General features: G+C 27.4%; 39 protein-coding genes, 7 long non-coding RNA genes, 2 other non-coding genes and 1 pseudogene across 87 annotated transcripts; 26 read left to right on the plus strand and 23 right to left on the minus strand.

The window, feature by feature from the left end:
* The first annotated feature begins 4006 nt into the window (after positions 1-4006).
* Positions 4007-13421, plus strand: LOC114130137 (uncharacterized). Of its 3 annotated transcripts, none has more exons than XM_050200717.1 (12): positions 4007-4815; positions 5600-5912; positions 6596-6696; positions 7124-9127; positions 9194-9283; positions 9609-9696; positions 9749-10059; positions 10569-10702; positions 11049-11201; positions 11919-12061; positions 12124-12333; positions 12909-13421. In XM_050200717.1, the coding sequence occupies exons 2-12, from the start codon at positions 5620-5622 to the stop codon at positions 12922-12924; spliced, it is 3543 nt and encodes a 1180-aa protein (XP_050056674.1). In that variant the 5' UTR covers positions 4007-4815; positions 5600-5619; the 3' UTR covers positions 12925-13421. The 3 variants fall into 3 exon arrangements, with proteins under 3 accessions (XP_050056674.1, XP_050056672.1, XP_050056673.1); XM_050200715.1 differs by having other exon boundaries at positions 4008-4815; positions 7121-9127; XM_050200716.1 differs by lacking the exon at positions 4007-4815 and adding an exon at positions 4885-5156 and having other exon boundaries at positions 7121-9127.
* Positions 13422-16929: 3508 nt separating this feature from the next.
* Positions 16930-22727, plus strand: LOC126550007 (uncharacterized). The gene is made up of 3 exons (XM_050200718.1): positions 16930-17148; positions 18428-18724; positions 22464-22727. The coding sequence occupies exons 1-3, from the start codon at positions 17113-17115 to the stop codon at positions 22533-22535; spliced, it is 405 nt and encodes a 134-aa protein (XP_050056675.1). The 5' UTR covers positions 16930-17112; the 3' UTR covers positions 22536-22727.
* An 8097-nt stretch (positions 22728-30824) lies between these two features.
* On the minus strand, positions 30825-60184 carry LOC114132645 (uncharacterized). Its single transcript, XM_050199109.1, has 5 exons — positions 60028-60184; positions 44159-44283; positions 43390-43931; positions 34047-34138; positions 30825-32375 (listed from the first exon to the last, which is right to left on the minus strand). The coding sequence occupies exons 3-5, from the start codon at positions 43408-43410 to the stop codon at positions 32258-32260; spliced, it is 231 nt and encodes a 76-aa protein (XP_050055066.1). The 5' UTR covers positions 43411-43931; positions 44159-44283; positions 60028-60184; the 3' UTR covers positions 30825-32257.
* Positions 60185-61093: 909 nt separating this feature from the next.
* LOC114127602 (uncharacterized) lies at positions 61094-75513 on the minus strand. 3 transcript variants are annotated; one of them, XM_050199106.1, is made up of 5 exons: positions 75395-75513; positions 75253-75303; positions 72196-72284; positions 71743-71837; positions 61094-64167 (listed from the first exon to the last, which is right to left on the minus strand). In XM_050199106.1, the coding sequence occupies exons 3-5, from the start codon at positions 72203-72205 to the stop codon at positions 63787-63789; spliced, it is 486 nt and encodes a 161-aa protein (XP_050055063.1). In that variant the 5' UTR covers positions 72206-72284; positions 75253-75303; positions 75395-75513; the 3' UTR covers positions 61094-63786. The 3 variants fall into 3 exon arrangements, with proteins under 3 accessions (XP_050055063.1, XP_050055064.1, XP_050055065.1); XM_050199107.1 differs by lacking the exon at positions 72196-72284 and having other exon boundaries at positions 75395-75511; XM_050199108.1 differs by lacking the exons at positions 71743-71837; positions 72196-72284; positions 75253-75303; positions 75395-75513 and adding an exon at positions 70830-71030.
* On the plus strand, positions 71146-82101 carry LOC126549572 (uncharacterized). The gene is made up of 4 exons (XR_007603675.1): positions 71146-71648; positions 72174-72253; positions 75397-75711; positions 81555-82101. It is a non-coding gene; the product is annotated as an uncharacterized LOC126549572 (long non-coding RNA).
* Positions 82102-86117: 4016 nt separating this feature from the next.
* Positions 86118-92230, minus strand: LOC126550443 (uncharacterized). The gene is made up of 2 exons (XM_050202032.1): positions 92016-92230; positions 86118-86514 (listed from the first exon to the last, which is right to left on the minus strand). The coding sequence occupies exons 1-2, from the start codon at positions 92149-92151 to the stop codon at positions 86249-86251; spliced, it is 402 nt and encodes a 133-aa protein (XP_050057989.1). The 5' UTR covers positions 92152-92230; the 3' UTR covers positions 86118-86248.
* A 1034-nt stretch (positions 92231-93264) lies between these two features.
* Positions 93265-104659, minus strand: LOC114131552 (uncharacterized). Of its 2 annotated transcripts, XM_050202031.1 has the most exons (6): positions 103943-104656; positions 97283-97372; positions 94709-94834; positions 94480-94598; positions 94188-94356; positions 93265-94092 (listed from the first exon to the last, which is right to left on the minus strand). In XM_050202031.1, the coding sequence occupies exons 1-6, from the start codon at positions 104126-104128 to the stop codon at positions 93733-93735; spliced, it is 1050 nt and encodes a 349-aa protein (XP_050057988.1). In that variant the 5' UTR covers positions 104129-104656; the 3' UTR covers positions 93265-93732. The 2 variants fall into 2 exon arrangements, with proteins under 2 accessions (XP_050057988.1, XP_027852602.1); XM_027996801.2 differs by lacking the exon at positions 97283-97372 and having other exon boundaries at positions 103943-104659.
* A 151-nt stretch (positions 104660-104810) lies between these two features.
* Positions 104811-110515, plus strand: LOC114131551 (xenotropic and polytropic retrovirus receptor 1-like). Its single transcript, XM_027996800.2, has 10 exons — positions 104811-105300; positions 105396-105549; positions 105634-105881; positions 108060-108321; positions 108388-108752; positions 108838-108985; positions 109059-109253; positions 109332-109501; positions 109646-109779; positions 109863-110515. The coding sequence occupies exons 1-10, from the start codon at positions 105232-105234 to the stop codon at positions 110116-110118; spliced, it is 2001 nt and encodes a 666-aa protein (XP_027852601.1). The 5' UTR covers positions 104811-105231; the 3' UTR covers positions 110119-110515.
* A 44609-nt stretch (positions 110516-155124) lies between these two features.
* Positions 155125-201193, plus strand: LOC114127397 (UNC93-like protein). Of its 2 annotated transcripts, none has more exons than XM_050202028.1 (7): positions 155125-155969; positions 166608-167470; positions 170379-170604; positions 182039-182201; positions 184345-184612; positions 199459-199785; positions 200368-201193. In XM_050202028.1, the coding sequence occupies exons 2-6, from the start codon at positions 166690-166692 to the stop codon at positions 199776-199778; spliced, it is 1758 nt and encodes a 585-aa protein (XP_050057985.1). In that variant the 5' UTR covers positions 155125-155969; positions 166608-166689; the 3' UTR covers positions 199779-199785; positions 200368-201193. The 2 variants fall into 2 exon arrangements, with proteins under 2 accessions (XP_050057985.1, XP_050057987.1); XM_050202030.1 differs by lacking the exon at positions 155125-155969 and adding an exon at positions 165952-166100.
* LOC126550444 (uncharacterized) lies at positions 181309-183299 on the minus strand. Of its 3 annotated transcripts, none has more exons than XR_007604529.1 (4): positions 183206-183299; positions 182593-182712; positions 181702-181833; positions 181309-181629 (listed from the first exon to the last, which is right to left on the minus strand). It is a non-coding gene; the product is annotated as an uncharacterized LOC126550444 (long non-coding RNA). The 3 variants fall into 3 exon arrangements; XR_007604530.1 differs by lacking the exon at positions 183206-183299 and adding an exon at positions 182799-182888; XR_007604528.1 differs by lacking the exon at positions 183206-183299 and having other exon boundaries at positions 182593-182939.
* Positions 183875-214956, minus strand: LOC114127398 (uncharacterized). Its single transcript, XR_007604527.1, has 3 exons — positions 214779-214956; positions 184323-184657; positions 183875-184255 (listed from the first exon to the last, which is right to left on the minus strand). It is a non-coding gene; the product is annotated as an uncharacterized LOC114127398 (long non-coding RNA).
* Positions 212956-213422, plus strand: LOC126550445 (uncharacterized). Its single transcript, XR_007604531.1, has 3 exons — positions 212956-213043; positions 213112-213231; positions 213308-213422. It is a non-coding gene; the product is annotated as an uncharacterized LOC126550445 (long non-coding RNA).
* A 10082-nt stretch (positions 214957-225038) lies between the features above and the next one.
* On the minus strand, positions 225039-267123 carry LOC114127416 (LON peptidase N-terminal domain and RING finger protein 3). Of its 2 annotated transcripts, none has more exons than XM_050200013.1 (10): positions 266785-267123; positions 257028-257872; positions 237324-237442; positions 236985-237260; positions 236814-236919; positions 234923-235128; positions 233834-234108; positions 232897-233081; positions 232525-232721; positions 225039-226747 (listed from the first exon to the last, which is right to left on the minus strand). In XM_050200013.1, the coding sequence occupies exons 2-10, from the start codon at positions 257866-257868 to the stop codon at positions 226634-226636; spliced, it is 2319 nt and encodes a 772-aa protein (XP_050055970.1). In that variant the 5' UTR covers positions 257869-257872; positions 266785-267123; the 3' UTR covers positions 225039-226633. The 2 variants fall into 2 exon arrangements, with proteins under 2 accessions (XP_050055970.1, XP_027847443.2); XM_027991642.2 differs by having other exon boundaries at positions 236982-237260; positions 266785-267122.
* A 17491-nt stretch (positions 267124-284614) lies between these two features.
* On the minus strand, positions 284615-288456 carry LOC114127435 (PP2C-like domain-containing protein CG9801). Its single transcript, XM_027991668.2, is given in 7 exon segments — positions 284615-285430; positions 285433-285639; positions 285718-286108; positions 286520-286812; positions 286879-286971; positions 287055-287266; positions 288111-288456. Coding segments are annotated over 7 exon segments (1428 nt in total). The 5' UTR covers positions 288224-288456; the 3' UTR covers positions 284615-285311.
* Positions 288457-289788: 1332 nt separating this feature from the next.
* LOC114127423 (U6 snRNA-associated Sm-like protein LSm8) lies at positions 289789-292923 on the minus strand. Of its 4 annotated transcripts, none has more exons than XM_027991653.2 (5): positions 292722-292923; positions 292492-292561; positions 291482-291522; positions 291283-291410; positions 289789-290037 (listed from the first exon to the last, which is right to left on the minus strand). In XM_027991653.2, the coding sequence occupies exons 2-5, from the start codon at positions 292520-292522 to the stop codon at positions 289947-289949; spliced, it is 291 nt and encodes a 96-aa protein (XP_027847454.1). In that variant the 5' UTR covers positions 292523-292561; positions 292722-292923; the 3' UTR covers positions 289789-289946. The 4 variants fall into 4 exon arrangements, with proteins under 4 accessions (XP_027847454.1, XP_050057653.1, XP_027847453.1 ...); XM_050201696.1 differs by having other exon boundaries at positions 292492-292564; positions 292718-292923; XM_027991652.2 differs by having other exon boundaries at positions 292492-292564; positions 292691-292923.
* Positions 292924-297091: 4168 nt separating this feature from the next.
* On the minus strand, positions 297092-300218 carry LOC114127453 (ubiquinone biosynthesis monooxygenase COQ6, mitochondrial). 3 transcript variants are annotated; one of them, XM_027991696.2, is made up of 11 exons: positions 300004-300218; positions 299716-299917; positions 299429-299646; positions 299109-299360; positions 298919-299035; positions 298787-298855; positions 298575-298685; positions 298281-298510; positions 298089-298204; positions 297546-297727; positions 297092-297293 (listed from the first exon to the last, which is right to left on the minus strand). In XM_027991696.2, exons 2-11 carry the CDS (start codon positions 299852-299854, stop codon positions 297255-297257), a joined length of 1473 nt encoding a protein of 490 aa, XP_027847497.2. In that variant the 5' UTR covers positions 299855-299917; positions 300004-300218; the 3' UTR covers positions 297092-297254. The 3 variants fall into 3 exon arrangements, with proteins under 3 accessions (XP_027847497.2, XP_027847496.2, XP_050057648.1); XM_027991695.2 differs by having other exon boundaries at positions 299716-299946; positions 300004-300194; XM_050201691.1 differs by lacking the exon at positions 300004-300218 and having other exon boundaries at positions 299716-299985.
* A 604-nt stretch (positions 300219-300822) lies between these two features.
* LOC114127451 (engulfment and cell motility protein 1) lies at positions 300823-304996 on the plus strand. The gene is made up of 9 exons (XM_027991693.2): positions 300823-301112; positions 301351-301828; positions 301904-302448; positions 302520-302729; positions 302789-303034; positions 303136-303414; positions 303488-303663; positions 303748-303878; positions 304325-304996. Exons 2-9 carry the CDS (start codon positions 301384-301386, stop codon positions 304492-304494), a joined length of 2202 nt encoding a protein of 733 aa, XP_027847494.2. The 5' UTR covers positions 300823-301112; positions 301351-301383; the 3' UTR covers positions 304495-304996.
* A 2491-nt stretch (positions 304997-307487) lies between these two features.
* LOC114127450 (uncharacterized) lies at positions 307488-308815 on the plus strand. The gene is made up of 3 exons (XR_007604408.1): positions 307488-307651; positions 307740-307911; positions 308677-308815. It is a non-coding gene; the product is annotated as an uncharacterized LOC114127450 (long non-coding RNA).
* Positions 308816-310129: 1314 nt separating this feature from the next.
* Positions 310130-317711, plus strand: LOC114127408 (vacuolar protein sorting-associated protein 16 homolog). Its single transcript, XM_050201690.1, has 16 exons — positions 310130-310366; positions 310774-310966; positions 311612-311740; positions 311806-311950; positions 312386-312501; positions 312561-312760; positions 312823-313075; positions 313139-313264; positions 314355-314482; positions 314595-314739; positions 314806-314940; positions 316022-316183; positions 316298-316447; positions 316536-316783; positions 317262-317358; positions 317432-317711. Exons 1-16 carry the CDS (start codon positions 310314-310316, stop codon positions 317546-317548), a joined length of 2397 nt encoding a protein of 798 aa, XP_050057647.1. The 5' UTR covers positions 310130-310313; the 3' UTR covers positions 317549-317711.
* An 8728-nt stretch (positions 317712-326439) lies between these two features.
* LOC114127419 (endocuticle structural glycoprotein SgAbd-9-like) lies at positions 326440-328705 on the minus strand. The gene is made up of 4 exons (XM_027991647.2): positions 328537-328705; positions 328042-328367; positions 327806-327924; positions 326440-326685 (listed from the first exon to the last, which is right to left on the minus strand). The coding sequence occupies exons 1-4, from the start codon at positions 328552-328554 to the stop codon at positions 326543-326545; spliced, it is 606 nt and encodes a 201-aa protein (XP_027847448.1). The 5' UTR covers positions 328555-328705; the 3' UTR covers positions 326440-326542.
* Positions 328706-338692: 9987 nt separating this feature from the next.
* Positions 338693-340757, plus strand: LOC114127422 (uncharacterized). 2 transcript variants are annotated; one of them, XM_050201693.1, is made up of 4 exons: positions 338693-339384; positions 339457-339516; positions 339768-339895; positions 340384-340757. In XM_050201693.1, exons 1-4 carry the CDS (start codon positions 339126-339128, stop codon positions 340630-340632), a joined length of 696 nt encoding a protein of 231 aa, XP_050057650.1. In that variant the 5' UTR covers positions 338693-339125; the 3' UTR covers positions 340633-340757. The 2 variants fall into 2 exon arrangements, with proteins under 2 accessions (XP_050057650.1, XP_027847450.2); XM_027991649.2 differs by having other exon boundaries at positions 338700-339384; positions 339457-339513.
* Positions 340758-340884: 127 nt separating this feature from the next.
* On the minus strand, positions 340885-346362 carry LOC114127421 (uncharacterized). The gene is made up of 6 exons (XM_027991648.2): positions 345952-346362; positions 342228-343044; positions 341862-342148; positions 341680-341775; positions 341493-341611; positions 340885-341421 (listed from the first exon to the last, which is right to left on the minus strand). Exons 1-6 carry the CDS (start codon positions 346133-346135, stop codon positions 341248-341250), a joined length of 1677 nt encoding a protein of 558 aa, XP_027847449.1. The 5' UTR covers positions 346136-346362; the 3' UTR covers positions 340885-341247.
* Positions 346363-349953: 3591 nt separating this feature from the next.
* LOC114127440 (zinc finger CCHC domain-containing protein 9-like) lies at positions 349954-352059 on the minus strand. The gene is made up of 3 exons (XM_027991676.2): positions 351444-352059; positions 351144-351302; positions 349954-350210 (listed from the first exon to the last, which is right to left on the minus strand). The coding sequence occupies exons 1-3, from the start codon at positions 351872-351874 to the stop codon at positions 350012-350014; spliced, it is 789 nt and encodes a 262-aa protein (XP_027847477.1). The 5' UTR covers positions 351875-352059; the 3' UTR covers positions 349954-350011.
* Positions 352060-352517: 458 nt separating this feature from the next.
* Positions 352518-355767, minus strand: LOC114127414 (DNA repair protein XRCC1). The gene is made up of 9 exons (XM_027991640.2): positions 355454-355767; positions 355193-355384; positions 354557-355124; positions 353830-354064; positions 353609-353728; positions 353432-353548; positions 353109-353357; positions 352969-353029; positions 352518-352909 (listed from the first exon to the last, which is right to left on the minus strand). Exons 1-9 carry the CDS (start codon positions 355502-355504, stop codon positions 352838-352840), a joined length of 1665 nt encoding a protein of 554 aa, XP_027847441.2. The 5' UTR covers positions 355505-355767; the 3' UTR covers positions 352518-352837.
* Positions 355768-355773: 6 nt separating this feature from the next.
* LOC114127415 (ubiquitin-related modifier 1) lies at positions 355774-356566 on the plus strand. 2 transcript variants are annotated; one of them, XM_027991641.2, is made up of 3 exons: positions 355774-355915; positions 356071-356139; positions 356225-356566. In XM_027991641.2, exon 3 carries the CDS (start codon positions 356231-356233, stop codon positions 356540-356542), a length of 312 nt encoding a protein of 103 aa, XP_027847442.1. In that variant the 5' UTR covers positions 355774-355915; positions 356071-356139; positions 356225-356230; the 3' UTR covers positions 356543-356566. The 2 variants fall into 2 exon arrangements, with proteins under 2 accessions (XP_027847442.1, XP_050057652.1); XM_050201695.1 differs by lacking the exon at positions 355774-355915 and having other exon boundaries at positions 355950-356139.
* LOC114127413 (nuclear pore complex protein Nup50) lies at positions 356560-362026 on the minus strand. Its single transcript, XM_027991638.2, has 3 exons — positions 361569-362026; positions 359528-360106; positions 356560-357711 (listed from the first exon to the last, which is right to left on the minus strand). Exons 2-3 carry the CDS (start codon positions 360084-360086, stop codon positions 356720-356722), a joined length of 1551 nt encoding a protein of 516 aa, XP_027847439.1. The 5' UTR covers positions 360087-360106; positions 361569-362026; the 3' UTR covers positions 356560-356719.
* Positions 362027-362659: 633 nt separating this feature from the next.
* LOC114127439 (intermembrane lipid transfer protein Vps13) lies at positions 362660-392659 on the plus strand. Of its 4 annotated transcripts, none has more exons than XM_027991671.2 (61): positions 362661-362815; positions 362894-363050; positions 364669-364755; positions 364838-365038; positions 365912-366147; positions 367283-367421; positions 367516-367635; positions 367716-367842; positions 370179-370413; positions 370781-370895; positions 370959-371208; positions 371273-371587; positions 371752-371904; positions 371974-372154; positions 372226-372412; positions 372932-373014; positions 373135-373288; positions 373386-373621; positions 373681-373966; positions 374037-374260; positions 375000-375158; positions 375303-375425; positions 375489-375658; positions 375726-375879; positions 375949-376078; positions 376158-376282; positions 378127-378385; positions 378451-378590; positions 378656-378787; positions 378851-378976; positions 379043-379145; positions 379211-379360; positions 379434-379621; positions 380512-380649; positions 380721-380804; positions 380876-381058; positions 381119-381265; positions 381335-381505; positions 381568-381719; positions 381784-381901; positions 381977-382201; positions 383330-383554; positions 383619-383822; positions 383890-384027; positions 384110-384268; positions 384378-384535; positions 384792-384897; positions 385420-385655; positions 385957-386119; positions 386184-386397; positions 387442-387617; positions 387681-387800; positions 387908-388023; positions 388179-388374; positions 389441-389558; positions 389637-389758; positions 389843-390012; positions 390461-390575; positions 391231-391371; positions 391435-391602; positions 391674-392659. In XM_027991671.2, exons 2-61 carry the CDS (start codon positions 362951-362953, stop codon positions 391773-391775), a joined length of 9753 nt encoding a protein of 3250 aa, XP_027847472.2. In that variant the 5' UTR covers positions 362661-362815; positions 362894-362950; the 3' UTR covers positions 391776-392659. The 4 variants fall into 4 exon arrangements, with proteins under 4 accessions (XP_027847476.2, XP_050057640.1, XP_027847472.2 ...); XM_027991672.2 differs by having other exon boundaries at positions 362684-362811; XM_027991675.2 differs by lacking the exons at positions 391231-391371; positions 391435-391602; positions 391674-392659 and adding an exon at positions 390663-391021 and having other exon boundaries at positions 362660-362815.
* A 7456-nt stretch (positions 392660-400115) lies between these two features.
* Positions 400116-400188, plus strand: Trnar-ucu (transfer RNA arginine (anticodon UCU)). Its single transcript has one exon. It is a non-coding gene; the product is annotated as a tRNA-Arg (tRNA).
* Positions 400189-403089: 2901 nt separating this feature from the next.
* On the plus strand, positions 403090-403162 carry Trnar-ucu (transfer RNA arginine (anticodon UCU)). The gene has a single exon. It is a non-coding gene; the product is annotated as a tRNA-Arg (tRNA).
* A 16030-nt stretch (positions 403163-419192) lies between these two features.
* LOC114127433 (proton-coupled folate transporter-like) lies at positions 419193-433309 on the plus strand. Of its 2 annotated transcripts, none has more exons than XM_027991666.2 (7): positions 419193-419518; positions 427899-428767; positions 430173-430274; positions 430337-430474; positions 432027-432110; positions 432335-432491; positions 432588-433309. In XM_027991666.2, exons 2-7 carry the CDS (start codon positions 427927-427929, stop codon positions 432739-432741), a joined length of 1476 nt encoding a protein of 491 aa, XP_027847467.2. In that variant the 5' UTR covers positions 419193-419518; positions 427899-427926; the 3' UTR covers positions 432742-433309. The 2 variants fall into 2 exon arrangements, with proteins under 2 accessions (XP_027847467.2, XP_027847466.2); XM_027991665.2 differs by having other exon boundaries at positions 419194-419518; positions 427892-428767.
* An 8974-nt stretch (positions 433310-442283) lies between these two features.
* On the plus strand, positions 442284-451058 carry LOC114127426 (E3 ubiquitin-protein ligase RNF13). Of its 3 annotated transcripts, none has more exons than XM_027991659.2 (10): positions 442284-442682; positions 443013-443102; positions 446215-446407; positions 446478-446658; positions 446865-446967; positions 447956-448037; positions 448535-448709; positions 448785-448999; positions 449055-449247; positions 449357-451058. In XM_027991659.2, exons 3-10 carry the CDS (start codon positions 446249-446251, stop codon positions 449434-449436), a joined length of 1188 nt encoding a protein of 395 aa, XP_027847460.1. In that variant the 5' UTR covers positions 442284-442682; positions 443013-443102; positions 446215-446248; the 3' UTR covers positions 449437-451058. The 3 variants fall into 3 exon arrangements, with proteins under 3 accessions (XP_027847460.1, XP_027847458.1, XP_027847459.1); XM_027991657.2 differs by having other exon boundaries at positions 442287-442682; positions 447956-448067; XM_027991658.2 differs by lacking the exon at positions 442284-442682 and adding an exon at positions 442763-442934 and having other exon boundaries at positions 447956-448067.
* Positions 451059-454794: 3736 nt separating this feature from the next.
* On the plus strand, positions 454795-494924 carry LOC114127441 (protogenin B-like). The gene is made up of 18 exons (XM_027991677.2): positions 454795-455971; positions 480081-480298; positions 483742-483841; positions 485845-485998; positions 486069-486137; positions 486207-486454; positions 486523-486668; positions 486764-486923; positions 486988-487368; positions 487500-487655; positions 487724-487915; positions 489151-489311; positions 489452-489593; positions 490062-490320; positions 490387-490517; positions 490592-490779; positions 490851-491378; positions 491461-494924. The coding sequence occupies exons 1-18, from the start codon at positions 455899-455901 to the stop codon at positions 491629-491631; spliced, it is 3477 nt and encodes a 1158-aa protein (XP_027847478.2). The 5' UTR covers positions 454795-455898; the 3' UTR covers positions 491632-494924.
* LOC114127434 (uncharacterized) lies at positions 485867-777040 on the plus strand (annotated as a pseudogene).
* Positions 498417-501601, plus strand: LOC114127445 (myosin light chain alkali). Of its 2 annotated transcripts, XR_003592680.2 has the most exons (7): positions 498471-498626; positions 499666-499690; positions 499780-499917; positions 500018-500185; positions 500314-500400; positions 500584-500701; positions 501449-501601. XR_003592680.2 is itself a non-coding variant. In XM_027991685.2 (6 exons), the coding sequence occupies exons 1-6, from the start codon at positions 498624-498626 to the stop codon at positions 501508-501510; spliced, it is 483 nt and encodes a 160-aa protein (XP_027847486.1). In that variant the 5' UTR covers positions 498417-498623; the 3' UTR covers positions 501511-501601. The 2 variants fall into 2 exon arrangements, 1 of the variants encoding a protein (XP_027847486.1); XM_027991685.2 differs by lacking the exon at positions 500584-500701 and having other exon boundaries at positions 498417-498626.
* Positions 517907-528999, plus strand: LOC114127442 (microtubule-associated protein 2). Of its 7 annotated transcripts, XM_050201686.1 has the most exons (10): positions 517907-518291; positions 519334-519695; positions 520407-522087; positions 523185-523219; positions 523430-523553; positions 523656-523861; positions 524399-524584; positions 526211-526249; positions 527261-527419; positions 528671-528999. In XM_050201686.1, exons 2-10 carry the CDS (start codon positions 519615-519617, stop codon positions 528902-528904), a joined length of 2745 nt encoding a protein of 914 aa, XP_050057643.1. In that variant the 5' UTR covers positions 517907-518291; positions 519334-519614; the 3' UTR covers positions 528905-528999. The 7 variants fall into 7 exon arrangements, with proteins under 7 accessions (XP_050057643.1, XP_050057645.1, XP_027847482.2 ...); XM_050201688.1 differs by lacking the exon at positions 519334-519695 and having other exon boundaries at positions 517913-518291; XM_027991681.2 differs by lacking the exons at positions 517907-518291; positions 528671-528999 and adding an exon at positions 528279-528573 and having other exon boundaries at positions 518592-519695.
* On the minus strand, positions 528602-532803 carry LOC114127444 (cyclin-dependent kinase 2-like). Of its 2 annotated transcripts, XM_027991684.2 has the most exons (7): positions 532497-532803; positions 532180-532352; positions 531792-531999; positions 530809-531084; positions 530486-530692; positions 529511-529646; positions 528602-528734 (listed from the first exon to the last, which is right to left on the minus strand). In XM_027991684.2, exons 1-6 carry the CDS (start codon positions 532500-532502, stop codon positions 529542-529544), a joined length of 975 nt encoding a protein of 324 aa, XP_027847485.1. In that variant the 5' UTR covers positions 532503-532803; the 3' UTR covers positions 528602-528734; positions 529511-529541. The 2 variants fall into 2 exon arrangements, with proteins under 2 accessions (XP_027847485.1, XP_027847484.1); XM_027991683.2 differs by lacking the exon at positions 528602-528734 and having other exon boundaries at positions 529139-529646.
* LOC114127424 (uncharacterized) lies at positions 551889-555850 on the minus strand. Its single transcript, XM_027991654.2, has 6 exons — positions 554596-555850; positions 553170-553271; positions 552761-552898; positions 552611-552694; positions 552356-552512; positions 551889-552135 (listed from the first exon to the last, which is right to left on the minus strand). Exons 1-6 carry the CDS (start codon positions 555419-555421, stop codon positions 551997-551999), a joined length of 1446 nt encoding a protein of 481 aa, XP_027847455.2. The 5' UTR covers positions 555422-555850; the 3' UTR covers positions 551889-551996.
* LOC114127425 (hippocampus abundant transcript 1 protein-like) lies at positions 561602-571913 on the minus strand. The gene is made up of 7 exons (XM_050201692.1): positions 571805-571913; positions 565738-567272; positions 563037-563138; positions 562632-562769; positions 562482-562565; positions 562234-562390; positions 561602-562024 (listed from the first exon to the last, which is right to left on the minus strand). Exons 2-7 carry the CDS (start codon positions 566588-566590, stop codon positions 561901-561903), a joined length of 1458 nt encoding a protein of 485 aa, XP_050057649.1. The 5' UTR covers positions 566591-567272; positions 571805-571913; the 3' UTR covers positions 561602-561900.
* Positions 574747-953212, plus strand: LOC114127405 (neuroligin-1-like). Of its 2 annotated transcripts, XM_050201685.1 has the most exons (11): positions 574747-575258; positions 620285-620383; positions 642422-642570; positions 674047-675033; positions 896078-896227; positions 907779-907979; positions 916846-917285; positions 919052-919372; positions 935697-935851; positions 945688-945800; positions 949792-953212. In XM_050201685.1, exons 4-11 carry the CDS (start codon positions 674556-674558, stop codon positions 950961-950963), a joined length of 3030 nt encoding a protein of 1009 aa, XP_050057642.1. In that variant the 5' UTR covers positions 574747-575258; positions 620285-620383; positions 642422-642570; positions 674047-674555; the 3' UTR covers positions 950964-953212. The 2 variants fall into 2 exon arrangements, with proteins under 2 accessions (XP_050057642.1, XP_050057641.1); XM_050201684.1 differs by lacking the exon at positions 642422-642570.
* On the minus strand, positions 599063-649661 carry LOC114127432 (uncharacterized). Of its 5 annotated transcripts, none has more exons than XR_007604410.1 (4): positions 649456-649661; positions 648169-648623; positions 628733-628865; positions 599063-599223 (listed from the first exon to the last, which is right to left on the minus strand). It is a non-coding gene; the product is annotated as an uncharacterized LOC114127432 (long non-coding RNA). The 5 variants fall into 5 exon arrangements; XR_007604409.1 differs by lacking the exon at positions 599063-599223 and adding an exon at positions 621411-621758; XR_007604413.1 differs by lacking the exon at positions 599063-599223 and adding an exon at positions 622125-622418.
* On the plus strand, positions 782739-793095 carry LOC114127430 (uncharacterized). 4 transcript variants are annotated; one of them, XM_050201694.1, is made up of 6 exons: positions 782739-782909; positions 783053-783160; positions 788533-788607; positions 789083-789265; positions 792296-792568; positions 792673-793095. In XM_050201694.1, exons 2-6 carry the CDS (start codon positions 783089-783091, stop codon positions 792712-792714), a joined length of 645 nt encoding a protein of 214 aa, XP_050057651.1. In that variant the 5' UTR covers positions 782739-782909; positions 783053-783088; the 3' UTR covers positions 792715-793095. The 4 variants fall into 4 exon arrangements, with proteins under 4 accessions (XP_050057651.1, XP_027847462.2, XP_027847463.2 ...); XM_027991661.2 differs by having other exon boundaries at positions 782740-782909; positions 792670-793095; XM_027991662.2 differs by having other exon boundaries at positions 782773-782909; positions 783019-783160; positions 792670-793095.
* Positions 835401-841645, minus strand: LOC114127429 (uncharacterized). Its single transcript, XR_003592676.2, has 3 exons — positions 841552-841645; positions 838307-838496; positions 835401-835850 (listed from the first exon to the last, which is right to left on the minus strand). It is a non-coding gene; the product is annotated as an uncharacterized LOC114127429 (long non-coding RNA).
* LOC114127436 (uncharacterized) lies at positions 849699-850976 on the plus strand. Its single transcript, XM_027991669.2, has 4 exons — positions 849699-849884; positions 850112-850294; positions 850440-850706; positions 850791-850976. The coding sequence occupies exons 1-4, from the start codon at positions 849828-849830 to the stop codon at positions 850818-850820; spliced, it is 537 nt and encodes a 178-aa protein (XP_027847470.2). The 5' UTR covers positions 849699-849827; the 3' UTR covers positions 850821-850976.
* Positions 953213-957516: 4304 nt separating the features above from the next.
* On the minus strand, positions 957517-971987 carry LOC114127427 (uncharacterized). Its single transcript, XM_050198993.1, has 18 exons — positions 971160-971987; positions 969054-969249; positions 967882-968000; positions 966522-966707; positions 964524-964798; positions 963928-964082; positions 963710-963872; positions 963001-963090; positions 962824-962913; positions 961216-961450; positions 960921-961116; positions 960105-960223; positions 959275-959460; positions 958824-959098; positions 958169-958323; positions 957951-958113; positions 957765-957854; positions 957517-957669 (listed from the first exon to the last, which is right to left on the minus strand). Exons 1-18 carry the CDS (start codon positions 971308-971310, stop codon positions 957553-957555), a joined length of 2961 nt encoding a protein of 986 aa, XP_050054950.1. The 5' UTR covers positions 971311-971987; the 3' UTR covers positions 957517-957552.
* Positions 971988-974362: 2375 nt separating this feature from the next.
* Positions 974363-977436, plus strand: LOC114127447 (exosome complex component MTR3-like). The gene is made up of 4 exons (XM_027991688.2): positions 974363-974613; positions 974676-974929; positions 975137-975283; positions 976723-977436. Exons 1-4 carry the CDS (start codon positions 974454-974456, stop codon positions 977002-977004), a joined length of 843 nt encoding a protein of 280 aa, XP_027847489.1. The 5' UTR covers positions 974363-974453; the 3' UTR covers positions 977005-977436.
* A 1240-nt stretch (positions 977437-978676) lies between these two features.
* LOC114127412 (splicing factor 3B subunit 5) lies at positions 978677-982353 on the minus strand. 2 transcript variants are annotated; one of them, XM_027991636.2, is made up of 2 exons: positions 982076-982353; positions 978677-981975 (listed from the first exon to the last, which is right to left on the minus strand). In XM_027991636.2, exon 2 carries the CDS (start codon positions 981966-981968, stop codon positions 979104-979106), a length of 2865 nt encoding a protein of 954 aa, XP_027847437.2. In that variant the 5' UTR covers positions 981969-981975; positions 982076-982353; the 3' UTR covers positions 978677-979103. The 2 variants fall into 2 exon arrangements, with proteins under 2 accessions (XP_027847437.2, XP_027847438.2); XM_027991637.2 differs by having other exon boundaries at positions 978677-979054; positions 982076-982244.
* A 748-nt stretch (positions 982354-983101) lies between these two features.
* Positions 983102-985501, plus strand: LOC126549543 (zinc finger BED domain-containing protein 4-like). Its single transcript, XM_050198994.1, has 4 exons — positions 983102-983149; positions 983479-984187; positions 984238-985176; positions 985497-985501. The coding sequence occupies exons 1-4, from the start codon at positions 983102-983104 to the stop codon at positions 985499-985501; spliced, it is 1701 nt and encodes a 566-aa protein (XP_050054951.1).
* A 433-nt stretch (positions 985502-985934) lies between these two features.
* LOC114127403 (DNA-directed RNA polymerase II subunit RPB1-like) lies at positions 985935-997948 on the plus strand. Its single transcript, XM_050201783.1, has 27 exons — positions 985935-986189; positions 989317-989449; positions 989515-989651; positions 989738-989893; positions 989979-990272; positions 990335-990495; positions 991091-991312; positions 991404-991661; positions 991732-991942; positions 992175-992384; positions 992733-992901; positions 992966-993264; positions 993332-993554; positions 993616-994077; positions 994150-994355; positions 994419-994553; positions 994610-994901; positions 994973-995208; positions 995284-995487; positions 995563-995747; positions 995837-995955; positions 996060-996245; positions 996313-996700; positions 996759-996863; positions 996997-997080; positions 997261-997584; positions 997665-997948. Exons 1-27 carry the CDS (start codon positions 986112-986114, stop codon positions 997777-997779), a joined length of 5592 nt encoding a protein of 1863 aa, XP_050057740.1. The 5' UTR covers positions 985935-986111; the 3' UTR covers positions 997780-997948.
* A 246-nt stretch (positions 997949-998194) lies between these two features.
* Positions 998195-1029699, minus strand: LOC114127402 (patched domain-containing protein 3). Its single transcript, XM_027991627.2, has 10 exons — positions 1029388-1029699; positions 1016397-1016675; positions 1014882-1015281; positions 1013579-1013922; positions 1009698-1009898; positions 1009329-1009460; positions 1003190-1003503; positions 1000998-1001210; positions 1000488-1000697; positions 998195-999795 (listed from the first exon to the last, which is right to left on the minus strand). The coding sequence occupies exons 2-10, from the start codon at positions 1016671-1016673 to the stop codon at positions 998761-998763; spliced, it is 3126 nt and encodes a 1041-aa protein (XP_027847428.2). The 5' UTR covers positions 1016674-1016675; positions 1029388-1029699; the 3' UTR covers positions 998195-998760.
* Between the last annotated feature and the right edge of the window lie 13594 nt (positions 1029700-1043293).

Below are 1043293 nucleotides of genomic sequence, written 5' to 3' on the forward strand. Positions count from 1 at the left end.
CTGATTAATATATTTACTATTTTATATTAACACAGGATTTATTATTTATTAATATGGTACGACTGTACGAACTACGAGAACTTCTTCAAAAACCATTTATAAAGAACAATTATTATGGGTACCTTTTAAAATAACTATAATTCATTTGGACAAGATTTTCGGTAAGTAGTAAGTACCATTCTATTTGTATATTAACATGTGTTTTGTGTTTTAAATCCTTTTTCAAATCAACAAAATTATAATTACTGAGAATATTATAGGCTAAACTATATAAAAAGTGAGTAGATGACATTATATTATATTATATTATATTATTATTTATTACCTAACTTATATGATAGAGATTATACGTTTTCTCAGTGGCAATACTTTTTTTTGGAGGCAAATTGTGTAACTATGTATTATTATACATAATATATTAAGTACTATAGTCGACTTTCGATGACTCGACATTCGAACCTTGATAACTCGAATAAATAAAATTCTCCTTCAAATAATAATAACATTTAATGTTAAAATAATCTTGTCAACTCGAAAATTAATTAAACAAGATTTGGATGTCTCGAATTTTCTTATCTTAATTTAGAACTAAATAGATACATGTAGAAAAAAAATAGCAACTGTGTTATACTCATAGACCTTATAATAAGGTCTATAGTTATACTATGTATAACACGATATCGTCTCCAATATATTGGACAATGAGAAAGAAACCGACGACCCGTAAATAGAACCTTAGTAAAAAAAGCGACACACTTGCTTCAGAAAAATAACGTAAATATATTGAGACCATGAAGGTATGGGAAATTTATTTAAACCATTTGATTATTTAGAAAATAGAATAAAGAACAGTGTTTAAATAAAAAATAAACAATAACCTTTTCACCAATTCTATAAAAATAATATGTAGGTATATTTATTTATTTAATTTACATTAAATACTGCTAAATTAATTTATTTAAAAAAAAAAAAAAGGTTTTTGATAACTCGAAATCGTTAAAACTTAGTAATAGTTACCGAGTTGACACTGTATTAATGATGATAATTTAGAAAATTACTACATTTCCTTTGGAATGCTTAAAATGTCTTGAATTGTTAACCAACAACTTATATTTAAATGTAAGTATCGTTAATTACAACATTTCTTGATTTAATTGTTATTATTAAAGTGTAAACATAACTTAGGAATTATGTAAATAATTGTTGCATGAATTATTAATAAATGTACACTTGACATTTTTACTGAATATTTATATTTTTGTTTTCTTGACAAGAAATAACGTGTATCTTTTTAAGCTATATAAAGACATTTAAAATTTTTTTTTTCGATTTATTTTTCAAATAAATAATGTCAATTAACACATTAAAACACAGTATGTGCATGACTATTGCACATTTTGCGTTGTTGATATACATTTAATCAGGCACGGCACTAGAATTTTTTTCCAGGGGAGGCAGAGTGGGGCAAATATTTTTTTTACGTGGGCTAAAATTTTTCAACAAATACTGAGGTTATTTTAATGAAATATAAATATTTTCGTATCATATAACAACATAATACAATGATTTGGGATACGTTTATTTGTTCATTTTCATCTAGTAATTAGTACTCAATAAAGGTAATAAAAAATAAATAAAAGATTTTTTCTTATTTTACAAATTTCAAAACACATTTTATTGAAATTGTAGTAAATTTTTTCCTTATTAAACAAATAATAAATTTATTTATTCTTCAATTTGTTTAGTTGTGACAAATATATTATATAAGCTAAATATTGATATTTTACACAATATCTATCGTATATATTTTTTAGTGGGGGGGCTGGCGAAGGGGCTGATCTGTTTTCTGGGGGGGCTAGAGCCCCACCTTGCCTCCCCTTGGCGCCGTGCCTGCATTTAATTATATTATAAATATTTTACTCATTTTACAGTATAATACACAAAAAAAAAAATATTATGACTAATTAGTTTACATCCATTTGGTTTTATTATACTTTGAAAGAATGTAAGCTCACTATTAGTTTTCTCTCTGACCTTGTCATTGAGTAATACTTTATGCTCCACGTGCAATTTATCAAATTTGTGTCCAGCAAAATTAAAGTTTTATATTTAATATTAAAACTTTAATATTAGAGTGAACTAACCTATCATCAAACTTGAAGTTTAAAACATTGGGCATATTCATATGTTAATCCTTTTATAATATTTCAATTTTGATGCAGTCTACGAGTACCAAATATTATAATTAAAAAATAAATAAATTAATAAATAATATAATAAAATATATTATATTATTATACTATATATTACAATATGATAATTTAAAAAGACTCATAGGTATCTATATTTCACAGATGATACTTAAAGCTTATTTAAGTTGAATTAATTACACGCTAATATAGTAAAGTTGATTCTACTGAGCGCAACTAACACTATAAACTACATAAATTCAAAACTACCTAGTTTTAATATTTTATTTCAACGTGGCGTTTTCTTTTTTGTTTATGGTGTTTAGTTAATGTAAATATCTTTCTATCATAATATCTAATGAATATTAAAATACAATCCATAATATATTATTTTAATGTTATTGATTTGCTGTCCTCATACATTTCGATGCCTTCAAAAAAATGACATCTCTTTTAGGACTATTTAAAACCTATTTCATTATTAACAGACATTAGAAATATTGGTACTTTGTTTTTGTTTAGCGTTCTCTTTGGCTTTTTCTTTTTGCCATGTTTTTAAGAATTATAGCATCATAGTAAAGAGATTTATGTTATCATGATGTTAATTAGCTAGTCAATAACCTTTCTAAAAATTTAGCTGTTGAATACAAAAAATAAAAATATTAAATAGTTTTCATATTCGGTAGCTCCAGAGATAAGCACGTTTAAATAAAAAACATACAAACTTTTCAGCTTTATTATATTGTATTTGTATAGTATTACTCTGTACTCAGTTTTAGTAGGAAATGTATGGTACTTTTTTCCCCAATATTACTTGGATTATCCAAGTTGGATGTAGCGTATTGACACTACGATATAATACTATAGGTATTTGTATTTCACATTTTCATGATCCATTGCTCGACTAAATCATGTTTAGACCGTTGTGGTTTATAGTCTAAACCTACTTACCCAGCTGTGAAATTATTATTATTTTAATTTTTCCAAAGTATCTTGAGAGTCAGCTTTCACATTCAATTGGTTTACCAGGAAATACGTAGCTTATTAAATACCCTATCCGCCACTACAGCCTATACCTAGGTACTATTTTATGTTCATGGTTTAAAGTTTAAACCGATATAAGCATATTATTATATAATCATTAGGTACCTGTCATTCTAAATCACGTTTGATCAGTAATAACCATGGATTAGCACGATATTTATTTTAAATATGATTTTAATATAATAAAAATGAATTAAAAGTTATTTTTTTTTACCATTAAAAAAAAAATGCGGGAAATAGTTCATAAATAATACACAGCATGAGAAGGCTTGTTGCTTATGCTTCATTTATCATTTTCCTCGAATTTCCAATTTTATTATATTATTCCTATATTTTTAGACCATGGCTATAAATAAATATGGGTACTGGTCTGTTATCGCCCCGCCACGGGAACGAAAATTTTTATTGCCCCGCCAATTACGAACGCGGCGATTACCTATCGCTTTGTTTTATTAGTTTAGATAATTTTACGGTACTTATCGCGACTACCTAACAAAAAATGTAACCGCCCGAAGAAATATTAAAAATTCAGAAAAAAGTCAAAAATGTGACTGCGCGTGTTTCAGTACTCGTCGCTACGCTCCGCACAAATCCCAGTCACAGGGTAAATTATGTCGTAGTATATGGGCAGTGATTACCCTGTGACCTACTTGAGGTGGCGTCGCATAGCAAGTCGAGGGATATTTTCGATTTGTGCGGAGCGTAGCGACGAGTGCCGAAACACGCGCAGTCATATTTTTTGTTAGGTATTCGCGATAACCGATAAGTACCGTAAAATTACCTAAACTAATAAAACCTAAAGCGATAGGTAATTGTTGTAGGTATGAATAAAATAATATGTTCGAAATCGCCGCATTCGTAATTGGCGGGGCGATAACAGACCAGTACCTAATGATTAATAAAATTGATGAAATTGTGGTAGTAGTCGTACCAAAGAACAAACGTCGTACTCATGGCTAAAATATATATTTAGCTATGGTCATACTTATTTGACACAACTCAAGTGCTACTATCATAGTCCATTGTACATGTCTTGGTTTTAGTATTATTCTATTCTGTGGTATTATACATCTAAAATCATATAAATTATTAATAAATGTTACACTACATAATTTTATCCAAATACATGTTAAAATTATAATAATTAATAATAATAATATGTAATGTGGAATATTATGATACTTGGCCACACGATAGCGCCACTAGACGACGCTTCACTTCCGAGGATTTCAATATAGTAGTCCGTGATAGTAGCTAAATACCATAAACCGAGGTGTAATTTTTTTATTTTCAGTTATCACTTATCAGTGTCCGTTGAAAATTGAGTTTTGAATTAATATTTGAAGTTTGAACGTTTCGTATCTTGCATCTTCTGCTTCTAGATTTCAGTCCGCAATTTTTCTTTTATTTAATTCTCTTTGAAAATTCTTCTTATTACTGTTTTGTGACAGTCGACAGGTTCTAACGTCATCAAATGCGCTAGTTAATCATTATATTGTAAAGTCTTGATCGCAGGATGCAGGCACTCGGCGAATTGGATTCGAATTATGATAATATTATTTTTCCGAAATTTGATTAATCGGTAAGTTTAAGTCTGTAATATTTAATCGTATGCTTTTTAAACTAATATGTGTAATATCACTATTTATTGACTTGTGTGATGTTTTTAATTTTTATGGTTGTTATTGAGATTAATTTTTTGCTAAAATATAGTTTCCTTTATCTTTATGTGATACAATAGAACGGCACTGCATTTTTGTGTAAAAAATGTGTAAAACGTTCCAAATCAAACTGTAAAAAATGTGTAAAACGTTCCAAATCAAACTTTTGGTGTAATAAGAATTACAAAACCATTTTTTTAATGTGCCTATGTATTAAAGTTTTTATTTTCATTACCAAGGCTCAGAACTCAATGTGATAAAAGTAGGTAACCAAGTATGTGCATTAAAAACATCATAATGATAAAAATTATGTAATACATTTTATTTTATATAGGTACCTATCATGTATTTATTATTTTAACATATTTAATCTAATAGCTCTTAAGTAGACATTTTATTCATTAATTTAAGGTAAATAATTGTATTAATGAAATAACAATATTGCCTATCTTCAATTTCCTCTATCTGATGTTATTCTTATATGAGACAAGGTAGGTATACAGTACCTACCACCAAATTTCTCTTGTTTCCCATATAACTCACTGTTTCAGGTCCTTCATATCGTTTAAAAAAAAAAAAAATTGTTTTAAAAATTTAACAACACATAAATTTATTATACTTGATATTAATGTATATATTATGATCTACTACCTAATGAACAATAATCGTCAACAATATATATGTATATCCATTTTTGTTTTATAGCAATTTAAGAAACTAATAAAATGGATCAGGGATTAAATAATTCTAAATTTGTGAAGACTTATGGGAAACCTAGACGCACCCAACTTATTGGACAAAATTCATTGTGGAATGATGATTTTGACAAATGTTTGGGTATTGAGGATATTCCACAAACAACATTTATTTCACCTGAATCAGTTAGTACGGTTTCTATCTATATGCCATCTGAACATAAAAAAAAAAATGAAAAAAAAAAGAATTCGATTAGTGGATGGTCAATGAAATTACATTGTACTTTGGATAGTCATAAAAATAATTCTGGTACAAAAAAGAGGTAAGTTATGTTTTATTTATATATAAAATTAAAAATATGTTTTGAAACTATTAAGACTATTTTATTGAATAAGTCAATATAATATTACTAAGATGTATACAAGTCTTGTATACATCTTAGTAATATTACAATAAATCATGTTTATTATCTATTTAATCTATTGATTATACCAGGGGTGGCCAATTATTTGAACACTACATGCCAAAGATTACCTTTTTTTGTTTCTGAGCGTACCATGAATTTTTTTTATGTATTATATACCAGGGGTAGTCAACTTGTGGTTCACGATGAAATTATCGTAAATTTATTATATAATTAATGTATTAATATAAAAAAGTAAAAGAATTTATATCTAATAATAAAAATAATATATATATGGTAACATAATTGAGAGTAAGTAACGTTCGCTCCCAATACATATATGTAATAGTAATATTTTAACTATTTGCCGGCCCGAGATGGTATGCATCACACATGCCATGGATTTACTCATTGGTTATTTTAATTGTTTTATAATGAAACGAGGCAATTATATGGTTGTATGGTTGGTAATTGGTATAATAAATTGTATTTTTTATATTGTTATTGTCAGTTGCATTTAAAATAATAATAATAATTAGGTTGAATTATTTGTACAAAGGTATTTACCATTAAATATAACTATATTTCAATTTGTGTTTTAGGTATACAGAACACAATTTAGATAGTAAATATAACAAGCAAAATATGTTGTTGAAAAGTACTCAAAAAAAGAAAAAATTAAATATTACGAATAGTTCAAAAGGTATGAAATACAATATACTTGAATACAATTGAAATAAACTATACAGTTATTTTATAAGCACTTAAAAAATTTGATTATAGTTTATTTATCTTATAGCATACTAGTTAAAGTAACTGACTATAATACCTCACACGTGATATTCATCAAATTAAAGTGTTGTTCTTTATAGAATATAGATATTTTACTTTTATTATTATACCCGTATAAGTTCTCATAAATTATGATATAGTATTAAATGTTTGATTTTGCATTAATTGCTTAAGTTTGATTTTATTTTGGTAAGAAAATAGATAAATAGATAAATATTTATTTTAATATCTTATTAATTTATTTTCAACATGTATTTATGAGAACAAAGTGATACAGTATTTATAAATTTTGAAAATTTTAATGATTTTAATAAACTTAATTATTATATTTCTAGCAGGAGTTACACCAGTTTCAATCAAAAAATTAAAAACCAAACGTATTTTACCCCAAGAACAATGTTCTACACCATTACAAAAATCTATGATGTTAGCCTATGGTAACAAATTCAATAGTATTTCTTCAAAGAAAAGAAAAAAAATTAAATCAAAGAGAAATCTGGTACATGCTGTTAATACTCTTAATTCTTCAGAACTTTTCTTGAATCAAGAAAATTCACGTGTAAATAGTTCTAATATTTTAATGAACATAAATGATGAATATAACAACCCGTTTGATCAGTCTGTTCAAATATCTAGTTGGAAATATCCATCATTAAACAAATATTCACAAAATAGTATATCTAACAACCAGCTTTTAAACAATTCTAGCAGTTTGTTTAAAATTAAAAAAAAAAAAAATCCTTCTCCAAAAGAAGAAAATTCAAATTGGTATCATAAAGTAATGAATATTTTTGGTGATGAAGAAACTATTACTTTAGAAAAATCAAGAAATCAAGATACTTTAATTTTAGAGGAACACATAGAGAGTAGTAGTGATTTAGAACCAGTTTTAACATATGAAACTAAACAACTGAAGCCATTAGAACAACAGAAGCAATCATTACCATTATCCGATTTAAATAACATATCATTTAAATCTTTAAAACATTTCAATAAGAGTTCATCTGGAAAAGAAAATCGTAGTGTTTTGTCTTTAAATCGTTCTAAACCATATGCAAAGAATAGCATTATAACTATTGACAATATAAAGGACAGAACTATCGAGGAGTCTCAACAAAATCAATCATATGTGTTATGTGATAAATATGTGTCTAAACACTCTGAATCTGTAAATGATTTGTGTGAATCATATAGTGTGCTTGATGAAAGTAAAGAAAATGAGAACTGTAGGTTACCAAATGTTGATGATGTATCTGTAAATAGTTTAAATGATAAACCTTCCATCAATAAACCCAAAAATGAAGATGATAAATTATTTCAACTAAATCAATATGAAACACCATCTTCATGTATGAATACAACCCCCATAGTACAGAATAAGGTAAAATCAATTTTGAATAATTCATACAGTTTAAGCCAGGACTATTCAAAAATGTCATCTGCAGACCCCCTTGATTTTAGATTGTTAGAAGTATTTGACAGAATAGACAATAATAAGCATAGTTCATACCCTCAAAATAATAAAACTTCATTAATATCATTTAATGAGAACATTGGACATCCATCTGATGATTATCAAATTGTATGTTGTTCACCAAATTCTGAATCTCAGGAATTATTAGATGTTACAAGCAAGTTTTCAGATATTATAATTGATACAATTGAGCAGTACGATAAATCTATTAAAGAGGAAAATTTATCTGAAGAATTTGATCATACAATATGTATGTCTCATGATACATCAAACCACAAACATGATATATCAAATAATTCTTCTTCTATTTTGCAAAGTTCATCTAGTTTGGAACAAGATACTGTTATTTATAAACAAAATTGTACAGATGTGGTTTGTAATAAAGAGAATGCTGATAATGATTTATTATTGAATGACAATAGTATTGAATTGAAAACATCCAGTGTATGTTATTCTAAAGAAGATATTTCAAAATATAATGACGAGTTATGTAGGCATACAAATTTATCCAATAACAAATGTATTGATTCAGAAAAAACCGATACTAAAAATCAGATAAATATTTCTAATAGTGTATCAAATGACTTATTAGAAAACAATGAATCAAATTTGTCTGTCATTATGCCGCGGCGGAGATATGCTACTCGGTTTCAAAATTTGGATACTATTGTAGAATCCACTCAATTAGAGACCATTTTGCCAGAACAAAATACAACAGTTTTTCATTTAGAACCTGGTAAAAAGTGGCGCCGTTCTATTTCCATTGTTCGAAGTTTTATGGATAGAAATATGGACCAATCTATAAATTTAACCAAAGGTCGAAAATGGGCTAATACAGTCGATGACATATTACGACAACAATACATAAGTAATTTTCATGAGGTTAAATTAGTTTTTCAATGCTATAAACTCTAATATATTTTGTTATTTGCAGATACTAGTATTCATCAAAATTTAGATCAAAGCAATGTTTTAAAAAATTCAATGAGCAGTACCAATCAAAACTTGCATAAAACTTCTGTTGGTAATTATTAATATGTTTATTTTAGTTGTATTTATGTTAAGTATAATTTATAAAATTATGTGTGGTTAACAAGATTACTTTCTATAAGCTAATTCCAATGTAGTTTGCTAACATTTTAATGTTAAACTGTAAACCATTAAGAAAAATAAAATGAATATTATAATTAATTAATTATCCAATTTAATTTTTACTATTTATAAAATTTAGAATTAAACTTGATTATTTGTAATCATAATAATCATGTGTTTTCAAAACTTATGTATAATAAATAGTTAAAATGTCAAGTAATGTGAGTTTAAAAATTAAACGTTAATTTTTGTTATAGATCTTGAAAATCAAAAAGCCAAAAATTATATTTTCGAAGCGTGCAATCAACAAGAATTAATATCTTTTGAATCGTGGTTAAATCCAAAGTATGTATGATGTTAGTCTTTTAGTATATTATTATAGCATTTTTATGTTAAGGTGTTCAAATAAGTGGAAAAAAGTTGGAGAAGGTGTATATGGTGAAGTATTTAGTTATTCAAATGGATATCGATGTACTATTGTCAAAATCATTCCTGTAGAAGGTGAAGTGAATATTAATGGCGAGGAACAGAAGAAAATGTTTGAAGTCTACAGTGAAATTGTAATAGCTGTAGAGTTGAATAAGTTGTGGAATAAAAGTAATTTGAATCAAACCAGTTCATTTTGTAAACTCAAGCGTGTTTCTTGTGTTCAAGGAAAATATCCTAATAGTTTGATTAATCATTGGCAACAATATGATAATGATAAAGGTAATTTTTAATAATCATTGAAATTTATTAATTTATGTTGAGAAATCAGTTAATGTTAATATAATATAATTTTTGGTTTATTCAATGGAATAACTAACTATATTTGTTGTTGGGAGGTAGCAAACATATGAAGACCAATTGAAACAAAAAATAAAAAAAAAATGTTTGTCATATACCATAAACACCAGGAGGTTTTCAACTTTTTTCAGTCCACGGCTCTTCTAATTTTGAAAACAATTTAAACGACTTCTATAACAATAATAATAATAATAAAAATAAAAAAAACAAATTTTTATTTTCTATGAGAACATTGTTCCTTTAATAATTGGCAACATTCAGAGATTCTTAACACATAAATTGAAAACCCCTGCTTTCTATCCAATATTAATTTTATCACTAAATATGTTTTATAAATTAAAAAATATATTTGTCATATTGCTCAAAAATAATTATTAATATCATTAAAGTATCTATATTTAATAATATATTAATTTTGTGTTATAAATCAGGTTCTGATAATGATAATCCTAACATATTGCCAAAGGATCAAATTTTCATGATTTTGGAAATGGAAAATGGTGGTATTGATGTAGAAAATTTTATTTTCAACTCTGCAGATCAATCATTATTTGCATTTCTACAGGTATGCTATAATAAACATGTTATTGTTCATTAACTTCATTTAAATTAAAAATAATTACATATTTTAAAATCTCTTTATTATTGTATAATATTATATAATAAAATGCTGTGTATTATAATTTTCTTGATAGTCGAAATTATAATAGTTACAATTATTCTAATATAAATAGCTTTTAAACAAAACATCCATTAACATTTATCTAGCAGTGTGCTTTACTTATGTAACATAACATGAATAATATGTTTAAGATAATTAATTATTCATTTTTCAGGCCATTTCGTATAATATCCAATTTCAATTTATGATTTATAGAATTATTTTAACTTATATGGTTATTCTTTTTTAGATTGTTTTTGGGTTAGCTGTAGCGGAGGAAGTATACAAGTTTGAACACCGTGATTTACACATTGGTAACATTTTAATAAAAAAATGTTCAAACAAGAATATATCTTACAAATTGGATGGGGAATATTACAATGTACCGTCACGGGGAATTAAGGTATATAACTAGTTATTTTACAAAAAATAAAAGGGATTGCATGGCTACCTTACATAAATATATTCTTAGTGTAGAATGCATATTGAATTAAAGTTTTACTCATGATGAAAATAGTCTAGTTGATAATAAGTTAATTTTACAGACATGTCTCGTGCATTGGACAGTGATTATTCTTTTAGAGCAGGGCTTAAACTTTCAAACCTAAATTTGAAATATCCCTAGTGATTGACATTTAGGTTGATAAGCAAAAAAATAAAAGACGGGTCTACAATGAATAATTATTTATTGTTTTCATAATGATAATAACAATTAAAATATTGATATAATAATAATACAGGAAAAAATTTTAATTTATCAATGTGATAAGTAGCATTGGTTTTCTGCAAGTTCCATATTCATAAAAAGATTGACCAGTCAATCGTGATCGACTGTATGTACCCCTGTTTTAGAGTAATAGCCATAGAGTAATATTCTATGGTGACAATGTGGAAACTGATAGGCTTTCAAATTTATATAAGTTTGAAGTAAATACAGTCTATTAAATTGAGAGCTTGTGAATTTGTTTGAATTTTGAATGATTTCTTCAATTTATTTTTATTGTGTATTTTATGTTTAGTATTCAAAATTGTTGAATGGCTTACAAAAATTGCTTTACTTACTCCTAAAAATTAAAAACCCCTGATTACAATAAAATAAACTATACATTTATTTTGGCAGATAACAATAATTGATTTTACCTTAAGTAGAATGACATACAATTCTAAACATGTATACAATGATCTTGCTAAAGATACAGAATTATTTACTTCGGTTGGTGACTATCAATTTGATATTTATCGTATGATGAGAAAAGAAACTAAGTAAGCATTATATTTATACTTTATTATCTAAATTAATTACATTTTAAATTATTTTCATGTAGTGATCGATGGGAATCTTTCAAACCAGCTACAAACATATATTGGCTGCATTATGTGTTAGATAAAATGCTTTTATCAGTATTTTATAAAAAGACTGACACAGTTCTACATAATAACGGCCTTTCAAAACTGGAACAGTTGAAAGATGTAATATTATCTTTTAATAGTGCCAAAAGTTTTGCTGAAAGTGATTTAATATTGAATTTAATAAGGTAAAAACAATTTTCTTCACTAAACTATTTTAATGTTTTTGTCAAGTAAATTTTCTTTATAGGATATTGTTAATGTATTGGAATGTATCATTTTTTATTATGCTTTTGTATAATTTATATTATTAAAGCGCCATTTAGTACCACCCTCTATATGAACAATAATTTAATTATTATTTTAAAATCTATAAAAGTCCCGTTATTAGATATTTAATATGTTTTTAGTTAAATCATAGTATTTTAAAATGTTACATTTATATTTACTAACTTAAATAAAAATAATTATCATAATTATGGACTATGGTAATCAAATGTTAATTAAGATTTGAGTTTCAACTATAATATAATTAGTATTCATTCATAAATTCAAATTCGTTAAAATCAATTTTGATAAGTTTGAAAAATGTCTATTCATATTAGTATGTAATAATATATGATTTGTATTTTTTTTTAAAAAATAGGTTTAACAGCAGAGTTTTTTGTTTCAATTATTATAATAATTTAATGTTTTTTTATTATTTTATTAAATTTTATCAGTAATATAATATAAAAATGCCCTAATGTTTTTTTTTTTTTAGGCATAAAAAGCAATGAACATATTTTGCTTACTTGGCAATATGACATAATTTGTTGAATCGTTGAAGTACAAATACTTCTGGTTTCTTCTTATTTAATTGAGAGTTTTGGAATTTCAAGTGCCACAAACTTTGTCCTAGTTAAACAGCAGTCCAGACAAGATAATAGCAATATTGGAAATTGCAACATCTTTCAAGTGGAATTAGGTTCAGACTAGACACATTGGAAGACAGTCAACTGTACTAATGTAGTATGGAATTAATATTGTTATTCAAATTATTTATTTTTCGTTTTATAGTTCAATAATATCAGTTTGAAATATTATAAAATTTTATTATATTCATTGATTTATATTAATAATTATTTATGGCAAGATATTTTTACTTAATTGATATTAATTATTATTTTATTTTTTAAATTATTTTGTGTTATCTCCTATTTTTTTTTAACTGAATACTACCAAAGAAAAATAAAAAAGTATAAATTTGTCGTATAATATATTTTTTAATTTGTAATATGATTTTAGATTTTGAGTGTAATGAAAAATGTATTGGTTTTATAAAGTTAAGTGTTTACTTCGGGAGTTGATACTTTGTTTGAAATAGTTAAAAATAGAAAAATCAGTAATTTTCTCAATAATTGAGAACAAACTAACGAAAAGCAGTGGGAAAATGTTGAACCAGTTTTTGATTTTGTTTTTATGTTGTGATTTAGAAAAGAATAACCATAAGTTTTGTACATCGAAGTAGTTAGGTAGGTATTCCAAAAAATATTCTACTTTTGAATAAGCAATTAAAAATGCATGTTGTTGTAATTAATGAAAAATAAAAAAAAAACACTTAAATTTATTTTAAAAATAGGTACTTACCTATTGTTTATAATGACCTAAAACTATTTAAGATTTATACTTACAAAAATATTAGTTTTTTGAAATAATGATGAGTGTTTTACGTAAAGTGAACCATCCATACAGCATATTTAGATAGTAATCTATTAAGATTTGAGAAACGCATTGAGTAAAATTTAAAAATTATTATTATTGAAAGTTAGTACATAGTTAAAATTAAAAATTGTGTTTGTATCTGTACAGGAGGCCACATAATGATGAGAAAAATATTGAAGGTTGGCAAACAAACTTCTAAAACTTAATTAAAAATTCCGCAGAAGTCATAATTGAAATTGATTTGATTTGATTGCAGGTATGTAGTAAGTATACAGTGAATAATATGGACTATGGATTATAATTTTAAAGTTTTTTTTTTATTTATTAAAATAATTGTTTCAACAGATTTTTATTTTGTAATGGTTTTAAAATGTGCAAGTTAAGTCTTAAACATATAATATATTTGATATATTAGGTATATAATTATATTTTAGAGTATCTATGTGTGACAAACATGAGTGAGCGGTTACTATAATTCAGATAATGATGATTGACGATTGTGGAAGGAAATTTGATAGTATTACTGGGTAATAAAAGGAGTTGATGATTGATAAAAATTATATTAAAAGAATTTATCGAAAATGTAAGTACCTAATTGTTAAACATAACTAGGTATCATAATAGTTATTAAGTAGTTCATTCGGAAAAACTAATCATTTTTTTTAACTTTTATGATAATTATTAGGTAACTTAAAATATTATATTTTTGTAGGTACTTAAAAATAGTTGTTTTGTAACAGTTTGGGGGAAAAAAATAAAAACCTTAATTCTACTTTTAATTTTTTGTAACTAGTTACTATTATATACCCATGACTATGCAAGAAAACCTGGCAGGTATTGAATATCGAGGCACGAACAAATCGTTTCTATATACCTAATAATCTCGTGTCACAACATGTAGTTAAACAGTAGTAATATGACTCATTTCAGCCGTGTAAATGTAAATACCTATACTACCTGTACTACCTATATAGATCGGCAAACGTATAATAAATTTGGAATTTTTCTGTATGCTATAGAAATATCTAATAGTTATTAGATGATATAAAATATATATTATATATATATATAGGTAATAAAATAATAATCGGATAAAAACCGGAATAAAAAAACTAACAGTTAACACCTATGAAATAATATTAAGTATATATATATTTATTTTCTCTAATTATGATTATGATCTCGAAAATATTTAAATATATTATTAGATGAATGGAAAATTATTATTTCTATACCATATTCATAAATTGAAATTAGTAATTACATAACGTTCTAAAAAACTTAGAACACTGTCAACCGCTGCCATGTATTTCATAATACCTACATAAGTGCCCATGTTTCATTAACGATCATTATAATATAATATAGGTGTCCGCAATGCCTTTATAATAAGCCGTAAAGTAGAACTAATTGCAATTATTTTGGTTAAAATACATAGTGTGGTCCGCCAGGATTTCTCGTTTTTCATTAAACTATAACACGACGGATATAGGAAAACGGGAAATTACGGAGGATCAAACTGCAGTATATACTATATATATAATATTCTTAGGTTATAGGTATGAAACAGGTCAACTATGCAGTTACTTAAACCGATCATATATATTTGTTTATTAGGTATCTATAGATTGTCCGGTTTCGTGTTCAAGTACTTAAATGCGCATGTAATAAACTATATATATATATATAGGTATAGTCATAAACTCATAACAAAATAATATAATAGGAGAAAATTTTTAAAATGATATACTCCAAAAACCTTATATTGGGTTATTCGCTAACAACTATAAGGACCATCAATGACATTGCTGAGTTTCTATATTTCCTCCCACTATATTATTTTAAACTACGTATAGGTAGTCGTATTAGACACCTAATTTAGAATTCTTAAATTTCCCTTTATTTTCGTCACATAACAGTTTTGTATATATTATAATATTATGTATCTCGAATTAATGTATAAAAAACAAAATCATCCTTTTTTGCCACGTTTTAAATTACTCATACTGCGCATATACTTTCATTTCACATTTGAAATTATTTTTATCTGCTATAGGTAATAGGTATCTACTAATAAAATTATTAATTATAATAACATTCTATTACGCAATATTACAAAAATACGTACCCATACATTTTCAATTACAGTTTTTAATTACATTAATTTTTTTTAATTTTAGTTACACGTTTTTGATAAATGTGACGTGTGAACGTGTGATTATATAGGCGGGAAGTGATTTAATATTTGTTTCCTTATAAAATGCGCGAATGATAGTATTATGATTGTAATCGTTTAGGAAGTACTTATTGCCATCATCTATTACTATTTTTGAATATGTTTTCGTTTCAAGGAACAATTTAGTTTCGAGGACGTCGACGACACTGTATGGCGAATTTCGAATGTATAGCGGAGCTAAACTTTTGCATTTAATGGAAATACGAGTTGCGTTAGGTTAGTATTGTTGTATCGAATGCGTATTTACCACTCGCCCCGACATCATCGACATGCGAAACAACCCCCAATCGACACACTAGTGTACCGAAATTGCATACCCGACACGCCGACTTTGTACCTATTTATAAATTCGTCATCGTTGGATTATATATTATAATATGTAATGTTATTATTATTATACATCGTTTATGTACGTAATATCGTAATATGGTATATTGCGTAAGTAGGTATATATATCCAAAATGTCAGACGTGTACGATGTTAGCTGTCTAAAATATATATCTATTTTTAAACGCCTACAACTACTGTATAATATAGAGAGGAATAAATTGTAAAAAAAAAAAATTGCCTTGCCGAAAGTAGGTAGGTATAATATAATATTATACAGTTATTCTTATATGTATTTTTCGTCGATCACGTCCCACGTCATAGTTTATATTGTGGTGTTCATACAACGAATAATTATTTTAAATTATAATAATGCACATATTATACTGTATTGTATGTTTTTATGTTACGTTATAATTATTCGTATGAGACGGTTTATCGTAATAATTAATCGCATGCGTTAAAAGTATACTATATAAACAAGGTTGCGTAAACGATTTATAATACCGTTAACGCACATAATGATGATGATGATGTTACGAGGAAGAAAAGAAAATACGGAGAGAGAAATTCAAACCACTTTCACTGAAGTTTATGTATATTATATTAGTACCTATGGTAAGCTAAACGGGAATCGGAAGGTGTGGGAAATACACTTTTTACGATTCCTGCACACAGTCCAGTGCGATCTTCTGCACATATGTCAGGAACCATGCAGATCACAAGTTTATTATCGGTAAGTTGGATATTAATAATAACTTATATTAATGATAATTATTATTTGTTGAAAAAAAAAACAATAATAAATCACAGTTTTAGTTTCTATAGTGAGTAGAAAACGTATAAAAAAAGTTTATGTTTCCATTTTTTCGATATTGGTACCTATTTATAAGTATAATAGTCAATGAATAGTACCAAATAATACTGCAATTTACGTTGTTCTATAATATATTATATTTTTGTTAGGTATTTCATTATTATTAAAAAAAAAAAAAAATTAGTTCAGTAGAACCAAGATTACTAATGTGTTATTATAGTTTTGATATTATAGTGAATTTATCAATTACCAAAATTTAAATTAAGAATGTTATCTATGATTTTACTTATAGGATTTTTTTTTTTAATTATACTTCAATTTTTATAAAAGTATTAATGAATATGTAACTTTTACAATTTAAAAATGAAATTCAGTAAAAATAAATGTAGCTATTATTATTTTAATAAAAGGATATAACTAAATATATATAATAATCTCGGTATCCAAGAATTTATAATAAATGTTCAAAACTTTAAAATCTTAAATATTTTATTCAATAATTTATATTTGAAACACAAAAAAAATCAACCCTTTTATTTTGTTTAATGTATTATTATTTTTTATAAATTCGTTTAGTTAATTTAATGAAAATATTTTGTGTTTTATGTGTATATACAAATATGTTATTATAATTAAAAAAAAAAAAGGTCGTTCAGCTGTATAGATAATTTGAATTGTACCTGGTCATTGTAATAGACGTGTTAATACAGTTAAGAATTCTACATCATTCCATGCAAAGGTAAAACAATTCTGAATAAAGTCGGCTTGTCAGCCTATATTTAAAATATTTTTATATAATATTTATACTGAAATTAGTAATTAATTTGTCTATAAGAAATACGGTAGATTGAATTTTGAATTTTTGACAAAAACATATATATTTAACATATATTATTACATTATATGCCTGAATATTTTTATTATATTATTGAGTACATAATATGTAACAACATTTTAATAATTTATAAATCAATACCACGCAATGGTGCGTGCGTAGATCAGGATGGATATAGCTTAAAATCAATATAAATATTTGAGAAATGTTCGATCTGGTACAATAATCATCATAATATGTGAGGAGAGTAGGAAAAAAGATAACACGAGATTACTTGTTTAAGAAGTTACCCAGTACAGTAACACTTATCAGCGTGGAGTTAGTAATAATATAATAATATCAACTATTTATAATATTTCGCAGACATTGCTGCAGACGACGGTCGCCGTGTTAATGATGTGCCAGAGCGGTACAGAAGCGGCACCAGCCGAAGGGCTCACGCCTTTTGGTTTCCTCATGGCCAGGGCTTACGGACAACCGGCTGTAAATCCTGTGATGCGTCACATAGCGTTCAAGCCCAGTGACGGGGCCAAATTTCGAGAATCGTTCGAAAAAAAACACGGACCCCGTGGACGGGATCTGATCGACAGCTTGGGACGGGGTTCCTACAAGACTGGCGAGGCGACAGCGGTGAACCAATTGCAGAACACGGACATCACGGTGAGCTAACATTGTTATAATCATTATCATAATTTATTGATTATCATCTTTATTGTAATGTGTTACGTAATGATAAATTTGCAACGATATAGCGACAATGGTATATTATCTCCATAGTATGTAAAGTTTGATGAAACGTTTGAGCAGGTTAAAGATGTAAATATTGCAATATTATACACTACTGATTTAGGCAATGAGTATATATTATACTGAAGTTGACGTAGGCGTACGAATACTTGACGATCGAGTTTTACTCGTGCACTCAATACTTTATATAATATATATTTACATAGTACTTGTATAATTTTAACAGCAGTGAATATAGTACTCGACATTATTCAGCTCAATTTTTGTCGTTTTGAAGTAGGTAAATCTAATTTCTAATAATGGTGATTTATTAGATTTTTTTTAATGATAATGTTCGTTTTAGATTTTATTATCTGAATATTAATCTAAATATGTATCTATATTATAAAGCAAAATGTTTTTTTTTTATTAAAAAGTATATGGCGCAATCGCTGGGACCAATTGTGTACTTAGACTTGATTTTTTTTCTGGAAGATTAATTTTTAAAATAACGAATTAGATGACTTGAACTAAACAAAGTATTTGTAAATAATAACCTTAATCAAAACATCGTTTAATTATTGTAGTTGTTCACATACATTGATTTTTATTTTTTAGCGATATTGATTTATTGGCGTCGTATATATTCAGAATAGCATATTGTGAGCAAACACAAAAACATTTCGAACCGTATGTGTTTTAGAATTTTAATTGTCGTGTCATTGACATTATTAGTATGTTGTAGAACATAATAATTTTTCTATATAGTATATAGTATATTAGCATATTGTAACAATCAGAATAGTTAATGCAGCTGAAACTAAAAATTTGAACGAAATTAATTACTGTATCAAATGAAATGATAATGAACTAATAGCATGGTGAATTTATAAATGTACACTTCTTTAATGTCTTATTAAACTTAAAAGATTAACAGAAATATGACATCAAAATACAGAATAATTAGCAAAATTGTGTAATATATTTTCTCTGTCTATCACTTACATAATAAAGTAACAAAGATATTTCATATTTTTACGATTACGACTCTCTGATTTAGTTTAGAGTAAAGGCACTTATTATATATTTTTTAAAGAAGAATGTTTCTTTTTTGCATTGGCCGAATAGATTTTTAAATTTACATATTTTTAAGTATAAACATGCTTTAATTAAAAAAAATTTTGATTATTTTTAATACCATTTATAACTTATTCAAAAATGTAAATAGGTATTAAAAATCTATCCTATCAATGCATAGAAAATACTCTTCTGTATAAAGTATGTATGTGCCTTTGCCCTAAATTGACTAGAAAGTCATTATCATGAAAATACGGAATATATTAGTTCCTATATTATGTGGGAGATAGACAGAGAAAAAAATGTCGGTGTGACGGCCACATAAGGTATTGTATAAATTACAATTGCAATTGTCTTTTGTTAATTTTAATGATATTTTTAAATTTTATTAGAAATATTACAATCTATACCCAAAGTCATAATAATAATATGTGCTAAAGTAATTTAAAAAACATGAATAGGGCGAGGGAAGAAACCATCCAGTGATCGCATTTTTGCTCAAATATGTATAATATATTTTATTTTATTATTATTATTTTTTCGTTAATCGTTAAGAAGATCTCTCTACCAGTTTTTTTTTTTTTTAGTCGCCGTGGTAGGTTTCCAGGAATTGCACGAGTGGCTAGACCGGATATAAGAGGATTTGGGTGGGAAGGCAGTTTAAAAAATATAAAATTAGAGATATATGATGGGGCATTGGTGATGAAACGTAGGATTTTTTTTTTGAATGGTTTGTATTTTGTTGAGATTGGGTTTTTTAGCATTACCCCACAGTTGAAGGCCATATGTCCGCATAGGCTTAATTAAGGATTTATACATGTGCAATTTGATTTTTAAATCAATATGTTAATTTGTTAGTAATATTCTAAGCAATCATAGTCGCACATTTAGGGCGAGTTAATAAAAATATAACCATAAAAAATCCACGTTACTAATGATTAGTTTTTAAAGTATTAACGAGTATTTAAATCTAATTTTTATGAAAAAAATAATAGTTATGTACTATCTTTTTAAATTAGAAATGTATATTATTGTTACTTACTAGATATTTTTCCAAAATGTGTTCACTTAAGTAAATTTATTTTGACTTAATTGTGATTATAGTTGTGATTTTGGATTTTAAAATGTTTTTTGTCAATATTTGTTTTTAATTAACGTTCTTTAATACAACCGTGAATAGTTTATCTATGAAAACAATAAATGTATAATCAATATATTAATTTTGTGAATAAGTATTATCAAAAATAATATCTTCTATATAGTTTTATAATTAGATTATATACTCAATTGTAAGTTGTTTGTGCTGTCAAAACTGTACACAGAAAGGTTGTGTAATTAGTCCATTGGTAAAATCTATAATAAATTTAATTTTAATTTAAGGAGAGAGGTCAACTTATGAAATAACAGACTATATAATATATATACATATACATGAATATCGAATTTATGTATTATCTATACATAACATATACATACTTTAAGCCTTGAAATATTAATTTTTAATTTTTTTTTTTATGTTTGTTTACCGTCAGCTGACAATAACGTGAATTTCGAACAATTCATTTACGAATAACTTTCCACCGTATGTACTGTATAGTTTTGTATCGCAATTTTCAGACAAATGTTTAACGATCACACAAACAATAATGCATAATGATAAGTAAATTAAATTTAAAAGTAGGTATTATTAATGCATATTCTGTAGGTATAACATACAAACGAATGGGTAAATATAATATAATATAATATTTCTGTACAAACATAAAATACCTATAATACGTATTTGAGAATAAAAGTTTAAAATGCTTAATTAAAACATGTATGTATATGTATAGTGAAATCAGTGCCTAATTAAATGCATATATTTCGATTTCTTATTTCCTTGAGTTTTCATAAATTATATATGTATATTGTGTATATTATATAACAATAATGAAATAAAATATTGATTTAGCTGTATTTGCTGATGCATAAAGTTCATGATACATGTGTGTTATCATTGTTATGTCTGTAAAATTCATTGACGTAAATAATTATGAATATTTTATAAATACCTAGATATAAGTACCTCTTATATTACAGTGACCGCATAATATTTTTAATGAATATAGGTTAAATGAAAGGAGTAGAAATATACAAAACTATAATTCTGATAGTATATACTATCATAAGACGATACCTAACATGTGTAATAACTAGAGTGAACAACCCCCCTCATTAAATAAGGTTAAAATTGACGTTCAACAGGTGAAAACAGGGTAACATATGGCGAGTTTAAGTTGTTGTTTGTCACGAATCCCGTTATTATTATTACAATAAAAGTTTATTCTCACCTCTTTTTCAAACACATATTATGTTTTTCGACTAAAAACACCTGCAAAGACTTAGTACATTCTATTCACGATACTTTAGTCATGTATGTAAAAAAGAAACTTACATTTTTTTATATACGTGAGAAGACATGAAATAGGAAAAAAATGAGTTGCGATCATACAACTTGTTGACACGAGTATACGAGCATATTATTATACTGCGTTATGTGTCAATAAAACTTACAATTTTATTGTAAACGGTTTTTTTTTCTTTTCTGTTACAGATTTCAGGAGAAGCTTCCAATAAATCTTTAGTAATCAAGAAGTCTTTAGAACCCCTACGTACAAAACAATGATTTCAACAAAACGAATTTTGCTCCTGTAAATTCAAGTGAATATTGTTTTAAATACATCGTGATCGTGTACAAATCCTTCCATTGTGAAAACTAACCGTATAATGGTCTTGATGAAGATTGATTGTTCAAAACCAATGTAGATTGGTTAGTGATAAAATTAATTTAGATAAAACCTTTTGCTGTTAACCTATATATATATATTTGTTATTTTATTAGTGAAAAATAATTTTTGTAAATATTCGATAATATTGATAACGTCGAGTCATACTACTCGTACGGGCATACTTATAATATATTAATGATATTAAGAATTTTGTTACGAATAAAAAGCGAGATTATGATAAATACTAATTAGGTATAATATATATTATAATATAATTATTATTCAATAATTTTGTTATGTTAAACTTAAACGTATATCCAATATAATGTATAATTGTTTAATTTGGAATACAATTATTTAATATACCTAGGTGTATTTGTATTGATTTTAAAAGAATAATAATTAGTGTGATTGGTATTTTATAACTCTGTTAATAATCGTGTGAAAAATTGTGTTTAAGTCAACTTATTACACATTTTTACGCAATTAACGTAATTTATGCCATTCATCCTGGTTATTTGATTAAATAAAAAAAAAAAATACAAATGTGTTATATCAACTCTTTATTTATTTATTTTTAGTTTAGTTTAAGGTAAATTAAATTAGGAAATTTTTCAATTCAGTGTAATATCATTTCACTTCTCATAACTAAGCAATACTAAAAAGAGTGGCATCATTATAATCTTTAATACATACAGCATACAACAAGAGCAAAACTACAGTTTATTTCACTTGTACCACTTGTACCGCAATGTACGAGTATTTGTGTATTTGCGAGTAGGTGTGTGGAGGGATTGTGCGGCGTGTATGGGCGATAATAACCGACTTAAGAAGATTTACGTTGACGGGATGTCGACGTATACCTACGTGTGCTCATCTTAAATTACACTGTCGGCTATTGCTATAGCTATAAGAGCTGTTGGCATCGAGGTGGGAATTATACGAGTTTGGAATATTGCGAATAATTCCTATCATTTATTTAATAATTATAGGTACACACACTCACACAGCGTACTTATAAATATATAATATTTTCTGTGTGTTTAAATCTTGCTAAATGTCTGTATAGTCTATATACTTACGCTATGGCAGGTATTACTACGCTCGTACTTATCGTCTTACATTATGATCGAGATTAAATAGTTCATTTTTAATAAAAATATGTAATTGACCTTTAAGAAGATTACATAAAACTTAAGAGTGATTATTCCACATTTTCACCTAAATATTTGGAATAAGTATTAATGTTTTTCCTTCAGTTACTTATACTAATATTTGCGTGTGAGTAAAAACATATTATATTATTATTGCAAGTAAAGTTATAATATAGATAACTGTAAATTGAATGTAATTATTGATAAGTTTTAGGTATAATAAAATTCATATGTGAGCCTACAGTGAAGATTATAATTGTTAAAAAATGTTGCAGTTGATAATGATATTATATGAGCTTATTATATCTACTAGTCATTTAAAATTTGTCTGAAATTTTCTGGAGAGCAACTAGAGAAAAACTAATAAGCAAAATCAAAATCAAAAATGTGTTAAGTTTATTCTGTTCAATGTAAGTATTACTCACATAGAATTCTGTTAATATATATTTTTTAAATCTAACGAAGCGTTGTTTGGGTTGTCTTTTCAATTTAGAAATTAATATATTTGAATTAGTCTTTAAACGTGTTGTGTACGCGTAAGTGCTGTAAGTATATATATATATATATATATATAATAAAAATAATAATTAATATAAGTTTATATGTATTTTGTTTATATACATCAAATTGTTTAGAAATGCATATTTCATTTCGGATTATGCAATTAAAAATATATTTAGGTTTGTTAAAAAATTAAAAGTAATATTTTTTTTTTTTGGGGGGGGGGAGGATGTGATCCTATATAAATGTAGTATAAAAAATAGCATAACATATATAATATACAAATACAACATGTATTAAGTTTTTTTCCGAGTGTCATTTTTTGACACCTATAATTATAAACATTTTTGTCCTTAATCAGTTTTGGGACAACTGACATATTTTATTCGTATGTTATGTGAGAACGAAGCTGCATTATAATATTAAAGTTAACATGACTGTATACTAAATTTATTGTTTGTATTGCGGCTACATCATGGTGTTCATTTGAAACGAAAAACATTTCTTTAAAATTTAAATAAGTATATACCATAACATTTACATGTATGTATATTGTATATATAATATATATAATATTATCTATGATGTTTGTTGAAATAATAAAATATAATATATATGTTTTTTTTATTTCCCGTAGGTAACAGATACCATTTTCACGAGTGTAACTGTATAAAAATCGTCTGAAGTAGTCGTCCTATAGTTCTAAAATCGAAAAAAGGATATCCACCTTAAAATAATAGAATAAAATATATCCATCGTTTTCGTCATTAATAGCAAATGGACCGCCATGTTATCTTAATAAATACATAGGTACATATTTTATAATAATATACCTGTATATTTCTCTCAGAAAAAAATAATATCTATATAGTTCTAATAAAATATTCATATACTAAACAATGTGAAATAATATCCTTAGTAAATAAAATATGTATCCATTGTGTATCACTTGGGTATTTTCTTGTATTATTCAGGGCCGTGATGGTAAAAGTATGCACGTGTACCCTGATCAGTCAACGGCGTCAACTGCTCTTCTTGTGGTAGGTTATATTATTACATTATTATTATTAGGTTTAGATTATATCGATAGTTTCACTTCCGGAAAAACAACTCGATGCTCTCCAGCCTTCGTGAATCCTGGAGTTTGATCGCAAAATGACGACCAAAATAATAACAATGTATAGTAAGGATTCTTATACACAGCGACAATATACTATATTATTATAACGAGCTATAAAAGAAATAACGCGGAAGTTTGAAAACAAAAATCACGGCACCGCACTACTACCCCTTCGTCACTCGATACACAACGACGTCGCTGGTTACATTATTATATTCGCCGGGAGGAAAAACAGACGTTTCCGATGGTCCGTATATAGTGCAAACACGACGGCGACGTCGTCGTTATATAAATTATTATTAGACGAATATTATCGATTGGTCGGTGGCGTACACTATTAACGCGTTTTTCGTATTAAATTCTCGCAACGTTTATGTGACAATATATAAACGAAACGTAGTTATAAAAGTGTCGACTTCGTGCGCAATTGGGGTTCAAATAATATAATATATTGGATTTATGGATATAGAGTGTATAACACCCCCGTAGGCCACGAGACTGTCAAGTATAATAAAAAAAAAAATTGATTACACTAGGTTTCACGATGAAAAACACAATATGGTGAGTGCGAGAATGGTTACGGTGGATTTTCTAAGGGGACTCATGCCCTTTACAGGGTGATCTACGATGTGTTTTCTTTTTTCGTTTAACTAACACGCTTTAATATAGATGGAAAATAACTGTGGCACTCCAATGTAAGATGATTAATTATTAAACACGATCATCCTAATTTTTTACTTTGATAATAATTCATTTTTGAAATTATTAAATAGAAGTAGCTGCTTAAAAACCGGCTTTTTAAACTCTTGAGAATTTTCAGTAATACTTATGAAACGTCCTGTGGTGTTACAATATGTAACTATATTTTCCGAACTAGAACCCCCATTCTTACTGTATACTATTTAATGGATAATTATTTGAATATTTGTATGTACCTAATTCAAAATTCGAACGAAAAGTTTCTTAGTATAATTAAAACGTTTATATTAAGAATAATATTCATTAAAAAAAATGGTTTAACTAACATATAAATTTTATGTAAAATTTTATCTAGTGTTCATTATTATATGAGGTGCTCATTTTGACTACTTAAATTAGTTACTTTAATTTACTGGGACCATTTTTACAAATCATAAATGTTGTTGAAGTTTGTAGGCAGTAACAATACTAATTTAATAGGTATAGCTAGTATAGTCGTTTTAATATTACACTGGACATATTTTTACAACAAATGTCTTATTTATTCTAATATACGATTTTTTTTTTTACTATAGGTTTAACTTTTATTTTCAACGACAATCGCGCAAAAATGTACTTTCAATTTCATATAATTTGAAGCAAAATATTTGTACGGAGATACGTTGAATTAGTAAGTATTATTTATATAGACATTTATTATGTTGATATATGCGTTAGGTAAGTGAATAAGTGGCCGAACTACTCCACTCGCCCGAATTTATATAATTAAAAAAAAAACTATAAATTCAGTATACGTTTATTTACTAATATAACGAAAAAAATATAATCACAAAATTTAAAATTATGTATTTAAATTATACCTAGTTGCTTGAATATTTTTTTAAATATTTAAATATGATGGATGATATTTGTTATAAAAGAGTTTCAAGCCTATACATCAAACTTGTATTATTGAAAATAATTTATTATAATTTTTACGGTAGTATTTCAGCTTTCAAGTATACTTTCGATACGCATTCATCGACAAGTAGGTACCTTAAATACTGTTTAAGTAATTATTCGGCATTATTACATTTAATAACGAACTAAAAAAAAAATAATATTTTGTATAAAAACACGAAACCCACGCCAGTATAGTGATAAAAAGTTATTATGACCCTCTTTGAAAAAAACATTCTTTTAGAGGGGGTTATGGATTAAAATGTTAATCAATTCATATTTTATATTACAGATTCTACGTGAAACAAAAAATGCAGATATCGATACTTGATATAGTGATTATTTTAATTATTTATATATATATTAATATTATAATAACGTTTTTTTTTTCGACCATTTTTTTATTGTGTGACTTATAAGTACACAATATTATATCTGATGTCCCTTTTATAATAGAGTATTATACTTCGAGGTTGGTGAACTTTTTTTAGCTCACGTACCGACATTTGATTATTCCAGAATTTTAAGACGTGTGCCATTAAATGTGTATACACGTTGTTGTTAATTATAAAAAATAATTCTTCTTGGTGATACACAATATATACTCACTACTCTCTAATACATTTTTTCTAAAGTAATTACCTAAACAACACCATGATATTAATTTTTATTGCATCGTTTCACGATATTATAACAATATATTTATGAAATAAAATAAAAAGTGATTTCGTAAATTCTCTATTAAGACTTAAGAGTTATTTTTTAATTAAATACTCTAATGTTATAGAAGTATATTATAACTATTACTCGAACAAGTTGAATGTATTTTATTACTTAAATACCGTTTTCGAAACTTTTATTCTATTCGACGTGCAGTATTGCGTATATAGGGTGGGTTGTGGCGTTTTTTTTTTTTTGGTTTTTGGTGTGCTGTCAGCTGTAATATTTGTATCATTATATATAGAGAGTAAGAGAGCCTTCATTATGATACTATAATATTAGGTACAGAAAAATATTTTTTCTGAACAGCTTTATAAACACAATAAGAAGGGATATTATAATATTCCATTATTCCAAACACCGATTTCTGCGTTGTCAATAATTTAATATATAAAATATATATAATAAATAAAAAAAATATGTGCGTACACGATACACTATAACATATTCATAATTGGCAAATAGTTCCTATGTGTGTGGGTGTATAAATACAGAATTTATTTAAACTTTATAGTAAACTGGTAAATTGATATCCTGAGATTGAACTTAAGCAATTAGCTGAATAACGATAGGGAACACACACACACATAATTGCAGTGCCATACACATTGTACATAATATACGGCATTTGCACATATTGCGTATCAACGTCATGTTTTTTTCATTCAGCAGTTTTTTTTTTCAATGTATATGACACATTTAAAACGAATAAAAGAAAAAAATCACGAAAATCCCTAACTGCTTAAATTATAATGTACCTACCATTCCATTATATTATTGTTTTCAACGCGAACTTTTGGATCAACTCCAATACATATACATTTATATAATTATGTGATGCGTGCTAATAACAATTTGAACTTTTCTTTGGACATTATGAATTCTGTGTTAAAAGCCACAGATATTATAAATAACGCTTTAAGGTTCCGTGAATATTACAATATGCATGGTACATTTTACCAATATAATTCACCAAACATGATCATTTTCTCGCGTTCTCTTACAATCCTAATTTTTTAATATTATAAGTACCTAGAGAAGACTATATTATTTTAAAATACTCTTCAAATAAATATTTTTTATATTTTGTCGGTCTCTTTTTAATCCTTATTGTAAAGATAAATGCCTAATAAGTAATAAGCATCATTGAATTGAAAGCTTTTAAATTATAAAAATTATACATAAATACGTAGGTTGGCATTATATTACTGCAGCTATGATAATTAAGCTGATATTTAAAAATATTTGACTGTTTTATTAAAAGAATCTTCAACGTTATGTGGCTTTAGAATCTTGTTGTACATTAATATAATAACATTATTGTATGACCAATTTCATTTCTGTGTACGATCTTAATTTCGGTTTTACAACATTTTGTTTGTTATGGACACATTATTGTGTGAAATTGTATGACATATGTATTTAGAAATAGGAAACTTTGTCGATACTATAAATGGGATACTATAAGGATAATATACTTTGAAAGTCATTTTTTTGTTTTCTTGTTTTAGTTTTAACGCATTCGCGGGTATTTGATGGAAACGTTATGCTTACAGGATTTCGAAGCTAGTTTTTGATTGCGATGATTTTTATAGTTATTCATGTCTTATAGAATCTAAAATTGTAATTTAATAATGAGTACAACCTTTGATCAAGTTTGGTGTACATTATCCACCATTTTTTAATGTATTATTATTGTGTATCGTTGTATTTGAGAGACGCAATTTATGAAAGATTAATAATTATATAGCTTTTTTATACATTTAACATTTTACTCTCATCGCATACGATTATTGTACATTTTATGTTGTATGTTATAGTCTACTAGCTGTCACCCACATGCTCCACCCCCGTGAAAAGTTGTTTGCAAGTTGTGCGGCTGTTTCTTCGTCTTATAGTTATTTCGATCATGTGATGCTGTAAAGTTTACATACCTTATATACCTACGCAAAATAATAATTTGAATTTTAAGGTGTTTATAAATAAATTCTCATAAATATCCTAATTATAGATAATAAAAGTAATTTTTTTCTCACATTAATATTATTATTCTCATATCCGGGAAATATATTATATAATAATATTATAACGTCGTTAAATGAATAACAATAATAATGATTATTAAACAACAACAATGGGGATGGCATTTTGTGGGGTTTCTCATCATACAGCCAATCAGCGCGCTACTGATTACTATACTACTTTTCTATTGGTTATTATTAATATTATACGTGTTTCAGCCTATCTTAACCATTTGAGTCTCAAGATTAAGCACTTCAGTCGTAGTCAGAACGCTTTAGTGGTCTATACTTCAAACTGTTCAAACCTCGCAAGACCGTTCAAAGCACCGAGCCGTTGTCACATATCATATACGTCGACAATAATAATTGATTCATCGTCGAGATTCTATATACACATTCTGAGGTGGGTCGTGGGCGATTGCTTGACTATAGGTAAGCTTTAAACAATTATTTTAAAATAGTTAATATATATAATACATATACGTCGAAATTAAAATTTTAAGAGAGACACAAAACTTATTTTGTGTACCTTATTATGTTCTCTTTTCGAAATAAATGAAACAAACTAACACGTAGATATGTCTCGTTTTCACACCAAATAGTGTGTTTATAGATACAAATAACATATTTCTATAAAAATCTGAAAATGTCAAAATATTGGATATATTCCCTGACAAAATTCGTATTAAAACCTCCATAAAACTGTCAGGTATAACAGTAAAAACTTTGGTTAGGTATTAATAAACTAACGTATTATCGTTTAACGGTGTGGATTTATATGCGTGACAAAAAACCGGAACTCGCTTTTAAAGTATAGATACTAAACTTTTGAATAATAATATAGTAATAAAAAAAAATTCATATGATACATATGTTATATATGTAATGCATTGTTGCTTGTTATTTACTCATTACGATCTTAAACGATTTTATTTTTATATAATAGTATTATACCTACCTACCTACAGGCCACAACATATTAATAATTGTATTAATGGATATATGGATATATGGGTGATAAATATTAAATAATTTTCCATTTGAGTTTTACAGTCCATTTATTTATCAAAAGTTACTTTCATAGTTTTATTATTGTATTTTATAAGCATATAATAATATAATATGATGGTAGTATCAGTTAAGTTATAATAGTATTCGACTTATCAATATTAAATTGAAATAAAAACATCATTTTTTTTTTTTTTTTGTAAACTGCAACAAATTGTATATTATATAATATATTTATATATTTTTACACAAACATTTTTTTCTTAGAATAATTACAATAATATAACACGCAATGCAACTATTCATAGAATAAATTGATAGGTTTAACAACGTTTAATTATTTTTTCTTATTTCAAGAAAACTGAAAAATAAAATAAAAAACATTTTCTTTTTTAATATTAATAAAATTAACAATTGACATTTTACCTCATATACATAATATTACATATTTTATATTATTTTTGTGATCAAGTTTAGAACAATAATAATATTATCATAAGTGTGTGTAGTGTGGGCATGTATAGTGTATGACTGCGTGTGGGGTTGCGTTGTGGCGGTATTTTTGATTTCGAAGCCGTTTAGACGTCTCTCGGTGAATTATACACATTTTATTTACTGCTAACATAGTATATTATATAGGTATTTAAAATGATCTCTTACAAAATCTCTTAAGCTAACATTTTAATAGTATCGACGTATATATACCGCATGTATATAGTATATTTATATATAATATGTACGCGTTAAGACTGTTAAGAGATAAACATATGTATAGGTATATTTAAGTTTTAAAATTATTCATACATATAGGTATTTATATTTATTAAAATATAAAGGGAGAGTACATTATAATATAGATAAAAAAAAAAAACGAAAACGAAAACCGATAATTTACGATAATCGTCGTTTTATTTATTTTGCTTAAAATTTAACATATTTTACGATTCTACTTATTAAGTTATAACCGGACAGCAGACCGTTATTTTTTCTATTAGGCTATTCGTTTACGAATTTCTAAAATCGATGTTTGCGATATTTTTTAAAACCTTTCGCATCGACTTTTTTTTTTATAGTTATATTAAATTCGTAAAAGAATGCAAACGCGTCTGCCGCCAGTTTTTGGTAACATTCGAACCACCAGCGAGCCTCATCAGAGGATTTCTCTTAGTTATAATATTCTAATTTTATATAATCCGACATTATTATTATTATTAATAAATTAAATTTAAAAGGATTTTTTTTTTTAATTTGTTTTTTTTTTAAATTTAGTTTAAAAAAATACTATTCTTTGTCTAATGATATTGTGTGTTTACAAAAATGTACACGCTTATTATTAAAACACCGAAAACTACTGGGACACGTCTGAACGGCGGGTGAAACGAAAAGACCGCCATCACTGTGCCGTGGTGATGACTGTGACGGTGACGGCGCAGTGGTGAGTTGATTCAATGCAGGTGTCAATGAATGCCCTCCAACGGCGAATAGGATTTGTATTGGTACAAGTCCGGTCCACCGTAACCGTACAAAAGCCGGCCTCGGCCATGTTCATCGTAATACGGATATCTATACTTAGGTCTGAAAAATCAAAAAAACACACAATTATACAACGATGTTATTGACTTATGATATTATTAGTATTATAATTTATTTTATTCGTTTATATAATATATATTTATGCACAATTTCAGGAATATAGAGCTGCAGTGCCGTGGTTCTGAGGGATTTTCATATATTTGTCAAGGGATAAGCCATATACATATACATATACGTTGTGAGGATGTGCTTAGCCTTCTCTCCCGCAATATAATAAGCTTACTACATTCACACAGATATTGTCGGATTCTGATTTCGAAGTAAGAATTATGCGTACACACTTTTTACATTATCTAATTATATTTCTAAAATCTCAGATTAAACTTAATTATATAATAATATCAATAGACTTTATGTCGGCAGTTGGCATTCGATATTTAAAAATGTAGTCAGTAATTTTAATAAGTACTACCCGCACCTATTTTTTCAAATTTTTTTTTTTAAAATCGTCCCTGTTGTAGTCATCACTCTCTTTTATCCGTGACTGTAAAGCTGAAAGATAATCATCAGCTCACGAATAGCACTTAAATACTATCTTGGATTTTTTATACTCCTGAAAGTCAAAAGTAAAGAAACAAAACGATTTTTGGAGATTAGGAGGTTATTGAATGCTTATTCCATTTTTTTATTTTATTATGTTGATCTGTGGGGACCAATGATGTAAAAATAATACCGTTTATAGTATATAAATAGTATTGTATAGATATTCATAGGCGTGCGCACGGGTGTTGCAGGGTATGCTATAGCAACACCTGTGGGCTGCAAACACTCACAATTTTTATTTTTTCTAACTAAAAATAGTTAGTAACGTAGTAGTTAAAATTTACAAAATAAGAAACATTACAAAAGACGTCTAGCATTGTAATAATAATAATTATATGTAATGACGTATTGTATAAAATAAATGACATTTTTGTATTAATCAAATAAATAATATGTATTGACTTATTAAATATAATTTTTAGCAACACCACCAAGTCCTGCGCACGCCTATGAGTATATTTGCGTATAATGCAGTATTTTATAAAAATCGTATTGTGTTTACATAATATTGTTATATATAGCTACATACCCAACTATAGTAAGATTAAAAATATTGCAGTTTATCGATGAATAATACATTATACATATTTAAATATTTAAATGATTGTTAGGTAATAGTAAATAGATAAAAGTATTGTTTTTAAGTTTTGAACATTAGGTTTTAATATTTACAGTGATTGGAATAATTAGTATATAATTATTTTAAATAACTTATTTAATTTGTGAGTGTTTTTCACAAATAACAAGTAAGTCTCACCCCAAACACAATAGGTACCTAGTTAATAAATTCGCATTTTTAACGAAAAAAAAAATTGTCTTCACTATGTCAGCAAACCATATATCACTTTTTTTTTTTATAAATATATAATTAAGTTAAACCATGTTTTATATTTTATTATTTTTTTTATACATAACGTATATATTACGTTTATATATACTATATAATATTATATATAATTTGTATTATACAATTTGCATCATTGCAGGCGGAAAATATACGAAGAAATTATGAGTTCTGTGGATATACAGCCATAAAGGTACATGATTTCAGGATATTTACGTATTATTTACAATTTATTATTCATAACGTATTATTGTAAATTGCTGTACCTTTCGAAGTATTGAAAGTTTGGAGCTCTGGGCGTCAATGTCGCGCCGACCGCGGAGGCGACCAACGCTATCGACGCGAGCGCCAGCAAAATCTGAAAAAAAAAACGGTAAGTTTATCATTATATATCATCATTATTATAATATTCATCACATGGCTATCTATCGTAAATATAACGTTTATGCACGCCTTGTGTAATACGTCGGTTAAAATTATCTTTTAGGGGTGCGGGTAAATAACGCGCGACGTATTATATACATGTATTTTATGGTATTATTAATTATCGTTATAAGATATGCGGCGCAGGCCGTCTCGAAAGAGTTCGTACAGCTGTCACCACTCGTTTGGCTCATCGTGCCGGGTCAATTATTAATACAACGGCGCGTGTTACAATATATAGCTGCCGTGGCCTGTATAGTTTATAATATCATATCATATTATTGTTAGGTATTAAAGCCAGCCGGGCTCGTAAACGAAAAAACGCGTTCAAATGCAAATGCAAAAAAATAAAAATAAAAAAAACGTTTTATCGTTAATAAACAAAATATTGTAGATTTATCGTTCTATAATGTCACTATAAAACTACTGTTGGTCATAGATCATTATAAAAATCACTTTGAAACATTTTTTTTTTTTGGAAAACATTATGGTGGGGGGTACATATTGTATATTATGTGCAGTATATTTATGACATACACGTGCCCGATTATAATGATGTGTGTATTTATATACATACATATAATACGCGTGTTATATATAATATATGATTTTAAATATTACATCGCAATCGTATAATTTTGTATTATATTGTCGTCGTGTACGACGGCAGTTATGACGGTTTAGCTGACACATAATCCAAAATGTTAAGCCTTTTCAAGTGCACAGCTTGATTAGAGTTAATAAATAATAATATCTATACTAAGTACATCGATGGTTAAGAATTGAATTGCCGTGTACACGTGGCGATCGATAAAAACACATTACCAACTTTGAAAATATAGTTAGTGTAATAGTGTTTAAAATTCTCAAATGTGGGACGATTTTTGTGTTTGTCATACGCGTATTTCACGTCTTATAATAATCGATCACTGACAAGTTCGTATTACTGAGATACTTGAATTATTATTTTCAAAAGCAAACGAGCATTCGACTAATAATTATTGCAGCACCGTACAAACCGCAACAGTCTTTAACCATAATATACTATTTATAAATGCTATACATAAATCTTTATAACTACATATATGTCGTACAATAAACACATGAGACGCGTGTAACGTACAAATCGATAAGGTTTGATTATTTACATTTACGAGTTCGATATTGTTAATTAATATTAATGATAACATAATATAAATGCCTATTACGTATATTATAATACAATAATAATAATTACTATTTTACAGATTAGGTTTTTTAATATTTTAATGTTTACGGACATATTATATTACGTTATACGTATACCTACTTGTACATCATGATAGGCGTGCGTTAAGCGATATGGGAAGAGAATTAAATCGATCGAAATATAATGATATTATGTATTCTTTAATCGCTAATAAAAATGAAGAAATAAAAATCGCGTATTCGAAATTTTTTACAAATAGGTATTTCAATAATCCGTTTTTCTTATTAATTTTTTTGCCTAATCGACCAGTATGTATAGGCGTGCAGCTCTTTCCACACTTGACATCACAAATCGTTATCGTGTCATCTGTGACTAAACACTCGTTAACGATTATAATATAGTTCTCGTTGTATACATAAATAAAATATTCGAATGGTGCGAACGGCACCCGTTCAAACCGAATAATACGCACATTTGGACGAACGGACGGCTGGCCCGTGACCCGTATAATGTACGACATCACCCATTTCGTATATTTTAATATTTTCTCTGTGTATTCTGAGTTGGTATATATTATACAGAGTGCATGTCCTGTCAATCATAACTTTTTTTTTACGGCTATAATATACGCTCACTGATATTGGGCCACGTGTGTGCTCACTGATATTTTTTTTCTGCGCCGTATTTACATATACGTTTTTGCAGATGGCCAATTTGTTTATATTACACTAAAGTTCACGAAAAATATGTAAAAGTCGTGTTGTTTGTTCTCGTCGACCGGATGTATAACCGTTTAGACTATCACGTCGTATACCATATATAGTCATACTACACACAAGTGATATGGTTTGGTATATGCATAACAATAATAATGTAGTTTTGTGTTTGGAACGTAAAACTGTTTAGAACCGTGTGACTTTGTGCCTTGTACATATATTATAATATAATATTATATTTATATGCACGAATACCAAATATATGTATAGTAATAATTGAAGAAAATTATAATAATACAAGTTATTCTTTTATAGTCGACGGTCCCGAAGTCTAAAATCATTGTTACGTACCTAGTGATTTTTATTATTATTTTTAACAGTTCGAAGTTTAATGACGAGATGCAATTTGCAAAAATAAAATCTACGGTAAAAGTTATTCATAGTGGGGTGGAAGGACAATAAGACGGACTGTTATAGCTAAATGACGATAGGTGTAGAAAATTATATTGTCTATATAATTTCATAGGAACGAAATATAAATTACGAACCGAGAAGAGAAAAAATAATTTGACAAATTAATTGTAAATTTCGTCGACTACTGTCGATAGTTAGGGTTTGAGTGATAATATATATATGTTTATAAACTATATACTATTTAACATGTAAATAATAGAGCCATCGCTGGCTGCCGGAGAAAGTGAAATTAACAAAGAAATATAGTAATATATATATATTATGTATATGAGGTGTAAAATAAATGTTTCAAATCTATATACGATATTGAGTAGAAACACTCCATATAGTATTGCGGTTTTATTTTAGAACATATTATTATTTTTGTCTAAATATGTTCTTATAAATGTATATTTGCATATTATTATATTTGTGAGTTATTCAAGTATATATTTTTCGTGTATACGTTTTACGGTTTCTAAGTTCTAATCCATCGACGATCTGTCATTTAAAAAAATAAAAATTGAACGGGTTTAATGGTATACATGTTTCTTGTTCCTCGCGCTGACTCCCACCAATACGAACATTGATAAATGATTATATTTGTATTATAACGTACGGCACAGTCGTGCAGCATTGTTTTATACAACCGAATGTATAATATAAATATATGTATATAATATTACATTTATAGGCTGACCAAATACGAACAGATAGAAAATACCTATATACATTATTTCGTTTCCTGTGTTTGCCCACAATCTAATAGTATTATCGCAATAGGTGCATACGACGTACTTGTTTATTACAATATATTATAATATTATAATAATATATGTTTCTAAATAGTATACGATTATTTCACTAATAAAATATTTTTGCTGTTGTATAGAAACGCGTGATAAATGCCGTTTTAAAAAATTAAAATTGACCCAACTATGAAAATTATACTCGGTTGACAAATTTTCTATCACGCGGCGATATCGCGAAGTTAATTATAACAATGGCATAAGAATATTTTAAATATAGTGCATTTTTTTAACACGAAGCGATCAATTAGCAACAGGTCGCGTATCGCGAGTATACGACCCACCCGCGCTTGCGTGTTAGGAGTATTACGAGGATAAAACGTAAACCTATGTATTATATACCTGTCCCCGCGGCCCTTGACGAAACGTTCTAACCACAATATCGTGTACGGTATTATCATATAATATATGAGTAATAATTATTTTCATACCTACCATACCGATCGTATTAACGTGCGAAACACGCAGTACGAATGTAGCTTAGAAATCAGTCAATTTTTAAGAAATAAACAAAATTCGAAAAATACGATTCTACTAATTATATTTAAACGAATATTCATTGTCGTTCTAGCGTGGATTTGTTATTATTTTTCTTGAAAATTTAGCAGTTCGTACGTTTACACGAGCGGTGGTTTCACATATTTTAACGGTGAATTTAATAATTATGCCGTCTATGTGTATGTACATGACGTTTATTTATTATATAGAAATATTGATTATACATTTTTTCCATGTATTTACCTACACACAAAATATAATGTCAACTATTTGCCGGTTGTGTAAATACAACCGTATAGATTCCATATTGTCTAGTGAATAAACCGATGAAAGGTAACGATTACTGCTACACCACGTTTAAAATGTTTACGTATGTACCGAGTTATACGTACGCTGAGTATGTATATTGCATAAAATCTAAGAAAAAAGTTTATGAAGAACGTTCTCAAAATAGCGGCGATTGAAAACCGTAATGGCATCAATAAATATATAGCGTTCGAAAATCTATTATATTCATGTAAAAGTGCAGCGAGAATGCAAATTGATTATTTTAAAGAGTATTATATTATAATCCGGATCTAAGAATTTTTCCATCTACAAATCGAATTTCAATGAATGAGCACAGTTAGTTATAAGTATTGGAAGTTTTGATGGACGGCGGCATTGGTGGCACCGAAGTATCACTCTAAATGTTATAGTCCAACGCTATACTTATCTAAACTTTTAATTGCTAAACTAATAACTATAATACTTGAGTTATAAGTTATAATCAATTAACTACTATTATAGATCTCTAAAAAATAAATTTTAATGTATACGAATTCTTAGAAAAAATATTTGCTAAAGATTGTGACATTAATATAGCGATTATAATGTGTGTTGTAATAAAAAAAAAAAAATTAAACTATGATAACATAAAAAATCGCATTCTGTGTAATGACGACGAATAAATATAATTCTCAAAAACAGTCATAATTTTCAAATGAACGAATGTTCACTATTAAAATAATTATTCAGTATACAAACTTCATCGACTATAAAATCTAAAAATTAGAATTTATTTATTCTGCGGATGACAAGTAAATAATTTGACTGTAAATCACTGTATTACACTAAAATCGTATAACACTTTAAAATAATGCAATTTTGTTGGTACGTGTTGCAATTATATGTATTATACATAATGCAATACATTAATAGTATGTGCAAATTATAATAATTGCTTTTGCGATTTCATTTGTATAGTAGTGCACTTCGAGTAATGAGTAAATTATTAATTACTATGGTATGAAAATCATCGAAACAGAAATACAATATATGATGGTGTTAAACTTACTGTTGACAATACGTTTATATTATCATACAATATTTATAAACGTTGTGAAATATTCAAATATGCGTTGGAAAACAAAATATTATATTGTATATTTATGTATGTCGAAAGTATTAACAGCGATTTGCGTTTAATCTAAAAACACGATAAAAATTTAAGTCTCTACTCAGTCTACTGTCTTCTTTACCATATCATTGGTTTTATTGATGCACACTTATGAGCTAGAATAATTTAAAACGTTAAACTTATATTAATTGTAAATAAATTATAATATACTCGTACGTCATTTAGCGGGAAACTATTTTGTACTTATTATAATGGTCGTTGAAAGTATTTACATTCAAGAATTGATATTCGTATGATGCATAACACCTACCTATATAATGAAATACATCTATAAGTGACCCCCTTTTTACAGGTCAGGTCGATTTTTTCGTAAACCGTGTTATGAAAGAAAAAGTAGAACGCGGCCTTTACATTTGGTGTAGACGGCTATTATCGTATATACATTTTTAAATCGATACCAATAATTGTATAATATATATTGTGATATAATAATAATTATATGGGTTTGCAGTCGGACGGTGATTTAATCGACACGGAAAAAATTCCGGAGTGAACACTCGGTAGACACTACACATACATGGATATATCACTCGGTATCAGCGTATGTGCAGTGTTATATGATTGCATTCGATAACGAGCCGGTTGGTCGTCGAACTGGTAAAAAAATAGATAAACAAATTACAAACCCGCAAATGACACTTGAAAACGCGTACTGCATGTACACTCGCAACGTTATAATTACGGTCAATTATTTTGCGAGCGTTTCCGGGTCGGATTTCCGAAAACTATTATTCCACCAGCGCGTACTTATATACGTGTACCCGCTGTACCTATAGGTATAAAAATCCGTCGTATAATATAATATACATTGTACTAACTATAAAGTCGGACCACGTACGGGGTTGTGTTTACGAGCTGTAAAGTATACTATTATATTAAAATATATATACATATAATACACGGGACTCGAGCATATCGAGGGCGCAGAAACGGAAAGGTATAAAAGAGAAAAAAAAACGAACACAATCGGAAACTCACCATCCGCCCCGTGCGCGCGCGAATTATTTGACCTACTTATTTTCGCGACCAGCGTCGAGTTTTCACATTATCACATATATATATATGTATACACACAATACGTATCCTTTGCCGCGGCGGCGCGACGGTTGCTTACGAAGGGACCGCCGCCGCCGACGACGACCTTGACGGACGACCCGCTCCTCCGCGATGACCTACAAACGGGCGCGAAAACTTTGGGCGGAAAAAGAATAGCCAAACCGTCGGGAAATAAAGAAAATCTCGTCAGAAAAAAAAAAAAAAATTAAAACCGTTGTACGAAACTCGTCGTAGGCGGTAAGTATAGTATTATAGGCGTATTATTATATTAATCGTAAATATAAATCACACTAAAAAAAAAAAAAAACACTTACTGTCGTGTGTGCTGTGGCGGCGACGAGACGTCTCACGTAACCATTGTTGCGAAATTATTTTATTTTTTCGCGCGCGCTCCGCGGGATCGCCCGGGAGCGATCGGGCGACTTGACAGGCCGGCGTCAAGTCGCTCACTCGGTGGCAGCGGCGGCGGCGGCGGCGAGTCCGTAACAAAAGTAGGTCACCCGCCGCCGCGCAGAACATGCACACGCGCGCTATCGCGACGTCCGACACACACACACACGCGCGCACACACGAATAATGTGCAGCGCTTCTATATGGCAGTGGCGGCGGCCGATCACTTTCACTGAGCCGCCGCCCGTGTGACATGTTTTACACGGCATAATAATTTAATATTTTATATAAAATACAATATATATAAACGTGCTCGTACGTGTGCCACGAGTATATTAGGTATATATTATATTGCAGTACGCGGGTACTTAAATGTGAGCGCGAGTACGACGACAGAGTATTACACCGTAGGCGGGAAAAGCTCTAGCGCGTAAAGGCTGTTGGAAATTCGCCCGGAACGAGAAAAAAAAAAAATTTGCATTCACCGCCGGCCGAGCGTATATTGCGGGGGTCGCAACTTTCCGGTCTACCCTCGCGCGCATATAGAGGAGGAGCCGTGCGAGTTAACGTTATATATATATATATTTTATAGTCTTACCGCCGTTTCACGCCGCAACAGGTTATATTATTATATTGTTAGATATTATTATTATTGTTGTTGTTATAATAAATTCAGGACGCGCGGAATCGAATTGATGATACGCACTTATAATAATAATTCACGATGGTTGTATACTGCAGGAGGAAAACGACACATCCCAACGGAACGGAATCCGATCGAATTAATCGCATATTATCGAACAATATATTACCTATATATACTTAGAATGATTTCGAAACGTTTGTTGCTGAAGCGCACACGGTCGATAAAGCTCGTGTTTCTAAAATGCGATCGAACCTTCTGCTATTACGATTTTCCGTGTACCATACGCGTATTATACAAAAATATTATTTATTCCATTAAATGTTTATAAAAATAGCTCTAAAATACACCGAGACTGCTGCCGAAATATATAACAACTCGCAACTAAAACAACCTTAAATAAATAAACATAATAAAACGTAAAACTTGGGCTATAATTTTTGATAGTGTAATTCTGAATTATTATCAATAATATGAGTATAAATTTTTTTTCGATTATGGTGCGGTTCGTGTTTCGTTTTTAACCGTAATGTGATATACATGATGCGGCTTATCATATACAACAGACAGCATCACGATTCAATGTTTTTGTACATCGCGATTAACATAGATTGATCGGTTTTACGATAGCCGAATTCAATATAATATAGGGTTCGGCCAACCGTTCGTGTAATACTGTAATAGTCGTTTAAGTTAATTTCTTGCAGAGAAATTCTATGGGGCTTCTAAAACCTGCACTGCGGAGGTCCCAAATACACCATTTAGAATAGTGATTAACAATGCGGGTGGGAACTCCCCCCCCCCCGTGTGGGCTTTTTTTAGCTTTGAGGGGGGGCGTTTTACTTAAAGGGCGCTAAGAGGGGGATTCAACTGTGACTTTCATTTTTATTATTCATATCTTATTACGATGAAATGTATAAGTAACCGCATATAATTGAAAGGAATTTAAAATAATGTACCGTAATAGTAATATATACCGAGCTATTGGGTATGTATAATAAATACACACTATAAGAATTTATTATATAAAAATAAAAATAACTTATAGTTTTGTTTTTTACTTTTATATTAAACTGTTGATTATTAAAATTAAACTATAATTTTTTTAAATTTATTGTGATAGAGGGGGAGTGGAGTGTAATTTCTGAAAACCTAAAGGAGAGTGTCGTGTAAAAAAAGGTTGGGAAACGCTGTTCTTAACTATATATTAAAAATTATAATAGATGTACCTACGTTATCGTTGTTAAGCGCGGGGGTACATCCGGTCGAAGAGAAGTCAAGTCCACGAAAAGAACAAAAAGAAGATTAAAGAATGTCTACTTAAATCGTTATGCACACAGGCGTATAAATAATACTGATGAGATAAATCGATCGCCAGCGCCTATCATATTATACGACCTACCACAATCTAGTTTATAAACCGAAAATGCGAAACGCGATCATATTTTGGTCCTGAAAACGATCACACCATAGTCCTATATACATACACGTATAATGCCTGTATATCATATATTTACGTGTATATATAGTGAGGGTGGCTGACTTGCAGTTTTCGTCATGGTCAAACGTGCCCGGCGCCGTCTTATTTATAAAATCAAAATTTACTTATTATTTAACGTTATGAATTTTAATTTTTTTTTAATTTATGCAAATTAGATAATATTAAAAATGTATATTTACAAACGTTTTGGCTCTAGCGGGCGTAATATCGTATTCGTTCACGTGCCTCTCGAACACGTTCATGACGCCCACCCCCTGGCGGATACGGGTACGAAAATATATTTTAAAGTCTTAAACCCGACGAACGATCGTCATGACGCGTGTTATACCAAAATAATATTATATCGTTTCGACTCGCGCGGTTTCTACACCGCATATCTTATACACTTCGCAGACTAGTAGGCATATTATTATATTGTATTGTAATATTGTGTTAATTTAACGTTATAAAAATGTCGTGTTCGGGTACTTACCAATCGGTTCAAAGACGGCATGTCGGGAAGCGGCTTGTTGGCATGATCGCTGTCCGGTGGCTACTGAACCGTCGTCGCGCCAGTCGGTTCTGCGAGCGCGCGTGCGGGGGACACCCGGAGACGTGTGAAAGTGACTTTCACTCGGTCTCGGCTGTCCGGTTCGAGGGCATCCGAAATTGTTGTTTCCGAAACCGCGGCCGAACGAAATAACGAAGACGTGTACAACGAATATCGCGCATCGGGTAATATATGCCCGTCCGCACACGCTGTAGCTATACAGTGCGTTATATATTATTATTATTATATATATAGCTAGCAGACGTCGTAGTGGATATATATGAGCGTTAAGGTACCGCCGTCTGTACGGTGATTCATCGTACGCGGTATCTGGTCGGCAATTTTTGTTTTTGGTCTCCTCGCGACTCCCGCCCACTGCAGAGTCGTAGTCCGAGATCGTTCCCCCGTTATCAGCGCGCACTCCGGCCACGTGTCGAGTGTCGACGTATTATCGTGATCTGCCAGTTCGAGACTGAAGTGTTGGACTGTAAAATATAGTTGAAAAAATTAAAAATAAAAGCCCAGGAAAAATCGTTATCTCTTAAAAAACAAAAAATTCAATTTTTATCTCGGGAATAACTTCTCCTCATATATCTGTATGTGGCGTTGCGCCGTCGTCGGCTAATATTACATGTATGATACACAGTGTTATTATTATATGAAAAAAAAAAAGAACGTTTAAATCGTGATATAATATATTGTGATATTGTACCTAATGCAGGAATGAATCATCCGATGCTTTGCACATGGCTTCTCAGGTCATCTGATCTTACAACATACGACCCCCGCTTCTTCGCCATTATAGATTTCATTATCGTCATCGACCATACAGAATAACTAAAAATTAACAAAATCAATATAGATAAATGTATAGATATTATCCTGCAAGTCACATACGACATTTATACAGGTGTCATCGTTTGATAAATTTGAAATATCATTCTTCTATTTAATGCACATCGTATTATACATGGTATATACCAGAAAACTACAATTATACGAGTACTTATTCGAAATCAGACGAGTGATACTCACTCTGCTTTGTTGTTTACCGTGGCGGTAAAAAACGTTATATTCAATTATAATTATATTGATGTTCCCACGCGCTGCGGTATGGCTCGGAGAAAGTGCCATTTCGCGACATTGAGAGTAAAAGTGAAACGGTACATAACGGGTTAGTTTATACCGTTAGATTTTGTGTAACGATAATAGTGCGCACGAACGGACCGTGCGAGTTTTCTATTTCGGCGGGAGACGTGCAACTGGTACTCTTACCACCCCTTCCCGCGAAAAAAAAATACGTATTTTTAAAATATAAAAAAAAAAACCAAAATAAAACGGCGTTCCGAGGGAAATCGCCGTAGTTGTATTGTGCGGGGCGATTAAGAGCGAATTCTGTACTATACTTACTTATATCATGGTTGTTCTCGTTATTTTTTATGCTCGAAATAATTCATACGACTTGCGGCGGGACTTTGAAACTATTTGGAATGATGTTTACACCGTATAGCGTGCAGACTACCCTGTAAACAACTTTTTTTAATTTTGTAGCTTTTATTAAATTTTTTGTTTTTTATATACCCGCTCAATTATTTTACAAGACACAATTATCATTTATTCACTTTCTAAGCGCGGCGCGTTCAGTTCTCGTACAAAAGGTGCGGGACATCGGTGCATACATTATTTATATGGTATAGTATTCATTGTATGACCGTATGCAATACGCACGACAACCATTTATTACAATATAATATAATATTGTAATATCATTAATCTCAGATAATATATAAGATATAACTATGTGTTAATTACATTTTTTTTTATCTAGACAAAAAAGTATACGATGGGTTTATATTTATTTCCTCTATCGTTTGGCCGTTAATTTATTTAAAACCTCTTAAAGCCACTAAATTAAGTTAAAAATAACTTGATTTGTGTCTAATGTCTATTGTATATTATATTTACATCGCATCCTAATATTACTAAAAACTTTCTATCGTTATGTTACCTAAGTGATTTGTTTATTCCATTAATGTCGTAGGTATATCATCTATATTTTTCCGAAAGTGGTCGATTATTTGTAAATCATTACAATAAAACGTCGAAAAACTAATATTTATTAAAAGGTAAACACCATCATAAATAACACAAAAGAATATGTACATTTGTATTCATAAATTAGCTTATCCATCAATCTAAAATGTTACGTTTATGCACGTGTATTTGAGTAAATAACAGAAATTATTTTCAAATATAGTTTCAATCGCATATGCAAATTTTAAGTATACACAAAATAATGTGAATACCAACAATAGTACTATATTATTGTATTATACTCTCACGTGTGCTCCAAAGAGGTCTTAGAAGTGGGCAGTGGCTAAGCATAAGTTGAAACAAAATATCTATTTTAAAAATGTATAATATAATTGTTATCCCACGTGAAGAGAAAATTTTACTATAATATGTTGTATATCAACGACAAAAGGTGAGACATTATCGTACTACACTAATAAAATTGATATTAAATGAACTTTATTTATGGACCATAGATTATATACATTTATAGGGTTTTGAACTCGTGTAGGTATTTAATATATATTATATTACATACATTCAAAACTTTCTAAAATAACTTTACGGTTTTAATTACTTAAAAAAAAAGACAAAAAATAATTATCTATTTTAAATTTATAAAATTAAATTTGATAAGTTGCTGCATTATTGATTCGATTTCAGAATAATTATTTAAATTATTTTTTTTTTAAATAAGTTTTTTCGTAATTTGTTTTTAATAAGTTTATTAAAAAATGTGACAACTAAATAAAGCAGCAGGCTCATATTCTAATGGATTTTTTAAAACTTTCTACCTAACTATTTAATTTTATAAAACGTGTAAAATCTCTTATGTCTAAAGTATAATTAATTTAATGTTTGGACTTTTTTTTAAATTCCAATTCAAATTATTTTACAATTTGACTTGAGACTTAATTCAATTATTATTTAATAACTTTTATTGAACAGAGATGTAGTTAGGTATAAATTTACTTGTATGAACAAGTTAAGTGTTTTAAGATGTGTAAAACCTTTAAATATTCGAGTACATAATATATACTATCATATACGCCCATAAAAAGTAATTTTTAAAAAATAAATTTAAGACTCTAAGCAGCGATCACTATCTGAATAATTTATATACATTAATAACACTAAAAATTATCTTTATACTATAAACCTGGGCTATAAATTATTTAAAAATAAAAATTGCAATTTTACAATAGTATGCTTCAATATTCGTGTACCTAGTCACTACTACCTATCTAGTATTTTGAAATGTTCTTCAAACATTCTTTTTAGTTATTTAATTTATGATACTGTTTGATAATTGATAAAATAAAATTTAGAATATTAATAAAGTTTAGATAAAATACGTTTCAATATTCATTTGATTCATATACCTATATTAAACATGATTAAATTAAAAATTGCAATTCCTATTATAATATTAAAGCGTACTCTAATGGATTCCACAGGGCACATATAATACATATATATTGTACAATGCACTACAATGTACTCGTGTATTTATGTATGAGCATATGTACATATTATACTATAAATAATACACCCGGATATTGGTATTAAAAGAGTACTTTCTCGATTTTCTATCCAAAATTTTAGTGTTTGATGATATAATGTATATTATATTTAGGTCGATTCAAAATCACAAAACGTATTGGCTCACTGCACTTAAAGTTTAAATATTATCATCAACGTATTCAAATTAAATAATTAATAATATCTTTATGAGTACACAAGTGCACACTTTTATCGATATATTATTAAAAATCAAAACCTAACTCCAAGACATTTAATTTTATTCGTATATATTTTATATGTAATATGCATTTTAGAAAAATAACTATTTCATAATTTTATACAACTTTAAATGAGTTTTACATTTAAGATAATCACTGTACACCAGTAAATTATAAATAGTATATACACCCGAATAAGTTGACTTTTAAATTATAAGTTTATCTTTACGCATATTTATGCGCGTACATAAAACTATAAATGTAAATAAATGTATAAATACTGTTGCAAGATAATTTTTTGTAAAAATTAATAGGTAATAAAATAAAAAATATTATTTATCATTTTTCGTATTATGATAATACAAACATTTAATACAGAGAATTAGAGAAAGTTGTATGGTTATATTTAAACAAATAATACGACTATAACTATATTTTATGTACTTCCGTTGTGAACATTATATTTATTAGGTGCATATTTTATTATTCAGTATATACCTACGTAAAATATAATATAATATTAATTTTTTGACGACACCGAGGTATTGAATTTTTTTTTTTTACTGAAGCAAAAAAACCGAATACATTGACAACACGGTAATTATTTGTGATAGAGATATAAAACGTATTACCATATGAATAACTCAATTCGTCGTATACCCATACCCATTACGGCGAAAATGTTAAGTATAATCAACATTCATGTACGTACGCGTAGATTACTGCCAACATTCATAATTCTTAAAATAAAATATATAACAATGTAAGTACACATGCTATATACATTGTACATACATGTATTGTACGAATCTAATCTACATTGTTTGTTAACGGGTAATTTTCAGAAAGTAATTATATCTGGCATTTCTTTTTTTTTTTTTACGACAGCGTGATTTATCAGTAATTTTTTACAATATTACAATTATCGTTTTTGAAATCTTACGTTATAATATTATTATGTATTATTGTTTCTCAGTACACATATTTGTAGGTAGGTATAGAACACCAGTGTAGTGAATTTTGCAAACTTTGCGTGTTTGTACTACCGAGATCAGTTTTTATTTCGGTTAAGCGTATTGGTACCTAGTCTGTATGTAGTTAATCAAAAGCCTTTGTGTTTGTCGCTGTTTATTTTTATGTGTATTATATATTAATTTTAATATTACTAGTATCACAATATAGTATTGTTGACGAGAAAAAATTATTATTTGTAAATTATAAGATTTATATATTTTGTTAAACACTGCTGCAGTTACGCAGTCATTCACGCAAAACTATATTTAGCTGATTGTCAGCAATTTTTAACTGTCAAATATTTTTTTTTGTTTTTCATTTTTAGAAAAGCGCATAAAAAATACTTGGATTGATGAAATATAATTTTATTATAATTTAATCTTTTGATCGAAAGAGGGAGGTTGTGACTGGCGTAAAATGCCAGCTTATTACATTATTGGGATGGATGTAAATTACGACTTAACCTACTTAGCTTGCTGCAAGGTTCGCCATTATGACGATGCGTGTTGCAATGTGTAATTATAATTTCAACTCGGTTACTCCACAACAATAATAGTATGTAGTTAGATAGATGTTTATATATTTTATATGCCCATGTAAAATGTTTAATATATGTCGTATTTCCTTCAAAATCGTTAACTTCTTCACTCTTCGTCTACAGACGATTTCACAACGGAGTTTAGTCGAAACAACGATATTGCGTGACAACGATGCCATTATAACACAATACAACGTTAAAATAGGCAAAGATGAGCTATTGCAAAACCTACTCGCGAAAATAATTAATACCAAGACGCGTACATATTATCATATACATATATTTAATATTTATATCGTATTAAAAAATGTGACTTTGCACAGTGCAAGACTCGTGTGCATTTACCTGTATTATAATATTATGGACAGGAAGACTACCTATATGAATATTTGAATTTCGTTCGTGTGACGCAATATAACTTATAAATAAAGTTAAATAGAGTTTTTAAAATAATAAAACGGCTCTCCCGACCTTGAAGAACACCTATACAATATTGTAAAACTTTTAATTCCGAAAAACAATGCAAATCATCACGTCTTAACTATCATAAAATCTAAATCTAAAATTTAAATTCTAAATACAAGTATCCTAATCATCATAATTATATTTATATGTTAATATTTATCTGTAATGTAATAATTTATATGCAATTATGTATAGAATAATATGTTTGTAATAACGTAAAATATAATATATAATATTAATAATAGTGTAAATTTTTTTTCATTTTAGCGGCCCGCGGTGTTTTTATGAAAGTGTAAAAGCTCACCGACTACAAAAGGTCGGACCACCCTGTTTTATTGTGTTATTGTCAATACGTTTATCATATCACTCGATGATTCTCGTACAGACGCGTTCAAAATTCAAATAACTAAGTTGTTTAAACAGCACGTGTTTAAAAGAATTTTTCCTCGATATTTTTTTTAGTAAGTATGCGCAGTTGCAATAATACGTATACAGAATATTGTAGCTAATATAAATAGCGCGCGCATTTTTGTCATCGTCCAAAACATATTTCAACTGTACGTACATATACTTATACATGTATTTAAACATTGTATACCTGTATATGCTTCAAGAATGTACGTGGATTTTATCACACCGCGATGATGTATAAATTATATTCGTGTATGTATGCATGCATATATGATATAAATAAACGTAAAAATCTAGTACACGTAAAACGTGTGATAACTGCTGCGGAACAAGAACAAAAAATCACGCTAAAAAAAAATGTTTGACAATAAAATTATGTTTTGAAAATATTTTGAAAATGTAATTTTGTTATGTGGGAAGAATACCTATCTTAAATAAACGAAATGTGTAAAATAAAACAGCTCGAAACGAAAAAAAAAAAACGAATAACTTTACCATCGGATGTTTTTTTATAATTTATTTAAAGTCAAAACCTAACGCTTTTCAGAGATGTTCTTGCGGATGTACAATATAAAAGATAGACTCGCGCGGTAATTTTGTTATTTTGGGATTAATAGTCAATACGCAGTAGATCTGTGTGTATAGTTATATATACACTTAAATTGTTGTGCACCTATCATTATGTTTACCGACTTAGATTATTGAAAAATGTATTTAAACATATTGAGAAAAATCATCATTAAAATACATTCAATTTAAAAATCGAATTATATGTATCAGGTACCAGTGTTCATATAAAATCATGTGTATGTAACCTTCAACAATACCTATAATATACCTACCCGATAAGTGATAACTATACATAAAGTAATACTTATTCGATCACATATACGCACAGGTACGTATCAGAATATATACTAGATATATTTATTTTATATAATGTGCACATATAAATTAAAAACCATAAGTACGTGGTCGATTAGAAATAACAATAACGGGATGAAAAAGAGTTTAACCGTATTTGTATTGATAAAAATTAACTCTACACAAACAAAATGGGGTACACCTAAAATATATAATAAACAGTCCACCTAAAACAAAATATATTATAGCCTTATAGGTAACTAAAAATATATTTTGTGTCTCGGCGCAGTCTCAATTTCGGAAATTTAATATAATATACATAGTGTAATACTGTAATAGTAATAATATTGTAAGTACGTTTTACGTATAAATAATATATAGATACTACGTAGCCACTTAGGTATATAAAATCGTGTAAACAAATTTAAGTTAAGCGATTCGGTTGCTAAAGAATTTAGAATTTAGTTAGGTTATTGCCGCTATTCTCAGTTACATAATATATTATCCATGCGATAAATCGTTGGTTTTATTATATTGGGCATTGGCGTATATTAGTATAAATTAAAACAACAACCTCGATATTGATCGACTGTAGGTTGTGGGTAATGTACACTATGATATACATATATATGTAGGTATTAGTATTGATAAAATTATTCCAACAAAATAACAAATGCTTTGAGTTTTGTAATGGAACAAATAAATCGGCAACATAATACATAAGTACTAGATAGTTGTTATAAAAACTAATACTGTGCATTTCTCTCGTATATTTGATAAATGTATTATTTACTTTTATCCATCAATGTTTTATTGGATACGTTTGTTTATACGAAAAAAAGAATCACTCGAGATTCAATTCGTTCAAGAATAAATATATTTGCTTAAAATGTTTAATATTAAATATCAATACGACGGAGTACTACATAATATATTATAATAGTAAAAATCACATAAGAATGTAGTCTTAGTATGATATATGTAATAAATAATATAAATGTATTATAAATAAATAACAGTTGTATAAAAAATGTTTTTTGAAATATTGGTTTTAGGGTTTAAATAGTACAGTCGATAGTTTAAATATTTATTCTTTGTATACAATATACCTACAACAAAATGCCACTGTGATATTAAGAATCGCATTGACTTTAAAATAAAAAAGGCCCTTTTTATTTATTGATGTTATATCGTTTTGATATTTTCCTCTTTAGCTCAGAATTGGTCAACATAATTTTGGATTTTAAACAGAATAGTAATAATAGTATGTAAGGAATATTAAAGTCTAGTTATAACGTATTGCGTGCACGACTTTTAGGGTTAGCAATTTTGAAACAATAGGAAAGTTCAAAAAGATTCGCATATAGCTCTATTCATGTCAAACATGAATTCGAAATTAAACCCACAATAATATTGTGCTTTGAAGTGATTGATTTTTTTCGATGATTTGCCTGCAGTGTTCACCACTAATTGTTTATTGCAAAATGTTACGACAAAAACAGCAAATATTCCCGTTTTTCTTGTTTGGAATTTCATTATTATTTTTGGACGAACTGAACTGTTTTTTTTTTTATGTTTTTTAAATACCAATACTTTTTTAATTAATATAAAGTATAAAAATTAAAAACGTAGTAGGTACTTCTAATATTATAGTTTAATAGATTAAAAGTCGTCAAAAAATTGATTTCACAGTTTTTAAATATTTTTTTTTCGCGTATATAATAATTAATAAGTATAATTAATATATAATTAATTAGTTTATTTATTAATATATGAATACCTATATGCAATGTGATCATAAAAGTTAAATTTAATTTCAACATAAATATCTAGAACTAACCGAAAAAATATAAGATACTACTAAAAATATAATATATCGTATAAGGTGTTTTATTAATTTTCCGTTAATTTATCAGGAAAATACAAATTATATTTATGGTTTTTGAGATAAATCGTATAAAATATGTTTTTCGAACGAATATTATCAACAATTCAATAATAATTGCATTCTAGAGAAATTGTTTTGATAGTTATAGTAGTGAGTAGTTATACTATAGTTTATGAGAATTTTAATGTTTTTCTACACGATCGTGGAGAGATTAAATTAATATGAAAACAAAAATTGCCAAGCTTGCAGGCAGGTACATTTTTAATTGTACATACCTACATTGACGTAGAATGACACATCGATTATCGATTATTGATTATAAAATTGCAAGGCCAATAGTTATAGATTTTCATACTTTGAACAAACAGTTTATTACTACCTACTCGTATTTAAAAGAATATTAATAAGTCATTATACAGCTTAGTTTTGGCTGATTTTCGTCATGTGTGAGTTCCATACTGATACAACAACATTATTATATAATTTTTCGGTGGATATTATACACACCACCGTCGACAACGGATCGAAAGAATCATTAACATATTTTACAATTACGATGTATAATATTATATATACGTAAGTATCAAATACAGATGGAATTATTCGCTTCGATGTACCAATGCTATAAATACATATTAATGACCAATGCATAATATGGTGATCAGAGAGTCGTATGTAACGCGCAGAATAATAATGCTGAGCCATCACAACCTACCGTTTTCGGATAGAATTGCAGAAGCTGCGTATAGTCCGATGACCCTATGTACCTGTAGCAAGTTCAATATTGCATACATCAACCCAACCTAATATAAATCTAAACAACACTATTAAATGTACTCTTGACAACGATAATATAATATATTGAGTGGAAGCTCAAAGATATCGAATTTATAAAGCGTTAGTGTACTTTTTATGTAACGATTATTCATTATTTTACTCTTCAAACCCACCAAACGTTTATTTTAGTACAATATTATAATTATTATTATTATTGTTACGGCGAAATACCCCATTCGCATATCTACGATAAATTATCCTACAATAGCGTCAATCTAATCCAATATTATAATTTTTCGACACATCTATGGAATCGCAAATCGCGCTATGTGGTGAAAAAAGAAAAAGAAATACTTTTGCAATTCTCGCACTCGCGCGTATATCACAATATAATATATTATAATATTATAGTGTCGTTAAGGAATTGTGAAAGTGTGCTATTAACGCGCTAATAAGGATTTGTATGGCCAAATAGTGTTATATTTAAATTACCCATCACCTATAGCGCAGTGTTATTGGTTTTTGGAATAGTCGTACTGTGCGGATAATGCACAGTGTAATAATATTATGCAAAATATTAGGTATATACAGTGACGATAACAATGTTATATTTTATGCGTAATACGATATTTCAGTGTAGGTATATAGCTTATTCAATCAATTCGTGACATAGGTACATAAACGTGTCTTAAGTGACTATAAATCGATTATCGCAGTTTAGATTATTTTCGGTAAATCCGATTTAAAATTTGATGGTGATTAATACACTATAAATATTAATATTATACATATATATATATATATAACAATGGTTATATTTATGTATTTATGTTAACCATTGTTATTAACATTATAGTCATTATATTATTATGGTTTGATGTTATTAACGCGTGCTGAGAAAGTCAAAAATAAAATAAAATAATAATGTATCAATCTTTTACCCCGAATTATTTTGTGACTATATTGATTAATGACTATATAATATTATATTATTATTATTTTAATATTGTAGCACTGTTTAAACCAGTGGTTCCCAATTTTTTCAATCTTACGCCCCCTTTCTATAAAGGTTTTCAAAAACCTCGTACCCTACCCCCCTATAATAGTTTTTCATGTTTTCCCTACATTGTAAAATAAAAATAATTAAATAAATAAAATTTTACTTTGTAATAACTGCTTGAGCCTCCCCAACAATGTTTAAACATCCCGAGGGCGCTCCCCTTAGGTTGGGAAACACTGGTTTAAATCGATCATAATATATAAATCGTTATTTATCGGTTTAAATTTATATATTATAATACTATTGATAGACCCTTTATAGTAACTAAAATAATGTTTATGCTATAAATTAATACTTTAAAGTTTAAAGTACCTATCTATCTATATTTAAATTAGTCACTTTTATATAGATTCATATTTTGTTTTTAGCCACATCGCTTTTTCGCTATATTTTTTTTCATAGAACTAACACAGCTCTACATAATCACCGACGATCAACAGTTAAGTGATATTTATTTCAGGAAAAAAGATTGTTCATTTATAACGTACCAATATATAAATAATTATAATAAATGGAGTGATCTATTCGTAAAAAAACTAATTATTTCAGTAAAAACTAATGTTTTTTAAAATATTTCTTTATCATAATTTACTATATAATATTCTGGAAAGAAATTATATTTTTTATAGTTATCGATTTTTAAATAATTTTTTTTAAATATTTAATCTAAAGATTATTTTCGGAGTAGGTACTTCTATTTATAAAAATTAAATTTGGAAGAGTAGTTTTTTAATTATTGCAAGCATTTAAAGTTTAAATAAACCGAGAAGTGGATCAACATTTTACGAGGTTTTCTATACTCATTTTCAGCTTATCTATACTTTAAATATTTATGACTCATCAACTATTTGTCCGAAATTCGATTTTTACGTATCGAAGTAATCAAAAAAATATTCTGCTTTGGAATAACGCATTTAAAATACATGGTTATTTTAAAAAAGTAATAATAATAAAAAAAATATTTTGTAAATTAATAAACTGTAAATGGTATAAATTATAGGTCGAGCACGGTACTTGGTCTACTGTTTTGTATAGTATACAACGAATGATACCGAAAGAAACACTAAAATTATCATTTTCAAACGAAACGAATTTCCCGTGGAAGAGCATCACGAGCGAATTTGAATGGAAAGCGAACGCCCCTCACGGTCTATTTATTTTTCAATAATCATTGTTGTGAGTCATGACGCGTACACGTAAAACAAAACCCCCAAAAAGGAAATATATCATCGAAATCGCTCCGACCTGCAATCGTCGTTTGCAGGCGTAGATCTCATCATGTCGCTTATGCCTGAACACCGGAAGACCGAAGCAACACAATTTACACTTCACGCAAAGTACAATATGTACGTGTAGAAGACTTTCACAACGCACTCGGAGGTCTTTCATACATCTCATATTATATTCATGTTTACTACAGACGACTAGACGAGTATCTTTTATGTGAATGACTTTTTTCCTCAAGAAAAAAAAGGTGTTAAGTAATATTTAATAGTTTTTCGCGTATTAGCCTATTATTATTGGTACTCTTAAACAGTATGCCGTGTGTGAATTAATAATTGGTTAAAAATTAATTTGAAAAAGAAATACCCCTATAGCCGGATGCTGTATTGCACGTCGTTATAATTTTAAACATTTTACCGTCAATGTAATGGAAATAATATACGTATATATTATACTACGACATAAGTGGATGGATATAAAGGATATCATCGCGAATTTGAGCTAAAAAAATTTAATTGGTTTTGGTTATAACGCCCTTCTACGCCGAAATAAAAGAGGTACCTTTTTTCGACCACCTATTTGCGTCAAATTTACCTATATTTTACAGTGATTTAACAATTGATTAATAACGATGAATTAAATAAACTTTTTTTGATATTATGATTAGTATCATAAAAATTTAACTAAAACCATCAATAATATTGTGTACTTTTTCACGTTCACATCAATTGTGAGTACATTATTCAAAAAATTTTAAATCAAATTAAAAGAAATTTTAAGAGTAATAGATAATTATAAAAATAAATACCTAACTAAAAAGTTGTTTTGAAAAAAATAAAGTTGTAGTAATTGATTATTACTCGAAATAAAAATGTCTACCTACTTATTATTGAATTATTTGAAAAAAAGCATTATTTAATTGTAATTCCTAAAGAAATGTGTACTATTATAAACATTTTTTATACGTCATGTTAATACATATTATATATATTTAATTGATTATTGTTATCGCGTAAGATCGCATTACAGTACAACACACATGTAATGATGTGAATTCGGTACAAATGAGCGGTTTGTGAAAAAAACCTATCTTTTTTTATTTTAGCGCATATAACGCATTCGTCTAAAAAGAATTAATATTTTTTACTGCAAATAGATGATTTCCAATATAATAAATAGCATACGAGTGGGATGTTCATAAATATAATATTATATTATAATATATACTTACATAAACTTATACGACTGTTTATTTTATTACTAAAAACTGCAGATAGGTATACAATATACGTATATCAAACAAATTTACAAACCTAAACGAGACTTAAATGCTTTAGTATATTATCGATATCGGACCCCGATGATGACTGTTATTACGATTAGATATTTAAATATATTATATTATTGTGATTGCCCGCAGACGACGCGCGTCGCTTACAGCAGACGACGAGTGTAGTAAATAACGATATCATTAATATCGCGTGGGTGAATGATTTATAATGGGTTTTGACGCATGTCAAAACGATGTGACAACGATATTATATACATATATATATTACGATAAACCGAAATAACTATCCGAAAACGGTTTTATGGTCGCTCCTCCCACGCCGTATGCACTACGACTTCGGTTCGTATTTTGTTCGCGCGGCGCCGTTTTACCCGAACGTAAATCCTGAGAGTGTGTGTACTTACTTTATTGTCGGTACTCGTAATATATATATATTATGTATACGTATAATACACGTTTTTTACAGTTTTCGATACACGTCATCTGCACGTCACATTATATTATCGGTTATGATATTATATTATAACTTTGTGCTGTATATACGTCTCGTATATATCGCGTTACTCAAAATCCCACGACGCCTAACGTCCCAAAAGGCAATTTTTTTTTTTACCATCCAATAACCGTACATCATAACCTAACCCGTACTATCAGCTGCTTAGCAGCAGTCTGCCTAAATAAAATATCATACTCGGTTATATCCGCGCGTATGTGTTCCTGACGATTTATCTACAACTTCGGCCACTCACACGACGAGTACGTGATTTTTTCCACGTAGGTCGTAGATAGTCGCTTTATGCACATTTTAATAATAAGTAATATACATAAAATCTATTTCCTAATCGTATTAGTAGGTCACCACAGCAGCAGACGCGAATATAAGGCGCACACGTTAAGGACGACGTGGACCAGAATATTAATGTATATTATTATTATTTATTAGTCATATTATATTATATGCATTACACAGAATCGATTATTAGTAAATACAGACGCGTACGTAGTCGAGGGAACTTGATTTTTGAATATTATTGCCATTCCGTCGTATTTATTTTTTTTTAATTAATATACCTAACCAAAATATAGTTTAAAACTAAAATATTCGTATAATATTATGCACGCCTTGTATAGCCTTATTAAGTGAGTTAAAAAACATCAGTGTACACGGGAAAAAATGTCTAATGCATTATCATCACTGCAGTTATAATTTATAGCAACAGTTTAGATGTACCTACCACGTTAGTATGAGGAAAAACACTGTGATAAATTCTGTATTTTAAAACATAAGCGCATAAAAACTATTATTGCTTATCTGTAAAACATTATCACAAAGTCATATGTCTTCGACTAATTTTTATAAACTAACTTAGCTTAGATAGGTTAAATACAGGCAAATATAGGTACTATGAAATAATAATATACATGTAATATATTATTATATCGTAGACTGTGGTGCTTACCAAATATACGGTATTTAAAATATTTATAATTATGTGGCGTATTTGCGTATAGCAATAAATAAATTGTGCTATTTTTTCTAACGACCGTTTTAATTATATTTTATTTTGAGATATTTAAAATTTTTTTCGAGTCTTACAATACGCGATTTCATTAATCCTTAAAACGACGTTAGTACGAACATTATGCACGTGCGCGCCTAGAATAAAATATGAAAATCGCAGGTGATGCGCGTGTATACTGTATAATATTTAGATACACGTATAAAGGCAAAAGATTAATGCGCCACCTGCAAATGTTCCCGTTTAAAACGTATTATATTATAATATAATATACAAGTGTTTAATATTTATTATGTAGGACGTAGGTACACATAATATACTATCCTATATGCGGCCATATATACATTATACGGTAACCCATTATTGTGGTATAAAATGCATTCAGTACACCTGCTAAAAATATACTAAATAGGTATAATAGGTTTATATGTAAATATATGATACGCGCGAAGAGAAGAGAAATATTGTAATTCGATTATATAATGGATTAAACGCGCCTTTGTGTGTGTGAGTGTGGTTTTTTTTTTTTTTTGCATAGTATAAATAATTTAAAACGTTATAGCGAGTACAATGACACCTATCGACTTTTATATTTTCGAGCTTATACATAAACATCATCATCACATAACCTGCCAATATTTAGTGTCCATATATTACGACATTAAAATTGACATTTTATTGTGAACTTTTTTTGTTTCATTCATGTTGCCGCGTTCAGTTCAAAATATTCATTGTTCGTGTGTACTTAACGCCGTACACGCGAGAATTATAGTCCATACATGTGTATAATACGACATATTATGTTAGTTGACCCTATATATAGGTATATATATATATATATATATTAATTTTTTTTTTAAATTACAAGCGGCCCAATGACATGTGTAAACAACGATAGTTTAACATATTTTTTTATTCAGGAGTGCGTGCGTTCAAATGACGGAGTGAACGGGCTAAAATAAGATATAATATACATAGGTAGTGTCGCGAAATAAATGCGCTATTCCGATAAAATTAAAACCAAATTTACACAAACGAATACGATAAACCGTTTTTATTAGTTATTACTATTATTATTTTGAGTATACGAGTATAATAGTTAGTAAATAACATCATGTAGGTTATACATATACATACATATATTGCACGTTTACGTGATTATAATTTATTATGTATACCTCCCATGAGTCCCTAATAATATATACTGTATATTATCATACCTACTGCTATGCTACCATAATTGACTACTCATATTATCGTTTTTTTATTATATTTATTAGTTATAATAATATGTACACAATAATGGGCGGCGATGATAGTTGAAATAATTAGGGCGTTATAATATCAATAGCGTATTTTGACCCAACAGAAAATCTATAAAGCTTATATGGAGTTGTTTACTACGAATTTACAAAGCAGGAGAAGCCGGTGGTTAATCGCGCAACGATACTCTACTAAATTAATATTAAAAATAATGCTAAAAAGTAAAAAGGTTAAGACGCGTATATTATCACGGCAATATGGAAATCTTTATCCATATAGTAATGATTAGGGCTCGTATTTTAAAGCGTATTAAGCAACTAAAAAGCACACGATTGTTTTAAAAAATCAAAAAAAAAAAAAAAAAACTTGACTAAAAATTATCGCAAACTAGTTATAAAAACGAATAAAAAAATTTGAAAAATTAATTTAAATTAAAAAAAAAATCACTAACCTTGTATTTCTCTAGATGTGCATGAGTGACACTGACTCCATATTGTCCGGCGGAATATTTTTATACACAGAAAACGACTCTTTACATCCACTGAATCGATCGGTGCATACTTCACACAAGAGGTTTCAAACTACAACACTAAATTTTAAATTTTGAAGTGGTCGGTATCGCTGTTGAAGACATACTGACCGTAAAGGTACTACTCGCTATAATAGGTAAACGATAATCTATGTTTTTATATATTTAATAAACAACCCGATAACGAAATACGAAAACAATAATAATCTAATATAAACAACTAGTCTGCATTCTGGGTTTTTACGTTTCGTATTTATTCAATTTTTTATTATTACTATTATAATGTAATAATAAACATATAAAAATTCTATAGCTGAAATTAATGAAAAAGGCAAAAAAAGCATTTATGCATAAAAAAAAAAATAATAATAAGGAATCGGTTTATTTGGAATCAAATCAAGTGAAACGAACTTATGTATAAAAATTAGATTTCTATCTCATATATAAAAAAGAAGCATATATAATATGGTTTAAAATCCAAGTCCTAGTGATGATGTATGGTGATGGACTGAGACTCTCATCAGCATCACTGCTATACGTATAATTTATAACAAACATCACATCGTTTATTAACTTCGAACACTATTATTTACATAAAAAAATATCAATAAAAGTAAGCTAATAAATGTAAGTGTTTGAATTGAAAAAAAAATTAAAAGGAGATTCAAAAATATAAAACGAATAAATGTGCAAACGTGAAGGTTTAAATGTCTTATTGGTTAGGATATAATTAAAAAAGGGCAATACGCTTAAATCTCTATTCAAGAACTGCGGGCTAATTACTATTTAATAAATCTCCATAAATATTTCAGATGCAGGTGCGGAATAACTGTATATTTTCACAATTTAACACGAACAACGCGCGTGACAACTTTCAGTAGACAAATGATTTATGATTTCTGAAAACAAATTATTAATGTTTATAATATATTTAATTTTTGAAATTCAGTTTTATAGTTGACTGTAGTAAATATTTCTTCGCTTGTCATTGATTGATTTTAAATTGTTTTATTTTTATAATTTTTAATACGTACGATTACAAGAGTAAAACAATAGTAGTTATGAGAAAAAGACAGTAATTGTAATTAATAAGGTACAAATCATGAGCAAGATTATAGTATTCGTGAATAAGACTTTACCCAGTCCCCAGATGTCATTTGAGAAATGATAATCTTTTGAAAATATTTAAAAAATATTATCTTTTATAAATTTTTTCAAAACTTTGAATTGCCGTAAACGAGATGGTATAGTCGTAGGTAAAACAGAAGTTGAACTATAATATTTACTTTAAAATATCAAATAACCAAGTAGGTATGCTTAATTGCTATCATATTATATGAATATAATAATAAATGATATATATTAAAAAAAAACATTTCAAAATTAACAATAAATACAATTTTTTTTTAGTAATAGATTATTAAAATCAAATAATGTATAAAAAAATATTTTGAAAAACGTTAATACATTTAGAGAAAATGAGTGTTTGCATTTAAAAGAATCACCTAATAAATTACAGGCAAAATTTCATAATTTATTGAAAAACAGTAATTTAATTGAAATCGTATTAGTTTAATTATTTCTTTTTGCATATTTGTTTGGATCTCATAAAAGGATAACAGTCGAATATACAACATATAAATCAATTTTTGGTATTATATGTTACCATAATTTTTATGATTTAGTATATTATTGGACTAAGGTCATAAGTGTAAACATTTTAAAGTCGATTAAATATTTCTGCTCATAAACTTATTTTTTTTATAATTAAAAATTATAAATTGTTTGATAAAAGAATCATTCAACATATTATAACACAAATTTTAAATAAATTATTAATCGATGTGCAGTATGTCATCAAAAAAATAAAAATAAAGAGTAAAAATTGAAAAAAAAATACGTTATACTTCATGTACAAAAATCATTTTTTTTAAATCTGTGTGTATAAAAAAATAAATATAATTTAATTAGCTAAAAGATAAAATATTATAAAATAATATGAATTTATGTGTAAATATAAATTTGATCTAAGGTAAGAAGTTTTAGTTGTAAAAACAATTATTTTAATGTGGCGAGTTGTCATATTTTTTAATTATATGCAAATTGCAACAAGTATACTTTATTAAATTAATAACTAATATAATAAAAAAATACATATTAAAAGACAACGGGGCAAAAATATATTATTTTAATATCTACAAGTAGTGTGTTTATAAAAGGAAGAATTATATTTGTATTTTTTCTTTTTAATTAGTTTTAGTTTTATTTTTATTATGCGTGTATGTAAAAAACACTCAAACTAACTTATTCATAGCTCAACTGTATACTCGCTAATTAAGGAATATATGCAATTTACAATCATATACAATTATAATAAAAATATAATACACAATAATCGATCGAACCTATATAGATTATTATTTATAAAAACATTTGATTACATACATAATATTATTAATTATTATCAACCAACGATCGACTAATTAATAATAACGATAAAACATAATACAAAATATGTAGTATTTATTCGTAAAATAATTTCTGGATGTATTTAAATATTTTAGATTTAAAACTAGTACTGATTTTACTTACTTATATAACACAAATTATAACCATATTATATGATATATACATACATTATACAGCAATATAGGTTCGTACTGGTCCGCGGATAACGCGTTTTTATTTCATAACCTTTTTTACTGACTAATGATGGTGTTCAGAGACTTCAAATAAATTTAATCTACTGATAAAATAATAATATTTAAAAAATATAGTTGTGAAACGGCCAGCAGATAACAGAATATTTTCAGAATTGACGTCTCTGCATATTTCAATTATATAATACATGATTACCGAAAATTATGATAACTGATTCTAGAGTTCATGCTTTTCGTGAATATTTATCTGATTCGTTTATTATTAAAAATTAAATTATTCCGTCGAAAATACACGGACAAGAGTGAAATGTAATTTTGATTTTCAACAACTCTCGTTTAAAGTGAACGAGCGCATTTTTAAACGTTTAAAATATTTTAAATCAAATTTGATCTACAAATAAAAACTAAAAAAAAAAAAAAATTAACACGTTTTCGAACATTTTCTCAGTCGAAAGGAAAAAATGTCGATCGTAACGTCATCGTGTTTCGTGTAGAACAGGTATGTGATCGTCGAGGAACAATCGTGTACAATATTATATTAAAGCGTTGTATTTATATAGAGGATTTCTAGTCGTATTATTGGTTTCTATTTGTACTGTTTTACAATTCATATTTTATTCTAATCATTGGCGCAACCTACTTCGGTACGGGCTTAGGTAAGTACGGCGGTAAGTATACACGCAAATCACAGCAGTATATAAAATATAATAATTCTAACAACTAACTTAAACGATTTATTTTTATACAGATTATAAATATAAAATATTATTATTATTACTATACAGGCGCGTTTTGGTACGCGTCCTGTTCGTATACACATTATAATATTATATTATTCTATCGTAGGTGGTATATCGTTAAAAACGATAAGTCGGATTGCGCTGCACACACGTCGCCGCATCGTCGAGGCCCGGAAATGCAGTTGCAGCGATGTGACACTGCGCGACATCATGACGTCGTCGCCGAACGATCGACGGACGTCGTCTCCGGGGACACCGCGGTGGTCCTAATCGCGCGGCGGTCACCGCCGTCGAGCGTAACCGACGCCGGCCGGATACGACTGCACCGGACGCTGCTGCGGCTGCAGATAACCGGAAGCCGGAGGTCCAGCCTCTCGTCGCTGCTGCTGTTCGTACAGGATGTCCCTGACCATCTGCTGTTCGCGACGCTCCTCTTGCCTGCCGTCTATGCCCAGGCCGATGCGTTCGATCAGCCTCTCGGACTTGTCGCCGTGCAGAGCGATGAACTCGTGCGCCCGACGGCCGCTGACGTTCGGGTCGAACGGCCACGACTGTTGTCTGTGGAAGTCGGCCGTGCCCAGCACGTTGTTCTGGATGAGTCCGATGATGCCCCCGTGGACGGCCGGAGCGGTGTGCAGCATCACTGCGACGACGGCAAACGCCTGCGGATCAACAACAACGATTACTTCATATAAATATAACGATATTTTATAAGATTACAGTAATAATATAATATTAAAGTGGCGAAGACACCGCGCATATGTACTCGCAGAGTATGGTGACCAGATATAAAAATTAAAAAAAACATTTATATCTTTTCTTCTGTCGGATTTTATTCTACCCATTTTGCAAGCGTTATCATTACCCGTATAGGTAATCTCTTAATAAAATCTATAATTATTTAAAATTATAACGTCAATTCATTTGCAGGTGTATGTCTTTATTACGATGAACATATTTTGAAATTAAGTTGAATTCAAAGTAAACTTAAACTAAAGTATAGATGTTTAAATTATTATACCACGCTACCGACCAATCGGAATGCATTAGGTCGGACCATAAAATATAAACTAATAATCAAATTATAAAAAAAATCATAAACGTGTATATTGGCCCTTACTATTTTCAAAAAAGAGTACGATTTCATGTACATAACGCTGTTGTTAAGGACACGCTAGGGCATGCATAAAACAGTGTACTATCCTACGAAAAAAGTACGTTTGGTCACCATAATTATTAGGTACGTCATAAAATGGCTATGCGCGCTGTTTGTTATTATTATTATCGCCTCTGTGCTCTATGATTGCGGATGACTTGCAGAGAACAATTATTTGAGTCCATTGACCAGGACGAACGAGTCACGATTGAAGACGAAAGGTCTAAAATTAAAAAGGCCTACGCGTACATTATTTATTTATATATTTCACGTGTACGCATGTATTCGCAAAGGAAACAAAAAATACGACAATCGATAAAAATAAAGAGGTTTTTTTGGCGCGTTATTATGGCAGTATACTTTTCGACGTGATGCGTCGAATAAATAGTATATTATATTAATAATCGTCAATAAATACAAGTGTGCGCGATAAAACCGGGAAAATGGACTAAAAAGTATGGAAATATGCGCTGAAAATCATTCGTTGACCCCATTAACCAGTATGTTCAGTCCGATATACAATTATTTTCCCATGCGTTAGTTTATACGAGTAAATTGAGACTAGCTCGTTTGAGATCGATAGGCGAACGAGTTCAATAATCGGCGACTATAATGAATATTTTATCGCTATATACGGTTATTAACTAGGTACTGGGCTCGTAAGTATTCATTGCACATCGAACCTGTCGAATTGTATATTAAACGTTAGTTGACCCGGGAATCCGTTTTGAAATGACTGAAATTTTATTTCGAATATTTTCAGATTGTATTAGATCGTTTTCGAAAGCACGGTCGCTCGCGTATATTCTCAAGTGCACGAACTTACGAGCTTCGGTGATCGGGTATTACGATAGTCACGACCAATAAGACTTAGGGGGATTGCAGTGTATAGAAAATATAAATCCCATTTTTTTTTTAACTTTGCGTCCCGACAAATCCCAGAAAACGAAAAAGTCTTTTTCTCGTTATACGATTATCCAGTTGCATCAGGCACCTACCTACACATTTTCTTTACTGTTTTTTTCTTTTAAAATAACGAAAAAATCTATACCCTCACATAATACTATCAACAAGCATTCTCAAAAAGCAAACGATACTATCGGTAATTTATACGAATTATATAGCTTATTAGCTGTAGTATGAGTGCCCAGAGAGATTCTTTTAATAGTAAACACTAAACATTTATTATTATCCATTGTACCTACCTTTTTTTAAAAAACGTTAATACATTTCAAGATAATGAGTGTTTGTTGTGTTAAAACAATCTCTCTGAACATGTATAAAACGTGGTTGTGTATACTTATGTACAATCTGTCCAAAATATAACGAAATAAAACTTGGGCCTAAGCAGTACGTGTAGTGATTAAAGCAACACACTGAGTGTATTTTACGGCATCGTACGTGTGGCCTTTTAATGACAAAGGATTGATAATATAATAGAATTTCGAAAAAACGTATAATTACATAAAATCGATTATAAAAAGATAATTAAAAATAATATTAAGCTCTAGTAATTGAAACTTGTTCCAAGTTAGAGAACCGTAGTGTTAACAAACAAGCGAACTGAAATTGATAATTTGTCCATTTTCTGAAAAAAGCTCGACCAGAATTAATTAAAAAATACACAGTTGTTATCGTTTACTAAATCAAGTTGATTTTCCCGTCGGTATAACTATGTGCTTGAACATTTTGAAATTGTGATAAAAATAATTCCGCGTTAAAAATAAAGAAACGTATTTTCTTTGTTTCTTAGAAATGTTGTATTATCGATGAATTGTCATTAAAAAAAAAAAAAAACCACGGGTACAACGACGTAAGATATACCCTGTTGATAATTTTATACTGTATTTTTGGCCTCGTGCTCAAAATCGATTCAATTATCATCCTATTCAACAGTTTTCAAAAGATATCCTCTACGATAATTAAACGTCACTTCACAGTTCACACACCAACACACCACATCATTACCACCAGTGGTTGTTCACACGCATATAGGTACCTATATAAATTAATCAACTGTAGAATTAATGTCTGCAGAGTTTGTAATACATTTACCGAATACGATTTACGCATAAACTTTACACACCACCAAAATAAAAGTTTATTTTTCACAAAATACTATTAACGATATATATAATGTGTAACAACTTTTGTCCTGGTCAATATTTTAAGTTTTTTTTTTTTTTTAATTTGTCAATATTTTATGTAAATATAATATATATATAATACTATTGGTTTAAACAAGAATTCTAATTAGTTATTAGTTATTACATTAGGCAGTAAGGTAATTACATTTCATCAGTTCGTTCTGTTGCACCCCATATATAATGTAAGTAATAATTAATAGTAGTAAACTAATTACTAATCAGTAGAAGTGCATTAATTCACATTTCTACAAACCACCTTATTGTACATCAAATTACGTGTTAATAATTATTATTGTCTAAACTTTAAATTAATTATATTATGTAGTCTATATTATACAGGAATACAAGATTTTTCATCAGAATGTCTTACCCGTTTTCTTATCATTTAATAAAGCTTATATAATATTAATTGTATTAATATAACATTTATTCAAAACTTTGATTTTAAGAATTTTTCAGTATATATAACCTAACCGAATTTTTTTCATTAAATGAAACCACCCATTTTTAAGTAGACAATGTTTTTTTCTTCTAAATATTTTTGTAACTAAATCGAAATTTGAACTAGTAGTTTTTAATAATACAAAAGAAAATCTAAGTATCAGTAAATAAAATTTTCTTGACTACCTACTTTAAAATTGTCAAAGATTGCTATTTGAATAAATGAATAATTTAACAAAAATAAATAAAGGAAGAAGAATAATCTAGGGTGGTTGTGTTGGCGAATCACCCAGTATATTAGTATGTATAGCTAGTAATATAGCATAATAATTGTATTCATAACAATGTTTACAAATTAATCACCGATGATAATATACACCGTTTAAGGAATAATTTCAATAATTTCACACATTAAAATAATTTAGTTTTGGAAAAATTACTTTAATTCAACCAAATTTTTGTGATTCGCAATATTCACATTCAAGTATTTACATTATATTTATATTTATGTAGTAAATAACATTATAATACTTGAGAATCAAATATTTTTCATATATGTATCTACTATTATAATTATTAGTTTATAATTTTTATATTGACATACCAAGTATCATATAAAAGTAAATTAAAATCTAAAAAAACAACCTCACTGAGTTGTTAATAAGTGGGTGAATTTTCTCAAAACAAACTTTTACGATCATAAAATTATTTATTTTAGATTTTGATTGTGTTAATTTATACAATTGTAAATGTAAATGTAATACCTAGAGTATATTAGTTATTATTATTAATTTATTTGACTACCTATATATAATGCTTTTAGATTAATTTCTATACGTATCATAATTAATAGTATTTTTTTTTTATTTTTTTTACCAAAACCATAACTATAGTTTTCACTATGATTTTATTATTATTATTTACATGTGTATATACTATTTTAATATTACATTTTATCGAAAAGTAAATTTTTTATTATTTTTATTTATGCATTTTAAAATATTATTTTATACTTAAAAATTATAATATACAGCGTTCCTATACAGTTAGAGATTTATCATACTATATTTATATGGTTTCTTAGTTTCTTTTAAAAATATCAGGAGTTTTTTATTCATATATTATGATATGCATTCATTCTTTTTTTGAGCGGGTCACCGAATATTACATTAGAGTCTGATATTATCTTAATGTATACGGCTGTCATCGGATTTCCTATTCCAATGCGTTAGGAAATATTGAACTGCTACAATGAAAATTGTATACACGTGTTTCTATTCAAATCGGTGGGGATGCGCATATAAACGGGAGAACATTGACCTAAGAATTTTTGAAAATAATACTGAAAAACAAAAAAAGTGTAAGTGGTAGTTATTATTATTATTATTTTTTTTTTTGAACCTGTTATGGCGTAATTTCAATAACGCTGATAAAAAAAAACCGGTTGTTTCAGGTTTAAATTGAATTATTTTAGAGTTCATGGATGTTTCCGAAAAACTCGTACTCGAAACGAAAATCTTTCATAGTCTAGTAGGCTGTAACCTATATATAACATGTTATTCAGCAGATATTTCTTTGCAATCAAGTAAATAAGAACAATTTGTTATAGCAATATGACTAATATGAGGTGACAGTAAATCAACTACTAGTGACAAGACCAATAGTGTTTAAGTTGTTTGTTTTTTATCAATGTATATTTAAAACCTCTTTCCACGATGTCATCACTTTCTGAAAGTAATATTCTTAATAGGAAGTTGGTAATCTGTTCTAAGACGTACAATTTATTGAAAATCAAATACATCGTATTTTACATCAAAATGTAAGAAGAATTAAATTGTAATTTAATGAATGCCTTGTTAATTATAGTATAGATCTATGTATGAATTATATATTATAATTGAGCATATTTACTTCTGCTGTAATCTATATTTTAAATCTTAAATTAATTAATTTAAATGTCTAATGGAAATCAATAGATATCTAATTTGACTTTTAAAATATTATTTAAGCGTAGATTCACCTTCAAAAATATAGTACAGTAATGTAAGAATAACATTAAATCAGATTTCAAGAACATTTTTTTTAGAAAATGTCATTGGTGGTTACAAAGACGATGAATCAGCCTGTGTCCTTTGTGTATTTTGTACATACATATATATACTTATATATATTTATAAAAAAAACTTTATATACATATTAATCAACTGTGTTTAATTATAATTTATACTATGTTCATGGGAATTACAATCCAAATACTAACCTTCAAAATTGTTTATAGGTTAATACTTTTATAAGCGTTAAATGATCATAAAATTTAGTGCTAAACGGTTAACAATGTTAACATACGCAGTTTTGCAATTAATATATGTATATTATACAATGTAGTATTAATATTCCTTCTTCAATTATGTTTGGAAATTATAAAATTAAATATGTTAAATTCTAGAGAAATATTCACAACAGACACATGTATTGATGTACAGATTGAATTAAAAATTGATTTTAATGATATACCTATATTGCATAATAAATAATACTTAATAGTTATAAATTTGTAATTATACTTAACGTCGACTATTCCTAGAAAAATATTAAAGCATTTAAAATAGCTGTTGCATCTTATTAAACTAAATCCAAAGGAAATGTGTGAAATAGTTTACATAATTACCTATTAAAACTTGAAAGATCAAATACGAACTCGATAATCCAATATGATAAACTGTGTCATAATAATATTTAATAAATAATTAAGAATTACTTAATACTTTCTATTTTATGACAACGTTTTGATCGACATTTAGAACATTCCATTTGTGGGTGTGTGGGTATAGTGGGCACTTTATATCTATATTTAACGACATTCAATTCTTAAAACAATTTTATTTTATTAAGTACCCATTAGTCATTACTAACACAAAACATTCAGTGTTTTTCAGAATAGTAAGATCAAATAGACTGACAAATTATTATTATGGAACTGATTGTTATAGCATATGAAATAACGTATTTTACGCGTGTAAGATAGGTACGATTTAAAATGTAATTTACTGTTGAAATATGAATGAATCTTTTGCATTTTATAATCATACTCTTAAATTTAGCCATAAATATACATTTTGAGATTTTCAGGATGATTTTAAGGATGATTTTATGTTAATGATTTACAGTGATAATCCAATATCTAATTTTATATAATAATTCGATCTAATATCAGCGACGCGATGGCTTTTATTCAACAGAATATAGCGGGCAATTCGTGTTTGAAAAGTAAACGACTTTTACGAGTGTTCGAATACTGTATCTATACAGGACATGTTATATAAGCGAATAAAACACGTAAAACAGCCGGTGTTAAAATGCAATGAAAAATCACAGAAGTGTTCGTGAAGAGTGCACGCACAGCGGTGCATTATCTATCGATATACCAGCTACTTATACACGACTCGTGGAATTTCGATCGCGCTTTCGAGGGAGGAAACGAAAATATCAATTTTTTATAAACGGTTTTCGGGCGACTTAAATAAGTAATTAAAAAAAAAAAAAAAATACGGCCTCAACAAAAACCGTGTATCGGACTCACCGTCAACAGAAGCGTGGTCGGGTGCATCGGAGACGCGGCGGCATGCATGACGATATTATGTACGAGCAGTGTTAAGACGACTGTCCGCACGTGTTACACTGATACGGACGCACAAGATAATAATATTACGACGATCTAAGAAATCGTGTGCACGGGATCGAGATCGAGAAGAGGGCGCTCGTTCGTAATAATAATATATTATATACGGATGGCCGCGCGAATGTGAGCCAGTGGGTCAAGTCGCGGCGACGGCATCGACGGCGGTCGATCAGAGGGAGTGAGACAGAACGATAATAATGACGGTAATAATAATAATAATATTAATATATTACACTCTCGCGGCGACGGAGTTGCGAAACGACTTTATACGACCCGACCGTGTGTTTAACGTTACGCAATTATTGTTGTTTTATATTTTCTGTGCTTCGCGTATATATATTATTTTTACACTGCAGTTTAGTAATATTTCGGTATCGTCATCCACCACCGCAGTCGCAGTCGAACGCGCTTATGAGGCTATCAATGCAGGTGGAAAGTGCGTGTGTGTGTTGGAGGAAGAGGGGCAAAGGCGTGTGCATATGGTGGTTTGAAAAGGATTTATTGCACACTCGTGTGCGAGTGCACTCGACTCGAAAATTGCACGCACCGATGATCTCAGAAACATTGCGGGGAGGTGGCGTGTAAATCGAGAAGACGCGAGTTGATAACCGCGGACGAATAATAATTAAGTATCTCTTCGCGAATTATTTTAGCGTAGATACATAATATCAAACTGCGTTCTCGACGTTCTCGATCGACCAGCGTATTATATTATATTTTGTAAGTACCATATTATTGTCTTAAAAGGAAAACTATACGTCGTATATGCAGGATGAATATATTAGTTAGGTCATGAATACAGAGACATAATTACTTTACTAGTTCTAAACGGACAATGTTGCAATTTTGACGCGTATCCCATTCGACTGCAGCACACCGTTTCAGAGACAGGCATAGAAGTTGAATACACTGTGAAAAATAAAAACGATGATTATTTTAATACTTTTGATTTGTCCGATAAATTTAAAATCGATAGTGTCTCAAGCTTTTTCCGACAAAATAATCACATGCACTTTTTTTTTATAACATTTCCTCTTTGTATACCTACTTGTATATAATTATATCCGTATACTAATTGTAAATATAATATCATCAAAGAATAAAAAATATAAATTTATAATATACAATTCTGTTCTACTAAGAATTTACGTGGTTAAAATCATCTCGTTAGCTATATTGCTATATTATATTAATTAATTCGTAATCTTGTTGTACAATAATATTATGTGGAATTTTTAAGTGCAGCTGTAGAAGTGGATCGTCATACCTGTGATCATCAATCAAATCATTTTAATTTGTATGCGCCGCCAGACTACGTCGTAACGGTAACTAGGTTAAGTCAAACGCTGTATGGTTCTAACAAAAAAAAAAAAAAAAAAATGAGCTTATTTTTGGCTGTTTAGTTTTAAACATATAATAATAATATTATAAATTATTACATGCCTAATGTTATATAAAGATATTGATGAGTGCCTAACAAATTTGAAGTAACATCGACTTAAATTTAACCTTTTATTAACTTTACATAAAAGGAATGTTTATATGTTCACTACATTTATTCTATCATACATGTAATAATATACTATAATAAACCTTTGTATTCGAAACACGTGAAATACTCCATTCATGTGTAAACGTGTCCATTTATGTGCAATGCTCATCTTTAATCTTTTGTAGTATTGTGTGACCGTAAAATATTAATTTTCTGAATTATACGTCTATACAGAGTGATTCTCTTTACAGAAAACACTTATAATTTTGAAAAGCATACTGAACGACGAACGTATTAGTCAATTATAGATTTTTTTTTTTTTTTTGAAAATTATTTATTATTAGGTATGAACATTTTTAAAACCGCACAGTTTAAATATTTTATATAATATCTCTATTTGCCCCTCCACTATGTCTGTCGTTGAAATCACGACTATCCACTTTTGATTTTTAAATAGCAATCTATAATTTTTATTTCATAATGTTAAATAATTAAATATTTCAGATACTTGTATGAAAATATATAAATTAGGCCACTGCCCAATATTTATCTTAGTACAAATAAATAATTCCTATGCAAACATAATGATGGTACGTATTATGGTAAAAAATGTCAAATTTCGTATATATTTTAATAATTTATCAAAAATATAAAAAAAATCTAATACTTTTATAGACCATGTATGCTTTTGTAGTAAAAATAACTACTATATAAATTATACTTATATACCATTATTATGCATATATTATATTTTAAAGCGTTTTATTGTAACGAAAAAAAAACTATCAATCACTGCGTCAATGATTTTTTCTGACTAATATTTTTGAAATATGACTGCCAAAAGTTAAGTAGATATTACTGAATACTTATATTTTTTCGTTCATTTAATCTTAAAATAAAAAATAATGATAACGTCCAAGTAGCTTCCGATACGCGCAGTAAAAGGCGTTATAACTTTTTATGTAAATATTTCTTATTATTTTCTATTACCGATCGCCGTCAAATATTCGATCAGTGGCGAATGGCAATACCCTTATATTATAATATGTCTTGAACGGTTTCAGCCAGTGAGAGAACTTTATATAATACGTATTGGGGCATGGAATAAATGGGATTCTCAGCGATCGTTTGACGATTATTTTCACGATTTGTCAACGGTCCGTCTGTTCGTCCAACCTATAGTCACACAATACTCCATATCGTATTATAGTGTCCCGGAATAATATAGTCTCTATGGACGCGAGCTGCACAATATAATCGATTCTTTGTCAAAAAAAACGCGAGTTTATGGTAACAGTACCTATACAAGTATTACAAAAGTAATAGTTTTTTTTTCTGTTACGATAATCGCGTTTTTCAAATGCGCGTTGGGTCGAAACACTTTATTTTTATTTGATATTGTGCACAATAATTTTTAGGGCGAAGAGACCCCAATATCGATTTTGCAATTCTACCGATCTCACTGCGTGTATATATGTAATTTACATACAAACCCTATGGCAGAGTTTGAACTTTCTAAGTTTTAAACGTACAAAAAGTATAAAAAAAACTCGTAATTTTCACAATTTTTGAAATACCTATCTACGTATATGTTATTTTATATATTTTAATTTATAAATATTACATAATATATTGTAATTATATTTATATATCGTAAATTCCAAATGATTATTGTGTGTGTAAAAATAAATATCTAATAATTTTTAAGCTTTTATGTACAAGTTATAAGTGGTATAGCCAAAAAATGGCAATAAATTACAAAACACTTGTTGAGTGATAATATTTTACCTATATATAATCTTTGTATATTCTTCTCGTTAATTAAATGATCTGGAAGAAAATAAAAAAATATTTTGAAAGTAAATATTTAGTACATTTATGATATGTACATCAATTATAGGTGTAGCTAACATGTCGAGTTATAACTTATAAGTTTACCTATGAATTATGATTTTAGTATGTGATTGGCCAATATAGTATTGCCTAAATACTTTTTTAAAACCATTTTAACTTTTTTAAGAACGTTTGTTTCTTTAATTTTATCCTTCTTTAGTTTTTACAAAGCATTGACACTTATACTCATTGACTGTTAATCATAAACATTATCGGTCGATATTTAGAAAACAAATTAACGCGATTTATGACGGTTATATGGCTGGACTGCAATAAACTGTAAAAAATAATATTTCTCATTTTTTTTTTTTTTATTTAAGATTTTAAATGGGTCAAGACTTCAATTCATTTAAAACATTTAACAACGATGTTTGTTATTTTAGATGCCAAGTGACGATTGTATTGATTTTATAATAATGTGAATTCTATTTCTGTTATCATACATTTTGTGGCTATATAAAATTAAGCAAAAATGGGAATTTTGGACAAACCTAATGTATCTGACAAAATCGATTATGTTTATTTATCATAATTCAAAAACAATTTATAACCTAAGCGCGATTTCACATTACTATGGTCATTATTATTAAAATTCTATTATAACATCGCATGTAGGTACCTACATAGAGACATAAAGTTCTTAGATGTATTATAAATAGGTACCTTTACTTAATATTGTCTATGTATTCAATACAGAGGTTACTATGCGAATAATGACGACCTAACTTAACCTAGAACATTAAATACAAATAGCTCGCGTGTTTGTAGTTATACATCACTACCTGCGCAAATATTATGTATATTTACATATTATTTTCAGTATTTCTTTCAATAAATATTCTAAAATTTATGTCAATATTTTTTCACAAAAACGCAAACGCTGTGCACGTTATATCATAGTTTAAAATATTATAACCACACGGGTAACTATGTACTTACTTATATATAGTATAGCAGGTAATCCATTGAAATTTACCGCATGAAAGCTACCTATATAATAAACATAGCTCGTTAATGTATAATGCGTTTAATCGAAGTTTAAGGAATTTAATATTCGTATAATATAATAATATTTATTTACAGGTTTACACATTGTGCGTAAATGGAAAATCTGCAGATCTGTAGGTACTGATTCGACTGAATTCCGTTATGTAAAGTAGCCGAAGGTCTTCGCGAAGTCGACAATGACGATGTTATGCGATTGCTGACGCTGACACAGTCACGTATACCTACGTGCATAGATACTTTAATATATTATAAATGTGTATTCAACAAGGACGATAGGTGTTGATTTATAATATTATACTCACGTAAAAATATATACTCGTGTATATTTAGGTATACAACGTTTACAACATGCAATAATAATAGTGGCGAAACGGACATACAATATTTTTTGTAAGTAAACATAATATTTTCCCGTCAACTTCAAATTTAACCCAAATACTTTTGAGGACCATATACTAACAGAAAATTTACTAACCCATCGCAGACTATATTTAATAGTTTTAAATAAAAAATATATTCAATTTCAATGTATATTTAAATTTTCAAATATTTCTGACTCAGCCGTAAAACACAAGACCCTTATAATTTTTAATAAACTTAGCCTAAAGTATGAACTGTTTAAAAATGTATTTTATAAAATAATGGTACATAAATTGATCTTCGGTGAAGTATATCGAATACATTATACTATACATGTTAATTTTATTAAGCGGATTAATTTATTTTAAAAATAAGTTATTGCTAACAAATACCATATTTTAGGTGACTTTTACAAGTCGAGTTTTAAATATTTGCATAAAAATGACGTCGCGCATACTTGTGAGAAACGTAAATACAAAAATTGTAATTCTTTGATTTTGAGTTTAGGTAAATCGAGACATAGTTCAAAGTTCAAACACTACAAACACAAAATCAGTATTAGTTTTAGAGTAATACACGGTAATACATATTATTTTTGACAACCGAGTTATTGACCGAGATAAACACGCGATGAGACGCCCTTATTGCGTTTATATATAATATATATTATATATAGATGCTTTTATAGCGCGAGCATTGGAACTGATGATATAATATAATATATAGTTTTGCAACAATTAGTACTCTAAAGTTGATCGTGCAATGAAAAGTAATGTTTTTAATTGAGCTCATATTATTATTTTCGAATAAACACGGCTATGGCTGAAATTTTTTTATATCGAAATAACAATTTATAATTATTTTTAATGTGTAATACGCGTCGTCTATTGCAGTTCATGCTCTGGACTCGTCAAAACTGGTTATTTGAAAGGAGGCACATATAGATGTATAGGGATTTTAGTAGCACAGAAAGCGCTTACTAAATTGGTAGTACAAACATCTATTAACTTGTAGAATGTAGCAAGGAAATACCCCGAGGTAAGACTAACACGGAGTCTTCACATCATTAACTTGAGTAATCTGCAAAAAAAAAACCCAATTGCGCGATTACAATAATAAATTAGTAGGTTATCGCTAAATATTTTGAAATAGATAAACTAGAATAAACACTTAAAATGTCGCGGATGTGGTGATGAAACTAGTTTTGACAACTACTAGTCGCAGGAATTTAAATGTAAAAATATAATGAAACCAGAAGAATTTGAATAAAATTGAATTTACTTTAAACTCTTAAGTCGCAATTAGTTATTGTTTGTTATTGTACGTATTATAATAATTAATAAGTTAATAATATTCAAATAATTTAAAATTTAAAATATGTGAACAATAACGAGAATTTATAAAACATATTGTTTTAATGTTATATATTTTATAGATCGATTAATTATTCTTTAGAGTTTTAGGCATATTTAATTTTTTTAATTTTCTAATTATTGTTCAATGAATTATCATCAATAGTCAAAATTTGAATAAACAAATTGGACAGGACCTTATTCTCTTATGAAGGCAAGTCGTGGGGATATGGTACTGTGTTAATAATATTAAATTTTAAAATGTAATGAAAATTAAAATATTACGATTTCTAAGTACCATTCCTCACCAAAACCTCAAAAACGTAAGTAAGTGATTTTACAAAAAAAAAAATAATAATAAACCATTAAATATATTATGAAATAAAGTAATAAACATTTCTCGCTCCCTTCAGAATTAATTATTGTTAACAACAATCTGTAATTTATTTTGTATGAATAGGTTTTATATTTCTGTCAAAAAATATTGGTTCAATATAATACTTCACTTTATTCCTTACTGACGACGATGTCTAATAATAACTTGATTTTTGTGATATATATTAAACTATTATCCATCGTTTGCCAAAAACTAGACCTAAGATGAGATAATCAATAAAATTCCCGGATTATAAAATAAAAATAATAATAATAATTAAAAAATTAAAATGTGAAAAATGATAAAAAATATATTTATATTATAATATCTGCAAGTAAATAAAATATATTTAATGTATTATAATCGTAATACAAAATTATTGTATAATAATTGATCATTGATGAAGTTTTACTCGTAATAAGGAACCGAAAAAAATTGCTCACAAATGCATTGGTGCCCCTAAATAGCCTATACATTACGCCGTTTCGCTATAATTGTGTCATTGACGTGAATAAAAATAAAAATTGTAGATAAACGATAGACCTTGTTTGATTATATGAATTCTAGAATAAATTTATAAAATGTAGCCGCTGAAGTCAAACGGTTTAAATATTTATGATATTATAATGTTGTTAAAAGATAAATATTTTGAATATTATTAAATTCAACTCAATTTATTGTTGTTGATCATTTTATATATATAAAAAAACTATATTATCATATTTTTATCAAATAGCTAAAAGAGATTATAGTGTACAAAGATAACCTAAACATCTGTACTTACTTAGCTTTACAGAAACTTCATCCAATGAGATTTTGCATATTGGATGCCTATAGTTGTAATCAAAAGCATATACTAAGTTTTAACACCCTGTACCTATATAATTTTAATACAAAAAATGAAAAGTTTACAACATTTATACATTCATATCAAATTTTCAGATTTCTTGGTCATAAAATAATTGTTCAATTTAGGAACTTAACAAGTGCATTTTTTGTCGGTTTTCTTGAACTCATTTCGCGTAGTTTTATTCCTATGTTAATAATTTTTATTTATGTATTTGTTTTTATATTATAAAAAAACTTATTTGATTCAAAACGATCAAAATAGTAAATATATAACAATCAAAAACTATAAAATATAGACTAAAAATAATTTTAATTTTTGGTCTAATACCAATTTCTTGGTAGTGTGTTATACTATACCGCTGTTCACATTATTTTTCATGATGAACTCGATATTTAATTTTTACTTTTAAATAAATTTTTGTAAATAAAATTGTACTAAGATCTTTGATTTTTTAATACCCATAAGAGTTAAATTCAAAAATACACGAGTACCGGCTCTTTTCAAATTGCACGTAAAAAAAAAGTTTAAAAAATGAAATTTTTGATCTAAATTATGTGGTGAATTAAATATTATCAGTCCTTTAAATTCAAACAATAAAATGAGTATATCTTACAATAAATAACGATCAAAAAAAATATTATTTGTTACTCATTTCTGATGATTGTGTTTGAAGTTTTGGAATAACGTCGCGCGTGGTCACAGGTGATGCTGACAAATAGGATTTTAATTTTTCGATCAATGCATTCGTATGATAATGGCAGCGCCATCTATAGTCGTCGTTTTGAATTTTTCTACTAGTATCAATGAAGCGGCTGCTGCCTACTTTCGTCGATAGATAGCAATGCCGGCAACTGTAGTTACTTTTATTTGATAAATTAATCTAATTATTGTCAAGGGTCTTTATGTTTAATAAAACTTACTTAAATCTAGATTAGGTGTTTTTGTTCTATTTTTAAAATAGTACTTTTTAAAAGGTCTAAATTAAAAAATGGTTAAGCGTAGAAAAGAGAAATACTATAATAATTTCAAAATTAAAAACATTAGTAGATCGCCTATACGTACAAGAAAATCTTAAGGAAACCTATTATAGAATATTAATTAACGAAGTCAAAAATGTGTAAAGCAAAATTAATGAAGTTTTGAATAATTTGTTTTTATAACTTAATTTTTAACTGTACTTCTTGTAATGCCTAAGTAGCGTGTTGTTCTTCTCGGAGTAGATTAACCTTCGCAAATTTAATTGTAAGAATGTTATAAAGGACATAAAAATTGTTTATTTTTTAAGGAGTGTTCTAGCCTTCATAAATAGTATATACTGCACTAAACTATTACATTTAAATTAATTTAGTTTAATTAAAAAAGATTATATGATTTCTAAACACTATTTCAGATTATGATATAAGTGAACTAAATTGGTTAATAAATAGAGTAAACATGTTTCCAATCATTTGTTATATTACCCTGGTTATATCTGCACCTATTTTTCCCATAATTTATGAAATTGAACATAACTAGTTTTCATCAAATATACTTACAAGTTCTTCATCGTCATTAAAAATTACTTTTATTGTTCTAAAAATAAAGTTGAATTTTCGATATTTAAACGTAACAAAAATTATTATAATAATATATAGGTATCAAATTTAAATATGAAATAAAATACATAAATAGCTACTTACTCGGATAATTTTGGGACTACATTTGACGTTAATAGTTTTCTCTGTATATTTTTAATAAAGTTTGCGGTTTCGAAATGATAAGAATAAATTTTGTTTGTTGTTTCGATTTTTATGAAACCCAATTCAAAAGATTCTACCCATCGGTGATGTTTATTTTTATTTTTTTTAATACTAAATACAGAAAATGAAATAATTTAAATGAGAATTAAAATGATATAAAACGGCTAACAGCTGGAATCGCCGACATGGCCCTACGTCCTTCGCTAGACAGCTGTCTCATGATATTTTGTATAGATATGCAAGAGCTCAACTCTTTTTTGTTCTTATAGAGTGAGATCCATTGTCTTGCCTTAGTTATACACGTTTGTTTGTGTATATTATGTTTATTCCAGGTGCATTACAGGGACACCCCAAAATCATTTGAAAATTGTTTAGCATTATGATATTTATTATATGTTTTAACCGTGAAAACAAAATTTTATAACCACAGCAGGCGCATTTCCACAGCAGACAAAACCTACAAAATTATCACCATCCATAAGATGATTTTTTCGTTAATACGTGTATCGTGGTCATCAGTTTTTAATTTTTATATTTATAGGAATATAATATTATGTATTTTTCTTAGAAAAGATTTTTTAAGACGAAAATTCTTATTGTATTCACTGAGTATTTAAGATGTAAAATTATTTTTAATAACTAGCATGCAATTTATGGTTAATTTTTATATTTACCAATCCAAAAACTTCATGCTAAGCTTTTTAATGAGATTTGTCATATAATTTTGATTAAAAATTTTGTTTAAAACCACTTTTCAAATAATAAAAAATAACAATTTAGGTACTATAGTAGTATAGTATAATACTATAATGTATTTATATTTAATTACAAAATAATTTTATCATAATAATATTTTTGTGGTTAATTTTATATTCCGAGGAAAGAATATCTGACCTTTGCTCTATAACATTAAAAATTATTTTGGGTGCGATAATAAATTAAATAGTACTTTGGGGTATTAAAAGTAAAAGAAAAAAACTAAAATACCTACTTCAAAAAATGATCAGAACAAAATAAGAATTTTAAATTCAAAAATTTGCGAAATCTTATAGATTTTAATAGATTATTGATAAACATACGCAATTCATCATAATTTTAAATGCAATTTTTATATTCCAAAAACGTGTATAAACAATAAACATAATATGTACCTATGTATTATTGCAGTGACATATTAACTAATTCCATTTTTGCTTTAAAAGATTCTACGCTTTTAAAAACAAAACACACAAAAAGCATGATTTTAGTTTACATTTTACATATTATTGGATTATCGTATTTTATAGTATAACTCAGACATACGGTTAATTATGTCCCTATGATATGAGATGTATTTTGAAATTTTAACAACAGGTTTTATTCATAGGACCTCAACATTATCAAATATAAATTGTCAAAAATTGATTAATTTGTTTTGCAAATAAATTTAAGTATAAGATAAACGTCAATATTGTTATAGAACACATACCTATAGCTACAATATTATATATATATTATACTGCACTGGTAAACAATTATTTTGATTCCAATATTTTTCTAAATCCTTACATTTTCAGGTGAAATGAATTTAGTCAGCTGCATACCATTGATTTATTTTGTTAAGAATGATCCTGGTCAATTTAAAAAACTGTAGAACCATAATCAACACTAATATTATATACAATGAAGTATAAATAAAATTATGATATTGACAACTGTCAAGAGATGATCACTTACAGTGTGGATTGAAGTCATTCCGTCCACGCGTAAATCGATTCATACAACAATACAACATAGCTTATTATTATCACTATACTTACTTACAAAAGTGTAAGTTGTTAATTCATTAAATTTCTATTGTGAATTAAAATTATACAGGTAAATTAATAAATGTTATAAATAATAATTATGGAATGCTTTATATCATATAATAAAACGTATAAATAATATACATGTTTTACCACAAAATTAAATTTAAAAAGTCTTATCATCATATTGTTATATATAATAATGTATAAATACCGATTGTATTTGTGATCGTTTATTGTAATATGTGAGTCTATATTTGAGGCTTGTAGAACTAGGTGTAATATCTCCGTCTTACAAACTATAAAATAAACTTATATAAATACATATAATACATTATTTATTAGATTTATTTATTTATTTATTTATTTATTAGATTTATTAGAGGAATTGAGTGTACACTAATGCGTAAACAATTAAAAACATAGAAAAATTTCATATTATGAAGTTGGAATGGATATTTTATACATATATTCATTGGAGAAAAAAATAGAATTGGCTAAAACAATCGTAATGCATATTGTTCATAGTCTTGGCGATATTTAATGTAAAATTTATATAGGTACGTTAGAATTAAAAATTATTTAGATCACTCACGACCCAGACACAAACATTGAAACATACTACAGTGAACTCAGTGAAGAATAATTGAGAACGATTCGGACGAATGCAAACAACATCTATTTGACGTATCACAGCAAACAATCTTTTACAGAGAAGAAGTGAAGTTTGACCCTTCGACGGAAATTGTTTCAGTGATGTCTACAACGACATCGACATCGCGCTCACTTATCAGTGACTAAAACAACAGACAACTAAGACAACTCGGACAACTCGGAGGATTGAATGTTTATGATTAATGAAGAGAATACGTTTGAATATAAACGTAGCACACGGACAATAGCGAAGAAGAAGGTTAGGTTAGGTCACCTACCAGAAACAAAAATACCAGAAACAGTGAAATGAGAATCAGAAACAATAGAAGCAGTTAAACAAGAACCAGCTAGCAACATCGCAAGCATTAACAACGGAACCAAGAAAAACAGAAGCAGAAAAATCACCATTTGAAATATCAATTCAACTAAAAAAAATTTGTACCTTACTCCACTTCAGAATTTTCTCTTTCGTAAATGGTGTAGGTATTATAATATAATCATTTAATTCAACGTCTGATCCTGTTGCAGTTAACACCGCTTACGGCGATGGCCACCACCGCAAGCAACACAGGTTTCGTGCTACACTGAGAACTTTTCTCTATAAAAATAAAAATTGAAATATTCATGTTTTTGTACAAATAAAAAAATATTTAAGTTGAAATAATAAAAATAAGAATAAACAAAGTCGTTATTTTTTATATCCCGTTAAACGGTTACACAGTACAATATATTATAATTGAGTAAAAATAATAAGCCTTCTTAATTTTTAAGTTCTAATTGCATAATGGAAGTAGTATTAATATTGATTCACCAGAGAACGCGTATGGGAATACATATAAAGTAATGAATAATATAAATCATTTACTTGTCATTTTTTTAGAACTTCTCGAGTGATATTAAATGTAGTCATACCTATGTACCCGTAATGTTATTATATTTTCAAAATATACAGTAATAAAAAAATAAATAAATATGTCAAAATGCCGTGCTATAAGTTCCAGGTAACGTTATCGTCCAGCACAAGTTATTCGTATTATGTAGCAATTAGTATCTATAAAAAAAAAAAAGAAAAATCCTACTACCCAAAACTTATAACATGAAATAGGTCATTTTAAAAAACATAAAATAAGATAAGGTTAAAGAAACAGCACCTATAAAAGTGGCTAAAAACTTATTTGAAATTGAAAGAAAGAATTTATTAAAATTGTTGAGTATATTTTGTGCGAGTTATGACCAGTCGTATACACACAAAACAATTTCCTTCGCTTTGTCGCTTGCCGTAATAAATGGTTTGTTAACAATGTTTACTTACTAAATTTTATTTGACCACGAGTACAACACTAGATACAGGAAAAACGTTTAAATTATTTCTAATGTCGCTTTACACGACTAAATTATTCAAACACATATTATATTATTTATTGGTTTGTTTGCACATTAATTATACTATTTATACTCAGTCCGCCGAGAGAACACATTTAGGCGGCGACCATAACTTATTAATTGTCACGTATTCTCGCCATTATACTTATTAGCCCAATAATAAATGTCATCCAATCTACGTTGTTTAATCGGTGGCACTAAAGAATTAACCATTGCTCGCCGAATGGTGAGAGTATTTGACCCAGAGACACATGATCAACTGAATAGGCTTTCATTATTTCCCTAAGGTATTGAACTCTAAAAGTTGAAACCATATCCATAATTCGGTACGATATTGGAAATTTTATGAATTATAATACTATAAAAAAGAAACATTTAATTCAGTGTTATAGTTTTGTTATTCACTACAATAATTAATTCTACAAACATCATGTTACTCGTATCTAGGATTGTCCTAAATGTATAAAGGAAATGAATAGAATCCAAAAGAGTGTAAAATCATAAAATCCTTAGCGTTTCTAACAGGTAAAATAAAAGTGGTATGTCCACATACAATAAACACACAAACACGGAAATGGATAAAATCAAAAGCCGCCGTTGATCACGTTGCGTAAATTACGGTGAACAACGGTGGCGTATATTTAGTATTTATTTGAGAGGGGAGATATGACTAAAATAGTTTTTCTCCTTCCATTAAAAATATATGAAGTTTCTATTAATTTATTATAACTTCTCAACTAATATATATATAGGGCTCGGATTTTAAAGCATAATAACTAATAAGCAACAAAAAAAGCACACGATTGTTTTAAAAATGCAAAGAAAAAGCATATTTATTTTTAACAAAACCAAAAAAAAAGCATGACCAAAAATTAACATGAACTAGTTTAAAAAATTAGAATAATTAATTTAAACTAAAAAAAAAAATGATTTACCATGTATATCTCTAGATTTGAAGTAGTGAAACTGATTCTATTGTCCCACAGAATATTTTTATACATTGAAAACGAACTCTCTACGTCCACTGAATTGATCGGTGCATACTTCATACCAGAGGTCTCAAATTAACAGCACTAAATCTCAAATTTTGAAACGATCGATATCGATGTTGTAGGCATACAGACCATATAGAATATAGATACTGCAGGCGAGGGGCTATATTATGTAAATCGATAATCTATACGTTTAGTATAAATAAGCCGATAACAAAAACAGTAATAATCTAGTATAAACATTTAGTACGCATTCTGGGTTTTTACATTTCTTATTAATTCATTTGTTTCTATTACAATGTGTGATAACATATAAAAAATCCCCAAATGGAATAATTTAAAAAAAAAAAACAAAAAAGCATTTACATAAAAAAGCAACATAAAAAAAAAATTGGTTTATTTGGAATTAGAATGACACGAAACGAATTTATGTATAAGAATTAGATCTCTATCTCATAGGTATACAAAAAAAGTATCATATGCTTTAAAATCCGAGCCCTAATTATATATTATGTTCATAGTAGTTGCATAAACCTTAAAATCAGGATTGGGCAGCATCTTAGATGTAATTGTAACTTGTATCTCGATACAATTATATGAAGTATCGAGTATCTTGTATCTAGTATCTCAATACTGGTTTTTGAGTATGTTATGCCCTTGGAAATTATTTTTTAACTCAGTACCGATAAATTATAAAATATAGTTATATATGTGATATTTATATTATATATCTATGAATTATAAGTTATAATTATAACATATGACACATTAAATAATATGAATTAAATAATGAATCATTTATTTATTTATCATTTACAAAACAAACTGTAGTCTTCAAGGTTTCTTTAGCTATTTCATTAATAATTTCTTCAACATCCAATCTTATGTTATTATAAATGTGAAGCTCTGTAAGCCCATTCAGTCTGGACTAAAATTAAAATAATATTCGAAATCTAAACAATTAATAAATATTAAATACAACAAATATTTGATTAGTGAATAGGGAATATTTACCTCCTTCGTAGAATTTCTTAAATATGTTTTTAATCTTTTGACTTTTCATACAAGCTAAATGCGCGTTTCGATGATAAGTACTCTTAATGAGATTATGTAAAATCATATAACTGTAGGCAATCAAATCATGACCAATATGGCTAACAACAATAGTGTAACCGTTCAAACGATAACTGTACATATAGATTGTTTAGTAATACGTAATAAAATCACGGTCCTAGAGTCAACGAATCGAGATCCCCTGTGTAACGTTTTAAAGCCAGTTAAAATAATAAAATAATAATAAACATCAACACCCATCATAATTTTATTATGCTATTATTAAAACATAATATTATTATAATATGAGTGGTACAAATTCAATAATTCATTTTATACAGTCGGCGATGTTATCGTCGTTGCGAGTCGACATTATCGGTACTATTTTTTTCCGTTTTGGTTCGAGACGTTTTTTTGAGGGTAGAGACCCGAGATGGTTTTTGCAGAACCACTGCTGTCGTCGTCGCCTTCTTTGAAACGGTTTTCACCCACCGGCACCCGAAGCTCCTTGCACGCTTTAAACAGAGCCGCTACTTTCTCGGGGTCGGCGAATCGTCGCATACCTATCGGCTGGACGTCCGGCCGGCGCCTCTGTCGCTGCAATGGACCAATGACCTGTAGTTGGTCCGACGGGTTTTGCTCGCCCGCTGTTTACAAAACGCAAAAATAATAATAATGTTTACTATGAAAATAAAATGATATTTCCTTTTTTTTGATATCCTTTAAATTTTTTACTTTTTAAAATCTGTTTTTATAATATATTATCTCAAAAGGCGTGTATAAAATGTTTAAATAATTTATCGTTCCAAACAACATGGATATTATTGTTATTAACGCTATTTTAAATAAATTTAATAATTACGTATTTTAATCTTTTAAGGAGTTATCTCTCTAATATATATAAATACAACAATTTATAAATGTTATCTAGCAAACATCTTCTTAAATATTTTATACTGCAGGTATTAAATTTCAAGAAACAGATGAGGCGACCCTCGTACGACCACTTACCAATGACGAAGACCTCGGTGAATGTGATGGGGGGGGGGGAGGTGAGCGAAGCAAGTAGGCGGCTACAGAGCCATTAAGCAGGTTTCTCACGACCGGTGTACTTGCCAAGTACACCACTAATCAAATGGGCAAGTAATTACAAATTATACTATAGTAATACAAACAATACTACGTATTATTGTTCCAAAAACTGGTATTTTGTCAAGTTTATTCATTTGTATATTATCCATTCCTATTTGACTTTTATTACATTTACCAGCAGCCATTATTGGGAAGAGTACCAGTGATCAATAATCGTGTAAGTGTCTATACTGTTTTAACTGCAAGATAAATACCACGACTACTAAATATCGGCCAAGTATACCAGTATAAGTCGTGGAAATACAGCATTAATGCTTTATATTATAATATATGATTTAAATATGCGTATAAGTATATTAAATTTGCATAATGTACATAGATACACGCTGAACACCTGCGACTCACCTTTATGATATGTATACCCATTGTTACCATATAGACCGAGCTCTGTTGTACAGAAATGATTTATCTATATATATATATATATTATATAAATTAAAACATTTAAAACCACTGCGATTGGTCGTAGATTAATGTAAAACAAAAAAATAAAAAATTCGGCTGTGTGTTGATGTATTATACTTGTTCGTACTGTTGGGCATAGTTTAGATTTGGTCACGGTGACTGACTGCGGCTATTCATTGTACTCTTGCATATATATATCACACAACGACAACATTATAATATTATAGTCCGTACTTGTTCCATAGACCATACTACCATAGTACCATAGTAGTGGTATATTGTGACGACGACAGTTGTTCGAAGGTGTATAACACGCCCGTTTTCCGACACAATATGGTAACAATAATATAAAATTATAAAATATGACGGAAACATAAAACTATAAACAAACGATAATAATAAGGATATAGTTGGAAACAGAGACGCAGCATCGTGTTGTTTATTTTAACTTAACTTGAAATCCAAAATCTCAAATCTTGGCTTACCCAAAAACGGTTAATTATTATTAATGAATAAATAATGAATGAATGAATGAATCATAAAATGTCGGTTAATTATAACGTATAAAATATTATGTATCGAGAGAAATTTAAAACGAATCGAAAACATTGTCGATAACTCGAACCGTAAAATAAACTTTAGGTATAAGTATACCCACGATAATAATTTGAAATTCTGTGGTATATAAAAATATGTTTTTGTTTACGTATATTATAATTTAAATATACGCATCGGTAGATAGATACGAGGAAATGATTTCCAGTGAATGCGTTTTCAATTTCACTAAAATATTTAAAACAAAATAATAATTATAATATCCGTTAAAAACAAGCCAGGCTGGTACCAACAAGACACTTTATTTAATTCCATTATTTAAAATTGTAAGAATTAGTTTTTGAATATTTGTTTCGTCTACCCTATAAGCACAGAAGCTTACAATATGTGAATACGTGACAAAGTAAACAAGGCTTCAAAACGACTTTTATAATGTTATAACGGAAAATATCAAAAAAAAATTAAACGAGACATAAAATAATTCTATTAAAATTAAACAAAATATTTCAATATACATTTGAATGTAAAGTATGATTACAAATACGAAATTTATTTGAAAATAACGTTTGTATTTTTACACAATAGGCACACCCATAACATTTATCATAATTCATAATCATTGTACCAATGAAAAATGTAATTTTATTATTTTTTCCCCTTAATGACATAAATAATTTATGGGTATACCTACTCGTATATCAATTACTAAGAGCGGACTAAGGCAAAATTAAAATTAAAATTCGTTGGTCTAAAAATTGTATTGTATAAAATTTACATAGGTTTATAAACTGGAAATTATCATAGAAGTCACTGTGCTAGATATATTTGTAAGTAACCTAACCTTTCTGTTTTAAAAGTTCAAAACACCACGCCTTTTGTATCTACAATATATTATGTATAATATTAAAATCTATTCTCCAGTACCCATGCGTTTTTATTGCAATAAAAAAATTAAGTTTTAAGTAGATATCGTAAGCAGTAACTTGTACCATGTAAAAGTAAATGTAAATGTATACAAAATTATTTATTAAAAAAGTGCACTGTGCACTATAATCATAATATTATACAGCCAATTTATGTACCTACCTTGTGGACTACGCAAGTCCATGATCCATAAGTAATTATTTTATTCAATCGACTATACAAATCTTATCAAATGCAATAATAATTTATATTTTTCATTTTATTTATTTATCGACTAAACTAAGTAAATCGATAGGTACTGAAATGACTATAACCGTAATATTTCGATATAGGTAAATAATATACATACTACAATTTAAAGTATATTGAGCAGCTGAATTGATTTGCATAAAAAATATATTTAAATTATAATATATTATTGTTATCAAGATTATAATATATTTTGAAGCATTAGTTATTACTTTTATCTGTTGTAAATATAAAAATAAAACAGTTTTGTCACCGTTTTCCACCCACCATAAGTTTAATCAAAGATTTAATAAAAAGTTATCCAATCATCAAGCATAAATTAAAAACGTTAAACATGATTTTTTTTCATAAGGTTACATTAAATATAGGTACGTATACATTATGAACATATTACTAACAATAACGTTATATCTATACGCCAGATTACGCCTACTTACATATATTATATAAACAGTGAATAAGTATTATTATACTTATATAAATGTCGATCGGTTATAAATAAGAATCGAGAAAAAAATTACAAAACATCAAATTTAATGGTTTACATAATAATATTAATATTGTCTAAGTATAATTAGTATATACTGGTACCAAAAAATAAGAGACGAAATCGTCTCGCAATCGGTAAGTATGGATAATGTCAAACCGCCAAAATCTACCTACCGAATATAGAAACCAATTTTATAATCGAATACCTATAACAATGCATGTATAATGAGTAAAGCAATACTTGAAAAACTATCGCGGTTAAATTATGTCAAGAATTTGCATGCAAATCAACTTGGCCTGCGCGAGTCGTGCTGCAGCATCGCTCGAACCACAGATGGAACGGCGTCGGTCGGCCGATCACAGTCATATATAAACATTGATGTGCCTGCAGCTATATAGACGTTTGAATAAACCGGAATTGGCAATTATTATTATAATATACATTAACACTACACAGCCTTCGAGGGGTTTTTTTTTTTGAATTTACCGTCCGCCGCGCCAGTCGAATCCTAGTCATCATCATCATCATCACGTATTATAATTATTCGAATATCCTTACATTCTACAAAATGTGCGTATGCGTACGATTATAATTGCGCCGTTTTGATCCAATGCGCATATATTGCACAGGTCGTGTACTTATATATTATTGCATTGTTACGTCAAACAAGCGAGACTTTACAGCGAGTGAATTTACGTAATAATAATATTCTATACGTAGTATCATACTCACCGTGTGTGTTATATTGTGTAGTACCTAAACCTACGACCGTACAAGTAATATTTTATTATTCAAGTTCAAAGACATTTCACGAACGAATACAACGTCCACAATCATCATTCGAGTGTAGACCACTTTGTGACCGACCGGCGACCGCAAATCGATTTGAGTATAATATGCGATCTACAAAATATTATCGATTGACCTGACCTATACCGCGGACTATACCTAACGTTGCCAACCAATTATTTTTTTTTGTAATTTTAACATCGATTATTATTAGCAATTACACATTATGCGTCGTATATACACACACTTATAAATCTAATAGTTTAATCGATCAGTCTATCTTAAATAATTGCTCGGTGTACAAGGTTGGTGTACACGGCTATATTATTATCAAATTAAAGCTGTGTATAAGTCGTATTGAAGGTATTTATTAAAATCCGTCCCTAATTATTATCATATTTGAACTTTGTCAAACGATTATTTATCTATCATAATGTTAATCCTACGTAGCGGTTCATAACTACGAATCGATTCAAATTATGATAAGTCTGAAACTGAATTGACATCAAAAACAAAATTATTTTGCTGTCGGATGGGTTGTGTTATAAATAGGTAGAAAAATTAAATGAGTACATCATAAATCATGTTTAATATTTGACAAGATGAAGTAACAATTGAGTTTTGATTGAATACCACAACTAATATTAAACGTTTAAAAATCCATATCTCGTGTCAAGACTAGAGGGTGAAAAAAAGAAAACCGTTAAAATTGGTTGTTTAGTTGGATACTTCGATTTATTGTTATTTCAACGGTAAAACAACACTAAAAATAACCATATTATATACAATATACATGGTACATTTAATACTTTATATATCATATATTATATGTTTAACAAAAAATATTTCTTAAGCCACCGAATTCGTTGTTGTCGCGACACAATAATTTTAGGAAGAGTTAGGTATTCATAAACCTAAATATAATACCTACCCACATAATATATTAAATAATTGTATAAATGTCAGTATAAGCATTATAATATGCATTTACGTCTTACTGCAAGTAAAATTTTAAAAGCTATCGTTAAAATTGTTCGCACAACTTAATTAGGTATCTACGTATGTAGTATACAACAAATACGAATTATACTGATTATTATAATTATTTTATATAATGTTTTATCAGTTCTATGAACTTAAACCGCTATTAAAAAATTAGGAACATAAAACCAAATATATTAAAATTTTTTAAATAAAAAACTAAGTAAAATTTAAAATATTAAAATAACCTCTTAAGAATGTATTCATTTTTTGTCTGTTTTGTATAGTCGTATAGGCAATTTCATTATTTAGAGTATTGTTGTCTGACAATATTAAACAACAGTTACTGTTGTCCAAATTTACTTGTCTAATTGATAACCTAAATACAATTTTTCTGTAAAATTATATAGTGGGCACCTGCTTTAAACATTTTTTCCCCAAGATTCATTTAGAAAAATAGTATGGCCAATTAAAAGGTCAAACGGGCCACTCCTCCTGTTATACCTACCTACAAGCATTCCTATCTTGTAATAAATAAGGAACAAATGGCAGAAGTTAAATTAATGGTCTTAAAAATTAAATAAACAAATCGTTAATACATACGTCTTACGGGTAAATCTACATGATAAACTTGGTCTTGGTCCATTTCGGTGTTTCCGTCGCTGCGACATAATATGACGCGTTTGCACGCCGCATATGCACGCCGTATTTTTTCCTGACACCAACTTATAATAGTCATTCAATTCAAAACTTCCAATAAACAACCAAAACAAAAATTTTGAAAACGGATTTTTAACAAACAAAGTTTTGATTGTCGCCTAACGACGGTATAAATATACGTATATACTACTCCGTATATAATACACGCATCTAGTATAAATATATATTTCAACAATATTATACATAATAAATAAATATATAAGAAAAACCTAAGACGTGAATAATGCGATTCTTAATTTCGTTTCGTAGATAGGTATATGTATATTATATATAATTTTTTTTATCAGTTATTACGCGGTATTTTCGTTTACGTTTGGTCACGGTCGTTGATGGACACGAGTGGATGTGGGACAGAGAGCGGGTTGTTTCAGTATTGTCTATGATGGAGATTTGAATAGTCGCACATAATACGAAACAGTGGTCAAACGGACGCAATATATAGATCGTCAGAAACGGAGAGAGCGGAAGAAGGAAAACGCGCATAAGGCTCGGCGCGATGATATTTTGTACACGATTTTTTTTTTGTTTGCGGTCGCAAAGAGGGGGGGGGGGGAGAAATCGAACATAAATCGTTTTCACAGTTTATCATCAGCGTATAAAATATGTAACGGAGAACGCTTTAACCCGAAATAATAATATAGTGCGTAGGAGGAAAATATAATATATAACAGTCATTACACTGTGTAAATTGCAGAGACGAACAAATTATCACATCATGATAGGTACTGTTATTTGTTACCAATATATTTTAAGTATTTATATTATTAAGTTTAGTATTAACTCAACAGAGATTTCAATATTTTATGGTTGGACTAGAGGATAATACTATCAATATTGAAAACTGGTATTTTTAAGTATAATAAATGGTACTATATACCTGAACTTCTAGTACATTGTCAGAAATGGCCAAGATTCTTTAGAATCAATAATCCTTAATAATTCTATTCAGGAAATCATTTCCCAGAGGTCCAATGCAGACAATTTTCATTTATTGTTTTGAATAATAATTACCAAATCAATGCTTTAAATTACATACTTCATCTGAAAAAGTAGGTACATAATTACAAATTCCATATTTTATATGAAAATTTTATACTAGTGAATGGAACAATTTAAAAAAAAGAAAAAAAAATACATTTCATAAAGGTATATATAAACATATATAATATATATATTTTTACGTTTATACATCCTAATATTATGATATTTCAAATTAAAAAAGAATTATTGATTAATGTACAATTCTCCTGCGTACAACAAAAATAATAAATTATATATCATTAAAATAAAATATAAAATTATTCTGAATTAACTAATGATAAATTATTAAGCAAAACAAAGTGAAGGATAAAGCTATAATAATATGTAAATTAGAACAGCAAAAATAAAAATATTCAAATAAAAAAATGTGACAGTCATTAGAAATTAACTATTAAGATTATGAAAAACATGATATAAAAAAAAATTAAGCATGCCAATTACAGCTTATACTTCCAAACAAATTAACTAAAATTAATGAAAACAATAAATAAAAATAAATTACTGAATACGTAAGTCTTTCATATATACAATATTTTATATTGTACACTTAATTGTAAATTTATACCCAACAAACTTTAATAGGTGGCGAAGTGTTTGAACTTCCAGTCGTGTGGTAATTGAACGATTGATTAATAGGCGTAGTAGACACAGAACTCCATCTTCTTGAAACTTTATCAATTGGGAAATGTCCGGTTGGTGGCAATCCCAATTCGGGGTAAGTAGGAGAATTACTGTTATCGTGTGAACTGATTGATGAGAAACCACTCTCATCTTCTATGACATTATTCTTTTGCTTATTTTCTTTCTTGAAAAAGTCTGATCCTTTTATAGATGTTTCACTGTGGTTTGAACTACTACTAGAAACTTCCAAGCATTTCACACCATTACACACAGCTGGTAAAGAATCACAACTGCAAAGCTGTGAATTGGATAACAGTTAATAATTTTGATTATAATTTTATGTATACTAGAAAATAAAACAATTTTGTTTTCAAATGATAAACAAGCACTTACTGAAGAGTTGCTGTTCTTTTCAAATAATGTACTATAGCATGGTGTCAAGTGTTGGACTAGATCTGGTTCTTTGGTATGAATTATAGACTGGACAGTGCGATACAACCTAAAAGCTTCTAGCGAGAGCTTTTCGGTATATTCACCTTTATTACTCTTCAATGATGGTCTCCTAAACAAAGATAATTATTATACATTAATCAAATAAATAAAAATATTAGATTTTAATTTAAGATGAAGACATAATATCGACTAGTTAGAGATTTTCATATATTTTTTTTAAATATTAGTTTACCTATTTTTAATGGGCAAATTAGGTTTGTCGAGGGTTGTATTCAAAGACGTGTGTGCTTTTTCTAAGAATTTAGATACTTGCTCCAACACTGCTTTATACATTTGATTACTGGCCTCAACCTGTAAACAATTTTCAAGTTATTTGTGTTAAAAAAAAAGTATATGTATACAAATAAGTAAAAAAAAAAAATATGTATAAATATATTATAATACACAAATATAACATGCACCTGTTTTAGTTGCCACTGAAGAGTGTCTACTTGGGATTTTGCCAATGTCAACTCGATGCAAGGTGCCTGGTCATTGGCATCTTTCTGCATCAGTTTTTCGTGTTTGGAACGCAAGTCGTTGTAAAGCTAGCAAAAATAAAACACCAAATGGTAAATTATTATTAATCAACACGGGAAAACATGACAAGTACTTAGATATAATGGTTTTTTAGGGGCGATTATACAGCGGGACGACGAATTATTTACTTATTTATATTTTGTTTATTGTAGAAATAAAAAAAGACAAAATCATCGAGCAGTCATGGTTGATAAACCATGTGTGAATCCTGTACCGATCTGAAACTGGGTTTACTACTTGTGCGCACAAAATGTTAAACAAGTTACTCAATTTTCAAAACGCAAAATATCCAAAGTTTAGTTAATACTATAAAGGGTGAAGGATAATTAATAACGAAATGGTATAAATATGAATAATCTTGACCTAGTATAGAGTACATGATCTCTATGATATAATAGATGTGACTTTCTCTTCATAATATTAATACAAAATTTAATATTATAGGTAGGTACCATAAAAATTCTAACTAAAACTAGTATACAATAAAATAATGTGATAATACGAATAATACGATTGTCACATAAGTGCACACTATTTGATTTAAGTGCGTATTAAAAAAAAAATGTAGGCATCTATCAGTTAAGTATCAGTACTTATTAGCAGTTTAGTTGCCATATTTATTTACAAAACACACAAAATGTGTTGTATGTAGATCAGATTATTTATGTATACTAATTTATAAATATGAATATTAAAATAAATGTAGTAGGTACTTTTAGTCCGATAATTTCAGATTAATAGTTCTAACAAGGCGCAAAAAAAATTATATGGATTAAAGTAGATTACCTTCATGTTGATGTCATTGGAATCGATTAAATAATAAAATGCCCATTTTAAGTAGGTATCATAAATCATAAACACATAGATACGAGCCCGGGGAAGACTAACCTAACCACCACCATTAATAAAAATGTTGAAACACAGTTGACATTGCGGCAAAACATATAGAAAAATAACCACAAAGAATTTGACGGATAATGAATCAGAATAATAATATAGGTTTACCATGTACTGAGGCATACTATTATGAAATAACAATGGCCAAACAACATTTAAAGGAATTATGCTCTAGCTGTATTATACGTGTAATTATACACTCTATATGCATGAACACGAAATTTGTGACAGACTGACATTATGAGTAATAAAACCATGCAAGTCGGGCAATCGATCGAATGCTAGAGAGAAAGCATTTTTTTTTTTGTACTATGTATAACAAAAATAATTAAAATAATAGTAATAATAATCCTCACATACCATGGCAGGTATACTCTTGAAGTATTATTCAAAATTGTTTTGTTTTATGATCAATTAATTTCTCACGCTTTTAAATCAGAAATATTTATCAAATTTTATTCTGCAATAACAATAACAACATCAAAAGTAGGCTGTATTTTATAACAATTGACAAAGAGCCAATAATATTCAGTGAAAGTATATTTCTTTAGAATAGTTATTTTTCACTAATGTGCCATTATTATTATTATATTACCTGATTATTATTAATTTTATAACAATCTCACTTTCAGTAAGATAAACATAATACGATCTGATGCAACAGACCTTGCTAATATTGAGTAGCAAGTACAATACAAAAGTAGAAGAAGTTACACTTTAATAATAAATAATGGAAAATTTGTAATATGATTGTTCAATAGTGTTCCAGTTTTCAAAGAAACGCATATAGGTACCTATTGATTTCATTCAACGAGTATAATAATTTCATGCAACAAATACACATATTTTTCGGTTTAATGTAATATTTAAAATTTTCGAAGGTTAAAAATCCAATTTTTACACTGGTCAGTGGTCATACGTTCGAGGTTTGTTTTGATTATGATTTTAAGAACAATAAGAAAATAATATATTTAATACTATAGCGAATTCTGTGAAATTCAATACACCGACAACAGACTCTTGGCTACTCCTACCAAAAATTGGTCATATTGCACAATTATTTGTATAATATTACCTCTTTTCGACCAGTTATTATTGTATTCTATTCAATCACCGGAGAAATAAATAAACCATACTGAATCAATGCATGGGTGTATGGTATACTTATTTTTTTGTTTAAAAATCACAATATAAATGAATAAATGAGTTGTATACAATTGGAAAGCCAACGATTTTATCGACGATTTTTTTTTTTTGTAACTCATCTAGATTTTTTCGCATAATAATAAAATAATGAAAAAATGATCTCTTGCTGTAGGCCATTTTGAAATTATTTTGTTTATATGGATGTAAGTAAAAAAAAAAACTCAACCTATTTATTTATAAACATCATTCAAGTACCTATGATTACTGGATTTCCAATTTTTTTTTTTACAATATTATTGTAAATGAAAATATATTTTCAGGTAATAACATTAAATTACTTATATCTAATGAATAACTAATACAATATGTTTAAGAAACTATAAATTAAGAAAATTTAGTAGGAATTTACTTACATTTTGCAAATGTTTGTATTCTTTTTTAATAAATTCGAATGATTCATTGTTTTCATTTGTTTCAAACCTTTGAGAAAGTCTTCTATTTACCTAGAAATCATAATATTTCGTATAGTAATTAAATTAGTTTAACAATTGTACAGTATTTTTATTAAACATTAATCGTCCATATAAAAAAAAAATAAAATTATAATTTACAATGAAATAATATAATATATTAAACAAAATAAGATATTATGTATAGGTGGTACGCATATACATTATACTCGTACTATAATAGTTCACAAAATATTATATACCTACCTATACCATCAACAAAGGAATTTTTAAAGTAGCGCCAAAAAAAAAAAAAATATATGAATAGCAACGAGAATACTTGACAATTTCATGGAGAAAGTTATCTAAATTATTACAAAATAATTTCAATAACAATAATAATAATAATCTACAACGGTAAAGACGAATCGAGTATTAACAATTTTTAGTCTGACGTAACAATCACATTTCATCAACTATTCATTTGTATGTCATAGGTATTTGAATTATGCTCTTACTGAAGAAAATTGTATAACATACGGGCGGCGTTACATAGAAAATTAGTGTGGAAATGAATACACGTAGAATATACTGTTTATACAATTTAGAATAGAGGACGCGTCAGTAATTTCTGCGGGCTAAACGCATTCATAAAACGTGTTAAAAATAATAAAATAAAACCATGATAATTTTATGGTCTAATTATTCATCACATTAATTAAACAGGAACGAAAGTTTATTTAAAAAATGTTTATGGAAATTAAAAAAAAGAAACAATTGAAGTATCGAACAGTTTTTAATAAATATAGACTGCAACAACTACGTTTTAATTAAAAGTTTTAATTCATTCAAACTTACGCTTATTAAGGCAATACGAATTCCATCATTAAACACTATAGGATAACTGTTCATATGTGTAAACGTTACTTGATTTAAGATTATTATAATATGGGTATGTATTTTCTTGTATTTGCATAATACTTAAAAACAACGGCAAATTATCTGTAATACATTATAGATCTCGAACTCATCGTGATTCGGTCGTGATCATATCAATTATTACACTTAATAACTATTATGTATTACACAACCCAGTACATTACAATTTAATAACACATTTACTAATTTTATTGAATTTAAAATTTATTTTCGGCGTACCAATAGCTTTTTAGTCATACACTCTTATCACAAGTTTTTAATAATATTATACTGAGTACTTAAAAAAACAAGATAATCTTAATGAAACAACGAAATAAACCCAACAATAAATAATAACACAATATATAACATTATATTATGTTAGGAAGATACATATACTTTAACTCCATGGTTTTGTCTGAGGAAGTAGGTACAGTTAATAAAAATTTGAAACCATATTATATTAATTCAAATTGAATTTTATTATAACCGTATTTCTTGCTTGAAAATTCCCATGAAAAACGAATATAATTATTATAATATTAAAACTGTTGCTAAATGCTAATATAGCTGTAGATATCCGGGGTAGTACCGATGTATGCCATTCACCGGAAACAATGGTAGTGTTTCAAGATAAAAACATTTAAAAAAATTCAAAACCTTCAAACTGCAGTGGTGGTGATTCATTATATTGTGTCCGGCTATATTTTACCGCTACTTCTAATGCGGACCTTTATAATATTATAATTTTGGTAAAAATATGCCATTATTTCAGGGTTCTGCGTAAACATCCTAGCAAATAACATTTAAATGTCCTAATCTTTAAAATAATAATACAACAAGGTACGTAAAAATAAAAATATTTAATTCTGCATAACGTACGCTACACGATTATATGAATTAAACAAAGAATGTATATAATTGTACATCATAATATACTCATCTCGGTTTATTAGCCTAAAAATTATTTGAATCCAAATAATGCTCGAAATAATGTGATAATACGCTACTAAAATGAACGATCCCAAAGAAAACTTACTAAAAATGTTCACTAAATATTCAAAATTGTTTGTAAACAATATACATAAATTATAAGAATGCATCTTCAATTATAATTTATGTATATCATCAATAATTAATGCATTAAATTAATTAATACGTACAAAATAGAACACGACTAAATTTCTATGTTAGGAGCGGTTAAAAGTTCTCTATGTTAGAAGTGACCAAGACAAAAAAATACCATTTCTAATCTCCTTATAATATTAATTATTATGAATTTAATCCTTTTAAAATTAGTAATATTTAGTTAAAAATTAAAACAATAATAAAATGTCAACATAGCAAAAGTTATCAAAGAATAATTAAGTAACATATTCAAATTTAATTACAATAAGAACATTTAAATTTAGAGTTTAGATAAATGTTATTGATATTCTCTGCTTGTCTAAATTCAACAATGAAATCACGAAGACTAAACGGTTTATAGTTTATATTCTTGTCTTCATGGTTGAAAATTTGAAATATAATTTTCAACTATTAAATTTATTATAAGACTATAATTATTAATCAGTAATAAGTACCTAATAACTATATTCTAAAAATAAAACATTATTTTAGAGACCGAAATGAAAATTAAAAACTTTATATTTATGTAGGTATTAGAGGTTTACACGGGCTGAAAAATGTCTAGTCCGGCCTGAATAGGTTCGTATTTTTATTTTATACAGTCTGATATAGGTAAAAAATTTTAAGAGTAAGACCGTACCGGTACTGATAGTGGATATCTCAGTGCTTTTGGAATAGTGCCCTAATCCGGGTAATTTTTTTAAATTATTTAAATACTTTTTTATATAAACAATGAATACATCTATCAAAACATTCAAAACACAGTGTTGTAATTATATTAATATCATACAACACATTAATAATTCTGTTAAAACATTTCGGAGAGTCCTAATCGGAGCATGGCGAGTTTTAAACACAAATATACCTAATAAAATGTCTAGAGGTTTAAATAAACGGGAAGCATAAAAAAAAATAAATCTAAACCCTGGCTTGTTAATAATCAAAACATGTAATTTCATATCATAGTCGTTCTATAATGTATTTTTACCAGATTGTTTATCAAAAAACAAATAATATGAATATAAATAAATATATATAATACATGATCCTAACTTCGATTCGACCTAGATCTGACTACCAAATAAAAGGTCCAATCCGTCCAGGTGTTAATTAGTATACTACAATATTAATATTATAATAATCAGGGCCTATTTTTGTATGTATTTAATACACGCCACACTATGTTATACAAAATTCGTTATGGACAGTTGAAATTATTAAATGTGTAACAACTAACAACTAATTTGTGACAGTATTATTTTCATTAATTGTAAATTAGGCACAGTAAATTATTTTATTTTTAATCTACAAACATCACTGAAGTTATTTTTTTGATAACAGTGACTATATTTAATCAACAATTTAAACAAAGCTACAAATTAATAAAGAAAAATTTAAGTTTAAAATAATCTATTATACTCTGCTATTTTTAATTGGTCTATTACTCAAATTAAAGTTTAAAAATAAAGATAATACCACAGATAATTAAAGCCCACCACAATTTTTATAATTAAATGTTGAAAAGAAAAAGAGAATTTTAAAATTTATTTCACACAAATATTAAAATTAAAATGGATTATCCTGAACATAGAATTTTTTTGTTATAGTTATTTTCGTGAAATTGAACATATGTTTGACGGAAATAATAAATGTGCTTACGACGATCTCAAGTAATAAGTAAAGGATAGATATTTATTTCACCAAATTGTAGCATATTAACATACCCATATTGTTTATTTGACATATTATTTCGAATATTATAAAAAACACCTTAATATAATATTGTATTATTTAAAAAAATAAAACTAAGGTAATAATTAGAAAACTTCTATTTCAGAAATCGTTAACTATTCTATTATATTTTCATTGTTTACTTAAATGAAAATAAAAATAATTTATGAAAAATATTGAATGAACAGTGAAACGGTAAGGTAGGTCACAGGAAAATATATTCATAAATATTAGGAACAAAACTGGTAACTATTACATGCAAAACATAATTACCTATAATATTATTATAAATTTATGAATAATAGGTAGCTATGAAAATAATACAACTACCACCTACTTAAAACAAAAATAACACTTTTTTTAATACATAATTTTATCTAAGTGTCCATACCGTTGTTAACTTTTTTGACACAATAACCGAATGAAAAATTGACCTTTAAACCGTTACACTCCATGTACTTTCTAATTCAAGATCTCATGGCTCATATTATAAAATTATATACTATACATATCTAATTATTCACAAGAAACAGTACAAACATTAGTGTTCATAAAGTATGCATTTTTAAATGAGTGTTTTGTGTATTTTTTGTACATTATATGTGTACTTATTAGTAATGAACTATACACACTAAACATAAGAAACGTTTATTTTCAACAGGTAGGTATAACACTACAAACTAACATTGATATCTAAATCGATTAAACCACATTATCTATCAAAATCCAACCAAATATCAAACCAGTGATTATTATTATTATTTTTTTTTATAATACGTAATAATTGTTATAGTTTAGTAGTAGAAGTATTTACGATTAAAGATATATCTAGTAGTATCTGATGTGTAATGTGAACTTATTTGACAAAAACTTCTGGTAAAACCCAAATGAAGTCTAAATACAAGTTAATTTAATTTAAATAAAATTTGGTAAATTTAAAAATTCTAAGCTAATAGGCTATAACAAAAACTTAATATTTTTCCAAGTGTTTAGTAAATAATTGTTAATAATGAACACAGTAATGGAATATCTACAAAACATTATCTTTATTTATAATAGATATTGACACTTATTATAAAAAAAAATATATATTATTCGTTAAAATAATGATTATAATTAGAAAGAAATACTACTTCATACATACAAATAGACCCAAGTTTTTGTATAAAAATAAAATAATAAATGTTCTATAATTATCCAATAGCCATGCTATAAATAATAATTGTTGTGTAAATAATATTTTCCTGAACATTTCAATATTCAAAACATTTACATAAACCTTCAATGTTCATATTATAATATAATAGGGTACTTTTAATATATTATTGTGATTACATAAACTATAGAAAAACGTAGTACATTAAACTGGTTTTATTCGATTCATTCATGGTCAAATCAAATCAAGCCTTTTATGGTTTTTCGATCTTGCGTCTTCAACAATATTTTAAGTTTTAACCTCTTACATCATAATTAAATATAAAAGTAAATAATAAAACACTAGCGAATAAAAGGAACAATGAAGTTTACGATTTTCTAGATCTACTATTATAGGGATTATTCAAAAGATTCTTTTTAATTAATATATTAGTCAATTTACAAAAAGGTAGTAGTACTTTAAATTCAACTTATCACTTTATGATTTTATCGCTATAATTATGAATATTTAATTAATATTACTAATATGTCTGCAAATTTTGTGTCAAGCCTATCGATTTTTCCTCCTAGATCCACTGGTGAATACATTTATAAATAGATAACCAATAGATTTAGTTCATAATTTAAGTTTAAAACCGCATTTAGAATGATGAATAATAGAAAAGAAAAGTTAAAAAATCTACACTATACATCTAGTAAAATAAATCTTACCAAACATTGTAATTAAAAAATTCGGTAAAATATAATGACAATAAGAATGCGTCAGTATACAAAATTGAACAAAACATTACGTAACACAATGATGAATATAAAACTAGGAATTTTTAATCATTTAAAATTAAAATTTATTACGAGATTAATCATTAATTCTGATAGTCTTATTGGAATACTAACGACTCGTTAGACTACAAAGTACTTACAGAACGAAATTTAAAATGTTTTTATAAATTATTAATTATAATCTCAATCCATAACTTTATTATATAAACATAATAATTAATAATTATAGTCAAAGAACTGAAAATAGTACGAGAACGTTAATCGAGTGGAAATCCTAAGTAACACGAGTAAACTCAAAAGTAAACAAAATTTCCCCCTTCTCTAATGAGGGTGATCGGATGGTATTCGCGGAAAATAAATATACCTGTCCGTAAGCGTATACCTACCGGAAATTGGATTTTTTTTTATTGCCGACTTCTAGTACCTATAATATCAGTATACTAAAATTAGCAGACTATAGCAACACCTAACCACGTTCCCAAGCTCACTTGCAAGCTTATTAACACGAATCGAAGCGAATAATTAATTTTTTTTTCCACACAACAAACGGCACGTTGGGCACCTCCCATAATAATAACGAAAAGTTTTTTCACAGCTCCAATTTAACACCACCCGCCCTAGCAACCGGTCAACGGCATAACGGCAACAACACGGGTAAACATCGAACCACGCCTCGGGCAAAACCCATTTCGTACGACGAAGTGGATAATAATATTATTATCTCGCAACCAGTATTTACCTGGTCAGTGGCGACGGCAAGTCAATCAACGTCGTGAAAACATACGCCTCGAGTACCGGCAATGCGATATTATGTATAGTTACCTACGATAATCAAAAAAAACCTCTACCGGGACGACGAAAAAGGGGGAGAGAATCCGTTATTTTTCGATTATTTTATTTTGTTTTAATTACCTGCCGCTGCGATCCGACAGTGTTGTACCGTTCGTTGCCGGTCATATCTAGATCGGCAAAGTTCAGCGACTTGGTCGTCTCTAGCGCCATGGACTTGGCGAACGAACTCTTGAAGAAGTGGTGATGATGTTGGTCGCCGTCGGACAGACCGTCATACGAACCCGAAAAATAATGATTTCTTTCCATTTCCGGTCGGGGCGCGCGCGCTCTTCCACCCGACGTCGCAGTCGTTTCACGGGCAATAAACAAACGGGAGACGATCGCACCCGGGGCACACGCACTACTATATACTCTCCTCGCACACGCGTGCTCGCCGAGTCGTCGACCTTTTACGATTTATTATTACGCTTCCGTAACGATATCGCAGCTACAGTAGGTACCTACGTTAAATACGTAACTTTTTCTTGAAACTAGGCCAAACGGTCCAGCGAAAAAAATCTTGTGTCCGGTACTCCGATGCCGTGCCCCGCTGGAATGCGATTAAATATAGATCTCCTCAGTTTCGGAACGGACAGCGGCGTAGACTTCCGCGAAAATCGGCGGCGGACAAAAATAAAAACGGAAGAAATTCAAAACGTCACGTGGGCCCCCCACTGCGCGGCCGCGACAAAACTGTCGCGACGGTTGTCTCGCCGCAATCGCACGGGCCACGGACGTGAAAACAAACGACGTACACACACACACGCGCGACAACGACGGCCGACGGGAGACGACGACGCTGGACGACGGACGGACAACGATAGCGCCGAACAAAAACAGTCGCCACGCGCGCGACACGCTCGGTCGCTCCTCCGCGGCCGGTGTGGAGGGTAATCGGCGGCGGCGGCGGCGGAGGCGGAGGACGTTTATCGCGGTTGCGGTTCCGTCCGCACGAGCGCTCTGCCCGCGTCGACCGCGTGCACGCGAAACGTTCGGTTATCACGTCTTATCAGCGCGGCAGTTATCGCTGACACTCGCACGAGAGGAAAACACCACTTCAAAAATCATTGTTCACTTATCTTCGCGACTCTCCGTCATCGACTGGCGCGACGGACATCGCAGTATTGCTATATATTGGCATATTGCGCACACGATCGTCGGTCGGTCGGTCGTACTAGTCGGCGGTTAGTACTTCCGATACGCTTACACCACACATGACTTAACTCGCTGTGATCTTAGGTACTTAACGTCTTTCCCCGTCCGCGTTCTTCCTCTTTTTTTCTTTTTTCTTTGTGCGTTTATTCGCTTCGTTACTTCTCCGGCTTCCGATCTCTCGCCGCCCCGCCCAAGCTCGTATAGTCTCCACCGAAATGAAGTTTGCCGAACATCTCCAGGCCCACATCACGCCGGAATGGCGGAAGCAGTACATCAATTACGAGGTATGTGTGTCCTTAGAACCAGAGCCCTTCCTTGCTCGACATGTTCACCACTCACTGACCGTGTTGCTGATCTCCTCGCTTGTTATTGTCTATAGGACATGAAAGAGATGCTTTACAAAATCATAGAGGAAGCGCCTTCAGTAGAGTCCACGGATCCCGAAAGCCTGCACCGCCGTTTCATTCAGTTCGACGAACACTTTTTACAGTATTGCGAAAAGGAATTGGCTAAGATCAACGTATTTTACTCTGGTTTGTCTTACTAAATACTCAAAAATATAACAGTACCTACTCTGATTTTTATTATTATCTATTTATTATGATGGTTTTGTTTAGAAAAACTTGCCGAAGCAATGCGTAAGTTTTCAACACTAAAGAATGAGCTTGACTTGCTTTCATCCACTGCAATAAAAATGAAAGATTATGGCAAAAAGTCTGATTCCAATAAACTGAATTTACCTCAACGCAAAGTACAAGAGCTTAAATTAGCTTTCAGCGAGTTTTATTTGAGCTTGATACTTTTGCAAAATTATCAAAATCTAAACTATACTGGTTTTAAAAAGATTTTGAAAAAACATGATAAGGTTTGTATTTTTTAAATAATATCTTAGTTTAAGCTTCATTTTTTAAATTCATAATACCTACTTACACAATATTATGCTGTTAAATTCCTAGATTAGGTAAATTATTTCTTATTTATTGTGTTGGATTTTAATATCATCCTGTAGAATCTAATACTAATTTATTATTACCTACTTAATTGATAAACTGTGATCTCAAATATTCTTACTGTCATCAATTTGTATACTCAATTATACCTTATCATTTGGTTTCTAATTACTTTCTTATAATTTAATCCATTTATAATTTTTTTTTTGTTATTATTATTTGCCTTTCTTTATTTGATTAACTAATATTATGTTGAAATAGTTTTATGGGAATTCTGTTTTATCAGTATTTTTAAAAAAAAAAATAATTTGTAGACATTGATTTTATATTTTCATAGTTATTAGCTATTTTCCAATCTTTTATTTGTACACAAATAAAATTGGTATGTCAATAATAAATTAGTCAACCAATTATGTTTGTACAATTTAAATTACTTAATTGTTTTGTCTACTCTAATGTATTATTTATGATAATATTAGATGAATGATGAAATTACTGGAAGTGTTTGACTATGACTAGTTTTGTAGTTTGTTAGGTTAGATTGTATTAAAAAAGTGATTCTTACATCTTATAAAATGGACGGATTATTTCTTAAAGAGATTAAATACCTTTATGTTGGATTAAATTAACAATCCTTTAACCTTTAATAAATCAATTGTGAGCTAATGATCCATCAAACATTACTTAGTAGTTCATTATTATTCCATTAAATTTTATTGACCCATTAAATTAATCAATTTTTTTGTACAACCTGGCATTAGGTATTTAAATTATAATGATAGGTTATGAATAAAAACACAGTACAACAATTTTCTAAAAAAGATCCACATCATTTATAGATATTTAAGTATTTGTATAGTTATGCAGTTACATTAGGTTACATCTATGCAACTATACATGTCATTCAAATTTTAAATTATTCAACAAACATATTTAATTAAATTATTTGATTTTATCTGTTTTATACTTATTTTTATATTATATTATTTTTATTGTATTTGTTGCTCATAGATATAATATGTACACATAATATATAAATATTTGTGTACAAAAATAAAATATTAAAATTTTAATAATTTAACATTAGTTTATATTATTCAAAGAAAACAATTATATTTAAATACTTTTATCATTAGTTTTAAATTTTACACTTTTCTTTAGTACTAAAATAAGCCTAGATAATGTAACATTAAACATAATAATCATACTTAATTATATCTTTTAAATCATAAAACTTAATCTAAATGTCTTCTATTGATTTATCAATTTTGTGTCATGTTCCACTATTGTTAACTAATGTCTACTAATAATAAATATATATATTTTAGATAATATATTCTTAGTACTATCATAGATTTCTGCAATGAATAATAATAAAGAATAATATCTATCAATTAAACTTATTACATTTATCTAAGTACCCTCTTTTAATGTGATTACTTTTTTTAGCTTTATTCAACTAAATAAGAATTTGTTTAAGTATAACCTATTTTAATTTAACATAATTTTTTTTTATGTATTCATAAAAGCAACATATTATAATTAAATGTATACCATATTTAGTATATTACACATAATTGACACTGAGTATCATACTATCATATAGCAAAAGCTTTGTGGCCTACTTTAAGAATTTAACCTAACTGATTGCCCACTTAAAACACACCCAGAATCTCAATTAATAATAATATATAATTTTTGTGAAATATTATAAATTTTATTTTTTCCTTTAAATTTATCTTTGCCTTTATTATAATACCTATTTTATTTGTTATATTTTTAGGACTTGTTTCGGTTATTTTGTATTCGTATTTATAAATATTATGTATTGTAAAATTGTGTATAAATTATTGTAATTATATTAAGACTCCCTACTCTTATCACAAGCTATTGCTTATAGAGAGTAAGTATCAACTTAAATGTTAATTTAAAATTTAAATGTAATCATTATTATTACAAAGTTGAATAAATTATTATTTAACTTCTCTCACCTTAAAAAGCTTTAGATATACTGTGTCCAATATATATATATTTATATTTTTATCAAAATTTTTTTACTAAATTATTACATTTCAAAAACTTATATGTTTTAGTTGTTGAATAAAGAAAGTGGTGCAAAGTGGCGTCAAGAGCAAGTAGAAATATCTCATTTTTATACAAATAAAGACATATTACGTTTAATTAATGAAACGGAACATACTGTTACTCACGATCTGGAATTTGGTGATCGTCAAAAAGCTATGAAACGGCTAAGAGTTCCACCTCTTGGCGAAACACAAAGTCCTTGGACTACTTTTAAAGTAGGATTGTACTTAGGATGCCTTATTGTTTTGCTAGTTGCAATTTTCATTTCTGGTGAGTGCATTGTACCCATAAGTATAAAAAAAATTATTTTTAAAAATATTTGATTTATTGTTTTAGCTACTTTTGAAAAAAATACCAACATTAAACAAGCATTCCGTTTATATCGTGGACCATTCCTTATAATAGAGTTCCTTTTTCTGATGGGCATAAATGTTTATGGATGGCGATCTTCTGGTGTCAATCATGTCTTGATATTCGAACTGGATCCAAGAAAGCATGTCACTGAACAACACCTTTTTGAAATTGCAGGAATCCTTGGTGTTGTGTGTGCTCTTAGTATTTTAGGTTACTTATATTCTGATGCTCTGAGTATACCAGCATATATAAATCCATTGTCTTTAGTAATTTTATTTACACTGCTGATGATCAACCCAATTAAAATATTTTACTTTGAAGCAAGATTTTGGTTGTTACGTATAGTAGTAAGTTCATTATGTGTATATATATATATTTACAAGTTGTTTATTTATTTTATAAAATATTTGAAGTGTAAAAATTATATTTTAGTGGCGAATGGCTTGTGCTCCATTTTATTATGTCGGATTTGCTGACTTTTGGCTCGCTGATCAATTGAACAGTCTGGTAACTGTTCTGCTTGACGCTCACTACTTGATTTGCTTTTACATTTACAATAATAATTGGTATCAAACTTCAGGTAAAAAAATCTCTTATAAAATATTATTTTTAAATTGGTCATCAATATTAATTTTTTATTTCAAAAATTTTAGATGTTAAATTTAATGTTGAGGAATATTTTATTTCAAAAATGATAGTCAATTGTATACCTGCGTGGATTCGATTTGCTCAATGTATTAGACGTTACAGGGATACTGGTGAAACATTTCCACATTTAGCTAATGCTGGAAAGTATTCAACAACGTTTTTTGTTGTATTTGCAAGAGCATTGTTGAAAAGAACGAAAAGTAATTAGCCTTTTAGACTGTATGTTTATTACTTATAAATATGCTCAAATGTATTTAACTATTTTTTATTTGCTGTAGATAATTATGCAGATAGTTATGACAATCCATTCTTTTTCTTTTGGGTCATTTGTTCTGTGATAAGTTCAATTTATACATACACCTGGGATGTAAAAATGGACTGGGGTTTATTCAATAACAATTCTGGAGAATATACATTCTTAAGAGAAGAAATTGTATATGATAATACAGTGAGCTTAATTTTTATTTTATTTTGTAGTCAAAAAGACAATTTTTAATACTTATGCAGTTTTAAACACATTTAAATTGTGCCACCAATATCTTATGTTATGTTAATAGAGTCAAATTAATAAATTTTAATTAATATATTTTAGGGTTATTATTATTTTGCAATTATTGAAGACCTTGTAATTAGATTATTGTGGGTTCCACAATACATACTTACAAGTAATGGCATTTTAAGTACTGAAATGGCTAATTCTTTAGTATCACCTCTTGAAGTCTTTAGGTAAGGAGTAAAATTTAATGTATTCAAATTATGTATGATTTAAAAACCTATTTTTAATTACTATTAATATGTAAATATTACAGACGGTTTGTATGGAATTTCTTCCGCTTAGAAAATGAACATCTGAACAATTGCGGCAAGTTCCGAGCAGTGAGAGATATATCAATAGCACCAATTGATTTCTCTGATTCTGCTCAAATAGTACGTATGATGGATGAAGATATGAGTGTGACAAACAGACGGAAACGTAAACTTCTACCATCAAAAAAATCTATTAAAGAAGATAAATTGCAGTTAGTTACTGATCAGCATTCATATTCCTTGGATTTAACTGAATAAACCAAATAAAGAATTAGCATAAAATATTTCTACTTTATTATTCCATTACATTTTGTATAGAAATAAATTGTATTTTTAATAATAGACTTTGTAAGCTCAAGTATATATATATATATATATTATATATAGTCGAAAACAATCGAATTTAATTTAATTTTTAGAACTTATTTTTGATGCAAGTTGCTTAATGTATTACTTAAAATGAAATAAAAAAAGGGTACTGAAATGATTTTATACACTTACATACTGTGATCTCTAGTTTAATTAAGTAGTATAATATTTTCAATTAACCTTGGTATAGTATTCGCTAAGATTTTATTATGGATACACGGAAAATTGATGCCTACCTTATTTTATTTTTTCTTGTGATTTAGAAAATAAATAATATTCAATTCAACATAGTGAAAACATGTTTTCAACATAACTAATCTATTAATTACTCTTACTATTATTTGTTAATGTTCCTTTTAAATGTGTTTTCCATGAAAGCCAAATTAGTTATAATTAAGGAATTAAACTATAGGTGTACACATTTATAAAAAAATATATTTTAAATAACTATGATTTATATTAATAAAACCTTCAGTATGAATGTCACCTGAATTGTCATTGTGTTATATTATTATAATATTAAAAATAGTTTTATAATAAAAATCTGTTATATTTTATTTATTCATATATTTATTAACAATTCATGTTTGTTAAAATGGTTAATAAAATATTTAGAAATTTTATCAATAATTAAACATTGTTTGTGAACTTTTTTATGAAATATTTTAATATTTATTTAAATAACTATGTATTTTAGATAATAAGGCTCACAAACCCTGGTATAATTTAAGTAACAGTGAAATGTTTCAATTATTAACAATTTATATTTTTTGAACACGACAAGAAAACAAAAATTGTTGTTAAGTTTGAAGTAAAGAGGAAAAATTGTTATTTTAGCGTGAATATTCATATATGTCTTTAAACTTCAATTGTTCAAAAACATGTAAGTGGTTTAGTGTTTTATTATTTAATTAGTCAGGTTGACTAATCAATTAACCGATTGATCACTGATCAGTCTAATAATATAATAATAAGCATGAGTGATGAACACTGTTATAATGATTTTTATACCTATCTAATATATATCTATCTTATATCTAATAAGTACTATTAGGTATTTACTTACTACTATTCTGTATTTCTGTACAAATTGTATAAAAGCAATAGAATACGCATTTATACCTACACTAAGAAAAGAGACATTAAACTTCAATTATGAACTCGAAGACAATCTGTACTTTAAGCTAAAACATAAGAGTCATAAATAAAATAATAGGTAGATATAATATATATTATATTTATTTTTATTTATTTATTCAGACAGGTATTTTTATACACTTCATTTAATAAGAAAATTAAGACATTCTATTCGCATTTATTATAAATTTATATTTTGAGGTACCTACCAGTAATGACTCAATTATTAGGTGTAATAATATATATGTTACTAGGTACATTTACCTATAAGTTATAACCTATTTTATAATTCTATTGTAATTCTAGATAAATAATCATGCATCATATAAAGGTGGCTTATAAAAGTAGTGATTATGTTAAGAGTAAGCTCCAAACACAATTTTTTTTAAAAATTATTATTGACATTTTTAGAAATTTATTCTTACTTCATTTGAACTTTGAAGTCATTACAAAAAGAAAAGAGAAAAATATTAAAAAATAAACTTTTTTTAAATTGTTATGGTACTTTTTTTTTATATATATTTTTTACCAGAATATTTTTCTCGGAATTTAGAATTTCAAAAATAAAATCTCGAACTAGTAATTAAATAGTTTTAAATATTGAAACCTTTAGTATCTAAATGGAATAGTGCACCAACATTTTATGAATTACCTATCCCTGTGCCATCCACCACTTTCCTCATTTAATCTTAAATTTATTTAATCTCATTTAAAATCGGGACTGAAAGGGTTTTAAATATCTAGCTAATCATAATTCATAAGTTATAACTAATTAACAATTATCTTATACCTATCTCTAAAAAATAATACTTTTCGAGAAAATGAGTGTTTACTTTTAGATGAATCATTTTTTATTAAGAATCATACTAAATTACCTGATTAGTGATTATCTATACTTTAGACAACTAGACAAGTAATAAGTAATAAATACCAGTGGCGTATTTAGGATTTATTTGAGGGAGGGAGATATGACTAAAATAGTTTTTCTACCTCCACGAAATATATGAAGATACCTACTATCAATTTATTATAACTTCATATAGGTAGGACAGGTAGGTACGGTACTACGGTATGAATCATAACTAATATAAATTATACTTAGAGCTCGGATTTTAAACCATAATAAGTAACTAAAAAAGCTCACGATTGTTTTAAAAAAGCAAAAAAGGAAAATAGATTTTATTTATTTAAAAAAAAAAACAAAAAAAAGCATGACCAATAATTAACACTAACTGGTTATAAAAATGAAAAAAAAATTTGAAAAATTAATTTAAATTAAAAAAAGAATTATTTGCCATGTATTTCCCTAGATTTGCAGTAGTATATCTGGCTCTATTCTTCGACAGAATAATAGAATATCTTATACATAGAAAACGAACTCTCTACATCATCTACTAAAGTGATCGGTAAATACTTCAAAGGTTTCAAATTAAAACATTAAATTTTAAATATTGAAACGATCGATATCGATATTCTAGGCATACTGACCGTATCTAGGTACTGCAGGTTACATGTAAATCGATAATCTATACGTTTCATACATTTAATAGATAAACAAACCGATAACGAAAACAATCATAATCCAATATAACCATTTAGTTCGCATTCTGGGTTTTTACATTTCATATTAATTCATTTGTTTTTATAACAATAGCATAATAAACATATTATAATAGATCCACAGCTGGAATAATTTAAAAAAAAGCATTTACATAAAAAAGTAAAAAAAAAAAATTGATTTATTTGATATCATAATGACCTGAAACGAATTTATGTAAAAAAATTAGATCTCTATCTCATGTATAAAAAAAGAAGCATAGGTATGCTTTAAAATCCTAGCCCTAATTATATATGTTCATAGTAGGTAGGTGAACAAACCTTATAATTATAACATATTAAATAATTTACATAATGTACATAGAATTTCTTAAATATGTTTTTTATCATTTCATAAAAGCTACCTAATGCTAATATCAATAAGCTAAAAAAATAAGGGAAAGAGATTATATCCCCCAGCTCATCTCCCCCCGTAAATACGCTACTAATAAATACCATATATTTGTTTATTAATTTATGCTAAAAAATATCAACTAGCGAAGTTAAAATTTAAAAAAATAAAAATAATAAAACATCACTAACATAATATAAGTAGACAGGGGCACACAATTTTATTTCATTATACTCGACATAATATATTTATATTATGTACAATAAAAAAACATCGTCCACTTACTTTTTTAAAAATAATTTTACACGGTTATGATACAGATATTTCATATTTTCATTGATTAAACATTTTTTTTTTCGTCAGCCCAACACTTGTATGACATTTTTGCATAAAATTATTCCATGGTTAGAGTTTGAACCTCTGACAGGAGAAGGTCCACATTTCAGTACTTCGTATATATATATGTATATAATATATAACACGTCATACTTAGGTATATAGGTAAGGTAACAATTATAACAACCGAAACTAAAAAAAAAAAAAAACCATCGTTGGCCCTCACAATGATTTGTCATCCGTTACATCTTGCATATTATATACCTATATAAAGTACCTACATGCATATTATTATTAGTTTGTATAATACAATACAGTTCTACACAAAACATTATTTTAAATATTACGTAGAAGTATAAATATTTAATACATATATATATATATATATTATGTATTGTTAGTCACATTCACGTCACCTTATACGGTTTTCGCAACAGAACCGCGGTATACTACGATAGCTGCGACATTATAGCATTGGTGTTAGGTGTATCGTCCACACACTAATAAATCACAATTATTACTGAATTACGTGACCTAGGTGTAGCTATATACTTACATATTATTATAAAAAGCTACACATTCTAAATGGTTGACAGTCTTCCGGTTCCGTTACAACGTTTTTCAAACATTATGACATATAAGATATATTATATTATATACCTAGGTAGTAGGTACCTACTACGCGTTGAGAGTCTTTGCATTTTTGATATGAATATTATTGACTCGGCATTATTACACTTGTCTAGTGTTCTGATGTTTGAAGTTTGAACAGTTAAATCAGTTAATGCAAATATATAAACCGTTTAGTCGACTTGCGAAGTGCTGAACTCGGTTACAGTGCGGATGAGGAAACTCTACTTATATTTACATTTAACAGGTATTGACTATCGTTTTACACATTTTCAAGTTATTGTTTTATGTTAAATATTCTACTGTTGCACGCCACGAACACTTGAAATACGCTTACCAGACCGTGTATCTGCGCAGTTGTAGGTGTACCTATATAATATTATAATTTATAGGTATTGTTTCGTACCTATATGTCAATTTATACGCCCAAGTATAATAAATGAAAACTAATAATAAATAAAAATAAACTTAAAAAAATGTAATATGTTATAGATTATATAATTATACAATGTTCACGTTTAAAATACTTTTAACGTACCTATAATCTGTATAAATAAATGTATTATAATATTCTAACCTCTAGGGAATTTTATTATAGGTAGGTATATGATACGCCAATTTATTTAGGAAGTTTAGGCATATATTATAAATTATAATCATGTAGCCGGTATTATAATATTATATTGGTAAACTACCTATAGCTACAAGAAAGAACGTTTCAGGAAATATTAACGAATCTATTTTAAGAACAAAATATTTAAGTTTATAATTAATAGATAATTTAGTTTAATTTCCTGAAGTTTAAACTACCTAAATATATATAGTATATTAGTATATATTAGTAAATGGTATATTATTCAGTTTATACATATATTATTGTATCTATAATAATTATATGATAACGTAAATAGGCGTAAGAGATATTTTGCATAATATTATTTTGTTCTTCGTTAATTTTTTAAATTATAATCCATTTATTTTGTGTACTACCTCGCGTCCTTGCGTACAGAAATCGATTCATTTCGATTATAGAACATATTATTATTATAATGTTTTCAATATTTATACGTTTAACGAACTCTGTATTATACATATTATAATATTACCTATATAAATATACAATATTGTCGACCTTGACTCGTATTAAATTATTTTATTGCTATATACGCGAAAATGTAAATGATTTATACTTAACTTTACTGGTTAAATTGATTGGATTCTGTTATCTTATATTATTATGTTTACTAAATTTATATAACATTATTTTATGGTAATGATTGAATGTGGTAAAATACAAACTATATACTTACATAGCCAAATGTAGGCTTGGTTGTGAGTATGACCTATGATTTATACTCATAAATTGACAGGTAAAGGTATAACATAATAATATTATTATGTCCCTATTCCACTTCCTCCCGGCTCCATCATGACAACCATGTATTGTATATTAATATATATTAATATTATTAAGTGCTGTTTTGTATAGGCTTGTGCAGCTTTATTTGTTTTTAGTATTTAATAATCGGTGCACATCAAGGTCATAACTACGGCTCAAACTACGTAGACAAAAACATAGACTCGTTTAAAAAAAATCACCGGCCGTTACGAATTTGGCTTTATTTTTCCAGCTGAAAATACACGTTAATTTATTTCATGTTTAAACAACCAATAGGATTTTCCAACAGAATACATGTAAGTAAAATAATATCTATATTTTATAATTTTAAATTTATATAGATATTAAATACTCAACGTTTTATAACTTAAGACGACTTTATATTATTAATTAATTTATGCAATAAATTACGAATGAACGACATGATGACGTGTATTATGTACCAATAATTATTATACAATAATATTATACTATTATGTCGTTTCGTAATAATTGTATTTAAATAAATGAAATTGACAAATCTCGCTAATCGTACCTACTACACGATTATACGAATGTATACTTCAATGAGTTTAAAATTATTATATAAATCAAACAATGACTATTGTAATTTTTATTATTACAAAATATAAATAACTAGGTAAATAAATAATAATATGTAACATAGAATATTGTTTAAAAATTATTTACTTGGTCAGTTGTTCTATTAAGTAGGTACCTATACATTTTTTTTAAATCGAACTTGTAATAAAATATAAATATAAAGATAAACCATCTAACTAACCTACCTGACAGGTGTCTATATAGGTACAGCGAACATGGATAAACAAGGATATACATAGTCAACCACGTTTCACCTAACATATTATATCTACTCATCGTTCACCTCAGTTTATCTTTTTATTTATGAGTTAATTCGAATTCTAATCAAAGCATTTAAGCATACTTAAAACCCCTTTTTTAAAATGCCTAGATTTGTATATTATTTAAGGAGTATCTTATGAGCTTATGGCAATACTATGGTTTATATTGAAATCGCAATGTTTATTTTACTAAAATTGTTAAGGAGACGACTATTTTGAAAATGTTGATGTACCTAAGACATTTTGAACTAGTACTGTATTAGTCATTAAGTTTAAGTAGTAAATAGTAAATACCTATTTAGTATGTAGTCCATGATGGATTTAGAAATTAGATTATAGTCTATAATTATTTAAAAATGAAGATTATAGTAATTAATATTAATTTACTTATTTAACCTACAATTTTATAATTTATAAAAAATTGTCGAGTATAATAAATACCAAGCTAAAATACCAAACTAATTATTATATATTTATATTATATGTAAATAACCATGATTAAGTAGTAAGTACTATTGTCTTTTATAATATATAATATGTATGCATTTAAATTTTATAAACAATTTTTTCAAATTTTGATCAAAAAAGCATAAAGATTTAAAAAAAAAAATTCATAAGCTTAAATATGTAGTTTGTAGTTGGTTAAGATGTTTTTGGAGATAAAAGAACGCTATTTCAGGATTTGGATCAGATGCTATTATATCAGTATCTTTACCTTGCATCCTTTGTGGACATGACTATAATATTTAACATAAACACCATACAGCATTACTGCATACAATTTTATGTACATAATATTATAATGGTTAAATATATGTATTTCAAATTTCAATGGTGTACCTGTACGTGTAGTAACTCGTATGATATATTATTATATAAAAATATATAATATTATGTAGTCAGTAAATAGGTAGAGATACCTAATAGTAATATACTTTCGAAAAATAGTAAAAATTATCGCATTATGACTAATGGGAGAGTAATACTGCACTATACGCTATACTATACTATACTTCTGTATTCACAAAAATAACTGAGCCTATTTGATAGAGATGGTGTTATAATTAGTTATAATAAGATGTTAATATGTAGATATTATCTATTGTGTTTAATACTTTAATGATAAAACTATAAAAGAATACACATATGTAAACAACACATGATTATGAGATAGCATATTGAAAACAAATTATGTTAATAACCCGATAAGTGACGATAGTTAATCATTGGACAATATGATATTAAGTATATTATAAAGTTGAATGTAGTTACTTGATACAATTGTTTATATTTTACATAATATAATAAAAATAGATAAAATATAAATTTATGGCAAGTTTGTGAAATGTGACCAATATCTGTTATTTATTAATTTAATGTGAATTTGTCAAAGATCTAAAATGTCGGGAAAATTTCCGCGATCGACCATTTGGTCGCCCCTGTGTTATAGAGTGTGATGACGATATGAATGTATAATATTAAAATCGACGTGCATTGGTGAATTAAAAATATTAACTGCGTGATAGAACTCAAAGAGCAACACGCGTTATAATTGAAAAATTGATTTGTTACAAAATATAATGTAATGTGCATGTTGTATTATGAATTTATTAAGTAAATTACTATTATCAATTTATACTATACAGTGTATCATTATTCATCATACAATGAACGTATCTATGTAATTAAATTGGTATAATTATCTAAATAATTATAATATACATAGTAAAATATAATAATATAATAATATTATTATGTATGCTGTCAATTTAAGCTGACAGTTATTATCACGTTTGCATTTAATTGAAAATAAGTAACTCGTAACTCTACAATATATTTTTATGATAATACATTTTGCGATTTTCATAAAAACTGTATAGGTACACATAAAATGTTTCAAAAACCACTCCGATTTATACATACACAATTCATCGTTAACGGAAATCTTAGTAGGAAAATTCTCAAAGAAATGTGAATTACCAACGAAATAGAGAGACTTAAACAAAAATCTTTTATAATAGTGTTGACTAGTCAATTAACATTGACCAGTAACATCTTCATTCGTGTCATTCATCAGCCCTTGTCAATTGTATACATATTATTATTATTATACTCTTATGCATAGTATTGTATGATCATCATTTATTAACTCTATAGGTAACCTTTGGATACAACATTTTGCAATAATTTTAAACTTGAAATTAAAATTATATGCTCTTTAATTTTATTTGCATTACTTATTAATTAAGTTATTCATATTGAGAATACATTATGTATTAGTAGGTATATATCATATTTTCTGAAATTATAAATAAAAAGATAATGTTAATCATTATATATACGTACAGATTTGTACAGGAAGATTTGTTTGTGTATATGTAGGTACTACCTATTTATGTAGCACTTAACAAACATATTATAATATAAATCCTATACATGTATATCGGAATACTCCTAAGTCCTAAATAAATATTTTATAGATTTAATTTTAAAAAGATAAACTATTAATATTTTTTAGACAGGTACTGTTTGTATACAAATTAAACGTTAGGTACTATATAATAATATAATATTATTATACTTTAATATAATATACATAGTTGTCTAAATATATTATTATGATATTATAATGTAGATATGTGAAAATAAAACATTAGCGTCGGTTTCACGAATAGAGTAATTTACGAAAAAATGAACAAAGCCGTGTCGTTTACCTAAATTATTATTGTATGTTATGAATATTCACGAGTTAAGTGTAAAAATAAACACACACGTCAACGTCTGTGGTGCAGAATTGAAAAGCAATTTCTTTTTTCTTATTTCAAGGTTTAAACATAATATAAGTACCTTATATGGCTATGTGTAGATGTGTTTAATAAATTAATTAAGCTGCTATAATATACCTTTATATATCTATTACATTAATATAGGTAGTACAAAGTTAAAATCATCCAAATATTATTTAATAGGTAATCATAGATATAATAATATACTTATGTATCTATAGAAGTTAATAGTAAAACAGTCATGTATAATAATATAAAATATTCCATCTGGTTTAATATTATACGTAAACGTATTTTGGCTAAAAACATTTGCTTGTATAAAATATAGGTATGTCATACTATTATTTGTTACTTGAGTATTATTAAAGAAAAAACGCAGATCTAAAACATAAAATACAGTTTTACACGGATTGTGCTCGCTGTGCTCTACAAAATTGTATCGTATATAATTTTGCGTCTTTACATATAATATACAAATATACCTATGTAATTTTAAATTCTAATACAATAGTTGTTAACTATTCAATTAAAAGTACATATTGTTTTCATGGTATGTTTTACACCATCCCTCTCGAATCTAAAACATTCAAGTGTATTAAAGAGTTAATTTTTATATTATATGTGTAGGATATATATAATATATAATCTATATACATCTCTGAACATAATTTTGAATTGTGTGCGATTGTTTATCGTTATCTTTAACATTTTAGATAATAAGAAATTGTACGCACCTGTATTGTCCCATGTTGAGGTAAGCAAACTTCTGATAATCTTGCAGTCCGGTTTTTCGTACAGATTTTTTTTTTAACCTAGCAATATCTAAATGTTATATAATGTTTTTTATCAGTAGTGTGTGGGTTTTTCTCTGAAATTCGAAAATCAAGGCTGAATAAGATAATCTGTTTTAAATTCTTAGATGACCCCTATATATATCGGTGTATCAACACAATAATAATAATATTATTATGCAAAAAACAAATCTCATTGTATAATTGGTCATATAATTACACAATCAACCATTATATTTTATCATACATCCGGAGGCGTTAGTATAAATGTTCTAATAATTATTTTTTTTTCACAATAAAACATACACGTCATCACAAATTACCTCGAAATTTCAGAAAGCGTTATTTCGTAGAAAATTTCATTAATTAATTAAACATCGAGGGTGTGTTGCGATTTGTATCTTTTTAATAAGTTTATATAAATGTCCTCGAGTATGAAGATATATAAATATTAAGTATTCATAAAGAATCGAATAAAAACATAAACATAATTGTATTAAAGTATATTACAACAGGTGTGTCAAACGTGTCAAGTATAATATTAATATTATAATATTTCGTATACTTTCGTATACTCGAAGATATTGATAAAAAAAAATTAAATTAATTTTACAAAATATTAGCCATAATAAATTTGCTGTGTTTGGCAATAACTAGGAAACAATGATCACCTGCAGGACTACTATAAATATAACATAACAACTATATAGATACGTGTATATTATGCGATAAAACAAAAATTCCGAATATAAAAAGTAATATTTTTATTTGCGTCGGACACATAACAATTTATTTGGTTGGATCCAATTAATAAAAAAATGTATTGCAGCATGTGTAAATCGGCACATGTTTACGTCAATGACTGGATTAAACGATCAATAATATCGTTCGTAAATATTAAAATAGAAATGTTTGTTTAATGTGACATCAAACAGGCTACATATAGTATCACACTAACTGATAAAAGTTGTATCAAGTGATACAAGTAGACAAATAGAAATTTCAGGCGGGACTGCAAAGTTTGAGCACATTTAACGAGAAGACGTACTTAAGATTTCTATTGTATTTAACTAGGTAGCATAATTATTTGATCGGCGCGTTTTTGTATACAATATAGTAAATATAAAATTATTATAATGTAAATTAATATATATTATTATTATTTATGATGTATGGTGTGCAGTTTGTTTCCACCAACGACTTATTTTCTGCAGGCTCCTGATATTTTTGAATCGTAACGGTTTTGGAATCACGTTGGGTCCAATTATTTAAATAACTTAACATAAACAATACACCTTTATATTTATTGTAATATTATGTACGCTCTGAAGTCTGAAACATATATTATAATATAACTACTATATTATTGATTGTGACTTTCAAATTCTTTTAAAAATATGGCTACGGGTATTGCATTATTATTATTGTACCTGCCTATCACATCCGCTGTCAATCGCAAAACGCCAGAAGTGCTCTTGTCTGCAGTATATGGCAACCATATTATTTGGGTCATCTACAGTGGATTAAAGTACATAAAATTCTGCCTCTCTTTGGAGTATACAAAACGAGATGCAGACATGCTATTATTAAACTAAAATAAAATTTTTTTAATAAAATCCGTTAGTACCAGCTAGTGTGATTTCATAATGAATTTAATTTAGCTGTATTGCGCAGTTATCCGAAATCCTTGAACATATTTTATTATGTACCTATATTTAAATATTTATCTAGTCTAGTTATTTGCACGTCAAGGAAATCAATCGAAATCAAATTATTGCTCCATAGATTTGTTTTACAAGTGTTAGTTTTGGAATCAATTTATTTTGTCAATTTTTATTTTGATTGTGAAAATATGTTAATCTTAAAATTTATCAACATCTGTGTACTAAATTTAATAAGATAAGTGCCATACTCATAAAAGTGTTTTTTGGGTGTTTCAACCCCATTAAGCCATATTTACATAAAAAATATTTCTATACATATAATATGTATATGCTTAAGATTTTGTTAGTATATGTTTCATAATCATAAACTAAAAAATTAAAACCTCTCTAAAAAAATCCTAACTTTATTTCCAGATTAAACTAAATGTATCACAAATATGAGATGTCAATAGAAAGAAGGTTCGAATTAAAACTTAAAGAAGATCAGCGTGACTGTGTGTAATAATATATTCATTTTTTTTTACCTATATCGTAAACTAATTGATTTTTTTCTTTAACTTTCATATTATGAGTTAAATTTGTTTTAATTATACATGTTGTATAAACGATAACATACACTTTAAATTATATGAAATAAACTTTTACTTTGATAAACCATTTTGATATATAGTAAAGTTAGCAGTTATTTACAAATAATGTGGTACATCAATATCTAAATTTGTTTAATTTCACACTATTATGGTCGAACATAATTTTATAAATGTTGAAATGTTAATAATTAAAATATTTTCACATTCAAATATTCTATAATTTTTTTTGAAATTTAAAACTGAATTTGTTATTCCGAATATAAATTATAATATTATATTTTGTCGGTAACACTTTCTTTGTATTCAGATCATTTTTTTTTTAAACGTTTTTAACCTCATAAAATAATAATTTATCAGTTTTCTAATCATTATTTAATGTGTATTGATCTTCAATCAGGCATAACCGGTTCAAACAGATACTGGTTATCTAGTTTTATATTGCTAATATATTCATATATACTATATACAGTATGCCAATATGTATGTATGTGTATGTTTTGAAAGTGATCTATATTGATAGATTATTATTATTTTGCGCTGATGGATAGGAGGTTGTTGTTATAGATCTATACAGACTATACGGTGACCGGAAATGACAACAAGTCGGTATGTTGACCTACGAAGTGAAAAGTTTTTAATATTTGCAAAAAGAAACGAATGACGTGTGTTGTGTTGCCTAACATATATATCCTTAAGCAATGAACACCATAATATTATTATAATAGGTATTAGGTAAAGTGTAAATCTTCAAGTACCTACCTATATTGAAAGTTAGTGTTCTTCGTCGTTATCTATGTTTAAATCGTTTATAATTTATTATATATATGTATACTGCAGTCTGTTATGTTTATTCAATTTGTTTTTATTTTTCATATAATATTAGTTTTAAACCCTTAATAAAGAGTATTATGTTGATGCAATTGCAGATTTTTTTTTAAACATTTCTTTACTGAGACGGTTGGTCTTTGTCAAAACAGTTGACATTTTGAATACAGATCAGAGATCGTATAATAGAATCGATGAATATTATACGAAAATAAAGCTTATAATCAACAACTTATTAACGAAATATGCCACGATTTAAAAAATATTGTCAAAATTAAAGAACTTGTCTACTTAACTTTAGAAACTATTCGTGTTAATTGCAGCTATAAGTATAAAATATAAAATTGGTTTTGATACTCGTACATTTTCTTTGTTTTAGATTTTGAGAGAAACGTGTAATAATGTACTTTTCTGCGAAGCTCCATCGGATATTCTACTTATGCACGTGTGCTCTGAAATCACCACGTTCAGGAAAAGTTCGTTACTAATTATGGATTCTAGTTAACGCAGACGTTAAGCTCGGGTGCTTATGATCCCTAATGGAAATCATCATCGTCGTCATACACATAGAACTCTCAATCGTAATCATTCAGGATCGATAAGTCTGCAGTGGATTTCGGACAAATTTTCGGAATCTCTATCCACACAGTCTACCGCAGTAATCCCAGAAACACATAAATGACGAATGGTAATAACCCAACCCTCCAATATACATCGCGCGAACTGCTAAAGTCCACCGATTGTTTTTACAACAATAATAATTATCATCTATACGGCGGCCAAACGTCATCCATAACAATAATATTATTATTACTATTACTATTATTATTATTGACATACAGCAAATAATGTGACTACGCATCGTGTCGTTTCGGTGCTGCACAAGTGCGAAACGGTACCGGTCGACCTACATTTCGGGTCGACGCTCGTCGAACTTTTTAAAGAAGAGTGGCACGAAATTCATATACGTCGCCAGCGGAGACGACAAGACGGCCGTACTATGCTCGACCCACTTAACTCCAATATAAAATATAAATATATATACATATTGCGATAAATTTGCGTCCACCGACAAGCTTAAAACGTGTGCACATAGAGGAGAGCTCATAAAACATATACCTATATACGTCGTATAATACCTAATACAATATAATATATATATATATATTATTTGCACGCGCTCGAGTACGCACACACGCCACACACACGTATGTGAGCATGCACCTTTACATATATTATAATAATATGATATATTTTATAAGAGATTCTGATTGACATTGTGAAACGGTCGGATCTCGTATTATTATATTATCGTAGATCGTTATTATTATTATTGTTGTGCTGAGAGATCATTCACCTTGACCAGAGAGGCGGTGCCCTGATGTTATATTATATTAATATATGTACACTGTGTACACTGTACACACACACACGCACACATCATTATCATCATCATTCACACACGTCTTATAACGTACACACACATATATATATGTATAATATTATATAGATAGGTACCTAAAACGGCTATCGATCGTGTAACGTGCGCGCACGCAAGACGGGTCTGCGAAAAATCGAATTCGCGCAATCACGTTAAAACGCAATTAGTACATTTACCTAATATATAAGTACCTTCAGTATTGACACCTATGTATATATATATATAAGATTATACACTTAACCGCATAAAGCAGGCGTATAAAATGTACATATACATATATTGGTCGGTACACGAAATACGTCTTCGATGTCTGCAAATATATTACGAATATTATTATCGAGTTTTTTTTTTTTTGCTAACACTGTCTCGTAGTTTTCACAATACACGCGCGTGTACCTACTCGTTTTTTTTTTTTTTTTTTTAATAACGTCGCAGTACAATAAATTACTAACATCATTACGTGTAATATGTACAAATGTCGGTGGTAGTAGTATAGCAATATTATTATATATAATATATTATATAACACATACATCACCGTCGTTTACCGGTTAGGATTTCGGCTTCTGTTTACTCAGCTTATACCTATAAATTAACGTATTTTAATTATCGCGTCGTGTATAATCATATTATAATTTATAGGTACATTATAATTTTTAAGGACCGCGGTCGGTTCAACCTGTACTATAACCGCACTGTCATATTTATGATAATTTTTTTCTTTTTTAATAGCCCTACAACGTTATAGCAATTGACTTTGTAAAACATGGAGAATAATTACTCTGAATTTTTTTTAAGTGGCCACTCTATGAAAATCTGTGCAAAAATCAAATATCGAAGAAAAAACGAGTCTGTAAAAATTACTTATATTACTGGTAGGTACCACTGGTACCAGACGCAAGACTGTGCCGCAGTGACTATTGGCATAGACAGCAAACATTAAAAGGGGTGAAAGAGTCCAGTAAAATAATTATTATTCAGTTGGGGTAGGTATAACGACATTTTCGTTTTTTGAAATAAATATTTCGAGTTAAATTATATTCATAAATTGTAAGTTATTTCGTTATAATTATTAGTATATTGCAGTACTAAGCATTACAATATTGTAATTAAATATTGAAACACAACTTTTAGAAAACAATGGTGAATAAAAAAATTTATAAATATTACCTGATTATATAACGATTTGTAAAGCTGATCTTCACGTTTAATTCTTGTTTTAAATTATCAATAATTTTTAATATTTTTAACCGTAGACGGTTTATAGATAATAAAAGTATATTGTAAATTTATAAATAAATACATGCATTTAAATGATCAATTACGAGTATATATGAGAAATTGTTTAAAATATAGTTAGATTAGTTAAGAAATAAATACTCACAAGGCTCCAAAACCAGGACCCACGCGGGCAAGGGGACAGTCCGCAAATGGCTAAATGGACGTCTACGAGTTGGTTCTCGATTGTCGAATTGGTTCCAAGATTGTCTACTGCATGGTAACATACGAGTTGATTTCCGGATTATCCACAGGTAATAAACGAATTAGCTTCCGCAAGCTTTCATGATAATACATAATATGTTTTCACTAACTTTGTCATGATTGTTTTCGAGGTTATTTTTCTCAATATTATGTTTAAATTATTTATATTTAAAAATGATTTGCATTTTATTTTCTGTGCAAATCCAACATTCGATATTTTCCGATAGTTCTTTTTAGAATCCGTGTTTAAAACCATTAACTACGAAGAGCTTTTTATTTTTCATCATTTCCATTTTAATCCAAATGCTTATATTTCAACAAATATACGTGTGCCTAGGTTAATTATCACAAGACTGATGAGAAATAAATAATCAATATACTTGATATAAAATTATACTTATAAAACTTTCCAATATCAAAACATCTTAAAACCTAATACATTTTTTTTAAGATTATCGATTTGCACATACTTTGTAACAGTTACCAATAAAGTTATTTTTTCGGGAACCAAATCCACATTAGGTATCCGTTCACATTTGTTCCGTTAAATTTGTCATTGGTCGTCGCACCGTTAATCTTTATTGTTTATAATATTTTCAATTATCTGCAGTCATCACTCATAAAAAACAACAGCTGCAATATAAGACTAAATATTATTATGTTGGCTTTACTTGGCTAAAACGCTAATTATTATTATAGAAGGGTGAATAAAACTATCGAAAAATATTAAATAGGTACTGTTTACATTTCCGTTCTTGGTCATCCGTGATACATATATTTTACTAACCTTATCATTATTTTATATTGACATGATATTATTATGTTCGATGAAAGTGACGTTTGTCCCGCGATGATTAATATTTGTGTATACGAAAAAGAGCGCCGACAGCGTCCGGTATGCAATTGTCCGCGGTCCGACGCCTTAAGGTAAAAATTAATTTACGACCATTATACGCGACATTATACGCGTGTCGTATCTATATTGCGGTGTACACGGAGATATTCATTTGGCGTTCAAGGATTTCGATTGAACTACTTAATACATTTTGACAAAATGCCAGTAAAATAGATTGCTGCATGTTCGTTGACCTTGACCGTCATTCGAGGAAACGATGTATTACATGCAAATTTAACGCCTCGTTTTCAATTCGACCCTGTGTGTATGTGCGTCGTTCTAATGGGATCGGTATTTGGATCCGCGAGTGGCGAGTGACCTTGACAAATCCCAACGAGTGCAAAATACGTCCTCGAGTTGTTAACCGTTTCGCGCGTACGTAGAAAAACACAATATTTTTTCTTAAAAGAAAAAAAAATGTAAGTACACTTCCGACGCATATTATATTATCTTCTGCGTAATTGAAACTCGTAAAAGCGTCCTCGTCCACCTCATATAAGGTTGTTTTCGAATCCCGATCAATGATGTGTATGCGTTCGTTCGGGCTTGCATTTGCGTACTGTTCCATATTATTATTAACGAATAATAAATTGATATCATTCAATAATGTACACATACACGGACACGTGATTGGGTGGACAGTCTAAAAATATTATATTAAACGATATAGCAGTAATCATTAATGTTGAATAAATAAATAATTGTTGTAAACAACATGACAATTCATTTTTATTTACACAATATAAATAGATTAAACATAGGTATAATATCAAAAAAAAAAAAAAAAAGAAATAATAATAATAATATTTAAACAAATCAATTGACGTATATAATGTAAACCTATATATATATATATCATATAAATATATTAGAGGTAGGTTAAACTAAATATTATGGTCGTGAAACGAACTTTTTAATCAATATCGAGCCGTAACCGTATAAAATATTTTGTTTGATACCAAATTGATTTTGAACCAAGCTATAGGTACATAAGTAAATTTTGAACATACAAGTAATTTAGTTATATATAATTTTATTAAATTGTAGTATTTTAGACATTTTTCTCCACAGATTTGTGTTGAGATACTCGTCAGTAAAACATTTTGTGTTATTTTAAATTAATCTAATAATTAATTATTTATTGTATACAGTTTACTTGAATAACTGTTTGCATTCAACTAGTAATAACTAATAAGTATAGTTAAGCTGTATAATCAAACAGATCAAAATTATAAAATAAGATTTATTATGAACAATAATTGTTCAGCAAGTAAGAACGTTGATTTTGTAATCAATATAAAACAAAAAAAAATTTATATACGAGCTATTTTCACTAGTTAACAACTCGATGTCGAATAATTGGATTTACTTGTTTTTTTTTCAACAATTTCCCAAGTGCACATCTAAAATTAAGTCTTCAGCAAAACTTTATTAGTTCGCTTCAGTAAAAACACGTGACTTTATTCTTAGAAATGTTATAATAGTATATTCAATTTTCTTTGGTTTTTTGATTTATTAGAAAATTTAAATTAAAATCGATAAAAGTAGAAATTAGAAAAAACGCAAGTTTATAAAGAAAGAAAATATAATTAAAAAAACTATGTCAATAAATAACTGGTTGAAAACCAAACTGTACTGTATATAGTTAACTTACCATTATTTGTCATTAAACTTGATCTAATTATGCTTAAATACAATAATGTACATGCGTTTGTGATTTACCTTTGTACAATTTATTGAGTGTACGTATAATTAAAGTGAATTGAGTAAAATTAATTTTTAACTAGTTAAACCAATTAAAATTTATAGTTATTTTGTTTTTCTATACCTATACATAATATCTAAATATTTGAATAAGTACTTTAAGAAATCATAATATACATATATAATATATATATTGTATATATGTAAAGGTAGCGAAACGTTAAGTAACCAATACTATTCATTATTCAATAAATTTTTTTCGAAATATTTTTGAGTATCATTTGAAATAAAAATATATTTTAAAATATTTAACTTAATTAATAATTCAGATTTTATTAAATTACAAATAAAATAAATAGTAATATAATAACAAAATAATATGAGTCATTTTTATATGGTTTATTTATAAAAAAAAAAAAAAAAAACCAAAGAGCATCGTATTAAATATTAATGTAAAATGGATCATCATAATAATTGATACAATGATATTCATTTCATTTTTAAGATATCGTTTGATATCGTTTTAATTATATATAATATATCTAAACAATTATTTAGACCTGACTATCGGTTTAATACTTAAAATCCTTAAAAAAAACTTTGAAAATGCGAACGATAAATAATAATTATTGTATTTTATAAAAAAAAGCCATCATTTTTCTAACACACGCTTAAACATTATTAATTTAGTATTCAAATATATGTTAAATCAAAATACATGATTCAATATACAATGAGCAATGCATTAACGAGAAGCAAAAACAGTAGCAGGACAACAATGAACATCGGATGAACGGGTAACGATCTCAGAAGCCTTATTTATGTTCATCTCACCCATAGTTTTCGATAATTTAAATAGGGTGAGAACCGAGACAGAATTGGTTTCTCAAAACCAGAGTCTAAAAAATCATTTGTAAGAAAAACGACGTAGTGCAGGATTCTCCAACTTAGGGCCCACCAAACTAATTAATGTTTTATTGGTTTTCATTGTTTTTGTTTTTAATTTATTAATTTTTTCATTTGGTGTGATTCATAACAATTTAAAGTCATACTTATATACTTACTAAAACCAATAAATAGTAGAAAACATTTTACTAATTAAATTTGATCTATTACTTTTTCTTTAAAAAATGTTGGTCAGCGATGAAAAAATGTATCTAAGATTTGACCTGTCGTAAAAAAGTTCCAAGACCTTAGAAAAATCTATGCAGATGATTAAAATTTAAAACCAAAAAAAAAAAAACGTCATAATATATTGGTATGTATTGTATATATTCTTGAAGAGTTATTCATATATGTCTGAAAGTTTGACATTGCATGTAGAGTTTATTAAAAAAAATAATTATTAAAATTCAGGTATAACATTCATAATATGTATATTATATTATGTATTATACATTCACATAAAATATGCGACACATATTTGTGTTTAAAATTGACATATATTTATCATTTTATCAAGTTATAATTTAAGATAATAGTCGCTCAAATTTTTTTTTTCACAAGTACCTAATATAATTAAATCAAACCATTTAAATAAAATTCAACACATATGTTATCAAATGAAATAATATTTAAAGAATATGTTTCAGAGGTAAAACTATAGATCAAAATTACCTTTTCCGGCTTTAAATTATTATGCATATATTTACATGTACCTATAATCTGTGTGCTCAATTGTGATATTTCTATTATACTTATTTAGATTCTCACGCTTATTTGGTAAAACATATTAATTCAGTAACGCATCGCTGTATACAAAAAGAATCATCCACATGGAAACCGACTTTACATATTTTCCAAGTTGTGTATTCCGAAATTGGAAAAATAGATATGTTTTATGTTTTTTTATGTTTTTATGTTTTAACTGAACTTTGAATTTGTGTATTATACGTTGTATCTTTATCTAAATAAATATAATTATTTCTATTTTTTTACCATCATCTTATTGTCAAATTCATTATATCAAACGAAAATCTGTAATAGTATAATATGCATACACATTACACATATAATGTATTATGTATTTATGTATAATAGTAATAAATAAGTATATATTAATTGTTACTTTTTATTATATTTTTTTTTTGTATACATAAATCCGGAATAGTCGATTCTGCACTAAATAAATTTGAAATATTGATTATTAATTTAGGTTACTTTCATAAACTTGTTTTTTTTTTGCAGTTAATAATTTAATTTCGTTACATTATTATAATAATAATCAGCATAGTGTATAATCACAGTAGCTATAATGAATAGAATGCCTTCAAGCTTTATATAGGTTTTTAATTTCATTTAGAAAGTCAATAAGCACATACTGCAAAAATGCTAACAAAATATGAGTTGACTATAATATTTGAGACATAAGATTGAACTAATTAACAGTTAGAAATATGTGTGAATAAAAGTTTTACACCAAGTATAGTCAAGTTATTACAATGTATTATGTATACATACAATCACAGATTCGCAGCTAATAAACTGAAACGACAAAAACATCAGATAGTTACAATAGGTATATAATTTTCCGTTAGACATTATTTATACACCTAATATATACTCGTAGTATTTATAAATTTCATAAGATCACATACGTATAATTATCAATTTTTTAGATGGTATTTATTGTTATCTTAATTTGATATAATTGATTTGTTTTTATTTAAATATCGCATCATGTTATAACGAATTTATGAAGGTATAATATATGAAATATAGTCATATTTCCTACTTTAAACTTTTCCAACTCGCAATATGGTGTAACAAGCTCTTATTGTATATTTTCTTGGTATATACCTGTAGTCGAAAAAACGAAAATTTAAGGATTTTCATTCAGGATGGCTAAACATTTTTTGATTTTAAAAATGTAATTATATTATAGTTTATTATAATATATAATATGTTTAGTGTTTACATTATTATGTTTTTATCTATTATAATATTATATAAATATAATCATAATAGTGACCTAGCGTTAAAGTCTCTTCAGTTTTTATAGACGCATATATAGCATAATGAATAGTTATAATACATTAAATTTATATAATATTTCTTAATTTAAATATTTTTTATAACTTCAAGTTCTTATAGATAAAAATTTCTCCGAGAACAGTTTTAATAAATAAATATTATTTTTTATCTCATAAAACTAATCAATTTATAAATAATCGTAACTCAACTTATAGGTACTATATATACAATAATATGTTATTAAATTTATTATTTATTTAAATACAAATTCCAACTTCCAAGTATAGACAAGTACAAGACGTAGTATACACTACTGCCTATTTATAATTTTAATTATTCCTTCTTTTAAACGCTGCAATATTGATTTATGTCTGTATAGTAATTAACAAATTATTCTGAATCCCATTTCTTGGATAGTAATAATGGGCACTTATATATCAGCTCTTTCGTCTTATTGTTTTTGGACAGCACATTATTTTAACAATTCAAACAAACGATTTCGTACGAATGTTACGCTCTTAACATAATTTTACCGCAGATATTGCTATTGAAATATAATTATTGTAAAGTCACGTGGGGCCCGGCTACTGCTAGTGAATTTTTTTTACGTCGATTTTTTTTTCCATACGCAGACGTTTAATAATATAGTAATATTATATATACCTACAAGTTGGTTTACCGATACCGTCATAACTCTCGGCGTCGATCCTTGATCGTCGGAAAAGAATAGAAGAATAAAAGAAAATTCGTGAAAAAGAATCGAACACGCATCTCTGACCTTCTCGACGCGAGTATATGGTATGTGTTTAAAATTTAAAAAAAAAAATATCTCAAGGTATTTTTTTTTCCTTACCATGTCCTTGGGTCATGTAGAAGATTTCGAAAAAAAAAAACATTTTCTGGGCGCATGGGAAAAAAATAAAACGGAGAACGCGCACTTCATATATGTATTTATGTATGTACTCGTATATTGTATATATTATATCTAAGGAATAAATTGTTGGGTACGCGTTAAATGGTTTGTATACTGCCATCGACTATATTGAATTTCCGGCAAACTTAGGATATTATGTTAAATAATAATTAGCACAATTACGAATTCGAATTCGCCATTGTTTTTTTTTTTTTTGAACGCTGACAACCGGAACAATCTGGCTAAATGCATTGTTTATGTACTTTTTAGCATCTGTCGTAAGTTATTTATTCGTAGATTTCTACGCAGTTAAGATACATAATATATCTTCCACGCCGCAATAGTTCAAACACACGTACGTCTTTAAGTACTGATGATTCATTCACTAACGATGATAAAATGAAATACAAAATTACAATAGTAAAAAGTAAATAATAAATTTCATGTATTAAATAAATATTATTATAAGTTTTAAGTATTATTAATAGAGAGTATCACATCTACAATATAATATTTTTGGCACTCACACACGTGTAATATAGATCAAAACTTTTTCCTTACCTATTTATTCATCATGATCTTATGTATCTAATGAATTTTAAAATAATATGTTCTTATAGTGTAGTCTTTAACGTGACCGTAGTCTATTTAAAAACTTACACAATAATATCAAGTTTTATAATATGTTACTTTATTTTATAATACTTCACACATCAAAATTTATCAAAAATATTATCTGCGCTGAAAAATTTATAGTTAATATTATCTGAAAAAAGGTGTGAACACTTTATAAATTATAATATAAAAATTTAAATAATTGAAAACATGGTTATTATAAAAGTATAGACGAAAATTTCAAGAATCATAGTTATTAATTTAATTTATCTTTACAGAAAAAAATGGGAGAGCGGAGGGGAGTATGATTGGCGAATTATCAAAATGTATAAAAGTATACTATATAATAGTAAATTATTTTTACCAAATATTTTTTAAGACTAAACTTTTATTTCTATATTTATGGTACTTACAACACATATTATTCTAAGTAGACGAGTGTGATTATGTATGTATATTTTGTATTTATATGTTATAATATTTATATTATGTTTATTATAATATAATATAAAATTTACTAACGATGTAATAATCAATAAATGCCATAGTTCATAAATGTAGTGTGATTATCGACGACATCTACAACAAAATAACCTTTATAGTTTATTTCGTAAAATTTGCAATTTAAATTTTGAATACGATTGGAATATAAGCTCATTTATAACAATTTATATTAATGTAAATATAATCGTTCTATAATTTTTAATTTTATGTCCAAAATAGAAAACAACATTTTAACAAGTCTAATCGTTAAACTCTAAATATTAGTAATCATATACAATATTATATTTATTTATTTAAATATGCTTCGAGTTTATTAATATTAACATTTAAATTTACTCATTATATACTAGTTTACTGTGTATACTGTATAGTTATTCGTATTTATCGACGCTATAGAACAGCGTTTTTTAAACTGTGTTCCGTGAAACTCTAGGGTTATGTGAAGATCACTTTAGGGTTCCACAAATCTAGTGCTTTTTTTTCAAAATTTCCAAGAAAATTACTTACAAAAATGTAACTAAAAATTAGTAGTGACTAGCGGGAAGAAATGTTTTACGCGTTACAACTATTAAAACCAAGTAGGGATTCTCATTATCGAGCTGTAATAGGTAACTTATTGTTGAAAGCTTAAGAAAAGTAGCTAAAAATCTAAAAAAAAACGTAGGGGTTCCACGATAAAATTAAACATAAAAAGGGGTTTCATGGATAAAAAAAACTTAAGAAACACTGCTATAGGATACTGTTTAGATTTGATTAATGGTATTATAAATGTATTTTTGAAATATTTTTTCTTAAGTTCATATGATTTTTTCCCTTCATCTAATATAAGCAAGATAATATGATTATAATGAATCTATAACAAAAATATGCATTATTTTCACATTATGTTTTCAATCGTTGTTTGTAGCATACCGTTTTATAAACGTATATATTCATGTACGGGCACGGCGATCGTTATACGCGAAACCCGAATATTACGTCTAGGTCTTGTAACAATATAATAAAGTATAATATTTAGATCGGTACATGGTTTATGCGGTAGATTGTGTTACCTGCATCGAAAAAAGTATAACATTCGACAGATGGATACGGCGTCGAAGAATATCGCACACACTACAACGCACAGCATAATGATGGAACGTTATTGAACGAATAAAAAAAATAACGACCTGGTTGACTGTCGAGTTGATAACACACACACCCTGGTACATTCCTGTGATGCGTAGGTATTGCTTTGAAAACAATAAAGTTATGATGGTAAATCGTTCGTCATTATTAATATATTTATACACAAAAAGCAATTAAATCAAGTCCACGCCCGTGATTTGAATTTCTTCTACATTTATTCGTATCTTTTCTTTGTGTTCCGTTTGAATTATAATGCCCTGCGGGTTAGAACTTAGGTATTTTTATGTTTGGCACCATAACTAAAACAATTGATTATTATTTAATATTACATATTAAATGTATATGTTGAAATCATTTAATAATATATTATAATAACTAGTAACGATTTTTAATACTTTTTCAAAGTTCAAAAGGAAAGATCAATACATCTTTGTTAAAAAATCAATCGTATATAAACATTATCGACACATCAGTAAACCTTTCAAAACCAAATACAAAAAAAAAAAATGGAAAAAATAATGTTTCTTAGTCAAATAAAACCTGTTAGGGTGGTATACTGAAAAGTTAATACAAATAAATAAATAACCATTTCAAAATTCAAAGTATAGATACTATAACTTTACAGTAACTATCTAATATGCAAAACTGGGTTCATAAAATGTAAATTTTTTTAAACTAATATTTAAAATGATTTATAGAATTTAAATTGTTGTATTAAAAATTAAAAATAACAACAATAATATGCACGTAGGTACAAATAATATCAAATATTATTGGATTTCAAAATCGAAAAAAGTATCATTTATAATTATGCTGACGCAAATGTGTTGTAACAATAGTAACATTGATGAAAAGTATTACTTTTGCGTAGGGACGGTAATTAGTATAATTTGTGAACTTAATATATAAGGATAATTTACATTTTATTTACTCGCTGGTGTCGGTAAAATTTAAATACGTGTATTCTCGTTAAACGTTTGTTGTGTATGTTAAGACATGTGTATAATTAGCAAAGTCTGTGAATATTGTAAATTTACGAGAAATGTTTCCTATAGGCGTCAATAATTATTTTCTATTGTTTTTATGGAAACACCTTGGAATAAGACACACAATTTGGAAACAATATTCAAAAATAAAAATAATAAACGATCCGTTTAGCGTTTAACATGCAAATATATAATAAATAAAAATGTTGAGTAATATCTAATAATAAACGTCAATTTTTTTCATTTATTCGTATGAAATTTAATGAACATTAACTATAGGCTGTATAGCACTAAAATATTTATATAAAAGAATAAACATTTTGAGGTACGAGCCACGAGGTACCCAAACAAAATAAATAACAGGAAGCATAAATGTCAATAATGTCTGTTGAAAAATTGATATATTTATATATTAGGTGATTTTTTTTTTATTATAAAATAATCATTACTTTAAAACTATTAAATCTTCTGAAAATATATTTTTACATGGCTTTAACTTTTGTTGGTTACAAAATAACAATAATATATTTTTCTTATTTTTTAAGTGTAAACTTAAAATACTTGCAGTAACCAATTAATAACTCAACCAGTATTTGATTTGTATACATCGAATAACAGACTTCTAGGAATATTAAAGTGAATAATATATACTACGTTGTCATTCAAAAAGTGAAATACTTAAAATAAAGATGACTATTTAAATTTAAAAAAAAATATATTAATTAACTTTTAAAAATTTTGGTTTTTTACATCTTGAAGTTATGTCTTAAAATGTTAATCGTTTTTTAAGTAATGAGTGTCTTGCGTTAAATGAATCACTTGGCGTAATATATACTTACGTTTGTAGGAAAACCCGCGCGTGCACACAATATAATATGATGTTTATTATATATATATATATAATGTGTACCTATCCGTTTACAAGCGTAACATAGTTTTGGTTATACGTATGCATAATTGACATGGTTGCACAAGTGCAATGTTAAGCCATAGTGAAAAAACGTATAGATAGATATTTTTCTTCACGATTCATTGGGTACGTCTGAAACGTATTGTTGTACAAAAATCGCTGACACGTGAGTAGTTGTAATTCGGAAAAATAATATTTTGCAGTGACATTGTAATAATTATCAACATACAATACGGGCTTATTATTATTATTATTAATTATTTAAAATTAATAAAAAATAAAGCAATTATTATCACTGTATATAATATGATATTAATACCATTATAAATAATAAACATGTATTTTTATAAAATTATGTCACCGATATTATATTACAAAACCTACAGAAAACTGAACGTTTGATATATTAAACTATGTGTTCTTATGAATCCTAAATGTTTTAATTAAATAATTATTTAAAAACCGATGATTCGTCGGACTCTATTTTTTATCGATTGATTCATCATTGAAAATGGGGTTAAGTTAAAGCGGTTTTGTGTTTTATGTTGTCAGTCGCCTAAACGAAAACCGTTTTATGCTGCAGTATAAGTACGCGTAATAAAATGATAAAAAAATCCAACACTTATTGCCGTATACTCATATTTGTATATAATATTATATTAGATTATAATTTCCCGACAATCTATGCCTAATGTTAATATTTTTTCAATATAGGTACACCCAACCGACCATTGTTCATACAGGTACGTCGTGTAAACCTTGACATAATATAGAAAACAATATTACCGGGAAATGACTAATTTTAATGGTCAAATACACAGTAATGGCTTGTTTTTTTTTTATCATGAATCGTGTATGCTCGTGTATAATTAAATATAAAAACAAAATTTAAAAAATTATACTGAAGGGGTCCTTGGTTATTGTCTTTGCTTGCGTGACAATAATGCAACGGTAGACGTTTCCAAAATGATAGTTGACGTAGGTGTGAAACAGCCGACTTAATTTCGATTTAATCATAACGTCGTAAACTGGAAATATTATAATTAAAACTGAAATTTTAAAAAATAAATACCAAGGCTCTGTAGTTTTGTATGGTTTGGTCTGCAACTGCAATAGGTACTTGTGTAATTCAAGTACACTGTACAATACGTATAAAGACCGTGAATACTACAACGTAATGACAGATAAAGTTGATGGATCGAATCATAATGTGCAACATATTAAATCCAAATAAGACTTAAACTGTATTAAGAATCCTATAGTTAACAAATTAAATTGAAACAAAATATAATAATATGATTAATATGAAACATATTATAAGATATAGGAAGTATATACGAAATAAAAATAATAATCACTATTTAATGATCCATATTATTATAAAAATAAATTATTATTACTATGACTGGCGTAATCAAACATTGGAACATTAGCAGAAATAATATGTTTATATAGATGTTTTTATACATACTTACAAGATTGATTCGATCATTCTTAAAAAAAAATAGTAATATTTATTTAACAGTAACTTATACATGAATTAAATATAATCATAAGATTCCACAAATTCGGAGAAAAGTATTTGACACAAAACATTTAAATTTAATTAATGTTCATTAAAATAAGTAACTGACAAAACATGGAATTCTGCAAACCGATAAAGTCGAAATAAGTACAGCCGTACAGGCTGTATCAATTACAAATAGATAACTTATGTTTAAAATAATACGCATCTCTTCTTTATATTATCTCCGATAAACTTAATCACACAAGACATATCGAATATTTAACAGTGGAATATTGACTTAGACAATTAATTAGTCTTGCCTATAGAGATCAGCCCAGATTTATTTATTTTAAATAAGGAAGTCTTAAATCATACTTTTAATATATATAGGTGACAACAATACTGAGTAGTGCTGGGGGCATAATATATAGTTACTCACCCCTAGTTCTTAACTCTAAAATTATTAGTGTTACTTTAGTTATCTATATCAAATAAAATCAAACAATTTATTTATTTTTACCTAGTTTTTGTAAATAATAATAAAAAAAAAAAAAAAATTGAAACTAAATTAACATACAACTAATAAATTAAACCTTATAATTATTGTACACATTTTCATAATTTTTTTGACTAAGGTATAGGTATATTATTTTTCCTCAGACTTATGAAGTATATATTATTTAATAAATAAAAAAACGTTATTCAATAATTTCTTAAAAAAAATACAAAATTATTTGACTTGAAATGTGGATATAAATTGATAAAAAAATATTATATTCGTAAAAATGAAGATAGATATTATGAGAGACTCAATTCGGCAAAGATAAAAGTTTTATTAAGAACGTTTTATTATTAGAAGACCGAGATGCACGATTCAAATACGGAACATATTATGATTCCCTAGTTTTGTAATTTAAACGGATCACGTCATAATTTGCATGTAAATCACGCTCCTCCTACTACAGTATTGTTTAATTAACCTTAATTATTAAAAACAAAAAATTTAATTCTTATTTTAAAATTTATTAATAATCACTTACTAATAATCATAATATAATATGTTTAATATACTGTAAACCCTCCGATTTGCCTATCATAGATTGAAAACAATGGAAACTATGTAGATGTTATAAATCTATCGAATTTTCGAAAAAAATATATTATTAATGTAGGTCACACGTTTTACTGGTATCGTGATTTTTACGTCATATGCTAATCATAGGTATGTATAAATGGTATGATATGATATACGAGTACACACTATCGCACTACATCTATAATAGCAGAATTGGTTTTGGAAATATTTTTTACTCACCAACTCAAGTCGTGGGTTCGGAATTATATTGTCAAGTACGAACGGTTTTAGAAGGTCGTGCGATGATATTTGTTATATAATAATATTGTGTTTTTGACGCCTCCCAGGTTCGTGTAAAAACCTTACATATTAGTAGACGTCTGCCGTATAGAGTCGGCTAATGCCAAAATGGAATATAGCGTGTTAGCGTTCTACAGTGCACGTATAGGTATATTCCAAAACGTGATGATATTATAAGATTGTGTATACCGCCGTTAGTTGTAGGTATTGCAATAATATTATTATAGTGTCTTCGAGATCGATGTTTGTTTCTCTGATATGATTTTTGGTAGATTCCCACAAACCGAAACTTCGATGTTGCCTAATATTCGCTTTAACCTCAACGTACACATTTATTTAAAATGCGTACGCCTAGATCCAAAAATAATATTACACGAGCTACGTAATTGTTTCGTAAATACATCTATACACTCAGAAGAAATCGATCCCACGCATGATCGATAGTGTATATAGCGTATTTTGTACATGGTCAAATTGACCACGCTGAGATAAGAATCTGGTCTAATGATTTTGTATAGTCGAGATGATATTGTAGATTGAAAGTTAACAATTCAAATACCCCGTAAAGGCGTATTCAACACACGCAAAATATATGTAAGTTTACAATTTTAATACACGAAATAATGGTCGACCTACATCATATTATTGTATTTTAAAATAAATATTCTGACAAATTCAAATTTCCGCCAAAAGACTAGTGTTTAAGTGTTCGAATAAACTGTTACTCGTAAAACTCGTTTGACATTCAATCCTGGACGACATTTATCTTCTGTAGCGATTAGAACAGAAAATGTGATTTTATTGGTCGCGCACAAATAAATTCTTAAATTGAGTCTAATAAATTTCGGATCGATATTTTGCTAGTTTTGATGATTCTGGGTACCAAGATTTATCTTATATAATTTATTGATATTTGTTGCACAGATTTTAATCCAATAAAAACTCATTATGAGTTAATTACTAGTTTTAGATTTTACAGTATGTATTTTTTGTGTGTGTCTGTTCTAGGTTGACAATTTTTGGGTTAGTGAAAATGCTACGATTTTCAAAAATGAGGTAGTTTTTGATATCAAATCGGATCTAGTTTGAAAGGAGAAACGCAAATTGTATTATTAGCGAAGTTAAAAAAAAACAGGTTCTCATTTTTTTGGTGTAACTCAAAAACGAATAAATGTAGATATATGAAATTGTCACCAAATGTTGTATTATAGTTTTTCTATTATACTTATCGATAAAAATGTATTCACTTCATCAAAATTCTTGGACATTTAATACACAGTTACACTGAAGTTCTTATATTCATTGGAAATTAGAATTTTTACGAAACTTGCCAAAATCATGGTTTTTGTAGTAACAGTACCGTTATCAGATATAAAGATGTTTTGATTTTTGTTTTCTTCTTATTTGCTAGTGTTTTCGCAGTACCAAATGTTCAGAATTTACAGGTTATGTTTCTTGTGTGTATATTATACAGATATGGTTTTTCTAAAATATTATTGGATATGTATTAAATATTATTATTTACAACTCATTTAATTTGTATGTATTAGATAAATATAAAAATTGTCTAGATAAAAAGTGTACCATAAATACATAATAATTAAATTAAATTTCTTAAATTTTTATCAACGTAAAAATGTCACTATGACAAAAAAAAATATATTAAAATATTTCCACGAATGTTTAAAATGTGTAAATATTAAATATTATAATTAATGCTTGGCTTTGAACCACAGTTGTCTGTTAAGACTTCACGTTGTCTAATTAGTCTAAATATCCGTCCTCGACCTAAAAAACCATATGTAAAATTATTTGACAATTCGTAAGCAAAAACTAATAATTACCTAAGAGACTAATAAGCATTTGACGCATAATGAAATTAGTTTTCAAAACTAATTGTACGTGGTAAATGGGTATATTATAAATTAATAAGGTAATATCATATAATTGCTTTATGTATGTGTAGAAAATTTAGTGTTTGATGTGTATTCTAATTTTATTAATTAAAACATTAAAATGACCATAGACAAATAAAATTGACTAATTCAGACAAAAATTGATTGTATGATCACTTTTTAATATATACTTGCGATGATAGTTATTCCTTAAGTCCCACTCATGAACATTCATATTTATGCCCTCATAATTATCTTCTTCGTTACATCGTTACATATTGTACTGGTTATTTATTTTAGTATGATAAAACTATTATATCCTTGGAAGCAAACTATTTTTTGTATTTTTTTTTACTTATTTATGCACGTTCAAAAAAATTTTTAGCTGCAATGTTGTTTCTTACAATAAAAATTCTAAAAAATATATAATATCACTTAACCGGAAACATTAAATTACTATGAATCACATATATTAAATTATATACCTACTCATTATAAGTCCACTAACATTGTAAATCAGTAAACTGTAAGAACAACTAAATAATTAGGTATAATCACTAAAATAACATCATTAACATCTATATTCAGGGTATAATAACGTCTTACATAAAACGTAGAAACGCGTCAATGATATAGATTTTACAAAATTATACATCAATTACAGTAAAACTTATATTTTGTGAATATTTTTTTTTCTTAAATCAAGTACCTATATCATTATGGTTTAAATAATGTCATGGACATTTTATGTTATAATTATAGATTCAGAAAACTTAAAATATATTAAATAAACAATAAATATGTATACGTCATATAAAATGAGTTCTCCTTGCTATATAATTTATTACAAATTTATTATAGACAAGCGGTATCATCTCACTCCATTTGGTAGACAATTATTATTTTAATTTGAAAAAAATAAGGAATTATACCTATTATTCAATATTATTAGTATAAATAAATAAAAAAAATATATCAATATTAAAAATATATTATTAATTAGATACAGGAAATAATAATCAAAAATTAAAATTACAGTACCTAAGTCGTTTTCAAATTAACTTTCTGACAATAATATAAACTCTGTTAAAACATAACTTCACGATATAATATTTAAATAAAAATATCTTAACTCCATAATGTATTATTATAACTTTCCGTTATTTTTTTTCAAAATTGTATTTACGTTAAATTTATATTTATAAATAATAGCATTGACTCAGTCAAATGATGTCTATTAACATTATATTTATCACTACTATTATAATTAACAATTTATGTAAATATTTAAGAGTATTATTTTTTATGAAAGTATTAACTAAAGAAAATAATTTTGACTCATTCATTATATAATATAATAATAATAATTATTATTACTAATTTTTATATTATTAATACTGCGCATTTTATTATATAATGTTATAGTCTACAATTTATTTAAATCATACCATTTTATAATAATAATATTAAATATTATAAACTATGCCGCAACTTTCAGTGTAACATTCAAGAACAGTGAATGTTGTCGTATTGTAATATAATAATTAATAAGTTTAAAAGAAGTAAACAAGCGTGTTGGCTAAAGCATAACTATACAATTTTTAATAGAATGTGCAGAGATGGTATTAAATTGCCTACTTACAATGCCGTATAATCGAATATTTACCTAAGGTAATAACATAACATAATTTTATACCTACTTACTTTAACTTTTTATTTTTTGAAAGCAGTGTATAATATGCCAATTATTTTGATAATGTGAATGACATAATTACTTATAATTCATTGTTTTCAGAAAATATATTTAACAAATTTAAACTGTCGGCGTTCTGTAATCTGGGCACTGTAGAAAAGTGTGTACATCCTGAATTTTATGACTGTAAAAAATGTCCTAGAATCTTAAGCATAAGACACGTATTTATAAAATCGAAATAAATTATTAAATAGGTAATTTTGTTTATTTATGAATAATATTAAATATGAAACAAGCCGTGTATGATGTCAAATAATAGTATTGATGTGATTTATTGAAAATAAGAATAACCTCTAATTATCGAATGAGCAAAATGAATGAACGATTATTGTTAGTCTCTCAAAAAAATAATACTATAAGTACATCTACAATAACATAAAATTTAATATACTATTATCAATATATATAAACTATTTAGGTAGTTAAATATCATTATATAATCGAATTTATTATTTACCAACATTTTAAATTCTGAGTGGAACGATGTAACATATTTTACAATGTATACATATTTTTAAATAAAATTTTTTTTTTTGCTTTTATAATATACGTCATGTCTTTGATTGGTTATCATTCCTTAGTAATTTAAGAATCGAGGCTATTATGAACTTTTTTGTCGCTCGGTAAATTAAAGTTATTATTCTGTTACAATTTAACGTGTTATTTTTTTGTTTCACATCTAAATAATATATTTTTGTTCTACTTATATTTATGCATTATTATATTACGTAAGGTTTTTACCTATATTTCATGATTATAATTTATAATAATATACCTATTCGGTGGTATTCGAGAAATTCATCATTTTTGACACACTTACATGTTATTTAACGGCAAGTAAATATAATCCACTTTATATATAATATTATTGGTCTACATGCTAGGTATAGCTAAACCAATAGTATTATAAATACATATAGGTTTTTATGTAAATTAGATTCGAAGAAAAAACTATTTCATACATAATATTGACTTATGATGACAATGAATATTATATAAATGGTTTTATTTTTGTTTTTGTTTCCGTCGCATTAGAATTTATATATAATATTTCAAAGGCACTTTTCTGTCCGCACAAATACGGTATCAAGGTACCAACAAAGTCGGTAGGTACGCATACAATTATGTTCTCGCAATTTAGCATACCGTCGGAGTGGTTACGTCTGTATATATATATATATAGGTATATATATTATTTACATATATTATATATATTATTAAGTCTTGAGTTGTATGTCTAACGACCGGTACACGAGACTTGAGGAAATGTACGTTACGTTCCGAGAGAGAGAAATAATGAGATAAATAAAAACTACCTAACCTATAATGGGTGTACGCATAAGTACAGTTATGTTCAAGGTTATATTGCCAAACGAGTTTTATTTATTTATTATTTTTCACCACGATAAACATGTGACATAATTTTTTAATACGCATTTACGCATAACACTGCGGATAAATAACCCATTCGCAAAAATGTAAATGACCCTATTTTACTGTATTGCACACAGATATCGGAAGAAAATTAAACGTTTCCGAAGTTCATTCGGACGTATATATTATAATATACGACCGTGATAGGTATGTTACCTGCGCTACACCCCTTCTTATCGCGTGTCACTGTCCCCGCGTGGGCTAAAATAATAATACACGAACGGTGTAAACATTAAGTAAATTAATCGCAAACAGTTGATGCAAACCAGTTTTCGTACAGAAATATTCACGAATTGCGAACTGAGTGGAAAATTTTCAGTCTGCACAGTCCTACCGATTTGGTAAATGCGCACTACCATTCACCATCGTTTCGTTCGAATAGCTTTGCACCCATATCATGGAAAACCACAGGCAAACGGAATCTCGGAACAGGGAATAATTTTACAATTATATTGTTGATTATTAGGATCGGCAAAGTCGGGTAAAATAAACCGTCAAATTTTACGAATTAAATTTTGACAAAATTATGACCAATTATCGTGTATGGTGTATAAATAGTCAAGATTTCAGCATGTGCTTAAAAAGATAAAAATTTCAATCGTTCGTGATCTACGCAGTAGTACGTATAGAATAAACATTTTGTTATTTAAATACAAATGGTTTTATAATAATTGTTACTTGCAAGGGTAACTAGATTCTAAAAATAAAGAGTAAAAAGTTGTACGTAGATACTATTTCTTTTAGAGTTTAGTTTACAATATACTTTTGTCAAATTAAAATCCATCATAATATTATAATATGACACTACGCATACATTGCAGTACGTACACACCTAATCGACGTATATTTTTGAAAGAACATACCGAAACGAAATATAATATTATATTTATCTTGAGACAGCTCATCCGTATACGAGTAGGACAGTATATAAAACCGAAAACGAATGACTTACTATCAAATAAAGTATAAGTAATAGTAATCAAAACGATTGATGCGGTGTATAAATATTAAAAATATAAAATATAGTCCTCTCGGTTCTCACCCTCCTTCGGCGACTGCGGTCTATTATTTTATGTGTATTATAGCAAAAACTAATGGATGACATTTGCAGTGAACACGACATACGTAATGTCAATCGTATACTTATATAATGTAATACGTTTATAAGAGGTATTATATACATATGTTATGTACTAATTGGTTCAATACGATCTTGTTTACTGTACGACAATTATTATTCTTTAGCACGACCGTTTAAAAATTGTAATCGACTGAAGATAATGCACATCACGTATGATAAAAACTGTGTACTACGCTGCGATAACACCAATGGCGCGCGCAGGGAAAAACTAAAACATTTTTATATATAAGTATACTATTATTATATACCATTATGCTCTTCAATATTTGACCTTTAGGTACTCTATTCGTTTTATGTTGTATTCTCGTCGAATAATCTAAAACGATATAATAACGTCGGCCTTGAACACGAAATAACAGTCATTTTTTTTTCGGCAAAGACTACGATGTGTATAGTACCTAGTATACGGCCGTATAGTAATTATTATTTTTCTACGTGCACGAGCGAACACGTAAAACGCCACACTACCTGGACGGAAGCGTAAACATGGGCAGTGGGCATATTCCGCTTAGTATATTGATAATATACAAATAGATTGCACGCGTTTATTTTCATCGCGCGGATTAGAATAATAATTGATTTTAATGTTAACTGATTTCATCGAAACGAAAATTATGATTTTACAGGGGAAAATATAAATTAATATCGTCCAAAGTATGCGGGGTCATAAGTTGTTTTTCGATCTATCGGTAAAATAAACAATAACGTTGAAACTGACTGTAACAGTCAGTTATCACTGATCACACTATAGGTACTAATACAATTTCATACAGCCAATAGCTGTAGGCTGCAACCTGTAACATTTTAGTAGGACCTACTAAAAATAATAAAACATAATTATGTATGAAAATTTCACTCTGCATTTATCAATACAACAATAGATCGTGTACAATAAGTATATATAAATATATTATATACGGGATACGCGATTGGGGGAGTATAGAAGGATATGCTTTAAGTCAAGTATAAAAAAAAAAAATTAACTGAATGAATTGAATTTAATGTTAATAACATTATTATGTTTTTTTTACGAATAAATCGTTTTACATTAGACTGAAAAAAGTGACCGTAAAGTTATCGGGTGGTGGTTTATCCATTAAATAAATCATAGTTATCAATAAGAGTCGGTAAACTTTTAAATCAAATTTTCATTTAAGTATTTGTGACTTTACATTTTTTGTATCTTTTACCGTTATTTTAAATTTCATATCTTATTCTAAAACTTGATGTTTAATCATATACTTGCAGAGGTCGTGAGCGTTTTTTTGCTGTTTCATCTGTCAAATAGAAAATAAAATATACCTACACTATTATTAATACATACGTAGGTCTATCGCGTGTTTAGACTATAGGTATATCTAATTTATAAATATATATATATATATATAGTGTATGTGTGTGTGTATACTTAGCTGGTAACCAAATATATTTACCGTTTCTAAAGATAATCAATATTTGCTGATTTATAATGATGCTATTATTCGTGAGAAAACAATCTGAATTGTATCGGAACAGTATAATATGTGTGTTGGCTCAAAGGGATTTTAAATTTTTGAATGACGTGCAAAACGAAGACATACTTAAGACAAAGTTTAAAAAAATAAAAACTAATATTATTGACTAGCGGCTGTGAAATCGGTAGTGACTTTCCAATTGTGTACCATATTATGATGTAGGTATGCATAGGAGCGCCTGCAGAGAATCAGATCTACAGTGGATGTAAAATTTTAGTTCGACTTTCACCCTCCCTCTGCGTATAAACCAAACAAAAATTATCACCCAATTTTTCGTTAGAAAACTATTGAAAACAGCATACAATTTCAATTTGCCCCACATACCAGTGTATCAGTTAGTATTTTAATTTTAGAGGCATTCAGGGAGCATATAGGTATTATATTATATTTAAATACTAACTGTAATCTATATTTTATTTTATTTTTTTTTTTGTGAAGGGGGGGGGAGAGAAAACGATTGATCTATGCTTAATTTTATGAAGATTGTACCCATCGTTTATGAAAATTTATCAAATTTATCAATAAACCAATGCATAATATGGGGCAATATAATACATATTGTAATATTAAGTAATAAATAAAGCATTTTATATGTAATAATTGAAGTTTTAATTTATATTATTATTATTTTCATTTAAATTTCATCTATTTAAATAAATAATACATAATTTATTATTTCTTTAGCGTATATTAAAAAATCAAGAAATATAGGTTTTATGAACTTTAATCATAGAATTTTTTTAACTTTACCGTCGATGAGTGTATGTAAAATCCTATTTTTCTCATCCCTCGAAATCACGTTGCCGAGTGTATTCTCGGTTTCTCTTCGACACATTTACACATCGAAGAAAGCGGACAAAGTTCAATGTTCATACTATTTTGAATATTAATTATTATAAGTACCAATCGAAATAATTATTAATTATCATAGGTATAGATGGGTACTGCTATAATTATTCAGATTCATCATGCGTTTAAACTATCTAACTATACATGTATGACGTACAGTGTACACGAATAAAATATACCCACTAGAAATCATTAACTCTGACGATAATACACAGCGATTAAAAAATAATGTTCTAATTGATTATTGTCGTTTTGTTTTCGCCGTAAAAACGATATAATTGCGAAATTTCGAAAACGACACACGCGCTAGCTGCTGCTGTAGCGACGTGCTGTATGCGCATGTGTGTTTAAATCAATTATTTTATTTTATTATTATTATATAGGTACTATTTTAGCGTACCTAACTACGATACGCGTATAATTATTATATATTATTATTTATAAACTTACAGCTATGCGAACCGCGCTCCATTTGTTCGACGACTAAAAAATAAGGCCGTCGGAATTACAAACTAAATACACAACAACAGTCAGCGTTTTAAGAAATAATATTCCACAAATTAAATTACCGTGATGGTGTGCGGGTAGTGGGTAGTGGGTACATAGCATACCTATATAATATTCTACAATAATAACAAACGCATTGTTCTCGCAACTTGAACTGGTATGCGTATATTGGCATCATATTATTATTAAAATATATTGTACTATAGGTTATAATGATAATATGTAGGATAGGAGTGTTTTATTAAATGCTAAGTGGGTATACGTAGGTACTTTGTACGCACTGTTGGAAATCGGTCGAATCGTAGTTCTTTCTTGGGGACCAAACGAAATTACGGGTCGCAATGTTTTCCATTTAAAATAGATTAATAATAAATAACATGGTATATTACAATCGTATATTATATCGTGATAACACGCGTAAGGTTAGGTAGGTAGTTATTTATTATTTTACGCCGTTTTGCAGTGTGTGTGCCTGTTGATTCCGATTCTCGGTTCTTTCCCTCTGCTGTTACTATTATAACTTATAAGCTCAACAGGTACATAAATCCAGGTTGGTATTGTTTTCGTTTCGTTATTAAATATAATACAGGTAGGTCGAAGGTATACAACATTGCGTACATTAAGGTGACCGTAATTCGATAGTACAGCGATCGTGTCCTTATTACATTATTTCATACAGCCATTATTATTATTTATTATTCTATCTAACGAATAGACCATTCGCAGATGATGCGTACCTACACTTACTGCTGCAGTCTTCAACCTACAATGTTGTAAAATCATATCAATACATCGTATGAACTTTTATAAAAATAAAAATGATTTATTTTTTTCGCGTGTTCGATGGTGTCCTTCGTATGCTGCAGACGTCACTCAATTAAATATTTTATTATTTTTGCACAAGGATGGTAAATTTGAAAAAAAAATATGTAATTAGTCAATATATTATAAATTAATAAAATTATTAACGTGTACATTCGATACTAAATAATTTAAATGGAAATACGAACTGATTATACAACTCGTGTTTAAATTTAATGTCTAAAATAAAACCATAAACTTTCGAGTAAGTTCACTGCTCGTTCGCCTTTTTACGTTTAATAATGTATTTTATACAAATGGTAATTTTTGAATTTTTAATATTACACTGAAGATGATACTTTCAATAAAGTTTTTGAATTTTTTACTTAATTTACGATTTAAGGGAAATTTACTTTTTTTGTTTTTAATTTAATACTCAAATTATGTTTTTAAAAATCTTAACGAGTCTAATTCGATATTCAAACAATTAGTTTCTGAGTTATTAAACTTTATTGTTCTACGAATAATAGTAACTAATAGTACCAATTTTACATCATTTATAAAGTATAGTGTGTATTATTATGACTAATATTTAGTCTATTAGGTTCTTTTATGTATTATATTATATATTTATACTCTATTAGTTTTTATAATCTATGAAATTTCAATAAATTAAAATTAATAACTACAATTATTTGAAATTAATTATTTATCTTAATAATTTGAAAACATGATTATTATTTTCTTAAATTAATATAAGAATTAAAATTTTGAATAAAACCAAGGAAAAAATCGTTGTCCTGGAATCACCCAATTGCGATAATCGTGATATAATAGGTAGGTGTAATAAGTGTTCGTTCGTTTTTTACAAAGTTTTTGTGCAAAAATTCGCGATATAGGATCGACAATATGCCTACCTAGGCATACGTGAACACGTACAATTTGAAATGGTTTTTGTATCCATTAGTCACTACTCATTACACATGTTGCCTACTGAAAAAAAAAACTATACCAGTAAGAAAACAAATCATAGAAATATCTACGTGTTTATCATGTTTATAGTATTATGCTTGTAAGCTTTCTATTTTGAATTATTTCAGCACCAGAAAAATAAATTGTCATCCATCGACAACCATATTATCATTGTGGCACTAAATCTAAGATTTCAATAATATAATTAGAAAACTTGAGTATTTAAATAAATTTTATTGTTCATTGTTAGCTGCAGTGGGCCGAGCAACTCAATGATTGGTTTTATTGTTACAATATGTAGTTGGAAATCTATACATATATAATATACACACAATACACATATATGTAATATGGATAATAATTAAGACGTTGACCTATTAAAATGCCGATTCTTAGTTTATATTTTTCATTTTATGTTAATCGGTCTAATATAATTTAAATATTATAGTTGTATGTATTATAGGAGCCATATGTCAATTGATAATTGTATATTATATTGCAGATTTATAATTACATTACGATTGGAATAACATTAACTCATATTAAAATATAAAATGTTTATGTCCTTTATAAATATCCTGATATTTAATTTTAACACTGTATTTTGTTATCTCCTAAGTCTGTATAGCTGTGGATGCATTTAATAAGCAAAATAAAAACTAAACTATCACACTCATAAAGAGTAATAATTACTATTGATTAACTAATTATGTATAATATATCAAAATATATTATCATTATGATTAAAATTAAAACTATTAAACACGTACATTTTGATTAAATAAATTGAAGTTATAATACTAATATTTACTATTTAATACAACAATGCCCGCCAAAGTCGTAAAAACCTTTGTGATAATTTATTGATAAATGACTACGAATAAACGAGGTTTATAGCGTGATCGCTTAAAACATAAAATATAATATTATTGTTCAGTGTTCTACGGAAATCGCAAGTAGGTATATGCTACACTCATTAAGTCGTATAAGGTGCGTATATGTATTATGTCACAACGTAAACTAAAAAGTATTTGGTAATTACCAATTAATTACAAGTATTAAACATAGGTAGGTAATTAAATTACGATTTATCAATAATATCATATATTATGTATTAGTGTTAAATAAATTGATAGTTTTAACTAATCGTTTAAATATAAAATTTAATAACTTGTTCAGTTGAAAAAAAATGAGTAAAGAATTATTGGTAGTTACTTTTGGAACGGTTTAAACGTGAAAAACCGTTGGCGTTCGAGTTGTAAGCTATTATAGATGGCCTGATAGGTGTTAGATAATAATATGATATGAAAATCGTTTACTTTATCTCCGCTCGCTCAAGTCCCTATGTTTATTTAATATGGACGTTTATATAAGTAAAATAAATAATAAAATTTTTATTTAAGATATAAAAGAATAATATTGTCATGGATTTCGGTAGGTTTATACCGATCGCGACGAATGACTTTTTGCATTAACACAGTGAGTCACACATATAGGTATGCATATAGTTACCTTATATATTATAATATTATTACCAACACCGTACATATCGTTTGAATACAATAATAATATATCATTGACGTTTCACGTATGCCGTCCAATGTGCTGTGAAATTTTCGACATGATTGTTTTAAAAAAGCAAAAAAGAAGTAAATTTAATTTTAAAAAAGCAAAAAAAAAAAATTTGAATAAAAATTAACACTAACTAGTAATGAAAATGAATAAAAAAATAAAAAATAATTAAATAAAGAATTAATTACCATGTATTTTTCTAGATTTACAGTACCTAGTGAAACTGACTCTAATTGTCTGGCGAAGAATATTTTTATACATAGAAAACGATTCTCTACATCCACTGAATTGATCGGTGCATACTTCATCCAAGATGAGGTTTCAAATTATAACACTAAATCTTAAATTTTGAAATGGTCGATATCAATGTTATAAGCATACTGACTGTATAGGTACTGCTTGCTTTAATATGTAGAATGTAAATCGATATAAATATATAATCTATATATTTAAGATATTTAATAAATAAGCCGATAACGAAAACTATAATAATGCAATACTATAACGCATTTTGGGTTTTTACGTTTCATATTAATTCAATTTTTTTATTATAACTATAGTAGCATAATAAAACACATTAAAATTTTATAACTGAAATAACTGAAAACAGCAAAAAAAAGCATTTAAAAAAAAATAAATAAATAAATGCCGAAAAAAACAAAAATAAATTGGTTTATTTGAAATCAGAATGACATGAAACGAATTTATGCATACAAATTATATTTCTATCTCATAAATAAAAAAAAGTAGTATATACTTTAAAAACCGAGCCTTATTAATAAATATTATACATAGGTACCTATACAATTTCGTTACATGTTTATTATAATATATTAAATATTTCATTGAGAAATTGGCGCATTAATTATTTTTCGAATTTGCAAATAATATTTAATCGTATAAACTATTGGTGCAGTAGCTTGTGAAAAAGGGCATGCTCTTGCAACTTTCTTAGTTTTTTTTTTTTTTTATTTTATGTAATGACAACGACGAAAATAATAATCGTTATTAAATAAAAGTAATTATATACTTTTTAAATATTTGTTTTACGTGAATATTTCAACAGTTGGTTTCGATAAAAATTTAAATTGTCTTCGCTGTTATCGTATGCATTCGTGGTACCTGCGTATGTATAATATTGTATATACACCACGGAAGACGACGCCGTCGCCATTATTTCATACCTAAATATATATATAATATTATATCTACATATAATTTGTCTGTTTAAATGTACAATCATCGTTTCAATTGTATATTATAACTGTAATGATAGTGAGCAGCTTGGCAGTTATGTATAATGTATATAGATATACGAAACATACATATACTGTATATGACGTATATTATTAACATCGATGCCTATTTATTATTCGATTAATACGAACCGGTCTCTCGACAATAATAATTAATAACTTACATTTAATATATAATTATATATGTATTATAAAACGTATCGAATCTACGTGCACAAGTGCATTGGAGGTAAGTATGATGTATAGAAATCAAACTATACCTATACCGTAAATCGTAATCGTTATTTAAGTTAAGCGCTTCTAAGTGCATGACATGCACCCCGGTATAATATGGCGGAGTTTCGACGAATAGAGGTATACATAGTGGTCGAAAAATTTCGAAACGTAAAGATCGCGGTATGTATTTCACAATAACTACGAATCAAAATACGATTGTATTGGATTAAAATTAAGTATCGGAGAAGGTATTGAAAAATTAATTGAAATTACAGGAACACAAGATCGTTAAGTAAAACTTAATAGACCACAAATAATATTATAATATTTAAGTATTTAACTCACTAAATTGAATGTTATAATAATAAAGAAAAAAATATTAATTTATTTAAAAAAAAAAAAAAATGTTTCTTTCTTAATTAATACGTTGGTCATATAAAAAGTATTATGTCCCTATCTAGGTTTATAAAATGTTATTTTATCAAGAAATATCACAGAAATTATATAGAAGAATTTAAAAAATATTTTTAATTCAAACTTGATACGTAAAATATATATTATCTAAAAAAAGTTATATTATTTCAAATAGTAATAATAATAATAATAATAATAATAATAATAATAGTATATTTGCAGAAAGAGTATATATTAATTAAGAAGTTAATTAATCAGTAAGTAAAAATTAAAAAAAAACAACTTTTTAACGATAATACTGACATTTTGCAAGGAAGTTATCAGGAAGTATAGGTCTACTCTATACCTATATTTCAATGGACTATAGAATATCTACACATAATGACGTGTAACTGATATTATTATAAAAGAGTTTGCAGCTTCAGTGGCGTATCTGAAATTTGACCGAGGAAGTGATGGACGGGACGATATAAAATATTGTGTTAATATATATACGACTATATTGTTACAACGGGAAGGCGGATTATGTAGCTTTTATATGCAATATATAATTATATCGACGACTGCAGTCGTAAAACCGCCGAATTTAACGCTGGGAATCTCTACCCGTTACATCGGTCACGGCGGGACGAGACGATTTCCACAGCTTCGGTGGTTTATTCACTCGTATACGCCGCGATCGCAATTCAATTTTCTTCGGGTTCACAACCCATTGGCGAATTATTCGGTCCTTTACAAACCGACTGTCGACATAGGATACGCATAATATACCGCGATATCGTGGTGGTAACATCGAATACACAATATTATTAATATTCTAGCGAAATCGTGTACGTATGCGATCCACCCGGTGGTGGGTCCGACCGACTTCCGTTCGGTCTCGATCGCGACAGACATCGACGGCGCTCGAACGCCGGCGGCACGTGAGCGCGCGCGACCGTGGCGGTCGGGGGACGTCGCGCGAGGGGAACGGTGACGACGGATATTCGCGCGCGAATAAAAAAAAAAAAAACCAAAACGAAACGGAACGGAAAGAAAGAAAGAGAAAAAAAGGGGTACGACTTTGCGACGGACGTCGTCTCTCCACCACAACCACCACCGTCACCACCACCACTACCACCTCCGACGACGACGACGACGACAGCGACGACGTCGAACTGGACAGAGCGAGTCGGTCTGCAGTCAGTCGCAGTCGATCAATCGTTCAGACAGTCGGTCGCCGTACGCGTTTCATCGTCGCATCGCGATATCATTATTATACAGTCGTTATATTAAATATATTGTCGTCAGAGACACGCACACACAATATTATAAAACGTCCTATACAGACAATTAAAAAAAAAAAAAAAAAAAATCGTATACAATTTGCACGAATTATTACCGTCGTCGTCGTACACTGCGCTCGTGTCGCGCGTTCTCTCTCCGCCAAAGTGTGTTCTCTCGGGCACCCGTGTGTGTGTGTGTGCGTACGTGTGTAAGTGTGTACGGTCGCGTGTGCCGCCGTCGCAGTCGACCGCGTATATGAGTACGCTCGTCGCGTCCTGTTGTACGAGCACGTCTGTCGTGCTGAGCGCGTCATCCGTACCGCTTGTCGCCGTCCGCGTGCGTATCCTCCGCTTGACCTACAATCCGCGTCCCGACTGCGCACCGCCGCCGCCGCCGTTGTCGACGAACGCACGACCGACGTCTCTCTAGTCCGCGATCGTATATATCCGTCACCGCGAAAGACGAACGGACGAGAAAATAAAGTATATAAAACATAATTAATATCTTCACTCGGTCGATATACGCAAAAATATAATATTTTGTACGGCTCGCGACGATATTTTTCGCGCCGTTATTTACGCCGCCCGCAAACGATAATATTATCATAAAGGCGCGTACGGGAGAGCAGTGCGAAAACCGTCATTATAGTCGTCCACACGAGGCACCGTAGACGGCGATGACGCCCTGAAGACGTCTTCGGAGTGTCACTGCCCGCCCAACGTACGGCGCAGGACGGGCCCCGTTCGAGGTAAGCAGCACAAATATTACAATACGCTTCTCTCCCCGATTTTTTTTTACCCCGTAAAAATCCATCCCCGTCCCACCGAGCACCCCCGGAAACGGGCGTCCGGGTTTCCACCGCGGTCCGTCTGGACGTGCCGTTTTCGGTTTTCCGGGTTAGGTCGTCCGCGTTCCCGCCGACGAGCACACGTCTTTCATAGAATATTATTCATACGTTTTCTATACTCGAACACTTTATTTTTTTTTTCGTCCGACACTCATCTTACCCACATACCTATATAAGGTGGATCCGACGCAGGGCCTCGTTCTATTTTACGCGGTCTCGTCGAAAATTGAAATATAATCTATAACGTTTGATCGTTATCGTCTTGAGGCCAAAACCGTGTAAACCGTGTCGTTGTTGAGCAACTCCGCTGCCGGTAGAGTTGCAATGTAATATACGAGAACACACAATTATTACTATTATATATTTTTTAATACACTGTCTCAGAGTACTGCAGCATACATTATATTATTATAATAATAATAACATTATGTGCATAAAACATTCCAGTTTTTAAATGGTTTTTCTTGGGTCTGTACATAATGTTATAGTTACATAGGTACTCATTATTAAATATGTATATCCATTATGTGCAGGTATAATTGCACACACGCTGCACGCACACACAGACACACACATGTGCATATAACAATCATAATGTAATATCTTTACACGTATCGGAACAAGCCATTATTACATACCTATAAAATATTAAAGCAATATATAAATGAGTATTTTTATATCATTTTGGGTTATTGCGTCCACATCTACGTTCGCGCCCGTGTGTGCGTGCGCGCGCGTGTGAGTGCAACGAAATTCGTTTTATCAATTGCTAAAATATTCCACAAACAATGCGTAAGTATACGATTACGATACACTAAATATAAGTACCAGCTAGGTGACTATATCTATATGTGTATTGAATATCTAAAATTAAACATATAATCTTAAATATGTAATTAAAAAATTATTAGTATTTTCTTTTCTTTCTTTTTTTTAAAAATAAAAAAAAAAACAACGAAAATTTATAATCTATATAAAATATATAATGTGTACAATAACTAAATAATATAAAAAAAAGAATCAGGAGAATTGGAAAGAAAATCGCCAGTGATGGCACTCCAAAATGTTCAGTCATATAGTTTATATAAATTCTTTAATTTCTTAATCATTTGTGTTTGTTGACATTCTCGTATAAGACTACAGTTTTTCACATTAATCGTTGTATCCATATTTTCCAATTACATATTGATTATATATTGGTATATTATATATTGGTTTATCTAGAGTATAAAGTTCTAATGTTTTTACATTATTTAACCTCTTCAAAACGACAACGTACATATTAAATGTGAAACGTAAAATAATTCGTGACAACGAACAATTTATGTATTAAATTAATTATAACAATATGATGATAAATTGTATTATCTATGCGATTCATAACAGCGATTTATTACGATTCAATCGATTATCATCTTGTCGTTTTGTGTATTGTCGATAAAAAATTACGAATTTATTATACCTAATAGTTTTTGTTACTGCCTCCACGCTGAATATTAAATTGTACATAATAACATTTTTTTTTAATTATTGAATGTATCGTAGATAAATTAAACATCCGAGTGTAATAGTCGCAGAAGTATAATATAAGAATTGAATGAATACTATAAACAAAATCATCAAATATTATATTATTGTCGTCTTCGATGCGGTCGACCGTCTAATAAAAATAATATACTTTTCAACAACTCATCAAACACAAATGTCTTATATAAATCCAATAAATCACAGTGCTGATACAACACATTGCATCATTGATTATATTTTTATTTTACTTGTTATCCATTTTTACGGCAATAATTTTTCTATTTTTCTTGTGTTCTACGTTTGACGAGTAGGTAATTAGAAAAAGTACGTAATTAGATGATTAATTGATTATTGATACACACGCTATGTTTAATTACGTTGAAAAAAAAATTATTCTAAAATTTCCAAGATTTAAAAACTCTAGTAAAACCTCGTTCGTTCTTCTAATACGATTTAATTTCGTTGAATTAATTCTTAAGAAAAAAAAACCAACTGGAATACTATCGGATGACTTTTCGTGAAGTACCTATATATAATTTGCAGCTGTGCGCTGTATAGTATTTAGACGTTAGTAATTAATTATATTATTGAGTGTGACATATTATAATATATTCTTACGAAAAACGAACACGGCGTAGTTATTTCATTTAAGTTTCGTAAATCAACATTCCCAACATTTTTTTACAAGACCTAGGTCGCGTCGTCGAGATACCTGAGCGTGTTTTTCGATCGAATCGTAAATAGTTTCATTATAATATTCGGAAACACTAACACACATAATATAATATTATTGTGTACTGTATAATGCAATACAATCGTATAGATTTGCATGCATATACTATGGTCGAGTGTATAGTAGAAATACGCCGTCGGCAGTCTCACGACAGATACCTATTCACGAGCAGACTGCAACTATCGAGTTTTTTTTTTTTAATGTTTTCAACACGTCTTCAATGCACTTTCGCATCGCTGACGGTCGAAGGTGGAGAGCAGAGGCTGACGCGGCGTACAGTCTCGTCAAGTTCAAGGCGTATTATATATGTATATTATTTTAATATATAACATATTACACATATACCTACACTACTGGTGCGAGTGTTGTGCACAACTACAGCTACAAGTGTATAATGTTGTGTCTCGTCCGTCAAAATATCTACATTACACATCATAATAATTATATCGGCGCCGGCCGGAGACGTCTCGTAAAAACAACTTTATTACGATACAGCGACGATGTATTTAATATGTTTACATATGAGTAGGTATTGTAATAATAATAATATTAATATATGTGTAAATATACATAGGTACCACGACTGTCGAGGCCGGTTCAAGTTTATAACGGAATCGCCGTGCGTATGTATATTATAATGATTAATGGTGTAACACTATGATAAATATTTAGATATAATATTATATTTTATAGAATGATATTTTTTGGATATTTATGTATATCTAAGTACTCCTATTATTTCAAACACTCTCGGACAGCGTCCTGCGGTGATAAAGTTTTTTTAGACTTATAAAAATTGTAATTCTTACCATAAAACACAGATATACTGTTATTTATAAGTTAATGAGTAAATGAGCTAATTGTACGTAACTCTAATTATTTTCATGTTACACGGGTACTCTTTTTCCTATTCATTCGAATTTACTACGAAAATACTTCTGAAACTTTAAGTAATTTCTTGAATATACTACATATCGTTAAAACTATTATTATAAGTACGCGTTTAAGGCCAAAATACAGTCACAACATGAAATTTTAGCTTTTGAAATTTATAGAAAACCCTTATTTTTTCTACATCAAGACAATGTACCATGTGTGTAAAAATATGAAAAACAGAGCGAATCAATGATAAAATTAGCATAAGTGGCCACCCATATATGCCATTATAAATATAAGATAATATGAACATTTTGTTGTATCCAACTATATCCGTGTTTGGTTTCAACCATCATTATTGTCTTATGTCCATATGCATATTTGCTCAATAGTTTTGGTGAACTACAAAATAAATAATAATACATTTTAATAACACTGAATATCCGATATTATTATTATTTTCAAGACATATTATCGTTTGACTTGAATAATAAAAAATATTTTTACTAAAATAATTGTTTCTTTGAACAAAACCCGCACACAACATTTCACTTTGTAAAACGATATATTATATTAAACAAAATATTATAATATTATTATAATAACATAGCTGCAGGCGCTATATATTATAATATATGTAATATACATACAACATAACTTTTCCGCAACGGTTAGTTTTTTTTTTGTTTTCACCGATTTGAGTACTTCGGCAATGGTCGACCTTGATTTTTTTTTTTGCGTATTTTATACTCAACTAAATATTTCATTCGATTTTTTTCGTAGATATCACGTATCACGATACGAGTTCGAGCAGTACGCATATAATTATAATACATATACATTATACATAATATTGCTCGTATAATATTTATTTACTATTACTTATTACAATTAAAAATCACTATGATTAGTGACTTATTTTTTATTTTTATTTTATAATTTGTATTATTACAATTTCCGATTCTGTATACCTATTTATATGTATGCTAAAGTGATAAATTAATATTAATCGTGACGCATACTATTGAATAACAACATTTACAATTTTTCATTTTTTTTTATTTCGCCAATATAATAGTATAATAACATATTGTATAGGATTAAATATGAATATTATATAAGTCACGCACAACTACATTTTTATAACGTATCTATTTATTAGTTTTTGCGTTCTAAAAATTGATTTTAAATAATAACATTGTAGCATAATAAGTTTTTTATTTTAATTCCGTCTTCGCGATAGCCAATATAGTATAATGTAATTTCTTTTGTAGCTCGAAAAAATAAAGAAATAATCTACCATCAAAACGATTTTCCGTAAATCATATTTTCTTTTTTAGTATAATAATTCGACGTTCTTATTTTATTATTGGCTATAGTTATTGTTCACTTTCAGAACACACTTTTGAGGGACGTTTTGACTTAAAAAATAATATATACGTAGGTTATAGATATACTCGTATATATTGTAAGCATATTAAAGTATATTTGTGTACGTTGTATTATATAATATGCAAATGCATTGGTTGTAGAACTGTATCGACGTGAATTGCATATTTAATTACTATTTTAATTCGGTCGTGTTAACTACAGTTATGAAATTGAAGTGTTTATTGAATAATAGCCATTATAGGTATGCTAAGGATGATATTATTATTACATCCCAATATATTCGTCCCGGCAATGACATATTTACCACAGAGGTACATACTGCTGTGCGCAATTTATATGGTGTATATATATAGTTGTGATGATGGTTTTAGAAAGCAGTTTCAGCGCCACCGGGCTCAATTTCTTAACCTTGTTTCACAAACAATTCGAAACATAAGTACCGCACAAGACGTAAACAAATTAACAACAACCAATAAAGTTTTATGTTTGATGAGCTTACCTACATTATAATATATTAGTTTAGTAATAAAGTGGTATACCTAATGATTTTTCACCGTAAGAGATTGACAATAGATTTTAAAATTTATAATTACACCAATAATTTACGTACCTACATGTATTATATTATTATATTGTTGAAGCAATTCGATCAATACAACATTATTATTACGTTGCACTATTAAAATAATAATTTATTGTTATGTGTGGTTGTTATTTTTTATTTATTTTTTTTCGTACGTGTTTGCTAAATGCACGAGATACTTAATAATTGTTTTTAAAAACATTTTAATATTTCTTTTCGGAAACTATGTTTACTCGTATAATACGATATATACTATACATATAGGTTTTTCTATCACTAGAACTATAGCAACGAAGAGTAAAATTAATTTAAAAATAAAGATCGATATTATATATATTACACAATTTATACATACGAATGTAGTAATATAATTAGCATAACATTAGGAATGGATCAAATGACATTAACACTTTCGATTCAGTGAACTACACATACTTATGTATATAATTATGTTATTTATAATTATCGTACTTTATGTTCTACTTGTTTGACTCGTGCTGTAGGTACATAGTTTAAAAATGTATTTACAAAAAAATACATATACGTCGGTTAATACGTAATAATTTTACTGAATAATATTAAATGTACTGATTTCGACTGTTTAAGCGAAGTTTTGTCTCTATACTCGTATATAATATACCACAAATACCACATATTATTACAAATGGGGACGAAATATTGTAAAATGACCATATTATTATTATCATGATATATCGTATGTCGTTCGTTAGCGAAATGTCTACAAAGAATTCATAGAACATAATAATGGTATTTATACATAAAACGTGTAGACGAAATGACAAGTGTAAATACGCATTAATCATTCGACACATAAAAAAAAAAACAATAATAACATCGGTACCTTTACCGTCGGCCCGACGCGCGACGCACTTGTTTGTTCGTGTACAACTACACAATATATTATTATGTCCACGTGCCGAACACAATACTATACACATAAACAGCTTGTAAATAGGAAATCTCACCGCTTCGCGAATGTCTCCGATAAAAAGTCGATTCCGTTTTCTAAACTTCCGATTGCGCAATCTGCTTCCAAAAATGGACATTTCGACTCCAGACAGTTCGCGCGAGTACTGCAAACACATCATATTAGGTATACTAAACAGTACATAACTTTGTGTACCACGTGCGACGTGTAGGTATGATCGATCGACGGTATATTCAAATGTGTGCATAATATGACATGGACAAAGTATAACGTAATTAAAAAAATGCATTGAAGGGTACTGGTGCACCGGGAGGGTTATTGAACTTTAATACTATAATTATACCCCCAACCCTGCAATTTTTTCACGTTTTTTATATCTTTTGGTTTGTACTAAAATGTAGTAATTACGAACTTGTACATCGACCTATGTCCATATACGAGAATTATTAGCTATATAGTATAACGTGCATTATAGGTATACATCTTATGTAATAATAATACATGTGAACTTGTAGCTGTTGCAGTGATAATTATTGTTTTTATACTCGTTTCCGATCGCTATATAATGTTAATTATTAACAAATACTTAATATATAAATGTATATATATATATATATATTATATACTCACTGATCTACGATAGCTGCGTTGAAATTATGGCGAGATATTATACTTACCATCCAGAAAAGTCATCATTCTGGTCGATAAGCAGGACCCAGAGAGTAATTTTGTTCCTTTATTATTGCAACTACAGAGCACACATATAATATGAATCATAGTTATGAACAGTTTTAGGTTTAGCTATAATAGATACGTAGATGAAAAAAAAAAATTAAGACGTTTGTTTTACCGTTTCAAAAAAACAAAACATCTGAGACGGTAAGTTCGTTTACAGAGCTTAATCTATGCAAATATTGTAAACGCTGAATTATTAATTTCCTTCAAGTGTTTGAATTGTTACGTAAGTCCGAGTATGAGTCGTGTGTAGACCAAAAATGTCGAGATCGTTTTGACGTAGACGTACATACTTACATGAAATTTCTCAAAAATTATTAGATACGTGTTTTTTAATGTTTGGATAAACCCATAAACATATAACTTCCATATCTATATAGGTATACATATTACATAGGTACCTATGTATAAAATCTTTTTTCTAGTTTTTTAACCACCGCATGGAGGAGAACCAACTGGGCATTATTTCCTTCGTGCAGCATAGTCAATTAAAATAAACACTACACTGTATAGTATATAAATATAAAGAAAATAATATTACAGTTACTTATTAAGGATAGATATCGTTAATGTAAAATGTAATATTACTAGTTGGCATTACACATGTCTTATCATTTGACGATTTAAATTGATTTTTATTCGAAAACATTAGTCAATGTTAATATTAGATTGTTAATAGTCATACTCGCACAGTCTCGTGTTCAAAATAAAATACATTCTAATAGGTATATGACATGATAAATAAACGCGTAACGTGTGCAATAGTATAATATTGGACACAACTTATCGCGATAATACATATATACCTAATGTTGATGTAATTAATTTATATGTATACAATATATTATGACCCAGATATCAGACGACGGATTTCGGAAATTTCAAAGTCAAAAATCAACTCGCGTTCGCCTTGACTCCAATAACAATAAAAATAATAATAAATTGTGCGAACCTCGGCGCTCGTAGTCCCAGATCGTCTGCCAGCTGGTACGCCTATATATATATATTTATACATAATTACATACAGAATAAAACGTATACGTACGTATTATGTGCGTGTGTGTTTAGTGGTTCCCGGAATGCACAATGGGAGAAAGTATAACCTTGTCCAGCGCAAGTTTTCCGCTACACGTATAGTTTGAATTTTTTTCGCACGCGTGGGTCGTATATAATATGTGCAGTATAATACGGGGTGATCCATTCAACGTAAGACATATTACCTATATGAGTTATTATTTCAGAAAACGTTTTTATTTTTTAACCGTTATCCTTTTCAAAGTATATTCAAGTAATATTGCCCAGAGAACTTCGATCAATAGGATTCGAATTTCACACCAATAGCTTATATTTTAGGAATATTTAACGTTTAGATGAGCGGAATTATAGTGGACCAACATTTTGTACCCATGTATACCACACTCTAATAATTTTTGAATACCTTCCTAATAATTCACAAACTGCTAGTTCGAAATTCAATTTTATGTATCAAAGTACTTCAAAAGCATTATTTTTTGGAACTAATAATTATAAATGCACGAATTCAAACGGTAAAACATTTTAAAAATTAAACAAATTTTTTAGAAAAAATTTTTTTTATTTTCTTAAAATCATGTATAAAAATATTTACTTAGTTGTTAATAGTTTTTTAAATTATTAGCGTCTCGAGTTAAATAAATCACCCGATATAAAATGTCTACGACTACGTGTATCATTGCGATTCGGTTTTATTGATATGTCGCCCGTATGTGTGCCGGATTTTTTGTTTTCGTTTAACTCCTGGTCGACGGTTATAGCACCAGAACATAAAAATTTTCGCTAACATTTACGTTTGTCATTATAGATGCTCTATCGTTATAATTGTTTATTATTCATCAGACACAACGTTTACTCATCACTAAATTATTGACTTTCGAGACGATTATCTATTTATCTGTAGGCAATCGTCACTGAGGTGAATGTTTATTTAAATTTTTGATTCCAAATCTACGCACATTTCAAAACATAAAGTTGTTACACAGTGCAAATTGGCTTACTCATAAAACCGGTCAACGCTTTTCGGTTTTTAAAACGGATGCTCGTTTGGCCTGTTTGCAGGGTTAGGCAATGCATACATAATTTATTTGCCGTTTTCAATCAAATTAATTATGTTATTAAATATATAATAACATATTACATTCATACGTCGTTTCAAAAAGAAAACTGACACGTCCAAAGTACTTAAGTTGTATATCATTATAGATAGATTTTGAAATTTTATCGAAAACAAAAGGACCTGCGCGTCGACGGCTAAAACCATCAACAGTGTTATATTATTACAAAATTATTCATTTGACTATATTACGAGTACTAAAACAACAATATACGACAAATATAATAATATATATACCATAGGTATATCTATTTAAGTGATTATGTGTACAAATCGTACGAGTATTACTGTTATAGCATAATATAATATATTATTTGAGCGTATATACTTATTTGAAACACCCGCGTCTGGGGACTTCTCCTCCGCTTATATCTACCCTCTCCTAGTAGTACGAGACTCGTTCTCACATACGTTTAAATATACGCGTATGCGTGTTATATTAATACGGTACATACTGGGTGAATATACTATTTTTAACATACACGTTTTTTTTTCTTTGTTAACCAGTAACCAGTCTCGGTATATACGCATAGCGTTATACGTTTTATTAATATTCGTAAGTTTATAATACGCGAAACCCAAGTCGTCTCCGTCGTTCGGGTTCCCCCACGAGTGAGCGGTGCGGCCGGCGGTGTCAAAGGGCGGGGTGTGGCCGTCGCGTCGCAATTTTAATAATATTATTCCCTCCTCCTAAATCCGCGACACTATGTTGTTGGTTTTTATTTATTTATTTATTATAATTTTTAAATTCTACGCACAACACTTACTATTTTTATACACAAAATATTATTAAATTATTTATTTAAAGCCGCGGAGTTACGGACATATCTCCGTTGTATATATATAAGTAGTCGTGAAGAACGCGTATCACACGCACACGCGCGCGCGCCCGCTCACGGCACCGAGTAACATCGTCTCGCGAGAGCGTATTTTATGCGATTTTTTTTTTCGCAAAAAAAAAACCGGTTCGCGACCATCGACAGAACGGCATTTCGCCACACATGTGTGTCCGTCGTCGGTTCGGCGGAGCAGAGGAACGCGGCCAAGAAAATTACGCACAACAATATCGCGTATATACACCGCAGCACGTATGATAATATTTTTATTATTTAGGTACCACTCGATTTCTGACAGAAGCGTGCGAGTTCCAGTATTGAGATGTTCGTTATTAATCGTGTTATATTAATTTTTCCACTGAGCGCGACAACGCGTTACAATACTTGAACTCGCCGCCAACGTTATCGATAGACTTCGGATTTTCTATAGCGAAATAATAAATCGTTAAAAAAGTGATTTATAATAGATTGTCGAAAAAAGCGTTCTTATTTGTTTATTTTAAGCGTGAAAAAACTTTTGAAAAAATCTACTCGATTTCGATCGAAACGACACGAAACGGATTTATACTTAAGATATTATATAACCGTTTAAAAGCCCTTTTTAATGCTCCCGGGAGTGCGATAAGTGCCAAAAAAAAGCACTAATAAACTCCAAACTTTTGCTAACAATTATTTAGGTACACTATAATTTGTTATACTGTATAATATTGTCGTAACTAATATAATCGTTACTCACCGATCTGTTGATCTCGTCCACAGGTCGTCGTTTTGATCTTCGATCGCAGCGACAGCGACAGCTAACACCGCAGCGGTTAACAGCGTCAACAGCGACAGGGCCGACATGGTGGCGTCCGCCGACCGCCGCGAGAGCTTCGGCGTGGACAGCAGCCTGTTCCACCACCGCAAGTCGACGACGAAAAACACGACTGGCAGCAACAAACAGGGCAAGGATGGCAAGCAGTCGTCCGACGTGGCCGTGTACACGATATCCGTGGTCGGCGGCTACGAGAACCAGGGCTTCAAGCGGGACGACCTGATGCAGTCCGGCGACGGGGACCTGGCCAAGCCGCCGCTCGGCAACATCATGACCGACGGCGACGGCGACGACGACCAGACCAAGGGAAAGTTCAAAATGTCGCCCAAGGAGAAGTGGCGGATCCTGAAGAACGTGTCCACCATCAGCCTGGCGTTCATGGTGCAGTTCACCGCGTTCCAGGGCACGGCCAACCTGCAGAGTTCGATCAACGCCCGCGAGGGCCTGGGCACCGTGTCCCTGTCCGCCATCTACGCGGCCCTGGTGCTCAGCTGCATATTCGTGCCCACGTTCCTCATCAAGCGGCTCACCGTCAAGTGGACCCTTTGCCTGTCCATGCTGTGCTACATACCGTACATCGGTGCCCAGTTCTACCCGCGGTTCTACACGCTGGTGCCGGCCGGCGTGCTCGTGGGCCTGGGCGCCGCGCCCATGTGGGCCGCGAAAGCCACGTACCTCACGCAGACCGGGGCCGTGTACGCCAAGCTCACCGATCAACAGGTGGACGGTATCGTCGTCCGGTTCTTCGGATTCTTCTTTCTGGCTTGGCAGACGGCCGAGCTTTGGGGCAATCTCATCTCTTCGTTGGGTACGTATAATATATAATATATACAAATTATAAACTCAAAACGCAAAAAAGGCAAAAGGTTTACCAAATAAAAGGTACACATGGTAATTGTTCACTTTTATCAAACATTAATTCATCCTTCTCAGAGACATATATGTATATTGCTTTAACTTAAATTGTATTTTTGTGATTAAATTATACCCTTAAGTCGTTTCTTTGTTGTGTAAGTCAGACGTGACAGAAATAAAATGTTTACCCGAACGTTTGGATATTACGACATATATTATAAAAATACTTGGATATAATTTACATGAAAATATATTTTAATCGAATATTCTAAATCGGTTTATTATTATTTTATTTAAATTAAATTATTGTATTTTGAAATTTTATATTTTATTATAATACTTAATGGTTAATGCCAACTAATAAATAGTTATAGTATAAAAAATATATAGCATTATAAATATAATTTGAAGTACTTAACAATAAGGAAAATTTTGTTTTTGCTCGATTTTGCACATTTTAATATTTTTATAATAAATTTTATATAGATATTTATTTATTGATTACGATAATTTGCAAAAAATGAAAAACATTTCCCGATGAATTTAACTCATACAGCGTTATAGAGCGTACGGGGCCATATAAAAGCGAGTGATGCAGATGTAACCGATACGCTTTAAGTCCGTAACACTTGATCAACATGTCGCATTAAACACCACCCGGCTTCAATATTGCGATTTTATAAACGTAATTATAGTTGAAGCGATCAAATAAGTATAAAATATTAATAAAGACCGGATTTTTGTGTAGCTAACATCTAAAAAACGTGCAATTAAAATGTTAAAATGTACAAAATCGCGCAAAAACAAAATTTTCCTTATTGGTAAGTACTTTAAATTATATTTTTAATGCTATTTATTTTTTATTAGTTGACATTAACTAATAAAATTATAGCTATAAAATTTAGAAATAAAATAATTTAATTTAAATAAAATAATAATAAACTAATTTAGAATATTCGATTAAAATATGTTTTCATGTAAATTATATCCAAGTATTTTTATAGTATATTATGTCGTAATATCCTAACGTTCGGGTAAACATTTTATTTCTGTCATGACTGACTTAAACAACAAAGAAAAGACTTAAGGGTATTATAATAGGGTATAATTTATTATCATGTACACTTCTAAGTTTTTTTTGTAAAATTATGAATCTATTATCTGTATACAATATACATGTATATAATATAATCAAGTATATCAGCTATAAAATTTTTATATAAAACAGGAGTTGACCATGGCTGCTGCGAATAGACTGTTGTACCTACGTGGCTACGTACCTATGTGTATTCGACAATCGTAGTAGTATTGTCATTATCTTAATATCATCGTATGATATCGATATTTATATTTTAGATATAAAAGTCCAATACTTCATACAACAAAATAATGATATGGCAATGATAAAGTAGATGTTATAATAAATGTTATGGAGCAAAAAAAGTATAAATTAATACATTTTTATAAAAAAAAATCCCAAAACGTTCGATTTTGTGCAAAATAAAACTTTCTTTAAATTACCTCTTGATTTGGATTTTTAGCTCGTTTCTAAAGGATCTATAGAACACGCCACAAAAAGATGCATTTGCACGGGACTCCGGTCTTTAGTTATTGCAATAGGTGACTCGTTCGTTTATTTATCATAATAAATGATATAAGATATGCACACGCGACCGTTAACCGGCGGCGCGCGTTAGAACGGTATAATAATAATTTGCCGCACACTCGCAACTGTAAATGCAAATCAATTAGTACGATACATAATATATATTCAGTCACTAAATCATATTATTATACACACATACAATACGTACTTTTATTATCGAATTACTTGCATTTGTTGTAAGACGTGCATTTCAGACCGCTGCACCAGGCGTATTCGCCGTCTCCCGTTTTAACGCCTTACCATCCCATTTACAAATGTCAAGGCGAAAAGTATAATAATCATTATGTTATGTATATATTGTTCGGTCTCGACACCGTTGTTCCCTTCCCCTTTTGCGGACCGCTCTATCGCCGTCTATTAACTGCGACTATAGGTATATATCGTTTTATTGTATTACCGTACACTATTATATTAAATATTTTATTTTAACCGCTCTGACGGCGAGCCTTCTTTCAAAATATTTATGTGTCACGAATCCCGGCCGCAGTGTACATATTATATATACCTATGGGTATACTCACAGAAATCATTATATTCTATGCGACCTATAGTATCCTTGTTTTCAAATCAGAAGACATTCAACGAATAAAAGCGTAAAATGAAAACAATATAAATCTTTTGAATTCTCTGACCCGAACATTATTATTTCGCAAATGCGATTCCTACCGATAATTGCTAACGCTATTCGAAATCGATTAACTCCGACATCTGTTTACATTTCGCAATAACCCTGGATAACGGTTACTATTCGCAGTCCTAATTTCTATCCGACTCAAGTACAAATTTCCACGTCAGAACACTCCGGACACAATATATGTTTTTATACACGTGTGTACATAATATGATATTTTGTCACGGCGATTTTGTCGAAATTCAGTAAGCGCAGCAGTGTCGTATATTGAAATCTTATATCTATAAAATATAAATATTGTTCGATTGATTTGTCGTACAGTGAATTACGTCTCTTTCAAAGACGGTTAATGGGCGTATAATAATGTTCTCCATATAAACGCAAACCTAAAAGCTTGAACGCAAAGGGTGTAGGTATAAGTAGATACAAGAGACGAAGTCTCGCTAGACATATATAAAGCGCATAAGTATAATATTATTTCTAATATAACTGCGTGTAATATTACATATTATCGTCTTTGTGATATTATTCTGGCGTATAACGGGACTTTTCATTTGTGCACAGTATTGTCTAGCGGTGCCCACGGTGGAGGTAGTGGCGACAACAGCACGATGCTATCGGAAGAGGAATTGCGACTGTGCGGTTCAAATTTTTGCGTGATGGGAAACCACGCCATCGACAACCTGGAAAGGCCGCCAGACTCGGAGATATTCGAGATAAGCACCATTTACCTCACGTGCATCGTACTGGCCACCATCATAATAGCCGTGTTCCTGGATCCACTATCCAGGTAAATCTGTCGTTTTATATTTTTTATATTTTGGTTTATAGAAAGTCTTCGGTTATTTCCCGACAGAGTATAACATTTATTATTTTTCAATTTTTGGAAAACGACTTTGTGCGAGTCTTTGTGAATATCACAATAGGTAATATAATACGTTACATGTTTGGATGCGCATACTTAAACCCACATTTATTTCTACAAGTGCAAATTATAATATAAATAATATTTATTACGTCCACAAGATACTTTAAAGTAGTCAATGTGTAATATGAGAGCCGATTATTATAGTATATGCATATAACTAACTGACTAACCTGTTCAAAACCGACGAGAGGTTGAGATCTACTTCGTCGATAAATGCACTCGATTCGCTTAAAGGGTCGCAGCAGACTACGATCGTTTTCTTGTCGTCGTCGTTCGAAAGTTTTTGACAATTTCTCGCGATGACTAACAATAAGGTACCTAAATCTTCTGCGTGAAACCCAGTGATTTTTTTTACTTGATATTTGAACATTCAAAATAGGTATATATACAAAGAAAAAACGACAAAAATAATTTTTATTTTACATTATACCATGAAAATTAAAATGATCAATGAATATTTACAATACTCCATGAACACACATGCTGTGTGTACTGAACGACCAGAAACTATAGTGTCCCCCCGCCAAAAAAAAAAAAAAAACGATGAGGATATTCTCGTTACTTTCGCTACACATAGAATATCTGACTAAATTATACCTATAATGTGGTAATAAACCAAACAGCAATAATTATTAATAATGTCTTATTTACATTTACATTTTTTCGTGTTTATACATACTATTTACTTACCTACGTCGCGTTTTATCAATAATGCCAAACATTTCTGTGCCAATTCAAATTTTCGTTGTAATTTGTTCTCGAAAATCCTGTGTATAAATTAATTTTTTCTACATAATTATAAACTTACAAAAAATAAGATTTAATAATATTTCATTAATTTATTAACACTCACCTCCCAAACACCCGAGTACCTTACCCAGTACCTATCGAAGTACATATGTACAATATTTCAACAAATATATTTTCGGAAACGGATAGGATATTATTGTGATTTTTGAGTCGAATTTGACCTCAGCACGAACAAGGCAAAACACGTACTTATCTTGCATTGTATATACTATAAGACTCGTTTGCATCGCGCGTTCTTATTATCGTAAAACAATACGTCTTTGTATTATGCACTCTCGTAACTTATTTTAAATACCTAATACACATACACAAACACACACACACACATACACATGTACATATATTATATAAACCTGAAAAGTTATTTGGCCTTGACGATGGTTTACACCTGATTTTTCGACACGATCGTAACGCAGCCCGTGTTAAAATAATGTGCCCATCGTTATTGGCGGGTTATACCGTTATCGAACAATCACCTTAAAATCCTCCAAAAGACGACCAATATCACGGAACATTATTTTTTGTTAAAACGAATACTATACTGAAGTTCAGAAGTTCAACATTTATGACTTACTTTGATTTAAGTAAGATTACTAGGTAGGTAAATACTTATGTAATATATAAGCGATACAGTGTATAAATATAACAGCGTGTTTTAATTATTTAAAAAATTGAAATTGTATAGTATAAATTTAATCATCTTACCTATAAAATATTTACGTCTATTGTAGTACCCACTGTATAGGTAGAAGAGTAACAAGTGTACAATAAATTATTTAAATATTATACATAAACATGAAAATTATTATTTAAATATTTACGTTTTCAAAATGAAAATAAAAATTATTTTTATATTAAAAATGTGAAAATTCCGATTTTTGTTTGTTTTTGTTTACTTTTCCATTTACCCATATACCACACTCTTTTTACAAGAAATCAACTCTGTATTTTCATAATTAAAATTGCTTAAATTATAAATATTTAAAAACTGGGAAAATTTTTCGAATTTAATATTCCATGTTCGGTCCCCAAAGAAATGTTGTAGACTTTCTGGATAATATTATGTATTATACTATGATATGTAAAATTAAATAATAGGAAAATAATTATTCATAGAAAAAAGTAATTTACGGTTTGAATAATCATCCTATAATGCGTAAAATTACTACGAATAATGTATGCAAGTACTTACTTATAGTTTATCAAAAAAAGACTGGGGGAGATACGTAGGTTACAATATGCTAAACATAGATACGTGTTACTCAATAATCTGTTTAATAAAAATATTACAAATACAAACTAATGCCTGTACAAAATATATAACTTCAATTCGCAAATAATAATAGTGTGTACCTATACGGAAAAACTAAGAATTTCTATTATAAACAAATTGAGTAATTTTATGGTCAAATAGTTCAGTCTCATAAATATTTATATAAACAGTGTTTATAAACGATAATAATTCATTAGCTAAAGTCCAATATGATTCGAAATACATACACTATTATAATAATAATAATAATATGAACTACTTAAGAACGTGTAAACGCGAGAGGACCACACATGGATTTAAAATTTTAATATTACATTAAATTTAAAAAATACTAAACTGTTATACTTAACTTTTACTGCTATATATAAAACATATTATTGCTGCGTAATAATTTATAAATTACCCACTATAAACATAGGTATACCAATACATAAAATACATACATTAGTATAGGTATATAAGTATAAAAAATATGTATGAGTATGTTCTTCCCGCTGCAGTGTAGCTATTAATATTACTATATTATAATATATTAAAATCGGTCGCCTTCGAGTTACGAGTATTCTAGAATAGACGTCCTGCCTCGGGATATCGCGATTTACGAGGTTTTTTTTTTAATCTTGTCGCGGTTTTTTTTTTGTGACTATTTATTTAATTTCGTTTTTTTTTACTTTTTATCGCTCCGAGGTGTGCGTGCTTACACTAATTAAAATTCACTGTACCTATATAACTATATTAACTATATATATAATTCTGTAATATATATATGTATGTATTATTATAACGCTTCTGATTGCGTTTACGCAAATCCGGAGTCAGAGGCAATCCGGATTTGGCGAAAAAAAAAATAAACATCGAAAACACATGACCACGAAAACGGGATAACGGTCAGCAACAAATGTATATTCATTAAGCAACACCGCCGCACTACATAATAATATTATTATAGTATCAGAAAAAGTGCTCACAAGACGATGGCTACTGCTGTATTGATAATATTATAATATAACAACCTTGATACTATAACAAAGTTTTTTACACTCCATAAAGTATAAAAATAAATCATCATTTGAAAACTTTTTCACGAAATTAAAGTTCAAATTTGACGTCGTTTACTATTCCGTATTCGGTCATCCATTTTTTATAGCGCGATTAGATTTTTTTTTTATTATTATTATATTGTTGACATTTCACCTAACAATAGCAGTACAATAACAATTTTGATATCCATTTATGTTAATTTCATATACAAACTAATAAATAAAATATTATTTTATAACCTTTCATAAAATTTATCATTTCATCGAAAATTTTTGACAATTTTGTAGTATGAACAGTGTAGATTAAATTATATAATAAATTACTATGAGTATAAATTGATTTTAGTTTCATGAAATGTTTGACTTTAGATGAAAAAGTCGTTTGTAACCCATGTATAGTTATGATATGATAAAAGGATACTTTTATATGAATATATAATTTAAACTTAGTCTATAATCTATATGTAAAACGAAAATATTTTTAATAGCCGATAACTTTTAATATTAATAAATTTTGATACTTAAATCTTGTGTCGAGTTATAAATAGTAATTTATTACAATAATATTACGATTTATTCTATGCTTTCTTATACATTATACGCGGGAAGGAGGTCGATTCGTAATCACGAGAAAATCGTATCGTCTGAAGCATATTTTATAAGACATCATACGTACGTACGCTATGCGTATAGATACAATCGGCTAAAGAAAAAAAAAATAGGCTACACGCAATCCAATACGCAAACGCCAATGAACGAATGTGGATTTGTTTGGGGTTAAATAATTTCGCGTAGACAAGAACGCGCTTCAAAAGTAAATAAAGTAAGGAACACAAAACAAAAAACAAATAATAATAAACACACGATAATATGCGCGGTATGCGCCAACTCGTCTTCGATATAATATACGTTAAACGCAGACACATAAATAATAATATATATGTGTATATGTGTAATAGGTAAATATAGTATTATTATATGTGCGGAGAAAGTCTTAAGTACCGAGGACTGCGTGTGCGCAATAATAATGATAATGATTGTAATGTCCATTGTTTGCAACCATAGAGGCGCTGGGTAGAAAGTGGTAGGGGTTGGGAGTACAGAGTGGTTTTTGCACTGATTCGAAAACGCAGCCCTCCACTGACTTACGAGCACTCGGAAACTATATTTATGGTCAGTGAGATAGCCAATATTTATTATAGGTATGCCGAGTTTTAAACTAAAGGCAAGTTTATAGCTATGCATATACAATTGTCGATTAACAATATATAAGTCTCAGACACGGTGAAAAACTGCATACCAATACAAACCAACAACGAACACGTGTCTATAGTATTATACATGGAGTGTGTTTATACTGCACGCAAAGTGATTACTTGAAGACTTCCCGAGACGAGGAAGATAGGAGAAAAATGACTTATTGTCAAGCGATAGCACATGTGTTTTATACAATAATGTGGATTATGGTCGCAGACCGGATCGAAATCTCGACACGGAAACGCGCGAAGTCGGTTAGGCGCGGGCGTTGTGATGGTAAAAATACGTGTAAATTATTATAAATCGTGTGTCAGGCTTCTATTTTTGTTGTTCGAGAAAACGTGACCGAACGACATAATAATTATTGTGTTAATATTATTATGAAAGCGAAAATATGAATGTGTTATACTTACATTATAATATACAATATAGTTACATAGATAGGTATTATTATAATATGTGTGAGTCACAATAGTCTCTTGACAATAAATAATATAACATATTATACACATTTTTTTTCTAAAGACACTTATAAAAAAGCTCAGATAATTTCGCATAGCACCTCTATACTAAACACGTAATCGACTGCAGTAAAAAAAAAAAATAATAATAATCTATACTATAAGAGTAAGTCCCGATTTTTTGTCACGATTAGAAATGCACACCTTTAAACGTATCGTCACCAAATTTTTTACTGTTATACCTGACAGTTTGCTGGAGGTTGGTTTTACAACCACTTTAGTTAGGGAGCATGTCCAATATTTTGACATTTTTAGATTTTTTAAAAATATGTTATTTGTATCTAAACACACTATTTGGCATGAAAACGCAACATATCTACGTGTTGCTATTATAACATTATGACGTGTATGTTAATTCATTTATTTCGAAAAGGGAACATAATAATAATAGTTACACAAAATGTGTCTCTCCTGTAAAATTTGAATTTCGACGTATGTGTATTATATATTATAATATATTAAAATAATTATTTGAGGCATACCTATAGTCAAGCAATCGCCCACGATCCACCTCAGAATGTGAATCGACGATGAATTAATTATTATTATCGACGTATATGAGATGTGACAACGGCTTGGTGCTTTAAACAGTCCTGCAGGATTTGGAGTATAGATCACTACGTTCTGACTACGACTGAAGTGCTTAATCTTGAGACTCGAGTAGTTAAGATAGGTTAAAACGCATCCAATAATAATAATAATCAATAGAAAAATAGTATATAAGTCAGTAACTCTCTGATTGGCTGTATGATGTGAAACCCTACAGAATGCCATGCCCAGTTATTATTGTTATTAATTTAACGACATTATAATATTATTATATAATATATTTCCCGGGTGTAAGAATAATTTATGATATTGATGTGAGAAAAAAATTGTTTTCATTATCTATAAGTAGATCTATGAGAATTTATAAACACCTTAAATTACTTATTATTGTTTTGTGTAGGTATGATGTATGTACACTTTATAGCATTTATGATTGAAATAACTATAAGACTTAGAAACAGCCCCACAACTTGCAAACAACTATCCATGGGGGTGGAGCACACGGGTAATATGTATATTGTATATACAATAATGAAGCAAAGTTTACTACTCACTACTCGTGAAAAATTTACAAAATTTCTTATGTAATGCTATACAGTATAAAATATATTATGTAATATTAATACATTACTATACAAAGATTCCGAATTCGGCTATTCGGCATTTACATAAAAATTGAATGTTACGTTCAAATTTATAATAATAGTGGCTACTAATTATTTTTTCTGAGTTAACTATGTATATATATATGTGTAGAAAATATTATAAGTCTCAGTTTAAACATTGCTTAGAGAAAAAAAGATACAAGGATGAGGAATCTCATTTTCAATAGAATATCTATAGTTAAAACTTTAATACAATATAGCTAATGATTATCCTGTGTATATAAATATATTATCTTTAGTTAAAAATTATGAATAAGTTTATAATATATAATTATACAAACCAATAACCATTCGCTACTACTCGCTAATAGTATATTTTGAGATACAATAAGCCATTTTTTTCGGTTACTTATATGTATATAAACTATAATATTATATATGTTTATATAATATTCGTATAATACATCGCCTATAAGTAATAAACTAACTTGTTATTAATCGACTCAAAATTAGTTTCCGTGACTTCGGTGAAAAAAAGTCTAAACATAAATTATACCTATACACAATAATCATTTCCGTACCTTTACAACGTTATTATACTTGTTAAACTCCTCAATACTTCATACTTATAGGTAATCGGGTGCTATTAAATATTATTCTGAAAAAAAATTGATAAAATGTATGTTAGTACAGGATGTTATTATATCGTCTTAACCACTGCAAATATAAAATATACACTATACAGTATACAATATCTATATTTTATGTTTTACAAATTAATAATAGCTAGATATTATATTTCCGTAAACATTGTAATTCACTGATACATGTTTTTTTCCGTACATATTACATATACACACGATAAATTATAATAATAATTACAGGTAATAATCATTGAGTTACGTCGTGATGTTTCACAAAAAAAAAAATGTAGCAATATTTTTCTTTGAACGAAAGCTATAATACATATTGTGTAACATATATATATATTATAAATATCATACTAAGATAAATAGAAAAGAAATTAAACACCATTGTGTAATTCACACAACTTTTAAGTTTTCACACCATTTTAATTAATAATAATGTATAGAGTCTTTTAAACAGGATTTTTTCCTAATATTATATTATTTTAATATTTAATCTCAAGGCTGGGCATTAATACTAGTTAGAAAATTAAAATTAAGTTGCATAAAAAAAAATACCTGATTTTTGTATCGACTTTCTTATGTTTACCTATAACTTACACTAATTAATATAGAAAAATTATTTATTAAAAAGTTTTAAACTTAATTTAATGATATTGTGTTTTATATTTTTTCGTTACTTGTAAAAATATAAATTAAAGAACACCCTAATATTGTTTTAATATCAATGAAAATAAATTCGATTTAGCATATTGTATTATTATAATTATCAAGACTTGATAATTATAGCAACTTTATCTGTTGATAAATATCTATAATTATTTATATGTATATTGTAAGTACCTTAGTGATTGTAATAATAATTTTTTCATCCTTTGAAGATCTTTCAAGTTATTTGCTTTAAATTATTTATAATAAATTATACTATATTTGAGTATCTAAAGGCATCATTAAATTCGTATATAATTAACTAATATTATAAGCTTTACCGGCCTACAAAAACATAAATTATTATTTTTCACCCATATTATATACTCAACTGTTAAATCTTACTTTTTTATTGCTATTGTTGTAAAAATAAATGGTAATTTTCGTAATTTTGGTTGAGAATCAGTTGTAGTCATTTATTTACTTCGATAACCAAAAACATGTTTGCCTAATTAAGCACAAAATTACATGCCATAAACTTTGTATACCAAAATATATCTATTTCTCTATAATAGTTCTCACCATCAAATTATTCAAGTGAATTTTAAATTTCTCATGTATGTTTATTATGTATTTTAAATGTTGAAATACACACATATAACATATATATTATTCTCATTTTAATTAGATGCTCTGAAAGTAATAGTTAAAAAAAAAATATGCGATAATGTTGCAAAAAATGTATACATATTTGTATATTTATGTATACGAGTAGAACTGAACGACTATTGTAACTAAACACTTAATTATCCTGTCATTATTACAGTCTCTATTGAAATCTTGACTCATCTGTTAATATTATATACATATATTTATTTTTTTTTTTAATTACTATTAAAATATACAAAGTAAATTAAAAAAATCTTGTAAGTATAAAATATAAATTAATAATCATACAGTGGCGAGTCGGGTCAGATGTTTTAACCGTATAACGGTTCGATAGTCTTTTTAAGAATGGCGTTCACTTGATTATAAAATATAAATAATAAAGAAATGTACAATTGAAATTATTTTTAAAATTTTATCAATGTTACATACATTTTTGTTTATGTCTACTATACTCTTACAAATAATAGTTTATAACTATACATTTAAATTGTTCGTAACATTATTTATTTTGTAGTCAAACTTTTATAAATTATCGAAATAAATTAATACAATATTTTATATCATACATATTATCCTTTTTTAATTTATTATTATCACAGCTGGAATTAAAAAAAAATCAAAAAAAAAATCAATTATTTATTTTTATAATAGTTGATTGGTTTTTTTTTTTTGATAACTGAGTTTAAAAAAAAAACTTCTCAAGGCACTAGATAGATCCTTCCTTAAAATATTGATAATACTTACGATGTTAACTGGATTCAAACAGTTAGGAAAATAAATTGAATTTTTTTTTACTTTAACAAGTAATGCATTATGAATATAATCGATATTAAGATAAATGTATAACAAAACATATACAATAGGGAACACAGAATATCAAAAGCTGCCATTAAATCATAGAATAATATTATGTTTCTAAGCTATTTGTTTTCAACAATCAAACAATTACAAATAAATATATTAACTATCTATATACCTACATTTATACATGAATGCATTTTTTAATGTCTAGTCTCAGAAACTAATGAACCTGTTCTAATAAAAGTTGTATTAATAAATATCTTATAACTCGAAGGGAGTTTTACTGTTTTAACATCTATAGGTTGTTATAGAGTGGCTCATAGTGAGACTCACACATCAATGGTGTATGGGTTTACGAAAATTAAATAATCTTTTGTTTATAATGTTTATGTAGATATAGGGAAATAGAAATCGATTACAAAAATATAATTATGGGAAATAAAATACTTTTGTAAACCTGCCGATGTATACCATACGTTCTTATGGATTTTTTTTTAAATAAAATTAAATAATATTTCATTTATTGTTTGTTATTCAAAAGTATAATAAAAACTGCGATATCCTTTTGTTTGTAGCTTATTGAATCCAAAACCGAACGATAGATTTTAACAAAAGTTTCAGAGATTTTTTTTTAAACATATCCGAAATATTTAAAGAGTATAGTTTGAATTACGTTTGAAAATATACCGATCAAGTGATATTCTATCGACCAAAGTAGATTAACCGTCTAAGTAGAATTTCGCGTGTTAGTCAAGTTCGTAGTTATAGGTCAGTTGAATTATGCGGATTATGTTTAAAGCTTAAAACGCTGTTGAAACTACTACAACTTATGCTCAAACTCGCCGCTTAAAATAATGATAATTTTGCAATAATGCCTACGATATGCATTGTTCATCTGTACTGTTATTTTATAATATTTGAATCTCGTAAAAAAAATGAAAGATATCAACTTTAAAATGACATCCATACGGCAGCAGCTCGATTACCGTCACAAGTATAAAGCACGACCATTGTGTGTCTAGAAGGCTGCTGGATATCATTTATTATGACATAATTTTACGCACGGGTCATAATACTACGTGCAGTGTTCCTGTATATAATATATTAATATGCTATCTAATCTGATATGCATGTGCGATACTCCGTTTTGCAGAAAAAAAATGGCATTGCCAAAACGCGGTACAACCATAAGTGTGTAATAGTAAAATTAAAATAAATATATAGTAAGTGTTTGCTTTTATTAAAATATAACTGTCCTGTTTCGATTTCGTGTATACATATTATTATCAGGTATATTACCTATTTGGAGCACAGACATAATATTTCCGGTCGTTATAAGAATTTGATTTTAAGCGAAATTAAATCACTAGATATTTTCTATACTATACCCTGTGTACTTACATATATATATATTCGAAAACGTCTAAATAATTTGAGTAAAATATATCGTATTTTAGAAGACGTAATACATACAATATTATATACACGACATACCTGTAACATAATTACGATATTAGTTCGTGAACCTACATAGTAGTTCGGTGGTCCCGTCAAGTCTTCGTACTATTATATCTCAAACATTTGATCGCGTGATCGTGAGGTGGTTAAAAAAAATTATTTCGATGAATAGAATAATTAATAGTCACTACGCCGCGTCATAATAAATGGGATACCATTCGTTGACAACGCGAACAAATTTATTAAATATATTAGTAAGCCTATACACTATACATTCATATACAAGAATCATTACAAAAGAGACTTATTGTGTTATTTGTTTCGTAGACGGCATCTTAAGAATGTAATAATATTATACGATGACGGGGTCTCCAAAAAACCATTCGCACATATTGTTGTTTCGCATATACATAGCTAGCGTTTTAAAAGTACAATATAATTTATTTTTTGTTTTTTATTTCTATTTTAATGCATGTTGGTATATCCGTCCGAGATCAATAGACTTGAAAACTAGTGGACTGATTTTTACTGGATTTCGTAAAATAGTCCACGTTGTTCGGAGACGTTTAATAGCCAGTGGAGTGCTTCAATAGTTTCACGATCAGTTCTCTAAAAATCAATTATATATTAGAATAAAATTTATTTATATCAAATTCAATTTTTTGTTGATTTTTGAGTTACCTTTGTAATGCGGGTTAAAACAAACAGTCGATTATTATTAGAAATTATTGTATATTATAATTATTCTAAGTGAATATATTATGTAAAGTTGATAATAATTTGTTGAAATTTGGAGACGAGTGACAAAGTGCACTGAAACAGTTAGTAATATGTATATATTCTAATAATTTATAATATTATACGTTTGGACAAGTGATGGACATACTGCAGTAGTTGTATTTATCTAATGTATTAAAATATCGTTCTCTCTAGTATTCAATATTACTTAACTGTTATTATTTATTATTATTATTATTATTATTGTGAATTAAAATTGAACGCGTTTTTCTGTGTACAGATACGGAGAGAAACAGAGGCGTGCCGATAGCCAAGAACTTTCTGGTATTCAACTGTTGTCAGCCACGGCTTATCAACTGAAAAAACCGTACCAACAACTCCTCATACCGATCACCATATGGATTGGAATGGAACAAGCGTTCATCGGAGCCGATTTCACGCAGGTAAGACATTGCATACGTGATTTTATATTTTAATTATTATTATTATTATTATTATCATCGTTGTTGTTAAGTAGAAGCTACTATACTATTGTATATCCATCTTTTTTTGGGACTAGTGTGTGCTGCTTTCTAGATCAGCGGTTCTCGACTTTTTTTCATTCACATACCCCTAGACCTCTCTCACCACTATTTCACGTACCCCAAAAATATCAATTTAGAATATGAATAAACGAAAAATAATTTCTTCGCGTACCCCTCGAGATCATGTCACGTACCCCAGGTCGGGAACCGCTCTTCTAGATGGTTATTATTATTTTAGTAAAATTTACTATAATTTTGTTCGAAACTTTTCACGAGGTTATGGTTATTAAATTATCATAACTTATAATACTTGTCTAAGGTTGACTGAAGTACAATTGGAATAAACATCGCGTGTATCAAAACTGCAGGTGCTTATTCAGGGAACATTAGGTAGCTCATCACTTCCATCCGTCACTTGAGTCGCCGTTTCCTATATATTATAATAAAATCATTCTATCATATTGTAATTAATATTTATTTTTATAACATATTATAATATATAAAGTATAAACATACCGAATACAGTCAATAATATGATATTATATTTGTTGAAAAAAAAATTTCATTTATTATAATTAGAATTGATATAATAACTTGATGACACACAAAGACATTTTAAATCAAATATAATGTGCATCTATCATAGAAAACACTATCATAAGTATCATAAGTGTACGTACAGGATTTTCACTGTATACCTGTAATATAATTTTCGAGCTCCCGTATATCGATGCAATCAGACGTAATTTTTACCAAACAGTCCAAAAAAAAAAAAAAGTAAATATTTAAAATATATGTAAAAAAACACTATTTGGTTATTGAAATTTGCATAAAATGTGGCGACATCACAATCAACACTAACTATAATTATTATAGTACACAAAAAAGTGGTAAAAAGTAGTCGTAAAAACGTATATACATACGCGCATTGCGCATTTTCCGTGTATGATTGCATATTCGTCTTACATCTGAAAGACCACCAATTTACTGACCAACAATTAAGTTTATTTCAAATTTGACGTTTTGGATGTGTTTATATAGCGCTAGCATTTCCGAGCCCTAATATCTAACAATAATACATATGCATATTGAGTATGGATAGGTACGTGCACGGTACAATTGTATTACCGCGTAACTGCCAGTTATACTTGGTAGTATAAAATAATAATGTATTTTGTAGGTGCCTATTAACTGCCTACTATATAACATTTACATATACCAGAATAATAGGCTAATAACCAACAAACGATATTACAGTGCATCTGAATGATTTTTATAGTTTTTCACAATTGAAATTATATTTTTCGTGTGCTGGTTATCCACTCCAATCGTTTTGATTTTAGGAGCTATCCGTTACTTATTTGGTTTATAGTGCAACCTTTCAAGATCATTGTTTTTCGTCTCTTATATATTCTCCTTTTTAATTTCAAAAAGGTTTCCTTGTTTATCACTTGTCTAGCCATTAGTAGATATTTTATATATTTTTGTTATTAACAAGGCTCATTATGTGGCTAGACTTTATTCATTTCTTTGTGACCTTAATTACATAGTTTACAGTATCACCTAATATTACAATATCATCTACTTGCATGCATTATACATCGTTACCACCATTGAGCTTAGTTTCGTGACTTACTGACTTTTTTTAACGACACATTAAAACGTATAGGATAAAATATCTTTCTGTTTAAGTCGATAGTTTAGCTTCAGGTTTTAATGATAATTATTGCTCTTGGTAACGTAATTTACTGTGTATTTTTAAATTACACATTCCAGTTATTTTAATTGGTTTTTCTAAGATTTTCTAGTTCCTCGGCGTTGTTCATGTTTGATGTTGATGCCTATATTGACACTATTGTTGACTCTCTTGAAGTCTACAAAAATATGAACAAGTCTTAATCATGTTCATAGTATTTCTCCATTATTTCTCTGTTGGTAAAATATGATCCATTGTTAACTTTCCTCTTCAAAATCTGCAGAAAATATTATAATAATTAATAGACCAAAATAAGTATTGTGTATTATATAATGTTGACTTACTCATGCACCGTGTTCGTTTCAGGCATATGTGTCCTGCGCCCTAGGTATTCCATCGGTCGGGTACGTGATGATATGCTTTGGTGTGGTCAATGCAATATGCTCGCTACTGTTCGGCACCATAATGAAATACATCGGTAGACTGCCACTGATGGCGCTGGGCTTCGTCGTCCATTCGATACTCATATGGATCTTGATTGTGTGGCGGCCTCATCCCAACAACCCCAAACTGTTCTTCACTATATCAGGACTGTGGGGCGTCGGTGACGCCGTCTGGCAGACTCAAATGAGCGGTAAGTAAATCTGGCTTGAAAAATGCATTTGACATTTTAGTCATCCTGTAATAAAATAAATGTAAATTTGATTAATCGCAAAGAACGCCACAGAGAGAGAGAGAGTGCTGAATTTTAAAATATGATTTAGTCTACAATTAAAATAAGGTAGCAGTTTATAGATAGTAACATAGTGTTATGTATTTATTGCGGTAGTTAGTTGACTTGATATTATCAAGTCGATCACACACCAAAAAAAGAAAGTGATTAAAACCACACGTGCTTTAATTTTTACTATATATATTATATTATATACTATATACTATATTATAGTATACCTATATAGGCAACTAGAATTCAGAACTGTAGATAATAATAGGTATATGTATAAAAATACACCAATATAAATTATTATCTTATGAATTTATAAATTATTCTCATGCATGTTAAATTATACCTGTTATCTTTACCAGAATTATCAAATTTGAATATTCCTTGTTGTTATTTCCCCTATATTTTTAATAATACAGAAGCTTACTTAAAAAAAAAAAAAATGCTAAATAAATTCTTGTAGAATTATTACAATTTTTGGCATGATGACCTAATAAAATATTGATATTTTATGGTTATGTGCATAAAACCATTTTTTTAAATAGTTATTTATAATTTATATTAGGTTGCAGAATATGTAATATTTTCAGCTGTATAATGTAATGAAAGACTTCAAGACACTTCACATTATATAAACTTCTGAGTATGAGTGATAAGCATAAAATATTATAATATATGTAATATGTATGTATATTGTATTTAATACACATAGGTACATATATAATTAATTACCGAAAACAAATACGGTTTTAACCTCCACGCGGTAGCAATAACAACTGCACATCACTCATTATAGAAAATATTATAACATAGGAGTCGTAGGCGTTGGGTGTATACTTAGAAATAATTTGGAATTTAACCTTCGCCAAAACAATGAGCGTCAGAATAAATATATAATTTGTCAAGTACAAAGTAGTGATAAGGCGTTCCCCTATATAAAGCGTATATGTTGTGTAGGTACGATGGCCCGTATTTAAATTTGGTTTTTTGCACTATTATAGGAAATACGGCGCGAAGAATTGAGTGATTAAAATATATGCGTAGGTATAAAAAATCATCATACTATGTAATATATTTATATAAATGGAAGCCACAAAACACGCATAATATTATGTGAAGTTAAATCAGTATTATATAATCTGAAGACAAATAATAAATACAATAACTATTATATAGATAAATAATGGCGCTAGTCAACGTTCTTTGTTCAATGATACATATATTTATATTTCTTCTATAATATTATGCGCGCAATACACTTTGCATAGCATCTGATCATCACTTTTCGTTCATTAAGTTACGTGTAATATTCCTGCCAAATCCAATCGAAAATGTTAAAAAAATAAATTTAACGATTATCCAATTCGAAATTCTACTGTAGAACAATAATAGAAAATAATTTCATAAGCTATTTTGTGGCGAAAATGATGCTTGGTTTACTGAGTGGGTATACGTTTTTATTTAATCAATGTTAATTCATATATAGAAATATTGCGCTGTTTCAAAGTCGATAATTGTCAAAAACAATGTCACAATCAGTACCTCTTAACTATATTATGTAGAATCGGGACGACCCAAAACTATACGGATATTACTATTGATGAATTGGTACAATAAGTGTATACTCTCCGCCACAATCAAATTCATCGTAGTGCAAATTTACTCAACAAACAAAGTTTGTTAAGTCATTTATATATATCTTGACATACGTGTATAATGTATATTTTGTTAACCTTGAATCCATTTTTATATAATCTATATATAAATCACTCCTAATCGCCATTGATAGTGCTAGATATGGTAAACACCGAATTTTAGCATTTTTACCGGTCCAAATACCCGTTTAAATGAGTTAAAAAGTTAACTTGATTTTACTTCTTATTCATCTGCAAAAATTGAGTCCTGCCTACCGAGTTAAACTCGATGACTAGTTGGTTAATTCCGGGCTTGGCCACTATTGACCAGGGTTATTTTAAATTAAATGATGAAAATATAATATGTATACATACTTATTACTTGTATTATAATAACGTAGCGGTCGATGCTCAATTGTTATTATTATTATTATCATCATCATCATCATCATTATTACCATTGTCGTCGTCATTAACTAATTTACCTCTATAAACCGTCATCATATCGTCCTTGGGGGAAAACATCACGATAACGGCGATTTATTTCTATATTATGTACCTATGTATACATATTTTTCGCATTGTCCTCTTTTTTTATTATTTTTTTTTATTTTAAAGTCGACCATTGTCCCTAACCGATATACATAATATAAGCGACAAATGACAAGTGGACAGTTTAATTTATCCTTTGACCTCTGGAAAACGGATAGGTACCTACATACAATCCCGAGGCTGTCGTGGAAACAATATATATTATAATGTACACATGTAGGTACGTCAACGATACCTATACATAATATATAGCAATAAATAATATTATCATTTAATATAACTCTTTTGAGTTACTTAGCAAATACTCTCGGAAACTGTTTTGGAGGCGGTATCAGACGATGACACCAATAGCAATAGCAATAATAATAATTATTATTATTGAATAACATTTTTTTTAAATATTTAATTAATATTCCGATTAAAAAATATTAAATATTATGGCACTGTGTAATATGAAAAGTTTGTACACGTAAACGCAACTAAAATATTATCGATTTAATAAAATTCAAATTAAATCCGTTAAATTCGTTTTTTTGTTTAAGTTTAAAATAAATAAGACAATTATTTGATTGTTTAGATCACGTCATTACTATTTCTATAACATTTAAGACCAACAAATATTAATTTCGAATTTTTTTTTTTGTATCCATTCGACTATATGTACACTCGACATCGTTTATTATACTGCATACATCGGAAATCATAATGCACTATGCAAGCGTGAAGTACAACAATAATTTTTGAAACTCGCAACAGCGAAGAGCAGTGTTTGAGGGAACCCGTCGACTCGCGTGCGCACAATGCAATTTAAAATGAAGAATATTATTATCTGCGTATATTATATAAAGGCACGTGAAGACGTTCGGAAAAGAAAAAAACGATTAAACTCGTCACCCGCTGATACCATACCGATTGTTTTGATGCATCGTATTCGTATATATATATATTTGATTTTCCATCAAGGACCCACCGTTGTAGCGGAGGTCGCGCGCTTGTCACCTGACAACAACAAACGCGCGAATGTTTTTTGAAATTAATATTATTATTTCTATCTTAACGAGAGGGGAAAGAGTGAAACGAAACGGCGTATTATTAAAATATTAGAATTTGGGCTGGGAACTCGTAGAGTTGACACATTATTTTTTGGTCATGTTCAGTTCAATTGTTTTTCGTATACTTCGTGGAAATGAAGTCGAATCAGATATTTTGTTTATTCGCGATGTTTAACCTTTAATTTTAGATTTGTTTATATATTCATAATAAAGTAAGAGAATTTCAATAGGGACATCAGGGCATGAATTCTAAAAACCTCAATAATACACAAAATACATATTATTTCACATTAGGTATACTACTGAATTTTACACCTCGAACCGTTTTCAGTCAAAGTCACTATATTCTCTATACTCGGACCCGGTCGCATAGTCTTTAAAACTTATATGAACATTAGTTTCGTAGTCGTTTTACAGTATAATAATATTCGATTCTTCGCCACTTTTTGACCAACCTATACATTTTTGAACTTAATTAGTACGAAAATATAATTCATTAGAGTACTTTATCTAAGTTGGCGACCGAAATGTCAACGAGTAAAAAATAATAATTATATCGACCATAACATTACATAATTATCTTACAGATATTATAGTAGCACGTACTTCGCGTATGTACTTTCACCGCGAGTCATCGTCGTCGTCGCGCGACGTATGTCATACGACGAGTACTGTCAGCTATACGCAAGTAGCAAATACCTACGCAACAATAATCATATACGTACCGCTATACAGTCATAATTGCACACTTCGGACGCGTGCCGTGTCCGGTATCCAGCAGCCGTTGTTGTTGATTGTTATGGTTGTACAATAATAAAGCCATATAGGGCCTACAGAAGCACGTAATATGCATAAAGTACACACTAAAATATACGTATGAGTGTAGGAAAAAAATTGATGAAAACCGATTCGGACTTGGCGTTGGCTAGGAACGGGCGACGTTGAGAGAGAGGTTAGGCACACAGTAGCCGCCGGTAAGGATTAGGTTGCGCGTGCATTATAATATATAATAATATACCTACTATATTGCGAGAGGTGTATCTAAACGATATGCGTATAGGACCGTTGGTTCGTTAAAGTACCTTTTCCATCCGACCGTATACGTATACGATGATAATATAATATCGTCAACTCCTCCCGAGGAGAAAACGGCTGCCGTTTTGCTGCAGACGAGAGACGGACGTCGTTCGGCCATACGTACTTTAATACAGTTGGACAGAGACGGAGAAAAACGACCGTCAATGGTCACTAATGGTCTCGGTGCAAATTACACGCGATGTGTATATTATAATACGGCATACGTGTAGAAAATTACAATGATGTGTTACAGATATTATGAATTATATACTTGCCTACCAATAACCTTTAGGTAGAACGATCACTATTCTGTATTTTAAAATTTTACTAGAAAACGCCAAACGCATACTTCGAATTATTATTATATCATTACAATAATATAATCGTCAACATTTAAACGATTTTCCCGTCCATTTAATATTATTTCATAAGATACTGTAAAATTATCCACGAGTTCCGGATATTATAATTTATAATATAGTATTTTTGCCATTTTTTCTACAATATTATCTTCTACTATCTTCATTATCCCGAATAATTTTTAGATAAGTATACGTACAGTACGAATAGTGATTATCACAGATCTTTTATGGAACGTGAGTATATCTGTACATAAAAGGTGCATAGAAAAAATTTAAAATTCATATTTATCAGTGTCTTATTACTCAATTACATAATAATAAGTGTGCGATTTGTATTATTTGGCCATTTTTTATTTTTATCGGTACTTCAAATGTTGATTGCATCTCATTTAAATAGATCATTTAATCAACAATTATATAAAAAAAAATTCTACAGGGTTACATAAAGTACTCTTGGAAGTGTCAATTATAATACACATACTTACTTTTTAAAAATATTTTACCATAGTGGATGGTTAATTTTAAATTTAAAGACAAACATTCAAGTTTCGAAATTACGTAAAAAAATATTGTTTTTTACTAGGACCTACAAATCCTGCTCATATTTTGTTATTACAAATTAATAAATATCCATTAATTTAATTAAAACCGTTTATCGACTTTTGTATAATAGTCCAACTTTGCTAACGTAAATAAGACCAAAACCATACGCGATTTGAAAATAACAATAAAGGCGAGCCTCCATCGTAGAAAATATTAATTTATTAATGTTTTATTATCCCTTTTCATGTACATTCATACTGCAGCATCAGTGACTAGAAAAGTCTGCAATATGATGCGTTGACCAAATAATTTTGACGTTACTATCGTCATTAATTAGTTGGTTGATTTGATTTATCTCCGCTCAAATTGTTTTAAATTGCAAACTAAGCTGTATGCGCGTATACGATTTCTCAGAGACGAAAATTTACCAACCGTTGCTAAGTCGTTTCCGGTTAGGTAATTATTAAACAATAAAGATTTTCTTCTAAAAATAACTTATTAAATTCCGTATATTGTTCTTGAGAGTTAAGATAGGTACCACATTGATAGATCATTGATAATAAACGTAATTGTTAAATGTTTAATAATAAATTACTAAACAGCAACAATACAGCATTGATTATTCCGTTAGGATTGATTTTACAATAATTGTCCATTAACAGAGATAAGGCGGCTTTTATCGAAAGGCTTTTGAAGTAAAAATCCCTTGCGTTATTAATGCAGTGCATAGTTTACATCTAGACTCTTGTAGATATTTTAAAGACAAATAAGATTCGATAAAACTCAAAGTGTTTTAGTTGACTCGGACGATAATATAATATTGCCAGCATTGCATTATAATACCCATGTATTATATTGTATAATATGGCATTATAAATAATAAATACCTACAATGTCGCGACGAACGATTATTTTCATGTTGACGGGTGCGCCTTTTATTAATTACGCGATGGCGTGCCAGCTAGGTACGCGCTTACATCCTTATAAGTACGTACCTATGCGTATTGTACGAGCAATAATAGTAAAAGTTTCGCAAAAGCGGAAAATCATTTTTTTTTTGCCTGCGTTTTTAAACTATAGTTCGCGTCAGAGCCGTCGATGCAGGTGCAGCAGCCGCCAAAGTCTTTTCGGAGTTTTTTTTCACACTCAACTCGCCATTTGACCGTCTAAAAAACTAACAATAATAATAATATGTAAAAGCGCATTTTTTTTTCTTCCCCGTCCGTGCGTGCGTTGATATCCACACATTACATCATCCTTATCCGTCCATCTATATCCGTTGCGTCCATTCGTACCGCATTGGCGCACAGACAAAAACCACGTCTGTACACAACATGTCTCTAATTAAAATTCAGCCGTGTTTTACTTATATTGTTCTGTCCACTACCGCGTGTATCTATGTTTCCGGGCACCTAACGTCCGTTATTTTCTGCTTACTATTAGGCATTTCACGTCCGCACACTTTTCTTATGTGGATTGTCATAATTATATTATTCAATAATCGTACGGGCGAAAATATTCTTCAAATTATGTTTGAGGATCGGTCCTATTGGAATTCGGTGACTTTAGAGATTATAATTTTTACTGATCGTCCTACGGACACAGAATTATTGGACACTTGTAAACAAAAAAAAAAAAAACAAACATCTAAGTTGCTGACAAACCCTATAGCAATTGTGTGCCTGTGTGTAATTACAGGTAAAACGTCTTCTATTATAATATATAATATAGTATATTAGTATTATACAAACAATATAATATCAAGAATCATTTTTAACCTTCAACGTTTGATTTTTATTACTGATCATCTGTAGATTATTCAGAACATCAAAGTTGAATAATAATTATATATAAAAAAACCTTACTTAACAATATCATCATATTATGTGATGATATTTGCATTTAGATAGTACAATAACGATATACTTATCAACAAAATTTGGTCAATGAACTTTATAATGCGTAGGCAATTTCAATACCTATACCAAAGATAATACTCGATTTGCATAAACAATATAGACATTAATTTTTGATGCCGGGCCGATAAAAACATTTAAATTAAATTGAGCGTTATAATAAACTTTTTTATTATCGACTAAATCAATTGTTTATTACTAATAACTAACCGTATACAGTATCTAATTTGTGCTGCACAACTTATTTCCATCAGATATTATAAATTATATATACATTAAATTATTTGTTGTTAATGAAATTTTTTTATTTCTTTTTTTTTTATTCTCAAACACATAATTTTTTTGCAAATTGTAGTACGAGTAACTTGACCCCCAAATTTTTATTGAACAATCAAAGTAATCAAAACAATATGGATTTAGTTATTGATTTTTTTAAAAATCGTTATAAATTGTATACCAAGGTCGACGCGAAAAAGCTATGCTATATCTTATAATATATTTTAAACAAGAGAAGAGACGAATATAATTAATAATTGCTGAAGATCTTTGCATTATTATATACAAAAAAAAAAAAAAAACGGCGTTTGGTGACGTAGGTATTACAATAGACCATTAGGTCTGATGACTTGCCAAACAGAATTTTCCGCGCGCGCCCGTTTGGTTGTATACATATATTATATGTAAAACCCATTGTAGACGACCTAAGTATTCCACGTGTCCCACAGCGTTAATCTTTGACCTCCTAGCTCTACTCAGCTCTAGTACGATCAACAACCTCTTCGGCCACACACACACACACACACACGTACATGTGTTCGCTAACATCTTGGCAGATTAATATATAAGTCTCAATCGTCTCGTTATTATTATTTATGTTTTCTAGCCAATGATTAATTTTTTCCTGCGCTATAATAATACACATTCTATACGGTTTATATAATATTATTATAATTTATAATACATCGCCCTTTCAGTAAAATTATAATATTAATTCAAATAATACGAAAATATATATTTGTACACATATCTAGCAAAGCTGAGTAAATCAATGAGTATAATTTAGATTGTATTCATTTTTGTTAATTAAACGGTTTAAGAGTAAATTGCATTATATTGTAACAGTTAGGAATAGTTAATTTTTTGTTACGCTTGATTTCACAAATTACTTAATACCAAATAATACCTAACACTGCGGTCGGTCCAACCATTTTCTATGACTGTTTGTAAGTGTCTTAATTTTAAATCATACATAGCTGGATTACTTTTTTGAATATTTAATTATTAAATGTGTTATTAAAATTATAAAATATTAATATAAACTTAATAAATACCTCGATAAATGACTCAGATTTATATACATCAAAGAACAAAATTCGTAAATAAAAATTTGATTATTCGTATCTTTGATTTATTTAAATTGGAAAATAATCAAACCATAATTATGATATAATCATAATTATGTAACTTTTTAATACAGTATAATTATTTTCAAAAATATAAGAAGAAGTTTTTCACGAGTCATAAAGATATAAGACATCCTGTATAGCTGTAACGCGTATATTTATATTAGGTTAGTTAGGCATGTATGAATTTTTAGATAGATCGTTTGTGTTTGGTCTATGTTAACCTATCTTGAAAATACATTTGAAAATTAAAAATTAAATAATGTAGTTTGTATTATATTGTTTCGAATTCCAACTACAAGTGTTGTATGTCACACAATATGTATTGATGTAACTTATTTATTAGCTATATGTCTATACATGATTTGTTATATAAATAAAATTGCAGTTATGATAATATTTGCTACACAATTTAAGTATACATTTAAAAAAAAAATACTTATATAGAATATAATATATCTGATTATCGAATACACTATAATACTGACAACACTTGACAAACGACATTAATTTACGATTAACGGTCTACGGGCCCTTAAACTGTAGTTTAATATTAGATATATATAATGTCTATAATTTTATGTACAAGTACCTACCTATTTGATATATATGAAAATTATAAGTTATAATAACATAAGAAGAATTGGGTCAAATATTCAAAAACAAAAAACAAAAAGCGTAACTAAAAAATTTCATATTATTTGTTTGTACAATTTTCAACTATAGAAAGCAAAAGTAATAAATAGCTATTACTAGTTAGAGTACATACATACTTCACACATACATACATAATATTATAAATGATATTATACGATTCTATACTTTGATATTGTATCTATCTATAAGAATAAAATAACCATTATTCTTATAGTACAGGAATACATAATATATCATTATTTCGTGTAAATTGTAGGAAGCTCCAATTCACAGAAACAATGAAAACGCATATTTTAAAACCGAAACGTTGTGCAACAATGCAACATAATATTAATATGTATGTATAATATAATATCGTTACCTATACGTATTATAGTGTTATAATAATGCTTTAAAGAATGACAGAACACGTAATTTTTTTATTTTCATATTTACTCAAAAAATAAATTACATAAACTATCAACCTATATCCTATGAAGGATGACAAAAATCAAAAATTTGGTTTTGAGCAAAATACTTGTACTTTGTTTAAACAAAGTAACGTTGATTAAACGGTACCTATATATTTCAGTGTATCCACATTAATAGACGCGGAAAATAATTGAAGTATAAATTGCGATTTACACATCTCGATGAAAGTATTTATCGCATACCTTCACACCTTTGGAAAATTTTTATAAACGATCGGCAATAAATTTTCAAGATCTACGGATTGCTGTTACTGCAGTTATATGATTTATTATAATTTTGTTATTCATGAGTATCGGGCCCGCAAGTTCGACCTGCACTGTTCCTTAGCGATTATTTGCATTTAATGGTATTTCAAAAGTCGTTCACGGTCGTTTCCATAATAAAAACAACAAATAATAGTAATAATTATCGTGTATATAGGTACCTATAATAATAACAACATAATAGTTTAAAAGTTGACGTTATATGGATTACGGGCGATTGTATATTATACAGTAGGGAATAGTTAGTGACTTCTCATTGAATACCTACAGAAGCGGAATAATAATGATTAGCGTTGTGCAATTTTTCCCTCCAATTGAATAGATATTCATACTCGTTAAATATTATATATATATAAAAAAAATTATGAATAAAAAACAATGTACAGGGTGCTTGATAAAGTGTTTATTTTAACTTTATATACAAAGTTTTCGAATGATATTTCTAGACTAAATAGTTAAGATCATTTATTTTTCAAATTTAATCGCAATAAACTATAAGCCATAATATATTAATACACTAATTTTGTTAAGACTTCCTGCATCACTTACTTGCGCTTTAAGACAAATTATATATTAAAAATCCATAATTAATTTAAATCTTAATAGTGATCAAATCGTGAATTATGTTATATAATTTATATATATATAAGCATATTAAAATCTTAAAAAGTCCGTTTTTGCGATCCATTTAAGCATTATTTCAACGGATTTTTGCATTTTAAATCGTTATTTAAAGTATCTAGTCAATGATTGATCGTACACCCTGTATTTTTTGTAAATCACGCAAACTATACACGCACCAGGAATAAACCAGAACCTAACCTATGCCGCCACCGTCACCGCACTGTTTAAATTTTGTATCGGACTTGAAGTGCGTATTGATGCATGCAGTATTTCATTATAAAAAAAATATATATACATATAAATGTGTGTCCTATGACCTATACTACCTACTCTTATAAATGTCATTACGAACACTGCAGAACATGATTTGTCAACAATACAAAAATAATAACATGTATATAGAGTTATAGTGTACTTAACTATATATTATGCATACATATATTATTATATTCATCTGTTGGTTAACACGAAAGTATTTTATCAAAACGTATCATTTAATTATTTTATTAACTATGGAAATTATACGTTGTATTAGTATTATTAATTGTATGAACCAGTAAAAATCATTAGTTTCAATACTCTAGCACGTGTTTAAGTATGTATATTTTATAGGTATATTATATATTAGGTGATTCACCAAGCTTGCTCGGCCTCAAAATATGATTTTTGGAATTTTAAGTACACTTAAACAACATATTTTCAAACCCTTGAGAAATTTTGTACTATTTTAGAAGATACAAGAACTTTCTATTTCTGCTATGAATTATTTAACGGATAATTCATCAGAAAATGTTGACTTATCAAAATCGAAATTTGAACGAGTTATTCAACTTTGTATATCGAGGAAAATAAGTCCATGATAATGAGTTTGAAAGATATGGATGATATAATAATGATTTCAAACTTTTATGGTAGAATATATTAATAATTTAGAAAATGATTAATTATAATACATACTTTATCCAATATTGTAAAAAATAAAGTATAAGTACAATCCAATAAGGTGTGGGGGTTGGACGTTTGTCAACTCCCACCCCAACCACCACTTAAAACCACTACCGCGGTACTATAGGCGGAGAGAATAAAATACATAATCCGATCTTTGACGATACGTCCGTAAGGCATACCCAGCACGCACACCATGTACATTATCTTATATATAATATACAAAATGCATACATAATATATATATATATATTACTAAACCGAATCTTTTCAAGTCTGCTCATCGTCTAACGAAACAATAATAATTATAATATAATAACAGTATGCAACGATGTTCATTCAGCATACGCATAATATTGAACGATTTATTATCAATATCATGATGATATTTTAAAAAAGTATTTTGTTTTTTGATATCAACAATAAATTTCTATAGAAGGAATGTTGGTATGCCTATACTATAGTTAAATGTATAATAATAAACATAAATATACATGTTCAAAATAATATAGTCATCGAGGCAAAATTCAATTGTCTTATTATAGGAGTCTTTAATGTATACATTTATAAGCCGCAACAGACGACTAGGAGATACAAAATAATCGAAGCGAGGCTATTATTATTATAACAGTATTATACGCTTAGTTAATTCGTAAATTGTTGAGCTTTTTTTATAATAATCCGTATTTTTAGTTCCATATTCGAGTATAAAATAATTTAAAACAGCGATATGATATATACTATATATTTTTTCATCTATATTTAATAACCACGTAAAATAAACAAAACATTTAAACATGTGATGTAAATACTATTCCAAAAACATGATCTTTAAATACATATAAAGAAAAATGCGATTTATTTATTATTTTTTTCAATGAACTTACTATTAAGTTATAAAATATGAATTATCAATTTAAAAAAAAAAATAAAATTTGGCTAAGATATAGTGATGTAAATACTTTAAATTACATAAAAATATTATATTCCAAAACACAAAAATGTAATGAAATAACGAGTATCAAATTTGTATCATTCAAGGACAATAAAAAACGGTCATCACAATAAGTATAATACAATATCGTGTTACATTTAACAAGACAATTGGACAATAAATATACCTCTGTATAAAAATAAAAAACAATTTATATTACGTATATAAATAGCATTTAAATTTTTATGTATACTTAACATCTTAAATTGTATTTCAAAATGTTGTATATAACTGTCCAAAAATAAAAACCAAGGTGAGGATTCCATCATAGACACGCTATCTACTGAATATTATATACCCGAAATTAAATTACACATTAATTATTTAATTATTTGGATTCAAAATTCTTCATTTTTATATTACGTACATATTAAGTTGTACAGTAAGCATAAGAATAAAATTGTAGGTTGACGATCATTATCGTTTATCATGTGTCAGAATAAATGATTTATTAAGTAAAAAAAAATTTTATATTATCATCATGTAATGATTACCTATTTAAATATATCGTTCCAATATGTTATTATCATTTAATATACGCGTAGCTTAAAATATAAATTATTTTATGCCATTTAAAAATCATTATACACTATAAGTAAATTAATATTGGTCAGGTACTATAAATGATGAAAATTGTCGAAAATAGAAGTAATGACGTTTATATTAACTGTATTATAATAAGGTATTAGTACTTTTACTCGTATATTTCACAACCACGTTTGACGAAATAATGGGCGTATTCATATTATACATAAATATATAATTATCAGATATAAAAGAAGATTTTATAATAATATTTAGTAGTCAAAAAAAAATTGACGTAATTAATTTTCAATTGTTAATTTTATACACTTTATAATTGACGGGGAAATAGAATAAAAAATAAATAACGTATTCATGTATAAATTGCGTCAATAGATAATATATGTGGATTATCGTACATAGAACATATTTATTATATTATATATGTAAGTCGTTCTATGTGTTTACATCATATATATATATATATATATATATATATAGTATATAAATAGTAATTATAATGTTATTCTTGTACGCTACAACCATATTGTAAGTAGAATAAAAAACAATGTACCTACCTTTTAAACAACGCTCATTAATCATTATTAAAAGGAAATCAAAAATGCATACTACCTATATACCAACCGTGTGTAATTAAAAAAATATACAGAAATCGCCAGTTATTCTGTCTCAACAGACGATAACTTGCGCTTCCCATAATTAACGTACGTAAAAAAAAAACAAAGTTAAAAGTCATCTTTTCGACGCGTTATTGTAAGATACTGCAGGGATTAGGTGGCAGCTAATGTACACGTGTTATATAATAGGTAAAATTATATTGTGTAGTGATATTGACTTTGAAAACAATAACTAATCGATTTTGCTTAGGTTGCATTAATTTAAATGTTTATTCAATTAACATATTTAATTTGTTTTAATTTCAAAGAATTAGATTATAAAAAAAATAAAATAAAATATCTTGTTATAGAAAATATATATACGCTAGTAATGGGTTACATAAGCAATCATTAAACATTCAATGTATCAACAGTTGGCTAATGGTCATTCGAAACTAAATTTAGTAGCCCGTGATTAGTCAATAAATTTTAATAAATTATTAAATTAACTATACAATTGTGCAATTCAGCATACATTTTTATCATATTTAATAAATGTATGATACTTAACCAACGTATCGACTTAACGATAACTTTCATATTATACAATATATAAGCCAAATCATTAACCACAAAAATAACCACGGCGTGGTGGATACGTTTATTTTCCATCGCAACGTTTATATAAAAATAAAAAATATATTGCAATCAGTAATTAGTAATTACTATATTAAGTTTGAGCCGTATAAAAGTCACGCACATGAACATCTTATCCTCTCTGTCTGACGTTGTTTTTAAAAGATAATTAAAGGATACAAATCGAAAAGATAAAAAAAACGTATCGTTGTGTAGTAAAAAACTACCTATATAATTATTAGTTTAGTTTAAAACGCAAATCAATTTGGCAGTTCTCTAAATTTTAAAACTATAGAAATTCCCGGGATCACAAATTTCGCGCCCCCTCCAAATGACCGGGGTGCTTATTATCGCTCAGCTTGCGCGATTAGAGGCGGCTGTATACCCTGAGGCCTATGTTATTCCGATAACGTCCTATTACCTATATAAACTAACCTATATAAGCATTATGATGGGAAAAATTTGAAAAACGTCATTTTTGCCTGCAGGTATCTACGGGACGCTGTTTAGGCGTAACAAGGAAGCGGCTTTCAGTAACTATCGGCTGTGGGAGTCGGCCGGCTTCGTAGTGGCGTACGCGTACAGCACGCACCTGTGCGCCCGGAAGAAGTTGTACGTCATGGGCGTCGTGCTGTTCGTCGGGTTCGTCGGGTACATAATCGTCGAAATCCGGCACAGCGTCAAGGCCAGGCGGCTCAAACGGCTGGCCGACGACCCGAAGTCGGAGCCGCTGCCCGACGAGACCGTCAACGAGACCGACGACGAGAAGGACGACATCGACGACGAGATCATCGTGACGCATTTATAAACAACGGGTGAGTGACGACGGATTATTTATTTTTATTTATTTTCACCAACCTCTAATGCTCGAGCAAAGTAGAATAATATGAATGACAATAATATACTAAAAGCAGCGAAACGAGCATTTAGTACATTTTTATAAATTTTTATCAAAAAAAAAAAATATTAAAATTCATAACAATAATAAGTAAATTTTGATTTTATAAATTAGACTAGGCAAGTTGACCACCCCCGTTTCATATTATATTATGTTTGAGTTCGACACTAGAATTCTCCTGAGCGACAACACATCATATGCTCACAGGAAAAAAACTATAATATTGTAAGTGTGCATTATGATCTAATATCACAAGTACATACAATATAGGTACGCGTACAGAGATTCGGAATATAAAATTATAATAACTGTCAGTTTAAATTATAACATCACTTTACCCGTGGTGTTATCAATTATTATTATAATAAGCTACATTTACTTATATTGATGATATTATGACGACGTGCTCGAACTGAACTGCAAATTAGTATTTTGCCAATCATTATACTTAAGCCAGCTTTGCCTACTTATTCTAATTATTTGTGTTTTTGTTTTACAGACTTAATCGGTGTGCTATATATAAAATAAACCAAGATGCTCAGTTGCTATGTTATTAAACGTCTTCATCACTTTTAAAATATATTTATTTTTACTATAAATTATATTTTGTAACGCAAATACGTATGGGAATCTGTGTGATGTATTGATTACACTAATTACCAATACTGTGTAATTTATTACTGCATTTTGTACATAGTATTTATACAGCTTCATAATTTGCATAGAAAATATGTATCAGTAAAAAAAAAAAATTGTACATTACTTTTACAATATTATTAGCATTAGTATTATTATTAAATATCGACCCTTTTTTTTTTTTGTAGTGAAAGTGATCTAGTTTTAACATTAACTATTACTAACTATCCGTCATAGATGGTTTACGTTAATTATATATTATGATAAAATGAGTTAAATTATTTATATGCCTAGTTATAAGTATTAAAGTAGATAGATACTTCGCGTAGTTAGTCAATTATTTTGTTTTCCTTTACAAAACACGTCCAATAGTATTATTATAATATAATATACATATTATATTAAATAGATATAGATTTAGATAGTGTGTAATTAAAAATTGAATATTATTGTTGTTACTTATTATTATAATTTTTGTGTATGATGTGTATTTGATACATTTAGATTTTAATTCGCTCGACAGCTTAGGCATATATCCTACAATATATTATATTATATAAAACGATATAGACAATAAAAATATAATATATAGGTATATCCTCATCAGCAGCAACTGTGATGTGATTTATCTCGTAGAAATGTGTATAAAAACTAGATTGTATAATAAAGACAAAATATATATTACGAAATCATTTTTTTTTATGTTATATATATATATACATACTCTGGTGCATAACTAACACCGATGATATTATAATTTAATGTTATAAAATTATGTGTGTGTGTGTGTTTATTAAATGTACGTAGAAGCCGAAAGGATGACACCTCCGACTTGTTATTGAACAAATATTACTATTTATTTACTTTTATTAGATTTGGAACTATAGGGCGGAGATAGTCTGCCCCACGTGGTTGCAAGTAGAGAAAGGCGAAGAAGCAGAAGAACTGCGGGACTTTATGGAATTAAACGCCGTCGTTATTTTCGCACGTCTCGGACATCGCGCGCTGAGTGTTAAATCACAATATGACGCGCAATACGTTAGATAATTTAGGCGGTCAGTTATTATACAGTTATCATTACGACGCGTATTGAAAAAATTAGGAAAAATAAAATAATAAGTATAATAACCAGTAACTGGTTACTGGTTCTGCCACTGGCTAATGAATAATTTAAATGATGTTTGTGTTAACTATAACTACAATCACAGGTATTTACACATATTTATATAATATTAAATACATATGTATGATACGACTCCTGCAAATAATCTTCTCATCGTCCTACCATAAGTATACGGAGTGCCGCATTGTGTGTTTCCGTCTGATGATTTTTTTTAAATCATAACCGAACTTAAGAGAACAATTACTTGTAACACAGAGTGGATACACCTTACAAACACATAATGTCCAATTTATGAAGGGACAATGCATAAAAATATCTTAAAACCTTAATTATTACAGTCACCAAATATAAAAGGTAGTAATCAAGTAGATGATTCATAAGTAGATAATAGGAACATTATAATATATTCCATGTAACCTGCGTATGAGAGATGAGTTTGTAAGATAATTACGACAAACACTCTGTATAACATATTGTGCATACACCGGTTCATGTCAATACACTCACGCGCATCTTATCTTTATGAATTATGAGGACATGAACCCGTCGTATTAGTTGTTTTCGTCAAATACGCATAACATGCTGAATTCACGTTCTCCTAGGTAGTTCCCTTTAGTAGTTAATTTGATACTGTATAGGCTCTATCATTTTTAAGTAAAAATCAACTTATTGTAAAAAATAAATACTATTATCTATATAGGTATGTTGTCTCATTGGTTTTTTATCGATATTTGCATTGCCAATCGGGGTATAGGTAAAATGTTAATTTTTAAATTTTAATATTCTATAAGCCTACTACTAATAAATAGCTCATATTAAAATTCAGATATTGAAAAATATTTGACGAGATAATATACGTACCTATGTGTATCTTATAATCTTAACTTTATAAATTATAAGTTTGATAATAAGGACATTTACACTAGAATTTGTTAAAATTAACAAAATTAGGAGAAACCAATCAACTTAATGCTGAACTTAAATCATTTACAATACTGCAGATATCACGTCTTCTTATCATTCCATGTATTAATTTATATATTAGAACATTGGATATCAACAACTATGTACCATTTATGTGCGAGTAACATTATTATTATTACTATTAAATATTTTACATATAAACGAGCCAATTCTGCGAGAAATTCTTACATAAATTAATAGATATTCGGTTCAAACAGTAGGTGTATATTAGTATACATTATATACCTCTCGCTCGTGTAAATCCTTCTCGTGTGTACACTAAGTGGTATCGTGTCCTATCCGTTATGTTTATTTTTTTCTTTTAATAATAATATCATATACGTATATTAGAAATATTATATAATCCACTTAGGACTGTAAGGACACGCCCTGAGTGACCGTGAACCTCTCTGCGTAGATATTTTTACACGACCCGAACTACGATGTATATTATTATTTATTATATACACACTGTTCGATATTTTTTCTCAGCACTTTTATTTGCATATATTATAAAAGTGTGTGCGATTTTTACACCCACCCGCCCACCCACTCCTTCACACAACACCGTATTCTGGTCAAACATCACGTTAATTGTACGTATGTGGTATGTATATATATATGTACTATGCTATTATATACACGCAATATATAATATAAAAAACCACTCCTGTGTATAATATTATTAAGTGTTCGCCTTAAGGACAAGACGTTGCTCCCGGTCCAGAAGTTGCATGGATAAATCATAAAATATACGCTTTGCTTTAAAACAATATTAGCACTACGTATACTAATACAGTAAATTTATTCAATTGTTTGTTTTCTATTTTTGTGAATCAACAACTGATGAAATTCTACCAGAAACTGAACTAAAATTACGTCTTATAAATGTTAAAGTTGCACAAAAAGCTTGGAAAAAATAATAAATATACCTAGCTGGACCATACAAAACTGAAAATTATAACTACAAATCATAAGATTTCTATCATTAGATTAAGTTTTTAAACTAGATATACACTCATATTATAGATTATAATATACTACATTACTGTTCATATATTTCTTATATTGTTAGAGCCTCTGATTAAATGTATTGAATTTGGCCATACAAAATATATTACAATCGCAGTTCCAAATTTTTTTTTAATAAAATATCGATATAGGCTATTGGAAAACATGATTATGTTACATAGAAGTTAGTCTTAATTATAATTATTGAAAATACAAATATTGGCTAGTTTACAATTTTTAGGAACGTTAAGTTAGGTATGTAAATTTTAGTAATTTACAGTTTACTTCAGAGATTCGATTTTTTTAAATCACAAAATTATAAAACTTAATATCCCGTCAACTTTTAGTATAAATTATATAAATTATAAATTAGTTTTTAACTAAATTATTTTTTGTATACACAATAATATGTATGCATACACTACGCGTTCAACGTACCTATGTATTTATATTCTATATGTCACGTTATTAAAACAAATTAACCTTATACGTCAAATTCGATGTTATTGAGTTTTAAATTTAAAAATGTATTGTGTATAATAAATAATAATGAATAAATTGAAATTTGAAGGTAAGGAAAAGGTAAATTGCAACTGATAAAGACTACATTTTCTGCATGAAATCATATCTATATAAATTAATGTTTTAGCAAACATATTATAGATCCCATCATTGGTGGAATAAACTGATAAAGTATTATCAGCGTGATCATTTTATTTTATTTTATATAATATTAATACTTATTCATTACATTTATAAGGATAATATTTTATATTCTATATAACATTTATTTAAATCTTAAAGTTCACTAAGCTATCTATATATGTGATACATAATACATATCATTATAACAACATATTACTATTAATCATTTATTAAAAACTATGAATGGCTTAATAAGTTATAAATTATTTAAATACTATTGGCTTTGGCACCTATCAAAACTACGGTATAGTTAAAATATTACGATATAACTTTATATTAACTATCTATAATTTATACCATACATTGGCACCAAGGGAGTGTTAAAAGGTTACAAATCTCTCACGTGATTTCTTAGTTCATAAAAATTATTTTGACCTATTTTTACAATTTTTATGATTAAATCAATCATTATAATCCTCCTCTCCAGAAAAAATACTATATGTGCAACTAATAACTAAATAATCGTTTTGATATACAACAATAATTAATCATTACAATTTCTGAAGATAGTGTGTTTATACATAGTATATACTTACTTAATGTATATGTTTAGTTCGAAGGCAAATACGATCCGCCTAAAGTTTTTGACTTTCAGATAAAGAAAAACAATATTGTTGAAATCTCTCGATTTCACGGCGTGATCATTTTTCTCGAGGAAACAAGTTTTTGTACTAAAAGTACGCGTCAAATGTGAAAACGTTATAATACATTACCATGAATATTATAGGTATTAGGTACGAGCAGTATTATAATAGTATGATATAGCTATGCGAGTACCGATAATACCTACCTATACTGTATATAATATCAATCTAAAAACAAATCTTTTCTACATAATAACGTATTATAGTATAGATAGGTGCCTATATATATGTCTTTAGTTCCATGAATAATATAATAATATAATATTGCAGCCGCCCGTGGAGAAATGCGGTCCATATCGGAATTCGGCAGAGTCATGTTTTGCGGAAACAATAAAATATAATATAATAATAATATATTATTATTATATTATACATTATTACACACGCTGGTCGGCTCGACTGTGCCCAAAAAAAAAAAAAAAAAAAACGCCCAAACTCATTACCGTGGACGGGCCAAGAACGCGGTAGGTATACATTTTCTGCGGTTGTCTCGAGTGGTAAAGTCAAACGCAATTAGAAGATTTATATATATATATATATACACACACTCACATGGTAATTCCGTCTTGGCGTCGCGTATTATATTATGTTATATTATGTGACTCGTATAATATAATTTACACGTCTGCTGGTGAATGACGTACGAGCTCATATATTATAGTAATATCGTATATTGTCTTAGGATTTTTACACTCGCGCGCTTACCCGTAATAATTAGTAAGACGGATCTATAGAAAATAATATCATAAACAGCCTTTGGCAATTTTTTTTTTTTTTCGTTTTGTTATTTTTCCGAGTTTAAATCGAGAGCGCGTGTGTGTTAGTATAATATAAATAGTATAATATAATACACGTAAACAATGATTGCATTTATCAATTATACTATTATTTATTTATACGATAAACAGATAAAGGTACCAATAGCTTTTATTACACTAATAACAATAAATACAAAAAATTATCATCGACTTATTTGTTTTTAAAGTAACGTGCCATTTAAGTGTACTTTTCGACAGTTTGTTTAATTAGAAAATAAATTAAATCATTCAATTGCCTGTACTGTAGAAAGTAGAACAACAATGAAAATCGTCGAAATATTAAAAATAATGACTAGGTTCGCATTTTATACCGTTCATACTACTAATAGTTATATTATAATTCTAACGTAGAAATATTTAATGTACCTATTTATTAGTCCAATTAAAGAAGTAACATTTATGATACCCATTTAATTGTGAATATTAAATATTACTAATGCTCAAAATATATGATAATGAATGGTGAAAATAATGAAATAAAATCAATCAATTAAATTTTAATGGTTTTTTTTAGTAATCTTATTAAAATATATGTATATATAAACATAAAACAAAATGTATTTAAATCCCTATAAAATAATATAAATAAGTAAGTATAAAACATTTTACTTTTACTGTTACTTGTTTAAATATTTCAAATGCCAAAAAATCTTTAAAGTTATTTTTTCTTTATTACAAAAACAAACTCGATTCTGTAGACAAAATGGTGTTGTGTAATAATTTATGCTATTTTTATGTTAATTTGGAATGTATTTCTCAATAAATAAGTAAATTACTCTGAATTTCCTATTTTTGAACCATTTGGTTTTAGTTGGTACAAGATAAGTTTTTTTACAAAAAACCATCATCGATTTTAAAAATATTTGAAAAATTTCTGATCCAAGTAAAGATGAATAACATACTAACAAAATATCACAAATTATTGTAAAACGAATACAACAATACATTCTTTGCTCAGTTCAGAATCCATAATCACAAACTCGTAATAAAATTTTTTTAGGAGGCTTTGTTTGTTTTTGGACAGCAGGGACAGCCACTTCCTTACATTTTTTGAAAATCATACATTCCTATCAGGTTTTACATTCTTATATTTTTATTCTTAGGGTTAAGCATAGACCACAATACGCCTTTATAATACTATACACATACGTTGTTACCTGCAGAGTACAGGCTACGATTTTGTTTCTTTATCTCTCTTTCAAAAACCGTTCGGTTGATCCTCGTTATATAATTGCTGTAAGTTAGGTATATGAATACGACCGTATTGTTTTCCGGAATAGAGTTTTTTCGTAGATCTAATTTACATTTACGATTTACCAATGCTATTATTATGCGTAAAATGAATGCCTATAACAAAATACAAAAACATAATGTACACTACCATAAGTACACTATGTGGTTATTTACATTTGTATTATATTAATTATTTTACTTAATATGCAGTACGTCCTCAGAGTCTTCCATACCCATGTGTTTTTCACAGAAAACATAGGTATAATAAAAGATCAAAGTAAATGCCTTAGTCACTTTCGTTTTCGATCAAAAATTAATTAATAAAATATTTATATTTCCAAGGGTTATAATACTTAGAAAAATAAAGAAGACAAAACAAACAATACGTAGTTAAGTTTACTCTACAGTGCAGAAGTTAAGTGCATGATAAAATAAAAAAAAATTATAGGGAATTTATATGGGATATTATTTTATTATATGAAACCACTGTATCAGAATTTATAGGTTCAAAAATCGTCTTCCTCAAATTTTATTCAAATAAATACAAATGCCAGAATGTTATTTAAACAAAAAATTTATAGCCCGATTCTTTAACTAAGCAATTATAAATTATGACAGGTCTTTTAACTGATATTATATAGGTACATTTCTAAAAATGAATCTACATAATACATTAAATATGGAAAATAAATACTAGCGCCGATAGAAAAAGCAACCGAAAACTGATTAGATTCATCAATAAAATTGAATTCGGACAGGTAACACGATAATGAAGTTTTGTAAAACTAAATGTAAATAATTGAAAAAGTTGTCTAATATTCACGTATTTTATGTTTAAAAATAAATAATTTAAAAATACACTAAATTATACGTTGCGCAATATTATCATGTTTCGCAACGTACGTTGCGTTTTAAATTTTTAAATTTTAATTATTGATAATATAAAATATGACATTTTCCTAATGGGCGGTGCTGGCGCAATGTACGTCATGTTTCCAATATTGTACCAATATACATATGAGTACTTTTTAAGGCCACATTTGAAAACCGAGGAATTTGAGCAAAACATAAAATTTCAATGTACTTACTTATCTTACTAAAACAAGTAAAGACAAAATACGATAAAAACTTAATAAGCATTTATAATTTACCAAAAAAATAATAATTTAAAAAATAAATTTCTTGTCTACAAAACATCATTTGACGAACATCCTTTCATATCTAACCTTACCTATTTAATAAACATTTTTTGTATTCCATATATATATACATTTTAATACATAAACTACATTAATACAGTTAATATAGATAGATAAATATTATGTTAATTTTTTTTCGTCAGCTTTAAAATCACTAGTCTATGATATATATGTTGTACAGTTAACATTGTTTTGCACATAAATAACTTAATATCGTACACGTGTAAATTTATGAGTAGTATAATATTTATATCATTGATTGTAATCACAATACCGACGCATGTCATTACGTGTGGATTATGAAATATGCGTAAATAAATATTAAAAAAAATTGTTTTACACTGTATACATATATCTACATAGACGAAAACCTTTAAAAGAAGCTTTAAAAAAACCTTTCATCGAAGGGCACGAGGCGTGTCGAGATTGATTTTTTTATTTATACTCTTTCGTTTATTTTTTATTCTGTGTTTATTGTAAATGATCAATTTTCTTGTACAGTATGTATGCTATCGTTCCGCCATTGAAATATCATGCCTGCGTGATCAACAAACATGATATTGAAATCAATCAAACGCTTACGAATCTTTATAATTTAAATAAAACATATATAATACCTACTACTTTGTATTACACACTTTTTCAAACGCGATTCGTGGCAGACAAGATGATGGAAAATGCAAAACGTGTGAGTTACTACGCTATGATAAGTTTCAGCACGCGCTGTTTGCAAGGTGATTTACTATATTATCTCATTGGAAATATTATATTATTATTAAACACACTATAAGGTTTAGCTGAAGGGTAGCGTCGACAGTTAAGAAACCACAAACGCCTCAGGTATAAAAAAAAAAGAAAAAAAATTGAAAAAAATAATTATAATAAAAATAAAAATTACACGTTTTCTATTCTTACAGAAAAATCACAAATAAATTTTGATATAAGTATTTACAACTGTACAAGTTCATATCAACATTATAAGGTTATCAAACATTCACAAATGTTCATAAATCATAAACATGTACGCCATATAATATATTGTTTTTAATATAAGTACTATATTGATATCTGATTCTAATTTTTTTTTTTTTTTAATTTCGTACTCTTTTTTAGCTTCTCACGCCCTTCAATATAATATATTATACGAACTTGTCAAAAATACTTAAAACTATATTATTAATCTACCTGACTACCTATCTATATAAACGCATAATATGTGAGTATATTATGATGTAACATACAAGTTTTTTTGTGAGTACCAATAATGAATATCAAACGATAAAGATTTTTTTTTTATTTTATCGGGATTGCATGTTTCAATTACTTTTAATTCACACGGAAAATAAAATATACAAAATAAAAAAATGTCACCAGCATAATTCCATAGATTATTATTTATCGGACGATCGTTTATTTTACATTTTACTAAAGATAATAATATTATTAACGCTATGACTTATAGTTACATTGTATAGAAATACTTATATGTACCCTCGTATGATTGATGAAATATAAAAACCTTAGTATAGTTTTCGTTCTTTTATACAATTAGCCAATGTCATCAATTGCCATACATTTATTTATTAGTAGTAGTGCATCTAGTAAATAATGCAAATCGAGAAACAATCATATTACGTGAATTTTGAAATTTTATTTTTTTTTTTAATTGAGTTTTTTTTAAAAAACGGTCGGTATAAAAATTATAACTTATTGTCTATAAATAACGTATCACAATAGTATACTATATTAAATATTATATACCAATTAGAGCATGAGTTAGTTTTCATTCAATTAAAATGATGTATTTTCTTATCTCTGTTTCCTGTATTTTATTGTTTAAATTACGAAATCGTGTATGCACATTTGAATATTTTTCCATAATATAATATAATCAACACAAACATTCGTAATAATCTTATTTCAATTAATTAGGGCTGGGATTTTTTTTTAACCCACAGGGTATAACTTTTTGAAATGTAATATTTAAAAAAAAATCGGGATATTGACGGGGCGCTTCATTAAAAACGGAATTCGGGGCACTAAAAAAATAAAAAAAAAAATAAATTATAAATAGTTTTAATTGGTTAATGTTTATGTTAGATACCTACTACAATAATATTTTGCTCCAAGTGATTATGTAAAAAATTATTTTTTTTTTTATAAGCATAATTAATATATCTATTATCTAATAATTACAGAGTTTGTGACTCGTAGCATGAGTCACTATTACTTATCGATGTCACGGGTCGCATAAACAAAAAATTCAATAGTATTTAGTAGTGATCTAATGATTATCCCTTAAATATCATTGGCGCATTCCATTTTATTAATGAACCATTTAAATTTTAAATAATCAATTTTCTATGCAACTTGATATGATTGTAGCAAAACATAGAGAGTAATTACTATAATTGAAAATTTATAAATAAACGTCACTTTTTAAAAATTCTATAAAAAAATTAATAACCTAATATGTTGTTTAAATATTTTCTATAATTTTTGATTGTTGGTGCATATTTCTAGTTTTTACATTTATTATAATACCATCGAAGTGCATATTTCAGTTAGTTTACTCTTGAACCCTACAGTGCAATAGGTATAACGAGTACTTCTACTACGATTAATTTTCGTTCGATTACTTTACCTACAATGAGTTTAGATTGAATAATAATTATTAGGTAGGTATACCATAAGTTAGACTTTATCAATTATACTAGGTACTGGAACTCTTATAGAGCTTAGATATAATATTTATGTATATAAATATAGTAATACGAACTAAACTAATAAGTTGATTTAAACATAATTTTATGTTTATTTTAATTAATACTCAATAAAGTTAAGTTAGTTATTACTACAATACATGGGACCTGTCTATATTTTTTGTACAAAAACATAATAACCATGCGTTAATAATAACAACCATATAACTATTATTTTTATTGTTATTGTTATATTATTATTATTATTATTTATACTTAATTACCTCGGAAATTCAAACGTTTGACATCCAAAAAATAAAACGAATACACGGCGGATATCCGGATAGTTTTAGCATTGCTAAAAAAACCCAATTCTCTAGTTAGACGACACGACGGGAGATATTTTAGGTTCTGAACGCAGCAAGGAATTTAATAGTTTTACAATAATAATGTATTTTTTTTTTTGTATGTCCGATCATTACATTTTGGAGTAGATAAATCTTCAACATTGTTCGTTGTTTCTATTAGCAAAATAATTCTAATTGATACTTATGAGTAACAAAGTAAGATAAAAAAAATGATCAAAAAACTACTTTAAACAGGAATATTTACTTTATACCATTAATTAAATACAAAGTTTTTCCTACAGCAATTAAAAAATATTGAATTGAAAATATACATTAAGTATCTCAATGTTTTTTATAAACGTTTGAAGTTCATATTTTAAATAATTGATATTTAAAAAAAAAGGTAGATTATTTGAAGGTTGAGCTAACCCTCAACGTTGAAAATCAAATAATACTTTCAACTACTTATTTTGAAATGCATACGAAAAAAGAAAAAAAATACGTATCACTTCGTTAACAACTTTTTCTCAGATACCTAATTTGGCTTATTCATTTTAGTTATTTTTATGTAACTCAAAAAACTTTAATCCTAAGAACTTAAAACTTCATATATTTTCATACGTTTGGTATAATACTTTTCTACACACACGATAGCTTTTTCAATCATTTAGTCTAATTTTAATCTATTTCCAATGATCATAATATTCACATACATACTTCTATAATTGTTCAGTGTTGACTTTTAAGTTATATCCATTGTACATAGTAAACAACTTTTGATCAACCAACTGAATTAAGAAAAAACTGAAAATCTTATTATAATATAAATACAATTTACCTAAACTATCTTTTTTTAGATTCTGAACGGAGTGATGAATGTATTGATTCTACAATAATGTGTGTATGTTTTTTTTTTTTTTTTGTATGTCTGTGTATAGCTAACTAGTCGAAATAATGCTTCAATTTCAAACTTTGGGGGTAGTTTTCGATGGCAAAGTGAATATCCTTAGTGTATAATAGGGGTCAAAAGTAAACATTTTCCAACAGTTATCAAAAAAAAAGAAAAAAAAGTGACGGAAAACGGGAATTTTTACGCAAAACCAGTTTTCGACCGAAATCTATCAAAAAGGCCAAATCCTTGCAAAACATGGCATTCGCGTATTTTGAATTGGCAACTACAAAGACAAAGCATGCACAATGATTGCCGTTTTGGATCTTTTTAACTCCCAACTCTTCTTGCATGCATTCTTTTTTCGGTTGCTATTTCTGAATAATGCTTTGTCTTTGATTCCAATTCATAATACGCGAATTATTCTGTGATGACAATATAGGTCACTATCCCACCCTACTATACCCCAGAACAATTTTTCAATTTTTATTTTATTTTCAATAGTTCACGTTAAGGATTTATTATATTTTAATCAACTATTTTTTGTCTTAAACAGAAATAAAAATAACTTTTGACAATTAAATTATATACCTATATATTCTATATGAATAAAGTCATAATTATTATAAGAATGCGTATTTATTAAATTTGTTAGCAATATAAAGAAAAGAAACGTATAAATACTATAAATATAAGGTATTCTAACAATAAAATAGTAAAGGCAGAATTCCATTGTTTGTTATAATATAAAATGTAACTAAGCCATATCAATACATAAACATCATAAAAATATTAATATTATTGTTATAAATTCAATACAAATTGCAACTGTGTATATATTTCCAAATCGCATTTACTTTATTTTTAATGTTTAGCTCAAATTTTACATACGAAACGATCCAAACGTAATAAATCCAAACAATACAATCAAAATGTATGTGAATTTTAAAAACCAACCACATCATTTTTATAGGATATTATACTTGTTGTGGATACGAAAAAATCTTGGATGGATATTAATATTTTACTCCAATAACGTATTGTAACGATTTCAAAAAAGAAATTGGAAAAATCATAATCAACTTATGTACAGGTAAGTATAGTATACCATTCATTATATTTTATGATGGTTATATTATATACTATGTGGGAATACATACTCGCTCAAGACAATAAGTCGAGGAGAAATTAAATGAACCAAACGCTGCGGCCGCAGAAGACAAATGGGAAAACACAATTAATCTAATACCCGTAGAGAAGAAATGATTTCGAACTCTTTACAAAAATCGGCCACACTCGGATTACTATCTCAATAATAATATGACACATAATGAAGAAAATAACAAGTTAAACACAGTGAAAAAACTCGAGTGTAAGGATAAACCGATGAACTTAAATAGGTAATATTATGATGTTTCGGTCGAATCCGATATGATTTCGCTATATAAATTCAATTATTACAATACATTATTTTAATTCACCGATTGATCTGCAGCTGTTTATATATGCGTAAACAATAATATTAGGCATGTTAAATATATTTAATGTAGCGTAAATTAAACTTTTTTCGCATTGATATTCGTTGTAAAGGGAGCATACTACTTGCGTCCAAAATTATTATCAGTAGGTGAGTTGCGTCCCGCAAAAAAAAGATTCAAAAAGGTCATAGCGTATTTGCGTCCCGGTATACCTTTTTCTATGACTTAATTGCGTCCCGAAAATATCGATATAATCGATATAAAAATGTACATTGATGATACAAATTTAATACAAATAAAAATGGTTATAATAAATTATCAGTTCAATTCAATTGCAATAATAATAATATAAAAATTCATGTTATACATTTTGTCATAATAAATATAGTATAATATAATAAAAAATAATAAAAAAATCATATGTTATGAATTATTATATTGGTTGAAATTTAAATGAAACGTTAATTATAAAATTTAATGGTGAAATATCGTTTTTTTAAAACTTTCAATTTGTTTATTTAAGTAATCTAATTTTAAATGTTTTTTTTTCTATAATCTTTCTTTTGAGTATTAACGCTATTAATTAAGACATATGTATTAATTAAGTTATTAATATAATATACTATTACAGTACAATTTATGAATTATGGATTTTAGTGACACGATACTATCGATTTTAATGATTTTTGAAGATAATATCGATGATAATAATATGGCTGACTTGCGTCCCCCAAAACGGGACGCAACTTACCGGTCAAATTTACTACCTGAAAAATATTTTTTTTTTGGGACGCAAGTAACATGCAGCCGTTGTAAGTAGGTACTTATAAGTAACTACTACGGGCACTACGAACATTAATATTATGACTCTCAAAAGATGAGAGAAATTGTTTATTAAGATGTGAAAACATTTTTAAATTACAAAAAAAAAATAATAATAATAAAAACACAATAACTGTGAATTAATCTCTACCCTTAATATCGTAAGTGTGAGTGTCATAACTAGGGCTCGGATTTTAAAGCATAATAAGCAGTTAAAATAAGCAAAAAGAAGCATATTTATTTTTTAAAAAAGCATGACCAAAAATTTGCAAAAACTAGTTATAGAAATCAATAAAAAATTTAAAGTATTAATTTAAATTAAAAAAAAAAAATTAATTACCATATATTTCCCTAGATTTTCAGTAGTGAAACTGACTCTACTGTCCGGCAGACTATTTTTATACGTAGAAAACAAACTCTCTACATCAACTGAAGTGATTGGTGCATACTCTATATAAGAGGTTTCAAATTAAAACACTAAATTTTGAAATGACGTATAACGATGTTAAAGGCCTAATGACCGTATAGGTAGTAGGTACTGCTTGCTATAATAGATAGATCGATAATCTATACTTTTAATATATTTAATAAACAAGCCGATAACAAAATAATAATAACCCAACATCCGCATTCTGGGTTTTTACATTTCTTATTAATATTATTTTTTTATTATTACAATAGCATAATATACATATAAAAAAATCACGTCTGGAATAACTAAAAAAAAAGCAATAAAAATACAAAAAAAAGCATTTATATATAAAAATAAAAAAGAAGCATATCTATGTTTTAAAATCTGAGCCCTAGTCATTACTATTTAATCCGGTAAAGTAATATTTAATTAAAATGACAATTTAGAACAAACATGGAAATTGTATTTATATATTATATATATTATACTAAACAACTTTACTATAATATTATGTCCATATACTACAAAAATGTTATATTCATAAACATAACAATTATAAATCCATGTGTTAAAGGCACTAACAGACGATGAACACGTCATGATAGATGTATATTATTTCAGTCGATTCCATAAACAAGACATCATAATCATTATTTAATTGTGACGCCCCATAAGTACGGCAAGTATACCTACTCCATTATCCATTTTGCTCGGTTTTTTTCCTCCCCTTTCACAGACGACAAAAGAATTGTAACCTTTACCGCACCACCAAAATGCCATATTAACTTATGATTGTGCATGCCACCCACGTCGACAATTAACACTTTTATAGGTGGCATAAAAAGTGATTTAATACTTTATGAAAGTTCATAACAACCCTATAATAAATAATAACATAGCAAATAATATAATATAAAATAAAGAAAGAAGGTTCTTACGTCAAGCCAAGTTCAAGGTATTCTACTACCCGTATAACTTATAAGAAAATATATTTTTAACAATTACAAAAAAAAAAAAATTAATAATGATAAATTAAAATAATATATGATAAGACACGATAAAATGCGACATTACAGGTAGTTCTTTTATCAAAAACCACTCATTATTTCAAAATCTATTAACGTTTTTGAAAATATTTTTCTTACATAATTTACAGTCTAAATAAAACAATTTTTTTTTTTAAATACATAGTTTTCTCGATATATTTTTTAAAATGTTAACTTTTTTGAATGATAATATATATTTTTAAATTAATTTTCTGAAGCAGAACATTTTTCGGAATACTTCGATACATATAATACGAAATTTTAATGAGTAGTTCATGATTTAAAAATATATTTTATAATTTAGGAAAGCAGAATAGTGTGGAATAGGGAGATACCCCGAAAAATTTTAGTGTAATACTATATTCTGCTTCAAAATATGAACATATGAATTTAAAAAAGAAAAAACTTAAAAAAATATAATGTTTTATTACTACTGGAAATTAAGTAAAAAAAATTAATAGATTTTTAAAAAATGAGGGGTCCATAATAAAATGATCAATCACCCTAAATCCTAATATATTGTAATGTAGATCAAAAAAATTTTACTCGGTATTTTCGAGTATTGAACGATTTGAACGAGACGGTGACTATGCTGACAAAAGCAAAAGTTCAAGTAAAATTATTTATATGATAATATTGTTATATACTTTTTTTTTATTCTTAGTAGGGTTTTCGGTCATTATAATCATTCTGTCACACATCATATTTATCTGTTACCATGTATTCACCATTTTCTCAAATTAATTGAATAATGATCTTAATTTTCTCACTATTGTGTTAATTGTCTATGAGTACCACATCGTCCGCATATGCCATGGAAGACTCTCTCACACATAATTTTATATCATCAACTGACAACCAACTGTGATAACTACTAAGTATGTCATAATTTACTAACACATATTTCATTTTTAAAAATAAAAAAAAAACAAAGTGTTTATGAAATCACAACGAAAAATAATATATTCTAGTCTCGAGATTAGTGCTATTATCGAACGCATTTCCATGTGTTTAAAGAAATTATTAAAGTAATAACAATTAAACTTCAAAATATATAAATATGAGTACCTACTGTTATTATTTATTATTATATATATGAGTAATACATGATCACGAGACCTTGCTACAAGATAGTATGCTGTAAAGAATTTATGGTAACGGCCTGTGAAAATTCAATGGATATTGCTTAAAAATCGACAGTAACTAGTAATTACTCATTATTATATAAAATAGGATTACAATAGGACCTTTTTAATTGCATAACACACATGTAATGCTTTTGAACATATATATTTATTATAATATTATTTAAACAATAGTGTCAGGATATATTTTATATAATCAATGATATAATATAAATAGGTATGTAATATAAACATGTTAATAATCAAAAGCTAATATGTGTTAATAGTTTTTGTGTCTTGTGACGTTTGTTAAGTAATAATAACCTCCGCTTTTTTAAGTTATTGATATCTAAATTGACTATTTACTTAAGATAAAAATACAGATAATTTCTAGTTACAAGGCACTGTAGTCATACGAAAAAATTTCAAAGGTCAAAAACGAAATTACAGAAAATTATTTAAATGGATTTAACTTATTTTATTTTTTACTCAAAAGAGGTAAATTTTTATTTAGGTCGCATTCGATTTATTTTCAATTTTTGAATTGAATTTAAATAATACATATCAAAATACTCCGAAATATATGATTTGAGTCAAAGAAAACTTGGATAAAATTATCATATACAAAAAATAATTACTAAAATCTGACGATTTCACAAGACGTGAAAGTTTTGTAAGGCAAATTTTAGTACTAAAAGCTGGTCGGCTCTAACAGCCATAAGTTACGGATGTTAACAATGTAGAAAATCAAACTGAATAATGAAAAGTATGTCGAAATTTCGTATTGAGTACAATTCGGACGAGCAAAATCTAAGACTAAACATAGTAATAAAAATATTAAACTCATAAGTAAATTGCGATACCAACGTTATATTATATTATATGCACGCGTTATATATTTTAAATTTGCAAACTAATGAAATCTTCGTTTCTCCTAAATAGCTACAAACATATAATTATCGTATAATCATGGGTTTAAGCGATACCTATCTATAATTATTTGCGAAAAATTGAAGTCGTCAATCATCTGCTAGGTACCACTAAAATAATTACTACCGACTATACTACTGTACCTACCATACAAAGTATTCAAAATCTCGTTGCGGCACGTCGTATTGAAACAGTTTGACTATTTAATTTTCTTTACCTAGCTTCCTGCTATTACATTTACATACTACCGCTATGAATACTGTTTACGACGATAAAATATTGTGAATTCTGTTCCCGCAATAATCCAAAAAACGTTTTTTTACCGCTCCAAACAAGTTTTTAGGATTTTTGCACACTAAAAATACATACTTCGACAATCAACCGTTTCCGCAATATATACCTATAATACCAGTATATATACGGTATTATGTATTATGTATACACATAATATAGGTACTTCAAAACTACGGAAATGTCAATTACCATATTATATCATTATTATTATTATTATTATTATTTTATTTTACGGCAATAATTTGAACGGTATTGAACGAACGGAATTAAATGGAAACATAATATATTATGGAATGTATAATGGTCAATGGTCATGTGTTATTTAAACGATAGGTATCTACGCGAGAGTAGGTACTCTGTACAGATGAGCGTTCGCGAAATATATTTATATCCTGCTGTATTTTTTTTTTTTTTTTTTATGATTTTGACACATGTCCTTGTCGGATTCCTGTGCACGTTGAACCAGTTATACATGCGTATATACATGACCAGTATATAAACGTATTATTAAAAATATTATCGTGGTATGTTTTAGCGTGGTTATAGCAGAGATCGGTGCCCCTCAACTCACAAATTTAAAACTAGTCAGTTTTTTTTTCGTTCTAACGCCGTCAATGGCTATATCATAATGTTAAATACACATATTAATATTATATATTCTTCGTGAATTGTTTTATCGCAAATTATTTATTAGGCTGCAATACTCTCCCCTTGATAGTATATTACGGTATCATATACGTTATGTACATAATAAGAATAATAAATATTATTATAATAACCACATATCCTACGCCGAAAAAAAAAATCCGTATCAATTTAAAGTTGTTAAAACGATTTCATTTTATGCATCAGCTTATAATTGCTTATTATCATTGATGTTATATCAAGCGCATAAATGTCACCATGCATATATTTATGTATTATTTGACCGTGAAATGGATAACGGCTCGAGCCACCGTCACCACAAACTTTATAAAAATGGTTAACGTAACCTTAATACCTTATACTATCGATTCGGACCGAGGTAAACATTTTTCGTGAATATAAATATAGGAATGTTTTTTTTTTTCAACACATTTTGCAAATCGAAACATTATTCAACAAATAATATAGTATCAATACATCACAAATAAGTTTTATGCCAATTTAGTATCACATTTGATACACCTAATACAACTGTATAAATTCTTGTTAAATATATTAGCTTAAGCAAAAGAATCTACCTTTATTTATTCACCTATAGAATAATTGAATTGATTACCTAAGCTGTTGCTTACATTTTATCATTGGTTATAATATATATTATATAGTCAATAATTTTTGTAACCGATTAATTATAATAATACGTCTTTTATAACATTTTATAATACGGCGTTTTAATTTACTTGCCGACTATGTATATTTCGCTCAAAATAATATTGCGAAAAAAATTTGAGTATTTTAATAATAGTCGAATGGATTAATAAACATGTAAATAATACTATTATAATAGTATAATAACGAGTACGAGTACATGCCAGATACATATAACTACTCACCTGTATTCGCAGAAAAATTACTAATATAAGTAGGTAATAACATAACTGATAGTACAATATAATATGACGTGTTTTAAAAAATTCAACGATTAAATGCTTTTATTTTCAGATCTCGATTATTTTTACTTATTTACACTAACATATTATTATTTATTTCTAATATAAATTTTAATCCGCCTACATCATAATAATTTTCGTTTTATTATTTTTTGTTTATGCAATAATAGTCAGATCATTATAATACAGCAATGCCCAAATAATAGTTGCTATACAAGTATATATATCATCATAAATCTATTTCTATAATAAACACATTATAATGATAGGTATACCTATGAGTAACCGGATAGGTGTATTGATTACTCGGGTCAATTCTAATACAATCCTTATCACACTCCGGGAGAACTGGTAGGTTTCCTGTTAATTATTATTGTTGTTTTTCATATTTCTACTCGTAAGACTATATTAATATAGAAAGTAACTGCGCAAACAAAACTTATACATCCATAGAAACTATTGAGAGTATTATAAATTATAATAAAATTATTAAACTTATAAATCTTCAAAATATTTGTTACTCGTTAAGTAATTATTAGTCACCTACTTCATATTTATCACGTCATTATTATTATTGTACAGTGTACACGAAAAATAAAATAAATAAATACTTACTTAATTTCTAAAATAAAAAACCGAATCTTAAATATATGTTAATAATTATCAATAATTCGATGGCAAATCGCCTGGTGATAATCTCATAGGTAACAACACGGTGCGGGGCTATACATAATATATATATATATTTCTAGTAAATAATAAATATACAAAACACTGTCACACAAGTACCTACGTTTACAATTGCATATCAACCGCAATCACTTTTATCATTAACTAATTATTATTAGTATTGTTTTTTTTTTTTTTTTTTTTTTTTTTTTTAATATGACTTGTCATATTGTACTTCCTTTTCAGCTTTAATTGCACTGCAGCTTATTTATGCACTACCACCACCGCACAATCAATATTGCACAATTAGTGTAATTCTGTAATTTAATATAAAAAAAAAATACCTATTGTAATATATTATATAGGTACAATATAATGGTGCAGGCTTTATCAATAATTTCGGTAGGTCGAACGTTTCTTAAAATAATGGCACTGCAGTATAATACATACATCGATACAAGCAGCTCACACAATAACTAAACAAGATATCTAACAAATTTGAATTTACATGACGTGATAAAGTGAAAATTGAATTTACATTTAATATAATATTATGTACTATCAATAATAGATATTGTTTAAACGTTAGACAATGCATATCTAAAAAAAAAAAAAAATGTACACGAGTATACGACTCCGGTTGATCTATTGTTTGTTATTATTATTATTTTTTTTTTACAACTCCGAATAAAAATAATATTTCATTAGTTAATTTAGTTTTTTCGGGTTATTACACATCTCAGAGCTCATAACTTATTTTTATGTTTTCAACTAATTAATGTAGTTTAATTTATATTTTGAAGGTGAAAAAAACAACTTTTTTAGTAGCTGAAAACCTTAATTGATAAAACATAAATATAAATCTATCAATAGATAAGCATTGATGGTTTGCTATTATATATTTTATCAGCTTAACGTATATAAATGTTTTTCACTTACTATAAACAATTTTGATAGTGTTAAAATGTCTTTAATTAATTTGTATTTTTTATTTTTTAGTGAATAGGTACATTATATTATATGATTTTAAGGAAAAAGAATAGAAATTATTTAAAAATTCTCATAAGTCTGCTGGAAAAAAACTTTGTATACAATAACCAATATACGAACCGAAAAATGTTTTAAACGAAAAACAAGAACGCCCCTGTTTAACAGGCAATCTAACTTACATATACGTGTATATTAGATTGCGTTCAGAAAGGGGAAATTACAAAAATTGTTTAAGACTAATACTTTAACATTTTAATAAATAGTAATTATCGAGAATAAAAAAACTTATTAATGTATAATTAATTTGGCTCAATTTTCACTAATCATATTATGCTATTTTAATTATGTTTTATTACGTCTTATATATTGTTGTAATTACATAATATACTGGTAACTATATACTATATTATTAAATCTTTAACAATTTACATTTATATTGTAGATTCTGTGTGCAGTGGGGTTATAGGTATTTATTTTTGTATTTTTTGGAGAAATAAAATAAATTCAATTTTCAAGGGTTGATCAAAAGTAGATAAGTCCAAATATACATTAAAATTTAAAATAATTGTGAAAAACAAGAAAATATAACAAAACAGTTACAATTTTTTCATTAGCGTTTGCAGTTTTATTTTAGATTAAAATTGTCGAAATCGCAAAAATGTGCAACAGATGAGGTTCCTTGCGGTTCAAACTTGGCCTTACTTGATTTGATATCTACAATACATACATGAAATCCCACGTACTAATTAAGTTATTTTTATCGAAGCTACTTTATACTTTATGGAACGTATAAACAATAACAATCAATTTATAAAACAATTTAAATATCTTATCATCTTGGTGCAATAATTTAAAAATATTATAAATTAATATAACCCACGAAAAGCTTAAATATATTATTCGGTCTATGTCGTAATCATAATCTAAAATTATTCAATTTCAACAATGACGTGTTTTGCAATTCCTTGGTCTAGTATCTGGATGTTATGTTAGACAAAAGATTAACTTAACAAGATAGTCAACGTCTATCAATGCTGTTTTAAATTCAAACAGGAAATATTCATTGCAAAAAAAAATTCTCTTTACTTATTAATAATCTAATAACGCGCCCATTGTTTATTAACAGGTCAGCCAAATTTAGGAGAAAATCTGTACAAACTAAGTTAAAAAAATATTAATATATATTTCAAAATAAAACCTTAATAATAGAAAATTTAAAAAAAAAAGTAGTTAAGTATAGGTATCGCTCTGTTGTACAATAGATATCGAATGGTCACCCTTTTGAGTGACCTGTGATTGATACGTTAAATTTAAATTTAAAGATTCGTCATTATAAACGAAAAACTATTTTGAGCTGAAATAGTTAATCGGCACTAAGTATACTTCATGTTATATTTTGTATATTGCTATTAGGTATATTAATTTCGATTACTATTAGTAATAGTATATTAGTAGGTATAGATTGAATTATTTTTTCTCGAAATTATTGCATTTGAAAATTTCATCGTGTGTATAAAATATAATAATACGTATAAATATTTTATGTTCCCACGGATAACATTTTTGAATATACAATCTCATACTTATTTTAACTTAAAATAAGTATAAAAAAAATATGTGCTTTTATATTTTTTTAAATTTTTCGGTTTCACTCTTTTTTCAGCTAAAATACCAAAAACCTTCTCTTTAATACCTTCTCAATAAGTAGTGACCTGTTTGTATGCTAACATTTGCCGCTATATATTCTTCTTCGCTCTTAACTGGTAATATTGAAAATCGGTTTAGATGGTCTTCATCTTGTTCCATAACGCATTCACATCCGCATTTCACACCCAAGATCTTTCATTTCCTATACCTTTATACTACCCCACTAATTCTACCAATTTCGATTCTTGTTCTATTCTTCTATTAAGGGTCTTCCATACTTACCACATTAATACAATTTACATTTTGATCATTTAGATCCGTACGTATTTGTAAGTGTGTGTCTTTTTTTCTCCTCCCATAGGTCTATTTTTTTCGGATGTGTGTTAAGACTACTTCAGGCTACTTTTTATCTTCATAACGCTATTTCTTCACTAAAGTTGTTGGTTTCACTATGAATTATTCATAAAGAAATTTGTTTAAAATGTTCAAGTCTTTGTAATCAAAATTGAACATTTTATAAATTTTCAACTGCAAAACAATTTGCATATTTAATGAAAATTTGAAATTCAAATTATTATAAAAATAAATTGTGCTTATATAATATTTTCAATATTTCACAAGTATAAAAATAGATTATGTGAATCATGCATTAATCTTTCAAGTTTTTTGTATTGATAAAATAAAAAATTAATACTATTTATATAGAAATAAAACTAAAAAAAAATTTTAATATCTGTAAATAAATCAAAAAGATTTCAAATATTTTGAAAATTTTATAATGGATTGAGAATTATCATGTTTCATTATCATAAAAATGCCAAGTATCTTCGGTTATTTGTTTTTTAATTAAAATAAAATATAAAAAATCATTATATAACTTAAAAATTGTACAAAGAACCTTGTATTACATTTTCAAACCATAGATAAAAAAAAAATTGTTTATAAATTCCTATCTACAAAATAGTTTAATCATTTTTTGAAATTTTACTAATGTAAACATTTTTAATCTAATCATTTATAAAAAAAATGAATTGTGACTACTAATTTTAATTTGAAAATTAACAACTTATAAGGAACTAAGCATTAATTCCTTTTAATCATCATTATGATGCAAATAAATTTTCATTGACATTTATATATTATACATATATAAAAAAAAACTTCAAGTATTTATAAATAGCTAAAAAAGAGTCAAATATTTAAAAAATATATATATTATGAAATAGAAAATAATTATATGAACATTTTGTGAAATGTTAAATCAAAAAAATCAAAATCGATTTTGTCAAGAATTGGATTTGCGTAATAATTTTTTTGTTTTTCCTGATTATTGAAAAATATTAATCATTTTTACTTTTTCCACTTTTAAAGCACCTACAAACTATATCTAATTTCTTATCCGAAACAACCCTCTAAATTGAAAATCGAAGCATTATTTCGACTACTATTAAAATCATTATTAATAAATAAAAACAAACGATTTCAATAAAAAATCATGTGCTAATATAAGTATTTTTATAATTTGTTCAAAAGATATTGAAATATATATTTTTTTTCTTTAAAAAATACACAAAAATTAAATTCATAAATTTTTAAAAAAAAATAAAACAACCATCTCGTTCCACTCAAAATCTAAAAGTAAATAAACCGATAAACATATAATAAATGTACCAAAATCGGCCACTCTGATAAGTTGATAAAACCTTAGCCTTTTTTCAGTTATGACTTATGACTCATGTTTTCTTGTTTTATTTTCAGAGTATCCAAAAGCTCTGAATACAATTGAACCTAAAGTTTTGAGCGTACTAGTATTTTAAATATTTTACAAATACATATCTAACAAGATGTTGTATTAATATGAACAAATCATGAGTTCAAATTATCACTAGGTACTTCACATGTAGTACTGGTGACTGGTGTTAGGTCACGCATGCATCTATTTAAATTATAATAATTATACTTTGATAATAATTAAGATACAATTTATTATAATTGCTTATTGTTATTACTTATAAGGTTTACATAGGTTTCAATTGATCATACATTCGTTTACAATTAAATTTGTTTAGGTAACATAAGATATATATTTTATAAGTAATACTAATTCAAAAAGAAATAATAATACAATCTAATCAAAACAATAAATTCCCATAATTTTAGTTTAGGTAAAAAAATCCGGTATATGAGCAGCAATTACACACATAGGTAAAATCGTGTAATTACTAAAAATATTAAATTCTATAAATAAAAGTTTTCACAAAAAGACAAATCATTCACAAAAAAATAAATTAAAAACACATGTATAATATGATAAATAATTACATAATATTATATACATTTACATAGTTTATAATTTCTGTATTTATATTTGTAAATACAAAAATAAATAAAAGGAAAAATTACAATTTATTTTCTATTTTTTAACTATCGATAAGAAAATAAACGACTAGTAATCCATTTTAATGGAAACACAAAATACCTCTCTCTAAGTTAGAGACTCTAACTGCAGCAGAAAGTGAGTAATCATACAGGCACAAATTAGGTTTATTAATTTATAGAATATATAATATAAGCTAAAAAAAAAAATGAGCTTTGGTAACATGAAATACAACAAGGACATTTAGTTTTGTAAATTTACAATAATATTTAAGCTCAGAAATAAAATAAGTAAAAAAAAACTTTAAGAAAATCCCCTATCACCTGCATTCTTAAAGAGGCAGTAAGCATATTAAATAATAATATTATTTTATAAAAATAATATTATTAATAAATTAAAATAAACAATTACACATTACAATATCACAAATTGAACCGCGTAAGCGGCTTATGGGTAATTTAAAATGTATCAACATAATAGCAATACACTGAGAATTCGTTGTAGGTAATAGTCAAAAATCAAAAATTACGATAATAATTCAAAATCATAAGATATTTCAAGCGTGACTCGTTATTGGAAATATAATTATTATTATTATCCAAACAATCTGATAATTATTATTTTCAATTTAGTAGAAATGTGCGTTATCTTAAATAATAAATTGAGATGAATCCGATAAATTTTGTAGTAGGTATTTCATTTAATCTCGGGAAGCTCGGTACCATAATATAGAAACACGTTAAATAAAAATCGTTCAATTTACTTAGATAGTAGGTACGTAATATTATTTATCAACAACTGAATTATTGACCAGATTCGGAGATCACAGAATATTGTATGATAGTAAATAATATAATAATTATTAAAATGAAATAATATTATCTAAGACGTCCAATTCGTCCAATTCTTAATGATATTGTTGGTAGGTAGGTACATAAATAAAAATAACATCGGACTACAACCACGCTGCCTACAAATATTATGTACAAACATGAATAAGTGGTTATTGTCGTCGAGACTTCCAGTCGTTTAACAGTTAAAAATAATATTAATAGTTCTATCATCAACATAATAATTACAATATAGTTCATTATTGTCGATTATTATTATATTATAATGATGACGAAGTTATTCTTAAGGACAGTGAGCTTCGTTCGATGCGGCTAAGAATTTTGTTGATCACTTTTAATCGGACTTCGATACTAGTGTTCGCTAAGAGGTCCACCTGCGAAAATAAAATTATTATTATTGTATGGTACTAAGCATGGTATTTGTGTAGTACGGAATTCGACTGCACAATATTATACATAAATTAATATTATCATCATATCGGTGAATAATATATTTTATGATGATTGTGTAGAAATCTAATGAATAGGTATGTACTAGGTAGTAAAATAATGATAAACCGTTAAAGTATATAATATTTTGTTATTCACCGCGAGATTAGAAAAATTAGTCGGTTTCTTAATAACTCGTGTACAACGATGAATTTTTTATCTACAATGACCACCACTAATTGTTATTCTCATTTCCAAATAAAAAGTACAAAAAAAAAAAAAACGATTGCACCTAAATCATTATCTTGATAATAATATTATTTTTTACGGAAAGAACGACAATTCTCAAACAAAATTTTAGTATTTTTCTTTCTTTTAAACAGTGTATAGAAAATAGTAATGTAATTAGGTATTAAGTATCAAAGTACTATAAAATATAATAACTTTAACCGAAAAAATTCATTTTTGATAATAGATGGAATACAAGTAATTCTATATTTATAAATTACAAACTATAATCAATGATAGATACTGGGTATAATTTAAATGCAAAAATACGCAACGATAAAATCTTTAATGCCATCGGATGAATAAAAATATTTTGGTTTTTGAATTCAATAAATTTTTTTCTTTCAAATTTTAATTACTAAGCAAGTAAAAAGTATGTAAAATTAATATTATTTAAAAATAACATTAACTCGCTTAAAAATTAAAATATCGTAAAAAATAAAATAAAATAATAAGAGAAAACGGTACTAACACGTTACAATACGTCGCATATACCTACCTAACCTTTAATATTCATAACAACAACAATAATAATTATTTATTTCGCAGCAAATGTAAATTTACAGTTATTAAACTTAAATTTCATAATAGGTCACTCTAACATATTATTGTTTGAGTTAACAACACGACATAGGAAGGTATAATAATATTATTATGTTGGTATAATATTATGTTATGTAAGAGGAAGACAACACCTGCGGGTTCTCTTGAGCGCACGAAAACCAAATAAAAAAAAAAAATAATAAAAAATAATTACTTTGTAATACGATAAATAACAGATGGCTCGAAAAATTGAAAAATTCGTTTTCTCCCGAAAAGCCTTTGAACGTATACTACGAGGAGTTTCGAGTGCCAATCGGAAACGACAAAATACGTTCGGAAACGCCGTGACCGTCGAGGCAACCCCCCCGCGCACCACAATCGCCACCGCCGGGCGCGGTGCTGCGTGTTGCTTTGGACGTGCCCGTCAAGCAAACTCTTGCATCACATATGCGTCTTCGACTACCAGGGTCCCATGAACGCGGTCGGCGACGGGGCGTTTGCAGTGTACGGACACCACCCTGGGCGAGTGCAACACCGGCCGGTTGGACGACACCGGTAACGGGATCGCAGGAATAGCCCCCGTGGTCGCGCCGCCGCCGGTCGGCCGCGATGTTGCCGCGTCTCGACGGTTCGCGGTACCAGGGGCGCGGCCGCCGTCGCTACCTTCCCCGCGCGCACATATTTGCCCTCGACGGCGCGCGTAGTTTTCCAGGACGTCACACTCGTGTTCGTGTGTAACCACATAATCTCAACTATAATCCTAACCACCGTGCTTAAATAATAATATTGTTAAACGACGAATTTATTATTATAATATGAGCTCGTGTAAAATATCGAATCTCGAAAATTTAAAACCCGACGATCAAACGCCCGGTGTCGTTGCCTTGATGTTTTAACGAGGATCACAGGATCACTGAACAATTTTCAAAAATAAACTATCGAGATATAATTATTAGTAAGAAATTAAGATTTTAAACTATGTACTTGAATGTTCCGTTGTAGTATAATTAATTGTACAACAATTGTATTATCATAAACATGAAACAGTACCATATAACAACACGTTCTTTAGCTGATATCCAAAGCATATAATATTAAATACCTATACATTTTACATAAATGCGACTAACTACCAATGACTTATGAGTGTTATACAAAACCAAAACCTGTCAGTGAACCATTTTTTTTTCATTTTGATACCAATAACGCCGCGGAACAGCTTTCGCAGGCCACTGAACCTAATCTAACCAATCAGAATGTATATAGTTGAGTTGAGTAGTATACTATATTTGTTATTTCACGCTGCGTGTGTATATTGCAGTTGGTGTAGGAAATTATAATTAATTCTATAAGTTCTCTATTAATGATCGATATTATTCCAGAGATAATGCATTTAGTCATCATCAGTCTGTAGTCAATATACTGAATGGGTGAATTTTCCTAACATTCTCGAAACTCCCGCGATTTGGTTTTTCATTTTTTCTTTGATAAACATGATCGGTTTAATCGACCATCCAATTATACACAAAAGTAGAATGCATAATGTAAGTGCGTAAATACGATAAAGAATGCCCTCGAGAATGTTGTTTTTTACGTTTTTTTAACACAATTACACACAAAGGTGTCTCAGCGGGCATGGGTCAGTCGACCCTAAAATTATCACCGATAATGAAACTAGCTCGTTAAATAATATTTGGCGGTCGATGTAATAATAATAATAATAATATAATATCAAATTATTAGTGACTATAGTTATACACCTGAGCATCATGCATGTATGTATGTATACACGAGTATACGCATAATACCCGCATGTATTTGAAACATTTTTTTTTGCATTAAAAACTATCGAAAATAACCTCTGTATATATAATAGGTACTTATTGCACAAGACTTGCGGAATTTTATTTTTATTAAATAGGAATAGGTTTTAAAAAACAAATTGTATTTCCAGTGTATATAACCTAATCTAATTTAATACATCCTTATAATTATTATTATGTAGATAATAATATTGTGTTCTTAATAAAAAACCACACTAATGGTCCTTAAAATTAATTAGTTAAACTCTCGAGCTGCTGACGAATGTATTGAATTAGTATTTGGGTGTACCACATTCCTGCTATATTATTGTACCTACATTGTAATATTAAATAACGTGAAAATAGATATCACTTTAAAGAGCAATTATAATAACTATTATTATAAATGTTCATAACTCCTTTAAAAATTAAAATATTTTAAAACAGTAGGTACGCACGAGCACGGATAATAACGTCCGTGGCTTTAAGTTTGATAATATCATGGGTTAGTGGAATCTAAAACAGTCAACATCACGAGATCGGTTTGATTGAACAAAAATTTGCTGTCGTACGTTTGCAAGACGGATACGACATAATAATATGCTAGCGTGGCGTCCTCATAATGTAATTTGAGTTATTATTTTTTATACATTTATATATTTCATTATACATAAATATATAATTTACTGACCGTATCGGCAATACACATGGCGCGGCGGCGCGCGTTTGTCTATATAGAAGCTTTTCTCATACGGGCATATACGCGAAACGAATAATAATAACAACACTTATTACATACCTATTAGGTAGTATATGCCTACGCTGTATAAACTACGAATGATAAAAAAAAAAAACGGGCGCAACTTGCGTGTGTTTACTATTACGGAACGAGTTACATAAGAACCGTTGGACATCGGACTAATGTCAAATCAGTGCGTGTATAATCTAATATAATGATTTTTATTGTGCGATGTGTGTGTGTGTGTGTGTTCGTTTATGTAGTAGGTTAGGTTATGTATTATTTCGATTTTTTTGCAATTCACGGCTGTTGACGAAATTTTATCATGTACTGAAAATAAGGTTTCCGCCGTGGCGACGTTCGTTGAGTAAAACCTATCTATTTATGCTATAGGCAATACCATTTTTAGTTTTATTTCGTATTATTTTGTTAACGATTGTTGGTTAAAGACAAACAACAAAACATATTAGTTATATTATTTACCTACCTACGTATATTATTTACACATCTTTTGACATTAATTAATGTTTTTTAAATAAAATGCAGATAATTATTTATAATTCTGTTCAAAGCTTAATAAAAACATAGTATAATATTGACCCTATTTTCCGAAAAATAAATAAACTGCAGTAAACCTATAGAGACTTGGGAAATCTGTATACAATATATACACTATAACAACAGAATACGTTTTTATTACCCTGAGATGAGCAATCGTATAATACGGCAATAATAATATTTAATGGCATTAATGTTTATTATTTAAATGACTATATTACATAATGAGAATCCATAAACGATATAAGTTATTACTTATATCAGATTAATTTTATAAAAAAATAACAACAATGCAATGCAATGCATTTAAACTTTAGAAAATATGATGAATATTTAATAGCATTTCTTTAAAAACAATATAGCATTTATAATAGCAAAGTTTATGATGTCAAAATAATAATATCTAACTCAAATATAATAGGCAGATTAAAAGTAAGTATATTATTATATGTTTTTATTTATTTGTGTAGGAATTATTCTTAAATTACCAAGCGCGTAAATTGGTTCACATTAAATTATTTACTATTATGATGATAAACATAGGTATAATAATTCATGAAAAGCGTGGTATTTAAAAACACAACTATATAACTCGTCATTATACAATAACAAATTTCCCATTATATAAATTTTAAACCTTAAACTTTTGATACTTATTACCTAAAATAGTTTTACTTGATTATCATAGTTTAATTTTTGTAAAACGATAAATTTATTTTACGTTATTTGTTCTATAAATCTTGCACTCAACAAAAACAAAAAAAAAACTTATACAAATAATAAATATTTAATCTAATTACATTATTATTGTAATATTAATATCTATGATCTACCTACTTCAAAATATAATAAAGTCTGTGTAAACAAATGAAGACATTTAGTTTGAAAATGTTAATAACTTTATAAATTGTCGTTTATCTATTTTTTAAGCCAACAGAATGTAGTATAATCATATACCACTAATTATTTGTAGTATTTTTTAGACTATTCATTTGTTTAAACTAAAGTAGATACTTTTGTAAACGTTTCTATACATAATATAACAATATACAATAATATTGTATGTATTCTCAATTAATTAATTATTTATGTTTTATAGTAAAAATATTAATAATAATAAAAAACAATTGTTTATAAATTATATAAGGTAATACTCAAAAGGTACAAATAATATACAAAACGGATGCTGTATACAACACACCCGACGAAGTTAAGTAAGACATTATGTCATTCCATTTTCCATATTAAATACTTTATAATATTATATTACTCGTTATTTTAATAAACAAGAATATTAAAACTTAGATAAAAAAAAAAGTTACCCACGAGCGGATTCAATATAATTTATAGATATAAATCGTAATCAATGCACGGAAACAGTACGATTTACTTTGTATTCACAAATTATACTAAACAAATCATCACTGAATAATGGAAAGTGGTACTTTTATTGATGGGATTAATTATATGGTATCTGCGGATATATCTAGTTTATAAAAGGGGTTACCAATTAATATTTTTGGAGGGCCACATTATTAAACCAGGAAACCTACCTTCAATATTTAATATAACTACGTAGGTAATTAACCAAAGAATGAAAACGCAAAAACAAAAATAGAATGAAAACTAATAAAAACTTCACCTAATTCACCTTAAAAAAATTTATTTGGGCCACCATTTAGTGGTCCCTTAATTATAATGTAAATCTTGACACACTTAGGTAAATAGGTACAGGATAATATTATTAAGTTTCAAATAAATTCATATGATATAAATATATAATTAAACTTACATGGGCATTTTGTCCCAGTGGTAATAACGACAACAGCCACCACGTCCAAGCTGGACCGTCAGACAGTTCTTCCCAATTTGGTTCGGTGCTTGGTGGAAATCCGACAGTTCTCAAGATTTCAGATTTTATTTCGGACCGAAAACTATCAAACCACGTCAATCCCCGTTGCCGAACGTCGTCATGAAGTTTATATAATTCTATATATATATGACCAAAATAAGGAGCTTATTAATTTTACACATAATAATATTGTGCTTTACGGAGGTACGCAAATTAAATGCCACCGATGGGTTTTTTTTTTTTATAAAAACAGTTCAACTATGCAAATAATAATATGATAGTAGCATAATATATTGTATGACATTTACTGACCTGATAATTTTTTTGAAGGAACTTTTTCGTCCTCTATGTATTGCACAGTAGCCATGTCATAGCCATCGTGTTCTTTTCGGACCAACACTTTAAATCGTCGCGTTCCGATTGTCGATAGAAAAGAGCAACCATTACCCATCATGATCCGATCTTTGATTTCCAACACTGTCCCGAACTCAGCAAATCTAAAATCCAAGGTAGAAATTTATAATTTAATTGTTAAAAAAACATATAGCATCACGTGACAAAGTGAAAATTTTACGATTTTTGGCATTTATTTTTTGTACACGTATCCATAAGCCATTTAAATAATACATAATCATCCCAATAATATAATAAATAATAATCATAACTCGGACATTAATACCTATGATAAAAATTTTAAAATATGAAATAGCACAAGTCGAAAAAATCAGAAAAAATAATTTTGAAATTTTATCTTTCTAGAAAATGTTAATATAAATATTTGATTATAATTTAAATAAACATCAACGATGATTTATTAATTAATTATTAATTTTACAAATTGAGAAATTTTTTTTTAAAACTGGTGTTGCATAAAAGGTACCCGCTTCTTTTCCCAACTATAAAGAAAAATAATTGACCCGCCAAAAAACCAACTAGATAAAATTTATTATTAGAAACCACCGTTTATGTTGAATATTAAAGCGAATTCTCTGCTCAAAAACGTGAAATCAAAAGACATAAAGAAAAGAAAATACAGAGAATCTAAAATATAAGTTGGCACATTAATTTTATTCAAAAATATGCGTTTAAAATGTTTAAATTTCTAATGTGCGTATTTATAAATACGAATCAGATGTTTTTCTATTTTTTCTCCTGAACAAATATGCGAATACATTAAATCTGGTTCCCCAATAAAATAGTATTATATCATTATTGTTATTATTATGTATACGTGCGTAAGTGTACGAACTTCATGGGAGGACAGCAGTTGCTGATCATGGCGAATCTCCGCGTACCCGATTCTATGCACCTCCTGATCATCAGTCTGTACCGAGGTTCAAACACGTGTAACGGACATGACACAGACGGGAAAGCGTTAGTGCAAACGAACACCGGCAAGTACGTGCTGTCTTGTTCCGGTTCTGGTTTCCAGTTAATCGTCTGCATAAGGCTGTTTTTGGTGTACTTACAGCTGATTAGTTCGTTGACAAATTCCGAGGTGTTTTTTTTACTCAGTGCCAAGCTCTGCAAAACGACCGGACAATATTCTACTTAGTATTCGGGATTCAAAATCTTTTACACGTGTTTCTTATTCTGTGTATCTATGTTTACGATATGAGTGCACAATTTATCGTAATAATAATAAGTATAGAAGATAACAAATACGCAAAATTTTGTTTTCAAACATAATATAAATAATTAATATTCAAAAAATAACAATTTCGTCTGGTCCCTCTTGTAATTTTTTTAGAAAATATGCTTTTGGTTCCTTTTACAGATAGAACGTCCATGATATTATATTACAGTAGTTCTTAACCTTTTTCGAATGACAGAATACTTAACATTTTATAAGGTTTTTTGCGAAACAGAGCCATAAAATAAAACAGTATTTACACATATAATTTTTCAAACACATATAAATGCATAAACAGCACAAAACAGTTTATATACATTATAAATATTAGTCACTAAAAAATAACAAAATTAATAAATGCAATTTTAATCACTTTTAGATAATTAAAAATTTTAAATTTTTGTGGAACACGTATAATATATGACGTATACACACAATGTGTATTTAGTATATAGGTGCGCCAGTAGTCAGCATATAACGACATATTAAGTTGACGGTCGATTGTGATATTATACCGATTACAATATTATTTTAATAATTGACAATAAACACCGACGACTTTGTATCGACGTGATATTATTCAATAGTATATTACTATTACTATATTCATTATTATTATTATTATTATTACTATATTACTATAGTACTATATACCATTACAATAATCAGCTATTGCATCGAGATGATTATGATATTTTTACTCACGGGCGGCAATGACGTCAGACACAGCGGACAGTGAAAACTGTAATCGAAATTGTGCTCTAGACAGTCTAAGCAGTACGTGTGTCCACACGGTGTCGTCACCGGGTTCCTCAACATTCCGCAACACAGGACGCAATTGAAGTCCGATTCGTCCAACAACGACGTGTCCACGTTCAGCGTGTTATTGATTAAGACGCTCGAAGTGTAATCTGAAAAATCAAATCCAAAACGACGGCCGTTGTTTTGAGTCTCGTCAATATTCATTGAGCACGACTAATTGCTATATACATTAGATTATATTATTATGTGTACACAAAATTGCGTGACCAAAATATCATAATGGTCTAAGTGTTTCACATAGTTCGTATTATCTCATGAAAATAATATTCCATAACACTTATGAAATGTTAATATTACTTAATGGTATTCAAAGTACCTATCGAATAAACCTATAGGTATCTATACTAGTATACTATTATTGTGGCGCATAATAATATTATCATTTGTCCGTAAAGTTAGTTGCATAATTTTCGAATATAATAAAGTATATATGCCGTAAAAACAAAATATATTCATATAATTTGTTTTATTTCAAAACATACTGCTCGCATAAATACTAATATTATTACACTGATGTTTTTATGAGTGAAAAAATTTTTTATTTAGCATAGGGGTGAAAGATATCAATTTAAATGTAGATATTTTTTTAGTTCGTATTACGCGTATTTCTATGTTTGATTGTAAATATTAAAATATTATCATTCGATTTACTTTGATATTACCTACATTTCAGCATCATTAACAAACATTAAAACTTTCTTAAAGATATCTAAAACTATAAAAAAAAAAAAAAAAATGACAAATATCATCCCTTTTCAATAAGTTATACTACTGATTATAATATATACATTTTGTAATAATGAAATGAATTTTGTTTTTAAAAAATATGTTAGGAAGATTGTCTGAATGTTAATAAAATACATTAAAAGAATTGATTTATTATTATTGTTAAATAAAATAAAATTTCAATTTAAAATAAGCGATGACTTAAGGAAAAAACACTTTAACATTAGCGCCTCTTTAATAAATGAACAGCCTGTGCTTGAGGTAGGCGAATTATAGAATGAAACATTAGATATAATCCATACATATTATCATATTATTGAAACAAACACCAAACATATAATAACAATAGGTTATCTACTCGTTTTCTAGATCATTCAAACCAATTAGAAATAAATAGTTGCATAAGATTAGTCTATAAATTATAATTATTTATAGTATCTACTCAAAACATTTACTCTAGTATAATTATATATTTATGAAAATATGAGCTCTAAAAATAATAATTGGATTAAAAAATAAGTAACCGATAACTAGAAAGACAAGGTAAGTTAAACAATTATTTTAACCCATTAAATAGAGTTATTATTGAAAAATTTAGCTGAATTTTAAAATAACTTAACTTAGTAAAAAACAAGTACAATTTTCTTTTAACAAGTATTTACAATCGATTTCAAAACACAATAAGTAAATTTAATAAAATTATGTAATATATATATATACATTAATAAAAGTTCATTTGATATTTATTTTTATAAAAAACGATAATTTGTACAAAACCCATATATTTTTAATCTATGGGATTTAAATTAAGGAAAATTAATTTAACGTAACTACCTATAAATGATTAATGATTAATAACTAAATTGTGTCAAAAACAAATTAACTTATTAATTTAGAAGTTAATTTTTTATTAAAAAAAATAACTTGTAATGTAACTTAGGTAATAATAACTTAACTTTTTAAATTAATTAAAAAAATTGTATTTATTAATTTCCAGCCTTGTCTTAGATTCTAATTTCTAATAATTAACATAATAAAATTCACTTACGTTTAGTCTGCATTATTTCAACAAAAATATGTTGAATCAATTCGGTCAATGTACTGATTTCACAGAGTTGTTTTTTCATAAATGTACTCTCTTTTATGATAGATTTCTAAAAACAAACAAAAATATGATAATTTGATTTTCAAAATAACATTTTTATCATCGACATACTACTTTTAAGGAGTTTGAACTCTTGTCGAATACGTTAGATCTATTGATAAATGTATTCAAGTACGATCTTAAGTAACTGTGAGATATGGGATTCCAACCCTCTAGATCTAGATCTTCAGTTTCATTGCAATATATTGTCAGTAACCTTTGTAGCACCTCGTTAATTTGTGACTTGAGTTTTTGATTGTTTTCGCCGAGCACTGCGCTTAACGAAAACTCTAATAACGCCTCTTGATATCTCTTCAGAGAAAATAACGCCATACCACGTGTGAAATGTCCCTAATAAATTTCAAATTATTGATCTAATGCCGCAAAAATAAGTAAAAATTTATAAAAACATACTTTGGACCACTTCGGTTTAATTTGGACCACACGGACAGCATCCAAAAGAGCGTTTTCATGGAGTCCAAGTTTAAGCAGTGTTCTTGATCTAACGTTTAACAAATCATAATTTTCACCTCCTGAAAAAAAAGGACAGCTAATTGAGTTTTTACGCCAATTAATACGTTAATAGAAATGTATTACAATACATAAAACATAATATCTTGTGAAGTGCATACATGATAATAAGACAATTTATAAATGTTTTATATTGATAATGGTGTTAATTATTCTAAAAATCCATAGACTGAATAATAAGTCGACATTACCTTTAATCATAATATTGACATATTATGTATAGGTACACCCAGAGGTGGATTTAAAAATGTAGTGGGGGTGGTCCGTATGCGGAATGCATTGTGGTAGCCTCTTATACATAAACAAGAAAATACATTTTTTTACTTATTAAAATATCATACAATTGTGTGGGCCCATGGGCTGCAACCCACTCAACCATCCCCTAAATCCGACCCTGGGTACACTAAAGGCAAGCCTAACCTGTCATACAAAGGCACGATCTACGACATTTGTTATTGTGTATAATATAAATTTTTTTCTCGGTTTCTGATTTTATACTACATTTTTGATTTTCATCATCTGAAATTTTATCTATAATAATTGATAATACTATATCCCATGTAACCACTGAGATAGATAAGATATACTGGAGCGCGCACTCGGCCGTAAAAACGAGCCGTCGTGTTTGACGTTACCCCCACCACCGAAGGGCAAAACATTTCATTTTTACATAGGAAAATACGATGAATTTGTAAATAACAATTTATTTTCGTTCTTAATAGCTGAGATATTTACTCAAATGCCTATATAATCTCAAGCCTTTTCGTTAGTTTGTAATTTGTTACAATTTTGTATACCTAGTACCTATATTCAATATGGTTGTCTCGTGTTCAGCTTTTGGATGTACTAATAGGCACATTAAAGGTGGAAGTATTTAGTTCCACAAGTACCTAAATATTAACATTTTATACAGTTTTATTTGTGGCCAGGGGCCCGGAGGTTTCTTGAAGCCCCGATGGTTTTATAATTTTATATAATTAAATATTTAATTAATGAGAAGCGGAAAAAATACCCACGAAAAAAAACCCAAACTACAATCACACCTGAAAAAAAGCCCAAGAAAATAAAAGTGCTATCATTGTAATCTTATATTTTGAAATATTTTATAAACTGTGGTTGATTGTTGATTATACAATGGATTTACAATCATATAATACATTTTTAATAATAAATAATAATATTTTTTAAATAATTTTATCATATTATTATTTAATAGAACATAGGAAAAAAATATTAAAAATACAAAATATTCTCGTTTGTGGTAACATAATAATAACTAATAATTATAATACGAGAGATCATAGTCATAATAATTAAATAATATAATAATAGTAAATTGTTAATTTAAAAAATAATTTTCGATAAGTAGTCAATACAATCATGATAAAATTCAACAATAACCTCTAGGCTATATCTATACATAAAAAAATTAAAATTAACTTAACTGTATAATAATGATAATTAACTATAAAAGCTAAGTTAAAACAATACAAAATTTAACTGAATAAGTTATATTATATTAATAAGTTTGATTGAACAAAAATAACTAACAAATTAAGTTATTATACCTACCTAAATATTAATATTTTATAATATATAGATTTCCACTTAATAATCCTGAATTACTTAAAAAATGGTTGATTGAAGTTAATAGGAAGAATTTTATACCTACAATGTATAGCACTTTATGTAGTGAACAACTATTTATAAACAAAAATGTCCATTGTAAATCTCAAAATCCCTGCTTGATCACTTTCCATATCGTTATATCTTATATTATAATCATGGTAATACAATAAGGTAATGAATAATTACTACTACATTTAATTTGTTAAAGAAATAAGAAAATAAATTAAGAATTATGAACGAAAATAATCATAACTACACGTATATCGTATGTAAAAATGAAATGTTTTGCCCTTCGATGGTGGGGGAAGCGGGATTCGAGACGGCTCGTTTTTTGTATCATTGCGGGAATAGCGAGTGCGCGCTCCAGTATATCTTATCTATCTCAGTGCATGTAACTATAGATAATAGAAGACTATTATCTACGCTCTATGTGTATTATTCGAATTATTCCAAATTATATTTTTAAACACTAAATACAATTTCATACAACTATATAAGTATTATATTTATTTATCTGATAAAAGTGGTTCCTGCTTCAGTTGTGCTTCAGTTGTGATACCACATTAATAAAAAGATACACACTGAATGTAGGCTATTAGATGCTTATTGTTCACTAACTGCGTATTGACCATAGTTCAATTATTTTGTCATAATACTCATTAAATGAAGAACTACCTGTACAAAAATGTGGTCTCGTGTTAATGAAAAATAATTGTTGTACAATTATTGTCCACTTACCAAAAATACTACTTATAGGTACTGATATAATAATTCATTTTCTATCATCAAAATAATCTAAAAAAAAAAATGTATTCTATAAATATAGTGCCTATCTAAAAATCAAGTAAAAACTATATTATATTTAAATTTAGATTTAAAAGTAATAAGTAATAACATTAAATATTGCTTGTTGTAATCTTGTATTAACTTCCAATATTATACAACGTATTGCCACATCACAATTTTAATAATTAATACATAATTTAGTCGATACTTTTTCGTTGACTGTTTTAGTTAAAATTCCTCCTGTCTTCATTAAATATACATCAAGACATCAAAGTCGGCACGAAAACTAGTCAATTGAAAACAATAGTTTTAAACCACTTCTAGTAAGTTATAACAAATACCTTTTATATTATATACAATGTGTCAAATTCAATATATATAAGTATACTTAATACTGAATACATACAGTAATTATATGCTTTTACATCAATGATGATAATTTAAAATAATTCGTGCACTCTTGACACATAAATACTTAATAGCCTGTTATAAAATGTATAATATAGATCAACAAATTCTTATCCCAAAAATGGTACTTTATGCTCTAAAATACATCCAATATAACATATTATAACATTAATGCATTATATATCTATTCGATAAACAATTACTAAATATAAATTAAAAATGTTTTTAATTTTAAATAGTTTTCTTAATTTTTATATTTACAGCCCATCATCATCCGCGCCAAAATAAAAAGGTACATTATTCCCAATAACCTATTTGCGACTTATTTACCTGAGTTGTACCTACAGTGATTTTACACTATAAAATTTAATATTTAATATCTATTAAATATGTACATTTTTTTTAACATTATAATAGTTATAATATAATTTGCTTTATAACCGTCGATAATACATTTTTGTTTTTTTAGTAATAATTATTTATACATTTTTTTTTAAATTTTAGACAATAACACTAATACCTACTTAATAGCTCACATTTTTTGGAAACTATAATAAATTAATAGATAATTTTTTTTTTCAAATAATTCAATAATTGTCACTTGTTAGTAATAATAACACAAAAATAATATAATGCGTATAATACTGTATTCAGATAGTAGTCAATAATATACATTTCCTTTTAAAAATAGTTGCCACGATATAATATTATGTACATTATATAGTACTATAATGTATACCTACATTTTTTTAAAAATAATAATAAATTACACTTATCTTTTTTGATAATAACCTAATCTTTATTATAGTTAAATATAACTATTTTTATAAATCCATAACGCATTAATTTTTATTTTTATAGTAATTATCTATTACCTACTTTTAAAGTTATTTTAATCTGATTTTGATTTGTAAATTTTTCGGATGGTTGAAAATATTGTTGATACTACTACTACTAATTTGAATACAAACATATGTTTAAACTAAATTAATTAAAATTTTTAAAAATGTAAATATATTAATATTAGATTGTGATTTATGAAATTGTTTATTGAAGTGAGCATGAAAAGTTTCTTATTTATTGGTGGTTTTAATTTTATTTTGTACTCATTATAACTATTATAATATATAATATTAAAAATAAATATCTATATATTTAATTTATTATTATTATGTAAAATCACTGTAAAACGCAGGTTTATCTTGCCTAAATGGGCGGTCGGATCATTTTTAATTTTTTTTTTGACATGGATGGGCTATACCCAAACCAGTGCACTACTGAGGAAGAAGGAGCTAAGAACCTTCGTTTGACCCATAGGTATATACTATATACTAAATTGTACTAAAAATATAACCAAATACTGCAATATCAAGATAACGCATTCAAATCATATTAAAAACCAGTGACATGATGAGCGACATTTACCAAATGAGTTGATGAGCCCTAGAAATTTATTTTAAATTTAAAAATTAAAATTTGTGTGGATAAAAGTATAATTAATTATCAAGCTATTTATTTTATATTAAATTGTTGTTGACCTATATCTCATAACAACAATTCTAAATTAGCCTACAGTTTTAAATTATATATTATATTGTGGGGAAGTAGTTCATTCATTGTTTAAATACTTTGCTTAGGGTTTGAAATATGCTTGCCACGCCACTGTTAAAACCACAAATGTTAGATTGTATTTGGTGTAAAACCATATTAGATATTGACTATTATTATTTTCTAAACAAATTAACAATGAAATCATATCTAACGGAATGCTTTGCTACTAACATATGTAAATATATATGTAATAATAACAGTGTATACTGTAAGCCTTTTAAACATTATCACATAACAGTTACATAATGTGTAATTTTTCGATGATTATATTATGTTTTATGAGTTAAAATCCCATTATACTTATACTGTTCACATTTTAAACGTTGTAAGTCGTAACTCTTAAGAAAATTAACTTTTGTCAAAATGTATTGTTCATATTTTGCAATACAGATATTGTTCACTAATAATAAATTATGACATTAACCACGTGCTAAGGTTAATATGTATATTATAGTATTAAAATGGTAGTGTATTCGCGTCGTATCAATCTTATATCAATTAATGGAAGTAATTACTTGTTGCGTGAAAACTGTTTAAACATTAATTAATAATTATATAACATGGGTTTATACCATAATAATATGCACAAGGTAAAAAAACCGTTTAACTGATTGTTAGTCTTAGTCGACTAATCAACATAATGCCAATGATTCAATATATAACATGGGTCATAAAGTAATATATACATGTATATATATATATATAATATGTATACTAATAACATCACTCTTAATTTAAATCGTTTTTTGACATATGCTATAGCAAGTGCTCGTCTCTAACCTAAACAAATAAATGTAGTTAAATATTATTGTGCGAGGTGAGGGAGGGTCGATGCGATATTAGGTATTAATAATATTATAAGTTATTATAGCTCTATGAATAATAATATTTTCTATACTTATGACGGATAAAAATATTAATAATATAGTATTTACTGTACACTGTTAATAGTTATTAAATTACTTTATTGACTCTTCCCGTCCAACACAAGATTTCGTAAAAATACTAAAAATCTGTGGCCCCCTGAAAACTGTTCAACGCAGGCAATAATACTTTTATTATTATTTAGTCTTCAGTTTCTATACGTATAACAACGCTTGTGTAGCGGCGTATGTGTATAATATATTACTTTATTACTATTATTATTATTATTATTGTTGCCGTCATCGTACGTACAACACATAATGCGGTAAAAATGTCCCGACCGCCAGAGGTTTACCTAAGGTTTTACATAATAAAAATAAGAATATTATATATTGGTACCAAGTTTGTCAATGACGCAATTGCCTCGCGTATATTATAAACGACGACGGTACCTGCCTGCCTGTCTGTATCGACGCCCTCTAGTGGATTGCGCCAACCCGTGTTATCCAACAAAACCTCCTTGTTATGTTGTATATTTTTTCGTTTTAGTGTTACTCAAACTTACATAACCCTCTCCCGGTCTCTTAGTAAGTATACCATCTTATGTAAAAAAATCAAATACCTAACAAAATTATAACATCACGCGGTACCCCTCAACCAAGGCGGATATATAATATAATATCGAATTAGATGGTAATAATAATATAACGTATAATATAAACTTTTTATTATTTTTTTTTTCCAATTGTACGTAATAATATCGTTTACATCGATTACCTGCTAACAGTATGTAATAATAATTGAAAATCGAATTTATGTATATACTTACATTTTAAATTGCAAAATATGCACTTAAAAAATACAAAATATGAAAATAATTTTTTAATATTTTTTAATTTAATTTTTACGTTATAAATTATAATATGTTGTTACGGATATTTATTAATTAATTATCAGTTACCTAATAGAAAATTATTAAAATACATAATTCATAAAAAAAATAACGTATGATCTATATTATATTACCTATATTATGCAGTATAGCTACATTTATTTATTACTAAGTTATAAAACCACAAGGCATTAATGATAAAAAAAAAATAACTATATAAATTAACTACAATATTTAAGATGACAAAATATACAATAAACTTTGTTGGAAAATCGATAAGTAACGATAATATTTTGCATATTGGTCTCGGCTAAATTATATCGACAATTTATAATTAGAACTAAGTGTACGCAGAAAAGCCACGTTTCCTATCAACACTTGTTATGGGTGCATAATGCATATTTAAAATTCAATAACATTTCTGAGAAAAACTTTGGATTTTGAAACTCTTGAAGTCAATATTCTTACCTTGGTGTATTTTAAAATTTTTAAAATATTATATAATAATATTTAAAATTAGCAAGATTTTATTTTGTTTATTAATAATTTCAGAACATTTTTTTTAAATTCATATACTATTTTCATTTTCAAAAATATTATTAATAAAATTTATAACATGTTCAAAAAATTTTAAATTTTCTGTAAGTAAAACTATAAGTAATTATTAAAAATTAGTTTTTTTATCAATTTGATGTAACTAAAATTTCTTTAATTTTAATGCTGTTGACATAATTTCTTGTAGATTTTGAATAATATTTTTAAGATCTTCGAAATTGTTTACATAAACTATTGCCGATTCTAAACACCCCACCGTATTATTTTAAGTTAAGGCACTAATGGTTTATTAGGTAACATATCGTGATATAATATTGAGTTCTATAAGAAGTTTTCAAAAATATCTTTTTTTATGTTGTTAAATAAATCATTTATTTCATGAAAGATATCTATAATCTAATCTGATGAATCCTGTTCACAAAAGTAGTATTGTATTGTTTTTAAAAAAGTTTTTAATTTTTATGTTGTAAGGTAAAATCATATGACAAAATATGAAATAAAATTAAAACATATTTTAAATGTACAGTTAATATGCAAAAATATGCGTTTATATGTAGAAAAAAAATCGCACCCAAAATATACAAAAATATGCAAAACAAAAATTTGCAATTTTCTTTATTTTAATATGATATAGAAGAAAATCCATTTACTACGTGAAATTGCTTATAAAAATATCAACATGTATTACATTCAAAATCCGGTCTTATACATAATCGACACCATAATATTTTGACATAATATAATAATATTATACTATATTATAATAGCGAAGCCAATAGGTAGGATACGCACGAATAATATTTTAATAATTTCTTTTTGCGTTCAGCACACTAAATATGTAACATCTATTACTTATTACTTATTATATATAATATAATAAACCCATTATATGTGTATACGTAATACGCACTGCAATTATGAATTAATTATTGAACGATGTATATATTATAATAAATATTATCACATGTTGTCACGTCGATAATTTAAATTTTAATAAGCCGTACATAACATTGACATTTATACACACAAACATACCGACTTGTTTAAAGTGTAAGTATAAATAATTTATATAATACAATAACGATCTTCATCGATTGATCATCATACGTTATCATTTCGACACGGCACACGCGCAATAAATTGCCTAAAATTAATGAATTGATTTGTGACACGTATACAAACCACTATAGACGGAAAACTATTACAATTTTCGTTCAATCTAGTGCAGTTATTAGTAACAACAACTAGTAGACGGCCAAAAAAAAACTTTCTACAAAAAAAAAAAATCGTTAAAAATAACACACACAAATTAGGGGGGGGAGAAGGTGGGCAGGTTTTGACCCGCGTCTTGTAAAATATTATTTGGTTTTGGTACTGTTAGCGAGCGCAAAATCATGTTACAACTATTGCATCGTACCTCTATATTCGTACAATAAGTTCTAACTTGTACATTATACGTTGTACATATTAAAATGACAGTAAACATACCCACTTTGGTTTTGAGTAAAAACGATAATAATAATCGTAAAACGATGAGTGAATGGGAATAAAATTTTGCAACTCACGATTAAGTTCGGGGATTTCACTGAAATAGAATTAGAAATAATATGTATAGTATATGTGTGTTATGTTTGACGAATACGGGTAAACGCGTTTTGTGTACGCAATAGTATTATCGGTACCTATACTAACTATGTGTATGTAAGGCGATGAACCTGTTGCCACTGTCGTTGACGGATCGCTCAAACAAAATTTCGCATAGGTGTAGGTTGGTAAGTAGGTAGATACTAGGTATACGTGTTTATAATATTTTATACCCGCTAAACTTGCCCTTGAGTCCGCCCGACCGTGAAAAATCAGTCATGCTGCCGATAACGTCTCTATAATTTATGCATACAGGGTGTCTCCTATTTCCTAAGCATCGAATTTATACTCATGTCAACAAATATTATGTTTTCTAATCAGTATAGGTAATTTCGAAATATAATTTACGGTTTCAGAAAATAGTAACTGAGTATAAACTGGAGAGCAACAGTATTATAAATTATCGGTTTACTTACATATTATACTTGAAGTATTTTGTTTTCGCGGTGATTCACAAAATTCCAAGATAGAACACTTACAGAATTAATTTATGTCAAACACATTTAAAAAAAAAAATGTATACAGATAAAATGAAAATAGTATGCTATTAAACAATTCAATAAAGTATATAACATTATTATTTATTAATAAGTACACATTCTCATCATACTATATACAACGCATTTTGTATTTACACATAATATGTACACGTGCTATGGTTTTCAGATCGAAATTTTGTGAACGAAAACAACGTGATTATAAATGCATACTATTATTAGTTTTGTTTTTCCTGTTTTACGCGCGGTATTTCGCCATGTATATAAAAGATCAATGCGGTCATTGACTTATATAATAATACTTGTATAGTATTTAACATATTTATTTATTTATTTATTCCTGGAGGCCAAAATGTATTCTTGTTTTGGTCGATAGATATATTTTAGTACGATAATATATACAACTTAGTTTTAATTATCAATCGACGTATTCGAACGCAAATAATGATTGGTAGTGGGGATAAAAACAACACCGTCCGGTACAGCGTTCTTTATGAAAATAAATTATTATTATTTTGTGTTTATATTATATAAAAAAAATGTTATTAGTCAAATCCCATGAATTTGTTTTCAATGAGGAGGTTAAGATTTTAAGATAGGCACATTTTAAAATAACATCTACGATGTAAGTACGATATAATTAGACGTAATACAAAGTGTATTTGTTTCCTCGTGAATACCCACCCATTAGTTTATACATAGTATATGACATCCACTTTATACATTTATAATTTATATACGATAATAATTATTCTACAACAAAAATTGTATTTCAATTTTCAAGCTTATGCAAACAAAAATATTAACATAGAACAATAATCTTTTATTATTATAAATATATAATAAATAATTTATAATTATTATAATTTTCCAAAAATATATTTAAAAAATTTTAATTAATCATAGTAAATAAGTTATATTGAAGAAGACACGATTAACACAGTGTGATACACCTTTGTATAATTTTCTATATGTACCTATGTGAAAAACTTGTAAGGTTAAACGAAAAAAGTTAAAAACATACAGTAAAGCGGTTTTATAATCAAATCCCCTATCTTCTTAAAGAAATCGACTTAAATAATATGATTGCGATTATAGGTAGCAACTTTGGCGGTGTTTAAGTATTGGTAAATTATGATTTATAGGGTATAGTGGGTATACCTATGTGGGTTAGGTTTCGATAATCGATATACTCGTATACAGTGTAATAATGTAAGATTTTAGATCTGATAATATCTTGTATATAATATCATACATATTAAGAGAACGAATATAGTATCGTTACTATTATTTCTATCAATTATTACGTATTATAAATTTTGTAATTATGCTGCACAAGAGTAGCGACAACAGCTGATCAGTAAACAAATTGAGTGAAAGCCATGCGGCAGCGATGACCTGGATGTCAAGGTACGCATACATAAAATAAAATACAAAAAATTCACGCTTTCGGCCAACGTTGACCCGAATAAAATACGCATGTATACTACGCTTTTTTCTTCCGCTTCAACCCGCGTTTTTCTCCGTTTAAGATGTATATATATATATATATACACACACATAGCAGCCAGCCGATATCGTTAAATGTATGCATGCATATCATATACATTACATATATTATATGTACTAAAAAGATAGGTATTGAGAGTAATCCGAAGTTGTCTAGGAATTTTTTTTAGGAAGAACACATAAATCGATTCCTTTAAGAAATTTGAAAAAGTAAAGAGATAAATACCTACAATGTATAGTATATTATAATTGTATAACAAGTAACCAATATAAGCTACATTATATAGCTAGGTTATGAACTAGTTACCTACATGTGATTATGAAATAATGTGACTTATATAAATCGTTATAAAATTATTATTTTTACTCGTACAATAATTTATCTTCGAGTTAGAGACGTATATTACGACTTCTAAATTAAAAACTGCTCTAAGAGGATCTCGAATTTTAGGGATATAACCCATCACTGAAGTGACAAGTAGATACTCGATCTAATACGACTGTCGCCTGTACTGTATATAATATAAAATATTTCTTTGTATCAAATATAATGTCAATTATATACATCGTTTTCCCTTCAAAGTAAATCATCGTCTCGGGGTCGACGGTAGTTTTTTTTCTTTTATCGGTCAATGCTTTGATATTTTTTTCCGTACCCAACTGAATTATTAATTACGCAAACAATAAGAGACAAATACACGTACGCTAATCACAGTCATCTCGGGTAAGTATATAAATAGTAAGTATATCTGATTGATAGACTGCGCAAGGACACGTCGGTTTTTGTGTCAATGTATATAATATACCTATGTATCAAACATTTATCTCTTGTACCTATGTATTAATAAACACTGCATAGCATAACTATTTTATTATTTTTTTTATTAATTGTTTACTTATATAAATATAATATAATGGTTTAAGGGTCCAGCCTCTACAGCTGTCGAGAGCATAAGATCCAAATAAGAATACATAATATACATGACAGCAGACAGCAGCTTACGCATTATAACGTAAAATAGGTATACCGTATATTTATTGTTATAACAACACCGTCACGCACATGAGCAAGAGTGAGCACACAAGTCGTATAGTTACCCGTGCACCTCTCTGTATATAAATATATATTATTAATGTTATATAACACCTTTTAATTTTCTCCGGAGGTCTCCATGCTATTCGTGTGTTCCGTTTAAGGCGTGTAATTAGATGTTATTGTTTCACCGACAGCGCCGTGTATAATACAACAAATATAATGTTAATTATTTATTTCCTACGACATGCCTTTACAATCGGTATGAAACCGTTCAAAAAACGACGTTATACGATATCTATACCTATTGAAAATATAATTTTGGGCAAACGAACACACTATGTTTTATAAATAAGATAATATCGACAAACGTTGTTATACACTTATATACATATTATATATATATATATATATATAAATATAAAATAGGTACACAGTGGCACATACATAGACAAATCTAAAAGATTTATAGAGTGTAATACACAATAAGTAATAGGTAATAGACTCGGTATATAGGAGGTATTAACTAACTAGCTGATTTACTACATAATTTAATATACATCAACTAATCGGTCCGTTTTATAATTTTCACACCACAATATTTTTTCGAAAAAAATTATTTCGTTTAACTCATTTCTGTTTTGAAGATAAACTGACAAAGACTTTACAAGGTAATAATAAAATAGTGTCCATTAAAAATTATATTATATACCTACTTCGAATTAATCGTGTAAACAATAAACATATTAGGGTGCCCACAAAATGACTCCACCGAAAATTTTTAATACTTAGTGTCTTAGTTAAAAAATATTTTTTATTGGTGTGTGTCCTTATCGTCTTAACTACCTAATAAAACGATAGTTTTTCAATATCTGCATGTATATACTTATGATATATAGGTTAAAATATTAACAAAACAACACCCTACGAATTATATATTATTTTATAAGGTCATTCATTGTACGCTCGCATTCAAATTTATACGTCATGTATACCATATATACGTAGGGCGTAGGTAAGGGGAGGTTTCGGGTGTTCAAGCAACTCCCGAAATTAAAGATAAAACAATTTTAAAATAAGTATAGTGAATTTAACCTAATGTATATCTAGATCAAAACTCCCTCCAAAAATATTTCTTATCTACGCCCATGCATATACCATCTGAAACATGGATTCAAATGTGCGACTATAATATTATATAAGTGTGTTTTACTGTTTAAAGTACAGGGTACCTAGAATATTAATATTTTTTATTTTTAAATATCGTTATTTGTACAGTACTTTTCTAAGTATATATTAGACCGCCGTGGCACAGTGTATATAGGTACATACAGCTTGCGTAGCTTAAGTAAGCTATATGAAATATTTGATCATACGAAATTTGGTTGGTAGCTCTCGTATCTCACGTATGCTCGCCGAATGATATCTTTTTATAGGTTTTAGGCCTATTATTATAGTTGCTGTAACTACTAAGCTACATTACAATATTATATTTATACAATAAATGTGTGTATATTTAGGATGTATATGTAATGTATAACTATATACAATAACTATATATCATAGATTATAACCTATATAACTATAACATTTTACATAGGTTAGGTTACGGATACAGCACATGTACTGCACATGTAATACGTATAATAATATGAAAAGTTACGACAGTAATCGATACATATTGACCGAGGAAAACCTTAATCTTTGAATAATGACTAATAAATAGATATAACATTTTAAGCAGTACAGGTTAATATAGTAGGTATAGTTTAGATAATAGTAAAGGTTTCACCCGAAATCGCTACATCCGTATATTATAATATTGTGTCACCACTGTCACCTTTGCCAATGTCCGATCCGATTACGTGACTTATTTTTATTCGTGCAGACGAGCCTATCGGCTTTTTTGGAACTCTCGTCGTATATATAGGTAGGTACTACAAATAGATGCGACGATCTAGTGCAAGCATATATATATATATTATATTAATGTATACCATTATGTATATATTCTATGTACAATGTATACAGTCGACACACAAAATATACATAATATGTATTATAACATGTTTACATCCTATTAATAGAGTGTTACATAATTGGGTCATTGAGAAACGCGAATAAGGATCACTTTATAATACAACATTATTATGATTCTAGATTTATAGTGTTCATACAGAATGCTATAGATTTCTATTCAGTCACAGACACCAAAATCTAAAATTTGGGGAGGCTACACTTTTTTTTCAAAGTAATTTATGTAATAAATAGATTAAAAATTACAATCATATGAAAAAAGTTGTTTATTATTTCAAAATTGTATTATTAATACTAATTATAGTTACTAGTTATTAGAACCTATTTCAAACTGTGTGAAAACATTTTTTTTTTTTTTATTATTAAAAAATATAAAAACATAATAATTTCAGATCAAGATAATTTTTCAAAAAAATCACCTGTATAGGTTCGTAAACAACACCAAAACACTTAAACACGTGCGCTACCAAATTAGGTTACACTCGAATAAAAAAAAACTCGGCTGACCAGATTATATATAAATATATGTATATATATTATACTATTCAGCTGAGTGTCTATTATAAGTACATAACGCGTACGTAAAATGTGACGGCTATCGTTAAGGTTCGGATGTCATAATACTACTAAAACTGGAAATAGTAAGTTGATTCCGATATTCTACTCTTTTTCTACTTAGATTACCGAAATCGGTCTTGAAAACTTCCAACACTGAACTATAAATACTTGTTTTATGTTTCGGAAATTGAAAGTCATGCATTATATAATATCTAGAACTATGCGTAAAATACATGACCACGCACAATACATATATTAGTACCTATATTGGCCTATAATTTAAAGAAAAATTACATAGACAAATTCTTTGGTTTAATTATAATAAAAGAAAAAATGAAAAAAAGTATAAATAACCACAATACTTCGACAGTATAGGTATTGAGTATATCTCGTCATTAAATAGGTCACTGGATAAATTGCAATTGAATTCAATAATTTATTTGTTACATTCGAAAAATGATTCTGTGCGAAGTTAAAAGGTTATTCAATAGAGTAGACAAAAGGTCAGTTAATTTATAATACTAAATATATTTTATCAAATATTTATATTACTATTATAGTTGTTAATTTTACTATTATAACATTTATGGAAAAAATATAGGCAAAATACTAATTTTAATATTTTTATAAAGTCATTGCAAACAGTAAAATATAACAATTATAACAATATTAAACTAAAGGTATCTAGTCTCCATAAATATTTAAACTACCTAAAATCGTTATTCTTCGAATTAAGATCAAATTTCGTCAAATTTTAAACTTTGATTGTCTATTTAAAAAACGTGCCTATAAAAATATTTTTTTAGATTTATGAATTCCAGTAAGAGCTATTCACGAGAAACCTTTAAACAAATTTACAAACCTACAGTATAAAAAATTAACACTTCATAAAATTTTTAGTTATAGAATAATTAGCAGATTTTCATGATTAACAAATTTAGTAAAAAGTTTAACTTTTAAAACAAAATTATGTATGATATGTATTTTTTATGTTTTTATATTGCTATATGATCAACCTATGAGAAATCTTATTTTAATTTTCAAGTTTTTTAACTAAAAAATAAAATGTTTATCAATACTTTGAAAATAAGATAGTGAAGTGGGTACTTCACTTTGAGTACTTATTTAGGTGTCGCTGGTTCACTATTATGAATGTGTTAAATTTAAATTCAATGAATTATCATTATATATGAAAACTAAATATATTTTATAATATGTATATATTTTTTTTTATGCAGCTTAAGTATAAAATATGTGTATATTGAACCATATTATTATTATTATTATTAATATGTTTGAGTCAATGCCGTAAAACAGTATGAATAAGTTCATAGTATAAATTAGAAGGTAATATCTTAAAATTAATCTATATATTTTTAAAATTTTATTTCGTATAATTAATAATATGCGTACAAATTGTATAAGGTAATTATAGTCACAAAACAACTATTTTAATAATACGGTTGGATTTGCATAAAAATTGCCTTTTTTCCTTAACTTTTTATTTGCTTTTTCCGGTTATAAAGTATTAGGAAATTTTAATTTTGGTTTTCAAAAGTTTTTTTTGACTACTTACTTAGTGTGTACACAGACACACAAAAATACATATCTTTATAAAATTATTATTTACACTGCTCTACTATTTTGGTAATTCCAGTATTAAAAATGTACAAGGAATCTTACAATAAATTTTCAAGAATTTTTACTCACAAAAAAGTTACCTATTATGATGTATAAAATATATATCAAAAAATAACTAAAAAGAAAGTAGAAAATATCTTTTGGAATCTATAAACCACAAAAAGAAACAAAATATATGTATGCTATGTATAGAAAATTCTAATACAATATAAACATAATTGGTAAAAATTGCCAGTGTCAACGGTCATTTGTTTTTAAATTAGAACAAAATTAATTTTTACAAAAACTGGTTTTTAGTTATAATTCCTATATATCCCTTTATTATTTGTTTTGTTTTGTTTTGTTGTTATTTTTAACACTCCCTCCCCCTTAAAGAACTAACTAAATTCACTCTCCTACCATAAAATACCATAAAAATGTATTATTAGAGTACTAAAAATACTTTAAAGTTGGTGACAGAAAAACTAAAAACACATGATTGTATAATCAATACATTTATTGCTCGGCTCGGAATCTAAAAATAATAATGCTGGTATTTATTTTATTTTTTCACTTATTCAAAAATTATGTAAATTATAAATTTTAAAGGATCAGAAATAAGATACTGCAGCAGGATATACCTTCAGAATGTACAATGTACATAACAGTGGCGCACGCAGGGGGGGTAAAGGGTTTTAACCCCGCCCGAAATTTTCTACGAGGTCTAGGTTAAAATTAGGTCATACTTTTGTTAATTGTAAAATGTGTTCTATTTTTACCTTGACCCCCCTCGAAAAAAAATCCTGTGAGCGCCACTATACTATATAATAACCTAGTTATTTGTTTTCCTTCGAAAAACAAATTAATATGTATGGTAATAGAATCATTTTTTGTATAAATAAATATTATTAACATTCTAATAAGGTATTTGATTTATTTTCAAAATTCAGTTATATTCTTTTTTATTATTATTTATTAAAGCTATTTTTATTCTATACATCTAATAAAATAATTAATTAATTTGATCATAAATATTGGTGGGTAAATGACAGGAGGTTAGTATTAGTGATCAGGCACTCGACAGTGCTACCCAACAACTATATTCTACTGAACTTATATTTATAATATATGCACAAATCACTATATCTATGATACGAGTGATTTTCTCGCAACACTTCAGTAAACCAAAAGCAATGTAAATTTTAACAAAATTATATTAAGTACATTGAATTTGCAGTTTGCCTCGATACGACTATTTAGTCCAAGTATCCCAAGGCTATTCTTTCAAAAAACGATGCGCGCAAATATGGAATAAATAGTTTGATATTTAGATATCTAATATAAATATAAATAGGCTAAATAGGCTTATATTATACTATAAAAAATAATATAATATATTTAATTAGTAACATTTCTTGAAAATGAAAAATATATAATGAAACGCAGAATAAAATCACAACATTTATTTTGCTTAATTTTTTCAAATGTAAATGCTTTAGCGCTCACGTTCTTTTAATGACGATGATAATATTCTAAAATGCTTATACTTAAAGTGTTAATGAACCGAAAAAATAAAAATGTTTTGCGAATCACTTCTTTAAAATTCCCTAATTTGTAATAGTTTGATGAATGACCTTTTTGTATTTATTAAATGTCTATATCAAAGATAACTGTATAATATACTGTTCGTAACTAACTTATATTCTCATACCATATACTAATGTGTTATGTCCGCATCGATAATAGTAATTTAAATAATGTAAATTGGTTTACACAATATTTTTACTTTAAATTTATTATTATCCCTTGTGCATAATTTTATTTAATCATGTTATTTATCTCAGAAATTTTCCGCAATATTTCATTAAAATAATTAAGATAATTTTCACTTTGAATAAGGTGAACAACAAATAAATAATAGAAATCAACAAGTTTTTATAGATGACTAAAGCAACGATTTACATCTTTATTTTTCGACATAAAAGTTTAAACGTTGCCGTATTTCAAAATGGACAAAAAATGAATCAAACAAATTCGTAGATTATAACCATCACTGATAAAAATATTATCTATAACAGGAGTTAGATAATTATATTTTACGCATGTAACAGCAATAAATTTTTTTTTCTACGAACAATTATATTTTGGCACATAGATATTATTGTATAACTATAATTTATATTATATTTATAGGTATGTATAAGACCTTCATTTGGAACAAACATATACACATGTTCATAAAAAATGGTACGATGAATCGTACGATTGACTTGAACGCATATATTTATATTACTATGGTTGCTGATTGGTAGTTTTTTGGGTATGTTATGCATTAATATATTATAGTATTTTAAATATTTTCAATATTGTTGTTTACTACAATATTCAGTATCTACTACATAGATACATTACAACTTAATATTAAATGATTAAATGGAAAAAAACAAGTAAATATTACTAAATCACTCAACTAAATCAAAATCTAACGTCAAATATATTAACGATCTCTTTATAATAATTTAACAAGCAAAATTGCAGAATTTGAAAATAAAATTACACAAATTAAGAAAAAAGAGGATAGTCTAATCTCCATATATCTCAGTTCAATCTACGAATTAATATAAAATATTGATTAATAATCTAGAATCCTTATAGTGGCAAGTGGCTTAATTTAATCTTATATTTAATCTCCAGAAGATATTAATATTACCTCAGATATTCAATCTTAAAAAATTATAATGTTTTATAGCTATAAGACTCTACAGTTCAGAATAATTTTCAGCGATACAAAAATTGTTTTTTTGTTCTTCAAAGTTCAAATACAGACTCAAATTCGTGTATATATAACGCTTAAAAGAATACTCGCTTTTTATCGGTTCTATTATTATTACTCCATGTGTAATATAGATTTTATTATAAATTATATTTCAATATTCCTCTTTTAGATGTGTTTAATAAATTTAATTCAAAGCAATGAAAATTATATACATTTTCCTATTTGTTTCCAATCAGAGTATTATATAAATTTATATGGTATCCTAATGGTATGATTCTAAATTTCAGTCTGGAATTTATCCAAAAATGTAATCTATATGTCTAACGCTAACGCACACACACACACATATATATTTTTTTTATAAAAATAACTAAAATCTTGTTTTAATTTAATGTCGGTATTCAAAATGTAAATAATCAAATAAATTGTCTATACTTCTACTAAAAAATCTTAAACATTAAAACATATTATATTTATAATATGTGAGCATTATATGGAAAGTGGATAAATCAATATAAACATTAATATCGCTTAATATGTTGAAAATTTAATTTATTGTTTTTTAATATTGTATTTTAATATTAATATCATTTTTCTTGGTTTACACTTTACGATAGCTTTATACAATATAGGTAATATGTAATAGCCAATAGGTATAATCAATTGTAAGTTTTGTTTTATGCACACATAAACATATACGTACATTTCTCCACCCCTACACATTTCAATCTTTCGATGCCAATATTAAGTGCTTAATTCCTGCAGTCAATTTTTGTGACAGGAACAGAATTCCTGTTAAACTTCTGCCCCCGAAAAAATTAAAAACCACTACAGGTGGAGCGGGAGAAATTTTTATTTTATTTATCAGTTTATAGGTATGAATAAATATATGTAGGTATGTTAATGAATTATAAAATTAATAACCTTAATTCAGGACGCATTGCAGATATTAAATTGTTTTAATGTATATAATACGCGACTAACAATCACCCGTTTATTATGGTGTTTATACGGTACACTGCACTACAGCACATAATATGCACATTGCACACTGTACCTACACCGTGAACCGGGGTTACTGACCTTTACATGCTGCTATTAAAGATATATGATGACTATCGCACGACAATACTGCACAAGTAAATAAGATAAAAATCGATTGCCATACCTGTGTAATATGCCTGGTTGAACTTTATGAGGGCCGAGTGGATTTTGTCTTGTCTGTACAAAGCCTTGCCCTCGTCCAGCAGCTCGGAGGCGCGCAATTGCACCGGCCACAGTTTCTCGACCAACGACTTGACCAGTACATCGACGTGCGGTTGGAACGGCGTGCGCACGCCACACTTGTTGCACACTATCGGCTTGCACGCAGTGCCGCCCCCGCACCTCCGGCAACACGTGTGACCGCACAGTAACGTGACCGGTTCTCGGAGCACCAGGTTGCAGACGCAGCAGACGAACGGGCAAGACTGTTGGTGCTGCTGATGGTCGTGGCGGGTGTTGTGGTGGTGATGGACGTGGGTGTACGTGTGGTACTGATGGTTGTTGTGCTGCTGGTGCTGAAGTTGTTGTTGCGACTGTAGCGACGGCGACGAGGGATTCGGGATCGTCTGAGGGTCGTCGTCGAACTGTTGTCGGATCAAGTCGAGGAACGCCGAGGTCACGTGCCACAGGCAGTCGGCGGGAAGCGGACCCATCCGGAAGCACTGGGCGTACAGGTCCAGGGATTCGCACACGCGACCGCACTTGGCCACCGAATCGGCGTACGCGATGCACGCGTCCAAGTTGTTGTAATCGACTTCGACGCTGCCATTCCGGATCTGTTGCAGTCCCTCCTGTTGCTGTTCGTGCTGCAGCTGTTGTTGTTGCTGCTGCTGGTGTTCCTGGTGGTGCTGTTGTCCGCCGCCGCCATACGTACTGATGTATAGACCGGAGAACTTGTCGTTTGCTGCTACTTTGGCCATAAAATCATTTATGCTAACTTCCACCTCTTGAACGAAGAACGACATTAACCTGCGAACAGTATACGCACCACTCGTGTTTAATATTATCACATTTCATATGACATTATATTATTTATACCTATAATTATTATAAACAATATGTTTATTCAATCCAAAAATAATAATACAATGACTGTTGATCACGCGCATTTTAAGTTAAAGTGTAAATAATAATATCAGACTTCGGTGTCTTGCCCGACTGAAAATAAAAAACGAATATTGTTCGTTATACCCTTATACAGCCTATCTTGTAAAATATCTATATCCTATAACTTATAGATGGGTATATATTATGTGATTAATTTGTTATTATATTAACCTATACCCCTAAAACATAAAACCATTGGCAATTGCGTTCGATTACCGCGTCACCTGCGCGTGTTCAAAATATCTGTACGTTTACCTATTACATGTAAGAACTTATTATTTATTTAATATACCTAAATATATTAATAACAATAATATGTCATCGGTCATCTGCGCTGAGTGTGTGATCATCCTATTCAAGGATGTGATCAAATACTTTTCTCTCAGCCCGTTTAAATTGTCTACCAGAGTATATTATTTCTTTTTAAAACTTGAATTTTTTAACGATTTAAAACTCCGATGACCATAGTTTGTAAATTTATACATAAATATATATTATGGTTATATATCGTAAACACAAAATCAGTCTAACCGCGATACACGACCAACTGTAAATTCATAAATAAAGCACGTGCGTATCGTGCTCCTTTTTTCGCCCCCACTGATTGACTGGCAATTCTCGACGTAGCAACAGCGAGCAAGCGAGTCACGAATGCGCGCGCCCACTCCCTACCCTTCACTGCACACACCGTTCCGTTTAGTCGCATTATTATTATTATTACTATTATGTATTATACGGATTACGTAACCCGGGCAGAACCAGTCAGAAATGTTTACAAGAACATAATGACATAAAATCTACACACACCGACACATACTCAACACAATCGCACAAACTCGCGCATGTTATCGTCGGGTTAGAAAACGATCGTTTTCATTTTTTATTATTAAAACATTATGTTATAGTCATATTACATACGATTGCAAGAATACAATGTTATTGATTTACCATAGGTAAGAATCATATGTTTGGTTTTTGATAGATTTTTTTAGACATTTTTGTTCAGTAGCGACTTTTAAACATTGCCTATTATAAGAAATTATTATCCACGTAGGCTTTTGACACGTGCGAATAATAATGTAGTATTTGCATTTGATTATTTAAATATATATTGTTGTTTGTCTTAGAATATGGGAAATTTGTGGATGAAACTCAAGGTTTACAGACAGTTAATTAATACCACCTACGATTAAAAAAATAAAAACTGAAAACTGGATGGTATGGCTAATTCGCATAAAAAACAGTATTATAAGATTCAATATCTTTTATTCGTAATTTTTTGTTTAGTTTATAAACATGAATAAACGAAATTGCACAACGAAGCATGAACACCCACTATACAAAGTTGTATGTACTTTATAATTTCGTATTACGCACTTTAGATTTCGTAATGCATACAACATAGCGTATTATAAGCACACAAAATGGCCAGGTTATAAATCATAAATCACCAGAGCGAAATCTAAAAAGTGTTATGTTATGATTCCTGCGGCTCTGTGTGAATTATAATAATATTATATTATAAGCAAACAATTGTAATAAAACGGCCCGAGTGCGTAATGACTGCACGATTGAATGTTATTAGGTCATTTCTGTAACCAACTATATAATATTATTATTAATATTGAGACACAAGCGTATTATACCGCCTAGTTACAATACCTCTTTTTTGTTTTGGCAATCGCGCGGTGTGAATCTACCATAACTGCGATTGTTACGAAATAATAATAAAATACATGCCTATTATGCACACCATCCCGACGCATTCAAACTATTTAACTACACATAAAAATCAACTAAATACGTAAATATTTCAATAAACAAACTTTTTAAAGTAGGTTTCAAAGGTAAAAAACCATCTGAAGTTTAAATTGGTTACTGAATTTAGAATGTTTACGAATATTCTATACCCTATGTCCCTACAACAGTCCATTATCTGTCTATTTATCGAGATAGCGATCAAAAGTTTTACTGAACATATACGATTATCGGATTATATAATCTTTTATGCATAGTACATGCATTGTACAGCTACCTATAATTTTACAGTTTAGTGACGATTTGGACGCCCTATCGCAAGTAGAACACACACGCGGTATCATTTTTTTTTTCAACATTTCAGTACTTAAAGTGTATAACCAAATTCCCATTCCATTTACCTATTTCTTATGTGTATATACTATGTATACATATATATGTAGTTAAATCTAATCTAACCCTACCAAATTATGTTTACAAAATATATCACTTTCACTTTTATCAATCATTTAGCTACGTATACTTACTTCTCTAGTTTTTTTTACCGTGTACTCGTATACTCACTAAATTTACGATATACGTGGATAAACGGCCATATGGCGCCACATACCTGTTAGAATTTTCAGTGATGTAAGCAAAATATTCTATAACTATTTGCAATTTTCAATTCTCAAACGGTAATTACCTAATTAGATATATCATACTTGGATAAAATATTTTGAGAACCAATGACCATAACCTCGATGATTACTCATTATTAATTTTTAGCTATTTAAAAAATATCTATCTATGAACGATATACTTTTACTCTTACAAATAATAAAGCGTGAAAAATTCAAAATAAATTTTAGCGCCAAATAATTCAAGGTTAGTAACGTCTGTTCTACCAATAATTCGAAAACGTAAATAATTTTAGATTCTAAGCGGAGTGAGAATGTAGATAAATTGGTTTTACAATGTATATTTTTTTTTGTCTTGAAGGTGATTTTTAGTAGCAAATTGAATCTAGTTGGTACTAAAAATAAAAAATTCCTAGTAATTTTTAAAATCCGAAAAAATCCAACAAAAAAAAAACTGATCAAATCGATTGATATTGTGATTCAAAAATAAAACAATAAACTTATAAAGTGTTCATTAAATATTCATGTTTACTTAGAGTTTTGTTATTTCCAAAATATTATATGAATAATCAAATTTCTACTTGAGAGTAAAAAACTAAAAAACCTTGAAAAATAAATACAAGGTTCCATGTAAGTTGTTTTTACAACAAATAAAAAAACATCGAAAATAAATAGTCAAAACTATTTTTAAAAACAAACAAGATAAAATTTGTATGAAATTCATCAAAATTACGAACATTTACCAATTATATAATAGTTTAAAATTCAGAAAATTGTATCACCTATAATTTCTAAAGTAAATATTGATAAAAAATTTTAGGGCCGGGGTAAAAACTTGAAAATTTAATACAATATATCACATAAGTTTTTATAACAATTTAAAAATAATTTTTGATACTTAAATACGACTTTTATTTATAATCATTTGTCCAGATACTGACAAAATTGGTAATTCAAATGAAGAATAACATTTTTTATTTTTTTTGTTATATTTAAAAAAAATTATTTGTGGGGACTTGAAACCTCTATTTGTATTATAATATTTTACTTCTATTATACAAAATTACATTTTCAAAATGTTTAGAATAATTTTAAATAATTAAATTACTCATTACAGTAGTAGTTCAAATATATAGGTACTTATAGGTACTTTATAGGCTGACAGACTATCTTCACTCAGAACCATTTTTCTTGTACAATGATTTATCATTTACCTAATTAAATTTAATGCATCTATTACAATAACCCACCCAGTGACGTGGTCAGTATATTTGACATCTACAGTACAACACTGTGATAAAAATAGGTAACTTGTCTGTTTTTTTTTTTTTTAATTTTATTTGTTACAAAATTATGTGTATTATAAGTAATCACTAAGATGCAAAAAATCTTATTTCATTGGCATGTATACTTCAATTATACAAGTGTTTTAAAAAATAGTCACGAAAAATGAATTATCCAAACCGTACAGTAACGGGTTATCTTACATCTATAGGTATTGCAGAGTGTTTCATCAAGCGTTCTTAACCCCATTTTTTCTTTAATGATGTACCTATTTATTTAAATTCTTATTGTGCAGAATTTTTAATTACACTCAATGGCAGTATTTTTGAATTTTTAAACTTTTGTACTACTATTAAGAAGTGTCATTCAGATTCAGCTATAAAATGTGTAAAATATAATAATTATTACTGATTTAAATAAAAAAGTTTTTATTATTAAACATATTGCAATAGAAATTATTATTTTATATAGATAATATGTAGAATTGTATAATTTTTTTTATAAAATTATTAAATAAAATTATATTTTATTCGGTAGATTATATAATATAATAATATGATAATATGATAATATTCTATTTAACAACATAAATCAATACAATTTTAAACTTCTCAACTTGTGATAAAAATAACCGTGTAGGTATCAGAGTAACAAACTATGTGTGAATTTCTAGACGGTTGACGTCAATCGCAAAGTCCTATAAGACGTAAATGAACATTTTTATAATACACTTAAAAACCACGATAAAAACATTTGGATGTTATACCATTTTATCAATACACCGCAAAAATGATCAATATTTTCTATATTATATGTCAACTACTTGAAACTTACAAGAACAAATAAATTAAAACATATAAAGTACTTTATCAATCAAAAAATGTATATCTTGATTCTAGCAAATAATACAAATTTAACATCTATACCACTAACTAGTGTTATAACTATCTATTAAAATCATAACTATATAAAGAAATATGTTGTATTGATAAACAACGTAACACTTTATGCAATTTTGTATCAGTTTGATGAACTCTGGATAAATAATTGATAATACATTAAAATATCAGTCTTATCATTAAATATTAACGTTTCACGTTTCAACACAAACATTGTTTGGAAATGTTATTTTTATACTCAGGAAATACGTTAATTATTATTGTTTTATTGAGACAAACAACGATTAGATGAAGAAATGGATATTAATAATGTCAATTGACTTATGAATAAAAATAATAAAAATAATTCTTAAAATAGAAATTAAATTCACGTTTGCAAATTAAAATATTCTACATGAATTATTTATTCAAGAGGCATTAAGTTGATAAACTCAGGGCCGTAGGTAAGGGGGTGTTTTGGGTGTTCAAACACTCCCCCCCAAATTTAAAATAAAACAATTTTATATTAAATATTGTGAATTAAATTTAATGTATATCTAGACCAAAATCTCCTTCTAAAATATTTCCTACCTATATTCATTAAAAAATCACACAATGACTAAAACTGTTAAATTAAAATGTATAAATATTATATTACCCAAATAATTATTAAAAACTATTACTAATTGTGATGAAAACTTCTACAAACAAGACATTTGAATTATTTTTATAAAATGTATTTTAAGAAAATTGTATTTTAGTTTTAATTTTCTGTAATGGTTTTTGTTTTTATAATCACAAAATTAATATAATTAATAAACATTCTTCATTAGTCATTACTTATAAAAGTTCTAGAAAAATGATAGAATGTTTAATTGTAAACATGAATATAATGTATTATAGTATATAATATATGGGCGTAGTGCAAGCCACGAGGTCATTCAAATTTTATTTTACAAAATTGGTAGTACATCACTATACATCAGTTTACCTAAAAATATAATTTAAGTTACGTATAACATCATTTTGAAAAAAAATTTTAAAAACCTTGTACATATAAACAATTAATATGTATAATTTACAAGTATATCATATTATTATTTATTATGAATTAAGTGCAACGATCCATGCATGTACCTATGTATGTATGGGAATCTATTTATTATACATGTTATTTGTGAATTAAAATCATAATATTTCATTATTAAACAATTTTTATACAATTTTCGTTATTTAAATAATTGTTTACTAATATTTAATCCCTAATTAATTATTTAATTTTTACTCTACTCTGTAAAATAAAATACATGTTTACATGTTAATAACTGCCTTAATTTAAAACTTGTTTGTAATAATAATACTTAATGGGATGGTAAAAATTAAAAATAACATAATTTTAAACAATTTTAACTTTTATATACCATAAAAATAAATTTCAAACGTAAAATATATGCGAAATTATAGTTAACATATTTTTTAAGACAATTGTATTATGTACGATATAATCCGATTGACTGAAACGCTTAATACTGGTTCATTAATTATTCAAGTACAATATTATAATACATACATTTTTGTTTTTTTTAGTTTACAAATTTTAGGTTGGTTCGACAACAGTTTAACAATCTGTACTCTGTATGTATTATTTTTTATCAATATATACTGATGGATGCAAGAAAAGTTGTATTGTGCCTACAGAGATTTTCCATTACCCTTTGTACAAAATATCTATTATTATAAACAAAATAAAAACATCTTGCTAAGTTATAATATTGATATATTAAGATGTATTTGCAACTATTTATAACTATATTTATAAAACGTAACTAGGTATTTACATAATATTATAATATCTGAGTACAAAATATTACACATGTACAGTACTCGTACTTGTACACATAAATTAAATTTTAGAAAATCAACAAAAATTACTATATTTATTAAAAAAAAAGAAAAATGATTTTTATTATAAACATTAAATAATAATTTTAAAGCTAGTATCGATACCTCAATTCAGTTACCACAACTGCTGCAGTTGTATCTGCTAAAATATAATTTTAATTACATAATAAGTTTCGATAAATTGCTTCACGCGGTACGTAATCAAATACAATTAGTTTTATCCCACGCGCGGGGTCCAGGAGAGAATAATAATTACCATTATATGGTATTATGCGGTAATAGGTATATATAATATAATATTTATAGTATATGTACCTAATGTATAAGCGTTATACATAATAGAGCAGTGTTATATTATATGTACATATATTGTATATAGTAAACGTTCTGATCCCACAGGAATTCACAACCGTCAAGATCAAGGTTTTTATTCGAATGATACACGTATTACGTATTATTTTACGTACATAATATTATATTATTATTATTATTTCTACTGTTAGCTCACTCACAAATAACGACGAAGCTATTTCCCAACAAAACAATACTATATATACGTGTATATTGTTATGACAATCGTATTTTATAGTTTCGCCGGCGGGCGGGCTACAATATTAGTGGTTATGTTATACACAGCCCAATTCCTGCCACCCTTTCCTCACCACATAACAACAGCCGATCGAATGATTACGAATTAAATCATCGGAAGAGTTACGTCGTCAACGTCTGGTCGGTCGTGTATTAATTAAAATTTCTCATGGACACATGCTAAAGTATGTTTTTGAAATTTTTTTACACCATAGCGTCTCGGTACGAAAACACAATATTATGTCGCGCAGAGCAAGGGCCTCCGACATTTCCAAGTTCAAAACGTATCGCATTACTCACAACTCACACGCCGTCGCCACGTGCATAATATTATAATATTATATTTTATACTGCAATAATACGATGTGATACACCACGGGTGCAACACGTATCCGTGCACCTCATTATCATATTATATATGCACGCAATCGATGCGATTAAACTCCAGCGAAAAACCTTAATTAAACACACACACACGCACGCACACAAAGCCATTGATATAGATATGTATCATTTATATGATTATGCGCGTGTCAACGGTTTTTTTAAACAAATAAGATTTTTTTTATTTTGAGCCGTTTTTTTGCATTCTTAAAATCCGCACAGCGTAAAATATTATTATACATTATTATAATTCGTATGATTTTGGATACATAACGACACCCTTCCACCTTTACACCGCCGCCCTTCGATACGTGCCGCTATCTCGGGTCGCTGTGTTATTGAAAATATTTTCAAAAATTAATTTCCTGCCCGGTTATTATTACGCGACAGTAATTTTATTTTCCGGAGCTCCTGGTAAAATGTATTTACGCAAACATTACGTAACGATCCTTTTTTGATCAAAAACCCTATGCTATTTTTCACGCCTGTGTATTATCGTCACACCCGTAACATGTCTTATAATATGTTGTATAGTTATACGACATTATAATAAAATTACATAATTTATACACCTATAATATAATCATAATATTATGATATTTATTTTCACCACCCCCACGTATGCAGCAATAATAAAAACAAAGTAATAATTTAATAACAGGTGCCTAGATACCGTATTTATTGACATTTCGGAATCTTTTAATTTATTGTCATATTGTTCACAAGAATATCTATCGTTTTGTATAAACATGCCAATTAATTTGTTTATCAATAGGATGATTTTTAATAAAAAAATTTTTAAAAATGTATTTATTAATTAATTAATTTAATTTATTATAATTTTTGTTATTTTTTTTAAAAATCCTCTCACATTAAAACTTATAAGTGATTCATTTTTACATTTTTGACAGTAGAAATAATTTTTAAGAAATAAATATAATTAATTTAGTAGTATTATTATATAAATTCGAACTATCAAAAACTTCATCAAGGACTTATTGGTAAGCTTCTTCAGCCATTTACACAAAAAAACGGACCTCAATATTTCGGGCTGAATGTCCGTTTTAACAGACGCAGACTCTAACGTGGGCATCCTCATAAACGTTTTAGATTAGCTCATTTACCTTAGTATTGTAAATTATATAATATATTTTGCATAATTTTCAAATTTCCAGCATAACTGTATAATGTCAATTTGTTATCGTACTCTATTAAAATGTATCAATTAATGTTATTTGTTTTGAGAAATGTAAAAATATTGAAATTGTACCTATGTGCCCAAGTTGATAAGATTTTGTCAGGAAAACTTTAAAAATTAAAAAAAAAAACGATATAAATTGTATAATTCGATTTTACTTACAGTTCTCATTATCATTTTTTGAGAAGTACATATTTTGTATTCCAAATTTCTTATTTAACCGTTGCAAATAATTCATAAACATGCGACACCTCTGCGAATTATTAGATGCGTTTAAATAAATCGTATAATAAATTCACTGTACTATTATATCAATAAAAAATTGATAAAAAAAAAAAAATAATTTAGTTTGTAGACGCAAAGTACAGAATTAACAGACCAACACGGGATAAACCAAACACGAACTCAACGTTATACGGCAAGAAACGCCGACGGCCAACTGGTTCGTATTTTCGTAAAACGATTACATTCTCGACCGAGCAAAAATTTAAATTATCACTAGTCCATTCAACCGAGTAGCAGAAAACTAGCAGTTCGCAGACATGGGTGGATTACTAGCGCTCCTTGTGGCTTGTTACCACGTCGACGACTACCACACATTTTCAACAGCGACGCCGCGACCTATCTAATATAGATAATAATTTACAGTTCAGTCTTGTTTTCACAACGACTCACGTTGTTCCAAGTAAAAAAAGATTTTTTAGTTTAATTTGATAAAATTACATATAATATATTCCGCTAGATAATTTCATTAATTTTTAAGTAAAATTAATTTATACTAATAATAATACAATTTATATTATATAATTAATATACGTATGGAAAATATTGTAAAATTCAAATTGAATTATTCATAAATATATTGAATTTCCGTCATTTATGATTTTACATTAAATTCAAATACAATCAACAATTTAAGTCATCTAATGTTTATTTACCTATCTATCGAATTTATTTAATAAAATATATAAAATACTATTTTAGAATTCAATGTAATTTTAGGTATATTATTATTTATTAAAACAAGTACCACGTTGGTATAGTCATTGTCTGAATAAACTATCATGTATAAATATTATTACAACTAGTCAAGTTCTAGTTATGGTACCTACCTAACAAATAAGATTATATTTAAATTATTAATTATGTAATAATATAATTAAATAAGTATTAAGTACCTTTCTATGTTTATTTCTAAAGTTATAAAAATAAAATTATATTAGAACTAAATTCGAATTCAAAAAAATTTTAAATCCAAAAATTAACAAAATAACAACTTTAATAAAAAAAATATAATAGTATTTTTTCCATAATTGGGAGCGGAGTAGTAAATAAATATAAATATAATATAATATATTATGTAAGTATAGTTAAGTATAATTTATTTCACAGTATTCGCAATGGTGTTTTGGAGTATTAAAAAATTCATCTAGTTATTATTTGGGGTGTAGATAGATATAAAATAATAAAATTTACTTCGTCAAAAACAAGAGTTGTGTAAATATTTCCATTTTTCCATTATGTTTTATTTTTAGTTTTTCCAGATTTTTTATTTCCCCTGCTATAAATATTATGAATTTATTTGACTCCCTCCGGCCTTCGCCTTTAAAATACCAATCATAAATATGTTATTACTAAATCCAATTTGCTATCAAACACCACACAAATTGAAGTTTTTTTCATTTTAAATCATCATGCAATAGTCAACAGACACAAAAAATGTAAATTTAAAAAAAAATATACCTTATACATTGTAAGACCAATACATTCATTACCCCGCTTAGAATTTAAAACATGTAAAAAATCTAAAATTCTAATCTTGATTTTGGTAATATCCAGCTACCTGTCATATAAATTTCTTCTCAAAATAATAAATTTGAATTTTGTATACCTAATGGTCTTAATTTTGAAACTATTATTTTTTCACCTTACTGGCTGTCTAAAACAAATTGTTTTAGAATTGTAATTATTTTGAAATTATTCAAGTTACACAATATTATATTAACACAATTGATCAGCTCATTTTGATACTGGTTACATAATACTAATTTGTATCACTCATTATATTGTATAATATGAGCAATTTGTTTAACGAAGTGCGTGTCTGAATATTTAAATAAAAACTAATATTTCGGATAGAACAGCTGCTGATTCAATGATACTCTGAATAATGAAATTGTTAATTTAAAATGTCTATAATGTATAATAATATTATCTATTTTATATTAACTATAACAAAACACTACTTATTTATTTTTTGTTTAAATTAATTAATTCATCAAACATTTGAATATTAAAAAATATATACTTTATAAAAGAACATAGTAGTTAACCAGTTAAAAAATCATAATTCAATACTTAAGTTAAATGTGACATAAATCATTTATAAATCTATAAACCTTTTTTATGAAAGTTTTTCTATTAATTCCTAAATTAATAAGCATTTTATTTTATTTTCTCAAAATCTTCTATAAAATACTATATATAATATATAGAGTATAATTGATTAAAATATTTTTTTTCATTTCCTCGAATAATACTTTATTTAGCACGATTATAGCCTATATAATATATATAATATAAAATTGGAATTTCTTATTATTGATTATAAATTTAATATTTCAATCAGCTTTATTTATTTTGAACAATAATTAAAAATGACTCATGTCATTACATAATAATAAAATTATCTGAAAACCAAATACCGCAATAACATAATAGTTACGGGCGATACTTAACACGTACGTAAGTGTATTGCATATTCAAAACGCCTATAATATTTTAATACCTATAAAAATATGTTTTCGTGATTCTTTTGACTGATAAGTAACAATTTTAATAAGAAGTAGGTTCTTGATTAGTAAGTTAATTTATCATTTTAAGTTTATATAATATATGTTTTTCATAAGTATGTTAAGTTAGATATAGTAATGTGGTATATTTTTAATGAATATACGTATGTATAAAAATAAATGCACTGAGAAAATAAACTATAATAATAACTAATTAAATAACAATATATACTAGTTGACTCATTAGTTGATCCTTGAACAACTAAGATAATTCCGGGTTGCATTAACAATAACTAGATATTTAAAGAATGAATAGTAAATTATTGTCCCTTCAATATGATATTTAGTAGTCTGTGATTGGTCCATTAAATTTTAGTGAACCAATTAACAAATCAATTTTTTCATGTAAATCAGCTTTAACGTATGGCAATTAAACGACTAACAAACAGCGAATGACTGTTTGCTGTCTCGTCTACCTGGTGGCGGTTACTCGCTTATAAATTATAAAGTAAAAAAAACCATAAAATATTTGGGCAACGTAAGCAACAAACGAAAATATTCTTTTGGCTGCTGCAGCACGTATTTAAGATAAGTACATGAACCGAGGAGTGAACATTTTAGAACATAACCATGCGCATACACTATCTGAGATATAAATATATAATTAATAATTAAATTTTCGTTGCGGTTTTATTATTACACATTTTACTATTTAAGCTAATCAAGTATATTTATCATTCATAATATGATTTGAAACAAATAAAAATTAAAAACATTAAAATACATTTACAGACGGAGAAAGGAATTAATTTTCTAAAACTGAAATAAATAATATATAAATAACGATCACGTCCTCTAAAAAATATCATCATGTACATACATTTATGTAGTTAATTTATTATTTATCAAAAAAAAAAAAATTTTTAACATTTAACTAGAAGTCATTTATATAACTTCTATACAATTATTATGCTGATTATAATATATTTTATATTTTATGTATTTCTAAACGATTCGTATTAAACTTTTCAATTAAAAAACATGACAGTATCTATCTATACAAGTATATGTTAGATACCATTTATTTTAGTTTAATTACCTATACCTATATGTTGTAAGATATGAGTTAACTGTTCGACTGTTCATGTATATTACGTACTTACATGAAATTATGTATTTATAGTATAATATTCTAAATTAATATGTATTTAAAAAAAAAGTTAAACAGAGTAGAGTTATGTAAAGACTTATTGATATTACATACCTCACACTCTATAGCCTAAACACAAATAAATACAAAAGTGCACAAAATAAAATTTCGGGGGGGGGGGGGAATATATAGTAGTACAAATTTAAAAAATATTTTATAATAGTAGGTGTAATTAGATTTAATTTTTAAATAAATTATTTCGGAGGGTAGGGGGGTTGAACTCCAATACCCCCCTGTATACGTGCCTGCAAAGGTATTTTAAACTAGTATCATAATATTATTTTAAATTTTAAAGCAATAAAATATAATATAATCACAGCAAATAAGTACTTTATTTTATAAGTGAATTATATTAATTTTTCTTTAATAATCTGTATAGTCATAGATCTTAAATTGTCAAATTGTAAAAGTATTACTTAATTAACTTTGCATTAGAAATTTAAGGTTTAGATTAGATTTTAAATTATATTATTCATTAAAATAAACCTAAAAAAATAATACTAACAATTACATTAAATATTATGGTAAAAGAAGAATAAATATAAACTTTTAATTATTATAATAACTAGGAATTAAGAATGATTTTTAAAAGCATAATTCTATAACATAGATTAATTTTATGTCTAAATGTATTTATATAAAATAATGGTTGCTTATTATTATTGACTGCATCAAGTTGAAATAAAATTTTAATATTTTCCATTAAGTGTATAGGAAAATCCTAATTCGCAAAGTATTCTTATTGATAATATAAATAACATATTTTTTTACCTGTATAGTATATTATACATAATTTATTGTTGTTTTGTCTTCAATTTTTCAAATCCTTATAAAATTAAGTATTTTGTTTTATAAAATGTAATGTTAGTAAGTATAAATGAAGTAATTTATTGGAAAAAATAATTGAAAAGATTTCACATACCGTTTACTTTGTTATACCTAACTGCAGAAAGATGTAATTAAAAATCACAACTATTATTTGTTTAATTTTTAGCATTAAAATAAATTGAATTTAACATTTTGATACAATTAGTGATGCCATGTGTCTTAGAACTTAAGAACAAGCTTTACAAAGTTATACAAGGACATTAACAGATTAAGTACATGAATGCATCATTATAAATTATCGTTAATTACGTAACTTAAATATAGGTACATTGTACCATGTTAATTAATTTTATAAATTTATAATAATAATTTACTGATAATTTACCGACTTATTTTATTATTTGGAAAATCTATTTATAAAATAAATAATTAATTATGAGTTTTGCACATTCGCAACGTTCTATCATAATTCATAATAAAATAAAGAAAATATTTATAATAATACACCATATTATTAACTACGTTTTTATAGATTAAAGTCAAGTAGCATATTATACTGATTTTACAATGATAAAATTCTAAAATCGATTTTTATGGTAATAAACATTTAATATACTAATCACTCAAATAGTCTCCAATATTTATATAATGGAAATTGAACATAAACTAACATTTCACTAACGAAAAGAAATGAAACTATAAAATTTAAGAGGAAGGACTTTTTGAAGAGCCAATAAAACTCATTTAATTTCACAAAATATTTATAACAAATAAAATCGTTCACATTACCACAAAATAATTTTTTAAATATATATACAATATACATAAGTTAATATTATAATTTGTTTTTATTTATAGGTACCTATCATACTGATGGATAGGCTATCACCAAAACCTAACTAACTACAATTGTAGCTGTAGTAAACTTAACATAATGCGCAAGTTTAATTTATCCATCATTTAAATATCTATCTTAATAATATTATGGTTATCTGTTAACTATTTATGTTTGTCATAAAAACGTATAACATTAAAAGGATGTACCTACTGCACTATATTTTGTTTTTTTATCTCTAAACCATGCAAATCATAGCAAATTTGAATTCAGCATTAATTAACCAAGCTTATGTTAGCTTTAATTTTAGAATGAATTTTTATCAAACATAAAGTTAACCTTAAACAATCATTATTAAGTATTGTCTTTTTTCACGTTCAGTCACGTGGTGCCAGTCGCATAATATTGATCTATCGACTCATTTTTAAAAACGTGGATATATTTAATTTATATAAAATTAATTTTTTTGAAACTCAGACATAATTACATATTATAAATAAATATCTTTAGAAATTTAATAACAACAATAATTAATCCAGGTGCAATATTATTACAGATTTTTATAAGAATATATTTTTATTATTTTTTTAAAAAAGCAACAATAATTGTCCACATACGATTTCAAATAGCTTATTAAAATAATATTTGAATTACAAATTATTATTTTTTAGTTAACAGAATAATTTTTGCTATTAAGCAATATTTTTTTATATTTATTTTATATTTACCCCCAATTTTTTAAATATTTAAAGCTATTAAACCGATTTTAAAATATAACAATTTTTTGAAACTTGATTGAATATCAATATATCATTATACAAGTTTGAAACCATTATAATATTATAATATGTAATATTATGTGTATAGTGTATATACCTATAAGTTTTATCATAGGTTGAGTTAAAATAGATTCCAGGTGCCTGTTTTAGGTTGAGAATATATTTTTTTATATTAGGAGAAATTTTAGCTAGATACTATTTTTATCTCGATGATTATGGTTAGATAGAACCAATTTTATTGTTAAATAAATATTAAATCTCGTCAAAGTTCTAATTTGAAATGTTTACACACATTTTAAATTCGAACTGTAACAACATTTAATATTTTAATATACACTAACAATTTTAATTATATTATTTGTAACAACTTAAAGTTTTCGTAACTATGTATATACTATTTTATTTACTAAACATGATACAATTTTAAAAATATGAATATTAATTTTTAATACATTTATAGGTACCATGAACCTATTCACACTATTATATATTATTACGTTGGTATAATTGTCTTATAAGTTAATAACAGTTAGTAATAATATATGAAATTACATAATAATTATTATTATATAAGAATAATATATGTGATTTGTTTTTAGCAAAAATTAGTTCAACCTACCAACCAACCTATGACTAATAAAATGATATATTAATGAGAACAATATAGGTAATTATTATATAATATATTAATATAACTAAATATCCATAAAGTATAGATTGATAGGCCATCCTCATTATATTTTTATTATGATTTATTACTGAATTAAAATTTAACATTCTTTTGTAATAGCAACCTTAGAGTTGCTATAAATACTTAAATTAAATTTTGTTTTTTTTTTTTTTTTTTTTTTTTTAATTAAAAAAATACCTACAAAATTAAAACAATGTATTATAATGGAATTTTAAAACACTTGTAATTTTATTATTACCTTCTCATAAATCTCAAACTTGTATTAAATACCAGTACTTACGATAATACCTATAGTTTAAAATATTTTTGTACATTAGTCATATTAGTTGGATACGATGTTTTATAAACACATGATTTTAGTTCTTTTCAATAATTGAAAAATAATAAAATATGATCAGATTTCAAAAAAAAAAACAACTTAATAATTAAAAAAAATAAAAAAATTCAAACAAAAATGAATTTTTTAAATTCATATAGCACTAAAACACTTATTTAGTTAAGAAATCATTGTCTAAGACAAGGGTGCCCAATTTATTTTGGAAGCGGGCTATAATTGCAATTACATTTAGATGGCGGGCCATGTTATGAACAAGACTTGCTTACACTTATAATTCATCTAAAATTCTATTTTCAATAGATACTTAATTAGATAGGACAGATAGGTATTTAAATTTAAAAAACATTTTTGTATTGAGTATAGATGTTGGCGGGCAAATCCAAAAGCGTTGACGGGCCACGAAGGGGCCCGCGGGCCTGGGTTTGGGCACCCTTGGTCTAAGATATCCAAAATAAAATGAATAATTCATCGACTTCCAGGTCCTAGTTATAAATATTAATTTGTAAAAAAATTTAAAATCATTCATAACTTCATTGACTCATATAATATAATAAATCATAGTAAATTACATAATTGTCCATTAATTTATATAAAAAATTTTAAATAGGTACCAGTTTTTTCTCAATAAAACTAGAATTTAAAATTAGGCTAGATAAATTTGAAAAAAAAAATTAATTAATACCTATATAATAATTTATTGAAACATATAAATACTTACTAAAATTACTATTAATAAGGTTAACAGCAATAAGATCCAAGAATATTTAAATAACAAATTTAAATGGAAAAACTACGTATAACTTGATAATATGCTGCTGATCAGCACACTAGGAACTATTTTTATGTACCTTATATAATCACAATATATACAGGTTATGTATGGTAGGCGTATAAAATATATTAAAGGAGGAGTCGATAAAGGTGCAAAATCTCAATATTGAAGTCCATTTCATGTACATTAAATAATATTATATTCTTACAACATAAACACGAACAGGTGACATATAATTGCTTAATAAACATGATTAATTTCAGTTAAGATATTTTTATAAAGATAAGTGATGATCACAAACCATGAATACAAATATAAGATAAAAGTATCTATTCTAAAATCTTCTGTATATGGCAAATATAGACATTTCATTTATTTGATGACATTTACATTATAACACATTAAATGTACCATTGTTGGATACATATTAAAATATGTATACAATTGTACAAAATCAGTGTTGAGAAAACAATATTCTTATATAACTTATTTGCATTGGAAATATAAGCCAAGTATTGCAAAAGTATAAAATTATATTATAATATTAATTTTTAAGAATAATTTTAAATTTCCTATTTATTATAATTTAACTAATGAAACAATGACAGTAGTTTGGAATTTAATATTGCAAACAATATCAATTGTATTGGAAAGTAATTTAGTTCAATTTTAAAAATATCATATTTTTCTAACCGTACTTTAAGAATACTGGTAACCTAAAATTGCATATTAGATAGATAATGAATAATTTTACAGTAATACTAGTAGGTACGTTGTTTTTCTCAACTAAAAAAATTAATGTTAACATGTCAATTTTATAAATTATGCTTACTAAATAAGTATTTTTTACAGTTTTATTTATTAATTATTTTTTTTATTATTATTACACAATTATATGTATATTTTGTAAATTGTTTGTTGTACATACATCCTTAGAATCTAGGTAATGAATAACGATAAGTAGGTACATATTTTTATCCTAAAATTACCAATTTTTTAAAATTCGGGATTTTTTCGCATAAATTACTTAAATTAAAAAATAAACTATGTACACATAGTTTTAAGGTATAAAAACTAAAAAAATAAAAAATATTATATACATACAATTCAAAATAAAATAATGAATGTTATGTAGATGTGAATAATGTATGATCTCATAAACACTGCCGCATACTTGAGCTTTTAAGTATTTTTTTTTTTACAAATAATGAAACCAGCTAATTTTTAGCTATAACAAATAATAATTCAAATATAATTTAATGTTATTATTTATTATTCTTCCACTTTAATTATAATTTTTTATCTTGCATTAAATCAACATCATATTATTGTATGTATCAGTTATATTTGTTCCTTATTTTTAATATTTTTATTATTACTGCTTAATGTTTATTATTAATTAAACTTAATCTAGTTTATACATTATGCAATATACCTACCTATGAAAATACATTAATCCATTTATGTAGAAAAAAACATGAATAGTACATTTATAAGTGATTCTAAAATAAAATAATAATAAAAATTCTACATAAGTAAGTATCATAATTACAAGTAAACATTATACCTACTTATATAACATATTGTAATTACAAATTTTAAGTATTTAGTTTAAATAAATAGAAGTTACCTACATATATTTTTTTTATTTGAAATAAATGCAAAAATTAATTCATTATGGGCTTTCATGCTTTCATTTTGATGAAATATTAATATGATTTGTATACAGTATTGTAAAATTAAATAGACCAAACTTCGATGATAACAAAGTTATAATACCCATATGTCTTATAAAAGTTGTGCAGTCGCCAGTACGATATTATACAGGACTATAGGTATGATATTATACGCATAAAAAGAATTGCATTTTTAATTGTTCAAGTAAAAGTTTCAAATCGTCATAAACAAACGACGACGATACTTCTTCCCTATTTCACCCTTTTGTAGAAGCCAGAAGGATACCGAAGACTTTTTGATAAACTTTTCAAAAATAATCTTCTTGTTCCGTGTATAAATTATTATAACAATAATAATTAATGTACAACATTATAATTCAATATAATAATGGCGGTAGTTGTGCAATATTATTAGATATTTATATCGCTACAACCGACAAAATATAAAGAAATAATAATAATAATAATAATAATAAAAAACTTCAAAGTAATTTATCTACCAAAATGTATATTATGATACCTGGGTATCAGGTGGGTTGCCTTTGAAGAAAAAATCCCCATCTGGTCATTGCTGAATTTGTTTACAAAAAAAAAAAAATCGTATATGTTCCGATTATTATAATATTCTATAGCTATATTATGCACGTGCATAAAACAATTCGTTATTATATATTGTGGACGGTGGTTTTAGACACACGAGCTTTATGTCGATTGCACGTTCGCATAATGCCCAAGTAAAAAATTATTCTCGAGGCACGCACACCGTACGTATAGCAGTTATAGTCACTTTAGAATAAATACATCATGTGTAGTATATCGTATTTAGAGATACCTATATACCTTGTTCGGCGTGTAGTCTCTTAGGACGAGCGGGTTCCGGTACCAACGTTCAAGGTTGTCGCAGGTATAGTCACTGTCATCCACCGACGATCGCACGATATTCTTACGTAATACTGTGTTTTTCTTACAAACGGTGGTCACCGCCGAGCCAGGGGCGGGCCTCCGGGCTACCGCCACCACCTGCACACTGATCGTTCGAAATTCATACGAAATAATGCCCAACCTCCGGGGAAGACCAGTGGAATAAAACGTATAATAATAATAAAAAAAAAAAAAAAAAAAAAAAAAAAAAAAAAATATATATATTAGATTATTATTATTTTATTATCGCTTACAGCATTGTAGAACAACAAGGATGAAACAACTATAATATATGATATATAATAAGAATTACGTATTATATAATACTGCACAACTCATTTAATTCGAATTTATTATCATTACGTACAATCAATTAATGTTAAACGTGCAAGTGCAATATGCAATACATTTTTTTTTAACCTGCGTCATCTATTTAGGCCAATATTGTGTATTATTTATAGGTATTAAATAAAATAAAACGCGTGCAGGATGATTTAGAATGTAATTTAACAAATACACACCACCCTATAATGTTGACCTGTTATATAATATTTAATTTTAAAAATCAACATATTAGGTAAATATAGACGGTATTAGCTCGTGTATACATACGCCTACAATAGTATAAAAATAAAATTGCATAGGCACACTACAACTAACCGTAAGCAGTTGCCGTTATATTGCAGTCACTGCAGGCTTAAATTTATTGAGTTTTCCACTTCAGACAAATCGTTTTAATCGAATGTGGTTCGATGAGTGATTTTTAAACTGTTACATAACGCTCTTGGTATTTGTGTTGAGATTAAGCTACATACAATTTTACTATTAATTTTCGTATAAAGGGAGATAGTGTTTTAAATCGCAATAGCAGTTCTCGGCGATTACATTGGTGGAAAAGATGTTTGCACCCATTCCAGAGAAAAAAATGTAATAATTTACACATACGCTGAACACATATTATGTTAAACATTACACAATTATACATATGATGTGCAGTAATTAGTAGGTGTGTTTAGTGGTATCTGCCAGTTCTATATCATAAAAACTTATGATTTAAACATTTAAAAACAAACGTTTAAATTATAAGAACATGTTTATAACGCTCATACTTCACTGGTAAACAAAGAAAAAAAAATCTTATTGCGCACAGTGGCGTAAAGTTAGTTATGGTTAGAGTGTTAAGTGTCAAATTTATGATGTAAAATATATTGTAATGATCTTTAATTATTTGTCCTATATGATTATTCACCGATAGATACTACACAATAGTAAAGCGTGAATAGAAAGAAAAAAAGTGTAATCGAAAAAAACGTAATAGATGTTTTCGACACGCCACCGTAGAGTTAGGTAGTTCGGTATGTCTTATGAGTTACCTATACTGTGATCTTATGTAATACTTGCGCGCCACAACCAGTAGACCAAACAACTGATCGACAAATTCTAACGAATAAATGCTTGATTTTCGTTTAAACGTTAAGTTTCTTACTAGTACTACTTATGACTGTACTTATTATATACATAACTATAATTGACTATAAAGTATTTAGCGGCAATAATCTGTAATTCACTATATGTTAGTTAAAACACCTAAACTACTATTTACTTTGACAAAACACATTTAAATTATTAACAACGTATACCGATGAAAAAAAAACAATTAATTTACGCCCCACGTAGATTGAAAATCCACAAAATGTTTAAATTGTGTAGATACACGTCATGACGTGTAATGCGTGCAAGTACAAGACTGGCGATTGAATCCATAGGTGTTTCTTTGTATTATACTTACATCATAAATCGCAATTCGTATAGTTTCCGGTTATATATACTATAATACTATACATGTATTAGGCAGGCTTTACTTATAATAACCTCAAATCTTAATAGAATAATAAGCCAATATGTAATACAAAATATTATCCGGAAATGAAACACATATGCAATTACGTTAACAAATAGCAATATTTTATTGTTTAACTTATTCAATAGATCTATACTGAAATAATATTAGTAACATATTAAATTAACAATGCATAGATATTAATATGTGAAATGCACACACATGAATACCTTATCATTCGGTACAGTAATTAATTTGACGAACGTATAATTTTAAAAATTACTTTAGGACAATAGAACTTAATTGTTAATTGTTCTAATTTATATATTACGTAACTACATTAATTTAATTTTTATTAATTGTTTTTTCATATTCATAACAATATAAATGTATAGTTATACTTATTATTGTTAGTCACTTCTGAAATTAATGTTTTTAATATAATTATTATGAGTTTGGTATTAGGTAATTACTAATTATAAATGTAAACTTTTTTTTTTTTGTACCAGTCATTGTATTATTAATAAATACAAAATATAAAAACATGCACACTTGCTTTTATTCAGTATAATTATTGTAATTCTATAAAATCTACAAAATAACAAATTAAAAAACAGACTTGTTGAAAACACATATATTTTTTCTCGAAAAAAGTGATTAGTGCAATATAGTAATATACTGATTATACTCATCGGTGGGACGTAACTAGGGAGCTGGGGAGAAGCAATTAAATGTTTTCACTTAACAATTCAACATCTTTAAGGAATTAATTATTAAGTACTTATAAGTACCTTACACATTTTATGTACAGACTACTAAGAATAATACTAAGTATAATAATATACTAATATAGCATGAAATCGTGGGTATTGAGGCCTGAGGGATACCTACGGTTATATAACCACTGCCATAATGCCATTGTCATTGACCTATAATATTCAATTTTATAAATAAATTCTTAGATCTGCATTAGGTCGTTATATAATACCTACGCGCATACCGCAACATAGAGTAAGCATATACGCATTACAATACTTTTGCACAGTTTGATCGATATAATTAATAGATTCTAATGAAAATTTAAATGTTTATCAAGAAACAAGATTAATTTTATTATTATACGTTGGAAATTTGGAATGGAAATGTATACAGGAACGCTGCAGGTATGATAATTATGTATTAAAAAAAAATGTATATAATACGAGTATAATATTATCCAACTAAAACGAGTACCTAGGCATACCTATATTTTTTCTTTAAAATTTAAACAAATGTAGATACCATAATTGCGACTCGAGATCGCGGTATTGACTATAGTAATATATGGAAGATGAATAGGTGAATATACCTTCTGGATATTTTTAATTTTTTGTGTTTTTGTACCATAGGTACTATATAATTACTTCAAACAACGTATCTCATAATATAATACATTATGTCATTATCTTATTAATTTGTGAAATTAATAATGTTTATTAATACTAAATGGGTTGGCTCTGTTAACTTATTACAGAGAAACAGAAATAAGTACAAATTAGTTTACTGAAAAACTTAACCTTAAAAAAACGGAGGAAGTAGCACATCTGCTGTATAGTATAGGACATTGGCATAATAGATTTTTAATGCTGCAATCAGCATACTATAGAGCAAGGGTTCTCAACCTGGGGAGCGTGACAAAATTTCAAGGGGGGGGGGGGGGGGGGGTAGCGTGAAAATGTTGAAAAAAAGAAAAATGAAACGATATAATAAAAAAAACTTCATTGAAGTTATTAATCCAATTACCAACATTAAAGTAAGCAATAACGTATATATTATAAATCCATATATTTATATATATTTACATAAAAATATTATGCATACATAAATCTTATAGTAGTGAGGGGGTGGGGTGTGAACTCATACAATAGTTTGAAAGGGGGCGTGAAGCTCAAAAGGTTGAGAACCCATGCTGTAGAGTTTACATTAGGTAGTACAGTTAGTCTACAATGTAGGCACTAGGCTGTATAGTCTGAAACGGATGTGCAGAATTTGTTCTGTCTTTTTCAGTTTGTAAACCGATTTAGTTGTAAATTAATTCAACCAAGTTTGACAATCCATCTGTATCAGATTAAAAACAGCGCTTGGTAATGTCTTTGGATGTGATTCAACCTATACTCTAAATTCTAATAAATTTGTATAATATCTCTTAAGATTACTTAATAATTGTAAAAAAACCAATCTTTTTTCTATAACGGATGAGGCAACATTATTATTTAAAGAAATAAAAAAAAATATTCAACTTTTGACTTTTGAGAGCAAAAATTAAATTATCGTAACATAACCTTATACTTGTATGAGTCGTATGGATTAAAAAACGTATTTGTTAACTATATATTATAAACAATAATAATATACTATTAATGGGAAAGAGTTTCAAGTCCTTACGAAGAATTTAATTTAAATTATAACAAAATAAAATAAATTGTTTAAAGATAAATCGTTATTATATCGTGTTTAAATATCTAATGTCATGAAAATTTTAATCTGCAAAAAAACATCGTGTGTATTTTCGATATTTTTTTAATATTTCTATTAGAATAATTATTATGAGGAATTTCGTATTAAATATTCAAGGAAATTTAAAATTTCAATAAATATGAGCTATTTATTCAAGAAAAACTAAAATACTTCGTGGAAAACCTAGGAGCAGATGGATCGATGTAATTGAGTAAGATCTAAGGATACCTAGGAAGAAATGTTTTATAACAGTAATAAATGGCATAATGTTGTGACGTTGTGTTACATTGAAAATATGACCATTATCCGTCAACTACACTTTTTTAATATTCAAGTATTCAACCGCATATAGGCGTATGCCGTATGATAAGAATACATTTACAAATTATTATAAATATACAATGAAAATTTAGCCATTTAGGTATTAGTGATTAATTTGGTGTTAATCTACAATAGAACAACTATATAGTACAGTACCTACCTGAATTAAATTTAGTAAGAATATTATTTTTAAGCCGAACATTTTGGTCGTTTCAAAATTGGTTCTCGTTTAAACTTGGCAATTATCTACTGGCAGAACCTTAGAGGGAAGCTGTCTAGTAACAGAATGACCCTCATATACCTAATATTTTATATGGTCGTCTGACTGTCCGAGGATTTTAATAAATCTTTGCACCAGCGTCTGTTTAATGGACAGAGGGGGGATTTCTTAATAATTTGGCTCCACCTTTAATGGCTATAAGTGGGTGGTGTGAGCGGCTAGTTTGGAATGGAATTTTGTATTATGAATGTACCTATGCAATTTTGTTAACGGTTTCAATGTTAAGGTCACTGTGGAACGAATTGTTAGAGACATGCCAAGGTGCAGAAAGCAGTAGACAAAGAGTAATTGATTGGAATGCTCGGATTGTTTTTATTTTGGATGCTATAACGCAGCCCAATATCTGTAATTCCGTAATCCCAAGTCAAATTTCCCAATAATTTTTATGTCTATAATAGCGATATCCAACAGACGATGGATTAGACACAAACACAAAATTACGGCGACTACCGTATAAGTATTAATGTAATATGTCAATATTTACTACATAACATGTATATAAATAGGTACATGGGTAAAGTAGGATGTAGCTGCCTCATAAATACGACTATAATATAGTTTAACTTAAGATATTGAAGTTAAAATATAGGTAGTAGGTACAATGATTACACAACGATAACCACGGTATTATAAATCGCCAGGAATGTATAAAAGTAATGTCGTTATAATATTATCTAAGCTTATACGTATTAATGTATTATATACATATAGGACATAGGTATACACACAACGTTAACGGAGGTTAAATATAATATTAGGTACAAAAGGTACTTATACAAATAGTCAGTACATTATAAATTAATTAGAAGTAAAATTAAAATTCCAGTCATCTGGACATCGGACAGGCATATAAAATTATCGAAATTGTGCAAGGTTAAATATAAGCGTATATATTATACGCCAAATTTAACGTTCAAATCGTACATTATTTAAACGTGTTGCATATATTATTATTTATTACCTACATCATACAAGTACCTAAGTATTATATGATACTGCAGACACAAAGGAATAATGCAGACGTATAAATATAACGTTACATTATGTAATACTCCCACGTGCCGCTTATACTATAAAGTGATCTTTATACGTAATAATATACATATATACCTATATAATATAATATATATATTATATATATATAGAGAGAGAGGTATTATACATAATATACAGGTAAGGTTAGTGACGTATCAGAATCTCTTCAAATGGGGTGTGAGGCAATTGAAATTCGTCAATACAATTCTTGACGGAGTAGTTCACCACGTTATTAATCAACGTCTTGGATTTTTTTTTTAATAATAGTAATATTTATATCTTATTTATCAAATACTAATTGGATAATATTGTATTGCTACATATATCATTTTTAAAAAACCAAAGCTCAACTTTCGTGTGAATAAGAGGATGAAGGGTAAGCTACTCATCATCGCTTCGAATATACAGATGATAATAATATGATATATAGTGCCATTGTGCTTAACCTAAGTATTAAATAAGTAAAATAAGTACTCAATGCATAGATTTTTTCAGTTGAAGAGATATACCTAGTTAATGTTTAAAAAAAAAGTTATAAGATCTAAATTTTAAACTAAATATGTTTGGTGTATATACTATTAAAGCTAGGAAAATGTTGAGCCCTGCGACCACCTAAAACAACTTAAATGATTTTAGTAACCAAATACTTGCAATGATGGACCAAAACATAGTCCTACAAATAGCTAACCTAGACATAAATGGAAGAACTGATACTGAATGAACTATTAAATTGAAGAAGATGAAGATTTTAAACTATTATTAATATAGGTAACACGATAATATATTAGTAAATTTCCAAATTCAATGACTATTTACTGAAAACCAATCCATGGGATAATTTTATAAATGAAATATTTAGGTGATTTAACTAAAATAATATCCATTATCATGTAAGTAGCTAATAATATTACCTTATTAAATTAAAATGAATTATATAAGAGTATAAGACATATTATAATAGAAGAGTATATTCTAGGTTCACCAAAAAACTGAATCATTTAAAAAAAATTATACCAAATATATTATACCAAATTAAATTAAGACAATTATTTATAGTATCTACATACATAAACATTTTTATAAATAATTACAATAATTAAAAAGTTAGTTATAACTTAAAAGTATATTTCATTGTCTTAATTTTTGAAATATTTTACATTGTGTTCTAATTATGTTCTAATATGTGACAAATATGCTTTTTTTTTATCATTTTTTATTTTTATAAAATTAATTAAAAAAGTATACTCTAAGGTAAATGTAAAAAAAAAACAGTATAAGAATATTTTTTATTTGATATGAATATATTTTTAGGCCTAATATACTTTGGAATAAAAGTACATTTGTCTCATATATTTTAATAAATACTAATAATACACAATATCAATAGTCTTAGTATGATGTTAGTTTTAACTTATAAATGAACAATCAATAAATATAAATATAAATAAATTAAACAATAAAATATAACACATATGAGTTTTTAATATAAAGTATAAGTTTAAAGCATATATAAGCTGACTAAATTAAAGTTTGTTGTTTATTTCAAACAATCCATTGGACGGAAACAATATTGCACTAATAGATATATTGGTAAATCACTAAGCATAAATAAAGATATCATAAAAACTGGATAAATATTTAATATAGGCTTATTTTAATAAGGTAATTTGTATGTTATGTAATCTTGTATGTGTACAATATTCACATATTTTGAAAGTATATTCACTACATAAGATACAATAAAAACTGCATAGGTTCCTAATACTATTTTTAAGGCCAGTTTTCTCAATCAAAAAATAACAAATCATTAAAATAAATAATAAATCAACATATTATAAAACAAAAACAAAAAAAAATTTAATATCTTTAAAAATTTCTACTTTCCAGAATTTATTTTGAATGCAACTACTGTAGCATGATCTAACTTACCTGGCACACCAAACATTTTTCTAATAATTTCCTTTCTTTTTTGTCTGACTTCTCCTTGAGGTAAGGCTTTCCATTAGCATCAGCATATATTTCCATATCTTCTAATATACGACGTTTAGCTGCAGTTAATCTGGTAACAAAATCCAGTAATAATGTTACTAAGTCTTTAGCTGTATCTACTGCTGGTCCCTTGCCAGACACTCCGTTACGAATCAAATCTTCTGTTCTTAAAAGAGAAAGCTTGTGTCTTTGATATGCTTCAACGTTGGGAAGTCCTAAATAAATATTTTTTTATCTGTTTAAGTACCATTTTAGAAATAAAATCATTAAAATATAAAACAAATAATGAATACCAGTAAAATGGCCAACCACAGGATCTAAATTATCTGATACACCATCAGAAGTAATAAAAACTATGTCATCCAAATCAACTTGTGTTATAGACAATGTCAAGTTTGACAATTCTGGATTATGTCCATCAACAGGACCCAAAGCTCCCATGACATCTCTCATATCTCTCATTCTGTGAACATCGTGTGAGCCTTGAGTAAGTTCTCTTACACCGTATTTAGAACTGTACACATAACCCAAACTGTCACCAACATTACAACAACAAGCTACATAATGATTATCAACAGTAGATGGAAGTACTACAATTGCTGTAAGAGTAGTTAAAGTTCCTTCTTCTTGTAGAATCATATTATGGGCAGCGTGGAATGATCTCAGTAAAGTTACAAGGACATCCTGCAATTATAAAAAAAAATTATTTCAATATAAAAACAAAATGATTAATTAATAAAAGGACATTTTACACAGAAAACCAATTTGATCCTCACTAACGTAGCAACAGCCTTAATGGTGAGATATATTTTATAGTCAAAAATACTATTGAAAGTTTTACATTTTATTTTTCTGCATTCAATAAATAATTATAAAGTAAAAAATAAATTTCATTAAAAAGTATCTAAGTAAAAATAAATTTAAAAAAATTTACATATACTTTATTTAAGAGCAAAACATTCATTCATTTCATATTTTACACCCTTTTATAAATGAAATATCTATTTTTCCTGTGTATTAGAAATAAATTAAATTATACATAAAAATGAATAAAATAAAATAAAAAACTTAACTACAAAATAACTAAATATTTACTGTAGTGTTTTTAGGTGATTCTTTGTCTTTTGTAAATAAAGTTTTGTTTAAATAGTCAACACAACCATGGACAGCGGATCTAGCTGCAGTCCTTGACTTGACACCCCAGTTAACACCATCTGCTAATACCATTATAGCAGAATTTGCTCTGGTAACAATAGCAAAACAATCAGCAATTGGATCACCTGTATGGCGATGTGTTATGGGATGGACCTCATATAAAGAACAACTAGCACCATATGCATTTGTGTGTGGAACATTCCAATTCTCAACACCAGCTACCAATGGATGTCCTGGGAATTATAAAAATGGTTAATATTTAATAAGCAATTTTAAATGCATATTTTGTAGAAACTCACTAAGCTTTTTTAAAATATTTTGTTTAGACTCTACATTCAAAGTTTCATCAGCTGAATCATTAGTTGACGTACCCACTTTCTTTTCTCCATTATCTAACAATAAAACAATATTATTTAATTTTATCATTTATAATTAATTAAACTTTAAATTTTTTTTTTAAATTTAAAATACTTACTGCTGTCTTCTTCTAGATTATCAATAAAATTAATTTCTGGATCACTTGCCGACAAATGTTTTTCTGTTTGATTAACAGAAATAAGACCACCGTGTGGCCCAGTCAATGATGATACCACTTCATAACTTTTAATGGCACCTAATTGTTGAGGTGGTACTTCTTGCGGAGTTCTCCCGTGCAAAATAATTGGTTCATATTTTTGGACTTCATGGCTAAAATCATTTGTTTAACAAAATATGAAGTTTAAATCTGATTAATGTTATCACACTTTTTAGAAATTTAGAAATTTACTACTCAAATACTAATATATAAACCAAATACACAAAAATAATTATTCACATCAAATGAGAATTCAAGTTAATTAATATTCATACTGACAAATCAGGAAAAGTTATTTTCGCTTTAAACATTTTTCTTCAGAATGTCATCAATTAAATATGTACAACATTTCTATATTAATTTCAAAATTAAGTTAAATATATAAGAAGTGTATAATTAGATAATCTACAACTTCACGTCCTCATCATCTTAAGGAAAAAATAAAATCAGTCAATATTATATCTCCCTCAACGTCTTATAAATTCCAAAATATCATTACATAAAATACTTCTAAACATACTTATAGTATGCAAGATTATAAGAAAACTATAAAGCTTGTTTTGTCTTGTTCATAATAGTATAAAGCCAATTCAGTCATTCCAATCTAGTTTACTGAGTATACTGACAAACGTTACTAGGTATGTATCAATCCTTTCCTTACATAACTTAAAAATTTGAATAACTAATAAAAAATCAACAAGACCAAATAATATCTTAATAATATTGTTTTGTTATAACCAAAATTTAAACACGCAGAGCTAGACATAAATTATGTAGAGACCTGTTATTACATTAAGGGAATCTACAAATAGATGATTTAATTTGTCTTATTATGTATTTCAAGTATTATTAATACATTTATAAAATATATTCAATATCATATTGATTATTGACTAACCCTTGTAGAGTTGTAGATTGTAAATTGTCTTACTTTAAATACAAATTGTAATCACTCACCCACTAAGATATTTTTTAATGAAACGATTTGAAGCGTTCTCGTCATTTCTGGACTCTGATGGTGCTGAAAATTGCCTAAAAAACCCAGAGAATTTCTGTCTAAAAGATGGCATATTAATTTTCTTTTTATTGTTATTAGAAATAAAATTTCATAGTCTTAACGAATTCTTTTGGTTTAACATTATTATTATTATTTTTCTTTCAGTGAACACCTTCTGAATAATAATTAATAAGCTTATTCAACAATGAAACACAGAAAGGATGTACTAACTAAATATTACTAATTATAATACATCGAGTAGTGAGTACTGACTAACAAATAGATTTTACTTTATCAACATAAGATATTAATATAAATTACCTATCCATGCTTAATGCTGATAATAGGAATAATAAATCGTTCGTAACTGATATGAGTAGGGGTGATTAAGTAGGTCATTTTTGTATTTTCTTGGTATTATGATCGTAGTAAATATATCTCGTCGCAGAAATTTGAAATCGGCAACGTTTACTCGTGAACTAGAATTTCTATCTAGTAAAATACTTACGGACTACAGTCTACCGTTCCACAAATTGTATTATATATTTATATCTACCATCTATGATTACATTTTTAACAATGATTTTAATCATAACACAAAATATAAAATCGAGAAGATCTATCAGATTTCACATTTCTAATTTGCTCTCGTCTGAAAATTTTGCGCCACAGCCTACAATGTCAAAAAATTAATAAAATGGTTTTGATAAGACAAAAAATAACAATATTTTAATGCTAATAATTACACAACACAAGATATATCATGTTTACCAGAAATGTTCAATTTTATTTACTCCAGGATTATACCGTAATAGACCCATATTTAAAATAATCAAACATCTGAAACCCATAAAAAACAAATGATTTTTTATTTCTAAGCACCAGAATCAACCAAAACCCAAATAAAACTGTTTGATTAACCTAAAATACTAATAATTTGTATTTAATAAATTTTGTGTGAATATTAGTTTAATGTTAAGTAGTTTATTAAAAATAAATTAAATAGACATCAATTATTAAATAACACACGGATAAGAATATGATATTATTTAGGACATTCATCTGATCACTTTTAATATTTTTTTACGTTTTTCTAAATTCCTAGATACTCGTATTAACTCAAATAATGATGTTTAAAACAACCAAATGTTTGTTTAAACAATTTATTCGTGTTTGAACAATGAAAACCAAAATACATTCAGACATCCAGCACTGAAGCCTGAATAAATGATTAAGGTGCAAACCACTGATTTATTTATGTTTCAATGTTTTATTACACTGCTCAAGTCTATTAAAAACAAACCACCTAGGTATATAGTAAGTAGATAACAGTTTATGTTAAAACAAAGTGTACATTTTATGAAAATGTGACCAAATTTAAACATAGAACCCATATATTTTAATAGACATTACAAGATTCAATACTTAATGGTAGCCAGATGAAAGAAAAAGTAATGACCCTTTTTGGAAGTATTCTTTTTTTAGTTAAATTTAAATTTAAATTTAATAATTGGTATGTTATACAATATATATCATCTATTAAGAAATTCATAATTATTAATTACAAAATAGAAATATTTATTTTAGCACATACTGTTATTATTTAATTGTAGGAAATCATAATTTATAAAATCAATGTCTCATTACAAATACATTTTAATTAATAAAAACACAATATTTGCCCTTATATTTATATTACTATCATAGCTTTAATAGTAACAATCACTTAATATAACAGGATCAATGCATTTAATTATTCGTAATATTATAAAATATCATAATATCATATAAATGTCTTAAAATACTACTGATCCAATAGGTTCTGCTCTGATTGCACTCAAATCTATTGAGGAATCCATTGTTTCATCTACTTCACCAATTATAGCACTGAAAAGTTAATGACTATATTTATTAAAATAATAAATACATTTTCAACTATAAACAAACATAAAATTAATATTTTTTTGTCTCTAAAAAAATCATAGATAAAATTATAACAAAACAAATGAATTTAAAAAGAGGTACAGTTAAAATAATTAAATTACATAAAAAGAATGATCTAAACTTATTAAAAACAATTATAATTAGTAGAATAAATAACATATGAAATAAATTGAAACACTGAGTTTTGCACACAACATTCAAATCCAAAAATTAATATAACAATAATATTAATTATTTTGTTAATTAATATACTAGATGGAATAAATAGTTAAATTTGGCATAATGATTCACTATACATAAGCCATAATTTTAAAGATTTAAAAAAAATTATTATTATTCAATGTTACAAACATTAGGGGCAAATAAGGCATGCATACAAGGGTTTTAATAACCATAATATAATTTAATGAAAAATTATTATATTTAAATAAACAAATCACACAAAACATTATTTATTTTATTTTGCGAAAAGAAAATTTAAATTCAATAATTAGAAAAGTGCAAAATAATTAAAATCACTCGTACACATGTTTAATGAGACGTGATTCTATAAAATTTAATGTTCTCTTGAAAATATAATTATATATCTAACGTTTTATACAATAAATTATAAAACAATTTTACATAGATATTAACTTTACAAAATAATTATATAATAAATATAATAATTCAATATATTTTTTATTGTTAGACAAATATTTATTTTAGAATTTTGATATTTTACCTGTATAAATTTACGATATTGTTAATGGAAACAATAAATTGATAATTTCAGAAATTTTTCTAAAATTATTTGCCTATTTTAATTGGTGAATTTTGTTACTATAAATAAGATAACCAGTCATAAAAAAGATTTCAAAATGAAAAATATCCTAGTTTTATATAAATACATAATAATAATAATTTCAATAACCTCAATAATCACCAATTATTTTTTCGTAAGACCTAAAATGATTGTTCAATATTTCATTATAAAATATATGATTAAACATTTTATATATGTGTAAATTATGAATATTACAAATGTTTTTTTTCACCATAATCAAATTACTTCTATGTACAATTATGAGAATATTTCTAAAATTGGAGAACTATTTAATCAAAATTTCAAATATTTATATAAGCTAAAAATAATAATATTACTCAAGATTACTGATTAGGTATAATATGATTTTAACAAATACTTACACATTGTCACCGCGAATCAAATGTAAACCTAATATAATTTGTTCAACACCTTGATTTGGGCTGTATACACGCTCATGGCTGTCATCTAAAATTATATTTATAGTTTGATCAAATCCTTTAAGTGTTCCCTGAATAAAAAAAAAAAAAAGTTAATAAGTAATTTTATCAAACCATATATTTATTAAACAATAATACTTACCACAAAGTTTCTGCCATCTGATGTTATAATAGAAACAGTATCTAACAATAAAGTATTAAGAAAAATAGTACCTAAACCATATTATGACCCATTAAAGTATACCATACATTTAAATCAGTTATTAATAAAATGTATCCATCATAATATACCAATGATAATATAATGCTCATTCTCAAAGAAGTATTTAAGAGATGGTTTAGAGGGCAATAGTACCCCATGGGCCCTGAAATATGTTAGGAACTTTATAATTTTTAAACTATGAACATTTTTTTGGAAAAAAAATTAAGAGGATGTCAGCACACTATTTGTTTTCTCTCTCTGGCCCACGTGCAACATACACATAACACATTTACGCAGAATCAATTTTTCTATATTTTTTAGTTATCTTAGAGTAAAATCGCCCATTACAAAAAAGATGGATAATAATATTTTTGAAGGAATGACATATCAATTTTATATTTTATTGTTATTTGACTTTTAAAATAAACAAAATAATGTTGTAAATTTTCATTGAGTAAAAAACTAATAAATATCATCTATGTTTTTAGAAAAACTTAAGTCTTGAAATTATAAACATAGAAGCTACTGTCAAAGCAAGTTTGAATTATACAGATGTGATAAAAAAACATTTGCAGCAAAACAAGCAAGAAAAAATAAAAGTTATATGTAATACATATCACTAACCATTATTTATTATTATAATATTATTTACTCTTTACTGCATTTGTTTTTTAAGTTTTTTTATCTTAATAATAAATTGAATACCACAAATCTCTATAATAATTAGTATTACTTACAAAATAGTTAAAACATTAATCATACACAAGACAGAGGGGAGGCTAAAATCTTAAATACGGCCCTGCTCATTCTATAGAGCTATAATGTTACAATTATATTAATGAGTATAACTAAATTAATTTTAAAATATCAGTGCAAATATTCAATTTTTAACCAACAGTGTAGCAATGAACTTTATAAAACATAAATTAGGTATATTTTTTAAAGGATACGGTTTACATAGCTCTCTAGTCCTGAACTCATTGTAATATTCAGAAATACAACAAATTACAATCAGCCTCGCTACTGAAATAAAATAGTTATAAATTATCAAGTATTAATTGAATAAAATATACAAATATACTAATGTTAAATAAGTTTAATTTTACAAAAATTAACGCCTATACTTAAACAAATCAATTTAATACATACAAAATTATTATTAAATAGATACTTCACTTACAAGAAGTCAAAAATCGACAGAGAAAAAATGTACAATTACTTGTAACTAATAAGTGAAAATAAGTGAATTAATTTAATAAAAGCATAACTAATAATAACTATTTGTATAAACTTTTAATAGGTAAGAGAATAGTATTAAAAACACCATACACGACTTCATACACAAAATCAAATCGCGGTTTACTTGTTTTTCGGCGTTAGAATGATAAGAATGAGCATTATCATTTATCACTGTTGTCACCGTCCATCGCTGAAGTAACCACTACATAATAATATTAATACCACAATATGATAATTAAAATAGATTCGTATTTTATAATTTGCCATTTCGTGAACGATGAAAATAAAATTATTTTTTTTTATAGTAATTACCTACTAATTATCGTAGACATCTTAGTTCTATAGTTTCTTTTTGTTTGTTTATGACGTATCTCGTTCGACAATCTTACTCATACATGTATTAAAAACTTAACTCATGGGTTTTGCCTCGAATATCCTTGCCTCCTTGGATTAAAATAATAAATACAAAAATACCATAATATATTTATACGAAGTAATTCATCAAGTGTCGAAGTGATCGAACACACTCAGTATTAATTAATATTTTAGTATTGCCTCTTTCCTAAATAACGCAGTTGGGTCAGTGTCACAGAATATAACAATTAGGTTAGGTACCTAATAACCTATTAGTAATAGGTTTTCTAAATCTGATTTCTAGAATTATTAAGTACTCCTACTAAAAATTAAAACAATCTTTATTACAGCTAAAAACTACTATAAAAACTTCCCACTAAATCAATCAACCACACAAATCTCCAAGCATCTAACTATTCTAACTTATCCAGTGAATTCATCTCAAGTAACAACCATCTCCCCCACGTCGATTAAACAGACACTATTATTGAAATCTTTTGAATTCTGACGTGTATTAGTTTACTAAAAAACCTCAATCCTCTCAAGTCAGTGAGCCTCCTCACGTTGTTATCTATTGCTACCAAATTTACTTATTGTATATAAATATTATAGATTGCAAAATGCAAATATTCTTTTGTAAAAATAATAAAATAAAAAGTACTCTTAAAAACAATATTTTAATTTTTTTGAACTATTTAAGCCATTTATGAAGTACTTATCCCCTTTGGTGATTCAAACTTTTGTTTTTCAAATAAAAACCCATTTTATTATAAATTAAGTAGTGGATAATACTTTTGAACAGTTGATTTCTAAATTATTAAAATATTTATAGTTCTTAAAAATAGCTTTACAAAAATATAAAAATGATGTAGTATTAGATGTAAGTATGAAATATTTATTATACTTAAAATAATTGTATAATTGGCAAGTACTATTAACAAATGATATCAGAGAACCATGTTCTTTTTTAATAAATGGAAGTAACTATTCATACAAACAAATGCCATTCGGACTAAATATAAGTGGGTCTAAATTCCAGAAAAGCATAGATATGGTACAAGGATAACTACTACATCCATTTGTTACAATATGTGTAGACGACATATTAATCAGAAAAGAAAATGAGGAGAGCCACTTCAAACATATATGAATAGTTTTAAATTTAGAAAGACTTCAACAATTTAACATCATAGTAAACATGGAAAAATGCAAATTTTTTAAGAGAAGTTACATTATTACTACAAAAGGAATAAAAATGGACCCGGAAAAAATTAAGACGGTTCAAAGTTCAAACATATAAAACACCACAAAAGAAAAAAGAAGTACAAAGCTAGGTACTTAGAGTTTCTAAATTTCTATAGGAAATATATAGGAAAATTTGCAGGTATCATACAATCACTTATTGAATTAACTAGAGAAGGAAAAAAATGGAAATGTGAAGATAGACACCAAGAGGCATTCGAAAAATCAAAAGAAGCATTTTTAAAAGAAGTAATCATGGTAGTTCCAGATTTTAGCAGGCCCATGTATATTAACACAGATGCATCCGGAATAGCAATTGGTGGAGAATTATTTCAAATTTTAGAAAATAATGAAAAGACAATATTGGGTTATGCTAGTAGGACATTGAAGGCCCCAGAGACAAGATACACAGCAACAGAAATCGAGGAATTATTATTATTATTAGTATAGTGTTGTGCAAAGTTAAGACAGTACATACCGGGAAACAAAACCATAGTACAGACGGACCATCATGCGCTAACATTTTTGACATAATGTAGACTAACCAGTGGCCGGCTGACAAAATGGATATTAGCACTTCAAGACTACGAGTTAGAGATAACATATATATACCAGGCAAATAAAATATTATAGCAGACACATTAACAAGGTACCCCAGAGAAACATACAACAGAAGGGAAACTAGAGTTAGTATAAATAATATAGAACACAAAAAGTAAAGCAAAGAATTGTGTAACGACTAACGACATAAGAAACATAAAATCGTTACAAAATGAAGATGAACACATAGCAAAATTAAGATAGGGTGACCATACGTCCTGACGTCCTGTTTTAAACAGGATTGTCCCGTTTTTCGTAGTATTTATAATACATATATTACATAAATATTGCATATTGTTTCATGTTTTGACAATCAATATACTTATATTTTACTCATTGCAAAAAAGTGTCCTGTTTTTTTTTTTTTTAGAAATATGGTCACCCTAAATTAAGAACAAAAATCACATCATCATAAAGAACGGAGTGGTATTCTTAAAAAATAAAGGAAATTGACAAATTATGATACCAGAACAGATAAGAGAATTGACATAGGAAATACATACAATATTCGGACATCCAGTCCGATATAAAACATATCATTTATTAAGAGAAATGTGTACCTATGTTTCGAAATATGCATAGAATCATAATGGACACAATAAAAAAAATGTAATGACTGTCAAGAGAACAAACCACTAAACTATAAGCCAAACATAATTTTTAATGTATATATTTGATGTGCATAGGTACTGGTTATAGGGTTAAATATTTGTATATGATTTAGCATCTGAACAATTTGTAAATTATTGTATTTATTAAAAAATATTCATAACTATAGTAATGCATACTATAATATTATAATTTTTTATTTATTAAGAGGTACCTATAATACATTTTATAAATTACAAAATAAATAATTTATTTTTAAATGTTATCAAAATCGATATAGTATCATTAGGTTCCTTATTATTATATTAAATCAAATATTTTCTTACATATTACCTACCCTTCATTCCACAAAATCCAAAATCCAGATTGGTGACAGGTGTTAGTAGGGGGCAATTAGTGGCGAATGCTGACTGATGTATGGGCATACTCATTTATCATAATGTATTATAGTTCTTTTTAATTTATAAATAAGACTTTAATTTAATATATATTACAGTGTTTCTTAAACTTTCTTATTCATGGAACCTTTTTTTATGTTCACTTTAATCGTGGAACCCCTACGTTTTTTTTAGATTTTAGCTACTTATATTAAACTTTCAACAATAAGTTATTACCGCTCGATAGTTAAACTCTGTACTTTATTTCAATAGTTGTAATAAGGAAAACATTTTTCCCTGCTAATCGTTAATCTTTAGTAAGATTTTTGAACATTTTGAAAAAAAGCACTTTAATTTTGCGGAACCCTGAAATGATCTTCGTGGAACACAGTTTAAGAAACGCTGATATATTATATACAATAGCACTTACTTAAATAATACTTTAATAATTGTAATTGAGACTTGACTAATTCTATTAATTAAAATAAAAAAATTGTCATTTACTCGTACATATAAATTTTATAATTTACGTTGATGAAGCACAACAGAATGAGCATTCCCCGCATGATTAATACGCGGCTGCTAGTAGAGAGGGTCTCGGAGTAACTGGTTTTTTACAGTGATAACAAGGGTCTTATAGCTTGAGCACACATCTATCGCATGCTTTGTCATTAAATGTTAGAATAAAGATAAACATAAATACTTAAGTATAACAAAAATAAACTAATTAATGTAACACATTAAATTTCTTTTAAAATACGTAATATATTATTGATTATAAAAATAATTTTTGTATTTTGATTAATAACGTTATTATTTCTAAGCATGCCTGAAGAATTCGCCATTGGGGGCAATGGGGGCATCCCTCTCATTAGTTAAATATTCATATTTCTAGAATTCTAGCTGAATTTAAAAATATATATAGTAGTCACTTGTCTTTATGGCAGTGGCATAAACCCCTATTACATTGTTACATACTATTTTAAAATGGAAAAATTATACATATCAGGAAATGTAAAGACTACAGCCATAATTTAAAATATTAACATCAAAAATTCTAATGTCATCAAGCTCCATTCAAATGGACCATATTTCAAATAATCAAACTTCAAAATTATTAAAAAAAAAATAGTTAATAATAACAGCTTTATTTTTATACAATTTTGATATAAAGTAATGAGATACTATTGCACTATTATATAATTTAATTAAATAAATCAATTTTAATTTTTAACATAATATGATACAAACATCAAATTAAAATAATTTATTTGGATACATTGAAACAGTAACTATACAGGTAGTCCAGATGCTTTGGCGCTTAACAATTTCTGTTTGAAAATAAAACAAACAAGAACATTAATTATTATTATATAATATATAAACATGAATTATCATTAAACACTGTCCAGTGAAAGAATATTTTAAGGTAAAAAAAAAAAAAAATTAGTTCTATTATTATGTTGCACCTGTCAAAGTAGCACTAGTTTCAATGACAGGAACTCATGTGAGAATGCACAGAATTTACAATATTCATATGTTCTCTCATTGAACAGAGTATAGTCTCTCTTAAAAATACATACTTTTATTATGGAAGCAGATTGACAAAATGAAAGTCCCACATTACGTATTAATGTTGTAATAGCAGGTGGTACAAAATTGTTACTGCTACCATAAATTTTTTGAATGGCATCAACACCTAACATGATAGGTACATTATGACGCTGTGCTGCAGTTTCATAATTTAAAAGTGCATTCAGATCTCCTATAAATTAAAATATGATGTTAATATTTAAAAATCAATATATTGTAGATGATAGTATTAACCAATGTATTTTAACCTTTGTGTTATGTCGCTACACTGTTAAAATATTTCATACTTTGCGACACACAATAAACAAATAAGAATAATGGGTAATATTTAATATTAATTGGTATTATAAAATATGTCGATAACAGATAACTTTTTTATAATCATTACAGAAATTATATCAAATACCTACTAAATTAAATGTTTGAATATTTTGTGAAAATACGCTATGAAACATTTGTACATATTATCTGCCAACACACTGGTTGAGAAACACTAGTATGAACTATAATATTACTAAGTAGATATTACATACCAATATCAGCGCCAGCTAATACTGAATGATTAAGTTGATCGCTTAATTCAATAACATCATTAAAACCTAAATTAACGCCTTGGCCAGCCAATGGATGTATTCTGTGAGCAGCATCTCTAAGATAAATATTGAGTAAGTCAGTTTAAAATAAAATCAAAAAATTAATTTTTAAAAATCTAAACTATAATTTACCCAACTAAAGCAACACGCTGACCAACATATTGACATGCATGCCCAAAGCCTAATGGAAAAGATGCTCTACTATCTTTTATTACACCAATGACAACTGGTGGAGTAGATTTTATTTTTCTGTTTTGATTATCATTATTATTTAATTGACAGTACTTATTGAGTACTTTAGACACTATACGAGCAGCATCATCTGCTAATAGTAAACTACTATTGTTAGATTCTTTTTCTTCCTAATTCATATACAATAATTTATGAAACAATAGATAGTAATATACTAAAATATTAAAAATTTACCGATAAACCATCATTTAAAGCATCAATAAATTCATTGTCATTCAACTCCGCTAAGCGATTTGCTTCTTCATAACTTGTTGTCCATACTAGCGAACATGTTTTATTATCCAACTGGTTATTGATAATACAAATTAAAGTATTAAAACATTCATAAAGGTTATAACATAGATAATGAATATTTATATTTATAATAAACTTGATTGAAAACTCACGGGTAATACAGCCAGTGGACCAAACTGAGCAAACTTTTGCCAAGCAACGTGTCCTTTATAGATATCATCCTGAAATACACAATCTATTTAATAACAATAATTTTAAATAGTTATAATTTAAAACATTTTTACTTCATCAGACTGTATATGCAAGGTTGCCACAACTGCACGTTGACCATATTCCCAACTGATATATTGCTGACCATTAATGGCAGAACGTACTTTAGAACCAAATCCATCTGAGCCAATCTAAGAATGTAGAAAATTTTTTTTTACTTTTATTACATATTTTCAAGTTTAATGTTTAGTATGTTTCACTTACTAAAAGACTAGTTTCAAAGGAAGTCTCTCCGTTAGCCACTTTTACAGTAGCTAAATCTTTATGAGAATCTGGTAAATTACATTGATTAACCCGGGAATTGTAATTTACAGTAATACTTTGCTCTTCATTAATTTGTTTATATAATGCTCCAAGAATAATATCATTTTCAACAATGTATGCTAAATCATCATCATTATTGAATGTTAACATGTTATTAATACCACCACTTCTACCTCCACCAGAATTCCAAATCTAAAATTTAGATCAAGTAGAATAGAAAATTCCGGAAAATGCCTTGTTAAATTATTTAAAACACTTACTCGCATTTCTTTGACTGCATTACAAAGTCCTAAATCACTAATAATTTGCCATGCTCCAACCGACTGTAAAAGTTGTATAGTTGATTTGTTCACAGCTGAGACTCTATTACTGTAAGAATTGTCAAATGTGTTTTTCTTTGCATTGAAATCGTATTGATTACGATTTGGACCTCCTTCTAATAGGAGGATAGACATACCACGTAATGCAGGTTCTTTAGCTGAAATATAATTTAATTTTAATGGGTATTGATAAATGCTTTGATCTGAATAATTGGAGAAATATTTACCCAATTTGCAGGCCATTGCACAGCCAACCATGCCGCCACCAGTTATAATAATATCATAGTACTTTTTACTTGAAGAATAATTTGCGACGTTACACAGAGACAAATATAATCGCTTAGCAGATGAATTTAATAACATCATGTTTGTTTTTAGATGTAAGTATGAAGAAAATTTAAAAATCCTCTATTAGTAATTTCTTTCAATCTAGCACACAAATAGACGCTTTTAAATATCTTCAAAAATGTAAAACTATTAAAATACAGTTAGCTGTGTGATAACATAATACATACATGAAAAAACTTATGCAAGCAGATTAGTCATAGGTAAGTAAAATGTTTAAATAACATAATTATCATATTAATATAAATAGTACATAGAACAAAAATGCTGTCAAAACTTCAGGATAAATTAATATTGAACGATGCAATACGAGTACACGACTTTATTTAATAATAATAATAATTATTATTTGATTTAATTATAACTAAATGTAAAAGCATTTAAAATTTAAATATTTAATTGTAAAGCGATATTAAAAAATGAGTGATTACTGATAAGAATAATCCAAGAATAACAGGAAAAAGTAAATAAGCCATAAGGTTGACAAATTTGAATTGTCTGTGATATTATATTACATAGATAATAACAATATTGCTTATATTTAATTTAAATCATGCAATAAAAACAGGGATATTATGTTAGATAATTTTGTTTTCAAATTATAGGTGAATTTTAGGTGTAACTAAAATTTTGAATCATGAACTAAGAAGATATTTTCTTATTTAAGCGGTTCCCAAATTTTATTCTCGCGATTCCCACTGCCCAGCCATGAATGAAAAACAAAACCAAAAAAAATTCTGTACATTTTAAATAATTTTTTATGAACCATACACTGCCAGTTGCCAGACCAAGGTGCCCTCAGAAAGTGCTAGCGGTGCAGTTTAGGAATCACGATTTTATTAATGTTTTTCGTGAAAATAAATTATCATAACTCCTTAAAAGAAATACTTAGGCAATACAATACACTGTATTGCGGACCACCAGCTTATCAGAAATTGATAAATGTCAAATATCAAAAGTACATTGATAACTATTTCTTTAATCTTTATCCTATATTCCTGTGTACAACTGTAAACATTACAAACAATATAAACCAATTTAATATTTATTAATTAATTAATGTTATAATATAATATACATTTTTATTGTTATATATCACGGATTAAAATTTGATTCGAGTAATTAATTTATGAGTTATGACCAATAAAAAGTAATTTAAAAGTTAATCATCCACCAATTTATAGGAAATATAAGTATTATACCTATCATATGAATCCAGTTTTTTTCTCAATTCTGCTGGTTCTGTGACAAAAGAATCGACGGTGCCGATACTTCAAAGGTGTTATTGATTTTTATTTATAAATTAATTTAGCATATTGTAAAAAACCAACTAATTACAACCCAGTATCTTTGGTGTAATTTTTTAATATTTAATTTATTTATAGTTAACTGACCTATCTGGTAATGGTTTAAGGAACATATTAACACTTTATTCTATCTCATGGTTTCACACTATTGACTTTTACAACAATAAAGTGAACTTGATAAGTGCTAATATTTGTTGTTTTTTGTTTCAGGATTGATTTTCCAATTTTGCGACTAAATATTTCATGAGTTTAAATAAACCAGAAAAAATGCCTTCGTTGGACGCGAATGTTGTTAAAATTGCGGTTGAAATGGAATCTGAAAATCCGCAACTTAAAGAATTCAATCAAAAGATACCTTTAACTAACATAATCCAGGACTTATGTAGTGGATGGGACCTTTCTGATCCTGAACAATATGCACTAAAATTTTCTGAAAAAACTAATCAAAACTATGTCACTGAAAAAAATAGGAATGAAATTAAAAACGGTTCTGTGTTAAGACTGGCATTTTCTCCATCAAAGATTGCATATGACATTTTGCAAACACTTCATTCTGAAGGATCTGAAGATAAAAATGAAAGAACTTCTGCCCTACAAAAATTAGCCGAATGTAGTATTGATATAACATTTGCTCTTGAATTCATTAATAAACAAGGATTGGCTCTGATTATTAGCTTAATTGAAAGAGGTTAATATAACTTATAATTATATGTGTAGATTAGAATTTAAATAGTTTAAATTTTTGAATAATGTTTTGTTTCAGGTAAATGTCAAGGAGCAATGTTAGCTAATGCTCTAGCTTCATTTGTTGAGTTAATGGACCATGGAATTGTATCTTGGGATATTTTAGAAACTCCTTTTATTAATATGGTTGCCAGCTATGTTAATAATCAAACATCTAGGCCACAAGAAGCAAAAGTTGTACAGTCTTCACTATCTATATTAGAAAGTATTGTTTTAAACAGTTCTGCTAAGTATGGTCAAGTAGAAAAAGAAGTAGGATTTCCTAATCTTGTACTACGTCTTGAAAATCAAAATCCAATCATACAACAAAATGCTCTTTCTTTGATAAATGCTTTATTTTTGAAAGCCGATCCAGCTAAAAGAAAAATTATTGCAAGTACCTTATGTACTAAACAAGTTCGTAATGTTATATTGCAAAATATCATACAAACATCATCTGGTGAAGTTGGATCTGAAATGGCTCATCAACTTTATGTTATGCAAACATTGTGTTTTGGATTGCTTGAAGAAAGAATGAATACCAAAATGGACCCACAAGATCAAGATGCTCATGAAAAAATTAAGGTAGATATCCATTTGTTATTTTAATATTTCAATTTAAGTTAATTTTTATTATTATTTATTTTCAAATTTAGGAGTTGCGTAAGATTGCATTTGAGTTGGATACAATCAGTGGCGGAGATGCTAATCGACGACAACTTAGTCCATTTACAAAAGATTATAAGAAATTGGGTTTTAAATATGACATAAACCCTGCATTGGATTTTACAGAAACTCCACCTGGGATGTTAGCTTTAGATTGCATGGTATATTTTGCTCGTAATCATGTTGATGCTTATACAAAAGTAAGTTATAAATCTCACAATAAAAAGTTATTTAACTGATTATTTTGTATTCATTTTAGGTTGTTCTTGAAAATTCATGTAGAGCAGATGAACATGAATGCCCTTTTGGGCGATCATCTGTTGAATTAGTACGCTTACTTTGCAATATACTGAGAATTGGTGAACTTCCCAGTGAACAAACTACTACATACCATCAAATATTTTTTAGCCATGATCATCCTTTCCACGAGTTATATTGTGTTTGTATTGTATTACTAAATAAAACGTGGAAGGAAATGAGAGCAACAACAGAAGATTTTGTCAAAGTAAAATTAAATTTTTTTTAATGAAGTTTTATTATGTATTAAAAAAAAAAAGATTAGAAGTTAACTTATGATTCAGATTTTTTAATTATTATTATTTTTAGGTATTAAGTGTTGTACGAGAACAAATCACTAGGGCTTTAGGCTCACAACCAGCCAATTTGGAAAAACTACGACAAAAATTATCTACTCTTACTTATTCTGAAATAACTAATTTATGGCAACAAGAACGTACTTCTAGAGAACAATGGGAGAGCCACGCTCGTCCTATAGTACAACTTAAAGAGTTGGTTACACCCGAGATTGTGCAACTTATTAAAAAACAACGACTCAACTACATGGTTGATGGGACTCGATTTACTAAATATTCACCACGCGGACAGGTTAATGAATCATAAAATATTCAATAAATCATAGAATAAATTGTAAATTTACAAACATTTAATTATTTTTTAGAGAGTTAAAGATAAGTTTTGGTTTGTAAGATTATCACAAAACCATAAAGTTTTACACTATGGCGATTGTGATGATAAAAGTGTTCCTACAATTGAAGAACTACCAAATAAGTTAGGAGTGGTCGACATCAAAGCATTACTTACTGGTAAAGACTGTCCTCATATGAAAGATGCCAAGTAAATTTATAAACATTATTAATAAATATGAAGGAAATAATGCTATAAATAATTTCATTTGAATTTATAATTTTATGTTTATAGAGGCCGGAAATCCACACATCAACTTGCTTTTTCATTGACTTTAGATTCTGTTGAAATAACACCCCTTTATTTTGTTGCTCCTGATGAAATGGTTTATGATTATTGGGTTGATGGAATAAATGCATTACTAGGTAAATAAAATTATATATTTGAGTTCAGAACCTAAAGCTGAACCACTAAATCTCTTTTTTTGTTGCATAGAACATAATCCTTCAGATTAAACACATAAAAATAAATTTATATTATTTTATTTTAATTTTAACAAATTCGTTATTTATATAATATGTATTGAGTATGTATTATAAATGCACCAAATTTATCAATCAGAAATACTTAAAATTGCTTTAAAAATACATTAGCTCATACACATATTTTTAGTGAACTCATATTATGTACAGGATTTTTATTTCCATATTTATATTTAACGCTATAAAAATGATAAAATGAAAAATGGTCATATTTAGTTCAAATGATGATGCCTATTTAAACAAATATAGTACTGAAGGAAAAGGAAAATGTTGTTTCACAAACCTTGTATATCATATCAATTGTACTTATTATTCAAAATGTTTTATAGGAAATAAAATGACAAGTAAAGAAGCTGAGAATGATTTGGAAACATTATTGTCAATGGAAATAAAGCTTAGACTTTTAGATGCTGAAGGAGTTGGTGTAGATATTCCACAAGATCCACCTCCTGTACCTGCTGATCCACCAAACTATGAATTCTGTTATGACTTTAAATGAAGTTCCCAATTAATATTTCATGACCAAATTATTTATATATATGTACTCTCAACTACTAGTTTTATTAGGATTATTGTAATGAGGTATACATTTTTTTTTGTGGTATCGCTACCACAGATTGAACCATATGTGAACAATATTTCCTTCTACTAATATTAGTGAAGTAACCTGAATATTTATAAGTTTAAAAATTATCTTTTTATATACTAAAGCTATTTACTTGTAAAATCTTTGTTTTAATATCCAATAATATAAGATTTTATTATTTTAACCTATAAGGAAACAATATATTTTTATACATTATATTTTTTTTTTATATATATTATATACGCCATATGATAGTTTATTAGTATTTATTTATTCTATTATCACATATTATTTATAATACTTTTTGATAAGATTACCTTTTTTATGACGTAGGTATTCATTCTAGTCTTTAAAACTGAAAAATGTATTTTAAATTGTATTTATTTAATATTAATATAAAAATGATTACTTTTTACTTTTTTTTAAATATTTTATTTTAACATTAATACTCACTTATGCCTAAAACTTCTAACTGAAAAATGTATCAATATTATTGGTATTATAGTGTATTTATCCCATGTAAAATAATTAGGTATTATTTTTAATACTAACATTTGTAATTAGTTTTGCACAAATTTACAATTTTTAATGATCCAAGAATAATAAGTTTATTAAAGAAACGAAACCCCTAGGATTTAAAGTTTAAATAGATACCTATCATTGTTTTTTTGTGTATGGTAATTTCATAATCCTTACCCCACAGAAACACAATTTAAAGTTATAATAACCTGGTTGCATATTGTTTATGTCGGTTTCCAAGTATTTTTCCCAGTGGCTTCTTATCAGTAGTGTTCTCAATAGTTCAAACTATTGAACCTATTTTCATTGCTTCTTTTTTTTTATCTCTCTTATAACATAATTTTTGAAAAAATTTAAACGATTTTATAAGTCGTTAATTTTGAAACAATTGAAATTAATACTTTAAAATACGAAAAAAAAACATAATTTATCTCACAAAAAAAGTAAATATATTACATAACGTGCCTTAGAAAAAAAAAAGAACAAAAAAAAGGCTCAAACACAAGAAAACAAAATTTTGTAAAAAGCCGAATATTATTTAAACAATTTGAAAAAAAATGAATTACAGAAAAAGTAATACAAAACACACCCTAGCGACAACCTATGGCAACAAGAACGTACTTCTAGAATCTAGAGAACAATTTAAAAGAGTTGGCTACACCCAAAATAGTGCAACTTATTAAAAAACAACGACTCAACTACATGGTTGATGGGACACGATTTACTAACCATTCACAATGCGGGCAAGTCAATGAATCATAAAATATTCAATAAATTATAAATTTACAAACATATTTTAACATAATATATTATTATTACAATAATATGGGTTTAAAACTTTAAAAGGTCTACGCGTATATGCTCCAAATCGTATATAAAAACTAGTGAAAATGGTTTTGCTAATCTATGACTTTGTAAATGTTTTTATACGATCATTATAAATGAATATACAGTAGTGGTTTATGACTATTATTGAATTATTCGTAAAAAAAAATATTTTTTTACAAAAATATCACTAAATCAACAATAATATTAAATATAGAAATATATGTTTATTAATATATTATTGTCATTATTTTGGTAAGCATGCCGAATTTACTGCAATGGTCCGCTAGGATGGATGGCTCAGATGGAAAGAACTGTAGTAGGCATATTATACTTGTATTTTAACATTTTTTTATAGTATTTAATTTGAAATATTAAAAATAATGATGTAAAAAGAAAACTGTATGATGAAATGGAAATCAGTGAAACGATGATGACACGAATAAGTGGTGTACAATAATTACGTAGAAAAAATATTATGTATGGTTACCGCTTTCATCTATTCTTAAATAAAATACATTTTCCGAGAATGTTACGAAATATATTTTTTGACTTGAACACCCAAACATATAAATATAAATGTTAATAATTTAATAATCACGTCTAAGAGTAAACTGGTGTGTAAACGAATATTCAGGTGAACGGATATCATCCCTGCATAATCAAATAGTCACAGCCACAGATCCATACTGAATTTTACAATATCTATATAATTTATAAAAATGTATTATAATATTAATATTTATATATAAATAAACGGTGGAATCAACGTGCAGCCAAAACTACAGAACCGATTTATTTGAAATTTTCAGTGAATGTATTTATTACTATACAGTACAAGTGCACTAAGAAAGGATTTTTCGAAATTTGCATTTTAAAGGATAAAAAGAGCATAAAATCGACAGACATTTTGAGATTTATGATGGAAATTTTTGTTTATAGGTGGTTGCTATTAGTTTCAATAATAATAATCTGTTTTAAAGATCATATTTTTTTTATGATTTCTGGTTTTAATAGAGACTTCATAATATTAGCAACCAAATATTAAGATTTCAAGATTTATCTATAAAAATTAAATACTTAATAAATTTTTAACTACAAAATAATTTCAAAATTTTTAGTAATATTGTCAAAATTTAAACTTTAAATTCTTACAGAAATATTGTGATTATTTGTAATTAATAATTTTATGGCTTTAACACCAACAGTTGATGCATCTATAATATTTAATTAAATATGTCGACAAAACAAATCAATATTTAAAGAAAAAATTAAAAATTGTAAATGTCCTTGATAAAAACTCATCTATAGAAAATCAATTATTCATAAAACAAAATAAAAAAAATAAAATTTTTTAAAAATTGGTCATGTCTTTTGTCTATTATTCCTGTGTTTTGTTATTTATTTCCCCAAATTACTAAAAAAGTACTGGTATTGGAGTAAGTAACTAGATTTAAATATTTAAAATACCAAATTGAGTATATGGAAGGTTAAAGTTAAAATTTTAAATCGCAATATTATCCAACGTATGAATCGTATGATGGGTAGATAAACAAATCGCTTTTAAACGTCACGCATCATATCAGCTATGGACCAACTACGAATGCTTGTTACAATCACGCCACCTGACGCTACTCTATATTTTAACATTAAACGACAGAGTATAAAAGGTAATACTGGTATTCCATTAAGGCATAACGCAATTTTTGTGCAAATTTAATTTTCAGTGAGTACTTATATATAATAATAATAAAAAAAATTATTTTAATTAATTTAAACCATTCATATTTTATATATTTTGTCTATGCTTTTAGTTTTCACTTCGTTCCACTAAAACAAAACAAATACCAAAAATGGGCGCTGAAAAAGTAACCATGAACATCGTTGTTGTTGGACAAGTCCAATCTGCCAAGGCCATCAAATCGGTCGCCAAAGCCAACAACCAATTGATGGTTGTGTCATGGATGTAATTTTTTTTCTATGATGGTGAGTTCTTAAATAATTATGTAAAATATTTCAAATAAAATTTTGATTAGGTAATCTTTAAATTGTTCTTTTTTTGAATTCGTATTAATTATACTTTGTTTCATAAAACTATTTATTCGCTATATATTTTCGTATTGTGTATATGTAATGTGCATTGTGCATATAATATGTGCATATATGTGCATATAATATATAATATATTCATTTAATTATTGGTAAGATTGATTAATCGATTATATTATATTGTTTCATATGTTTCGTACAAATGTAGCGTATTAATAATAATATGTATTGTTTTTATAATACATTTTTAGTGATCTATTATAGACTATAGTTGAATAATAAGTATTTTAATATTTTTAATAATTCATTGTTAAGTTAATATTATCTAATTAGGTACGTATTGTTAACAGATGACCCATATCATAACATTTGTCAACTTTTATTAGGTACTAAACGAATTTAATCCTTATTTTAGATTGAATACTCAATATTCCTAACGTATACAGTTAAAAAATGAAGCAATATTTTTAATATACTGCAGAGTTAGAAGAAATGTTTATTATTTTATTCTCTTATATCAGCTAATAGTACTAATTTGGTACTAAAAATGTCTTATATTTATTTCAGTTATTACTGATTATAAGGTATTATGATTTCATTCGAGTTACATCAAAACTAATAATTTTTATGTTAACAAGATTCTTAATTTTTTTATATTATTAAGTATATTGAATTAATCGAAAAGTGTTTGTTTTGTTCCAGAACTGTTAATTCATAATGTCCACATCAAACTCAAACTAAAAAATGCCATAGCCCGAACAGTACATAATTTTATAATTTGTTGATAATTATTATAATATATTGTATTGACATTACAAAATAAATCAGTCTCTTCCGTCAATTATTTTTTTTATTATTTTGTTGTATTATTTTACATTTCTAAAAAAAGTTATAAGTCTGTGTTGCTCCTTTAATGTCATGAAGATTCTAATAAGGACCAATCAATCATCAATCGTCAAAGATTTATTCATCGTATTGCTTATCAAAGCGACGTATCAACAATATTTAAATTCAATGATAATATCAAAAAAAAAAAAGCTAAACATTATCACAATTAGGTTCTCTAAAGTTCTAAACACAGTTGTTAAGAATTTAATAGTCCGCTTTAATCAAAAGCGTTTGAAGTATACATTTTTATAAAACTAAATACCTACTTAGTAAAGATTTAAACAATATTTTATACTTGCAGAATTGACAAAAAATAAAAATATATCAGTCAATGGTCAATACGCAAAACATTTTGATAGAAAAAATCAAGAAAAAAACGTGTAAATGAAAAAAATACAAACAATGAATACAGAATAACAGAAAAAGTATTAAAAACAGTGGGGGGGGGGGGGAATACATCGGTAGGACAACACAATAAACTAGGTGAGGTGCAAATTGACCCAAAATAGTGTAAAAGCGAATCGTTATAGCTATAGGCGCTATATAGGCTTATAGCCATTTATATGTCTCTGGTCATCTCTGAAACGTTCTCGCGGCCTGTCCCTCTGGCAGACGGGGGTCCAAGTCGAATTTGGCTCGAGCGCGCGATGCGACGACCACGAGGCGGCAGGCGAGACCCGACAATTTCGGCCGCGGAAACGAAAGTTGACGGCGAGCGGCTATAGTGCGAGTACGCGATGTCGTGTGCTTGTCAGACGACGGCTCTTCTGTCAAGGAAAAAGTTCTACCACAGGTGTTGGTATAGGGTTTCCAACAGTCCAGAGTTTATTTATTTTTTTAAATACGGGACATTTTAAATCATATCTATACTTGTAAGTTGTAATTTATATTGAAAATAAAAATATACAGTATTTGATTGAGACTCGGTCACGACTGGTATTTATAAAGACAATTAAGCAATTATTAAAAAAACATAATATTATTGATAGGCACCTATGTCAAAGTCAAACGATACACAATTTAATAATTAAAGCATAGAATCATCATTGTTATCAATCCACTGTGCCGGTTCATAACTATTTTGGATTGTATATAATTTGAATAATTTTTATATTACCTTTAATCATGGTTAAGTATTATTATGTGGCATAGGGTGACATCTAGTCGCAATAGTTTGGTACGCCTAAAATTCAATGAAATGCAACCCAACGCACACGATTTCTTATCAATTTAGCCGTAGAAAAACAGCCATTTAGATTTGGTCACTCGACTTCAGTACTTCACACACGTTCATTTAAATTTTAATTTAAATAGGACTATCACATTATCACAATTTAAAATTTTTAAATTAAAATGTTCTTCATAATGAGTTTATCGAGAAATTAAGCGTTTTCTATTCCTTCATTTTATCTTATGTTTTAAAATTTAATTTAGATTATTGTATTTTGAAAATGTCACTGCTCACATCTGAATGGGTTCCATACGGAACTGAAAATTACTTCAGGTATAAGAATACTATGCACAAATGTATTTTGACTTGAATCTTTAAAATATTATAACACAATCAAGATTTTAAAAGATGATATTATTTGAATGTATAAATATAATGTATTGGATTTGATATGAGTTATACGTAACTACTATGTATTGATGTATATCATAATTTTGTTCTTGAAAGTTTTGAAAGTTCTTAGAACTTTGAATTAATCATTTAAAAATTTAATTTGACTTCAAATACTGATGTTTATGATTGGTAATTTTCTTAGACATTGTAGGTACATATCAGTGTACAAGTAGATAATTATTTTTACAAATATTTTGATTAAAAATCCATATTATAATATGTACATATATTTTAAATATTTTTTAAAAATGTAAACTGTTATTAAATTTGTTTTATACTTCTTCCAGGAAACTCGAAATGTATTCTGATATGTATTGGTGTAATGAAATAGACATCAGCACATCTGTTGTAATTGCAGCACCTTGTGGAGGACCAGTGATTGTTATACGAGATCGAACAAAATTGGTGTCTGTAAAAACTGTAGGAAAGCCAATCATTTCTGTATACACTTCATCAGGAAAAATTATTTCATCTTTTGTGGTATGTAAAATATGTATATATTTATCAATTTTATTAGTCTTTTAAAAATAAACATTTAATTTATAATATGATAGATATATTTGTTTACATGCCTTTTAATCTTAAATCTGCTAATTTATGTTTCTATTTTTTTTCTTCATTTGTAATAACTATATAAACTAATCTGTTTTTTATAATTACATAATTATTTCATAACTGTTGGTTTTAAATTTATACAGGTTTTTTTTACGTTGCATTATTAATAAGTTAAAATAAAATAATAATAATAATAATAATTATTTTTTTTACTAAAAATCTATTATTTAAATTTTTTTTTTTTATAAAATGTAGATAGGCTGTTTTCTATATTATAATTTTTTCTACCGTAGACCACGTTTTGGTAGACTTCTTATTGAGAGATGACTGATAATTGTATACATTTTAATGAAATAAATAAAAATAAAATTCTAAAAGATTTGTTAAATGACATTTAAAATTTAGAGTATTCTATGGAACATTTGGGGTATTATTTAATTATGGAAGTATATAATATTGTTTATTAATTAGCCAAATTGAAATTTTAACTTTTTATGTTCATAAAAATTAATTAATTGAAAAATGAATAGAAATAAAATGTAATCTATTACTATTTTTATATTTTTATAGTGGAGTTCAGGCCATTTAATTAATTTAGGATGGTCAAATAATGAAGAAATTTTATGCTGCCAAGATGATGGTTTGGTTCTAATTTATGATTTGTTTGGAAACTATCAGCATACTTTTAGTATGATAAAGGTTGTTTAAATATTAAAATTAATTAGGTGTCTACATATTTTTACTATTCTATATGTTTATTATAGGATCGACAGGATGTTAAGTTATTAGATGCAAGAATTGCTAATAACTTTATTAGAACTATAGTAGCAGTATTAACTGAAACATACAATATTTATGTAATGAATGATATTACAAAAGTAAAAGTTCATATTTTACCAAATATTCCTGGTATGTTTATAATTTAATACAATTATTTATGGTCTTATGGAGAATTTCAAAATTACATATGTTAAACTTCTATAGTAAAACTGTTCATTTCATTAGGTCTCAGCTTAAAATTGTATAATGGGATTTATGAATGTACCATCTAATATAATACAATTTCTATGAAATATGATTATAAAATGTTGTGCTCCTTATTTTATATCTTTGATTCACATTTAGAAGTAATCTTATTGGCGACCAGTTTTTATGAAGTGGCGTATAGGCAACACCTGTTTATCGCTATTACTGAGCCTATCATTTGTACTCATGCCATGTAATAAAGCTATGCTCTGCCCATAATACTTTATTTTAATAAATTATGCAATGATAGTTGCAGATAATTTTACCACTAAAAATTAAAAATGATATTTTAAATATTTTTTATTTATACTCTTACAGATATGAATATTTTGCCAAATTTGTGGGAAATAGTATTATTAGAAAGGCAAACAAATGTATTGATTTCAACAAATCACTCATTGTATTCTGTTTCTCATGCTGAATGCAAACAACAAGTATGTTTATGTGCTTAAAAAAAGTAAATATACACTTAATTTTGATTACAATTTTACAGTTTATCGGATTTAATGACACAGATTATAACAATGATATAAGTCCTACAAATTCAATTAAGAAAATTTCTATTTCAGCTGATCACAAATTTATTGCTCTGTTAAATAATGATAATATAATTTGGATTGGATCTACAGATTTACGAAAAGTTTATAGGATTTATAAGAAACCTTTTTCTAGCTCAATTGATCAAATGGCTTGGTATTTATGATTATAAATGCTCAATGTATTAAGTACTCTAATAATAATTGCATTTTAAATAGGTGTGGGACGGAAGGTGTGGCGTTGTATTTTAAATCAGAAGAAACAGTGATGATTATTGGTAAAATTGAGGATCAGGTATCTTTTATATATACTGATCCTATTTGGTTGGTATCAGAAATTGACTGTGTTCGAGTAATTGGAGCATTTTCAAATGATATGTTACAATTAGTACCTCATTATGTACAAGAAATTTTTCGTATTAATAGTACTAGCCCTAGTTCCTATTTAGTTGAAGCTTCCAAACAATTTGAGGTAATTGATGTATATAAATACCATAAGTATATATCTTAAAAAATATGTTTTTATTATATTTAGAGACGAAACCACCGAGCTAATGAATACATACATTTAGTAAATCAAATGTTAGAAACTGCAGTAGACCATTGTATCAAAGCTGCAGGACATGAAATTGATACATCAACACAAAAGTTATTGATGAAAGTTAGTTTTGATATGCTTAATTAATATAATTTGAAGTCAGGCCATCTATAACTTTTATAGTAGTTACATTTATTTATCTACTGTGGAACCTCGATAAGTCGAAACCTTTATAATTCAAAAAAAATTCTGTTCCCTTGCGAAAACCTCGATTACTCAAACATACACGGATAATAATAGATATTGTCTTGATAATGATGATTTTTTCGTGTTTATTGTTTTTTATTTATATCGGTATTGCTAGTTTCGATCGATCGATTATGCGTGTGCGGTAATTTTATTTAATCGTATGTACTTAAAAACTTTAATACTTATATACATTTTAAAAACTCTTTAAGTCAAATTTTTTTTCTAAAACCTTGGTAAGTCGAAAAAATGGCATTTCCCTTGAATTTCGACTTTTTGAGATTCTACTGTATTTATTTTATTATTTATTAGGTAATTGCTTGTATAAATAATATAGTAGTTAATTAGTATTATATTAATGCTTCAACACCTTTTGAGCTATTTTTTCATCAATAAAAATATACATATGAGCTCTCATTTATAAAATAATCAACTTAATTTTTTCTTCAAGAGTTAATGCTTGACAACCTATTAGAGGTTTAGAGCAGGGGATGGTTATAGATGGTTAGTGGAGAAAAAACAAATGGACTGTCAAAAATATATTTTTTTAATTCTATACCTAATTCAAAATAAGACAGTGACCCCGGCGGCCAAGTTGTGCACATGAGCGTGGTCTAGTTCTGCATCGCCAACATACCTGATCAGAATTATTTGACAAGGTGGGGACTAAGTGTCTGACCGTCATGGACCAAAACTGGTTGCCGCTGGGTCACAGTCTTATTTTAAATTGGGTATAGTTTTCCGCATATAATAGCTATTTGATTTATATTTATAATATTTTAACATTTAATAACATGTTCCATTAGTTATAATGTTATTTATTATTAATAAATTAATATAATGTCCATTAGTACAGTTTAACATAAATTTACGTGGAAATTATTATAAATTAAATTATGCATCAAATATATTGAATGTATTCTATAATTAACATCACAAAAGGTAAAAGTAATTATAATTCTAATAGGCTGCTCAATTTGGAAAAACATTTCTGCAAAATTGGAATCCAGAGCAGTATATAAATCTATGCAGATTACTTAGAGTTCTAAATGCCGTCCGAGATCCAAAAATTGGTATTTCTATAACATATCCTCAGTAAGTATAAACATTATTTCATCTCAATATATCATGTATGCAATGATATGCATACATTTAAAAAATGTATTTCAGTATAATTTAAATGTCTTAAAAATTTATATGTATTTAGGCTACAAAAAATATCAGTACAGACATTATTGGATAGACTTGTTGGTCAACGACATTATTATTTAGCTTTACAAGCTTCCTCTTATATTCGTATGTCTAGTACTATAGGATCTAGCCGTATTTTAACTCATTGGGCCAAATTTAAGGTTAATATTTAAAAAAAAAAATTGTCACTAACTTATTGAATTAGTCTTTAATAGTGTTATTTTTAGGTGAAACAAACACAAGTAGATAAAGAACAATTAGCAATTACAATTGCTGATAAACTTGGAAAATATTCTGGAGTTTCATATCATAGTATTGCAGAAATTGCTGCAAATAGTGGCAGAATTCAACTGGCTATAAAAGTATGTATAAATGTATAATTAGTATATCAATAGGCTATATAATTATATTCAGGGAGGCTGAAGTTTGGTATATTATTGACAAACAAATGTGTGCACAGTCCCAGTTACAAATTATCATATCTAACATATTTATAATGAATGCAATAATATGTCCATGATATGTTTGCTACTTATAACATGTGATATTTAAATAGTATTGTGATGGTAGTGACAGGTGATTATTGCAAATGAAGCGAACATATTGGGCTGATTTGTAGAAGCAGTTATAGTATACACTGTGTTTTCATCTCCAGCCTGGTTTGTTCTTATTGTGAATAGATTATATTATATGCTAATATGATGACATAATACCGCTGTATTAACACTATTAACCTTTTTTCGTTCAATATATGATTTCTTATTACCTACTGTATTTTTTACCCTCTACCATTAAAGTCCATTCACCATCTACAATATTATGTTTTACAGATGTATATAATATATAAGACCCAATTTTTTTTTTATATGAAAAAAGTTATTTTAATATTTTTAATAACATTATAATAAATATTTTACAAAAAATAAAACATTTAAATTTAATCAAATTCTAGTTTATACTGCCATTACTATATTTTGCAATCACCTCAATTCTTCTCACATACAACTAATATAGAAATTTTGCTTTATTCTTTGATTATAAATATTTATTGATATTTAATTTAGTTATTTATAATTAACATTTGCACCTACAACAATAATATAACAAAATATTAAATATTTTCTTACCATACTCGATTGACGTTGATTGTGTTATACCTAATCAGTTATCATCGGTAGTGGTTAGACAACACTAATCCTATACTCCTTTATCAAATCTACTATCTGTATGACATGTTTTATAGGTAGTGAATTCTCGTTCATGTGCACAAGTTTGCTACAAAATATAGATGTTACTGTGAAAGGAGTATAGTTTATTAATTTTATACTTAATATTTAGATAAGTTTTGTTAAATATAATATATAACCGCTATTGTTATTTATTTTTAAAAATATTTATTACTTTTATTATGCTGTATTGTATAAAATATAAAATTTGTTATAGCTTTTAGATTATGAAACACAAGTAAATTTGCAAATACCGCTGTTGTTAAAATACCAACAAGATAACATTGCCTTGAAAAAAGCTGTTGAAAGTGGAAATACTGATCTTGTTTATATGGTATTACTTCATATGCAAACTTCTATGCCACTTGGAAAATTTCAAGTTAGTTTAAAACTTAAAGTATAAATAATTAATTAAATTTTTGACAACAATTGTACATTTTTTGAATGGCAATAATCACTACATTTTAATTTAAGTATATTTAATTTTTATTAGATGGAAATAAAAAAAAGTTCTGTTGCTCAAGCTCTTTACATAAAATATTGTCATCAACAATCTGGGTACTCACTGTTGGATATGTACACTCAAGAAGATAATCATGAAGAGTTAGCTCTTTATCATATCACTGAGTCTATTAAAACAAATGTATTATTACAAAATTTATCATATATTTATGAAATCTGATTTATTTTTATTCTACACTTTATTATAATGTATGCACGTGTCATTCTAGAACACCAAAGAAATGTCTGTATCAATCAATGAAGCCATAAATTGTTATAAAAGAACACGTGATGAATTTTCATTGACTACTTGTGAAAGCCAAATAAAGTTAATACGATATCAAAGCAGTTTAGAAGAAAAATTGAAAAATAATTTTCGTAATTTGACATTGCACGACACTCTTCTTAAGTTATTAGAAATTAATGAACTAAAACTTGCTGACAAATTACATTCAGAATTCAAAGTCCCTGAAAGAAGGTAAATATAGTATTATTTTTATTTACTTAGTTGAAAGTTACTAAAATAAATAAGTTTAAATTTATTTAAGAACTCAATATAAATTACTTATAAGTTATAAGTCAGTTTTAATTAAAAAAATTTTCTAATAAATACTCAAAATAAATACAATTAAGATATTATTAAGATAAATTACTATATAATAATAAATATGGTAATAATGAATATAGTTTTATTAACCATGTATGTAATTAGGTATAAAATATAGTTTGTTCAAGTTAAGAAATGTAGTCAGTGGCCGATTATTGACATGGACATGGTTTTATTATCCACGGTAGGCTTACAAATGGTTGATTTAGTATGGGTAGACAAATGAGTTTTGTTTGATCATAGTTTGACAAGGACTAGTGGCTGATTACATTTCTTAATTTGAACATAGAATTCTGTCTTTGTATAAAATATAATAAGTTTTTGATCTATATTATAATCTTATTTTTAGGTATTGGTGGGCTCGATTAACTATATTAGGTAAACAAGAAGATTGGAATGAGCTTGAAAAGTTATCAAAAATAAAAAAGTCCCCAATTGGATATGAAGTAATAATACTTAATTTAATTTAATATAGTGTTTTGCATAGTTTTAAACATATTTTTTTTGAAATTTTTTTAGCCATTTGTAGATATATGTATTGAACATGGAAATAAATATGAAGCATTAAAATATTTACCAAAAGTAAAAGATGATCTTAAACAAATTTATAATACTAAAATAACATCATTGTCTTGAACTTGTTCCTAATCAAAACGTTTTATAGGTAATTATAAAATATACCTTTATCATTTTAAACATATTTTATAAATGTCCATTTGTTAAAACTGTACTAATCTTATTTATCCTTTTATTTAAGAATAGTTCAATATTATAATAAATTGTTATTATTTTTATCATATTTAAATTGTTTATTGTTTTAAATAAAAACTATATTATACCAATCCATTCAAATTTTATTATCAATATTTAAAATTAAAATATTTTATTTGACTATTATTTTAGCTTTACCTATATATATATATATATATATATATTTACCAAATATTCATATTTTGCATTTTTTTGATGATTTATGTATTTTAATACAATTAAAAAAAAATTCATAATTTGGAGTTGATCAATGTATTCTCTTATTGTTTGTTATTATTTATGACACAGTAAAACTTCCTTTAATGATCCCCTAAAAGACAGTCACCTTTATATATTATAACAGTCATATTTTTTGTTTCCATCAAATGATAAGATTTTTAAGGAAAATATACAAATATTCCGTGTACACCATATTATGTATAGATATATGTCCAGAATAAAAAAAATTTCAAATATTTATGAGCTTATAACAGTTCATGATTATTATGATTATATTACATCTAACTTATATATGCCATGATGATCACGGAACAGTGTGTTGAGTCCTTATATTTTATCCTGTATTATTAGTGTTTACTGTCAGTTAAATATTTTACATAACTATAACTCATTTAAAAATTAAAATATCAATAAAAGCCTATGAGATGTCCTAGATAATATTATTATCTTTAAGTTTGATAATAGGTAAATTTACTTTGTTATTAAAGCAAATAGCATAAAATTGATTCCGCTGAACAAAAATTTGCTGTTGTATGTATGTAAGACGGAGACAACACATGCGGGACGCGGGTGTTAAATTAATGTTTTTAAATTTTAATACGTAACAACTGTATTAATTTAAAATTTTACTTAGTAAATATATTTTTAATGCTGCTCATATCAAATCATTTTTTAGTTTATATTTTTATATTTAGTATCTTTATTTTTGAATTTACATAGTGGTATCAGAAAGCAATGCATCTATGTAAATACTTAACAGTCACTTCTATAGGACAGCCACCTTTAAATAATGGTTATTATTTCCGGTACCGTCAATCATTGTTTTATGAGAAGTTTTACTATATTTAAATGTTTTAATAAATCTATTTATTTAGTTTAAAAAAAAATTAACTTAAATTTATAGAAAAAAACTGTTGTTAATATGTACGATAATTCCAAGTAAAAAGTCTAAGATTTTTTTTTTTTTTTTTTGCTATGAACTTGTGTTGCAATTAATAAGTTACTGCTTTCAATATCTTATCATATCTATTCATTTTATTTATATAAAAAAAAATAACATACTTACTTTAAACTATTGCTTAAAAAAAAAACCCAATTGTAACCCAATATTTACGATTTTATAGTTATAAGGGTTTTAACTTAAATATATTGTTCAGATCTCACTGAGTAATAAGAATATCAAATTGTATTTTAAATTTAAAAGTAAAATTCTGTATCTAACCCAAAAATACTAGAAAAGTTAAAAAATAATTTCATAAATACTTTGTACACAATTTATAACATAGGTATGTATACCTACTATAATAAACAAATATTTACTAACTATCATTCGTATGAGTGATGTTTTTATTAAACAAGGAATAAGAGTATAACCGATCGGCCACTTAGCAGTTCGACCGAAATACTTCGAGGCTCTAATGATTATTTGTTTTTGGATTGTAAGTAGTAACTCCAATTTTAATACTAAAATTCTTTAAACAAGTGTGAGACAAAAATATTGATTCCTCGTCTATTCTGAACTAAGCAATAGACCCCAATTAATAAATTTGAAATCACGCCATTGAAAGAATTGTGTATTTTAATCTATACAACCAACGTAATTTGTTTCAAAATAATGTTAAAAATACTTCATTATTTCTTATGGTATGATTTTTTTGAAAGTGACGTTTCATGGCTCATCACAACCACAGTCTATAGACTATATAGTTATTATTAGTTATATAACACTTTACTCGTCAACTTTTAACAAAACCGTTCTAGTAACCTACTCCCACCTGTCCCATTATCATAAACGAAGTACTTATAGTTTTTATAATTGTGTGACGAGATTGTATATTTTGTGATTTTTAAATTATGTCTATTATCAACTTTCATGCCTATCGCACTTAGTACCTACTAACTCACTTCTCACTCATGTACGTGAAACGTACCCTTTCGTATCTCCATATAAAAGAAGCCTTAACGATTAACACAAAAACTCGTGATTTATGAACTGACAAAAGTATTGATTTGTTCTAAGTTCTTTAGTCCAAACACATTTACATATAATTATCAAGTGTCGAAACTATAATGGCCCTCGAGTTACAATGTAATCGATTTTTACGTTAAAAAAAATATAATTTAATGCAATACAACGTGCAAACGTATCAAAATATAATATGATATTTTATAACTGTCAGTTTTTCCATTACCTTATTCTTGCCACTAAATGACAGATAATTATACGCTGTCAGAATAGGTATTATGTGCATCAAATAATAACATAAAAAAAATCAGAGTAGGTACTTGGGTTTTTTTTTGTAATATATTGTATATATTATTATTTACATGCGGTAATAACAGGTGAATCCTCGCCATCATAAGTAAAAGTATGATTTCGTACTTGACCTTAGGTCAATGAAAAATGTAAGAATACACGCTTAATTTGTGTTTTTAAAAATACGTATGTAACAGACACAACTACAAAAGCGATAGAATAATTGCAAATAATAAAATATGTTTATAATACATTTATTATTTAATTTGTTTAAATCGCTCGGGAAAATTATTAGCTGTTAAAATATAAACATAATAAAATGTGATGGTGGTTAAAAACTTATGTTATAAATTATAAAAAAGTACATAATAATTCATAAAAAGTAGATATTTATAATAATATGTATGTAAATATTAAAATATATACTTGCAGATATTTTTTTATTTCTAGTCGTTGTAACATATACCACACCTATCGTTTATCCATTTATATATAGCCGTATTTATAGGTATCAATTTTTAACCGTCGAACACTAACATATTAGTCATATTAGTAATACTATATGGCCGATAAAAAGAATTACTTTAATTGTAAAATAATCACCAGTTATAGTTTATCAATAGGTGCTTATTATATTTATACATTTAAGTATTAACATACTACTTATTAGTACTTATACATCTCTATAATAAATTCAATACTAGTAATTTAAATTCTGGTCAGTTTGAGGTAGCTATTACCTATATTAATTCTAAACCAAGAGTGTCTATAAATTTCTAAATAAATATAATGACTTAAAAATTATACTATTTTTAAAATTTTAGTTCCACTCTTTATTTTAATCGCAAGTGAACTATTATTTACAACAGAATCAATTTTTTTTCCAATCTAAAATGAAATTTTTTAAAAAATTTTTAAGTAAAATCGTTTTAATGATATTATATTTTAACATTTCGTATGCGTTGTATTAATGTATTAATTTTCACGATAAAATATAATAGATGATGGAGACATTGAAATGTGTTCATATAATGTCTTATCTTAATTTTCTTATGTACTAATTTTTCTTAAGTAGGTACTTACATAGCTCGCATCATATAATACGAATAATCCAAGTCATAATATAATAAATGTATTGTCTTATAATAATTATCATAATTTACTAATGATGTGCGAGTTACTATAATATGTTGGTAAATACTGGGTACCAACTTTTATATAGGTATAAATTAACAATTGAACATTTTAAGATCTTGTCTAGTCCATTACATAATTTGCATTAAACTATCATTATTTAAATAAATATTATACAATATATATAATTATATACCAGGTAAATATAAAATCATTCTCTTAATCTGCTTTTTAATCTATATTAAGATTTTTAAATAGATAGATATACTAAAATTTAACATAACCTGTATTCTATAATATTTATATTTGATTCTGAGCGTAGCAACTATTATAACTAATAATATACCCACTAATATTATGTATATAACTATTAACTCTACGAGGCGTAGGCGCAAATCACAATGGTGCTAAGGGTGCTTAGCACCCTCAATTTTAATGCTAGCACCCTGAATCCCGTAATTAGGTAGGTACCTATAACTTAGTGTTACTACCATAATATTCCTATAATAATTACATTTATTAAAATTTCATTAACATATTTATTTATTTTAAGTTTATTTTAAAGACTATCGGACTTATCAGTTGTTCACATTGAAAGAGATGCATAGTCCTTGATAATGAAATTATTTTAAAAAGTATGCTGAAAATAAACTTAAATTGTCATTAAATTTGTAATAAATTAAATTAATTGTTTTACATAAAATGTTAAGTTCTATTTGTGAGATTTATATTTTATTAATACCTATATATGGTATGGTATTACTAGGGTGTGCGAGGGGCCCCTCACGGGCTGGGTTTGTTTCCTTAAAAATGCTGGTACTTAAGCCCCCCTAATATTTTTGAGTGATTATATAAGGGTTTCTAGAAATAAATTTTTCTAGTTGGTTCTTTGCAGGTGTGTCCAGACGACTCAAAAATAGGAAATGATCTTAAAAGGCAAGTCAAAAATGGAGTACGTGAGTCGTGAAGCCGTTCACTTATGAAGTTTTTGGTACATTTAGTAGGTATAGGTAGTTCAACAGTCAACATAGGGCAATAGGGTAAAAATTACTAATGTAGCCCACTTTTTATAATTTATGATCTTAAATATTTATACTACATCAAACATTCAAAATTTTTTTTTTAAAGTCAACTTATATGATATGATATTTAGAATTGAACATTTTCTATGAGTTTATGACATCCCACATTAGATTTTGATGGTACTGACCTTGGATTTCAGTAATCAGTATTTTTCATAATAATTGCAGTAATAAAATTTAAAAAGAAATAACGTGAGAATAGGAATATTTCCGTAACAATGGCAATACCAGTTTTAGAAAAATTAAAATCTTATTTTTTGTAATTATTGTAGGAGACTTGGCATCAATAATATATATATATTAGCAATTTCTTAATATGATATAATTTTCATTAATATCAATGTTTTGGCTCTTTTTGGGTTGTTTATAGACATATATATTCGAATAATGTCAATAGGGTTTTCAAAAATTTTCTTACAGAAAATACATAGGCATATTTATTTTGTATGTGTTTGAAGTTGAAATTTTGATTACTAATGATTGATTATTAATGATAAATAGGTATAACGATTTTGTTTCTATCGTTCTAATTGTTTTGGTGTACTTGATCTATAACATTAAATATCAGTCAGTATCATTTATCTATTCCAGTGGCGGAGGGAGGTCCTGTGTTTATGTATGTATACTACTATACTAGGGGTCAGACTCTGTGTACGTATTATTTTATATATATGTATAAATCAGTATCTGAGAGGGTCCAGACCCCATGGATCCCCCCCCCCCCGTAAATCCGCCACTGATCTACACAATAAAAATTAACATTTTCAAAGTAAATAAACCAATTTTAAGCATTTCATAACATGGATATAATGAAACTTTTTGATAATGGGAATAATTATCTTATACTAAAATATCCATCGAACATATAATTCAAGGTTATAAACCACCGAACAGGATAACAAATTATTTTAAAAAAATATCTATTTTTTTAATAATTACTCTAGTGCCAATAATATACATTATAAGTAATAATAATGTAATGTATAAAAAATATGTTCATAAAACCAATGAATTAATAGCCAGTACATATATAGGTACCTATTTATAATTTACAAAAAACAAAAAATATCTTTGGTTATCATTTGTGTATTATGTTTGAAATTATATCGTAGACAAAATAATTCTGTCAAGTCTACTCAATTTTTTCAACGATTTCAAATATTTCAATATACTTTATAGTTGCTCCTTACATTTTATTAATTTGTATTATCTAATAATATCATTGTACATAATATTTTAAGTGTACCTACCTTATATGTATTTAAATATTTTTATTTTAATGGCTTTTTTTTATTTATTTGGTTATTATAGAATTATTTAATCGTACATTGTTAATATAAAATATTAAAAAAATATATAAACCTACATAATAGGTATATAGATTTTTTTTTAAATATTATTTATACTTAAATTATAAAAAAAATTGTATTATATTATTATTATTTTTTTATTCAAAGCAAATTTAGAATCTGTATACACAATTATTAATAAGCAAATTTTATGTGTATAAATATTAAAATGATATGAATATTGTGTTGAGAAAGAATCGCATTGGTAATACTTCATTAATTAATTTACTATTAAGTAAATTTCTACACCATTTACGTTTTTATGCTTGGCGAGTTTTAAGGAAGGGTAATGGTGGATATATGGGATACAAGTGTATTGCTATGCGTGCTTAAATTTTAATGGAAATGTTTGTACATACTTATAAGCTAAATTATACTGTATTATATTATTAGTATTTTACATTCTTACTCAAACAATCTGAGTATTATTATTTTTTTAAACAAGCTATTTTCTACTTATTTTTAATTGGACTTTTTATCCAATATACCTATATCATTTTTATCTTAAATTTATAATAAATTCATTAGATATTTAACCTAGATTTAACCTTTTTAAACTATTATGCTAAGGTGCATTGACTTATAAGTTATGTCATGTTATGTTATAATTTTGACAGAGTCAACCTATATCGATTTTTAAAATTAATAATAATAATTATAATATAGTATAAAATTTGCTATTCTTAGATGCTGATCTACAGGCCATTAGTCTCTTTAACTCAAAATCATTTTTTTTTATCATTTATGTATTCAATTTAAATATCGCATACTTTTTCAGTGAGCTACATAATAATGACGTCATTAGGATAAGAGGTACCTGAAATCAAATCAAATCATATTGTACAGCATAATATCGAGTTTCCTGGTTTTATTATTATTATTTTTTGTATCTATATATACCTATCTTTGTCCTTCATATACTATGATTAAATATTATAATTAAATTTGCATTAATGCTTAAGAAGATTTATTATTTAATATGAATATTCAAAGGTTGGTGGTCCATATCCATGGGTGGGGAACCCCAAACTCTTCCAATGGTTGTTTCACTGTCGTATTTCGTATAATATATTATATAAATCATATATATGTAATATAATGCATCATTGTCCTCAGATTTCAATAATTTTCCTATGCAGGATTAGTAAAACTGTATAACCGATTCAAAAGTTCTATGCGGATGTGTGTATTTTAGATGAGAAAAAAAAGCAGCAGAAAAGGAAAAAAAATTAATCACGTAAGCGTTTCATAACGTAATTTTTTAAGTATAATTTTATAATGCAAAAAGTTTCTTAAAATTGAAATTTTGAACTATTTTATTATTGTTAATTATTGGTAACAGAACTATAGAACTGAGAAGAAACTAGAGTCTATTTAACTCACCTTAATAAAATACCTTTTTTTAAAGGAACAAATTCAGTTAGTGGGTTTGGAAACTTAAAAATCATTTTTGTACTACTAGCACTATAAGACTTCAAAAGTTAATCGATTATTTCAACCTCTTTTTCCACTCGAGAGATGTAAGTATATTAATGACACTATACATAAATGTTTTGAATTTTAAAATTATACTAAAACATTGTCATATTTCAGTTTTATTTTAAGTAAGCACTTGAGTTCAGTGCACTTGAACTTAACTTTAAAATCAGTTTTAGAGTTTTATTATTTCACAAGATCAAGTAATATTTACTTATTACTTCCGTTAGAAAAAACAATATGTCTAAATTCGTATATTATACTCGTACGTAAAAAAATTGCCGTTTTCGATCTGAAAAATGTTCGTTTAAACCAATCCTAAAATAAGTTATACCTATATAACTTTATACCTTGTTGAATAAATAATAATTTGAAAAAAATAGATTTATCGTGAAAAATATAAATAATAATGTATTAATTGCTTTTAATAAAAAATAACTTTTTAAATGATTATATATATATTTTAACAGGTATTTAACATTTTACCGTAATATTTGAAAATCCTAGTTTAAACTTTAATTATAAAGTGTTGGATGTAAAATAAAGTGAGGTCGAGGTGAGTTGAAAATGTTCATTGCATCATTGTAAATGAACCAATACGTCTTAATATAGTATTATGGATTATGCGTGCAATTAGGTTTTAAATTTTCAACCAAACTTTTTGGAAAACTAGATTATAAAAAGTAAGGAATTAATAAATTTATCATATTATATAATTACAGTACAATTAGAATCAAAATTATTTAAAATTAATTTGTATAGATATCTATGTAAAATCATTAAGGTTAAATCAACACAAGCTTTAAGAGTCAAAATATATAAGCAAATAAAATAAAACTGACCCATATAGGTATATAAGGGCGCAGGCGCGTAGCTAGAAATTGTTCAAAATTATACATACAAAATTGATTACTTTACGTATATTTAAAGTTTTCACATATATCATATATCGATTTAAGATAAATCGTGCTTATGATGCATGTTTTTCTTGATAAAATATGTTAAGTATACCACGGCTGAGGGGGAGGGGGTGTTACTACACCTGTAACACTCCCCCCTGGCTACGCGCCTGCAAGGGTGGCTATTTTAGCAGGTAGCACATGTTAAAACATAATAATACTAATTCAATTTAATTTGTTCATATGTAAGTAATTTAAACATAATTAATGTACAGAGTATAGGTATTATGGTGTACTGATTAGTGATCAGGAATTAGAAATGAAATAAACATACACATGGTTATTTTTTTTAAATGTACATCGCTTTATTGAACTTAATTTTTGTTTTTACAAATTTCAGGAATGGAATCGTTAATATAATATTTTCGTCATTTTAGGCATCATTATTTTTTGTTGAATTGTGGTGGTTCTAGTTTAGCTTGGGCCACTTGTTGTGCTACTGCTCGTTGAATTGCTGGATGGACACTTGGTCCGGTTGGCTGATATCCGTTTTCATCGGCTATGTATCCAACTTCAATTGGAACTCCTGAAATAATAATTTAGTTATATTCATATAGGACAATATCTGTATATGATTAAAACATATAAACCTAATATAATATGTATGTCAGTAAAATCGAATAGCATGTATATTGTACATTATTGTACATAGTATTTCATTCGTCCGAGAAAAATGACGATTGATTTATCGAAAGCTTAAATAATCTTTCAATTATATAATATACTATACCTACATAATATAAGTATAATTATATACTGTTAATATAACATTATTATACAAACCCAAAACTGTATAATACTATAATAGATATAATGTAATATAATAATATATAATATTATGTCTTAGTATTATGAGCTCCATATAATTATTACATCTATTGTTGAATGCGTTGATGTGCGTATTTTGTATTATGTATAGGTGCAATATTGTTCAATGATTACAATGCGACCATATACTATTATCGCGTAGGTAGTCGAGACGAGAAGTAAAAGTGACGGACATTTGAATTGTATCTATTCGAAACCTGAATCAATCACTGTTGTTTTGTTTAGACAATATAAAATTGCATCACGGCCCATCGACGTATTATTATTTCCATTTCATAAATTAGTATGGATCGACTGTTGTATTACATGCAGTGGAGTATCCAGGATTCATTTTACGGGGGTGTTTTAATATTTAATTGACTTATAGAAGGTGGTGGACTCCACCCCCCCTCTCATCACCAGGATAATTCTTTATCAATAACCATCACGAACTATTACTATATTATAATAGCGTTTCTTAGATATCTTCTAAGACCGTGCCGTCGAATTTGAAGGCGTATTTTTTTATATTTATTGCATATTTGCATTTGTGTAAAGAAAATTATACTGTAAGTTTGGAGTTTGGCGAAATATAACAAAATATACGGCCGATGGGGGGTGTTATAACACCCATATCACCCCCCCTAAATACGCCACTGATTACATGCAAATATCAGCGGAAATTCGGAGACCGCGAGGAAAGAAAATCGAATCAAAAATAAACGTATGAGAGCAGACATCATCATACTAGGTACATCATTCGTATTATGTATTCGTGACGTACGACGTAAAGCACTGAGTATAAAATATTATATTATAGTAAATGTTTAGTTAGGTACCTTCTGGAGTTATCGCGGAGTATGATCCTTGGACGGACATCACTGGTGGGTATCCTTGCACGGCTGGATATCTCAGACCTCCCGATTCTTGTCTTTGTGTTCCGTCAGCGGACTGGTAACTGAAAGTCCGACGAGTATATTATATTATTACAACTTAGTATAATATTATGGTAGTTATAATATACAATGTATTATAATCAAATACACACGAAAATCATCGTTGTCGCCACGCTCACCTGAAACTATAACTGCCTTCTGGGGTAATGTCGAACGATTGCTGTAAGATGGGCACGTACTGTCCGTTGTACGCGGGGTTTGGGCCGTTGTAGTATCTCTGAGGGATGTTGGGTCCGCCGATGAATTGTGGAGGTAGCACGCCGTTATATTGTTGCTGTGGTCCGATGAATTGTTGTGGATAATTAGCCGGTCTGAAGGGGTTGAAATAAGGCGATGGTGGCGGCAACGGGGAAGTCGGAACAACCTGCACCGATGCTGGCGGCGCCGTCTGCGAAGAGCAGCCCGCGACCAACAACAAAGCCGTTATTCCGGCGAAACGCATAACCTGAACGAGAAAAACATACACGTGAAAAGCGCGTTTTAGAATAGCGAATAATAATAATATATTGATGTGGATTGATTTTTCATTTGATGTATACAACGGGCAAGACGCAAAGAAAGCGTCGAAGACTGTTCGAAAAATTCTAGAAACATTCAAACATTGTTAAACTCACCACTTTAGAGCCAGACATGATTTTTGCAGGACTGAGAAACTGTACTGTCTACGACGGTTAATATAATATATATTATATGGTGTCTGTCGGATGAGCTCGCCAGATCGATACTGAATTTTAGATGGCAAAAACGGTCGTTTATAAACATTTTATGGCCAAGACAATCACTCCCATTTTGCCTACTCCGTAAATCGTCCGCTGCAGCGGCACACAATAAGACATAACCCTGCTCACTCGTTATTGAGCAACAGTATACCACCGAGACCTATTCGAGATGTTTTTAGACGTGTATATACACACACAATATTTTACCCATCACCATCACTGTATAGATGTTATGTACCAGTTATGGGTACGTATTAATTTTATTAATTGTCTTAAGACGTGAAAGAGGTAGTTCGTAAAACAGATTGCAGTTGAATCGATAGCACACGATCATTATAATGTCAAATATAATACTGCATATATAGCGTATATACATAATAATATGTATATACATAGGTACTTACTATATTATACTATAGAATAATATACACTACGTTACAGAGTTGTTTTGACTTACGGGCATAACATATAATAATAATAATAATAATAATAATAAAGGTCGTCGTTGCGTGCTGTATGCTTTAATGCATATACACAGTATAATATAATATATTTTTATATTTTCATAAACTGCAGTGTTATTATATAGCAACTAAACCAACCCGAGTGTATATAATATCTGCTAATCCGTTCGTGAATTATTCAATTTAAAGTGTAAAGACAACTGTATTATACATACGTTATGAGTATAATACATAGGTATTATATTGCTTAAACGCCTGAAAATTCGTGCAAAATATATAGGTACACATACTATTTACTCACGTTTTTGAAACACACAATTATTATGGTTTCAAAGTAACACAAAATAATATAAGAGCGTCCATCAAATAATTTATATTTAATAAATACAGTAATTTCTAAATTACATATTATCTATAATAATAACTAATGGTTATAATGGACATTTGATGTTTGCGTTGCATTATTCTATGGTTTTTTTTAAGTAAATAACTGTTTTTATTAAAAAATGTTTTAATAGCACCCAACAATAAGTTACGTACATGGTAGGTACATGTACATTAGTGTATATATTTTATTTTTTATAAAATATTAGCAAACAGTTAAAATTTGTAAACGCGTTTAATAATTGATTGAATGATTTAAATTATTTTACTCGGTATCTAAACGTTTATTGATAGTATTACTCGTATAAGTCGTAATACATTTTAATATTAAATATTATTGTTTAAAATTTATCATTTACAGTTCAAACTTTAAACTATAAATGATCCTGTGAGACCTTCGCCAAAATCATATAACACACAATTCAAAAGATCCTGTCTAAGCCTAAAGATTACAATTTGCGTAATGCAGGCAAATTAACAATACCTAATTAAAAATAGACATTATTTTTATGTTTAATTATTAAAATAATTATCCCTAAGTAATAAATACAATTTATTAGATTTTATACGGTTAACACTTATGTTTATATAATTATATTGATGTGTTAAAAAAATAAAAATTTGCTCAATAGGTACTTCAAATGTCGACGAATTAGCTATAGGTACGTATGGATAGATAATATCTATTAAATATATTACTATATAATGTATCGTTGAACAAGCAACTCCGACTATTTTATATTATTTAAATCGTTGTTTAATTATTTTCCAGTATAATTCGTGCATTATTACGGCAAGTCGGCATTTAATATAATATATTACCTATGATAATAATATATGCGCTGGTATCGTTGAATACCCTGTCATCTACAAGTATAGGTTCTCGCCATTTATAGGCAGATATGTGTAATTCGCATACAATCATGTCTTCGAAAATTACCGAAATTACGAGAACTAATGTATAAAAAATATTGGTGATTATGACATTGGCGCGGCACCTACGCGGCTATATACGTGTACCTATAATATAATATATTTTGTAAAAATAAATTAAGAAATAATAGATCCTTAGCTAGCTTATTGTAATTTGTGAGTACCTAATAGGTATATAAAAGCGGGTTGTATTAATGATTATTACAGCTCGACGCTTATTATAATTATACATTGTTCGTTCTGCAACATAAGTCCTCAAACATCCCGATTTATAAAACTTAAAACGCATAATTATATAACAACGCATTATATTATGTTTATGTATATTATATATATATAGGTATACATAATAGATCATGACGTAGTATTTTTGTATTTTTTTTATTTGTTAATAACTTTAAACGCATTAAGGTTAAATGCAGTAAGTATGATAGCACATAGAGGATGATAATCCATTGTATCGTGTATATAACTGCAGGAATTATTTCAGTCGTACGATATCTTAAGTGATTTTAATAGAATAATTTGAAAAATTATTGTAATATAATTATGTAGTAATGTAGTATACATTATACTATTATAATATTTGTAGTAGTATTGCTACTGCGCGGTCACTTCACCCTTGTTAGTCCCTTTTCCTATACAAAATTATAGAACCTATATATATACTAAAACTACACTTAAGATTCTTAACGGAATGACGAATAAATTTTATGAGATGCGTCTTTTTTTCAATAAATAATATTGTCAGCAATTATTTATTTATAGTCTATAGTGATTATTGATTTTTATTAATTTATGATGATATTATGTATTGATGTTACATAAATATATAATATAAATACTTAGTATTACTATACATTATATATACATACCTATACTGGTTGTATTCAATATTCAAACCAAATAACATAACAGTGGCGTACTTAGACCTAAATTTTGGGGGGGAGGTTAATTTACAATTAATTTACAGGTAGCAGAAATTAGTTTTCTCATAAGAAATTAAATACCTAATCTAAAAATTTCTGAGGGGGATTATCCCCCCCCCATTAGTACGCCTCTGTAAGTGTATCATAATAATGTATATATTTATGTTATTTAAAAAGCTATTTATGGAATTTACGCTCTTTTTTAGTTTTTAAATGGAACGATAATGTATTAATTTTACAATGATGAATGAAGTGTGTATGTGTATCTTTAGATACACAACAAATAGTTAAAAGAATAATTCTTTAAAAAGTTTCTAAAAAAAAAATTGGATTTAGTTTGAACTTTTGAAATTTTTAGTATTATTTGAAATAAATAGTAAAAACAAACAACAAATTAATTATAGGTCTTACGTAAAACTAGTTGTTGGTAAAATTGATACGAATAACTTTAGGGCTTTGATTTTAGATAGATAAAATTTTCATCAAATGTTTGTATCAGGATTTTATATTTTCATGATAAAATTTCAAAATATTTTGGCTTTTTTTAAGCTCTATAGACATCAGCAATTTTTAAGTTTTTTTAAAAAAAATTTAAATTAGATATTATTGTCAATAAAATTATTTTTGGACGGTCTAAAACCTTGAAAATTAAATTCAATATTTCTCATAAGTTTTAAATTCTGAACTAAGTGATGAATGTTTTATATAGAATTCAAAAATATTGAAATTATATTATATTCATAATATTTGTTTTAAAAGTGTTTTATGTTAGAGTTATGTCAAAATTGCGAAGATTTACAAATAATTTTGAAGTTAGAAATTTATAAAAAAAAAAAAATGTTCTTTATACATCATAGATAATAGACTTGAAAGTTAACTGCAAGATTTCTCATTAGTTTTTTTACCTACTTCTGAATAAAAATCTAAACATTGAGTATCAAACATTATTATTAATAAATATTTGAAATGTTCACTAAATCACAAAACTCGACCGATCCACTATTCAGTGAAACCGAATAAATATTAAATGGATTGATTTGGGTTCACACATCTACCTATAATATAATACAATAACGTTGTCAAGCGTATGATGTATATTCGTATACTTAAGTACATATTATATTATCTATGGTACTTTATAAAATAATAATACGATAAAAAAACTCAGAACTATAAGATCAACTTGAGTTTTAATTGGGGTGGGGGGTAAAATTATATCTTTTGAAAAAACTGTAAGAACTTCCCTCCTTAAACAAGTTTTTAAATGAATAAATATGTAATTAAATGAACAAAAATAAAACCAAATAGGAAAAAAGAGAACTATGTTATAATATAGGTGTGATACATTCTGTTTGACCATCATAATTTTTCTATATCATCAAAATTTAAAATACATAATTTAATGGTTTATATTTGAAAGCCGAATATGAACTGTGGAATAGGTCATGGATGCATATGTAGCATATATATTTATTATGTAGGTATAGTTGTACTACGTATACACAAGTATATTATATTATAAGTATAGATACTGAATTAATATGAGAATTGCATTCAGATATATAAAAAACGATTAATTATTATTACTTATTATTTCCTTGTAATTTGTAAATAATTGAACGTATTTCCCCATTTTTGCCTAATTACAATGTTGTATAGCATTTTTATAAATATTATTTACTATTTTGATTGCCATGAGACTTTGTAAGTATAATAATAGTGTCAACAAATTGCTCCTGCAATAAAATTTGGCTATTTTAAGCTCTCAATTTTAGATCTTAATTATTTTTAAATTTATTCATTTTCATTAAATTTCTAAAACAGTTATCTGCTGAACAGTGAACACGATATACATATTATTTTACAATTCTAACATTAGTTAATAATTTTTTACCTACATACTGGATAAATTTTTTTATCGGTTTTTGACCTATCTGCCATCACTCATATATTTTTAATCAATATTTCAGCGAAAGTTGTCCTTGTACGAATCAATCATTTCGATAGCTATTATTTTAATGAAATATAGTTAGAACTAATTTTATAAATTTAAAATCATTTGTATTAAAGTATAATAGATCGATTTTTCATTAAAAATCAAAAAATTACAAGGGGAATAGACATCTCCTTAAATAGTTTATTTGAGGGCATAAAAAATATAGGTACCTATATATTATAATATAATGAAATATACCATCTATGTCTACATGGATATATGTATATTGTATTATATAAATTTTCAGTACTTATATATATAATTTACATCTATTTCTATTCACTTTACTACAAATACATGGTTAAAATCTATTTGCATAAATGGTAAAACTGTTGTCAAATATGCTAACTACCTACCAATGCATAATATATCAAAATATTCAACCAACAATTTGACATACTCGCACACTACAAAATTGATAAAAAAAAACATATATTTTATCCATAATTTTAAAATCAAGATGTTTTACATAGGTACATACTTTATTACTCTAATTTTGTTATACACGAGAGTACAACGTAATCCATGATAACTATCACGGTAAAATGATCTAAATATTGTTGATAATTATTAAAAAACTAAACACTTAAAAAATATATAACTATTAAAATTAATACTACTTAACAGTTAACCTACAAACTACTTCAAACTTATCCTCAAACCGAGTTACTTATGTTTATAGTTACGTTGAATTTTAATTACTATAAATTATATTTTGTAGATTTGTAGGTATTATAGTAAGAATAATTGACAGAAATATAAATGGAAGTTCGTATATTACAGCCTAAAGGTAAAATTATACATTACCTACCTATGCATCTTCTATTTTTCTCGACTGTTATTACTTGTTAGGTCTTACTGTTATTGGTCTTAGGGTACTAAATAGTAGCTACCTATTTACTATTTAAGTATTATTTATGATTATGACACATGAGGATACATACCACATACGTGTTTGATACAAGTATATTGCATATGCTATGCTCTATACATCATACCATATAATGTCTACATAATATATATATCGTGTTGCCACTTGTCAAATCAATGTAAAGTTTAAACATATGAAATAACAATAAATTTGCTCAGTTTTAAATCAACGACCCTGAGAATAATAATTTTTAGACAATTTTTTTTAACCATGATTTTATAATATAACATACTATATATATTTTATACAAACATTAAATAATATTTAATATACTAAAAATTAATATAGTTAGTTACTACTAGCCACTAATGGAGCTCAATTCTGTTATTGACATTTGATTATTATTCATTTTATACTGGCAATAACTTAATATAATATACAAATCAAATTTTGTTTTATATATTTTTTTCTAAAGATTTATGTACAATGTAATGTAAAAACATTTGACCGAATTGTACCATCATGCACAGGTTATATTATATAGCCATACATATTATATTAGGTGTACTGTCTGTACTATAACTACAAAGTAGAATTGAATAAAATTAAAAAGAGCTACCTTCTGAAAACCAATTATTATTTTTTGTTCTATAATTCTATTTCAGATGTATATGGGAAAATTATTAATTTACAAGTTTACAACCGGTTTCACGACTCAGATCTGGCGCTACTGCGCCTGTCATATATCTTAAGTATTAGGTACCATCATCGCCTCACGGCACACACAATTTACAAGTATTGTGAAACAAATATTTAACAGTTTTAATACGAACGTCTGAAAAATAAAAAATAAATTACGACATCGGATTCAGAATTTCAGAATATATTAATACTAAATACTGTTTAAGTTTGACTTTTACTATTACAATTCACAACCTGCAAATTGATATTTGCTTCAGTTTGTATCTACTTGCTAATATTTTAATTTATGTATTATGTAATTACATATATTTAAAAACAGTTAATGAGTTTTTAATATTTAATGTTATTTTTTTATTTTTTATTTATGAACTTCAATTTCTAATGATTGTTTAAGTAATTGATAGATATCACATTTAAATTTTATCTTTAACATATTTTATACCTATATAATATGGTTATCTATGTATATAAATATTGTTTGTATTACTAACACCGATTGTATATTTGTATAAATAAGTAATAACAACTAATAAATTGTCTAGGAAATTCGAAAATATGATTAATTATGATTCATAAATCATGATTCATGAATACTGAGTAGTTCTTAACTATTGTAGCGGTATGGTGTTAGCACTCGTATCGTCGCGTGATATCACGACTTATAAACATTAAACGTATAACTAATACATAAGAACGTTTTTTTACTTAGTCAATTTTTTCTTGTACACAGGTAATGTTTTTGTCATGACATTACTCTTTTTCGAGATTATCTTTAAAGATTTGGTACCACAGTCCTTAATTGTATTTAGAAATGTATAATAATAGGTTTTGTTTATCTACAGTGTGCAATACTGCAATGCGACAAACGTAATAGTTGTAATAACAATAATGACTAATGTAATCGCGTCATCCATAACACCAAAAAAGTAATCTAGCGCGTCTTATAGGTACATAATATAATATAATATATATAATATGATATGTAAGCTGTGGCATATTATATAACTAATAAGTAATAGGACATCGACGAACGTATAGTATATTAGTATGTATGTAAAGTGTAGACTTTCAATAATCATAGGTGAACTTTGGAATAGGCACAACCGCACAGGGGTCAGCCACCAATAATGAAAACGAGTCCAAATCAGCTTTTTGTCAAACAATATTTTATGTATACATTGATGAGTGGAGAGGTACTAATGTACTATACTACTATACTGTCTACTCGTATATACTACCATTAGTAAAATATTGACCTTGTCCAAACATGTCTAACCTCCATCCAACCCGGTTAGAAAAATCATATTTTTATTTTTAAGGAAATTATTATTATGTATCCTGTATACAGTGGTGTGTTCAACTTTCGAAAAGGAGGATATCTCGAAAATATGAATTTTATATCGATTAAAATGAAAAAAAATTGTATTCTCTCATTTACCTACAAATTCCCAAATCATTTAATGATAACTTTTAATTTTAAATACTGATATTGACTGTATTATAATGTGTATACTGTATAGTAGGTATATATATATTTTCATAAGAATATTAGGTACCATTACACTTTTTACCAAAAAGTTATTATAGATACCTACACCTAGGTATATAATGACTAATGAGTATAATAATATAATCATTGAGATGAATTATGTGACTTCATAATTTAAAATGATTAGATGTGACGCGGTTCAAAACAAACTGTATAATATAATAATATATCATAAAGTGTTGTAAGTTATTGTAATGTTTTACAGGAACGTAAACATCATTGTATAAAAGGACGCTCGAAAAATATAAATTTTCAACAAAAACTATAGTATGTGTACCTAATTTATTAATGTGTCAATTTTACGAATAATTAATTTTTTTGTCACGCCTGCACCGAAAGTTTGGTTTTCGACCACGGTTGAAGCGTTCGAAAGCGTCCTTTTTCCGTCCAGCGGGCGGTAAAGTGGAAATCCCCAAAGTGCCGGGCGGAAAAGAGGAAATCCCCAAAAGTGCCGGGCGGAAAAGAGGAATTCCCCAAAAGTGCCGGGCGGAAAAGAGGAAATCCCCAAAAGTGCCGGGCGGAAAAGAGGAAATCCCCAAAAGTGCCGGCCGCCGGGCGCGTAGGTATCCCCTGCACAACCAGAAACTAAAATGTACACCTACCACGGTTCTTACAAAACATAAACTTTTGGTACATCTTAAATGTATAGTAACCTCCTGCATGACGCGTAAACATTTAAACATATTTAATTTGCACTGTCCTATATAAGTGCGTCGAACGATGCGTTAGTAATAGTCTATAATTGTTGCATAGATCCCTGCATAACCTTTTTCATAAACGCAGGGGCGTGACAAAAAATAGTATGTGTGGCTCGCGCGGGAAGGCCATTTCAGTCTTGGGCGAAATGCGGCACTTGCCTACGGCTCGTGCCGCACACAACGCCCGCGACTGAAATGGCTCACTTCCCGCCCTTGCCACACAATATACTATATATCCACGTTGAACGAAAAAGAACAAGAGAATATAATATTGAATAATTACATAGGTAGTTCATATTCTTAAGAATTCCAAAACTTAAAAATTAGTGAACTTACACATTTCAAAAAATTTAATACGTACGTAGGTATTCCATTTACTATTGCAAATTTTTACTTACCTACTTAAATGAACGTTATGAAATTGAAATACCTGTATAATTTATATTATCGGTGATTCACCAAGCATGCATTGTCACCATTTATTCCTTTAATAATGAATTTTTTCAAATTTTGATTTTTGGAATAATTTCTATGTATACTTCAAGATCATATTTTCCAATGCTTGAGATTTTTCATTCTATTTAAGGAGTATCCTGTTTAGCGATGCAAACTGTTTTTCAAACGAGAAACCCTTTTTTTACTTTAAAATATTTAGTAAATTTATTTTAAATTTTGATGAAGGTACTTACTTAATTATAAATTTAAATGAGCAATTTCTTGATAACTAATATTTTTAGACTAAATTCTTGAAAATGGTTTTACTAAAATATATTTTAAAATGACTTATAAGTGTAATATACGATTTAGTATTTATTGTACTAGGTCACTAGGACCATTTTTACGAATTACAAACGTTTTTAGATTTGTATAAATTACTAATATATTTTCAAACTATCATAGCCTATCCATTCACATATCGGGCGATCATAAATTGCGCCAAGTATAACATCGGTACCTAAAACGGGTATCTATAAATACTACCTATAGTAAATTGCGCTGTACGTATAGGTAGAGTGACTGAGTGAATATTCAAAATTATCATCTCGAAATTTGAACCGTAAAATATATAAATGTCAAAATACCTATGATACTCAATGACATGATACTCGGTATGAAGGCGAGAGAACGTCTTACCGAATACCGGTGGTTACCATCATAAACATAAGATAGTCTATATTATCTAAATCGTGATACTTAGTAAAACCACCTGATAAAACCCAATACTGAATGGTGTACAATATTGTTATTTATTATGTTACAACTGACGTTAGGCAGGTACGGCCATGTGCACCTGTACGAGTGACCGGTGAAATTTGTTTTGCTGTTGGCATGGTGCATACACTACGATACACCGTGACCTGTCCTAATTGTTACGGAGATACAAATAGCGCGAAAATCACCATACTGATTATGTTCTTATGATAATAATATAAGATTGTAAATGATAAAATATTGAAATTAGCTATTTATAATAATAAATGACAATAACTATTGTTCTGCATTTCGTTGTACTGTAATACCATCATCAGTACCTACTTTAGTAGTTTCCAGTTAGTCGTGTTAGTACTAACTACTATTGTTAATATTGTTAGTTTTTACGATGTAAATTAATATTATTAATATTATTAATTATACATTTAATTTTAATTATTTAATTATTATATGTTACCTTCACATTTTATTCATTACGTGCGAATTTTTTATACATACCTACATACCTATTATGATAGCTAATGTCATACGTTATTGCAATACAGCAATATTCAATAATTAACTCGACTAATAATTAAAATTCCGTTGTGAAATTACAGTTTGCAGGACTAATAATTAAAACTAATATTTACTGGATTGTTTTTCATTTTTGAGGTAATTTTATCTTAAGTTTATGTTACAGCATTGCATAATTATGTTGTCCTAATTATTTTGAAATTAAGATTTTACAGATAAACAGAAATAAAATGAATAATAATAACTATTATTTGAAGAAAAAAGATATAATTGTGATATTTGTTAATTTATTGGTGCTATCCTTAGTCTTATATATTTATCATGTTGTACACGATTTGAAAGCTATGCTTTCAAACGAACGGTTATGCATACTAAAAACATCTTCAGAGACTTACTTAAATGAAGGTGATACAGACAACATTTATTTTGACTTTTCCAAAATGAACAATTTAAAGATTAGACATACCAGGTCAACCAAGTTTACTAAATGTAATTTTATATTTTTATTTTATAAACATGGTTATTGTTTTCATATTTATAATTTCATTTTCTTGCTTCTAGTTCAAAATATGTCCTTGTTCTACTTGGCTCAACCAAATATAGATTTTGAACAAAATGGTAGTTTGTACAAAAGCATTCACTATAAAATTGTTATTCTATAATTTACTATGTTTACACCTTAACTATAACAATGTATTGAGAATTTAACAAAATTATCTATAAATATATAGTTTAGTATTGTTTAATGCATTACCTAAGTCAATAATTGCCTTAAGTTTAATAAACCTGATTGACTACATTTCTTGGTGTAAACGTAGTAATTAGCAAAAATAAAATTTCGATTAAATTACTGACTATCATTTTATGAACAGGTATCTTAGGACCATGGATTTTGTCAAATAAAAGTTTACCAGTTGACTCGTATCCTTCTTTAAAATTAACTTCAAGAAGAACTTTATTAGAAATAGTTGACCAAGGACTTTATTTAGTTAACATTCAGGTAATATATTTTTTGCTGATACATTTTTCCTGAATGAGTACAACATTCAAATAAATTTTCTTTGTCTTATACATTACTATTGCATAGTAAAAACTGTTATTACTTAAAGAGTTTTAGTTATGTGGTAAAAAATAAGTTGTTATAATAATTAAACCTTTTATAAAAATTATTTCATGTTTTCTCAAAAGCTATTTTAAAAAATAATGCCTTTATTGATACACAAATAATTTTCACAATATCTTTTTTCGTCTATATGTTCAATAGAGAAGTATATATAGCAATTTTTATTCCATGTATTCGACATATTGTATAAAATTGATATTCAAAATTTTACTGTTGCATCCATTTAATAATGCTTAAATGTCCTATATTATTATTTTTCAAAGATAAATGTAATCATGATGTATTTTTAAAATACAGGAATTGAACTGTTTATAATAAAATAATTTGAATTAGTCCTGTATTTAATAAGTTTTATTTATTATTAGGTATATTATTTGTCATCTGCTATGAGGAACAGTTTTTCTATCACAAAAGTAACAGCTGCTTTAAATGAAACATTGTCTGTATGTAGTGCAGTGGGTGTCTCTGGAACAGAAATCTCATGTTTCACATCGGTTGTAGAGTATTTTAAACCTGGAGAATCAATTTTAATTAGACTCAGAGAAATGTCATCTGGTATAAACCTTAACCGTAAAGCTTCTCACACTTACCTTAGCTTTACTAAGCTATTATAATAATTTTATCTCAATAATACTGTGATCAAAATGCCACTACTCTCATAATTTTTAGTATATAATTTAATTTGTATTACTATTATTACATTTTTTTTTTAATAATAAACAGTATTATTTTAATGTTATTTAAACCATAATATTTTGTTATATTAAGGTTATTTTTTATATTTTAATTATATTTTAGGTATATATCTTGGTATACATTTGTTTCTATTCATATTTATATATAAATATTGTTAAAAAACATTAAAATATGATTAAGCCATCTTAAGTTTATTAGGATTATAACAGTACCGATGATAATCATTAAATAACTAGTATATATTATTATTATTATAATATATATATATATATATGTATTTTTGAATATTTTGTAATTTTTATTAAAGACAGGTATATTGATGAACTACTTCTTTTTTAATTTAACTTGCAAATAGTAGCAAAAACAAAATTGGTAACTCTGAGACAGATAAGCACCATCTAAATGAATATAATTTAAGCTTAGGTATACATATATATATATATAAATAAATTATATAATTATATTATGTAGGTATAATTTCCCAATTTTTAAATTAATATTATGATCAAATTATATTATTAAAGATTTGTCTATTAATCTTCATTCTGTAAAAAGTTAACCATGCACTTATGACATTGTATTTGTAGTGGATTTTCTTGCATAAGTTGTAGTATACGACGTGAAAAATATCTACACAATGGAGCTTTGCTACACAGTTCATGGGATCCTTGTATAAATTTATCTTCACATTCTGATTGTTCGGATTCCTAACAATTATAAAAATATTATTATTTCTATAAATCAAAAAAGTAATTTTTAGTTGCTACATGTTACTTACACAAGTACTACAAACACGGTAAAGCGTGCATACGGGTAACATTAAGTCCCCAGCTGATCCTCCCAATTCTAAACAGTTCTGAGTTATTTGTTGAAGTTGAGTACATTCATTACCATTAGCTAACAAAAATATTTATATTATATTATTTTCTTATATTTACATTAAATTCAGTTGTACAATGTGTTACCTTCTTTATTTGACTCTGCTATATCCAGTATAGAATTCATAGGTTGACTGTTATTTCCTGCAGGTATAACGTAATCTGCTTTTTCATATTGTTTTCCTAAAATTAAAAAATAATGTGTATTATATTATGTTATGTACAATTTAAATTTTCAATTAATTGACTTATAATTTGGTGTTACTTGCCTGGCTTCTCGTTATTTTCATTTCTAAGTTTTTCAATGTAGTATGCTTGATTCAAATTTGCGAGTACTTGGTTTTTGACATTGTTTATTTCTTCTGGATCATTGATACCTTGATTAGCTCCTGTGTATTTCAGTGCGTCGTTAATTAGCGTATCTTCCAACCACATTAATTTTTCATCTTTTAAATTGATATTATTCTCTTCATTTTCTTCATTTTCTTTCTCATAGGTACGTATATATTGATTTAAAATGGTATCTTCGGATGGTATGTTCTCGATCGATTTTTTCCTGAAAATGAATACAATAAACACAAGTTAATATCATTTATATGGACATTTATTACTAATTTAGAAAAATGGTGACACACTTTCTATCGTATCCAAAATAATTACTCCAATCGATAGACTTTTTTTTCAATTCTATTTTTAAGTTGTTACCGTCCACTCCTGGTTTTGCTGTTTGATTTACACAATTATTTACATCTGTTGTGGTGTTAGCGGTTGGGTTTGATTCTGATCCAAGAAAAATATTGTTAAGCTCAGCTGCCACTTTTGGATCTGTGTGCGATTCATTTAATGCGACATTTTTCTTCGACCTTTTCATTAATCTCGGCTTTACCCATTTACTTCGGTACTTGTTATTTCTTCTCATATGATTCCCGGGGATAAACACATACTGCCTTTTCATTGCCCTTTTATAGAGAGAGTCGTAAACATTTTTATATTCTTCCGGCATGTTGCGTTTTTCTTCTTGAGCCCTCAAATAACTCTCCAGCTCTTCATCTGTTATGCCTTGTAAATTTTCCTCGATGTATTTGTCTACAAGTGTATTTAACGCGTACAAGTAATCACCTTGATTGTCCATATTGTTTTTATAATCTTGTCCTATGTTGGGATTAGTTTTGTATCGTTCGCGAAAAGCAGAAGGTGTTGCGTATCTATCATATTTTAATTGTTGTAAATTGTCCGGCGTGTCAGAGCCTTCCCTTTCGCGGAATATCGACTTTTTACTCCACGATTTTTGAATGTCCTGAGGAATTATACTAGCCAAATAGTTAAGCAACTCCTCAGATAATCCGTTTTCATATTCTTTGCTTAATGGTATTCGTTCTTCTTCATATATATTTCCATAATTTTTTATATTTTTTTGATAACCATAGCCAATATCTTCTGGTTGACCATTTTCTAAAATTAAAAATAAAAATAAAAAGACGTAAGTGTATTGTATTTGTTCCGAAGTTTAGGTATATTATAAGTATAAAACGAGTTCTCTGTCTATTTAATTACGAATAGAAAAATAATATACTTAAATGTTAACTTTTTTACTATAGTTAAATATATTCATTAATGAATAGCATTATATAGGTAGCAGGTAGCTATTATATTTATATATTTGTATCTTATATATAAATATAATTTAAAAATATAAATACATTTTGTAATCTATGTAGTGCCTTGCTAGGCAAAACAAATTACTTGCAAGTTGCAGGGGGTATGATTATTTAATATGGGTCTATATAAGCTTTCATAAAAATTAGAAATATTTATAGCTATGATATACTACTATATAGCTCAAAAGCTGGTACCTAGGGCTCGACCGCCCGGAGCGTATTTATGACTTCACGCACGCCCCAACAACCCGCTGACACGATTAGCACTATTGAACAACAATATATTAAAAATAAGTGCATATTTTAAAGACGTATTTTCTCGAAAAATTATAGGTACCTACATACCTACCTAATTTGGTCTACTTTCAACGTATGCACTATATAGATGTTCTTATGCAATTGAGCCACTCCAATGAAGTATTTATATTTAATATGGTTTTTAGTGTTTTTACAATCTTTTAATTTACATTTAAAAATATGTGATTTTAATTTTCATCCATCGAACTATGAAGTACATAGTTGGATAATTATTTACCTCTCTATTTTTCAGTTTGGTAAAATTTTTATTTCTAAATACATTTTTTATAATACCATATAAGAGGTCATGAATGTGAAATTGAATTTTTACTTATGTATATAGAATAGATATGTACAGTGACTACCTATAGGTACACAAATATAATATACACGTTTAAGCAATCGTGTTGGTATGTATATGTTGAAAACTAAATTGTAACGTATATACAAGTACACAGACGTATATAGTTTTTATTTTAATAAAAATATGAAATGCATTTTATTTTAATTAGTTTAATACTACGCATCAAAGTGTACCTAAACCTTGAATTAAATAAATACCTATTCAGTTAATCGTGAAATGCATGCTCACACATACACATATGACATAATATATATTATAGGTATATATGATAACATATTAATACCTATTTAATGTTCAAAACGTGTATAAATGAGTAGGTTCATTTGTAAAGTTATTATGTAACTACAAACTAGTACATCATAAGTTAAATGTTCGACTCATATTTGATCGATTATTGATGTTTGTGGATTGTGCGCTTAAATAAAACTTTTCTATTATTTATATATGCGTACGGGTACGAATACTTGTCAGGACTGGACGATTGAATGGCTCGGGCATTTTTTATTGCAGTATTCTACATTTACAATCTATATCGAACTATTCGAACTTAACCTTTAAATCTGCTTAGAAATATTCTTATCTTTTTTTTTTTGTTGGTAGTATGGAGGAATCCATGAACGAATCAATAGGTATAGTAGGTAGCTGAAACGTTATCGACGATATTTAACCACCAACTACCGAGTATATAAATCGATACCTATAATATACATCAGGCCGGCGAAAGTTATCATTGCAAATAAGCATAAATGCAGACAAAAGTCTTTTATACATATGTATTATAATATATTATATCTATAATAAATATCGTTGTCGAGTATACCTAGGCTAATATTTGTAGATTAAGACGAAATATTGTAATGGGGAAGTTGTCCTAATACTATAAAGGACTTACCTAATCAGAAAATGATGTTGGCATAACAATGATATAATTGTATTACCTTTTTCTCTTTTAAATTAAAAGAAATCAATCTATTTTCTGCAAGTGAGAAAAGAGATGAGGTCGCATCATCACCCATCTCTTAAAACTATACAAATGCATTATCTCAATACGTCGACTTACAGTATGTATCTACTAATCTACTTGACTATACTATTATATATAGGTAAACAGTGGTGTAGCTAAGATTTTCTGAAGGGGGGTGTTAATTATAAACATTAAATATTATATATAATACGTACAAACTAAAACTTTTAATTTAATTAATTAATATGTATATATATTATTTTATATTTCATATTGTATTTACGATTTACCTATGTTCCTATTTTATTATATATATTTAATATATACTAATGTAATATATGATACGGCTCAAGGGGGGTGTCATATCCACCAAACACCCCCCTTGTATACGCCACTGTAGGTAGGTACTATAAGTTACTCGCAGCCCCTCCCTAAGTTCTATATAATTTAGGCATTCCCGATTAATGATATGTCGTACACTGTCAATTATCTACATATACCCTATAAGGGATTTTCGTTGTGTGACAAAAATGGTACGGAGATCGGGTAAGATCAACTTAACCCTCATTACTTTTGTCAAAAAAAATTTGTAAAACCTTGTATACATTATACTTCGCATTTACCCCGCACCCGTTGCCGCGGCCAAGGTCACGGTTTCTGCGTAGCCCGCCTACATAATATAAACACAGATTACAATACATCCTCCTTATAACGAACCTCCCCTTTTTCTATACCAGGGATGGCTAAACTTTTTTTGGACACGATCTAATAAAAATATACTTAATTTTAGAGGATCGACTTCCATAGAATTTTTTTTTTGTTATTATTAAATAAATATAATTATTAAGAAACATATAGGGCGTGTGACCCTAAAATTAAGTTCTAATATGATCGACTTTGAAATTGTCCGAGATCGACTGTTTGGCCACCCCTGTTCTATACAATGAAAATACCTTTACAATTTTATATATATTATACAACGGAAAAATCTTAGTTGTTTCCGAAGGATTCCGTTTGTAAAGATGTTTTACACCGTACTATACGCTCAGTGATCACCGTGCCGTGCAGCAACCTACCTGGGTTCAAGTAGAGTTTTGCCCCCATCACCTGCGGTCCATTTGGTCCTAATTTTTCAGAAATGGCTTCCAATGCGGACCGTAGACTGTCGTCGGAGCCCTGGACGCCCACCACGGCCACCGCGATGCACGCTATCAGGTAGAAAGCGCGCACGGCGAACGTGGACGGGACGCGCCCTCTCATCTTTCGAATGGCGGCGCGGACTTTGGCAGGATACGACGACGGACGATTTCGGTCAGCCGCGGATCACCACCTGCACCACCACCGGTGTAGCGTATATAAGTTGGACAATGTGTGCGAAGTCGAACCGACGATTGTGTGTGGTCAGAAAACGAAAGGGAACGACGACGACGACGACGACGAAGACGATGACGGCGCGACGACGACGACGACGACGAAGGCTGTGGCGGTGATACGTTACAGGTGGTGGTTGCCAGGCAATGAGAGGGCTGCGCACAAAACGCGGAATGAATCAATAAAGTCTCCCCGTCCCGAGGGGGGGATTAGCTGTGGTGCAAGTGCTCGTTTTTGTGTGGGTGGATAGGTTTGATGCGGGGGAGGTGACGGGTGGCGTGTTTGGGGGTTGTATAGGTGGTGAGCGGTGATCGGGCAGCTGGGTGTTAAACTTGATGAAATGTACTGTACTAAATCCATAAACATCGCTCGAGCGTCTATAACAATTATGATATAATTCTTATACGTTTTATGTATTACAAATTAAGACGTGTATACGCATTAGTCGGTTATTATATTATATTATTATAATAAGTAATAACGTCAGCTCAGTGGCGTACCCGCAGAATTCGTTTATGGGGGGGGGTTACCATTTATGTATAATGGTATAATTATTGTAAACGTATAAAATGTTATTAATGTAATGTTCCATAAAAAAATTATATATACGTTACACTTCTAGAGGGGAGTTACCCACGCCCCCCCCGCCAAACGACACTGCGTTAGCTTGAAGTCCGTAAATCCGATTAAAAGAAAAAAATATTATAATAAAAAAGCATTATATTTTATTTTATTGGAACACTTGAAAACTTTAAAACAGTTCATAATCTTCTATATTCTTTAGTTTACAAATCAATTAAAATACAGCAGAACCAACAAAATATAAAATATTTATAATAATAAATGTCAACTCTTCTATTTAAGATGATTGTTGATGACCATTTGTTAGTTCTATAATTATTGTTGAATAAGTTTAGTTCTAAAACTATTATTTAGATGATAAATTCAGCAAATTTTAAAAGTACTTTCCTCGTCGTAATTTTAAGACTTAATAAACCCAATATATTTATAAAATATACCTAAGCAGTTTTGTACCCAGCATTATTATTTTTTTTTTGAAGTTTGGGGAGGGGGGGCGTGGTTGCTTTTTAAAAATTGCCTATTTTTTTTTTTTTTTTACATATTTGATTAATAATAGTATTTGAATGTTTTACAATTTACAAGAGAAGGTTCAATATCTCTATCAGATATTATGTAGGTAATAAACTAAAAACCTATTTTATAGTATTTTTTGTACAATTTTTGTGGTTGGTCATTTTCTTAATGAATAAATAATATATTGGTACTTGACATACATACACTATAATAATATGTGAAGTGTATAACCTTTCTAGGTATCTACTTGAAAGTTGACAATAAGTCAATAATATTATTTATTTAAATAAATATTTTAACATTCCAAAGGGTAAGAGTACCTAAAGTTAGTGTAACTAAAAATATCGCTAAATTAACAAATGAGGATAAAAATTGAATACAATGAAATCAAATTAAATATCAAGGTTTAAATTATAAATTCAATTTTTTAACTTAGTAGAGGAATAAAAAAAAATGTCAAAATTATGAATTAAGTTACATGAAGTTGGTAGGCGGTACACCGGACTATTAGTAAAATAATTATTTTTAGAATGAAGAATAGCAAATGGTGGGTTAAATCTTGAATTAAAAGAGAGAACTTTAAGACCGATCTTTTGTAATAATTCCGGACAATCGATGCATAAACGTGATATCATATTATAAATTCTAATTTTCTTATTTTAAGCGAATTTAGACCTATATGGTTTGCAATTTCAGTGGTGTTATTATATGAGTACCTACTTCATTTTAAAATCGTAAAAACGTAAAAAGCTTTTTTGTATTTTTTTAAATTTATTAACTAAACCAGATTGATCAGTGTTTCACAAAACCGTCCCATATTCGAATAAAGATCTTACTAGCAAACAATAAAAAACTTTCATACATAGCGAATCATGGAAATCAGAGCAGGTGCGTTTAATGAACCCTAGAACACAAAGACTTTTTCCGTATGTTAAATTAATATGGGCATTAATAGACAAATCGGCTGATAGGATAATACCTAGATCCCGAACTTGGGTGACAGAGTTAAGAGTTGTACCGATAACAAAATATTGATGATTTATAAGAGATCTAGAACGGGTAAATGGAATACAAACACATTTAGAGATATTCAGAGCCATGCCATTTAATGTGCACCAGCTAGAAAAAAGATCTAAATCATGTTGTAGTTAAGTTGTATCACTGGGAGAATTGATTGGCATATATAATTTCATATCATCAACAAATAGTAAAAACTTACATGATTTGAAATAGTTATTTAGGTCATTTATAAACAAAATAAAAAACAAAGGTGATAAATACTTCTAAATTGGTACAAGTTTTAGTAGGTAACTATTAAAATTACTTCTCTATATAATTATAAAATCATTTAAGTGTAACTACTCCACTGAAAATATTTTGAGGGTGTTCATATTAAAAAACCTTTTTTATTTCATTTTTAATGTTTTACATTCTAATCAAAATTTAATAAGAAATTTGAAGCTGCTTTTTTCCAGTTTCCAAACATGACACTTATCATGTAATAGATAATCTAAGAAATCTGCCATTTTAGTACCTAGGTATTTAAAATAAAAACATTAAAAACAGATTCTCCCTGTAAAATTCCAAGGTTATTATTTTTACTTTTTAAATTATACATGTAATAACAGACATCAATAAACCAATATTTTATAATAGGTTTACCATGTATTTATTATATGACTTGCATTAATTTTGGAAGGCTAATATAGTAGATACTTACACCATTATGAATAATGTAGTACTGCCAATGAATAAATCTGTGATACCCCTAACCATTGGCGTTTGTCAATGGTTTATTTTAACATTTATAACATTTTTCTAAAACTAAATTATGATGTATTTTTTTTTACTTATTATATTCAAGTACCTATTGTAAGAAAAAAATTGATCTTGATATAATAATAACTAATACAATTTCTATTTGTAAGTACAATCATAAAACTAAAGAATTTTACTGTAGTAAATTTTTTTCTGTCAGTGTTAAGGAATTTTGATTTTTGATTTAGAAAACAAAATATTTGAGTAGGTCTAACAATACTTATACATACAATGTTTAAAATTTAGTTTTTACTATACTACAATGTTATTAAATCATAAAAGTTTAGAAACCAAATAACTTAATAATTAATCAATTTATAATTTTATTGAAATGTTCTGTATTAATTACTCAATTCACAATACAATAAATCATTTATACTCTATTCCAAATGAGATTAGTCTTGGCATCCAAATTGTGCGCATAGGCATGGCCGACGCCGCTGGTAGTCGCAGTCGAACAACTACTAGGTGGTGGAATCTGACCGCCAACAGACAAAAACTGGAAGCCGCGCAAGGCTGATCTCATTTACAATAGAGTATAAAAAACTATTGCATAGTACCTGTGGACATTTTTTTTATGAAAGTAGCTTTTAATCAATTATTTTCTGATCAGTCTGTATCATTTAAGAAATTAATTAAGGTTTAATTTTTTTTTTTATACATATATACTTGCTAAATGTTATTGTTGATCAGTTTAATCAATTTCCTAGAACACAGAGCAATGATGTAGTAGGACTAGATACCTATGCATTATTTTTTTTGCATTGTTTTATCTATTAAAATAACAAGAAAAATTTAATTTATTTTTAAACATATTTTATTAATAGAAAAATAGTTTAAAAATTCAATATTTTATTTCATTATGACTAATTTCTTTTTTTTAAATGTTCTTAAATCCCATGTCTTATTTTTTCTAGCTCTTGTTCTTTCATCGTCTAAATCTTCAATTGCTCGATTATCCATTATTCCAACTGTAGGTAAATCTTCTTCTCTTTTTCTCTTTTGTTTATCTGGACAATCTTTGGCAAAATGGGTAACATCTCCACAAGATCTAATAATTTACAAACATTTATTATAAAAATTGCTTTATTTTCTATTATTAATATTTTGTTAACATAAGTATAATTATGTTATTTACAAATATAATAAGATATTAAAAATAATATGAATCTTCTTTGTAAAAACAAACTTAACCAATTATATAATAATTTCAAGGGGATTAAAAACATTTTAGTTGCTGTTAATGTTAATAAGATTTTTTTGTTAAGCAGTGCCAATTATATACCTCATATTATAGTAACAAAATTAGGTATTGGTTTGTTACAGCCCTGCCGCGTAAAATAAAAACTTTATAGCCCCACCGGCCACCAATCAAGTTTGTTATCGTTCAGCCATCCATATAACAATAAATATAAAATAATGAGTTTATTTATTGATATTTATTAATCTAATAATTTGATGATACATTGATATAATATTAAAAAATGTATACTAATTAATTTTAAACACGAACAAACGACGGACAAATACGCACTGTGATGTTTGATTGATATTATATATTATATCGATCCATATTATGTGATAAATATCTATGATAGGTACTAACTGGTAGGCATATTAGTAACACAGATATGTATAATAACATATTTATAAAATAATATGTTATTATACATATCTGTGGTTAGTAATGGTATATTTTTTCTTTGAATAATTGGATTATTTGTATGATGTATTTATTATTATGGATGGAGGAGAGATAACAAAACTGAGTGGAGAGGGTATAAAGTTTTTACTAGCCACAGCAGGGCTATATCAAACCAGTAGCCAAAATTAATTAGTGTATGTAGCTGAAACCTACTTAAATTTATAAGTTGGTATATTTTTATAAGCAAGAATATATTTTCAGTTTTGAGTAGATTTTTTATTTTAAAAAAAATGACTTTTAATTCTTATTCTATCTTTATTCTTTATTTAAATAAATTACCGGCAAGCTCCTCCATTTGGATATAATCCCATCGGATTATCGGGACACTGACGTGAAAGATGTCCTTCTTCTTTGCAAATAAAACATTTGGCAAATTCAAGTTCATTACTGTTTCCTGCATTACGACATTCATGTAATTTATGTTCTGTTGATCCACATCTGAAATATTATAGTTAGAGTTAGTAATGTTAAACAAGTAGATATCAGTGATTCTAAATATATTAGAATAGTGATAGTGAAGCAAAGTCAACACAAATTACTTTTCTACCATATTCTTAACATCTCACACAAGTAACATACTTAAAGCACACCCCAAGAGCGGTGTTGGTACCCAACTCTGGGCATTGATTCAGCATATGACCCGGTTGTCGGCAATGAAAACATGCTTTTTGTCTGAGCCTGGAGAGTTTCTTTTCAGCGCGTCGACGCATGGGCATCAATTGTGCCTTCAGTTGATGTCTGGGCACACCCTGTTTAATTAACTTGAATTTTTCCACTCGTAGTTTCACTGCGTCCTCTTTCAATACACTAAACCCATCAAATTTTTCTACGTTTGAATATGAGTTGTGCTTGCTACTGCGACTCTCTTCCGATACCTCTAATGCGTTTGTTGTTGATTCGTCGTCTTCAGTTTGTTGAGGCTTTTCTTTCATTTCCAACCATGGTGTTGCTTCCTCCGGTATTTTTTGGTTAGATGATTTAGACCCTCGAGCCCTGGCAAATCTTGTCATGTTTCTGATTCCGCAAAATATATCTTATATATATTATATATGTGTGTGTATGTAAACATAAATCACAAATATAAGTTAATAAATAATAGCCCACTGTTGCTACAATTGTCAACTAAATATTAAACATTTAAACGTACAGAATGTGGCAAAAAAGAATTTCACGTGCCCTCAAACGATTAAAGATAATATTATCAACAATTATTGATTGCAGTGATAACTGATAAGGACTTATCCAAAAAATGATAAGGTTCGAAAGTTAAAAATGATTACTAACTGTTGATATTGAAATAAAATTACTCATAAGTTATAACTTAGGTATATCCATGAATAGAATCATATTATTCCGTAATCCATATCCCATCAAATATATAATATAATATATGAAATGAGAGCCAAGTTCAATATTATCATTTACCTTACCTATACTTTTAAAGTTTATGTATCTAAATGGGTGCTAAGTTCAATGATCAGTCCTGAAGTTTATTTAAAACAACTTAAAATATCATTTCTTCTTATAACTTAGAATATATTATTCTCAATTTCTATTTTTAATACATTAATACATTATTACATGAGTACTTACACAATCAAATACTTTTGTAACTATGTCCTATAAATATATCATATAATAATACACAAATAATTTGTCTTTAATCATTATTTAATATTTATTAGTTAGGTAAACCCGATTAAAATATGCATTACAATGAAATCCATTCCCTAGTTATTATTTATCCATATCATGTCCTAAGAATAGTAGTTAAAAGTTTTCAGAGTGCCTAATCAACAAAAACTATATAATAGTAAAACATACTTTATTAATTGTTATTCTAAAATACTTATAAAAATAAATATAATATACAATCTAAGATATAATAATTATTATGCACTATCATTAAACATGAGTACAGAGGATTAAACCATTACATCTTTTTTTTTTAGTAGGTAATAGAGGGACAAGTTTTATTTTAAAGGTAATATTTTTCTTGCATCATAACAATCCCTAATCCATTGTGGAGTAACAGAATTCTTAATCTGAAAAAAATATAAATTTTAAATAATAATCAAATAAAATTTAAACATTGATGTCTTACTTGTAAATCATTTGCATCAGTTGAAACAATATAGTCACATTTATCCTTTTCACTCAACTTTCTACATAAAAAAAAAAAAAAAAAACCATAAATAAATACATGCATGAAAAATGTACTATTTTATTATGTGTATGTATTACCCTTCAAGTGCTATAATGTAGCGATTGCATTCTTGTTTTAACAAAGGGTTTAAACTGGATGATAAATAAAATAAACAATTACGAAATATACTATCTAAAAATGGCAATGGTAAAATGCTTTCATCGGCTAATATATCTTTAGGAACATCTAAATCAGAATCAATGTCAGTATCTAAATCATACGGTGATATTGTAGTATTTTTTTCAATTACTGAACTATAGTTTGTTTGTGATGTTGAGGGTACTGGTCTTAAATAACAAATAAATAAATAGTTTAAGTAATTTAAACTTTATAGTACTGTTAAAATGTTTAAGTGCAGTACTTTGTAGAGGCGCTGTTCCATTCATCATCACTATCATCAGTTTCAACTGAATCAGTAGATGCACAAATTTCATCTTCACTTTCTGGTTTATTTTGTTCCAATTTATCCAAAGCATACCTAAAATATTAGTAAGTTTTAGTAATAGTTTGATAAAGTATATTTTATTTTTAACATTACCTTCTCCATGGAAATCGACATTTATTTGAATGACATTTATCAATCCAATCACTTTTTACTATGCGATAGGCACCTTGTCTTTTGCATTCACGATATTTTGGAGTATTTATAAAAGCGCATCTATAAAATGTATTAACATAATAACATGTATGATTTAAGAAAGTAGCTATGAATAAGTGATTTTTAAATAAATAGTTAAATAATTTAATTTGTACACTTACATTAGATGTGTGCAAGACAAATCCCAATTATGTTTGTATCTGGCACCCATTTCCAAAGCTTTTGAACGAATGTTACTACGATATGGATTTTCATAGCCACTCATTACAAATACAACATTGTTTAATAATTCACTGAACGGTTTTGTTACTGGTAATGGATTTTTAATTAATTTAATTTTTTTTCTGGATGGTTCCAAGTTTAGTGATGATGGACTTGATTCTTTCTTTTTAGTAACTGTATAAAAATATATAAATAAGTATAATACGTGATTATTGCAGAAGTTGTAAAAAAACACCATGGAAAAAAGCCTATGTGAATGACAGAATATTTTGCTTAAGTATATTATAACATAATCTTTTATAAACGTCATCTTTAAGTATGTTTAACAATGTACAAATGACTATTAGGTATAACATTTTTTATCACCCAACCTTTAATTTAAATTATAATCTCTATTTTGATGATTAACTAAGTAATATTTAAAAAGAAAAAATACAAAAATGAGTGCATAGATATTTATAACTTCAGATATCAAACCTAACCAATTATACAAAAGTATAGAGTATACTATATAGTAGTATACATTTAAAATTCAACAAAATAGTATTTATTAAAAAAAAACTTAAATAGGTAAGTTTCAAAAAGTTGTATTTTATTAAATTTATTAAGTTATTAAAAAAATATTGGCATATTGACTGATTTTATATAAGCATAATATTACTCTACCTTTATTTTTAACAGCTTCCATTGTAACTGTATTTTTTTTTTTAATATTTAAATCAACATTTTTTAGTTTAACAGAATCTTTTGGAGATTTGGAGATTTTTTTGTTTGTTAAAGGTGTTTGAATATTAATATTTGTAGAATTTTCATTTTTAAGTTTTGCTGTTTCCAAGTTTTTTTTATGTATTGCAAGTAAACGATTAACTGGTGAATCTGGCATCCGTACAACGTCTTTATTTTCATTACGCATAGAAAATAATCGACCCACAGATGAAATATTGTCAGAATCATCATCATTTCTTAATGTAAAAGATCCTAACTGAATAGATTGTGACTGGATAGGCTCTTTTTGTGGTATATCCTCAGGTATATCTTTTGAATGAAATGTTACAAATGATAAACCATATTTGCTCTGTTTAATGTATGGTTGTGTACACACAATTTTTACTCTATCCCATGATTCCTTAGATGCCGAAGATAGATGGTCAGTGTCAAAGAAACGGACTTTGTTAACATTTAATCCATTTTTACATTCATGCAATGTCATCAAAGAAGAAGTTACCAATAGTACCTAGAATGTTAAGTTTGTAGAATGAATTGAAAATTAAATAAAATCGATTATGATTAAGCAACAATTACTTGAAATTCGTCAGAAGTAGATTTTCCTACAAATATTTCTACAAAAGCAGAATTATCATTTCCAACGTCAATGGAACTAATGACAGACGGTTTCAAAAATTGAAGAATGACCGTAGCTTGTTTTTCACCTGATTTACAACGCCATGTCTGATGTGAATCAGAGACGTTGAGTATATTTTCTGCTTTGTGTGCCTATTTATCATACATCAAGTTCGTATAATCATCAATAAAAATATTAATTTAGAGTTAATAAATACATACTTGGTCTTCACTGCTAATGCTTATAATACGATCGACTGGAATCGGCCCCATGACATTTGTTATTAAAAAATAGTCATTAGTTATAAAGAAAAGCAATTAGTAAATGGAAGAATTTCACGTGAAATATTGAACAACACAGATAAAAATTAAAAAACTTCGAATTATTGAATAAAAGTAAACAAACACGCTTTTCCCGCTTCAAAAATCTTAACTTATCTGCTACAGAGTAGTTGTATTATCACGGGTCATATGAATCACACAATCTTGAATCTGTGATATTATTAAATAAGTGGCATGAACTCATAGATGGAGCATGGGTATATAGTTCCAGCGGTCAGACGTGAGTGCGCTGTTCTACTATTACTGAATTACTATCCACATGTGCAATAGAATTTCATGTTCGGCGATCTTATGCAACGTGTTTACGTATAGGGCATCGTACAGTTGGGCCAGTGATAACAGGTAGATTTTTAACATTTCATCAATTAATATTGATTAGAATTTAAATTTTAAATCTTACGTTTAATTTATTATTTCATTGCCTATTTGTTGTAATTCAGTTTTACACATCTAATATAAATTATTACTTGAACATTATTTATAAAAAATAAATGTAGGTACATACTTTGAAACGACTTGCAGTATTTTAATACAATAATTACGGCTACTTAACTCGATATCTACAGGTAATAGAGTAATCGATATTGTTTTGAATTTTCATTTTTTCATAATATTTTAATTGTTGTCAATATTTTTTGTCTTAATTATTAGAATACAATGGAAAAGGGACTAAGTATAACAACCGAATTTACCAGTGGACTTCAAATTCTATTTAACAACATAAAGAAACACAAAGTACTGTTACCAGAAACGGAAGAGCCTTGGACACTGGGATTGCTTTTGTTCTGGATTAAAGATAACTTATTGGTCGACAAAGATAAATGTGATTTGTTTATGAAGGGCAATACTGTGAGACCAGGCATTATTGTAGCCATTAATGACCAAGATTGGGAACTCTTGGGCGATTTAAAATATAAAATTAAGAATAATGACAATATAACATTTATATCTACATTACATGGCGGTTAATAATAAAAACATTGAAGTATATTATTTATTGTTTATTTAATACGAATGAAACCTACTCAAATTAATACATTTTACACAATATTATGTATCTTTATTTATCTATAATAGTCTGGAAAAACTTAAAATTATATAAATAAGAAAATCAATTATTTTGATATTGATAACTTAATATTGGGATTACTTTTTTAATTTGATAAGTTCTTTTTCAAACGAATCAGTGATTTGTGAATCTTTAAATTTGAATAGAATTGTTTGTGGTTTGGTACTTTTCGTAGGATCAAGAATACATGTTAGCTGAACATTTTTTGCGTTACGTTTAGTAAAATTGACAGATTCATTCAGTAACGTATTTGCCATAATAGTTCCCAAGGCATTATCATTTCTCATGATTAATTGTAATTTATTATCTACTGGTATTAAATACAATTGACCAATTCCGAGTTCTTCATATTTACCATTTTTAAAACTAAATAATTTACTCTTAGATTCAAAAATTGCATTCTTTTCTTTAACAGGTGTAAACTTCACAGTAGGTGGTTGATCCTCATCTTCATCTTTTGAGTTTTCAGAATCGGCCTTCGTTTTTCCTCCAGAAAATGTTAAGGTAGGTGATTTTGATCCAAAACTAAAGAGTGGCTTGACATCATTTTGTTCAGAAGATTTAAATGAAAATGATGGTACAGTACTTCCTCCAAAATTAAATGGAGGCTTTGTGTTTAATGTTCTACAAAACAGAGGTTTATCTAAAGGTGGCAGTTTTCTATCCAAAATTGCAGGTAAAGGTTTTTCTGGTTTTTCATTAGATTTTAATTCAGGAGACTTGCTAGTTAAGGTTGAAAATGGCTGATTGCTGAATTTAAAATCACCTAATTTAAATCCATTAGTTTCCGTTACTGTATTCTTTGACTCTTCTGAAGAAAATACTTGAGATTTTGTTTCTATATTTTTTTCTTTTATTTGTTCTTTAGTCGTCTTATCAAGTTTCAAAATATTTGCACTTGGTTCTTTGACATCAGAATCTTGGCTTTTATTACCAAAATTAGACCAATTGCCCAGTGGACTACTAAAACTAGTTTCATTTTTCTGGACATTGACAGGATTATTTTTTACTTCATCCGAGTTTTTTGTACGTGTTATTTTACTTTCCGATACTGATATTTGAGGAGAAACTGAAACATTTCATTAAAAACTTATTTTAAAATATAATAAATACTTTGAATTAAAGCTTAAACCTCTAACTTCTCAATATAATGATAAGTAAATTTCTACACTACAATTATAGTTCAAGTATAAATTACTGGATGGTAGATATGGAACATCTACTTCATAAGTGTCTAACAGAAATTTAATTTGTGTTAGTCAGTGAAAGGCCAAGAAAATAGAAAATACCAACAGGGATATACTTAAAAAAGTTCAGTAATTACTTATTTACTTTAATTTTTAACTGAATCCAATTACTTAAATTTTATATTGTTGACAATGTTAAGAGCATAAACATAGGCATATAAAACAACTAGACAGCTAGCTGACCACATAATACTATTGAATCAGTACTCATGAGCCTTTGAACAAAGCAATAAATACTATTGTTTTATATGTATATTTTACATTTGTACATAGACCATCTTATCTTTCATGGTATTTTGTAAACATTACTTTTGACATATAGGTGCATTTTTCACACCCTTCTAAGAATGTCATAGGCGGTTATCAAATTATTTCAATTGTCAATGACTAAGAACTGATGTCAAACAAACTGGCAGTCTGTGACATTGCTTCCCTATAGTCAACTCATCACCCTAAAATTATGTTATTTTTCATAATTCTATACTCTGATCAATGAAGTTAAGAAGACAACATCAAAATGATCATTTTTTTTTTATTTTGGGTCATGGTCATTTGTTGATACAATTGAATCACCAACTATACTCATACCATTCAATTAAATCACATGCCTTTTCATATTAATTGGTTGCAATGTTATAAAAAAATAGATAAAACTGGAGTTTTATGACGAGTAAAGTTGCAAAAGCAACATTTGCATACTACATATGCTAAAAGTTAGGTTAACTTTTTCTTTTGTTATGTAATCACCTAAATTATTATACTAGGAAAAAAATTCCTTACTGTGGTTGAGGTCACTGACCAACAGTTTGTTTGACTTCAAATATAATATGATAATGACATTAAAAAAATAATATTCCATGTTTCTATATTATAGAAAATAGAACATAGAAAATTAATTTAACGCTAATGAAATTATGGGTAGCCAACATGAATATGGTAGCGTGCAGTTAAATATAATAATACTAATAGCCAAAATTGTTATAAATACATTATAGCTTGATACATTTTTATAAATTCATACTAAAAAAAATTAAAATTCATAATAATAAGTACATTAAGATTTTATAAAATAAATAAGACACTAGGAACAAGTTGGCCACCCTTGCTATATTATATTATTATTTAAGATGAAAATATATACTAATATTGTATGATTTTAATTTTTATAAGAACAAGATATAGTATTGTGTATTAAAAAGTTCAAATCAACCTGCTAAAAACTAAAATTATTAATCAAAATTGTATTTTATTCTACATTAAATATGTTTAATAAACAAAGTATACTCAAAAATTAATTTTACCAACATTCTCAGCAAAAATTAGTAATTATACATTTTTGATAAATCATAAAATGTACTACACTTCGGCCCACGAGAGAGAGCACTATGTCTTTGCACATACAAATAGGCGGGAGGAGGCAGAGTGGCGCACGTTGACAGCGGCCAGTGTTTTGGAGAGTTTAGTGGTCGGAATATGCGAGAACGGACAAATTATGGTCGCCGCCCAAAAGTGGTCTCTTGTGGGCTGGAGTATACATATTTATAAATTGGTTTATGAGTGATTAGGACTAAATTGTAATTTTTAATCTAACCTTAGAATTCAAAATATATATATATATATATATATAAATATGCATACCTTTAGAAGAAGTCATTGATGAATCAGGAGAATTTGTTTTAAGAGCAGAGAGATCAACAAATTTGCTGATTTGTTTTTCATAGTCTTTTAATGAAGGTGTTAATACACAATAAGGATTTTTTTCCACAGCATTTGTAATAAATTTAATAAATGCTTTATTAAGATTCATCACCTTATCATGATTAACAATTGGTGGAGTTGAACTCTTGGAACTGTTACTTTCTGAAAATGTTAAGCTACTAGACGTGGTCAATGAATTAATTGTTGATGCTGATGGATGATTTCCACTCTCGCTGGGTGTATTGTTAGATTTTGACAAAAAGGAAAATGCTTGCTTTGAATTTATATTACTAGAGAGACTGTTGAATCCAGAAAATCCAGAAAATATTGGTTTTAGTTCACCAGATTCATCTCTTTGTAATGTTCTTTTAGCTCTTTTCAAAACTCGGTTCTTTAATACAGAATCATCTGCTACTTGAAATGTTCCAGGATCTACTTTTTCTTCTTCCTCGTCCCAATTGTCTTTAGTTAGTTCATTACCTGCTCTGCGCTTACTCATATTGACGAATGTTTACAAGCCTATAAAACAAATATTTAGATATAAAATCATTAAATCAAATTATGAAAATATAAAATCAAGAGGAAATACCAATTGTAAATTAATTTTCTTTAACATACCAATCAGTTAAAAAGTTGTATAAATACTGAAATACTAGTATTTTATTGACATTATAAATTTTGTTCTTATGAAATTAGATAAATAATGTTTAAACTACAAATCAAGATGAATGTCCAATAATATTAAAGCTATCACTTTGGAACATTTAATTATATTTATTGAATTGTTTTCATTGATTACAGAACTAAAAGAATACAACAACTGTAATGGTAAACACTCCAAGAAAATTAGTTTGAATACGTAGAAATACTGTAAATATTTCATTTTTAAACAATAAGATAATAATAACATAGGCAATAATTAATAATTATAATATTTCTTAAACACAATATTTAAAGAATAATATGGGAATAAGAAGAAAATTATAAAGAAAAAAATGATGGTATTTCTATATCGCCTAAAAGAGTGAAGAGAATATGAATAAGTAGAAACCAAAACTATTAGTTTTTTATCACAATTCTATCAACTATAATGATCTGACCTATAAAATTAAAAAATAGAAAGCAACACGAGTACACTTAAATAGTTATAATATTTTGATTATTGAATATAGTATTTAAATATTGTTTTAAAATTACATCAAAAAGCAAAAGAAATTTGTCTAAAAACATCAAGTAGGTATATCTAATATTTATATATATAAAAAAAATAATAAGAATACCTAGTTAATTATCCATTTATTTTTATTCTTATAATACAATTAATACATATACCTAAAAAGATATAAAAAGTGTTATATTTATTTGAATACATCACCTAGCTATTTGAGCTGGTTTATTGAAAGTACCAAAATATGCTACCATAACATGTGTTCAACATATGTTCATTTTCAGCATTTAAGTCTATTCTAGCGGATAATGAGAGTTTTTCTGTTTGAAAACATCTAATAGTTCAATGCTATCACAAAGATAGACATTTTATTAACAACAACATATTTTTAATAAACATTTGCCTAAATTATACACATAATTTTTTCCAGAACATTAAAAATGTTCATATTTAATTATTTTCATATCTAGGTAATAAATCCTTTATTAATTAATGTGCTTTTTTAAAATTGTTTGCATAAGTTTAAGTTTATAAGGTCATATATAATAAAGTATAAACACATACTTTAATGTTTTTTAGTGCTATAAATCCCGAACTGATAATAACAATACAGAATCAACAAATAGAAATTTGATGCATTCAATTAAAAAGTAAACATTTAACATTAATATTATTAATTAAAACTATTAAACAAGTACCTATATATATCGATAGAATTAGTGTATTGGGTATTCCTAGATATATTATTATGTACCAATTAACCATTAACATTTTATAATCAAATTTATTTAATAGATCATTGCTGAATCTCACCTTTTTGTGATTGTAGAACAGGCCACAGGAGGAAATACGATTCACTAGATAACTAGAATGGTGTGATACACATAAATCTTATTTACACTACACAATAATAATGAAATTTGGAATTGACGTTTTACCAAACATTAACTTCTTAACACTTAACAATAACCGTTAATTTGTGATTGTAAAAAAGAAAATGCAACTAGTAAGTAGTGACTGATAAGTGGTAATTTCGATAACTAAAAATATTATAGTGTATACATCAGTACATTAACAATCATAGCCTCTCTATTCGGTTTTCAGTAGCCTTTACAGACTACTTTTAAATGTTATCTACGATTAATACAATTCTACAAGACGAAGTCTCCACTTTCCAGTCATAGAATTAATACAGGATTAATGAAATAACCTGATAAGAAAAACAACGTGCTCTAGCCTCTAGATTCGGAATGGCGGATATTCATGGATAATAATCGATTATGCCCGTCGGATGTCCAAACCTCCTAACCACGATGGCCAGCCGCCGGCCGTGGAACAGTGTGGCCCTATTAAAAAATCTAAAGCAGTTACTAATTTCTATTCTGTGCCATGTCCATGACTATCTAACAGTAATAATATTATGTAAATCATACATATTAAGATCATAATATTATGGATGTTTGTTGTACCCACGGATTTCTCTATCTAAAACTGCTGTGGTTCACACTTTCACAGTTCACAGACCAAATTAAATTCATTTTATCTGTGTTGGTTATACTTTTTATTTTGTACACCAATACCAAGCCATATGCAATAAAAAACAGACTAACCATCATAGAAACTCATTAGCAGTGGATAATATATATATTATTATATTATGTTTATGTCAATGACTATTGTACTACAGATCGCAATATTTCAAATAGTAGACTATATCTTAAATCGTGGTCACGATGTAGAGAAGATCTTCTCTGCATCGTGATCGTGGTAGTGTACCTTAATTCACGGTATTCTAATATTATGGTGATACAAATTTCAAACTTGGGTTGGTAGTATTGCTTTTAAATATTGTTGCTAACTGATAAAAACTTATTATTTTTTTATCAGCCGTTATCTATTATTTTATTAATTTAATAATTTGACATTTTGACTATCGAATCAGTGGAATCAGTGGAAGGTAATACTAAAATTTTATGATTAATGATTATGTCATCAACTTGAATTTGTAGATAGATGTATTTTATTTACATTTACTTTTATTCTATACGGTTCTAATGTAGGTAAAGTATATTTTTTTTTACATATATATTATTTATTGTATTGTGTGGATATTTAAATACTGTTTCTGTATTATTTAGCAACAATGTGTTACAATTTTTGATTTTATTCTATAATCTCAAAATTCATCAGCAATTATGGTGTTTGAATCTTTGGTGGCTGATGTGCTCAACAGGTTCATTGGTGAATATGTTGAGAATTTAGATAGTTCTCAGTTGAATATTGGAATATGGGGTGGTAAGTATAAATGATTACACTTTTGTTGTGTTGAATACCTACATTTTTTTTTTTGTTCAGCTTCTAATATATTTTTCTATTCTGTGGCTAGTATATTGTTTTATCTGTTTCAATTTTATGTAATATGTTTTTACTACGGTGCCCTTAGAAACAAGTTAAAAAATAAAGGTAATGGAATCCTATTTAATTAAGATTCCATTTAAATTTCATTATTCTTTTCTTAATATTTCGGTTGAAGTGTTATTGCTTATATTTCACTTATTATTTTATTCTAAAATTTATCTTTATAGTTTTTAAATAATTATAGAAATAACTATTTCTGATATTTTCATAATATATTACCTATTTATTTATTTTTTTTAAATATTATACATAAAATAATCTATTGATTATTATTAGGTTTAGGTATTTTACATTTATATAATCATATATTAACAATTTAGCGTTTTTAATAATTTTTATCAGTGAAGAATATTGTATTTTCTGTTGAATGAGTATTTTTGTATGATATTTTTTTTATTATAATAACGAAAAATTATGTTAGTATTATTTAAGCCTAAGTTAGCTCAACACATTTGTATTTTATACCTACTATAAAACAAGTTTTAATTAATTTTAATAGATTTATTTAAAATAACCTGAAAATAAAATATTTTCCTATATTAAGTTCATAACTTTTATAAAAAATAACTGCCTGGTTACTATTTTAACTGCATTACCTATATAAATTGAGAAATATCAAGTTTATTTTATATTAGATAATAATAAACTTTTACAGACAATAGTATATTTTAATTGTAATAAAAAAATATTGTACTATTCAAACTTAACTATAAAATTACTGAAAATAATGATAAATCATAGATATCTTTTTATATTATACCCCATTAGGTTTATAATGTATGATAACTACCTATTATAACTGTTTATTATTTGTTTATTAAAAATAAATTTTTTATTTTATATTACTTGTTGACTTCTTGATAAAAAATGTTTTTAAGCAAAACACTGAAGGCTTAAATAAGCAAGTTTAAAATAAAAGAATGTTGTGTTTATTACATATATTTAGTAAGCATTCTAGTCACACCTATATAATTATATTATACATAATTATTATTGTTGTAAATAATAATGCATTTCATAATAGTTGAAATATGTTGAATATTATCAATAATCACCAATAATATGTTATTAAATTGTATTTGCTCCTTAAATAGTTATCTTATCTTTATAAGCATTATTTTTTAAACTTAATTGTGTGCTTATAGTTATTTTTATCATGTACTATGTCTTATCTCAATTATTCTTTTAATCTTTCATTTTATATATCAATTTCTTAATTTTAATCTGAGGGCTAAGTTGGGCTATTCATCAGGGTATATTTTTTAGTGTATACTTTATTTAATACCCTTATATTATTGCTATGTCAAAATTATGAAACTGTACAGAATTTAGTAAAACTAGTAGTCTTCATTACACGGTTGAACTCAAAACTAAATAACAGATTTTGTTTATATGTACACTATAATTTTCAGAATAATTTAATAATGTATTATAAATAAATTCAATACTTTGAATTTTATCAAATGTAATAAATATTAATGAATTTTTCTTATAGGTGATGTTGTGTTAAGAGATCTTAAACTAAAAGAAACATGTTTAGATAATTTAGACCTTCCAATTAGAACTATTTATGGACATCTAGGTAAACTTAAATGATTTTAATTTAAAAAAATTCTATTTTTATTTATTATTTATGTTGGTTGGTGTTATTGTTTGTTATATAGGAAAGTTGGTTTTAAAAATACCGTGGAAAAATCTTTATAGTGGTTCAGTAGAAGCCTCCATTGACAGTCTTTTCTTACTTGTTGTTCCAACACAAGATGTTACTTATGATGTGGAAAAAGAAGAGAAAAACAAACAAACTGCAAAACAAAATGAAATTTTAAGAATAGAAAATATTAAATTGTTGGATCAACAAAAAAATAGTACGTGATCATAATATCAACTTAAAAAATATAGTTTCTATGCATAAATACTATTAAATGATAATTTGAGTAAAAAACATTCTGAGCTGTTACTTTTTTCATAACATTTATTTATTTAGAACATTTTATTTATATTTTATTCCTTTTATTTGTACCTTCTATGAGACTAAAATTAACTTAATTTAGAATTTTTTTTGTTTCTTAATAAAGTGATGTATGTATTAGATTGGTTACTAATAATTCCTAGTATTTTTCAAAATAATTTAGAGAAAACAATAAACTGATTATGAAAAACCTAGAATATTAACTCAATACTATTGTTCAACAACATCAATTTTGTTTTTGTTCTTTTTTTTATACAAAAATTAATTACCACATTGATTTGAAATTTCCACCAAATAATCAATTTTCTAGACATAATTTATAATTTTTAAATACTTTGTATGTTTTTGTGATATTAAGATAATTAAATTTGTTTTTGATTTTATATGATAAATTTTTGTCTATAAATTATAAAGTGTAATAATTAAATACAACATTGAACATTCTTTATTTATTATTCTTACAGAATTTAAAAATGTCAAAAATACGTAGCAACTATTTTTTGGTATAAGCGTTCAAAATTAAAATGCTAACAAAATTCCATAATATTCCTTTTTAGTTTGAAATATTATTTTACCAAAAATATGAATCATTTTTTAAAATTCATTTAGTTTTACAATAGTGCTACATGAATGATGATTAAATTACATAGTTCATAACATTATTTATTAATATCTTATTAGGTGTTTAACTAGTTTTGGAATGTATGTTACTTGTTAATTAGGTATTAATATTCAATAAATTTATTGTTATTATAATATAATTTTTTAGAAATGGATCAAGATAATGTAAAAGATTCTTTTGTTGAAAAGTTGGCTACTCAGATTATCAGAAATGTACAAGTCAATATTAAAACAATCCATATTAGATATGAAGACCGAGTAACGTTTCCTAATAATCCATTTTCTTTTGGTTGTACACTATATGATATAACATCTCATTCAACTGATTCAAATTGGAATAGATTTATTGATAAAGGTCAAGATCCACTAGCAATGATTTTTAAGGTAGATACATTTTAAGAATTAAAATTTAAATAAATTATGATAGTATGTATGTATTTTGTTACTGTTATATCTTATAAATTTGTATAAAGTTCAATTATTTTATGATATAGGTTTTACAGTATTAAAATATTTAGGCTTTAATGGTGTACCTATGATTTTTTGAATTAAAGGTACATATAAAATACAAACTATATTTATAGATAAAAAATATATTCTTCCTTTGTGACTATTATCAAATATTTAAAAACAGCATTAAATTCTGTAATTTATAGGGTTAACTTTTTTCAGACACAGTAGTTGTTTAAAGAGTTAATTTGTAGTGTACAATGAAATTAAATTTTTTAAATAACAAAAATTAAATAAGATACTTAACTACATACATTGATCTTCTTTTTCTAATTTGTTTTTATTATTAAAAATATGGCAAACTCCTATTTGTTGTCTCCAACAACTTTCAAGTGCTTAACATTACCAATATATAATTGTATAACATGTATTTATATTTTATTATGTAATATAATACATAATATATTTAGTTTCATTATTTATACAGTTTAGTTAATGACTTATTATAATATTAGAAAACATCTTTGTTTGCTAAAATATTTTTTAAATTTTTTAACTTAAAAGTGAGTTATAAATTTATAATATATTTATGAAATAAAAAAAAAATTAAACAGGTTTCTGTGAACATAAAGATAATATTAACTTTAAATTTGACAATCAATTTATTATTTACGCTTATAATAAAACTAGTGAAACTATACTCGAACAACTAAATGTAACTTTATAATGTTAGGTCATGGCAAGACAGACAGGTATAAGATTTTCATAATTTTTTTTTTTTAACTAAGCCAATAGACTTAATTATATCTACTGACATACCATCTACCCCTATAATTTAATGGTCATAAAAATGTATATTATACAAATGTTATACAGGTATAATTACTATTCTGTAGTCATTTGTTAGGTATCAAAACATAGTATTATTATAGTAAGCGATAACATAATATGATGTTATTAGTTGGCCAATTAAGACTTAAGGTCAATTTTCACCTCAGTTTCCCCTCAATTCCTTAGTTTTATCATTGAAAGGATTGTAATTTTTTTTTCTTAAATGGTATTTACTTAGATTATATCTATGGAAGGATATGCAGTTTATTGGAATTCTAAAGGTAGTTTATTCACTGAACAACCAAAAGAAACATACAACGATTCTTTCATAAATGGAATACCAAAGAAAGATGTTCTTCCTGATGGTTATGAATATTGTAAGTTGTAATATAAATATTTGTTTATTGTTGTAATAATTGTATAATTACTAATTATTAATAAGTAATGAAAAATATTACTTTTTTATTTTAGTGTTGGGTCCAATTAACGCTAAAGCTAAAATGAAAATGAATCCAAAACCAGAATTAGATGGTAGTAATTTTACAATACCAAAATATTCTATTCTTATTGACATGGAAAGCTTAAACATCAGTAAATACAATATTTATAGAAACACTATATATTTTTATTTAAAACTAAAGTTGTTAACACAATATTATTTTATGGTTCAGGAATTAGTAAAACTCAATATCAACATTTAATTATGGCTGCTGAATCTTTAGATCGTTTAACTAAAGCAATGCCTTATAGAAAATACCGACCATTACTTAAAGAATATAAAGGAAACTATAAAGAATGGTAAAAACAATTGTTATTAATATTTATTATTTAGTGTACCAGCTAGTAAAAATAATTTTTAATGATAGGTAACTCACAAAATATATGTTTATGTCTATACTGGAACCGAGTAATTTTATCAAATAAAACTCGTTAAAATGTTTGAAAACATTTTTTTACATAATTTTAGGTCTTTATAAAATAGCGTTCTTTAAAAAATAAGTGCTTATTAATTAAAGAATCACCTGGTATACCTATATGTTGAACATATTGTATTATAATAATAATTATTAAGCTTTACAGCTATTATTTTCTGTATTTATGCCATAATTATTTTAGATTCTAAACAGAATAATGATTGTATTGATTTTACAATGATGTATATATTTTCGTGTCTGTACACCATAACTTGTCGAAATAATTTAAAACTTCAGGGCTGGCTCTTGGTGGCAAATTGAATATCCTTAGTGCATTATAGCGGTCAATCGTAAGAAGTTACCAGTGGTTTTCAAAAAAATCGTAAAAAACAAAAAAAAAAATTATGGAAAAATAGGAAATTTTACACAAAACCAGTTTTTGATAAAATCAATTTTTTTTTTTATGGTAAAAACAAATTATTATGAATACTTGAAATTTCCACCAAATATTTACATTAATGTTATCTATATACGGTTCGGTTCAATTTTCAAAATATTCTGGCTTTTTTGAGCTATTTATAGACAACTGAAATTTTAGATATTTCTAAGTATTTTTTTTTAAAATACCTAATGATAAAAAAAATTATGGATGACCAAAAAACTTGAAAATTTAATACAAGGTTTCTTATATTCTTTTTTTTTATTGTAGTTATTCAAAAATTGTTAATCACAATTTTTTTTATAAGTAATAATAGGCTAAATAATAGGAAATATTCGTGTTTTTTTTATATAAATGTTGATAAAAATTTTTTGGCTAAATCAAATTACTTGAAAATTGAATACAAAGTTCTTCATGAGTTAGTCTTGAAGTGATTCAAAAATTATAAAAATACATAGGTACAATTTTTTTTTACCAGCGTTAGAAGTTCAAATATTGATAAAAATTTATAAAAATTGTGAATATTTGTAAATTATTTTGAGTTTACAATTTATAAAAATTTTTGTATAAGTAGCTAAGAATTAAAAATTTAATACAAGATATTCTACAAGTTCGATTTACAATAATTATAAAAGAATAAAAGAAGTTAAGCGTAGGCCAATTATAAAAATTTTATTTAAAGTTTATATTTTTACAGAATTAAATATTCATTAGTAAAATAACAATTATTTACAATCAAATTATTTTAGATTAACCACCTTTTTCATCACCCAATGAAAAATATATATGCTAGACTGACAAATCATCTCCATTTAGAATAGTTTTATTGTATACAATGATATCTATATCACGATACCATAATGATACCATTGGATTTAAATTTAACACACCCATTATAATGACCAACTCTATGTCCAAGTTCCACTCGATACCTACTGTACAGCAGAGCGTAACTCACTAGATCTCCCTTTTTTACTATAGTATTTAATTTAATTAGTGTCAAATGTAATTTTCTATTAACATTTACTAATGTGTTTAATGTTTCTTCAAAAACAATGTTATTAGCTAGGTCTTTCTCTATATTTATGACACTCATTAGTAAAGCGCTGCTGTAACATACTGCTAAATAAAACTAAAAAAAATTTACTTAATATAAAATTGAATTGTGACAATATTTCTGATACACTGCATTTCTTTAAAAAATTTAAATTTGGAAAAGTTCAAGGTCATTTAAAAATGTTGATATTTTTGCTATTTCTTAGCGATATAACAAACGTTATATTAGGAATAATGGAAAAAACGCAGTGTCTTGCCCTCAGAAATATTGTCATAATTAAATTTTATAATATGTATATTTACTCTAGAACCAAAATTGAGCGAGTTCTACTCAGATTGCTTAAATGCATTTTGTCTATGTCTTACGTGTGTAACACGAAGACAACATATGTCGGTATAACGTCCTCACAAGATAATATTATTTTTGTTTTTATTGATGTTCTTATTTCAGTTCAATATGGTATTATATTAATGTTATTATTTTTTTTATTATTTTTAAATTAAGCCTTGGTAGCGGAGTCTATTGGCTGACATTTGACAATTATCTTTTTACATTGTTAACATTAGTCATTAGAATTTTTTTAAAACAGATTTTTAATATTTATTACATTTATAAAATTTAGTGTTTGCTGGTATTGTATTAATAATGTATATATATTTTAAAATTATTCTACACTTTTTTATTCATTTAACTGTTTGTTTTTTGTTAAATTACTTGAATTTAGGTGGAAGTTTGCATATAAATGTGTTTTGGAAGAAGATGTAAGAAGGATACATAAAAATTGGGATTGGGCTCATATGAGTTCTCATAGGAAATTAGTTAAAGAGTATAGTATTCTTTATAAACAAAAACTGGAATCAAAAAAACCATCAACCATAACATTAAATAGAATATCTGAATTGGAAAATCATTTAGATGTGATGAATATTATTTTAACCAGACAAAAAGTAGAAAATATGGTAAGAATTTTGAGTACAATCTTCAATTAAATCTTAATAATTTTAATATTATTTAAATACATATTTTCTTCTTTATAATTTTTACTTAAAATATAACTTACAATATTGGAATATTATGGTATTAACTATTCTATATTGATATTTGTTATTTAATTTATATTGTATAACAATTAAATTTTTTCCCTGAAAATAAGTTATAACATATACATACATATAGTTCAAATCTTTAAACTTTAATGTATCCAATTTTTAATTTTTAGCTTGTAAAATGAACATCTTAACTAAAATTGTCATTAATAATGAAAAAATACACAAAAACTTATCGAATTCATTCTGTGAGAAATTATAAGTATATTTGAATTTATAGGTGGAAAGAGAAGGAAAAATTCAAGAAGAAATAAAAAAAGTAGAAGCAGAACGTGGCTGGTTTAGTTTTTGGCGTTCCAAAAATGAAAGTGATAAAGAAAAAGAAAAAGATATTAGTAATTTACGATTTTAATTAGTCTTATAGTTTTACCTTATTTTAATTTATTTTTGTATGTTAGTCAAACAATTTGAAGAAGTTATGAATGCAAGTGAAAAAGAAAAGTTGTATAAAGCAATAGGTTATCAAGAAAGTTCAGCTACAACAATCTATCCTGAAACATTTATAGACACAACATTTAAATTCTGTTTGCATACATTAGAAATATCTGTTTTTGACGAAGAATTTACAGCTATACAAAAAGTGTTGACTGTCTGTTTTAAAGAGTTTTCACTTGAACTTCAAAGAAGATTAACAGCTAATGCTATAAAGTATTACAATACAATTATTTACTTATTATTTTCATCTAATTACATAAAATAATTTGTATTCTAGAGTGGAAGCTTCTGGTGAAACATTATCAGTACTAGGTCTGCAACAATCAAATACAATACCAAAACTTATAATCTCTAAATCATTTGATCAATACAAAAGCGCTCAAGATTTAGCGTGTACCCAAGATTTTGATCAAGATAGCATTGACAGACAAAAATATTTATTCAGTTTGTTGTTTGAAACAAATCCTCTTGATCAAAATTGTGATAGTAGAGTGATATTGTCATTCAGACCTTTAAAAATGGTATATGATGCTCAAACAATAATTAAAATTATGAATATATTCACAGTTCAACAATCAAATGTTACAACACAGTACGTCAAGTATACATTTTGTTTGTTTCCATAATTTAATAATTTATAACAAAATAATAATTTAGATAGTTTATATTAGTATAGTTATGTTATAGTAACTTGAATTAAAAAAAAAATTATTTTAATTTATGGTTACATAAAATATACATTCTCTAATTACATAGATTACAAGCAGCAGCTGGTGTAAAACTAGCTGAGATCAAAGAAAAATCGGCTCTAGGTATGCAGCATATCATAGAAGAACATAAAAGGCTTGAATTAAAAATTGATATGATGCCATCTTACATTGTTATACCTCATGGCGGATTTTACAAAAAGTACCAAACTATTTTAAAATATTAAAAAAAAGCACAACAAATGCATTAACATAAATTTCTTTCTTACAGAAACCAGTCTTTATTAGTTTTTAATTTAGGTTGTTTAAAAATAAAATCTAAACCACAAACCACAGAGAATTTAGTAAGTATTCAATCAATGCATAAAATGGGAGCCTCACAATCTGAAGTTCTACAAGAAATTGTTAGTCGTAGCTACGATCGCTATTATATTGAACTAGAAAATGCTCAAGTATGTGATAATACTAAAAATAAATATTATGTATGATGATAATAATAATTATTATAATTATTCATTTTTAGATATTAATTGCTAATAAAGGTGACAAGTGGAAAAATAAGTTTAATGAATCATTTCAAAATGAACTTTATATTCTGAAGCCAACCACCCTATCCATTCAAGTTGAAAAATGTTTAATAACTGATGATCCTCGTTTGCCATTGCTTAAGGTGACTGGAGAGCTTCCAGCTATTGATATAAAAATTGCAGGTGAATACAGAATTAATATTACTTAATATTTTATACATTTTATTATTTAAAAATATTATAAACAATTTTAAATAATTAATTATGATGCGAGGTTTATGTATTATTAAGCTTTGTACTCTTCAATTAATTAACATAAGCTATTGTCCATTATTATTTTTAAGTTAGTAGTTTAGTACCTACATATTTACCAAGTTTTAAAAAATATTTCATGAATTTGACCAAATAAACACATTAGTTAAAATTAAGTTGCATATAATTGAATTGGCTATTGTAGTCAGCAGTAATGTATATTATATTAAAAATACAACACTAAAAAATAAGGGTGAATAATAAATAAATAATAAATATAATAAGATTTTCTTTGAAGCTAAATGATTTAAAAACTTTTTTTTTATGAATTGATAAATAATTTAATTTTAAATATTTACTATTTAGTAATATCTTATGAAAACAGTATATTCTATTTTTTGCACATAAATTATATTATATTATTGTTTATGTTATTTTATATTACTGCAGAAAATCGAATTTTGGATGCTCTGTCAGTGTTTTTAAGTGTTCCTTTACCAAAGAAAGCCAAAGAATTTGATGATAATCCTCATGTAAGTATTTTAAAGATTATTCTCATTTTGTATGGTGAAATAATTCATTTTTTTAATACCAAAATTATAGCATTTTTTTTTTTTTTAAGTCATTATAAATAACATTAATTTTTCTTTCAGGATTTTGATATACTCGGTTCAGCAATGTCATTACGTCAAAAAATTGATGCATTCAATATGACTAGAAATTTAACTAGCCAAAGAAAAGAAGCTGAAAAATCTTCTGATGTAAATGTGCAATTTACATCATTGGATGTTAAATTAGTTCTTAAACGTGAGATAACACACATAGTTTAATTAGTTAAATTGATTTATTAGTTTAAATTGGTATTAAATTGGTGTATATTTTACTTGTTTTCCTATAATTCTAGGTTTATCAATTAAAGTACTATCTTATGATGATAAAGGCTCTTGGTTAAGTCCATTATTAGACTTTAATTTACTTACTCTAGAACTGTCATTAACTCAACAATCATTTAATACGAGTATTGCTTTGAAATTGGGTAGACTATTTTTAGCTCAATATTATAAAGAAACTATTATACCTTTAGTTGACACACCAAGTGAAGATGAAAATCAGTACCTCTTACTTATGAAGTATACTCTAGTAAGTATACATTAAATACTTGATCATTACTTAAAATATAACCAAATTTACTTTTGTAGGTGGATAAAAACTCTCCAGAATTTTATACTAATGATAACGTATTGCAACTACTGGAATTAAATTTTACTAAGTTATTAGCAACAGCTAATAGAGATGCATTACTTTACTTTTTTGATTGGATGAACAATGTTAGTACTAATATAACAAACATGCAAAAACAGTACAATTATAACTCAGAACCTCCATTGCAAGTTCAAAAACCTGTCAAACTCAAAAGAATGCATTTAGTTTCCAATGCATTATCAACTATTCTTGAAGAATCTGCTGCTAGTAAAGTTCAACAATGTATGTATAATATGATTAAATTAAATATTGAATACTGCTATTTATTATTTATTAAAAAAAATATATTTAGTAAATAAAAAATTGATGGAGGACAAAGACATCAAAGATTTAAAATTAGTAGCGAAAATAGGTGAAATACAACTTATAATTGTATCTGAAGCTGAAGATTTAGCTCATATGCTTATAACTCAACTTGAGTCGTGTGTTTCAATAAAGAAATCAGATATTCAAATTGATGCTAAACTACAAAATATTAGTGTTTTTGATCCATCATCTGATACAATTTATAAACACGTAAGTAATAAATGCCTTAAATTATTTTAATAATCAGTCTTGTTCAATATATATCAACTATTACATTGAATAAAAAAAACTTTTAAACTAGTGTAACGTCCCCTCTCCACGTATCGCTCCACTTGCAGTTCTATTAATATTAATGAGGTCTCAGGGATTCGACCTCGGTGGGTGATACTATTACTAAGAATCAGGGTTACCTTATGTGAAACCAGACTCAATGTATATATTAATATATAATATATATATTATAGTATATATTAAATCTGTATATACATATATATTGTGTCCTTTATATTAGAACTACTTAAAAATACTAAAACCTTAAAGCTTATAACAATCTTATAATCTATCTTATTAAATAATATATATATTACGTATAATCTAAATGAGGGTTACCGATCGGGCTGTGGTGGTATGTTTTGGGTATTCTTCTGATCTTGTCACTCTTCAACTGCCGCGATACACAATTGGCCATCCACTGCCACTCTTTGGAGTCCTGGTCGGTCATTCACATTTTATGCCATGCCTAAAATCCTCATCAGTATAATTGCTTGACCGCATTTGCCAACACTTAATACTCAGCATATTAGCTATGTTTAACATAGGGAGTAATGTACAATGTTGATGACGACTATCGTTACACTAGTATAATTTCAACTATGCACTTTCAAAGAAAATCACTATTTAATTTTTTTAATATAATTATTTACTAACCATTTGAATTTTACATGCTTAGATTATTCATGTTGCTGAAAATGATGAAGCTTTGAAATTTCAAATGATAATGTATAATGAACAATATCTTGTTGATTATGATTCACCAGAAATTTTTATTTCAATTTCATCAGGATGTATAAAATGTGTATTTTTAAATCGTTTTATGACCAAATTATTAGTAAGTATTGTTTACTCTTCAGTAATTATCTATAATTATGATTTATTCATATATTAAAAATTAAAATGTATAAGTGAACTCATTTATTAAAATAAATATATAAAGTATTATGTTAAAATGCATTTGTTATATTTATATTTATAGTGCTTTATAAATCATTTCCAAGCTGGAAAAGCTGCTGTTTATGAAGCAGGGGCTGCTGCTGTAGCTACTGCTAAAATGAATGTGAAATCAGCTACTCGAGTTGCTCTTGATATTAATTTGAAAGTATGTATTTACTATTTAATTTCTCTTTTATTTTTCTAAAAATTAATTATGTTTTTATTAAAGGCTCCAGTCATTGTTGTACCACAAAACTCTTTTAGTTTAGAAGCATTATGTTTTGATTTTGGGTATTTATCTATTACAAACTCATTTTTGCTTATTCATAAAGGAACTGATTATATTCCAGCAGTGATTGATCAATTGAGTTTAAATTTACAAGATCTTAAAGTATCCAGGTTCGATTATTTATAAGTTTGAAATATATAAGTATAGTAATATATGTTTTTAATGTACTACTTTCAGAGTGAAATTGAATGATGGTATTAAATATTTTGTGTTTGACTGTCTATTATTACAACCTATTACGTTTTCTTTAATTGTAAAACGTAATTTATCATCAGCATGGTATACTGATCATCCAGATTTTGATGTAGTGGCTAAATTTGACTCTATCAAAGTAAAATTAATAATTTTAAAATATTTTACATATAGCTATTTACCTATTATTTAATTGGGATTGTTATAGGTAACTGTTAGTCATTTTGATTACATTTTAGTAATGAAGGTATTAAATGAAAATCTTAGTGAAGGAAAAGATGACTTGACTCCTCCAAATAATCAACCATTACTAAGCACATCACAAAATTATTCAAATGGTTAGTTTTATATATTGAAAATGTTTATAGTTAATTTTGTAAATTGAAATATCTAATATGTTTTTATTTGTTTTATTAGAAATTAAAGTAACTGTTGATGTTGAAAAAAACAAATCCCAATCACAAGAAATCAGAACATTAGCTAAATTTGAATTATCTGTAAAAAATATTATACTAGAGCTATTTAAAGAAGGTCCTGATAAGGTAATTGATAAATTAATTTAAATAATTTTAAAAACTTTTAAGACTTTTTTTTTAATATATTTAAAACTGAGATTTGTATAATCTTGTTTACAAATTGATTATTACAATTTTGTGTTGGGGCGGGAGTGGTGCAGTGGTCACGTAGTTGACTGCGATTCACATAGTCATCGGTTTGACTTATAGCAATGTGTAAAAAAATGTATGGTTCTCACAACCACCAATTTCCCGTGCTGTCATCCGATTGCACTATCCGATTTCCAACTAGATCTTACTCCACTGGGTACTGGGAGTGAAGACTGCATACATCTTTTTTTGGAGAAGGGGGGTGGGTAGTATAATGTGTATTGAGATATTTATGTAGATAAGTAGATCATATGATCACCTTACCTACCCACTTGTGCTAAGCATTGACAAAGACGTTTCAATGAATAATATATAAATAAATAAAATTAATTTTGTAGTTCTTAAAAAAGTTTGATATCAACAGATTTACATATTTTAGATTGTGAATATGGTTTTACAAAATTAAATACGTTTCGTTAAGTAGGTTATATTTGTTATAGTAATAAAGTTAGGTTACATAATATATAAAATTATAAAATTTAAAGTGTTAATACTTTTATTATTGATCATACTTTTAAAACATATTATATTTTATTCTTTGGAATTTCTAGTTATTTAATAAACTAAGCTCAATGCTATAAATTAATATCTTTTCAAATTATCAAGTATATTTAATTCACATTAATAGGCACGTATCTAGGATTTATTTATTTTTTTTTTTTTTGGTGGTTGGAGTAAAAGGTTTATCCAAAATATTTCATTTTTCCACATATTATTAGAATCTTTAATACTAGGTGATTATTTAATTTTATTGTTTCAATGATTGGTAAGAAGTGGCATAGTAGTACCCCACAAAATGTTAGTCTACTGGTGATGTAATAAAAATATAAACTATTTATAACAATTATAAGTATTATAATAGAATCTACTCATGTACATGGCCATAACTGAAAAAAATGGGGAGGGGGTCTGGACTCCTAGACCCCCAGTTACGGCCTTGCTCATGTATGTTTATTTATTAATATCTTATATCATATGAAAAACATTATTATAATGATTACAATAATTATTATTGTAATTGAAAATTCCAATAACAAATATTGAGTAGAAATCTATCAGTAAGTTTTATAAAACAGAAATAAAGTTAATTATTTCACCAAATCTCATACTTAGAAAAGCTTCCTTAAAATTGCTAGCACTAAATAAAATGTAAAAATTAAAATGCAAATTGCTCTAATAACATTATGATATTACTATTATTAGTTTTAACTAAAATCTATAATAATTTATTCACTCTACTATCATAATACTTTTTATTACCTATAGTAATTATTTAAGTAATATTCAAAAAAGTATAAAAATCATGATCTACATTACATATTTTAATATTTATATTTATGCTTGGTTAACCTGTCGAGAACCGTAACAAAATAAAACAATTAAGTTTTAGTATAAATTATCATTAACAAAATAATTTATGTCCATAGAGGTGTGACTTTGCAAACTATGCTAGTTCTTAAAATAGCATTCAATTAATTTAATTCAAAGGTTAAGTATGTTAAGTAAAATTACTGAATCCATCAATTATAATATGACATGTATTATTTTAGAATTTTTAAGTTACATTGCTATTTATTCAATAAAATCACAATTTATATTTTAAAACTAAAAACTCAAGAATATTATATTTTGTATATTTTATCACTTATTAATAATTGTAAATATTATTTCTATTATTATTATTATTATTATTATAACTATTGTTATTTTTTTATTTGTAGAATGGTTTACAAATAAAGAATAATAGTATGGGCCAATTTATGTTTTCCTCATTGACTGTGGATGGGTCAATGCAGACAGATCTTTCATTAGCTTTGACATTATATTTATTAGATGTAACACTAGATGATACACGAGTTAATAAATATCCAGGAGATAAGGTAGTACGTTATATGGAGAGAAAGAAAAGTAATCTTGAAAATGAAAGTTTGAAAAATACTATTGATATGAAGTATAAACAAACCCTTGCTGGATCTGATGGTAATTATTATTATTCAAAAATCTTCTTTAAATCACTAATTTTTTGGCATTTCTTTGTATTTTAGTTCAGCTGAAAATATTTAGTTTTAATTTAATATTTAATGTGGAATATATTCAGTACTTGTTGAATTTCTTTATATTGCCATCTCAAAAACAGGATTTAGCAATAAATGATGTGACGAAAAATGTTAAGCAAAATATATTGGTAATAATAAAATTTAAAAAATAATATAAATTTTGCACATTTTTTATTTTTCAAATATTTTGTAGAAAGAGAAATCAAATGCATTGGAACAAAAAGAAAACAATAAAACACTTTTGTTAAAAGTACAACTAGAAAAACCTGATATTATATTGGTAGAAAGTTTGGATGATATCAACACAAATGCAATTATTATGAATGTAATATTATTAACAATAAAGAGTTTAATAACTTATTAGTTAACATACATTTATTAATTCTAGACGGAAGCCACATTGAAACTGCGCATGTCTACTCCAACTCGTCAAACTATAAATGGAGAAATTAAAGATTTGCAAATATATTCTTGTTGCTATAATCCTACTAGAAGAAAAGATACAATGAATCAAGTTAATATTTATTTCATATGTTCTTATAAATATGTTAAAGTTAATTTATATATTTATATTAAATAGATATTAAGACCAGTTACTATAAATGTTATTGGTTCAACACCTGATGACACTTGTCTTCATATTGATGTAACAATGACTCCTTTGATAATATCTGTTACACCAGGTAATTATTTTCAATTTAGTTATTTAATTCAATTTTTGTAAGTTTTTGAATAATATGTTTTTTAGCCAATATTGAAATGTTAAACCGTATCAACCAAAGTTTGACAGAAAAAAAAGAAAATTTAATTGAAGAACCCAAGTATGATGAACAAAAATATGAAGATTTATGGAACAAAACTATGTTTAATGATACAGAATTCTGGTTTTTAAAAACTGGTTAGTATATATTAATTAAAGTTATTAAGTTATTAAAAATTAATTACTAATTGATATTACTGAAATATTACAGAATTGGGTGTGGAAGCTAGTAATTTAGACAAAGATGATGAATTGCCTGTTTTAAAAAAAAGTGAAGTCTGTATAATATCTATTCCTTCGATAGTTTTTACCATTGAAGCAGGAATTGGCACCAAAACAATGCCAATGTTATTAACAGAGTGTACATTTAATGGTTCAGTTAATAATTGGAGCTCTAAGGTAAGCGCTAATAATATTAATGAAATAATTAATTTAACCATTGCTATTATATAATTTTAACTGCTTAAAAATTAAAAACTAAATATAATGAATTTAATAAAATATAATTTTTATATTTTTATTTATTTATATATTAAAACTAGCTATGCACTTCGTTTTCTCTATAAAAAATTGACACTTCTAGTATAGGACTTTGAATACATATTTTATCATTAATTGATATTGTGGACATTTTCAGCCCCTGACTCACTGTGGTATTATATCACTTAACCACATTACTTTGTTTTTGGTTAGTGTTCTTTCTGATTTTTTTCTTTAAGCTCGGTTTCTAAGGGTAAAAGCATAACTTCCTCAAGAATTGGGACATTAAATGTAAAAATAATTTTTCAATACCGACTAATAGTTCCAAAGTGTAGTACATTTAAACAAAAAAACAAACTAACTTTTCATAGTATATATATGTGTATTATGTAGGAATGATCAAGTTGTATAGTTCAATATTTGATTTTTATTAATTAATTAAAGGTACTCATGAATTACTTTTTAAGAGTTGATTAGAAATTATATTTTATATACTTGTACTGACATTCAACTTTAAAGTTTTAGAATTTTCAAGTTCTATAATATTGACATTTTCTGTGAAATACTTTCGATGTTAAACATTTACAAACTATAAACAAAAATAACTAAGAAAATATTAATCTTTGAAAAATAAAACAAATATATCTCAAATTAACAATAATTATCTTCTCTATCTTCTCAAAATCTATGTATTTATTGTGTTGTAATGATTTTGATAATTATTTCAAAATAATAAAAAAAAAAAAAAAAATCATTCAACTTTTTCAGCTTTTTTGGTTCAAATTATAATTTTAATATTTTATTTTTAGTTATCTGTAGCAGGCGAGTTAACAATGCAAATGAATTATTATAACAGCCGATTAGCTCTATGGGAGCCATTTATTGAGCCTGTTGAAGTTGAATCTGCTATTGGTACTAAATATAAACCGTGGTTACTTGAGCTGAAGGTAAACAATTTAAACTAAATAATTTCAATTTAAATAAAAATAATATAATCCAAATTTAATTAATATTTTAGTTGGAGACTTTTGATCAAAATCTAAGTCCTCAAGAAGAAGTATTTCAAAGAAAGCCAACAATGAAAATTTCTTTAATATCATATGTATGATTTCTTAATTAATGTATTAATAATATGAGTATGCGAGACTTTCATTTTTGTTATTGTAATTTCAGGAAACTATTGAAATAACAATGACAAAAACTGCTTTAGAAGTTTTAACAAGTTTAGGTAAAGCGTTTAATGAAGCAATTACAGCAGAAATACCACTTTCAAAAAGAATTGAAGCAGCTCCATATGTTATACAAAATAATCTTGGATTTGATATAACTATCATGATATCAAATACACCATTTAAAGTAATAATTGGACGGAAAAAAAATATATATATCTAAATTATTATTTTTTAAAAACTATAGTTGTGCAATGTAAATGACTGTGAAGAAGTTGGTGATAATGCTGTTTTAAAAGATCGAGAACAAATCAGTCTTTGTCTTATAAATGATGATTCAGTGTCAGATCATTTACGTCAGAATAAAATAATTGAAAGATCTCTAAAAATTAAGGTTGGAATAAATCATTCTAACTAATGTATAATCTGATAACAGTTTTAAAATTGTATGTTTTATTTTCAGATTCAAGAAAATAACAGTGTTACAGAATTTAGCTTACCATTAATAAAAGCCGACAAAAGATATTTCAATGTTAAACATAATCTGAGTACTGTAAATGAACCATGGGGATTAGTAACTGACACTCAAGTAATTGATGGTAGCATGGTTGTAACATTGCGAAGTGTTGTTCAAGTAATTTTATATTTATAAAATAAGTTTTGATTATTATAATAACTACCATTTTATTGATATAGATTCATAATCACTTCAATGAAAGCATATTTCTTTATTATAAGAAACAAGGGAAATTGAAAATGATCGGTAAAGCCAAACCTAACAAACCATTTAATTTACCCGTTCATTCAATTTATTCACAAACCAAAGAATTATTTTTTTGTCCTGAAAAGTAAATTAATTTGTAAATAGAGTTGTTGATGAATTTACAATTTTAATAATACTTTTATCTCTAGATATCAAATATGCGTTAAATCTTTTATTTGGAAAGATATTCAACCAGTTATGAAATTACGTGCAATGCTTCAGTGTCCACCAAATCAAGTTGAGGACAGAGATCCATTTTTTATTCAAGTAAAGTCAAATTAATTATAAAAATATCTAATATTATAATTTATAATATCATAAATATTTTATTTTTGTTATTAGTTATTAGGAAATATGGAGCATATATATTTTGAGCACACTGATCGATACTTGATGTCTAGTAATTGCTATAATATTCATTTATATCCTACAGTTATATTAGTCAATGCTCTACCAGTAAATTTGGATTGTTTAATGCAAGGTGATTCTGAATTAAAAACATTGGCTCCTGGAGAAAAAATAAACTTGCCAATTGTAGAAATTGGCTATTCTTGTCTTACACTACAGGTATTTATGTATATAATTTGATTTTGGATAAACATTTAAACAAATTTAATGAATTTCAGTAAAGTAAAGCAAAAAAAAAATTTACATCTAAGTGTCTTATTATTAGTTTGGAAATTAATAACTACTTAAAATAGATGTAAAAAATGAATTCAAATTCAGATACTTATCAGATATTTTTTGTAAAATTTGTCTTATTTTGCTTGTTGCCGCTTAACATAGTGATATGTTATTATTTTTTATTTTTAAAACAATGAGATGTTATTTCATTTATAAATATTTCTTTTGATTGAATTATTGTTTTTTATTTAATGAAATATTTAAAAATACAATGAGTACAATTATTTTGGGAAGTTTTAATTGAAGTTAAAATTTGAATTTATTCAATTTTTTAAGTTTAGTACTATTTAATTCAACTTTCATAGCTAGCAAAAAGTAAGATTCACATTGAAAAATGTAATAAAAGACAATAAGAGTTTGAGGATTTTTCCAGGTCAGATTCAAATAATTTCTTTAATAGGTCTGATGATAAATAAATAATCAAAATTATTGAAATTTGTACATGGGGTCTAGATTTTTAACCCAAGCTGAAACTAAGTCATATCTTATAATATAATATGCCAACAACCCTAATACTTATTGTCCTATTAAAACCTATCTAAAAACTTTTTTTTATAAATTTATCAAATACAATATTTCTTATTTTATAACATTAAAATTACTTGGTATAACTATTTTATTGAATTTTTCAATTTTCAATTTAAATATACATACATAGAGTACTAAATATCTTACTTTCAATACTATTTTGTATTAAATTAAATTAATTAAGAAAATAATAATATGGTAGATAAAACCAATATAGTAGCAGCAGATAACTTTTTAAATCACATCCAAAGTAATATATTATTAACTATTGTTTAGAAAAATAAGAAAAATGTATAGGGTTAAAAAAGTTGCCATATGATGATACATACTGCCTAAATGATGTAATTAATATTGACAATAATAATAAGAGAAGAAGGTAGCATTCTTGATGAATCACCATGTATAATATTTAATTTATACTTTTTAAAATAATACTATAAATTTAAAACTATAAGTTTTATACTAAATAATTTCTTTTTACAGATAAAATATTTAGATAAATATTGGGATTGCAAATGTACTGTTGAAGAACATCCAGATGAATTTTCTATTTGGTCATTTACTAATAATGAGGATAAGCCTGATACAAATGCAAATGTTATACATTTTGGCATACGAACAGAATTTCATGAAGGAGGAACACATATCAAAACACTTTATTGTCCATTTTGGATGATCAACAAGACTGGAAAAACTCTTACTTATAAGGTATTTTTTAATAATCAAGTGTATATTCTAAAAATACTTATTTTGTAACTTTTACTATTTAAAGGCTGTTGATGATGAGGCAAATATGTTACAACATTCATCAAATTCTACAGAACCTTTAATGTGGTCATTTAAAAAAAAGATATTTTTTGCTAATAAAAAAGCTTATGTTAAAATTGATTCAGGCTTATGGTCTGATAAATTTTCTCTGGATGTAGCTGGAAACTCTGGTTCAATTATGTGTAAATCAAATAACATTCTATATCAAGTAATATTTTGATCAAAAGTTGTAAATTATGTATATTTTTCTCTTATTGTTATTTTTTTTGTTATAGATGGGTGTACATATACAACTCACTAACAATTCTTTGACAAAACAGGTTACATTTACTCCATTTTACATAGCATCTAATCAATGTCCATTTGCTATCGATGTTCAAGAAATGTATAAATTACAACCAACTTGGATTAAAGTATACCTAAAATTAAATTTATCTATTTTATCTATATTTATTTTTCTTTTAAATATTAAAATTGTGCAATTTATTTAAATAGGTAGATCCAAAAAGCTGTGTACCATTTTGGCCTCAAAATATTACAGATAAACTAAATGTAGACAAAATATTTATTTTTCGTATAACTGGTACTTTGGATGCTTCTACACCATTGCCATATTATAAATCAAGAAGTGATTTAATACGTCTTCGAAATAAAGTAAATTATTAAAAATTATTACTATTATTAATAAATAATTAAAAATATAACAATAATTTTGTTTATCAAAATAATATTTAAGTTGTTAATATTAATAATATGTTTATAGTATAGTGCTGTTCAAGTGGATATTCAGATGACAGAAGGTGGAACTTATATTACATTTAGTCCATATATGGAGGGAATGGCACCGGCTTTAATTATAAATCATACAGAGAGTTATCTAAAGTTTATTGAACATGATTTGTCAGAGTATTTAGATGAAATGTTAGTTATACTTAATGTCATAGGCGTAACTTGGGCATTTTTTATTGGGGAAAACTTTATTTTATGTCGATATATCATATGCTTAAAGATACTTAGTGACTAAATATACCTAATAAATACATTTTACAAAATATTAAGGGGGCAGTTGCCCCTCTCGCCCTACCCTCCCCCCCAAAAAAAAAGTTTACGCCTATGCTTAATGCTTATAAGTTTTAGTGTTAACTTACGTAATTTAATAACAACCTCATTTTTGCAGAAAAATATTGCCACCTAGACATAAAATGTTCTTTGCATGGAGTACTCCAACAGATAACCCGATTATTTATTGGAATATGATGCAGAATCAAGCAGATTTAAGAAAGGTTAACATTAATTTAACACGTATTTAATATATAAATATGTTAGGGGTAGTAAAATTAAATTTCTGTTGTTTTTACTGATTATAAATGTTATATAATTATGTGTTACAGTATTTGTACTTTGATCGTAACACAACACACACACATATATATGTATAATTTTTATTATAATTCTAATAAAATGCTGTACTCATTTAATATAAGGTACAATAAATGGCCTAATCTAATGATAATATTTATATTGATTATTTTACTATTTATTTTTAGTTTCCATGTTTAAAATTACAAAATTAAATTTATTATTTAAAATTTTAAAATTAGAAGAATTACCAAAAAAATTATCTTAAATATCTTCAATAGAAAAATTAAATACTAATTAGTAAATAATAATTATTGAAACAGTCGGTTAATAAGTACTTAGTTCTATAGATAAACATTTTATTAGAGATTTACGTATTATTATTAATCACAGTATATAAAAACTATTTGTTTTAATTTAATTTTAATTTTTATATATTTCTCTAGGATGGTGTTGGTACATTCAACCATGATGATGGTATAAAAGTGTATTGGATTTCATTTTTGGATGGTATACAACGTATTCTTATGTTTACTACTGATGCTAGTATAGCTGAAGAATGTCAAGCTTCAAGCAAACTTGAGATAATAAATAGAGAAATATTAGTTTCTATACATTCATTAGGTTTATCATTGGTGAATAATGATCTTTGTATGGAATTAATGTACTTGAGAATTGGAAGGTAAAATTTATGAATATATTTAATTATTAATATTTTTGTGATTTAATTATCATTTACATTAGATTAGTAACACTAGATAAGTAGGCATTATTATGTTTTTATAATATTTGTATATATTAAAATAATAAATAAAAAAGCGGGCAATTGAAACATTTTTCTACTATTTATTGTGTATAAAAATATAAATAGTAAAATAAAACACAGTTGTAAAATCAATATAGTCATTGCTCCGCTCCAAATCAATAATGTGCTTTTTAGACTTTCTAAATTTTTTTTAAGTTTAATTTAATTTTTGTTATAGTTCTGGAGTAATATGGGAAACAAAAAAATTAAGTGGTTCTCGTTATGTACCAATGACAAAAAAAGAATGTGAATTAATTGAAACCGCTTATATACGCTACACTAGAATGTTGGCAATTGGCGAAAATGAACCCATTGTCTTCATTAAAGAATTAAATATTGAGGTATATTGTAGATTTATTGTACTATAAATTTAAATATATTTATTTTAAAGTATGATATTTTTAGGTGAATTTTGCTGAAAATTTTGTTACCAAACCTTCTAAAAAAAATATAAGACGAATTTACAATACTGGATTTTGGCTTAATTTGCAATCTTCTGATTATACATCCCAGATACACGCTAAAATAAATAACCTACAAATTGATAGTCAAATAGACAATTGTATTTTTCCTGTTGTATTTGCTCCTGTACCACCACCAAAAACAATTGCACAAACTGGTAAGTCATGATATTTTATAAAAAATATTTTAACAATATATTGTATACAGAGCCATAATTAGGCCTTAGTGAACTGGCACATGCTACGATTACAGCAAAACAAAAAAAAGAACACAAAAGCCAAAAAAAAAATATTCCAATTATGTTATTATTATAAATAGTATACACTTTTTTTAGAATATGAGCAAAATTATTATACTATCTATTAATATAATTTATAAATATAGGGCAGTTTTAAGCTGTTCGAGATATGTTATCATTTAGTATTATTCAATATATTTAGTAAACAAATATTACAAAACACTTTCTATATAAAATATATGACATGATAATATTATACTAAGTGGTAGTAATAGTTTTGAAACTTAATTTGCATTATTATTTTTAAGTATAAAATGTATACTAAAGTTAAAAATAAGATTCAAAATTCAACCCTTTAATCTATTTATATTTACTAGTGATAATAATATATAATCATTTATATTTTATAGATTCTAGATTCTAGAAGAAATTCTATGGTTTATTTTTATTATTGTAACTACACAAAATTAATTGACTTTATTAATACTAGTTGTAATCTAGGTTTTAATAAAATGGTTATAGATAATAATGAAAATATCTAGTAGATATTTAAGAAGTTGCTATTATCATTTGTTGGTTTTGATTTAGTATTGATTAAATTTGAATTAAAATAATGTAAAAACATTAGCTTGTTGATAAATTAAAAAAACTATACTTAAAAAAAATGCGCGTTAACATTCAAATATCTATATCTTATTTGAAACCAAGTTTAAAAATAGTTTAAGGAGAAGGGTTAAAAATTTGGCTAGGTCTATGAAAATTAAACATTTTGATAGATGTTATTTAAATTGCTAAATATGTACACTTAAAAGTACATTTTAACTTTCAGAAAAAATAATATAAGAATAATTTATGTTTTGATATTAAGCTAAGTTTTATAATATATTCAAAGACTACATATTTTAGATTCCTGTTTAAGGAAACTAATTCTAAATTGAGTTAATTAATAAATTAATATTTTAGAACGAAAGCCATTTGTGGAGCTTAGCATTGTAGAACGATTGAATAAATATAGTCCAGTTAAACAGTATAAGTATTATAAAATGCTTATTCAAGAGTTCCATATAAAACTTGATATTGGTTTTATCAACGCTATAATAAAAATGACTGAAAAATATGAGCTCTCTGAAGAAGAAAGGGTTTGTTTAATTGATTATTTTCTAATAGTTGTCATAAATCAACACTTAATTTTTTTTTTTTAGTTAACAATGTTCAATGAAGATTTGGCATATGCCAGTAAGCCATTACAATCTCAAATGATAACTCTTTCTTTACAAGAACAAAAGAATTATTATGATATGCTTCATTTTTCACCACTTAAGGTTTGTAATTTTAAAGTATTTTAATTTCTCAATCAGCATATAGTTACTTACCTCAAATACTAAATGACCTATAAATTAATTTTAAATTGTACTTTTGTTTAATTTAGATACATGTTACATTTTCATTAAGTGGAGATGAATTAGAAAATATTCCTCCTATTATCAGTATAATATTGCAAAGTATTGGTGTTACTGTTACTAGTGTTCAAGATGTCGTTTTAAAGTAAGTATTACATCCTATAAAAATATCTTTTACATAATAGATAAAATTTTATTTATAGAGAAACTACTAAAAATGATCAATTGTAATAGATAATGTGTACATAATATGACTACATGTGTTTTAATTTCTAAAAAATAACAATTCTGTGTTTGTAGGTTGGCTTTTTTTGAAAGACAATATGTTTTGCTTAATCAGCGACAACTAATGATGGAAGCTCAACATCATTATGTTAGTCAACTAATAAAACAACTATATGTGCTTGTCTTGGGTCTTGATGTGTTGGGGAATCCGTTTGGTCTGGTATCAGGCTTTAAGCAAGGAGTCGAAGATTTATTTTATGAACCTTTTCAAGTATATAATGTTATAACTAAGATTAAAATTATTTTTAAATTTAAGAGTAAGTTAGTGCAGTATTTGTTTTCTCTGTCTAACTCACACATTATAGCAAATTTACATTCAGCAGAACTAATCCTATATTGTTAGCTTTTAGAGGATATTGTACCTGTATGCATTGTCTACGTCTTACTAATAAAAACCCATACCAAAATATATGTTGAAACAGTTCCAATTTTGAGTGTTTACTTAAATATTAAAAGTGATATGCCCTTCTAAAGGTATGAACATTATCTGTATTCCCTCGTCAGTTTTTACAATATTTAAATTTTTAAGTGAATTATGAGCATTTTTGAATATTAATATTTTACCTTCTCATAACTCATTTCAAAATTATAATATTGAAAAATTCTAACAGAAAAACACAAATAATGTTCTCACCTTTTTAGTTTGATAATAGAGCATTTCAGTCTAACTAGTACCGGCTTAAACATTTTAACATTTTCATGTATTTATGTATGACATATTATTTTGTATTTTCAACTTTATTTCAAATGTTAAAAATGGCCATTTTGTATTAAAAATAAGTTTAGATGAAGATGTCAGGGAAACTTAATAAATTAAATATCAAAAAAAAAAAATTGTTTGGTATGGTTATGTTAGTAAGACAGAAATAACACACAAAGGTATGACATCTACTTAATATTAGAATTTATCAAATTTTTAGTTAAGAACAGTATCTGTATTTATAAAATTACTGTTTTAGTATATTATTTTTTTCCCCGAGTATTTTATTTGCAATATCAAATAAAATACATACTCTTAACTTACATAATTAATTTAAAAATAAAAAAACACCTATGTCCCAATACATTCTTTCTAATATTAAAACTAACAACATAAAATTAGTTTGGGTAAACAGTGTTAAACAGTTTACTAAACACAAATGTGTTGTGATGTGCAGGGGTCAGAGAGAAAAAAGAAATAGTCCTCTTAGATTTTAATTGCTATAAAATCTAATTAATGAGACATCAAAAATGTTGATTGGTATTTTTTGTAAATCTAACTTATTTCATTAATTAAGGGTGCAATTCAAGGCCCTGAAGAATTTGCGGAAGGATTAGTATTGGGAGTAAAGAGTTTATTTGGGCATACAGTTGGAGGTGCAGCAGGAGCAGTTGGAAGGATAACTGGCGCCATGGGTAATTTACTAAACTGAAAAATTCATAAAGTCTTTTTATTCATTGTTTATTTGTTACTCATTAATTTTAATATAAAAGGAAAAGGTATTGCTGCTTTAACATTTGACAAAGATTATCAAAAAAAACGTCAAGAAATAATGAATCAGCAACCAAGTAATATACCAGCTGGATTAGCACAAGGAGGTCGTGGTTTTGTTCTGGTAATTAGTTATTTTTATGTTTACGTGTGATAGTAAATAATACATTTTTTTTTATTGTTTAATTATTGGCTTAAATTTAATTAGGGTGTTGTGGAAGGTGTAGAAGGGGTCTTTGAAAAACCTATCAGTGGTGCCCGTAGTGATGGCATAAAAGGATTTTTCAAGGGAGGTTGCAAAGGAATGGTTGGCCTTGTAGCCAGACCTTTATCTGGAGCATTAGATTTTACTAGTGGAACTTTAAATACCATAAAACGGTTTGTATAAATTACATAATAAATACAACTTAAAAAAGGATTTCCGCACCTGTATGTGTTGTTCTGTTTTACAATCATATAATATATTACATAGCAAATTTTGTATTCACAATAATTCATTTTATTGTTATCTTTAAAATTTCAGTAATTTGACTATTTTAAAATTTAAAGATAAAATTATTATGCTGGGAATTTCGGAGACTTTAATAATTATTTTAATTTTAAAATGTTCTTATCATATATTATTTTTAAAATATCAATAAAAGTCTTTGAAAAGCCCTAAATAATATCTTGCCTTTAAATTGTATTGCTAATTCACTGTGATTTTAAAAATAACATAGTGAAATAATTTATTGCGAATGTGAATTTTCTTATATTTTACATTTGTAAGGATAAGATAATATATTATTGAGTTTAAATTAAAATGTATAAACATATTTTTAATTAGGGTTACTGATACTACATCAGAAGTGCAACGTGTTCGTCTACCGAGGTTTTTTAGAGAAGATAAACAAGTGCGACCATATAGCAAACGAGATGCTGAAGGATATAAACTTTTAAAGGTGAACCAATCTAATGTTTTTAATTATATTTAAACAATTAATATAAATCAATTTTTTTACTATATGTATGATTGTTTATTGCCTTAGGGAGAGTAAGGAAATGGTGATGAGAAAATAAATATTAATGGATTTATCTTATACACAATAATAGAGTTAAGTATAAGTGTATATGCTTATTAATTTTTGAATTTCTAATCACTGTTACTTACTCTTCATCCTTTGCTTACATTAATTAATTTAAATATACCAAATTGTATTAACAAATTACATTTAAATAAACCAATTTGTAATTATTTTATTTATAATATATTAAAAGAACACTTTTTGGACTGTATTATCATTTTATGTACCTAACCTGATCTAGTATTTATATTTTAAATTATTTTAGAATAGAAAAATAATAATCAAAATAATTTGTTTTTAATAAAATAATATTGCAAAAAATATGTATTCTAGTTTTTGATTTGTTCCCCTCTCCTGAGGTTATTTATATTTTATTTATAACTAATTAATAAAAAATATCTAGAATCTAATTAATATTGACAGAGTTTCAATGCGAAAGCAAATTAAGATTCCTGTAAGTTATTTAAAATTTTATGGTAAGAAAGTTAAAACGTTTATATTATACTCTACTTTATGAGATAAAATGTTACAGATTGCTGGAAAAGGGGTATATAAACTATCAGATAACTATATTTATCACATACCAATTATGCCTACTGAAAAAGATGTTTTCATAGTCACATCACAAAGAGTAATGTATATTACTCGGAGTTACTGGACTGGTTCTTATAAAGTATTTTTTATATAATTTTTAATTATAAAATGTTTTTATAATTTTAAATATTGTTTCAATTAGATTTTATGGGAATATGTTTGGTCAGCCATGACTAGGCATCCAAAAATAAAACAAAATGGAATATCTCTCTATGGAAAACATGATCCTAATTTACGTCGTTGGTGGTGTTTCAAAGTTAAACAGTCTAACGTTAAATTAGTTGTGGTATCAGATCCTGAACTATGCTCTGTATGTATTTATATTTAAACATAATGTATATTTATTACACAACTAATTATTGTTTATTCATTTATTTTTAGTGGATAGTTGATAAAATTAGTGAGCTTATGGAAAGTGATGATCCAGATATGAAATCTACTCAGTCTTCTAATGTATCACTTATCAATAGTGTAGAAAATTAAACACTAATGAATAGATACTCAGCTTAATTTTCATACTTTGAATGCCATTATATTTTTATTCTATACTTAATTTGTAAATGAACTAATATTGCCAATTTATAAAAATCTGTGATGTATTGAGCTTAATTTTTTTTATTATTGATCATAAAAAAAAGAATAATAATGGTTTGTGTTGTTTATAACATATATTTTGTAAATGTTATATTGTTTGTTATTTGTATGATGTTAAACCATTATTGTATTCATAAGAGTGTATTTTTTTACATCACTTCAATAAGAGTGTTAGCTTATATTTTTTCATTACTTAAATGTTATACTTAATATTTTTTTATTACTTAAATGTTATCCTTAAATTTTAATTATTGATCTATTAAAATCATCTTTATTTTTTATTACCTTTATTTTTCACTCAACTTTATACTGTTTTGTTAATTTTTGTAGGTTAGATATAATATCTATTATTCATATTGTTCAATAAATTAAAATGTGTTGTTAAAAAATTACAGGGGTGAATGTTGTAAAACTGATAAAATGTATAATATTATGTCCTTTAATAATAAAACTATAAGCTTAGAAAAAAAAACAAGATGATCGTTTATCTAAAATATAGGATTGAAATATTTTATTCAATTTGGGTCGAAGGAGATTCAGTAAATGAAAATAGATTAATAAATCTAGACAATAATTGACCGGTCTGCAATACACAAAGAAAAGAATGTTAATATCAGCATTAATTATATGTATTAATATAAACAAACATATCATGAGATATCAAAAATACATATAATATAATTACACCAACGTGACCAAGTAATTATATCATTGGTCAAGAAGAAATTAATTTACCTAATCAAGACTAAAACTAATCAAAATATTAGAATTGACAATTTAAAAATATGCAATCATACCAAGATGTCTGTTTATTTTTCTTGATAATAAAAAATTGTATTTGATATTTTAACTAATGTTTGTTATAATATATTTTTTTTTATTTAGAAAAAAATGTGGAAAATGGAAGTTGGCTGTCACATAAATCTATAATGTTTGATACCTACATTACAAGTATATTAGTTAAGTATTTAAAAATTGAACTTAGTTTGTGACTTGTGCAAGCCTTAGTTGTACCTATGTTAATACCAATAGGTTTTATAGTTATGTGGAGAAGAAGGCCACTTCTCCGCCACCTAAGTCGGATCTAGTGACTGAGAGAATAAAAGATCAATTAGGTATTTGTATTTAACATATTGTATAATAATTGATTTTTTTAAGATTGATGCAACACTATTAATTCTTTAATCTTTTGATTAAGTGAGCAAAATATTCTTTTAACTTGGACATAATATGAAGACTTGAGAAATTAACATAAAACAATTTAAGTAAAAAAGTTATAACATAATATCATTGTTAGTCTATTACCTACATTTGAATTTTGAACAAGTTAAATTTAATATTTCTTATCAATTATGAGTAGGTAATAACTAATAAGTGTTATTTCTACCACAGAATAGATTAAATCTATTCTGTGTTTTTACTAACGTCTAACATCATATTATTGCGTATTGTAATAATTGTAGAGTAAAAAAATCTAAGACAAAAGTTACTATATTATTTAATAAGTACTTAATAGGTAATAGGTTATACTGGTAATAGATGTTAATAGTTGAATCCCGTATAAACTTATGGACAAAATGTATAACAAGCAAGTACATAGGCGCTCGCAGAAATTTTTCTAGGAGGGGGTAATGTTAGGATTTGTTATAATATGATAAATAGTAATTTATCTTAAAACATTCAATTTAAAACATATTTTCGAAAAGCCAGGGGGGCAAATGCCCTAGCTTGCCCTCCCTTCCAGGCGCCTATGAGCATGTAGAGTCTTGTTTTCTCCCTTACAAACAATATTATAAGTCTGTAGCCCACCCACAATATAGACAACATCGTCTACAAGTAGGTACAATGGAGAAAAATGCAATTATGATTTAATATGGTAAGAGTTTCCGAGTGATACTCTAGATTTTACTATAGAGATAATTCAAATTTTAATAAAGATGTAAATATAATAGTAGTATTCTACAGAAATTAGATTTAAGTTTAGAAATAAGTGTAAATAATCCTATAATTATAAGACGTTTTTAGAATATTTTAGTTAGACTAAATAATATTTCCTTTCAATAAATATATCTGTATAATCAAAACAAATATTGTATAATTCTATTATGAGTAGCGGTATAATATCCGCCCCGAAATACCTCCTCCCTCGATAATCTCCATAGACCATCGCCGCGAATCACTTTTGTAACGCTTCTATTATCTCCCATATGATCAAAAAAAAAAAAAAAATTAAGCTCTTGTCTTCATCTACTTAGACCACTACTAAAATCAAACTTGAGTCTCAAAAATAAACTACTCCTATACAAAGTTATCATTAGGCCAGTATGGTCATACGGTATCCAAATTTGGGGCCCAGCTAAACCCACAAACATTCACCCTATTTAAGCCTTCCAGTCAATTACTTTAAGACTTATCACCGGTGCTCCATGGTATATAACAAATGCAGCCCTCCATAATGACCTAAAAATACAAACAGTAAACGAGCTTGCAAAAAGCCACTACAAAAGTTTCCATTCAAAATTAACAAACCACATGAACCCCTTCATTCAAAATATATCCTCTCTTACCTTACCACAAATTCACCGTCGATTAAAAAGAAACTGGTCTAGAGATCTCCTAAGATAGAGGTACTTAAATAATAATAAAAAAAAATTCTGAGGTTCTGATAATGAACGGTCTCCTCTTCACGTTATTCATGTTTGTAAATTTTCTTTGTTATCCTTATTACTTATTGTTTTTATTTTGTAAATAGATTGAATATTTTTAAGTAAAAAAAAAAAAAAATGATCAAAACTATCGTATTTGAATACACGGCTCATCTAAAGAAATTTATGGAAGACACATAAATTCAATAACCAACATAAAGAAATCTCTAACAAACAATAGTTTAAGTGTTTATCTGTCACTCCCATAGAAATTTATTATCGATCCCTAAAATAGTTTTATTTAGTCATACAATGTATAACGGGAATTTTGAAAAGGTAGAACATTTATAAATTATTCTTAAATTATTCTTTCTAAAATGTCATTCTTTTTAATTTACGATTAATACCGACACATCAATACCTAGAAAAATACCTCCTAAAAGTTTAAAGCGGGTACAATACGAATTGAAATACATTGAAATCCTTGTTAAATATTATTATAATAATAGGTATTATCGGGTAAATAATAATGTTTGGATAAGTAAACGATCCCACGGAATCTTCATGTCAGCTGTTTAGAATAGATGAACGTTATTGCTGTCTATGTCGTGCAGTGGTGTCGGACGATTAATCTAGTGATTCACATTTTTAAATTCACGGGACGTTTACACACGAATACACGATAGACACATCATACAAAAAAAAAAAAATGGACACCATCGAAATAAACGAGACTTCAGACGTTATAAATTTAATGATTTTTGACACGATCGATGAAATTATAACGACAATCGAAAAACAAGCAGAAATCGATTAAGTACCTTATTGTTGAAGAGGTGCCGGATGACGGATCTTCAGCCATTATCATCGAGGATGGACCGCGTTGCGATGGTGTAGAAGCCGTTGTAGACAGCACCTCGCCGACCAAGGGACAAAACGAAGTAAGCAAGTATGTTGTTTTCGATAATTATTTAGCTTCGACGAGGATTCAAGTTATAAGTTTAATAATATAAAAATATTAAATTTAAAAATTGTCTTAAAATTTAAAAAAGCCAATTAACAAACTCTGATAATTTTCTTAATTTTAAATTTTATAATATCATCTATTCACTCAAATGTTATAAATACCTATTAAAGCTGACAATACACTGCAGATAAAATGTATCATTTTTATTGCATTATACCTATAATATACTAATAGTATGTTAGATTCCACATGACGTGGCGAAAATAACACATAATACTTTAATAAGAATAATAAGAGACGATATTATAATACACACGTATTTTGTTTTATACAAACAATTCTAATTTATTAACACAAAACTGTTATATTATAGTTAAAAAACCAATGAAGAAAAAATCAGTACATCGGAAGGACAACTAGGCGGAGCCGACGCCGTCGTTCAGATACCAGCAGGGCCGGAATCGTTGTCCGCGGCTAGCTGTAGTCATCGCGACAGTCTTCCGTCATTATCGTTCCACTCGACCGAAGTTGCAGAAGGGCCGCCTGCCGTCTTGCGATCGTCGTCGCGTCCCGCGAGACCAGCTGCGAGTATACGTCGCAGAGGCGACCTGCGGTGGGCAATAACCAAGGCCGTAAGGTCGGGGGGTCCAACATTTTTTTAAATATATAGACACTGAACAGTTGTCATTTTTATCTATAATTTACGTTAAACATTTCTACTTTTAAAAATTTCGGGGGGGGGTCCGGACCCCTGGACCCTAGTTACGGCCTTGCCTAAAACGATTCGCTTTTACACTGCTATTTTGCACCTCCCATTCTGCTCTGTCTCTTATTCAAAAACATAAGCATATATATAAAAATAAAACCAATATTGTACTTAAATTAGTGTATAATTCTCGTAAATTGAGTACCCCCCCCCTTCCATAAAATTAAATAAAATACGCCACTGTATATGAGAAGTGATAACTTACTGTGAACACCTTTTTCTGCATTGGTCAATTCATTCCAATTTTCGTACATGCCATTTCCTACACTCATCCAAGCATTCTGCTTTAAGTTTCTGTCCATATAAACTTTTGAGCCAGTTTCCCGTATAGCGTTGTTAATTTGAATGTACTGAATAAATTTGTCAGTATCAAAAGTCATTTTGAATGTGTTTTAGGTGCGTACTCCAGCGTATAAAATTGGCAAAATGTTTTTGCAATATTATTTGTGACGAAACGCACCGGTAAAAACGTTGTAATGTGACAAGTGTCGATGAAATTGTGATTTGTGTGTTTCGATAACAATTTTAATTCCCTTCCCTTTTTATTCATCCTGTTCCAACGCATCATGATCCGGTCGAAACCTGCCGACGGACGACCGTAACTCTTCTGACGGAATAATGTGACGTGCTATATTTAAAACAATGTGTTTTGATAAACCGGACAACGGGAGCGTTTTTGCCGCTCCGGTGAAACGGGAATAGTATGACGGCAGCCTTATGGTACTTATGGTATCGCCCCCTCACCTCGTGTCGCCGTTGTCTTCGGTGCTGGGGGGAAAGGTTGTGCCTGCAGACTTCTGCACACGTACACAACAACAAAGTAGTGCCGCTACGCAATTAACGCCCTGCCACGCTCTTGCCAGTCGACTTCCTTTGCGCGAACGTCTAAATAATAATAATAATAATAATCAGTATTTTTAATATTATTTTTATGCTCTCAAGAAGTCATAATTCCAGAACCATTTATTACACAGCGTACAAATTTCACAGAAACCATATACATATCAATTTTAATATGCCCTGAAAATTTTATCGAAATCGGTTTGGAGGATCTTGAGCTATAAAATATATTCAAAATGTACACTTATTTTTATGCATACAGATAGGCACAAAATGAAATTTATAAATACGTATTAGGTACGGGTTGGTTGGACTCTAAAATGCAAATGAACTCAATAATTGTCTCATGATGTATTTGTTCAACACATTTTGTTTTACAACAAATTAAATATTGTTAATTTTTTTTTTCTAAATGTTGTGCCACATTAAGTCATCCATGTTTTTTTTATTAGGTAGTTAAAAATGTTATTAAAATTTATTTGTATAAAAAATTATTAGATACTTCTTCTTTTTTTATATTATCAAAGACGTAACACCAAATTTACGTTCACTAATCAACAAAATAATGACAATCAAATCGCTAATAAATAATATTTATATTTAACAGAAGATTCGTTTGTATAATGTATATAGAGTTAAATGATTATTCATTGTCGAAGCATCCACTTACATGAGTTATAGGTAAATACTACATACGTATTACATGTATTATTGTATATGTATCAAGAAATAGATGAAACATTATTCGCCTGTACGGTAGTGTAAAATACATTTTATGATGTAAGTATATAACAGCAGATGCATAAGTTCCGAATGCATTTTAAACCTCTTAATAAAACGATCAGTTCTTGTCGTTCTTATATTCTATGCAGCTTTTTTACACCAAACCAACAAGAATATCACAACAGAATAATCAGAACGCATCGATTACATAATATATTGTGTACCTGCTAATTTGTATGAATATGTATATTTGTGTAATTGTGTGTAGGTTTAGTCGATCTATGACGCTAAGTAGTTATATAAGTATTGAATTTTTTTCAAAGTAAAATTTGATACAGCTTTCAAATCTTAAAATATGTTTTTGTTGATCACTAATATTTATATTTTATATTTTTTCATTGATATTTATTTTATATGTAATATGTATATTGTATATAGGTATATGTAAAATGTATGTAAATTATGTTTGTAAAAAAAATTATATACCACTACATTTTATAAAAAACCGATTTGGATGGACGAGTGATGAGTATGTACTACTAACTTACTATATTATGGTAGTATAAATGTATAATGCATATATTTATTAATCATTTTAAAGATCCGAATCGAACTATCCGTCGTAGATACTTGAGGAGAAAATTGAAAACGTTGAGAAAAAAATATGATTTAAATTATGAATACTCGCATTTCGCAACATTTGATCCTAATTAATTTTTTTCTAGTAGGTAACTTCATATTGTAATTATTATAGAGTAAACAATGTATGACAAAAATTTATATAGCGTTATCTAACGATAAAAGTTAATAACCCATTGGTTACCAATTATCTGTCACGCATTAAGAAGTTCATAATGATAGCGCTAGATGCCACTATTGTTATCGATCGATCATGTAATCAATTGATAGATAAATCATTGTTATATTCTGTGATGTAAAGTAGAAATGGTAAGACTCACATAATAGTTAAATACAGTCTACAAGAGATTTAGAGATATAAATATATAATCATTTCTATTTTTAATGAAATTAATGAAGACATATCGGAGTACCTAGTAAAAGTAAGTAGGTACTTAAATTAGTTCTTACTAAAATAATTTAACGTCATGATTTCCATTTATGAATTATTTATAAATAATCATTGCATCATTATAACATGTTACTACTTTTGCATAAGTAGTTTAAATTTTGCCGCCACCTGAAAAATAAACTCCCTTTACACCTTGGTTGGCATGTAGCATTGCAGTGTGCTTATAGGTACCTATAAAATTATTAGTTAATACAAATTTTATTCAAATATAATCTAGTTTTGTACTTAGAGAACCTAGACGAAATCAGTAAACCATATTGTTGTAACATATTCGTCCTTGACTACGGTTGAAAACTTGAAACACTGTATTCGCTGTTCCAGAACTTACTAGTTACTGGAATTGTATAATAGCAAATACCTATTTAAAGAAATAATTTATACAAATTAAGAGAAACCTCTGTTTATATGGTAGGTACTTACCTAATCAGGATACAAAAAAAATATTTTTTTTGGGGGGGGGGGTTTGGTAGTAAATTTTTATTCTTATATTATAATCTAACCTTTATTAAATTATTAAATTTATTAAATTTCGGGGGGTGGGGGTTGAACCCCTAGAACCCCCCCCCTTGTATACGCGCCTGTACCTAATACTTAATAGTCCTAATACTTATACTTCTCAAGTTTAATATCATTAAAAATATATTTATTATAGAAAATCGTTATTGTAATTATTAAATATTATTAATCTACCCATGGACGTATTAACGAGGGGGGGTATGGGAGATGGATTTCTCCATGAACTTTTTTTTATATTGTATATCTAGGTACCTACTTTATGCATTATACCAGTACCTAATAGAAAAAATAATTTTTCATTAAAATTAATTAGTTTTTAGGGGTATATACATTACATCCCCCCCTCTAATGAAAATTACTGTCTATGCCACTGATTTATACTTCTCAAAAATGACTTATACCTATTATGAAAAAGACACAAAATACTTTGTAAATCTAATAGGTAGATCTGTTATTATCAGCATTTAATTTAGATTTAACTGTAATAATAGGTATAGGTTCCTTACAAATTATATGATAATAGTTATATATTTCATATGATTATTTGCGCTGAAATTATAACTTATACAGTTATACCACTTATACATACCTAGCCACTAATGTATCTAGGCTATTAATTATTAATTAGATTAATTATAATTTATGAAAGAAAACCATAATTTTTTCAAACAAAAAATTATCAGTCCCTGTAGCGCAGAGGATAGCGCGTTGGACTTCTAATCCAAAGGTCGTGGGTTCGATCCCCACCAGGGATGCATGGGTATTTAATGAATTTTTTAAAATTTTATTTAACTAGAAAGTACGTTTTGGATTTGTAATAAGTAAAAATTTTTGGAGATGGTTATGGTTTTAAATATAATTTAAAATTTTTATAGTTTTAAAATACAAGAAATGTTAGTATAACATGGTCGTTTTTTATGAAAGAATCCGTTTAGGACGTTTAGGTTCACCGTTCACGTATAAATTTAATTATAAATTTAAATACGTTTAAATAAAATTTACGTAATTAGTTGTTTTAATAATAACTACCTAGTTACCTATATTTAATAAATATATTAATAAAAATACTTTTACGCTTTTAGCTTTACCTAAATCTAATAGAAATTATAACGTCAAATGTATTAAAATCAAAGGTAATTAAACACAATTAATATAAAAAATATAAAATGTAAAATAGATATTTGAGAAAAAAATATCTGATTGACAGGTACCTATAGTTAAGTTGTAATTTGAAATTTAAATTATTGTAAAAATCGTCACGATTTTATAGGTAAATAGCTACTTAGTAATCAATCCACAGTAGAAGTATAAAATACCTATTCTTCATTAGTAAAACACAAATGTTGATTTAAAATTATAATAACTGAAGTAGGTACACCTATCTACAATTTACAGAATATGTAGTCACGCTGATAAAGTTTTGAAACAATACAAAAAAATAAACATTAAATTAGGTTTTAGATAGGTTGGTACCTACTTTGTTTATAAGACCTAAATAGTTGGGCTCACGCTATAATATGCGGTATTTACCAGTAGATATGGCTAGTATTCGGCTATTATACCTACATATTATACATACATATGGGCGCCCGGGAATTGGACCACTATTCACCTTTTTTTCCAAAGGTATACGGTAATTGGGCCACTATAAAATTGTATATTTATTACAGCAGGTAGGCCTGGTAATTGGGTCACTAAAATTTGATATTTATAATAGGCAGACCCGGTGATTGGGCCACTATTACATTTTAAATTGTAATAAAATAATATTTAATATAATACATCTTTTTATATAAATTGATATAATTCCTAATACTGCAGCGCATACGAAACTCTAATCGAAGCGACTGCGTATGCCTTATCAAAAGGTAATAAATTATACAATATCTTATGATATAGAATTATTAATTGTCATCAGACGAAATGGATAAAAATAGTCATACGCGTAGTGTGCAAAGATTATGAAACCTAACTCGAACTACAAATGCCGTCGAGTCTTTTCAGTTTTCATTCACATTTCAAAAATAATTTCTATATGTCACTTCCAAATATACATAATTTTTTTAATGTTTTATTGCAACTTCAATCAGAAGTTTATATTAAGATTAGAAGTATAGGAACAATAAAAACAAGAAAACGAACTTTAGTTCGACAAAATTTTATTCTTAATGAAATTAAAAAATATGAAGAAGGGGAAAAAATCGAATTTATTTGAATATTTACAATCTGTATCATGCTATTTAAAAAGAAAATTATATTTTTAAATATTATATTAGAAAAAAATTATTTCATATTATTTATTATTTGACTGACTTTATGGATCTAAATGTTTAGTATTATATTTTTATGTGCCTATTAGAAAATGCTTTTTTCATATTATTTATTTTTTGACTAACTTTATGGTCCTTATACAGTTATACCAATTATATTTGTAAAATGAGTATTGGCAATCTTTATAAAAATTATTTCATATTTGACTAATTTTATAGACCTTGTTGTATATTAAATTAATTAAATCTGTATGGAAGTATTTAAAAAAAATATATTAATTATTTGACGAATTGTAATTTTATATGTTAAAAAAATAATAATTAGTTAATAAACATTATATTATATTCGTATTAATAGTATATTAATTGTTTTCTATACTTTTATGGCCCAATCTCCGGGTACACTTTAGAAAAATATAGATTTAATTTGTGGCCCAATCTCCAGGTAGAAAAATGTTAACAAATATTTTATACAAAACAGATAGTTAAAATGTGGCCCAATTCCCGGGCTCCCCATATATATATATAACAAACAAAATAACAATAGGTAGGTATTACTTATTGGAATAAAGTATAAACGCTAATAAGTGTGATCTAAGATCTTAATAGTTTATTTATAATTGGACTTAACACTTAAATAAGAGGGGTTCTCATTCATTAATTTCATTATTTGATTGATTGGTTTATTGGAATTTAGATTTATAATTGGTTAAGCAAAAGAAATATGAAAAGAAATTTTGTGGCATGTCGCATATGAAAGGAGAAAGCGAGATTAAATAATGGAAGTGATGATACTATTTTCCATGATGCTATAACACCCATAATTGAAGAAGGAACAAAATGGAAATGTTATGAAACTAAATGACAGTGTTAGCAGAAGAAGCTGATAGTTTGAGTTTAGTAATAGATTTGACGGTGAGTGGTCATTAGGAAGGCAAAGAATTATTTGAACGAATGAAATTATTTTTGATAAGTGTTAACAGAGGCGTAGCTAGAATTTTTTTATGGAGAGAGTTAAACAACAAAAAAATTAATAAACACGTTTAATAATATTTTTTTAACTCAAAAATTCTACTATACAACTAATAACAAGAAATATATTAATAAAAAATTAAAGTTTGTAAGAAAATTTCCATATTTAAATTTAAATATTTTATAATAATTTAAAAAATACCGCCAATGGTGGCGGGCTATAGCCCCTCCCCTTGGCTACGCCACTGGATGTAACTGTCATTGATAAAGTAGTGATATTATCATGTCATTAAAAAATATCGATTAACTTGAACAAGTTTTTTATTTGAACTTTAAAATTTTTAATGTTTTTATTCATATTTTATAACTAATGTTACACACCAAGAACATGATTTTTCACTAAAATTCGTAACAGTCCCTGTAGCGCAGAGGATAGCGCGTTGGACTTCTAATCCAAAGGTCGTGGGTTCGATCCCCACCAGGGATGCATTGGTTAAACAAATTTTTTGCACTTTTTTCCAAATATTTATCATTTAATAACTTAATATCTTAATTATTTAGGAATGTATAACATGTATTTTATTATTTCAATAAAGATTGTTTATAATATTTAATTTTTAACTCTGCTTATAAAATAGTATTATCACTACTAGCCTAACTTATTATTATTTCGTTCGTTGTTCGTTTACAACCTCGTAATAAAATATCTATTATACACCTTATTATTATAATAACGGAAAAACAATTAATATCAGTACTGTATATAATGTACCTATGTATAGGTAGTTAAGATTTAAGAAGTAAATTTATAAACTATACAATAATACTATTGTCAGAAATTCATACGAATATTTTTTTTTATATCTAAATCTAAAATTTTCAAATCATAAAATCTAATAAATGTATGAAGACAGTTATTTTTTATAGACATTTAAGTTCAAATTTGGACGAAATTTATTTAAACGATAAATAACGATGTTTATTATTTTTTTATAATTTGAGAACATTTTATCCGTGGGAACTTAAAAGTTTTATTACATTATTACTATGAATTTTAGTATAGCATTTTTGATGTATTTTAAGATACCAACTATATTTATACAAGAAATCAATTTTTGCCGCTTTATGGTATTCACAGAAATATCTTATTAAATTTTTAATTATATTATGTAAGTTGGTGTGATAAGGTTACATTACGTTAATATATATGATTATAATAAATAATGCTTAAATATTAATAATATAAATTATAAAGAACGCAATATTTTCGGACAACATTGCTATACCTACGTAACACTAGGTATAAGTAAAATAAATGAATAAATAAAATATAAATAGTTATATCGCGAAATATACTCAAATAGCCATATAGGTTAATGACCGTCTCCGCTCAGAATCGTTTTTCACGTACAAATCATTGAATTAAAACTTAATACGTCATATATTTACACGTCTATTTAAAGTGACACACTTGACGTTTATTGTACGGCAAAGCGGTAACCAATTGTCTACTTTTTAAAATTTGAATTAAATTATTAGATAATCACGCAAATTTGATTCATTATTATTATTTAATCAAATGGTTCGTGGTGATCATTATGTGTTACAATAATTATTTGAAAAATATTATACCAAAATAATATTTTGAAGAAACAAATTGAATATTTATTTTTCTGTCTACATTATATCATATTATATTATGTACATTGTATATGCTATTTTTCTTATTTTATGTCCATTGGACAATGGTCAATACGGAATTCAAAACAGAAATGCATTCATAAATCACAATTATAGTAGTCTAGTTGACGGATATAATAAGGAAACACGTTAATCGTCAGTCAATCAAGCCACTGAGGCATCAAATTAAACATATGGATTAAATAGAAAGTACTTATACTGCTATTTGAATAAAAGACTTTGGTCCGTAGTATATTTAACAAAATTCTTAATCGACTAGTCTTTTTATCATCGGGTTTTTTTTTAAGTTATAGTTTTTAACTTCATAGGTCATAATATATTTTAATTTTTAATTGTGGGCTTGAATGACGTACCCATACTATAAACATAGTCTGTAGATACCTATGTTAAACATAATACTATGCTGTTTAAATAATAATTATAAGTTTATAGCTAGGTAGTATGTAGTAAATAAAACTAATTTAGCATGATGTGCGTACCAATACTTAGATAACCTAACAGTTGAACCTGATTAATTAAAACAGAAAAAAATTATTTATTTAATAAACAAAAAAAAAAAACCATCAGTCTTGTAGAAAAATATCGGCCAGCTGCAGTATTAATTTTTTTTCTAAAAATGTCTTACTTGGTTTAGACCAATTGATCTGAACCAAACAAAGCCTTTTTTTAAAATTTGAGCATCACGAGGAAATTATTTTTGTATTTTACAATGATGTTTATTTTTATAAGTAATTAATTTTTATTTCACATTGTTTATAATAATGTTAAAGACATCCGTTTTAGTTGTTTTTAGGCTATGTAAATTTTCATGATTTCGAAAATTTATTTACAAAATAAATATTTTTATGTATCATTGTATCTTAATATCTGCAATAGGGTACTGCAGCCAGTCCAGTAAAATTAAAACCGCAAGGGAATAATAATATTAATATTATAATACGAAATTATTAAATAATGCTCATATTTATATTTTTCTTTCAGTGAGTTGTATATTAATATAATATATTATTAACATGTGTTGTGCTGTATTCTTAGCATTTACGAAATTAACGGTAATGTTTTATATTTTAAACATAATATAGGTACATTATCTATGTTTAAAAATCAATATTATGATTCTTATGATTCAAAATTTACAATCTGTAATAACAATAAAAATAAAAGTCGGCAAGTGAGTACCGCTCTGCTGTACATTAGGTGCTGTATGGATCATTATTATATATTATAGGAGTGTTAAATTTGAATCCAATGATAGTTATCATTGTATACGAAAAACGATTCTGAACGAAGATGATTTGTCAGCCTAGGATATAATTTCTAGTGGTTGGTGAAAAAGGTGGTTTAAAAAACCAGCTTATATTAAAAAATATTTTGAAAATTAAATCACGTAAAGAAAACGCGAATCTTAAAACTGGTAAAATTTTCAAGTATCTACGACTTATACTTTTTGAAAATAACAAATATTTAAAATCGTTTGAGGATAAATCGTTATCATTACGCTATTTCGTTAAAATTTAAAATTCAAACGCACTTAAAATTTTTCCTATAATGATGCTTCGAGTTTTCTCTATAGATACTTGAAGGTAAACTTATGGAAAACTTAGTGTTGTATTTTTAATCCTTAGTTATAACACAAAAAATTTTATGATTTTTCAACTTCAAATATTTCGCAAATATTCATAATTTTGACGAATTTTCGTCAAAATTTGAACTTCAAATGCTAATAAAAAAAATTGTGCCTATGTATTCTTATAATTTTTTAATCACTATAAGAATAACATATGAGGAACTTTGTATAAAATTTTCAAGTATTTGATAGGGCCAAAAAAATTTTATCGAAACTTCAAAATTATTTTTTCAGAAAAATTGAAAATTTCAGTTGTATATAAATAGCTCAAAAAAAGTCAAAATATTTTGAAATTTAAATCACGTAAAGAAAACGCGAATCTTAATAACTGGTAAAAATTTTCAAGTATCTACGACTTATACTTTTTGAATAATAACAAATATCAAAAATCGTTTGAGGCTAAACTGTTATTTAACGCGGTTTTTGTAAAAATTTAAATTTCAAACAGTCATAAAAATTTTTTGCCTGAATCCGGTAGAGTTTTTTTACAGATATTTAGTTGAAGAAAAATGTATGGAGAACTTGTACCAAATTTTCAAAACTTAGTTATAAAAAGAAAAAAATTTTATGATTTTTCAACTTCAAAATTACTTGCAAATTTTCGCGTTTTCGACAGATTTCGTAAAAATTTGAACTAAAAACGCTATAAAAAAAATGTGACTAATGATTTTTAATTTTTTTTAGCTACATTAAAAACAACTCATAGGAACCTTGTATTAAATTTTCAAAACTTTTGGTCATCCAAAATTTTTTATCGACACTTTAAAAAAAAATTTTCAAAAAAATCGAAAATTTCAGTGGTCTATAAATAACTCAAAAAAGTCAAAATTTTTTGAAAATTAACTATATACGGATACCACTGACATTAACATTGGTGAAAATTTCAAGTATTTTCAGTGATTAGTTTTGATTACAACCATAAAAAAAAATCGATTTGGTCGAAAACTAGTTTTGCGTAAAAATTGCCGTTTTTCCGTCATTTTTTTTTGTTTTCTCGATTTTTTTGAAAACTGTTGGAAAATGTTAACTTTTTACCTGTATAATGCACCAAGGATATTCACTTTACATCGGAAACCACCCCCATAGTTTGAAATTGGAGCATTATTTCGACTAGTTATGCTGTACACAGACACAAAAAAAAAAAAACAAAAAAAAAAAAAAAAAAACATACATCATTGTAAAATCAATACATTTATCACTTCGTTCAGAATCTAATATATATTATAATGACTAAATTTTTATTTCGAAATAAAATATAGTTGATCATTTTCTGTATATTATGGTGACTACTGACTACAGGGCTACTAATATTGGTACTATGTAAAAATATATTTATTTTATATTTTATACAAGCACAAATGCAGTTTGATAATAAAGATAGGTAGATGCATGACTATTTAAAATTAATTAAAACTATTAAAACACTGATTACACTTTTTTACTAGGTAGGCTAAAAAACAAAAAAATAATTAGAGGCTGTTGCTTGATCCTAGGTCCTCGGCATAATTAAATAAATTATTTGTGTTAATAATCAAGTAAATTTAATTCCTATATTATTAAAAGTACTTAGCCCATTTAGTTCAAAATTGCAAATCTATTATATATTTTGTTTTGAAATGATTATGGTACTAATTGTATTATTTTTATTATTGTCAGCTAAAGACTTAGACTTAGATTATTAACTACCTACTCATGATTTATACAAGTTCATAATAAATTATATAATCGATTAATTATTATAACATAGAGTGTGTTTAAATCAATACATTCTTATCTTAAAGTGAATTGACTACACATAGGATTCCGTTTAGGCTAGATAAACTATGTTTTCTATAATTATATAGCAGTCAAAACACGAAGGATGTTGATCTTTGACTGACAGCTCCGAAATAAAAGGCAGATTAATTAAATTCTGCTTAAGCGTTCCTAAAACCACTGTTATGAGGTAAGTTAAAACCCCAGTTACTATTACTAACAGAAACAAAACTCACAGAATAACTCACAAATCCAACTGTAATAGATCCTTTATCAGTGATGGAATTTGAGGGATGATGTTTAAATTTTGTTTTACGATTATTCCTCGATTTTAGTTCTTTTGTTGTAATTTGAAAATATTAAATTGTAATCGCAGAGACTTTAAAATTTTTCAGTATATTTTACTAAAATATGACCCAATTCACACAGTTTTACGATACTTCAGTATCTATTATTAACTTATAAATCATTTACAATAAATTGTGGTATATAGGTAATATTATTATAATATAATGTAATATGAAAAGTTCTTGAAGAAAAAAAATATTCACTGCATTTTAAAAAATTATTAAAATTGAGTAAGAGATGTCAGACGCCATTTCATTTCAGAATTGTTTGTCGTGTGTAATGATGTATCGTTGAATTTTATAATATCATTACAACGACTTATTCAATGATGAATGATGAGGTACACTCGAAGTTACTATATAGCAGAACGACTTTCCCGTTTTTTTACATTGTTGCTACTAGAATATTAGATTGTAACACTTAGTAATTTTAAATATTATTGATTAATGATTTGTATGAATAACAATGTCAGGGCGAACCGCGAACGGCACGATCGGCGGATTTTCATTGTAAGGCGCGGGCCTACCATTCTTCGGCCTAAATACAATAAGGCGAGTAGTGCGATTGTACCTGTCAAAGTAATAGTTTATAATATATATTATAAATTCATATAGGCCTAACTTTTAAATTTTAAATTATAATTTAGTATGTTATGTAAATTTCAACCAGATTTGTTTGATTTTATACAGTTTGGGAAACAGTAACTGGTCTAGTGGCGTATTTACAAGGAGAGATCAAAGAGATATCTATATCTCCCCCTTGGCCCTCTTTTATCTTATTTTTACCTTATATTTATATGATTATAGTTGTGTTTTTTTTTTATTTATCATTTAATCCGTAGGTATTAAAATGCTGGAACGTTTGGCACCGACAATTTTAGTTACTCAGTGATACTCTCCTCTACCTATCTATAACCTCCTCAAAGAAATCCTAAATATGCCATTGAACTGGCCTGTATATTATAAAGAATAAAAATGCATTTATTAATTTAATTTATTTTTCGTTTATCTTGTAATTTTTTCAAGTTAAAAATAGATGGGAAAATGGATACTGCTGTGCTATAGATGGGTCTATAGTGGAATATTGGCCATTATAATAGTCTGTAATTGTAATGGATGTGTTCAATTTGAATTCGATTCTGAACAGTGATGGTATGTCAGCCATACAATACTAACTACTAAGTTATAAGCACATTTCATGATAATATTATGTTTATATTGCTATTAAAGATAAAAATTATTCATTTTGCTATTGATATTACAGTAGGTAGGTTAATTACATTTTTCTGAAAACATTGTATTTATTATATTTTTAGTACCTACCTTATTAATTTAATTATTATAATAATATGTATTTAATATTTATATACCGTATAGGTATATTTTAATATTATTGTTATTTGTTATTAACGTTTTAATTAATTATAGGTACTACCTTACCGTAAAACAATGTGAATAATATTGTGTAGTAAAACAATCATAATGATATCTGAATATATTTATGGTACCTATAAATGATAAAAATATAAATAGTTATTATTTAAAAATTAATCTACATATTATTTTGAAAATATTATTGCGTATGGTAAAATTCGTAATATGTGTAAAGGTTTGAAATCCTCACGAATAATGTTTTTGAATTAACTATAACAAAATAATTAATATCGTTAAAATATGCAATTTCGTCCGATTTGAACTTCAATATTTAAAAAAAATAATTCTGTTTGTAAAATTGTTATTGAATTTCTCGACTTTCAGTAGTATTTTTTTTTTTTTTTTTATATAGATTTAAAAACTTGTAAAGAACCTGGTATTACATTCAATAAAGCTTAAAACGCTTTAAAAACAATGTTTAGGTTTACAATTCTGATCGGAAAAGTAATAATAATAATAATAATAGATACTCTGCATAGAGTATATACTTACCAGTATTAATTAGAAATATTATTTAAATTTTTTTATACATTAGGTTTACTTCTTATTGAGAATTTAAGTTATAATTTGACACTACGCATGTTATCATTTTGAGTTATTCCGTATTTTAATAAATAAATAAATAATGTAATACAGCTATACAATACAAATAGTTAATATAATTTAAAAAATTTAAATGTTTAAATTTATTATAAAATATGATATTTTAGAAGTAAAAATCATTAATGTTTAATTAAATTAAGAATATTATAGGGTATTATGATTTTACAGTTGTGTAAGTATTCAAATATATCTATTTTTTTTTTTAAAACCATTTATTTTATTTGTGTTAAAAATTTAGATCGAAAATAGGAGAAGAACGTTGACCGGTTTGTCAGTTTGTCACACAGTCTGTTTACTATAGGTAAGTAGTAAGTACCTACACCAGAATAAAGAATAAATTACGACATAATGGACGTGATACGGACTGCGGACATACAATTTTATATCAACTATAAGTACTTATACATGATCCGGGTCGAGTTCACAATTTATACCTATAGTTTTGATTTCTTTAAAAGATCGGCGGCTGATGGGACCTAGTTTCCAACGTAAAAGTTATCGCTGGTTTGAGTAGTGACTGCAGTTGTAATATTTTCTACAATCACTTGTGGTTACATAGAAAATACTACTACGTGTAGTTAGATATGTATGGATAACATTAGGTACAACCAACAAACCAAGTTTTTATTTATTTTTGTCCACTTTTAAGTAAAATGAGTTTGACTGAACTCATTAATAACACTATGCACATACAAGAACACGTAGTTCTTTAGATACATTCCGCAGGAGTTTATTTGATATATAAATGAATATGATTTTATTTTATAAAAGATTTCTAGCCCGTTACTTATATAGTTATATCTAACTTACAAATATTTCATGGTAGATACTAGATAAGATGTCCGGACACGAAGTCGCGGAAAATTTAGCACTGGACAATTTAGCATGGATAATTGGGCGCGTGGACTATTTAACACACGAATTTTTTATGCAAGCTAATTTAAAACACAGACAATTTGACCCCACCAAGTTCACCATAGTGATAAATTTCAAATATTATACCTATATAATCTATATAATTTAATATGAAATAATAATAATAATAAGGTGTTTGTACCTATTGATCTTATAATCTTATCTAGGCATATAATAAATAATAATATATACAATTATGTTATATTTTAGTTTAATAGCTTAATTTAAATGTACCTATTGTTTAAAATTAGGTATACGCATTGTAACGTCATATTATATTGATAGTAAGTATTTAAGTGGCATCGCCCAAAAAATGAATTTCATTATTTTAAGTTCAATTGTACAAAAGATTCATTTTCCTCAAGTCTAAATTTCTGCGTGTATTTAATTGTCCAATTTTACGAGATCAATACTCTGTGGTAAAGTTGACGGCATCTAATTGTCCTAGATCCACTAGATAGTGTTTATAAGAAATGTTACAAAATATAAACCTTAGTTCTGACAATTTTGAGTAAAATGTTGAAAAGTGCAATATAATATATATTTTACACAATGACATAATATATATATTTGTACATAACCTTTATGTGATACTATTGATACTATATGCTTATCGGAGCATAAATGCATAATGCATGCATCTAGCCGGGAGGCTACGATCTTCGCTATACTTTTTACTTTTTACTTTCTAGTAAGATGATCTTCATCACATTTGATGCAACTTAGCTGTTGATTGCAGTTGTTATATGTACAACCACATGCTTGATAATAAGTGTCATTGGAATGGACTATTTCGTTTTGCGTGTAGTTTCTCGAATTAACACAATGGTTCGGAACAGTGTATCAATTTTTGATTATCTTCATCATTCAACGCGTGACAGTGATAAAAGGTAAAGATGACTATAAGTTATAAAACTCGTACTAATTTAATATTGTGGTTATTCATTTTATATAATATTGTGTTTAGCTTGTAGATAAAGAAACTTCATCATTGCGAGGTGTCATTAAAATTAATTTAATATCTATAATATTTTAATAGATAGGTATACTATAAAAAAATACCAATGATATATTTTAAAATAAATTCACAAATAAAATTATTAATTAGCTAGTATTTACATAATATCAAATATTAACTTTATATGACGACGAATAAGTTACAACAGTTATCAGTTTTTTTGGATCGATTGATCATTTATATATTATGGATTTATGCCTAAAAAACTGTTAATATACTATAACTAATAATTTTATTATTATAATAATATGGTATCTTAGTTTTCATAGGTACCTAGAAGATATTCATCATCTGCAGGCTTATTAAAATCAAACATTGGACATAGCAATATTATTCCTATACATATAGGCCCTCTTAGAAAAATTATAATTTAATATAATATATTTATAATTTTGTTGTTGCATGTATAAAACGCAGTATGCAATTTTATTGGTTACTTATTCAATATTATATAAATTGAAGTTATTGACAAAATATAAGATATTTATTTAGGTTCGACTGTTCTAAAAGTGTCGACAATAATTATAAATACTAAAAAATTAGATGTATGATGAATATGAATACCATTCAACAAGCTTGCAGTAAAAAAAATGTATTATAATTTACCTACTGCATGTCGTATAAAATATGAACAAAACTGTAAGTTTAGTGTCTTTGAAAATAAAACCCCTATAGGATACAGCATTAGGTTTGTAAATTGACACGTATAGCTATTATAGTTGTATAATTGTATGTTGAAAACATTTTTACTTGAAAATCAAATTTGAAAATTAAATTTATGAGGCAATAGAAATTGAAATTTATTAGCGTTTTTTACAGTGTACTTGATTATATTAATATTAATATATTACCTACATCATATAATAATATAATATATCAACATATTTTTGTAATTTGGTTTAGTATTTAAGTATTAAAAAATAAATATAATCTAGTATTGATTGGTATTTGTGCGAATTTTAAAAACAAACTTGTACATATTTTATTTTGTCTATGCATTACATACTGCATACATATTTGAGAAATTAAAAAAAACAAACGATACAGGCGCCTACAGTAATCATAGCGCGTGTTGTGTCTCATTTCGATGACTATTACTACGTTTAATATAATATACATATATTACACATATTATATTCTCGGTGAATGTAGTCTTAAAAACCAGCATGACCACTTGAAGGATTTTAGCTTTTTTTAATCGAAATATAATATATTAGGTAAATTTAATTCATATGTGTCGTTTAAAACAACACGTTTATTATAATATGAGCAGGTAGGTATATTTTGATTGTATTTTATAACTGCAGCATTAATTGCTTAAATTTAAGTAGTTATTGATGCACAAGCACAATGAATATTACGATATATTTTCGAGGACGTCGGGTTTTTTCCAAACGTAATTTCTTATAGGTAACATTGACTTTTAAAAAAGTCAACATGGTTTAAAATGGTGAGAAAATCTTCAATTTCAAGGACACGTGTATTTATGGTTACAATTCATCATTGAAATAAATAATAATATGTTCACTCTTGTCACTCTAAAAAATGTAAATTTATTTTCATAAGTACCACTTTTATGTCTTATAGGTACCTATATATGAGCTATGACCTACGCACGAGTGTAAAATTTAAAAACGTATACAAAAATCTATCTATATGGCTTTCACATATAGATCGTTTGGTACATAGGTATGTATGATGAATATTCGTTCATAAATATTGTGCGGTGATCCGTGATAATTTTAATTAGTAATCATACCAATAAAGAATATGAATAAAAAATGTTGATTAGTGAATGATTAAAATATATAAAACACGTACGTATCACGCGGTTTCTATTATTCTTCAACATTTATTGGACAGATCATTATAAATTATAAATAGTTACACGCAAATCCCTTTATAAGAATATAAAATATTTATTCTATAGAATAATACGAGTTATAATAATTAAGTAATTGTAAAATCTTAAGGTTTCAAATAATATTTTTGAGTAATGCCTAACGTTATTCGTGGATTTTATTACCTATACCAAGTTTGAAGGAGAGAATTTAGGATTTCAAAATTTGGCTAATTATATTTTAAGTCCAAATCTTATGTTTAATATAATATTATAAATATTAAATTTAACAAATTCATATAACAAATGGATAAATAGTCATTAAAACGATATAACATTATATTATATATATAAACATTAAACATACGTAGGTATATAATATTTAATATTACTTTTATTGATGTGGTAGCGAAATGAAGCACACCGTATGGAAAAATAATTAAAAAAAGCTGGAAAAAACTAAATAAAAAAAATTATAAGAAAAAACGAGAGTATTAATATTTGATAAAACTAATTTTGTTTGTTTTATAATTCATAAAATAAATAACTGCAGTATATTATATACCTATTTGAAATTTTCACCAAATGTTTATATTATTATTTTCTAAATATGATATCATTTTCAAAATATTTTAAATCTTTTTGTGCTATTCATAAAAATTTGAAATTTTTTTATTTATTTTTTTATATGAATGGTGATAAAAATAATCGCTGAGTAAAAATTAAAAATGCTTGATAATTTTTCTAGCTTAAAAATGTGAAACAATATTCCTCATAAGTATGGTCAATACTGGAACTAAAAAAATCTTTTTTTTTAAATATATTCACAATTATTTTTTATAGATATATGTAATTATATGTAATTTAGATTTGGACAAAATTACGTATTTTAAAAATAAATGATGTATTATGTTTATTATTTTTTATTTAGATTTTATAAACATTTAACTTAATAATGGTTATATAATTTAAATAACTTATATACATGTATAATGTATTAGTATTTAGTATATCTTATGTAAATAATAATAGTGGAGTAGAATAATATTATATAATAGTAAAGAATTAATAAATATATCAAAATAGTAACAGTAATAACCAAAAAGTGACTAAATATTTTCAAATATTAATTTAAACAAGTAAATTTAAGGCCATATATAAACATTTTGTCTGAATATATTACGCGACACGGAAAAAAAATCAACATAGTCCGTTATATGGTTTGCCAATGACAGAACTCTAAGCTGGACATATGAGGTGAAAGTACCTATAATTGATTTTATAAAGAAGAACATGAAATAAGTTGGACTTACTTAATCGGTGAGTAAGTAGGTATATTAAAACCAATTAGAGATAGTAATTCTGGAGAATGAATAAGACCATTTAATGAATCATATAATATTATAATATTATGATCAATAATACATATTATTCATGGAGACTTAAATCAGTTAAAACTTTTAAATTTTTATTAAATTTTATTATACGCAATGACAATTTTAAAACTTGTTAATTAATTGTATGATATTATCTAATTATACTACGAAGTTACGCACTATTCACATTATTAACGTTTTACGGCATTATTGCATTAATATAGTAAGGTATTGAACTAAAAAGTTAATAAAAATAATATAATATGGTATAAATATATTATACTATTATTTACTTTAATAATTAAATACTCATAAATAATAATATAATAAATGCTATGTTTTCTAAAAAAAAAAAACACATTATCTTACTGTAATTCTATAGATAAAAATAAATTAATTTAAATAACATAAGTACTTATTGATATTTGCCGACAGTTTATCTCTTCTCAGAATCGTTTTTCATAAACAACAAAACGTCACTGATGTTAACTTTAATACATTTATAACAGTGACCCATTAAAATATACCTAAAATACATCAAAGCGATACCCGTCTGCCTACTGGTCCACCTTTATATTATATTTTATTTTATTATGAAAAAATTAATCAACTCAGTATAAATAGATGTCAGGAGGGGCGGCAAGCTGGAGCATTTACTCCTCTTGCTTTTTTAAAATAGTTGTAATATACATAATAAAATATATATACGAGTATAATAAAAAAGTTGTTGTTTTAAAATAGTAAATTTATATTATTTCTTCTCAAATCCTAACATTGCCCCCCCTATAAAAATGTCTTCGGGCGCCTATGATCAGTATAATATTAATTATAAAATAAATGTATTGCTCAACATGCCATATATCAAATAAATAATAATAGAGAACTTTTATATTATTCTTTTTTTTTTTACCTAATTAAAATCTTTTAAATAGTTTATCAAATTTATTTCGATATACATACAATGATATTTCAAAAGTAGAGTTTAGCCAGTATAATATATATTATGATAATTTTATTTAGGCCTATTATGCAACACAATTTTATAATATAACTTAACAGATACTGACATACTATGGTTTTAATTTTTTTTATTTATCTGCGTGGTCGTTTATATTTGTATTTGAAGGTTATTGCCCTCAACACTTTCGTGTATATGTATGCATAGTACTATATATGTATATAAGTACATAACATTACCTATCAAAAGGTAAATCACAGTGAATCAGCTATTGTATTCATGGATTATTTTTCATGATTATAATTTTTAAAACTCTCAATACCTACATATATTCATATACAAGGCGTATTTTAGTATTCTTTAGAGTACCTATATTAATTTAAACAAAAAGGTGTCAACACTTGACGAGATACAATAACGAATAACGATAGTCGGATAGGTCCATTGCTGCTGGGACAAGTGCAAACACCTACATTCATTTTGAAAGCATTGAAAATACCATTTCATTATTTACATAATATTTATAATATTTTATGTTCACATCCAGAAAATATCGCTGTAAAGTTGTGAAGTGTGAAGTTCTTCATCATTCATACCTATATATATAGTATTTGACAAAAAGTAAACCGTAGCATTTTGTATTCGGATGTGTGCGAAAATTATCTAAAGAGCAATGTTATTTTTTAGGTATAGGTAGGAATTGTTGATGTTTGTTTTATTGCGCAATACACACTTGAGTAAGTGACAATTAAACGTATGCAGGATGTAGCGTGTACACTGTACAGCTCTTCAGCCGTATGTCTGCGTGTAATATACGTCGTTGATTTACATACAAATTTAAATAATTCGTTACGGTCGACGATTTCGACCAACTTCTCCATTCACATTGTTTACAATTTTCGCGCACGCGTATGTATGTTTTATAATACGATTTGTACACTAACACACATACACCTGTTGAGTTGTATGCACATGTGCCGTGTAAATATATATAATTTGTAAGTACATTAGTACATCACGAACATAATAATAATGTGAGCTACAAATGTTAACAGTAGATTTAAAGCATATAACTATACAAGTACATGTAGATTAAAACGTGTTTGGTTATTGTAAAGAATTTAAAGGGGGACGACGAGAAGATCACACTCCCATTATAGTTATTTTTCTATATACTTATAATAGGTAACAAAATTGTCAAATATTAGCATTGAATTTAAAAAAAATAATAATTTAACTAATTTATTATGAGTCACTTTCCATAATATGTCAAGTTGTAAAAAAAAATTAAAGATGCAAACCTCTCCACCTTGTTAACAGACTTAAGATACGCCATTTGTATGCTAGATTCTGTTACTCGTGTTTCATGTGAACAGAATATTTTATGAAATTTATTATATAAAACAAAAACACAATTTCAATGATGACCTCGTTGAGCAATATAATACCTATATATACCAGATACCTATAATATATTATTTAACATGCAATAACAGTTGGTATTCACAATCGACAACATTGTATTCATGACGGAAAGTTTTGTTTATTATCGTATCTCGCTGTAATTTTCTTAGCGAATAATCGACATTACAAGAGTTATACTTTTATATAAAAGATAAAAGATGTGTATTTTATTATAATATTATGTAGTATTGGCGTATTACTATATAAATATACAGTTTGAAGGCCAAGTTCAACAAAGAACAACATTTCAGTGCATCGATGACGTGTGTTCTATCTCATAAATAATAAATTATAATATTAAGATTCCAAGTAAAAACACGATCCGGAAAAATTTAACGACGAATCTTGTGTGAAATATCAGTTATAAGTATTTACATAGAATAAAATTAATAAAAATATATCTTGTGACATAATATGATGTAATAAAATACATGTGAAATTGTTAAACTCTAAATAGTTGTTTATGGAAATGATATATTTGTAACAATATCGAAGATTGTACATTGTTAACAATTTTTACATAAACAAAACCGTTACTGTTGATTTTTACAAACAGGTAAAATTAAATTTTAACGGCAATAATAATTAAATCGTTCACCAAAAATACCTCTACTGGATATTTAAACGGGAAATAACGATTTTAATTCAATGAAATTTAGTTATTAAATTGTGATTCAAAAAATATAAAGCGTATAGAGAACCCTAGAGAATCCAGACTATTAAATATTGAGTACCGTTATTTTCTATACATAATTACATTTTCCGCTAATACGTAGCATATTCCGTATAATAGTAATTTCTAAAGTTTAAATACTAATGAAACAATATAAAATTCTTTGACTTTTAAATAAATTAACATCAAAAATCAAAAATCATCACCATGAATCAAATTGAATTATGTATATAATAAACGTATATTTGACCATTGGTTAATGTGCGATAGAAGTAAAGAATTTGGGTTGTTCGTCATTAGGTACAAAGCATATTCCGTTCTCTGACGTGTCCACGTCTAAATTTCAAATATTTACAAACAATTTATTATACAACCCGTTGCCATTTAAACAGACAAGTGTATAAAAGCCGAAAATCGTTACTACAAAAAAAATTTTTTTGATCATGTTTTTTTGATGAAGCGGCATTGCTATAATAGTCTTATGATGGTACATAGATACAGCAGACTCATGAGTCGTGTGCACGTGAGTATTTTGAGTTTGAAAACACGAAAATCGTCCGTGAGAATAAGGATTAAATGACGTGCATAGTGGTCGGGCGGTTATATAGGAAGAATTATCCCATACAGTATGCGTGTGTCAGGTCGCCGCGTTTAAAAGAAAGGTATGTAACAGTTATATTAAAGGAATAATTAAGTTTATCATGTATATAATATGCACGAGAAAATAATGATACACGTGATCTCGTATCATAAAATAGTATGCGACCCTACCACCGTCGATCTGCTGGCGTGCGGTCGCCACTACTTAGATCCCAGCAAACCTAGCAACTCGTATATCGGCACATATCATCCACGACCGTCTGCGCGAGTGTTTGCTGGAGTTTATATTCTCGATTATTGTGTGTGTGCGATCGCGATCATGTCATCTGAACGATTTTTATTCATATAGGCGGTTACCTATGGGTTTTTATTAAGTTTAACTCAAAATAACATCGATATATAATCTTGATCATCGGTTATTTATATTGTCGTCCGGTCGACCGAATCCTACTAGGACAGTTGTAGGACTAGAGTCGACATCATATACACCTACACACGTACCTCATCAACAGAAAATAAAGCCTTGTAAATCGTACGTAAAAAACGAAAATCGTATTATTTTTTTTTTTTTACATAAATTGTTGTATTGTTATTTTCCATAAAACTAAATACTCGTGTTAATATTATATATATATACATTATCATTATTATTTATAATAGTTCGCTATATAGCCGGACGTACGACAATCGGTGTTCGCTAGAAACGTGAGAGTGAATGTTTCGAGTTTGATTTTATTTAGGACACTATAATACGCCGTCCTCAGATATGTCCTCGGATATATCTACCCATACACGATATTTAGGTGTACCGCATACATAGATTATTGTATAAGGTATCTATCATCTATGGCAATATTATTTAAATTATATAAATTTATTACTAATCTGTTAATTAATTTTTTCTGTTTATTTATTATTAATTTTTTATTCCGTATACGAAGTTATACCTAATAGGTATACGTTTTCAAAATTCAAGAATATTACTGTTTTGAAACATTGCTTTTATTGTGTTGGGCTTGTACAATTATATGTTTCAAAATAAATACAGAAATAAAATGATTGGGTATTATAATGAATATAATATAGATATTTACATTTACACTAACAAATATAATATTATATTTCACTAATACAGTGATACATACACCTACGTAGGTAAGGTAACATAGACAAGTACTGTACTTGTCTATTTAAATTGTCTTGAACGAACTAGAGTTACAGATAAACTCACTGTATTTGAAACATAATTATGGTAAACACATTCAGTTTTAAGTTGTAAAACAATAAAATATATTTTTTCAAAAGATTAGTTTTATTTGAATGTGATTGAAACGACTATATGTCTATCATGTTAATTGGTCGAGGACTGCATTAACTAGACTTTAATACAATTTTATTACGTAAACAATATTAGAATAAGATTATTGACATAATTATAATCAACAGTTTTAGGATTTAATCTTCGCAATAATAATATCGCATTGTATTTGACTTATATTTAGACAATTATCACTATTTTCTTGCCTTGTCTAATAATTATAGTTAAACTATAACTTAATCAAATAATACATTAAACAAACATTTATTGCAATGTGTACCATTACATTTAGATAAATAAAAGTTAATATATTTCTCCCCTATTCTTTACCATTTTTTTGATATGAACTAGTTACTAGTTGTGATTTAAAACTATTTGTTTTGGAAATAAATACTATTCTATTTGTTATTTATGCATACTAATTTGTTTTGCCCACTAGTTAATCCAACTTATGGAGAACATTATAAACATATTTTTTATGTTTTGAATTATAAAATCTCAAGCCATTTTTATTCAAGATAATAATTTATTTTCATTATTTTGAAATAAATTAAATATATATACGAGTATTCGTATATATATATATTATATTATATTATAATAATGATATACTACTACTTATTTCATTTTCACACGTAAACATTTTTTTTATACATCAAAAACCTAATTTTGGTCGTCAAATTCCACTTATTTAATTTAATTTATGTGAATTGTGAAATAATGATATATACATAGGTAGGTACCTATATTTAAACCTGTAGACAATTAACTCATATACAATACGGTAATACAATCTCTTAATTGGTACATTGTATAATTGTATGTATTTTTATTACACACTTGATACCTTAAGCCACTTCTAAATAATTACTTAGGTATTATAGTATACTGATGAGTGGGTAATTTAGCTACAAGACAAGTATCTCGGGCGATTGTAAATTGCGCCCATAGTGAGCAGGTACCTAGTGAAAATAGTATAGTAAATTGCGCCTGGTAATTTTCAGGTATACATTTTTACGTAGTAAAATGCGCCCATAGTGTCTAATCTAAGTGCGACCTTGAATTCATCCGTTTTAAACACTTTAGTACATTTATTGGAGTAAAAACCAAATGTAACCGTTAATTATTATAATATTAACGATTTTATTTGCTGACTTTCCTCCGAATATTTGCGCATCAGCTTCCGCAACATTAGCACGAACTACTAATGCCAATGAATCTTTCCACAATCATTTTAATAAAATCTTTTATACTCCTCATCTTCTTATTTATAATTTTATGGATAAAATATTAAAGTTACAGTCCAAAATTTACATAAAAATTAATAGTATAAATGAACCTAATACATTTCAAAATACCAAATCAAAAAAAAAAATTTCAAACAATGGAAAAAATTATTCAACAATACAATGAAAATACTATTTCGAGAGCTAAATATGTAAAAATAATATCTCATTACTATGCTGATATATAACTTATAATTTTATTATACTATTAACTCTATATTATATAATTTATTTGATATTTTAGTATTGCATTTTTTTATTATTATTTTCTATAAAAATTAACCTAAAAATATTTCAAACTACTTATTAATACCATAATATTAAAAATAATTTTTGGAGGATAGTGATAGTCGTCTCCTCGTGGTGTCCTCTGGATAATGCTAAATGATTGTAATAAAAATAATATTTCTATTGGGCGCCATTTACTACATAAAATTTATACCTAATAAATACTGGATGCAATTTACAATTTTTCCCTTCGTTGGGCGCAATTTACGTTTGCTCACTTAGACAACCTTGCTGCCAGTGTTACTAATAACTAATAAGTAATCATTTGGTGGTAACTATTAATATGCAATAATACCATTTAAATAAGATACAACATAGTACATACAAATAAAAAATGATAAGATTGGTAGTTTAAAATTTAAATATTATAATATAATCCTGATAAGCGGATATATTTTATGAGTCGAATAATATGAATACAAATTGATCATAAGGTTATTCATGTTATTATTTACAGATACAGTAATAATTCGTACAATATTATCACCGAACACGATTAATTTTCTCGGGTCGATTCAAAAGTATGACTCATACTTAGAGTCTAAATATTTTAATAACGAATTATTTATACTTAAATTGATTATGTTGATCTTATTGGGTTTTAATAGTTTTACCACTAAATATGATATATATTTCTACGAATTTTATTTTACTACTGTATTATGTCATAATAATTACTTCAAAAACTTATATAGGTTTTTGAATTTATTTCTTGTGGTTATAAAATACCAATTTTATAACTATAACTTATAAGTGAACACTTTATCCAAATAAATAAAAATAATAATAGCGGAATAACATTTTATGCTTTTATAATATAATTTAACGATACATGTAAGAAAATATATTAATTAAAGTAGAAAAAAAAATGTTTACCAAAAGAGATTTAACTATGTAACTATTTAACTGAATTTAATTTGACCGTTTAAATCCATTGACTATAGTTACATAATTACTAAATATGAAGTGTTCAAATTTTATCCGTGCATTAATATCGGTTGATATTTGCTATGACAATTTACTATTTAAATGGTCTGCACCTCAATAAGAATACATTTAGGTGTGGACAGTTAATTATCTATTTTAATGTTTAGATGATTTATAGAAATATAATAGTAAGTACATATATATTATATTATTATGTAGATTTAAGATTGTCGATCAATTATTAAACTTCAATAAAAAAAAATAAATTACTCTGGAAAAATATTTTTATCTATCAATAAAAATTAAGAAAATAACTATGAATATTCCTTTATAATTGAACTAATAGATAATGTTTGTTTGAAAAATTCGTAAGTTATAAATTATAGCTAATAACACAGAGGTAATAAATACATAGGTCTTAAATGTTTAAATATGGTTTATCTCATGACGTTATAATGTTATAACATTCTATATAGTTTGCACAATGTACATATATTTATATTTATATTTTCATATTATTTGGGTTCAAATTATGTTTAAAATTGCAGAGAATTTAGAATCAAATTAATTATAACTATTATCGAACTAAACTTATCATTAATTAAATAGGTAGACATCCAAAGTCATGATTATATTATAAAATATATACATAATAAATAAACTCATTATTCATTAATGGTTTTAATATTTTATATGGTATATTATGCTTATCTACACTATAAAAAGTATAAAAATATCATGTTAGTGTTATTATCTACAGAATTAACTGTTTAAATGGATTTTAAATATGTAATATGTAGTTTGTTGAAACATTAATTTCAATAGGTACTTACGTATAAGAACCCAATTTGTTGGGCAGTTTAATAATTTATTAAATTGTATTACATTATATTATTTATATTAATTATTATTGTGTTATTTAATAGTGAATAGTCTGTAACTAAATTATATAATATTTATATTCAGCTATTTTGAACACGATTTTTGACTAAAATCAATGGTGTACAGACAGGAGGGGGGATATAGGAAAAAATACTCGATAAAAAAAAATAGTTTTTAAATGATTAGAATTAAAAATATATACGTTATAAACATTTCAACATGTTTTTAAAATTTAGTAGCCTAATCTAACCTAACCTCAACCCCCTTTGAACAATATTTGCTATTCTTAAATCTGGCATAATTTCAATATTATTTCAAATATGAACTACAAAAATGTTTGCCCTCCCCCTAATTTCAGATTTCATATAATGGATGTAAATAACCAATTAAAATAAAATTATGTATAAAAAGTAATAAATTTAATATTATTAAATAAATACCTTTTTCAGTTGGTTACAAAATAATTAAAGTTCTAAATGCCATTGTGTATTGTTGAAAAACAATCACAAATGTGGATGTAAATATATAAAATACCTCAAGACTTTCCCAAAATTTAGTTTTCTAATTTAAAATTTTGTACAATAATAATTATTATTTTTGAACTAATGTAAATTAGGTCAACTAACCTTACCTAGCTATTGGGTTTTTCTCACATAAATATGTATATATGTGTATAAAAAATGAAATATTATTTATTTTGAGGTATCGACTGCAGAGTTATTAGTTATTAGTTATTTCCTACTAGCTGGCAATATATTTCAACAACAAGTAACACAAAACAATGTTTTGAAAACATGCTATTATGTATGACGTTACGATAATTGTGTTTGTTGAAATACAATATTATTGGTTGGCACTGGATACCTACTTAAATTGTTCATATGGATACTATGTTTTTTCAACAAAAACCTGTCTTGCTCATAGGTATAATAATTTAAAATTATATTCACGATTAATACAATAATAATTAGACAAACTTGAGTTTATATTAAGAAGGCATACATAATCTCAGTACCATTATATCTAAGTTAAAATCTTAATGAGACTACGACTAAGTATATATTTTTTAATCATAAAAAACATAAATAAATATTTTACCAATAATAATAAAAAATTAATACCTACAACAAAATGGCCTTGAAATCTTTTTTATTATATAACACGTGTATACTGTATATTCATCCCCATTTCTATCAAACATTTCTAATGTGAAACGTCTTTACGTTTTCTTCACTCACTGTTCCATATATACTATATAAATTGTACCTTAGAAAATTTATTCATTAAGCATACATTATAAATGGCTTAAAATAAATAATTTTAAATTATTAATAAATAATAAATAAATAATTAGATTTTATATATATTTTATTCTCACTGTATAAAAAAACTTGCCTGGAAAGAAAGAAATTAACATAAAATACGGCTCTGTATTGGTATTCGGTGTATGGTTAAACCTAAACCTATGGTTTAGTGTACCTACCTCAATCCTCTGAAAAATTAGCTTTCGAATCGTTAAATAATTTGATCGAAATGACTAATCTAATTGTAATGTATTGGATTTAGCGTATGGTATAACGTAAAACTATAATTTTAAAATTTCTTTGAAATATTTTTCATAGGCCGGGGTTTTTAGGTTTCAACCGCCATGTGTGGCCCCGGCCTTAAAGAAATAAAATATTTACAGGATCAAAGTAGTTACAACAAGTTTATGTTTAAAAATGCTCAAAGTTTGAAATTGATTAAAAATGTGTATTTCAGTGACTAGTTCCTATATAGCCTCCTCCGTAAACCCAATTTCAATCCGAAGTCACCGTATAGAAATATTTCGTATTACCTACCCTCTTAAAATAGAAACTAAAAACTAACTATGTTTATACTTATAAGTTATATGTACACTGTACATAGATTATAGTTATATATATTATATGTTTATTTAGCTATTTTTATTGCTCAAATAATGATATAGGATATTAAGCGTTGAATGGTCTCTAATATTATATTTACCTTTACCAATACCTAGATACCGGTTAGAAACTTGTCGATTCATGTTAAATACGTACTTCATATTTATATATATTATACAGCGAAGCTATGAATAAAAAACAACGCATCGTAACGGTCGTGATATTAAATTACGATCGTTTTCTATAGCCAGAAAATACCTAATAAAAGATTAAAATATGTGAATTCTTTCATAATCTTCGTTTAAAGGTACATGGCTGAATTATAAGTTGTATAAGGTACCAAAAAATCGGAGATATTGAGTAAAGAAGGATCATGTAATTAAGACGTAATTTTAAACTAGATTGGTTAAATAACTCAACAGTTGTGATCTAAAATGTTCAATATAATTTTCGATGTTTGATGTTAAGAATTTGTATAAAATGTTGTTCCAGCAGTTTCGTCACCTACATTATCATACGACGTGTAAAAACGGGCTCGGTTGTATCTGTCGACCTTGTTATAACTCTCATTAATATCTTGTTGTTTTAACGGTGGCTCTACGAAAAATCAAGGTAGCAATAACTCTGTTTGAATAGAAGAGCACTAATATTTATTTTTATATATCCCGAATATACATCGACTGAGCAATACAATTTAATGGTATTACAGGAATTTGTGTATTTTATTTAACCGCAACTTGAAGTTAGCAGGAGGTTATCACTGTATCAACTATAAACGGTATAGTAAGTCAGTATAAAATGAAGGATTATATTATTTTTATCCATCCTAAAAGCACTAATTGAGCACTAATATTCACATTGGAGTGTAAATTATTACTTTTAAAACTAACTTTACAAACTTAACTGGCGGCGGTTGCAGCTTATTCTTACAGCTCCAAACCGTAAAAAAAAATATACTTAACTATTGTGGTTTTTTAAACTGATACATATAGCAGAGCACAAACACTCCGAATATGTTTTAATTGTTTTATACTTTTATAATACATTGATATTCGGTGAAGAATCTGTACCTGTATTTTGATTTAATTATACATAAATAATATATATATATATATATATATACCTATAGGTATATTAGGTATACATATACTATTTCGTTTATATAACCTACACAAACGATACATATATATATACATATTATTACGATATAAACATATAATTATCAAGTGCTGTTTTATAACAAGGCTGTTAATTTATATATTATTATGTTTTATTGTCTACATAAATAGTCAATAACCCACAAAAAACGCTTTGTATTATTATTTATTATAGTTTATTACCCTGTGTGCGAGAATGAAGAATAGCTATACAAAGCATAGCATATATACCTATATACAATATTTAATATTATGTAACGTAGCATATTGTGTATTCAATGGTTGTATTCTCGTGAACATGTTAAGTAGGTGACTGAGGAAACTAAATAGTAAATTCCGATTATATACTTAATTTACGTTTTTTTTTTTCATAAACCGATTATTCTTGATTGATAAAACATCATTCATCTCAGCGATAGAAACCGTAAAGCGAATAAAAAAAAAAAAAAAATAACCTTGACATATTTAATTGATAATAATTATTATTTTAATAATAATTATAATCTAGCCAATGGTAACGCTATAAAAGCATTAATATTAATTAAAAAAAAAAAAAAATCATAATGTTAATATAAATACCCGCGGGGAAAGAAATTTCTAGTACTGTGATAGGTTATCGACTTTGAACCTCCCTGGTTTATTACGGACGTATCGTTTCATAAAAATATCCATGCCCGGCCACTGTACTCGTACAAAATTTACTAGTGATTATAAATGACTCCACATTAAATTGCCAAATCACCCAAACTTCCTCATCAAGAATATGTTCACTATTTCCCTCCCGGGTAATGTCTGTCTACAAAACAGACACTATTCGCGTAACTGACTTAGAGACCTTACTCTAAATTATAATTTAAATAAATAAAATAGTGTGAAAATAATAAAATCCCCCGAAATATTTGCCTGTATACCTATATGTTCACTTATTACTGAAATCAAAGAGAAAAGTAGTCTTTTTTTTTTTAGGAAAATACTTTGTAAAAAAAAAAATCTCAATACTTACTTAGTATTTCATGTATTGTACAAAAAATGTAAAATAATATTTTGAAAATCACGCAATATTACACTCTCAATACCTACAGAAACGTATCGTAATTATTATTATGTCAACACAAATCAATCGATTGATTTTTGTTTTAGACTATAGGTAGGCGTCGTACGCGAGTATCGTCATCATGACGATTTACATGCCGAAATTCAGAACGATGCGTTGTGCGGTGACGTTAGAGCCCATGCTGTTCTTGTACTTCGTGGCCAACGTGCTGTCGAACAACGTGGGCACGAACATGCTGCTGCACAAGGGATGCAACCCGAACGCGACCGCGGAACCTGACCTGCGCGCCTCGCCGGAATGCATGCTGGAGAACGGCGCGCAGCACGGCGTGTCGTCCATCAACGTGTGGAAGCACATCATCCAGGAACTGGTGTCGCTGGTGTTCATCATGTTCGCCGGCCCGTGGAGCGACCTGCACGGCCGCCGGCGCCGGCCGCTGATGTTCGTGCCGGTGATCGGGCAGATGACGTGCGACGCGTTCAACCTGCTGTCCGCCCTGTTCTGGGGCAGCGTGTCGCCCACCGTCACCGGCATCGCGCAGTCGGTGATCATATCCGTCACCGGGTCGCAGCACTGCTTCTTCATCGGCATGTTCGCGTACCTGGCCGACATCACGGACACGTCCAACCGGACCATGCGCATCGGGTTCGCGTCGGCCGTCCTGCCGCTGGCCGCCACACTGGGTGCGCTGTCCGGCGGTTACCTGAACGTGAGGCTCGGGTTCGCCGCCGTGTTCGCCCTGAACGTGTGCCTGAACGCGGTCGCCCTGTGCCTGGGGCTGCTGTTCATTTACGACACGTCCGAGCCGTACAAGACGACCGGTTCGCTGTACAAGACCACGTTCGACCCCAATATCGTCGTCGAGAGCTGCAAGACCGTGTTCATCAAGCGCGACAATAACAATCGCCTTATACTGTTGTTGATGATCCTCGCCTCGCCGTTGACCGGCGCTCCTTTCGTGGGTGAGATACGAGCAGACAATATTTTATACATTATATTATTATAATACTGAACAGTAACTCGGGCGATTTTTATGGGGGGGAGAGACTTGATTTTATGTCGACACACAAAGTCGACCTAATAGATACGGTAGTCGATTCACTTTTATATGTCTGTACAGTTAATCTTTTTAAAATATTATATTTTTCAGTTTTCTTGAAAAAACTTATTCTAACAAATCTAAAACGCTTTTTTGATAATATTTTTTAAATCCATTTACAATATATCAAGGGGTGTATAGCCCTGTTAAATTTTTTGATGGTAGCAATTGCTCCCTCTTGCCCCACCGGTGTATATGCCTATGCTGAATTCCGTTCGTTGATGTCGGTAAACCGACTCGGTAACGACGCTTCGACGTGGTGTAATTCTAACCGCGCTGTCGTACTTATATAATATTTTGCTCGTTTAGTTTGTTGAGTATTATATTATAGATACATATTTATGCTATTTCTATAAGCTAAATGATTCAACAGCGTAGCAAATCGTTTTTCTTGACGGGGTCGAACATTTATTTTTATATTTACATACTAGACCCTACAGAACCTGCATTCACCAATTTTACTTCCAATTTTGCAACACTCTAATTTCGAATAAAATTAAAATATTGATATTAATATGCTTTAGTCCTGCTGCTATACAATATTCATTTTTTTTTTCATGCGTCGACGTCTGTAAGGTACCGCCGAGTGTATCGACTGCATTAGGTCGTGGCTCCTAAAAACTCCATTCAATTATTTATAGTTATGTACTGCCCTACTAAGCAAAAGTGCCGTAACTCGAAAAAAAAATGAGTTAGTTACGGCATCTGATAAGTACATCAGTTTTACACTATAAAATATGTAGATAAAATACCCCTGAAATTACATTGAATAGGCAATAAAATCAATTATTTAGATTTGAAAACGCCGTAGGTAATAAAAAAAATTAGAAGTATTAAGTAAGAACTCCGCATCTTACATTTATTAAGCATAAACGCTGTAAATACCTATGTTACCTATTAAATATAAATTGTACGCATAGCTATTTTTAAGTATATTCTACATCATATGCGCTTAAAGTCCGTCCCAAGTCCCTAGTTAGGTAATCTATCTGTTACTATAAATCTGTATACTGAAAAATATTTTTATATTTATCAACGTATTATTACTATACGCGAGTTAAAACCTTTCTCTTTCTCAAAAAAGCATTGATTACTCTAGGCTCTAGCTATTACATTCACGTTATTTTAACGGTTAACTGCAGTTTAGATGCAATGTTATGCAAGGGAAAATAATAAATGAAACAGAAATTTATATATTATATACCTATTTCATTTATAGGATATGAATTATTAATTTAAATAATGTTTTTTTATGTCCGTTTATACAGGTGAAATAGGTCTGATGTATTTGTATTTGAGAAAGCAGTTTGGCTTTAAAGAAATTAATTTTAGTTTATTCAATGCGTATACAATGGGAATTATGCTATTTGGTAAGATTTTCATGGTTTTCTTTTTTTATAAAGGTTTTATATTAAAATAAAATACATTTCAGGATCACTGTTTTCCCTTGGAATTTTAAGTAGAAAACTTAAAATGAACGATGCAATGATCGGTCTGATTGCTACTACCTTCGATATTGCAACTGCGGTTGGATTTTTAACAGTAACTAAATTTCAATATCTGTTATTCGGTAAGTAAACTTTTAATTACTGTAGCCCCCTCCCCCACAAACAACTTTAAAACAAAATATTGTTGAAATATTTTATATTTTAATATAATATCAAATATTTTAAAACTTCAAGTATGTTATGTCAGACAAAGTTACATGGTTTATATTTTATACTATCTACTAAAGATATTATTATAGTGCCTATTTATTAATCATGCATAAAATTTGATATTTATTGATGGTATCATATTTTATATTCAATTAAAACACGTATTTCTTAATATTATATTGATATAAATTACGAGTATTTTAACATTCTTCTAAAAAACAATAACACTCAATTCCACTTGATTAAAATGTATAAAATTATACTGACTGAATTTTTTTTTAAAGCTTTTTTGTAAATGTAAATTTATATTATTATTGCTGTTAGTGTACAAAATATTCGTATAATAATAGAAATATTTCAAAAAAGAGAAGAAAGTAGGCAGAGGCGAATTAACCCCCAGTAAAAACACGGTATTTTATGTTTTTAATGTTATTATTTATTAATAAATAATAATATAATTATAATATCGAACTGTATACAATTTGGAAACAGTTTATTTTATTGGTATTTAGTATAAAATTACTAATGAAGTAAATACTTATGCGTTTACGGGCTTAAATTAATAATACATACAGCCTTATAGTACGTTTTCTGTAATATGTATATTGCGGATAATGAATATAAGTAAACTAATGATAATAAACACTATTGTATACTATTGTACCTAAAGATAAATGAATGTTATATACACATTACAGGACTTATCAATAAAACTAATCAAACAAAAAAAAAACGGCGAATTCGCCTTTTATCAACAACGTATTATTAAATTATAGTATAAACAAACAGATATGATTTATTGTAAAAAGGAAAAATGTAATTACCTATATGTTTAATTTGATATTAAATTATTTGTTTAATTTTTGTCGATCAAAGTATATTTTAATAATATTATTCTGAGTATGGCGTCATTCGATTTAAATTTTATTTAGATAATATTTTATTTGAATAAATTATTATTCAGATGATTGTTTCACAATTATTTGACTAATTTCCAATCATGTTACATAGTTACATATTATCTACATTTTGAAATAATGAGTGGTTCGTGATAAAAGAATCACCTGCTATACTAAGTATTGAAATTAATAGAAATCATTCTACATTAAATTTGTATTTTTAATTAACATTATATTTGAAAATTATTCAAATAATTATCTAGATTCCAGATAAAATTTTGCCCAACTCTTGTAATGTTCTATTAATTGTTAATGTATACATTTCACGCCAGCCTTTTGAAAATTCAGTCCTAAGGACCAAAAGTCTTTCTTCTGGTTTGAATTATATATTATATTTAGTCTACTATATATTATTCTTTAAAAATGAAATAATAATAATAACAATAATTAAGTTTCAACTTATATTAATATTACTTATACTTATTTTGCCTACTTGTTATGAATATGGAATATCTATATTGAATTTAAACAAAATAAAAATTAATCGGTTTTTTGTTTATTATAGTACCTCCATTAGAATTATTTCGTGGTGCAGCATTAGCTCTCTCAGGTGCTATAGCTTCGAAATGTGTGGAATCTCATGAATTAGGTAAGTACCTATTTCATTTATAAATAGTACCTAATAAAATGTCTACTTATTATGACTAATTAACAATCATAAACCAATGTTTAAAACCGTTACACATAATAATAGTGTTTAATTTATTTATTATACATATAACTAATATAGGATTTTATTTTAAAACACATTCCTTATGTAAATAATAACTTATTTCATTATGTTATACCCGTGTTTTTGTATCTATTTAATAGGATCTATGAACTCTGTAAGAATGGCCATAGAAAATTTATCAAAAAGTGCAATCCTGCCATTATATAGTATAGTATACAACAAAACGCTGGAAACTATGCCAAGTGCCTTTTTTATCATCAGCATATGTCTATCCTTACCGTTAATCGGATGTTTTGGGTAAGTTTTTTATAATTTAAGCAGTTATATAATATGTATTATATATTATTATCACTTAAATTTAAAAATAACCTTTGTCATGTGTTTGGATTTTAGAACTACTTATTACTTGACCCGAAATCAAAAGGAGCCAGTTAAACCAATCCAGAAAAACAATTTGGAAGATAAATCAAATGATCTCAATGCTAATACTACTACTAATACTAATGAGATGAAATCTGACAACGTTGAAGGACTTGTGCATATGTAAATCGTTTATTTTATTTATAAAAGTATTAAGACGTATAAAATAAAAACACCTCAAGTTGTTTAACCACCTGTGGTAAAAGGTAAATATACTACTTAAATATTTGTGAATTTAGAAAATTATTATTAAATGTGAATACAACATTAAATAGATATTATACATTTATAATAATTTTGTCCAATGTCGTTTGAACTATTTTTAATGAATTATATTTACTATTAAAATTGTATTTATTTTTGTAATTGTATGTTAGTCATACACGCATACGTCTTATAAATATTATGTATAATATTACTGTCTAATTGTTATTAATGTTATGTTCTGTTGAGTTTTTATATTTTAATTTGGCCTCAAAACGTGTTTTTTTTTTTATCAAATAATATAATTTTGATTAGATATTTATAAATTATATAATTAATTACTATACAAAATACAAAATACCATAAGAATAGTACGTGCATTTTTATAATACTTTTATAATATTATTATTGTGAAACTTTGTAATTTGTTGGTCAATAAATTGACACTTCAAATGTTGTTGTTAATAACTACTAAAAGTTTATTAGTCTTGTAAAATCTTACTGATTTATAATTAAAATATTTGTTGAAGAATGTATTGATTTTACAATGATGTGTGTTTTTTTTTTTTTTTTTTTGTCTGTGTACAGCATAACTAGTCGAAATAATGCTCCAATTTCAAACAATGGGGGTGGTTTCCGATGTAAAAGTGAATATCCTTGGTGCATTATAGAGGTAAAAAGTTAACATTTTCCAACAGTTTACAAAAAAATCGAGAAAAACAAAAAAAAAATGACAGAAAAACGGCAATTTTTACGCAAAACCAGTTTTCGACCAAATCGATTTTTTTTTTATGGTTGTAATTCAAAAACTAATCACTGAAAATACTTGAAATTTTCACCAAATCTTAATGTCAGTGGTATCCGTATATAGTCAAATTTTCAAAAAATGTTGACTTTTTTTGAGTTATTTATAGACCACTGAAATTTTCGATTTTTTTGAGTCGATAAAAAATTTTTGGATGACCAAAAAGTTTTGAAAATTTAATACAAGGTTCCTTATGAGTTGTTTTTATTGTAGCTAAAAAAAATTAAAAATCGTTAATCACAATTTTTTTTTATAAGCGTTTTTAGTTCAAATTTTTACGAAATCTGTCGAAAACCCGAAAATTTGCAAGTAATTTTGAAGTTGAAAAATCATAAAATTTTTTTCTTTTATAACTAAGTTTTGAAAATTTGGTACAAGGTTCTCCATACATTTTTCTTCAAATATCTGTAAAAAAAACTCTACCGGATTCAGACAAAAAATTTTTATGAGTGTTTGAAATTTAAATTTTTACAAAAACCGCGTTAAATAACAGTTTAGCCTCAAACGATTTTTGATATTTGTTATTATTCAAAAATTATAAGTCGTAGATACTTGAAAATTTTACCAGTTATTAAGATTCGCGTTTTCTTTACGTGGTTTAAATTTCAAAATATTTTGACTTTTTTTGAGCTATTTATAGACAACTGAAATTTTCAATTTTTCTGAAAATTGTTTTTTTATGTGTCGATAAAATCTTTTTGGCCCTATCAAAATAATTGAAAATTTAATGCAAAGTTCCTCATAAATTATTATTATAGTAATTAAAAAATTATAAGAATACATAGGCACAATTTTTTTTTATCAGCATTTGAAGTTCAAATATAGACAAAAATTCGTCAAAACTATGAATACTTGCAAATTATTTTGTAGGTATATTTCATAAAAATTTTTATATAAGTAGCTAAGAGTTGAAAATTTAATACAAGGTTTTTCATAAGTTTAGCTTACAATTATTATAAAAGAACTTAAATTTTGTTGTATTCAGGCCATTACAACATAAACCACCTTTTTCACCAACCACTAGAAATTATATCCTAGGCTGACAAATCATCTTCGTTCAGAATCGTTTTTTGTATACAATGATAACTATCATTGGATTCAAATTTAACACTCCTATAATATATAATAATGATCCATACGGCACCTAATGTACAGCAGAGCGGTACTCACTTGCCCGCTTTTTTTCATTTTTATCTAAAAATGATTTGTTAATTTGATGCAGGAATGATAATAAATAATAGTTGATAATATCATACAGGAATCCGTAAATATTTAAATTTTAAAATAAGCAAAAAATTTATATGTACCTTATTAGTTAATTATAATTGTCATTTTTCTATAAAAACAAATAATTTAAAAAAAATAGATATGTTTCTGTAGGTATCTGGTTTGATGTAACGCTAACTCTTTAAGTCCTAAGTAGTTTTCCGTTAACATAGTATTATCATTATTTAATATGAATGTAGCACTAAATTTTTTTTTGAACGTGGTTCAAACTACCCTCTAAACTTTCCTGGTATCTTAAAGGCTGGACCCTGATATTTTCGCCTAAATTGACCAAGTAGTTTGTTATATTTAAATATGCTATATATGGTTGTACGAATACAATAATAAATTAACAATAAATTGAATATTATTTTCTTTAGAAAATTTTCTAGATTAGTGAACAAAAAAAAAAAAAATAGATAATATCTAACGTAATAATATATGTATCAATTGAAGAACAAATTAAAAGATGAATAACAACATTATTTTTTTTGTATTTACTATAAATTATATCGTTGAGGGTGTAAGTCGTAAGGCATTAATATCCCCTTAAACTTTTTCAATCTCTCTATAAAAATGGACTCAGAGTATTGTAAATACATACTACTGAAGTCTACCTTATTAGACTGAAGTTTTATTACACGGGAACTTAAAACTTTTACATACATTATATTATTATTGATTTTAATATACCCATTGATATTTTTAACTTATCTTAAGATATTATCTATTCGTACAATAAACCTATTTTTATACTATTTTTAAAAAATAAACAATAATAATAAAATAATTTTTTTTTTAAATCTATTTTCGAAAAAAGTTATATGTATTAATTGTTGTATACCTAGCTACCTATATTGAAAAAAAAAACCCCATAAAATGTAATACACTAAGTATAAGCTGACAATCTGACGTACAGTCTCCGCTTAGAATCGTTTTTCATATAGACAATGATATATTATTGAATTTAAATTAAACACACCCTTAACGCTCGACAGTCAAAACCTAATGTACAGCTTGACACCCACTCATTGTCTACTTTCTTATTAATTATATGATATAAAACATTCAATTATATTGACGTTCAACACAACTTCATAGTTCAGTTTAGTTATTTATTTACAATCTATCAGCGATGGCATATCTGTATTCTTATGAATAATTTTATTTTAGAATATACGGGCTGACCGCTGATTCCTTTGGACATAAACAAACATTATATAAATATAAATATATTTACATTAAAAGAGATTAGAGAAAAAAATACAGACAATTATTATGAAAGATACATGAAAAAGTAAATAGTGTTCAGCAACAGTGAAACTAATAATAGATAAAAAAAAAAATAATAATAATAAAGATGGGAGTAATTTTAAGAGCACTACAACAAAACACAGACAATTTAATATGATAAGAGAGCAAACCAAAAGCTGTTAAAAAAGGAAGGTGGTTTGTGATTTGTTTAAGATTTCGAGTAAACTCGTTAAGTTAAACTTTGGTTCACACTGTACTACGGAACGTCGAAGCCACGTCAAATTTGTTATACATTTAAATAAACGTCAAACGTCAACATCAAATTTTAGGAATCATTTCAGTTAGGTCAGTCTTCAGAAGTATATTGAAATGCAACTAGGTAACTAATTTAGTTGTCTAGTGGTTTTAAATTAAAATTTAGAATACCAATTTATTATATAGCAATAATATAATAACTATTTCATCAAAATTTAACAAAAAAACTTAGCAGTAATTGTAATTATTTTGGATGAAGAAGAAGAGAATAGTTACCAAAAACATAGAAGTACGTGGGTTCGAGAAATGTCAATTAAGAGAAAGCAATTTGGGGAATATTATGCAATGTTCAATGATTTACAAGATGATGGAGAAGTTTAATTTTACAAAAATTTTAGAATGCCGATGCATTCACTCTGAATTGCTAATGAACTTAAATGGATATCGTCCGACGCCGTGTCGTTTATTATAGGCAATCGATGAGTATGCCCATCTTACTAATCACTTCTTTTAGAAAAAACTGACAATAAATGGCTTTGAACTTTGAAGTCTATTATAGTCTAATTATAATTTTGATGTTTTAAATTTTTTTTCGTGTACATTCATTATAGTCATCGCATTAGATCATATATTTGAAATTTTGGATTTGAAAACTTACTCCTTCACCAAGTATTGTACATAATGTGATTTTTTTCAAAAAAAAAAAAAAATGTTATTTCGTGGCCTTTTATATTAAATTTGGAGATATTCCGTATTATTATTGTTCTAAAATGTACTGCGTCGTTAACTTAAGGTGTATAATGCGTTTGTAAAATGATGGCAGGTAATTTACACTGTCAAAAATACGTAAAACTAGTTTTTTAAAGTTGACCGGTATTACTGTATTAGGTTTTCTGGCCCGTTTATTCTTCTAAAGGCCATTACTGTTATGGTTATTGAATATAGTATTACCTATCTAGCTATAATAATATAAGATTTATTATAATATTTAACAAATATTTCGATTTCTATACTGTACCCGATTTATAGTTTTAGGTGATCCTTTTTTTAAATATAATATTTTATTTCTTTCTATTTAAACTCGTATAGACACATTTTTCCAATAAACAAATTTTTTTTCAATTATTATATTTTATATTTAATACAATGACGAGCGAGCATATATATTATTATCATTATTATGTTATGTTGTAATTTAGTATAATACTATAATATAAATAATAATTTACATCATTTTTTTCTTTATATTATATAGGTATTAAAATATGATTTATTTGTAAAACGTATTATGTATAATTACTGATAAATGATAATAATATTACGTAACTATAACTCTATTTTAATATACCTACATTTGTGTGTGCATGGTATTACTTATTAATGAGATCGATATTTTCTTTTTCAATATTGTAATAAAAATTGATTTTAAGTTTTTATTAGCAAAGCTATTATGTTTTTTTTTTAACTGATTGTCATCTATTAGTTAGAACTCGGAATACTCATAGTTTATTACTTTCAAGTAATATTTATTTTTCGTATTTAAATGTCATACTCGAAAGATCATCAAAGGAAATGGGTTTGAGAATTGCCGAATGCCGACAACAATTTTTTTTCATATTATGTTATTATGTGCAGCGATTATAACAAAACGATATTAGTGCCTAATCCTTAAAAACTGAAGTATTATTATACGAACATCTAAAGCAATACTAATACTATCATAATGAATAATTGTATCTATATAAAACCTACAAAGTAAATAGTAAATTATATTATAGTATTGTTCAAACATAATTTAACTGTAACAGGTTTTAAATCCTTCAGTATCAGAATACATAATATTATATGCATTCGTATAAGTCGTCGTTCATACTATGGCCAATCATGTTCGATTGCTTGATTACGTAAACAACATGACGATGCATACATTTAGACGTTGCTGTTGTTTGTTTTATCGACAAGATTTTATTATTTTTAAAAATATCAATTATTTATAATTGAATTACTTGACTAGTTGAATTCCTCAGCTTCGACCGAGTGTATTTTTTCATTTTTTTATTATGGTAAATTTTTTTATATAAATATCAAACACATACTTCTCACTCTAAGGTTTGACTTTTGACTGGTCTGCATTAATTATTCTAGATAGTACCATAAATTTAGTCTTTTCTTCGTTGATACATAAACACACGATTTTGCTGTCTTTTATTAACTTTGAGAGTGAGTGGGTAACTTCCTCATTTGTATTCCATAAAGAACTATGTCATCGATTCGCTAAAGCAATTTCTTCACCAATTACTACCATTCTTCAATCTTCATAAAATTCTCTATTTTCTAGCCCTAAGTTAAACAAAGGCGGGGAACAAGCATCTCTCTATCACAGCCCTGAATTGACCTCAAAGGCTGGTGATAATCTCTGTAGGAAACGTACTTTAAGTATAATATTTTGTCATTATACAAATTTTTGAGGGATTCTAAAATGTACCATTGTTTTCCATAATTATACTATCTATTAAAACTATAATAAGCTTATTTGTAATTAACAACTCAACAAACATCATACATAGGTGTTTATGGAACTCATAGTACCTATTTCTCCATTGTTCAACATTTCCATCTGCATGTATATTGGATTTTTGTAGTTCTATTGTTATTTTATATAGATGTATTTCTCCAGAATCTTCCTTTTTAATAGCAGTGGCGTCTTTTTGGTTTTCAATAGAAAGAGGCAAAAGTTTTTCCCGGCTCAAATACGTAAATAAACCGATCGCTTCACTCGCAATCAAATATCTACTTAACTTTTATTCAATTACCATTCCCACTTCACTTATTTTATAATTTTTTTATTTTTAAATAAGTACTGATTGTTATATTAATTATTATAATACTAATAGTTAAACGGCAATAGGCCGGCACCGGCCCATCAAGCTGCTTTTAAAATTAGATAAGGACAAATGCCCACCTTGCCACACCCATAATGACGCCACTGACTAACGGTTTTTATTCTGTACGGTATATTTCGGTTTTCTTTCTTTTTACCTTTTTCCGCATCTTTTAGATAATCTAATTTTAAGTTTTATGATTACCAAGTAGTGGTCTGAGTCAGAATCTGCATCTTTATAGCTTCTGACACTTTTAGTGTATCCTTTGTGTTTATACTATATAGACTATAGACTAATATTAAGTGGTCAATTTGGTTATTGGTTATCCCATTAGGTGCTATACAAGTCTGTTTGTAGATGTTTCCTTTAAGAACTAGGTATGCACTACAGGTAGAACCTTTCTCTAAGTACAAGTTGATCAACCTGGTTTCATTATCGTTACTCACGACGTATAAAATATTAAGTCCAATCGCTGATCTGTATATATTCTCCTTCTCTATTTTTGCATTGAAGCCACTTATTAATATTTTGATCTAGCTGTTCGGTTTTATGTCAAGTATATGTTTCCAGTTCATCACAAAATTAATTCTTTAGGGTTTCTTCTTATTCTTTAGTTGGTGCATAATATACTTTTATGATGATTGTATCAAAAATGCGACTTGTTAGTTGAATGCAACTATATAACTTATATCCGGTCACTTACTGCCTTAAATTCTTTTAATTTTGGTATTGTGTCTTCACTCACAAAAAATCCCACACCATATTCATGTTTTCTATCTATTCTTCTACTATAGAATATAGTTTTATTTCCTTTTTCATACTTCCGTCATTTGGTCATCTAATTTCTTATAGCACTAATATATTATGTTCATATTATACTTTTTAACAGCGTTCAGTACTTCAGTAAGTACCTACTATAACGCTCCTGGTTTATTTAAAGTTTTAACATTCTTATACCAATTTTAATTCCATTTTTCAGTTCTAGTCGTTGTCTGTTCATGCAGTTCCAAAGCTTATTTTGAGGTTTCTTAACATATGATATTTTACAATATTATAGTATATTTAAATTTTACATATTATACATACATATACCTATATATATAGACTGTAGAGCGTATTTTGTGTTCAGAATAATGATAATCAATATTATTTAGTTTTTAAAATAATAATAATATATATCTTTAATATTTTTATACAGATATAACAACTTATGTGGAATCTTGTATTACATTTTTATGAATTTTGACCCAGCAAATAATATATATTTTCTATCGATATTTATAAAAAAAAAATAAAAATAAATGAAAAATTTTAAATGTCTATAAATTACTTAGACTTCAAATATTTTGAAAATTTCTCATAATAAAAAATGATCATAAAACATTTGTTGAAAATGTCAAGTATTTATGGTTATTAATTTTTGAGTTGACGAGTTACCTATATTAAAAAAACATAATCTATTTTGTCAAAAACTGGATTTGCTTAAAAATCCAATTTTTTCACAATGTATTTGTGTTTTGCCCGGTTATTTTGAAAAATACCAGAAATTCGTGATCTCTAAAGTTTAAACTAGATTTAATTTTCAATCTGAAACCATCTACAAAAATTTAAAATCAATTTTTTTTAAATAATCTACTTATCGTGTACACAGATAAAAATAATATCACATTATTGTAAAATAAATATATTTATCACACCGCTCAAAATCTAAAAAAACTAAGTTATTTGCACATGTATCTGAATTGTATAATATTTGTATTATTATTTAATTTATTTGAATATAATAAATTGTTCACAAAAATTACCATCATAGAAACCAAAAAGATAATCGAGTAACTAAGTAATAATAATATGTTTCATATAGATACATTTTTAATATTATAATATTTTTATGAAAGTACAAATATTTGAAATATCAAAATTATACCTACCTATTGCATTTTAAATAACAGTCATTCCAGTTCTTTTTGTTTTTCTGAAATATAAATCGCACTTTGCAATAGCAACTACGAATAAACCATTACTTCTAGAACTCGTTGTTCTTATATTTACCTGTACAAAAAATTTATTCTACGTACTAAAATAATAATAGCCAATAGGTAATAAAACTATTCAAGTATTTGTATGTGTAAAAAACTGAATAGAAAACTGAAAGTTGTAAGCACTAAGCAGTGTAACTGTGTAAGTATAATGAATAAGATATGAAATGTTATATACGAATAATCAGAACTAACAAACCAAAAGTAGTCCACAACGGTCAATTATAGTTTTCCGTTAGTGACGTCAATACTATACGTCTTCTGCTCTTGTTTTTTTTTTTAAATCAGGGGTTTAACTAACCTAACCACGAGACAACCAATTATTAATCAATACAATTTATATACCTTGATTCTGATCGCTCAGTATACCACTGATACCTGCCGGTAGGTACTCAGATTATTATGTCTATGATGTATATTATTCTATAATAGGTATGTAATAATTAATATAATAAGTATAATTATTAAATTATTTTATGATATGGATTAAATATTTAAATACAAAATAGGTATATAATTTCAATTTCATAATTATACTTCTACACACAATGCGAATTGTTGAAAAAACAACACACACACACACACGTGCGTCTCGACTGCAGTCGGCCACGATGTGATGCCATGGCGCCGTGGCGGACGGCGGTTTGCAATTATTTTTCGATCGACCAAATTATTTGAATCACAATGAATATTCGCGTCTTCGTTCGGTAATTTATTATTGCACAATTGTTATTGGTCAACGCCGCGGCTAGCCTGCAGTTGTTGTAGTCCGTCAATAATAACACAGAACAATAGGTAATAATAATATTTAAGCAATAACCACAGCAGCAGCTAACAGTCAGCTGCTGCGGACTGCAATAATAATTGCTCCTGCAAGCCTGCAACAGCTGCTGCTCCGACGTGATATGATAACAGTCAGTGAACGTCGCCTAAATTGAATTATATAATTTATATTATTTTGTACTGCTGCTATTTATTACTATTATTTATTTTATCATTATAATATTATCATTTATTTATTATTATTATTATTATTATTCGCGTAATAGACAACGGTGTTGCTCGTCTTGTTGTTTTCCTCGATTTGCGTTTCAACATTATTACTTCTCGTCCGGCGGGGGGGTCCGTCCATCGTCGTTATCGCCGCTGGTCCGTTGTTTTTGTTCCGTGTAGTGTACCCGTGTGTAAACTATGCCGTAGTTGTTCCGCAGTATCACTACTACGTACGTTTTTTTCTCTGGCTGTCTGAAATTTTGAGTTTTGACATTATTATATGTAGTTCTTCTTGGCCGTACTTACTAAGTTTTGATATAATTGTGCGCGGGTCGAGCGCTGGTTTCAGTGATTCGAGCTGCAAGTCAAGGTCAGTTTATCGTATACGATTTTATGAGATAAATGATTTATAGTAATCAATAATATTTGTTTGTGCAATCGCAACTTATTTTGACAACACTAGCCCAGCATTTAGTTAAGTGTGTACCTAGTACTGTAGTCGTGGACTGCGATATTCATCAATGTCCGAAGACTTTTTGTCAAAATGTCAAATGCTGTTGTCATTGTTCTCAGTATAACTGTTTAGAGCTTTTTGTTATTGTTATCGGTGTCAGAAATACTGGTCTCTATTTTGTTCACCACCACTAACGTCTTAGCGTCAAATCTTAACGATATTTGTTTTTACTTTTTTTTTTCGCAGATCATGATTTGTGCCGAAGGTCAGATTTATTTCAACTGTCAGTTACATGTTGTATGCCCAGAATTACTGTAACGGTTCGCCAGAAAATAAGTAAATAAACGGGAGTTCTGATTTTGTCTAATATAAATTTATTGATCTATAAAAAGTTGATTTTATGTTAACAATTAGTATTTTTAATTGACCTGTATTATTTTACCAATGATCAAATTATGGAGTAATGATTAATGATAGAAATATTTTTATGTGGTCAATCTATTGTTAATGTATAAAAACAATAAATGTATATTGTATACTAAAGTTTTACACAAAAATTCATCGGAGTTAAAATCCCATCTTTAGTGTAGCATGGTTTAATTAATTTACTTTTCCCATCGTGTAAACATTAACATGTACATTTAACAACACTTTTCGCAAATATGATAAGTTGATAAGATTACGTATTAAGTTAGTGCACATATAAGATTACACTATAACTGTTATATATTATTAGGTTGTTTTTAATTAATTATTATGATTAGATAATTTAATTTTCACATGTCTGATACATATAAGTTAATTAAGTGATTAGGAAAAGTATCATATTATGTATTTATTAAAAGTACCTATTATTTAATTTAATCACATTTTAATTTTAAGTATTAAGAAGTAATGTGAATACCAACTAAGCTAAGGTTGTATGTGATTGAATTAGTACCTACAACACATAGACTGCTAGTAAAAATATAGTTGTTACACGTTTATTCTTATACATCTTAATATTAGTAGTTAAAAATTGTTTAGAAGTACACTTAATATCTTTTAGAATATTGGCTTGCAAAACATATTTTTGACAGAAACTAACAGTCTATACAAACACTACTACAGTTCTGATACCAGGTTTCAATAATGAAGTGTGAAATAAGAAAGTATAGACAAACAGGCCATATAAACAACAATTAACTTAAAATCTTGCACACTCATAAACATAATTAAGGTTATTACTTATTTTAAAAGACAGCAAATTCAACAAAATAAAATGTATAACAATGTAAAGTTACAAATGTTTAAATAGAAAATGCATCATTTTAATTTTAACAAATCTAAGAACTTTTGGTACTGGTTTGTTCTAGCCCCGCTGAGGCGAGTGAAAACTTTATAGCTCCACCACTCGGATTTGTTATTGCTCTGTTATTCGTATAACAATAAATACAATAATATTTTAATGTTTTTAAATATTATATCAAAATACATCATCAAATTATTAGATTAATAATTAACATCAATGAATAAACTCCTCGATAAACTCATTGTTTTATATTTATATCCGATGTATTTATTGTTGATATGGATGGCGGGGCTATTACGAACCAGTACCGAAGTTTCATGTATGCATTAGTACCTTACGAGAAAAAATCCAATTATATGTATATAGTCAGTGGAATAAAATTATCTGGCAAGTTTATTCTTATTGAATGTTGACAAACAAAAACTACCAAAAATTAAAACATTGCTCTCAAGTTCCACCATCAGTGAATATGACAAAACAAAAATACCAGCAAAAAAATCTTAAAATAAATCAATAAAAATTAACATAGATAACTTATTGTAATATCATGTAAAAAAAATACGTATTAACATGTTAACTGCCAATGACCGCCAGCGTACATTTGTAACTCTCAATTTTTATATATTTGTGACTGCTGGCACACATACTTCATCATTACTACCATGTCGCATGATTGCTGGCGACCATAAATTAATTTGGTTTTATATTAACTTTTCAATTTTTTTTATTTTAAATACATAGTATGTACAAATTTGGTAGAAATTGAAAAATATGCCTGGCGTATAACAAATATCTATGGTATGACAGGCCATATGACTGTCATACATCAACGTGTTAAAACCCAACTCAACTATAAATATTATGATTTTAGTATTCTTATTTGTCCACAAATTAAGTATGACAACAACTCGATTTTCATTCAACAAATTACAAAATATGGGCAGAACATACCAAGAAAAAAAAACCATCAATTTAGACTATGTCTACTATGTACATTAGTAAAATCTAAAATGGATCTTAAAATAAAATACTATTTTACAAAACAATACATTGACCTCTATAAATATTATAATGGTCAATTTGGAATTTAAGTATGAGATAATGCTTATGCATCACACTTAAACTCAATTGAAACATTTTAATTTGTCTACTAATAAATAATTGCAGTAGTGCCATGGCATGTTGCAAATGTACATTTATATTAAGATTTGAAAATTCAAACATTCGATAATCTTGCATAATTTATTTTACTATCATAGATTCTATGCCCAGTAAACCACTAATTCCACGAATGTTGTTTCATAATAGGATCGATCCTAGAGACCATTTAAGAAACCAGAAATAATAATAACCTACCTATTAAGAGTTACTCTTAGGCTGTTTCCCCTTAATGTTAAATGTATATACACCTTTACATAAATTTTCTTTATTCTATCTAGTTTACTGATTCTTAAACTAAGAAAAATGTATTACTATTATATAATTATATGTATAAATAAAAAATTGGTAATCGGCCAAAAAAAAAAAAAAAACATTTATCTGTAATGAGAATAATATTATACTTTTATATACTTATTGTTTTTTAATAAGTTAGTTAAATAATAATATTTATTATACTCATTATATCAAATTAAAACTTAAACATATCACAAATTATTTATTAATAATTGTTTATTAACCTTGAATAATTTAATAATAATACTTTTATTTGTTTATTTATTGCTACTTAATATAGACAAGTATTATTCAAAATTATTATCCTGAAGTATTTTTAATATAAAAATTAATAACTATGAAAAAAAAAAATAAGAATATTTTTAGATAATTATGAAAAACAAAATATATGATAAATGTGCAAATTTAATATTGTTAAAGTTAGAGATTCCCAAAATATTAAACAATTTTAACAACATATTTTGGTGACAAGTATAATTCATTAATTTAGTTCATTGTTTATCCCTATTCTTGTAATTTATTATACTCATGCAACATTGGGGTGACACATTTCTCTGTACTATTTATAACTACTATAGGTAACTACTAATGATTAAAACTAAATTTGAACATCAACACATACGGTTTTACTGTATATTATGCTTGTATTTAAATATATATCTCCTATTTTTAATGTATGAACTTATTTTTTATTTATTTCAGTTGAGTATCAGATGTTGTACAACTTTTATCAAAAATGTTTAGAAAGGCAACGGCATTTATTGCCTTAATAGCCTTTGCAACTACAGTAAAATGTGACATTAGCATATATAATAAAGATCAGCAACAGCTAGATTTAGAGTTTAAAGATGCACAATCTCTTTTTGGAGCGGATATACCTTCCGATGGCATTAAAGTATTTCAATTTTTAAATATATACTTAAAATCTATATATGTATTTATTTTAAATTTTAAAATTGTTAAAGGGTTATATTATGAGTGCTGTACCTGAAGATGGTTGTACTAAAATTGGATCTCCGCCCAAAAGTGGAAGTTGGTTTGCCTTAATTAAAAGAGGAAATTGTAATTTTGATGTAAAAGTTAGGAATGCTCAAAATAGCAATTATACATTAGCCATTATATTCAATGTTAACTCTAGTATTGTTGGTAAGTAAAAATAATTTGAATATCTAATTATAAAACACTAATAGTAGTATTTGCTATTTGTATTAAAAATTAAATTACATTATATTATTTAAAGAAATTGTGTTTAATTCATCATATGTAAAAGTATATTAAGTTTTTAAATTGTTTAAAAATGAATAACTATTTTATTTAACTATAAATTAATTTTTATTTTTTTTATAAATTAGTGCCAATGAATGGTAAAAATACAAGTGATATAGTCATTCCGTCAGTTTTTGTTGGTGAAAGTACTGGGATTATGTTGAGAGACTACTATGATTATCTAAACGGGTAATAATTATAATATTTTAATCAATAAAAATTGATATTTTTCATTTAAAGAACAAAGTATTTTATGTAATCAAATCAATTTTGTTATAATTAAACAAAAAAAAAAAAAAATTCAATTCAATTGAATTAGTTGAAGAAAAACACCTAGCTATTTTTAAACTACTTTTCTCTTTTAAATTTAAGTTGTATATAAAATAGTTATTATTTGGAAATCAAATTTTCATAATATAATCTTAAGACAAAGGACACATTATTTTATTCTATTGTTGGTTTAGTTAGTCATATTACTTATTAGAGTTGTCAATAAAAAAAAAATGTTTAACTTCTTTAATATTTAAGCTTTAGAAATAAAACATTGGCCCTTGAAAACTGAATGACCTAGTATCGTATGCTTCTGCTGACAATGAGCGCAGCACATGTCCGAGCGTAATTAAATTCTTTTTGCCGTAGAATATGGTTTTGTACTTCCAATAATACGGCTTACTGAAGGGTTATACAGTAAAAATACCTATTATGAAAATTGTAGAAGAGAATTTTATCTAGAATCGTATAGAGGCCAATTTTATCTTTCTTCAATTGTCCAATAATTCATAATAAATCAATGTTTTTTCTTACTTTTTATTGTTTTAATTTTTTATATAATTAATAAAAATATCGAAAATCAGACTCTATGTGATTCTAGATAAAATTTCCACCTATAATTTTAATGATAGGTGTTTTTCACGTAAAACACTTCAGTAAGCTATATTATTGGAAGTACAAAAACATGTTTTAAGGTATATTTTTCTGGGATGACACATCCTTTTAAATAAACATTTGATTTCTTCCTCTGACTACATTGTTACAATCTGAAAATACATCACCTATGTTAATATTTTTTTTTTATTATTATTATTACAATTCTACTTATTTAGCTCTTCTTAAATAATATACTTATATATTATATATTTATTTATTTACATTTTTTTTTTTTTTTTTTGTTTTTTAGCTATTATGTGATTATAGACAATAGTCAATTCCCATTTGATATAAACTTGAATTTATTGTTGCCATTTGCTGTGATTGTTGCGGTATGTTTCTTCGCAATGCTTGGGTTTATGGTAATATATATTTATAAGCTCTGTCCTAAATGGATAAAAATTGAATATTATTTTAAAAAGTACAATAAAACATATTGTAAAATAGAAGATACAAATAGATAGCTTATTCAGTAGGATTTATTATCTGTAATAAAATTATAATAAAGCATTTCTTTAATTAATATTTGATAGTATTAAATAATTGGTTTTAAGTTTTCATTGCAATTTAACATAATTGAATGTTTGTGAATGTTTATTATCTTGTTTCGTTATTTTGGTGACCAATGTTTAAACATCCATCTTCATTATTGTATTCATTAAGGTGTATACATTATTTACATCTACTTTATTATTAAAATAATTAGATATCTAATTTTAATTAATTATTTTGGTAATCAATTCTAATATTAAATTAATTAAAAAAACTTATCTAAAGAATTATTGTTTGATTAGCTGTTGATAATATTAAAGTTATAAATAATTTATAGTTAATTAAATGGATTAAAGACCGAAGACGAGCATTTAGACATCGATTACCTGCATCTATTCTTCGTAAAATTCCGATCTCAACATTTGTGAAAGGTGATCCATATGATACTTGTGCCATATGTTTAGATGATTATATGGATGGAGACAAATTAAGAATTTTGCCATGTGCTCATGGTAAGTGTATACTTATTTATTTATTTTTATATTTTATGTCTGTCCTAAAAAAATTGTTTTATTAAATATTTATAGCTTATCATTGTAAATGTATTGATCCATGGTTAACAAGAAACCGACGATTTTGTCCTATCTGTAAACGCAGAGTTTATGGCAATAATGAAGATCTACACTCTGTGGCATATTCTTCAGATACTGATAGTGATGAGCCCAATGATAGAACTCCATTAGTTACACCTGGTATTAATAATTCAAATTCTTTGGGTGTTGGTACATTCCGTAGTTTCAGAGTAAGTAACATTGCTTTTTATGATGATGTTCAATGTTTCACAAGTATTTTTACAGGGACGTGTGTTCACTCGTGGTAGATCAGCTAATACTGTTCCCGTGCATCCTCCAGTTTTGTCATCAATAAATGTAGCCAACGCAGACTATGACACAGTATCATCTCAAACAGATTCATCAGATTCAATGTTATCAGATTATCAAAATCTGTATGATGCACCAGCCCAACAATCGGTTTCAGCATCCATGTCAAGTAAGTGAACAAATAAATAAATTATACCTTATACTGCACATTTATATGTTAAGTGAACAAATAAATTATATTTTGTACCTTATACTGAACATTTTTATGCTAATCACAGATTCAGTGAATAATTTGGCTCCAGAACTGATGAACAACCCAGAACCAAGCAGAACAAATGTGCAGAACCATATTGTTTAAACAGTTTTATCAAGAAACAGCCTAATTATTTTTTTTTATTGGACTTTTATTATATTATATTGCTTTTAAATAGAAACAAAATATGATTTATTTTTCTTCATCAATATAATGTTTTTTAGGTCTTTATTTTATTACTATAAGTTTTTTAATCATAAACATTATTTTTAGTAATGAATATAAACTATTTTAGTATTTTAGACCAAAAAAAAAAAAAAAAATACAGACTATTCAAAATTTCTTCAAATTTTAAATATTGTTCTCACTCCATCGACAAATGACTTTCATATTTACTTAAAATTATTTTAATTATTTGTCTTCTGATATAAATAAAAAAAAATAATTATTAATTCAACATGTGATAATTGTTATGATTATAAAAAATAGTTTTGTTATTAGTATTGATATATGTGTAAAAAAATACTATAAATTAAATAAATATGTTTGTAATTTAATATTCATATTTATTTTGATAAGTTGAAAATATCAAGCTTACATTATATAATGTTTTGTCAATCCTATATTTACTTATTATATGTATAATTTTTTTTTGTTTTGGTAATATTTTAAATAAGCTTATCAGAATACCTGTTAAAAATATATTTTCTTTATAAGAATATTACATTTGGTTAAATAGTTTTAATGTACCTGCAAGAATGATGTATAATTCATTTAAGATTATGTTTTGTTTTTATATTATTTTTCATTATATTTTTAAATATTTAAATACTTTTTATAACATATATTATTATTTATATTCTCTTTAAATTTTATTTGTGTATGATACAATATAATGTACAGCATGTATTTAACACTTTGAATACATTATTTAAGTAGAGAGTTTCTACTTATAAATTTGGTTTAAATAATTCATTACTCTTGCAATTTTTTTTTAATTTTCTATTGAAAAGAAATTTTAATTTACTTATTTCTTTTTAATTTTTATAGTAATCCACCTATGTTTGTTTACATATTCAATAACTAACTCTAAAAGTCTAAAAATACTTAACATTTTATAAATAAAGACAACTACAGTCGATTCCGCTTTATTGGGACACATCGGTTGCTTGCTATTTTGTCTCAATAATCTGAAATAAAAAAACAAACATAAATTTATGGAAAAACTGATTTTTATATTTTTATTATTATAATGAAATTATACTAAAATTACCTATTTATAAAAATAGATACATATAAATAACATTTAACACCCATCACATTTGAACATACAATAAGATAGAAAGAATGTAACATAAATTTAATTTAATAACCGATTCGCATTGTCGGACTATTGATCTATTATAATATTCCTGATAAAATGTCCCAATTATCCAGATTCGTGGCCCGGATAAGCGGTGAATGTTTACCCTACAAGTAAACATTTGTTTTCGTTATTGACGAATTGTCTCGATTAAGGGGTTATCCTTATTAAGTGGAATCAACTGTATTATTATTTTTTACACAATTTATAACTATTCATTAGATCACAAACATAATGTACATTTATGCTTTGTAAAAACAATTAAGTTTCATTTTAGTGTTTGTTTTTGATATAATACATCATTTATGTACCTAATAAAAAAAATTCTAAGTATCTAAGTTGAATAAAATTTCTCTTCAAACAATTTGTATTTTGTATTTTATACGTACCTTAATATTCATTAATCAATAATTTTTTGCTATGTATATCCCTAGAGGACTAGAGATAAAACCATAGTGTTATAAATAAATCCCTTTTCGGTACATTGCAGTTCTCAAAGAATAACTCATTATAATAATATTATTAACTTATATTGCACTTAACTTTTCAAGACAATGAAGTTATTAGAAAGGTATTTAGTAGCTTAAACATGTACTTAAATGAAATCACTTCAGGGTTTTTTTTTTAATAAGAATTTTAATGTATAATATATATCTTAAAAATATGTTAACAATATTTATTTATTGTTATGAGTTTATGATACACAGTGAAATTATTTAAAATATCGTCAATATTTATCAATTATGCTTAAGTCTTCTCCATATAAATTATGCTTAATTTTCTAAGCTATTTAGTACAATTGTAATATATAGTAGGTACCTACATTTATAGCTTTATTGTTTTGAGTATTTCAACTCATGGAATAGTATGATACTTGGTAGCATTGGCAATTGGCATGACATGAAGTGTCAGTACTATAAGCAATCACTAAAAATGATATTATCTACCTCTTTTGCACAACTCATAAATCAATGTACAGAACAGAAGATTTAGAAGTTAATTATAATATTGTTCTTGTTTACCACATTCACAAATGATAAAATTAACATCTTTAATTACGATTATCATTCATCATGATAAACTCATCATTCTATGATTAGAAACATTAATATTATACACAATTGCTTAAATATTTAACTGTAATCACTAATTAAAAATAATATTAACTTTTATTTATTACCTATTGGGGAATAATAGTCCAAACTTGGAAGTTAACGAGTGACAGTGGCCGAAGACGTGTATAATAATAATAATAAGTAATTTGTAAATACTAAATATAATGATGTCGATTAAAACATTGATGAGTCAAGTAACATATTTGAAAATTGCTTATATTTTAGTAACATCACCCTTCATAATATTCCATATAATAATTTCAATGCAATTATTTTTATATTAAAAAGCTTATGGTTATAGTTTATAGTATAAACTGCTGTAATAGTCTCATTTATAATATAGGAGAGGGAATTAGAATAATATTGCTTACACACTCACGTCATATGTATTTTTTATATTTATAGAAAATGTATCTATTGTTGACCTGAACGCGTAAGTGTACTGGAGGTTTAGGGGACATTTTACCAAGTATTAGCTTGTTATTCTCTGACGGCCGAAACTAACGATGTTATTTTTATATTAACAATATATAACAATAAAGTATAAACATAATAGTATAATATCATTAAAAAATGTAATAACAATAATAATAATAAAATATAATTTTACATTATTTGAACTTGATCATTGCTTAAATTTAATGTTAATTCGTTCATTTAAAAATATTATTTAGGTACATTTATTTGTTTATAATTTACAATATAGTTTTTAGTTAAAAGTATTTAACACGAATACACGATGTTTACTTACATTACAGTTTATAATATTTTAATACACATTATATTACAATGTTTTAATTCTTTTAAGTCATAGAAATATACTAGACATTGATGGACATTCAAAGACAAAAAGTACTTACTACTTACCCACCTAATTACCGAATATTCTGTATCTACCCAATTTACGAGTAATAGAAGGTACTGTACTTTTTACTGTTTTCGGATTATTGTACGATTATTGTTCGATTATATAGCATATTAGTCTCGTTAAATTTTAGATTTAAAACAAACAATGATGTGAAATTAACATACGGACAAGGATAAAATTGTTTAACAGGTCTGTATAAATAAACGATATGTTATACGTATATTTGTATATCTGTTTGAAAAAATAATATACATTTTTTTAAATTTATTTAGTTTAAATATATAAAAATCCAAGAATCAAAAAGCCATAATATTCGAAATCCAATTACTTTTACCATGTTTAAATATATAATGGTATAATATATTTAGTATACACAATATCTATATATTTTTATTTATATATAAAAGTGAAAAAGACTGACAGAAAATAAATAGTTCTCAATTTTCAATTTGACATTATTATAATATTTATAAGTGATTTCTTTCTAAATTTAGCTCCAAATCAATCGCCGATGGAAATACGATGAAGCCTTATCTGCATAATAATATATCACCATTCACCCGTCGACCGTCAGAGAATAGTCGAAGTCTGAAGGCGAGACGAAAACGTTAGTCATCGGTGTATGCGGTCACCTCTTCTCAAATCAAATTGTACATCTATATTTAGGACTCTTGGTGTCATATTATTGAAAACGCTTACAACAATATCCATAGATAATTTTCAATTTAAACTTTTAAAGTCTATTTGTGATATAAGATTACTCCGCCTTGATACTATTGTATAACTTTTTTATTTATTATTTAAACTTTCTTAAGATAAACCACCAGTTGCGGCGCGGTGGCCCTAAATTGCCTACACGAGGCGCCGTCGCCTATGATAGTACGAGTGTACGACTTAAACAATATAGGATTTGATTAATGGTTTTTGAGTGTTCTTACTGTCTTCTAAAATAATGATAAATGGACCTGTTACATCATTTATTCATTTACGTTAATTCATTGGCGGAAATCTGAAAGTAATGCTCTCCTATTGAAAAACCATTGTGATATTTTGTTTTATGAATATATATCAGGCGCGCATCCAGGATTTTTGTTTGGTTGGTGGTAGGGGGCTTAAACATTTTCCTATTTTCTTTACACACAATTAAATAAGTCATTTTGTTTTTGTTTTTTACACATACGTATTAAACACAACTGGCACAAGTCACAACGGTAAAATCAAATGGACTAAATCGTTCAAATGAGATTTTCATATCGGAGACAGTCGACAGTCATAAGTCATAATTCATAATTATTATTGTTACCGTAGTATCGTACCTAGTTACCAAAAGTCAATGTGATGTAATCACTGATGTAACCACGATTTCCATAAGGTATGTAGTTATCAGTTATTGCGTAAAATTGAACTATTAATGTGTATTTAACATAATAATAAAATTTGGAAAAAAATTGTCAACTAGTAACCTAACTGGTAATAATTCTACTTATTAATTTTTACCTCGTAAATGACGCCCCCCCTTACTGACTCATCTGTTATTTCTTAAAAAAAGATGGAAAATATGTAGAAAAACATTGTAGATTATCATAATATAAGACTAGTCTATATACATCAATACATACACCTATAACCTATTAAACAAAATACGAAAAATAATATTTGTTATGAAATTATAACGGTTAAAAATGTTTTTAGAAGAGTTATATATATATTTATAATATATATTATATACATAGGTATTATATATAATGGCATTTAGAATTTGTTTTTATCTTATCTCGGTTTATTGAAATTAATTTAAATCTCAATAATTTCATTTATTGAGTAGATACGATTGATGTCAAATTGTTATAAATATGGTTAGGCCGGTTACGGTAGGCAAATTTTATTCCTCAACGGCTCAGCGTCTGGTCAAATGTCACGGATCACCCTATGGTCTTTACGAATTTGTTATGATGTGTAATTCACATGATCATACTGAATATTTAAGTGTGCGGTGCGCGCATGCGTATGTATTCGTACGGCGACCTTGGTGTATCCACAGTGATGTCATAAACAACACATAGAGTTCACGGTTTATCGAATTATCTTATCACACAACACGCCGTGATAAGATCGACATGGCGCTAAGCAATGGTTTTGAAATATAAATTATAATACGCTTACTAAATATATTCTATAATAACATTGAACTATTTATATTTAAGTACAATGTTTTAAGTCACGCGCGTACTATACCGCGAGGTGTGTAGTTTTTGAAGCATTTTTTTTTTTCGCGAAAGCCGCGTGAATTGTGAACAGCTCGATAAACGGATGGTGTCATTGGCATTTGAAAATCCTATTGTACAGACCGGAGAGAATCGGAAATTGGAATGGGAAGACGTCGCAAATAAACAACGATAAAACAGCGGTCGTCGGAAGTGTGTCCAAATCACCGCTAGATTACGTCGTTTTCGGTCAGCGATTTCTTTACCTTTTCGCCATAGTCGTTGGTTGTTCGCGAAATTCTCGAACGCCCCCCTCCACCCTCTCGTCAGTACCAAATGTTCAGACAACAACAATAATAATAATAGTAATAATAATAATAATTCGGCGTATTGCGCGTTTTGTAGAGTGCGCGCGCATAACGACAGTGTTTATGGTCGTGTGCGCGTGCGCGCGTTTATATGTGCGAGTGAGTGCGCGCGCGTGTGACAATAATATTATTGCCGTAGCGTCGTGACAGTGTGTGAGTGCGCGCGCATCGACCATCATCGTCGTGTCAGTCCGGTCAAAATATCTCCGCAGCGTTCGGCACACGTTTTTTTTTTTATATATACATTAAATAAAATATCGATCGTCAGGATTTATACGGTTTTCCGATCTTGGTGCTGCTCATCGCCGACCGTGTTCGACGCGCGTCATACAACATTCTGCAAGGTACCGTGTACCAAGGTGACTGCAGACTCTTATCTCGTTGGTTCGACCACGATACTGATCCGTTTCACGCCGGAGCAGGTCGCGAAGTGTTGTTTTTTCAGTGGCGGTAATCGAAGACGACGGTTTCGTCCTAAACCATTCGGAGTGGTATACGACCGTGCTTATTTGGATGAATTGCTGGTAGAGCGGATGCTACCACTGCTAGGATCTGTGGATCATAGATCGTAGTAGAAGGCTCGACGTCGTCATCGTCCCTTCGGCCTGTGAAGGTAGTGAACGAGCAAAAGTCGGTCCGATGTGCCTCCATGGCGACCGCCACCGCGTCTGCCGTCATCGTTCTGTTGCTGCTACTGCACATGTTAACGGTCGGCAGTGTGGGTGAGTACATAATCACGATTCTATAACGTTAATTAGGTATAGGTAGGTAACAAGACTAAAATCGTACACCAGCGGTAAATAACTTCCCTTATAGATTCTGACGAATGGTCCTACTACTCTAGTTAAAAAGCGTATAACTAATATTATTATAAATATTTTGTTTCGCGATGATATAATATAATATGTTATAGGTAATATTAATATTGTAGTACCTAACGTATTTTGTAAATGAGCCTCTACACTGTCTACTGTAACTTCTAAAACTCCACGATCGTCATCGTCTTCTTTTGCACCTCTGAAGCGTTTGGTTAGAATTTACCCCTTGTTATTCTATTCGACAATGTGTGTATCTTATAATATTGTTATCATCCAGTCTCCGAACAGAGAACTCTGCGACCGAATGAATCTTTATCGCTTTTCCGCCCGCCCGCTATCTATTATATCGTGAGATAAATAATAATTACTGTTATTGTTATTCGGTCGTACGTGATAACGACAGACGATTACAGGTCAAGTGTACTGTGATTAAGCCATGTGGTTTGTCTCGGAATGTCGAAATTTAAAAAACGTCACTTATCTCCACAGTCAGTGGCACTACTTAATATTCCGTTATTTGGTTATCGCTGTGTGATAAAATATTATGTTTTTTTACGTAAGCGGTATCCAAGTATCCAACGTGTTTTCTTACCGTTGTTGTCTGCGCGACCGGGCTCGCCGCCGATCGGAATTGTCTTATATTGATATACCTCTATCTACCTATACCTATTTTCCCTTCTCCGTACTCTCCCCCCCCCATAAACATTTTTAACGATTCAATTAATGATCGATCACACGGCTAAAACGTTTGCACGCCGTTATCTCCGTGCGCAGACAACAATTGTTCGTCATTCATCACCTTTTGCCGTTTTATTTAAACTGTTGCAAACGTGTTTTAATAATATGATTCACACAATATATCCTGATCGATTTCTGATATCAAATGCATACGCTAGCAAAATATTTTAAATTTTGTGATCTCTCGAGTTGTTTGTATAATATTGCTTGTGTTGAGGAAATCATGTAACAAAAAAAAAAAAAAAATAAATATGTATTTTATTCGTTTATAGTTAAGAGTCACCCAGCCTTACGTTAATCTACATCATCAATAGTTTTTCAATATAATATTAATACCATTGTTAGTTGCTGTAGACGTTGAGTTTTTCATAAAATTATATTGGTTTGATGTTTTGAATAGTAATGTTTATTCCCACTCATATTATAATGTATAATATTTACTATACTGTTAAACTCCTTGAGTATTAATCGTACTGTATGATCCCTTAGATTGTTATTTATAAATATATTGTGTTATCGATATATTATTATATTATTTATATATAATATATGTATATAAAATGGCAGTGTCCTGTTATGTAGTTTTCCTCTTTAAACATAATATTATTTTGATGTTTGTCAATTACTAATATATCAAAGTCCAATCCAACCCGAACTCAACTTTACTGTGTTATGTAGGTTCATGTTTACTTAATGTACGAAATAATGTAAATATTTATTTTTAGCGGTACCTAAATATTATAAAGAAAGCATCATCATGTTAAATATATTATATTACTAATATATATTACTAGATAGCTATAGGTAGATAGAATAAAATAAGTAACGAAAAATATTAATGAAAAACGCATATTACTATTTATACCTAATGGCTGTCTTGGTTGTTATTACTATTATTACTTATTAGTTATTACATTTGACGGGGTTTGCTGGGGGTTCCCTTATTTTTAATCAATAATTGAACTGAGGTTTTTATTGACGAATCGAAGGTTACAATATCTGTCTGATATTTTGCTAGAATTATATTCTTTGTGTAGCATTTTTTGGATTGTATATTTTACAATCCTTTTTTGTGAAAATTTAAACTTAAAAATTTTAATTTAATATATTAAAATGTATAATATATATATATAAAATGATGTTTTTTAGCTTTTTTAAGCGATAAGTATTCTTATTCATTTATTTTTATTCTTAAAAAAGTTGGAATATATGTTTATGTATTATTTAATAAGCTAGTAGAAAAGGTGTTTTTAATATTTAAATTTTACTTTAACTAATTAAATTAAACTAATTCATACCAAAATTATAGCATTCGAAATATGACTAAAAGTGGAACTCCGTTAACTTAAAAGTGATGCTAGTTTGATTGGAGTATATTGTTTAGTAATATATCCTTAACTATTTTTTATTTTTTAATCGACTACCTATCTAGTTAATTCTAAATATTTTTAAAAACCAATTCTTTTTAGTAAAATTGGAATTAAATTTATATTTTTAGAGATGCTGCATAAAACTGTTCGATATTTTTATTACTGCTTAAAGTTTTGACCTTATAATGTTAAAAGCACATTACTGTTGTAACTATAATTCCCTTAGCCGCTCAGAATCTGAAGTAGATTATTTTGAATAATCCAAGAAAATAATCGTGTAACTTTCCTATATGCGTTGTAATATTTTTCTAGAAATGTACGGTATTTAAACAGTATATAAGTGCTGAAAGCTGTATAACGATATGTAAATATTTAACTTTATAATATGACTAGTCTGCAAAAATCAATTGTTTATAATGTAATCTAGAAGGAAAGTTGTTTCTGAAAATTTAATTTAATATATATTTATTAGTTAATTGTTGAGATTTAATTAATCAGCTGATAACTGTTAAGTAGGTAGTACAATATTAACAATACAAAAATAAAACATCTTTAAAATAACTCTCATAGTGTTAAACAATGTGATTTACTGTTGTAGTCCCGTGGTTGGTTATGTATTGTGATGTATTTGTTTTAATTTTTAAATGCTTAGTTTCAAAATAATTTAAATGAAAAATGGTTTAAATATAAATGTATAAACAATTAAATAAAATAGAGATAACACTTGATTTGTATTAGTTTAAGTCGTCTGAGGACGTCTCAACCGCATGTATGCACTCTTACAAACGTGTACTACATAGAAAATTTACGTTCAGCAGAATCAATTTTGCGTTGTTAGCATTTTAATATCAGTGAATTGACCTATTTAATATGTTTTAAAACTTCTAGCTTACTCAAAATTGGTTTTGCTAAACGTAAATTTGTTATATTATGTTGTACGTTTTACGATCGAAACAACCATGCGCGACTGCGTGGGCAGTGGGCACTGGCCATAGCTTCTTAAAGGTTAATCCTTGGGTTAAGCTTATTTTCACGATTTTATAACCTTAAGTTAGAAATAACAATATTAATACAATATTAAGAATTTAACAATATTAACAGCTAGAGTAAGAATTTTAATAAAATATACTAATTTTGTATAGTTATTTATATAAGTTATAAGTTAAAATGTTGGTAGTTTAAAATTTCCGAATTAAGTAATTAACTTAATATTTAGTTATTGAAAAACAGATCAGTTATTATGAAGGTACTTAAATATTTATTAATTACTAATCTCTATACAATTATTTTTTGACTTGAGATTATTAAAATATATTAACTTTTTAAAATTTAAATACCAAATCGTTTGCCTGCTTAACAATCAATTGTACAGTTTTTAATAATTTATCATTAAATCGTATACATCATATTGATGATTATTTTGTAGAATACAAAATGTTAAATTTGTACTGATAAATACGAGGATAAATATTGAATTTGATCATTAGAATTGCAATGCTGCAGTAACTAATGTAGTAGCGTTTATAAGGGACTTAAAGGAGTTTGGTATTTGTTTATCATATCGAGGGATATTTCTGCCGGAGATTGTATCGTGTGCGCTTGTTATTATTGCCAAAAAAAAGAACAGCTGCATAAAACTAGTAAACTGTCGGCAAAATGCACACCGGTATGGATCTACTGAAAAGAAACGATTTATTGTTGGTCCAAATGGAAAACTGGTTTCTTTGGATCTCTGTTTGATATTGTGTTTTAGGCCATCTATGCCTCACCACGGGTGTGGAACATAACAAAGGTTATGTACAACTAGTGGCGAGGGTTGGGTTTTACTGGAGATGCCAACTCAATAATATTATGTGTTAGTATACACTATACAGTATTATTGCAGTATACATACCATTCGATACCATTAATAATAAAATTATATTGAGGCCGCAATATTCTTATTTTTATTATTATATCATTATATATTTTTTTTCATGATTTTTCGTGTTGAGGAATGTATCAGGTTTTCTGCGGTATATCTATTGCGTACAGTGTTCTGAATTTTGCAACTCTAAACATTTATAAGTGATCTTGTAGGAAAGTTTTGTTTATTATTATTTGGCGAATAGTCATATAATTTTTACTTGATAGTAATTTGATTTAATATAATTTATAATTCATAGTAGCATCTATTTTATAGAATAATATTCAATGTTGATGAAAAAAATATTCAAAATACTTAGATACTTATTTTTCGGCCTGTCATTCTTATTTGAACTGCACTTGAATGCGTTGACATTTTTAAAGTTTTTATTTTACAAATCAAATAAGTTAAAAGTTTTTTATGAGCCCATATTAGCTATTTATTTATATGTTAAGTTAAAAAATATATATTCTCGTTATAGGACATCGTTTTCGTTTGTAGGTATTGAATTTAATTAAAATGAAAATATATATTATATCAGGATTATTAATATACGAGTATCATATATCAATAAAAAGTAATATCAACTTTTTAAATATTTAATATTATTTGAATATTGTAACAAAAACATATTTGAATAAAAATAACAAAGGTCAAAATGCTTATAATCACGTGATAAATAAAATATACTAGATTTAGTTATTAAATACAATTTATTAGTCTAATTTAATTCTAATTAAATTAAATTATTTCTTCAGTGTGGTTGTAATATATTGTGTTTGATTTTGAATTGAAAATTGCTTTACAACAATCAGAAAAAAATAATGTTCTTAGAATTGTAGAACTCATCACAGAAAAATAACAATAATATCCAATTTTTAATGTACTTTGTATATTCACTCTGACCTCTACCTCTTAAGTGTAATTCAAATTATTATTATTTTTTTTTTTTTTGAAGATAAATTAACTGCCTTTTCATTATTATATTGTCCAATTTCAACGAACTTTGCACGGGCCGTTTATTTAAAGGTGTTAAACATAGTACTTGAATAGTTCTGTCTATGTATGTGTAAATCATGATTGTGAAATTTGTAGTTTCGTAATCACAGGGAATCTGCGTTTTATTTTATGATTTTACCCTTGTTTTAGAACAATAGACCCTAGCGTTATTATTGGTATAAAATAAAAATAACAACACACATTCCAGTATAGGAGAGTTCATTGTCCTCATTTTTAAAGGGGTAACGTTAACATTATTAAAGTCTAGTTTTTTACGGAAAAAAGATTAGCGGAATACGTGTAATTTCTCAATTAGTCATAGCTATCGGTAAATATATTTTTTGATACTCAATATGTTATTCGAATTCTACGTGACTGTTCTATTACGTATGGGAAATATGTATTACAACTGAAAATTTTTTACTCATCAATGCTATCTAATAATATTGTATCATTCATTTTTTGCTGTTTATTTATTAACTATTGTGAACTTATCATTTGAGAATAGGTGTTAAGCGAGAGTATATTATGCCAATAGAATGTTTTTCGATAGTGTTATACTGTTATGTAGTATGTTTTATTTTATTTATTATAATAATAACTTGTTTTGCTACTGTAGGTCATAAAATACTTAATCTATAGAATATTTTCTATTTAATGAGTGTAGATTAATAATCTCATTCCTGCTAAACAATTAAGTAACTTATTTCTCTTTTTAAAAATTGATTATCATAATTTATTTTAATTCACTGAAATGCTCTGTAATTTATTTGTATTTGTATTATTTATTTAACTATTATTCTTAGGATTGATAAATTATAATTTGAAAGTATATATGTTGTAAACATTTGTGTAACAACTATTTATTTTTAGTTTTGACTTTTGGTAAAATCTTGTTTGAATAATAATCAGTTCTTAATTATAAAATTATACGTTTCAAATTTATAAATCGTTTACACCTTTTACAGAATTAACTGTTCGTTTGTGACCAATCAAAATAGTTGTATTGATTAAATATTAATTATTTTGTGACCAATAAAAGAAAGTTACCTTGAAAGTTATTATAGGTAAAAATATTTTTCAAAGTCTAATTTGTTTACTCACCTAATGCTAAATTAACAGTGTTTTATGGATTACTGATAGGTACCATAAATACTAGATTAAAAGTAACTTTTTATTAATTGTGATTTTAATTAAATACAGTGAAACCTCCCTCTATTTAATGAAATATTTAATAGAACAAAAATATTATCATTTTAAAACGTTTTTATTTAACGAAACAATTTTTATTTAACAAATTAATTTTATGTTATTTCTTTACTACAAATTAAAAATATTGTAGTGTTACATATTTATAAATCACACTTATTTAAATAAGTGCGAGCATTTTTAAGTCAGAATGGTACACAAGTTTTCAACGTTAATCAAGAGCACTTCAACAACAAATATTAAAAAAATTTAAAATATAATATATACTTAAATACTTAAAAAAATTAAATGAATACTTTTATTTGAATAATTTATTAACGTTATAGATGTACCTTAGAACGGTGTGTGAAAATAAGATTGTGGTATAAAGAGTTTAAAAATTGTTTAAGCATTTATTTTGAAAAGTCCCATAATTAATATTTTATTTAAATCACAATAACCAACTAAATTCTATTTAAGAGAAAACTTCGTTTCATTATCCAATTTTAAAAAACTTGATTTTATAAAATGTGCATAATACCTTTTTTTTAATAATTTTAAATTTTTCTTAGAATAACTTATATTTAGAGTTAGTTTGGTAAGGTATGTTTAACTTCGGATTTTCAAGAAATTTCTGAATTGTTTGCAATGTCAAAATCCAGTCTTTAATTTTAAATACAATTTAAATTTGTTCATTTGTATTATAAAAATTTGAAATATTTTATAATTTAATTTAGAAATACATTTCATTAGTTTTTAATCTTGATTAATTTTAATTTTTTTTAAATAAATAGTTATTTAATTATAGCTAATAATAAATATATATACTTATATATACAATATACATATATTATAATATGTGTATACCCGAAATAAGAAAATAATTAAAAACTCTAAATTTTGTAATGCCTGTAAATAGCTTAGAAAAAACCAAAATAATTTGAAAATAATTTAGGTATCTTGTTATAAAAACAGTAACATTAATATTTAATAAAAAGGTCAAGAATCTTCGGTTATTTTTGAAATTAGAACAAAACTGGTGTTGCATAAATATTTGAGTTCTGTAGTTTTTCCCAATTATTTTGATATATAGTGAAAATTGTCCACTTCCCCTCCCATTTGTTATCAACTGTATACAATTTGTTATCAAAAATCACTATCAAAGTTAAACATTGATGCATTTTTTCTGCCCTAAAACATAACGATTGATAAAAAAATACATCATTTTAAAACTAATAAGTATACGAGTATTCACTGCTCCGTTCTGAATTCAAAACATTATTAAGCCCGTTCAATTGGTTATTCACTATTCGTTATAGTACAATGTTGTTATATTTATTTAATACGTTTATAGCTTATTATAGTTATTTTTATGATCGTTCTTATTATTATTTTTAGTTAGATGTTATTTTGGTAAAACATTTGGATCGGTAAAACTTCAATTGTTACATAATAATACCTGTAACAACGAATAATGCTATTTTCAATTCAATATTATAATAGCCGTTCATTGAAAACATGCATTTGTGATTTTCTAAAGTCACTCTTGTTACAATTGCATATATAATTATAACTAACCTATACTACTTCGTGTATATAATGATAGTCGATAGGTCAGTAAATGACGGTGTGCAAATAACGATTGCTGTTGGTGGTGGACTAGTGGAAAGGGTGAACAGCAGTTCACATTATGCATAATATAATATAGCGATACATTATCTCTATTCCATTTATCTTTTTTTCATATGATGCATCTATGTACAAATATCAACTGCCATTCGCCAACACATTATACCATTGTTAACTTGTGCATTATACCATTATATCGTAATCGTCCGTGAGATCCAATATCTTTATATTATACTTGTATTCGTTTTCAATCTCGATTTTTTAAAGTACACTGTGTAAATAAATAATAGTATGTCAGTGTATAAAAAATTTGTCAATATTTCTAACATTTTAGATTTTGGGTGGAGTGATGAATGTATTAATCGAGGTATTAATTTTACAATGATATTCGTTTTTTGTGTACGTGTACATGATAAGAATAGTTGATAAAGCGCTTTGATTTTAAAAAATGGGGATAAAAAATTAGATATAGTTTTTATTTTAGAGGCCAAATTAAAAAAATTACCAAGTATTTTTTTTGTAACTGGGGGAAAGAAAATTAAAGAAAACGGGAATTATTACGTAATTCCAATTTTTGAAAAATTGATTTTAATTTTTGTGTGTAACTTTTGAACAAATAACCGTAAATACTTGAAAATTTTACATTATCATTTTCTATATTCACGAAATATTTATAAAATATATTTTATTTTTTTTTAATTATAACTTTTTGAGATATTAATTAGTAAGCATGATATATTTTATATTTATTTTTACTTTAGTTGTTGGTAAAAAATTATTTGTTATTATTATCCTTCCATCGTTAAATAGGTAATAAAAATATAGTTTATACAGTAATACAAGTTATACACGACTACGAGGAATTGGTTACTAAAATTAAAATTAAATTATCATAGAGTAAGATTAGATAAGCGATATGTAAATTTTATTATATGGTTTAGAAATTACCAGTTTTCGTTCATCATCTTGTATTTTTATTTAATTTTTACCCATACATTTTTACATCCCGAGTCCTCTTTTCAGGACACCGGGATATTGCCATAAAATCGGCAAATCTTCGGGACATATCCATGGCAATCCAACCAATGTTACAAAAGCCTTGTATTTATAATTTACCTAAATAATATCCAAGTTTATATACAAAGTGGTAATTCAATCTATTAATTATTATTTTTAGATTCTGAACGGAGCGAGGAATGTATTAGTTTTACAATGATGTTTATTTCTTTTTTATTCTGTAAAAACTTTTTCTCCTCTTAAACTTGCTCAAAAGTACAAGTGTAGTATATTTTCTGAAAGGTAATGTTCTTGGGCTGGTACTTTAAAGAGGTCATTTTTGGATTTTCGAATTGGTACTCGAAATAAAAGCGGTTAAAGAAGAAAAAACGTACGATATCACGATTTTGTAATATTAAATAATAACGGACGACTAATTACGGCTTTGTTTATCACCATAGAAATAAATAAAATTAAATAAAAAAGATCCCCTCGTCCGCTCAGAATCGTTTTTTTATTGAATGCAATCATTGCATTCAAATTAAATACCTACAGTAAAATTACACTATCCTGTCCGAGAACCGAAGGGACGATGGACAAACATCCACCACCGACATGCGCTGACCTACTTTTTTAAGCATTAATTTATTAATTTGCATTTTCAATGTTTATTTAATAACCCCTCTAATAAAAAAATTTAATTTACTGTCATACATTTTAAAAAAATAATTTTTTTTTAAATTTCAAGCATTCTTTTTTAAATCTTAATATTTTGATTTTACCATGATGTAAGTATGTTGTTTTTTGCCTGTCATTATTTTTGGCAGTAAAAATGCTTCGATTTTCAAAAATTGGGGTGTTTATTTATATAATTGAGTGATTTGAATCTTCTTGTTACTGGAGGGAGTAAAAAATGTTCTTAGTTTACTAATCTTGATATGTATACTTTATTCTTGTTTGCGTAATTAACCATGATATTAAAATACATTAATTTTAATGATCGTTGCCTTCTAAATGTTTTCAAATAGGGATAAATATTAAGTTTATATGTACAATTTTAAATATTTTTACTGGACATCTATTAAAATATCTGAAGTTAAAATATTTATCTAGTAGTAATGTGACATAAAATATACAATATGTCGGTAAAAGTCAAGGTAAAAGTATATTTTTTTAAATAACGATTATAAGTTTATAATAAGTATAGATAGATGAGTTTACTATATCACGCTACTAATATTTTATTTTTCGATCGTGCTTGCATTTTAATGTTATAAAATAATATTGATGGATTATTATCTTTTTTTTGTTCGCATTAATAAACGGAAGTAAATAATTTTGTAATATGTATCTATAAGTATTGTTTCGTTATGTATAATATTTCTAATTTAATCATTACAGTTTTAAAATTAATGGAGTTGTAGTTTGTTTTTTATGATTCTTATATATGGCTATGAGTACCTATATATTCTAATTAAAATATTTAATCAAGGAAGATTATGTTTAATATAAAGTAATTTTATATATTATACTAATTAGAACACGATATTGATTGTTTAGTATCTGATGTGATGAGGTATTATACGTAAACGCAAAGAAGAATATAACTGTTAATGTCGTAAGTTTATGTGATGATGATATTGATTGTCATATTATGTAATATTTATTATCTATTATGGACATATATTCATGATATTGATTTGATAAATCAGACGGTTTTGATAGATTAGCTAATCATTATAACCACGAACTAAGATATCTTAGGTAGTTCGTGGTTACAATATGTTATTCTTACAAAATGTTATCTTTTATGGAAGGTAAACTCCCATTATATTTTATTCGATATTTATGTAACTGCATTTGGTGAACCTGTGAAACTCCACTCTGTCAGAGTATGTGTTTTAGCTGAGAATCTGTAAACACTATGTCATTATTATAACTGTAAACTAAGCTTAATATGGTGTTGGGCAATGCTAAAATAGTTTACGGCAAACTTAGTCATAGCCAAAACCAAAAAATTGGTAAAACTAGTAAATTGCGATGTTGAATGATATTTTGGCAATATGGATTACTGCAAATAATTCTTAAGATTGGCCATAGGGAATAACATATATTGTGTTCAAATTATAAAAAAGCAGGCTTTTCATTCAGGTTTATGAAATAAATTGTTGAAAAATGTAAATTAAATATTGTACAAAAATAATTGGTAGTTGCGAAAGTCAGAAATTAACGAGGTTAAAGGTATATTTTTAAAAAACCTATTAATTAGTTGATTTTTAATTAATTTAATAACTTAAGCTATTTAAAAATCCTTACTAATAATTATTAATAAATAATATGTTTTCATATTAAATATACCTATTAAATTATTTTTTTGGGTGTACATTAAGACTTGATGTAGCGTCTGTTGGATTTCCGCTCAATAAAACCTCTAAATTAAACCAAGAAGACGATATTGAAAATATTGATAATAATAATTAATGTCCATATATAATCTCCATAAATGTAAGCGTATTGTTTATTTTTAAATAATAAGTATAGGTTCCTTATTACAACTCTGTTAGTTTTTTATTGAATAAATTGTCATTGACTACATAGTTTAAGTCATTAATTATGCAGTGTAATTTGTGCCGTTTGTGCGGTGCTCGTATAACCATTGATTTATTTCTCGGCGAATCTTTCAGCGTTGAAATTGTTGTTCTCTTAAGTATAAAACTGTATATATAAGTCCTAGAAAAAAATTACGGTAAAAAAGTGCCAACTTTTCTTGAATACGTTATATGATATATATATTTTAATCCTTCTATGTGTGAGTCGACCGCTATTTCCTGAGGCTATTCACCGATCGTTATTTTCATGTATACAAGAAATAAGGGCACAAGGCAGACCAGTCGTGGTAGCTTGTCCGGGATGTACAGTTTAAAATATTAAAAAAAAAATGACGTACATATTCTCATCATCCGTTAGAAAAGGGGTGTGTTCGGTTGTGTATTGAGCAAACGGAGCAAAACACTTATTGAAAAGGGGATGAAAGTAAATTAAAATACAATTTAAATATAGTTCATGTTTGAAAGACCGGAAATTATAATGTGTATAACGTATAAACATTGTTTTTCATTATTCATGCATAGATATAAATATATAATATAATAAAATGGTCAATTGTAAGAAATGTATTGTAAATCAACATAAAAAATATTGCGTACAATGACGTGTTAAAATGAAAACCTGCTTTTTGCCGACTGAAAATTGAAATATATGAAATAATAAACCGTTGATGAATAAAAAGGACAGTTAGATGTTTTGAAACTTATATTTGAGTAAGCTCTATATTATGTATAATGTATATATATGCATATATTTATATACATAATATAATATAATATTGGCTTGTTAAATTAAATCTTTTTTTATTTTGTGTTCAAAATATTGGTTTATACTCCGTAACACTTTAATATCCTTAAATGTTAAATTTTAAATTCACTTAACTAAATATTGATCAGTTGTATTTTAAATCAATCTCAATGAGATCAGATAATGACATATAATAAACAGAATCAAGTATGTATAAGTTATATTATATTATTAAGTGTAAAGACATCGGGAATTGGAAATAAGAATAAAAATTATATTGTAAACTATTATTTACATGCAGTAATACATTCTAACATCTAAATTACTACAAAATAACTGAAAAAAAATGTGCTTATACATTTTAGATTCTAAGTTATGCGATGGTTGTATTAATTACACGATAAGAAGTAAAAAAAAAAAAAAATTGATTTTCAACTTTGAGAGTGGTTTTTGACAGAAAATGTAATCTAATTTGTACTTCAGAATTCAAAATTCAAAATTTCCAGTATTTTTAAAAACAAAATAAAAATGGTTGATTTTACACAAAAACAGTTCTTTATAAAGTTAATTTTGTTTTTTTTCTGTGTTCCAAAAACGATTAATTTTAGATACTTTAAATTTTCTCTGAATAGCTATTTTGGCGTTTCTTATACTTAGTATAATTATTGTACTTGTCTTTATAAGAATATAAAAATATTAAAAATATATAGTCACAATTTAAAACTGAAACTGAAAATTTTAAGTCTATAAATTGTTTAAAATTATTATTATTTCCGAAAAATGTTATTATGACAATAGGTGGCTTATAAGACTGTTATTTTTGTAGTAAATGTAAAATGTAAATGCATTTTTTTAATTTAAAATGTTGAAATACACATTATATTTGTATAAAAATATAGGTGTATACTCTTATTATATAAATTTAAGAACTTTATTATTATAGATTTAATATACAGTAATAATTGCTGTTTGTAGTATCTTATATACGCTTTTATCTTCAAAATATTCAAATATATCAAAGTGTTAGTTCGAGTGGAACCGTAGGGAGAAATCCCCCTTTTGGCCTTTTCGCTCGCTAATCAAACATTTATCATACTGTAAGTATAGTACTATATTAGTTAAAAATCCCTTCTCTTTACCCGATAACTTGTGCTGGATCCATCTCTCGTTAGGTTTTAACTAAATAATTGTTTTATAGTATAAAATTAAATTAGTTAAAACTTATATTGACTGATAAAGTTTTTTAGTTACTGATTATTTTCTGGGAAATATTACCCGAGGCTGCCTGACCATTTTCGTTCAGAATTTTTTTTTAACCTATAGGTTGTATGTAATGATTTATCACCGAGTTTTAATTTAACACTCCCATTATAATGACTGATGAGATACACTTCACTTACATGTTTTTAAAGTTTTGTGTATCCATATTTTGCATAGTACCCCTTTGCCCCTCCGAACTTACTGTAACCTACTAATATTTAACTGTCATATATTTTCCTTTGAATTATACTATAATAAAATAAATATAAAATTATTTTAGATTTTAATATTCAAATACTATTACTGATATCAAATATGCACAAATATAACGCTATAATTTTAAAAAATAATAATAACAAAAACTGAACTAGTGTTTATTGATGATTATAATATTGTCTGAATTAAAATCATTTTCAGATAAAATTCAATAATTATATTATACAATTGATTTATTGTACAGCACCACATTGCCGCTGCTAACTCGCATTATATGATACAGATAATATAATAATTAATAATAATGCCGATTGCTATATCAATATCTTACAATACCCAATTTTAAACAAGTGTATTTCCAAATTTCTTTAGTGTTTTTTATAATAAAATTGTCCGTATTAAAGTGTTAATGCAGTCAGTCTCTATATAGACTGTAGGACTGTAGTATTCCGATCGTCGAACGAGTATTGTAATGTGATTGATATCATAGGCGCCCGCAGAAATTTTTTTAGGAGGGGAAAATGTTATGATTTGTTATATAATAAATAGTAATTTATCTGTAAACATTCAATTTAAAACATATTTTTGAAAAGCCATGATGCCTATGATTAGTATGATTGATATTATCGTTTTATTATTTATTTATCTTATAACTTCATATGACCAAAAATTGAAAAACAACACTTTAGATAGACGAACTTGCTAAAATAATAAAACAAACTAAATATAGTTTTGAAAAAGATAAATATTTAAACTTCTATTATAATTGTAAAAATTAGTAAGAAAGGTAACAAAATGGATAATTATAATTAAAATTTAAAACCACACAGAATTCAAAGCAATTAAAATTTTTTAGTTTTTTTTTAAAAACACCCTTCTCCCCCCACACACAAACAATTCTAGACACACATTTATCTGTTTGTTGTTGAAATAATAGTTAAGGATTAGAACAAATAATTTATTAATAAAAACACAATATTTCCATGTATGTAAATTCTTTAGAAATATTTTCCTATTTTCTATCCACAAGTTATTTATATAGGTAATTGCTTTATTCAATTTTTTATAAATATTTGGATACTAAGAGAATTTTTTTAAATTATCATAAATTTATTTTTTGTTAGATATTTGTAGGTATTAGGTACCTATCTAATATGAAATATTATTGAACTTCTCTAGTTAAAATACATGCGTCGAATACATGTATGAACTATATATATATGATATGATATATTGTATTAATGATTTTAAAATTAATAGATAATTGATCATTTAATGACAATTATGACCTAACATGATTATTTTCTCATTGTTTAATAATGATATAAAACGTCAATACGTGAAAATTATACTTGTTTTTAATTTAATAAAGTAATATTATAAAGAATAATCAATTCTTATAATTTTACTAAAAAAAATTAACATTATAGATTAACTAAAACTGCTCTACTATAATAATATATTAATAATGATAATACAATATAAATAATATTATATATTTTTTCCTATAAGGTTATATTATTACAGTGCCTATACTTAATGTTTAAAATTATCTTTGATGCAATTCGATAATAGAAAAAGTATCTAACCAATCCCTTTCGTAAGCAACTAGTATAGTATATATAGTATTATATCGCACTACGATGGCACGATGCATTAGTAGTAATACAAACCACAAAACTGTTATTGGACGAGCTGAATTTTTTCTCTTTTAAGCAATAGGTAATAAAGAAATCGTTTCTGTATCGCGGAGAAAGAATATACATAAATATGCGTTTAGATCGCACAACTTCCCTGTATAAAACTATATACTTTTTTTGTATAAAAACGCAAACATGTAATCGGCGAATATTTTAAAATTAAAATCCGTGCCAGTATCCGATTGCATCACGCATCGCGATGTATATAGGTAAAAACAAAGAAGCTTGATTACCATAAATTTGGGTTTCCAGAAATCCGAAATTATTTCGTGAGTGTGTTGTGTTTGTATTAGAAGCCGACCTACGGTAGGTAACAACCGTCCGAATAAAAAAATAAACCGGTTTGCGCAATAATAATAAAAACACGTGCCCCCGTTGATTATTTGGCCTCAAACGAATTCACCTGCCGAATACACACGCAATAACCTGGGTGTTTTTTTTTAGTAGTATACTATTTTTTTCCTGCAAAATTTGTGAGGCATGTATGCGTGCCGTAGTTTTCTATCGATTTCGAATAAAACATATATTTGGATTTCTTGATTTGTAGAATATTAGTGTTAATAATACTATTAATTACCTATTGGCTATTACGTATTGAACTCAATTTTTATTATATACACATTATAATATGTTATGGATTTATTTTATTAGTAGTATTGGGTATTGCGTAGTTGAGTAGGAGGGATGCTATGTAACGCTGACAAAAGGCTAACGCCTGTTGGTAAAGAAATAATAAAAACTCCACAATGATGATGACATTGGCCTTGAACAGGACGACTAGGAGAGTTTGAAAATATCCATCAGCGATGGCACACACAGTTGATACGATAAAATACGTAATAGTCCACTCGAAAACAACTTACTGATGCTGTGCGCAGTCGAGGTCATCGTCAGGACGGATTATTACTATTCTTTATTGTGTTTGTTTTTGTTGGCCTATCGACCGCGACGGTGGGGGTAAAATAATATAGTTTCTAAGATAACTTATAATTTTTTTCTTATGTATAAATAATTAACGGATTTAGGTGTACAATATTAATTGTATGCGATATTAATTGATATATTTAGTATTTATTTTTAGCCTTTAGTTATTTTGAGTATTTTTTTGAGCGTATTGTATATGGATGTTCAATTTTTTATCTTTAGATTATAATATAGTTCCGATTGTAAATTAGATTTAGATAGTTAGTACTTTGAGGGTCAAAAGTTAAGACACCCAGTAGTTTTAAAAATAAATAAGTATAGATAACTGTAAAAAAATATATGGAATAACGGGAGTATATTTATGCAACATTAATGTTTTTGTTTTTTAAGTTGTACCTAATTAAAAAATGAATCAGGGTATTTTTTATATTTAAATAAGTATTTTCTAAATACGATATGATTTTCAAAATATTTTGGTTCTTTTTCAACTACTAATATTTTTAATGGTTGAGTTTTTTTTCGATTTATGCTGATAAAATGTTTTTAGACAATAAGTGTGTGAATACAATTTTCCTTATATTATGTGACATATACTTCTTACAGTAATAAAAAAATATCGAAAATATATGTTTATAATTTTTATTTTGAGTGTTTGGAGTTATTTTGTGGAAGTTCATTAAAAACGTAAGAATTTTAAAACTATATTGTTAAAAATACATAACATTTTAAATTTTCTTGTTTTAGGATTTAATATTTAACAAACCTTGTAGATGACGCGCTCTCAATAATTCGTAATTTCCGTTCTAATTAAACAAACTCGTGATTCACAGAATAATATTTTATATGTCAGGTATAAGAAGAATAGTAAATACAGTTTTTGTAGTATGAGGTTGTGTGATATCTTTTTATAAATATTATATTCTAATTGATAGGTGGATCGCAGGATATCGCTTGATGGGGGGAGGTATTGGTAACACGGACTACATTTAATTTTTATGTATAACATCATAAAAATGCGAGTTGATTAAGTTAGGCCTAACTTCTAGTTATGTTTTATACAAAACATGTGTTTAATAAAAATTAGCATTTTTAAAACTAAACTTTAATTCAGGATATTTTTACATTACGAGATCTCTTTTCTGGACACCGGGACATTAGTTGGCTGATAACGATCATGCTCAATCGGGTATCACTGATCTCTATACAGTACTGAGTTCAGTGGGTATATCACCTCATTCGTTTTTGACATGAAAACTAGCCCCTGACCATCGCAGGAACCTAACTGCAGCTTCGCCTCAGGGGTTCATTTATAGTAATTAAATTACCACGTTTTTATTTAATTAATACGTTAAAATATTTTATAAATTTATAATTCAATTTTTTTATTTAAATTAATAATAAAATATTCAAAGCTTAAAGATACAAAAATATACAATGCATGTGGCTTTTTAACAGCCACACAGTGTGCGATAAATGGTATAGGTTGATAACTCATAGCTAACAGTTAAGTACCTAGGAGGGCCAGTATTCATTTTTTTCTTGTGATTCAATTTTTAAAAACATTTTTTTATCTTAATTTATTTTAAATCCCGAGCGGAGCAATGGATGTATTGATTTTACAATGATGTGTGTGTGTGTTTTATTGTTTGTTATCGCTTTTTGGGGCACTAAAAATTATTTTATTTTATTTTTGGTGATTAATTACTTTGATATTTTGTGTACGTACAAGTAATTGATAATATTATTGTTAGATATAATTTCGGTTTTATGGATATTCATTTTTGAATCGTAATTCGCAGTCGTTGTAAATGTGTACATTTTTCTGAAGTTACAAAAGTAAAAGTATTATAATATTCGTTGTATTCAACCATAATCGATTGTTTTTTCACATCGGGGCAACAGCATAGTAGTATATTTTATTATAGTAGAAATAAAGCGTGGGACAGAAATAAATCTTTAAAAAAAGACCGTAAACAATTCATATTGATTAACCTTAAAGATAAAAAATTATAGTAAAGTAGTTGACTTCCTGTATTGCAAGTCGTAACTGTTTGTTCAATTAAAAATTAGTACGGGGCTTGTAAGATTGCCGAATTTAAGAAATATATATAGGTATGTATAATGTAGTTTCTAGTTCATGGCATATCAACTATCATTGACACTGTACATTGTTCTTTGTTATTTATGAATTTGGATATTCCAATAATGTGTCTTGATTATTATTCTTTTATGCTCCTACAACGCGTAAGGTTAATATAATATGTGTAATATATATAATATTTATATATAGTATATATATATAGTAAAGGTATAATATATTATAGCGTACACCAAATATCCAATATTATATTTACGTTAAAAACAGTTGAATGATCAAATTTTAATTTTTCAAAATCGACTTAATTTACTTCATTGTAAATATTTAACTGGTCTTTTTTATTCGATGTTTTTCGGATTTCTAAAAATCTAATATAGTTTTCCTTATCGATCCAAATTTTGATTCCCTCAATGTAATTAGTTATATTGTCACATTTCCCCATTTCCCCTGATTCCTAGATTATTTGAAGATAAATTATTATATTTTATAATTACAAAAAGTCCACATCTTTTTATAATCTATAATATAATATTATCATATAAAATGTATCAGCAATATGACTAAAACTTGTTAAAAAAAAATATAATAAAAATATTTTGATATCGATAAAAACTAGTACCTAATTATCACGATACGCCAACATAAAGGGCACACCAGCATGGTCTCCCTTCAGCAATGGCAAGCCGGTTTGCTGATAGTCCAAGTATTAAGTGCCACGATCATTTCTATGCATATTGAATCATTTACATTTTTATAACTATTTATCATTTGATATGATCTGCCGAGTGTGTAGTGTAAATGTAAGGTATTTAATATTATAAATTTAATATTATAATAATATTTATATTAATATATACCTCAATATTCTTATTTTTAATTTATTACATCATACATGATTCTAAAATAATCAATGAGTAACATGAATTTTAAAATTTGAAATCAACAACTATTAATTATAATAATAACTATTATTATTAATCTTTATTCTTTACTTAATTTATAAATGGCGTTTTTGAGAATATCTATCTAGCTGTTGTCATATTCACTGATTTTTCTAAGGTCTTTGACACTGTTGGGTGTTAATCATATTATGTTCTTTCATTAGGTCTGCCTTTGAATATTGTTCTAACATAGGGTCTTCATACCTTCTTAGTTATAAACTGTTATTGAAAGCTGTTAAAAATGTTTATTTGTTCCCTAAAATCTTTTCTTATTTTTTATTGAAACAATATTTGATGTGCTTACAATCTGTTTTTACTTGTTGTACAATAAGTATATTTAATGAGATTTGATTGGTGGAATAGCTGCACTCCGCGGAAGATGTTTTTAAGGAGAGAGTGGGTTTCTATACTAGTTCTTTTTAAGGTGCTTGGGTGGATAGTGGATTACCTGAAATTTTTTTGAATAATAATTGAGTGATGATAGGATTTGAGTGTAAGTTTGACTGTAAGTTTTGTGTATCTTTTGTAAGTGAGCTTGGCAAGAGTATTGAAGGTTGGAATGTAAATGGTTTTATGAAGTGAGTCATTGGTGATGTACCAGAGGTACCTGATAATAATCGTTGACATAATTTATAAACTAGAATGCCTGTGTTGTTTTAGTATTTTGATGGCTTGGCTGAGCCTCAAAGTTGAATGTTATAGTACCATATAATTGGTCTCAGAAAAGCTATGTATATTGTTCTTTTGGTTATTTAGAAATCTTTGAGCTGAGTGAGAGTCTTAAGAAGGTGGAATCTCAAATAATTAAGAGCTGTACGGGTTTTATACTTCTTACATACTTATTTTGACTATTCTTGTTTTCAACCAACTTCCTGGATTTGAATTAAATTTTATATATGTTTTTTTTTTTTTATAATATTTTTGCTTAGATATAATAAAATTGACTATCCCGTATTTTTTAGTCGTCATAATTTTTAATTCTTTAACACGTAATTATTAGATGTAATGTCATTTTGTATTCCAACCCAGTGAAATAGTTATGTGATGGACTGATCCATATATTGTATTATGTATTTATTAAATAAATCTAAAACAAATCTTTTCACTGAACAATCTTTATCCTCTTTTAAGCAGCATTTATATATTCTAATTTACGTAGATAAATATTGAATTTCAATAGTGCTTATGCTCTTTAATTTTAACTGCTATATTTATTTTACTGTTACTTGTCAAAAAGATAGTGAACTGTAGAGAATGGTAATACGTATATATTTTAAATAATTTTAAAATTGCATTTATTTATTATATGGTAAAATATGTATAAAACTAAAACATACTTAAGTCGTATTCTCGGAATGTATAACAACAATTTTTTTTATACCGGGCGTGGGACGAAAATCTCATTCTCGACCGAGATTCAACACTCGTATGTACTACATAGGTAATAATATGACATCGTTCATTTGGCAGCGATGGAAAATCAATTATTATCTGATTAAAATTAGCCAGTATTGATAATTATTTTTCTTATGAAATTCTATATATTAGTTAATTGTTAATCTTGTATTTTGTATTTCTTCTATATGCATGTATAATATATATATTATTATATTAAAAATCATTAAACGTAGGTATACTATTTGTTACACTTTTTAATCAATTTATTGTATACATTTTATTGGTTTATTTTACCAGATTTATTCAAATAAATAAATAATTTGCGATGTATTAATATATTATGGGTTATAATTTATAACTTTATAGAAGTACTAAGAAACTGAATTTATCTTATTGTAACGAAAACATCTAAAAAACGTTTAATTTTTTGTTCTGTTCCTATTAAAGTTCGTTATTTATAGATATTTTTCAACCGTATTGTATCACAATTATAGGTAAAGAAAGTATTGTAAGAAACTCATTGTTTTATAGTTATAGATAATACGTAAAGATTTGTTATAAAAATGCAATAAAAAATTAAAATTACTCATCTAAAAATTAATATTTAATATTTTTATTCTTAAACTACGGCCATTATTTGAAATTACAATGATGATTTTTTTTTACACAGCAGAAGAATTAATTATTTTATATGCGATTATTTTACATTGTATAGTGTATACTTATATTTTCCTTTGTATGCTGTTATAGTAGACTAGGTATATATCAAATATACATGTGTCGCGGTTGTAAACCATTGATTGTGTATTATTTCTCGTGTACCTATTTCTGTGTAATAGGTCGAATTAATTGACCTGTTATATAATCATATTTTAATAAAAATGATCGATAGTATAAAAAATTCATCCTAGTTGTACTACGAGCATAGTATAAGTGAAACTAGTGGGGATCTTAAGGGCCTCGCCCTCTAAAACTACTTGGTCTATACATAAAAAATTAGAAAGAAGAAAACTCATTAATAGCGTACTTGATACCTAAATACTTTTGTTAAAATTGATTATTAAAATATTTAATAACGTGTTATAGGTAAATTACTAAAAGTTAAAAATTGGAAATCACTATTAGGTACTGAAGATGTTCTAAGTTTCTAATGTTTCTTAAATATGAAAGAAATAGTTGTAAATAATTGTTCATTAGTCATTAAATCCAATTTTACGTTATCATAAAAAATATTCAAAATTTCACAAAACCACGTGATGTACCTACACCTATACATTTTTTATCTCTATTGTGTTAAATAAGTTTAAGTAGGTACTACTCAGTAATTATTCTCAGCCTTTTCCTATAGGGGGATGAAATGTATATGTTGTATGTTGATAAATAATTCTTTATATCGATGGATAGGTATTAAGATATATTATATAGATCACAGAATATACAAAAATAGAAGTGTTACACACAAACTTTGATCGTTGACTGACAAAATATAAATATTATAAATATTTCATATAGACTGGCATTGCAAGAGAAATCATACACCTATATACGACAAATATCGTACAATTAATTTAAATCTATTGTAATGTAGGTATTATGTCTTTTAGGACGTAGTGGTCATTGTTGCCTCTACTCGGATTGTAGTGATCCATTACGACAAAGACCAATAAAAACCTTATAGTATAATAATTTAATTCTATATATGCAAATCTAAAAAATAAGATTATTCTACAAATTAATAAATCATAATAATTTACGATAAAAATCTACTCCTTAATTAATATTTAACATTGATAGATGAAGATAATTTTTTTAATTTTACCCAATTTCCTATATATATATAGTCGACTCTCGGTAACTCGAAATTCAAGGGGAAAAAAATCGACTTAACCAAAAATGTCGAGTTATCAAAAACGTTTAAATAATTTTTACATTAAAGAAATAAAATAAAATATGTTTTCTTACATTCTCATTTTTCTGTCAAGTCATGTTGAACCCATTTTAATAAACAGAATTCTATATTACAGTATTCTCCTGGTTTCATTTTTTCCAAGTTGCCAAGTTTAAATAAAGTTTTCAATTAAATTTATTAATTTTAAATTAAATATTTTTAAAATAACATCTTTATTTTTTATTATTGTAGACAATGTTCTCGCTGGAATTACAAAATCTTTGGCTATTTCATGTTTTTTCTTTTTGTCTTTTTCAATAATTTTAAACAAGTTAATTTTTCTGCCAGTAATAATGTTTATTTTCTTTTTGAGCCATAATAACCACTGTATTAATACTGTTACACACGATAAATGATTGAACGAACAGATGACATAAAACTTAACTGAAATTTATTGTATGGAGTTACTATAATACCAAAGTTTAAGTTACAAATATTTATTTGTCTCTAATGGTCAGGTTTTACATAACAACTCATAAATGAAAAATAATCGCCTTGATAAACTATTTTTAGTACTAAATTTGGATAAGAAAACTCGAGATATCGAAAATTTGTCAAATTAATTTTCGAGTTAACAAGATTATTTAAACATTAGGTGTTATTGTTATTTGAAGGGGAATATTAATTATTCGAGATATCGAGAATTTCGAGTTATCAAGGTTAGAGTTACTGAGAGTCGACTGTATTTATGTATGTATGAAAATAGATATATTTTTAAAAACGTAACAATTTAGCTTCCCGGAAAATAACCTTTCTATACAATAAATTGTATATGTATCAATGTATAATAATTTTTAACATGACTAAAAAATTAAAATAAGCAAATTACCTTTTTTCCTGTTGGAACTGAAATGTCCTATACTCTGTTCAACAAGAGAATGATATATCAATTTTGCACATCCCCACGTGACGCCTTATATTTGATACCAGTTTCACTTTGTCGCGTAACTTTGTATTTTATTGTTTGGCAGAATTAGTATTACTGGATATAATTACCGACACGCGTATAAAAAAGAGTATGTGTGGGGATATGACAACATCATTCCCTCTTGGCACACCTCTGGTTATTTTTGAAACTATTTTTTTTTTAAATCTTTGAGATGTGAAAATGTGGTGAAAAACAAAATTAACTTTGTGATAATTTTCCAGATTTAGTAAGAAAATTAATTTTAAAATAGGTATATTCTCAAGAATAATTTTATTCTATTGTAATAATTTTTAAAAGTCACTATGCAATTAAGTCAACTATACACTTTTAAAAATCACATAATATGTGATTGATTTTAATATTCCCAAAAAAAAAAAAATCTAACTATTTGTATAATTTATATTTTAATTAATTAAATAGCACGAGCGGACATGACGGCCGACATTGGATCAGATATAACGTGGATCACCGAGCCACCCGAGGATGGCGTTGCGGTCCGCAGTAAGCCTTTTACGTTACAATGTCATTCAACCCTGCCTAATGCCACGTATCTATGGATGTACAACAATCGCACTTTGGATCTAGTCAATGACTCGCGCCGCCAGATTCTTCCCAACGGCTCTCTGTTTTTCAAAACCGTAAGCAATTTTTTTGTTTCAGGAAGTAATGGGCTTGATAATTTATTTAGTTTCTTTATTGTATGCGTATTGCCTACAGAGGATTTATACATATATAAATGCACTAAATATGTTTGAAAACCTTATAAAATAATAAAATATATGTACGTACTCGTGTAGTTTAATATTATATTCTATTGTATAAATAACCGCACTCGCACAGCATTATAATTTGTATCAATCGGATACATGGCATAAATGTATGTATTCAATATTGTTTGTACTTCAAGTGCATTATTCGTATTCAATTTCAGAATCTTTCATAAATTATAATTTACAGGGTGTTTCACCTATAAATAGTACGCTCATTCACATTTTCCTCTTAAATAATACATTTAATTTCAAGTTTTTGGAAAATGTAGTTCTTAAGTATTTATACTAGAAAATTTAAATAATTTGAATTTGAATAAATTCATTATTAAAGAAAAATAGCAGCAGTATGTTCGTTGAATAACTTTGTATACCTAATATTAAATAGATTAGTTTATAGCGTTTATACCACTAACTAAATCGGGGGCTAGACGTGCTTACTAATATAAAATAAAAGCGCTAATACACTTATTGCTAATAATATAATATTATTTATGATTAATAATATATAATAAAAATTAATAATTTTACTATAACTGAGTATCTGATATACAAAAATAAATAATACGTGTGTATACATTCATTACAATCTACTTTATATGTATAACTGAATGTTATCTGAATATAATTGGCCACTTCACTTTGTCGATACCAAATAAATGGAAAGTTGTGGAAAATGAACTCTGAACAATATCAAAAAAAAAAAAATCAATGTAAAATATGCAAATAAAATATTTGTTTTAATTTTTTCTAACACCGATTATATGCTGTTTTCCTATTATTATTTATTATACACATTTTAAACTAACATTCCATTGAATATTGATGTTATTAAACCCACAATTAGTTGTTCAATCGTTGAGAGATAAAAATATGTATGAATAAGTTATAGGTAGGTTGCTCGGAAATTAAATTGGTCACTGACCCGTGTAACTATAATTTATGGCTTGTATAGTATTGATGGATCTAAATATTACTAATATAAAAATAAAATTCCTTTTTATTTTTTTAATGCCTAAGGAAAATAAGCAGTTTTACAATTGAAAAAAAATCCGATGATTCTATAAAAATATTTGTGTCATTTGTAGTAATTTTCCATTCCTAAAACACACTAAGGTACGATTAAGTCACACTGTACAGTGTACATGTCTTTAGAAAAATTTACAGAAGATCCGACGAGAATTTATTATTTATATATATATATATTGTGGTATTACTTAATCAGTTTATCATTTTTTAACTCGTAGTCTTAAATAGTGAAACAAATCCAGGGACAATATGTTTACGATGTGTTTTTTACATAACTTATATGTACCTTTCAACATTTTCGTATTGGTCAATGCTAATGGAAAATAATTATACTCATATATCATTTTCATTCACCTTTTATTACTTAGGACTTTCTATCTAATCATATTCTGGTGTAAAAATGTTGTTTGAGCTGTTTAATTTAGCATAACTTTCCTAATAAGCCATTATTTACAATTTTGTCGATAAAAAAAAATAATTTTTATCACAGTTAAACAATTATTTTTACAATCAAGTCATTAACACAATTAAATAAATGTTATTATGTCTTTAAAATAATTTAAAGTACCTGCATATTTATTATTCATTGTGTTGGGTTTAAATAAGGTAAACCGAAAAAGTATTTAAGCCTCCTTCAATTTATTTCAAAATCAATTTTCGAGTATTTTTTGATTGATAGATGAAAATTGAAAGAAAATCACGATTGAAAATAAACATTATGCCTTAAGAGTATACGGACACACGACACACTCAAAATTTTACCCATTAGCTGGTTTTTTATATTGTTCACAATTTTGTGCGTAAAGGAGTTGCCGTAAATTTAAAAAATACATTAATTTGTGCGCAAATGAGTCTTCACCCGCGTTTGAGCCTATAATAAGTGAGGTCATTAGTTCATAGTTTTCACAGTGTGATAAAAATAAAATCGTCGTCATATGAGTCAAACACAATATAAACTTTATTTTATTTAACAATAAGCTCTTATGTGGTAAAAATTATATTAATATTTCTATAGGTAGGTAAGTATACTTATATTTGATTTATAATGCTTGTGTATGTGTATTAGAATTATACATTTATAGTATCATATATTTTTGACTTTTGTGTAGGTACTTAGTATATGTGAGTAGGTACTAAAGGTCTGCACGGGCCGATAATTTACAGCCCGGCCCGACCCGGTAATATTTTTTGACAGCCCGGCTCGGCCCGGGAATTGTTTATTGTGAGTAAGCCCGGCCCGATCCGGCCCGACAATATTTTTTGACAGCCCGGCCCTGCACGGGAATTGTTTATTGTGAGTAAGCCCGGCCCGATCCGGCCCGACAATATTTTTTGGCAGCCCGGGCCGACCCGGCCCGTTAAAATTTTTAGAAAGCCCGGCCCGGCCCAGGAATAGTATTTTCCATTTGGTGAGGAAGCCGAACCATGTACGTTTGGTTCGTAATTTTAAAAACTGCTCGGCCAGGATATTTAACACATTTAATACAAAATGTCTGGCGTACGGGAGCTTAGCACCTCTCCCGAAAAAAAATAATTTTTTAGCCTAAAAGCCCCCCTAAAAATATTAAACAAAAAATTTTTTATATTGGTGAATTTCTTATGTAGAAGCCCGGCCCGCCCGCCTTTGATGTAAAGGAAGTCCGGCCCGGCCCGCCTTCCATTTAGGGAAAGTCCGGCCCGGTCCGGACCCGTAAATTTTGTCCTATTAAAGGTCCGGCCCGGCCCGTCTTGCATTTTATAGAAACCCGGCCCGGCCCAAAGCCCGTCCGGGCCGGGCCAATTTCGGACCGGGCTGGGTAAGCCCGGCCCGTGCAGGTCTTTAGTAGGTACTTACTTATGCTCTACTAGTGAATGTTTTTTCTCGAAACTTTTAAATAATGAATAATTTCATTGTTCCGTAAATTTTCGTGGGCGTTGAATTTGAATAGGTACCGAGTGACATATTTTTTTTTAAATAGAGCTTTGTACAGTGTACAGTGTATAGTGTCAAAGTATTGTCTTTTGAATGGCACAAATGCTATTATTATACGTCGTCAAAATGCAGAAAATTGTTAATTAATATCAATTACCGCCCCTGGTAAAGTATAGAAAAATTTGTCATTTTATTATTAGTTATAGAACTCCCGTGATGGGTATGCTATAATATGGTATCACTTATTTTATTATATAATTCTATACGTTTATATTTTTATATTATAGTTTATTGTATACGTTTTCAACTTAATAATTGGAATTCGTTATATCTCATTGATGTCTATATTTATATATATCATTATAATTTATAGGTGGTGAACAGAAAAGGTGGCGACGCGGGATCTTATAGATGTATAGTACAAACGCCCACCGGTGCAGTTTCCTCAAAAACAGTTACATTACTCACAGCAGGTAAATATTTCGATTTGATTTTTTTTTTTTAATTTTAAACATTATTGTCGACATCGCGTTTTGTTTTCACATTATTATGCTCTTTGGCTTAACTCCACATCGTCATTGTCGGATATATATTTGGCTATATTATGAACTATGGTTATATCATTGATTATAAATACTATAGTATTTATAATTAATGGTTATATGTTATATACTATGTTTATAATTTACTATGTATCTATATTATATGAGATTGAATGGTTTTTAAACTTTGATTTTGTTTTCTACGGGTACGTAAAAATACAATTTGAATGTACGGGTTTCATTATTACCATTATAAGAAGTCCACGTGTAGCGCTCGATCGTAACGATTCTCGGAATGTGACAAGAAAATTCGAATTTTTTTTCGTAATTTATTTTTCTACGCCGTTTTACGTGACTCGTAATAATGCGATGTTAGTGATTGACGCATTATGTACGTTTCCAATTATTATTTTTCACGTTCAAATCGTGTACACTAAGCGCTTAATATTAAGTCACGTAAAAAATATAATTCAATACATTCCCATTTTCGTCAACTAACAATTTGTTTTCGTCTCGCTTGATTATTTTAATGGTACGTGACACCGAGTCAGTTTGTACACGAGTAGTTGGAACGTGTATAATGAGACGCATACTTTTTTGCGGTAACGTGGTGGTGTATGGCTGTTCTAATTGAGTTATAATTGCAGATTAGTGTTGTAATGGTTTATTCATTTGTTTACTATTACCGTTTATAGAATTTTACGAATTCCTTATATCTTTTTACTAGTGTCAAATAATTATTTGTTTAATTAAAATTAGCTAAAATTATTTTATAATTTTGTTGTGTTCTTAATTTTGTATTAATTCACTGAATTTGATAAAACGGTGGACAATATCAGATTATTATTTGTGTCGTCCGGTAGGTTGATAAAATAACCATGAAAAATGACCCAGAAATAAAATTTAATGAAAAAAACACACAAAAAAATAAAACCCTAGGAAAAAATTTACGGGAATGAAAGTCCATGCGAGTTCCATAAAAATTTTCGTGGACCTCTACATTTCCAAGTTATTATCAATATGCTTTGCAACATACATAATATAACCTTTGTAACATATTTTTTTACAACCTTTATTTGATTTTATAATGTCCATAGTAAGTACAAAAAAAAAATTTAACTTTAGATTTACTGTAGGGTCGGTATTATTGTAGGTACTAGATATTACCTCAACAACCAAATGTACCTTAATGGAGAACCTACTACATATTTTTAAGTACTGAAATATCCATTTGAATGGATAAAGTATAGTTAACTTAATTAATATTGGTTAGGTTAGTAGTGTAGTACCCAACAATATAAATTAAATAAAATGTCAAAATGCTTATCACTAGCAGGATAATAAAAATGAAATTCATTGATAGGTATATTGTGATCCATTCCTCTTGTGTAAACTATTAGATAAGATTAAACTTAAACAAAGAAAAAGAAACAAATAAGAACATCAATGAAATGTTAAGTTCATAAAAGTAATTTAAATTTTTTTTGTGTGAGCTTTTTTCTTATTGATTTTTTCTATGGGGTTTTTTTCATGCATTTTCTTCTGGGATTCGTATTGTCCATTGAAATATAATATTTTAAACATTGCGATTACATATTATAATTTTATATTTATTTTATTAAAAAAATAAAAATAAGTAATAAACTAATGAATAAGCACAGTAATTTAGTGTTTCAGAAATGTATCGAGTCTTAAATTTAATTTTATAGTCCGAATATTAGATTTTTTAAAATTTTTATTTATGATTTTAGTTTTGTGTACACATACTTAAATTTAGCTGTTTGAAGAGAAATTTCTTAAAAATAAACAATAATTTATCTTCAATTAATATTAACAATTATTATTATTAACTTAATAAATCTATTTCTTATTGTATTTGTATACCTATGTAGAAGTTTAACAAAATGATTAATTTATATGTATATTTATTTCAGTAATTCATGACTTTGATGTACATCCATTCAATGTAACAGTTAGTTCAGAAGCTAGTCGTTCTGTTATTCGATTTAACTGTCATGTGAATTCCGTTCCTTTAGCAACTATTATGTGGCAGAAAAATGGAGTTGCCTTGTCCAGTAACAATAATAAGTAATTATTAATAATATTAACAAATTAATTTTTGTTCTTGTATTAATTTTTTTTTTTTTTTTGTGTTAAGGTTTGTAACCAAAGTTCCTGGTGTACTATATATTAAACAAGTTAATGAGAATGATGCTGGCGAGTATAGGTAAATAATAAAATATTAATCAAAGATATTACTTCATTGGTTAATTAAATTTATAAAATTTTAACTTAGATGTGTGGGAAAAAATCAACTATTGAATAAAACAAAATACAGTGAAGTTGGTCATTTGGTTGTCAATAAGATAAATATTGGTGGATCTTCTGGATCACAATCGGGTCTTCAAAAATTAGCATTTATTTCGCCGAATGTTTTCAACACAAATGTAAAGTATGTGACTGAAGGTGATAATGTAACATTTGAATGTGTGGCCACTGGTGTTCCAATTCCTCAGCTCAATTGGTCATTTATAAACTCTACAGGTAAATTATAAACATTAAAACAATTTCATTAAATTTATGCTAATTATAATTTTGGTTATTGTGTTTAGGATACCGACATAATACTATACTTAATGATGAAGAGACTTCTGTCAACATATTAAGTTTAACAAGAGTAAGTTCAAAGGATTCGGGAATATACACATGTCATGCATTACAATCTATGACAGGATGGCCAGATATGCCACGTGCTCAAGTAATATTAAGATTTTTTATTAAGTAGCTTTTTGAGTTTTTTTACTTATTTATAGTGGACAATAATAATATGTTTGTCTTTTTCTTGTTTTATAGAATTTTCGATTAGAAGTGATGACACCTCCTAACATCATTATTCCACCAGAAACACAAACTATGCCTATAGCAAATACTATTCGCTTTAGGTGTGTAGCTGAAGGTAATCCCACTCCTAATATAACATGGTATCACAATGGTCAACGTTTAAAATTAAATGGTAAGCAAATAAAAATTTGATAGTAAATTGGCTTAAGTTAATACGTTATTTTGTTTTACTTTAGGCCGTATAAAAGCCAAGAGCAAACAACTTTTATTAGTTAGTAATACAGTATCAAGTGACTCTGGATTCTATCAATGTTTTGCCTCTAATCAATATGGGACTGTATGGGCAGGAGCAATGCTCAATATTAGCTCATCTCCATTTGAACCTTCACCACCTATTAATATCAGCTGCCGTACATTATCTTCTTCTCAAATTCAAGTATCTTGGCGAAAGTCTCCAACAGATATCCCTGATGATCCACCTATCCTTGTTCGCGATGATTCTACACAACTTGGTTCTTCCCATAGTGGTGTGCAATCATCATCATCATCTGCTACTGTGTCTACAGATATTTCAAATAAAGTATCCAGAGCATATTCAATACACTATATGCCTACAGGTACTATATTTTATTTTAATTTATTTCTTATGAACACAGATTTTTTTTATTTATTAATTTCCTCATAAATAAATAACATGTATATAAAGAATATATTTATTCCTTCAATTTAACCACATTTTGAATTTCAGACGGTGGAGAAGAAACACAACAAGTTAGTGTAAACCATTCTATTATTGTAGAAAAATTGAAACCATACAAAAACTACACTTTTTATGTACGAGTCTATAATGGTAGATCTGGATCTGATCAGTCTGAAAAAGTCACTTGCAAAACTCAAGACGGAGGTATATACATTTATTATAAAAATCTTAGTAATTACTCGTTTAATTAAAAATGTATTTGTTTCTCATAGCGCCACAAACAGTTCCAGAATTAATTGTTACTCCTCTTAGTCCAATTTCATTACATGTAGAATGGGCTGCAATTAATGTAAATTTGGCTAATGGTGCAGTCACTCAATATCAAGTAATGTGGAAGCGATTACATAGTTCATCTAATTACATTCATTTTTTACCTAATGATGCCAGACAATATACAATAACAGGTAATTCACGTATTTTTTTCAATGAAATATAAAACTGAGGTTTTTATCCAAGAATTAGTCAGAACCCTTAAAAGACCGTTAAAGTAAAAGTTAAATGTATTCAACACTTCAGAGATTGTACACTGTATCATTACTGCACTGACTAGTTGATTGCCTCCAGATTAAGAGTAATACATTATAGTTGATAAAGTGACAAAAAAGGGACAGTATTATTATTAATATTGTATCATCATATTTAACATTTCTTTTTTAATTCTATATTGTCAATCATACATACTCAATATAATTTTAAGCACATTTAGTAATATAATACGGTACTGGTTTGCTATTTTGGATTGTTATGTTATATACTAGAACCTAACCTAATCTGGCGCTTGCAACGCTCATAGCGGTAGATAATCTAATTCAATGCAAACAGAATGTAATTAGGTTATTTGTGCAAAAGTCATCTTACTTGGAACTGAGTATAGTCTATTTTAATTATAAAATATGTGGTTTACAGTTGGTATTAATTGTATTGATTTCAGTAATACTACATGAAATAAATGGTTGTTTAAAAAATAAATATATGTATATATATTTATAAATATTCTTTAAATTGTTTTGCAAACATTTTAAATAGTTGATTATAAGTTATGCTAATCGACATAACTTGAGCACAATTAAACTGTTGTTACCTATATTGAATTGTACCTTCTGATGTCTGATAGCAATTTTTTAAATTTTTACTTGAACAATGGTGATATACATTATTCTATTCTCTATGTCAAATTAGATGATATTTAGGCGGTTAAACCGTATATGAAATGAATTTTAAAATAAAATGTGTTTTTGCAATGGTTAGAAGAACAAAAATATATTTGTTTTCACAATTTTAATTATTTGTATAATCTGTAAAAATATTTTTTCAAAAATTATTTCTACTTTTTTTTTTTTAGTAGAACTTTTCAATATTATTTAAGTAAAAAAAATATTTATTATTCGGTTAAGAGGTCTGAGTACTACTGAAAATGTCAAAATATATTTTTTTGCCCTAATTCTAGTTACTGTTATCATCTTTTTTTTAAATGGCCTCACTTAAATTTACTTGTAGCATTTAATATTGGAATATTTCTATAAATTTTACAGCTTTACTCTTTTAGTGTGATAAATTAATATTTTTGTTTTTTCATAGTAATTTACTTTAATGTTTAACGTTATTAATAACAGTTTTATTTTTTATTGCCGGGTTTTAGGACTGAAGCCAGGAGAACAATATGAAGTGCAAGTATTAGGCGCAACACAAAATGGATTACCTAACATTGATTTTTCGTGGCATTTAATTGAGTTGCCGAGTATTAATCCTATTTTGCCGATACCTATTTTAATGTTTAGCATTGACCGATCAATTATAAGGGTATGTTGTGTTTTAATATCTATAGAATACTAAATAAATTCAATATTCTTGGAAAATGTGATAATTTATTTTAGCAAAATATTTTAAAATTTAAAAATAATCTGTTCAACTTTTTTTTATTAAATATTATTTATTTACAGCTTTCTTGGCTTGTCAATGACCAATCAATTAAATTTGATTCATTTAAACTAATGTATCGTACTACTAGCCAAACAAACCAGTCAGTTATGTTACTGCATACACTCAGACCAGACACAAATCATCATATGATACATTATACTAGTAAGTCATTTTTAGTAAAGAGAATGTTTGTACATTATTTGTGTTCTCTTTCTTTTTAACCTACCACATTATATCAAATTTGAATTTAGCAATACTAATTTTGTATTGTTAGCTTTAATATTAGAATGAATTGACTTAGTATCACATTACATAAATGTAAGAATATTATTATTGCATCTTTGTGCGTGTCATATTATAGGCTTTTGTTGATGTTTTAATAAAATACAAGTATACTAATATGTTATTTTATTATTATGTTCATACATATATATTTATATCTATGACATGTGTGCTATCTTATGTTAGTTTTATATTATTATGAAGCACTCTAATATCAAAGCTAACAACAAAATATTGATTCAAATAAAATCAAATTTGCTATTTTACACGTGCTTCAGAGATAGAATATAAATAGTGCGCAAACATCCTTAATTAAATTTTTAATTATCATTAATTGTGATTTTTTAGGTGATTTGGATGTTTATGAAGTCCTATTAAACTGTATATCTGAAAGTGGTGAAGGCAAATCAGCATATAGAACTATAGCAGTAATGTCTGATATGTTGTCACCACCATCTCAGATCGAAGCTGTTGCTACATCACTTCAGACATTGAATTTGTCGTGGGTTTCTTTGGATTTTGTTGATCCATCTTCTTTGGTATTTGTTATTAACTATAAACCAATATCTAATTTTTCTCAGAACTCTACTACAATTTACACTGATACGTAAGTAACACATATTATATTTTTAATTTTGTAGACAATTATATTATTTAATTTTATGTTTTTTAGAGGTGTATTTTCATTTGAACTAGCAGGACTTAAACCTTATAGTTTGTATGAAATAAAAATAGCAGTTCAAGATAAAAATAACAGAAAAAGTGAATTCAGTCAAAAGATACAGATACGCACACTTCAAGGAGGTATAAAAAATTTAAAAAAATGTTGATGTTTTAATTTATATATCTATAAAATAAATAATATTTTTACATTTTAGTTCCTGGTATAGTTGAACAAATAGAATTACAATGGATAAATACTAGTACTGTTCGTATAACTTGGGTAGAGCCAATAAAATCAAACGGTGTGATTATGGGATATTATGTTTCTTATACATCCGAACTTCACATTCCACCTACATCCTGGATACAATTAAATGTCTCTCGACATAAAAACTCATTAGATGTATGTATTTAATGTTTTAACTTTATTTTTGAACTACAATATTTATCATTGACTTTAATCTTGTGTCATAGTTGATAGATTTAAACAATAACACTCAATACTTCTTTATGGTACGTGCTGCTACTGATGCTGGATTTGGTCCACAAAGTGGAATATATACCATTACACCATTAACTACACTTATTAATCCACCAGTTAATTCTAAATATCCTGCCAATTCACCAGCATTATATATGGAAGATCAGCAGCTATTAGGTATAGTGATCGGTTGTGTGATTGGAGTTTGTTGCATACTAATATGTACTACAAGTATTGTGTTGAAACGTCAATGTGTGAAAGCTGAACGAGTACGAGATCCCCAACAAAACTCAATGGGTACCGACGTGGCTTATTGTGCTCAACATCTACGACCATTTACTATTGATCGTGATCATCATGAGGAAAGTGTTCCCTTAAACGATGTAAATTATATTACTCGGCACATTGATGGAAGAAGTCGATACTCAAATAACATGTCTGGCATGGCTTTGCCACTTCTTGATCAAAGTAATCCAGGAGATCATGACATAACAAATGTCCACATCATTGAAAACCCTCAGGTGAGTTTACTTTGTAACATTATTGGTTAAAACTATCATAATACTTTTAAACTAATGTCTTATATATATGCATATATTATAGTGTACTGTTGATGTTGATGGTTATGATGTGGACAGTCTGTTAAGTGAATCAGCTGAAGGTGGTGCAGGCACGGAAGAGTCTGGTTGCAGTGACCAACTAGCTAAGAGCCATAAAGGTGGTGGTGATTCCAGTGTGGTTGATGATGGATTTCATGAACATGTTGTGAGCTAAACAGAATCTTAGGTAATGGTATAAATGATGTGCCAAAACCAAGACAGAATAATAACTTTTTTTGTATTCCCTGAGATTTACTAAAGTCTGTATTATTTTTTTATACTTATACAATGCATATTATAAATTTATAACAAACATCACCCAAAATAAAAGAAATGTTTGGTTTTTACTGACATCACATTACGCATGTTATACCAACAACATAAATCATATTGGATTTAACCTCAGAAAGGTTATGTAAGCCACTGTTAATTATTTTATTATTATTATTATTATTATTATTATTCTTATTATAATGACCAATGACCATGTATGACTACTCAAAACTTTTTTTTTATGTTTTCTTATTTTCTTCATTTTATTAATAATATATACTTTTTAATGATTTCTTGACATTTCGATCCTTAAAATTAGAATTAAAGATTTTTAAAAAACATCGCCTCCAATTTTTACCATTTTTCAAATTATTTTTTTTTTTAGGATTCATGAAAAAAGTGAGATACATATGTATATTAATAAGATATTGTTAACATAGTTTATAAGTGTTTTCCTGAATATTATATCTATATTTTTTTTAGAGTATTTAGTTAGTAGGTTTCATTGAACCTCTCAAATATAGTACAAATAATACATATTTTATATATTTATGATCTTCTGAGTTCTATCAAAGATTTTGGTATCAAATAACTATTGCTATTTTTGGATTTTTTTTTTATGTTTGTTTCATTTATATGTATATCTTAAGTTATGCATATAGTGTCCATCCCCTTAACTACAAGCCAATTGCTTGCCAATTACTTCAGTAACTAATGTTTACCAGTATATAATCTATTATGTTTTAGCTTAAAGCTGAATATTGTACATAGTAATAATAATAATAATAATAATAATAATAATACTATTACTATAAAATATAAAAAAGTTAAGTCAAAAAAATTAATTTTTTACATTATAAAAGTTGAACTTAATTTACAGTTTTGCTGGTATATTTTATATTATTAATTAATGTTAAATTTTGTTTGTTAATTGTTTAATTTACAACAATATATATATGTATATATATATATATATTATATAAGTAGTTCCTATTCCCCTGAATATTTTACATTTTGAACAAGAGAAATACTTACAATGGAACTTTTTCTTTAGAGATATAATAATGGATCTCAAATGGCGCTTACGGTTTAAAAAGTTCTTTTGTATATTGTATTAATCTATACACGTATAAGTCAATTACATTATCATAGATATTCATTCTCTTGACACATTCCAAACAGGTTGTGATTAATTTATCTCATTATATATATATATATATATATATATATATATATAATATATATATATATGTGTGTGTGTGTGTATAAAAGTATAATGTATGTACATGTGTATTTATATTATATTTATTTCAATCTCCGGTTATATTTTTACAACATTTATGTACTTAGTGTATATTTTATACATACTATTTTTATTATTCATTTTATTATTTTTTTGTTACATTTTAAGAAGTAGGTACAAAATATTTTTTAAGTTACAATGCTTAAGTTTTTATTTATTTATTTCATTGTTAAGTTTATACTTGCCAACATTAATTTTCATTAAAAAAAAAAGCAATTATGAAGTAAGATGTTTTTTTATGTTTACTTATTAAATTTATATTACTATGAGTGAACTAAAGAAGTGATCATGAAATAACCTATGGTTTTCATTACAACGATGATTATAATTATGTAAAATATAATGATACTTCACAAGTACCTGATAGTTTTATTAAAAATGTAATATAACTCATACTTATATATTTTGTAAATTGTGTTGAATCTATATAAGAGATCTATACACAATAATAATAAATAAAAAAAAAAATAAACTATTATTGCTAATTTATTTATAAACATTTTAAATTAAGCCAAGGTATTTGTATATTTTTTGATTATTAATGTTTATTATCATAGGTAGTTAATAATCAATAATTATAATAGCATAGCTGTGTTTAAATGTGTACAAGCTGAACTCAATTTTTTTTAAAATTTCAGTGAAATTTATAATAGCCTATTTTGGTGCTCTTTGAAAATTCTGGAATTTAAAAAATAAAACCAATATAAATGTATATTATTTTGGCACTTTTGTCCAATTTTATTTCTATACCAACAACAATTTGTCAGAATATTTTATTATTATATAATTATATTGCAATGTTTAAAAATTTTTAATTCAAGTTTCTGTTTGTTTAAAAAAATATATTTATATATAACAATACAATTACATGTATTATATTCTTGTTCGAACAACATTTTTTTTTATGAAATCTTGGTACATTTTAAACGTATTTTTGTATGGTAGCTATTAGTAAGTTAAAAATTTTCAGGGCCTTTTTTTTTGTAGGTCATCAAAAGTATACTGTTTTGAATTTATGGTAACTAGTTCTAAGTGTATGGAAAAAGCTCATATTTTAAGGTGCTTCAATTAAAAATTAAAATAACTTTTTTTTTTTTTGTAATACACAAGTGTTCATACACAAATATATTTATATAAATACCATATATACACGTGAAGACTGCCACAATTAAAGAAAATCTGATTGAAATATTATTTTGTACAATAGTTAACATAGATTTATATTATATTTGCTCCACATTTTTCAACTCTAATTGATCTGTTTGTATGAGAATAAATAGTACAAAGTTTTTTCAATATCTGTTAAAAAAATTATGGTAATATGATATTATGATCTATATTGATATACTTGTTTTTATTTCACTACAAATAAATCTGTTGTATGACTTTTCCGCTTTGTTATTTTGTAATTATTTGTTATCGCGTTAAAATAAACTAATATTTTTATGTGAGTTTGGGCTCTGCAACACATTTCACCCTAAAGCAATAATGCTGTCAAATTTTTTTTTTTTTTTTTTATCTTAAATGTATGTTAATCCCTTATTTTGTCAAATTTAATTGATATTTGCTGTAATATGCATGATATATTTTTCAACATTATACCAGCGCTGATATTTACATTGTAGTATTTCGATAAGAATTTTGTATTTATGTTTCTTGATTACAGTTATAATACATTTATTAACTACTTAGGTACCTCATTAGATTAGTAAGTCGTTGCAGTTTAATTTGTTTTATTATTATTATTATTAATATTATTTGACGTTAATTGTACCTATTTGAATTGAGTTTATATGTTCTTGTGTGTTGTACAATTAGTACATCGTTTATATTTTAATTAAAATTAAAATTATATAAATTGAAAAAAAAAATATATATATATATATTGTGAATTTGCAAATACTTTATTTATCCCTACAACATTATTGTCATGATACTTAATGTTATTGATTTAAAGGAAATTATTTTCCATCATTGAAGATACAAAATTTTGTCATTAGGGTATAAATATTTAAAATTTCAATAGGGCAATATTATCAAAAAATGTCTCAAATTTTTTCCACCACCAAAAATCAAGTGTCATGTGTCATATAATAAAAACCTTTTTAAAATAGTAATAAGCTAATATTAATCATTGTAAATAACACCATCATATAGCTCTCGTATCTTCTAAATGTACATAAAGTTTAACAAGTAACTTAGAAATGAGAGTTTATTGATTTTATTGATTTTGTATCAACAGAAAGTTGATTCTATCTAGCCTTAAATTTATAAATTAAAGTTTATTTATAAAGTATTGGTTTATTATAAAATCATTGATTATATATAATTAATCTAGTATTTATAAGCAATGATAGAATGTCCTAACCTACCTAGATTTCTTTTTATCCTTTGTGTTATCTCAACTGTGGTGGAGACTGTGTTAGTATTACTTCCACCTTAGTTGCATGCCTGTATACATGTACATAATGTAACATAAATTATTAACAGTTTATATTAAACTATTAAAGGGTCTGCACTCTGCAGGTAGATGGTAAAAACTTGCTGACATTTGTAGAGATCGATTTGACTAAGAACTTTGCGGTCTAATCGAAGTTTGCCACTTTTGAAGCATCGTATTAACGAATTAACGTCCAATTTTCTCAAGTCTAGTTCCGTCTAAATCTCATGCAGGATCTGCCGCGATTGTTTTCTCGCCTGTAGTATTAATGAAAAGGCATAAGAGATTTGGTTATTGGCGGCATCTTCGATACTACCGTTCCAGCGATAGAATCCAGTTTCATTTTCATCTAAGCCGCCTTTCCGAGTTGTCTTGCACGCTTTTGTTCCTTATTGACAGACAAGATGTCCTTTATCGACTTGTAGTCAGTTCTAGAACACTTTAAGATTCTTTATTTTTTTTAACAGAACATATTACCTATACTTCTCTCATTCTCTATTACATGTAATGCAACTTGAGACATTGGTACATATAGATTAATAAATTAAAGTTTGTTTTGAATTTATGCTTTTGTTTTTTTCTCTATAAATATATAGGAAGGTAAGAAATTTGTTAAATTTAATATTTTTTGAATTTTTTTTTTCTAATAGGTACTACAGAACAACTTTTTTTATAAGTTTATATTTGTCCCAAGTTGGAATTGGTATTGGAAACATGATTTTTAAGCATTCTTAGTAGACTGGATTAAGTTGTAGCACCCTACATACAACTTATAGGACAAAAATAAAAAAATGTATTTAGGTAGCACAAACATTTTTAAAGCTAAAGATATCAAAGAGCAATCCAAGAGTAAACGTTTGACACTAAAATCAAGATTGTAGTTATCTTGGTTTAGAAGTTATGCAATCTGTAAGTTCCAAAACTGTCCCAAGTTGTAGCATTTGACGGTAACTGAAGTTCTCGTTTAAAAAAAGAGAAGTTTGTTTTGCATCAGAATTATAAAATATAAAAATATTTAAACCCTTAAATTACATAAAAAAATAAAAATATTTAAAAAAAAAATCCTTATTCTTTGGTACTCTATTCTATACTTGGAAATTAAAAACAATCGAAATTGAATAAATTCATTGTTGAAAAAGAAAATGAATTTGAGTATTTCTAATGAATCATCCTGTATAATTCTGGAATATTTACGGTCCGCTGCTTGGTTATTTATATATTTATAAACAGAGCTACAAATAGGCGTGTACTATCCGGTGCCGCTACGCAAAATCAGTTATTATTTTTTATTAGTTATTACTTATTAAAGTTACCTACGTATATTATTCTAATCAAATTATAGCATTGTCTTTACAATAATTCTAAATATATATTACATGATTATTAAAATGCATAGGCTATGATTTAATACAATTTAATGAAACATTATTTTTAAACAATTCAACTACAAATAAGTTAGATTTGAATTAAAATAAAAAGTTATGGGTCATGGGTGTAGGAATGTGAGGAAGGTTTTTCTAAGCTTTCAGCTCAAATATTATAGAATTAGTTTCCTACAGATCTTCAATAGATATTATTTATGACTTTTGTCGTCACATACATACAATACACTATACATAGACAGAATTTATTGTTTATGTTATACAAATTAAAAAAGTTCAATTTTTTACCAAATACAAAAAAGAACAGTTAAGAACTTATAATATAAAATATAGTAGGTATACTATACTAGGTGAATTCTATACTTTATACATTTATAGTACCATTTGTTTATGAATTTAACTCAAATATAGGTAGATACAAAAATCCATAAAAAAATGTTAAAGTATTTTATAAATTGTGTTTAAATTTATTATCACTAGACTAATATTTTTTTCATAAAAATAGTACTATAGCTGGTTAGGTTAGGTAAGGTAAGTTTTCAAAACATTTTGATTTCTAAAAATTGTTTTTATTTACATATAATAAAGGTATAAAGTATAAACTCGTACTGTTTATCAAATTTGTTTAAATTTTATAAAGTAATATGTTTATTTTTATTGATTTTTTTTTTCATTAATAACAACGAGAGTGGCTAGATACTGCATATTCTTGTAAATAGAAGAAATAAAAACTACCTATCAAATATATCGATATCTATTTCGTATGTCAACATTTTCAAAATTCTGCTTTAGAATTTAATACTTATAGTTAAATAAACAAAAAAATGCTTCCTTCACTATGAGTCTAATATAGTCCGAATAGTAGGTAGGTACCTATATAATAAAATAATAGCTGTAAATAATTTAATTTTTTTGGGTTTTTCGTAAATTACCAAATTACGATGTGTACGTATCATGAAATATTATATTGAAAAGTGATTTTATATATATATTTTTTTAGAAGTATCATGTATAGATTTCTTTTAACTATATTCCTACCTACTTACTATTTTATTATGTAAATAAATAAATGGGAACGGAAAATACTCTATAGGTTAGGTTACCTGTTACTTGTATTTACTAGGTAACAGGTTAGGTAATAATAAATATATATTTATGTTATTATCTAAGATCTAAGAGTAATATTTAATACGGTGTTCTGAAATTTATTACTTTTGCAATTTTTTGTAAATGTTTGATAGAGATATTATAACTGATATAAGGTTTTCTGAGTCTAGAAAAAATGTCCTCGTTTTGTGAATTGCAATATTCGACGATAATATATCTTAACCACGATTTTGTAGATCTGTAGGTATTTATTCATAAGTTCACCTCGAATCCTACTTTATCTATATGGTTGTAATCAGGTATTTAATATTATCATAATATCATTAAATATATAACAATGTGACGTCTACTTGGTGGTATGTGAGGCTCTCGAGCGCATAAAATAATATAATATTGTACCGGCCGTTCTTTTTTCCCCATAAAAGTACAACGGGACGGTTTTAGTTGCAACATGATATTGGCAAACGACGGATAGTGGCTTCGAAAATAAAACGTTTATAAATAGAATTGAAGTCGTAAACGTCGGTGGAGGGGTGGCTGTGGCCGAGCAGCGGGTCAGCAGCCGAGGTGCACTTCAGTCGATATTCGTTCGCATCGTCTTCCGAGGATACACGCGCGAACCGAACACAGTCCATTCACGATTTGAATCCGCACCTGTCAAAATGGTAAGTCCATATTTATATTTTTATTAATAATAAGTGCCCACAAGTCACAATGTCTCCAAATGACTTGAACTGTGATTAAGGTGTTTTTTTAAGGTAGTTGTTGAAGTCAGCTGATTGTCTGAGCTACTTAGGTATTAGGTAGAAAAAAATGAATATATAATAAGGGGAAAAAAATTGAAATTGTTATAGGCTTATAAGGAAAAAAAATACTTAATTAACCAATTTATTTTAAACTGAATAGTTAAAATGAATATTTAAAAGCAGAATGGACTTTTTATTTTTTTTTTTTTAATAATTATTTTTATTTTTAAATTATTTATTTTGAATTATTTCACCTTTACAGTTAAGATATTAGGTATGTACCAAATAATATTAGGAAATTGGGTAAACATTAAACAAACTATTATAATAAAACTACTATACAATAAGCAATAATAGGTACTATAGATAAAACAGTTTTAGACTCATAGTACATCAATACATAATTATTTATAATTTAATGTCCACACTATTTAAGTAGGTATGCATTTTTTTACTTTATAGTTAATAATAAAATCTAAATTTAGAATTGTTTTTTTAACTGATGTCGAAAACTTGCTTCTTTGCTAAGAAACATAATTTTTATTAGGAATATTTATTCGTTTTTAGTTTGCAATTAAATAGTTAAAATTTTAACTAAAAAACGTAATAAATAATATATTTGAGAAATTATTATATATTGTATTTGAATATTAAAATGTATAGGTACTATTTAGTAATTTTAGATGTATAGATACAGGGCACATTATAATACATAGTGGGTATATTTAGTTGATTTACGAATTTATTATAAATTGATAAAGGTTATAAGAAGAGAATTTAAAATAAAATTATAAAATATCTTTATAAATAGTGACAGTATAAGATAAACTTTTCCTAAAAAATAAATTATTATTTAATTATAATGATTTTAGGAGATATGTCTTTCTGCCTCAAACTGTCAAATGTTTATATATAGTAATCGTTCTAAACGCTTATTGTTTTTTATTTTTCATTACAGGAATTGTCCAAAGACGACATTGAACGTAAGTACTAAATTACATACATTAAAAAATAATAATGAAACATAGATGAATACATAATATACGTGTACCTTTAATTTATCAAATTTTAGGCGTGAACTTCGTCTGGGGTATCTACGACAGCACCAATGAAGGTGTCGATGCCTTCTACTTGGGCGATCTGCTCCGTGCTTTGGAAATGAACCCAACTTTGGCCACCATCGAAAAGATGGGTGGAACCAAAAAGAAGGGTGAGTGTAAATTGATATTTTAGATAATTTACGTGAATCATACAATGCCTGATTAATGAAATAATAATATACTAATGACACGTATATTTTACATGGGCAGGCGAAAAGAAATTGATGGTGGATGAGTTCTACCCAATTTTCGCACAGGTGATTAAGGACAAGGACCAAGGAGTGTACGAAGATTTTATTGAGTGCCTGAAACTCTACGACAAAGCCGAAGACGGTCACATGATCGGTGGTGAATTGACTCACATTCTCCTCTCTTTAGGTAAGAGTTTAGAAGTACCGAGTTGAGCCTATAATATATTTGTATTCGAACGTTTTTTTTAAATATTATGCCTCACCCATAATGATCTCCTGACCTGTTTTTATTTTTATGTCTGTTTGCGGTTGCAGGAGAGAAATTGTCCGACGCAGAACTTGATGAAGTCGTCAAGGACTGCATGGAGCCAGAAGACGAAGACGGCATGATCCCATATGTCCGTGAGTAATCTATTTTCTTTCATAAAAGCGTATTATTATAATATATTTAATTTATATTATGTAAATATAAATTACGTTTCCAGTGAGGTGTCAAACAAAAGTTTGTATACCTACTGGCAATGCCCGTCTACCAATACTATTCTTATACCTACCTAAAAACTACCTTGATCAAATGTTTTTCAGCGTTTGTAAAAAAAGTGATGGTTCGCCTGAGCGACATGAAATAAATTCCATTTTAAACGTTTAACGTAAAAAAAAAAAAAAAAACATTAAAAAATTTAAACTACCCGGACCATTATCCGTAAGTGTAAAAAATCGTTTTGAAACGATACGTTGTGACGTCATTGCGATTTCTCTGTTCAACGTAAACTGCTTTTAAAATATATAGTGCGTACATGTTGTGAGGTAACGGACTTTGGTCTTGCGCCACTTCTGTTATTAGTTATTTGCTTTCGCCGTCGGTTTCCAGCCGATTGTGGACATTTATTTCAAACGTGTAACGGACGTATCATAAGAATTCACTAACAACATGAAATAATGCTTTAAAAATATTGCACTTCTTTTCCTACGGCAGCCGTTGAAGGAATTTTTTATATTTTCATTTTGATTGTAGCGTGTAAAATACTTACTTTTAATAAAAGTTTGATTTCTTATATATCACGGACAAGCAGACCTGCATATTTTTGAAGAGATAAATAATTTTTTGCTATTATAATATAATTAGGCTTAAGGTGTAATTTAGACGCTTTTATTTTAAAACTGCCGCGGATCGTGTTGTTATGACAAACGGTGCGTTGTATAATATCACCGTAAACATAGTTTGTGTAATAGCTAATGCTATTACTGTACTGACCGGACCGCGACTCTATAAATATAAATTTGTTTTTCACGCACATTTTGCGATTGTCGCTGTCAGTCCGCTTTTGCTTCGTTGGCTTTTTTTTTTTTTTTTTAATACAGTGTTGCATTGTCCATGATGCGATATTGGTCTATTTTTAGAAAGGACTTTATTTTAAACTTGGCTTCGTCCACTTTTTTTTCGTTTCAGCGTTTCTGGCCAAAGTTTGCGGAAAGCCCGTACCGGCCGACGACAACCCGTTCAACAAGTAAAACCACCGGTGCATCGCTCCGACAAAAGCAAATACATGTTATTATTTATTTATTATTATTATTATTAATATAATTATAATTATTATTATTATTGTTATTGTTGTTTTCTGCACCCGCTCGCCCATCGTTCGATACGATCATTAGTTGTATTGTTACAAATGATTTACGATGTTTTTGTAAGAAATTACATTATTTGATTTAAATATCATACGGACAATGGATGATAATAATAAAAAAAAAATTTTTAAATGATAATGCATTGGAAATCTGACTTGTTTAAAATTCCTAACACGTGACGCTTGTGCTTTTTTACGATTTGTATTTAATCGGCTCTTTTTGTTTCCGTATTTTACTCCGCTGACGAATTAAAGTTGTTATGGTGCCAGCGACGAATTTAGTTTTAGAATTGTGGTCGGTTAACCACAGTATGTTACCACGTATAACCTGATGTCGTGCCAATTTTAAACAACACTATCGATTGCATACTTCTATAACACGGCGCTTCGTTTATGTAATTCACTGACGTCGGTGTATTGCACACTCACCGACGAAAGTGTAAAATGCAGCACATCATGTACACACAATCAATACATTGATACTTATTAGGTACTTAATATTCTTATCTTAGCTAGGATTTTTAAGCGATGAATTTCAATTAGTTAAAATATTAAAATATTAAATAATTATACCCAATAATTTCTAAACTATGATGAAACGAAATGTAAATATTAAATAATAAGTATCTTAAACACTTAAAAACAAATTGATTTAATTGACTTTATATAATATGTAAACATTGTAGACTAAATAGTTTTATTTTGTCTTATTTTTAAATGATTCCATAACAATTTAAATACATTTTCACATTTTTTTTTGTCGAAAACAAAGTCACTAATTAAAAAAATTAAAATTAGGAGCTTATTATAGATATTTTACATCTACTATTTGACACTAATTGTATTGAACATTGCAACTGTAGACATTATACCTAATAAATAAAAATTGATTAATTGTGTTAATGTTAGATAATTTGTAGACATTATTAACCAAATTTTTAAAAGGTTATTATAAAATAAAAAATAACAATGCAGATAAATTCTTGTCCTACTTATGATACTATATAATATACATTATATATATATATAATACTTTTTCTTATTAAAGTTATTATAACATAATATTAACATCACAATGCATATCGTTATTGTAGAATGAAGATAGATATAGTTTTATACAAAATTAAAGATCTATAGGTGATTCAATTATTTATTATAATTACGTATTTTAAATACCTATTAAAACAAATTAGTAGTTTCATATCATACTAAATGTATCTAAAATAATTGGATTTTTTATTCTAGTTAAAGCAGAGATGCTTAAGATTTTATATTTCTAGGATTTTTAAAAAATATTTGCGTTTATGTGCTCTACCAATAGGTTATATATTACTGTATTTAAATTTTTATTACTACAAAAAAGAAAAATCTTCTTGTAGTACCTATAGTACATGGATAAACAGTTATTTGTCTACTAAAAAATTGGCTGTAAAACACTTTTAAGATTTTAGTAGGTCACAAGTTGTTTGTCACTGTTCTAGAGTAAAAAATAGATTCTCTAAAATATGTTAAATTTAAATCTCAAATGTCATTGGCAAGTATAAAATTCAAATATTTATTTACCATCTATAATAAAAATAACTCAAACTATTTATTAATATAATTACCTTGGAACTAGGTGGTTCACTATATTTTATCACTTTTATACTTTATACAACACCAGCATTATTTTAATTCTTTTGGGTACCTTGGATTTCTTATTAATGATGAAGTCTGTGTAGATATCTTAATAGTTATACAACTTTCAATTGATTGATTGATCAAATAATGTTATATATTTTTGTATATATTACACCATACAATGATTTATTAACATAATAATGTTGTAACAATACACGTTAATTCCAGATTTCAGTAAAGTTATTCATTGCGATTGTTATTATGATTTGAATATACTAACATATAGAAAGTAACTATTGTAAAACTAATAACTATCGGCCAATAGTTAAAGGTTATGTATAATAATATTATACTAACTAATCAGTCATACTGTAGGTATAGGTTGGTACTTAAAAGTTAAAATAGACAGTATTACAATAGATTTATTATCGTATTATATTTTCTATTTAACCGAATGCATAGAAAAAGGTACGCACTTATATGGTAGTGTTTTCGTGTACAATTTAAATATAATAGTAACGAGTATTATATTGTCATAAAAATATCCCAGTGTCAGCTTAGTGCACGATTTTAATCCAAAAAAGTATATTCTTCAAGGCGTGCAAATAAATAGTTAAATGTATAGCTCATTTCCTATTTTTGCTGTCAGTTACTTTTTCAATAGGTTGTTAATATATTATAAGACTTTATAAAAATTTTATGATATTTTTCGATTAATATATTCGCATGAAACATAAGTTATTATTATTCGATGTTTAAAAAATATATAAAAAAACTACTCTAATAAATATAAATAAAGATAATTCAAACATATTTTTAGTTTAAAAGAAGTGTAATCCATATTTGTATTAATATGGCGTTATTTTTTGTAGGATTGTCTAAGTTTTTAAGTATATTAACTATTAAGTGAGTTTATGTATACGATTATGCATTGTTTCTCAATACAGAGGCAGATAATTATAATAATAATTCTATGGCTTTTAATAGTGTTGAATATTCTGCTGTTTAAATTGAGTTTTGTATTGGGATGCGATGAGATGTTTATATGTTATGCTAGATTATAGCGATTGCGATTTTACTATTTGGAATTCGTTTTGTGTTTTTTATATTTTTCATTATTTTTTTTTTTAGTACAATGTAACAGCTAACAAAAAGTATAGTAATATTCATGAAAGTTCTCTTAAAAGGGGTTTTATACCTACATGCAGGTCGACAACGCTATCTCCTATCAGTATTAGTTTTCTAATCTATTTACTGTGATTTATTAACTAACAAAAATAAACGCATATTATGCACAATATTTATACTATATTACTATCATTTAATACTACGCGTGTGATGCGATCATAAAACAGCTTAGCAACAGTTGTGATTTTATAATATGAATAATAATGTGTATAGTAGCCGTGTGACTTAGTATGATATATTATATTATACGATAGTAAATTCGCGGTCGACACGCGTGTGGTTCTTAATCGTGTTCATCATAAACGACGCGTATTATATAGTACCTACCATTCCGTACGTTTAGCATTACTCCGCCTTCATAAAATATATAATGTGAACGCCTCAAGATAATATGCCACTTTTAAACTTTTTCCACTATAACGAGTGCATCATAAATGTAGTTTAAAAATCTACATTCAGTGCATTCTAAATTTGAATTTGTTTATTTATTTTTTAGAATATATATTATGTGCCTAATATATGTTTTATACCTAAGTGGCTAGGTTGGTACTTATTTACAATATATATTGGCAAAAACAAATATACTTATACCTGACCGTTCAACTGGAAAAGCTATAGTGTGATTGATGTAGTAGAAATGGTGACAAGTTTCTTAAAAAAATTAAATCTTTACACTAGGTAAACTTTTGCAGGCTTTAAATCTTGCATCTAGCTTTAAAGCCTGCAAAAGTCAATCGTTTTATTTTAATTTTTGATTAATGTCAAACGATTTTTATTAATCGATTCAAATCACGAGAACAAGTTGAAGTTTTGACCACGTACCTATATAGTATGTTAAATATCGGTCTTCTTCGTCTGGACATATTTTATGTGTGTGAGACGCGAACACACAATATTATAATTCAACACGCCACGAGCATATCTGTAAGCCTATATACTCATACGATATCATTAAACTACAGAATCACGACTATAATGAACTGTAGATCCATAATATTTAATTCATTTTATTGTCGTTAAAAAAAAAAAAAAATATACAATATAATAGTCTAGTATTATACGTATTATACCATTATGCAGCCACTCTCAAACTCCATCTACCTGCCTGCCGAGTACTTGCCTTCTCCACCACCACCATCACCCCTATAACATGATTCCTCACTATCGAGCCTATAGGCCAGGGAGGAGCGGGCGGCTCGTGGACACCCCCTCCCCCCGCGTAGCGCCTCTAGAGAGTCTTTGAAATTGATCGCGCGCGCGGTCAATGCAGTGTCGGCGGTGGCGCGGCATCGAGTTTGCGCGTGTGTATAGTACAACGAACGCTAAGTCGGCGACACTCGCGCGCGCACCTACAGCGGCCCGCCGCCGACGCCACCGCTGCAGCGATTTATGCAGTCCTTGTCGCTTGCGAGATTCTGCGTGCCGCCCATCGACCGCGGTATACTCACGCACGCACACAACCGTACGCACGTGCAGTATATACAGAGCGTTTACCGGTCACCACGACGACGTCGTAATATGAATCTGCATTTGTTACCACTATAATCTCACAAACCCGTAGGCCGTAATGATATTGTTATTACTGTTATAAACCATGTTTAAATGATTAAATAGTCGTTGCAGGTTATAAACCCGATAAACACACACCAGAAAACATATAATATCGTATAGACGGACGTCCACCGTGTCCATTAGCGGTTTTGTTTTTCGCGAGTGAATCGTTCGACGAGTGTTTTCGTCGTCGCGTTGACTACCACAGTCTTTTTCTATCTACCCACCGCCACCGCCACCGCCGCAGAGTCTCACTGTAATCTAATATCATCCTAGTTTACGATTATATAATACACGACCGTGCAAAAAATAATATGTCTGAAGAAGCCACGCCGAAAACGGTCAGCGACGACGATGTTGACAACGTACCAACGACGAAACCGTCACAGCGGGTGGCAGAGCCTACGACAGTCGACCGAGGTGAGGCCAAAAAATTTAGGAATTTTACTCTATGATTCGTCCGCCTTCGACGATTTACATATGATTACGAACACGTTTTATATATACTTACACAGTTATGTATACCGATAAAATCATTGTATATATACGAGTATATAATATGAATACATTGTGATAATAATAAATTATATATATACTAGTAATGCATATTATATATAATATTATAAACAATATAAACTCGTATGTGTGCCATTGAATGTCACGCCTATCTGTGTATATAACTGTAATAAATCGATTTATTTGCCATAGTAGTAATAATTATTTGTAAAAGCTTCAACGTATAATTAGAGTGATTTTTCTGCACAACGTTCATTTGTATATTTTTATAGCTGTTTGTGTATGAACTATAAAAACTGTAATAATACTAATAACTAATGACAAAATATAGTACAATGACACTATACTCGACGCAGTTAGTGCTCACAATAGTGGTGGATGGAAGCAAGGGAGACAAAGGCTGATAGGGATATCTCGTTATGGCTAAGTCGATTACGTTTTTGGCGCTAATAGTATAGTTTAGATAATAATTATAAATGTTTGAATACATAATGGATCTACCTCCCATCACTTCTTGAATAACTTCTGGAGCCGCTACTAGTTTATAGGGTAGGATAAACTGATTTAATATTATAACCGGCTGAATTGTAATATGTCAACTTAAGATGATTTAGTAAAATTTTATTATTGTGCCATTGTGCCAAATGTATATCATATTAGTAAAAAATTATAACGTTGCGTTCGCATTCGTGTATGATTAAGTGTTAAACATTTGAGCATTATTTTAATAGGTAAATTTAACATTTTCAGAATATTACGAAATAAAAAATATACTTGTCATGCATTAAAATGTTGTATTAATTTCAGTCTTACATATTTTTATTATTATTGAATCGAATGCTTCACCATCCACTGATCATTTTGCTCGTTAACCATTCCGGTGTTTAATTTAAATATTTTTATATTTCAATACCTAGTTATAAACTCAACACGCATATTCATATAATGTTTTATCTATTATTTTAATCGTTGTTTTTTTTTAGAGTTTATAACAATTCTAATTTATAAAGTACTGATTTATATTTAAAATAACTATTTTTATAGAGAAATACTTAATACTATAACATTTATGTTATTGTAACAAAAACTATTGATTTCAAATATTTTGTTACATCATAACAGTTATATATACCATTATTGTCATTAAAATAACAGAATAGATGCAATAAAAATAAATGATACATAATGTTACGCTCACAAAGATATTTCCCATACAATTTTTTTGGGCTAAGTGATTGGTAATATGAGCATGTACAAAACCCGAGGTATAGGTACTTGCTAACTTGCAAAAACTGAAAAAAGTTATCTACTTATCTTGTCATATTATTGTTATTTTGATATAATTAAAAACTATTTAGCTAAAAAAGTTTTCTAATCGATGTATTATGTATAACTATATTATATATATACATGTAGTACAGATTCTGCTGGCTAACTTCCAAAATGGTCAATAATACTTAGGGCCGTGCATACAGAATAATATTTTTCGAATAGTCGTTTTTTGTTGGTTATTACCATTATAATGCAAAAGAATATTTCGTTCCAATTTATTGCAAGTGTATATATTATTAGATGTCTTTTGTTCAAGCTGCTTATATAACTTTGGATGTAAGACGTAGGTGGTATACTTTTTTGACGTGTCAAGGTAATGTTCATAACATCGATAAAAAATGTATAGGTATTACGGTCTTACGTTTTTATTTTATTTTGCCATACAGAAATAATATTTATAATTTTACTTAAAAATCACCCGGTCTTATATATTATTTATGTTCAAGGTAAAGTTTAAAAGCTTTAAACTGTTTAATTTAAAAAATATGAATAGTATGCATCTTGAAATCAAAGGCGTAATTAGTAATTTTTCATGAAGGAGGTCCAACTAATTTTCCTAACATATTTAAGTAGGGACTCCGCCTCCACACCCCCAGCATTACATTGAAATAAAAATTCAATTTATTACAATACAACAGTATAAAACCAATTTTATGTTAATAATTATTTATTTAAAACAAAATTTATAATACAAAATTTAATTTCCCTAAACTGAATGCCAATTCATTGATTATTTCTCAACAGTCTCACTTCTACCAAGGGTACACGAGAATGCAGTAGTGACTAGTGGTCGACGTTATCTTAGTGAAAAAATTGTTATTTTAGACATTTTAAAATTTCATTTACAAAAAAAAAATCAAGTACAAAATTAACATACCAAATACAAAAGAGAGTAATGAAAGTCGATCAGTACAAAACTAATAACAAAAATAATCATTAACCACGATATTTGAAACATGAATAGTGAATACTTACTGATAAACTAATAAATAAAAATAATTTAAGTTTATTTATAAACATGTTGTGTTACGTCTTATATCTATATGTTCATAACGGGTATAGGACAGGTTATTCTACAGAAACAGGATAGGTGAATTTTAATATTATTTTGTAGTTATTCCCCTAGGTTAAACTAGTTAAAGCACTAGATAACAGACACTAAATGAGCATTATCGATTTCTAACTGCAAGTGGCAATCATGCATAACAAATGCTGATAACATTTTATGTGATTACAACTTATATTAGCAAAGAATATATTAATACATTAATACATATATAATATCATACGTTTAGATAGGTATTTATGGATCCAATGTGGGGGATCCAGACCCCATTCCCCCCTTCCCCATAAATATTCCACTGCTTGATACAGTTAGATAGAATAATACAAGAAAGTTTTTGGCTAGAGTAAAAAACTTATAGAATTATGATATAAAATACATAGGTATAAATTTATAAATAATAAAATTATAAATAAGTATAATAAGTATAATAAGTTATAAATTTCTTATTTATAAATAAGAAAATTTTCAAAAATGTTATACATTTTAAAGAAAATGAGTATTTACTTTTAGTCTCATTTTAGTTTTCAAATATTAAAATAAATAATATTTTATTTTTACACATTTTAATCACGAAAACTATTAAAAATTAGCTTATAATAATTTTTTTGTTGATTTAGCAGTACTACACATCCCGTCTTGGGTATTACGTATAAATCAAAAATTATTATTATTAATATTTAATATATTAGCAGGCTGGGTAGCATCTTAGATACTGCTATTTAAGATAAATATATGAGATATAATTGTATTTTGTATCAAATATACATAATTTTAATGTATCTTGTATCGAGATACATTATTTTAATTTATCTTGAATTGTGTAATTAAATAATATTTTGATTTGTATCTAATATCGTTTTATGATTAAGAGAAGTACTAGATACATTTAAAAATGTTGTTTTATTTAAATAACAGTATTCCTTATTTCCAAATAAAAAGTTTCGTATTTTTTAGTTGGTAATTTGTACCTAATGTTAGATAGTTTAACTTAGATAAGTAACTAGTGTCTGGTGATAATATATCACCAATAAGACTTCGTTGGTCACCAATTTCCAACTGTGAGTTCATATTCTTTATCTATCTCAGACGTATTAAGCATTTAAACAGTGTTTGTGTAATGACGTCCGACAAAAAAGAATATTTTATGCTTTTTTTAATATTTGATATAATTAATTTTCAATATCATTCATTCATAACATGGACAACCAAAATAATGTAATAGCTAATAATATTCCAAAATGTTTAGATGTACATCATATAAGATATAAAATTTCGATGAAATAATAAATGCGAATTAATAATTATAACATAAAAGTTGAATGTATAATATGAGAAGGGAAAAAAAAGAAAAAGTAATTATTTCAGGAGTAATAAATACATATCGTATGCATATAACATAATATTATTATAAGTTATTATGTAAAATGCAATTTAATGTGAGAAAATTATATCCAAAGTAAATGAATAAATAAATGTTTAAAGTATTTTGTATCTTATATGAATCTAAAATACTTGTATCTTGTATTTAGAATTTAGATAATAATTTATTATGTATCTTTTATTTAGATATTTTGTTTGAGTTATCTTATTCTTCTCTATCTATTAGGAGAAACTAAAAACGCCCACAATTCTTATTATGTAACTTGTTATATAATTTTAGATAAAAATGATTAAAATTTTTATTTTATGGGATCAATAAATGTAATTGCTACAATAAAATATGGACTATACATACAAAAATATAAACTTTTCTAAGTTATAAATGGGATTATATGGTTGTAATTGTATACATTATTTACAAAAAATAAAACAAATTAAAGTTATTAACTAATATATTGCATAAAAATGCCTAGATGCTGTACAGGTAAATAATAGAAAGCTTAAAACAAAATCTTATCCGTCGTGTTAATTTTTTGAACAAATTATGCGTAGTATAATCGAATGAAATCTCTTTTATAAAAAATATATGCAATTGAGGATTTCACTAAAAACTATTAAGTATTAGATATGTTAGTCATTCTTCGTTATAGAGTATACTTCGGAGCTTACATTAATTTATTGAATAATTGGATTAATCTAAAAATTTAAACATACCTTAGATTATATTATGGATGATTAAAATAAAAGTTATGGAATTAATCATATGAGTATTTTCTAATTGTATAAATATTATAATTATTATCTCTTACCCTTCACTCTACATTTTTCATACGTAGATATACGTATAGAAATCCGAAGAATCATTTTAAGTTTTTATTGCTAGTTTTTATTTACTCTATAAACTTTTGTTTTACCTACTTTATGATTTATACCTATAAATATAATTTTATATTTATTTTCACTTATAATAAATGTATTGATTTTTCTTGATTTTCATATTTAAATTATGTGTGTATTTTTTCAATACATAATATGTTGAATATTGATAAAATATATTAGGTAAATAATACGCATAAATTATGGAAAATTAAATTTCATTATAAACTTAACTTTTTTTTATAAAAAAAAATGGATATTATGCAAGTTATAAGTATCATTTTTGTTACTTGTTATGTAGATCAATAGTATAAAATATTACAGTATTGACATTATCACTATGTAAACTATAATTTTTCTAAAATTATATAAGGTGGAAGAACAAATACAATTTAATATAATAGAAGTCAAAATATTAGAAACTCTCTTGCATTAACATAAATATTCAATAGTGTATAAAACTATATACATATATAATATATATACAATATACTATACTGACAATACTATAAAGTACAGTTTAATATTGTATAATATCATCATATCGGTAAACAATCGTAAAAAAATTATTGAAATGCAAATTATTGGAGGGTAGCTATAAAGTATGATAAATGAAGATTATCTAGTAATTATACCGCAGTACTATCATAGCGCTTGTTATAATATACACTATTAATTGTGTATTATACACTTGCCAATTAAATATTTTTACGTTAAAATGATGTGGGAAGCGGAGATATAAGCGCATAGATGGCAAAAATAAATGTAACAATTAACTTTCACATTAAAATACTATAGTGTCAAATCTTTATTATCTTAAAAGTTTAATAAACCCTAGACTAAAGAAACCATGATAACATATGCTAATTTGTGTTTTGTAGGTATATTTAAACAAACTTAACAAACCATTATGTTCTTAAATTAAATTTATAATCATTATTTATAACCCATATTTATAGCTAGGTATACATTATAGTAATCTATACTAAAAATTAAGTTAAATAGTAAGATAAGTTATGTATATGTATACTATTTGTTCATAGTAAATATATATTATTCTTATTATAATAAAATATATTTGTATAGAAATATAAAACACTATTTTTTATTTGAAAAGACTGAGTTAATTTATTATAATCATTTACTATGTTTTACAAAAAATCTAGAGCAATTTATTTTAACGTGCTATCTATAAAAATATATAATACTACTTAGATTATAAATATAACTTTTAATAAAATATATGTCAATCTTTAAAATGTTACTATAATTTATTTTAATCGAATATCAATTTTTATAGTTTTATCCATTATTAATTATACAGGTAAAACATCTAAGCTCGCGATTAGTAAATTAATCAATTCCTTCAATCTCTTCATTACATAACCAGCAAAGAGGTTTAAACTAAAATGGCGTTAAATCTGCTTAATTTTAAAAACGATAACAAATAAAAATATTAAATGTGGTCACTGGAAGACTTCTTAAATAAAGACTTCTTATTTCTTTAATATCTATTCATATTTAGGTATATAATTTAATGATTTATGATATCCAGCACAAGTAATTATTGTAAAAAATATATTTACAAATCGTTCACTTGAAAAAAGGGTTAATTAAAAATTATATAGTATGTTGTTGTTTATAAAAATACTGAATTATATATAGGTAAGTACAACTAGTACAAGACATAATACTTAGTATTAATTTATATAACTATACTATACTATACTAACACTACAAGGTGTTATTTCAACAAGTCTAAACTAAGTAATTATCGCATGCATAACACGTCGAATATATAGTCTATACAATAATAATATGACGTACCATAATGATCGGTGCGTCGCTCTGTGTGGTTGTTTATTTGCTGATGACAATATAACACGTAATTTGGTGGCGGCTTAAATTAAAACAACTACTACTATAATACGTTGTTTCCCGTTTAACTATATTACAATTACATGTATATATATATATATAAGTATATCCTGCTTGGTCGCGCGTTTATATTATAATAACAGTATGAACGCCGCGTGATGTTGGACAATTAACTCCGGGACTTTTCGGTTTTCTCCGTGTATATTACGCACTGGTTTTATTATTATTATTATCATCATCATCATCATTATTATTCTTATTATTATTATCATGTAATATGTATACTCGTGCCTAGTTACAGCAGTTATAGCTCAGGTGTTGGTATTTATGTATATGTACTCTTCGAAGTAGGTACTAACCCACAAATGCTCATTATCGTCTCGTGATTTTTAATTTGACTTTTATTCTCTACCCGCTAAACGGATATTTACTTCACATTATGATACAGTTGTTACTTGCTTATAGTAAACTTAATATGTTATATATAAACGACATAAATGTACTCACATAGTACATACTATGTGATGGATTTAAAATCAGAAGTACCTACCTAGATTTTATCCGTTGTAAATATAGTTAGTCATTGTAAATTTGATAACATTTATAAATATAAAAAAAATGGATCTTAATTAAATCACAAATTTGCCAATTTAGTATGTACCTAGTTAATGACTATCAATGCTTACCTAAGAGTTTTTTTAGGTAATAATGCAAAAAAATTATTCAAAATTCCGAAAAAAAACTAATATTGTTAATAAAATTTATAAAAATAGGGAAAAATAAATTTTTTAGTTAGTTTTTATTAAATATGATAGATAACTTATTTGCATTGCATTTTAACAAAAACCTTTTAAATTGAAAAAAAAATATTTTTAAAAAAATACTGTAAAATGGCAATTACTGCGTAGTGTGTACAATAGATTTACTAACTAATAATTAATAACAATAAATAGATTTACAATAAGTTAAGATAACTTATTAACAATAAAATAATATTTCAGCATATTAGCGTGAAATAAATTAAATACACATCATCATACTGTTGTTATCAAATTAATTTTCGATTGAGCCGATGACCATAAATATCTACGTAAAATATTTATGAGTTTTGTATTTAATATTATTTAAAAGTTTAAAACAAATTGGTTAAGAAAAAAAATTAACTTTTTTAGAAAATATTAAATAGTTATGTTTAGTAAGTGTATGAAAATCAATGATATATGTACTTTTACCTGTCAAAATATATACAAAATATGCATATTACATTTTTAATTAATTTTGATTTTCTTTTAAACTTGGCATAATTGTACAATTCGAATTTCTAGCTTGGTACGCTATACATCGAGAACATATTATACAACAATATACATTTTCTGAGCTCTAATAATAACTAATTACTAATTATTAATAACTTTAAAATTGATATGGTTGTATTTAAAAATTAGAAATGCATAACTCGTAGGTAATAGATACCTATTATATAAAACTCTATTATCTCTTAAATTATTTTGGTGTCAAGATTATTTAATTCATCTACAAAATTAATACGGCTTATCAAATTAATTTTAGTACAAATCTATTCATAAATCTAATCGTAAACTAGCTTAAACTTTTAAGATATTGTAATTATTATATTTGTTATTTATAATCGGAAATGTGTGGACAATGCTCACATTGCCAGTGATATTATATTGATACATATTATTGGTACGTATTTATTAAAAATTGTTTCTCTTCTTAGAAATGTTACTTTAAGGAACTAAAAAAATGATAAAAGAATATACCTATGTGTATTTAATTACTACCTCATTACGTTTTATATTGTTTAATGCGTTTTAATGTCTTAATTATTAAAAAAAACGCGTGATTTATTTTTTAAGAACACTTCATATTCTCAATACTATAAAAAAAATATGTGTGTATATTATATATAGATTATTGATGACTTTAAATCAAATTTAATTTGAATTTTGAACACACATAAATGTTATGTTTCCATAATATGTTTGCTGTTTATGCAGCAGATATTATTTTAATTAATTAGTAAAATAATATTTAAATATCATGGAAAAAATATCAAAAAATGTCTATCGTTATTCTATATTTTTTATTTTCTAATTGCAAATTACACGTATTAATAAATTAGAATAATTATGCACAGTTTTAATAATAGAACATTCGAAAGTAAAAATAAATTATACAAAAATATGAACTTTAAACATGTTCAAAAATAAATATACCTACAGTTCAATAATAGCTTAAACGTATATTAGCATAAATATGTGCAATTGACTCAATGTGTTTTATTATATTCGCTGTTAAAAGTGTAAACGCTCATGAATAGCAACTTGAATAATGAATTCAATTACCTTTACCTTGATACGATACATACGAGTATATTATTCTAATATAAATAATAATATTTTTATTTCTGACTAGCTATAAATTAAGTAATTTTCAAAATAATTATATTTAAAATGATTTTTTCGGATTTTATTCATATTTTGCTTTATAATAATATGATGGCTCTTTAGCCATACTTAATAAATTAGTAATTTTTAATTTTCGAAACTAAATTTTTCATAGATTATAGTATTTATAATAATAACAATTATATATATATATATAGGTTCAGAAAGATAAACTATATTTTAATTTAGTAAGTATGCTTTTTTTAAATTTAATAATATTTATTTTTATTTTAGAAAATACCAGTCCTGTCAAAAATTACATCCATCAGACGCCTGAGCAAATATCAACCATACAGTTTGAAAATGAGATCTCGCCTGTTGCTACAAACGGAAACTTAAACAGACCTTGCGCTTGGCAAAATAGTAAGTGTTTTAGATGTTTTATTATTCTACTTAATTCATAATATATCTTTGGTAATGCGTACGTATATTTTATATATTTTTTAATTTTATGATGATAGCATCACGGGCTATCTTCTCCCTTATCCTCACGTTTATTATGATACATATTATTGTAATAAATAATAAATATGATGAAAATAACTCCATAAAATCTCACTAGGTATTAAATGTCAAGCTCGTGTCATTGTCGTGCACTTTTACTTGACACGCATTTTGAAAGTAATTTGTCTGATCGAACAACAAAAAACATGCACGGTACGCGTGTATTCTATAAATTTTAATAAATAATAATATAATTTTACCCAAAAAAGTAAAATCAAATCTAAATCTTGTATATTATCATCATTATAATTAATATGACGTCGGTAGTTAATCTAGCAACGTCGCATTACAGTTTTTATGATATATTTATGCAGACACTTGTCTTTATATCAGACTTTTTTTTTTTAATAATAATTGTGCAACCCTTTTTTATTAATACAAAATTAATAAATACATTTATTAAGTAAATTTAATGACTTTTTAAATATAATAAAATAAATTATTCTGAAAATAGTACGAGTATTAAAACACTGATAATAAAACAATAAAAAAACTCTTAATACTCAAAGGTAATGGAGCAATGATAATAATACACATGGCTTTTAAATATTTTTATAAATATGCTCATACAAGTTGTACATAAATACTAAGTATGGCGTAACCAAAAAAATTTCTGTTAATTTTTTTTTAATGGATTTTATGAGAATATTTTAAACATAAAACTAATAAACTAATATTTAAAAAAAATTACATACCAAAATAATCCAATGATGATAACCAATATAATTAATAGCCAATTGGTGTTGAGTTATGGAATACACTGATTTATCTAATTATTACATTTGAAATTAGAAAATATTTCTTAAGTTTACTATATTAAAAGATAATAATTGTTATTGTTGCATGTGCGATGTGTGCACATTTTATTCAATTCAATTGCTATATTTCTTAAAGAAACTGAACAAAGTATAAATATAAGGTATATTATAATGCTATATAATAGTCTTATTTCACTGTACACAGTCGTTAAAATGTACATTGCTTACCTACATATAAAACTCAATTTATTGTTATTATAAATTCCACAGTGTCTTGTAGTAGGTATATTCTTCCAGAAGCTAATAATAATAATAATAATATGGTAACATAGGAGGGTGGATATTTACTAAACAGGAGATTACGCCGTTATTACAGGATTGCATGTCAATATTTTATTACCTAGGCAGCGCCTTTCACTTTATACTCGTATTTTTATTTATATTTTTTGGTATAAAAATATAAAGACAACCCTCGTTGTCAGTTAAACTAGAACATGTACCAACATGTTTAGTTTTAACCTACTTGCTCAAAATTGGCTTACATTATAAAATCTATGTCAAATTTTATTGCGATTGAATTACTGAGACTAAAATATGATACTATAATATAGCGTTTAATCTAACGTGCTTGTATTATATTATACATATATATTTATTTGTAGCTATATATTATATAGATTAATTTACTAGTGTCAAAACAAAACAGTCTAATTTATAGGAATACTCATTTGTATTCCTAATAGTCAATATTTTAAAATATAAAACATTTCTATAATATGTGTATAAAACGAATTTAAGATAATAATGCTGTCTCTGAAAATTGGCCAAATTTGTGACCATTAAACTACTCTTTTTATGAAAGTCATAATTTTCTTATTGATGAACCTATTTAAAATGTAGTTTATTTATTTACTTTTATTTCGTATAGATAGGTACTTTATAGGTACTTAATTTAAATATTAAAGTTTAATAACTCATTTTGTATAAAATTACAATTATAATGGTTAACAGTAATTAATTACTATACATGATTTCATGACTTGATGTTTAAGTTTTATAATATATTGATAAATCAATTTTGTACTAACGAACATCATAGCAAATAAATGAATCACTAAAATGTGTATTTAGTCATAGAAAAACGTTTTATGCATTATTATACTGCAATTATAAAATTGAATTTGCTATCTGTATATATATATATATGTGTTTTTATTGGCGGAAAATATATTATGTATCTATATACATATATATGAAATAACGAAGGGAAGAGTACCTATCTTCCACTCTATCACCCTTTAAGTTTGTCCCACCACCAACCTCGCCTAGCTATAGGGAAATTGGGAGTTGTTCGTGCCGTATATAGTATATAGTGTTTTATTAGCGCGTGTATAAGCACGCGAATTTTGATCACGCCGAAGTTTAGAGCTTTACTCGCCGAGCTCAGTGAAGCACAAGAACTTACCGAGCTTTGACACATGTTTTCGCTCATTTTTCTAGAAGTATTATTGTACTCGTACAAAAGGTATGTTATATTATATATTAATAGTAAAGCATACAAGTATAAAATATAAAGTAAGTAAATTATATAATATTATGTGTGTATACACACGTAGTATTTAGATTTTAGGTACACATTTTATATACAAATCTGTTATACTCATTATATTTTTATATATTATTTAGATAATAATTATTCTGGTAAGATAACAGTTAGAACATTCAATTATTTTAAATTTTATTCGTTTATAATCACTCCTTAGAATTTTGCTAAATTAATTACAAAATGTATTAAATCGAATTACTAAAAGTTAACTCCATAAATATTATTTTTGTATTAAATTTATAAATTTAACAGATGTATAGTAGTTCTGTGTATCAGATTACGTAGAGTAGTTATAAATTAATAGACAGTAAAAAATTAGTTAGTGAACCCATATTAATTTTTAAAAGTAGCACACTAGGTATATAATGTTAATATGTGTAACCAATCGTCGTGACTCATTATTTTTACAATTTTTGTCAAAATAAAAAAAAAAAAATTATACTCATTTTTGATATACCTGATTTTCGTGTAGTCGTTTTTGGTTATGAAATAATCTCATATAAATTATAAAATTAACAGCATTTAAAAGTTAAAGATATATACAGGTATGTTTAGTTCATTTTTGAGGTCTCCATAAATACACACTGATGTTTAGTTTATACATGTATTGCTCCGGAAATCGATGGATGACGTGCAATGTGGCTTTTGGTAAAATATAGTAGTTTTCCGTTGTCTACCCCTCTTCTCACACCGTCCTCAAAACATACCAAATAATCGATTTTGCCCCATTTTGTTCGTGCATTATAATATAAATATACATATATATATATTTATTGTTTGTGTGTGTAGGCACGATGTCAGTATATTATTATAATATGTATATAGTATATATACATTATACAAGTATATTTATGTATTTATAAGTGTCCGGCGCACGATTCAATATAGTTACGATTCGCCAGCGGTGTGTATAGTGTGTAAAACGATGTAGTTACTTAAATGTTGTGATTATAATTTTTAGGTGATTGCAAGAAACGGATGCATAAAATACCTATTTAAAAATATATGCATAACATAATATTGTTCGCTGTATAATATAGCCTATATTATCGTTTTAAACAACAAATGCATATTTAAATTATAATAATATACTCTCTTAAATATAAACACACACATATATATTATATATATATAATATATAGCGCGTAAATAATATAATTTTAATTAATACACACATGGCATCGTATAACTGCGATATACATTGTGAATACTAACGAAATTTACTAACGATAAAAAAATAAAATGGACAGCCATCGTCGGAGTAGCATTGTAGAACCCGCAGGCGGTGGTTACGTACCGGACACAAGAAGTCAATTGAACACGGTAAGAGACGAATATTTTCACTACATTGCACTGCTTGAGATATAACACAGGTATACACAATTATTATAATAAAGTATTGTAATTTGTAAACCATATAATAATATGAAACCAGGGAGAACAGCAGTAAATGCGTGTATTTTACTATATTTAATAATTATTGAGAAGATTTAATTGTATACAAAAGTTTTGACGCTGGGTTGTTTAATTTTATTCAGGTTAGCTTTATTATAAAATTTTATTATCTTTAGTTATCAAAGGAATATTATAACAATATATAATATGTATAATATATTATTATATCATATACTATTATTATAAACTATTATGTACATAAATAACAGATGATTATATTAAAAATATAATAATTATTTGTCACAAATAGGTTATTGTTTCAATAAAAGAATTACAATACTAAAAATTTAAAAATTAATAAGTTGTTAAGCCTGGCTATTTAATCTTCATTGACGTAGAATCTCTTTTAAAGAGTACGAGTATACTAATCTATAGATTTCGTATATTTTTCTACAGAGGACAAATAAATTAAGTCAAAGTAATACATTAATTAATAAAGTGGAACTCATAACAGCATTTTAAACATAAAAATATCGATATTTTTTGATTAATTAAATGTTCAATAAGAAGTTAATTGTTTGCAAAGTGCGCACGCGCATGTCTGTAATAAATATATGTTTGTATTTTTTTCATTGTCAGACAACGGTACAACCCAAGCCATTGCAGCGGGCTCCTGAATTTGGTTCGAGACCTTCGCGACCAGAATTCTATCAACAAGGCCCTTACGGCACAACAAATAGGCCACAGGGACAACAGCTACGGCCACCACCGCCGAGGATGTCAGGTGAAAATAAGGCCAGTCCTTGGAATATTATTCGACAAACTCTGCCACCGGACGTCGGGGTCCGTGGTCCGGTACAGCTACAACAACAACGTGGGCCACCGCCCCAGAATTATAACAACATTAACAACAATAATAACATGCAACAGAGACCCCCACCACAACAAGAACAGCAACAGTACAGACAACAACTGCCGATGCAAGAACGCCGTGGCCCTGCAGTGTCTCGGGTCCCCGAGGAAAGGCCGAAACCGCAATTCAGATCGGAAAATGGTAGACAGATGAGACCTGTTGAAGGTAGTGTCGATGACGACGAAGAAGTGGTAGTTAACCCTGCCATAAGCCAACAACCGGCGCCAATTCGCAGGGATTCGACGGTATTTGCAGGTGGCCGTGCAAGTGACGGAACTGTTGACCAAAACAAGCAATGGCAACCAAAGGCGGTGGTACAGGGGGCTATGCCGCCGTATGGAAAACCGCAGCCGCAGGAACAACAGTACGGTCGACAATCATTGGTAATACCCGAGAATCAGGAGCAAACACGTTTTCCAGTCCAAGCAACTGGTGGATATAATAGCAGTAGGCTCGCGGTAACACAGGAAGACGACGGTAGTAGACAACCAGCGCAGGCACAAAATGGCATGCAAAAGGTCAGAGATGTACAGCAACAACAACAGCAACAGCAGCAACAACAACAGCAACAACAGCAGCAACAACAACAGCAGCAACAACAACAACAACAGCAACAACAACAGAAACAGCAACAGCAACATTTGTTGACGAGACGGGATAGCGTGTTGGACGCAAATAAAACCAATATTGACATGATGTCGCGCAGGAACGAAGGGATGGCCGAGTATGGAAGGAGACCGGCGCCAGACTTGCAGGATGATAGTGGCAGCAGGTGGCAGCCAGAACTTGTCGGTGGCGCCCGGAGACCACCGCCTAAACAGGACTCGGTACAAGAGAACGGAAAACGGCCGGCAGCCGAGTACAAGAAAACGGAACAAGAAGACATGAGTGGCAGACGTACGATGGAATTAAAAAACACTAGACCGGAAGCTGGTGCTGCCGCCGCCGACTATGCGACGGCTGGCAGACAGGTGAATGCCGCGGCCCGGCCGGACGATAGACCGTACGACAGACAGCCTGTCAGAGATTACGAGCGCAAAGCGTCACTTGAAAAAGATCAACCGGTTCCGAGAGCGGCGGCGGTGGAACACGGCAACCGAGCGTCGGAACTCAGGAAGTTGCACTTCGAAGCCACTCATTTAAAACCGGTCAGAGAGCAACAGTACGTGGCCAACGATGACAGCAATAAAGTGGCCTCAGCGCGGAGTAGGGTGCCGCCCTTGGACGAGACGAGGGCTAGGGATTACGCGGCCGCGGCTGCGAGGCCGACCGGTGACGGCAACCCGCCAAATGAACGGTACAGGTCGACGTTCAACGCGGCGGCAGACGGTGCTGGAAGTCGAAACGACGAGGTTGTGCCGCAGATGAGTAAGAACTCCAGGCCCGATACTTTAAAAATAATCAAAGGTATTATACTTTTTCCAGCACGCTGATTACGTGCACTATAGTCACCTTACATATTGCATAATATTTTCTTATTAATTAATCTTATACGGGACAAATCCCTTTGAACAGTTAAATGAATTAATTAAATGGAAAATAATAGGTAGGTATTACAATGATAGACCAAAATGTAACGCAACAATATTACGGTTAACTTTACAAAGTGCTGAACGTAGAATATTAATTGTGAGTTGCAGTATTTTTATGCCATATCGTTGAGTGCATACGACACGTTATTATCTACATGACGTGTACTTGACACTTATAATTGCTGTAAATTTTAACGTTTAGGATATATTATACGGTGACTCCGAACGTTGAAGTAACGTTTTAACCATTATGAAGTACCATATTAAATATTTTATAATACATAATTCTAAGTACCTACCTACCTGTCCTACCTATATTTTCACCTACAATATTAATCATATAAAATATAAATGTTCACCTCATTATGAACATTGTGTGGTCTCCTACAAAAACCACTATAGGGATGTTTACCAATGTCACTTGAAAGATGCACATTCGGCACCACTGCACACAGATACTGAATCGTTGAATTATTAATAACTAAGTGTCTAAGTATAATATCATAATATTGTACTCTTCACTCCATGTTGTCGTATCATTATTACGTTATAAGTACAGAAACAGCATGTAAATAATATATAAATATATTATTTTATAATATAATAAAGTTATAATATGCGTTTATAGTTTTTAAATAAATATGCCTACCTATATTCTATTATTGATATATATTACAAAAAGTAATCATTTTTATTAAAAAAAAAATAAATATATTAGAGAAATAAGTAATAACTGCTTAAAATTATATATTTATATTATAATAGCAGAGTATAAATAAATAATTGAAATTATCTACTTATAGAATATAATGTACCTACGTATTACTATAGATATATTATATTAAAAACAATTTAAATTGTACTTTTTTATAATAATTAAATTTACAATAATGCTTTGAATATTTAATATATATATATTTAAATAAATAATCAATATTCATACATTTGGTTTTGTTTAATTGTATTTTCCAGACAATGAACCCCTCAAAGATTCATCTAATTCGAAAGTAAGTAATCTTCAACGTATTTTTTAAAATTTCTTACCCATCAATATTGTATGTACAGTCTATAGGTTAGGTTATTACCTATATATTTAATTCTTATTTTATGAGATTATTATCGTCTATAGATATACTACAGAATCATAATTATAAATTATTATTAATTTTATCTGTGATTATAAAAGTAATATGTTTATTACTGTTATCGATATACAGAATGAAAACGATGTGGGCAAGTCGCCGAGCAAAATCCCGAAAAAGGACCGGTCAGAATTAAAAACGCCCACTCGAGCTATTACGCCAAAGTCTCCCGAGAGCGTGATGTCTATTGGACAAAAGAGTAAGTAATTAAATAATGACAACGGAATTTAGAGGGATTGAATGAAAAATTACATTGATTCTTATTCGTTACTCTATAATATTTATACCACTTTGGTCATAGAGTTGCCAATGAATAAAGTACAAGTGGGATCTGCACCATCTCCAAATCTCAAAGTAGTCCGGTCGAAAGTCGGATCACTGCAAAACACTAGTCATAAACCTGGAGGCGGGCAAGTAAAAATCGAAAACAGAAAACTCGAATGGAAAGCCGGTACGAGAGTCGAGGCCAAAAACGACGCATATGTTCCTGGTGGCGGAGACAAAAAAGTAATAATATGTACCTATACTGTAAAAATATAATGAGCATGAGCATATTATTTGTATAGTAAAGTACGAAATACGTCTGAACTCCAATCTACATTAGCCTAATTTTATAATTTAATAAAGTTAATATTACCTTTCTATAATTAGTTATTATGAATGTCATTGTACTGCTATGCCTTGTAAATATCATTTTAAGTTCAATATATAAGTATAAATTAAGTTTCTTATAATTATTAAAATCGCTTAGAAAGGTTTAACTAACATGCAATTACTTTTTATTTTTCTGACTATTAGTACAGACCATAAGTTTACAAAATATTTTGGAAACAAAATTGTTGCTCGAGTATTAGATTTTATTAGATCTGGTTAATTTACAAAAAAATCAAAATTACTGAAATATTTTATTAAGTACTATTTTGATCAGTATATTATTATATTATATTATTTTATGCTATTATTATTACGTTATTTTTGTTATTGTTTATTTTATTTAAATTGGTAGATCTTTTGAACTTAAATCTATGATGTTTATTTTTGCAGATTCAAAGTGTTAAGTTGCAGTGGAACGCCAAACCTAAAGTAGGTTCACTGGACAACAAAACACACAAGCCTGGCGGTGGTGACAAAAAAATTGAAACCGTTAAGCTCGACTTCAAAGACAAGGCAAAACCAAAAATTGGATCTAAAGACAACATTAAACACACTCCTGGCGGAGGAGCTATCAAGGTAATATTATAATTTATAACCCATGGTGGTATAAAAATAAAATTTATTTTTTTTTAATCAGATCAATTATTTATGATTGCTTGAGTATAATATCATCTAATTATTATACATTACATATTATGTGATACATTTGTACTGTCACCTGAGTTATAACTTATAACTGCATAACATAAATTAAATTATTCTAATATACCTACCATGATATTATATTGATATATAACCATGATAATATGGAGTTTAATCTTATTTTATATTTAATTTTCTGTGTTCAAAACTTCTTAATTTTTAATCAATTATTTCAATCAAAAATAAATAAAAATATTATATTTTATGGTTTCTATTGTTTCTAATATTTTAAACTAAGAGAATCAAAAATTTCATAATAAAAAAATTTTAATTCATCATTTTTAATTCCATCAATTTTTCTATATTTGTAGTATTTTTAAAATTTAAATACAATTATTTAACTGTATTTGATTCATATTTTTAATCAAAAATTAAATTATATTTTGGAAAATAAAATAGTTTTTAAAATGGGATATAACTTTAACCCTGTGTTTTTCATTTAACAAAATTTAAGACACGGTAAAGAACATTTAATTTGTCATGATTCAGAGTTGTACAGAATCAGCTATACTATGATTATAGTAGCGTTTACGAATATTTTTTATCAGTTATAGTACTAAATTTGTTGATTTATAATTGTTTAATCATTTTAGTCACTATGCTCATTAGGAATTAATATTAATTATTATATAGGTATTAGTGGTATTACATTGTAGACAATGGTGGAAAATAAATTTACTCAATTAACGCTCTCCCCCCCCCCCATACCAAAAAAAAAAACATGGAACATTATTATTTTACTAATAATATTGTTACAATATTTCATTATTAAAAAAATATTTTTTACAAGTTGGATTCTATTTTGGTAAATGTTATCTTTGGCTAGACGCCCTGACCTGTTTCATCTCATTGATGTTTCATTTATTTTTATTTTTATTAAGCATTTTATAAAAATATAAAAAAGCAAATTTTTGTATATAGGTAAGAAAAATATTATGTTTAGTATAAAAGTAGGTATCTATAATATTATAAATGAAGGATTTATTAAAAAAAATTTAGACCTTCCCTAATTCAATTTGATTAAATTAGCTCCTACGATAACTACACATACTACATACCTACCTACATGGCTGGTACCTGTACTATGCAGGATTTTTATTAAATAGGTATATGATAATACTTTATACATAACTCTATCAACAGAGGACTCTATAAATAAATATATGCATATAAAAAATTATATTACATAGGTATTGTAAATACACTAGTGGTCACAATCAATGGTGTTTTCGATGTAATGAATTTTATTTTATTTTATGATATTTAACGATATCGGTAAAATAATATTAGGTATTTCGATATAGTTAAGTTCAAAGCGTTTATGTATAAATGTGCAACAACTTACTTTTTGTAAACGTTTATCTAAACTTTGTCTTTTATATTATTTAAATTTTACTTTGAACAAGATTCCAATAATAGTCATAATGACCTTGACATATTGTAAAGCATACATACGGCTGTCATATTTTTTTTATGGAAAACCATATTTTAATTTTTTAGAGTCAATCCATAGAATTATTAGAAAAGGAATCGCACGACGTGAGTAAATAAATAATTAGGTCACAAAACACCTATGTATCTATATATTTATACATGTGTGTGTGTGTGCGCGTGTGTGTACAATGTATACATATATACGAGAAACCTATACTCGTAATATAATAATATATATTCACCAAGTCACAACGCTTAGTGCATACATATATTTCGGTACGTAAAATATTATACTTATAAAATATGCAAAACTATTTGTACAATAGAGTGTGCGTGTTCATATCTTATACACACTGCAATACTATAGGTATTATTATACTTATATACATATATTATGCAGTACTTACACTGTTTCCACTTTATGTCATATATTACACACTGATTGTTCTGTGTTCATTTTGGTATTTGCAAATATTTATACATATATTACATACTTATATGGCTATATTGTTTAAGTGTGTTATTTATCGTATATATACATATAAAAAACAGCAAATGAATAATATTATATTAAATGATACGACCGGAAAAATTCAGAAAACGTTAGACTGATGCAATGATGCTACAGATCTGATTTGTTGTATTACACGCTTAAACGAATATCTAATCATAAATTAGCCTACCTTAACGACCGTTTAGTTTTATATCATAGGTATATCAAAAAATTCACCTGCTTATTATTGTCCAAGAAAAAGTTTATTCTCAATCAAAAGTTAATCCTCAGAAACCACTTAAATGGTGTAAAAACCTAAACAAATGTTTAAAAATCTAATCCTTAAATAGGTACAGAATTTGTTTTCATTATTAAATAAAAATAATGATAATAAGCATGCTTAATGAATTACCTACCTATGTACTAAAAAATCTTCAACGGTAGTTCATACATACATACAAATAAAATAAAACCAAAATATTTGCATCAATGGATTGCTTCGCTATAAAAAAAATATCAACGCTGTTCCTGTTTTACGTGCACATATAAATTGCATATACAACACTATATACTTATTATAATTCAATATATTATTAAATTTGTATAATATAAATCATTTTTAGATTGAAGATCAAAAATTGGATATAAAAGCTCAGAGCAAAGTTGGATCGTTGGATAACGTGAAACATAGACCGGGCGGAGGAGAGGTGAAAATATTTGACGACAAGAGTTACATAAAACAAACGACCGCAGGACAAATTGGAACGCCCACAAAAACGCAGGTAAAATATGATATTAATATTATTATCTAGGTATTTTATTAACGTTGATATGTAGGTAATGATGTAATGTATAAGTATTAAGTATGTAGTAGATGAGACACCTAAGAAATATGGTTATTGTTTTAATTCAAAATAAAATTGAAAACTACCTAGGCTAGCAGCCAATGTTAATGTTTTCGAAAAAAATTATTTTTTGTACTATCACTCATCAGTCATCACACTATATTTAGATATATATAAATTTTTTTAAAGGATTTGTATAAGTACAAAAAAGTTGTCTTTTTAATCATTCACAGTTATAGTTAGGTAATTTAGATGAGCAGAAAAAATGCAACGATATTTGGCATAGATAATAAAAATTGCAACTACATCTTCAAGTTTCAACACCTATCTGATTATTTAACAAATAAAAATGTAAAATGATTAGAAAACAAAGAATAAATAAGATTTTATTTTTAAATATATGGTACTAACCTATTCAAATATACAAAAACTTAAAAACTATAAGTCTATATAAAACAATAATCCCTATTCTGGAAGTGGCTTATTGACTAGTTAAATTACTGACTTATAAATAGTTTTGTGATATCAGTTTGCATTACTTACCTTTAATTTAGTTAGACCAAACTAATAACAATAATAACATATAAATATTAAAATGAAACTTGTAATGTTTAATCATAAACAAGTTTATATAAATAAAATTTCTTGCCACTAAATGTCTAAACATTACCTTTATTGGTTGTTAAATGTTATAACCACTACATTTTTGCTTACACCTCGTTATGACGGCTTTATTAGACAATAGACACTAAACGTAGGTAACCAACAAAACACAATATTTATATAAATCGCACAGCTTTAATGATTATTTACAGAGCTCAAGATCATCGCAAGCCGGCAATGTAGCTGAACAAGAAATTTAGACTACCATCATCACCACTTCTTAAGTGTTATTTTGTTATTATATATTTCATACTCAAAGTACACATTATATAATGATAATATCATAGTATTAATGCTTTTGATAAGGCTCTATTAAGGCCAGAGCACATATTATTATGTATTGATAATAACTAAATAATATGTTTGCACAATCATAAAACATTTGCTGGTACATGTACGTATTAATAATAATCAAATGTAAAAAAGCATTTTGTACTAATTTTTATCAATTTTAAAATACAACTTTATTATCTCTTTTTTGACACTACAACAATATTGTTGTTATTACGTTTCATTGTTGCATAGCTCCGGAGGAGTTCTAGTTTGAAAAGTCCAATAAGTATGAAGTTATATAGTCCCGACGAACGACCTAAAAGTCATGTGAAAATTGTCGTTACACCAACAAGTGAGGAAGATTTATACAATAACATAGCTACAGACAACAGCAAAGGAGGATCTAGGAGATCAGCTTATATTCGATCACCTTCACTACATAATCACATAGTTATACCAGAAGAGGCAGTTAAAACAAAAAAATGATAAAATTTATGCACATTATGTGTTTTTTCAACAATTGTGCAGAACGTTTTCAAAAAAACATTCCATGTGTGGTATGAGGTTACTACATGTACAATTTCTGATATTAGTAGCATAATTGAGAAGTTGGAATTTAATGTTTTAGATATATGGTACAACATCCACATTTGTGTGATGATAATAATTATAATAATAATAATATTAATAATAATAAATAAATAAATGGCCTAATTCAAATACTGATACAAAATCAAATTATAATACAGTAAGTACAAGAGTGATTATGGGATACAATTGCATATTTAACTAAACAAAAATTAATAAGAAAAAAAAAATCAAAACAAAATTTAGTATATAATAAAGTAAAATTTTCAACAAAAAGGGAAAATAAATTGAATACATTAATCTTGTTACAGGTTTGAACTCGCGTCGATTATTTTTTATATTGTTTTTGGCCCAAAGCAAGTCATAATATTAACTTAAATTTTAACTTTTGGTCATTGGTAGTATTTCACTAACTATTTACACTTTAAAATTTAAAATTTAATTTTGGTATAACTAGAATGTTTACAACACTCCAAAAAAAAACCAGAGATATTCATAACTCACTTAAAAAATAGTTAAAAATTATCCATATTATTTAAGGTGTTTCCGGTAGAGATTCTGTTCTAAAACTATGAAAATACTCCATTTCTAATATTTTTTCAGCGGACATTCTGTTTGCCGGATTGTAGGTACACATTGCCTGTTGTTAAAGAAAATATATTAATTTTAATATTAAAATTATGGTTATTTACATTTCCTTATATCCTAAGAATAAGCATAAATTATTGATTTAATTTTCATATTATTGAAAAATGTGGTATTTTATATTATGGGATTAAAAAATATACATATAATATAAGATTATTCATAAATAATTATGATATTAGAACATAACATTATTTTCATAAACTCATATCTAATAAATGGGAATTTATAATTTGAGATTTTAAGATTATTTTCAACTATAAAACATTCAGTACGTTACACAAAACATGTAACAGAGAATAAATCTTAGAATCTTAATTAAATACTTTCTTAGTTTCACTTATATCTATTCTATTAATTGTAAGAAATAATAGTTTCTATGTAATATAAAAATTTGATGTATTAAGCAACTTTGTTACTATTATTTCCTTAAATAATTTCAATTTTATTGGATACCACTATTATATTTAAAAATAAATAAATGAATGATAGAAATATAATCTTTTATAAATGAAACAAATAATATTCTTTTAAATGAATATTTTATACCTATAAGTAATCAAATTTTATGTTCTAAGAACTATTAATCAAAAGTGATATACCTACATTAATAAAAAAATATTTGTATTAAAATTTAAACCACTATTATACCTTGAAGTATAAAAATAAAATTAATAATAATAATATGTTTATAACATTCATTTTATTGTCAACTATCAAATAATAGCACATATTTTTTTATTTTTTTTTTTATGTGACTAGTTATTATTTTTTGATTTTAATTCATATATTGTTAGTGTTTTTATTATTTTGTTAATAAACACTTTTACTCACATAAAAAACATTTTGTTGATTTTTATCAGAGAGTTCAGGTAAGAATTCATCAATAAGACGTGCTTCCCATAATGGAAATAATGGTTTAAAATCTGGTAATTTATGTACTCCAGGCCATGTGACATCTGTTGGAGTTCCAAGAGTCCGAAAGATTCTAAATAACTGGTCAATTTCTGAATCACCCGGAAACAATGGCCTTAAAGTCATCTATTCAAATAAAACAATACTATAAAAATATAAAGTTGGAATAATCGTGTTTATTACTGTTTAAAACATTTTTGGAATTCTACAGTAAAAAAGATACATGCATTTTAAAAACTCACCATTTCTGTAAATATACACCCAAGGCTCCAAAGATCTACGGCCATGGTATATACCTTGGCACCTAACAATATTTCAGGAGCTCTATACCATAAAGTTATAACTTCATGTGTATAGTTACGCAGGGGAAAAGAAAAGGCTCTAGCCAATCCAAAATCTGCCAATTTGATTATACCACCAGCAGAATTTACCAGAAGGTTTTGTGGCTTCAGATCTCGATGAACAATGCGATGGATATGACAATATGCTAATGCATTTAGTATTTGATATAGGTAACTCTAAAATTGTATAAAAGTACTATTAGAAATATTTAAAATAAAACAAAATGAATGAAATTGTATCATAAATACTGCATAAAAATTATGTATCAAGAATGTAGAATTAAGTAAGTGAGTATACTAAGAGTACATTTAAAATATGATAAAATTTACAAATAAATAAATACAATTTTCATGGCAATTAATGTGGGTACTTAAGAGTCAGGAGTGATAAGTATTATGAAAATGTACAACCAGAAACCTCAAGGTTGAAAATTGAATAATTTTTTCTACTATGAATTGTATTCAAACACAAAATTAAAATATAAATATTATTGTAAAAAAAAATATACTCAATGATTTATTATCTCATTTTATAATGTTATTGTCATGTATTGTATGCAAATATTATATATAATACACTAACCATTAATTATTACTCAAGAATATCAGACATACAATAGCTACTTACCTATGACATTTTTCAATAAATTTAAAATTATAAAAATTAAGAATTTAAGTTTTTAAACAAAAGTACAAAAAAATAATTTTGATTTAATTTAGCTAAAACTAAGTCCAAGTAGAAAATATTTATTTTGTTAATATCCAATTATAAATTGGACAAGTACTATCAATAAAATCATTATTAAATAAGGTTAATGATTTTATAGTACCTATAGTAATATAATATATATATATACATTTTTTCCTTTATATCTAAATCTCACCTTTATTTGAGGTTCAGGTAATCCAAATCCAAATTCTTTTCTACGTAATTCTAATACTTTTTTTAAATCATAGTCCATAAATTCAAATACTAAAAACAATTTTTTGTCAGACATAATGACATCATGGAGTTTAACAACATTGGCGTGATTTATTTCCTTCAACAATGAAATTTCCCTCATGGCTGTAGAAGGTACACCTTCTGCACTTCTGTACAATTTATTAAAATCATTAACAACATACATACATACATAGTCTTAAAAACAGTCGAATTGGACAAAATTATCTTGTAACTGGTGGGAGATGTTCCAAATTGCTAAGTGGTGACTTGAATTTCTGGTAAAAAAAAACAACCAAGTCTAACTGTGAAATGGTTGAACAAAAACTTACGATTCCATTCTGACTTTTTTCAAAGCAACAAACTTGCCAGTTTGCTTGTCTAACGCTTTATACACAACCCCATATGTTCCTTCGCCAATCTGCTCCAGCTTGTCATAGTTGACGTTGATGCTGACATTTTTTGTAGGACCTTCCTTCACAAACTGTCTACTCTTCAAAGCGCTCTACAAAAATATTCACAAGTTGTGACACGCGCGAGCGTGCTCACGCAAATAAGCACACATATATGTAGGTAATATAGATAAAAATATTAATAACATCATGTAAGAATAATAAATTATTACAATCGTACACGTCACACTACATACCTGCATGTCTCGTCGGCCGCCGTGAGATGGTCAGTATATGGGATAGGCGCTGAAAGTACTGAAAATAGTGTATTTGTAGCACAATCGATGACGTCGTTCAAAATCGGTCGGTTGAAAGAAAAGTCGTTCGTCAAACGTCTTGCGTTCTGTGTATGTCACGGAACGAAAAGAAAAAAATACACAATTTCGAAAACGACAACGATAGAAAAGAATTTGCGTTAGGTCAAATAAATAGTGGAGATGGTGATGTATATTTAACAAGTAACAACGTAAGAGTCATAAGAAGAAAAAAAATAGTTAATGTAAACATTGTAAACAAATGCTCGATGATAAAGTCAGATTTTCCCGCGGTTTTCGCACATGCATCGAGACGGATAGCTCAGTGCTACCAGATGGTCCGGATCAAAATACCAGCCGAAATATTTCGCCGTACGCGAGGTTCGTATACAAATTGTAACTCGGGTACTTTAAAAATAAGGCCATAATTGTTTTTATTTTAAATACATAGGAGCGTTTATTAAATATTTATCATTTATACACGAATACAATAATTTAATTTGATCTAAGTTGGAAGTATAAGGTAAAAATCACTGTGATAAATGCCACAAATTAAGACTCTGTATAGAGGTAAGCATATTTGTTAGGTATTATATTAAATCATTACGTTATAAAATTAGGTATCAAAAAATCTAACTCATAAACTTTGTAATTATTTACGCCGATTAGACTAGTTGCGTCTGATTGGAGTTAAACGCGACGAGTGACGACAGCGTGAAAACCGCTCATAAAAGATGATAACCGTTTCTTGAATAAAAATTTCTTTGATTTGTATATCGTTGTGTAGTAAAATATGTCCGTTACAAACCAAGGATTTTTTGCGAGGATGCACAGACAAATATACTGGAAAGCTTGGAATTTCTGGGTATTGACTTTCTTTGTTGGGACCTAAAGAGTGATGCAATAAGTCCAAATAAGACGAAAGAGACTGGACTCTTGTGTACACTATACTGGTCTATAGATATATTTATATATTGTTGAATCATATGCACATATTTATGCATTTAAATATATTTAAATAATAAAATACCATCACTTATTGCAGTGGCGGATTTAAGGAGTGGGGCCAGAGGGACCTAGACCCCCCATGGCTATATATTAATATATTTTAAAATACCATTATACTAATATAAGTGTTTTTGTAAAAGTATGTACTAATGTAATAAAAATATTGCCACCCCCCCCCCCAAAAAAAAACAAAATCCTAGATAAAAGAATATTTCTTTAGATTGAACTATTGGCGACTGTTGTTCAAGGTATTATATTTAACACTAGGATTTGTATTAATATAATTAATTTTATAAATATTTAATAATGTGGCCATTGTGGTGAGAAATATCTAATAATGACAATACATACTCTGTTCAACTTAAAAATCATACTCAGTGTTGACCAGTTTTGATTGAGTGGCGGTCAAGCAACACCCGTTTGTCACTCCGCCGAGTCAAATATTAATAAGCCTTCAGTGCGTAGTGAGTCATACCCTTGTGCATAATTCGGCTGCCTAGAATGTTTCTTAAATTGAACAGACTATAACGAACTGTAATACGTTACCTATTAAACTACTGTTGAACGTTGAGTGAAATGAATCACGTTCAAAAGACATTTATATTAAATGTTAACTTATTCAACATCTATTTAGTTAGAAATTAATTATTGTCCAATCAATATTCAGTATTGGCTACATATTATAAGCCTCATGCCCTCATTGTTAAATAATATTATGTCCATCATATGAACTTATATGATGCTATAAAACATTTTTTTTTTTTTTTGTATTTAATAATGGATACAAAATTTTGCTACCAAAATTACTTAATATATTGTAAAAAATAAAAACGGTGTTTGAAACAAGCTCTACATTTTTGAAAAGGACTTGTAAAAATCTTGCTCTAGTTTAGTTAAATTAGAAATTACTTTTCACTATATTCAAGAACCGTACATAAATGAATAATTGAATGTTGTGTACCTATGTTTAAAACTTTAAACTTTAAAGTATATGTATTGTTATTATTGATCGTATAAGGGCGTCAAACATACAAATCATTTAATTATTAAAACAATTGAAACCAGACGGTTATTATTATTGTAGTTACTAACAGCGTATTAATTACTAGTTATCACATATACCTAATTAATATCAGAATAACTATGATTTTTTAAGAGTATAATATATGACAAAGGGTTTTAGATAGGCAACTAAGTGTACGAGAATACATCACTTTCGATGTTGGCTGATTTTAAATCTCAATCAAGACCACTCTCAAGTAGTGATATACTGAGTAGCAAGAAATATATGTTACACTCTTAATAATTGTAGTACAAATTCTCAATTTTAGATTCTGATCGAAGTGATGAATGTATTGATTTTACAATGATGTGTTTTTTTTTTGTTTTTGTGTCTGTGTACACCATAACTAGTTGAAATAATAGGTAATAAAATATATTAAATAACAATAAACCTATATAGTGCATATTTGTATTTTAAATTTTAAATTTTAATATTTATCTTTTACTATTTACTCATTCATTAATCAATTCATTTCTATAAATATTATTTTCCTTCTATCCTGATAATATCATCACAAACAATCAAGATTTTCAAGAAGAAAAATGTTGTGTTTATTGAAGTACATTAGGCATTTAACTTCATAAATGTTTGATATTGAACGGATATGTATCAATATGCTCCCGTTTTCCTTGAAAAACTTGAATAGATAAATATAGAAAAAAAAAATTTTAAAGCTAAATTCTTTTTCCTTCACCTTAAAATTAGTATATTATTTTGAATTTTGAACTTAAAATTTGACCTTTCACAGTCAACAAATAAAATTAAAAATTATATTTTCTTGATAAGTTTTGTTTTATTTATATAACAATTTACAATATAGATATAAATTTAATATTAACGAAAGGAAACATAGAAAAGTATTTTTAATTTCAATTTTAAACTATTACTCATAATTAATTTCATTATTATAAATAATAAGGTCTGAATATACTAAAAATCTCTCCAATCAGAGCACGGGTAGGTGAATTTTCCTGGTTTCTCAGAAGTGTGTAACTTTTTAAGCGTTTGATTTTGACTCATCAGCTTGGGAAACAAACACAGGTTACTACCACACTTTCTAGCTTCTTTACCGAACCGAAGGTGGTAGTAACACCATGAAGAGGATGGGTTGATTTTAGGTGTTTGTGGTGATTGAACTGTTTCTGTGTGATTTCTCGGCTCTTGTTTTTGCTTGAAATATGCTAACTGACTTGAAAGTTTGCGTATGGCTTCCTCGAGAGTGTCGAGACGAGCTTCAATTGTCCGAGGCGTGGCGCTGACCGCGACTTCACGAGGCTCACGTTCTCGCCGACCGGCCCTTTGTGCCAGTAGAGACGACGTGAACATTAATATGACCTGTGACGTAAATTAGTTAATATACCTTAAGTTAGATATCCAAACTTTATATTTATACTATTAATTTTGCCTTTAACAATGTATGTGATTTTATAAAATATAAAATAGTAGTTTGATAGCTAATGTTATTTGTGATCATATTATAATATTTATTATAAAATGACAAACGAAAATACATAATAAAAAATAAAAAATATAATACGGCGCTTCGGGTATACAATATTGATGCTTGCTCGTATTTATTATAAAAATACTATTTTACATATTATTACATCACATTACCTACACAGTTATTAATTTTTATACAGATAGCGCATTCAAGTAAAATATATCAAATGGCGAAAAAAATACAGTATTTATTTATTAAGTATTTAACTTTAGGCGATTGAATTAATTGAATTAAGCATAACATAAATCTTTATTAAAAGAAGACTTCTTTAAGAGGTTGTGTTTTTTGTAAAACAAATTTATTTTGATTTTGTTATTGTTTTCTATTTTCCGCGGGACGCATGTAAAATTACGGAAAATAATAGAACGGACCGTAGAATTAATAACTGTAAATAAACGGAACGAAACATCACGGACCGTTATTTTGCAGAGATAGATAAATTGTATTTTTACGGAATGTATACTTACAATTTAAACAATTGTCCAATATTGCTTACTTTTAGAACAGAATTGATAAATTCTACAAACTTTTAATAATCAATGTAAAGTAAATACTCGAATTTGATATTATTAATCAAAATTATATTTTATGAGTAACACGTCAAATGTGAAATGCAAATATAAACTATGAAATCTTTATATTATTTAGTGTATTAGTTATAAACAAACAAAATGTTTTATTTTGGGAAAATCGACAACTTACATTTAAGCCAGCGTATTAAAATATTGCGTAACAAAAAAATAACATAGTAACATATTGTGTGCATCTATGAATTGTTTATAATATATAAATTTAATTTAAAACATAGATACACGATAATAGACATTTAGTTACAAGTTAAACTTTATTCATATTTAACTTTATGTGATTGAAATAATTGAAAAAAGCATAACATAAATCTTTATTAAAAGAAGACTTCTTTGAATTGTCGTTGATTTTTTTGTAACATAAATTTCTTATGATTTTTTTTTTTAACCTAACATATGTTTTTAATGCTTTAAAATACTAATTCAGGTGTATATAATATATTCATTTATTTTCTAACTTCTTTTGTGGTTTCCATATGACAACATGCATTTTGATATTTTTGTGTTAAATATAGCTGTTTTTATATTTATTTTTAACTTTCAACATTTAGAATGATAAATTATGATTAAACTATATAAATATAATATATAAAACAATTTTTCAGTAACTGATCAAAACAGTAACAAAACTAAAAAACAGTATCAAGAATCAAATCAAATTGCCGGTCTTATTGGTAAAGAAATATATTATATATCTATAAAAAATATAAATAATATTTATTTATTAGTATTTAGTATTGCTATATTTTTACAGATACTGTTCATCAACTCATACGCACAACAAGTAATTTAAGATTTGAAATTAGAGAATTAGCTAAGAAAATGGATCAAAGACTTATTGATACTATTGTTAATACAAGTTCTACAGTGCGTGAAAATAATGATTTGTCTTATGAATCATTGAATCATCTTGGGATTTACCTCTTACAACAATTGAAAATTTGGAGTTATTTGAAGAAAAATTATCTGATAATTTGTTTAGAAAGAAAGTGGTAAAAATATATTTTTAATTTTAATCTGTATTTAAAAGATATAAAGTTCTGATAAATCCTAATACATTTAAAATTTAAATTTTAGATAAATCAACTATCAAGATATGAAAGATCAACTATAGCTGAAGCTACTAGACAAATGACATCAATGATTTTTCACAATAACTTACTTTCACAATTTTCATATCATGGCCAAAAACATAAAATAGTCTTTTCGGATCTAAATTCATGTTCGCTCATATTTAGTAAGAATTAATAACAATTTTCTATTATTTAAATAATATAGGTATGGTAAGGAGCATCAGAAAATATAACTGTTGTCTAAATATGGACTTATCTAAACCATTGAAAATTTACATGGCCAATGTTAAAGCACGTGAAGATATTAAACAAAGAAAAAATAAAGACCTTATTTCTATTTCGAGTTAATTTTGTTATTAATATACGTATGTTTGATAAAGAATTCTCTACAAAGTTTTTTATATTATTTTTACAAAATATATACTTTGTACACTATTTTAATTTTGTTTTTTTCTTTGGAAATATAATATAACAAGTCACTGCTATCTAGTAGGAGTCAACGAGTATACTTCATCAATGATAAAAAAACAATTCTGAAGAGAAATAATTTGTTAGCTGAATAGTAGGTGAATAATAATATACCTATTTAATGTTAATAAAAAATTAAAACAAAATACATAAAATTTAAATTTCAAGACCTCATAAAACTTTTTGTTGGAATTACAATCAACATGTTTATTTGTTATTCTTATAAGTAAAACTTTTTCAATACATTGTATTGAATTTTAAAATTTTAGGTGTATAAACTTTAAAAATTTTATTATGCAGTTTTAGCTACAAAATAGTTTGAAGTTTTCGAAATTTTGAAGAATTTTATAAAATTTCAACTTTGAAGGCTTGTAAAGAAAAACTTTTGCTTATGGATTTTCTATTTTTAACAGATTAAAAGATAAGAGAATTAATATGTTATGTATAATATTGTATTTAATTTTCAAACATTTTTTAATAATTAATATTTATAAAAATAAATCATCGAATATTTGAAAAAACTATAATAAAATGATATTTTCATGATATTGTTAAAATCAAAATTAAAAAACTATGAAATGTTATTAAAATTGTTTTTTAATAAATATATAAAATATCAAACAACCGGCTAAAATATGATTACAAAATATCTTAAAAACAAATTTATTTGTTATGGAGATAATCTATAAGTTGTTTTAAAAACATATTCATATTTAATAAAATATTTTATATGCATTTTAAAATTATTATTTTTCTATGTGGGTAATTGAATTATCTTCAGGAAAAGAACGTACCTACTTCAATTTCAAACTTTGAGTGTGGTTTCCGATAGAAAAGTGAATATCCTTGGTGCATTATAGAGGTCAAAAGTAAACATTTTCTAACAGTTTTCAAAAAAATCGAGGGAAAACAAAAAAATAAGTGACGGAAAAACGGGAATTTTTAATTGGTTTGGGAACCAGTTTTCGGCCAAATCGATTTTTTCATATGGTTGTAACTCCATATGAAGATGGAGATGTTTGCATTATTTCTATAACCTTTAACATAATATATGTCTAATTAATGTTTAGATTTAAAAAAATATGTTTAGAATTAAATGCATGCTCTGTATTTTTATTTTAAGCCCAGCCTACTTACTTATATTTTTTAAATTTAATAAATATTTTTATAATACTGTATTTAATACCAACTTTTATTGTATATATTAGTTTAAAAAAATGTAATCTTCTTCTAATAGGTTAGGTTACCTAATTGTCCTAATTAGGTTTGGTTAACGCTCTTTATATTCATTACATTAAAATATTAAACGGACAATAATTCTTAATTCAAGATTTTTAATATCATGAATAAAACTAATAATAATATAATTTATATCCATCCTGTAAACATATATTATATGTATTATTTTCCAACGAGTTGTGTATTTACATAAAATTAAATTTAAAACTGTTCATGTGATAGTTTAAAAAAATATATATATTGTAGTGATTTGAAAAGGAGGTTTACTTAATTAATCGGGGGAGATTGTATATTTCTAAATTTATTATCTATTAAATAACCATAACTTATATTACCTCTCCGATTCCCGTGTCGACTTGTCTGTTGAAATCGTGGCTTTCATCTGAGATATAGAATTAGGTGACCGATTTATATTTTAAAGTAAAAAATCTTTTTCTTTGAATCACTATACTTGTTAATTGTATTTAATTTTTTTGATACACATTAATATATATATATTTAATTATTATTACAAACATTTATAACTATTTAACTATATCTTCCTGTCCAGACGATCTGCGTAGTCTTTTAAACTCGCCTTTGGCCGTCTGTACAAGAAGACAATAATAACGCGAATGCCCGCCTGAACGGCAGACTGGAATTCTTATAATATGCTATCTTAATGTGTGTGTGTATGTGTGTGTGTGCTTAATCTTAATTGCTAATAATTATTATAATTATTTTCTAAAATACTTAACATTTAAAAGATATGATGGCTTAAACGCACATCATTACATCCACCCTAGCCTTTTTGTGATGCGTCCTCGCATCAAAAGTTAAGGATAACATATAATTCCAAACCATAAAAAGCATGAAAGTTAAACAATGAAAAGTATAGAATTAGATACATAATGTTTTTTTTTTTTTTTTTTTTTTTTAACATATTTGGGGAAAAAAAAAAATATATGTAAATTAAAATGAAATAATTCTAAAAATTACAATAAAAGTTATATAATTAAATATTTATATATATGTAATATAAAAAAAAAGGTATAATAATATACAAATGTGTATGTTTTCAAAATGATAATGAATATGCAACATTACTAGAAATTTATTACATTTTTTTTTTTTTTTTTTTTTTTTAAAGGTTCATTCGGTTGAGACTTGAGTTGATTATATTTCTTGGCATTTATATGGATTATGCATATGACTGTGTAATTGGATTTCAAACTTTTTAACTTGTTTATATAGATAGTTTTCTGATGTTTGGATATATGGTTTTTTGTTTTGAATTTATGATTGATTTGTTGCTTCTGCCTTGTGAATTGTGATTTTGATTTAAAATTAATAGTGGTTGATCTTGTTGTTTATGCTGTTTTGGTTGTTGTTCTTCTTGTTTCCTTGCGTTGTGCATAATGAAGTGAGTGACGCTTGTAAATATTCCTGCTATTAGTTTTATGCTTAAACCGAATGTTTTATACAAAAGAGAAATGTTAATTCCTGTGTTAATGCAGTTTAGAATTATTTTCCATATAAAAAATATTCCTAGTAGATCGGATATAAATTCGCCAAAAACGGTAAACCAGCCCCACATTTTTTTTTAGTTTATTGTCTACCATATTGCTAATGGTATTTTCGTCAATTAATGAGTTAAGATTTAATTTGTGATCCATTATCGTAAAACCCATGGTTTGTCTTGCTAAATTTTTTTGAGAGGCTTCTATTTCTTGGGGTAGTACTAGATATTGTTGAAATTGTTTCATGATGTCATAATTATAAATTCCTGCAGTCATTAAATGTTCAATGCTTTTGTATGTCCATGTCCATCTACAAAACCGGCCACTGTACTAATTCAAGTATTTCTGTGAAGAATCCATTATCAACCATTTGAGCATCTTCTAAAAGTGAGCATCTACTTATAAAGTAGTTTATTATTATTGAGCATGTTTTATAGGGTGTTAGATAGGTATCTGTTTTTTGTAGGAGTTGAATTCTTTGAATTAATTGAGTGTTGATTTCTGATGGTGGTTCGCATAGTTCCACAAAGAGGCTATTAAATGATGTTATATTGATTTTTTTGTCCATTACAGTCATATGCGATAAAACCATGTGCCATGTGTAATTGCAAGAGAAATAGTAGATGTGTGAACTTCATTTTGATTTTGTTTAATGTTGAATGTGAATGTTTTACAATTTATAAATGTATAAAGTAGAATACAATGGTTTCTAAGACATATATAATATAATATAGATAGTTTTAATATTAATAAATAATTATAAATATAATTTATGTTACGTGCTATAATTGTTGTAAATTGTTATTGAGTTAAAATTAAAGTTTTTCTTTTTTTTTTTTTTTTCTTGTTACCTATACTTTTATAAAGAGTATTATATTTTTTTGTGATTTTCATATACTTTATAATATTTTTTATTCTATGTTATCGTATTTGTTGTTTTTCTCTTTTCTCTCTTCTTAACTTCAATGACCATAATATGAATTATTTAATAATTTTTGCGTTTTTTACAAAAATGTAATATGCTTATGCTTATTTAGGCTGGTTTATCTTTACATTTTTTTTTTTTTTATATTATTCTTTTATAGAGTTTAGGTTATTTTAACTCAAATTATTCATATGTTTTTAACACTTATTATTATAATATATTTATATACATTGTTTTAATTTCTTAATATTTAAGTACTAAGAATTTGGGATATTTGAAAAAAATTGGTATGAATATATTTTTATTATTTTATTTATTGATATCGAATTTAATTAATCATATCCAATACGCATATAATTTGTACATACTTAAAAATATATTATGTTTTCACGTTATATAGTGTTTATTATAATGATTTGAGTATGTTGTTATCAAATTATTTTTGTACAATTCTATTATCTTATTATATTTTTTTTTACATGTATGATAATATTTTATTAATTGTTGTATTATTATATTATTTTTTTTTTTTTTTTTGGCAGTGATAGTTAATTATCTGTATCTTCTCTTGAGTGATATGGTTTAAGGCGCCTAACGTGGATTATATCTTCAGTTACTTTATTATCTAAAATTAGTTCGACTTTATAATTTAGGTCATTGATTTTTTCTAAAATTTTGAAAGGACCTCTATATTTTGGACCTAATTTTGGAGATTTCCCTATTTCTGAAAATGGAAATTTAATAAGAACTAAGTTTCCCGGATTAAAACTAATTATTTTATGCGATTTGTCATGATATTTTTTTTGATTTTGTTGAGCTACTGACACTATACTGGGAATTTTATTACGTATTTCATTTAATTCAATTAACGACTTTTTTATATCATATGGTAGATTATTTGGAATTAGTTTATTGTCGATTGGAAAATATGGTTCAAAACCATGCATTAAATAAAAAGGACTGTATTTTGTACTAGTTTGTGGGGTAGCATTATAGCTTAACGTTACGTATGGTAAATAGTAAGACCATCTAGATTGATTATTATCTTCTATATAATTTTTTAGTGAAGTAGTAAGAACACCATTAATTTTTTCGACTAGCCCCTGTGATTGGGGGGAGTAACTTGTTGATAAAACTTGTTTTATTCCTAAATTGTTACATATATCATTTACGAGTTTATTTTTGAAATGAGTACCTCTATCAGAAGAAAATATTTGAAAGCATCCCCAATGAGATACTATTTGAATGATAAATTTAACTGTTGATTCGGCGGAGGCTGAAGCAACAGCTTTAGTAAAAATAAATTTAGTATTATTACATGCAGCCACTAATACGTATTTCTTTTTATTGCTGGTAGTTAAAGGACCTAAATAGTCAAACGTTAGCCTATCCAATGGTCTATTTGATAATTGTATAGGTTGTAATTGACCTATTGGTTTGCCTTCTGATTTTTTATTTATTTGGCATTTATGGCATGTTTTTATGAATTCAGTGGTGTCTTTAACCAAATTTTCCCAGTAATATTTATTTTGTATTTTATGAATTGTTCTTGTTATACCTGTATGACCTCCCGTAGGTGATTCATGATAAGATTTTAATATATTGTTAATTAAAGTTTTTGGAACTACTAGAATTGGCACGAAATTTTTAGGGGGGGTAAATTTTTTGTAGTATAATATTGCATTTAATAGTGTAAATCTTCGTGTTTTTCTTTTTATATTTTTAGAAATATTTTTGTTATTTGGTTCTATTATTGTGTTAATTATATCAGAGCAAAATTTGTCTTTAGTTTGTTCATTTTTTATATTGTCTAAATCTAAATTTATTTCTGTATGTTCATTTTCAATTATTACATCAATTTTATTAACTGCATTTCTAGATAAAGCATCTGCTATTAAATTTTCTTTACCTTTTTTGTAAATTATATCAAAATCGAAATCTAATAATTTAAGCGTTAATCTAGCTATTCGAGCAGAAGGGATTTTTAAATTTTTGTAGTATTGAAGACTTATATTGTCGCAGAAAACAGTAAAGTGTCTTCCCCATAAATATTCTCGGAAATAAGTTATTCCAAAACACAACCCTAAAAGTTCTAGGGTAGTTGATGAATATGTTTTTTCATTAGCCAATAATTTACGCGATGCATATCCTACTGGATGTAATATATTATTATTATCGGCTTGTTCAATATAGGCTCCTAAACCCGTAATTGAAGCATCTGTTGTTAGAAAAACATGTTTATCGTCATCAAAGTGTTTTAGAAGTGGTTCAGAGATTAAATATTGTTTTAATTTTTAAAAGATTCTTCATGTTCTATTTGCCAGTCTATTTTTTTGTTATCTCCTTTTATAAGTTCAGTGAGGGGGTGTGCTATTTTTGCGAAATCTTTTACGTGTTTTCTGTAATATGAACACATTCCTATAAATGACCTAACCTCTTTTTGAGTTGTTGGTTGTTTGAATTCAGTTATTGCTTTTGTATTTTTATCCATCGGTTTGATACCTTCACGAGTTATTATATGTCCGAGTAATTCAATTTTGTTATTAAAAAAGAAACATTTACTTGTTTTAAGAGAAAAATTTAATTTATCCATTATTAATAAAGCATTATTTAAATTATTTAAGGCTTGTTCAAAGTCTTTGCCATATGATGCTAAGTCATCAATGTATATTACGAGAGATTTATATAATAATTCTGAAAAAGCTTCATTCAGTTTTCTCTGAAAGATACTTGAACTAACTTTTAGGCCTTGTGGGATTCTGGTGAACGTGAATAGTCCATGACAAGACGTAAATGCAAGTTTATATTGGTCTTCTTCTTTGACAGGTAATTGAAAAAAACCACTATTAAGGTCAAGAGATGAAAAATATTTTGATCCTTCTAGAGCTCTTAATAAATCTGTAGTTCTAGGTAAAGGATATTGATCTGTTTCTACTCTATCATTTAGTTCTTTATATGAAACTACGAGCCTATAAGATCCTTTTTCCTTCTTTTTTACTAAAAAGGCTGGAGCTGCAAATTTTGATGTTATAGGTCGAATGATATTTGCATTAAGTAATTTGTCTAATTGTATTTTTAATTCTTCACGTTGTTGAGGGGAAACTCTGTGGGGTGCATTAAATTTAGGATCCGTATAATTTTGTTTTAATTTTATTTCGCAAGGATCTATATTAGCACATTTTATGTATGAGGTGTCAGTTGTAAAAAGGTGAATGAATTTTTTTAATAATTCAACTACTTTTTTATGTTGATATTATCGAGATGCTGGGATATATTAATTATAGTTCCTTCATTATCCATAAGTGTTTCTTTGTCATCGTAATTATTCGTAATTGTGTTTGGTATTTTTGGTAATTATTTACTGATTTAATGTTATTGTTATTATTAAGAGGTTTTTTGATATTTATAAAGTCATTTGGAAGTGTGTCATTACTGATACTATTATTTTTCTTAATGTTATTTATTAATGTTTGTAAAGGCGGTACGTCATTGATGATAATATGTTTATGTGGTATTTTATTTGATGGTTTATCTGTTCTTGTCCCGGGGATCCAATGCGTATTATTATTGACATTATACAAAACGATTGCGGGCCTATTATTATAGTTTTTCTTTTGATAGATAATTGCTGTTTTATTAGTGTCATTGTAAATATAAGTGTCGTGATTATAATAATCAGCGATTGCGGCTAATTCATCATCAGACATCCAATAATTAGGCAGCTGTGTAATATTAAATAATTGTAAGATATCTGCTATAGAAGTAATTTTATTTAATTTGTTATCGTTTAAAGCATTGCATACAGCATAAATGCCACAGTTTCCATCGCCTGCGACATTTTCTCCGGGTTTATAACTTTCAAAAATTGATTTAATTGTATTACTATCTTTTGTATCAATTTTTATATTATGATCGTCATTTATTTTAATTATTTTACTCATATTATTATTAATATTATTATTGGGTGTTCTTATTTTATCATTGAAACTGTCATTAATATTATTTGATTTTTTAATTATTTTATGAGAATGGTAATGGTCGCGTATTAAATTTATGACCTTTTGATGTTCATGAGTTTTCCAATTATTAGTTATATGTGTTTTATCTTTATGACAAATGAGAAGATCGATATTTGTGTTTGAAAATTCTTTAAAAATTGATTGTTTAATGATTGCCCAATTACATTTGTCTACGCCTGAGGCAATTGTAGGAATAGCAATTTTGAAATCATGTAATTTTTGCATTGATTTTTTTAAGTTTTGAATAGTGAGTTTTATGTCATCGTATTTAGGTTTATGAAAATATTTTTGTTTTGTTACTAGGTGATAAATTATTTTGTTTCCGATTTTTATTGGAATTGCATCGCCTATTTGTGGGTTTAACTTTTCGAGTTGAGGCGTTGTGTTTCCAAATGTTGTTTTTATACGAAACGCTATTCCTTTAGACATTTTTAAGTCTGCAGATATGCAATGTGCAATCGAGTAGTCAGAGTCTACAAGAAATATATCTGCTATTTCCTCTTTAATATTATTAATATTTGTTTTAGATATATTGGTATAAGTTTGTATTGTGATTGAATCATTTAATATTAAAGTGTTATTATGAAAATTGATAATAGCCTTATTGCTGTGTAAAAAATTATTTCCTATTATTATATGGCACGTTAAATTTTTAACAATAAATACTGATGTTTCAAAATCATGAGAATTGATTTTAAGTTTAATTGTTGTGGAGCCATAGACAGTTAATGGGTTATTGTTTGGACCTGATAAAATTATGTTTTCTTTAATTATTTTATTTTCAGGGGGTACAAGCGTGTGTCTTATACAACATATATTGGCCCCTGTATCAATAGTTATAGGTACATCAATATTATTAAGTTTAGCGCGAATGAATAACGGTTCAGAAATATGATTAATTTTGTAAGTAGTTACTGGTTTTTTAACTGACGTTGAAGGGTAACAGCGAGTGTCAGAAAAACTGTTTAACCTATTTATTAGTTTTTTTGAATTGAAAATTTTCTACAAGTTTGTGCTGAATGTCCTATCATATTACATAATTGACAATTAATCGGGTTATTTTTAAATCGGCAATTTTCTGTAGAATGATTATTTCTAGAACAAATTGTACATTGCATTTTATCATTGTTATTTGAATTATTTTTGTTTTTAAAGTAACAAAATTCCATGGTATGATTATTTTTAAAGCATATATTACATTTTTTTATATTGTTATTATTTATATTGTTGTTTGGTAGAAAACTTACGATTCTTTTTAAAATTGTTGGGCTTATTAAGATTATTATTTTGAATTTGGGGTTTTATAATATTTTCCATTTCGTTTTTAAATTTATTATTATTTTCATTAAGCAGATTTATTTTCTCATTGAATTCATTTGAAATTTGATTTAATTTATTGGTGATAATGTCAGTTTTTATTTCGGAAGGCGATTGATTTGTTTCACCCGTTACCATAAATTCTACCATTTCGTATTTTCTTATATTGTCTTTTAATAATTTTAGTGTTGAATTATCTAATATTCCAATGTATCTCGCAATATTTGGTTTAAGACCCTTCATTATATATCTAGTTATTTCTTGTTGGGCCATTTCAGAATCTATACGTCTACAAAGTGATTCGATTTCATTAATAAATGCCATAGGTAGTTCATCGTCTAACTGTTTTCTTTTCTCGAGTAATAATCGAAGCATATCTTTATGAGCAATGTGCTCGAATTCATTTCGAAGTTGTTTTTCTAAATCAGCCCAGTTATTGAAATTTTGATGTTCGATGTTTTCATAAAAAGTTAGTGCTGGGCCCTCTAAGAATGCAGGTATGTATAGCAATTTTTCTTGTTCAGACCAGCCATTAATAGAAGCTGCCCTTTGATATTTTTTTAAAAACGCATCTATACTATCAGATGAGGAATCGGAAAATATGTTAGGTTTAAAATAGAGTTTTTTACTATCCATTTTGTTCGTTTCGGTTTGATTATTTAAGTTTTGATAATTTTCATTTATTGTTCTAAAATCGTCCGAGGAAGATTCACCGTTTAAATATTTTAATAATCTATTTTTGAGTTCTGCAACTGTTCCCACACTATTTAAATTTCTTTTATTTAATTCTGAAATTAATTGAGGTTTCTTAAATTTGTTTATTTCATTTGATAGTGAGACAAAAATTGGTTCTCCTATTTCATTTTCCTGATCACTATTATTTTGTGACATTTATGAAAATTTTTATTATTATTGTATTTTTTTTTTTTTTTTTTTTGGTTTTTATATAACACTAAATAGATTATTTTATAATATAATTTGTGAAGATATAATTATAATGATTTTAGGGAAAAAAAAATGGAAAACTTAGGCATTAATTCGTTTTATTATAATTATAAAATAATATTTTTATATTAATTTATTTATATACTCTTATATTATTAATTTTTTTATTTTGTAGATTATTATTTTTTTTTTTTTTTTTTTTTTGATTTTTTTATTTCGGGGGCTTTAAACGTGGTAAGAGCCTCTAGGTGGGCGCCACTTTGTAGTGATTTGAAAAGGAGGTTTACTTAATTAATCGGGGGAGATTGTATATTTCTAAATTTATTATCTATTAAATAACCATAACTTATATTACCTCTCCGATTCCCGTGTCGACTTGTCTGTTGAAATCGTGGCTTTCATCTGAGATATAGAATTAGGTGACCGATTTATATTTTAAAGTAAAAAATCTTTTTCTTTGAATCACTATACTTGTTAATTGTATTTAATTTTTTTGATACACATTAATATATATATATTTAATTATTATTACAAACATTTATAACTATTTAACTATATCTTCCTGTCCAGACGATCTGCGTAGTCTTTTAAACTCGCCTTGGCCGTCTGTACAAGAAGACAATAATAACGCGAATGCCCGCCTGAACGGCAGACTGGAATTCTTATAATATGCTATCTTAATGTGTGTGTGTATGTGTGTGTGTGCTTAATCTTAATTGCTAATAATTATTATAATTATTTTCTAAAATACTTAACATTTAAAAGATATGATGGCTTAAACGCACATCATTACAATATTTCCATTACAAAACTATAAACATCTATTATCGTTGCTATTGGCAACTACATAGTTTGAAATAAACATAAATGCAGTCGCGTGCCGATACAAAAATTTAACATTCCTAATTCAGCCTTCAATAGTGTAGCACTAGAGCATCAATATTACAAAAATTACGTTTCATAATTCTTCTTGTTTGAAAACATTACGAATTTATAGTTTATAAAGTATAATATTATATATTTACGAGTAGGTATATTACAATATTATGCAAAATAACACAATCGACGATAATCAAACTATGTCGGCATCAAGTTCTGCGGAAAAAGTTTCAGAACATCGTGATTTATCGGACTCGCCGACAAAACGTTTGTATTTGTCTGCTCCTGATATTATGATGACAACAACATCTAACGACAATACAATCACGGACCAGGAGAAAATAGAGATCCAGACGCCATCCGTGTTAAGTGATGGTCAGATTTTCGGAGAAAACAACCCTGGGCCGATCAATTCACACGACGGGAAGAACCGTGGGGATTTGGTCGGTCGGCCTTGGGGTTCGACGCCGAACTTATCGAATAACGACGTTGCGTTGAAGTATGACGGTGAGAAAAAAATCGAGTGCATCGCCTCTCCGATGCAAGTTCCGTTTAATTCGTCAGCATGCACTGCGACCGCAGAGCCGGCGGTAGTCGAGATCGAAACGCGATCTGTGTTAAGTAATCGGCAGATTTTCGACGAACAAAACCCCGGGCCGGTCGATTTCCATGACGGTAAGAACCGTGGAGACTTGGCCGATCGGCCGTGGCGTTCGATGCCAAACTTGTCGAATCATTCCGTAGTGATGAAGTCTGACGGTGAGAAGAAAATTGGGTGCATCGCCGCTCCGATGCAAGTTCCGTTTAATTCGTCGGCATGCACTGCGACCGCAGAACCGGCGGTAGTCGAGATCGAAACGCGATCTGTGTTAAGTAATCGGCTGATTTTCGACGAACAAAACCCCGGGCCGGTCGATTTCCATGAGAACCGTGGGGATTTGGCCGATCGGCCGTGGCGTTCGATGCCAAACTTGTCGAATTATTACGTGGCGATGAAATTGGACGATGTGCCAAAAATAGAGTGCATCGCCACTCCGACGCAAGTTCCGTGCGACTCGTCGGGGGTAGTGCCGGCTAAACGTCGGTCATTATGGAAACGGACGAAGAGATTCGTCCGTCGCATGTTTTGTTGTGGTTTGTAATACATGATCAGATTCTGTTTTTTAGAGATAATATTATACTATTATAGTAGATTACAATTTTCGTGACTGCTTGTAAAGATTTCCGGTAAATGTGATATGTCTATTTAATAAAATAAGTAGATACCTGATTTTTTTCTAAATTTAATTCAATCGTGCAGTTGCAACGACGGGTGCTTATATACATAGACAGATACCGAAAATCGTATTTGCTTACATAAAATGTATATGTTTTGTTATTGTTATTTAATAAATTGGTTTTTGTTTATGATGCATATTATATTTCTTAATCAACGCCAACACGTAATAATCGTAAATGGTCGTTTTTTCTAAATATGTTATCATTTTTTTTTTTTTTTTTTATCGAATTTCGTGATAATTAATTGATTGATGAATTAATACAATATCTAAAACTAAATATTTTGTATAATACTGTACCTATTGATTTAAAATTTAAATTTATGTCTGTTTTGCGGGGAATACCTTGAAGGTTTTGTATAAAAATATCAATTCACTCCCTCCTTTTATAAAGTTATAATTTTTATTAATTTTAGAAAACAATAAACCTATAAAATTACTCTATTTTAAACGATAATATATATTTTAATCATAAAGTGGTATAATTTTTATACACTTAGGATTTTGAAATTTGTAATTTTATTTTTATTTATACAATTTTTATGACTTAATGAATTAATACAATACATAATTATGTATTTATTTAATGTCATGTTGTCTTTTATTCAGAATTTAAAAAATTTTAATATTCCTTTAAATGTTGAATTACGTATAATAATATCTTAAATATTTTTAATAATATCAGTAGAAATATTTAAAAACTTCATTTTATTTTATTTTTTACCCACCAGGTTATTATTTGACACATACGAAGATTGTATTAAATTATGATTGGAGCTATGATTATACATTGTACTTTTTTTTATCGTGGTTTTTTTAAACTTTTGTATAGGAATATAGGATCAAAAATTGTTTTTTAAAAATAGCATTTTTACAATAGTAATAAGCTACTTTTAGATTTTGAACGAAGTGATGAATGTATTGATTTTACAATGATGTGTGTTTTTTTTTTTTGTGTGTACAGCATAACTAGTCGAAATAATCCTTCAATTTCAAACTTTGGGGGTGGTTTCCGATATAAAAATGAATATCCTTGGTATATTATACAAGTCAAAAGTAATCATTGTCCATCAGTTTTCAAAAAAATCGAGAAAAACAAAAAAAAAAGTGACGGAAAAACGGGAATTTTTACGCAAAACCAATTTTCAACTAAATCGATATTTTTATATGGTTGTAATTCAAAAACTAATAACTGTACATTCTTGAAATTTTTACCAAATGTTTATGTTAGTCCTATCTATGTACAGTTAAATTTTAAAAACATTTTGACTTTTTTTGAGTTATTTATAGACCACTGAAATTTTCGGTTTTTATGAGATTTTTTTTTGAAGTGTCGATAAAAATATTTTGGATGACCAAAAAAACTTGAAAATTTAATACAAGGTTCCTTACGAGTTGTTCTTATTGTAGCTAAACAAAATTAAAAATTGTTTGTCACAACTTTTTTTATAAGCGTTTATAGTTAAATTTTTACGAAATCTGTCGAAATCGTGAAAATTTGCAACTAATTTTGAAGTTGAAAAATCACAAAATTTGTTGTGTACATATCAACAATTATATAACATATTTATTATGAATTTAATAATAATATATACATAATAAATCTTACAAACGTATTGTCATTGTCAAGTATTAACCATCTAAATATGATTATTTATCACATCAGGTTCATCGATTTGTGCGACTTTGATGATTTTTTTTTCATTTTCATGATGAACAACATTTTCGTTGATGGCAACAGTATTCAAATTTTGATTTCCGTTTAAGTAGTATATCAAACTGAAAGAGTATACCCAAAATAAAGTAAACCTATTTTCATAATAATTATTAATAATAGATTATAGAGTATAGATAAATCATGAGTTTAGTATAGGTAGGTACCTATACTACATCTATCGCACATAAAATTTATTTTATACCTATACACTATACATAATACATGAATAAGTATATTTTGAAATAAAAATTGACTTACTGATCAAACAATATAGGTACTTACTAAAATACGAATATAAGTGGAGCTGATATGACAATACTTATTATATAAAATGCACTTGGCATAGATTCAAATGTATGATTGTATATAAAATTGTACAATGGTATAAATCCACTTTTCATCGTACTCTCAATCAATACTTTAACTGCATTCATAGCACCTTGCAAAATGTTAAAATAAAAAACGGTATTAAAGTCAATCTTCTATTGACTCTAAACAAGTTTTATAATTATTTTAATATCAAAGTTATTAAGTTACCCATTTCATCGGATCCAACGCATTTTGAAGCTATAGAACTAGTTAATGCCAAAGCTGCACCTCGAAACAGTTCTAATGGCGGTACTGTATATTTCAAATTAATATTTCATTATTTTATCACATTCATTACACCATTGCGGTAATAATTACCTAAGAACAGTTGCCATGATTGGGAAACTAAAAAGAAAGCGACTGCAGCTAAAAGATCAAATACTGAAGCAATCGTACCAATTAACGCATCGTTTATTCGAAACTTGTAGCTTAAAATACCTAATGCAAACAATGTGCCTAGAAAAACAATGCATAATAAATAATTATGATTCATTAAAAAATATATATATATTTATATATATATTAAAATAATAAAGCAGAGACAAAGATAATAATTAAAAGCTTATTAACCAAAGATACAAAATTTCTAATTTTTATAAATTATAGTTATTACCTAGGTATGTAAATATTAGTAATTTAAAGTTGTCTTTCTTTATGACAATATATGCTTGGAGATTGGTTTTTACTTTTTACTGAATAATATGTTATTTATTTAACTTAATCTTACCCATTGATATAACGGACAGCTGGTAAGCATTGAAAATACTGAAATCTACTTCATTCCATTGAAATCTATACCTTAAATATAGGTATAATACTGGCAATTCTCCTAAAAATATAATTTATTTGTGTTGTTGAGTTTATTTACAGAAGGCTCTTACATTTTCAAACAATAAGTATTAAAAAAAGTTTTGAACAATCAGGTAAAATGATGAACATAAGTGTATGTATAATACTTATAGATTATAACTTATAAGGTATAAATTATAATAAAATTCATAATAAACTGATATGATAGGTAATACGATAATATCTGGTGTATCTATAATATCATGAAATATATTTAGTGATAGATCATATACGTTTAGAATAAATTGCAATTTATATACAATGATTTAATTAATATATAATTGAATTTAAATTTAACACACTCATTGCAGTGACCTAATTAAACCCTACTGTTTTACCTACAGCAGAGCAGTACTACTTGCTCACCTCTTTTTTAAAGATAAGTAGTAGTTTTAGTCATTGTAAAAGTGATAAAATACTCATATAGTTAAATGATATAATTTATATATTTAAATTTTAATGTTTATGAATATAAAATGAATTATTAATTATTATTAATTATGATTAAGTATATAAATAAGATAAGTGGAATAAATAAAATGGCACCAGGGTACCTAGAAAATTCGTAATGCACTTAAAGATTATAACACCGTTTTGTAACTGCAGCAACACTATAATATAATATATATTTATAAAACGTACCTGTGTTATAATATAACTTATAAGTAGATAAAAACAAGCGCATATTATTCTTAAAATCCACATTTGTGTATTAAATATTCATATAAAGTAAGTAACCTTACCTAACCTATGGATTATATGTTTGTTTAAAATTTAAATATATCATTTCATAACATTCTAGTCGATGTTTATTAGTTTTTTCATTCTTTTAGATTTTGAATGGGGTGACGAATGAATTGGTATTATAATGATATGATTTATATATTATATTTATTTAATTTTTATTTCAATCATTACCTTCTGGAGCAGTAAAAATGTCTCAATTTTAAACATAATGAAAATTTTTAATTGAATTTGGTTGGTAGTTTATGTATCCAAAACTGAAAATTCTTAATATTTTTCTAAATAATATGGAAAAAAATTTTTTTTTAAAAATTACCAGACATTCGACAGTTTTTATGTAATAATTTTCAAAATAAATTCGCGTTAAAAGTTGAAAAAAAAGAACAATAAAAAAAAATATAATTGTTCAAATATTCACCATAAGATAATTAATGAGTTCTTTAGAATTTAATAGCTAAATAACCGCATATAACGGCAAACTTGAGTATTAAAATTATTATACAGTGATAAAGTAACTAAAACAATTAAAATTAAGTAACTATTCGCGTTAAACGACTCACCTTCTATTGTCAAGCACGTGAACGGCGCGCACACAAGCAACGCCAGACACAGGACCAACTTGTCGTGGCCGGGACGACGTTTGGCCAACACGCGGTAACAGTTGCGGAACACGTCCAACGGGTCGACGGCCCAGCCGACGTCCCGGGACGACGGCCGCCCGCGGGCGCCAACGTCGTCGATGAACACGAACGCGAGCGCGAGCGCGGCCAGCCCCAGTCCGATGGACACGCCGTACCCGACCGCGAAGCCCACGTTGACCACGACGATCCCGTACAAGGACATTCCCAGTATGGCGCCCACGGCGATGGTGCCGCCGACCATGCCGAACTTGACCGTGCGCCGCTCGTCTGCGGTCGTGTCGGCCACGTACGAGTTGACGCCGTTGAACATCATCGGCGGGCCGCCGGTCAGCGACAGCGCGGCCGCCTGCGCGGTGGCCGTCAGCGCCGGCGACACGGACCACACGACGGTGCAGTACAGCGACAGCGCGTCCGCCAGTATCTGGCCGACGATGGGCAGCACGATCAGCGGCCGGCGGCGGCCGTGCCGGTCGCTCCACGTGCCCGCGACCATGGCCAGGGCGATGGGCACCAGCTGCGTGACGAGCGCCTTCCAGCCGTTGATGGGCGCCACCACGTGCTGCGCGGTCGCCTCGTCCGCGCACTTCGTGCCCACCCGACCGGCTATGGCGCCCGTCGGGTCGCAAGCCTTGTACAGCAACAGGTTGGTGCTCAGGCACCCGGAGAACACCATCGCGACTAAGTAGAACAGCACCACCGGTTCTACGGACGAGCGCGGGCGGCCGAAGCGCCATACGAACGTCATCGCTCGTCACACGCGGCTGTCGGCTGCTTATTACCGCTGGTGCGGTTACGTTAGGTTATGTAGCCGGTGTTAACGTAGGTATATAATATTATTATATATCCGTCACAGAGGTAACGCATTAACCGTTGTCGTTCGGTCGTGGCAGCGGTAATGATGAATTTATATCATAAAATGTATAGAATATTATGCATAATTATTATTATGGAAGTGTATATATACTTACTGTGTACGAGATAAGAAAATAAATTGATACGATATTCGAGTGTGTCGTTATTTTGAGTCCACTCTCGTCCGAATATAATAAAGAGTTCATTGAGCTTCATAACAATTAGTATATTATGCCAATCGAATAGTGCTGATTTTCTATAGGTAAACATAATATGTAGGTATAAATGTTGTGCGTAGGTACATGCATTAACGTCGTACACAGTTATGTAGTTAACCTAAATTTACAACCTGCGAATAAAAGCACAATAAATACCTAATCGTAATAGTTTAGTCATATTATTATAATAATACCGTTCAATTTTTAATATATGAATTATTATAAAATTAATATATTTATATATAATATCGTACATTGTGCAGATTTATACAGATTTTTAAAGTCAATATTTTTATAAACCCACCAAATGTCATCATGCCCAATCGATTTTAACGTGTTGTAAATTTATATTGTTATAATTAAACCAAGACGAGTGAGATGAGCACTTCTCAAAAATATGGTTTTATTTGATGCATCACGCGATACATGCTATTGCTGTTGTGTTTAATTAATAATTTTATGACGTACCTACCTAGTATTGCAGTATTATTATTAAGGTTGCTGGTTAGAATTTCAAAGCATTTTGCACTGTTTTCCAAAGTTTACTGTGCGATGCTCGTATTGTTGCATTGTCACACATTTGTTTTATGTACTTTTGAATAAGAATAAGAAAGTTTATTTTGTATTTTATTTGCATTTTTTTTTTTTGGAAACAAAATATGAATTTGAAATTTGATTTTCAGATTTTTACATACGAATGATTTGTGTATAAAAAAAAGTTATAAAGTAGGTACTCGTATTATCGGTCAATAACCTATATAAAGTGTCTAGACGACGTCTACGGCAAAAATTTTAAAACTAACGTGGTTTATTTAGAAACACTACCTAAATTTCCTGTTTAATAACTTTAAACAGTAAAATCAACTTAAAAACTTATTTTCATAATGCATTTATTCAGTTTTTCTTGTCATTTTTGCATTTTTTGAGGTTTTTTAGAGCATTGAAATCCCAGCCCTAATTATTTAATATATAATATATTTGAAAATTAAACTAATTTTACGTCTATAAATAAAGGTACCCAGTGATGTATACGTATAATATTGTCACCTAGGTGTACATAATATTTTAAAATCTTAAATCAATATTGTTAAATATTATAATACCAACACTAAATAGGTATAATTTAAATTAATTATGTCGTTAGATAGATAGGTGTATGCTATTTCATGTACTTATATCTTGTTGTGAAACATACATAATTTTTTCTATGTACTAATTACAGATTTTTTACATATTTTTAAATTCTTACCATTTGTAAAAAGTTGTTGCGTATTAACTTATTCTAATATTTTTTTTTTTTATTTTATTTAATAAATATTTTTATCAAAAGTCTGAACTATAAGAGCACTTACTTATAACACTTATAACTTATTAGGTATAGTGTACTATTTGTATTTTAAAATATTAACTATCTGCAGTTTTTCGAGCAAATAAAGAATTGATATTAATATTTGTGTAACCAGGTCCAAAAGGCCATAAGCCCATATAAAATTAAAAATGACTGTATTAAATTATTGACCGTATCTTGAATACAATTATTTTTGTATTAAATAATTGAACATGTTTTGTTAGTTTTGAACGTGTTACTGAATCAAATATAAACATTACACGTTAGCATAACAATTTTATTAAAACAATATTATTACGTATTTAAGTTGGTAATGGTACATTAATAACTAATTAAAATTATTTTAATATATCATATAGGAAATTAATAGAAATAATATTGTAATAATAACTTAATATTAATTATCACAAGACGTTTCAGATAGATAACCAAACATACGAGTTTACGTCGATGACGATAATACGCACTATTTGTGACGTTCACTTCACGGAATCCCAATTCCTGGTATTAAAATCAGTTTTGTAACATTTTCCAAGTATTTCATTTAATTTAATCTAAAAATAGTATTGCAAATAATATTATTTATATCGTATTTAATTGTACACGTATAAATATAATATAATATTATAATATTAGACTTTTGATTATCCGAATACGATATTATTGTACATTTACGGGTTATATTTATTATTTTTGTTCGTTGGAAGCGATTTAGTCGAATTCTAAGTCTTAACGATCGTCGGCCATTAATTTTCCGAGAATTTTTTTCCATATTATATTCTTTGTAACTGTTTACTGTATCAGTTTAATGTTTTGGTTTACCCGACTTAGCACCCAGACTTAGACTCAATGACGAGCTGCATTAGTATAACGCACGAATTAAGATATCTAAATTCTATATTATCTTAATTCGTGGTATAACGCCAAGCAACAGTATTTCTGAGAACAAAAAGAGTATCTACAGTGTACCATTCTCGATAATTCAAAATGAAACAACTACTAACCTATAATATTTTGAACCGGTGGATCTTGTATCGGTAATGTATACACCCTTTTTTTTTTTGTGAAAGACTGTATTATAATATGTAGTTGAGCGATACGTTCGGTAGAAGACAACGGACGATGAGTGTCACCACTATTCGGACTGTTAACCGAAAACTGCAAAAACGTCCTGCCGTCATGTCGTTTACCATTTAAAAAAAAATAACCTAGGTTAGTGTCTTTCAAACTGTCAATATGTTTAGGATAGTCTTAATCATCTTATTTTTATATATATATATATATATAGTTTTTTTTTTTGATTATGTATTTTGTGTATTATACCATTATGGTGTATTTTTTATGTAGGTAATTCAATTTACGAGCTACCCAACAGCAACAAGTTATCTATCGTTGAACACATTGCGTCATCAGCGTTGTTTTGCCACCCTACCGTTTCTGTTGTCCGTCATTTGTAGCGTTGTCTTTTTTTCCACAACGGCAGCGGCGTACCTTACTGTTCCATCTGTACAGTGTTGTTTTTTCTTGTAAAATGTTTATCGTTATCTTCACCGTCAATTATCATCACTGTTACTGTCAGCAGCCACAACTTCGTTTTTTATCATCACCACCTACAGACATTTTCAACACCGTTTGTAACTACCACCAACACCTTCATATTTAATATATAATATATAAGAGGTATTGCAGTTTCACCGACGATATTCTATTATAGTAGTAAGCTTTATATTTATTATTCTGCAGTGTACTATTTAACTGTTTTAGTAAATTTTATTATCATTTCTTCATCTGGCCGGCATGCATTTAATGCATAAATGTTTCTTAATTAAAAATATTTCTAAGTCAAAATGAATAAATCTTAATAGACTGGAGTGAAGGTAGGTACTCGATCTAACTCTTGTAAATCACGTTTCAAAAAGTTTTATCTCAGGTTTTCCTATGTAGGTCCTTTCTCCACTATTCTCGGTCTTATGACTTCTGGCAGGGGCGGACGCAGGAAATTATTTCGGGAGGGGGGGGGGGGTTGAAAAAATTAGAATTTTTGAAGGTTCATATAAGTTAGAAAAACCTAACCTAACCCTTTTCTCTTTTGTTGTGTACTGGAATATGTTGTCTATGTCGCAGTATCTTTTTATATTGTTATATAATATCAATACATGGACCATATTAATATTGTTGTCTTAAATCGAACTGAATAAAGATTGTGTTTATTTAAAGTGAAAATTTTGAAACATAGTAAACTAGTATTTATACCTACTTCAGAAATACAAAAAAAAATAAATTAATATATTAATAAAATTATTTATTATAATACCTATTTGATTGTAATTTTTTCTTTTGGGATGCGTTGAACAAAATAAATTGTTGTTTATTAATATTATACCATTTTACTACCACGATGATTTTGGTTGAATTGTGTTGATCATGTTAGCACTGTGTTAATTACGATTTGTATTGAGGTGATAACAGCAGCTCTATCTATCGCCGTTTTTTAAAAATGTAGAACGAAACCACGAAGAACTGAGCTTAACCAGCCGCTAGAGAACACTGTTCATTATATTTTTTATTAAACAATTTTTTGCTTCGTTTTAATATTATCGCTCACTGACCTAATTATTGTACAAAGATTAATTTTAATATAATTATATTGACAAAGATAAGAGATAATTTATTGATAAAATATAATATTATCTTTATGAAAATTAAAGACACACTTCAATCATAACTTTAGTATAGTATTGCCTATATGATTATAGTTTATTTAAGCATCTAGATCAAGTTAAATAATTAGCAAATTTATCATTTTATCTCAACAAAAAAAGTATTTTATTTTTTTATTACTTATCAGTTACATTAAACCAATTAATGTTAAAACTGTATCAGGTATAAGGTACAAAATTAGATTACTGAAAAGTTATCTAATTTATAGTTTTTAATTTATCAACTAGGTACCTATATTGATTTAAATTGAATATTTAATTTTTAATGAAATACAAATATAAAAATTATAGTTATCTATTTAAAAAGTTTATTTTTGTTAATATACAATCATTTTTTTTTATGATTTTTTAAACTATACCCAACTTAAAAGTCAATATATGCGCATATTTAAAAAAAAAAACACTATAACATTTGTTATCACAATGTATTGTTTTTGTTAATTACTATAGTATAATATAATAGGTAACAAGTATGAAACATGTCAATAATTGTGCATGTTAGGTATATTATTTATCGAATTACCAAACTTAGTACTTATTGTAGATTTATAGCCTGAAGATATTACGTACTATGTTCAATTATTAAAAGCTTATGAGATTAGAGTGGTATATATTCTATATTGACGGTTGGCGAATACGAATGATATACTATGATAAGTAGGTTAGATATTATATTAATGTGCTAAAGCCTACTTTTTTATTATTATTTACGAGTTTATAAGTAATAATAGATAGAAAGAAAACTAAAAATAAGAACAATAATTAAATAAATAAGAGCAACACTTGTAGGTTAAGTTAAGTACAAACGATAAAATATCTAATAATTCAAGAACAAATAATTTGTTTGTATAATAAGGTAGCTAATATAATATTATATACTGATTTAAATATATCAGTTATTTCTATACGAGCTGTAATAGGTAGGCACTTAATAATTGATATCGTGTAAAAGTTAAATATTTTAAAAGCACGCCAAATGTATAATATAGATATAGGTATTAGGTGTACAGATAACTACATATTGAAACAGTTTATCTCAGATAACGGTTAGATAATTTGATTTCCAGTTATTTGCATAAGATAAAAGTTAAACACAAGCCTATTTAAATCAGTAGTCGCGTAAACCTTTTTTATATCACGAGGTAAATATACCTAGATGATGATTTTATGTCCGTTCACCAAACAACCACCTAAATTGTAAATTGTAAATTTAACCATAAAAACCAATGGCCTCTTATCCTATTATTTCAGCACTAATTTATAAACAACACTGCATGGCTCATAAAATTATTCAAGTAGTTAAGTCATCTGTTTGGAAATAATGTACCTTTCCATTCGATTTATAGTTGGCTTTTTTTATTCGTACCCCCACATACTCGTAGATAACAGTTTTTAAAATATATTTGAGTTACTGTTATACAATAAACACAAATTGGCTACTGTTACATAATTATTTTACAAAGTCTATAGCTATAGTCTACCTAGCCAATAAGTTAATCAATACATTGTACATTGTTTGAATTGAGTAAAGTAAAATGTTATTCTGAAAGTCTATGGTCACCGCATTAATCCAAAAATCTTTGTTTTACTGACTTCTGAGGCGAAATACACTATACTGTGACTTTCATGGATGAATTTACTTTGATACAAATTCTTAAGATTAAACATTTTATTTAATCATTTAAATTATAAACCTTAAAACCTTAATATAGATCATTCTTAAGTAGCGGTAGGTTGAGTATCAATAGGAATATAATAATAATATTAATATATTTAAATATATAATATTATGTAACACCCGTTTCAATGAATTTATTTTAATACAAACGCTCTATTTTATTTTGATTTGATTATTTATATATTATGTACAGGTTTTAATCTTATAGACTTTATTACATCGATTTTATTATAAAATGCGTTATAAATTGATTTAATAGTATAATAGTTGTAGTGTATACATAGACAATAAGTTATAACTGCAGTCTTTAGATAACATTATGATTAAATTATATTATTATACATTTATACATCATAAATCTTACAAACGTATTGTCATTGACCACTATATTAGGCAGGTATTATCTCATTAAATATGATAACTAATTACGTTACAGTCGTTGATCGGCGCCACTTCGGCATCTTGTTTTTTATTTTCATTGTGGATGTTCTCATCAGTAGATTTTAGATTTTTACTTAAGTGATGTATGGAACTGAAAAATAACACCAATAATAAATTATCACATTATCATAGTAATGATTTAATAATAGATTAACATAAATAGAGAAATCGTGCAGACTTAACACGTGGTAGGTACCAACTTAGGTTATATACATAATATATAGGTTATCTATCATACATAAAATTTAATTTTATACTTTGAAACTAAAACTGAATCAATAGATAAAACAATATACTTACTAAAAAACGAATATAAGTGGAGTTGTTAGAACAATACTGATTAAAAAAAATGCACTGGGCATAGATTCAAATGTATGGTTGTATATAAAATTGTATAATGGCAAAAATCCACTTTTCATCGTACTTTCCATTAATAATTTCACGGCATTCATTGATCCTAAGAAAAAGTAAACATAATAAAACGGCGTGAAACAATGCAAACCCTAAATATGTCTTATAGTGATTTTAATAAGTTTTTATATAATCACCTAATTCGTCGGATCCCACGCATTTTGAAGCTATAGAACTAGTTAATGCCAAAGCTGCACCTCGGAAGAGTTCTAATGGCGGTACTGTAAAATTGAAATTAATATTTCATTATTTTATCACATTCATTACACCGTTGCGGTAATAATTACCTAAAAACAGTTGCCATGATTGGGAAACTAAAAAGAAAGCGACTGCAGCTAAAAGATCAAATACTGAAGCGATGGTACCAATTAATGCATCGTTCATTCGAAACTTGTAGCTTAAAATACCTAATGCAAACAATGTGCCTAAAAATAAAAAACAATACATTTTTTAAAAGATAATAACTATACTGTAACCTTAATATTATTAGTTAAATACTGAATAAACAAAACAACAATAAAAATTAATTATTTTAATAAAATTACAGTTTAAATTGTCTTTCTCTATAGAATATTGCTAATAATTGGTGTTTACTAAATGATATTTTATCGCTATTATATTATAATTATATGGTAATTATTAAATGTACAGTTTTTAATTATATAGATATTATTTATTTAACATGATCTTACCCATTAATACAACGGACAGCTGGTAAGCATTGAAAACACTGAAGTCTACTTCATTCCATTGAAATTTATACCTCAAATATAGATACAATACTGACATTTCTCCTAAAAATATAATTTATTTGTATTGTTAAATTTATTTACAGAAAGCACTTACATAATACATATCCAAACGATAAGTATTAATACAACTTTTAAATAACCAATCGAAAATATGAAGAACGTATATGCTTGTTAGGTATATAATTATGCCATCATTTTAGTATTGTAATTAAAATATCATGACACTGATTGTATATAATTTATCTGATAGACGATAGTATGTTCGATATTTATAACAACATATTTTTAATTTTTTTTAATTCAATATTAATTATTTACTGATTTTGCATATTGTAAAATTAATTAAAAGTATAAGAATTAGAGAAAAATCTTATTTGATTTATATGGAATTATAAATTATTTAAACATAATAGTTTTTATACACGATTAAATAACAACAACAATACCTAATTCTTATATATGACTCACATTTTCATAACATCATATTTGTCACAATATAAAAGCTCTTGTATTTTACAAAATGTTATATATTTTGTATTAATTATTTTAAATTATTTCTTATCTTTTATAATAAGCCACTGAGCAATTATACTGTGATCAAGAACATTGAAAAATATTACAATATAAACTATTTTTTAAATGTCGACATCTTTAAATTAATCTTTAATACATATAATACAACAATAGTTTATAATATGATGATAATAAAATTAATTCATATAAATTTTCGTTTTTATTTAAAGTTATATAATTCAATTTTTACTCGTAAATATAGGTTAGATAAAATAAATAGCATAATGCTTCTTATCATATTAGATGGAATTGTACGAACATATGGTAGGTAGGTACTAGGTACTGTATTTTATTGATTAATCACTGTTTCAAAATGAAAAATTCTCTGTCTATAGAGAATAGGTTATCCTTAGACTTTAAACCTAAACTTAATTTAAATTAGTGGACTTTAGTAGCAATATTATCAATATATGTATATTTGTATATACATAACATTTTAATTGATTTATAATTAATACGATTCGTAGATAATAATTATGTTCTTTTTTATTTGTAATTTGGATAAATGAATAAATGACATAAGTTCCATATAAAAAATTTATGATTGAAAATTTAATGTGTCTTGTAAAACTATAAGGATAATTTTTCAAAACAACCTTATCTTAAACAATATAGCTATTCATTTTATTACTTTGAATTCAGTTTTATGAATCATCTAAATATTTTTTGTGTAGACTCACATATCCAAATATTTATTTTATTATACATGTATAACAATACATTTTTTTTTATAATTTTTTTTTTTTAATTACTAGCATATTTTAAAAGTAATTAAATAGTATTTAATACGTTGATGAATATGGATATCAAATTAATAATTTATTATTATTAATTAAGCATAGCTATAATGCTATATGCATTAGATAAGATGAATTAATAATATTTCCATGGGGTACCCAGAAAATGATGAAATCAAAGATATAATATACTATTTTTTATCTGTGGAAGCACTATATAATATTTTTTGTGTTGTATGTTAATGTTATATAACTTTTAAGTAGTCTCTATTAAATATAAATATATACTAATTTTTAAAAAACCTATTTCTATATGTATTGAATACATTAGTAGGTATACAGCAAATTAAATAGAATATGGATCATAATGTTTGTTTAAAATTTAAGTGTATCATTAAAACAATGACATTATTACCGATTTTCGTGTTGGATTCAGAATAAAGCGATGAATGCATTGATTTTCCAATAAGGTATAATAATATTTTTTATTTATTATATATTTATTTCAATCATTAATATTTGAAGCAATAAAAAATTATTGAATTTTCAACTTTGTGAAAATTTAAAATTAGATCTAGTTGGTAATTTATACAGTCAAAAGTACAGATTTCTATTATTTTTCAAAGTAAAAAACAACATTATAAATAAGTAAAAATCATTAAAAATACATAATAATATTTTTTTTGCGATTTAAAATGAACAGTTTTAGATACTTAAAATGTTTTCCGAATATTTATATTAGTACCTATTGTGCTATACATGTGATCTTCATTTTAAAAATGTGTTGATTATTTTTATGCTATTTAAAATTGTCGACATTTTTTTCGATTTATGTATGATTTAATTTTTGTTAGTGGTAAAAATTTCTTTAAAATGTTATACAGTTTTCCTTATAAATTGTTTCAGTAACTTAACATTTTTACAATGTTAATACACTTTACATTTTAACACGTGCTATTACACAGAATTACCAACCCAATATCGACCACGTATATTTGAAATTCACCGTATACCAGAGCAACTTTCACGGTTTTACTTTTATTTTATGAAAGTATAAATATTTATAAACTTTATTTATGTTATGTATAACTGTAACACAATAATAATTGGACGCGGTGATAGTATAAAGTGATCCAGTAACAAACACTACTACAAACTTCATACAAAATAAAGGTAAAAAACCTATACAAAAACTCGGTATGTTTTTTTTCATTATTTATCAGTTATCTGTCGTCATAAACGTGCGTTGTCGGATTCGAATGCAGCTGTGTTAATAAACGCATTACAAAGTACGTTATATTAAAATATAATAATATATGGTTAGTACTCACCCTCGAGCGGCACGCACGTGAGCGGCGCACACACGAACACGACCAGGCACAGGAGCAGCTTGCCGTGGCCGGGACGGTGCTTGGTCAACACGCGGTAACACTTGCCGAGCACGTCCAACGGGTTGACGGCCCGGACGATGTCCTGGTACAGCGGCAGCTGGTCGCCGGCCTCTTCGGCCCGCCGGCGAGCTCCGTCGTCGTCGATGAACACGAACGTGAGCGCGAGCGCGGCCAGCCCCAGTCCGATGGACACGCCGTACGCGGCCGCGAAGCCCACGTTGACCACCACGAACCCGTAGACGAGCATTCCCAGTATGCCGCCCACGGCGATGGTGCCGCCGACCATACCGTACTTGACCGTCCGCCACTCGTCCGCGGTCGTGTCGGCCACGTACGAGTTGACGCCGTTGAACAGCATCGGCGGGCCGCCGGTCAGCGACAGCGCGGCCGCCTGCGCGGTGGCCGTCAGCGCCGGCGACACGGACCACACGACGGTGCAGTACAGCGACAGCGCGTCCGCAAGTATCTGGCCGACGATGGGCAGCACGATCAGCGGCCGGCGGCGGCCGTGCCGGTCGCTCCACGTGCCCGCGGCCATGGCCAGGGCGATGGGCACCAGCTGCGTGACGAGCGCCTTCCAGCCGTTGATGGGCGCCACCACGTGCTGCGCGGTCGCCTCGTCCCGGCACTTGGAGCCCACCCGGCCGGCCATCTCGCCCGTCGGGTCGCACGCCTTGTACAGCAACAGGTTGGTGCTCAGGCACCCGGAGAACACCATGGCGACGAAGTAGAGCATCAGCACCGGTTCCACGGACACGCGGGACGCCATGCCGCGCACGAACGACACGGCCATCGTGAGCCGCGCGCGAGTGTGTCTGCTGCAGGCGCGCAGACGACGACGGAACAGGTGTGCAGTGATTGCCGTCGCTGTTGTCGTCGTCGTTTACTACAAGCCAAGCGCGCACGACATCGTCGTGTGAACAAAATATGGCGTCGGTGTACGAAGTGTAAATATTACCTATATAATATCAGTGGCAAATGTGCGAGACCGTTCGAGCGCGTGTCTGCGGTTCGACTGAACTATAATACTACGTCCGATAAAGGCGATGTTGTAGTTGTTGAGCTGATGTTGTAGTACACTATGCTCCTCTCGATCTGTGGCAGTAATCGCCGGTCATCGATACGGCTTTGAAACGTTCGTTATCATAAACGCGTTCGCGTTAAAAAAAACGTTTGAGTTCGTCGGCGGCGTCGATGAACATAATAATAATAATATTATTTATTATTCATCACTGTTATTATTTTGAAGAGTATGTGTTTTAGATAAAATAGAATAAATTACATCGTTACAATATTCGTTTAAATCGTCGTTACATTTTAAGTGTGTCGATAATTTGAGTCCACTCTCGTTCAAACAATGATCGAATTTTTAATAATATGTTTACGTAAATTCGTGTAGTAAATGCCAATCGAATTGTATTGATTTCGGTATGTGTAGATATGAATAATACTGTACACAAATAATTTATTTTTATCTGTAAAAAAAAAAAAAAAACATATATTAACATAAGAGTGATCACACCGTGTATTACGGTTGAACTTTAAATGTGTAAATAAAAAAAAATATCTATAGTTAAACTGATATGATACGATCGACAAACGTACACATTTTTAGAGTAGTTATTCTAATACTCATATAATACGATGTGTTATGAAAAAAATTATTTATTTTGTCATTTTTATGATGCTATTTCTACTTTGTAATAAAAAACACCTAAAAGATTAGCATGCTTCACAATTTTGATCTCGCTGAACTAAACATAGTTGTTTGTTTTGTACGTCAATCAATAATACATAAGTATTCCTAATAATTACGAAAAATATTATCGCGGCCAATTAATTTCAAAGTGTTTAAAATTGACATTACTATTGTTATAAAACGACGAATACATCTAAATAACACGTGATATGTAATTGCTGTTGTGTATTATATTAGTACTGTGACATAGTACTGAATTATTACTATGATATACAAAAGTATAATAAAAGTAAATTATGTCTATAAGCACGCGAGGTTAATGAATATCATCAAATCGTATTTTCTTAAAAAGTCAACATTGATGCTACATTCTTCATTAACGATTTATCCACCAAAATGTATTTGGTTAGATTGGGTTAGGTTAGGCTATAGTATGATAAATAAATCATAATGCATAGGGTACCACACTATAAAATACTAAATTAGTACACACTATACGGACTTTGGACATTGGCCGAACTTTGTTCATATTATGTATAATAACGATATAACTCAAAAACAGAGTAAAATATAATTTATTTCGTAGTTAATTTTAGTATGTTGATTTTAAGTTTACATTTTTTTTTACATTTAATTTAGTGATTATTTTTAGATAATTAATAATTTAGTAATAAACTAATAAAATATTATATTATGTTGTTTAATGATGCTCACAAAAAAGTGTCTATAAAATAATTTAGTTTGATTAAGAAATATTTTATTTTTAAATTTAGTTTAAAGAATTTCTTAATGATTTTGAAGTTATCTATTTTAAGAACTTGTTACATTCAGAATAAAAAAGCAATTATTTTAAACTAAATTCTATAATATTATAGAAAATAGCTTAACAAAAATATTTGAGTATTTCCCAATTTAATTAAAATTATTATTCTAAAATCAAATTTTAAATATAAAATAATTTTAACAATATTTGTTGTATGATAAAAAAAAAAAATAAAAAAAATAATAATTATTATTATTATTATATAGATTATATTTATATTTAATATTTAGTTATAATATTTATTATAAATGTTATATGTATGATGTAGAGTCGGTGGCGAATGGTAATTAAATCCTTTATGATTAATTTAATTTTAAAATAATCTCGCCTATTTGATATGATTATTCTAATATTGTAATCTAAATAAGATATTATTATATCATACAATTTGCTTTTAAAATGGCCCATTTTTATATTTTAATGTGTAGGTACTATTATACAGATAAAGAGCCTTTGATTTAGACTTTTTTAACAAATGACTAATATTACTAAATATATTCTACAAGGATAGAACAGTTATCTACAACTTTTATATTAATTTCTATGTTCAATTTAATGCACTGTTAAAAGTTGTTTATTATGTAGATGCTTAAATAATTATTTGAGGTTTTTAAATGCCAAGCAACGAAGATATTATTTTGTCTATGATTTAAATATACCCCCTCGAGCTATTACTGGTTTATAGTGTATTTTTACCAAGTACTTTTGAATTTGCACGCACTAATTGCTGTTATAATATTACCTCATTATGTAAATAGGTTTTATAATACGATAATTTTGTAGTATTAACAATGGCTAATGAGCTCAGTATGGCAACATGGATGCTAATATGCTATAGTACCTAAATTGATAAATTTCTGAATTATTTCAATGTTAATTTCTAGTTATTATTGATATAAAATATCAAAATAGAATATATATTTTTAACACAATAAATTAACCAATAATCATATACTCAATACCGTCTTATACCAATCCATTTAACAGATAATATAATATATATATATATTATATAAGTTATTTATTTATTATTTATTATACCTATATACTTCGTAGGGACGTTCGAGTACAAATTTAATTATTTTTTTAACTTTTTTACGTATCTTCGTTTATGTTGAGCCATGTATTATTTTAATTATTAAATATTTAAATGTATATTTACTTTATATTATTTCTTTGTAAACAAATATTATTCGTTTTTTATCAGGTGTATACACATAATATGAGTTCTTATAACTCATATGTTTCAGGCACTCATTTATAATTATGGGTATTCTTGTAAAATAAATAATTTGACTATTGGTGATTGATAGAGTCAGTGAGAATATTAACTTTGAAGTTTCTATTAAAAGATAGTACTGTCCATTTTGTTTAGTTGCACAATTCAAGTGCATTCAATCTGCACATTCAAACTATAATATAATAGTCAACATAGTTTTTAAGTTAATGAGTTACAAACTTTCGGATATTGTATATTGATATATTATACTTGAATTACTAACAATTTTAATGTTATTTTATTTTCTAAAAAATATTCGATTTTCGTTAGTCAAAACGAAGTTCACGTATGTGAGCTGCCATAACAACGACCTATAGTGGCTGATTAAGTTTGGTAAAATTACCATCAATATCTTAAGGAATTGATACGACTTTTATGATTAACCGTAAGTAAAAAAGTCATTTCACATTTATTTATTTTGAAAAAGTTGTGCTTTTAAAAAATGCTATTTTACTGGACAGATGGCGCCACAAGTGTATTCCTATTTTTTGAGAATAGAAGTTTGGTCCATACAAGTATACAACTACCTATATAACACTTTTAACCTTCTCCACAATATTATATGTTATCGTTCGAAAACAACCGTTTGATGATTGAATTTTGGATAAGTAGTTCTAGAAATTATTTGTTCCAAACATTTATATGTTATATAGATAATATTATGAATACATGATCAATAATTATTATTAATTGATATACTTTTATACGATATAATTTATATGAATATAATTATACATGTATGAAAAAAAGTATACAAAATGTATAAAAAAAAAATGTATAAATGTTTATAGTATAACGTATTCAAAATTATAAACTAGTTTTTAAATGTATTAACATAATGAATGTTCAAGGTTAACAAGTTAGAAAATAAAATATTAAATGTAAATAGATAGGCATGATGTATAAAATAATATATTTAACACAACGTAAAACTTATAAAATCAGAAATTTGTTGATACATATTCTACAACAGTGTGGTACACATAAATGGAATATAGTATTATTAGGACAGTAAGTATACAAATGCTTGTATCCTGAATTTAATAACGCAAAAAAATAAAATATGAGTAAATAGGTAGTATTATTATGTATATTTATGACACATTGTTATAAATATTTACATATGTAATTTCTAGTCAAATAATCTGCAATTATACATTAAACAGTATATTTTAACTATATAATAACACGCTCGGTTACCTAGGTTATTAATCATGATTATCCATTATAAATATCAAAAAAATTAAAATAACTATATTATTAAACTAAATGAATTCTGGTGCATAATACGTAATATTACGTAGTATTATAATTGCATGATTAAAATTCGTAAAGATATTATGTATTCTAATAACATAATAATTCGTTCGTAATATTCAGGACTTTATTCTCAATAAATTAAATAATATACTCATTCAATGTTCAAAGATATTTTTAGAATCGTAATATTGTATGCACGCTACAGTTGACATTTTATTATATATATTATTCACACATATACTATACAATTATACGTGCTGTACTTACTTAATACGTTATTGTGACACGTGATGACGTACTACAAGCCAAAACATAATATGTTTAGGATATTCATATAATATATTATGTATAGGACTATATGGGACTATATCGACTACTCACATAAAATATTGATACTATAGTAATAGTTGTCGTGCATACATATTTTATTGATATTATAAAACACAAATATTATTCTTTCATATTATTGTATACAAAATAATATTTTATCACCGATGTTTAACGGAGGACTCATTTCCAGAATTAGCAAAAACACCATATGGATGTATAATAAATAATAACAATAAACATAAATTTACAATATAAAGGCATACTACATTACCGATGTATAGTAGGTACCTATATATTATGCAAAAATTATTGAAATGTAGTTACGTATTCTATAAAATTACTATAATTATTAAGTATCCTAGACTCACTGATATCACACGATACTGAAAAACATGAAGGTACAGTTCATTTGTGTTGGCACTGCGGAGCGATGATTTGTGACTGTTTTATATTACAATATATACATAATATAGTATTATTAGGATATATTCATTATACAGTTTGACCGTATTCGAGTCGATTATGTAACATTGAAAACAATAAATACCGCTAAGAAAAAAATAATTCCAAAATCGTCTCAAAGTCGGTCTGTATCATATTAGTTTAAAAAACGTACCTATGTACACCACAGTCAGCTGCTGTCGACAAGACGCGTTGTAAAACACTGCACATGCCACATAGTGCGTAATGCGTAAACACGTCACTGAGAGCCGATCGGTGATGACAATAATAATACCGGTTTTTGGTCGTGTGTTGACTGCGAGAAAGAGGGGAGAAATAAACTACATAAAATATCGTAGTGGTCGATAGGTTATCATAGAACTTTTTAAAAATTTTTTCGGCGAATATATTGTAATAAAATTGCATGTACATATTATTATATATAAGTATATATTGTTTATACGTTATGTACAAAATATTATGTTGTAGATATTTTGCCGCCGTATTTAATTTGCCTGGTACATAAAAATAAATATACTTTAATACTTTAAACAATACAACATACATAATATTACGTTTTTTTTTATCAACGTCCAAGATATCTTAAAATCAATTTTGTTAAAAAAATATTTCATGTTGAATTTTTGATATGTATTTTCAACGGAAATAATTTGACTTGACGAAAGTTTTTTTTTTTTATTATTTTTAAAACATAATAATTGTACAATACTTAGGTATACCCTTAGACAGCGAACACAGCAACACTATATTATTATAACGATGATTTGTTACGAGACAGGGGCGGTTCCAAGGGGGGGCGAAGGTACCCCCCTAAATGAAATAAAAAATAAGATAGCTAACATAAGTACAAATTATCTATATACATCCATATAATATTTAGGTATATTACTTTTTATTACGTACATGCATCCTCTCTTTGGAAAATTTCTAGATCCACCCCTGTTACGCGATGAATAGGGTTTTTTTTGAAACAAATTATGTATAACACTATTCTGTATTTCTATCGTTTACCTAGTTGCTGTAGAACTCTGGAAGAATACTTTTCAAACCGTAGTTGTAGTAACAGTACGCCATAACCGAGATTCGTGTCCCTGCATCTTTGCGTGCGATTGACAATATACATAATTAATTGTTATAATTTTTAAGTAAGCCGTTAATTGTTTTCACGTTATTGTTTTGTTCTTAAATACCAATTAAGTTCAGTTTATAGAAGAACGATTGCGAACACGTTATAAATGGTGCGTGCGATTATTATTATTATAGAATGTATAATATAATATGTAAATTGGAAATTTACATATATTATTTCTTCATTCTATTTTACTTGTTCGAAGATCGACGATGGAGACATAACGCTGAGAAGTAGTTTTGAATACTTATCTACTTAACGAATATCATAAAAATAAAAATTCAAAATTCCTAAAAGCATTGGAATATTCTAAAATTGTAAAACTAAACCTAACACTAAATTAAATAAGTTTAATGTATAGATATATTTTTAAACTTTGATATTTTGTATATGGACAATTATTAAGTGTTCACAAGCGTTTGAAAATCGCAAAGGTATGAAAAATATTGATAATTAAATATATTTTATTATTAGTATTTACCTATATTAATATTTATTTAACTTTTAGAGTATAAAAAAATATACTAATATATTTTTTACGCAAAATTTATCAAGTGATTAAATTTTATTTAATAATAGCAGTAGGTATTGATTAAGTGCATTTAAGTTTGACAATGACAAATGAAAATTATAAGTGATATTATAAACTTAGAGAAATTTTAAAATATTATCATAATTTAATTAATAGTCAATTACTTTATGGAGTATATAAAGAATAAAAACTTTTAACCAAATTATCGGAAATTTCAATTAAGATGAAGTGGTATGAAATTAGTAAAAGTCTACTAAGATCCTTAGATTTTAAAACTTATTATGAGTAAGTGCATATTATATTGTTCAATTTTTCGTTTAAAATAATGATGTAATTTAATCAATATTAGAATTTCTTTCATAATATAAAATCTATAAAAATAGTAAGTAAATCGACAATTTTGAGATAATAATAATCATAATAATAGTAATAATTAAAAAATAATTACATTATATTATGCATGTATGAAAAAGTGTATACAGATGAAATAATGTACGTTAAAAAAAGTTTTTTTAATAATTGGTCGTGTATTTTGATTATAGCACGGCGTGTTCCACTAAATCTATATAGTACCCATATAGTATAATTTATACTAAGTAGGTACCTACATAATAATAATAACAATACATATGAAATACATAATATAATATTATAATATGAATTGTGATAAAACTTATAAATGCATTTATCGTTTATTAAAAAAAAAGTTTTAACGTTATTTATTCGGACCATAACATAATAATGTGATGTGCCTATATAATATACAACAACCTATTACACAAGACGTATACGCCGAGTGCATACACCCACATTTTATTGTTAAGTACGTGGCGCGGACGGCTTTTAAAAGAAAAGAAAAAAACGAATTAACCATAAAATAAAAAAAAAACGAAAATTATTTTTACATAAAAAGGAGCGCGGCTACAGCGTATAACTTTTAGCGGTCGAGAACAGGTACGACCGACGTACTCACTATACGCAGCACAGGGTTGGCCCACGGCGTAATAACGTACTATATAGTCTCAGAAGGCTCGAAAAAATAAGACGATAATATAATATTATAATGTGTACAATATAATATATAATATTACTCAACAGAATATCGTAATAATAATAATACACTTTTTTTTTTTTAACGTACTTTACGAGTACAGGTGTTGACATTGGTGCGCGGATATTTTTTTTTCCATTAATTTTTTGTCCTTTCGCGCCCCGCACACACACACACGCACAACTGTACGCCTATAATTTAAATATTATATATATATATATATTTATATTTATATTTATATACGCGTATATATATATATTTAATATTTGCGTACGTGTGTGTGTGTGTCACGTATAATAGTTTTTGGGGTAGCCGCCTGGCACCACTGTCGGAATTTCCCGTGCGGGGTTGAAGGCGTCACGTCGGGCCGCCGCTGCCGCCACCGCCGCCGATATAGTTTCGTGGACCGATTTCAGTCTTGTGTGCGGTCGCGTGTCGTTCGTTTCGCGTTCCGATCGTCTACCGCCCGACGCGAATTTTGAGGTCCGTCGAACCTTTGGAATTTCCACGAACGTTATAGTGAACAATTTATTGACACTAATAATACTTAGAACGTTTCGCGTGTTCCGTTTCGGTCGTCGGTAAATTTGTTTTCATCGTCTCCGCGGAGGACTCGTTTTTTCAGTGACATTTCTGACAGTCGATTCGTGCATAGGTGTACCTACTGCAACTGTGGTCAGATCGGTCGGGATTTCCAAGTTTTTATTGTTTTGTTTTGACATCGTGTCAGACGTTTACGGATAATCGACAATTATTATTATCGGTTCCAACAGAATTGCAAATATACTCATTACTCAATATATAATATATATTGACGAGAAATATTGAGGGTGTATTTTTCAAGCGTTATCGAAATAATTCGTCGTCGTGGACTTAGGATAAAGTATTCGTCAACCGTAAGTTATTTTTAATCCAAAAACGATTTATAACGATTTAATAATACCTGAATGCTTTAATATAAACTATAAGTTCGTTCTAATTATTATTAATTTATTGAAATGAGCTTTTACATACAACTGTGTACAAGTTTAGATCTTTTAAATCTACCATTTATCTAAGTCTTAAGTTAATCTAACCTTGAATGGGTGGTTAAAAATTCTCGTATTTGCATAGTACTATTAGTTATTAATTATTAATTATATAACGTTAAACGTAATATTATGTTAGTAACATATAACAGCGATTTTTGGTGTTGCAAAAATACTTTTAAAGGTTATTTGATTACAAATCAGTCAAAATTTGATTTAGCTCCAATAAATACCGCAAGTAAGTTAAAAATGATAAAAGTTTGTATCAGAGAATTACTGTATAATATTATATTTCCTATAGGTACATACTACATACCCATATTATTCTGAAATATAAAACAATTATACAAACGTAAATTATTATAATGATATCAAACTATACATTTTAGCAAATACCTAGTTATCATCTTTAAAATCGTTAAAAAAAAAAACCATAATATTATGTCTTATATTTGTTGGAATTGATGATTTAAATAATTTTTTTTTATATTGTATTGAAAGATATATTAAACTAAATAGATCTGTACTATATGGATTTAGTGAAAATTCTATAAATGCAATATAGAAAGATATATGAAAAAAGATTTCATTATTTTATGTTTTATGATTTTATGAAAATCAGTCGCTTAGCAATAATTTAGTAATAAAAATAATACCTAACGATTTATAGTATAAATAAAATAGAACAGAGTATAAAACTTTTTCATTTTCTGACTTGTAGGTACACTCCTAGGCTCTAATAAAGGCATAGGTGCAATTAAATATTTTAACGGTCCTGTTTATATAATTTGGTAACGAGTTTTAGAATATGTTCATTCCATAATAATTGTATAAATAAATAAAGGTTTTATTTTATATTGATCTTAAAAACTTAGGTTTGATTGTTTTTTTAAAATATTTACGCTATTACCAACTTATGAATAATAACGATAGGCTTGTATATATAATTTATGATAAATAGTTTTTTTTTTGGTTGTAACAAAATAACGAAAATTGTTTCAAATTTATAATTTATAGGGATCAAAAAAATAATATAAAGTTAGTATATTTAGTTGTATTAAGTTACACTCCTTTATTTGTGTCAGATGTTGTAGGTTAGACTAGGTTTTTATCTTAAAATGTTGTTTAAATAATAAGAGTTGTACAATATTAATAGCTTCTAGGTATATTTAAGTCTTCATTGAAATTGAATTCCAGGATTTTATTCTATAAAATTACAGTTTAATTACAGCAGTGACTGTCTAAAATTGAAATCCTACACTACGTTGATGGCATTTGTTATAGTGTTGTGGTTACAGAATCTAAAACTTCTAACTTTTGCTTAACTTTACCTATGTAAACTATAGAGGTAGGTTATACTTATACTTTAATTTGTAACCCTCAAATAATGAAATGGTAGTTGTTTTAAAAAAAAATTCCAAACCGTTAGATAATTAATAAAGTTAAAAGTATATAATAATTAATGTGGCACTCTTGAGTGATTAGGGTTTGTATTCATGTAAAAAAAATCATATTATATTATTATTTTATGTGTTCAAGCAAATCATTTTATTAATATTTTTTAAGTAAGGTATTAAAGCAATAATTGACAGGCATAAATATATGCCATTGCCATATAAAAATACATAATATTATAATATTATACATTTATTATTTATAAACTTATACATTTCAATTGACTTTTTATATCGTTATATGTCTTATTTATTCGGTTAATTTTTATGAAACATTTAGGATTTATTTTGATGCTTCGAAGATTTTTACTTCTTCCATTTTTTTTTTTATATATACAATTATATTTTTATAAAAGTGATCTTATTTATACCATGAAATTAAAATTGCTTCTCGTATTTTAAATAAGATCAAGTTACCTATATCTTTTTATTTAATATTGAACAATTTGAAAATGTTGGCTCATCGAATGGTATTACCTAACAAAAAAAAATTATTTCAATAAAGTTTGTTATAATGATTTTTTTGACAATTAATTATTATTTAACGATACTTAAACTAAGATTATACTTATTTACATGTTTATATTTTGTTTATAATTGGGATTTTTTCATAAATAAATGTAATCAACTAATTTGCATTGCATTTTCTATCATTTTTATCTGTGAAGTCATATTTTTAGTTATAATATGCAATTTAACTACCAATGTAATAATTGATGATAACAATTTTATAAATAAAAAAGACATTTACTTATGGCAGTTAATATTTTAAATTTTTAGTGGGTCGATGAATGTATTGATGTTATTATGATGGGATAGGACTTTTTTGTTGTCGATAAGTTTTCGATAAAATTCTTTGATTTTTAAAAATGGGAGTACATTTGGATATTTAATTGGATACAGTTTGAACTAAAGACGTCAAATTTGAAAATTCTCAATTGTTACTTATTTTTATAAACTGGATAAATAAACAAACAACCAACGAAAAACGAGAATCTTTACGCAAATCTAATTTTTAACTAATAATAGATACTTACAATTTTCACCAAATGTGTATAATATCTTTTTTTTCGATAAAATTATTAAAATATTTCAATTATTGTTTAGCTATTTATAGGTACCAACAAGAAATTTGATTTTTTTTTATAAATATCAATTAAAAATTATTTTTGGTAAAAAACTTGAAAATTTAACACAAGGTCCTATAAAAGTAATTTTTGTATCTATATAAAAATATTAAAAATATAGGTATATTTGCACAATTTTTTTTATATGTATTTAAAGTTAGAATTTTGACGAAATTATTTATTTAAACGTTAAAAACAATTCTGTTAATTATTTCGTTATAATTTAAAATTATTATTCCTGAAATTTAAAATGTTATGTATTTTTATTTATTATGAATTTTACTAAACGCAATAACATTTCTGATTTATTTAAAAATATTACTAATATGTTATTACATTTTTTGTTATGTAAGTTTGATATTATTTGGAATTGATACATGTTATTATAATAATTAAATACTAATAATATATTAAATTAAATGCAATATTTTCGGAAAAAATTATATCAGCCTACTATTATAATAAAAGTAAAATAATCTTATCTAAATAACTAGGTACTTACCTTAAGTACTTAAATAGCTAGGTATTTAAAAAATAACATATCACTCAGTGACAGACATAATAGGTATACCGTTTCCACTCAGAATCGCTTTTCAGTTTTCGCATATTATAATGATATATTATTGAATTCAAATTCAGCTTACCTATAATAGTGACACTTGACACCTAATGTACAGTAGAGTAGCACCTATTTACCTGCCTTTTTTTATATTTTTCTTGTAAATAATAAGAAAACTACTTTAATCTCATCTGTAAAGAAAGAATAAAAATAGTGGTTAATTAATAAAGTTCATAAATATGTCGGACGAGCAAGTTTTGTGATAATTTATTTTCAATGAAGTTTTATTAGAAAATATAGCATAATATAACTTTTTTTATATTATAAAAATTATTTAAATGCTTACCTTATTAAGAATGTATGTAATTAAGTATTTTTTATTTTAAATATTATTCATCACAACATAAATATTTTACGCTAACAAATAAATATAGGTTATGACAATTGTATTATTACAAATTGTTATGCTTGTGTAGGTATTAGATATCTTAAATTCATAAAATGTATTTAATTCGTTTAACTTTGATGCAATTACGCAGTTACAGATACCTACGTATTATATTTTGATCTTGGTTTTACGTTTTAAATAAATAAAAATGTTGACTAAGTTTATAACACATTTAAATAGATAAATTAAAAAATGTATTCTTAATAATTACACATGAAATTGGGTATGGAATTTGTAATTTAATGTTAATTGTTATAGAGTTTTTAAAATTATATTTATAACGTATAGCTGCATATAAGAATTAAGATTTTTTTACGTTTTTTGTGTAAAAAAATATACTTTAAATTATTTTAATTAAAACAAAATCAATATCAGTAGGTCTATGATGCATTGAAAACCTATAATAAGTATTATAATATCATACAATATATTATATATTTGAAACATTCTAAAATATTTGTCCATGCAAATTTGTTTTTACTTTACAATAACTTTAAACCTGTGTTCCGGGGGTGTTCATTTACCATTAAAAGGTGACCTTTGAATTCATTCAATATCCATTTCTTGCTAATGGCCCTCATCCAAGTCGAGTGGCTTTCATTGTACGCAACGAAACGTTTAATCTTGAAGTAATGACAGGTTTCTATCTGAAACTGTGCATTATACATATAGGGTTTCTCCTTCACTTTTACATTGGAATTTTTTAATGCTTAGCTACACTCCACTATTGTAAATGCACGTAACCTTTATAAGTAATTATGCACGGAACAGCCATTACATTTTTTTCAAAAACACTCCAACATTAAAATTGTGATAGTAAAATGATATTAAAAATCTATAAGCATGAGTTTAGACCTAGAGATCAGAAAGAAATATATATAAGTTGTAATAAATGCTACGTGTTTCGTATACTAAAATTAATAAAAAAAAATATAATTGTTATGCATTTTAAAATCGCAGTCGACGTTAAAACTGAGATGGTATATTGATCGGGTTTTAATGAACACTTTGATACAAATGCTTCGATTAGACAAAATCCTTGAAACTTTATCACGAGTTTAAGGTATAATTAGGTTTGGGAGTATTTGTTTTAATAATAATGTACAACTTGAGAGTTTGATGAGAGTCTTGGCGTTAAATATTTGAATGGTGTAAGGGTGGTTCAGTGACTATATATGTGATGTTATCGTTATAATCTTAGTGAGTTTTAAGTGGCAATTACTCCTTTCCGGTTGTGTGACAACATCTACAAACAATCTTGATGATATGAACACATATAATGGCCATTTGCAGTCAAATGATTAAGTAGGTTGCGGTAATGCATGAACAGTAAAAAAAAATAAATAAAAAATATCAGAAATATTTTATAAATAAAAAGGAGAATTAGATGAAGTTAAATTTTTTCGTGTATTTTGACATGGTGATTTGCTAGAAATAAATTTAAAAATATCTTGATTTCTAAATAACTAGAATTAATTATGATATAGTTCATAGAATATTTCTATTAATAAATTGGATTATACAATATTTACATGTTATATGGTATACACCGTATCGATTTAAAGATTAGATATAGGTGCATAACTGGTGAGAGGTCGAAAGTTATATTAACTTCTTTACTATATATTTCGTTTTCAATATAAGCTATAGACGTTTTTATTTTTATGTTGCGTTTGAAATGTAACATTCAAAGTAGCCCTTATACATACCAATATCTCATAAAATAAATATTCTCCTTTTTTATATTTATAATATAGAATATTTTGAAGTTGATTACCTTAATCATAAGGAATTTTAATTAATTTTAAGCTAATATAATTTTAGTTGATTATTTATTTTAATTTCTTAGAATACCTATTAACTATGATATCAATTATTTATAATATATATTTATACATTTTTTTATATTTATTTAATTATTTTTATGCAAACATATTTGATTATCAATGAAATTGTATCTTGTTGAACTTAAATTGTATGTTGTATGTTATATTTCTTATCCAAACAATACTTGTGGTATTTTTGTACATGTTCTGGGAATAAATTATGTAAATTAACCATAAGAGGAGAAATAAACTACATATATTATGTATTATTGGTTGTGTTTGTTTTTATTTTATTAGTTATCTTAAAGATAATTTTAAAATGAATTTAACTTTGAAATATTTTTTAAATTAATAAAGTTTTTTTTTAGAAGGAATCTTACCTATTTGATAACTGTCTGGTTATTTCATCACATAATAACTAACATTTTTCAGTAGGCAGTGTGAATGATAAAATATTAGAATTTTTAATTATTTATATTTTATATTAGTTGACAAATAAAAATTTATATTTCTGATTGAAAATTACATTTACCTATAACCAAGTTATAATACGTTTAGTTTTATGAACATAATATATTTACGTTCTATTTTAAGTTATCTCAATATTTTATTACTTAATTGCATCCCTCTTTATTTTTTTTTACAGTAAATAAGATGAAAGTTAAAAATATAATAAATGTGATATCGTACTTTTTGAGATCTATACAACTTGTGCTTATTCACTAGCTTGTTAAATTTAATATTTTATAGGCTTAGTTATTGATTTGTTATTTTTAATAACTGTAAGACTATCATATTAAAATAGATAAGTATTTAAATATTTTTATTATGTTTTAAGTATACAATTCTTAAACTGGTTAGTATACTTGACAAATTGTTACATTACATTTATTTCATTCTTGTTTCAAATGTTTTAACTTTCTATCATATATAATGAATGGCAAAATGTGTGTGTATTTTAATATTTCTGTAAATGTACTTGACTATATATATTCCTGAATTATTTATAATTTTATATTTATAAAATATTTAAAATTTTTGTTTTTTTTTTCGATGTGGTAAATTATTACTTTTATGCGTTTGTGGATGACGGAAATTATCCATGTGTTTTGATTACTTAGTACGCACGTGCCACCAATTGTATCGGTCGTTAAAATGTTCCAGGATTAACTTTGCCAAAAACGTTTAGGGTGTCCTATAATATAACTCTGTGATCGATGGTAGCCGGAGAGGGGAGCTTTGGCTCGAACAATATAATATACTAGGTGGTCAATGAGTTTCGTGGAAATACAACTCTGAATGAGAGAAATATAATAATTTCTATTAATTACAAAAATATAGCTAATAGCCGACCATAACAAAGGTTTGAATCCGGTTTGTCTGTTCCTGTACTTCGTGGATAATTTTGCAATAATGGCAGGGATTTCTATATAATATATATTATTTTTATGTATGTGTTCATACACTTGTGCATAGACTATAATCTCGGTAGATTTTGACAAGCAAAGGCGTTTAACTATCTTTAGTTATAAACTAATACAGGCAAAGAAACCTACGCCCAATGTGCAAGACCAACATATCCACCGTATTCTATTTTTATTAGTTTCCTAAAAGCCAACGCACTACTGTAGACTATTTACGCGTAATAATAATAATTACATAAATGCAGGATAAACGAGAAATGTACAGATCTATACTTTTGACATTCTTAGCTGCATATCTGATGTAATTTGTGCTTTATCTTGTTTCGAGATGTTTTCATTATAAAATATAATATGTTGTTATATAATTTGTTAATATTTTAATTTATTGAACATTGAAAATTTATCAATGAAATATAATATAGCGGAAATATTAACTAAAAGCAAAATAATATAATACAGTAATTTTACGATTCTAAATGCATTATAAAATGAATTTTCTTAAGGATTGTTAAACATAATATTTTAATGTTTTTAAAATGTATACAATTATATAGATTGTTACTCAGTTGAACTATTACTATACTTCTTTGAACTTTTGTAAAACATACTTAGGTCATTATCATAATGTTTTTTGAAATGTTCAATTATATAAATCGCTTGAATATTGATACATATTTAGTTATTTCCATTACATTCTTTTTTCAATTTTAATATTTTTTCTTTAAATTCCCGGCTACGCGAGCGATATAAATAGGTGGCTGTTTTAATTTATAAATGATTAATGTACTCGTAATTTGAAATTTATTGCTGTATTGTAAATTTATTTTATACATTGTGTTTTGTGTATAATATTTCTAAAATTAACTGCTAACACAAATTATTAAAACAAATGTAACCGCCATTAAACTGGAGATTATTTCATGAATCCCTTTGTTAAAAATTAAAAAAATCTATAACTGTATCAGGTAAAAATTTTAAAACGTGTAAAATAATTATTCATGATTATTCATAATTTACTTCCAATGTTTTTTTAAGGTTTATGTTCAAATTATATATACTTTGTAGTTTGTATGGACACTTGTGTTAAAGGATTACTATTGATCAATACATATAACGTATTAGAACAGCATAAATATTATAATTTCATTATCATAGACCCAATCCTTTAGAGCAGGAATTCTCAATCTTTTTTGATTCCCGGCACCCTTATTTATTTTTTAAAAATTCGGAGTCACCCTATACTCTATGGGTACTGAATAATAGTACAATAGTAATATAACATATTATGGTGTATTTAAATTTGTATAATGCAATTTTGGTTTTATTTATTATGTATAAATAAAAGTAATAGGTATATAATATAGGTGAGATATTTTATAAAACAAATTATTACATTGAATATTAACTATATTATATATTTATATTTAATTATTTGATTATCAAAATTAATAAAAATTATGTTATTACTAATTTATGGAACTAATGTGATACTTGGGCTTGTTTTTTTTTTTACATAAATATTTTATCATGGTCAAATAGTTGAAATAGTTTTTTTTTTTTAAAATATATTTCAAATTATTTTGCGGCATCCTAAATTTAAGTTTGTGGCACCTTGGTTTGGAACCTCTGCTTTAGAGACTGATAGTACAAAACACGAGAAAATAAAGGAAGGGGACATTTATAACTATTTTAATCTGGTGGGTTTTGTAGTATCTTAAAAAGAGATTATTGTTATTTTACTTTACTTACAATCTCACGACCTGTGGTCTTCAGTTTTAACTGAAATTCTGTTGGCTATAATGTTAACCACTCTTCTTTTTCTTTTAATACCAACACGACAATTAAAACATGGACAATTTAGTACGATATTTAATTAGATTAGTATTTTAGTTAACGGGATTTACCAATTCCTCGTTAAATAGCAAGTTTAATTAAAGAATAATTTCCAAGTGTTTTAATTAGAGTTAAGTAAATGAGTTTCTTTATTATAAATTTAAATGTCATAAACAACATATTCTATTTTATAGAAATTGTTTGTTAAGTGTTTTTAATGACATTTATTATGATGAAACTATTATTAATTGTCTAAGATTAATTATTGCTTTATTATAAATTAACAGACTACCTATTAACGTAGTAACGTAGTATTAAAATAAAAATTATATGCCTTAAATTAACAAGATTTTTTTTTAAATTTTTAATAATATTTTAAGTGAGATACCTTTTTGGTGATTATCACTGATTGTCTGAAACTAAATTTAGCTGAAACCTTTAAAATGATTTATATACCTAGTTTTATAAAAAAACCAATGAATTACATTTTTCTATTTACTAATTTAAAAAAATTGATATTCTTTTAAAATTTTAATTTTAGAAATAATTTTGTTATGAATCGTGTATTTCATAGTAGCTATTGACTTGATCATAACAAATTCATAATTATAGTTTTTTTTTTTTAAACGATAATATATCACATCTATGAGATTGCATATTATACACATGTGAAATTTAAAATACATAGGATACCCAGTGCCTTAAATAACTGATACTCTAAAATATAATACCCGGCGTAGGTTAATACTCTAATATATTCGCACTAGTTATTTTTATAACAATTCGTTCGAATAAACAATCTTGTGCTTTGGAAATCTGATAAAAAACATTATATACATAATATATACAGAGGGTTCCTTTTGTTTGAAAAATATCTTAAATGGTTAGTGAGTAAGGACACTATAGTTAGACTATCTGGATAAAACTAAATTGGAAATTTTACCACGGAACTAACCTAAATTGTGGTTCATAAGCGATAATGTTTGTCTTTCACACTTTTTTCCTTTTTTTTTATACAGTATATAACTATATAAGACGATAGTAAATGTATGCGTATTGATACCCGTATTGTTTGGATAATGTGATTGGAATAAATTCAATATATTACCAGTTGTCTTATTATTATAGTTGATGCCATTTTGTTTCTAGAAAAATCAATCTCGTCTAATTTTTTCATAGTACAAGTGATGTGAATAATAATATTATCTATAATAATCTATCTTTATTTAATATTATGTTACTATATTACTCTTTAGTTTCGAAAAAATTACAAATAATGGTTTTTATAGAGAAATATTGGTTTAAAGAATATTTATAGAATATTTAAGAATAATTTATGTTTTCTAACTTATATATAAAATATACGTCATATTTATTAGATTTCGTCTATCATAAATATATTATTGTCAAAAAAAAAAAAAAAAACAAACTGAAATTAACTTAATTTTTACTGGTTTTTTTTTTCAGGATAATTATTTTTGATACAATTATTAAGTTATGCGTACTAGTTATTTAGTACTTACTGAATATATTTAAATTTTATTCACAGATTTCTCAATGTTTAAAGTTTAAAACGACTAGGAAATACCTACATATTGTGAAAATACGTAAAGAGAAATAAATATTTCTATGATTAAATTTTCTTGTTATTTTACGATATTAAATTAAAAAAAAAAAAAAAAAATTTTGCTTGTTTTTAATATATATATTTAGATAAACTAAATATCTTATTATTTTTATTATTCAAATAAGTGATTTAAATACAATTGGTATTACCTATAACAAAATAATACTGGGATAAAACTATTAATTACAAAATACATTATGTACCTATTTGTTAACTTTCTCAAGTTTGGAAATTGGAACAATATTTAGTTAAATTAATAAGATTTAAATAGTATTTTTTTTAAACATCACATTTATTTTTATGTATAGTGTTATTCAACAAGAATACTATTTAGGTATGCAGTAATTCAAATTCCAATTTTTAGAATTTTTAAATATACTTAACGCCCATTTCTTGAGATTTTCCTTACTACATAATAAATGTCATATGGAGGTAAAAACTTTTCTTTTTTTATTAAAACCTATATTTTTTACCGTAAGCTATTTAGCGGATAATTATTCAGAAATTGTTTATGCGTTAATATTAATTTTGAACTATTAGTTTTTGCATTTTTCAATTTTCTGTACCAAAGATAATAGGACCACGATAATGAATTTGGGAGTTACCTGAGTGATTTGAAAATGTTAGTAATTATTGTAAATCTATGAATATTAATAATTTATAAAAATGGTTCAAGTGTAATAAAAAACTAAATATTATATTATGTAATTTTTATATTTTTGTAAAATAATTTTTAAAGAAACTATTCCAAGCATTAGAATTTGAATACATTTTTCATTTTATTTTAAAGGAAAAAAATATGGAGTATGTTTGGTAGATCTTTCTACACAAAATGGTTTAAATGTATAATATTACGTCGTTATTGGTCATTGTTGTTTGTGAAGCCAACGTACTATGTTAATAAAAATATTACATTAATACATTTCAAATTTTCTTTCTAATGTTTACATTTGATTTACACGTATCTTTGAAAATCATGACTATAACATACCAAACATACCAAACACTTCGATCGAAGTCTGTACACACTTGCTGGCATCATTTTAAATTCCACACCATCTGTCTACGTTCGTTATGTGTGCTAATATGATTTTGATTACGTCTTGGAAAAACATTCAATAGTTTACTTCATTTTAAAAACTCCTACGTGGTAATTGTGTTTCTATGATTTTTCTGTGTTCATAAAAGGAAAAAATGGAATAATGCATGAGCATCAACAATAAATAAAAAATAAATATTTTAGACATTCGAATTTGTATTTATAAAATGTTTTTTTTTTAAATTTAAGTTTCATAAAAAAAAAAAAAATAATAGTGATTTATCAAGTGAACATTTATTGTTATTTTTTTAATTATCAAATAACTTAAAAAAATAATTTTTGATAAAAAAAGGGTTTTCGCGAGTGCGTCCGGAAATGATCCATTATTAATCTCCCAAGTGTGTTAGGAATAAGGTATCACCTGAGTGTGTTTCAAAAAAAAGTCATATTTTTGACATAACCTATGTGTTCCAGTTAATTTAGTTACCAAAGGTGCACCACCATGAGGTGAACTGGTTTAAATTCCTAACAAATGTTGTGATTTTTATTTTTATGAAAATACTTTTTATTTAAGATAGCACCCTTGAGTTTGAGTAGGTGTATAATAATTTTTTTAAATAATAATTTTTTTTTTTTATTTAAAAACAATTCTACCTATAAAGTATTATAGTTGTACATTTTAACTAACATGTTTGATCATCAAACCTGTAACTTAAAAGTTTTACTAAATTACTAATTACTAACTAATACTTAAGTTACTAACCCCTTCTCCCCCTCAACAAAAAAATTAATATTTTAAATAAATTAAATAATTTATATAAAAGTGATTGTGAATAATATATTACATTAGTACTATGTACATTGTACATAATGCATATTATTAAATTATTATTAAAATGACTAATGCATTTTAAATAGAGTTATTATAACTTAGAATTAATGTTATTTATTTTTTGAATACAATTTAAAGTTTCTAAAATTATATCAATATTAGAATTACTAAATTTACAAAAATAATCTTATACACATATGTTGAATTTAAATATTTTATTTTATTTATTATAGCTGGTATCTACTTATTATTATGTATTAATTATCTGATTTATGAACTCCTACATTTTATTTTTTATTTTACTATACATAAATGTATATACATATACATATAATGTATTTTTTATAGACTGTCAGATATTATTTTTAATATTTGCAATTTTTTATTATTATATTAAAATTCATCTAAATTTAAGGATCATTATCATTAACCAAGTATTTACTTAATTGCAAAATGTTCTTTGTTTATTTCAAACAAATACTGAATATAAGTGTTAGAAACAATTATTGTTTGAAACATTTTCATCGTGAGTCTTAATCTTAAATTTTAGTTATCTAAATTAACCAAGCCGCGAGGACGGTGAAAATGATGATATAAGATTGATGCACATTATCATATTGTTCACATATGTGGAAATTCTTAAATTCTGTTAGCTACGTATTTCATAACAAAAAAAAAACATCTGAGATTATTAAACATTTAGATATATTGATGATTTCATGCGTTAAAAATACAAATTGAGTACAAACCGATTTTGATTATATGCAATGGATACTGTGAATCGAGTTTTTTTTTAGGTTATAGTTAGCATAGATTTTTTTGGTGTTCTAACTCTTAAGCTTGGCCATTGTGAACGATGACATGTGTATCAAATGATTCACTTAAATAGTTTTATTTGTAGAGAGTTTCTGATGTTTCTGAGTGTGTATGGCATACATCTAATGACATGAAAAACTGTTGGTACCTATGTAAAGGGAATTTGAATGTTTGTTGGCTGTTGCTACTATATTATACATACTGAGGTGCGTTTTAATATCAATAGCATCCGATTGGATAGTTTTAATAGTTGACATTAATTATTCACGGTTTACGCGTGTATTAACGTTACGAATATTCACTCTGTTCTCTTCGTTTGCTTCATTAGACACTTCATACTGCCCTTAACTATATCATATAAACGACCACATAAGTAACGCTCCAATAGATTATTCATACATATATATAATACAAACATATACAAGCGGTTCAATTACCAATCGTATTTCTGATTGATTAATAGCACAATTAGCGTCAGTCACGTATCTATTATATTGTACTATTGTACATGTATATAATTATGGTACAATGGTTTCGATAATGATTTGTTTAAATGAGATTATATCGTCTTCTACGTGTTTAAGGGCAACACATTCTTAGTTTGTAAACAAATAACGTTGCAATAATTTATAACTTTCTTCATATTTTAGTGAATTTAAATTTTCTGCACGATTTTCAGAACAAGACTTATGTATTATACTCGGCATGTTTCCATTGCTTCTCCTTCTACAATAATTCGTAAATTATGTATGTATATCAGTCATCACCATAATTCGTTTATTTGTAATAAGGATTTATTATCAATAATATACAAAACAGATATAAATATATATATTTATATATATAATATAAGTATATGATATTATAGTATTATGTTGTATAAACGTATGTCCTTGAGCTTCGTCATGATACACTATTTTGAAAATGTGCTACACATTTTTCATAATCCGTATAATCATTTTCGTAGTAAAATAGTTCTCGGAATACGAATGGGGTATTATATTATTTTTTATGCAAACGTCCACCAAATTGCACATATTCTTCAACGACTTCAACACATACATCAAATACTTTAAGTATTGGCGTCCAAATGATCGGGGGGGGGGGGCGAAGGATAAATCCCACCAATAAAAAAATTAAATTTCGGTTTCTTAATGGTTAGAATGAAAAATATATACGTCATGAAAATGTCAACATGTATTTAAAATGTTGTATTTGTTAATTATGATGGAATCACCAAAAAAAATATTTTTTCGCCGTAGGAGGTATAAAAATAGACTTTTATATTGATATAAAAATATTTATTTTTTATATATTAGGTACATTGTACTACTTATCAATATTATTCGATTGGCCTGTAGGTATATCGCTATAGCGAAATACTGGCATCAAAATATTATTTTAATTTATAACTTAATCCCCCTCCTCCATATAAAAATGTAATGACATAACTGGCATCTAAGTTTTGCCTGATACAATGAATAGATAGAAATATTTTGGAAGTATCCAACAATCCTCCACACACTCCTGGATTCCTAAAAATGGTAGTTAAGTGTTGATCCAGTTTTGATCGATCTACAAAAGTTCAAATGGTTTGTTGTTTTAGTAATTATTGTTATTTTGTTAAAATAACATAAGGCCTAATGAAAATTACTATTTTATAGTGTATAGGTTAAGGTTCTATCTTTCTGGATAGCTTGCAATTAGGTGAGTATACACTATATAGTGTAAGGTGTAAAATTACAATGAAACCCTTAAAGTAGGTAATCTATTGTACGTAAATAGTAACATAAAACCAAAAAGTCCATTTGGTAAATAAAATAGAAGAAAACCTTAAGTATCTAACATTTTCTTCGAAAATATACCTAAATATCTACTTAGAATTGTATCTATCTTTTAGTTTTATCGTACTCTAATGAATTATATCGTTTATTATGTAATAATAATTGTCACAGTATTTTTTTTTATTTTTAATCTACCACTTAAGTTATTTCAAACAACTGACACTTTTTTCAATTCTCTGAATTTCACTTTAAATGTTTTTAAACATATTATGGAAACATAAATAATTAAATGTATATAATATTATTTTATCAAATAAGTAACGCATTATTTCATTTCTAATAGAAATAGTATGATTTACATAACACTGAATATAATTTATAAATTAGAAGGTATTCATAGTACATAATATTATGCTATGTTTATTATGCTTTGATTTCTGGTAAAATAGTTGGTAAAAATATTTATATTTTAAACACCAGTTACATTATTATGAAGGATAATTTCACACTCATCTGGACCACTAAAATTACTTGAAGTTTAAAAAGTGTTGTTCACGTTGTTATTCGAGTTGTTCACATTTAGTGGGGCTATGTTTACGATTTCTTGAAAACAAGATGAAAAGTTTAGACATTAATTTCTTGGAAACTCGGAGTCTCGAAGAGGCCTTATTGTGTTGTTTCAAATGAAGTAGTTCCGTGTTTATTTGTTCATTTAAAAATAAGCTACAACTTCGTTATTTTTTGTTTTATTATTATTTATAGATCATAGTTATACAGATGATCAAAGCTTATATATTATTTAAATAATCCCAAATAATTGGCTAATAATCCCGTAGTAGATGTCTCAAATTATTTAAAAAAAAAATAAAAAATAGGTATTGTTGATTTTATAATTTAGTGCTTATATTAGTTACATCACATATCACATATCACATAGTAATTGTTATACATTAAGTAAAAATCTTAAACACTTCCATAAAGTTTTATATTATTGAATATAACTAAGAAATACTCAAATAAAACGATTATTTTTAAATGTGATATTGATTACTCTCAGCCTGATTATTTCAAAAATTAGAAGGTGTTATGAATTTTCAAATACGATCATATAAATATTATGTTATTGAAAAATATATCTGATGTAATTTTATAGTTCCACACGTCTATAAATAATTGTATATTAAATCGATTTCAATATCCAATTAAAAATTATACAAGTGTTTTATTTGATTTCTATTTAATAGAAGATTAATGATCAGCTTTTAAAGTTTCTATAAATCTTCGTGAAAAGATAAAGTTATTGTTCTGATAAGTTTCAAACTTTTTTTTAGGATAGATAATGATAGGAATTTATACTTAGCATTGAGGTTTATTAGAATAGCATCATTATTTTCAGAATAGGTTTTACTTTAAATTTTGAACTATAGAAAGTGTCATAGAATAATATGAATAGTCAAATATATTTATATATTAAAATTTTGTTCGTATATACTGTGTTTTAAACAATGTATAAAGTAGTTATGTAGTTATAAATTATTAACCCAAATGCTTTGTGAATGCTTATGTATTCACTATTCAATTATCATTTACTTAAATTTTCCTCCTATAACTTTGTACAAAACCTATTGGCTATACTTACGCTTACGTAAAAATACACTTATACACATATTTCTAGCCTATTATAAATCATAAACGCTCAAATACACTCATTTATATTAAACTATTATTTTTATTTTTATTTTTTTTTTTGATATCTAATAGATAAGTATGCCGAATCACAAGTATAGAAAATAAATTGTTATTTTATGATACATATAGAAACTGTGCAAGAGTAAATACAGATGGTAAATATTATCCAAGGTATTATCTGTATAAATAGATAAGACAGTAGTTATCAATTTTATTTTACCTTTACTTAAAGTTAAAATTATTTCTCAAATTTTTATTTTTCAATATTATTGTGATCGAAGGTCAATATTTTAAAAATACGGTTAAGTTGACTGTAATTAAAGTAATTCATATTTAATTCTAAATCGATTGATATGGGTGTACTTTTTTTAAGTAAATGATCGGTTACCATACTTAGGTGTTTTTTTAATTTTATAAATACATTATTTTTACATTTATAATTTCGAATTTTGGTTAGTAAGACTTAATAAGTCAGTAAACTTAATATTACATATAACCATTATTAATTATTCATTGGCCAGTATGTAGGTACGTAGATACTATATTTAAAATCGTTACAGTGTTTTAGATTTTGAGCGGAACGATGAATGTATTGATTTACAAGGTTTTTTTGTGTTTGTGTTTGGATAAACGATAAGTAGTCGATAAAATGCTTTAATTTTCACTTTGAAGGTAGTTTTGAATAGGAAATTAGATATAGCTTTTACATTAAACAGGTTTAAAATAAATATTTTCAGTACTTTTTTTATATAATAGTTAAAAAAAAAAAACAAAAAAAAAGGAAAAATAGAAATTTTTATGCAAATCCAATATTATTATTAAAATAATTGTTTTGAACCCATTTTTACTAAAATTTAAAAAGTTTTCGCTCTGAATTGTTTTTTTTTATATACACAATGTGTTATCATTGAATTCAAGATTATATTTTTATTTTTAATTACGTGCTTAAAAATTTAAAAATATTATATACACATAATTTGTAAATTAAACCCTGCTCAAAATTGTTTTTTTTTTTTGTATTTAATTTAAACTTTTAAATCATACTATTATAATTTATATACAGTATATTACAAAAGTAGCTTGTAATTTACACATTTAGTTTTAATATCTAGTTCGTACATTTTGGAATTTAATATGCTTTATAAATAATTTTATCATTCAGACCACGTATTTTAACACTTAAACAATTCTTAACCAATATTATCCAATACCTACTTTAGTAACTTAGATACATAAGAAACATTGTTTTAGGAGAAATTATAGAATTTTTTTCATTAAAAGTATTATTTTTATAGTAATTTTATTAGAACAAATCAATACTTTGATTTTTATAGTACCTATTGTTTGGAAAACTACTAGATATATTTAAAAAAATTAAATTAATTCAATCTCTTATTACTTTATTTTAAATTTTTAGAGGAGGCGATGAATGTTTTATTTTATCAACCATTTTTATTTACTTTTAAATTTTAAGTGGTTTCTGATAAATTGAATCTGGTTGTTATTATTGGAATTAGGGGTTAAAACTAAAAAATGCCAAGTAATTTTTAAAATAATTATTTTTAACAAAAACAAAAGAAAAGAAAGAAAAAAGTGAAAAACAAGACTTTTTACTCCAAACCAATTTGACAAAATCAAATTTATTTAGATTCTATTTTACATTTAAAATTTAAAATTTTTATAGTTTTTTTCTATTAATGCTTATAAAAAATATGTGTACTAGATGACATTTTAAAAAAATAAATAAAATATCGTATTTAAGTTTTTCTTATACTTGGTAAAATATAAAAAAATACATAAGTACAATTTTATTTTACAGATATTTTAAGTTCAAATTTTGATGAGATATTTTTGGCGATTCTTAAAACTTCTGCGTATATTATTACGAATTTTACTATTTACAATAGCTTTAAAAATAATATGAGTATATACATAAAACAAATAATTTTATTTTAAAGATATTACATATTTATACAACGAATAAAATACCCCTTTTCGGTGTTTATAGTAAAGTGTTATTAACACAAAATTTAATAAAAATATAAATATAATATGGTATAAATATATATTATTTTAATAGTTCAATACTAATCATATAATTAATATAATGTTTATGAAAATAACTAAATCAAATTATGTTAATACTAATAGTAAAATTAATTATTTTAATAGGAGTATCAAAGAGCATTTCATAAATTGTGTTAAAATTAATAAAAACAATTATTTTATTTTTTAACAAATCAAAATGCATTTTTTGGGGGTTTTAAAGTCTCTTAAGTGCGATTTTTTTTTAAAGATTGTATGAATAATTTAAATTTTACAATTAGTTTTATTATATGTCTTAAAGCATAACTAATCATCATATATAAATAAAATTATAGCCAGACAAATTAAATTATTAAGTTTTGCTATTGTAAGATTGTGTAGATGTTTTTGTCATGTATGGTTAAGTCAAATAATATACTATATTTTAATTACTAATTGTATAAAATATATGTGATAAAAAAAAAAGAAAAAAATGAAACTGTTAATTAGTTAACATTCAATATGTTGAATAACCTTTTATGTCAGTGTAAAATAATTAAATAATTACGCAATTAATTGGTTATTATAAGTTGTTATGTTATATTGTATATAACAATATACTTGGTGTCTGTTAATTTATATGCCATTTGTTTGCTATGTTCTGCAGCTAAATACTACTGAATACTTAAATAGATGGTATAAAATGTGAAGTATTGTAGCTTAGTGTAAATTTAATATTAAGGATCAGGAAAAAATTCTATAATAGGTGCTTAATGTTTAATATAAACCTTTTTACCATTATATAATATTTATTAAAATCATTTACGTACAAATTAAATTACATTTTTTGTAATGATATGATTATACTGTAAATTATAGAAGTACTTATTCGAGTACTCTCTTTAACTACTCTAAATAATTTTAACTGTCACTTAATTTCTCCCTAACACACTTTATCCAGGATTAATTTTCTTTCCTCTTACGTATTTCTCCTTCCTTTTTGCTACCCCTTCTTTCTTCTTTTTGTATACTTTAATATTTTATTTTTTATGCTTGAAAATATCGTAAGTATGCTCGGTCGCATTCTACAAAAACAAAATGTCTCATCTATGGGTTTCATCTATTTATGAATTCGCATCACTCAAAAATATGTCTAATTATGTTAATTATATTAAAATATATAGTATATTATAGTTATATTTTAATAATAAGTTAAAATCGATAGGTAAACAATTCACTTTTTTTTCCCCCAAAAAAGGATTTTACTATGTATTTTGTGTTATATAATTGTATATAAATTCGGTTAGTGCATTTGCCATATAGATATACAATTATATTAAATTATTTAAGTAATATTATATTTATGTATTGCATACATAGACCTTATACCTTATTAGGTCTATGATTGCATAGGTATAAGTTAATTCATTTTTTATATATAATTATCGTTTGTTTAAAATACTTAGAGAGCGGGTTTTTTTTTTTGTCAACAATTGAAAACTGTTTCTAACCTTTACAATATCTGATTATTATTATTATTTTGTTTTTTGATACTTAATAGTTGATTGTTTCTAAAGCAAATAAAATATGCAATCTCTAAAAATGGAAATCTGCCGTGCAAAAAAAGGTCGATCGTTGTGTGTTTCATTCGGAAAAATTTAAATCACTCATGAATCATAATACAATAACTAAATAAATTTATTAATAAGGCTCTAGGGTCTAAAGTGATAAAAATTTTTAAAAGTGATCCATAAAGTTAACAATGTGGATTTAAAGTTAATATTACTTTTGGTTTTGTAGATATAGGTGCCTATGTCTTATATTTTGTAAAAATAGCCAACATTTTCAAATTATATTTCTATGCTTTTATTCGTGGTATGCTTGATTATAAATTATAATATTATGTAATATGTATTATTATTTTTGAAGTTCAATTGATATTTTGGTAAACACATTAATTAAAAGTGGTATAATATAAGACTAAGTTATAAATTATTTAAATACATTAAACAAAGTTAATATTGCGAATAAATAAATTGCAGATCGTGTATCGTGTGCGGTGATTGCGACATTTTTTGTTTTTCATAAATTATAAAATATAAATACATAATAAAAATATGCTACATCGTCTGTCATTGGATGGCCATCCCCCTTTTTCTTGTCTCGTTTCGTTTCTCTTGCATTCAAGCGAAACACCGTTTTCGCCAACGCTCTAGTAGGTTTCTTCAGAGAGAATTGAAATGCGGTTAGTTTGCCTACAAATTACCCGAATGACGACTACCACCATAACTCCTTATACTGCTGTTACAACTACTATTACTATTTCTACACTATTGGGAGGGGGACAAAGACGACTATGTACAAAAGACGTCGTTTACCCGTGGAAACACCGAAGTCATCGTGTACTCTTTTACTCTCACTCCCCGGTATGGCTGTAGCACATAAAGACGTTGATTTATTCTGTTGTTTATTCAATTCCGGTCGCAATGGTGTCGTCTATAGTTTGCCTTCTACAGAATATTTGTCAAAACGTCCACAGCGACCGGTCGCCGAACAGGAAATTATCAGACTTACGACAAAAGCTAAAATGAACTCAGCTGTAGAGACGGTTTTGGAGTAATGCAAAAACAAGTCAAAAAGCTAATTTTGAAGTTGCTTGTATTTTCCTTTAGTTGTACACCGAGTATGTTTTATTTACAATAATTTATTGAGATGTTAAATTTGATTTCGTAATCTATGATAAAATTCCACAGTTTGTATATAAAAATTTCTAAATCACATGTTTACATGATAAAATCGAAATCAGTATAAGAAGCTGAGGTATAAAATTATATATATTTATATTCAAATATTATACAAAAAAGCATACCATGTTTCGGGAACGGAATCATTATAATATATTAACTTCAAGGATACTTCAATCCACAGCAGTATATAAGTTTTAAATTTTATGATCGTATGTATTACTATATAATTTTTAAGCTTAATAATACTCCTAATATACTTATATTATAATGTTTGTATAAACTAAAAATAAAATATAGGTAGGAGCTAGGAGTTACCTATCTAATAGTTTTATTTTAACATTTAAATGTGATTATTCTGAATATTATCTAATTAAATTAAACACTCGTAACTGATGACTGTTTTATTTAACAACTATTATTATTATTATTTACCATTATTCAATTACCGATACCTAACTACAACATCATATATTATAATTCACCAAAAATTTGTTTGTTTCTTTTATATGTTTCTTTTTAATTTATCTTGTATTAATTAATGTAAGTGCTCATACTTTTCTAGTATGAATTTAATACCGAGTGGATTTATGCAGAGTGTATACTTATTAACTATCTACCTGTTTATTAATTTGCTTAATGATTTGAAAATTTAAAAACTTTTATTTTATAGTTTTATTAAGGTTTTAAAATATTTTTTCGTTTTTTGTTCAATAATAAAAATAGACTATACCTATAATATACTTATGACTACTTATGTTATGTGTAAAACTATCAACTCATCTATAGAAGTTATTGGTCCAATAAAATATAAACAAGTTACATACAATTAGTGATTGAATTAAAAATACATTTTCAGTACCTATATTATTAATAAAGCTCGAAAGTATATGACCTTAAATAATAAAAATAAACTAAAAATATATTAAAATGTGATATATTAATAACAAAAATGACCTTAAGAAATTACAAATAATTTCTGAAAGTTAATAAAAATCAACTTTTTTTTTGAATTTATAAATATAAATTATAAAAGTTTACAAAACACTTAAAATTATTGCATTGTACTACTTGGGCGTATTATGTAGGATAATAAATATTTATATTAAGAAAAACTTCTCTACACGTCTACTTAAGTGATAGGAGCAAATTTTAAATGAGCGAAATTTTCAGCACTGAAGACATCAAGAAATCACTTATTTTTAAGCTTCTTCACTTGGTATAAGAGTTTTTGAAATTGTTAACATCGTTTGAGATTTAGTATTTTTCTCAAGTACAGCTTTCAATTTGTTTTTAATTTAATTCAGTTATACATAGGTTTTTCTTAGTGTAGATTCGTTAGGAATAATTTTATGCATGTAGATTGTAGGTATTTACCCAAAAATGTACAAAATGATTAATTTTATATTTTGTTTAAACATTAAAGGCATATTGACTGATAAAAGAGATTGATAAAATTCGTAGGTAATTGAAAGTAGATTATTGTTAATGATATAGTAATAAAACTTTTATTTCATTTTACATTTTTTCTTTGTAGCATTTTTATGTTTTACACAAATGTTCAATACTAATTTTTTTTCTGAAGCTGTCTTTATTTCAATATTTCATGTACTTTATAATAAACAATTTTGTCTTCAAAAAAAAAAAAAAAAGCAAATGCACACATACGAGCATTAGTTATCGTTTTAATTTTTGGTATTTCGAAAATATTACGAAAAAAGTAACAAAATACAGGTATATTCACTACAACCGACAATAAAGATTGCAATCAGAGAGATAATATTTGATACTAATTTTTAATTTCAAGTTTTAAATTATTGGTCGACATGGAACGATAAGAAGTATAGCGATTGTATTAGTAAGAGTGCAATAATAAGGTAGTTATATATTATTATTCGACAATTAATGATATGACTGAATAGTGGGTTTTCAATAAATTCGTTATTAAAAATGAATATTTTTTGTATTTATAAAAACGAATAAAAATGTAGGAAAATGACTAATAACGTAAAAAATCCAGAAAATTAAAAAAAAAGTGCAAAATAAAAATTAGTTTAATAATTTATTAAAAGTAATAATTTTTGGAGGTCGGATGCTTTCATATACAGTAAAAGAAAAAAGTGATTATATTTACTGATATGGTATCATAAAAAACTTGATAATTTATAGTGCAAGGAAAGAAATATTTCTTTTTTTATTCAAAATAATAATAATAAATAAATAAATAAATAATAACTTACATTTTTTTTTTTAATAGAATTATAAGAGAAGAGCTGTGGATTGATATTAAATTATACTAGCCTCTATAAAACGTAATATAATACTTAATGTATAGTTTTAGAAAAAAAACATAAATATGATAAATTAGAAATAGCATTATGATAACACATAATATAATATATAAATCAATATACGTAGGTGTTCTATGAATGCAATCGATTTACCTACACGCATTACTTCATGATAGGCTGTTCATCCTTTGGGATTGGTTATATTACATAGAATACGTAGAAATCAAAGAGACGAAGTGGCCAGCTGGTTTACGCTAATATGTAAAGACGTGAGTTGTAAAATGTTGATTTTCTTTTCCTTTGAACAATTATTTCCTAAAAAGACGAAAATTTTATTAACCGTGGAATTGGTTGTTTTAAATTTTATCCAATGAAATTATACAAAAGTTCTTAAAAAAAATTGAAATTTATAAGGAGATTCATAATACATCTTTATGTACTAGTATATTTTAGTATACATAATTGCATATGAAGCATATCAGTGTATGTACTCTTATTATAACTTATTATTGGTATTATCATCAAATTAAAGTTGATTTAAACATTTTATTATTGTTGAACTTATTTAAACTATAGTATAATATAATCAATATAATATTTATTAAAGATGAAATTTTGTTGACGAAAACAAGAATATTCTAAATTAACAATCGTAAGTTTATAAATCATTAAAACTCGAGTATGATGGATAAGTGCTTATTAATATTACTTTATAATATACGTAGATTTTTTTATTACTTTCAGTGTTATTATTTTCAACGATTCAATTATTTTAATTTAAATTTCCATGAAATTAAAATCATCTCAAATTGTCTGTTGAATTGAAAGGAAGTGGTAAAATAGGAATTATACATTCCACCATTTTGAGCAGGTAGTGATGGGTTTTATATACATATTTATTTTTTTCAAAATCTTCTGGTGTAAAGTTTTTTGTCACTTTTATTGAAGCTATACAGGAAGCTTGCTTTTTGTATACCTAACATAGAAACGCTTAGAGCTTTGGATTATCGGGTTTTGAAAATATATGTTTATACGTGTTATTGCAGTCTTTTTTGGACCTTTTCATATTGTCACGTACTTGATGTTTTATATTCCATTCTGTATCGTGCTAAATATTACTACAGCCATATGATGTTACTATTCCCTTTAGGGTCAAACCAAATGTTATTTTTCTACATTTTTTTTTACTACCATAGAATTCATAACGGATTCGCCGGACAGTGAAATAAGATTTTCGATACTGATCACAATATACATTGATTTATTTATCAGAATTTACTGACAAAACACAATTTAATGACGAGAAGAATTAAGCTGTACAAGTATCAATATAGCTACTTTATATATAAAATAAACAATGAAATGTTTGTAAATATTGGCTTTTGGATACTGTAAAGTATGAAATTTTCTAAATATGCACCAACTAGATGATTATTTCAAGTTTGTTTTCATAAATATAAACTATAAAACATTGAAGTTTCATTAAAAAAAAAATCTAATTTTAGTACATAATAATACAACAAAATGTCTAATACATGAATTACTTCTTCGTTATATATTATTCAAATATTTGATTAATTATTACTGTTTCATTTAAACATTCAAAACTTACCTATAAATTATAAACTATTGATTCAATTGTTTATTCGTCAAACTTTTAAAAATAAAAATCTATTCAAAATTCTACGAAAAAAATTATTCTTATGTAAAAAGTATTATAAATAATATATTTTGATAAATAACAATACGTAAAAGATATATTTAACACGCATTTAAATTTTCATGATTTTCAGAGACATAACAATTTAAAGGAATTTTTTGTCTTAGGTATGTTACAAAATAATATAATATGTATAACATTTTTTTTCAACATTATCAACCTTTTTTTTAATATATACAATAATACATATAATGTGCATTGTGTTTTTGCATTTTTTGTGATGATAGTTTCCTCTGAAGGGGTTTCCCTTCAAAATTGGATTATTATTATTATTATTTATTATCGGTTATATTGTCGGATGGTTGAAAAATAAAAGTTAATGAAATTGTCGGTCAGCATTACGTCCCTAGACGGGATTTGTGGGATTTGATTGATGACCATCTATTGATGACCTCCGGTGATCCATCAGTGGTAGATGATAAACTTACCCCCAACCTATAACATATTTTTAAGATGCACAAATTGTATAATATATATAAATTAATGTGGATGAAGTTCTTTATGATGTTAAGTCAATTATTTATTATAATTTAAAAGTTTATAATAAGTAAATTATTTATTTTTAAGAATATATTACACAATATATTATATACATTGAAAAACTATAGTTAAGTTAATACACGTGTGCAGAATTACAATTTGCTAAATTGCTTTTTTTGATTATTCACTTTTTATTTATACATTTATTGGTTTAGTTATCACTATTTTTCATATTCATAAAACACCATTTAGGTACATTATTTAAAGAGTTATCGAGATCTAATAATTGGTTCTTCATAAAAATAATTTACAAATTTATTAGGTATTTATTAGTGATTTAAATATTTATAACCACTTAACAGACATTTACTTTAAATATAAGATGATTGTGCTCAAATTTGCGAAAAATTGTTATTTGTTTTTTTAAATAGTTATGGGACATATACCACTTTGTTTTTTTTTTTTAATTGGGTTTATTTATTTCTAAAATAATCACAACGATTCGAATCTAAAACATTAAAGATATATTCTTAAAACTATAATAGTAATATAAATGTATACAATATTGTAAATGGCAACCAGGTTGTATACCAGACATTTCTCTGTATACCTATGGATACAATACTTAAATTATATCAGAACATGTTTCTAATTTTGTATACAAAACAGAAATCTCAAAAATTTTAAAAATTTGCGTAAATGAGCATCAAAGGATCTAAATTAGGTTTTTAATTGAAGTATTAAAACCAACAAGTTTTATCTATATAATAAAATAAATTAGTGATAATAAAATAATAATAACTCGTTAGGTGTCGTTAGTGTGTTCGTGTTAATAATATGAATAATAAATATATATAATATATTATGTATTTATATTAAAAATATAAATTCTATAAACTCTATTTTGATTAAAAAATATATTATCAGTAATTAATCTTTTTGAAATTTTCTATTTTTTGAATTTTGATTTAAATATCGCGTCATTTCGTTTTTTGTTTAAAACCCAAGAAATATTTATTCAAACCAGAAAAAAACGTTTTAACTTATAATAAAAATAAATATACTTACATTCAATAAATCAATCCATAGATATTTTGATTTTTTTTTAAACATTTTTTTCATAATATCGCTTTTTTACATTAAGTTGTATTTTGGATAAACTAAAATACAAGACTTAACTCAGAATAATTTTTCTTACTTTAAGATTTAACAATAATAAATTAAAATCATTAATATTACTAATGGAGATAATATAAAAAATGTCAAAGTTCAAAATTGTTCAATATTCTAAGATAGTAAATTTTGATTTTAATCCCACGAATAGACTTGCAAACAATTGACTCTGAAAAAGAGTTCAGTTATAGTAGTTCGAAATTTTTTTTTAGTTTTAGAAAGTAATTAAAGTAATAAAAAGTAATAAAAAAAGAAGATTCTATTTTTTTATATTAGGTAATGTATTTTTATAAGGTAAATAATTATTGCTTAATTATTAATAACGTTATTTAAAAATATATTATATATTTATATTAATTAATAATAATATGTGAATTTATTAATACATAAAGTTAACATACTTTAATATATCTCACAGAATATATACTGATAAAGTTTTAAGTGTTTGTAAGACAAATATTTTTCTCATTCAATTCTGCAGTATTAAAATTATATTGTATTAAAGATTTATATTTTTGCTTGATTCTAATTTATATTATTTTAACTGTTTAACTATTTTTAAAGATTTCAAATGTAGCTATTTCAAATTTGGATTCAACAAAACTTAATATTTTTACTTTCAATATAAATTATCAACTATCCAAGACTTGAAACTTTTTGAACAAAAACACATACAGCCAAAATATTGTTTTATACAATATAATAGTCTGCTAAATTCACTTGGGAATTATCGTTGTGGTATGTTTGACTTTCCGTAACTTGTTTGTATGATAAAAAGGCAAATCAAGCAAAAACTATATGCTACTGAATATTTTAAATTATGGAAATTTTAAAGCTCTAATCTGAGTTATGATTATGTGGATCTTTGTTTTTCAAGGCTTTTTCTTTTATTTAAGCACATTAAAATCAATGTAATTTTTTAATTTTAATTGAAAAAAGACTACCTATATATTATAATTTATGTTATTATCACTTATACTATTGATTATTTTATACATATTCTGTAAGATCTTACAATGTAGATAAGGCCATAGATGAAATATTATTTTAATTTATTAACTAAACATAATTTGTATACCTGCAATACGACTATATTAATGTTTATTTTTTATTGAAATCAGTATTTTCAATTTTGTTATATTTAAAATAAGCTAAAATAATTTATTTTTTGTTAAAAAAATAAATATATATATATCAGTTATCACTTTCAAGTTATAATTACACAATTTTTCGAATGAGTACAAGTGTCATTTTAACAAATATATTGAAATAAAAATATAATACACAATAATTTATATTCCAGTATAAAATTTCCGGTGCACAAATAGGTAGCTGTTTTTGAAAACCATAATTTTACTTAATACCTCACTACGATATACTTTTAGTTTTTGAAGTTAAATTTATTTTAAATTGATACTAAAATTAACTAATTTATAGATATTATATATATACCTAATATATATATATATATGAATCAATGTTACCAGTTGACACACTACCTTCTTTGTTTGCGTAGAATCGTTTTTAAACTCAAATAGATAATTGTCCATTTTTTCCGAAATAAAGGTAGTCACGACTTTATTAGTAAACTTACTGCTGATAGACGACATAGTATTTATTATGGTATACTTTTCATTTAGTATTGTTATTATATATATAATTGACACTTGATGTTTTATTCAATTATAGTTATGAATGTTATGATTTTAATATATGAGTTTATAAATTTATTTTCTGCGTTATGCAGTTAATATTAATAATTAATCTGTAATATTATGTTTACAACATGATCATTGTGCTCTTAAGATAATTATACATATTTATATTATTAATTAAATAAAAAATACATTTGAATAATAAACAAATAATCTATAATTTATATTATAAGAATAAATAAACAAATTTTATAATAAATAGTTGTTTTTCCCTTTAATGTAGATAATATATATTTAACAATACATGTGATATGACAAAGAGACTTTGTGTTAACTTATGGTTAATGTTCTAAGAAAAGATGAACAAATGTCATTTTTCTATGTTGCGGTATAACAAATACTGAGAAGATAAATCTTTCTAAAGAAATAAGTAGGAATACTAAATATCTGAATGAACAATAAAACACGAATAAAACGAATATAATAATACGAGTATAACATTTTACATTTTAGAAATTATAGATCTAGATTATATTTTTATACCTACTGCGTTTAGCTATTTTGATTTTTTTTTAAATAAAAAAATATTTTATAATTCATTTATTATCTATGATAATAATCTAATTTGAACACATTTTATGGTTACAATGAACAATGAAAACGTACTTTAATAACGTTTTATATTAATACATTTTAACTTAAAATTAAAATAATTGTTTATTATTATATTTTATTCAACAATAATATCATATGAAAAAAATACAAATAATATAATATATTATATTGATTATATTGGTATGTTGCTTTCGAAATTAGTCTTTGTAAAGAATAAATGTAACAAATCTTACACATATTATTAGGAACTAATAAATAACGAAGATATGTAAAATGTTCCAACCTTAGGTAACTTAGGTACGACATCGCAGTGAAATTAATGTGATCAAGCCATTTTCTTCATTAGATTAACTAAGGTCTTTTATTCGAAAAGCTTTTTCATGGAACCCCTAAGGTATCGTGTACGATCTAAGCTAGTATAATGGGTATAATGGGTATGGGTGTATTAAAGAGTGACATTTGGCTTTTGATCTTAATAACATCAAATTAGTATTTTCGATACTAAAGTAGACATAATTTTTAAAGGCTCTTCATATGTTGATATGCGATAAAGTTCAAACCAAAATGTTTTCTGTGAATAGCATAAAGAACTAGATAGTCAGTAATACGAATACTGGTCACAAATGCAAATCAATATTCCAAAAGAATTAAGAATAAACAGCAGTAAATCTATTCGTATTAAGAATCTACATATTTTTTTAAAAATAGGCATAATATTAAAAAAAAAAACAATAAAAAATATACATAATAATATTAGATAATATTAAAACTTATGTTTTGCCCATCCAATATATTTAATGTATTTATTAAGCAATTAAATGTGTATTAATTTTTCTATCTACTTAATTATATAATAATAAAGGACTTTTGAATTTGCTTATAATATTTATGTTGAATGTATTTAACTTCTAATGGCCATGTTTAAAATTAAATTTATTTAAAAATCAATAATTAATAAAATATGATATTAGTGCATGAATTATTTTATTTTTATTTAAGCTATAAATATTATTTTTTATACATAAATATTGAAATTGTTACTGCTATAAATTAAGAAAATAAATAGTAATTACATTTATAATTTTCTCACTAAATATTAGTACGGTTGTAACCAAAAGTTTTCAAAATATTTTTGTTATTTCAATATATCCCAGAGTGATGCGTCTGCCGTGGCCATAAAAATATTTCAAAATATTACAGTCGCTTTATTATTTGACCCCCGAAAAAAACACGTATTTATCTCTGCACAGTAGAAAAACAACATGAGAGGGTATATTTTTACAGCTCCACCACGAGTTTCTAATCCCTCAGCCCGTTTGTCCCAAACTACATTCATTATTCTGACACAATGTACGCCAACAAAAGCACCAAAAAACATACGGTTTTTCCCAAACGTCCACGTATACACCCACTGTTTTCCTTTCATTTATACAATGTGTTTAGGGTATTTTTTGGTTAGAAACGAATTCGAAATAAATAAAATTGTTAACACATAGAAAGAAAAATATATGTGAATATATAAACGACAGAATTATGCAAATTATATTTAGGTAAATATTTTATATTTTAAATTTAATTTTTTTTTTAAATATATTTTACTTTAATCCTAAAGAAAATGTCGTTATAAATCATTTAATTTTGAGATTTCGATATTAAAAAAAGGAAAACTAGTAAGACTTATTATACATGTTCTAAAATGCACTGAATTGCAAATGACTGGAAAAATAAAACTTGGGAAATACCGCAGGTTAAGTTAGATAAAAAATGTAATTTTTCAATTTATATTTTAATGTTTTATGTTATTTGTACCTATTAGATTTAGTGTGATCAATACAAATATAAAAAATTATAACAATAAAGTAAATGTATATACTATGATTAATAATGAGTTTATAAAGCATATATATTCTGGATAATTCGTTATACAATTTTTTAAATAAAATTAATGAAAAAAATATAGTTAGGTGCATAAAATAGATATTCATATTTTTAAATGTAAAGTTTAATACTATTATATAGCTCTTATTTTATAGGAATTTTATGAGGTTTAAAAACAATCTATTTAAATGTACATCTCTTCTTATGTTATAGAAAATAAGGCCTGTATAGAATAATGTACTAATGCATATTTACCTAATAATATAGTAATTAGGTTATTAATAAAATACAAACAGATATCCGTATTTCTGTTTTGTGTGATAAGACCATTTTAATAATATTGGATGGCGTTGATGATTTTTTTGTTTTATTTATTGCTGAGTAATACATATTAAATTTTATAAAAAAATGTGATTTATTCGTAAGCATATACTATTTATAGTATTAAACGTTCTTATACGGAATGATTTTTTTTTGAAATATTTACAACAAATAGTAAATTTTACTTTTTAAACTTTCATTTTTATTCTTTATTCACATATAAATATTATACTTAACTATATATTTATAAAATAATATATATTTAAAAAAAAATTGCTTTTGATTTTTAAATTATAAATTTATAATAATATGTTTTATAAAATTGTTGATACTATAATGTCGAACAAAAAGATTTATAAAGTATATATAAGCATGTTATTTAATAAATATTTGATAGGTAGTTAAAACGTTATAAACAATGTAGAAATACATCAAAATAAATCATCCTTTTTAAAGTATGATAAAAAAAATTAATTGGGTTAAAAATAATGATAATAATTAAATAAATTATTTATTTATTTAATTTAAAATGTAATATTTTTGTTTTAAATTTTTTTTAATGATGACCTTCAAAAATTATCCTAAAATTTTATTACATGTACCTATATGGATTACAAAAAAATTGAACTAAGGATGGGTTTTAAGTCATTGCTAAAATAAACTCAAACAGGAAGCCCACATTTATTTACATATACGCTTATATTATATAAATATATACAATTCCATGCATCGGTGTTTCATATTTATGGTAATTCTGTTTATCCTTGGTCCACCTTTGTGTTAAATTCAAATCCTGTGCCATTTTTTATTTCTGCTTCAAGAGCAGATGTAAATTAAATTAAAGAACTTCCTTTCAAATATCTTTCAATATTTTCATGATTATTAAAGGAATTATTATACTGCACGTATGTACTTTTAAATATGTATACACTATACAGTCTCTATAAAATTAAAAAAATTGTATTATATTTCATGGATTTACCGTGAAATATATTTCTATCTATCATTTTACTTTTTTATTAACTAAAGCCATTTGTAAATATTATGCTGGTATTTTATTTCTTTTTTTTTACATACTGAATTTTTTATTTTGACTATTTTTCATCCAGACACTTGGAAAACTTTTGTCATCTACACATCGCATTAATTACTATACCTTATGAGAGAACTAATTATTTTTATTCTCGTTAAAACTTAATATTTAGTATTTTGGTTGTTTTTTGCTTATCATAACTTGTTATTATATTATACTTGCTATATTATATCGTACCTAACTTTTATACAAAACATAAAATATGTGCTTTAGTATATGCTCTCAGATGTAAAAATGTGTGTAGCTTATTAACCTCATTATTAAAATGTTTACTAAATGTATTAATATATTTATTTATGCAATTAAAAAGTTATATCATATTAATGCAACTAGTGTTTATACTTCTGCATACGCCATCGTTTTTTAAACAGGATTAGATGTACTCAAGATGTTCTTGACTTGTTGTTCAAACCAAACATATAATTATTAAAGTATACATACTTTTGTTATACCCAATACTAAATTACAGAATGGCATACACAAAAAAATCAGTTGAAAAATTCATAAAAAATATTTGCAACCGTGAAAGAAATTTCTTAATATCGACTCTTGAGTCCATTAAGCGACGCGGAACAATTTTAGTTTCCTCTCAAAAGTTGAAATCATCGGCGCACATGACAAATAGCACGTCTGACTATGTTGGCTATAATTGCATACACAAAACCCTCGTAAACTACTCTAACGAACTCTGCGTGTTTATTAGTAGCTTCCATCATTTTTTTTTTTAATTTCTATCATAGCTCTTTTGTGTATGTGACTACACAAGTAGAGCTCTTTGAGACGCAGAAGTCACGTTTACGTTCATATATAAATATATACTAATAAAAGTTGTCTAGAGTCGGCTTATATCAATTTAAAACAATGTGACCCATAGGCACTTTTAGGGGGCAACAGCAAATAGTACTAATGAGAGGGTCCTATCCTATCTCAAACGAGTGCCTTGAAGGGTTTCTATTATATACAATTTTGGTTTCTATTTTATTAGCGGCGGACTTGCAAAATAAAATCTCCTAGTCTCAATGTTCATAGGATTATATTAAATTAGCTACTGCACTTAACATGAATAAACCTGTATTCTCGTCAACCACTAAATAATTAAAAACAACCGTCATTTTCAATGTATTAAAGTAATGATAAATATCAGATTATAAAAATGCAGGCAAATGTATATTTATTTGATTTATTGTAGATATTCAGTGTGTTACTCTAATACATTTATTATATTTGAATTCAATTGCGTATATGAAAAACAATTTCGTGTCAAGACATTTTGTCAGATTACGTCACTAAGTTTATTTTATGATCGTTTATTGATTTTTAAATGTGATTATAAATAGTACATTTCATAATATATGATAAAGTTTTTCGTGTTAGGGGATAATAGTTTTGAACTATAACTTAAAATATCTATAAAAAATAATTGTAATCGTATATTAATTAGATTTTTTTGATTTAGCTTTGAGTAATATAATAATTAAAAAAAAAAAATTAAATTTTAGATTATAACTTATTAGACACTACTAAATATTCATAGTAGTTTAATTGAAAAAAAATATTTTGTTATGATATTCGTAAATTTTTTTGGTGAATATACTTAATTTACTTTTTAGAGTCGTACTACTGTTCGGTAAATTTAGAACCACATTTTGGCATCAAATCAACACTCGTTGGCGATAGATTTCAACGCCAATAAAACGTATTCCAAACACGCCCAGTCTAATGGATTTTTGTTGAACAATCTCTCGAAAATGGTTGGGGGTGCACAATACAACCTATATCGAATAGTTGCGATGTTGAGACGTCCTGGCCCGAGAAACTCTTGGTTGTATATATTATATATGTATATCTGTGGTATACTCTAAACATTTCAAACGCGTAAATTTAAAACACCAGCAATTACGTCTGAACTCAAAAAGTCACTTATTCGACAAAGTAAAAAAGAAATAAATAAATAAGAGAAAAAAACCATTAGTCATTTTCGATTTACACGTGTTATTAATGAAATAACTCAATTGGACGAATAATGTAGACGGAGTTGAATTTTATTTTATCTTAAAATCAAAAATCATGAAAGGTTATCTGTGACAGGTAGACAACCTGTGTCAGTATATACTGGTTAAATTGTTTTATATGATAAATATTTGACTTTTGACGGGATGCTAGCGTGCTAGGTTATCATTGTGGCATTAGACGACATTATACAATATTAAAGTTATATAAGTACAGCTTTTTATACTCATCTATTTAAATATTTTATTGAAATTTTGATATCAACATTTCGACTAAAGAAAATTAAATTTATTCAAAAGTTATTATTGAATTTCAATCACGTTAGGATCCTCTGATTTTTTTTTTTATATTTTGATTGGTAAGTATCGTCATTACTATTTTTTTTAAATATTTTTTCCGACGTACATTTACTATACATCATTTAAATTATTGTTTAAATAATGTAAATACCAAACTCTTGTCAAATCATGTTAGTACACTGTACCGTTTTATACTCAAATGAATTTCATACTAATTTCACTGATTTCTAGTTTTTACGTCAAATGTTTACCGTGATTACTTATTAGTTATTATGTTTATGGTGGTCTTTATGGTGGTCAGTTTTATATAATATATACCATTTCCTAGTAAATTGTAGTGTTAATTAAAATTATTGGTTTAGTTGGCCGAATCAACAACGATCGTTACATCAAATTGAAAGATTTGAATTTGTCTCTCAATGTTTGGTAGTGCTTAAAATTTGAATAATGGAAATTTAGTTATTTATGATATGTATATATATAGTATCGAATTTTCTTGCGGACAATGAAAGTGTTCTAAATTAAGTACCTGAGCACCTATATACAGTATACACATAAGGTGGTAATCCACTGTAAATATTCTGAATCATATAAAATACAATAGGTTCTATCTTTTTTAAGCTTGTAGCGTACTAATCAAATTTCATAACGTTGGTTGATTTTAAATTCACATTTAAATTAAACTGCAAACTAACAATATAAATCCAATTGTTCAGTAAAGATATTAAGAATTAGAAAACTCATTATTTATTAACTTGATTTATGCTCATAGCATGTAATTGCTAATTTGTCATACTCGACTCCAATATTTTTAGAATAAATAAAATCTCTTTCTAACAATGCACTGGCTTATTGCGAATTAAATCAAAATAAAAGTGATAAAAATTGAATTATTTAAATAATTATCTGGTCGTTGGGTTAGTTAATTCCTACTTTCTAATAACTCCATGAATATTTTGTAAATTCTTAGATTATACATTTAAATATAATAATTAGCTTTATATTGTATATGTGAAAAATTAATTTAATAAAACTTGTATAATTTTTATAACTATGATAGTTAATTTTATAAATTGTATAATTTAATTTATTCATATAAACATCTACTTTTAAAATTGATTACTCATTATTATGATCCAATTATTTAGGATAATTAATACAAATTAGTTTGCGCATTGTTACAAATCATAATGTATTAAAACTTCCCTACAAATAATATAAATTGAATTTATTTCCTGAAAAGTTTGATGAGCACGATGATGTAATATTGTACCAAAAGGGCTAGTGTTCATTAGATAAAGTTTTTTCAGTCAGAGCATCTTAGTAGAGTCAATTTGTAATTATTTTCAAGATATTTTTTTTTTAATACACCATAGAAAGTTAAAATATTAGTTGTAAGAAAAAGACTATAAACGAAATATATATATATATATATATATTATATCATAATTATAATTAAACGGCTAGAGTGTTATGAATTATGATAGTATGTAGTATTGTTGCTGACTTATTTAAACTAAATTAAACAAATACTTTGAACGTATTAATATTCAATATGTTAAGAATTAACGCTTTTAATTATCTAAACTGATTAAATAAATTGATATCTTCAGTGTGTATACTGTATACTGACCAATCAACTTTTTCTTACCTAATACTATATTTGATATGAAACATACTATCATAAAATATCTTACCCAATACAAGCCATAATACGTCCAAGATAACATATTTTATATAACATATTAAATACCAAAATGTATATATTACATTTTGATTGTTAAATATAATAGACACACGCACACATTATAGTTTAAACCATATTGTTCGTACAATGTTTTTAATGAAAATAAAGTAAACTATCACAATACTACTATTTTTCTTGAGATACTTTTCTTTTCTTTTGCTTTAATAAAAAAAAAATACACACACACGCGCACATATATTATATACATTATGTGTATATATTATAAAGAACCGGGTCGTTTCAACCCTTTAGAGTTATTTCTTTTGTTTTCTGTTCATGGTTCATTTTAATCTTTCTGAACTGAAACAGAAGCTATACTAATCCTACGATTGTATAATATAATATTATCCTTTTACCTAGTGAAAATAAAAATAAAATGTAAATGCTATTAGTTTAATGGAAAATATTAATAGTCCCAAGTACCTTTAAGAATAAGATATATTATTTTCCTATAGATAAAAATGTAATATCATGGTTTAAATTTAAATTGAATGATATAGACTTAAAAATCAAATTAATTAGTCATTATATATTATGTTTTATATAACAATTATTAACAGTGTTACACAAAACATGTATTTATTAATTGTAATTTTTAAATATTACCAAACAGTTATGACGTATAGTTACGAATCTAAAATAATGTATTTGAAATTTTTCACATGGTTTAAATTTACTAATTGTATGAATAAATAATAAAGTATCCAAGCTCTTTATATTAACTGGTAATTTTTTTATATTTTCTAAGTAGTGAACTGGTTTTGTTAAAATAATAATAAATTTGAGTTTTGAAATTCATACTTTTTATATTCTTACAAAATCATTCTTTATATTACAATTAAATATGTATGTAATATATCATATCAATGGTGACATAGGTCACTTATTTATATCAGTAATTTAATTTTAATTAATAATTATTCATGTATTGTTAAACTATTTTATATGGAATAAATTCACATTGGTACTAACTTTAAGCTAAACTAAAATCAACTAGGTTACCTTATGTTCGGATGTTTTGAACTAAGAATTTGTATTATTAACGAATAGATGTATGGAAAAAAACATATATGTTTGAATCATATTGTTTATACTGTTTATAGTGCCTGTGTAATATGCCTATTATATACAATAATGTTATAAATAATTTTTTAACTTGATCTGGTATGATACTAACTGTTAGAGCTTTTATTTTGCGAAAACTAGTTTGGTACATGGTCGTAACTATATTCCCCCAAAATGATCACAAACTCGTCACTTTTGAGGGAATAAATATGATTTACTTTTACTTATTTTGGTTGTAAACTTATTAGTTACCATATGCATCATGGTCACAAAAAATGTAATATAGTGTAGCTACTGTTAATATAAATTATAATTTAAAAATTATTATATTATTATATTTTATACCTAAGTTTTTACATTTTTAATGAGAGTTTTAGAAAATACTATAAATTTAAAATATAATAAATTTATTCACAGTTAAAAATAGTCAATTGAACAAAATTAATATATAATATGATATAAGTTATATAATTATTTTGTCTAGAATAGAAATAATGACGATGTCGTCGACAAAAAAAAAAAAAAATAATAATAAAATAAAATATCTTAATGAAATCAATTAAAATATTTTATACAAATTACCAGCCCAATAAAAATAAACTTATATCATTTAATTCATTCTACTGTTTTTTTAATTGGGTTTTTTGCTTATTGCTAAAATTTCAATTCGTTTCATCAATATGTATATTTGAAAAAAAATATCATCAAGAATGAGATTAACATTTTTCAATATACAAAATGTCGAATAGGTAATGTGTATATATATATATATTATGTATATTATGTATACGTTAACTATTAATATTAATAATACCAATAATGAAAATAATAAAAAAACAATTGTAGTGACGTGTAAGCTCATAGGGTCAAAAGAATATTTTTTGGTTAGTTTATTTAATTTTTATATGCGGCACACGTAAAAAAATAATTATTATTATTACTGATATTTATACATGCAATCGTATCGTTGATTTATGGATATTTTTTTAGTTTTAATAATAATAGTACTTGTTTTCATAATTGAGTGCATACTGCGTATATTTACACCCTTTTTTTTTGGTTTAGTGAATATCAAATAATATTATATGGATACATTTGCATTTCTATGACCTAATATTTGATTATAGGTTTTAACGTGTAGTGTAGAATGTAGATATATATATTTTATATATATATATATATAATGAATTTACGTATACAGGTATGTTAATTCTCTTGAGAAATTGTGTAAATTTCCATACACATCTTAAAACGAATACAGACTATAATAATATAATTAAAATTATTATAACAAGTTGTCGCATGTAGTATGCCATCGAATAAGCACTAGCTGCTTATGAGAAAAAACAAACCATACAGTAAAAGTCTACACATTAATGTATATTTATAAAATTGAATTTTAATGAACTATAATTTATAGTATTATAACTATTTGTATTTAGCAATTTGTATATTCTACTTTTGGCAAATCCATGGTACTGAAAAATGTCTGTTATTTTTAGAATAGGTATATACAATAATTATCAATATGGTTAAATAAAATATAATTGGAAGTTAACATTTATAATGTGTTTAAGTATGCTACAAGTGGAATCTTATAATGAGTACTCTGATTTATGAGTAAATTTTAATATGTATTAATAAAGTATAATATCATATTTATTTCAACCATTACGTTGTATATTATAATATGGATTCTATCCTTTAACAATATTTTTAAGAAATGTTTTACATGATATTGGTGGTAAGCGTTCGTATAGCCTTTTTATTATGTTTAAGATTACAATTTTCATTATAATGTTTATTTTGTCGTAAATATGTATACATATTTTGTTGAAGTGTTTTTCAGTTGCTTTTAATACAATTTTGTTCAATGTTTCTTAATAACAGTATTATAATCTTGTATTATTTAAATTTTTAACAAATTAAACTTGATAAATTGAAAAAAACATAGATTCATTATAAATAAATATTTATAGATATTATAGTTTCCAGTAATGTAGTTGGAATAGATATTGAAGTTAATTAATTTTTTTTATCACAATGACATGTCTTACAGACAATGCAATAAAATTAATTTATATTTTATTTTATTCGCAAGTCATTTTTTCTCAATAGCTTTTAAGCATTCTTACTTTTTTACATGATTATTCTATAGTTATTTATATAATAAAATCGTATTAGTATATACGTAACTTAAAAACTTTGTTAGGAATTCACTATATTTTTTATATGCCTAAAATTGGACGGCGTCCCGTATAGGCAAAATAATGGCATCTGTGTAGAGATTCGATGTACATTGCCAATTCTTTTAAGATAATAATAAAATATAAAATAATAAACTAGAATTTCTTTACCATATTATTTGTCTACTTATAAAAGCATAGTATTTCAATTAATTTACAAACCATTATTAAGGTTTGATTTTTTTTTACCAAGTGATTAATTTGTTATGAAAATTGATTTTTTAATCAAGTTTAATATTATTATATGTCAATATATTTATAAAAGTTATAGATTTTTCTTAAAATAAATTTTATTGTGTAATGATTTTCTTAAATAATTTTTATATTTTAATTGTTATTGGGTGTTTCATTTAAAATATTTTTATTATATGGTTTTTTCACGTGGGAACAATTATACTATGTATATATAATTTAATATATAATTAGCTATGAAATAAATAATAAAGTAATATATGTAGCTAATAATTTACCAATGCTATTATAGTTATGTTATTACTAGATTTTTTTGAATATTTTATTGAATACTTTAGCTTGATAATAAAAAAAATAATTGTAAACTTACTATAAGTTATTTAATTATGTTTTAAAAATGTTTATGTTAATTAATACTATCTAATATCATATTATACTCATTAAAAAAAAAAAAACCACTCTTTTTAATAATTATTTATATATTATATTATATTATGTACTTAATAATACAATTTTGTTAATAATCAATACATTTTTTTTGTCTTAATTTTTGAATTTTCTTAGGAACAAATATAATTTTTCTGACATCAAAATAATTAATACAATTATAAAAAAATAGTTCATATTTAACAAATTTTAATAAATTTAAACTCTAATGAATAATGCCATTAAATATTATTTAATTTAATAAACAATAATTAATATCACGACTTTCTACTAAAAGTGAAATAATAACGAAATTCTTTTTAAAATTAAATGTCTAAATTGCATTTTTGAATTCATATTTATTGTATTTAGATTTTTATCGACAAATTAGATTCATAATATACATATGCAATAATTTTTTTATTTAAACATATAATAGAATTATTAATTATTTTAAATTAGTATGAAAGGATTTTATCATTATATTTTGAGTTTATCGAAACGAAAAAATCCCAGATTTGGTGTAAATTAGTTTTTCTAAAACTGCAAATATTAATTTCATTTAAATACCTACTCGTATGCAGTCAGCTTTAATTAGTAGCTTACTAAAAAAAATGTTTATCTCAGAAAAAAATATTAAATACACAAATAAATATATTACAGTATTTATATCAGTGGCAATGGAAAATGCTCCTTTAGATAAAACCTAGTTTATGAATAAGTGTGAGAGAATTATATTTTATTTCTTATTTTGTTTTCAAGAATATATAATTATAATGTAACTTTTCATATAAATTGTTGTTATCAATGGTATAAGCTACAAAATAAAATTATGTTACTTTTATAATTAAATTGAGCAATTGTACTATCTGGTATAATATTATACATACTAATAAAGTGACGATAAAATTAAAAATAATAAAACAGAATAGTTATATGATAATAATTATGAATTGTTTAGTTGATCTAGTTATTGTTCTAACGTATTAATTATTATTGTGATTATACAAATATATATGTAATATATATATATATATTTATATATACATATTATATATTATATATACATAAATAAGTAATAATATTGTTTCTAATTTAATTATACTATTTTGTTTAAAAATACGAATAAAAGTATAAAAATAATTAGTTCCTTCGATATTTTTTCTACATTTTAAATACATAATATGTTTGTACTCTATAATACAGCCATTCAATTACAGTATCATTATTTACATAGATTATGTTCATTAAAATTAAAACTATTCATTACACTGATGAAATTCTATAAGCTTGACTTTTTAATATTAGTAATGAATAAAAGTTATGTACTAATAATATAACCTTGCATAGAAGTCGTATTTATTATTATATTTCAAGTGTATATTGTATATAAGTTACTCCATGTTTATACAAAAATTAGAGAATACTTTTTTGATTATAAGAGCATTTTATATCACTAATTGTGTCAAATTTCCTACTGATATACAAAGAATGTTACAAAGATCTGAAATATTCAAATGTAATTTTAATGTGAAATTGTCATATCTTTATGATATACTTTGTATAGGTACGTATTAAAGTCATAAAAATATAGATTTCATTTATTATTATTAATACGTATATTATAGTTAATAAAGAAATTAAAATCAAAAAAAAAAAAGTATATAGGTTATTTTTAAACATGCCGAAGAACAAATAGGTCTATTTAAAATTCTAAATTTAGTCATGTTTCCCCAATTACAATGTAATTTGAATAGTTATGGTGAAATATTATATATATATATATATTTAAATGATTAATACTGGTAAAGATTATAAAATAAATATAATGCATGGTTAACTTACATTGACAACAGCCATGTCAAATATAAACAATTTATATTGATAGTAGCCAAATATTGTGTTGACAATAATAATTAATTCTAAGAATTAAATATTAAAATTGTTGACATAAATGTGAATAATATTTTTTGGACAATGAAATATACAAAGTTTGTATTTTAAAAATATAAAATAACAAAAAAAAAAAAAATAATTATACATTTTATTTATTTTTGTATGTATAAATGTTTTATATAGTCGTAGAAAAACATAAATTGTTTAATAATATTGTATTTAATTTTAAATAATACCCCGATTTTTTTTTTTTAGATCGCTTCATAAAAATAACGTTTATAATATTATGTTATACCTATATTCATTCTATTGTGTCTATGTATTTGTATGTGCAAATTAATAGTATTGTAAGTAAAAATAACAGATTGTCTTTCATTAATAAGTTAATAGTAATTTATTGACAGTTCATTGATCGGAGATGATTATAAAATTAACTCATTCAAATTAATTTTATTAATTTCTATGTTTTGTTTTTAGTTTGTACAATGCACATTCAAAATAAGTTAAGAACTATTCTGCATAGTTATTTTTTTTTTTAATGTTAATTATTTTTACCTATTATTCAACTTATTTTAACTATTATTTACTGTATGTTGTATAAGATTTATTTAAAATAATGATTTAGAAAAATAAAATGTAGAACATGCATATTCATACACGAATTATTAAAAATTTAACTTACCTTAATAAAAATTATTAATTTAAAATATGTATTCTGTGTACAATATTATTTTTAAAAATTAAACAAATATAATAAAATAATAATATGGCGCATATTTACAAACACTAATTTATTACAATATAAAAATAAAATTATTATAATTAGGATGTTTCAATATGCAATTGGTTAGTTCATATAATATAAAAAATATATATAATAAAATGTATTCAATTTTTATACAGTTTTTTTTTTATTTCTATTATACGAGTATGTGTAATTATCAAATAAGTTGAAGTAATTTAACTGTTTGGAATAATGTATAATAAATAATGAATAATTTATTTAGTTTTCATGTAAGCATTATTTTTGTTTTATAAAAAAATATATTATTTTAAAATTATATCATACACAATCAATAGTTTTTTCTTAAATTAGTAATAGTAACAATCCAATACAATTTAATTATAATAAAATTATGTTAACATATAATGTATAAAATGTAAGCAGATAATTTATGAATTTGTTTTCATTCATTACTTTTAAAGTTAAATTTCATATTTTTAAATTTCACATTTTCTGAAAAAAATAAATAATCATAATTTATTTCTATATAAATACTGAAAAAATAAACTATGTAAGTTTTTTTTTTAATTATTAGGAAAGTTTCTAAAATATAACAGAAAATAAAACTGTGAAGTCGATGATTTGTTTTGTACGATTTGATTATTTTTCAATTCTTATACTTTATTTTTATTTCTAGAAATTAAATATTTAAAACTATAAAATAATATTCTACATGTAAAACATAAAAAAAATATATAACCATGATATGAGTGAAAGGGATTTCCTTAGATACTATACTACTTAAAATTCTTATAGAATTTATTTATTTATCTAGAAAATTTTTAATTAAGAAGGTCTCTGGGCCGTTTAAGCTTAAACTAATGAGATAGATTTTTGAGGAAAGTGATGGTTAACACATGAAATATATGTGTTTTAGGATAATTATTAGTGTAACTATGGAATTTTTGTAATATTATGAAGCTAACACAGGCGCTTTTAGAATTTTAAAGTTTGTGAATACCTATACAAACTATTTGAAACATGGTTAAATTAAACTAATATATTCAGAATCTCCTGTGTGACCAATATAATATTATGCTATGTATTATTTGTTTATATAATATATAATATATTGTGTGTTTATTTATGTTTTAAATATTTAATTAAATTTCAAGAATGTAGTAACTCAATTCAATTAAATGCTGATATTATAATGCTATTTAAATGACGTATTTTGACTTTTTTTAAGTAGTTGTATAGGACTTAAGTTGTGATATTTATAGTATAATTTATAAAATGTCAGATGTTGGATGAAATATGTTTATATTATTTTTTTCTTCATAATTAAATATTTATTTGATTTTTGCTCTACTTTTAATTTAGTATATTTTATATTTTGCATTTGTTTGTAGTTTAAAAAATGTATATGAAATATAATTAAACGTATCTTAAATATTTATATTTATCTATTATTTGTTATTTATTTATTTCATAACTCATAAGTACACATTTACCGACACTTTGAGTATTAAATTAAAATACAATTATTGCGTATATTTAAGTTAAAACAATATAAGTATTGTAAAATTAAAAATATTATAAAAATATTAAATATATATTATAACAACATGTAAATAGCTAATTAAAGTAAGAAAATCTGAATGATTTATAATTTAATTTATAAATCGATATCATATATATATATATATATATATATATATATATATATATATATACATATAATATTAGAATTAATATAGTACATTATATTAAAAGTTATCATTTATTATAAGCAATTAGTATTATTATAATTATTTCTGTTATTTATTATTACAGATAAAATCAATAATTTGAAAATGTGCTGAATGAATATTATTCTTATGACGTTGAGTTTATCGTTTCAACAGAAGACAAGTTTAAGAAAATAGTATATACGTAAGTACAATATTTTCATTATTTAATAACTATTAAATTAATTAAACTTAGAATTTATTGTGATTTAAATAATTTAAAAACTATATAAACGTATTTTGGTTTAAAACTACATTCTTTGATCCATTCAGTACTTATTTTAAATAATCTAAAATTAAAAAAATAAAACGGAATTCCGTTATTTTAAGATTAGATATATCATTAAGGTTAGGCTAATATAATAACTATAATAATTGTTGTCTGTATTGATTTATTCAAAATTATATTATATTCTGTTAGAAAGTACACTTTTTTATGATTGAATAATAAACATATTGTTAATTAATTACATTATTTGTATAGACATAAAAAAAAAACAATATTTTTTAATCAATGGATTATGAACATTTTAATTTTAATTTTTAAGAATAATAATATTGATAATTATTTTTCTTACATATTATTATATGTATTATAATATAACATCATAAAACATTATCACTTATGCATAGTCGATAAATTTGAACAATAATTTTTTTGTACTTAAACGTTAAATTTATACGTTGACTATTTTTTTTACTTTTGTATTCTGAATACAATTTATTTTTGTTTGTCATTGCACTTTCTGACAACGAGAAACGTTCCCAAATATACGTATTTAGAATGATAATTAGATACAGAAAGTATATGGGGTTAAAACGGAAAAAGAGAGTTGGAAGGAAAATATATGTTTATTCTTGTACACTGTCTCAAGTTAAATTGAGTTGGTAAACCAAATTAAAAGTGACGATTATTTGCAATCAACACGCATCGTAATGAAGTTGTAATTCATGTGTAAATGTAAAATGGCCTATCCAAATGTCATCTATGTCTACAATCTATTGCCTCTTAGTGTGGAACGTTGAATTTTACTTGAGTATTAAATAAAAACATCGAGAATATAGAACTTTAGTCCATCATACCATATATTACATATTTTGATAACAATATTTATAATATATATATTTTTATGTTTACTTTGAGACTTATGATAAATTTTGTCAAAAACTTATTCTATTTCCTTTCCTGTGTGCAATTCGAAGGTTCCACAACTTTAATTATATCAACGATAGTATTTATAATGATTATTATGCAGTTAATAAACAAAACGAAATCAAATCAATTTTTCTCATGAGTTATTTTTATTGCTTCTTTTAACAGTTTACATGAGATTATTACAACATTATATCAATAGTATATTAAATTGTACATAATTACCTGACTGACTGAATAATAGTTATAGTATTTTATTCGAGTGAATGAATTTAGTAGAAGCCCAATTCATATAATATTTATTTTGTAAAATAATTATACTCTAATACATATTTTTTGTTGCTGATAAAAATCATGAAATGACTGACTACAAAAAAAAAAAAAAATAAAATAATTATAATAATAAATTTTATATTTCATTTTTAAGAATTTTTACCCAGTGAATATTTTTTTCAAAATTTTTCAAGATTATAAATAACTTGGTTTAAACATTTATTTTTTAAATAAGTGATAATATTATAAACATTTGTTGAACATTTCAAATATCGTTTATTATTATTATTATTTTGAACAACAATAAAATACCAAATAATGTTTGAGGAGAATTATTATAAGTATTTTACGGGTTATTATCGAGTGTCCTAAAATTTTGAACTTGAAGTGCTCGTAAACAATTGAGCTGGTTTTCCAGTAGAATTTTTTTTCATATGAAGGTTAAAAAATAATAAAAAAACTTGTATAAGATATTTAAATCTTAGTTATAAAAACAAAAATATGTATGCATTTCTTACTGGATATAATAAAATAAATAAAATATTTTTTATATTTATACATAATATATATATATATATATATAAATAATAAAATGACTGAAAATTTCTTATATCTATAAATAGCTTAAAAATATTAAAAGTTTTTTTATTAATTTTATAATGAATAAAAAAAGATAATATTTTAAACATTTAAGAAAATTAAAAATATCCTCGGTGACTCGTTTTCGAGTTACATCAGAAAAATAAAATTGAACCTGTCAAAAATAGAATTAAAATTAAAATTCCCAATATTCCTGAATTGTTTGTTCGTTTTTCTCGATTTCAAAAATTAGTTATGGGACTTTTAAAGTTTGACTTCTCTATAGTACAAAATAAATTTAGTTTTATATTAAAAACAACCCTTATTTTTGAAAATCAAAGGATTTTATTGACAATTTATTGTGTAATTTTATGTACACACACACACACAAAACACATCATGTTATAAAATCAATAAATCAATCGCACCGTTCAGAATCTAAAATAATTTTTATTCTAATACAACCCAGCTGAAACAAACTTTCAGGGTCCAGTCTCATGCTTGTTTTTTTTAAACATATTTATTAGTTCGTAAATTAATGTTATCTACTTGTTTGTATTTTATTTTTCATCTTTTCTTCATCGACAAAATTTTAGGACAAAAATCTGGAGTTGTGGTTTTCAACATTTTATTTTACTATCCATAGTAAGTAATAGAGTGAACATAGCGTTGGTTGGTATCCAAAATCCATTTATTGTATTTAGCGTTTTGTCACTATACACACAAAACACCACTTTTGCTACCGATTCACGCACATAGCACCTAATGATAAACCGTTATATTCGACAACTTTACTACCTTCATCTTCATTTTACACTATAATAATTACGTTTATGCTTATTTTTAATAGTATTTTATTAATTATCACCATCTAGATATGACATTTTGTAATGAGTGTGTATACAGGAATATAGAATCGTAAAACATACAGTTGACCCATTTAATGCCGAAATTATAACACATTCTCATATTTCACACATTCTTGTTCTGTTAACAATTTATTTACTAAATATTTTATATTAATTTTGAACATAAATGTAATATTATAATATATAAATATTTATATATAGGTTACCTAATAAATAATAAAATAATCATAACTTTATGTACCTACCTATTATATTTGCATATTTTATTTTAATATAAAATATATAATTAAAGTTACACATATACGTATATGTTGTGTATAAACATATTATACGTAATAGAGAATTATCAATTAATTATTATTTTTGGGAAATTCATAACATAAATCTGAAATTTTAAGGATCGTATTTTTTAGTTAATGATTATATTATCTATTTGACATTGTTATTTGTTATCTTTCTGTTCATTAGCTTGTCTATAAAATATAAATGTAATTTTAATGTAAATATATTTCAAATTATAAGATATTTATTCTCGATTAAATTGATAACACATTTATTATGATATACTTATTTAATATTCGTGATGGATGAAAATTAATATTTTGTAATTTATATATATTAATATGTATCTTTGAGTTGCCTGCCTTATCATGGTTTTATTGGATATTGATTCATTGCCAATATATTAAATAAACGATACTATTATGAAATAATGTCTAACACTCTAATGTAACGCAAATATTTAGTTATTATTTGCATTTTGATATGATACAAATTAAATTTATCAATTTATGATAGTTTATATTTTTACAATATGTGAATAAATTTTTTGTCAAGTAAATTAAATAAAAATAAATGCGATTTTGATTAATATATTATCGTTTAGGAGTATGTTTTTGTTTGAAGAATAGGGAAGTGTCTTTACTATTTAGGGGATACATTATTATAGGGAGAAGTGACACGAATGATAAACTAGTAGACTTTTGCAACAACCAAAGTGGTTAACTAGTGTTGTTATATAAAATCTCTCTCCAGATCGCTTCCGTCTAATTACTTAGGCACATATTTTAGGAGAAGTAAAGGGAGAACCCATCCTATCGTTGCTAAATATCGAGCGAAATGTGCTTTTTAAGCATGTCTAGCCGGATATGCGCGACCACAGAAGATATAATATTCGCTTTACAATTAAATTAGAATATGGAAACAGAGGAAAAGGGTTGAGCTGAGATTAAGGGTAAGCCCAAAAACTTTGACCACAGCTCATATTCACATTATTTCCGAAATTATATTCTACCCATGCACCATGTGTTCAAATTCGTCATGGTTGTCGTAGTTTAAAAGGTACTGAGTGGATATTGGTAGGCCAAAGTCAACTGTGGATCCATAATTCGCTAACATCTGGTATTCTTTAAACCAAAATCGGTAAATGATTTATCACTCGTACATGAAAACGGTCTGAAGTCACCATTGAAAACGTCGAATCTGTGTCCACTGTTCCACACCTGCCTCTCTGTAGAATATAGGTCTTTTAATTTTTGATCAGCTATAAGTATCTCGAATTTTTGTCTAATGTTGGGATCGCAGGAACAGTGGTAGATGTAGTAGTGAACGGGGTTTGGGTAATGGAGGTAAAAGTAATAGTAGTAACTGTATAACCATCACTGTTTTACTCCTGTTTTCTGATAAAGTTAATATATAGTATATACATCTATGTGTCTGTTGCTTGACGTTATCGGGAATGACATTTCCACACTGCGATGCGGGTTCATAATATGGAGAATAAAATGTTTAGGGAATACGGTTTTTAAACGAAAATGTATTTACTCCATTTATAATGTTTATTATTTGACATTTTATCGTATCGCCGCCAATGTTTGTTTTTTAATCGTTTGTTATACAATTTAATTTTCCACTATCTTGCTACGATTCTCCAAAACTTAGTAAATGCTTAGTAATGTAAATTTTATATTGACATTGAAAATAATATGGCTCTATCAACTATGAATACTGTTATTTGTAGCAATCAACAAATATAACAGTTAAAACATTATAACATTAGTGTGAAATCGTATTTTTTTAACGTTCTAAAAATATAAAACTTGATTATAATTTAATATTATTCAATTTGATATAATGTTTGATAAAAACTTAAATTACAAAATGTGATAAAATTTTCAATAATAAAAATTACTTATAAGTAATTTTACTTTTTAATAAATTTGATAAATTTAAAGTTTGAGACAAATATTTAAAAAATAGGTATTGAGAAGTGTATATTCTTTGCATAATTTTTTCTTAAGTAAACATGTAACTAAAAAAAGTTAGGAATAATTAATTGCTTATAATATTAAATCTTAAAGATGTAAGCCAAAAAGAAAAACTTAAGTGATCCTAAAATCAAACATGAATGAAATTTAACATTTCATTCAAGAATACCATCATCCAGAAACGAGAAACTTATAACATTAAAAAAACAAACTTTTTGTACTGAAAAATTGTTTTTACTTTATGCTTGTAGAAAGTGTGGAAGTTATTGAAACCTAATTGGTTATTAGGCGTTTAATTGCCTATTTTTTGCATTTATAAAGATTAAAATATTGTAAGAAAAAAAACTTTCCTGTATAATAGTTACGAAGTTAAGTATTTCAGAAAATGCATTTATAGGTTTTTTATTTGTTTTCTTTATTTAATGTGCGAAATTGTTTGCAAACTTAACAATACATATAATCTATGTATGTTAGTGCAGTTGAAACAGAAAGAGCTCTTCAATATAATTAGGTAAATAAGTATATAACAAATTTTGTTTTTTGTCAATTCTATATATTTTTTAGATATTTAAAAAATAATTAATAGTAATTATATAAAATCTAAAATAAAAAATGTGTAAGTAGTCTCTGCTGTATATTAAGTATCAATTTGCCTAATCATTTGAATAGGTTAATAAAATTACTGCAATAGATGTTTTCAATATGAATTTAATGATACATATTGTGCAAGAAAATATAATATAACCAGGTTCTGTCATTCGATATTAGGTACTTGGTTGATTAATGTTTAATGGGATTTAACTCTTTTTGATTTTTTAAATTTCCACAAAATAAACTTAAATATACATACACATTAACATAATATATAATAATATATATATTTAAGTATTTGCAGGTATTAAAATTTAAAATTATATTAATTATTATTGACTACAAAGTATTTTATAAAATTTTGTGAATTTTATTAATTTTATAAAAATATGAATTTAAATGTTCAAAAAAAAATGTGACTATTCTTTTTCGATACATTTTAAATTTTGTAAGAACAATTAATTTTCTATTTGTATAAAAGAAAAAAATCCATACAATGTATATTTCACGTGATTATATTAATACTTAGTGATTACGAATTGTGTTACAAAGTTTCAGTATATAAATTATTTATTCAAAGTATACTATTATAAAATAATTGTGCAAGTAGAAAAAATATCACCAAATTAGTATTAATCAATGTTTTATTCAATATATTATTTATCATTCGATTAGACCTATAAATATTAATAATAAAAACATTTAACAGCTTCATTTAAACTATAAAAAAAGTAAAAAAAAAAATATGCATAGCATAGATTTTATTTATTTATCAATATTATAAATGGAAATGATAAAATATTTTTTCACAAATATGTAATATTTATTTATATTAATACCTAATTACTGTTTGGTTCCGTGTTGTTAGTTCCCGGATTTGTAACCACTTAGGAATTTTAACAACATACATGCATTTCTTTTCTAATCATAATCATCTAGACAAAAATAGTATCTAGCTAAAATTATTCTTAAAATAAAAAAAAATATTATAATTTATTAATAATTGACACCTAATAGCTATTTTTCATAGAGATACAATACATATTATAATTCATAGGCAATAGTGAAAAATAACTAACTTTAGAATACATAAATTGAATAATATTGATAATATAAATTAATATAATTAGGCATTTAAAATTTAAATAAACGTCACAGTGTTGGTTATTTACTCCGACTAGCTTACTGAGCTTACTGTTTGATAAAACTTCAAAGTATTGCTAATTTTTTTTTTTTTATTATTTATCTGATGTGACAACTGCTATGTTATTATCTAAACATTCATAATTAATTACATGTTACCTTCTCATAATGCTAATTAAAACGGAATTTAATATTATTATAACTTAATATGTTCAAAGATACAAAACTAACTAATAATTAAAAAAAAAAAATGTTATGCAAATTACATTAGAAATTAAATATAATGTTTTTATGCGTAGATTGTGGTCATAGACTATTATAGGTTATAGATTATTTAATACAGATTTAAAGTATCTATTTAAGTTGTTTAGTCTATCGTATTTTTAAATTGTTTATTGCTTCGTAAATATAATATATTATTTCGAATATAATTTTGATTTGATTAAATTCCAACCGACCAGTCCATTAATATTTAACGAACAATAATAATACATGAAATTATAAAACAGAAATCATAATGAAAACTCGAACAAAATTATTCTACAAAAGAGAATGAACGTAAAAACACGAATACTTAAAATATTTAAAATATAACTGAAGTGTGATATAATATTCAAATGTGAGTTCCCAAGCGTTTCATCAATAGAATGATTTTCAAAATGTATAATCAAATTTACATTGAAAATGTATTCATTTATATGGATTTGGACAGTGTTGCCAAATTAAATTTAAATTGACGTGATAGTACCTAAAATTAATAAAAAAAATACCTTATACCCGACCGGCCCATCACCAAATATAATCATACAACGTATGGGACAACATCGCTGTAGTACACCCTATTAATACATATATGAATTCATAATTGTATAAATTTACAATACCATGTCGAATTTTCAATGATTATAAATTATATTATTATTTTAAAATAATACTTTTTGATATATTTTTAATAGCGGTATTAATTATTATTGTACGTATTTTTCTAAATATCAGCTTAATATATTATAAAAATCTTATTCTGATTGCTTTTTAGAAAAATAAAAATAATTTGAAATAGTAAATAATAAAAATTGCTCAGTTTCTCAATGAAAGCTTCAGTCAAAATGTATGCACTACGAATTACATTTTTCAATAATATACCTAATTAGATACCAGTAAATGAGAATCTAAAAGTACCAAAACATATTATACATGTATATTCTATAATACTGTCGCTTAGGAACCATCATAAACAATCTCGGTTTTCTCAACTTTTTAGAAGAAATTTTAAACTGTTTCAATGCTAAGAATTTTTAAAGTTGGTATGCTTCGAACGATTATTAATTCTAAAACGCGTATTGCGTTTTTCTGAAAATATGTTTTTAACGAAAGCGAATTATTATTAAAAATTCATAAGATTGGCCTTGAAACTTGATAGTATAATATTTCAATTTTAGTTAAACCATGATGTTTTTACCATTGATTAATTTTCACTAAGGGTTCAATTTTAAATTGATCATGATGATTGTTATGTGACTATATAATATCTTTTGTATGAAAAATCGTTTAGTGTAAAAAACTGTTAAAATTATATTAAAAAATTATTAGTTTCGTTCGATTGATATAGTTTTATTTACCTCATTATTCCATTGGTCATTGTCACGGTAATTTACTTTTTACGTGTGCTGTTTTCCAGTGTTTCAGAAAAAGTAGAGAATTATTTTAGAGTGTGTGACACATCATGGTCGACCTTCAAACTTTCTGGATCTCCTAGAATAAAATATAATTAAATATCGACAGACAAAAGACGTGCTTTTTCTTTTAAAACGACGTCAAACGTATGATGTAATTATGTAGAGGAATGTATTAGTGAACCCAACCATGGAATATATTATATATTATTACTGCGATACAGACTATTATTATTTTCCGGTACGATGATACAATATGCATAAGATCTCCGTTGTGCGATTAGTTTTGTGATGAATCACGAATCGTGCCAACAATCTATATATGGAATAATTTGAATGCGGTAAAACAATCAACTCGACTTAGTTACCGAATACTTAGTCCCTTACCGGCGCCGTTCGAGTCCATTTGAAACAAAGTTAGATCGTTCAAAAATAGAGGCATCCCATTACTTGACCACGCTGTAGGTATGCTGTTAAAACTATTCGTGCGTTATCGTGGTTGTGTTAATTTACGGTACACACCGAAGTACGATACCTATTTGTTCACGCAGTGTGCACTGTATATAATACGCTATTTGCTCATTTCGAAGGATTAATCAAATACCGCCGGTGCACCATAATAATATCTCCCTTTTCGATGTACATTTTTATACGTATATATAAAGGTAGGCATTGTAAGTACACGCGCGCTTGTGTACCGTCTATACGCTATATCTCCGGTTGCCCAAAAATCGATAAAAGGAAAAACCGCTAGATGCCCGCAAATAACGGCTATTTACCGAATGCACGTCGCACGCACTTATTTATAATAGGTATGCATATTATTATTATTCTATACAATGCATGCGTACGATTTCCAACCACCCCATAGTCGCATCGCCTCGTTATCGCGATTTTTATTCTTTTGGATACATGCGCATATTATTTTACGAAGCTACTTATATTCCGTTCCTTCGATGTATATTCATAGGTTCGTGCCGCTATTTTATTTTCTTGTACACGGTTACCGTACGAATAATAATCGGTGGAAAATCGAAATCACGTAGAGCTACGATATCATAATAAACAATATAATAGGTGTGCGTTTAACGATATATTATTGTGTATCGGACGACGACGACGACGACGACCTGCGACGAAATTGTGGTGAAATAATAATATCTTAATGTCGTATAATAACGATTTTGATCACGCGATTATTGCTGCGCATGTAGCGTGTGCTCGATAATAATACATTTTGCATTGCGTTCTGTATTTCCAATTGTCGCAACTGTAGTATGGTGATTCGGACCAGACGCGATCGTGAGACAGCCGTCGTTATAGGTAAACGCACGCACTGTACAGAACGACGGGGAAATATACAAACATTATAATATACTTGTCAAAAAACAGTGATCAAAAAAAAGTGGTTGCCGTGTTGTCAGTTAAAAAATTATTTTCTGCATGTATTGTATAATACTATTATTAGAAGTAGCCGTTTTTAAAAAAAATATTCTAATTTTCGTTTTATTTAATATGATTGGCTTTATATTTTTAAGACTCTTGGGACCATGTGTTATTACCTCGGGGCTAAGAACGACATTTGTACAGTTAAAAATAAAAATTTTATCATAGTAAAATTCTAAAATCTTTATTATCGTGGTAAATTTAGATATCGTGATTTATTTCAAGTACGAATAAATGTTTTTATTTTTTGATTAATGTATAGACAATTGTTTGTTAACGTCAAGTAACGAATTGATGATATTCTATGTGTTGATTTTTGATTTAAGCGTACCTAACGACGTTGAATTTAAAGTGAGATAAAATTTCATGTGATTTTTTGATAAACAAAAGTAACTTGTTCTTGTTTGATTCACAGATGACAATAATAATATTAATAATATAATTCTATATCTATTGTTCGGCTCAGTGTACAGGCAATTTCGATACATTATAGTGTAGGTGGCTATTTCGAATGGTTATTTAACACGAGTATAATATTAAAATATTTTCTTTGCGACGAATATGAAGTGCTAACTATATAATTATTTAGATGCGTTCTAATACTGTATTATAATAAAAACGGAAAGTTGGTAGTTTTTTAAAAAAAGTTTTCATGAAAAATCTATTGTTGAGTTCTAGATTCACGTGAATGTTACATCTTCACCGAACAAACAACAACAACAACAACAACAACAAAAAAAACCAAAAGAACCGTTACTATCATTTTCCTTTTTTTTCATTAGATTTGTACGGTTTTCTCAAATAAAATGGCATTCAATCTGAAATTCTGTGTTCAATTCTCAGTGTTTTTTTAACGTCAAAAAAAAACCGTTAAAACATATATCACGAATTAATCTAAATGTCTATCTACTTGTTTTCGGAATACTCACACGAATATTTTTTGGAACGAAATCATCTACATTTCTATGATATTTGAATAACATTCTTATTTCGGCAGATTATTTTAAAAATGGAATGCATTTTTTCCTTTATTCCCAATACAATATTATTATTATTATTATTTGTCATATATTTTCGTAAACATAATATTGTATAGTTTTACCAGCGCCGGTCATTCACTAAAAATCTTTGAGACAACTAAAACGAAATTATTACCAAATAAGTAATAACACATGACCCGTTCATAGCAAAGGATTCGAGCTCAGAAAAATGAACGCGGTCGCCTAATGACAGAGCGCCGCAGCGTTCTACTACCGCCGCATTTTATGCCGAGTTAATAAACCTACGCCGTCTAACAATATTGCCAGATTAGGTCTAATGAAAACGAATGTTTTTCAACGGATTATAACACAATTTCAAAATGTCAACCTGTACCACGGACTAGCCGCAATAAGTCCTATCGCAATTATTCTGTGTGCTATTATATTGTATAATATGTTTATATATACGCGCATTATATTGTTAAGTTGTTATACCGTAAATGATAAAGTGCACTTAGCTCTTTATCATACAGTGTGGTAGGTAATATATTGGATAACCAGTTTTGTGTTTTTTTTATGTATGTATATCATTTGGAAATTCGAAGAAGTTAAATGTTAACACGAAGTCTATTTAGTATTTACAATTTTGTATTGCTGTCGAGTGAAATAATTTTTATTGGTTTTTATTTTATTTATTTATTTATTTTTTTGATATCGAATATGGTTTGTTGATCAAAAAAAATTTATAATCGAATTTTCAACACGTACCTAAAAACTACAAAAGAAAAAAAATCGAAATGAGTTTATAAAATATGAATAGATTTCTTAATACAAGTATCTTTTTTATTTTTTTTCATCAGTCAAAATGTATAAATTGAATATTGTTTGAACATTTAAAACCTAAGATCAACTTAAGTAAATCATAGATTACTTAAAAACATTTTTACCAAAAAGTGTACAACAACATTGTACATTTATTATCGAATAATTAAATAAACATGAATGTTTATTGCAATTTTCTTACAAGAATTGTTTATTATTATTTTATGTATTTTTGTATGATTTAGCAAATTCATTTTTTTTTATTTTTTTTCCAATATTATTAAATAAATACAATAATACAACGTATAAAAATGTGTGACAATTTGTTATATTCTTTATGCTGTACTTGATATTAATTATATCTTTACTTAGATTGGTTAGTTGTATGATGTCTAATGTCTATACAGATATACTTAAGATAGTATTATACAATATACACTGGACTATAAATCTTTGAGCTTAAGATATAGGGTATAAGTAATGATACTGAACAGTATAATACAATGAAGGAATTAAGTTTAGATTTATTTTTTCTACTTGCCTTTCAAAAACTAGGATTTCCCTGATTTCCCAATCCTCTAGTAATTACGTGCATGGTACTTCCGGCACTTTGGATTTCACAAAAAGCGTACCGACAAAAGTCGTGATTTGAGAAATTTCTTACCTTTGTGTTGACGCTACGTGGTAATCATTTTTATTTACCATCACTGAAACTAATTCAGAAAAATGTGAAAAAACTGGCGTACAAAAACTTGCAAAGCACGTATATTATAACTTCACAAATTCTTGTAATTATATTTTTGTTTTTTTCTTTATTAGCCTTTATCAACTTAGATTTCTTTCAATAGTCAGTACACAAAAATATTTAATAAAATAAAATTGTTATATTGGTTGTATTGTTATATATTTATACATTTTTTATGAAATATTGATAATATAATATAATACTATGTGTTATAATATTAAATATTAATTAATTATTATACCCAATACAATACAGTCTTTAAAATTATATTAAATTATATCTAATAAAAAATATATTAACTTGTAATGTTTTTATGTTAATTTTTAATAATTTAAAAAAAAAATGTGTTTATCACTTCTTAATTTTTTTATAGTATCATAAATTTAAAAAATGTATTATTTTATAAGCTATGTTAATTAGGTGATTTAAAACTATGTTTTTCTTTATATATGACAATAATAACAAATTTCTTATGAATCATATTTTAAATTATAACGTAAATTGATATCGGAGAATTCCTGTAGTTTCTCATTGGATTTGTTCCAAAATATCTTTACTCTATGTGTTGTACCCACATACAATAGTAAAAAAAATAATATTATTTTTCTCTTCGATATTAATAATAAATAATATGATATTTAGTATAATGCTTTTTATTTGTTGTTGTTAACAGTTTTAATATATCATTTATTAATTTAAATAATTTCAAATAAAATAAAATAATTTAACTATCATAATAATACTGTGATTTATTTCATTATATAGTTCATTTTTATTATTTATTGTGATTTTATATTAATGTCGAGTAATGCGTTGTAATCTAAATCCAATAAAAAAAATTAATATACATTTTTTAATAATGATTGAATAATTTGATCAATTGTAATAGTTTTATTTTATTTGAAAATTTTTTAATATTATATTGAAATTTATCAAAAAGTAATGTTTTAAAAGACAAAGTTATATTGGATATTGTTAGATTGTTAAAATATACGAAACAATTAAAAAGATTTTGGATGTACGTACTTCTGGCGTTATTTATGCGTTGATGGAATTTTGTCTTACTATTGGTTATTAATATTTGATTCGCATATCGATGACATGAAGTATACATTTATAATTTTTGCTATGGGTTATTCATGGAAAATGTATTTATATGTTCCAAGGTATATATTTTCTCATATTAATAAGTCATTAATGAGAGTATATGCTTTAGGAAATTTTATTAAAATATTTTCTATGTTAATATTTAATAAAAGACGTATTTACTACATTTTATATAATAACTGTGGCATATTATATACTCTATGACAGTCTATACATTTATTTGTAGGTTTTTCTGGATTTGTATGAATTTAGGTCTGCATGAAAATATATAATAAAATAGAATACCTTATTATACACTATAACTAACGGTATGAATATATTGGTAAAGATTTGGTTAAATTTTAGAGCACAAATTTTTTTTTTACGATATCAGATTTAAAATTCTGTACTTGGTGTTTTATAAATTGAAATTTAGTAAAATCAAAAACTTAATCTATCACTTATAAAGAATACATTTTAGTTAGTCTAATATGTTTCTAATGAAAATAAATCGAATAACTTTTCGATGTTTATAGTTTTAACAAGAATGATCATAAAGACTTAAAATATGTGATTTAACCTCCATAGGTAACTGATAAATTTATGAGTTAATGTAATGGTTATATAGTTAAAAAAAATAGTTTTCAAATCTTCCCAACTATTCAATTATAAATTATTAATACTTAAAAAATTAAAAAAATATAAATTTAATTTTTTTATGTATACTAAAATATTTGAGTTGAATAACTATATAATTTAAAGATCAAAGGATTAAATTAAGTTTTAATTATTTGTCGTGTCAATCATTAAACGTATATAATATATTGTGTTGTATTCACTGATTAAAGTTTGTGAATAGTTTTAATTTTTAGGGTCTATAAAAATATATTATAGACTTTAAATAACTTAAAACATTGGTGTTATATTTTTTTCTCCATTAATGAAAATAAAATTCAACTTTCAAATTTAAATAATTTTATATATTGTAAAACAAAGTAACTGTAACTTGTTTGAAAAATAAATAAATTAAAACAAATTATGTAGTAGCTAAATTATATATATATATATATTATTACTTGCTTGATAAAATTAAAAACACAAAAATGGTATATCTAACCAAAATTTGCAACTTCTATTGAGAGAAGCATTAGGTATTTAATAACAATACAGTAAAATGTTAACATGTTTCGTGTAGGTAACTTGAAGCTATAAAATGTCAGGCATTGAAATGTAAATTGAATAAAACCCCATTATACAACAAAAATCTATTACCTACATGTTTTAGAATTACGACATTCCTTATGACTTCCTGCCATACAAATTAGGAATTATTAAGATTGAATCTAAAAACACGTCAAAACAACCTTAACAACATAATAGTAATAATGATTTTAAGTAGCGTGCGTTGTATGGAGTAAAATTGTGTTTTTATGTTAGTATAAATATTTGTTTTTAGGTATAATATACAAAATAAATACGGGTATAAGAGCTAGGTACATTCCATAGTTAAGATTATTTAACTAATCTCATAAGTATCTAAATAACTATACTTATAGATAATTAAAATTCGGATGTATAAATTTCAAGTATAAAAAATTTAAAAAAAAAAGTGTCCATTTGATAAAATATGTACTTAATAATTCAAAAAAAATTCAAATTAAAAATTCATGATAAATTGAGTAGGTGTATTATAGTTAAATAGATTCATTAACAATTTTAATTATTAATAAAGAATATAGCTATCTAGTATCTATTTACTAAGATAAAATTAGAAAAATTGAAAATTAACCACATAGTTACAATAGAATTTACTAATTCAAAAATAATTAAAAAAAAATACTTAGATAATCAAACAAAACTTGATTTTTCGAGCCAACTACAGTTTCAATTTTAATTAATAAAAAATAAATTATGTTATGACTGATTTTTATAAGATGTCATTGAAAAATATTGATACTATAAGTTTTTTTAATTTTATAAAATAATAATTTTTCTCTTGCTTAACGAAATCTGGTTAAAAAACTGTAATTTATATGCATTTTATTGTTTACATTTATAATTATTTAGCTAACGGTTGATATGCAACAATTGCATCATATTTGTCTTATATATTATGCTCTTGATTGCATTTTTTACTGTATTCCTAGATATCTTTTATCAGCTTTGGCATATATCTTTCTCATTAAAAATAATAATAGTAACAATCGTGAGTTTTTATGTATCTCTGTATTTACCTACTATATATTATACTTCAGTATTTCTGAGGTTATTAATCTTGGTAGATATTATTCTCGGGTTTTTTTTTATTGTAGCTTAAGCAATTAAATCTGCATTGAAATAAAATACGTTTTTTCTAATTGTATTTCAAAAATATAACGAATTCATGCAAATAGTTTTAAATAATGACCACTTATCAGTTTTATTGTTTAATTGTTCGTTTAAATTGTAAAATGATTTATAACATCACTATACCTTATTGTAATTCTACATAGCATGATTTATTATAATTTATAAGTTATTTAAAGACTTTATGTTGATCCAATTTACTTACCCAACCATCAATAGGGAATTTATAAAGTTTAATTAAACCCAAATTATTAAGTTCTATTCATGAATATTGATTACAATTTGGGAGATAATAATATTATTTTCTTAGAATGTAAAAAATGTAAATTAACTTTGTAAAATTAAAGTTAGGTATATTAAATTTCATATTTAGTTTTACTAAGATGCTTTTTGTTTTTATGCTTAGAATGATATTAAAATAATATGTATCATGAGTAATACTAAAGTAATAGCTATAAACGACTTCATTTTAATTAATATAAGTGAATAATATTAGTAGAAGATTACCAACATTTCTCTGTATAGATTAAAATATACGGATTATATACATATAAAATTAACATTTTTACTCTAACCAAAATTTTGAACTGAGTTTTTAGGTGTTTATTTTGAGTTCAATACTAAACAAATTTTATATTTTGCGAAAAAAGAATGAAGAGCAGTATTTCTTTGTGTCGACGAACAATTGACCATCGTTAATTTGATTTCCATTTTCGTACCAAAAAAATACGGTATTCTGAGATTTTATAATGAGACTCTATTCTTTTCCGTACAACCGTTTACAGTTTTCCGACTTATCATCAAGTCTTCTTATCGTATTTGCACACAAACATTTCAGACGATTTTGGTTGAGAATAAAAATCTGATTGAAATTCTTCACAAAAACTTTATATATATATATATAATATATATATATATATACAAATATAAGAAAACAAAATTAAATAAATAATTCCAAAAATTCCAAAGACCATCCATCTATCAACTATGCTTTATAACCACACACAAACACACCAGCAGTCGACCACTGAAAACCGTAAACTAGTATCATCGTTTTGTCATCCCGTTGCATCGTGTTTCTGCATGATTGAAACCCAATGAGAGATGAGGTATTTGATCCATAACACGAAAAGCGGATATATGGTTCCTGGATATAAGTGAGCGAAGAGATGGCAGGTGGTAGAGTGAAAGGATGCGCTTACGATTGTGTCTTTAATGGAGTCCTCTTTGTTTGCCTTCCACATCATCTATGACCCCTTATAACTACCCTCTATCTTGTCCTAAACAACCATATTCTTACCACCGATGCAACACCCGCCGCGCACCCACCCAAAAACTTAGCCATATCACCCATAGTCCATATTCACCCGGCACATCCGTATACAGTCAATGCGTGCTGTATCCATTGTATCCAACGGAGGATGATTAAGCTACCCCTTTTCCTATTCTGTAACCAGGTCGTCCCTTTTAGATCGTCAACTGCAGACGTTCGTTAAGGGTCATTAAGGATTATACCGGCGGTGGTGGCAGAATTTCAGAGGTGGCAACGATGGTGGTGTATATAAGCTCACAATCGAGAATTTTGACGGCCGCAATCTCGGCATTCCCGCGAGCGTCCCATAGGGCCATAGCTATGGCCCATCATCCAAATCACGACAATGACCCTTCTCGTCCACCTTAGGGGAGGAAAGTATACAGAGTAAATTATTAATGATGTATCGAATACAATGAAATCGGGGGACATCATTAGACCCTCCCCTATGCCCACCCTTTCTCTGACGCCTCCGTCGATGAAGGAAATCAGTGTCATCAATATAGACTTATTGACTATAAAAAAAACTCAGTGAATCGAGCACATGAGTTATTTGTTTTATTTTCATTTAATTCTTTTCCTCTTGTTTTTTTTTTTTGTTTTTTAAATGAACTGCCAAATTTATGAAGGCGCAACAGTTTCGATTGGCACACACAACTATGTTATATTTTATTATTTTGTTGAATAGCTAGTTAATTTAATGTTTATAAACTATTATTTTTGAAACGATACGTTAATTTATTGAATCAAATTATCTTTACGTTAATAAATTATATTCATTAGCGTTTTATTATCATTATCCTTGCCTTTGATTGTATTTTAAATAGTATACTGTTTAATCAATTGCAAAATTATTCATCTCAATGTGTCAAATAAATCATAGAATATTTTATATTTTAATTACGTAAATATTATTAAATATGATTGTTGATTTACCACTAAATTGAATTATTTATTTTATGTTGTGTTTTATAAATTATAGCTTCTATTTATTTAAAATATGTATTTATCGCTATGCATAATATCTGTTCTTTGTACGGTTCCAAAATATGGGTTTAATTTAATATGTTTAAATTTTGTCTAAATAAGATAATATTGTGTTTTGACATAGTTCCATAAAAATGTATTTGAATGGGTAAAAAAAATGATTTTAAAAAACATTGTACAGGTTGAATTTTCTAAAAATTTTCTGTATTTAACATAATATTATGTTTCATATATTTTTATAAAAATACTATATATTTGCATATTATTATTATTAGTCATGTCATTATATATTTATATTATACATCTTCCGATAATAAATGGGATTCGTGTTGCTGGGTTATGAATATCCCGCTGTCTTTATTTGAACATCCACTTTATTTAAAATTGTCAACCACATTTTATTGGTTATATTAGATATTATTTGAAATACTAAGTGTTGTGTGGCAACTGACAGATGACACTAACAGAAATCAAATATATATTTTTTAATCTTTTACTGGATACGCACTTTATATAATGAACCCTTTAAATCCTTTCTATTGAAAAATATATATATACATTAGGTTACTAAAGGACAAGCTTCGAAAAATCATTGATTTTTTTATTTTTTTTTTGAATTCAGATTTCGTAAACATCGTTTTTTTTGGTTTTATTTTTCTATGGTGAGTATTTTATTATGTAGATATGTAAAATATCATTGGATATTGTAATATACTACTATAATAAGTATTATTCACATAAATAAAGCATGCTTAGTTGAATTTAACTATTGAATTACATAACAACCCTTAGATTTAACACAATATATTTATTCATAATAGGGAAAACATTAAATCTAAATCTATTATTAAATTGTTTTTAGTGTTAACTAAAACATAAAATATTACGTCTCCATTTGAGTAACATTGATGTATGATTTATTTGCTGTTCGGTGTTAAAATGTTCGTTCTACGACAATAATAATTATTGCAATGCACCATAAGGCACACATAGATGGATTAAATGGATTATATTTTGTTAAAACGTATATAATATGTATCTAAAATATTTAAGTCTAACAATTTTATAACAGTTTTAGAATGTATTTTGAAGGTTTTGATTTTGAAAGCTCTATGTAAGATGAAAATATTATTTTGATATTTTTGCACAGAAGTTATTATTTTTTTTTTTCATTATTTTTTCTTCTTATCAGTTAAATTTTCTCAGTTGAAAGGTTTTCAGTTATTTATCAACACAAACAAGTGGTGCATGGTAGAGACTTTTGGTATATAGTTATTTTGAAATCTGTGGAATTAAATTCGTTTTAAGATCAAACGAGTTAAAAATAAACATTTATAACTGGCAATAATATTACGCGTCGTATAAATACAGAGTCCGGCGAAAAACGAATTTCTGTGACTTCAGAGAATATGTTTAGTAATATTACGTGGACATTTATCAAATAAAATTAGTTTAACATTGACATATTACTATAGTTTCATTTGTGGTCAATAATACATAACGTCATATGAAATATATTTAGATTTAATCATTCTCTGTTTTTGTTTGCTTATATCATTATTATTTTTTTTTTATATATATACACTTTTATAAGAATCGACCAACGATTGTTTTAAATAATATATGTACATGTAGTAAATTATGACAATTCAACAAATAATAATACGTAAATATTGTGTAAAACACAAATATTCAGAATATAATGACTTAATTAATAGAAGATCCGTTAAAAATTAATATAAATCTAATTGCTATATATTTTTTTTTTTTTTTTACATAAAAACGTATTTACATGTATGTACTCTTGAAATATTTTAAGATATATTTAATACAATTCCACCAAAATCAGAAACGTTAAAAATAAAATAAAAATATTTTTATAGATTTAAAGTTAATTTTATTTTAGACAATATATTTGAAATCATAATTCAATCATTATAATATGATTTATAGTAGTATTTTCGTTCTATAGATTCTAAGGTTAAAGATATTGTGATTTCCAAAGCAATAGCCATGTCTTTTTTTAAACATACAACATCTACTAAAAATATAATCAAATACATAGAAACAAGGCCGTAGCCAGGGGGGGTTAGGGTTCAACCCCCCCTCCACCCGAATTTTTTTTTAAAATAAGACTGAATAGTTAGAATTTCATATTTTATTACATAATACAACATATTTATACATTAACCCCCCAAAAATATTTTTCTGGCTAAACATAATTTGTATTTTATACTTTTATTTAATATTTTATTGTTATTTGTGATACAAAATAAAAAACACCTCTAATGGTGCTTAAATTGTTTTACAATAGTTTGGTAGTTAAAATTATAATTACAGCTTACTGTACCTATTTATTGTATTAATACAAATACACTAATGAATGATCACAATATTTATCTCTCACTAAAATTTAATCAGAACACTATGCATTTACCATAACTGATAAAATCAGTGCTTTACATAAACTATTAACCATTCTAGTCCAATATTATTCACCCTAATGCGATGCTCAATAGAAATTTGTGAAGTACTGATAATAGTATTGTAATAGGATGGTCTGTTTAGTCATTAAGATAAATCGCCAAAACATGATTTTCAAAATATATAATACCATTGAACTATGACGTACTAAATGATTAAAAACATATTTCATATGATTAATGGATATTGGATACTTTATAATAATACATCTTGTAATTTTATTTTACATAATAATATTATTATAACATTGGCATATTAACTATTATTAAAATTGTCTGTATATTATGTATATATTTGAATATAGTATATACGATATTGTGTTTATTATTATTATTATTATTATTTATTTTTAGATACATACAAACTATATAATAACACTTAATTGCAATAATTTTATTTTATTTTTTTTAATTACATTTATAGTTGAATCGAAATAATATAAAGTATATCGTATATATTTTAATGACGTTTGATTATATGGTGCTATTAAGCACGAATGTGAAAAAAATGTGCAAGTTTTATATTTAATACAAATTATCTATAGGTATACATCGTACGTATATATAAAGGTGAAAATAAATTCTTATTTTCAAACACGACCCAAATCATGGTGAACATTTGGGTTTTAAATAATTAATCACGATTAAAGTATAGGATTTTTTTGTTTTAATTTAAAAAAAAAAAAGATTAAATCTTATATTAATTTGTCACGATAAATCGAATTAGAATTAATGGTGTTTTTTTTTAAATATTCACGGTGAAAAGTTTAATAAATGTTTTTAACTTTAGAAAATTTGTGCAATGTTTGAAAAAAAAAATCGTTTTAAAAATATACACCTAGCTGCCAAAGTATAGTAAATACACCACCACACAACGTATAGTTCAACTGCAATGGTCAATTTATTCGATATACCTACCTATATAGGAAGTCAAATATAAATACATTTACATTGAACTACAATTATCAATTGACACCTATGTTAACTATCTGATTATTTTATTTTTGTTTGCTCTAAATTTATTGTAAACAGTCTCCGGCGAGCTTTCGAATATTTCCAAAGCACAACAATTTCATCACATTTTATAGAGATTTTTTAAAAATACCAATATCATATTGTGTTGGAATGTCCTATAATAGAATTACTATTATTTAAGTAATTTGATCGTTAACAAAAACTATAGTTTTATATTCGGTTCAATAAGTCGATTATTGGTATTCAAAAGTGGAGTATTTTTGTCTTCTGGGAAAACGTATAATATTATGCAATTTATTTCAAATTACTGGCATTTGAAATGTAATATATCCATTATAAATTGTTTAAATTTATAGACAAGCATAAAGTGTGTGGCTTGTATTTGTTATTATTACTATTTATACTATTTAAATAGGTAATAACATTATAGTAATCGAACGTTGTTTATTCCAGCCCGAACAATCGATACGTCTTATCCTATCCGGGCTTTTCCGAGGTGGTCGTGCAGTTGTTCCGGTCAAACGTTTCGTGTCGCCGACCCTACTCCATCCACATATATATTACCTGTATATACTACATCGTATCTGTGTGTATTTCTGACAGTGAGTTCGATTCACGCCATATTCGTTTGAATTAATTGATTATTATACGGTTTTTAAGTTGTGTATGTGTGTATGATGTATATACATATTAAATATATAAATAAATTACTTAAATGCATGTGGCACAATATTTAATAGTATCTTTGAAGCATTCTGTGAAAACGCAAAAATGAATGTGAACAATTATTGCAAAACAAATAATTTCAATTCATTAATATTAAACACCACAACAGACAGAGTTATTATTAAATTTAACTGCGTATTATATCGATGTGAGGTATACTTGAATTTCAAAATATACTTAAAACATTTCTCGAACTTTGTCATCCATGGATATAATATTATACGAAACGTTTATTGTTATTGTAAGCAAAGATTGCCACTTGCTGAAATATAACCGTTTTTATTCGTACATGTTACTTATTAGTTATTACTATTATTATAGGTAGGAATTCGTGACAAAAATTTTAAAATAAAAATTGCACGACTCGCATGCGTATTATGATTACATTTACAGAGTCTTTATAATGTTGTGTAACAAAAATGGCAGGAGGAAACACCGAAATATCCCCTAAATTTTTGTCATATAAAACTTGGGTGATTCTATATAATATTTAGGTATAATGCTGTGGCATCAGAAGTTAACGCGTGAGATGCATTTTTGTTTTCAGTATTTTGTTTTTGTTTTTTTTTTTTTCATTATTGTCATAATTCATGAAATTCGAGTTTGGCAAACTAAAACAATAGTTTTTGTCCATCTGTTCGCGTTGGAACCGTAAACAACGTCAACTTTTTGAATGGAATATAATTCGTTGCATTCGGCATCACTTGTGTCATCGTTGGAGTGTATGAAATGTCCATACAAGCGTATATTATTATAGTGAAATCAGTATCACTGCTCGTCTATATATAATGATGGCCACTGACCAACATTAATAGAAATTAAATGTTCGATAACGTGTATTTTCGATGTGTCTGCCCAATCCGTACTAAATCTGTCCACATAATATAATATTAGTTTGTACAATTTTATTTTTTCATTATTTATAACACACTGATTGTTTTTTAATAATTTAGATTTATAGCGATTAATAAGTGAAAATAAATAAAAGTTCGTATACAGTTTTACATTGCATTTAAATAAAATAAGACTAAAATTAACTTTGTAAATTGTGGTTAATATCGACAAAGTTGTTGTGTTACTTATTTTTAATTAATTATTCACACTTTATGAGTCGTTTATAATTTCATCAAAACTTAAGTATAATGTGTGATAGCGTGTTTATTTTTTTTTTTTTCATGAAATTATAAAAAAAATGAAAAACATTTTCTAGCAGCAAATTTGATCTAGTTAGTTTTTTGTGGGAGGAAAGATTAAACTCTAAAACTAATAATTCCAATGATGTATTATTAAAATGTTAATTTAATATTTATAATAACATTTTTGTTTACGAGTAAAAATTTTTGAAAATGTTAATCTTCTCCAAAAAATATTTTTACAGTGATTAAAAAATGTAATAATCAAACATTCTCATTTTTTTTTTTTTTATCAGCGTTTATTTTGATGTTTTTCAATAAGTACTCATACAATGTTTAGTTTTAACATATTATAAACATGAAGTAATACAAGATTCTTTATAAGTTTTTTTTTTCTAATTGAAATTAAAAAAAAAAAGTTAAATAACTTCGTATATAATTAAATATTATCTTGGATAATATAGGATAATGGATCTATAAGCGAGGTTATTGAAAAAAGAACCCATTTATTTTTCCTACATTATTTCGAATAGTAATATAAATAAATAATAATACATCATTAGTAATAAAAACTGCCTCACTATATCTGCTCATAATATTTTTTTATATGTAATAATTTATTATTGAATTACAATTTAATACTTCCATCACTGTGATCCTACTCAACGGAGAATTAAACTTGATAGTTAATTTCTGCTATTTAATAGAGCGACTTCCCTTGTTATGTGAAATGTTGTACAATATTGCTATAGAGTATGCTACATTTTAAATATCACGTTTCAAGGAAATAGTTTTCTTTTTCCTACTTTTCCATCGTAAAAAACATATTAAATTGCCAATTTAATTGAAGATTAAAAAACTTTGTTTTCAGCATTTATTGTTACTTACTAAGCTAGAAGAGTAAAATTATTAGTGAGAAAAAATAAATGTGCACTCGTTTACACGAAGTTTGTGATTGTGTTTTCTACTATAGGCACTCCATTCAAAGTTTGTTCGTTATACACACACTTTCCCACCCAAGCATGCATCATTATTAAATAATTAATTGAAAAATGTACGTCCAGATTTGTATACTCAATATGTTTAATTATATTTCATAATATTCTATGAAGATGATTAAAAAAGGAAAATATAGACATTGGTTCAGTGCAAAAGTACCTACTTCTAAAGTCTCGTGCTTTTCACGTCGTTGAAAATGTCATGTTGCAGTATTGTACACTATTATGTATTGTGTTTTTTTGCTATTGACTAACATAAACTATACTTATTTATTAATGATCACAATTCGATTTTACTCGTTCGTTCTACTGTTCATAATTTAGCATTTGTGCATGCACGTCGCTCGACCATTGTACCTTTACCTTTTGATAAACATACGCCTCATTGACTTGAGTTTAAATCCTATATACAGTAAATCTACACGCCATCACTTGTCTTATACGGGAACAATAACGACGATGATGACGATGATGATAATAATAATAATCATAATATTAATAATACAGTAAGTGCTTCATTTCTGTCCATGTTTCAAAAATTATATAATATTTTAGTTTTCCATCTGTTATCTTGAGCAGTGAATACATGTTTTTGATATAATGGAATAACGGATACGTGTGGCTTTTAAAAATCGTTTCATCGGAGGGCACTTGTTCTAAATCTGCCTAGCCAACATTAATGTGTATAACCTACATACATAGGTTACAGCGATATGTGTGTGTGTATATAATACATATACCATATACATACCATCGTATCTACATAAGATTGTAGGGTGCACCGCACAGTAGCTGTATATGTGCGCGGAGTGAGTAAACGCACTTCAAACAATGGGTTGCAACTACGTATAGAGGCGCATTCCTCTCCGCGTCTAGAGCCTTGACAAAATCACGTAGACATTTCGACTCCTATACAGTAGTTATAATAATGTCTGTGTACATAACACCGACGGGTTTTATGTTGTATATAAATATAACGTTCGCTGTTTCGCCTTTTATTGTGTATTCCGTCGGCGTAGCCATGTATAGTGGCATTATATAATATACTGGTAGTGTTGCGTAGTACGTACAGCACGGTTGTTGTGTAGTCGCAGCGGTGGTAGTGAGCGTAGACACACAGAGCTTGATTTATATAATTTGAGACACCCCAAAACGAAAAAATAAAACCTCTAGGAATTTCTCTAGTTCAAGTGCGAAAATACGGAATACGTGGCATATACGCGCAGTATTATAATTGTTACGTAGGTACACGTTAAGTCTCGTGTAAAACGATTTTTATATTTTCTAATTACAATAACGTCAGTCATAATATTATATCAATGTCAACCGAATTATTTGTTAAGAAAAAAATATTTGTACAGGCATGGTAGATTTTAAATTTTAAGTGTATATGTATAATTACAACAAATTATGCGTGTTCATAATACGATCAGATAAAATATCGTTGATTTTTTTTTTTTTAATCTGATTGTCTCTTTACAATGGTGGTCATAGCATTTTTAGCTACGTAACTATTCATAAGAGATTGTAACCTCTTAACACAAACATACAATCTCACTTCTCAAGATGTTTGTAGGAAACAATTTCACTTCTACATAGGCCATATGTAGTGCAGTTTAATGTTTATATTAATTAATTTGGCCTTAGATTTTTTTACTATTTAAAAACTTGTTAGTGAAAAACATTATGCCATGATATGATGACAATGTTCGATTTATTTATTTTTAAACAAGTTTTTAATACCTAACATACACATATTTTTATAACCGTGTCAAGTATACCTATAAGTTGGAATGGCTATGAGCTTGATATGTTTGCACAACACATGGCTTCAGCTTAATATGGATAAGACGTATTTAAGCAAAAAAAAAAAAAAAAATCACGAGTATCAAGTCATTACTTGTGTATAATATAAACAAATCATAGCACTGATCTACAGTATACCACCACACGACACAAGGCCAACGGACTTACATTGAAATTAAAATTATATAATATATTATAAAATAGGATATATATCAGCTTCTATCGTCGTAATATCTATATATGTATAATATCCAATACTGAGTTACAAGTGACATGACAGAGTGGGCATGAAAAATTCTGTATACAAATATCATCTCTCTTTCTCTTCGACTTTCACTATCGTCAATCCACTGCCGCGCCACCAGTCACACCTAGATAAATTAATTGAGGGTTGACCGGCGGCGGCATTCTTATACGCAGAGATGCGACTTAGCGTGGTAAGGGTGAACGGTGGTAGTACGAAGAATTATCGCTTTGTTTTTGCGTGTCATCGCATCGGTAAAGTGAACGTCCATTAAGCGGGTTTAGAGCCCGTTTCACAGCTCCCGCAGGACGATACGGAACCCCGGTGGTGGTGCTCGTAGTGTGGATAAAGCGAAGTGAGGGGGATATAATTTATTAGTACCTTCTATACAGCCTCTCCTTGCATCTATACTCCCGACATCTACACCCACCCTTGTCTTGGACTTACGGGTGTTTTCTCCCACCTTAACCGTCTCTATTCCCACCCCTGCTACCACTACCACCGTCAAAACCTCTATCTCCCCGCGCCGTCACCGGTCGTTGTTCCGTTGTAGCATTATCTCCCACGCACCGCTCTAGTCAGCCGATAGAGTGACCGACTGGTGGCTGCTATTCATGCTATTCCTATATGTATACCGTATGTTATTATAATATTAAACTTGCCCACCTATATTTGTAAACAATATACTGTTGTTACATTTATTATCGTTTTATTCATGATGCTGTCCGGTTTGAATAAATTTGGTTTTCGCAAACGTTTACGACGCTATCATATCGATTTCTATACCGTTATTGTTTGAGTTTTTATACTATGCATGTATCGTATTTAATGTATTACAACCTAATTTAACCTAACTTAAGTTTGTTGCATTAAGTTATTAACAATTCCGCACTTATCGTCTTTATGGTCAGCGTATCAAATATTTATGTTATGTAGGTACTAGATATAATATTATGAATACTGCAAACATGTGCGCATATTCAGTGTAAAGCATAACCGTATTGCTCTGTCTGAACTAGGAAACATTTTAAAGATAACGATAAGAACAGTTTCGCAATGTTAACCGTACGCACTTTGGGTTTGAGATCAGAAAATGTATGTATATATTTGTATGTGTATTATGGATGTACATAAACCCGATGTTTCGCGGTTCGCTGAACAAACGCCGCGAGATTGGTGGTCGTTAGCTGTCTTAAAACCGTTTCGCAAGAGATATATAGATGGCGGAGATGCGTCGTATTTTTTTTTTGTTTTTTTGTTTTTTTTTTGTTCCGTAGAAATAAGGTCACTTACATAGTATTTCGTGGTTTTTTCGCTCCATCGCAACGCCGCAGAGAAGACCGAAAGGTTTACGTTTTATGTGCAGACCTTCGGACCTTTCGGAGACAAAGAACATATAAATTGACAACTTTTATGGTGTACAAGTTTATTCGGAAAACGTAGTTTTCCGGTGTTTGCAATCGATTGTTTTTAGATTTAGAAGAGCGCCATTGTAATGGAATAAAATGAGCGGTTAAACCTTTATTTGTCGTTCGATTAAGCCAAACGGTGGATAATCATGGTTAACATAATTATTTTGTGTCGAGAGTCTTGAATATTTTGAGTGTTGTGATTCCACGATACTCCACTTAAATACGGCGGCGTTAATGCAATATAAAGTTTTGTATATATTCTTGTAGACTTCTATAATTTTAACGTGACGTTGATGGGATCAATACAATATTGTCCATAAGATAACAACACTCTACCTAGAAATAATTAGAACTCATTAAAGAGTGAATATTTAAGAATATTTCCAGATGTAAAACCATTTGCATCGAAACAAATAACTGACAACTTATTATGCTAAGATACATCTTCTACTACGGCAGAAGCTATTCGTCTTAACATTGTTAATTATCAATACACATGATTGTCATGATTGTAGAATATTAATACACTGTTTATAATATATAAATAAATATCTTTTTTATTATTAAAAAATCACACTTTTATTCAAAAAAATAATGTTCAAGATCAGAAAAAATCGTAGTTTATCTATTAAGAAGAGATAATTTCAAGGAGATAGTTTCAAATATTTTCTTAAATTCTACAAGGCGATTTCAGAAATGACCTTTTCGTACTATAATCTGTGTTAAGTTTTCAATAAAAATTCAGAAGTGCTTTGTCTAACCCAACCTTTATAACCGACGTGCGTTATGTGATGAAATAAAAAAAAAACCGTACACATCGTCATAAAATCAAAAGATCATTTTCGGGTCCAAAACTGAAATCACCCTTGGATTTAGGGCGGAAGGTAAAAGGACAAAAATCAAAGCCACGTTCAAATATGGGTTTCCTGCAACCTTTGAGTTTAAACTGCTATGAAACATGAACATCACAGAGTGATCAGTAAATTTTTTATTAACCTCGCGCTGCGTTTCTGGTAAATGATGACAGATACATCACTCTCTCTCCTTCTCGTTCGCCCATCTACTCTGTATTTTTATTATATGGATGATCATTGAACGCACTTTCTATATGAAAAAGACGATACACACGCACACATATAATATATAAATATGATATATTAACACTCACGGTAAATAATCTCAATTTCGTTTTGCTGCCAGTAATAACGCGTTCTATATAATGGGTCATTGCGTGCTTCATTAATTTTACGAGCCAACGGGGCCAGTTCGAAGACGACGGCCGGTTTTACTGCAGATTCCACCGCCACGTTACACCACCGACCCTTTATCGTCTGTGTGTATATATATACGCGAGTAGTCGCTGTCGTTATAACACGCTCTTGTTTTCCACAGTCGAATGTCCGTATTATTTCCGCCGAGTGTTCGAATCGCACATACATATATGCAACAAAAACAATATATTATGAATTATTTTAATATTAATATTTAATAATTTATCAAATCACTGCAGTGCGTGTCGTATAATAAATTATATAATATAAAATACTTAGAGCGTTTTCGTTTTCGACGGACATTCGGAGTATCGTTACGACTTGTCATTATAATATCGTATTCCACGGATACTTATAAACTATACAGCGAGGCGAAAGTAAAAAAAAAAATATATAAAAATTCACACGCCGAGTGACGAGAATCGCTCGGCGGTGACGTGCGGTGGTGTGTGAGAGAGATAGAGAGCATAAAAATGCATAAAAATATGCTCGCGTGGCTGCTGTGTGCGCGCACAGACACGGATCTCGGAGAGCTCGTACGCCGTGCTATATATACGCGCGACGTGCTTGTTTGCTATACGATGGCGGCGCATCCCCTTCTGTCGAGTGTTCTTTCGATGGGGTCGGCGGTCGGTTCTCATTTCGTGCTCATTAAACACACGAACGGGGGAGGAAAAAAAAATACGTACTTTGGATTACCTAACGTCCTCGCGCATATCCATACAATTTATTTGTACACATACGCTCGTCGCACACGCGCATGAGCATATTATTATATACGCACGCACACACGCACACCTACGTCATGTAAGACGGATGCGTGCACGCTCGTTGTTCGAGGCTTTTGGCTTTCATTACGTACACCTAGCTGGCGTCCTTTCCGGGTCGGGGAAAATGGTTAGAAAAAAAAAAAAAAACAAAAAAATTGATGATTTACGTACACGCCCCGACGAGTACGATAATGAAAACGACGATGACGACCCGGCGGCAGCGCGACTCGACGGTGGCACAGTGTTATTATAATAATATATTGTAGAATAATATATACGTATTACCTAACGTACAGAAGTGTGTAGTATATCTACCACGACAACCGCGATGACTATACGACTTACTGTGGTGTGCATTGAAACCGCCGCGCAACTCTTTGGCCTCTCCTAATCGTCGTCACCGTCGTCGCGTACGCGAATAATAACAGCTGCTGCTGTCGCGCATGCCGTCGTTTTCGATTTCATTGTGTTTTGCACACAATATGTTTTCCATATCAAGAAATGTTTTTTTTTTTCATTTTTTATATTTATGCCATCGCTCATTAGTTCGTATTATTATTATAATGACGTGTATTTGCATATCAGTACTACGGATAATAGATAGAATACATACATGCCTTGTAAAATGTACAATATTATTATTATATTATCATTATGCGTGTATATTACCGAACCGTTCAAAACGATTTTAATTATTTTTTTCCTTGAATTATATATCTATGACTGAATAACATAATTAATACACTTAATGTATTATTTTACAGTGAATAAAGTATTTACAATTCACGAATTGTTTTTATATTTTTTTTTTTACTTAATGCTCGTATAAATTTAAAAACGAATGGTAAAATGTATGATAATATTTACATTGTCATACAATTTTGATCTGAATAATTACGATAATTGAAATCTGCAAATGCAATAATAATAATTCAGACATCAAAATATATGGGAATGGCTCGGTGGCTGTAATATAACATCACAATAATAGGACATTTTGACAAAACTATAAATTATTTATTAATGTGCTAAGGATTGAGAAAATCCTTTAACCAACCGCATATATTAAACATATTAAACTAACAAGGGATTGCCAGGAATGTTGTTAATCGTTATTTAGAGATTAACGGGTTCGAATGTGGTTGTAATTATTTATAACTAATTTTCTTGTGACTGGTTTTCTGTTCTTATTGTATTTAATGTTACTATATATTTAGGTATTATTGTGTATACTGTATACCGTGTGATTAGTGGTATGCCTTTGTGCGATGTTGATTCATAGAATGGTGATTTATTTAATTGTGGAACCTATCTAATAACAGAATTTAGAATGGCTAGGTTTTAGTTGTAAAACTCGGTAAATGTAGATACCCATAAAATATATATTATATTCATTTGATATTGAGTGTAATCTTCAATAAACCCTAAATGACAATAGATTTATAATATTTAAATTCATTGTTCATAGCAATTTAAAATTTAGAAGTAGTTTTAAACAGTATTATTTTGAACGTACTAAACAGGATAAGTTATTTATGAGTGTTACGACTCTTTGAGTATATTATGTTATTTCAAAACAAATAAATCGTTTTTATAAAATTATTTAAAATTATTAAATATTCTTTAACGTCATAATATTATTGAATTGCAGGGTAATAACTGTCCGAAATAACGTTCATTGTATTCTGAATGACGTAATTACTACGTGATATAAATCATAATATTGTGTTAAGGTAAATTACATTATCAAAGGGTTGATAGTAGTGTGATAGAATTAATGTTAATAACTATATGAAATATTACAATTTACATTTTATAAGTTGATAGTTATGTTTCCTTCAAATTAATTCAATACCTCCGTAATAATCAACGAGTCGTATACCTATAGGTAGGTATATGGTTTATAAATTGATGGAAAAAATGTGTAATGTGTATTAATCTTATAATTAATATACATTTTATAGTACCTATCATGTTACGATCAAGATGTTCGAATAGACTATAAAATCGTGAAACGAATAATAATAATAAGTTTGTGGTCGATATCACGGAGTAGGTAGTTGAAATAACGAGTACGTCAGTCTGTGTATAAGACCCTACTCTGGCCACACCATGATCCTTTATGTATGGACTCGTAATACCGTGTTTGTGTGTGTGTGTGTGTGTGTATATCCGACTAGACGAGTGTCGGAAGTGCGTAACGTATAGTGGATTAACGAATGCCGAACCATTGGTTCGAAAGAAATGCATTACGTTCGCTTTGTAAGTTACAAAAACTATATATCATAATAATAATAATAATAATACAATTGTATAGGACGTACTGAGGTATATCTTAGCGATTGTCGAATGTAACTTTAAAATTTGTATAAAATCACATGATATGTCTGAACAAAGTAAATTTGACTCTACGGTTATTGTCTATACTTATGTTCATAGAATAATTAAAAAAAAAAAAATGAAACTAACCATAAAAATGAAAATTTCACAAAATCAGTATTAAACTTATGAGGAGGCAAATTTGTATAGCTATGTCTGGAACGTACAAAACCGTCATTCACCGTTAACTTTCTGTGATAATAAAAAAGTTTGAAAATTAAAATAGTTTTGCATATTCGAACAAAATAATTTTTTTTTTTATTTTATCTGAAAGCTTGTTAAAGCGTGACTCAGTGTGTACGAAAATACATGCCGATTTTTAAGAAATCGAAATTTAGCAATATACTTCTACAACCTACTTAGGTTTTATAGCTACTTTAATAAACCAACAAAAAATAATTATAATGATTATTATTATTGTATATGTATGTACAAATAAATGTCTTAAATACAGACATTTTAATGAGATTATTAACCAAAAAGATTAAAGCGTCTGGTTAAATGATTATTTTTAAATATTATTATACGAGTAGTAATCACTTTAACTATGGTTTTGTTATATTCGTAAACTCTCGGCTGTTTTATTTTTTGCCTTTGGAAATTTATAACATCTTATAGAAGAAGTAAAATTATATAATCGTTAAGTATATATAGTTATACTTCAGTTAAACGTTTACTGTTGATTTTTTTTTTACGGTTAACAAAATAAATAGTTGACAATTTTAAAAATTAATGAAAATGTTGCGCAGAGCATGAAATACGTTTTTAAATATTGTAAACAAACTTCAGACCCTCTAGTCAATAGAAGTCGCTATAGTGCTGAAATATTTGTTCTATACAATATTTCTTATTGTTATCGTATTTTAGGTATTTTTTAACCATAGAGATATAGGGCTTGAAGAGTTCTTGATAAATCTTTAATAATACCCCCAAAGAACCTTCGGAAATCGTTATCTATTGTTCTATCGATGAAATTTGTTTCGTGCCGTAAGTTTGATTCATTTGGTTTATATTGTCTGAAGCGGAACTGTCTGAAAAGTTACTTTGATTATCATTAATTAAAAACAATGGGTTAGGAGGAACTGATAATTTTATCGAACAGTGTCAGTAAAATTAAGTTAAGTGTTATAATTTCCAACAACTTGTATCAAATATATATACAATAAATATTGTTAAAATTATCGAATTTTCAACTATTTTAAATGTCAAGGAAACATGAAACTGGTAACTTACATTTTATGTTATTTCATAGATGTCGAGCGACACCTTATGTGATAACAATAATAATATATTATTATTCATATTCTATTTAAATAACTTATGATATTTTATTTCAAATAACATATAGTTTTTAACTTTTTAAACATTAGTTTCGCTTATCCAAGCTAACAACTTTCGAAAAGAAGTAACTTTACAAAATACTCGTAGACAGCTGTAGACAGCGTAATTACAAACAAAGTAAAACATTATTATTCGTTCTTTTATTATTTTGATGAAGATGGGTAGTTTATTATCTGTGTAACGTAGAATTAAAATTTCAAAGATGTTCATTTATCTGTGTTAGCGAAATATCCATTGAATTAGCTTTCTAAAAATCTGCTTATTTTTCATTTTTACAAATTTGTGTTTTAAACTAAAATATTATTGTAATTTAAAATTAGTGGGATACTAATTTAAATAATTTAATTTAATTAGGTATTTCATAAATGTGATATTATTGCAATGTTTAAAATATGTATTGTATCTACTGCGTTGAACAATAATAAACATATAAACAATGTTATATTTCATAAATATCCACTGCATTACCTTGACTACATTGAAGTATAAATTATTGAAGTATGTATTATTTTATAATAAATGTTAAAGACAGAATTTTATTATCCAAACCTTTTAGTATATAATTATTTATTATTTTTATTTATTTGCGTTTGAGGAATTTGACATCAGGTATTCAGGTGATTAATTTGAGTTTTATTATTCCTCTTAATTTACATTTCTCAAGTGCAAAGTGCAGACACATAATAAAAGACGAACATTTCCTATATTTACAATTCCAGTATCGAAGGGATGTCGTGGAATAAATATTAATATACAATATATATATATATATATATATATATATTATATATATATATATATATATGTATAAACTTATAAAAAATAATAATAATATTCTTATAGATTTGTATAAAAAATAACAATTTATTATGGGAACCAAATGTAGAGTTATTTTTTATGATTTTTTATTTTTGTCTTTGTAAAATCGTGTAAAACCAACAACTGAATGAACGTATCGAAATATAAGGAAGTTTTTGTTGTTAAATTTTATATTTAAAATGTTGTTTTTGTACTTGCAGATTTACGACATATCGTCGGGTTCTTAGTAAATACATTATTACATTTTTCTACGTTGAAAATAAAAGACCATGTGCGAAAGTTAAATTAAAAGTAAAAAAAAATAAAAGCTAAAGTTGTGTAACAGTTATTAGACGCTATATAGACGCCAGAGATTTAAAACCAAACGAAAAACAATAGTATGGATACAATCAAATGTAAATTATTCAGTACCATTGTTTGTTCCATTATTTACAAATTGATTGATGAAATTCTTTCGATTTCAATTAGTTTTGTTCAAATAATATGGTATTTACACGACATAACAATGAAATCTTTATTTTTCTAGCATATTGTAAATTCACACAAGAATGTAGTTTGTATTTACATATGATCAAACACAAAAATGAAATTACAAAATAATAATGAAATATTGACAAATACTAAATGATTAAACCGTATAACTATAGTTATTTTTTTGAATTTACAAGACAGAATTATTTTTCAAAAAAATATAAGCTAAATATACAAATAGTATAAATTATTAATAATACTATTTACTATTGTATAAAGTAATAATTACATTTTGTTAACTAAACAAATACTTTTTTTTTAATTTGTAAAAATTAGGTAATACATCTTATTATTAAAATTTAGTTTAAAAAAGTATTATCTAGTCATTTCAGTTATAGTAAATGAAAATAAAATATATGCACAACAGTGAATTAAACTTAATAATATTGTATCATTAAAATGCAATTAAATTAATTTTAAAAGCTTAAAATGTATATATTAATTTAAAACTTAATCAACTTATTCAATTTGTTTTTATTTCCAATTGATAGAATTATATAATAAAAGTATATAATAAACGATATTATAATGTAATATCCTGATTTGTGTTTATCGTTATTGCTTAAAAAATAATGTATATCAACAAATATCTTTATTTTTGTTAAGTAACTAATATGTTTTTACGAGTACTCGTATATATAAAAAGTATTTGGTATAAAATTAAACCTACTAAAACGTAATAATCAAATTAATATTTTTAAATAACAATTAAACTAACACAATTATATAAACACCAAGAAGCCGTAGTACAAAGTCTATTCACATAAAATGCTACAAAATATTCAACTTAACGAAGAAATTTCCATCAATAAAATGTTACATATCTTTTCAAATTGCAAATGCGAAAGCTCCAGCTTAGATAAAATACCATACTCTTTCATACCATGGTAAACTTATTTATGTTACATTTATAACAAAATTTGGAAAAATAACTTTCCTCCCGGAAATTGACAAAACTCTCTTCTCTTCTTTTTTCTCTGGCATTTACAACTCTAACGGAGTCTTTGCCGCTATATATTGACGAAACAGTACAATAATAATTCCTCGTCTGAAATCGAATATGAATAAATTTAATGTATATGACTACAAACCTACCAAGGTCTTTAATAAATAATATGACCGGAGCACTTTAAAAATTGCAAATTCAAAACGAATATGATACATATAAAATTTAAAATACCTATCAACTTTCCAAAACGGATTCCTTAAAAAGAAATCTACAACCGACACCTTAGCGTACATTCAAAACAAAATGAACGAAACATTTTCGAAAATTAATGTATGAACCTAATTGGCATTGACATAGAAAAAACATATGGCTATAAAAGGATACACAGTATCATCTTAAAATTGAACTACACATGGTTACAGAAACATACTCAATTATGTCTCTATTTTTTTTTACAAGCCAGATTATTTCATATAAAACTAGCAACATAACTTCTGAGACATTTTTTTCAAGAAAATATTAAATACCATAAGGGTCTTTTATCCATAAATACTAGTAAATACTAGTATCCAAAGCCCGCAAACTTAAACTTACCTACTAGTATTCAAAATCTAAAAATCTTATAAAACTATTTACACATAATTTCAGATAAAACCACTAGTAAATAAGCTATAAAATAAAATATAAATAAATAAAACAAAATATAAATCAGTGATTCAAGTAAACTGTCTGATAATCTACAACACTCATATTATATTTTATATTATATATTTACTTATATCCTGAACTTTGTAAAATTTTGAAACTATTAATTAGATAATAAAATTAAAAAAAAATAAACGTTTCTTAGATTATAATAACAACAATTACGTGATTCATTTTATGAAAATTATACTAAATACGTATTTAAATTGATAGTTGTCAATATATAAAACTTTGTTTGGTTAGTTATGATGTAATAGTATTTAAAAAATAATAATATTTAATGTTATGACATAATAAATATTATTGAATCAAATGCATTCGATCAAACCGTCGCTGAATAGCTGTACGCCTGTGAGTATTATACTAATACTATGTCATTATAAAATCGTCAGTAATGCGATATCATTTTTGTTTACGTAAATCGCATATAAAGCTCATTAGTATTAACCAAAAATTCAACTGCACATACTACTTAAATAGAACATAATATTACGTACATAGATATTCACTCGTATTACACAAATCGTGTAATGTACCTGACAATGTTAAGTGGATTTTCTACACAAAACTGTTTATACAATATGACCTATCATGTACACCTCCGTGTATAATATAAATTCTCCTTTAAGTTATGAATTTTGAAATTTTTAATTATTTTAAAGTATGAATGTATATATTTTTTAAAATTAACAAAAAAAAAAAAAAATAAATAAATAACTTATATTTTTAACTGAAAATATTATGGAAATGAATTTATTGAAGACATTGATGTATTCAAATCTAAATTCAACTGATTAATTTTTGTGTGGCTTATTTTTTATAAAATGGATTTAAAATAATTGGTTTAAAAGATACAGATTCTAAGACAATTCGAAAATTATACTAATTGATATTGACCTATCAATATTTTATATTTTGTAAAAATTATCTAAAATCTTTATCATACAATATACTTGAATACATATTACATCTATTTGATAGTTTTGTATTATTATTAATTTTAAGTACATATTATTGAGAATATTTTCCTAAAGATGAACTTGAAAATACCAAATATCTAGATTTCAATAAATTCATAAAAAATGAAAATAAAAGTGGTGTATATTTATACGAGAGTCGGTTACCGTGTTTTGCCGTTTTTATGTGTAAGCTAAACAAAAACCCGCGAAATCACATTTCAATCACCCCTATTTCTGAACATATTAATATATACTCATATATTTTTATTATTTAGTATTTTTTTTCTATTATTTATGTGCCATATTCTCTAAGGTTTAGTACGTAAACTGGTTATTATTTGTGGGTATACATTATACATGTTCACACTCGTGCACTATAATATACATAGTATATTAGATATAAAATTCGTGTTTAACGATATATTATATAATTTATATATTAGTTAGTCAGTTAGTGTATAACAATAAAGCCATACTAAAAATCGTGTCATAGTATACTTAGGAGCTGGGCGATGTCCGTAGAAACATTTTTATTTAACTTAGGTAGGTACATAATATTATACCATACTATATATTATATTTATATTCGTATATCCGCGTCTTCGTTTGTACCGTATTTCGAAGTGTTATGGCGCATATGTTTATTCCTTGGCGGTATTTGTATGAAAATGCGTAGAAAACAGTGTTCTCGGTGACTATGATAAAGAATTCGGTTATAAAGAATTTTTTTTTAAAATTATTTATTATACTTACACGTTTATCTGTTCGATTTATGCCATCATTGGATTGTGTTGAGAAGGAGAGGAAAAAATTGAATCGTGGAGCAGCACGAAATATTAGTTATCGGCATGGATATTGGTAAAAATCGTGTAAATATGCGATTGCGTATGATAATTGTTTGTATAATTATTATAAAAATCGACGCGAAACTCGCACGTTGTGAGAAAGGAAAGGTTAGGTTAGGGAAAAGAAAGGATGAGCAAATATTTCGATATATTTCACGATAGATATGTGTACAGTGTATCATTACAGTCTAAGATAAATGGATATATCATGATGAGGAGACGGTTATATTTGTAAAAATATTATTCGCAGACGTGTCAATACAACGGGTTAGGTTAGCCGTCAGAGTCCAATTGTAGCTAATGTGTGTTCGTGCGTAATGTGTGTGCCACCGTCTCGTCACAGCGCTGCTACATTAAAATATAAATTATAATGTACAACACTGTATGTTGTTTATAATCTTTAAAAAAAAATATTTGTATTATCCTAGGCAGGAAGCAAAATATATTATTAAATCTACAATATTCGAGTTCGTTAATTTTCTTTGATTTTAGAAAAAGGTACTTGTTTACATTGAACCAAGCTAACCAAATCTAATTCACATTTATCGAACATCTGATTCACTACCTACTTAAATCGTCGTGTGGCATTATAACGTGTCATCCATACCATTAGTGACCAGCGTTGATAGTGTCTCGCATCATTTTTTTTTTTTATAAAACACCATTTTTAAAACTTCCGTGAAACGTTTTGATATGCTTCGTATTTCGGTAAAAAAAACAACATTGAATATCACATTTCTCTGGTACAGTTGTGTCCATTATGCGCATCGTCTTCATAACAACTATATATTATATTATAATATTATGAACTATAGATTATAGGATATCGTGTTCGATCGGCCTTTTTCGGGTTTCATTCAGCCAGTCAAATCGCCGCTGTGTAATATAGCGAAAATCGTTCATAGACCGCGGCGGGATACCGATACAGCAAAGTTCCGGGCGGTGTCGGAAACCCTCATTATTTGTCTGGATTTAATTCGACAACGAAACGGCCCTACTATAATATTCCTTTCAGCCAGTTGAACAAAATGCGCCAATGCCGCTGACACAGTAACGCTATACATACTAATATAATATAGTAATCGGCAAGCAAATGGCCCGCAGATAAAAATACGTAACGTTAATAAAACAGCTATGGAAAATAAAGGTCCGTTGAAAAAAATAAGTAATTGTAAACTAAAACGGTTAGTCCGCATAACAATGTTGTTCTATGTAATTTATTTCTACACTATGTAATATGTAAACAAGACTATATAATTGCATTAATTTTTAATAATAAAATTATACTTCTTTAAAAATTTTAATTATATTTTTTATTAATCAATAAATATGATATGATAACAATGAAATTTAAACGAAATCTTAACGCAAAACAAAACTGAAAAAAAAATTTACCAAATATGTGGTGGGAAAAAACGAACCGTATCTGTAAATGTTTAATTGATTAACAGGACAATATTATTTAGAATTTTTTCACCTAGGAGCAATAACAACATTGATTTTAAATAAATAAAATTGAATGTTATATAAATTAATTTTTTTCTTGGATTGCGACTCAAAAAAAGTTTAACTATATTATTGTAGAAAATTTATGTCAGATGGTTAATCTCTTTAATAGCTGAGATATTTAAGCTTATGATAATAGTAATATTATAACTTATGGTAACAAATTTTCGAAGTACTTTCGTTAGAAGGTGTCTTCTTTCATGCATATATTAAAAACATTAGATTATCTTACAACACTTACACTTATTGTAAAAATAGATTATGAAATAAAAAAAAAAAAAATGTTAAAAAAAAAATAATAGAGTTATGAGAGGATTTATAAAAAAATTAAAATTTGAAAAAAAATGTAGGCAACCCCTCATAATCTTTCCACTCCACAATAAATGTAGTTCCTATAATTTTAGTTATTGTATTCAAAATAATATACTTAATTATACTGAATACGTTTGATTTAAATAATTTGATCATATCATTAGAATAGTTAAGTTCTTGAAACTCATTCATCACACATAAATATTATCATCATAAATTATTATCTTCTACATTTTTGTATATAAGTAATGAATTTTATTTGTAGACATTCGGTCCTTACTTTATAAAATCAGATATGTGTTTACTATAAATTAACATCGTTTGATTTTTTTTTATAATTTCATATGTTTTAATTATAATAGTGTGATCAATATGTAGATTCCACGTGATCAAATTAAATAATTTTTAATATTGTAAGTGTGCAATCAATCCATAAATATCATTATGTTTCTATAAAATTGTATTTTGCTTAAATCGTGATTGAAATTATAAAATAGCTTATTGCGTAAACAATACAACTAATTGCATTGTTTATGTTAAAATTATAGAGAGAATATTATTACAATAATAATATAAAAATCATGATTGTGTGTCTGTCGAACAGCACTCGGTATGTAGAATCGAATACCAGCAATTATTGCTGAGTGCTGACATGCTTAATTTTATTATTCAGTCATGAAGTTAGCCGATAATGCATTCCCGCGTGTCTGATACGTGGTAATGTTGATACTGTATTATACGTTATCGATATTATAACCGGTATCGTCATAAATTATTAAAAAAAAAACTTATTCTATGAATTATTGATCATTTTTTTCTGCTTTTCACTTGGTAATTTCTTTATGAAAAGAAAAAATGTCCGATACACGCATTTTTCCTCTGGCTGTTTGGAGGTCTGCTGCAGTCGCGGATTAATTTTTCCGCAGCCATTTTCTCACTAAGGTGGGGTTTTCTCTTCTTCTCTCTCTCGCTTTCCCGACTCGGTTAGTTAGGCTCCGTGACATTTTATCCACGTGGCAATACGTCCACAATAATAATAATAACATACGCAGGTACAACACTGTCGATTTAGGTAAGCGTAACGCAAGCGATGTTGTTTTACGATCATTAATTCATTTACAATTAATTTATGAATATAACGTCTTGTAATCCACTGACAATATCAAAATTATAGATATATTACGTTTTTTTTTTGGTTATTAGAAAACTGCGTATAAGCGCAATGTGCAACGTTTGTATTCAGTTATGTACTTTATTTCCTCTAACGATTTATTTTTCACAAGATGTCAGATGCAATTATTGTTCCACACTCTATAAATCATAAAACAAATGTGTAATAGAACGCGAGTTGTACAAAAGCCAAATTATAAATCAATTAGATAATACTATTAAACGGTTCTTTAATCTTAGTATATGAAAAATAATTTACTTTAAACTTTTAATTAAATGAAATTCTTAAAAATGTACTTAAAACAATTTTATATTCACATTTCACTTTGTATGATATTATATGCGTATTAGTGTATAAAATTATATTCAATCGTGTGATGTGTAAACGGTTGTAGGAGTGTTGTTGGTACCAATGCGTTTGTATTTTTTTTTATTATTATTATTATATGCAATAAGGTGTGTTGCGTACACGTTATATTATGATGTGAGAAGACTGGGTGGTGGAACAGACAAGCCAGTTTTTAGTGTTCGCGACTTTCGCTGGCACAGGCCTACCTACAGAGTCAAGTGTGTTTTCAAAGGAAAAACACGAATGCCCCACGAGCACACACGATAAACATAATATAGGTGCTCGTTGAAATTTAAATTCACTGTGCGTAAACCGAATTGTATGTACAGCTGCAGGTACATGTGTATTATACAAATGTCGGGAAAACGTTTTCGTATGCACACAAAACTTTTTACGACTCGCGATCATAACAATATGTGTACGGCGGCGATTATTCATTAAACGTTGTACGGTACGCTCGTTTACATCGTAAATAGTTAAAACAGAGTACACTGCTCGCACAATCGAACCGCAAGAGCATAAGACGTGCAGTTTGTGACCACGAATTGTATTTAATATACCATATTGCTACGCGGTATATACCTACCACGTGACTTTACGCTTCCGGCAAACGATGACGTCTTGCGTCGTTTCTGTCCGTCTTGTGTACGTATGTTTCCGCCGTAATCCGTATGTCCTCGTACAAGCGAAATATCATAACAGGATTTTTATTGGATTACTATTGTCTCTTCCGTCAAAATCCATATCTTTGTTGTTATATTGTTGAAAATAATAAACGCCTGCCGCGATGATTCATATTTTGTATAATATACAATAATGTTATATATTATGTTTCGGTATTCTGAGATCGTTAAAGTATATATTATTATATTTTTGTATAGTTTTATAATTTCGATGTTGGTACGGCTTAAACAACTTTTGGATTAAAAATAATACATCATTCTATTTTAATATATCAAGATAATGTGTACAATATTTAACTGAAATTCGATGAAATACTTATATGCAGAAACATTGATTGATTGTACACTAACAAAATGTAACAGCGAGTTAACAAATAATAAAAACAAAATTCTAGCACACAAGATATATCAAATAATTTCAGTCAGATGTTTTTGACAGTATTTTCAATCTCTTATTTGGCTAATTGGAGTTTGTTTGATCACCTCTGAATTTATAAACGTGATTATGGTGTATTTATTTTAATTATTATATAGGGGCATATAAAATTATTCCATTACAACCCTACTCATTTCCCATGAAAAATCCAATAACGTATTTTTTCGTTATTTTAACCTTATTTTTACAATATTTAGTACTAATTTATTTAATTTTACCTTTTGAAATATCAGTATAGCAAATGGTTACAATAAGTTAAAATATGATACTGTATTAATATTGTAATTTTTATAACGATCCGGGTATATTAGAAAAGAAAAATAATATCTTTTGTTATTTACGTTTACAATTGAATGTAAATGAATGTAATTTTTATTTTTAAATTGCTGTACATTTTATTTACAAGATATTACAAGTCAATATAAATATCAATCAAACGTTTGATAAAACTGAATCAAAAGTTCAAAAACTTATTTTAAAACATTAAAGTGCTATAATATTTCGTAATGAAAATACTTATGTAATGCGGAAAAAAATAATTATATTTTATTTTGGATGAGAAAATTTAAAAATAATATAAAAATCATAAAAACGTAATCGAATACCTAGTTGAATGATCAATTTTAATGACCTAATAATTGGTGAATTTGTTTTAATCAGCTAGAACGCAAAAAACTAATTATATTCGATAAAATGTTTTATTTTTCGAATCCGTTGTTTCTATTTTATCTGATCGCTATATAGGTATTAAAATATCAAATGTCTCTTACCCATGTTACGGTGTAACACATTGATGTTAAACGGTCCTTTTTAGGATAACCAATAGATACAATTAAAACCAGCCAATCAGAATGTCGCGATCAAGCCCAAGAGAGTTGAACATAAAAAAAAATACATACATCAGAGTTAAGGATAATATGAATGAGGAGGAAAATATAAACAGACAGAAAGAATACCTACCCTCCCCCCATAGATAATAAAAATAAGGTGATCTGAGGAATACTAGAGGAGAGAAAGAAGAAACTTGATCGTCGCAAGGAACAAGCTAGTGTTAATTTTTTTAAATATTTACTAGTCGGTATGGCACTCAGGTTATTCCGATGTACATTTTCAACAACCATCTTATCCGTGCAGTACGAACTATCGCTACTATTGAGGGAAAAAATGATAGATGACCTAAAGCGTTTATGATATCCGACACAGACCACAGCACCAGCGTTCTTTTAACCAAACACAACGTCGTGTACTGCAAACGATATTTTCGCTGATTAACACAGCTGCGTTCCAACTGTCGGACGTAAGTACCAAATTTTGGAGCCTACTACACGCATCGAATTTATCTACGCGCTTACAATGCAAATAAAAGAGTAATAAACACATAGCCTTATCAATAACCACTTATTCAAGTGCCTCCGACCGAATTTGGCTAGTCATTTAGTGACCGTTTAGTCGAGCTCGTGCCGGTGACGGCCGACTTCCTACCTAGAATTTTTTATTGGCACACCGAATTCCAGATTTAAGTCTCAGTAGGACTACGCTTTCGAATGGTTAACCTAAGCACCATCGCGACCTTACCGAATTGTTTATTCAAGCCTGGCCGCACATAGTTGACTTTTATGACACTCATTCACATTTTAAATAAACATTTTGAAATATAAATAATATTTGTAGAGAAGATTTTATTTAGTAAATACAAGGATTGCAATTTACATAATACCAGACGGATCGACAAACTACCGGCACTCGCCGTATCGCAGTATTATAATCGATTGCATTTATACTAACGTTTTAAATTATCCGTATGATGTTCTAGTTTAGTGTTTTATTATAGAACTCTATCTAACTTAATACAACTAACGATTCTTTGGTATTATTTATTTTTAAATTAAAAAAAAAATATAGAAATAGTTAATTGACTCGGAATCTAAAGGTAATCGTTAAACTATTTTAGTAGAATAATTATTTGTATGTATATAATGTGTTTATAGTGTACATCTGGAAACTTTAATCATTTTTATTTTGCAGTTCTTAACCCTACTGCTTGACTGTATTACTTTAAAATGTATACAAAATTAAATGGGTATATTTTACAGTTATACTCATAAACTAATTTGATTAGTTTTATTATCTGAACTACAGATAATTTTTTACCATTCAACTTTAGAACCGGATGAGAGCAAAAACGATTTTATGTCTTTCGCGAACTTGTAATTAAAATACGTTTCCGGTCTAAAACATTTGTGTAGTTTCTTTTTCTCCGTTAATATCTTTCTTTGCCCACGTTATATAAAAGGGTCGTTTCGTAGTATAATTTTTAAATGTACTCTTGATCACACATTATATTGGTCACTGCACATTTGTAGTATTTTATATTTTTATGAGTTAATTAAAGTTTAAGTTTTAAAATCAACGAAAACAAAAATCTTTGATATTATGATACTGGAATAATAATAATAATAACAAAAAAAATATATTTTGAATAATATAGTGTTCATTTACGCTTTTTGAGTTTTTGACATAGTCATAAAACATAATTTATAATTTTAATAAATTGATTTTCAATGCCCTTTGTGACTTCCACTGATATCATAATATTTATAGTTTAGACTTTAAAATGTGACAGGAATTTGTATACCGATATTTGAAACTTTCTCCCTTATTCTGTGTCAATTATAATATTCATATTCAAGGATTTTGGAACTGAATTAATTGGAGTCTCTTTTCAGCACTTTATGCTGTATAAATGTATCCATTTAGGTAGTGACAATAGTTCTTAACTTTGTTAAAGTGTAACGCTTGATAAAATATATATTATATTATAAACATATACTATGCTCTTCAAAATGTAATAATTATATTGTAGTCGAAACTCAGGAATACTGAATAAAATATGATAATATTATTCATATATCATAATATTATTATTTATTAAACCAAAATATTACTTAGATAAAAAATGAAACATCATTTCAGAATGATCTTATATTGATTAATGATTTCTCTGAAAACTTTTTATTTCTCTCGTTTCTACCGTAATATATTTGATTAAAGCTTTTACAAAAATGATTTTACATTTATCGCAATGAAAATAATAATACATTACTTGCATAATTATTAGTACCTACGCCATCTATTCTATTTATACTTGAGATAAAATATTTATTCGGCGAATCCTAATCACTGAGTAATTTAATATCATAAATCATACTCATATATAAGTGTTATCGGGTCCATTATAGCTCAGATATTATATGATATATTATATCGACGGGTTTTATTCGAAATTAATGTGAAAATTGCACCGCGTTCGAACCACTCCTATATTTTATCCCAAAACATTTTATATATAATACACTATATTATAGGTGTACATATAATGTGAATATATGATATACCTTCCCTAGCTAGAAGATGTGTGTTACCGCAAGTGAAGATATTTCATTTTTATGTACCCTTTTAATGTCCGATTCTAGAATTAGATCAAACGCGTTATTATATACGTTCAGATCTCGATCAAAAGTCATACAAGAAAAACATTTATGCTCCCGGCGACCAATCTCTTTACAGTGTTCTTGATTTATCTCTGGTCCAATTTCCAATTTTCCGAGTCTATATTATATATTATATAATACTGCGTATATAATATTATTATGGTATCAGTGGCCAGTATTTTATATATATATACCGACTATATCTAAATCGGTCTACCTGTACAAGAAAGTCACGTTTGATTCGCGGTAATAACGATACGATTAACTATTATTATATAATTAAAGAAATAGTAAAAGAAATGTGCACACCAATGGTATTATACCCTCCCACCACTGAACACCTAAAAACGTTCGCCATGTTGATCCGGTGATCTAATACGTTATTATATGTTATTGTTATCGTAACATTTTGAGTCATTCGATAATTGTGTTTTTCCCCTTTATAATCGCATTTTTAGACTGTCATGGTTGAACTGACAAGTTAGGCGGATAAGCCGTTTTTTTCTCTAGATTTTGAAAAACGATATGGAAAAAAAACAATATTATTACACAACACAGAGCTACGCTTTTAGCTACCTCTTGTGTTATATTAATATTATGTACTCTTTACCCGGCCATCTTCCGCGCTCGGTTTATGTTATTGACACGGACGTACCTATTTTGCCTACACGGAGTGCCGTCTCGTTTGCCCAGGTCAATCGTACTGTTTGTATATTAATATTATTATTACAATAAGTATAATAATAATATTGTCACAACCCAACGACGGCCCCGCACGCCATACCGTAACTCTCTAAACAAACGTTTTCGTCACGTCATTATCATATCCATATAATGCCGAGCAATATATTTCTACGATATATGTATATTATATGCGTTGTACTGCGCTGTTAAAATGTCTACGTCCAATGACTATTCAATTTCGTTTACGATAATATTTTACAGTCAGCGGGCTGTATAATCGAATCGCGCCGACGACGTGTTCTCAAATCGAATCAACGGCTACGAGGTGTTATTTATGTGTAGGGGTACCTTCGCCCGGGAATAATAATTTCTGTATCTAACGCAAAAATACGAAATATTATGTGAACAAAATAAATAATACGCAGTATGATAATATGCGAACGCATAGCGTCGAGTTGGAATATTGTAGTCTCTCTTAAGGTAAATAGCGACATTTTCCTATTGCCAATCGACGTTATTAGTTCTATGTTTTTCTTATAATTACTATTACCTATAGCTGGTACCATAAAATCCGTTTTGTTTTATGCGTTTATTTTCCAATGTGGGTGTTGACACTTTATAATGGTTATAAAGTATTTATTTCTTAGTGCCGTGGGATCGTGTGTGTGGAAAACCTGTGGTGAATTTCGATTGGATTTTATTTTTTGTTCAATAAATTATCCCCATTCGATAAATATAGCAGAGTATAAACACAACCAATATGTATGTTTAAGGGTGTATTCAAAGTTTGATACAGCAGAAGAAAATAAGTTTCGCGTTATGGAGAAATTGAACGATTATATTATTTTTTCTTTGAAATTTTTAATATATTTTTTTTATGGTATATATACGCTAGTATGATTAAATATTTTAACTGATATATTTGATTTTATATTAGTACCATAGTAGTACTATAAATAACCTATATAATAAACTATAGTAACCAAATGGTGGAAACTATAATGGAATACCGTAAATATATTATAATGTATAATATTTTATACAATATAAAATCATTTTTAAATAATAATTTTATTAAACAATGTTTTATTTTTAATTGTGTTTGAACATTTTGCATAGTAACTGAGAACTAATTAACTGAAAAGCATAAAAAAAAACACAGGTTAAAAAAAAATGAGTAAAATCAAAATTTAACGAAATATATTATAAATATTATTAATATTTTCAAATGAATAAAACAAGTATTTTTATTATGATTTCTTTAGCAGTTTATTGTTTACTGAGGAATATAATTCAGTACCTAGTAATAGTTTAGGTATTATATTATATAATAATATATATTATACTTGTAAATATTATTGATTAAATAATTATATCTAAACATCAAAATGAATTGGTTTTGTTGTTTATTATAGAACTCATCATTTGATGTATTTTAGAAGAAATATTTTATAAAAAATGTAATAATAGCTCTTAATTATTTTTCTCAATAATTTTTAAATAATCTGTACTGTTCTTATATGAATAGTATAGTTATTACATTTAGATAACCATTTAAAATGATAGTGACTGTTTGTATGGTTATCTGAAGTTTTTTACTTTGTATATCATAAAAAATGGATTTATGTTAAATTGTTAAATACGCATATTAAGATGTATGTTAATACATTTATTCTTTACTGGTAAAGGATTCATTTAATGTTATTTGATGTTTCTAATTAACATACATACCTAATTTAACGAAGATTCATCTAAAATACTAGTTCAGTATTAACATCATAGATAGACAAACTTTCCTTTTCAAAGTATCCATGTGTATACTGATAAGAATCTGTTTAACGCAAATATATGCTTTGAAATCACATGTTTAAACATCTTATTACATATCAGTTATAAACAAAAATGTATTTGCATCACGGCTATAGATACTATAGCCGTGATTTGCATGCAAACAAACCACACACACGTACACAAAGATAGAAATAAACATAATCACAGAATTCATGTTATAATATGTTTTCGCAACAGATGAGCATTTTAATATTTGTAAGGTACCACTGAACATATGTATACTATAAATATCAAAAATAAGATATGATAATTGATATAATTATATAAATGTCTAAAAATATAAAAATTAAATTAATATTTTAAAGTCCAGACGATTATTAAATTATGTTAAATAAATTGCTTTCATAAAATATGAAAAGTAATGCTTTGCAATTTGTGAGGAAAAAAATTATCTTAGTACTAAAACATTAAATTATTTTATTTTATCTATATAGCGTAGATTCTAATTTATTTAATAATATTATAAATTAACTAGGTACTAACAAAGCTCTAAGCCTTAAGGCATTGCCTAAGCGTGACGCCGATAGATGATTTTGAATAATCATCAAGATAATAACGGCCTATCGTATATATAAATCCTTTTACTTGATTATATTCAAAAAAAAATGTTAAGCTAAAAAAATACATTTTAAGAACGGCGGGCTGTAAAAAACAGCAATGAAAATTTGGCTTGTTAACTTTGTAAAAATGTCATAAACAAAAATTATTATATATTTTGGAATGTGCCATAAAATAAAATATAAAGTATGATGAATTTGTTGAAACGCATATTTATTTATTTATTATATATGTATGAGCTAGCCCTTTATATATTGAACCATTTTTAATAATAAGGTGACGATGATTTAAACGTGAAAAATAAAACTTTAACAAGAGATATCAATTGTATATAATAAGAAACCGAATTATTTTGTTTCTTATTGGTCAATAAAAAAGGAAAATTGATTTTCAAAACTAAAATTACGGTTGAAAGACAATATTTACGGCCAACAATAATTACGAATAGTTGGACGTGTATCATGGTAAATCGAAAAATGGCTGAACAAAATTTCATAAACGGAATGATGATCGGTGTCGTTTATAATTCGTAAGGGAAGTATATTATTATCTCGCGAAATCGTTCCACTTTTCTTGAGAGTACACGTATCATATTTTTATGTCTTTAAGCGATCATGTCAATTACATTTTGTGTATCTTTTACATCGATATACCATAGTATCATTATAGATTGATATGGAAATAAGCTAAAGGTATGTACTATGTACCTACTAAATTAATCGAAATACAGTTACATTTAAAAATCATATTTAATGGTATTTTTATGAACTTTAAAAAAAATATTGCATGCGTATAATATTACGTGTGTCACAGAATAAATAATCTATGATTTATTGTTCTTTTGAAGTTTAATCTATGTCATTAAATTCTATTTTATTTTATAGTGTTTTTGTACTATTTGAATGATAATGTCAAATAGTATTTATCGCATATTGTTTAGACGTATGTACGTCGCAGATATATAATAATAATATACATTTATCCGAGTCAATAGTATGGGACATACACACATGTTATAAACGTCATAATAGATATATATACATATATAATTTGTTTTATTGTTAGATTTGTATAAAAAACAAGTATTGTAATAATAACAAAGTTTGGTGTTACGTACTTATACCAGACTGTGATTAAACACTGCGCACGATTGACAACAACTACTGTTATAAAATTACGATATTTTGCGTAGCACTCTTCTACTGTCAATATTATATATTAAAATAATTGTCGTTGTTAGTAGTGTAATAGTATATTATAATTTTGGAAATGACTACGACTTTTTTTTTTTTTTTTTAACACGTGTAAGCTTTTAGTTCACGGAATGTAAATTTATTCGGACATTTTTTGTTTAAAAAGGTAGGGTAATAATCTTGCGATCGAAAGTTTTGTAAAAAAAAAAAAAAACACAAACTATAATTGCAATGTACCAGCGATAAATCCGCGTGTATACAGCAAAAACGATTTATGCTCTGTTCGACTAAACCTCGTTCCCTTTCTCACTGTCTCGTCTCCGCTATGGTTGGTAACCGTTTCATTCCCACACTAGGATTTTAATATCAAAGTTTTTGTCGTCGTGGGCACGATGGGTATTAAAATTAATCGACAAATAGCATGTGTTATATATGTACATGAAAATATAATACGTCTACAAGCTCTAAAATACGCACACAATCACACTTGTGTATTTTATTTTATAATATATATAAAACACTACGAATGTGTACTTTGGTGAATTTATATTAAAACGGCGTCTTCGGAGTTGTCGCCGTAGTCTTTTCTGTCTTTTCTCCGTAAACGTATATAATATATATTATATGGGACATGACAGTGCCGTCGTCGCAGTGTAACTCGCTTGAGCGGATTAACGCGCAGACTTTAAAAACTTTTACTAATCCTTTTTCACAGAGCACGTCTTAATAAAATGATATGATATAGTGTATAATTCCTACCGACGTATAACAAAAATGTTCACGCATTGAAATTCGACTCGTTAACTCACTATAAAATGATAATTTCAATATTTTCGGTGTATTTAATAATATGTTCAAATGTACAACTGATGAAAAAAAAAATATAATGTCATATACGACTTAACAACGTAATACGATAACAATATCAGGCTTATATTTTATACTGTGTCATAACTACTCGGTAAAATTATGGAACAATGAAAATCATTTTTATTGTGAATAAAATGTATTGGGCCGTTTCAAAATCGTTACCTAACCGATTGACGTTAAAATTATTATGCGGGGCGCAATAATATGAATAATTATAATGTTACATCAATATTTAATTAAGTTGTTCGTGTCCTTAAATAAATTTGTACTCATTTATTATTGTATTATTGTCTTAAACTCTAAACTTCAAAATTCGTTTAATATACTGAACAATTATTACAGTTTTGTGTACACATATTGGACTGTATAATTCAAACGTTGGCATTATAATAGAACATTAATTATAAGACGTCACTTATATTGACCCAGAGTTAAATTGTAGTTGCATTTTCATTGAACGTTTTAATACAATAATAGATTGGTCCGTTATACGAATTACCGATAAATGACCGATTTTCGTCCTGTTAAATAGGGCCACATTCTTCGTTTAAATCAGGTTTCGACATCAGCTTTCATTTTCAACGATCGGCAACTACCATGGTAATTGCTTTAACATCTTAACCTTTACAAGATGCGGAATTGGTAGTTATTGTGAATAACAAAGTTAAATTCGCAAGAGCCTGGCACTTGGCGAGCGTTAGAAACACCTATTGCCATCGCCTGACGTTATTTTAATACAAGACAGGACAGGATTGTATTGTAACCTATATTTCAACGAACATGATGGTTCTTTGAAGCAAACATTCATTGGTTAGATATTTAGTGAAAATGTGATACATTTTTTCTGTTAAAAAATTTGAATTTTTACTTAAAACAATATTATTGTTTGATCATAAATAATAAATTATAATATTTATTGAGTATTTCAGAAATATTAAAGTAATTACAGAATAGTAATATAACATTAATTCGTTTTAACAATTGCATAGTTTTGTGAAAAGATTCGTTAAGTAAAGTTTAGACTGGGTCTACCATGTTACGTGCATTTTACACATCTTTATATTATATAAATATGAAAATGGAAATCTTTGTCATTCTTTAAAACTACTCATCCGATTATCTCGATATTTTAATGAAAGAGTACATCATGTAGAAGTTTTAAGCCTATTTTTGATTTTATAAGCTAATGAAACATCGATTAATTAATTTTTCAATCGATAAATACTCAAATAAAGGTATTTTTAGTTTAATAGTTACATAGTTGTTCATTTTTTTTGGTTCACACTATTAAAATTTTATGAGTTATTGGTTTTTGGTTCCGAATGAAAATCAAATAAAATTTGGGTCGTCTGACAAAAGCAAGATAATTTTTAAAAAACACTGATCTTAAATGGTTAAACACATTTTTGGAAGTATCATCTGACGCCAACTAACCAGAAAACCATACTATGTTATTTATCTACATGCGTTACACTAAATGTCAACATTAGACAGACTTAACCCTGATACATTTTATACGAGCAAAGAAGTGCACGGAAATAGCTACTAAAGCAATATGTACATTGTACATATAAAACATGTTATTTTTCTAAGCCTGGGCTTTTGATGGAGTACAAAGTTAACATTAATTTTAATTTCGTAGGTAATACGATGATACTCATGTGAATATATGTGTAATATTAACAGAATTATATAAAAATACTTAAAAATACTTAAAAGCGTAATACCTACAGACGGTACACAAAGAAAAATAATACAGATAGTAGTTTACAGTTACAGACATTATATATATATATATATATATATATATTATTATATATATATGTATATATATAATACGACAAACGTTAAATTACATGAACTTTATCGTGAGTCGAATAATACCGAGAAAAACCACCCGCGTAAACTGATTTTTCTCATTTAATTTGCTACCTAAATAATATCGTACGATTTATAAATCTCTAAAAGCACGTTTTGTCACGTCTCGTTCTCGTCTTACAGGATTTTTATCAGAGGAATATTAAATCACGTATAATAATCTTATAGTCTTATAATATTCTGATTATTGTTATTGTGCTTGTTTGCAGGCGGCTCGTGACGAGGTAGTTTTGCAGCGGTCACCCACTGTCAGATCGGCCGTCGAATGAACACGCTGGACGACGGTGACAGCGATTCCAGTTCGCCACTGGACTTTGGAGTGGCGGACGTGATCACTACCACTATCGTGTATCTGACGTGTACCATCGCGGTATACGTGTTGTGCACGTACGTCGAACACGCCGTCGACGAACCGGACGCGCCGGACGGCACCGGAACACCGGCCGCGGCACCGCCGGCCGCATCTGTGACTTCGGAGAGACCGGTAGCCGGGACCAGAGCCGGCGGTTACCGCGCACCGCCGTCCCGCCCGTCGACGTCGTCGTCGTCGTATCAGCCGCAGCCGCCGACGTACGCGCCCGCTCAGTCGCGACCGACGCCACCGGGCGCGTCGGACCGTCAGCAACGTCCGGCGGAAACGGGAGGAGACGCGTCGCGGGCCACGGTGCCGGAAGACATGGGACGCGAGAAACGCCGACGGTGATCGGTGTCGCGGCCAATGAACGGCCAATCGCCGACCGCGAACGCCGCGGCGTTGGCGCTGACCGTGGCGATCGTGGCCGTGGTCGCGGCGCTGTGCACGCCGGCCGCGCACGCGGCCACGCTCACGCGGGTCGTGCAGACCCGGTACGGCAAGCTCCAGGGCGTGGTGCGCACCGTGGACGCGTCCGTGTCCTCGACACCGGGCGGCCCGCCCACGGCCACCGTCGACACGTTCCTGGGCGTGCCCTACGCCACGCCGCCCGTCGGCTCCAACCGGTTCGGGCCCACCCGCACCCCGTCGCCCTGGGACGGCGTCCGCATGGCCGACGCCCCGGGCCCCGTGTGCCCGCAACGCTTACCCGACGTGTCCAACGAGACGGCGGCCCTGAACCGTATGCCCGTGGGCCGGCTCGTCTACCTCAAGCGTCTGCTGCCGTACCTGCGCAACCAGTCCGAGGATTGCCTGTACCTGAACATCTACGCCCCGTCCCAAGGTTAGTGACTTTTGCCGATTATATTTTAGATTCACTGGTGGGTGGGTTTGATGGGATGCATGGGTTTTCTGCATCTCCGCCTAGTAGCTCGCTCTCCCGAGGGTGTACGTGTAGTCAGAGCGTTTACTACAAATATGTATAATTTTGCAGAATACAATATGATTATCGATTTCACTAATATAATCGATTTCGTTATCAATAAGTGTACTTAGAATTAGATAAAATCGGTCTTTCAGCCGGTTAGGTTATAATCGTTATTAGAACGTTCATTTGGAAAGGTTAGTAGTGTCTTGATGAACCAACATTCGTGAAAATGGAAACCATCATTCTTCATCTCTATACCAGTGAACTCGTCAGGTCATCATTAAGGATCTTGTACGAGTTCTACAGACGACTGGGTCTTCAACATTTTTCTGTAAAATGGCGAAAATTACTTTGAATTCTCGCGCACTTCTAACTATCCGAGTATTTTGGAATATTTGAAAGATTTTCGATCGAAAAGTTTAAAGTAATTTCAAAATTGTTATTAATATTTTGTTTCTCTCATTTATTTGTATTTTATTTCAAGTTTGGAATTCATTGAAGAATATCCTTTCCGTTGTTCGTAAATGGTAAATATCTATATAAGATTCTTTGTACCTTCTATAAGTCACGATACAAATAACTCTCGGCCTGTTTACAGTGTTCGAGTATTATTGAGAGCATTACAACGATGTTTTTACGGCAAAGTGTACAATAATAATACTTAAACATCGCATGTATTAGTCTGAAAATATTACCTAGTGTTAGCTCCGGGTGAAAAATAAATTATAGAAAACATAATATATTGGGGACTTATGCTCAAACTTTAACAACAACAACAACAACCACTGCGTGTTACCGCGGTCGGTCGTTATGCGAGGTTTCGTAATCATAACTCATGTTTTAAACCGACCGCACCTAAACCCGCGGTGACTTAAATGTTCTACGGTAGCTTTAAGACTCGATGGTTTGCAAAGACAAACCGTAACAAGAGAATAATATTTAAACTCGAGTCGTTCACGATAATAGCAGTAGTTATCTCTCGAGTGGAATATAAGATATATAAAAAAAAAATAAATAAAAGAGAACCCTTATTATTATTGTAGACATTAGACACAGCAGAAATGTACTCAAGTACGCCGAAATGTAATCCATAACAATAAATTCGTACTAGTAGTGCAATTATTGTATGGGTATATACATACTTTCATAGCAATTACGTGCAATGTACATATAAAGCTAATATGCATACTTATAGTCTTAAGTATACCTGTATAATGTACATTATTTGAGTGTCACGATTTCTTCTCCCAATTTTTGACGTTGAAATCTACTTAATTCAAGTATGCGACGATGTATTGTTTGATTATAATGACGGTTAGGTTGGGAATATGCATTGAATAAATAAAAATATTATACTGTATGGTATGCGCTCGAGCAGAAAATTGAATTTAAATTATTTAATGGTATTTAACGTTAAGACTTTGTTAGACCTCAAGAAAAAATAATTATTCTTAAATACATTATGATGGAAATCGTGGACTTGTCAAACAATAGTAATTTATTATTATAATAATATATTTACACGCTATTGGCATATTGCTATGGTGGACTTATTCTTCCCCACCGTATAACCTGTATTAAGAGAGCCTATATTATAAGAAAATAGAAAATAACGAACAATGCGCCCTATTTTGTTGAACTTTAATCACCTAATTGATCACAATAATTAACTACAATTTCCTGTCTATAGCTCTGTCGGTCAACGGGTGGCTTATTATTATTTCATATTGGGTCGATTCTAATAATTAATTGTTACTTTAAAAGTTATAGGTAATATAAATTAAGGTATTTTATATAATTTACATTTTTTTTTATATTAATAACATTTAAACACCGTATTTCTTAATACCGTGATACCTAGTCTATATATTATTAATGGTAATATAAATTGTCCATTCTTTTACTTCAAATAATAAAATAAAATGATTGATTGGTGTTGTATGAGGGTGTTCCGAATTATGTATGACAAAAATACTAGTAATTGCGTTGTTTTCTACGCCAATTCCGACTCACATTTTCTTTTCATATTTTCTTTTTATAATTCCAAATTTGTTGAGCAAGTCTTCCCACGAATTAAAAAAACTATATTTTCAAGTCCACAAATGAAATTTGCTTACTTAAGGACGTTATACTTTTCCATCTTTTAGTGCCGTTGGCAAGGAGTCAACAGTGGTTTTCAGAATTTTTCTTGAAAGTAATTTAATCTTGTTTATTGTACGCAATTATGAATACTATATATATTTAATCATGGTATACAGAGGAAATACATTTAAAACTTTCTGAGTGATCTTAAGCGGATATAAGTATATATCAAATTCTTTTTTCATAAAAATATTTATAATAACCCAAATTTACCAACAAAAAATAATGATTCAGCAATACAATATGTACAAGACGATTAAATGGCACGCATCCTTGAGAGAATTAATATTTTATTGATATTTTGTCTACTTTGTCTGCTATGAACTGTTCCAAAGATCCGTACACAATGTAACATTCGAAATTAATAATATATTTTCTTTTTTATTAGAGATAGGTAACTAGAATATATTATAATATGTTGACTGCTGAGTATATATTTAAGTATAAAAAGTAAATTATTTATGGTGAATAATTCCCTATACGGATAAATAATAATAATAATAAAAAAAAACAAAAACTTATATTTATTTTCTTAAAAAAAATATTCGGTGACCGAATGTTTATTGTTTACGTAGTATCAAAACGTCAAGAAAAAAGTAAACGTTGGCCCTTATTCACTGAGATAGAACATGTACGCCGCTGTTGTATAATATCAATACATATTTTTAAAGTTGTCTCGACGGGTATTATTTAATACCAAAAAACTATATTATCATTTAAGCGCGATATTTATCGTCATTTGTACACTTTTCGATAAACACTGATCAGAAAAAAATGTCTAGACAAAATGTAATTTATTCGTGTTTAAATAATTACAGTTTTTTTCTATGATATAAAAAAAAAATAAAATAAAAAACAATAAACATAAGAACAATAATATTTAAGTTGTCGACGGCGTAATGCTAATAGTCACTAATTTTACTATCGTAAATATGATAATAATGATTATAAAAAAATCCATCAACGGAGACTATTATAGTATTATTATTTTGTTTCTCCATAACAAAAAATTAAAGAAGAACGTAATATTATTATTATTATTTTAGCAAGTAAGAAATCGTAAAAACAGATCGATTTTTCTTTTCTATTTCGTTTAAAATGCCCGTATGGTGCTTCTCGACATGGTTTCAAGATTATTTTATGTTACGTATTCAATACCTACATGCGGGAACTGAGAGTTGAATAAAGAATGCATATTAAAAAAATAAAATAATTTCCCTGAGAAAAAAACGGTGAAATGTAAAAAACAACTCATGAAAAGTCAAACTTTAATTTTTACTAGTTCGTTTGAAAATTAAGACTTTCAAAAATCAGGCAGACAAATTAATTAAAAACACAAATGTGAGTCACGTTCGTTTGTAATTAATTTAAAAACCGCTAAGCATCCCGCATTAAATCCCGATGCGACATAGTTATAAATTAAATTATTTACGAACAATAACTACACGCTCGCATTTTTACACGAACATACTGCGTTGGCTATAATACGCGTAATAACTATGACATGGATTAAATTGTTGAAACAACATACCTAATGTAGTAATGTCAAATAAAAACGATTAAGCAAAATTCTGTTTGAATTATTTTAAGCCACATAATAATTTGATGTTATCTCAATTGTTGCAAGTCCTAAATAAATTGACCTACCTAAATATACTAGAGTAAAATATACTTGTGTAAAATATATCATACTACACGTGATGACAATTTTGTACGTCAGACCTTTGAACAGCTACCGTCATCTCCTTTGTCTATTATACAAATCATTTTTATTTTAGTGGATTAGTTTATGCGCAATTTTCAATAAAATTTTATCCGTTTTTTATAAAATATACTTACAATTTAAAAGGGTATCTTATAGTTCAAAAAAATCATCTAAAAATAAAAAAGTTAAAAAAATTCAGAAAAGTTTTTTTAAGTTCGTTGATGTAATATAATATAGGTACTGTACTTGTATGTAGTTGTAACAATAATACAAATCACCATAATTTTATGATAATAAGTAAAATGAAAGTAATGATGCTAATTAGATTCATTGTTCATCATCGTCATTCCTTTTTGTTGGCATGTCGTTTAAATACCAATTTTGCGTTTTATATGTTCAAAAATAATGAACTCTATTATATTGACAAACTTACTTCATATTAGATATATTTATATAACATGTGATAGAGCTGTGCAATAATATAATAATATTATATAATATAGTTATAATGATGACAAGTATATGAAGCATTTGAGGGTTAACAGTGAAGTGAGAAATGTATTAAAAAAAAAAATTCTAAAAATAATACTAAATAGATAATAAGCAAAATTATCGATCCTTAAATCAATAAAATAAATAAATAATTATAATAATTTATTAATAAGTAAATAGAAAAAACTCCCATAGCGAAGTACGATTATGGTCCGTACTGTTTCGGGTTGGCAGTTAAAGAGCATATTATCAAAGTATTACGATTTAAATAAAAAAAAATGTTTCTTTAATTTGCGCGAGAACATTTGAAAATAATTATTATTCACCTTTTAAAATATAAAATAAAATTGTTTTTTTATTATTATTTTGTTTTAATGCTGCACCGATAGTAATATTATGAATATAAAGTTCATGCATTTATTTTGTTATACAATCGTACATTATGAATCATTAGTTATGTATAATATTATATAATATACGTATTTTTATTTTTATTCATTACTTTTATTTCCACGTATAAAACTATTAGTAAAAATTTGGTAAACAAATATTAACAGTAAATACTGCCAATTTTGAGTTCAATTTTATATTTTGTTAATTCATGGATAACAATAACATGCATCGACTTATATTATTTGATACTGTTTTAAGCAACCTATATAATTTGAAGATAATATTTAACATAAAATTGAAATGTTCTGTTTTCATGATTATTATTTATATTACTATATTACTATTTGGTAATTCCAAACCCGTTTCAAGCTGTATCTTTTAGTCACATATTTTAATATAATAATTAAATAAATATATTAATCATAAACTGGACACTATATGGTTAGACCTAGAGAGAAACGTTTGGGTACTAATTCACTATTTCTATAATATGTGTGTCTATAACTGGGTATGGCTGAAGACGGTATATATTTTTAGTGTCATTGTTTTTAAACAGCTCGAATAGTAAAACCACTCCAATGTACGAAGACGTGAAATGTAACGACATAAATTCAATTGGTTTCTGCAGTAGTCTACACACAGTTAAATAGTTACCACGAAACTCGCATAATATAGAATACCTCGAGTGATGAATTTCATCGGTACAAAAAGTATAGAGTTTTATTCGTTTCGTTTAAACTTTAAGTCGTGGTATTTGGTTTACTACATTACGCATAATATTATACATTAACTACCTCTTTAAAAAATATATATTTGTTCCTGAAAAAATTGTAATTGTAGATGATTTAATATAAAGTAGAACTTAATTTTGGCTAGTATCCTGGTTGCTGATGCATAATTCATAAACAATAAATAAAATTACTTTTTATTAAGATTGCAATGTGTGTACGACTTCATACTATTTTTCTTTTTTTTTTTGTCTCGAGTAAATAAACCTGAAATTGAATACGTATTATTATTATTATTATTTTTATAACTACTGGGTTGTACATATTATGGATTCGAATACATAATAATTAAACTAAACTGTTTTCATAGTTTTTCAGATACATAATACTGCAGGTTTAATATTTTAAAGTTAGTATGTAGATAACCAATCTTTTGAGTTTAAACAAAATAACGCTTAGAAAATCGTCTGCATATTATATTGTAGACTGAGAGAAATGCAAACATTGTCTATACTGCTCTGTATGATAAAAAATAAAATATAGTATAAGGTTTGTTTGTTAAATACAAACACAGATTATTCAAAGTTATAATTATTATTTTTCTTTATACAATGGATTTATGAAATAATTATGATATTGTAGAATTACAATTGACTGTATATTATTGTGAAATCTTCCTTAACGAACACCTCTAAATAACATACGTCTCCAAATAACTGAGATTTTTCATGAACGGAGACATTTTTACTACTTATCTATAGGAAAACCACTAAACACAGGACACTTTTATGGTTAGATTTTGATTATTTTTATCTTGGCCGTCTAATAAGCGTATCTTATTGCAATGTACATTTCACCATTTCACAACAAAAAAAGATCAAGACAATACCGATAGGGAAGTGTTTTGTCAACAGCAAATGGCATATTCAAGTAAATTGTTTCGATTGAGATACATATAATACTTTATTGTTCTCCATCACAGTGAAATTAAAAGATGACTTGACATAAGAATTGAGACTACGCACGAAATCTTTAAACAAGCTAAAGTAACTGTTTTTTTTTTCTTAGACTAGTTTTTTTTTACCTTTATTTACTTTTTCAACATTTAAATAATAAATACTAAAGTGCTGTCGCCGGATGGTCTCTTCTTTCACAAAAACGTGTTATAAACAAAGTAAATATATATTTTCTTCGACCTATTGTAGGTACCATGTCATTGTACAGATTGTTGAATATTCAAATAAAATTTTTGATAACAATAATGATAAACACTAATATACAAAATTCAGGTAATTAAATAAATTTAAATCTTAATATAAAAACACAAACAATACAAATATATTATATATTATGTAAAATAATTTGTTCACTCATTTCTTTCTCCTTCCCACTCTAAATAGCAGACAAAATTCCGGCTATCGAGAGTGTCTGGTATTTATATAGGTTTTACATAAATTATTATATATTAAATAGATTTTCAATTGTACGATAATTCTATATTATTTCATATTAATTTTGTTAGAACGGTAATGAATTTCGAAGAACCAACGAATGATTCTGTTTGAGAATACATTTACCACTATTCGAGTATTCCAAGTTGAATTTAAGTAGTATAAAATATTGTTGTTTACTTTGCTTTGTAATAAAGAAAGTTTGTTCTTGGAATTTGTGTTTTTTTAAACTTCTGAGAAATTCATTTGATTTTAAAATTAGTTCTATTTTATTATTGCCATTTGAAATGTAGGTCAAATAACTGATTAAATATAATATAACAATATTATAATAATCCATAAAAGGTTTCCCTCGACATAAATCTTATGTCATATTACATCGCATCGTGTATTATAGGAATAAACAAAATTATGCCTGTAAATCAGTTCACAATAAACGTATATATATATATTATTTTCGACCGTATGCTTTATGCACAAATTGTACTCAAATGATTATATTGCAATTTGTAATATAATCAAAACGATGTTCTTTTACGGATGATACGTCGTTTAGAATATTTATTGAAAAAGTTTTTGGATAGCAATATTATACGTCATCTATATAAAGTGCGTATATACTAGCTATACTACACAATGTGACCGAAACGCCTTTGTCAAGCTCAAATGTTTAAACTTTTGTAACTATAATACAGACACGACAAAATATATCGCCTTTACAGCGTATAACATTATTAAACGATTTCGACCGACAAAAGAATCTTAATTTAAAATTCGAATATTCATAGTGGCAGGTACCTATAATAATAATAATAGTAGTAGTAGTATACGGTACAGGTGGCTATACATCAAAACTATTCCGCGATCTGGTTATTAATCATACAAATCTCGCGTTGTATCGATCGGACCAGCTGGCACGTGCTGTAGGCGGCGTACTAAACAAGTCTCCTGGATTTGACGCACATGTGCCGTCACGGATCTCGCGAATTTTCGTTTTAGACGTTTCTGTATTCCGAGTCGGAAAACCGTCTAGTTCGCGTATATCATGGTCGAGAACGAGTTCCGTTATTATTATATTTTTTGTCGTATTGCGTACAACTAATACGTCATGAAACGAAAGCTCATTAAGTAATCTGATTAGCCCCGTAGCCCGTAGCGCGCACACACACTCACCCGGTGTATTGATCTAGGGTGGACGTAATTGGCTTATACGTGTATTTTATACACAGTGAAAAAGCTTTTTCAATTACGCCGATTCCGTCGGACTGCTAAAATATTATGTCCTTGGCAAAGTCTTTTGCGCCACTACCTCCCCTAACCGTCGTAAATATTATATGCGCATTACTTCGTCTGTAATGACTCGGGCACGGCTCACGTTATTAATTATCTCGATTATTAGATATTATTAGACATGATATTATATTATAGTGTCTCCGTTAACACATATATTATATAATATTATCCAAATTTGACTCGCACGAACGTATATCGTACACGGCACTATATATTATGATCTCCGTGGTACACCTACCCGCGCACGAATAATACACACGCTCACGTCGTCACACCGCGTCTAACGCACTTTCGACGACATGTGACACGTGCCGCGGTAACGCGTTTAACGTCGCATCACTGTGGTTTTTTCGCGCACATGTCCCAGCCTCCCGAGGAGTAAAAATCATCGCGTGGCTAGAATTTAAAACAGCGTCAACGTACACAACGGCGGTAATCTATTGTCACGGAGAAGTTAATATTTTATATTTCGTACCACCGTCGTAAAATAATTTTCGAAATCGGACGATTTCAATCAGCTTGTCTTTACAACCGTTCGTATTCGTGAGTTCGATCACACTGTTGGGAACCTTGCCAACGTAAAATGTGGCCTTTAAATATCTCGGGGGAAATGATGTTCCGATATAAAAGCGACAGTGTACCAAGCTGACCTATATAATATTGCGTTAATCCTGGTTTCCTCGTGATGAGGAAATAAGGGGTGAATAGAATTTGTTTTGGGTACTAAATTTTTTATTAAATTGCTTTTACCAGAGCAATTACAGCGAGAAAATTACAATATATTAGTTTTAGGTTCAAAATTAAATATTAATACCGTTATACGTCAGACGCCAAAGTAGTTTTATCTACAGTGTGACGATGATTTCACATCGTCTATGTATTGCTATATCTAACTCACTGTATACCAAGCTTTTATGAACACGAATCTTGTAACAATATAAAGTATCGTATCCGATATTATCAGAATCAAATTGTATATGCGTATTACGTTGGTTAACGATGTAATAGGATGCGCGATAAAATCGTTAGGACAATATAATATTATGTTACAAATTAAATATTAAAAAGGTAAGCAAGTGGTTACCGCTATGCTGTGCATAAGGTGTCGAGTGAGTCACTATTATGGGTGTTTTAAATTTGAATTCAATGATATATCATTGTATGCAAACAGAGGTTTTTCAATGTATTCAGTCTATATATATATATCACTAAGTATATTTTGTGAAATTTTGTTTGATATAGCTTCATATATTAAATAATTCATTTTTCATATTAAAGTAGGTTTATACAATTCTATCCAAAAATACTACATTTATAATATTATTATAATTATCTATATTATATATTATATACAACATATTATATAAACTTGTATAACTCAAAATGTAATAAAATCTTGTTGTAAATACAGTAAGATAATAAAAATAGATTTATAGTATAGATAGATGATAATAATATAAATATAATTTTTAAGTTTCAACAAATAATATTTTGTAAAATATATAATATATTTATATACATTTTATAAAATTTAAACTATTTATTAATTCGAAAATGCATAATATACATTTTTAGAATTTTAGAAAAAATTATATGTATTTTTTTTATTAAAAATTAAATTAACAACTAAACAAATACTTTTAAAATATACAATCAATAATCATTTTACTATACACAATTATATATGCCACAACAAAAAAGGGGATAACGCATGTAATCATAAAAAAAAAAAAATAATAAAAAAATAAATCGTATTGTTGTTTATTGAATTTGCATACATATTTCAAATTGAAAGATATTATCAGACATTTTTATCTTACGGGCCATCAGAAACAATTAATTATTATCAAGGGGTATTCCGTACAAAACTACAATTGTTTATATTATTTTTATACAACAGAAACATATTAATGTATCATTTTTATTATTTTAAAAATATTATAATATTATATTTAAAATATTATTTTGTTAACACATTCAGTTATACGCATTTATTTATAGGTATACTTATTAACTATACAATATTTCTAATAAAATACCTTATTATTAAACTGTATTAATGACTAACGGACAATATAGGTTGATTAAAACATACTCCAAAGAATCTAGAAAAGTTCTTAGTCTGAGCTACTAACTTGTGTGTTATTATTATTATAAGCGAGAAATTCTAGTAAAGTTTAAGTGGTTTGCAAGTAATTTTGTTTGTATATTATAATATTATTATTATTTTACACTAAAGAGCTTTAGAACAAATGCTTTACGAGAAATTACAAGTTTTCGGTTAATTCCATAGGTGTCCGTTATCTGAATTTTAGCCGAAGACGAGAAACTAAAACAGCTGATTTAAAGGGGAGGGTGTTTTGATTATCTATTAACCGTTCCAAAAAAAATACATTTCAAAATTAAAAAGAATGCTTGAAAATATTTCAGTGTATTTAAAAAAGTCAAGATTTTTTTTAATAGTTTGTTCTCCACGTGTTTTTTATCAATGCACTTTTAATCGTCATGAAATTCTCAAATAAAAACAAAATTCTATTATTGAACACTGCGACTAGGTTTAGTGGTTTGGTGTATGGGATTTCGCACTAAAATTGATTTTTAGTGAAATTTCGATTAGGGTCTCAGTAATCAGTATTCTTTTTTTCGGACTTGAAAAGTACAGTGTTGTCACTTCAGTAGATACAACAAATTTGCAAATATCATTATAAGTTTTTTTTTTTCATAAATATTTATTTAAATCGTCTAAACTGTATCTTAAAAAAAGTAAACTTATCAAAAAAAAAAAAAAACATCGTGGAAGTAAAGACAAAGTTTAGTGAGATCTCATTTTGGTGGTCAGCCTGTTAAAAATCATGTGTTTGCGGGATACGTATTCGGTTTTTTTTATTATTCTTATTATTTATTGCAACTAAAATACATTTTAAATTTATTCATTCCTATTATATGAAAGTTTTGGATTATTTTTACTACATTATAAAGTGAAAAATTCGTGTAAAACAATTCATATCATTACGCCCAAAACGATGAATACAATCTGGTAATGTATATTAAATATTAGTTATATTGATTCAGTCTTAATACGTATATTACATATTATTTAATTAAATTTTGATCGAGTTTCATTAGACAAACTCTATTTCTATTGTATTTTATAACAAACGTAACATGATGGAGTACAATATATTTTATTGAAACATCGAATACTTGTATCTCGAACACCGAGCCCATTATCGTCATTCCCACAAATTCATACGGATCAGCAAATTCGATCATAATAATAGTATTGTAATCGACGTTTCGTTATTATTATTATTTTGCAATTTGAGATCTAAATGCATTTAAGATGTGAGTATCACTATAGCAGTATAATATTACACCTGTCAGCTGTTCGTTAACGAAGTTGTTATAGGTACGTATACAATAGGTATTACACGACAAGCAATGTTACAGTATAAGTATTATATTATGTATATAAGTGTATATTTTAAGTATTTTATAAGTATTATATGCTGCAATAATAAACTTCAATCTTGAAGATATTAAATATCGAACGGGCGTGTTTCGGAAAAGCACATTATTATATACGAACAATTGCGTCATAAAATTACAACTGCGTTGTGCATCACATAATATATTGTCGAAATAGAAATAGATGGGTATTTGCGTGGGTCTTGAACCCATTCGACTAGGCGAGGTTAAGTAACGTTGGTATAATATTATTAGTGTTATTAATTCCCATAAAGTACCTATACCCAGAAATACAAGAACCGAAATCACATGACGTTATGTATATTTCAAATTCCCGTCCGTGGTTCGGACGTTACCGAACCATAATAATTAGGGTGCGGTGGAACGTACGACGGTTTTAAGAAAATAACGCAGGTACATACGTACTACCGTCATTACATTCATAATGTACATTTATATATTATTACCGAGCGTTGATTTGTGCGTACAGTATAAACTGCTTCTAAGCTCTTCGATTGTCAGAAATATTTTACATCGGTCGAGCTTTCCGGTAATTCGATTGAATTTTGTGGACAGAAAAACTATTAAATAACGATTGGATTTGAACGGAGGGTATATTGTTTGGTTCTCAGCGATAGCTGTATATAATAATATTTTTATCCTATGTTATTATTGCAATGACGTAGGAGATACATCCAAAAGCTAAATGCGATTTGGTAGTTTTAGTCTGTACGTGTCACGTGCCAAATTTATAAAAGTAATATTACAGTCACCTTTATTATTTACCGCCGCCGGAAAACAACTCGAGGATAAAATACAATATTAATTATTACGACTGTCGTATTCGTACACTGTGCTCACCTACATTAAGAGCTGTATTTCAACTCAAAAACATTCTGGTGTTATAGTCGTCCTTCAAGTATTCTATTGACGTGTCAAGAATAAAGACCAAATAATTATCGCCTTTATATAGTTGATCTCTTCGCTAGATTTCTTATTTTGATATTTTGTCACCCTTTGTCAGTTAATTTTGTGTTTATATTCTAGACAACTATTATATTTTAGAATTTAATATTTACACATTAATACATGGTATTATGTGTTTATAATATTAGATTATGTCAAAGTAATTTCATTAAAATATTTCGAATAGTTAAAAAATAATAGGCATAGTTATTATGTTTAATCTGTCAGCGGTATATATTCGTCATTTGAATGATAATTATCGTTCTGTATTACAACGTTTTAACATATTATAAACGTAATAATAGGAATCGATGATCAAGCACCGGGGTGTAAATGCAGATACCGAAAACGAAATACCGAATACCGTAGTTAATTTTGTATAATAATAATGAATTTTAACTGTGCATTTAAGAGACTTTTATCTTCCCGTTGCTCATGACGATGGACCGTTTTTCACAAGCATAGTGATCATTAAAACACTTATATTATATAATATATAATAATATATAGAGTATATAATAGTATATATACATGTATACATAACTAGTTATACTACTTAATATATTATAAAGATACAATCCAATATGGTTAAAAATAAACTTCAATAAAATACAATTTTATATGACAAATTTATAATCGTATAGTTGTGTGTAAAACTTGATGACTCTACTATCGTATAACCATTGAAATTTACGTCACGAAGACTGACTAGGTATTACATGTATATAATTATTATGACTGGTAATATTATAAATTGATTTGGTTTTTTTCTATTTATATTTATAAAACAAATTTATTTCATTCAAATTTATTTTAACAGTTTGAATATAAAAGATGTTAATAAAAGGTCCCTTGAATAGAAAAATGTAATAGCTATTTTAAATATCGTCACTTCTAAGCAATTATATGAATTACTTGAGTTTTAACTTACTATCTATATAAAATTGTACTTTACGGAAGTGAGGATGAGGAAAAAATAAAATAATGATATTTTACCTATGCTTACTTCGTATTCGTTAGTATGTAAAATTTAAAATTGTCTTTAAAATATTAATTATTTGTATAAGATATTTTAATTTTTAATTAATTTTATGAAAAAAACAACTTTAAAAGTTTTCTTTTAGAACATCTGATTACGTTTAATCACTGACTTTAGATCATTATTTTATGACTAGCTACTGTCAAAAGGACACGGTGTGCAACTACTATCGACCGCCGCACGTATTTTATACCAATCATTAGCGCGCCATGGGCATCAGTATGAACTGAAAACAGTAGTGACAAACCGCAGAACGGTCAATACTCCATATTAATATACCATATTATTTTACACTCAAAGTATGAAGTCGGATACTGTGCACTCAGTGTGCTAAATGTTGGTCACTGTGCGCACTATACTTTGTAGTATAGTTTAAATTTGAGGTTTTGAACGTCACTGCTTAAGTACAACTTGAGTGTTTCAGGGAATTGTTTTATTATAAGATATACACGTCTTGGTAAACTATGGAAATATATCAGAAAATTCTATAAATATTCATTGTAGTTTTTTTCAACGTATATTAAAATAATATATTATTTTTAAAAATATTTATGAGATTTAACTAGAAATGGTTGATTATCTACTATTTAACCGTTAGATTATAATATATTATGTTTTACCTAGATAAAACAAAATTCAATACAATTATTTACAATATTTTCTTTAAGTTTATAGTATGGAAAAATACATTTATTACTTCTTAAATTACTATATCAATTTATTTATGTATTAAGTATTTGTTTTTCAATAATTTAATTTTCATAGACATGTAATTAATTTAATTATAATTATCACATATTATTAAACTAACTAATTTTAATATTATATTAATCTATTTTTAAAGAAATCAAAGATCGGGTGGTTTGCAGAAGACATTTGTACATGGTATTCGTCAGATAACGTATTGTTATATAGATACAAATAGTAAATAGTATTAGTCTAATCGTTGCACAACCTCAATTGCAATAATTGTATTATATAACAAGAATAATTAATTTGTATTAAAATTTCAATCGATACATTTACCATTATCAAAACATGCGTTCAATGCTAATATTATATAAAATATAACACGCTTTTCTTCAATTTTTTCGTAACAAAATTTTTATAAGTTTATTAGGAAGTGAAAAAAGTACTCAAGTATTTAAATCATATCGAATAAAACGTAATTATGTATATTGATGTTAAAACGATATCAATACTGAGTTATCATATTTTTTCGTTATATTTTGTAAGGATTTTTGGTGACCACCACTTTTGCACACCACAATGTAGCGACGTCATGCGTCGGATTCATTAGACTTACCTTAGAAATTTTGTTGGCGAGCAACCATAGGTTTGTTGAAAACGCCCACTGCTAAGAAAATATCGCCATAGTCGTGTCTCCAAAACATCTCTTGGTGATCATCCCGAGGTGGGCCACTAGTAATATGCACTAATTGGTTCAATAACAGATATCATATTATGCAATTAGAGTTACAATTTTAAATGCGACTCCCCTCCGCACGCGATAGATAAGTCGTTCTGTTAACCAATTTCATACAACCAATTCGATCCTACTCTACGCGTATAAATATATTTTAAATATTATATGTAAATATTATGTTTCTGAAACTTGACACCATGCTGTGGGTGACATCCTTCTGAGCATATCATTGGAAAAAAAATGTATTTTAACAGATGGTTTTTGACATTTTTTAATATTAGATATATAATTTAACAGACTACAACTGGCTTGAGTGCGTCATGATAATTTATAAACTGTTTTTGTATAATATTATTTAATCAAAACTGTGGAATTAATTTTGTTGTGACGATATTTACTAATATAATATACCACAATATTTGTATATAATGTTGTATTAAAATATAGATTATTTGTTTATAAGTTAGCTACTCCCTAAGGGCAATAAATACAATATTTTAACTATTACATAGGAACTAACAAACCAATACTACAGGTAATATCACCTATAAATCTCTTCGTGGAACGAAATTGCCAATTATAAACAACTGATTTTATCAAAATTATTACCACGCGTGTTTGTTCATAATATGATTATTCGAGTTGTAATTTAAATTCGTTTTGTGTAATGTGTGCACATTATAGTTGTATATAGTCGTATATGGCTCGAAACTATTTCACTGTTTATGTCGTTTTCCATCGATTGGTTCATATAGTGTTTTACTTAATATGTGTCTGCTGTTTTAATTTGAATTTAGTTTCTCTGAAACAAATGGGCAAGTTTTAAGTGTGAAATATTATAAAATATAGCAGAAAGTGAATGTAAAATAAATTATGTTTTGAATTGAATTTAAAAATCTAATTTGTTGTTCATTTGTTTAAACGTCGGTGTAGTTGTTTGTACGTATACACACGTTATTGCGACATTCGGGGCGTGTTCGAATAATCGCATAAATTAGTCAAACTGTTAATTTATCAGAGTTAAACACTATCCCTATGTTCTTATCTTTACTTACACGAATTACACAAATCACAACTGTATCAGATATTCCATTTTTTTAATCTCAATATATTAGTATAATAATATTACTATATAATACATATAAGTGATTATATTTAATAATATATTAAATTGTTGTAAATATTATTAAAATTGTATCTACAGAATTAAACGTTGTTCAACAAAATATTAAAAATATATATTACTCTCAAAACTTGTGGAGATATTTTGGCTGGTGGAAAATAATATAAATTTATGAAGAAAAGTGTATTTAAAAAAAAAAAAAAAAATTAATTAAACGTAGGTATCTCTTATCTCCGTGAGCGAAGAAAACGTTCAATGCTATTTTATACATAAGGAAAGCTGTTTATCTCTTAACAAAAACATTTTCTAATTAATGTCGTGTCAAAAACACGTTTATTACCATTTGTATACCTTCTGAACGAAACGTAGATATTACACACATATACATTATACATATATACACTCGTGTTCAAAAACACACACACCTACTCGATTTACACAATATGATTTTATATTCTTGTCGACATCTATAGTGATATGATAAATGTATGAAATTTCACAGAAATAGGGTCCATTGTCTGATGGGTTGAATTTTAAAACATGTAACGAAAACGTGTAAAAATATGTGCAGACTGTTTGTTTTTAATTTCAATGCAACAATAATTCATTTAAATAATTGAATGTTCAAATAAAATAACGATTTATGCATACATGGTTTATTAATATTTACGGTCTACAGTTACTACACAGTTGTTCTTATTTTCTGTAATTAGATTTCATACCACAATCAGTTATGCCATTGTACGTATAATATCGAGTTTACTTTGTCATCTGATAACATTTGTGAATGGTAGAAAAATAATTGTTTTCAACGCGTTTGTCATCGGTGGGATAAAACTACTAAAAATGTAATTATAGATAATTCCTACGTTGTGTTTAACAACATAAGAAGTTATAGTAAAAAATTACGTGTACGATAATTTTTTTCAAGTGAATATGATGTCTACTTTAATTGATTTAATATATTATTATTTTCCTTCATATTATCATAAGTTGAATAAAATGTGAAATATTTATTGATATTAAATGAATATGAAAGTCGAGTTTCTTTAAAAGTTTACCAAAGTCAAGATCAATAATAATGATATTTTATTGTAAACCGTGGTCACAGAAAAAAATCCCTTAATTCATATATTCTCATATGTGGATGACTGTGATGTAAATGTAGAAAAAAATAATTAGCTCTAAACGATTATATATTTACCTACTATGCTATTTTTGTGTAACCTAAGTGTTCGTCTGTTACATTTGTAATATACTGTGTGTATAATATTGCAAACGAGCACTTAACGTTTTCGATAAAATAAATTTCCAATTGTTGGATTTCGCACTGCTCAATAAACAATTAAATACAACGACTTTCGGTTACTTTTTCGAGATGCGAAAAATATAACACTTTAAAAGTGTAATGTTGGAGAGAAGTGGTATTTTTTTTTTGCCCTCCTCTAAAACCGGAACGGCGTCACATCTTATAATAATAACAATCATTATTATTATTATTATTGCTGTTGTGCTCACCATGCGCCCACTAAACCCACTAAAGTTATACGGATATTACTCAAATTCTCTTTTTTTGCATACCTTTATTTATATAACTCTAATATGTATGTAGTAAGATACCATAGCTTATAACGCTGCTGATTTCATGCGATTATTCCAATCCAACGCCGTGGGAGCGGTAGAGAACTTCGTCCCGATAATCGTAAATATAATTTTGTATGAGTATACATTTACCTGTTTGTATTATAATACCTAAGAAGTACCTAGTATTTCAATAATATAAAGTTGGTTGTCCAAACTAAGTAGTTGTATTAAACGATATTGGTTGCTGACGAAAAAAAACCGCTGTAGGAAACGTTTTATATACGTTAATATTCTTAAATTTTCTCATAATCTTATTATCATATATGTAGTTATATTATTAAACATGCCAAATAATGAAAACTTTCCGAGCTCAATCATGCCGTCTGATTGTATAATTTCGATAAGTTGATCATTTGTTGAATACTGTGTTGGAACATTCATACCCATATTACTAAATCGTATCTGATAAATGTATATTGTGCAAATAAATTGACGTTGTAATAATAATACAAAATATGAACACAATATCACCGTCAAGGTAATAATGATTATAATGGTCTGGTAGCCAGACTGCTGACTCATCAGTGATGTGTTATTAAAATTTATATTTTGCTATTAAGTCTCGACATTTAGGCATATACATTCAAAATAATAGTTATACTTATAAATTATAATATTATTATCATTAATTACTGTAAAGATCCATGATACAAGTTTATTCATGTATGTATATACAAAATTAAAATTAATTTTAGTTCACATAATAATACAACTATCATAAAGTCGTGAATTTATAATAGTAAACAAAAGTTCATATTTTTAAAATGTACAAAAACGATTCTCGTCTGCCCAGAAAGCTCTGGGGAAGATTCAGTCACGATCATTTTTTTTTACCGAGAGTAGTAATTTTTTTCAACATTTTATTATTTTTTATGACGTATATTCTAGAGCGTAGGCAATATAACCGGACATGATAATTTATCGAGAAACCTAAACAACTACCTACCGCTCAACAAACGGCCGTTTATACATAATAATATTATAATATTTAATGTACCTTAGAGTCTAATTCTTAGAGATTCGGCGGTGGAAGTGTAGTGGGTGTAGGGTTATATCTTATGATGATGACGACGGCGAAAGTCCAAAAGACTTACTATATATATAGTGTTTTTATTATTTTAAAATGTTTAACTTTAATATTATTATCATCATGTTTAACCCTCGCCGTTACTCGGCGGAAACGCGTGGCGGTGGCCACGATGCCGAGCGGAAATCCGTCGTCCAAACAAAACTATACACGAGATTGCGAATGATGCAAATTTCAGTAATCGCATTAAAATGTCAGAGCTGCTAGAATTGGTCCACAGAATATGTGTGCTCCTCCTCGGTGCCCACTGACCCGAATCTTCCCCATCTATCATCGGGCTGGCTCTAATACAATGACCGTTTGTTTTTCTCAACTTCAAGAAAACACAATCGAGAACACCACAGCAGCACCCTGCAAAGCTGCATGTACACTGTTACTTTGTTGAGAGTTTTCGGTCACGAGTCTACACATATATATTGTATAATATATTTTATACATTATAGCTATAGTGCTACATTTTAAATTCAAGCTTATCATAAAATATTATTATATATGTGTATATATATTATATACGTATAGGTCAACGAGATAAAAAAAAACCACACACTGCAAACGGTATTTGAATAAATATATTACTACCTATCGAAATTTGAAAATTTGTATAAACCATAATTGCTACAGTTATTTTAATAAGTAGTAAGTTATCTTTTATATTTTTGTAAATTTCTCAGTAGGCTTGAAAATATAATTTAACTTACTTAACAGCATACATTATTTACAATTTTCCTTTTCGTTATAACGTAGATTAAATTAGTTGATAGATCGAAAACAACATCAGAATTGTTTTTTTAAGGCTTTTATAACACGATAATAATAGGTATTAATAATTTTATTTACATGAACATTATTTTATTATGTTATATGCACAGTTGAATAAGTATTTTTTTTTAGGCTCCATTAAGAAATATTATTATTCATTTTTTTAGTTAACCGAAAAAAAATGTCAGCTACAATAACCTATAAATCACATATACTAATTATTATTGAATTATTATTGTGTTTAAACTTTTATATGTTATTTAAATTTTAAACTCTTCGATGTTAAATTATAATTTCTAAAACTAAAAATAAAAAAAATATATCGCTTGTTTATTATCAATTAAATACATAAAATTTAACTATTTAAAACAGTTTTGTATATTGTAGCTTCCACCTATAAATTACAGATAGGTACTAAATTTCAAGGTGCAAAGAAAGACGACCTTTGGTTCATGGGAGCAAAGCCTCCAGGGGATCAATGTGGGCCAATGAACAAGCTCACCCCAAAGGGGCTTATTATAAAAGCGATCAGGATAAGAACTTGTAGTTAGCATAAAAAAAAAATCAAAGGAAAAAAAAAAAATCAATAATTATTTGAAAACCTTGAATTTCAATGTTTCAATAAATACCTATTAGGTTAACTTATGAGCTCGTAATTTCAAAATTTCAAAAAAATATTGATATGCAAAATCAAAAGCCAATGATTGAATAATATTATAGTATTAACTTATAAAATTAATAAGTTATTCTACGCTATATCAAATATAAATAATAATATAATACATTTCATAACCATACAGATAATATCTATTTTATTCCAATGACCATTAAAATGAATATTATTATGTGCAGGTAAAATTATATTAGAATAATTACATCCTAGTAAGAGTAAAATACATCATTCACCGATATTCGATGTACGTATATTTTAGTTTACAAAAATCATTTTATGTAGTAATAACAATACGAATATAGAGTAGGTATACTACACTTAGAGTTGGGTGTGATCTTATACTACAGTAAGAAATATTACTTTTCTGTTTCACTTAGTTAAATGAACAAAAATAATTTAAATTTATTATACAAAAAAAAAAAAAAACGTTAGTTGCTATGAAAATACGTTACTTGTGGTTAAGTTTATAATTACTTTACCATTAGGATTTACCACCTAGGGAACTTTACCCAAGTAGTAAATATTTAACAGTATTCTACTCGACTGTAGCGTTAGTACATGTAATATATTGTCATTAATCGTTGGTCAATTTATATTTAGTTTTTTTTTTAGACTGTCATTAATATAAAAAAAAAAAAAAACTTTAAAAATGTAAATAAGATTTAAATGAGATACTACTAACCTACTAAATTTTAGTACTGTGTTAATTCCTTTAATTTCTTTTTATCATAAAGTATGTTCTATTGTTTTACATTATTCAAAAATGCACTTATAAATAAATTAATAATAAACTAATAAAAACAAGATATCAATTCGAGATAGCAATTTTCAACTTTCGACATTTTGCTAAAAAAAAATCCAGTTCACAATCACGTTAATGAATTATTACATTAAAGACTTTTAGTGTAGAAAGTAAAAAACAAAAAATTCAAAATTGGCCTTAAAAATCAGTGGGAAAAGTGCCTACAACAGCAATCTTTTGGAAACTTACATGGCGGTAATACTTTAATTATGGTGTCAATAAGCCACTTTTGACGATATTTTAAACATGTAAGCGCTTGTTGGGATGAATTTCAAAAATAAAATATTTAGCGTATTAAAATCGCAAGTATCCACGTGTACGCCATCATCAAAGAAAAAAACGTATATAATTATTGTCGAGTTTGATGATTTTTCGAGTACCACGGGTACAAATATTCGTAATATCAAAATGAGTGTCATAATAAACCATAGTAATAATATATTATGAGAGCGATTCAACAAGCATGCTTAATGCTCACCCTAATTTTTTTCATTTAGTCATGAATTTATTCAAATTGTGATTTTTGATTTTTTATAGTGATAAAAGTAAAGTGCTAGAAAATATTGTCTTTAAAAATATTTAAAAATTTTAATAAATGTATTATTAAATGTAAAAAATGGTTATGAGTATGGTTGGGAATTGGTAAATCACACTATATAACATAATACGTAATATTATGTATAGACACGCACAGTAGTTGATTTCGGCTTATAAAGCACGATATTTGGCCCTTGGTTTCTCTCCGCCAATAAGCATATATGCAAGACTATAGTTTTGTTGTAACACTTATCTGACTTAAAGAGCACTGGAGAAGGTTCGAGTGCGTAAAAGGTGGATTAATATAAATTGGTACTACAAATATGAAATTTGAATTTTGGCAGTATTTTTATCTGATTTTCAAGTGGTACTGGTAAACCGAATATGCTCTTCACAAAATTTTAAATTGTTGCAATTTCACACCAACACCCGAATAAATTGTCGTATTGTGTATAATATAACATCAAAAACTGAAAAAAAAATATGAAATTGAATTGTTATAAATTAAACGCCTTTACTAGGGTAATTGCATACTCTACCTGTGTATGCAATTCACATTGAAATTAGAATATTTTTTCGTTTTTTACGTACTAATTGTCAATCGCACAGTGCCCATTTCAATACAAATCAATTGTTAGATAGTGGAAAAACATTTAAAACTGATCATAACTTACTGATGTAAATTTATGTAGTGTATTTTTTAATACTTATCTGTTTAAATTGTATTTTACCAATATTTATTATTATATCGCAAAATCGCTATAAATTTCCAGTGATTACAGGATACATATACAGGAAATAAAATAATAATAAGTATATCATTATGAATTTATTTCATAGTTGTCTTATTTATTAAAATATCTTATCATATAATGTGCAATTGGAAATAAAAGACAGCTTATTCATTAATTATCAATACTTTTTTCGTAACTTCATGTGACAATAATGCCCTTCTACTCGGCACCTGTAGTAGTTCTTATTAGAAAATTATGTTCATCTACAGAATTTAAATAAGGTAAACTGATTTTACTTGTTAAATAAAACCATTGAAGTTTTCACTCCCATAACTAAACTAGTTCTTTCAACCACACTGTCGTGTGACATTAAAAATTTTCAGCTATAAACAATCAATTCTTCAGACTTTAAATTATATAATGTACAATGATAAATATGGTGAGGGTACATAAAATTAACAAACCAAACACATATATAATGTAACTTAACTTCGTCTTTATATCTCGCCAATTAATAAACTTTCACCTTATCACTAAAAACCATTTGGTATGCGTTAACCAGACACTAAAAAAAAAAAACATCAAAACATTGATGCGATAGCAGTTATATGTATAATACCTGAGGCACTTTCTGCCTTCTGCACTTTACAAAAAAGTTTTTCAACAAAACTATACAACCACGATAACCATCCGAATCCACTAAATTTCTAAACTTTCATCTGACACGTCGTCCCAGATGATACCCAACTGGCCGCCAACAGATTAAACGGAAAACAGATATCATCGAATGATCGTATATTTGTCGAGTGAGAACAAAAAATAAGAGATAGAAAACTGATACACTTGAAGTTTATATATATAGATTTATATCAGTTTTTGCGCAAGACGCACTTCCACGCTTTGCACATTTAGACAATTTTTATTAAATGAACAACTATAATTATAATGATGATGTAAAAAATGATACAAGGAAATTCTTTTCATATTCTTTTTCAACAATCCAGTTAAAATCTAGGCTATTGAGAATGTGTATAAAACAACTACTGTGGACTTTCCTGGTTTTTTCAATTCTTTGGCAGCATCATCGTCATTAGTATTCATGCATGGACAACACAAGAAAATATCTTCGCTATGTTCTCTCTATGGAATTCAAAAATCCTAGTTGATAGTTAAGAACATCGCAATTATGTTCTGTAGTACATAAAACGTTATTATCAATAAAAATTCAAGTGAATAATATAATATGTTTTTACATTGATTATATAGACAATTTAAAAGAGTATTTTGAAATAATTTGACGTCTATATTTATTAAACAAATGGAATCTACGTAAATTCAGTGAACATTATTTATGTAATAAGTTAACGATAACAATATTGTTCTTTTGGAAATGAAAATGTTTTGTACAATAAACTAAACCTTAAATTGGTCAATATACCGTTATGAATAGAATATATACTATATAGTATATAATATAGGTATATTAAGTTTCAGTAGTGGAGCTATATTTTAACCATATCGGCAAACAAAGTTTTTGTATTATTTATAATTTAATATTTATGCAATATATATGCCTTCTACCCAAGACCACTCAAATAAAAACCTACACACTAATAATTTGATTTAATTTACGTAGTTTTATCGTCAACTATATACGAAAACGCAATAAATAAATGCATATAATGCTATAAAATTGTATCCTATAAAAACATTCTTATGAAATTAATGTATTTAAAAGCTGTATCAATAATATGTCATATTATACTGAACAAATCGGGTTATACAAATCCAATTTTTCATCGGTCATTAAAATTATTGCCTAGACATTTTAAATGTACTGTTGTTTCCAATTTAAAAATTTAAACATTATTCCTAAATAACTAAATAACGTTATTATTATAATGCTAGAATACTAGTATTAAATCATTATTCTATTAAACAATTAACCTTACATTTATGATCGACTAATGGTTTTTTATTGGACGTGATTGTTTTATATTATATATTTCGCATTTTTAAAGATTATTTACTAGTGGAAGTGTCAATTTCGAAATATTTATGATCGTTTATTTAACTACAATCAAGCATAATATTACAGGATCTTTTTTATTAGTTCAATACAATTTATATTATATTTTACGATTAAAAGTACATAATACACCAAATATCACGACTGTAAGAGATAAAAAATTGTCGAATTCTGCTTAAGAAATAATTTAAAAACATTGAAACATCCAATAATTCGATGACAAAAAATTTAATTTCGATTTACGATTGTACATGCGCTTTCAAAATGAAATCAACCCGATAAACAATGAGATGTGCACTGTGCATGCTCACGTAAAACTTTGCTACGGATGTTTTAGTGCTTTCGAGGTCAAGTGAATAATGGAAAGCTGAACACAGTCTGTTACGGGTTTTTAATATACGAAAATATTACTCTTTATCTCGAATGACCAATGATCGAATTATACGCTTTAGTTAGATATTGTCATATTGATAGAGATTAAACAGGAAATGTATATGAAAATATAATTCAAATACACGACGATGTTTGAGTCAAGGCGACAAGGCTAAACCGAACAACTCTTAAATTTTTATTGGTACACATAGACTTAGATTTGAAACTTGTACGTTAGATTGATCATACTCGCACAGTGATGTACATGCACTGGGTAAAGGTTGACAAGAACTGGCAGAGTTTTAAAAGAGATTCGTGCTTCTAAGGACTGCCATAATATCTTTTTTCGGTATCAAGTCATTTCTTTTTCAAACCATGCCATTGAAAGCAGTAATATAAAAAGCAACAAAATTATACCATAAGTGACTACAACATGAAACCATAAAACACGTGCTATTTTTCATTATTTGGCAAATAACGATACCCAGTCTGTTTGTTGTTCTTTTTTTCAACTGCGAGTAACTCATTCAAGAGAGGTCGGATCCCATGGTCAGCGAATGAGCCATACTTTATTATATTATTTAAAATAAATCATAAAAACTTATATACAAGATAGAATGATATAAAGCAATGTCATTTCACAATGAAAACATTTTTAAGTGTTCTTTTTATCTTTAAACGACTACAGTACATGGTTTGTCAGTTCAGGATCTTTTTATTTATTTGATTTTTGTTCAATGCCAATATCGCTGTGTAGTCATATCACGCAGGATTGAACGTCACTGTTGCGTAAACTACGAAAAAAATAAATAGAAATGTTTAGTCACATTCAAACTACAACTAAAAAGTCTTCTATCGCATATCATAATATGCATATATTATATATTATAGTTTTTGCGAAAATGCGAATACTTATTTTGCGTTTTATAATGTTTTTTTTTTTTTTGATTTTTAATGAATTTCGAGTAATGTGAGTTGGATTTGCAATGTTTTATCGTTTTATATATTTTTTCTATAAATGCTTTCCGGGTTGAAAAAAGTGATCTAAAACTTTCACTATTTCGGAAGTTGAGTCTAGATAGTACTTCGAAGAAGTCATTTTCGATTTTATTTCTCGGTAGTTTTTCTAAACGTGAGTAAGACCCCGAAAAACTACCAACAACCACCAAAAAAATGACGGTATGCACTTTATATTTTTTTTTTTTTTTTTTTGATTTCATATTGTCACTTTTGCACAAACCATAATCCAAAGTGATACCAAAGTGAGATGAGTTCTAAATGACTGGTTGCTATGTCTTACTATATATTTCGACCCCCTCCCTTTTATAGCCTATTTATTATATTATTTATAACAATATTATTTCACTTGTCACCCCAATTTTTCTGACAAGGAAATAGTTAAAAATTAATATCTTTGAAAAAATAGTCATGCTTGTACTCATTTAGAATTTGTATTTAGTTTTCACTACACCACACCTCAAAATCGTAGCAAACATTACACGAATTATTCTGAACTCAATTATAATAACTTAAGTTACAATACAAAAAAAAAAAAACTAGATCATTTGGAATTTTGGAATTAATATGGTTGTAAATTATAAAATATTATATTAGTTTTTAAATAATCTAAGCTCATAGAAAGTGAATATAATTTATTCAAATTTTGACAAATCTGCCCTTGGTCGAAATAATTAATAATAATACGTACCAGTGGCTAGTCATCGTCGTTACTCAAAAATTGTTATGTAATATATTAAAATAATATTATCAACTGCAGTGATTATCGATCTTGACGTCCAATTTCGTACATATATATATATATATATATATATTCTCTTTCCGAGTGATTTGCGTCAATTGATATAAATCTCCCAGAATATCTAAACCTATTATATTAATTTTCCACTTCATAACACGTCAATGGGTTTTTGATTCAGTATAGAATAATTTCACAGATATATACATATGCATATAAAGTATACATAATAATAAAATATTATTATTATGTATCTATGAATATCTCCAAAACTGTTCCTGAGGAAATAATAAATATTATTAAATAACGATCAACTGCGTAATTAATTACCATTTATCGTTAATTTTAATATCCGAATAAATCTATATATAAATACAGATATTTTATCCACTTATTTATGCATCTGCTGCTACTGTCACAAACGAACCAACCGATTATTTAAAATAACAATTAAGTTTTAAAATATATTATAATACTATCTATAGAATATAGGCTCACACTCGATTAGTGATATTCCAAGATAATTAATTCCTGCAGCGTAAATGATTTGTATTCAAATCAACCACTCAAAAACTTAATTAAAAATGTTTATATATAATATGTAGGTACAATAGTTGTGAGTTATTCAAAGTTTGTAAATGTAAAATCGAATTGTCAGTTATATTATTCTACTCATATTATATTCAAATATTCGAAAAAACAAAATTGTTTATGATATATTTTGATTAGAATATATTAGGTGTTTATGTACCTAATAGCATCACAATCAAAATATTGTTATGAATTCGCAATTAACCTAAAGTACATCAAAGTGGAAGTTTAATTTAATATTGTACAACCAGGTATGTCACTCTTTGGTACAAACATTTTGTAAATATTATCACGCGTTGCGTATAGTATACATTAAATTGAGTTCAACGCATACAAATATATTATGATAATACATAGAATTCGTGTAGGGCCTTTTTTATTCAATGTTTTAATATTGGTTGTGCGAAAAAAAGCAGCCGTAAAAACGACTTTATAATTGAAATTTACTCAGGGGTCTCCTTATCAATTATTTAAACATCAAACTCGGGTGACTAATAAACCGTTATCCATCAACATTTAATGTGTCCATTAAGTACGTGGGTAGCGCATCAGCATGATATATTACAAGTGAAATACTACGGTTGTAAATTATAGGTAATGTCTAAAAAACAAAAACCAGAAAAAATCATTTAATTTGTTTATATATGTAACGGTAAATAATGATTATATCAGCAAATAACGATATTCGCCGGTTATTAACGTTATTTACTTACGAATTTTGGGAATTATCATTATTTTCTAGCGAATAACGTTAATAACAGTATGAAATGGGAAATTTTTGTTATGATAATAAATAAAATAGATTTTTGACAAACAATGTTAAGGTGGCTGCAGCTGAACTAATTACTAATTGCGATAGGTACTAACTAGGCAAACTAATAAAACTCTTAGTCACAAATAAGTTATACCTACAAATTATATTATATGATGGTCACCAAACAAAAATTACATAGTTCATTATATCTTAGTGTATATGTACAACTGTCTCCGTATATACTGATTTGAAATGGATATTTACATACAAATTTTTCGTACAACTTAAAACGAAAAAATTAAAAATATCCTTATGAACAAACGGGATGATAATAACTCACCAAGACTGGTTGCAACAATAAACGTTTTGCATGTCACGGGACTGAAAATGTGTGTAACAGTAAATTTTACGCAGGGCAACTTGTACAAATAAATAAATAATAATAATTATTATTATTACTTTTCAAATTTCTGAATTTAAGTTTCACGCTCATATCTGGTCTTTAACAATAATTACCTGTGCATTTGATCCATAACGTTAATTTCCGTTTAACATAATTTACCTTAACATATTATATCCGTATACAAACTCATATAAAATATTTCTTATGTTTGTATATAATATATATACATGTAGAAACTACATGTTACTTATAGTTTATTGTGTAGGTTAGGTTAATATAATATATAGTCATTCTAACCTCGAAAGAAATTCTTGTGGAGTATAGGTAGTGATCGTTATGAGATATTTACTAATATAATATGAAGACATCTCGTTATAATTTTTTTAAAAATATTCAATCGAATATAACAACCCAATCCACTCAAGTAGAATTTATAGTACCAAGGTGTGCATTTATGCGATTATATCGTTATAATATTAATAGAAACTAGTGCAAAACAATAAATAATGCATTTGGTTTTATTTTAGTTATAGAATTATAATGATACTGCAGTCTATCGCTATTGCAGAAACCAATGCCAAGATTTACATTTTTTATTTTATTTTATTTTATTTTTTTTTTTTTGAAGTTTTATCCAATCGAACCATAAAAAATGTGGTCCGTTTTATTCCGCATAATAAACTATAGACAGTTCTGTAAATAGTACTATTACTAATAATTATATAGTTACTTCTGGTGTACATGGAGTCGTCCAATTGTTTTTGAATTGCCCTGGTTGACATGGAATGCGTTCTAACGCGTAATTGGTCGGACTGAAAGTTTATCCATTTAAACAAGTATTTATATTAATGGTGTTCCTTAAACTTGGTAATATATATGCTGCACTGTACGATATAGGTTGGAGAGTGTGCGCGGGTACCCGTGAGATTTGAATGCGAGTGATAATAATTAGCTACACGCAATAGACTCGTTATAATTTGATTGACGTATGTATTGCGACCGCCAGTTAGAATTACACAACGCTCCGCATATTCACGACGACACACGATATTATAATCGGTTCAACGGTCTACATTATAGTATATTAAAATGTAATATAAATTATTATTCAAATATTTTAAAAAGTACAAAATATATCGCCTGTTTAGAAATTCCTTTTAATTGCGTACGGTATATTGAATTTGAATATAAGTTTCGTTTGAGTACAATTTATTTACGATTCAGAGTCACAGGGGAAAAAAAAACTATTAATATCAACATATTAGTTTACCTACTATTCAATGTTTGCGGATTTTATTTATTAGAGTAAAGACTTTTGTAATAAACAATCATGAAAAATATTGACATTCTACATTGATGTACCAATACAATTAAAACACCTGTATTTTAACTGTTTATAGTATATACTGTAATCTGCTAGTGAACAAAAAAGTCCAAATTTAAATATTACCACTCAACTTTACATATCCCTGCAAAGGTTCATGGCTGGTGTAATGTTCGACCACGGTTCGTTATTAAAAACTATATCGTCGTTGTCATCAACATTTGTTGGATTTAAACATTATAAAATATTCACCCTATGATGTATTGATTCTGACAGTTTCACATTGGGTGCATTTATCCTCGGGAGTCTGACAGTGTCCTCACATCATCAAAAATACTTATGAGGTTTTTAAAAATATTATTTAACAATGAGTAATCGATCCGATTAAGATAGTTTGAATTTAAATGGGATAATCAAACTAATGTGAATCATAAAACATTTATACCCATAATATGTTTAAAATAAACAAAATACAAAAAAAGCAAACATAGGTATAACAATTATTTAACTATTTTTAAACTACTAAAAACTAGAATATTATTAAATTGATATACTTTTATGGAAGTTTTAAAATATAAAATCCTAACCATACAAGTAATATAAGTAACAATTTCATTATTTTTTCTTTTCGTTATCTTTATTAAATTATGAAAATACGAGCACTACCTATTTTGTAATAATGATTTCATTGTTAAGAGAAAAATAGCTTTAAATAACTTTTTCAAATTACTTTAAAAGATAATAGTTACTTTTTAAAATAATAAAAATAAATCATTTTCAAGACTTTAACGTTAGTGAAAAATTTTTAATCTCGACGACTTTGTAGTTTCAATATTAATTTTAAAAAGGTCTTAAAAGCAATGATTTATTTATTTTTATCATATGTTTAAAAAAATATTCTTTACTCAAAATTACCAACGTTGGCCTATAATTATAATTTTTAACTTCAATTAAACTTAAAAAATCAAGGAAAAACCAATAACAAATTTTAATTTTTCTCAATTCGTAATCGTTTTTTTAACTTTTCGTATTTCATAAAAATGTAATAACGAGCATAGTATCTATTTGACAACTATAAAATAATTATTTGTCATTTCAAGCTTTTGATTGTATCTAGTTTTGATCTAAACCAAGGTGGGTGACAACGAAACCCATATACAAAGCTCAACTAAGTTTAACTCAATAATACGTTAAAATCAAACATTGAAATATATAATTAGTTGTTTTCAATGAGTTTGTAAACTTACGGTTAAATGATTAGAGAATTCAAATACGCCAAATAACTTTTCAAATTAGTATAATATAACATACATTCTGTACATATTATAATATAAATAATTATCTAATTAATAATATATTATATTCAGCTATATATTTATTGAAACAATATTATAATAAAAATTCTACTGTATTTTGTAATTTCTTTAAATTAATATTGTAATTATTTGCTTTCATAAAAATAAAATAACTTGTTACCGTAAATAAGAACTTAATAAAATTATGATATTTTGATATTTATGAATTCCATTCCTAATAGAATTGAGTGTTATAAAAATAAGTTTAAAATTTCACCTAATGTATAATACAAACAATTATATTGTGTATTTCGCGTATTATAATATGTTTTTAAATTCATTTGTAATTGATATTTAATGCTGTATTACACTAAATAGTGTATCTTCGTAATATATCTATTATTAAATTGTATGTTTTGGGTTCATTATCAAGTAAAATGTTTTTGATAAAGTACTGATACAGTAGTTTAGTTTTAGTTGATAAATACAATACGAGCATTGGAAACACTTTATAACTGTTATTTTACAATTCCTAATTATTTGTAAATATAGATAAATAATATCCAAGAAAATTGTGCGCAAGTAGCCATAACGATTAGAAACGTAACATCGGCTTTCTCAATACAACGAAAGCTTTGGTGTATCTATGGTTACGAGTGAATTATAATCTCCGTCTGTCCGGTGGACGTTATTCATAAAAACTACTTCATGAATAGGTCGATGGACATCTTAATATGGAGACCTTAGCGTTTGATTGTATATACCTTCCAAAGTGTCCCGATGACAATCATATAAATTTATCCATCGTTTAGTCCTCTATTATGCCGTAGCACCTCCACTTCTTCTACGAGCATTTGGTGATAGTCGGATGCATCTAGTAAAAGCCTGTGATTTAAGTTCATGGCGCGAACGACGCAAATTGCATTCTTGTTAGATTTGATGATCGTTTGATCGATTTTGCTGGTCGTGATTACCACTTACCACGCAGGACCGCAGCCAGTTGACAATTTTTGTAAACCATGGTAGACCAGACTTCGTTACTAGCTCTATGTTTTTACATCTCCGGCACCTCCAATCTTAACCAATCAAAAAAATTAATTAGACGATTATACTTTTCAATGAATTGATGCGACAAATTAGGTTTTTCTTTTTTGGTTTCAAAACAATCAATCTTCCGTAAACTAAATTACTTCGTTTTCATCATTATTATGGTAATCGTTGTCGTTTTCATTGTCGTTGTTGTCAATGTTTTAAATGTGAATCTAAGAGTATGGTTCTACTTCAATATTGTTGACTGTCTTCTATTGATTTTCTAGCTTAGCTATATCTATTTAATATTACTATATTGTCAAAAGCTTAGAAAATGTATTTAATTTTAAGATAAATAAATCATAATAACTAGTTTGCGAAAACTAAACAAAATTATCTATTTTCACGATCACTATAATACTCGTTTATAAGACTATGATTGAAAATATGATTAGAGATAATTAACAATTTATCAATGTCAAAAAAAAAAAAAATTATTATTTTTTACGCTATGGATTGTAAAATAGAACAATTCTAACAAAGCCAGTACTGTCTTGAAAGTGTTTAATTGACATATAATTAAATGTTCAAGACATTTCTTAAAAACTCAAAAGGAAATTTCGATCGTTTTGTTCCTCACTTATCCAAAATAAATTAAATTGTGACAGGTTATTTTCTCTTGAAAAATTCTATTTCACATGAATGAAAGACGTTTGAAAGGAAATAATAATGAGATAGTCTTACATTAATGCAATATGTCAACTACGGTTTAATGACGAACACGTACTTTTTGACTGTTGAAATCGATGAAAAACTCTGACACTTTTTTTACCAGCAAAATTTGATTTTATGTTAGCAATTTAGCATACCCTAAAAATATGCTGAAGTCAGTCATCAAATCACCTTCAATCTTCTTAATGGCGTTATAAAACATGAAAATAAATTGCCCGTATCAATTTTTGAAACATTATTGTATAATTGATTTGCAAACATGTAATTATATGACCTTTAATGAAAAAAAATTAACTAAGTACTAAATAATTATTAATTATTTCAATATCATTAAACAAATTATGACTTATGTAATATTAAACCAACATTTTAGCTTAATTTTTAAATTTCTATAGGTGCTTGCAATTTAACCGTAAAATATTGAATTATCCAATTCTTTCTAAAAAATCAAAACTTATAATAAACGTTTTTTTTTATTCACAAAAATTTTCAATGTATCTGTTAACTTATTTTAAACTTCCAAAGTTTATTAACAATTCGATCAAGAGTCCATAGATTGACTATTAATCAAAATAGCAACTTTACTGAGTTATGTTCAATATGAAGATCAGAAAAGTTAGGTGTAGAACAAAAAAATAATAAATATATATATATATTAAGAGATTTTTTTTTTAGTTATTTCTTTACATTCGAAAAAAAAACTTAATTATAAACTGTTATTATTCGGTAATGAATAATTATAAATATTAGGAACTTGTTTGTTATTATCTATAACAGTTGTGTGTAGAATTATTGTACTTAAAACCATGTAAATTTTAGAATGAATAATCAATAAACTCAAGGTAGGTCATGAAATGTAATTAACAGTTTACTGCTCTTTAATGTATTTTTATTTCTGCATAATTTGTAATGTTAAATTGTAATATTATATAATATTAAAATAAAAACGAACAAATTAAGGGTCTGTAACAGTGTTGGATGTTATATGACTCGTTGTTCTTGACATTTCTATTATGACACCCCGCGGACCGCAATATATTTTCAGCGTTAGTTCGTTACAGCAAATGGAAAGAAACAACCAAAAAATAATAATAGCTTGTAATAAATCGTTTTTTTTTTCAAGTTAATCAAATTATTTCTTTATAAAAATATTTAAAAATAAAAAATAAAACAAACAAACAAAAAACACCTACGATGGTTTACGGAGTGAGCGTGGTAAATCATAATAGTTCCTGGACAAAATGTCCGGTAAAATCATCATATATTTTTGACTATAACCGCACTAGAAAACGTTATAAGATGATTTTTTTGTTTTAAAACTAATACTTAAACAAATTTTAAAAATGTATAACCATGCTAAATTTTCAATTTTCCACTAATTACAATTTATCTAATTAGGTACTCAATAAATCACTATAATTTAATTCAGCTAACTATCTATTCACTTCTTACTCTTCATTTCTGCATATAAAATTAATTTTTGCCTTGAAAATATTTAAACTAATTTATTTACTTATTTTATACCCATAGTTTACGTAGGTAAAATTTGTGGTTAGTAATATTGTAAAAAAAAATTTTAATCGTTGTTACTAAATTCTCTTAATTTCTTACACCTAAAACGATTGAATTCAGTGATTATACACATATCCTGGTATAATATTTCATTTTAAAAGGCCATTCTCGCCTAACACACATTTATTTGATTCCTAAATTTCTGTTAAGCCTACAATATATGGCGTATTATAAAAACTGTGATATTGAAACCCTTTTTCATCAGCATTTTCATCAACATTTATTCATTAGCAATAACTGATAAGAAATTGAAATATCCATACATCCGATACATACGATTTCAGATATTTATAATAGTTGTGCGTCATTTGAAACGTCGAACTCAAAATCATAAACTATGTCTTTAATATCAAACAATAAAAATAATATGAAATAATAGTAATTTTTTAAATAAAATATTTAACTTAATCTCTATACAATGGAAATCCTGTGATATTGTATAAGTCATTAACGCTTGGCGATAGTTCACATTTGTATGCATTGCCGTTTTATATCTACGTAACAACTAAATATCGACGTCATTTACCCTTAGGTATATTAATTATTGTAGAAGAGTTAGGCTCGCACAATGATTATACCTACAAGCAAGAAACGAAAACTATTCCGACAAAAACGAAGCTCCTTCTCTAATCTTGTTGTCTGTTAGTATTTTTATGCGTTCAAGCGGAAGTGGAAAACCACCGAATAATCATAATCATAACAATAATAATAATAATAATACTAAAGATTATGATAATAATGATAATAATAACGCGTCGATAACCTCAGCTGTATAAATTCTTCCGTCACGCTTGTATTCTTCCCCTAAACCCAAGATTGGATATACTATAATAATATACACACCTATCTTCTGAAATACCTATATTGTGCCGATAGATTATCCAACTGTACAACATGATATAACTACTAGGTCTGATTTAATAACCAGAAAAGGTCTTTTTTTTCAATGCTTTTTTGTCTATTTTAGCAGGCAATGTACACCCACAGAGGCTCGACCAACTATAGCGACGAAGATTAGTTTTAAGTATAACCGTCTATCGCGTAAGTCGTTACGAGTCTCAAACACAAACACATATAATATTATGTATAATTATTAGTCTAACCTATATTTTCTGCTTACTACTAGTTCTTTTTTGATTTTAAATGTGGGATTATCACCACAGCTTTCTTTATACAATTATTTATTATTACGTCATCGTATAATTGTAACAATTCTCTTGAACTCTCGTGGTACTTGACAGAAAGAGGATTATCGTTCCAACTTGCCGTCGGCAGCGTATATCACCCACTATGCGACAAACCATCTGCAGTAATACATATTGTTTATAATATAAAACGCATAATAACCTCTACGTGCGTGCTTAGATAATAATATGCAATTTAGTTTAACAGGGCACGTTTCATTACGAGTGACACGACAAGATAATAACAATATTTCAAATCATCAAATTTGAATTATTAATCATTCGAAAGATGCAACCATGAAAGAGTATAATATTGTAGTTATTTATTTGTACGATTTCTAGATAACACAAAACCATAAAATTATGTAAAAAAAAAGTGACCCTAGACCGTCGACAACAGACTCAAATTGCGTTAGTCATTGTTGAGTGCTTTTTATGAAATTATTTACTGGCCTTTGTATTAGTTAATTCAATTTTTGGATTTACCAATAAATATGATATTACCTATTTTGAAAAAATAGAAAATGATTGGCATTATAAAATGTATATGTTTTACACGTTCGATGTAATTTATTTATTGTTATTGATTTTCAGTGAAGTGTGGTATGCATGTTTTATATGCATTTTATATTTAGATTTGTTATATTGATTTCTAAATGTGTTTGTTTTTTTTTCAGGTAAGTGGCCAATTTTTTTGACAGCTAAAATAGTGATGATTGAACGTTTTTCCTATACCTATCAAACGATTGGGAATTGAACACGGATGTTGCTTTATTGGAAAATTCGTTTTTGGAATTTTCTTTTAGTTATCTATACAGGAAATAATATTGAAAAACTCCTCTAAAGGAATAACCATGACAAAGGTAAAAGTTATGATGTATAAACAGAATGGACATTTTAGTAGCTCTCAATATCCTATTGAACGAGAATAAAAAATTCGACTATAAATCGCTATACTATTGAGTATCGGCATTTTTTATTTAGAATATTATGTAACATAATCTTATAATTAATAACATTTTGTTGATTATTTATATAAATATAAAATAGCATTTAGTATAATATAACATTTAGTAAGTATCAATATAGAATTCAATTTTTTTTTAAATAATCATTTGTTATTATTTTAGGTATATTTTGATTATAAACAGTATTATATTGATATTTTATGTGGAATATAAAATATAGTTAAGGTAGTAAGGTATTTTAAGCAACACAAGTATCCAAAATATTAGAAATAGTTATAATGTATGTACATATTATTTAGGTAAAATCGTAAAATTACGATATATTTTAGTTTTATTTTTATATTGGATATCATACCATTATAATATTATAATATTTAAGTTTGAATATGAAGTTACTTTTAGGCTTTGGCATATTAATTATTATGTTAATTAAGTTACGGGAATTTTCACACAAAAATTGCTTGTAAGTATACTTGAAGTTAAAAATAAATAAATAAATAAATACCGCAGTAATATTAATATCTCATCTCAGTGGATAACCATAGTCTAATACAGATACTTTTTTCTTCATTTATACGGTTTTCAGTTAACAAATTTTTATTAAATTTTTTTATGAACTAAAAAGTGTTTGTTATACATTTATATAATTATATATATACTATACATTACAACAAAAAAAAAAAATATTTTAACGAGCCTATTTATGTATTATCTTATTAAATAAGTAGCTAACCTAATTCTGTATTTTTTAGAATATTCTTTCATACTCTTATAGACTTCATATAACATGAACTAATTTTATTTTACACAACTATATTTTCAAGATATATAATAATTCAAAATATTTCCATATTGTTTTTTTTTTTTTTTATTTATGTCACCTATTTCTTATTATTTGTAATATGCAATATGCATCAAAATTCTGAATATTTATTATGTAATTGAATGTCACGTTAATGGTTTTAAAAAATATTTTAATATTTCAGTATGCTGAAATGCATCGATAAAATAAAATATTGAACATGACCTACTTACAAATTGTATTATGTATTTCAATAATTTGTTTAAATGGAATTCGTGTATTGGGGTTTTTTTTTATCTTCTTCTAACTTAAATGGAAAGTAAATTCGATTTATTTTATAATGAAATTATCATTCGTTAAAATATTTTGTTCTACTTTTTATACACAAAACGATAACTGTATTTTTTCATTGTTATATGAATGCGAAAATAAATGTTCATTATCATTTTTAAACGTCCAATTTTGGTAAATGGTAATATAATATACATGATATCATTAATATCAAATCAAATTTCTATCCTATCACAGATTATTATAACCCTCCTACACCTCAATTCTTGTATATTATGTTTGACAATAAAAATTAACTTTCTACTTGTAATATAGTTGAATAAAAAAGTGAAATTAAAAAAAAATTTAATAAGATTTATAACAAAAGTTAAATATATATTTACGCGTATTCATAAACGGGGCGAGAAAAGAGTTTGATCGAAATTGGTTGAGAATCGATTAGCATATTACCAATACATTCCATCAAAAATGACCATCGTAAAATATCGAGGTTATTCAATCGCAAGTGACATGAACATATATCGACTACAGTAGTAAAATACTACTCAAGTCTACCACCTCTATTACGGTAATACAGTCAGACAATGGTTTAAATTCAACGACCATTATCTAAACTTTCTATCGTCATCCGTCGGACAGTTTATATCAAAAAATAAGATTTAGTAATCATTTGATTGACGTACTATGCGCCATTAGGTTTTTAAAGGTTGTAGATCAGACCGTTTTATGACACTGATCAAAGGTGCGCAATGTATAGAATACGTAGTATATCAAACGTATGTGGTCATCGCTGACTTTTATAATATATGAATCCGTTTAACCGTAACGTTCTCGATCAAGCTTTGAGATATGAGTATATGATATGTATGTGCTAATATCAACTGGTACAAAACTCTTACGCTTATAAAACTATAACCATTGATTTTTTACAGTATTTATAACCAATAATATTATATTAATGAAGCCACGTTGCATGTTCTAGTCGGTTTTACGTATTTTTCGATACTTTCCGATCGAATGCTTTGCGTTAAGGTATAGAAAATGTCATGTCACCTATAATATTACTCACATCGAATTAGTAGGTAACCTTATTTATTGTTTTTACGACCACGATATTGACATATTAATTATACTTTAATTATTAATACAATTAACTCCCCTTTCCCGTGATATTATATTGCCTAGTGATTAATATTTTATCACTTAATGAGAAATAATTTTGTTATGTTATTTCAGTAAACAATATTTATTCTAGCTGGTACATAAGTCAAAATAAAAACTAAAAAAAAAAATAAAACTAAATATCAAAAAAACTATGGTAAATTAATATGTATATATTTCATTACACTAAGTACTAATAATAAATCCAATAATATAGATTTTTTTTTTTTTTTCAAAAGATCATGTTGGGCATGAAAAAGGACATGTTATTTTTCTGTTTATTAGCTGTGCCTATATAAACATTAATAATATTACTACAACCTCATAATACATAAATATTACATAGTGTCCATATTTTTTACCTTAAATATTCTTCTTGATTCGATATATATATAGTATTTTAAGTTTATTTTCAGTATTTATTATATAAAATCAATACTATATTTTGTATTTGTACATTGGAAAGTTATCTTGAATTGTATTATGCATAGCAATAGTGTTAACATCCTTTAAGTTGACATTGATTACATTTATATTCGACGCATTTTCCATGACAACTATTATGTGAGCGAGTGTGAACACATTTTGTTTCTTATTGGGTGTGAAAAATGTTTATCGGATCGTATATATTATTATTATCGTGTATATTCAGCATGACGTTTTGTGCGAATCGTCGAATAATTATGACCCGTAGTTCTACTAACGATTCCCTCGCACACATTTGTCACATTTTCCTTCACATTATAGCTTATGCCTACTTTAAACAGAATATTGAGTAGCTATAATCAAACTGAAAACTGTATTGGTTCTACGACGTTTCATGGTAATGGTGGTCATAATAGATATTTACAACCTATTTAAATGAGCCTTATAGCGATTTTCTTTTTTTTTCTTAACATATTATTCATATTAAACTTATCCACGTTGTATTAAATTATAACAGTGACGAATACATTAAAGTTTATTTATATTTACATACAATAAATTAGTTATCATAGAACATCAAACGGATTTAACGATTCATTAAATAATATTCCATTAAATTATTTATCATCTATATTACTCGATATATCAAATGAATAAGTTGTGAGTGGTTCTATAAATGACAAACGTATGACATTTTGTCATAATAGTTACTCGAAATTTATAGTGGATTTTACTTTGTACAAAGTTTACGTTTCTATAAAAGAAAAAAAATAGCAGTTTTTTTTATTTTTTTTTCACTTGCTTTTAAATGAAGTGGCAATCATAAAAATAATATTATTTTTATCAGCTGACGTTTTTGTGCTCTTGTAAGATAATCACTAATTATTTCGACTCGAGATGAGCGCAATACTGCATTTCTGGTACGTCTTCGAAATATGTATCTGCTTACATACTCTAAAGAGTGTAAATTATTTTAACTTTTAATTTACAGTGTATCGCTTTCATAACTTGACGCTGTGTTAACACATTTAATTCGAAGTATAAAAATCGGTATCCCGTGTCGTTAAATCATAATAAAATAATACGATCCCCACGTGTGCCGCGTACGAAATACCATAAATAGTTTATTAAACGTCAACGGTACCGTTGTTAATGCTTTTTGACGTATACAACATTCAGTTCCCCGTGGAATAATAATATTTAATAATATCGGAAATAAATTAAACCCTGCCGCGGCGGAGCGCGTTCTTCGTAATATGCCTGCCGGTCACGAGATGAAGGCACGCGAACGGTGCACAAAACCGATTATTTATTTACAACGAATAAACGCGAAAAGCCGGGTTTGAAGTTTGATAAGAATTACAGATGACATTCGCCATAGTTTTCGGGAATATTACATCTAACTCTTGTTCCGTATAAATAAAACATGACTGCCGAAAAACGGTTTTGAAAATGTTTTATTACGAGATGTGTATTATATTGTGGTACGCGATCCTATAGAATATTTAGATACAACGCCCCCGGACGACAGCATCATCGCCGCCGCCGTCTCCTTTAAGTCTGCTTTTGTTGCGTGTCTGCTTTTCGGATACACGAATCGTTATCCGGATTCCTCTATAATCCAGTGGTGTACATCTGGGTAACCGCCCGACTATAATATAATACTGGTAACGCATTGAACTCCCGCTTTTAAAATAACTCTTGTAGTACCTATATATATGGTATAATATACACATTGAAAAAAAAAAGAAACGAAATTCGAATGAAAAAAAACCAAATAACATCATCGATCGATATCCGTTTTTTCCCTCTCTCTTTCTGCAACTTCACCTAAACGTAATATTATAATAATGTATTATGCACCCGATATTATCCATAACATTATACACGTTTGACGGTATATATGGTGTGGGTATATTTTACACAAATACGCAATAATCGGTCATAAATTAAAACCATTCACTTTTTGAATTAATTCTTCGAAACGTAAATAACGCACTAGTACCTGTATACAGTCATATATAGATACAATACGTGTGTATATTATTATAAAAATACTATATATTATAATATAATATTACATATCTCCACAGCGACTATATTTTACACTGTCGTAACGATTTTATAATAATAATAATAATAATTGTTCTCGGGGGCCGATCCACGAGAGACGAATGGTTCGAAGGGGACAACGCGGGCGAGGTACATAGGGTTGTTAACGGCGTCCTCGAATCTGCCACAGCCTCACCATCCGGCCCCGCCAGTGGAAATCGATCGCGACAGATATCAAAATGTGCGTCCATAATTTTCGTTCGACGTTTATATAAAATACAACGCATACAAATCATACAGAAGGTGCTGTGTGATGGCGTTATACTACGTAAGCTCGATGATTTTTTTTTTCAAATCGATGTTTTCGAAATTCGTTATATTATTGCGTGTTGAGATTACGGTGAAATAATCAAAATTTTCGTTCGTCCACTATGGCTATCGTGCTTGTTCTTAAGTTATATACCTAGGTACCTATAACGGATATACGACGCGTAAAAATGACACGACGAGAACCTGTGGAGCACCCTGTATGTGGCCCTTTTCATTCCCGGAATCCGACCAAGTATGTGTGTATGTTGTGTAGTGACTTAACTGACGGCCCGGTCTGCGGTATGACGAAGGGTGATGTATGGGGGTACGGGCGGCGGACTAGCCACGGACGAGCTTAACGAGCAATAAAACACGACGCGGGCGACCGACCGTCCATCGCCCCCGGGGATTTGATTAGAACACGGTCGGCCGATTTTGGTTTTGACCGCGACATTTATTCCAGCCGACCGCCGCCGCAGCAGAAAACCGTTAATGTGTCGTCCGAGCTGAAAGAGGTGCCAGGTGTGTTAGGTTATTAGGTACACGATGTTTAAAATCGTACTCACGGATAGATACACGGTGGTGGCGCACAGCTGCGTGGAAACTGACCGACGTATACACTACGGGTACATAATCTATTATTATTTGTATTAAAATATGTGATTTTCCTTTTGACGTCGTTTGGATTCAACATTTTTTTGATAACATAAAACATGATTATGAAGTATATAAAATATACAGTGTTTTTATTGTTGTTGTTCATTAAGTATAATATCGAATTCCTTCGTGTTATTTTGATATTATGTCATATGACACATAGGTACTCGGAAATAAACAATTTAAAGTAAATGAGGATAATAGTCGATGTGTACAATATACATGCAATACGTGTATTCATAAATATTATGTAAAATATTAATAACGGTAACCTAACTCCGCGAAACGGAATTCACGAAACATAAAATATAATAATATAATTGCTATAATAATATGAATAATAACCTATGTATACACAAATAATATTTACCGTATCGAATATCAATAGCGGAGTAGAAAAAAAAAATAAAAATTAAACTCGCACGCGTAGTGTAGTTATTATCATCATCGTGTTGTCGTCATAATATTTATCACCGGAATCGTTCGGTTTGTACTTTCTGGACCACGTAGGTAATACGTGTCCGCGTTAATAATACGAATAATATATACGCGTGCACAATAATACTGTATAATATACGGAGATAGACCGGTGCTCGTGGCCATACGTGTACTGAAACGCACTGAGTGTGCATATTATATTATGTATAATTTATTATCGTAGCAGTGCGTTATGTGTGCCCCGTGGCTGGAAAGCGTCGCGAAGACTTAACGGCGGTGCAAGCTATGACTTACTTTTCGGCCGGTTAACCGGACACCGCGTTATAATGTTATTATTATTATTATTATTATAAAATATGATATACTACAATGTAGTAGTTGTGTAGTGCATGGTGTGACAGCAAGGGCTGGTAAGTTTTGATGAAGTCCTCTTTCCCATTTCCTCCTTCGTTCACTTATTGCTTGGTTTACCAACACATACATATATATATATCTACCACGCGTAAATTGCATAACGCTTTATACTTGTGCATGTATATGTGTTCGATGAGTCTATATAGTTGCGCTTCTGTCGTCGCGTCGCTCGGTCGAGCATTTGCATATAAATCGCCAAAACGTTCTCACTCGGCAGTACTATACAGTCACATGGCAAAACAACCGTGTGAAAACATTGTTGAATAATATATAATATTATGATATTTATGTGAAATTTCATTGTCCGCAATGTCGCGTTATCGGCGTTATCGCAGTTGTTCATTTGTTATAATAAATGCGCATTTTATTTCATACAGTATTATTATACCTAATGATGATGATATTAATTCGGAGCATTTTAAAACTTTATTTTTCAAAATTAATTTTCAATACTGGTTACAACCCTTTATAACCACATGAAAATCGATGATATCATTTTTATAGAAATTTTAAATTATCGAAATATACAGATGTCTAATATATATATATAATATATAATATACATACAATAAAATGAACGTAAACGATAAAAGAACATTATAAAATTAACTACAACTAAAATATAGTTTTTGGGCGCAAGCCCGATGGTTACTAAAAATATTATATAAATTATAATCTGAAAACTTAAAATAATTAAACAATACAAATATTTGTATAAGATGATATAGTTATTTATTTATACATATTATAGATTTGGCTTACTATGAGATTATATAAAAACGTATTCAAATATTTTTTTATAATAAAACTATTATAACTTATTAGTATAACTAATTTTTATATTTTACAAATTATTTGAAATTATGTCTATACCTGCTCGTATATTTCTAAGCATAACTTTAACAACAATATAAATAATTTAAATTGCATACGTGTTTATCGAAGTTTTTGCACTTTAAAATGGTCTTATTAAAAAAAATGTTGCTTATTAATTTATTCAACAAAAATCATCTTTTATTATAAATAAATATTAAGAAGTATTAAATTATTTTCAAGATCTGCGAATTTTTATAATATACACCAACATTTAGTTACACCGGAGCTGAGCTGTTTTTAAAACGTTCTCTTTCCGTTACCAGCTAAATGTTAATTTCGTTTAAAAAAAAAACTAAATATATCTTTTTTTTTTGACCCACCACGTTCCGAAAACCGTTGAGTAAATAGGTTGTTTGTTTTTGTTATTTATTTATTTATTTTTTTAATATATCCGTCCGTTATTTACGGCCTATTTATCTCAATGACCGTTCAGCAATATACTAAGCTTATTACACAATGATTTGTATAAATCACCCTTATTACTTTTCAGAGCTATGAGGTATGTATAATTTATATACGTATATTATATTATATAAACGTGTTTTATTTGCTACCGCAACGTTAAAATAATAAAAATGCTTTATTTTTGTACCGCGATGCACTATTCATGTATAGCAATAATTGTATGATTTTCTTTAATGTCCAATAAAAATGAAATATGAATTATAGAGAAAGTTATTTTTCGTAGTATCTCTGATTCTTATCGAAATGTCCAATTTAGTTTAGAAACATTACTTTTTTCGTAAATTTAAATGGATCCCTCGTGAGCCGCAAGTTGCAATGCGATAACCTTGCTTATAATGCAAATGACAAATATGAAATCTTGACGAATATTGTAGTTTACAAAATTACAATAATAATATTATGTATACTCGTAATGGTATCAGTTATGGCTGGCAATATATTAAATTATTTAGTAATATATTTTTATATTTGTTCGAACCTGATAACATGAAACAGTTTTTTTATGTATTGCATATTCAATTGAAGTTGTCACTAAAAAAAAAAAATAAAACAGTAGGTAGGTCGTTTCAGTATAAGTTGTATTAAAATTGATCAAGCAGTAGTGTTAAATCTAGTTTTCTAATAATATAATTATACAAGTATAGAATATAATTATTTTCCATTTGTATTGTATTTTAAATTGTGATTTTTAATGTTAGATACATTTTGAATTTTGTGACACTAAATGGTTATAGAATTTCTGTAATAAATAATGAGACAACTTACTGTAGGTATTATTATTAATTTTTTTTTTTTGCAATTATCTGCGTATTTATCTACTTATATGTTTAGTATTTAGTTAATATCGTATACAAATTAAAAACCAATGTATAATATTTTATTTTGTATGCATCAGAATTTTTTTTTTTTTTTTATTTAATTTTCAGGAATTATTTCTTATGACGAAATTCCCATTATTTATTGCTTGCAATCAATAGCGTATAAATTAAAGACTGTACTATATTAATTATATTAACGAAAACTTCGTTACTTATCCAAGTTACATATTCGGTGGTACCGGGTTATTAAAAATTAAATTATTATCTAACTATTATCTCTGACGATAACTTTGCTGGCAACTTTATAGGTTGAAACTGCCAATTGACATTCCTAATAACGTCCTTAGTCCTGAGCAGTCCATAATATATTTTCGTGATAATTATCAAATACCTAACCCTTATCATTGGTAAGTCGATATCGAGGACTAAAGTGAGCAGCACTTGTATTTTCAACGGTAGGTATACTATTTAAGTTCATACACCGAGTGTCGTCAACACATCTGGTGACTATAATTTGTATTATTATTAATAGCTTATTCAAAAGACATCAGCCCAGTGGTAATTAAAACAAAAAAAAATCTAGAATTTGGAATGGCATACAATTTGAGTTGTTTTAATTTATACCGCACGTTTGAAACTATTCTTTTCCAAATACGGCTAGCAGGCGTTACAACTAATACTACACGTCCTCCAAAACTAATCTATTTTTCCATTTGAACGTTGTTTTCGTAGCGTTCGTAGTCGTGGTGCGTTTGATGAATAATAATGTTTTGGGACAGAAAACGTATATTTTTCATCACCTTGATATATTTACCTACTTTGTTCGAACGACGGGTGGAATTGGAGACAAAAGAAAAAAAAAATATTTTAAATTGTTTATATAATTTATTTTTTATTTTTATAATGTCTCGCATTATTAATTTTGTTGTGTTCGGTCGACTCTCAGGCGTTATCGTCGTATGATATTGGTGTATCGTTGATATCAAAAGCTAAAACAAAAGCGGCTGGTGGTTTTACTGATGTAAGGAGGGGTTTGAAATATGCCGTGTCTGAGCCGATAAATCGCGCCACCGGCGAAAAACCACTACCGCGTTTCGGAAGAATATACTTTCCCGATTTGGCCCGGCGCCCGGTAGACCCTAAGGCGCCCCGGGGGCCACAACACCGAAACGCTCGGGATCTGAAAACAGATCCCTTATATTTATATATTGAAGTAAATCACTTACCCTAAATTTTAAATCCTGAAATGAAAGAGAGAGAAAGAGAAAAGCGTTAGCTTGATAGGTTCTCGGATTTTTGTCGCAAACTTTGTTGTTATTATATTAAATATTTTACATTACAATTATAATCAATTTAAATTCATGTATAATAGTAAACTATAACGTTAAGTATATTTTAATAAATTATATCATTTAAAAGAGAAAACTAATTAAGGATCGATATAACCATTGCCGTTGGGTATAAATTATAACCTATGTAATATTGTTTATGTAAATATATTATTACAATACCTAAATCTCTCCTTAAGTATAGGTTAGTATAGGTCATTTGATTATCACTTACATGATTTATATTATTCTAACAATACATAACGAACTTAAACACTTTTTATTTGTGATAAATAAATTCATAATAATTTATAAATTTAAAACAAACTTAAGTTCCAAAAATAAAATTAATGTATATTTAATCAAAATGTTATATTATGCTTACTAAGGAACGATATTATATTATTAATTATTAATAAAAAATATTTAATTTAAATTTAATGGAATATTTTATATTTATAATTTTTTTTATTTTCTATTATTATTATATGGTGAGTCTGAAAGCTTGAAAATTATTTCTTTTTTAATTAAACCTATTTGAATCTTATAAATATTTAATATATTATATTCTATGCAATACCTATAACTTAATATGAATATTTTATATTTTGTATACTTTTGTAAAATATATTGAATATGAATAATTTTACACTAAATCTAACTTACACATATTATATTCTTTTTTTATTATATATATATATATTATATATGTGTTTTAATAAGATAGTTTATAGTCTATAGTTTATATACAGAAGATTTCATTAGATGTATATTTACAAATGACATAATATGATGACAAATATTACTTATAAGACGTAATAATCAAAAGTATTTTTAAAACAAACTACATCAAATCTTTATGTATAATATTGTGAAATAAAATGAATCGTTTCATTAGCGTTCTCATATTTAAGTATAAATTCATATCAGTGAATATTGCTTTTAAGTTTTAAGTCTTAAAAGAAATATTGACTCTCTTTCAGTTAAAACGTTGTACATTTTTAAGTTTTTAAGTGCTGGTGACTGCTATGTTGATAAATTCTTAAAAAAAAACTACTTAAAGTATAGCTGAAGCCTTTCCTCGCACACATATTACGCATTATTTCTTTGTGCGTATGAAAAAGGTTGCATTTATTTTCTCGTTTATATCGATTCAAAATTAACATTTATATTATACTATTATAAGTACATTATTTCTATATGTTCATACATTTGAACACTTAACGAAAACATTTGTAGCTTATTTACGCATAATAAACTATAGTTTTCGTTTATGAAATATTGTGCATTTATAAAGAGCAAAATACAACTATATTTACTGCTTTTACGTAATGTTATATGTAATTGTGGCCATTATTTAGTATTTAAAAGTAAAAGTATAGTATAATATACTATACGCATTATTAAGTCATTATAGTTTAACGCTTAAGTCTCGGCTTAAGGCATATCCTTTATAAAAAAAAAAACCGTTGTATGCGAAATATTGTCGTTTTAATCGTTCTGCGATCTCTATCTTTTCGTTCGATGTATATTTTCATCACCAGAAATAAATCGTTTGATCTATGGACATATTATAAAACAGTCGTTTTCATTTTATAAACATTCGATTTAATTTACATAAAATATTATAAAAACTTACAATTCACATCCAGTGTTCTAAATAATTATTGAAATATTTTCAAATGCATATACTCTATATATTATATAATTTTACTAAATTTACTAATTTGTAACGGTGATATAATATAGTTTTATACATTATTGGATACTACAGGTGGTACAGCATAGATATTTCTAATAAGTCATGTATTATTTACTTAATACCTATCAATTGTTTAATTTCATTTAATGAAATTTATGTACGTGTAAATGTACCTTGTTTAATATTTACTATTAAATAATATTGGCTACTATCCTTCAAAAATAGACGATGAGATATTCGTAATTTTGAATTCCACGCGTCATGAAATATTAGTTATGTAGTTTAGTAATTCAATGCTACTTGTAAATGTATTGGAATTATTAGAATAACATGATTCTGAATCAAATATTTAAAACTGTCTAATATTGATCTGTGATCAATTATATTATAATATTGCCTTATAATTAAGTTATAAATGTTATTTTTATCGACATAACTTGATGGACCTTATTATATGCAGCTTTAAATAAAAATGTAATCAATGATAGAAACACAAATGATTTAAATAATAAGCGCCAAAGTTAATTTATTATATTGTAATGAGTATTTGCACGTAAAAACAAAAATTCTCAAAAATGTCAGACTACCAAAATTAACCTTTACATTTTATTTCGCTGTACAAATAGTTCATGTGAATTCAATTTAAAATGTCCGCATTAAGGTGCATTGTACCCTGATCACTCAACCTAAAACCAATGTTATATGTAATATGTTTATTATTATTTTGGTTTTGTTGTGCAAACAAAAGACTCTCCCTAATCCCAAAAGTCAGGAAAGCTGTAGATACAGATCTGCAGTGCGGCGGAGGAGTAGATTGATCCAGTAGCTTCTACCACGTAGGATACGCTATTACAAATAAATGAATAGGAACTCTTAAAATACACTTCAGAAACTAAATGGATGTAGCGTGAGAGTCTATATAAAAATATTGGAAATTTACAATTTACGGCAACTACTTATAAACATTCTTTAATTCTTTATAATTTATGACGTAAAATAGTATAATATTTATCTAGTTGTTTTTAATTTGATTCGTCACTCGTAAGTCGTAACTCTGGGCAGTAGCTTTTGTATTAACAACTGCCATTACAGCGGTATGTATTATTTATTTATATATTAATAAATATATATACGCAAATATGTAATAATAATATATTATTGGACCCTTTCGGCAATAATGCACAAACTCTAAACGAGTTGCACTGTGTGAATAGAACGCGGCTGTACATTATTGTTTTAAGGCCGATAAAGGCACGGTTGTATAACGGTCGTTGGTTAAATAAACAAGTAAATAATATAATGTGCAATATGCATTGCCACTAAATCGCTCGAATAACGGTGGTGGTTCTGCGGTTTTGTAATTTCGATGGCCGAATTTCTGTAAATAACGAATTTAAATGAAATCGGGATTTTTTTTTTTAATACAGTGTATTTAAAAATATTATATATACCATCTATAATATACATGTTTATATATTCACTCGAAGAATAATGTGAATTTGTTTCAGGAAACAGCGAAAAAGTCGATTTCTATTTCTCTCGTGTAATGCAATTATTAATTTTTATTTCACATGACGTGTACTATTATAATAATATTATGTAACATATTGTATAAACTGACCACCTATATTTTGAAGTATATTATATTATTATATGCTTTTGAAAATTGTTCACTGGTTTTAGATAGTTTGATTTTAGAACCGTTTACAGTCTGAATTTACGACTGAGTTTCGTCCAGATATAAATAATTATAACAAACCGTACTGGATGGAACTCATATTATGTTTCACGATTTGTATTACGCGTACATAGTACATTACACAGACTTATGTACGTTAGTACGCTGTAATATTTTTACTCTACATGGTAAAATTAAAGTAGCACACAAATTAATAAGCTACGCTTTGACATAGATATGTTGTAGACTGTAGGTAAGTGAACTATTATCATATTTTTCCATTGACAAATCTTTTAACATGTAGACTTTAGAGTCATCGCATACTTATTTAGTTCACTCCTTCTCTTTTTACTTCTTCACTTTTAGAGAACACTTGTAAGTGTCATCTAATAATATTATACATATATAGCGTGATTTTGTTAACGAATATCTTAGGAAACAATGGAACGTGCAAGTGGTTAATATATAAGCTGTAAAAATGAAAACTTAGCAGTATTTTTCATTGTTCGCCGCCTAAACTCATGACATTATACAGTGGTTATAATAAAGTATTGAGTATGGTTTATTGTTACTAATTACGTGAGCGACTACCTCAATTTACGTGGTTAAAATCATTTTAACGACATCATAATACATTAAATACCTATACTGTTTTATAATTTTATGTGCCAGTAAATTTTCATAGTTCAGTGAATACAGTCATAGATTGCAGGTTTTTTATTACCTCATACACATAATTGAGAAAATAAATTATTATTTTTTTTAATTTTATCTTTAATTAATGCCATGTCACGGTGTTGTTTATATTCTTGAACATTATAGTTATTTATGTTGTTGCAAAAAATTGGAAACAGTGTTTGGATAATAAAATACATATAGTGTATAATTTATATTGATATTACTATACATGATACATAATATACATAATATATATACACAAAAATTATATTAACGCACAGTACACTATATCTTTCATTAATTTGTATATACATCATTATATTTATTGATATAGTGATGAATTTGGAATTATAGTAGTTTGATTTTACAATCATTTTACCAAAAACTGACAGCATTATTACTTAAAACGAATTTAATATATAATAATATATATTGTATACAGTATACACGGTATTGTCTTATGAAAAATTATTATCTCGTTTTACAATTAAAAAAAGAAATAATTTTACCTTAATTTTTCATTATATTGGTTATTAATTATAGATGATTATGTTGTATTAATATTATTTTTAAAATAACTTTCATTAATTAATTTATAAATTATTTTATTTAGTATGGCAATTACTCATACTTGCAGTGTGTTTTAACATTATAATTATTATTATATTTAATTTTTTTTGTGTTAGCAATATAAAATTTACTCATTGAACATGTAATTTTAATACTGATAGTTATAGTCAAAATAAATAAAATTATAAAAAAATGATATGATAAATTACATGTCATCGTAAACTGTTATTATATGAAATGCGATGTCAACGGGAAGGAAAAATCAATTTCATAACAAAATTCACTTTATTTAATAAACGCGTATTTCAATCAAATTTACTTTGGGCTAATATATGTATAACAAAATTCAAAATTTGTAATAATAATAATTAAATTCTTTCAGTAGATATAGTGTTCAACTTAAATTCTATCGTTTAATACAAGCTTATTCAGTTTAAATAAATTATTACCTCCACATATAATTAAAAATGCAGCTTTTAACATAAGATTTAATTTATCAAATACAATGTATACTATTAATTTTAATAATTGTGTTTCTTCCAAATGTTACTCATTAATTAGACAAACTCGGTTTGATGGTTTTCAATTATTGAAACATGAACCAGTACTATAAATATTAATAAATCGTTTATTGATATAATTTCAAATATTTAAATTCTTTAATTGAATTTCCGTAAAATGCAGTACTTACAATGTACCCGAATATTATATACGTAATTTAGTGATGTATACGAAGTATTAATAACTAATTTGTCCAAAGTATTTAATTTAATTATATTATTTATGAAATATAATATAGTTTACATTTGGTTGAACTGATATTTCTTAATGAAACGCAAATTAATTTTTTTTTAACTATTCCCTCTATGTGTACATGAATAATTATCGCATCGGGATACCATTTTGGTAAAACGGTTTGTCCTTGAGTAGGAATTGTCTTAATGCGCACCAATGTTTAGTACCTGAATCTTTATAGTCCTTAACGTTTAGTTAAATTGGTTTTACAGTATCTGTATAATATATTCACGTCTTTGGACTTTCATTATGCAACCAGAGCAATTTTGTGGCCGTATTATACGGAGTTTTGGACAATTCTATGGAGTGATTGTCACCGCTTGCGGTGTATATATACGATACGACGCTATGGGCAGGGAGAGCGCTGTGTATACATTTTCAGTAGCGGTCCTATATTTATATTAGGCATATACCACAGTAGCCAGCCGCTGGTGTAGTAAACTTGCAATCAAGTTTTACTGGACTACTTTGCCTCTCTATCACGTGGATCAAAGCTCATAAATATGCATTTATATATATATATATATATATACACACAGTAGCGGTCACAGCATTATTAAGGTTTGTTTGTCAACTGGTGGGTAGGGGAGGTGGTGGTTACTGTTTACTGCTGCCACTGGTGCTGCACGAGGACATAATAAGCACCGTTTAGCGACTGCAATCATCGTATTATATTACAAATAACGCGCGCGCGAGTTTGCGCGGTAAGTAGCCGAAACGATGATGACTTTGGGAGACATTGAGTTCGCCAATAAATTTGCTATATTGTTTATATGTATATATATATATATATAAAGCGAAGTCTGAGTGTACAACGTGCCCGGCGGAAACGTCTGTGCCACCACTGCGCCGCCGTAGACTTCCGGCGACCGAGACCGTCGAGAGGTCGTGTGCGGTTCGCAGATATGGGCGAGAGGGTTTTGTACGAGGGATGTGTTTAAACAGACGTCGGTGAAGTCAAAGGGTCGTGGGCAGAGTCAAACACACGACGGTAGGAGGGTGGCGGAGAAGGTTGAGCTTGCCACTTAGGCGAGTATCGCGTGCGACTCTTGCCGTTCATTAAACGCGCTCTCCAGTTTTGTTGTTCGTCCAGGCCGGGGGAAAGGCAATGCGAGACGTTCGGTTAACAGACGAGTATATACATTATTATCATATATACTACACATATACCGACTCAATAATCCGTATTTGAACGCATCAATATGGTCGTCGTGTGTAAAGTTGTAATGGTCGTAAGTTTGCGTGCCGAGTTGGACACGATTGAAAAGAAAATACTTCGAAATTGGAAAACCATTCGTTTTCGACTTTGTTGGTTTTCCGAAACGAAATGTAATTTTTCGAGGTGCTATGTATTATTTTTGTAGTCATCGCCATGTGTATGTGTATTATACAGCCCGGGGATTGATTTGACATCCTCTCACGTTGTCACTATATTCTTACTACAATATAACTATTATTATTATTATTATTGTTGTTACCCCACAGTAATAGTTGAAAACGTCTCTGAAAATCATATTATTCCATAATATACAGTATACAATCACCATGTGTATTTCGGCGGCGATCAATCAACAACCGCGACATGGGTTTTACTCTGACTTATCGAAAACTCAATAACACGATACGTTTTATCTGTTATGATAATATCATAATTCACTAGCTATTTATTAATACATTAAAGTCAGCGACATCAGTCTGTCTTTGTTTTTAACATGGTTAGGTGCTATTTATTGTGAATGTAATTTTCTTAATGTAATAATATAATATACCTATATAGTATTTTAAATTTTTATAATATTTTCAATTTTTTCGAATGTTTTAATTAAAAATGAAATGCACGTGTAAAGTCTGTATAAAATAACACAAAAAAAAGTTATTTTGATCACTCAGCATGTCGTCATTTGTATGCACCACAAACAAATTTAAAAGCCCATATCGTCCAGTAAAAAGTTTTCTAATTTCATCATAAAACATTTTTATTGCCACGTGCATTAATCAAAATATTTTGGATGCGTACTTCTTTGTTATATATTATTTATTGGATATCCAGATTTTATAATTATGACCGTTATTGTGTGAATTTTTTCAAGCATGTGACGTACGAAATCGCTTAACGATTTAAGAAATTATACTTTTAAGTCAACATTTTTTATTGCAGATTCAGTGTCACGTTATAATATTTTATCATTAAATCGTCGATTAACTCATTATCAGTAATTATTAAGCAGTCGCCTAATCATTTAAGGGTAGGAATAAAAATTATTTCGTTTAAATTAATTAATTAGTTTATAGAGTGTGTTTCATGCTGATAAGATTTGAGCAAGTTTTTTTCAAACCTAATCTAAAAGTTACGTTAGTAATCAGTATATTTAATTATTAATAATCCGAAAAAATAAAACTTTTTAGCGTGTTTTTTTTTTTTTTTTTACTTGATGTCACATGACATCATAATATTTTAGATTTCGTTAAACTTTAAAATGTATAATAGTTAATTGATTAATATTTACTGTTTACAAACTGTCAAAACGTTTTGCTGGTCTTAACTCACCATTTAGTGTATATTATATTACATTGAAAAACTTTTTGCAAACAACCTGTAACGTGATATTATCTAGCTTCTGTCGATACGTGACAGAACAACAAGTGAAAATATTATTATTATTATTTCTTATCGATATCAGATAAATACAGTAAATTAAATTATAGCCTTTTTAACATATTTTTGTAAGTTAAAATTTCTACTTGATTAAGTTGTTATAAAAATTATTGAAAATAGTATTAGTTATATTAAACACAATTGTTGCTTACAAGTATAAATTTCAAAATGTTTCTATTATGATATATGTGTGCAAATAATATATTATGTAAATTTCAATTAAGTATAGTATAAATAGTTATTTAATTTCCTGATCAAGTTAGGTTTTTTTTTTATTTTTACCGTATGAACCTCGTAAAATACATCATCACTTCAATATTTCACAAAAACCTATTTCATTTTTGTGTATTACACACTACTCGTTTATGATTTCATATGATTGCAAGTTTTTCAAGACAAACAAAATTAATTAAAAACCTTATACAAAGAAACTTTTAAGAAACACTGTTGTAAATTAAAATTATAATTTTTCGTATATATAGTTAATATTATATTAAATGCCTACTCTGAAGAATATTTGAACCAACAAATAAAATGGATACAATAATAATCTTACGTTTCTTTTAACAAAAATTAAAATCTTATAATATGTGTATTAACTAAGGGAGTAAAGTTATAGGTGGTAATTTAATTTTTTTTTTTGTATAGGTACATGTTAGATTATACGATATATTCAAATTTTTAGTTAAATACTACTACGATATACTTATTTTTCTGGAACGAAAAACATAACTACTGCCTATAGCATTTACTTATTTTACAATATTACATAATATTCTGGATGTATCAACAGCAGCGTAATATAGTAACTAATTGATTTGTAATTTGAACAAAATCACTCCCGTATTTATCTACTTTTTGTTTTTATTATTGTTTTAATACAATATTGCCGATCAAGACTGAGCGTGTATTTATGTTTATTTATGCTTTTTTAACACGTTAAGTTTATAAATAAAAACATAAGTTACGCCTAAAGTTAAAAGTTATTCTTCTGTTAAAAAAAAAAAAATAAAATAAAAATATAGGACATTTCTAATATTAAGCTCTTTATTTTTTTTTTTTTAGATAATCGATTCGACGACAATTCCCGTAGACTCGCGTTCGGTTTACGATATAGCACACTGTATTATGTATACATTAACATATTATATATATATATATATAAAAAAAAGTAAAAAACTACCTACCCAAAACCTGTAAGCCGTGTGCCGCAGCTGTTGCTGGCCTTATGAGTGTGTGTGTGCTGTATAAACAAACGTATTCAGACACACAGTTTGGCACCGGTGTCGGGCTGCTTTGCGTAATTTGACGCGGCCGCCACGTTTTCCCGCGAGTTTAATTACCGCGATGACGACGGCGCGTCTCTATTGTGCGTATAAAGCTCGATATTAATTATCTGAAAAATACCATTTTCCGTAGATCAAAGCGCACACGGTGACTGGGAAAAGAGCCGTGTGTACGGGCGCGTTCACCAGCTATACACAACGTGTTATACACATACAGCTAACACGCGTGCATTTCCGTATAATTATTGCACGTAGACGGTCGTCCGTCGCCGGCCGGGAAAAGTTCGCGGGTAGGTCGTGTTTAGAACGACGCACATGCACGCGCGTAGGCGCTGCCGAAGAAGATAAATATTGTTAATTAGCGTTCGTCGCATATAACACACGTATATAGATGCACACGTTATAACGTGTGTGTGTGTGTGCGTACGGTATATAGAATACTATATAATATACGTGTGTGTGAGTACGGTATATTGGATACTATATAGCGTCGACAACACGTGCGACATCGGCGGTTTAAATGCAACCAACGACCGTGCCCCGACAACAATATACAAACAGCACCCTCCCTCGATCATCCCCATCTCGTATCCGCGCCCCGTCTTCGAGGGTACGTCGTGCGCGTAAGCAATGCACGCGCTAATTAACGAGTGTATGTATCGTGTACTCGCTGCCGAAAAAGGAAAATAATAATATATACGAAACACCGTCGACCGTACAACACGCGTGCCCCTCAGACCCTACGCAAACACACCTAACCGTATATTATACGCTCTGCTCATGCTATCGCACCTCGAATGTGGGGGTGCACTGCCCCTTCAGTGATGATTTTTACACGGCTTTACGAGACGATATTGTGTGCATACGACGTGCAGTGCGTGTTCTTCTTTTTTAACATATTTTTCGATGTGCGCGGATCGAACTGCAACTATGGTGGCGTTTGTTTTCGAAAATTCGTCGAATCATGACCGTTTACGGATTTTCCGTGAGCGCTGCGGTCGGGAAATGTGCAGAAGTGTATGTGTGTGTGTGATCGGGTAAAATTTATCTACCGAAAAACGACGGCGACGGCGGCGGCGGACGGGCGCCAACGCGCGCCACCGAAAGTGTGTCGTATCATACGTGACTGGCATGTACAGCAGCTGTCACACGCACACGCGAGGCACGCGCCGCGTATATTTAGATATTTTTAACCCGCCGCCACTGCCGTAGTTTTCAATCGACGGACGTGACCATCGTGTGCGTTTCGGCGGATCTACTATGCTGTTTGGCTGGCTGGCTGGTTGAGACCGATGACGACAAAAGCGGAAAGCTTTTATTTTTTTATTTCTCCCTCTGTGTGTGTGTGTGTGTGTGTGTGTGTGTGTGTGTGTGTGTGTGTATATGTATTTCGGCAGATATATTATCGTTTTCAGCGGCGACGTGCAGCGCAGAAACACATCGATGAATGCTGCGCGCGACGCGTTTAAATGTGTCCGTTTAACCCTCGCCGACGATTTATCCAAACTCGAACCCTATTAGTCCAGTCCGGTGATTATATCCCTAGCAAAGATCAACTATGTTGAGTGGTGTAAAACGTTAGAACCGGTCACCCGACTGCCGATGAAAATGTGTTTTTATAATATCGTATAAAAATATGTATGTACCGTAAATAACTCGAATATCTAACCAGATTAATCCGTCTGAATTATAATATTTTTGTTTACTACGCGCAATCATAATAATTTATCAAGTTATAGTATTTGACTGTATTATGCGACAAAATTAAATGTCTATATCAATTTGTAAATATTTTTGCAATCGATTGCAGAATAGCCAAAAAACGAAGATATGTGAATGTTGCACGAACATTAAAATGATAATAAATGCAAAGATTGAATAACCACAGCGTTTCAGTATATTATGTTATAGATGAAAAGGTTATATTTAAGGGTGTGCTTGAAATTCGGCTCAACGTATCAATTTCGATTACATTTTATATTATATGCGCAAACACTTTTGAAATCGATTTTGTCTACTCGTATTCCCCTCCCGCGCTCAGCCAATATCCTAAAAACTGTGGTTATATGTACTCTCGGGCTTATTCATTTTTGTAATCCATGTCTTAGAAAACTCGTCGAAACCAAGTATACGCGATACGCATAGAATTTATAATCATCGTATTATAGTTTGTGCTGTGTACGTTTAATTATATGCATGTAAGAGTAGACTATAATAATTTACGCACTAATGCATTTTCGTCGTATTGTTTTTTTTATTTTTAAAACCTTGTTATTTTTGTTGTAGAAAACGTCAAGAAACGTTACTAAATATTCATATTAGCTCGAGAAACAACTCAAACAGTGAAGCGCACGCGTTACTTCGCTGAAAAGGGAATATTTAAACATATTATTTTTTTGGGGGGAGGGAAAACATGAAACGGAACATTATAATACCATAGTATAATAATTATATTAATACACGTGGGGGATAAATGTTTATCTAGTTGATAAACTACGATATTATACCTCCATATATCATAATAATTTAATAGATATTGAACATGTACAAATTTAACACGAACATTTCATATACATACGCTACGCATACACACTCACACTATAGCTGTAACAAAAGTTATGATATACCTGTGGTTTTGTCACGTTTTCCTCTTTATGTCCTTTAACCCGTCAAGCGATGATTTGAAGTATACTGCTCGGCGTATATCATATATTGTATATTTCCATGCACGTTTACGTATATGAATACATAGCGCACATAAATATTGTTCGTCGTGTTTTAGAACATAAATCTCTTTGTATATACCTACCACTCGTGACGTCGGAGCTGTTATGTTATAAAACACCTATATTATACGACTAAATATACTGCGGCCGCGGATTTGACGTTTTAACGGATGTTCTCGGTAGGTGTAGGTTAAATTTATAGTTTCCTCCGGAATGGTCGTCGTCGTTGCCTATCAACTTCTCCGAGTGTTTTAATACCATTGTATGGTGTGAAATGTATAGTAACCGACGGTCATGGTTTTACGTGCGTTTTCCTACGGATGTCTGCAGATGACAATAAGCAGTGATGATGTTTTTTTTCCCAATCTTTTGTGTTGCCACTCGTAAAGAATTGTATTACATATATTATAATATATTTGTTTCCACTTCATCTGACGATTGAACCGATATGTCATTAAATTACACTACGTAAAATACGTGTATTATTATAGTTGAGCTCGAAATGATACTATTTTTACGCTTAAAAAAAAAATACAATAGAATATAGAATATAATAATCTGCATTACCGTGTGGTTAAAACTAACAGTGCCATTATAATATACGTTTAGATACTGTATAGAAAGAATATGTGTCATTGTTACGGATGAGGTCCTCAGGCGCCTCGTTAACGTGATCGTTTTGAACTTGAAGGTTTATAAATGTAGTGAAAAAAAATGTCGAGTCTGTCCATGCGATGAAGTACGTTTTGAGATCGTTCGATTTATTTAAAGTTAAGATAAATAAAAAATACTGAATAACATCATGTATATTTTATATGTATACCGCGTATTTGGGATAAAATTTAGGCAGCTCCATTAAATAATAATAACACAAAATTAAAAAATTAAAAACTTTAAAGGGTGTATAGGACCCATCTGGTTGAGCGGCAGTGGCGAAAAGTGTTGAAAGTTTTTCCGTGAGTCGTGAGTAGCTCTGAATTTAATTATGACGCAGAAGCATATATAGTTTAAATTTGATCTACATATTTATGCAAAATACTCCCTTTTAACATAATACTATTAAAATAATAATGGTTTAATATATACTCCACCAGAAAATGTGTCAGTGTATATTATAATTATATGCATTACCTGTAATTCAGTCCACGATGAAAATAAAAATAAAATTTCAAATGAACTGTGGGCCAGCTCGCGATATACATACTTATTCAATTAGACGCCCCAGCAAACGCATCTGACAATTTCACAACTTGATATGAATTATCTGATTGAACCCGAGTACCTGTCATATTATTTCGTTGCAGAGCCACCAAGTAATGAAGTTTTCCATCACAAATTGTTCTATCATACCGATGGAGTATAGTGTCGTACACAACTTCGAGGTAATTATAGTGGACGGCGAAAACGCTTTTAAATAGAAATGCTAAAACACATACTACGGTTATGAATGAATGCAAATCATTTATTATTATAATGTCAATGATTGAGTGATCTCAAATACTCACAACATCCACTGATTGAATATAAGTATATTACAAGTATATTACAAGACGTGAAAACTATTCTCTTGTGTACCTATTTTGCCTATTTTAAGCGCCGTCTTACAAAACCGACTTGACGTTGAAACGTCATGAGAGATGTTCGCACCTATTAATAATACCATGTATTGGATACGGCGCACACTCGATTTCTTTATTTTCCACACCTTGCATCAGGAGTATCGACTAATACGCTTCCCCCCCTCTACCAATCGTTAACAACATTCATCGACGCAACATTCGAAATATTCCTACCGGAATTCATTAGAATATTATTATTATATTATGTCGTATAATAATAGGTATAGCTATTTATAAAATATTATAATGATATAGTCAATTTTACTCTTCAAAATAAATCTCGTAAGCAGAACAAAACCTCACCGCACCACCACACTCTACCTTAAAATTTAACAGGAAATCGTGTTATTTTCGACTGAAATAGATTTATCACCATTGCAACAGCGGTTGCAAAAAAAAAAAATGTTTTGTTAAATTTATATTTTATCTAAAAACTTTGCTTTTGTAATATTTAAATCAATATAATATTTAAACTCGTCAGCTTGTGTATTTTTCATATTTATTGCAAACAGTTTATATAGTTCAACTGTGCATTTACGAGTTAATACGATCGCCACGCTAACTAGATTAAAGTTTTATACTTCCTAAATATACCTAAAGTTATTATTGATAACTTATCATCAAGCTGACAATGGTTTTCTTACGCCGTATTAGTGTTATCATATAATTATGTGCTTCGCTTACGGGATGATGTCCAAGTATGATATTCATTCGCAAACGTGGTATTGCGGTACATTCGAATTTGTTTTTATGCCGAATTAAAATCGTTTAAACCGGCAATCGTACGACATAAATTATAATAATGTTCATAAGACTATTATTATACTGTCGTGAACTCAAAAATGTTTGATTATTTGAATGTCCGACGATTATATTTTATCTTTCAAATGATATAATAATTATCATTTTTTTTTTTAGGATTAATTTTTAAATTACTATTAACACAAAACAAAAATAGACACTATAACATAGGTTGTTGTGTCTTATAATTATTTTATTGTTTTACTAATTCAGCTTTATGTATAGATACGTGTTATTTTTATATTATTGTCTGATGAAAAACGGAATATTGTCATATTACTTAATAAACATATTATTTCTTATGTATACATTTTAGAACACGAAACCTGGAACGGCGGTTCTTATAAATATTATATTTGACTCTTCTCATATCACCGTAAAAATTCTAATAAAACGAACGATATTGTGGTTTGCCTATATATCCACCATAGATTTCAATCGTTTATTCGTTACTTTGTTGTTTACAAACGCATAACGTTGTAATACATACGAGTGCAATTTTTTTTCTCTCTATAATTATTTATATTATCAATTAAATCTAAGATTAATAGATTTTTTAACAACGGTTTTTGGATGATTGATACAGTGTTTAAAGCCCAAAAATAAACTTTTTAAAAACGTATTTAGTATTTTATTCAAAAATAAATATCGCCATCTAATGAATATTTTAGAAGATAGTTTGAAACTATGATTAGTATGATACGTATAACAAAATCGTGATTTATCTGACAGTTTTATGTAACCAATCAAATACACACAGAAATCTATATGATTCTGAAGACAATAACGATTGCATTGTGTTTATTACTGCATCTCTGCAAAATTAATTTTCAAACTCTATGACAAAATAAAATAATAAAAAAAAAAAAAAAAAAATTAGTATTAGAATATTTCTAGTTAAAATTAGAATAGTATTCTGTCTCACTCTACTCCGTTATGCATGTTTCATATACATAATCTATTATAATAGAACATAATTTTTATCATATAATAATTAGATTTAAAATATTTGAACAGTATTAATTGGATAAAAATCAATACAAACAACAAATTGTTAATTAAATTAAAATTGAACTAATTGGTATCATTGTACGAAAATTACTGTTGGACGAAATATAACGATTGAAGTTAATTCAAATAACTTAACAACAACTATTAACTCAAATAAATGTATACAAGTTATATAGTTGTGCAGCAGTATTTTGTATTTTGATTATATGTTGATTTGTGATGAAATTAATTTCATGTTTACAATCCCCACCGCCGTGGGGATCTATCCAACCATCGTTTTCTGACGTATGTATTGATCACCAGCATGACGCCACTAACCACTGAGCTGTATTATATCCACCACGAAAAAAAAGCTCTTAACCTTTACTCGTGGAATACCGGTCAAAAAAAATTTTAGGAAATCGATTTCTGCAGGTTTTTTTTTGCTATCTTTGAAAACATAATATCTCTTTCTCTCTCCCTCTTTCTCTCCCCCTCTCCCACTCTTTCTCTTTATATATAAATATATGAAAAGGTCCTCTGCGTATTATATATATTATATATCGAGGGAAAAAATAGCTTGTTCTTACCTGTTATATCGGTCCGAACTCTCCCGAGTGTCGCCATAGGCGACTTGAGAATGACGTAATCCAAAACTAACTGCAACTACATCGTTGGTGCGAGGTAGAAACAAAAAAAAATAAAATCAAAACTATAACGATAACGCGTGGTCGTGCAGGTTTTTCTCGGCGACGCTGTGTGCTTAACGACGTCATTTTTCCTAACGCCTCTTGTCTGCTACCAGCGGGTGATTACCCTATGTCAAAAACGCACAAACTTTTTTTATTTTTATTATTAGTGTTTTTGTTGTTATTTATTTATATTTTAATATAATATTTTACACGTTTGTGCACGTATTAAATTATTTTTTCCCTCTAGTTTTCTTAATAACTGTATGTTTTACTTTATAAGCTCGCCGTAACCAATATACGTAAATTCTCTACTATTGAATTATAATAATGTATACAGTTAATGTATTTTAGGTCTTAACGGTATAACTTTGTGAATAAACTCACACCGTCGAGTGAAATCTAAAACTTTGCTTTGTATTATTCCAAAAACGGTATTTTAGGTAGTTACCATTTTCCAATAATTATATATATTTGGTTCCTCACAACGTTATTTTGTAGTTGTTTTCTATAAAATAAAATAAAATAACAACAACTATGGAAATTCTTATTTTACTCGTCTGTTATCAATCGTTAATTTATATACAGTACATCACTATGTTATATTACAATATATATTATACAAACAAACTATTAACTTTACTATTAACGTAATAGGTGCTAAGACCATTCATGACATGCTATGCACACATTGAAAATGTTATTTCAATTCGATTCAAATTAAATCACACCTAATCGGTCACATGGCATGAAAATCGTAACTTCGATGGGAGCCGCATAGATCACAGCAGCTATACGTATCATTGAATTCGCTACATCTTTACTATAAACATCGTTTGGAGTATATTATCATCAGAGTATTTCAACTACAGACTTCAGTATATATATATATAAAAATGAACGCATCGACATTTACGGAAGGAGCTGCAGGGTACCAAAAACTATTTTGTGTTTTGCACCGTGATTTATATTAAGTAATATACGTTAACAGCAGGTGGCATTTTATTTTATGAGAATTTTTTTCAATCGATGACGTACTAAAAACAATAAGTCTAGTCATCTATATAGTATACGCGTTATTCATACCGCTAACTTAAGATTGTTATATACCGGCGATACGGCGCAAAGGCCCTAAGGTTTCATACGATGGGTTAATGTGGTATACGTCGGTCATAATGTAAACACGTATATGCCACAGAATATTATTATTATGTGGTATTCAGTAGAAGATTTGTGTAGTATGGCATCGTCACAAAGGTTAACCACACCAAATCAAATGCACTCAAAAATCTCCAAACGTTTTTCCATCACATTCAAACCAAAACTATTCTGGAGAAATATAGCTCATATAAAGCAACGACGAATCTAAAGTTAATTATAGAATAAAATTTAAAACTAATCTATATTATTTACAATAAAAAAAATCAAAATAAAGGTAATTTTTTTAATATACAGATACGATAAATTTAAGAAAAAACAGATGTACAAACCTTTTTTAATTTAAATATACAACCTAATATGGTAATAGTGATTTGCAAAAAATACGAAATCTTACTCTAATTTAAAATATAGATAACATACACTACAAAACAATCCATTAAAATATTTAAAGCATATTTTTAACCTAAAAAAATGTGTGAAATTTATGGTACAACTTAATTTCATTTACCGTATATGCTATTATGTAGAGATATTTTAATGACAAAATCCACGTACGTACAATTAACCGTGTGACAAAAAATTAATTATTAACATGTTGCGTGAAATTAGAAGTTACTATTTTAAAACAAAAAATAACAGAACTTATCAACATTACAAATTTGCATATGAAAATATTGAAAATAAATTTGACTCGTAACCATATCCATTTTTATGTAGCATTATAGCGCTATAAATTATTATAGTATACTTTGTTGACCCGTAAAATCTTGCAGAAGTCGTTTAATTAATTCACCAACTAAATGAATACACATTCTTAGATAGTTTGATATTTTTCTTTGTACTTTACTTTATTCTTATAAAATAAATCAAACGGAAGTCGCAATTTTGATAGCCCTGACACTATGGTCAAGGTAAATACGAAACAAACACGGCTAATAACGGAGTGCATAATATGTCATCGAAATAAAACGGACACATTTATAAACCTTACTCGCGAATCAATAAAAAAACGAGAACCGCATCTTTAGCCTTACAAAGGGTCATATTATTATGTAAACACACACGTTAAAGGTGGGATATACATACATACATACATACATACATACATACATACATACATACATACATACATACATATATATATATATATATATATATGAACGCAATCGGAAAACGTCTGGCGTACACACTTAAACAACATAGACAAGAAACGAACATGTATACACAACACCGGAATAGAATTTATAACTAGACACTAGTTACCTACTGTCGAGGACAAACTCACTGTCATTAAACTACACAACGCTGGTCGCGGTGTTTGAAGAACTAATCGTCACGCAATAACTGTTATAGAAAGGCATAGACAGCTGTTTGTACTTTGGCAGACACAGAGCTAAATATTATTTAAAGTATAGAACAAAGTTCTAACCAATCGTTCAAGATTAAAATGTAAAGGGCATGGACAATTTCACTGCCCATTCCAGCTGTAAATATATAATGCACGTCCTTAAGATAGTGGGCTAACGTTTCGGTGACGGCAAAAAGGTATGATCAACACTATTGTTGAACGCCTAAAAAAGACAACCATGTCGTCAAAAATGATATGACCATCAGCATCAGTCTAAATACGCGTTTTCGTCTTTTTTTCAAATTCACAAGTTGAAGAAACATTCCGTACCAACGGTGAGTCAATCAATATAAAATCGCACAATGACAGTGACAAATAATTAAATTCATTATGGTTGGAATTATTATAATCAACATTAGGTGGTATTTTAAATGTTTTGAATGAGTCAAGGGATAGACCAAATAAATGGTATATTATTATAATTTTGGGCACTGTATTAATTTATTTATTCGTCACCAATGTTGTTTCTTTGTTTCCCTTTCTGTTTTCAAGCACTAAATTGCTCTTTACGAACTATATCTACCTACGTTCGAAATAATGGCCAAAATGAAGTCGGTTGGTCGGGGGATCCTTGGAAAGTAACAGAGATAAAGCTGGGTCACGCGCAAAATTTGCATACCGTTTTGAGATGCTTGAAGTGAAGTCGTTTAGCTAATAGACGATTAGCGCCCAGTTAATTAAATATATATAGAATTAGGTATTTAAAGGTGGCATCAAATTACGGCCTAAGATGATTTTTGCTTGAAATAATATCACTGGCATGCATCGAATTAAGTATTGCATTGTACGTGTAAAATCGTGAAAACTCGGGTTTCGGACAAAATACATTTTGCACCACTGATACGATAATTTAATGTAATATTATGTAATAATTTAACATAAACACGTCAAACATTGTTAAACAGTGTTCAATGGTAGATGTGAAACGTACATTTAAACGAAATCAAGAAAACGCGAAACACGATACGTTATTATTAATATATTATAATAATTAAACAATTTCTGTACATCTTCTTCTCCTGACCAATATTACTATAAGATTTACGACTAATATACTTTGTTATTATAACTAATACGTTAATTTTTTTTGATGGTGGTCGATGATGGTCGATGGATCAGTGAGTCAAGACATGTTATTTTATACATAATATAGACTCACATAATACACGTCACGTATTAATAATTCCTCCCAAACGATATTTTATTATTAACCAAAAATATGGTTAAAATAATCACATCTTGACTAGAAGTTAATAATAAACTATACGTATAGAATTCATTGTCGTTTTATGTGACCTGTTGTGATTAAAACAAATATGTCGTGATTGTGTGTACCTACATTTTCCGTATTATATAAATATATATATTATCATTATTATACTAAGCCAATATTCTAAATGGTATGTTACACGCAAACGCGTATCTCTCGGTGGTTGGTATATTATACAATAAGCGCATAGCCAACGACTCACAATGACAACCCGTCGGTTGTGAATACATCAATCACGCCGAATTGGAAATCGTAAAGGATCTCAATAATACTATAATTAAATCTATGATATTATCATGATAATAATATAAAGTAATAATATTATGTAAAAGCAGAAAATGTTGATTTCACAATGCCCATAGAGTTGAAGATAAGAAGTAAAAAACCCACAGCTGTACAAATTGTTATCGTTGCGTATATATAATATATTATGAATAGGTAGTTCCGTGTAAACCCGCCGACTACATGTTTATAGTTACGGGATTTTAATTATAATAATTATGTTACAAATGACTTTGATTAAGCCGATTGACATTCGAGTGATTTAGTCAATAATGTAAGAGTCAAATAAAACCACAATTTACCATATACCCACTTCTTGATGATAATAAATTATACTATTACAAAATGATAACTGAATAAAAAAAAAATAAAAAAAATAGCGATTATTTTTCACTAGGAATTAATTATTTATAAAATCTGACAAATTACAAAATGTATACTAAAAATATAATTTTATGATTTTGCATTATCATTAAAATAAAATAAACAATTCGTATTATAAATTTTAAATTAAGTAATCAAAATAAAAAGTATGCATGATATTAAAAGGTGGTTTTAATATTATATATTGTATTTTTACTTCATCCCTTCCATTATAAAATGCTTGGTCTGCGTCTGCTTAACCCTTCCACAGTATCCGTTGTATAAGTTAATATTGTTGTTCAGTAGCTTTTGAATTGAACAGATAATGACATATTTTATATTATATATTTATCGAGCATGTTAATATTATGTGATTTTATATAAACAAAAAATTACACACGGGTTTCTAGGTACAATGACAAGTTGAGTGTGAGTGATATTATCACATTCAATTATTTTAATGGATTTTCTTCTTTTTTTTTTTTTAATCACCCGTGTCATTTGCACATTCTTTTTTCGACGGATTAAAAAATCTTAAACTTAAGACTCCTATATTTTGTCCCGTTAATCCTGACAACGAAACTAAACCTGGTGAGTCATTTCTGGACAATTAAATACAAAACTTAATCCTCATCATTTATTTATAAACAATTGGAGATTTTTGTAAAATGTAAAAATTATTTAAATGATGTTCGAGACTGTATTCGTGTTATATATAATACATAGGATACGTGTTATTTAATGACGCGATTATGTATGTCCATGACAACGTAATATACTTTTTGTTTAAATGGATAACGAAAAAAAAGTCATTTTTTTAGATTATTTGAAATGCAAAAATGATGTTACCGATGCGGAAAATATAGAAGAGGGTAATGGAAATTTTTCTTTTCTATTATTTTTCATACGAAATAATTCATATTTCAAGGGAAGTCTTTCGTTTCAATTGAATGTATAAAAAATTTCAATGGTCCACTACAAATTGCGAAATGCAAAATAAAAACATTTTTCAGTATATACACGTGCATCATATTTTATTATATTAAATAGGTTATTTTTTTTTCTTTTTTGACCAACAAATACTTTTCACGTTAAATTGAAAAATATCTGGACATTTTTTCATATTTGTGGTTATTACTGTAAATTTTCCAAAATATTGAAATAATTTAATTGAATAAATTGTATTATATTTTGTAGGTTTCTCGGTAGCCCAACGCAGGATTCTTTTAATGGCAATGAATTGTTGTTCCAAACAAAATTAAAGTAAATGATATCTTTTTTTTTTGTGTAAAGTATAAATATTTATTTTAACAAAGAGCAAACAGTTTACAAAAAATATTATGCATTAATGAATCCAAAACTTTTTGATTATAAATCAGGAAAACGAACTATGCACTCTGACACTTTTTGAACTCCAACATGGTCGCATTGTGGCATACTTTATTCACTTGCTAATTTTAACATATTGTTAAACTTTGTTGTCAAACTTGATTTTAAAGATTTTTGAGCTCATAACACAACTACGTGTACAACTTGACAGTGATGAAATAAATATTACAAAAAAAAAAACCTTTATGATATTGATTTAAATTAAAACTTATGTTAATTTTTTTCTACTTTTTTTTTTATGTTTATATTTATAATTATTGTGCAATTTTATACAGATTGCATATTTCTCTAAGAAATAAAAAAAATAATTATCAACCGTAGTTTCTATACATTTATAAGTCGGATGAACATATTATTGTTATTATCATTGTCTACACGAATTCCTACTTGATACGAAATGCCATATTTTATGCCTTATGTGAAACTAATAGCAGATATAATAATCATCATATAGTTTTAATTTATTATTCGCTGTGTGTGCGACGTTTTCACTATCAGGCTCTGCTCCAATGCTATATAAGTATATTATAGTAAAAACCGAAATCGAAATATTCTTTACAATTTTCATTTTTCTTACTTATCACGTGATATTTTCAAAATTATTTCAATCAAATTTTAAATTGGACTTTTATTGGAACTTTTATATAGCACGACAAAGATTATTTTTAGAAAATCAAACAAAAGCCGTATGATGGAGTACTGCAGTGTATTATTCTTCAAATACTGTTTCTACTGTATATAGGTATAACGCTTACCAATGACCTTTTTCTATACTTTATGGTATTCTATTTGCTTTGACAGTTGCAAATAAATATTCTACGCATGTACATACAGGTACACGTTTATAAATAAATAAGAATGATTTAGAATATTGTCCGAAAAGAAAGGAAAACTCTACCGGATATAGATACCTGTAAGTTTAAAAAAAACTTGTCTCGATTTGCTAAACTAGACCCTTGATCGTGTGGTGTAGTGAATTTTATAGAAATATAATATTCATTGTTGCAATAAAAGATAAATAATAAATCGATTTTAAAAGTCTAAAACCTTGATTGTAGTTGTCGTTTTTCAAAATAGTTCAAAATCAATTTAACTGTATTTATATTACTCGATAAAAATAGGTTTGAAGTGTTTATTTAAAATTCCAATGTTAAGTTGGGCTATTTTATTTTTGTGAATGTTTTTCACTTAAAAAATGTAGGCAAATAGTTATTTTTATGTTGTACATTAGGTGTCGAGTGGGTCACTATTTGTGGGTGTGTTAAATTTTTATTCAATGATATATCAGTGTATGTGAAATACGATTCTGAGCGAAAACGTTCTGTCAATCTATAATACCACTAAATATATTTCATGATTTGTTTTGTTTCTGTTTTTGTTTTTATGACTCTCGTATGAATTATATCGATTGATTATTGGTCAATCTATAGTAATATTTATCATAATTAAATCATAACACAATGTCTAGGGTGTTATACTTTTAAAACAATATTCATTCAATAATTGTTTTACAAGACATAGTTTTATTCCAATATAGGAACAATGATTATTTAACATACTGCGCTGACAATATACTATATCGTATTCAAAATGTAATGATTAACTTGCGTTAAATTGATAAACATTCAACAACACAGTCCAATGTAAGGCTGATTTAAACTGTAAAGTTAATTATTTGAACCGCTTAAATTCCTTTCATATCACTTATTGTACGTTTATATAAATATATAAATGTTTTAATCAACAAATAAAGTCAATTCATTGAATTTGACTCACGGTTATTATACTATACACGCTACAGCATTATCATTATAATTTTAGAACCAGTCAAAAACATCCTTTATTAAATTTTCGAACTTTCATAGACATACGGTTCCGTTATTATTTCCGTAACAACAGCTGCACCACGTATTCATCGATTTTACAAACTCGCATGCTGGGTATACATAAGAATAGTTCATAATAAAATGATATGAAACCGTATCAGTATTTTAGTTAATTTCATATATTAATGTTAATCACTTACCATACCACTGTATTATTAATCGTGATTTATAATATAGTTTTTTAAGCTTATGTAAGATACATTATTTACCATTGCGTTTATCCGTCGGTCTAGAAGTTCTACGCCTACCGATACTTCACAGTAGTAATAAATAAAAATGTTGATAAAACAGTAGGAAAAAAAGGATACAAACGAATATGACAATAGGTTTTGATTTGCTAAAACAATGCAAGAATTACATTTATATTTAAAAAGAAATTAATATTTTTTTTATTTATGTTACTAGGTATAATTATATTGGTACATCAAAATAAGCTTAAACTAATTTTTACAAATTAATGTTTTTGGTGAATAATAAATAATAACTTTTTTAATTATGTTTTCAATGGGTTCAACCAAGTGAGAAGTAAAGATGTTTGTGAATATACGCTTCTGAAAATTACGCCATGAGTATAGTATATTTTATGGTATAGCAGTTCTAAGAACGTTGACATATTTTTAGTGACTATTTTCTCATAAGGTGTGAATGTTTAGCAAGTATTTCAATATACTAATGTATCAAAATGGGCGAATGTAAGTTCGCACACGGAAAAAATTACACCTGTACGTAAGTACTTTCACGAAAAAAAATTGTACCAAATACCAAGGCTGGGTAATTATCCTGCTATGTTTGGTGGGGGAACTTAACTCCTAAACTACTAAACTCCATCAAAATAGTTTAAAATTATTCAAATATCAGTAACTAAAACCATATAATAGGTATATAATATTATGTATTGATAGTAATAATATATTTCTATCATAAACTAAATATATAATTGAATAGACAAATTTATTAGACATATACAAATAGTATGCATCTTTATATATTTGTATTTATTTATTTTGCCATAAAAAATACATGGTATTACATAAATATATATGCAGATTAATCTACAAATAAACTTATATGAATATACAGAAATCAAGAGTATTTATCATACACGAGGAGATAGCTTATTATTATCATTTATTTAATCTGATATCTATTATAACTGATTTAAGAATTTTTTTTTAGAAATTAATGAAATACAAGTTTTATTTTGTATTCAATACATATGAATATTTTTTTCATAATTTATTTGACATAGCTATAAAAATCCATTTCTGTATATATTATTATAGTGATGATTTTTTTTTTACATATTAATTTTTAATTGTAGCATTAAATTTGAAACTTACAACGAATAAATGGGTAAAAAAAATACCAAAGAAATTATTTTAAACGGAAAATGAAGAATTAATATTCACTCATCTCGCTCATAATTGTTGATTAAAGTTCATTTCAGAAATTATGTAAATTTCATAAATTTTCAGACAAAAAAATAATATTCTATATTGCATAACTTTTGTTTTCTCTTATTTATGTGCATTAGTTTTAGCCTGGTCAGGATACGAATAATTTAAAATTAATTGTGTTAAATGAATGAAATCATCAAAACAATTTTAACAATATTTTTATTCTCACTGTAAGTTATTGCATAGTCAAGTATAGTAGGTGTGGATTCTGTAAGGTGATATAATACTATTTTTTTTTTGTCAATCATTTTTTTAGTGAATCAAAATACTTCAATAGTAAATTATTTGTATAAATTATAGTATTATATTATTCGTATTTGTTATTGATCGAATTTAGTACGACCATGTACAAAGAGGTAAAGAGAAGAGTGTAAAATACGTTTATGGAAGTAGGATTTTGGACGTGATAATAGCGTTATTATTATTTTATATTTTACGTGTGTTGCGTTTTGATAATATGAAACTTACTTTCTCTGATTTCCTAATATGAAATTCTGTTATAGAAACCGTATATGGAGTAAAATGTATTTACATTTTACTTTTTTTGCAGTCACCACTAGCCCTTGAAAACCCTTTTAAACATTTTGTACTCAAAAAATCAATGAAGTAAAAAAAAAAAAATTGTTTTTTTTTTTGTTAAATCAATCTAAGTGTTAATGGAAAGTTTTCACTTTCTGATGCTGCCAACCGAAATCCGTCGAACAACTATAGAGTTGCAGTAGTGACGAAGCTGTAGACGACGACGTCAACGAGAAATTCGAAACACCAGCACTGCAGCAGTGTTGATGGATGACGTATTTCTTTCATTCGAAGAGCGATCGAAGATCGCAATCGCGTTACGTACCCAGGCCTCGGAAGATTTATCGCGTGATTACTGTCCCCCGCCCATATACCCTTAGATTTTTATTGCGAATCTCGTGGGATGAATTTACCTAGTCAAAAACTTGGGAGTATTAATCATTTTAGATTCGAAACAACTTTTATTTGAATGCATTTATCTTTATCTATTATTTGTATTGGCGTACTAGAAAATAACTGAATAACAGCGGCCGCAGTGAACGCAAAATGTTAGATTTGGACCGTGCAATAATGAGGAAATGTATAAAACAATAAATGTGTTCATTGTGATGTACACCGTTCTTTGATGTTTACGAATAATGGGATTTTGATAGTATTATTATAATATTACATTTTCACCACCGCAAAATAGTGTATAAACTAGTGTAACGTGTGAAATGATAAATGTGTGATAACAATATTAAATCATTTTTAAAGACTACGCTATTCACAGTCTACAACATTTATTTTTTTATAACGATCTGTAGCGCACTACACATCGGTTCGTTTAAAACATTCCCATGGAATGCATACACCGAACAGTGATCTCGTGAATATAGGTATCCCGAATATACGACATTTATACGATAATATTATGCAATATTTTATTTTTACCAGTATTTCGTGTGACTTATTATGAATATTATGATTGATTATTATAAAATATGACGTCGCACCGTAATTATTATTATGTATAATTGTGTTTACACGGCATAAGGTCGTGTAATATTATTAGATGTTTGGTCTAAACGAAAACTATTAGAATAACGTTATTAAAGCCGAGCATTATCTCAAATTGCCGTGCTTCCGTTAACATCCATTTTAACAAAACCGATGCAAATACCTAAAGGCGAATATAATAATAAATTCAATTTTACGACAGAGTGTATTACGTTATACGTATTCACTTGTGCAGAATAGATTTTAAACCCAAAATTAGACCGACACACGTATGTTCCGTGGTCGATAATGTTAAGCACTAAACTATGATATATCTAATCCCAAAACAGATATCGGAACAGGAAACGTGGCTGTAGAATAGAAATATGGAGCACGGGTGAAAATAAATATACTTATATTATAGGTATCCATAATACATAAATACTCATCATAACATAATATCATCAGTATTCGAAATGTGACCTACGTCAAGGTTGACACTTGGAAAAAAATTTTCTTCGAATATAAATATAATGTAGCCGGACATGACACGCACGGTAGGTTTCACAGATCAAAAAAAGTATATATATATATACATGACATGTATATATTCATATAAAAAGCTACAAAGAGAGAAAAAGGTTTTCCAGTTTGGATATTATATTGAGCACTGCATCAACAACCTATTGTATGTGTCAAGACTAGACGATCGAGTCGAAAATAATAATATCACATATGCAGTGGTTGCATATACTCACCTCCCCCACACTGAACATGACTACAATTTTATTTTTACACGACTAAATTTATTATAAGTCAGTAGAAATTATTTAAATATAACTTTTGATATAAGTAAGTGATAATTTGTGTTTTCTGAATTTAAGTGAATTTTGTGAGTTATTTAAGAGAAAAAATCTTCTAATAAATAATTTATTGTGTCCCTGACATTATAACTCATTTTCAGCAATTATTTTATTTTCTAAAGCGTCTGAAGTGATGTAAGCATGATTTTTTTCCACTTTACTGTTTCTATAAATACATATTATATGAGATGAAGAACATACATATTAATTCGCTACATAAAAACAGTGTACTCGTGAGTAGGTTCTATGCTCTATATACAAAATCGTAATAGGAGATAAAAACTCCTAGACACTATCATTTTTTAAAACGATTTTCATTATACACTCGGTGTGCATTGTTTTCTACTTAAATTGATTTAGATTTTCCTATAACATGAAAAAAACGCTTGAAACATACCATTATTATTACTTATAGAAATATATTTTAAACTAATCAACTTCATTGAATTTTAATAAATTAAAATTATTTCATTAGTTCTCATATAAAAATAAAATAGTGGTAACGTCTGAAACAATACGTTAATCAATAATTATCTAAAAAAAAGTCATTCTTAAGACAAACTAGGTGATTCGTCTTACATATCAATATATGTTGCACCAAAAACCACATTATGCGATAACAGCATTTATTTATGGGAAAACGTTTGATTAGTATAAATCACACGGAGTGATGGAAAGCGAACGTTTACGAGTTAATTCGCATTTGTTTAGATTTCCGTTGAACAGTGTCGCATAGCTCGTCGGTAATTTATACTTGTTTGATCTTTGGTGAAGGAGTGCTGTCATAGTAGACGTTATATTATTGTGTTTGATTAAGGCACACATAAATTGGAAACGAATGTCAAAGTCACTCATTTTGTTTTTTGCACTTGTGGTTTTTTTTTTATTTTTGCCGATTATGGTCTACGGAAAAAATCTTATTTCAGATAAGAAGCCAACATCGTTACGAAAGTTAATATAATATACAACAATCTACGCTCGCCAAGCTTTTGCCAGAAAGCAATATCTGCGCAGTAGCGATATAGTTGCCTATCATTACATTATATTATATTTCGCGAGCTGGTTAACGTTGAACTATAATACAATCTTCATAGACGACACCCATTACACGCAGTGATAATAATCATAACATAGGAAATAATGAATATGGTATATTATAAGGATGGTACCTGAACGTATATTGGTTGGTAACGTTTTGATTATATGGGTAATATAAGTCATATAATATGTTGATAAAAAAAAACTACGTTACTATACGAGCTGTGTGTATCGGTATAATAGACCTGATATCATCAATTAATTATTTTGTGACGGCCACTTTATGAATTCTGAAAGTATTTTACAGAGTCATTAGAATGAAATGTACATGTTCATCCAAAGAAAATAAAGGTAAAATCAAAAGAAATCTTATTAATATTAGTTCATTATCCGAAATGGTAATTTATATAATACATTTCTTGTCTATTAGCCGCAAATTTAGTGACCTCTAGTGTAATGGAACTTTGATAACAATATATTTAAAGGCAATAGCTATACAATTTAAAAACTATATTTGTATACAATATTCATAACGATACCAAAAGTATATAATTCAATATGCCAATGTGTGAAAATACATCATGCCCATTGTAATCGTTTGTTGATATACGTAATATTATATTAAATAGCTGGACGTCAATTTCACAGATCAGTACGTCATATTAATTTAATTTATTATTATTATTATTTTTTTTTTATTAATACTATTAAATTCTACTTGTTTCCATCAATATTGCATAGCATTAGAAACCGTAAAAAAAAATTATTCTTTGTACGGCAATAACGAGACATGACATTTGTGTTAACGCGTAATTCAATCAAGATAGATTTAAATAAAACAACAGTTGTTGCACATTAATTGTGCACGTATCTTCTATATCCCGATGCAGGCTTTGCCACTTTGGAAGTTATATTCACATTACAGCAACAGGTATGAGTACTTTATCTCAAAGGTCGAATCTAAATGCTATCAGATGAGGCGTTCAATATAATAGATGATGACTTTAAATTAAATAAGTAAACCAGTCGTTACTTAATATTTGAAACATATTATGCTTTCGACTAAACATAATAATAATCGGGCCATACAAGAAGTATTTTAATTTCAAACAGAGCAAGTTTTTCTGTCTATCGTCGCAATTTGAGTCAGTAAAAATGCTTTGATTTTTAATAATATGATACTTCACATTTCCATACATTTCTGGTAGCAAATTCGATCTACTCAGTATTTGAAGAGATGATATATAGTAAAATAAATGATTTTAACGGGTATAAAGAAAATGCCATGAAATAAACTTAACGATAAAGGCTAATAGACTATTTCCGCTTAGAATCGTTTTTTATATAGGTACAATAATATACTATTGAATTCAAATTTAACACACTTACAACGGTAACTCACTTAACCTCTAGACCAGTACTCACTTTCCTAACTATTTTTTCTAAATACTGCGTTTATTATTAGATAATAATATGCAATATAGTTTGATGAATAATAATATATTTAATAATAGAGTGAGAACTCTGTGAAAAGTTTTTATAATACATTTATTTAAACAAAATGATATATAAACAATGTACAGCGTACACATGGGTTCGTTGAAGACATTTTAATATTATTCAGGGGTTTATTTTAAATACACTTTTATTTGATAAACTTTTTAACACAATAAACTATAAGGTCGTAAAATATATTTAAACTTTGTCCAACAAATATCCAACAACGTCTTATAGTGCTATACCGTATATTATTGGATACGTTTTAAGTGTTTTACTTAAATAGATAGTATTGGTTGTGAAGTCAACACTACATAAGTGTTGGTTGAATAACTTTTAAAATAGTTTCCAATAAATTCCACCAACGTCCAACAAGTCCAATAATAGTTGGTTGGAATGGTTTTAGATTTATGTGCCGATTTGTAGTTTTAGTTACACGTATAGGAGTGTTATAAATTTCTAAAAAATAACCAAATGCGCCAAATGGATATACTGTTTTATTCGTTTACTATCTCGAACGTTAGTATAAAAATAATATGCAATTGTATACACTGACAATTTTCGATTATTAAGAAACCATGTAACACCGAATCGACTATAACCACGGTGGAGAGCCGTATCTGAAAACGCTTTAGTAATCAACCATAGGGTCGTCAGTTGGCTGAAATAAAAAAAAACACAATTTATTACTAAACAATAAATATTTATTATGCGTATCACTTAATCGATTACTCAATACAAATTAAAGTCTCTCCGTGAATTATACATCTAAAAAAAAAAAAAAAAAAATATGAAATTTTTTTTACTAAAGGGAATAGTAGAATGAAAATAAGCCGAACTGAAACAAATCGAATACAGGCCCAAAACTATAATACTTTTAAGAATATTATTAAAAGTTTGAAAAAAAATCGAACGGTGGTATTGGAACAAGGGGGTGCGGCATATAACGGACGTGCAAAGTTAAATGGGGGCAAGTCTATGACTCGTATCGTGAGACTTGCGATACAATATTATCGAAAGAGGACGATACGCGTGTAATACGTTTCAAATGGGAATTCCAAACTTGGTAGGTGTCAGAGAAATGGACCTCAGCTGTGTGGAAACCGATGATGTATGGGCAGAGGGTTAATTTCGTCGACCACTGCCTTCTGCCGCAGACGTGGTTTACGGTCGTGTGTGTTTTTCTTATATGAAAAAATAACTTTTTTTGTATATATGTATATATAATATAATATGATGGTGTATGTGGTCGGTGCTGCACAAGAGTAATAATAATTCGACACGGTGCGGTGTAACTATCGGCCGACATAAATAGTTGAAGTGAAAATAGGTTTACATCGAAAATCGACGTTCGGAGGAATTACTTTTGCACCAAAATCGATCGACAGGCTTTGGACGGGAAAATAATGTTTAATATATACAATATTATGCACCTTTATTATATGTATATATAATAAAAATGTTGTATATTATTTCTTTCATCTTCAAAATATACTTTTTTGTTTTTTTTTTTCTAAGAAAACTTATTATCAGACCGCGTCCGACGATAAGTTTATTTAAAGTATATATCTATCCGTTTGTATACGCTTCCATTATATTTTATTGATCTAATTTTTTTTTCTTTTCTTTTTTTTACGCGCTCGCCACCCAGCTATTTCCATTATTGCGATGAAAAGTTTTCGGTCTTGGGATAATTAATCTGAACCCGTAAAGATGATATCACACTCACAATACCTTGAGAAAATCATATTATAATTGCGTTATCCTTTATTATATAGCCTATAAAATTAGCCGCATTAAAAATAAATAAAAATACAGTGCTTGTAGAATAAATTTAGTCGTCTGAAGAAGGGAAAACCTGATAGTTTTTTTTTTTTGTTTTAATAAAAATAAATGTTACCTTAACAGTGTTTTCCAAGATTGCTATTATCGTATTATACAAAATATTATATTATATTATACGCTATTCAGAGCAACTAACATAACATCATCCAGTGGAAAAATATTTTCGCATTGAACTACTTGAACTGTACACGGCATCGCTACTATATGACGTACTTATATCGCAACGGGTGGAGCGTAAACTCAAATCTGTGGCGGTCTTAATATATACGCACACAATTAAGATGCAAAAGCTAATTGCTATTTACATTAATAGTTGTCTGGCGAAGGGTCGTCGTTTGTGGTATATATAATATATACGAAAACTAATTTCCTAATAATATAATATTTGAGCATTATTACATCGCGTATACTAGCTAATTAGAAAGTACCACGTTAACATCCTCGCAAACGCGTAAATATTATTATATAATATTACAATGGCTTTCTTTAGGGACGTATATTATGCATATAATTTGATGCACAGTAGTGTGGAGGCGTAAGTTCCGTTTTCACTTTGTGTGAAATTTCTTTCGTGTACCTACCTATATAATGATATTTACGCATACATAATAATAATAAAGTTGTTGGTGTATTTCGAGCGTGAGTCACTTCAAAACACTTTAGAAGTCAGTGCGCCGACGTCCAACGGCTTCAGCCTTATAAGATATCCTAAGTACTACTTACACCGTCGTCTGTAATCGATATTAAAACGCTCTGAAACCGGCGTCATACGAACAAGTGGTAACTGGTTTACTGTCTGCGACGAACCATTTAGATTAAGGGTGGATGAAATCACTCGTATATTGTTATATAATAACTCAGATACCGCTCTGAACGGTGACGTGGTTTTAGTGTTTTTAGAGTTTGATAATAACTTTTGAATTTTTAAATACTCCGACCACATAAATGTCTAACTACATAATAACTGATGGTGATCATAATATAGATTACAATGATTTCCACGAATTTACGATCGCCAAGAAAAAAAAAATAACAACTTTATCGCGAAACTTATTATTTGTTACGCCAATAATTATAATTATTATACATAATTATAATAAACTATCAGATTTTCAACTGACGATAATTTATATTATTGGTATGGTTCATGATATTTCAGTGGGGAATTATGTAACATTATTAAACGTTCATAACGGCTGTTGTAGTCGTTTATGATAAGGACATCATATAATAACCACAACATAAGTTGCGGCATCTGAAGGTATGGACTGTTGTAATATTATAAGTGTCATGCACGACCAGCTGACTAAAGCAGCGTCTTTCATATTATCATATTTTAATCGATTGAATGCTATATTTTCTAATAATAACAGAATACAATTTTTACATCAAACGACTATAAAAAAATATTGTGATGATATTCATATATTTTCGATATTTTTAAATTGAGAAAAAAAAGAACATATAAGAAACTTTGTAGTAAATTGTCAACTATTTATATCCAGCGAATAATGTATTTAATCGACATGTATAGAAGAAAAAAACTAAAATAAAATTAAAAATTTCTCATGGCAATAAATAACTCAAAAATAATTTAAATTTTATCACAAATAGAAAATATTAATAATAATATTTTGTGAAAATTTAAAATAATATATATAATATAGTTATTCGTTTTTGATCTGTACCAAAAAATCAAAACCAATTTCGTAGAAATCAGATTTGCTTATAAATTTCAGTTTTTCTTTAGTTTTGATCTCCAAAGTATCAACTATATCCAATTTTCCACTACAAACTATTCTTTTTTTTTTTAAATCAAACTATTTTTTCTGTCCTAAAATGCATTGACAAACAGATAAAAAGAACACATATCATTGTAAAATCAATACATTTATTGCTCCGCTCAATATCTAAAATGTAAACGTTCGATTGGCTATCGCCAACACCGCTCAATGTTGTAGGAGACTTTAAAAAAAAAATTAAGAGTATTATATTATATTATTTTAACGTTTTTTATACTCGACTTAAGCGCATAAACTTAATCCCCATGATTTTTTTCAACAATGAGTAAATTTGTATTTTATTCAGCCATAATATATTATTAGATATAATATGTATGCGTTATATTAATTGTATCAATCATTTCAAGATTTAAAAGAGTTTTAATATAAGATGTGTAGATTATGTACTATACATCAGATTTACTGTGTATGCAATATTGCGCAAAGTAATAATTTAAAGTAAATTGAAAAGCTAATCTCTTTTTACGTTGTAGGTAAACAAGAAATAATTCCTATCACGATATAGTATTATTTTTGAACTTTGATAACGTGTCCCTGTTAATGGCGGGTTCGGATTGAAAGTCCAATAGTATACTATTCATTGAAATTTGGTTTTAATTTATTCATACTATGTGAACAGAAAATATTATGATTATATTCAATACAAAAAAATATGAAATACTCGCACATAAATTAAAATTACCGTGTGAGGTACAATAGTTTTGTAGATCTGTAATGACTTATATTGTTTCATTTTTTTTATTTAAAATAAATTTTTACGAATTTAGAAACACTAAATTATAGATTTATTTAATTTTAATATATTCAAAATTGTGTACGTACCTACTATATATTATTATTTTCTGCTCGTTATATAAAGTCGTTTAAATAATATAATTTCAATAGCGCGTTATATTCGCGGTACCTGTTGTGCGGTTTTTAAACAATATTCCTCGGAATTTCATGAATAAGTAATTGCATATAAAATATGAAACCAAAAATATTGTTATTTAATTTATCCGTTGGGCATACATTATGCTTGCAAAGTTTGTTTTTTTTTTACATTTACATATTATTATAATATCACACTTAAGATGTTTAATAATAATTACCATCAAAGCGTGTTATTATCATAAACAACGTTTAAAAAAAAAATAATAAATTAACATAATAATATGATCTTACAGAATATTATTTTACCTAATATTAAAATAATATAATGTAAGAGTATATTTTTGTTGAACACCATAATCAACAGTACTTATCCGTTGTAAACTCTGTTATTGCAAAAAGATTTTTTTAAATTTAAAAAAAAACTAATTTTTGCGCATTGTATACACCAAACGAATAGAAGTAAATTTAAGTACTGCAATTTAGCTTGAAGCGATGCCAAATTGTTTTCAGCGTCTTTACTATTTGTATTATATCGATAAACGACTTATATAAAGCTATAAATTCGTTTGTCGGAGTTATCTATAAGATGTACATTCTCGTGATTGATAATTATCAAATTGTTCATGATTACAAGTTTTAAATGATATATATTTTATACTATGCGACTGAAATCTTCTCCGACGATGAAACCCAATCAGTTTTCACTGCACAATTATTTGATGATTAATAAATCGTCTAGAGCCTGAGGATTTATAGCTTCTAGGAATGCTAATATTACAGTTTCTCGAATAGCAACGATTTAAAAATATTAAACTTCTCTCTAGGAGTGATATATTATGTATTAAAATTATTACATACACACTTTGACTGGGCTTGAATCAATAGTAACTGCGCGTCACCGAATTATATACAACACACGCTTGCTCGACACACGTGCGTACATGAATAATCGAAAATGTGCAGTAAGGTGCCTACCCAATTTTAGTCTAAAGTTAAATATGCAAATTTTCTGTGACTCGTTGGTATATGATTTACAAGTCGTTTAGCTACATATGTTTAACGCGCTGTATGTGCTGAGGCGTAAAGTAGCTGATATTATGCACATTACATACTACATAACGTGTGATATGTATATACATATATTATGTACCCATATCATATACGATTTGCTAAATGGCAATGCAAATTCTACTGAATTACTTTCAATGGCTGGCTTCTACACCGAATATGTAATATACACAGCGTCCGTCTCGCTAGTTCCAAAAAAAAAATCGCTGCATGTCCGTGTTCGCATCAAAAACTATCTACAAACATATCGTTTTTTCTAAATTAATTATTTCTTCAATCGCAGACGAATAATAATATGCCAAGTATATACGTATACTAACTTATTTATGTGTACTTTCTCCCCTGTTCTTTTAACAGGTATATATACCCTCCCTACGCTTTAACACTGGCGTTAAAAGTGCAACGCATCCTTTGCCGAGATTAATGTGTTTCATGTTTATTAATAATTTATTTGTCCATTCAAAACAAATTCAATTTTATAGAGAATATTATACAATTACAAAACTAGGTAAAATTATCGTTTGTATATTATTATTGGTTTTTTAATTTTTAATCATTTAATGAATACCTATATAAAATATTACAGTTTAACAATTTAAAAAGCATTATAAACCTATGAAAAAAACACAGATGGTTTTTAAGTTTAATAATGGGTTAACTCAATCTATTATTAAATCTTACTACACAAAATTGGATCAGCTGAACATAAATTTTCCAAGCCGTACTTTTGTAAGACAGAGCAAAATCGCTAGATTCATCTTAGTATAAGAGAACATAAATCCATTACATCATTTAATATTATATATGTTTTAAGTCCTTAGTGACTAAAATTAAATGAAGTATATTAGAATTATACTTTCATGAAACTGTAACACTATAATTATGTATCGTTTGCAAACACCAATTTATATTTTGATTTTGCTTTTTAAATTGGTATCTATGAAGATAATGGTAAATAATATATTTCTGTATTTTTATTTAGTATGAAATAAGAGTTTTACAATAAATTATTCATTAAACGAACGTTCCCGATCATAATATGGTTAAATGAGAACTATCCTTCTAATTAATATTGTTAGTTGTATGTACAGCATTTTTATGCGTTCCTTAACAGTAAACAACAGTCAAATGAATACTGAATGAATTGATAAGCAAATATTTAATGCGTGTGTGTAGCGTATATAATATGCTTTATACGTGTTATCATTTATACATAGGTACATTCTTAAAAATATGTACCTGACTCGGTATTTTTACAAAATATTCCAAGGCAGCAATGATAGACATGGTAGGTACTGTCTGCAGTGAATAGGGAAAAGAGAAAAATTCACAACTGGGACATTTCCCAGGGCCCCGAGCACGGCTTTAATCATTTGTCAGAAATGAACCGACAGAGAACGTGCTCAAGTCGATTTATTTTTACTTTTCTTCAGACAATACAAAATTACCAATCGTTATGCATTGCTTGTTGTAATTTAAGAAAATAATTGAATACTACGATATTTAACGGAATTCTTTACCATAAGAACTAAGGACTTTAAACAACAAACTTTACAGATTTTAAACCCTCAACACAATATAATAATATTATATTGACCAATATAAAATACCTAGTTACAGTTTGAATCAAAAAAAAAAAATATATATATATATTAATTTTAAGTGTATTGTTGTTTAAAAAATTGTTAATTTAAAGTTTCTTTTTCATTACGCAGAAAATTGCTTCTTGTATTTTTAATTTTAAGCAGCACTCAGTTTAAAAGTTCTTTTAATTTATATACGTGTCTAAACATTATAGTTACTGCAATTTTTGAAACGATCGATGTGTAAAATAAAATTCAACAAACAAAATGAAAATGACAATCTAGGTACCAATTTGATGATTTAAATATGACAGTTCAAAATATATTGACGTACAATTACCTATGTGTGTTTTCGTAATTTGTTTGTTTCACTCGGTCGTTATTTATCAACACGAAAAAATAATTGTACTAATTCGTATATAATAATACTAATACTTAATAATACTTAATACTTATATAATAATACTTAATATACACTCATAATTCCTATGATAAACCAGCTATCAAATATTTGTTTTAAGAGGCATGTATCGTGTATTTTATCTTTCTAAATAATATTTTAGCTTTATATTTTTCCTAAAGCAAATAAGTATAATTTTGTATTTTTAAATTAAATAAATTATGGTTGTAACAAAAATTAAGTTAATCATATGATATAATGTTATACATTGGCCATTAGTTAATAAATTTAAAATTGCAATGTTATTTTGTCTTTTGAGATAAACATTGATAACAATTTAATGCACTTTCAACTCTTTGACTACCTATTAAAAAATAAGCAGATTTCGCTTTTCAAAAAGCTGTAACGCTATCTGATCTCCTTTTCTATTAACAAGTATATTATTCTCTTTGCAGTGGCACTCATATTATAACATTTTTCCTTATCGAATTTCAGTATCTAAACCACAATATTGTAATGCGTTTTGAGGTCAAGTTTTTGTACTTAGCCTTCGTAAGTTTTCAACTATGAAATGTCAACATTGAGAGGGGAAAACATTCACTGTACTGTTATTAATAACGATTTTGTTCAACAAACTCTCGTCGAAGATCAATTTGTTTGTTTTTGTTTTCCAGAGCGATTTACTAAGCATGGTCCCCCCCGTGTGATCATTTATAATTAACGTTACATATATATTTTCTGAGTTAAGACATTTAAAATAAAATACTGAGTAACTAATTTTTCAAAAATTTCAATTTTTTTATTTTTTAGAAAAAACTGATATGGTAATAGGTAGACTTTTTTTTATTATTATTTTCATATTTTTTAACTTCAGATTGTGAAGTTGATGATTTCTATGAAAAATTTGAAGCATCTAAATGAAAATTGGAATAAAAAGTTTCCGATTTATTAATATTTAAGTACTAAGGATAATATTCCTATAATATTCCTATATAATAGTTTTACATAAATTATTGTAAAACATGTTTGATAATATTATAATACCTTTTTGTGTTACCTATTTATTTATTATTTTTTTTTTTTATCATTTAATAATAGACTAAATCATCTCGGGTAGTTATAGTTATAGTCAGCTTTGTTTGCATTACATAATAATCGAAAATTGAAACCACAAAAGTGTTTACATTAATATACAGTGTGTGTTTAGCGGATAGACACTGCGGTAATATTTATAATGATTTCAAAAATAATTGATGGAAATTGTATAATAGTTTACCTATTTTATGATATTATTATCGTGTATCAATCGAGATAAGATCGATAATAACATTTTCAACGTCTCTGCATCACCATTAACCACTGCCACCGTTACCTATACGCCGTAGTTACATCCGCAGAGGGGCTGTTCGACGTACACGCATTACGCGCTTGAATCAATTTTGATAAGAGCTCATTCACTAAAAACCGTATACGGTAGACAGAGGAGACCGAGAGAGCAAAACTATAAAACCCTCGCGACGATTGTTGTACTAGTGCCGTACAGTGTTGTTGAGTTCACCGTTTCAATAGAGTGGCCGATTGTATAATATAATAATACACTCAGGTACATTATATTATAGCTTCGATAGTTTATATACATGCGTATATGTATAGTATAGCTAGGAAGTAAGGTTACCTTTTTCAATGCAATTGTTTACCGTCTGCGGAATCGTTTTTATCGTATAAAATACGAGTACGATATATATGTATACAACAGCATAATATATGACCGAGTACCGCGGCTGCTCTCTATATCTGTATATTGTTACGCGTGTACCCTAAATATGTAATATTATGATGTACGCAGATAGATGTCTATTGTGTTTATATACCTATATACCGATTGTTTGGTTCTCCTCTTTCGATATAACGTTCGTGTATAATATATTATAGATATATGTGAATAATAATAATAACTAAATAACATATAATCAAATTTATTTGTCGGTGTATACAACGGACAAGGCTGGCTGTGTGAGCGGTTAATTCAATATGACAAAATGTTTAATATCATATAATATCTTTGGAATAAATACGAAATGGAACTTGTGCTACGGTAGTCAGTCGATATTATATTAACTGTACCGAGATTACAGTTTTTCAGCAATGGTGGCCCGTTATCGAGCAGGTAGACGCGTATTCAACTATTATAAGTAACGATAATATTATACGGTGTACCTATACCGAATAACGTTATTATATTACTTAACTCTCTGCAGCTATACTCTTCTCGGTTCAGCATTATTTTCGTGTATTTTTACCTCTCGAAATCGATTTCTGAGCTGATGGCTGTGTGCATGAATTTTTTTTCGGGGGCGTGTGTGCGCCAAGTAACGGATTATAAACAAAACTCGATTGGACGTACGTGAAATAGCATATTATTGTGTATACGTAATATGCGAGTATGTCGAACGAACGCATATCACAACAAATACGGGATATTATAATATATATGTTATTTTATATCCACATAATATTGTTTCAGTGTATTAGACTATTAGAGGAATGTTTTCTACTTTGGTCGTAACACGCTTATGTTATTACGGCACATAGTAAGTATAATACAATATTGTTACAATACATTATTATAAAATACAGTGCTGATATTCCGCCATGCACTTTAAATAATCGAAACTTCCATGCAAATCCAAAACGTCTGGTTTTTTTTTTTTTTGTTTTGTTTTAAGCATGCGGATGGTTATTGGAAATCCGAATGGTATACTACGCCCACCGTTATACAAAAAATGTAAAAATATGCGACTTTATGATAGTATTGCTCAATGTTTTAATATGTACCCTTGTTTTGACCTCTAGACACGGTCCGATATAGGGTTAATTTATTTTTCTCTTAACCATATTTCGCGGGTACTCGTAATTATAGAGGCGTGTATTCAAGTTAATTTTAATGACAATAATTATTAAGTTCAACGCATTCTGTAGGGCTTATTTTTCTTTCGTATCTAATGACAAAAAGTCAATTTCGTTCTATATCCATAATACGTCCTGCATACTACGTTTATATGATAATATCTTTCTACTATAAGCTTCACCACACAATGCCAACTACAACAACAACAACATAATCATATTATACTGTGTGTACAATTAGACGAAATAACTGGATTTACGCACATATTAATGCGGAATAATATATATTAGACAGAATCGAGTTGTTGAATTAATATATTGTTTACAAAGAACACCATAGACATACCTTGTTACATCTCGCGTATATAGCAGCAGGTCTTAAAGAGAAAAACAAACTAAATGTTTTGTCGGTGATTTCTTTTTTCTTTATATTGTTTTTTTTTATTTCTTATACACACGCTTATATATGAAACAAATTTAACAGTAATAGTTACTTACTGCATCTGGCGTGCAGAAAAAAAAGTACAATAATGAAAAAAATGCATTAAATGAGACTATGCTTTCCAGTGTTAAAGAATTTTTGTTCATTTACCGTGTTATTTTTATTTTAAACTTGTAACGCTGTCCTTTTCCCGAACAAATTCATAATCAACTATATTATATATATATATATATATGTATATATACGTTTATATCCTAGTTTATAATATTTTCAACGAATATAAAAACTTTATAAGACTTTTGTAGCTTTTTAGTTTATTTAGTTATGTTATATTTTATTACGATGCAGCAAAAAAAAAATAATATATATAATATGCATATAATAATATATTTTTAGGAATGAGAAAAAAGAAGTAAAAAATCAAAGATTTTAAAAATATTAAAAACATTTGTATTAAAAAAAAAAAGTCTTACCTATATTGTTATTTAGTGAGAGAAAGAATAACTAATATCAGCACAGACAGACGCGGACAACCAAATTGCAATCTATATATATCATAAAATAAATTATAAATTATAAAGATTAGCTAAATGAATATCATAAATTTGAAAGTATAAATTATTAATAAGAATCTTTTATAAAACATAATTTATCAAACAATTTCCAATGTTTATGTTCGTATAATTGATAGTGCTGTGAATAGAAAACGGTTGTTAATTAATTATATAATAAAGATTAAAGACGTTCAACCTACAATCCGACGCATTACATCGTATTGTCCACTCTTTAAATTCTATAGAATCTCAAGTAATTATTTATAAATTAAATTATTAATATAATTACAACGAAATTTGTTAAACATAAAAATATACTATCGAATTATTTCAATATAATATAACATAGATACCCAATAAATAAATAAATAATACCTAATAAATGGATATTTTAAATGGTAATCAAATTGGTACGACTCGATTGACTGTCATTTAAAGCAAAAATAAAGGGGAAAATATAGGTATCTAAACTAGGTACTTAAATTGTTGTATAATAAATTAATATAATGTTTACGACTCGATCGCGATTCGAAAACACACTTTCTGCAGAACCATATACTACGTGGGAAAACGCGTGCGTATAATATATTGTGTATATGCACATGATGTTATAATAATGCATTGGCAATGTCTATAATAGTGGAATAATAACGTGTATGTGCATATATAAGTCAGCTGTTTGGACGGTTTAATTTTTTATACCCCCATCCCATATTTTTATCTAAATATTTTAATTCCCTCTTTTTTACATACATATAATAATAAATTGTTATAAATTATAATATTATTATTGTGTTCAAGTTTGCCAATTACTGCGGCCCTATCGATCAGGTAGAAAATACATTACCATTGCAGTTCCGTTTCGTGAATAAATCAATGAAATTCGTAACAAACAAAAAAAAAAAAAATAATAATAAACCAACTCGTCACTTTTATCAAAAGCGGTAAAAAAATACTTCACATATACTGTTAAAGGTAAAATGCGGCAGGGCACGTATTGAGGGCATTTTTGCCTATTAGCTGTGTATCCGGCTGAGTCGTCAGCACATGTATCGATTCTCTAGCAATAACTGTTTTCCCGACGAGGAATGTTCTATCGATTCTTGCGTTTAGTTTCGTTGAGATAAAAAAAAAAAAAAAACTATTGTCTAAACGGATGTCTTAGATAGAACAGCTACACGCCGTTAATCGTTCCATTCCAAAGTTAACTCATATTGCTTAAACATGAATCGTGTTGCTTAATGTTTTCATCCTATATCATTCGAAAAAAATAAAAATTAAAAACTAGTATGGACAAGTACACTGTGTAGTATTGTCTAATTTTATTTCATTAAATACCGTACAAATATTTTTTTATAATTTTTGTGGACAAAATTTTACCACTCCAATACAGTCAACTACCAATTTAATATTATATTTCTACATTAATTCGACACTAATTACACTATATAGTCAGCACTCTATAAATATAAATATGTTTACAATAAAATATCTTACCATTATACAATGAACGTATTTATTATTTATCAATAATTATAATCACCGAATCGGAGAAATAATTTCTAAGTTGAGTTCATCATTCAATCAAGTAATCGGGGTCTTGCCGAATCTATCATTTTAATACCAATTACCTATGTTAGATATTTTAAAATGTAGTTTTAGCAGTATATTAATTCACTTATAATTTATATATAGTTTAATAAAAAAAAATATTAAATATATATTACATAATGTGAAATTTATTAAAACACAATGTAATATACTTAATTTATAAAAAGAAAAAGAATATAGGTATAACTCAAATTCTCTAGTACTGATGGGGGTAAATATTTTTACAAAATCAAATTAAATTTTTATTTTTAAAAATAATGATTTTATACGAGCTTAAGAGGACGCTAACCAAGCATTTGTTGTCTCCGTCTTACACACACCCGACATAGCAAAATTGTGTTCACTAGTTTCAATTGTGTGCTGTTAGTTTTGATATTAGATTAAATTGACATAGGTATTATCAAACTTTTAGGTAAAAACATTATCTGTGCTTAAGCGTTGGCGATTTTTCAATTTTTTCAAGCATACTAAGAGCAAGTATGCAATGAAATATCACAAATTAAAAATGATCATATCTCGCTTGAAAATTAAACAATAGAAGCCAACGCTTAAGCACAGATAATTTTATTATCTAAAAATTGTATAATTGGTCAATTCACTCTAATATCAAAATTAACAGCACACTATTTAAACTAATGAACGAAATTTTGCTATGTCAGGCGTGTGTAAGACGGAGACAACAAATGCATGGGTAGTATCCTCTTAATACGTGAATCTATTATTTTTTATAATAATCTAGTTTGTATTTATATTGTAGATGGTAGGAGTACAGGAGGAAAAATATTAAGTATCAAATTGTCAATTGATGTATTAAAGCTAAAGTATATCATTATTATACATAGAAATGTACCATATTGTATATATTGTATATGATATAGGTACATTATATTTTACGGTTTGAATGTTCAACAACATTATTTTGTTATCATTATGTTATTATGCCATCTTGAAATCTTGAAACACTAATATCGGGGCAACGGTATGCTATATTCAAAACTGAGACATGAAGTAACCATAGGTAGGTAAAAAAAAATAAATGTTAAAGATAAAAATAACGAAAATAAATCATTATGTTTGATTAATTCAATTAATTTACCAAGTAAAACAATTTGGAAATGTCACGTACAAAATGATAAATCGACAACAAATTAATTTAAAAAACAAAAATAAAAATAAGTACCTAACTTAAAAAAGAGCTTTGATATTTTATATACTGCGTAAATAGAGAGGTTGGATTTTTTCAATAACATCAACATTTCGGTTTAAAGATATTTACAATAATGTAATATTCACTTCCATTTTCTTCCAATAAATCGGAAAATAGGATTTAAGTGATCCGTATTCTTTGTAATATTTAAAGTTACACTGTACTTGTATACTCGTATGCCACTTTACCACTGAACTCCTAAATGGTTGAATTAATTTTGAAGAAAATGTTTATATATGTTTAAGTGGGTCACTGAATGGTTTAGATGCTCTTTTAAATCCAGTAGGCGGTGTTACAATCGGGTTGTAGGAAAATTCGGTATGATTATGTACTCAAATTTAAATAATACGTGTGAATGTTAGAAGCTAATAATCTCAATAACCACTTATCCGATGTCATGCATTTTTTGTTTTTAATGAAAAAGCACACTACGGATCAAGTTTTAAGCATAAATGTATGTATCCAACTCTCATCCACAGAATATTGAGCGATAAAATATGAATATATCAGCGGCGCTATCTATCCAGGAAAATAAAATTTAATTTAAAAAATTGTAAAACTTTTTCTCTTTTGAAGTTGAATTTAATACAACAAAAAGTGAAGTGTACGAGGATAACTGTTATGTTTCTTACTCCTATGTAACTTCAGAAAATAATTTATACAAGTCTATAGGTACATAGTATATGCCTTTGATCATAAAAACGAATTATATAGTTTACAAAGAAATATTAGAAAATCGATAGAGACTTTGAAGAATACTTTAAAATAAAAAAAGATAATTTTTAAAAATGCAGCTTTTAAATGGTCAAATTAATGAGTAGGATAAAAGGATGTATATTTAAAGTTGATACGTAGGAAATAACATATTTTATACACCAAATCAAAAAACCAAACATATAAGAATGATAATATTTACAATTATTGTTATACTAAAAATTAGCATTATGAAACCAAATTTAACTCTGATGCATTTTATACGAGAAGGTACACAGGAAGAGATAGTTTATTATAAAAATTAAAATATTATAAATCAATATAGGTATTATCCTATTATTTTCTTGGTTATTTCAAATGTATTTTTTTATTATTATTATTAATCATATCTCTGATACGAAGTTCGTCAGGAACATTAAGTGAAGTTAAATAACCGTTTTTGTTACATAATAATACTTAAACATCGACATTATATTTTTTTTATAAAATAATACATTTTCATATCATTAGGCTTTGTTTAAAATCAAACGATAATATTATTAAAGTATAGTTTGGAAAAATATGACGTTTTCTACTGTATTTACTATTTACCAATAAGTACACTTACTGCAATACGCTGCCGATACATTTTAATTGAATTAAAAATATATTTCACATCTATCTTAAAATACCTTGAAACTATAGATTCCATGCGTACCTATATAGTTTTATTATATTTGCAAGTATTACCTAATTACATACAATTCTAAAAAAAGTTTTCAATGTAATATTATTATTATACCCATAATGGAAAATTGATTACTCAAGTACTAGCTATTTTAATTTAGTGGATAGTTATACCAAAAATCAATTTAAATTAACACTACGTGATTAAGGGTCAATTAAATTTATAAATTAAAATTAAAAATTTCATTGTAGCATAAAAAACGGAATAGTATCCATGGGTAATGGAAAATGAAAAGATAATTTTCCCAGTGAAGTGGTACAACTCATTTCACTGACTCACTACCATAAAGTCAAATGAAACTAAGTATGGGTAAATATTATTGTTGTTACAGAGAAATATTTTAAAGGCTCAACAATCAGAAAAAAAGTTTAAATAAATATTTAACTATAGTTAGTTAATTTATTCACAAGAATATAATTAAAATTAAAAGAACATTTTAATGATTTTTGTTTTGAATATAATATAACCGTATTGCGATACATTGCGTAACGAGATGGGTATAACTGCTGGGCAGCATTCACAATTGATGGTTGATCGAATATTTTGGTATTTGATCAACTTTAACAATTATTCACCTATAATATTATTTACTATGCTCATTTTAAATTTACATATTATGTTTAAGATTTATAGGATAATGCGAAATTATTGACTTGTCGTAGTATTGCTTGTATTGATAAAAATATACAAATAATATAATATAGCTTATAATTTTAATTGTAACATAATTATAGTGAATTTATTGTATTATATAAAAGGGAAACGTGTTGAACCAAGTGACCCCCACCAACATAATCATAGACAAGGGTCTATAATATTATTATAAAAATCCTCTTTTTCCCGCGTAGAACCCAAACTTTGAGTTATGGACTTGGGAAATATAGATCGACAGAGCGTTTATACAAGTCCGTGCCTTTGTGGTAGGATTAGGGGTTCAAGCCCCTCAAAACATCGTTCTTTGTAACCTTGCGTGTACGTAACACAAATTCCAGACATCATCCAGTGTATAATATTATTATTATAGACGACAGGCGTACGTGACATTTGCATGACCAATAATATAATATTATTATTGTAAAAACATCGCCGTGCGAATGTGTTACTATATATATGATATTGATATCGTTTTATCGCGTTATTCGTCAGAAATTATTACATAACAGCGGTGAAACATAATAATACTATGCCGTTTTAACTATAATAATATATTATAATAGTAAATTAATATGTTTATTTTTATTACCGCCGCTGTACGAAGGTCACGGCTACTATACGGTCGGAGGCACTGACGTCATTGCATAGTTGTTTGAAATAATATTCGTTGGCGGCCGTGTTTTGACAAACGCAGTCGTATTGCCGCCTGTACATCCATTGGATCATTTGGATCACTGGACGCAGTTGCACCGCAGTTATCGTACCGCGAGTTATTTTAATTTTATTTGTCTACCATTTTTGTTCAACGATGTCGAACGCCTGCGTTCCTGAAAGTGTCAAGTGTCTAGACGGAGTCGACTACGAAGTCGTAAAAGTAAGTATACATTCGAATACAATTATATAGCTGTATATTATTATGATATTTTTTTTAGTTTTTATCATTATGGTTATTATTGTTGAATCGAATACAAAATCGAATACTTACTGGCCTCTCGATAACAAACTGTCTTCTCCGATATCAACCGCGGTATAAACGTAATAAATAATAATTTATAAAACATTAGCCACCGTGAACGGAAAACCAAAATTTCAAAGATACACTTAACGTCTTACGTCACTCAACGAATTAATATCATGTTGGTTACTTGTTATTTGTTTTTAAATGCAAACGAGAAAATTACGATGATGATAGTGTAGGTACGTTCTACACGATAACTGAACTCGAAACTCAATGATGCATACCTTCGAGTCTAGCTCGACTCTGTGTTTATTTTTTTATTAAATACAGATTATTTACAAGCAACTAACATGCCTGATGCTTAGTACACGATATACACATATATATAATAGGTTAAAATAATAATAAAACAACCGTTACGTGTATATGTGAACATCCGTTTTATTTATTATTGTATTATTATATAAAATACTATTGAATGCAATTCCATGATCGAATTCCCGGAAAAGCACGTCGATCGGAAGCGATTTATTATAACATGTTAACAATGTCGATTAACTGCAAAAATAACTCCACGAATATTATAGATACCTGTGTGGATAGTATTTAACCGTATAAATCCAACGTATGTTTTATCGACTATTTACTGTAATTTTTTTCTTCTAGAATTCAAATTAATATCAAATCTAAAACTTTTAAGCATTTTAAACAAATATTACATTATTATTAATATACTATACCTTTAATTTTTCAATGTTTTCGTTCTTGGGCCAGACTATAACGTTTTCATTGTCCTTGACAGTTATGGCGCCAACATCCCGGTCTTGCAACTGTCCCGCCCTGACGGTTTTTATAAGAAAACAAATGTCGTTTAATCTAACTAATATCCCAACAAAAACACTCCGTGTAAAAACATCGTCGAGTAAAAAAAAAGTTGCTCAAGTCTTAAAAATTTTGATACAAAAAAAGGCTCAGTAATTTCATAAATTAATTAGTACAGGAGAAATTATAATTATTTTTATTTAATGAAGTGTGTTTATTTAATAGAAATAATAATTTAACTTAACTCGGCGATTACTATTATTTATGGCTCTACAACTTATTATACAATGTATCCAAGTCGACATGAATATTCACTTTCTCGTTGTATACTTTTATAGTATTACCATAACAGTATAACACTATTCAAATACATCATACTATAGTAGCAGTCAAGTCAAGTTAAATTATTTATAGTAAATAAACACATTTTATTAAATACAAAAGTAATTGTAAATACTTGTATATTAATAATTATATTATGAAATTGTTTTATGTCTTTTTGATATCTCAACTTGTTGACTTTTATTTGAACCAATTTTTATTTTTTACTCTGTGTTATTTTTATATACATAGCAGATGCAGTGTTATTGTTGATAATTTTGAGATATAGCTCATTTATTATTAAAATTCTAAATATACTAATCTTATATATTGTTGATATAAATCGAGTGATAAAAACGGCGGGTAGTACCAAAATTATGAGAACTGAAGTTTAGAAAACGAATGTATATTGTTTACGTATGGTGTACCTACCTACATATCAATGTGTATTGTGTGTTTACAACACTGTGTATTACAACACGAATGTAATAATAAATAATAACATTTTATAAAGAAGTAGTATAATTATGATGAATAGGTGTTCAATCAAAAATGCACCGCAAAAGATGTAATATAACATTGCAAACGGTGGCAGTCGTAATACGAATGAATAGCTTCTCATGAGTTTTAATACATTTTCATACGAAACGCGACGGCGTTATTCCTACTACCACGTACATGCGATACATTTTTAAAAATATATATTTTATCATGCACGTATTGTTCAAACAGCGATTTCAACAATGTTTTCTGACAACGTTCAACAACGTACAAAATCATGGCTGGCTAGTGACTTTATATTGTTATTGTTAAAAAATATTTTTTCGAGTAATTACCGTGCTTGATAATTTTGTATATTTCATGGGCTTTTGTCTTCCATTTAACTTAAAATTTTAAAAGTACCATTTATGCATAGTTCTAATATCTTTGCAAGTGCAGATTTCAAGCCAATGAGATTAGATTACAGAATAATATCACGTACCTATCGACCTATTCTTCGTAAAATAAAAATATAGATTAATATTAATAGCCGTTTTGTGTAAACATAAACTGTTGTCACACGATATTTTTCGTTTTTACTAAGTTATATGCTATATGCCTTCGGCGCTGGATTGTGTACCCAGTAAATCAGTAAAAGTTTGATTAAAAAATATTTTATAGGTTTTAAATCTAAAATCTAAATGTTTTGAGATTCGGTGGATTTTATAGAAAGTACTATTGATATACGTAGTAATATATTTTCTAAGTATATTATATTATTAGATTATAGATAATATTATGAACGACAACGACAAAGTCCGAGTTTATAAAGATGGACATATTTTGAGTTAAGGATTGATGGTGTTTATACCGTGAAGGATTAACTTTTCTTATGGATAGGGAGGTTAAAATGATTGACGTTTCAGGGAGAAAAAAACAGCAGTCAGGAATAATATGACCGTGCGGAGACGCAAACTACAGCGTGATTAAGTATGATGCACAAAAGGCTTGAAGTTTGTCAAGTATAGACTGAATTCATGTGATCGTGCAATAATAATTATTATAATATATATGTGCGAGTTCAAAACGTAGACGGACAGAAGGACGATTACTTTTTGAAGGGGCTCGACTGGTAAATCTGAGAATAGAGTGAATATTCGGACAGAGTTTCTACGCATAATACATAATATAATTGGACGTCAGATATGGAGCCCATCCCTTTTCAATATTATTTCATTGACTGCCGTACCGAGGGATATTTATATATTGCAGTCAAATGAAGGGCGATGATTTCTATGTAACGAGTATGCATATGGATTCTCATGCAATGGTTTATAGGACGTACCAGTGAGTACATAACCTATTCACGCTGAATGAACATATTATTAAAAAAAAATTGTATACATAATATATATATAATATATATATATATATCACTATTGTTATAATAGTCGTTCAATGCAAATCCGAAAGTATGTATATATATTATTATATCCGACCCAATCGGTTTTCCGTTGGTCTGCGATTATTAATATCCACCGTCCGGCTACAGCTTAGCGAAGGACGTAGAGAGGAAATGTATTTGGGTACGGGGGTCACTTTAGAACCACAGCACATCCAGGGGTTCGTCGGTAAACCGTAAACCTTTTGTCCACCATAGTTTTAGTATACACAGATAATGAGTGAGAGAGAGAGAGAGAGAGAGCGAGAGGGACGCGTATAACGATATAGTCGTAGCAAATATTCCACGATGGTCCAGTTGGATCACGGTGAAACCATATATATAATTTTATATAATATAAGTACTTTATTTAGTGCACGCTAAAAGAGCTTAAACTCAAAGTAAATACATATTTTGCAGATTATATTATAACTATTGTTAAATATACATAATAGACAACTATATATTATAGTCGACATTTATTTTGTTTTTTTTTTTTACAGACCTAAAATACACCAACATTGTAATATAGTTAGTATATTGGGATTATCGTATAAAACATTGTTCCGAGCATAAAACACCATATTATAACTATTTGGTATAATACTTCTCTGCAGTAGTGTGTTCTTAGTTTTGTGTTGAAAATACGCTTTTGTTTTTATAAATATTTTTTTTTATTATTATTATTAAACTATTTTTACTTATAGTCAACCTTAAGTAATACGATAATTAAATTTAATTAGAGAAAAAAAGGGATTCACCCAATCATATAAAATATGCAGTGATATTATTCTATAAATTGAATATATACCTATATATAAAGAATATACCTAGATACACAAGTATTAAGTAATAATAACATTATAGTAATTTATCTAAAAATCTGAATTCAATGTTTTCTTTTTTTTCCAAAATAAGCGAAGTAAACGGGATAAAATGGATATTATGTTATTGGTAATGTTTAAGAATTAACTAATTTTTGATAACTGTAGTTAAAAGAAAAATTAATAGATTAAGAAGAGATTTTAGTTAGTTTCTGAAGAAAACTGATTTTTATGTTAATATAGTTTTCGATATATTATTGGTAGAAAATAGAGTAGTTTTAGCAGCTTATGCATATTATTTATTTAAATAATTTATATTACTTACACTCAGATGTTGATTGTAATAGTTGTTGACACATTAGATTAATATGTTGAAGGATTGTTGTAATTAATTAAATTTAATGCATACTTTGAAGTCAGTCGTATATTCGTATGCTATCATTTGTAAAGAGTGTAAGTAGGTGGTTAAGTTAGAAGTTTATTGCACTTTTCACTTAATTTAGCATAATCATATTTGAAAATTTTAAGTATATACAATTTTTATCATCTTAGACTGCATTGATTCTCTTTGAATATGAGTTCCTTAATTTTTATTTTAAAATAGCAAATAATTTTTTTGTTGAATATAGTGCAATTATTATTATTATTTGATTCAAGATCTATATAAAGAAGATATGTAGTTTTTGTTGTAGTGTGATGGAGGTTCGTCATTAAAACTTTAAAATATGCTCTTTCTTGCTAAATGTAATATGTAGATACTTAGCTTTACTGTCTTAGTAGAATTCGATAATTAATCTATAGGCATTAGTTATTTGCACGATTCTGTTTAAAGAGGTCTTACAGATTACTTTATCATCACCATTAGGTATTCAATTTAAAGTCTTACAAAGTAGGTCAAATGTATTTACAAAATTAATAAATATCGGTGGAAGTTAATATGTCGGTGGTGATGGTTGTGTATTGCTGATACATTTAAATGGTTTAACGACCATAGTTTCTGTTTTAGTAATAAATAACCAAACTGAATATAACATTACGATTTTATGAGGAAATGTTTTTATTTTTTGGGAGGGTAAAGAAGATCACAGCAACGGAAAATGTTGATTTTTTTAGACAGACCATGTTAAATTACTATAGTATAGGTAAATACTAGAGTCTGTTTTACTGGTTAGATAATTGTTATTGCTATTTGTGCCATTCTGTATTCGTGTTTACTGAATATTTAATACATTATATACTGTTGGCGTGCTACACCGCATTGTGATAATGCGATGAAACCTTTTGAATAGATTTTGTGATTAGAGATACAGCTACGGCGAAATCTCTAAGACGTATTTCGTCGTACGAATTATAATTAATTAAAATTGTTACCAAATTCCGAACTTTAGTAAACACTATTTTCGATTTGCAGTGTATTGATATTTTGTATTTTATTGGTGTTAAAACGATTGTTTTAATTTTCAAACGAAAATAAACTAACGTGTTAACTTGCAATAATCATAATTGTATGCAGTGCGATTTAAATATAATAATGTACAGTCAGCTATCATCGTTGAACTGACAATACGCGTTTGATGGAAACATTTTTCTAATTATATCCAATAGAGTTTTCCACAAACAGAAATGAAAATATATGTTATCATTTTTTTATTGTTTTAACGAAGCCGTAGTGCAATAAAATGAGTTACTTGCAGTTTCGGAGACAACCGATAAAGCCCGAAAATAACCGTTGGTTTTAAATATTTTGTTTTTTTTTTTTTTATTTTCGACGATTATAAACCATGGTATTATTATTATTATGTTTTTTGATGCATGGATACAAATAATAAATTCTTGTGATGTGTCAAGGTTTATAAAATGAATTGACAATTGTATGTGCATTTTTACGGCTTTTCGTATTTATTTTTTTGAAGTTATACTCGAAAATAAAACACTACACTATAGTATTGTTATTGCTATCATCGAGTACGTAAAATATATAATCCGACGAATAGGCGATAAAAAAGTTACGATGTTTCCATGAAATGCGTTTAAGTTAAAATTGTTTAAAGTCTATGATAGTATATACTTACTTAATAACGACGTTTGTTTTCATAAATGTAATCGTCATCGTCGTATACAGTCTTTTTACCACGAGGCTACCACCCGGATTTTCCACTACCCACCAGTAACATAAAAAAGTACAGGCCTCGTTTTTCACTGAATATTAGGATTATATACAGTTTTCAATAATAATTATGAACAATTATACTACATTGTTTTAAAAACATCATGAAGAAAATTATTGTTAATTATTATTATTATTATTTTTTTTTTTATTATTATTATTATAAAATTATTATCATTGTTAAAAGAAAAGACGATTTTATTAAAAATTAAATATTATTTTAGCACAACACTCATTTCGAATGGGTGACCGAATACGAGAATACCATTAAAAAATTGGCCTCGGAAGTGTTTGACACTTTAGGAGTGAACAACGGAAGCGCGTTGGACATCGCCGTTAAGGGTCTCGACGGGTTTCAAGCAAACCTGAAAACGTTAATGGACGCTCTGGCAAAACAGGTATACACCTAAATAATTTATATTGGGGTATAATCTCAGACATTTATTGAGAACGCAATACTGCAATACTCGTACGAATCGTCGTCTGTCGCATTCTTATATTTTCTAAAAGTTTATCGTGTACACGATAAACGCATATTAAAATATATTCTGCAGTCTTGTCTTTCCTCACATCTCCGTCCATCCTGCACAGGTTACCGACAAGTCCGACGTAAACGAGCAGGCCAAATCGTTCGCTGGTGAATGGGCTGAAGCCGCTAAGTACCATGCCGATCTCAAGTACCATTACATGGGTGATGGCCCAAGCGCAAAGAAAGTTCGCTGGGGCTTCGAAGGCGCCATCAAGTACATAGTCGTGTGTTCCACGCATTTGGCAGACAAGGGTAACGATGACGACTTAAAAAGGAAATTTCTGGATACGTGAAAGATGCCATCATTCAAAGTCTGATCGATCATCTAACCGGTGTCAAGGTGAATGAAATATATTATACTTTATTTTTTTTTACCCGAACGTCAGACGATGCGATAAATTTTATTGTTATTTCCGATAAATGAAATATTTACCATGGGTGGCTTATCATTGTTCAAACATTTAAAAATTGCTCCAATCACATACCATACGCCATATTTTACTTTGTATGCGATCGTAATTTCTAGGAAGTCTCAAGTCAAAGTACATAATATACGAGCGTCAGTAATATTTACTAATAAAATAACGTTATTATCGTCGCATAAAACTGATCATCATAATCAGAATTTGTTTATCTAGATTCATTTTTCTATTTATTTCAAAAGAATTGTTACTTTATTCTTTAAAAATATAATTGTCATGCAGTCTTTTATTTTAAATTGTAACAGTAACACTAATGTATATTTATAGTATGCTTAGTGCTACGTAAAAAATGTTTAAATGATTTGATAATATAAAATGGTTAAAGTACTGGTTAATATTACTTATTGATCGTTAAGGTGGCATTTTGAGGGTATCATACAATTATTGAAAAATAAAATATCACCGATTACTTGTTAATATTATTGCTATTATATTACATTTCAGAGTGAACTGGAAACACTCCAAAAAACGTAAAGTAGACGCAACTACGGATTTATGCAGTGTGATGAAAACTTCGATACATGCCTATACCTATTCTAATATTAAATAAGAAAAAAATCAACATTTATCACTACACGTGGTTATTTTTATACCTATATTTTATAACACCAAACGGCAACTATACAATCTTGCCAAGTTTTTATTTTATTTTTTATTGTTATTTAATTTACCGTCAATATAATTATTAATTAAAGTTATAAAATGTTTTCTGTTATTTATTAAATAAAATAAAATAAATCATTTTCATTGTAATATAATATACAAAAACAAAAAATATATGAAATATGAGCATTATTACAATAATATTCTAGTCTAGGTTCATTTAGTGTTTAACTTAAAAACGTTATATTTTATTTGCTATTATGATTTTTATTTTGAAATCTTGATAACAAACAATGCCAGTTATAATTACAATTTTATTACAACTATAGTTATAAGTTATAACTTGTTACCTACAATATTGTTTAGTGCCAAAAAAGTGCAGTATTGTGTGATAACGTGCGTAAATGGATACACTAACACAGTGTAGGCTATTAACTCGTATAATACACCGTATACTAAATACTGTATTTCAATTTTAAAATATATTACACAGAAGTAGTTTATTAATTGTACAATGCCATTATTTTATATTTGTTAAAATAAAATAAAATGAATTTTTTATTGAATGTCAAAGCCCCTCCCCACCGAGGGCGTAGGAGGCGTTAGAAATCATTTAAAAGAGCAATATTTATTATTTTGTCACGGTTCAGTCATTTATTAAAATTCATAATAAAATATTAAAATATAATATAATATAAATTGACTTTCATTAAATAATATTATAAACTCTCCAGTGACGTGCCGTGAAGCCAATTATATTAATGTACACTACAATGCTATATTATAATGCGTTACTACAGGCACACACAATCTCATCATCGAGTCGCTTTTGTACACATAAACGATATACCGTGTAATAAGTAATAACGCGATATTAAATATTAATCGCAAATTGTTTCTAATAGCGTACTCGCGAATATAAATTCGTCGTATGTAGATCAGAGCTCGAGGGAGAACTGCGCACGTTGTATTGTCATTATTATTATTATGCGGTAATCGCGTATAAGGGCGGGAATCGGTCTCGCGGGTGTGTTTTAACTGCGCGACTGTCCCACTACAATATTAAACTCTTTGGTTGAAAAAATAAATAAACAAAACCGTATATTGAACGTGATAATGCCGCGCTCTCGTACTTACGTTAATGATAGGAGCGTTTTGAACCGGCTTGTGCCAGTGAGTAATTGATAACTGAACGTCTCATAAGCGGATTTCGATTTTCTACTATTTGACTTGCAAAAAAAATCTGTATACCAGATATTTAGGTGCATAACTGGCCAATGGTACTCCAAACACAGAAAAGGTTTACACAAAAGCACACTGTAGGAGAAATAGTGTTTGTTTTATTAATATCATTGTATACACCTCGAGCAATACTGACACTATTGTCATTATATTTATTTTCTATAAGAGCTGTTGAAATGTTTATAATACGTTTGGTTCTTCGACAGAGTTCAGATTTTAATCGAAACCGACCGCGCCACTTCGCCTCCACGAGGTCGTCCGGTTGAGCTTAACCGTATTTATAGCTTTTGTGTGCGTGCGTGTGATAAATAGACGGTGACGGGAAAGCGCGTAATAAATGCGCGTCTTTTGTGCAGTGCCTGCAGTGTATGTATATAATATAGTATAAAGGCGGTTGAAATTATTATTCGTCCGTCGTACGTGCGAATATAGGAGTCGGTCGTTGACGTCGACGTTGCAGCCTCCGAGGACCGAGGCACACTGTACCGGAATATAGAAAGAAAGGGTGAGTAAATGTATATATGGACAAAGATAAAAGTCGTGTAGCAGTTCTTAGTTCCCCGCCGGTCGGATATGGTATAACTATCGTAAGCGAGTAGAGTGGAAAATAGTGAATGTTTTTTTTTTTTTTTTTTAAGATTCTCTCGGGTTCTCGTGGACGTGTCATTGTGCAACGTCGTAATGGTGATAATATCATATATTATGATATCCGTGTAGAGTATATAATAAAACGTCAAGTTTTATGGACTAGCTGTCGACCGTTGCTGAAATCATTACAAAACAACAACTTCAATATCCATTATACAGTACTAGACAGGATTATGAATAATTGTATTAAAATCATTTTTTTTTTTTTTTAACACGTTTTATAATACTTTTTTTTGTAGGTACCTCAAATCAATATTCGGTATTTATTATAATCAGTGTAAAATGATTTTCTTTAATATTATTCAATGTTGTTTGTTACATAAACATCTATAAATTGCAACCATGTTAACATACTTTGGTTTAATCATATAGTTTTTATATAATAGTCATTTAACAAGAATTACAAAGTACATATAAGTACATATACAATCTAAAAAAAAAAAAACATCGTTCCAATTGTTTTTATTATTTAAAATATCCAATATGCAACTTTATTCGTTCAGTTTGTAAAGTTTGGTCGCATGATACGCAACAAAAAATGTTCAGTTAACTCGAGCTACGACAACTTTGTATCAAGTGCACAATTTAATTTATTATACGAATCTGATTTATATAACATGGTACTTATTTTTGTCCAAAACTACTAAAAGTTTTTATTTCTTACACAAAACCCTACTGTTCCTTACTTTGATATAACTTTCTAGTTTTTGCGTTTTTTTAAATCTTTTTTTTGTTCATTATTAAATCGCCAACTAATGTCTAACGCGAAATAACATAATATTATCACCACGAATAATTATTGTCAGAAACGCATGTATCCTACGTGGTATAGGTATACTTAAAATAATAATATGTATTATGTTGTAGTCTTACTAGTCTTAGTTTTGAAATTAGGCCATGCTCGCAAATTTGTGTGGCCGTACTATTATAGCCGTAGTGGTTTATGTCGTCCTGAAGTTTTGGAAAACAGAATTCTGATATTTGTGGAATTTCATTGTCGATAATGTATTTATATATATATATAATTATATTATATAATATTCTGTGCAGTGTTTACATGTATATATTATAATATTTTAACTTTAAATACGTAATGCGAATGAAGTTTGTAAACAATTCCAAGAATTTTTTCTCGATAATAAACTTATCATTTTGGCGAACAATTATTCTCGTCTTATACAAAACGAATTTCAAACGAACACGCCACTATTGTGTTGTATACATGACACTGTGCGCGAATTAAATATCCCTAAACACGCCAAAGCATATTAAAATATAATACTGTCTTTGTTGTAGCACACCAATAAACACGGTATTGCAAATTGACAAAAAATACGTTAGAGTACTTAGAATACTAGTTATTTAATCAATTTAATATATACTGTGTAACCTCTTAATAGTGGACATTCTCGGTTATTGAAATTTAATTCGCTATTCAAAGGTATTAAATTTATGGAATTCATAAAGGGTAAATATTTAAAAGAAAAAAAATATGCGCTACCTAGGTTAAATTAAATTATAATATTATTATTTGTATCTTAATGATTTTATAATTTGAATGCTTTAATAATACATATAAAAAAAATGGAATGAATACAAAAATAAATACAATTGTATTTAGTATGAAAAAAATCGTTTTTGAACGAATTCGTCATCTTTATACTTGTGTAAACGCGTTTTTCTGTAGTCGTTTTTCCATTATTTTTATATTAAGATTAAATTATAGATGCCCGCTATTTGGATTTATTTCCATTGAAAAATAGTGAAAATGTCTTCTCCGTTTCCAAAAAAAATTCATTTTTAGGAATTGACCGTCAAGGGAGGTTTCACTGTATATATAATTTATATATTATATTTATTATCTGTTGACTGTTGTTAAATTAAGTCTAGAGTTTTGAACTTTTCGGAGTGTGTTTACTCATTTCTGTAGTCAAGATTTTACTTAAGGAGAATAATAATTTGTTATAGAGGGGGAGAGGGTTTCTACTAGGATTTCCCAGAAGTTTTATGTTCTATGGCTGTGAGTTTATAACATTATAGACTTTAGTAGAAACTTTCATACAAATTATAATTTTAGTACATGGTTAGTGGTTACATCTTAAACGTCGTACGTTTACAGAACACTGAACTGTTTTTTAAATTGTCCAGAAATTTGGTTATGGTTGGTAGTCCTTTAGCTCTCCCTTGGCTACGTCATTGGATTTACTACAGTACAAGTCTAAATGTATATATTATTCAATATAATATCAATTTGTTCGTACGCTCTGTGTTAAGAGTACGATCATTTTTTAAGTGTCTAAAACAATTACCGACAATTTTTGTAAAATACCTAGCTCACTTTAGAACGTGTTTTGGATTCTAAATGTCCTTACGTCGTGAATATTAAACTGTATATACCTATGCGCATATAATAATATATAATTTTTTTATGAAAAATCTAAAGCATAGTTTAGACATGTTATATCGTGTCTAAATATGAATACAAATACGCTAGTTATATTGCAATACTATGTGTTTCATGATTTTAATCGATTAAGCAATACAAATCATAATATATTGTTCGGTTTTCAATGGATGTTATTTTATCAGCATAAAAAATTACTAGTCTTTTTTTCTTGGACTATGAGATACGTTAAAAAAAATTTATTCGAACTCCTCGAAAAAATATAGTATCGACTTCTATGAGAACCGGACTTGAAACTTACCTGAAATTTCATCTACTGCAAGTCATAATATCTTACCCCCTTTCTTACACTTTTGCAATGAAACTCTCTCTGTATTTTATCGATATTCGCTCTTCTTGGCAGTGTAATACGTATGGTGTTCCATATCACATGCACGCAGAGTTTCATGCCCGTTGTTTAATGTCAGATAATTTGCATGATCTGCTTTGCTTATAAATTCACAAAATAATTTTTCACCAACTGTGTAATGGAATAGTATAATTACTTTACCTGTGTTATGACGGACAACGTGAGGAGTACCCGAGTACTAATATCATTTTACCCTGAAAACACGTTTTTTCCAAAGAGTCATCAGACTAAGGTATCGTCGCAAGCATATTAGTGTGTATAATGCGACCTATACAGCGTATACATCATATCAACCCAGTTTTTACGACAAGCGATTATTATTTTATTTTTTTTTCCTCGTTTCGTCGTATGTGGTTCGGACGTGACGTCGTCAAGAAGACATTTAAATCGTATTCAACGACGGTAGATAATATATTATTATACATTCGTAGATATAGCACACGAACAGCGGGTGGAAATGGCACATATGCAAACAGTCAAAACGCAGCTGCAGACGTAGTGTATACGTATTATAACGATATAATTATAGCGCGTACAAAAAGAAAAAGAAAAAAGTAAAAACGATATTGTTTTTCAAGCTCAAAAAAAAAAAAAAAAACAAAGAGACAAGGTCGTGGGCGGCAGAAAAAACGATTATTAGTCATCGTGTCGCGGAGTCGGATAGCGGACCGCGGGAGGTCGCGCGCTTAGTGGATTTTTAACGTTTTGAAATTTTCATCGTAAAACCTTATGGACCCCGAAAACGAGCGAGTGACTTTTACATTTATGTGCTCATAACGCACTCCCGCGACGTCGACGACCGTAATAATACATATACGTAACTGTTATCATTTCTGTTATTGCCATTGCGATCATTGCAGCAGCGGTGTATATGTATATATATCGTCTGACTGACCGTCCGGACCGTAATAATTGGGTTTCAACACTTTGCGACCCACTGCCGTACCTACTCCACGGGCCACGACGGTCATACAATATTATGTAATAATATATTAATATATATATATATATATATGTATATACACGCGCTCACAGCTTCTCTGCGAGAGATTACGCGCATACAGATGGTACCTGTGCACGGCAATTTATATAATGCGTACACTACTCGGAAACATTTTCCGTTTAAATTTTTTTTTTTTTTTTTTATTATGTTTAATCTCGTTTTACGTTCGAGTCGATAATAATAATATTATCCGACTACTACCGCGGATGACCACTGCCACTGCAGTGCGTCTTCCCGCCTATCAACAACGCGTGTCTTACCGAGTAGGTATACAATTATATTTTTATACGAATATCACAATCTTATACGATATATTAAGTACACATTTATTTATTTTAATTTTTAATTTTTTGTTATTAATCATTATTTTAGTATAATATTTTATGCCTTGGTGAATGCATTGCAGATAGACATAATATAACCATCGTGGTCACGCCGCAATATGGTACGCAGGTTAGATGGTTCGGTGTTATTGTTTGTCGTAGTCGCCCTGTCGACCGGCAAGTCGCTGCAAGTAAGCTTATTCTTTTTTTTTTTTTTAATTTAATTTCATGAAGCGCTATATCGTTGTAATATTATATTATTTTAACCACGAGCGTGTTATTAATAGGTGGTAGTTATCGTGTATTTGTTAAATGTTACTTCGTGATTTTTTTATTATTACTATTATTATTCTCTTGTCGTTATCTCCTTTATTAAACTGTACGACAGCAGGACCATTTGTGTGTATATAGCAGAGTACCGTTTGGTTAAATTTAAATTTCTGTGACTATAAGCTGTTGGTAGTATAGGTAATACATATAGATATTATTTTTTGACGATTTTATTAATTAGGTAGTCAAAGTATATAGGTAATGTAATTTATGTTAAAACGAACAAGTTTTGACTTACTGTGGTTACGTACGAGTATTTCACGCTTTTGATAGTGTGCACTGGTAAATAATATATACTATATATTATGAAGCACCAGAAAGTAAACAGATGATCATTTTTTTCATTTTTTTCTTACTAAATTTACTAATTTTATTGAAAGCTTCTTGAAACGTATTCATTAAAACAATATCAAATTAACTTATTTCAAAAGGTAGTACAAAAATTTAATTTTAAAAGATAATTTTGCTGAATAAATCAGAATAATATAAACGGTTTATCAATTAAAATAATTTAAAGTTTATATTAAACGAATGGGTATTAGGAGTATTATACATAATTTTTTTTAGTTATAGATTACTCGGCCATGTCTCCTTTTTTGACTTAAGTCGATGTAGATTTTGGGATTCAACATATCAGAGGAAATACATAAATCATATTTTATCTACAGACCTCTCGTAAGTCTGACATATTTGAATAAATTTAATTCTCATAAATATTCGTACTGCCAATTTCTATTTTTAATTTTAATACCACTCTTTTACGTTTTAAACATTTTTCACTAGTCAAAATACAGCATATTATATTATATTATAATCTTACCACCGGTCGACTGGATACAAAAAAACGTTACTGACACATTTAAGTCTATACTTTAATTACGAGAATAACATGGTCCAAAATAGTTGATAGAGCTTAACTACTTTTATTAAAATGTCCAATTCCCAATGGTAATACGCAGTTGGTGATTTATGTATATACACCAGCAAATGAAATATATAATTTAATTTGCTCGCAAACATCGTTGGTTTTCTTTATCATATTATTTTATTGCTGTACATTAAAACTTGAATTAATTAAATTGACAAAAATATATTATTGCATCATTTATTTTATGAAGTGATATATTCCGTTTAATCTAAACAGCAAACTACTATTAAACTAGGATGATGAATTAATATAAAAAAAATATAACTACTTTTTTTTTTATCATTGTATTAGTGAGGTTAATATTATATAATATTTTATTTACGCTGCCATTATCAATACACCTGTTTAGTATTTAAATATTAATAAAAAAATCCTAATCGTATATAATATTATAACTAAAAATAATAATTATTTAATTCATTTTTATTTAAAAAATATTCCGTAAAATGTTGAACACATTTCTTACCATTAAAAACAATAATACAAATGAAAATACGAGTAAAAGCAATATTATTTATTAAAAAAATAGTATAATGTTTTCATTGAGGCTTTTTTTGTTCGTTTTAAATTTTTTGTAGCAAAATTAACGTTATTAAAAGTCATTTCCGGTCTTAATAATATAGTATATTATATGTTAAAAAGCGATTGAACAAAAATCAATATTTAAATCGAAAACTTGAATGTTCGAAACATTAGGCGTTTTTTTTTTTTTTTAATTGAACACGAATAGTGTTTTTAAATTAAAAATATAAAGTATAAATTATTATTTTCTGAAGCTTAGCTTATAATACAAAATAAATATAATTTATGTACCCAAATTAAGAACTTAGCGTTCTAAGTATGTATAATATTACATTTTTATGTTTTTTAAGCGTTTGTAAGTTATTTACTTGCAAGAAATCAAAATTATTTATCAAATATTTTTTTTTAACTTAATAATACTTCTAACTATAATAACAGTGGTAATACGCATATCATATAATTGCATATCATATAATTTATAAGCTAGTTACAAAATAATTAGTCTATAATATAGGTATGTGTATAGTTGGTTTGATTTTAAATTAAAAATATACGTTTATTGTTACATGTTTTAACTGTGTTTGTTTCGATTAGACTTTTGCGATTTTGTCTGTATAGTGTGTTAAAAAATTGTATTTTATTGAACTAAAAATACTGGGCGTATATGAGGATATAATAGTTTTGAAACTTTTTATTGGTACCAATTGGTCAATTTCTTCAACCACTATCCTTCTCCAAACACCATTACAAATAAATTGTAGTTTGGATAATCGTTTTGTTTGCTTAAAAAAAAAAAAAAAAAAAATACCATTCAATTCGATTTTCGGTAAAACGAAAAAAATATCCAAGTACGGCAGTCAATATTGCGGTGTATCCATACTCACACGATAATATTATGGCGGTACAAATATAAACTCAGATCCCAACACTTTTACGTTAAAAATGTGTATGATGGAAATCATAATTTTATAGACATTATGTCGATGACACCATGTAGCCAGAATAGATTTGTTCAACTCGCGTAAGTCATACTTCAAAATATTAACTAAGCGTGACGAGTGCACGACTTTTATGAATAAATAATATATTATTTTTACCATTTCCATACACGCTCGTAAACGTTTGCGAGATCGTAAACGGTTCCATGAGTTTAATTCGTACTTGTATCTCAGTGGTATTACATATTAGATATACCACAAAGTATAGGATATTGGGTTGTACGCGTAATGAGGATATTATCTACCTGCTATCATAGACCATAGTGCATTATCATCATTGTTGTTGTACAATAATAATATTATTATGAGTATTCGCATTATAATACAGCGCCTATTATAGACGGTTAAACTCTCGAGTCTCAACTATAACTTTGGCCCAGTCAGTGAAATAGGTAATTATTCGTTTATTTACGAATAGAATATTATTACGTTATATGTGTAGGCAAAACAACAATGGTTAGACCGACACCGCGGTAAGTTAACGCAATGAAGGAAGTTGTGTGTGTGTGTGTGACATGACCATGTTTTATCCTGTATAGTTGTGTTAACGTAATAATTACCATAACAATATACGAAGTCATTGCAAGAAGATGTGCAAGACATGAGTGTATAATATAATATGTCTAGTTTGGCAGCCGAGTTCAATTCTACAGCAATAACTTAGTGCTATACATTGTACGGTCGATAGACGTATATTCGATTTGATTATTTTGATTAATGCACAAATGATTGGAGAACGCCTTACACGATTTTAGTAAATTTTGTATTCGATTAGGCTGTACTGCAATAGTAAAAATAAAAATATAAAATAAGATAAATTATGAACCGAAATATTATTATTTATACACGAAAAGTGCGTGGATTTCATTTTTATTTATGAGTAGGTACTATATATTATTACTATGGAAAAAAATCGTTTTATGCAATTTGCATAATTTTTGGTGAAATCCGTATCTACGCTCGGTTATACTAATATTAAGTGTTGAAAATTCGAGGCGAGCGAAATGGTTTTTATCCCGCCCTCTTTGCTGACGAAATTATCTTTACTGGAACACACCTGTTTTTAAATTTCCAAAGGGTTGCGGCCACGCGTGAACGCAAAAACTTACTATATTTTGTCTGATGTTATTTTGTACTTTTTTTTATTATCAACATCGCAACAGAACGCAATTATAAAAAATAATACAAAATTGGGTTGTCACGTGAGTCTCTGACGTCTCTGTCATTGTCATTGTAGTATGGGGAGGGATAGTGAACGTTTTAATTTTTTAACTATATACTCATGTCTATAAGTTCAGTATAATTTATTTATCAACATAATGAATTCATGTTTCCAAGAACACCACTGCATCACAACATTTTAAAATGCATTATTATTTATCAAATATTACTTTTTTATTATTTTTTTTTTTTTGCGATTGGTATATATTATAATAAAGTTATAAAAAGTCAAACCATTTAGTTCCCGGGCGGTAAATATAACAGCACACAACACTATAGTTTATGTAAACAAACATGTTTTGTGAAAGTTTGTCTCGATCCGACGTGATGTCGTTCGGACGCGTATGTCATCGCTGGAGGCCTCCAATGTTGATGAGATTCTCCGCTACAAAAAACCTTTGTGAGAATGCGACTGCGGCAACAAGAGATTTTCTCGAAAACGCGTTGTAATATATTACCATTTAATTTACGTGAAGTGTGCGGGGACGACTACGTAACATGCGTAGGCTGACTTTTCTTCTGTTGCCAAAATCGTGGCGGTATATATAAATATATAATAACAAAACGATATACTGCTATTTCAATTTTTTTTTCTTTTTTCGGCTTTTGTTCGTCCGTTACGCGTGCATAACTTATACCATGACACGAGTCAGAAAAGGTTGGAGACGAAATAATTTACAAGGCTGCGTAATTAAAAACGTATTATGCGCGCAAGCCATGTTGATTTTACGACACTTTCTGCGACGTTGCACAGGATTAGCCTGCAGGATAGGCGAAGGACCTGGAAGGCAAATATATCCGCCATTATAATACGCATTATAGATGTTATCGCGAATCGCGATTGTATATTTATTCATATACATATAATTTTTTTTTAACTATACCGAAACGATCTGTGCATAAAAACGAATTTAATGATTTTTCATATTACCCGTTCGCGCAAAAGCATATAGGTAGGTAAAATAAAGTTATTTTCGATCACTATAATTGGTACAAATATATTATAATTGCGTTGTACTGAATCCTTCGTATTCCCAGTGGTCCAACTTAAGCTTTAAACGGTGCATCTAATAAATATTTTGTATTTTAATTAGTAAAATCGCAACATCAGAAACATCTTTGAGTTACAATTTAACGATCAAAGCAATTATGTAATATCCTCCAATAAAACACAAGAGTATAATCTTTACAATAGGCTGGTTAACGATCGATTTAAAGTCATGTACAGGTATAATACACAATCCAGCTCTATAATTAATTTATTTTGCAGTGTAAGACGGATTTTATCATCGGGAAAACTTTTTTCAATGTAGATTCAAAAAGAAATAATTGGAAAAAATATGCGCTTTAGATTCCAGTCTAAGTATTATTAATGTGGGTAATATTGTGCATATTTATCGCTTTATCGAAGTATTCATATATAATGTTACGAACACTGGAATTATTACGCGCGTGGTTATACAATATAATATATTATAACGGAACAACGATGCGCGTGTGTGGTTAAATCGATTTTTTCGCAGACACATTATCGCGCGTTTAATATGTATTCTCGGTTTTCCAGTCTACCGGTCACGCAAATCCCGTCGGAAGTTCAAAACCTTCGGCGTCGTCGCTGGTCGGCGACACTATGTCCTCGGTGAGTATAATTTTGACGACACACTAAGATGGCGATAAAAACAAATAATTATATGCTACGCTAACACACGATGACATATCGTGCCCGTATTTTGTGAGGAGGCTCCACCGTGTCCTCCCTTTTTGCAATCACCGCCGCAGAACGCGGTTAATCGACCCGGTGCCTGCTCCATCGTTTACATGCACACACCCGTATGAAATGTTCGAGACGTCTGTATTGGCAAAATTTTTATTTTTTTCAATTTTTCGAGCACTTACGTCTACTTCATATAATAATTTATATTCCTATGTTATAAATATTTATATGTGTGTATGTGTGTGTGTATGTGTGTGTGTGTGTGTATTATATCATACACATATGTCGTGAAAATGAAAAGGTATAACTGTAATCTTTTAGTGGTGTATAATATCGGCACGCGTAAGTGTGTATACATATATATATATATATATATTATATATTACATATATATATATAGACGAACAACGTTCCGTTTGGCTGGTCTTCCGATTACGAGGTGGCCGTCATCTACATCACGTCCGCGTGGACCGAATTCGGCGACGTACGTTCGTCTGCCACACCCCTGGGCATTATCGCTGAAAACGGATTTCTCAATTATTGCGTGAGGTTCAAGACCAAGTTAGCCGCTTGGGCTAAGTCCGTAAGTATATTACACACACTCACTCACACAATACTTATTATACATATATATATATTACACTGTGGAGACAGTGCTCGCTCTATAACACCCGATTACACCGCGCGTACAATCCTTTCACTATCTCGCGCCGCCAATACGTCTTCCTACCCGAATCGCGTACTCAAAACATATAATACCGATATATATATATATTATATAGGTTCTCGTTTGAGATTTCTAACCAAAGAAAAAAATATATCCCCAGTGTACGTGGCGGTGGTAATCCGGAAGCCGAACTACGCGGCTGTCCGCTACCGTCAACAATAATTCGATTTTCACTATTTCGTTTGACGTCACCGCCATCGTGACCACCGACTACCAAATAGTACCACAGAAAATAATAAAATTGACGAAGAATATTATATTATCGTATCTCAATACGGTGGACCGCACAACCCTCGGCGGGGAAAGGATAGATGAAAAAGGAATACAGTCGGCTAAAAACACCTATGCGTAAGGCACAACTTTTTCAATATTATTGAACACAAATCGTCTCAATTGCACTTCACGTTTTCGTACTCACATAAAATAAAAAATAATATTATATATTGATATATTTTACGAGATAGTCGTTTGAAAATGTATACCATACTATATTAAATTAAAAATATCTTAGATTCCAAAACAAAAACTATATATAATAATAATAACATTTGTATGATTATATTGTATAAACCAAAACGAGTAGACATGTGGTATGGATCCACTAATTTGCTAATTTACAGAATGTGACTATGCACGTTGTATGGTATAATATATTTTAGAAGATAATTTATTGATCTATGAACTAATATTGTCAACGTGAAACGACAAAGTCTATGTAGAATTTTGTTTAATTTTCAAGAAATTCTAGAGGAAAATAAAAACCATGCTTGAGATCAAAATGTGTATTACTATTACATAACTATTATAATAAATTGTTTATAACAGGGTTTGTTCGTGTCAAGGAATATTATCGACACTGCGTAGGTTTCATTTATTATTGTAATGATTTTTTAATGAAAACTTATATTTTTAATTTCCCTAGGTAGGTACTGAAGAACTTTTATAAAAATAAATATTGCTTTCCGACTGAAACGAAAAAATAACTGTGACTTAATATTTGTACATAAAAATCAATCCCATTAAATTTTTTATACGAGTATTACAGATGGCCAATCCACCCACGTGCGTAAATTCATACGATTTACGCTTTTTCAGATTTTATAAATAAAAAAAAATACTGCATATAAAACTTATCGTACATCTTGAATAGATTGTATTTTTTCGATTAATAATATATATTTATACAAAAAATGTATTTGATATATAAATATCGAATATTGAACAAATGACTTTTTTTTATGGACAAATAGCATTTAAAATTTGACGAGTGAAAAAGTGGAACACAACTCTTGAAGGAATGTACCCTTCAAGTATACTCTTAGTGTATATTATATATATTTTGCCGTTTAAAGCTATAAAAAAAAAGGTTTTTTTTTTTAATTTCAAAAATCAGCGCAGTCAAATACACTCGCCTAATAGTAATATAAATAATAGGAATTAATGAAAAAAAAAAAGGAACAATACCAAAATACGGTAGTCCTCTCAAATGCTGTGGCGGGGAAGGGGGAGAACACGCGTATTTTACGACCATTGCTTTTGGTCGAAACGACGTCAGGTGTAAAGTCGGCTGCAAAATGTATAAGTTTTGCACGCCTTTACGCCGTACGCGTATATAATATTATGGTTCAAGCGTCGCATGGTGCAGACACCAACCAAAAGGATTAATCACTCGTTTCCGGGACTTTTAAACGCGCACAGACGTGTTCTATAATGGTAGTTTTACGCCGTAGAACCGCTGGCGCGTTATCCGATTCAAACTTTAAACAAACGGTGTTTTTTTTTTTCACGGCGAAGAAAACGACGTATAGGCAGGTACTATACGTGCATAATGCGCATATAATATTGTATATATATATATACATAGATAGGTATACGTATTATACAACTCTGGCCGACTTCTATACCGTTTTGTCGACCGTGCCCCACCGCACATCCGAGTGCGAAATAGACTAAAACGAACAATATTAATTTTACGTTTATACATAATATTATGCACATATATATTATAATATAGTGTTTTGTTTTCTTCGAAACGTATAATATATTATAACAGCTAACGCTACGAACAAACTCTTATCAATATTGCGTTGTTCGCAGGGGCGCAATTTCAATGAAAAAATCGGAGCCCATATATTTTATTTTTTCATGATGATCTCATGATATGAATTATGAGCCTATTATTATTAAAATCTAAATTAACAAGAAACAATTTGGAAGTGCTAATTTTAAAATCGGGGGGGGGGGGGGAACTAGCCCAAATTGCACTTTTAATTGTTCGTTTGACACGTGGCAACAAAGTAGATAGTGCGCTGGATTCACGTTTTTGAATTACGTATCACAAGTCAAGTTCAGCACACTCTTGGAAAAACTATGCTTTTATCATTATCGCAAAATCCGTACAAAATATTATGTATAATATGAGACGCGTGCCATCGAAAAATATCCCAACGACAACAATCGGATTTATAAACACGTTAAAAATGACCCGCTCATAACATTTTCTCATTATTCGGTACCAGTAAATTATATTATATTTTATACATTTTCTATCGCAAGTTAGCTTATGGTGGGTGACGAGTGGATTGATATAAAATATGAATGTTTAATATTATAATAACACTTTCAAATTTGCATAAAATAAAATACAAAATAAACATTACCGAATGCAATAAAATATTAAACAGAATATATATTTTGTGTCAGTAAACTGTATCTTACTCCGCCGTTTCGTGTCTACGCGTACATCTGATGCCCTAGTGACATCGTGAACAACGATACATCATTAATATAACTCCGTGTGTAGAGCGTGTACCCATATTTTTTTGCAATTCCAATTATATGACGTTTATAATAATATTTATTTATAATATATTCAAACAAATATAGTTACAAGATAAACCCGACGTAAATGAAACAGTAAAAAAAGCGGTTACTAGCTGGTATAGAGCCATCGACACGCTGTCACGGGATAATTGGAATCTTCCTGATGCACTCACTTTGGAGTCTTTTAAAAAACAATTCAGGACTTCGTACAAGCACTTGGTACTGAACGGCGCCGAGATATACGAAAAATCGGATACTGAAAATATGAAACGGGACGTGGAAAGATTCACAAGAGACATTGCTGATATGATGATCGAAATACTCAAAGATATTTTGGTAAAATCCCAGTGGGCTATTTATTTGTGCAGCTATTTTCGACGATTTTTTTTTTATAATATATAAAAAACATGTTATGTAATTCGCATTTTTTGTTACAGAAGCAAGTTCGAGGCGTTCCCAGGGAACACGATACGGAATATTAACAGTCTATGTAATTTATATAGTGTACTAAATATGTCAGTCCCAATTCTGCGCGGACGTATATAACGAGAAAATATTTTGTACCTTTTATTGTATTCACGTATTTTTATGTATATAAACGTATTTTTATATAATGTAAAAATAAATATTATATGGCAGATGCGTATACGTTAATAAACGTATAGTAGGACCACCTATACGGCTGAGATAAATTTATGAAATTAACTATGTACATTAAAATATTTCATATTATGAATTTTTATCGTATGATTGATTCAGCAGATCCATCAGATTATAATATTATTTATATATCATTTAATTTAATATGAAAATATATCGAAAAATATTTGTTGATTTAATAAATTATAATGGAATAGTATTCATTAATATCTACATATTTTTTTATAACGTGTACTATACGTATGTTTAGACATCATCAAAGAATTTATAATATTAAAATTGAATATATTGAACATTCGTTATTTAATATAATCTTCGTTATTTTTTAATAATAATACTAATAATACTAGGTACTCAACTACTTACCTACTACGTTAAAAGAATGTGTCTTGTACAGGTTATAGTTATTTCATAGATTAATATAATATACATACATATCAGTATGTCTTTGTTTTTATTGAATTTATCATCGTACTAGATTATTACACGCGTATATTATAGTAAAATGCATAATATGTTTCCAGTATTATTTATGAGAAAAAGTATTTTTTAATATTGTATTATTATTTAACATATAATATGATAATAATACATTGATATCGTTTATAATGTTATTATATTCTGTATAGCGTAGAATAATTATTGACTTAAAATCAAGTATTCATTTATTTACAATATTAATAATGGTTTTAACACAATTGAATTTCGATTAAATTCAATATCTTATAACTTATAAGTACACAGTTACTTCATAACAGTAATTACTAATATTATTTTATGTGGTATACCTACATAACGATAACGTTTTTTTAATAACTTAGCTTTAGATAATTGTCATAATATAATGTGCCTAATATAATAATAGTTATGTCAACGTTTGTATATTAACACCGTGTTAATATATTTTAAAGCATTGTCTATAGAATAAAAATGTTTAAGCTTATGTATTTTCAAAACTGTTGAATGTATTCCACATTTCAATAATATTTGTATTGTAATTATTATTCCATTATATTTCACTGTACGTACAGCGTTTAATTGAATGCCTATACTATAAATAGGGAACGTAATAACGTATTACTCGTGGTTTATAGCAACAGTGGGCGATAATATTAAACACACATACCCACGCAAACGTATATTTTAATATTATTATAGGTGACTCGCTTAATATAACTTTGGCTGGATTATTATGGTCCATTGATAATAAATATATCACGTATAAGATGCATGTCGACAAAACCATATTTTACGTGGATATTAACTTTCAGCGTATAAGTCCGGCTCGTATATACTCGTATAATATATAATATTATGATTATCATTATATTGCACCATATACGTGTAGTTCTAGTATGGCATTAGTTTATAGGTCTTACCCGGTGGCGTTTAGAGATTCCTTCAATTACAAGAAAAATAAAATAATAAAGACTTCAGAGGTACGTCGTCATCACAAATACAAAGGCTGCCGTTGCTACAAACGTACGCGAACACCTATTGGTTGTCGATGTATAAAATTCAAAATATCCGAACAATTTTTCAATCGCTTCGATTTAAAAATGCTTCGATATCATAATAACATAATATAATAATGTACGCATTGTATAATAAAGTATCACGAAGGTCGACGGATACACACGAGTATTTGACGCGCGACACACGACGATGGGAGGTTTTCGTTGATCGGATATCCGTATCGCAAATTATTTTGAGGTATTAAAATATATCGTCGTAAAAGTGTAAAAATAAATCAATACAAAGACATAGACTGTCGGTGTGTGGGTGGGTAGGTACGAGCATTTTTCTCTTGAACACCCCACATCCACACCATGATTCAAACCAACGCATATTTCGATTATTATTTACATTTCCGACGTCTGCGACCGGGTCATTCCCGGTATCGTCAATTGAATCCTGTACGGAGCATTCATGATTTTCATCACTCATCGCAACCTCACTATAATATTATATTAGGTATACTATTTTATGCATTACAAATATATCATAATATTTCAAGGAGTTAGATAATCACACGAAGAGAAGCTTGCGTAGTCTCGTGATTTAATTACGCTAGCAACACCGCGAGTAACCATTTCTTGTTCCGGTTTCGATCCATATATTTTTTCAAAAAAAAAAACGGAAAATAAATAATAAATTGGTTATTGATAAATGGGCATCGAATAAGAAGCTATAATAGGCACTTAAAATATTCATATATATACTAATTACCATAATTTTCAGATACCAAATCATTGCTCTTCCTCTATAGATTTCATTCCTTGGTATTATGCACTATTTATCTTTGGAATTTAAATAAATAACTCAAAAACTTAGTTTTTTTTGTTAATATTCAATTTGTAGATATTGGACTACAATAAATGTTCTCTCCATGAATGTGGATTGTATTGATTATAAAAATAAATGTTTGTTCTTTTAAAGCAATTTAATTGGTTTGTATAATATGATATTTTATTTATAAATTCTATAACGCTATTGAAAAATTAATTTATGGCATGTGACAATTTTGATTAAATATATTTTCGTATTTTTTTTTTTTTTTTTGTAATTGATGTAAAAAAAATCATAAGGTATATTCTATTAAATTGTCAAGATTTTCAACAAAGGAACAAAAAATGTTTTCAACATACATCGAACGTAAATTAAAAAAACTAGTAGCTCGCTCTGCTGTATCTATACCTGTACTGTAGCTGGTTTCGAGTATACTTTATCATTAAATAATAAATAGGTATCTAATGGATAGATTAAATTTAAATTCGATAGTAAATTATTGCACACGAAAATTGTTTCTAGGTAAAGGATGTTACTTTAAACCTACCTCTGCCATCCAAAGCACCAATTAAATTTAATTTGCTATCAAAAATCACCTCATAGTTTAAATACAATGCGTTTTTGAACCAAACAAAGAATATAGTGAAAAATTAATAATAATTGTAGTTTTTGCTTATTAATTTTTATCATCAATATGACAATATCTAATATTTTTAATTTATGTATTTACGGGTGTGTACGAAAAAACCTAATATACAATTGAAATAATATCACAAAATAATATCGGTAACCATGCTTCATATTATTATATATATTATGGAACGTACTCACTGGCCACTACCTACACATGTATCATTGTACAACTCTCTCGTATATATTTCAATCAGCGTTTTTAAGTAGTGTACTATGTTAATAATAATATGTGTCCCCTTCTGTTTCCAATCAAATATTAATTCACGTGAATTTGTAAACAATAGTTTGGACCATACATGCGTGGCTTTCTGTATTACAACATTTTACCTAACAGGCGACTACGCTGCAACCTTTCATAAAACAGTGTTAATTAAAATAATTGTATGTATCAAAAACCCCGTTATATGTATATATTACATTGTAAAGTTTTGTAATTATTTTCACAATACGATTATTTGCAAACCAATTAAAAAAAAAAAAAATAATAACAATGAAAAAAAAAAATTAAAAACTCAATAGTATTAATGAATTATAAAAAATAATTTGAATTTTAAATGAATATTTTACTTTGAAATCAATACAGCACAATAATATTTATAAAAATATGCAATATAATATAGAATTATATATTTTTACAAGATTAATTAATAATTTTTATATGTTATTGATATTGCCGAGTAATACACATTTAAAATTTAAATTATTTATTTTAATTATTTCTGAAAAATAAATACAACTTTTTTAGTATACATCAAACGGTGAAGTGCGAGCTAGAATTTAAAACTAGAAAGGTTTATAATGTAATACTTAGGTATAAATTATTGTATTATAATAAACGTGGCATCACGTCTTCTTCGTCGTATAATATATTATATTGTACTTAATACAATTTACTCATCATATACACGAATACACGATTTAAAACAAATACTGATATATATATTGTTGGACTTAAGTCATGTACTCAAAGTATTAGTGTCACATATTCTATGCGTGACTTTAGTAAATATATTTGTTTGAATCGAAATCAAAAAAATAAATAAAAACGTATCTATAACAAATAAAAAAAACCTAAAACTTAAACGGATGATTTATAAATCGTTATATTAGATATTGACTCATGCATAATTGCCTTACTTAAATATAAAATATATATAAGATTATAAAACGTACAAATTGTGTTTAAAACTAATTTTTGCTAACATTTTTTAGCTATTTACTTAAAATTTAAATATGTACTCAATCTAACATTGAGTAGCGGATTGCACAATCCGTGTTCGATTTCTAATTTATAGAAATGTGTCACGTGAAAAACTTTTTAAGCTTTATTTTCTTTGCCCAAAAAGTGTTTGCCGGAAAAAATTCGCACATGTCGTTGGAAAATCAATATAAACTTTCTCTATATCTCTCTATCTCTCTCTCTCTCTCTCTATTTTCCTCTCTCTTCTTCTACTCAATCTGATTGAAGTTTACGATTCTTGGATTTCTCGAAAATTATCCAGCTTATAATATTTGGTTGACGAACATATGGTCTTCTTTATTCGCGCACATGAATTTCAATTTACATCCATCTGATTAAGTTTCAGTGGTAATTTTATTATTTTCTGGTAAATAATGTGCAATTATAGGAATTGTATCATAAAGTATTTAGTATAAATATTTACTTAATATACTAGTCTCAAAATGGGTACGCGAGTACGAAAAGCAGTACATAATATTCAAATCATATTTAAATGTTTGCTCAACTGTGTTCATAGTTATTCGCTCGATGTACGAGTATGTATAGTGTACTGGTTTGTGTATAGAACTTACCTAGGTACAGCGCGACTGTAATCATAACAAGGGACGTGGTTGGTATGCTGTTTCTATACTGAAGTTGCTTTGAAAAAATTAATGCAAGGAAAAAACCTTAGTATATTGGGCGAGCACTATCACAACGCGACGCCTTCTTGCCTTTTCATTTTTAAGTGTGTCGTAAAGCGTCATTCGACTTGGCTTAAGTAATAAAATGAAAGTTCGTTCACACCCTCGTTTTTTTTCTCCTTTTATTACTAACATACCCCCTTACCGGTTATATATTACATTGGGGGTAACTTCTCTTGAGTAATGTATGTAATGTTTTTAAAAATGAAAAAAAAAAGGGTACGCGTGTATATATAATATCACCGCACAGAAAGTCTAGTGGTTACGCCGCGCTGGTAAAAAAGAATGCGAGTGTATTGTTCGTCCAAATATTATAAAATTATATATAAAATATATATAATATTAAAGGTCGTTATATCCTCGAAAAAATTTAAAGCGACAAGAACGATACAGTCCGTGCAGGTTTTAGATGGGTTTATTATTTTTTTTATTTTTTTTCATGACACATATAATATATATATATATTATATATGCGTATACTACTCGAAACCAGAACGAGCGCGACGCGGAAATAAATAGATATGAGCACCATACACGATCGTGAATATATAATTAAATAAGAAACACTGTACACAGTATATTATATAATATTGTATTTTTCTGTTCAGGATGTGCAAATTCAAAACGTTATGTCCGGGTTAAAATACTGTATGTGCATAAAAAAAATACACTTAATTAGGGTTAAACTTTCGTCGAGGATTACAAATAATAAAAATAAAGCTGAAGGACCGTTCGAGGATAATATATGCTGTATACCCTATAAGGGATATTTTCAAATAATACATGTATATAAAGATAATAACGCATGGTTATTCGTACATTTTTCATGACTTATCGTTTTGAAAAATATTAGATTATGCCCAGCGATTTTTCCCATTTTGCTTTATAAATACAATCGATTTGTTCAGGTTTATTTTTTCTGTTTATATTTTTTTTATTTATATATAATGCATAATAATAATAAAATATGTATGTGCGCATTATTCAAATAAATGTTGCAACCTAAAAATAAATACATCATTTATCATTAAAAAGTGATTGCTGCATATTTTATACCGTACGGCCGTACCTTTGTATTAATAAATATTAAATTTGTATTTTATCGCCTACTATGTATTTAAAATATAGCCGTATGGAAATTATAAAATTATACCTTGAGTAAAAAAAAAAAAATGATAATAATTGCATACTATTAAGCATGTTTTATTAATTATTAAATTTGTATAAAAAATATACATATATTATGTATAAATGAATTCCTATATTATCCTATATTTCTATCTATATAGCACATTGTTGATTTAAAAAACTTTTAAAAATGGTTGGATAAATAAAATATTGTACGATGATGAATCATTAACGTCATGATTCATTTAATTAACACAAACAACGTAATATTCCAGTCATACTGCCACATGATAAACACAAAACACTATACCTATAGATAATTTGATAGTATTTGACCGTTCAACGTTTAACATATTTAACTAATGTTTGCCAAGAATATTCTAATCATTAGAATATATTATTAAATATAACGTTTGTTTTGTTATAGTAGACTAGTAGAGTATTAATGGTTTGGGATCGGGGTAGGCAAGATTTCACTATATTTTACTGTGTTCATTTTTTATCATGATATTTTTTTTTTCAAACTAATTATGGTTCATTAATTTATGAACATTCTATTTAAATTTCGTTTTTATTTTTATGTTGGTCTTGAAATTACATAATTTCTGCTTCAACTACTAAGGACATTATAATTGTATTTATATTATATAGACAATAGACATTATAACATTTAAGGGAAAAAAAAAATACAATTTTAAATTAAATAGTTGAATATTTGGTATATTTGTATATTTTAATAATTTCTGACTATATTAGATTTAATATTATCATTAATTAAAAAAATTAAATTGTGTTTATTTCATTGTTTGCTAATGAAACTAGACTTATTACTAATCAAATGGCTTATGTAGAGTTTCTCTCTTTGCAATCCTTGAAAATGTGTTTAATAGTAAATGTAGGTAAAAGGTGTAGTGCTAAATATTATTTAAAATTAAAAATATATAATGTTATGTTGTATAAAATTATAAGCCATTATACAAATCATTAAGGAAAATACTTGAACACATGCAAAAGTATATTTTATTTAAATCATATTATATTTGTACCTTCTCATACCTACAAAGTTTAAAATAAAAACTTAAAAGACTCGAGGTAACAAATAATACATTTTTATTATAAAAAAATTAAAATTTATATTATTATTATTAATGATTTAAATTTATCAAATATAATTTAATTTACAACGATTATAATATAATGATTGCTGCTACTTTCACGTATACGATTATATTATTTTTTGAAGGGTTATTATCGACTAACTGTTATTGAATATTGTATGGATGTGATATATATATGACATTTATAGTACGTCAATACGATTTCCGATGAAATTAACTCGTATACACTACATTGAAATGGAAATTTATAATCGTTTTTTATTATTTTTTTTTTTTAATCATTTTTTCGCACATATTATTACTATTATTTTCGTGGAATATTGTCGAGTGTTGTTGTAGTGTTTAACACCCATACTGTATGTGGATATTGTGTTTAAAAGTTGAAATGTCCCGAAGGCATAGTGAGGGATGGAATTGGAATCGATTCATTACACTCGACATTAAATTAGCATCTGGAAATGCAAATATTTACAATATTAAAAACTTTCGGCTTAATCATTCAAATTAAATCACATATAACTGACAAAAAAATAAAAATGAAATACTAATGATTATAACAGAAATATTATAAAACAACTTTTTTCCGAAAAACCGTATAATCGTATTTATTTTATATACGTATATAAAAAATATAATAATAATAATGATATTTCTGAACTTTGCGTGTACGATGTATAGTAATATTTAACATAAATACCGCGTAGTTTTCAAATATTGGACCGCGTCATGGCTCAGGCGATAATTAATATTTTCGTTCCAATGAATATTCATCGGTGGTGACAGCAGCAACATATATACAATATATACATATTATCACTACAGCAGCAGTTGTTGCAGTTGAAGTCGTTGGCCGAAGAAAAGGGTCGACGCGAGTTGCGGTGATTGCGTTTCCAGTTTAGAATTTGACCGCGACAACTAAATACGACGGGCAACTCTATTTATAAGAGTGCATATATTATAAACGTCACGCAAATCGGCATAAAACGGTTCCGAAACGGTCGTCGAATAGCCGACGACAGCGATAATGATCAACATTTTACCATATTTATAATAACACATAATGGATTATGATACGATAATAATATATTCGTTTGTGGTACACAAAACGAAATCGATACCGACGAGATGATAAAAAATACAAAACAAATATTCGAGTTAATAATGTAACGTAAGTTATTATAACATAAAGATTAAAGGCAAAATCGAAGCTTCCATACATTTTTACCATCATATTATTATTACTGTGCATATAATATTGAACGGGCATTAATGGTTGACATTACGCCGAATATCATTAAATTGAAAACGGGCGATCGAAACCACAAAAGAATTATCATTGGGTCTTAATGATGGCGTCGTGAACGTAAAAGGGATTGTATAATCGCTTCTGTATCGAATCAATATAATATTACTATTATTATACCCGTTTGAAAACAACTTTATCTGACATTTTTGTAACGAAGTAGTAGATGTGTTACAATTAATATAAATTTTATTTGATCTGTGACCGTATAAACATTTTTTTTTGTACCCATGACAATTAGGTAATTTTACAACAGTTCAATGATTATTATTTATATTATTGTATATAAAGCCATCAAGGTATATAAATAGGCAATATCTATCGATCTCCTGGGATTTTGAAATGTAGTTAAAACAAGTAATATCGGTTTGCGAGTAAAACACTAGAACGTAAAGATTTTTTTTTTTATTCTCATTCAACTAATTTTACTAATAATTCAGATATTAAAAAAATGTATTGTATTTATGAGTATGTTAAGTAAGATTGATTATAATAAGGAATAGCGCATATTATATATTTTTATAATTAGTGATAAATAATATTATTATTATATAGTTAAATTAGTTAAAAAAGCAATATCCGTGTCAAATAAATATATGTATAATATAATATTATTAAAATATAAAACGTCATGTATATCTAAAACGCAAGAACGGCGAAACCTCTGCTAAGTGACCATCGCAAGTGAAATTTAGTCTTTTGGACGTTATAGAATACTTTAGATTGTTAATTTGACCGACCAGTGGGTATCACCACATGCATAACATACATCAGCCGTCGACCATTCTGATGAGACGTATAGACACGCCTAGTCAATAGCTGTGATATATTCCAAAATAATATTATCTAGTCCAACGACCAGTTATCGTTTGGTTATTTAGTCTAACCTGGTGAATTCGAATCATCAACCTGTAAATAATAATTATACTAATATTAATATGTCTAATGTCTATGGCTTGAACCGAACTTTGGACCAAATCTGGTTTGGGTTTGACGTAAGCGGTTACCCTTTTCGGAACAAAGCGTAGACGATATTTTTAAAATATAAATTTGTATTCGTCGTGTACAGATCGCGTAGTACATTATTCAGACTTGGCAACCGCTTGTGTCTTCGAACAATATTGTCTGTCGGTTTGTTCTATCCGTGCCACGAGTTCCCACCTTTCCACCACATTATCATCGCATAATATTATATATTATAATGACATAATATTATTATCATACGCAAACACAATACCACAAAACGTTTATTATACATGAGTATTGTAGTACTAAGTGCACTAGCGTAATAGATTATAAATAATAATGACAATAATAATAATAATAATAATAGTATTATCATATTTTGTGCTGCCACTGTTACCGAGAATTTTAATAGTTTGCCCCAGGGTTACAGCAACATTCGGATTACTAAATTAATCCACGAGAACGATTGACGTTTTCACGTTCAAAAATATGGATAATGCATATTGCTATTATTTTGGCGAATCATGTTTAAATGGAAAACATAGTAATATTATTATTATTGTTTGCCGAAGTCGTTTTCGATGCGTGATATAATGCCGTCGAATGATCGCTTGTCGAGAGACCAAAAACAAAATTATAGATAAGTTTAATAATAGTGAACATTGTTGCAACCACAATATTGTCTCAAAACTGTACGGCATCGCAAAACGGTTTTCTTACCTGTAAATTTGATAATAGGTCATACGTAACCCTCTATAATATTTAAGCACAAAATTAGTTCTACTGAAAGAAAATTTACGTCGTCTAAGATGAATATACAGCACATGCGGGTGTGGTGTCCTCTTAAGTTCGCTTTCGCAAGAGAAAAATTAAATTACGCTTCGTAGACGCAACGGTCTAAACATAATTAAACGCAGTAGCGTTGTAGTAGTAAATAATTACGGACGACTTGTTGTTACAGCGTCGTCGTCCGTATAGGTATTGTTTTTAGCAATTCTGCAGACGTTGACTCGCGAAAACTGTTAGTATATTATACGTACGATCTACGACCACCCTTTTAGGGGTCGTTAATTTTCCCAACACCCAAAAGTACCCGGCAAGACGTAAAACGGATTAAATACATGTAGGGCGAAGGTATTCGGTGTGGTACATGCGTATACGTACTTTAGGCGTATAGCTGAAAGTGCGGTCGGTACGTTATATTATACCATTTATACCATTGTAATACATTATGACGTGAATAATAGTTGTAAGCGTGTTGAATTAATGTCTATAATATAATATTATAAAAGCTTATTTGTTATTATATTTTATTAGGTTTTAGTGTTTTGTTTATGTTAGAATATTATTATGATCATCGTAATGTAAATCAAAGAAATCGTATGCGAATATAGCAATAACCGCTCCGTATTGTATTGATTTTATCATATTATATTGTAGTAATATATTATACGGATAAATAGAAATTGAGTTATATTACGCTTTTAAGGTATCTCGTTAAAATAATCTTTTAATTATCTTACCCGAGGAGTAAAAGTGTACTCGAGAGTTTCTCGTAATAATCTACTCCAAAACTATATAATTTTTAAGATTACGCCTTATAATAGTTTTAACTTTGTAAGTATATTATATAAAAAACATAATAACAACCATATTATATGAACAACGATATAAACCTAATATAAAAATAAATAAATAAATGCGAAATCCTAGCGGAATTGATAAAACTTTTGTAATTTTTCAAATAATAATAGGTAAATACGTGTACAATAATTCTTTGTTTACATTAATTCAAATAAAAATGGTATTTTGAATTTTGTTTTTACAACAAATCGGTAAGAGAATTTATTCAAAGAGTTTTTAGTAATTTATTAAATATTTGAATAAAATGAAAAATATATTTGTATTTTTCAAAAAATGTAATAGATCAACATTTCTCAATCATGACATGAAAAATTAAATCGTATATATATATATATATTATATATATATACAGGTGAAATTAAATGTAATCATCAGTACCATATAAGATGTATGTATTTAAAAAAAAATCATATGAAAAGTAATTTGAACACTTATATTTAATTTAAGTAATATTAATATTATTTGAACCTAATCACAATGATGTTTACGTATATTAATTAATGTACTCTAATACTTATACTTTAGTATACTTTATTTTATACTAATACTATAAAACTTTTAGAATGTTAATATTTGTAAAAATTTATGGACGACATTATAATGTGTGTAATGGAAAAATGACGTGTGGTGACAGTGTTATTTGAACGACTGCAACAAATCGATGCGATATTTCACGTGGATAATAATAAATTATCATATTTTTATCGATCGTATATAAAAAAAATTGCATTTTGAGTATTTTTATTTTAGCGGGTGGCTCTAAGTACGTTATCAATTAACCAGTAAAAATGATGGAACATTTTTTGGGCTTATCTACGGTATAAAGATACCGATTCAAACAACAATAATGCTATTCAATACCGACGCTTTTGTTTTTTTCTTTTTAGAAGGGGTTGTTAAAACCAAATCCAATTACATTTATTGAAAAGTTTATTTTTTTGATTATTCAAACACCTTTCATCCTTCTATCACAATTATGAGGGTACTTCTTTATTACTATTTTAATTGTTCACAAAAAAAGCGAAACTCGTATTCAATGCCGGTATAATTTTCCTCTCCCTCTCTCATTCTCTTTTGATATATTTACATAATATATATTATATACTTTCGTTATAGGCTTGGCGAAATATTCGTGTATATATAAATGTGTATTTTCACGATCACTCTTTGCGAGCATCATTGGCTGTAAAAAAGTTCGGGACAACATTATTTGTGATGTTGACGGAAACATGATTATTTTCTCGTTGCAGTAGAAATTTCTAGGCTCCGGATGTAGCTGAGTATAACCTGAAATCGTACACTCACACACACGCAGCACACATGAATATGCAAATAATGTCCCTTGAAACAGAACCATTTTTCTGTTGCTGTTTTTAGTGACGGTAATTGTTTGTTTTGTAATACTGTTCTCAGCTTAGCAATCAACTGATTATTTGATTACTTATTATTTCCAACGGTACTAAAATGTGAATTATATTTTTAATGCCCCGTTTTCGGCAAGTGTAAATTAAGACGGTATTGTGTGGTTATATATGGATATCACTCGACCCGGACGACCACCAATATTAATGTGCATATTGTACAAATACACAAATAATATTATTATGCATCGCGTAATGTATTTTGAAACAAAAGAACGAGAGTATAAAACATTCGTGTAGGATATCTGATGAACAGCGAGCTAACGGCACAAAGGCGAGCGGGTGTTTATTAAAAACAAATTAATTCCATTTTGTCGCAAGAAAAAAACCAATTAAGTTTTATCTTGGATTCGTCCTTCTGTGTACGGCTGACCTGAGGCCTTCGTGCGTAAAAAGCCAGAGACGGGTTTCCATTACAAAGGATACCCTTAAAATACGCCATTAAATTTTGTTAGCAGAACACCTATCTATAAAACGTATACATTTATACAATAACAACAATACATTTCGATGTACAATGTTTCGGAATCTTGCAGAAAACGGTGTTTACGGCGCCCACTGCAAAGGATATAATATAGGTATACCTATTTACATATATAGGACGATGCTTAAGAGGATGCTACATATTCACTATTAAAAATGAATATAACACTGTGATATAGGCAATTTTAATAATTTTCAGCTAGTAATTAAAATTATAAATGTTAAATAATTTAGTGTCTTAAAAATGGCCTCATATATTATCAATCACCATCAATGATTGTTATTACATAGAAAATGGTTTTACAAGTAAAATAAATTTACAACAATTTATTTAAGTTCTCATTGATTTATAGAAATAAACTTCATCTATATCGTAACGTTTTTATTTATTTTTTGATATCGATGCTACATACTAGTAATAAACATATGGCACAATAATAATTCTTACAAATGGATGATTTAGATTGTCTGATAAGTATTGTGAAAATTCGGTAAAGGTAGATGAGAAATAATTTCTCAGTAATTTTGTAACACGTTAAACCATTTTCATGAATCAATCTATGGTATTAAATTTAGTTTCATCTAAATAATAATAATTGAAAACAAAATACTTTACAAAAAAAAGAAAAGCTATTTAAGTTCTTATACTCGTATTATTATAATTATCAATTAATAAAATATGAAATCGTACATATTATTTTGTTGATCAATAAAATATGTAAAGCCATAGCTTATGGCATATATCACTAAATAATCTATAAATATTTTTTGTAAAATAAAATTAGATACATTAACATTAAACGATTTCACATTAAGACATGTTGTTCATAATCCATATTACACACTTAAAATTTTATAGTTTATATTATATTCTATATATTTCCCGTTACAAAATATTAAGACTTCTTTAAAATTATCGATTTTCAAGTATAATCGACTAATATTTATCTTAAAATAATTGTATCGAATATATAAATGTTTCACTCAAATTTTCAGAAAACCATAAAAAATATATAATTAAATCTTATAGTTGTTATATTATTCAAATACTTCCTAATTGCGTTTTGTAAAACGATATTCATAATAAAAAAATAATTTTAAATATATCCATATATGACTATAGATTTTAGAATATTTTTTAAGTATATCACTAGTTTTAAAATTTACATTTTTCATTCGTAGGTATTGTAAAATTAAATATGGTGACATTCAATAATAATAAAAAAAAAAATGCCAAAAATTACTTATACAGTATAATATATTTTAGTAAACATGAGAATAGCAGTAAAGTTATTATCGAATATGTGTACATTTAATCTTATACTAAGATTTCAAATAAATAGTTTATTCATATATTTTATGCTGCACCCCTATTATGTTTTTTGAAAAAAAATGATAGCTTTAGAAACTGATAGTATACAAAATTTATTAACTTATACATTTAGTTTGTGATTTATGATAATCGATTGGTTTTTTGTAGATTATTTTTTCATTAGTTGAAAAACGTAGTTTGACTATACGCTGTTCCTTTAACCTACGTGTCCATTGTATTCTTTTGTTTTAGGTCTGACGGTTTAATGTTCTTCGATTACTCTATTAAAAGGGTTAATTGGGTAAACTGGCCACATAATTACTTAAAACTTTTGGAACCAAAGTTGTGGTCATTTTTAAAGCATATGTGTAATCATTATTCTGCAGTAATTGAGAAAAAAAAAGTTAATTATTTTTAATCGCCTTAAATGGTAATAGGATACCAATTTTATTTATAGTAATAATTCTTAAGTGATTATCCCTTTTGTAATAAAACTTTTACAATTATTGTCTTCTATACACACATGATACTTATACTCTTTTGTTTTTTTATTCTTTCAGGTAAGCACAAACAATGAATTATTTACAAACGTTTTTAATCATTTACACTTCATCGTGTAAAAAATGTTTACCAAATATATGATTAAATCCCAGACAACTTCTTCTACGGTGAGTGCGCTTAAATTTATATTTTATTTATTGTTTTATTGTTTAAAATATAATAAATAATTATATAATGATATGTAATTACCTAAATTCATGGCCATTTAATTAATTATAGAAACCATTTTTAGCCAACCATATCCGCGTTAATTTTTTTCACAAACTTATTAAAACTATTTTTAATTTTTTGTAGAAAAATCCACATTATGTGGTGAGCCATATATTTTAGTCATAGGTACACTACACTTCACGTATTTTGAAATGCGTTACGGGAGAGGTGGACTGATGGCTGTCAGTATCGCCGTCAGATTATTTTCATTGCGTAAAACCAGCATTATATGATATATACTCAATGTCGCTTTGGGAGTTGCAATTGAAAAAAAAGTTTTACTGAATCGTAGGTATTTCTAGTAAAAAAAAAAAAAAATGAAAACAGATCAATATCCTCATGTTAGTACCAAATGTACACCTACAACCCCATTGATTGCTCAACTGCTGTGGGTTACTTATAGATTTCGACTTCATCATAAAAGCAAAAAATTGACCCACGTCGAAATCCTTAAACTGCTAATGCTGTCAGGAAATTGTCGACTTGTGAGAGTAGTAGCAGTACTCCGGTAGGATGCTGTACCAGTATCAGATGTGGTTGTGCAATACTTGGAGATGATGTGGGTCGCGTAGTGTATACCTTATTTGAATATGGTAAATGAGTATTATTATAAGGGCTGGAAATATAATGTCCTAAAAAAACACAAAATTTCCCTAAAAATTTAGAATAATGAACCTATAAAATACACTTACATGTTTTTTTTTTACTTTAAGCCAGCTTTGATCTAAAAAATATTTTTAGAAAATTTAAAAAAAAAATATGACTGTGTAATTTAAAGTTTTCTATGTGAACTTTTATTTAAAAAAATATGTACCTATAAATACACATTTTATTTTTCCTTTGACCACTCATATTCTTGAATTTTATATCATTCGGATTCGTAGGAAAAATTATAATAAATATTATTAAATTAGGTAAAAACTTAATTTTTGAAGTAAAAAGCTTAGTGAAAATTTTTAAAAAAAAGTCAGAAAAAAATAAAAATTCCTTAACATTTAAAATTGTAAAAAAAAAAAAATGAAAACAGATCAATATCCTCATGTTAGTACCAAATGTACACCTACAACCCCATTGATTGCTCAACTGCTGTGGGTTACTTATAGATTTCGACTTCATCATAAAAGCAAAAAATTGACCCACGTCGAAATCCTTAAACTGCTAATGCTGTCAGGAAATTGTCGACTTGTGAGAGTAGTAGCAGTACTCCGGTAGGATGCTGTACCAGTATCAGATGTGGTTGTGCAATACTTGGAGATGATGTGGGTCGCGTAGTGTATACCTTATTTGAATATGGTAAATGAGTATTATTATAAGGGCTGGAAATATAATGTCCTAAAAAAACACAAAATTTCCCTAAAAATTTAGAATAATGAACCTATAAAATACACTTACATGTTTTTTTTTTACTTTAAGCCAGCTTTGATCTAAAAAATATTTTTAGAAAATTTAAAAAAAAAATATGACTGTGTAATTTAAAGTTTTCTATGTGAACTTTTATTTAAAAAAATATGTACCTATAAATACACATTTTATTTTTCCTTTGACCACTCATATTCTTGAATTTTATATCATTCGGATTCGTAGGAAAAATTATAATAAATATTATTAAATTAGGTAAAAACTTAATTTTTGAAGTAAAAAGCTTAGTGAAAATTTTTAAAAAAAAGTCAGAAAAAAATAAAAATTCCTTAACATTTAAAATTGTAAAAAAAAAAAATATAAGCTTTTGATTCAAAAATACACGAAACGAGCGAACACGCATAGCTATATAGTTTTGGAAAACAATGCAAAATTCATAGAAATTCCATTCATAATTATTATTATTTCCTTTATACGCTGTTTTAGGTTATTCTAGTGTCCCATTCGTCGGCACAACTATGGTGCGCTTTTATAATAATAATAATAATAATAATAACGCATATTATTGTAAAGCCGGTCACACAGATGATCGCAAGTCTTTGGAACTCGATATTCGGACCACTCTGTATACACCGACCCGAGGCCACGAAATCAATTATAATAATATAAACCCACGACGACGACGATTCGTCGAGCACTGTTTTTGAACGCCATTTAATTGAAATCTGCCGATTGGATAAACTCGACTGGCCGCGGAGGTGGCGGTGGTGCCGCAGGAACTCGACCCCCGAAATGACGCGGCGCCCAGTGCATTTTGACGTGCTATCCGCCGCACTTAACCGGTGCAACAGCTATGGTACACTTCACTAGACAGACTTAACCACCACTTTCGTGCGTGTGCATACCCCGCGAAATTAAACATTCCACCGAGGCCGACCAACGGCTGTGCTTCATTATAATTTCGTTGTTAGCGTATCGATAACGCTGCTCTATATATTATATATTTAACAGGTATTGCTATCTACTTTTATGTTGCATCAGATAGTCTATTTTTTCGAGTGCAAAAAGGGTAATTTGCAATTTGGTCGAAGCTATCTGTCTTGAAATATCTTCGATGACTCGTCGCTAACTATCTATAAGAACTAAAACACAATGCATAGAAATATACGGTATACAATAATATGTACAGTATACAGTTCAAATGTAGAGGTTCATACTTGCTTAAATATTAGATACGCCATTTGATTATTTTCAAAAAAAATCTCGAAGTCTTTGATAAATCAAAAATAGTAAATTTGTTTTTCTCCGTTATCGTTCTATTAGTTTATTAAACGAAAAAGATAGGTATACCATATATATATATATATAAATACAATACGTATAAGTAGGTAGGTATAAATTGTTTTAATATAATTAATGCAGTCAGAAAAAATTCTAAATAATTTTCCTAATTCAATATATTCATTAAGGATTTATTCACATCGCGTTGAACGATGTGAAATCACCCCACTGAGGCACATAATATTTTATATAATGTATACGACCGAAACGAGTGTCTTAGATATATAGCTACTGTGTTTAGGTGTTTGCTGATTATTATCGACAGTGTAAAAATTGATCAGTGCTTGTTATTCGTCTTCCGTTAGCTTACATTACGGTAATAACTATATAGTAATATGAAACAATAATTATTCTAATTTTGACTCAATATCAAAATATTCGTTCTAGATAATGATATTATGTCATCACAATAGTCACTTGGTATAGTCTTTGATTATACTCGGATTCCACAAATTTCATCCAGAGAAAATCAGTCCTTCCAGGAATTATATTAGCTTGTAGACATCACAGATATAATATAACATAATAATTAGCTGACTATCAGCATAAGATAATGAAAATGGGTAACAATTACAATATGGCATAGTATGTGTATAGAAACTATGAAGGTACCTACGTCCACTAAGTTGCAATAATATATGATGCATTTGCCTTATTGTCATTCAACGCCGATCGTTTAACTCTACAACTCCCCGCCACTTTCGCATCCTTTACTGCAAGGGTCTTGTATAACAATATGAACGAATTGAGTTATTGAAATCTGCGTGTTAGAATAAAGCGAAGTTACAAGAAGTCATTGGATCTAAAAAATGGTATATAAATACAAAACTCTAATGGCGTATTTAAAGGAATAAAATAAAACAAATTTAAAAAATGTCAAAAACTATGTTCCATTAAAAAAAAAAAAAAAAAATACATAAAAGTAATAAATATTTAAATTTATAAATTAATGTTTTATATTCAAAAAAAAAAAAACGCTGATTTGAATATGAACATATAAATAATAATATGAAGAAGCGTTAAAATAAAAATAAATATTTATTAATTAATTATTATTATTTTGTAAACATTCATATACATTATACTTATAATATAATATTATGTTCATTATAATATAGTTTCTATGATTTAGTAATATTAATTGCGACAATAATGTAGTGTAATTGACAACGCAAATTAAGCACTATTTAATAATGTAACACAATAGTTTTTTTTTCAATCAAACGTTAAAATTAATGTATATATTTTTGTATGCATAATTAACACAATAAATATATTTTACTTTTAATATAAATTTAATATATAAAACTATTTAATTAATATTTTATACGTTGAAAGCAATTTTATTTGATGATGTAGGAACCTACGGATAAATGATTTTAAAATAATATAATATTTAAATCCAGAATAAAAACAAAAATTAATTAACCAACACTATTATTTATTATTAAATTGATGTTATTCAAATTAAAAATACCAATAAAATATTAAACTGAAAAAAAACTACATTACATACATCTTTTTTATTATCTTGTGTACAAATATATTGTTTATTTTTAGGATTAAGTTTAATATTTGATTAAAAGTGGGTTTAAAATATGTTTACAAAATTATTTCTATTCATTTTTTTATTGAACATTTTTATAAGAAAATTAAAAAAATTCCCTTTCGTTTTTCATATAAAACAGTTTTTCATATGATTTATTAATAATTCTATAAATAATTTAATTATTAATATTTTTTTTTTATTTCTTTATAATATTATGTGTTCAATAGTATATTCGAGTTATATCACTTTTACAAGCAGGAAATATTGTGTGGGCGAAAGAATATTTAAAATAAAAATATTTTTCGAAACTATTTGGTATTATAATACCAAAATATTTTTTGATTAACATTTAGAATCGTTGAACTATTTAATTTTTCCATAGTTTAAATAAAATAATTATAATTCCTTACAGTTATGTCACATGTGTCATATCTTCGAGACACGAGTAAAAATAATGCAAAATACATGTAGATACATATGAAATTTTCTCATAGCATGACAGATATTTTAGTTGATAAATGAAGAGTGCACTAAACACTATAATAATGAACACTGTTGTCGAAGATTTTCATAAATTAAAGCGAAACACGAGCGCACGTTTAAATAAACTAAAACTTTGTGCATTTATTACAAAAACGTTTTCAGTAATATTAAAACGGTTTCCGTTTCCAAAACAACACTTGAGTATATTTTTATTAGTTTGTAAATAAATATACAATTTAACGAAAATACCGATGTCTGCTGTGTTCTCAAATATAATATATACCTCGTAGTCTGTCCACTTCAATAATAATTTAATTGCAATAAAAAATGAGTTCTAAAACAACAAATGTATATTTATTATGGTAATAGTATAATGTATGTTTCTCAATATTTCAAAAACTTAATGTTTTAATTTTTATACCAATTACATCCCAATTTTGTGTTGTTTTTTTGACCAAACCAAGATTCGGTTTTTAAGAGTATATATTTGTATTATAATTTTTTTTTGTATTGCCATACACTATAGAGCTTTACAGTATTATACTATATTTTAATATTATTATTCGAGATGTTGATTTTGACTTAAATATATTTAAGTTTTTTTTTTTTTTTTTTGATACAAGATGACATACCTACTATTAATATAATAAAAGTATGTAATTATTATTTTATTTTGTGCGAATTATAATTAAGTATAGGCATATGTAATATTATTATTATGTCAAGATGATCTGCAATTGATTCGAATCTGTTAAAATGATGGTTTGTTGGATATATTATTATTAGTAATATATATATTTTTAAATTTTGTGTAGCGAAATGTATTTTTTCAGTGTGTTCTATCGTTTATTGTTCTCCACCATTCCTTTCAATTGCTTTATGAAAAGCTTATATTTGAAGCATTTTCTGTCTATATTGTAGATACATTTGGTTATACTGTTAACTTTTGACGAGTTTGAAAGTGCACGCTACACAGTGATAGTATTCTTTCACTTTGGTGCTGGATTATTATCTAAAAATTATTCGAAATGTTTGAATTTTGGTATTTCTTCTTTGTATATTTTTTTATGGGGCTTAAGATACTTTTTAGAATTACCAATAGTATTACTATATTAGTTACATATTCGACGTTTTCGTTATGTTTTATTTCTATTTTCTAATGCACGTATAGCGCTTATCCGCAAGAAGGATAAAAGCAAATAATAATATAAACAAACACACAAAAAACATAACGCTTTAAGGCAAAACAAAAATAATAAAATAAATCATCGTTACATTTTATTTTAGGCTCATGTTTTAAAACCAAATGATAATAATAAAAATGATTAAAAAAAAAAAAAAATAATAGTATAATAACCTTACCTAATCTACGGATTTCCCGTGTATAGGTATATGATATTTTAATATGGCGTATCGGAAACACTTGGTCGTCGCTACATTATTTTAACGTGCACACATTGGCGTTGTGAGTTATATATTTGGACTAGTCGCATACTCGCATAATATATTATGTGCAGTACACGTGCTTATAACAATATATTATTATAATGTATATAGAAGTGCAAGTGTCGTTGTTATATCGCAGCAGCAGCAGCAGCAGCAGCCGGTCTGCAGCCGTGTGTTCGCTACACACGAACATTAAACATGTATGTGTATATGAAAGCAGAGCGTTGCGATGTGCTCATTGTACTCGAAATGACCCAAAGTCGAAATTTTGGTTACAGCAATAATAATAATAATACCGACGGAAACCGCGGTAACCGGCGCGCGCGAACAATACACGCTGCGTGCGTGCAGCGCGCGGGGCCTTCGGCCAGAGAGGTTAACGCCGTTCGGTTTCGAGCTCCGGCGGCAGGACAAAAGCTACCGACCAACAGGATCTGCTGCGGAACACACTAATTAAGGGTCCACACATGTACCGTACGAGCGCGTGTTATTTGTTCGCCCTGTGCATGTGGGTGATGGTGTTTGTTTGCGGGCGCTCACGTGTGTGTGTGTTTGGTTGTGGGTGAGCGTATATAAGTACATATATATAATATAATAATGTACAATATTATGTGTATAGTCGTGTGTACGATTTTCGGTTTCGAGCCGGTCGCGTACGTTGAAAATTTGATAACGCTTTCCGCACAATAATTTATATAATATAATATAATATTAAATAAGTATACGCATATGTGTGCATGTTTTATTATATTGTAATACCTCGACGTATTATAGTCAAGACCACCGATATAATATTGTATTGTGTGTCCGGCTGCCTGTCTGACTGCTGTCTCGCGAGCTCCTATATTATGTTCATCAGAAATTCGCAACGTAATTATTCACGACGTTACGGTACACGCGTACCTACTACGTGTGTTCGCAGGACCGGGGATTAAGCAATGCGTAGGCCTTAGGCGCTGGAAAAATTGAATCTAGTAATATAGGCACTTATGAATACCTACTGTTTTCCGTATATTTTTTTTAACTTTGCTTATTATGTACCATATCAATTATTATTTACTCGTAAACACTATAATTATTTGTACATTTATGATTTACTTAATGTTTTTTTTTTTAGATTTATCCATCTTTTGTAGACCGTCTATTTGACAAAGGCTATTGTGCCTACAATTCCTATAATGGTTAATACGGTTCTGTATGTACGCGCCGAGAGTATCTCGTCGTCGTATAATGGACTTACATGTGCGCATATCGTATATGATTTATAAATCACTGGTATGCTTTAAAATATTACTAACTCTGTGGACTCGTGTGATCGCACTTACACCGTCCGATGGTTACACAGAGCGCACATGGACGTCCGTTCAGAAAATTTTGAGTGACAAACGGGGCTGTGGCGGCTCGATCGCGCGTGAATATAAGCCCCATAAATTCATTGTCGTCTCTTCCAATCGAGTAGGAGGCGTATTATTTTATTACTTCATATATGCTTAGGTGGTGGGTCGGGTTAGGGTGGTGGTAGTAACATCAGTATCCGCTCCATTAACTAACGATCTCCCCGGCACCGCAGACGCTCTAAGTCTCCTCTTACGCACCCATACACATCATAATAATATGACATTTTAAACGATTTTTTTTTAACATATTGAAATGTTAAATATAAAAATATCATAACCGAAAAGATTTGAAATAATTTTAATGGCACGCTTCGTTTTAACGCCGATTTTACAATGTTTTATAACATAGCGGCCGGGGGAGTTTTGACTCAATATTTCATCCCTCGCGTATTCCTGATTAGTGTCCTCTAACAAACGCCTATACGCCCACACGTTAGATAATATTAAATTGGTCGAATCGTGAGTATTTTTAGAACACTCATAGGTATATGTCTGAACAAGAAATTACCGAGTTCTATCACGTCCACCGTAATGTCCATAATCGGCCAACGATATTGATACGGAGTCTTATTTTAACAACCCATGTTTGATCATCCGAATCAGTCGCAATATATGGTTATCGCCCATCTGCTGGTAAATTGTGATAATTATGTGGTTCAACGTGTGTAGAATAGCCCTCACATTATGTTTTATGTATAGTTCGATCGAGTGTACCTATAATATCAGGTTGGGAGGAGGAAATTTTCGAGAACACGCATTAAGCTTAAGAAAACATTATTCTCTCCTAAATTTAAACATTATGTTGTTACCTATACATAACACAAAATTATATATAATAAACCATTTAAAAGTATGTTGTTTGATCATTTTACGCGATTTTTGATTATATAGATACGACCTAAAGCACTAAAATGTTTGCAATATAATATAGGTATATTTAACGTTATACTAAAATGATCTATACTCTTTAGTAGGTAACGTCCCCCCGACATCCTGCGTCCCTTCCCTATAAGACATAAAAACATTTTTAATAAAGCTGCCATCGTTGGATCTATTCAGTCTGGTGTGCTGCAGTGTACCAGGAAAGTTAAATTATTTCAAACTAAATAACGGCGAACCATGGGTGCGTGTAGGTCCTTTACGTATTATAGTCTTTCGTCTGTACGTATTTCCTGATCTAAGCGTACGATATACTATTATTGTTATATGACAGAGTATAAAGGTCCATGTGTACCCCGCGGTCATTGGTAGTCCGATGTCGGTACGAAATATTTGTTCAGTTTGAACCGTCGTGGTCAGCCATCCCTGCACATGTCCGGCCTTTGAAATTTAATTTCGACTTCCGGTCGTGTCCTGTCCCCAAAATTACGCGCCGAACGACGTAGAGGCATATACCTGTTTACCGGCAACAGTGTTCGTTGTCGTAAACACACACACGAGGACGACGTGTGCGCAGCATTAATCAATATTATATAAGCTAATGCACGGGACACTGTACGTCGTAAAATATTGTCGTGCTTAAAAAATCTGTTGGGCGAACCGTTTACGCGAAAGACGTGTAAAAAAAAAAAAAAAAACACTAAAAAACCTACAGGAAACGGTCGGGACCGCGTTTATCATTATTATCGATACCTATATAATATAATATAATTTATATTATATAATATTATACACCATACAGCAACTATAACTGCTGCTATCGCTGTTTTGTTGTTGCTTTTTTTGCGCATCATTTTGTTTTTTTTGTTCCGTCTTTCAGGACATATTATAATATTTGTTTTTTTGATTTTCAAGAGAGTATAAACAATTTGAATTTACGTCAATGCACATTAGCGCGGCGATTGAATTAGTTCGATTAGCATGTTATTACGATAACGCTCAAGTATGGGCGCGCGTGTATATCGTATTAATTAATTCCTTAAATGTTTAACGAGATGAATGTTATTATATATAATATATGTATATGTGTTATATAATATTATTATTTTATAAAAACGATAACGGTGTGCTCAAAGTTAAAACTTTTTATGCGCACGTATGCCTGCTGAAAAGTGATACCTAACCTATTGGTGTGCGCAAAGGCGGAATATAATTATTTTTAGTCAAGTAAAATGAATTTAATTACGTAAACGAGAGAGCGATCTTATAATAGTGTTAACGACTCGTATATAGGAATAGTATTTGACGAGAGAAAATGCCAGAAATACTATAATCCGTTTTCGTTAAATCTTCGACAACGACGAGAATTAAAATATACATAATATAATATTATAATAAAATTATGTCAGACATCAGACAGTTTCGGTGCCAAATATACGGTAGTTCAGTTTGCTGCAGATATGAGTAAATAATACGAACCACGAAAAACACTTTTTCGCAAATAGAATTAAACAATTAAATATTCAATAACGGTTATATATTTTGATTAAAAAAAAAAAGAATAATAATAAACAAAGAAATAAAGTTATATTAAATTGATTGAATTTTCAACAATAAGAAAATCAAGGAAGTCTGCATATAATTATATAGGTGTCGAGAGTGATTTGTCATGAAGTAGGTCATTGTATTCCATCGAAGCTTGAAGTACTATTATACACATTATTTTATAATTTAGTCATCTGTTATCAGATTTTTTTTTTTTTAAACGACAATTAATTTTTATTATTTCATAATCAAAAGCAAAAATATCAAACAAAGTATAATTTGTGTAATCAAACATATTTTAAAGTTTTGATTTGTGGAATATATCTTGCCAAGATTTTAATCGTATAAACATTTAACACTATTAATAATACTAATAGTGTTATAATAACACTATTTATTTAACAATAAATCGATATTTATTTATGTCATAAGAGAATTTAAAGGAATTAAATTTATCAGCTTGTATATAATATCAATAGACGTTAAGTTGTTTAACGGAAGGTGTTAGAAATTTGATTTTTAAAATGCTTGAGTTACGTATTTATTCCAATAATTACATTATTTTATACTTGTGAATCCGAACATATGGTTTATGTACTACCTACGTGTCTCGTTTGTACCGTATACTATCTAAATATTCAGTTAGGTGTTGGGTTGGTTCCGGGAAATCTGCGACGACGTGTGGTTGTCGTCTCGGGATCATATTAATAATATTTACGTGTGCCACAAGAGAGCGAATGACGATGATGTCCTTTACTATACACCGATAATCCAATCTCACAATCTCTGGTACGCGAATAATTATCGAGGGATCTGAAATTCCAAAATTATAACTTACCGTAAATAAACTATAGTTGTCGTTTATTTATAAAATAAGTGTAGGTTTATATACCTACTAGAAAAGATTCTTCAAACATAATCAATTATTCAATAATGACTGTTTTTTTCTTCTTCAAAATGATAGTAATTTTATTTAATTGTATTTTTGATAACAAAAAAAAATAATTTCCATGACATAACAATAAATATTATTTAACATAATTTCTTCCAAAAAATAAGCTTAGTCAAAATGTATATTATGCTAAGGATACTCATAATAAACGACGATTTAAAAAAATATATGGAATATTGGATCTATTATTTAAATACTAGATACAAGAAACATTTTTATAAATTATAGAATGTAAATAGATTCATATAAATAATACAAAATATGTTTGAAAATCATAGCTCCATTATATATATTAAACTGTTTTTTAAAAAAAAGTCACATTAACAATTTATAAATAAATGGGTGATTTTCATATTTTGAAAAAAATCGAGAGCAGCATGGGATACTCATTAAATGAAAAAATCTAAGTATATGAAAATAATATGGCCATTCAGTATTACAAAAAAAAAAAAAAATAAAAAATAATCAAACTTTTAATAAACACATAATTAAATAAAAAATAGGTGTGAGCATGCGTTAGGTTAGGTCATTATGTATATTATATACAATGCAGGTGTACGTTCGAGTATTATACTGTAGGTTAGGTTGTGAAAACTTCTGTAATACATTGCCGGAGAACATCACCTTAACGAAATACGCTCACTGCATATAATATTACAAACCTTATACACGTGGAGGATACACCATGAAAAAGCTGCCCGTGGCGTATAGAGAGAAAACTTATATACGAATCTATATATACGTATACTATATTGGTACTTAGTAATTTTAATGATGGTACTGTGTATCGTAGAAAATCACTAAAGTTTTTCACCCGTGCATAATTGCATGTGCACATGTCACGTTTCTGTAAAAAAAAATTCCTCATCTCTGAGAAAAATTATACATATTATAAAAATAGATACAACGTTTTCAGAAGCGCAATTTTATATTTTTCGAAAAAATGTACACGCGACCGTTGAAATATGTTCACCGAACTTCTGTAACATTTGTATGCATTATAAGTAGCCATATATATATATAACGCATGTTCTGACTTTTTGAGTATACTAAAATTCTGACTTATTACTTATATAATTATAATATTATTATATAGTAAAGAGAACCATTTGCTACGATATTAAGTTATATCTTTAACACAATTATATTTGCTCATACTGAACGCTACAAATCGTTCATATTTATAAGAATTTAATAAAAAAAAATATATAAGGTGAACTTTTTACTGTCTGATTCCACTTATCATTATAACTGTAGTATTAGAAAATATTTTATTTTGAGTCCGTAAGTAAGTAGTCAAATGGTTATAGAAACGAAAGATGTCGATAGGGTACAATAAATAACACCAATTCAGTATACACTACATTATACAAGGTTAAAAGATATAATATGGCTAGTTTTTTTTTTTTTTTTTTAAGATACCTCCATAAAATATCATGCCGATGTACAAATCTGCAACACAGTTTTGTATTTTAAAAATTGAAATGATATTGTTAAAGCATACTTAGTATAACATAATACAGACTATTTGTATAATAAAATCAAATCTATTTTAGAAATCCAGCCAAAAAGCTACCAAATAACTACAAATGCAATTTTATCACACTCATATTTTGTAGAATGGTATTAGGTATATAAATTGTAGAATTTAGTAGGTAATACAATTGAATGCATTATTTATATTGTTTTATTTATTACCAACATTTTACATTAGTTCTTCTATCACGTCTTATTGATGTATTAAATTATATACTTTACATAGCATAATATTATATAGAAGCTAATAATTTCGATTTTGATTTTTCATTCAAAAATACTTTTTTATATAATTTTACAATATGCGAAAATAAAAATATTATGTAACATCATTTTATTTTATTTTTTTTGTGTATCATACATTTACTATTTTAATACAAATAATTATAATGTACCTACACTAGGCACTAGGGAATGCATTTATTTTTCTATGTACAAAATACTTTTAAATGGGATAATTCCAACAAACAAACAAACAAACAAAATGTGTAGAAATTAAACTATAATATACATAATACATAATATATATATATAAATAATACGCGTATATTTTAAATATGATATCGTTTAGTTTAGTTTTTTTTTTTTTTTTTTTAATTATATTTTACTGGCAGACCAAAACGCGTTGTATTATCTCTTGAGTTATGACGGTCGACCGACACCAATATAAGAACAAAAAGCAAATAGTATTGCACTCCAACTCTTGGGTTTCGGGTCAACGAGTATAGTGATTTAGAATTGTACATAATTGTTTAAAATTGTGTGTGTGCGTGAAGCTATAACCTCAAAGTCCGATATTACAATACAGTAGAATAATCACATATATGATACTAAGCAACCATCATAATAATATAATACACATGTTATATACATATATATAGTATGTACTATATAATACATTTTTATAATATTATATAAGTCATGTTTTCGCGCATACTATACTTATAATAAAAAGCGTTTGATTCCCCCCCCCTGCCTACCAACAAGGTGAATATAAATGTTAGAAGGATGTTATTTTACTATTTTTTTAAAGATATAAAAGTTTCATCTTTCTCCTTTTACATATAAATAATAATGCATTCGCTTTAAAAGTTGCAATTTCAAGTTATAAAAGTGTATGTACTCTATTTTCTATCTTTTCAAAAAAAAAAAATAAATAAATAAAACAAAAGTACTAATAATAGTATTTATAAAAAAAAATACCAATAAATAATACATATACATAAGATTTAATATCTTAATTATATATAAAAAAAAATGCAGACAAATTTATTTGTTTTATAAAGTAGCAACATATCTAGAGAGTATTATTTACAAAATATTAAACCCCTTCCACTTAATTCAAGTCACTTCGACCACTTGTAGACATATACATGTATATATATTTTTATATGTATCTATGTATTTATGCATGTAGACCATGGTTAAATATTATACCCGAGCTCAAAATCCATTTTTTTTAATCCGTCGATTAAAATATTAATATGCGATTGGTTAGTATACAGTATGACACAAGTCCTTTTTTATTAATACCAGCAACAAAAATGTCTGCATCAGGAAGTATATATTATAATAATATTATGAATTATTTATTTATTTATTTATTTGCTCAATTATTTCAACATTGTTTTATCAATCTCATTTAAAAATGTGTACAATTATAAATGAAAAAAACATGATCATAACACAATTTTATATTAGCGTATAGTTATATTAATGTAAAAAATAAACAAAATTAGGTTAATCTCAATTATTATGATAAGAGAGAAAGTATTAGGACACATTATGGAGGGATGCGTGATTTGAATAGGTCATTTTTCGATATTATTATAATAATTATAAAATATACTAATTATAAAAATACTTATAACTTAATGATGATGTGAATCCTTAAACCAGCCTAGTTTAATAAACTATATCGTACATTTTTGTTGTTTTTATTTTGACCTGTAACATTTACACGCCATAATACATGTATTATTTATCGTTATAATGTTATCCCGTTTACGATAAAACGTTTGATAGTGCCCGCTGCATGGCCTATATATTTTTTAAGCTCTTAGTGTTTATTTTATTTTTTCTAAATTTTGATTTAGTATATTATTTTATAACGAAAACAACTAAATTTGATGCATCGGATAACATACTATGAAACAGTTGTACGATATTGCGGTTAACGTCAGACGAAGATTAAAAGAGAAGCGCATGCATTTACACCCGTCGCCGATGCGAGGTCGATGGACGCATTGATATATTAAATATATTTTTTTTAATCAAAAATCTGTATAGTTATAGACTGTTTATGAATATATATATATATATATATGCTATGATGATAACAATTATAATAGTAACAATAAATCATAATTTAATGAAATCAATGAATCAACCGAGTCACGCATGCGCAAATACGACAGTGGTTTTCCATGCCCTTTTTTTCGATGAAAACGTTCAAAAAAAGAGCATGCTAATATACGAGTAATTATTTTTATGTATATTATTATTTATTATGGATATTGCAATGCGTAAAACTCAAACGGAGTCCAACGACGACGATTATTTTTCCAGCGTTAACTATATTTTTAATCGAATACTATTTTAATAGGTAATATTAAATACAATATTAATGCGTATACCTCCCATGTAATAATATTATATTATATACTACGATTTTTGTTCATGATAGACCTATGTGATACAATGATAATAATATTGAATTATGGTACGCTCGCTTTTGATTTTAATATTACAATACTTGTACAGTGATTCTTCATTGTTGATACGGTGTTATTATCACGATACGAACAATATTTACCAAGTGTTGACATGTCGTGTAACGAGCTTTGGACGGTAAACATTCGGCGAATTATTGTAATAATACATAGTTTTGACAAGCATTGTGAATTAGCAGTTCACAAAGTAACAAAATTAAAATTAGAGTGTGATCATAAAACAACAATCGACCTAGGGGGAAAAAAACAAGTCCTTCACAGTAATTAATGATGGGTATTATTATAACTCTTCCTCACGCTTTCTCTCTCTCTCTCTCCTCTCACTCACTACACCTCGCTCTTATGGCGAGGTCGTTATTATAGCTGGAATCGTGTTTTCTAGAGAGTCGAACCCCCCATGAACTGAGTTTCACCGAAAACTCCATTGAAACTATCATCAAGTGTACTTAGCAAAAGATTTATTTCGGGTTAAGCATCGCGTTATTATCAAAATATGATACATACACATTATATATGGTGTATATGTATTATACATCATTTAAATATATGTTTAAGGATGGATACATATTATAATCATGTAATATAATCTTTTTTCATCCAGGCTTATGCTAATTAATACGATTTTATAAGATTAAATTGTAGAACAGCTTACATAAAACTGTTATGAGGAGCTCATTATCAAATGTCAAAAACCATGTGTGTTTATTAATTTCATTGTAGTTAACACTTGGTAATAATTTTATTGATACAGACTTATTATCATACGCTTTGTGTATATTTTTAACTAACAGTTTGATAATGATTTATAAGAATGAATTCTTAAACAGAAAAATACTTACTCTAACATTGTTACACACTTTGTTAAGTTTTTACACACAGGTTTAGCGTAAATAAACAAAGTAAGTATAACGGTATAATTTTATTATTATTATTATTAAAAATCATTATTAGTAAAATCATTTTAAGATATCATAAAACCACTAATTTGTTATTCATTCATATTTTTATGTTTGATTTATTTAAATGTTAAATAGTATCTACTAATTTTTTATCTAGTATAACATTGATATTATAATTTATATATATATATATTAAGTATTTATGTGTATTGGTATTGTTCCTAATTTTGTTTATTAGAACATTGCTCAGTTTGTTTAATATACAACTATATTTACACATTTGTGTATACGGAGTGATTTATTTAAAATAATACACGAATGTAAAGTGGATTGTGTTAATTTTTTATAGATGTAGATGAAGACAATAAATGTAAATAAGTTAAAGCACTTATATAATATGCGTCTGTGTACTAGGTATTTATTTCTTAATAGCCAATTTGATTTCCTGTAATATTTGGTTAGTCATTTTATTTTAATTGATTTAATTATAATTATGATACTTTCATTGTAGAATCGTTTGTTTTTTGTACCATTGTATAACTTATTTGTAATAATAATACGTTATAATTAAAAAAAAAAAAAACAAAACACAAATTATTGATAAAGAAAAATACTGTTGTTGTTTGTTACTGTATTAATTGAACGTTGTAGGTGTATAGTCTTAAACATATATAATATCTTATGTTATTATTATGTCTAAATGTTGAAACGATAAATACATTTTATGTAATTATAGCATACACAGTTAGTAGACGTATAACTATATTTCGTTATAAATTATAAATTAAAATAATTATGAAAAAAGAATCAATCTTCTCGTGCCTATAAGAGTTCTGTAATAACCAATATTGACCATGTCTTGAAACTGTTCATTAATTTAGTAGGTATTTAGTATTTTATAATCTTTCATAAAAATTTTCAAATTAATGGATAATATTTTATTAAATAACCAACGCAATTAAGTTAGGTAAAAAACGGACATTTCACAAACGACGACAAAATTAAAGTTCCGCGTTGTCCTCTGTTTTTGAATGAAATATTGTGAACATAACAATGTAGTATCCGTTGCACAATACAAATAATAAATAATAGCACGAATTACAATAATAATAATAATAATGATAAAAAAGTAATAACCGAAAGCCCATTGTGTGATATAATGAAATCACATTTTTCAATTGATGTGGCGTTATTTTTTACATAAATATTATATATGTGTAAGAATCTATACCGATCATTTTTTGTGAATGCAAATAAATGTTTAAAACGTTTTTTGAAATCGTTACCTACACAATCCGTTTTTACGTGTGAAGTGGCGAATTATAATAACACATTCTGGCTGCAGATCAATGACAATGTTATTATTGTTATTATTATCATGGAAAATTATTTTCAAACTGAAACTTCTAGAAGATCACTGAGACGTATTTATTTATTAAAAAAAAAAAAAAAATACAATCGTTAAAAAAGTGAAAAAAGTATGAAATTTCTTTACGTGAAATATCAAGCTTTATTGTTATTGATATAATGAAAAACTACGGATCCGAAATGATGCCCTCGAGAATGTTATTATTGTCTTTCATTTTTATAACGGGTGCATTTCAGTTCTAAAATCACTTCCCCAATCATATATGTGATCGATCCGCAACGCGAAAGTGTTTTTTCTTACTTCGATATATTATTATTATATAGGTACACAGAAACGGATATCCAGTAAATGTCAATATAACACACGCGTAACTTATTTTACATATTTTAATTTTTAATTAAATATTATTTTTCAGTATGACATTGTTACCTATATAATTGTGACCGATTAAAGTAATTGATAAAAATCATAGAGCATACGAAATATGAATGAAAGTCGTTTAGTAATAATTATTACAATTAAACTCGTATGCGTTGCGGACACGGCAATTTGAAGCGATTTATGAATTGTTCACGTGTACCTATACGAAAACCGCATTGGACTTGTATATCACATGAGTGTGTGTGTGTATGATGTGTGAGTTAATAAACATTTCCGTTGAAAAAAAAAATGATAGACTCAATGATAAAATGAACGAGACAGAAGCGGTGATCATTGCACGGTAATATATGATAACTCGGTTAACGTTATAGATGGGTCAGCAAGTAATGTCTAGTGGGATCCGAACCCGGGTACTTAAAAAAAAATATTGATGTCCAAGGAGAAAATAATTTGTTAGCAAAAATAGCAAGTGGTTTATTGTATACAAAATAAAACTTTGTAAATAACATAATATTATATTATACTAATTATAAATAAATACATTCAAACTTTTAACATTTTATTAAAAAGAAATGTCTAAATTAAAATTAAATCAACTACTTGTTGATCATGTTAATGTTAAACAAACAATTTGAACTGTCTAGTTTTTTGCCCTCCACGATACAAATGCAGACTGCAGTTCATCCAGTCATGGTATAGACGTAGGTAGGTTCGTTAGGTACAATAATTATAAAAGTATAATTATTATAGATCAAATGACGAACCATTTTATATCATCACCAATACATAGAAATATTTAAAGATAAAATAAATTTCTATTACATTTTATTAATTATAAATCGTGTAGTAGTGAAGTCGAATTTAAAACTGTACAGTAATTACCTTTCTGTTGAAATTTTTATATTCGATGAAATACAATAATAATAATAAGTAATAACAATATTTTATTCACTTAATATTCTCTGTCTGCGTTTTTATGGCGAATATTTGTCGTATGACTTGTAAAGTTGTAAACGATCACTTGCCTATAATACAACATATAATAATATAGTATAGTACCTATATATAAAGATGGGTATTATGATCGTACATATCATGTTATTTGAAGTGCTAACTGCTGCAGAAATGCACTGCACTGTACGGCCAGCAATAAAATGTGTTATTATAATATCGTTTTGACCCGTTTACGACCTACGCCCATCGAGTGTACTTCCGACTTTGGCTATTCCGAATATCATTTTATTAATACCCTCTATTTTTATTTTTTATTTTTTACGCCCCCGACCGGATACGTTTTTATATCTGATGCGAATTCGATATACGTATAGCCAATTTTTCATCATCAATCGGTGGCAGTGTGTGTCGTTATAAATCGCTCCGCGTTTTACCGCTTTCCCCACCCGCACTATATACGGCGCCGTTGAAACGCAAAAAAAAAAAACAAAGAGATATGGGAGAGAGAGAGAAAGCAATAAATTGGAACGTAAACAAATGAAATAAATAAAAAAATAAACTTTTACACATATAATAATATGTATGTATATAAATTCAATTTGTATTTCGAAATGGTCGTTCCGGTGACGCCTTCAGTCAGTGTCAACTGTATACGGAAAGAATATAAATTCTTCAACCCCATCATGTACGAGTACACAAGGCGCGCTGCATTATATAACATTATATATCGTTAGTGAGCGGATTAAAAAAGATCTTTTTTTTTTTTCTAATCGTTTATTTTCAAGCATGTAACTCCAAACGGTCGGGCACACATTTCGCACTATAACAGTTCACTTAGAAGTTTCGTGATCACCTAACTGATGAAAAGCTACGCAGTTGCACATAACACGTTACTTAAAATCCACTCGGTTTATAAACCGTCTATCTACGTCAAAATAAATATACAAATACATGGTACACTTCATATGTTTCGATCGAAAACCCGCAACGCACGTGGAATCTGGTATCTGCTCGAGCAACATTATACGGTGGTATCGATTATGTTTCATTTTTGAAATATTTCAAAACCAATGTATACTACGCTATTACTTTGGCAAGTCTCAGCTAGAAAAATAGTCAGATATAAATGGTCAGACTTTTATATGACGTATACAAGGTGATTTTTTTTCATCAATTGCTCGTTATTTCAAAAGCTGTCAATATTTTTTGAAAATATTTGTTTTATTTAATTAACAGTCGGAATAAAATTACTTTGTTATTAAAAAAAATTATATTTTTCATAGTTATGATATTTTAAGTTTTGTACTTTTTTTTAATAATTTTTGAAACGGTTCTTTCTTTATAATCTTATTAATACCACCAGGTATTAATGTCTATAATTATATAGTTATACAACGTCAAAAAGTCTGTAATCCATAAACGCAAAATATGACCTAAAGTCTCAAACATGACTTATAAGGACAAATAAATTTTACTAAAATAATAATAAAGTAAATTTCATTATAGCCATAGTTATTGGTTATTGAACTTTTACAGTAATGTTATAAAGAGTACTTATACCTTAAAATTAAACTCGAATTTTTAATCCCACAGTTTTTAAGTAGGTAGTATAATCTGAACTTTTTATGCTTCAATATTGTTGATAACCTTAGAGCTAAAACTTAGTTTTAAGAAAACTTCTGCTTGGTTTTTTTTAAGTACTGCAATAAAATAATAATGGGCATGGATTATACATTTGACAGTGATATTATTCTGGAATATTGGTCTTTCTCGGAGATCATTTGAAAGTGACTCAGCCTAGACGATTGGTGGATGTCTGTTGTTATTTTCAATAATATTCGATACAATTGAATCAGAATTCGATGATATTTTTTCATTGCCAGAAGCAATGGTAAACAGTTAATAAAAAGTAACAGTAATTTCAGTAGAAAGAAAAATGACAATTCAAAGAAATTTTATTTATTTATTTTATTGAAAAATTGAAAAATAAACATACATGTATATTAATACAAATATTTATACTGTAAAAATATAGCATTTTTTTACAATGGTCATATTTAAATTTCAATCATAGAGTATGATTAAAAAACAAATTTCGCAATATATGTCTAGCATATAACTATGTTAATACGTTGCAAGTACAATATCAATATAATGACACAGAGCTAATCTTAGAGTGTTTTTTAAATGATATTCTAAAAAAAACTTATAGTGGTTTAAAGCGAATTGAAATGTATATTATAGGTACCTGGAGCCTAACTCTCAGTATCATATGAATATATTGATTGACCTAACCATAGCTATAAAAGCCATTCTCATTATAATGAGTAAAAAATGTTACTAAGAGTTTTAAATTTGTAAAATAATAAATTGATCTTTTCAATTATATTAATAATAATATAATGTTGTCATTTAAGATTGGCGTCTTTAATAATATATAGAGATTTAACTTTCTATTTTTGAAAAAATAGAACTTACACTTACTGCCATTACTGTCATTATTAATAGCAGTCATTCTATTAATATTATATTCTTCAACATTTTTTTGGTTTGCTTTGAGATAATTATTTTCAATGAGTGACAATTTATTTATGCTTAAGTTTATAAAGCAAGTTATGGTAATATTAAGTTCTAGGGGGTTATTATAAAACCATGCTTTGATAATACTTAATACGTGTGTAAATTGTTATTTATAATTTACGTGTCATCAGCAAAACAGAATATTGATCCATTGCAGTTTATATTAAAATGGATTATTAATCTAAAGAAGAGGGTCCAATACAGTAGCTACTACCTTGTCCTGGTATCCCATTAATAGAAATCAAATAATCGTTTAAACTATCATTTACTCTTATTTGTTTAATACGGTTTTCAAGAAAACTATATTATATTAGAATCATAGTTTCTAGTTTGGCTACCAATATTGAATGGTCAACCAAATCTAAAGCTTTTTTGACAATGAAATGAATCGAAATTTTTATAAAAATTGAACACTGTGGTTTTTGAATTATAAAAGTACATTATATATTCGATAATTAACTATTTTAAGCGTAAAATTTTTAATTAAAACTTATAATACAATAGATGAAATATTGTACCCTGTAATAATATTTTTTTTTTTTGAGTTTTTATTCTATTACAAAGGTAAAAAGCGTGAATCGACTTTGCGCTTTTGGCTATCAAAAATAATAGACGATAATATTATACGCTTTTGAGTAAATATTACCGCTTTAAAAAATAATCCGTGATCAAAGATCATAATTTTTCATTAACTACCCCCTCATTAGTAGAAGTTTTTCTATCATTTTTTTTTTATTTTATTTTATTTTCTTCGGTCTCTTTGACTGTATTATTATAATAATATGTATGCGCTGTCGTCACGGGTTGGATCAGGTTTTGTTTATCATCGCAGCCGCTTCATACGAGATGTGGAGGGGTCGTGACTTTATCAACTTTCCGTTGTTGTGCAAAACTTCACAAGTATAACATTATAATATTATGTTGTTTGGTCCGGACACGGAGTTTCTTTTCAACATAATAATTGCATGATCGTCAATAATGATCACTGACGCGTGCACTCTTTTACCATGGCACACAGATAAAAATATAAGACATACGAATACTTCAATAAGTACGTACGCAATTTTTGAAAATTATTGATTTCAGATTAGTCATTGTATAATATATTTGCGTTTGAACAAAATAACGAGTTACTTATTACAATCACATGACATTTTCGATTAATTTGATCATAGAGAAACGACAATATATTATACTCGTAGAACGGCCAAATAATGACGATTACGCGATATCGAAACAAAACATAGAGGTATCATTAAAATATAATATTTCGTATTATACCTATGAAAGAAGACACCATTCATTTATATACAAATATTATATAATAAAAATATGTTATTAGTTTACTTGTAAAAAGAAACAACAGCGATAGTAAAAAGAAACAAATATTATTTATATATTATCACTTGTCGAACTCGCATAAAAAAATTATTTTTCTATATAAATACAAAATTATGATGAGGCTGAGATTATATTTTTATTCTTTTTTTTTTCAAAAAATAAAAAAAATGATGTCACCTTAAATTTTATCTTCCCCGACCGCAAACAATTGAAATCAAAAATAAAGAAAATTGTCTCCAAAAATAGCATTTCAATTTTTACGCCAAAAGCTCAGGGATTTCGGTCACGACCCCGTCATGTTTGTCATTATTTTATTCTTTTCAATTGTATTTACCCAATACATATTTCATAAACGGATCAATAATTTTTTATTCGTGCGTTTCTCTTTTTTTAAATGTTTGCAAAATTCAACAGACGTCTACAGAATAATATATAATAGTAATAATAACAGTTTTCATTGTTTACGAATTTCCGACGCATTTATTCGTAGGTAGGTAGCTAATGTTTTCAAGGATAATATTTTTATATGATATTATATTATTTTGGGAATGATGTATTATTACATTCTGTACAGTGTATTATGTTTAGATATATCATCATTACACTATACAATAGTTACACAAATATTTATTAAATTAAAATCTGCCTGTAGTGGAATGGTTAAAAGATATAGCGTTGTTATTATATGGTTATTTTTATTCTAGAAATATCTTGAACTTTAAGCTTGAAATATATGATATATCCATCGTTTATTTCGTAGTGACAATCCTATTCCATGTTATGATAAATGAATTCATCAAATATTATGTTATATTGTAAAAGTATTTATTTACTTTCTATACTATATTATGCGTGATATTATAGGTATGTAAGGAAAAACTTTGTTTGGGGTTCTCCAATCAGTCCAATCAGTTGTAGTTTTATGGTAGGTGACTTGTCATACAGATCGATCTAACTACTGGCCTACTGCCAGTGTAACTATATAAAATATGTAGAAAATTTAGAAGTCATATCATAATTATTAAAATATAAAATAATTTATTACAAGCCAATAAAAATAGTTTATGTTTAGGTATACACTATGCGTATGACACGAATTTATTTCTCATCAACCGTGTCAGTGGTGAAAAAGGAGTATGTACATGAATATGCAAACATTTTTCTTCCATGCAACTTATGAAAAACCCAGGGCACCCAAAACAACGTTAACTTATTTTAACTTCGCTCGAGTATTACGATTTTTGTAATACCTAAACTTGTCTTACGCTGCGATTCTATATGAAAACGAAAAAGCCTAATGCATGCGGGCAGATATTCGTTTTATGTAATCGTGTCGTCGTCGGTTGAGCAAAGGTGTGGATACCGTTGTAGTGCAAAAACTTAAAGCTGTATGCGAATATTATATTATACCAACGCTGAAATGTCAAATTATACATGGCATTATATAAAGACCTGAACGCCGCAAACTCTTTTTTTTAAATATTAAAACGAACAAAGTGTATCGCTCTGGCTGGTAATAGTTCTTTTCCTGGTAACGTTTCTCTTTGTTCAAATGCTGTATATTGTTATGAATACGCTCAAAACGAAACTCGTACAATAATACTATAGAGTATATAGACTTCACGATTATCACATAGAGTATGTATTAATGCTTTAAAACGTTCCCATTGTTTCAAACACAAAATGAGAAATAAAAATAGTGTGTTTTTATTTTTAAATTCGGTGAATTATAGTACATAAAAACATGCTCAGTATCGGTACCTAATTCATTAGGTACCTATATACGTTTTGAAAATCCACTAAAAACGTATTCATGTAATACACTAGCTACGAGTCACGTGTTGACGTGTGTAAAATATTATTATATCATAGAAATATAATATGTTAAAACATCCTTTGTTTTACTATAATAATAATTATAACTTTTCGTATGTACCTTAGAACCATCTGCAGTCTATTGGATGCTTAGTAATATTGTTGCTTATGTATCTTGTTTATATTTCACTCAGCTTATTTATGATATGAACACATCACATCATATCCATTAAAATGAATTTCGACCACGTAACACTGCACTGTCCGTAGACAATTAAAATGTATTATACAGTTTAAATTTTTACTTTTAACCAGACTACAGTCCACAAACATAAATCATTCAATACTTAACCTTTCTAAGATATAATATCTAATTACACTTAAAAGAATTGGTGGTCTATTTTCGTTTGGTATAAACATAATATTGACTTATTAGTGGTCTTAATATTTTCGGGAAATTATTTCTTGATTAGACTATTGTAGTTAACAGCAAGTGTTGAGTACAGTGTACCTACAGAGTTAGTATTGACTTAGATTCGAAACACGCCCAAACAAACCCAACATGGCCACCTGCTATTGTATTTTAGAGCTAATTGATGTAAATATTATTAATTTCCGTTATGGCTTATTGAAATGATAATGTAATCGTATTGGATTGATTGGTGGGTAGGTGTATAAGACAAGGATTTAAAAAACTGTTTTATTAACACAGAGTATTGTACATAATATATATAAATAAATAAATATATATATATATATATATATATATATATATAGGTACTGCATATGAAATATAGAATTCTGTTGAAAATATTTGTCGGCGTTGCTGACATGGTAATCAAAACCCTTATACCACGAATTGTCGACACACGCTGATTTCGAAATATCACGCACTCATAATTTTGTAAAAAATATGTAAGTGCTTATAACGATATAATAATACTAATAATAAACAATAGTACCTACAAAGTGCGAGTATGCGCAAAGATGAGTGTTGTATTGTCACCATTTAATTATTTATATAGTTACCGTACTATATTATATTATATAATAGTAATACGCCCCCACGGTGGAGTATAATAGTTCGTTTATGATGTTTTTCGTATTATTATTACAATAAAATAGCACAGCGTAATAGTAATGTATAATACGTCTCTGTACAACGGCGAACATTTCATTGTAACAGCGGACAGTTGTTCAGATGACGGAAAACGGTATAATATAATACAACTGGAATATGATAATAATATTATTATGTTATAAGTCTTTTGCACGTTCATTGTGTCATCATTATACGCAACGTTTTCAGCAATTTAGTTTGCGCTGTTGTCGTACACAACACATTGGCCAGTCCGCACAGGTACGTCCGTGTAGAATACATCAGTTGATGTATAATATCATACACTTAGGCTATGACACACGCACATAATATTACTTGGGTATATTGTGCATTTGGATTTCGGACTGGCGTCCATCTCGCATTGTATTTTGATACCTAATATAATTAATAAATGATAACACGGGTATTATATATATATATATATATATATATATATAATAGTATTACCGTATCTCGCAGCATCACAACGTTATATAATCAAGTATTATATCATACGATGACGTATGTTATTATTGTTGTTTACTTTACCTACACGTCATGCGCGAAAAGGTAACACGAATATTCTTCAGAACAATCGAAGACTGTCAAACAAACTCTATGTACACCGTTATTTATAAAATATTGTAACAAAGTATAGGGAAAGAAAAACAATTACTCTACCTAGTACACCTATAAACGAGCAAAAAAAAGCAAAGGGTTTGCGCTCTCACAGATCTATTATATTGACGAGTTATGCTAGTATCATTATAATATTATGCCATTTATAGAAAAACCAAAAGAGAGAGATAAGAAAAAAATTCCTAAGAGATTTTTTTACACGATATACTATTTCTTTGTTTTAGCAACGGGTTCTTAAAAAATATTTATTTGACATTGCGCATTCTTCTTTAAGAAGTTGTCTATTCGTCGATTTGACTCGCTAGTTATTTTAATGCAAATAAAATATATGTATTTATTTTAATACTTAATTCCATTATTTGTGAATTCCAGTGTTGAAATAATTACTCAACTTTTATTATTGGACCACGTAGTGTCCGTATACTGATATTAGTATATTACATATTATATGGTTTAATGACACATTTTTACATATGATAATTAATGCAGGCATGCGAGGATAAAAAATTGTGGAATATCTTATTGGTAAAATAATTAAGCAATTAAAGTAGAAACACACGTCTATTTGTTAAAATTCAAAACTCGATGTCTCTCCAATAAGTCGTGTTTAAGAATACACAAACAGTCTTTTCGGGACCCCCCGTATGACGGAGTCGCCACCTACTATTTTACGACAAATCATATATAAGGGAGACCGAGACAGTAGCTCGGAAGACAGTTACAATGTAACAGACGGTTAAGGATATCTATGACATTCAGAAGTCGGTGGTAACACCTCTCAAGTCGTTTTGATATCAGTTTCTAAGGCAGGTCGTAACACCACTCACCATCTAATATATAATATATTTTACACTAAGCTTACAATATTTGTATTTGTGCAAGATTTATTTTAACAAACGTTGACTTATACTTGAACAACTCACGACGTATTCATTTTGTACGTTGATACATACATCAACCTAGTCGGGACGCAACATTATTATCGATTTTATTTTTTTTAAGTTTTTTTGTATTTATATTAGAGCAAAATAAGAATATCTTCTTTAAATATTTTTCAAAGGTTGATATTTACAATAGTCATTCATCTACTCGTATAAATGTATTATAATATGTATTAATAAATAATACAAATAATATTTAATATAAAATAAAACAAATAAATAATTTATATATAGGTATATAATATATTATTGCATAAACTGTACGATACAATGTATTTATAATAAAAATATTATTATTATAGATGTCAATTGTTTTACCTTTATTGAAGTTAGATACTAGAATAGATATAAATAGATTTATTTTAGCTGCAGTTTGTCAAATACTGAACGTATCCTGCGTGTACGGTGCACGTTATATTAATATGTAATATACTATACAACCTACTCCTAACAATTTTGAGTACAGTGTAGATATCTGTGGTTTTAACGTTAAACTATGTAACTAACTATTATACTTGGTTTGTTCCCCACCCACTCACTACAACGTCCACAGCTGAAAACTTCCAAAACGCACACCACGTAGTGTTGGTGAGTGGGACGTGCGCATGTCATCCTTGGCGTATGGGGACAGAAATATTTTTCAAACATTCAAATTCCTTCATTCGATTGCCTGTAACATTTCAGTTACGAATATTAGGTAGGTATTTAAATATATTAAACAAATCAATTAAAATAAATATTGAATTCAATAAAAAAAGTGATGTATATCAGCAATAGTATTTTAAACGATTCTGTCGCATACAGTTTTTATTGAAATTTATGAAATAATAATTTTTTTTACCCAACTACATAGTGGTGATAGACGTCGATAAAAATGTTATTTTCAAGACTTTGATCTTTTTAAATTGACTTAACGCGACGATGAAGTATATGAGTTACTTCACGACTTTACAGGACTAGATACATAATACCTTAACGAACACGTTACAATGCAATAAAGTGACGCTGATTAAGGTTAAAATATATTTTATAGTATTTCAATTGTACAACAATAGAATGACATTTATCTCTTGTTTAGATAAGTTTGTTAATAAGCATGAAACTGCTGAGACAATATGCAGGATGTAATTGATAAACAGTTTTTAAAGCTACCCAGTTTTATTTGATAAAAAAATCATTATTTATAAACGTTTATACTTTCAAATACCGTATCTGTTATGGCAAGACTTAAAGAAAGAGTGGAATAAATTTAGTACCAAAATAAAAAATGTTTTCATCCTTTTGTACAAATGTACTTTTACATATTACGATTGTTATATTATTTTAAAATATTTACAATAATAATTACTCCTAATAATTGTTATAAAATATAATTTTTTTAATACTAATATATTAAAAAAAAAAATCAAATAAAGCCCAAAATTGGTGGGAGGAGGATCATCCTTTTCAAAACCACCATAATTTAGACACTCGGCCATTGCAGTGACGCATCCATATGCGCTGTGTATTAGAGATACAAGATCACCTTTCCTAGTTAATCACCAACCCGATATTTGATGAAAATCCATCAATGTGTTGGTTTTTATTTTTAATTTAATTTATCGTTTCCTAATATTACTAATTAGATGACAAATTTGTATATATTATGCAAGTAAACGCTAACAATATTATTACTAATTGGGTGAAAATTGAAAAATGAAATTCAATTTGAGAAAAATAAAACCCTTTTTGTTTGTTTAAGAGCCCAAGAACCTTACAGGTAAGTTAGATATTCATAACGATTCATAAGCTGGCGATGAAGAAACTTGATAAATTGCTCGATTAAAAAAGTAAGAACAACGGGACATTTTAAATTAGCCCTCGTAATACACCTATAACACTTAAACATGTTTAAAAAATATCCGAGAACAAAACTTTCTGGCCGTTCGTATTATTATAAATGAGATATCAGATAACAGTTGATTTAGTACGCACGGCCGTCGTGTGGCAGGAATGTTTTTTTATTCTTAAGAGAGGAGTTTTAAAAAAAAAAAATTAATATAATTGAATATGATATACGGCAGTTGCGCTTGTCGGTGATCAATTTGAGTTAAGGACACGGTTATAAGTACAGTTTTGGTTATTTATAATGTTATTTTTTCGTCTTTCCTTTTTTTTTTTTTCTCCTTCTCTTTTTTCTCTTTTCAACAACATATTTATATATAGATAGGCTCATAATATATATATATATATATATGTGTGTGTGTGAGTATGTATCACGACTTGGGCGGCGCGATAATAAGAAAATATATATCTCTTGAATTAAACACACACACACACACACACAAATATTTTACAAAATTTATTTTTCCCCGCATTAGCAATCACACAAACACATGATATACACATATAGCGCGGGTTTTGTATTTTCTTATTTATTCTTTAAAACACACACACACAAATACCTAATGTATATATATGTATACACAATGCCTAAAATCCACATGTCGTAATATATAAAATAAATAATATATGCTCGTCCATCCGACAGTTTCTTTCGATATTCAACGCTCCGTATGCCTAATAACAATTGGAAAATTTATGTGATGTTGCACTTACATACATTTATAATACATACATATACATATATATATATATATATATATATATTTGTGTGTGTGTGGATGAAATACGATTTCATTAATATCAATGTCCTGCACGATAACCGTAAATCTGTCACTGACGAAGATTGTGTTTTTGATTTGCGCGTTACGCTGGGCTGCACGTCATATGTATATTTTATATTTCGATAATAAATGTATTGCAATGTGTATTATACATACATGCACGAGGTGCAATGTCCTAGGTTTCTGTGCCGTGGATAACTACACCGCTCATGAGCACATTATACACATGTATATAATATGTTGCCTCTAATATAAAGTGTATTTTACGCTCAGAAGAATCCGTTTTACCCTGATTAATATTATATTAGAGTATATTATTATTATAATCGATATAATATCGCATTTAAATGAAAGCCATTTTTTCTGTTGATTTCTAATATTATTCATAACTTGCTCGAATTTAAAATGACAAAAAAACCTATTAAGGGTTTGATAATATATAATAAAATAATATACGTACACTTCGTTTTTAACGATGTTTGGTTAACGATTAATTCCTTCACCGGGTTGCTGGTGTGGATAATTTGTGAATTATCAATACCGTTTTTTTTTTTAAACATTGATATGAAGCGTGAACGTGTGGTATAGTTATATAAGTCTCTGCAGTTGCATTTATATATTTTTTAATCCTCCAATTTATGCAGAGTAATCTAAACATGTATAACGTAAAGGATAAGCATACTATTTAATGATAATACATAACTACGTATATAATATATATACCTACAACTCATTAATTATGTTTTTAATTTAATAATATGCAATCACTCACGTTTTTCGAGTTAAAACTGGCTATTTGTTGACGTCATTGGAAGAATAATTTACTTAAATCTAATATATATTCAATCCTGATAATTTTTTTCTACATTGATTTTCATATACCTACCTAGTATAGACCATGTAAAACTTTAGATAAAAAACACTCAAGTTTTTAGCTGTAATTTTTTTCTCACGTTTCATAGCTCATATAGCAACAGTGTAAAACTACTAAACTATAATCAAATGCCAGAGATTCGTAGAAAAAAATAGATGCTTGCTTGCTAACATCGTCGACCTTGGTCGTCATTGTTCGTGATTTTCTTGAAAACTACTGGAAAATGCAGAAAATATACTTTCTAGTATGTACCGTCTGTTTCCAATTTCCACTCGTCTGAGAAGTGATGAATAAAGCTTCATTTTATGAACGCTTTTACAATTCCGATAAAAAAAAAAAACAAAACAAAACATTTTCCAATAAAAACCTATAAAATAGAAGTACTACCATAATTGTAAAACCAATTGCTTCGAAACAAACGGCAACCCGGACCGATTTGCACTTTTATCGCATATTAAGCAAAGTAATTAAGGTTCTAATTTTGGCAAAACGATAAATTCGATTTAATAAGAAATGAAGATATACAATTTATTACCCGTTCAATAGCTTTCGAATGAAATTTTAATTCTTTTCAAATGTGATTATTTTATTATTATTTTGTACATAGTATTGTTGGAAACTGATGTATAACTCATAACACTTATCAATTATTTGCAATTTATTTTTTGCTAAACATTACCGCGCTCTGATTACAAGGATGACCAATATTAATATAATAGTTAGTGTGTATTAAGTGAGTAATGCTGTTATTAAAGTTCACTTACGAAATTATAATATCATTAAACAGTCGTCTGTTTCAAAGTGTATGTCTGTATTATAGCTATATATATTATATAAACTATATATAATAATAACTACTAAATATATTACCATACTAAAATTATGTATTAAATATTATATTTTTTGAAGTAATTGTTATTAAATATTGTTGTTTATAATTATATAATAATTGTCTTATTTTTTTTCTGTTGACTGTTACAGTGTTGTACCCTCATGTAAACGTATACCATACATACGTGTGTGATACCCCGTAATATTAAGTTATTGAATATGCTGATAGTTATTTTTAAATAATCAGAATTTTAACTATTTTAAGTTTGAATTAAATCATTTATTTATTTACTTTTATGAGGAAGAAATTACAAAGTTTTGATAAATAAACACGTAATTGTATTCCATTACCTCAAGTCACATAACAATAAAGAATTTGGAATAAATTACGTAGAGAAAAACAAAAATAAACGCGTAAAACAAATATTAATTGCGAGATACAAATTATCATTTTGGATAATATTTTTTGTGCAATGAATTCATCTGTTATACAGAATTTATCGATTATGCAATATAATAATACAATTATATACGTTATATTTTCCAATATTTATAATAGTGGTTTGATCAATATTTTGATTTTATATAAGATATAATGTATTAATACAATCATATCAACATTAATATTATTGAGAAGTTAAATCTCCTTGAATTTACCTTCTACAAGTTATTTAAAATGAGTTTAAGCGTTAAATTAAATAAATATTTTAATGATTTTTAAAATGTATACATAATATATTAGGTTACATATTATATGCTAATATTTGTTGTAACAATAGCAAAAAAAATTTTTAAAATTAGTAACATGTTTACAATTATTTACATGACTTTTAATAAGATAATAAATAATACGTTGCATTATGAATATTATTATTATTTTATTTTACACTGTCTTACATAAATGAAAATGTATATTACAAAAATATACATTTGTTAAACTGCAAATTCATCAGGCATTTCAAAAACATAAACCAACAAACACAATAAATTATTGAATTTCTTTTTATAACTTAATGATGTCAACACTGTGATTACTAACTACTAATAATATATAATCAGTTTTCATAATTTGTAAATGGCAAAATGTGAATTCGCTAGTAGAGGTAACAAAAAATATACATAAAAAACTTTGGGAGACTCAAATAATACATATCACAAAATATTGTCATTCGTTAAATATTTGTTCAGTTGACACGTAGATGACACAAATCTGAAATTGAGTATAATCATCCCAAATAAGAATGTGAGAAACAATTCGAAAAACCTACGATTAGTGTTAATTACACTGTAACCTAAATGCAGCACAAAAAAAAATTGACACTTATCATTATACACAATACCTAATTATCAATTATTATAAACCATTTTAAAGTTCTATATTAATTTGAATAATAAATAATATATAAATTGTAAAATAATATCATAGAATAATATGTGCTTATCTAACAATTAAAAATAATTAATAACCTAGAAGAATATTAACTTAATTCAATTTTTTTTTTCAGATAATTTGAAATAATTAAAAACAAAACTTTAATTCTTTATTATATATTTCATTCATAAAAACACTTACATCGTTTTACTTTTAGTACTAAAAAAATGTATTGAAATTATTAACTAATTATTAATAAATCAAATTCTTTCAAAATTCTCAAAAAAAAAAAAAAGAAAATTACTTCTGAATATAAGACATATACTTAACTAATAGTGTTATATTATATAACTTGTCTTATATATTTATTTTTAAGTATAGAATAAAGTAGAATTATATTAACTGCATAAAATATTGGTCCAGAATAAAGCTACAATACCTATCTAAACTTTAAATTCTTATAATGAATATTACTAAGTACTGTTGTCTATTAATGACTTAAATAATGTTTTTTAATTACAAATATTATTATAAAACATATTAAACTGCAATACTGGCTAAATTTATAAGAAAAAAAATACTACAACCATCATAAAATATCCGTACTAGTTATTGTGTATTACATTACCAAGGAAACTGTCGCAGGAAATTACATCAATCTCACAATAAACTGTAAAATGTATTTCATTATGTAACGCTTCTTATGTACAAATACAACTGCATTATATAAAATTATTATCATGTTATTTGAAGTTTTATAGTGTTTGTACTTTATCTCAATTGATTAGGCCATGGATACATAAACAACGTTATTTTTATAAAACGATTGTTTTCCACAGTATTATTATTAATGATCTGAACAGTTGTTATCATTTGTAATAGGTGTATTGACTAAATATATTAGTAATAACATTTTAACAAATGAATCAAGTACAATATTAATGGGTTTATCGATTAATTACTAACCCTAGAAATATGTAGGATATTATTTGAAATATTTTTACCATAATATATAAATACAAACATAAGGAAAATTTAAATATAAATAATTAACATACTATAGAACTCCTAAAAAAATTGTCGAATGAATTAGAAAAATACCAATTACCTATCCGTTTACATATTTTATTTAAAATGTCACAAGATATTTATTTATTCGTCTAGATGGCAATACTTATGATATGGTATTAGGTATTTATATTTAAATTAATTTATTAACAATTTGAGTCTTTAAAAAGTATATTATATTTACTCCAAAAAATTTCATTTTTTTTTATTTGTTAATACCTAGATAAAGATATAAATTTAAAATTATATCTCTAATAGTTTTTTTTCTTTTATATAATAGTTTGTAATATTTAACGTTTTATCCTTGATGTAATAGCAACTTCTATTAGTATGATGATTTTGCTTTAATTTAATTTATAATTTATTCGATATGTTGACGATAAAATTAATTAACTTGCCAATTGGCTCTTAGTTTTAAATAATTTTGATAGATACTAAAATAATCTTATTATTATTACTTATTGTTATGCATAATCAAGACGTCGTGTACAATCAATAATTTTTTAGACGTCTTAATTTAAAATTTTACATAGGGTAAATATTATTTTTCAGAGTTAATTTATTTCACAGTAATCAACTACGATATATTTACTATAACGGCAACTTGATAACTGTATAATAGTATACTTAATTAAAAAAAATAAATAAATATTTGACTACTTTGTATTTTGATGATAATTCATAACCTTTTTTTTAACTTATCAAAATAGTTTGATAAATGGTTACTTAGGTAATTACACTGTTCATGAACTATATACAATGTATAATATAAATTAAATTAGGATGTTAGATTTTTAATAAGTTGACTTTTTATAGGACATTATTTAATTTAAAACGAAAAAAATAGATTTTATTATTAGGTGTGCATCTTTTTTTTTTTTTTTGTTATTGATGTTTATTACAAGTCAGCAGCAAGAGCCATTACTCATTAGTTACAATGACTTAATTACTGTTTTCGATTATTAAAAAATTTATACTTTGTTCCTTAAATTAGTTAATTTTAAAAATTTAAATATTTTTTCGTTTTGATTTGGGTTTGATCCAAGAGATCCGTCAAGAGTTTCGGTCATAATGAAGTTTATTCGCTCTTGGTAGTATAGCTGACATTCAGTTAAGATATGTTTGACTGTGAGTTGTGAACCACATGATTCAGAGATGGGGTGGGTTTTTTTTCTTTTGACATGAAAAATCCATGAGTTTGCTTCAAGTATCCGATTCTTAGTTGATTTATAGTGGTTTTCCCCCTTTTTTTATAGAGATTAGGGTTATCCTATTTGAAGGTTGTACACTTAATCCGATCTAGTTTTGTACTCAGGTTATTCCAAAAATCCAAAATGTATGTCATTTTTTCCTTATGTATGTTTTCATGGACTTTTTGAAGTCGTAGGTTTAGTACGGTTATATCTGTGTTGTATGTACTAAATTTGGACCTGTTCACATTTGCCTATAATTCCGGTGTTTTCGGATGATTATAATTTATTTTTGTTGGTTTTAGCTTCATTTTGAATGAGCTATATCGCTTTAATTGATTTTATTTTTTATGCTGGTTGTGATACTTAGAAAATCACTATGGATTAAAAACTTAGTTTGCTCCACGTTGTTGATAACTTTGATAGCTTTAGAGACATTTAATTATATGTTTAATATCGCAATTTTATTTTTGAACAATTTCACGATTATTGTTTTAATTATTGTTACATATTTTTAATTTTTTTTTTTAATGAATATTTTATTAATATATTTTTTTCATTTTTGACTGTTGTATATTATACGATAACTTCATTGTGAACAGATACATAATATATGTGTATGATGTATTTGCTTAAGTAAAAAAAAAAAATGTAAACTCAATAATAATTTTACTAACAATGTACCTATATTACGAAATAGTCAAATAGGTGTCCGAATAGACCAAGTACATTATTTTTAGGAATAGGTTTATATTTATTAAGTATAGAACAATTTTAATGGCTTGACCTAAATATAATATAACGTGCAAAATATTATAATGAATGGTGATGATTATATTGATCAATCGTTGTTTAATAGTGTTTAGTTCAATTTGTTTTAGTAACATGATGCAAGCAAACAAAGTTATTTAACAACGATCAGTCTCTATTAATTAATCGCGTTATTAGGAAAATAATTGAAGTGTATATTTTAAAATGAGAATTTATTAATAATAATAATATATATATTTTTTTAATTTCATATCTACTCCGTTTGCTTAACCCGTCTAGTAACTACTGTTATCCGAAGTTGAATAATTATGACCTATGTATAAGTATATCTATATAGATTTTTATACTAATATGTATTAAGATATCGCAATACTTATCATCAAGTCACCTATGGTCATACTAAAATATTATATTTTTAATAGTCATAAAATTAATAATTAAAATCTAGTTCAATGATAATTATTGCTATATTAAAGCATAATTTCTTTATAGGGTATAATAATTATTACAATAATTGAAAAAATCTATAATATTTATCCCATTGACTTGGTTGATAACGGAAATCATAATATCGGTGTAAACAACATATTACTAAAGCACATTTCAGCCACTGATGTTATGGTTAAAAGCAAAGGCTATGTATTGCATATATATACGTAATAACGATTATTATGTTATGATAATAAATTCCTATGAAGAGAAAACTAGAATATACTGAGTCGGACGAAATAACTACCCTCGAAGCGGAAAACGTACAAAAAAGAAAAACATGGTTCATTACAGAATAATAATATTCTTTCAAACTATATAATTATCACATACCTATACATGTATTTTTTTATTTAAAAATAGCATATCCGATAGACATAGCTCAAGCATAAAATATGTGCATATTTTATTCAACTTGGAAAACATAATTTTATTTTGATATTTTATTATTTGTCTTAGCTTACGAAATTATAATTATGACCATAATTAAAAAAATGATTTGTTTAATATTTTGATAGCACTAGTTATTTGTCTAGGTGAGACATTTTAAAGAAGGTATGAAACAATAATTTGAAAACATAATTGTTTCGTTTATATATCAATATTATTTTTATTCTTTTGCTGTATAAACTATACTTACAAAATAAGTATGAAAAACGATGTTTATGCTATATTAATTAGATACATGTAATTGGTTTTGCAATTTCCCTTCCATCCAATTTATTTCTCAAAAATAATATAATATATATTACTGTGTACGTGTTCGTTTTTTATTATATTATTTTACGTTAGTGGGGACGTTCAATATTTTCAATGACGTTTTGTGGTTTATGTTATTTTAAACTTTTTGACACTCCCGACCGAACCGAATTGATATGTTACGTATTTTACCGACTATCTTATATTTTAGTGAGTTGTGAGTTGTACCAGTTAACACTTTTAACAATTTATTTATATAAATATATTGTTTTGTGACTTAAACGTTGAAAAATGTTTTATAACCAATTATGTGTAATACACAGGTAACATTAAGCTTAACATTCGATCAGATCGTTTTATTTACATATTACATATTTATGTGCACTATTATTATCTAGTTATATTATATAATTTCATATTTACACACATTATTTTTTAACACAATATTTATATTCTTAGAAAAATAAATAAAATATGCTATGATTTATATTGATTATAAAATAAAAAATATTTTTTCAACAGTCCCGCCTTTTGTTCTTTTCATCATCGTCCAATTTGTCTTTGTGTGAATCCAATTAACTTCGATTGTTAAAACAAACCATCGAAGTATACAATTGAACTTCTCCTTTAAAATAATTTTAATTTGACACCGGTTAAGGTGAAACGTAAAATAAAACTATGAAACTAAATATAACTGAAATAAATATTTTTTTTTTAATTTATAACATGTTGTTATGTGCAAAATGAAATGTTTTGTGTTTTTATTATTTTTGTATATTTTCCCAAAAAAAAATGTATTGTGTATTATGCGCGTATTATTCAGAAATCAGGATTTTGAAAGTTAGCTACATTTATTTACGTAATATTAAATAATGTTAAATAGGTATATTATTGTGATATTACGTATTCAATAAATAATTAGGTAAATGTTAACGTCATAAAATGAATAATTGTGTTTACCAAAAGGCAAACAATTATTTGTTTACATAATATAGATTAAGGAAAGATAATAAAAAATAATAACAAAAATGTTATGTATTATTTTTGTTTTCTTCAATATAAGGTTATTCGAACTTAATAACACGATGAATGTTATCAAATAATATAGGAATATTATCATATTGTTGAACTCGCGTCGTCATGTAAAAAAAAAAAAAAACTGTATTGTGTGTAGGATGTTTTTAAACTTTTCTCTGGTTATCCACACGCTTAATTCGAAATAACTATAAAATAATGGAACATATTGACGTAAAATACGGCACGTACCTACTTACAATTATAGGCTACAACACGGTCTGACATTTCGAATGTAGACACGTAAAATATTTAACTATATACTATTTACGTATTTATATGTGTTTGTGTGGGTGCGCGCAAATATATAATATGTTTGCGTCTTGGACTCGAGGTATATGGAGGTATATGCAGCTTATAATATTACTACAATGTATGGTTCGTCGAATGTGTTTATTTTCCCGTACAGACTTGCACTTGCGTCGGGGTTTTTTTTTTCATCATGTCAATGATAATAATTGGCAGACAAGAAAGGAAGAACGAAAGAAAATCAGCAAAAAATAATCCGTCGAAACATCTCGGTCGACTTAAGACTTTTTTTTTACTCTACGGAATGTTTTCCACTCTGTATAGGTGCACTCACACACGCTCATCAACTCATATATTTATATTGTTTGTATACACACGTACACACACATACATACACACCTATATATTTACCTCCATACACGCATCTGTATATATATATATATAATATACCGGTCACGGAACAAATAATATCCTGACATTTGTGTTGTCGGCAAATAAAAAGTTAGTTGGGAGACAAAACGCGTGTGTGTGTGTGTGTGTGTGTGTGTGTGTGCGTGTATATATGCACTTGGGTATTATGGGTATTATATCACTGTAATGTCTTGTCATGGAATCCTAGATATTGTTTAAGGTTTGTTTTTAAATCAAATTTTCGAATTCCACGAAAGCATAGAAACGGCTACCGAGTTACCGTCTTAGTAATAGTTATATTAATTTAATATCACAAGAACATCGCCGTATAGACGTATTTCGTCAGCCACAAACAGTCGCTAAGTCCAAAAGCCGCGTGACAAATATTTTGTTTTCAACAGACTCATTGTACATTGCCAATTAAACGTGTGCGATATAAACTAACCAGACGGTCAATGTATCAATCCCATATAAATAGCGGTAAAACGAATTACCAATAAAAAAAAAATAATAATATTAATAATAACCATAATAATAATTATTAATAATTAATATAATTACCATAAATTAATATACTGCTATTTCATATTATTGCTTCGTACAGACGGATAGTTTATACTCGAAAATAAAATATGAAACTCATTGTTACATACCAACTTGCTTATTTTTATTATACATTTATACCTTATGACAACGTGCCTATACCTACTATTGTAATACCGTATCGTTTATTATAATAATTTTGGAACGTGTGTAAACGTGAACAATGCATAAAAAAAATACGAAACGACGGACGGACTTGGTCGTTGAGTAAATTTTATGATTCCGGAATTATAACCATTCGTTAACCTTTAGCGAAAAATTTTAATTTTAATCATAATCATACTGCTATACATTTGTTTGTATAACGTATATAATAATAGTTTAAATATTGTCTGGTTTTAAAATTATTTTTTGGAGATTCTGTTTTCAAGTGATTTTGTCAAGCGTAAGAAAGTACTCTTCAAAAAAAAAAAACAAAAAACACTATAGATCTTGACATTCCTGAAAATGTCCACTGTCGCCAGTTTACTTCCTCGCCACCTCCATTCTCTCCATGTTCTTTATTCTCAACTATAACATGACACTGGAAAATGCTGATGAAAACAATGAATTATTTACGACATATTGTCATACGGACGCTAAAGCCATCATTGGTACCCGAATTAAACGCGCATCGAATGATTTTAGGAATCTAAGCAACGATTTACTGTTTTACGCTTTTTCGGATAAAGTAACGTGGAAAAAGGATCATGTACATAATATTTTTTTTGCTTGATTTTTGGTATCGCGAGTGGGACAATACATATATCTAAAACGCTTACCCTTGTTGTTATGTAAGTGTGTTCCGAGTTATTGTCGTTAATCATCCATGAATAATGATCATGTGTAACCATTTAAGTTAAAAAAAAAAAATTTAAAAGAACGAAGAATAAGAAGAAAAATATAAGATATACTGAAGAATTATGGCGCGGCAACTTTAATCATATACGCGTGTATTTTCCATTTTTTTTTTAGGTATATTTTTATTATAATGACACTGAAAAAATTCAGGCATTTTTAAGAAATTTATCACCATATTTCCGTGGCGTTTGTACCACATTATACTCACAGTAAACGTATAAATACGAACAATAGTTTAAATGGATAATTTATGAATCCGACATTTTGCACTGCGGTTTAAAAATAATATTCTTTATGTGTATTATATTATATGTAATACACGCATAAGCAAAATGAAAATTGAGCTCTTTATGAATGCCTTGGGAACTTAACAATTTGTGTGACTTGTGCGTTTATAATAAACGTATAAAGAAAATTCATTTTTTATTTTATGCTATTATCATTGTTAAACAACAATATGAAATTGTAGCAGCTCTATACTAAGTTCGTATAGGTAGGTACGCTTCTAAAAAATGCTTTTGATTCGATTGATCGTTATTCGGTCAATCATTATAAAATATCGATTGCTATCAGTACGATGAAAACACTTATTTTTAAATTGTCCGCTCCTAAATTTATATCGTGTATATAGACTTAATATTTACAAACGAGTGAGACGACTTAACCGCCATATGTCAAATAATAACGATTCCATTACAACAAACACGCGTGATTGAATGAATATACTTACAAAAATACATAAACTCCTATGTTATTTTATTATTTGTTATTTAAAGCGGAAACTCGATTAAATAATATAGTTTATCGGATACGAAATAGATGTTTCCGGTTAAGCTATTTAAATGTTTGACAATTTGAACGATTGATTTTGTTTATTTCATTAATTTAAAGTTCATAAAATCGTTCACAATAATAATTATGTAAAGAATAGTCGACGATAACGTAATACTTTAATATAGATGCAGCTTGCACTTGGTTGGCAATGATTGAGTATACGTTTAGTAGGTAATATACAGGTACTAAGTAATATGGGGCCGACCTTTTACTAAAACGTTACAACATATTATTGTGTTTCAATTAGTTCTTACAGCGATCGATATCGTTAAAATATTAATATGATCTTTGATCGACATTGAATGTCGGTTCTGCAGCCATAACAGCTATACCGCGTTTATGTAACATATAGTCTGCGACAAACGTTTTAATGTATGTGTTTGTTTTCCTTATCAATCTATATTGCCATCCGGACACTGGACTGCGGTGTAGGTATTATTAATCATAACGGTTAGGTTAGTTTATCGCGTCCTCGCGATAACGGAAAAATCAAAGGTCCCTCCCATGTACTATGTAGCCGTTCGTGTTGATATAAATATAACGCTCGGACGGTTTGTTAAATCAGTATTGTTCGAGACACCGTCAGCAGTGGTACATATATCAATTCGTTATATTCGAGTTGATACTATACTTTAATATTTCATCTATCCGTCAATACATACACAACAACAACAATATGGTCGACTGCAGAGTGTTTTTGGCCGTCGCCGTCGTATTTGTAGCTGTTGCTCAAGTAAGCATATATTATTATTATTATACTATAAAATATTATACCGACACAGTTAACAGCCAATAGATTATTATTGTTTTGAATTTTCCTTTAAACATTGTCTCCGCGTCGACTGCGCATCGATACAAATGCATAGTGCGATGTCACGAACAATTATTATTCATACATCCATAATAAACAGTTAAAATTAGATCCAAAATAATAATAATATTAATGTCTTGTCGATTTAGATCAGTGGTAGACCCGGTACAGACACTGAATGGGGTATTCCATTCGAAGAAGCCCTCAAGAACATCACTAAAAAAATGGCCGATGTTGTCGGCGATAACTCCGAATACACCACCGCTGCCAAGAACGGTTTGAACACTTTCGTTGAAGGTTTCAAATCTGAACTCGCAGTACTTTCCAAATCGGTATGACTTACCACTAAATATTAGAAATAATGTAATTTATTTACAGTAAAATTATAATGAACGAACGTCGTTGTTGTACATTATACTTGCAATTCATTACTAACATTTTTGAAACTTTGTTTTAATTATATATTTTTTACTGCAGTTCGAAGGCAAAGCTGGTGCCACCGACTTAGTCAAGGAAGCCACCAAGCAATGGCAAACAGCTATCGACACATACACTAAGAACTTGCCAAAGGAAGTCAGCTTGAAGGACTTCAACGAGAAAGCTGAACAGGCACTTAAGTACATCGTCGAACATGCCACTGAAGTTACAAAGAAAGCCCAAGGAAACACCGAAATCGAGAAAGAAATCAGAGAATTCACCAAGAAAAACATCGACTTCCTTATGGAACAAGCTAAAGCCGTCGAAGTAAGCATAATAAATATACATACAAACGAAGTTATGTTTTATTAAGATCACAAATTAATCACTTTTTTATTTTTATAATTTTAGGCTAAAATCGCCGATGTCAAGAAAGCCTAAGATGAACAAGTTTGAGTGGCTGACACACGTTGTTCCAACTATGTCAATCTAAACACGATAACTGACAGTTAATTTATTAATTTTTAGTTTTATAATATTGTTATTTATTTCACTTTTAAAAAATCAAACATTAAATTTTACAGCTTTTATACTTTATCTGAACTTTGTTATTGTTTTCTTCACCAAAACATCTACTTTGAAAAAAAAAATGAATCTATTTTTGTGCAAAAGCAATATCGATAATGATGTACATTTAACATTGAGTGAATTTAAACATTTTGTACTCGTATAAACTCGTATATTATTATGATTTTGAATGACTTGTATGTGATAGTCATTGGTCAAAAAGTACCTACCATACCAATTGCTTTCATTAGTAGACAAAATTATTAAAGTGTAATTAAAAAAAAAATAATATTTAAATAAATTGGAAGTAAGTGAATTTTTCAATAATACTTGTAAATTTAATCGCTAACATTAAATTTACATTATTGAAAAAAAAGTAGGTAGTTAAACGACAATAAAACAATAATTTATCGTAACTTAATAATAATTAATACAATTTACACAGAAATATTGCTAAATTTGTTCATTGTAAAGTATTCAAATATACACACATAAGCACAATTAAGTGGTGGATATGCGTGTAGGAATTACGACGTATAAATAAATATATAATTATATATATTATTATAAGTCATAACAATATAATGTCTGTACAAAATGCAAATCAAAATGTTACTTAATTTTGTAGCCACTGAAACCGCTTATTATTTTTTTGGGTAGATTTTTATAATTTTACAAAGTATTATAATGAATTTTTTATTGCTTAAATTTTTGCTCTTTGATAAACGCAATTTCGGACCCATTTTTTATAAACATAAATCTGATCTTAAACGATAAAAAAAGTATTTGCATATAATATTATAATATAATACAATAACGATTCCTGACAAATTACCTTTTTTTTTCTAAGACGTATATACAATATTATATTATATGGTTTAATGAAAAATAATATACATTAAAATACACTTAGTATCGAATGATGTGAAAAAAATTAGTTAAATATTTAGGTTAAAGGACAAAATTCAAATGTAAGTCTGTGCAAACAGGCGTTGGCTAGAATATACATACGCGATACCGTAACGAATATAAAAACTAAATAATGCCGTACATTGTAAGTTCATGTCTTATATTATCAAGCCGTTGTGACAACGAATATTGCATATAATTTTATTTTTATGTGATGTATTTTCAATGTCAACTAAAGGCAGTTATGAATCTTTTTTTAACCATTAGCACTTAAAAGCAAATATGCCATATTTTATAAAATGATTTCTCATATTACTATTAGTCTGTCACCGGTTCGAGTATAATTTATGTCTAGGGTCAAAGTTAGAACATCATGCGAAAGACAATACTATTATACAGTAAATGTACTTTATGTCTGATAAAGAAAACAAATCGTAATCAAAATCTCATCTAGTCAATTAACTGCTCTAATAGTGAATATATTAATATAATATTCATTATTCTTATCGATTTTAACTCTATATTGTACAAAATGTACACGTTCTTAATGAGCATAAAAAATATCATAACATGTTGGATCAGCGGATTATAATATTATTATGTTATTTATTATAAGTTCATTGAAGTGTTAGAGTTGTTTAAAACGGTAATCAATGAAACATTACGACAGTTTTAGATTTATATAAAATATTTTTAAATACATTACTCCAATATTGTGCATGTTGGAGACCATTAAATGGTAGAAAATGGTAAAAAATAATAAATATATATTTATTTACCTATAAAAAAGAAATACAAATTAAATTATTATAAAAATATATTTTTTCATCGTTATAAGTTAAAGACATTTTCTTATATATTTATTATTTTTTAAAAAATAAAAGTGTTTAACATGCAAAATTATATTTATTAATAGTGCAGTTAATCGTGCAATTCATTAGTTATTAAGTAACATATAATAAAATATACCGTATTAAAATAGTTAAGAAGATAAATATATACGTAATATGTATACTATGTATATCGTTTTATATAAAGAAATATTATACATATCGCATATCGTGATACTGACGGGAAACTAATTCAAGTTTTGAAGCGAGAACGACTAAAACTTTTTCTCTCTTTTGAATTCTGAGTATATTGGTAAATTTATTGGCTTTTCCAATGATGTGTGCTGTTTATATAGTTCATCGAAAAGCGTTTTTTTCTTAGTAGTGTAGTTAAAAAGAATCTGCAACAAACCACAATAATAACTATATGTAGTGTGTACAGGATGATTCTCGGAAAGTGTTCATTCACATTTTTTTTTTTTATAATTGTCAATCAATTAAATTATGAATTATAACATTTTTAAATATACATCATACTAGTCATATATTTAGTAATTTAGATTATTTTATTTTTTAATTTAAGGATAATAGGTACTGCTGTGGTGCAAATTTATTAATTCAAAATATAAGAACCAACATTTTTAAGCAGATATTTTTTCTCTTGACAAATTTTATATATCCAAACAAAATTTGAATTAATAGTTTCTGAGTTATTAAAATATAATCCATCAATGATCTTAGAAATGGTTAAAACATGATATATCTATATAGTATACACAATTATTATTACCTAATATGTAGTATTAGATCTTGTATTAATTTATTATACTCATTATTTATATAATTTTTCTCAAAGATTAAATATTAATAACTTTAATTTTTAAGTTAATAATTATTTTCTCCACATCTTCTGAACTATATAAAGTATCCTTAGTACACAAAGTTGAGTTATTCAAAAAAATAATAATCAAATTACGATGGAATAAAAAGCTATATTTGCAATATTATTTCATGGACATTATATACCACCTATAGTATTTTTAATAATCTTTGGTTGCTATAATACATTTTGATTAATAACACAACCTATCTAATTCATACCAATAATTATAACAATATGTTATGAGGCGGTTAACAACAATAACAATCTATTTGGAAGTCACCACAAAATAATTATCAATTTTAAACGTGTCATTATAAACGTTTTTACATAAATTTACCATAATCTATAATATTCCATGATATTTTATTAGTTATTTTTGATATTACTCTTTTTATGTTTTGTAAGGAACAAAATATAATAATAAAAATACTTAAAAATACTTAAGATAATATTAAATTATGACGTTTCGGAAAAATTATGTATCTCAAAAATAAAAATCATCCAAAAATAATTACTATAGTATTGTTATTGTTGAAAATACAATGTCGTATTGCACACGAGCTTAATTTATTTGTTTATTCTATTAACTACTGTAATAAGATTATAAAAATTAAATTTTAATTTTTACTAATAACAAAATAATATAACTGTTATTTCCATTGGATTCCACATTTTTTTTTCGATTTCGTATTGCATTCAATCAAACGGTTACAATACAGTCGGCGTTCGGCAATACGATTATGAAATCATCTTATACGGATATCGCACAGTTAATGGTTACAGTGATACTTTGATACTGATTGAAGTAGAGGTCATCTGCATGCGGGCTGTGTGTTTCGCCTGTATGGAAATAATATAAAAAATATAAAATGTTGTAATGTGAACATCGTACAACAATGTATACTTATACGTATACGATATATATATATATACATTATTCATAACTATATGATGACCCCCTTTAAAATGGCATAATATAATAATATAATATTTATTATAATATAGTCTTCAAAGTTCAAAAGCTCCGATGATATACAATCTATTCTGTTCAATTTTTAAGAAGGTATAGTTACGCGTATTTGAAGTAGAGCGAGTTTTCGTATATAGGTACACTTAAAAAAAGTCTGACACGTAATTGACCGAACTTTACAAAGTATACTCATTGGCCGTTGCATTATATAGACACAGTTGTTATTATAAAAGTAGAAAATTTCCGGTCTATAATTTAAATTTGACTTAACGTGTTATTATTTTTTATTTTTTTAGATTTACGTTAATATAATATTTGTGAAAAGAAAATGGTAGTATATAGCTTTTCTTTACTTTTTTTTTATCAGGTCTAAAAGAAACTCGTATATAATATTAAATCACATTAAAACTTTACTTTTTTTTTTTAATTTTTTTTGTAAATAGCTTTCAACGTCCCGGACGCGTTAAACTCTCGAGAAAAGACGTAATCGACTTTTCTCGCTGTCGAGTAGACCATTCTACCGTCTCACTTCTCATCCATTTAAATTATCCCTCAATGGTTCTCTGTCTTGCACACTTCGCGTGAACGTAGTAATTTGTGGCCTATCCAAAACACTGTACTCTACTGCCAGTCACTATCAATTCAAGGCATGAACCCTTAATACTATTTTTTCCCGCGACGCTGTCCTGTGTAACGTCTTACCGGACACTTATCTGATTGTATGTCAAATATAAAATAAAAAAAAAAAAACATGAATGTCATAAAATATTTCAATATTGCATAATTTTTATGTCGTCTTTGTTAATCGTCGTATGACGTGTCAATTATAATATTATGTATAATTTATGAGTAAGTGGTATGTCTGTAATAGTAAAAGATTCCACAGCAAATATAAATTTTAACAACTATACTAAACGTGATATTAGTACCAGCTGCAAAATTACTTAAATATTAGTGGAATCACGTATTTGAGGTTAAGTATTTAACATTTTAAAATATATTATTAAAACTACGCTAATTAACATTATTATAATTATAGTAAAAGTGTAATGGAAATATCACGTGTTTTGTATCAAAAGCATCGTTCACCCTAAATATTTGATGGACAAATAAAGTGTAGACAAATATAACCATCGACCGTGTAAAAAGGTATAGAATCATGTAGACCTTAGTTCAGGTATCATAATAATAATGGTCTACGCAAGCTGTCGGTTATACTTTTAATAAATTCACGATCAAGTATTACCAGGAAGGCAGGAACGTTCTGCTTCAGACATAGTGACGGGTTAAATGTTGTAATATAATACATAATTAGTACAGCGTATATCACTATATCTCGGTACTTAAATCTAATCACCTTCAAATCTGCCAATATATCTATGCTGATTTTCATTCCACATTATGCATAGTTGTTAGTATGTGTAACTTAGTAACGAGATTTTGTATTCTTGGAAATTTCAAAAAACAATTTCGAGAAGGCTGGGATCGGAAATTCTTGAAAATGCCAAAGACTTTTTTAAACTGCAATTTTTTCAGTATTTTTTTTCTATTATGCCATTATAAATAGTTGTGTCTAATGATTTATCTATTATTTAAATAAGTATAACTATATTATTTTATATTTTTTCATAATTACAAAATTTGGGTATTAAAAATAATATTTTTTGAAAAAGAAAATAACGACCAATTTTGTTTAGATAGCAAGTATACCTATGACTATAATATATAGAGTAGTTTAGATTCTAAGTAGAAAACGGAAAATATAAAAACATAAATTAAAGAAAAGTCTCACTAATGTTTAACTAATTATTCATCATTATCACAATTTGTACTACTGGAATGTTAACAAAATACACATACGACATAGATATCTAACTAGAATATACTTATTTTATCTATTCGCTATTTAAAAACTATGATATTAAAATTAACAAATTCTGAAAATCCTTATTAAGGTTTTTGTATTGTATCCAAGCAATTAAATTTATTATAATACATTTGTATTGCATCATATTTTGAAAATTCATTAAATTATTTTTCGACTGAATATTATGCTGCTTTTTTTCAATATAATTTAACAAAAAACAGGTATTTTAAATTGTTTTATATAAATATATATAAGAAAAATAAAAATGTTTGATTTATTTTATAAATATTGTATTAAATTTAAATTTTATTATTATGAATAGTTATACAAATTTGGTTTAATTAAATTATTATTTAGAACTTACAATTGTATTTTTTTATTTATTTTTTTAAATTATGTTTTACAAATTCAAAAAATTATAATGAATGTGACATATCGATTCTTTCAATATAGTAACAATTTAGCAAATACAGATACATAATCAGCACAATATTTAAATTGAGACCCAATATTTTATTTTTATATTTTTAACTTTTTAAGTAGTATAGGTACTCTATTAAAGGGAATTTAACAAAACACTAATTTACTTAACTTATTTATCCTTTAAAGCTAACTATATAGTTTTTTATCGCAATCTCTATAAAATTTCAATGTATTTTACAAGTTACCATAATTACACATCTCTAGCTATAATTAATAAAAAAAAAGTGTAATTTGCATATTTTATAATTTTATTAATATTTGTATTATCATATTATTTTATGAGTATTGAAATGAATATACATCATAGTTGTCTAAATAAAAATATGTTTATGTTGTTATTGCATTTTTGAAAATATATACATTTTACTCATGAAATAACTAATAAATATAAATACATAATCTTTTAAAGCAGACACATTGTAATCATTATATCATAATTCGTTATAATTATTAATTTTTAGATAACCATAACATATTAATATATTATTATGCAGTAATTTCCGATTATTAATAATAATTTATTAAATAATATACATTTAAATAGAACATTATCAATGCTCCTATTATTATATTATACATTACACAGAATTTACAGCAGTCATAAAAAATATATACATATATATATATAGTAAATTTCTAAACATTATTTTCATCAATAAAATATTATAATAGTGTTTTATTATTTACAAAAATAAAATGAAATTACAAAGGATTCAATGGATAACAAAGCTATGTGTAATTGAAATCATTCTTTTGATATTTTTATAAGTTTTATTTTGCAAACAAATATTGCATTTAATTAATATACATTTATTTTTAACCGACTTATACTGAATAGAATAACGTTTTAATAAAATATTGTACTATCTAAGAATAAAAATGAAATTCCAATAATTGTTTGCATTTTTATCGTAAGAGTAAACATTTATAATTAATTCAAAATATAAAATATTAACCAATTTATAGATTTGATAAAATATACATATGTTTTTTTTCAATTATTTATTAAAATTGAATAAATCATTTCTTTGCATTTTAATTGTAAACAATCTTATCGATAAATAATTACGGTTTTCTATAGTTAAATTCATAATTTAAAATAACTTTTTATATTTTAACAATGTACAAAATCATTTAATATGTGTACATAAATTGTTATAATACCCCAAAGTTAACATAGTATTAATATATTATAATATTATATACATGTATGCAACACTTTCATAGCAATTATTTAGTTACAAAATATTTCATATTTTAGTTTAATGATTGAAACTGTACTTATTAAGCTTTCTAATAAAATGATTTATAGGTATAAATGTAACTTAGACTCTTTAGAGTGATAACACTTTTCAATGATTTATTTTATTTGAAAAGAACATATTTAATTTGTAAATAATACAGATATAATTAGATAGATATAATTCATATAAACTTAACATCTAAATCGACATAAGTATTTATTATTTTTGTAAGATGTCCGTGTACGCTGTGATAGGTAGTGTATAGTAAAGAAAATACAAACGGCTAGACGTCACAACTTTTTACCTACTTACATTAGTGTTTAATCTAATTTTCATAATTGTATATAATGCACGCTGATTTAATATGCTTAGCCATACACGTACCTTTTTAGAGAATGTACATTTTTAATTTTAGCAACTAAAATCATCTATCATAAGAATAATTTTCGAGATCAGCACATTATATATTTCAATCAACATTGACTTTGTCGTTTTGTAAAAATTAATTTTTATTATTATTATTCTACAAGCATAAAGTTCAAATGATTATGGAATAGATGGTAAATAATTAAATGAGTAGTAAACATAAAATGAAAATCAATTTTTTTTTTTTTATTTAAATCGACTACGAATAAATTTCATTAAAAAATAAGTATATTCTAGATTCCATTCTTTAGTTATTGCAATACTATAGTTATCTCAAATCATTATAAATCAAATCATATTATAATATTTCACAATATTTGAGTTTAATTTTAGTTGATACGTATGTGGTTACAATAAGTTAAATAATTTAACAAATATTTGAATTCAAATCGTATTTCTACTTCAGTTACATAGAAACAAAACGAAACGGGATTTTTTATCGTCTTTTGCGCGTGTCGAATCATCGTATTCATATACTTTCACTGTTATTTCACGCGTCTACAAAGGCTGCATTCAGTAGTGGATAGAAAAAATACAGTATATAAGTCTGTAATAGCTCTGGGGACTGCACAAAGATTTCACTGAAAAAAAGAAACAACCAAAAATCGATATTACACATGAACTGTAAATATACGATGTATGTATGTGTGTGTTACTATATTGATCAGTGTTTAAAATACATGAACAAAAATGAATTAAGTCTACAATTTGTTTGAACTTAAACTTCATTATGGAAGTTAATTTTGCTTCAAAGTGCATAAAATATTACGTTCCACCAAAAATAGACGGTTAAAAAAATTAATATCAAGTACTAATTTATCATTTGTAGTATAAAAATAATATCTTTTTAACACGTTAACTATGTGTTTTATTTAAAGATCTGATAAAAAAAAAAAAAAAACAAGTGATGAATTAAAATATGGTTTTTTTCTTTCTTTTTATTAGTTACGAAAATAAAATTACAAGTAAAATGAAGTGAATTAAATTTCAACACTGGGCTTTATTAAAGCATTTTTACTCGAGTATCATATTCAATGAAATTAAGTTCTAACACATAAAAAAGTATTTAATAAAATTATTGAGACGAAGGAGGCCTATAATTAATTTTAACAAAAAAAAAACTTAGAATTAATTTACAAATTAACTTGTATAAAATAGTTTTGTTTAAAGAAATTAATGAATTTTTGAACTCTGTTCAATTTTATGGTTATGAAACAGAATCATATATTACATTAAACTATTTTATTATGTGTGTGTGTGTGTGTGTGTGTGTGTGTGTGTTTAAGTATTAGGAAACAAATGAGAAAAATCTAAGGTGTTCCGTACGATGTAGTGATGGGTTGCCAGGACAAATCCCAAGGAAATAGTGAAGAAGGATAGAAAATGAAAACCTTTTTTGACGCAAATATTATAGTTAGTCCGTGGTTAATTATTTCACCAATGTAAGTTCTATTTCTACGTACAATATATTATTTTAATATCGTTGTATACTATTTGTGTGCTTATGTACGCGTACAACATTGCAGTACATAATCATAGGTACACGGTGTATAAAACTCTGCGACGATAAATCGCACATCGATTTTGATCTTTTCGTGTAAATATTCTGATGCAACCGACAGCATTGAATCTCATCTCGAACAATAATTATAGCTATTATATTATAAGAACATGGCAACACGTAGCAGCCGATCGCGTGGAATAATGCACTTAATTGCGAAACCTTGTAGTGTGAGGGCTTTCTGACCCGGGACAGTTGCCGCGCAGACACTACGAGTAATATTCAATATAATATACAAAATAACACATTATATCATGAAATCCTACGACTTGCGGTCGACCCCAATCGATGCGCAGTATACTATTTATTATTATTTTAATAAAATAATATAATACGTGTCGTCGCTCTACACGAATGCGGTGCAAGTCGAAGACGGACCCGTGGCCCCGTATCATAATATTATATTCTAATATATATTATTTTAATACGGTTTCCACCTTCTCTTTAATCTGCCACCCCGACGTTTTCTCGCCCTTTTTTCCTGCGGGTGACGTATCGCTCGTCGTCGTTTTATGTCGAATACGAAATGCGATTTTGTCAGCAACCATCGCCACAACCGTCGAAACAGATAATATTAACAACGACGGTATAATATGATACAGCATATCGTGCCATTCGCTACGAATACTGTGCAGGGACGTTTCGATTGTGTGCGGGATACTCGAAATTTCGTTTGGATATTATATGATAATAATTATTATTATTATTATAAACATTCGCCGGCACCGTAGCATGTTGTACTGTAGTACTGTATAACTATTTTTTATCGATCGACGACGGACTAACGATGTTTTCACGAAATTCCGTCGGACGTCGACGGATTCAATACGGCACATGACTATAACGCGTAACCACATACACCGTAATAATATAATATATTATGCAGTAAACCGTCGCCGTGAATAATACACACTCATGATGCGTTGTAGGTATACTGCGCGAATACTCGTCGAAATGTTTTATTTTATTATAAAAATAATTTTCTCCGACCCCTCTTTAGGGTCCCGAAGTCATAAGCCATATTTCATGGATTGTATAAATAATAAGGAGTTTGGCCATTCCTTGGCGTATCTGACGTACAGCTAACGTATAAATATTGGTTTTTGCTCGACTCGTATGTAAAGGCAACGATGACCGAAAATCACACGCCACAACATTATGGATATTGAGAGTTATTCTTTTGCATTGTGTATAATATAATACATTACGCATACATGGCTACAAATATTCGCATGAACATTTAATTTTATGAATTCTTGATATTGAAATAATTGTAGCAACTAGATATATAGATTTCATCGAAACGTGTGTGTATCCTGTATATACTATTGTTATTGTATTTTAAATACATCCGGTGCATCGCAAACTATCCCAGCTTTATATCGGACGTTTCATGTTTTCGTTCCACGTATTCCAGCAGAAGCCTAAGCATTCGGTTCATAACACATAATATTATTATCTTATCTGAACCTCATGAATACTAAAACGATTTGTACAACGCAACCACCGCGATATAATGACACAAACTCACAAACTAGAAAACATATTTAAAAACCAATACGCATAATATTATATCGCGTGATGTAAAAATGCACTTAACTATGAAAATCATTTGCAGCATTCGACTGGCTGCATTAAAGCTTGTTTTTCGTTATGCTGCGCACGAATAACATTCCACAACACGTGGTTATTAACTGGCTTATGCTTATAATATAAGCATACTTCTACTACCACCACAACTACTATCTAATAATAACATTTCTCCGCGTTTGTTTTCGCACAGAAGTACAAAAACTGCACGTTCATTATTTGCACACGATTCGGTCAATAATATTTTTTCACGGAGAGTAATTCCCCTGCCCCGTGAATCGCGTCCGTCTGTCACGTTTACTGTTGAACCTTTTTGAGAGAAAAAAACCATTATTTGAAATGCTATTTCAGACTCTCCGCGCTTTCACGAATAAATAATTACGAACAATGTCTTGGCAATTGTGCAGAGAATAATATGCATTTTTGCAATATTTTAAACGGTGTGTGATGATAACCTACACCACGTCTTTTTATAAAAAATGATAATGATTTGTGTGTGGTATAAGTGCATATAACTTAAGCCTCATCCCACGACAAAGTGATTTTTAAGTATATCAATAATATACATGTTATGATTTTAATCATAAATCTTTCCAAAGATGTTTTTGAACAACGTTTCTGTCATACGTCGAATAACCGTGTTACGGGTGCGTAAAATCTATGTTGCCATTGTATAAATATAATATATTATATTATAAATACTGTAAGGAATCGAAAAACAGGACGAATACTGATACCCGGTGAATTGCAGCTTATATACAAGTAATAACGGAATGGTTTGCAAGAGAATGTAAACAGCCTTTGGCTGTGGATCACGTGAAACTCTTTTCTTTTCGATTGAATTTTAAACCAATAAATATTTTTTTTTCATATTCACAGTACTCTACTCTTTGGGGAGGAATTCTGTACGTGAAAAATAATAGAATACAAAAAAAACAAACAAAGAAACAACTCTGCGATCGAACACCTATCGTATAAGTCTTTTGTCTTCTTATCTAACATAAAGGACCAGGTGCTCTATATATATATATACATAACAAACGGATATAGTACGTGCTTATGAGTTTAACGGTAATTTATCGTATACCGTCATGATCTTATATCATATACATTATACAATGTACAAAACATATATGTTCTGAGGCCACGATATATACATAATATAACGCAGCAATAATGACCATTGTCTACAGAGCACGCGTACGATCCAATACAAGAGCTGTCGTTATATTATGTAATTATGTACGAGCGTATATGTAATATAGTATAGACATTATCTAAAGTAGTGATCTGAAGTGCTACCTACACTCTTTATTTCAAAACAAAATTTCGATCATTTTTTAAGTTTTATTTTATTTTTTTTTTTTTTTAGATGACAGAACTCTATTTTATATCATATTCCGTAGCAGAATATTTTTTCGTAATATTTCTATTTATAAAAATATAGTTCAAAACAAATAGATTATTAACCCTTTCACTGCTATTGATGGACGGTCGTGTCCTAGTATTTTAAAAATCAACAAAATCTATTTTCCATAATGTGATAATATGAACATATCGAAATAAATATAACAAAAAGCTATAAGTAAAATAAAATATTTGATTTTCCAGTGTTTTTTAAATTACCATTTAATTATTCGATAATCCAAAATATTAAAACCTGCAGATTTTTAATTACGATTTTGGATTTATATATTTTTATTTTTAGTTATAAATTCTTAGTAATATTATTGCTTTCTACTGACCTATTTATTCAATATATCGTTATAAATACGATTACAACGATTTGTTTTATACGTCGTCTATATTTATTTAACTAATATCTGCTAAAAAAATTACTAAAAATAGCTTATTATTACCACTGTAGTAACGTGAATATAGGTACTAATAAAATTTTAAATAAATTACTCGTATACAATTTGGATTTTTGTGTATGGAGTTGCTTCAAAAAATATTCAGCTTTGGATTATTAAATTAAAAATGTATGTTGTAATTAAAAAATCAAAACATATAATATTTTTTTTAATGTTTTTTAGTTCCATAAAATTTTATAAAAATAATATTTTTTAAAAAGTTAAAACTTTTTAAAATAATGAGTGTAGATACTTAAATGGATCATCACCCAGTATAATTATAACTTCATGATGGTGTTTTTGTACTTAATAGCCTACCGCAACCACTCACGTTGTTAAAAAAAAAGTGAACATCTGCACAACCTACAGCAGGATATCATTATTTATATTCTTTAAAAAAAAACGTTTTATTGTACAATATACATGTTGGTGGCTATCTCAAAAGAGAAATTACCAAGCAATGTGATATATACCACAATAATATTACCGACTTCCAAGAAACCGTGTTTTTTGCTAAGTGGAAAAATGAAAAACGTGGGACTTGTCTTGAGTAAACCAAAATATTTGACACGATGCATTTTATTGTAAGTATATAAAATTGTTAAATAATTTTGCTGTAAACTCCGTAAGTCGCTATTTTTTGCATTGTATATTATTATTATTATTATTATTATAGCCGCGAAGTCAGTAATAATTAATTAACCAGTTTATTGGTAAATGGGTTTTTTCTTCTTTAATGTTTATTTTTTCCCCTTTGATCATAATACACGGGTTACCTGCCTTACCTAATTTTACATTATCTCAAATGTTCGTACATTAATTATTTCTTATACTAATCCCACGAGAACAGAATAAACAACGTGAAACGGGATAAATTCGAGAACATAATTATTATTATTAATTTACATTAGTATAATATAACGTTTACCTTATATTTTAATATGTACTACGATATGAGCCGTATACAACATATTTCGCTAATGAGGTGTAATAATTTATTATTATTTTAACGAAATAATAAATACGGCTTGTCGGACATTACAATTTATGTTTCACCTTGTCGTGCAAGTAATATTACACACACCCCGGATCATTGTATGCGAATCAATGAATTATAATTATTAAAATAATACCTACGTGCATGTAATGAACAATGTTTGTCCCGTCGAGGATTTTGATCTTGTTTTTAATTATAACCTGATGATATTTTTTTTAAGGAGTTCAACACATACTAACACATATTATATACTATGTATAGTATACATATTTAAAAAAAAAAAAACTTTTAATGTGTTATGTTAGGTATGTTGTATATACCTATTAAAGTCTACACTGCAATCATTGAAAAAGTCTGGATCACGTGTACGAGCCACGTAAACCGAATCAGAGGAAAAACTGGCAGTATATTATTTTCGAATGCTTTTTAAAATGTATAACAATAAACTGTGAAATTCCGAAATTTCTAAAAAACGTTTTTAGTATAATATAATATTATCAAGAGGTTTGTTGGTGGACTGCGAATTGTCAGCGGCGTGTTCAATATTAAAACCATAGCCTTCGTCGTCTTCGTCGTCGTTGTCGTCATCGTTTTGGGTATATCACGTCATAATCCCTAGGTGTATAAAAACCGAGCCTCGGTGAATTATTAAAACATTATTATTTCGCTATAACGTTGCAGTAGAATCGATTTTAAATCCGACGAAATTTATAACGTGATATTATTGTTTATCTTCTCTCCTCAACCCCTACAACACCGCTAGCCCACTATATAGGATGTCGCCGCCAACATCCCGCCATACCGAGTACCACTACACACTGCGTACGAGACGTATAACGTCTTGTGATTTTTATTATTAGTTTTTTTTTCTCCATAATATAATATAAAATATATTATATACCCACACACACACACACACGCACGGAAGGTGGTGGAGTAATTTGAATATATACTACGTACGGCGAGACGACAACGACGTTATTGTCGCCATGAAATCGTTATTGTAAACGTGAACTATATACTATACGTTTTACGTTGCGAAAAAATTTGAAAAAAAACGTCGTCGTTTTGGTCTGAGACACTACGACGGTTAACGCAAAAAAAAAAAACCGGAAATATTTCACGATACTGATGTATCGAGAGCTATAGCTAGAAAGCATACACATACACATATGTTTTATATTACATTATGAAAGATATTGTGCGTAAATCGACCAACCGTTTATATATGCTCTCCGAATGCGTTTATATGTGGTTCCGCAATATTATATTATTCGTATTTCAATGTCCGCTATAGCTATAACAAATTGAATTTTGATATTGTAGAAGAAGCGATTTAAAATATGCATTATAATTAGTATAATATAATTTACGAGCGTCACGCCGCTCCGCGTAAAAGGTTTTTAAAATATTTTTTTGTCCCGTGATAATTATTGTGAACTACTGCAGTTCGATGCCAATATTACATAAATAATAATATGTTGTTATCAACAATACACATGACGATAGGTTTGTCAAGGACTTTTCAAGGAATGCATGACTACATTACGCCTTAAGTAAGTTTTTCTTCGTCGTTTTCACGTTAATGTCTAACAATGTAATACAATATAATATATAAGTCAACCCTCAGGATGGTTGTCGTTTACTGTATACCGTCATAATTTTTATTAATTTATTATTAAATAATAAGATATACTGCTAATTGTGATGGTGTTTATCCCCAGGTCATCCAAATGTTTATGGTATATAAAATTATACAATATATGTCACGTACTTACGTCAGTATATTTTCTGAACCGACTGTAAACTTTAAATTTAGTGAATTACTGCTAACTGTATTGTATTTTTTTTTTTTTTTTTTTTTTTTTAAAGGTGGTATTTGATGAAGGCAATATACCTAATTTGGATTTTAATATAAACATGCTTCATTAAATTCAAAAAAATGTAACTCATTTTAATTTTTAATTTTTATGTATTTAAATATAAAATCACTATTTTAACTATCTAGCAATATGCAACATGTTAACTGTTTAATTCTTATTAAAGAATATTTTTTCTCATGTTAAATTATTTTAGTGCTTATATTTCTAAAAAACTATAACCAATGAGTCTTTGTTTTTTTTTTTATTTTTTTACCACTCAGATACTGATGAATATTAATCAATGGTTAAACTAAAAAAAAAAAATCCAGACTAAATTTATGTTTATTATTTATAATTCATAAAACTGATATCAGATATTATACAAATTTTAAAGTTAAAAAAAAAAACGTTTATATAAAAGGACATGATCAAACATTTTATTAAATTAAATACCATAAAATTAAAATATTGTTTTAATTTTTGTATTGACATTAATGTTATATTTTTCTAAAATTAAATGTTCGTCATTCCATTCATTGCATTATTAGTATATAATATTTTAAATAAACGATAATCGAATTCCAGACTGAAATTTTAGATTCTATAAGTACGGAATTTGCAATGCTATTATTTGAAAAAAAAATATGCTCAGAAAGTTCCTTGCGACAACTTTTTAGATATTAAATTTCATCTTGTTGCTACTTTACACAGTTAAGTTTTATATTTTCACAGTAATAATAGCATATTATGCTAGAGTAGGTATATACTGTGCTGCAAAAATCAAACTTCTTTAATTTGACCACTTTTCTACTTTTTAAAGTATATAGAGTTTATAAATTAGTTGTATATTGTTCATAATATTTTTAAAAAATGTTAAAACTTATGTGAGACCATTTTCATATCAATTTAATATTATAATATTATGGTTATGTAATGTTACATTTAACAATCAGTAAACTTACGATTAATTTTATAATTAATTTTCTTAAACATAGTAATAGCTGCAAGCAAAAATCGTAAACACTATTTAGTATACTACTAATTAATGTATACATTTAGTTTCTTAATAATTTTCATCGATATTTAAATTGGAAATTAGTCAATTGAAATTAGGTGTCTGTAAGCATGTTATCAGCATTGGCTGATGTATATTGCCGCATATACTTGAAATATATTACTAATCAGTATTACGTTTATTAATAGGTGCGTTTGTAGTTTGTACTGTTTTTTTTTTTTATGAAATTTGCTGACTTGATGTTATATTAGTAATAAATCAGTACATTTTATGATTATGTTTATATTATGTTATTATCGGTTACACATTTTGTATCATTATTTTTTTTTTCATTGAAAATTATTTTCAATTTTTTCAATTTTTTTCTTAATTAATAATTAATATGTTAATCAAGTTGTAATAGATAAGATTAAACTGTTAGTTTATGTAAATACAATTATTGAAATTAATTAGGAAAACAATTGACGAATAACACATTATTTAGATGACTATATGATTATTATGATGTGTATCAAATATTTAAGTTTTATTTCTTTCATATTCATCACGTTTACATTTTATAGATACTATAACTTGAAAAAAATGTTTTACTTGAATAGTTAATTAATAATACATGCATATAAATAATAACTATCAATAACTTTAAAAAAAAACCTCTTTAATTATTTAAATACATATTCATAAATTATAAATAGTTTACACTTTGCTTTTATATTATATGAAAAAATGTATTTAAAAATTATTAACCATTACTATTTTTTTCTTCTAAAATTAAAGTCTTAGAAGTTCAATTTTTGCGCCAAGGAAAAAAAAAGCAATACATACTTTGAATTTTCACAATATTTTAACAACGATATTTTTTTAAATTTATATTTAGTGTTAAAAGTATCAAATTATAAATTATTAAACACGATCTTAATGTTCTTAAAATCGTTTTTTATTTTAAAGTTCAATAAAATTAAAAAAAAAAACTGATAAAATGTCTGCAACTATATTAATATTAAAATGATGAAATCAATAAAAGTCTTAACGATGAACTTTATATTATAAATGGATTGAGAGAAGACCTATTATATTTTACGATATTATGTTTAATACCATAAGCTTAATATGTATGAGTAGCTGTTATCAATTCTCTTCTTTATATTAATCACGTAATTTCATCAACTTTTGCTTACCAATAATAATAATAAAAAATCTTCTATAAACTTACAGTTAATTGTATCGTAGCATTATGATTAAGCTTTGCAGTATGATAAAACTTTTTTACATCAATTATATTATCGTTTATTTAATGGTCCTGTGTTGCCTAAGTTTCACATTATCGGAATATAATAATATATTATCACAACCCCGTGATTAAAATAATTCCTAACGTAAATTCAATATAGTAATAGAAAATATCATTTCATGTCAAATTCCAAAACCACTTTGGTACTCTCCAGAATATCGGTTTAATTCTTAATCCATTTCGGCCAACTACTTATGTCCCTCGTGAGAAATTGAAGTCAAGAATCATTAAGTAAATATACTAGATTATATAGAGTATCATTGTATAAAATATAGGATGATGTTATTGACGATAGTATTTCCAAATCAAGCGTTTAATAATATATTATAATATGGTGTACTCAAATGTAGTTGTTATAAAATCGTCTTATTTTAAGATCTCACGAATAATTGTAAATTGATTTTATACATACACATTACACACCGACCAAATCAAAAAACAAACACTTAAGACGAATGGACAATGTCCTAATTAATATCAATAGTTTAAACATATAACATAATATTATTTACCATCTTATGTTAACGGATTAAAAAATTGAATCGTTCAATGCCGATGATGGATTTCCTCAGTTGTACCAGAATTACGAATTATTATTTACTTACGTGTCTGCCTTCGTTTGTGTATGACCTTATTAGTGATAATACTGTCTATGACTCAATGATTTTTTTACTTTTATACAATTGTACAATTGGTGAATTAAACCTATCATATTTTCTACAACAATACAAATATTCATTCAATTATTTTAATTAAATTTTTAACATACATCTAACAATGGTACATTAAATTGCATGTGTATTTATTGTAACAGTTTATTTGCGTATAGAAAAAATAAAAAACTATTTTGATATTTATTGTGATCTTCTTTAATATAACTGGACAGATACTCAATGTCAAAATAATTAAATTTTGTGATACTTTTAATAATCTGCATCTAGAAAATAATTTTAACTTAAAATAAATTATGAACCAATTAAATATAAAACGTTATAATGTCACAACAATGATTAATATTAATGTGAAATGAATATAATTTAAATAATAAAACTATAAAATGATTATATAAGCATAAATATAATTTATAAACGTAGTATATAAAATAAGACATTAACTATTCTCCGTTTTAGAGGATGAATAAAAAAATAAAATAAAAATAATAATTGTTAAACTTCATAATAATATGATGTTAAAATCTAATTTTTATAAGAACGTCAGTTGATTTCAAACTTTGTGAAAAGTAACCATGAATTCATTTATTTATACAAGATTTTGTCAGAGTTTAAACTGACACCGAAGTTTTTCATTCATTTGATTTGTCACTTTTATATGCAGTGAGTATAATTTTTATCTTCGAATTCGAAACCAGGTCGCTTAGCAAAAATTATTCGTTAAAAAGTTTTACTTTTAGTTTTGAGGCATGTCTGACGTGAGTCGAAATATACGGGCATTGCAATAACATCACACTTTCAGACAAACGTCAGTCGTCAATCTACAGAGTTTCCGTTTTAATTCGAATTCATCGCCACAGGAGTTCGATTAATGTACGATCGCGCTGCGAATAGCGATGAGACGGTATTATTGTTGCATAATATAATTTTGTCGACCATTATATCGGTCGGGCATCCCTCCTAATCGCCATTAAAACTCGGACGCGTTGAACAAACGTCGTCGTGCGATTCGAACAAATCGCTTTCCGTTTCAATTGGACGTCGAAAAAACCTTTTCTCTCCCACCCGCCTCGGCCATCGCGGGGCTTACATCACGTCGTAACTCGTGCAGACAATCCCGACGAGCTGTCGTGCACCGCAAATTGCCGTGTTGTGTCTGCAGTTTGTTCGATTTGACCGTACCGTTTATCAGCTAACACAATACCGTATACCTACGTATACATATATATATATGGTATACTATAGCCTATAGGATAACTATATAGTGACGTCCGTGCTTACTTTTAAAGGACGTCCTTAAAATTATTCGTGCAGAGACACTATAGTGACGGCGGAACTAGAATAACACGCATAAAATCCGGACAGTGCCGTGGGCGTCCAATTAATGTAATGCGGAACGTAAATTATTTGAGCGGTGGAAATAATGCGACCACTTTTGTGGGGGCACGACGAAAAATAACGGCAGAAGAAACGGGACACGGGCAGGTTGAATTGAGTCGGCGTATAATAAGGGTGTATAGCCGAGCTTTTGGATACAGTAAAGGTGAGCGGGGTTTTGGGCGCCAAAATGGTTTTGTCGTTTACCGCCGCCGCTCGTTCGGCGATGGTCCACCACGCGCATCACGCCCTAACGTCGATCGGTGAGTGCGGGAAAGAGGGAGAGTATTCGAATGGGCGAACGGATGGGGATGGAAAAAAAAGTAATACCACTGGCCACGGTTTCTTCCCCCTCCCCTCCATGTTTTCGTAATAAACCAACATTGTTGTGGATTTCCGTCCGGAACCGCCAGCAATGTATTTCGGTGGGTAATGTGAAATGTCTCGATTTTTGTTTTTTTCTTTATTGTTGTTTTGTATGTGTACGCGTGTGTGTGTAAATGTGTGTAAGCAAAGGCCTTTGTGCTCTCCACAAAATATTTTCTGGCATCTTCAAAAGATTTATACGCTCGCCGTGAATCATGCAGTGATCACGTGCTTAATATCTGCAGGGTTTTCTGAGTGTAATACAACAAAGTATTTTAGACCGGAGCTTATATTTGCAAATGTATAAGTTCTCGCAACGGATTTAACCGATAATTTTGAAAAAAATGGATTGCTAACGTTATATTATTACGAGTGTACCCACACATAATTTAAATTAAGTTAGGAGGAGTGAATTTGTACTGTATAGCTAATGGTATATTAGTAGATTCTTGTGAATAAGAAAAAATAATAAATAATTTTTAAACCAAACAAATATTCGCCACAAGGATAATTCACGATCAAATAATAATAATAATAATAACTTCATCCGTTTGTAATTTCTTACTTATTATTTGTAGTAACTCGTTTACGATGAATTAAAAACTAGCGTATTTCAAAATATTTTTAGTTTAGTAAAGATATTATAGAATTAATAAATATTTTTTTTTATTTAATTTCATAAAACTATAATGTTTGAGTCTTACAATATTTTGTGTTTGTGTTTTTTGCATGATGTATGGTGTACGCAATTTTTTTTTTTTTTTTTGAAAACAAAATAATGCTCTAAAAGTTACAAAAAATGTAACATAGATATATCAGAATTTCAAAATTATAATATTAGCTTTAGTTTATCACGAAATTGCGAAAAACTACCAAAAAACCATAGTTTTGGCAATAACACTCAGGATACTCGGAATTCGAGAAAAACTTTTTGCATAACTTTACAGTTTTTTCTAGAGATGAATTCATTATAATTATGTACGTATTACAATATCTAATTTACCCATAAATGAATAGATTTTTTTTTTTAATTAAAAACTTTAATACAAGAGTAATTATCAATGAAAATATCAATCAATTATTTATGATTCTATACAATAATTATAATATATTATTTTAAAATAATAATGTAAATACTTTATTTTTATTTAGCCACGATAAAATATTTATAATTCTTATGCACCTTTACTATTCTATGTTTAAGTGAACAGTACCTACTCGATGAGTTTCTAACACCCATATTATTTGTCTTAATATTATGTTGTTACACGGCGTTATGTATAGGCAATATGGGTACATAAATGAATTCACGTGCAAATTATGTCTTTTTTTCCTTTATTTTAAACTATAACGCAGATGTAATTTAATTTAGTTCAATTGTTACTAACTTATAACACTTGTTTCATATAATTTATACACTATTGTGAACTCTTATTAGCATATCCGCGTTACAACAATTGTAATTTAATTATTTTGTGTTATGTAAGTAATTTATTGTCTTAAAAATTAAAATTACTGTACGGTAAAAATTAAAAGTTATACGTATAATCACAATCAGCACGTATGTCATGTCGTCCGTTGGATTATATTTTTAGCTGTATATATCAAGAAATAAAATAACTAATTCAACTAAGCAGTGTAAAAATTATTAATGTTGAAATAATTTCAGTAATTGGGAAGTATAATTTATTAAATTATGTACAACGCCTGTTGGTTAACTAAAATTCATACTGAAATGACATTGTTCACCGTTCAGCCATTTACAATAAGTATTTATTTTATTTTTTTTTTTTTTTTTTTTGTGTATTGACTATCTCATTGCTTTTTTAAATAAAATAATATTGGTAATATTGGTGAATTTCTATTTTATATAATATGTATATTGTATAATATACAGATCTAAGGTTTATCATAATAATGTATTATTTTCCAGGAAATGCAAGAACCCATAATAAAATTACTAAACTAGATCCGTTCAAGTCCGCTCTGACAAATAAATCGTTTTATCACAGTTGTTCTAATATATGTAATAATTATACAGCTTTGGTTCTTGTATAAACTAATCCATTACTACACAATCGTAATTTACCTCATACACAGTATTTCACGCCCAATTGTAAGCACGTTATGTGTAAAAGGACGAAGTGCATAACACATAGTTATAAAGTTATGTACGGAGTTTTTATAATAATATGTGCAAATCCATTTGTAATCTTTATGTGGTTCAAATCCTCGTTATCTTTACTATTGGTACAATGTTTACAACACACGGGAGATCACTACTCGTGCATTGTAAATACTTAAATTTATATTTTTCAGCAGCATTAAATAAAATATTATTATTTTTATTTTACCGTTCGCTCCATAACAGAATCCTACATTGTAATGTTGTATTTCTGTAAAATGTTGTTTGTGCACTGCTACACACTCACCCGCACACATATAATAATATATGGGATTAAGCGCCTATATGGTAATAAAGTTATAATAGCAGTTGTATTAACTTATTTACTTGAAACTTGCATAATTTAATACAAGTATGAAATCTCGTATGATTTATTGTTATTATAAAAAAATAGATACGTTTCCACTTACAGCGACTTACAGTATAATTGATATTAATCAAGATTTTGTATGACTAAAATTCAAACAAATATACACGATATTCATTATTTTACCAAAAGATAACTATATATTGTAATATATGTAATATATGAGCACTACCAGTCATTAAATAATATATTACGTTTATGCTCTCCATTTTATTTGTGTATACAACGAAACTGAGTAGTATTAAAAGTTAGTAATTTTTTTTTTTAATATTTAACTATGGGTAGAATTTTGAAATTGTAATAATACAATTTACCGGTACAATAGTTCATTTTATACACAATATATCATAATAAACAACAATGTAGAAATGACGACGTGATGAAAAACAATATATCTTATGACCTTTAAAAACATAAATTAGAACGTGTTTACAATATCAATAAATATTACGGTTTATGTGCGGTTTCAGTGTATTCATGTGCAGAGCCATCCTCAAGCGTCCCACTATACTTAGATTTGAATAATCTCGTTTAAAAGATAAATTAGTCAGGTTGATACATAAACTTAATATTAAAAAGCTAGTTAAACTATTTATAGTGAAAAATAAAATAAATAAAATAATGTTTGGCTTTACAATAATAATATTTTCACGAGCCTCGTTAATTTTAAAGACAGCATTGTTTTGTAATAAATTATATTATGCAATAATAGATATTTATAACTATTAATAATTTATTATACAAGTAAAATTTAACTTAACAATACTTATATTAAAATATTTTGCACTAAATATGTAATTTTGCTAGGAACGAAAATGTATGAAAATTATTTGGCTTTTCATCATCACACGAAATCAAATTTTAGTATATAATATTATGTATTAGTACTATTGTGAACTGTTTGTGTAATTATTTAAGCTTTCTGAAACGTAAAGGCGAAACCCATGTACCTTTCCATCATCTTTGTCTGTACTTTGAATGCGTAAGAACCGCACGTCTCGACACTATTCTATGTAAATGTCTCTTTAGAAATCAAATTCTTAGATATAAATAATTATTAATTATCTTCAATCGATGATAAATCACAGAACGTGGCCAATTTCTAAAAGTAACATTAATTAATAATAATAAAACTGAAGTGCAATTTTAGATTAGATTAAGATTAAAAAATACACTAGTAATAATAAAAATAACGACTATTATTTTTAATTGAATTAATTGTAAACGTATATGTTCTTACGTAAGTTTAAACAATAACAATAAATTTCTCGGTAAAACTGGAGTATTGTTTTTTATTTCAATTCCCATTTAATTATAGCTGTTGACAAATACTACAAATAATATATATATGTAAACAATTATTATAACGAGTGTTTGAAGACCACACGCATAGCATATTTCAGATATAAAGCGCTTATCGATAATAATGAACGTCATCTGGTCACTAAACTACGTTTGTCACCAAGTCCAGTGCGTTTCTCCTATAAAAATGCTGCTCTGACGCTAAGTCTTCGGAATAATACTTGATATAGTTTGACACATTTTTTTCCGCCGTAACAATCACTAAAATCAGTAGAAAGTCGTACAGTGTGGTAACAACTAGTCACGGCGCATTGTGTCGGCACGTCGGACTTTGCGAACAATGTACAGAGCCGTAAATCGTGGCCAGCTGAAGCGGGTAAACTTCATCGTTTTCCTCGAGACGACGGTACGACCGCCGTGCGACCGGAAACTTTTTCCGGTGCTACGGACTGCGGTGAGGGCGAAAAAATCAGTAGAGTGCTGCCCGCTGCCCTTTAAACGGGACAACGGTTATAACTATTATATTTCGCATTACGTCATTATTGTATGGTATAAAATATAATATATATTATATATCATTATGATAGAACGCGACCGGGCCGATAAAAATAGTTTTCTAATACGACCGCCGGGCGGCACTCGAAAGGGTTAGAGGGTGGTTGCCGGATTTAAAATTTGTTGCCGACGAACAATAATATAAGTCCCGCCTGCGGCATGGCGCACAGATAAGATACAGTTTTATGTGATAACTTTAAACGAATTTGGTAGAACGAGACCAATTATAATGTATATGTAATATTATACCGGAAACGCTCGGGGATCCCATTATCACTTTTGTCCGAAAGAATGAGGCCGTTTTTCGGTATGTGCGTAGTGGCTGGAACCAATATACGGATGCTCCGGAAAAAATAATAAGTATTTGTTTTAGAAACAAGAGGATATCGGTTCCGGGAAATCTGTCGAACATGATTGGATGTGTAAAGCTATTGGTCAACTATCTGTTTCATACCGCTATAATATAATATTGAAACACGTCATTCGTTAAAATCTTTCCGAATTCATTGTAATGTAACATGCCATCGTTTATATTTGCATGCTTTATATATATAAAAATTATATAGGTATAAAGTATATGTATATTGTACTACGCACTACTACAAATAAACGATGCTTTGTCCCTGTATTTTATTTTCGTTTGTTCGATTGTGCTGATAAAAAAAAAATAAATAAAAGATAAAAGTGCCCCAATATACTATCTGCATTTCGCATTCGATAAATTGAATTCTAGTCAGTCTATTCGTGTTTACTTCACTTTTCGAAAGTGTAATTTAAATAAATAAAGAAAAATCAAAATTTGTCGTGACAACGACTGGTTTTTACACACAAAATGTATTCAAACTGACGTATAATATTATAATTGTATCATTAAAGAAAGATATATCTTACGCAATTTGTGTTTAAGTGCAAGGTATAAGCTATTAGATACGTCATTTTTATTTTTATGGTAATTGATACAAGAGTTGATAAATCGATATTACTGTCACACGGCGAAATTATGATTTTTATTTATAGGTACTTAATACTTATACTTACTAACAATTTATTAAATTTATTATCAGTATTTCATTAAACATGTTTGACATTAATATATACATGTAATACGATATTATATTGTTTCAAAGCGTCAACCTGTAAATTTATGTTTAAGTATAAGCTCTTCCAAAATGGTTAAGACTGTAAATCGGAATTTCGCATGCAATTTAATACCACGCAACATCAGTCGCAAGTGTATCATCAAAATCTCATCAGACCATAGTTTTATGTTGAAATCTAGTAATAATATAGTTAATATAACTATAAAAGATCAAAAGTTGGCTTAAACACGTAGAAACGCTAGAAAAAAATTCAAGATATAAATAAGATTTATTATTTTGTCAAAAAATAAAAAGTTTTATAATAAAAGAGTAATCCTCATAAGGTCAAATATAATAATAGACAATACGGCATAAATAAAAAAAATAAAGGTCATCCTTTTTTTTTTTGGATTTAATAATGATTTTGTACTTAGATAACAAATTTCGTCAGCCCAAGTTCTATATATTGTTACAACGACTAACAATAATAGTACTCACGGTTTATTATTTACTGAAAACCAAGGGATCTATTTATTTAATTAAAATACTATAAATGTGTTTAAAAAAAAAAAAAATCCCGTCTAAATTACTTATAAATTCTACCAGCAGACTTTTCTTGCAGAAAATAAAAAAACTAATTGGTTTTTGAAGAGAAAAATCCATTTGAAAATTATGCGTATATTATAAAGTGCTCAGATTTTTAAGTGAAAAAAATTAATTAAATTTCCTAGTTGACGAAAATGTTAATATTGACAACGAATAATATATAGGACTTGAAAAAAAAAATACCTTACTGAAACCATATTGCGACTGAGGGTCGTTTGCTTGACGGATTTAGGTTAAATGATTTTTTAATATCCCGCCGAGGAGAGAGTCGCACTATCGCATCGTCTAGTCGCGTATGACTACGAGTGACTGTAGTAGCTCGGTAGCGGTATAATAATGTACTTACTGCAAAACGACCGGTTTCCGGTATTGGTTTAGTGAACGCAAAATACATACATTCTGACTAATAGCGCGTACGACGAGAGTGCGTGTTCGGGTCGTCGCCGTTGCCGCGTCTCGTCGTCGAAATAGCATCCAAAGTTGCATTAATCAAACATGACATCTGGCGTATGTAAGTGTGTATATTGCACGTTCGGTGTGTGTGTGTGTGTGTGTGTGTGTACGTGCGTGCGACGTGGAAGAGATAGGATATACATATATTGTGTATTTAAGCTACCTAACGTAAATTACACACACAAACACACGGCAATACGCGAGTGTGTCTGTGTGTGGGGGGGGGGGGGAGGGATAGGAGAATCGGTCGGAATTTACATTGAACAAGTGAACTAATAACGCATTCCTGATCCTGACGCCATAACGCGTGTCGGACAAATGGCCAAGTGGTGTTCTGTGTCAGTTATTCGCATTATCATATAAATGAAATGGATACACATCACGTATATTATATATATATACGTATATATTATATAAATATATGCGAGTGTCGCACGCACGCCGAACCGTTGGGGGGGTGCGAGGGTGCGAGACGGTTATGGCGGCGGCGAGGTCGAGGGTTTATACCGGACCGTGTGTGCGCGCGTGTAAACACGGACACGTCGACGGACCAAAAACTGTCCCATATTTATTTGAATACCGCGTAGTACAAGTGGCGGCGCAGAAGCCGTCGCTGACGGCTAACCGAGATTTCGGTTTGCTTTTTCATATCATATTTGTTGTATATTGTTATACGTATAATATCATGTTTTTTGGCCTGTGAACCGCGCGTGTAGTTATATATGCATAATTGTGTATATAGTATATATATATATTCGCGTTATTATACTTCCAAAACCGTATCCGACCTCAATTCCGCTCTCTATTAGGATTTATACTCAGACGGATGATTGTCGTATATAGGTAAACCGTATACACCGTATAAACCGTACACATCCTGCAACAACGATATCGACGAAGCGAAGTACTATAGTGGTTTTTTTTTCCGAAATCCCATCCCTATCGACTTATCCGACACCGTGCACACTCACGTACTATACTGCGCCGCTGAACACTGTGGTTTTCTAAATCCGATCGGTGTTATACGTGTTTTTCCCGTGCAAGAATCCCCGTGCTCACCGCGGTTCGTTTTACGCGTCTCTGTATAATAGTATAACATTGCAAACGGAAAAATTGCAGCATTTCGTGTTTCAATAATAATAATATTTCAGAATAGCCGAGTGCGATATTCCTTCTTACTCATTTATTTTTTTATCTGTTAAATCGTTTTTTTGTTGTTTTTAAAAACCGTTCAATTTCGTTGAGTGGCTTACTGCTACAGTACTCGAGAACTCGCGATTTAATTCTAATCCCTACAATGATAATATACTCAACAGCTTTATTTATATAAATTTCAAACTATTCCTCATAAAAAAACATATTATACATAATATTTATAGATTTTAAATAGTTACGTACGACTCCATCGCATGTACGTATAAGTATTGAGACGCACGTTAATTCAATGTGTTTTGTTGTTAAAATAAAAAAAAATAATACGCAATTACTATTAATTGAAAACCTGTACATAAAATATAAAATAATAAAAAGCTAATTGTACATAAAATTATTTCAAATATTTCTTAGGTTTTATATTTTTGCCATATTTTTTTTTTTTTTTTAGTTATAAAATATTACTTACATCGTAATCCGGTCGATTTAAAATTTTTTCTTTGAAAAACTCAATATAAGGGGTAGCTCTAAGATTAAATAATATTAATAATAAATACGTTAACATTGTACCATCATACCAACTATATAATATAGTTAATAATTTTCGAAGGAACTTCGATTTATAATTGCATTTTACGAAAATGAAATAATCGGATTACTCGAAGAAAGTTTAGGCGTTTCGGGGAAATTTTCCACGGGTTTCCCTGAAACGGCTGACGAGGCCAAGTATGGCAAATCTAAACTTCATGTCAGTGCTTTATTATTTTACCTACACAGCACCAGTCACAATACTCGGGACAAGATATTATATGTAAGTACCTATAATGTTTTGAACAAATAAAAAAGTACAATTTGGCCCGAAAACATTATTCGGCAACGAAATCACGTAAACGGCCGGCAAAAAAAAATATATATACGCGCATAAAAATAGTCGGTCTCCGCTATAATGACGGACAAACTGCTGCATCCGTAGCGTGGCACACGAAAATGTATGGCCACCGCCATAAAAGTATTTACCGTGACTTTGCCAGTCATTTCGCATGTCTGTTAGGAATGTCCCTGGTGGTGAATTTATCTCTCGCCTAGAATATAACAACAGCGTAAGTCGTCGTCGTCGTCGTCGTCGTCTTCGTTGTCGTCTTCGTCGTCGTTTGTAAGAGCGCTGCGAATCGGAGAGAGATATGTAGACAGAGGCTGTAGACGTACACATATACAGTCAGACTGGCAGGCAGACGCGCAGACAGAGATGGACGTCGAAAGGTACACGCGAAATGGCTGAATGAGTGTGGTAGGGCCGGTGGAGGAACGAGTGAGTTAGAGATATAGATAGAGGAACACGCTCGGAGAAATTATGTAAGGCTCGGCGGAATGCGATTGCCAACCATCAGTCAACCGGCAGTGTGGCGGCAGCAGCAGTCGGTGATGGGATGGGGTGCAGTACGATAAAGTATATACACTCGGCTACTGTTATTTTTCTTTTTTTTTCTTTTTATTTTTCATCTTTCTTTAACTTTCTTTTTATTTTCGATTTTTTATTTTTTATTTTTATTTTTATTTTTTTTTTTTTTGTTATCAAAAATTACGTATTCAAAACGTGCTCGTTTGTTTATTATTACGGGATTTTGCGGCGCGCGGTGTACGTGATCGAATTTTTTATCGGAAATTAAAAATAATATAATATATAAAATAAAGCGATATAAGCTTGCGTAATTATTTGCTAGTTTATTTTTCCCGCAATATTGATATTTATCAACGTTTTAAATTAAAAAAAAAAAAAAAATCTAAACATATACGGCCGAGTGTACGGGTTACAGGGTTATATAGGTACGCGCGTTTATGTATTTTCGTACCGTTCTCGAATACTCCGTGAAATTACATTTGCCCCGCGCGTACCAACGACGTCTGATTTAGACCCCGGTAAACGTATGGGTACACATTTATTAAAAGTGCTAATAAAGAATTGGCCCGTTGTACGGTAGGTATACGAGAACTCTTGAACAAACCAACTTAATTTTTGACCTTGTTTCTTCGTTTGCTCTCCAAGATGGATAACTCGATTTGCGAATGGTTTAAGGGTTTACGGTAACGCACGGCCTTTCCTTTTCTTTCGCATCGGGTAAACATATATTATCATTTCAAACATAAATGTGCTCCGGTTACAACGTGTATGTATATATATACCGCAGATATATACGTGGTACGGAAATAACACGAAATCGTTAGTGGATTTTTATACTATTATGTCGACGTTAGCGGCGTATATTCTGTGCCGTATAATAATAATATACTCCTTGGTTACGCACCACTCAAAGCCTCTAAATAATATAACTAGAACTGAAGTACCTATACGGTGTAGTATCTACCTTTCTGTCTGTACGGTATATTTGTATTGTAGGCATACGGTTGATTACAATGTTCAATATATAGTTTGCCATTTTGTATCGATACAAAAGCAAAAGACCCGGACGTACGAATATAATACATAATTTTACGATGTACACAGCGTTTCATTGTTATCTCGATTTTGTATCGTGTGACTTCAACGTAATGAATCGAAATCAAATGTAATTCAACCGCAGTGGGCTGCTTCAGTGTGACTATACGCCGTTTGTATTATACATCTGTTATGATAACAGACTGACATAACATACATCGTGTAAAAGTACCGCTTTGAAATCGTTGTATGTATTGCCTGGAGATATCTCTCTCAGCTTTAAAACATTATTAAAAATATACTCAGTTTTACACGCGAGCGTATCAAAACATATTATATTTTGATTTCAAAGTTTAAATTGTTTATTATTAATATAAACCGTATTTTCATTACTTGCTCATACGGGCGTATTAAATTATTTTAAAAAACTAGTAATTAGTGCCCATACAGGTCAAACTCCCAAATAGAATTACTGGCAATAACATTATTGTGCACTACCATAATACTTTCCTTCAGTGCGTGTTTAACCCCTGTCGACGATACACGTGTGTTTATCTTTCAGACGTTTATTGCAAGAGCGCGCACTTACAAAGCTTCATAAAATCGCATTGCAATCAACAACTCGTGAGAACAAGATTTGTGCTTCTAAATTATTTAAGTTAGAAAGTAATCGTGAGTAGGGAAGGGGGGGAAATAAATTCTTCTAAATACACCAAAGGGGAAAAATATACCTTCTCAAAATTTCCTCTAAATGAATAATGACTCGACTACACTGCTGCAGTAAAATAAAATAATAAAAACTTCACAATTAAAAGAAAAACCAACTCATCAGTCCAAATTGCCGATTCACAAAATTATCAGTAAATTAATAAACGACACCATACCAACTTAATATGAAAATGGATGAACAAATAATTATATTAAGGCGCACGATAGGAAAAAATCAAATTTTCTGACAATAAAAATCAACTACTGAAACCGGAAAGATAAGCATAATATAATAATAATGACAAAATAAAATGTTGAGCAATTAATCACGTCAGTGAAAATATTCAAGAGCTTCCGCTCACACTGAAAAAGTCTGAAAGTCATAACACAATACGGAATCGACGACATGTAATGATTAAAATTCTACGGATTAACGGATGTTAAAAATAACATCACACAAATACCTAACAAACAAAATTCTCAAGAAAGCCAAATCGAACCAAATGAAGACTGAATGTGATTCCAACACCCACTAATACGATTACGATACAACGCATTCACATATAAATTTAATACAACAAAAATTGTACAATTTCAAAACCAATAACAAAAAAAAAAATAAATAAAAAAATAAAATACTTTACTCGATATTATAATATAAATTATAACAATAGTATTATTATTGATTGTACTAACGGGGCTGTAATGCTCTTGTGTGTATTGTGGAATATTCGAGTGACAATGTTCATTGTATTATAATATTATAATGTTATTATCCATAGAATATATCAATCTATCCGTAGCTATCTAAAATAATCAAACAAATGCTTCCGGTGCGACGCGGCGCTGGGTACTTTTAAACATCTCGGTTCGTCGTAACGTTTTGGCATAAATGCAATTTTTTTAAAAGTATTATATAATCATAAAATATTATAAGAACAATCTCAAATGATCGAAAAGTCGAACATTTTTTATTCTCGTTGTTTTCACAATGTCTATAGGCTTCAGCGCACAATAAATTAACCTCGCTATGTCGGTGTATACATATATTTTTGAACCACACCACTTAAGTATACACATATATGTACATTATTATACATGTATGTGTTTATGGGTTTCGATTTAAATTAAAGTAAACAATCCTCGGAGTTATACCCTTCATATCGGTGAACGATGATATATTTTAATTATTTCCGTTTAAATCGATGGATGTGAATCTAACTCTTATTGTTAGACTCGAACGACTGAATTTGTATTCAGTTATTCCGCATTTAAAGCGCAGTAAATAAAATATAGATAATAAGAAAACAATTATTAAATCCATTAAATTTCAATTTCACAAAGCCAGAATAAAATGAATATTATTGCGTAACAGTAATACGTAGAATTTTACTCGTCACTGACTCGAGCTTATGAATTTTATGATAAATGAAAATATAATTTAAAACGTTGACAAAAATAGATGATTCGGTCGCTCATTACACAACAAGGTCTTTGCTATGTTTTTTTTTTTCATTTTGTACATCTGATATATACACATAAAGAACCACTAAAAATAACGTCCTGAATGCGTTTCGCAGCTAAAAAATATCATTATTTTTATATATAATATACGTATTATATTATATATGCAATATAAATACTTTCGGAATAAAAATAATGATGAAATGAAATAATATGATTATTTCGAACTTTTAAATTGCCACGAAAATAATATCAGAGTTATACACGATGCATACAAAGTAAATATTATAATATGTATACATTATACCATACGCGTCATATTATCTACTTGCCGCGTGTGATATTATGATGTATATTAAATATCGTTTAAAGTCGTATAACGACACTATCAACCAGTTCGCGACGTTGTTATCGAACATAGTGAAATCCAAATTTCTTTTTTATGCAGGTAGGTATATGTTTTTTTTCTGATCTTTTATCTATTTTAACATTTTCTCTGTCTCTCCCCTTTTATGCTTGTAACTTTAAACAAATAAATAAAGGATCCTGTAGCTAGGATAGTAGAAAACGACAAAAGCAGAAAAGGGTTTCCAGACCATTAGCTGCGGCAGTTTCAAAGTTCACATTTTTTTTCACCCACTAAAAGTAATAAAAAAAAAAAAATTGGCAAAAAGGTTAAAAGAATCGCTCGCACAAAACTCGGCTCGTCGACGGCGCAGGTGTTGTAAAACCGTCGTCTGGTAATGCATTCGCGCATTTCGACTACTTGTATATTATATTATATATATTTTCAAGTTCATGAATATTAACGAAAAAACCAACGGCGAATTGTTATCGTCAAACCTATATACTACATCATCTGGGATATCCACCATTGCACCAGTAAATACTTCTTACATTATAGGTACTCATACTACCCCAAAGCAATTTTTATTTCATCGATACTTATCATAGTTCGTTACCGAAAAGTGTAAACAACAGCGAACGGCATTAATATCTGACGTGAAATCGAAATTAAGTAATGTTGTTGAAGAACAGTAAGGCTTTTAAGCTTCCTAAGAAATGTTTTTGATATTCCCAGTCAACACTATTCAACTCTCATCAGTGTTACGTGAATATTACTCCGGGAAATTTGTTTATTTATAGTATAAATGTATAATATCATACAAAACGACGAGTTCAACAATATTGTGGTAATTCTATTCTGTTTGAGCCGGTTGGTCAACGAAGGAATATCCAAGTCAATACGCGTGTACAATTACGACGACGAAAATACTTGAAATAATAATATCCAATGAAATTTTTTATGTTAAATTTTTAGTCTTATGAAAACATGTTTTGATCCGTAGTACTTAAAATTTGATATAATTTATAATATATATAACATATTAATGTATTAGACTGTCTCTATGAAGAAAATCGATTTTATTTTAGAAAACTTAATCAAATAATCGCAACTCGCAACTGTGCGGAACGAAAACCGGAGAAAACACCTATAATAATATATATAATTTCTGTTTATCGTACCTGCATCTTCAGTAAAACGTCAAAGAGTTTCAATAATAATCAGCAATACAAATCGAGTCATATAATAATATGTACATTGTACACTGTACACAGTTAACAACATAAATCAATACTCATGTTTCCCGAGCAGTATTTGTATTTATCTTATATATTATTATTATTATTATTATATTTATCTATGGTTGTGTACGGCGCAATACTCTGCGGAATTCTTTGCCGTCGTTTATTATTGTTCTTATCTGTTATAAGACGGTCGCGGTAATAACGCGTTTGTGATTTTGTTCGTCGTGTGCAGTATGCGCAAATTGCAGCAGCAGCAGCAGCAGCAGTCCTTCGAGATATTATAAATTTCACACTCGATCGTATAACAATATAATATTATTATGATTATCTAACAAAAACGTCAAAAGTCCCGAGTTCATATTTCGAGAAATTGAAAAATCGTTTTTTTTCTTCTTTTTTTAACATTCTAAATTAATATAATATTTTCTTTTCTTTAAATACCTATACCTACGTTTTCTTATTATTACACTCGCGCCGATGATTGATGATGACGCGCCTATTCCGCGATTTGCAGACCTACCTCCGCCCACCCACACCTCTGCACAATTCACTTGGTCGTTAACGTCGCGTGTACCTACTACGCTGCACAGGTATTATATTATAATAATAATAATAATAATATACGCCGGTTCGGGGCGTCAGTTAAATGAAAACGTTCTCGCAAAGTCATTACGTCCGGCGGGCACGTGCGAAACATAATATAATCCGCCAGTTATTATACGTCTTGCGTAGGTACAATATAATATGTATATATACCTGACCGGTGGCCCGCTCGAGACTTATTCGTTTTCGGTCTGCCGGCGGTGGCGGTGCAAACAACGATAGTTGTACACAAAGCACGAACCCATACTCTATAGCCGCAATAAAATACAAGTGCACCGCCGGGGAGGGTTGTCGCCCGACCGTTTTCCGCGTGATTTCGCCGTAGTACATATGAGTTAATTTTTTTTCTTTTTGCATTCTTCTAACGTGCCGCTCTCGTTCTCCCGTTTGTTTGACCGTTCTCGGACTCGAAATCAAAGAGTTCCATGTGACAACATTAGAATCGTATGATTGAGCGTTTTTCAAGGCTTACGAATTTGAAAAAAGAAGTGTACTTCCACCACAGTGATTTTGAAGTATTTGACATAAAAAAATTCACGAAATTCCATTTCGTCGATTTTATTTTAAGGATTAAAAGAAAATTGAATTTTAATAAGTTTATAGGAACCTAAAATATTAAATAACAAAATTATTATTATAAATAATTACTAGTTACGAACAGAAATGGTTTAAAAACCGATTGAACTTGTTCTAAAAACAATAAATATATTATAATATAAATATAAATGGAAATATAATTATTAATACCATTGGTGTTAATTTTAAGCTATTCAAGTATTCAAGTATTTTACTATATTATGGTATATGATCGTACATACTTATTTGCGATGGCACTTTTTGTTTCCTAGTGACTCTATCATTGGTTTATTAGATATTCATTTTTATTTTAACTATATAAATTGAAACCCAAAACGTTTTATCTACGGTACCGATATTATATTTTATGAGCCATGTAGAATATTTTTTTCTGCAAACTTCAAAATATTGTGACTGAATAGATTATTGATTCCGAGGAAAAAAATGCAGAAAAATAAACCTTAACTAAACCGATAAAAAAAAAAAATCATGTTTGAAATGTTTTTGTACGGAACCTTTTTATAACAAGCTCGGGCGCTCACGACTGCTGGCACTCGCGTGTACCGAAAACATTTTCCTCATCGAAAAACCCGTTTTTCCGACGATCGCAGCCATCGTCATCGTTGTTGTCGTTGCACACGCACAGGTTAAAAACCAATTCGTACCCAAACGCCGTGTGCGCGATATCATACGAGACTATTCGTATCGTTATACCTACCTATTGATATTCTTCTTGAACATTATAATGCGTTGTACACACTACGGCCGTGTTTTCTTGCCTACCGTTCCTTTTCCATCAACCGTCCTTACCTCGTCCACTTCGCTACGATCGATCTTTCCAAACGTAAACACACGTAAAATCGCACAGTGGCCATATTGTAAATTTGATTTGGCAATGCAAATCGTAACGCATGAACATATATACCGTATACCGACATTATACGTATTGTTATTATATACATAATCGAGTCTCGAGGGAAAAGTTTCATAATTGAAGGGATCGCTGTAGTATTATTATAGTTGTAGTGGTGCAAGTACAGAAACGGTTTTTCGAAAACAATGGTCATAATAATACTGTATTCGATTATATTATATTATCTAGTCAACAATATTTTACTTTTCAACTTTTCTTTCATCCTTTTATATATATATCTATAGAAAAATTCTCGACGACAAAAATAAATATTTAATCTTACCCACGGGACGTGACCCACTTTTATTTTATTTTTTAAATAGTTTATTCTTTTTTATAATAGAAAAAAATCGAGTTTTTTAATCAGACATGTACTCCAGTTCATCGAGCTTACTTAATATGATGTAATACTAGTATCATGTTCATGACGGTAGAAATAACTTTTTTTTTTCAATGGAACTATCGATTTTATTTTTTTATTTTTTTATCTTAAATTCTTAAATTATTTATCAAAAATAAATCGATTTAGATAAGATATTGTTCGATCTTCAGTATGTAATGGAAATTGTAAAATATTTCCTAGGAAACTATGCAACTTATAAATATAAAAAGTTTACTTCTTTTTAGTTAATTAAGGAAATAAAAATATTTATAAAAGGAAAATATAATTTAATAAATGTACTTTATATTTATGTAGTAGGTAGTTGATTAAAAGTACTTTCTTGTTTTGACTTAAAATGTTAATCAGCTTTCGTCGTCAAATTTGATTTCGTGTTATTATTTAATATATTTTAATTTTTAATATTTATACTAATTACTAATTATTAGTTTATATAGAACGTAGATGTTTGAAACTGACATTCTAATGACATTTTATTTTTAACGAATTCCGAGTATTAAATCTACTCAATTTACATAATAATTTAATAACTTATATTCGCAAATAACATTATCAGTTATAAATATTAATATTAGGATTTGGATAGTTGTAGTTTCTCGAATATCATTAATTTTGGTTAACATGTAAAGTAGGTAAATAATATCGTACAAGCACAACTAGTTTAAAATAATATTTCTAAATAAATAAAATGTTGGTAGTTTGAAACCCAAAACTTTACTCAATGTGCATTATGTTTGGTTTTGAAATATGCAGTATGTGTTTATGGTTCCATCGTCATAAATCGTACATTATTTCACAGACACCACCACGTGTTATAGGTATAAAAATATTTTCTCGATTCGTAATCTCATTGCCTTACGCAATTTCGTGTGATAATAATAATATTATCAAACCGAATTTTCTGTATAATTTTGAATTTCTACACTATGCGAGTAATATACATACGTTTATTATTATTTTGCCTGAAGAATCAAAGATAGTTACTGTTCACCGTACGCTTAACGCGGTTATAATGGCGACAGACAGATTGTTTCATTTTCTCGCGGTTAACAAACGTCTACGCGAATTTATTATTAATAATAATAATACGTTCAGTGTTGATTTTGTGCTAACACGATCACTAGAAATAAAATTTAGCGCATAAAATAAACGCGCACAGTTTAAATTAATTAAAACTTTATGTGTTGTGAATATATATATATATATATTTATAAATGTATTTACGATTAGTTAAAAGTTTTTGTACCACGAAATTGATTATTTCGAACAAAGTTGGTGTCATGTCAACACTATAAACCCAGGCGCAATCAACAAACATTTTCTTCGTCGTACTCAAAAAAGCCTTGATTTTTTTAATTTTCCTCTCTTTAGTGCCGAATGAAAATAAAATAATAAATCATTCATTCATTAATATTTTCCGATTTTGTTATCGTATATTTTACATTTATTGGTTGTGAAAATAATAATGAATTTTTTAAAAAAAAACAAGTACCTACGTGTTTACAGATCGAAAGAAAATTTTTTTTTATCTTTCAAATAATGAAGCAAAACAATGATGAATAATAATTATTATAATCAATAATCATCGTATCGGGTGCATTTGGAACGATAGTTTTTTTTTTTTTTTTTACCGGAACCGTTATGTCCAAAGCACATTTTATACATAAAACCGAATCGTGCGTTCGAGCTTATCAACGATAATTCCACGTCTGTGACGACAAAAACGTAGTTATAACGATTGTACCTAAAACGTCATTGTTATACATACTTCAGATTAAATATATTATTTTTTTATCACAATATACCTATATAGTATATTACAAAAATAATATATTACATGTTTCTATATTATTATTGTAACCGTTTACGACCTCGACACTTTTACGTATCAAGTCCTTATATTGGCAATTTTAAGTCAAGTTAGCCATTTAGGTTAGTTGTTTATGCGTAGGTAGGTACCTATAGGTGTCATTTTCTAGACTGAATTTCGTTCGATCCTACGTCGGCCAATAACCGAAACGATACAGTTAGATACCTACACACGTACACGTATACCGCGTATACGTGCACACACGGAATCGCGGCGATGGCACCATTACGTTTGCGTTTTTCTTCGTTTCTTCAACTTCCTCTTTTTTCTTCTTCTTCTTCGTAGTATTTTTTTTTTTCATTTCATTTGTCCACCGCAGTACTGCAGCTGCCGACCCGGTTATACGATTCTCAACAGAGCACTTTGTGAAAACCGATTTTTCAATTCGAAAGTGTCGTGAGGGTTATTCCGCCGGTCTTCGTAACGCCTGGGAATGAAATAAAAATAACGTCGGGGAGGAGTTCACCGTTTTATGGGCAGTTTTCCTCTATTCTTTTTCCCTAGATTTTTTTTTCTATTTTTCTATTTTTCTACTTTTTCTACTTTTTTTTTTTTATTTTTATTATTTAAGTAAACTGGCTCTTTTCTGCCCGATATATACGTTTCGTGTTTTCGCAGCGTGCACGCCGCGCTTTCTCCGCCGCCGTCCCGTTCCGCGCCGTATACTTTTATACGCTGATCGAATTTCGGGCTACTCCTCACACGGAATAAACGGTCGTCGTCCGTTGAAAAACTACTCATACCGCAATATATCATAAAATACGAGATAAAATAAATAGAAGCGCACGCGTGCGCATGGTGAAACATATTATTTTCTTTTTTTCTTTCCCGCTCGCTAAATCAAGAAACGTGATGCATGTATTCGGACCCGAATAAGCTCCCCTTGCTCAAAACATTTCCGTATTTTCCATCGATATACGTATGGTTGGGATCTTGATCCGTTCGTTACATCCTCTGTCCACATTAATAGTATCGTCCCAAAGTGAAGTATATTGTAATATCTCTTAAAATCAAATTTGAATTCTTTATTCTTTTTCGTCTTGAAATTATTGCTCGTCCACTTTACTTTATTTATCATTTGATATTATTTATAAAAAATAAAGGTAACATTAGTGGTGTTTACTATTCTTCAATTTATAAAAAAAAAAACTTGAAATTCTTAAATTAACAGTACAGGGATATAAAATAAGCAATTTTTGTTTACTTTACCTGCCATTTACTTCATTTCTCTTTAGTATTATAGAATTGAATTTTACTATGACGTGTCTGCAAGACATGTTTTATTTCATTCTCATTTTTTTCTGTATTTTCGGTTAGAACTGCTGTACTCAATGTAATGCTACGATATATATTATAGAGACCATGGTACGTGAAAAAAATTCGTTGCCCCTAAGACCTCTTCAAATTAAACAAATTAACGCACATTTAAGCGAAACTTCATACAAATTTTGGTAGATAATTCACTACCGTTGTTCTCAGTTTTTAACGCTTCACAGTGATACCAATGAAATTAAATCCACGTATTTCTACCAGCATTGTTGACGTATAAATTACCTACAATTGCATATCATATAAATTCCAGTTGTGTTAGAATATCACTAGGTACGAGGCGAGGCTGAAAATTAAAATGTATTATATTTAATGAACAAAACCGCCAGTTAAGTACATGCATTGACAATCAGCCAAAAATTATATTCCATACTAAATATAAAACACATGTAGGTATTTAGTAAAATAATTGTTGCAGAAAACGTATCAAATGTAATTTAAAATTGTAATAAAATATATGTGATAATAATAATATCACCTACGAGTTCTGTGATGTGTATAAACATACTATTATTATTCGATTTGAAAAGTTTATTCTCGTAAATAGAACGATAGGCATCGGTCGTTCAAGAGTCATTATGCAAAATCCCGTCAACTATATTCGTATGCACGAAACATTAACCGTTATTTCGTAGTATTATCTGAATTTTAAAATGTAAGCAAAAGATAATATTATTTTTAACTACTTGAATATTCAAAAATAATCTACATATCAGCTTTGAGCTAGCTATACCTACTTACATTATTAATTTTTGTGTACGGTTTATACAAAAATACAGAGTTACTTCAAAACCGTTATAATTTCGTATTGTTTTTTTTTTATTTTATTTTATTTTTATGTTTTTGTCTTACTGGTGCACCCTCCCGTATAATATTTTATTTTAATATGTATTTATGACTGTAAATTTTCAACTTAAAATTATTATTGCACTATATAATGTATAATAACAATTAATTTTTTTTTTTGTTTAGTGTTTTGTAGCCGTCATTACGTCTAGAAACTTTTTTTTTCCATTTTATTTCTTGAGGAACTGAAAACAGTACGTCATTATTCTTAGTAGTTTTTAAGAACGTAGAACTGTTTATATAAATTATAACAATAACTCATTAACTCAATATAGTAATGAAAATGTTAATTAAATAACACATTCTTTAAAACTAGAATTTCAACTGTTTTACTTTGGTTGTCTGTTAAATTTGTAGAAGTGTTTCAATGATTGTAAGATGTTGTTGACGCGCATGTTTGGATACGAATAAAATGTAACTTTTTAACAGCTTTTTGAGTGGTTTTCGATAAAACTCAGACTTCGCGTTAATGTCGAGATTGTGTTGTCAGTAGAAAAGTGAGAGAAGGGTTCCTAATGACAGCGATATGTTCTGGAAGCCATTAATCAGCCCCAAGTGTCGATAAGACGTCGCCAGAAAATAGAGAAGTGAGGAATATTCAAAAGGGGATGTCGATAAAGTTGATAAAGAGAAAAAGAAACCTTGGTAACATATCACTGATGAATAATTATGAAATAAATCGTACCTCATGTATAATATTATAATATTATATTGGTATTTATTTTATTAGAAAGTACCGACTACAAAGCGATAATAATACGCGTCATTCATGCATCACAAATATTAATATTAAAAATATTTTTCATACGTAATTACTCATTTGTCATACGATGTTTTCAAATCTTTTTATTTTGTGTATCTTTCATAACAATTATTAATTTGTTATCATATAATCAACGTTCGCACATAAATCACTCATTTATACCGTTGAAATAATGCCCAAATTTGTTATCGTTGTAGAATTTGTGAATACATAATACAAAGCTCATTTTTTTCAATTGCAAATTACGTATATATTATTCGTTTGAAATTCGAGATAACAGGAAAACCGTAATCACGTGGCAACGCTATTTTCCACCCACGGCTACACGCGTAGACTTTTTTGAGCAAGGTAAATATCTATCGCGTAAAATACGAATTAACTCTTAAGTATTAGTTGTTACTGTTGCTTTAAATTCGCTGTTTATGATAAAATTGTATTCAAAAATAATACCGTTTACCGTCTTGTATGTACCTACGTGTTTTTCCCCATTACACAATGTTACTGTTATAGATATTTTCATATTTGTATAAATCACTCACTCAATCCACTGTAAGTTATACTATACTTATACCGTAGTATTGTTATTATTATCATTGTTTTTGTCGTGGCATCAGTACGATTTCTGAACTTATGCTACACGTAGTAGTTATACTGTTGTGCATCGTAAAACCACATTAATATGTTCATTTAAATGTTGAGCTCTTTATGTCAGAATTTCGTTCCCACGAATCCTAACACCTTGCGTGGCTTACACGAACCGTGGCGGAGGCGGATGATCATTCCCCTCCTCTCACACACGTCTACCGACCGACGGGACTCCAGGCGTAGGTCAATCTCGACGGTTTCGTTAGCCGGCGCCGGGACTACGATACACGTTCGCGGGGCACGTCTTCACGGTTTAGCATCGTGTTAATCCGTCAGCAGAATATGCAATATACATATTAAATAAATATATATATAGATATATTTATGTATAATGTATATCGTGTTTAGTGTTTTCCAAACAAAACGACACCGCAAAACACTGGATCGCAACGGTTAAGGCTGCACACGCCGTCGCCGCCGCAATCTAGACATAATGTTGTGCTGTGTACGGCAACAGATGTTCTATTGTGTTGTGCCGTACCCGTAACGCGATCCTAAATGGACAAGAGGCCCAGCCCGTCCCTAAAATGTATATATGTATTATATTCGCGAAGAGTGTATTTTGGGTAAAGTTTTAATCTCACCTCTTCTCCGACCGCTTTCCCGTCCGCATTTGGAGCTGAACACCGCGACCGATCTACCATAGCGTTTCCCTTGATTAATAAATCGTCCGAGATGTATGTGTGTTTATATACCTATATAATATTTATACTTGTAACTTTCCTTTAGTACGATATTATGTACCGACATGGAATCCTATTCGTCGGTGGTTGTGTTCGACCCTCAACGGCAGACCTTACCCCGCATGACCGCCACTGAGGCGTACTATAGCATCAGCGGCAACGTCTGGAGCTGGACACGTGCAATTTTTATACACAATATGTGTGTGTATATATATATAGCATACATTATACACGCTACGAGTTGAGACGAAAATAAAATCCTTTTTGAACGCTTTCTGCGGGTATTAAGTCGTGCAATATTTACGTCGTTGGCTACATCAACCTGAAGGTGGCTGAAGGAGGGAGAAAAATTAGAAAGCTCACTTTACTCTAAATGATGTCTATATTTTATTGTATACTATTATATTATGATCATGACTTTGAGATCGAATACAAATTTTGTAATACGTACCTATATTTTTGATGTTTTCGGTGTGTACGAACAATATAATAAATACGATTATTATAATATAATATGATATTATAAATATACGTATAATGTATATTATAGTATATTACCGCCGTCGGTCCAATCGTAATCCCACACACTTAAAAATACGGTGCGGGAAAAGGATAAGAGATTCACGAGTTTGATCTAAGCCCGAGTTTAAGTAGACTTACACAGTATATTATAAAATACGGTAATATACCGCGTTTTGCGCACGATAGACCTGATATCGGGGCAATTTTGTATTGTATTAATATTATAGTATATACATGGCGTGGATTAAGTTCAATATTGTACATAACGTTTAATGTAAATCGATTTTAATTGTAATTCGGCAATTTTTTTTCGTGTAACTATTCGGTATTTTTTTTTTTTTTTTACAAATTTATACCTAAACTTTTATAAAGTATGTGAGTATATTATTACTTGAACGTTTCAGATCCTTTTAAACATAATACATAGCAAGTTTTAAAACGTAAACGGCAAAAGTTTCTTAATGTCGCGTGACCTCGTTGAACACCTATAAATAATGGACAAGTCATTGAACGTTTCGAAAACTATTCCAATGACTTCAATATTGAATTTTGGAAGTAGGCAAAAGTACACAACGGGTATATACGAGTTATGTTTGACACGATATTGAAAAAAAAAGTTTCTAGGTATACACTTGACGCAATAGAAAAGCAATAGAGTCACTATATATATTAATAGCAGTTGGCTTTCAAAGTTTTGTTAATATCAATTTGTTAGTACTCATAATTTATTGAAATAATGCTGTCAAAGCTTTACGAAAAACAAAATGTAACCACCTGTAAATATAAAAACTATATATAGTATATAATATAATATGTGTGTGTGTTCGTGTACCTATTTATATAATGCACGAGAGTGTTCTGAATCTGAACCGAGTACGTAATTGGAATTTTTCAAATATTTTTAATGAGACTTTACTCGTGTTATTTCACGTTTTGCCGATGAGTATGAATTCCAGCAATATTATTTTGTTTGCGTTCAACATAAAACTTATTAATACCAAATCAAGTCGTATAGGTACCATTGGTTTGCGTAAAGTATAGTATTATAATGTATTTGAATATTTCCTATACATATTTGACCTAAATAAAGAGTAATTTTGCTTTTATGAAGGCTTCGTCTCGGGTGTTCATATTCAAATCTTACATATTATACGAGTTTATACGAGATACGCTCGATTCGTATTCGAGTAGAATTCATTTAGAGCTAGTTCATATTCAACATCTTCGACTTACTTAGACGTAGTGTGCACTGTATACACAGCAGCCGCGTATAAGTAGAAAAAAAACCCATCATCGTAAAATACGTCTCCGTATCTCAAAACTCACAGGTTTGCCGCCTGTTACTTATTCATCCCATTATTCATATTATGTTTTTCAACGTATGAACATACCTGCGGGTACGTATATATAATATAATATGGCTTTGCTCGATCTAAGAATATTTGAGAGGATACATATACGGTTTATGAATTTGTAAATATATAAAACATTTATATAATATATATATACTTGTATTATATAGACATAAACTTTAAGACGAGTTATTTTTTATAGAAAAAAAAAAAAACTATATGTATTAAGTTTAAGATTAGCTTATTTTCGTCGAAGAGCCAGAAGTAAAATTGAAAAATAATAAATACGCTCGCATCTACCGTCTGAGACGTCTATTGATGGATAGATGTTACCGGTATTATCGTAAAACCGTGAATTTTATGGTAAATTTTGAAATGATAATATTCTCGTTGTGCCAAAACGTTGTGTGGATACGGTCTATTGCGCGCAATGTCTTCTCTGGGAATTAAACTACATTTACTGTCAGCAAAAAAATATTGCCAATTGTATAAAAATATGAATATCACAATAATATAAATTTGTTAATTACCTGTTTCAGGAAGTAGAATCGTCCGAAAGTATCCCGTGCTGGTTTTTATACATGGAGAATCGTATGAGTGGAATTCCGGAAATCCGTACGACGGCCGAGTGTTAGCGAGCAACGCGGAATTGGTTGTCGTCACGCTGAACTACAGGCTCGGCATATTAGGTGAGCTAAAAAAAAGTTTAAATATATTTATAAATCCATGAAATATTATAATAATATATTGCTTAGCGGGCGTATCATAAATATAATAATATAATATATCACGACACATATAATTGTCATTTAAATGATTTAATTTTTAAATTAATGTTAAATTTATTTCTGAATTAAAATAACGCATTAACGATCAATGGAAATGACTTTCAAAATACAAACTACAAATAAAAAATAATATTAGAAACCTATATTATGATAGTCATATAGATATTTCTTGTAACCCATGACTCACGAGTAACGTATTTTTATAGTTGAACATACATTTAATTCTTTAGATATATAATACATAGGGCATTTATAAATTTCTCCTTTCCATTAGATAAACATTAAACTATGACATTCAATACATAGTTTATCTATTATTCTAAAATGTAAGGCTAAAAATCAAAATTGTAATATATTATATTATATAGAGTACCTAATTTTAATGTAGTTAAAACGTATACAACTATTTAAGTCATGAAACAATATTTAATAATATAATTTGGTTAAAACCAAAATAATTAATATTTAAAGAACGAAATTTTCAATTAAAATTATTTAACATAAATTTGTTCAATTAAATTCAATTTACTTGGTGAATTTCCTAGAAAACTCGTATGCATTTTCATAAATCGATTGTAACTGTAGTAGTCAATAGCAGCTATTTAAAAGGTAAAACTTTCAAAATTAATTTATTATCATATTTATTCACAAAGTTTTTATGTAATTAACATATAGTAATATCTTTGAGATTGGTATTTGATTAAATGCGTTCCTAGTATAATAGTCATAAAAATAATTCATTAAATATTCATCCAAATTAATTATTGAAATAAAATATGAACAAAAAAAACACATTTTTTATAGTAATTTAAACGTAATTAGTTTTGTCATTTAATTATGTTTATGTAAAACACTACATAAAAACTAAAAGTATAGAAGATGAATTGCCAAAAGCTGTTATTCTCATTTCCTTCATCCGTAACAGCATTCCTAAAAATATTCAATTCTTTTACTGAAAATGGTTTTCTCTACCGAACTCGCTTTAAAAATTGTTTCTTTAGCTTAAAACATTTTTATTTTCTGTGTACGAGAAATATAGACCATCAAAGATATATAAAAAAAAAATAGTATACCATTTTAATGTTAAGTTTATTATGTATAAAATATACATTATATTATTATATATAATTTATATATATATATATATATATATGATTATTTATTCTAAAATTTATGACTTTAGTGATTATTTTAAACAGATGTTATACATTTTTACAATATTATTTAATGAATAAATGATAAAAAAATAAAATGTTTTCTTAAACGTTATATTGTAATATGGTTTAAAAATATATTTTAGTATAATTAAAATTTAAACACATGTTATAACTCAGGTTTTTATTATTTTTTAAACAAAACAAAATTAATGGTCTTTACTAAACATTTATTTTCAGTCCTTCGAGGAACTACTTACACAATGGAGTATTGTAATTATTGATTAGCTTAACATATTATACCGTTTTTTGGAATGTTCTGAATTGTTTAGTATAATATAATATGTTATAATATAAATGTTTAGGTCATCTGAACATTTAATAATTTAAACATATCTGAGATGATTCATATGAAAATGTTTGAAATAGTAATATTGCTGTATAACGTGGTAAACTTTATTATAGATAGTATACATGTACAACTAGATTTACTTTATCAACGATAAGTTATTTACCTATTTAGAATATACCATTTACTCATAACATATTAAAAAAAAGTTCTATATCTGTAATAAATATCTTGTAAACTGAATTCACGCAGTTTTTAAATATATATAAATAAATTGCTGCTGGGTTAGGGTTATGTTTAGTTTTTACAGTATAAATATATCAATGGAATTTTTTGGTTTTGATTATGAATATTCTCAAATATAATTTAAATACATTTTTATATTAATAACGTGATTTCGAGTATACATTAAATATTTAACTATGTAATAAAAAAATTATAATAAGTAAATACAATTATAATACATAAAGTGTAATTATAATTATAATATGGAACGTTTAGCGTCCGAGTGGAGGATTACTATTTTGAGTGTATTATTATATATTTGAACATAATAATATGACTACCAAATAATAGTATTTTTTTATATTTTATACTATGACAAACAAATAATATATCCATATTGGATCTACTACAAGTTTAGCATACTTGGTTCAATCATATTTTACTTAATATTACTTTTTATATTTAGCGATGTACAATATTGGATGTGTACCTAAAAGTTTAATGAATGTCCTTCAAGTTAGTATCTTACATAAATATTTTGGTACGGATTTTCTATATTTTTTTTAATTCCATAAAAGCTAGAAATTAAAATATTTTAAAAACAATGTAGCAAAATGCTGTGAAATCGTAACAAAATATTGATTTATGATTTACAGTTGTAGTTCTGTTGCCATCTTGATGGATATATTAATTAATTACACGAAATTGAAACAAGTATTACAATTGAATAAATGGTATACTAAAATAAATAACAATGTATTCTCATGCTAAGCATTTTTATTCTTATACTAGGTATAAATTTTAAATCTGAACCACAAATTTTCAATTTTTTGGACTAAAAACTGTATTACCATAATATTATGTATTCAAATTTTTTCCAACGTATCAATACATTATAATCTGATGATAAAAATTAAAAACATAAATATATATAATTGTATCTACATTTTATTATTTCATTAAACATTTTTGATATGTTAATTTTTCTTTAGTTTTTTTTATAGAATTGCATATTTGCATTGTTTACCTCTTATATTCCGTGGAGTTTTAATTTTAAAATTTCTTTAAATATCAGCTATAATGGAAATGCTTGCTTAATTTTACCGAGAAAACAAATCCACAAGTAGAAAATATATTCTGATACTTTTTTCTAGATATAATTAATTCAGTTTAAATTTGCATAATATGGGTAAACATGTACAGTGTGAAAACTAACTTTAAAAACAACATCTATAGGCGTATTTAAAATAATCAAACTTTTATACAATTAAGCATACCAACGAGAAACTTATTTTAAAACAAATAATTTATTATAAGTATATAATAAAATAGGACATAGGTATTACTATTTATACATAAATTGTATTCAAATAAGATCATTTAAATAGTAGGTATACAATATACATCTAATACAACTTATTTAAACACGTAAAATATTGAATTGACTGCAGTTTAATTTTTCATAAATTAACATTTTTAATATTTTTCTTCATTTCCCTTATTTAATAACAATTATTATATTATTGCTAAAAAGTTCACATCAAATATAATGTCAATACATTAAATGAAAAACAAACCAAAGTACACAAAAAAGTATGATAAAATTATTAAGAAGTATTTCATACTTAATATTTTATTTAATATGTATAATATATAATATATTATGATTGTATTGCTTAAATTAAAATAATATTATTAAAATAAATTTATAAAAGTTATTTAATATAAAATTAAATTAAAAAAAAATAATATATCATATCTATACTTTGCAATATGTATTAACTACCTTGATGATTCTAAAGTACCACCTTGTATGTTTAATATGCTGTTTAGTGAATCAAACTAAAATCAAAATATCGATGAATATAAACCTGAAGTATTCTTATGTCACAATGACAAGTTACGATTCATGAACAAAAAAAAAAAAGACGCTTCAAGTGTTTTATGAGATTTTTCTCTTATCTTTTTCTTGACATTTTACCAAGCACAAATCAACTTGTCTTCAACCAATTTTGGTTCAAATTTAACATCTATCAATAATGACATAGAAAAATAATAAAAGAAGCAGAAAAATAAAACATGTTACATTGTATTCATAATCGATGTATATTTTACTGTCGTGACATCTATTTATAAATATTTAAAATTTTAAAATTTGACATACACACGATTTCAGTCGATTTTTCACTGTCATTTTGGTGACTAAAATTATATGTTTTTAAATGCTTCGTTGTTATATTTATTCATATTTATATTTTAAATATTTTGAAATATTGTTATTTATTTATTTTTTTTTTTTTTTTTTAATTGTATTTAAATATCTATACAAATTACATACCTACTCAATGTATACTATGATGACACATATTATTATATGATAAAATTAAAGTATGGACACTTCAAAATTCTATACAAAAAAAAAAATAGTTATTTGGTTTGTTAAAACTTTTGTGCAACGTTAATTTACAATCTTCTAATCAAATAATGCAATAAGTAAGTGTGACATTCGTAGAATAAAAATGACTTAGTTATCTTGTGAAGAGGAGAAATTTCGAGGTAGCATCATTGTTTGTATTCTTTAGTTATATAATTTATTAAGTTATATTTAATAGATCTTTAGACAAAACTATCTTTTGAAACCGTCTAATGTATTATTTCGGGTAAATTTAAAGAGATAATATATAGACATATAATATATGACTTAGATTAATAAGATTAGTTAGTGGACAAAATGAATAGGTACATTTTATTTAAAATAATATAATGAAGTTTAACAAGCTCATTGATAATTCTAACATAAATTATTTTAAATTAACAAAATGTTATTTTAATTAATTATACTTATTATCTTTAATTTATAATTTAGTATTGGAACAATTATTACTAAAACTTAGATCTCTTTATAGAACAATAATTTCTTCTAAAACTCTTCTGGTGTTAAAATAAAATCAATAATATTAATAACTATTTGATTTATACTAATAGATGACTGATGACTGATGAGTAACCCCAATCATTTTTATTTTTTAATTAAATTAAGTTCTTAATTTTATTTTTATATTACTTAGTTTTATAATATTATTTTATTAATTGTCATTATAATTTTTTTTATAACATACCGTTTTAAAAAGTTTAATCAACAATATTATATTGTATGACTTATTAAATAGTATAAACAAGTTTTAAAAGTAAACTTTTAATAAATAATAATAATTATTTATACTTTACTTAACTGTCCAATTATTATAATTAACAAATCCTCGGAGATTGAAAATAACTATTGCTATGAAACATCACATAAATTTATAAAAGTTAATGCATTACCTTAAAAGGATTCAAAGAATTTTGAAATAAATAATAATATAATATGTTTATATACAATATACACTATTTTTTTTTTAAATCACTCTTAATACATACTCCTACGTTTTTAACTCTTGATGTTCTGTACTATTATGTTGATATTATGGCGATGTTAAAGTTTTTAGATTGTTAAAAATTGCTATAAATTTACAAAAAGTACTAAAATGTATAAAATTATTTAACTTTGAGGTGAGAAAAGTTAAAAGTCAAATGCATATAATATTATGCTGCTTAACACTCATAAAAAAAAATATTGTAGCAATATCTAGACACTTGTTTTCTTATGCAGTTCTATGTACCTGATTTACATAATAAAGTATTCAAAATATCGAAATGTATGTATGTATATTTATATGGTCATGAGTCAAAAGATTTTAATTGACTACTGCACTTGAAAATAAAAATATCATATCATTGTTACACTATCTTTGATATTTTTAAAAGTATCATATATTACGTGCGTTATTTTACTGTTTATAGAAATTTGTATTCATTGTTTAATTGTATAACTTTTGTATTTTAGATCATAGTGCGTATATACTTAGATAAAAGTATAGTATTCGTCATACAATTTTATAATTAAAAATACTATCTTGTAAAACAGACTAGTCGTGTATAGATAAATACATTATTTATATAAAATTTAAAATAAAAAAAAATATGTATACACGAGTATTATAAATAGAATGGTATGATTTTTATCATACCATAAAAAATATTTCTGAAAAACTGAATATTATATGAAAAAATATATAGTTTAAATTAGTATATTGTAATCTTCTTGATATCTCTATAATTGTCATTTATGTGAAAATAGCTCGTAAACATTATACTATTATTTATATCAAAATGATGTCCTCTTGTAAAAATTGATCGTTTAATTATATTTAATAATAACTCAAATCTCGTTCTTATGTAAATCATATTTAAGTGTTATAATATCAAAAACACGATTCGTGATAAATATATTATTATTATTATTTGAAGGTCAACCTTTTCAAATAAATACTTGAAAATTAGATGTTTTAACAGCTTTTAAGTTTGTCAATCCATTTTCTACTTACTCAGTCTCATAATATTTGCTCATTCTATTAACTATTACTCACCATCTTTGCAACTTTTGTTTCATCGTGTGATTTCTATAGTACTGTTCGGCTTCTATGCATTTAATTTAAATTATTTTTCCTTCGTTTATATTTATTTTTGTTTCTCTTCCGTTTATATATGGCCCATATTATATTGCGTTGTATTTATTCCTTTTGAAGATGACAAACTTCCGTTTACGCTGTACGCTTATAGTGTACTACGCTTCCCAAGCAACAATACGCCTGTTTAATAGTGGTTATATCAATGTTTTATATGACAAAAGTTTGTAACGACTGTGGTTACCGGATAAAACCTTTGACTTTACAACAATAGAATTCGCTGTAATTATTATTCAACTGTAAATTTATCTTGTTGCATTCACCATAATTTATATATTCTACAATATAATATCAATTACAAAAATAATAATGAAAAATATTGTTGATTGTTGGTTTCAATCGTTTATTGTCGTTTATTACTTCTATCGTTTAGTTGTATTTAATATCACATGTATACATAAAATATGTATAATGGTCATACATATTAATGTATAGAAGTATAATCAATCTTACAGTTTAAAATATTTCTGTAGTATTGATCAATCATAAATCAGAATTAAATTTTATATTTTTTAAAATAATTAAATTTAGTAACGTGATCTTAGGTTTAGTTTTTTACTGAAAACTAGTACAAAAACATCAAAAATCTCTTAACTTGGCATAGTTCTTGTGGGTTTTAAAAGCCGCAAAAACATTACACAATTGGTGAAAATCCTCACGTACCTAAACTTGACTAAAACACATCCAAAATGTGCCAACGCGAACAGGACTTGTCCATGAAGGATTTTAAATCTCCAGACAATATAAGAACCTACACTAGGTATATTATTCTTATGTGTCCAACAGAGTTCTTAACTCTCAAATTTACTGACATTAAACGTAAAACTATTTTGACGTTTTTGCGTTATGACTTATAACTTTATCCGTCACCGATCGGTTAAAATTCTGCAACATTATTATAAAAACCATTGAGTAATGAACTCATTTTAGTATATTATTATATTATGTAAATAATAAATAATTTATATATATAAATTATATGTAATACAATGAATTATTTTTTTTATTTTTTTTATTCCTTTTATTGATTACAATTTTAATGGATACATTTTTTCTTATAAAATTGTATTTATGTTTATTCTATTTAAATTTATATTAAAATATAAAGCAATTTAAAAAAGAAAGTGGAATTCTATAAGGTTAGTTACAACAATTGTTACTCTTTTGTTAGAACATGAACATTCCAATGAATTGTATTTTGCAAAATAAGCTAAATGCAATGAGTAATTTTAAATATTGAATTTCAATACAAATTATAATGTCCTTCCATTGAGTTATTTTTAATAGTTATAAGAGTTTATTATTTCAAAAAAAATTCTAAAAACATAAATAATTTAATAAATTAAAATGTATGTTCATTATTTTATGTCTTATTTCAGTTATTCAAAATATGCAATGTTGCTATAAGATGTAATACATCATATGAATGTTGTATTCTACATTGGATTCCTAATTTAAAACACTCATGATAGTAACCCATTCGACACCTAATGTATAGATTATGTACATGATTGATTATATATCTCTTTCATATTGAATATTATCTTATTTTATCAAAAAATATCCTAATAACCTAATGAGACATATAAAAAAATGTACATTCTATAAATGCTGCAATATTTGGCCATTAGATTTAAACATTTATATTTAATTTGTCCCGATGAACTACAAATTTTAAACGGTTTATTAAATTTTATATACAATATCTATATTCTAAACTTATATACCAATATAAAGTATTTTTTTTTTTAAATAGCAAATTTTGAGTATTTACTGTTTAATAGATATTATAAGATGTTTCAGTCACAATATTTAAATTAAAAATATATTTTTATTAAAAAAATTGTCAATATAATATATTCATTTAAACCACTGCATGATCTTATACGTTTTTTGGAAAGTGTTATTTTATGCTTTTTACATTTCACAAAAACTACTGGAAATTGCATAAATACCCTTTTCAAAGTTCAATCTGAGTTCAGTATCCAATCTTAAGAGGTTTTCTTGACAGATTTAAAGATATAAAGTGACCAAAAAGTGTTTACAGAAAAAAACCCTATTATCTTGCAATTTAAAGTGAACAGTTTTTATTTATTTTTTTTTTAGTTATTATAAATAACAATTTAAATAAGAATAGAAAAATAATTGCTTTATTTATAGCAAACGCTTTTTGGAAAATTTGAATATTATTCTAACATAAGTTAATTCAACCACCCATGCCACCAAAATAAAAATAATAATGAGTTTATTTATAAAAATATAAATACGCTTGGAAATTTGATTTAATTTGTGAAGTCGAAAAATACCTAGCTTAAATCCTTGCACTTTGATATTAAATTTGAAAGATTTAACTGGAAGTTAAAAAATTGAAACATATATATTTTTTGCTTTAATTACTTTTCTCTTCAGTACATCTCATTAAAACTTTTTTGTAAATGGATTAATGTAGAATAACATTTTCTGGAATTTGACAGAAGAATCCCATTGAAAGTCGTTCTTGTCATTCTGTTTTATAAAATATCAATAACAATACTAATTAAATTTATAAACAGTGTAAACGTAAAATAAGCCAAGTTTTTCTTTTTATTAATACATGCCAAAAAAATAAAATTCATCTACTCAAAAACAAGTTAAGTATGTTATTTAGCTTAGGAATATAAATAATGGTTAGGTATTTCATTTGTTATGTTATAATAATATGAATAGCTACACACGAGTATAACTTTACACTTACTTTTATGTGTAATTCATTATATATGTACATATATGTACATTGTACATATATACATATATATACAATAATGTTTTTTTCAGTTAGTTTTTAAATATCATAGAATCAACTATAATTTAGAAATGAATTAACATAATATAAAATTTGATTTTTACTAAAATATTTAATGTTTATTTCATTATTTGTATCCATATTAGTATAAAATATAATATATAATATTCCAATGATACTTGTTTTTTATAAAATTATTATAACTCATAACATGCCCTAACTTAAATTATGTACTTTGATAAAATATCTTTTTTTCGATCTATACTTAGTTTTATACATCCTATTGTGATAGATATATTATATATTTTAATATTTATAAATTAAATTATGATAATACAATGACTTAAATAGGCAAAATAGATGCATGGTATTGTCCGTTTTTTATTCAATACAAAGAAATATTATTTGTTTTATAAATTATAATTTTATATTAAAATAATCAAATGTATTTTTATTAAGTTTGTGCCAATATATTATGCTTTAAATTAACAATTTTATCTTGAGTAATTTGCTTCCCACAATTTTTTTTTTACATGATTTACATGAGAATATAATATAATGTAAATATGTATACCTAAATTAGGCGAATTTTTTAAATAGCATTACCTAACCTAACTTTATTTGGATACAATATTGTAGGTAAACGAAAACGCACAGGATAATTATTAATTTTTTTATTATTTAATTTTTGTTTTTGAGACATTTTATTATTTATTATGGGTACCTCTATTTATTTTGCTCTGCTATTAGTAAATAAAAGTTGCTAAAGTACCCACAAAAATGACTCTAATAAAAAAATGAAGTCTTGTGTTTTTGTTTTATCAAAAATAAATTAAATATTTTAAATATACCTTATTTTTGATAATAACAGAAAATTGTGACAGAAATATTAAAAAATCTGTTTATTTTAGTATACATAAATTATTTTTGATATTTTTTTCGTGTTAAAAAAGTTACTGCTTTTCACTCTTGCATTGATTAAATATTAAATACTAATAAATAATTATGAAATATAGTACCTATCATCAATATAATTTATCATTACTACTAGAAAATACAATAATTATAGTAAACAAATAAACAATGAATAAAAGATATATATATTAATAAGCCATTAGTAAAAACTCAAGTATTGTGTTTTAAATCGCTTCATAACAATGAACTTCTTCTATATTGATATACAGAGTTCAGTCTAAATGTAACAACTACTGTTATATTACTAGAAAAAAATGCAATGGAAGCATTAACCGTTAACGTAAAAACGGTGTGTATATACTGCTTTTAACTGGAGAAATCATTGTCTACTGCGTTTTATTAAAAAATAAACAGTTTTTGTAAACACTTATTAGATACAAAATGTTATAACTCAATTATTAGGCACTAAATGTCGTTTTTTCTATGTTTTATCTTAACCAAATTATATGCAGAACAATTTAATTAACACTGTTTCAATAAAATATATCATTTTCAATTTTTTTTTCAGTTATTGCTTTTCTAAGTTGCAAAACATAAACATAATTTTTAATATTATTTTACCAACTTTAAATTTTACGAGATAAAAATTGAATATTTTATAATAAATATATTATTTTTATATTATCATAATAACCTATTTTATAAGTTAATTTTTTTTTTTTTTAATCATAATTAAAATATTTTGACTAAATTAAATCATCGTTATTAATCAGTATACACTATACAGTTTATGGTTTTCCGAGTATGAACGAAGTTAATGTTAAGTTTAAAATGTTAATTCGTATAGCATTAATTTCACGTTACAGGCGTCATCGTTGTTACACACCATCGATTACTTATATTTCCGTACGATTATTCTAACATAATGTTCGTTTGCGGAAAAATAAAAACAAAATAGTTTAATCATCCTATCGTGTAACGCGAATACCAACGAATTTCAAATATTATAAATAATAATAGTAAATATTATATAATGAAATAAACTAATTTTATTTTAAACATTTGAGTATAATAATCATATATATATATTGTAAATTAATACATTATATTATTATTGTAGATTTATTAAAAAAAATTATTTGATTAATGCCATTGTTCGTGTTTATATTAGAGTAATATTAGGTAGTTATATTATGTCCATAAAATTAACCTTCCTAATTTTCTACAACAGTTATCCGTATTCATACTCTGTCACTGTTTAGTTGACCGTTTGTAAGTATTTTTATGCGAAAAAAAAAACAGGATTTCCAAGTCACCTTGCCCTATACAATTCAACAGACCAAACACTTCAACTTTTAAGAGCTTTTATGAAAACAAAATAAATATATTTTTATGATGTTCTATTGCATAACTAAAGGAAATACATTGAATAATTATCGGTTTTTGTTATTTTTTTCAGGATTTTTGAACGCCAACGGTTCGCCTAACTCAAGAGCCCGCGTGGCCAACTACGGTCTCATGGACCAAATAGCTGTGCTCCACTGGGTGCAGCAGAATATCGCACTATTCGGTGGTGATCCGGAGAACGTTTCTCTGATGGGTCACGGACCCGGAGCCGCTTGTATAAACTTCTTAATGATATCGCCGACCGTGGTCCCAGGTACTTAAATAATAAAATATTCATTTTAGGGCGAGTATCATTATGATGGTAACCATTCACTAAATCAATTTCTTACTATCCAACACAATGGTACAAATGTCATAAGATATTATTATCATCCAACTGGATATGAAAATGTCAACTCTCAAAATTTATCAAGTTTGCTAATAACCTAGAATATGTTCATTGATGATATAAGTTTTTAACGAAATATTTGACAGTTATATTCATTTTATATAGTATTATTTTTAATTTAAGGGGATACACTTTTTTATTATTTAAAATATTACAATATTAGTTTAATTGATCATTTTAATATATTAAATGAAAGCATTATTAAAAAATACTTTTACTTATATATATATATTTTTTTTTCATTACATAATATACTAAAACCATACGATTAATTTTTTTTTTGTATTGTTTATTTTATAAAACATATATTTTATAAAATTTCAAAATCATAATATATCTCATAGAAAATATACAATACTTGGACATAAACAATTTTTTTACAGTACCAAACTACGTATTTTTCAGAGTTTAAATTCATTTTTTTATCTGCTAAAATTTTAGTTAAGGACATTTTATATTATGAGTGATCACAAATATAAAATTATACACGAACTTAAAATAATAATAACTATGCTGCAGTGACAAACTCATTTGTTAACTTGAATTTAAAGTTTTTTCTTAACGGAACACGTTAACGAATGTTAAATAAACGAGAGAAAAAATATGGAACTATATATGGATATACCAGCTATAACTTAATATATAGTATTCGACACAAAATAATAATCCAAAAATTGTATATACTAAGAAACAGAAAGAAATGATGTTCGTAAGCGCATTAGCATAATCACGTCACTGTGATGACTCAGTTTACGTATTGTTATTTAAAAAGTCAATCACTAGAGTTATTTTCTTTATTTATTCAGTTGATTATACTGTGAGTTTTATCCAAGTTACCTATTTATTTGTTCCACGTAGCAAGATGATGTTGACTGTAGGTATTCTTTATACACATATTCATTACATCTTAGACCGGAGTACCTGTACACTTGAGTAATTCTGTTTACGTGAGTTGAATAATTTTTCCGTATATTCGGACGTTTCCAAAATTTAAGGATCAAAATCAGACGTTGTAAAATTATGCATCGTGAGATCACATTGTTTATCATGTGTGTACTAGGATTTGTTTAAAAATAAATAATATAAAATAATATAATAAACATTATAAAGAGTTTATAACATGTCTGATAATTATTTTAAATTTAAAAAATAATAATATTACATATTATTTAACTATAAAACATCATAAATTATTGTTTATTAATCATTTTTTAAGAATTTTTTGTTGATTTTGTGTGTTAGAAAACTTCTATGTGCATTGTGCATGGTCGACGTGACTACCTAGTGGAATTTTCATAATATATTTTAAAAACTATGGTTTAAAAATAAGCCTGGGTCTAATAATTAAAGTGTATTATTATTACAAACAAAAAAAATATACATTTTATTACAGACTTCACATAAGTATACATCATCTACAAACAAAGTCTAATTAGCTGACCATTAATCGTCTTATAATATACTTATATACCCTACAATTTTCTTTAAAACTTTTAATTAAGCAAAACAATATTTTATTATTTAAACATTTTGCATTAACTTTGATCAATTAACCACAATTTATTTATTTACGACAAATATTTTATGAATTGAAGAACTTTATTTAAGTTCTCCAATAAAAAAAATCTTATGACGCTATTTTTTTTTTTTAAATATAAATATTTTAATTTATTATCATAAAAACTACTGTACTGTACTACATTTTATTAAATAACAAAATTAAATAATATTTAATAAGAATATACCTATTTTATTCTATTGAATATGATATATGGCAGCTAATTTTTTTTTTTAATATTTATTTATTGTACCATATTATTATAATTATTAATTAAATTATAGATAGTATTCTAACTTATTCACTTAAACTATATACCACATATCAATCGAGAACTTGGATATTAAAACTAATTAAATAACATTCTAGTTAAATTATTTTTTATAAATGAAGTTAGCTTTGAGCATTAGTTTTAATGATGTCGCGCTTTATTAAAAGTTATGTTTCCTTTTAACTAAAAGTTTTGTACATTTAATATATAAACTAAAAAGTGAAGAATTATTTTAAATGTTACTAAAACATAATTTTAAAATGTATGTCCATTTCATTATATTAGTAATATACTAAATATATATATTTTTTTTTAACAATTTAATCATTTTAAAATTATTATATATTAGTTAAATAATGTTAATGTTTGAACAAAATGTTAAATAATTTATTTCCGTTTGATATATTATTACAATGCAAAAATAAAATAAACGATAATTTATATATTTTATTTTCGTAATTTTTTCTAACTTTAAGTCATTAACTGAAGAGTATTAGAAATCTATAAATAATTTAGTGTTTGTAAATATTTTTTTCTGACTTTCTGGAATTTATACATACTTTTAAATTAGAAAAATAAATACCTATACGTATTTAACGCATTATACTCCTGGATTGTATTCCTTTTCAACAGGATACAAACTATGTCTATGTATTTTAAAAATAAATCTTTTAGACAAACATTTAGAGTTGTTAAAAAATATATGAACGATATAATACATTTTTGTCATAAACTTCATTCTTATTTTTTATTTCAAGAAGTATATAATTATTGTTAATGAACATTTAAAATACTATTTTATTATATATAATAATAATATAACTTTAAAAACATTTTATTTTATTTCCAAGGAAGAAAAAGATGTAGGCAGATACAAATATATTTTATGTTTACACATAAAAGAAAAAAACAATATCAAATAATATTTTTCATATTTTCATATTTCTTTTTTGTTTTTAATCAAGTTATTGTTTTTTCTTCGATAAAATACTTAAACGTTTATTACAATCATATAATGATTTTACAATCAAACATTGAAGATAAATGTATATTTTTACATTATTTTGTAATGAGCACTAATGGCTTATTGTTGTGTAATTTCAAAACCTAAAGTGAACTCAGAAAAGATCGGTGATAAAATATACGTGTTTTGATACTCATACGAAAATAATTGTTTCTTAGTAACACATATATTTGTACTTTCGATAATTATAGTATCACGCTATAGTAGTAACGAAAGATGGAAAAAAACAATGATAATAAGTTTATTTTATGGTTAAATCAAATAATCGTTTGAATTATATAAATGACGCGAGCACTCACTGATAGGGTGGGTGCTGCATGTGCGCTTGTTTGGCAGCTAAGATAATGTGAACAAACGCAATGTAGGTATGTGAGATACAAATAAATTTTCATTCGCGGTGTTTCAATTTTCGAATGTTATGAATAATAACTTACGCCAGGAATATTATTATTATTATTATTATTCGACTATAATATATAACCTGAGCAAAAATAAAAACTGTATTAACGGATGCGTTTCTCGTACCTATCGATTTTCTCGTTTTGCATTTGTATCCATTAAGAGCGGTAGCAGCTATTTTAGCAAATCCGGTGAGCACGAAGACCACAGAATCCGACGACAGTCTAGTGGACAAGGCGAAACACAGATCTGTTTAATTTTTTTCGACACATAAATAGTGCACATAATATGTTAGTAGATGTGTGTGAGTGAGTCTATTTCTGTCTTCAAGGGAACGTGACACTCTTTCTTGTCAATGAAATCCTCATATTTTAACCGGGCATTAAGTCCGCGCGCTTATCTTTAAACAGCCAATCTGTCTGGATGACTGTTCTCTTTCTTTGCTCACCTCCCCCGGGGGCTTAGCTATAATTTGTCACGCTTTTCGTTTGTTTCAACATCTATAACTTAACTACCCTACCATCCATGAGACGTCATCGGCCTTGGCTCGGGGCAATCGCACACAGTCGCTTTGTGACCTACCCTGGAAGTTGTTATTTTTAATAACGTTGATTGAATTTTGGTGTATATGTGTGTGATGGTTTGTGTCTTCCTATGTATTTACAGAAAGCAAATATGTATATTATATTAAGAGTTTTTAAGTATCATAGACTTTTAGCCCCAGAGCAAAATAAAATATGCCGTGATACATGTTATATTATATGGTTTTTCAATATTGACATATTTTTGTGCCAGTCATTATTTTTTGTTATTGTTATTATTAGTTCAATTTTATAATATTCCTAAATAAACGTGTCTACATAAAACTCGCATTGTACAATGACAATATTAATTAGTATTTTGATTGATTGAATTTATTATACGTTATTATTTAAAACGTATCAGAGCCAAATTTACTTGTTTGAAAAATTACTGTAAACTTTTTTTACCGAATTAAGTGCCCTACACGTTCAAATAACATTTATTGACTTATATTAATTATTATTTTTCTATATGATAGGCACTTTATGATTTTTTAATAAATTGGGTACTCGTTTTTCATATTTTTTTCTTCCGATTTTTTGTTGACATTTTTAAATATAAACTTCTTTATCCTAAATTATTAATACAAACACTTATTAAATACATATTAAAAAAATTTTTGTTAAACACAACCCACTATTATTGGCACTGGTTCGTTTTATATTTATATTATTTGATCATTAATGACGATTCAAGTTATTTATTCTTACATGTATTTGAGATTATTGAGTTGATTAATATTTGGCTATTTTCCTAGATCGGAACCCAAACGAATTATATTCCTTATTATTTATTCGAATTGTGTTCGTCTACTTTAGATAGATAAAATATGTCAATCAGTCCAAAATAACATATTTATAGAAAAGCAATTGAATAAACTCGATATTTGATAATAACTAAATTTGATTTGATTTTCATATAAGTAATATACAAATTTAGCGATTTATAAAGTACCTAATAAAAAAAGTGTTTGATAATTTATCCATAATATTTATAAATGACATAAGGATTAAAAAAGAATGTACATATCCGGTATAAATATTAATATGGATAGGTCTATAACTACTCGGAATATTATTAATCAAAATGATAGCGTTCGGAATTTAATAAAAGAAAACTTGCCTTTGCAAAAAATATAAATTGTTAATATTTATTTTTTATGCGTATTCAAAAATGTTAAAATTATTTAATACATTTAATATAAACAAGTAAAAATTATTGATGTAATCATTTTATTTTTACTTTAGGTTCTTAAATGTGTTGAACTTCGGTAGGTACATATTTTTTTTTCCATAAAGCACTAAACATTAAATAATATATTTATTTATATTTATACAATGTGAATAAAGATTGTATTAAATCAAGTTGAAAATAAAATAAAATAATGACGAGAATACATTATTTAAATAACTTTTTTCAATGAACGCTAATTTAATAATAATTAATCGTATGCTAATCGTTTATATACACTATAGGGGAAAAGGTACAAAAGGAAATACACGCTATTCTGCTCGTAGACCTTGAATAATACAGTCTGTTATAATAAATTTGAATTGCTTATACTTAATGCACACCGTCGGGTTTATAAACTCGGTCATGCTCTACTGGATTTGAAAGGTAAAACTCATTATTTAGAACAAGTATCGGTTTAACTATTATTTTAATAATTCTGAATGCATTTTGACAAACGTGATTTGAGCACTTCATTTTTGAATTAATGCTGATCGAGATTTCAGATGCACCGTATTGTGTTGTTGGACATTCAAAATAATATATATCAATTATTTTATGCAACCATTTACATTTAAAAGATATTATCTTCTTTATTGTGTTTTACCACAATTTATTTTTACCAAAGATTCGTACGTCCGATCTTCTGTATTCAAAATTGTACTTCTCGGAGATAAAAACGTACACAATACAGGGTTAGGGTAAGGTAATACATAAACAAAATGTTTTTATTTTTCCGGGTATCTATCTATATTCTATATTGTATTATACACGATATATAGTTGATTTAAGTATATAATATAAGTAGGTACCCACATAAATTTCCATTTTATTTCGAAATTATAGAAATGTCCTAATATAAGGATCACTTTTTTGAGATGCTAATAGAAACTAATTAACTATGGATTTAATTATAATTATTAAATCCTATTGATTTAATATTTTAATTACACAATAATATGGTCTATCGTTATTTTAAACATCTTCTATACAAGTATAATGTCAATTTTGTACAAGTTATGTTAAAGATTAATATTATGAATATTATTATTCAAAACCCATACTAAGTCATTACTTGATTTAAATATTTTGTATTTGCAATTATATAAATTAAACGTACCAATGCTTTTAATTTATACAATATTTTTCATTATTAATTATAATTTAAATTTATTTTATTATCTTCTTTAATATAATATAATGTATATAGTATGTACTATATAAACATAATTTTATTTATATTACTTAGATTGTAGTTTATTCTTTAAAATTAAATACGTTAAAGTTTCTTAAGCAAAATAAACTAACTAAAATGTATGTTTTAAAAAATAAATGCTTATTAAATACTATTATATATAAATCAATTGTTTATTCAAAAATAAACAAACAGATGAGTAAAAAATATTTAAAAACCTAACAATTGAATATAATATGAATAAGACACTTGACGAATATTACTGACATATTTTTTAAGAAGATACTTTAAAATTAATATCTTTTATAATTCAAATTTGTTTGTTTTTAAAGAAACATTGAAAAATTGTCTAGTATTAAGCATTTAATTATTTTAATGGACCAGAGTTACAATTCTTTTAAATATAATGCCATTTTCTTTCCTGGTAATAGTGTTCTAAATCAATAAAACAAAGGGTAGTCATTATACTTTCATGAATAACACCCTTTTCTGAGACCGACACTTGAATATTAATTCATTATTTTTACAATGTTGTTCCTAAGCAATGAACCCAAAATATTTCTAATTTAATTTTAATTTTATGCACCATTAAAATACCTTCTATTTAATTTAAGTCCATAATTTTATATTACCAATACAATTTTCCAATAAGTACGAACTATCATAATTTGTAAAAAAAAAAAAAAAAATATGTAATATTTTTCTGCGTATTTTACATAAAACCGTTGTTTATTTTTATTTTCAGTTTAAATTTCATCAGAAGTTATCTTTATTCTTAAAAAAATAAAATATATATTGATAAAAATCATTAATATAATATATTAATAAGTTATTCTCCAAACTTGAACTGCAAACAAATTATAAGTATTTTTTATTTTTTATTTTGTAGAAGTATTGTAATTAATTATAATCGTTTTATATCTAGTGTTAGGTTAGTTCAAAAACATCTTTGATAAATAATTAATAAATTAAATTAAATCAAATATTACAAAATAATATTTTTTTGTGAATTTTATGTATAAAAGATGAACTTTAAAGTTAGGTACCTCAAAGCTTTTGAACCTTCTCTAAAATCCTAGATTATCCCAACTTTATACAATATCCCAAAATAGGTAGGTTTATATTGTAAAATTAAACTAAACCAAATTACATTCATTATAAATAAATGATAGGACAACTTGAAATAAACTTTATCATAATTTATAAGGTGTTCGATTTTAACCTGTATTAAATTTTATAATTTTGATTTCATTAGCTAATACAATATAATACATCATAACTCAAATGTTTAATAGATTTTTAAATTCAAATAATTGACAACAATTTTTGTTAAACATGTTATTCAATTTATAATTTTTGTTTTCACTGAATTTTTTTGTCTTTAGTACTCCTGACTTAAGGTTTGGTGAACACTTTTATACTAATTAATGTATGTTTATATTTTTCAATTCAATTCAATAATATAATAAATAATTAGGATGTTTTACTACAATGCATGTGTTAAAACAGATCATATTGGAAAACTTGAGAATATCATCGATAAGACTTGAAGTTAAATTTTCGATAGTACCAATGTATACGTCTAATTAATATGTTTTATGATATACAGATTACAATATGAATCCTACGTAATACTTTTCTCAATAGAAATAAATATATATATAACTAATTATTATATTATACTGTATACTAGACTAGACAACAATAAATAAAAACATTATTTTGATATTAATTCAACACAAAGTTTAAGTGTTTAAAAATATAATAAAATATTAAAGCCAGAAAAATCAATATACTAGTTTGGAAGTGTCAATAACCGGCGAAATCGATAAGTATCTTAAAGCTAAAATTATCATTTCAGCGGAATTGATAAACTCGTACCTCCCAATTAGTTTACTTCGTTTGATTTATATTCTTTTGTTGTACAAAAAAAATTAAAATAAATCATTTCAACTGTATAAATCAAATTATTCCCTTAATATAAAATATTGCACCTCCTTTAAAAGTATGCATCTAACTTATTAAATGCGCACTATGATAATAATTAATAGGTATAAACAATAACGAGAGAAATACTGAATAATAACCAAAAATTAGGATGTGAAGACGGATATGAAGATGTATATTTAAATACAGAATTTTGTTTTAGAAAAATTTAATCAGGATTTCAATAATTAGAACATGATAAACGGATAATTAATTTCAAACTTTTATAGGAAAGAGAACAACTGTTTCTTGTTTTTAGACTGATTTTGTTGACGTTCAAAGTATAAATTTTCATAACACTATACATATTATTGAACATTTTAAAAATTATGAGTTGAATTATTTTTTATAGTCATGTATATCTAATTTAACAATTTTCCTGTTTATGGTCGTTCTTTAATTGCGAAATACAAAATTAAATGTTAAATATAGATTGAAAAATAATAATGTAATAAATAATGTAATAATTGTGTGTGCGTTTTATAGGACTTTTCCGTCGAGCAATACTACTATCGGGCTCGGCGTTGAGCAGCTGGGCTCTGGTCGAGGACCCAGTGTCATATGCACTGGACCTGGCTAAACAGGTGAACTGTACAACTGACGGGACCGGAAATAACCCGGAACCAATTGTAGACTGTCTACGGGAAGTGCCACTAGACCTGTTGATGTCCGCCGGCGTTGCGTTACCCACGTACCTAAGTGCGTTTGGGCCCAGCGTCGACGGGGTGGTGGTCAAGAGCAACTACCAGGAAGACGTCATCACCAATCTGCTGCCCGAATTTGATGGGTACAGCGGGTCCAGCGTAGCTTTCGGCGCCCGCAAATTTCAAAAATTCGAATTTGGCAGTGGCATCAATAAGTACGACCTACTGTTTGGCGTCGTCACGAGCGAAGCGCTCTGGAGGTTCAGCTCTAATGACATACAGGTAACACACCCATGATTACAATATTTTCCCTTAATCCGACTTTTTCTTTATATCGTTTTATATAATATATTATATTAAACTAGGATTATTATCATCGATCAAACATTGTGATCAACTACCATATGGTTAAATATGTAGTAATTTGCTAACTAGACTATTCTTAAAGTTAAAAAAGACATTCTATGTATTGCGGTTGTATAAGAATGTTTTTATCTGGAAATTTATAAGAACTTGAATTTAGTCGAATATGTTACTTGAGAGTTTAAATAAAAATATTCGGTATGAAATAAAATATTATCATACACAAAGGATACCTATAATATATTCAAAATTTTAAATAAAATGGAGATTATGAAACTCCTTGAATTCAATACTCAATAAAAAATATAATACTAGTAATTTTTAACTCCTGACAATTTTTACCCCTAATAAATTTAAGTTTATTAATAGAAACTATATTATAAAATAAATTTATTGCGTTTCGTATTTTTCTTGTAAAAATTAATTTTGTTTTATATTAAACTACTTTTTTTTATATTTTCAGTTCAAAACTTTTTATAATTTCAATGTAAATGGCTTTTTTGAAGTATTTTTTTAAGACATAGTTTTTACTAGATTTACTTAAATACTTCGTGAGTTTTAAGTTATTTGTATAAAATAAATTGATATATTTAATGTAATTTTAAATTAATAATAATTGCATGACTTAAATACTTATTTTTGTTGAAAATCTATAATATCTGTTAACTAATTAAAAAAAAAAAAAAATATTCAAAAATTAAAATTAATAATAGTGAATAGTGAGTCCTTCAAAAAATCTCAGTGAATCACTAGTAACCAGTAATACAACAGTTGTCTATCTCCACTTTATATAAAGTAATAGTATATTATAGGACTTCCTATGAACATAACATAAAATAATTCAATTCTATAAATTGATTGAATATTGAGAATACGTACAAATCGTATCCAGTTCATCGCATTCTTCAAGGCGCAAAATACATTTCTCAGAAAAACGGTCAATAGAAAATTAATAGTAAACGGGTTATAATATTATTATTATTGTTATGTGTATGGTATAACTTTTTTTTAGATATGGAACTCATATTTTGATGTTTTTTCATTTTTATTTACTTTGGTCCAGTAATTCAAAATCAAACATTTGATTCTGATCATCGAATAAAACGACTTTACTAGTTTCCTTAACTACGTTTATCTTCTGTATTGAATACGATTTAAAAACCCATTTTATTTTACACGGCATAATGCGATTTCTAATGATAAGCGTTTCCAAGATTATTTTTGCATATTAAGGTCGTATAAATCCGTAAACGAAATACATTATCATTGATACCACCACGTTGTGTTGGTCGAAACTAAAAGCAGCAGAGGTTTGAGTAGAACAACAACCAAAAACTTTGGTCTCTTTAATTTCTCTTTTAGGTGTTTCTGAAATGACTCTGGAGGGAAATTTCGTTTTAACGCGTATAATACCCTACCACGTTTTTCTGTCACGTCCGATTCTCATTCCCGCGGGATCGCCGAGTCGTACAAGAAACTTAAAAGTCCTTTTTTTTCCACTCTCACCCATTTTCACCACTGTAACTCCCCATGTCATTGTTTGGTTCTTAAAATCTCTCTCTATCCCTCTCTCTTTCTCTTTACCTCTCCCTTTCACTCACTCTTTTCCATTCTATATCATTCTGATCTTCTCTCTCAATCCATTTCCATAATATATATATATATATATGATACTCTTGTTCCAGGCTGGCTTCGAAGGTGAGCGTCGAGACAAGATCCTGCGCACGTATGTTCGGAATGCATACAGCTATCACCTGTCCGAGATATTCTTCACCATCGTTAACGAGTACACTGACTGGGAGCGGACTGTCCTGCATCCGATAAACACCAGAGACGCGACAATTGCGGCACTCAGTGATGCACAGTACGTTGCACCACTGGTACACACCGGTGATATGCTCAGCCAACCGAAGACAACGGCTGCCGACGACCTCAACAAGGATCGAAGGACCAAATCGTTTTTCTATGTATTTGACTATCAGACTAGAGACGGCGACTATCCACAGGTTAGTTCACGAAATTATATCGTATTACAATGTAAACAAACTTCACAATATCATCATTATTATATAGTTTAAATAGGAAGTAATTTCCACGTAATTGGAAATCGAATGTCATATTAGGTATATAATGGTATGTGAAAATAATAAAATAATAATCATTCCATGATTAATACTCAGTCAACTTATTACGATTAAATGCTACTATGTAATGCACAATTATAATTATTCTTAAAGAAATACTTTAAAACTACAATTTAAAAAAAATAAAATTTGTATTATTGTTATTATTATTATAAGCCGTTTGAAAACAAAACACGGTATACAGGTGTTCCATTAAAATGCGTAACAGTGAATCTTGAAAACAAACTACACATTTTTCGAATAAAAGACAATGACAACTCAATATTTAAAATGTTTTCAAAATATAATTGTATGAAATGAAATAATATAATAAACATAAAAATAAGATTTTAAATACAAAAATTAAATTAAATTAAAACAATATCACAATTATAATGCATGAAATAAGAATTCAATTAAACAATTTATTCATTTATTACTCATTTTAAAATAAAATAATTAACAATAAATGCCATTAAATTTCAGAACTTATAAGTTAAATTAATTTAATAAATTGTATTTTTTCCATTTTACAACAATAAAAAATAAAGCTATAGGTATGTATGTATTATACACAAGTCTTTAAGTCGTTATTAATTACTACAACAAAATAAGACAACAATTACATCGACTTAAAAACTGTTCATACAATTAAAATAAGAAATTAATGAATAAATAACAAATCAATTTAAAATACGTAGGTGCATTGAAAGTTTACACTCCCATGGGTTTAATCAATCTTATTGAACAAGTCTTGAAAAGAGACGATTAGATTTTGAATAAATGATGATTGAGTACATCTTTTAAAATAAGTGCATAAAAGATCTTGAAGTAGTAAATATTTAATATAAAAAAATGATTTGTCATAGAAATGTGCAACTTATAATTTAGCACCTCAAGTAGAGATGCCTAAAATGTTTCATAATATATTAATTTAGTTTCTTTCTAGACAGTTTAAAAATTAATTTTTCTTTGAAAATTGAATAAATATTTATTTTAAATTATAAAAACAGATTACTATATTTTTTTCTAGTTTAGGCATAGGTACTCTATTCAAATTTATAATTTTATTCGAAAAAAGTTTTGAATGATTTAGTGAATTCAATGGAATTGATTGTGTTCTGTTTTGTTAGTACCTATCAATTCTCCAATTTCCAACAATTTAATCAAATCAATGTATACTTTCAATTCCAATTTCAACTTTGGTAAGTTTACTAAATCTACACGAGTTAGATGTTTATATAGTACCTAACTATAACAATAACTTTATTTTTAAAACAAAAATGTTTTATCTCTTAGTTTTTTTAAGAATGAATTTTATTTGAAATCGAAAATTTAATTTATTACTGTAGAATACAAGGTTATATATAGTAAATAGTAGTATATAAAAATGATAATATTATATTTATATCTGATTCTATGAGGTGGTTATATTTATCAAAACTTAATCATGAATCTAAAATACATTAAGCCTTTTAAAAAAATTAGTTTTTATTAATAAGAAATAAATAATACCTAACTAGAAACAAGTTATTGTTTAAAATATTATTGTAATATTTTGTTTCCTACTGATTCTTAATTTTTTTTTATTTTTTAACAAACTAGATTTAAATTTATACATATATTAGTTAAATTATATTGTGTAAATGTTGTATTTTTATTAAAAACTATTAAAACAAATAAAATTGTTTGAAATCATGATTCGTTATAATATAATATAATATTTAACTTAACCAATACAGGTGGTATAAACAAATTGAACAAAGCTTTTATGGATGGGAAATTATACATGATATTATTAAGTACCTACCTAAATTAAAGCTTAAGTGACTGATGTTGAGAAAACTCATCAAAACTTTGAAGTATAGAAATTATTGTGGTTATCATAAATACAAACACTATGTAACTTAAAGTTTTAAGACTTAACTTTAAGTTAAAATAAATTTTAAACGATCATTAATGTAAAATAACAAAAATATTTTTACTAGAAATGTATCACAACATAAAAATATATATAAAGTTTATTTTGATCATTATGTAACAGTTTAAATTTTAATATTTTTTTCTATAATTGTATTAACTACTTAATGTTATTATGTTAATGAATCAAAAGTTTATATTGACAATACGATTAACACAACATTTTTCTTCATTATATTTGGCTAAATTATTATTGGTTATCAGTATATTTAAACATTCAACGGGGAAAAACATGTATTAAGAGTGAAAATGATAGCTAGTGTTAGATGAAAAAGATTAAAACTCGGATAATAGTACTTTAAAATCTACCTTATTGCATGATTATCATATAATTCATAATTTTTTATAACTATGTTTTAAATATTAATAAAATAAGCAAATTTTTATTTGATAGTGACTATAACAACTTTGTTAGTGTTACCAAAGTTTCTCCTTATACTCATATGAATATTTATTTATATTTCTATCGATTTTTTCTAGATTTTTACATTTAAAGAAAAGGGAGAAATTGTAAAAACATCATCCAAGTTAAATTTCTTGGTATACCTCTGTATATCATTTTTTATACTATGTATTATTATTTTATCGACCTTTTTGTATCAACAAAACAACCATAGTAGCGTATTTATGTTTTTGGTATGGTCTCCGAATACAAATAGTAAATTGTAATTCCAACATTTTATATAAACATCGTGAAACGTATATTATTATGTATACGGACAAGTCTCATTGTGATTTGTTACGGGGTAAGACAACGTTTTTGTTTCGCCTGACCATATCGTATAAATAATACGAATATGAATAAGTTGACAAATCGCATACACACGTGGCACATATTTTTGTAATATATACATAGGCATGTATATGAAGACACCAGAGTATGCTTTATTGTTATTGATGACATCGAGTATGAAGGGTACGTATAACACGCGTGCTACACACACTTATACACCGAGGCACGAAGTAAGCCAATATAATATTTTGAAAAAATGTCAGAAAATGGATGAGTAGGTATCTAACCTATATTATAGAGCTAACATAATATTGTATACACGTATTATTAAATTACAATATTATAACTTTTTTAGATGTACATTTGCAGTCAGATAATCCTTATAGGTATTTTTGAGTTTATAACTATAGTCATTGTAAATACAACCAAGTGTAATACTTCAATATTTGGTTTCTATAGAATCATTTGAAATCTGAAGCCCGTTAGATTGTTCTGGAAAATTGCAAATATTTAAAATTGAGTTAAAATAATTACAATGTCACAATTGTAAGGCTACACAAGTCCAAAGCCAAATTACAATTATTTTCATTTGTTTATTAATTCAAGAACTTTGTTTACATGTCCAATGTCCATATAAATTACTATTTAGTATTTACTGAGGTTATACAAAATGCATAATATATATTATACATATTAAAATCTTATACACCTTTTTTCTAAAAACTGAAACAATTGTTATTTTCTGAAAATAAAATTACCTTTATAGCTGCTATGTTTATCACGCACCGCCATTATGTATATAGGTAGTATGCTTTTGATAATAGGTAGGTACCTATACAAACGGATCCTCTAACATAGAATGGTGAGAAGAGGATAGGAGTCGTTGTGTAACCATGTAAAGAACGGTTAAGTTAGGTAGGAGTGGCCGTGACGTGAACAACAACAAAAAAAAAAAAAAAACTGAAACGAGAGAAAAGAATAATCATTTCGTTTTTCCGCGTAATACGCGCGTTAGATCTGTCGGTTAGATAATAATATATTATATATACGACTTTTTGGATTTTCTGCCCAAGTGACTGCGTGCTAGGGAGTCAAGAGAAAAAATACGTCTAACGAGAGGTTTCTGACTTACAGACCGATCTCGTGTGTGGTGTATATATGTAATGAAAACGATGTGTGTTGTGTACCCGGAGGGATTAACATCGAGTCGGTATGTGTGGTTCAGTTTTCTTTAAAAATCGCAATAGGACATGTTGTGTGTGTGATAGCGGGTGAAATTAAATGAAAAATCCGTTGTTGTTCATTAGAGCAATTTAAATATAACCGGATTTACGTACTATAACAGTACAAAATATACAAAAAAAGAAAAAAAAACAATAATAACGCGTAACAACAATTTTTGCTAAGTTTCTTACAGTCCGTGGTTTCTGATAGCATCCGAATGTTTATATGCAACGTACCTAGTTTACCGGTGTCGTCAAATGAGTTGAAAACGAGAAGAAAAACCATGAGTAATTGATACGGGGAAATTAAATGTATTGGAATGGGTAAAATACCGAAGAAATATTGCCATTTATACATGTGCGAGCAGGTCAAAAGAAAGAAGAAAATGTGATAAGGGAATAATATATATATCGCACACTCGTGCACCTTGTAGATAGATTTATTCGTATGTTTTTAACCCTCTGACATTGCAATGGATTAGAATAGATTTTCGACGGTTATTTATTCCTCGAGACTTATATTGCACCATTATGGGGCCTTTGTGACGCTCAGTATGTATAATCCAACTTCACTGACGAGAATTCGCTTAAGGTATTTAACTAGTCAAAAATGTAATTTTTCATAGCGCAAAACATGCAATAATTACATTTAAAGTATTTTTTTTTCTTTAATCCAAATTTAATGAAACATATAAATAGCTTAATGGCTGGTAGTAGTTGCAAACTTGCAACAAACGAATTTAAAATTAATCTAGAAATGTATTTTAAATTGCTTATTATATTAAAAATAAATTACAACAATTTCACCGTTTAGATTTTATAAATTTATTATCTTAAGATTTAGTCGACTAAACAAATAACCTTTATAACACAAATTAATTTATACATAGAATATAAATTCTAAAATGTACTGTTCTCCTATAGTGCAAATTAAAATACGTAAGGCGTCAAATAGATTTGATTATAAAATTACAATAATATAATAAATAATAGTTCTAAGACAGTAGTAAAACATAACTAAACAATACAAAACAATTTATATAGAACAAATATTATAACAATAAATTCATTTCAATAAATTTGTGTTTTTTAAAACAAAAAAAACATTTATTAAAACATAAAACTTTTTATTATTTTAAAGATGGAAAATAAATTTAATTATTATTGTTTATTTTTTGTTTTTATGCATATTTAAATATTTAAAAACATAATAAAATATTAAATAAATATTAAAATAAATAATATGATTGGTTCAACTAATTGTAAGTATACCAGTATACGAAAATACAGAAAATTAATTTTTATAGTCGTTGGAATAATTGTTTCTGTCTCTTCGTTTGGCAGAAGTTTACAATTAAAAACGATCCGAAAATGATATTCATCATCAAAGTCATGACAACCACAATAATAATAATAATAAATAAAATTATCTGAACTTAGTAATGAATTCAATTCAATTATTCATTATCTTTCAACTGAAAATGTACGACAAAATATATCTAAAAAAAAAAAAAATTATTGGTATGACATGGAATTCTGTCGTTAACTAAATTAATTTACGATATACAAAATATATTCCACATTTCATTCTAGTATAACCTGCTTTCAATTAAAAATGAAATGTGTATATACTCACAAATTGAAATCTATATAATAGATTCAATTTTAATTAATTAAACACCTTGTGTTTTAATCTAAAACAAGTCACAAAATATAATAGACAAGTTAATAAATTATTTATATAATAGTATTAGGTAAATCCTTATAAATAATTTATTTTATATTTTTATTTTTAAAATATTTTCTTGTATAAAATTCGTAAACTAAATAAAATTATACATTTTAATTTTGTTTAAGGGGCCAGTCGGAAAATTTCACAAATAAAATAAAAATTTAAATGTTTAATGACTTTGTAACTCTATGGTTTTCTAATTAAAATTCAATATTTACACATTAAACTGTAGAACCTTTGCCATTATGAGTAAATAAAAGATGTGTGTTACATACAAACGAAATCGTTTCATGGTAAACATATCCATTGACTTAATTCATTAATAATTGAATGTACGTGAGTTTTAAAATAGTAAAGATATATATGTGAACACTTTAATGCTTTTATAAATGAAATGTAATTAAAAACTACAGGAAAAGGCTTCGCAATAAAAATTATTGACGTCATTACATTTAAGTATAAATAAATTGCATACGTCTCGTATGTGTCTATTCTCTATAGGATTATCATTTATCACAGAAGCGGCCCTTGGGTATAAAAATCATAATGGTTAAAGGAAACAAATAAAAAAAAAAGATCACTCATGTACAATGATGAAAATGATTAGACAATTGATTCTATTTATAGTGAATAACTGAAGTGGGTTAGTAACTGTACCTATACGGTTTTCAATATACGATTCTAAGTAATATACAATAATACTATTTAAAATTTAGATGAATTCAATCGATCATATTATTTGAAAGAATGTAGTTCTTTTTAAATTACTTAATCATTCCTAATATGATGAAATTTGATGTTTAAAATACCAATCGGTGGTTTTTTTTAGCTCACAATAATTAAAATATGGTGTGGTGTGTTTAGGCATTAATTTCAAAATTTACATTTAGGTATAATCAGTTAATGCAGTGTCGTTTTTCATAACCTCCAAACATTTTTAAACAAACAGAAAATATAACAGTTCTTTTTTCTAGTGTTAAAAAAATAAAATTAAAAAATAAAGTTCGCACGTTTAGAATAAGAATAAATAAAATGATGTTTTTAGTTTTATGATTAACGGTCCAGGATAAAGTTTCTGAAATAAGATAAAAAAAAAGCATTTATATAGCATACAAAATATAATATATAGCAACGTATAAAATATTTAAGAGTTGGAAATGTACTGTATTTTTTCTGTTGAATAAAATGAGAAATATACGGACCACGTTAGTCAGTCGTATAGGTACTTTTTTTTTTTTTTTTTTTTTTTTTTTTTTCCGTTTGAACCGACAGCAGAGGAGGATCTGTGTGAACACTACTACTCCTCTGCTGCCATCGTTTATTAATATTTAATAAAAACATTAATACATGCACATTCTTAACATATAACTAATTATGGTTGCTTCACCTTAAAAATAACATTAATACAATAGGTACAATACAATGTAATACAATGCGATACAATAATAAAGTCAGTCAGTTGGAGCGGCTGCCACTGGATTCGCTCTTCGTTCGGCCTCAGCTACCCTTTCATCACGCTCCTTGCAGCTTAAAATGTTGTCAACCATGTCATAAAAGGACTGAGTGGCACGTTGGGAGGCAGCCCGTAGCCGGTCGTTCTCGCTGAACGGGACATCAGAGGGGCCGCACAGCAAATCCTGAACGTCTCCCGGAGTTATATTTCGGTTACCAACAAACATCTTCACTGGCAGCCGAAGCGGATCCCAGTAAGCACAATCAAATATCGTGTGTTCCGCAGTGTCCTCAGGGTGTTGGCAGTACAGACAAGCCGCATCAGGAGCGCGCTTCATCCTGTGTAGGTAATGCCTGAAACACCCGTGTCCAGTAAGAGCCTGTGTTACATGAAACGTGAGGTCTTTGGGGCATCTTTTCGTCCATCTCATCAGGTCCGGAAGAATCGTGCGCGTCCAGGCGCCTCCAACACCCCGACTCCATCTGTTCGACCAGGCAGCCAGCAAGATGTCTCGCTCTGCTCTCCGGATTTCATCCTTAGAATCAGCTCTGTCCGGGTCGTCAAGTTTACTTCGGACTCTTTTGCGTTCCAAAGCAAGAAGATCACCCGGAGGAGTTCCCGCCAGAAATAAGGCTGCCTCAGCCGAGACTGTGCGGTAGGCCCTCGTGACTCTGAGAGCCGCAATCCTCTGTGCCCGGATCATAAGGTTTCGACAGATAGCGTACTTGCATGCTCTTTCCGCCCACGTTGGACAGGCGTACAGCAGCCTGCTGTTCACCACAGACATTAGCAGCGTTCTCTTAGCCTGTGAGGGTCCTCCAAGGTTGGGCATGAGCCGTCCTATAGCCAGCGCTGCCTGGGACGCCTTCCCCGAAACAGTAGTGAAGTGTCCACTGAAAGTAAGGTGTGAGTCCAGATGGAGTCCCAGGTATCGCAATTTCCTTAACAAAGGAACTGTGTGACCCCCTACAACGAAAACCGGATCCCGATACGCCCACTTCTTAGTCAGCATGATGGCCTCTGTCTTGTGCCGTGCTAGTTGAAGTCCGTGAGCGCCCATCCAGCCATCAATAGCGTCTAATGTGGGGTTGACCACCTCTTCCAAGGTGTCTGAAGTCTCTCCAACTGCGAGTAGGGCTAGATCATCTGCGAAGCCGACAAGCTGAACCCCCTCCGGAACGTCCATCCTGAGAATGTCATCATAGAATACATTCCACAATGTGGGGCCGAGGACCGACCCCTGCGGAACACCCCCTGTGACCGGCCTGTCAATGCTGTTCCCATCGGTTGTTCTAATGGTAATTGTACGATCCTCCATGTATGACCGTAAAATTTTTAGGAGGTATCGGGGGACTCCTCTGCGTCGAAGAGCCTCATCCACGTGCTTCCATGGCGCAGAGTTGAAGGCATTCTGAACGTCGAGTGCCACTAGGACGCATAGTTCCTGATTTCTTGAGGGTCCATGATTGGCCCACTTAGCCAGGTCAAGAACCTTTTTGATGGCGTCCTCGGTGGAGCAACCCCTTCGGAAGCCAAACTGGTTGATACTGAGTCCACCAGCCCTCTCTAAGTGATCGTTAAGCCTGAGTAGGAGGATCCTCTCAAATAATTTCCCAGTGGTGTCTAGCATGCAGAGAGGCCGAAAGCTAGATGGATTAGATACTGGCTTGTCCGGTCCTTTATGAAGAAGTAGGAGTCTGGCCCTTTTCCACCTAACAGGAAAAACTGACTCACTTAAACATCTATTGTACATTTTAACAAATATATCGGGGGACCTATTGGCAATCAGCGAAAGCATCTCATTAGGAATCCCATCCAGCCCGGTCGCTTTACCCCTTGACAGTCGTGAGACTGTTAGCCTGGACTCCTCTGTGGTTATAGGTGGGCACTCATTACCATGATTTAAGTTGTAACCTTCGGCAGTGGTGGTTGGAAAGCTAGGATCTACTTGGCTATCCATCGGCACACATTGCCAATTGATAATTGGCATAGTGGGAAATAGGTGATCAGCAATCTCGTTTTCGCGTCCTATTGCAGCTAAACCTGGTGGCTGTCTGCCCAGCCGCCCCGAAACAATTCTGTATGGCACACCCCAGGGATCGTTATCTACCGATGCGCAAAGAGCAGCCCAGCTAAGCTTCTGTGACTTACGGATGGAAACGCGTAAAGCCTTGCGTGCCTCTCTGAAGGCAATTCTTTCCGCTGTACTGCCATCAGGGCCTTGTCTCTTAACCACTCTGAGATATATGCGCCTATTCCTTATGCATTTGGCTCTAAGGTCGGCAATCTCATGGTTCCACCAATGAACTGCTTTCCATTTGTGGGCTCCGTAGACTCTTCTGGGCATACAAGAATCGCAGGCATAACCAGATAGTTGTTGAGAACCTCTGCTGCGTCATCCACCGAAGCAGGCTCCTCCAAAACCGGTGGTCCCTCATCCAACTTTCGAGAGAGCGCAGCATAATCGAGCTTACGTGTGGCCCATCCTAGATGTACACCCCGTCCCATGGGTACGTTATCGTTAAGTGTTCGCGAGTAGGGAATGAGGTTGAATGTGATGTAGTTGTGGTCGCTACCGGAATAGTCATCGAGGACCTCCCAGTCCACTACCTCGTAGGGGCCCGGGCCCGAGAAGGTTACATCAATGACCGAAGAAGACGCCCCTCTCTGGAAGGTAGGGTGGCTTCCAACGTTGTTGGCCCAGAGTCCAAGACTTGCGGCAAAGGATTCAAGAGCTTCTCCTTTACTATCATCTACACTAGAGCCCCAGTACGTGGACTTAGCATTAAAGTCACCAGCAACCAGGAGAGTTTCATTCTCTCTTTCCCCCTGTCTTATAGCTTGTTCAAGACCATCCAGGAATCCCTTAAAGGCATTCAGGCGGTCCTCTGCAGAGTCGCCGTTGGGGGTCCAGTAGCAGCTGAATGCTCTAACATTCCCAAATCGGAGCCATGCAAAGCCCGGGCCAGAACCAGTCTCCTCCGCCACAATGCCCGCAATGGTGGTCAGTGCTATTGAGCACCTCCCGTCTGAACTAGAAGCCCAGCTGGGGTGGTTACATGGGGATCTGTTGTGCTCACTGAGGATGAGGAGGCCAATGTCCATGTTCAGCACGGTTCGGGAAAGTAGCTGTTGGGCAGCCCAGTCGGTGTGGAGGTTGATTTGCAAGCAGTGAATCATTGCTTCGAGCGTGATCCATCTCCGCTGGCTTCCCGCCGAGACTGCGCTTGCGAATTGTGCCCAGCAAGTATCTTGAGCGCCTCCTTCCTGGCTTTGCACATACCTGAACCTGGCTTATGTTCAAAACGTTCAATGCCTGCTCTCTCGCATGCAACACATCGGTCCTTTTCCGCCAAACAGTCTTTAAGTTCGTGTCCTGGTTCTCCACAGCGTCTGCAATTCAACGATAAGTCGGGCCCGGAACAATTATCACTCCGATGACCGAATCCGTGACATCTAAAGCACTTTTCGGGTTCAGGACGCCTAGGACGAACGCGGCACATTGTCCATCCAATAGGGACGCGAGTTACAATAGCGGCAGAAGCTCTAGTCATTCTGGCGGTAGCAATTTGCTGGCCGGACATGGTGGACCAAAGGCCAGTGATTTGAACTGCCTGTCGTTCGCAAATTGCAGCTTGGTCATCTTCGGATCCGGGTATTGCCGCCCGCAATGCCGAAAGAACCTCACCCTCGGTCGTCACTGCGTCGAGGTCAACAATCTCAACAACAGTAAACTGGCTAAGCTGTGACACTCCTCCAACCGCATCACCCAGCCTGGTGGCTATGGCCGACGACAATTTCTGGGCGGCTACTACAGATCCCGCACCTTTGGCTAACTCAACCAGCAAGTGCCCATCCCTGGTTTTGCGCATGCCAGTAACCTGAGCTCCCAGCTCAACCAAGTTCACCTCGCTGTTATTCCTTACTGCACGAACGGTGTCAGCGTACGACGAGCCGGCAGCCACCTTGACTAAAACCGCCGGAGGCTTAGCCCTGAACTTCGCCCCAGTCCTCATAGGTATAGGAAGGCCCATTGCTCTTCCACTGTGCGGAGCTGCAGTTGCTTTCCTGCCAACAACTTCCCTCCACCCTTCGCCATCCGTCTCCATCGCCGAATCAGCTCCAGTATCGGCATGATTTTCCACTGCTGATGGCCCCCGTGCACCTGCCTTGGCTGCGCGACGTCTTGACGACTCCTTCTTCCGGCGCTCCTGCTCACTCTCCCACCAATTAGGAGTCAGAACGGTGTCAGTTCCGACGTCCACCATCTCCGGCCTGCTGAGGCCCTTGTCCACTGAGCCGGTCACTAGTACATCTCTCAATTTCTTAGCTGGGGGGAGAAGTGGTGATCTCAATTTACCCTTTTTTGTTAGCATCGGAGCCACGGTGTCATAGATATCTTCAAGCAACTTCATGAGTCGGTTGGACGCCGATTTATCGCCCCCTGATCTCACTTCGTTCATTGCTGTTTTTAGCGAAGATTTTATGTACGCCAGTCCAGCCTCAATCTGGTTCTCACTGCCCCCCACAGTGGAGGTGAGTGTGGGGATTGTGCACTTTCTTTTAATACCCATCACTGGTGTCGTTTCCCCGTCGGTACACGGTCTAGCGCCCACCGGTCCGGGACTTGGTGGCCCAGCCATCCCGGCACCCGAGACACCAGATTCAATTTCCATGACGTCATCATCGACCTCGAGGTTGCCGTGATTCATGCTCCTGCGGCTCAGAGCTTTCTAACTACGCGTCACCCTGTATAATATACAGTGTGCAGGTAGTCTGAGCGGTTCCGTGTGCTATTTGTTTATATAGCTGTTTCAGCTGCGCGCCGCCCGAAATCGCGATAACGAGCTCGGCGATAGCGGCGACGACCGTTCGCCGGTTGACCTTTGGCCGACCGCGGGCCGATAAGAAAAGTAGTAAATGTTACTCTTACCTTAATCAGTAGTCGTACAAACCTAACTTAAAACTGCCCTTATGGGGAAAGTTCTTATAGGACCGACTCAAAATCGACACCGATCCTCGCGCGCACTTTTCAGGCACCTCTAGGTACAAAAATCACAAAAAACTGTTAACAATTGTCAGCTGGAGGCGCAATAGTATTAGAACAGTGCTATTACGCATGCTACCACTAAGACAGCCACCGCTGAACTGAGTCGTATAGGTACTTAAACATTTTTGTTATACGTTATTATCGCTATGCGTGTGTACGTTGACGCCCAATTCATATACATATGTGTAATAATATGTGTATTTATATATATATATTATGTGTTGCGATCTGGCAGACCAACGAATTAGAGACGGACACTCTCGTTTATACAAGTACACAGCACCGTGCCAAGTGGACGGCGACGACCGCTGATACGTATTTGAAACAAAAAAATAAAATAAAATAAAAAATAAATAAAAAAATAGTACAAACAAGTTTTCGGGGGGCTTAACAATTTTACACGGCCGTTTCACACGAAAACTGCTAAAATCAGCACCGGCGGGTCCGAATTAAACACCGTAATAATTCACCAGCAGGTACCTCTACCTATAGTTTATGGCGATATAAATATCTGTTTGTGTGTGCGTGTGGCACCAGTGTCTGGTTAATAGGCATTAAAAACGTCGAGTGTCAAAATGTACTGCGCCCGTAAAACCGTTGCTTTATGCTAATGACGCAGATCAGATGATTTAATAATATTGTAAAATACCATCGTTACACTGTAATAATATTATAATAATGTAATAGTATGATGTTGTACGTCGTCGGCGGGACGTGCCCTCGACGGGATTTCCAACTGCAGGTTTCCATCCGCCGGCCAATTTTGAGTGCCTGCAGAGTTTGCCGTCGGTTGTCGGAGAGGATATAATATTTTGAAATTAGCTACGACAAAATCGTGAGCACCGCCTTACACTCGAGTCGGGCCTTTGAGTATAATATGTACGTTGTACTATACACACGTATATGGCGTATAATATTATTATATGGGTGCTCGAAACGCATACACAAACACCTCTGTACAATATTATATTATTCTCTTACCGACTTTTGAAACCGTTGACGATTACAATAAAATATGCCTAATGCCTATAGGTATATTATTATATTATAATATTGTTATTACACATTGTGTTGGGTCAGATGTAACGAAGGCTTACAATACACCGATAACATATTAATATCAAGTCCTACAGCAAAATATTCATATTAATAAATAATATGCCCTTAAAAATGCGTAAGATTAATTGGTTAGTCTGAATTCAATACCAGCAGTTAAACAAACTATGTTTTTTTCCATCCACTTAAAATATTTACTTAAATTGAGTGTACGTTTTTGTTAACTGTAAAATGAATATTAACCAGATTCAATAAAAAATAAACAGTGTATTACAATTTTTTCATCAACATAAGAAAAACAGTTATCGTCAATGTATATTGTACATACAGGCAGATGTTTTCAAATCCGATTAATGAAATAGCTTACAACCTCAAAGTACAAAATATTATGCAAATAAAAAAATAAGAGTGACGTGAACTATGTCAGTAAACGTTGGGTATTTAAGTTTATAGCTAATCTATATAGTTACTTTTTAGACTATTCGGTTTAAAAACATGCAAATGCATCAATGTCGAGCTTTAATAGGGTTACCCAATAACTAGTGCTACATACTTGGTAGAGTTTGTTATTGTAGTTGAAACTAGAAAGGGACAAGTAATTTTAGATTCCAGCTAGTCAATATACTAGTAGTAGTCGATCAAGCCCTTCCGGACGGCTTAGCGACGGGTCAATTATTTATTTACTGATGTTGTATATTTTGAGTTCTTAAGTTTTTATATATATTTCTTAAATGTATAAAGGTTCAAATAAAGTGCAATTAATATATTATGTACATTATAACAAAACATCGATATCGGTTTTATAAGCTGTAGAATTTTCCTACTTTGTACGATCAAATAAAATCATGTAGGTAGTTTTTAACTGAAAACATAATTTTCTAACACAATGATGAATTGACTTAACACACTATTTCCAATGGAAAATAAAATGCTTAATTACTAATTACCACTACTACTACTAAAAAAAAAGTTCTTAAATATTAAAAATTATACATTTAAATTATTATAATTGATTTAAATTTGAATACTTGTGTTGATAGTTAGTATTTTAAAATATCTATTCAAACTATGCTTATATTTTATCAGAACTATAATATCGATACTTGCAAATAAAATAGTGTAGTTTACAAAAGAATTAACAACTAAAAAATAAATTACGGATTGTTTATATTATTAGGTATTATAACTTAGTTAAAATATGGCAAAATATTAAACTAATATTCAACACATTTTCTTTATGTAGTTAATATAATATATATATATAAGATATTTAAAAACTCATTAAGGTAGAACTTTTGTAAAATGAATAAAATAAACTTAAAGTATGATGTACGATAAAATACTCAATATTCTGTAGAATCTTAAAATTGTTGTTATATATATTATAGCGATTTAATTTTTCGATTCTAAGAAGAGGAATGGAAATATTGATTTTATAATGACGTGAGCTTTTTCTCTTGCAAATTAAATTTTTGATTGTTTTTCTTTTTATACCTACATAAAAATAAGATTCTTTAAAAATAAATTATAAAAATTCAACATTTATTCTTATGAGTATCAAAGTTTATTTTTAAGTTAAAATTAACGGAGTAATAATATTTGAACTACAATGGTAGTTATGCCTTTTCTTAAAAGATCCAACCACACTATTCCACACGTATTCCCAAAGTACGATATTTTAATTTTAATTTTTTTTTTTTGTTCATTTAACACGATAAATAGTAATTTTATAAAATATTCAAAGCTTATTGTAACTATTGAAAAATATTTTTGTTTTGTAGTTGTTATATTTAAAACTAAATAATTGAAAACATTTTTTATACATAATATAGTTTTTTCTCTGTAGAATAATGTATAGATTATTAGTTTATTCTTATATAAAATAAATATAATTAAATATCAAATAATATATTATATAATAACATTCAGACGTTAAGACATAAAACATATTTTGCTAAATATATGATGATTAATAAAATTAAAATACACCGATAGACTAAAATTCCCCTAAGTTTTCCCTAAATGCAAAATAAAAACAAATCTTACTTTATGAATATTTGGTGTTCTTTCTTTTACATCTGCGTAATTTTTCATCTCGGTACTTATTCTAATATATTTTAATCATTATAAGTTTAATTTATCGTTGGGTTTCGTGGTTTAAATCCTTATTTTGGTTTCTTTTACGTATATTTGTATATATAAGAGTAACTAGAATAAGTGTTGCAATGGGGAAAGTCTAAGTGCAATGTTGTGTATTTTAGATTATAATACCATACTTAAATGATTTAAAAATGTAGAGACTTTTATTTTCAAGTTAAATTCTAATATTTTTCTTTGGAATTAATACCAATATAATTTTAAATTATGAATATATTTCAGTAAACTCTTGGATATATTTTATCATCGTAGTAAATAAATCCATTGCATATTTTTTAAAACAATATTTTAGTTTTAAATAATAATAGTTTCATGTATACTATTCCTGCTATGTTTGTTTCATTCATTAACTTTTTCAGTTGTTAATACTTTTAAAATTATGATTTATGACTTAATTTATAGCACACGTATCTAAATCTATTATAATAATAAAATTGTGTGCATTCTAAAAATAAAAATGAATTGCTATTTGTAAGTTTTAAATAAATTTTAATATATAATTCAAAATAGTATTGTACTACTAATAAAAAAAAATATTATATTAAACATGATAGTTACGTGAACAAAGACAAAATATAAAATAAAACACTTTGAAAAAAATTCTTTCAAAAACATTGAAAAATTGTTATTAATATTTTCATAGCTTAGATTTAATAAAATCAAATAAATTGAAAATTGAAATACAGGTTATTAATTTATTATAAGTATTTATATCATGAATGCCTAACCTAATTTTAAAAATGTCTTATTGTTATTTTTGTATTTATGAATAACTTAATATGAATTATTTGAATGTAATATTAATACTTTTTTCTTTTTGCAGAGGATAGGTACTGCTCATGGAGAAGAACTTCCATATATGTTCGGTGCTCCAATGGTAACTGATGGCATGAATCATTTTTCAAGAAATTTTACAAAACAAGAAGCTTTATTGTCTGACGCTATGATACTTTACTTGGGAAATTTTGCAAGAACTGGGTAAGTAACCTTGCTTTGTAATTTCTTATCAGAATTATTTTTAATATCGATAACAAAATTTAATGTTTGTTGAGATGTTGAAATTGTTATAGTTTGAAATTTGAATTTCTCATTTCCTTTTCTGAAAAAAATCAAGCTGACACTTTTAAATTGAAATATATATTTCTTTGAAAAAATATATATAAAAAATATCTTACCATATATTATTATGACAATGACATTGGTAAAACCATGTAAAATATGGCAATATTTTTACTTTCTAAGTAATAAGTTTAACGAAAATCGTGTAGGAACTGTTTTCATATTTTATATATTATTAGATTTCAAAGTTTTTTGGTCAGAATATCCATGGATTTATTAATAATTTCCTTACTACATAACTGTATTATGTTTGCATGACTTAATCCAGTTAATCCATCATATCATTTATACCTTTAATATCATGACATGGTAACATCCCTTTTCATCTTACCTTAATTATTAGTTAATAGTGTATCAATAAATTATAGGTAGTTTATAATTAAATAATAGTCTATGTATACATATTATACAATTGTACATTTTTTTTTCATTTTACAATATGCATTAATTTTAAAAAGAGTTTTAAATTATATAAAAATTATTTTATTTTAATGTTCGATGAGAACACTTTTTATTCGTGTCATATGTTTTAACTTTTAATTTCATTTAACAAAACGTTTTGATCAGTTATTATCATAATTAACGTATTGCATTTTAAATGCGTATTACATTATTTACGTTTTAATTTAATTTAATTTATTCCAATCTAGCTGTATTTTATTAAATTGTTCACATATATACGGTTTATTTAAATACTAGTATATAACATAAAATGTTAGCTTCCAATTAGCCACCAATATTTCCATGATTAATATTAAAAAAAAAAAAAAAAATGCAATATTACTTTGGTTATAAATCAAGTTTATAAAATAATTAACAGATATGACGGTAATTTATATTAAGAAAATTTATAAAAATGTATTTATGTAAGTAAAATACATAAATTTAAAATATAATCACTTATAGAGGTCTGATAATTATTTATAGTTAACAATTGAACTTCTTTATAGTTATATTTTAATCAATAATATATATTATTATTATTATTTTATTCAATATAAATAAAATTATAATTTATAATACAAAGACATAAAAGAAAATAATGTGTTTTAAATTATTTCAATGGTATGACATGTTTAGAAATTTAAGATATTAGAGACGTTGTTAATAGACTTAAAAAAAAAAACAGAATACCGTGTAACCCGATCGGAGGAGTTAAAAGCTGTAATATATGTAACGAGCTCAACTAACAAGGCATCTGAAACTTGATCAGGAGTTATGGCGTATTCTCAAAATGTCCCATAATTTTCATTTAACGGTTTAAGAGAAGCGGATAATTTGACAGGATAGAATATTATCACTTACAATATAAGATATACACGATGATTCTATATAAGTTTTAATAAGGAACAGTATTGAAGTACACAATATTATATAATCATAAGTACTTTATTTGAAGTTCCAACTCAGAATTTCTCAAAAAGTTTCTCGTCACGTTAACATAAACATATAATGCAAATATATTTTACTTGCATTGTTGCATTTAGTAAATGCATTTTTCAAAACCAAATTAATTGTTATAATAAGTTAACCAATGTAAATAAAATTATAATATTATACATTGATAATTTGTTTCATATTAACTTCTCATATTGTTATCATATTCGTGTAAATTAATAACAAATTTCTCCCGGAATAAACCATTTGTTAACACACAATAAAAATAATTGCTGATGAAAACAGTTGGTTTAAAGATAAATAACATTCCTTAGTAATTCAATTTAATATATTATCATATTAACATAATATTCACAATAATTCCAGTTTTTAATTTTAATACGCCTCTAATAAAGATGGCTTCCAATCAGAATGACATTTGAACCGATTTCGAATTAATTTGAAATAAAAATAAAAATTATTATAGAAATGATTTTTATTATAAAAATATTAACATTTTAATAGACATTTCGTCGAAAACGAATATTATTTTATTTTTTGCAATCATAAATTATATTAGGAAATTAAACTTAAAAATATAAGTGGACTAAAGTAAATATTCAACAAAGCGTTCGTCTAAGGATTAAGATTGGCAATAAAATTACCTAGAAATTTCTCAGGTTTAATAAATAATTTTTAACAATAGTTCTATTTTTAATGACCGGAAAATTATTCAACGCAATAAATGTTTATACTAATAAAACATGTATTTCTCCGAATTTATAAGTATCTGATGGATAAATTTGCACCTAAACTCACTTCAATATTCCATGATTAAGTACCAACACTTAACTATTAGATATACAAACGATTCCGCTGCATCCATCATTAAGATATTGGTGACTACCATATTATATAAATATAACTTATAAGTGCATATTATAAATTAATATTTAGCAATAATATTTTCTGGTCTCAGAAGTCTCCTATAGCGCGGTTTCATTGTAAATTAATTTGACTCTCCTTGCAGCCCCCCCCCTCCCATCAGTAGCGATTTATCGTTCATTGTTGTAGAACATATTATTATTATCTCCCATTGTTTAGCGATCCACGTGGAATCGTGGCGGTTGTACTACCGTAGAAGGTGAAAAACGGTCGCTCCGCAAGCTGCAGGCCTCAGGTGATTGTAATATTAAAGCAATACACTATATATATAATAATATATTGTGTATAATATGTGATATGTATACATGTGTATATGTACTATACATAGTATAAGTATAAATACACGTCGGATACCCTCGTTGCCTCGCGCTCTTTCCGGTAAAAAATCAATGCTTCACTTGGTGGAATTCTTTTTAACATAATTTCCAAAAGGATATTAAATGAAAAAAAAATGTCTTTCGATTCACTGTCTTGCCACCACTACGTATACTTTATTTTTATTTGTTTTGTTTTTTTAATTCAATTACTTACACATTTTAGATTATTTTCATGGACCCGTGAAAGTTATGAGTGTTCGGAAATTAAGAGATTTGCTCCCTTCGCCATGGCAAAAGCAATACCCACCGACACTGAACTCACCAATCATATTTTTGTTCAAAAACATCTGCCTCATTTTGGATTAAAAAAACAAAAGAAAATAAATAAAATAGGGACAAAAAATATAACACCATCTTGGAACGTTTCCATTAAGAATTATCAGAAATGATTTAACTTTTTGAATTATACTCTAAGAATTCATAAATATGTATAAGTTGTAAATGGCAAAAGTATATAATAATAATTATAATATCAAATAAATAAGGATGTATATAAATATTTAATAAAAAAAAAAAAAGTAAGTATAAACAGAATAGGTGAGATATTTATGATATTTTGTGTAGGTATAGGAAAATAATCATTTGTAGTACTCTTACGTGGTTTTTAAGTTTCCTCTGTGATGTTTCACACAAAATTTCATGTAATTAAAGAAATTTTTAAAAATTTTACATAATTTTCGTAATAAAAAATACTATTTTAAAAAAAATTGGTCTTGTAAAATAAATGTATAACTGTAGAACAAAATTTTTTATAAGTGAATTTTTGTTTAAAAACTTGTTAGAAAAGAGTTCCTAGTAAAAATTAGTAGAGGCATTGTATTATTATTGAAATTAAATAATTAAAATCGCGTTTTTCATTTTTAATTTAAAATATTAATTATTCATCGTCCTCGTTAGAATATTATTACAATTATGCACATGTCTACACAATAGTTTTAATTTAATTTTATGAAAAGAAATATAATTCACCTGATTTTAAATTATTTGTATCACTTTTAATATTAACTAAAATGTACAAATTTTAATTTTGAGCATTTTTTAACAATGTTTTTTTGCATAATATGTATTATACGTTTTAATTATGTATAAAATATATAATTTTTCAAGTTTTATTATTGGATAATTATTATTATATTTCAACTCTTTACTTGTCCTATATTAAATAAAAAATATTTCATATAAAATACTATGGTAAAAAATTATAATTAAAAAAACGTCAGAGCTATTATAGTTAATATTTTATAACATATTAATATCATATTATCACACCTTTTTATCCTATGTTTGTACAAAAAAAAAAAATAATAATAATTACTATATTCTTCAATATTATGGTATTCAATAATAATTATTGAAGTCATATTAGAGATAATAATGTAAATTTTAATTTTTAACTAAATTATGAACATTTTTAAAATGTAATATGTTACACAATGTTGACTTATTTCAAAATTAAAACATAATAAAAACGACTGCAACATAATACAAATAATGTTCTTACTGGTATCTTTGATAATAGATCAATTTATTCTAATAATAAAACTAACGAAATTAAATGTAAACTTCTGTACATACATTTTGCAATATTATGCACGTATAAGAAGGAGACAACAGTCAATGATTATTTAACTTCATATCTTACGATTAAATTGATAAAATGAATAAAATAAAAATGATTTAAAATTAAGTTTAGAGTTGATTAAAATAAGTAATTCAGAACAAATTTAACATAAATTTTATACAAAATTTAAATTAAATTTCCTAGACACTATAAATGAAAATTGGTTTTAATTTTTATTGATTTATCTATTAATAATAAAATGAAACATTTCTCATTGTATTTTCATCATGATGCGTGAGCACTGAGTATATATTTAATTATTTTTAAAATGGTATTTCAAATAATAATTTTTTTAATTATGTTTAAAAATCAGATTATATTTTTTATTATTTGATTTTCTCTTTTGCATCAGGTAAATAAATAATTACAATCATAATATCATATGTTTGTTTAATTTTTTTTCTCATAATAATTTCATAAATTATTTTCCAGATATTTTGCCTTTTGTTCTGATAGTTAATATTAACATTTATAATATTTAATACCCACACAATATCTTAATTTCTTTCATATTATTATGAATTATTTTAACTTGAAGTGATGTGAAATTATAATATACCTATTATTTTACTACTGATTATATCCCAATTTATTGCAAAGCAAAGCATCTATAAACTAAATTTAATTAGGCCTTTATGGATTTTATTAAAACCATTAAATTAGTCAGGCTTCACGCATTACAAATCCTCAGAAATTGAGATTATCGTTAATCCCTACAGACGTGATTTTATTTAACATATTTCCATTATAGTTAGGCTTAAATATTTGGACAGAGTTCATTTTTAATAATACTTGTCTCCAATAGTATTGTTCTCTGGTATTTTATACATAACATATTTTATTAGTAGTATTTAATTTTTTCATATAATAATATACAGATAATTTAAATGGGTATTTTCAGTTTTTTTTTTTCAATTACTATCTCTTTAAATAAAACATCATATACATTATACATTGTTACTTTAACTATATTTTATTTCATAATATAAAAATATTTCAATAAAAAATATATTGTAATCGAAAAATTGTAAACACTTCATTAAAACAATTACCTACAAAACATTTCTAGAATAATAAACGGGTCTTCCAAATTTTGTACATCAAAAATTGTAAGAATTGTGTTGGTTCTTGCTCGATTTCCTAAATTTTTGTCACACACTATTTGAAAGATTTTGCAATGAAAGAGCTGTAATGATTCTTTAATATTTAAATTCAAAATCCATAATAGTACTACTATTTTAAAAATGTTCTTCGAATATTAAAATATTATTTAGATTTCTAATTAAATATTAGACGACAGTTTATTCATATAATATGTAAAATATTGTGCGAACATTTCAAACCAACTACTGCGAACAATATCGATCGAATATTTGGACCGTTGAACGACAGACCCAGGACACCACCCACTTCATCCACTCGATCCACTGCACAGATTTGCCACGTCGTTAATTTTGAAATTTTCTAGTCACACCGATGCGATATATTTTATAACCACCGATACGAGTTGCATTTATCTTATTCGTATGCGTATATACGATTACGCCGTGTAATGTTGGCAGTACACAAAGCCGGCGCAATGTGCAACAATCGACTTATTTTTAAATTCTACAATATACTTATATAATGTATAACCTAATGGATCGGCAATCGATAATACATCGGTAAGTATATTAAATAGCGCTCAAGTCGTGGGAGAAGCAATTGTTTGCGGTGGATGCAGTGGAAGGGTCACAGTCGGTGACGGTGGAGTTGGTAAAAGGGGTACGCAAAGTCGTTTCAGAACGTCGAGACCGTTGGCGGCAGCAGGATGTGCCGCCCGTAATCTACCCGAGAGGATGATGACAGACGACGGGTTGGGAGTTATGGTTTGTCGTAATGAACTGCAATTTTTGCGGTTAATTTAAAACGATTTCGATCTGTGTACATTACACTGACCGACGGGGTGAACCCTATAAGACCGTCTTCGCCGGGGTTAGTTCAATAAATTATAATATGTACATAATAATATTATTAATGTATATATTCTTGATGAACGCGGTGGAGGCAAACGGACCGGTAATAAAAGCGAAAAAAACCCCGAGGACAGAGAAAATAATACAACTATCGAGGTTGACCTTAATTACGCGCCGGCGGTGGGTTTGATGAGATAAAACACGACTAATAATTTAATAGGGTTAGTGCAGTTGACGGTTGTCGGTTTCCGAATATAATAGTTATTTTAAACGGGGCGGCGACAAGACAAGTCCTATGCACACACACACACAAACGCATACACATATTTATTATTTCAATTTTATTATATTGAAGACAAATTCGGTGGAATAAAGTATTATGCACATGCAATTGATCAATATATTAGGCTATATTTTAGACATAATTATAAGTCTTGACCCGTCTACCAAACACTTTCGATTGACTTCGACGCGATCGATGTATTCGATATCCAATATACGTGCATCGTGCATGTGATTTCCACGGCATGGCGTAGACTTATTATGACTTACTATACCTACTAGATATGAATAAGCATTAAAAATCGTATTTTATATTTTTCAAAAAATCAATATCAATGCGAATACGGAATAGATACGATACATGAATATACGTTACTGCTATTAAGATGTAGGCGTCAAAACGAATGAACGATATTATTATACTTATTCACGAATCTTGAAAATAGTTTCCCGAACAAAGTGGTTAGGTTATTGCTAATTAATGTGGCTTTTTTACCGACGTCGTCATACATCGTACTTCGCATACCTTTTTTTGATTTAAAGGAATTTGAAATAGGAAAGTAATGGAATAAGATAACGATCGGCAACGAGTGTATACACTCGGTGACTTGAAAACAAACTATGTACATACATTTTATACAAAATAGTCTATTTATAACTGCCTAATTTTCTAAATTTTTAAATCTAAAATATTTATAAAACTACAGTTTTACACTACAAATATAAATTCTTACTATTTTCTACTATAATGAATATTTTACTGAAAATAATTTTAAAAGGAAAGTAAAACGATAAATTCAAGTTACTAATAGATTTTGTGTTTGTATGTGTTTGTACTAGTTTAAATTTGAAGTGCTTATTAATTAATAGTTATCTGTTTTTTATCCGATACTAATACATCAAAATAATTAATTTTAAATAAATTATATAATCTGAAATAAAAATAAACACAAAAATTGACATAAAAAATCAAATGTAAGCAGTTATAAAATATAACGTAAACATCGTGTTCTACTGCAATATTATATGAAACAACAAATATCAGTATCATTTTTAGATGTCAGTTGGGTTAAAAGTCAACAATGAGTATTTTTTTTCCGTCGTACAAGAGACATTATCCTAGTGATTGTTATGTGTTCAGTAACGTGGGGAATAATTTTCAGACTTAAAAAACCATCATTTTGACCACAGTTTTTAGTCTACATTTTTTTTTACCTAATAGTAAAACTATTATTATTAAAAACTTTTTATTATACTAAATCCATTGCCTAACATCCACCTTCTAGTTCATCCATTTTTATCATAAGGCAATTGTCCCAAAAAAAGTCTTCTTTGACATACAAATAGCTATGTTACATAGATACAATGTACAACATTGCATATCATACTTACTGTCAATAGAGTATCAATTATTTCAAGTCTAGACGACGCCTTATCATCATATTAAAATAAAATAGATGAATAGTTTGGCAACAAGTGAACAATTTAATTAGTTTTAAATTTCAAAATTTTGAACAAATGATAGTTTTTATTTTAATTTCTAATTCATAAATCCGTATAGCCGTCTGTTTAAATTTTGTATCAAAATTATCTAAAGCACTGACAAGTTTAATATCGTAGAGTGTCATTAAATAAACTTTTAGACATGGTAAACAAACTTAATATCCAACCATTACTAAGTCGGAAGTAATCATATTAACGTAAATTAATTAGTAGTATGTATATAATATACGTATTATACATGTATCGAGATTTCATCAGTTAGTGTATATAAAAAATATAAACACGACTTTACTTATATATTTTAATTTTACTGAATCAGGACAATTTTAATGTTATCTGGGATGATTTAAAACAGTTACTCGTATACAATTATTAATTTTTTATGATAAAAAACAGACATCCTCCTTTTACTATAATTCATTGACTCTAAATAATGCAGCTTATCCTTTGTTGAATATAATAATAGTCATTTCTTAGTAAATTATACACGTTTAGAAATATTATAATATATTTTATATATAATTATACAATTTTCAAACTTCTAAAATAGATTTATAATTAATAACTAGGTACATTAAAGATCTAGCTTATGATAACAAATATTACTACACATACTAATAGTGCCCATTATTAGTACTTACTTAATGTAAAAAACTAAAAAAAAAATAATTAGTTAATCGTTTTATTTTTCAAACATGTTTTTTATAAAATGGAAATCATAATATAACATTTATTATACAATAAAATAACAACAATAGTTGATAAAAATGCCTCACGAACTAAAAATAAGTGTATATATTTTATAAACCATCAATTGTTCAGATACTACTGTTACATGCAATGTTAAGTATACAATATATACCTATGTATGTGAATAAATAAGCAAAGTTAAAATGATAACTTATATTTATTATATTATTATAGCAAGTTTGATGTCTTTTGCAGTAGATTTTAAATATTAATTTCCGGTGCGAAGAAAACAGTTGCGTTCAATTTTGGTAGACAATAAAAAAAGCAATATTCAAGACCGAAAAATACTTCAAGTTATTCAAAATTAAATCCCTTTTCTTGATAGTTAAAATTTAATTGAATAAAAATGTATAGTTGTTAGCATTTTAAATATATCATTATCTCGAATGATTACAATCAAATTCGATTAATATTGTCGTTGGACATATTTAAGCCCTACCGATTGTCAATGTGCTTCTTGTACGTGTTTAATACGAAAACAGTGTAGTAAAAAAATACGGAGATCCTTTGCAAATGTTATACTGAATGATAAATGGACCTTTTACATAATAAAATGTTCATTCATTTGGGCGTGTCCAACCTACTTCTTTTTAATACACTGGACACATCAGCGTGCACTTGAGGCTAGTGGTAGAAGGGTTACGATCGGGATAATACTGAAATATACCCCAGGCTTTGAAATTAGAAAACGCTTTTGGGATTTTGTTGTTTGTTTCCAGTAAAAGCTGTAGGGGAGGATAGATGGGAAAAAATGTCCTTATCGGTTGTCTAAAAGACAAATGTGCTTTGTAAACGAATAATATCCATGGTGAATAAATTTGTCTCCTGACATTCGTTTTTCTTACACGATTATTTTTAAAATTGTATATTTTGTTCTCCCTCCAGGGATCCCAATGATCACGATGATAAGCCAGATTCAGGATCCAAAGAGCGGAACAGGTTTCGGAGCGTCACATGGGATGAATATGATCCGGTGCATCAAAAGTATTTAGAAATAAGTGAGTAATATTAGATTACGAATTGTTATTTTGTTTACTAATAAATTTAAAATGTTATACCTACTTGTATTATTTACTCTTTCTCATTTGGTTTTCCTAAAACTGCGTTTGAAGAAAACTATAATTATTTATTTATTTTATCATTTCACTTTCTCATCAATTTTACACTATAACAAACCAAAATACCATTCAAAATTGTGAAGCTTACTTTAAAATGAATCTTACACTATTGCTTTTTCGTGCGTCTAACATTATTATATATTAATACAGAACCAACCTAGCGTTTTCAGAGATCAGAAATCTCTTTTATACGCAGTTTTCGGTGTGTAATTGGTTTCCTCTAATGTTTTCAGCTAACATTATTTCCTAAAATAATTCTTACTTCGGTAAGTTAAATAAGAGATTTAATATTTATTGCCAATGCCACGAAACTGTTTAGACGATTAACTGCAGCTATATTTCTAACCTATAAAACCAACACGAGTGAGATTACTACCGTTAAGGCACACAGAATTGTTTCATCGTGTTTACGCCTTTTGTAGTAGTTATGCGTAATATTATGTTTTATTATTATTGAAACTAAACAGCGTATGATTAATCAGAGTATAGTCTTAACCAATTCAATATAGTCAATAGAGTATAGTAAATTTATTATATTCTCATTATAATATGCAATATTATAATTATTTGGTTTTTATCTCTATTGTAATAATATATTTCGGCTATACCGAGACAAGTAATTGCTAATGCGCCTATAACTGCGTATGACTATTGCGTAAAAGCTTACTTGTAAATTTAATTATCATACACAGCTATTTCCTATAACTACTGCAACGGTATATAATAGGTACCTAGAATAAAAGTATTGATTTTAAAGTTCATCGATACACATTAAAAGAGCACCTGCAGCCCCGGATCTAATACCAAACTCGAACTTACCATTTACTACTACAACCACAGAGATGAATACATAGTTATTAATATATATAATTGAAGACTGTTTGTCAGTTGAACTGTGGGTGTGTATTATTAGTTTGTGTGATCGACGAAGTTATTTCGACTGAAACTAGGTATTATTAGTTGTCATCCTCAACGGCTTATGCACTATAATCTTTATAGCTGTTAGTAAATTTCGACAGTTTTGAAGTTTCATTAGGTAGTCAATACGTACAATAAATATAAACTCATTGGACATTTTTAAATATTTCATCTGCTTAATAAATTCCTTGTCAATAGTTCTGTTAATTTTAAAGATAGATACATTTTTTCTTTATGTCAACGTCCATTTTCTAAAATTAAAATTGACAGTTATTTCTTTGTCGTTGTTATTTGAAATTGAATATTAATGTAAACATGACATATTTTACTATTTATACTCGTACTATACTACTATTTAATTTATAACGTTTATAAATTATAACATTTTAATATACAATTATAAAATATTATGAAACATTATATTTATTATTAAATTTAACAAGTCACGCAATCAATTATTTCACTTTTTTATCGTTTCAACTTTTGCTTAGTTCATCCATACAATTTTTATAAAATGTGTTAATTATTATTAGTTTAAATACTATTCATTATTATACAATTATAATATCTCTAAATAATAAATTTCATAATTTAAATACAAAACTATTTTTAAATACTATCCTGTTGGCCTCCAATACCTATTCCATAGAATAAGTAGGTATATTGACTCTCATTAACTAATGAAATTTTATTTTAATTATCCCTTTATTATGAATTCATATTCCATTAACCAATTAAGTTAATAAAAATAAACAAAAATAAATGGTAAAAGTTACATAAATATGTACATAATTTTGTATTCAAGTTTTGAAACATACTACCAATGATTAAATTAAAAAGCTGTAGTCTTTACTTTAAATTGTGAATAGTTTAAAAGGAATCTAAAAAAAACACGATAAGCAACAATAAAAAAAATAATAATAATAAAAAATGTTATGTACCTAACAATAAGTAACAATAAAATGGAAAATATTATATATTTTTTGCATTAAAATTGTACTCCTTGTGTGTTATTATTATTATTATTTTTGATAAATATGTTATTATATCATGGTATATCAATTTCCGAAGGATATAATTATATTGATATTATACAATACATTGTCTATTTCAATTTATTTTGTTTTAAATAAGATTTGTTAATATTTAGTTAGTATTTCTTTATTTCTATTAAAGTTGATTATTTTTTTATACAGCAATAAACTCGTCATGACGAAAAAATTATTCAAATGAATCTTTTAAGTTTACATATTTTTTAAATGGGTACACATCATATATAAAATACCTATTTTAGCTATATATTTATTTAAAAGTACACATAAAGGTGTTTTTAAAATTCCAATTTTACATAGAAACTCAAATAAAATAATATTTAAACATTATAGTAGTATATTCAATAGCGGTATACAAAATGCGTTCAAATCACAATATTGATAATGTTCTAACTTTTACGTACAATCACCAGACTATCTGTGGATATAATTTCCAAAAATTATATTATTTTATATAATTTAACATGGTCAATCTATTTCTCATTCACTTCAAATGGAATGCATTGGATTATTTTAAATTCTGCATTGTATGTAACTAAATATACCATGTGTATTTGTATTTATTCCAATTTAATTAGAACTATTATAGTGTTAAATATGTATAATTTTTTGCAATGATTTTGAAATCACATAAAGCAAAGGAAATATTATGAGGATAAAAAATATAATTTTTTTTTTTTTTTTTAACTTTTAATTAAACGGTATTTAGATTATGGGTCCCGAATATTGATAGTATTAAACAAAGGTTAATATTTTTTTATATTTTATTTTCATTTATATTTTTACAATGTAACATAGATGCATTGAAAAACAATTATTCTACATAAATATAATTAATTATACACACTACGATACGTAGTAGTTTATTTTATATAAAAGTTTTATTAACGAGAGAACCTTTTATTGTTATAAAAAGTAGTTGAAAACGTTCAAAAGTTGCATTGAGTTACGCCCAATACAAACACAAACCCGTTTTATACATATAGCTTCGTTTTAGACGTTTGTCAATATTATACATGCATAATATTATCTATCATATAGTACCATTTAAATAAATTACATTTTTCATCTTTCAGTCATTGAATAAATAAAATAGCACATCCATATTGCAAATACTACTTATACGGCGGCAGCAGGAATCTTTAAAATTTTGTCCATGAACTCACGATACTGTACATATTATTACCCATCCAATCACTCTTATGAATAAAACTATATGACTAGTACCATTGGATATAAACTATACAAAAAAATATATAAGGATGATATTGATTGTTACGAGTTTAGGCCTAAGACAAAAAAATGCAAAAAAAAGAGAGTTTTATATACCAATATCATAAAACAATTATTCAGTTATATTATAATAGTTATAATAAAAACCAATATATTTGAATAATTTTTTCACTCATAAAAACTTTGGATTAAAATCCAATTAATAATTTTATGATAAAAATAATAATAGGTTTATTACTTTATTTACCTAATACATTTGATAGCACGTTGATTTTTTTAAATATTATATTAACGCCTGTTTTTCATGTTAATATATTTAATACGGTGTACAATATTTCAATCACTGAATATTTTTAATAATTATTATTATTACTGTTTTCATACATCAATATTTTATAACATACTATGGATAATAATTTATTATGTGTATAATTTTTTTACACCGCATTTAATTGTGATGATGCAATTTGAAAACCATATATTGTTTTATCACTAATACAGCTATAAAATAGACAAACATATTTACCTTTCTTTTAGATTCTGAAACGATAGAGAAGGGTTGTTTGTTTGAAATATCATTAAACGTTATCGTGATATCAAATCGCACGTCACGATGTTCCGTGTATAACATACGACACTAACTAATAACCGATTCGAAATGATTACAGGCATGAAGCCCCGGATGAAAAACCACTTCCGGGCTCACCAGTTGTCCGTGTGGCTGCGGCTCATACCGGAACTGCACCGGGCCGGCATGGAGGACGTGATGCTCCGGCACAACCTGTTCCGGAACCACGACGACGCGGAACTGTACGAGGGCGTGGTGAGGCCGGACCCGCTGTCCCGGCGGGCGCCCCAGCGGGCCACGGTGAACCGGTTCACTGCGAACGGCACGGTGGCCGAGGTGGTGCAGTCTCTGACCACCACTGTCCGGCCGCAGTGGCCGGCCGCGGCGGCGGCGGAAGCGACCACGTGCCTGCCGCCGGCGCGCGGCGGCCCGAACGCGGCCAACGCGTCCACGTCGGCCGAAGACGCGCTGGCCACGCTCGGTGCGGCCGGTTACGCGGCCTACTCGACGGCGCTGCACGTGACCATCGCCCTGGGCGTGTCGCTGCTGGTGCTCAACGGCCTACTGCTGGTGATCATATGCTACCAGAAGGACAGGTTCAAGTGTTTGCAAAACGACCAACAGCGCCAGCAGACGGCCGGCGGCCAGGAGGACTCGGTCAGGTACAAGGCGGCCGCCGTGCCGGACGACAGGCAGTCGGCCACTGTGGCGGTGGACAAGGCGGGTGGCGGTTACGACGGGCGCCATCATCACGGCGGCGGCGGCGGCGTTCAGCACCATCACCATCCGCCGGGACAGCAGCAGCAGCAGCAGCAGCAGCAGCAGCAGCAGATGCACTTGGCCGCGGACGCCGTGGCCGTGGACATGGAACAGAGGCATCACCACCATCACGGGACCGGCGTCGGCGGCGGCCACCATCAGCACCACCACATGCACCACCACCACGTCCCGTCGCCGCAAACGTCCGGGACGGCGGCCCAGGCGACGGCGCAACAACAGCAAATGGTGCGGAACGACATGACGTTCCCGAAAGCGGCCAAACCGTCGTCCCGGTTGCTGCACGACCACCAGATGATCGGCGGCTGTCCGCCCAACGGGTCGCTGGTGCACGGCACGCTGCCCAAACCGCCGCCGCCGCCCAGGTCGTCGGTGGGCGTGCAGTCGCAAGAGTCGCAGCCTTTGCTCGTCCAACAGGGCGTGGGCATTGGCCAGATGCCCAAAACGGGTACGCTCAAGATGCCCGTGGCCGCCATGAGCGAGATGAGGGTCTGACCGTCGCTCCGGTCGTGTTTCCGCACTGCGCTTTCGTGCCGATCAGGCGCATCAGTCTGCAGTGTATTATTTTTATGAAAGCTTGTGTGTCGTCGTCGTCCGACGGTTGTCACGCGATATTATAAAATGCAATATTGTTATCTATTCGATGTATAAAAAAAAAAAAACACTTCCGGCTTGAAAACAATACCCCAAACATACTTCCGGGTTGGACTCCCCCGACGTGATTCCCCGGACGACGCCGCACGCTGGTCGATACGCGTGTTTTATATTCGTAGCGCCGCCACCGGCTCTGATACCGTAGTCGTACATCTGTTCGCTGCAGTATCGTTACCATGTAAATAATAATATAAATATTATATATTATATATATATATGACACGTTTATTCCGTTATTATCATAATATTTCGCGAGCGAATTTCGTCACTGTCGTATATTTATAATAATATAGAGAACGGAGTTGTAACATTATTATATTATATCGATTTGTTTGTCAAAAATAGAATAGCATTAATACGTTATTATTCTAATAGAATATCATGTATAGTATAAGCGATCGCGTCTGACCGTATAAGACCCGACGGTTTTGCAGTCTCATTCTTACTCTGTAACATTTGTGTCCACAAAAAAAGTTTTATGTCGAGCTAGCAACGGTGATGACCAATATGATCAGATCGTCAGATACGATATTATCATATTATATTATATTTTGTTTTCTGCGACTTAAACGTGTCTTGACTTGTTTATAATTTGATTTTTCAAAAATATCGTAATAACGACGAATTCTAATAGACAATTCAAATGAGTAGGCACACTAGACACAGTAAAAAGTTGTTTGCCAAATCATAATATTATATTTTATTATATTGTCGAGGAAGTAGAACATAGATCCAATGATTTCATTATTAGTAAGGAGATTTTTAACGACTATAATAGGTTTATCCTTAAACTGTAAAAATATATCATCATATGTTGATGTACCTAGATACTATCAGATACTATCAAATCAAACAGAAGGAGCTGCTCAACAAATACGACATAACAACACTCTTTGAACAGGATATATTTATTAATAACAAAAAGAGTCAATGCTAATATAAATAACTGGAATAACTTAGTAGAAAATATATTTTTATTATTGTTCAATAGGTATAGTTGATAAAAATGTAGAGTAATTGCTGCAACCGTTTAAAAATTTAAACTTTATTTTAACTGTTCAACTAATTTTATTATTATAACTTTCAATTGATATTTATCTAATTGTCTTAAATATTGTTGTATTATTTACGTTATTGATTTCACTTAAAAATGTTAAGAAAAAATGTTAAAAAATGTTAATTTTAAAATGTTTAGCAAAATTCTACTATAATATTATAACAACCTGAAACTACCCGTCAGTGTCGCGTAGAATACAATTTCGTTGTGACTATAATAAATTCATCTGTCTGTCTGTCTGTTTGTCATCTATCGATACTTTAGGTAGATAATGGTGTCCACGTTTTATACGAATTTCCGGTGAGCTTTCTATCCCACGTATATCAAAAATATACATCTATTGCTGAGAAATTTTCCTAAATCGGCTACAATAAAAAATATATTGCATATACACATGTAGACACACGCCTGTAACAAAGTGTGTATTTTTAAATAAATAATCTAATTTAACAGGTCCGATGATATCTCACAATTACATTCATTACCTATTAGGAAAAATAAGTACATTATTAAATTAAAATATAATAGGTATCGTGTTTTATTATTGTAAATCAATTAGTTTGTACTTGTTAAAGTCAATCGACAAACAACTCAAGTAATATCGCTTCATGCCGCATCATTTAATTTTAGCATTTTATGATGAGTATAATAAATACAAGAGTATATACAAATTACAAATCGTGGTAGATATTTTTTTGAAAACAATGTTTACCATCATTGCTATTTTATTTCACTTCGAGGGCAACGGCGGACAGAAAAAAAACGTAATTTATATTAATGAGTTATTTAGTTGCGCCCCACAGACGGAAAGACTCACCAACCCTATGACTATATATTAGCCACCTGACTTACAAAAATAAATAATTATAAAATTAATTAAAATAATTGCATTGAATCTGGCTAGTGAAGTCCATGCGCCATATTATATTTCTGGACATCTCGTTTCATTGTACATAATATTATTATAAGTGTATTACAATTTTAAGTTGCTGCTGTTTTTATCGCATATCCGGGAAATCAATTAAGATAGTTCAGTTACCAAAGAAGAAATATTTTTAGTCACCAGATGTCTCTCTGACGTTGACTTTCATAGACTGCGTAGAGAAAATCTTTCATTGCACTCTAATTATTCTGCGACTATGAAGCTAATCATCAGCGTATTGGTTAATGGTCATATTATAATATCAAATTGCCATATGCTCGTGTTTCGAGTCAGCATAAGAAATTTCCTGCTTTTTAGTTCCGAGACTATCCATTTGATCAAAAAACTAGATATAGATCTATAATACCCGAGTCAATGATATATTGTATTAATTTTACTTACAGATTAACACTTAACCTACTCCCGTTTTGGTCATACCATATTAGACGTATAAGTTAGGTATAACATTTTCGTTTCATCATCAATGTATAGTTAAATACTCCTTTCGCGGTCATCGAGAAAATCACCGATTATTATTATAGGTACCCTGCTATAATCATTATGATCAACTTGAAGCATAATGATTTAATCTTCAATCAGTGATTAAACTATTTTTTTATTGTGAAATAAAAATTGGATAAAAATAATTTATGAAAAAGCGATTTTTATTTTTGCTCCATATAGCAAAATTATCGACAATTCTTTACACATACACACTTATATACACAGAAAAACAACATAATAATCATATTATTTATTATTAGTAGTTAAACTCGTGCTAACAAATTTTGCTTTCATTTTGATCTAAAATTAATAATAAAATTTTAAACTAGAGGAAGTTATGTATTTGTAACATAATTCTAACGTTTTAGCGTACATTCATTAATTGATTGAACAATCGTGAACTATTATCACACGTGCAACAACTATACGTACATTTTAATTAAATGAATCACGGAAACCATCATCCGAATTTGTTGTCATCCGCGAAACACAATTAGCTTTAATATGATTAAATAACTAGATATTCAACAACGACACATGTCAATTATATTATAAGCCCAAATCTAAAACTATAACATTTTCAATGATTAGGTACACCGATTTTGCGACAAACTATCACCAAAAAACTTCACAGTAGTGATTTATTTTATGATTATAATAATTTTTAGTCAGTTATAATAACGTATTCCATCAATCTATTGCTTATGGATAGGTTTTAGAATGTTCGTAAGTATATTTTTAGGAATTTTTCAAGCTCGTAAAAAAACATAAAATTAAAGAAATGGGATGGGGGTAATTGATGACATAATGTAGAAGAACAAGTAAAATTGAAAACAAAAAACAATATTCTTGTTCTCCTATGGTTTTTCCTTTACAGGACCATCGGTATAAAAGTTTTTTTTCTCTAGAACTGCAAACATAATAATAAAACAAAAAACTTTTCTTATTACTTTGACCGTATTAAAAGTTTGTTATAATTTATTTAACAGAAAGGTTAAAGTGATTTTTTTACGCAAAAATCTTTGAAAAAATAAATTTATATGTATAATATATACGTAATATTATCTTCTATTTATTAAACAATCATTATGAATCAAATAAAAATATTATAAATTTCAAACAAATAGAACACTTATAGAATTTTTTCAGAAATTATATCATACAGTAATTAGGTTTTCAATATAAATATATACGATAATTTAAGAAAAAAATAATTATATACTTCGTGTCTCTGAGTAATGAAACATACTTAAGCAGTAAATATAACCAACTTTTGTACATGAATTTGTATAGTGTAAATATTATATTTCCAAAATATTAATAATAACTATAACAACATAACTATATCTGAAGATTTTTTATGTTTAATTATTTTTATTGCACATTATTAATCACGACTTTCATAGCTAATAACAGTTGAAAACCGAATAAATTTGTATTTCTTTTTGATGCAATTATTTATCATCATAAAATAAAAACTTTTTAAGGACGGATTTTGAATTAATTTTTTTTCAAATATCCATACAATCGATTCGGTATATTATAAATGTGTAATAGCATAAATTATTATCATAACGTTACTATATATATATTTTTTTTTTTTTAAAGATTCGCCCATCATAAGTCATAGCACTATAACAATATATTTTTTCAATATAGTCTTTACATGAAAAATATAAGAAAGTTTTTATAATAAAATTAATCGACGCCAAATCTGTGTAAAAATGTATTTATCCGAAACAATAATAGTCTAATAAAATCTTAAACAGAAATAATATGATATTGTCATACCTGCAGTGTCAACGAAATGAGTCCAAGTAAAAAAAAAAAAAAACACGTTTTACCTAAGTATTATATTAGTGTCACTGTAATATTACCATTACCTGACAGTATTTATTGTATTATGACAGGTAGATGGCTAACCGAACGATATTATAATAATATTGAAATTATACCGTGAAATACGCTGGTGGAAAATGTTTAATATGTCTGAGCATAATTTATTGAAGTACATACATATACATCGCATCGCTATATTATAAATTATAATACATAGTATCATAAAAGTGTATTGTACCTTGTACCTATATTAATTATATTAGTTTTCTTTCGTTTAAAGTCGAGAGTAATAAATTGAATTTTTAATTTAAAATACTTAAATAGTTAAGCGTTTTCTTTTCGTATTAATAATCATTCCACGGTCGAAATAATTCTGACTAAAAGTTAATAATTTCCAATATTCCGAGAATATTAATAATTGATGTGCAAAATATCTTAATATTATTATTTGGTGAAATTATGAATATTGTTTTAATTTTTAAGACGATTTGATGCATATATTTTTTTTTCAGTAAAATTAGAAAAATAGTTTTCTAGATACCTATTGCGTACGTAATAACTATTATCTAACTAATATTTTGATGATATTACATGTATATTTGGGTGTTTGTCATGATTTCGATCAGTATCTGTTATTGTTTAATGACAGATAACCAACATTTTACTGTATGAAATATTCATTGAACTACCAAATTTGTAAATACATTTTTTCGTACCTTTTGATGTTTATTTATATTTGAAAACTAGCAATTAAAATACATATATTATTTATTATTATTGTAAACTATTTTGTAAGTAGTATCTATAATATTATATTTGTATAATGTCTATCACTGTTAAAAAAACAATTTTAAAAAAATATTGTAAACTTAAACTATCAATATGTTGTTATTGTAACTACTATACACTGTTAAGAAATTATGATTATTATTAATATTAATATTATTATTATAATTATTATGTTAATATTCAATAAATATCCGTTGTGCATTTATAAATAACTTTGAATTAATTTCTAACAACAAATATCTAGAAATTAGAATATCAAGTGTAATATAATATGTAAAACCATCAGTGATTTGTCAAAAATAACTATTTAAACAAATCATTTATTCATTAAATACATTATAATAAAACCCTTAAAGAACTTAATGACTTAAATATCAGTAATTATTGATATAATATTTAAAATGTCAGTCAGTTCATTCAAATAGTGTTAGAGTAAATAATTTTTTGGAAATATTTCACGTGAACCTTGGTATAAAAAATAAGTCAAAATAAATATAGGTACACTCAGAAAAAATTAACTAAAATTATTTTTAATTTTCAAAATACTAAAATTTAATTGATTAATATTGCTTAAATGTAACAAAATACAATTTTTATAAGTTAATATTAAATAAAGACATATACAATATAATATAAATTAACATAAATACTATTTAAAAGCCGTTAATAAATTTTGTATTTAGTATTGCATTGAGTAGTGAGTATTCTTTTTGCTGCTTAATTTTTTAGTCTTATACATTAATAAATCATATCGATTTATCGTTTGTTCATTACGATATCATTTGTTTTTGTGTATCATATGAAATGATATCGATATCAATAAACCGATATCGATAATTAAAAATATATCGTTTTAAATAGTGTAATAATAAAAAAAAATAACAATCAATAACAGAACTACGCTTTCAATATATTCCTTAAAATAAAATAAAAATGTTTTAATATAATTAATATTCGTAACATTATTCACAACGCACCCATTTGTTTGAAGAACTTCCCATTTTTAAAATAATATTATCTAAATTCATAATGCCCTTTTTGCATTAGTAGGTATTTTCAGATATTAAAATAAATTTGACTACTTATACATAAAGTTATATATATATATTAACCGACAGCTGAATTTTTGTAATTATTTATGTTACAAATTACATAGTTTCTTTAGTTAAGTATACCCGATGTTCAAACAATTTATACATTTAATCACAAACAAATTATTTGTTCCTATACATACTATAATTTTCCATAATAGTCCTTAATCACCAAATCACTAAGGAGCTGATTCAATTCATTTTATTTTACAGCAGATCTATCCATAATTATTTATTAAACTTCGGACAAAGATTAATAAGAGTATTATTTTGATCGGCAGCTCCACCAGCCACATTATTAAATTGTATCAATACGATCTCGTACGTGACTATAGTTCCAGCCACCTAAATAATCATAATAAAATTAAAAATTAAAATGTATATTAAGATACTCTATCAAAAGAAAATTCCAAAAGATTTAAATAATTGTTGAGACCAACCGTTAGCATAAACGTCCTAGTGACAGAAAAAAAATTACAACCAGTAAATGATAATTCATCAGCAGACACTTGGGTTAAAAATCTTTGCACCTTTAATTAAAAAAAAATAATAATAATAATAACTAGATTGATATTCTAATTGAATGATAAATAAACGTAACATTTTCAAGCTTAACTTAAACTCACCTCCACTCCGTAACACTCTGCTGGCACAGAGAATAAGACAGCTTTTGGTTTTTTGCTTTCATCATTAATGGATGCGACATACAGAGACACTGCGCATGTTCTTCCAACTAGATATGTAAATAAAAATGCAAAACACACAGCCTCCCAAGAACTGTGCATGGGCCTAAAAATATTGTTATTAGTCTTAATAAAACATACAAAAAATATTTTTCACACACTTCAAACTGTTCAGAAGTTGTAAGCAAATAAAGTACAAATTATGACCGAATGATAATAATATCACTGGAGATAGAAATTCATCAAAGTCGTGAGTTAATGACGCTAAAATATTATACGTTTCTCTATACTTCCGCCAATACATACTTGGAAGTACCTAAAAATTAAATAATACTAAATAAAAAAATTGCTCATATATTTACACTTAACATAAATAAGTACAATTTATACCAGTAAAAATGTAAAATAAAATAATATTTTTACAATCCTGAATAGATTTAAAAAAATTACTAGTAGTATAAACTAAGTGTAATTAAACTTAGTATTTTTAGCTTTAATTTTGCAGACGAATCATGATTTTAAAATTTATAAACAAAAATTACTTTATACATAACTTCTATACCTAGTTAAATTTTTATCATGAACCAATAATACATTTTAATGATATAGTATTAATTTTAAAAATGTAATTTATAAGAATGATAATATTCTTATCATAATATATTAAATTAATATCAATTGTTGTTTTAAATATCATTATTACTTACTATAATAATGATAATTATTTTAATTATAAATAATTTATTAGTTATTAAATTATCAATAAGTTATAATTTAATAAACCTAGGTATTTTTGTGTTATTAGTAATAACTAACTTTTCCCCGGACACTGGCCAATTTTCGGTTGAGTTGCTTGAATTTTTCAGTCAAAGCACAGGCTAGTATGATTATAAACAAATCCATAATGTTCCAAGCATAAGCATACAGAATATCGCAAAACTTCACAGGTATAGCTACTACTAACGAGTAGTTAATAAACGTAAAGATCGTTTTAAACGATGTCAAAAAGAAAGCTCGAAAAATATCTTCTCCGTCCGATAAGCAAGGTATAACTTTCAATACCCCCGTTAAAATACTAGCAAAGTGTTCGACTGTAAAAATAAAATATAGATATGTTATATAATTATTATTAATATCTAACAAGTTATAATAAATTTCATGAATTTTAAGTAAATGCAATTGTTGTTTTCAAATAAATACGCATTGATTGTATTATTGCTCTGAACTATTGAAAAATATTTTATTTTTCTTGTTATACTTTACATACTTGATGAAAGTAAAATGATGATGCTTGTTAAAATTTTGAACTTAAATGCCGTATTAAGTGGGTATCCATATTGTTTCATTTCACGTTCCATTAGTTCCCATTTTTCCATAACTTTTGGCCATTTTCTCGCCATGTGAATAAAAACTATATAAAGGACTAGTGAAGCTCCATAAAATATTATATCACCTATAAACAAAATAACCTAATATTTAAGGGTACAGCTAATATTTAAAAAAAAATGTATGATTTTTAATATTATATATTTTTTTACTATATTATGATATATTATAATTACACAATATAGAAATATTCACTTTTAAAAATAATGTAAATTGAATCATTATTAATAATAATATTAACTTAAAAATACTAGCCATCAAGATTTTTATTATTGAGTGTTAAAAAATATTTTTCTATTCTTACATACAATATGATATCTAGGTCAAGTCGATACCTAGTACAAAATATTAGATACATTATTCATAGCATATTTTAGCTAATTTTACTAATGATTATTTTATAATTTTAAATTGGTAAAAGTTTTTTTCAATTTATTAAAATTTATAATTTGTAAATTATTCTAATTCTTCAATTCTAAATAACATATTTCATAGTTCACAAAATGTGTTACAATTAAAACTTTGATGATAAGTGATTACCTATATAATTAATAATTACATAACAAATATGTATAATTATTACGTTAGTATAAGCTTTGGTTAATATATAATATTATCAATAATAATCTAATACTTATTTGAAAATGTAAAATTAAAACCTCAGATTTGATAAGATATAAATTATACTAGAAAATAATTTGTCAACTTTACCCATGATCTCGTATGTCAATCCATGAATATACAAGTCCAATACTAAAAATGAAACTACCAAAATAGATATCCCAGTTACAATAAGGCTGTATATCGCTGGCCAGCTGAACCAATTGAAACTAAAATATAAATAAGTTAAATTATTGATTATAAATAGTTTAAAATGTGGTAACTAAAATATTTACTGAACTAAAAATCTCAGCTTTTATAGAACTAATACGAGTTTATTCATATTTATTTATTTTAAATTAATAGTAAGTTTACTCGTACATAAATTTGTGACTTGTGTCTATATGCTCTGTGTTCACGCTAAGAGTCACCACTTGATAATTCAGCTGAATAACCTATGAACTTAAATGAGATGAAAAAGAGTACGAAATTATACATTTGAAAAAATTGTAACTGTGAGTTAAGATAAAAAATAATTTAAGTTGATATGAAAGTATAAAAATTTTCAAATTTCATTATTAAGATTTTGTTATTTAATAAACATAATCAGTGTTCATTTACGTCTCATCTTATATATGTGTAAAAATAATAATTGAAGAATAATATAAATTGAAGAAGTTTAAAATGTCTTTAAAGTTTAATACAGATTATTCGTAAATTTATAATATCTATTTTGGTGCTTTATTTTACCAAAAAACCTATGTTAATCCAAAATTTCCCAACTGAACTTTTTAGTGTCACCCTACCTCTTAGCTTAAAATATATAAAATTAGGTACAACAATAAATGTATTAACTATGGAAATTAAATAAATCCAATAAATAGTAAAATCAAACTGAATAAACATATTATATATAGTATTACTCACATTAAATAGCTAGTGTTTTGTCCTCTAATGCCTTGGACCGGTAAAAGAGCGCACACTCGCGCTAAAATAAGTACAGGAGTGATGGCTTTGTGCATTGAATTCGTATCGCTAATTATGTCCTTCCTTATACTGTCTTCCAAGGCTTTGATCCTCACATAATTTACCGCCATTCCAAGGTCATCTTGTATTTCAAGCGCTGTAAAAAAAAATATATATATATGAGTTTCTCGCATGAAATTTAACTTTTTGTTATAATAAATGTTCAAATAATAATACGTTTAAAAGTCAATATTACCGATATTCCCCTTGTTTTCTTTTAAACTAAACGTTTTATTACTTGAATGGGCCGCTAAATCGGATAATGAACTTTGTTTCAACTGCCGTTCATATCCAGGTTCAATGAAATTCCTGTCCTTGAGATAAATGGGACGGAAAGTGTTTTCGTCGGACATAATCAAAAAAGTAAAAACTGATGTTACTATAACACAACTAAACTCATCACACTCACCGTTTCCGAGTTTGAATGTGTAGAATTGTTAAATATTCGATTGCTGAAATAAAGTGCTATGAGATATTATCGGAATATTTGACACACAGAACACGCGTGTTATTAGAATACTTGATTATAGTAATTTTCGACGTTTTGAAATGTAATTTTATCCACATCATGAATACTTAATTTAAGTTTTATCTACCAAATAGGTTAGGTTAGGTTATATAACGCCTCTCAAAATGTATACATAATATGTTTTCACTGTTTTTAGGATATGAAAATTTCTATTACTAATTCACAAATACATCAGTAGTTTTAATTTTCGTTTGAGTTTTGTTTCGTACATTTTACATGCAAATATAATATAACTACCGAATACTATATTATATATAATTGTCAAAGAATAATTTTAGTTTTGTTGTAACAAATAATATATCTCCTCTTTATTTAATATTAGGTGTATAATATATGAAATCAAGTAAAATAATGCATTTTATGGGTTCTAAATAAACTATTTTATCACGAATGTTGAGTGTACATAATATAAATCTAAAAAAAAATAGCTTTTAAACAAGACTATGAAATAAACTAATGAAATAATTTAATTATTTCATTAAACAGTAAAATGTATATTTGAAATATTTTTCAGTATTAGGTAGATACTAGAAAGATAGATACTAAGTCTTTAATTGTCTCTAATGCCATTATCATTAAATATCAAATACTATCCAGATTATTTAAAACATTTATTTATGCCACCATTGTCTTAAACGAGTATAATCTTCATTGTTATCGTAAATAAATGTTATACCATTTTCAGTTTTGAATTTTGCGAATAAAACAGAAATATCACATGATAATAATTAAACAACAGATTTATGTATACGAGTATATATAATTAGTTAAGATCTACCAAATAACATTGTCTTATACTTATTCCAATACAGCGGAACCTCGATAACTCAAATCAGTTGGGGGTGAAAAAAAAATTTAGATATCGAAAATTCGACTTACGAGTATAGAGGTTCCATTGTATTTCTAAAACTTAAAATACTATACGTTTTATTATTACTATATAAACAAATAATTTCGAAAATAATCTAATAATAATTAATGTAGATTACTGATTAAAAATAGATTATTTTTATGATTGTTTTTTCAAACGTAGTACTCAACTTTTTTAAATTAAAGTTGATTACTTGATTATAATATAATTATAATACAATCTAATATTAATTTATATTATTAGACATTACTTTTTATTTATTTTGGTAGCATACTTAATTATAAATATTTTTTTTTAAACAAACAAAGAGACTTTAACAACACTACTTGTGATTATAGACCTTATTCTTTTTCTCTTGAATATTTAAAACTATTTAATATAAATTGAAATAACTATGGACAGTAAATAATAGTATCATTTTTATCATTAACTTCACTATTTACGCTGTTGAATTGTATTAATACGATCTCATATGTGACTATTGTCCCAGCAACCTTAATAATAATAACAAAAATCATTTAAGCATAAGTAAACATTATTTTAAAGAAAATTAAATTTAAAAAATGCATGATTAAACTAACCGTCAACATTAATGTTCTAGTAACCGAAAAAAAATTACATCCAGTCAATGCTAATTCATCAGATGTTACTTGCATTAAGAATCTTGCAACCTGTTATCAAAAAATAAATCTTAATTATTTTTTGTTAGACAATGTGCCTTTAACTATCTTTTAAATTTCCTTCTTTCACATTTAATACATCTGTCCGATAAAGTAACATTAGACATAATAAAATTAATGTTCTAATACCTATATATGTAATACTATATTATACCTAAATCAATAATAAGTAAATACTTGATTAAATATATAATATCTATTTATGTTTAGGTAAATATTATTTTTAACATCTGAATACACCCTTTTTATTATGTTTGAAATAAATAATACCAATAAAGCTGAGTAGAACTTAGTAATTTTTCGTACATCACTCTATTATCATAATAACACTTAATCCTATTAAAGACTATATTTTTTTTTGAACATTAATCGAAATTGCAATGGTGTGGAAGAATGACGAAAGTACCATAACAATAAAATCCAAAACTATCATATTTTCTTCATCTTGTGTTATTTTTACTTACACAACTAATCATAATAACATACTTTTTTAATATTAACTACAGTATACTTAGCAGTTATTGACTATTAACATATTCAGTATGACATTATATTTTTAATCATTAAATCTAATGTTTATTATATACTATTAAATTAAACTTAATTTCACCTCTACTCCATAACTTTCAGTCGGCACAGAAAATAGGATGGCTTTCGGTTTTTTGCTTTGATCGTTTATGGAAGCGGCGTATAAAGATACAGCACATGTTCTTCCAACCAAATATGTAAATGAAAACACGAAGTAAATAGCCTCCCAAACGTCGTGCATTGGTCTGAAAACACGTTTAACTTAAATTCAATTTACATAAATAATAGTTATTTGCATACTTCAAACTGTTTAGAAGCTGTAAGCAAATAAAGTACAAATTGTTAGCAAATGATAATAATATCACTGGTGACAAAAACTCATCAAAGTCTTTAGTTAACGACGCTAATAGGTTATATGTTTCTCTGGATTTCCTCCAATACGTATTTGGAAGTATCTAAATTTAAATAATTAAAATGTGTATAAAAATAAAATAAAAAAATAATTAATAACGATGAATATTAAATAAATATGAACTCATAAAAAAAGTTATAAACTCTTAAATAATTACTGTGGGCCAGAAAATTTTTGTATGGTCAACTAATTCTTGAGTCTATAAACAACCATACACATTTTGTCTTTATATAGTACCTGAATCAGTGAACATTTTATTACCTTATTTTTTTTTTTAATTTTAGTTTAACCTAATTAGAACTTAATAAGAACTAATGAGATCACTACCAAAACCAAACCTAATATGTGAGTGTGACTTCATTACCTTTTATTATATCAGAAATTACCAACTACTAATGAATTCATATTTATCTATTTATGTATATATATTTAACAAATCAATAAAATATTTTTATGTATACATACATATTAAATTATAACTAACCTTTCCTTTGACACCGGCTAGTTTTTGATTAAGCTGCTTAAATTTATCGGACAAAGCACATGCTAAAATGATAATAAATAAATCCATATAATTCCAAGCACAAGCAAGCATAAAATTAAATAGTCCCAAAGGTATAGCTATTACAAGTGAATAATTAATCAATGTAAAGACTTGTCGAAAAGACATTGAGAAGTAAGCTCGAAAAATATCAAGTCCACCCGTTGAACAAGGAATTGCTTTCATTATTCCAGTTAAAACGGAAGCAGAGTGTTCAACTGTAAAATTTAAAAAAAAACCATAAATTCAGCAAAATTGCATGGATAAACACCATTATTTTTTCCCAAATAATCATTTTTCAAAATTTTGAAATTTTTAGGTATACAAATTAAGGGTTATATTTTAAAATAATTAAATTTTATTTCATTAAAATTATCTTTAAGTGATCCATGATTTTTTTTTATGTCAAGTACCTGTATAAATCAAAATTCAAACGAGTTATTAAAGACAATTTAAAGCCTAAGTATACGTACTGAAAATAATAATCTATAATAATAGGTTAAATGATATAGGAGTTCAATGGTTTGAAAATTATAGTAGATTATAAATATTAATCTATTAAAATGTAGTTTCTGTATGTTTAAAATACCAAACACCCCCTCTCAATTAATTTCTATCATTATCAAATTAATCATCACTAATCATTGTAAAACCAAATTAAAAATTTACCTAATAATAAGACTAATGTTCACTCAATAGCCCATGCAACCAAATAGTTAAAATAATAAAATTACTATTTATAATAAATTTCAACTTAAAAAAATAACTTGAAGTTGTCATTGAGTATAGTTTTAAATATACTATAGACTGTATATTATAATATGTAAAAACGTCAATGAAAACTAATATCTTTAGTAGGTATTAATAGGATTAGTAATACAGGAACATCTCGTTATAATTTCGAATTATAAAGGTAAAATATTTTCAAAAAAATGAACTTTCCAACAATTGTAATAATATAATATGGTAGTTCTCTTTTTAAAAAAAGAAGCTTACAATTTCTCAAAACATTTATTAAAAAAGTACATTCATAAAGTATTTTAAAACGTGATTTTAATATACTAAAAATTTTTAAACCAGAATTTTAATAATTGCGTATTATTTAGGGATATAAAAAAATGACCATGCTTATTGCTTGTGAATAAACTTGTAGATAAAATAACATTAAATTAGCAAAAAAATTTTTTTTATTATTTGAAAGAGCGTTCAACACTTAGACAAATGCTACCGATTAAACGTTTCTCCACACATTGTTCAATGAATTATGAGAAATTGAAAATATCGTAATTGTCTATATTATAAGTGTAAAAAATCTTCGCTTCACACAACGATTCACCTATTTAAAAATCTTATTTTTGAAATTTATTTTAGGTATAGTAATACCTAAAATAAATAGTAGTAGATAATAATATATAGTAGTATATAGTAAATAATATTTATAAAAAATAAGTAAATAAAAAACTATATATATTTATTTATTTATTATACTTTGAAATGTATTATATAATAAAACAGTATTAACACATTTTTTTAAAAAAATTATAATATTGTATGAATCATTCTATTGTTAAATGCGTAACATAACATTAACACAATTTAAAGTATTATACCAATGGTAGGTACTATCAATGTACTATGTTAATTTAAATTTTATTTTTAGAAATGTTTATGTAATTTAATCAATATTAATAAACATGATTTATATTAATTAAATAAATATGAATAAACTTAATGTCTATAACTCAGCTATAAGTATCTACTATCTATACCTAATGCAAGTTATTACATAATTTATAATGGTGTATAATATTTCAATAAAATGTTAACTTAATACAATATAGTACACCAGTCAATTTTGAATTTACATCTACTATTCATATATATTAATTTTATTATTAATCAAATTTAATTCAATAAATATTATTTTAATGTTGCACGTACTTATAGCAAGCACCATTATGATGCTTGTAAGAATTTTGAACTTAAAAGCCGTTTTGGGAGGATAACCAAATTGTCTCATTTCACGTTCCATTAGTTCCCATTTTTCCATAACTTTTGGCCATTCTCTTGCCAAATGAATAAATAGAATATAAATTACCAGTGAACTTCCAAAAAACATAATTTCTCCTATAAAATAAATAATACTTATATACAATGTAAATCACCACAATATTACAACCAAATAAATAAAATTTGACTGACATTCTCCTCGAAAACAATAATACAGGTACGATATAAACCCCAATATAACGTATACTATAGTGTTATAGAAAGTATATAAACAAATTTGTATGTACAATATTATAATCCTATAGAGATATTTTACTATTTGATATCATACAAAGTTAAAAGTTAGCATGATAAAAATATTTGTCATTATTATTTTTCAAGTTTTATTTTTTTGAATGTCAACATGCTTTTTTATTTTAATATTGAAGAATAATATTTATTGGAGTAAGTACATCAATACATACAAATTTAATTTTGAAGGAGTAATTAGTTAGATTTAAGTATTTAGATCTAAATAATCTACACACATTTACAATGTACCTCTTTACCACTCTAATCAATTCATTTAAAATTTAAATGCTTTTTAATATACGATTTTTAGTACCCTGTAATTTACATAAACTTATAATCTAGGTCATTTATAGTATGGTAAGTGAGGATCAATAAATATTTATGGTAAGTTATGTAATTTTATAAAATAAACCCTTCATGTAGTAAAACGGGTATGAAATAGTGGGATAAAAACACTTCAAAATTTGAATCAAACAACTAGAGTGACAACCGGGTATTCTGATTTCAAAAACATAGTGAATTTTCTAGGAGTATCTACAATGATCGGTCAAATATCTACGTATAAAACATTTTCCAGTTACACAGCGAAATAAAATTAGAATTTATTAAAAATAAATAAAATAAAATAATGTAGTAAATACACTTATATTATAATTAAAATTATAAGTTAAATTTATAGTTTAAATGTGATATCATCATATAGTAAAACCAATAGATTTAATTTAAAAAACTATTGTGTAAAATAATATAATACAGGAGTAAATTATTATCTGTTTTACTCGGAATTAAGAACTTGAAACAAATATATTATTATACTATATCGTAGTATTGTTTTAAATTTGTACATCGAAAATAATAATTATTATTCATCTTAATATTTAAATATTTAATATACCTAGAATTTATGGTATAACAGCCATTGTATATGGATCAATACCTAAATGATTTTATAAATTTAAAGACAATTAATAATTATTTTGTACGGAAAATTTATCATTACCCGTGCTGTAATATGTCAATCCAGTCATATATATTTTGATGAGTGAAAATGAAAGAATTAAGAGAGACGCAGCTATCACAATGAAGACATAAAAAACTGTCCAACTGAACCAATTAAAACTAAAATAATAAAAGGAAAAAAGAACATAAATTATTTGATATAATATAATAAGACAATTTAAAAATATTATTTATTATCATAAATTATGTATAAAATCTTCGGTCAATCTCTAAGTCAATACCATGTACCATAAAACTATGTAGATTTTTGATAAAACATAGCTTATTTTATAGAATAAATATTTTTTAAAATCACATAGGAAATATTATAATATTTAAATAATATTGGAATATTTTAAGTTTCTACGACTAAGAATTTTTTAGTAATAATATAATAACAAAAATTGTTCGGTCCATTAATCTAATCAATCAAAAGTTTGAATATTCAATGTTATCTACTCGTAAATTTAAAGTTCAAACGACCATAAAATGTATAATGGTTTTATGCTAAACTTTTTTTTTAAATTCTAATATAAAAACTTATGAGGAATTTCGTAATAAATATCAAGCTTTATAGATGTTAAAATTAAAACTTTTATAAATTTTTGACTACCAACAATTATATATATTTTTGTGATTTTGACAAATTTGTGACTAAATTACACTGAAAAAATGAACTAATATATTTACTATGTTTTTTTTACTAACAATTAATAATAATGTTATTGGCGCATAAACACAAAAAAAAAAATACATAAAAACACAATGTTTATAAATAGTACTAAAAGAGTCAATATTTTTAAAATTATATAGGTAATACCAAGAAAATTCATAGTATATAAATATTTGATAAAAATGTTGTCTATCGTTATTTATTTTTAATAAAAACAAAAACTGGTTTTGCGAAAATATTTCAGTTTTTTTTAAATATTTATACTTTTTATTTCTTAATTATTTTGAAAATTAGTGTGAACTGTACTTTTAACCACTCTCTCCTCTTTAAAGTAACAACTAAATTAATTTTTTTACCAGAAACAATCATTAAATTTGAAAATTGATGCTTTTTTATTACTTTTATTATAAAGGTTATAATATGATAATATAATATATGATGTACTACCTATACTGTCAAATACAATAATTGACTATAATTAAATATATGGTTTTACTTACACTAAATAACTAGTATTTTTCCCTCGAATGCCTTGAACCGGTAAAAGAGCGCAAATTTGCGCCAAAATTAATACTGGAGTGATAGCTCTGTGCAATGAATTTTTATCACTAATTAAGTTCATCCGAATATCATCTTCCAAGGCTTTGATTCTTACGTAATTTACCGGCATGCCAAGTTCGTCTTGTATTTCAAGTTCTGTGACAAAAGAGAAACATCACTATAGAACAAATATTTTTGTGTATCGCCATAAAACTAACATCGTACGATAAGACATATTTTTCCAAAAGGCTATTACTATTTACGCCCTTCCCCCTCCCACTAACCTTATAAATGTCAATTTTAAAAATAAAATGTATACAGTATACACTATACACGTTAAAACAATTACAAGTACTTTAATATCATGATGGAACATCATCAGTTATAATCACGTAGCCCTCAGGATGCATTACTATTATTTTGCCACTATGGCCCTGTGGCCTAAATCCGTCAAATCCTGCGTTCTACTGGTTAGAGAATTTGTGTAGATACATTGTACATGTGGTAACGGTGAAACTTAATCGGAACTGCATATTATTATAATTTATTGTTAACTTTAACAAAGCGTATTAATACCATAATTATTTTTATTTATAAAGCTGTGTTTATATAATAATAAAAAATTATATAGTAACTATAATAAGTAATTTTGATGTCCATTAAGTTCTATTCTACACATTTTATTTTGTTTAAAATCATTTACTGCGTCAATTATGCAGGTAGATAATAAGGTAACTAACAATAGATAGGATAAAAATAAAAATGTTACAAATAAAATATTATGACATTGAATATATAATCGTAAATTATCAATACTAGGTCATATTGATGGACCCTTTTAAATTATTAAGTAGGTACCAGTGGCGTAATTTGGTTATATTTGTAAGGGGGTGAAATGTTTTTAAATTTTATCTATAATCCGGGGACGGAGTGGCCTAGCGTTCTAAGGCGTCGGTTGCGATGCGCGCCGTCGCCGGTTCGAACCTCGGTAACCGGCGGCACCTCTCTTCGGACACTCACGGTGTATGGAGAGAGAGGCCACCATCCCCCACACAGGAACCTACGGGTGCCCAAATAAAAATTCTTACAATTAGGCAGTCGGAATTTACTACGCCTTCGGGTCTACTCTCTAACTATATGTATATGCTCTACGTAAAAAAAAATAAATTGTATGTTTCCTTAGTCTTTTAAATGCAATAAATGTATTTACGCATGTGACACGGAAACAAATAATTACAAAGTATTCAATAATATACAATAATATGAGAAAATGTAAACTGGGCTCGCGATTATCATTTTTATTTGAAACTCAGCTCCAAAAATGTTAGGTATTAAATTAGGTAGAATATAACTCGGCTCGGAAATTTCAGGTAAAAAAAATGTCCATTGTAATCTCGGCCCGATTATATTTATCAATAAAATATATAATAAGCACGACATAATTTAATTAAAAAAAAAATAACTCTTAAAAAGAACACTTACAAAATATAAAAATAAGAAAATATCAGTGAGTGAATACATTAAACACATGGCTTTTTACTTTAAAAAATAGATTTATATATTATTACATTACAATTTTTCACTTAAATTTTTACACAACAGTTTTACTTTTGTTTTTATATTTTTTAAATTTACAAATACACACTTACATTTATATAACGAATTTCATACTATGAATAATATGAAAATTTAAATAATTTTTGGAGGATAATGAGAATCACCTCCTCGTGGTATCCTCCGAGTAATACTAAATGGTTCTCAAAAATATTATAAGAAAATTATATGTACCTTTTTAGCCGGGCCGAGTTTACATCAAATTAATTTTACCTGAAAAAAACACGAGCCAAGTTTAAAATAGACCTTTTCAACATTTTTTTCCTCGGGCCGAGTTTACAATCGCCCAATAATATCAGTAAATAAATTAGTTAATCAATCTTTTTTGTAGAAGGTCAAGGGGGAGGAGATGTATACCCAAATCCTTCCCCCGTAATTACACCACTGTTAAGTACATATTGATTTTATTACTTAAAAATTAAAATTAATAATTTATATTCATAAATACTAACTACTGGTATTTTTTTCTATGTTGGCTTTTGAATTAAACGTCAAATCGGCTAACTGCAACGCACTCGGTTGAAGTTGTTGCTGCTGTCCGTACGCGGACTCGGCGAAATTCCGATTCTTCAAATACACCGGTTTGGTAGTATCATCGAACATGGTCGGTACACGAACGAACCACACGCTTTATTACATTGCCAAAACGAACGAAATTTTAAGTGCTTAATACAATGGTATTGTTTATCATGGTTATATATTTATGTGCACCAGTTATATTATACATCTATATAGGTTATAGCGCGTCATTTATTGTCTAGGTATACCTACCTGAGTTCTTTATATTATCGACGTGACGGTATATACCGTTTTAATCTGCATAGCGATCAAAAACGCATGTTAACATTAACACAATGAACATGCTCGTATTATTTTTAAATGACAATCGTTATTCAATAGCTGGAACAGACAACAATAATTGTATAATGCCCATCATAATGGACGTAATAGGTGATAGATAAAACGTACGATTATAGCATCAAACATACGTATCTAAATCTATACCTAAAACCTATATGTAGGTAATCGAAATAACCCATGACATCCCTAAAAAAAACCCATTCAAAAAAACCCAACACTCGAAACACACATAACCAGAACCATAAATACTTGAATAGGTATAACATTCCGGATAAGCATGGTGGTAATAATAAATATATTAATTTTAAAAATTTGAATGATGATTTAATAAATAAAACATTAATTAGTACAATGAATGATTTTATTACCTAAATATGTATGTATATTAATAAATTATTCTTTGAAATAACATAGGTATACAAAATATGTTGGGGCATTTATTCATTCAAATATGTAGGTACCTACCAATTTAGTTATAAATAGGTAATTAATTGATATTTTTTTTAATTTTAAAATTGGTGAAATCAATAGGTACCTACTTAAAATGAAATGTATTCATAAGAATCAATATCCGGCTCAGTAGATGATAAGTAGATAAGATAATAAAGATATATACCTAGATAACGTATAAGCAGTAGGTAGCCTCGAATCGATTATATTCTAAATAACTCTGGACCTCTATGTAGAAAATTTGTATCAGTGAAGCCCATACCCCAAAGGCCTTGGGCCAAGGCCCTAAGTAATCTAAAAAAATGTAATAATAATAAATGTATATTATATTATATTATATATTTCTATCTATAGTTCATATGTAGGTATGTATAGACATTATGGGTTAGGGTACAGAAAAGAATACATTTTTATTTTTCTTATTTTATGCGCGTATAATATTTTGACATACCCATAGGCCATAATATAACCATATAGGTTTTAGTTATTTGTTTGTTTCATTAACATAATATTATAATGTAATTGTACAATAATATGTATAATATAATTTGTTTTCTATTACTTACCATCAATTATTACCAATACATATTACTATATACATACCTACTAGCATTTATTATTTTATAAGTTATAACATTAATTAATATATTAAACATTTTAGAGAAATTAATAAAACAATTTTAATCATTTAACTATTTAAGTATGCTATTATGTATAATACACATAAATACATAATGCTAAATACATATTATAATATGCATTCATATGTAACCAAATACCTTCAATTTATTTTAAAATAATATAAATTATAATGTGTCAATTTAAAAATTTTACATATTTATTGCAAGAAACCAATAATGAAATATCATAATCCAATTGTATCTCAAAAATTCTCCGATACCTATATATTATTGTGATAGCCTGCAGTTACTAGGAATGATTTTCGACAACAAATTCAAAATAAATTAACTTTACGCAGTCGCGCTTAAAAGAACTTAAAAATATAAATACATAATTCGAATGAACATCATAAAAACACTTACCATCGTCATACAGTATACACGGGGAACCAACATGAAGTCATTCGTCATGATTTATAAATCTCTTATAAGTAGTTAAACTATCATAAATACAATACGGTACTCAAATGTATATAACAGTCGAAGAAAATCTCTTAAAATATTAGATACCTACAATACGGAAATATACAACAAGGGGATTCGTATATATTAAATGGAGCTTTAAAAACAACCCCATCGATAGCATTCTATGCTTTGCTACAGAACTTCCCCTCATTTTTTTCTATTTCAGAGAAAGACCTTTTAAATTATGGAATAAAAAGAAAAAGTATTTCAAACTATATAGAAATATAGAATACAACAAATTCTCTAATAGATAACAAAATTGTAAGTAGGTAGGTACAACCAATTTAACAATGAACACTTAACCTACCATCCATACAACTGTACAAATCGCAAGACATATTTTTCCAATTGAGTAATAAATGCAATGTTTAGACGTCTGTTAAAAACAAAATAGTATTCTTAAAACATCATTCTTGGCTTTGGCAAATCAAAATTAACACCGAGCTTTTCTAAGAGAAGGCAAAACGATTCATAAGTACCCAAAAATTATCAACTCTTGATTATAATATCGAAATAGCTATAAATACTATATTATAATAGTGATACATGAATTAGGTAAGATATTATATAATTATTCAAATAATATTCCAGTAGGTATTATAGGTACCTAGTACCTACTATATAGTTACCTAATAAGTACCTGATTGTTATTATATTATTATAATATGCTCGGGAAAGTACATAATCATGGTGACATGGTATCATAATCATCATTTCATGCACATATTTTTATTTTTATTATTATGATTTAATAGGTTAGGTACCTATTAGAACATTAGATACGTGAAAAACACGATTAAAGATATAATATATTAATATCTTTAATCGTGATGAAAAACAAAAAGTAACACTGTAACAGTTATAGACTACCTATTATAGTAGCAAGTCAATTAAAATTATTTTAACTGTGATCTTTTTTGTTACAACTCACTGAAGCATAATATTTTAATTAATCATAGTTTAACTTCTTACTTTATTATTTAGTATTATTTTCAACTACGATTTAAGATTAAATATAATGTTAATATTATTATTAAATTAATCATGTTTTCAACTCGTTTCATAAAAAAGGTAGGTAATTATTAATAGTCATTTTCTGCAGTGTGGGGATCACTTGTCTTGTGTTTAGTCTCCTTAAAGAGATAAAAAAGGCTGTTATCAATGTATATACAAACAATAATGATATTGACGTGATAAGAAATTCAAAGTTTTACCCATGCGGTTGGATGAATAGATTATAATAACGATTGTTTCTTGAAAAATTGTATATTGTATTTTATTTTAACCAAAATGCCGACGAATGTTTATCGAATTCAAGGGCCCGATGGGACTATACCGTACCAACAGTACTTAATCAATAAAAGTAATGATGCGCTTGTAGATATTGCCACAGGGTTAATGAAAGATGTGCGATGTGATGGCAGAGATATTTCAACCCATAGAAATTTATGTAAGATTTGGATACCTAATAATGTTATTAAATGTTTTACTTAATGTATTTGTGTTATTAAGGTATAAAAACTGGTATTGTTACACAAGCTAAAGGATCAGCTTACTTAGAATGTGGTGGTACAAAATTAATATGTTCTGTATTTGACCCAAAAGAAGTTCCGAATAAAGTAGAATATGCTAAAACTGGAGAACTTCAGTGTGAATTTAAATTTGCCACTTTTTCATGTAGACAACGACGTGGTTATACCAGAGATTCTGAAGAACGGCAATTGTGCAATGAGCTACGTAGGGCTTTAGAACCTGCTATTTGTAGAGTGAGTATTTGTTTTGAAGACAAATTAATTTGTAGTATTTAATTGCTTTATATTTAAAGATTGATACTTCTTATAATATCAATAATTCCTTATAATATTTAATTACTTTTATTTTTATTTGAATGATATTACCTCTTGTAGTGTGCATAGAATCAGATAGTGTACTTTATATAAGTGAAATTATTTTAAAATATTATTGTTTTTTAGGGTGAATTTGCAAATTTTGAAATTCATATTAATGTTCTAGTATTAGAAAATGATGGGTCCGTGTTGGCTACTGCAATTACAGCTGCAGGACTTGCATTAATGGATGGATGTATACCTATGTATGATGTGATCGTGGCCACTTCATTGGTTTGTTATTTTTTTACATGATTTAATGAACATACAATAATCACTTATGTATGCAAGCAACTTCATTTAGCACTTCTCTAAAAAAATATATTACTGAAGAGTGATATGTGTTACAATTTTCAAAAATTAAATAGTCTTGTTTGAAAATATATTTTACAAAAATAATTAAAAACCAAGAAAAATCACTTTGTGATATAGTAGGTTCTTCCATTACATATCTTCTTTGAGAGTGGTCATAGTAATAGTTGTGTTAAATCATTGCATACTAAAAATAATAAATAAATATCTAAATAGTCTAAATAGCTGTTGAATAGCTTTTATTTATTTTCTATTATAATATTCATAATTTATTTGTATTAAAATAATTAGTATTTAATTTTTTTTATTAGAAATATAATTTGTTGAATTCATTTTTAAAGTTTTAACTATAAATATTATTTGCAAAATAATTATTTTACTATAAATATCCAATTTCATCAAGTCTATAAAAAACAATAGTGAATATGTTTTTCCAATATTTATAAATTTCTATTGAAACAATGTTTGAGATGTTTAGGATTAGAATTCTATGCTAATTTGTCAAATAAAATAAAAAATGTTAAATTAATACAAATAGCTTAGAACCAAAATATTTTAAAATAATTTTATAATGTTTAAAGAACTCTTACATAAAATAAATATCTATTTTTAATTATTTATTTAAAACAAAAATAAATAGATATTGTCAAAAATTAGTGTTTTGATAATATTCCTGTATTTTGTAATTTTAACTAAAATAAACAATTTGATCCACTTTTATACCAAAAGGCACTCAATATTAAATATTTTTTACTAATGCAGTATCATTTAAAAGTGTAAGACGCATTGTACACTATATATTTATTAACTAAATAAATACATTAAAATTCTGTGCTTTTTATTCATAATAAAACTAATTTCATACTTTAAACCATGACATATTCTAAACTTGAAGCTAAATCATTTATAATCTAGAAAAATTATAATTAATGGTAATAAAATATTTTTCTAATAATTATATTAACTAAGTCAATAAGCTATACATAGTACTTATTCTCAATTTTTAATGATTTAAGTTATATTATACATAACATTGAGCAACAATAACCCCAAAACATAATTGTCTATAATGGTAGTAAAGTATTTTGAAACAAAAATGCATTACTTTAATAGTTATGAATCATTTATTTAGCTTTACAACCAGTTTTTAATCTTATTTTAAAGATATATTACTGTGGTCTTAGTATATTTTCAAAAAGAATTGTGAGGGAGAAAGGGTATTTGTATCAAAACTTAATATTATACCTATTAGGCATTAGAATTAAGGATATTGTTTTAAAGTAATAAAAAATGTAGTTTTACCTATGATTTAAATAATAGGTTATTACTTATTAATGTTTTAATATTTTATTTTTTTTAAGGGTATCTACAAAAATAAAATTTTAGTGGATCCTACATATGATGAGGAAATTTTGTGCTTATCTAGAGCAGATGGTGAAGAAAACAGAGGGACTGTAATGTTAGCTTATATGAAGAATTTGCAACAAATTACAGAATTTGCACAAAATGGTTCAATGGACGTAAACATGTTTCCAGAATACGTGCAAACATTAATTAATCAAAATTGTAAACTATACAAAATGGTGATCTCTGCAGCTAGAAAAGATGTTATTGAATATTTTGAAAATGAAACTCAAGAATAACAATTTTAACATAATTAATTCAATAATAAAAATAAATTTTATGCATTGATATTTGTTTAATATTCATTGATTTAACTATGATTAAATTAAAATTAAAAATCCGTTATTTCTTTCTAATGATGTCAAAATGTTTAGTTTTTAAATTCATTTAACAAATATAAAACATTTATTTTTAATTTTTCTCATTGTGAGTTATTACTCAAAAAGCTATCACTATAATTGCATTAAGATGTTAGGTATATTTTAATTTTTTATATAATAAATAATATTATTATTTATTCAGCATAATTTATTATTATATTATGTTATAGCTGGCATGTAAACAGGTGCAGTGAATGATACAGTAGTGTTACTTGCTCGCCTACCTTTCTTTTATGAATATCTATAAAAAATTATTTGTTTATAAAAAATAAAGAAAATGTTGTACCCCCATGTGCTGTCTTTGTCTTACTAACGTACAATATATTAAATTTGGGTTGTTATTTTACACTGTTTACTCTAATTATTAGTAGATTAAATTTACTCATTATTCAACTTCAAGGTAAGAATATTATTTTGGGCATCACATACATTTTTGTGATATTTTAATTTTAAACTGAGATATAATAATGTAAAATATTAAAACTTTAAAATGTTCATAACTCACTTTAGAATAAAAATATTAATAAAATCCTGTGATAAAATAATTTTGGTTTAGTAACTAAAGACCAAACTTTAATAGAAAATTCTTTGTATGTTTTTCAATTTATATTAAACCCAAGATACTTTTTTTTATGAACGTTTGAAGTTCAAATTTTTACATTGCATAATTCTGGTAAAATAACTATTTTTCCTCTAACAATAAAATTTTGATATTATTAGAAAAAAAATATCCGTAAATACTAAAAAAAATTTACTGAATGTTTGTAATGTTTGTACGGCCATTTTCTTTGCATCATAATATTTTCAAAATATTTCAACTCTTTTTAAGTTATTTATAGTCATTTAAAATTTTTCATTTTATAATTTTATGTTTTAAAAATTTAATACAAGATTCCCAATAGATTATTCTTGTACCTAAAAAAAATATTATTTTTAAGTATTTCTAAGCATCTGAATTTCAAAAATTTCACAAAATTACATATTTAAACTAAGAATAACAATGTTTTGTATTTTGTTATACCTAGTTTAAAAACATTTATTTTGAAGATATCAAATTTTTGTTATGTTTCAACACACAATGAAATTTAAAATGTTTTTAACTAAGATTCATTCAATCTACTGTATTATCAATAGTAAAATAAATTACTTAACAAATAGCAATATAAAATAATAAAACACAATATTATGAAATAAACTTTGTATATTTTAGGCTGGTTCAGGTTATTGTTTTTATTGAATTATTTTAGAAAAAAAAAATCATAATTGCATATTTACAAGTTTAGAGAATATTTTAGGTTTTTTTTAGAACATAATATTATTAGCACCATATTTTAAGCTTTTATGAACCTAAAAATCTACTCTTTAATTATATGTAAATATACCTAACATTTTCGTTTTAATTTTAATTTTGCTGATTCTCTGTGGATGCCAAGCACCCTAACCCTATTCCATGGATAATCGAGAGTATACTGTATAGTGTATATAGATACTGGGTCTGGATTTAAATTACTACTAAATAAGAAATATAATATTACATGTACAACAATTCAAAATGTATTTCTTAAATTTTATAGTATTATAAATAAGTCATTGTAAATAAATTGATTCTTAATACATATATATTATTTTATATTTTTAACTTAAATTATTCGTCTGGTTTCTCCGGTGGAGGGCCACAAGGCTGCAACATTTTTTCCATTAAATTGAATCTAACCCTTGCTTTAGCTTCATTCTCAGCAATTCCAAACCAATTCAATAAATCGTAATGACCAAGGTATGAAGCACATGAGTCACGATGTTGATTTACTTGCCATTCAAACTTGGTCGTATCTGCATGGCCTGTACCAATGTATTTTGACTGAAGATGCTCCAATTGACTGTGAATGTTGTATCGGTCACCCATGATGATCTTTGAAATAAAACAATAAAGTAAGTAACAATAAAAATATAATATACTATTATAAACGACTAATTTGATTTAAATGTGATATGGCTATATGATACATAATAAATTTTCGTCTTAAACTATTAACTCGAGTATACATTTTTAGAAGTTCTGTATTTGTCTCAACTGGTTGAGTATAATTATGCAGTGGTATTCGATCCAGATGTTCTTCATCAATATTTATAGTTTGCGGCAACTCAATTTCTGACCAAACTAGTTTTCTTAGTTCAACGCTGTGTTTTCTTTGTAAGGGGAGCAATACATATGCCCCGAACACTGTGTCAGAATATGATACACTTACATAATGTTCACATAATGTTTTGTAAAAATCATAGAAAGATTCAACTCCTTGTATAGGATCTTTAAAGTTCAAATTGTTGTTTTGAGCTGCGTATACATGCCAAATCTGATTCAAAACTGATTTTACCTCATGAAAAATTGTACCACGACGACCACACATAAATGTACAAGCTACACGGCAATAACGTGCAGCCAATGGAGTTTGTTCACAAACTTCTGGATGATTTGTTTCCATAAACAATATATTAGCTAATGCTTCTTTGAGAAGTGCTTCACCTTCTTTTGAGCTTTTAAAATTGTCAGTTTCATGAATCTTCAAAATTGGTAAAAATAACCAATCCTTCGGTAAAATAGGATTCAATTCAGTAATTAATACACTAGCACAAGTGCTTTTGATATTGGGTATTAATAATTCATAGAATGATTTTAAAATTTCAAAATTGCTTTCATATTTGATACTTTCTCTAAAATAACTGTTAAAATACAATGTCAATGTATAATACAATTCTTCAGCCATATATTTAGGTATGAATGACATAAGTGTTATGGCAATTTTATGAGTTGAGTCTATATCAAATTGAACATTTTTCAAAGTTTTGAGTAAATATATTAAAAAAATTATTTCATATCTGCAATACCAATGTGAAACTTCTATAGGTGATTTCATCAGTTTATTTAAATATATCCAAAACTGTTTAGGGATATTAAAATGACTGGGATTGCTGCACAAGAATTTCATAAGTCCAATTAACATGAACAAAGGTTCTCCTCCATTTAATGATAAATTTATATACCCAAGGCTGGGATAGCATTTTGGACTATTGTTCACATAATTGCTTGTTAACCATGATTTATCATACAGTATTTCACAAATTTTCCCAAAATGTTTATTTAAATATTCAACTGCTTTTAAAGAAACAGAATTAAATTTCAAGTTCTTAGAACTGAGAACAGAGAAGCAGTTACCAATTAATTTTGAAGTTTCGAAATTTGGTAAATCAGAGCTACTTAATAGTTTGGCTAAAATAATTTCTGTAAGCTGATAAACTGGATCGATATAGATTTGACCAAAATTTCTTAAAGCTGAGTCAATTAGACTTAAACTTGCTGACATTAAAGACAAATCAGTGTTAGTTAAATCTGCACTAAGCCCAACTGAGCGATCAACAAACTTTAATACAAGATTGGCTACTTCAGTAATTGTTTGACCAGCCAACTTATATTCAAAAAATGTCTGCCACAAGTATAAACATTCTAATAGTAATGGAGTCTTTGTTGGATTATTTATATACTTAAATATAGAATCTAAGATTTTCATTTCTAATAGTTTTAATGCACATTTAACTGATTGACTACTGATAACACGAGTGAGGAATATAAACATTTCTGATAAATCATCAGATTGTAAGTTAGTAAAAACCAAAGAATACAAATGTTTGAACAAATTTGTCTCAACAACTAAAAATGCAAATTTTTCTCCTCTGGAAGCGATACCAGTTAAAATTTCTGTTATGTCTAAGAGACAACTAGATCCTATATTTAAATTAATAACAATATACTGTAATCTTAAAATTAAGTCAGTTCTTAATGCTCCTTGTACAAGATCTAATACAACCAAATCAAAATCAGAGGATTTTTCTAATTCACTTTGACTGATTTCTGCATCTTGAACTATGTAAACAGGTAAAGCAATATTACAATTACATCCTGATAAACCAGTTAATATTGTACGGTCAGATTTTCTTGAAAATAAATTTCCCATAGCTTTTAATGCATTTGTAACAATTGCAATGTTAGTGTCATCTAATGCAATTCGCAACAGTAAAAACATACCAGAATCCATCAGAGAACACAAAAGTGGTTGGTCTAAAACTGTATCATAGGAGGAAGCATTATTGATAAGTTTTGACAAAACATCTAAGGCTAATATTCTTTGAGGCGCATGATTCTTACGAAGAAAAGAATAGAGTTCATCTATAGTATATCCAGGACGATGCTGTTCTTCACCGTGATGGTGTAAACCATCAACTGTAGTTTTATTTTCAATTATGTAAGGTAGCAGTTTGCCATCAAGACCAAAACGAGCAGTATAGACATCTTTGTTTTCATTTTCAACATTCACATCACCGGTCCACCCAAGTTTCTCTTCTTCAATTACATCCATATTTAGACCATTGTTAACTAGATCTTTCATATAAGATAACTGTTTCATTTTATCTTCTTTAATTTTATTTTGGGTATCAAACAATTTTATTCTGTTACTGTCTTTTTGTTTGAGATCATACTTTCCACACTTACTGTCATTGTTTCGTTTAGACTTTAAAAATTCAATTAATTTTCCATCCATACTATTAATCAATTCATTTTTAGCATTCAATAACTCCTCGTCACTCATGCTTGTAAGCTTTTGTACATTTTCTTTATGTATATCACTGGCTTCAGGGCCACTCAAGATAACGCTAGTATCTCCAAATGATGTTTTGCAGAGTTCAGGTTCAAGAGACAAATTGTTTTGTTGATTTATTCGTTTTTGCATTTTTAAAGCAAAAAGACTGGGTTTCCGTGAATTGGTAGACATTTTTTACCTATTTATAATGATTTGAAATTTCAGAAAAATATTATGTTCATGAATCTAATAACTAATGTTAAAGCAAAAATGAAATAAGGATAATCATATTTTTTTACCTGTTTTGTTTCTTGTAATTAATAATTTATTGTCTGTTCATAAAAATATAGTTAAATGATAGTGTTTACTGTTTATTGTTTATTGTTTACACGTTACATAAACTCTTCTTGTAACTTTTCCAATATTACTATTTCGGATTTCCACTTTTCAGTATGATAAACTACCTAGCGGCTTAAATATCACATTATCGTCATGTGTTCCGCGGAGGAGAAAAAAACATCGAACGTGTAGTTGTGTGTGTTTTGGTCACACTGGATTGTCGCGCAAGGCGCTGTTTCTTTTTCTTTGCGCCATTTCAGTGTTAGGCTATTCCGTTTTTGCCGTTTCAGTTTTCAATGTTCAGTGTATATTAGTGCTGGTAAACTGTGATTTTTTTTCAGTAGCAGTAGCATATGCTACTGCTACTAAAAAAATAACAGTGAAAATAACAGTGACTGCTACTTATCGATATTCAATATTTTTATTTTAGAATCACTATATTAAATAACTGCTACTTGTCAGTTGTCAGATATTATTATTCTAAATAACTGCTACTTGTTAGGTATTGACGGTATTGTTATTCCAAGTAACTGCTACAAAAGAATAGTGACTGCTACTATATGACCCATATATTAAAATAATAAAATTATTATAAGTATTTTAGGAGAGAAACGTTGTGAAATAGCACATTAATTCATTAATACCATTTGCTAAAGCTAAATGGTTGTGTGTATTAATAATAATAATAATTAATAATAGAATTCAGAATGGGCTATTTATATATTTTATTTATGGCATATTTACTATTAATATATGTCTAAATTTAGATATTTACAACAATGAAAATACCAGATTATAAAAATTATAATACAAATTTATATACATATATATACATAATTTATATACAAAATAAACATTTAATGTCTATAGAGTATAGAGTGAGGATATTTCTACTTAGTTAGTGTTGAATGTTTAGACAGCACACACTACTTAATACTTATTACAAATTAGGAACTGTATGTTATTTTATTGCAAAAAAATTCAAAATGAGTCAAGATAGGAGAACTAGTAGCATTTGGAAGCATTTTTCTAAAGTTGACTCGAGTGTAGCCAAGTGTGATATTTGTAAAAAAAAATTATTCATACAAAACTAGTTTGTCAAACTTAAAAAAACATCTTAACAATGCTCATTTGATATATTTATTTACTGAAACTGATACATTACAGGTAACCTATCCACTAAATAACATTAATTTGCATGCAACTTATACATAAAAAATAGTAGAAGTATTTTTCTTTTAATTTTTTTACTTTACTTCTCATACTGAATGGAGACACAAATAAACAATACATTTTATTTACATTCAGTGTTATTTATAATATTATAAAATTAGTTTTTAAAATATTTTATTAATTAATATAGAATGATCCTGCAATTGATATTGATAATCCTGTACCTACATCTTCTTGTGTTCAAGTAGGAAAGGATCTAAGTACAGTGAGTGAACCAAGCTGTAGTAGTAGTAATATTTCTAATCAGCCAACTGCTATACATGAGGTAACACCAATTTCAAAATCAAATCCATTAAAACGTAGTAGACAGTTGGCAATTACTAATTATACTCCCAAAAAAATTTCTGTCGATGGTCAAAAAAAATTAGATACTGCACTTATTAAACTTTTTATTAAAGATCTACAGCCTTTTAGTGTAGTTGAAGACACAGGATTTAAAGAGTTTGTGAATATGTTAAACCCAAGCTACAAGATTCCCAACCGCCATACCATTTCTAAAACTCTTATTCCAGCAGCGTATGAAAAATGTGTAAATGAAGTTCAATCAATGTTACAAAATGAATTAGACAATGCTTGTCTAACAACCGATTGTTGGACATCTAGAGATAACAAAAGTTACATTGCTATAACAATTCATTTTATTAATAACAATTTTAATTTAAAGTCCATATTATTGAGTTGCCATTCCTTTAATGAAAACCACACAAGTGAAAATCTTTCTAGCCAAATTAGTAAAACTTTAAATTCGTGGAACTTGAAAGAAAAAATCGTATTTGCTGTATCTGATAACGCCTACAACATACAAAATGCATTAGGACAGTTAAAATTTAAACATTTAGGTTGTTTCGCTCACACCCTAAACCTTATTGTTCAATCTGCACTTAAAAAGAAAATGATATCATCGATAAAGTTAAAAACATTTGTACTCATTTTCGTAAGAGTACAAATGCAAATAATAAATTAGTTGCTTATCAAAAAAGTATGGGGGTCAATGTTCCATTAAAAGTCCTACAAGATGTAGCCACGAGGTGGAATGCCACATTCTACATGCTAGAACGCTTTGTACAACTGGAGACTTCTATACGGGGAACAATGGGACTTTTAGACAATGCACCACCTTGTTTGAATTCCGATGAATGGATAGCTATCAAAGAGTTTTGTATTATTTTAAGACCGTTTGAAGAAGCTACTAGAGCTGTAAGTGGAGAACAGTACATAACTGCTTCATTAGTTATAGTTATTGCTCAAGGATTGAAAAATGTCTGTGAACAAATGAAAAACGAAAATTATTCTATCAGGACTTTAGGGTTAATCAATAATATATTAAATGATATGAAAGACCGTCAAAATTGGGGAAATATAGAAAATAGCAAGACCTTAAGAAGATGTACGTTTCTTGATCCACGGTTTAAAAACTTACCATTCACTCACAACGAAAACATGCTCAACTCATTAAAGAATGATATAGTGGAACTAACAGCTAAGATTATTTCGACATCCAGATCTGAATCTACATCAGTTGAACATGAATCACAGATTTCTAACCAACCATCCGAACCATTGACGCCTGAAGTGAAGAAATTTTCAATTTGGGAGTCAATCGATAAATGTGTTTCCCAAATGCAGCCTTCAATTGGAACATCAACTTCACGGGCTATAGTAGAGGTGCAACGTTATTTAGAAGAACCGGTGTTAAAGAGAAACTCTAATCCACTAGAATGGTGGCAAGAACACAAGTACAATTACCCATTTTTAAATGTTTTGGCTAGGAGGATGTTATGTTGTTTAGGATCATCTGTTCCATGCGAGCGTGTATTTTCTAAGGCAGGTCTTTTAATATCTGATCGCCGTAGTTGCTTGAACACAAAAAAAGCAGAAATGTTGTTGTTTTTAAATCAAAATGCATAATTTATTTATTTAATATTGTTTTACCATTATTTTATTATTATTTTATTACTTTTATTATTATTATTTTATAAACTATATATTACTTTTATTATTATTATTTTATAAACTATTTATTACTTTTATTATTATTATTTTATAAACTATTACTATAAAAAAAATATGTTAAATTTTTAAACGAAGCGAGTATTATCAGTTTTTATAATGTTTATTGTTTATTAAATATATTATCAAATATCACAGAATAGATTTAATCTATTGTATGATATTACTAGGTAGGTATTCGTTGATAACTTATTCTGATAAGAGTGAAGTTTCATTATTATGTTATCATAAACATTATCTCTCGACTTGTCCAATCTATGTTTGTATGTTATTATATTACATTATTTAATTATTATCTAATCATGTCTATCGTCTATGCAAAAGTAGCAGTTGATAATAGCAGTTACAAAAGTAGCAATAACATAAATACATAATATTGTAGATACTAAATAGTAGCAGTTACCATAGGTAGCAATAATAGAAAATATATTTCCAATATTACCAACTACTAAAAAGTAAAAACGTGGCAGTGGCAGTCACTGTTATTTTCATCCTGGAGTAGCAGGTTGTGATTGCTACTTTAAAATCACTGGTGAAAATTCACTGCTACTGCTATTTTATCTCATCACTAGTGTATATTCAACTGTGTGAATGATCTACTGTTCCCGTGCAAGTATTGTGTGCACGCATTCATTATTACTGCTATTGACAATCATGACAAAACATTTTTTATTTTGATACATAACTGATGAAAACTTTAAACCATTGAACTAGTGAACTCTGTAATATTGAGTACTGCGCAACACTAGAAAAATGGCCGCCAGTGACTCAAAGGCTCCAATCCGAAGTGTCAAACGAGTACAATTCGGTATATTGTCTGCGGACGAATGTGTTAGTATTATGAAAGTTTGAAATATATTTTAAATCAAAAATCCTCATTCAGTCGTTCATATTTCATATTCCGCAGTCCGTACACATACTATAATTATATGTATGATTATATTTATGTATTTATTATATGCCAATGAAACATTACTGGAATTGAAAAAATAAAACCCTTTACAATTGGTTTGGTACTTTGGTTCACATAACCAATCCATATCACAAATCTAGTAGAAACACTACTACAAAAACATACTTTATTTAATTGTGTGATTTAAAAGTACCTAATAGGTATTGAGTACCTAACCATGAAAGTGCATGTTAACACTTAATGTGTTTTCAATGTTCTCCGTTTTACTTTGTCGACATTGTGATGTGTATGATTGTTGAATATTATTTACTTAGTATAGATGCAATAGTGGAATTTGAATGTTTTTAGTACTCGTTTTATTCCATCACATTGTACCTACCAATAAAATAAAATATCGGAATTAAATATCTATAAAATATATTATATGTGTACATTATGAGGTACCTATAAATTTTTTTCATTCTAAAATGGTTTATTGAAATTTATTATAAACTTGCCCATTAGCTATTACTCATAAATAAATTATATGTTTTATAATTCCAAATTTAACATAAAATAATAAGGTTTAAAAAAAATATATCATCCCTTTACTTAGAATAAAATACTGTTGTTAAGAGAGAAATTTTAGTTTTATGGATTTTGATGTAAAAAAAAAAATAGTACTAATAAGTGTGTAGGTATTTATAAATAAGATATTTGTATGTCTTAAATATTTTTAAATTCAATTTTGAATTTGAATATATTTCCATAGAACTTTTTTTAAACACAAACGCATAAAATGCATTAATATACAAATATTTATACTATAAAAATACAACATTGAAACAATATAATTGTTTTTGGAAGCTAGACAGTAGACATATTGTGGAGACAATAATTTTTACAATATTTATTTAAACAAATTACATAAAATAAATCAAATAATTTTGATTTAGTGATTATAAGATTTATTATAATCACTAAATTGGTGGAGTAAAGAAGTATATTTACTTGATTATTTTATAAACTGCACATTACCTATATTATAATTATGTGAAAATATATAATAATTATTTATGTAAAGATTATTTTATGTATAAATTATTATTGTGACCAGAAGTATTATTTTTAGTAGGACCATACTCTTTTTTTGTTGCAAGTCCTAGTATCATTAACAATAGTGTTAAGTATTATATGAAATTGACATCTTTTTTTTTGAAATATGGGCTCATACGTGTTAAAAGTTTTTTGCAATTTGGTATTAATTTATGTTTTATAATTCGAGCTAATGTAATCTAATTGGTTGGTAGCATAGTTAATTAAATTTTTTAATGTTTCCTATATTTTAACAAAGTTTTGTATATATTTATTCAAATTTTATACTTAAGATTAAGTTAATTTAAATTTCAAAGAATTATAACCATAAAGACACATCTAATGAGTTGACAATAATTTTAAACAATTAGTTTTGTAGTATATAATAATAATTCAAAAATAAAAATAAAAAGTGATTTTTGTAGAACGAGATAACCCACAATCTATGTCATGAGCAAAATGGGTAGAATAGAATATGCATTGACAATTACGATAGAGGAGAAGCTAAGGTTTAAAATGTATTTTTTTTTAAATTTTTATATCTGTTCACCATATAATGTAATATGTGTATGTATAATATTTATATAAAAAATAATTAAGAAGACCTCCAGAAATCATTAACATTTTTAATGTTTTTTTGGAGATAATATTTGGCTGTTAATTATGGTTATTAAGTCCATAATAATTATACTGTACAATAACTACAATACACCAATAATTAACATGTCTCATGTTGGGTTATACTTATTGCTGACAGTCAACACTGATTATTATATAAGAACTGTTGTTAATAAGTTATTATTACCTATTAACATTGCATATTTCAACAATATTATACACATGAAATTTAAATTAAATATAATATAGTAATATAACTAGTTTTTATATATTTTGAGTACAGGTTTTTCTTTTGTGCATAGATAATAATATGGAAATAGCAACACAAAAAAGACTTCAATTCAATAGTTTATTAAAAAGGGGGACCTGATACACAAAAAAAGTTTAATCCTGTTTTAAATTAGACGTTTAGTCACTTTAACCTATATAGGTCATTCAAAGTTTTACATTGGTACCTAGTTATTTAAGTATTCATTATTTGTTCAGTGTTAATGAGTATTAATTAACCAAATAATATTTTTTATTATATTAAGGAAATTTCATTTTATGAAATCAAACTAGTAAATTTAAAAATAATATATTATTAATATAATATAAATAATACATTTATTTAAAAAATTAATTAGTTTTTTTTAATAATTTCACAAATTAAAAATGTTAATTTGTGAATAATTTTTGTCCAAGTGCCTACTTAATATTTATGTAACTTTTCAAGAGTTGTATATTAACAAAGAACTCACAATTTAAATTCATTACTAATTTCATTCTAATGTTTAAAGTCTAAAGTATTTTATTTCAAATATGCATTATTTAGTAAATACAGATGGACTTGTAATTTTATGAAGTTTATTTTATTTATATGATTTACCTTATTCTATTCAATTACTGTCATAGATTTTTAACAGAAGCTATGATTTATCCTACACAAACAAGCAGATATTAAATTAGTAATTTATAACACCTGAAAGTCTTTTTCAGACATGTCTGTATTAAAAGTTTAATATTTGAGGTTTGAGAAATTTATTAAAATTTGATTGATATTGAATATAAATCAACATTTAAATCAGGATAAAGTTTTTTTAGCCATGTTATCATGGTACATATTATATATTTCACAATACATAATTTAAATAATTATTAAGACTACAAATTAAATTTTTAAAACTATATTTTCAGTAAGAATAAAACATTTTAATTAGAAAAATATATCTAATTAATTTGTATTTGTCAATAAACATTACCTACTTATTAATTTATTTTATTCACATATGTTATGAACATATCATTATTTAAATCTAGTTTAATATTTTTTCGTGGTTGAATATTATTAATTAGAGTTATTAATGGTTATAGCGACGTATGTCAGTCACGGAAGGTGGCATTCGTTTTGCAGAGACTATGGAAGGTGGACGTCCAAAACTTGGTGGACTTATGGATCCTAGGCAAGGAGTTATTGATCGTTTTTCAAGATGTCAGACATGTGCAGGTTAGAGGAATAATTATAACTTATTTTTAACTTGTGTTGCTTATTAATTTTTTTTATACTTTTAGGTAACATGACTGAATGTTGTGGACATTTTGGTCACATTGAGCTAGCTAAACCTGTGTTTCATGTAGGTTTTGTTACTAAAACCATAAAAATCCTCCGTTGTGTTTGTTTTTACTGTTCTAAATTATTAGTTAGTCCAGTAAGTATGCTGAAAGTAGACTATATTATAATACCTATATCTATATTTATAGCTACCTATATTATTATTATTATTTTTTTTTTTAGTCTCATCCCAAAGTAAAAGAAATTGTTATGAAATCAAAGGGACAGCAAAGAAAGCGTTTAGCATATATATATGATCTATGTAAAGGAAAAAATATTTGTGAAGGTGGTGATGAACTAGATATTAACAAGGATAATGTCAATGATCCTAATGTACCCGTAAATAAATTAATATTGTTTTATGATATTATTTATTTAATAATAATTTGTGATTATATTAATTTATTTGTGTTGTTTTTTTTAGCCAAAAAAACAAGGACATGGTGGTTGTGGTCGTTATCAACCTACTATACGACGTGTAGGTTTGGATTTAACTGCTGAATGGAAGCATGTTAATGAAGATTCTCAGGAAAAAAAAATACCTTTGACTGCTGAACGTGTACATGAAATTTTGAAACATATAACTGATGAAGAAGTTGTAATCATGGGGATGGATCCTAAATTTGCACGTCCTGATTGGATGGTATTAACAGTTTTACCTGTTCCTCCTTTACCAGTTCGACCTGCTATTGTTATGTTTGGGTCTATGAGAAATCAAGTAAATTAATTTATATCTTTTAAGAAAAAAAATGTTATTTTATTTTTATTTTTATGTTACAGGACGATTTAACTCACAAATTATCTGACATAATAAAATGTAATAATGAATTAATACGCAATGAACAATCTGGTGCTGCTACTCATATTATAGCTGAAAATATAAGAATGTTACAATACCATGTTGCTACTTTAGTAGATAATGATATGCCAGGTCTACCAAGGTAAACTGTCTAGAAAAGTGTTAATAGTAATAATTAATAAATTAAATAGGTAATATTATTATTTATTGAGATTATAGTAGACTATTTTTCATAATATTATACTTGAAAAAATGTAATATTATATTTTGTAACATAATCTACATAATTCATTTATTCACAAATTGTTGTCGTTCACATTTCATCCCTCATTGCACTGTTAACATTATCCGATTTAACGTGTTAATGCAATTCTTAGTCAATAGGTAACTTATTTTTTTATTTAACTTCAATTTTGTATTAAATTTCATTTTTATTTGTTACATAAATATAACTATTAAATAAAACTAGTTTATTAAAGAATTAAGAAGCAATTATTTGGTATAATATATTTTTAGTTGTGACGCCATTTGGTACAAATAATGTTTGATCAAAAATTTATATGAAGTAGGAATGACTAAAAAAGTCTTGATTGTCTTCCATATATACTTACGTTTATAAAAATATGATCCACAGTGACTATGTTAATATGTATTAGTAATAAGCGTATTAGTTTTTATTGTTATTATTTTTTATATAATACTATAATGAAGCTAAAATATTATGCATTTATTTTTAGGGCAATGCAGAAGTCTGGTAAACCTCTGAAAGCAATAAAATCACGGTTGAAAGGTAAAGAAGGAAGAATTCGAGGAAATTTGATGGGAAAACGTGTCGATTTTTCTGCAAGAACTGTAATTACCCCTGATCCAAATCTGAGAATTGATGAAGTCGGTGTACCTCGTACTATTGCTCAAAATATGACATTTCCTGAAATTGTTACTCCTTTTAACATAGATCAGTATGTATAATTAATATACTTTAAATGTATCAGTAATAGTAATATTTATTTAAAAAATGTATTATGATATTTAAAATTTAATTTTGATTAGTATGTTGGAGTTAGTTCGCCGTGGCAATTCTCAATATCCTGGCGCTAAGTATATTATACGTGATAATGGTGAGAGAATTGATTTACGTTTTCATCCTAAACCTTCAGATTTACATTTGCAATGTGGCTATAAAGTTGAAAGACACATTAAAGATGGCGATTTAGTAGTTTTCAATAGACAACCTACTTTACACAAAATGAGTATGATGGGTCATCGAGTTAGAGTTCTACCTTGGTCCACATTTAGAATGAATTTAAGGTATATTATTGTATTATTATAAATTTATAATTTATTACTGATGAGTAATATTTATACTTATTTTTAATAGTTGTACTTCTCCTTATAATGCTGATTTTGATGGGGACGAAATGAATCTTCACGTCCCTCAATCTATGGAAACAAGAGCAGAAGTGGAAAATATCCATATTACTCCAAGACAAATTATTACTCCTCAAGCTAATAAACCTGTTATGGGAATTGTGCAAGATACTTTAACAGCTATCAGAAAAATGACAAAAAGAGATGTGTTTCTTGAGAAGGTAATCATTTTATTTTTTCATTGCTAAAGAAATAAGAATTTTATATCTTATCTCAAATAAGAGTATTTATCCTTAAACATTGAACTTCTATGCACACAAGTAATGATCTTGACAATAATGGACAAAAATCAGTCATCATTGGTGGTTACTCTTATTAGAAACAATGTACATGGTTCTGCGTATTTTTCAAATCATACATTACATATTTTATTTATTGAATAATTTTGTTTAGGAACAAATGATGAATTTACTAATGCATCTACCAATTTGGGATGGAAAAATGCCTACCCCGTGTATTCTAAAACCTAAACCTTTGTGGACTGGTAAACAACTTTTCTCATTGATTATACCTGGTAATGTCAACTTGATACGTACTCATTCTACTCACCCTGATGAAGAAGATAATGGACCTTATAAATGGATATCACCCGGTGATACAAAGGTTTAATTATTATTTATTGTAATTTTATCTTGATAATTTACACATAATATTGTGATTAAAAAAAATAGATATTTTAAAATATGAGGTTTTATTACCTATGTATTATTAAAAAAAAAAAGATTCTCACATTATTATTTTATTCATTAGATATTTGCTTTTTATTGATTTTATTTATTATTTAACTATATTAAAGTTAACTTAAAAAAAAAATTCGCTAAGTATTTATTTCAATTTTTTTTTTTCATTAATGAAAAGATTCCTTATTTTATATTTATTATTGTATTATAGTATACTATGATATATTTAATTAGTTATTTATTATTTAATAATTAGCTTATTAATTCCTAGGTAATGGTTGAACATGGTGAATTAGTAATGGGAATATTGTGTAAGAAAACCTTAGGTACTTCAGCTGGGTCATTACTTCATATTTGTATGTTGGAATTGGGACATGAAGTGTGTGGAAGATTTTATGGTAATATTCAGACTGTGGTTAATAACTGGCTTTTATATGAAGGTAAAATAATAATATTATATATTTTTATTATTATTTTTAACTTAATTTTTTATTTCTAACCTAGGCCATTCTATTGGTATTGGTGATACTATTGCTGATCCTCAAACTTATTTGGAAATTCAAAAAGCTATTAAAAAAGCTAAAGAAGATGTAATTGAAGTTATACAAAAAGCTCATAATATGGATCTTGAACCAACACCTGGTAATACCCTTCGTCAAACTTTTGAAAATCAAGTAAATAGAATCTTAAATGATGCTCGTGACAAGACTGGAGGTTCTGCTAAAAAATCTTTGACTGAATACAACAATCTCAAGGCTATGGTTGTATCAGGATCTAAAGGTTCTAATATTAATATTTCTCAGGTATGTTCTATTGTTATTAATCATTATACTATTGTTTTTGTTTTACATAAACATGGTCGGCTTTTAGGTTATTGCTTGTGTAGGACAACAAAATGTAGAAGGCAAACGTATACCGTTTGGTTTTCGTAAACGTACACTGCCACATTTCATTAAAGATGATTATGGTCCAGAATCTAGAGGGTTTGTTGAAAATTCATATCTTGCTGGTTTAACACCATCAGAATTCTACTTTCACGCTATGGGTGGTCGGGAAGGTCTTATTGATACAGCTGTAAAAACTGCTGAGACTGGTAAAAATTTTATTTTTATAAAAATGTCTCATTATGTTTTAGTAATAATGTCTTTTACAAGGTTACATTCAAAGACGTTTGATAAAAGCTATGGAGTCTGTTATGGTTCACTATGATGGAACCATACGTAACTCTGTTGGTCAGTTGATTCAGTTGCGTTATGGTGAAGATGGTCTTAGCGGTGAGGCAGTAGAGTTCCAGAGTATTGCCACTATAGAACCATCACACAAGAAATTTGAAGATGAGTTTAAATTTGATATTTCAAATGAAAGACACATGAGAAAAATATTTAATGAAGATGTATTAAAAGAGTTGATGGGTAGCAATGATAGTGTATCAGAATTAGAAAAAGAATGGGAACAATTAAATAACGATAGAGATACTCTTAGAGAAATTTTTCCTTCTGGTGAAAGCAAAGTGGTATTACCATGTAATTTAAAACGTATGATCTGGAATGTTCAAAAAATTTTTCATATTAACAAACGAGGACAAACAGACTTGAATCCAGTTAAAGTCATAAATGGTATGTTTCTGTAGGGCAGGATATGTATTTTAAACTGAATTTAATATTAATTTATATTTTATGTAATTATAGGAGTTAAAGACTTGTTAGACAAGTGTATTATTGTAGCTGGGGAAGATGAGTTGAGCAAAAAAGCAAATAAAAATGCCACATTATTGTTTCAATGTTTGGTGCGTTCCACCCTTTGTACTAAGCTAGTGTCAGAAAGATTTCGTTTATCTTCTGAAGCATTTGAATGGTTAATTGGAGAAATTGAAAATAGATTCAAACAGGCTCAAGTATGTTTTGAAATTTTTTTTAAAAAACTTAATTCTATTCTATATAATATTTATTTTTTTCAGGCACAACCAGGAGAGATGGTAGGAGCGTTAGCTGCTCAAAGTTTGGGAGAACCAGCTACTCAAATGACGTTGAATACTTTTCATTTTGCCGGAGTATCCTCAAAGAATGTAACTCTTGGAGTGCCTAGATTGAAGGTAAATACTTAATTTTTTTATTTATTAAAAAATAATGTATATAAAATACATTTTAGGAAATCATTAACATAAGTAAAAAACCAAAAGCACCATCTTTGACTGTATTCTTGATTGGAGCTGCTGCTAGAGATGCAGAAAAAGCTAAAAATGTACTGTGTCGTCTTGAGCATACTACATTGAGGAAAGTTACTGCTAACACTGCTATTTATTATGATCCTGATCCTCAAAATACAGTTATTAGAGAAGATCAAGAATTTGTAAATGTTTATTATGAAATGCCTGATTTTGATCCATCAAGAATTTCACCATGGTTGTTGCGTATTGAATTAGATAGAAAAAGAATGACTGGTAACTAATTGATAATAATTATATATTTTATTATTTTTAGTATATTACTCTATACACTTTTTATTTTATAGATAAAAAATTAACTATGGAAGCAATATCTGAAAAAATCAATGCAGGTTTTGGTGATGATCTCAATTGTATATTTAATGACGATAATGCTGATAAATTAGTCTTACGTATACGTATAATGAATGGTGAAGATGGAAAAATAAATGGAGGTGATGATGAAGACAATGTTGATAAAATGGAAGATGATATGTTCCTTAGATGTATTGAAGCAAATATGTTGTCTGACATGACCTTACAAGTATATAAATAGCTGAACTAGTATAAATTTCAATTTTTTACACCATTTATTTATATTTGTTTTCCTAACTTATAGGGTATAGAAGCCATAGCAAAAGTTTACATGCATTTACCTCAAACAGATTCAAAAAAAAGAATAATAATTACTGATACTGGAGAATTTAAAGCAATTGCTGATTGGTTGTTAGAAACTGATGGTACTAGTTTAATGAAGGTGTTGAGTGAAAGAGACGTCGATCCTGTAAGAACATTTTCCAATGATATTTGTGAAATATTTTCGGTAAATATAATAACTTAAGTTACAAAATTAAAATTTGAAAAAGAAATTGATAATAAAGCTGTTCTTGAATTTCAGGTCTTGGGTATTGAAGCTGTACGAAAGTCTGTTGAAAAAGAAATGAACACTGTATTGCAGTTTTATGGTTTGTATGTAAACTATCGTCATTTGGCATTGTTGTGCGACGTAATGACAGCCAAAGGTCATTTGATGGCCATTACTCGACATGGTATTAATAGACAAGATACAGGAGCTTTAATGAGGTAAAATTTTTCTTTCAAATTATAATATAAATTTATACATTATAATTTTGTAAATAAACTCAATTACCTAATCAAATTTATTTAAACAGATGTTCATTTGAAGAAACAGTTGATGTGTTATTGGATGCTGCTGCACATGCAGAAGTTGATCCAATGAGAGGAGTATCTGAGAATATCATTATGGGTCAATTGCCGAGAATGGGGACAGGTGAATTATTTAATTATTTATTTATTTTAATTTAATGAAAATTTTAAAAAATAACATAATATATTAACATATTATAATATAATACAAATATATACTTTTATTAGGTTGTTTTGACTTACTTTTGGATGCTGAAAAAGCTAAGGACGGGATAGAAATACCTATGGATAATGGTTACATGGGTATGGGTGGTGGTGGTATGTTTATGGCTGCTGGAACACCATCAATGTCTCCTGCTATGACACCTTGGGATCAAACTTCTACGCCAGTTTATCAAAATAGTTGGTCATCGAGTAAGATACTTAAAATCTTAAAAGTACTTATGTTTCTTTTATTATATGTTCACTACATTATTTAAAGGTTTGGAAGCTGGTATGACTCCTGGAGGACCTGGATTTTCTCCAGCTGGGTCTAGTGAAGCTAGTGGAACATCTCCATTCTGGATGACAAGTGGAGGAACTCCGGGTAGTCCTGGATCTCCAGGAATGCCCACCAGTCCATATGTGCCTAGTCCTAATTCTATGTCACCAAACTACAATTACCCATCAAGCCCACAATTTGGTTCTATGTCACCATCTATGACTCCAACTAATTATTCACCAACAAGTCCACAATATTCAGCCACACAACAAAACACTCCAAAATATTCTTCTATGTCACCTAACTACAACTATTCTCCAACCAGTCCATCATATTCACCTACTAGTCCATCCTACTCTCATACGTCATACTCACCAACAAGTCCTTCGTACGTATTTAAAATTATTTTACAAAATAAAAAGTTCTAACTTTTCTCTTTATTTTAGGTACAGTCCAACATCTCCATCATATAGTCCAACATCACCTTCATATAGCCCAACATCTCCGTCATACAGTCCTACTTCTCCATCATACAGCCCTACATCTCCCTCGTAAGTTAATTAAAATTATTATTAAGTTAACTAAACGCTTATTATTATTACTTTATCTTTAAGTATTTACTTAAATTCTGTATGTGTGTCCACAAAAGTTTAAAGTTATATAATAAACTTGATTTTATTTCAGATACAGCCCAACCAGCCCTTCATACAGTCCCACATCACCATCGTACAGCCCTACATCTCCGTCTTATAGTCCGACTTCGCCATCGTAAGTAATCGTTATATTATAAATATTTTCAAATTTTAATAAACTCAAAAAATAAAAAAAAATAAATTTTGATTTTAATCATCTTTCAAAACTAAGGCACTAGTTTTATTCATTATGGTTTTTATTATTTTGATATGAAGTATTTGGCGCTAATAATTAAAATTAAATTTACTTTCATAGGTATAGCCCTACATCACCATCATATAGTCCAACTTCACCATCTTATAGCCCAAGTTCTCCGCAATACACAGCATCTTCACCATCATATACTCCTAGTGCTGCGTCTGGTGCCAGTAATTATAAATATTCACCCACCTCACCATCTCTTGCTGTTAGTCCAACTTATTCCCCAACCAGTCCAATGTATTCGCCATCAAATGCGTCATATTCTCCATCTTCTATACAACATGGTTCATCAAATACTGGAGCTACACAATACAACCAGTCTTACAGTCCCAGTTCACCGGTTTACTCGCCTACTAACTTTTCATTAACAAGTCCCAGGTAAGAAAAAAATCAACAATAAGTTTCACTTTTAATTTATTTTCATACTTATAAATTGTAAAAAAAAAAAAATATTTTAGATATTCTCCTACATCACCAACATATTCACCCGGTGTTGGAAGTCCGAATTATTCCCCATCTTCACCCAGCTATTCTCCTACATCACCAAATTATAGTGGACCAGAAGAACAATAAATCAAAATACTGTTTTTGTAAACAAATTTCATATTTTTGAGTTGTTTACTTAAAACATACTTTTTTTTTTTAACTTAAACGTGTTTTAAGTAGTAGATACCAAAAATAGAATGATAATTTCTATATTAAGACTATGAATTCCTTTTAATATTATATTATTGTAAATACATTTATCTGAGTTATTTATTGTTACCATTAATCCATATTAAATCATAAGTTACCATCATAATGAATGAACAAAATATATTGGTACTCGTATTATTTTTAATACTATCAATTTTACTGTGGATAGTTGGGAAATTAAAATCATAGTTTATCAATAAACTACTAACTATCCACAGTTAATGGATGCATTTTTTTTTAAGTTTAGGTATTAAGTTTAAGCTCACTATATAACTGATAAATGTACTATTAATTATAGATAGTTTTCACGAATACAATTTTTATTTTAATACAATGTTTACAAAATAAAATAATAATAAAACATAAAAAATATAATATGTCAAACTTAAACACTAATTGTAGGTAACATCCACACAATGTGCCTTAAAATTAATTTTAACAAAATATACCTAACTGATCATTATAATACCATTCGTATATTTGTTCATACCGCCTACCTAGCTGCGATAGGTTTCGATATTATTTTTTAATTTTAATTTTGAGCAATTGGAAAAAAAAAAACAATAATGACTACGAGAACATAATTCGTTCATAAATATATAAACGAAAATCAGCTATTATTTGATTATTTGATTTGTTTAGAATAATATTATAGTACTATAATAATATTACGTCTTTCTCGTCGTACGAAAATAAAATATTTTATATTAATATTATTACGAGCAAGAGAAATCACTGGCAACGTTAAATCATATACACACACACGTCAATTGGCTCGGAGTCGTACTAGGAAATACCGAACGCGTCGGACCGCACACCGTCGTTGCAGATGTAAACGACTATAGACGCCCGCGAGTCCTAATGATATCGGCCGTCGTTTCTGTACGGCCGTTCGTCGCGATGGTAGCCCGCCGGCCGACCGCCGTTGTAGTAGCCGTCGGAATGCCGCGGTTGACCGTAACCGGTGGCGGCCGTGTCGTTGGCGGCTGGCGGACCGTAACCCGCGGGTCTCGCGGCCGTCATCGGCATCGAATGGCCCGTGGCCTTCCGCCAACCGTCCAGGTACTTGCGGCGCTGCGCCTCGTCTTCCGCCGCCTCCCTAAGCCGGCGCCGCTGCGACCTCGACGAACTGCTCTCGCTCGACTCCTCCGACGTGCCCAGGCCCATGTCCTTGTCCGGCCTCGGGTTGGCGGCGTACGGCTTGCCCCCGCGGTACCGCCTGTCCGCCTCGCCAAAGTCGGGCTGCAACAGCGACGGGTGCGGTATGCAGTACGGTCCGCGGCCAGCGCCGCCATTGTTGTTGTAGCCGCCGTGATGCAGCTGCTGCGCCGACGACTTGCTGCAGTCGTCCAGAGCGGCGGTGGACGGGTGACGAGCTTTCCGCGACGACCGGCCGCCGCCGCAGCACGCGCCCGGACCGAACAGCGACAGGAGCACCGGCAGCAGGATCATGCCGTGCAGGGCGCCGAACACGATCACCAGGAAGATCATCTTGAAGAACACCATGAATATGTAGCTGCCGGCCAGTATCAGGGCCGACACGCCCAGCACCGTGCTGACCGCGCCTTGGATGATCGGCAGGCCCAGCGCGTACAGGCTCTCGCGGACCCGTTCCGCGGGACGCGTGGCCTCGGACGACATGTACGCGTAGCATATGTGCGCGGTGAAGTCCACCGAGAACCCGATGCACATGATCAGGTTCACCATCGATATCGTGTCCAGGTTGACGTCCCACAGGGCCATGTAGCCGACCACGCCCAATTCGATGGACACGATCGAGAAGGCCACCCACAGGGAGCACAGCACGTTTGGTATGAACAGGAACGAGATCAGCATCATAGTCGCTCCGCCTACCACCATGGATTGGATCGACGTGGGCCTGACGAGTTCGAACTGCGCGAGACACAAAAAAACAAATCATTAAGTTTTGTTTTACGTGTATAAGTGAGTAGGTGGAAATACTCGAAAGCTTTTTTCCCTATGCATTATATAATAATATGATTTATATAATTCGAAATTTGAATAATTGATTTATTCTTGAAAGTTTCTATTGCTATTTCATTGAAGTTGGTAACTGTATAATGCTCCCGAAAGTCATTTAAAATAATAATAAATACCGCTGAATTTAAAAATAAAAATAAAATATAGCTAACGACTTCGGCACACCGATACATAAGACGCATAAAGCATTGATTGCTTTAGTTTTAAAGTATACCTAGATAGATACGTCTGATGCTACCAATTGATGATTTTTGGGAAGTAACTATAAAATATTATATTTTCAAGGGAATAAACGAATATCTGATATAATATGACTATGATATTATATCAAGATATATAACGATTGTGTCGTGCAGTCTAAGACATTTACGTCGACAGATGACTATTTTCAAACTATTGATCTTTATAAACCGTTTAAGTTTTATGTACCTACTTTATTTCGATATAAACCAACCACAGTTTAACTAAAGACTATCTGAAGTTAATAAAATATATGATTTTTATGTCAACATATTACAAGTTATTATAATTATATATTGAAGCTATATCTATAGTTATAATATCATTATAATGCGTGATCTTACCTGATCGAAAAATACGAAGTAAGGATGGAAAACGCTAACATTTAATGGAGAGTCGTGTGCGATTTTCCGTAGTTCTCTCACCATATCTTTCTCCATGTTCCCGTCGCTAATATTTACCGCCTGTATCATGAATCGAGAAGCCACGATTTTGGTACCGTCGTCGTTAAACTTTACATCCAACGAGAATGGATTCGGTTTGAACAGCCACAACTAAAAACGCGTACAAACAAACAATTGGATAAAAGTAAGTCAACTGTTTAAAATTACCTAATAGGTATTTTTTATTATTATTTTGTATCAGAAGATATATTTTTAGCTAGACACTATTTGAATCTCGACCATTGAGTGTATATTGCTAAATCCCCAGGTGGTCACCCATCCAGAAATTATCTACGGAGTCGCAGTTTAACACCAGCGCTCTCAGGCAACAAGTGCTTCCACTGCACCACGTCATGCCCCATCATATAAAATTATTACATAGTATATTATACTTTAATGTTTTAACCGTACGTCGTTCAGTGTCTGTAAAAACGTTTCACGTGTATCGATGGTCACGTTGAGTTCCTCTTGGTTTCGATTTACGTAATTCACAAACGATCGCACCCAAGATTCGGTGTACAGTGGACTAGATATGAACGACGAATTCTCGAAAGTTTTGGTCAAGTTCTCTATCTGGTTTTGTACGTCCACATCCCAATAGTCCAATTCGCCGGAAATTATTACCTAAATAAAAATATTGATTTAATATATGTTAATGAACAAAATATATTGTATAAATCATATTTTAATCTTTAAATAATATTTTGCAATAGCTGATAGCAAGAATGACACAAATGTACAATAGATTCAATTTTATCGAGCATTCGGTTGATACTTCATCATAAAAACGTTAAAATCATCGTGCATTTGTATTCTAGCCATTTCTTACTAATTAAATACACTTTTAGTTTAACAGTTTTAATTTTTCAAAAATGAAATTGTAGTCAGTTAAGGCAATTTTCTTATTTTTCTAAAAAAAAAATCAAATGGCTTCAGAAATGACAGCGCATTTTATTCTTTTTTTTTTTCAAATGAAATTTATTTTTATCTGTGACGCTGTAATTCTCCTTAAGAAAATAATATTACGAGGGCCTTAAAAACAAATTCATCCTTATAATATAATCGAATTTCTGTCATTATAAATTTCATTAAAACTATAGCTATTATGTACAAATATTATCATTTACTTATTATCATTGAGTATTTATTAAAAATTTTATTAAAAAATATTCAAGACCGAAAAACAATCTTCCATCTATACCTGCCCTTTGAATTCATGTTTATGTATGAACTAACTGCTGCTCGCGACTTCTTGCAGCAGAACGGTTTATTCATGCAGACTATACAATGTTAATATAACGCCTAACTATCAAAGTATAAAATTATTATTTTATATTAAATTTGGATTCCTATACTCGGGGTCGTTTATTTAATACCATAATAACACGGTATACACGTTAGGTAATTCATAGTCATATTAAAGCATTTCCACAAGTTAAGAATTTCAACCCTGACATTTTTTTTTATTTTCAAGATTTATTATTATTAATTGAATTATATCTTATATACCTAATAGCCTAATAGCATGTCGACATTGACGACAAAATTATTATTTTTTTACTACTAAAACCAATCGTGTATAATTATAATTTATAATTATATTAATATAACAAACAGTCCCTCATCGTGTCTATAACATAATACGAGTACACATCACCAATTACATTCACGTGAATATATTTTAGTCAACCGGAACCTTGAATATTAATAATAATATTAGTTCATAAGGTTATAAGGTTACACCCAGTATTATCTAATGACAGACGGGTATGATAAAGACAAATATACAGTTAGTTAATAACCACTGTTAATTATTGTTCTTATATTATATAGGTATAATATTATCGTATATCAATAAATATTAAAGAAAGAGATTCCGACGACAAGCGGAAACATGTAGAATAATACCAATCACCATTGAGTATATTTTATTGTAAATTTGTTCATAATGCATGCTTAATGATAATAAAACCTACATGATACACCCTCAGGCTTTAAATTAGTTATTAGTAGGTACCTACTCTCGAGTTCCCTAGATCAAATTATTTCAAATTTCAATGTTACTTTTAATTTAATTTTATAATTGATTTAAAAGCTATAAGTTTTAGGAAGCGTTTTTAAACTTGCTTGTTCAATTGATTCGCATTCTGGATTTTATAATAGTGTACCCTTTGGAGCTTAAATAATGAAATCATACTTTAAAATAGTTCTATAACCAAATAAAGAGCTTTAAAAGGTCTAAAATCTGTTCAGAAGAGTGAAATTTAATAAAACCTAACAATTTTGAGGATTTACCCACAATAATTCGAAATGATCACGGAAATGTATAGGCCATATGAAAAAATTATACCCGTTAATAGATAAAACGGAATCGATAAAAGCCAATTATTATAAAACAATTCTTTTTTTTTATTATTATTATTATTAAAAATAAAACAAATTGTATTAGTAGGATTTAGTATTGGATTGTGAATTCTAGTTAATAAATAGGTACCTTTAAAAGTATACCTAATAATATTATATTACGAGTATATTATGTAACATCGATAGTACCTAATAAATTATTACTCATAACTAAAATAAATAATTTACGTTATTCGTACCTGGATTCTATACGGGAATTCTCTGAAATAAAAATCGTCTCTGTCGTAGAACTCGATGGAGTACGAGTCGGCCTTGGACAGTTTTCTCCTCTGCAGTCCTTCTTGGATGGTGGTGGTTCCGTACAGTGCGCCCGCCAAGTATCCGGCGAACACCAAGAGCACCATTATCTTCACATACCATTGGTTCAACGCCCATCCTAGACTGTCCCTGCACCAAACCATTATCGCGTTGTCTGGGTTATCCCGAGGATTTCCGGGGTCCTTAGGGTTCACTCCGCCCGTACAGAACACTCTGTACAACCAGGATTCTTTGTCTGTAACATAAATCGTATAGCTGTTTAATATCACAGCGAGTGCGGTACTTATATGGATACATCGATACCTGCTACAGTCAGGTGCGTACACCACAGGCTCGGATTCAGAATATATTTACGGTATCGGCAAAACAATAAATTTTATCAACTGACGAAAATAAACATTTTTTTCAATTTACGGGGATCTACAGGGGAGCTGTGGCCCTTTGCCCGGCCTTGGATCCACGCCTGGTACATCAAAAAATTTTTTGGTGGGAGAGTGGTTTAGGTTTTTCATTTTCATACTTTTATAATCTAACCTAACAAATTTACACATCTTATTGGACCAAAATTATAAAAATATCTGTTGTAGGCTATGTTGTTTATAGCCTATGTTGCTGAAACCTTATTTTCTTTTATCAAAAAAAAAAAAATTACACCGGTGTTTAACGAAATTACTAAAGAAAGAAATATTGGGTTGTAATATTATCATTTCAGAAACTTAAAAGAAAATTTAATAACGAATATTAAATAATTTAACATTTTAACATTGTCAGAAAAATGAATATTCTATAGTATAACTTATAAAGGTTATTGTTTTTGGATAGGTCACTGTAGTAATGAGTATATAAATTAACATAGTATATATTATGTAGGTATAATATATTATACACATGTAATGTACCTATACATTTTAAAGTGACTATTGCGAGATTAATTGTATTTTGTGATATATAATTAGTAATTATTAAAATACATTTAGTTCTATTAGGTTATTATATTATACAATTTATTTTAAAACAGTATAAAATATAATTCTTTGTTGACGCATTTTTTTTTTTATCTATATATGTACCTACACGATTTGTATACAGAAAAATGCGCTTCATACTTAGATAATGAAAATGTAAAAAATTTGGCCGGTAACGTACCTACCTATAGGTAATAGGTAGATACAATTGTCCATTGAAAACGTACACATTGAAGTAGGTACCTTCATATATTCTATCCTACACTTTGCGGTTATAAACTTCACGTACAGACATCCCGTTCTTATAAACGCATTCAAATTACCGTATAATATTATACGTGACACGCGATATATTATTGTGGCGTGGTTAATATTTTTTCACGCACACACGTTCTATGCCCATCTCACACCTATACGACGTATAAATAGATTTATGTTTATCGTACGGTCAACTCTAAAATAATAATATATTGTACCGTGTGGCTATATAATATACGTATGATGACGAGTGAAAAGTGTACGCATTATATTGAAGCTCAAACATATACTTATTATAATAATAAGTTATTTTATATTTTGTTCGATAAAAAATTTAAATTATTTATACAAACATAAAACTGTCTGGCATTTTCAAGAACCATAATAAATAATTCGTAATAATTTAAAACCACTTATCGGTTGCAGTCCAGTGGATGCGACGTTTCAATTTTATTTAAGAATATATTATACGTAGTACCTATTATATAATATTATAATATATACTAGGTGCCAATATATGCAGAATATTATAGGTACCAAACCTATATTATAATTCATAACTAAAGCAATGACGACGATCTTTTAACACAACTTTCGAAAATGTAAAAAAAAAACTATTGTATATCTACCTATATGTATCACAACGGCTTATGGCATTGTTATTCGTAAATTGTAGTTACTAGGTAAATCTAAGTATACTATTGCTGTTGTGCAAAATAACGATTCAAACTCACTAGGTAGATATTTTTAAGTTAAATTATGTAACAATACTTATTGTATTATACTTAAATTAGTACGCAAGCGTTTATAATCATCTGTATACTAGTGAAATAAATAACAGCCCCAACAGTGTTTGAATGATAATAATTAAAATAATTATTAGACTACTAAATAGGATATTTGTCAACAATGTATTAATACAGATTATCATCATCTATAGAGTAATCATACAGCACAGGGGTCGGCAACCTGCAGCCCGCGATTACAATTTTTAATTAGTATAAAAATATAGGTATAAAAATACCTGACTTATGTTAGTTGATAAACTTTAAATAAAACAGTGTATGACCCAATTTTGTTTTTTGGCCCCTGACACCAAAAAGGTTGCCGACTCCTGATATAGCATATAATGTAATATAGCTATTTAATACTTTTGTTCCAATTTGAATGTTAAAAGATACGCAAAAATCTGAAGGAATAGATTTTAAAAAAGAAGAAAAAAACTATAATAACTATAAAAAAATAACTTATGATTTATATACCGAAAACTATTTTTAGCGTATAGTTCTCCTTAATAATATCAAATTTCCTAAAATACACGGTATTGATTTAATTTAAATACATTTAAAAAAAAAATCAATGACAATTTTAAAACATTTTAAGGGAATAAATAATAAAAATACTTTTATTATGGTACCTTTTGTTTATTTTCAATTTTTCATTAGGAAGTTTTGGTCAAAGTTTCGTTTATGAAAGGTATTAAACAATTCTAACTTTTATTTTTTTTCAAATAATTACTTTAATATCTGTTTTATTTTATTTATAAATACCTATAGATGATCATTTATAATTTATCGATAAATAACAGTCTCGAAATAAACATAATATTAGTATATCAAAAAACCTTAAACCAAAAAAAAAAAAAATTATCACAGAGTAAAAATAAAGTTTATATCATTGTAAACCGGATACTTTTAATTTTAAATAAAGATTCCGGTCAGGTTTTGACTCCCAATATTTTAAGGGTAGAACCGGTTGTTTTTGATTCGATTCCAGTCACTTGACTGAATAAATTTCAAATAATTCTGCTTATAGTTGTTCTTTTATGGTTATTGTAAGTCATGAAAATATTAAAACATAATTATTTAGTATTGATCGTATACATTTCATAACATAAACTACGAATAATTGATAAGCATTTTTTAAATCCAAATATTTTAATTTGCAAATAAAAATATCAATATTGTTAAACGCATACATTTAAAAATTAAAATGTAATAATATATTAAAGTGTTTCTTTAAAAAAGTCGAATTTCATATCACTGGACCAAACCTATTTTTTTAATGAAATTTTTGAGGTTTTACATAATATAATTTATAACGGGAGTAGGAACTGTTATATTTAAACATTTGCACCGTCCAAGTCCAAGACTATATTATTATATAATTAATAAATTTATGAATTTATTAATTAAGTATGTGTTCAAAAAAATTACCACCAAGGCATACTTTAAATTTTCCTAAATATTATATTATAAAATATCGTACGCTAAAAACAGTTTCTTCTTTATTTTTAACTTTTTTTTCTTTTTACGTAATCGTCAAATAAAACAATCGATCGGTTTGTATTATCCGGTCGATCCGCGACTTTCTTCGGTCATCGCACTACATACGCGTGTCGCCCATTTCAAGGCCAATCGTATATACTCGCGTAGGTAGTCGTCGCAAAATTAATAGGTATAACATACATATAACGGTATATACCATAGTATACTCGTATGATAAATTAATAAAAATATATTACACTCATGAGTTTTATAGTAAACATACCTAATAACAATTGTTGTTATCAACTATATAATAGCTCAATAATTGCAATAGGTCAATCTATAATGTATTTATCAATTTCCATAGATGACCATTGTTGTATGGAATATTTTATTTTTATATTTTTTACTATTTTATTGAAAATATGTAAAACACACCAATTGCTTTAGTTGAAGCATTAGTGTTATAAATTTTAAATTACAGAATGGACCAAATTATCCTGTGCTCCGTAATTGAATTTCAATTTATCACTATAGTCAACATGATATTCTACTATATGTATTTACATTTAGTCAATACTTTGTAATAATATTATACAGTAGAGCGTCGATTATCCGTTTTACGAAATTTTTAAATAAAAACAATATATTTTTTAATTTATTGTATTATACGTACTCTTAACAAAACACACAATATATATTATTTATCTCACCATATTATAGGTACTTATTTTATACTTGTAGTACATTAGTTTTATTTTTAATTATCAATAACCCCTCGGTCTTAATAAATGCAGATAATTGACGTACAAATTTAATAATTATTGAGAACATTTTTTATAAAAAAAAAAAAACCCCGATGACAACTATTTAGAATAATTTAATATTGCATATCTATATTTTGTCTTTGTATTTGCTTTAATACAGTTCTCGAATACTGCACCCTACAGTTGGTATTTAATGACGGCCCACTTGAAATATTATAATTTATTGATGTCTACTCATATCTACGTGAAGAATGTATATTTTTTACGTATATTGTATTGTAATTGTAATAAATAATTTAAGTACAACTGATACCCAATAATAAAAACTATTGAATTTTATATATCACTTTAAATTTTAAACTTCGATAAAAAGATAAAACAATTTTCAATACACTAATATTATAGACTATAGAGTCATCAGACCGGTTAACTACCATTAGTAACAACAGGTTAGTGAACCTAAATTCGGACTAGGTATTCTATAAAAAAAAAATAAGGTCATAATGCATTAACAACATTTTTTCTCAATTGTTTTTAATTTCTATTGTATGGCTGGTAATCACTTAATAAATTCCGTTTTTTTTTCAAATGCTATAAGATAAAATATAGTAATAATCACTAATAATAAATCATACTATGGAAAAAAAAATCTTGAAAAATATAAAAAAAGCTATATAAAATATATAATATCATAATAATATAGTCACTAAAAATATGAATTTAAAAAAAATGTAATAATCTTATAAATTAATATCGTTTGAACGTTTATGAAAAAAAGTTACATAGGAATACAAACTATAGGGTGGTAAATGAATAATGCATCGGGCCATTCATAGATAGAATAAAGAGAAAGGAGTTTGAAAGTTGACACTAAGTAAAAGGAAAAGGCAAAAGAATCGCCATATGTGAGTACAAATTTTAAAACTGTGAATTCACAATACTTGTCATTCGTGTATGGATATGGATAATAATTGTTCAAATAATCTATACTCTATTAAGTATGAAATCTATTATTATTATTATTATTTTAGCAGAAGTCACAGAGAAAAGAAATTGAATTAAATTACATGTTATTGCCATTTCCTGAAAAGTAGTGATTTGGACTTAACTACTTTTGTATTCACACCGTATGAAATAATAATGTCTGTTTGTATTTTTATTGAATACTAAAATATTCATTAGCGGTAATTATAAACCAGGTTATCCAAAATTTAACACTTAAACAATTTGACCCTCAATATTTCAGATATTATGAACGTTTTTTAAAGTGTTATTTTTCATATAATTTTAAGTCATTAAAAATATTTTTATTTTTTTTTTAAATGTTAATCGTTTTTATAAATTTTCTAATGAAAACATGAATTTTTAATTCCTTATTCCAAAGCAGCGGCATTTAATTGGGAGTATTTATAGATCTATTTCATAAAAGCAGGACAAGACGTATAGTTTGTATAACTTATAATTATAAAAAATCTAAAATATATAAAACGATAAAAACCAAAAGATAAATTGTACAACGACTTAAATATTATGACGTAATAGAAATATTTTAAAAACGTCTTTTGAAACAACTAGTGTTTAACATCAAATAGATCGCCTCGTATTATTGTAGCTATAGACTATAGTAGTTCCTATATGAATCGTTAAGTTGTGACACACGAGTTGAACAAAATTTAGATTTCCAAGTGTTATCTGTGTATAGTATATACTATTATTGGGAAGAAAGAGTGCGGTGTCACTCAGCACCGCTCCCACATACAGCTGAATATTAAATAACCATAATATAATGTACGTTTTAATTACCTGACATCGACACCGGTTTGACTTTAACGCACGTGATGGAGTGACGGTTATTGTGTTCTGCGTATCCGGCGATGGCCATGCACGCGGAAAAGAACGTCAGGTGCCATACGAATATAAAGCAAACGGCAAATCCTGCAGAAGGGGTACAAAAAACGTCATCGTATTGTTATACATACACGTAATATTATTATAATAATCTTGTTAATTTTGTATGACGGACATCACGGACTAAGATATAGGTACCTGTATACCTGTATATCTTAGTCCGTGACGGACATGTTATTATTATCACCGTGCGATGATAACGAGACGGCGGACCGTCTTCGCTTCTAAATACCGATATCATATTGTTCGTAAATTGGTACCTACCGGAATACAAACAGAAAATTTGTATGGCTGGGAACGGGCTGAATTTTCCGATGCAGAAGCTCACTATGTCCGTGACCGAAGTGATGGTAATCGATACGGCGGCGTCGGACAGCGTTCTCGCCAATCTTTCGGGCACGTCCATGGTGACGGGAGTTCGTCGCCACGCGGCTAACATGACGAACGTGTCGTCGATACCTATGCCTGAAAAGCGCATTATACGAACAAATATTAATGCACGTGAGTTGAGATTTTTTATCCGTTTACAGTGTTTGCATAATACAATGTACAGTTATTAATATACAATCTCTACAGTATAATAACAATAATATCAATATACGGGTAACGTAGTACCCACGTAATACATTACATAAATGTATATGGCGTAGGTACCTTTACTGGCTACTTATTCAGTCATTCATAAATGTATACATTTTTTTTTTATATATATAGTATCTACTGATTTCTGATTTGGCGAGGTACCCATCCATAATCTCAACCATTTCGAGTGTAGGAGAAGGGTGCTTAACATTTTTTGCTACCCAAATGGCTTGTTTCAAAACTATATGGTAGCGCTATTATAATTCAATGATTACTTATGAACGTCTCTATTACTAGCAAACGTCTAATAAGATTTTAATTAATATTTAGTTGCGGTATGTACAACGTATATAATATAGTAAATAGTAAAATAATACAAACATTAAATATAATTACATTGTACGGAATTTTTTATCGCGGCCCAATTAAATGAACAAAGTTTACTTTTTAACGCGCGAAACTATTAGTTTTCATATTCGTATTAAAATGTTCAAACATACGAAATAAATACAATTTTAAACAGTGAACCGAGTCTGGAAGAATAGTCACGCATTGAACGATCGTTGTAATATAAATAAGATGCATGTAGGTATACTTAATGCGCTACGGATTAAGCACGATTTTGAACTGCATATTAGCCGTGCGCTGTACAGATAAGATCACGACGGCAACATGAACAAATTTTCAGTTCCTACAAATAATAATTATCTAGTTTTTATAATAATATCAAAAATGCACTACAGTGACCTCAACCTCGTGTACAGCTAGCGTACTGCGCTCGGTAAATAATTTGAGAAATTTTTATTGTAGATTTTAGGTAAAACGCATCGATTTAATTTAATTATTAGTATTATTTAAGATATTTTTAATCGATATTTATACAATGTTGTAAAATACCTATATTGTATGTTTAAAAAATGTTACATGTTTATGAGAAACAAAAAAAAAACCAATCGTATTCGTAAATACTAAATAGTATACACGGAAACTATAGTTATAATATTGTTAAAGATTTCAACTGATTAGAACAACCATATGTAATCTTAATTGTTAAAATGTATTCTATACTTTCTGTAAAAAGTGAAAATTGTCTGTTTAGATGTGTGCGCATGTCAGCGAATGTGTGTCAAATAAAACGGTGCCACGAACGACAACGGAATGGCTAATAATCGCATATTGAATTATTAGTAGTCACATATTTCTCTTATTATTATTTTCCAAACATTGTTATACGATTCAACATCTATGAAACTATATGCAATTTATATAATATTAAAATAGGTTATAAGTACCTATCCTGTAATATCGAAAAAAATTATAAAACATAAAAAAGGACAATGGAGACCTAATGTGAATTTAAAATAGACAGATCTCATACATTCATACTAATGTAGTGTGGTACTTGTTGTTTCTAGTTGCTACCTATTTAAATATATATATCTAATTCTATTATTTTGTTATTAATATCATTTAAAACAATGGTTTTGTTTATAAAAAACATTTAATTATTTTTCAGGTACCATGTTAGTTTATTCACTTTACAAACAATTAATAATTAAAAGTCATTTTTGAAAAATAATGGGATACAATTTAATTTAGATTTTTATGAATATATAATAAGAATACGAGTAATTTTATTCATATTCAATATTTTTATACTGGATATGTAAAAAAAGTGTGATAAATTTTAATAACTCTTATATAGTATTTATAGGTATTAAGGAAATAAATAAAAAAATATCTTCATGTGACAGTAAAAATAAATAAGTTATAGGTAGTACCTATAATAAATTTGTATGAAAATCAATTCATCGTTATTATAGATAGTACGTATTATACCCATTAAGTGTTGACGTTAAATGAAATATTTTTTATACTGTAATGAATTTACAAAATAAATACGTAAATCCTTGATAAATATTAAATTCTTTGAAGTCAATTATTAAAAATATTACTTTATTAAACTAATTTGACTTCAGAGTTTATGCGTACGTCATTATTTAATTTTTAAAATTTTAAATATTCTTAAAAATTAGCTTGGTAACGAAGATTATCTATTTATCTTTAATAATATTAAACAAATTACAAATATTATCAAATGTAAAAAAGAATAATATTAATTGTGTTTAATCTATAACTATTTATGTACCAGCTATAGAATCTATTCATGATTATAATTTATACCTAATATACAAAATATACCCCTTTAGTAAGTATAGGTACTATAAGAAAATCAGCTGTTATTCGCTTACAATTATGTTTTCTGAAACTTTTTCACTTGAAACGCGTTAATTATAAAAAGTAGCTTAATATATTCAGTTTTCACAATTCAGTTATTATACACGAGAAAAAAACATATAATTTGTAACAACTACCATTACTTATTAAGAACACGGAAAATTAGATTAAATTTATTCTTACCTACTTTTCATGGTACTGACTAACCCAGTGATTACAGAAACAAACATAAGCTAATTAAAATATACCTACTCCGTTACTTATTTGAACTACATATTATTTGCAGAGATCTAATAAAATTAGTTGGTAAGTCATAACTCGTTAAGTGAATGATGCATTAGCAATATTATTTAAATTAAGATGTACAACTAAAATATATTGTTTAATATCGTTTAATAGGTATTAATTTAACCTAGTATTCTACGGATAAAAATGCTAATTCATTAAAACAGTTCCATACATAATTAGAAATATCTATTTATATGTCATAATAGTCAACCATCAATTACTTTTGATTTAATGTATTGTATCAACATGGCTACATCAATAATAATAAAAAAAAACAAATAAACAATCTTGTATTATACAAATTTAAATCGATAGAAATTTTGTGGATTTGAGCTTAATATAATTGAATATCCGGTTTTTTTTCTTTTTTTAGTTATAAAAAAAAAAAAAAAATGGAAAGATTTCTATCTTGAGATAATCAGCTCTTATTTCCAATGTATTGGTATTCTTACTTCTACTTATTTAATGATACACTAGTTGTAAATAATTGTACTTATTATATACAGGATATGGCCAGGACCGAGGGAAAATATAGGTAGGTTACTCATGATACTCACGCATCGTATAAACATATATTTTAGCCATTTAGGGTCACAATTTAAATACCTTATTGCCTGCGTTTGATACAAGCAAGTCCTCAAGGCGAAGTAGTGAAATCATTTAATTCATAACTATTTTTTTTTAATTAAAAAATCAATAGGTTTTATCTTTAAAACAATAATGATTGAGATTTGATTGTATTTATTTCACTATATTGTAAGACGTTCCTTTATTTTTTAAATAAGCATATTTTTTAACGTTACCATACCTTTTAAATCATACCGTTATAGAATTAAAACTGATTCAACGCTTCTTTCCTAAAAACCCGTTAAGAACATCCTGAAATTTGATGATTGTTATTTCTACGACCCATAAACCCTTATATTTGCAGGTTGCGTATACTATCAATCCCACGATCAACCGAGGATTGTCCGATCATATAATATTATTAATTGTATGTTATACGATAGTAATTTATTGTTATTCATCATACTCACTGCACATTAGAAACGGTGACACGAAGTTAATGCCGATGAACGGTATTCCTATATAAACGGCAAAACCGAACGCGGCGATCGTGGCCATTGCGGCGGACACGTTGCCCATGAGTCCGAGTAAGGGTTTGCTACGCACCCAGTCGGTCATCATGCACGTCACCACGGAGAAGACAGCCATCAAGATGAATGCAGATGAGAAGTATGGTACCACCGTTCTGGTGTTGTTCTCCAGCTCGATGTCCAACGTTCTGGACCCAAAACGCGCGGTGGATATGTAACGAAATCGTCCGGAGTCTTCGGCCTTGCCAACCGCGTCCAAGAACGCCTCTTCCCACACCGAACCCCTGTCGAAAATCCAAATTTCTCATTACCATTGTCGTTGAGCACCGCAGTGGCTGTTTTAGAACTTAAGGTACATAATAATATTATGTACGATTGCGATTAAAAAATATGATCGAAGTTCGTGTAAATTGTAACGTTGTAAAACGAATAAAAATAATTTAGAAAAATTAATGTTTTAGTAGGAATATAGATGATAAGTTAAAATACGAAATTCAAGATTTTGTAGGTCATAATATACCTGCGAGAGTTTTATAGATCTTTCCTTAGTGAAGTTAATAGCGTAATATTACAATACTACAGAATTATATGGTCTTTATTGTGTTTTATAAATTCATATAGAACACACTGTTACTAAGATGTATTTCGTAAGTATTATTATTTTAAACATATTAATAATTAGTTTTAATTAAATTTAAATTTTAAACTCTTTAAACGAAAGAATACACAGTAGATTTTATATTATTATTTATCATACAGTATTAATAAATTTTAATATACAAAAGTATTTGATAATATTTCACTTTACAAATAAATAATACTTGACATACATTATAATAATTTTAAATTATATTATTTAAATTTAGCATATAAATCAATTTTACTGTGTTGATCGTGATTTATACTTAAACTTATCGAAAACCCTTAAGGTTGCATTGTAGAACAATTCTAACGAGAGTTAGAATCACTGAGTAAACATTTTTGAAAGCGATTTAATATAAAATTATAAATAATAATATTATCATACAATATAACACTAAACAATATTTCGCGAACATTTCCAAATCTATAATCGTAAAATGTCTTAAAAAAGAATACAAATACGTACCCACGATACTATAGTAAATTTAAGCGAGTTAAATTATTAAATTTATAGTCGAAATTAATTTTTATTATTATAATTATGAAATTTTAGATTTAGGTAAAAAGAACCAAGTGAACTTTTAATTAAATTCATTGTTACCTTTCGTCTTGTGCCTTAGTATCAGCTGTTAAGAAATAAACTAGTTGTAACGCTGGTACTCTTGTAATCAATCCATCTTCATCTATTTCAGTGCCGCCGAAGTAAACAGGAAACGTATGTGCGTCCCACGTAACTGGATTGAACATGATAGGAAACGTCAGCTTCAAGCTGCCATTGACTACATCGTTCATCACGTAGTCTAGATTTAAGATGTCATTCGGAAAACACTGGTCTATCCACCGAGCACATATATCATCATACTTATATGCAGTGTTTTCTGGACCCCAAGTGATCGAAGTATTTTTGATAATATCGTCAAGTATTCGTAATTCTTTCCATATTTCAACTGATAACATAGTGTCACCTTGTTTAGGTATAACGATTACTCGACCAAATCGACCTGAAATATTATAACATGATATTAAATAATTATAGAGAAAATATGATATGAATAAAATACATTTTATTTTGGTTTGAAACAAAATATTAAACTTTTAGAGATTTTAAATCTTTATATTATTAAGTACCATTCTATTGTTCGCTGAACTGTTTATTATTTCTTAAATTCAATATTATAATTATAATAATTATATTATACTATGCTGTGGTTTTTTTTATCGTTTTATAGTTTAATACTTAATAGTTAAAATTTAAAGTACCTACATTATGTACATTACATAATTATAAATCTAGGTATAATAATGAATGTACATAAACATTTTAACTATTTAAACGTTCTATCTAATTTATTTTTAATGAAACTTTCGATCATATTATAATGAATTCACAATATAGTTTTTTTATGCTTTAAATAAATATCCCAAAATGTGTTTAAAAATCGTTTTGATAATCCCGCATTAATGTTAGATTAAAGATAAACAATTTCAATGGAATATATTGCATTGTATAGAAATTACGTATATTAAAAAAATAATTAATAATTTGCTATTTGTGAGACAGCTACCCAGAAATTATTATTATTTACTTTAGACGAGATTGATATGAATCACATAAAATATCTTTCATGATTAAAATGTCCCGTTATAACTGTATAACTGAATATAAAAAGATGTTATTAATTTAAAAATACATTGTTCTTTGACCTTTATTTTATCTAAGTCCAAATTTTACATTTCGTAAGCTTTGTATTATATTTGTTATTTAAAATAATATACACAATTCTTTCTTATTTTATTCTTTTAGAATTTCGAAAACGGTTATAATTTATACTCTGCAGACTTTTTTTATATTTTAGTATTTTATATTTCAAGTGTTTATTACGAATTAAAAAAATATCATTTTTGTTATTATTTTAATATATAAATCAAATATTTAAATGACTATATAGATGGATTAAATTATTATAATCTGTATTTACTTTTATTTATTTTAACACAATTGATTGTAATAATCGAAATAGGAAATGTCTCAACTATGATCAATAATGTAAATTGATTAATGCTATAAATTATAAAACAAATGCGTATAAGTGAACATATTATGTCTTTTCTGTACCTGGTCTAGTGATCCGCGTCGGATTAAAAAGTGACGAATAGTTCATCTTAAAATGGCTCTCGACGATCGCTCGCTCTGTCTTGCCAGGTCCATGTTCGGGACTGAACAAATATTCAGGATCGATTTCGAATTTTACTCGTTGAAATCCGGTGATACAGATGGCTGTCAAAAATACAGGCACCATAAGAAAGTACCCGGGATGTTTGGCGACCACTAGGCCAAGTCTGTAAAATGCTTTCGTCAGCCATTTGTCGATACATTCTATGCCACAAGTCATGTCTGTAAGTAAAGAAAAAAAAACAATAACAAAATATTAATAAATCGTTATAACGGACAACGCGCATCACGTGATACGACCATTTCGCGTTTAATACGACTACATATCTTTATTTGGTATCATAGATAAAATGTAAAAAATGATTGCAACGCAGCAACCAATTCTAATTTAAAGCCATGCTATGTGATCGTCTTGCAACAAAAAAAAATATGTATATATATTATATATATACGACATACGTATTATGTACGTGATAAGTATATAGGTAATAGGTATATAAGTAATAGCGGTGAACAGGGCAAGGTCTTTATCAATATACGCCTTTTCTGGCGTAGGTACATGAAGCACAGATGTCATTCCACGTTGCTGAACGAGCACTGGAACCATTACAGATATATGCTATTAATGTGTGCACTTGAATCGCCATCATTAAAACATAACATACAACGTTTTGTTCAGAACGTCAATGTTCCACGAATTAAAATCAGATTTTGAATCGAATTTTTCATTCAAGTTTTCGAACAAAACAGACAAAAGCAAATAAACAATTTAATTTATAATAATTAAATTTACAGATTGTACAATATTTAGATTAGAAAAAAATAATAAAAAAAATGTAAAATAATAATCAATTTGGTGGTATTATAATAATAGACAAATATAAATCAGTTTATAACTGATCAAACAAATTTAAATAACCACTATCAAAAAAAGAGGCGACCTAATTAGCCATAGGTAAGCATCGTTTTAATCATTGTTTCTTGAATAATAAGTGTTATATTAGGTAATGTAAAAATAAAAAAACTGAGTTAAATATAAAAACACGAAAATTAAGCTAATACAATAGTTTGAAAGCATTAATAAAACAATTAATTTTTTCAGAAAAAATTATGAAATCTAGATCTCAGAAATGCACTTGGTTATTATATTATTTATTTATTTATTTATTTTTTTGATAAAACGTCGGTTGTAATGTACAGCATTATAAAAATGTATTTAGTGCTATAAACTATATTTCAATAGAATTAATAATCTGTACTGTTCTATTATTTTCTGTATTGCATTTATCTACTAAAAATTCTATATTACCTGATTCATAAATAACAAATAATAAAAAAAATCAATGTATTTTTTGGATAAATGTTCTGCTTTGAAAAGCACCAACGCTAATCTGGTTATAAAAATAAATTAACGAAATAGGTTTTTTTTTTACTAAGAATACTAAGAATGATTATTATTTATTACCTTAGTACTTAATAATAAATTAATGTATAGGACTTACATCTGACATTATTTTTTTCTTTAATCAAAAGTTCTTACTGAATGTAAATATTTTTACGTTATATATTTTTGAAATTTTAATATTTTTTAAGTTAAAAATTATATACTTAATATAATAATGATTATGGTTAGAGATCCATTTCAACGAATCATTCAAATTCTTTATGTGATTTTTTTTATGGATTAAGCACAATTTTAATTAAATGTTATCAATAATAAATTCATAACATTTATGAAAATTCATTACATTGAATTTTATCATAAATCATTAATTTTATATTTTAGTATGTAAACTCTAAAACATAAATACTTATAGACCATAAACAGTGATTATTATTATAGTTGCTCATTTACGAATAGGTATAAGTAAGTACCTTTCAGTCACGAAATAATAAAACTACACTGTAATTATTATAAAATTGTTAACAAACTAGTTGTAGTAGTTAATTTCTTATAATAATAAATTATTATTATTAATAATAGTATAGAAAAACCAACAGTGTTAAAGAACACAAATAATTGCATTAAAAATTAATAAATTATACAAGTTTAATTTGCTAACTATTTAATTTATTTTAAAATATAAAAATTTTCATTTCATGTTAAATATTTAGCATATCACACGAATTAACCAGAAACATTAAAATTGTATAAAAATCTGTCTATTTAATGTACACTAATGGTGATGATAATAAATTATTGTAGTTATTATTAAGTTTAAAGGTTATATTATACTTACAAAAAATATCGTATTTATTAAATAGGTACAATATTGTAATTTCACTTATTAATATAATTAAAAAAAAAATGAAATTTTTGAAATCTACCATACAATTATTACAGTTTGATGTAAACCAATAATATAAAACTAGTTGCAATAATAGTTTTAAATAATTTTATTTGTATTCATATTTTTTAATCATACATTTATATTTAAAATTATTTAATATTCTATAAAATGTTTACATTTATATTTAATTTATTTAAAATAAATTGTAAACATTATTCGATAAAATATTTTTAGATCGTGTGAAAAACTATGTCATAAAAATAAAAATATTATAATCGTGAGAACCACTTGAGATAGTTAGTGTCCATTGATCATAAAACATTTAATTTTATGATTAAACTGAGAAGATAATCCTATTTTTTACCGATTTTCAATAATTTTTATTAGTTAAATTACCTATACGTGCATATTATACATTTTATCATGTTTTAACGTATACTACATACAACAACAGTTTTATGTGAAAATAATAAATCATCCAAGTATCCAACTATAAAGGTATTTTTAGATTTTTGAAAACTTTCGTAAGTAGTTTTATTTAGGATGTATTATAATATTATTTGTGAGAAATATTATTTTTATTAGGTATATAATATGCCTACTCTTATTGTTATTTAAATTTTTCCCAAAAGTATTAATAGGTACCGACAAGTAATAAGTAATAACCAATAATTTGGTTTAAGATGTCATCATATTATATACTGACATTCGATGTTCTCATACACCAATAATTGCTGGAATCTACTGGAATCTTCTGTTTTGAAGAATTCTACTCTAGATACGACAGCATATACCTAACATGTATAATCATATGCGACTAGTCGTCAAAATAATCTAAAAAAGTCTGTTGGATATAATTTTAGCTTTCTTCTATAAAATATTTCGTGACGAAAACAAATCCCCGACTACACGACGGTAATACGCCGTATATATATATATATTACATTATGTATAATTAACCGACATTTGTCGTAATTTTGCCGTATTGTTTTTCGATTTTATAATCTATGTGGGAAGCGAACTGCTGAGATACTTCAATGAGTGTGCTAATTTTTTTGTACGCAGATGGCCGCCGACTTGTGACGAAGTTGCTCGATTTGATTTGGATAATTATGTATATTATAGTAGGTATACATATATTGTGATGTGATCTTGTATGATCGATCCAATTGCAACGCAGCCACGGGGGAGACGTCGATAAACGAATTTCGCAGTCGGATACTTCATCGAACAAATGTCACATTAATATATATATATATATATATAATATTATACATTTTACATGATAGCTGTCCATGACTTAGTGCGTGTATATACAATATTGCGTGCTGTGTGCAGTTATTACGGTCATTGTCTCGGAGGATGGAAAAAAATAGACAAAAAAAATAAAAGAATTATGTATTTACATCATATATATATATATATTTAATATTTATATCTTATTATAGCATTATCGATGACAAAAACAGTTGTACGAGTCGAATAATTGGTCTCGGTCTACATTCGTCAGTTGTATAGCCCGATATTGCAGGTACCTATATCGTTGATTAGTATTTTTACGGACACAGTAATTCGGGTGCGTGTGAAGTTGTACGACCACAACGTATGCTATGATTATGATTATTATTAACGTCTTAACATAATATTATATACTGCCGTTAAAAAAAAAAACGCGTACATATAATATATATATATATATATATAATATTATACATTTTACATGATAGCTGTCCATGACTTAGTGCGTGTATATACAATATTGCGTGCTGTGTGCAGTTATTACGGTCATTGTCTCGGAGGATGGAAAAAAATAGACAAAAAAAATAAAAGAATTATGTATTTACATCATATATATATATATATTTAATATTTATATCTTATTATAGCATTATCGATGACAAAAACAGTTGTACGAGTCGAATAATTGGTCTCGGTCTACATTCGTCAGTTGTATAGCCCGATATTGCAGGTACCTATATCGTTGATTAGTATTTTTACGGACACAGTAATTCGGGTGCGTGTGAAGTTGTACGACCACAACGTATGCTATGATTATGATTATTATTAACGTCTTAACATAATATTATATACTGCCGTTAAAAAAAAAAACGCGTACATATAATAATATATATTATAATATGTACTTATATTATATAGACGTGTGTGCGGCGCACCGGTGTAGTTCAAACCTCTCTAATGTGATGCAATCGCGGTTTTTTTGGTGTTTTTCGTCTGTAAAAGTGTTCCAACAATATTGTAGCTTCTACACTGATGATGGGAAAAATAAAATACTGAATTCCCATTACTGACTTTCCAACGAGCATTTTGTTATAAAGTAGAATACATTACATTACGATAAACTTAAGTATGCCTAGCTTCACGACTTGCAAACAACACGAATTACTATCCGTACATGGATACTGAATTTCAAAGGTAAGCGGTGTAATTATATGAAGTCTACAGCTTAAGCTCAAGTAAGATTGATCTTATGTTATATTAAACAAATTAAAAATATTTATTTTAAAAATAATAGAATTTTTAGAAAAAAAAAAATACAAAATATGATATTTTTGTTTTTTTTTTAATACACGCCTTAAACATAATAATTTAGGAGGTGTGTTGACAAGCAAATTATTCTGTAGAATCCAAAAATAGCACATCATACAATTATAAAGTACAATTTTTCAAGAGTTTCAAAAATTGTTGTTGATCATTCAAGTACCAAGTTTATGATGTTGAATCACGACAAAATATTTTTCGGAAAAGATAATATTGTAATATTCTAGTGGACCGATAGAATTACTGATATCTGCGCGGGCTACAACCATAAAATTATACATATGATATTCCTGTACATGACAGTAGAGAAAAGTCAAAGTTACATTTCGAAAACTTGAACGCGTTTTGATTAATTACTTAGCGTCTACAGTAGCATATATTGCAGGTTATGCATAATATGTAATGCTCAAATGTTTAAGATAACAACGTGTATCCAAGACAACCTGCAGGTCATAATTGTTTGGTACGACAATATGTTACAATTACATTAGATGTACTTGGACAATTAGGCACTTAGTAAGCGCATTTAAGATATAGTCATACTTCTAACGTTCCAATCTCTACGAATTCGATATAGCATTATATAAGAGGTACGCGACAGGCAGCGATCTTTACACCGTTTTGCAATGATATCAAGGACTTGCAGATATACATACTGAACAATATAATATTATAATATACCGAGTGCTTTAAATTTCAACAACTCATTTGCTACAGTGAATTTTTTCAAATTTATTATTATTGAATTTTTCAAATTATTACAATATAATATTTTAAGTCCATTATGCAAGATAATAAATATGTAGGGTTTTTGTATCATATAAAGACACGAAATAACAAATTAATTTATGGAAGTTACATATTTTGAATAGTGACGTATCCAGATTTTTTTTGGAAAAAATAAATAGTGTATATAGCCGTAGCCGCAGCTGGTTACTAATACATAAAGCTGTAATACTTATGCCCATTATTTGTATTTAATATTTGTATATCAAATTAAAAAATACAATTCTATGAATACGTTGTTTCAATTTTTTTTTTCTTTTTATGAAAATCAAATTATAATTTAACAAAGTAATTAATAATACATTAACGATAATAACACGTTAAAAAAAAAAAAAACACGAAAAACATTAATAATAAAATATTACGTATATATTGTAATCTATCCGAGAAAATAGAAATCTATTAATTTGTCACGTTTCATTATTGGTAATTTATTAAAAAGTTTAAAAAAATTAATAGGTAAATAACGAATTGGAATAAAAGTTAATATATAGCGGGGTCAGACATATTATTATAACGTGCGAGCAATGTATACACGCGCTACAGTATTATTATTATTATTATTCGAACGGAATGCCGGCGCGTTAAAATCTCCCAGCGCAAAAACACGTCTCTAGTGTACGTTTAAGTGTATATAATACTGAAATCACACACACACACACACACGAGTGCGCTTGAACACACACACAAACACAAATAACACATTAAAGATAATATAATATTAAATTATATATATATATATGAGCACACGGCACACACGTCCGCGGCATTCGGACGGGTATGCAGATGACTATCCGGCGATAAGCTTACTTGCGGACCGGTGCTCGGCCGACCCCATCGTCGAAGGCATTCATAATAACTGATAATATAACATTATACTATATTATAATATGTACGCGTATCCTGAATACCTACGACCTAAATTTTTTAACGCACATTATATTATGCCAATAATAATAATAATAATTGTGACCGGTTCTCGTCAGCAGCCTGATATAATATAAGACGAGGAAACGACTCGGCTGCGTTGAAAATCATCATTACTATATTATATATAATATATTATAGCATATTAGTATACGTTATTACGGTTAAATTATTATGATACTATAATATTATTATTATGTTTAGATGCGTGTTAAAAAATCACTTATTGTACCCCTGCTCAGTGCTCACGTATATATTTTTTTACAGGCTGTTGTTTGATAATATATGCATATTATTGTATATTTTATGAAGTATGTATTACGATCATTGTTATTGTTATCGTATATGTATATTACATTATTACATAGCCAATAATCAATTTATAATATTGGTAACTTACGCAGATATCATAAATTCTATAATATACGTGTATTGAATTAAATTTGTCTGCGTAATCATAGTTTAGTGTTACGACAGTTATACGTCAATCTGGTTTTCGTACCGATCAAAAATCATTCCGATAATAATAATTTCTATAATGGAATGACGCATATAATAATATATTCGCGTATATTCCATTACATACATTTATATATATATATATTGTTATATTGGATATATTTATTAAATAATAATATTATACTACTGCATGAAAAAACATTTTTTTTATCGTGTCATATCTACAACGTTTTATTTGACATTTGTGTTTATATATTATAATATATAGGCATATATATATATTAAGTCGTAGATATTGTATATTAACTATTAGATTTGTGCACTTCATTGTTCACGTATGATTTTCAAAACATATTATTTAATTATGCCGTGTGAATGCATTATATTACCGTTTTTCAACCTTAATACTTAAGCAGGTTAGCTCATTAATCTACATCTAAATATTATGATTTATGTATAGGTACTCTAATAAGTTTGTACTATCATTTATACATTATAATACATAATCGCTATTTGCTATGAATCTTTACCGCAGGTGACAGTGCCAACATAAATTATTTTAATACATTGTTTTGCATCTGTAACTGATTCTACTGATAAATTATTACATCTTTTATATTTTATAAGCAGAATAACGATTTTTAAACGAGTTATTTATAAAAAAAACCTATATAACTGCCATGATAATTAAAGAGGTGCACTTTGATATTTTTACACGGCGAAGATGGAAAAAATTAAATGTCAAATTTTAACGTACTTGAGGGTGTGTGTGTGTGTAACTACTTTGATAAAAAAATTTTAAAAAAGAATTACTTTAGTTTAAAATTACTAATTATACTGAATATATTATATTATATTATATGCAACTATTATAAGATAATGCTTGTATATATACCATAAATATTATCAATGTAAAAATTTGTGAAAATAACGAATATTATAAACTATAGTAACTACATATTTTTTAAAACCCAAAACGGATCAGAGACACCTGTTCCTTATTTCTTTAATATATTTTTCTTTTTACGTCTTTTTAAGGGATAAGGGCTTTTATAAGCATTCCTCAAATAGGATTGAATATTCACAAGGACATCGTTCTATATTATACTTAAAAAAGAAAAATGTGAAAATTAAAATATTTACTAAAAAATGGCTGGATGAACCATTTTTTAAAATTTAATCATATATGTTCAATGAAGGAATGGTTTGCAAATTTTGAAAATTCACATGCATTATTCGATGTACAGCAAACTTATTATTAGGAAAAAAACTCCGATAATGTTAATTTTTAAATATTTGTTTTATATTTTCACAATATTAGAATTATATACATATACCTAACTATGTAAGTAAAATTTATACTTATTTTTATTTATATCACATTGTCCGAATTTTTAGACTTTAGTCTTTAATGATCTTAAGTTAATTTTAATGAGAAAATAGCTTTACGAGCCATGGATATACATTTCTATATAACTACTATTAAAGACTTTTAATTTTTTTTTCTCTTTATTATTATAGAGTCCGGCGAAACCATTAGAAGAAAAATTTTACGATAAATAATACTAATAAGATAAATAAAAACAATAAAACATATTATTATAATAACGTATCATAAATAATGTGTAGTCGAAAATAATCGTTGCGAAACAAGATTTTAAAACCCAGTGAAATTAATCACAAAAAATAATTGGTATGTAAGCAACTATACCCAATGATTTATTGTATTTTCAGTATCGTTTAAAACCTCCAATTTGAATTTAAGCGACTGGTTTTTTTCCAACCTCTGTACATAAAATTACGTCTTGTATATTCCGGTATACGGACAGCTAACGGTAATGTCAACAATTTTTGCGCTATGCACACGCAACACCAAGGCGGTCGACGAAAAAAAAAGCGGATATCGCGTGTATTATAATAATATTTAGGTCATATTATAATGAACACCGAGCGCGCCTTAAGATCTCGAGTGACAGTATTTAAAGAATAACACGACCTAGACACTGTTTTCGTTGAAGTCTCCAACAGTAATAAGACGTGTACGCATTTCGAAGGTCACCGACGACTGACGAGGAAGATGTATATGATATATAATATGATCTAGTTGAGTTCAGACATAGGATCATCGTAATATTATTATCAATATTGTAGTCACTTCTGTCGCGTGTGAATATTGAATACTTATAAATACGCAAAAAACATATTATATTGAATATTCTATACGTATGCATTATTAATGTTATACATACTATACAAGCAAAACAAAATATACATTGTGTACATGTGCGACGTAAAAACCGCGTTTTCATCTCGCGGACCGGAAATGAACGAAAGCAAGTGGCGGTTCATGTACACACACACAATATATATTTATATAATATATATTTATTGATATGGCTATATATATTATGTATTAATGTATTATACATTCATTTAGTTGATTTAATCTAGGTGTACCATAAATCTGTGATACTTTGATCATCTGATTTCTAAATGTTAATAAATAAAAAATTACTGCGATACAAAACACAAAATTACGTCGTGATGGATCATAGAAGTACCTCATAAATGGTATAAATTTAAAAATATATTTTTTGAATCACAATAATTTATAGAGGCGAGTGTAGCGCAGGTTATTAAATTGACCACATCGTATATACACAGGTATATAATACGTATGTGCGGCCGAGAGTAATCACAGACAAGAGATCACCAAATCTTCAGCGCTATATAATAGTCACGCTGATGATGCTGCTACAACGGTCGGCTAATCGACACTGTCGTTTTTACGGTCCATTTGGGTCTCCGTATCCGTCAACAAACGGTCGTATAATAATACTATACAGTATAATATACACATATAGAATAATATATAATATAAAATATATACGGATATCTACGTTTATATTGACGGTAGTCCATTATCAACTAATACAGGAGTTATGAATGTTATGATATTTTTATAAGAACACAATATATATATATTTCCTCTGTTAGATTGCTGTATGATTGTTATGATGTGTTGTATAAATGTGGTAGCAGTTTGTTTACATAGCGCATGTCATGGCGATCTATACAATATATATGCATTATACACCATAATTACGATATAATAAGGCCTAGGTTTACAACACCATCGAATATTATTATTATATATTGTACATTCTCAGGCACTAACTGTAATCAAGATAAAATTAATACCTCGAATCACTATGAAAATCGAATTGGCAAAACTCATATAGTAGTCGTTGTCGATATTATTAAGTATTATTATTATTATGTATCGTCGTATTCAAAAGTGAAATATACATTACTCCGGGCGAAAGTTCTCTCCACATTATTGATATTAATTAACGTGACTAAGGTGTTTAAAATATTTATTTTTTTATCATTTATATTGTAATAAATTGCGTTTAAAAGAAAAATTACATACCTTGAACTCATTAAAAAATTGTATGTTCAAATGTTTCAAATTGATCATCTCTATTCCACTTAATAATGTAGTTATGAATAATCATCATTTAATAAGCTTAAATTATTTATTCTATCAATGTGATGACAGATATCTGATATTAATTAAGGGCCATTTTTATGAAAGTTTGAGATGAACAAAAATTTAAAATATTTGTTTTAAATATACTCGAATACTAATTCAGAGTATTTAAAAAGTAGTCATAAAATCAAATATCAATATTAACTATTGGAGTTTTATAATAATGAGATTATTTAAAAAGTAAAAACACTGATTTATATGGGACAAGCTTACAAGTACATTATTTACAATAGATTTACTAAATGTCAATACTATACAAATACTAGTATAAAATAACTTTATCTGTGCCAAAGCGTTTTTATTAAATTTCTTAAACATTTTTAATAAATAAATAAAAATAAAGCGCCAGTTTTTTATATATATACATATTCCGTATATTATATGAATATTTGGTAAGGCTATTCATACTATCACTTTAAGCTTGTTACATAAAAAAAAAAAAACACTTTTATGGATAAATACATTACGGGTAAATTGTGTTTGTGTGGCGTCCTTATACTTATAAATTATATGATGATCATCGTTTATTATATTTTATAAATTACAATGATTTTAATTTCATCCTGGTCACTTATGGTGATTTATGATTAAAAAAAATGAATTACCTATATTTTTTATTTATTCAGAATAAATAAAAATTCTTATAAATACTATCATATTTTATTTTATGTTTTATTAATTCATTAACACTCTAGCTTTTTACGAAAATGTTTTATCTACATTTATACATTTAGTATATATTATGTATAAAATAATTTTTGTACATTGTATAAATATGTACCTATAAATATAATATCATGTAAATTATGACAGCTGTTATTTATACCTTACAGAACATATAATAAACATATAATAACTTGACATATTATATTATGGAAATTTCTAATGACTTTTACTGCTTAAAATTGCTTGTATTTAATTTCAAGTAGTATATTATATTCCTATCTAAACTCTTAAGTATCTAGACGTACACTTGTTAAACTTAACTATTATATTTTATGTAAATGTCTTTTAAATTTTACAGTTATTATTTTAATGTTTTTTAATAAATAATATATGTTATTTATGAATATATAATAATTATTAATATATAACAAATTAATTTAAACGCTTCGATCCATTAACATTGTTATTATACGAGTATGCTGTTTTAATTTCATTTTTATTTGCAATAAAAATCAACAAAACCATTTATTTAATTTTTTAGTAAAAATATATAATTAATATTCTAATTCTTTTTTTTAGAAACGATAGATTTATAAGAATTATTGTATACTGTAAATAATCAAATTTGACTTATAAGTATTTTGATAGTATTATTTCAACGTACTAAATTATAAGAAAAATATAACAATAATTAAAATCAATATAATAGTTCAATAGTTGTTTTATCAATACCCATATATCTATGAAAAATAACACGATAGATCAAGGTTAAAAATGTTCATCAAATCTTACAAAGACTTCCTAAATTAATTTTTTTTAACAATGACATAACGCTATCTTTGAAAACTCTCCAAATGTATTATATCGGTAAGCATATATATATGGAAATTCATAAATCTTAATGTATAGTTAAGAAATTTTAAGTTATGTAATTTAACAATACAATTAAAAGTCTCATAGTATAATTTTTAAACAAAAAATGAAAGTAAAATTACTGAACGTTATTTAAATTGTTGTTATATATATATATATTATATTCATTAGTTTAATTGCAGTAAGAAAGAAGAATTGTAATAGTAGCTTAGTATATTGTTAAAACTCATAAATATATATTCAGTAATAATTTGATCGTAGTATCTACATTTTATCAAAAATAATTTTAAATCATTGGAAAATTATAGTTCCTAACACATTAGTATAATATTGTATTTAAACATTTTACACGTAGTTAAACAAACAAATTTAATTAATGTTGATATTTTATGATAAATAAATATATTTTAGTATTAACATTTATCTAATAATATAATTAAAATACCAAATAAATAAATAACATCAACTACAAAATTAGGGAGACTTTGAAAGATATTTCTGGTTGTTTAAAAATAGAACATGTGAGCTTAATTTTCAAACTTAGATAAAAAAAATAATAAAAAAATTGTCCAAAAAAGCATTGAACTTGAAATTATTATTATTTATGTAGTTTGTTTTACATAGAAGGCTTTTTAATTCTAATAACATTATATTGTTTATTAGTGTTAAAATCCAAAATGTTAAGTCAAAATAAAATAGAACATAATAATTGTAAGTATAGAATATAGATACGTATTTATTTTTACAAAACATTCTTCGTAAGTGCAAGAAAAATATAATATTTTTACGTAAAACAACAATTTATTGTTTGTATACTGACCTCAAGAATGAGTATATCTCGTCCTATTGTGCGTCCAATTTCAATCGTATCGTAATGTAAGGGATGATATCCACCACTCAGTATAAAATTATGGTTATTGGATCGTTTTTCCGTAGTTACAACGATAATGACGATGCGCTGTCAAACAACAGCCACCGGCTGGTTGGTTTTAAAACACGAAAAATAATGATAGTTAATAAAAAAAAAAATTGTTCACGTGATACGAACGACTGCAGCCCGGCGAGATTTCGGATACGTTTTCGCGCACGTGTACGACTCTGGCAGACGTACCGAACAAACTGACCGCCGATACACAGCGCGGGCCCGGCTAGCGTTCACACACGACGAGTAACGGGTTTTTTCTTCCACCATCACATGTAGGGACTTCAACGCCTATCATAAAACGACCGACACACGTATTAATAATAAAAATAATAATGATAATAATGTCATTAATTTAATAGGTATGTAGTACCTAGAGCTATTTATAGTGTTTTAAACGAGGACTTATCTACGGTAATGCTCAATATTTGCTTATTGTTTCGTCAAAGCACTTACGCATACCCCCGTTCATGTGGCGCAAAAGTCGGGTTGATCTTTATCCTCGATATAAAAAGAAACAAACTCGATCTTGGACTTCGTTTTGGTCTTGGCAATAAAGACAGAAAGGTTATGTGTATGTCTGGACTCCGGAGTCTGCAGGAATATGGTCCATTCCTGCACTCTGGAGAATTATACTACTTAATTTTATTTTTATTCTGTGTTCGTTTGTTATAAGATCGATCTATCCTATGCTGGTTCGATTACATCGTTATTCGTTATCCTTCCCCTAGGATACAAACCAAATCCGAAGAGCTCTCTGTAAAAAATAAATATGTATTGCTAAAATGTTATCACTCCATTTTTTTATTTGCGGTATCTTAAATTGCGATAAAACATAACGTTTCTTAATCGATATAAGTACTCTTCTTCGTTAAACATATTTTAATAACCTTTGTAATCCATGTCACTGAACTTGACATTATGCTAAGATATTGCATAGATATCAATGTTGTTTACATTTCATAAGTACGTACCTATATACGCAGGATGAAAAAAATCACCCTATAACAAAACTTGTTTGGCGTGGCAACAATATTCATTATACATATATACATATACATCAGAGGCGTTAACCGGTTGAAAGAATTCATAAATGAGTATGAGTGGTAGGTCGTAACGTCAGATCCGAGACCAGAGAAGAGGTCATAATAATATATGTTGATCCTATATATTAAGCGGTCATTCGACGAGGGCTAAGGCCTGTGGGCTGTAGCTTATAGGAAACAACTTGAACAGTTAATATTATGTACGTATGCATATAAATATTATAAATACAACGCGATGGACGACACACCAAGTTATTTTATATGTGTACCTACTTAATACTTAATATACATATTAGTATAATATTACATACATATTATTATTATTATAGATGTAGCATCATCGAAACAGGTTATTAATACGATTTTTTTTTTAAGTGTAATCCATTACCCCAAAATGAATAGTTTTTCATTATTTTATTTTTTATTTTTTACTGTTGGTTTATCCCAACTATTAAGATGTGTATGGCATTTAATAATATGTATATATATGTAACAAAACATTATGTTGAAATAGTTGAAATGAAAAAAAATAATCGATCATTTTACCTATGCAAGTTAAAAAAAAAAAATCACATTAGTTAAAAATTTCTAATAATTAATATAATATGTCATTAAAATATTTGCTTTATGTTTATATGATCACAATATATTTTTAAGGTAATTAAATATTTATTGAAGTGTTAATACAATAAAATATATGGTAATAATTTTTTATCATTTACTAATACTAAACGTTTTTTATTGAACTTTAAGATTAATTTAAACTGTTGAGTGATTTAAATCAAATTGAAGGATAAATGACAAATGTTATAAGATTGCACGTGATTTAATATACTATAACTATTAAAAGTGATGAGAGTAACTGAATTACAATCGAATATTAATTAAGAATAAAAAATTTTTTATTATTATTATTCAAAAATTCAAAAATTCATACATAACTTAATATAATAAGTAATAACCCAAGATAATATTATATAATTTAACAGAGGTTTTTATGGTGAAAAAATTAAAACGGGATTGCGGGATTGTCTTTTATGATTTAATTTTATGTTGTTGACGAAATTCAATTGAAATATATTTATTTTAGTAGTTTATAGGTAGTACCTATAAAATACCGATTAAAATTATCATGGAAATCATTAAAGTTTTTAAAAACTGAAAAAAAATCTAAAATAACATAGTTTTGGTTTATCATTTATTTTTATTTTAGATCGTGAGTGAGTTTGCAGCCAGCGATGTAAATGTGTATTAGTAATACTACTATTATTTAGTAGGTATTTCAGAAATATAGCTGGATTACTATTTCTGGAAATCGAATGTATCCAATCCAAATCCGAGTACCGACAAAATAGTGATTTGGGAGGGCATATTTTATCTTCGACTGTAGCACGTCAGAAAAATATTGGGCTTATGAGGTTTTAAACATCTCAGCTTTCTAATTACGGTCCTTTTAAATTTTCTTTGTAGTTATACGCCCACAAAATTACAAACAACAAAACGGATCACCACTACGGAACAACAACCTTACTAGTTTTGGTAACTTGGTTTTTATAACAATATACGTATGTACAAGAAGTATTTTCACAAAAACGACGAATGGTTTTTTCTTCTTTCAAATGTACTTTTGATGTATGTACCTACCTCTAATTGTGTTTTTACAATGATCATGTTACGTAACGCGTATGGGCATATTATTATTATTATTATACTAGGCCAATTAACCAAAATATATTATCTAACAAGCAGAAATATACTGCATAAGTGGTGTATTCATATCAAACGAATTGCAAAATATTAATTTTACGCACCCCAAATTTTGATGAGATACTGTACAATTTATAAACGTTACTATGTATATAATAATTAAGTACCTACATTTTTAGTAAATCATTTTCGTATTTACTGTATACGTTATAAACAACCATTTTTTCGATTAATCTCATTTATAAATCGATGTTGATAGGCTGTCTATTTAATAATTTATGATCTTATCACAAAAAAAAATAATAAGTATTAAATTATACTTGTTTTATATAATATATTAAGTACCATACGTGCTAAATCCGAATAAGTAGAAAATAATACTGATTGACCCTTTAAATAATTATGGGATTATTTATATTATGTAATGTTAAATTCAAATAATTTTTATACCAAAGGAACGGAAATACATAAGAATGTTGGGAAAAAGTATATTGTTTTAATACCAATATCGTGGTTATAAATTTATAATTAGGGTTCAAAAAAAATGTAAAGATTTAATCAACCATTACAAAAAATTGTCATTTGCTATTGACACTTGAATGGTATATAATACATTTATGGTTAAGCAATAGTTGGTAGGTATAGGTACTATGTAATAAACTAATAACTAATAAGTAATAACAATACTGCGTAGTTGTAGCATATCATTATAGACAGTAATACACATAATAGAAAAAAGATCAGATTAAGGTTTAGTGATAGCAGATAGACGACGTAGTGTTACTTTAAATCTATTGTTTATTTTATTTTATTAAGATCAATGATTGCCGTTTGAATATATTAATATTACTCTTATAAGTAGGTATATGATGGATGCAGTTATACATGTACAAATTAACACCGATACCACAAATTTAAACAGACCCGTTATATGCTATATCACCTATATAATATAAATTACCATTACTAATGCTTTCCTGTGAACAAAAATTAATGTTGTCCAACATGCAATCACCATATTGAGCACTTACCCCACTTATCTTACCTCTGTAATTTTTTTTTTAAATATTAACCAATTAACTATAGACAATTATCGTATTAAAAAAATGATTTTTAGTAATGAGAACAAATGTTCAAATTTTTTTTAAATAAATTATTGTTCATTCGCTTAATTTTAAGTTTTTTTTACAAATTTAGAACAACTAGAAAATTTAAAAAAAGTAAAATCATCTTTTTAAACAATATAATATTATTACAGCGTTTAATAGTCAATATTTAGATATACATTAAACGACATATAACTTATCAAACTAATTTATATGCCCAAAATGTTAAGGAAAAGAAGTAAAAAAAAAGTTCATTATAATAGTTCAAAACTACAAAACTACAAAACAACAATACAAAACTTTAAATTTAAATTGTGGTATATTTTATAAAAATAATTAATATTAAATACATTTAAACATAATAATATTGATAGATACTATTTTAGTTTTTTAATAATAATACATAATACCTATTACAGTTATAAATTAACTATAGATTTGTAATTCTTTATATATTTAAAAACAAATCGATTAATAATTAGGTAGACAACAATATGTTATTAGAGTTGTTTAACTAAAATAGGTATACATGCCTAATAGGTTTTATTTAGTTATTGGCTCTTGTGGCTTCTGAAATTATTTCATTATCTTATGATTACTGCATATACGAATCAAATACAAGCTTTACTAAAAACTATATTTCATCTAAATCTACATATATATGTTAACATAGTCTTTTAACGATATTTTTTTACTTAAGCATTTAAGCCTAAAAATAACTTAAAACTATTTATTAAAACCATAATGTATTTATTGATTATATTGACTAATATTACAAACATCTCTAAATTACGTAAAACAAATTAATTTTTTTGCCTATATTCTTTATACATTATGAATAAGTGTTGTCCAGCTTAGATAATTTAGTTTCTCTAATATCTTACAAGATTCCAAGCAATATTCTAGTACAAATTTATTATGGATAAAGCATACATCATGTGGGAACTTTTTGTTCTTATGTAATAATTAATATTTTATAGAATCATTAATTCAAAAGTATTATGTAATGTTTACAAAATAGAAAAGTTTTTTAAAGCAGACACCGCGTTTGATATAACACACATTTGTATGCGTGATATGTATGATCTATTATTATACGAAGAATATGACGCAAATTGTCTAATACTATAGTTGCCAGTTGTCAAATAGGTTACAATTTTTTAGTTGCTGTGATAAGAATTTATTATTTTAAAAGTATATTGTGATTTCTTTTTTATTGTAATAATTAAATGTTGTAAATTAATTTCTGTTTGAATACATCTGTAACTGTGAAATTACATAATATAGTTCACTAGATTTGTAATGGATTTAGGTTTTTTTTTTTTTTAATTGTTTAACCCGCTGTATCTAATTATGAGATGGTTTACATCAATATTATTCAATATATTATTTAATTGTACACACATTTCAGTCCAATTTCGAGCATCATAATCATAAAAAAGAAACCGTTAGAATGCATTTTTTTATAAAAGGAAAAAATTACTAATGTATTTGACGATATCATTATACACACGTATTAAACTGGTAACGAATCACTGAATCAGTTAATAAGCGTGTAAAACCTCAGACCTGTATTTGTTTCTTGAATGATTGAAAACGATATTAATAACTTAAAGGTTATACATAAGTTAATAAATAATCTAATAATATTATAGAAATTCAAGTTACTAATTCAACTATGAACTATGATACATAAGATCATCTTATACATACTCGTAATATATTAATACAATCAATACATGACTGTATGCGTCGTATGTTACATATTTATTGCATATTTTAAGAAAAATTATAATTTATACATCTTTTGTGATGGAAATAAGATTGTGATTTAAATAAAAAATAATAAAATAAAACCTATACAAGAAATTATAGACATGTAAATCACTATAACCAAGATAATAATATCATTTAGAAGTTAGAATGCCAAGGGTCAATTGTATACTGAATGAATTGTAATAGAATTCAATAATTTTACTCAAGTAGGTATATTATTTAATAGATAAATATAATATATGTTCTAAAGACTGTAATGTAAATTTATTATAAAATATCAAAACGTATCTATAATTATTTCATGCAGGTACGCTAGTTCGTTAAAGAAGCGTTACAAGTTTACAACATATCTATGACTAATGTTGCAGTTATCACAATTGCAGAAATCGAGATTAGGAAGTCGTCTGCTGTTATATGCTGGTTTTCACAAAGAAGAAAAACAATTCCGGTTACATGGCAAGCCATGATTTTGAATTTTCCAGTTCCCTGACGAGACCTTAAGGTTCAATACGAAATGTTGTAGAACTGATGTTTGGCGCAGACAAATTTCGCATAATATAGCATAAATCCATAAAATATATTATTAAGAACAAAAACATACGATATGACAAGGGAAGGAAAATCGATTGTACAATATTAACGATCTGTAGGTACGTGTATTAAGAAAACGTGTTTGAAATTAAAATTTATTGTACATGGGTTAATTTATCAGCTTGGAAATATGTAATATTCGCCAATGACTAATAACGTTGCAATTTATGCCAATATTCACTGCATAAGTACCTATGAGTACCATGTATGGTGCTGTACAGGCATACAGAATTAAACAATAAACGCAATACATTATATTTTAAATTAATTACAATGCATTTAGTTCAGTTAATGTGAGCTGTTTTGAGATTTATTAGTATAATTCTATTTGCATTCAATAAATTGAAAAAAGCAACAATCGTATTTAAGATATTTACCGTAGTTGCACAAACAATTTTATTTTTATTTATTTATTTTCAAAATAACTTTTTTACCAAATAATTTATTTTTAAAAAATTTTGTTTACCAAATAATTTATTTTCTAAATATTCATAACATAAAAATATTTTTGAATTATTTTTTTATTTATTTAAATATATTTTCAAATTTCATAACCTAAAAAATTTTTTGGATTCTTTTTTTTATTTTTTAAAATATATTTTCAAAAATTTTAAACCTAAAAACATTTTTGGATTTTTTTTTGATTTTTTTAAATATTTTTTCAAAATTTAATATCAAAAAAGTTATTTTCAAAATTTTTATTTTATTTTTTAAATATATTTTCAAAATTTTTATAACCTAAAATCATTTTTGGATTTTTTTTTGATTTTTTTTCAAAATTTAATATCAAAAAAGTTATTTTCAAAATTTTTTTTATTTTTTCTTTTTTTTTTTTTTTTTTTAAATATATTTTCAACATTTTTATAACCTAAAATCATTTTTGGATTTTTTTTTCATTTTTTTAAATATATTTTCAAAATTTTTTATAACCTAAAATCATTTTTGGATTTTTTTTTTTTTTTTATTTTTTCAAAATTTAATATCAAAAAAGTTATTTTCAAAATTTTTTTTATTTTTTCTTTTTTTTTTTTTTTTTAAATATATTTTCAACATTTTTATAACCTAAAATCATTTTTGGATTTTTTTTTTATTTTTTAAATATATTTTCAAAATTTTTATAACCTTAAATCATTTTTGGATTTTTTTTTGATTTTTTTTCAAAATTTAATATCAAAAAAGTTATTTTCAAAATTTTTTTTATTTTTTTTTCTTTTTTTTTTTTTTTTTTTAAATATATTTTCAACATTTTTATAACCTAAAATCATTTTTGGATTTTTTTTTTATTTTTTTAAATATATTTTCAAAATTTTTATAACCTAAAATCATTTTTGGATTTTTTTTTTTTTTTTATTTTTTCAAAATTTAATATCAAAAAGTTATTTTCAAAATTTTTTTTATTTTTTTTTCTTTTTTTTTTTTTTTTTTTAAATATATTTTCAACATTTTTATAACCTAAAATCATTTTTGGATTTTTTTTTTATTTTTTAAATATATTTTCAAAATTTTTATAACCTTAAATCATTTTTGGATTTTTTTTTTGATTTTTTTTCAAAATTTAATATCAAAATTATTTTCAAAATTTTTTTTATTTTTTCTTTTTTTTTTTTTTTAAATATATTTTCAACATTTTTATAACCTAAAATCATTTTTGGATTTTTTTTTTGATTTTTTTCAAAATTTAATATCAAAAAAGTTATTTTCAAAATTTTTTTTTTATTTTTTAAATATATTTTCAAAATTTTTATAACCTAAAATCATTTTTGGATTTTTTTTTGATTTTTTTAAATATTTTTTCAAAGTTTAATTTCAAAAAAGTTATTTTCAAAATATGTTTAAATTTTTTTTATTTTTTTAAATATATTTTCAAAATTTTTACAACCTAAAATCATTTTTGGATTTTTTTTTATTATTTTAAATATATTTTCAAAATTTTTATAACCTAAAATCATTTTTGGATTTTTTTTTTATTTTTTTAAATATTTTTAAAATTTAATTTCAAAAAAGTTATTTTCAAAATTTTTTTTTTTTTTTTTTTTTTTCTTTTTTTTATTTTTTTAAATATATTTTCAAAATTTTTATAACCTAAAATCATTTTTGGATTTTTTTTTTTTTTTTTAAATATTTTTTCAAAATTTAATATCAAAAAAGTTATTTTCAAAATTTTTTTTATTTTTTCTTTTTTTTTTTATTTTTTAAATATATTTTCAAAATTTTTATAACCTAAAATCATTTTTGGATTTTTTTTTTATTTTTTTAAATATATTTTCAAAATTTTTTATAACCTAAAATCATTTTTGGATTTTTTTTTTTTTTTTTATTTTTTCAAAATTTAATTTCAAAAAAGTTATTTTCAAAATTTTTTTTTATTTTTTCTTTTTTTTTTTTTTAAATATATTTTCAAAACATTTTTTATAACCTAAAATCATTTTTGGATTTTTTTTTTATTTTTTAAATATATTTTCAAAATTTTTATAACCTAAAATCATTTTTGGATTTTTTTTTTTTTTTTTATTTTTTCAAAATTTAATTTCAAAAAAGTTATTTTCAAAATTTTTTTTTTTATTTTTTCTTTTTTTTTTTTTTTTTTTTTAATATATTTTCAAAATTTTTTAAACCTAAAATCATTTTTGGATTTTTTTTTGATTTTTTTTCAAAATTTATATCAAAAAAGTTATTTTCAAAATTTTTTTTATTTTTTCTTCTTTTTTTTTTTTTTTTTTTAATATATTTTCAACATTTTTATAACCTAAAATCATTTTTGGATTTTTTTTTATTTTTTTAAATATATTTTCAAAATTTTTTATAACTTAAAATCATTTTTGGATTTTTTTTTTTTTTTATTTTTTCAAAATTTAATTTCAAAAAGTTATTTTCAAATTTTTTTTTTTTTTTTTTTTTTTTTTTTTTTTTTTTTTAAATATATTTTTTCAACATTTTTATAACCTAAAATCATTTTTGGATTTTTTTTTTGATTTTTTTTTCAAAATTTAATATCATCAAAAGTTATTTTCAAAATTTTTTTTTTTATTTTTTAAAATATATTTTCAAAATTTTTATAACCTAAAATCATTTTTGGATTTTTTTTTTATTTTTTAAATATTTTTTCAAAATTTAATTTCAAAAAAGGTATTTTCATTACAAATTTTTTTTTTTTTTTTTTTCTTTTTTTTATTTTTTTAAATATATTTTTCATTCACATTTTTTATAACCTAAAATCATTTTTGGATTTTTTTTTTGATTTTTTTCAAAATTTAATATCAAAAAAGTTATTTTCAAAATTTTTTTTTTATTTTTTAAATATATTTTCAAAATTTTTATAACCTAAAATCATTTTTGGATTTTTTTTTTATTTTTTTAAATATATTTTCAAAATTTTTTATAACCTAAAATCATTTTTGGATTTTTTTTTTTTTTTTTTTATTTTTTCAAAATTTAATTTCAAAAAAGTTATTTTCAAAATTTTTTTTATTTTTTCTTTTTTTTTTTTTTTTAAATATATTTTCAACATTTTTATAACCTAAAATCATTTTTGGATTTTTTTTATTTTTTTAAATATATTTTCAAAATTTTTATAACCTAAAATCATTTTTGGATTTTTTTTTGATTTTTTTAAATATTTTTTCAAAGTTTAATTTCAAAAAAGTTATTTTCAAAATATGTTTAAATTTTTTTTATTTTTTTAAATATATTTTCAAAATTTTTACAACCTAAAATCATTTTTGGATTTTTTTTTATTATTTTAAATATATTTTCAAAATTTTTATAACCTAAAATCATTTTTGGATTTTTTTTTTTTTTTTTTTATTTTTTCAAAATTTAATTTCAAAAAAGTTATTTTCAAAATTTTTTTTTTATTTTTTCTTTTTTTTTTTTTTTTTAAATATATTTTCAAAATTTTTATAACCTAAAATCATTTTTGGATTTTTTTTTGATTTTTTTCAAAATTTAATATCAAAAAAGTTATTTTCAAAATTTTTTTTATTTTTTTTTTTTTTTTTTTTTTTAAATATATTTTCAACATTTTTATAACCTAAAATCATTTTTGGATTTTTTTTTTATTTTTTTAAATATATTTTCAAAATTTTTTATAACCTAAAATCATTTTTGGATTTTTTTTTTTTTTTTATTTTTTCAAAATTAATTTCAAAAAAGTTATTTTCAAAATTTTTTTTTTATTTTTTAAATATATTTTCAAAATTTTTATAACCTAAAATCATTTTTGGATTTTTTTTTGATTTTTTCAAAATTTAATATCAAAAAGTTATTTCAAAATTTTTTTTATTTTTTCTTTTTTTTTTTTTTTTTTAAATATATTTCAAAATTTTTATAACTAAAATCATTTTTGGATTTTTTTTTTTTTTTTTAATATATTTTCAACATTTTTATAACCTAAAATCATTTTTGGATTTTTTTTTTGATTTTTTCAAAATTTAATATCAAAAAAGTTATTTTCAAAATTTTTTTTTTTTTTTTAAATATATTTTCAAAATTTTATAACCTAAAATCTTTTTGGATTTTTTTTTATTTTTTTAATATTTTTTTCAAAATTTAATTTCAAAAAAGTTATTTTCAAAATTTTTTTTTTTTTTTTTTTTTTTTATTTTTTTAAATATATTTTCAACATTTTTATAACCTAAAATCATTTTTGGATTTTTTTTTGATTTTTTTCAAAATTTAATATCAAAAAAGTTATTTTCAAATTTTTTTTTTATTTTTTAAATATATTTTCAAAATTTTATAACCTAAAATCATTTTTGGATTTTTTTTTTATTTTTTTAAATATATTTTCAAAATTTTTTATAACTTAAAATCATTTTTGGATTTTTTTTTTTTTTTTTTATTTTTTCAAAATTTAATTTCAAAAAAGTTATTTTCAAAATTTTTTTTATTTTTTCTTTTTTTTTTTTTTTTAAATATATTTTCAACATTTTTATAACCTAAAATCATTTTTGGATTTTTTTTATTTTTTTAAATATATTTTCAAAATTTTTATAACCTAAAATCATTTTTGGATTTTTTTTTTGATTTTTTTCAAAATTTAATATCAAAAAAGTTATTTTCAAAATTTTTTTTTTATTTTTTAAATATATTTTCAAAATTTTTATAACCTAAAATCATTTTTGGATTTTTTTTTTATTTTTTTAAATATTTTTTCAAAATTTAATTTCAAAAAAGTTATTTTCAAAATATATTTTAATTTTTTTTTTATTTTTTTAAATATATTTTCAAAATTTTTATAACCTAAAATCATTTTTGGATTTTTTTTTTGATTTTTTTCAAAATTTAATATCAAAAAAGTTATTTTCAAAATTTTTTTTTTATTTTTTAAATATATTTTCAAAATTTTTATAACCTAAAATCATTTTTGGATTTTTTTTTTATTTTTTTAAATATTTTTTCAAAATTTAATTTCAAAAAAGTTATTTTCAAAATTTTTTTTTATTTTTTCTTTTTTTTTTTTTTTTAAATATATTTTCAACATTTTTATAACCCAAAATCATTTTTGGATTTTTTTTTATTTTTTTAAATATATTTTCAAAATTTTTATAACCTAAAATCATTTTTGGATTTTTTTTATTTTTTTAAATATATTTTCAAAATTTTTATAACCTAAAATCATTTTTGGATTTTTTTTTGATTTTTTTAAATATTTTTTCAAAGTTTAATTTCAAAAAAGTTATTTTCAAAATATGTTTAAATTTTTTTTATTTTTTTAAATATATTTTCAAAATTTTTACAACCTAAAATCATTTTTGGATTTTTTTTTTATATTTTAATATATTTTCAAAATTTTTTAACCTAAAATCATTTTTGGATTTTTTTTTTTTTTAAATATTTTTTCAAAATTTAATTTCAAAAAAGTTATTTTCAAAATTTTTTTTTTTTTTTCTTTTTTTTTTTTTTTTTAAATATATTTTCAACATTTTTATAACCTAAAATCATTTTGGATTTTTTTTTTGATTTTTTTCAAATTTAATATCAAAAAAGTTATTTTCAAAATTTTTTTTTTATTTTTTAAATATATTTTCAAAATTTTTATAACTAAATCATTTTTGGATTTTTTTTTATTTTTTTAAATATATTTTCAAAATTTTTATAACCTAAAATCATTTTTGGATTTTTTTTTTTTTTTTTTATTTTTTCAAAAAATTTAATTCAAAAAAGTTATTTTCAAAATTTTTTTTATTTTTTCTTTTTTTTTTTTTTAAATATATTTTCAACATTTTTATAACCTAAAATCATTTTTGGATTTTTTTTTTTTTTTAAATATATTTTCAAAATTTTTATAACCTAAAATCATTTTGGATTTTTTTTTTTTTGATTTTTTTTCAAAATTTAATATCAAAAAGTTATTTTCAAAATTTTTTTTTTATTTTTTAATATATTTTCAAAATTTTTATAACCTAAAATCATTTTTGGATTTTTTTTTTATTTTTTTAAATATTTTTTCAAAATTTAATTTCAAAAAAGTTATTTTCAAAATATATTTTAATTTTTTTTTTATTTTTTTAAATATATTTTCAACATTTTTATAACCTAAAATCATTTTTGGATTTTTTTTTTGATTTTTTTCAAAATTTAATATCAAAAAAGTTATTTTCAAAATTTTTTTTTTATTTTTTAAATATATTTTCAAAATTTTTATAACCTAAAATCATTTTTGGATTTTTTTTTTATTTTTTTAAATATATTTTCAAAATTTTTTATAACCTAAAATCATTTTTGGATTTTTTTTTTTTTTTTTATTTTTTCAAAATTTAATTTCAAAAAAGTTATTTTCAAAATTTTTTTTTATTTTTTCTTTTTTTTTTTTTTTAAATATATTTTCAACATTTTTATAACCTAAAATCATTTTTGGATTTTTTTTTATTTTTTTAAATATATTTTCAAAATTTTTATAACCTAAAATCATTTTTGGATTTTTTTTTTGATTTTTTTCAAAATTTAATATCAAAAAAGTTATTTTCAAAATTTTTTTTTTATTTTAATATATTTTCAAAATTTTTATAACCTAAAATCATTTTTGGATTTTTTTTTTATTTTTTTAAATTTTTTTCAAAATTAATTTCAAAAAAGTTATTTTCAAAATATATTTTAATTTTTTTTTTATTTTTTTAAATATATTTTCAAAATTTTTATAACCTAAAATCATTTTTGGATTTTTTTTTTGATTTTTTTCAAAATTTAATATCAAAAAAGTTATTTTCAAAATTTTTTTTTATTTTTTAAATATATTTTCAAAATTTTTATAACCTAAAATCATTTTTGGATTTTTTTTTTATTTTTTTAAATATATTTTCAAAATTTTTTATAACCTAAAATCATTTTTGGATTTTTTTTTTTTTTTTTATTTTTTCAAAATTTAATTTCAAAAAAGTTATTTTCAAAATTTTTTTTTATTTTTTCTTTTTTTTTTTTTTTTAAATATATTTTCAACATTTTTATAACCTAAAATCATTTTTGGATTTTTTTTTATTTTTTTAAATATATTTTCAAAATTTTTATAACCTAAAATCATTTTTGGATTTTTTTTTTGATTTTTTTCAAAATTTAATATCAAAAAAGTTATTTTCAAAA

This window comes from Aphis gossypii, chromosome 2, assembly GCF_020184175.1.
Source record: "Aphis gossypii isolate Hap1 chromosome 2, ASM2018417v2, whole genome shotgun sequence".
In the NCBI taxonomy this organism is placed as follows: Eukaryota; Metazoa; Arthropoda; class Insecta; order Hemiptera; family Aphididae; genus Aphis; species Aphis gossypii.

Excerpts from the sequence above, each read along its gene's own strand:
- LOC114130137 (XM_050200715.1), top strand. The coding sequence starts at position 5,620 with ATGGATCAGGGATTAAATAATTCTAAATTTGTGAAGACTTATGGGAAA. Across the intron at positions 5,913-6,595 it reads AATTCTGGTACAAAAAAGAG|GTATACAGAACACAATTTAG; the intron begins GTAAGTTATGTT and ends TTTGTGTTTTAG. Across the intron at positions 6,697-7,120 it reads TATTACGAATAGTTCAAAAG|CAGGAGTTACACCAGTTTCA; the intron begins GTATGAAATACA and ends TTATATTTCTAG.
- LOC126550007 (XM_050200718.1), top strand. The coding sequence starts at position 17,113 with ATGTCAGGAACCATGCAGATCACAAGTTTATTATCG. Across the intron at positions 17,149-18,427 it reads AGATCACAAGTTTATTATCG|ACATTGCTGCAGACGACGGT; the intron begins GTAAGTTGGATA and ends AATATTTCGCAG. Across the intron at positions 18,725-22,463 it reads TGCAGAACACGGACATCACG|ATTTCAGGAGAAGCTTCCAA; the intron begins GTGAGCTAACAT and ends TTTCTGTTACAG.
- LOC114132645 (XM_050199109.1), bottom strand. The coding sequence starts at position 43,410 with ATGCCGTCTTTGAACCGATTG. Across the intron at positions 34,139-43,389 it reads TGCCGTCTTTGAACCGATTG|ATTTTGCTGGCGCTCGCGTC; the intron begins GTAAGTACCCGA and ends TTTTTTTTTCAG. Across the intron at positions 32,376-34,046 it reads AACTTTCAATACTTCGAAAG|ACCTAAGTATAGATATCCGT; the intron begins GTACAGCAATTT and ends TTGATTTTTCAG.
- LOC114127602 (XM_050199106.1), bottom strand. Across the intron at positions 64,168-71,742 it reads GTCCGTTTAGAACTAGTAAA|GCGTTTGCCGTCGTCGCAGT; the intron begins GTAATTATGTCT and ends GTTGATCCGCAG.
- LOC126550443 (XM_050202032.1), bottom strand. The coding sequence starts at position 92,151 with ATGACTATTATAAGTTGGTGTCAGGAAAAAATACGGCGTGCATATGCG. Across the intron at positions 86,515-92,015 it reads TGTAGATTTACCCGTAAGAC|CGGGCGAGCAAAACCCGTCG; the intron begins GTATGTATTAAC and ends TTTTGTAAACAG.
- LOC114131552 (XM_050202031.1), bottom strand. The coding sequence starts at position 104,128 with ATGGAAAGAAATCATTATTTTTCGGGTTCGTATGACGGTCTGTCCGAC. Across the intron at positions 94,835-97,282 it reads AATACAAACATTTGCAAAAT|CTTTACAACGACTTGCGTTC; the intron begins GTAAGTAAATTC and ends TATTTTTGCTAG. Across the intron at positions 94,093-94,187 it reads AAAAGAACAGCAACTCTTCA|CTTTGCAGTTGTGATTCTTT; the intron begins GTAAGTGCTTGT and ends TCCAATTCACAG.
- LOC114131551 (XM_027996800.2), top strand. The coding sequence starts at position 105,232 with ATGAAGTTTGCCGAACATCTCCAGGCCCACATCACGCCGGAATGGCGG. Across the intron at positions 108,322-108,387 it reads AGTTGCAATTTTCATTTCTG|CTACTTTTGAAAAAAATACC; the intron begins GTGAGTGCATTG and ends TTATTGTTTTAG. Across the intron at positions 109,254-109,331 it reads ATTGTTGAAAAGAACGAAAA|ATAATTATGCAGATAGTTAT; the intron begins GTAATTAGCCTT and ends TATTTGCTGTAG.
- LOC114127397 (XM_050202028.1), top strand. The coding sequence starts at position 166,690 with ATGGTGGCGTCCGCCGACCGCCGCGAGAGCTTCGGCGTGGACAGCAGC. Across the intron at positions 170,605-182,038 it reads TTCCTGGATCCACTATCCAG|ATACGGAGAGAAACAGAGGC; the intron begins GTAAATCTGTCG and ends TTCTGTGTACAG. Across the intron at positions 182,202-184,344 it reads TCGGAGCCGATTTCACGCAG|GCATATGTGTCCTGCGCCCT; the intron begins GTAAGACATTGC and ends TGTTCGTTTCAG.
- LOC114127416 (XM_027991642.2), bottom strand. The coding sequence starts at position 257,868 with ATGTCGTTCTTCGTTCAAGAGGTGGAAGTTAGCATAAATGATTTTATG. Across the intron at positions 237,261-237,323 it reads TTAAACCGAAGTGGTCCAAA|GGACATTTCACACGTGGTAT; the intron begins GTATGTTTTTAT and ends GAAATTTATTAG. Across the intron at positions 234,109-234,922 it reads GTCTGACGTCATTGCCGCCC|AGCTTGGCACTGAGTAAAAA; the intron begins GTGAGTAAAAAT and ends GTCGTTTTGCAG.
- LOC114127423 (XM_027991653.2), bottom strand. The coding sequence starts at position 292,522 with ATGAGTTCAGGACTAGAGAGCTATGTAAACC. Across the intron at positions 291,523-292,491 it reads ACTAGAGAGCTATGTAAACC|ATACTGTTTCTATTATAACA; the intron begins GTATCCTTTAAA and ends CTTTATTGTTAG. Across the intron at positions 291,411-291,481 it reads CAGATGGCAGAAACTTTGTG|GGAACACTTAAAGGATTTGA; the intron begins GTAAGTATTATT and ends TTTTTTATTCAG.
- LOC114127453 (XM_027991696.2), bottom strand. The coding sequence starts at position 299,854 with ATGATGTTATTAAATTCATCTGCTAAGCGATTATATTTGTCTCTGTGT. Across the intron at positions 299,361-299,428 it reads ATGCAGTCAAAGAAATGCGA|ATTTGGAATTCTGGTGGAGG; the intron begins GTAAGTGTTTTA and ends TCTAAATTTTAG. Across the intron at positions 298,856-298,918 it reads TGCATATACAGTCTGATGAA|GATGATATCTATAAAGGACA; the intron begins GTAAAAATGTTT and ends TGTGTATTTCAG.
- LOC114127451 (XM_027991693.2), top strand. The coding sequence starts at position 301,384 with ATGAGTTTAAATAAACCAGAAAAAATGCCTTCGTTGGACGCGAATGTT. Across the intron at positions 302,730-302,788 it reads ATGTTGATGCTTATACAAAA|GTTGTTCTTGAAAATTCATG; the intron begins GTAAGTTATAAA and ends TATTCATTTTAG. Across the intron at positions 303,879-304,324 it reads TGGAATAAATGCATTACTAG|GAAATAAAATGACAAGTAAA; the intron begins GTAAATAAAATT and ends AATGTTTTATAG.
- LOC114127408 (XM_050201690.1), top strand. The coding sequence starts at position 310,314 with ATGTCACTGCTCACATCTGAATGGGTTCCATACGGAACTGAAAATTAC. Across the intron at positions 314,740-314,805 it reads CTCATTGGGCCAAATTTAAG|GTGAAACAAACACAAGTAGA; the intron begins GTTAATATTTAA and ends TGTTATTTTTAG. Across the intron at positions 314,941-316,021 it reads GAATTCAACTGGCTATAAAA|CTTTTAGATTATGAAACACA; the intron begins GTATGTATAAAT and ends AATTTGTTATAG.
- LOC114127419 (XM_027991647.2), bottom strand. Across the intron at positions 327,925-328,041 it reads GAAGGCAGTTATAGTTTCAG|TTACCAGTCCGCTGACGGAA; the intron begins GTGAGCGTGGCG and ends TCGGACTTTCAG. Across the intron at positions 326,686-327,805 it reads CTCCGCGATAACTCCAGAAG|GAGTTCCAATTGAAGTTGGA; the intron begins GTACCTAACTAA and ends TTATTATTTCAG.
- LOC114127422 (XM_050201693.1), top strand. The coding sequence starts at position 339,126 with ATGAATAATAATAACTATTATTTGAAGAAAAAAGATATAATTGTGATA. Across the intron at positions 339,385-339,456 it reads GTCAACCAAGTTTACTAAAT|TTCAAAATATGTCCTTGTTC; the intron begins GTAATTTTATAT and ends TCTTGCTTCTAG. Across the intron at positions 339,517-339,767 it reads AGATTTTGAACAAAATGGTA|GTATCTTAGGACCATGGATT; the intron begins GTTTGTACAAAA and ends TTTTATGAACAG.
- LOC114127421 (XM_027991648.2), bottom strand. The coding sequence starts at position 346,135 with ATGAGAGGGCGCGTCCCGTCCACGTTCGCCGTGCGCGCTTTCTACCTG. Across the intron at positions 342,149-342,227 it reads TATTTTGGATACGATAGAAA|GAAAAAATCGATCGAGAACA; the intron begins GTGTGTCACCAT and ends ATTCATTTTCAG. Across the intron at positions 341,422-341,492 it reads ACCGTGTTTGTAGTACTTGT|GAATCCGAACAATCAGAATG; the intron begins GTAAGTAACATG and ends TATAATTGTTAG.
- LOC114127440 (XM_027991676.2), bottom strand. The coding sequence starts at position 351,874 with ATGACAAGATTTGCCAGGGCTCGAGGGTCTAAATCATCTAACCAAAAA. Across the intron at positions 351,303-351,443 it reads GCTCTTGGGGTGTGCTTTAA|ATGTGGATCAACAGAACATA; the intron begins GTATGTTACTTG and ends ATAATATTTCAG. Across the intron at positions 350,211-351,143 it reads CCAAATGGAGGAGCTTGCCG|ATCTTGTGGAGATGTTACCC; the intron begins GTAATTTATTTA and ends GTAAATTATTAG.
- LOC114127414 (XM_027991640.2), bottom strand. The coding sequence starts at position 355,504 with ATGGGGCCGATTCCAGTCGATCGTATTATAAGCATTAGCAGTGAAGAC. Across the intron at positions 355,125-355,192 it reads CTACTTCTGACGAATTTCAA|GTACTATTGGTAACTTCTTC; the intron begins GTAATTGTTGCT and ends TTAACATTCTAG. Across the intron at positions 353,358-353,431 it reads TGGAACAGCGCCTCTACAAA|ACCAGTACCCTCAACATCAC; the intron begins GTACTGCACTTA and ends TTGTTATTTAAG.
- LOC114127415 (XM_027991641.2), top strand. The coding sequence starts at position 356,231 with ATGGAAAAGGGACTAAGTATAACAACCGAATTTACCAGTGGACTTCAA.
- LOC114127413 (XM_027991638.2), bottom strand. The coding sequence starts at position 360,086 with ATGAGTAAGCGCAGAGCAGGTAATGAACTAACTAAAGACAATTGGGAC. Across the intron at positions 357,712-359,527 it reads ATCAATGACTTCTTCTAAAG|TTTCTCCTCAAATATCAGTA; the intron begins GTATGCATATTT and ends GAAATGTTTCAG.
- LOC114127439 (XM_027991671.2), top strand. The coding sequence starts at position 362,951 with ATGGTGTTTGAATCTTTGGTGGCTGATGTGCTCAACAGGTTCATTGGT. Across the intron at positions 363,051-364,668 it reads GAATATTGGAATATGGGGTG|GTGATGTTGTGTTAAGAGAT; the intron begins GTAAGTATAAAT and ends TTTTTCTTATAG. Across the intron at positions 378,386-378,450 it reads AACCCTTGCTGGATCTGATG|TTCAGCTGAAAATATTTAGT; the intron begins GTAATTATTATT and ends TTTGTATTTTAG.
- LOC114127433 (XM_027991666.2), top strand. The coding sequence starts at position 427,927 with ATGACGATTTACATGCCGAAATTCAGAACGATGCGTTGTGCGGTGACG. Across the intron at positions 430,475-432,026 it reads ATTTCAATATCTGTTATTCG|TACCTCCATTAGAATTATTT; the intron begins GTAAGTAAACTT and ends TGTTTATTATAG. Across the intron at positions 432,111-432,334 it reads TGTGGAATCTCATGAATTAG|GATCTATGAACTCTGTAAGA; the intron begins GTAAGTACCTAT and ends TCTATTTAATAG.
- LOC114127426 (XM_027991657.2), top strand. The coding sequence starts at position 446,249 with ATGTTTAGAAAGGCAACGGCATTTATTGCCTTAATAGCCTTTGCAACT. Across the intron at positions 448,710-448,784 it reads AATTTTGCCATGTGCTCATG|CTTATCATTGTAAATGTATT; the intron begins GTAAGTGTATAC and ends AAATATTTATAG. Across the intron at positions 449,248-449,356 it reads GGTTTCAGCATCCATGTCAA|ATTCAGTGAATAATTTGGCT; the intron begins GTAAGTGAACAA and ends TGCTAATCACAG.
- LOC114127441 (XM_027991677.2), top strand. The coding sequence starts at position 455,899 with ATGGCGACCGCCACCGCGTCTGCCGTCATCGTTCTGTTGCTGCTACTG. Across the intron at positions 486,669-486,763 it reads CAGATATGCCACGTGCTCAA|AATTTTCGATTAGAAGTGAT; the intron begins GTAATATTAAGA and ends CTTGTTTTATAG. Across the intron at positions 490,321-490,386 it reads ACTACAATTTACACTGATAC|AGGTGTATTTTCATTTGAAC; the intron begins GTAAGTAACACA and ends TATGTTTTTTAG.
- LOC114127445 (XM_027991685.2), top strand. Across the intron at positions 499,691-499,779 it reads GTCCAAAGACGACATTGAAC|GCGTGAACTTCGTCTGGGGT; the intron begins GTAAGTACTAAA and ends ATCAAATTTTAG. Across the intron at positions 500,186-500,313 it reads TCACATTCTCCTCTCTTTAG|GAGAGAAATTGTCCGACGCA; the intron begins GTAAGAGTTTAG and ends TTGCGGTTGCAG.
- LOC114127442 (XM_050201686.1), top strand. The coding sequence starts at position 519,615 with ATGGACAGCCATCGTCGGAGTAGCATTGTAGAACCCGCAGGCGGTGGT. Across the intron at positions 523,554-523,655 it reads GATGTCTATTGGACAAAAGA|AGTTGCCAATGAATAAAGTA; the intron begins GTAAGTAATTAA and ends CTTTGGTCATAG. Across the intron at positions 523,862-524,398 it reads CTGGTGGCGGAGACAAAAAA|ATTCAAAGTGTTAAGTTGCA; the intron begins GTAATAATATGT and ends TTATTTTTGCAG.
- LOC114127444 (XM_027991684.2), bottom strand. Across the intron at positions 532,000-532,179 it reads AAAAAAGTCAGAATGGAATC|AAGTGCAGAAGGTGTACCTT; the intron begins GTAAGTTTTTGT and ends TAAATTGTACAG. Across the intron at positions 531,085-531,791 it reads TACCTGAACCTCAAATAAAG|AGTTACCTATATCAAATACT; the intron begins GTGAGATTTAGA and ends ATACAATTTTAG.
- LOC114127424 (XM_027991654.2), bottom strand. The coding sequence starts at position 555,421 with ATGACGTTCGTATGGCGCTTCGGCCGCCCGCGCTCGTCCGTAGAACCG. Across the intron at positions 552,695-552,760 it reads ATCATGGCAACTGTTCTTAG|TACCGCCATTAGAACTGTTT; the intron begins GTAATTATTACC and ends TGAAATATACAG. Across the intron at positions 552,513-552,610 it reads CGTTGGATCCGATGAAATGG|GTGCTATGAATGCAGTTAAA; the intron begins GTAACTTAATAA and ends ACATTTTGCAAG.
- LOC114127425 (XM_050201692.1), bottom strand. The coding sequence starts at position 566,590 with ATGGCCGTGTCGTTCGTGCGCGGCATGGCGTCCCGCGTGTCCGTGGAA. Across the intron at positions 563,139-565,737 it reads CACGTGCGTGCCGCTCGAGG|GAGAAATGTCAGTATTGTAT; the intron begins GTGAGTACTAAC and ends TTATATTTTTAG. Across the intron at positions 562,391-562,481 it reads CGTGGGATCCGACGAATTAG|GATCAATGAATGCCGTGAAA; the intron begins GTGATTATATAA and ends ACTTTTTCTTAG.
- LOC114127405 (XM_050201685.1), top strand. The coding sequence starts at position 674,556 with ATGAACGGCCAATCGCCGACCGCGAACGCCGCGGCGTTGGCGCTGACC. Across the intron at positions 917,286-919,051 it reads TCAGCTCTAATGACATACAG|GCTGGCTTCGAAGGTGAGCG; the intron begins GTAACACACCCA and ends CTCTTGTTCCAG. Across the intron at positions 945,801-949,791 it reads TCAAAAGTATTTAGAAATAA|GCATGAAGCCCCGGATGAAA; the intron begins GTGAGTAATATT and ends AAATGATTACAG.
- LOC114127430 (XM_027991661.2), top strand. The coding sequence starts at position 783,089 with ATGGTACGCAGGTTAGATGGTTCGGTGTTATTGTTTGTCGTAGTCGCC. Across the intron at positions 783,161-788,532 it reads CGACCGGCAAGTCGCTGCAA|TCTACCGGTCACGCAAATCC; the intron begins GTAAGCTTATTC and ends TCGGTTTTCCAG. Across the intron at positions 792,569-792,669 it reads AAATACTCAAAGATATTTTG|AAGCAAGTTCGAGGCGTTCC; the intron begins GTAAAATCCCAG and ends TTTTTGTTACAG.
- LOC114127436 (XM_027991669.2), top strand. The coding sequence starts at position 849,828 with ATGGTCGACTGCAGAGTGTTTTTGGCCGTCGCCGTCGTATTTGTAGCT. Across the intron at positions 850,295-850,439 it reads TCGCAGTACTTTCCAAATCG|TTCGAAGGCAAAGCTGGTGC; the intron begins GTATGACTTACC and ends TTTTTACTGCAG. Across the intron at positions 850,707-850,790 it reads AACAAGCTAAAGCCGTCGAA|GCTAAAATCGCCGATGTCAA; the intron begins GTAAGCATAATA and ends TTATAATTTTAG.
- LOC114127427 (XM_050198993.1), bottom strand. The coding sequence starts at position 971,310 with ATGTTCGATGATACTACCAAACCGGTGTATTTGAAGAATCGGAATTTC. Across the intron at positions 964,083-964,523 it reads TAGCCGGTGTCAAAGGAAAG|ATACTTCCAAATACGTATTG; the intron begins GTTAGTTATAAT and ends ATTTAAATTTAG. Across the intron at positions 959,461-960,104 it reads ATTGACATACGAGATCATGG|GTGATATAATATTTTATGGA; the intron begins GTAAAGTTGACA and ends TTTTGTTTATAG.
- LOC114127447 (XM_027991688.2), top strand. The coding sequence starts at position 974,454 with ATGCCGACGAATGTTTATCGAATTCAAGGGCCCGATGGGACTATACCG. Across the intron at positions 974,614-974,675 it reads TTCAACCCATAGAAATTTAT|GTATAAAAACTGGTATTGTT; the intron begins GTAAGATTTGGA and ends TGTGTTATTAAG. Across the intron at positions 975,284-976,722 it reads TGATCGTGGCCACTTCATTG|GGTATCTACAAAAATAAAAT; the intron begins GTTTGTTATTTT and ends ATTTTTTTTAAG.
- LOC114127412 (XM_027991636.2), bottom strand. The coding sequence starts at position 981,968 with ATGTCTACCAATTCACGGAAACCCAGTCTTTTTGCTTTAAAAATGCAA.
- LOC126549543 (XM_050198994.1), top strand. The coding sequence starts at position 983,102 with ATGAGTCAAGATAGGAGAACTAGTAGCATTTGGAAGCATTTTTCTAAA. Across the intron at positions 983,150-983,478 it reads TTTGGAAGCATTTTTCTAAA|AATGATCCTGCAATTGATAT; the intron begins GTTGACTCGAGT and ends TAATTAATATAG. Across the intron at positions 984,188-984,237 it reads GTTAAAATTTAAACATTTAG|AAAATGATATCATCGATAAA; the intron begins GTTGTTTCGCTC and ends GCACTTAAAAAG.
- LOC114127403 (XM_050201783.1), top strand. The coding sequence starts at position 986,112 with ATGGCCGCCAGTGACTCAAAGGCTCCAATCCGAAGTGTCAAACGAGTA. Across the intron at positions 990,273-990,334 it reads TTGGGTCTATGAGAAATCAA|GACGATTTAACTCACAAATT; the intron begins GTAAATTAATTT and ends TTTATGTTACAG. Across the intron at positions 994,554-994,609 it reads TTGGAGTGCCTAGATTGAAG|GAAATCATTAACATAAGTAA; the intron begins GTAAATACTTAA and ends AATACATTTTAG.
- LOC114127402 (XM_027991627.2), bottom strand. The coding sequence starts at position 1,016,673 with ATGACTTGTGGCATAGAATGTATCGACAAATGGCTGACGAAAGCATTT. Across the intron at positions 1,015,282-1,016,396 it reads GACGCGGATCACTAGACCAG|GTCGATTTGGTCGAGTAATC; the intron begins GTACAGAAAAGA and ends ATAATATTTCAG. Across the intron at positions 1,013,923-1,014,881 it reads ACTAAGGCACAAGACGAAAG|GGGTTCGGTGTGGGAAGAGG; the intron begins GTAACAATGAAT and ends GATTTTCGACAG.